Raw genomic sequence first — 807,952 nt, forward strand, 5'->3', positions numbered from 1 at the left:
CTTCAGTTGTATAACGTCTGCAAGAGACATTAAACATGAGGCAGGACCTTTGAATTTACAGGCCCGAGATTAGTTGCAACTTCTTGCACCCTCATGCATCTGTGTAACATTTGCGAAATATAAAGTCCAGTGAGGAAAGTCTAATTTATAAATACGTCGAAATAACTGCCATGAGAAATGCTTGCCCTCTCTGTCAGATGAATTGGCATCCTGGCGCAGATGTGTGATTGCACGGCACAATACTGGTGATGTTCTTTAAGAGGGCATGTAGATAATATCCACTTGTGTTGCCCAGTTCAGCCATAGTCTATATGATTTGCAGGTACATTGAAAACAATCTCATGTTTGTTTTTCTCAAGTTAATAGAAAACCAGTTCAGTTATTAGCTGTGGTTGTCTTTTCATCTACTCGTGCCCTGGTTTTAACGTGTTAATGATAATTGCTCAATCAAGTATGATAACATTAGATTGTGCTTCAAGTTCAACAGGTGATACTAATCCATCCAAAAGGTGTAATATTAATACCGTATTGCCATTTTATATTGGCATTATAGGCAGTCAAAATGAGGGCAGGACTGATAAGCAGAGGCAGACCTTTTCACTTTGCGTTGGATCATCATCTGGAAAGATAGTGTGATGAGTGGAAGTTGCAACCAGAAGTGAAATAAATGAACTAAACTATTTTTTATTGCACCAGGTAAGGCCCACTGGGCTATATAGGTATAACTACAAGTAGTTTTTTGTTATTTTCTTTGAACCTATCTACGTGGATTTACCGAAAGACCCAAAGAATATGAATTCCTGCAGTCATGAAAGCTTAAAGTCAAGAATTATATAGGTATTTTTCAGAAACGACCTGGCCATGAATGATAGCTCAACGAAGTGGCTTATCGCGTGAAAATTTAAAGCAGCCATTTACTCTAAACGCATTTTTACAAATGTGGAGGGAAAAACCGGAAGACCCGGAGAAAAATCCTTGCGAGCACGGGGAGAACATGCAAACTCCAAATATACAGGCATTGAACCCACGACTTCATGTACACCAGGCGAGGTAGTTAAGATCTCGCCACCGTGGCACCCCCGGATAAATTTCATAGACACCATTGTTTTCCCCACACAATTTCAAAATGTATACATTTCAGCCATGACACTAAATATGATTTAGAATTCTTTTTTTACGGTATATATCCACTTTGTATAGAACATTGAATTTCTTATTTGTTTTTTTATGTGGAACCAATTATGTTAACCACTCAAATTTTCAGCCACTGCGAGAGATAATGAAATAACTTAACCTACTCTCCACGAGGTTTATTTTCATTTTAAAATGTCATTTTGTACTCCATGTAATTATAAAATATCGTAACATATATTATTATTACGTTAGAGAGAAATGTCGAGTTATTTATGCAGTGTGTATTCATGGGCACTCTAATTGTCCTGGGGACTAATCCTGTGTCGCAAATGTTCATCCACATTTGGAGAACTTCTCGGTGTGCATGTGTGGGTTAGCGATTGGGGTCACTTATGGTGTCGCACTGGTGGAGTGGAAGCAGAGTGGTCAGGGCGCAGCGCTACGAACCCGGCCACCCGGTCACTGCCAACACAAGTGACGATTATCTGAACCGGTCCTTAGCCTCCCCTAGGTCGACTCAGCCTCAAATTAATACTTGGTGCGGTGTGTAAAACATCGCCACTAGGGTGAGAAATGCGACCAGGCGCGGTGTTGGCCACCCATCCCCTCGTGTGCCGTGCTGGCCTTCCTTCATATGTGCTCACTAACAACGCATGTCCCAACGGTCTGTTGTTTTGTCTTTGGGGTCGTCGTGCAGCCCGAACGCCGTGCTGCGGCTTCGCTTCAACCACTTTGCAACCGAGTGCAGCTGGGACCACATGTACGTGTACGACGGCGACTCCATCTACTCCCCGCTGCTCGCTGCGTTCAGGTGCTGCCCACTGCCACGCATGCCCGTGCCAGAAGGACGAACGACCTTCATTCGTTGCTGCAAGTTGAACTTTAAAAGGATATTCAGAGGCGCGGGAGAATAAAGTTATATATAGAACAGGAGAGAGAGAGAGAGAGGAGTCTTCAGATTCTGGGAGAAGGATGACACGGACACGGATGTGCGGCGCAGTGAGAGACGAGGAGGGAGTGAATTTCAGATGTCGTTCATCTTGCCTGGTTTAAGAGACGGGCTTGATGGGGAGGAGGCCACTTGAGGCATTTCAATCAATTACCTTCTCCCCTTTTAATTGAAACGTATTTGTGCTGTGTCGTCTGAATATATTTTTTCGTTATTTTTAATTGATGCTGCTGTGATGTAATGGTTGGCACACTGGACTTGCAATCCAGAGATTGTCGACCTCCAAGGGACGGCAGTTTTAAACAATGGGGCACGTTACTGAACATGCCCCTGCCTCTGTCCATCCAGTAGTGTAAACGGGTACACCATAGTCTTTGTTTTTTTCGGTAAAGTCACACAACACAAGCGGTCGTCTTCAGGCGGAAAAAATAATAATCCAGCAGTGGAACTGCTGAACCAGCGAGAGCGCTGTTGTGTTGCGATCAAAACGTCGTGATATTTTATTTTTTGTTTCATTTTATTTTTCTACCTACGTGACTTTACCGAAAGAACCAAAGAGTATGGATTCCTGCAGTCACGAAAGTTTCAAATCAAGATTGAGTACACCATAGTCGATTGGAATGTCGTGTATGGTGGGGGTAAATTGTGGATACTCCCACATATTTCTATGGCCAGTGTGGAAGAGGTGGAAAATACCCTCTAGAGAAGTGGTGGGCGATCTGTCGTCTGCAGGCCACATCCATCCCGTAGAGCCCCTCGTGGTGGCCTGGTCTCAGTGTGTCTAGAGCAGCGGTCAGCAACCAGCGGCGCATGCCGCTCTTTGGCTTCTTCCCTTGCTGCTCTTTGGCTGCCCCCTTTGCGGGCAGCAGTTTATTTTGTTTTAAACGTAAATCTTAAACATGATTTAACGCAAAGATAACTGATTAAATATGACAGGGAATGGGTCACTATGGAATGTCTTGGTGGCAACAAAATGTACAGTCAAACTGTATTGTTAAAGAATAACTAAAGGGGGAAAACAATTAGGCATAGTTTATTCCATCACCTATATTAGTTTATTTAAGTCATAATGTGTTTGTCGTCTGCTGTACACCCACTGCTGTGTTTGTGTACAAGTAACTCTGCGTGTGATGCAGCTCCCCAACTATTTTGGTCAAAGACAAAAAAAAATGTTATTTATTTATTTTAAACACGCTTTAATGAAATGTACCGTACTCGTAATGGCAAAACTCCACGACTCCAAGAAGTGGCCCCGAAGCTTGCCATAACATAAGGGACCGTGGTGATTTACAGCCAACGTCAGTTGAGCGTAGACAATTAGACCCAAGCCGAAACATAACGTATAAAAAAGATGGTTGAATTTTTTTGTATTTTTAATGATAGAATATAGTATTGTCATCAGTAAGACATAAGTATACGAAGTTTGCAGTCTATACCACATTGGGAAGTGGATTAAAATTGAGTTACAAGATTTGAGGATACGACAACAACAACAACAACATACAGAGTGAGGGGGGGGGGGTTGAGAAATGTGACGTCACATAAAAATGCGCAACTATATAGACAACACGTTCTACTTAATGAAATAGACTTTTTAATAAATGTTTTCTCCTACATCAGAGTAAAGCGCCACATTTAATACACACTACATTGACAATAGTTTAATGCGATTTGAAGCATGTTTTATTTTTTGGGGGGGGGGGGGCAGAGCTTTGTGACGTCATATTTGAGGGGGGGGGCCTGACTTTTTGTGACGCCGTGTGACTAGGGGGGGGGGGGGGGGTGGTCAAAAATCTTTCAAAATTGCGTGACGTCATTTATGGACGGCCCCTAAAGAGCCGCAGGTTGTCGACCCCGGGTCTAGAATAATGAGTCTCTGCTAATGTCACTTGTCCTGGCAATGTAACATTACAAATAAGAGGATCACCCCTTGTGTGTGCACGAGTTTATGTCGTTTATGTCGTGGGGAGTGGTAGTGCAGTGGTTCGCGCACGGTAAAATGAATCCGACGACCCAAGTTTAACTCCTGCTCTCAAACAAAATTGGTGAGGAATATTTGAACCGGTCCTAGACCTCCTCTAGATCGACTCAGCCTTAAACGAGCACCTGGTTCGGTGTGTAAGCATCAGCACTGGGTTGACAAAGGTGGCCGGGCCAGACCTAATAGGTGCTCGCCAACAGCACTTGCCCTGACAGTCCGTTGAGGCTATTCGGGGGGCTCTTTGTCTTTGTGTATGCAGCGGACTGATTGTACCGGAGGCACGACGCAATGAAACCGTCCCCGAGGTGGTGGCCACTTCGGGGTTCGTGTTCCTGCACTTCTTCAGTGACGCTGCCTACAACCTCACGGGCTTCAACATCTCCTACTCGTGAGCTCCTCTACACAGCAGCAGCGGTGGCGAGCAGCGTTTAAAACAACAGTGATCAATGCACGATCAGAATCCGAATATTTATACTGCAGGAGGAATCCGACGAGCTATGAAGCTCTGGGTTTTTCGGTAAAGTCAAGTAGATAGAAAAAAAAAATAAGAAAACACGACGTTTTGGTCGCAACACAAGCGGTCGTCTTCAGGTGTTGCGACGAAACGTCGTGTTTTTTAAAATTTAGTTTTAATATTTTTTCTACCTACGTGACTTTACCAAAAAAAACAAAGACTATGGATTCCTGCAGTCACGAAAGCTTCAAATCAAGATTGAGCTTTAAAGCAATTTTTTCACAGATGTCCAGTAAGGGGCGGGTAAGAACGTGCCAACAACAAACAGTACAAAAAAAATCACTCAAACACACACAAACACAACTAAACCATCCCGATCCTACCAGACAAGCCCAGGATAACGTCAGTAATAAAAACAATTCCAGCAGCAATAGCAAAAGCAACGTCGCATAGTGCACATCACAACATACGAGAGAGAAGCAATGAGTGCACGATCCCATACTCTTTGGTTCTTTCGGTAAAGTCACGTAGGTAGAAAATAAAATATATGACGACGTTTTGGGCGCAACACAAGCGTCCGTCATCAGGTGGTAAAGCATGGTCTGCTGCTGAGGCAGACTGTTTTAAAAGGTTTGAAATGGGTGTAGCCCAAGGGTCATAAAGAAGTGGCCAGGGCTAGTGATGTTAATGTGAGAAATTAGCATGTAACTGTAAGATAGGAGAGCGGCCTCCTCGACGAGAGCAAGGAAGTGGCTATGTTGATGTGAGAGATTAGCATGAAATAACAGCTGACATAGCCAGGTAGGATGGAAACATCACAGTCAGTTAAGACTTTACCTGGTTAATAAGCACGGTAAAACTTTTGAAGCCGGACTGTGAACGAAGCCAGAAAAAATGATAAAGTCTACCAATAAATACATGCGAATAAAGATGAATACAGCATGTCGTACGATATTAGGAAGAAAAAAAAAGTTTTGCTGGCTGCCTGCATTCATGGCTGGCATGCGTGCATGCAAACGCGACGTACGCAGTGGCGACGTCACCCGCAACCCACAGCGTCAAGCCGGGTTCGTGCGTCGCACTGACGTCACGCGTCCCTCTCCACCCACACACCCACCCACACACACACACCCACCCACACACCCACCCACCCTCCACCTCAGCGGGCAGTGCTAGTTCATATACAAACCAAACAACCCCGGTTCGATCACTGTTGGCCCGCTCATTTTATTGTGCATGGCAGATTGTGGTGTTCTACAAATGCAATGCAAGTGGTGTATCTGTTTAAACTGTGGAGAAAAGTTCCTGGTACACTGCTATTGCTGATGTCGCATGTAGACCCTCGCATCAGCTTGTCTCGGAGATTGATGTCGCTGTGAATTCCAAGCCTTATGAGGCTCTTTGCCACTTCAAGGCGGTAGGTAACCCTTTATTCCTTTGGCCCTCCAAAATGTCTCTAAGCATTACTGTCGAGATAGTCACTGGCTGTCAGTGGGCCTTAGCTGGCAGTGTTATTTGAAATGTTCTGACGTGTTGATGGTGACCTTTGCTGTGCCTTGTCACAGGATGAACAGTTGCCCCAACAATTGTTCAGGCCATGGACGGTGCGTGGCATATGGGCCCCAGAGACGAGTGACTTGCCAGTGCGAGCGTGGCTGGAAGGGTGAGGCCTGTGACTTCCCCTACTGCAACAAGGACTGCGGAGCCCCGCACCGCGGCCATTGCGAGCGGCAGCACCAGCGAGGCTGCGTGTGCCAGCCTGGATGGCAAGGTACGCAGTACACGCTCAGACATCTAATCGCCACTAAGTGGTGGTGATGTCACCGCAGGGCTTGTGTGCCATGCTAGGTGCACTATTGAGGCCACGTGGCACATTGAGGCCACATGGCATGAGGTGCCATGAGTTGACTGACAGAGATGACTAGCTGATGCACCAGCTGTGCTCCCTACTGTGCCAACTTGCTGCGTTTTAGCCGCCCAGCCCTAAGCTCGTTGTTGTGAGCGTTCGCTCCTCCGCCCTCCATTGTTGGAGGGCAACTGCCTCCAACTGCCCAGTAGCGTCCTTTACGAGCCTCCTCCCCAGAGGTCGATCTTGATACGGCTGGTAGCGGTCTTCGGCAAGTCCACTCAGTTCCACATCCTCCTGTACCACGCACACGTATTGCCCATAGCATTGCTGTACACTGCTGGGGGTGTTTTTTTCAAATGGTCCAATACCGATGTATGGCTCTGACGTCTCTTACCAGGCCCAGACTGCTCCCTGGAAGACCCCTCGGAGGAGGCATACTGGCTCATGCCGGACGTGACGCCACCTCGCCCGCTGCCCCGACGTGCCTCGCACAAGGCCGTGGTGCTGGGCGACTACATGTGGGTTGTGGGCGGTTACACCTTCAACTACACTGCCTTCCACATGGTGACCTAGGTGAGACACGGCTGCATCGAGTTTCTTTTTTACGGATTGTGCTGTAAAGCTTCGTGGCGATGGTTGGTTGCTGCAATCCTAAATGCACCATTCAATTTTGCGGTCGCACGACTGCTCACTGAGATGTGGATAAAGAAAGTTGCAGGCGATTGAGTTGCGCGATTTGGTTGCCTTCAGGTGTGGACCGGCCTTAGCGAGGCCAGAAAGGGATTGTTTTGTTGTATTTGTGTGTTCCAAGGTACAATCTTCGGAAGCACATGTGGGACCCTCTTCCTGACAGGAAGACAGGCCCTAGCCAACGCTACGGACACTCTCTTGCTTCCCATCAGGTGACCCATTAAAATATCATATTGCTTTGATTGAACAAAACGAAAATGGTTCCAAACCTTCGTAAAAGGAAGTTTATACGGCATTCAAATAAACAAAAATCGTATCCAAAGATGCCTTGCATTGCCTACAGCCCCCTTCTCAGTTCATACGCATGGGCCTTCTACAGCTTTGTAGCCGCATATATACCGAACCAGTAACCGAGTTCTGTGCTCAACATAATGACCCCAGCTTGGTATATATACTCCAGGCTCTTCTCAGCTTCAACATAGGCCCACGCTTCAACTCTCCCACTACGCTTAAACCTCATCTTACTGAGTAGTCGGTGGCAACGGGAGCGAGATTCCTTGAATAGAAATTCTAAGAACTTGGCTCGCCGGGGGGATAATTTATTTTCCCCGGTGTGAACATGCCTTGTAGGAGTCTTTGAGCTGCAGTGAACCAATGATTATGCTGATGAGACGTACTAATGTCTGATATGGCTGTTCTTCACAATTGCACCCAATAAAACAAATAATAAAACGGTGGCGCCCCACCCTAGGCGATTTACGCACACACCGAATGAAAAGTCACGATGCTAGCTAACGTCGAGTGACTTTTGAAGCTGTACACTAGCTGCCTGCTCAACTCACACAACTGGCACCTCAACCAACCTCAAATTCACATTCAATTTAACACGCAGGCCGGAAGCAGGAAGACTCCTTCATGATCCTGGCAAATCGCCTGATGAATCACCAGCGAAACGCCGTACTCAAATTGTAAATGTCCTGGGCTTACTCGCCATTACACCGATGTGCTGAAGTAATCGCTAATTGGCACATTTTGTTCATGGGGCAAACCTTAATGGTGGTTGTGTGGTGGGTTAATGACACACTTACATTCACAACAACAACAACCGCCATTCGCCACTAAGTGGCGGGGAAGTCACCACGGCGCTTGTGCCAGGCTATGTGTACTTTAAGGCCACATTAAGTGTCGAAAGCCCGCTGGCAGGAGGTCATGGGACAGACCCAGGTGCCACCGGTTGACTGGCTGAGATGACATTCACGTGACCTAATCCAAAAACACCTTTATCATGAACAAATTCACATCGTCGCCATTGCCGCCCCCCCCCCCCACACCATCCGTGCAGAGCGGCATCTACATGTACGGGGGAAGAGTGGAAGCTTCGAGCGGGAACGTGAGCAGCGAGCTGTGGTGGCTGGACGTCACCACGCTGGCGTGGACGCGGCTGGTGCCTCAAGTGGCGCCGGGGCCCCGCCGGCAGCAGTTTGCCGTGGTGGGGCATTCGGCACACATCGTGCCGCTGAGTGCCGGCACCTCCGTGATGCTCGTCTTCTTCGGACACTGCCCCACCCACGGCTACGTCAACTTTGTGCAGGAGTACAACTTGAGTACGTTAGACAGTACCCATGGGCGCGTGTGTGCGATGAGGTTGCATTTGCTTGGCTGTGGCTACATCACCTTTGTGCAGGAGTGTAACCGGAGTACGTTTGACGGCGCCCATGGGTGCTCACGTGATGAAAGCGTTGTTTGCTTGACTGTCGCAGCGCTGTACTAGTAACCAGGCGTTCTAATTAATGAGTAAAGCTTTTGCTGTTGGTGGAAACATGTCACTACACTCAAACGATGAACACATACTTGCACCAATTTAGTGGGATAAATAGGTATCTCGGGTTTTATTATTTCAGCTCGTAAGGCTCAGACTGTCAGTAGTGGTGGTAGTTACAGGACAATGCAGGGAGGGAATATGTGCAAACTAACAAGAGAAAAAGTAGTGTTTTACATGAAACGTACGCCAGAACTTAGTGCAAACAGGAGAAACAATAACTAGCGTTTTTCAAAAACAAATTAAAAGCAGTGTCCAAAAATCCTGTCACTTTTTGTACTCCTGCACACAATACGTCATCACATTTTCTTCAGACTCCGTTCCGATGATGAAAAACTTAAATAAAATAACTTTATCGGTACCGAGGTTCCCACAAGGCCATGCGAGAGAGTGTGTGGCACACTTTGGCGCCAGCTATCATAGAGTGCGGTGGTCGTGTCGCTACATTTGTCTGCGGTGAGTACAATGTCTTTAAAAACAACGGTGCTACGCCTCTCTAAATAAAATGAACACGGAGCCGCTTGCGCGTTCCATTTCAACGGGAAAGGGTTCGGGAAGTTGCTTGCACCACTGTTTCAATGGCCGTGTCAGGAGATTGTACCGGCCATCTCTGGATTGCAAGTCCAGCGCACTAACCATTAGACCACGGCAGCGTCATTTACCTGTGTGCGTGCACGTGCAAACATACGCGCCCTTCTTCAGTAAACGTGCACTTGCCCCTTGTGTTCTCAGACAGCGGTAGCTGGCGTATTCTGGAGTCCAGTGGTGCACGGGTGCAGGGCATGTATGGGCACAGCAGTGCCTTTGACCCCAGCACGCACGCCATCTACATCCACGGGGGCTACAAGGCATTCAGCCCCAACAAATACGGCCTGGTCGACGACCTCTACAAGTACAACGTCGACACGCGCACCTGGTGTGTGGGCAGAGGCAACGGCGTCGGTGGGAGGGTATGGGATTTGGACGTGCACTTTGGGAGGGCACACATATCCCGCACCTCCACGGTTGGCTACGTATGGTGCGAGAGAAGTTCAACATACATATGATCGGAGATATATTTTAAGTATATATTTCTTTAGTCAATGCAGTACAAAAACTAAACAGAATAAACATCTCAATTCTCAAATGTACCCTGCGGTTTAAGACGGTCCCTGAGTTATTTGTTTTTACCATATTTAATAACAAAATAAAACCATAAGTAAAAGTCTCTGAGACACAGTATTGCAATGGAGTGGCATAAACTTCCCACCAGTGTTTTGCTGTCGCTCCCTTCTTTGAAATGTTGAGCTGTATCTTGATCCACCAATGCATGAAGTGAATATGATGATTTATTTTTAAAGACCAACATAGCCAGCCTTTACTTCTCATTGTCGGAGTTGAGTTTAGAATTATGAATGTGAACTTCCAGTCAGTCATACAATTCTCCTTCACAGTATCCAAAATCCAAATTGATGAAAAATAAAAATATGAAAGGCAAATTAATCATACATCGTACATAAGGGGGAGGCGCAGTGAACCAGCGATGAACACACTGCACTCTGGACTCCCGATACCTGCGTTTGATTCCTCACCATGGCTAACATCAGTTGTGATCGATATCTGACCTACTTGTTTCGCTCACTAGCTTCCCTCCTCCCTCAAAACAATTTTTTTCCCCTAGCTCACCCCGCGACCCATCAATCTCCCCCTTATAACCACCACCGTTCCTGCTCCCTCTCTATAATCTCTCTCCATGGCTCCCACTCATTCCCCATGCATCCAATCGATTCATCATCATTCGCTAACGTCCATTTTGTTTTTATTTAATTGACGCATCACAGGTTCGCCCATTACTGTCTCTCATCTATTTTATTCACCTCATCTTCACCATTACATTCATACGCACCATTGTTAATTCTCTGTAAAATGCCTTGGTCAAGGTGAGATGTTAACTCCCTTGCCTGGTATGCAAGAAGTCGTGGGTTCGATCCCGACCTTGACGCCTGCTGTATATTTAAAGTTTGCATGCTGTCCCTGTGGTCGCGTGGATTTTTCTCCGGGTCCTCCGGTTTTATAAACATGCATTTATAGTATTTGGCTGTTATACATTGCCACCTGATCACAAGCCACTTCTTTGAGCTTTCATTTGTGATAGCCAGGTCGCTCCTGAAAAAGATCTCTATAGCTCAGTGGGCCTTACCTGGTCAAATAAAAAAAATTGTTTAGCTTATACATGACGTTAAGATGAGTTGAGAACCAGTTCTGGGGCCCCCTTCACCAACCCGCACTGACCAGAATGCTGCTAAGATGTCCTCTTGTATACGACCGCAGGATGGTACTCAAGGACAGTGGCTTCTTCCGCTTTCTCCACTCGTCCGTGGTGATTGGAGGCACCGTGCTGCTGTTCGGAGGCAACGCTCACAACGACACGTCCATGAGTAACGGCGCGCGCTGCTTCTCCGCCGACTTCCTGGCCTACGACATTGGTGATGGATTCGTGGCGGCACCTGAAACCTGCTCTCACGTTATGGCAAACGGTCGTAGCAACAGGAATTCACGGTCATTTTTCGGTCCACAGAGGGACGAAAGGCCTCCCTACTTTGTCGGTTTTGGTCATTGCATTCACGCGGAGTTCTCTCCTCTTCCGCTGTCATGATAGATTCCTCTTCCCATGATACATCACAGATTTGTTTGTACTTTACTTTTTATAATTTACAAGATAAGGCCCCACTGAGCTATATAGCTCTTTTTCTGAAGCGACCTGGCTATCACACATGATAGCTCAACGAAGTGGCTTATCATGTGGAAATTTATAGCAGCCAAATACTCTTAAACGCATATTTCCAAATGTGGAGGGAAAAACTGGAGGACCTGGAGAAAAATCCATACGACCACAGGGAGAATATACAGACTCCACATATACAGACGTCAGGGTTGGAATCGAACCCACGACCTCCTGTACATCGGGCGAGGTAGTTAACATATCCACAGAAGGTGACCCTAATTGTTGCTCATGAAGATGTTTCTTGCTACTGTTTCCTAGTTGAACTGATGTTCTGATGTTGGCATTGGTGCACAAGCACAAACAGCAACAAAAACTCAACGCATTCTTCAATAACACTGATGTTGCACTTCTTCTGTGGCTGCTGACCTTGGCGGTGACGGCGGTGGCGGTGCATGTGGCGCTCGGTGAAGCTTCTGACGAGTGGACCGTGCTTCCCAAGCCTAACCTGCATCGCGATGTCAACCGCTTCGGCCATTCCGCCGTCGTGAGCAACGGGTAAACTGCAGCATCGGTACACAGCGCCATGTCGCACGCGGAATATCATGATGTGCATAAGGGCGCCATGGTTGCGAGATGTTAATTGCCTCGCTTGGTATATGGAAGGTCATGGGTTTGATCCCAACCCTTTGGAGTTTGCATGTTCTCCCCGTGGTCGCGTGTATTTTTCTCGGGGTTCTCTGGTTTTTCCCTCCACATTAATAGACATGCCTTTAGAGTATTTGGCTAAATTTCCACGTGATAAGCCACTTCGTTGAGCTATCATTTGTGGTCAGGTCGCTTCTGAAAAAGAGCTACGTAGCTCAGTGGGCCTTACCTGGTAGTCAGTCATACTTGACTGCGGTAGGAACGTTCTATCCATGACTTGTTCAACATAGAACTCATCAATCTGCCACGAAGATATGGAACAATAGCTGAAAAACATTCACTAACGGCACCCGAGAATTATAAGCAGCCCTGATGCCTATTGGCGATCCACCGCATCACCACCAATATTTATTGCTACATTTTACAACAGGGGTGGGGAACTTCCGGCCCGCAGGCCGTATAAGGCCCGCAAAATCATTTGGTCTGGCCCTGCCAAGGCAACCGCAGGCGGGACTCGAAATTCAATAAATCTAGGAGCAAAGCTGGAAAAGCAGTTGCGAGTAACAACATCATCAATACCAGCTAACATCACACGCCTCACCAAAGAGAAGCAGTTCCAGCCATCACATTAGGGGTGAGTTAATTAAATGTTTGACCAAATATAACAGGCTAATTTTTAAGTTGATAATTTTGCATGGCCTGCGAATTATGTTATAAATATGCAAATGGATCTTGGCAGAAAAAGGTTCCCTGCCCCTGTTTTACAACGACCGACATTGACTGTGACTTGCGGAGAGAAGACGCTGGGCAGACACAGGCAGTGGGTAATTGATTCTACCTCGGAGAGACAGAAACACCGCATAGGGAGAGGAAGCGCGAAGATGCGAAGTGTGAGGTGCCGGAGAACCTCGAATATCTCTCACCACCTCCTCCTCCTCCTTATATTTCCCTGGGCCTCCTTCTCCACAGTCCGTTGAGTTTGAATCTCACCGGCCCACCTCAAATTTGAATCGCCGACCAAACGGAGAGAGCCACTGGCCGGTCTTTTCCTTCCACTTGATTGGCCGCTCTCAACCAATCAAAGTGAGCCTGGACCGCCGCTGAGCCAATTGAAGATTGGCTCTGTGGTGGACATCTGTGAATAAGAGTTTGAGAGCTCATTGGATTCCTCCATTATTTATAAACATGCTGATTCTGAAGATTCTCTGTGGTCAGTTCAAGCATCAACGCTGGTGAGTTTAGACACTGAAGGATTGCAGCATTCATACAATTCATAAGGAACGTCTTTCGACATCCCTACACTTAAATTGGTGTTCACATATATTCACAATTGGTGTTCACAAAGAGCATTTTAAATGTGTGCCTCTTCAGATGTGAAAAACATGTGTTGGTCATCACAGGCCATGTTTGCCCTGTGTCCTGTTCCCCAGTTCTTCGCATTCTGACATGCATTGTAATCCCAATGTCCTATGATCAGTTTTTACCACGGTGACTCATTTCCCTGTGTCCATGTGCCCTCTGCTTTTGGTGCCCAATGCTCCATGTCTTCTTTGCCCATTATGGCCCATTCCTCTCATGTCCTGTGCACCAAAAATCCATCTAACCCGCTGTATTATCCAACGTGTAAAAGTCCCACGTACCCTTCTGTATTATCCCACGTGTAAAAGTCCCACGTACCCCGCTGTATTATCCCACGTGTTTTCCCTGGCAGGTCCATGTACATCTTTGGGGGATTCAACAGCCTGATGCTGGGCGATGTGCTGGAGTACCGTCCCCCGGGGTGTGGGGCGCAACGCAACCAACACGCGTGCCTGTCCACTCACCCCGGCGTGCGCTGCCTCTGGCTGCAGGAGCGCTGCGTCTCCTGGGAGGAGGGATATGCAAGCGCACCACCCGAGCAGCTGTACCGCATCAACCACACGCGGCCATGTACGATACAGCGGCATAGCGAGTTTTATTTCACTTCTCAGCCGTGTGGATAATTAAACGAATAAACTAAACTATAAACTAAACTAAAGAATTTTGTATTTTACCAGGTAAGACCCACTGAGCGAAATACAGGGTGTTTGATAAAGATGGACCCGATTTGAAATCGCTATATCTCTGCAACCACGAACCGCCCATGAATGAAACTCTTACCACTTGAATGGGCGGGGCACAGAGAGGGCGGGGTATAGAGAGGAAGGCGGGGCATAGAGAGGGCGGGGCATAGAGGGCGGGGCATAGAGAGGGCGGGGCGTAGAGTTTCAAATGATTACCGCTAGATGCCTCTCCCAGCGCACAAACAGCCCCTAGCCTCAGTCATTTGCAAGACACACTGCCTCAACATTGGATAGGTCACACGGGACCCCAAGACTTGGCGCTACACTCTTGGCCCCCAATATCCCCAGACATCACACCCTGCGACTTTTTATTGTGGGGATATGTAAAAGACCGTGTTTTTGTGCCACCATTAGCGACTAACCTGGATGACCTCAAAAACAGAATCATGGCAGTGGTGACTTCAGTGGAAGAAGACACTTTGAGAGGTGTTTGGGACGAATTCAACTATCGTCTCGATGTTGTCCGTACAGCAGGTGGAGGGCACATAGAGCATTTATAAAATGGTTATTAAAACTTGATAACTCATTAAACCGTATGTAACTTTTTGTGTAATTGTAACATGTTGCCATCGTGAAATATACTGTTTTGAAATTGGGTCCATATTTTGAAACACACTGTATCTCTTTTTCAGAAGCGACCTGGCTATCATAAATGATTGCTCAACGAAGTGGCTTATCATGCGGAAATGTATAGCAGCCACATACTCTAAATGCATGTTGGTTCTAAATGTGGAGGGAAAAACCGGAGGACCCGGAGAAAATCCACGTGACCACGGGGGGAGAGACAACCCCAAATACACAGGCGTCGGAGTCGGGATAGAACCTACCACCTCCTGAATACCAGGCGAGGTAGTTAATATGAGTCCCCAGAGTACATTGTCAACTTGCAAGTTTAAGTATTGACATTGCCCGCTGGGGACTCTGATAGGTGGAAGTCTCAGACGTGTTTTGCAGGTCCTGTTTTTTTCATTGGTCTTTCAAAATGTTGAACAGACGGTGCTGAATTATCACTTGATACTTTCTGGAAAGCTGCTAGGGGCTTGGTTGGAGTAGGGATTATCAGCGTAATACACTGCCGTAAGAGTGGACAAGGCATGCCTATAGCGAGGTGGATGTGGCCTGCCAAAAATAATTTGCCGGAACAGTGTACCAGACTCTTCTCGCTGAGATGAAGCACTGTGAACGGATCAACTGAATTTACAGAAGAATGTGAACAATGCTGGGGGAAACTGAGGGAATCATCTCCAAAACCAGCGTGTGGTTCTATGGAGGCTGTAAACTGTTTGGTGCATTTTGGTGGATCCTTACTGAATTGTACAATTACCAAACTATGTAATCAATTGTACGAACCATGTCATCGAACAATGCAACCTATTGTACGAACTATGTGACCGATTGTACGAACTATGTAGTCCAACTATGCAGTCGATTGACCTGCCTTGGCCTCGTGCCACTTGCTCCGCTCCCCTCTACTCCAGCGCTGGACGACGAGCGGTGCGACAAATACACGGACTGCGCCAGCTGCACCTCCAACACCAACGGCTGCTTGTGGTGCGATGACCAGTGCATCTCGGACAGCAGCAACTGCACGGAGGTTGTCCACGTTCACTTTCGCCCTTCTTCATTCCAGCGATTAATTGTATTTTTTTGATAATCGAAAATTGGCGATTGAAAGCATCGCTAAATACAGGAGGTAATAGTTAAGAGATTGAAACAAGTATGTGCATATGATGATCACCGTTAACACTCCTGGACATCTGTGAAAAAAGAGCTTTTTCGCTCATCGGATTCCTCCAATATGAATAAATATTCTGATTCTGACTCCTTTGCGTTGCACCCTGGTGGCACGAGCACTTTGCCAGTGAAAAATAACTTAATTGGAATCTGCATAGCAATCATTGCCCCCTAGTTTGTAGAAATGTATGATGAACTTCTTTTGCACGGTACATAGCAAACTGTGCTAATCGGAGATGCGGGGGAAGGATAACAAGCTTAACGCAAAAAGCAGTTCTAAAGAAATGAGTATTCGATCTCGATTTAAAAGTCCACAGTTCCCAGTGGATTCCTAATATTGTAGAGAAGAGCGTTCCAGACGGCCGCAGAAGCGCATCTGAAAGCGCCGCGCAATGCGATGACCACCGTCTTCGTTCGACGGCGAGCAGCCAAAAGCCGCCGCCGCTGCTGCGAGGGATGACCACCGGAGTTCGCGTGACAATGGTTTACGCTCCTTGACGAGGCCAGCGAGGTATCGTGTGCTTGATTAGTAGCAAGTACTCGGCGTGTAATGAACTTTGAAAAAAGTCATGTTAATATTCCACTCAAATGCCTCTCAATCCTTTGTGCCGTGTGTCTCCTGACCCCGTGTGCCCGTCCAGGGTGAAGCGGTGATGAACCTCACAGAGTGCGTGCCCAGCACGGAGGAAGTGTGCAACAAGCTGACGAGCTGCACCACCTGCCTGCTCGAGTCCAACTGCCAGTGGGATGCCAAGGAACAGGAGTGCACCACTATTGCAGGTGCTCGCGCGACAGGAACGGTGCATTTACATTTATCCACGTTACTCGACTCGGGTGATTAATCCGAGGAATAGGATTCGTCATTGCGTAGAGAAGTCCCGGACATGGTGCAAGAGATTCACTCAGTCCACGAAACGACGTACGCTTTGAACTCAACTGAACGACGAACGTGAATGAAGAAAGACCGATGGATTCCTGTGAATGATATACTGTAATGGAGGATGGACTCCACTCACCGCTCACGCTGCAGGGACGACTCTAATGGACTCCACTCACACTGCAGGGACGACTCTAATGGACTCCACTCACACTGCAGGGACGACTCTAACGAACTCCACACCTCACTGACACTGCAGGGACGACTCTAACAGACTCCACTCACACTGCAGGGACGACTCTAACGGACTCCACTCACACTGCAGGGACGACTCTAACGGACTCCACTCACACTGCAGGGACGACTCTAACGAACTCCACACCTCACTCACACTCAGGGACGACTCTAACGGACTCCACTCACACTGCAGGGACGACTCTAACGAACTCCACCCCTCACTCACACTGCAGGGACGACTCTAACGAACTCCACACCTCACTGACACTGCAGGGACGACTCTAACGGACTCCACTCATCACTCACACGGAGGACTCTCATGGATTCCACTCATCACTAAGAAAACTCCCAAAGTATTTTCTCCGATAAATATAATTACTTAAATAAATACTAATTCTGGTGGGGTTTCACCCACCTCCTGGATGGGCAGCATAGTGGCACAGTAACACTTGTGCCTCACAGCAACAAGTGCCTGGGTTCGATTCCTGCCTCGGGCACCTTTGCGTGTGAAGCTTCTACGTTATCGCTCTCCCTCTGTTCTCTCACGGGCTTACTCTGGTTTCTCCGGCTTCTTCCCCATCGCTAAGACAACACACAATGTAACTGGCATTGTCCTAAACATGCCAACGCCGAAAAAAATACGCCGCAAATGACTCAATTCGGATTATACATAGCAATGTTGCCCCCATAGGTGCTCGCTAACAGCACCGGCAGCCTGCTAAGCTGAACTTGTTCTCTTGGTGCTCTGTCTCAATAGCAGGCCCTTGGCTGTCATCTTCTCCATCCTGTTCGCTGGCCTCCTTTCCGTTTACACAAACGCCCCCTCACTTCATCTCAGACGACCTCCCAATCTTCGTAGAATGTGCCATGGTGGTGAGATGTTAAGTGCCTCGCCTGGTATACAGGAGGTTGTGGGTTCGATCCCGATCCTGATGTCTGTATATTTGTAGTTTGCGGTGTCTATCTCCCGTGGTTGTGTGGATTTTTCTCCGGGTCCTCTGGTTTTTACCTCCCCATTTACTGTAAAATCAACATGTGTTTAGAGAATTTGTCTGCTACAAATGTCCACGTAATAAGCCACTTCGTTGGGCTACGTATCTCAGTGGGCCTTGCCAGGTAACATTAAATTAATTTTATAGTTTAGTTTAAATGTCCAATCCAGTTCTTCTTTCTCCTTCATGACGACCTCCATATTCGTCATAAGCGGTGGAGAGCGGGGGGGATATCTCTCCGTCTTGTTCCCTGCACGTGAATGTGCGCGCGTGCCGCAGCGCACCTGTGCGGCGAGCGCTGGATGCGCGTGGGCGCCCAGTGTCTCCGCGTGCTGCCCGAGGCGGTGAGCAACGACGACGCCAAGCTGCAGTGCTACAACGAGCACGCGGCGCTCGCGTCGCTCACCTCGCAGCGTCACGTCGACTTCCTGCTCGCGTCCCTGCGCCGGGATCATCCACAGGTATTACCCGCGGGCAGCGCCCGCGCGCGCGTCCTACGGCTAGGTGGCAAGCTTCCCGTGAGGCGAAAGTTCCTGCGTTGACGTTGTGCGCATTTTACGTGCGTCTTGAGAATTTTCGTGCAAAAACTACTTTTTTGTGATGCTTTTTTGGAGTTTGCGTGTTCTCACCGTGGTTGCGTGGATTTTTCTCCGGGTCCTCCGATTTTTCGCTCCGCATTTAGAAACATGTGTTTAGAGTATTTGGCTGCTATACATTTCCACTTGATAAGCCACTTCGTTGAGCTATCATTTGTAGCCAGGTCGCTTCTGAAAAAGAGCTATATAGCTCAGTGGGCCTTACCTGGTAAAATAAAAAATAGTTTAGTTTTAAGTTTAGTTTTTAATTAATATTGCTTTATTGAAATAATATCCCCTCGATTTGTGTTTTCGTATCACGAGATAAACATTCCATGAGAATCTCTCGCCATTTGTGGTTGAGAACAGCCCATGGAAAAGTGGATATCACCGAGCTACCTCTGAGAACCGTTCAAGTGACCTCTGGTCTACACGGTAGAGGGCAGCGTTTTTCCACTTGCTCTGCATATGAGATGGTTTTCTTTTGTCACGACACTCTGCTAATTTCTATACCACACAATGTGTTCGCTGTGTGAGCGAGGGTTAGAGGGCAATGCTTAACCAATGCTGGCGGGCACGCGGGAGCAAAGGAGGTTCGGTTCGACCGTTGGGAGTGAGGGGAAGCTGGGCTGGGAGGAAGTTGACTTTGAATGTCAGAGGTAGAGGAGATACGTTTACTTTGTTTAACCAGGCGAGGATTCAAAAGGTCGCCATCATCTCAATTGCAAGAGCGACCTTGGGTCACCAAAACTTACAAAAGCAAAGCAAATAAAATGCATGAATAAAACAAATACTAATCATAACAACTGTGTCTCGTGATGCGTCTCATGCGTGGAATGGCAAGTGGTAGGGCCTCGCCTGGCCTTGGCCATCAGACCTCGTAGAAGCTCCGGCTTCACCACACCCTATGCAAGTAGCGTAATTGTCTGAGAACCCCTACACTGATAAGTAAGTTGCCAACTTTTCGGTGGCGCTCAACTCTGCAATATCGCCTATGAATTAATTTAGAATGCCATTTCCCCTTCATTATGTGTCCCCCACTCCGTAGTTTACACCAATGCGGATACCCTTCAGTGTTCCTCTCACCACTTGACCGCTCCTCTTGTCGTGTTTACACAGCTGACTCCCTGGGTGGGGCTGCGGAAGATTAACGTCTCCTACTGGTCTTGGGACGACATGTCACCTTTTGCCAACTCCAGTCTGCAGTGGCTCCCGAGGGAACCGAGCGACTCTGGATTCTGTGCCTATTTGGACCAATCGACCATCGCTGGGCTCCGCGCCCACCCCTGCACTAGCAAGGTGTTTGGCGCTGTGTGCCAGAAGACCCTTGGTACGGTTCCGCATAGTATGTGTTGAGGAGTGAAATACGTGGTGCGCACTGTTAGCCGAAGGCAACTGAGGGCAAACGGGTGCGCGGGTGCAAATGTGAGGTTTGCACGGACAAACTGCCAGTTGTTAAGGGGCAGAGCGGGTGCAAACGGGGTCGACCGGTAGTACAAGTCAAAGCCGGAGGTGTTGCCAGGGAGATGGGAGATAAGGGTTGATTGATGGGCAAACAGGCGCCAGCCTGGCGAGAGCTTAAAGAGACGCACGAAGGGTCTTGGATAATTGGCAGGGGGATATAAGGGCGTGTGCGTGAGCGGAGCGGGGAGTTGTTGCTGGGGACAAGAGTGAAGACATCTTGCCGCTGCCATGTGAGCCGTCATCGAACCTCAACCCTCACGCGTCGCCGGGCGGGTGTTGGCTGATCCCCCCGCCCGGGTCAGACGGGTCTGAGGGAGCGTAGGTGAGGGCAGCGGTGTGCAGAGACGCTGTGTGCGGAGATGCTCTGTGCGGAGTCGCTGTGTGCAGAGACGCTGTGTGCAGAGACGCTGTGTGTGGAGACGCTGAGTGCGAAGACGCTGTGTGCGGAGATGCTGTGTGCAGAGTCGCTGTGTGCAGAGACGCTGTGTGTGGAGTCGCTGAGTGCAGGATAAGTGAGGTGTAAAGTAGATACGAGGGGGAGAAGTTAAACCTAAGTGACCATACAGATAGTTATAGGAGTGCCTACAACTGGTGCAAGAATAGGCGAATAAAGTATAAGCAGGTGACTTGTTACAACGTGTCAGTGTGAGTAATTTTTAAAGACACTCCATATGGATGTATATATTTATTTAAATTCATGCTACAAATGCAATTTGTAATATGTATGTGTGTTGAAGTTCTTTTGCACCGTACGTAGCAAACTGTGCTAATCGGAGGTGGCGGGCGAAGGACAAATCCGAGGTGCATTTCTCCCGGCCCAATCCTCCCCCACCCCACGCACCCCCCCCCCCCGCAGTGCATCCAACTCCCTCGTCGCTGCGCTGCCGGCCTCCGTGCGCGCTGCGTCGCACCTGCGGGGAGTGCACCAGCAGTGGCTCCGAGTGCATGTGGTGCAGCAACGCCAAGCGCTGCGTCGAGTCGCACGCCTACGTGCCGTCCTTCCCCTACGGCCAGTGCATGGAGTGGAACACCGCCAACACGTGCCCACGTGAGTTGCAGACTCGGGGGGGGGGGAGGGGTTGGGCGGGGGTGGGGGGGGTTTGGCAGAGGGGCGGGTGTTCTGCGCCAGCCAGCCATTTAAAGGAGAAATATTAATTTTCGCAGGCCACTTGCAAAATGTAGAAAACTTTTCGGGATATTGCATTGGCAGTGGTGCACAAGCATAAATACGCAACACATTCATGAATAACACTTCCCTAAGGAGAAGAAAATATAAAATGGGCATAGCATAGAAATCATCTTGACTATGAGGTCATCTCTGCTCCAATGGAAGAGCCTTTGCCCAAAATGTCATCTAACAAGGTTCACATTTTGTCACATTCCTGCAGAGGGAGCTGGTAGGAACGTTGGGTTGCTCGGTAAATGGCCAGGGTCAATGGCCGACTGTGAGGGCGGGCACAAGCCGGCGTGAGTAGGTTAAACGTTGAGTTTTATAAGGGCACCACGGGGTGACCAGCCCCTCCCCAACCAGCCCCACCCCTCCCACCCCCCACCCAGCCCCACCCTCCCCACCCAGCCCCACCCTCCCCACCCCACCCTCCCCACCCAGCCCCTCCCCACCCTCCCCTCCCCTCCCCACCCAGCCCCACCCTCCCCACCCAGCCCCTCCCTGCACGACGGACGGACACAATAATTCCCTGTGGGCTGGTGTAACCAGGAGGTTCCTACCAGTATTATCTAAACACTCAGCTCTAGTCAGACCTTGCTGATTGTTGGTACCAGGGGTTTTCAAGGTTTGGCCACAGTGAAGGGAGACTGGTGAGGTACCCCTGGGTAGCTGTCAGCTGCCGGGCTCAAAGTGAGGAGTGGCGCTCAGGGTGTGCAGCACTTTGCTGCCTTTGTTGTCTCCTGGTCCGAAACGCATTCGGAAAGAAAGCGCTGTAGCTCATTGAGCTTCTCTTCGGATCTGTCCCGTGACCAAGCGAGCCTCTGCTACATCACATGACCTCAATATGCACCTAGCTCAGCACAAGTGCCATGCTGCGGTAGCAAGATGTTAACTCCCTCGCCTGGTACACAAGAGGTCGTGGCTTCGATCCCGACCCTGACGCCTGTATATTTGGAATTTTCATGTCTCTCTCCCCGGGGTCGCGCGGATTTTTCTCCGGGTCCACCAGTTTTCCCCTCCACATTCAGAAACATATGTTGAGAGTATTTGGCTCCTAAATTTCGATTTAACGCTTTCGTGACTGCAGGGATTCATCTTCTTGGTTCCACGTGATAAGCCACTTCGTTCAGGTATGATTTGTGATAGCCAGGTCGCTTCTGAAAAAGAGCTATATAGCTCAGCGGGCCTTACCTGGTAAAATAAAAAATAGTCAAAGTTTAAACTACCACTGAACGGCAAATGGTGGTTGTTGGTGGTCGTCGTCATTTTTTTCGTTGATTGCACAAAAAAAGCGCTTCAGCCCTGTGCCCTCGCGTAAACCGCCGACCGGTGCGTCTGTGCAGCGGAGAGCTGCGCCGGCCACCGCACGTGCAGCCGCTGCCTCGACGAGCCGGGGTGCGGCTGGTGCAACGACGCGAGCCGCACGGGCCGCGGCCTGTGCCTGGAGGGCTCGTCGCGAGGCCCGCTGCGCTTGGGCAGCGCCCCGGGCGCCGACTCCGCCGTGGACCCGGCGCTGTGCCGCGCCGACCACGGCCACGAGTGGGCCTTCATACAGTGCCCACGTGAGTCTTCGCTTGCATTCCCCACGGCAGGGAGGGTTTCCATTGGAGCAGTGTGGTTCTTAACCTGGGGTGCATCACGCACCCTCTGGCGGTGCGAGATGCCCTTTCTGGGGGTGCGAGACGTGGACAGATTTGTTTAGAGGCTAAATCATCGAAAACACAAATTAAGCACGGGCACGTAATTACTTTGTTTCATGAAACCTATGTATTTATTAACATTATACATTTTTTTACGATTGAGAACCCAAAGGGTGCAAGGCTGCAGTGAAGGTTAAGAACCACACTGCCTCAGAGCAGAGTGATTCTTTAACCGGGGTGGGGTACACGGACCCCTGGGAGTACGTGGCAATGTCCCTGGGGGTACGTGAGGTGATTTATACATGCGTGAGATTTTGTCGTGCATGAGAGTCATTGTTCAATAATCACATATGAATCTGCCACTGTAAAATAACTACGATAACCACCCACCCACCCCCTCGTGTGCCACGGTACCAACCTTCATAGGTGCTACTTGCTAACAGAACTTGCCCCAACAGTCTGTTGAGGCTGCATGAGGGGGGGGTCTGTGTCTTCGTGTGCAGCCTGCCAGTGCAATGGACACAGCAACTGTGTCAACGGCAGCCTGTGTGAGAGCTGCCAGGAGCTGACGACGGGCAAGCACTGCGAGACCTGCATGTTCGGCTACTACGGAGACGCCACCAACGGAGGGAAATGTCAGGGTGAGAAACGCGCGCACGCACGCATCAAACTAAACGATGTTTTATGTTACCAGGTGTAAGGCCCACTGAGCTATGTAGCTCTTTTTCAGAAGCGACCCGGGAATGACAAATGATATCTGTTCAACAAAGTGGCGCATCACATGGAAATTTATAGCCGCCAAATACTCCGAATGCATGTCGATTCTAAATGTGGAGGGAAAAACCGGAGTTACCCAGAGAAAAAAATCCACGTGACCACGGGGAGAGAGACACGCAAACTCCAAATACACAGTAGGTGTCAGGATCGAACCCACGACCTCCTGCATACCAGGCGAGGTAGTTAAAATCTCGTCACCGTGGCGCGTGCTCAGTGGGCCTTACTTGGTCAAATATATATATTTTTAAGTTTACTGGCAAGTGTGGAGAGCAGGGTGACTCCACGAATACGTGATGAGAGCTGCCCCTCACGGTCCACACTCCACCCTCGGGCCATGTTCGTTTTGCGTTGGCACAGAGTACGGCTGCTGTACGATCACTGGACAAAGAATGAACTCTGGGATTCATGTGTGTGGCAGTTATCCACCGACTGTATGCACACAAAATAGATGGGCGACTGTGATTATTGGCATGTTAGTACTACTGCTACAGAGAAGGATAATGATAATTAATTAACCCTGTCCCGTTCCGAGACGTCTGCAAGTTGCAGGGAAGGTCTCGTTCAACCGCTGAATCTCGGAACACGCAAGTGGTCAGCTTTCATTTTATTTAGAGGGGTGTAGCAACGCTGTTTTTAAAGACATTGTACACGCCGCAGACAACCGTAGCGACACGACCACACTCGATGATAGCTAACACCAAAATGTGCCACACACCCTCACGCATGGCCTTGTGGGAGCCTCGATATCGATAAAGTTATTTTATTTTAGTTTTTCTTCTGATTCCATGCACTCCACGCTTGTGGAGTGAATGGTGTGGACATAGTGGTGATGATGATGGCGATGCTGACGATGTCGATATTGTTCTTGCAGAGTGTTTTTGCAACGGTCATGCGACCAACTGCAACCCACTGACGGGGAAGTGCTTCTGTACCACCAAAGGCATCCGTGGAGACCAGTGTGAAGTGTACGTGTATTCACACAATCGCACTTTTGCACCTTCACGCACACATGAACTCAAATTCTTGGTTTGTTTAACCGCCTGAAAAAGACCACATTGTGCCTCTACCATTTATTCACTGGCTTGCCACACACCTGCTCAGCTTCACCCAAGTGTCGATCATTGCCTGCAAACGCCTTTAATGTGTTTATCATATATAGCTTTCATGTAATAATCTTATTCTCTTCCAACAAACATCCCTCTCCAACAGTGTGCATTCTCAACCGACTGCCCAACAACCACCACATGATGTCCCCTTTTCTCCTTTGGCGCTTGGATATTCTCACCACGCGTATCGTCGCACTATCAACATCTCAGAGTTCATAATAAACGGCCAAACAGTAAAAAACGTGTCACGTTTACAAAGGACAAAATAATTCACTTCTTTAGTCCACCGGTGTGTTGAAGAGCGAATCAACATCATTTACAATTTGAGTACGACGTTTCGCTGGTAATCACATCCAGCTTCATCAGGCGATTTGCCAAAATGGTGAGGCTCTCCTCTTGCTCCCGGTCTTAAATAGAGCAGCAGTAGCAGGGTGACGTCATCATTTAATTCAATAAGGTGCAGTGATTTGAGGCGGAGAAGGGGAGTTGTTCAAATTTAAAAGCACCTCAGAGTGATGGCGACTTGTTGTTTGTTTACCCAGGTGTGAGACGGAGAACCGCTACCTGGGCAATTCCCTGAAGGGAACTTGCTACTGTGAGTACTCGCTCCGTGACCTGCTGTCGAACCCAGCGATGTGTGTCGACTACATCCCTGTCAACCCCTTGTCAGTGCCCTACCTTCTTACGGACCAATTCAGACCTTATTCATCACCCCCGTGCCCCTTATACATCTCAACGTTCATCCTGCAAAGTCCCATCATAAGGGAGAAACAATTATTTTTGTCCATATTGAAACAGCTGTATGCTGTATGGGCTTGAAAACCCAATTTCCCTGTACAAGAATACAGGTAAATCGTGTGGGTTGACAGCTATGAGAATACTTACAAGGACATGGCCAAATTAACAGTAAATGGAAAACAAAAATAGGGCACTGGAAATTTGTGAACTCTCATCTACGAAACAACAATAATATTAGCTCACGATACAATTTTAGTGCATTTACTATTCACACCGTTCTCATAATGGTGCAGGGCTATTTACGAAGGCGTTGTGTTTCACAGACGGGTATCGTCTGCCAATACGGAGCGATGCTGCTACGATGTGTCTTCACATTTAAGTGATCTGCAGCGTCATTTGACCAATTTGGACCATGACACCAGCACACGATGGCCTGTGTTTTTTTATGACGTCAGGGGACCTTGAACGTCCACTGTGAATACGTGCATGTGGAACTTCTTTTGCACCATACATAGACAAACCGTACTAATCGTAGGTGAAGCAGACGGAACTCCATTTGTATGGTTAATACACACGCGGTATTAAGCAGGGCGACTTGCCAGCTAATGCGCTACCGCTGGGTTCCAATAAATATTTTTTTAACTTAAATGGCGTCACGTGACCTGTGGGGTGAGTGAATGGACAGCCTCAAGTTAGTTTTGTCCTTTGTTGTAACGGGAGAATATACGGATATAAGTACTGTATTTAAATTGGAGCCCAGGTTAAACATAAGAGATGAGTGTCTAATGCACAACAGTTGCAGGATATCACTGAAGGGAGGAAGCAATAGTGAGGTGAGGTGAGGTGATGTTGGTGACATTGGGCTTAGTGAGCGAATGACGTTGATATCATATACATGTACATTCTAGCTTTACGTTTGTGTTATGAATAAACTTATTTAAACGTGAACAGTATTTCGTGCAAGGAGCGTGGCATGAATTCATCCGTTCTGCCCTGTAAACGTAGACCGTCATTAATGGACGTTGAGATTATCGGTGCTTTTCTGTGCGGTTCAGACCTTCGCATGCTTCGGCGCTTCATAAACTCTCTTTGTTGTACGACGGTTTACCTGCAAGCACACGTGCGTGCACTGTGCGTTACACCTGCGTGTCTGTGCCCCATGTTACAGACAATCTAATGGTCGACTATCAGTTCACATTCAGCCTCTCTCTGGAGGAAGACAGCCATTACACCGCTATCAACTTCAAGGCAAACCCTGATGAGGTGCGTCCACAGCTCTGCTGCCGCGAGAGAGCTCGCCACACAATACGCATTGCCGTTTGTAACAATGATTATCATCTCGATGGCTTTACTGAAACTCTGCGATTTCTTTCAAGGAACATTTTGCTAAAATGGGTTTCCTCAAACAATGCTTTAGACGTGTAAAGATTACCCAAAAAACTGGGCTTAAATTCCCACGGAGTATGTTGCTGGTTGTGAGCAAGACTGGAGGTGGCAACGTGACGAGCGGCCGTGGGAGTTGTGAGACTGTGTGGCTGGATTTTGGTGTCTCACTGGGTGGGGAGTGGTGGTGCGGCGGTTAGCGCTGCGCTTCGAACCCGGCGATGCGAGTTCGATTCCCGCTCATGGCCATCAACACCGGTGACGATTATCTGAATCGGTCCTGGGCCCTCCCCTAGGTCGACTCAGCCTCAAATAAGTATCTGGTGCGATGTGTAAACATTGTCGCTGGGGAGACAAAGGCGGCTGGGCGTGGTGCTGGCCACCCACTCACTCGTGTGCCGTGCCGTCCTTCGTAGGTGCTCGCGAACAGCACTTGCCCCAAGAGTCTGTGAAGGCTATATGGGGGATCTTTGTGCCACTGGGCATACACATTTTCTATGGGTTTTTGACTCTGACATACCCGACTTGAACTTTAGCCCTGCGAAGCAGATTGTAGGAAGTTTAAATAATGATACAATTTTATGTAGATGCGTTTGAGAGTATTTGTTAATGTCTAACTCTACCTGGACTGTGCTATGGTTATGATCTCATCTCATTGCTGGGCAGAACCGAGACATGGACATGTTTATCAATGCATCGAAGAGCTTCAACCTCAACATCACGTGGTCCTCGCGTTCCTCCGGTAAGGTCGCCGTGCCCTGTTCGTACGTTTGTGTGAACGTCAGAAGGGATTACTTTCCAGGAGGGGTGAGCAGCGGGGAGTAGAATGACTCCCACGTAATTCCGTCTTCCTCAGAGGTTTAAAAAAAGTTTTTTTTACAAAGTACGTAACCCCGTGCCAGATTGTCCACAACCTCGTCATACCGCCCCCACCCGCCCCTCCCCTAACACCATCGCCTCCATCCACCCAGCAGTCTAAATGGATTCATCAAGTCAATCAATTGGCCGGTCGCGTGTGTGGAGGGGTAAAATATTGGTAGGCCTCACCTTTTATGTGATCCATTCAAATACGTCTGGTCAATGTGGAAGAGAAGCCCCAATGCAGAGGAGAATTTGCTCTATAGCAGTTGTGTGAGCAGAGCAATTGCAGGGCTGAACCTTTACAATTTTTTTTGTTCTACCCTTTGAGGGTTCTGCATCACGCACGCTCTCCCTTGTTACGCGTTTCCCACTAAGTGTTTATATATTATAGTTATATGTCTACTGTATCACCCTGGTTTACGTGAAAGATGTGCCAATGAATATTGAAATTACTTAAATAAAAGGAATTTACAGGGTAGGTGGTGGAGACGAAGGCTGAGAGGCGACGGATAACGAGATAAGGACGGACGATGATCCTGTGCGGGTTGAGGCAACGAAAATCGGGTAGCAGTGTTAATAAAGTGACGACGTATTTGAGAAACGATGTAAAATGGGGAGACATAAATCGGGGTATTACTTTATTTAAAACTATTTCTTGAAAACTCTTTTTTTTATTTTACCACGTAAGGCCTGGTAGTTAGTTATATAGTTCTTTTTCAGAAGCGACTTGGCCCAAAACTGATATCTCAACAAAGTGGTTTATTGCGTGAAAATGGATTGCAGCCAAATACTCTAAACGCACGTTTCTAAATGTGGAGGGGAAAACCGGAGGACCCGGAGAAAGGTCCACGTAACCACAGCGAGAGAGACACGCAAACTCCAAATATACAGGCATCAGTGTCGGGATCGAATCCGCGAGCTTCATACCAGGCGAGGCAGTTAATATCTCATCATCGCCGCGTTTGTAAACTGATTTCGACGTTCGAGAACCTGCGTTACCCACGTGGATACTCGTGTCTGTGCGTGCACGTTGTTCTCCGACAGAGAGCGGAGAGGAGGTGGTGGTGGTCTCTCTCTTCAACATCAAGGAGTACGAGGACAGTTTCTCGGACGAGCAGTACGACTTCGAGGATAACCCCAACATCACCTTCTACGTCTACGTCAGCAACTTCACAGCCCCCATCTCCATCCAGGTGCCACGCGCGTTTGTGCCCGCAGTGAAAAACCGTCGGTTTTAACACTGTTATCTTAGGTTGAGGTGCAAATAAATAAATAAAACAGTTGTCTGTCAATAATAATCCTCAGAATTGTCAATAATAATCCGCAGAAGAGTGGCCGAACTTTTGGATAACTATTTTCGGCACGTGCTGTGACGGGGTACTGCAAGATCCGACTGTGCCCCTCTCGTGCTCGCCAAGCTGCATTGGCTTCCAGTTGCCGAACGAATTCATTATAAGGTGTTTTACTCGGGGTGTTTTACTCACACGCATTCCACGAAAAGTGATTGCCACAAATGAACCACAATATCTCGCTGATCTCGTCAAGGAGCATAAACCATTATCACGTGAACTCTGGTCATCCTCACAGCGGCTTTTGGCTAACCATCAAGCAAAGATGGTCACTACATCGCGCGCTTCCAAATACGCTTTTGCGGCTATCTGGAATGCTCTTCCTTCTGATATTAGGAAGCCACTGGAGCTATGAACTTTAAATCATCCAGATTGGAAGCTAATTTTTTTTGAACTGCTTTTTGTGATCAGTTTTTTGACCTTCCCCTGCACCTTTGACTAGCACAGTTGGCTACGTACAGTTCGAAAGAAGTTCAACATTCATACATACTGTACATGTGATTGACAAACTAAAAATGTTATTTCATTTATTAATTCAGCACACTTCCATTCTCTCAGATTTCCTTCTCGCAACGGAGTAACTTCATGGATCTGGTTCAGTTCTTCGTCACTTTCTTCAGGTATGGTACCAGACGAAGACACGACCCACCATCACATCCTCGCACGCAGCCCAGGCCACGCCAGCGCCTGCAGTCGTAATAATAAAAATCACAGTTGGTGCCCGCTCCGTTATAAAAGCACGATGCCCAAACGAAAGCGCTACGTTTCACAGACGAGTGTAGCCTGCCAGTTTGGGGCCGACGTTGCAAAGTGGGAGGGCAGAGTGAGGCGCCACGTGGCCACCAACCATCTGGAAAGTGGACGGCACCAGACGGTGGCTCGGGAAAGACATTGTGTTGCCTTAGCTGAGACAGAGTGTGTGCTTTGTGATTGTAAAACACGCACTCTGGCGACTCGGTTATTCTGGCCGCACGAGAGAATCGTTTGAAATTTGTCAGAACTTTGCGAGGAGGCATCCAGCTGATGTTTCTAATGAGAAACTACAATAAATGTACGACCATCGTCAGCATAAACATGGATATAGTGGATAGACATGCGTTGTCAATGCCGTCATTGGCCACTCCTGCTTTCAGTCATGGCATTGCCAACACGGTGGCATGTAGCATGGCATTGACAAGGCTCGATTATTGCAACTCACTATTCTCTGGGACATTTGGTAAAAACAGCATTGGCTTCCAATGCTGTGACGGGTACTGCAAGATCCGACCATGCCCATTCAGTGCTCGCCGAGCTGCATTGAATTCCGGTTACCGAATGAATACATTATAAGGTCACACATATTGCACACAAGGAGCATCAACCATCATCATGTGAACTCCGGTCATCCTCGCAGCTTCTTTTGGCGACCCATCGAACAAAGACGGTGACTGCATCGTGCGCTTTCAATACTAGGAAGCCACTGGAAGCTTTGCACTTTTAAATGATCTCGATTGAAAACTCATTTATTGAGAACTACTTTGTGTTTAGATTGTTGTCTTTCCCCCGCACCTCAAATTAGCACGGTTGGCGATGTGAGGTGCGAAAATGGCAACATACGTACTTAAGGATATTGATGACTGTTGGCCACATATAGCCACGTGCTTAATTTGTAACTGCTGTTAGCTGCTCTTGGTTCCAGTATGTTCATGTTGCTATCCCTCTGGGGCTGACATTGTTTTTGTTTTGATTGCCCTACTTCACTGCTTTACTTTGTTTTGTTAGTTTTTTACATTGTCATTTTGGTGATCCAGGTCACCTGCAAGTGAGACTCCTGTTCTCTTGAGTTCTCACCTGGTAAAAAAACAAAACAAACTTGACCTTAACTTCACCTATGCGCACAATGAAACCGCGTGGAGTATTCTGTGGCCTCGATCCGCCTCTGGCCACGCCCCCCTCGGGATCTTTCCCGAAAGATCTGGGGTCAGTGTCACGTGTCTCTCAAGCCCCCTTTTGGGCCCCCTTTGCTATCCTGTGCCGGTCACGTGTCCTCTCGGGATCACCCCACGGCCACGTCCTCACGTGTCCTCTCTCTACCTGTCAATGGAACATGTCCTCGAGGGCCCGCTTCCTTGCCCTACCTTCGCCGGTGCCAGAGAGAGACCGAGACACCCAATTCCGGCTTGTGACCCGAGATGGCGCACACGCCATAGTGACCCTATGATCGTCTCTTCATGTTTATTCACATCTGAACTATAAAGGCCTTTTTTATTCTTCATCGAGGCATACGGTGAAAAATAGGAAATCTATTTTTGGATATTGGACCAATTGGTATAAACGAGTCGTAACTTTTTGGCCACTCCACCGCCGCTCCTCCTGTGAATGTTTCCGGGCGAGGTTGGCAAGTTGGGACTGCGATTTGATCACTTTTTTGTTGTTTGTGCTTTTTGTTTTGGTGCCATTTCTGAATTTTTATTCATTTTGTATTTTTCTTGGTAGTAGTAGTGTTGTCATTTGCTTGGTGTGTGTGTGTTGAGCTTATTTTACGCCGTGTGTAGCCAACTGCGTGTGGGTTTTGGTCTTCATATAAAATTAATGTAGAGCGTTGTGGGATGCTGTTGTCATAAATGATGCCGTGCTATAAAATGAAAGTCGCATTATTATTAACGATGCTGTGCTTCACACACCGTTGTGTTGCAGCTGCTTCCTTTCCCTGCTGCTGCTGGCAGCCGTTGTGTGGAAGATCAAGCACAGCTGCTGGGCATCGCACAGGAGAGAGGTACACCCATTGGGGAACTTGAGAACAGAGAGAGGGGTTAGAGGTGCCACGATGGAAATGTTGGGTACACAGGGAAAGGGTGAAATGTGTGCAGGCGTGTGGAGTTCCATTGGTAAGGAGCGTAATGTAAGTTTTACGAGTATTTGACTGCTATCAATTTCCACGTGATAAGCCACTTCGTTTAACTCTTATTTGTGATAGCCAGGTTGGTTCTGAAAAAGAGCTATATTGCTCAATGGGCCTTACCTAGTAACATAATTTCTTTTTAAATGGTAGTAACAGTACAATCACATTTAGAAATTATCCATATTTGTTGGGTTAACTCATGTGGTAAATTTATGCCAAAATTGTTGTCATTAATCCACGACTCGACAATATTGTCCCTTTTACAAAGACGTCATTTTTACGTCCCAACGTACTAATCAAACTGAAACCAATCCAGCTCATCACCGGTGACTTAAGAATCGTGGGATGGAATCGTAGGACGTAGGACGAAGAACCAACAACTCGTTGCTGATCTAACATCACAGTTCCCTGGCTTTGACCTCCCTCCAAGACAGCGGACAACACTCAACAGACTCCACATGGAGGGACAGGACACGGTAGTGGGGGGGGGGGGGGCATGACGCAGTCGGCCCCCCGGCATCATGAGCGGACAACGTGGGATGTGACCTCCAAGTGCGACTGTGGCCCCCGAGTCCCGGAGCGTGGAACTTATCACAGATCGACCGGCCCTGCACTGACACAGGTTGCGGGAGGTGCTTTATTTGCCCACTCGGCATCTCGGGAAGTCACCGAGCGCGGATCGCCAAAACTCGACGCGTCCCAATGTCCTCCCGTCATATGAAAGAAGCAGACCGGCGACGAGATTTGTCACAACTGAATTCAACAACAACAACAACATCGTCGTCGTCACGCGGCGATGTTTGGCTCAAACCGTGTGTGAGCTCTTATCATGTAGTGAACACGTAACAGTGGTGCACTGGTAGTTTAATGACAAGGATTTTGGCATGAAATTATTGTCATTAATACCACAAACAAATATGGAGTTTTGTATTGGCTTTGAAAAATTATGTTTCAAGTTCATATTTATATATATCCCTGTCACTCATTTTCATATTCAGTGCCTACTCATATCCCTCTCTCTACTCAGTTTACAATCCAATGCATTTATAGCATATTGATCGTTAATATGCCTTGTATCCTAATCAACTTAAAATCGCGTTCCAGAGCCATGTTTTTAATCAAGGTTGCAGGTGGGGGTGGGAGCATAGATGACAGTGGAAAGCAGGAGGCACAAAATTATACATCGAATTCGAGATTGGACAGGGCTTGGCCTTGCAGAGAAAATCCAATTGTGGACAGAGTGGACAAGGAAAGTCTCGAGCGTGGACTTCATTCAAGACGGAAGTCAGCAGAGCTGACGGACAAGGAGAGATTTGAAAATAAAGCATCGGAGGGTATAATGACCCCCCCCCCCCGGGGGATGTCAACAGAAATTATTCATTCTGGAGTGGATGGCACAACATGAGATGGGAAAGACAGGTGGAGGAAAGTCCGTGTATTTCGTCGCAACGCTGAGGTCGACCGCTTGTAATGTATGAAAGTTGATTTGACGCCAGTGGGAGGGAGATGTCATGAGTGATGATTTCTTTTCCAAGCGGGGGCAAGATCGAGATGATTCGATGGCCATACAATCCTGTAGATCCTTGCAGACAAGTATAGCTCATGGTTTTTCCAAGAGCACCATAGGGGATATACAGGTTGACAGGAATGCAGAGCAGCCAAGGAGTGTGCCGGAGCTACCTACACAGCCTAGGAAACATTCGAAAGCGGCATATGTCAGCACAGGTGACGGTGAGATCCAGCGTGTGAGCGCGTATTTGTGTGTGCTGGTCCAGATGCTGGTGCGTGAAAAGCAGCAGATGGGAAGCCGCCCTGTTGCCTCTGTCAGCCTGGTGCTGCCCCTGCGGGAAGAGCCATTCCTCACCTTCACGGAGCCATTCCCGGTTCGTCTCTCACACCCCTATAACACCCCATCCAGGGTGTGGAATGAGTTGATCAGTTGCTCCTGGAAAAGTCTTCCACCACAGATATTAGCGTCGGTGCTTAATTATGAGGTCAAATTCATGGTAATAAGCATTGCCATGCTAGACACTTGGATGTTAATTGCTTGACTGTCCCCGCAATACATTTATAATGCTGAATGTATACAGAACTTCTTTGGCACCGTACATGTAGCCTACCGTGCTAATCGGACAATGCCACTGCTGCTGTTGCACCAACAGATGCTGCCAAAGCCCATCGCCCTGCAGCCTTGTACCGACAACCGCGCCACCATCGTCTCCATCGCTATAATGCTGCCACACGGACTCAACAATGCACCGCCCCCTGGACAGTCGGGTCTGTGGAGCGTGCGCACACACACAATGTTTTTGGCTCGCCACTGAACAGAGACGGTCACTGCATCACGCGTTTTCAGATGCGCTGTCTGGAATGCTCGTCCTTCCTTCATTAGGAAGCCACTATGCACCTTCATCTAGATTGGAAACTCCTTTCTTTAGAACTGCTTTTTGTGTTTAGTTTGTTGTCCTTCCCCCGCATCTCCGATTAGAACGGGTTGCTACGGAAGTTCAACGTACATGTTGCATATTCAACTCACTGGGGACTGAGAAATGGGAATATTAGTGAAAAGGTGGGACTTGTGAACACCTAAAAAATTAGTTACACGATGCACAAACACTTCACTCATTTCAGCCGGTTAACTGGTCTTGGCCGACTTGTGAAGGTCGAATAAGCGACACTGTACCCTACATGAACTTACAGCAATTAATATACATGTGCATACGCATATAAGAACTGGGTCAAGTCTTCCTCATCAGCAAATCCTGCAGCAGCTGTCAACAGTTGTGGCTGCTAGAGCTCCTTTTGGTCCTAATGTTCTCAGCAAGTTTGCATGCCGTTCGTCTGAATTGTTCAACTGAAGTTAAGGCCAATCAACTGACCGCTCGCTCAGTGACCGGCACTTTCCAGTGCCAGATGCCTTATTTCACCCTGTTCCCAGATATCTGCAAGTTGCAGTGTGGCTCCCCTTCACCGCTGAATATCGAAACATGCCAGAGAGGCATAGCGTCGTTGTTTTTAAAGACATTGTACTCACCGCAGAGAACTGTAGCGACACGACCGCACTCTTCGATAGCTGGCACCAAACTGTGCCGCACGCCCTCCCGCATGGCCTTGTGGGAGGCTTGGTACAAATAAAGTTATAGTTTTCTTCCGATTTAGTTTTGGTGGTTCCAACGCTTGTGCGTGATTTGTCTCTGTCCGTGTGTGCGCGCAGGGTTGGCGGTGGGCAGTGCCTTGATTGATCTGTTGCATCAACGCGCAGCTGAAGGCAGGGAAAAGGCGCCGGCCGCGCGAAGCCGCAAGCACCAAGTGTTGTGAACCATGCTCTGCACTCGTCGGCAAAGATGAAAACCACTTTAGTACACTATGTTTAAACTGCGGTCACGTGAGCGCTCAAATCGATACGAAGCTGCATCAATTCGTTCAAGGACCCATTTGACAGCAATGTGATCTGCCATGCTTGATTCACATGTAACCTCCGATTAGCACGGTTGGCTACATACGGTGCGAAAGAAGTTCAACATACATACGCACGTACATACGCGAGGATAAGGAACTGCTGAGAAACAGTACGCAACGCTGCATTAGAACACGCAGGTTTTGAATTGTGATTCTGAATGCCACCACGCGGAGCTGTCAGAGTTTGTGCTCATGCCGAGAGTAAATTGAGTGTGAAGATGTGAGAGCTCAAGGAGCCGTGCAGGAAGCCTCGGCCGAGTTGTGTTTATTTGCTCATATGCGACGTGCACATAACCGTCATGAGACGTACTTCATAGTCTTAATTTTTTCGGTAAAGTCACGTAGGTAAAAAATGAATTTTAAATTAATAATTTATTTTATTTGTATTAATTTAAAATTCATTTTTTTACCTACGTGACTTTACCGAAAAACTAAGAGTATGAATCCTTGCAGTCACGAAAGCTTCAAATCTAGAATGAGACGTACTTGCCAGCTATACCCGTTCACGTGGTAGGCTGCAGATGTGGAAACCTCTATGCTCTACCCGCATACCGATATTCAAAGCAGAAAATTGCTGACGAAGTTTTTTGTTCCCACTAAAAATATTCCAAGTGATACGATGAGCTTTGAAAATCGATTTAGGGGTGAAAAGCGTATTTTTTTAAGCAGTCACCTTTGACTAATATTAGGAGGCAAGTGTGATTTATACAGGCAACATATTTAAAGAGAATGGGAAGCGTTCATGTCCTATCAGAAAGTCGTCAAATAAATGCCAGGTACAGTGAGGGAAAACAGTATTTGATCCCCTGCTGATTTTGTACGTTTGCCCACTGACAAAGAAATGATCAGTCTATAATTTTAATGGTAGGTTTATTTGAACAGTGAGAGACAGAATAACAACAACAAAATCCAGAAAAACGCATGTCAAAAATGTTATCAATTGATTTGCATTTTAATGAGGGAAATACGTATTTGACCCCCTCTCAATCAGAAAGATTTCTGGCTAACAGGTGTCTTTTATACAGGTAACGAGCTGAGATTAGGAGCACACTCTTAAAGGGAGTGCTCCTAATCTCAAGGGCAGGTGAGATGTGATTCATGCCACAGGCAGCGGCACAGGAGGAGGACACGATGAGCTCTTGTCCCTTTCTCCACCTGGCAGGACGTGCGTGGTTAACAAGAGACTTTCAATAAACACATTTTTTAAAAAGTTTTTTCCCCCCACTAAAAATCTCTCTGGGCAGGGGAACGATGAGGCAATTGACTTGCATTTTCCGAGTACAATTATATGAATGCATACTTGGTACTGTTAAATAGATATGCGTTAAAAATATAAAACCCTTCGTAAATCCACAATAGCATGAAGGTCTCCCGAGACATCGCGTTGGCCCTGGTGGTTTTTGACCCAAACTTCCCGCCAGACCATTCCTGCGACTTTTAACTCTAGTTCACCGAGTTCACTGCTCCACCCTAAATATCTATAGCACGTTAAAACACATATATATAGCACATTGCAAAAGTAAAACATGGCAAGGGTGGAGATGGCAGCAGTTGGTAGAGAGACTGTGGCTAAGGGAGCGGTAGTGTAGTGGTTCGCGCATTGCGCTACGAACCCGGTGACCCGAATTCGATTCCTGCTCATGGCCAACATCAGTGGTGATTATCTGAACCGGTCCTGGGCCTCCCCTAGGTCGACTCAGCCTCAAATGAGTACCTGGTGCGGGTGTGTAAACATCGCCACTAGGAGGACAGACGGCCAGGCGTGGTGCTGGCCACCCACCCCCTCGTGTGCCGTGCCGGCCTTCATAGGTGCTGCTCGCTAACAGCACTTGCCTGTTACGGCAATACGGGGGATTGTTGTGTTTGAGTAAAACATTAAAAATTTGAGACAGGGTAGAACTTGGCTACGCAGGTCGGACCTTTTCACCCAAACGTTTCTGACATTCACACTCCAAATTGTTCCTGCCACTTGGAAGTCTTAGCCAATTGGAAAAACGCCGTTTTTACTGATATTGCGTTTATTTCGTTCAACCAGGCATGACCCAAGAGACCAGGGGAGGCTCAGTTGCAGACAGTGACCTGGGTCGGTTCAATCAGAACAAAGCAGGGTCCTGGCTGGTCGTACCAATAGCAGCATAGGTTATTTTGGCGACTCGGGTTACTCTTACAAACGACTCTCTCCTGGTCTCTTCAGTTCTCAACTGGTCACTCAACATAAACTTTACATTTGAAGGTGTCATGTCAATAAGAAGAGAGGGTAGTGTGTGAAGAGTTAATTAGTTTAACACCGACTTCCTTTTATGTTGTCTTTTAATGTTACGTATGATCCACACCATGATGCAAAGCTGCAATGAACAAAAACGTATATTCACAGCACTTGAAAATATTTTAAATAAAACACAACTGATAAACCACAGCACTGAGATGTATTTTAATGATTTGCTCTATAGTTTGGCTGCGAGTAGTTGCACTGGGTGTGTGATGTGTACAGTATCTCTTTGGCCACAGCAGAACTTAAGCACCGATGCTGCGGCAAGTGCGTACGTACGTACACACACCAGATCAGGAGCACATTTGGCATTCGTACCATTCTCATAGTGCAAAGCGGCGGCCTTCTGTCCATTTTTTTGGTCTCAAATTGTTTTATTATCGATTTCTCGACAAATCTTGTCCTGTATGAGGTTCTTAAACTAAACTATATTTTTTATTCTACCAGGTAAGGCCCACTGAGCTATGCGGCTTTTTTTTAACAGAAGCAACCTGGCCACAAATGATAGCTCAGCGAAGTGGCTTATGTGGAAATGTATAGCAGCCAAATACTCGAAATGCGTGATGTTGATTCTAAATATGGAGGGAAAAACCGGAGGATCCAAGGAAAAATCCACGCAACCATGGAGAGAGAAACGTACAAACTCCAAATATACAGCAGGCGTCGGGGGTTGGATCGAACAAATGTCCTCCTGTATACCAGGCAAGGTAGTTAACATCTCACCACCGCGGCACACATTTGTTTACAAAACTAAATAAACTATTAAAACTTTTTATTTTCCCAGGTAAGGCCCAATGAGCTATATAGCTGTTTTTCAAAAGCGACCTGGCAACACATCGGATTTCAAAGTAAAATGGCACGAGACCTAAAAAAAGAGACACAATCCTGACAAGATGAAGGAATGTAAACCAATTGAAAGCCCCCTTTGATCCTAACATTTCTTGAGCCTCTTTAATCTTAATTTGATTGAAACGATAAATGCTGCCAGAAATGAGTTACTAAGTGGATTATGCTTTTTGAAATTGCGTTAAGTACATAATGAGAACACATTGCAATAACGTTACCAATAATGCACTGCCAGCAACATTTGACAATATTACTTTTAATTTAAATGCGTTTATGTATGTTGGTTACTCATGACCTAATACGTAATTATCCATATGCCAATTTAACTGTTCAACGGGAAACATTTTAACAATTCTTATCAGCCCCCATGGTGTACGGTGCAGTCTCCAGTTCGAATTCACAGTCTCTCAGGCCCCTGTGACATGAAGAAGCATTGCCCAAAACGTCGCCTATTATATTATATATAAAATAAAATTACGCCAGGGTTATTGACGAAAGCGTTGAGGTTTTTTTTGTTAATTTAAATGTCAGCTCTTTACGACCACGCCCCACACTCGAGCACACTTGGGGAGAGGCGACGGAAAATGGCTGGGAGAGCGCGTGCGACAATATACTGAGGAAACGGGAAGTGTGACATACTCCTGGCATCCTTGCATCGATCCCGCTACTCATTCCGCAGACATTTCCAGTGGAGGTTTCCGATGCAACACGAAAGTAATCGAGACAAGGGATCATATTAAGTGGTGTGAATGGTTGAGCTCAAATTGTAATGTTAACGTTAAAATAACACGTTCCTTCGGAGTGGGCAGGTAGGAACTTGGTTGGACAGCACATTCGTGCACGACAGACAAATAATCCCTGGTGGGCAGTGTGGAACCTGTTGTTCCTACTTGTAAAAATATTTTGTAATTCCCTTGAACAATATTATTTGAAAATCTGACCACATAACCATGGTTTATGTTGCTATGCATTTCAATTGATTTATCCACCCATGTTCAGGACTGTTTCATATCATGCATGATTTTAACCACCATATTGCAACTCACCCACTCACCAAACTGCAGGTCAAACACTCTTCTCTTTCTACTGGGTGCAAGGCTATAACAAAGTTAAGTCCAGATGTTATCTCCCTCGCCTGGTATGCAGGTGGGTTTGTTCAATCCGCACCTTGGCGATGTCTGTATATTTGGAGTTTACAAATTCTCCTCGTGGTCGTGTGGATTTACTCCAGGTCCTCCGGGTTGTACCATCCACATTTATAAAACCGCGTCTAGATTATTTGGCTGATACTACTATACATTCCCACTTTGATGAGCTATCAACACATGTGGCCAGGTTGCTTCTGAACAATAGCTCATAGCTCTAAGTGAGCTTTACTTGATAAATTAAAGTTTACTTTAGTTTTTTGGCACTGCTCGACTTGTGAATTCCCTCCCATAGTTTATTTTCCCAAGTTCTCACAACCTTGCTCAATCCACGAAAAAGTACTTAAAACAGATTGATAACACATTAAGTAGTATGCATGTTCAACTTCTTTCGCACCGTACTTAGCCAACCGTGCTAATCGGAGGTGTTTGAAATTTTGGGCCTTTGAGCCCTGTGCTCAGCGACCATAACACAAAAAAAAATCTGTATTTTATGTTCATAAATAATGGTTTAATTCCCCATTGTACAACGTCACACGGGGGACGGGAAGGTGGCATTTCTCAGGTAAGTTTTTAATTTAATCTAGGATTGAAGCTTTCGTGACTGCAAGAATTACTATACTCATTGGTTCTTTCGGTAAAGTCACGTATGGAGAAATAAAATACAAATAAAATTAAAATAGATCACGACGTTTCGAACGAAACACAAGCACTCGTCCTCAGGTGAAAATGGTGTAAACCACACAGCGAGGGAGCACACAGTAGGACATCACACACAGATCACACCGAGAACGGCAAACTGCACGGAGGCAAATACAGCAAGAAGATGGGAGACGCGAACTCGGCAAACCTTATAAATATAAAACTAGATTAATCCACCTCTACGGGGAGGGTGTCCTTACAATGATGTCCAAAACATATTTGCCTGTGTTGTCTTCTCTGTGTATCTCCACTTGTTGTAATTTTGCTTCGTTTACCGAGGTTACGTTTTCGTTTGTTTCCCATGTGCTTCTCCGTTTTCGTTTCCCCATGTGTTTCCCCCGATTTGTTGCCTGCATTGGTATTTGCATGTCCTTGCATGGTTACCATTCCCTTCCCCCACCTCTACAGCCGATATAAGTCCCTGTATGTGCCTCTCCATGTGTCTCTTGGTATGGTGTTGCTCGTTGTCTCTCTGTACTGCCCAAAACACCTTTCCCTGTCTTCTCTATGTATCTCTGCTACCTTGTACCTCGTGTCTGTTCACGAGTCCTTATCCTCTGTTTACCTTAGTGTGTTCAACCTAGAAGATGAACACAAGATTTAGCAGTCTTTTGAAGTACGTGGGGTCAACCAGGTTTAGTGTGTTGTTGGCCAACTGGGTTGCATCGCATTATATTACTAAGGTTTGCCGAGTTCGCGTCTCCCATCTGCTCGCTGTATTTGCCTCCGTGCAGTTTGCCGTCCTCTGTGTACTCTGTGTATGATGTCCCTCTGCGTGTTCCCTCGCTGTGTGGTTTACGCCATTTTCACCTGAGGACGAGCGCTTGTGTTGCGTTCGAAACGTCGTGATGTATTTTAATTTAATTTTATTTCTACATACGTGACTTTACCGAAAGAACCCATGAGTATCAGTTTTTAATTTCTGTATAAAAGCTCGCACACATTCAAACAACTGTCATCAATATACACGTACGTGGTCTGGCTGGCATATTTTAGTCAGTAACATGTGATTTAAGCGATCTTCAATACTACGCAAGCATGGAATAATAACGCACTTTAGCTTTATTTAATGTTATTATAATCAGTTATACTTAAAATGATACTTAATATTACATTCAACATCCTCCAGAAAACACGATCATCCAACCACATATTAAAAAAATTAACGTGCCAGTGAAAATTGATTTCACCTTTGGATGGCATTTATTGTCTTCGACCCGTTGAGTCCACAGTCAATGTTCCTGTATTATGCAGTCAATGCAATTAAAACAAATATGCATGTGGATCACTTATGATGCATCCCATGATATATAGGTCAGGGCACTGCAACAACAAAGCCGAAATTAGGCAATCGTCAGATTAAAGTTATCAGAAGGCAAAGTGACAACTTCAGTCGCCTTTTACACTTTCAATAGGGTAAAAATCAAGCTGTCGACGGCACAGATAATACTCTATCTATTTGAATTGACGACAACTTGCCCCTACCAATATCTACAAAGCGAACGCACGATGTTCCATTTAGTCAGGAGGATGTCAAACGCGAAAACATTCGCTCCTCTTCGTATTACCCCTGAGGTCCCCTCGCACCTCCTGGCGAGTTTCCCCTGTGGCCCGGTTTGTCACCATCGCCATCGTCGCCCTCAGCGTTGCTCCGCGATTTCTTGTCGCGCGCCAGCTCTCTCCGCAGCTGGTTCAGCATCTGTTGTGTCAGAAGACCCTGTTGCAGCAGCTGCTCGGACAGAGAGCTGCCCTTTGTCGCCTTCAAAGTGGTGTTCGTAACCCGCATGTCTGCTGCTCCCCCGGGGCCCTGGTTCTTGGCCCCTTGGCCCTTCCTCCTGTACCCAGTGCTACCGGCGCGGTCGGGCCCCTGGGTCTGGGACGACCTGTTTGGGCTGTCGGGGGAACTGCCGTCGTCATCGCCGCTGCCCTGCTTGTGCGGCACGCCGCCGCCGGCCCTGCTCTCCTCCGTAGCACGGATGAGGCGCGTGATGTTGCGTACCCCCTCCTGGATCGCGCTGTCCAACTGTTGCTGGAGGTCGCGCACCAGTACGGCGTCCGGAAACATGTCCATGAAGCGGTAGCTGTGGCATGAACATTGCGGCCGTGGGAACGTCAAAGCAAAGCAATGGCTGGCACCAAGGTAATAATAATAGTATAATGGCCTGCCGAGGCGAGAATGTTGATAAATGGCCGAGCAGTGTGGCTCTAAACAGCATTCAACAAAGATACAATGCAGGAATTTGTTTAGGTGGTTATGCCTCTCAGAATGATTTACCACCAACAAATAAGTCATGCATTTGATATTCTAAATGTATGATAAATGGAGAGGTAATATTATCGACCTTTCATATGATACAAAGCTCATGCCGCAGTTACGATAACAGGGACATCAAAACATAAAGCGATTCATTTTCAACAACTTATACTGTCAGATTGGTAATGCTGATTGCAAACGATGATTCAGGGCAGAAGTGGCTCAGAAGTCTTATAGTGCAGCAATGCAGGGCCACGTGGGCTACACACCTGAGCCACAGGTAGAGGTCGAAGACGTCGTGGACGGCTTCCAGGTGCACGAGGTCGCGGATGTTGCGTGGCTCAGCCAGGGGCCAGCTCACGTGGCGGCACAGCCAGCCGACCGTCAGTGGCTCGTTGCGGCTGTACTGCCGCGCAAACTGCAGCGTGCAAGGAACAGTTCACACGTACATGCGCGCAATCGTAATCACCCTCTCGCAGAATGGGACACACAGGCATTCATCCAGGAAAACACCTAGCCACGAACACACATATCGCCTGTTTTGCCTTAACAGGCTGTTGGGGCAAGTCCTGTTAGCGAGCACCTATGAAGGCTGGCACGGCACACGAGGGGGTGGTTGGCAAGCAATACGCTCGGCCGCCTTTGTCTCCCTAATGGCAATGTTGACACACCGCACCAAGTACTCATTTGAGGCTGAGTCGACCTAGGGGAGGTCTAGGACCGGTTCACATATTAGTCACTGGTGTTGGCCATGATCGGGAATCGAACTCGTGTCGCCGGGTTCGTAGCGCAGCGCGCTAATCGCTACACTCCCGCTCCTCCCATCAATCGCTCAGCCAATGACAGCGACATACGCTGTGAGCCAACGTAATGTTCTAACATCCATCTACGAGTGCACGTGCGCCAAGTTACCGTGTGCATGTTGAACTTCATTCGCACCGTACATAGCCAACTGTGCTAACCTGAGGTGTGTGCTCTCGTTGCGGTTGTGCCTGTGGGGCTGTGGTTGTGTTCGTGGAGTTGTGGTTGTGTTCGTGGGGCTGTGGTTGTGTTCGTGGGGCTGTGGTTGTGTTCGTGGGGCTGTAGAAGCTTTGTGGCTGTGTCCGTGATTGCATCCAAGGGTCATGCCAGTTACTGCTCCCGCACGTGTCCTTGCGCGACACCGAACGCGCCGCACGTGGACGTGCCTTGAGGAAGGACGTGCACACGAAGGGCTGCTTGCGGTTGATCGGCGCCGTGCAGAAGACGTAACGCACACGCAGGTTGAGTGGTATGTGCTGGATCATGTCAGCCAGGAATTTGAAGTCGTCCACGTTGCAGACAAAGAAGAGGCCGTCCACCTGCGACAAGCTCACAAAGATGTCCTGCGACCAGACGGGGTGGTCAACAAAAACACACAAAATCAAACTTTTTTTATTTTACACTTTTTATATTTTATCAGGAGGCCCAGAGCTGTATAGCTCTTTTTTAAAAGGGACACTGGCTGTCACAAAAGATAGCTCAGCGAAGTGGCTTATCACGTGGAAATGTATAGCAGCCACATACTCTAAATGCATGTTTCTATATATGGAGGGAAAAACTGTATGACCCGGAGAAAAGTCAACGCGACCACGGGGAGAACTCCAAATATGCAGCCGACGTCAGGCTCGAGATTGAACCCACAACCTGCTGTATACCAGGCGAGGTAGTTATCAGCGGCCATATCGCAGATAGCCACACAGATGTGAGTGCAATACGACTCCGATTAATTATCGGAGCACACGCACAAATAAGGGCCAACTCGTGACGGGCTGCCCACATTCACACTATCAGCAGATTGCACGTCCGGACACACAACTCTACGTTTGTCGATGTTCTTTGGTTTCCTACGCATTACACACACGGCTTCCATCGTCTCTTTCCTCATGTGCTTCTCGTATATCGTGCCAGCGCGCGGTATCCACAGCTTCTGCTGGGTGCTGTAGGAGAATCCGTGTTGCGTAGCTAGTAGAGAAAGCTGCGTGCGACCCAACCAGCATGTTCCTTGCTACACAATGCGTTACCTACGATAATATTGGAGAGGGTGGCTTGAGGTAGATTGTACGTAAACAGCTCCACTTGCTCCGCTGTGGGATGCAGCCCAGCCTCCTAAACCCAGCGGGGTACAAAGCAGCAACAGTTGTCACAGATGAACACGAAGAAATGTAACAGCAGAGATCGTAATGCTGTGGGCTCTTCTCCAGATCAACGATGTGTATACTTTCCAGCAATGTAGTCGCCAGTAATTTACGATGTGTTGCTTTACAATGACGGAACAGGAATTAACCAGTTCCTGTGAGAACTTGCATCACCAGGGTGTGGAAGCGAGGATAACGGCATCACCAAACCTTTGAGTTGACCAAGCACCATATACAAAACCACCACCTGCCACCATAAGCAGTGTTGTAGCTCCCTCTTTTCATCCCAACTGGTAGATCCCTCTATAATACAGGTTTTTTTGGGTTAGATCACGTAAATATAAATGTGTCGTTAAACCCGCCACCACCCAACACAGCCAATTAGTAAAGTTTGTCACGTAAACAAAACATGCCAATTTGTTACGAGTACAGCACACCGGTGTGTTGGAGAGTAAACCCACAACGTATACAATCTGAGTACGCCGTTTCGCCAGGAATTACAACTAGCTTCATCAGGCGACAGCCAGAGTTGTGGAGAAATCCTCCTGCTTCGGTCTTAAATAGAGGGATACGTGCGATGTCGTCACTTGTGAGTCAATACAGGGCTTCGAAGGACAAGAGTGGAGGAGGTGGGTTATTATCCAATGGCTTTAAAAGATAAAACGCTTGCTTGTGTAAATTATGTTACGTCTATGCAACTGTGATGACAGCATGGCAACATGGTCCACATTGCCAAAAATCTAAAATGGATCCAGAAATTACTCAATTGGGATCACGCGTAGCATCATCGGCGGGCCCCTCCTGTCAGCAGTAGCGGCTGGTGATGCCGAGTTACCTTGTGCCCACAAGGGACAGCTGCCACTGGGGTGGCACCCTTTCAAATGCGTTGATGAGATCAGATGTAGGTCGTTCGTCGCGTGGAACGTGCTCCGAGACGAGTAAAGGGCGCTCTGCCAAAAACAAACTCTCATCACTGATACTTCTTCCGCTTCTTCTTTCATACGGCTGCTGATGTCGATGTAGAGCAACGACTACAATTTCACATTTAGGTGGTCAAGCCAGATAACCGAGTCAGGAGCAGCGGAGTGGTGTATCATCGTTGTGATGTCTCCTTCATATTTGTGGATCGGGCATTTGCGTCGTTATACAATGTACGGTCTCTATTCGGGATAACCACAGTGACACACTTCTGCAGAATTTTAAATTTTCCATTTGTGCCTCAGGTTTCCGCATCCACTGCCCCGGTTTGTGCGGTGGATGCGGTTTAGGGTGGAGCATGAGCTTCGTGGAACATAAAACCCAGAGATCTTACTGCGTTGGGTCACTTGCTCCTGTTTGTTACCTGAATTGGCTCCAGTGGGCGCGCCATGATGGCCTTCAGCACCGGTAGGTCGTCGCGGTGCATGGTCGTCACCAGGCCATGGCTGAAGGCCGAGCCAAATCGGCCGGCGCGGCCGCCGATCTGCAGCGCCTGCGACGTGCTGATGCGCTCCATCGACTTCTCCCCCTTCTCGTTCATCGTGGGCTTGGTCAGCGAGTTGAATATCACCCGACGGATGCTCCTAAAAGTGCACGGGAGGAAACATCAGGAAGGACCTGAATAGCGTGTCTCTCTCTCAGTGGTCACGTGGATTTTTCTCCGAGTCCTCCAGTTTTTCCCTCCACATTTAGAAACACGCATTTGGAGTATTTAGCTGCAAAAGATTTCCACACGATAAGCGACTTAATTGAGCTACAATTTGTGATGGCCAGGTCGCTTCTGAACAAGAGCTATATAGCGCAGAAGGTCTTACCTGGTAAAATAAAAAGTTTAGTTCGTTTAGTTCAGGTCATGCCAGTGCACACAATAAGGTATGTCCCCAACACAATATTGCAAAGTAATATCTACGGGACCCTTTTTGCCGGTATCAAGATGGTGAAACAAGAATAGGCTTTACCCAAACTGCTTAACCAGAGCCATTCATGCTTTGATATTTGTATTGCTTTTGTGCCGTTTGCCTTTTGGCATTCTTTAGGCTAACACTGGTTTCTCTGCTCTAACACCGCTTTCTCTGGTCTAACACCGGTGATACAAGACTATAAAAGAGGCTCTCTCTGGTGTAGGCCAGTCAGCTTCAAGGATTTGCATATATGACCACAATAATCTGTGGTTAATGCAGAATATATGCCTTGCCATAGGTGTCTATTTGGCGTTTGAACATCTTAACACCTCCTGTGTGATTGCCGGAAAGGTTAAACCATTTTCATCATCACAATTTAAATGTGAATATGGCAATTTATGTCGTGTGTAACACGTAGGTTTTCGCGGCCAATATTAATGAATAATAATACATTTTTGGGTTAGGCCATGTAATGATTTCGCCAAATATGTGTCATTAAGACCTTTCACCACTTGACACAGCCAAATAAATGTAATTGTCGAGTGTACAAGCATTTCTAACACACCGGATGTTATTGTTTAAGCTCGCCGATAAGTTGAAGAGTAACCCATACAACCAAATTGAGCAGTTGAGGAATGACACTTGTGTCGATGATACGCCATCGAGAACATTTCCAGTGTAAGGTCTCCAGCGTGACGTGCATCGTGAATGGCCGACGAATGAACAGAGTGACACGGTTAGGGAGGGATTGGTCCGCTGTTAGTCCCCCCAGGACACTCACAGGTTAAGGCCCATGCCAATGGCGTCGGTGGCGACCAGAATCTTGCACGGGTCGCTGGGATCATTGAATTTCTTCGCCTGCGCCAGCTTAGTGCCTGAGAAGACGGGGCAAGCACGTGAGAAACGACCGCGCTCATCTGCAAGTTTACATTTGACCTAGATCTTACTGGACATATGTCTAAATACAATCATCCTTAATCAGCATGGGGCCAGTTGTCACTCGTCAATTATATTAGCCGTGGCCAGGGATTTAGCTCAAATAGCCAGCTTCATAGCGCAAAATGCTAATCACCACTTCCACCACAACTTAAAAAACATGTGAAATTTAAATATATTATAAACCTTGTTTGTTTCAAAACGGGAAGTTAGCCATTGTAATCCATGCTGGTTAGAATCAGAATATTTATTTATACTGGAGGATTCCGATGAGCTATAAAGCTCTTATTCACAAATGTCTAGTAGGGGCAGGTCAGAACGTTACAACAAACAATACAAAAAAACGATAGGAGTGTAGGAAAGGTAGACAAATAAAAAACGAAAGATTTTTATTTTACCAGGTAAAGTCCACTGAGATATTAGCTTTTTTTTTCAGACGCAACCTGGCCACAATTGATAGCTCAGCAAAGTGGCTTACCATTTGGAAATTTATAGCAGAAAAATAATCTAAATAATCTCAACGCAATGCGCAGGTCCACTACAAGGCATCAACGGGACCACTTACACATCTCCCGACAATACACAAAGTGTTGCTTGAGCTGCAAAGCCCACGGTAGAGACACGGCGTATGTATATTAAACTTCTTTCGCACCGTACGTAGCCAACCGTGCGAATGAATTACGGCATCGAATCTACGCGGGGAAACCTCACCTGGGGGCAGGCTGCCGTAGATGACAGCACACTCTTGGCCGCTGGCCTCAATCTGCCGACTGATGGAGTAGATATCGTTCTTGTTGAAGCAGACGACGCAGTCGCCCGATTGCAGCTTGTCCAGCGACTCCAGCGCACGGTCCTCGATGCTGATGGGAGTCAGCCGCTCGTACGTGTGCACCTGTCATGCCACGCGAAACGCGTGCACGGCCTTCAGCGTAACCGCAGCATGGTAGGATGGTCTCCGGCACCTACGATTAGCACGGTTGGCTATGTACGGTGCGAAAGAAGTTCAACGTACATACATACGTCTCGTGTTGCAGCGTATCTGTAGCCGGTAAAGCGTGTGAATTTGGATTTCATTTCATTCTTGCCAGATATACTGCTTGACAACACAGTTAAACCGGTAATATTAAGTGTTTCAGCCAGTTTTGGGTTTTAAGGTCAATTATTATCATCAGCAGCCATGATCCATCCACTGCTGGATGAAGGCCTCCCCAAGTCGTGACCATCTATCATGGTTCTGTGATCTACCAATCCACCTCGCCTGCACCCGAGATTATTTCATGGCTCCATCTCCCATCATGGATGTCCTCTCGGAGCGCATTTCATTTCTTACCTCAATATAAAAATTATTGAAGGAATTACATGCAGCCCTCTATCGCAAAAAAACAAACATATTTATCCACGAACGAGACCGGCTGTCAGATATAGAGGTTTCACACTTGAAGAATTTTTCTTATTATTCAAGGAAGATCGTGAAATCCACAGATTTAAGTCTCTCCACATAGCCTAGCGAAATTCACTTTGATCTCATTACAGCCGCCCTGCTTCCCGCTGTGCTGCCACTGAAGCAGTGGAGCGTGGTTTGTGATTGAGTTTTATTTCATGTCACGCGGATTATCCCCTTTGGCCAGTTGCCCTGGCTATTTTACAAGGGAGATCCATGCTGCATGAGCAATGCAGCAACAAAACAAAGACAACAACATCAACGTTGCAAGAGAACCAGTACAGGGTCCTTAAGCAAGATTGCGCAACTAACAACGGAGGTATTTAATGGATGTAAACGAAACACAATAATACAAAAAAAAATCGGAGCATATATGAAAGCAAGAGGTGCCATAAAAAAGTTAGGTGCAGGTGTAAGTAAAAAAAAATAAACATTGTCCAACAGTTGCATAAACACACAAATTGAAAAGGACAGTGCAAACGTGGGAGCACGAGGCACCAGTAAAAGAGTTACAGGGAGACGTGCAAGTGAGCTCTGTGCTTTGGTTTAACAGGAAACTGAAGAGGGGGAGTGAAGCGAGAGAACCATTAAATGGTTCACGTCATATCCACAGCAGGTTTTAGATTTTATCGCCAAAAAAACATAAATGACACGTGACTAACATTTACTAAATATACAGCATCTGCCTTCAATAATTTACGTGGGAAATCCATGTTATCCCAACAGTTATCCAATATAAATAAACATTCATATTCTGTTAATTGTAAAAACATTAAAAACATGTAAACCCTGTTGATTCCTCCCCTTATTCATTACAATAAAACCATTAATTACAATAAAACCATTAATTACAATAGAAACATTTATTGTAATGAATAACTCTGTCCTAAATACATTGGTAGCTCAGTGGTAAAAAAAGAGTTAACGTGAATGTTTAAGTAATCTATTATTGTCCATTCATGATTAACGTCATCTAATTTTTCCTTAATATTTCTCCGAAAAAAACCCAGTTAGTCAATCGCTTCTTCTGCAGTAAAGGTGATCTCAGGTCCAAAGGCATTACGCTTCCCTCTCTGCTTCATGTTAACAAAACTCGGGGGAGAAGATGGGATGAGGGAGCATTATAAGTCTGACCAGCGCGAGACTTGTTCTTATTCACTGGGCATTGCTTCTCACCTCCACCTCCTCGCCCGTGGTGAACATGAGGTCCCTGACCAGCGCGATGGCAGCTGGCTCCCCGCACACATGGACCTCTTCAGCACACAGCCCTGAGGGTGCGGGGTAAGAAGCGGTACGACAAGGCACGCGTACAGGAGGCGGCGCGAGCGACACGACGCGTACGTTAAGTTATCGGGAAAAAGCCAGAGACAAAAAGCGTGAGAAGGCAAAGTTGTGCGTGCGAGGAACAACAGAACAAAGGGTATCAAACTAAAGGTCTGACGGGCCAAGTAATGCGACGTGTGTTTTTTGTGAGAACAGAATGTTGAGGGCACAGACACTTGAAAACAAGACAAAGACGGCCTCTTTGGGTTCATGATGAAACTGAAATGTCATCTAACAAGGGAGTTGCTCTTGAGATTGTTGATCATATTGCTCAGTGAAACCCAGATCTGTCTCAACATCTACAAAAAGCCAAAGCCAATTCCCCCCGGATACCTTAGTCACCTTCACTTCAAACTGACGATTCAGCTCATGGCAATTCGAATCATGTGATGGCTCCTGGCTATCTTAACCCTTTCCCATTCCGATGACTAACACGTATGATGACGTAATAAAAAATGATGACGTACATGTACGTCATCAGTTTTCATTGCGTCATCGGGATGGAATAAAATGAAAAACTAAAATAACTTTATCGGTACCGAGGCTCCCACAAGGCCATGCGGGAAGGCGTGTGGCAGTTAGTTTGGCGCTAGCTGTCAAGAGTGCGGTCGTGTCGCTACAGTTCTCTGCCTCTCGAAATAAAATTAACGCTAATTGCACGTTCCGAGCTTCAGTGGTGAATGGAACCCACCCTGCAATTTGCAGACGTCTCGGAACAGAAAGGGTTAAGAACTGAGCCACCTAGTTCGATAGTGTATATGTCCTTCTTTGCACGTGCATACTTGATGTAATGTTCTGCTTAACATCTACATTCTCCTTCATAATTCCGTCGTCGTGGAGTTGGACGCGACGCTAGGGAGGCGCACACGTGCATCTTACCCAGCAACGCCCTGGTCCACGCCCATCCTCGTCCGGGGTCCCTTATCATCTGGATCTCATCCACAACGGCCACCTCATCTAGCGGGTACATTACACACAGTCGTCGCTCAGGCCAAACAATTCACAGCCGTCGATGCCAAATACGTGAAAATACACCACCACTCACAGCACATATTTGCATTTCTCAGATGTATTATTAAATGTATGGCACTCTTCTATCCAGATCTGGATGATGGTCTCGCAATGCTTTGTCAGTCGTGAGGGTTGATTACTGATGATGACAAAGGAAACGATGATGCAAATGATGATGTTGGTGAAGGGATGGTGAGGGATGGTGGCATCACTGTCACCAATGACACGTGCTATTGTTGCCACGGTTGATGGATGACGATGGATAACCATGATGGTGGAGGACGGTCACTGCGCTCTGCGGTACACGTTCTAATACCAGAGCTCCCACTTACATCAAAGTTAATGGATATGATGCTAATTTTGTGCAAATAGTGATGAATAATTTACATCATAAGACTTCCTACTATCTATAAGTAAACTGAGAATGGACGATTATCCTCGATATATGTTGAACCGTGCTAATTGGAGGTGTGGGAGGAAGGCCAACAAACTTCACACAAAAAGTTTGAAAGAAATAAATTTTTAAATCTACATTTAAAAGTGCATAGCTCTAATTGGCTTCCTAATAATGAGGCAAACCACGGAAATCTTGAGCGTCTCAACGTTGCCAATGTTTTCACTGGGACTTCTTACGCACGCACGTATCGGGCCGACACTAGTGGTGGCCAACTGGCGTCTCCTGAGCTGCATGTGGCCCTTTAATCCACACACATGTGGCTCTATCAAAGGGGCATAACGTGGAATGTGCTATCACAGGAGTGAAGAATGTCTACCCGTGCTGTGGCGAAAACTGTTGATCTACAAACACACTTATACAATATACACCTGGCTCTTTGCAGAACTCATGGGTACTCTTTGGCTCCTGGGCTGTTACAGGTTGGCCACCCCTGACTTACACATTATGTTGGTGCTGCACATTTCGATGGTGCAGGCCACGTGGGAGGACGGCCGACCCTCCTCAGAGGCGAATAACCGCTCCTCACCCGTCACCAGGTCACATGGTACGCCCTACCACCCAGAGACAGGTCAAAGCCACACACACACACAAGAGCACGTGAGTACAGCTTCTGTTTTGAGCTTATAATCTGGTGATATTGCTTTGGCAGCGGTACACAAGCACACAGAATAACAAAAAACAAACCACAACATATTCATCAATATCACTGCTTTAAAAGGAAACGTCATAGACCATGTTTTGGATAATAGGCCTAACTTCATAGCAATTATGTGCTTTGTGCTCCGAACCCGGCGATCCGAGTTCGATTCCTATTCACTCAGAATAAATATCTGAACCAGTCCTGGGTCGTCACTAGGTCGAATCAGCATTACATGAGTACCCGGTGCGATGTGTGAATATCAGCACTGGAATGACAAAGGGGGCTGGGCGTGGTGTTAACCACCATCCACTCGCCAACACTTGCCCCAACAGACTGTTAAAAGGCTACACGGGAGATCTTGGTTTGTGTGGCGGTGCGCACACCGACCGCTCCTTTGCTGCGCTCGTAGATCTCGTGAGCGAGCAGCCTCAACGGGCCACAGTAGACGGCCGAGCGTGCCGCCAGGAAACGCTGAATGGCGTGGTGAGTCTTGCCACTGTTGGTGGGGCCCGCGTGGAACACGATCTTGCGCTGCATGGTCCGTGCCTCTGGGTACCTGCAAAAAACACGAGAGCGGTCGTGTATTTACGATGTTGAACTTCTTGGCACCGTACGTAGCCAACCATGCTAATCAGAGGTGTGGGGGAAGGACAACAAACTAAAAGACGATAAGCAGTTCGAAAGATATGAGTTTTCAATCCAGACTTAAAAGTGTATAGCCATTAGATAAGCGACATTGAATACGTCAAGCATCGTCAGAACAAAATCCAGAAAGTCAGAATAAAAATCGAGGAAATTTGAATGAAAAATTGCATTCTATTTCTGAGCTCACAACAAATGTTGAATTAATTCATGAAGAGGCTGAAGCCACAAAAAGCAGTTCGAAAGAAATGAGTTTTCAATCTCGGCCGAATAGTGCATAGCTCTAGTGGCTTCCTAATATCGTATGGAAGAGCGTTCCAGACGGCCGAAGAAGCGCATCTAAAAGCGCGCAAATGGAAATTGCTCATGGTGCGACCCTGGATACTGCTGCTCTTGTGATATATTGCTTCTTTCATTTTATTATTCACTGCGGTAATTTTATATTTGAAAGCTAAGGACTGTTATGAGTAATGTAAAACAGGTCTCACTTTTAGAAATTTGATGTCGCAGCGTCTTTTGTGTTGAGTAAATTATTACGTAAACAAATTCCATTTTTGTTCTGGAGGATTATAGGTTGGTGGCTTAATTTGAACGTAGCCACACTTAGTGGCTTGGCAATAACGAAAAATATCTGTGTGCTCCAGTCATGCGAAGCAGCAGTGTGTTAGTCGTACAATTTAGAAGTATGCTGACAACTAACGTTGTTGACATTCACAGCACGAATACATCAATAGGCATCGATTTGTTTAAGGAAAAAAAACATACTTTAAATAAAGAGAATGCACACAGGGGAATTGGATTTAAAAGTACAAACCAGTTACTGGGGAACCGAAGGTCACTGATCTTGCGCAGCTCCTCCATGCACTCCAGCATGGGGAAGATCTGCCGGGAGTGCTGCAAGAAGTAGGGGAAGATGTCGTCCACGTGTCCTGCGATCAGACAACGGCCCCACAGTCACGAATGTGCTGGGGAACTCAATCTCCTAACACCCTGCAGTCACACCTGTGCCGGTAACACTTTAATCAAAGTGGGTACAATTCATTAGGCTTATCAAACCGGTAAACTGGTAACCATTTTTTATAAGTGATTACCACTTGTCAAAGTCAGGAACCAGTAACAATTCCCAAATTAATCGTAGTCATGACTGCACTGAATGGCACGCAAGAAGCAAGAAGGCACAAATGGTACGGTGGTCTAAGTTTCCTATGCGTGCGGCGATCCGGTCACTTTTCTTTTAGATGTTTTTTTCCAATTGGTTACCGGTAATACAAAAAAGAACAATTTGAACCATCTTACAACACAGCCCAACTGCGTCAACGGAGCGATGCATGACGCCAATAAATTTTAAACTAATTACTCCAGAACTGCTTTTTGCGTTCAGTTTGTTGTTCTTCCCCCGCACCTCCGATTAGCACAGTTGGCTACGTATGGTACGGTGCGAAAGAAGTTCAACACACATACAAAACAAGTAAACCAACATTTTACTATTCAAGAGTAATTTTTTGCCTCTATCACAAAAGTGCCCCCGATACCGATGTGCGGCACAGTTGGAGAGGAGGGAGTGAATATCAGACGGCCACAGCCAGGACAGAGAAGCGACGTTCGCCTTGTCTGGTTCACGAGATGATGGGCTTGCCAAGGAGGAGAAGGGCACTTGTGGCAGACTGGAAGTTGCGAGATGGAACCTACGATGAGACCATTTGTGACCCAGGGTGTGAGTGTGTGTGCTTTGTAACAGAGGGCAGCCACTTTGGACAGGTGCATTGTTGAACTATGAAATTATTTTTTATTTTACCAGGTAAAGCCCACTGAGCTATGTAGCTCTTTTTCAGAAGCGACCTGGCCACAAATGATAGCTCAATTAAGTTGCTTATCACGTGGAAATTAATAGCAGCCAAATACTCTAAAAGCCTGTTTCTAAATATGGAGGGAAAAGCCGGAGAAAAATGCAATCAACAATGGGGAGAACATGCAAACTCCAAATATACAGCAGGCATCAGGTTCAGGATCGCACCCATAACCTCCTGCATACCAGGCGAGGGAGTAAACATCTTGTCACCGCGGCGCCCTGGATGCCAGTGGAGTTAGGTCTGAGGAATGGATGAAGGAATCACGTCTAGTGCCGAGTAGTGTGCGGGGCAAGGCACTTGTGAATGTGCTGGAGATGCTTGAGATGTTTTGTAGATGTGCCGGAGAACACAGCGTTGCAGTGAAGTCCAGTCTAGATCAGACGGTAGGTAGAGTAGGAGGCAATGGCGTTTGGCAACTAAGTGTTCCGAGGAGAGGGAAAATATTACGAAGCCTGGTGAGGTGGTGATTGGAAATGTGGACAATGGATGAAATGTGAAAGTCCAAACTCAGGTTCTGAGCTAATAGGACACGAAGCATCTTGGGATGGGTGGTTGATGTGATGAGGCACCCAGCTTTGGCAGGTCAGGAGTAGATGGCATTCGGGAAAGCCTCTCGACTGCCTATGATCATGACCTCATATGTTAACGGATTTAACAGGAGACAGTTTTCCCAGAGGCAATGCTGAACTGACAGAGAGAGCAGCCAGTAAGATCAGGAATAACTGACCGGGAGCTTGAAGGGGGAGTTGTATAAACGTATGGAGTAATGAACAAAGCATTGCAATGTATGCCAATGAAATACAGTATTCCCTCGTTATTCGCAAGGGATACGTTCCAGATATTATCATAAATAAATAAGCTATTAAATACATGCAAAATATCATAACACAAAAATTGGTGATAATAAACTAAGTAAAACATGTTTAAGCATTAAATAAAAGTTTATCAAATAACTTACCTTATATTATCATACAGTGCATCATCAATTCATCTCATTACTTTATCTCTCATCACTTTCTCTCTCATCATCAAATCACAGCGTGATGAGGCAACCGTGCCGAGCAATGCAAAGACGTTGTCCCAGGCTAAGAGCGCAGCTGCGTACCTGCCCCACAGGAGATGTCACTCAGTGCGATGTGGAACTCGACGGGAAGTGCATTTGACTCCATCACCCACTTGCGGAAACTGATGAACGCTTGGTGAAAGAGCCGTGCTGTGTCGCCAAACAAGCACACACACACACACCAAGCAGTAATTAGCAACTGTTGTCATCGGCTGCCATAATCGATCCGCTGCTGGATGATGTTGATCGTAAAATATTTTTAACGGCACGTTACGCAATTCCCGTTTAGCGACCTTGACAAACATGCTGAGCGAAATATTTTAAGACGCTGAACACTTTGTTTGTGTGCTGAACTAGTAACGAATTGGCATGTTTTGTTTATGTGAAAAACCTTACTATTCGGCTGCGTCGGGTGGTGGCGGGTTTAATGACAAATTTATAATTTGTTAGTGATCTAACCCAAAAACCTACATTATGGACTTTGTTTGTAGTAAGACGGATCACTGGTCATAAAATAAAGGACAAACATTTGTTGATTAGAGTATTGAGTTGTTTATCAAGATACTTATCAAAAGATAAATAGCACATAGATGGTGTAATATTCCTTATATGAAAACCAGAAATATGCATGTGAGATGTATAATAATCCCAATTGTAGACATCTCTTGATTTAAGAAACTGTTTTTTGGCAAACTTTAGAGATTGCCAGCTGTAAAATAACATTTTTAAAGCTATCTTATGAGTCATACTGTAATATTTATGTTTTAAAGGATACTCTTTGGGTCTTTTGGTAAAAGGATAATCAAGAACCCAATTATCTATGTACAATTATTTTCGTTTAAAATAAAATTACATTAAAAAGGCTCCGTCTGTGTTTATAAAGCAATGTGAAAGACACATAATAAAAGAACGTGACACAAAAAACAACTGCTCTTTAATTAATCCCATTGCTGCTTCAGTGAGCATATCAGGTTCATGTTTGGTGAATACATTTTATAAATGTGAAAAAGGCAAAAGAATTACCATCTAAGCCATTGTCCACTCCCAGTTTCTGCATCTCCTTCCGCTTGTAGAATTTGTTCAATATTTTCAAAACCTCATCTACGAGCAGAAACAATAAAACACAAGTTAGGAAATGCACCAAAAACATTCTGAGAGGCGTGCATTAAAACTATCTACATATTACCAAATAATACTTGTTTGAATTTCTAGAAAATAAGCTCTAAAACCCTCCAATTTCACCGACATATTATTTATAGTAACATATCGGTTATATATTTCTCACACATATTTGAAATAAATACAGAGAATCAATTTTCACCATTACCTGAAAACTGTGGTGGGAAATTCGTAAGGATCGGTTACTGAGTGACAGTCATGAACCAAATACCGAGGTAGAAGTAATACCAGCAACATTACAAAAGAGATGTAACAGCAAGTCATTCTCGTTTCCCTTCGACCAGATTTAAGTACGAATTCACAACTGTTGAACATGATGGACAATGACATTCCATCCTTGCCTCGGTGAAACTCGACTCCTCAGTCGATGTGAAATATTTTAAAACGTCCACCACATTCTGCAATTCTTTGGTTCTTTCGGTAAAGTCACGTAGGTAGAAAAATAAAGTAAAAAAATAATAATATATCACGATGTTTCGATCGCAACACAAGCGGCCGTCCTCAGGCGGAAAAAATAATCCAGCAGTGGAACTGCTGTAATTAAATTAAAAAAAATTTCAAATCAACATTTACAATATCCAGTCGCCATCTCCACAGTTGTCACGTTGAGCGATTTCCCTACTTCGGCTGCCATTATAATCTTAGTCTCGACCACCAGCCATCATCCCTTCCGGCAACAAGTTAACTTTTTTTGAGTCAACTACGCTGTTTCAAACTTGCATGCATTTCGCTTCCTGCATCTCAAAAGTAATTAAAACTTCAGAGCGTTAACTTCTCTCTCTTTGTGCTGGTGTCTTTGTGACCATATTTCTCATCCATATTCCGTGAGCAGATAATATGTACTGATTGAAACCACGTGTTCTGTAGATCACACTACAGGGATCGTTACTTTACATTATTAAGTTCAGCTTCCAAATGCATTTTAATTCTGTCCCCACTTCACTACCTGGCCAAGTTACGCATTCTGATGCATTTCCCAGCGTCACTCGCACAGATTATAGTCATATGTTTCGAAAATATATTCCTGAGGTTTTTTTATTATATTGCGTAAATATGTCGATAAACCCGCCACCACCTGACACGGCAAATTAGTAATAAACAAAACATGCCAGTTCGTTAATAGTTCAGCACCCCGGTGTGTTGGAGAGTAAACTCACAACAATTACAATTCGAGTTCGACGTTTCGCGGGTAATATTTGGTCCTATTTTTTACGACTCGCTTCACACCTTCTCTATTTAGTTATTATGCAATTTCAGTTGATTGCTATACTGTTGAAAGCAAAGGCATTTGAAATGACATGGGCAAGGCAAAAACACCGTAAGCCGGGCGACATACAACCGGTTAGTGCTATGCTAGTGACGAATTGGCCACGTTCTGTTTACGTGACAAACCTTACTAATTGGCTGCGTCGGGTGGTGGCGGATTGAACGACACATTTATACATTTATACGCCATCTAACCCAAAGAACCTATGTTATGGTTGCCTTAATCTGCCTGTAGAATTCCAATGCACTGCATTTGCAGTCTCCACGTACAACTCCAGCCGGACCAGGCACGTTGGTTCCCACTGCTGCTTCTCACGCACCAGCACCACCCCCCCACACACCCCAACCCATCAACACGATTTGCTCCGCCGTCAAATTGTTGTCGTGATGTTTAAGCCAAGCCACGAAATACACTTCCAGATCTCGCGACTGATTTCATGAGAATATATTTGCTTTGAAGCTTTCGTGACTGCAGGAATTACTCTTTGCTTCTTTCGGTAAAGTCAAGAAAATCTTTTTTTTTCTCTCTCTCAAATGTAGTTCTACCTGACGACGGTTGCTTGTATTGCAATCGAAACGTCGTACTCTATCATTTAATTCATTTTCTTCCCACGTGACTTCACCGAAAGAACTCAAAGATAATACATTTTCTTTGTTCTTTCGGTAAAGTCACGTAAAAGTGAAATAATAAAATAATAAAAAACAATCAAAATTCTCACGACGTTTCGACTGCAACACAAGCAATCATCATAAAATGTTCTTTCTGTGGATTTCACACCTGATGATGATTGCTTGTGTTGCAGTCGAAACGTCATTCAGACGCTGTCTTTCCGACAGACCTGTTCTTCACCTGAGGACGGCTGCTTGCGTTGTGGCCGAAACGTCGTGAGAATTGTATTTTATTTTTAATAATTTTATTATTTCCCTTCTACGTGACTTTACCGAAAGAACCAAGAAGATGAATCCCTGCAGTCACGAAAGCTTTAAATCAAAATATAACACATTTGTTTAAAACTCCAGAGCTTCCTCTCGGCTCACTCTTGTCGAGTGACTGCGTGAGCTCGGCTCCGATGTTCTCCTCGCTGCCGCCGACCGCCGGCTGCACGACCAGCGGCACGAACAGCGACGTGTCGGCCGGCCTCGGCCCCGACGAGAAGGCAGAGGCAGGGAGGCAGCGACCACCCCAGGCCACGGCCGACGGGGCCAGCCACGCCGGGCCACGCGGGGAAGCCGAGGAGGAGGAGGCGGCGGCGACGACTCGGCGACTCCAGACGCCGACGCGAAGCAGCAGGAGCCCGGCCGAGCCGCGCCGCACCACGCTCATGCTGCGTCTCTTCGGTTAACACGGAGCCTGCGGACACGCACGGGGAGCTCAGTGATGGTGTGACCCCCCCCGTAAGTATTGTGTCTCTTCGTGAGCGTGGAGGTCAGGGGACACGGAGGGGGTTAGGGAGATCACCGGAGCGGCCAAGCGGAATGCGGCACCTGAGCGCGGTGGCTGTCGGTGTGTAGCGAGTGTGTTGGGGTGTGGTGGCGAGTCGAGTGAATGCGGTGTCTAACCAGCCTGGCAAGTGTGGTGAGTAGCGAGTTTGGTGAGGGGTGAGCTTAGTGAGTGTGGTGAGGAGCGAGCCTGGTGAGTGTGGTGAGTGTGGTGAGGTGTGAGCCTGGTGAGTGGCGAGCCTGGTGAGTGTGGGAGTAGCGAGGAGGGAGCCTGGCGAGTGTGGTGAGTGTGGTGAGTAGCGAGCCTGGTGAGTGTGGTGAGGGGTGAGCCTGGTGAGTGTGGTGAGTAGCGAGCCTGGTGAGTGTGGTGAGGGGTGAGCCTGGTGAGTGTGGTGAGGGGTGAGCCTGGTGAGTGTGGTGAGTAGCGAGCCTGGTGAGTAGCGAGCCTGGTGAGTAGCGAGCCTGGTGAGTAGCGAGCCTGGTGAGTAGCGAGCCTGGTGAGTAGCGAGCCTGGTGAGTAGCGAGCCTGGTGAGTAGCGAGCCTGGTGAGTAGCGAGCCTGGTGAGTACCGAGCCTGGTGAGTAGCGCGGAGGGAGCCTGCGAGCGGCAGGCTGCGCACGTGTGACTCTCTTGACATCCCAGCCGGGTCCAAGACAGCTAGGACCCCTCCCCATCCACAAACGGGGTGTCCGAAGACGGCCTGATTCGCGTACGTTTAAACACTCTTAATTTACGCACGACATCGCGCAAGCTTACATTGTACAAACCCCATCGTATTTGCGATGTTATAAAATGCTCGTTTTATAACCACCTCGAAATTACAGAATCGCAGTTCGCTTTGCCGCTAAGCCCAATGGCGCAATGGGACAGGCAACAACTGAGGACGCCCAACACCGGGCTGCGAGAATCGATAGTCGATACAATCGATCGCAGACTGAGCGAGGCGACCAAGTCGACAAGAGTCGATAGCCGACGCGAGATCGGCAGTGGCGACGTCACTACGTCGCTGTGCTCGGAAGTGACATCCCCTGTGACGTCACCACGCTCGAGCGTGGTGACGCGCTGACGTCATCGCGCCCACCGCTCGCCCGGGCCGTGGTGACGTCACCGTGATTAGGGCGTCCACGCTGGGCCGTGATGATGTCATCGAATCTCCTCGCATGGGCCGTGGTGACGTTGAACGTGGTGACGTCCCCATGCTACGCCGTGATGATGTCATCGTATTCCATCGCCCTGCCCGTGGTGACGTTTTCGCGGTTACGTCACAAGAGCTCAAGGCTGTCGGGGACGTCATTAAGTCACCCTCGCCCGGGCCGCGGGGACGTTGAACGCGGGTGCGTTTGACCGACATGACGTCATTAAGTCACCCTCGTCCGGGCCGTGGGGACGTTGAACGCGGTTGCCCATTGACAGACATGACGTCATCATGTCACCCTCGCCTGGGCCGCGGGGACGCGCTGCTGTGAACGCGGTTGCGCTGGGGCGTGATGACGTCATCACGTCACCCTGGCCGCGCTGCTGTGAACGCGGTGGCGCTGGGGCGTGATGACGTCATCACATCACCCTCGCCGCGCTGCTGTGGACGCGGTGGCGCTGGGGCGTGATGACGCCATCACGTCACCCTGGCCGCGCTGCTGTGAACGCGGTGGCGCTGGGGCGTGATGACGTCATCACATCACCCTCGCCGCGCTGCTGTGGACGCGGTGGCGCTGGGGCGTGATGACGTCATCACGTCACCCTGGCCGCGCTGCTGTGGACGCGGTTGCGCTGGGGCGTGATGACGTCATCGCGCCACCGCGTCTCTGCAATGGAGCACCGCGATGGAGGAGGCGACGGCGGCTACGGCGGCGTTGGCGGCGAGGAGTTCGCGCAGTGGCGCGTCAAGTACGCGGAGGCGCGCCGCCTCTCCGAGGTCGAGGCGAAGCGCGACCCGCCCGGGGAGCCCTTCAAGTCCAAGTACGCGGCGCGGGAGCTGCTCTACGAGCTCAAGCGGGCGCTGAGCGGGCGCGGCGAGGGGGGAGGAGGAGGAGGCGGCGACGAGGAGGAGGAGGAGCAGCGGCAGCAGCAGCGGGAGGAGGGCGAGGGGTGGGAGGCCACCGGGGCTGCCGCTCCGGGAGGTCGCGGGGAGCGCCTGCTGAGCGCCGCGCTGGAGCTGCAGATCGGGGTGAACCTCATGGAGACGGAGGAGCTGGCGGGCGCCGAGGAGCACCTGGAGGCGTGCCTGAGCGGCCTGCGCGCAGAGGGGCTGGCGCCCGACGCCGTCTCCGTGCTCATGCACGCGCAGGTGGTGTGGTGGGGGGGTGTGGTGGGGGGGGGTGGTGGGGGGGGGGGTGGTGGGGGGGGGTGGTGGGGGGGGGGGGTGGTGGGGGGGGGTGGTGGGGGGGGGGTGGTGGGGGGGGGTGGGGGGGGTGGTGGGGGGGGGTGGTGGGGGGGTGTGGTGGGGGGGTGTGGTGGGGGGGTGTGGTGGGGTTGTGGTGGGGGGGGTGTGGTGGGGGGGGTGTGGTGGGGGGGGTGTGGTGGGGGGGGTGGTCACTTGCCATGTCACGCACCTTCACGGCCCTCTCATCGATGGAGAGCCCACGCGCGATCATTCAGTCCCATCCGTGGAGAAATCCGATGAGCTGTGAAGCTCTTTTTCTCGGGTCAGAGCGTTCCAACAAACGGTACAAAAAACACGATAGGAGTGCTTTTTATAGGAGTGCCAAGTTTCGGAAAGGTAAGCAAATCATTTAAAATATACAAATAAAACTTAACATAAAAAAAATATGACCAGGTAAAGCCCTGTGATGTGTGAACTTATTTTTCAGAAGCTACCTGGCCACGTGATAGCTCAACAAAATGGCTTAATATCACGTGGAAATTCATAGCAGCAAAATAATCTTCATAATCTCAATGCACGTTTCTAAATGTGGAGGACCCGGAGAAAAAAATTCATACGACCACGGGGAGAGAGAGAGAGAGACATGTAAACTCCAAATATACAGCAGGTGTCAAGGTTGGAATCAAACCCCCGACCTCCAGCATACCAGGCGATGAAGAGAACATCACGCCATATGGGTCGGACATGCGACGACGTTCTACTGAATCTATTCGTTTTCCCCATCATGCATAACACAGGTGTTATAGGTTGTTGCATTATCAGCAGACCGTCCAGCAAAATTACATTTTTGGACAAACTCTATACTCCGATAGCTATGGTCCCACTGACCAGAGTGGTGAATTATGGTCAGAATCAGATGTTCAGTATGGGTTGGTCAGCAAGTTGGTCATTCAACACAAAATATAGATCAACCAAAGCCTTAACGAGCCCTTCAAAGTATATGGACCTAATTTTATAAAGCACAATTTGGACTGTGATATTACTTTACCTTCTACATTTCTGATTTTGAGGGAAAAAGACATTGCCACTCTTAAATTAACACGTTTTATTGTCCATTCCACAGAATCAGCTGGGCATTCTGTGGGCAAACCGGGACGACATGAGCAAGGCACGAGTCCTTCTTGAGAATTCCGAGGCCCTTTACAAGACCTTCATGAAAGAGGTGAGCACAGACTGCCTGCGTAAAAACAGGGTTTACTAAAAGTCAACAAATTGGTGGTGCTATTTTTCTCAGTTAAGGTGTTGATAAAACTTTTTTTTATTTTGGGTACTGCTTTGCCTTTTTATTCAAAGTGTTTTTTTTTACTTTATTGCAGGTTGGAACTCCTCCATTAGACATCCACGACTTGTTTACAAAAGAAGATGACAAATGCTCGGAGCAACAACGAAGATTAAGGTAAATTGTCCCAATGCCAGGTACTGTTGTATATGTCATAAACTTCCTACCATGGGACTCGATAGTTCAGGGGTCGGCAACCTGTGGCTTCGGAACCGCATGCGGTTCTTTAAGGACCGCTTCGTGACGTTACTTATTAAGGACCCACCATCTCGTATTCACACGCATTGTGGCTCTTGAAATGTTGAATTTTTTACAGAATCCGAAAATAATAGACTTTTCTTGTTATTTTGGTTGCCGACCCCTGGTATAATTCATACCGCTGGTTTAGGGTCAACCAAAAAAAATGAATGCCATCTTATTGATAATCCAAGCAGGGAAACTTTATATGTGCAGAGACCACACAAGGGATTTACCATTGCCTAGGAACCGTTATGGCTGGCAGCTGGTTCTCTGATGAACCCCTTTGAAGGTAAAATGCATCTATGTTTCCCCTGCTACGGACTGCCATTAATGTCTTTCTCCAAGGCGTGTGAGGTACAAGGTTGAGTAGCGTTTGTCAACATAAACACATTCAATTGTGATTTAAAAAAATTACATTTGTGGAAAATGTGTTAAAAAAATGGTATGCATATATGGGGTGCATATTTTGAACACTTACCCTGATTATGGCCTTCTGCCCCTGTCCTTAAATTTCATATGACCAACATGATGAGTAGAAAACCAGGTGAAAGTGGGGCTCTGGTCTAGGCATGCGTCATCTCTATAGTGCAACACTCACTACCATTGGCAGACAAGTTTCCAGTAGGTCAATTGAAATCACTATAGTATGGTGGTGTTTGGGTGGTCGTACATTCACTGAAGGCAGATGAGCTTCCATGAGACTAATTCTCATCCACAAACACTGGGAGGACAGTGGCTCCCTGCCACTAACTACCACACTATGATGTAAGCTGTTTTAGATATTCTCCTAGTTTGAGAATTGTGTTTCAGTACAGTCAGGTAACCATTGTTGTTGTGAGTAGTGGATTAATTGACCCATGTTCACCACTGTGCACGAGTAAGCAACATTAAGACTTGATGAGTGGAGACATGCTGGGCAGCGTGGAACGGGAGTGAAAGGTGGTGGACACTTTCCATGGCAGTGCAGGTGAAGGTTTCTCACGTGGGACATGATATCTCAGAACCAACGCTTCTCTACAACATGTAGCTTTAACCAACGTATGGCGTTTCTCCAGCATTTTTCTGCCACTCTTTTAACATCATGGTAAGTATTACGGCGCACATTGCTGCCTTATATGTAAGAGTATTGCAGAAACCAACTTAAGAAGTTTTTTTTAAAGTGTTGTATGTATGTAGAACTTCTTGTGCACCGTACTTAGCCAACCGTGCCGATCGGAGGTTACATGTTTGATGAACGATAGATGATGAAGTGGCCGTGACAAACCCAAACCTGTGTGTGTTTCTGGTCCAGGTTTGAGCTTGCGCACACCCACACCCTCTACTACCTGGCTCAGGCGTACAAGAGCGGCGAGGAGAACGAGAGGGCTGCACGCTACTGCCATTTGACACTGCAGCGTCAACTCCAGTGGCAGCACTACGACCCTGTTGAGTGGGCGACCAATGCCGCCACTCTCTCCCAGTACTACGTGGCCCACGTGCGTACATTTATGTTTTCAGTAATACTCCCGCATGTCCCTTGATCTAATCTACAATCTCCCTCTTTTTTTTCCTTCAAAACCTCTGATCCACATTTGTTTTGGATTCGGTCAAGTGGTACCTGCCTGCTTTGAAAAATCTATTGTTTATACAGTTTTGCCTTAAATGTAAGCTACATTTTTATCGGTGAATTAACCCAAAGAAAATAACTAGATTGAATTGTTATGTCTGTTACTTAATGCGGGGTGGAGCAAATGTAAATCACTTATATATATTTAAAAATAATACATTTACAAAGTAATACGGAATATTTTTCTATTGTAGGTTGACAATACTTGATGTTAATTTTGATGTTACCAGGTGGCTTATAGGTCCACACGCTCACCTGGCACTGATAACATCACTGAACTTGGGTTTTAATCCAGGCGGCCACGGTGATTAGAGATGGTTCTCAAGTACTGTATAGTGAGAGTTTGAGGGTCTTAGCCCAGTCATCAATGGCTGCACACAAAATTTAGATCTGCCCTTAATTTCACCACCTCTCCAGTAATATTTACCATACATCTCTCATTCTATTTTTAGTGATTACAATTCTTTGCATGTTAAAATCTCAATCTCGTATGCATGAAATCAACTGAACCACAAGAGGGAATATAATGACATACACCTCTTAATCTCTCCACATACTTTTTTTTTAATCCACCAGCATATTGGCTTTTCAGACCAATATTATTCAGCAGCATTTGTTTAAAGAAACTCTGAAATGGTTATTTGCTCTTGATTTGAAGCTTTCGTGACTGCGGGAATTCATACTCTTTGGTTCTTTCGGTAAAGTCAGGTAGATAGGAAAATAAACAATAGATCACCTAAGCCCTCTTCGAATTTCACCCCCACCCTCTCGCCTGTTACGGCCTCCCCTCCCCCCTTCTCGGATCGATACAATGCCTCGTCACAACGGCATGCTTGTCTCACCTGAAGACGATTGCTTGTTGTTGCGATCAAAACGTCGTAAACTATTATTTATTTTCTATCTACGTGACTTTACCGAAATAACCAAAGAGTATGGTTATTTGCTTTTATGGTTTCATCAACAAAATCTAGCTTCTTGACTTAATGCTTTCGTGACTGCAGGAATTAATATTCCTTGGGTCTTTCGGTAAAGTCACGTAGATAGGTTCAAATTATTAAAAATAAAATGAACAAAAAACTATGACGGTTCGATCACAACACAAGCGATCGTCATCAGGAGGAAAACAGGGGGAAAGCTGCTAAAAGCAGACTGTTTTAAAGGTTTAATATGGGTGTAGCCCAAGGGTCATAAACTAAGTGGGTGGGGCTAGTGATGTTAATGTGAGAAATTAGCATGCTAATGTAAGATCTACGTGACTTTACCGAAAGACCCAAAGAATATAAAAATGTAGCTTGTTTTAAAAATAGGTTGTGAAACAAAAAGAAAACACTTTTTTTAAATAAAATTTTCATTGAACCCATTTTAACAATCACAACAGGAGCATTGCGCCCTCAAGAAATGTAATGTTTAATATGGAGAGACGATCGGAAGTATCTTTTTTTATAAGGACAAACTCACGCTGGTCAGCGTTGCAGGAATTGAATGCACACGTGGTTTTCTTGGTGGTTGTTACAGCAACGGTACCGCGTGGGCCGGCACTGTTTGGCAGCCGCAGAGGTGGTGTTGGGTCAGGCCAAGACTCCTGTGGACACCGAGGGTAAGTGTGCCAAATGTTCTCCACTCTGTATTCCATTCAGGTTCTTCATTCATTTTTATCCAAAATAACAAACATAATAGTGTTTTTTTGGGTTAGATCGCGTAAATATATAAATCTGTTGTTAAAACCCGCCACCACCCGACACAGCCAACTAGTAAGGGTAGTCACGTAAACAGAACATGCCAATTCGTCACTAGTACAGCACACTGGTGTGTTGGAGAGTCAAGCCACAACATTTACAATCTGAGTACAACATTTCGCCAGTAATTACAACTAGCTTCATCGGGCGACAGCCAGATTTGTGGAGAAGTCTGACTGTTTTGTTCCTTATATAGAGGCGTGGATATGGTGACCACACTTCTATTGGAGTACAGTAAACCCTCTCTATTCGTGAGGGTTACGTTTTTGAAAACACTCGCGAATACAGAATTTGCGAATGCAGAAACCTTGTTCCAATGGGAAAATGGTGTTATGTTCCTATTAAGAGTGAACATGGGTGGGGGGGGGGGGGGGGAATGGTAAATGTTTAATAACAATCACTACAATTCATAAATAATACATTATAAAGAACAATGTGTTTTTATTACCTTTGATGATGATGATTTGACGACGATCAAGGTGGTGTTGATGGTGAGGAATTGAGAAGGATGACTTCTTGAGAGATGCAGGTGTTTTATAACGCACAGTTGTTATCATTTTAGTACAACTGGGGAGTGCTCGCCACAATAATTTCCCTGATCTAATTCGCGTCCTTTTTAATGGACCTTATAGTCGACCTGTTTATACCAAAATGTACGAGTTGACTGAAGTACATGTAGAACAAAAAATGCACAATCGCGAGTTCGGAGCGCGATTACTGTGAGACTAAGGACTAAGCGGGCAGCCGAGGGGTCGTGCCTAATCTTCGCAGACAGTTTCAAATGTAACAACATTCTGCGCACACCTCCCCGGTGTCGGTGGTCTGGCACGTCGTACACTCGCGAATACTGGAGTCCGACGAGTTGCGAATAGGGAATTAGTATACATTTAGTAACTCGTGAATATGCGAACCGCACAAATTCATAACTCGCGCATTGCGAGGGTTCACTGTATAATTATAGTGGCCATCCTGTGGAAAGGTTTGTCCATACCATTGGAGTGTGGCCTTTCCAATGTTGGCTCTGCCACCAATGGAACTGTGCTACACCTATGCATATTACTGAAATGGCAACTTTGTTGCCTAAATGGGATTTTAGTTTTGAATGAAGGATGTGCACTGTATGCATTATTTTTGTAAATACACTGCTATGTGACATTATTGCAGAGGCGGAAGATATGGACTGCGCGCAGAGGATTGCCCAACGACAGGCGGAAGTGGCGCGCTGCTGGATCAAGTACTGCCTGAACCTGCTGGAGGACTCGCGCAAGCAGCTAGAGGTGGGCCCTTAACTAAGACACAAGCACACAATTAACTTGGCGACATCGCTCAAATACATGATGACTTTATCATCATTGATCTCTGTAACAGAGTCTACAATGATCCGGTTCGCTTGGGGAGAGTGGCATTGGCGTCACTAGGAATCGTACTTTGGTAGTGCTCGTCGGCCCTGTTTGTGTGAGTGATGGAACATGCTGTGTGCGTGCCACGGGAGGGACGAGCAGTGTGAGCACATTGAATTTGGTCTCCAGGCTCCGAATATGTTATTCGGACGTCGGTGTACAAGTAATATCATAGCAATTATGTGGTTTGGGTAAGAGTAAAGGTTTGGATAAAGATTGGTGTCAGGATTAGAGACAGGGTCAAGTCTGTCGTTAGGATTAAGGTTCACTTTGGGAGTAACTCCTAGCGTAATTACAAGTTTTAGCAAAGAAGAATTATGTAAACTGCCGGGATGGTTAAGTTGCCACAGGGTGCTGCGGTGGTGAGATGTTAACTACCTCACCTGGTATACAGGAGGCCATGGGCTCGATCCCCACCCTGTGACGCATGCTGTATATTTGGAGTTTGCATGTTCTCCCCATGGTCGCATGGATTTTTCTCCAGGTCCTCTAGTTTTTCCCTCCACATTTAGAAACGTGTTTAAGAATTTGGCTGCTATACATTTGCACACGATAAACCACTTTGTTGAGCTAACATTTGTGGCCAGATCGCTTCTGAAAAAGAGCTATATAGCTGTGGGTCTTACCTGCTAAAATTTAAAGTTTCTTTTTTTTTAGTTTGTTTTTTCTTTTTTAATAAATATTGTAATAGAAAACTGTACCCCAGCGTCAGAATCATATGGAATGCCAAATACTGTTCTACACTGACATCAGGTGCTTGCCAACGGCACTTTCCACAGATACTGTAATATGAATTAACAAGGGAGATAATTGGTTTTGTACAAGTGCTGCTTAGTGCATCATTTAGGAGAATGAGGTTCACGAATGCATCAGTAGGTGGCATTAGGGTGGTGTGAAATTAATGTTCGGTTGTGCTAAAGTGAACCAGCATCTTTGTTACTCAATATCCCCATCGAGGTCACAATGGTAATATGAAGGCTGCTTGGGTTAGCTTTTCAGATATGGAGAAGTCCCTACTATCTGCAAAAGTAATCCTGACAACACTTCGGTTTCGCATACTTGCGATTTCCCCATGGCCTTGGTTTAGACTTTAAAGTCTGAAGATCAATGTGGAGCCCACGTGGCCTTCTATCATCACTCAAACCAAAACTGCCACTCCACTCAACACCCACTTGTCATCATGAAGATTACCTCACGCACCACCTCCACAATCCACCAGATGGCACCCCACACCAACAACTCAGCACGCAATGCCAGTTGCCACGACAATTCCACACGATCGAGCACCACGCTTTGCAATATCCAGTTCCCCAATGCTTCATCCCCCCCATTCCAGAGAAGAAAAGGGGTTCCACAATGCAAGTCGGGTAACGCTGCATCTTCTTTGTCACCGGCTGGTGTTCGGGGGCAGCCCTCTGCTGCTTCTACTTAGCCCTGTTCCTGCTCTGCCTTAGACTTGATCTTGGCCCTCGCCTTCATTTTGGGAATCCCTATTACTTCAAGGACGCTGGTGTATAGCACATTAACCTTTTCCCCCGTTCGGAGACGACTGCAAGTTGCAGGGTGGGTGTCCTGTTCACTGCCGAATCTCAAAACACGCAAGTGGTCCAGCGTAAATTTTATTTAGCGAGGCGTAGCACCACTGTTTTTAAAGACATTGTACTCGCCGAAGAGAACCGCAGCAATACGACCACACTCTATGATACCTGGCGTCAAACTGTGCCACACGCCCTACCGCATGGCCTTATTTTATTTTAGTTTTGCTTCTGAATCGGAAGAAAAACTGGTGACATTTCTACGTACTTGTACATCATGGGAATGGGAAAGGGTTAAACTATACCATCAAACTACTGTGTAGTGCAGGATCGTAATCGCAGCATAAAGCTGTGATTACAGTTTCGAGTGGATGTTGAGTTTGATTCAGCTCTCTTGCAATCCCCACTTCTGCTGTGCATACTGTTGGTTGTGGAACTCACCTCCACTGTAGCTTGGTGTCTCCAAGTTCAAGTTCATTTATTAGGTATAGCCCTGTGAGCCATTCGACTATTGAATCGGGTGCAACCGTAACAAACATTAAACAAAAACATGAAAAAGAAAACATCTTAAAATTCCAGAAAAAAGCACCGTACACCAACGCTGTGTGTTATCTGTGCTGTGAGGTCTCCTTTTAGACACAGCCCCTGGTCATCCCTATCCAATGAGTCAGCATCTCCACCTAATACCATTACACCTGGCTGAGTACCGAATTATTCTAAATTATAACTCTGCACACAGTTCTAAACAATATGCTGCTTGGTCTAAAATGCATGCCAAATCAATCAGTGGGGTGCAAGCAATGAATCGCCTGCTGGGGAGATGTCATTCCCCCTCCATGTGTGCAAGTCCCACCAATCTTAAGGTGGCAATTCTGCCACTCCACGAGTGATACTGCACTTCTCCACATGTGCACGTTAAGCCTATCGCAGCTCAGTCACTCCCAATTGATTGTCGCGCATGCACCGTGACTGAATGCTCGATTTTGGCAGTCATCTCAGTATCTGCATGGTCGACAATCTGCCCACCTGCGTAGGTTACTGCACCACTTCACAGAGAAAATGCTCGAACTTGCACCACTCAAACAGCTCACAGTTCTCATCAGCCACTCCAGTGTCGACTTATTACAATAACAATTACATTCAATAACATTTTATATAAATCTACCTTTAGCTGTAATGCTCCATTTGACTTAATGAGGTAGGTACAGCGATTTGGGGGATACTTTATTCCCAGGCCTGCATGCCAGCAACTCTCATCTCTGTAAACCACCAAGGCAAGCAAGCTAAAAGCTAAGCAAGAGTAATTCATTGCTCAGTGTTTCACATTTTTAAAGATTAATTCTATCGTTTTATTAAGCTATGCCATTCTTGATTAGCAAGTATATGTCATATAGTTTCACATTATTATCCATAATAAAGGTGTTTTGGGTTATATGGCATAAATATAAATGTGTCGTTAAACCACCACCACCCGACAGAGCCAATTTAGTATGGTTTATCACGTAAACAAAACGTGCCAATATGTGACAAACCTTACTCATTGATTGTGGTGGGTTTACGTCACATTTATATTTACGTGATCGAACCCAAAAACACCTTTATTATGTACATGCCGTATATTTAGGTTAGTGTGTGATTTAATTAAATAATTTAAATTATTCTTAATGTATGTGATTTAGCAAGAATAATGTTTGTGATTTTGCAATATCATCAGTAGGTAGCAATAAAAATGAATATTCCTTTAAAATCTGGAAATTGTTCATGATCTGGTTACAGACATCACCGATAGCCATGAAATATCCACTACAGGATGAAGCCCTCCTCAAGCCATCGCCAATCTTTCACAGTCTCGCGATGTAACCATCTTGCTATGACACATGAGCTGATTCCATTGCTCCATCTCCACAATGCCTGCCCTCTCGGGCACGTTTCCTCCTTTGGCTGTCTTCATCCCTTCTAGCGACGTGTCCTACCCAAGCTCACTTTTCTTAACAGGCAGATTCTCAAATCCACGTGTTCTTCTTCCCGTGCCATAGTTATTCCAAGCGTGCGCCTGCCTCTTCATGCTTCTTTGAAAACTTTTTAGGTCTACATGTCGGGAGATGTAAATTGTTTCGGGAAAGAGTGAATTCATTTCTTTAGTATGAGGAATGCAAACCCTTTCACGTTTGCTGAAATGCAAAATTTGGGTCAGCTTGATTTGAAGTAACATGGTTAAAAGCATTGAGTCGAATTTTTTTTAATGTAATCATAGTGCAGGAAAATATGTACTTGAACGTTATGGCAGATAGTATGTGATGTAGTTCTTGAACTCATTGTTTTTTAAAGTAAACATTAAATGTGACCTTTTCTACATGTATCTGCAGGATGACATCAGCGAGCTGGACACTGAGCGGCAGTCAGAATTGCACGCAGAGCGTCAGCGCCAGCACGAGCAGGGTAATGGTGACATGGACGGGGACTGGAATGGAAACAATGAAGGTAGCGACGGTGCAGATATAAAGTTCAGCAGCCTGGTGAGTGCTGCCGATATGTTGGAGGCCTTGGCGGGAGCAGAAGAGCGTGTTCCATGCCGCAAAGCACTCAGTTTCCAGGAGGCGCGAGAAATATTCCTGTTTGGGCAGGCACGTGTGACACAAGCCAAGGAATTCTTCGTGCTGGACGGCCATGCCAGTGACTACGTGCAGATAGTGCGCGATCAGAGTGCACTGTTCAAAGCACTCGCCTTCTTCGAGGAAGATCTGGAGCGGCGCTGCCGCATGCAGAAGCGACGTGTGGACATGCTGGAGGGCCTCTACACGCAGCTCAACCCCCAGTTCTACCTGACGGCATGTCGCCAGCTGTGCTTTGAGGTGGCTGACACGTACTACGACATGATGGATCTCAAGGTGGCGTTGGCGAACCACGCGGAGCAGTTGCAGCCACACACCGTCAAGAAGATCAATCTGCTGGCACGCGCGGCCCTTACGCACTACCAGAAGTTCCTGGACTCGCTCTGTAACTCGCGGGGCGAAACGCCAGCAACGCTGGACATCGACGTGGTCCGCCCGGCGCTTGTGGCAAAGTTCCGCATGGGTCGGCTGCACAGCAAATTGATGGTGTCCGACACGGCGAGCAGGCTTGCCAACGCGCGCCTGTCGCTCGAGTGTTACCGTTATGTGGTGGATTACTGCGACCAGAATCCAGACGTCGAGGAAGTGGCACAGCCCGAGCTGGAGCTCAGCAGGGAAATGGTCACTCTGCTGCCTGCCAAGATACAGCACATGGCTGCTGGCAGCCAGGTCTTCAACTAGAGCCGTCACATGTGTGTGTTTCCTGTACATGACTGCAAGAGCACTATTTCCAATTATCTAATCATGGGGAACTACATCTAAGTGTTTGACGAGTCTGTAATTGGAGTGATACAATTTTTTTTTATTTTCAAGTGAGGGTTTAGTTTTTTTGCATGCCAATTTGTTAATTTAAACGGGTCAAAATCAGCCTCTATGTTCTCATTCTTTTGACCGCTATTATTTCCAATAAGTGCTCCAATACAATGTAATTTTGTTTTTTATCATTTGCAGAATGCACGGTCCTCAGACCACCTTAAGCTTGGTTGGTGGATAGTTTTCAACCATGTGCTTCGTTGTCTGTATTGTGCCGCTGTTACAGTTCTGGTTGTTGCGTAAGCCCATCCAGTGCAGGCTTGCTACAAACAGGCCTTGGCCAGTTTGGAACCTGGTTTGAGCAGAGTCAAGGCACGGCGCCGAAGTTCAAACCCAGCTGGGCAGATTGTGGGGTCGTCCACGAGGATTCGGTTCCTGTTGACGTTGCAAGCCACTCGTGCCACGAAGACCTTGATGGTACATCCTGGCGTGGTACGTTGGTCCACGGTGGGTGCCGTGATGACAGTGCAGCAGTAGGTGGGCTAAAGAAAGCAACGTGCAGCACAGACTTTGGTTGTCGCAAATCCTCTCCCGGTAGCGTGCCATTCGCAGCCTTCCGACGGATATATGGAACTGGTGGCTAAGGGGGATGGGAGTTGGTTGATGAGCTCCTGAGATGACGCGCATTGCCTAATGTGCGGATCGTGTCTCACCCTCTTGTCTTTTGAGGCAAATGTTCAGTTCGTGGCAGCACTAGCGTTGTGACGATGTAACACGCTCGACGCCATCTTGGTAACACTTGGCAGAAGACGCTGCATCTTCCAGCAGCCTGGCAGCCTGTTGGTGTCATCGTTTAGTGGGTGTGTGGGAGGTTGTTGGTGTAGTGGTTAAACAAGGTAGCTACAAGCATGTGGCTAAGGATTTACCTCCTCAGAGCATTTGTTTTTCCCCATGTATACTCTGAACCACCTGTTATGCAGAAGTAGTTTGATGATATAAACCACACATCTCAGCAGGATTCTGAACATCTTAAGGAGGCCACTGTTCCCGACTGTCATAGGCGGTTGTCAGGTTCAGTAAAGCTGCCAATGTCTTCAAGTAAAAAAAAAAGTTCTCGATTCATGTTGTAGGCATCAGCACTTGTTCATATGTGCTGTAGCCTCGTCAGAAGCCAGCTTTGTTTGACACTCAGGATATCTTCCACTTCTGGTGATCTATGTTGGAGGATTGGACATTGCAAGACTTTGAAGCACACGGAGGGCAGTGATGTCGGCCACTTGCCCGCAGCAAGGGTTAAGTCTTTGTTCAGTTTGGGAAAGGGCGACGACTTTTAACTTGTGGTAGATCTTGGTTTGACGTGAACGTTGCGCAACTTTGTACCGGTGGCTGCCGAGCCGCTTCCAGGTCGACGAATTAAGACTCCCCATTTCCGACTAAATCTGGTGAAGCCAAGCTCCTCTGTTGCCGCCTCCTATCTGGGACATCTGGTGATTCAGTGAGATGGTCTGATACCACTGGGTCGCCGGATGACCCGTACCACTCGAGTAATGCTTGGAATGAGGGACGCTACAGGGGCGGGATGTTAACTCCCTCGCCTGGTATGAAGGAGGTCATGGGTTCGATCCCGACCCTGACGCCTGTTATATATTTGGAGTTTGCGTGTGCCTCCCTGTGGTCACATGGATTTTCCTCTGGGTCCTCCGGTTTTTCCCCCCACATTTAGAATCAACGTGTGTTTTAGTATTTGGCTGTGATACATTTCCACGTGATAAGCCACTTCGTTGAGCAATAATTTGTGACCAGGTCGCTTTACATCTCAGTGGGCCTTACCTGGTAAAATAAAAAAAAGTTTTACTTTAAGTTGAAGGCATCGACGTGTTTAATGGATGGATTCCTCGGTTGGAATGAGTTTCCTGTAGACAAATATGTTAGCGGTATGTTGACAAGTGATAAATGCTGATGAAGCTGCTGACAGAACCTCGACATTAAGTTTTATAACTGGGAGTGCAGCCCCAACGGCATGGACACCGGATGGTGGTTGCATCATTGGCTTCCCCTGGCGAGACCTGGGTACTGATGGGAGGTGTGATGTGAACTGGTGAGCGTCTCGCCAGCAACTAATTCACATTTGGAATGTTATAATGTAAAATTCCAGTTCGAGGTGAACTTGGGTTTTTTTTCCTTGTAGAAAGTTTGATTACGTTTTTGGAAAATATTAAATAAGTTTATGGATAATCAACAGTAATTATTCAATGATTATAATCATTATAATCATTGGACAATAACACTATGTAACACACTTTTTGTTCCTGGGTAGTAAGTGTTATTTCGTAATTGCTTATGCCTCAAAAGTACAGAAAATGGCTATTATTTCCCACAAACTTTGCTTTTGTGACCAGGACAGTGATATTTTGAAATTACCTATTTTCAATGAGAAAATGGGTGAATTTGTGTCTTTTCGTTCACATAAAGTCAGAAAAAACAACATATGAATCAAAATGAACATGTATTTATACTAAAGTAATACAACATTTACTACAAAAGGTTTAGACACCAAGGCGCACTACCACAGGCGGGACTAGCCACAGCAGACCGAGTTCTCTGTGGGGAGGAACAACGTCAAGTGAGAGCCACTGGTGGACCCCCACTGCACATCAAATTGGGCCTTATGAAACAATTTGTCACAGCCGTAGATAAGGAGTTGGCAGCCTTCAAGTACCTTCAAGACTTCTTCCCTAAGCTGTCTGAGGCAAAGGTCAAAGCCGGTGTCTTCGTCGGACCACAGATTCTGGAGTGAAATGAATTCCCCAAGAAGCTCACTAGTAAGGACAAAGCGGCTTGGAACAGCTTTGTCGCAGTGGTTCGTGGCTTCCTGTGTAATCACAAGGTTGAAAACTACGTGGAGCTGGTTCAGTTTCAGTTCTGTACTTCAACAAACAAACATGGCTTAACCATACGTTTTTGAAATCACCAAAATAAAGCTATAGAAACAATGTAATAGTAATCATAGGAACTGTGATGCAAATTGAACAATAAACGATATACATAACATGTACGACCCATCTTTGCAGCCATAGCTGGCAGCATGAGTCACTCCATAACAGCAGTAGTATTAAACATTTTCAATGCACCTTTAAAGATCAACACACTATAATCAAAACTCAAGATCATACTTTGCAGCAGATATCCGGAGAGATGCATTTGATTTCAGGCCACTCAGCATAGCAGTGGCAACTGGGGGTGTACAGCTTCTCAAGAACAGTTTTGAGTGCAGATCTCACGGGTAATGATCCAAGTTTCAGTTTATTGGCGATAGCATTCCAGACTCTGGGGGCATCAACAGCAAAGGACCTTCCTCCAGTATTTGTACGGCAATAAGGAATGTGAAGCTGGTAAATCAGCGAGAACCTTAGGTCACATTTGTTCTTAAAACACCATCGTGAATAAATAAGATCTTATGCACAAGCCATCAATCATTAAGAGATGTTACGTTTGACCCAATGTAGAGATCGCAGTGGTGGGTCCTATATGAGCAGTTAAATGCAAATCTTAAGGCCGAGTGATACATTTACAGAGGTGTGGACTCGAGTCATGTGACTTGGACTCGAGTCAGACTCGAGTCATGAATTTGATGACTTCAGACTCGACTTGGACTTGCATAACAATGACTTTGTCCCACCTCTGAGGTGTGGACTCGAGTCATGTGACTTGGACTCGAGTCAGACTCTAGTCATGAATTTGATGACTTCAGACTCGACTTGGACTTGCATAACAATGACTTTGTCCCACCTCTGTACATTTATATCGGCTGGGTAATTGCTGGGGAGTTGCAGGGTGCTGGGTATTTGCTGGGTAGTTGAGTCGGTGAGTCACGAAGCCTGCCTCTTGCCTGAATCGCCCGTCTTCTATGCATCTACGCTGCTATACACTACAATACACTACTATAAACTACTACTACTACACTACTATATCAACTACTGTATAAACTACCAAGTACTCTATAAACGACTACATTTAATCTAACCTGATCCTGCAGTACATACACTAGAGAGTGGGGAAGGCGACCAACCGCCATATTTAGCAGTGTGATGAGACTGGTGAAGAACTATTGGACGATGGGCTGTAGGATGCCCCTCAGTCCATATCCTTGATGCTCATCTTGATAAATTCAAGGAGAACATGGGAGCGTACTCGGAGGAGCAAGGCGAGCGCTTCCACCAGGATATACTGGACTTTGAACACCACTACCAAGGACAGTATAACGAGAACATGATGGGGGCTGATTCGTCAACGTGATTTATAGTATATTCGTAAATCTCGAAATACGCATAAATCTTTTGTAGTCATTTTTGTATTACTTTAGTATAAATACATGTAAATTTTTATTCACATGTTTTTTTTTTTACTATGTGAACAAAAAGACACATTCGCCCGTTTTCTCATTGAAAATGGGTAAATGTCAAAATATCACTGTCCTGGTCACAAAAGCAAAGTTTGTGGGGAATTATAGCCATTTTCTGTACTTTTGAAGCATAAGCAATGAGGAAATAACACTTATTACCCAGGAACAAAAAAAATTGTTACAGTGTAATTATTGGTTCCTGCCATAGGGATTGCCAATGGAGATAATCACCACTCAATGCTGTTAAAAACCCTTTTACATTCTGAGACGACAGCAAGTTGCAGGATGTGGGTGTCCCGTTCACTGCTGACTCTCTGAGCGCCCAAGCGCCTCAGCGTTAATTTTATTCAGAGAGTTGCAGCACCGTTTTTTTTAATACACTACTCACCGCAAGGAACTGTAGCGTCACAACCGCACTCTATTGGAGCTGGTGCCAAACTGGGCCACGCCCTCCCGCGTGGCCTTGCATGGCTTTGTGGGAGCCTCGGTACCGATAAAGTTATTCTTTAACTTTCTCGAAAGCTTCACATCTTGAATGAAAGTTATTCTGTTTCGTTTTTCTTCCGGTTTTGTTTTCATGATGTACACGTACGTCATCGGAATGGGAAATGGTTAAATACAGGGACATTGAATGTGATCTGTCAATTTAATTAATCAATCAGCAATTCAGGATGCGACTTGATAGTAATAGTCACTTTTAGATACATCTTTGGTTGGTCAGGTTTGGTTCATCCAATAAATAAATCTCGTGCTCATTAATCGTATTTTGTCATAGAAATGCCTGATTATGCATGAGACATTATATAGCAGTTGATATAATGTGGTGGTGGTTGGTGGCTGAAAGGATAGTAGTAACTTGTTCAAGTGTCTGTGAATGTCGTTGAAATACTAGAGGCCAAGCTGCTTTTGGTAGTTCTTATGTGTTTGTATTGTCATAAAGAAGGAACAAATGGAAAGGTGTGGTGGTATCAATTGCATTGGCGATGATCTCATAAATTGACCTTCAACGGACTGTTGGAGTTTGTCAAGGCTGAATGGGAGATTTGGTATACAGACAAGCTCATTCGCTCGCCTATAAAATGCGGAGCCTCAATTAAAAAAATAAACAATTGTGGCAATAGCTCAGTGGACCAGCAAATTCTCAATCTTGACGTTCTGCATATAGTTACTTGCTAAAATAACAATATTATATTTTAATACTGGCAAGAAAGGTCCCATATTAATTACTGGTTAAGTCTGTTCATCCATTCGTCTCTTCGAGGTCAATACAATTAATGCCTCTAGGTGAGCACCGTTTTGTGTAAAGTTCAAAGTTGGTTCATGGATCGAGTTGTCTACCATGTAAGTAATTGGAATGTACACCACTGGCTTAAGACCATCAAAGGAAATTGATACTGCTTGGTGTTCTTCAAGGCATGGGAGGCACTGATTGGACGACGCTATGCTCACCCAATCCTCTCAAACTTGGTAAGCTTAGCAGTGTTGATCCTGGAGAGTGCTCGTGTGGGTGACCACCATGCATGAACAGGCGATCTAGGGCAGTGCAGCAAGATCCACGTCCTCTACTGCGCACACCTTTACCAACCCACACCGACCAGTGCGGTGAAGTCTGGCCAAATAACCCTCACTGCCTGCACGGCATGGGGAGCCCTCATCCAGCAGCGGATTGACAAATGGGTTGTTCGTTAAGATGGAATTAGCATAAAGTAGAATCGATGCTATACTGAACTTTAATATTTAACAACGTAATCTGTAAAATGTCAAATATATTGTCTAGACTGAGCTGCTATGTATATACTGTAAATATTTTCTGTTAGGCTACCCTGTGAGTTCATATTTTCCCATAATGCTGTGAAATGTTAATATTTATATATTTTTCATCTTTGCACGTATTATTTAGAGGTTGCCGGGTGGCTTAAGAGTGCCGAGCCAGCACTACCGAGGGCCAGGCTTTATCAGAATCAGATATCCAGGGCAGTGTATGATCTCACCCTTGGTTACCACTGACTGCACCCAATTTTTTTTATTTGGTCTTGCACTGAATTTATATCGGGTTGACTGTCACGCAATGAACATTTACTCCCTGTAGTAGACTGGGTGGAAAGGTGCCCCCTCCAAAGATATTTGAGAAGTAGTTCTGTGACGGCTCCTTCTGCAGGCCACTCTAACATGGGGTGAAGGATTCATCCAGGAGAGTTCTCAATTAATCCTTTGTCAATTGACATGAAGTTGAAAGTGTCATTGAGATACAAATAGAATTGTGTCATAAATGTTTTTTTCACATTGTGCTCGTGTTTTCAGATGGTAGGAATTCTATCGTTGATGTTTTTGTTGCAAATTGTACGTTCTTTCTTGTGCACTGGATTCTCGTTGATTTTTAAGTAGCACCACTTCATCATGAACAGACATTGTCCAAGCATCATAATTGTTTCTCATATATGATTAGTTTATTTTTAAAACACCGCTTAGCAGCCAGTATTAACCTATTATCTAAATGTGTAACGTCAAGGGGATTTATTATAAAAAATATTGCAAGTGCATTTAAAAGTAACACAAGTACTGTTGTTGCAATGTCCTATTTAATTGCATATTGGAAAACGTGTACGTGGGGTTTAGTGTTGTGGCTTTGTGTCTGTGCTCGGCTTGTACAATATTACACTTGTACCCCTGCTTCAAGGAAGATGCAAACCCAAAAAACAAATAGCTATTAATACAACATATACTTACCAAGACTGTGCTGGGCAGTCCAAAATAAGCTTGAAGTCATGTTAGTAAGGAAAACAGACTTTATTCAGAATTATAGTGACATTCCTTCAGTGAGAATGCTTAGTTTAAATAAAATAACATATTTTGGTGTTGCTTCTTCCTATAATCTTCACAGGAAATAATATTTGTGAATGCTTGAATGCAGCTTTTTTTGTTAAACGAATAAAGAAGTCGCATGGCACATTCATCGTATTGTCTGTGATTGTCACTGCAACTATCAAGAGTCAGGCGATGAATGTTATTGAATGATTTGTAGGTTTCGAGTGAGTTGATAGGGGTGATAATAATTACAAGTTATTTTTCTGTACCGTTTTCGGGTTCTCTATTACGCATTTAGTTGTAATAACCCTATTCTAAAATGTAAAAAGAGAAGATATGATTGGCCAACAATTAAAGGCAATCGGGGACATTGTGTTTGGACCAAACATAGCAGAGCACATTATCTGCATGGCATACCTGTCAAAACTAATAACAGTTCATACTTACAACTAAACTTCCGACTGTTTTGGCGTTCCATGACAAAACCTATAAGCAGCAAGACGAATACATTTTTAAAAATCCCATCTTGAGCAAAACATTTTATAAACACTATTTTAAAAAGATGTGGTCTAGCTTCCAGTAAGTTACGTCAGGTGGGTCCACCATTGTTACTCCATTGTGGTCTAAGTTCCAAGATTCGTCATTGCCTACAAAGGAATGCATACTTGTGATAAGCTATGAAAACCAGCTTGTTAAAAAAATACTGGGGTCGAAGTCAGGTTTCGTCAAGAAAAACGAAGGCATTGAGGAGTGTCTATACCAGCAGTTATTTCATGTTCTGTTTTATTCACAAGGACTTGAGGTGCAGTCGTTGCACAGTGAGAATTACATTTATCAGGGGTGACGGTCATGTGGTCTTTGAAATATCGCGTGCATTACTGTATGATTATTATTATTTATTAAAATATGTGCCTCAACAACAATTGGTGAAGCTGTACAAGTAGACCATTCTCTATATTTGCGAACTAAAAACACATGTTTAATACATTCTGTACTTCCCGCACATTTTATTGTAAGTGATACACAGGCCAATACTCTGAAATTCAATAGTTATTTAATATGTATCTAATATTATTACGACGTAAAATACAACATACAAAGGAAATCATTGTACAGAAGTATGTGTGCCGCGTGTAAGTTCTTGGAACATGGTTTTGTGGTACTCATTGCAGCATGGGTAGATGGCTATCGTTTGGGTACACCTTTAACCCTGCTGTTTGTAGTTTCCACCATGTACATGTCTGGGTGTATGGTTGTGCGTGTGGATGAGGAGTGATGTGTGCGATACGTGCGCCCATTTGGTGGCATGGTCTGGAGAAGCGTTCAAATTCAAGACTTGAGTCGAACGACAGTTGGTGTCCAATCTGGAGCCACGATGGGCGAACGAATCGTTTGGTTCCAGTTTTGAGTGCTCGGATTGAATGATCATTTTAATCGGCTGGAAACCGTTGAACAAAGGCAACCGAAGCGGTCTGACACACCACACATTTCGCCCCAATCAAATGACCCCATAAACCATCGTCACGCGAAGTCCGGTCATCCTCGCAGCAGCAGCAGCGGATTTTGGCTCGGCCATCAAACAAAGACGGTCACCGCATCGCCGTGCGCTTTCAGAGGCGCTTCCGCGGCCGTCTGGACCGCTCTTCCTTCCAATAGTAAGAAGCCACTGGGAGCTATGGACTTTTAGATCTATATTTAAAACTCATTTCTTTAGAACTGCCTTTTGTGTTGAATTTTGTTGTCCTTCCCCCACACCTCTGGCTAGCACGGTTGGCTACGCACCGTGAGAAAGAAGTTGAACGTACCGCGAATACTTTAGTTGTGGAACGTAGCTTCTTGGTTCTTTCGGTAAAGTCACGTAGAAGGGAAGTAATAAAATAATAAAAATAAAACATAATAAAACAATTCTCACGACGTTTCGGCCACAACGCAAGCAGCCGTCCTCAGGTGAAAACCAGGTCCGTCGAGGCGACAGAGTCTGAATGAAACAGCACACGAGCTTGGAGCATATATATAAGCTGGGCGCATTGACAAAGGAATTTGCATATCAAAAGGAATTTAGCATATTTATGGGAAATGCAGGAATGTGATTAGTACTGCATATGCATGTGCATTATGCAGGATTAACAGCATCAAAGGGAGCTGCAGTTACTGCTGCTGCTGCAGTTGCTGCTGCTGCAGTTTCTGCTGCTGCTGCAGTTGCTGCTGCTGCTGCTGTTGCTGCTGCTGCTGCACTTGCTGCTGCTGCTGCAGTTGCTGCCTTATCCATTTTAATATAACACTATGTATTATTCTACCCACCCTAATGTGTATCACACTGCTATATGTTTACTATACAATTACGACACCATACATTGTGGAACGTAGCTTGGGCGACTCAGGTCAGAGGTCACAGAGCACTGAGCTGGCAATCCTGGGCTCAAGTCCAGGCCAGCCAGCCAGCCGCCTGTGCTTCCATCGGGTTCTCGAGTGCGGTGGTGAGTTCCATGGTCTCGGACCAAGTCAACAATTTCTTTGGACAAAAAGACAATGGACACTGTAAACGCACTTTGCCACTGCTCTGCGAGAGTTCCAGGTATGAAAGATTTGTCTCGCCGAGAGCAAAGCGCAATGTGGATATAATCAGGTTGTGGCTGGGGTGGCGGGAAAGATTGTAAAATGACAAAAAACAACCTTGCAGCGCGAATAGCGTCCATGTCATTGGGAATTAACGTAAACTGCATTGGCACTTATCTCCCTCGCCACTGCCCCTGCCAGCTACCGTCAACTCGTCTGGACGTCTGTGAAAAATTGCTTCATGGCTCGTCGTATTCCTCCAGGATAAATACATACAGTATTCTGATTATTTCTGGATTAGGGATACACCGCAATATTGTTGCATCTCCAAACTTTATTTTTTTTATTAATATACACGAAATGTGCTGATTCTGCACACAGAACACACGCAAAAAATGTGTACACATAACACGCGTACAGAAACAATGCAATGTTGGCTACGTAAAATGTTCAACATACATATGTCATACACTGATATATAAAAAAATGCACTGTCTAAGTCACACACAAATTCATTTAAATATACTTTATTGTTTAACCAAAATTACTTAATCTACAAACTGTTTTATTGTTCCAGATTAAGGGCCACTGAGCTATTCGCTCTTTTTCAGAAGCGACTTGGCCACAAATGATAACTCAACGAAGCGGCTTATCACGTGGAAATGGAGAGCAGCAGCTCAATACTCTAAACGGGTGATGTTGATTCTGAATGTGGAGAAAAATCCGCGCGACCACGGGGGAGAGAGAGATAAGCAAACTTAAAATATTCAATAGGCGTCAGGGTCGGGAGTGAACTCACGACCTCCTGCATCCTCGGCGATGTAGTTCACATCTCGCCTGTACACACATTGAGACTTCTCTTATTCGCAAATATTGCTACTATCGGCGGGGTTGACTTTTTCTCTCATTCAAGAAAAATGATGACTATTAAGGCGAGTCTTGTGGTAACGTTGCTGTTCCCGCAGGGAGAAGGGTTATAACATGGGACCTTTTTTCTAGTATCAAAGTGTAGTGACTAACTCGGAGACGATCAGACTTGGAGGCACTTCTTTATTTAACGCGCACCATCGGGGTTAACACTTTTAATATTTAGTCCGTCTATTATCGGCGACGCCGCTTAGTTGGTAGGCTGTCTGACTGGCAGCGCCTCGAGATGGTAAAGACGAAGACGTCGAGAAGAACAGTGATGATGGAAATCAGCAGCACGACAGGTATCCCACTATGAACAACAGCCCCGAGGTCCCTCTTATACTGTCAGCGTGGCCTCGCTTCGCCCCGGCCACGGCCCCTTTCTGGAACCTACTAGCGGGTTCCTGGTGGGCCCCTTCTGTGACCTTTCCCCTAGATCCCCCTCTCGTGTATATCCTGGCCTGCTGATGTAAGAACTGCCGTACGCCGCAGATCCCTTTTCTGCCAGCGGCCATCACTATGCCACTACAAAAGTATGAAAAAAATAAGAATAGGTTTTACCCTTTCTGGCAATAAAACAGGTGTTAGGATATTCAAGCACCAAATAGAAACCCTTTGCAAGGAATCAAGTTCTAATTAATCACACGTATTTATGGTGAACATGCAAACAAAACATGCTCTGATAATTATTTATGTATTGTCTTTTAAACTGATTGGTCTACACCACCAGTGTTATGTCCATCTCCAGCTGTGGGGGGAAGGCACAGCTGCAACATCTCTGCTACGTTGCGGACACTGTCCGAGAAGTAAGTGGCATCCAACTTGTACCGACTCACAGATGATTGTCGGCAAGACACTGCACATTTGTATGGTAAATGTGTAATGACAATAGAGCCTGCATGCGGTGTGAGGGGACTAGTGGCCACGGGAGGTAATGCCAGAAAACTCCTAGTGGCCACGGGAGGTAATGACAGGGGTGTCGGTTGTGAGTGCGAAGGGACTGGTAGCTATGGGAATGTTCGAGAAGGGAGCGTGGTCAGGAGACGGAAGAGGACAGTGGAGTCTGCCGGTGGAGCGAGCTTCCAGAGTCCGTGAGAATGATCGAGAAGGGGGGTGTGGCCTCGGTTGATATATACGTGTCTCCAATAAAGTGCCATTTCAAGATAAGTGTGTCAAGTCATTACAAATGTATCCGATTCATGATTTTCCATGGATAAGGCATACCTGTCAACCCCTACTCAGTGCCTACCTTATTACAGACCAATTCAGACCTTATTGGTCACCCCGTGCCCTTATAAATCTCAACGATCATCCTACAAAGTCCCATCACAAGGGAGAAACACAAACAAATAGACAAACATTGTTTGCCCATATTGAAATGGCTGTACGCCATATGGACTTGAAAACTCAATTTCCCTGTACAAGAATATGGGGTGAACCGTATGGGTTGACAGCTGTGATGAGGGGATATAATCAACTCCACCTCTCTCGTCTCCTTCCATGTTCCTTCTCATCTCGTCCACTTGGTTCCCCATCCTGTTTCTCTCTACCCCTCCTCCCCATGGCCCACCTCGTGTTCGGTCATTCTCCCTCCTTGCACCCCACCACTGGAACGAACTTCCCCTGCACATGAAGCAGTCCCCCTCCTTAACCTCCTTCCGTTCATCTCTTAAAGCCTCACCTCTCTTCCGTTGTCCATTCTCTTCCTCATCCCTCCCCTCGCCCCTCCACTTCTTTACATCCCTCCCCTACCCTGTCGTGACCCCTCTATTGCTGCCACTCATGCATCAGCCCTTGCACACGCCCCTGCCATCTAAATCATTACTTTACTGTACCGTTTTTATTTTGAAACCAATGTTAGTTAAGCGCCTTGAGCAAAGGCGCTCTTTAAATATAAATTAAGATAAGATCGTAATGTGGATACTGTATAGCTATGCGGATCGGGTGCACGTCCCCAGCATTTCCACCTGGTGAAGAGACGATGCCGTTGGTGGGACATGTCCATCTGCCAGTCGTTGCTGACGATCGTGGAACAGACTGGGAGCACAACAACATTGATTTCCACTCACCACCGAACCCCTCCGATGAGCGCGTTTGGTACATACGGTGCGAACGAAGTTCAAATATACACACCCACGTCCACCCAACATAGCCAATTTGTAAGAATTGTCAATTGGATAGGCTTCTATCTAGTTATGTAGAACTTCTTTCGCACTGTACGTGGCCAATCGTGTTAATTGGAGTCACGCGATAACACTTCCTAATTGGCTGTGTTGGCTGGACTTCGGTGTACGAGACATTTACATTGACGCAATCTCCCCCAATTTTTTTTTAAAATATTGGTCGTGAAAGCCTACATGTTAAATTAAATGTCGGCAGTAAGGTTAATGATGGAAGGGGTTGTGAGGATGTGGAGACAAGCACAATCTGCTCTCCTATGACGCGGTAGTTGCGTTCCTGAAGAACACCGCGTTATGGAAAAATCGCGTTATAATAAATAATATATAATAGAGGGGAAAGCACAGTCCGTGGTAACGCGTGAGATGCGTACGCAGGCCGAACAAAGACTGAGGAGCGTGGGTAGCATCTAGAAGCATCCAGCAGCATCCCACTGTCTTGTGTGATGATGATACTTCGCCGAGGCAGCCGTACGACCGCTTCTTCCAATAATAATTGGTCTTTTACCCTTTTATCTGGCAACAAAACTGACACCTTTTTTTACAAGGAATCATGCTTGCATTGACCACAATACGTGCAGTCGGAATGCAAACAAAAAACATAACTCTGATAATGTATGCACTGTCCTTGAAATTGATTGGTCCACACCCGAGACAGCTTGTTTTATGCATTCCGACTGCAAGTATTTTGGTCAATGCAAACATGATTTCTTGTAAAAAGGTGTCAGTTTTGTTGTCAGATAAAAGGGTAAAAAAACAATTATCATATTTTGCTACTGGCAAAAGAGGTTCCAATGGCGCTTCTTCCTACTCGCGCGACGTAGTTCCGTTCGCTCGATCGCGTTATATCCAATTCGCGTTATGAACACAACGCAGCGTTATGGGACAACAGACTGTATTGCATTTCAAGGGTACGTTGTTTATCGCTGGCTATATAAACCAAAGTGGGGTTTTACACTGAAAAGAAACAGCAATACGTGGATTGAAAAAACACCAAAACTATGCAGTTTAAAGACATTATTTTGGCTTAAAGCGGAAGTCGAGCCTGGGCAAGCCACAGCGTGAGATGGGGATGATGGGCTGGTGGGTAAAGTAACAAGCGAGTAGCAGCCTAAGGAGGAAACGTGCCCAAGGAGCCATCTGCCGCGGAAATGAAGTGATTATATCGGCTTGTGTTGTGCAGCTGCTGGGCGTGGATTGCTACATTACAAGGCTGTCCAGGGATTGAAAAGGCTTTTGTGGGTTGTGAGGGTTGGGGGCCATCCATTGAGTAGGTACGTAAAAATCTGTCAAAACTTGACCCCTCCCCCTTCCCTGTACGCATGCGGACTTTTTACACCCCCCCCCCCCGAATCCTATATAACGGCCGATATTGAATCCACGCAGAAACGATCAAGGATTAATAATATTAACGTGTTTAAGCAAACAGATAGTCCACCGCCGGCTGCATTAAATAATTAAGTTGCGTACCCTGGCCACTTATTTTGCTGAGCTGTGTGATAGCTGCAGTCAGGGGTCACGGTGGCACACGAGTGACACCTCTCCCACAGTCCCACTTCTCCCGGTAGAACTTGTCTGACAGCTGAAGACACTGAACTGTGGCTCATTTGAAGGCCAATGTAGACAAATTATTATCGAGGCTTCACCCCCCCCCCCGTTTCCTATGCGTACGTACATTGTCAGTAGACCCCCCGCAAGCGCACGCATTTGGGTTAACTCCCCCCTCCATGCGTACGTACTAAATGGATGGCCCCTTGCTCATTTTTAATATGGGAGAGTGAGGAATTGAGACCCATTTTCCCTCCCATACGGATTTTTTAAAAACGTGCTTTCAAGGCGACAGAAAGAAGGACAATAACTAGATCCAGAATACAATGAATCTTAACAATATTTGAAATTTACTATCTTTGCTTTGATTCGTTATGCGCTATTGACACGCTATGCACAAGGACGCGAACCGACTGTGGCGGATAACAATTTCTTGACAACGCAGCACAACCAACTCCTCAAACCTCTTGGGCGATCGATTGCAAGGAGTGGTGGTAGTACCATCAACATTACCCATCGTGACCTCTGCGCTCCGAGCTGACCTACGTTACTTCCTCTGCTTACGATTCCAGCATCAATTTCCGCTGACTAATAATGTAATGGCTCCATTAGTTGTTTGTAGCACCTGTTTTTTCCCCAATGCATATGTGGTGGGTATAAATGGAGACTCAGGCGTCACGTTGGAGGCAACACGTTTATTCACGCTACCACAAAGGGACAGCTGCCCGCTTACCAGTTACGCCAAGGCGGTAACCCACCGGGCGAGCTACCCTAACACACACCCCGCTGCTATCCCTCCTCGGGTCCCACTCGGGTCCAGGGCCCCGGGATAGCTCCTCTTCAGACGTGGACGCGGCTTCTTCCGCAGCAACAACACCCCTGTCCCAACAGGGAACCCCTTTTTATCCCCCGTGCTCGGTTTGCTCTGCCCTCAACCCCGCCCCTCTTCCGGGGCCCCCGGTAGGGATCCCCATCTGGGCAGCACGTGGTCCCCTCAGCCCCCTTCGGGGAGGTGGTCCTCGGGTAGGACCCCCTTGCCCCCTTTCCTCTGGGGCTGGTACTGCATCCACCCCCAGCCTTGGCAGTACGTTCCGTGACGCGCCATAGGCAAGCAGGCCCCGCATCCAGGGACATGCGACCATGTCGCTACACGTACATTTCCTCTCAGTTACTTACAGTGTTTAAGCATTTATAGACAAAGCACCCGGAAAACACCTGACCCTGTCATACCTCAAGCTAAACGGGGTTAGGAGATGTTAACTACCTCGCCTGGTATACAGGAGGTATACCGGGCGAGGACCCTGACGCCCCCTTAGGCCTCGGCAAGGTAAGGTAAAAGGTAAAAACAACGAGCCCACCTTTACCCTACCTTTTACCTTACCACAATACAATCATTCTACCCTACCTTTTACCCTTTAGCAGGTAAGGTAAAAAGCAACGAGCCTACCTTTACCCTACCTTTTACCCTTACCCCATACAAATTACCCGATTACAGGGTAATTACTGGGGCACTACACATGAACAAGGTTTATAATGGTAAATGCTAGGTAGAGCGCTTTATTCATATAGAATACTCTCGATTCCAATTTTACACGCTTGTTGTTGTTGTTGTCGTTGTATCCTCAAATCTTGTAACTCAATTTTAACTCACTTCCCAATGTGGTATCGACTGCAAACTTGGTATACTATGTCATACTCATGACAATATTATATTCTATCATAAAAAAAATATTTTTAAACATTATTTTTTATATGTTATGTTTCGGCTTGGGTCTAATTGTCCACGGTGAACTGACATTGGCTGTGAATGGCCACGGTCCCTTACGTTATGGCAAGCTTCGGGGCCACTTCCTAGAGTCGTGGAGTTCTGCCATTACTCGTATATTTCATAAAAGCGTGTTTAAAAAAAAGTTTAAAAAAATATTACTTATTAAATGGAAGCCACGGACTGCGCCACGGAGCTTTTAGCAGTAAACAAGGTACCGTATTTACCGGGTAATACTTCGCGCTACCTTTACCCTCTCGGGTAATTCTTCCGAGCTACCTTTACCCTACCCTTTACCTTACCTCTTGGCATGTCGACACCTTTACCCGGTAAAAAGGGTAAATTACCTTACCTTGCCGAGGCCTACGACCCCTGTATATTTGGAGTTTGTGTGTCTCTCTCCCCGTGGTCGCATTGATTTTTCTCCGGGTCCTCCGGTTTTCCACTCAACATTTAGAATCACGCGTTTAGAGTATTCGGCTGCGATACATTTCCACATGATAAGCCAATTCGCTGAGCTATCATTTGTGGCCAATTCGCTTCTGAAAAATAGTTATATAGCTCAATGGGTCTTACCTGGTTAAATTTGAAGGTTTTTTAGGATAAGTGCTCGTGTGGGTGACTGTGTATGAAACAGGTGCAGTGGGTGATATGGGTAGTCGAGGGCGGTGCAGTCAAATACATGTTGTCCTATACTCCCTGGACCTACACCAGCCCAGTGACCAGCGCGGTGAAGTACGGTCAAATAACCCTCCCTGCCTGCACAGCAAGGGGAGGTCCTTATCCATCAGTAGATCGACGACACATGGCCTGTACATATTCGTGTACGGGTTACAAAAGTTGCATATACAATTAGAATGAAGGATTACGTTTTCCCGTTTTAATCAAGTCGACACCATTGCTCATATGGTGCCATGAAAGAAGCAGTGGAGTAAAGTTTGTCAACGGAGCGGCGATATTATTTGCCAAAACAAGATTGTTTCATGGTTTAAGCCATTAGCTGAGTGTTGGCTGCAATACTGTACGAGGTTGAATCCAGCTCAAATTGTGTGGCCAACGTGAACGAGATTCGGTCGTGAAAAGCCACTTCCGTCTCTGTGCAGACCAGTTGCCGTTATCTCAATGTTACTGCATTTCCGTCTGCAGGTCAAAAAAAACACCCACCCGTCCCCTTCTAAGAACCACCCAGTGGCATTGCGTCGTGTGCTGGCCAGCCAGAACTTATGGGGCTTGCCAATTCGATGCCGCAACCTCTGCGCGTTCTCGTTTAATGGGAAATATCACCAGCGTGTTGGGAAGTGGACTTCGTTGAGGCCGAGCGAAAACGACATTCGTCAAAGCCCAAAGCAGGTCGGTGATGTTTGTGACGTTGGCGAGAACGAATGGGATCGTTTATTGTGAAAGTGCGTCTCTAACGTGTCATGTCCGCGGCTGTAAATTCGTACGTAATTGTTAATTCGTAATTATGTATATGGGAATGTATTTTCAATTAACACATTTTTTATTTAATAATCTCAATTTCGTGGATGGAATTAGAGTGCGGTTTGAGTTCAAAAGAGAGTTGTTATTTTGACCAGTGGCGTTTTACATGGATTGTCTGAGAAAAATCGAAATTATGAAAAGATTATATGGTTCCTTTCGATACGGTAATTATAATGCGGCAGTCATGTAAAACAGTTGGATGTGCAATTGCGGCTCTCTGGCTCTTCAAGCACACATAAATGACATAAATAATAGTCATACCAATCTAGTTGTGTTACCATAGTACTTTTCATATACATTTATGGGACTCGTCTCATGCAGCTGACGATGTTCAGAAAATAAAATCGGAAAGCAGCCAGGGCCTGATCTGATGGTCCAACTCATCCCCACTTGAAACACAAAACGCAATCTCCGGTATCATGTGTTGACGATACTTAAGTTGTAAATCGTAGAATGTTTTTTGGATACTTTAACGGCCGTACAGTAGGTTGTGTTTTACTCTGAATGGCCACGTCTATCTCCTTCATCACGGGCTTTATTTTATATTCGGCCATTGGGCTAACGTTTAAAAATATTAAACAGTTTGTGCTTTTCTTTTGAGGCTGTTGAGCACTTTTGGTTGATTTATATAAGATTTCCACAGTAGCATTACTTAAAAATGTAGGTATGTATGTTGAACTCCTTTCGCACCATACGTAGCCAACCATGCTAATCGGAGGTGCGGATATAAATCATACCAGAACAAAGAGATTCAAAACAGTCATGTAACGAACAAGCAGACATTAACACAGTTTACACGTGATGTACAATATACACAATATATGGTAGTATATAAAGTTGTGTGTCGAGTAAGCCCCTGGTTTCTCATAGTAATAGGTACTGTACACATTATTATTGTGTTGGGAAACTTGGTTTATACAACTTAATTTACAGTCACAGTGACTGGGGTGCTGCTACAAGATCATAAGGCATCCATTCTATGGAGAACACAGATATTTTTATGTTCTATTCCTCCCGTTTGCCCTCTCTTTTTCTCAAATATTCATTGTCGTGGGCTTTGCGCGGTTAAGTCACACGCGAAGGTAAAATGGAAGTGTCACGTTTATATTTTGAAGCGTGTTCATTAAATTGTATGCGAAAAAGATGTAGGTCAGCTATGGGGAAAAAAACAAAATCAGTCATGTAACATTAAAGTTCAGTAATTTTGACAATAAGAGAGTGACATTTGGATTATGTCAAGTGCTGATTACATCAACTTTTGGTGCAGCAGAATTTCTATTTCGCAAGTGAAGCATTTGTTCTTCTGGAAATCGTCGTCATCAGTCTGAAATTTCCCCAACTTGCTGCGCCTGCTTAAGGCTATTCAGACACCGTGGGGAAATCTACGTTTTCCCAGCTGCAGAAAAAAAACACCGCACATTTTAAATAGAAGTTTGGTGTGCGCCAGCTTGTCGCGCTCATTCTTATTCCTGGCCACCCCCTGTGTGTGTGTTCATCGGGGAGAGTCTGAGATGCAGCAGGCGTAGTGGTAGATTTGTAAACATGACCAATAAACATTTAGTTTGATGGGAGGTTGAGTAAGAAGGTCGTGTTTTTCTGGAATGCAGTCAGCGAGACGGGTGGCGTGGCATTGAATAGTCGTTTCAACAATATGAGTAAAAGCAACGGCAAAATGGATTTAGAAGTCGGTGATAAAAACATTAACATTTTCCGAAAGGCGAATGGGAGGCAAGAGAAGAGCCTGAGGATAGGCATGATATCCGTGTCAGGGGTCTGATTGAGGAGAGTATCTCGCTGCGTCGGATGACGTTTGACCATTGCGTTTGCAACAATTGTCATATATCGAGATGAAGAGTATGGTAGAGTTTCAAGGGAGGGGGAATATAAATTTTGACAGATGACGAATTTGCCAAAATCTCAATATTTCTCATTTGTTCACAAATATATTTGTTTAATGCATGGGGAAAACTTCTGTAGAAGTTTATCACTAATGTCCTGCACCTCCGACTAGCACGGTTGGCTACATACGGTGCGAAAGAAGTGCAAGTGGGGGGGGGGGGGGGGCTAGCGATCACGTTTCAGAACATTTAGTGTACACTATTGAGATCCTGGGTTAGAGTCCAGAGGTTTGTTATTTGACCAGTCTCTCAAGTGTAACAAGTTGATGGTCTCACCTCAGTCCCCCCACCCCCTAACCGTGTGAAACATCGGATAGCATTTTGGATTTCACTTCAACATTTGGTGGCACACGGCTGTTAATCCGGCGCTGTGTAGGCGAGGGTTGGTGACTCACACAAACGTTGAGAAACGTCCGTGGGCGACGAGGTGCCATAGCTTGCCAAGAGAAGGCGGTGCAGCAAATTGAGCACTAATATCACATGTTCCTTCTGCATGGGATACAGTGTTGCCCCCTCGCACTTGTGGGGTTTCTCTTGAGTGCTCCGGTTTATATTATATATTCATAAATTGTCTGAAGATATAACATATATGGAGGACTGCAGAGCTTGGGAAATTGTTAGCGCCAGCTAACCGCCTACTGTAGCTGTATTCCAGCAAGTCCGTGGATCATCAGCAGTTGCGAAATAGAATGTGCATGAATGATGCAAAATAAAACTAAATAATTATTTTTCCAGCAGGGAGGAGCGAAATGAGATTTTTTCGCTGTAAGATGAGCATTCTTTATGGGGCAAGAGGAGCTTACCATCGCTAGTTTGTAATTTACCAGATTAATTATTTTGACCAAAAAGCAGATTGGTTTCTATGATCAGATGGTCATAAACTCATTCAATCATGTGATCAGAATTAAAATTAGATTAGTCAGTAATTCAAACAGTAATATCTGGATTGGATTTTGACTTAAAGCGTTCGTGACTGTAGGAATTCATACTCTTTGGGTCTTTCGGTAAAGTTATGTAGATACAAAAAAAATCACGACGTTTCGATGTGTTGCGATCGAAACGTCGTGATTTTTATTTTTCTATGTACGTGACTTTACCGAAAGACCCAAAGAGTATGGATTGAATTTTGTTTCATATATTATTGTTAACGTGTATATATAGCACAGGAAGTATTTGACACATTATTCACTATGCCTGATAGCTTAATGCGTAAAGTTATGGTATAATAATTAATATAAATGTATAAAATGAATATTCCAAGTATTCCAGTTGACTTTAGCAGATACGTAAATACTGTTATAAATTACGTGCCTTATTGAAGAGTAATGCCCAATGGTATAATAAGTCTAAATTACATTGCAAAATGTTGTTAGGAAGGATACTAGGAAATGTAATTTAGAAAAAACGGGGTAATAAGTAAGGGAAATTTAAAGTAAAAAAGAAAATTTTAGGTGTGTATCACCTTTATGATGTCGATATTGTGTAATCTTTTTTTAGAACTGCTTTTTGCGTTTAGTTGGTTGTCCTTCCCCCACACCTCCAATTAGCACGCAAGGTGCGAAAAAAGTTCAACATATATACGTACATACGTGCGGGACTCATACGCTTATTGTGGTCTTCCAGATGCCACGGCAAGTTTCATGTTTTCCTGAAGATTAATACCGTACATGTCGAAACTAATTATTAGGAAGAGTTTTTAAATTATTTATTTTGTATTGGAATCAATGGAGGCTGGAGAAACCACGATTTGATTTGCAAATAAACTACATTTTCCTATTAAATATTTGCATCTATTAAGTTGCAGGAGTCAGCGTTTACTTCACAATTCTATTATTTAAAAAGAAAAATGTATTACCTCCAAAATATTCATCTCAATTGTGCTCATGAAAAATTATATCGCTCAACAAATAATCATTTCAGCATTATCGGAGCTGTTCATCTCCTGTTTGTGAGAGAACGGTTCACGGAAATAGATATCCTGTCACTATATTTGAAACCCCGAGTGACCTCTTATCCACACGTTCAATGCATGGCAGTTAAACATATACTTTAAAATCCTTAGCTGTAATTTAGTCAAATTAAGTCCAGGCCCAATTGTAAAATAATGTTACGTGCAGTCGGTGACCAAATTAGAGGCCATCACCTCACTAGAACTTGAGAACCTGCTTTAACCATGGACAGTTTTCCAAATTCGAACCCAGGTGCTCGGCAGTGTTAGCTCAGTGCTCTGCCACGTGAGGCACATGGCCGCCCCAAATCAATGGTATCGTTCATGGAACATTGTTTAGTATTAGTCGTTACAGAGACTAAAGGACGCACACAAAAAACCCCCACCACTCAACATTCTATCACAATACTGTCTAGTTCTATGGTGACGCATGCCTGTGACTCAGCTCTTTGGAGTCAAGGTTTGGTGGGATCGTGGCGATATTTTTGAAGCTCTCAACTTCCAGTGTAGGTAGGGCTGTGGCTGGGAGATGGCAATGTAGCAAGTGGTGTTCACGAACCCGTCTGGACAGAGCGTTGCATATTGTCCCCTGTGGGCCAGTTTCCTCACACGTGAAAACACACCCAGTACTGGAATTGACCAAACTTCACATTGCAAAACCCTCCTAATGAAAGCGTCTGGAGACTCGGTGAAGCATAACGGATTAATGGGACTTTCACTCCGTTGTGTGGACTATACACACATGCTGCGGATAATGGTCGCCCCGACTTTAATTTAAGAGCATGAAGAATGTACAATGCCTGCAGGTTCTCTATGAAGCAAGCACCTACGGAGCAATGCAACAATTGAATCAATAAATATTTAGCAAAACGTGTAATTGTAACAGTGACGTACCATGGTGCATCACAAACGCACAGGGCAGGCCAATGCGCTCATCTTGTCTGCAGTGAGGAATGTAAAACGTAGCTCCACCTGCATCTGTGGAGCAATCCAAATAAAACATGTTAAATTTCGATTTAAAGCGTTCGTGACTGCAGGAATTCATCTTCTTGGTTCTTTCGGTAAAGTCACGTAGAAGGGAAGTAATAAAATAATAAAACATAATAAGACGCTGTCGCCTCGACAGACCTGGTTTTCACCTGAGGACGGCTGCTTGCGTTGTGGCCGAAACGTCGTGAGAATTATTTTATTATGTTTTATTTTTATTATTTTATTACTTCCCTTCTACGTGACTTTACCGAAAGAACCAAGAAGATAAAAAATGTTTTTAGATCATCCACAATGTTGAATTTCAGCACGTTCAGCGTGCTGCTGCCCGGGATATGTCGGTGTGTATGTATCATCCCGACCCACGTTCAGCGTGCTGCTGCCCGGGATATGTCGGTGTGTATGTATCATCCCGACCCACGTTCAGCGTGCTGCTGCTAGATTTTTCAGTACGAGGTTGAAACTTCGTTCATGAAAACATCGTAAATAAGTAATATTTTAAAATACATTTTTTTTAAACACGCTTTAATGAAATGTACGAGTAATGGCAGAACTCCACGACTCCAGGAAGTGGCCGCAAAGCTTGCCATAACGTACGGGACCGTGGTGATTTACAGCCAACGTCCGTTTGGACGTGAACAATTAGACCCAAGCCGAAACGTAACATATACAAATAATGTTTAAAAATATATATTTTTTTATGATAGAATATAGTATTGTCATCAGTATGACATAAGTGCACCAAGTTTGCAGTCGATACCACATTGGGAAGTGGGTTAAAATTGAGTTACAAGCTTTGAGGATACGACAACAACAGAGAGAGTGAGTTAAATAAAAGCGTGTAAAAGAGATAAAGCTCGTCTTCAGTGATGCCGTCATGAGGATGAATCGTGACGGTCACGGCACAGTTCAAGTATCTTTTGGAAACACGTGCGCGCGTGTATGTACGTGCGTGTGTGTCCGTGCGTGCTGAACGCCACGTGTGTGTCCGTGCGTGCTGAACGCCACGTGCGTGTGGAGCGGTGAGTCACGCAGCTGTCAGCACGCTGTGCTTCGAACTTTTCCGGTCACGGCCAACACCGGTGACGATTATAATCGTCATAATTAAAGATGATTATCTGAACCGGTCCTGGGTCTCCCCTAGGTCGACTCAGCCCCAAACGAGTACCTTGTGTGGTGCGTCAAAATCGCCACTGGGGAGACAAAGGCGGTCGGGCGTGGTGCTGCCCAACAACCCTCTCGTGTACTGTGCCGGACGTCATAGGTGCTCGCTAACAGCACTTGCCCCAACAGTCTGTAAAGTAGGGGGGGGGAATGTTGCGTAGGCATCAGGATGTGTGGGTGTAAATGTGTCTCTAAATATTGTGTAGATATCGGGATGTGTGGGTGTAAATGTGTCTCTGAATACTGTGTAGATATCGGGATGTGTGGGTGTAAATGTGTCTCTGAATGTTGTGTAGATATCGGGATGTGTGGGTGTGAATGTGTCTCTGAATATTGTGTAGATATCGGGATGTGTGGGTGTAAATGTGTCTCTGAATATTGTGTAGATATCGGGATGTGTGGGTGTAAATGTGTCTCTGAATGTTGTGTAGATATCGGGATGTGTGGGTGTAAATGTGTCTCTGAATACTGTGTAGATATCGGGATGTGTGGGTGTAAATGTGTCTCTGAATACTGTGTAGATATCGGGATGTGTGGGTGTAAATGTGTCTCTGAATGTTGTGTAGATATCGGGATGTGTGGGTGTGAATGTGTCTCTGAATATTGTGTAGATATCGGGATGTGTGGGTGTAAATGTGTCTCTGAATGTTGTGTAGATATCGGGATGTGTGGGTGTAAATGTGTCTCTGAATACTGTGTAGATATCGGGATGTGTGGGTGTAAATGTGTCTCTGAATACTGTGTAGATATCGGGATGTGTGTGTGTAAATATGTCTCTGAATACTGTGTAGATATCGGGATGTGTGGGTGTAAATGTGTCTCTGAATACTGTGTAGGTATCGGGATGTGTGGGTGTAAATGTGTCTCTGAATGTTGTTTAGATATCGGGATGTGTGGGTGTAAATGTGTCTCTGAATACTGTGTAGGCATCGGGATGTGTGGGTGTAAATGTGTCTCTGAATGTTGTGTAGGCATCGGGATATGTGGGTGTAAATGTGTCTCTGAATGTTGTGTAGATATCGGGATGTGTTGGTGTAAATGTGTCTCTGAATACTGTGTAGGCATCGGGATGTGTGGGTGTAAATGTGTCTCTGAATACTGTGTAGGCATCAGGATGTGTGGGTGTAAATGTGTCTCTGAATACTGTGTAGGCATCGGGATGTGTGGGTGTAAATGTGTCTCTGAATGTTGTGTAGATATCGGGATGTGTTGGTGTAAATGTGTCTCTGAATACTGTGTAGGCATCGGGATGTGTGGGTGTAAATGTGTCTCTGAATATTGTGTAGGCATCGGGATGTGTGGGTGTAAATGTGTCTCTGAATGTTGTGTAGGCATCGGGATGTGTGGGTGTAAATGTGTCTCTAAATGTTGTGTAGGCATCGGGATGTGTGGGTGTAAATGTGTCTCTGAATACTGTGTAGGCATCGGGATGTGTGGGTGTAAATGTGTCTCTGAATGTTGTGTAGGCATCGGGATGTGTGGGTGTAAATGTGTCTCTAAATGTTGTGTAGGCATCGGGATGTGTGGGTGTAAATGTGTCTCTGAATACTGTGTAGGCATCGGGATGTGTGGGTGTAAATGTGTCTCTGAATACTGTGTAGGCATCGGGATGTGTGGGTGTAAATGTGTCTCTGAATACTGCGTAGGCATCGGGATATGTGGGTGTAAATGTGTCTCTGAATGTTGTGTAGATATCGGGATGTGTTGGTGTAAATGTGTCTCTGAATACTGTGTAGGCATCGGGATGTGTGGGTGTAAATGTGTCTCTGAATACTGTGTAGGCATCAGGATGTGTGGGTGTAAATGTGTCTCTGAATACTGTGTAGGCATCGGGATGTGTTGGTGTAAATGTGTCTCTGAATACTGTGTAGGCATCGGGATGTGTGGGTGTAAATGTGTCTCTGAATACTGTGTAGGCATCGGGATGTGTGGGTGTAAATGTGTCTCTGAATACTGTGTAGGCATCGGGATGTGTGGGTGTAAATGTGTCTCTGAATACTGTGTAGATATCGGGATGTGTGGGTGTAAATGTGTCTCTGAATGCTGTGTAGATATCGGGATGTGTGGGTGTAAATGTGTCTCTGAATACTGTGTAGATATCGGGATGTGTGGGTGTAAATGTGTCTCTGAATGTTGTGTAGATATCGGGATGTGTGGGTATAAATGTGTCTCTGAATATTGTGTAGATATCGGGATGTGTGGGTGTAAATGTGTCTCTGAATATTGTGTAGATATCGGGATGTGTGGGTGTAAGTGTCTCTGAATGTTGTGTAGATATCGGGATGTGTGGGTGTAAATGTGTCTCTGAATGTTGTGTAGGCATCGGGCTGTGTGGGTGTAAATGTGTCTCTGAATGTTGTGTAGATATCGGGATGTGTGGGTTTAAATGTGTCATCCCTAACCAGGGGCATTGTGGGTGGCCAGGAGATCGTGGCACCACGACCCTGGCGGACTCCCCACGACTCATCTCTGCCATGGGACTGGCTGCTGTTGCAGCAGAGGAAACATGGGTTCTAAGCATTGGCACAATAATGGGGGTTGTGTAAAGTTTCCATTTTGGAAATCTTCAGCCACAATACATTCCATCCAGGGTTGGGGTTGAATCATTGATGATTATCAAGTAAACAAATACAGTATGACTGTACCAGATTTTACAATTTTTTACATTGAATGTGTCTGCAATGCTTCGGTTCAGTATTTGTTGCTTTAATAATGAGAGTACGATCGAATAGGCTGTCATTGCATGTGTAGTTTTTTTTATTTCACGCGGATAACCTCTTCTTTATCTCCTGTGTGTCACTTTTTATTGAACAGAACTCCACGCGTTCGACGCCCCTCCCGCAACTCCGTCGTGATTCTCCCGCATACGCTCCTCGCCAGCATCGCTCCGCTCTCTCTTTCTCAGCCTCTCTACTGCTAGCCTGCTCTCTATCTCTCACTCTCATAGCCTCTCTACCGCTAGCCTGCTCTCTCACTCTCCTAGCCTCTCCACTGCTAGCCTGCCTGCCACGCCTCGCTCGCTCCGCTGCTGGCCTACCACTACACACTAGTAGCTTCCCACCGTACACTCTGCTAGCCGACCTATTACTCTACACTTGGGTAGCTTCTCGACTGCTAGCCTCTCACTATATCTTATGCTAGCTTCTCCACTGCTAGCCTCTCACTATATCGTCTGCTAGCTTCTCTACTGCTAGCCTTTCTACCCTCGCCTCTCAAACCTCGCCCTTGCCTCCAGTGGGGGTTAAGCCATCGCCACTGGAGAGGGCGAGGTGTGGAGAGCGGGGCCTTGGACTTCTCTTGTCTTTCCTCTTGTCTTCACTCCGACCAACTCCCCTATCTCTCTCCCATGCTCCCGTTTATATCCCCCTCCTTATTAACTCCTCATTAATTAAGCAGGCGACCTCCCGTCCCCCCCCCTCGTGGCTTTCGCCGCTATCGCCTCAATCTCACGGCAACCTGGCGCCTGTTCCGCGCCTGCATTTGCAGCCAGCCAATCACTGCTATGCATCTGAAATAGCTGCCTCCTTTCCGTTGCTCTCTCTCCACACCTGTTCGCCCCGGTGCGACCTCACTGTCCGTAACTCGCACATGCGTGCACACCGCTTGCAAACCCCCACGTGTGTTACTCCACTACACATGTGTAGTGAGCTCAACTGAGTCGCAGACGTGCTTCTTGGAGGCAACACATTTATTAAAACCAACACACAGGGTACTACCCCTTAACAAGATGACAACCTATGGTGGTGGATCACCAGGCTAACTGCACTAATTACACTGGAACTAGCTACGACGGACCAGACCCTAGCTTAGGACGTAGAACGTAGATTCTTCAGGATGAACAACAGCAGCCAGTCCCTCTTAGGGACCCGGCTTATATCCTCTGTGGCAGGGCTGGCTCCGCCCTTAGCCACGACCACCTTCTCAAACCCTCGAGCAGGATCTCGACCCTGACACGTGACCACCCCTAGCCCCCACCTGGGGGCACTGTGTAGACTTTACCGGTCACATGTCTTCTTGGGTCAACCAGAGTGCCATGGCCTATAGTAACCCCATTCCCTTGGCCAACACCCTGACACCCCATCCTGTAGGGCTCGGCACTGCACGCCGAGCGTGGTGCCATCCAGCGCTGTCAGTCAGCGCTCACCGAGCCCCTTTAGGGCCGGTACTGCACCGACATATACGTGGTGCCTGCATTGTCAATGCGTCGCACGCCGTGCCTCTCTAGAGCCGGCATTACACAGTGACATCCGCAATGTCACTACACATGTATAGACACTGCGCCTCCTCGTTGTGTGACGCATTTGAGCTGAGCCATCTATGTAGGCAGACAATCAGGGTTAGTATCGCTGCAATCATCAATATCCCCAGATGAAGAAGTTTGGCGGGGGTGTTAATGTGGTGGTGCCGAGTGTGGTGGGTGAGATGGTTACAGGGCCTGACTCAAACATGAATGGTCATGAGTTCACATCCTAGATGGAGTCTAACTGGCTCATCACTTTTTATGAGTGCCTTTTTGTAGATTCGATGGATGTGTATGCATGTTGAATTTCTTTCGCATGGTACGTAGCCAACCGTGCTCATCGGAGGTGCGATAACAATGGTTGTTCTACGCGTTAAATACCCCCGGCCAGAGGCACGATAAAAATCCACCGCTGGGAGCAAAGCCACTGTTTTTGTGTCATCCACTAACCGTATGCATGTGTATGTTTAACTTCTTCATCACCGTACGTAGTCAACCTTGCTGGCTTGGTTGAACAAGGAAGCATTTTCACTCTTCAATTTTTGTGAGGGAGAATGAGGCTTTGGAGGACTAATAAGGGCCCATAATATAAGGTTTTTGGTTAGATCGCATAAATAGACAGTTTTTTTGGGTTAGATCACATAAATATATTATGGATGATATTGGTCATGAAAGCCTACGTGTTGAACTGACTAATAAGGGTGTCACTGCATGAGGTGGCTAATTGTGGAAAGCCGAGAAGAGTCGTAAACTTAGAATTTGTAACTCGCACAGTTTTCGTTCACGCTCAAGAGAGTGATTCAGAGGTGAGGTAAACCACAGACAAGTGGGAAGGCAGCCACACCCGGTCTACAATCAGATGTCAGTTCAACTCCATCAATGAGTATTTATACACGTGGGAGGAAACCAGAGTACCTGTGGAAACCTACGCGTGTGCAGGGGGGTGGCGCTCATTCCACGTATGGATGGAAATGTAATCGACTTGTTGTTCGGTCATACAGTGCCTGACAAGCCCAGAGTGGAGCTTCACAAATTTGTGTCATCCACAAACCGTCGCCTTCAATGGTTCTGGATTCCAGCTGTGCGCGACCAGTTCCCGGGTTTTGGAAGCGAGGGAAGAGGATGTTGGGAAGAGGATACTGATGAAGGGTGTGCCGGAAGTATGCTAGCTGTGGAGGAATGAACCATGGCCGCCATTTCACAGTGTAGAGATGGTGAGGTGCAAGGGGATTATCTGCAAGAAGGAATGAGTTCCTACTTCAGTGTTCTTCATTGCAAGGCCCACGTGCCACTGGCGGCCCCTGGTGGCCTTTCGTGTGGCCCCCAACAATACACAAAGAGTGAAAACACCCCCAAAAGTAGCATCTAAGTCAACATTAAAATGCAATGCGCCGTTGAGTAGTGTTGCCCCTTGGAGGTCCAACACGGCTAGGGTGGGCTCCACTTGACACAATAAGAATAGACTCTACCATAAAAAGTTAGGTCTTATATGATTCCATAAAATAAGTGACGTGACCTCGAGCACAGAACTTGTGTCGTGCACATGTTAAATGCTGCTGCCTGTTCTGCTTCTTCCACGCAATGCCTCTGTGTATAGGTACCATTCAACACACGGTACATATTTGTAGAAGATACGTTTTCCTTACCGAACAGCACTGAGGAGAATTACGTCACAATTGCCGGCCCCCTGGCTGCCCGCATTCCCTCTCCCCTCCCCCGAGAAGAAAGTTCAGCTACAATATTTACAAAATGATGGTGCCACCCACAGTTCTAACCTCATTTCCAACCTTTACCTCCCACTTAGCTCAACCGTCGTTGTTGTTATTCCAACCACAGCTCACTCACTGCCTACCCGCTCAACCTGCGTTGATTCTGTCTCAACCCGTATTAACAGCTATTTTATCCAACTAATTGTCCTTAAAGACAGTCCTCTTCATTGGCAAAAAAAAACAAATCCCTCAGTGACGATTCCCGCCACACATTTCATGACAAACGCAGCCAAATTACTCAGTTTTTTTAAACCATTATTTTGTCATTGACCCCGCACTCCCCACATCTCTTGACACAGCAAGATTTCCTCACTTCACCTTAACATCTCTGGCATCTGCTAATACTTGGCTCCCTGTTTTTCCTCTGTGATTTTCTTAAACCTCCCAACAATTAATCTGCAGGTCATCCGGAACGCCAAACATCTCACTAACAACATCCACCAACGAGAAGGGACAGTCAGTCACATGCAGACCACAAGACATAGGTATTGAGCTTAGACTTGAGCAGGGGCTGTGAATCGATAGCAGGTGAAAGGAATTCCAGACCATTCCCTGAACGAAGGTTGACTGGGGGCTTTCTATTATAAAAGCATGTCGTTCTATTTGTCCGTTTGTCAACTAAATGGTAAGATCCTTTCAGAATGCTTTAATCACAGAGTTATAGAGGACCCCCCCAGATGTGAGGGTAAAAAGTTTATCGAAAAGGTCTCCAAAAATTGTCGACCCCCCTCCCAAAAAAGATACATGGTCACACCCCCCCACCTCCAAATTTATTTTATTTATTTTGGAAGGCATATATACCTACACACCCTATACACAATAGAGTCAGTAGTATCTGCATTCATTTGGGGGGGGAAGAAGAGGACATCAGTGGGGGTCACGGGCGAGGTGTGAAGCGTCGAGAAGCCCTCCACAGGAGCTAGATTAAGGCGACCATAGGCCGCCGAAATTATTGTCAACCAAGAGGCTTTGGCTTGTTGGGGTGGGTCTATGGGGCCGATCTTGAAAACAGTGAAAATGATCTGAAGTTGGTGCAGGATTAGTTTGGGAGCCAGTGATGGGATTCGAGTCATGGGATGATGTGGTAACATTTAGGGATGAGGGTGAGTAAAACAAGCTAACAGTGAAATTTTAAAAATAATTTCGAGCTTCGAAGGGAGTAATTTGGGAAAACCATGATGTGGAAAGTTATATTAATGAGCATGTATGTATGCTGAACTTCTTTCGCACCGTATGTAGCCAGCCGTGCTAATTGGAAGTGCGGGACCGTGCTAATCGGAGGTGCATACGTATGTGCTCACACGTGGAGTGATGGGAAATACAGTACTTATTGCACTGTATAATAGAAACCCTCCGGTGGAGGCTTATTAGCCAAATCGTATCAATAGGCGATGTGGTCCTTAAAGCAAATGTAAAGCCACATTATATCTCACGTGCCTCTTCCTTAATGTAAAAACATTTTATTCGATTTTGTTATTTGGAGATCCTTGGTGACCTTGTCTGTTGGTTGAGCACACCATTGGCCATTTTTATTTGCACTTCATTTGTATCCAAAATGAATTAATTTAATCTAAACATTCAGTATCGAGAAGAGATGGGTAGGTAAAAATAGGCAAAACACATCAATATATGTGCATGTGCATTACCATCATTTTAACTGGGGTGCCACGGTGGCGAGATGCTAACTCCCTCACCTGGTATGCAGGATGGTCATCGGTTCAATCCCGACCCTGATACCTGTATATTTGGAGTTTTCATGTTCTCCCCATGGTTGCGTGGATTTTTATCCACGTCTTCTGGTTTTTCCTTCCACATTTAGAAACATGCGTTTAGAGTATTTGGCTGCTATACATGTCCACACGATAAGCCACTTCGTTGAGCTATCATTGGTGACCAGGTCGCTTCTGAAAAGAGCTGTATAGCTCAGTGGGCCTTATCTTGTAAAATAAAAATATACATTTTAGACATTTACAGTCCGTATGCCAAAAATATAGGCGGGCTAAATAAACGCTCATTAATTGGCTTAAAACATCTTAAAATTAAAGCCCAAAGCAGGACCCTTCTTAAAATTAGTTTAAGACTCGGTGTGGGTTTTCTGCATAAACAAAAATGTATATTGTTATTATTAATATTAATTAAATGTGGTCTGTTTGTGTAGTGTTGCGGTTAGCGCGCTGCACTACAAACCCAAGCACCAGAGTTCGATTCCCGCTCGCTGTCAACACCAGTGACGATTATCTGAACCGTTCCTGGGCTTTTCCTAGGTCGATGCAGCCTCAAATGAGTAGCTGGTACGGTGTGTAAACATCGCCACTAGGGAGACAAAGGCGGCCAGGCGTCGTGCTAGCCACCCACCCTGCTCGTGTGTCGTGCCGGCCTTCATACATGGCTCGCTAACAGCACTTGCCCCAACAGTCTTGTTAAAGCCTCTATACCGGTGACCTTTGTCTTTTGTGTATTTCCAACAGCATGGCTTCCAATCGGCCAGAGTGGCCCATCCCGCTGCGCCACATCAGCGCGCAGCACCTGCTCACGATGCCGGGGGACGCCACCACGTTTGGATACCTTCACAAGAAGGCCGAATCTTCTCTCACCCTCAACCGATGTACGCCACATCCCTGACCCCCCACGCCCGCCCATCACTATTCCTCGTTCCCCCGTGGTCACTTCAGAGTGAAATTTCCTGTTCCACAAATTTTTTTCCACGCTCGCTTCCTCTCCCCGTAGGCGCATGTTGCGCATGTTACACGAAAGCGGCAGCATTTTGCTGGATTCGAACGTGCAAAGGGGATGTGTATATCTTTTGCAGAAGCTGCAAGAATATAATAAACATGTTAAGTGAAATACAATTTTGGTAGTAAGACATTCAATGCTTGAATGCAAATATCTCTCGTTTTCTTTTTTTACTTTCAAAACAAATGCATTTGTTTGTTCTTATTAAAACTATATCTTATAATCTGGAACTGTATGTGAAATGGTGCGTGGAAGACAGTATTTCAAATGTAAAGCAATAAAATCCCTCGTTACATAGCGAGGGTCGTGTTATTTCTCTACCGACTCCACCAGAAGTACTTTCGTAATCACTGGAGCCACGGGTTCAAAGGATGGGACGGGTAGGAACACTGCACTGAGTAAGATGTTGTGTGCTTTGCATGCCACTGAAGATACAATTTTAAATATATGCATTGCTTTTTTCAATTGTGCATCGTTTTGTCTTGTCACGAACCCGTCCGGGTAAAGCAGAGGCACTCCACTGAGACTCGCATTATTACCCAGACTGGTCATCCTCACCACCACACCTCATCCTTTCTCTACTTACAGGAAGCATAACGCCCATTCATTTTCTCCAGTATTAGTCAGACTCGCTCGAATTCACTCCACACCACATTGCCCAAATGAGACCATTTCCTAAACAAATTTTGAAATCTGAGTTCCTTCAGTGACACAAAAAGCCAATTGAGCTCACAGATCCATATAACACGTTTCACCACAAGACGTTTGATAACGCCATATAAGAGCCATCAATATAACCGAGGTGGAATCAAATTAACCGGTATGATCTTTTCGCCCTAATGCAGGGCAACTGAGATTCACGGTTCTGTACCGTGGCTGCATTTACTACTACAAGTCTTGCTCGTCCGTCTACCCGCAGGGAGCCTTCTCCCTGCGAGGGTACAACAGGTACGTGTCTCTCTGCATCATACCTAACCATATCACCCTCACCTTGGTTGTGTTGTATTTTAGAACTTAAGCGGGGTTGGAGCTCGTTGGAACATGGATGAATGGCCTACCATGGCCGAGCTTTTATTTCGTTGGCAGTATCAAAACGGTGGTGTGCATGTATATGTTGAACTTCTTTCGCACCATGCTAATTGGAGGTGCGGGGAAAGAAAAACAAACTAAACACCAAAATCAGTTTTAAAGAAATGAGTTTTAATTCTAGACGATTTAAAAGTGCATAGTCCCAGTAGCTTCCTAACATCGGAAGGAAGAGCGTTCCAGACGGCTGCAGAAGTGCATTTGAAAGCGCGCGATGCAGTGACTGTCTTTGTTCGATGCCTAGCCAAAAGCCGCTGTGAGGATGACCGCAGTTCGCGTGATTATTTATGCTCCTTGACGAGATCAGCAAGGTTGTGTGGTTCATTTGTGGCAAGCACTTTGTGTGTAATGATTGCGAGCTGATAATGTGTTCGTTCAGTAACCGGAAGCCAATGTAGCTCAGCGAGCACTAGACGGAGACGGTCGGATCTTGCAGTACTCATCATGACATATGACACAAGAGCTGATGCCATGGTTTTCCAGACTTGAGGTTCAGAATCTGATGATCTACCATGGCAAAGGTTTTCTTTCAAAAATCAAATTAGACGGCTCAAAATATTTAGTTTTTACGACTCTATGTTTTCGGGTAGTTGCTGTACGGCTGTCCAAACTGAAGCATATAAAAAGCCAGAGCGATAATTGATCATTTCCATAGTGGTCGATATTGTATTGTGTCTCTGCCCCAAAACTGGGTTGTTTTGAGAAAACGTTTAATATTGCCCCCATATGAGGAACAAATAGTTTTTTCTTTGATTTTCCAGCAGTTTTAACAAAATGCACATGACTGATGCTGGTCTCATCATTTGGTTTGTTTACAGCCTTCATGTAGAAGACACACATTAGCAACTTTACAATAATTTGGCACATTATTTGGTGTAATTGACACGTTAAGAAGAAATGTAGATGTCAAACACCGTTGCTGCGATGCGTTTATGGACCTGCTGAGTAATTCATTTTCACTATCCATAGAATACAAAGGTCTGAAATCAAAGGAGACATGTGGTTGAATAAAAGCCGACTGTTTGTGCAGTGGCCAAGGAAAGTGGTGCCAAACAGAGGCCACTGCTACCAAGCGGTATCTATTGCACACTTCAATAAAGCTAGGAAATTCAGAGCCTTCAAAATGTTCCCCCCACAAACGCAGGACGAATAGCCGGGAAAAATGGGGGGGTCCGGGGAGAAGGGACAGACTCTGGATACCTACTCCATCTTCGTTAACACGTGGTAACCATTGCTCTTTACAAGAAAGACAAACGTGGACATTGCGTTTATGTTATTTTATTTTTGGTTCTATTTGTTTACGTTGTCCTTCCTCCGCTCCCACCTGCTCCTTCTTCCATCTTCGTCCCCCTGAAATGCACCACTCCAGATCGTCACCCCTACCACGGTAGGGCAGCGAGCTCAGACGCCCCTGTTTGATTGCTAATCTTGAGGGTGCATTGTGCCTGGCTCGTTACACATCATCTGCTGTCTTTTTTCTCCCCTTATTGTTGAAATCCACACTGTATCCTGGGATCTTTAATGACAATAAAACATGTTAATAAAAATAAATGTTCCTCCTCGCAACGGGGCGGAGGAGGCTGAGAATGGCCCAGGCGCGTCACCGTGCAAACCGAGTCGCCCCATATTGAAACACTACAATTCTATTCTTGGTTTGCGGCTCTTTATACAGTACTAGCTGTACTACCCGGCTTCGCCCGGGACTTGTATCTACCACGGCCGGCCGCCTTTGTCTCCCCAGTGGCGATGTTAATACGCTACAGTAGTTAAGTTACTCGTTTGAGGCAGAGTCGACCTAGGGGAGGTTCAAATAATCGTCACCGGTGGTGGCCGTGAGCGGGAATCGAACTGGGTTTGCCGGGTTGGTAGCGCAGCGTAGCGTTAAGCACTACACCCACCGCTCCTCACACACCACACACGCACAGACACACACACAGACACACACACAGACACACGCAGACACACACAGACAGAAACACACACACAGACAGCACGCTAACCACTACACTACCGCTCCCCACACACCACACACGCACACACACAGACACACACACAGACACACACACAGACACACACACACAGACACACACACACAGGCAGCACGCTAAGCACTCCACTACCGTTCCCCCTACACAACACACGCGCGCGCGTCCATAGGTACACATACACGCGCTTGCTGCAGACACACACGACTTTCAGGGTGCATACGGCAGTAAACGACTGAAATAATAAAGCGGCAATGCTGTGTAAGGAACGCCTTAGACCCGCATTATACATTTGTGTAATGCGAGCGTAAACACACAAACACACACAAACACATACACAATACACACACACATACATGCAGACACACAGACAGACACATAACACACATACATACACACACATACAAACACAGAAACACATACACACACATACATAGACACACACATACATACACACGAACACATCCACAGACGTACATACACACATACATACAGGCACGCAGACATACACATAAACACATACAAAAAAACCCACATACATACACACACACATACATACACACAAACACATGCACACACATACATACATACACACATGCATACAGACACACAGACATACACATAAACACATACACACATACACATGACCCGGCTTCGCCCGGGACTTGGATCCACCACGGCGGCAAAACCGACATACATACACACACAGACATACACACAAACACATACACACACATACATACACACATGCATACAGACACACAGACATACACATAAACACATACACATGACCCGGCTTCGCCCGGGACTTGGATCTACCACGCCCAGCCGCCTTTGTCTCCCAAGTGCCGATGTTAATACGCCACACCAGTTACTCGTTTGAGGCTGAGTGGACCTAGGGGAGGTTCAAATAATCGTCACCGGTGGTGGCCGTGAGCGGGAATGGAACTGGGTTCGCCGGGTTGGTAGCGCAGCGTAGCGTTAAGCACTACACCCACCGCTCCTCACACACCACACACGCACAGACACACACACAGACACACGCAGACACACACAGACAGACACAGACAGACACACACACACACAGACAGCACGCTAAGCACTACACTACCGCTCCCCACACACCACACACGCACACACACAGACACACACACAGACACACGCAGACACACACAGACAGACACAGACAGACACACACACACACAGACACAGACAGCACGCTAAGCACTACACTACCGTTCCCCCTACACAACACACGCGCGCGCGTCCATAGGTACACATACACGCGCTTGCTGCAGACACACACGACTTTCAGGGTGCGTAAGGCAGTAAACGACTGAAATAATAAAGCGGCAATGCTGTGCGAGGAACGCCTTAGACCAGCAACACATTTGTGTAATGCGAGCGTAAACACACAAACACATACAAACACATACACACACATACATACACACACACATACACACAAACACATACACACAGACATACACACAAACACACACATACATGCACACAAACACATACACAATACACACACACATACATGCAGACACAGACAGACACATAACACACATACATACACACACATACACACACATACATAGACACACACATACATAGACACACACATACATACACACAAGCACATGCACACACGTACATACACACATACATAGAGACACACAGACATACACATAAACACAAACACACATACACATGACCCGGCTTCGCCCGGGACTTGGATCCACAATGCCCCGCCGCCTTTGTCTCCCCAGTGACGATGTTCACACACGACAGCAGTTACGCTTTTGAGGCTGAGTGGACCTAGGGGAGGGCCAGGTCCGTTTCAAATAATCGTCAGCGGTGGTGGGCGTGAGTTGGAATCGAACTGGGGTCGCTCAAGCAGCTTAATGACTGTTTGTACAAAGAACATATAAAGAATCGATGATAATAACCAGGCAAGAGTCCACATTATAGACTGCCAGTACACGCACTCAGCTTCATAAGCAGGCTAGAGTGTACATGATAGAGTGGCAGTACGCTCACCGAGCTTAATAAGCAGGCTACAGTGTACATGATAGACTTGCAGTACGCTCACCCAGCTTAATGAGTATTTGTACAGTGAACATTAAAGTAATCGATTGTTGGCGCGTTGGGTTTAAAAGTAATATTAATAGCACACATTGTGGTGGGGGTGTAGTGAAGAGTAGGAAAAACTTTGATGAATTTACCTCAGAGTGGCGTGGTGGGTGTCGAGGCCTAGTAGCGTGCAAAGCCTGCGGCCTCGCCTAAAATTGTCGGCTTGGAAGAGGCAGGGTACGGGTGGCGTTCCTTCCCCCCCCCCCTAGCGCTCCAACAATACTGTGTAATGGCTATTATTTAATTAAATACGGAGCTTATGAAAGTGGCGAAGGCGTGGCTAGCCGTTGGCAGGGGCAACCGCCGTCCAATGAAACTGCAGCCCTTGGCGAAGGCGTGGCTAGCCGTTGCCAGGTCCAATGAAAGCGGTGAAGGCGTGGCTAGCCGTTGCCAGGGGCAACCGCCGTCCAATGAAAGTGCGTATGGGCCAAAGTCCACACACACACACAGACAGACAGACATGAACGATTTTATATATATAGATTGCTATTTACATTTTTTGGTAGATTTATGAATAAATAAAAATAAAAATGTAAACACAACTTTTTAGGTGTGGTATTGTCCCACCTTATTTGATGATCTTTCCTTAAATTATTCTTTTTTTCCCGCACCTTAGCCATGAATTGTACAAACATTATAATGTCAAAAATGTAGCCCAAATTATGTACATGCTCCAACACCACAAATGTGGTGTTGGAGCATTGATCCAGACATGGTATTAGGAATTCTTAAATAATATTGCATTACACTGTACATTTCTTGACCGCATCGAGTGGTTGGGTTTCAGGCTCAAGAAACCGCAATCTGATAACCTTTTCCAAAACCCGTCCAGCTCAGCTTTCTCACAGCTTCTTGTGCAGTGGCCACCCACAATGCACCAGCCCCCCCCGGATTCACCCAACCCACCCAAAATGCACCAGGCCCCCCCCCCCGGATTCACTCCACCCACACTACACCAGCCACCCCGGATTCACCCCACCCACCCACACTGCAACAGTCCCCTCGGATTCACCCCACCCACCCACAATGCACCAGCCCCCCCGGATTCACTCGACCCACCCACATTGCAGCAGCCCCCCCGGATTCACCCCACCCACCCACACTGCAACAGTCCCCCCGGATTCACCCCACCCACCCACACTGCAACAGCCCCCCCGGATTCACTCGACCCACCCACATTGCAGCAGCCCCCCCGGATTCACCCCACCCACCCACAATGCACAAGCCCCCCCCCCCCCCCCTATTCACCCTACCCACCCACACTCCACCAGCCACCCCGGATTCACCCCACCCACCCACAATGCTGTCCGATTATAAAACCAGGCCCTGTTGTCCACTTCTATCGGACTCCACTCATTAACATTATTTTGTGCCACTGCCTCAACTATTTAGGATTCCCTCACGTGTTGTTAGTCGGTTTAAATCAGCTGATTCGAGCGTGGGATTAATCTTATAACATTATAATGTTTTTGCGTGTGTTTTCTGAATGAACCTAGGCATTGCCCTGGATCTCACTCTTACCCCACCTGCCTGTTGCACGGGCAGAAAATCACTGTATTATTTTTCCGTCAATAGTGTTCGAATGCAACGTTTCCACTGGCACATTAGTGCCAAACCACCGCATGGACCTTAAGGTGCGGGTGTTTATTTTTGCTGGCAAGTTACCGCGACAAGTCGGAGCCATACCTGGATATTGGTAGCCTTACGAGAATATATATAAGCCTGGCAAGGCAGGATCAGAGGTAGGGCAAATGCCATTGCCCATTTCCCCCTCCTCTTCCGTTCCCTTTATCCCCTTTTGTTATCCTCTCCCCATCCTTTCCTCCCATATAAACTCTCATGCTGCTGCTCACGGTGGCCACCTGGGTGGGGCGGTGAGCCCAAATTGTCCTCCTTACTTTAAACCCCAGGAACACTGAGCCCTGGGGACTTGTGCTTTGTGCCGGGCTCTTGTTAGTTGTAATAAAACAAAATTACAAGGCCCATTGCATGAGACATCAGTGGGCTATGACAGTCTTAATGATTGCTGCACATTGCCACAAACTACCCTTTTCCCTCCCACGTGCTGGCCACCACTTGGGGGGCAGCCAATCAGAATGCGTTCATGTTGCAGGATGGGGGGGGCCTTGGGGGCTCTGCAGGTTCGAGGTGCAAGGCGTGGGTGGGGGGGGGGGAATGTGGGAGGGTGGAGGTACTGAGTGGTCGATTTTCTGTAATTGGTAAGATTGGTAAGATCCTACCGCGTCACAGACACGCGTCTTCCGGTCCATTCATCGTGAGTGACGCCAGCGGCACGGCTCTCCTTCTGCAGTGGAAAACCTACCTGGGCACCTCCTGAGCCAGCCGTTCCAGGTTGGCTCAGCACGGCCTCAACAATGGCTCAAGTTGTGTAGCGGAGAGGCAGAGGAATTCATGCGGCGTCTACAAACAACGAATACACATTTGTTGCAATTGTGTCCGTGAATTGTGTCTCATTTTTTGGTACGGTGCGTGCGCATGTGGCAGAGTCCTCCGCGCTCCAGAGGAGTTTGGCTCCCACGCCATCTATCCTTTCAAGGTGATGCACATGTGCAAGAATCGACGCAAGTGGTACTTCTCGGCAGCGAATGAAGAGGAACGCAAGGTGGGGGACGGGCCTTACCTTGTCTTCCCTCATCCGTCTTTCTCTCTCTCACCGGTGTCGCACAATAAGCACTTGCAATTCTGTGGAGAATATAAATAACAAAATAGATAAGCGGACTATATGCATCCATAACATATATCTGTATTTCCCTGTAAAATAAGTATTTTTACACATTTAGTTGTTTCCATTTCATTTTTTTTACCTACGTGACTTTACCGAAAAAACCAAAGAGTATTTTTACACAACTCATCAGCCCAGACGAGAGTTGGCTTGTATTGAATCAATGCCGCTGAGATTATTGCGCTCCCGGAAGACCGCGGGGCTCATGCACTGTGAAAAAATACATTTCTTTTTTTACTTTACGTGGAGAGACATTAATGGGAAGGAGACGTATCGTCAGCTAATCTGTTTTCTCACTCGTGGAGTTCAGTTCTGATGATGCAACCGGATAAGAAGACAGACGAGAGTTGCAAAGGCTGTGCTGAGTCGACAAAGTGACAGCAGAGCACAGCATCACATTGGGGGCAGCGTCTCGAGAGCTTCCTGCCAGCAGTGGTGTCATCAAGCAATTGCAGGACTGCACCTTTAACCATTGCTACAGGGACACGCTAGACATCCCAGAGATAATATTAAATATGGACATAAATTAACAAAATTAGGTAATCGGATGGGTTGTGTTCGGTTTTAATCAACTGATGCAGCTGCTTATATGCTTATGTTGTGAAGCAATGTTTGTTAATTGTGATTTATTCGTGTATGTTCATTGCGTGATTTATTTTGGGAAATGTTTTTTTTTATTGTTTGGTAGGAATATCAGGTGGAAATATGAGGTATAATATTACATATTTGAAGTCATTTAAGATCATTGTTATTTGTCCACTTCTGGACAAAGGCCTCCACCAAGGTGACGATATCTTAACTATGTCACCTGGTATACAGGAGATTGTTAGTTCGATCCCAACCTTGAATACTGTATATTTAGAGTTTGCATGTCTCTCTCCCCGTGGTCGTGTGCATTTTTCTCCAGGTCCTCTACTTCCCTCTACATTTAGAAACCACATGCGTTTAGAGTATTTGGCTGCGATAAATATCCACGAAATAATAAGCCACTTCGTTTACCTATCATTTGTGGCCAGGTCGCTTCTGACAATTTGCTATTAAAACTCATTGGGCCTTACCTGGTCAAATAAAAAGAGTTTGGTTTAGTTTGATAAAATAAATAAAAATAGTTTGGCTTAGTTTGAGCAAATAAAATAGTTAATCTCATGATTCTGCGATGATGGAATCCATCTAACTTCTGCGTATGCGCTGATCTCATTATTCGACCTCTGCTGTTATCTTCTCAGGCTTCCAGTCGCATCACCAGTTTATCCATCGGCAATCATCCCCCTCTCGCGATGAGACCTGCCCAAGTCCTCTTACTCTTTCATAACACCCAATAAGATGTCTCCTCCAATGTGTGTGTTCGCTCTCCGATGCACGTGTTCCTCTTTCTGCCCCCTCAATGTAATTCTTAGAATTTGATGTCTCCACGTTTTTTTCTGCGTACTTCTCAGCTTTGTTCCGTATTTGAGTTCACGTTACTGATCCGTTTCACGACGATGAACAGGCACTGTTCAAGGGTACACACGTTTGTGTAAGTTTTGACACGTTACTCACCTTATTGCCAGACGGCCACGAGCCTTTTTTTAAATACACAGTTGTGCCAATTGTTCAACCACGAGGGGAAAACCACTCGTTAAGTTGTACGACTGCGTCAGTGTTTGCGGTCGTGCTGCTGCGTAGCTCTCCATTGTATCTTCATGTTATGCCGCGTGCTGTGCGGCACGACGTCCGAACGGTTCACTCCTCGTAACCGGGAGCTTCTTCACTTCCCAGGAGAAGCTCCCCGCACAGAGCGTGACCCGTCGGACAACACTCCAGACGGCACGCGGTACAAACGCCGAAAACACATCTGAGAGTGACGTCGAAGCTGCTTCTGTCCAGGGCTGATGACCGCTGCTGTGCATTACTTCACTGTATGTACAGTGTGTATGTTGAACTTGATAATTGGTTCTTTACCCTTCTATCTGGCAACAAAACTGACACCTTTTTGCAAGGAGTCATGTTTGCATAGACCGCAATACCTGCAGTCATAAATACAAACAAAAGACATAACTCTGATAATGTGCACTGTCCTTGAAGTTGATTGGTCCACACCCGAGACAGCTTTCCTTCGAGCCTAGTCTCATATGGGTTGGACCAGATGACGCCAAAACATTATCAGAGTTATGTCTTTTGTTTGTATTATGACTGCAGGTATTGCGGTCTATGCAAACATGACTCCTTGCAAAAAGGTGTCAGTTTTGTTGCCAGATAGAAGGGTAAAGAACCAATTATCATATTTTTACTGGCAAATGAGGTCCCCATAGTGTATGTTGAACTTCTTTCTCGCCGTACGTAGCCATCCGTGCTCATCGGAGGTGCGGGGAAGGACAACCAAGCACAACAATCAATTCCCACAATCATCACGCGCCTCGTGCACCGACTTTCACTCCTTCACTTCATCGATCCTCTCTCTTTCTGCAGAAGTGGATGGGAGCCATCAGGAATGAAATTAAGGAGCAGTGTATCATCACCGAGTTCTATAAGAGCAGCAGGTATACCACACAGACACGTAAGAGATACATTTACAATTTCACACAGACCATCACTGAGACGACAAATAGGAAATATCTATAATGTTATTTTATATTATACCAACGTGACTTTACCGAAAGAACCAAAGAGTATGGATCCCTGCAGTCACGAAAACTACAAATTGAGATTCGAATCTAGATCTATAATGTTGCATTTCCTTTATCAACTCGCATTATTTTTGGAGACATCTGTTAAAAAAAAAGTACGTCAAACATATATTCCTACGTGTTTTATATGTGCGTGGAAGGGTGGCAGACGAGATTTCACATCCTATTGTATAACTCACTGTGGACGTGGTAGAGGACTGGCAGAGCAAGGGCGCGAAATGGGCCGAGGTGGTGAGGTGCGACTGAGAGGAGTACACTGGGCGGCATCGTTAGTCGCAGTGCGATGAAGAGAAAAGAAGTCCAAACATTTATGGAGTGGCAACCTTTTTTTTTGTACCACGAATAGATTGCTGTTGGTATGGATTACGGAGAAGCTGTACTCTTGGTCCACAGTGTTTTTAGGCTTCAAGCGTGTTTCCCATCACGTTACCCAGCGAACATCGACGCTCCCGAAGCACGACAAGTCGAAGACGACGCAAACATTACATGCCTCATCCATTTCACTGGCGATCCCCGCATCTTCATTCAAAATACCGGGATTCTCGTGGGGATTCCAGGAGTCATCACTGGATGGCACGCGTCATTGATTGGCTGCCCCCTAGAACAACATTCGCCATGCAATGACGACGGATAGATTCTGTCATGAAAAGCTCATCTGATGCTCGCCTATGAACACGTTCAATTGTGCAAGTGAGAATCAATTAATTGCGATTCATTCAAATGGTATTTCGAAATGTTCCTATTTAGGCTAATTGGATGAACAAACTCTGCACATGAGATAGAACAAATGAGGAAAAAAACACTTAAGGTTTAAAAAATGAAAGAAAAACAGAATTGCTGCTTGACTCACAGGCTGACACTGAATTGTGCCAATTTGTAGATTATTTACAAGCCAAAAAACGATGTCTGGTTCCATCATCTCAACAATTTCACGAACCTGTTGGGAACCATATTCAGTCTTCATTACGAATCGAATCGTAATTCCTTAAAAGGTTATCGTCAAGAGCTTCCCGCCGCTTAGCGGACAGGTGCACTTACAGGACGAATTAAAAATGAAAATATTCCATCGCGATTCATTGTGAAACAGAAGAGACCAGAACGGCTCTGAAGGTCGCCCATTGTGTTCTTCGTGTTGTGTAGCAGTCGGCCCGACAGCCCGAGTGAGGTGGACAGTTTCTACGGGTCTGTGGAGAGGCCTGTTGCCATCAGCCTGAGCAGGGACGGTGGCCTGCAGCTCCTTGGCACCAGTAAGTCAAGCACACATTTACACTCCCACACTCACACAACGCACTTGCTGACATATTTGTTTTTTTGTTGCTCTGATATCTATTTGGTCAATAGACCCTTACCCGTTCCGATGACGTACACGTAACGCTGAACCGCTTGCACGTACGCACATGTACGTCATACGTTTTTCTTCCGATTCCGTTCCGATGACATACATTTGCATCGAAACGGAACCGAAAAAAATAACTTTTTCGATACGGAGGCTCCCACAAGGCCACGTGGGAGGGCGTGTGGCAGTGTGGCACCAGCTATTATAGAGGGAGGTCGTGTCGCTACGGTTCTCTGCGGTGAGTAGTATCTTTAAAAACAGCGGTGCTCTCTAAATAAAATTAATGCTGAGCGCTTGTGCGTTCCGAGAAAACAATCAGCTGTACGCTGCTTGTTTTTTGCTGTTATTGACTTTTGCCATTTTGGTAACTCTGGTCACTCTTGCGAATTGGAATCAAATCCCGAGTTGTCACCTTGGTTTTTAACAAAGTGAACCGACTAAACTGCACAGGGGCAGCGCTGCGGTTACAGTTAATGCTCACGCCGCTGCTGGTGGAAGGGCCTCCACTACAGGAAGCGCCAGAGAGCTCACCACGACAATCATAATCACGATCCAGAATAGTGGTCTTTGGGTTACATCGCGTAAATATAAATGTGTTGTTAAGCCCGCCGCCACCCGACACAGCCAATTAGTAAGGTTTGTTACGTAAACAATACATGCCAATTAGTTACTAGTTCAGCACACTGGTGTGTTGGAGAGTAAGCCCACAACATTTACAATTATACTGGTAGGAACCTCCTGGTTACACCAGCCCACAGGGGATTATTCTGTCCGTCGTGCAGGGAGGGGCTGGGTGGGGAGGGAGGGGCTGGGTGGGGAGAGGAGGGTGGGTAGGAGCTGCGTGGGGAGGGGAGGGTGGGGAGGGGTTGGGTGGGGAGGGTGGGGCTAAACTCAACGTTTAACCTCCTCACGCCGGCTTGTGCCCGCCCACACAGTCGGGCATATTTGCGGAATACACCACGCCGCCATTGACCCTGGCCATTGACCGAGCAACCCAACATTCCTACCAGCTCCCACCGCAGGAATGTGTTAACGATGATGGCGATGAATCCTTCATTCGAGGGTCAGGAGAGATGCTCAATGTTGGGTGGTAATACTGTACATTGCGGAGAAGAGAGCATTCATCGTTTGTAAACCTAACGAGGAACTATTTTTATTTGTTTTATGAGCTAAGGCCCACTGTTCTATACAGCTCTTTTTCAGAAGCGACCTGGCCACAAATGCTAGCTCAACGAAGTGGCTTATTATGTGGAAATGTATCGCAGCCGAATACTCTAAATGCGTGTTGATTCTAAATGTGGAGGGAAAAATCGGAGGACCCGGAGAAAAATCCACACGACCATGGGGAGATCCATGCAATATCCAAATATACAGCAGGCGTCAGGGTCGGGATCGAACCCACAACCTCCTGTATACCAGGCGAGGGAGCTAACATCTTGCCAACATGGCGCGCTAATCATCTACAAACACTTCTCACTTACAAACAATGTGTAACTTGTTCCTCAACTCTTGTTAACATTATAGAAGGAGAACATGGAAATGTGATCTCTGATTCCCAGTACCAAGTTTGCATATTTATTGAGCATAACCTCCTGTGAATTGAGAGAGTTTCCCAAACCACAACCAGGGATGAGCTGCCCCAGGAGTGGTTGTGCATCCATCGACCCGTAGAATCATTAACCACATTCGGCTAAATGCACTTAGAGTGTCGAGGATAATTAGTAGATCGGGAATCGGAAAAGCAAAGATAAAGATTGCCTTGCCAGGGAATTTCGGAGACCGCATAGAAGGTTCCTCCAAGCTGTCCTCCGTGGCATAAAAATAAAGACTCGATGATGAAAACTACTGCCGCATCTACTGTGCTCAACTTTGCCGTCAGGAAACGTCACAGAGAGAGTTTTTTTCCAGGGATGGAAAAGGGATGACGTCGCTAGGGGAACGCGTATGTGCTGATTGTAGCGAGGAAAAACATTCCTTTATAGCAGGGGTCGAGTGACCCCAAAATAGTGTTATTTTATAGGGTTTATATAGACAAAATGAATGGTTCAGATGTGCTTCCTTTGTCATGGCCATGGTGGCGAGATGTTAACTACCTCGCCTGGTATGCAGGAGGTCATGGATTCGTTCCTGACCCTTGACGCCTGTATATTTGGAGTTTGCATGTCCCTCTCTCCCCGTGGTAACGTGGATTTTTCTCCGGGTCCTCTGGTTTTTCCCTCCACATTTAGAATCAACGTGCGTTTAGAGTATTTTGCTGCTATACATTTCCTTGTGATAAGCCACTTCTTTGAGCTATCATTTGTGGCCAGGTCACTTATGAAAAAGAGCTGTATAGCTCAGTGGGCCTTATCTCGGTTAATAAAAAATAGTTAAATAGTAGTTCATAATTAACACAAAGAATATGTAACATATTGAGTATATATGTACTGTGTAGTGAATGAAACCAATTTCTGGGTCGTCTATTGGCTGGCTGATACAGAGATGTGGCTAGATCAGTTCAGTCAGAACACACAGAGAGAGATTAACATATAGGCCTTCGTAACCATTATTATCCATAGAGGTTTTTTTGGTTAGATCGCGTAGATATAAATGTGACACGTAAACAAAACATGTTAATTTGTTACTAGTTTGGCATCCCGGTGTGTTGGAGAGTAAACCCACAACATTTACAATTCGAGTATTGTGATGTTGCTGGTTATTACAACCAGCATCATTAGGCGACAGCCAGGGTTGTGGAGAATAAATGTGATTTCGTCACTGTGAACCAATTAGATTACGAAGACCAGAGGGAGGATTCACGTATTCATATACATTACAACGGATATCTATTATTAGTTGGGTTATTCACAATTTCAGGATATTTTTTTAAGGAAGATTCACGATCTGATCAAGGCCCTTGCTTGACACCTTACGTACGTATGTACAGTGTGTACGTTGAACTTCTTTCGCACCTTACGTAGCCAACTGTGTTAATCGGAGGTGCGGGGGAAGGACAACAAACTAAGCGGACAAGAAGCCAAGGCTATACGTAGATTGTGCTTCGTGCCTTTGCAGTCACAGACGCGCCGACCAGGGACCAAGATGGGGATTGGGCCCATCCCAATACACACTTGAAAGGACTCGGCACACTCATATTTAAACACAATACTGTACGTGACGCTCGCCCTCGAATGCTATCCCTTGTATCTGGAATGTAGATAATGGTGATTTTGAAGAACCGGATGATGATTCTGAAGGTGAGAGATATGCAAGTGTTCACTGAAATGCAAATAATTTCCTCGGGGCATTTTATATATAATAAATGTGTTCGTTATCATGCACATGCCATGCATTACTTTATTTTTAGCATTCCTAGTAACGACTGTTATTTTCATCATTCTATTAACGTGCAAGGAAATTCAATGCTTAATCGAAACACTACTTTTTGATAAAGAGGCATTACATGAAGAAGCTCGCCTTACATAGTTTGATGGTTGTACAAAGGTTAATCAATCATTAACTAATGTGGTCATACAAATGTAAACGAAAATCAATTCATATTTTTTTCAGACGTGGCACACGACTCAAGCCATGCCTCCAATGGCACATGCTGGTGCTGCTGCTGCTCAGCTCAAGGTACCAGCTCCAGGAGTGGACTCACTCATTCGCATTTCTGTGACAGGGGTTCTCAATACCTTTTGTTTTTGTGAACTCTTTGGGGAGTCTTCTGGTATGTTTGTACGTGTGTTGTATTTCTTTCGCATCACTACGTAGCCAATTGTGCTAATCAGAGGTGCGGTGGAATGACTCATCCCCTCTACATCCCTCTCGAGTGAACATCCAGGGCCTGATTCGTGCAGCCGTTTTGGCGACCGTTGCACCAAAAAGTGGCGGATTGCGCGTAGAATCGGTGCATTCTCGCAATATTAGCATTCACTTGTGTCTGATGTCGTACAAAAAAAAACAACGGAAGAATTCCCCCCACCACTGCCCACTGCGTAATTGAACCCAGTGACCTGAGTTTGATTCCCAGCCATGGTGAAAGTCAGTCAGTGGCGAGTGGCATCTGAAACGGTCCTGGGTCCCCACCTTCACAAACCCACGCTATGCAGTGCGGTGAAGTATGGTTAAACAACCCCACGAATTGACGCAACATGAGGATGACTTCATCCAGCAGTGGGTTGGCAAATAGGCTGTACAGAACGTGACTTGGGCCCATGGATTCCCACCATACCACGATCTCTTAAGCCACGTACTGTATTGTGACTTTAACAAAGTCTCACAAATATATTCGGTGAAAACTATTTGGTGTAGCATTCGGCAAAAGATTGAGTTTTTATTGAAATTTGCACCTGAAAGAAAAAATATACAACAGAAATGTGCCATTTGTTTTTTTCACCACGGTTTCAGAACCACTGTGTGTGACTTCACACAGTCTAGCAATCGGCACATACCTGTACCGGGTACGACTGTCAAGCGAGCCGTTTCAACGGGAGATAAGGCAGTGAACGGAGCAGCATTTGTACGTAATAGTGTTGATACTGTTCATGTCGACTATAAATATTTGTTTCCATTGCAGCTGTAATGTTGTGAAGCACAATGAGCGCAGAAAGTAGCAAAGATGTGTTTTGTTTGTATAGGGGCGAACTGATTTACCACGGGTGCCCTGGTGGCGATATGTTAACTACCTCGCCTGCTATACAGGAGGTCGTAGGCTCGATCTCGACCCTGACGCCTGCTATATATTTGGAGTTTGCATGTCTCTCTCTCTGTGGTCCCGTGGCTTGTTCTCCGGGTCTTCAGAGTTTTCTCTCCACATTTAGAAACATGCGCTTAGAGTATTTGGTTGCTTGAAATTTCCACATGATAAGCCACTTCGTTGAGCTATCATTTGTGGCCAGGTCGCTTCTGGTAAAATGAAAGAAAAATAGTTTTAATAGCTTAATAGTTTATTGACTAAGGGAATACATTCGGCTTGACAGCGTGCCAATCACAGCTTTTCTTCCCAAAATGGCTTCTGGGTAGTGGGACCTTGAATGTCATGAAAAATGTCAAAATGGCGAGACAAATATGGACCTTATTTAACCTAAATCTGTCATTAATTCCAACTTTTATAATCAGCAGTAGGTCAATTGAGTCGTTTACGATGAACGTGTGTTTCATTTGTTTTCCGGCTCTCCTCCTTCCATAGACATTAGAACGTGATTGAGGTCAAATGAGCGGAGATGGACATCATAATCACTCTGAACACTGTGTTACTTCTCTCCGTCTGCCTGTAGCAGCGCTGCCAGAGAGCGAATACCCCACACCGCCCAGACGCTATGAGTCTCTCAAGAACTCCCTGTCTCCTGGCTACCCGTTCGAGATGTGTGGCCAGGTGAGGGAGGAGCTCCCCACGAGCAGCTCCAAGCAGAGGACATCAATCCAACAGCAGCACTCGCCCCGTCCAGTCAGGTTGGTCCTCGAACACGTCATTTAATTATACATACATATACGGTAGAACCCCTCTGAACGAATACCCCGATTAATGACTAATCGCTAAATGATGGGCCTCCATAGAGCCCAATATGTTCGCTTACCGACCATTCCCATTTTAACGACGGGCTCACGACGAGCACGCGACCGCTGATTTTGGCCAGTCGGCGAGCTCCAAAGTGGTCTGAGCAGGCCTTTTCCAATCGGCGATGTCCATTTATGAGCGTTGGGGCATTGTTTACATTCAGTGTCTGCTGCGCTTTGAAGTGGAAACATCTCTTTTGATTTCTTGGTGTACTGTATTTCCTATACTCGCTTAACGACCAAATCACTTAATGACTTTTTGTTTGGAACCAATGACTGTCGTTAAGAGGGGTTCTACTATACAGTAGACTCTCAATTATCTACGTGTGGTTTATCCAATTTGCGGATTAACCGTGCACCTCAGATTTTGACATAAATTAATAACTTATGGATTTTTCATTAAGCCCATATTAATAATCTAAAAATAGTTATACATTGTTATGCATGGAATGTTTATATAAAAGCCACGTGTATAAACGGACTAATATGTGCTCCGGTTAATCCCAAACCACGTGGTTGCCTCTACAATACAGTAGTTGCATATCTTTACAACAGTGGGTGGAGTTTGATTGATTTTAAGTGGTGTGGCTCCGCTGCTGTCCACTTAGTGGGCGGACTCTTGTGTACGGGAGCAGGAAAGTGTTATCGCTGAGCACGCGCATCGATCAGTCGATCGTTAGTATTCGTTCTAAATAGAAAGAGTAACAATTAAAATTGTCAGTTTAATTTTTTGTGATTTATCTGCTCATTTATTTTGTGAGTTTTAATTGATACCTATATTAATGGTTTTTGGCATATAGATCCGCGGAAACTGGATATTTGTGGATTATCTGCTTCTGTCCTCCCCTTCATTAGCGTGAATAATTGAGAGTCTACTGTGTACTGTTTATACAAAAGCAGACATTCACATTCGAATATGGAAATGATGATAAAATGGCAACTCAGAAACAATGGTTTCCATCATTTACAGGTTTGATTTATGTTGGCATTCAGCCAAGCTCATGGGCTCCATCGGCAGACATTGCAGCAGGGAGCATTGGTGGCTATATCGTACTGATGAGTCCTAGCAATGACGAAACCTGTCAACAGTTGCCTATCACTGCGTCACCGCTGCTGTCAGTCGCTCATTTTTATTTTTTATTTGACGGTGACCCCAGACAAGAGGATAACAATTCAATTCTTCACGAACTGCTGATGGTTTTCTACATAATGCACAGACGCCGAGTTCTGTGTACACGTGTCTGCGTGTTGTTTGGTATTCCAGCCTGTGCTCGTTTTGTGTTGATGATCGGGCTTGCTTGTATTTTTGCAGATTTGATTATGCAAATCTTGTTCATTGCCACCAACATACAATTTCGATTAATGTTAAGAGGTCGTTTTGAAAAAAAAGACAGTAAAATGTACACTTTTCGCTTTATCCTTCAGAGAGACACACGCTGTGTGGTTGCAATATGTATACAATATACTGCATGTAGGTTTATCTCGAGAGAAGGCATACAGTCAGTCTACCACTGCGATGTTTGCCTCAAACCAACAGCTGAACACTTATTATTGGAACGAGGAAATTTCCAAATTATGTTTGTAGCTTTTGTCATGAAATATATTTTTATTACGCCTGCTCGTACCTCTCGGGCAGTCTGGGCAGCGTGGCACGCACGGAATTATTGTCGGTCATTCATCTGCGCACGTAGCGATTTGTTTGCAGAAGCAAAAGTAGGTGGAGGGAGAGGAGGTGGGAGATGGCGGCAGTGGGGGGAGGATCGTGTGCAGAAGCACCGCTTAAAAACCACAAGTTTTTATTATTATAAAGTGTTAACTTATCGACATGCACGTCTCTTTTCAGGTCTGCCGCAACGGAATCGAAATGGGCGATGGAGGTAAAACACACACCATACGCGCGCACACCTAGGATGGACAGACGTGCGCACAGGATTCACAGATACACATTTTAACAACAGCAGCAGTTTTTATTCTCGTCGAGTGGTCGAGTGGTGCATGTGCAAGCAACTGCACAGGCTCAGGCCTGCTTAGCTTCTGAGTTCTGGCAACATTGTATGCATGTATGTTGAACTTCTTTCGTACATAAGCAGTTTTGATTCTCGCGGAGTGATGGTTACATTACTGTGGTGCATGTGCAAGCAACTGCACAGGTTCAGGCCTCATACTCTTTGGTTCTTTCGGTAAAGTCACGTAGGTATAAAATAAAATATAGTAAATATTAATTTTATAAATTTATTTTATTTTTTATTTTAAAAGAAATAAAATTATTTATTTTATTTTCTACCTATGTGACTTTACCAAAAGAACCAAAGAGTATGGATCCCTGCAGTCACGAAAACTTCAAATCTAGATTAGGCTCAGGCCTGCTTAGCTTCTGATTTCTGGCAACATTGTATGCATGTATGTTGAACTTCTTTCGTACATAGCCAACCGTGCTAATCAGAGGTTGGGTAGATGGCAGAGACTTGGTCACGAGGCATATATTTGTCAGAATCAGAATATGTATTTAGACTGAAGAAATCCGATGAGCTATGAAAGTTTTTTTCACAGATGTCCAGTATGAGTGGGTTAGCAAGTTACAAAAGCAAACATATCATATCCTTTCAAATAAAGGACAATATTGTGAACCTGCTCATGGTATAATGGGGTGTCATTCCCAAGTGACGTGTGCCACCCTTTGAATGCACACCCCAACCACAGTCCGTGCGACGTCTCGTTTCAGATGAGGGACATCATGCCTGAAGACATGTTCTTTTTGACGTGTGATGGCGCCATGGTCGAAAGGTGCGACATCGGGGTTGCACAGCTCACAAGTCACGACCGCCTATACACGAAGTTTCCGACTTACGAACGCACGACTTGTGGACATTTGCACTTACGAACGAGCGTCCAAAAGATATTTATTTTTTAACCATCCGACTTTCTAACGTGAATTCGCACTTGCGAACCGAACTGCGGAACATTTTGCAGTGTTACACGCAAATGTACAATATTTATTCTTATTTATGAGTTTAACAATGCTTCTCTTTTTTGTTGAATCGTAACACATTTCATAACACTGACCGTATGTGCATTTAAATTCAGTGCATCACTGTGTTACGACTTACGAACTATTCCACTTTTGGACGGCTCTCAGGAACGGAACCCGTTTGTAAGTCAAGGACTGCCCATATACCTCTCCGATGTCTGACATTGTGCCGAACAACACGCGGTGGACCCTGTAGACCAGTGGTTTTCAATCAGGGGTACGCGGATCCCTGGGGTACATAGCAATGTCCCAGGGAGTACGTGAGGTGATTCATAAATGTCTGAAATTATATCATACATGATAGTCATCGGTATGAATCTGCCAATATACAATAACTACGATAAAATGTAAATCCATATGGTAACCTAAAACCATATCAAATACCTTTCTAAAATCATCGATTCTAAACAAAGCCGTTTCCAAGAGTAATCAGCGAATGTGAACAAATTACCCTGCACATGCATTGCGTCCGTTTAATTTGCTTTTATCCGCTTGCAGTTTATAGCATGTTAGGATACCTCACAAAATGGACAATTCACTAAAATATTGACGTTCATTATTCATACATTTAATTCTCAGTACCACGTTGGGTCAGGCAAGGTGCAGGGGGGTACTACTCGCTTGAAACAACATTCAACAAGGGGGCACATTGGCCAACAAACAGGTTGAGAACCACTGCTGTGGACACCACGGAGCTGTACATCACAGCTGCGATCACCTGAGCAGGAGCAGCACTCGCATACATTAACTTTATTATTAGTAATTTTTCCCGCCATTATGCAATTTTGCAATTAGAATTTGTTTTATATATATTGAAAAATCCACTACACACGTAGTTACCTGAAGTACGGTACGCTTCGCAAAATTCGGAAATGGTATGGTCAAGCCAGAAGGAAGTCAGTGATATCAATATGGCAATGTGATTCCTAAATTGTTAGATTCCGTGTTTATTTGTTGCGGGAGTTCAGTTATGGAGAAGTAAGCGATGCTTCAATATGTACATACAGGGTGGCACAAAAGTTAGGACGCGTAGGGTTATGAAATAAGAAGAACAGGCATTTACCCTTTCTGGCAATGGCAGAGAGGTGTATGAGGGTTGATCAAAGGGGCGCGAATTTACACGACTTTTCACAGCTTTGTGCCATGGCGTTTTTTTGGGCAATAAATAAAAATAAAAATCCCTCTCTGCAGGACAGCTACGTACGTGGGGACAGAAGTCCTTGGTCAGAGAGCCAACACCACCAAATGTGATGCGTGGCAACGACGATCGTACATGAATGCAATCCTTTACTAAGCATAGGCTCCACAGTGATGAAACGTTACATAACTCTTTCTGACAATAACACAGAAGGCGTTAAGATGTTCAAACACCGAATAGACACTCCTATTGCAAGTCATCAAGTCTGCATTAACCACACGTACTTTCGGAAAAACTGGAAAATAAACAAAGGTCCCATAGATACACATAGGGTCACTTAATTTATTTTAACACTGGCATAAAAAAAGTATTATTTATTTAATTCAGTTAATTATTTATCTGGTGTCATTATTAATATCTATTCTTATTCTTCCTGTGGGGTCACCTCAAATCTGCCGTATACAAAACTCGACCAAAAACCTGGAATGGATTGAGACACACATGTAATATTTAAAAATAAGCCCTAAATTAAATTAAAAAGATCATTCACGCATGCATTAATGTTAATGGAAGTCTGGTCGAACATTTGTCACAATAAATATAATAACCCTATGTGACCTGATTCTTGGGCCGTCCTGTACTGTAATCGATTTTTTTTAAGTATGATCAAATCTTGCCATGGTTTCTGTTTTAAATAAACTTGTTCCTGAACTGCAGCACTTAAAATGTCATTAGTGAGCTAATTTTGCTGGAACGCGGGGAGCTGGTGATGCTTGTTCATTTTTCTAGCCTGCATCATAAGAACGTAACAATTAGACTTTTGGGGGGAAAAAATCTGCTTGCTGAGGACTTGTCATAGCTGGATGTTTAATTTTTTACTCAAGTATTTGGTCATTAATCATGACTACTTTACATGAACAGTTCATTGTGCAATGAAAACGTGATGATTATGAGAAACAATGTAATTTACATCTCAGATTCATTTGGAACCCGCCCCCCGACCAAATACGTGTCAAGTTTGTGTGACTGTGCGTTGCTGTTGTTGTTGTTTGGATACCCCCTGGCAGTAAAATCAAGTTCAGTTCTCCCAGGGATGGACTCTACTGTGTGCGGGAATCTTCTCATGCTGGACAGGTGAGACCAAAAAAAAAATCGCATCGCTTAATTTACACTTGGAATACTTTTTTCGTTTACAGAAAATATGTCAACAATGAAAACACGATGCGAACAGTAATTATGCAAACATGCACGTTGAACGTCTTTGCGTACCGTATATAGCCTTCTGCGCTTGTCGGAGGTGCGGCGGAAAGGGCAACAAGCTAAACACAAACAGCAGTTCTAAACAAAATTAGTTTTCAATCTAGATTTAATAGTGCATAGCTCCCAGTGGCTTCTTCGTCAATGCCGTCAATGAGCATAACTGGAAGATAAGTATCTACAATGACTGGTAGCAGCAAATATAATCGAGAGGTTTCAGAGGAGCCATTTTAATCACATCTGTGGCGGATGTGACCCACAGAGATGAAAGTTAAAATGGGCAAGCTCTAGAATGTTCATCTACAGCCCATTTTTCTCCCTTCCTCATATGCATGATTTTTAGATAACAGCTGTTACTGGTCTCACGAAACGGGGAATATTGCAGATCTACCCAACTCCATGGAGAATTTGTAGATAAGGCCGTGGAATAGAAGGTGTTTTATCATGTTAAATAATATTGCTAATTGTGAACATTGGAAAGCCCCACTGATTCCCAAAACTCATTGTCGAGAGTACCCTGCATTGAGACGTGTGGTCAATTCTGTGAATGTGGGGGGAAGAGCATAGCACTCACAAACCCCCACGCATACGAGAGGGTGACGCTTGGCACTGGCCAATGCAATGTTCCCTCGTTATTCATGAACTTGCTATCCGCCACGTTTGCTATCCGTGAATCGCATCTGGAACTTTACACGATTACTGCATCGAGAGAGAGAGAGAGAAAAAGCTATGAGATAAAGTGATGAGAGGGAATGTGATGCGTGAAAGTGATGAGATCATTTTCATGTATTTAATCGCTTATGTATTTGTTTAAGGGAATTCATTAAAGAGATAGGTTTTCGTAGGTCAATGCCATTTTGCGCGAAGTTTGCTATTCACAAGCATCCCCGGAATTTATCTCTCAGGAATAATGAAGGAATACTCTACGTGCAATGCATTCTCATAGTTACAGAAAGCCCCATCACTACTTCTCCCCCTTGTATTCCTCCATCAGCCCCATTGTGCCTTCTGAATTAAATTGTATCCTCTATAATGGTTACAGTTGCAGAACTTGGGATTATATTTTTGTCTTTTCTGCAGTAGAGTATTATGACTGAAACAATTATTCCACAGGTCCTCATGGTGTGGGATGAAAATTTCCAGAAGATAAGAAACTTCAAGATATATCAAGAGGTTTGTCAATTACACTCGTACGCATTGATTTACTTCACGAATACTATTTGGACGACAGGCACAGCCCTCATTTGAACAAGTAAAGCCAGTTGTGAGTAACGGCTGTGTGAGCCGGCTATAAGCTCGCTGGTTTCAGAGAAGAATAAATGTGCTTTATTATGCACTGCGGTTTATTGTCGCAGCACATTTTAAAATCGCACCTGGTTTTTGCAACAAATCCCAGTGGATTTAAATATAAATATAACAGCAAATCCTCATTCAATGCAGACTACTTTTTTTTTCTTTTACAAGTAGGACCAGAACTATGTAACCTTGTCACCTACCGTAGGGTGACGTAAATATTATTTCTGGCGAGTCTTGGCAAATTTTGAGTATCAGCCCTCATTTGTGTGGAGTTTTTCTGGGCAGTAATGTTTCCTGCCATGCGTAACACACAGAGACTCGACCAAAATATTCCGATATTGAAAAACGAGCCTTTACGACCCTAATGAAATTAGCCGGCCATTCCCTGCAGTAGGAATGGCCGGTGATTCTCACTGCAGAGGCGTCTTGAAGTGCCACTGTCATCACGTTTTCTCCGCCGCGTCCTAAATCGTTTTCTCATCTTGACGATCGGTGAGGATTTCCTGGATGAATGCAGCCTTTTATAATAATAAGTATTATTATTATTTCAATTTCAAGGTGAATGTTCACGCCTGGACGTTGTCGTCTTGCAGGGTCCGAAGATATGGCTGGATAATAAGTTGCGCTTGCACTTCAAGACCTTGCAGGAGCTCATCTTCTACTACATGGAGCACGTGCTGCCCAACCAGACAGAGCTCAGGCTGCAGTACCCCTACCAAGCTCACGGAGGCAGCGCTCTGGGACAGCTTGCATGTTACTGTGCAGAATGTACCGACGGTAACTCCCTGTGACCCGGCTGGAGCAGAGCTGTCCAAACCCTGGTCTATTACGGCGGCGGCGGCGTCATTCAATGAAGAACTTACTCGGAAAACTTTGCCACTCAAACTAACTCTTCAAAATTTCCGTTCCAGCTGACTAATCAAACGTGTCATGTAAACTTGTTATCCAAACTTACTCTTCAAGATTACCAATCAAACTTGCTATTCAAACTTAACATTAAAACTTAGCCTTTCAACGTAATATTCAAAATAACCATCAGTGAATATTAATTTGGATTGGGATCCAGCTATTATCTGGCCATTAGTTTCACTTTACGGAAAGTCTGTTAACTTAAAGTGTATTAACTCCACTTTTTTTTCTATAAATTGAATTGTTTTACAAGGCTTCGTGATACCATTAAGTGCTTGTAGCCTTTGTAGGCATGTGGTGGGTGTATATTCGTGTTAATGATGTATGACTAATATATTTTAGTCCTGAGTCAGGCCTTCAAATAGCAGGACATTTGATGAGTACTGTAACACATATTTTATTTTAATAGACCTATCTACATTCTACATATTTTGAATAAACATCTCTATCATTTCATCTCTATACACCTTATGGCCATGAGCAAATTAACCTGGAATGTGCCAGATCTTGTCAGATCTCAGAAACGCTAAGCAGGGTTGATCCTGTAAAGTGCTTGGACAGGTGACCACCATGAAAAACAGACGTTTTAGGTTGTGGAGCGACACAGTGAGCAGCAGACTGCAGTGCAAATAACATCCACTCTTGTACTGTTAGTAAGTACAGTACTATACTTCTGTGCTCCCCATATAATGCCCCCTACCTTAACTTTCAAAACTATTTGGTGATGCTGCTGCGTTGGGAGTGGAACACAAGCACAAATAATAACAAACTCACCTTCATCAATGACACTGCCTTTTGAAGGGCCACTGCCTGAAACGTCACCTATTATATATTTTTTTCTCTCGAGCCAGTATTGTAAAGTATAGTTAAATAGTGGCAGTGCACAAGTAGAACAATTATGAATGCAGTACATTCTATAATATGTCTTCCCATCTCTGCCCCTATATCTCTCTTCTCTATGCGTTATGAAGAGCTCTCCTATCTCGTATCAATGCAGTGAAAATATCGCCTAGAATTTACCTTCTTCCTTATTTGAATACATTTCAATCGATATAATTTTATTTTTCGATTTAAAGCTTTCGTGACTGCAGGGATTCATCTTCTTGGTTCTTTCGGTAAAGTCACGTAGAAGGGAAGTAATAAAATAATAAAAATAAAACATAAAACAATTCTCACGACGTTTCGGCCACAACGCAAGCAGCCGTCCTCAGGTGAAAACCAGGTCCGTCGAGGCGACAGAGTTTTTTTTCATTCAGACTCTGTCGCCTCGACGGACCTGGTTTTCACCTGAGGACGGCTGCTTGCGTTGTGGCCGAAACGTCGTGAGAATTGTTTTATTATGTTTTATTTTTATTATTTTATTACTTCCCTTCTACGTGACTTTACCGAAAGAACTAAGAAGACGATATAATTTTCTCTAATTAAAATGCATCTCTTATCTTTCCTGTGAATACATCTATCTCGCATGTCTTCTGAATGCATCTCTTAATAATATTTTTAAACAAATATATATTTCTCCTCCTGGCTTAGGAAATTTTCTAAACTAAAGCAAAACTAATTGTATTTTTTCTTTTACCAGGGTAGGCCCCACTGAGCTTTAAAGCTCATTTTCTGAAGCGACCTGGCTATCACAGATAATAGCTCAACGACGTGGTTTATCACGTGGAGGGAAAAATCCACCGGACCACGGAAGAACATGCAAACTCCAAATTTACAAGCATCAGGGTCGCGATCGAACCCACGACCTCCTGTATACCGGGCGAGGTAGTTAACATCTCGCCAAAGCAGCACCCTCAATTTTAAGATATACCCTCGTTGAGTTTTGTCAGTAGGAGGTTATGACATTTGTTATAAATAACGAACCTTACTCTGCAATCCTTGAAATTTAGAACTTCTGCATTTTCAAACTGACTGTTGCACACACACACACAATTCAGTTGCGGGTGTCGCTCGACATTGACGTTCGTTATTTTCAAGGTTACGCCTCCTGGTTATAGTCGCTTGTTAAACTGAAACACTGCGAGTTTAAAGACAATCCCTCAGTATCTACCGGTTTGTTCAACGAAGCTGAACATCTATAACAGTAAATACAACAGGGCCCAGATACATTTCACCGTTTGCAAATGCCTTGGACAATGGTGGACTTCTTTGGGTTTGGATATTCCCCCTCAATGCTTAAATTTATGAATACAACAAATAATTACATATAAATTGATACATTACAGTCAGACAGTCATCGTAGAGTGGGGTAGTTCTCAAAATTATTTGGCCACTCAGCTAATGTGAACATTTACACGGACTACACAGCCCCCCACCCCTGGTGACAAGACGCATTCACTTATCTCTAAATATCACGAATAAGAAACATTTCATATTACCAGAACATACATTTTTTAGGGGGGCAGGGCATTTAGATCTTAGATTTAGGGTAGTTTAATCAGCGTAGTTTACCTAATTTCATTTCTTTAATTAAACATGAGTAAAATATAAATTCATGTCCGAAACAATATAATATTATCCGGATCAACCTCTGCGTTTGCATCACAGCCTCGTGGACCACGTGGAGGACTGTTGCGGACCACTCACCGGTGGTACCGGGGACTGCTCTCTGAGAACAGCTGCTTTCGTAGAGGTCTAGATGCAGAGAAGGATCGGATGGGATCCTGAGCAAAGCTGTAAATATGAACCGATGCTAAAGTGATTCTCAGCAGGTGACTTTTACACCAAAAGTGATAAATTGATGGGCACGATCCCAGAGAACGGAGACTTCACTTCTCCATGCACAGATTGAGCGGCAAAATAACACACAATTTGACGCGTAGGCATTCGCGACCAATATTATTCATAAAGGTGTAGGGGTTAGATCGCGTGAGTATAAAAGTGTCATTAACCCGCCACCACCCGACAGCCAATTAGTAAGGTTTGTCACGTGAACAAAACGTGATAATTACGACTTGAGCCCAGAGGTGTGTTGGAGAGTAAATTAACATTTCCAATTTGAGTGCTGTGACGTTTCCCTGGCAAGTACATACAGCATCTCATCGGGCGACTTGGCAGGAACACAACACACAACATGGAGACATTCGGTGAACGTTTCAGTCTGGAGTCTTGTTGCATAGGCAGAGAGGGCAGTTAGACCAAGTGATTTATAGCAGGAGAATGCACTTTACAATCAATGGGTTGGGTTGGAGAAATAAGCAAACCTATTTGAATGAAAATTTCCTAACAAACTGTCGTTGAATGAGTCAAGTAGCTTATCATTTTCCAACATGTAATTGTTCAGGGTTTGTTGCAATAAGGCAATGCTACGAAGTATATGACTATATATCGTATATTACTATATATTAAGATTCACGATCATCGTATTGCCAATTATTGTATCTGAATATTACTGTTGCTCATTTTATTTTTCGAAGAATCCTGTTTTCTGACAAAATATTTATTAAATAACAAACGCGTGTTGCCTCCGACACGTCGTGATTTTATTGTTTTATTTTTATAAATTTTTATTTCATTTTTTACCTACGTGACTTTACCGAAAGAACTAAGAGTATGATATTGCGATAATCGTCCGCTTATCGTGACATGTGATACTGTATAGCTCTGTGAATTGTTTTATTATATTTCTTGCAACAACTCTAGTTTTTGTACTTAAGGATGCCGGCATTCTGACGTTGTCACACGGCAGTGGAACGATGTCCCGCGGTCATAAATGGGAGAGGTCGTTGAAGACAAATGTGTCCTGGAAAGGGAAAGGTGTACCGTCATTTTATTTCTATTTGAAATTTACAAAAGCTACACCCGATTTGAGCAACCAATCGTAGTAGGACTGACGCCTGGAGGTGATCAGAACCTCAATTTGTCCTATATTTAACACATAGATGAAGAACAGAACTGAATACTTCCACGTCTTTTAATGCAATGTGATATACGAGTATTTGTATGTTTGATCATCTCCACTGGGTTTTAAACAGGATATAGCACATGCTCATGCTGGTTGTGTCGAGAAAAGATGAATGTGCTGTCCTGAAGCACTCCGACACCAATCGGCAACACGCCGATGGCTGAATTTTGTCGATGCACAGTCAGCCGATCACAAAGCAACCTCGCGGATTTCTTTCAAATACGATATATTTACGTGGGATGCTGTTGTGGTGTCAAGGTTAGCGCACTGGACTTGCAATCCAGGGATCGTCATCTCGCTGTGCTCGCGTGGGAGTTTAAACGAATGGCGAAGTTTTTTAAATCCCCCGTATCTTCGTCCACCCAGCAATATAAAGGGGTACAGCCACAGTTAGTCGACCAAGAGCTCACCTATGGTGGGGTAAAGTGTGTGGTATTCTTAGGTGTTTTCGGTAAAGTCACGTAGGTAAAACATCAAAATTAATAAAATAATAAAATAAAAATATTATTTTATTAATTTTGATGTTTTACCTACGTGACTTTACCGAAAACACCTAAGAATATGATTCCTTGCAGTCACGAAAGCTTCAAGTCTAGAATTAAAGTGTGTGGGTTCTCCCACGTCTATCCATGACGAACATGTATCCCTCAAAGGGGCTCTCTGGAGCTGTCTCTGGTGGAGGGCCTTCTGCCAGAAGTGACGTGATCATGGAGCTGCAGCCCTGCGCCTTTACCTTGTGTACTCCATTGTGGCCTATCAAGATTCGCACACTAGGGGAGGGAAAACGATATTCCTGCTCATGTTCACAACAACGAAAACCATTGTAATCAAACTCAGATTCATCCAAACTCAACGTTATCTGCAGCTCGTCATTTCAAACTCAAGTCTGCACTGGTGCCTACTTTTTTTAGGGCGACGTTGGCAAGTAAAATGCAGATTGATTGATTGAAGTCCCCTGATTTTATCAAATCGTGGGTTGGCAAGGTGGCATTTGGTGTTTGGAATAAACAGGATAGAGACAAGCATATGCCGTTTTATGCACCTCCAATGAAGCATTTTTATGATCTCATAGTGATACACGATGCAGTATATATACATCTCCATATTTAAGGTATCAAAACACAACATCAACGTATGTATAGATTTGTATGCTTTTTGGTTATCTTCACGACCAAATATCCGCAAACTAAATACTGTCAATATACAGTATTTCCCTTCTTGAAATGCGGCGTTCTTTTTGAGGCAACGCAATGGTGAAGTTATTTTCTCTATCTCAATGTTGCCACCCTCCGTTCTGAACAAGTGCACGTGCCCAGCACCCTATCTATACTCCTCCTTTCTAATGCACCATAAATGACCAAAAGGTGCCCCGTTTTGCTTCGAAGCAGCAGTGTGGCACGACTGCGTTCTGACCTATTGACCTTTGCGTTCAGTTGGGCCTTCGTCCAGCAGTGGATCGACAAAAAGGGCGCGATTGCATAGTACGTGCATGTTGTATATACAAAGGGATGTATTGGTAACATGAAAATCAAAACACGTGCGTGTGCATAAACAGATACGTGAATATAATGTTTAACTGAAAACGCCTCAAACAGCTCAATTATTGATGTAATGATGTAAATATTATTTTGTTTAAAATGTATTTATTTGCCTTTTATGTAACAGAAAAAAAGTGTACACACGTGCTATTTTGCCTTAACAGCTTTATAGGAATAATAAAAAAGTCATGCTTATTTGAGGTGAGGTGAGTTATTTCAGTGTGAACGGTAGAGGGCTGGTTTAATGTGCGATGTTATGCAGTACGCGTGCAAATTCTAGCGCAGAATTAAATTCTCTCATCAAGACGTCGTCGCCGGCCAAAGCCGTCGACTCCGCCGATGCCACCGCTCCTCGTCAACGATTTCCGCCATCCGCCAGGCCTCCACAGCGGCTGCACAGTCGACATGCAGCGACCACCTCGCAGTCTCCCACCATCTCGTCTTAGGTCCTTCCCCTCTCCCCCTGATCGCTGGACTCGTGGAGACCGCTCCAAGGCCCGCCTCAACAGATGGCCCTCTGCCATTGCCGCACACATGACCTGCGACTGGACATCTGTAAAAGAAGGGCTTGAGAGCTCAGCGGATTGCTCAGGTGTAAATAAATACAGTTTGGCACGTAGGCTTTTGCAATGAATATTATTAATAATAATTGCCCGATGAAGCTGGATGTAATTACCAGAGAATCGTATTCAAATTGTAAATATTGTGGATTTACTCTCCAGCACACCGATGGGCTGAAGTAATAACTAATTGGCGCGTTGTTTACGTGGCAAACCTTACTGGCCGTGTCAGGTGGTGGAGGGGTACGACACATACCTACGCGATCTAACCTAAAACCCTTTATTATGAATACATAAATACAGTCTGTTCTCCTATTACGGTAGTTGTTGCGTTCCTGAAGAACACCGCGTTATGGAAGAATAGCGTTATAATAAATAATATAATATAGGGGTAAAGCACAGTCTGTGGTAACACGTGAGATGCGTACGCAGGCCGAACAAAGACTGAGGCACGTGGGTAGCATCTAGAAGCATCCAGCAGCATCCCGCCTTGTGCGATGATGGTGCTACGCCGAGGCAGCCGTACAACTGCTTATTCCTACTTGCACGATGTAGTTCCATTCACTCAATCGCGTTATATCCAATTCGCATTCCCGGAAACATTTATCACGTTATATACAATTCGCGTTATGAAAAACACGCGGTACAGGAGAACACACTGGATTCTGATTCCGCTGGCCTACCCAGTGCTATTGTTATATCCTCATCAATTCCAAGAAACACCTGTCACGTTCTCTTCCAGACTTCTGCTTTGATGATCTTTCTCTTGCCACACCATTCCCAGAATTCATCTCAGACGCTGGTGCTCAAATTTCAACAAACTATTTTCTAGTTTTTTAAACTTTGAGTCACCTTTTCTTCAGCTTTTTTACTTTTAATTCTTGTAAAATGTTGTACATCATGTAAGAGTTTGCATGACAAGAGCTTTTTAAACCTCAAAATTAGGACTTTGGAAATTTAAAACCATGGCCGCCATTTAAAAAATCCCGTATAACATAAATTACGGTACTTAAAAGTACAGGAAGGTAACTACTAATGTTTCAACACAATCAAAGGAAGACACACACACAAAAACAACAACAAGAAACAATCTTCGCAGCTAGACGCGAGTCTCACTGCGGTGAGCACGCTTTTGCTTTGCACCCTTTGCTGGGGCTGTGTACCTTACAGACTGTACACATCCTGCGTGCCTTGTCACTGAGATTATTCCAAGGACGCTGTCCCTCTCTAATGTTTCGCACTCATCGATGCAGGCGGCTCGAGGCTATTACGTAGCACCGGGGTGTAGAGATGGCATTGAAAAGCCACTCGTCTGTGAATGTATATGTGTGTACAGTATGTTGAATCTATTTCGCACCATACATTGCCAACCGTGCTCATCAGAGGTGTGAATGATTGTCAAGGTCAAAGGGCACCGAGTATTGAAGATGGGCAGGTGTCAACAACATGGCAACTGTGCATCTGACATACTTGAAGATAAATTGAACTACAGTATTTCATTATAGAAAACAGGAATATTTGCGAATACATGCATTTTGGGAGCACTCATTTTGACATGCATCAGCAAGCCATGATGAGGATGATGTTAGAGTAGATCAAATGCATGAATACATTAACCGAGTCTTCAACAACGGCAAAGATACTCCACCATCGTCAAGGAAGACTTCAATGCCAGCTGAAGGAGAAGAGATGAGAGAACGATTGGTCTGGCATCGGTGAAATGAGATCTCATAGAGTTCTCGGCCAGCAGAGATATTAAAGTAATGGACACAAAAGAATTAGGCTAGAAAATGAGCACGGAAAAGCCCGAAGAATCGTAAAATGTACTTGATGAATTTTTAAATTTTTTTTACCACGAGCACGTGCAGACTTGATGCCTAGTGACAGGTGTCTATTTGGTGTTCCTGTCGGAAGGGGTAAAGTTTATTCATTCTTCCATCATCTTGATACTGGCGAAAAGGGTCCCATAGATATAAAAATTTACTTGATTTTCAAGCACCAACTTAAGAATTTCAGAATTATCCAAAAATGGACACTGACATAATAAATAAAAAAACATCTGAAGCGCATAAACACATATACAGAGAGTTGCATACACCTCCAATTTCCTTCGCCCGCACCTCCGATTAGCACGGTTGGCTATGTACGGTGCGAAATAAGTTCAACATATATACATGAATCATACAACATAAGCAAAAAGTAAATGGGCTCGGGCAGGACACACTGCACGAATTGAAAATAGCAGAATAGACTGGTGATGAAATGGCAGTATAAAGGAGGAAAAACACATCCAAGAGTGTTACGAACTGTGGAGATGCGGCAATGAGATTATCTAGTGTACGGGAGCGAGATGGATTGTGGCATCACAAGTCTGCGTGGGATGGAGATGACGTGGAGAGGTAGTGTATGGATTATGGCTCGATGATGATATTGCAGCCTGCAGCATTTAAAAAAAATGTTTGCTAGAGACAAGATACTAAAAGGGGTGAATACAAAATCTAACTTTATACTTTGTAAGTTATTACATTGCTTATAAATTAGAGCACTTATACTTTCACACTTTACATTGGATTTAGCTATAGGGGAGCGAAACAATTCCACCCAGACGACAGCACAGGAGAGCACCGCGAGTAGCAATGACAACATTAGAATTGTCCCCGCATTGTGTACAGCTTTGACAACCGGCTGTCTGCTTACGCATGGCCCTGGCCTTTGCTTTCAGAGAGGTCTTTATAAATGATGCGCTAGCGATGGACACTAATCAGTCATCTTTACAAAACACATGACAGACTTAGAAGAAAGAGAACGTCTCACAGCTTTTTTGCGACGCGATCTCTTACGTAACCGCATAAACACGCCTGGTATTTATTCAGGAGATGACGCCAGATGTGATATCAAAAGACAAAGCGTGGGCAACGTGAGTAAGCGCACGTGCTCACTTGCATTTTTTTTGTGCTGAGCATCGCGAGTTGGAGATGGTGGCTACAAACCGGGCACCCCGGGGCGCAAGTGATGACTCGATGATTCTCGCCCGGGGCACGCGTGCGCTCGCGGAGTTTGTTTGCCTAGTGTGGAATTATTTTAAATGCGCTTGCAAAGTGGACAATGACTGTTGTGTTAACCCGAGCATTCAATTAAAATATATTTTATAAAATAGGAAGTGCCGTCCGTGTCGAAGCCGCGCAGAAGGTGTGATGACCGCAGAAAGCGCGGCCATGGGGAATAATAATTGATCAAAGGTAATGTTCGGTGCGTATATCACATGACATTTTTAAATGGTTCTTTTATAGAGACTTGCATTGGATATTTTTTTGCTTCGAATGATGGCGTTGAAATAAACTGCAATGGCTTGGTGGCTGAAGGATATACTTTTTTTTTTACGGCAGGCGAATCAATCAGTACTTGCAGTATCTAGAATTCATGCAAAAGTTGGTTTTTAATTTTGAATAAAATGGCTCGCCATTCAGTAAGATTGTTAATCTTAGCAGTTGCCGATGATTGCATAAATATTATATGGGCTTACAGAGATTTTAAAAGATTGTTGAATATTTAACTTGGCAAATCTTATACAGTATTAGCTCCTTGTTTTAATGCTCAACTTAGCTAAACACTATCTGCAGTCTAGATAGTATATACTGGAGCAAGATTTAGTTCAAAATGACACGTAATTGTTTTGATAATATAAGTTTAATTTAATCCACAAAAGAACTGACCGAATCTGGCTCCAGGGAATGGAGTAAAATATGTTTTTTTTTTTTAAACGTGTTTATATGACTTTGCCATTTATATTTGTGGGGCAAGTCTTTAATTTGTTTTACATTCACACCACAAATGTTTATCAAGAAGGGAATCAGACGATAGAAGAAGACAGATGATTGATTTGTTTGAATGAATGATAGCCGTTATTTAGCAGGCGAGTCGCCATCAAGACTCCAAGTCTCTTCTCTCTCCGATGTGCTTTCAGGTTGTACCGCGCGTTGTTCGACATGAAGTATCTGACATTTCACTGTACGTGCTTCAGGAATTAAAACTCTCATCAGCAATCAATTCAGTTCCGACCACATGAAATACCAACTAAACAATTTTTTCTCTCAAAATCAAACAAAGGTGATACTCCATTGTATACAGACACAAATACACACAAACGAAACATTTATTGTGCTATGTAGAGGGGCCAGTCACCGAAACGTCACCAATCATATGTTTTCCTTTCAGGAATGGCATCCTGATGTCTGACTCTACTCATATTGCCTATCCTCCTTATGCCTCCCTTTACCCTTTGTTCTTAACATCTCCCAGCCTGTCATCAAGAATGGCATCACTAGAATCATGTCGAATGTAAAGAGACCTTCTTATAGCCTTGATTATCCAAGTTCAAAGACTAGAAACTTGAAACGCTGCTATTTCGGACACCAGAAATGTACGTGTTGCTTTATAGGTCAAAGAGCTGTTAGGAAGCTTCTGGCGCATACAGAGGGAGCTGTGGTTATAGACTGGAAAGTTCAGACGAGAAAATGGCAGGAAATAATGACTAATGTAATTGGTGACGTTAGGCTCTGTAGTACAATGGATTTGTGCAGGAGGGAGTTAGGCCTGATGCCATGCATTGGAGAGGAGCATACCCAGAGGGCAGGATCACGAAGCCAAAAGCCTCAGTTAATATGGTGAGATTAAGCCAGAGCTTGTTGTAGATGACTTGTGGGCACCACGGTGGTGAGATGTTAACTACCTCGCCTGGTATACAAGAGGTCATGGGTTCCATCTTGACCCTGACGCCTGTATATTTGGAGTTTGTGTGTCTCCCCGTGGTCGCGTGAATTTTTCTCCCGGTCCTCCTGTTTTTTCCCTCCACATTTCGAAACATGCGTTTAGAGTATTTGGCTGCTATACATTTCCACGCAATAAGCCACTTTGTTTAGCTATCATTTGTGGCCAAGCCGCTTCTGAAAAAGAGCTATGTAGCTCAGTGGGCATTACCTGGTGAAATAAACAAAAAAAAATATAAAGACTTTTGTTTTGCTGATATTTATCTTTAGCCCAACATTGCAGCCATATTTTCGAAGTTCTTCAACAAACTCTCGTAATAAGATGTCATGCCTGTTGAAATAATCGCATCTTCGGAAAATTTGAGATGGCAAAACCCCCCTCTGTTGCACGTTTACGCTTTTATTTCTGCCAAAATCGGTTCAGATTTTCAGCTTGGTGACAGCGAATCAGGCAATTGCAGTGTCCGCTTCCTCTTCTGATGTGTCATTTACCGCCCTCGTCGCCCCAATCTCATTGCGACAGTTCCTTCTTTGGAAAAAGAAGGTGCTTCTAACATGTCCCGCAGTGCGTTCCCATTGGAAGCCATGTACAGTACAACAGGCTTACTAAACGATTGGAGAAGTTAATGAAGGCAGACAAACGACGATGGAATAGGGAGGCCGATGAGATTATGGTCGCAGTTATTCGTGAAACTGGAGTTCATGATGGAGAGTAATGAACCAACTAATGCGCCTCAAGAAGAAAATGTTTCACTGGAGCCGTTTACCTTTTGACAGATGGATCAGAAACGTGAATCCTGCAAAGAAAATGTAACAAAAGCTCAAAAGAGGCATTACATCCATATTATTACTGGCACTTTCCTGTGGGTGATAGTGGAGTTCAACGTTTGGCCATAACCAGAAGTTCTACTATATGGCAAAAGATCTGAGCAAGATTATTTTGTATCTGATGATTGTTGATCATAATGCTGTGTCCACTTATAATGGTCATGCTGATGATGATGCTGTTGCCATTGCTGCTTCTAATGATGCTGCTTCTTGTACTACCAAGGAAAGCTTAACTGAATCTAAAGACTGGTATTAATAATTATTATTTTACATACAGAAAGAAAATACGAGTACCTGGATTAAATTGCACGCACACGAGGAGATTAAATTCACGCAAACGAGCGGATAACAAGTGGGTAAGTGAACAGACACAATGGCACGATTTTCCACATTTATAAAATGACCCGCAGGTACAGTCCATTGGAATACGCGGAGCAACATTACCGTGCACTACAACTGTAACATCTTGGTAGGACCCTCTTGAAAAAGAGCAATCAGTGAGGCTTTCCTGGGTGCATACGCGTAATCATAATACAGCGTAAACTTGTTGGCCGCTTGGAGGTCATCTCACAGCCTCACTTTCCAATTCTGAGATTGCCTTCTGCAGCGGTGCGATGTGGGAAAATGCCGCCCTCTACTGGGTGTGAATCTGAGCTCACTCAGAGGCAGTGGCGGATTATCCTCGTCGCAAAAGTAGCATATGCTGCGGGCCCCGCACTTTCAAGGGCCCCGCGCTAAATGCTTTCAAGCTATCAATTCCGGTTCAGTGATTCTGCACTTGCTCTATTACTATAGTACTATACTGCCAATCAACTTTTATTAACGACTGGGTGTTTAAGGTTAGCGATTTATCGTATTATCTGTGGCTGTATAGCAAATGGAAAAAAAATATTTTGCCATGTTTTTTTAAATTTAGGGTCCCTTTATAACATATGCTACAAGCCCCGCGTTAGCTTAATCGGGCACTGCTCAGAGGGATCTAGGAGGTAGCTCCGTGGTGTCTGCTTCCGTGAGACATGATCTCGAACGTCGAAGGGTTAACACGGCTGTGTAAGAGATCCGAATGGATGTTATTTGTCTCGTAGCCCACTATATACGTGCACTCTTAGGGTTTAATGGCAGCATTAATCCTGGTAAAATATTTTTTAATTCCCTGCTTGCGCATCATATTTTGTTGATTGATTAAGGACTATTTTGGCCAATGGAAAGTGACGAAAATGTTGCTTTATGAGTATCTATCAGCTTAAATTTTAATTCCTTTCGTCCGCTTGCTTTTTCTTTGTAAGTTTCATCCACACCCTTCCAGGTTTTATCTCATCGTCGTTCTTCGCCGTTCTGTTTTTTTTCAGCAATAAAAAAAAAATCACACTTGAACAAATAAAATGGATAACTCTGTTTACCAGTACTGGATGATTCCAGCAATCTACACGATAATAGTGGCGCTGGGGGCACCCCTGAACGGATTGGCAGTCGTCATGCTGAGCCGAAAGAAGAAGACCTCAACGTCAATCTACCTGCTGACGCTCGCCATGGTGGATCTGTTCTACCTGCTCTTCTTGCCATTCAAAATCTACTACAACACCCAAATGAATAACTGGACCCTCCCCACAATCCTGTGCCGTCTGTACGTCATCTTCTTCTTCACCAACACCTACTTCACGCTCATCATGCTGGCCGTCATCAGCGTCGACCGCTACCTGGCCATCGTGCATCCGCTGTGGATCTCGCGTTGGCGTGATCCGAGGACTGCGTGGCGCGTGTCTCTCGTGGTGATGGTCGTAACGTCAATCCACAACGTGCCCGTAAACTCTGTCACCGTTCTCAACTACGACAATACCACCTATGTCAACGGAGCGCCTGTCCTCCGGTGCTACGAGATCTTCAGCAAACAAGAGTACGACTTGTTAATCCCTTACAGGCTGTACATCTTTTTTTCCCTCTATCTTTTATCGGTCCTCACGGTGTTATTCGCCTACGGAAATGTGCTCAAAGTACTCATTAACAGTAAAGGCAAAACCGAGCTCGTGAGCCGCGAGAAAAAAATGAGGGCGGCTAAGGTCACCGCTGTGAATTTATTCATTTACGTGGTGTGTCTCACTCCGTTCAACTCCACCCACGTCGTGGGATTCTTGCAGAGCAAATCGACGACGTTTTCGGGACACACCATCGCTTTGCTGCGAGACATCACGCTCTGTCTCAACGCCCTCAACAGCCTCTTCGACGTGCTCATCATTTACATCGCCACGCCTTCTCTTCGCAAATGGCTGATTAACGTTTTAAAGTGCAAATTTAAGGAAAATCAGGTTGCAGCCCTCAACATATCGGGGTAAATATCACGGGCTTCATTTTCTCAACCGAAAGCAGTTGTTCAGCATTGGTGAAAGTTTGCAAAGTTGCACCCTACCATAACAGATAAAGGCATTTAATTTTCTTTGGGTGCTGGCTCGTTTGTATGTATGTTAGCATGTTGAACTTCTTTTGCATCGTACGTAGCCAACCGAGCTAATCGGAGGTGCGGGGGAAAGGACAACAAACTTATCGCTAAAGCAATTTCACGGTTAAGCTCAGCACACACACACAGTCTGTTCTCCTGTAACGCGGTAGTTGCGTTCCTGAAGAACACCACGTTATGGAACAATCGCGTTAAATAATATATAATAGAGGGAGGGTAAAGCACAGTCCGCGTTAACGCGTGAGATGCGCACGCAGGCCGAACAAAGACTGAGGAGCGTGGGAAGCATCTAGAAGCATCCAGCAGCATCCCGCTGCCTCGTGCGATGATGATGATGCTACACCGAGGCAGCCACGTCGTATCCAATTCGCATTCGCGTTATATATATGTTGAGGAGTGGAGTGCTGACGTCAGGTCACACTCGCCTCGGGGGGAATGCCGTCAAGGAACAGTGACGGTCATGCCACCCGGGGTATTTGAGGGAAGACCCCGTGACGTAGACGAGGTCTTCGCGGAGAGCCAAGAGAGTGAGTGGTAGGGGAGTAGGGGGCTCCAGGATTGAGAGCCAGGCTAAAGGGGGGCTGCTTTACCCGGCTGGACGAGTTGGATGAACCCTCGGTCAGTGCTGTGGGAAGAGCCTGATAGCCTGGTGGGGTGTAGGAAACTCCCAGTACCCTTCCCCTGGGGAGATTGGTAATAACCCTGTGTTAAGCCCTTCCCCCGAGTTAGGCGCGAGCCCTTAAATAAACAGTTCGGCGTCAGCCCCTACACGACTGGCTTCAGCGTCGTTCTTCCTACACAACATATATAAAAAAAAGTGTTCCCGAATACACATTAATCGCGTTATATCCAATTCGCGTTATGAAAACAACACGCAGCATTATAGGAGAACAGATTGTATCTGACGATCCAAGGTAAACCTAGACGTCATGTTAAAAATGCATGTCTAGATATTATGTATAAATGGTTGTGTTGCTGCCATCATCGTCAACATGACTTGCAGGTGGCAGTATTTCCATTCCAGTCGTAAGGTGTGAGAGGCAATTTGTTTGAGCCGATGCATGCACACAGTGGCGTGGTAACTGCATTATCAGCTCAGGGAGTGCGGCAAAAATAAAATGTGAAACATAAATGAAGGCATTTTCATAAAAAAATAAATTTAAACTGCTTTTTAAATACGTTTCTTTTTTTTTTACACTGTTGTCGAAAACATATCTCATGGTTGGTTGTCAAGTGGGCTCCCAACTCATAGCTTTGGCCACCAGGAGGTGCCAAGGCACCCCTGCCTGCCCCACGCGAGGCACGCGACTGCACGCACAGTGCGGCTGGACACCACTGAGCTCGCGCCCCCTGTCACTGTTGCCTTACAACAGATGTTACGGTGAGCGATATTTAAATAAAATTGAGGAAAATACCCGAGTTAATGGTCTTTACTCTTGTGGGTATTAAGAAGGTATGCAAAGACGTCCTGTTTCCTCCCTCTTTTGATGACAATGTGTGTTAAAAATAATTAGTGTAAGGCACTGCCCATGATGGAAAAATTCCCATTCTTAACAAATAACTTCAGAAATATAGACGAAAAAGGCTTTATAATTTCTGGCAATAATTACAAGCTATCAAGTCTGTATTTACTACACACACTTGTGGTAAAACATGCAAATAAAATGATTTGATAATTATGTATACTGATTGGCCTACACCAAAGACAGCCTTTTTTATGGCCTCGTCTCACTAGTGTTAGACCAGAGAATGGCAAAAGGCAAACAGCACAAGGACAATGCAAACCTTTTCCCCAGTATTTATACTGGGAAAAGTGATCATATAGCTAAACAGCTTAACCTGGGTTATTAATGCGTTGACGTTTTCATCGTCCTTGTGCTGGTCACCTTTTCGCGTTCTCTGGTCACGCACCGGCGAGAAAAAGCCATAAAGGAGGCTGTCTGGTATAGGCCAGTCAGTTTTAAGGACCATGAATACATTATGAAAGCATATTTAGTTTGCATATTTTACCACAAGTATGTGTGGTTAATTCAGACTTCATGCTTTGCAATAGGTGCGTTTATTTGGTGTTTGAACAGAGGCGGTTTCTTCATTAGGACGATTAGGCGACGCACCACCAATGTCATTCAACCACAGAGTCACGCTAGCAGTCACTGTCAGCCTCTGGATATAGTCCAATCAGCGTCATGTCACGTTCTGTGGAGTACCGCCTCTTTTTGGGCGATTTCACTCCGGCTGAGAATCGCCCCGAGTGGCCCCATAGACTTACATTCAAAGATGTTTTTTTTCGAACGGGGGCGCTCCAATGCATTCTCTATGGCTTCCGGGAGGGCATGCACTAACGTGCTTACGTCATCATACGTGCTAACGTCATCATACGTAAGCACGTTTCATCCAACAATATAATTGATCGCCACCTAGTGGAATCTTTAATAAAATAAACTTGAGTGGTTTGTTTTAATAGTGAGTATATAAACAAACAAGATGTATTGTAAGAGTCACTTTATTTTTCATTAATATTAAAGAAGTGAAGTTGCCTTTACATGCTTAAGCTGTTAATTTATCCATTGCATGGGTGGACCTTATCCTTATCAATCATCCAGACATTTGCCCCCCCTGAGAGATTTTGCAGGAGCCGCCACTGTGTTTGAACATCTTAACACCTGAAGTATTATTTCCGGAAAGAGTAAAGAATTTTCATTATATCATCTTAACACTGGTACAAAGGGTTCCACAGATGAGGAAATAACTTAAATACACATAAAACAAATAATGCAAGCCCAAAAGAACAGACATTTGGCTACATTTGTAAAATGGATGGAAATTTCTGTGGTGGAAAGTTCCAGAAGTAGAAACCTCCCACAGACCAACTTCCCCTAATGCTTATTTTAAAATATTTTTTTGTGTGCTGTAAAATTGTCAAATCCCATATTTGTACCACAGTTGAGAGTCATTGTAGACAGCGGCTGGGCACAGAACTCCATTACAGAGTCACGGCGCCAGGCCCAATTTACTGCCCCTGGACAGGGCTCAATAAACCGGTTCACATCTGTCACTCACACACACACAAAGAAAGCCGAGTCAACCCTGGGGGAGACTCAGGACAGGTTCAGACTTGGCCTGCCAAGGCTCAGGATAGGTTGGGAATTGACATCGGGTTCCCAGGTTCGGAGTTCAGAATGCTACCCACCACTGTGCCACCACTACCCAGTATTGTTTTGCACACGTGAACAAGTGTGTTCATGAGAACCATTTAACATTCTGCAGATTGGTCCCACGAATAGCTCCACAACTGTGGAATTGTCCCGCACATTTCAGAACCTCCACTGCAACTTTTGTGTGCAATGGTATCAGAGGAGTGCACTAATGTCAGTCAACCCATAGCACCTCGGTCTGTCCCGTGACCTCTTGCCAGCGGGTGTTTGACACTTAACGTGGCCTTAAAGTGCACCTGGCCTGGCACAAGCGCCTTGTTGACGTCACCGCCACTTAGTGGCTAATTCCTGTTGTTATATAGGCAGGCGTGATGATGCTGTTGTTGAGTGTTGAAATCCCAATTACTTTGTTTTAAGTTCAAGCCTTGCTAGGGAACGGATTCAACCCATCATTCCGCTGGGGTATATAAAGGGTACTTTGTGGAGCATTAATATTTTCTGTCCGATGGAAAGGCTGAATTCACACCACACGACTGTGACATTTTCTTCTCTTTTGCTCAGCGAACCAACAGGATTGGGCCCTGCCACATTTATATTTAAGCAGGAAATCATTGATATTGTACAGTGAGGGAAAAAAGTATTTGATCCCCTGCTGATTTTGTATGTTTGCCCACTGACAAAGAAATGATCAGTCTATCATTTTAATGTTAGGTTTATTTGAACAGTGAGAGACAGAATAACAACAACAAAATCCAGAAAAACGCATGTCAAAAATGTTATAAGATTGTAGACCTACACAAGGCTGGAATTGGCTACAAGACCATCGCCAAGCAGTTTGGTGAGAAGGTGACAACAGTTGGTGCAATTATTCGCAAATGGAAGAAACACAAAAGAACTGTCAGTCTCCCTCGGCCTGGGGCTCCATGCAAGATCTCACTTCGTGGAGTTGCAATGATCATGAGAACGGTGAGGAATCAGCCCATAACTACACGGGAGGATCTCGTCAATGATCTCAAGGCAGCTGGGACCATAGTCACTAAGAAAACAGTTGGTAACACACTACGCCGTGAAAGACTGAAATCCTGCAGCGCCTGCAAGGTCCCCCTGCTCAAGAAAGCACATATACATGCCCGTCTGAAGTTTGCCAATGAACATCTGAATGATTCAGAGGACAACTGGGTGAAAGTGTTGTGGTCAGATGAGACCAAATTGTAGCTCTTTGGCATCAACTCAACTCGCCGTGTTTGGAGGAGGAGGAATGCTGCCTATGACCCCAAGAACACCATCCCCACCGTCAAACATGGAGGTGGAAACATTATGCTTTGGGGGTGTTTTTCTGCTAAGGGGACAGGACAACGTCACCGCATCAAAGGGACGATGGACATGGCCATGTACCGTCAAATCTTGGGTGAGAACCTCCTTCCCTTAGCCAGGGCACTGAAAATGGGTCATGGATGGGTATTCCAGCATGACAATGACCCAAAACACACGGCCAAGGCAACAAAGGAGTGACTCAAGAAGAAGCACATTAAGGTCCTGGAGTGGCCTAGCCAGTCTCCAGACCTTAATCCCATAGAAAATTTGTGGAGGGAGCTGAAGGTTCGAGTTGCCAAACGTCAGCCTCGAAACCTTAATGACTTGGAGAAGATCTGCAAAGAGGAGTGGGACAAAATCCCTCCTGAGATGTGTGCAAACCTGGTGGCCAACTACTAGAAACGTCTGACCTCTGTGATTACCAACAAGGGTTTTTGCCACCAAGTACTAAGTCATGTTTTGCAGAGGGGTCAAATACTTATTTCCCTCATTAAAATGCAAATCAATTTATAACATTTTTGACATGCGTTTTTCTGGATTTTTCTTGTTGTTATTCTGTCTCTCACTGTTCAAATAAACCTACCATTAAAATGATAGATTGATCATTTCTTTGTCAGTGGGCAAACGTACAAAATCAGCAGGGGATCAAATAATTTTTTCCCTCACTGTATATTCTCAACACACATATGAATACAATTATACATGCCTATATATTGTGCATAGGTGTTCAAGTATGCTAAATTGTTACAGCATACATGTGTACATGTTCATATATTATAGATTTGAAGCTTTCGTGACTGCAAGGATTCATACTCTTAGGTTTTTTTTTTAGCCTCACTTGATACAGTAAATTTAGCTGTGACGGTCCCACCTGATGACGGAGACTTTTGTTGCCTCCGAAACGTCGTGATTTATTTTATTTCTATTATTTATTTTTACCTACGTGACTTTACCGAAAAAACCTAAGAGTATGTTCATATATGTTCACAATTACAGGTGTGTGTGCGTGAGTTTTGAAAGCTGTATGGACATACAGGAGTAGACTCAGGACTGGGTTAAAATGTTTTTAATGTTTTCAGCAACAAATGGAATTAGGGAAATGCTTTCTTTGCAGGTCACATTCTAAGAAGCAAATTTAAAGGAATATACGTCCCATTTGCACAGTTTGTACCACTTTGCATTAGAATGGCTCGGTTTGGATAAAATAGAATTAGTTTGGCTAAAGAGCAGGGAATTTTTAGTGTTTTCTAAAACACCCATTTTATATTCTTATTCCGAGTGGAATAATGACTACCACTTGAATCATGGCTTTATAATCTCCAGCACATCTTTACTCAACCACTATAAAGCATATTCTATGTAAAGAAACCTTCATCTTAGGACTACTTATATGCAGTAGTGCTGTGAAAACCAACTTTGCTTCGATAATATTGGAGCACTAACATATTCGTCCGAGACTCACACTTATATATGTACTAGCTTTACTACCCAGGCTTCGCCCGGGACTTGGATTCACCACGCCCGGCCGCCTTTGTCTCCCCAGTGGCGATGTTAATACACCACACCAGTTATCGTACTCGTTTGAGACTAGGGGAGGCCCAGGAGCAGTTAAATACTCGTTACCGGTGGTGGCCGTGAGCTGGAGTCGAACTCGGGTCGCCGGGTTCGTAGCGCAGCGCGCTACCCCCTACACTACCGCTCTCTTACACATACACGCGCTTGCTGCAGACACACAACTTTGAGGGTGCGTACGGCAGTAAACGATTCAAATAATAAGCAAATCTGCGTGAAGAACGCCTTACACTTGCAACACATTTGTATTTCACTTTACCCGCGGAGGGTTGTGGGGGGGACATCAGCAGGCAGACTCCGGTTACGATTCAGCATACGGGTCACGTGACAGATGTGACGTCACAGCTCACTTGCCGTGCAAAATATATGTATTATAACGCCCCCCCCCCCCCCAATTTTTTTTACAAAAGTCTATTTTTATAATTTTTGCATGGTGTACAGTCTAGAAAGTACCCACATGGCAAATTTCAAGTGTGTTGCATGTCGGGAAGTACGCAAAACATTTTTAACAGACACACTTTCACAAATTTCCCTTTTTATATATAGATGCGATGCATTAGATAGATGCAAATAGACGTGTATATATCTATCTATGTGGACCTACCTTTATTAAAGTAGTTACACTGGGTACTAATGATTGATTAATTGGATGTAGGGAGTCTAGATGAACCCCTCATTGAGTTACGTCATTATTATCGATACTTTGTTTGGTGGCAATCTTCTGAACATTCTTTTAAGGGAATGGCGGAATGTGGACGATGCAATATAGACGATAAGCGGATCAAAGAGAGTGTTCAGTGCGCTGAGGCAAAAACCGATATCACGCATCAGCGAGAGGCTTTGCCAGTAGAACCCATTAGTTCTGCTTTGTATGAACCCTATAATGTGTGTGGAGTTGTACGGAGTGAGGCACACGATGTAAATTATGAGGCCCACAAGAGTCATTTTCGCAGCCCGGTTCTTTTTCATCCGGTTTGCTGTTGACCTCTGCTCTCTGCCTGCAATCAGAGCCTTCAGGACGTTTGCGTAGGAGAACAACGTTATGGCCAGTGAAGTGACGAAGAGCGAGAAGAACAAATAGAGCCGATACGTCGTCAGGTACTGAAGGTCGTCCTCTGAGAACTTCTCATAGCACATCGCCCGCATCTGCTGGCTGCCATTCGTCTCGTTGACGTAATTGAGCATGGTCACAGCGTTCAGCGGCATAATGTGAATGGTCGTCAGAATCCACACCAGGACACAGGCGCGCGATGCAGTCTTTGCCTTCCGCCATGCCGAGTCCTTGAGTGGGTGCACGATCGCCATGTAGCGGTCGACGCTGATGGCTGCGAGCAGCATGGGGGTCGTGTAAATGTTGGTGAAGAACAGAATGACGTATAGGTGGCACATGAACTCGGGCAGTGTCCAGCGCTTCTTATTGAAGTGGTAGCCGATTTTCATAGGGAGACAGAAGAGAAAGAGCAGTTCTGCAGTTGTGAGGTTTATCATGTAGATGGACATGGAGTTCTTCCTCTTTTTGCTGAGAATCCACATGGACAGGAGGTTCAGGGGAAGGCCCAGAATGACCACAATGGTGTATAGTGTCGGAATCACCAAATACTCAAGCAAGTCAGTGGTCTCCATTGTTTACTGTAGGGGATACAAAAAAATGCAGGTGTACATATATGACAACAATTACCAATAATTAATTAATTATTCCTACTACTGTAATTCAATACATAATTCAATACATTACAAATGAGGTCTTTATGTTTTTTTTAATGACAGCCAGGTAGTTAGTTTGCCTAACACAACATCATTATATTGTGTTCGCCACTATTTAATAATAATAATAACAACACAAATATGCAACTCTTTGTCAATCTACTGCTGGATCAAGGTCTCCTCAATGTGTGTCAGTTGTGGAGGCCGTTTTTGTCATGTGCTTTGCTACATCAGTGAAGGTGGGGCCCAGGGCCGGTTCTGATAGCAACTTTTGACACTCGTGTTTAGCCTTGCCCGAGAATGAAATCTCAAGATGGCGGAATTAAAGTAGGGGTAGTGCAATGAACCACTGCACCACCATTCTGCCACACACTCTTTAACATGCTTTAAAAAAAACAACCACAGAAGCTAGTGTCCATCGCCGCTGGGCGATGACCCCGGGGCCGGCCCAGGACACGCTGGTGGGACTTTGTCGCTCAGCTAGCCTGGGAACGCCTGGGAATTCGCCAGGAAGAGCTAGTCTCTGTATAGTCGTGTATAGTGTAGTATATAGTGTAGTTGTGTATAGTAGTGCATAGTGTAGTGTAGAGTAGTGTATAGTGTTGTAATGTATAATGTAGTGTATGGTAGTGGAAAGTGAAGTGTATAGTAATGTAGTGCTAGACTCTGTCGCCAGGGAAAGGGAGGTCTGGATCGCCCTACTCAGCATGCTGCCATCACGACCCTCACCAGACCAAGCAGACGGAGATACGAACGAACAACCGCAGAAGCCAATTCACGCACTATTTCCGATTGAGTTAAATAACTTAATCAGAAAACCAAAAAACGCGCCTATGTTCTTTAATCCACGCGTTACTCTTTACGCCTCTCAACGTAATACCCCAATAGTCTGAGTGCGATTGGTGATTAGAAAGTAAGTTGTATGTTATTTTCTTCTTCGTGCCTCCTGTCCAACCTATGTAGTTTTTCTCCCCAATATTCTCCACAGGCCACCGCTTGGTGTTGGCATTGCCACATCTTGCATTGTGGTGCTGAAGGACATCTCAGGAGATGGTCCATGGTTTGCTTCTTCTGACCAAGCACATTAGTCGGTTGTGCAGAAGCACCCCCCCCCCCCCCACCGTGATTTCATGAGAGAGTTGCATCTGCTGAGACCCACTCTCAGTCTGTTTAGGCTCCGCCATGTGAGCCATTTGGATTTGAAGCCAGACGAGAGCTCCTCACTGGGGGTAATTGTACATTATGTCTCAGCACCAAAGATATATATGGATGTGGTGCGTAGCAGGCAGTGTTATTGTTCAGTGTCATCGGGTGGTCTTACCTTATTTGGGCTTACCTAGGGTAGACAAACCGAAGTCAATGAATGTAGATTCGGATAGTTATTTACATTTATTTTGTCATTTGGATAGTTATTTTGTAATGAAATTATCATTCCTCCACGACAAGTTGAAGAGAATCTGGGTTTCTCTTACTCCATCGCATCTTAGTTCTTCCATTTTCATTTTCCAATCCAAACATTAAAGGGAGGGTACAAAGATGAGGTTAGTTACTCACAGTCTCTCAGGGTGGCTTCTATGGTTCAAAGATACAGGCATGTCTGGGGAAGGAGCAGACATGATTTATTGCAAAAGGTTTCAGTTTAGTGTTGTAACATCTTGTTCTGCCTTACGGCGGGGGTTTTGCCTCATGACAGATGGGGGGGGGGCGTATGTACACAGGAATTTCCTGTTTTTGATGCTAATTTTGGTCACGTGACCAGTAAGTTGCGATTTACGATTCCCGCTCAACCACGCGGACGTCGGCCATTACACACATAATTCAAGATGGCGGCACACATCGCGTCCCAGTGAAGCCAGCCGCAACTGTCCATTGTGGGACTTTAAGAAGCATTGTCTGTAACTTCGTTTATGTTCTTATAATATTGGCAATGCTGTTATAATGTTATAATGACCGTTATAATGATGTAAATGCCTTTATAATGTTGTTAAATTGTTATAAAAAACAACGAAGCCTGCAACTTTCCTTATTGTGAATGTTACTTGTAATTTAATAAGTCGAGTCAAACTTGTACCCAAGTAACTATATTGCGATCCTGAGAGCAAGGATGACGAAATATCTCATCTACAATTTAGTGTTGTGTAATACTGTACATTTGGGGTGCAGTGTGATGAATGCACGATGTGCCTTTATGTAACACAGCAGCTTATGCTCTTGTACAGTTATTCAGTGGTAATGTAGGGGCCTGGTCCATCCAGGGTCTATTGTTGAGAAACATGTAATCTAAGACAATGTTCTGATGCTGTGGTGTTCATTCATTGTGTTAGTGTTTCCGGTTTATAACAGATGCTGTATCTGTGCTGTTTTCTCACCAGTTTTACCTCGTTAAACTCAATAAATGACATTTGGAGTCTGATGTTTACCCTGGCTCTGAGGGTTTATTGGACGCGAGGTTATCTACTTAGCTAGCGATGCAACACAGTGCACAGCGAGGCCGAGACACATCTTAACACCTGTTTTGTTGCCAGAAAAAAGGGGAAAAACCTATTATCAAGTTCAACATACATACACTGCTAGCCTATAATGTAAAGAATCAGAGAAAGGAAATATAATGGCACATAAGTGTAGTGACTGGGAATGTCACTGTGTGGTGCTGGGCTTGTGAGGCCATGGCGGGATTATACTGTTGTGTGTACACCCCGGACATGGGGTGTAGTACCAGCCCTAGTGGGGGCTTGGGTGAGCGCTGGTTAAGCGCGATGGCCACGCACAGCGTGCAGTGCGGGCTCCCGTTGAGAGAGCGAGAGAGTGTCAGCCAGCAGGGGTTACGTTGGGGGCATGATACTCTGGCTGACTTGGGGACATGTGACTGGATGATATTGGAGGGGGGGGGGGGCACCGGTGAAGGGGGCTAATGGGTGGTCACATGGTCCGGGAAGAACTCTCGAGATGAGAGGCAGGAGATCCACGCAAAGCTTGAAGAAGCTTCCAGCCACGCGGTCCGTGACCCAGCTTGTGGTCCGGACCGGTGGAACTGTGTCTAGTTCCGCCGTAGCGTGGTTAGTTGGGTGGTCACCACCAGAGAGTGTGTTGTGTTGATAGCCTGGAGTATGTTGTGTTAATAGCCTGGAGTATGTTGTGCTAAGAGTTTAATAAAACGTGTTGCTCCCAAGGCAACGTCTGCGACTCAGTTGGACTCACTACATAAGTATGTAGTGTTTGCTATACGTGTGCATGTGATAAGCACAGGGTTCATACTAAATGCTCTGCTGATAGGGTTAAAGTGTGAGTTGCAAGCAATACATGGCTTTGGTGCATATATTATCAATGAACAGTACGTATAGTATAGTGTAAACACACATTACACGATGTAAATGTTGCACCTTAACTGCATGATCGTTAAGTGCATAGTATAAAGAGATACGCACATATAACTGTGAGGATGTGATACACGGTGTGAGAGTTCATGCTATTTTGTAACCTTGTAACCAGGCTTGAAAGGTATAATTAGTGTTCTTGTCTGAAGCCCAACTTGGAGAGGAGGGAATGCAGCACGTACATGCTCAGAGTTCACGTCTCCCGTAGCTGTGTGTGCGTACCGAGGTTCGCTACTTAACCCACTCAGTGTGCTGTGTGATGCCGCCGCCACGAAGCCGTTCGGCAGGCGCCCCATCCCCGACCTCGCCACCACCCAGCAACGGAGCCAACCCCTTGTCCCCCTCACCTCACCTCACATGAACACACCTGCACGCATTCCCCCCCATAGAGCTGGAAGGGGAGGACACCTGATCGACCGGTTTTTATCCGAGAAACCCTTATCGAGATTAACTCTCACGGTTTCTGGCGATCAGGGAATTGGATGACCTCCCCCGTGCTACGTTGCGCTGCGGCGCTGCGACCGGCCTTAATATGGTGTGGTCGCGGCGTGGGGCATTCGGCCACCGCGGTTGAGGCGCATTTCCCCCCACACACGCAAGTATCGACGGGGCAGGCAGAGGGAATAAGCATTGTGATGGAGGAGCATCATTAGAAAACACGCAGCGCATCTGAATTGCATAATCAGGCACCCCCCCGCACAGGCAGCGGAGGGACGGCATAATTACGCTCGGGCACGCAGGCACCATTGTTAGGGGAGTTAAAGGATAAGGCTGTTAGTATGAGTAATCGGGGGAGCGGAGTCACGCGGGGAGCCGTGCACAAATTCCCACGGCACACCTTTGTGACGGACGCCGCCACATGAACTGCAATAATGGGGGGGCCTGCGTGAGAAAGGGATTGATTGGAATTTGCGCCGTGCAGGTCGCTCATTGATTAGCGGAACAAAAGCACCGTGGAGGCGCCGCGGAGCCGCCGTGCCCATGCAAGGGGGGCGCGAGCCATTGTTTAGAGTTTACGCCGCGCGGACAGAGGATTAATTAGCATAGCGAAGGCGCACGGTACGTGGGAAGGGGGTAGGGGCCCGAGTCCGGGAATTAGGATAAAAAGGAGCGTGGCAAGGTACGGAGTCTCTCTCCTCACTTCTCTTCAAGAGGCACGCGTGCAAGTCGGCTCCCAGCTCTGCCCTCTGGACGTCCGCGCGACGTGCCCCGACGGCATAGAGGAAAAGCCACAGGACGCCGAATACTTCGACCCGTGAGTAGCAAGGTGACAGGGTATCGTAAGCCGATAAATAGGGAATAGGTCCAGGGGAAGTAGGATAGGCCAGCCTCGTCGACTCATACTGACATAACATTAAATTACCAGGTAGCAGATAATAAATCATTAATAGCGAAGCGTGGTCTCGCGTGATCTTGTCGTGCGCGATCATAACGCGAGTAGTCAGGGGTGAGTGTAGTGCTGCGGCTCGCCTCGGGGGAGCGCTGCGCAGAGCGGCGCGAGAGTGGGTGTCGCGTGTGTTCACTCCGTGTGTGATACAGGTGCGCGATCATAACTTGAGTAGTCCGTGTGGAGTTGGAGTGCACGGAGCTGTGTGTGTGTGTGTGCGTACGTTCGCTCCGTGTGGGTCGCAGGTACGCGATTAGGAAAGTGAGGTATCGTGGTAGCGTAAAGGGGACATAATACTACGCGGTATCTAACCATGCCTACTACGCGGACCCGCGGTGGAGGGGAATCCTCGGGCGACGGCTCCCACACCATGGGTGAGGAACCTAGCAGCGGTTCGCTTAGCAGCGGGGGGGCGATCGATGATGTTAGCCCGGCCGTTAGCATTCTCGAGGGAGGGATCTCGGGGGCTAGCGACCCCGACAGCTGCCCACTTTCGGGGCAAGACACGCGCTGTGAGCCCACCTGACTGAAGACACGCACCGTGAGCCCACCTGAATCAAGACACACACTGTGCATTCACCTGAATCAACACACGCATCGTGAGTTCACCTGAATCAAGACTCACACCGTGAGTTTACCTGAATCAAGACACTCACCGTGAGCCCACCTGAATCCAAAAAAAAGCCTGCCTCCTTCCCTTTGCAATGTCAATTCTTGCATCCTTAAATACGAGTCCAACGTGTAAAACTCTTTTCTCCACATCAGCGTTTCCGTGTTCCCCATTTAACCCAATTGGGATTCGTTTTTCAATGTTAACATATGGCCATTCCGTTTTTCCAATGGTGATTCCATTGGCGTTTGATTTTCAGAGCAAGTTCATGAACATTCCTTTTTCCTTAAGTTCGTGTTTGGGTATTCGTTTTCTGTCATTCGTTTTAGTCTGATCTTCCGTATTTACCCGTCAACTATGTTTGAATGCTTGAAACTGCTCACAAAAGTTTTTGTTCTCAATATGAATATGAACCTTATGGCGGAACCCCGGGGTCCCGAATAAACGGAAGTAAAACGCGCAATTAAATAATTATTTTGGACGACTCGTTCCACCACGCACATTAACGCCGTGACCCACCTGGCGTGGATCATTTTGTTGTCATGTCCTCCAAGCGCAGCGAGGACGAATGCGCAGAAGAGCTGAACAAGTGAATGCACTCCATGCTCGGGTATGGGCAGGATCATAAGTCTTATCCAAACTGCCTACACCACTTAAGTCCTTTATTTGTCATAACGGTATGCATAATACAGTGAGACTTTTCTCTTATCTTCATTATTATTTGTGACCTACCAATATCTGCAGCCAGAATCAATCGATGACAACCCTATCAAATCTAGAATTGAGACAATCCTATTACCTGCAGATATTTAACAGATGAGATGCGTTGCACCGTCAATTCCTCCTGTTTGATAATTATCAAACATTATAATACTCTTCTTGTCCGTATGCATCTGTGCAGATAGGTTTTTTTGCGGTTAAGCAATAGTCCCCACATGCCGGTCGTATAAATGCGGATAAGAGGAGCGGCGACCCACGACTCTGTAGAGTAACATTGGTATAAACGCTTGTTACAATATGAACAGCGCATTGAAAACGCGTACTATTTTATGTTCTGTTTACATAGTGTGTTCACAAATCCACAATGAGAAACACGATGATTTACAGAGGGGTGTAAATTATTTTTTAGATAGTGTGTTTAAATAGAAGTACTGCAGGTAAGTAGTTTTCAGTTTCAAAGACATATTTTAACAAGACAACATTTGCACCATCCTTCAAACCCATTGGTGAAAAAGGGAAAAGTTTTTGTTTACATTATAATAAAATGTTTATGCGAGAGCCGGGGTCTTATGGGACCCCGGGGTCCCGCCATAAGGTTCATATGTTCTAATGCCAACAATGTAGTGCGCTTGATTATAATAAAGGTCGATGAAAACCGTAACATTTCTGGATTTTGTCATGATTTTCCATTGAACCAGTAATTATCAGATAAATATCTTCTTGGTTCTTTCGGTAAAGTCACGTAGAAGGGAAGTAATAAAATAAAAAAAATAAAACATAATAAAATAATTCTCACGACGTTTCGGCCACAACGCAAGCAGCCGTCCTCAGGTGAAGAATGAAACACCACCAAGCTTGGAGCGTATATTTAAGCTGGGTTGGAGGGGGGGAGGTGGGAAGAAGAGCGCCTATACAAAATAATTTGCATATCAATAGGAATTTAGCATATGGAAAATGCGTAGGAGGTGGGTGGGGGGGGGTTTCAAATTAATATTATGCCCGTGCATTATGCAGGATTAGCAGCATCAAAGGGAGGGGGAAGGGGTAGCATTAACAAAGGAAAGGAATGTTAATAGTATGTAACTGCAGTTGCTAAACAACCACGTAAAAAAATAAAGTATAAACTACATAAACAACTAAAGTATAAACTACATAGCATCATCAGTATACTTACTATACTCTACAATAAGCTGAGTTACTAACAGTAAGTAATACATTACAATTCTACGTCGTAAAAATTATATAATATGCTTTCATCTAAACTTTGTTCTCTTACATCACACGAGTCTACACCGTACTATATACTGCCATAGACAAACCCAACGTTAAATTATATACTGCATTGCTATAAACCACCTTATACATTTTGTCTCTGTGTTTGTATATGTATATGTGGATCGCCTCATGAACGAATCTCTCATGATAGCCAGATGGCTTGCAGAGAACCTCTGTCTTGGAGAAGTCAATGTCATGTGAGCCCACTCAGTTGTAACAGTGGCCTGCCACGGCTGAGGTGTTTGTCCTACCGTGTTTCAGGTCTGCTTTATGTTCACGGATGCGGTCCGAGACATGTCGTTTGGTTTCTCCAATGTAACTGCTACCACAGAGGCAACTTAGTTTGTAAACGCCAGGGTACTGTATGTCTGGAACCACATCTTTTACAGACGGGACCAGATCACAATTTCAACCGAGAAGATGGATTCTGGCTTAGCAATCATTGGAAGGACGTAATAAACCATTTCGGATCTTAACTGATTGTGTTCACGTTTACGGTGACTTTCAGACTGCGTTCCACTCACTGGCATTGTATTCTCCGCAGGGAATGGATTCTTTGCTCCGCTGCAAGTTTCCCCCCACGACTCACTCATTGACACGACGGTCAATGGTACAGTGTATAATAACAAATAGTATAACATTTATATGCTTAATACAATGTACAACGTATTATATAGTATCGTAATTGTATAGTAAACATATAGCAGTGTGATACACATTAGGGTGGGTAGAATAATACATAGTGTTATATTAAAATGTATAAGGTGGTTTATAGCAATATAGTATATAATTGAATGTTGGGTTTGTCTACGGCAGTATATAGTACGGTGTAGACTCGTGTGATGTAAGAGAACAAATTTTAGATGGAAGCATATTATATAATTTTTACGACGTAGAATTGTAATGTATTACTTACTGTTAATAACTCAGCTTATTGTAGAGTATAGTAAGTATACTGATGATGCTATGTAGTTTATACTTTAGCTGTTTATGTAGTTTATACTTTAGTTTTTTACGTGGTTGTTTAGCAACTGCAGCTACATACTATTAACATTCCTTTCCTTTGTTAATGCTACCCCCCTTCCCCCTCCCTTTGATGCTGCTAATCCTGCATAATGCACGGGCATAATATTAATTTGAAACCCCCCCGCCCACCTCCTACGCATTTTCCATATGCTAAATTCCTCTTGATATGCAAATTCTTTTGTCTAGGCGCTCTTCTTCCCACCTCCCCCCCTCCAACCCAGCTTAAATATACGCTCCAAGCTTGGTGGTGTTTCATTCTTCACCTGAGGACGGCTGCTTGCGTTGTGGCCGAAACGTCGTGAGAATTATTTTATTATGTTTTATTTTTATTATTTTATTACTTCCCTTCTACGTGACTTTACCGAAAGAACCAAGAAGATGAATCCCTGCAGTCACGAAAGCTTTAAATCGAAAAATAACAGATAAATAATTTAGTTATCTAAACTAAAACTATTTATATTTTATCAGGTAAGGCCCACAGCTCTTTTTCAGAAGTAACCTGGCCACAACTGATAGTGCAACGTAGTGGCTTATTAAGTGTAAATGTATGGAAGCCAAATACCTTAAACGAGTGATGTTGATTCTAAATGTGGAGGGAAAAAACCGGAGCAGCCGGAGAAAAATCCACATGACTACAGGGACAGAGGCATCGCAGACTCCAAATTTACAGCAGGGATCAGGGTTCGGATAGAACTCACGACCTCCTGCATACCGGGCGAAGTAGTTAACATCTCCTAGCCGCGGTGGCGCCCCATATATGGTAAAAGAGTGCCCCTGGTCGTTAGGAGGTAATAAAATGTCCCTTTCCTGTGCATGTTCGTGAATGTGAGAATGTTAGGTGTGTGTTAAGAGGCGTGCGAGTGTGCACTTCTCTGTTGCTCGAGTACAAATGTGTTTGTGATAGTGTGCAAGTGTCTTGCACACTATCGCAAAGTGTGCGTCCCAGCTTTCCTCTTAGAAGTGTTTCTAACTCGGCGACTCTCTATTAAGTGTGCATTACGAGTGCTTTGGCGTGTCCATTCACGTGAGTGTGTTAAGTGTGCACGTGTATGCTCAGTGTGTACACTTTTGATTCAGTAGGAGCGTAACACGTGTGAAAGTTGATGCACGACAGAAGTGCGCACGTGTAGTGTATCTGCAGTGAGCGACTTCCGAGACACGTCGTGCAGAAGGCTTCTTATTTATTCTCACACTTTAAGCACAACACTGGGCGATTCATCTATGTAACGTTTCTACGTAGCTACACATAGCCGACCCCTCTACACAACCCCATCGTCGGCGTCCAACTACACAGCTGTCTGACTAGCGCAGCAACGATGAGAGCCCTGCAGAAGATCGGCCACCTGGCTGGATGACGAAGAGAGATGACGGCGAGCAGCGACACAGCCAGGACCCGCAACAGCCCCTCCTCTGGCCACGCCCCCTTCCAGAACCTTCGAGCAGGTTCCTGAAGCTTCCCGAATGACTCCGCCTTTCACCTTTACCCCAGATACGCCCCCCTCAAATTTAGATATTACGTAACTTGCCCATAACCGCGATTACCCCTTCAGGCCGACAGGTGGTACCCTGTCATTTTATAATCCCCCCCCCCCCACATTTAAAAGATAGCTGTCCCGGTTAACAATAATAACGAAAACACACGCGAGGCAGAAAAATTTCCGCCATAAATTGGAACCAACAACCCAACATTATCTTTTTAAATAAGGCGGAATGATCCGCAATGAAAAGGGAAGGACCCAAGCAGCAACTTAGGAAGGTAAGAGAAGAGGCAAAAAGAGGAACAGAGAGGAAGAGGGAAAAAAAATTCCCTTCCATATAACACGCAAACGCAATCCCCCAACCCCCCTTATACACACACATAGGAATGTTCTTATCATTGGAATCTAGAACATTTAGACTGAGTCCTCGACGCCGGTCCATCCATGGCGACAATCTTCGTCTTCACAGAAGATGTGGGCTCCAGCTGAAAACCCAAAGAAGGTGATTCCACTCCCGGCTTTGCAGGTGTTGTGTGCCCGGTCGCAGCCAGTGACTCCTCGCGTTCAGCGAGATCACAGCCCCACCAATTTTCAGGGGTTCAGAAGCTGTGGGGGGCACAATACAATCCTCCTGACGCATGCTCTCCATCGGCGTCTCCACCGGTTCGTTGGACACAACCGACACCGGCCGTACACAATTTGGAGATGAGGTGTCAGTCTAAGGAGGAATATAAAGCTTCAACCGCGACGGATGAACAAACCAACGGCGACAGGTCCCACTCGTATACGCACGCACTGCGGTCGCTTGACTTCGACCACTTCCATGGGACCTTGCCATAACCAATGCAGTTTAGGGGACGTTCCCAATGGCACTTGTGGGCAATGCAACCACGCCCGATCCCCCACAACCCACTGCAACACATGGTCCCGCCGCCCCGCATTTTGTTCGTTAGCCGCCTGTGCTTTGGTGGTGTTTGATTTTGCTGCTTCACGAGCTGCCGAAACACGTTCTAGAGTAATTTGCAAGGGCGCAGGCAAATTAGGCTTTCCCTTTTTTTCAGACAAACCCAATTGAACTTCCATAGAAGGTTCATTCTCCCTCCCATACATGAGAAAAAAGGCGAAAATCACGTGGAAGTGTGGGGAGCCATCCTGTATGCGGCAAACACTCCAGGAACATGCAAATCCCAATCAGTTTGGTCCATTCTGACTGCCAGACTGAGCATAGATGTCAGGGTTCTATGCAGCCGTTCCACCATCCCAACCGTCTGGAGATGGTACGGAGACGTTCTAATTTTCCTAGTACCTAGCGCATCACAAACTTCTCGCAGCTTTGAAGATAAATTTTGCTTCTGATCCGTGAGAAGCTGCTTGGGGGCTCCTTTATCCATTACGTATCCGTGCAAAAATGCCTCAGCAATTAAGGCTGCCGACTGGTCGGGCAGTGGCCAGGCCATAGGCCATCGTGAAGAATATTCAACGCCTACGAAGATAAACTTATTCCCCCTCTGTGTGGCCGGAAAAAGCCCGAGGATGTTGAGCACGACCAACTCATTAATTCGCAAAACCGAGACAGACTGCTGCGGAGGCTGGGACTTCCTCAGTGGCACACATTCCGTGCAACCTTGAACCAAGTGGTACACGTCGATTGATATCCCTGGCCAATAATAATTGCGTTGCAATGTTAGCAACGTTTTCCGCACCCCTCGAGTCAGCTTGCCTCGGAAGGCAGTAGGAACCACCACGCAATGACGGTGCAACCCATCCTCATCCAACATCAAAAGACCCTCCCGTAAGACCGGTCGTGGGCCGTCAAAGGGAGCAGACTCCTTGTGTCCTGCTTCCGCTTGATGCCGCAAGGTCATAAGGGACACGTCTTTCATTGGCAATTTTCCCCACTTGGCACGCGTAAGGTGCATAACATTGTCCCCCGGCGCAACCTCCCTGGTGGACTCTCCTCCCTAGAGTGCCGCAATGATGGCCGTAGGTCTCGCTGCTGGAGGTTTACAACGACCTGCGCTGGACAAACATGTACACTCAGTCTCTTGGGGCAAGCGGGATAACGCATCAGCGTTGCAATGCCATACCCCTTCATGGTATATCAATCGGAACGAGTACTCTAGCCAACGCGAGAGCTGCCCAGAGGGCTGGTCCACTCTGAGGGAGTACTGAAGGGCTGCATGATCCGTGTGAACGACAAATTCTTTGCCGTAGAGATAAGGCCTATACTGTTGTATAAAGTATACCATGGCCAACAGTTCCCTACGGGTGACACAGTAACGCTGTTCAGCAGTGGACAAGATGTGGCTACCATATGCGACACCCTCTCCACTCTGTTCTTAATCTGGGACAGGACAGCTCCGAAACCCGTGTCGCTAGCATCTGTGTAAAATACAATCGGGAGGGAGAAATCTGGGCAATCGAGTAGGGAGGTATCAGCCAGCCATTCACGAAGGGCTATAAACGCAGCCTCTTTCTCCGCCCCCGACTTGAATTTCTGGTTCTTAGCCGTCAAAGCGTGTAGCGGCTTAGCCACCATAGCAACCTGTGGGACAAATCTGCGATAGTACGATGCAAACCCAACAAAACAGCGGACCTCCCCCACAGATTTGGGAGTTGGCCAGTCCTGTATGCACGCCGTTTTTTCGGGGTCTCTGGCCGCACAGTTTACTCTAGCAATGTGGCCCAAGTAATGCACAGAGTTCTCCACTGTGTCCCTGAGCTAGGCCACCCCTCTGTAACTAGCTCCTGCCGCCCAGCGGCAATATGAGTGCAATACGGGGTGGTGATGACTCTCGGAAACCTAGATGCCTGAGTTTTAAAAATGGGCTGGGTGTCTGTTGTGTCGCGACTCGGCTGTTGGGGTTGGGATGCATCCGTTTACAGAGCCAGGGGCACCGTAGACGTCGTCGGGGCCCGAGGCAAGCTTTGGCATCCCTGCACGTAGTGCCCCGGCTGGCCGCAGTGGAAGCAGGTAAACGTGGTCCTCCACAGCAGGCGATCCTCCTCCCCGCATGGCCTCTAGTCCCTTGGCCGCCGTGGGATCTCTCCATGTCTGCAACGTCCCCGTCCAGCAGCAGGTCCACGGCCGGCTGCACTCCAACACCCCGTTGTGACCACCCATCCGGCTCGCCGTTGCGGCTGGGTTCTCCCATCCACGCCGCCATCTGGGACCACCGGTGCAAGTTCTCGTGGGCCTGCAGACATTTGGCGGCCCATTGGGATGTCTGTTCATCTTCGTCAATCACTGGCAAGACAACCCCCATCTCCCGTGCCAGTCCCAATATCCTTTCCATGACCAGAGAGTCAAGGGCCTTCGGGTCCACCATGGGGTACGCCACCTCTCCCAATGCCAACAATGCGCTGCGTTAGGCGAGGGGCATCTCGGCCTCCCCTCGCCTAAGCTGCAGAAAATTCTTACGCATATTAGAAGGCGGCTCGTACACCTCCACCATCTCAGTGTATGCCCCATGGAGTGCAGTTTTCTTACCAGTGGGTATGGCCCGGAAAACAGCGAGGGCGTTGTTGTCTAACACCATCAGCAGAGCTCTCAGCGTCTCCTCCTCGGTCCAATTCAAAGACCGGTAGGCCGCTTCAAAACGCCAAGTGAAGGCGCTCCAATCTCCCCCTGCCGCGACAAATTCCCTGACAGGAGGCAATCGGCGGGTTCATTCAGTTCCTCTTCCCCCGTCAGCAGCAGCAGGCGTCGCCTCCGGCGAATCACGCCCGAGTCCTAAAATGGTGGCTTCTGACCGCGCTTCTCTCGCACCACGTGTAATGGCGGCCTCCAGCTGCGTGGTCTCTGCACCGCGTATAATGGCGGCTACCCCACCCGCGGATGTTCCCGCCAGTACGTCGTTCCTCGGCGCCTGATCTCCTCTCTCCAGCGAGGTCTGTGTGGTCTGCCCCGCCATTGTAGTCGCCGTCATGAGCTCCATCAACTGCGAGATCGTTGCCTGCAGAAGCTCAAGTTGTGCCGTTACCACGCACCAGTTCTCTTCAGGCTGTTGCTGCAGAGAGGCTGTCCCCTGTCCCACCATCTCTGACGCAGCCATTTCTCCCACCGCTGCTTCAATAAACGGGACCGCGGTTCCCGGGGCTATCAGGAGGTCCTGTGTCTCGTTTTCATTGTCATCGGAAGACGCCACAGGTGGGTTCCGCTTCTTTTGATACTTCGACATTCATCCGTTTAATAAAATTTTCTTGTCAACCACTTCTGACTCCAAATCTAGTGAGCGACTTCCGAGACACATCATGTAGAAGGCTCTTATTTATTCTAACTCTTTAATGACAACACTGAGCGATACATCTATGTAACGTTTCTATGTAGCTACACTTAGCCGATCCCTTTACACAACCCCATCGTCGGTGTCCAACTACACAGCTGTCTGATTATCGCAGCGACGGCGACGATGAGAGCCCTGCAGAAGATCGGCCACGTGGCTGGATAACGAAAAGAGATGACGGCGAGCAGTGACGCAGTCAGGACCCAGGACCCACAACAGCACCAAACCTCTGGTTCAGTCCCCCTCATATACACCCCGGCGTGGCCAAGGTTATGGGCGAGTTACGTAATGTCTAATTATGAGGGGGGCGTATCTGGGGTAAAGGTGAAAGGCGGAGTCAGTCGGGAAGCTCCGGGAATGCCCCCCTCCAGATCCTTTGAGCAGGTTCTGATGATGATTGCTTGTGTTGCAATCGACACGTTGTGATTTAATTAATTTTATTTTATTTTATACCTACGTGACTTTACCGAAAGATCAAAAAAGTGTGTTTATAATGTTGTTGGTATCTTTATCCATAATAGAGGTTTTTGGGTTAGATCGCGTAAATATATAAATATGTCGTTAAAACCTGCCACCACCAGACACAGCCAACTGGTAAGGGTTCCCACGTAAACAGAACGTTACAATTCGTCACTAGTATAGCACGCCGGTGAGTTGGAGAGCCAAGCCACAACATTTACAAACTGAGTACGACGTTTCGCCAGTAATTACAATTAGCTTCATCATATTTTACGCGATCTAACCCAAAAACCTCTATTATGGATGATATTGGTCGCGAAAGCCTACCACGTGTTAAACTGTGATCTTTATGTATACATATTCAATGTTTAAGTATTATAAAGCAGTTTTTTTAGGGAAAAATGGTAACTTTCGATGCTATCGGAACGAATTAAGTCTTTAACATGTATTTCCTATACTCTTTGGTTCTTTTGGTAAAGTCACGTTTATATACTCGCTTAATGACCAAATCACGTAATGACCGGTTTCGGGGAACCAATTACCGTCGTTAAGAGGGCATCTACTGTACATAGAAGCAACGCAACTTCCATACAGTATGTATACACAATACATGCGCACATTTCGATAGGTTTTATGTTTACTGTTGCCTAGAACGGTGCAGCAGCATTACATTTTGTATCGTACAATAATTGATAGTATGAGGAGGGCCTGATCCAGCAGTGGACTGATAGTGATGAAAACACATAAACACACATAAGACACCTTCTAGCATTTGCTTTATATTACGGTAAATATCTGTGGGAAATATGCTAAATATGCGAAAGAATAATAAGACCTCCTGTGGGTGGTTGCATTGATGTAGAACAAAGTGTGTATGTATATACGCGCACGTAGACCCCGAGTACAAACAATATCAATATACATGATATGCAATGTTGAGCCAACATCTTTTGTTTACTGTGTGCATATTGCATGTAACTATGCACACATACGCTGTGTATATATGCAATCCAGGTATCCCTCGATTTACGAAAGGTCGGTTTACGAAATTTTGCGTTCACGCAACTTACAAATTATGGATACTCTTTGATTAACGAAATCGAATTTATGGGTGAACGAAATTTCGAATGGCATTCGCCATGAGATAATCAAACGAGAAGCACACGGGAGGATGCGTCATCCGACCATGACAGCGTCACGGTGTCGCTGCAGTGCAGATGGGACCACTTTGATTGCAGACAACGCTGATACTTTTTTAGAGATGGGGCGGAGCACTTTGTCAGTCAACGCAGAGGCAATTGGCCGCATTCTCCAGGGTGAGGTCAACGTGTCACTTGCTGAAACGATGAAGGGCTATCAGCATTCTGGCAAGTGGAAAAACACAATGGTCAGATGCGATTCCATCCGACATATATGTAGTGACATAAGAAGGGAGGGGCTGCTGGGGGCTCTGGGATCCCAGGCGAGTCCAGACGCTTAAGCCTCTGGGCGCCAGGCGCTGGGTTCCCAGGGGGTCCAGACGCTTAAGCCTCTGGGCGCCAGGCGTTGAGTTCCCAGGCGCTTAATCCCCTGGGCGCCGCCAACGGGGGGGGGGGGGGGGGGGGGGGCTGTGTGTGCTCTGTGGGATGTCTGGTGGCGCACACGGCCCCACCCCTCGTTGGACCAGGCATAAAAGGAGAGCTCCCTGGACGATCGGGGCCCAGTTGTAACTCAAGACCCAAGACCCACGACCAGCCATCTGAAGACCCTGGGATGCTGTGAGAGCCAGTGGTGGGACTCTGGAACTCCCGACTCTACAACCTTGTGAGGGCGAGCGTAGCCAGAGTAGAGTATCTAGAGTATCTAGGCTGTGTAGCTAGGCTGTGTACCTAGGCTGTAACAGAGTATCAGGACTGTTGGAGTGTTGTATTGTAATAAAGAAGTTACATCTACAAGTGTCTCCGGAACCCGTTACATATACAATGCTAGTTGGGCTGTGCTTGGTTGAGAAGTTGACCAAGCTTTTTCAAACAATGTGGACTGGGAGTTATTTCTCACCAGCTTAAGGATGCTTCCAATTGTCCACCTCTATACAAGGAAAGGAAATTGTCGAGCTTGTGACAGCCACCGAGGCATCTCCCTACCCTCAATTGCAAGAGTCCTGTTCAATCATCTGATTGTGCATCATGACCAGGAGGTTCTCACAGAGAGCCAGTGTTGATTCATAGCAGGCCGAGGAACTGTAGGTGTGATATTCCCCTGCTCGTGAATTCCAGGGAAAATACCAGGGGACAACTAAGACCTATATTCCAATTGTGTCAACCTGACCAAGGCCTTCAACACAGTATGTCTATGAGGTCCTGATGGAAAATTACTGCTAAATTTGGCCGTCCAGAAAACGTCATCAAAATGGTGTGGCAATTTTATAACGGCATGCTTTGCCTGAGTTCTGAATGATGGACAGCTTTCAGGCCCCCCTTCCCAGTCGCGCGATGGAGTCAAGCAAGGCTGTGTGCTAGCGCTGACCCTCTTCAGCACGATGTCCTATGCCGTGCTCTCCGATGCCTCCAGTCATAATCGAAAGGATTCAGCTCACGCCGCGTTCAGCGAAGGTGTCTCCATTAGATGACCCACCGATAACATCCCCGGTCATACGGCAGCTAACATGTCACGCTTCAGCACTCCACATCCAGAACTCCCTTCTCCTCCCTTGCTCTCCTCTGTTATATCCTGGTCCGCATTCGTTGCCAGTTATTCATTGTCCAGGGCATTGTCTCAGATTATTTATTCACTGGCTATGCATATTTGAGTCCCATACTTAGTCGCTGCCCAGAGCTTTTCTCCGAGGTTATGATTAACTGGCCAGGTGCCTCCGAGTCTCAGGCGTAATGAAGCCGGCATCAGCCTCAGGTTCGATATCGATGACAAATTCTTCAACTTGAGGAGACTCCGAATGAGAACCAAAGTGCAGGAGGTAGCGGGTTCGAGACTTTCCCTTTGCCGATGACTACGCTAAATCCATAAGAGTTTTTTTATTTATTTAACCAAAGAAACCTCCCTCTAGTATGCATGATATTGGTCGCGAAAGCCTACGTGTTAAACTGTGCTAAATGTAGCTTCTGAATTAGAAACGCGCTCACAGGGCGGGTCGTTTCTCCAATGCATGCAATTACGTCGGTGTCGCCGTCAACACCAATAAGCCAGAGGCCAAGCACCAGCCTGCCCCAGGAAAGCAGCACGTGGAAGCACTGTGTTGAACCAATCATCACTCTCAAGGGACAGAAGCTCATTGCTGTTGACAGGTTAACTTGTTTAGGCAGCACCCTCTCCAAAGCAATTCACATTGATGACGAGGTCAAGACCAGAATTCCCAATGCCACTGTAGCCTTCGGCAGATTTTTGCCTATATTGTCAGAGTGAAGAGGTATCATTGTCCTTGCAAAATTAGCTGAAAGTCTACAGAGCTGTCATCATACCCAACCTGCTGTAAACTAGAAACATTTTATTTTATTTTACCAGGTAAGGCCAAATGAGCAATAGAGCTCATTTCCAGAAGCGACCTGGCCACAAATGATAGCTCAACGAAGTGGCTTATCATGTGGAAATGTATAGCAGACAAATATTATAAACGCGTGTTTCTTAATGTGGAGGGAAAGACTGGAGGATCTGGAGAAAAATCCACGCGACCATGAGGAGCGAGATATGCAAATTACAAATATATAGGTGTGGGACACATGGGATATAGTGTGGGGCACAGAGGTCCTCATTCTTGCACACTTGCCAAGCATTCAGTCTGATGAGAACGGCACAGCTTAGGAGGGCTGGACATGTAGTCAGGATCCCCGACAATCACCTCCCAAAGAAGCTTCTCAACGTTGAGCTGTGACATGGAAAAGTGCCCCCATGGTGGCCAAAGCAAATGCTTTAAGGACACCCTCAAAGGCTCCCTCAAGTGGTTCAACATAGACCCCGAGACACAGAAGAGCCTCAGTACCAGATTGTTTATACCTGGCGCAGAGTCACACACAAAGGCACTGCCACATGTGAGCGAGAGCAGAAACAACAGAGGCTGAGAGGAGGAGAGACATCTTGGCTTAAAGCTTTCGTGAATGCAGGAATTCATATTAATCTTGATTTGAAGTTTTCGTGACTGCAGGAATCCATACTCTTTGGTTATTTCGGTAAAGTCACGTAAGTATAAAAAATAATAGATCACGACGTTTCGATCGCAACACAAGCAACTGTCATCAGGTGTGAAACAAACAAGCAGGAGGACTGCTGACGTTTTTTTTTTACCTACGCGACTTTACCGAAAGACCCAAAGAATAGGAGGAAAGTCCACAAAGTGAATTAAGAATCGTAAACTCCTTCCCCCGAGACCTCAGATTACGTGAGTCTGATGTGCGGCCGGTCCTGTGTAGTGACATCGCTGGATGTCAACATGTTGATTGCAGTGCCGGCCCCAGAGGGGCACGGCGTGTGGTGTAGCGACATCGCGGATACCACAGTGGTGTGGGTGTAGAACCGGCCCTAGAGGGGCCCAGTGAGCGCTGATTGATAGCGCTAGATGGCACCACGCTTTGCATGCAGGGCCGACCCTACAGGATAGGGTGTGTGGGTGCCGGCCGAGGGATGAGGTTACTCGAGGCCATGGCATTCTGGTTGACCCGGGAGGACACGTGACCAGTTAAGTCTACAAAGGGGCCCCAGAAGAGGGCTAGGGGTGGTTATGTGATTGGGACCCAGATCCTTCCCGAGGATTCTGGAAGGTGGACGTGGCCAAGGGCGGAGCCGGCCATGCCACAGAGAATATAAGCCGGGTCCCGAGAGAGACCGGGGTTGTTGTTCATCTTGGAAGAAACCTTCGTCTACGTTCTCCGTTCAACGAGTCTCCAACACGTGGACCTGGCCGAAGCTATTGGTTCCGGTCCGTAGTAGCAGTTAAGTTGTAACTAGTGTAGTTAGCCTGGTGGTCACTACCATAGGTTATTATTTTGTTAAGGGGAAGTTACCCCGTGTGTTGGAACTAAATAAATGTGTTGCCTCAAAGTCTACGGCTGCGACTCAGTTGAACCCATTACACCTGTATTGGACTCATCAGCTATATCTGGACTTGATGCGAGACAGCCCCTAAGGCTGATCTGATGCCATGGTCCTAATCAATTACGGTGAATGAAAAACAAATAAACTGAACAAGAACAGCTGCCCAAACAGAATCTGCACACACACGCATGCATATCCACACGTACACACTCATTCATACACACACACCCATCAATACATGCTCAAAGACAAAGACCCCTCCACATAGCCTTAACAGACTGTTGAGGTAAGCGCTGTTAGCGAGGACCTACGAAGACCGCCACGGCACAAGAGGGGTGGGTGGCCAGCACCATGCCCGGCCGCCTTTGTCTCCCTAGTGGCGATGTTTGGACACCGCACAATGTACTAATTTGAAGCTGAGTCGACCTAGGAGAGACCCAGAACTGGCTCAAATAATCGTCACTGTGATGTTGGCTGTGAGCGGGATATCGAACTCCTGTCGTAGGGTTTGCAGCGCAGCACGAACTCACCGTCGCACCACCGCTCCCCACCAATACATGCACACACACTCATCAATACATGTACATACACCCACAAATACATGTACACACACCCATTAATACATGTACACACACCCACAAATACATGCACACACACCCACAAATACGTGCACACACCCATCAATACATGCACACACACCCATCAATACATGCACACACACCCACCCACCAATACGTGCACACACCCATCATTAGATGCACACACACGCGCACATCGACACGTGCAGTCGCCCACCTGGGCGGCCCACGACCGGTTTAGATATCACTCACCACTGACGTTGCCATGGCAGGGATCCGAACTCAGGTCAGAGTCCAGTGCGCTTACCACTGCACCATCCCTCCACGCCTCCACCCGTCTAACCACACTCGTTGTTCGTATGATAATGACACTATGAAAACAAGCGAGGGACGACTGTCCAAGCAGATGCAGGAAAATAAATGGGGTCTCTGGCACTGCCAGCTCGATGCATTTCTTTATCCAGAGACCAGATATTTTTTTGTCCAATCGCCCTTCCCTGCCCTATGTTTTAGTTTTCTTTAATCGAGTTCCAATTTTGATGTGCACAAAATAAGTGCACCATCATTGACCATGATCTATCCACTGCTGCATTGAAGGCCTCCCCAAGCCCTCACCATCTCTAACCATCTCACAATGCAAGAATGCACTCTTAGCGCCTGCATGAGCTGAAGCGATATCGAACACAAATCATCTGAAAACATTCCTTTAATTTGTTTTAAATAGGGCCCATTATAACCAAACATTATGGAACAATAACAATCATGCAAAAATAAAAGGACACCATAAAAAGGTATATTCGCTTCTCTGGTCTGACACAAAGATTATATATATTTCTACTCTTTTGGCGATAGAACACAATGTAACTTGATATACTAGGGACTATCTATATATGACCTTTGGTGATGAATAATAATAATAATAACAAAAAAAATAGTTGTAGCACTGTATGGTAGAACTCTTATCTGCAATTTCGACTTTCTGTGGGATTTTTTTTAAAGATCACGGATAACCCGTGGATAATAGGATAAATATTCTGCATAATGTATCTTATCTGCAAGCAAATATTGCGAATTGGAAGCCAATTCTGCAAAGCAGGATGGATAAACCCATAGATAATCGCAGATAATAATAGGGAGGATATGGCCACAGATAATACACGAGTTTTCGCAGACCCTGCATCTATTTCGGATAAAAGGATGAAAAACAGAATTGATCATGTATTGTATGCTCAGGATCAGGCGTGTCTAAGACCACCTTTCTTACCCCGTATTTGTGGGAACAGTGGTCTCAGTCACAGATTAATTAACTTAAACGTCAATGTCATGAACCAGCAAAATGTCCCAATTAACAACAGATTTAGTGAAAGTTACATTTCATACAATAATAAAAATAACGATAATACTTCTATGTTTAAGAATAAAATAGTGATACACAACAACACATTCATAATACCACAATATTGCAATGTATGATAACGTAACGAACAAGCATTGTACCCGTGAGCACTGCACCAACACGGAGAGCAGAGACTGCACGTGCTGCGACTCTTGAGGTCACAGATTCGAGTGCCAGTGAAAGTCTCAACTTGGTGGACACTGCATCTTCATTACAATTCCATTTAGACGTTAATAAATTGTTGCCCTTGCATTGTTTAGATGCCGAATTAGTCATATTTCATTGTTTGCATGGCTCTTATTTATTTTAAAATTTAACATACCAGTCAAAATTTTGCGTTATAAAGTGGAGTATTGCTATTTCACATAATTTAATATGGAGAGGTTTATTTTATTTTATTTACATAAACGCAGCCTTTTCAAATCCCATTTTCTACATGGTTTAGTACATGTATCTGATACCATGCATAAGACGAGTCAACTGCACCGACATCTGCCGTGGAACACACCGCAAACTGAATTAATTGACAGTGTACTTACCGGGTACGAATGTGGTTCCAACTCCGACTTCTCTCCTCTCATGAAAACCTCGCCGAAGTTATAGGCGAGGTTTGTGGTGTCACAACATTTATAAGGGAATATTGGGCAAACAACAACAACACGCATCATCACCAGCACTATATTCGCATTCTAGTATTTAGTCAAACAAAGGTAAGAATGCATATGTACATGTCTGTAATCACTTGCACCAAAGCAGGTTTCAGCTAGCTGTAAAAGGCAGAGATCAGGTAAGGACACTTTTTTGTGCCGTAATGATGTCGTTATCAAGGGTGGAGGCTATACCGTTGCAATATATACACAATCTGCACTTTGTCAAAAAAATAGCAGACTTTATTTAGCCACACATTAGCAGACTTTTATATGTACATATGTACAAGGCATACAGTTACAAAGTAAACTTGCAGATAAAATACCGCATGAATAAAAAAACAAGTAGTACACACCAACAGGATATGAATATCTTGATTTGAAGCTTTCGTGACTGCAGGAATCCGGTTCAGCAGTTCCACTGCTGGATTATATTTTTTCCACCTGAGGACGACCACTTGTGTTCCGATCGAAACGTCGTGATTTATATTATTTTATACCTACGTGACTTTACTGAAAGAACCAAAGAGTATAGGAAATGAATAGCCTATGCTTATAAGAATATTGAATACAAAATGTGTGTGTGTTTCTTCCAAGCAAAGATTAAGCGTCTAAAGGCTAGCTTTACAACTGCAGACTAAGCTTTAGCCCACTGCCTATGCTAGAGTGATCTATAAACTATCTTTAAAACGTAGTGGACGGCTCAGACAGCGAGTGTTCCGTTTGCGATACGGGGGCCCTATTCAGTGCAAAAACAAGAGTGTAAGAAAAGTCATTATGCGTCGTTATGTATCATTGTGACAATTAAACGGACCTCCGTCTCTTCACGGAACATTTTTTTTAGCCCATGAATCCGTGGACCAGTTTACAATACAGTAATTACGAATTAAATAGATTTCAATATTTGTTTTTGCCCAAAAAATGTGTGTTCTGTCCAAAGGCAACCCATCAGCATTCGTTAAACAAGCCTGATCTGGGACCTGGATTGCTGAGACGCTGAGGTCAAACCTGTCCTGAGTTTGCTTGTTTAAACGCATTTCATTGGAATATTGATGGACCGAAATTGTTTTTAATGTAGAAAGACGACAAATGGGGGTCTATTTGTTAATTTCTTCAATGTTCAACCACAACAATGCATAGCACATTTTTATATTTTAAATCAATAGCCTTACAGTACTTGTGATGTTAAAGGCAGCTGGATGTTTAACTAACATATGAGTAAAGATATGATTTTTCGTGACAATGATTCCAGTTAAATAAAACAAGCCGAATGACCAAAACTGTGTTAAAGGCTATCTGTTAAGGCTTTCTGTTTATATTTAAGGGGTTAACAACAGGCTGATTTTACGCTTGACAATTCAAAGTATTTTACTCTCTACATAGCTGGATGTGAACAAACTTCGTTTTGATTCTATGGTTCTTTCGGTAAAGTCACGTAGATAGAAAAATAACAACAATAAAATAATAAAAATGAAAATAAGGTGAATAAAAAATAAAACAAATATCACGACGTTTCGATAGCTAAACACGCGGTTATTATTTTTTATATTTACGTGACTTTACCGAAAGAACCATAGAATATGAATTCCTGCAATCACGAAAGTTTTAAGTCAAAATTTAAACTTTGTTTTACTCAGGCATTCACGTAAGTCAAAATTTAAACTTGGTTTTGCTCAGGCATTCACGTTTTTATATTTGTTTGTTTGCCCACGTTGAGTGTGCATGCAATTGCACACTCGCAACAGAGACGTGTCACACGTGATGAATGATTAATACGCACGGCGTGTTCAGGTAGGATGCATCCACAAGGGCCCATCAGCGGACAAGGGGTCACAGCTTGTACTCTGGGGGGAGTAAGGGCGCAGAGGAGGGGAAGCTGAATGGAAGGACATGAGGATGGGATGGGATGTCAGTGCGTAGCACAAAGGTATTCCCTCGTTATCCACGAACTCGCTATCCGCGATCTTGGCTCTCCGCGAATCGTACCTGGAAGTCCACGTCTATGTCGGAGCAGTAACGACGTCGCAACGATCATCGTTATTGTCAACATCGTTGCCACAATCGTCATTATAATCATCACCATCATCATCATCGCCATCATCATCACCATCATCATCACCATCATGATTATTGTCATAGTCATCGTCGACAGCATCGTTACTACATCCTTCTACTCTGCATCATCATCATAATAATAATTTAAGGTAAGTGAATTTATAAACTATTATTTAATACTTTTAATAATACATTTTATTTATTTTGTTTATTATAACCAACTTGAATTGTTCGTGTCATTATGATAATTAGCATGTATTTAATAGCGTATATATATATTTTTTTGAGGTAAATCATTCAAAGGATAGGTTTCCGTTGGCCAATATCATTAGCCGCGAAAATTCGCTATTCACAAGCATCTCCGGATCTTATTCCAACCCTCCCACCCCGCGCGAATAACAAGGGAATGCCTTATTCGCCTCCTCGAGGGACTGTTCGATTTTGGGGCTCGCCATCTCTAGTGCGTGAAAGGGGCACGGCGTGACGTGCAACACGCGGGGCACCTGAAAACGCGCGCTTCCCTTCAGCCAGGGTTAGACGACAGCGAATGAGGACAGGGACAAGTCAGTCCCCAAATCTGACAGGAGAGGCTAAAAGGGCTCACCCATCGGTGTGCACTCACGTTAAACAAAAATAAAACACGCTCTCATGCTCCACGTGCTTACAATACATTCTGTAAGCGTATTGTTTTTTTACACTTGTGTGGATGTCACGCAATTATATTGTGTGTTGATACTGTGTGTAATATGCCGTTATATGCAGAGCGCTGAGTAAAGCACTGAGAACCTGTGGCCTTAGAATGTCTGCGCATGCTGTATTATGAAATTGGTCTACAAATCCGCGCACTCAGAATCTTCTCTATCCATGAAATTACAACGAACTAAAACAAATGATCTGCACTACTATTATATCAGAATGATAATATTTATTTATCCTAGAGGAATCCGATGAAGTATGAAGCTCTATTTCACAAATGTCCAGTGGTGGCGGGTTATAACGTTGTAACAAGAAACAATACAAAAAAACACGATATGACTGCAAAATATAGAAAAAGTAAGGAAATCACAAAATAAAAAGAAACATTTGTATTTAACCAGCTAAGGCCCACCATGAGGCCTCCTTTGCCAGTACAAAACTATACTAATAGGGGTTTACCCCTTTTTTCTGGCAACAAAACTGACACCTTTTGCAAGGAATCATGTTTATATTAACCACAATACTTGCAGTCAAATTCAAACAAAAAAACAATACTCTGATAATTTATGCATTGTCCTTGAAACTGATTGGTCCACACCAGACAGCTTTTCTTAGAACCTAGTCTCAAATGGTGTTCAACCAGATGACGCCAAAAGGCGCACAGCTCAAAGACAACGCACTATCAGAATAATGAGAGCTCGGGGTAAGCATCTACATCATAAGGCCTCCTTTGCCAGTACCAAAATATACTAATAGGGGTTTTCCTCTTTTTTGGCAACAAAACTGACACCTTTTGCAAGGAATCATGTTTACATTAACCACAAAACTTGGAGTCAAATGCAAAAAAACCAATACTCTGATAATTTGTTGTCTTTGAACTGTGCGCCTTTTGGCGTCATCCGGTCGAACACCATTTGAGACTAGGTTCTAAGAAAAGCTGTCTGGTGTGGACCAATCAGTTCAAGGACAATGCATACATTATCAGAGTATTGTTTTTTTGTTTGCATTTGACTGCAAGTATTGTGGTTAATGTAAACATGATTCCTTGCCAAGGGTGTCAGTTTTGTTGCCAGCTAAGGCCCATTGAGCTATCTAGCTCTTTTTCAGAAGCGACCTGGCCACACATGATTGCTCAGCGAAGTGGCTTATCATGTGGAACTCTTTTTCAGCCAAATAATTCAAATAATCTACATAAGCCTGCCAATGGGGGGACGAAAGCCAAAATAATTTTGGCGACTCTCTTTCAATAATAAAAATGCTAGTTAGATGACAGAAGAGATAGGAAAGATGTAGTGAGATTCGAGATGCAGACACAATTGTCCTGCGGTCTCTGCCTGCACATGTTGGAGATACATACTTTGAGGAAGGCGACCTGCTCACACTAGAAAAGGCCATCAGCATAGGTCAACTTTTTTTGAAGCGTCTAGAGCAAGCATGAATATGATCACACGTGAGGAGAATTGGAGTTTCAACGTACTACGGCGGGAAGGTAAACCACATGTCAATACGTAATGTGCACAGTCCTATACACAGGCAAAGAGTCTGGAAAGAAGGGCCCGGTTCAACCATGGACGACGTGCAACAGATGCAGTTACACTTCGTCACATTACAGGTGTCCAGCCAAGGATGGCAAATGCAATTACTGCCACAAGCCGGCCACTTAGCCTGTGTTTGTCTGCAGAAAGTCAGGAGTCAGTGGTCAGGGTGCATGCGCCACAAGAGAGGGGTGAAGACATCTTGGCGACATCGGTGGCGAGTTGTAAACTCCCTCGACTGGTATACAGGAGGTCGTGGGTTCAATCCCGATCATGACGCCTGCTCTATATTTGGAGTTTGCATGTTCTCCCTGTGGTCGCGTGTATTTTATTTTGGGTCCTCTGGTCTTTCCGTCAACATTTAGCATCAACTTCACATGTTTAGAGTATTTGGCTGCTATCAATTTCCACGTAATAAGCCACTTAAAACCTAAGAGTATGGTTATCATTTGTGATAGCCAGGTCGCTTCTGAAAAATAACTATACAGCTCAGTGGGCCTTACCTGCTAAAATACAAAATAGTTTATTTTTTTGTTGATCTCGTGAGAGGAAATCCTGATTGAGCGAAAACCAGTAAGCAGATCGACACAAGAGCAACACTCATCTTCTTGGTTTTTTCGGTAAAGTCACGTAGAAGGAAAATAATAAAATAATAAAAACAAAACATAATAAAATAATTCTCACGACGTTTCGGCTACAACGCAAGCATCCGTCCTCAGGTGAAGAATGAAACGCCACCAAGCTTGGAGCGTATATTTAAGCTGGGTTGGAGGGGGAAGAAGAGCGCCTTGACAAAATAATTTGTATATCAAGAGGGATTTAGCATATTTATGGGAAAAGCGTAGGAGGTGGACGGGGGGTTTTCAAAGTCATATTATGCCCATGCATTATGCAGGATTAGCAGCATCAAAGGGAGGGGGTAGGGGGTAGCATTAACAAAGGGAGGGAATGTTAATAGTATGTAGAAGCAACGAAACATATCAATGGGAGAGCGGTGGTAGGAGACCCGCAGCGGAGCAAATAATCCATTCCCTGTGCAGAACACAAGATACACAGTCAATGCCAGTGAGTGGACTGCAGTCTGAAAGTCACCGTAAATGTGAACACAATCAGTTAAGATCAGAAATGATGTATTACGTCCTTCCAATGATTGCTGAGCCAAAATCCATCTTCTCGGTTGAAATTGTCTCTGTGTTTGTATATGTGGATCGCCTCATGAACGAATCTCTCATGGTAGCCAGATGGCTTGCAGAGAACTTCTGTCTTGGAGAAGTCAATGTCATGTGAGCCCACTGAATTGTAACAGTGATCTGCCACGGCTGAGGTGTTTGTCCTACCGTGTTTCAAGTCTGCTTTATGTTCACGGATGCGGTCCGAGACATGTCGTTTGGTTTCTCCAATGTAACTGCTACCACAGAGGAAACTTAGTTTGTAGACGCCAGGGTACTGTATGTCTGGAACCACATCTTTTACAGACGGGACCAGATCACGGATTTTATGTACTGTGTTGAATCGGACCTGGATCTTGTGTTTAATCAGGATTTTGGAGATCTTTTTGTGACCCCAGAAATGTAGGGTAAGGTGATGGTTTTGAAAAGCTCCTCAACAGGATCCTTCTTGATGGTTGGAGTGATGGCTTTGCGGATTGTGTAGTTGGAGTAACCATTCGCCTTAAGAGCTTGGCGTACGTGTTTGAGTTCACTGGCAATGTGTTCCTGGTCGGAGATGCATTGGGCTCTATGGTATAGAGTCTTGAAGAGGGAGTTCTTCTGGGATGGATGGTGGTGGGAATCCGGTTTTAGGTAAGCATCCGTATGGGTGGCTTTCCTGTAGATAGAATGGCTCATTGAACCATCAGGTCTCCTTTTCATTAGGACATCCAGAAAGGGTAGCTTGCCATCTTTTTCGACTTCCATGGTGAATCTGATGGCTGGGTGTATGGAATTGATGTGGCCGAGGAATTGGTCTAGAGCAGGCCGGCCATGTGGCCAGATGATAAAAGTGTCATCTACGTACCTCTTCCATAAGGTCGGGCGTAGAGTGGCAGTCTGGATGGCGTCAGTCTCAAATTTCTCCATGAAAACGTTGGCTACAACCGGAGATAGGGGGGAGCCCATTGGGGTGCCCTCAGTTTGTTTGTAGAAAATTCCATTCCAGGTGAAGTATGTATTGGTTAAGCAGTGTCTCACCAGGGAGGGTACCCCAGTATTCAATCCTTGATGAACCAAGTCTTCAATGATTGCGATGGTATCATGTACAGGAACTTTGGTGAATAAGGAAACCACATCAAAACTGACAAGCAGGTCGTCTGGGGACAGGGAAATTCCCTTGATTGTCGATACCAGGTCAGTAGAGTTTAGTACCGCAGAGGTGGTTTTTCCAGTGAAAGGCCGCAGGATTTCAGACAAAAAACGAGCCAGTTTGTTGGTGGGGGAGTTGATAGTAGAGACAATGGGACGAAGAGGTGTATCTTCTTTATGTATCTTTGGCAAGTCATATAATCTTGGTGGCCTGGCTGCAGAGGGTTTCAACGAGAACTGTTTGGTTTGATCAATTAATGCGGTTGAATCAGAAATGATGTTGTTGGTTTTAATGACGAGGCTGTTGGTGGGGTCTCTTTTTATTTTTGTATAGCTGCCATCGTTGAGTAGTTCTTGAATTTTGTTGTTGTATTCTGTTTTGTCCATGATGACAGTGGCATTGCCTTTGTCGGCTGAGAGGATGACAATGTCATCCCTCTTTTTTAATTGAGTTAATTCAAAACGCTCATCTTTGCTGATGTTACTAGCTGGCATCTTAGCGTTTTTGAGGGTTGTAGCGATTTTAGATCTTGCTACGTCTGCAGCGATGTGACCCAGGCCCCTGAGAGCCACATCTACTCGGGCAATGATATCAACACTGTCCATTAATCCGCTTAAAGTCTATAAATAGTTTGGCCTGATGAAGCCACGAAGCAAGTCGACGAGTAAACTGATGTTGCACGCCAACCACCCTATCGCAGTAGCACCTGGTACATCAAGTACCAGGTGGTGGAGGTATACCAGAGGCCCCTCATCAATAAATGCCAATCGCCTGGTGGTTCTTTGTGAAGAGAGTCTAATCACGGAAGTGGTATGGACGAATATCCCTAACGAAAGAAAGCCATAAGCACGTTTCTGGGAATGTACTTCCCATCAAAATAGATCTGACAGTGCCCCCTGTTGTCCACGGGCCACGCCAACAGCCAAACACCTTCGTGGGCAAGAATAGTAGCCAAGCTGAGGGAGATGGAGGCGGAAGGTCACGTCGCTAAAGTGACTGAGCCCACCGATTGGGTCTGCGCCATGATAACAATGGCAAAGAAGAACAAAGTAGGCATCTGCATTGACTCGAAAGACCTAAACAAGGCCACCAGAAGGGAGAATTACTATATCGCCACAGTGAAAGAAGTGGTGACGTCAATGCAGCCGAACGGCAAAGTGTTTTCAGCGATGGATGCCAAGTCCAGTTTTTAACAGATCAAGAATAGGATTTACCCTTTCTGACAATAAAACAGGTGTAAAGATCTTGATTTGAAGTTTTCGTGACTGCAGGAATCCATACTCTTTGGTTCTTTCGGTAAAAATAAATCACGACGTTTCGGGCGCAACACAAGCGTCCGTCATCAGGTGGGAAAGCACTTTCCCACCTGATGACGGACGCTTGTGTTGCGCGTTGTGATTTATTTTATTTGATACCTACGTGACTTTACCCAAAGAACCAAAGAGTAAGGTGTTAAGATGTTAAAACACCTAACTGAAACCTTTTGCAAGGAATCATGTCTGTATTAACCACATAAACTTGTGGTGAACTGGCAAACGAAAAACATGCTCTGGCAGTATATGTGTAGTGGTGTTATTTCACACGGACAACTTCTTATTTTTCTCCTGTGTCACTTTATTCGAACAGAACTCCTTGCGTTCAACACGACGTCTCTCCGTAGCAACTCTCCCGCTTGCGCTGCTCGCCTGCCACGCTACGCTAGCCTGCTCTCTCTCTCACTTTGCTAGCCTCTCCGCTGCTAACCTATCACTACACACTCTGGTAACTTCCCCCCGTACACTCTGCAAGCTCTCCACTGCTAGTCTTTTGCTATACGCTCTGCTAGCTTCTCCACTGCTATCCTATTACTATACACTCTGCTAGCTTCTCTACGACTAGCCTATTACTATACATTCTGATAGCTTCCCTACTGCTAGCCGTATCACACTCACACTTAGGATTCCGCTAGCTTCTCTACTGCTGGCCTGTCTACCTTCACTCCTCCATCCTCGCCCTTGCCTCCAGCGGGGGATCAGCCAACACCGCTGGAGAGGACGAGGTGTGGAGAGCAGGGTACCGGACTCCTCTTGAATTCTTTTTTGTCTTCACTCCAACCAACTCAACCTCTCTGCCTCACACGTTCCTCTTTTATCCCTCTCCTCATTAAGTGCCCCCAGATGGCCCTGATTATGCCTTCGTCCTTCCCACGCCTCACCCACGTGTTCTTCCCCTTATTGCCACTATCTCTCGCCTCCGTGACGCCTACTCTGCATATGCATTTTTAGCCAGCCAATCACTTCCTCTTTCCCTAATTGCTGGCGTCTCTCTGTCTGCTGTCACCCAGGCTACCGGCTTGCACTTGCTTATTCTTAGCTGACCTCACTGTCTGCAACCCTGCACATAATGCAACTGCTTTTTGCAAACCCTGCGCCCGTTACGCCACTACATCTGCATTGTCTTTGAAACTGATTGGTCCACACTAGAAACAGCTTTCTTTAGAGCCTAGTCTCATACAGTGTTAGACCAGAGGATGCCAAAAGGCGAACAGCACAAAGACAATTCCATAAATATGTAATGACATGATGACACCTGCTGGGGCGGTTGCACCTGCCAATAGCGTTTTGCACCTTACACGTGCTGCATGGGTGCATGAGCAGTCGAATGATGATTCTCTACGGGTCTTGCGGCGTTACGCAGAAATTGAACAGAAAACTCCCGCATCGGTTGATGGACCATGATTGGTTCTTCATGATGACCTATTGGTGTGGAGAGAGGACATGTTGGACCGTTGCCGTGTTGTTGTCCCCACTGCTCTTCGAGGTGATCTGATTCGTGTGGTGCACAAGGATAAGTTGTTACATCTTGGTGTTCGGAAGACCTTGCTGACATTACAGCGTGATTATTCTTGGCCGGGGATGACCGCTGAGGTTTATGAGGTGGTCCAAGGGTGTACGGAATGCGCACGCGGGAAACCGCCACAACGGAAGTCCCATCCGGCACTGCAATCCATTTCGGTTTCACGGATCAACGAATTGGTAGTGCTCGATATTCTTGGGCCTTTTCCTGCCGCTCCAAGAGGGAATACATTTCTCTTAGTAGGGGTTGAGTATTTATCCCGATGGCCTATGGCTTGGCCGCTGCCTGACCAGTCGGCGGCTTTCATTGCGGAGGCATTTTTGTACGGTTACGTTATGGACAAGGGAGCCCCTGAGCAGTTGCTCACTGACCAGGGGCGCAATTTTTAATAAAAACTGCTGCGCGAGTTTCGCGAAGAAAAGGATACGAAGAAACTTGGAACGTCACCGTACCACCCCCAGACAGATGGGATGGTGGAGCGCCTGAATAGAACTTTGACCTCCATGCTTTGTCAGGTAGTTGACGTGGTGCAAACGGATTGGGATTTGCATGTTCCTAGTGTACTAACCGCATATAGAATGGCCCCTCATGCTTCCACGGGATTTTCACCATTTTTTTTCATGTATGGGAGGGAGAATGTAACCCCTATGGCTGCGCAATTGGGTTCGTCACTGGATAAGGGGAAATACAAATTGCCTGAGCATGTGAAAATTACCCTGCAACGCATCTCCATGGCTCGGGAGGCGGCCAGAGTGAATGCCGCCATGGCACAGGCGAACAACGAACGTATTGCGGGGAAATGGGATTACGTGCTACCATAGTCCATTGGTGACAGAGCATGGTTGCATTGCCCGCAGGTGCCAGTCGGTACGTCCCCTTAGCTGAATAAGCCCTGGCAAGGGCCCGTGGAAGAGGTCGAGGTCAAACGGCCGCAGTACGTGCATATTCGGGTGGGCCGTCGCCGTTTGTTTGTCCATCTGTCTTGGTTGAAGCCGTTTGTTCCTTCGCGGATTGCCTTTCCATCTCCAACAATTGGCCTGCTGGTGTCTGGTGTGTCCGACGCGCCAGGAATAGTGCTTTCGGAGGGCGTGCGTCAGAAGGATTGTGTCGTGCCGCCCACAGCATCCGAGCCTGTGACCACCGACTGACTTCAAAGCCTCGCCGGGAGCGGGGAGGTGCCTGTCGCTGCCGAGCCTGCTGCACCTGCGCCTCCTGTGTTCCAACTCGCATCTCCGGCTGTTCCGGGGGGTGTGCACACCGCCCGAGCAGGAGCGGAAGACCGTCCCGATCGATGGACCGGCGTCGTGAACTCGGTCTAAATGCTTGCGGTACCGTTGATTCACTATTATGCGTATTGCTTGGGAATGGCGGTGGGGTCATGGTTGGTTATTGAGCTGTGTTCTCCTCCCTCCGTCTTGTTCCCTTTGCACAGTTCCTTCTCCTTGTTTCCTTATATTAGGTGTTTTAATTGTTCCTGCGGATTGTTCCGACTTTTCAACAACATTACTGGAGTCCTGCTTGATAACTCTTTTATTGTTGTGCTTAACCAGTACATGGGTGCGCTTACCTATTATCTTAGTATTAGCCGGGACTGCTGTTTTTCTATTACGGGTAAAGACAACATCCAATCTGAAAGAGGGTGTCGAAGAGTTCCAATTCAGTTTAAACTCTCCTGCAGACTTCGGTAAAAAATGACCCTTTAAATGTAGGCAGCCATATGTTGCATGTGGTCGGATCTGATTCAAGAAATAGGAAAAAAGAAAATTGTACTTTTGGAAACTATTCTGCGAAATAAGTCCAACATACATACATTCCAATCAAATGCATTATATAACGGCGTATAAAATCTGACATTTTACACCGAAATATATAATGGAAGGTGATGTAAGTTTGCCACTCGCACACTGGCTACTTGCAAGCACCCATGGAAAATTGCACCTGTTTTTTAGCACTCAATCACAAGGTGTGTTCAAATGACGTAATCGTGTACAAAGGGACAGCTATTGGATATGCCTCGGTGTTTTTGTGTGAAAGTTGAGAATGTCCTTCTTAGCAAGAGGAACATTTTGTTTTTTTAAATATTTTTTTCCCTCCGATGTAGCATTGTGGAGATACAGAGCAGAACAGATGTATGGGCATTAAAAACAGAAAAATAATAACGTTACAATAAAATAAACCAAAATCAATAATTACGTATTGCATTAAACTTAGCTTAGATTAAAAAAATTAAGTAATCAAGTGGTAATACCCCATATTTATTTAATATAAACATGTTCCGTATTAATGTCAACAACCAGAACGCTGCCATACATTGCTAACCAAACACCAAAAAAATGGTAAACAAAAATATAATGAAAATTAAACCAACAACAGCATTGAATAAACTTCAAATACAATAACATACACGCGTATTTTGATAAGGTACTACCTTTTGTGCACGTGCATTCTAGTGTACGTGAGAAACGGTATGATGTGCATTATTTACTTAAGCCTCTCAATATTAATATTAGCGTTCTGAACGGGGATACACAATGTTCATGTGAACACATCATGATCCAGCATTGTTTTCCCAACATAATAGAGTTTACAGCGATTAAAATGTATTGTGTCATGAATCATTCTGCGTTCACCCTGCGAATTACTTTGTTTAGAAAAGCGAGCATCATGAAGTGCAGTGTGTGCATTTATACATAACACTGACTTGGAAATTAATGTCAATCACAGTTCTTCAAAAATCTTCATTCTTTTCGAGTCAAGCAGAAGTTAATTCTGAAGAATCCCATTGATTTATGGAGCATGATTCACGAGCGCCAAACCCCAAAGCCTGGACTCCTCTACTTTCAAAAATTCGACTTACGAACTTTCAGAGATACGAACAAACCTGTCCATATGTCCAGTTGCCTGTTCGGACCGAGAGCCGTAAGTTGAACCGCCGCGCAATAGATGGCGGTGGTGGCATCTGCTGAACATGAAGAACCAGTGGAATCTACTGTACATCTACAGGAGATTATACAACTTTTAAAGCCATTTCCCCTCTTTAGTGTACATGCCGTACAACATGTTTGGAATCGACAGAAGTAAAGTTGGACTTACGAGCAAATCGACTTATGAACAGACCCCTGAAACCTAACTCGTTCGTAACTAGAGGAATCCCTGTATTGGGTCTACCAAGAGTGGAAATTATGGCATAGACACCCAGTTCTGCCATTTGCTATTGATGAACCGGTGTTTCCACCACTGAAGAGCCATGTGCCCACCACACCACAGTTCCCACTTGGGAGCGGGTGTGCTGCAGCTCGGGGATGCTACCCACACAGCCGTGGGAGAGAGAGAGAGAGCGCATGGCAGCGGGTCGGAGATATTCGCGAACTGTTAATGCTCCCTCCAGCCTGGGAAAGGAACCACATTTTTCCGCCCGATTTAATCAAGCGGGAGTGGAAACGGCAGTGACACGCAGCCTTCCAACACCACACACTCAACACCGCAGTGGAATATACTAACATTAAGCACTGGAGAATGCACGGTTTCAACGTCACGAAATCCATGACAGCTCACAGACTTTTAGAGTTCGCCCTCGTGGATTATGGGAATGGCTGTGAATTGCAAGGGTGCCGTGAATTACGGAAATCAAGAATTGAAGCATAAGTTTTGTATATACAGTAGTATACATTGTATGTGCTGGATACCAGGGTCTTCAACTGTCAGTCCATAAAGGTCCGCGCTATGGCCAACCGAGGCACGAAAAGGTCATATGGCACTCCTCCACAAGCTAATAATATAGTGTTATGTGACCTGCCGGAAAATGCAGTTGAACATCCCTGCTATGTACGAATCCAAGGGCAAATATTTCATCAGAAAGTTCACGAACTTACGAAGCTCGGAGCAGTTTGATCAAAACATTGTTGCGTGTTGACATTTAATTCGGTCATGAAAAGTCTTAAGCCATATGTGAGGAGGAGCTTTGTCGGTCAGAATTTGATCAACACATTGGCACGTGTGAATAATTTCTTTGTAAACTTTACAATTTTATCAGATGGTGGAGGGTGAATGACAAGAATTTTGGAATAAAACTATTGTGGTCTAGCCCGAAATGAATATGGATTATTAGCTACTTGTATTTAGTAACGAGCTTGTTCGGGAAGACATTAAAGCGAAACTTATCTAATTTCAGCCGCCTTGCTGTTTACTGTAAAGTATTTGTGAAAACATGTATGGGGTTTGACTTTGTTTAACACGTAGGCTTTCGCGACCATTATCATCCATAATAGAGTTTTTTTGGGTTAGATCGCGTAAATGCGATCTAACCCAAAAAAGTCTATTATGGTTTGACTTAAATTGGGGTTCGACATAACAGATTGGGTTCAACATAAAAAATAAAAATCCTTCCATAAGCGATCAATATAAAGTCCATGCCATTCAAGTTAAGCGGACTGAACATGATTTTATTTTATTTTATTCCCATATTTTAAATTTCATCATTATTCTGGGATTCTTAAAAAATATATATATACTATTTTCGCCTATTATAATGAGATAAAAAAACGTGTTTGGGCAGCTGCTGCCCTTTGTAAAAACATCCCCAGTGCTTTTGAAAAAAAGAGCCTCGTGTTAGCAAGGTGGGGTGTGATTTCCTACACGAGAGGGGGCAGAGGAGGGGGGGGTGCTGAAAGTGGCGTTAATTGCACATAGGGTTAGCATGACGTGTGTGTGGACAGAGTGCAGCGTCGGCAGAATTGTGCTTCCCTCTAGTGGACAATATAGATAAGCAGACCATACGTCAATATCTCTCTCCACATAAAAACAAATAAGTATTTATTACACAACTCAAAAGATCCAACGGCCTTCTGGGAAGGCATAATTGTAGCAGCACTGATTCAGTGCAAGCAAACTCTGGACCGGTTTCGACATACTTAGTCATACTTACTTGAACAATGCTGGTTTACTGCCATATTTTATAGACAAAGGACCCCCCTCTTCCAGATATGGGTCATAGTTCAACGCAAAATGATATATAACATAACACAAAATAACCTCGAGTGGACAGCGGTTGGGAGCAGGGTCGCTAGCTGCTTTCATTGAGTGGCACAAGCGAGATGTCAACACGACCTTCTACATTTGAAAGGTTATTCTTGTTTCGTACGTAGGCCTCGGCAAGGTAAGGTAAATTAACCTTTTAACTGGGTAAAAGGGTAAAGGTGTCGACCATGCCAAGGGGTAAGGTAGAGGGTAGGGTAAATGTAGCGCGGAAGAATTACCAGGTTAGGGTAAAGGTAGCGCGAAGTATTACCCGGTAAATACCCTGTTTACCGTTAGCTAATAGCTCTGTGGCGCAGCCCGCGGCCTCCATTTGAAATTGGAATCATTTATGTCGGACCAGATGGAGACAGACCACGTTCTTGAGGCAGAGGATGAGGTCGAGGATTCCAGAAACGGCATTTCCAGGGTCACTGCGAACAGCAATCTAAAGAGGCAGTGGCATGCGTTCCCGTGGGAGCACATGCACGATTGGATGGAGGGTGGTCCCCATGTACAGCAAGGAAAGCGGCAGTGCGTGCACTGCCGAAAGTGGTTTTCCTCCCACACTAACGCGTCGGGGTGGAAAGCCCACCTCAAGACGCACAACGTGCTCGCCCCAGGCAGCGAGGTCGGGACATCGGCGTTGGCGAGCCGCCTAATGCAGCAAACGCTAAGCCGGCCACCAATCCCGGATCGCCTCCTGGCAAAATTTGAGAACGCGGTGGTTGATTTTGTTATCCAAGGTGCAATCTCTTTGCAAGCCGCCGGCAGCGACAAGTTCAAGACCTTGGTCCACACAAAGACGCAAGGGATACGAGGGCCCGTCGAGCTTCACGCCATCATGCTGCCCATCGTCCGGGCGTTCTTCTCCAACCTGGACGTTGCCATCTCGCTCACCATCGATGGGTGGTCGAATCACAACCTGAAGAGATTTTGGATGGTGCACTGGATCGACACCAAATTTGGTGCATCAAAATCCATGCTGCTGACGATCCTCGGTGTGCAGTCCGGAAGGTGTGTCAGCAAGTGCATTGGCACCGCTCTGTTTGAGCACCAGCGACAATGGCTCCGATGCGATCAGTGCTGTCAAGACATTGTTATATAGGCCTGAGATGGATGCAGCCTCAGGGTAAGAGGGCGGGGCTAGAGATCGTCTCCCTGAGGCTGAGGAAGTGGCTGTTGTATTGTGAGAGATTAGCATGTCAATGCACGAGCTTAGTATGTCGCAGCATCGGTGACTTGCCTAGTATGTCGCAGCATCGGTGACTGAGCGAGAAGGACATCCAGTCCTTCAATACAAAGACATCCAACCTAATAATGCAACTCAGAGAGTCAGCTAAAATTGCAGGAAGGATTGAAACATCACAGCAGGTTAAGACTTTACCTGGTTAATCACGTCCTTCCAATGATTGCTCAATTTGTACCCATCTTCTCGGTTGAAGTTGTGTCTGTGTTTATATATCTGGATGGCTTCATGAACAAATCTCTGATGATAGCCAGTGGGTTTGCAGAGTACCTTCGTCTTTGAAAAAATAATTTCGTGTGTTGCCCACAGCGTCAAAACAATGATCCGCAATGGCAGAGGTATTGGCCCTACCGTGCTTCAGATCTGCCTTGTGTTCGCGAACACGGTCCGAGGCATGGCGTTCTGTTTCCCCAATGTAACTGCTGCTGCAGCCACAACTTAGTTTGTAGGCACCAGGATATTGCATATCAGGAATCACATCCTTTACAGATGGGATCAAGTCATAGATTTTGGGTACTGTGTTGAAACGAACCTGGATCTTGTGTTTGTTTAAGATTTTGGAAATATTTTTGGTCACCCCTACGATGTAAGGCAAGGTGATAGTTTTGATTGGGTCCTCAGATGGTTGTCTCAACATGGCTGGGGAAACAGCTTTGTGGATTGTACGGTCAGAATATCCATTCTTCCTGAGAGATTGGTGTACGTGCTCCAGCTCACTGGCTAGGTGGTGTTCGTGAGATGGCTCAGCTCCAAAATGGTGCACTCTTTTCTAACGTGGGGAATACATATTATAACTTTAAAATAAATAAAACATAAAATGTAACACTCACCACACTTGAAGAACCTCATTGTCAGATCCCCCGTATAGCCTTAACATACTGTTCGGGCAAGTGCTGTTAGTGAGCACCTATGAAGGTCGACATGGCACACGACCGGGCGGGCGGCCAGCACCACATCCGGCCGCACAAGGTACTCATTTGAGGCTGAGTCGACCGAGGGGAGGCCCAGGACCAGTTCAGACAATCGTCACTGGTGAGCGGGAATCGAACTCGGGTCGCTGGGTTCGTAGCGTCGGGCACTGTTACACCACCACTCCCCACACCCACCAACCCACCCCGTCGCCCACCCATTACAGTGCCACCACGAGCCACCCTTTGCCCCACACGACCAAACACGCGTGCACAGCACAGGACAAGCTGGTAAACAACGAGCTTCTGGCCACCGTGCGCCCCCTGGGACTCAGGCCTGCGTATGAACAGTTTGGTTTGATGTCAGGAAAGGTCTTCGTCAGGGTTGTAGCTTGTCTCAAACTGTGTTCAATGTTGTGCTAACCCCCAACACCATGGCTGTGGCTAGCTATAGAGGTCGAAAACCCGGGCAGGAGTCAATACATGTGTAGTGGCATAGCACTGACTGCTGGCAGAAAAGAGGATCTGCGGCGTACGGCAGTCCTGACGTCAGCAGGCCAGGATATACACGAGAGGGGGATCTAGGGGAAATGTCACAGAAGAGGCACACCAGGAACCCGCTAGTAGGTTCCAGAAAGGGGGTGTGGCCGGGGGCAGAGCGAGGCCACACTGACAGTATAAGATCCCTTTGGGAGACCTCGTGGCTGTTGTTGGAGTGGGATCCCCGTCGTGTTGCTGAAGTCCATCATCGCTATTCTTCTCGTCTACTTCACCATTCTTCTCGTCGTCTTCACCATTATTCTCATCATTGTCTGTCTCTACCATCTCGGGGCGCCGCTAGTCAGACAACCTACCAACTGTCCTGGCTGAGTAGCGTCGCCGATAATAGACGGACTAAATATTAAGTGTGTTAATCCCGATGGTGCTTGTTAATAAAGAAGTGCCTCCAAGTCATATCGCCTCCGAGTATGTCACTACACATGTGACATTAATGTACGGGATTTGGAGTATGTACACCCCGCGGGGTTGTTAGTTCGGACTTTTGCTGAAGCCGTGCAGATGTTGGCTGTCTTAGGGGCTGAGGTTTGACACTGTCGTCTGACGATAACAAGTTTTTCCCAGATAATTGTTGATGGCGGTATTGGGGAACAGGGGCGCTTGTATGATTGCAAGTCGTGATAGGTGGAGAGAAAGTTGAGGTGGTAGAATAATTTGTGTACTTAGGCAGTAATGTCCATAATGTTGGAGGATGTGAGACAGAGGTCAAGGGGTTATTGCTTTAGCAGGTCAGGCTTGTGTGAGCGATGCAACCCACTTTCAAAGAGAAGATAGATACATCTGAGTGTAACCCTCCAACACCCGACATGGCCAGTAAGGTTTGTCACGTAAACAAAGCGCCCCAAAAACCTCTGTCGCCTGGCTTTCAAGTGACACTAAACTTTGCTTCACGCCTCAGAGTCATGGCCATTTATGTCTGCAAATTATTGTGAGCGTTACAAATTGCATTATTATCATCATCACAAACATGACGTTCATAATAACAATCAAATCCAATGCAATGGTGAACTGAACATATTGAACCCCCAATTGAGAAATTATCGAGCATTTTTTATATTTTGAAGGTACATTTTACGAAGAAAGTGCATAGTATTTCGACAGCATTATTATCATCTATTATCATCTATATATATAAAAGGTAAATTTGTGAATGTGTGTCTGTTCAAAATGTTTAGCATACTTCCCGACATGCAACAAACTTGAAATTTTGCATGTGGGTAGTTTCCAGACTGTACACCATGCATGATTAGGTGTACATATGGACGCGCGCGTGTGTGTGGGGGGAGCTGTAGTGTAGTGGTTAGCGCGCTGCGCTACGAACCCGGCGACCCGAGTTCGATTCCTGCTCACGGCCACCACCGGTGATAATTATTTGAACCGGTCTTTGGCCTCCCCTAGGTCGACTCAGCCTCAAACGAGTAACTCGTGTGGTGTGTGAACATCGCCACTGGGGAGACAAAGGCGGCCGGGTGTGGTGAATCCAAGTCCCGGGCGAAGCCGGGTAGTAAAGCAAGTTCATAAAAAAGGCTTTTGGGTTAGATCGCGTAAATATAAATGTGTCGTAACCCTCCAACACCCGACATGGCCAGTAAGGTTTGTCACGTAAACAAAGCGCCAATTAGAGTAAATTCACAACATTTGCAATTTGGAATACGTTCCGCTGATAATTACATAAAGCATCATCGGGCGATTTGCCAGATGTATTTACCAGCGAAACGTCGTTCTCAAATTATAAATATAGATTTACTCTCCAACACACCCGGGTTACGACACATTTATACTTACGCGATCTAACCCAAAAACCTTTATTATGAATACGATTGGTTGCGAAAGCCCGCTATGTGTTAAACGAATTATTATCATATTGCATGTGTGGATATTGAAAGCAAAGCAATTGTGGATTGTGTACCGAACCGGCCAAATCGGAAATTGTCAAAGCTACCCAACAAAACATTGTTTATTCTTGTTCGTGTTTTTGGAGGGGACTGCTGTGTGGATGAAAATTATGAATGCATGTTTTTTTAGGATAATATGTCTTATTAAATCGGTCTCTCTCTCGAGGCACTACAAAAAGCCTTGAACGCGTCTGAGCGGCAGTGCTTCTGTACAATTTTACACCTCCTCCGTTTCGCTACCCTTTGAATCTTTTAGGCACGCAAATGGCGAATATCGCAATAGTTAGCGTGCTAATTATTTTAATATTACTCGGCACCATTGGAAACACGTGCGTTTTGACCATGTTTCTTCACATCGCAGTGAAGAATGGGGAACTGCTCCCATCCGACAGGAGCGTCATCAACTTGTCTGTCGCTCACTTGCTCGCCTCTGTATTTAAAAACATTTTATACGTTTTCGACTTCTTCAAGATGCATCTTTTGAACAACCTCGGATGCCGGTTTCTATTGTATAGCATAAACCTCTTCCGAACTCTAAGCATCAGCTTTACTTTGTTACTTAGCCTCTTTCAATTTAATAAGTTGCAAAACTCAACGTATCCAGGTATCAATTTTATTAGCCTCAAGTTTGAAAAAAGTACATGTCTCGTCAGCGTGTTGTTATGGATAATCAGCTCTGCAATTTTCACTCCGTTACTTTTTTTCGATGATATATTAAGCTCGAATAATAGCTCCGGATTGCTGCAGTTTTCTTCCTGTTCTCTTAGTCCATCAGGAGGTTACCACTTATACTTCGGCATAGGAACAATCATATTGGTGGACGGCTTTGGCGCATTTGCTATCGTGACCATGAACGTGCTTATTTTGAAGATACTTTGGAAACACCATGAAATGGTTGCAGCCAGAGGGTGGGTTCACAACGCCAACCACATGGCCACCCTTAACGCTGTAAAAATTGTCGCATGCTTGCTCATCACTTACATAATTTGCTGGAGTATCAATATTATTATACGAATATTGCTCATGCGTTACGGTGCGTCTCTATCAGCCATGCCGATGGCAGACATTGCATCAGTATTTTCTTCACTGTACTACTCATTCAGTCCGTTCATAATTATCTTCGGTCGTACCTCAATACAGAAGAAGATTCACAACACACTTATTCGATGTCCTTTTATCAGAAAGTATACCTCTGAAGTAAGTGAAGTAAGTATAAATGGGCACGATCAAAGAAATCAAAACCTCACCAAAGCAACTGAAATTCAGCTTGAGTAGACTTATTTGTAAATAATGTCGTGTGAATCATAACAAAACGCGGTGTATAATTTGTCAGTGTAGTGGATAACAACAAAGGGTGAACCAAAAATACATTATTTTCTACTTCAGTATATTTTGTTAATGAATTATGGAAAGCCTGAAGAACGTGCATGGGGATCTACAAACCTTGCTCCAAAAAATGTAATCCACTGTGGACCTTTTTAGTTTTAACAGGCAAGTACAACGTCACTGCCAGATATCACGCAAGTTGAAGGACATTGTGATTCTTGAAGGACTATATTACGATAACTACTCACGAAGATTACTGAGATAATTAGTAACTGGATTGAATAATAGACAATTTAGAGGTCAACCAATCGTGAGCCCAGGATTGATTGACAAAAGTGTGTCTATTATTGTACTCTCAATCATATTATAAAAAAACGAATATTAAAATACAATTTTTCCCGCTTTTTAGAATGTGGAAGGCATTTGATTCAGTGAAGATTTGTGCATTCATCCTAGGCTCTCAAAGCCAATGCCTTAAGGAATTTTATATAAATTACCAAAACCATTAATAAAGTGGAACCGCGACTCTCAAAATCTTTATTAACAGCTAAAGATTGCATAAAGGCCTTTTCAAAATACAATCCAGAAGAGGAGTCAGACAAGATCACCATCATCATCATCTACGATCAATACACTGCTGGATACAGGCCTCCCCAAGCACCAATCCATCCAGCTGATGTCATCTCTCCATCTCCATTGTGGGCATCCTCACCAGGGTGTATTCACTCCTCGGGCTGCCACTCCATCATTAGTCTCGAGCACTGGACATGGTCACTTGATGAAACTGCAGGGATATGTTAGAATGCCTTAATCGAGAGGCTGCACATGTGGGTTTAGGATAAAGTTCACGAAACACTTCAAAACATCTGTCAGAGGGACACTATTAGAAAAAATAACAGCATATGCATAACTAGGACAGATATTAAAATCAGATCAGAATAAAAATAATGCAATGACACAAACAAGAGGGGATGGGAGTTCTTTTGGCAAGCTGAACTTGATCGTGAAAAGCAACATAAAAAATTACCTTATCAGTACATACCTGCTATGACATGGATCGGAAACACGAACATTAGCAAAGGAAATGGAACAACGACTGTCAGGTGCAAAGAAACATGAATAGAGGAATGCTTGGAATTACACTGAGAGGGAAAGAGGAACACATTCAAGTTCAAGTTAATTTCTTAGGTATAGCCCTGTGAGCCATTCGGCTGTTGAATCATGGATTAGAGAACACAAGCAGGTTGAAAAGAAAACTCAACCGAGGAGATGGAGTGATGAAATCAGATCATGTGCAGGTGTTGGGCGAAATGTTACGGGAGATGGCAGTGGCTTGGTGCAGCCTTCATTCATTAACGGATTGATCATGACAAATGAGGATGATGAGGATTTGTTAAGATTTTTTCAGGTTTCAATTTTTTACTTTGAGGTATACTCTTTTTTATGTGTTCAGGCTTACAATCTTCAGTGTTTATTTTTTTTCCTTTATGTTTCCTTTCATCACTAGTTTTTTTTTAATTCCCACTTTCTTTGTGTTTTGGGAACATCACCCAAAGATGATTGCACACTCAGCTCTCATCCTGACATCTCGGGACACTATAGCATTGCTCAACCTCGAACACGGCCATCGGACACCAGGTGACCACGGTCAGCTTGCAGAATTCCAATGAGACTCATGGCCCGAGACCTTCTGCTGTGCAAGAGGCATAACACAGGCCAGAAGCCACCACGAATAAGTTTTACGGTTTTTCCAGAAGGGCAAAGGATTGGTGCCCACTCTATCTTTGAAGTGAGCTAAAATACCTAACCCAAAATGTTATCATCATGGAGATCTTGCCCTTTCACGTTCCATCCTTACAGCTTTTATCGTGGAACAATGTGGACACCCAAAACAAACGCCTCACTCAAGACTCAAATGTCGCACTCCCCCTGGCTTTGACATTCCTCCTCTTCCTCGAAGACACTGGTGTAACGATCAACCGCATCAGCACGTCAGTAGACCGATGTGCACATCTCCTCCATGAATGGGAAATGAAAGACAAGAAAGCATCAGGAGTGCAGATTGTGGCTATGCTACCAAAACCATGGACCGTATTGAGAACCACTGTCGTCTTGCGTACCTTCAACAGAGGAATAGAAAAACGACACAAACTCTCTCGCTCTCTCCTGAAGCCTTCTTTGCGGTGGCTATCAGAACATTGGACATTTGAGCTCCTGCACATGGTGCTGCCATCATTCGCAAGAATAGACTAAAATAGGCAGGCAAGAAACGTCGGCAAGACTGGAGACGAAATACACCCTCAGATGCACTGCTGCGGTCCTTCTGGAACGCTTTTTCCCGATATTAGGAAGCCACAGGAGCGACGCACTTTTAAATCATCTAGATTGAAAACTCATTTCCTTAGAACCGCTTTTGTGTTTTAGGTTGTTGTCCTTCCCTCCACACCTCCGATTAGCACTGTTGGCTACTTACGTCGCGAAAGAAGTTCAACATACATACAGGATGGCAACTTTGCTCAATTCACCAGTCTGCGAGGATCATCACGTAAACTGTTGCACCTGACAGAAACGGATAATAAACAGTTGTTGATCACGTTTGGGCGGGGGGGGGGTGAGCTCACCCACCCACCGACTGCTGCAAAGACGTTGCCCGTTCGCCGCATCTTCTCGGCTCCACCATCTCGGCTTCATCCGAGTTGGCAGTGGACCTCGCCTTCACTCACCCCAAGAGGTCAGTCACCCCACACACCCCTTGATAATTGATTGGCCAATCACAAGGCGTCGTCCCAAAGTAAATTCGCGTAGGACCAGGGCCCTCGGGTCGATGTGACACAAAGACAAAGGTCCCCCATGTAGCCTTGCCATACTTGTTGGGGCAAGTGCTGTTCATGAGCACCTCTGAAGGCCGGCACGTCACACGATGATTTGGGTGGCCAGCACCACGCTAAGCCGCATTTGTTTCCCCAGTGCTGATGTTTACATACTGCACCAGGTAGGAATTTAAGAATAATTCGACCTAGAGCTTATTTATTTGCCTCTGTTACCGTCGGGGTACCTTCATTTTGTTTTTAGAATGTACCATTCCAGATGAAGTAAGTGTTGGTAAGGCAGTGCCTCACCAAAGTTGGTACATCAGGATTCAGTCCCTGTTGGACCAAGTCTTCAATGATTGCTATGGTGTCAGGTAAAGGTACCTGAGGACGACCGCTTGTGTTGCAATCGAAATATCGGGATGTATTTTTTTTTTCTACCTACGTGACTTTACCGAAAGAATCAAAGAGTATGGATTCCTGCAGTCACGAAAGTTTATAATCAAAATTAAATAATGTTTTTTTATTGTCCCAACAACACCAACACGAGGAGGACCGCCCGCTTATGTTGACAACCACAACCTTTCCATCCCCAGAACACTTCACTTTGTCTCCCACCCCAATTTTTCTGGGATTTCCCCTCAATCCCCCACGTGCCCTTTTCCTACCTTCCTTGCCAGCAAGCCTTCTTGCATTATTTCTATGACCGTGGTCCCTTGACCCTTTCTTTCAGTTCATTTCAGTTCAGTTAATTTATTAGGTATAGCCCTGTGAGCCATGCGGCTCTTGAATCGGGTGCAACCGCAACAAACAAAAACATTAACAAGAAACATCTTAAAGTGACTACGCGCAACAGAAAAATTCAGGAAAAAACAGCAGTCTTCCAGAAAAAGCACCATATATCAACGCTGTGTGAAAAAATCTCAGTGGTATGCAAGTCAAACAATAACAACCATAAGACAATTTAGATTAAAGTTATCAGTCTAACTCTGTACTACAACAAACAAATATGGATAGACCAAAACGTTTTCGAAATCACCAAAATAAAGCTATAAAAACAATGTAACAGTTATCATAGGAACTTTGATTCAAATTGAACAATAAACGATATACATAACATGTACGACCAAACTTTGCACTCATCGCTGGCAGCATGAGTCACTTCATGACAGCTGGAGTATCAGTAGGATTATCAAAACAATTCAATGCACCTTTAAAGATCAGTACACTTTAATCAAAACTAAAGATCATACTTTGCAGCGGTCATCCGGAGCGATACATTTAATTTCAGGCCACTGAAGAGCAGTGACAGCTAGGGGTGTACAACTCCTCGAAAGCAGTTTTGAGTGAAGATCTCACAGGTAGTGATCCAAGTTGCAGTTTATTGGCGATTGCATTCCAGGCCCTGGGGGCATCAATAGCAAAGGCCCTTCCTCTAGTATTTGTACGGCAATAAGGAATGTGAAGCTGGTAAATGAGTGAAGACTTTAGGTCACATTTGTTCTTCGAAATAGTGAGGAGATCCAGCAGGTAGTCTGCTGATTTTTTTTGTAAGTACATCGTGAATAAATAAGATCTGATGCACAAGCCCCCACCCCCAATTTTTACCTTACCAGGCATGGCCCCATTGAGCTACGTAGCTCTTTTCAGAAGCGACCTAGCTATCACAAACGATAGCCCAACGAAGTGGCTTATCGTGTGGAAATGTACAGCAGTCAAATACTCTAAATGCATGTTGATTATAAATGTGGAGCGAAAAACCGGAGGACCCGGAGAAAAATCCACGCGACCACGGAGAGAACATGCCAACTCGGAATCATACTCTTCTCGTAGGATAATATATTGTGAAGTTAAAACAAATATTCTCAAGGATTCAACAACATACTCTAAAAGGAGCAGACATCTAAAAGTGAGAGCAATTGTAAATAATCCGTGTCGGTCTTCTATACTCGTTACTGCCACCTTGTGTCAGTCTTCTGTGTTAGTGACATCCACCTTGTCTATGGCATGAGTGTTGTTGCTGTTCGTCCCTTTACATACGTTTGGTTTTCGACAACTTATTTAACACTAGCGGTTAGTACCCGGCGTTGCCCGGGCGAAAAAGGCAGACACATGTAGTTACACACGCAAATCCATTGATACACACACATAGAGTTACACGCACAAATGGACTCACACATACATACATAGACTGAACAACAACAACCGCCATTCGCCACTAAGTGGCGGTGATGTCACAACAACGCTTGTGCCAGGCTATGTGCACCTTGAGGCCACGTGAAGTGTCGAACGCCTGCTGGAAAGAGGTCAGGAGGCAAACCCAGATGGCACAGGTCGACTGACTGAGACGACTGGCTGATGCACCACCTGTGGCATCTACTGTGGCAACTTTCTGTGCTTTAGCCACCCGGTGCTCCGTTCATTGTTGTGAGCGTCGCTCCTCCGCCCTCCGTTGTTGTTGGAGGGTGACTGCCTCCAACTGGCCAGTAGCGTCCTTCAGGAGCCTCCTCCACAGTGGCCGATCTTGACACGGCTGGTACCAGTCATCCACAAGTGGACTCAGCTCCAAGTCCTCCTGTAGAACATCACTCCATGTCTTCTCCAGCCTGTGCCGCGCCCGTTTAGCCCCCTCGATCCGGCGGAACAAAAGCTGTTTAGGCATGCGGTGGATGGCCATGCGGGCTACATGACTCAGGCAACGCAGCTTTGCCTGCCGGAGGTCACCGATGGGACTTTTTCCACATCTTTAAAGGATTTGTGAGCTCCTCACACAATGCAGCCTGGTTAAAGCCAGGATGGATCGTAGGCAGGCCAGCCTAAATGTTTCTAACCGGCGAAGATTTTCCATAATGGGGGGTCCAAGTTTCGCAAGCGTAGAGAAGGGAGGGAATGACCGTGGCCGAGAAGACCTGAAGCTTCGTACGGAGTGATAGAGCAGGTAGCTTCCACACAGCGTTGCGCAGCCAATGAAAAGATACTGCAGCTTGACTGATTCGGAGTGAGACCTCTGCTGTTAAACCGGAGCAGGTCATTAGCACACTGCCCAGGGAAACTCTCCACTGTCTCCACAACTGCCCCATCACCAATTGGTGATGTGGGGGTGGAGTGTCCGTGTCCAATGGTACAAAATAGCCAGGCAGGTGCTTAGCTTTGGTTGGGCTGATGGTAAGGCCCCACCTGTTGGTGGCAAGCTCCAGGTTCAGCAGCAGCACCTCGAACTCCTCCTCCGAGTGAGCAGCCATTAGCAGATCATCGGCATACATAACGTGGTTGAGCAACGGGGAGCCATCCCTTGACCGCACCCGGGCATCGATCAGCCTCCCATTGTATCTGTAGCAGATGGGAATTCTTCCGGTACAGGTGTTGAAGGCTCGACGAACTACGTGGTCCAATATGGGAGCCAGAGGACATCCCTGTTGCACCCCAAGGTGTACAGGGAATGGCTCTGACTCACGGCCACGTAGTTAAGACGCGGGGCCGCTCACCATCATGAAGGTCCTTAAGGATGGTGATGAGTGGGTTCGGGACTCAGAAAGCACGATGAGCAACCCAGAGGCCAGGCCTACTGATGGTATCATAGGCCTTGAGCAGGTAAATAAAGCACACGCATGGACTAAGATGCACACATGGACCTACAGACACGCAAATAAATGGAGTTACACTGACTAACATAGAGGCATGCAAACACAGCGACTAACACACACGCACATATGGACTGACACACACAAACGCATCGACATCGACTTACAGACACACACACTTATGGACTCACACACATATAGACATGCACTTGAGAAACGCACACATGGAGTTACACACACATATCGACGTACACACATACAGCGACACACACACACACATAGAGTGACACACACATTGCCGTACACACACATACACATGTGGACTGTCACACAGACATCCACTTGAGATATAGACACATGGAGTTGCACGCACATATATGGACGTACACACATACAGCGACTCACACACACACACCGACTCGCACACAGCGATACATGGACTAAAACACACATTGATGTAAACACACATATGTACTTACACACACACATATGGACTAAGACACACACACATGAACTTACACATACATAGACTGACACACACATAGCCCTACACACACATAAACATATGGACTGTGACACACAGATATCTACTTTAGATACACAGACATGGATTAACACACATATGGACTCACACACAGACGCATTGACTTACACACACACATCGAGTGACACACACATGTACACACATGTGGACTAACACACACACATATGGACTAACATACACATGGACGTACACACACACAGATCGACTGACACACACACATGGACTAACACACACACAAAAACACTTTGACGTTGTCCGTTCTAAAAAGACACCCACATGGAGTTAAAGACACGCATGGCTCTACACGCACACACATATGGACTCAAAGACACACACATGGACTCACACACACACATCGACGGGCACAGCAATCCCCGATGATGGCACAGCTATCAGTATCGCAGTACTACGTATGAGTAAATAGCGTGACGTGAGCGATGGAAACAATAGAAATGCATTTAAGAAATAAGCAGAAATCACAGACTGGCAGTAGACCGTGGCAGCGTTATAAAAGCGCAGCAAAAAAAGGGGAAATTGAGCAACCCAAAAATCCAAAAAGAGTTTTAGGTACACAAACATAATTATTGTAACATGTCAACTCATTTCATAATGGTAAACAATGAACCTTAGTTGTTATCTTCACGCAAACATAATTATTGTAACATCTGTGAACTTGTTTCATATTGGTAAACAATGAAGCTGAGTTTTTATCTGCACACAAACATTATTATTGTAATGTTTGTCAACTAATGTGTTTAACAATAATAAACAATGGACTTGAGTTGTTAGCGTAAGAAGCAAGGAAATTTGTACTTGGCATAGGCGTGTTGAGGCCTTGTGCGATGCGTAGCCCCTGTCCTGGCCTACATTGGCGAGCTACGGAGTTGGCACGTTGCCAGGCTAGGGGCTGGGCCGCTACCCGCCCCCCCCAACATCTGCCGTCCGTGCAAGAATAATGGTATGTAAGCAGTAAAATATTATTATCTACGGAGTCTGTAGTATAAACTGAACGCATCGTGTTGGGGGGGGGGGGGGGGCGAAGAGGACATGACACTGTGAATAAATATCCGCAGTGTGATGTGTGTATGTGTTGACTGTAAAACGCGTAAAAGAAAATGTCTCCCGTGAGGTCGAGCGAACGCGCATGACTTGGCAGGGTCCGCCCCCCCCCACGCAATTGGCGTCACTTGGTACGGTCGATGTCGTGCAATAAGTAAATAATGAATAATAGAAACGGCACAAATGTGTTAATTAAACTACTTTAAAGTTTACGGACGGGAAAACGGAATAGCCTATTTTCACCACGGGGTTGAGGGTGTGCCGCCTGGCAAATTATTTCGGTCTTAAACTCCACCGTCCGAGAGCCAAATCCCTCGCAAGCGCGAGCGCACGGAGACTTTTATATATAAAAGAAAGAAGAAAGAAGAAGAAGAAAAAAAGAAAGAAAAGAAGAAAGAAAAAGAAAAGATATCCTGAATTATCGCTAATATTAAATTATATTCCGTTCTTGTGTATGATAATATATTAAGCAGCTACACTTCAATGTCGAGTTCTGCTTGCCACGAGAGGGCTTCAGGGAAGAGTCTGTGTAGTTTGCCATTTTCCCCATTGAAGGAGCGCAGACTACAGTGGTTTACTCTATGGTCCATAGTTTGTGCTGCATGGTCACAGTCGCACTGTGGCTGTCTTTTATTTTCCTTTTATGAAGGAGATTTATGCATTGGCCTGTGGATGTTCTCATGCGGTTGAGGAATGTCAAAGCCAGGAGGTGCGATGCGTGGGTCTCGAATGAGGAGTTTATTCTGGACGTCCGCGTTGTTCCACTTTGTTCACAAGCGTTCTTCCGGATCTAAATGAAATTCTACAACATGGAATGCTTCACGAATTTGCGAAGTGGAAGTCGTTAATTCGAACATGTAAAATGAATCATGTTTAATTATTGGCAATAGAGTCATACCTCAATATGCGAATACTCGATATAAGTCGTTTCAGGATAACGAACTTAATGTTATATTAACGGGAAAAAATTTGGTAAAATAAACAAATACACAGACGTAAATGATCCTATTATACATCTACAGTGCCATATACATAATAATATAATAATATTGTAATATCCGGTATTTTGTTTGGTGGGCAATGTCACCTTATGACTGCACCGAAGACGATACTGTTGAATATAAATATTTTACAGTACATTTTCCTTTTATTTACGTCCCTCTGATTGCGCAACCCCTCAGTAACTGGATGGAGCGCGGGCAATAAGTGCATGCCTGTTACTATCTCAGTATGTCACCAATGTAATGTTTGTAGACCCCTTCATTATATGTCCTCGCCTTCCATACTCCAGGTTATTTATTTCACGTATGTGTATAAAGATATTTAGACTCGTTGGTCTCGTCATGAAACTGCAATGAAAAAGCATCAGGGGAGGCAGCCATCACATCTGCCTCACTGAGAGAGATGTGTCTAACACGCCCCCTTCAGTGAGGACACACCCCCCGCAGTGAGGCCACGCCCCTCCGTGAGACGACGCCCCCCTCAGTGTGTGACTGACACGAGCCAGTGCCTCCCCAGCCATTGACCTCACCGCACGTCACTGCTATAGTACTATACCGCCTTCTTCTTCTTGTTCGTCCATCAAAGTTGATGATGACCATGACACGTTTGTCATTTTGTTGGGTTTTGATGAGTGCGCAGATGGCTGAAGAGGCCAATCCGAGCCCGGAATTCCCTGTGGCACACTGGACAGGTCAGGGAGGATGTAGAGCTCTGAGGTGCAGCCACACGTCCTTCCTTGGTAGATTTGCGCTGCTGCCTCTTCAAGATAGCACAGGAGCGTCTCCTACTCTCACAGAGGACTGCACCGTCCTGTACTTTTCTTCTCCAGGCAGGTCGGTCCTGTGCTACCGCCTACAACTTTTATGAACAACTGGGTGGTTAAGGTTAGCGATTTGTCGTATTATCCGGCTGTATAGTAAATGAAACAATACAATTATCTTCTTGGTTCTTTCGGTAAAGTCACGTAGACGTAGAAGGGAAATAATAAAATAATAAAAATAAAACATAACAAAATAATTCTCACGACGTTTCGGCCACAACGCAAGCAGCCGTCCTCAGGTGAAGAACAGGTCTGTCAGGAAGACAGCGTCTGAATGAAACACCCCAGGCTTGGAGCGTATATTTAAGCTGGGTTGGAGGGGGAAGAGCGCCTTGACAAAATAATTTGCATATCAAAAGGAATTTAGCATATTTATGGCAAAATGCAGATATGGGATTAGTCACTCCTTGTGAAATGCGTAGGAGGTGGGGGGGGGGGGGTTCAAAGTCATATTATGCCCGTGCATTATGCAGGATTAGCAGCATCAAAGGGAGGGCATAGGGGTAGCATTAATAAAAGGAAGGAATGTTAATAGTATGTAGCTGCAGTAACTAAACCACCACGTAAAAAACTAAAGTATAAACTACATAGTATCATCAGTATACTAAATATACTCTCCAATAAGCTGAGCTACTAACAGTAAGTAATACATTACAATTCTATGTCGCAGAAAATATAATATGCTTCCAGCTAAACTTTTTTCTCTTACATCACACGGGTCTACCCCGTACTATATACTGCCATAGACAAACTCAACATTAAATTATATACTGTATTACTATACAACACCCTATACCTTTGTATCATAACAGACGGTGTACGCGATAATCCAATTCCTCCCCATTAACTATTCTGTATTTCTCCATTTTCTTCCCGCAGCCGGTGAACAGCCGTTGATGACCGGTCCAAGGGCTTCAGCCCTCGGGGCTTTGTACTCTCATTTCACCCTGGGAGAACACGCTTTGGGGAACAATGATGAATGAACGTCATGGAAACCCTCGCCTGGCTGACAGAAGATAATCATGATCCAGGAGAGAAGGGGTCTTTGAGGGATTCGCAGTGTTCTTCATTGCGAGGCCCGTGGGGCCACTGGCGGCCGCTGGTGGCCTTTAGTGCGGCCGCTAACGTGCGGCCCCCGACAATACACAAATGTCAAAACACCCCCCCCCCCATCATAATCATCATTGTGCTGCTGGCAAACCCCCAATGGTTTCAAATGTGTGGCAGCCCTCAGACTGATGATATCTTTCTAGATTTGAAGCTTTCGTGACTGCAAGGATTCATATTTCGGTAAAGTCATGTAGGTAAAACATTAAAATTAATAAAAGTAAAATAAAATAAAAATCACGACGTTTCGGAGGCAACACAAGCTTCCGTCTTCAGGTGGAACCGTCACAGCCACGACAGCTGTATCAAGTAAATGAGAGATTGCAGGAGCTACCACTCCGTTTATATAATGGTTTGTACACGAAGCCATACAAATATACAAACACAGACATAATTTCAACCGTGATGACGGTTACAAACTGAGTAATCATTGGAAAGATGTGATTAACCATGCAAAAAAGATTTAACTACACTTATTTGCCAATCTTATTTGACAGACAACTATTACAGGTTTACCATGTTTAGTGGTTTTCTCCTTGTCACAGGTTGAGTCACAAACCGTACCTCTCCATAACAAAGGCTCACCCTCTTAAGCCTCACCTTACCATATTAATAAAAAGTGTGCTGCACTTGGCCCTTACCCCCCCCCCCCTTTTCCAACCATTATATAAACGGAGTGGTAGCTCCTGCCATCTCTCATTTACTTGATACAGCTGTCGTGGCTGTGACGGTTCCACCTGAAGACGGAAGCTTGTGTTGCCTCCGAAACGTCGTGATTTTTATTTTATTTTACTTTTATTAATTTTAATGTTTTACCTACGTGACTTTACCGAAAAAACCTAAGAATATGATGATATCTTATCGGCGAAAGTGGCGCCCCCCTCTGAAAGTGTGTGAAGAAAGAACACTGATTAGCACCTTCCTCAACACCTCCATGCTCCGTCCCATCAAGTATTGACACTTCCACAAGGGCCGGTGTCGGGTCTGCAGATGCATGTGTATGTATGTTGAACTTCTTTTGCACCGTACATAGCCAACCGTGCTAATAGGAGGTGCGGGGAAGGACAACATACGGAACTCAAAAAGTAATGTATTGTAGTATCTGTAGGGTACGTAGGCATATATAGGCATACATACCTACACACCCTATATACAATAGTCAGTAGATACTACTAGGCATATATACCTACACAACCTATATACAATAGAGTCAGTAGATACTGCTAGGCATATACACCGACACAGCAGTAACAATGACTCCGCTTTATGCTCACGGTACTGTAGTTGTTTTCCCCAAAGGTGACAGCAGAAGATAAATGATACAATCAACTCATTATCCCCTTTCTGGAAGTTGACCAGTCCCTCTCATCACACACACATCATACACACACACATATCATACACACACACATCATACATACACACACACACACATCATACATACACACAGACACATCATGCACACACACACACCCTCTTACATGGCTCCCTCGTTTGGTTATGTACAGCAGTGATCGGGCTTGGCCTCGCTGTATGCAATGGTCATATAGGTGAACGCTTCATGTGTTTTATGCTTTGATATTTTTTGTTATGGAGTTTCCTATTATTAATTAGTGTAATGTTATCGATGAGTGTACTGCTATCAAGGCCAGTTGTTTTGCACATATTTATACATACCTTACATATTTGTTGTTATGTTAAGTCAGTGTAACCTTCGATTTAAAGCTTTCGTGACTGCAGGGATTCATCTTCTTGGTTCTTTCGGTAAAGTCACGTAGAAGGGAAGTAATAAAATAATAAAAATAAAACATAATAAAACAATTCTCACGACGTTTCGGCCACAACGCAAGCAGCCGTCCTCAGGCGAAGAATGAAACACCACCAAGCTTGGAGCGTATATTTAAGCTGGGTTAGAGGGGGGGAGGTGGGAAGAAGAGCGCCTAAACAAAATAATTTGCATATCAAGAGGAATTCAGCATATGGAAAATGCGTAGGAGGTGGGCGGGGGGGGTTCCAAATCAATACTATGCCCGTGCATTATGCAGGATTAGCAGCATCAAAGGGGGGGGGGGGAGGGGGGTAGCATTAACAAAGGAAAGGAATGTTAATAGTATGTAGCTGCAGTTACTAAACAACCACGTAAAAAACTAAAGTATAAACTGCATAACAAACTAAAGTATAAACTACATAGCATCATCAGTATACTTACTATACTCTACAATAAGCTGAGTTACTAACAGTAAGTAATACATAAAAAATTTCTACGTTGTAAAAAATTATATAATATGCTTCCATCTAAACTTTATTCTCTTACATCACACGCGTCTATACCGTACTATATACTGCCATAGGCAAACCCAACATTAAATTACATACTGTATTGCTATAAACCACTCTATACCTTATACATTTTAATATAACACTATGTATTATTCTACCCACCCTAATGTGTATCAAAATGGTTTATTACGTCCTTCCAGTGATTGCTAAGCCAGAATCCATCTTCTCGGTTAAAATTGTCTCTGTGTTTGTATATGTGGATCGCCTCATGAACGAATCTCTCATGATAGCCAGATGGCTTGCAGAGAACCTCTGTCTTGCAGAAGTCAATGTCATGTGAGCCCACTGAGTTGTAACAGTGATCTGCCACGGCTGAAGTGTTTGTCCTACCGTGTTTCAGGTCAGCTTTATGTTCACGGATGCGGTCCGAGACATGTCGTTTGGTTTCCCCAATGTAACTGCTACCACAGAGGCAACTTAGTTTGTAGACACCAGGGTACTGTATGTCTGGAACCACATCTTTTACAGACGGTACCAGATCACGGATTTTATGTACTGTGTTGAATCGGACCTGGATCTTGTGTTTAATCAGGATTTTGGAGATCTTTTTTGTGACCCCAGCAATGTAGGGTAAGGTGATGGTCTTGAAAGGCTCCTCAACAGGATCCTTCTTGATGGTTGGAGTGATGGCTTTGCCATCACTCCACTTTCGTGACTGCAGGGATTCATCTTCTTGGTTCTTTCGGTAAAGTCACGTAGAAGGGAAGTAATAAAATAATAAAAATAAAACATAATAAAATTATTCTCACGACGTTTCGGCCACAACGCAAGCAGCCGTCCTCAGGTGAAAACCAGGTCCGTCGAGGCGACAGAGTCTGAATGAAACAGCACACGAGCTTGGAGCATATATATAAGCTGGGCGCCTTGACAAAGGCATTTGCATATCAAGATGAATTTAGCATATTTATGGGAAATGCAGGAATGTGATTATTACTGCATATGCATGTGCATTATGCAGGATTAACAGCATCAAAGGGAGCTGCAGTTGCTGCTGCTGCTGCAGTTGCTGCTGCTACTGCAGTTGCTGCTGCTGCTGCAGTTGCTGCTGCTGCAGTTGCTGCTGCAGTTGCTGCTGCTGCAGTTGCTGCTGCTGCTGCAGTTGCTGCCTTATCCATTTTAATATAACACTATGTATTATTCTACCCACCCTAATGTGTATCACACTGCTATATATTTACTATACAATTACGACACCATACATTACTCTGCACACTGCACCATGCCAGTGAGTGGAACGTTGTGGCCGAAACGTCGTGAGAATAACTTGCGTTGTGACCGAAACGTCGTGAGAATAATTTTATTATGTTTTATTTTTATTATTTTATTACTTCCCTTCTACGTGACTTTACCGAAAGAACCAAGAAGAAGATTCCACTAGGTGGCGATAAATTATATTGTTGGATGAAACGTGCTTACGTATGATGACGTTGGCACGTATGATGACGTAAGCACGTTAGGGCTTGCCCTCCCGGAAGCCATAGAGAATGCATTGGAGCGCCCCCGTTCGAAAAAAAACATCTTTGAATGTAAGTCAATGGGGCCACTCGGGGCGATTCTCAGCCGGAGTGAAATCGCCCAAAAAGAGGCGGTACTCCACAGAACGTGACATGACGCTGATTGGACTATATCCAGAGGCTGACAGTGATGGCTAGCGTGACTCTGTGGTTCAATGACATTGGTGGTGCGTCGCCCAATCGCCCTAATGAAGAAACCGCCCCTGGTGACAACCCTTACTGATTGGCTGTGGTGGTGGGTCAAGGTCACATTTATAGTTTTGCGATCTAACCCCAAAAAACCTGGATTATGAAGGAGTTTTGAATGGTTTGTAAATTAGCGTTGTGTATCATGCTTAATTATGTTGTTGTTTGGTTATGGTTAGTGTTGAACATTGGTGTTAATAATCCTTCTCTATAAAACATTTAAAGTGAACGATGTAAATATTCTTTCTGTATCACATTTATTTGTTCCTCATATTACCACCCTTGACAACAGAGGATTATATGGGCTTAGAGACCAAAGGTAATTGCTGTTGGTCTTGCTTTTATGTACTCTTATTGAGTCCCTTACTGTTGTCCCATATCTTTCCCTTCCCTTTGAAGAGTTCCTGCATGACATTGTTCCCGATTGTAAGCATTGCTTTGATGTTGGCGTTTAGAGTATATTTTGTTTAACCATGTGAGAAGGCAAGAAACTGAGTGTACTTTGCAAGGGTGACCTCCTTTGCAAGGGTGACTTTAGAGTCGAACATCTCATTGTGCGAATGGCCTCAACCATTCATGTAAAATGTACCTTTGTAACCTGAACGCCAAATGATTATTCCTCTTTAATTTGTCGTTCAGTGTATAGATTGTAGAACATTTAGGGAGAGTTAGAACGGATATGTTTACCGTGCCCCCTTAAGCATCTAAATATCCAATGTGTTGCTTTACGGTACTTTTTCACAAGTAGATGATCTTCTCCCTCAATTGCCAGCATACTGATTCACAAAGTGGATTTGTAGCACTTGATGGAAATCTGGTTCAGGACTAAACTCACGTTGATTAATTTATTTAAAACATCCTCTAAAACGTGTTATTTTCAAAACCCTCAAGGATACTTCTGTAAAAAGATGAGCCCAGAATTGTAATGGTAGCAGAATGGAACCTAACGCAGTTGCCATCCCTCCTTTATGTGTCGAAATCACAAAAAAATGTCATTGGGGACCATCCTACGGAGGATGAGTCGTCTGATTTTGGCAAAATATGGACCTTTTAACATCATTGGTAATATAAACAATGTTTCAGTAATTATCTTGTTTATTCTTTATTACAAACTAGCTTTACTACCCAGCTTCGCCCGGGACTTGGATTCTTGTCTTGGATTAATACACGGCCTACGCGGAGGGTGGGGGGGGGGGGGCGTGACGTCAGCAGGCACACTGCGTAACGCTACCGCATGCGGGTGACATCACAGATGTGACGTCACTGCTCACTTTCCGTGCAAAATATATCCATTATTGCACCCCCCCCCCAATACAAAAGTCTATTTTTATAGTTTTTTCATTGTGTACAGTCTGGCAGCTACCCACATGCCACATTTCAAGTTTGTTGCATGTTGGGAAGTACGCTAAACATTTCGAACAGACACACATATTCACAAATGTCCCTTTTATATAGATAAATAACAACATTCATACTTTATTGTACAATCTTCAAATGTTCCATATCCCCAATCATATTCCCTTGTCCGTCTTACTACCCACATATGCGAAAAGCATAATGTGATGTAAAATGTGATGTGTAACGTAAAATCTTGTTCAGATTAATTGTATTAATATTTATGCTACAGTACTATGATTGTGTTCTCATTTGCGTGATTGCTCTTTTCTCTGAAATAAACTGTACGTCTATCTGGGGAGTAAAACATTGTCATCTAAATAGTTTATTATAAAATCGCGAGTGATCTAAATACTTTCTTTTATGATGGATAATTATATAATAATAGGTACTTTGGATCAATACTCGGTATCACGTTGGTTACAAGACAAATGTTAACAACCCAAGTGGACCAATGTGACGCGAGGCAAACGTTCATGTGAGCATTCGCTTGAAATGGGGCTCTGCAGAGCTTGATCGCGAGTGTCTCTTTGTACGGTGAGTTATTTCACTTTTGGACAGCTTTTGTTTGAAGCTCATCACCAGGAGTCGAGGTGATATTGTCACGAGCACGCAGTTTGCTCACAAATTCGACCGATTCCTCGCAGATGCCTTGCAGATCTTGTTGCCGACACAAGTTGTGTGCAGTAGGACCGCATGTTGCGGGGGATTTCTCTCTCTCGCTCCTTCGTTGTCTCTTTTGCGCACTCGCTTGGTTCCCTGCGGAGACTCGGGAGCACGGTCGAGCGGACCCCTTTGTCCTTACCGGTGGGCGTTGCATCGCAAATTTCCCCAGCCTCGGATGCTCGCCATCGTCCTTACCTGTACGTTGAACTACGTAGTCGACCGTGCTAATTGGAGGTGCCAAAGAAGGACAACAAACTAACACAAAAACATTGGGTTGTTCTCGGTGTCTAAGACAAAGATTTTCCTTGACCTCCAATTAACACGGTTGGCTATATACGGTGCAAAAGAAGTTCAACATGTGTAGTGACTTGACTCAGAGGCACTAGGAGTAGGAGGCCCTCTGTTTATTAACAACCTTAACACTTTAGCACCTATGGTTCCCAGTCAGGACAGCTGGCAGACTGCCTGACTGGCGACGCCGAGATGGTGAAGACGGTGACGGCGACGAAGACTCCAGCAGCACGACGGGATCCCACGCGGGGCCCCTCTTACGTATACTGTCAGCGTGGCCTGGCTCCACCCTGGCCACGCTCCCCTTTCTGGAACCTATTAGCTGGGTCTCGATGTGCCCCTTCCGTAACCTTTCCCCTACATCCCTCTCTCTGGTCTATCACGTGACTTGCTGTCAGTCAGGGCTGCTATAGCTGCAGATCCCCTTCCCTGCCAGCAACCAGCACTATGCTGCTAAGTGACCGATTCTATGTCACTACAATTGTATAGATTTCTCCACTACACTTGAAACCTTTGGGGGTTGTGAGTTGTGTTGCTTCATGGTAATACGTCCGTGTCAATTCGGATTAGACTTGTTTGCCGAAAGACACTTGTGAACTTAAAAATTACCCCAGCAAAGAGGCATTCAGTGGTGTTTCACGTAATGAAACAATATTCGATAATGATACGAGGCAGTGTTAATATGGAAACATTACCCAAGCTAGCTAATCCCGAATGGAGAGGGACTTCAAGATAAATGGAATACCACGGCTTAATAAACATGCAGGCATCTTTATTACCAAGCGAACGTGCATTGTAAAGCACTCTATTAAAAGCAATGCCGATATGTTGTTTCAAGCATGCTCTTTAAAGCAATGCTTACTTTACGATCAAAATATACGCTTACTCAGAGCATACTCTTGAAGCCAATACGAATTATCTGTTTCAACAGACTACTTTTATAGCTGAGACGGAAGTTACACAACATTTATATATGGTATGTGGTTTAGTTACACAAAAAAGGGAATATGATCTCTACTCTTTGGGTCTTTCGTTAAAGTCACGTAGGTATAAAATAAAATAAATCACGACGTTTCGATTGTAACACAAGCAATCATCATCAGGTGGGAAAACTACAGCAAGAACATTTTTTTTGCTGAAGTGGGAGAGAGAGCTGCCGTGCCATGAGGTTATATAGGTAAGAAAGGAGGGAGCGCGGAGTGAACGATATGAGAGGGGACGTGAAGCTGGGGAGGGGGGGGGGCAAGTGGGTGGGGCTGTCTGTTAAAAGGTCTAACAGATGTGTGAAAACCTTCCCCGTAGGAGGCGGTTCAATCTTGATTTTAATATGATCTCTGACAAGAAATTAATTTATATATTTTAATATATTGTTTCACAAAGAGTGGTTTGCATATCGCACCTGCAGAATTATTTAGCGATATATTATTGTCCTCAACGAACTCCGCCACGTAATTTTTTTCCCGATTAAAATTCATCCTTGAGGGGGTTACGAATGTCCTGAGTCTCATCCCTGTGTCTCTCAAATGGAAAGGTTCGCAGCCGACACCTTACAGTGATGTTCTTCACTCATTGTCAGAGGGCGGCGCCACTTTCGCCGATAAGACATCATCAGTGCGAGGGCCACCACACATTTGGAACCATTGGGGTTTGATAGCAGCACGATGATGATATGAGGTGTTTTGAATCTTTGTGCCCTGTCGGGAACCGCACGGCAGGGGCCGCACTAGGGGCTAACAGGGGCCGCTAGTGGTCCGCGGGCCTTGCAATGAAGACCACTGCCTTACAACTTCACTAACAGATATTAATCTGAAGCAGGAACCAAACTCACGTTGTATGAAATTGTAATAATCTACTGTCGGTGCGCCCCTGCTTAGGTGAACATTAATTTCACAAGAAACCTTTTTCGAGACATCACTTATTCAATTGTTTTTATTAATCTTAATACACCATCGTAACGTATATATGCGAAAGAAAAAATCACTTAATTACAATTAAAGTATAACTTTAACGTTGATCAAAGTCACTCATAATACATACCAATGACCTACTTGATGTAAGGGTGGCCTTCATCCAGCAGTGTCAAAGGGCTTCACATCATATTTACAGTTATAGATCCCCAATGTTATATAATTAATATCAAGTACAGCAGTTATATGCTAAAAATTGCACATGGCAACGTTTGTATACGTATACACTCGGGAAAACATTCAACTATGACTTGACATTTGGATTCCTTGTGTAGTGAGCGACTTCCGTCTTTCGGGCTGTGGCTGCGGGGAAACGGCCCCTGTCTCCTCCGCCTCTGGCGCAGTCCGTCCTGCGGCCGTGGTGTCAGTAACTGGGAATGCGGTTCCCGGAGCTGCCAAGGGGCTGTGTGTGTCATCCTCACCGGAAGACACCAGGTGGGTTCCGTTTCTTCTGGTATTTCGACATTTTTCCGTTTAACCACTTCTGACTCTAAATGTAGTGAGCGACTTCCGAGACACGACTTGTAGAGGGCTCCTTGTTTATTCTCACACTTCACGGGCAGTCACTGAATAACATATACACTAGGCTACGTATAGCTGACTCACTCATACAGCCACATCACCGATGCCTAACTTTATAGCTGGCTAACTATACAGCGACGATGATGATGGGGACCGTACAGAGGATTGGCTATACGGCCGGACGACGATGAAGAGATGACGGTGAAGACAGTGACAGCAGCCAGGATCCGAACTCCCACGACAGCCCCGAACCTCCGGTTACCTCCCTCTTATATACACCTCAACGTGACCAAGCCCCGCCTCTGGCCACGCCCGCTATCTAGATATCTCAATTTAACCTTCCCTGTGAGGGTCAGCCAATCTCCTGGCACTGGGAAACCGTGGGACTTTCCCTCTAGGGGCCCTTCGGATTAAAAACCGATGTGCCAGGACACTACGTGGGTGCGCTGCATGCGGGTGTGTGTTTAGTGCAGGAGTTGCTCCGTGGTCGTGGCACCACAAGTGAACGTAAAACATGGCGATAATAAAGACAGCCGGGCAAAAAGGTACAAGGAACCCCCCCCCTTCCAGATTTATTATTGCAGAAAGTTGAAAAACTAATAAAACACATTTAAGGGCAATTTAAACCATCTGTTTTCCACAGATGGCTGGATGGCTGGAGGAAGAGAGAGAGGTGCCAGACCTTGATGTGATCTAGAAAATGACTTAAATAAATTAAAATAAACAGCTGTTCCCACAGGCTGAGAGCAAATCGGTGCAGGCGGGAGCGCCATGTGTATGACAGGCCCACACACCGGCTCATCGCCCCCAGCTGGGAACCGAGGTATTTTCGGTACAAGGAACGCCTCACCTCGAAGCCCACTAACTCAAAGAGTTAGCAAGAAGACAACACACCCACTTACACATAACGCGCATATCGGGACGAATACGATTGCTCCAAAAGTTCTCTTTGTGTTTCGAAAAGGGTGGCCATCCCAAGGTGGTGCGTGAACTATTAGCCGATCGTGAAAACATTGTTCGGTCCAATTTCGATTTAAAGCTTTCGTGACTGCAGGGATTCATCTTCTTGGTTCTTTCGGTAAAGTCACGTAGAAGGGAAGTAATAAAATAATAAAAATAAAACATAATAAAACAATTCTCACGACGTTTCGGCCACAACGCAAGCAGCCGTCCTCAGGTGAAAACCAGGTCCGTCGAGGCGACAGAGTCTGAATGAAACAGCACACGAGCTTGGAGCATATATATAAGCTGGGCGCATTGACAAAGGAATTTGCATATCAAAATGAAATTAGCATATTTATGGGAAATGCAGGAATGTGATTAGTACTGCATATGCATGTGCATTATGCAGGATTAACAGCATCAAAGGGAGCTGCAGTTACTGCTGCTGCAGCAGTTGCTGCTGCTGCAGTTTCTGCTGCTGCAGTTTCTGCTGCTGCTGCAGTTGCTGCTGCTGCTGCAGTTGCTGCTGCTGCTGCACTTGCTGCTGCTGCTGCACTTGCTGCTGCTGCTGCAGTTGCTGCCTTATCCATTTTAATATAACACTATGTATTATTCTACCCACCGAAATCCTACGGCCTTTCACTGGAAAAAACACCTCTGCAGTACTAAACTCTACTGACCTGGTATCGACAATCAAGGGGATTGCCTTGTCCCCAGACGACCTGCTTGTCAGTTTTGATGTGGTTTCCTTGTTCACCAAGGTGCCTGTGCCTGACACCATCGCAATCATTGAAGACTTGGTTCATCAAGGACTGAATGCTGGGGTACCCCCCCCTGGTGAGACACTGCTTAACCAATACATACTTCACCTGGAATGGAACCTTCTACAAGCAAATTGAGGGCACCCCAATGGGCTCCCCCCTATTGTAGCCAACATCTTCATGGAGAAATTTGAGACGGACGCCATCCAGACTGCCACTCTACGCCCGACCTTATGGAAGAGGTACGTAGACGACACTTTTGTCATCTGGCCACATGGCCGGCCTGCTCTAGACCAATTTCTCGACCACATCAATTCCATACACCCAGCCATCAGATTCACCATGGAAGTCGAAAATGATGGCAAGCTACCCTTTTTGGATGTCCTAATCAAAAGGAGACCTGATGGTTCAATGAGCCACTCTGTCTACAGGAAAGCCACCCACACGGATGCTTATCTAAAACCGGATTCCCACCACCATCCATCCCAGAAGAATTCCCTCATCAAGACTCTATATCATAGAGCCCAATGCATCTCCGACCATGAACACATTTCCAGTGAACTCAAACACGTACGCCAAGCTCTTAAGGCTAATGGTTACTCCGACTACACAATCCGCAAAGCCATCACTCCAACCATCAAGAAGGATCCTGTTGAGGAGACTTTCAAGACCATCACCTTACCCTACATTGCTGGGGTCACAAAAAAGATCTCCAAAATCCTGATTAAACACAAGATCCAGGTCCGATTCAACACAGTACATAAAATCCGTGATCTGGTCCCGTCTGTAAAAGATGTGGTTCCAGACATACAGTACCCTGGCGTCTACAAACTAAGTTGCCTCTGTGGTAGCAGTTACATTGGAGAAACCAAACGACATGTCTCGGACCGCATCCGTGAACATAAGGCAGACCTGAAACACGGTAGGACAAACACCTCAGCCGTGGCAGATCACTGTTACAATTCAGTGGGCTCACATGACATTGACTTCTCCAAGACAGAGGTTCTCTGCAAGCCATCTGGCTATCATGAGAGATTCGTTCATGAGGCGATCCACATATACAAACACAGAGACAATTTCAACCGAGAAGATGGATTCTGGCTTAGCAATCATTGGAAGGACGTAATAAACCATTTCGGATCTTAACTGATTGTGTTCACGTTTACGGTGACTTTCAGACCGCGTTCCAAAGGCTCAGCCTTTGTTATGCAGTCTATTCTTAGTCTTAAGCCTCACCTTAGCATATTAATAAAAAGTATGCGGCCCTTGCCCCACCACCTTCTCCAACCATTATATAAACCGAGTGGTAGCTCCTACAATCTCTCATTTACTTGATACAGCTGTCGTGGCTGTGAAGGTACCACCTGAAGACGGAAGCTTGTGTTGCCTCCGAAACGTCGTGATTTTTATTTTATTTTATTTTTTACCTACGTAACTTTACCGAAAAAACCTAAGAATATATTTAATATTTAAAGAACTGACCTGGATAAACATATTAGACTTTTTTACAGCTCTGTTCCTCTGACAGAAAACTTGTATGTGATTTTAGTCTTATGTATCTTTCTTAGTAATGATAACATTTGATGAGAATGGACAACAGGAATGGTTGGAATTACTTGACACTGTATAATAAAGGCTGCAAATTTGGGCTCAAGATAGTACTGTATATACCTTTTATTACAAAACCGAAATGCAAACGTAAAACGATGGGAGGTTAGCAGAAGCCACACTGTGTGCATCGTGCCATGGCTCCGAGGTCTCAATCCTATTGTTCCCACTGGGTTGGCTAAGCTCTTCTTGAGGTGAAGTTCGCTCCCACAGTGAGATTGTTATGGGCGTTGACTGTCAGGGGGGAGAGGACACGAGGTTAAAAATAATTTTTGCATGGTGCACATTTTGTTGCATGTCGGGAAGTATGCTAAACATTTTTAACAGACACACATATTCACAAATGTCCCTTTTATATATATATAGATAGGCAGCGTATTGATTTGTCATGAAGGGGCACTGCCTGAAACGTCACCTATTCTGTATCTTTCCTTTTAAGGCAGGGTTGTTGATGAATGTGTTGACTTATTTGTGCTCGTGCGCCACCGCCAATGCAGCATCACCAAATAATTGGAATAAATAGTATATATGTGCACTATATTAGTCATCGACAGAATGCAGTCAGGAGCAAGGAGTCACAGCACGGATGGCTGGGCGGGAGGGAGTTCCATATTGCGGAGGCAGCAGAGGAGGAGAGATGTCTCTCATTTGGATATTCGCATGTATTTAAATATGGTTAATATCCATTCTATGGAAGTGAGTTTTGATATCACACTGCCACATTTTCACGAGGCTAGTGTGCTAAAGTGCTGTAAACGAAACTTCAACCAACACTAAAAGTAAATGCATCTCATTTTGTATTTTAAAACCGACGATAATACAATATAACACGTACACGATTTAACTTTATCACACATTTTTAGATTAATTCGAGTTTAATATGCTAAATGCAGTGTATCTGGTGATGGCAAAAACTTGAGGCAAACTCAGAGAGAAAAACAGTATCTGTCAATAGCGTACGGGTTATAAATTAAGCTCTTGCCAGCAGAGAGCTATGATTAATACCGTTCATTTATAATGGTGAGTCACGGTTAAGATGGATGGCTTGAATACGCAATTTCCCTTTTCATGGTCACTGACCACTTAAACCTAAACACGGTAACACAGCAATTGGGTCAGACAGGTAAGGTTGGTAATTATTAATTGGGGAAGTGGGTGAGACAACTAATAGGGTTCATGCCCCAAAGCAGAGGGCACTTACATTTTTTATTTCGTTGTCAGGATACCAGAACGTGTGCTACTAAACGTGATTTAGCTCAAAGGGTCCCGTTAGCAGTGCTCTGAAAAATAATTTTACTCTTCTTCGTGAGTGTTTCATCTGGTTTGTTTTCACTTGCTATGCATTCATCATCGCTCTATGTTGTATTGCATATTAATTTACCATTGCATTCAGGACACATGTATACACTGTATATATTTCTCAACTGTGCTGTATGTCTTCTAGTTGTTTAATAATGTTAACCATCACCGCTTAATAACACATTCCTGCGGTGGGAGCTAGTAGAAACGTTGGGTTGCTCGGTCAATGGCCAGGGTCAACGGCGGCGTGGTGTATTCCGCAAATATGGCTGACTGTGAGGGCGGGCACAAGCCGGCGTGAGTAGGTTAAACGTTGATATAAGGGCACCACGGGGTGACCAGACCCTCCCCACCCAGCCCCACCCCTCCCACCCCCCACCCAGCCCCACCCTCCCCAGCCAGCCCCTCCCCACCCTCCCCTCTCTACCCATCCCCACCCCTTCCATTTTTTGATGCACGACGGACGGACACAATAATCCCCTGTGGGCTGGTGAAACCAGTGGGTTCCTACCAGTATCACCGTCATAACCTACCATCCATCAATCAATAATGCCCATCATCACAACTACCACAACGTACCATAACCACCACCATCAACTACTACATCCACCATCAGCATTAATTACCACCACTGATCATCCACATGACCATCCATGCCACACTCCTGCTTTAGATATCCTTCAGCACGGATGTTAATTGGGGCTGGAAAATGAACTTGGGTCACGAGTTGTGTCGTGCAGTGCTGCCCGCTTCCCTCGCCCCACCTCCACTACCCCTTGCAGCCTACACCGCTATATGAAGGGTAAATTTCCTTCGCATGTGTCTATATGCATCAGTGCATATGTATATGTGGTAAATCGTTATAACAATGTATGTTTTACTGAAAAACACGATTGAAAACATACATTAACATTTGGTTTTCCCCGGCATCTCCCTGTGAAAGTTATGAAAATTTGTAAAGAATCGCGATATTTCATTTACAACGAAATCACAAAATCATACACACAGCCCTATACCTCCTAGCCTCGACAGGCTACACTGACTCCCAATGAAGATTTCAACCCTTAACGTTTGTATTGTGGATCTTCTTCTGTTGTACATCAGGAGGGAAAACCAATGGTTCATCGTTGAATGCATACAGGAGGCGGTAGGCCCTGCATGAATTGCAGTGACACTGCCAAAATGCCTCTCTGGATGCGCGCCTCCCGCTCGAGCAGTTGAAAATAAAGACATCGGGCACTCACTGGATGGAATCGTGGGTGGAGATGGACGTGGCAAACAAAAACTTCATTGATGATCCAACTGTGGCAGTACAGTGTTTCTCTTTAGGTCTTGTTGGAGCGGCGGAGTGATTTTCCCCATAACCCAGTGGTTATTCCTGGGTCATCGCGGCACCGCGTCCAGATGTTGGCTGGGGCAATGTCTGCCAGCACAGGAAGCCATGGGAGTGGAGTGGACTTCAGGGCGATGATGATGATATGAAGTGTGGTGGTGATTTCGGTATCGATGAAGTCTCTGGTGAGAGCTGGCACTCAAAACTAGAGCGAAGCACGACTTTGGAGTGAAGTGGACCAGGGCTTGTGTCGATATCTTCAATGTACAGGTGTCCTTTTCCTCCAATTGTACCCGCGTATTTTGAATATGGTTCACTGTGGTTTTTTTTTCATTTTGTCTCGTTCGTGATAGTGGTAGATTATTGCCTGGTCGAGGGTAACTCATATGTACCGGGGGTGGTGGTTGTGTATTAGCGGTGTGTTCAGACGAAGTTGACACTTCATGCTTTCGTGGCTTGACCGTTGTTCAGATGGAAGACGGAGACGAGGCTCTTAGAGGCGTTTGTCTAAAAGCGCCAATTATTTAAATGTGGAGGGAAAACCCGGTGGACCAGGAGCAAAATCCACACGACCATGAGAACGTGCAAACTCCAAATATACAGGCGTCAGGGCCGGATTTGAACCCATTACCTCCTGTATATCAGGCAAGGTAGTTAACATCTTGCCACCGTGACACATTTAGAAACATGCGTTTAGAGAATTTGGCTGCTTAGTTGCGCTATCATTTGTGACCAGGTCGCTTCTCAAGAACAGCTACATAGCTCAGTGGGCCTTACCTGGTGAAATAAAAATAGTTACCAGTTTATTACCAATCTCGAAAGAGGTTTCCTGGAAAGAATGAACAGGTATTAACAAATGTGTGCGTCACGCCAAAAAAAATCGCCCACCAAGGGGCAGCGTCTTCATTGCTGCAGTCGGAACAACTTTTCTCCAGCTCTGGGCCCAGTCAACGTCGACCTGCGCCTGTGGCTAAACCGAGGGGCGTGCATCCCGTGAGCTCCCACGTGGGCCGACTTGGGCGTCCAATGTATTTGATCGCGAGTCAAGCGAGGGGATCCATTGAGGTCAAAAGTCACAGTCAGGGGTGTGGAGAGCATGTGGGTGGGGAACAAGACCTTGTGAGTTGGACACAATATCCATCGGCCGCAGCATCATAGTGTGGAAGCTCCGGTGAATGCATACACACATTGGAACTCGGAGAATGGATTTCACGTGGTGTGGACCTTCTTCACACCAAGCTAAAATAGGTGGTTCAACTCCAATAGGCGAAATGACATGAGGGCAAAGACAGTCAGACATTGCTCGTGGAATTTACACAATTTTGTAGTGGAGTGACTCCGTAGGCTTGGCATGGATAAGTCTGGAATCATCACCGGTCATCTCTAATGCTCACATCCACTGTTCATCCCCCCATTATCAGAACACTGTATATTATTGCATGGTAATGCAGATTCAATAGTGGAGACATTTACAATCTCCCAGTCCACGTTTCAGCTCTGTCCTTATTTCACCCACAGTGAACTATTCTTACTGCATCTAAGCTGAGTGACTAACATAGATGTAAGAAAACGGCTGCATATAGAATACCTGATGATGCAGGCAGTGATGAGAAGTAAACTGGCACTATTTGCACACATATGTGTAGTGAGTCCAACTGAGTTATTCTTTAGAGGCAACAGATTTATTATATCAACACGTAATACACAAAGGGGTAATTGCCCCTTTACCAGATACAGCCTAGGGTGGTGACCACCCAGTTAACTACACTATACGGAGGAGTTACAGCTACGAAGGGTCGGACCCTCACTCGGGTCCCGGCCACGTGTTGATGCCTTGTAGGACGTAGAGCTTCCAGCTTGTAGGACGTGGAGCTTTCAGCTTGTAGAACGAAGCGACCCCGGTCTCTGTCAGGGACCCACCTTATATCCTCCCGGGTCGGAGCTGGTTCCGCCCAGGCCCCGCCCGGCTTCTCGAGCGTTCTAGCTCCTTCCCGATCCCTCTAGAGAGCTCTACTCGGACACGTGATCACCCCCTAGCCCCCCCCCCCCCCCCACCTAGGGCCCTCTCTGTGGACACTCCGGATCACGTGTCTACGGGGTCAACTAGAGTGCCATGGCCCGGGGCAACCCGGTCCCTGGGCTGACACTCTCCTGCTCCCCCTTATGGGAGCCCGCACTACACGCTATGCGTGTTGCCCGCGCTATCCCAGCGCTCACCAAGCCCCGCTAGGGCTGGTACTACACCCGTCTACGGGGTGTACGCGATGACGGTGCATCGTACGCCGTGCTATGGTAAAGCCGGCATCACACAGCAACCCACCCAGTGCTGTCCGCAACGTAGGAACATCGCACGCCACGACCCTCCAAACCAGGCCGGCACCATACAGTGACATCCCCGATGTCACTACATATGTAGAATGGACAACAAGAGGAAAATAAAAGTGTGTTGTTGTTCGGATAAAATGGAAGGAACCTGGCATGAGAGGAAAAGCTAACAGAGAATGGCTTGACGATATCACAAGAGACTGGTGCCAGAAAGATGTGGCCACTACTTGAGCATATTGGCACAAGACAAAGAGGAAAGTGGAAACAAATGACGAAATGTGCAGTGAACACATGTTACAATAATTATGTTTGTGTACACAAAACTCTTTTTGGATTTTTGGGTTGCTCAATTTCCCTTTTTATTGCTGCGCTTTTATAACGCTGCGACGGTCTACTGCCAGTCTGTGATTTCTGCTTATTTCTTAAATGCATTTCTATTGTTTCCATCGCTCACGTCACGCTATTTACTCATACGTTGTATTGCGATACTGATAGCTGTGCCATCATCGGGGATTGCTGTGCCCGTCGATGTGTATGTGAGTCCATGTGTGTGTCTTTGAGTCCATATGTGTGTGCGTGTAGAGCCATGCGTGTTTTTAACTCCATGTGGGTGTCTTTTTCGAACGGACAACGTCAAAGTGTTTTTGTGTGTGTGTTAGTCCATGTGTGTGTCAGTCGATCTGTGTGTGTGTACGTCCATGTGTATATCAGTCCATATGTGTGTGTGTTAGTCCACATGTGTGTACATGTGTGTGCCACTCAATGTGTGTGTGTAAGTCAATGCGTCTGTGTGTGAGTCCATATGTGTTAATCCATGTCTGTGTATCTAAAGTAGATATCTGTGTCACAGTCCATATGTGTATGTGTGTGTAGGGCTATGTGTGTGTCAGTCTATGTATGTGTAAGTTCATGTGTGTGTGTCTTAGTCCATATGTGTGCAAGTACATATGTGTGTTTACATCAATGTTGTTTTAGTCCACGTATCGCTTTGTGCGAGTCGGTGTGTGTGTGAGTCGCTGTATGTGTGTACGTCCATATATGTGTGTGCAACTCCATGTGTGTATATCTCAAGTCGATGTCTGTGTGACAGTCCACATGTGTATGTGTGTGTACGGCAATGTGTCACTTTATGTGTGTGTGTCGCTGTATGTGTGTACGTCGATGTGTGTGTAACTTCATGTGTGCGTTTCTCAAGTGCATGTCTGTGTGTGTGAGTCCATAAGTGTGTGTGTCTGTAAGGCGATGTGTTTGTGTGTGTCAGTCCATATGTGCGTGTGTGTTAGTCGCTGTGTTTGCATGCCTCTATGTTAGTCAGTGTAACTCCATTTATTTGCGTGTCTGTAGGTCCATGTGTGCATCTTAGTCCATGCGTGTGCTTTATTGACCTGCTCAAGGCCTATGATACCATCAGTAGGCCTGGCCTCTGGGTTGCTCTTCGTGCTTTCCGAGTCCTGAACCCACTCATCACCATCCTTAACGACCTTCATGATGGTGAGCGGCCCCGCGTCTTAACTACGTGGCCGTGAGTCAGAGCCATTCCCTGTACACCTTGGGGTGCAACAGGGATGTCCTCTGGCTCCCATATTGGACCACGTAGTTCGTCGAGCCTTCAATACCTGTACCGGAAGAATTCCCATCTATTACAGTTACAATGGGAGCTGATCGATGCCCGGGTGCGGTCAAGGGATGGCTCCCTGTTGCTCAACCACGTTATGTATGCCGATGATCTGCTAATGGCTGCTCACTCGGAGGAGGAGTTCGAGGTGCTGCTGCTGAACCTGGAGCTTGCCACCAAAAGGTGGGGCCTTACCATCAGCCCAACCAAAGCTAAGCACCTGCCTGGCTATTTTGTACCATTGGACACGGACACTCCACCCCCACAACTCCCCATTGGTGATGGGGCAGTTGTGGAGACAGTGGAGAGTTTCCCTGGGCAGTGTGCTAATGACCGGCTCCGGTTTAACAGCAGAGGTCTCACTCCAAATCAGTCGAGCTGCAGTATCTTTTCATTGGCTGCGCAACGCTGTGTGGAAGCTACCTGCTCTATCACTCCGTACGAAGCTTCAGGTCTTCTCGGCCACGGTCATTCCCTCCCTTCTCTACGCTTGCGAAACTTGGACCCCCCATAATGGAACATCTTCGCTGGTTAGAAACATTTAGACAGGCCTGCCTACGATCCATCCTGGCTTTAACCAGGCTGCATTGTGTGAGGAGCTCACAAATCCTTCAAAGATGTGTTGTATACTAACCCTTCTTCCAAAATTGAGATTAATAATATTTGATGATATTTTTATATATTATCTTTTTACTTGTTTTTTTAATGAAGGAAACACACCAAAGCGCAGCAAACTGCAAAACACCAGGTGTTGTTAAGTAATGAACTGGAGGAGGGCTAGGATGGCAGAATTTGCAACCTTGCTTCAAGGAAAGATAAGGCCTGATGAACGGGCACATGTCACCCGTGCAGGCGGCAGAGACAGTGGGAGTGTCAGCCAGACATAGTTAAGGCAAAAAGCCCAACCATCCTGCATGGTTTTAAAGTAACGTCAAAATTCGAAATTCAACAACAGAGTAGGCTAAATTATCGATCCTCGCGCTCGCTCAAATTGGAGACCAGGCTGCGAGCTACATCAATGAACCATTGCCCATTTGCTAATCCAATACTGAATGTTAATGTTACTGAAGTCAAAACGAATTCTATGACCTCAGCACATGGGCAAATAATAGGGCAGTGTCGACTCAAAGGCAATGGAAGAAAGCAGAGGCGCCTTTGTCTAAATCACAACCACAGAAAGCCAGGAATCATCACTGATTGTGTGTTTAGGGATTCCGAGCTAGTTGGAACACGTGCACACAGGGGGAGGTAGAAGTACGCCTTGTCCTCCTGCAGCTGAGGGAGCAAAGATAAACCCAAAAAGGCCAAGGAATTAAATTAAGTGGATCAGCTCAAGGCTGTGTGCACAGGGGAGGGAGCTGATTTAAACAACCCTGCACGTCTGAACGTGAGGGGGCCTTTGACCTGAAATTAAGAATAACACTCCCAGAGCAGAAGGTTGGATGGCCACAGTGAGAGGAGAATAAGAGTGGTGTATATCTCTCAAGGAGGCAGACCCAGCTGAACAACAAGGCTGCGGGGGTCACCAGAAGTTCGCGTTCGCCTAGTTAAGACAAAAAGCTCAATTATTCTGTATTGCTATTAAAGTAACGTTAAAGTCGGAATTTAACAACAGGGTAGGCTAAAGTTATTGATATTCACACCCACTCCAATTAAACCAGGCCACAAGTTACGCCTACTGAACCATCACCATCATTAAGTCAATATGAAATGTTATTTCCATACTTTAATACTTTCTATACAACTCGACCCGAAGCATATGACAATCAGAACCTTCCTAAGTCAAAATTGAATCGCACCCAGACAGGAGCGAATAGTCGATATAAGGTTGAAGAGGGAAGGAAATTAAGAGCACGGCGAACTGCAAACGTAAGCAAAAAGCCGGGAACGACACCAGCCCAGCAACAGCGAGTCGGGCTTCGACAGGCCATAAAAGTAGAAATAATAACTCCCGGGGTCAGGGGACACAAGAAGAAGCAGGCAGACAAAAACCAGAACTGACTCCAAGGTTCAACCGCCCTCACCTACAAGGAGTGACGGAAATTAATGAGGCCTTGAGTTAACGGCGTCAGCTGGACAGCAACAACAACGGCGAGCAGAGATAGGGTGGGGCAAAGACTGCGGGGCTATGGAATGCAACTTCGTGTCAGTAAAGCCCTGACAAACAAGTTAAGTTAAAGACATCACAATACATAATATCGTACATAACATCAATGTTAACGCTATTCACCGTAAACTATATTCCGCTTATATAACCATGCAGACACCAAGGAATACGAATTCCTAGGATCAAGAAACTTACCCCTTAACCTAAGATATCAGAAATAAATTAATAATAATAAGCATATGCATGAAAAGACAAAAGTAAAACTTATGGAAAAGCCAGGATAACGGGATGAATCACCACCAGGTCAAATATAAATACATAAAAAAAAAACGATGTTAAACCCAGGGTCGGAGAGAAAGGGAGATCCCGGCCGTCTTTGTATCCCCGCAGCGCGGGATAGGAGTGTGTATACGCTCAGGGAAACACCTCCACTTGAGTCAAGCACCACGATGGGAAACGACAGACCTTAGGTTACATACAGAATCATAACTGTGAAATAGTAAGGGACAAATGTTAACTTAAAACTTTTTAACCATTTCTTTGTGCGCCGGGTCGGAGAGAGCGTTGCCCCTCCCTCCAGGTTGTGCAACACGAACAAAGACGCCTATGAGACGATTTGTAACGTCTGTGTTTTGGGTTCATGAAGAAGGCCAGACAAGAGATAATATTGCACCCAGACAGAGAGACGACTTCGAGGCAATTTGTAACATCTGATTGTTTGCTCGTGGGTTTTATGGAGGGAGTGTGACAACGGAATATACCGTGGGTGATGCACACAAGGACATACGGACGTACGGACACACACATGGACACACCTGCCTACGGACAGATCCTGACACAGCAAAAATCGAAAGAAGCCCCGCCTTGTGGGCGGGATCCAGGGGGATTTTTCGGCATAAAGGAAAGGATCCTGAGCATTGGAAACTAGTGCGACCAGCGGGTCGACTCAGGAGCGAGTGCGACCAGCGGGTCGACTCAGGAGTGCGACCAGCGGGTCGACTCAGGAGCGAGCCCGACCGGGAGGGTCGGCTCAGGAGCGAGCTGCGACCAGCGGGTCGGCTCGACTCATCTTCAGCTCGTCTGGGACTCAGCCGAGTTCGATCGGCTTACCAAAGCCGGCTCTCGGGGCTCGACTCAAGCGGCTCCCCATCTCCTCTGCAGGCGGGCAAGACCCGCTTGACAGCTCAACTCGGCCTGCGTGGGTCAACCTCTGCCGAGTCGGAGGTCTCTGCTGCCGCCGGAGTGGTGAGGGTCGCGGTTTGGCGACGAGGCTCCGTGCACACCCTGGTCGACGACAACACTGCACGCTGCGAGCGAGTTGTGGGCGCCACCTACCGACCGGGTTCCGAACTGCGACAGCGTATCAACGGGCATCCGAACCAGTTCACCACGGTGACAGGGGAGCGACTGATACGTATGACGCGCACCGCCCCCTCACCACACGACCACCAGGCGTCTGTTTGACATAAAGAATCGACTCCGAACACTGACTATTCAAGACAACTCTTACCACTCAAACACACTCGAACCCATAAGCCATCTGTGGCTGGGAAGGCATCACAACGAGACCGAGTGATGGCCATCCGTCGTTTATAAAGTATTCGTAATTTTTATCTTTAATATTTAGTGGGCTGTACTCTTAATCGCATAAATTCCCAACAGATCCATCAATACGAACTGATTCTTGGCACCTCCTTCCGCCGAGCCACGCTCACGTGGGGAGTGGTGGCCCACCGGATCCTTATCAGGTGATCTGGTCCCCAATTAGTAAACTTGGTATAAGATAACGATCTTCGGAAAAGGAGCACCGTCGCAGGCCCTTACTCCGAGCCGTTCTGTTGTCAGATAACCTGCCGATGTATCTGTTGAGATTGGTGCCTTTAAGAATAATAACTGTTTTTGATTGTGTTTTTTTTTATCGCCGTATAATCTTTCAAGTATCTTTCAGTCATAATCGCCGCACGTACTCGCATCCTCTACAGAATATTCAACTGTCCCGTGACCCAAGGTGCTAACAACGTGATAAGGGTTGCGTATGATCAATAAGGAGTGCGGTACTGCGTGAACAATATTGAGTATAATCATTCAGTAACGTTAAGGTTTTCTTAGCATAGTATTTGCATATTTTAACGACTCTCTCTCTCACTAACAACCATCGCGTTATGCGGGATCCATGTGCCGTTGTCAAAGTGAAATCAGACAATCGTTGATGATACTGTATTGATGCCGTGTTGACGTTCCGGGATTGAGAGTTCGCATACTATATCATAGTTAAGGTTGAATTAGTAATAAATTGATCAATACAGAAGTGGTTGTGTGATTCTTTCCTGAAATCTATGCATAAGATCTGCTTCTGCGTCGAGATCTGAACTTGGTGACCTTAATAAACACACTAATACATACTCAGTAAATGTTAAAGCGATAACGGGGTGAACCGGGGACCTAAAATATAACCACGAATACACACTCTGGGAATGTTAAAGCGAGAATGAGACGAACCTAGACAACGATGCCGAGTTAATCTAAGTTAATCTTGCATACTTACACCACACCTGCATAACTGCATACGATTAATTGCCTTATTCCGATCGATAACCCACCCTCGTCACCGAGGCGGGTTCTGGTTATCATAACGACTTGCATTATCATAATTACACCCACTCGCATAATTAATACGATTACCTCTCGAATTGGCATAATTAAAATGTGCATAATTACATAAATTAACATATTTCCGGATAATTACACATTTGGCCAAATTTCATTTAATTATTATTATTTTCACTGAATATTCATAACCCACATATACAACATAATAATTTCACCCACGCACGCATACAACATAACAAATTTTGATAACCAACATATACAACATAATGGGGGCTCGTCCGGGATCTCTCGCAGACAGTTTATGCATGAATTCAGGAACGAATCACTGTTGTGTTAATCAAAGTGTTGTGAACTAACGTTGCCTTGTGATTGTAAACGGGGGTATACAAACAAAACGCGCTCTGAAGGGAAATACCAGAGTAGCAGAGTATAACAAAGACAGCTGGGCTGAGATTATTTGCTCGAGTTGAACTGACGCATCCTGTGATACAATTGTTTATATGTGCTCTGAAGGGGAATTCTAGAGTAACTCACGACGCACATGAGATGTTAGAATTAAGATACACTCTTAAGTCTATTAACCACACTACATAATAGAGATGGCACAGGATCCACAACATTCTGAGTTTGACACACCAACGCATAACACTGATACAGAGTGGACCTCTGAGGAGGAGATGGAATCTATGGAAAAACAATATCGGGAATTTGTGTTAAAACGTACTGGACGGACTGCTAGCCAGCAGACGGAGCAGAGAGATATATGGGAGGGGAGCCATACAGAAGATGTTAAGGCCCATAGAAGGAAACTACTTAAGGACGTGATGAAATGTGGCAAAGCCAAACGTGACGTAAAAATTGCAGAAATAGCGAGGGTAGACTCGTATCTCCTCGCACAGACAGACAGAGAAAGATTATGGAATGAGGAAAAATTTGAAAGGGAGAGACAAGAGAAACTGTCCTTAATGGTGCAGGTAGAGCGTCTGCACGCCCTCGTGAGAGAGAAAGAATCCGCACTAAATGCACCAGTGAAACACCCAGACGTTGATATACAGAACACATACGGGAGTAACAATTTACCACACTCCGAGCCACGTGGACGTAGCCCAGGGCCAGATCTCACAACGAGTATGGCTACTATGCAAAGCAATTTTGATAAAGTAACACCCTCGCAAATCGAGGAGAGAGAAGAGGAAATAATAATACAAACGGGAAAACATGAGGCCGACCACCCCAACGTTAGAGAGAGACAAATAATTAACCACCATAGATCTATCAAATGGCTTCTGGACCATGCCCGTGAAAGAAGCGGATCAATACAAGTTGGCATTTACATTCAATGGAATACAGTATACTTGGAACCGATGTCCATTTGGATACTCAAATTCACCTGCGGACTTTAACATATTCCTACACAAGGCAATGGACGACGCAAAAGAGCGAGGTACCATCGTCTATGTCGACGATATACTGGTCAAGGACTCCTCATGGGAAGAACACCTCGAGAGCCTCCAGCATACCCTCGAGCAGTTAAAGGAAGCAGGCGCAAAGATTTCAATACAAAAAGGACAGTGGGCACGCAAAAGGGTGGACTACCTCGGGCTCCAGGTCGGCACTGAGGGAATGTTACCCCAAACCAAAAGACTTGAAGCCCTCCTCGCACTCAAATCGCCCACCACAGTCACGACCCTTCGGAGCTTCTTAGGGATTTGCAACTACCTTCGACAGTTCGTGGACGACTACGCAGGAATCGTTCGACCCTTAGTCAAACTACTGCAAAAAGACGAACCATGGGAGTGGGGACAGGAACAGGAAGCCACAGAAAAAGAATTAAAACGACAGATCACAGAGGCATCCTGCCTAGCATACCCAGAGAAAGGGAAAGAATACTACCTGGAGACCGCATACTCAGATCATAGTATCAGCTCGGTACTGTACCAGAGACAGGAAGCAGAGAAACGAGTTATTGCCTATGCCAGCAAAGCCCTCCGGGGAGTGGAGATGAAGTTCTCCGAGTGTGAGAAGGCGATATTTGGAAACATCTGGGCCATACAACATTTTCGGAACTTGTTGAACGGAGAGAGGATCATCCTGGAAACGAATCATGAATCCTTGGCATACCTCAACAGTAAGAAGATTCGAGAGGGCCGCATAACCAGCAGCCGAATAGCCAGCTGGGCACTGACACTCCAAGGCCTACCAATCACAGTGAAATACGCAAAAAACAAGAAAAGTCCAATGGCCCAAGGTCTTGCCGATTTACATGATTGTACCTTTGACAGCATAGAAGCAGAGGACGAAAAGATACCTCCGGAGGACAACAGGTACCTGCCCTTCAGGAAGGAGACATGTGCCGACCTACCAGTGGTATACATCGATGGATGCTCCAAGATGAAGGAGAACAAGCTTCACCCTGGGTCAGGAGTCATTTGGGAAACTGGCCCACTCACAGGGATTCAAGAGGGATTTCAGCTGGGACCAAAGTCAAACCAGTATGCAGAGTTGGTCGGGGTACACATCGCCGTCCAGATGGCATCCGATAACCAAATACGGACCATGGTGGTGTGCACTGATTCCAACTACGTACAGCACAGCTTCCTGCACCACCTACCCATATGGAAAAAAAAACGAGATGAAGAACCATAGGAATAAACCAATTCACCATCGAGAACTATTCGAGGCCATAGATAAGATGGTTCAGAACAAGGATATGAAGATATTTTGGAAGAAAGTCAAAGGGCACTCCAAGATACCTGGTTAAGAGAAAACTGGGAACGACCAAGCAGATGCCATAGCAAAAGTGGGAAGCCTGGAAGGCACCCCGTGGAAGCTAGAAGACCAAACCGACAGAGACGGACAACAAGAGTCGACGAACCAAGACATCGCCGTGATAAGACTGGTCACAAGAAGTGGGAAGAACCCGGCAGAAGCTGGAACCAGAGCCCAATTGAACAGTGCCCAGCCTTCCGAAGACCTGATCAGAATGCAACAAGAGGACGAAACATTAAAGACACTCGCCGATCATATCCAAGATCCAGCAGGAAAACCAATCACTACTTACAACTTGAATGACAACAAAGAGCTCGAGATCATGCATAGCCAAATCAAAAGGTTCTCAATGCGAAAAGGGCTATTGGTATACACAAACGAAAAAGACGGTCGACCTAGATGGGTAGTCCCCTCTCAATATCGAGAAATAATGTGTGGTCTGTCAAACCTAAGCTCCAAGGAAACTTGCAAGTTTAAGCTAAGTAAACCCAAAGAAAACCGGAACAGTGGCCATGATAGCTAATGCCCAGTGGTTGATTAGCACCCCTCTAGACACGGCAATTGTTTCCACCGATCAACACTCCATAACCATGGAAGTTCCGATTCCAAGCCACGTCGCACTGGTCACAATACCAAGAGGAACATTCGTACGCATAGGGGACAAGGTATTATATAACCTAGACAAAAGCCTACACCAAGCGGAGGTAGAAATAGTAGACACATTCCGAGGCCACAAGTTTGAGATAAGCAGCACTCTGTCCAACTTGTTGAACAGTAAAGAATTCCATATGGTGAAATTATCCCTCAGCGAATCAGAGATTAACATAACAGATCTTACTTGGGCGACCGAAGAGGCTGGATATCAGCGAAATCAACAGATGGGGATGGGAATCACAGGGGCAACAGGGATGATCATACTAGTCCTGGCTATTCTAACCTTAACATACCATGTGGCCAAAATGAATGCCGAACTTAAAAGACTAATCGCAGGCACAAGCCACCTACCATTCAAGCCCAGGAACAGGGATAGAGCCAAGGCCTGATGATGCCACCCAAGAATAACCGTAGAAACTATCTTTTTAACGATATCTCCTATAACACGTAGTCAATAGAATAATTTTTCCCTCCCTTATCGTTTTACCTTCCTTTATAATTTTTTTCTTTTTCTTTTTTCCTCTCTCTTGTCACATATAACCATGTTAAGTTGTGACACGTACGCGCGCGTTGTAAGGAATAGCAGCAAAACTTGAGGACAATCGATGGTTCATGATGGAAGAAGGGTATACATATTTTTTTTAAAAATAACCCGTGGCCATTTGACCACTGGTCATTTTTAAAAGGGCGGAATGTTGTATACTAACCCTTCTTCCAAAATTGAGATTAATAATATTTGATGATATTTTTATATATTATCTTTTTACTTGTTTTTTTAATGAAGGAAACACACCAAAGCGCAGCAAACTGCAAAACACCAGGTGTTGTTAAGTAATGAACTGGAGGAGGGCTAGGATGGCAGAATTTGCAACCTTGCTTCAAGGAAAGATAAGGCCTGATGAACGGGCACATGTCACCCGTGCAGGCGGCAGAGACAGTGGGAGTGTCAGCCAGACATATTTAAGGCAAAAAGCCCAACCATCCTGCATGGTTTTAAAGTAACGTCAAAATTCGAAATTCAACAACAGAGTAGGCTAAATTATCGATCCTCGCGCTCGCTCAAATTGGAGACCAGGCTGCGAGCTACATCAATGAACCATTGCCCATTTGCTAATCCAATACTGAATGTTAATGTTACTGAAGTCAAAACGAATTCTATGACCTCAGCACATGGGCAAATAATAGGGCAGTGTCGACTCAAAGGCAATGGAAGAAAGCAGAGGCGCCTTTGTCTAAATCACAACCACAGAAAGCCAGGAATCATCACTGATTGTGTGTTTAGGGATTCCGAGCTAGTTGGAACACGTGCACACAGGGGGGAGGTAGAAGTACGCCTTGTCCTCCTGCAGCTGAGGGAGCAAAGAAAAACCCAAAAAGGCCAAGGAATTAAATTAAGTGGATCAGCTCAAGGCTGTGTGCACAGGGGAGGGAGCTGATTTAAACAACCCTGCACGTCTGAACGTGAGGGGGCCTTTGACCTGAAATTAAGAATAACACTCCCAGAGCAGAAGGTTGGATGGCCACAGTGAGAGGAGAATAAGAGTGGTGTATATCTCTCAAGGAGGCAGACCCAGCTGAACAACAAGGCTGCGGGGGTCACCAGAAGTTCGCGTTCGCCTAGTTAAGACAAAAAACTCAATTATTCTGTATTGCTATTAAAGTAACGTTAAAGTCGGAATTTAACAACAGGGTAGGCTAAAGTTATTGATATTCACACCCACTCCAATTACACCAGGCCACAAGTTACGCCTACTGAACCATCACCATCATTAAGTCAATATGAAATGTTATTTCCATACTTTAATACTTTCTATACAACTCGACCCGAAGCATATGACAATCAGAACCTTCCTAAGTCAAAATTGAATCGCACCCAGACAGGAGCGAATAGTCGATATAAGGTTGAAGAGGGAAGGAAATTAAGAGCACGGCGAACTGCAAACGTAAGCAAAAAGCCGGGAACGACACCAGCCCAGCAACAGCGAGTCGGGCTTCGACAGGCCATAAAAGTAGAAATAATAACTCCCGGGGTCAGGGGACACAAGAAGAAGCAGGCAGACAAAAACCAGAACTGACTCCAAGGTTCAACCGCCCTCACCTACAAGGAGTGACGGAAATTAATGAGGCCTTGAGTTAACGGCGTCAGCTGGACAGCAACAACAACGGCGAGCAGAGATAGGGTGGGGCAAAGACTGCGGGGCTAAGGAATGCAACTTCGTGTCAGTAAAGCCCTGACAAACAAGTTAAGTTAAAGACATCACAATACATAATATCGTACATAACATCAATGTTAACGCTATTCACCGTAAACTATATTCCGCTTATATAACCATGCAGACACCAAGGAATACGAATTCCTAGGATCAAGAAACTTACCCCTTAACCTAAGATATCGGAAATAAATTAATAATAATAAGCATATGCATGAAAAGACAAAAGTAAAACTTATGGAAAAGCCAGGATAACGGGATGAATCACCACCAGGTCGAATATAAATACATAATAAAAAAAAAAACGATGTTAAACCCAGGGTCGGAGAGAAAGGGAGATCCCGGCCGTCTTTGTATCCCCGCAGCGCGGGATAGGAGTGTGTATACGCTCGGGGAAACACCTCCACTTGAGTCAAGCACCACGATGGGAAACGACAGACCTTAGGTTACATACAGAATCATAACTGTGAAATAGTAAGGGACAAATGTTAACTTAAAACTTTTTAACCATTTCTTTGTGCGCCGGGTCGGAGAGAGCGTTGCCCCTCCCTCCAGGTTGTGCAACACGAACAAAGACGCCTATGAGACGATTTGTAACGTCTGTGTTTTGGGTTCATGAAGAAGGTCAGACAAGAGATAATATTGCACCCAGACAGAGAGACGACTTCGAGGCAATTTGTAACATCTGATTGTTTGCTCGTGGGTTTTATGGAGGGAGTGTGACAACGGAATATACCGTGGGTGATGCACACAAGGACATACGGATGTATGGACACACACATGGACACACCTGCCTACGGACAGATCCTGACACAGCAAAAATCGAAAGAAGCCCCGCCTTGTGGGCGGGATCCAGGGGGATTTTTCGGCATAAAGGAAAGGATCCTGAGCATTGGAAACTAGTGCGACCAGCGGGTCGACTCAGGAGCGAGTGCGACCAGCGGGTCGACTCAGGAGTGCGACCAGCGGGTCGACTCAGGAGCGAGCCCGACCGGGAGGGTCGGCTCAGGAGCGAGCTGCGACCAGCGGGTCGGCTCGACTCATCTTCAGCTCGTCTGGGACTCAGCCGAGTTCGATCGGCTTACCAAAGCCGGCTCTCGGGGCTCGACTCAAGCGGCTCCCTATCTCCTCTGCAGGCGGGCAAGACCCGCTTGACAGCTCAACTCGGCCTGCGTGGGTCAACCTCTGCCGAGTCGGAGGTCTCTGCTGCCGCCGGAGTGGTGAGGGTCGCGGTTTGGCGACGAGGCTCCGTGCACACCCTGGTCGACGACAACACTGCACGCTGCGAGCGAGTTGTGGGCGCCACCTACCGACCGGGTTCCGAACTGCGACAGCGTATCAACGGGCATCCGAACCAGTTCACCACGGTGACAGGGGAGCGACTGATACGTATGACGCGCACCGCCCCCTCACCACACGACCACCAGGCGTCTGTTTGACATAAAGAATCGACTCCGAACACTGACTATTCAAGACAACTCTTACCACTCAAACACACTCGAACCCATAAGCCATCTGTGGCTGGGAAGGCATCACAACGCGACCGAGTGATGGCCATCCGTCGTTTATAAAGTATTCGTAATTTTTATCTTTAATATTTAGTGGGCTGTACTCTTAATCGCATAAATTCCCAACAGATCCATCAATACGAACTGATTCTTGGCACCTCCTTCCGCCGAGCCACGCTCACGTGGGGAGTGGTGGCCCACCGGATCCTTATCAGGTGATCTGGTCCCCAATTAGTAAACTTGGTATAAGATAACGATCTTCGGAAAAGGAGCACCGTCGCAGGCCCTTACTCCGAGCCGTTCTGTTGTCAGATAACCTGCCGATGTATCTGTTGAGATTGGTGCCTTTAAGAATAATAACTGTTTTTGATTGTGTTTTTTTTTATCGCCGTATAATCTTTCAAGTATCTTTCAGTCATAATCGCCGCACGTACTCGCATCCTCTACAGAATATTCAACTGTCTCGTGACCCAAGGTGCTAACAACGTGATAAGGGTTGCGTATGATCAATAAGGAGTGCGGTACTGCGTGAACAATATTGAGTATAATCATTCAGTAACGTTAAGGTTTTCTTAGCATAGTATTTGCATATTTTAACGACTCTCTCTCTCACTAACAACCATCGCGTTATGCGGGATCCATGTGCCGTTGTCAAAGTGAAATCAGACAATCGTTGATGATACTGTATTGATGCCGTGTTGACGTTCCGGGATTGAGAGTTCGCATACTATATCATAGTTAAGGTTGAATTAGTAATAAATTGATCAATACAGAAGTGGTTGTGTGATTCTTTCCTGAAATCTATGCATAAGATCTGCTTCTGCGTCGAGATCTGAACTTGGTGACCTTAATAAACACACTAATACATACTCAGTAAATGTTAAAGCGATAACGGGGTGAACCGGGGACCTAAAATATAACCACGAATACACACTCTGGGAATGTTAAAGCGAGAATGAGACGAACCTAGACAACGATGCCGAGTTAATCTAAGTTAATCTTGCATACTTACACCACACCTGCATAACTGCATACGATTAATTGCCTTATTCCGATCGATAACCCACCCTCGTCACCGAGGCGGGGTCTGGTTATCATAACGACTTGCATTATCATAATTACACCCACTCGCATAATTAATACGATTACCTCTCGAATTGGCATAATTAAAATGTGCATAATTACATAAATTAACATATTTCCGGATAATTACACATTTGGCCAAATTTCATTTAATTATTATTATTTTCACTGAATATTCATAACCCACATATACAACATAATAATTTCACCCACGCACGCATACAACAAATTTTGATAACCAACATATACAACAGATGTGGACAAAGTCCCATCGGTGACCTCCGGCAGGCAAAGCTGCGTTGCCTGAGTCATGTAGCCCGCATGGCTAGCCACCGCATGCCTAAACAGCTTTTGTTCCGCCGGATCGAGGGGGCTAAACGGGCGCGGCACGGGCTGGAGAAGACATGGAGTGATGTGCTACAGGACGACTTGGAGCTGAGTCCACTTGCGGATGACTGGTACCAGCCGTGTCAAGATCGGCCACTGTGGAGGAGGCTCCTGAAGGACGCTACTGGCCAGTTGGAGGCAGTCACCCTCCAACAACAACGGAGGGCGGAGGAGCGACGCTCACAACAACGAGCGGAGCGCCGGGTGGCTAAAGCACAGAAAGTTGCCACAGTAGATGCCACAGGTGGTGCATCAGCCAGTCTTCTCAAGTCAGTCGACCTGTGCCATCTGGGTTTGCCCCCTGACCTCTTTCCAGCGGGCGTTCGACACTTCACGTGGCCTCAAGGTGCACAAGCATTGTTGTGACATCACCGCCACTTAGTGGCGAATGGCGGTTGTTCAGTCTATGTATGTATGTGTGAGTACATTTGTGCGTGTAACTCTATGTGTGTGTATCAATGGATTTGCGTGTGTAACTACATGTGTCTGCCTTTTTCGCCCGGGCAACGCCGGGTACTAACTGCTATTGCAATATAAAGTATATGGTCGGCATATTTATACAGAACTAGCTGTACTACCCGGCTTCACCTGGGACTTGGATACACCACGCCCACCCGTCTTTTGTCTCCCCTGTGGGGATGTTCACACACCACACCAGTTACTCGTTTGAGGTTGAGTCGACCTAGGGGAGGCCCAGGAACGGTTGAAATAATCGTCACCGGTGGTGGCCGTGAGCGGGAATCGAACTCGGGTCGCTGGGTTCGTAGCGCGACGCGCTAACCACTACACTACAATGCGTTACGCTTCCACATGTGCGGGTGTATTTTTTAAATATAATTTTTGCTTGGTGTACAGTCTGGAAAGTACCCACATGGCAAATTTGCAGTTTGTTGCATGTCGGGAAGTACGCTAAACATTGTGAACATACACACATTCACAACTTTGCCTTTTATATATATGGATATAATAACTAGTCAGCCTTCTGCCGGCAGCGAGCTTTCATATGTGCTAAAATTGCAACTATCACTGCCGTACACAAAGCCAAACATAATCATATATGTGTAGGATCCAAAATAAACAATTCACTCATCAAAATAGTGAGCCTGGCATTTATAATGATTCCTTTATATCCTATTGTTAGCTGCACACTTTTTCATAAACCGCTAATCTTGGACAATGCAGATAAGTTTCGTAAAAAGTGATGCTGTGCTCTTCTCCCCCACGCGATGCAAACGTGTAGCACAAGTCCATCTGAGTCTCCTGTCAGGGTGAATTGGGTGGTGTTATTAGAACGTTTTGAAAAAAATAATAGAGCATTGTGTTGACTTGGGCATGTGTCTACAAAGGCAACTTTCCTAACACGTTAAAGTCGATCGATCTTACATGCACAAAAAAGTGCTCTGAACTAAAATACCAATGGATGTATATCAAGATGTTTCACTTATATTGACCATTTTTCGAGAAATTATCTCAAAAAGTTTTTCATTGACTTTATCACTGCACGTTCATGCAATTAATTTGAATGATTGAACTTCTAATGGTTTGATGTACAATCTAAAATGTGCTAAAGTCGCCCCTTTCAAATACAAAATCCATCAGATGTTTGGGCTTTAGTCTTTAAAAACGTATATAATGTAATTAATACAAATAACGAGTAACTTCATTACACTTATTGTTTTATGGACATTTGAAATGTAAAACTATTCCATATCCCATGGAGGATTTTTTAAATTTCATTTGAGTTGGAATTGTTGGAAAATATCAAACTGTCTTCAACTGAATAATGCTACCCTTTATCAAAATATTGAGGAGAAAGGTTGAAGCTAAGCTATCTGCTTTAAATAATGACACATGTTACATTTCACGCAGCAGATAAATATCTTGCAGTTCACCGCCGCCGGTACATTTTTTTGCAATATCTGGCTTCATGGGGGAAAAAAAAATCTAGGAGAGAGTGGGGGAGTATTCCATTCAATCAAACAGACAGTCGGCCGGCCCAAAGCCATGAGTTTCGCTACGCGAGGCTCGTTAACAATAAAAATAATACAAGTAGTGTGGTGCGTACACAGCATCACGACAGGTTATAAAACTGAACGTAGTGCAGCGATACATAATGGGTGAGATGCAACAAAGTGTCAAGATGAGATATACAGCCGTGTTATCTCTCACTGACGTCTCTGTGGCTCAATTTGGATGGTGGTTTGCCGAGTGGAGCAAGTAGGAAGGGCACGAGCGAGTGGGATCGTGCAGTGGAGGTGGACAGAAGCAAGTTGTGCTGTTTTTAGTTTATCCTTGCCCTGCACCTTCGATTATCACGTTCGCTTACGTATGGCGCAAAAAACAGTTCAACATACGTAGATACTTACAAGGTAGACAGCAGTCAATGATAAGTGAGAGATTTAGTTTAGAGAACGTGTTTTATGAGATGACTATTCGTCCATTACCAACCTATACTGGTATATAGTCATAAGCAAAACCAATAATGCCCACCACATTGAATTGATTCTGCTACTCTTCACTGTATTTTTTTTTTAAATATCAAACGTACGTGAAAAAACACATTACATATTCCAATAATTTAAGTCTGCAATAATGCTGCCTTCTAAACAGAATGACAGCTTAATTACATGAAATGCCATTGCTTCACTGCAGTACTGTTTTTGGTGGGGAGTTGTAATGAGGGCTCGTGTTAACATGATGTAAAGGGCAGCAATGTGTACGCGAGAGATTGCTAATAAAAGCAGTGTGTATTGGGTTGCGGTAATTAGCTAGAGACAATCAGGTGGTTAACTTGAACCTTGCGGGTGATTTAGACACCCAAAATAGAAGCTGCAAAATCAGAAGAAACCTACTGTTGATCGTAATTTTCAGCAAACATGACTAATCTTCTAAGTCTTCTTGGTTCTTTCGGTAAAGTCACGTAGAAGGGAAGTAAAAAAAAACATAATAAAATAATTCTCACGACGTTTCGGCCACCACGCAAGCAGCCGTCCTCAGGTGAAGACCAGGTCTGTCGGGGAGACAGCGTCTGAATGAAACACCACCACGCTTGGAGCATATATTTAAGCTGGGTTGGAAGGGGGGAAGGGCGCCTTGACAAAATAATTTGCATATCAAGAGGAATTTAGCATATTTATGGGAAATGCAAGTATGTGATTAGTACTACTTGTGAGATGCGTAGGAGGTGGGCGGGGGGTTTTTCAAAGTCATATTATCCCCGTGCATTACGCAGGATTAGCAGCATCAAAGGGAGGGGATAGGGGTAGCATTAATAAAGGGAAGGAATGTTAATGGTATGTAGCTGCAGTAACTAAACAACCACGTAAAAAACTAAAGTATAAACTACATAGTATCATCAGTATACGAAATATACTCTCCAATAAGCTGAGCTACTAACAGTACATAATACATTACAATTCTACGTCGCAAAAAATATAATATGCTTCCAGCTAAACTTTTACATCACACGGGTCTACCCCGTACTAACTGCTTCCATAGACAAACCTAACATTACATTATATACTGTATTACTATACACCACCCTATATACCTTAGAATAATACATAGTGTAATATTAAACTATCTATTATTCTATCCACCCTACTGTATATCACACTGCTGTATATTCAATATACAATTACGATACTATATATTGCCTTATACATTGTATTAAACATTACAATTTTATACTATTTATTATTATACAGTCTGCTATACACTATACCATTGACCATCGAGTGAAAGATACTAAGAGGAAGCAACGAAATATGTCAATGGAAGAGTGGTAGTAGGAGACTTGCAGCGGAGCAAAGAATCCATTCCCTGCGGAGAATACAAGATATATAGTTATGCCAGTGAGTAGACTGCGGTCTGAAAGTCGCCGTAAACGTGAACACAATCAGTTAAGACTTCCCTTCTACGTGACTTTACCGAAAGAACCAAGATGAAGAATCCCTGCAGTCACGAAAGCTTTAAATCAAAATTTTATCTTCTAAGCTGTACAACCACATGCAATATGATCTTTTTGTTTGCATTTTGACCACAAGTATTGTGGTTAATGCAGACATTATTCCTTGTAAAAGGTTTCAGTTTGGTGTTTTAACAACTTAACACCTGTTTTGTTACCAGATAAAAGGGGAAAAACCTATTCTCATATTTTGGTACTGGCAAAGAGGGTCCCATGATGATGTACTCCCTGTTTGCTTGTAAAAGTGAAGATAATTATTTGAAAGTCCCCTTAAGCTTGTCTTTCTTATTGGTGGTAAGTTACTAACAAGACTGGGGGTGCAGAACATTTGCTGTTCTGTGCTGAAACATCTTTTTGACTAATGCTACGTGACTCGCCTAAACTCACAGGCCACGAATGCAATGGCGAGCATCTGCTGCCAAGTAGTATCCCGGCATGCAGTGGCAGTGGAAGGAGCCGTCACTATTGTGACAGATGTGCTCGCACCCTCCTCTCCGCTGCAAGCATTCATTAATATCTGCCAAGAGAGAGACAGAGATGCATTAGTTTCACTGCTCCACACAAACTGGCTTATAAAAAAAAGTAAAAACACGTGCATAACTCCGTGTTCTTCATTGCAAGGCCCGCGGGTCCTTGGCGGTCCCTGGTGGTCTTTAGTGAGGCCCCCGACAATAAACGGAAGTGAAAACAACAACCCCCATCGTCATCGTGCTGCTGTCAAATGTCAAAACCCCAAAGGTTTCAAATGTGTGGCGGCTCTCACACTGATGATGTCTTAGCGGCGAAAGTGGAACCCCACCTCTGAAAATTAGTGAACACTCCCATAACTGATTGATATGAAAAGTAAAATGATCAAGTAATATCTTCGTCTCATATTTAAATATGTTTATTAAGAGGTTATTTATTTATGAATATTACATATTTTTCACTGAATAATAAAGAAAACATAAACGTATAATATAAGTCTATGTATGGTAGTTGACCTGACCGAATCCAGGAATCAGATACAAACAGTTGCGATGTATGCATAGCTATAATAGGTTAATTACTAAAAAGGGTAAAGCAAAGGGAATAAAATATATTTCTTGAAGGAAAAAGGGGTAGCACATCTAGCGATGATGAATAAAATAGTAATACTTAAGTTACGTGCAAAGGTGATTTAATGGAAGACTTAATATTTGTAGTGGGTTAAATTCAGGCGCACACTGGAACTTTGGAGGAACACTATTATCTAAACACAATGATAATCAACGAGAACACTATACATAAGGTGGTAACCACCATTCCTAACTTAGCTAACACACGGGGATACTACATTACCGGACCAGGACAGCGCAACACACTGCCTGGTCCACTAGCGGAGACCGGGGACCGAGGATCGTAGATGTTGTCTTCATCCCAGAGTAGAACCAGCAGAACAGCCCAGCTCTCTGTCCACACCCCGCTTATAACTACTCCGGCGTGGCCGGCTCCGCCTCAGGCTACGCCCCCCTTCCCGATCCTTCGGGAAGGCCCGAACCCCAACCACGTGACTCCTCTGGGGCCCCTGCCCCCCCTTTATCTGGTCACGTGTCCTGTTGGGTTCACGCAGAGTGTCACGGCCCGATACGACCCCCGTGACACCTGCCTACAGCCCCCATACCGAGCCAATATAATAGTGTCATTCTACTACACTACATCACCCCCCCCCCCCCCCCCCCCCCCCCCCCCACCGTGTAACACACAGCCGTCCCGGCTGTAATGCAATCATGAAAATATTGAAAGGTGTGCCTCCGAACAAGCAAAGTCAATAAAATAACCGCCGACCGATTATAAATATCGCGAGAAACATATGTACACATACCGAGAAGGGCGGGGAAGGGAAGAACGTATGGAACGAGGGGAACCAACAACAAACACATGTACATCAAGAAGAACTGGTCAACCCACTTACCCCTCAGCACAGCCCACCCATGTGAAAATTACGCACGCACCGACATATGAATGTGACTGTTTGAACAACGGTGTAGGCAATCAACAAGGTGTGAGAGTCATGTACAGCGTCCAGTCTTCGAACGAGTTCGCGTGGCCGAGCCTCCAGGGGAGGTGAGCAAGCTCTCCTTGGAGTACCTGGGGGTACTTGAAAAAGGCCCAAAAAGGGCACGGCACCTCCCCAGGAGTTGAGCAACAGGAAGAGCAGGAGTGACGGATGGGCGCTCCACTCCCCCCCTCAAGTCCACATCCGGTCAGCACAACCGGCGACTCCAAGGGTGGCAGGTGCTAGTATCCTATGACAAGAAGAAACCCAAACTTCCTGAGGCACAGCACCACGAGCACGTACCTCAGCTTGTCAGACATGACAGCCACCCGGCCCCAGGGTAGTGGAGATGATCGTATTCCGCCCGGTGGGAGAAAAGAAAACAAAACTACACAGATTCCGATGTGTTGGATGCACAACCAACACCGGTCATCGTACCGAAATCACACACCAACACCACATGGATGGCAGGGTCTCACACCGCCCTGCTACCATTCCACCCCTCAGGTGGCAATAGGGCAAAGACAAAAATGTCGAACACCCACCTACACACACCACTTAACATTCGGGACGTCTTTCTACGTCCCGGGTCGAGAAGTCGTCCTTCAGGGTCGACCCATGTACTGGCTCAAGGAAGTCACGCTTCAAGGTCGAGCCAGTATGCTGCACCCCAAGCTCCCATTTTGGACATTTTACAACATCCCGGGTCAAGGAAGTTATGCTTCAAGGTTGACCCATGTACTGGGCAAAGAAGTTGCACTCCAGGGTTGCCCCAGTATCTACATAAAAAAAAAAAAAATCGATGTGACAAAAAAAATCTGCCTGCTCTTGCCCAGAAATGGCGGCCGCACGCGCGAACCGCATCTCCGAGGCGACCCGTGCTCATACAAAATGGCGGCCGCACGCGCGAACCGCATCTCCACGGTTTTCCCGCGCTCGCTTCTCAGCAGCCCTCCCTTGGGGACCACAACGGACACCATATCACATGTTCGCACCCCCCGCCTTTCCGACACGTCGCCGTAGCACGTCGCACGCGTCGGCCGTATCAGGGGAAATTAAACCAGTCTCTCTCCAAGACTTACATTGCAGAAATCACAGCTGTACCAACCGAGCTGAGAAGACAACACCTCTCCCCAAGACTCGCATTGCAGCATGCAGCTGTCCCAACCGGGCTGAGAGGACACATCAACACCTCCAAAACTCGCATTGCAACAATCAGCTGTACCCAACCGAGCTGAGAGGACACATCGCTCACTCACTCCACAACATACACCCTGAACAACTTAGGGTTACTGCCACAACTTATCGGGACCACTACTCCTCACCGCACTAGACATGCCGCGGAGGGTCTCGACCTCCGAGTCGTCAGGTCAAGCCGTCTGTCGCAACATGACGGGACCACCCCTTCTGGCCACTGTGAGCCCACCTCTCACTGCGCTAGACGTCCCACGGAGGATCTCGACCTCCGGGCCGTCAGGTCAAGCCGTCTGCCACAGCGAGAAGGGACCACTACTCTCCGAACCCTGTGAGCACACAGCCCACTAAGCTAGACACGCCACGGAGTGTCTCACCTCTGGGCTGTCAGGTCAAACCGTCCACCACAGTGCAACAGGACCACAACTCTCGTGTCAGACATGCGACAATCACAAGGACATCCTGGTCAGGATCTGTGCTCCAGGATAGGCCACAGCCAGCATCCCAATTCGAAATCACTGGTACAATATGTCACACTCACAAGCAATGTTCCATACAGTCCGCACACAGTCAACAGTAACGAGCAAAGCTCCATACAGTCCGTACATAATTAACAATCACGAGCAAAGCTCCATACAGTCTACACATCGTCAATAATCACGATAAAAGCTCCATACAGTCCGTACATTGTTAACAATCGCGAGCAAAGCTCCATACAGTCTACATATCGTCAACAATCATGATCAAAGTTTCCTACAGTCCACACATCGTTAACAATCGCGAGCGAAGCTGCATACAGTCAACGCACCGTTAACAATCACGATCAAAGTTACCTACAGTCCACGTAACACAAATACAAGTCGACATTAACAGTGGCAGTCCATACATTGCCAATAAACGCGACTCCGTAACAAAAAAAAACCGATGTCACAATGCGAATCATTAACACGGCAACCCACGGGATATTAAAGGAGCTCGGGACATCCGACATAACCGAATTCATCATTAACTGCCCCCTCAATAACGATCGATGCCGCAACCGCACAAAAAAATAATGTCACGGCGCAACACCAGCACGGATGCCGTGTTCAGCCAGAAAAATACGTTCCGCAACCAAGCGAGCAAAAAACAACAACGCGCAAATGCAACCCGGCGCACGCAAGATGGGTGAAGTGTGTTTTAGGGCCGGGTGCATATCTCGTCACGACTTCCCTTAGAGGCTGTGAAGAACAGAGGATGGCAGGCTGGAGACTTGAGACACCCTGAAGAATCTTGGATGGTGAGCACGGCATTCTCTTGCGAACCGATCCGGCCTCCCGCACTCGAGCAGAAGACAGGGTGCAACCAAGACGGCCGAAGATCTCCCTCGTCAGGTGTTGAAAATGGCGGGAATGGCTTTTGGTGGGAACCACGTCCCGACCAGCCGCCAAAATGGCGGCCGCGCACGCTTTTGCGGCTACGGTGCTCTCTCTCTCAATGGCGACGAAGCAGCGGCGTGATGTTCGTCTCGCCGCCCTGTCTGCAGCGCCATCTCTGTCCTTCACCAGGGCTGCAGTCCCCGGGGCTGTCTGGAGGGTGATTTTCCCGCCGTCACCGTCATATGAAGGCGTCCAGGTGAGTCGTGTGCACATTGTACCATACTAGGATAACACCTAGCAATTAATTTCTAAATTCTGACACCAAGTGTAGTGGGTTAAATTCAGGCGCACACTGGAACTTTGGAGGAACACTATTTGTTATTTAAACACAACGATAATCAACGAGAACACTATACATAAGGTGGTAACCACCGTTCCTAACTTAGCTAACATACGGGGATACTACATTACCGGACCAGGATAGCTCAACACGCTGCCCGATCCACAAGCGGAGACCGGGGACCGAGGATCGTAGACGTTGTATTCATCCCAGAGTAAAACCAGCAGAACAGCCCAGCTCTCTGTCCACACCCCGCTTATAACCACTCCGGCGTGGCCAGCTCCGCCCCAGGCCACGCAGCCCTTTCCGATCCTTCGGGAAGGCCCGAACCCCAACCACGTGGACTCCCCTGGGGACCCTGCCCCCCTTTATCCAGTCACGTGTCCTGTTGGGTTCACGCAGAGTGTCACGGCCCGATAAGACCCCCGTGACACCTACCTATAGCCCCCATACCGAGCCAATACAGTAGTGTCGTTCTACTACACTACATATTGATAAACAGTAGATCATCAATTATCCAGTGGCTTCAGGGGGGGAAGGGCGTGCCGGATTAAAAAAAACTCTGGATAATCACTAAATCATCATTATTTAAAATATATTATTTTCCACATTCTTGAATGACATTATGTTTTCAGGTGTTATGTTTTTTTTAAAGTCTTTTAAATGTATTTACTATATGAAATTGGCATAAGTAAACATACAAATAGACAAGAAGTATAAATATCATCCTGTAAAAAGTTATTGTATTTACTCTACCGTATTTACACACTCCAATCTCGATGTATATAGTGCAGTATTTGCATTGTTTAAGTTGTGTGTATTGTATAATGTACCGGAAAATATTTTACACTGAGTTCAAGCATAGCTACTTTTATTGTCACGCACGCGGTGCCGATCGCTGGACTGGCTACAACATTTGGGCTGATTTTGGCAGATTGGTCTCGGACCGCTGGATAATTTTAGAAGCTGCCGGATAATCGATGATCAACTGTAACTAATGCAGTATGATTTTGGTAAAAAATTACATCATGAAAGGGATTATTACATGATACATACAATATTAGTTTTTTTACAGGATTTTGGCCACTAGATGGCAGAAGCATCACGTTATTAAAGCTGGAGGTACCTTTGTACAACTGCACATTATAAGAGCTGTGAGCTGTTGTTTGTTGTTCTCTCCGGGTGTAAATAAGAGTTACAATGTCATTGAAGAATGATCTGAATGACGTGATGTAGCTCGATAATTTAATTTGATTTTAGTTAGTTTATATATACTGTATTTTTTAAAAAGGTTTTTGCTATCCAAAATATACGATTGGAAAGATAGTAATATAACACATACAAACTGATAAATGTTGAACTGTCTTAAAATGTCCCAGTTCTCACAGGGTATCAATGTGCATAGTGCGATATTTATCAGTCATTCAGTCTTGATTTTAAGCTTTCGTGACTGCAGGAATCCATACTCTTTGATTCTTTCGGTAAAGTCACGTAGGTAGAAATAAAATGAAACAAATTACGACGTTTCGATCGCAACACAAGCAATTTTCATCAGGTGGAACAACCACAGCAAGAAAATGCAGAAGTAAGCGAGAGAGCTGCCATGGCAAGAGGTTATATAGGTAACAAAGGGGGGAGGCAAGGGGGGAGAGAAAGAGAGTGGGGGGGAGGGCTAGAAGTGGGAAGCTGAGTGTGGGACACGGGGGGGAAAAATACAAATGTACTAGTAAACGGCAGGTACGATGGAAACAACCACAACCAGTTAAGGCATTTCCTGGTTAACAAAATCCTTCCAATGATTGTTCAATCTGTATCCATCTTCTCGGTTGAAGTTACGTCTATGTTTATATATCTGGATGGCTTAATGAACAAACCTTTGATAGTTGTCCGAAGGTTCGCAGACTACCTTGGTCTCGGAACCAACACTATCATGCGAGCCCACAGCATTATAACAATGGTCAGCTACGGCAGAGGTATTGGTTCTGCCGTGTTTCAGATCTGCATTGTGTTCGCGGACACGGTTCGAGACATGTCGTTTCGTTTCCCCAATGTAACTGCTACCGCACGTACAATTCAGTTTGTAGACTCCAGGGTATTGCATGTCAGGAATGACCATCTTCACAGATGGGATTAGATCACGGATTTTGTGTACTGTATTTAATCAGACCTGGATCTTGTGTTTGTTTAAGATTTTGGAAATATTTTTGGTAACACCTGCTATGTATAGTAAAGTGATGGTTTTGATGGGCTTCTCAGGTGATTGTTTCTCCATGGTTGGAGAAACAGCTTTGCGAATAATGTGGTCCGAGTACCCATTCATCTTGAGGGCTTAGTGTACGTGTTCCAGTTCACTGGCTAGGTGGTGTTGGTCGAAGATGCAGTGGGCTCTATGGTGTAGTGTTTCGATGAGGGAATTCTTCTGGGCCAGATGGTGGTGCTAAGGTGTCAGAAGGTACTCCTACATTCTCCGAGTCTCCAACATGTGGACCTGGACCCGAGCTGTGTTCCCGGTCCGTAGTAGCTAGTTACATTGTAATTAGTGTAGTTAGCCTGGTGGTCACCACCATGGGTTGTTTTTTTGTTAAGGGGAAGTTTACCCCGTGTGTTGGAGTTATATAAATGTGTTGCCTCCATGTATACGTCTGCAACTCAGTTGAACTCACTAAAACTTGTGTCGGAAGTGGCCAAACGTTCTTTTGTTAGTAAGATAGACGAGTTAGGTGATGCTTTCGCGACACAGACTACATACCAGGACGTCGGAGGACAAGGACGACAAAGGCGTTATTCCTCAAACAGCCCCAGGGATGGCGACCCCAGAAAAAGGGAGTGAGGCGCCGTCGGTGGAGCATCGCGACGACCATCCAGCGACAGCTCACCGCCGTCGGGGAGAGAGTGCCACACATTCCGCTCCCGCCTCGTGGAACTCCTCGAGGCCATGGCTTCGATTGTCACGGAGCTCGACTGTGAAGAGCCAGCGGTGGAGGAGAGAGCACCGGAGCCATGTGTGGTCGAGCATCCCATCGTCGTTTCTCGCCAGCGGGAAACCTCCGTGACGCAGCCCACGTAAGTGGCCACCATTTTGCTTGCGGAGCGGGGCGGAGAGAGATTGTGCACAGCCAACACTACTGTGAAAGCGCTTGCGAGTAAGACCGTGAAGATTCCCCCCGGTGCGCAAATGCTGGTTCCTTTATGATTGTGCAAGCCGCTAGACCAGGAGGCGACTGCAGGAGGAATTCTCATTGCACCCTCTAACAAAGCCATTCATGGGTTGACGTTGGTGGGGGCCCAGACTCTGGTATCCAATGATCAAGAACCATTCATTCAAGTCCTGAATGCAGGGTTCATATAGTTATAGGGCACCGTGCTAGCCCATGTGTCACCCGTGCTTCGCGAGGGAAACATCATTGGCGGTGTGGGGGTCACATCAAATACGAAGCCACAAAAGGTTTCGGATGAAAAATGGATGGATACGCTTTGTTCCGAAAATTCGGAATTGTCAGAGTCCCAGAGGGGGGAGGTGAGGGCACTTTTGCATGTGTGGTGGTCATGTTGACACACACGCGCGAGACAACCAGGGTACTTACCGGTACGGGGAGGTTGTGTACTCTTGGCCGGTACCCGCCGGGGGGAGGGGGCTGTGGGCAGCGTCTGTGATCCCACAGAACCCCCACCCCTCGGTAGGGAGCGGTAGAAACCGGTCCAGACAGGTTGGGCCAACGGTGGCCAGGACCCCTCTGAGGGGAGGGGGCTGGGGGATGCGTGTGATCCCACAGAGCCCCGCCCTTCAGTAGGAAACGGTATATAAAGCGGGTTCTTGAGAGCACTGGGCAGTTCACCTCAAGCCAAAGTCAGATGCCCGCCTGGAGACAAGACCCTGAACCCCAAGCCACTGACGTCCTTTTAAGGGCTGGGGCTCAGTGCGGTGCCAGTGGTCAGAGGTTAAGACCCTGAGGTTCCCTCGGCCTGATGTCCTTCTGAGGGCCAGGTCTGGACGGGCCAGTGGTCAGGGACCCACCGGACTAGCGGTGGGTCAGCCTCCCCTAGGTCTAGCCAGCCGGAGGGCTAAAGAAGTCAGAGTGACTAGGTACGATAGCCCGGAGGCTGTACCTCCCTAGGTTGTGGGTGAAAGGGGCCACGACCCCTTTGTGTTAGGGATTAAGTGTACCTTGTTATATTATAAATAAACCGTGTTGCCTCTACGATGACTCCGTCTCCATACAAGACCTTAAAACTGGTGTCAGAAGTGGGGTTGATTTTCGGCAGCCACTCTAACCAGTTCAGTGGTCGGAATTGGCCCATAGGGTCGTCGCCGCGGCTACAGGCTCCTCCGTTATCATCGGCGCCATTGGAGGGGTTGAATTTCGGCTACTGGTTGATACGGGCGCTTCGACAACCATAATTTCGGACTTCATTTACAACGTGCTGTCCCAGAGGTGTCAATCGCTCACCCCGGTTTTGGTCCCTTGCTTCGCAGCAAACGGAGGTTCCCTGGGAATAATTGGACAAACAAAGGCCCAGAGTTTTATTGGCGATATTAAATTAACGGGTCCCAATTTGGTTTCCGAGACCCTTGCCATCTCTTGTTTGCTGGGTACGGATTTCCTCGGAAAAATGCCCATTAAAATCATGATCGACAAGGCTGCATTGAGCTCCCTTCGGGCCGCCGGATGTCGTTCCTGCCCTCACCCACCCGGCTACCGAGGGTGGCCATGCCGAAGGATCGGGGTGCTGCCCGACCGCCCGGCCAGCAAGACGATGCCCCACGGGCACTGTTGCCTTCCTCCAGTGATATGCCGGACGTCCGTCATCAGGCCCCTCCCGACCCTCCACCGAGGACTCTGAACCCTTACAATGGACCCGCTACGCGGACTCGCTCAAAGCTTCCCCGGCTCCCCTGAGGCCCCGTCCCTACGTACACACACTGTCCACTTCTCCCTTCGGTCGTTGAGTTCGGTCGGTGGTGCAGGAGTGTGGTTGGCCTCGGGTCCCTGGTGTATGGGGTCCGCAGTGTTCATATGTACAGGTGGGTTGGGGTAAATTATTGCGGGTGTTGTTGGGTTATTGTGTTGATGTTGTTGTTATTGTTGCGTTGAGGTTCACGGATTTTCTGGTTCACATTGCTTTTTGTTGTTGTTGGTGTTGTTGGTTGTTGGTTGTTGTTGCTGCCGGGACGGCTTTGTGCTGTATGGGGGGGGGGGGGGGGGTGATATGGTGGTCATGTTGACACACACGCGTGCCAGAACCAGGGTACTTACCGGTATGGGGAGGTTGTGTACTCTTGGCCGGGACCCGCCGGGGGAAGGGGGCTGTGGGCAGCATCTGCGATCCCACAGAACCCCCGCCCCTCGGTAGGGAGTGGTAGAAACCTGTCCGGACTGGTTGGGCCAACGGTGGCCAGGACCCCTCTGAGGGGAGGGGGCTGGGGGATGTGTGTGATCCCACAGAGCCCCGCCCCTCAGTGGGAAAAGGTATATAAAGCGGGTTCTTGAGAGCGCTGGGCAGTTCGCCTCAAGCCGAAGTCAGAAGCCCGCCTGGAGACAAGACCCTGGACCCCAAGCCACCGACGTCCTTTTAAGGGCCGGGGCTCAGTGCGGTGCCAGTGGTCGGAGGTTGAGGACCCTAAGATTTCCTCGGCCTGATGTCCTTCTGAGGTCCAGGTCCGGACGGGCCAGTGGTCAGGGACCCAGCGGACTAGCGGTGGGTCAGCCCCTCTAGGTCTCGCCAGCCGGAGGGCTAGAGAAGTCAGAGTGACTAGGTGTGATAGCCCAGAGGCTGTACCTCCCTAGGTTGTGGGTGAAAGGGGCCATGACCCCTTTGTGTTAGGGATTAAGTGTACCTTGTTATATTGTAAATAAACCTTGTTGCCTCTACGACGACTCCGTCTCCATACAAGAACATTACACATGAATTCTCCGATGTGTTTAGCAAGGGAAATTTGACATCGGCTGCACTATGCTTTTGAGTAACCACATTGATATGAACGACGCCGCTCCCATCCAGCAGAACCCCTACCGTCTCAGCTCTACGGAAAAAGAACATGTGCGGCTGGCGGTTGATTAAATGTTGTCTGCCGATATTATCTCGCCATCCACCAGCCCGTGGGGAGCCCCGTTTGTTCTTGTTTAAATGCAGAATGGTAGTTTGCGCTTTTGTGTTGACTTCCGTAAGCTTAATAAGATCTCTGTGGCTGACGCGTACCCTCTTCCTCGGATGTACGATTCCCTGGATGCTCAGCAGGAGTACATTATTTTTTGACTCTTGACCTCCTATCCGGATTTTGGCAGTTGCCCTTCGATTAATCCTCTAAGCTCAAGACAGACTTTTGTACAACACAAGGCTTGTTTGAATTTAATCGGCTTCCGATGGGTCTTCACTCCACTCCGGCTACGTTCCAGTGATTGATGGAACTAGTTCTAGCAGGCCTCCAGTGGGACTCGTGCCTGATATATCTGGATGATGTTATCATTTTCAGCCATACGTTTAAAAAACATCTGGAATGGTTATGTGCTGTCTTTCTTAAGATGCATGTGGTGAATCTCAAATTTAAACCGCAGAAGTGTCACCTGCTCCAAAAATCGGTTCGGCATCTTGGCCACATTGTCAATAAATCAGGGATTGCGATGTGTGTTCGTACTTGGCCGACCCCCACGTCGGTGGGGGTGCGGAATATCACTATCGCCAAACCTCTCCACACCCTGAAGGCAAAGGGTCAGAAGTTCCATTGGGGGGAGGAGGCCGCATTCGTTGCCCTCTGGGGATGGCTTGGTGAACGCCCCTCCCCACTCCTATCCCGACTTTTCCTTGTCATTCATCCTTGATACAAACGCTCGCAACATCGGAATAGGCGCTGTTCTATCTCAAGTCGTTAATGGCGTCAAGAGTGTTGTGGAATATGGCAGCAGAGTGCTGTCTCTGGCCGAACAACAGTACTGTGTCACATGCCGGGAACATTTGGCTATTGTTTTTTTTGTGCAACGGTATCGCCCTTATCTTTATGGCAGACACTTTGAGGTGTGCTCTGACCATGCAGCGCTATAGTACGCACTGCATATTGATCTGCCATCTGGCCGACTTTCACGTTGGTTGAAAGTCCTCCAGGACTATTCCTTTACCGTTTCCTATCGCAAAGGTTCCCGTCACACGAAAGTGAATGCGCTGTCGCGATTACCAACGAGTGACGGGTGCACGTGTTTCTCGCTTGGATCATGTGGAGTGGGGGCGCCTCCAGGTTGAGGACGCTTCCCTAGTTTAAGTTACGTCTTGTCAGGGAGGCGGACAGGGGTGGCGATTGACGGGGTGTAGCCTCTGTCATCTTCAGAGTTGGATTGCTCATGCATTGGGATGGAGGATTGCGCTGTTACAACATTGTCGTGCCCACTGCCCTACGGGGTAAAGTCATCTGGGCTGTGCATGAACGACTTTTGCACTTGGGTGTACATAAAACGCTAGCGACACTTCAGCTCGACTTCTTCTGGCCAGGCATGGCGAAATATGTCGCTAATGTTTTGAAGGGGTGTGTGCAGTGCGCACGGCGGAAACCCCCGTCCAAACCCTGTTGTCCACCGTTGCAATCCATTCAGGTTTCCCGCATAAATGAGCTGGTCGCTCTTGATGTCCTTGGTCCATTTCCTACCACCTCTCGCGGCAATAAGAATTTACTGGTGGGCATCGAATATTTATCGCGGTGGCTGATGGCTTGGCCGCTCCCCAACCAGTCGGCTGCGGCCATCACCGAGGCATTCCTCTGACTATGTGATGGACAAGGGGGCCCCTGAGCGTCTTCTGACTGATCAGGGCAAACATTTTTCTTCGAAATTGCTGCGGGAGGTGTGCGACTTGTTGGGAACAAAGAAAGTACGCACGTTGCCATACCACCCCCAGACAGATGGAATGGTTGAGCAGTTGCACAGGACTCCCATGTTGAGCCATCAGGTCAGCGAGTCCCAGGTTGACTGGGACTTGCATGTTCCCGAAGTCCTGGCTACCTATAGAATGGCCCCTCACGCGTCCATTTGCTACTCACCATTTTTTTTATGTACGGAAGAGAACATGACCCCCTGATTGATTTCCAATTATGAGCCGAGCCAAACAAGGCTAAATCTAAAACTTTGGAGTCCATGCTCTTTAACCTTCAGAGGCCTTCGGAAGCATGTGAGGCTTCCAGAGAAAATTCTAATTCGTGCCAATTGGAAAATGAGCGGCTGAGGGGTCTCTGTCCTTCCGGACATGAGTGGGCTCCAGGTGACAGAACCTGGCTGCACTGTCTCCAGGTACCTGTGGGTATGTCACTTAAATTGTTTAAACCTTGGAGAGGGCCGGTTGATGTGATTCGGGTCATTCAGCCCCAGTGTGTTCAATTTCGCTGGGGTCTTTTGAGTTGGTTTGTACATCCCACTCACCTCAAGCCTTTCATCGTGCCGCGTCAATTCATCCCCTCTCCACTACGCAGGGGCCGAGTGTCGAATGTGTCCGGCGAGCTGAGGTGTGTACCCCCTGAGGTTGGTCCTCGTGTAATCCCGTCCTCAGGTGCCGCGTGTTTAACATCCCCCAAGCCGCCACCTACACCGTCTCTACTGGATTCAGGAAGGCCCGTCTGCACGGCTGACTGCTCTTCTTGAGGAGCCGGATTCGATGGGACATTTTGAAATCCCCCGCGGGACCCATGGGGAGAGTACACCCACCTCTCCTGGGGGCCCGGCCACAAGGACTCGATCAAAGGCTCTTCGGTTTTCGTGATCCCCATACACACACGCTCCCACACCATCGGTTGGTTGTCGCACTCGGTAGGTCGTATTGGTTATTGGCTGAATCTGGCCTTTATTGTGCTTGCGGGTGTTGTTACACGGTGAGGGTGGGAGATGATGGTGCTGGAGGGGGTCCCGAGGTTTTGCGTGTTACCGCGTTTTTTTTTTCTCCCGCTCTTTTCTTTTGTTTTGCCTATTGTTCTGTACTTCCGTCCCGTTTACCCGTTAGTTACTCTACATTCTGTATATGGTGTACATATTGTATAGATGGGTTGGGTTATTTATTTGTTGAGGCACACTAAGGGTTGTTCGTTTGTTTGTTTTGTTGAGGGGGAGTTGATAGCCGGGACGGCTGAGTGCTACGAAGGGGCGGTGGTGATGTAGTGACATTGCGGGATGTCACTGTGCAGTGCCGGCCCTAGGCAGCATGGCACGCGCTGTAACAACATCGCTGATACTACAAAGGTGTGGGTGTAGTACCGGCTCTAGAGGGGCCCGGTGAGCGCTGATTGATAGCGCTAGATGGCACCACGCTTGGCGTGCAGTGCCAACCCTACAGGATAGGGTGTGGGAGTGCTGGCCGTAGGAATGAGGTTACTAAAGGCCATAGCACTCTTGTTGACGCGAGAGGACATGTGACTAGTTAAGTCTACAAAGGGGCCCCAGGTGGGGGCAGAGGTGTGGACTCGAGTCATGTGACTTGGACTCGAGTCAGACTCGAGTCATGAATTTGATGACTTCAGACTCGACTTGGACTTGCATAACAATGACTTTGTCCCACCTCTGAGGTGTGGACTCGAGTCATGTGACTTGGACTCGAGTCAGACTCGAGTCATGAATTTGATGACTTCAGACTCGACTTGGACTTGCATAACAATGACTTTGTCCCACCTCTGGGTGGGGGCTAGGGGTGGTCACGTGTTCCGGGTCCAGATCAAGCTCGAGGATTCTGGAAGGTGGTCGTGGCCAAGGGCGGAGCCAGCTACGCCACAGAAAATAGCAGCCGGGTCCCCAGAGGGACCGGCGTTGTTGTTCATCCTGAAGAAACCTTTGTCTATGTTCTACGATATCCGAGTCTCCAACACGTGGACCTGGACCTGAGCTGTGGTCCTGGTCTGTGGTAACTAGTTACGTTATAATTAGTGTAGTTATCCTGGTGGTCACCAACATAGGTTGTTATTCTGTTAAGGGGAAGTTTACCCCGTGGGTTGGAGTTAAATAAAAGTGTTGCCTCCGAATATACGTCTGCAACTCTGTTGTATTCCTATGTTCTACGATATCCGAGTCTCCAACACGTGGACCTGGACCTGAGCTGTGGTCCTGGTCTGTGGTAACTAGTTACGTTATAATTAGTGTAGTTATCCTGGTGGTCACCAACATAGGTTGTTATTCTGTTAAGGGGAAGTTTACCCCGTGGGTTGGAGTTAAATAAAAGTGTTGCCTCCGAATATACGTCTGCAACTCTGTTGTATTCCCTACACATGTGTTGATTTTTTACAATAAAATAACGTACACACTTTACAAATAGCAAGATATGTAGTCATGGAGCTTAATTATAGCCATTTTGTAAGGTTTTAACAAAATTACATTATCCTTGGAAAACTCCAAATCAACTGTAGGACATTTAAATACATAATGCTATTCGGGTATGTTAATTAAAATTAATTGTTCGTTAAATTAGAATTTTTTAAAATTGTTATATTATTAAATTGGATTGCAAATTGGAACCCAATCTTGTGGCACATTAATTCATGTATGAAACTTAAAATCTAATGATGCAAAACGAAAATAAACATTACACAGTCTCGAAACAAAATAAATATGAGCCATTCTTTAAAAGCTCGTGCAAGAAATGAGTTTGAAGATTTGTCTTCAATATAGCAAAACTCAAGGACTTCTTGATATGCGAAGGCAAGTACATTCCAAACGCTCAATGCATTGCAGGGAGATACAAATACTGCACAACCCAATTTGCTTGAATTGTAATCCTCTGATTTGGAAAGCCGGACAAACATATTTATAAAACCATTTTTAAATGTTACATAGCTGAAAAACAAGCTTATTCTAACTTTACTTACATGTTTACATTGAATAAAGGCTAATATTGAAATAGGAATCTGAAATCCCGCCATGTTCCAGTTTTCAAAGTTTAAACGACGTTTTAAATTTAGGGCCAAACATTAAACAAAGGATATTATCTATATTTACGTTCAAGTTGTTTTAATTAAGCAAATTGCATGTTATTTTAAAATATGTGTAGAGGTGTTATTCCACACTCCCCATATTGTCAGCAGGTAGCATCACTATTGGGTCAACAGGGGGTGGAAGAGTGACTACGCCAATGTTAAAGGACTATGGCCATAGGGGCGAACGGTGACCCCTGGGATAACGTATCCTGGGACACAATCCCCAAACCCTGGAGGGGGGACTAGGGGATGATGTCACCCTTCCAGGACCTGGTGGAAAGTTCTGGAAGGACCTGTATATAAGTTGGACCTCTGAACGATCGAGGCAGTCACCTCTAAGCTCAAGACCGAAGACCTGGGCTGAGGATAGAACCCTGGACCCCAAGCTCCGCCGTCCTTCTAAGAGTGAGACCAGTGGTCAGGACCCGAAGACCCTGGTACGGTCAGGTCAGCATAGCCTCCCTTAGGGCCCCTAGCCGGAGGACTGGGAATTAGCGTGGTCCCAGTATTAGGGCCCGTTTAGTCCGGAGGCCATACCTCCCCAGGTATCGGGTAAAGGGGCCGCTACCCCTTTGTGTTATTGACCCTGTAAGAAGTATAGTGTTAAATAAATATCGTGTTGCCTCAACTGGTGTCACCCCTGGTTTTTCACCCACTACATATGCAATATGAGGACTTCATTATGGTTTTACCAAAATGGTATCATCCTGGCTTCGAGTCGTACTTAATAAACTCGTTCATCTGCGTCAACACAGACTCCAGACACTTGAACTAATATCAGCGGAAAGTACCCGGCGTTGCCCGGGGGAAAACTATATTTGACTTTACCGAAAGAACCAAAGAGTATTACTTAACATTGCCGTGGTGAGGCCTAGTCCCGCGTAATAATAATAATAGTACAATTTGTAACGCGCGCAAATTTGCAGACGTAGTGGCCGCAACTCAGAGGCGCGGAGCCAAGCTCAAAGTCGCTCAAAAGCATGATTGTAGAGGTGAGTTTTTAAGTGTCTCTTGAAGGAGGCGATTGAGGTGATGCTGCGAATGTGCAGAGGGATATCGTTCCAGACTGTTGGGGCTGCCACCGAGAAGCGGCGCGTAGACATGACCATCCTGGATCTTGGTATTGAGAGGAGGTCGTGAGTCGCGCTGCGCAGGCGTCTGCCGTGTGCTGAGCTGCAAGTTGTCAGTAATGAAGAAAGATACGGCGGGCAGGCGGATATGAAGGCATTGTGGCAGAGGCAGGCGGTCTTGTATGTGACCCTACTGGCAATGGGGAGCCAGTTGAGAGCGCGGAGACGATCTAGTGAGTCGAGGCGGGGATGAGTGTGGGCAATGACGACGCGTGCTAGGTTATTTTGTAGAACCTGCGGCCTCTCCTAGATTGCCCAGCTGGCCGAGGTGGCACCTTGGCAGGCTGGGCTGCTATCCCTCACCCCTCCACCCACGATCCCCCCGCCCGCTCTGCAGTAATATGTACGGCCTATAGTAGTAGCATCTACCGACTCTATAGTAGTGTAGTGGGTTCGAATTAGGTGCACACACACACAGCTTGGAGGCAACACTATTAAAATGGTAAGTAATATAACACTGTACATGAGGTGGTGACCACCTTCCTCAACTCACTAACACTTTCGAACACTACGCAGAGTGGACCAGGCAGGCAACGGGCTGCCTGGTCCAGGACGATGACCCGGGACTTGAGGACCGATGATGTCGTCTTCACTTCGGAGTTCAACAGCGCTGCTCTGCATCCACACCCCGCTTATATCCGCTCCGGCGTGGCCGGCTCCACCCAGGCGTGGCCGGCTCCGCCCACGCCACGCCTCCCTTCCCCCATCTCTGGGAAGGTCCGGGTCCCTCCACCACGTGACCCCCCAGGCACCCCCTTGGGGCCCCCAGCCCTCATACGGGCCGACACAGTAGTGACGTCCTATGTCACTACAGTAGTAATAGCACGCATTGGGGTGGGGGGGGGGAGAAAGGACATAACACTGTGAATAATTTACCTCAGCGTTTTGTGTTTTTTAAAAGCATTTTTGAACGCGAATGAGAATCCCCCTCCTCCACCGATGGCATGTGTGCATTGGTAGGGGCAACCCCCGGTCAGCATTTCGCGCATGCGCAAATGCGTGCTCTGTCACTCGCGGAGTGGTGCGAGGAAGTAATTAAATAATAAATAGCACTAAGTTGCTTATTTAACTATTTTAAAGTTGACGGATGGGAAAACGGAAAGGCACTGGCTCACCACGGGGCTTACAGCGTGGTACCTGGCTACTTTTTTTAAACATATACCCCACTTTTTGCAAGCCAAATCCTTCGCAAGTTGCGTCCACAGACAGACAGACGGACAGACAGACAAAAAAAATGACATTTATAGGTAAGATTAGCGGGAAGTACCCGGCATTGCCCAGGCAAAAAATACACACACCCACACATCGACTTACACACACACAGACATCGACCCACACACACAAACACATCGAGCCACACACACATCGACTCACACACACATACATAGACTCACACACACATCAACCTACACGCATACACATATGGACTTACACACACACATATTGACTAACACACACATGGACTTACTCACACAGACATCGACTTACACACACACAGTGTAACTTTTAGAGCAGGTTGGCAGCAAATGGGTAACTTTGGCAGAAAACAAAGAACACCATCAGGGTGGTATCTTGTGGAGCCAGGGCCCGTTGTTGGTAATTTCCTTTGGTGAAGTAGATGCATTTACCATTTTGGAATTAAACTGGCAAATGGATGACTGTAGGGGAACGCTCATGGATGGGGGAGCCAATAATTATCCAAATGGCCTAATTGCTGCTGATGTATCTTCCTTGGACAAAAGGTTAACCTCATGCACACTTTGCCCCTCTTTTTCTAAGGCAAAAACAGGCATGTCAGAGCCGTTGTTGATGTATTTGCAAATATTTGATGGCTTGCACAAAATTGCAGAATTCCACATGAATGTGGGGCTCGAAGATCTTGCACAGAAGAGGGAAGTAGGTCACGATCCACTGGTTGTCAACCTTCATGTCAGAGTTAGTGACAGGTCTGAGTGTTGTTTCAAATCCACCATGCTCAGTATTTCTGTGACGATATGGAGGAGAGCCATCATGGCCTGACTGAGTGTCTTTCAAGAAGTTGCGTGGACACTTCTTGTTATAACCGGCGGTCTTGCATAAATGGCGAAATAGGATTAAACTACCCACATGGGCTATGGACCATTTGCTTGCAGACCACATCAAAGAGGGCAGGGTCTTGATGAGGGTCAGGTAGCTCAGCACTGACAAATGTGTGAATTTCACTTGCATGAATTATTTCCATCATCCATAGCAAAATGTGAGCATGAGGAAGAGCACGTATTTGCCACTCAATGGTGTGCAAGTTTAATGTTGTCTTTCCAAAGAGACCATCTTCCTTAGTCGTAATAAGCCTCATGAGTTCATAAACTTTGATTTTGAAGACCCTTGTAATGATGTCATGTGTGTCTGTTGCCTTTTGGTTTGGAGAAAGCTCAACCTGGATATCCTTCCATTTAGGATTGCAAGTGAAGGGATGGGGCCTGCCATATTGCCTGAGGTGAGTCATGAAATCCTGAGTCTCCTTATGCATGTATCTTGGTCCACCTGTGAAGGATGAAGGCAAAATAACTAATCTGCCCACATTGTGAGGGTTTGCATGTACGTCAGCATTGATAGTGTCCCTGAGATGAGCATACTGTTCTATATGCAGACGTGTTTGATTAAGTTGAATGTAAAGAAGGCGCTCACTATCAATTTTGGCATACTCATCGACAATATACTTAGTTGAAGTGGTTGGCGCACCTTAATATGTGGGTTTCTCCTTCTTTGTCCATGATCATGAAGGAATATAAACTTCAGAGGATAAAGTTTTGTGAGCATGTCTTTGTCGTGGAGCTTTGATAATTTGAGGAATTGGGACGTGGTACCCATCTTGGACTTTCCACAGTATAATGAGGTATTGTAGGGCATAATATGCTCTGCTTGTCAAGAAATCTTTGATGGTTTTGTCTTGGAATCGAAGCACAATGTCTCATACCGACTGTGGTGGTACCTGCTTTGACTACAGCAGTGCATGCTGACTGTGGTGGTACCTACTATGATTACAGCAGTGCATACTGACTGTGGTGGTATCTGCTATCACTACAGCAGTGCATTCCGACTGTGGTGGTATCTGCGACCACTTTTGCAGTGCATTCCGACTGTGGTGGTACCTGCTTTAACTACAGCAGTGAAAACCGACTGTGGTGGTACTTGCTATGAATCAAGCAGTGCATACCGCGGTGGTACCTGGTTTAACTACAGCAGTGCATACTGAGTGTGGTGTTACCTACTATTATTAGAGCAGTGCATACTGACTGTGGTGTGACCTGCTATGATTATAGCAGTGCATACTTGCTGTGGTGGTACCTGCTATGATTACAGCAGTGCATACTGTGGTGGTACCTGCTTTGACTACAGCAGTGCATACTGACTGTGGTGGCACCTGCTATGATTACAGCAGTGCATACTGTGGTGGTACCTGCTATGATTACAGCAGTGCATACTGTGGTGGGACCTGCTTTCAGTACAGCAGTGCAAGTGACTGTGGTGGCACCTTGCATGATTACAGCAGTGCATACTGTGGTGGTACCTGATATGATTACAGCAGTTCATACTGTGGTGGTACCTGCTATGATGACAGCAGCGCATACTGACTGTGGTGGTATCATGCTATGACTACAGCAGTGCATACCCACTGTGGTGGTAGCTGCTATGATTACAGCAGTGCATACTGCTGTGGTGGTACCTGCCATGATTACAGCAGTGCATACTGATTGTGGTGGGAACTGCTATGATTACAGCAATGCATCCTGACTTTGGTGGTTCCTGCTATGATTACAGCAGTGCATACTGACTGTAGTGGTACCTGTTTTAACTACAGCAGTGAAAACCGACTGTGGTGGTACTTGATATGAATCAAGCAATGCATACCGCGGTGATACTGGTTTAACTACAACAGTGCATACTGAGTGTGGTGTTACCTGCTATTATTACAGCAGTGCATACTGTGGTGTGTCCTGCTATGATTATAGCAGTGCATACTTGCTGTGGTGGTACCTGCTATGATTACAGCAGTGCATACTGTGGTGGTACCTGCTTTGACTACAGCAGTGCATACTGACTGTGGTGGCACCTGCTATGATTGCAGCAGTGCATAATGACTGTGGAGGTACCTGTGATGATAACAGCAGTGCATACTGTGGTGGTACTTGCTATGATTACAGCAGTGCATACTGTGGTGGGACCTGCTTTCAGTACAGCAGTGCAAGTGACTGTGGTGGCACCTGGCATGATTACAGCAGTGCATACTGACTGTGGTGGTACCTGCTATCACTGCAGCTGCGCATACCGACTATGGTGGAAGCTGCTATCACTGCTGCAGTTCATACTGACTGTGGTGGTACTTGCTTTAACTACAGCAGTGCATACTGACTGTGGTGGTATCCTGATATTGCTACAGCAGTGCATGTTCACTGTGGTGGTAGCTGCTATGATTACAGCAGTGCATACTGCTGTGGTGGTACCTGCCATGATTACAGCAGTGCATACTGTGGTGGGAACTGCTATGATTACAGCAGTGCATACTGACTGTGGTGGTTCCTGCTATGATTACAGCAGTGCATATTGACTGTAGTGGTACCTGCTATGATTGCTACAGTGCATACTTACTGTGGTGGTACCTGCTATGATTACAGCAGTGCATATTGACTGTGGTGGTTCCTGACATAATTACAGCAGTGCATATTGACTGTAGTGGCCCCTGCTATGATTGCTCCAGTGCATACTGACTGTGGTGGTACCTTATATTACAGCAGTGCATACTGATTGTGGTGGTACCTGCTATGATTACAGTAGTGTATATTGACTGTGGTAGTTCCTGCTATGATTACAGCAGTGCATATTGACTGTAGTGGTACCTGCTATGATTGCTCCAGTACATACTGACTGTGGTAATACCTGCTATGATTACAGCAGTGCATACTGTGGTGGCACCTGCTTTCACTATAGCAGTGCATACTGACTGTGGTGGTATCTGCTATGATTACAGCAGGGCATAGTGACTGTGGTGGTTACCTGCTATGATTACAGCAGTGCATACTGACTGCGGTGTTAACTGCTATGATTACAGCAGTGCATACTGTGGTGGTACTTGCTTTCACTACAGCAGTGCATACTGTGGTGGTACCTGCAATGATTACAGCAGTGTATACTGACTGTGGTTGTACCTGCTATGATTACAGCAGTGCATACTGACTGTGGTGGTTCGTGCTATCACTACAGTAGTACATTCTGACTATAGCAGTATTTTTCGACTTTGTAGCACAAAGTATTCACCTGACAAAGTGCCGTGGTGAGGCCTTGTCCCGTGCAGTGCCCCCGGCCTCGCCTAGATTGCCCAGCCGGCCGAGGTGGCACCTTTGCAGGCTGGGGGCTGGGCCACTATCCCCACACCCTCTACCATCCCCCCGCCTGTGGTCCAATAATACTATTTAAACGCTTTAATATTAGTATCTACAGACTCTATAGCAGTAAGTGCATACATTGGGGTGGTGGGGGGGGAGAAGAGGACATGACACTTTGATGAATTTACCTTAGCGCTGTGTGTATCTTTTTTGCATTTTGAACGCGAATGAGACATCCCCCCCCCCCCCTCCACCGATGATGCATGTGCGTTGCTAGGGGCAACCCCTGGGCAGCTTGAGCGGTGCGAGGAACTAATTAAATAATAAAATTAGCACTCAATTGTTAATTTAACTACTTTAAATTTGACAGATGGGAAAACGGAATAGCGCTGGATCACCACGGGGCTTACGGCGTGGTACCCAGCTACTTTTTTAAAACGAAAACCCCACGGTTTGCGAGCCAAAATCCTTTGAAAGTGTGTGTCCACAGACAGACGGACAAATGGACAGACGGACAGATGGACAGACGGACAGACAGACACAGACAAAAAATGAGGTTTATAGGTAAGATTGTCAGAGATATTCCCTCCATGTCATGGACAGGGGGAGGGGCCACCACCTAGGCCACTCTCCTCAGGGTGGAATGGGCGGTCCCTGCACCCCATACATATAACCTCCTGCCCATCCACCTCAGTCCCACCTACGAATATCAAAGGCAAGATAGAGGCCCTTTTAACACATAGGCTTTCGTGACCAATGTCATCCATAAGATTTTTTTGGTTAGATCGCGTAAATATATAAATTTGTCTTTTAAACCCACCACCACCCGACACAACCAACTAGTAAAGGTTGTCACATAACATGCCAATTCGTCACTAGTACAGCACACCGGTGTGTTGGAGAGCCAAGCCACAACATTTACAATCTGAGTATGATGTTTCACCAGTAATTACAACTAGCTTCATCAAGCGACATGCCGGATTTGTGGAGAAGTCCACCTGTTTCGTTCCTTATATAAAGGCATAGATGTGGTGACCACACAAATCTGGCTGTCGTCCGATGAAGCTACTTGTAATTACTGGCGAAAGTCGTACTCAGATTGTAAATGTTATGGCTTGGCTCTCCAACACAGCGGTGTGCTGTACTAGTGACAAATTGGCATGTTCTGTTTACGTGACAACCCTTACTAGTTGGCTGTGTCGGGTGATGGCGGGTTTAAACGACACATTTATATATTTACGCAATCTAACCCAAAAAACCCCCATCTATTATAGAGGCCCTTGTCATACGCGAACGAATAACAACACCTGGGCGATTGACAGCACAATTATTTTAAATAAGCAGGCTAGGTGGATGATACAACTTGGTAAAACGAGGATTAATTTAAGACTTTACTGAATCACAGTTTATTACATCAGTAGGATCATCCCAGCTCCGAGTCGTTCATTAGTGAACCGGTACCAGAGTCCTCCGACACTGGAAGTGGGTAAGCTCAAGACTGCTAACCTTTTTTTTCAGTTTCCCTTTATTAGGTATAGCCCTGTGAGCCATGTGGCTCTTGACTCGGGTGCAACCGCAATAAAAAAAAACATGAACAAAGAACATCTTAAAGTGACTACGCGCAACAGAAAAATCCAGGAAAGAACAGCAAAATCTTCCAGAAAAAACACTGTATATCAACGCTGTGTGCAAAAATCCCAGTGGGATGTCAAACAATAACAACCATAAGAGAATTTTGTTTAAAGTTATCAGGCTAACTCTGTACTTCAACAAACAAACATGGCTAAACGAAACATTTTCGAAATCACCAAAATAAAGCTCTAAAAGCAATGTAATAGTGATTATAGGAATTGTGATTCAAATTTAACAATAAACGATATAACATGTACGACCAAACTTTGCAGCCATTACTGGACTGCAGCTGACAGCAGTGCTCTACCAAAAAGTCCGTCCTGAGAAGACAGCGCGTCAAGGCGGTAATGCCTCACAAATGTCTGTGGTGTGCTTTACACTTTTGCTCCACATACCTCATCCAGAGACACGCCCACCCTGCTGACCAAGGACGCTGCCACAGCTCTGGTCGATATGACCAGTTCCAAAGGTGGGTCATACAGGTCCGTGAACCACAACCTCCTCAGCCAATCGGATGCTACAAAAACCACCGTGGCTGCACTCCCCACTACCTTCACCAGGACACATGGAAGCTGGGGAAACAGTGGGAAGGCATACCCCAGGAGTCCTTCCACCGGCACATAAGGGCATCCATCGTCCAAAGTCCCTGCGGTTGGAATCGGGATACAAAGCGGGGAAGCTTATTCTTCAAATTCGACGTGAAACAGTCTACGTTTGGTGTTCTGAACTGGTGCACGATCTCGTTGAACACCTCTGCATGAAGCGAACATTTCCCCGGGGTCAAGCTTCTCGTAACTGAGCCAGTCAGCGACCATGTTATGTGTGCCTGCTAGGTAACAGGGCCACCGAATGCACCTGGTGCACTTCTGCCCCAATGCAGCAAGAGACCCAATTTTCTTATAAACCTGTTGAGGGGATCCTTGTCTTGTTCACCATCGTGACCACAGTGGCATTGCAAAGCACCAGCACCATGCAACCTGCAACCATATTGACTTGTTGTAGGAGGGCCAGGCATCTCACCCTTAACTTGAGGAGATTGATGCTAAACCTCAATTCATCGGGCAACCACACACCCTGGATTACCCAGTGAAAGTGCTCCAGAGTGCCCTTCAGGTTGGCATCAGTTTCAATGGTCACCTGTTCCCAAAAAGTACCCTTGGGGAGACCCTAACTGTAAAATCTCCTTTTTCCACCACCACCGGCAATCTGTCCCTGCTGAATGGGAGAGGGGCATGAATTGGTCCATGTTTCCCCAGGGGGGGGGGGGGGGGGGGTTCCCAGTTGTTCCAGGAGGCACCACTGCAACTCTCCCATGTGCAGGCGGGTTTATGGGATGATGGTGACTTCAGCCGCCGTGTGTTCTAGCACCATGAGAAAGGCTTTGGCATTGCCTCTGCCCCCTCAGCATAGTTTCCTTATCTTGCGCACTACCCATTCACACTTTGGATCTGGCCCAAAAAAAATGGCGCTCTGCTTCGTATCGCACACATCTCCCATGTGTAGAATGCACTGGGGGCAGGCTGATGGTTGCACTTTGGTTCGTTTAGCATCAACCCACCTGTCATATCAATCTCTGAAGTGGCTATGCTGACAGCGTCCGGACTAGACTCTCAGCTTCCATAGACCTCAACGATGCATACCTGCACAGTTGAGGTCACCAATAGTTACGGCCTATTGCCTGAGCAATGGATGCCACTGACTCCATCTTGAAATGAAGGCTCTTCAATAATTTATTGAGACTTCATAAGTCAATTATAGTCTGGAAGCCACCTGAGGACTTCGAGACCACAATGAATCATGACATGGCGCAACTGTGGTGACATGAAAAATGAACTGAACACAACGAATTTGAAGCGAGTTTGCATGGCAAAGAAATCTCCATCAACTGTTGTTGCCAAAAGCTCGCGTGCTTGCTCGAGTCATGGGTCCCTAGGCGTTGAGTTGCTTTGGGCAGCTGGCATGGGGGAAGTCACCGCTGAGCCTTGGTTCCACCCGCAGAAGTAGTTAACCATCGTCTGCGGGGGGGATGACCCAGGTGGAGCTGGATCAACCCGACACCCAATGGCGATGTGGCCTCGTAGGCCACAGTGGTGGCAGCCCTCATAGTGTAACTAACGAGATGCTGGGCGACCATGCAATTGTTTAAATCTCTGTCGGCTTTGGAAGGCTTTCCTGGTGAGCATGAGGTAGATTCCCTGAGGAGTCAGTGCTGACTCGGAAGGCGTCCTGACTTTGAAATTGGTTCAGGGCACCTGAAGGGGAATCGTCAACGCGAGCTCACTCTTCCAATCCTCCCTTCAAAGTGGTCTTCTTCGCCGGGGCTTCCTTTCTAGATGCTGAGAGCTTCGTTATTGCTAACATTGAGAAGCGATTTAAAAGCATCATCGTCCCACCAGTGCTGGGCTTGATACGCGGCTTTGAATTGCCTAATAAACGCCATTCAATTCTACCCCCACTTCCCGGAGTAACATTTCTCAAAGTTTTCCCAGTCGTTGGTGCCGTCGTGGCCCCACATCCTGCCTCTAGTGCACCAGAGGTAGCCCCATCCCCCCGGTTTGACTGCAGCTGTACGTGCTCCCTCTGACCCCTGACGCCTAACGTCGCACCCCGTTGACCTGGCAGTGATCCTTGCGCCAGCCTGGCATCTACTGGTCGCCATGAGGATGGCTGTGTCACCAGCAGCAGCGTTGGTCCCGCTTGCTCATGCGCTAGCGGTCAAGAATAGGCATCTGCTCTGGGCTGACTCTCCGGCACAGCTCGCCCCTGGGTGGTTGTGCGCCACTCCCCGATGGCAGTTGAGGAGGTGACCATAGAGACGCCGCTTCCGCCGCTCCAGCCTACCGAGCCTCGGAGACTCATCATGGCAGTGACTCTCCTGTTGCGAGACATCCTGGCGAATGGAAGTTGTACGTCGGCCTTGCCCACCCGACCTCTAGTCCCAGGTGTCCTCCGTCTGCTCCCACATGCAGCTAGCAGCACCAGCAATAATGCGGGATGGGCGAGCCCCGGCTGTGGGACCGATGGCCCTTTTGTCAGCAGTGGCGGTGGGAACGACGGTGGTGGGTTCCATCCTCATGGGCCAGCGGCGACCTCTGGCTGTGGTTGCGCGGCCCAATACAGGTTGAACTCGGTGTCCCCTGCCCACTGCCTGAGAGGCCCTGCTGAGGGATCGCAACCTCCGCCTGCAGTGGGGGGTGGCAGCTGGTCCTCCGCAGTCTCCTCCTACCAAGCCCTGGCTCCTGGTGTCTGCAGCGTGCCTCCTGGCAAGGACCATCGTGGACGAAGACATGGCAAACTTAATAAATTGGCCTTTCTGGAGACTCCTGGGGTGACATGTCGAGCAGGCCACTTCTTGCCAGCTGTCTCACGATGATCGCCATCGTATTGGCCAACCAGTTGTCCCTGTCGTCGATGCAGAGCCGTCTTCCTTTGTTCTTCGGTGGTGTGTATTTTCCAGGAAGCTGTGTCGGCCTCTGGGGCTTCAGAGTCCTGTTGAGCGCCCTCTCAGGTGCCTGGAGAGAGCTACACTGCCATTCGTCCTCTCCCCTGCAGTCTCCTGCTGAACCCTCTGTGCAGTGTCCTTGAGCCTTGATCCCACCGCTTCCACCAGATGAAAGGATTCAAATCACGCATTGTTCAGCAAAGGTGTCTTTATTTGATGACCCACAGGTAACGTCCCCGGTCATATGGCAGATAACACATGCTTTAGCACTCCCTTCTCCTTTATGGCTCTCCTCCTCTATACCATGGTCTGCGTTCCTTGCCAGTCAATCATTTCTCTGGGCTTTGTCCCAGAAGATTACTCACTGACCAAGCATTTCTGAGTCTCCTATCTAATTTCTCCCCAGGGCTTTACCCCAGGTGATGATTGACTGGCCAGCCCCTACCTAGTCTCCAACTTATATATTCAAATATATATATTTGGTAATGGTCTAAGTGCAGGAAGAGGAACCATTTATCTTGCGGAAGTCAATCGACAAATTCACCTTTACCGCTACATTCTCCACATTGCACCATTACAAGATATTCAATTTCATTTCACGGTATTTCACTTTTGTTCCAGGGTTAAACAAGTGCTGTCAGACCACAGTATACTAGTTAGACATGGGCTGTCGTTAAATGCCATTATTTGTGACAGTAGCCAAAAGGGTGGAGTGATTTAAAGTAGGCTACAATGTAATTGAAAATGGCAGTCAGTATGATACAGTGCTTGCAGCTAATGCATACTAAGGATGAATTGGTCGACCTGAGTAAATATTCACGTTGACAGATAATTAACTCGAAAAAAAAATATTACACAAACCTGTGAAATATTTATGAATTCGTTAACTCTCCTTAAACATTTAAATTGGAAAATGTAATTCAAAGACCTCGAGAAGAAACACTTTTGGACAGAAGTAATATTTGTATTTTAAACACATGTAGTTTGTTGACATATGTATACCATGCAGCGTTTTTTTGACATGTTATGCTAGTTTTAGCGATTATTATTTAGATTTGGTTTTGTGATGGCTTTCATTTATTGTATTTATGGTATGTGTTTTTATGATATATTTGACATTTAAATTTGTTTTAATCACTAATTCACTCATATAATCTATCCGTTGACAACTTTCACAAGTTTGAATATTTAATCTGGATTCTCCAGTCACTTTGGTGGATGATGTGTTAAGCTTTCGCCGGCTTGAAAATGTGGGTATTTTTACAGCTATCTCGCATGGGAGTCTGATCCTAGACGCACAAGCCTGGTTACAGATCTTGCGAGTGCAGTCATTGTCGGGGAAAGGGGTTTCAGCACCAGCCTTATCATGCTCTATTCTCTCCCACAGAGAGCTCAAACGAACCACTCCTCAACAGCGGGCACAACGTTCTGAGTCATTCGCCGTCATAATAATCCCTTCTTTCTCGCTTAAGGCTGCCAATTATTAAACGCCAACAATAAACACTGCTTTGCTTATTTCACGCTGCTATTATTTGCTCAAACATTATTAATCACGTTTCTGTTGTGTTAAGAGATAAAATCTGAAAATTAGCAGAACAAGTAGCTAAACTATTAATATATCTAAAGAATATATACGTTTCTCAGATGAAGAGGAGGAAGTTCCATATATTACACTTGGAAGATGTAAACTCTGGCCTTCGAAGTGTAACAGCGAGGGAATGCACTTATACCAATTATCAAGCCTGTTCACAATTCCACGTTTGAATACATCAATAATGAATGGTGCCTCCATTGTCATTTTCAAAAAGGGTGTTTAAACTACAGACCAATTGGCCTCCTATCACCCTGAATCTAAAATTCTCACGAAGATCATTGGGAGTAGAACTGCGCCACTTCTGGTGGCACAATTGCAGAAATGCCCAAATGTCTACACAAATAAATTCAATAATCCTTTTCCTATACTGTCTTTTTGTTGGCCATCTCAGAACACTGGTGTGTGGAATATCCTTATATTGTGAAGTCCCACGATCAAATAGAGTGACAGTCAGGGTCATTAATAAAACAAGGAATGGTTGCTTTAATTACAATCTTTTCCTTATAGACCACTATCCGTAGTTGTATAAAAGTCACAAAAAGACACCCATTTTTATTTTTTATTCAATTTACAATTTTTTGTTCCAGGTGTAATTAAGGTCGTGGAGGTGACTTCTGGAATCCAGTCTTTTATTCACTTTTCATTACAGCTCTCCTGCACGCTGCTGACCGGCAGCGTGAGAGGGAAAGAGAGAGAGAGAGAGACGCGCAGCCACGTGGCAACCTGGAGCCCCACTCTCGCGTGGCCTCCTCCTCCGTTCGTTCCAGTTCTGACCCCGTGTTGTTCGTCTCCACCCCTATTTAATACCCGGGTCACGTGGTACGTTTCCACCAATCCTGGTTAGCCTCTATGGAATCTTCCAGGCTCCCTCGTAGGCTCCTGGGACTACGCCCCTGACTCATCTCCCCATTGGCTGTGGCCAAAGCCAGCAGAATCAATCCTCTATTTACAGCTGTCACCTTACCATTATGTCAGGGCCACGCCCCTAGGCTTCCCCCCATTGGCTATAAACCAGGACTGGCAGAGCCAATCATCATGACGAGTTGTGATACGTCAGTGAGCCGGATTTATCCTCACATTACATCACCCCCCCCCCCCCCCCGGTGTAAAAAGTCAGCTGTCTCGGCTGGAAAAAGGGTGACAGGCCGGTTCCCATTAGAATAAATCTTAGGGCGTCTAAGACACATTAACAAGGTAAGGGGAAAGTAGGCGTCAACGCGCCGAGGAATTTAAAACATTTAACAACAGACATACATTAGGGCGCCCCTGTAGCGCAGTAACAACAGGGTGACAGACTGCAAGGCAATTTATATTAGCGAAACGGGAGAGATTTCGACCGCGTGCGTGACGCCGGACCCTCTCCTTCCTTCGCGCGTGGTTGCCTCGCCGACTCTTCAGCAGGAAATGGTTGCCGTGGAGAAGAAGAAGTATGTTCGGTTTCCGTTGTATCTGGGACAGGCCCCGTTGGAGGTGGGACGTCCGGGGTCTCGTCGTCCTTCAAAATATGTTCATCTGCGGGGGGTATAACACAGCCCCGCTGGGGATCAACGGGCGAGGCAAGTGGCACATTCGGCACGCCAGACCCCAGCAGGTCCACAAGTGGAGATGAAGGGCCAGCACGGGGGTCAACGTAGGGCTTGAGCTGCGACGAATGGACATACCACCGACATTGGCCGTACTGGATGCGGACACTCTGGGGATTCCGAATGTCCACCAGCCTTACAGGCCACCGCCAAGGCCTGTGCAGTTTAGGGGATGTACCCACTGGCACCTGAGGGCAATGGAGCCATGCCAAATCGCCCACCGACCAAGGCATGTCATTTCGCGATCGACGCGCGTACCTCTCGTTCCTTGCCTGCGTACGGGCCGTCGCACATCTGGCGGCCTCTCGTGCCTCCGTAACCCGTTTAAGCGAGTCCCGTACGTGATCAGGCAAGGAAGGGGACGGTTGTTACCCCGCTGCACCCAGTTGCACATCAATCAGGGGTACATTCTCACGGCCATACATCAGCAAAAATGGCGAATATCCTGTGGACACGTGCGGAACCATGCAGTATGCCACCAGGACGCCCGGTATGTGCAAGTCCCAATCGGTTTGTTTTTCACTCACCATGTGACAAAGCATGGCCGAAAGGGTGCGGTTAAATCGTTCCACCATGCCATCCGTTTGCGGATGGTAAGGGGAAGTGCGGATTTTCTTTGTACCCAACGCAGAGCACACGTCTTTGAGCAATTTGGAGGAGAAGTTACGTCGTTGATCCATGAGCAGCCCTTCGGGTGCTCCTTTATCCATGACGTATCCATTCAAGAAAGCGTCAGTGATGGATGAGGCCGTTTGGTCAGGCAAAGGCCAGGCCATAGGCCAGCAAGAAAAATATTCGAACCCGACCAAGAGGTATTTACTTCCCCTAGCCGATGGAGGGAACGGGCCCAGGATTTCCAGAGCAACCAGCTCGATAATACGCGACACCTCGATCAAACGTAGTGGCGGGATATAATTTTGACGAGGCGGTTTCCACTTTGCACAACCATGGCATGACCGGATAATGTTTGCGACATCTGCTGTCATGCCAGGCCAAAAGAAATCCTGTTGCAATGCGGCCATTGTTTTCTGCACGCCGAGGTACATCAGCTTGTCGGCATGCAGAGCGCGGACTAGATCATGGTGCAGGGATGTCGGCACAACCAGGCGTGAACGGTCAGACAATCCATCCATACACATCAGCAATCTCGCCTGGCCCCGAAACATCTGCCATTTCCATCCCGCCAAATGAGATCTCGGTTTCCCGATTAGTTCCCGCAGCGGAGCTAGAGAGGCATCAGCCTCCTGCTCACGTAGCCACACCGAGTGCGACAAATGCAGCGTATCGTCGGCGCCAACGGGTACATCCTGAGCTTCATCATTCGACATCGCCCCCATTACCGGACAGGGCGAGGTAGGCAGCGCCGCACAGCGGTGCATACCAATCAGACAGGCGCAGGGAGGAGTCGGGGGCAACCTGGAGAGAGCGTCCGCGTTGCCATGGCAAGTACCCTTGTGGTACGTGATATTGAAGGAAAATTCCTGTAACGATTACAACCACCGAGCCAATTGACCGGACGGTTGTTCCAATTTCAAAGAATATTGCAAGGCAGCGTGGTCAGTGCACACAAGGAATTTCCATCCATTACAGGTACGGCCGGTACTGGCGAACAAAATGTACGATAGCTAGCACTTCTCGTCACGTCACGCAATATTGCGTCTCGACAGGGGTCAGAACCCTGCTGCCGGATGCCACCACTCACTCGACCCCGTCTTTCCGCTGCGACAAAACGGCACTTATGCCGATATCGCTAGCATCCGTGTCAAGGATGAATGGCTGGGAAAAGTCTGGGTAGTCGAGCGTCGGCACGGTGGCCAAATGATCCCGAAGAGATTGAAAAGAGCGCTCCTCTTCTGGGCCCCATTTAAATCTCAGATTTTTCCCCATCAGAACATGCAGCGGCTTAGCCAGCGTCGCGAAGTTCTTAACAAAATGGAGATAGTAGGATGCAAACCCTATAAACCGCCGTACGTCGCCCACGGAAGTGGGCGTGGGCCACTCTCGGACACACGCCGTTTTCTGAGGGTCCGTGGACACACCGTCAGAGCTGACGATGTGTCCCAAGTAGCGGACGGACCGTTGCAAAAGGTGGCACTTCTTTGGTTTAAATTTTAGGTCAACCGAGCGCATACTCTGAAAGACAGTCTCCAGTCATTGGAGGTGTTCTTCGAACGTGCGGCTGAATACGATGATATCGTCCAAATATATGAGGCACGTTTCCCACTGCAGCCCCGCTAGCACCAGTTCCATCAGGTGTTGGAATGTCGCCGGTGCAGCATTCAAGCCCATAGGTAGGCGGTTAAACTCAAAGAGGCCTTGTGGCGTGCGGAACGCCGTTGGGTGGAGAAAAAATTTGCCCCTGACAAAGCGTCCAACGAGTCGTCCATCCGTGGCAAGGGGTATGCGTCCGCCACGGATATCTTATTCAATCGGCGGAAGTCCACACAAAGCCTCGTCCCACCATCCTTTTTCTTAATCAGCACCACCGGCGCGCCCCAAGGACTGTTGGATGGCGAAATGATATCGGCCGCCAACATGTCGTCCACCGCACCACGCACGTGTTTTCTTTCTGTAGGGCTCATGCGATGCGGGTGCATACAAATCGGTCCTGCCGCACCGGTGTCGATATGGTGCGACAAGAGCGAGGTATGGCCCAGATCCAAATCGTTTTTACTGAAAACGTCAGCATACTCCGATAATAATGAATGCAAGGCGCTCCGCTGTGTGGCCGACAAAGATGTATTTTCCCCGCACAAATCTGCGATCCATTGATCGTCTGAACGATCGGATCGTGGCCCGCCAGGGGCCATTTTTGTGGGTGGTTCACCCTCAAAGCTGGTGAAATCAGAAGTGGCGTGAGCCAATACCGAGCCAGCCAGGACGACGACCCGGTCCAGGCCCCCATTTAACACTTGTAAAAACGGGGCCTGACCAGGCCGAACGATAGTTTGAGCCGCCACTAGGGAAAAGGATTTAGCCACAGAATTCGACGGGGACAACAGCACACCCGTCGCACCGTCCGCAGCTTCCAATCGCTTTCGGTAACGCAGCGGAATAAGCATTTGCGAGCCTAATGGTACTTCTACCGTGGCAGCAACAATCGCGTTAACAGCGTTACCTGGGGGCGAACGGCCCAGCAGGGACGGCAGGAACGACATTCTACGGCCCCCTGGCATTTCCAAGCATGCGGCGCAGGAAATCGGTGCCCAATAGGCATGGGACGGCCAGTGAACGTGAGATCAAAACTGGTCCCTCCGCGGTGATATTCCCTATAGACTGGAATCCAGTCTTTTATTCACTTTTCATTACAGCTCTCCTCACGCTGCCGGTCAGCAGCGTGAGAGGGACAGAGAAAGAGAGAGAGACGCGCAGCCATGTGGCAACCTGGAGCCCCGCTCTCGCGTGGCCTCCTCCTCCGTTCGTTCTAGTTCTGACCCCGTGTTGTTCGTCTCCACCCCTATTTAATACCCGGGTCACATGGTACGTTTCCACCAATCCTGGTTAGCCTCTATGGAATCTTCCAGGCTCTCTCGTAGGCTCCCGGGACCACGCCCCTGACTCATCTCCCCAGCAGCAACTGCAGCAGCAGCAGCAACTGCAGCAGCAGCAGAAACTGCAGCAGCAGCAACTGCTGCAGCAGCAGTAACTGCAGCTCCCTTTGATGCTGTTAATCCTGCATAATGCACATGCATATGCAGTACTAATCACATTCCTGCATTTCCCATAAATATGCTAAATTCCTTTTGATATGCAAATTCCTTTGTCAATGCGCCCAGCTTATATATATGCTCCAAGCTCGTGTGCTGTTTCATTCAGACTCTGTCGCCTCGACGGACCTGGTTTTCACCTGAGGACGGCTGCTTGCGTTGTGGCCGAAACGTCGTGAGAATTGTTTTATTATGTTTTATTTTTATTATTTTATTACTTCCCTTCTACGTGACTTTACCGAAAGAACCAAGAAGATGATTCCCCATTATTCTTTGGTTCTTTCGGTAAAGTCACGTATAAAGATAAAATAATAAATTAAATTAAATACTAGCATACGACGTTTCGATTGCAACACAAGCAATCATCATCAGGTATAAATTAAATAGAAACACAAAACTAGTATACTTAGAAATGTAATGTAATACAACAGAGAGTCGGATAACATAACAGTCAACACCCTATCTGGTTGATTACGTTCTTCCTGAGAATGGCCACAGCCAATTGGCTGTGGCCAAAGCCAGCAAAACCAATCCTCTACTTACAGCTGTCACCTTTCCATTACGTCAGGGCCACGCCCCTAGGCTTCCCAACATTGGCTATAAACCAGGACTGGCAGAGCCAATCATCATGACGAGTTGTGATACGTCAGTGAGCCGGATATATCCTCACATTACACAGGTAAAGCCCACTGAGCTATATAGCTATTTTTCAAAAGCAACTTATCATGTGGAAATTTACAGCAGCCAAATACTATAAATGCATGGAGCGAAAAACTGGAGGACCCGGAGAAAAATCCACACGACCATGGGCAGACAGACACGCAGACTCCAAATATACAGCAAGCGTAAGGGTCGGGATCGAACACACGTCCTCCTGCAAACCAGGCGAGGTAGTTAACATCTCACCACCATTTACCTATATTGTGACCAGTGTCCAGTTGAGTGTGTGGCAGCAACTGACCGTCACACTGCCTAGCAACCCCTTGGCTGAGCTGGAACCCTGGCGAGCAACTGCACGAGAAGGAGCCACGCATGTTGACGCATCCCTGGCCACAGCTGTGGGGGCTGATGCCCACCTCCCCGCTTCCCGTGAGTGGGCGAGGCTCGACGTCCACCCCCTCCACTCCCCCCTCCTCCTCGGCCGCTTCTCGTTGGGCCGCCGCCGATCGAGTGATCGGCCCCTCGCGCCAGTGACCTCTCTGAGGGACATCGCTCACTGGCTGGCTCACCACCGCTTAGGGGTTATTACTACGCGTGCGCCCCTATGGGCACTCTTTACCCCACAACACGCACGTCCTCACTGGCGGCGTACTACCTGCCCGCGCTGATTGCACAATATACCTGTGTATGGGTTCGCCCTCTCCCTGCGGGCTGGAAGATAAGCCGTCGTGTCAACACGGCGAACGGCCACGGGTGGTCACTGATTAACCCGCTGGCAGCCACAGAAGTTCTGCAGCTGTTCGGATATTAATTAATTAATCTGCGCTCGCGCGGTAACCACCCACTGATTTTCTCTGCGCGATACACGCGCGTGTCTTGCCGTTAATACTGTGGTTCTCGCACGTACACGCGCTGGCGCGGGCGACCGTTTATATTTGAATATACGCGCGCGTCATACACACACTAATTTATATCACCCACACACGGCAGTGTGCCAATCGCTGTTCCACCACTGTTCACACGCACAACGCGTCAACCATCAATCTGCACGAAGGTTTTATTCCCGGCGCGAATAGTGAACCCCTGTTTATGGCCCCCAGCGAGCACCCTACGGGTAGCGCCTAGCCTCTTATTTCCCACCATTCGCGATGTGCGACTATCTTGGGCTAGGTCTAACGGGCGAACTGGGCTGAATTGACCAACTGAACGATCACTCACCTCACAGACACACTCACGGCGTCACACGGACACAGTGGGAGTTGGGGAGGACGCCGGACAGCAAACACTCTGCCTGGGCGACGGTTCGCAGCTACATCCAGCAGGCGTCATGCAGACACTGAGGGTGGCTGGGAATCACCACGGATCGCAGGAGAACTCTGATCTAAATTCGCTCAATCCCTCCCCTCTTATCCTCTCAGAGCCCGTTAATCCCCGGGTTACATGATGTCATCCTGCACGGCCAATCGAGCGCTTTACCTGCCGAGTTTTTGATGCTCTGGCCGTTACGAGGGAGGGCATCACGTCATGTCAACCTCTCCCCACCTTCCCCCCCTTTCCATTGTCCCCATATATGCGTTCCTCATCTCTGATTCACCAGTCATTCCCTGTGTCTCTCTATTAAATCACTCTTCCTAGGGCATCCAGGGATTTTCCCCCCACCCCACTGTTTGCACTGCCCGTAGAGTGTTTGCCTTCGAGGCCCCACCTTCCGTGTTGTGTATGCTTCATCGCGGCCAGCCTGTAAAGCTCTATGCACCTTTACGACTTTTTAAGATGATTTTAAGGGGGCCGCCATTTAATCCGGCCTGGGGGGGGGGGGGGGGGTTGGCCAATCTCCTGGCAACGGGAAACCGAGGGACATTCCTGCTAGGGGCCCTTCAGATGAAAACCCGTGGTGCCAGGCACCCCCCCCCCCCCCATCGAGACCCTATCTGGCTGCATGTGGGTGTTTAGTGGGGGTGTGCGTGCGTTCGTGTGGATGGCGACGTTGGTGGAGTTGCTCCGTGGCCGTGGAAACACACTGCCACTAAGGCCCTGCACACACTCGTCGATGTCTGCAAAGTGAAGCGGACACAAAGGACATCAAACAATGCAAGACGTGCAGCCATTGGCATCTATGTACAAGCAATGCCTGTTAAGTCGATCCAATGCTTCACGAAGGCCCTTCCCACACCGTGTTGGTCAGGGGGTAGTTTCAGCTAACTTCACAAATTGGTCGCAAAAACCTACGTGTTATACAAACTTCATCAAGCTGCTCGGTGTAAGAGCGGCGAGCCCAGAACCGATTCAGGTATCACTCGCCACTGATGTTAGCCATGACCTAGATTGAACGCAGGTCGCCGGGGTTTATGGCGCAATATGCTGCCACTTGCGCTAACGTTACACCACAATTGCAACTCCACATACGTATTGTGCATAAATGTCATGGTCAATTTGTTGTGAGGAGGAGATTTCACCATTGTATCACACAGCGGTTAAGCACTAATCATGCCTCTGTTAGCAGCCTTCACCTTGGGGGTTGTAATGGTCAGCACAGTGGACTTACCATCCAAAGGTTGCCGGTTTGATCTCCTTGTACGGCATTTTAAAATAATAGTGTGAATTTCTTAGATTCCCCCGCCCCTGTTCACTCAGCAGTATAGAAGGTTGTGCTAGTCGTTTGGGAGGTTGCTTGTGGTGGGGTAAAGTGTGGGTACTCCTACCTCCTCCAAGAGGTCAAACAGAGAGGCTCCAAAGCTCTCTCTAGTGGGGGGCCTTGCACCAGCAGTGGCGTGAGCAAGGAACTGCAGAAGCTGCACACGGGCTCACAGTCGGGGTTGATGTGTGTGCATTCACTCAAAGATCAAATAAAACACTGATTTGCTAGCCATTGAACAAGGACGGTCACTGCATCGCACACTGTCATATGCCCGACTGCGGAGGTCTGGAATGCTCTTCCGATATTAGGAAGCCATTGGAACGATGCACTTTTAAATCTAGATTGAAAACTCACTGCTTTTTAGATTGTTGTCCTTCGCCCAAACCTCCGATTAGCACGGTCGGCTACATATGGTGTGAAAGAAGTTCAGAATTCATCCATATGTATTGTCGTAGGTCTCTTCCTCCTTCTCGAGGCTTGTGTGTGTGTGTAGGCGGGAGGGTGCGGCGCACACACTCAGTCGGAGACGAGGTAGTCGCAGGGGGCACCAAACTCTTTATTATCTCTCCGTTCATGCCACCAACTATGGCCCCTTCTTTCTTTCTCTCACGACCGCGCTGATGTACGATCCGGCCCAGACATGACCCTGTCTGCATTACACCGATGGCATCAACCGAGACAGCCAACTACCATCCGGCCGTACAATGATCGGGCAAAGGCGGCAGTAACGAAGGCGGCGACGACGACAACAACGACGAGACGAGTCCACTCCCAGAACTGGCAGCCCGGATCTCTCGCTCTCCGCTGCTTATATTCCCCTCGGCGTGGCTTGGCTCCGCCCTGGCGGTGCCTCCCTTCTTAAACACACCAGAGGGTTCCAGGGGCCTCTCCATGGGGTCTACCGTGACCCTTGCCCCAGTTCCTCTGCTCTGCCGGCACACACGCACACACCGTGTATATGCTCAACGGCATGTGCGCTAAGCGTCTACCTGAACTTTCAGCTGCTGTACAGCAGTCAGCGCTGTGTCACTACATAACCCCCCCCCCCCCCTCCGTTAAGAAAACAGCTGTCCCGGCTGTCAATACAGTAGCCACAACCGGTAGGCAGGCAGGGCAACCCCCTTACCTTGAGGAACACCCTTAACATCGACGAAAAGAAAAAAACTTCCCCACAATCCCGTTACAACCGCGACGTCCCCCGCAAATCAAGAACACATATCACTACCCCCAGGTGCGCCCCGATAAACAAAGCAACACTCACCCCAACGCGATGCCCTCGATCTCGTGAATTACCAAACTCCCCCGCAGAACGGCGCTCCCATCCGCGAATCGGCGACACCTTACACACAGCCCCTCATCCACGAATAGGCAACAGCTCACACAGCGTGCACCCCCCTGCAATCGACACACCTCTTCATTTACCCTTAACCCAGGCGCTTAGGCCCAACACCCCCTCTCCCTCGGATCCCTTCCCAGTGCAAGGGAGAGTCCCCCCATACCGGGACATATCTCGCTTGATCCGGTCCATGGGGCCGGTCACTCCCGTTTCAGCGAGGTCTTGCACCTCCGGAACCCCGAGGGCCAAGAGACAATGGAGATGGAGTCCTTGGCTCAAAGGGCGTGGCCCCTCGCAGCACCCGCTCGGATCCGGTCCGCGAGACCTCACACTTGGCAGTCTCGGTAGGCCTCAGAAACCTGGGTCCGGCGGGGCTTGAGTTGACTTTGCCGGCGGGCCGGAGGGTGTGGGTGACTTCGCTGGTGGTCACTCGTCACCCCAACACTCTGCAGCGATGTGGCCCGATCGACCACACATGAAGAAATTGGGCGTGAGTCCGCAGGGCAGAAGGAGCTGCTCCCGACGTGGGTCCTCCTGTGGGTATGATCTTGCTTGCATCCCCTGGCCCCCCACTGCCGCCATCCTTTCTTCCATGCTCCATATCGCGGCCTCCCACATTGTCCGCTGCTGCTTCTTCTCAAAGACCTATATCTTCCGGGCCACCATTGAGGATGAAATTTCTGTGCCAATGGTAGAGGGCCGGGCAACCCTCAGCTTTTTTGCCAGCTCCTGCAACCTTTCGCCACGAGAAGGTCGAGCGCCCCCTCACCCAGAAGTGGGAATGCCTCCCGTGCCAGCGCCAGCAGCGCTGCCCGGAAGGCATAGGGTGTTCCTCATCTTCCATCCGCTCCCACTGGAGATATCTTGTGCGAGCTTCCCGTGCCAGCTCAGGAGCAGCTTCTTGCAGCTCCGTCACTTTTCACACCTCCTTCGTGTGCTCCTGCGCTCGCCTCAAAATGGTGCCCGCTGGTCCCGGGAGGTCCTCCAAAAACAAATTAGCGCCCACCATGTGCGCGGTCCCCCGTCCGGAGCCCCTTGTTCCCACATCAATGGAAGCTCCCACTTTGTTTTTCCCCACTCTCCTCTACGCCGTCCCCCGGGCACCGTGCCATGTGTCGGCCCGCGCTCCTCTCAACATGGCGGTCCTCCGCCATGCTGCTTGGTCGGCGCGTGATAGTTTTGATCGGAGTTTCACGTTGCCATACATAGCAGGCGTGACCAAAAAGATCTCCAAAATTCTAAACAAACATAAGATCCAAGTCCGATTCAGTACAGTACATAAAATCCGTGATCTAATTCCATCTGTGAAGGATGTCATCCCTGACTTGAAATACTCTGGAGTCTATAAACTGAGTTGCAGCTGTGGTGACTGTTACATTGGGGAAACGAAACGTCACGTCTCTGATCGTATCCGCGAGCACAAGTCAGATTTGAAACACGGCAAAATTGAGTCTTCCGCCGTTGCCGATCATTGCTACAACACGGTGGGCTCTCATGAGATTGTTTTCTCCGAGACTAAGGTGCTCTGCAAACCTTCTGGCTACCATCAAAGGTTTGTACACGAAGCCATTCTGATATACAAACACAGACATAATTTCAACCGTGATGATGGGTACAAACTTAGTAATCATTGGAAAGATGTTATCAACCATGCAAAAAAGATTTAATTACACATTTTTGGACCATCTTATCTGACAGGCACTATTTTACTTCACCGAGTGTTAACATCCCTAACGTTCAACAGTACTCTTTATTGTCAGCCAACACTGGTATAAACATGGGCATTTCCGTTCCTTTTCTATTATGTACATCCACAGTGACTTGCGAACAAACACGTCCCTGACCACGACCACGAGTACCCCGTCCCTCTGTTAGCCTCACCACCCCCCCTCCCGATACGTTCCATTCATCCCACAGTGACTTGCGCACAAACAGCATAACAAAAGCGGCTTAATCGTATTTAATTAATTTACCCACCCAGCAGTATAATAAAAGCAGTACTTGACCACTTCACAACTCCTCCTCCCCCGCTGCCCTTCCTGGCTCCTCCCCCCTTAACCACTATATAAGGTACAGATATTTTGCTGTGACAGTTTCACCTGAAGACGGAAGCTTGTGTTGCCTCCGAAACGTCGTGATTTTTATTGTTTTATTTTTATTAATTTTAATTTCATTTTTTACCTACGTGACTTTACCAAAAGAACTAAGAGTAGGGCTCCTGTAGTTGTTTTCTCTCGTCACGATGTCTACGGTGGCGTAGCGTTCACCTGATGCATCGCCGGGAGGTAGCGACCAAAGTTTCAAGGCTGGAGTTGCGGCGGGTTCTCCCGCAGCTGCGACGACCGCCATTACATGTCCTGAGAAGGGTGCGCAGCTGGACGCTACCATTCAAACAGCGCGGCAAGGGCGCAGTCGGAGCCCGCTATTTTGGACGAGCCGCATGGTGCGCAAGGTGCGGGGGCCGCCACGGAAAGCAGACGAAGCGGAGCCAATCGCACCCGACGACTCCCGCAAGTTAAAGAATTCTTCGCAGCTGGTGGCGACTGGAGCGCCTTCACTTGGAGATTCGAGGCGGCTTTCCGTTCAGTACACTGGATGGAGGATGAGGCACTGGTTGCTCTGCCGACTGTTCTTGATGACGACGCTCTGGCTGTTTTCAGGTCCATCCCTCTGGAGAAGTCAATGCTACAGGGTGCACATGCCGAGATGGCCGAGATGTACGAGCCACCTTCCGACACGCGATAAAAGTTTCTGTAATGTAGGCGAGGGAGTTCCAAGACATTTCTCGCTTACTGCAGTGCGCTGATGGCATTGGCTGTGGCCACTTACCCTGACGTGAATCCGGAGGCCCTCGCCTAGCTTGTCATGGAATGCATGCTGACTTTGGCTAGAGACATATGGGTGGTCTTACCTGCGTGTGGCCACGACATGCAAACATCCCGATGGGCAGCCCGATGTTTTCAACGCTCGCGAAAGGCTGCAGCGATGGTCGCAGATGGCGGCATGGACGGGAGACCACAGTCGGGACGGGGACCCGAAGGGATGGTCGCCAAGTAAAGTCGTCGTGATTCCGCCTGGTGATGCGTCTTCTGATATTGATTTCGCCGCTGCGGTTCCTCAACGGAATCAAAGACGGGGCGACACTGCACATCGCCGATGAAATGAGGGACCACGTCAGCGCGAGGTCCGATGGGCACAGAGACCGCCCTTGGCCTGCTACCATTGTGGCCAACTGGGACACTTTGCGAGGGAATGCCAAAGTCGCCCTCCATCTCCGACTTCAGGTTGCTGCTCCGGCGCCTGCTGCCCCACTGATAACTCAACCACCATCCCCACAGGCGAGGCATCTCATGACTTTGGGGCCGTTCGTTCACAGCATGGGTCGCATGTTCACACCGTGCAACCGGGTCCGGTTGCACAGGGATGGTCTAGATCGATAACACAATGGAAGAAATTGGCATGTCGCGTGGTCGCGGCGGCTGCGGGGTCCTCGGCGGTGTCGGGTTCAGTACAAGGGATGGAGGTGCGTATCCTGGTGGACACGGGGGCATCTGCTACCATTATTTTGGACTTTATTTTTCAATTGCTATTGATCCCTGCTACTCTAATTCGTCCAGTCATTGACGCCTGTGTCGCGGTGAATGGGTGTAGCATGGGCATCATTGGGGAGGTGGATGCCCGCATTGAAATTGGTGAGGTAGCCGTATTGGGACCTGTTCTAATTTCGAGGTCTTTGGCGTTACCCCTCTTATTGGGTACTGATTTTCTCAGAAGGATGCCCGTTAAAATTCTGGTGGATCAGGGTTAATTGGAAATGCCCTCGGGTCGCAAGTTATTCTTCTTGCCGTCACCAAAATTGCGTTCATCGGCGAGTATTGCGGTACAAGCCCTCATTGATGTCACAGTCGAGATCCCGCCAGGAACACAAATGCTTGTGCCGTATCGATTCGATGGCTGGGGTCCTTCTGACCCCGTCGAACACAGCGACCTGGGGTCTGGTGCTCGTCGGTGCATAGATGATCCTTCACTCCGAACAGGTCCCGTTCTTGCAGGTGCTTAATGGGGACCCAGATGCCGTTGTAGTTCCAGCCGGTACGGTGTTGGCTCATGCCACCACCACGTTTTCGGACTGCGATGAGGTTGAACCGCGACATGTTGTGGGGGCGGCTCATCCTTGTGATATTGCGGACAACCAGTGGGCCGTCGCTTTGTGCTGGGAGAATTTGTCCTTGTCTTCCGAGCAACGGAACAAATTGCATTCACTTCTGTGTGAGTTTTCGGATGTCTTCAGTAAGAGTGAATTTGATCTTGGTTGCACATCCCTGTTGTCTCATCATATTGACACGGATGAGGCCAGCCCTATTCATCAAAACTTGCACCGGTTGAGCCCTGTTGAAAAGGAACGTGTGAAACGGACGGTCAATGACATGCTAACCGCCGATATTATTTCCCCATCGAATAGCCCTTGGGGAGCGCTCATCGTGCTTGTAAAAAATAAGGACGGTGGTCCCAAATTTTCTGTTGATTTCCGCAAGTTAAACAAAGTTTCAGTGGCCGACGCATATCCACTCCCGTTCATGGACGACTCCCTGGATGCTTTGTCCGGGGCGCGGTATTTTTCCACTCTCGATCTGTCTTTGGGGTTTTGGCAACTAACCTCTTGACTACTTGTCCAAACCGAAAACCGCGTTCCACACGCCCCAGGGACTCTTTCAGTTCAATTGCCTTCCGATGGGCTTGAATTCGGCTCTGGCCACCTTCCAGCGTTTAATGGAGCTCATCTTGACCGGCCTGCACTGGGACACTTGTCTCATTTATTTAGACGTTGGTATTTTATTTAGCCGCACTTTTAACAAACATCTCCGGTGTCTGCGTATCGTCGTCGATATAATGCACTCTACTAATTTGAAGTTTAAACTGGCTAAATGTCACTTACTACAGAATTCGGTACATTACTTGGGTCACATTGTCAGCGCCGAGGTCATCACCACGGACCCGGAGAAAACGGTCTGTGTTGGCGATTGGCCGACCCCCACGTGTGTGGGGGACGTGCGCAGTTTCGTCGGATTTGCGTCATATTACCGTAGGTTCGTGCCATGGTCGCTAAACCCTTTCATGTATTGACTGCTAAAACCAGAGAATCAAATGGGGTCCGGAGGAAGAGGCTGCGTTTTTAGCCCTTCGTGAATGGCTGTCTGATGCACCCACGCTTGAGTATCCCGATTTCTCCCTGCTGTTCATCCTTGGCACTGACGCTAGTGACACGGGCATCGGCGCCGTCTTATCTCAAGTTAAAAACGGGGTTGAGAAGGTGGTTGTGTACGGCAGCCATGTCCTTTCTCCTGTGGAATGTCGTTATTGTGTCACCCGGAGGGAACTTTTGGCCATTGTTTATTTCATTCGGCAATACAGGCCTTACCTCTATGGCAGAGAATGTGTTGTCCGTACTGATCATGTGGCTCTCCTATATTCCTTGAAGCTTGACCAGCCGGCTGGCCAACTTTCTCGTTGGCTTGAAATCTTGCAGGAGGTTCTCGTTCCGCATGGTGTATCGTAAGGGTACTCGACATTGCAACGCGGATGCTTTGTCGCGATTACCACAGTCACCTCGTTGGCCATGTTTGTGTGGGATGAGCCGTTGTGGGCCCTCTGTGTCGCAGATGCGTACCATCATGTCTGCGATAGCCGGTTTGGGACCTGCTGGCACGGTCGCATCAGTTGACAGTGTATTGCAGCTTCTGCGCTCTGTATGGGTGCGCGAGCAGCTGCTGGATGAATCCTTAGGAAGTTTGCGGCATCATGCGGAGCACGCGCAGGCAGCTTCTGCCTCAAGTGAAGGGGGCCGATTCATTTTCCATGGTGTGGAGGGAGGAGATGCTAAATCGCTGGCGGATTGTTGTCCCATTACCCTCCGTAATAACTTGGTTCGTACGTTGCACAAGGAGAAGTTGTTGCACCTCGGCATCCAAAAATCATTGTTGACGTTGCAGCATGATTATTACTGGATGGGGATGACAACCGATGTTTCCAAATGGGTCCAAGGATGTACGGAATGTGCGTACATCCTTGGACCCATTGCTGACGCGTTTTTGAATGGTTACGTAATGGACAAAGGTGCTCCCGAATAGCTGCTTACGGACCAAGGTCGAAACTTCTCCTCTAAGTTGTTACGTGAGGTGTGTGACACATTGGATACTAAGGAAATCAGAACGTCGCTGTACCATCCACAGATGGATGGGATGGTCGAACGTCTGAACAGGACTCTGTCCGCCATGCTCTGTCAGACGGTGGATGCCAAACAAGCTGATTGTGATTTGCATGTGCTGAGCGTGCTTGCCGCGTACAGGATGGCCCCGCATGTTTACACGGGATTTTCGCCATGTATGGGAAAAAAATGTGCCCCCTATAGATACCAAATTGGGATCACCGCTGGATAATGTTAAATCTAAACTGCCGGAACATGTTCGTGTTTTCTTGCAACGTATTTCCGAGGCTCGGGAGGCGGCCAGGATCAACACCGCTAAACCGCAGGCGCACAACGAATGTAATGCGCGCAGCTTGGACCATGACATGCCATGGTCCGTCGGCGACTGGGCTTGGCTACATTGTCCTCAGGTGCCCGTTGGCACCTCCTCTAAGTTACATAAGCCCTGGCAAGACCCTGTGGAAGTGGTCGAAATTAATCGTCCGCAATGTGTACGTATCCGGATGGGCCGCTGACGTTGGTTCGTCCACCACTCTCGGTTGAAGCCATTTATCCATCCGTGAGTTGCTCCTTCATCCCCAACGATTGGATTGCCGGGGTCTGACGTGTCCAGTGAACCGGGGACAGTGCAGTTACAGGGTGGACGCCCGAAAGATTCTGTTTAGCCGTCCACAGCATCCGAGCCTGTGACCACCAATGCAGTCCGTGACCTCGCCCGGACTGGCCCTGCTGCGGTGGAGCCTTCCGCTCCTCCGCCACCTGTTCTGCTGCCCAGTGTGCTGACCGAATTGGAGCAGGATGCCGCTCCTGTCGACGGTCCGGCGTCACGGACTTGTTCTAAGATGTTGCGATTTCATTGAAGTTAACCGTGTTGTTGTTCTTGCCTTATTCACGTTGTTGGAATTGTCCCTTTACCCCATGTTCACTTGTTATTGGTTGTGCCTTATTGTGGGATTCTCATTCCTCCTGGAGCTCATTCCTCCGAGCGCACACCACGAGTTCTTCCCTGTTCGTGTCTCTTATTGTGTACGTGTGTTGTTATCTTTAGCCGGGACGGCTGTGATGTAATGAGAGAGCGCCATCTATTGGTTGCTAAAGGGTAATTCGGTACAGGCACCATTATGTAACACCATCCGATCCTAAGAGGGGACAGAATCTGGGCCAAAGGTGAGGCGGAGTCGGGAGAGATGCTTTGGGATCCATCGAGAATATTCCATGAGAGGCCGTGGCCAGAGGCGTGGCCTAGCTGCGCCCGGGGAAATATAAGCAGGGACGGAGGAGGACTCGGGGTCAGTGTGGGGAGCCTTGGGTCCAAACTACATCGCTGCTTGTCGTCTTCTCTCTTCGCCGCCCGACCACGTGGCGGATCCCTAGCGGGGCTTGCCTCTCCCCTCCGGCATGCCACTAGCCAGCGGCAAGGCCGAGAGAGCAGGGCGGACTCTGCCAGTGGATCGGAGATATATGTCGTCTAAGGGTGTTGCCATCTGGGAGAATATTCAGAGAGGGAAGGAGTGGGGTTTATGCTTTACTGCAGTTGGGAAATAAAGAAAGCACCCTCTATACGAATCGTCTTGAAAGACGTTTATTACACATACAAAGTGGTCACCGGTAAATGATGAGCAAGCGATTTTGTTTAGAAAAGGTTATATGAGTTTACTATTCGTCAATTATCATATATACCAACCTGTGACTCATTAATCGTGGCCCACAATCTTCAATCATCTCCATATTATCCATAACCTTTTTGTGAATATAAGTTGTCGTTTGGCAAATTTATCCCATTACCTGTATTTATGGATGATTTGTTTAACCAATATGTATAATTGCAGATAATATAACTGCTTTTATCTGCAAACATGCTTATCTGCTAAAAATGCCATAAACCGAAATGAGGATAAGACAATTATTCACGTTTCTGGACACTGGCATCAAATATCTATTTTGCATTTCGATTTAAAGCTTTCGTGACTGCAGGGATTCATCTGCTTGGTTCTTTCGGTAAAGTCACGTAGAAGGGAAGTAATAAAATAATAAAAATAAAACATAACAAAATAATTCTCACGACGTTTCGGCCACAACGCAAGCATCCGTCTTCAGGTGGAGAACAGAAGGCAGAGTCTGCCTTCTCTGAGCTGTTGTGTGCTGTAAAATGTTTTAACTCTTGCTACGTACTTGTTCATAGGTCACTACTTAAGCAATGCTTGAAGCTTCATATCAGAAACATACACTGGAATTTCTGAATTCAAATAGAAAGATTCAAAATGTAGATTGTTGGTGTATTTATGGCCTTTTTCCATAAATGAGCAATGCACTCATTCTCTACACCACTTACAGAATGCATTCCAGCATCTCTGCAAGTTGCACGGTGGATTGGTTAAATGTGGCTTGGACTAATCCTGAGATGGGTTGCAGCCATCCCATCTCATCCGGACAGATACAGACGAGATAAACATGTAGAGAAATGAGAGAGGTGTAACAAATGGAAGACGCAAGGGAAATAGGCTGCTAGAGCATGAAACCATGACCCACTCTAGAATCGTGCAGAAAACTTGCATCCAATCACTTGGCATGTGTGGAAATGCTGCCACCAAATCACACCTGAAAGATCCAGCAATAATCTCACAGGAGTAGGCAGCAGCTTAACCCTTTTATGTTATAAAATGTAATACTGCCGCTGTTCAGCAAGCTAGAATAGGCCAAAGCACACGGGCGGCTGCCGCCATCTCCTTTTGTGCAAGGCGGACAAAAACGAAAACAAAGACAGTCGAACTTGCAGTAACACAATGGAGTTGAAACTTTGATAATGATAAGTCCAGAAGTTCTCAAGCTATGCGGCGTGCCCCCCCCCACCCCTCTCCCCTGGAGTCATTCTGGGTGGACACAGGCTGCGACATGGATACCGTGCAGGAGAAATCATGGATGTGTGCGGGGGGAATGGCGCCAGATTGCAGTGACAAAACCGACTAATGCCTTACTAACGCAAAAAAGCACACGAGTATGAAACACAAAATAAATGCATTGCGAACACAGTGATGACTCGAGCGGTGGACTTGTGATCTCTAACTCACTCTCGGTGTATTGCAACTTTAGAAACCATGCTGGAGCGGGGAGGTTTGGTGCATGGGAACCAGTGGTTTAGATTGGGGGGGGGGGGGGGCTGTCATACGACAACGGTTGAGAACCACTGGATCAGGCACATGAATGAATTTATTTTTACAGTACGTGTACATATAATCTCTGGTGGGCACGGTTGGCTCGGTACGGTGCGAACAACGTTCAATATACTTTAATGAGTAGTGCGTTTTTTTTACTTTGTCTATTAGCTGTAAATACGGATATACTTCAGGGCCACAGACAGGAGGTAAACACTCATGGCAGGTGTCTAGGAGCTTCGCTTATTCAGAGGCACCACAATTTTGGGAGGCACATCTTTGCATTAACCCAATGGCTGTAGAACATTGACGGGCGAGGTTAAATGAATGCTCAGTGGTACTGCCATAGTATTAATTCTAGATTTGAAGCTTTCGTGACTGCAATGATTCATACTCTTAGGTTATTTCGGTAAAGTCACGTAGGTAAAAATAAAAAATAAAAATAATAATAGAAATAAAATTATAAATCACGATGTTTCGGAGGCAACACAAGTCTCCGTCATCAGGTGGGACCGTCACAGCTAGATTTACTGTATCAAGTGAGGCAAAATTCCAAGAGAAAAGCTCTTAAATACAAGTTAAGGGGGGAGGAGGGGGGAGGGGCTTATCTGAATGTGGTAGCCAATGAATGGAACGTGTTGGGGGGGGGGGCTATTTTTACCTACGCGACTTTACCGAAAAAACCTAAGAGTATGCCATAGTATTGATTCCGGAGCATATTCTCTGAGGACCACAATGCACTTCTTCAGGAAACGATGGTTTTGCATGCAGAAAGGCCGTGTGGTTTTCCCAACAGCATTTATTTTTACCTCATACATTAGCAGCATGATCGTTGTTAAAAAAGGACAATTTCCCAATTGCAAGTGAATGGGATCAATGTTTCTTTTTAATAGAATGCAAAGTGCACATAGTATCATCATTAAATAACAATTAAAGTTATTCAAATTAACATTAATGTAAAAAACACGGATTGAGTGTATTGTTGATTGGTTATTCGTGAACTCTTCGTATCGCCAGTGCCTGGAAAACGTGTGCATTCTTGCAATCATTAATTTGCATCGTTATTAAATTCAGAGATGCAAAGCTGCGTATATACGCTTCTGTGATATCACTCGGTCGAGGGGGGCCGTTAGTCTCAGGGGTTGAGAAGATGGCTCAACATCGCTCGGTGACAACGGAAGCTCACGATGTGCCGTGGCATCACCACCAATGTTTGTGTCCAGGCACTCCTGAATTTCAGTGGGAGTGGTAAACGGAGAGGCGCTGACAGGTGAGAGGAAGGGCTGAGTTGTGGAATTTAGGGGGTAACGTGAGTCAACGTGGGATGTGTGAAAAGAATGGGAGAGAGAGAGAGCGGCTAAAGTTCGTGGGGAATCATAGAGCAGGAGCAGTAATACTGGACCACAAGAGTGAGGGCACGGGTTGCTTGGAAGGGCTGTAATGGGTTGGGGAGTGTGATAAGTCAGCTGTAACAGATGAAAGGAAGGTCAATGTGCATGAACTTGCGAGTGTACACAATATTCCATGTCACGTGCTTGATTAACCGCCGGTGGTGTGAGATAAACAGTGTTCTGTACGGGCCAGGCAGGAATGTGCTACAGAGTTTGTAGCAGTCGGGATTGGATAGTTTCTGCATGTTAAGGCTAATATGAGTATAATGTGCGTAAGTATAAAATTATACGTAGGCTTTCGCGACCAATATTATTCATAATCAACGTTTTTTGGTTTAGATCGCGTTATTTATAAATGTGTCGTAACCCTCCACCACCCGACACGGCCAATCAGTAAAAAGGTGTCACGTTGACAAAAGACAAATAGTTCACTGCTTTAGCCCACCGGTGTGTTGAAGCGTGAAACCACAACATTTACAGAATGGCGAATTGCCCGATGATGCTGGATGCAATTGCCAGCTAAACGTCGTACTCAAAAATTGTAAATGTTGTGGTTTCACGCTTCAACACACCGGTGGGCTAAAGCAGTGAACTATTTGTCTTTTGTCAACGTGACACTTTTTTACTGATTGGCCGTGTCGGGTGGTGGAGGGTTACGACACATTTATAAATAACGCGATCTAAACCCAAAAACGTTGATTATGAGTATAAAATTACGTTTGTAAGTTAGAGTAATTTTGGGTGTTACGATTGTCGTTTATTAATAAATAGTTACCATCATCTTCATCGCCACCATTATCTTCATCATTATCTTTTTTTTCAACATCGTTTTTAAGCAGCGCAAAAGCTGTCTTTGGGTTATTGCGACTATAATTGTGTGCTCCGGTAAAGGACACAGATCAACTATTACACGGACATGTGAGCGTGGGTGCGTGTCCACGTGTGCGAGTCGGAACAGACTGGTCAGCTCGGTCTTGTTGGTAGAGCGTGCGTGATGATGTCATGATGATGTCTTAGTTATGTCATGAGGCTCGGCTCTGTTTTTCCTCAGGCCCTCCCCCTGGTTACTCATTGGCTGCGGTAGAATGAGGCTCCAACACACTGCACGTGGTGATTCGAACCAAAACACTGGCACGTGAATTAAGCGGGAATACATTTTGTGGAATTACAAGTATGTGGCAAAAAAATACGTAAATTAGGCCTACTGTCTTTAACTTACATAATTTATATACATTCTTACATTAATGAGTGCACTATTGATCTGCTAACATTCATATTATGTATTCACAATAATGACCTATTACAGGTCTCCTTTGCATTATGCGGGTTCGGTTTGTGTAATTTTGCGTTTATGCGGCAAATCTATTTGTACCCAAAATTTGCTATGAAGTATAGTATGCGGTTTTTATTAACTCATATGCAGCTATGTGGTCGGACGTGGGACAAAATTGTGCGTGTACCGTGTGCGCTACTCGGCAGGCAGCTGTCTTCTCATGCGGTTTCGCTTTGTTCGACCTTTTTTTGGAATGCATCTACTACCGCATAAAAGGAGGGAAACCTGCACTCTTGAACTTAATACAGGTAGGAACAACAGTTACACACTGCCCACCAGGGGTTATTTGTCTGTCGTGCATAGCCCCTCCCAAACATGTATGCTCCCGGATTGGTTTAAGTGCGTCACGTGACCGCGAGCTTTTTGTCGTGCATGAATGCGCTGTCCAACCAAGTTCCTACCTGCCCACTCCGAAGGAACGTGTTAAGATTGTCTCCGACCGGGAAAATTTATTGCATGGTTGATCTGATTCAGCATCGAGCCGATATTTCACCTCCAGTGACTTTCTATTGTTTTTGGCAGACAATTGTGTCTCACCAAATATCTTTAAAAAAACATTATAGTTCTGCATTTACAATTATGTTAACATCACATATTAAGCTATATAATGTTGATACAATACTGCAAGAGATAAGTCATAAGTTAGACATACAGCAAGCTGAACTGACATTAAACTTTAAGTCAGTCACGTGGTTCATGGTTTAAAGGGTGCAGCGTCTGCTTACCGATAGGGATAAATAAGGTTTTGTTTTGTTCCATCTACAAATCAGAAAGGCAATTGTAGTTAATGTTAAACGTTTATTTTAATTAAAAACACAATCACTATACAGAAGAAAAAACAACATTAACAGCTTCAGAGGTCTTCCCCAACATCATGCAGCAAAGAGATAGGTCCATTTATGATGAAACTCAAAATGCCCCTTTGTCTTTGTTAATTAGTATGGCTATGGGTTGTATAACTGTACAACTAGACTTTAAATTTGCAGCTGAGTGAAACTAAATTGTCTTGTATACTCTTCATTTGTGTAAAACTGTCTCCATAGTTGCAAAAAAATAGTTGATGTTATCTTCATATAAGTTAATGCCAAATAACTGATTGTAAAACTATGATAGTGAATTTCAGGTCTTAAATTACTACATCATTCCCTCTTTATATGCGTAATTATTCACGAGCGTATTCATCTAGATAGATGATGCTCACTACAAGAGTCTTTTTTAACATGTACTAATTTAATGCCAGTTTTGCTTGCTGTAATAATATAAATTTAATCACTGCCACTTCATGTCACCACTTTAAATTTTAATCCAAAATGTAGGTATCATATACGTTTAAGGTTTCTTTCAAAAGTTTAACATTTAAGGTTTACATTGTAATTGTTTTGGACATTACACCGCATTGTTTACAACTGCTTTGCAGGAAAAGGGAATACACATGCACACAAAACATCATTTAGTGTGTTCAACTATCAAGGCTTCACAATGCAGTACAAAGAGTGGGCTCCAAACAGGAAATGAGACGTTATGTTACGTGTTTCAGCTTATAAAAAATATTCTGGTTTACAGAAGCATGCTTTGAATACAGAATTTGCAGGGCACGATAACAAACAAAAACTTAGCTGATACATTGAGTCAGATTTTATTTATTATTAATACAACATCTGGGAAACTCTGCAACAGGAGCGCGCGCGCACATGGGGGAATCGTCACCGCATTCACGGTGACGTCCCTTGCTTCCCATTTTGACTCGCCTTGTTATAACAAAAAAATAATTGAACAACAAATAAACAAAACTCACTTGGAACCCAATTCATGAACAGCGGCATGCCACCGGGAGAGTGGTTCATCGAGAGTTGGCAGCTGAACGTTTGTCAAACATGGGGTGAATGTGACCAATCGAGGGTGGGTAGCTAGAGGCAGAGGGAGGTTGCCATAGCTAGTTGTGGGATACAAATGGATAAGTACCGCATGTAATTAAAAGAAAATACACGAATCACTATTTTGCATGTCCAAATGTTTTGCCCATTCGGCAGATATGAATTACTAAACATACATGCAAGTGTTGATGTCACTATCATAAGCGTTGTTCACGTTGAATCACTAAAATGTAAAACGTGACCAAGAAGTTACTGAAATGTTCCCATGATAGGTGAATTCAAAGCACATTCTGTCAACACCTTGGGACAAGGAAATGTTCATCAGTGCCTCCCAGTACTATGTGTGTGCACGTGAAAGATCGGAATTTTTGTTGCGCAAAGCTTATACATTTATGCTCTGTTCAAAATCACCGTAGCCCATCCTGTCCACACTTCATACATTGTCACCTTAGTTTAGGATTGTAATATGTTTTCCACCACACTCTGTGGTTTGAGCAATGATTTATCAATCAGTGAACAGCGGTGCATCAACAAGTGGGCTTTGCAGGAGATTAATAGACATCATCCGGTAACGTGTAGAGACATGCATCCACAGTAATATCCTTGACCAGCATCAGGGAATAATGTGTCATTGAGAAAACGACAACCAAAGTTGCAAACGGAGGAACTGGGTGAAAATAACATTTGTAGAAAATGACTTAACTTCTCTTTGTCGTGCACTGCTTTGTTCTAATATTCTCTCTTTTTCAATAAAAAGATTTTAGTCCGCATGCAAAAGCTCCTATGGGATATGATACAATACTGCTTGGCTTTTGTGAAACTTATTTTCTTTTTTGAATGCAATCACCTGTTTGGAGTCACAGAATATATAGCGGAATAGCATTACCAAGTGGTATTTTAATAAAAGCCCTATGAAGGATTTATAAGATTGGGATGCCAATGTGGCTGTCATTGGTCGGCAAGAAGAAACTACTAAATTATTCCCGCTCCCTCAACCTCCAACTCCCTGCTTCATACATCCACGTGTACTCCCAAAGGGGTGTGGGGAATGTGCTCTGGAGTTCCCGAGCTAACACCCGACTCCAGGGTACACCACTAGCCTGCTATGTGCTGAGTGTCAGCAGAAAGCCAAGGATTAGCAGGAGGCGTTGGCAGGACAGAAAGGGAGCCCGGTTGCCGGGGAGGTCCTCCAGTGCAGCTGTCCACAGCAGAACAAGGAGGCAAGCAGGGAAGGAAGAAGAAAAGGACAGAAATATGGGGGGAGGGCAGAGGTGGAAGGACAGGGTAGGTGAATAGGGAAGACATTTGGACACAATTAATCATAATCATCGGAAATGCAACAGTGAGCTACACAGAGCCAACCGATAAACATGGGTATTCAATAGAAATCCCGCGCGGTCACCGCCAAGCTGGCGACCGGGCAACTTCTTAATAAGGCCACCAAAGCGGCCATTTTGCCGAGAGTTCTTGTGCAAAATAGTTTGTCACGTTCATATTTGTCTGGGACGGTAATGAATAGCCAGCGCTGTAGGATGCACTCCCGCTAAGGTAGACTAGACAAGGTCAGTCGGGGGGTGTGCCCAATGAGAGTTTGCACCCACAATAAGATTCACATGCGCAGCCCACGCCTCGCCCTGCCAATACAGTAAGTTCTGACAGCCCCGAGTGGGAAGAAAAATAGTTGGGCGTGTCGGCGAGACGTGTATGGGCTATGTGCACGACACGACTGCCTCATGCACATAACTAAACCCCCGTGGCACTGCACAAACCGTGCAAGCACAATGCAGCCAAGGGGTCAGAGAGGTAAAACACCTGCAGGTTTTGTCTCTTTTACCGCGTCACCCGCGTAAGGAGTGTCCGTCCTGCCCGCTGTGTGATTGGCAGGCGCTGATAAGTGTCACTGATAAACGAGTCGTCGGACGGATTTCTCGGCAGAGATGTGACTGTGATTGTCCTCTGTGATGGTACTGCACCCAAAGTCATTCGCCTAAGTTACAGTAAGCGACGATTTATATTGGCGTAAACATTTTATTTTGGCTTGTCATTGCAGATTATATCAAAGTATTATGTATACGTGGATAACTTTGGAATTTATTGCAAATATTTATTTAGGATAACGCAGGGCTTCGGCTACACATTGTAATCTTAATTTGATATCATTCACACCTGGGCATGGACTGAGTTCTCAAAGAAAGAGTATCTTTTCAATTCTACACAGACCATAGCTGGACAAGCAACCTGCAATTACTTGAGCTGCAAAAAACATCAATCAGCATAGCAGATGACATCTGCAACACTAAAACCTACAGACATTTCAATCATCACCAGCATCGTGACCTTCATAACGAGGTGGGGATTCATAAGACAATAAGCCTCTTGGGTAAGTGAAGTAAAATATTATTCAGTGCACTAAAAACAAACTGCAACCATTAAACTAGTTATGAATTATGAAGCAGGAAAACATCCCCGTGCTGTGCTCGCCATGAGGATTGTTTGACCATACTTCACCACTCTGGTCACAGGGGGTTCAGATATCAACACTGATATTAGCCGTGCCCTGGCATTGAACACAGGCCACCTTGTTCGTAGCAGAACCAAGAATATAAAGATGCAGTATTTAAACAAATATCCACATGATATCAACAAAGACAAGCCCACGCATATTGCTCATGCCACCACGAAAAATTTCCAACACATGACATGTTATATTAGCAAGCATGAGAAGCAATCAAGCTAGGTTGTTTGTATAATAATCACCCCGAGCCAGTATTATTCAATTCACGATTTAATGCTTGCAACCACCTAGTAACTTCAGCAAAGAAATAAAAAAAAGAAATAGTAAATTGTAATATCTGCTGTTCAAAATATACTGCGCAGGCATCATTTTCAGAATAATTTCCAGGTTGTGGTTTGCTGATATGATAACCGAGAGTCATCAGTTTGAAAATTACCCACAAATAGACCGAATGAAAAATAATAATATAACTCTCCATTGTAACGAGAGATCCAAGTTTTCATTGCAAAGGAGGTCATGCGTCTTCATGAGTTTTCACCTGATTAAAGGACGTTACACATAATGTATATTGTGGTGCAGTGGTTTTAGCAATGCATTATGAATCCAGTGACAATGGTTCCATTTCCGGCCAAGACGAACAAAATCGTGATGATCAGCGTGGTGAAGTATGACCAAACAACTCCAATAATCAACACAAGTGTGATGGGATCTTCAAACAGTAGTGGATTAACAAAGGGATGCACATTATTATTTGTACAATGAGATATCGCTTGCAATTAATTGTTTATAGATTATGCAATATGTAGCTATTTAAATATAATCTTTGTGCGTACAAAAATATCTTAGCCATATATCACTCGACATTTTACAAATGAATCTCTGAAAAATCTGTTCGAGATGCGTATATTATATATGTTGCGTCGGTGTCAGGCATTGTACAGTGGAACCTCGGTATACGTCGTTAATTCGTTCCAGAAGGTAGAACTTATACTGAAAATGACATATACCAAACGATTTTTTCCCATAAGAAATAAAGGGAAAATAAATAATCCGTTCCAGAGGAAAATAAATGATATTTTATATGGCATATTATACATTAATGGGGTTGTATAAAATAATTTAGACACTAATTACAAAAATTCATACAGAAGCCACGTGACCGCGCTGCTGCCAGCTGCGCTGGTCACGTGGCGTGCCTCAACCCCGCACGTGGCGCGTGCCTCGAACTGGGGCTCCACCCTCCATGGGGGCAGCCCCCGACGCCCCCCGCCCCTCTCCCCCACGCCCCCCGCCTCTCTCCCCCACGTCACTCGCCCCTCTCCCCCACGTCCCCCGCCCCTCTCCCCCACATCCCCCGCCCCTCTCCCCCATGCCACCCCGCCCCTCTCACTTTGTTTCAGTCGTGAACGGGGCATACGCGGGTACTGTACGCGGTGACTCATCCCGGCCCATACAAGTTCTAGCAAAGGCGTCGTATCCCAAGCAAGACGTCGTATCAGAAAACATTTTTATCTCGAAAAAACACGACGTATACCAAATTCGACGTATTCCAAACGGTCGTATACCGAGGTTTCACTGTATATAGCATTGTTATGCACACTTACCTGTAGTAGCACACATGTGTCCATAGGGGGTGGTAACCCGGGATAGGCAGGATGAGCTGGGCCGTTGGGACTCTCGGCTCTCCCAACCCCAAGAGAGGGGTTGGGGAAGATATTCCAGAGCCCCCGAGAGAGTTACAGAAGGGGGGCGTGGCAAGGGGCGGAGAGACTTGGCCATGGGTATAAAAGCCAGACCTCTGGACGAGTCCGGCAGTCTTGGTCAAGCTGAAGAAAGAAGACCAGCTAGGCAAGGACCCTGGGAACCCCCCGGACCCGACGTCCTTCTAAGGGTCGGGACCGAGTGGGCCAGTGGTCGGGACCCGAGGACCTTGGCTGTGTCGGGTCAGATATCCTTTCCCTAGGTCCCCTTGGCCGGAGGAACGTGAGTGTAGTCCGAGTGGTTAGGACACACTAACCCATAGGCTATACCTCATTGGGTATCGGTTAGAGGGGCCGCTACCCCTCTGTGTTAGGGACCCGTGTATCCTGCAGTTGTATTGAATAAACGTGTGCCTCAAGTGCTTCGTATCCAGTCTCCCTGGAAACCACTACATGTGTAGAGGAGTAGTCTGATGACGTCATATCATGGGTGCTGTAAGGGGACACCTTTGGGAAAAGGGGCGGGTCCGAGTGAAGGGAAGGAGCCGCCCAAGAGGTAATTAAGGGGGACCCCGTGACGAAGGCGGGGTCGTTGTGGGAGCCCGGAGTGTGGATCGGCTGCAGGAGGTCTCTCCCGCTCGTGACCAAACGGTGTTGGCTGAACCCATATCCGGGGTCGACGAGTGGGAGAGCCGAAGAGATAGCTGAGAGTAGGGCTCCAAAAAGTCTGTGAGAATCGGCTGAAAGTGAGTGGCGTCCTTCTCTCCTCGGCCGGACAGTGTTGGATGAACCCCCGTCCCGGCCCGAGTGAGAGAGCCCAAGGGATAGCCGAGGTTAGGACGAGTAGAGCTCAGGGGCCCGTGGGAAGGACCGAGTATAGAGAACACCTATCCCTGGTGTGAGCCTGAGTGTTTAAACAGTGTTAATAAACGGCGAAAGCCCTTACAAGAAGTTCCGTCTCCGCGTGGTTCTACGATGCCACAACTGGTGCCAGAAGTGACTGCAAATCTTCGTCGCCATGTCAAAGTCGGCTACGAAGCATAAGAACCCACCTGTTGCGAGATTGGACGATGAAGACAGTACGGAAGAGGTCCCTGCAATGTCCCCAGAGTCCGGGGCCCCAGAGATGCGCCCCGTGGAGCCCGGCCAACCCGTGCAGGAGGTGGTGGCCGCGGTTTGCCACTCACCACCGTAGGAGAGCTGGCGACTCCTGACCAGCCAGTTCGGCCAGCTGCTGCAGTTAGCTGCACGTCTCGTCTCCATGATGTCGGAGGTGGGAGCTTAGCCGTGTGCGCCCGTCACTTTTTTGCAGCGAGATCAGGCGCTTCCCGCCGTTTCTCCTCCTGCCACGTTTGAATTTGGCGCCGTTTTCTCAATGGACGTGACGCAGCAATCGGCCGCCATCTTGCCCCCGGGTGCGCCGCAGTAACCGGGCGCCATTTTGAATGCGACGCAGCAATCGGGCGCCATTTTCTCCCAAAATGCGACACAGCAACCTGGCACCATTTTGAATGCAAAGCAACTATCAGGCGCCATTTTCTCCCAAGATGTGACACAGCAACCGGGTGCCATTGCCTCTGCTGCAGCGATGCCGCCGTGTGCATCCTCGGGAGTGCCCATGCCAGTCTTCAGCTCCGGCTCTTTCAAACTTCGTCGCCTGCTGCCTGTTCATGCATTCATCGCAGCTGGCAGAGACTGGACGTCCTTTCAAGGCTGGTTCGATGCGGCTTACACCTCGGTCTGTTGGCCAATGGACGAGGCCCTCAAGGTACTCCCGACGGCATAAGATGATTCCCTAGCCGCATTTAATTAAATTCCGCCTGCGGACAAAATGACGCTCACAATGGCGTATGCCCAAATGGCTGCTATTTTTGAGCCGCCCTCCAGCGCACGCCAGAAGTTCTTGCTGCGGAAGCGAGGGGAGGCCGAGACGCCTCTCACCTTCTGCAGCTCCTTGTTGCTGCTGGGTCGGGCGGCCTACCCCAATATGGATTGTGCGGCGCTCGACTCATTGGCTTTGGAGCGTTTGCTCTCCCTCGCGTGGGAGCTCGGTGTAGTTTTGGCTATAGCGAAGGAGGCAGACATCTCTTCCCTTAAAGTGGCGCAGGGGATCCAAGCATACCTCTGCCTGCGCCAGTGGTCTGGTGTGGCAGCGTGTGCAGGGGACCCGGGTCCAGCGAAGGCTGGCACGCTGCAGGACGAGAATCATCTCGCCACCTTCGCTGTACGTGATCAACGCAGGAGAGGTGCCAGGGGCCGCCGGCCGGAGCAGCGATGGCGAGCGAGGACTTCTCTCTCGCAGGGGTTGGCGTCCACCATCTGCTTCCACTGTGACTAGCCTGGCCACATTGCGATGGGCTGCTGCAATGCTCCTCAGGCCTTCGGTGGGACCTCGTCTCCCTCTGCCTCCACATCGGCATCGTCATCTGGGCCTCAGGCAAGTCGTGGCGCATCAGCCACTCGGCTGCTCCTCCCATCTCACACATCTAGCAGGGATAGGGTTCATGATCATCAGGGCACCACAAAAGTTCTGAAACGCTTGATGTTCACTCGCTATCGGTCTCCGGGTGGCCTAAGTGGGTCTATCAATGGGCTGCGCTTGCGCATCGGGTTGTGGTGGCCGCAGCGGGTTCCTCCATGGTCGCTGGTTATGTCCAATGGGTGGAAGTCAGAATTTTGGTGGACATGGGTGCGTCAGCCACCATTATATAGGAATGCATTTTCAGGTTGTTTCCACACAGCGTTGGTCGATTGAGGCCTGTACAAGGGGTTTGCGTTTCCGCAAATGGAGGTAGTTGAGGTATATTGGGTCACATTGTTGTCTCCATTAGAATTGGTGATATTGAATTGGAAGGCCCCGTCTTAGTCTCAAAGGCGTTTGCAGTGCCATGCCTTTTGGGCACAGATTTTTTGGCCAAAATGCCCATGAAAATATTGATCGACCAGGATTGTGTGGAGATGCCATCGGGCCATCGCTTGAACTTTTTACGTTCCCTCACCTTGTTGACTCCTCTTGCTGCCAGCGTACGAGCTTTGGCTAGCGATTCCATGAACATTCCACCTGGGTCCCAAATATTGAAACCCCTGAGGTTAAGCAAACCCCTGAAATTCCATACGCCAGAGGCGGGCGTCCTCTTAACTCCCTCTAACTACTTTTCGCGGACATCCTGTTTGGTGGGTGCCCTGACGGTCGTGTCGAAAGACCAGGAGTCCTTTATACTAAACGCGGGTCCTTCGCATGTAATTGTTCCGGCCGGCACCGTTTTGGCGCACGCGACCCCAGCTCTCCCACCGGACAACGCCATGCCAGTTGAGAGGGTTGTGGCTAGGTCTCCCTCGGGAGGAATTGTCTCACTTGCAGATGGAGGACACCTCTCTGCTAAAGCTGCAACGCCGTGTTAAGTCGAACGGTCGTTTTTCCTCTCCGTTAAATGGCCCGGCTATTGCCCTGCATGACCGCCTACTTATGTGCTGGGACACGGAGCTGGAGAGGTATTGTGTGGTGCCCACTGTCCTACGAGGGAAACTGACTTGTGCAGTTCACGAGAAGTTGATGCACCTTGGGTTCCACAAGACCTTGTTAACCCTTAAGCGGGATTATTACTGGCCGGGCGTGGAAAGGGACATGGCACTACTTGTGAGTGGCTGCCACGATTGTGCATGGCAGATGGCCCTGGTTGTGCGTGTTCGGCCCCTGCTACAGTCCATCCAGGTTTCCCGTGTGAATGAACTTGTGGCCCTCGACATTTTGGGCCCATTTCATACCTCCCAACGGGGCCACAAGTATATTTTGGTCGGGGTCGAATACCTCACACGTTGGCCCATGGCGTAGCCCTCGTCTATCACCGATGCCTTTTTTCATGGGTATATTTAAGATAAGAGTGCCCCTGAGCAACTGTTAACCGATCAGGGTCGGACATTTTCTTCCTGGTTGCTCAAGGAGGTTTGTGACCTCCTCGGCACCAAGAAAATCCGGACCGTGCCCTACCACCCTCAAACCGACGGGATAGTGGAGCGGTTGAATCGCACCCTCACATCCATGCTGTGCCACCACGTGACCGTGTCTCAGTCGGACTGGGACCTGTTTATTCCAGGTGTCCTTGCCGCGTACAGATTGGCCCCTCACTCCTCAACAGGGTTTTCACCCTTTAACCTAATGTACGGGAGGGAACCAGAGCCCCCGATGCACATGCAAATGGAACCAGGGCCGTCTAAAAAGGGATCCGCTGTACCCGCTTCGATGAAGGTCACGCTCGACAGGCTGCGTGAAGCATGACAAGCAGCCGTGGACAATTCGGCCAGCCGACAAGCGGCTAACGAACGCTCACAAAAGCATCAGGGTTCTGGGCTTCCATGGGTGAAACGGGAGAAGGCGTGGCTACATTGCCCCCAGGTGCCCATTGGGATGTCCCCAAAATTACATCGCCCTTGGCAGGGTCCCGTTGAGGTCATGGAGGTCCGCCGGCCACCTCCCCTATTTTCTTGACGGGGGGGGGGGGGGGTGATGTAGAGGAGTGGGGTGATGTAGAGGAGTAGTGTGATGACGTCATGTCATGGGTGCTGTAAGGGGACAACTTCGGGAACGGGCAGGTCCGAGTGAAGGGAAGGAGCCGCCCAAGGGGTAATTAAGGGGGACCCCATGACGAAGGCGGGGTCGTTGTGGGAGCCCGGAGTGTGGATCGGCTGCAGGAGGTCTCTCCCGCTCGTGATCGGATGGTGTTGGCTGAACCCCCATCCGGAGTCGACGAGTGGGAGAGTCGAAGAAATAGCCGAGAGTAGGGCTCCAAGAAGTCTGTGAGAATCGGCTGAGAGTGAGTGGCATCCTCTCCTCGGCCGGGCGGTGTTGGATGAACAATCAGTCCCGCCCCGAGTGAGAGAGGCCAAGGAATAGCCGAGGTTAGGACGAGTAGAGCTCGGGGGCCCATGGGAAGGACCGAGTATAGAGAACACTTACCCCTGGTGTGAGCCTGAGTGTTTAAACAGTGTTAATAAACGGCTAAAGCCCTTACAAGAACTTCCGTCTCCACGTGGTTCTACGACGCAACATATGTAAACATTTAATTTATATATATTATTACTATGCCACTCCTCATTTTATTGTTGCTATATCATAAATAAAAATGACAGCATATTCTGAAAAAAAATTCTTACAATAAAAGATCAGCATTCAGTGACATAAATGTCCTTTTTTTTGGTCTGCTGCATATTACGCTTTAATTAAGTGCTGCTGCAAATGGGAATCAACTTACCCATACCCTACCACACACTGCAAATGTGTACTTGTTCCTGACATGTTTTCTGCGACGGAGAGCTAAAATATTTCGTGAAGGCTGCTCAGCCTAAGTGTAGGTTGGGAAACGTGCCAGCACAATGACAGTGAAAGGTACAAAATATAATATTAGCAAATGCTAAAATTAAATTCCATAAAACGTTGGAATTTTTCAAACGTGATAAACAATTCTACTTGCATATGATCAAGTATTTCTGCGGTAAAGCAAGATGTTTCCTTTCAGCTTCCTTAAAAATGAATACCATGTCTGTATTTAAAAAAAAATTATATAACATTCTTGGAAGTAATACAAAAGCTTTGTGTTTCATGTTTTTACAAGCTCAAAATGTCAGGAGTGATTGAAAAGGTTGTGACCTACCATAAAAAAGCAGTACTACAGCTAAATGTATACGTTCCATTAAGAATGTCAGTTTAAAAATTTCCAAATATTAAAGTCATTGATCAGCTGTCAATTTTACAGGTATTTAATGTAACCTTGTGCATTAACTTGGACTAGCAGTGAAAAAAAATCGAACAACCGATACAATCCAAAATGTATCTTCAACATTTTGATCCAGAAGCTCAAGTATAGAGGATTCCATTGAACGACAATGGGGATCACCGGGACAACTTTGTAAGTCTATAAGTTATACAATATTTAAAATGTTAATATATTATCCAACAATAAAGTAAATGTGATGCCTTATTCTTGTGATGCCATCTTTACAATACAGAATGAAAACTGACATCTAAAGTGCATTAAAGATCTAGAAACTCACTGTCACTAGCATTACATTTGCTAAATTATGTAAAATAAATCTGAAAAGGATACAACTTCCATGTAAGCTGAGTGTTATTCCAAACACCAGTTCACACACCCTCATCCAAGGCTCTTGCACGTGGGGAATGTAAATGTGAATTTGAAATGAACTAAAACGACAACTCTGACCCCATGCGCGGTATTGCTCCCATGATAGGTTCGTCGTGTACCCTGAGCCATGGCACCCTCGTGTGAGAGTGCTTCTATGTCCAATCTGTTTCTATTCTGTTTTTATTTTCCGAGGTTAATGCCCGCTGAGCTATGTAGCTCTTTTTCAGGAGCCACCTGGCCACAAATGAAAGCTCAACAAAGTGGCTTTATCACGTAGAAATGTATAGCAGCAGTCTAAATACTCTACACGCACGTTTTTAAAAGTGGAGCGAAAACCCGAAGGACCTGCATATTCCCATGAGTTAATCAGTGAGCTAACGAGGCAAAACAAAATCTGCCTCTCCGTAACTTCACACAGCCGGACAATAGGTTTTCACCTCCTGGTGTGATGTCATACCATGAGTACTCGGAAACCGATCAGCCCTTGTGAGACGGCACGCTCTGATTGACTGGAGGATGACCGATGACCAAACCGAGCGTGGCGGCACCGCTCACCCCCATTATTGGTGATGATGCCGAGATGAGTTTAAAACGTATTAACGCAAGCCTGTTATCAGTATGTGTCGCAATTGGTATTCGTAACGTTTTACACGAATGCAGTTTTGTGTCTACGGCATGCGGAGTTGGTGGTTTGCTGGTTGTGTTTGTATTACGCGCGAATTTCCACTTCTGTGGCCTTACAGACGCAGATATACTTTTTTTACTAGAATGTCCCACTGGATTTTTGCCGACGGGAAAATGTTTAATCGTTTCCATAGGCCACGATTCCATGTCTCTACTGCACCAATTCAAATCTGTAAATGACTAACGAGAAAACTCATCACTACAGAATAATGAGTGCAGGCTCGAAACAAAAAATTGCTACAATAACACATAGTTTTATCTTTGCGTTGGTGGTCTAAACGAAAAAAAAATGGCCAAACATTCAGTTATTTTGAGCTGGTAGTCTGGACAATGCTGAGAGTCATTGCACATGCAATGCACACTATACTTGATATAACAATATGAGGACTTCTTAACGTGTAATCTATTTAAGGGGCAGCGGTTGGTTAACAGTGCTAAGAGCCAGACCCCACGTAAGTTCGACAATTCTAAAAGTCTCTTGATGTAACACAAGCGACCGAGTGACATTTAAACGGATCCTGGGCCTAACCCTTCACCACTGAAGTCTGTTCATACACTCCCTCCACCCCCGATGACCTCCGGCACACCGTGGGGAGCTCTCTGTGCAGCAGTAGATTGACAAATGGCCATGAATGATAATATAATTTGTCTTGTACCATATTGGAGTAGAAACTGCAGTACGTCTGCTAATCAGGTCATCAAGGTTGTATGTTAACATCCGTGTATTGTTCTCTTTGTGCATTCAAGGTACAGTTTGTACCTGTTACGCGATTATATGAATTATCTGCATGAACCAGGCTCGCGGTGGTTTGTGTTATTTTGTGTTTATCTATACGGACAGCAGGTGTGGCCAGGTAAGGATAACTAATACTGGATTCTAGTAAATGAACCAAACGGACTGGCTGTGTGTAATGGGATTCTAGTATTTAACACGGTGGGTGAAGACTCAACACACCTTATGTCTGCTAATAATATGGCATTTCACTTCACATCAAGCTGAAATAATTAGTGTGAAAATATTTGCTTATGTTAATGTAGCTTAAGCACTAAGATGCTCCAAGTTGTTAAATAAAGAGTACATTACATTCACTAACACAGCCACCGTTAGCTGTGCTAGAAAATGGCGGCTTGCCATCCTTTTCCACCTCCATGTGGGGTGGCTCTTTTCTAGCTCTCTTCGAGCTTACATTTACAAGGATCTCTAAACGTTTGTAAACAGCTCTTTGATTGGGCCAGACCTATTGCCGGGTACTGATACCTCTCCTACATTAACATTAGCTGCCCCACCCATCTCTAAACCTTCATAAATAGCCTGCCTCAGCAGCTTTCCCCCTCTTTTTTACCTGATGACGATTGCTTGTGTTTTGATCTAAACGTCGTGATATTGTTATTATTTATATTTTTCTTATTTTTTCTATTTACGTGGCTTTACCGAAAAACCCAAAGAATAGTACATCATCTGTTATATAAAACCTTCAGAAATTGTCTAGAGACACGTAGTACACAATCTGAATATTTAGCAAGTTGATACTCAACCGATAAAACAGGATTGCCCTGTTTAGTGAAGACCATTGAGTATGCACAGCCAACATGGGTACCAATTTTAAACGTTCATAGCTGGAACCTTGCAATTTAACAACAGGCTTTTGCATGAATAAAAAAAATACACTGCAAGTCTGTGGGAACTGGTGATGTAATAAAACATTTGTATACTAAAGAGTTTCGGATTATCTGGAGTTGATGGTATTCATGACACAATCTGCCACTCATTACATAGTAATTGGATGCATCAGCTGGCGTTAGAATGGAATAAATACCACCCAAGGGATCTCGTTTATTTGAAAACATATTAAAGCATTTTGTTTTATTTTTTATTGTTCTCATTTGCGATGCAGTGTTATCCTTAAACTGAGAATTGCATGAAAAATTAAGCAGGTGCACCCGCAGAGATAGACAATGCTGTGTACAGGGTTATGTTGTGTCATTTGACCACCGGCGATTTGTATTTATTATATACTTTGTGCCGCACAATTCTAGACAGCGTACTCAATACTGCTTTTGATATGGTTATTTAAAATACATTCTAAACAACGGGGCTCCTTAATTTCATGTTTGACCAATATGATACAGGTTAAGCAAAATATATGAATAATGTATGTTACATTGACATTGCATCAGTGTATTCCACCGAATATACATGTTACATTGCATCAATGTAACTCACATATTGGGTAGAATAAACTGTGGTCCCTGGCTGATATGTGCATTTTATTTTTATTTATGGGCCATTTATTCCTAATTTTCACTGGCGGAGCCAGCTGGGGGCACGTGCATTTTCCGACCCCCACTGCCACTGTGTAGCATATTATGATGTGCCAGGGACTCTATGAGATGATAGGACAATAGTCTGAGTCCATAATTAGCAATAAGTAACGGCAAAGCAGTTATACGTGACTCAGAATTGTGTGCAGTTGCGAATAACAGTACATGACTTCCCTGTAGGCATACCTTCAGCGAGCGCGATGCTGATCACACACGGTTCGAATTCGACCCTCGATCGATGGCTGCGCCATCGCCGCACACGCGTCGAATAAAAAGCAAGGAACAAGTCCTTACTTACTAACAACTCCTATCATTTTTCATTGCTGGAGGGGTTGCCACCCCCTACCTGAAAATCCCTTCTCCGCCATTGCTAATTGTCATGGATTAGAACGGGTCATAGAAGGTGTGAAATGTTTCCTATTTATATCAGTGGAGTCAACGGCCAACGTGATTTTGATCAATCATTTGGGGATAATAATCAATAATCTAATTAATACCGGACACGATTTTATGCAGTTTGTATGTTTTCCCCCTGATCTGCATGGGTTTCCCGTGGGTTTTCTGGTTTCCTCCCATAGCTAAAGAGATATAATAATAATAATGCAACTTGTATTGGCCAAAACATCCCAATGGTACAGGTCACCTGCGGATCACTCATTGGGATTACACGCAGCAATGTCGCCCCCCCCCCCCTACTGTGAAAACTTTGCAGGGTCCTCCTGCAAGAGAGAACCTTGAGCGATACCTTTTTGGGTAAACAAGCGCAAGAGTTAACACAGTCCCGACAAGACCGTTCCAATGCATCCACGATGCTGTGGACAAACCAGAGATGATGAGAGGCACCATAGTATTCATATGCACTCGTGGAGAACTACGAGTGAGATTTGAAACAGTTGGCATTAAAATTATCCTATTGTCTGCGCTTTCCCGTGGACTTTGAGAGTTTCACACACCAGCATTTGCTTGGCACAAAACGAATAACTTTTACACAAAAAGGGTGGTGGTGGGTTAACGACACATTATATTTACGAGATCTAACCAAACAATATTTATTACGAAAAAGGAGCAGTCAGGTATAGATGTGAAAGGAAAAAAAATATATATTTTATTGTCCAATAACAAGTATCATCGGTCAATGTACGCGTTTACATTGCTCATTGGAATCCAAAACCACAGTAATCTTGTTCTCTAATATTTAATAAAGAGTTCTGCTATGCACGAGTGATGCTGCCACGGTGCAATAGTCTGCATACCGAATGTGCGATTCACTGGTCGCCGAATCGATCTCCCGGCGTGGAGGTTGAAACTAACTGTGCGAGTTTCTTTTTGCACCCCCCCTCCCCCACCGCTTCCATCCACCCGACAGCATAAATGGGTACGCCATGGTCAATCAATCGGCAGGTCACATCACAGATGTCCAGTAGGGGCGGGTGAGAACGGTACAACAAACAATACAAAAACACGACAGGAGGGCAAAGTATAGCAAAGATAAGAAAATCACGTAAAGAAAGTCCCATTTAAACTCAGCCATTTTATTCAATCAGGTAAAGCCCACTGAGCTATATAGCTCTTTTTCAACGAAGTGGCTTATGAAGTGCAAATGTATAGCAGTCAAATGATCTAAATGCATGTTTACAATTGTGGAGAGAAAATCCGGAGGACCCGGAGAAAAAAATCCACGCGACCACGAGGAGAAAGATATACAAACTTAAAATATACAGCACGCGTCAGGGTCGGGATCGAACCCCCGACTACTTGCATACCAGGCGAGGAAGATAACATCTCGCCACCAAAGAGCAGAGTGTGGGTACTCCAACCTCTTCCAATACGTCCAGCCAGTCTGGAGGCGAAGGTACTCTCCAGAGCTCCCTGCAGTGGAGGCCACTTCCACCAACAGTGGCACGAGAAAGCAATCGCGGTGCTGCGCCTTTAACCCTTACCCCATTGCACACTACTGAAGTGTCCATATCGAGCTCAGTGATTTCACCAATGCAGGCGGACGGCGAAAGTTAAGGCACCAATTCCGCGCAGATCCGACGCAAGACGCAGGTCTCACGACGTCACCCAACGACAATGGGGGAGTTAATAACTCGGGCTGCGCGTTCACCCCCGCGTGAGAGTCAAGCCACATCCAATTTTGCGTGACAAAAAAATATAGAATTGGATGTTGTGATTAGACCAGCCACAGAATGAGATACAATTTATATTTGGACAACTGCGGAACATCCGATTGGACCGCATCTAATGAAATGATTACATTCGGGTCACGTTCGCTTATTTTCAATCGTTAAATACTTGTTAACTATGAAACTATCACCGTTCTATTAGGACCACTATAGTTTAGTGGGTTAGGACTATTCATAGTGTCTACCCACTGCTGGATGAAGACCTCTGAATGCCACGCATCATACCAAACAGATCTGTGAAGCCACTATCCATCTCACTCTTGCACATGAGCTGATCCCATTGCTCCATCTCCATTGTGGTCATTCTCTCGGGCACGTTCCCTCTTGTTTTGTGATTCTGCCATCAGTCTTTGTCCATCGACCATCATCCTCCTCCTTTTTCCTCTCGATGTGGACTGCCCATGCCCACCTACTATCATCAACAGTCACAACTTGACGTTTCTCGTTTGCATTGTCACCTGATCAGTACGTTCCCTCATCCTGTCGCTCAGCCTGAAACCAAGCATTCAACATTTCATGCCACTTTTCACAGTTTTAAGTTTTGGTTTCTAATTTATTTGTCAGTGTCCAATGTTTCTGACCCGTATTTCTTGATGCATAACATGTGTTTATTGTAAACGTTCTTATTCTGGCAAAGCGGTATATGTTGTTTATCAAAACCATTTTTTCTTCCAAAATCACTTCAACCTGGCTCTTATTTACCTCTTTATTCAGGATATTTATCTCAATATACCTCCAATAGATGGCTTAGGTATACATATCCTTTTGTAAACTTGTTGTCCATTGATTGTTTATGCTGACATTTATCTTGGGGCCGGGTTAGCGAGAGGGCAGTTACACTTCAATATTTCCAGAGAGAGATGGTGAAACTAATTTAATGCGAAAGCAAGGCAAGTTTACGTAAAAAAATTCGAGTTCAAGAGGTCGTAGAATATAGACTTAGGATAAGCAACAGATTCAAATCCCTAGAGAAACCAAATTAATGAATGGATGTCAACATGAAAAATAATGCAATAACTCGCATTGTTAAGGACAGTGCACTGAGCTGGGAGCAGAGTAAATACGCAAATATAAAATAAGCTAACTGCACAAAGTATCATGAAAACAATGTTGAAAAGTACAAGGATAAAAATGGCAACTAAAAGACAGAACACAGAGAACTCGGTCAAAAACACTTACAAGAAGAACGAGAATATGTTGAGGGTACACAACACAACGGTGATTAAAGATGTCACATTAAACAATGGGAGCCTAAACACATAATAAAGGGCACTGATTGGTGAGTCAAAAGTCAAATGGTAGCTCTTAGAGAGCAAAATGGAATCATAATGCGTGGTGGAGACAGACTCATAAAACTAGCGTAGGAATGTTATGCGGAACTTAAGCGCGATATAACAAAATCATACCACAGGAGAAAAAATCACCTCTTCGATGAGGGTGATCGTGTAGCAAATGTTACGATTCCCTTTGAAGTATGAAAATGGTAAGCATCTGCAGCAGATGGAATGACTACAGACATCATTAAAGAAGTGAGACCAGCTGCTGGAAGACCAAACTAGCAGACCAATTTACTGAATATGCATGCATACATTGTACATCTAAACTGCGGAATGATGCTTCAATCATTATTCTGCTCAAAGAGGGAGAATACATACTTGAAGTAAGACAAACAAATGATCCTCCTTATAACTCGTGTATAACTCATAACTTGTCTACGAGTATCATAGGAAGTCAAACAATGGACATGTTAGAGGACAATCAGCCATATGGGCAAGCTAGATTTAGGAAATATTTTTGCTACCTTTGACCACTTGAAAACTATCACTCAGGTACAAAAGAAACAGAAAATGAAATTCATATGAAATTCCATTATGCCTGGCTATTATAGATGATGAAAAGGCATTTGATTCATTATAAATCGTTTACAAAAGCCAAGGCCTAAATAAAATAGAGAAACAATGAACATCCATTTCCAATGAAGGAACTTCTCCAATGGGGTTGCACATAGACCACAAAAGTATACAAATGAGGAAGCTTTTAAGAAATATACTTAAGCAAACAAAAGTAAATGGTTATTGTTGAACACTGCAATATTGCTTGATATGGTATGAATAAGACGTTAAATATCGTATTGCCTTATCCTAGTTGATTCAACTGCCCACCAGACCCCAATACAATTTCTTTAGGATCATATTTGGGTTTGAAGAGAACCGATGTCATTGAGTCCAACAGACTGGCACTATACATACCCACTAATTCACATTTTAAAAACATACCCATTGAACTGCTGAGTGCCTGGGTAGCAAGGCTGGATTATGGACCGGGCCAGTGGGGTCAGTGCCCCGGGGCCTCAGACTGCCAGGGGACCTCCAAGCCTCAGGCCGCATGCGGTGCGTGGCCCAAGACTTCCGAAGGAAGTTGAACACCAGGGCCCTCAGTGCTCACAGCGCAAGCTGACCACTAGGCCTCTGGGTGCTTATTGTGTGAGCTAACCACTAGGGGCCCCAGACTCCTGAGTGCTTACAATGTGAGGCCCCCCAGGCCCCTTGGTGTTTAAAATGTGAGCTCACCACTAGGGCCCCCCAGACCCCTCAGTGCTTATAATGTGAGGGCCCCCCAGACCCCTTGATGTTTAAAATGTGAGCTGACCACTACTGCCCCCGAGATCCCTCGGCGCTTACAATGTGAGGGCCCCCAGACCCTTTGTATTTAAAACGTAAGCTGACCACTAGGGCCCCTGGGCCCCTCAATGCTTACAGTGTGAGAGTCCCTGGGCCCCTCCACCCATAAAGCATGAGCTGACCACTAGGGCCCACGGGCCCCGCAGCACTTACAATGTGAGTCCCCTCGGTGCTTAAAGCGTGAGCTGACCACTAGGGCCTCCGGGCCCCTGGGTGCTTACAGTGTGAGTTGACCACTCGGACCCCCAGGCCCCTCGGTGCATACATCGAGCGTAACACCTGGGGCCCCTTGGTACATACAGTGCATGCTTAAAACGAGAGCCTTTCGTAGAGTACAGTGCTTCTGTACAACTGAGCCACTGGCTGGCTCGCTACAAAATGCTGTGACATGATACAATATTCACCAACAAGTCAGTTCATTCTGCATAACAGGACAGTTTAAAGGGCGTCATATTATGGCAAGCCGTTCGTTATTTGACTTACCGTAACTTGCTATCCCTTCATAATCATGCCCGATGATGCTGGATGCAATTACCAGCGAAACGTCGTACTCAAATTGTAAATGTTGTGGCTTCAACACACCGGTGGGCTAAAGCAGTGAACTATTTGTCTTTTGTCAACGTGACACTTTTTTTACTGATTGGCCGTGTCGGGTGGTGGAGGGTTACGACACATTTATAAATAACGCGATCTAAACCCAAAAACGTTGATTTTGAATAACATTGGTCGCGAAAGCCTACGTGTTAAACTTGCTATCCCTTTATTTTAGCTAGCTGCACATTTTCCCTAACTAGCTGCCCACGTGATTCTGCTTGTTAACAGAAATTACTTAGCTCGCTGCCATTTGTGCCAGCTGGCTGCCCTTACAACCAAACTAGCTGCACTAAGAAGTCAGCTAGTGAGATCGAGGGCTCGTCGTTTGTTGAGAGCTTAGTTAGTCGTTGACAAATACATTATTAGAATTACACCGCGGTTTTGTGTAACATAAAAAATATGCCAAAATCTATTTTGTCATACACTAACGCATATATGAGACCCAATCCATACTTAAAGATTAAGGAAAACCCCATTCATTTTTTCCATATAACCTCTGTTAATAGATCCACAGAAATAGATCATGCTAACGTTGAAATGAAAATTGTCAACAGCTCTTACGAGGTCTTTTTTTACCCTCCCCATCGATGGCGTGTGGCCTATGTGCATAGTCTCCACCATGTAATTTCACTGACTTATCAAAAACCTTTGTTGGTTGTTCATCCAAAAAAAGTTATCTTTTTAATTTCAAGCAACATAATCCTCTCTGTGTCAGGCAGGTATATAATACATTTCTTGATAGGAAAAAGCCACAAACAGATGCCTGTTTTTTTGCTTGGTACGCCACAGTAATATAGAGAATTTTTTAATCTTTTTATGAAACAACAGCCTTTTAAAATATGATTTGGGTCCTTCGTTAAAGCCACGTCGATAGGAAAAATAAAGGCTATTTCAACAATCCCTCCTAAGGGCAATTTTCTAACAGCCTTTTTAAAGGGTTAGGGTTATTTTATTTTATATGCTTATCTATTTTTTCTTTTACAGTGAGGGAAAAAAGTATTTGATCCCCCTGCTGATTTTGTACGTTTGCCTACTGAAAAAGAAATGATCAGTCTATAATTTTAATGGTAGGTTTATTTGAACAGTGAGAGACAAAATAACAACAACAACATCCAGGAAAACGCATGTCAAAAATGTTATAAATTGATTTGCATTTTAATGAGGGAAATAAGTATTTGACTCCCTCTCAATCAGAAATATTTCTGGCTCCCATGTGTCTTTTGTACAGGCAACGAGCTGAGATTAGGAGCACACTCTTAAAGGGAGTGCTCCTAATCTCAGCTTGTTACCTGTATAAAAGACACCTGGTCACAGAAGAAATCAATCAATCAGATTCCAAACTCTCCACCATGGCCAAGACCAAAGAGCTCTCTAAGGATGTCAGGGACAAGATTGTAGACCTACACAAGGCTGGAATGGGCTACAAGACCATCGCCAAGCAGCTTAGTGAGAAGGTGACAACAGTTGGTGCGATTATTCGCAAATGGAAGAAACACAAAAGAACTGTCAATCTCCCTCGGCCTGGGGCTCCATGCAAGATCTCACCTCGTGGAGTTGCAATGATCATGAGAACGGTGAGGAATCAGCCCAGAACTACACGGGAGGATCTTGTCAATCATCTCAAGGCAGCTGGGACCATAGTCACCAAGAAAACAATTGGTAACACACTACGCCATGAAGGACTGAAATCCCACAGCGCCCACATGATCCCCCTGCTCAAGAAAGCACATACATGCCCGTATGAAGTTTGCCAATGAACATCTGAATGATTCAGAGGACAACTGGGTGAAAGTGTTGTGGTCAGATGAGACCAAAATGGAGCTCTTTGGCATCAACTAAACTCGCCGTGTTTGGAGGAGGAATGCTGCCTATGACCCCAAGAACACCATCCCCACCGTCAAACATGGAGGTGGAAACATTATGCTTTGGGGGTGTTTTTCTGCTAAGGGGACAGGACAACTTTACCGCATCAAAGAGATGATGGACGGGGCCATGTACCGTCAAATCTTGGGTGAGAACCTCCTTCCCTCAGCCAGGGCATTGAAAATGGGTCGTGGATGGGTATTCCAGCATGACAATGACCCAAAACACACGGCCAAGGCAACAAAGGAGTGGCTCAAGAAGAAGCACATTAAGGTCTGGAGTGGCCTAGCTAGTCTCCAGACATTAATCCCATAGAAAATCTGTGGAGGGAGCTGAAGGTTCGAGTTGCCAAACGTCAGCCTCGAAACCTTAATGACTTGGAGAAAATCTGCAAAGAGGAGTGGGACAAAATCCCTCCTGAGATGTGTGCAAACCTGGTGGCCAACTACAAGAAACGTCTGACCTCTGTGATTGCCAACAAGGGTTTTGCCACAAAGTACTAAGTCATGTTTTGCAGAGGGGTCAAATACTTATTTCCCTCATTAAAATGCAAATCAATTTATAACATTTTTGACATGCGTTTTTCTGGATTTTATGTTGTTATTCTGTCTCTCACTGTTCAAATAAATCTACCATTAAAATTATAGATTGATCATTTCTTTGTCAGTGGGCAAGCGTACAAAATCAGCAGGGGATCAAATACTTTTTTCCCTGACTGTATCTACTCAAAGCTGCCTTTAGGTACAAGTAGACTATAAATTACTACCACTTGATTGTATTTTCCAACAACAGTATTTGAATGGTGTTGTCATTATTAATATATATTAATGTAATTATTATTGAGATATGCTATAAACAGGACCCTGCGGGGTGGGCTGGTAGGAACGAATAACCAAAGAATATAAACATAATGTATTATTTCACTTGTTTAGCCAGGAAAGCCCCACTGATAGTAATAATGATGAAAGCAGCACTATTGTCAGCTGTGAGGAAGGAACTAGCACTAGTTGAGTTTCCAGTAATGTTCTCATTCCTCCAGAGCCATCCTTTGAAGGCGAACCCTCAACAGCTAATGGTATACAAGAACCATCATACTTAGTTTGGAGCTTTCGTGACTGCAGGAATTACTCTTTAATTTATTTTAATTTATTATTTTATCTTTATACGTGACTTTACCGAAAGAACCAAAGAGTAAGAACCATCATTTCCACCTCACCCTCAACAGGTTGTGTGTACTGTTTTGCATGCAAATTGTTCTCCAGCAAGCTCGGTGGCTTTAGTCAGGGGTTTAGTGACTAGACACTCTGAAAGAATAGGGGAACACGAAAAGAGTGTAGAACACAGGTCATGCATGCTTGCCTTGCACCAGCGGACAAAGGGCGGTGCTATAGATGCAGATCTCATGCAGCTACTTAATGGGGAACTAAATACTGGAGGGACATTTTTAAAAGAGTTGTAGCAGTGATCAAGTTCTTGGGTGAAAGAGGACTTGTGTTTAGGGGAGATGATGAACGGTTTGGGTCAACCCATAATGGTAATTTCCTTCGCATTCTAGAATTGCTATCACAATTTGACCCATTCTTAGTTGAATATTTTAAAAAGTTTGGCGGAAAAGGAAGAGGCACAGTGTTCTATTTGTCATCGCCAATATGTAAATAACTCATTGAGCTAATGGATCAGAAAACTCACAAAACAACAGCAAATGGGATTCGGGATGCCAAATATTTTTCAATAATTGTTGACTCCACCTCAGATCTGTCACACGTGAACCAATTGACGTTCATATTCCAGTTTGTTAACAGCAGCAGGGATGTGGTGGAGTGATAAACCCGGGCTTTGAGCCAATTGAGAGCCACACTGGTAAAAGTTTAGCAGACTGTGTGACTTTGATGGTGGAGAACCTTGGGTTGGACCTTTCAAAGTGTAGCGGTCAGTCATATGACAATGCAAGCAACATGTCAGGAAAATACAATGGGCTACAGGCCCACCTAAAACAAAAAAACATCTGATAGAGTATGTGCCTTGCGCAGCACATTCACCTAACTTAGTTGGTGTTAAAACCTTAGATGGCAGTAGCCCAAAGGCTGACGAGTCTTTTAACATGTTGCAGTCACTGTACACATTTTGCTCTTCATCCATACACAGATGGGGGAAAGTATTTCAGGAGACAGATGTCAAACTGATGTTAAAATCGCTGTCCAGTACTCAGTGGAGTGCTCAACCAAGGCACTGTGGAGAAATTACACCCACATTAGAGAGGCCTTTGGTCGTATGTGCAATGATGATAATGAGAAAATAGATACTCTTATTGAGGCCGCTGGCCTATGTGCTAAATTTGACACCTTAGAGATATGTTCATGGCACATTTCTGGGACGTCATACTTGACCGGTTCCATGCTACAAGCATACACCTACAGAAAAGTGACATTGACATCTCTGTAGCAGCACAGCTTTTGTCTTCGTTGAGGGATTTTGTGGCGGGACAACAAGACCAGTTTGAGGCTTTTGAAAGAGCAGCCTTAAATGTGACAGGTGTCTCTCAGTCATATAAACACGATCTTCAGCGAAAGAGAAAATGCAAAACATTTGCAGATGAGAGCTCAGAGCCAGGTGTGACACTTGAGGGGAGGGCGAAGTGCAAAATAGAAACGTTTTATGTGGTCATTAATAAGCTACTGGCATGCCTTGAACATCGCTTGGACGCTTACAAGTGTTTGACCAGTCTCTTTGAAGTTCTGATTAGTCAGATCAGGTGTCTAACCAGTGATGTCATAGTGAAAAATTTAAATGCACTCTGCGCTGCATATCCATCAGACCTGGACATTAACTTTGCCAACGAACTCATCCAATTCAAGTCTTTCATGTCTGACTCTGAGCGTGAGAAGTGCCCAACTAAATTGCTTGAGACCTTGCAGGCACTTAATCTGCAGTCAGTGTTCCCCAATGTTTTCGTGGCACTTCGGATTTTTCTAACTTTGCCGTGACAAACGGCCAGGGTGAGCGGACATTTTCCCTTTTAGGCAGAATAAAAAATGAGCTGCGGAGTAGCATGTGCCAAACACGTCTCAACTCATTGTCACTTGTCAAACAGCTATATTTTTACGATCTAATGGATGATTTTGTGAAGAGGAAGGCAAGAAAGACACCAATATAGGAAAACGGGGGGGGGGGGGGGGGCTCCAAAAGACATGTGCCCAGCTGCCTCACGGGACTATGTTCCGACCCTGCTGGGTAGGATTCTTGCTCAAATATTATCCTCAACGTCAGGCTCGTCACCTTGTTGATCTTGTCAAGGAGCATAAACAATCACGTAAACTCCAGCCATCCTCGCAGCAGAGGCTTTTGCTCGCCATTGAACAAACACGGTTATGCCATCACGCGCTTTCAAATGTGCTTCTGCGGCCGTCTGGAACGCCCTTCCTTCTGATATTAGGAAGCCACTGGAGCTATGCACTTGTAAATGTAAATTGAAAGCTACATTTTTAAAGCTTATTTTGTGTAGTTTGTTGTCTTTTTCCCGCACTTCCAATTAGCACGGTTGGCTACGTACGGTGTGAGAGAAGTTCAACATACATACATACATATGCACACAAGTACCTACTTCGGCTTATGTTATGGTAATTATAGATCATTCACACTTACATTCACACTCATACTTGCAGCTTTAAAACTTCAAAGGATAAATATGCAGGTCAAGTAGGCAGCTCCCCAAAGCCCAAAGTCTGGAAAATTGCTTAATTGCCCATTGAATTAACTCAATTAAGCTGCATAAAAGTTATGCACTGCACTAATCAACATCCAATAACAATTGATATGATACGTGAATTTCAAAATTTTACACTTATTTTTTTAATTGTTTCATTTATGCATCACAATTTCTCAATTATATATATGTACACTGCATATATATAAAAGTGTTGTTCTATGCCCCCTGCAGCTATTAACTAAAAAAAATGGCATGCTGTAAATTGGATGTCTTGTTATGCATAATAAAATATTCTTCTTATAACACATATTTGAGAATTTTGTTATTTAACATATAGCGAGAATTTTTATTTTTATTTTAGGATATCTCTTATTTACCTTTTTGCATGAAGCACACAGAGACGTTTGTCGTTCGCAATACAAGACACGCCTGACACAGACATGTTTCAGCACATTGGACAAAGTGTGTCACATTTCTGAGATGAATAACCCCGGCAACAAACTGTTACAATCTGGATTGCCCTTCTAACGTGTGGAGAAGAAACACACACACGACAATATTAAACAACTCTCGTGTGTATGTGCCCTGTGTATTGTGTATGCACTGCGGTGCAATCCCTGTGCCGTTGCTGAAATGCTGCCAATTGGAATCTGAACCTGACCATGGCCTCCCATAGGTCATCTTTGCCTCAAATGAGTACGTGGAATTGTGTCAACATCAGTGCCGGGGAAGACAAGGTTTCCACTTCCCTCGAGTGTCACATCAGACTTAATAGGCTTAAACTCCGACATTCTAAGCATAAAATGTTGTTTACATGACAAACCTTACTAATTGGCTGTGGGGTGGTGGTGGAGTTAACAACACATTTATATTTACACGATCTAACCCAAAAACAACTCTAGTATGCCTAAAATCATATCGGTGCCTGGGAAATACCTAATAAATTAGGTCGTACATTATAAAATATACATTAAAACATTCTTTAGATGGCGTTAAATGCAGTCAACATATGCAATAGTGTAGCTATTTGTATATACAACTATGTTGTTTGTGAATCCTATTTACCGCAGGAGGAGTTAGTGGGTAAAGAAATGCACCCTTATTTTTATTCCAGAGTATACCGGGACTAGGCTGATGTATCTCAGGCCATTAGCCCTCGCACCTGAGATCCTAATGAGGGTCCTCTCCAGCTCAAACCCTCCCACCCCCAGGCTCCTCCACCTCCACAAGCCCAATTTCTCCTTCCCCTATCCCCCATCACTTCAGAATCAGAATATTTATTCATGTTGGAGGAATTCAATGAGCTATGAAGCTCTTTTCACAGATGTCCAGTATATACATGATCTAACTTAAGTGTCTCATTCCACAGAACCCAGGCGAGGTTACGGAGTAGGAGTTTGGAAGCAAGATAAAAAAAGACTACTTTGTTTTTAAAAATAGTTTATTGAAGGCAAATGTTAGATGATGTATAGTAAAATAAATCTATTTATGTAAATATTAGCTGTGTTCTCTTCACTAACATGGCTGGGTGGTTGGGCGAGGTGAGTACGGAAGTGGGCAACCTGCCTGTTCTGCCCCACGGCAGATACTGTATGGGGGTGTGCTTACACAGGAACTTCCTGATATGGTGTTGAGTTTGGTCACGTGACCAGGAAGTTACGATTTAAGGTTCTCTAAGCCACGAGGCAGGGGTGTCAGCCATTACAAAGAGGACAAAATGGAGACACAATTAGAATCTCAGTGAAGACGGGTGCATCTGTTCATTGTGTGACTTTAACAAGCATTGTCTGTAAGTTCGTTTATGTTCTTATAATACTGGGAATGCTGTTATAATGTTAGGATTGCTGTTATAATGCTGTAAATGCCTTTATAATGCTGTTAAATTGTTATGATGAATATGAGGCCTAGTTAACATCAAAGCCTGCCACTTGCATTATTGTGAATGTTATTTGTAGTTGGATAAGTTAAGCCAGACTTGTGCCTATGTAACTTGAATGCATTCTTCAGAGCAAGGATGAAGAAGTATCTCATCCACAGTTCAGTGTTATGTGCAGCACTGTACATTTAGGCTGCAGTATGGTGATTACACAAAGTGACCTTATTTAACACGGTAGCTTATTCTATTGTTGTATAGCAATTCAGTGCTAATGTAGGTGCCTGGTCTATCCAGGACCTATTGTTGAGATTCATGTTATCTAAGACAATGTTATGATTCTGCAGTGTTCATTCATTGTATTGATATTGCAAGTATTAACAGATGCTTTATTTTGTGCTGTGTTTTTCCATCAGTTTTACCTCGTTCTATTCATTAAATAAGTTGGAGTCGGATTTTCACCCTGGCTCTGAAAGTTTATTGAATGCGAGGTTAACTACTCAGATAGTGGTGCAACGCAGCACACAGCGAGGCCGAGACACTCCCTGTGGTGTGCTATCGGTCAGGGCAGTGGGCACAAATGTGGCAAAGCAGCCTGTTATTTGGGCAGATTGAGGCATCGTTCTGCGAGGTGGCATTTCATTTCCGTGTAAACCTCTAGTCCTTAAGTTTGCTCATTCGGTTCTAAAAACTAGACCCATGTTATTATTAAACGGTGTCCAGAGGTACATTAATTAGGTCCAGGTGTGTTCCCCCTTTTTTCATACTCAGAAAGGCAGTTTCCTCCTTCAAGTGTGCCATCTAGAACTTCCTCCTATAAGAATTCAAGGGTGATGAAAGGGGACTTGAAGAAATACAGACCCATTAGCCCCCTATCGTACGTAAATACATTGTTGTCATGAGGATTGCTTGGAAGAGAATAATGACAAATTTAGGGGCCAACCATAGGCCGAATCTGAATTGCAAACTACTGAAAATAAATTAATAAAGGTGTCCAGTTTGGGTGGGGCATTGCCCCCCGGTGCCCCCCCCCCCCACAAACTCCACCTATGGGGCCAACTAACCAAGAGCATCAAGCGGGGTCGAGGAAAGGTTTCTCTAAACGAATCTAAAAATTCAAACTAAACTATTTTATTTTACCAGGTAAGGCCCACTGAGCTACATAGCTCTTTTTCAGAAGCGACCTGGCCACAAATAATTGCCCAATGAAGTAGCCTCATCATGTGGAAATTTATAGCAGCCACATACTCTTAAAATCATGTTTCTGAATGCGGAGGGAAAAAGCAGAGGACCCAGCTGGCCACAAATGATTGCCCAATGTAGTAGCTTGCATTGAGGAAAGGAACTCGCGCTTATGAGTGCGCTCACGTACTGTAACAAAGATGCATCGTGCAGAGTCATTATTTATCATTATTATTGTCTCTTGTTGATTACAAACGTTGGGTGACAAATTAACCCGATTTTTCACAAGATGTCACCTCTGACATCTCATCTAGACACTACTCCCACCTGTATTAGTTCAAATGTAATCCGTACATTGCATTATCCTTATCAGCGATGACTATGGACCATTCAATGTCCACGTCCGAAATTAGAATTTTGACAAGAGCACTATCATCTATTTCATTATCATTATATATATTTTATAACATCATGCTTTGAACATGACTCTGCAACGGTGAGTTACCATCAGAAGCTACGCTTCATTTTAAATACTAATACCTATGCACACTATTGCGGACATGCGTGCTGACATATGCACTCACGCGATGCCACATCCACATAAGACAAAGCCAAAGACGAAGATCCCCCACACAGCCTGTAACACACTGTTGTGGAAAGTGCTGTTGGCAAGCAACTATGAAGGCCGACATGGCACATGAGGGCGTGGGTGGCCAACATCATGCCCGGATGCCTTTTTCTCCCTGGTGGTGATCTTTACACTCCGTACCAGGTACTCATTTGAGGCTGAATCGACCTAGGGGAGGCCCAAGACTGGTTTAGATATTATTCACTGGTGTTGGCCGTAAGCAGGAATCGAATTCGAGTCGCTGGGTTCGTAGCGCAGCATGCTAACCGCTACGCTACCGCTCCCCACATTCGCACACACACTTCATCACAGATGCACTGATGCACAGGAATACTTTATCACCAATGAAGCAATGTAGTAATCATAACGGATAGGTGATTTAGTGAAAATGATTTGATGTGAATCAAAGCAAATGACATACATTTCTAAAGCCATTCACCTTGAAATAATTTTCCTCCCTTTATTTTTGCTTTGTATTGGCGGCTAGATTTATTGTTGTCACAGCGCGAGCTGGCCTAATTCGGGTGCAATTAGATCTCATGCCTAGGTTCAGTGACATTTTTGTGATTTAATTTTTTAAGGCAGAATCAGGATGGTGGGGGAATTATTCATTTTGCATCTCACACGCAGATCTGGAGGGTTTGTTGTGGGTAGATAGGCTCGTTTGGTGGTGGAGGTTGAACTGTGAGATATCAGGGCAACATCCAATTTGATAGCTATACATTTGGGGGTGCTCTCATATGAGACTGTGAGACGCTTTACAAATTGTTTATGGTGTATCAGTGCGCATGCATGGCGCGTATCTAAATTTAATTGCCTACAAATAACAAACAAATCTTAGCGTCTCGTCAATCCATTGCTGGATGAAGGGCTTGTAGACACTATGCCAGTTATGGGGGTTGTTCAACCATACTTCACCACACTGGATACCTTGGGTTGGTGAAGGTGGGTGCCCCCAGCTTTGGTTCAGAAATCAATTGCCGATGACAGTCACGGCCAGGAACCAAAACAGGTCACTGGATTCACTGTGCAATGAGAACCACTGCACGACCACTCCACTTCCGTCTCTCGGCTAGCAATGAAATATGGTGCGATATTACGTTCACATTGATGGATTATACATATGTCTATGTACAGCTCTTTTTGTTCATTGACTGCTGAATGAGGTTAACTGCCCGTACTTAAGCATGCTGGTAAGTACCGGTGGGTGAAGGTGGGAAGCATACATGTGGGAGCATATAAGCATACACAAGTAGAATAATGTATTTTGTTCTGTAGTCTGCTGCCCACAATGTAGCCCCGCAATCTATAACCCCAGTTATGCACAGTGGCTGCCCACGCAAGCACCGTCCAAGCTCAACCTGCTTAGATTCTCAGGTCTGAAAGGTTTGTGCTCTTTCGGGGGATGCTTTCTTTCCTCTCGTGTGTGCCCTTTGAAATGCAGTTCCTTTTCATCTGCTTCGCATTCACACTGATGCAGCGGTTCTTGATGGCTTTAATTTCAAACAGAACAAAGGACCCAGCCAACAATAGCCTTATTTCGTGCTACCCACACGTTCTGGCCGGCCAGCAGCTTTCAGAGATGAAGTGAGGATGGCTTCGCTGTCGGAAACCACTCGGTGCCTCGTAAATTGCCAGAATGAACAGGCTTGAGGTCAGCATGCCCATCGTTTACAATGACGATACTGCCGTGGCCACGTCCTTGATGATCTCAGCGCTATGGACAGAGTTTGCTTTTTTGGGCACCAAATCAATGTCGTTAGCAAACTGTATACGTGTGTAATTAACACGAAAACTCAACACATTTGTCAATAACACTTCCTTCAAAAGAGAAATTATGTAATGGGCAACATTTCCGGAAATGGCCGTTCTGCACAGCACATAGAAGAGCCCGAGTTGTTATCATCAACATTTTCTATATACATACAGTACATGCGTTTAATTATTTGGTGATACTGCTGCTGCATTGTCAGTGGTACACAAGCACAAGTGTCAAAAAAACCAACTCAACACATTCGTCAATAATGCTGTGGGCCTTAAAAGTAAAATTACATAATAGGCGACGTTTCGAGAAATGTCCCTTCTTCTACTATGAAGAAGGCCCATCAGGGCTCAGATAATCTACCTTATGTCTTTAGTTTGTTGTTCTTCCCCTGCACCTCCGATTAGCATGGTTGGCTAAGTACGGTGCGAACGAAGTTGAACATACATACGTCTGGTCTTGGGGGGGGAAGCCTCAGTCCAAAACACCATGGGACAAGGGGGGACCTGACAGCAGGGGTTGGCAATCCTCATACGTCGCATGAGCAGCTTTCAGCCTGTAAGCGCAAGGCTGGGATCCCCTTCTAACTGTGCTGTGAATGACGATCAGGAGCCTGTGACCGCGTAAAGCATCGAGCACAGATGACCTCCCCAGTGAACTGCCAAGAGGGGATGGAGATTTTGTGCAGGCTCTGTGCAAGGCTTTGGGCCATAATTCGTCCCTGTCCCTGCTCATGATCATTAAGGACACGTACATACACACACAAAGGTATAGAGTACACATATATATTTATATATTGTATGCAAACATTTACAGGTACGTGGAAATAAACGGGAATAAATGCTAAAGGAAAGAGTGATACGCAAAAACTAAAATAAAGACAGAACGTGACATCAAAAGATGAATGAAGAGCGTTAAGACAGAGCTGGAGATGGAGGGAGCCAGATACAAAGACATTGCCAGAGACTTGTAGAGACACAGAGAGGGAGAGAGACATGAAGACTAAGGGACGGCAAGACAGCACAGACCATAAACAAAATGGGTGCAATAGACACACTTTTCAGGTGGAAAGCTATGATCGCACATCTAGTGAAGGAGAATGTTGAGGCTGCTGTGATTTATGGCAGAATGTGGTGTGCTGTGTATGGGAACACCTGCACGTGGGAAATAAATGTCAGAAAGTGGGTCGAGTCACTTAAGGTTGGTGAAACAAACGATGCCAATAAGCCAAGAAGTGACAGAACAAGAATGACAGTGGAACTTGATATGTGCTGGGTTAGAACTTCCAGAACCAGGACTTCTACAGCGATAGAATGTCAAACTGGTGCCATGACTGCAGTAGCATATTGATGAGTTATGAGGGTTACAATGTCATGTGGTCGAATTATGGTTGTTTCATGCACCTGTAGTGACATAGGACGTCACTACTGTGTTGGCCCGTACGAGGGCCAAGGGCCCCAAGGGGGAGCCTGGGGGTCACGTTGTGGAGGACCTGGACCTTCCCAGAGGTTGGGAAAGGGAGGCGTGGCCTGGGCAGAGCCGGCCATGCAGAGCGGGACTGTTCAACACCGAAGTGAAGACGCCTTCATCGGTCCTCAAGTCCCAGGTCGTCGTCCGTGACCAGGCAGCCCGTTGCCTGCCCTGGTCACGCTGTATAGTGTTCCAGAGTGTTAGTGAGTTGAGGAAGGTGGTCACCACCTTATGTACAGTGTTATATTACTTACCGTTCTAATAAATAGTCTTGCCTCCAAGCTGTGTGTGTGCACCTAATTCGAACCCACTACACACCTAACGATCGTACACTGATCAGAAGTGAAGCAGCATTGTCTGCAGGAGGCCTTGATTACTCCATACAGTGGTGAAAGTTCCTTCCAAGAATTCCTGTCCTTCACTTATGAATGTTCCCACATCCCACGTGCCTCATGCCACTCGCATGGCAGTACTCACCTCACTACTGTCACTTTATTTCTTGCTTCTTTCGAAATGCTTTTTTATTGTCCTTCCTCTGCACCTCAGATTAGCACGGTTGGCTATGCACTGGTGCCAAAGAAGTTCAATATACATGTATACCTCCCCCTCCCCTCATCCCTGTCCATTAATTTCACAAGACGATATGCTACTTCTGTAATGCTCAAGATGTTACTGCATTTTGGATGCTGTGTAAATTGACGTATAGTAACCCAGGCAATTATCGAATTCTGACGGTAGACCAAAATGACGAAACAAAGTATTTTTAACGAGAGCACGGTGGAAAGCGTTTGTAAAACTGAGTTTGACCATGCAAAGCAACGAAGCAGTGCGACTTACGAAGAAGCATTCAATCATTGCGTCTCACTTGCCATGAGATGTGGATCAAAGGATGGGCACTGACAAAGAAAGTGGAAACAAAAGCTGAAGAGCATGCACGCGATAAAGCATGCATAGCTGCATGCTCAGAATTACACCAAGAGACCGAGAGACTATTATTTAGATCAGAAAACATATGCAAATCCGAGACATATCGAGCATTGAGGAAAGTAAAGTGGGCTTGGGCGGTGCTCACTGCTCAGAGAGAAGATGGCCAATGAACGAGACTGGTGACAGAAGGGCGGCTGAACAAGAAAACACTCCGTAGAGGACAGCCACCGTGGAGATGGAGCAATGGGATCAGCTCGTGTGCGCAGGAGTGAGATGGTCTGCGGCATTGTGGACCATGTTGGATGGTAAAAGCATGAGGAGGCCTTCATCCAGCAGTTGACTGTCCACAGCCGATGATGATGGCGAATTGTATTGTATTGCATGTGTGGTATGTGCATGTATACGAAAATAAATACATAGGACACATATAGTCTTACATACCACACACAACTACATATTCAGTTCAGCTATGTACATTCCAAACAAACTCGCGCACACTATAATACACACATTCCGCACACAATACATGGGATGCATAACGCAATACGGTACACATAGAGTATTCCCTCGTTATTCACAATCTTGCTGTCCACGATTTTGGCTATCCGCGAATCGCATTTGGAATTCTACACGACTGCATCCAGAGAGAGAGAGAGAAACATAGTGATGAGATAAAGTGATGAGAGAAAAAGTTATGAGATGAGAGAGATAGAAATAACTTCTCAAAGCTTTAGAAGCATTTTTTGTGTTATGATAATTCTTATGTATTTAATCGTTTATTTTAGTATTTAAGGTAATTCATTACTGTCCGTGAAATGTGCGATTCACGAGCAGCTCCAGAACGTATCCCTTCGCGAATAACGAGGGAATACCGTCCACACATATTTACCATACATTCACACTCCCACATAAAGTAAATGCCCACCGCACTGTCACTGTTTCCCTTTTCCTGGATCTTCCTCTGATACGCCCTTCCCCTCCTCCCATAGAATTTACACGAAGGCTCAAGTAGCCGCTATGTAAACGCACAAACCTAAGCTAGTAAATTGCCCTTCGGCATTTACTGCTGCTGAACCCCTTCCTCCTCTTCCCTCACCCTGCAACCCTCTCCCCTCCTTTACACAGTGGCTCATGCAGCTTCAAGCAACACACTGAAAATGGACACTAAAAAAAGCACACGGCCTTTGTGGATTATGCAAAAAAAAATATCAACAGTTCCTGAAGAATTACATTGTGGTACTCTTGTATTAGGCGATCAGCAAATACATTTTGAGTAAATTCGACACACTGACATCAGCAGCAGTGAGACATAGACAACTGTACACGTTTCATTCGTATTTGCACTCATCAGTACAGTATGCTCACTGCTGGAAGTATGCCTCTGCAAACCATATGTAGCTCACTCAGTTGCCATGCACAATACTTTAATGGGTCTGGCGATTATTCTTTGGTTCTTTCGGTAAAGTCACGTATAAAGATAAAATAATAAATTAAATTAAATACTAGCATACGACGTTTCGATTGCAACACAAGCAATCATCATCAGGTATAAATTAAATAGAAACACAAATCTAGTATACTTAGAAATGTAATGTAATACAACAGAGAGTCGGATAATTTATTATTTTAAGTTTGGGTCTGGCGACTCAAGTTGTACAATACGAGGATCCAACAGACCATAACGAAGGTCACCACCTGCCCAATCCATGGATCACTCATTCATTTTGTGTCCATCGAACCAACTTAGATCAATGACGACCGTTTGTGGGGGGCATTGGCCCCTCGTGCACGGTCATAAAGGGTGCTTAAATCATCAACAGCTGTGCACGGCTCCTCTAACAGACGACGCCGGAGAAGACGAGAGAGGCATAGTCTGCTCTTCACCGCACACACAGTATGTATGGTGGCGAGATGTTTAACTGCTTTGCCTGGTATGCAGGAGGTCGTGGGATCGATCCCAACTTTGACGCCTGTATATTTGGAGTTTGCATGTTGTCCCTATGGTCGCGTGGATATTTCTCTGGGCCCTCCGGTTTTCCTTCCACATTTAGAAACATGCGTTTAGAGTATTTGGCTGCTATAAATTTCCACATGATAAGCCACTTCGTTGAGCTATCATTAGTGGCCAGGTCTCTTCTGAAAACGAGCTACATAGCTCAGTGAGCCTTACCTGGTAAAATAAAATATAGTCCAATAGTTTAGCTTTAGTATGGTGTTGTAGCTTTCAGTATGAAGGCACATGGCACGTGTTGTTGGCTACAAATTTATATTCACGCCTCTCCCGCTCCATGCTCCCGGCTCCCATGTCTGGCTCCGCTTCCTCGGCAGCATCACGTCATCACATGGCATTACACGGCATCCACGTCATCATACGGTAGAGATTGGATTCGAAACATGATCTCAAACTTATCTGGAAGGAGGCAAAGATCCTTGAAGATAAAACGTCTGAGTATGGAGTACCTCCGAGGTTTTAGCTCAATGGCCGTTGCCTGTCTGATCCCAACTGCAATTATAAATGGGTTAAGCTCACACTCTGAATCTTCAGGCCACATCTTTAACACTGACGTCCAGCCTTGTGACACCGCCAATTAACTCACCTCTTGACCCACCCTCCTCAATCTCCCCTAATCAGCAATTACATTTTCTCCCAATCAAAGAATTTGGAGTCTTATCCTCGCCTGTTCTCCACGCTTAAAACTTTTTCTGGTTGTCACCAATGGCTTGCTTTGCCTTTGCACTCTACGTTGTGGTGAATTTCGCAGCAAAATCAACATACCATATTCAACCTTTCCACTCTTGCTCCTGAATGGGAAACTGCTCTCGCGCATCCCCATCATAAATGTGGCGCTCCAGTCAACCCTAACAATTACTGCCCTATCTCAATCCTCTCCCCTGTCATAAAAAGCTCTTGAGGTCTTAAAATCGAAAATCACAGATTTAATCTCAGAACATGCCCTCTTCCATCCTAAGCTATCCAACTTTCGAGGACATTATGGCACAGCTTTTGAGATACTCAATACTCTTGACTTCATATTCAACAATCTTGAATCTCGTCATCACTGCGCCATCCTATTTCTCGACTTTTTTTAAAGCTTTTGATATCGTGGATCATGCTGTAATGTTGCAAGGGCTAAATTGCCGACATTTTTCAGATTGTGCAATCAATTGGATTTATAACTACTTATCTGACCTTTATGAAATTGTCTAAGTCAATAATGCATTACCTGACAGGACGTCTATTGCTAAGGGAGTTCCTCGGGGCTCTGTGCCTGGCCTGACCCTCTTTTCTCTGTACGTCAACAATCGAGGCATCTCTAATCCTCACTGACATGAACATTTTTGCTGATGACACAGCCCTGATGGCCTACGAAAATTATATTGAGGAGCTACAACAGGACTTCGATATTCTTAAACTTCAACGTAATGCAATAAAACTGATTTTCAATGTAACAAAGTTAAAGTTATGTTATGTTATTTTCCGGTTGCCAAACCCATTGTGGCTTTGACATTAAAGAGTCCAATTAATCTTTCTCATTCCTATCTTTCCTGTATATCGCTTCTCTCATTTAAATCTACCTATGTCTCTCATCTACATCTTTCTCATTTCACCATGTCTTTGGCTCATCTGTATCTCTCTTCTGCATGTTAAACTTCTTTCGCACTGTACATAGCCAACCGTACTAATCGGAGGTGCGGTTGGCTACATATCTATATTTCGTCTATATCACTTCTCTCATCCCACTAGGAGTTTATAAATAAAAGGGGGCTCCCAAAAATATTTCTGCTTCAGGCCCCCATTTGGCCAGCATTGCCACTGTTCATGAGAACCCTTGGATAAAAAAAGTCAGCAAGTGCACATGACGTTCATGAGAGAACACAACCAAATGTATAAACAATGATGTTTCATTTAGGATTTTTTTTCCTCTGAAAAGAAGGAAATAACTTGTGGCAGAACCCAAATAGTATTATTGGGCTTAGCAACACTCTTCCACATTTCCAGTGCATAGAGATAACTTATTTGGAAATCATACAATTAAATAATGCAGTGACAAGCAATGGCATTTCAATATTTGCTCAATGTGCAAGGCTTTGTAACATTCTGCTCTTTTCATTATTTTTTCCATATATTCGTCATCCATTTAGATTTAAAGCTTTCGTGACTGCAGGGATTCATCTTCTTGGTTCTTTCGGTAAAGTCACGTAGAATGGAAATGTCGTGAAAATAATTTTATTATGTTTTATGTTTATTATTTTATTATTTCCATTCTACGTGACTTTACCGAAAGAACCAAGAAGATTCGTCATCCAGTTTCACACTTTTGAGTTAAAGGTCTCATTGATTCTTATTAACCCAAACAATTAAATGTTATATTTAGTTACACCAGTACACTTGTATTCATATGTAAGATACATTGTTAATGTTCATCATTATTTTAAAAGTTTTCCTCCACTAAAGTGTCTCTATGCGTAGGACTTAAATATCCACGTGTCTTTATGTCTAATACATTAAACGTTCGATTATCCACGTGCGGTTGATCCAATTTGCAGATTAAGCTGGCATCTCAGATTTAGACACAAATGAATATTTCTTGGATTTTCACTTAAGCCAAAATTTATAATTAAAAAACAGTTATCCATTGTTATTCTTGGAAATTTTATTATTACAAGTCATGCACTTAAACCGAACAAAATCAATTATAATTTGCTCTACAGTACAGTAGTTGCATATCTTTACAACAGCGGGTGGAGTTTGATTGATTTTGATTGGCGTAGCTCTGCTGTCCACTGAGTGGGTGCACTCTTCTGCACGGGAGTAGGAAGGTGTTATGTTATCACCGAGCACGCGCATCGATCGGTAGTATTTATTCTAAATCGAAAGAGTAATAATTGAGATCGTCAGTTGTGGTTCAATTTGAGCGATTTATCCACTTATTTATTTTGTGAGTTGAATGTATCCCTATATTAGTGGTTTTTGGCAAAGAGATCTGCGGAAAATGTGTTTTCTTGATGATCCGAAATTTTGAATTATCCGCGGACGTCCTCTCCGTAATTTGCATGGATAATCGAAAGTCTACTAAAACTGTATAAGTGTGTGTGTAGTTGTCAGGCTTCCACATTATTTGTGCGAATAAGTCATGCACATCTGTGTTTCAATATGTCTGCATCTTATTAACCATGCACGTGTCAGCACATACACCACACGATGTTAGTCCTGGCCATGTTACCTATTTTCATGTGGAAAACAATACCAAAACGAGCTCAAATATAACAAATTAATTGACGACAAAATGTTGTGATTATACTCATTCAAGGCCTCATAATTAGTCACGATAACTAATTGGGTAGGTAATTGTTCTGCCATAATTATAACAATAATCTCACTTGCTACAAATTGCAACAAATTCCCATGTCTATATTTGAGAACATTATGAATGCAATTGATTCATGAGTGTGTATTGTGAGCATTGGAATGTTAATGAATAGAGCTGTTAATTGCAACTTCATCTCAAGACACGAAAAAAATGTGATTGCAACACGCAAGAGGGAGGTAAATACATTTGTTTGGTAAGGTGGAATTGTAAACAATTTAAAAAAAGAAGACAGCCCTAGGCGGAGGAATGTCTTGCGTCTGGCCTTGAACGTTGTCAGGGAATCAGCAGCACAGATGGTTGTGGGGTGGGGGGGAATTCAGCAGAGAAGGAACATCTTAAATTTCGATTTAAAGCTTTCGTGACTGCAGGGATCCATCTTCTTGGTTCTTTCGGTAAAGTCACGTAGAAGGGAAGCAATAAAATCATAAAAATAAAACATAATAAAATAAAATAATTCTCACGACGTTTCGGCCACAACGCAAGCAGCCGTCCTTCACCTGAGGACGGCTGCTTGCGTTGTGGCCGAAACGTCGTGAGAATTATTTTATTTTATTATGTTTTATTTTTATTATTTTATTGCTTCCCTTCTACGTGACTTTACCGAAAGAACCAAGAAGAAGGAACATCTTGCCATTGATCGGAGGGTGACGAAGGATTGTGACCAAAGCGTTCGCGTGCAAGAGTGAAAGGGATGAGAGGAAGATGCGTGGGGAAAGGTAGACATAGGCGAGTTCTTGGGAGGATCTTGAAGATGGTAAAGGGAATCCCGTAGTCCACCTGGGACTGAATTGAGAGCCAGTAGAGGTATCCGAGGATTGGGGTGACATGGCCTCGTGTATGGGAGGGTGGGTACGACGGCAATATCATGGATAATTTGGAGTTTTGAGATGAGAGATTTGGGGAGGGTAAGAGGCGATGGAGGCATGGATAATGGTTTTGAATAACAGGCAGGATAAAGAAGTGGCAGATGTGCGAGATTTATCCAGGTGGAGCTAGGATGTCATATTAAATTGAAAGATGTGGGAGGAACCAAGAGCTCAGGATCAATAACAATATTATGGACATTGTCTGCTTGTGCAAAGTTGGAATTTAGGCGATGTGTGCTAAAACTTCTTCAATAAGAGTGAAGGTTTTGATTTCAAAACATTAAGATGTTAACTGCCTTGCCTGTATATAGGAGGTCGTGGGTTCGATCCCGACCCTGAACCCTGTATATCTGGAGTTTGCGTGTTCTTCCTGTGGTCGCATGGATTTTTTATCTGGGTCCTCCGGGTTTTCCTTCCATATTTAGAAACATGCGTTTCAAGTATTTGGCTGCTATAAATTTCCACACGATAAGCCACTTCATTATCATTTGTGGCTAGGTCGCTTCTGAAAAAGAGCTATATAGCTCAGCGGGCCTTACCTGGTAAAATAACTTTGTTTTAATAGAATAGAAAGTTGGAGCCAATCCAAGATGAGACCATGTAAAGGCAGGTTATGAGAACGGATAATGTGGTTGAGTTTGCAGAGCCTGCAATGAATATTGCAAAGATTGGTGTCATTATCTTCAAAATGGTGGTCGATGATAGAGGTGGAAGTAATTTTTTTAAAGTGAGATGAAATATATTTGCACTGTACGTTAATCGGAGGTGCAGGGGAAGGACTACAAACTAAACACAAAAAGCAGTTCTAAAGAAATTAGTTTTCAATATAGATCATTTAAAAGTGCATAGCTCCAGTGGCTTCCTAATACCAGAAAGAAGGGCGTTCTAGACGGCTGCAGAAGAGCATCTGAAATGGCTCCACGATCAGGGGAGGGAATTCACAGGCTACACTTAGAAAGGCAGCAATGCTCCCCAATGCCCAAAATCTGCCTTCATCCCCCAACCCACGTGCTTTGAGCCGTTCTTTTGATGCGGAATATGCACAAGTGAAAATGGCTCTATAATATTGGCTCTGGCTGAATTGCAAAATATGGAAAGGGACCAATTTTCTTTTAAAAGGCCATCATTCCACCAAAAAAGTGCAGAATAAAAGCCAAACTATCTCCACGAATTGGGACCCTCTGTAGTAAAATATATATATATATGTTTTGTAATTGTTTAAAATATGTAGTATTGCCGCTGCCGTTTAAAAACAAATGGTTTAAAGCCAAAATAAAAGGAAATTATGGGAATCAATCAATCAAATGTAATGTAATCCTAAAATTGTCACAGAGCACTTCACAAGTAAACGTAACATAACTCCAATAAAATTTGAGTGACACAAAACAATAATAGCTCCAAATATATGAAAGAGATTATAAAACACACATCTTTAGCGTGATTTAAAAAAACCGCAATACCTTCCTTATGAAATGACATTCACGGTAGACTTGACATCAACACAATGTCGAAAAACACACCACATCATAAACACCGTACATGCAGAAACAGTAACCCACAAAACCACATACTGAGAATCCTCAAACTCGGGCTATGAACCCCTAAACCTGGACTGTAAATTCTAGATTTGAAGCTTTCGTGACTGCAATGATTCATATTCTTAGGTTGTTTCGGTAAAGTCACGTAGGTTAATTTTTTAAAAATTGAAATTAATAAAAGTCAAATAAACATAAAATAAAAATCACGACGTTTTGGAGGCAACACAAGCCTCCGTCTTCAGGTGGAACCGTCACAGCACGATAGCTGAATCAAGTAAGAGAAATTCCAAGAAAACAGTCCTTGTATAAATGTAGAGGTGGTGCGTGCTGGCAGCGGGGGATCGTGTGACAGCGCGTGGTGGGTGGCTACATCGCGGTCCGCAGGCGGGTGTCCACATCGTGGTCCGCATAGGACCCGCTCCCTGGAGCAGAGGGCTATGTAAGGCGATGCGCAGCAGCACTCGGGGAGAAGTCTACCAGTGAAGACAGAAGACGGAGGAAGAGATAGGCCCTGAGACCCCTAGCCCCGCTGCCCTTGTAAGGGCCGGGACTCTGTGCGGCTCAGAGGCGAGACCTTGGGATTCACGGCCCGATGTCCTTGTAAGGGCCGGGCTGTGTAACCCAGAGGTCGGGGTCCGTGCCTGGCGAGGCGGGCCCGATAGCTCCCTGTGGGGAGAGCGTAGCCGGAGGGCCTGAGAACGTGGCCGAGTTAGGCACGCGTAGCGTAGGCTGTATCTCGGCTGTATCTGTTACTGTTACATGAGTGTTAATAAATAAGTGCTGCCCCGTCAACTCGTCTCCCGCCGTAATTGAGATATTACATATATACTGGTTGAGGGTGGGAGGAGCCAAGGTAGGCCCTGGATATTAATATTGTGAGGCTGAAGCACGCTGTTAGGAATGAGCCTTTGTTGTGTAGACTGGTTGAAAAGAGTTGTTAAGGTGAGGCTAATGTAAAGGTGCGTGTAAATAGGACTGCGCCTTATGTTATGTAGAGGTGGTGAGGCTGAAACCACTGCCAGGAATGAGTCTTTGTTGTGTAGACTGGTTGAACTGGGAGGTTCTAAGAGTTGTTAAGGTACGGCTGATGTAAAGGTGTGGCTGCTGTGAATGGGACTGAGCCTTTGTGATGTAGATGAAACGGCACTTTTTTTGCTACGTTGCTGGGATTAATTCTAGATTTGCCAAATATGTGTGGTAAAACTTAAAGTAGGAAAACCAGTGTATGAAAAAAGAAGAAGAAACTATACGGTAACTGAAGAATAGTGCCTGTCAAATAAGATGGTCCAAATATGTGTAGTTAAATCTTTTTTGCATGGTTAATAACATCTTTCCAATGATTACTAAGTTTGTACCCATCATCACAGTTTAAATTATGTCTGTCTTTGTATATTTGTATGGATTCGTGTACAAACCTTTGATTGTAGCCAGGAGCTTTGCAGAGCACCTTGGTCTCAGAAAAGACAATTTCATGAGAGCCCACAGCATTGTAGCAATGATCGGCAACGGCGGAAGAATCAGTTTTTCCGTGTTTCAGATATGACTTGTGCTCGCGGACACGATCAGAGATATGACGTTTCATTTCTCCAATGTAGCAATCACTACAACTGCAACTCAGTTTGTAGACTCCAGGGTATTGTAAGTCAGGAATGATATCTTTCACAGATGGAATTAGATCACGGATTTTATGTACTGTACTGAATCGGACTTGGATCTTATGTTTGTTTAGAATTTTGGAGATCTTTTTGGTCACGCCTGCTATGTATGGCAACGTGATAGTTTTGATCGGAGTTTCATGTGGCTGTTTCTGCAAGTCAGATCTGAAACACGGCAAAACTGATTCTTCCACCGTTGCCGATCATTGCTACAATGCTGTGGGCTCTCATGAAATTGTGTTTTCCAAGACCAAGGTGCTCTGCAAACCTCCTGGCTACCATCAAAGCCATACAAATATACAAACACAGACATGATTTCAACCGTAATGATGGGTACAAACTTATTAATCATTGGCAAGATGTTATTAACCATGCAAAAAAGATTTAACTACACATATTTTGACCATCTTATTTGACAGGCACTATTCTTCAGTTACCGTATAGTTTCTTCTTCTTTTTTCATACACTGGTTTTCCTACTTTAAGTTTTACCACACATATTTGGCAAATCTAGAATTAATCCCAGCATGGCCGGGGAAGTATAAGAGGCGCCCCTGTGGGGGACCTCGGGGCTGTTGTTGGAGTGGGCTCCCCGTCGTGCTGCTGAAGTCCATCGTCGCCATTCTTCTCGTCATCTTCACCATTCTTTTCGTCGTCTTCACCATTCTTCTTGTCGTCTTCACCATTCTTCTCGTCGTCGTCTCCGTCTCTACCACCTCGGGGCGCCGCTAGTCAGACAGCCTACTAACTGTCCTGGCTGAGTAGCGTCGCCGATAATAGATGGACTAAATATTAAGTGTGTTAATCCCAATGATGTTTGCTATTAAAGAAGTGCCTCCAAGTCTTATTGTCCTCGAGTTAGTCACTACACATACACACAGCGCCCTCCTAAACTAAACGCCCTCCAAACTAACACAGCACCCTCATAAACTAACACATCTAAATCGAGGAGGCTGTGTGCCCCAGATCTGAGATTTCTGGAAGGAACATACCTCTCCAAAAGTTGAGATAAGGAAGCAGGACCCATGCCATCCAAGGCCTTATATGTTCGGAAGAGGATTTTAAATGTGATGTTTCTATGTGCCAAGAAGAAGAAGCTCTGTCTTTTTGGCACTGAGCTGAAGAAAATTATAGCTCACCCAATGCTTGATGGTGCTAAGGCACAGCAGTTGAAGCGCCGACATTATCACCGACCTCTTTGTCAACTCGAGTGTGGAGCTGAGCATCACCAGCATGTGCGTGATAAGACGTCCCCAAGCGCACATGTCAAAGCTCCAAGTGGTAGCATGGAGATAGGTTTTGAGTGTTACCCTTTCGTGAATTATTTAATTTGTCCATTTACTCTCATGTATGCCACACGTAACACTCATTCAAGAACTGGCCAAACATCAGATAGCAGGACACTGCTGGAACAGTATTTTAAGGTGCATTTTTGGCTTTCCTGGATAAAGAATAACAAATGTAAAATATACATTTTGAAGCGTAATAAACATTAATTTAACTTTCTTTTAATACCGCTACTAACGTTTGAAATTAATTCTATATTACGCATTCACAACTCAGCATTGAAGATATAGACTATATAGATATGGAATGTAGAGTATGTGTGCACATGTCTTGTAAAATTTCATAATTAAATCTGGCAAAGTAATTACGTAAACGCTGCTTTAGATGTTGTTCAATTATATGGCCTCAATTTGGGTTTCACAGGCCGTTAAAGCGAATATTTCAAAGCAATTGGCCAATAAGTGAAGTTATTAAAATCTGTTAAAACATCATTGGAGGAACAGATGAGAGAGACATGAATCCTCTGAGGTCATTAAGCTGGGTCACAAATAAATTGTTGGAAGCCATCTGTTCAACCTCACCATAGCCTGGCTCCAAAACAAGCAGTTGGTAGGTTGAATTTCAATACATTTGGCAAGTAGGCATAATTTGTGCATTAAAATGCAAATGGTATAGCAAGATGCTGGCAGACTAGGAGAGAAAGCCATTGGCTGTTAACGTCGTTCACCTTGTCATGATTAGCTGACCGATGTTGTTGGCATATGAATTTAATCCCATTTCTCGTGCATAAAGCAGGAGAGCACGACTAATCCCAGGTGTGTACGAGAAATTCGTTGCATTGTTGTCAATGCAGTGCAAACATTCAATGACCCCCATTGGTCACAAACCATGTGGACTGCTTCATAAAAGCTGTTGCTGTAAGCTGTTTCCTCCCCGCCCACCGCCCGCCCTCCGCCCGCCCCCCTAACCCTGTATAGAGCGATTGTAGGAAATAAACACATGTGTAATTTTAAAAATGTTAGTCATGTGGGTAGAAAGAGATTGAACATTTAACAAAAAAGTAAAAATATTCTTGCGTTTTCGAGTAAACAAAAATTCTGCTGTAAAAGACGCGCAGTTAGCAATGAGGTGTTGTAGTCCTGTGATACCGGCACTGACAGGTATGTGTGGTGGGCAGCTTTGAGACTGCGAGCTATAACACCAAAGATACGCTGAGAAATGTATTTGTAAGTGTTGGTAATCGAACTCAAAACATGCACCCTGAGTGCAATTTCACTGTATGCACGATAATTACATCTGTTTAAAAGTCTCGATGCGCAAAGCAGACTATGACGTTAGTTTTTTTTGCATGTCCCCCAAAGGCCTATCTGCACAGAGATTTCCACATTGGATTACCATCATGAAATAAATGTAATGCACATGTTTAAATAATTATAATGACTTAAAACTTTCATAACTGCAGGAATTCATATTCTTTGATTCTTTCGGTAAAGTCACATAGATAGAAAAAGAATCCAAATGAAAACTACAAAAATTAAAACCATGACGTTTCGATCGCAACAGAAGCGGTCGTCATCAGGAAAAAGGGGTTAGCCTCTAAAGGAAAACTGTTTATTAAGGTATAAAATGGGTATAGCCAAAGTGTCAGCAGCATGGGCGGGGCAGCTAATGTTAATGTAAGAGATGGTCAACGACGGCGCTGGTGGTGGGTTTCCACCAATGAAAGGGCTGCCAGGTAAAAATGTGCATGTTAATTTAAGATCAAAGAGCGGCCTCCATGGAGAGCACGCTGAGGTGGTTATGATAATGTGAGAGCCGCCGATCTCGACGTGGCGGTGGCTCTGCGATCTTACATTAGCATGCTAATCTCTCACATTAACATAGCTACCTCAATTTGCTCGCCGCGGAGGCTGCTCTACAATCTTAAATTAACATGCACATTTTTACCTGGCAGCCCTTTAATTGGTGGAAACCCACCACCAACGCCGTCGTTGACCATCACTTACATTAACATTAGCTGCCCCGCCCATGCTGCTGACACTTGGGCTACGCCCATTTTAAACCTTTGTAGTGACATACGAGGTCACTACTGTGTCAGGATTGTACGAGTGTAATGTGAGGATATATCTGGGTCGCTGACGGAGCACAACTTGTCACGATGATTGGCTCTGCCGGTCCTGGTCCATAGCCAATGGGGGGAAGCCTAGGGGTGTGGCCCTGACGTAATGGAAAGGTGACAGCTGTAAGTAGAGGATTGGTTCTGCTGGCTTTAGCCACAGCCAATGGGGAGACGAGTCAGGGGCATGGTCCTGGGAGACTACGATGGAGTCTGGAAGATTCCATAGAGGCTAACCAGGATTCGTGGAAAGGTACCACGTGGACCCGGGTATTAAATAGGGGTGGAGACGAACAACACGTGGTCAGAACTGGAATGAACGGAGGGAGAGGCCACGCGAGAGCGGGGGTCCAGGCTGCCACGTGGCAGCACGTGTCTCTCTCTCTATCCCTCTCACGCTGTCTGTCAGCAGCGTGAACGAGTGTTGTAACGAAAGACAAATAAAGACCGGATTCCAGAAGTCGCTTCCACGACCTTTATTACACGAGCGTAGGGACATATGACGTCACTACTGTGTTGGCTCGGTATGGGTGCTATAGGCGGGTGTCACGGGGGTCGTGTCAGGCCGTGACACTCTGCGTGAACCCAACAGGACACATGACTCAATAAAGGGGGGCTAGGGGCCCCAGGGGGGAGCTTGGGGGTCATGTGGTTGGGGGCCCGGACCTTCTCGAAGGATCGACAAAGGGGGCGTGGCCTGGGGTGGAGCCGGCCACGCCGCAGCAGTTATAAGCGGGGTGTGAACAGAGCGCTGGGCTGTTCAACCCCGGGATGAAGATGCCATTAACGGTCTTGAAAGTCTCTGACCTTTGTCCGTGACCAGGCAGCCCATCACCTGCCCTTGTCACGCTGTGTAGTATTCCCCGAGTGTTAGTGAGATTAGGAACGGTGGTCACCACCCTGTGTATGATGTTCCTGTTGGTTGTTATGCGTTAATAAATAGTGTTGCCTCCAAGTTGAGTGTGTGCCTCAATTGAACCCATTACACCTTTATAAACAGTTTGCCTTTAGAGCAGGGGTCCTCAAACTTTTTAAACGGGGGGCCAGTTCACTGTCCCTCAGACCTTTGGAGGGCCGGACTATAGTTAAAAAAAAACTATGAACAAATTCCTATGCACACTGCATATATCTTATTTTGAAGTGAAGAAACAAAACGGGAACAAATACAATATTTAAAATGAAGAACAAGTAAAGTTAAATCAACAAACTTGCCAGTATTTCAATGGGAACTATGGGCCTGCTTTTGGCTAATGAGATGGTCAATGTCCGGTTCCATATTTGTCACTGCTAGTCGTAACAAGTGATGCAAGTGTGCATCCGTTAGTCTAGATCTGGTTGGAGATTTCAAATGTTTCATTCTGGAAAAAGTCTGTTCACAGACATAAGTGCTGCCAAAGATGGTTGCCATTTTGAGTGCATGGTTCCTGAGATGAGGATATGTCTCAGAGGGGAGAGATGCATAGAAATTATGAAGGCTGCTTGACTTGAATGCGTCTTTCAGAGAGTCACAATTCTGCAGTTCAGCCAGTTCCATTTGGTAAATTGTATCCACATTTTCAATATCAATAGAAAATAGGTTATGGAAAAGCTGTATGTCCTGTTCATGGAGATGAAGCTCTTTAAATCTAAATTGGAACTCCTTTTGCAATTTTTCCAGTGAATCCACACATGTTTTGTTTGGGAATGCAACCAATGGTTTTTCCGCTAACAGATTTTGAGTTGTGGGGAGATGGCAGAAGTTTTCCTCCTTCACTTGTTTGATGAGGAGGCCTAATTTTACTTCAAATGCTTTGACATGTGATTGCATATCACAGATGAGCTTCCCCTTTCCTTGAAGTTGCACATTGAAACTGTTGAGTAGCTCTGTTAAATCTGTCAGAAAGGCAAGGTGCCATTTCCATTCTGCATCATTGAGCTCTGGTACTTCTTTGTTTTTTGAAAGCAGAAAAGCTGTAATCTGTGGAAGTAAGTCATAGAAACGTTTCAAAACTCTCCCTCGACTCAGCCAACGGACTTCTGTGTGGTACAGAACATCTTCATAGTCAACATTTAGCTCAGACAGAAATTCCTGAAATTGTCTGTGGTTTAGTGCATGAGCTCTAATGAAGTTAACGCAAGATACCACAATTTTCATAACAGAGTTCCACTTCAGTGATTTACTATACAGCGCTTGTTGGTGGATGAGGCAGTGTATGGCTATTGGATGAGAATGGTTATGTTTGTCCATCTCTTGGTTAATGCGAGCAATTACTCCTTTCTTAGACCCCACCATGCTAGGAGCACCATCAGTTGTCACACTGGCTAGTTTAGCCCAGTTCAGCTCCAAACCATTCACAGTTTGGCAAACCTTTTCATAGATATCCTCTCCTGTAGTTGTTCCTTTGATGCTTTGCAGTGCAGCAAGCTCTTCTGTGACTTCGAAATAATCATTCGTCCCACGAATAAAAAATAGAAGTTGTGCAGAATCACGAACATCATTGCTTTCGTCGAGTGCCAAGGAAAAATAGGAAAGTTTTTTTGTGGAGTTTTGCAAATGCTGATGCAAATTGTCTCCCATTTCTTCAATCCTCCGTGTAATTGTAGGTCCTGAAAGACTCACTGTACTAAATAAATCGGCCTTCTCTGGATACATCTCTGTGGCAACAGAAAGAAGGCATTCTTTAACAAATTCTCCCTCCACGAATGGTCTGCCAGTGCACGCTATTAGCTTGGCAACTTGAAAACTTGCTCGCAGTGATAAAATATTTAGCTGCTTCTGCTTCACAAAAGTATTTTGCTGAGTTGTTAATGTATTTTTCAGTTTTAATATTTTATCTTTTCTCACTTCTCCGACCAAACAATCATATTTATCTTTATGTTGAGTTTCATAGTGTCGATGTAAATTGTATTCTTTGAACACAGACACTATATTCTAGCATATCAGACACACAGCTCTTTCCTTGTACTGCATGAAAAAGTAATCATAAGTCCACTGTTCTTTGAATATCCTACACTCCGAGTCAATTTTTCTCTTTCTTGACATCATTGTTTCCTAGGGAGTCAAAATTGCTATTAGTAAAATACCAATATATATACAGCGCTACAAAAACAATATACCAGCAATAACTTTTCCCACACAGAGACATACAGACTGCACTGCCCATCAATGCAGTCTGATTGGGGGAACTCCGCTTTTACCCCAGGCTCACACTGGTGCGGATGCCATTAAAAAGTTAATTATACCTGCAGTTTAGTTCACAGATCGCAGTGCGATCTGCGAACTCGCATATGAATCTGATCGCATGGGGGAGAAGACCCATGCGATCCGATTCCACTGCAGGAAAAAGAAGGCACATGTGCCTTTTTTCTTCCGAATCTAATGCAAGTTCAGCCATACAAGCATATGACTGAACTCGCACTGCTCAGAGATCGCAACAGTATGAACCGGGGCTTACACAACATACAACATATAACCTCATACAGCTGAATAGCAATCAGAATATAAATGCACTTACTGTCATTTAAATTGGGTTTCCTACTCCTCGGCTGTCTGTCACTGACCAGCACGGGAAAACAACAGGCAGCCCCTCCAGCCCAATTAGTGACCATGGGCCGGATAAATACCCTCGGTGGGCCGCATGTGGCCCGCGGGCCGTAGTTTGAGGACCCCTGCTTTAGAGGCTAACGCCCTTTTCCTGATGACGACCGCTTGTGTTGTAATCAAAACGTCGTGGTTTTTATTTTTGTGGTGTTTATTTTTATTCTTTTATTCTATCTACGTGACTTTACCGAAAGAACCAAAGAATATGTTTTAATAAATTGGAAAATGTGAGCAACAAACACTTTTTGGAAATAATTTTAGTGCAAAGCCACGTCTCTGATGTGGCGCACATAGAGACAACTGCGGTGCACGCATGACATTTATGCTCTTTTACAGCTAATCAAATGGCAAGTGCAAATTCAAATATGCTATTAATATTAAATAAAACACTTAAACTACACAAACTACGTTATGCATCATCGGTAGATTAATGCCGCCATTTTGTCATGAAAGCAGAAGGTGTGGATGCATCAACATCTGGTCTTTAACAAATCTTACTGCTCCATCATCAGCCATATGTTACTAACCATTAAAGTGCATAATTCCAAGATAATGTGACATACACTAAGTGGTCTTTATAGTTTTAAAATAATTATCGATATATACATGGAAATATTACTCTCATTGTCTCTAACAGGATTATAAAAGATGTATGTTACACTTATAGTAATACTAGCAGAAGTACCCGGCGTTGCCCGGGTGAAAAATATATTTCTTACTAACCTTACATATATACACAGATACTAAGGTATTGTCAAAGCCCGGTGGGCTTTGACAATACCTTTCACCACGCACCACTCACAACTCACCCTCACCACTCATCGTCACCACTCCCACTCACTACTCACCCTCACCATTCACCATCACAACTCACCACTCACCAATCTCCCTCACGAATCTCCCTCACCCTCACCACTCACCCTCACCACTCACCCTCACCACTCACCAATCACCACACACCCTCACCACTTCACTCTCATCACGAACCCTCACCACTCACTCTCACCATTCACCCTGACCATTCAGCCTCACCACTCACCCTGACCACTCACCCTCTGCCTCACCACTCACGCTTACCACTCACCCTCACCACCACCACTCACCCTCACCACTCACGCTCACCACTCACTCTCTCCCTCTCCACTCACCCTCACTACACACTATTACACTTATAGTAATAGACTGTACTTGTGATGACTCAGGGCATAAGACAACGATCTCTTGTATAGCCTTAACAGACTGTTGGGGCAAGTTTTGTTAGAAAACACCTATGAAGGCCAGCACGACACGCAAGGGGGCGGATGGCCAGCACCACGCCCGACCGCCTTTGTCTCCCGAGTGACGATGTTTACACACAACACCAGGTACTCATTTGAGGCTGAGTCGACCGAGCAAATATGCATATTCTTACATACACGTTCAAACTTATATACATTCGCAGAATGGCACACTCATTTACCAATCACAGAGGTGCAAAATTAGATTGTTTTTCTAAATAACTAACGTATCGATTTAAAGCTTTCGTGACTGCAGGGATTCATCTTCTTGGTTCTTTCGGTAAAGTCACGTAGAAGGGAAGTAATAAAATAATAAAAATAAAACATAATAAAACAATTCTCACGACGTTTCGGCCACAACGCAAGCAGCCGTCCTCAGGTGAAAACCAGGTCCGTCGAGGCGACAGAGTCTGAATGAAACAGCACACGAGCTTGGAGCATATATATAAGCTGGGCGCATTGACAAAAGGAATTTGCATATCAAAAGGAATTTAGCATATTTATGGGAAATGCAGGAATGTGATTAGTACTGCATATGCATGTGCATTATGCAGGATTAACAGCATCAAAGGGAGCTGCAGTTACTGCTGCTGCAGCAGTTGCTGCTGCTGCTGCAGTTTCTGCTGCTGCTGCTGCAGTTGCTGCTGCTGCTGCAGCTGCTGCTGCTGCACTTGCTGCTGCTGCTGCACTTGCTGCTGCTGCTGCAGTTGCTGCCTTATCCATTTTAATATAACACTATGTATTATTCTACCCACCCTAATGTGTATCATACTGCTATATGTTTACTGTACAATTACGACACCATACATTACTCTGCACACTGCACCATGCCAGTGAGTGGAACGCGGTCTGAAAGTCACCGTAAACGTGAACACAATCAGTTAAGATCCGAAATGGTTTATTACGTCCTTCCAATGATTGCTAAGCCAGAATCCATCTTCTCGGTTGAAATTGTCTCTGTGTTTGTATATGTGGATCGCCTCATGAACGAATCTCTCATGATAGCCAGATGGCTTGCAGAGAACCTCTGTCTTGGAGAAGTCAATGTCATGTGAGCCCACTGAATTGTAACAGTGATCTGCCACGGCTGAGGTGTTTGTCCTACCGTGTTTCAGGTCTGCCTTATGTTCACGGATGCGGTCCGAGACATGTCGTTTGGTTTCTCCAATGTAACTGCTACCACAGAGGCAACTTAGTTTGTAGACGCCAGGGTACTGTATGTCTGGAACCACATCTTTTACAGACGGGACCAGATCACGGATTTTATGTACTGTGTTGAATCGGACCTGGATCTTGTGTTTAATCAGGATTTTGGAGATCTTTTTTGTGACCCCAGCAATGTAGGGTAAGGTGATGGTCTTGAAAGGCTCCTCAACAGGATCCTTCTTGATGGTTGGAGTGATGGCTTTGCGGATTGTGTAGTCGGAGTAACCATTAGCCTTAAGAGCTTGGCGTACGTGTTTGAGTTCACTGGAAATGTGTTCATGGTCGGAGATGCATTGGGCTCTATGATATAGAGTCTTGATGAGGGAATTCTTCTGGGATGGATGGTGGTGGGAATCCGGTTTTAGGTAAGCATCCGTGTGGGTGGCTTTCCTGTAGACAGAGTGGCTCATTGAACCATCAGGTCTCCTTTTTGATTAGGACATCCAAAAAGGGTAGCTTGCCATCATTTTCGACTTCCATGGTGAATCTGATGGCTGGGTGTATGGAATTGATGTGGTCGAGAAATTGGTCTAGAGCAGGCCGGCCATGTGGCCATGTGGCCAGATGACAAAAGTGTCGTCTACGTATGGAAGAGGTACGTAGACGACACTTTTGTCATCTGGCCACATGGCCGGCCTGCTCTAGACCAATTTCTCGACCACATCAATTCCATACACCCAGCCATCAGATTCACCATGGAAGTCGAAAATGATGGCAAGCTACCCTTTTTGGATGTCCTAATCAAAAAGGAGACCTGATGGTTCAATGAGCCACTCTGTCTACAGGAAAGCCACCCACACGGATGCTTACCTAAAACCGGATTCCCACCACCATCCATCCCAGAAGAATTCCCTCATCAAGACTCTATATCATAGAGCCCAATGCATCTCCGACCATGAACACATTTCCAGTGAACTCAAACACGTACGCCAAGCTCTTAAGGCTAATGGTTACTCCGACTACACAATCCGCAAAGCCATCACTCCAACCATCAAGAAGGATCCTGTTGAGGAGCCTTTCAAGACCATCACCTTACCCTACATTGCTGGGGTCACAAAAAAGATCTCCAAAATCCTGATTAAACACAAGATCCAGGTCCGATTCAACACAGTACATAAAATCCGTGATCTGGTCCCGTCTGTAAAAGATGTGGTTCCAGACATACAGTACCCTGGCGTCTACAAACTAAGTTGCCTCTGTGGTAGCAGTTACATTGGAGAAACCAAACGACATGTCTCGGACCGCATCCGTGAACATAAGGCAGACCTGAAACACGGTAGGACAAACACCTCAGCCGTGGCAGATCACTGTTACAATTCAGTGGGCTCACATGACATTGACTTCTCCAAGACAGAGGTTCTCTGCAAGCCATCTGGCTATCATGAGAGATTCGTTCATGAGGCGATCCACATATACAAACACAGAGACAATTTCAACCGAGAAGATGGATTCTGGCTTAGCAATCATTGGAAGGACGTAATAAACCATTTCGGATCTTAACTGATTGTGTTCACGTTTACGGTGACTTTCAGACCGCGTTCCACTCACTGGCATGGTGCAGTGTGCAGAGTAATGTATGGTGTCGTAATTGTACAGTAAACATATAGCAGTATGATACACATTAGGGTGGGTAGAATAATACATAGTGTTATATTAAAATGGATAAGGCAGCAACTGCAACAGCAGCAGCAAGTGCAGCAGCAGCAAGTGCAGCAGCAGCAGCTGCAGCAGCAGCAGCAGCAGCAACTGCAGCAGCAGCAGAAACTGCAGCAGCAGCAGCAACTGCTGCAGCAGCAGTAACTGCAGCTCCCTTTGATGCTGTTAATCCTGCATAATGCACATGCATATGCAGTACTAATCACATTCCTGCATTTCCCATAAATATGCTAAATTCCTTTTGATATGCAAATTCCTTTGTCAATGCGCCCAGCTTATATATATGCTCCAAGCTCGTGTGCTGTTTCATTCAGACTCTGTCGCCTCGACGGACCTGGTTTTCACCTGAGGACGGCTGCTTGCGTTGTGGCCGAAACGTCGTGAGAATTGTTTTATTATGTTTTATTTTTATTATTTTATTACTTCCCTTCTACGTGACTTTACCGAAAGAACCAAGAAGAACTAACGTATATTTTTTTTTAGCAATGACATTAAATAGCATGATCATACTACAGATCAATGGGAATTAGTTGAATCATTAACTTGTGATCATCTTTGTACGATTTTAAAGATTCCACGAGATTTCAAATATTAACAAAGTCAAGGTAGAAAGAAAAATCATGCACTGCCATGCTTTCTGCAACGCCTTCCTACACTAATTTGTCCTCGGAAGTATTTGATTAGCGGCAATAACGTTCCGTTTCAAGCCACACGAAATAACGTCAAGACGTGAGATGTCATCTCGTGACGTCACATACGGTGATGCAATTGCCTTCGCCAACGAGGACGGTAATTTAATAGTTTTTTAGTGCAAAAAATTGAGCACCAATATGACTGTTCTATTTAATCGGGTTAATCCTGCAATATCAACAACTTTATAATATTTCGATTTAAAGCTTTCGTGACTGCAGTGATTCATCTTCTTGGTTCTTTCGGTAAAGTCACGTAGAAGGAAAATAATAAAAGAATAAAAATAAAACATAATAAAATAATTCTCACGACGTTTCGGCCACAACGCAAGTAGTCGTCTTCAGGTGGAGAACAGGTCTGTCGAGAAAGCAGAGTCTGAATGGCACGCCCCAGGCTTGGAGCGACTATTTATGCTGGGATGGAGGGGCGAAGAGTGTCGTGACAAATAATTTGCATATCAAGAGGAATTTATCATATTTATGGGAAATGCAGATATGCGATTAGTACTACTTGTGAAATGCGTAGGAGGTTTGGCGAGGGGTTTAAAATCATTATGCCCATGCATTATGCAGGATTAGCAGTATCAAAGGGACGGAGTAAGGTTAGAATTAATAAAGGGAAGGAATGTTAATAATATGGCTCCGCAGCAACTAATATACTTAGAGACTATACATTGTAATGTTACAATATGTATTATTCTACCCACCCAACTGTATACCACACTGCTATATATTCACTATGAAATTACGATACTATATATTGCATTATACATTGTATTAAACATTACATTTTAATACTATTTATTATTATACAATATGCTATACACTATACCATTGACCGTCGCGTGAAAGGTACTAAGAGGAAACAACGAAATATGTCAATGGGAGAGTGGTGGTAGGAAGCTTGCAGCGGAGCAGGGAATGGATTATTTGCTCCGCTGCAAGCTTCCTACCACCACTCTCCTCCTGCCAGATCCTCTAGCTGTCACAGTCAAAACCTAAGCTCAAATGTTCATGCGTACAACATCCTACCATCTATTTTCAGGTCTTTCCGTTGGTAATATAATTATTGGTGCCACCGTAATGCACGTTGTGTCAATCTGTCCACACTCGTGCCCACACTCATTGCACTCTCCTAATGTCTACAAACGTTGCTTTTTAGCCACGGTCTATTCCGAACCTCCAACTTGCTGACCATATTCTGTCATTAAATTCCACGAAGATACCGTATGTAACCATGTGCATTGTATTAGGAGTATAATATATACATATACATGAGTATATTATACCATTATCAGAGAGCGGTCTTGTTAAAACCGGAAATGTGTTGTTATAAACAATGCCGGTAAAATGTATACCGAAGTCCTGTCTGCCAAGAGACAGGATAATATAAATATATTATATCCTTCAATACTAGATCACAACATTTGGTGTAATTAGAATAATCGAGTGAGAATGTGTTTATACATTCCATTTTATTAATTTTAACCACTCGTTGTGTATTTAAATCTGCGTTAAATGCCTCAGTGGTTTAGCAACGATACACGTACACTGCATTAATATAATTGCATGAAAATAAATACATTTTCACTGAAGTATTACATCTTGATGATGGTCTGCCAGCCAAAACAATACTATTATTTTCCCTGATGAGCAAAGCTAATTTGAGATTTTCCATCACATTACTTTAGTATATTTGCCATTATTGACCTCATTTACATGTGAATAGGAGACTGGCTGAAATAAAAATTTGGACATGGACAGGTTGTTAGGAATAGTGCCCAAAACACACTAACACGTTAAACTATGCGTGTGTGTGAATGCAATGATTACGTGCAGACACGATCTGTGTCGTTATTGTCTGTATATACATCATCAGCCAATGTCTATCCACTGCTATATGAAAGCCTCTCCCACTTCAGTGCCATGCCTCACAGTCCTGGACATTTCCAATAAATTTCACTCTCTTATTTGTCCATTTCTCTGGTGGTCATCCTCTAGGGCAGATTCGCTCCCTGGCTGCCATTCCATGACCAGTCTTGTCCCTTAGCCATTGTCCTTTTTTTACCAATGTGTCCCGCTAAAAGTCCACTTAATTTCTGCACAATCAATATGGTGTCTCCAATTGGCATTGATTTCCTTATCCATGGGTCCTTCCTCTATCGGTCTCAGTGTTATTCTGAGCATGCTTCTCTTTCTATGCTTACTTGTGCACTTTTCCCCACGGCAGTTTCTTTGTCAGTATCCACATTTCGAATCCATATATTGTTATATATGTACATATACATATAATAAAAACTTAAATTACTGTCTCTTGGCAGACAGGACTTCGGTATACATTCTACCGGCATTGTTTAACATAACACATTTCCGGTTTTAACAAGACCCTGACTGGAAATTTACAGAGCCCTATGCTATGAAAAAGGTCCATTGCCTGAAACGGGGCCAATTGCTATTGCCTGAAATGTTGCTGATATATATCTTAAGACCCACGGTGTTATTGACAAATGTGTTGAGTTATTTTGGTTTGCTGTAAATTTATATATGGCGCAAGTTGGGTGTCAAATATGCAGTTTGCAAGTTTATGGTAGAAGTAAGAACGCGATTGCGAGTTGTGGTAGAATCAACGGCAGTTGCTGCGATGTCTTAAACCCAGTGGGAATGAGGCCAACATGAGCACAACGGTGGCGTGGTCACTTGGAAGCCATAGTGGCGAGATGTTAACTACCCGCCTGGTATACAGGTCGTGAGTTTGGCCCCGACTCTGATGCCTGTTGTATCGTTGGAGTTTACATGTTCTCCCCGTGGTCGAGTGGATTTTCTCTGCACATTTAGAAACATGCGTTTAAGAGTATTTGGCTGCTATAAAATTCCACGTGATAAACCACTTTGTTGATTTGTGGTCAGGAAACTTCTGAAAAAGTGCTAATACCTTGTAAAATTTAAAAAAAATTTAATTTTAGTTTTAAAAAACGTGTGATATTGGGCGTTCATGTAAATAAAGGTAGAGCAGTAAAATTATTCAAACCTTTTCAAAAGTAAATGCTACCCTTGTTGATGAATTACAAAGATTGCGGATTCTGAAATCTATTTTTAAATGAATTCATAATTGTTAACGTTCACTCGTGTAGATCAGAGAATATGCCATGTTTATTTATATTTCCAAAATCATGAGCAAACACAAGATCCAGGTTCGATTTAACACAGTACATAAAATTCGTGATCTGATCCCATCTGTGAAGGATGTGATCCATGACATGCAATACCCCAGCATCTACAAACTAAGCTGTGTCTGCGGCAGTAGTTACATTGGGGAAACTAAGCGACATGTCTCAGACCATGTTCGTGAACATAAGGTAGATCTGAAACACGGTAGGACCAATACCTCGGCCGTGGCTGATCATTGTTTTAATGCGGTGGGCTCACACGAAATTGATTTCTCTAAGACGAAGGTACTTTGCAAGCCCACTGGCTATCAACAAAGATTCATTCATGAAGCCATCCATATATATAGACACAGACACAATTTCAACCGAGAAGATGGGTACAAACTGAGAAATCATTGGAAGGACGTTATCAACCAGTTGAAGTCATAATTTGCTATGATGTCCCCATCCTACCACCAATGTTAGTTGTGCTTTACGCCCATTTCAAACTTGCGCATTAAAAGTCACTTCGCGCGCCAACCCCTTGGTTGCAGCTGTGCGATCTTCCATTCACATGCTAATCTCTCTTTAACATGCTAATTTTCACCTGGCAGCCCTTTGATTGGTGTAAAATGAACCACCGCCGGGCTCGCTGCCGAACATTAACATTATCATTGGCTGCTGACATTTGGGCTACGCCCATTTCAAACCCTTATAAACAGTTTATCTTGGAAGCTAACCCCCCTTTTCCTGAAGACGACCACTTGCATTGCGATCGAAACGTCGTAGTTTTCCGTTATTTTTCATTATTTTCTTTGAACCTATCTACGTGACTTTACCGAAAGACCCAAGAATAATAATTCCTGTAGTCACGAAAGCCTTAAGTCAATATTCAAGTTGTCTGTTTAAATATGCTACACAACAATACCAATGTGATCAATATCCATGCAAGATGGCGACAGCGCCACAACAGCTGGCTGTAGTCCCGTGCCGCTCCCACTGTTTATCTACTGTTACCTTACCTCGTACCTTACCCACGTCCTTCTTCACTATCCCCTGCCCTTCTTACTTTCATCTTTCACTCCATCTTTCTTATTATTTATTTTGTTTTCTTATTTTCCTCATTACTTTGGCGGCGCCCGAGTTTTGGGCGATGGCAGATCCCTGCCTCCAACCCTGCTTGCCTCCGCGCCTACTGCACACGCCCCGCGGCGCTGCAACAGCTGACAAATTCCGGCTGCGGTGTTACACAGCCCGGCTTACCTGCCGCCTCGCACAGGTGAGGAGCTGTGCGAGTGAACGAGGCCTGCTGCTCCCACGCACGAGGCTGGAGGACGCCGGCTGCACTGTTCATGCCGTGCGGCTTAACAGCCGCCCCGGATCCGTTTCCTGCCAGCGACGTCCTCACAAGGGACCTCTTCCGCTACTATCAGTGAGTGGGAGCTTGGCGTGCCTCAGCGTCGCCAGCAAGTGGGAGCACGACGTGTTCCATTCACTGTTCAACACCACCAGCGAGTGGGAACGTGACGCAGACTGTCCACTGCTCAACACGAGAGAGTGGGTTTGCCTGCTGCCTAGCACCAGTGAATGGGAGCTCGGCGAGGTTCGTCCACCCTGCTGCATCACCTGCGAGCTGGAGCATAGCGCATGGTCAGCTACTCTACTGGACCTCGTGTTTTTCTGGCCGTTCCATTTACGCGCAGCATACGTGGTCGTGTCCACCCGTGTGGGGAAGCGCGTGCTGATGGCGTAGATCTTGGACACCACTACCTGGACTTGCTGCTCCGGGCAGCACAGCCACTGATTGGAGTCCACCCGAATCCTGCCCCCTCCCCCCATCACCACCGGTACAGCGTGGGCTCATATAATAGGGCTTCGACATGCACCATCTCTTCATCATCTGCACTTGGAATCCGCGCTCCTGAGGACGCTCTCTGGTCTCGGGCTTCTTCCCGGTCGAAGTCAGAAACTGCATCGGCATCGTGGTTGTCGAGGCGGTACAGGCCGCTGTTCACAGGTCAACCTTCAACCAGCTATTTCCTCGGATCTCTCGACGCAGCACCTCTTCGGATCTTCACATCCACCTTTGCCCATCCGCCACGGCCTCTTTAACTCGCGCTCCATTACCAACAAATCAGTTCACGATACCATCTCGGATCACCACATCAACCTTTTGCTTATTACCGAGACCTGGTGCAGGCCAGACTCCCCGCCAGCCATCTCTTTGGAAATCCTGCCTCCGGGATACAAGGTTCTTCACAAACCTCTTCAACTAACCAGCGGGGTGGTGGCTTAGCGGTTGTCTACAATACACACTTGAAAATTAAAGAGCTCTATCTACCAATGGCTCCCGCCACCTTTGAGGTCCAGTCTGTGTCCCTCACTCCATCATTTCCATCTTTCGCCCTCCAGATGGTAGCATCAATACCTTCTCAAACGAGCTTTCCGAATTTCTTTACCTCATTCCTAACCCATCTTACAGGATCGTGCTTACTGGAGACTTTAATTGCCCCAGCAATACCCCAGCCTCCATTGATAGCCACCTTGAGTCAACCCTGGCCTGCCGTAAACTGATCATCACCAACACAGGCCTCACCGGAGCTTCCTCAAAAAATGTTGAGAGCATGCTCGACCTGGTTCTGGAACCTGACCAGGATCGATGCATCACTGCACTGAGAGTTTTCCAAACTGGTTACTCTGACCACCACCTCATACTATTTTCCTTTCAAATTCCCAAGCCAATCACCATCCAAATCACCCGCCACTCCCGTAATTTCAAGGGTATCAAGTTTTCCACTCTACAACACCTCACAAATACGCCTTCAATGTTATCCCCATCATCCCATCCAACTGTCTGCGCTCTTCAACTAGAAGCTGACCTGAGGGCAGCGCTGGACAGCTGGCTCCATTAAAACCACGAATCACTAGGCAGCTTTCCCAAGACACTCGCTGGCTCTCAAGAGACGCTATCCTTGCTAAGCGAATCAGGAGGCGCCTTGAAAGGATCGTGGCCCGCAGTGGTCTTCCTGCTGATCGAGTTGCCTACAGAGCTGCCTGCAGGAAAACTAACGAACTTATCCTTGCCTCACGTTCCTCATACATTGAAGAACGCATCAAAACAGCTACTGGAAAACCACGCATCCTTTGGAAAACCCTCAAGGATCTTCTACATCCTAGTAGCACCATGGTCCCTCACCTTAGCGATCCCCTGGCCTCACTGAAACTTGCCACCTCTTTCAAAACTTCACCAACAAGCTGATCACCATCACAAACTCCTGCACGCCTTCCCTCACATCGCACCATCGTACCCCGCTCCGGTTTTCTGATATTGTAAGCACTCACCCAGACACCTTTCTAACCACGTTTAAGCCAGTGTCTTCAAAAGACCTTTTCTCTTTGATTCAATCACTTCACATGAAGTCATCTCCACTCGACGTCCTCCCAGGTTCCTTGTACAAGCAATGTGCTCTGGAACTCGCCATTATGATCAGGAACATTGCAAATGCCTCATTCTCTATTGGGTGTTTTCTGTCCAACCTAAATTCTGGCCTGGTTTCCCCCCTGTTAAATAAACCAAGTCTCAACCCTGATGACCCATCTAGCTATCGTCCCATCACTAATCTCTCGAATCTCTCTAAACTCCTCGAAAGACTAGCCCTCGCCCAGCTAAAACCCCACATCACCTCCTCCCCAAACTACTGCTCCTTCTAGTCAGTTTACCGTCAAAACTACTCCACAGAAACAGCACTCACCAGAGTGATCGATGACATTTCAATGATTATTGACTCCGGCTCCATCGTTGCACTTGTAAGTCTGGACATTTCATCAGCCTTTGACACCGTCAACCACTCGCTCCTTACTTCCCTCCTGAAATCCGACTTTGGTATATGTAGCTCGGCACTCAAGTGGATACTGTCGTACCTTTCTGATCGGCAATCCTCAGTCAGGGTGGGCTTGTCCACATCCCCTCAAACAAAAGCATTATGCGGCGTCCCCCAGGGCTCCGACCTCGGTCCCCTACTGTTCACAGCCTACACTTCCCCGATTGACCGCCTCATCCCAAGCTTCGATGTTAAGCACTATTCATATGCGGACGACACTATTCTGTTCACCGCCATCAATTCTACCAATGCGTCAGGATTTGAGAGGCTCTCAGAATGCACCACTGCCTTGCAACAGTGGTTCTCCGCAGTCAGTGGCCATCATGTTAGGTACCAGGCAACGTCTCAACTCATCTGCACTCCCAACACACATACACATCTTTGGTCCTAGCATCAGGTTCACCGATCACTTCAGCTACCTTGGTGTCATCCTAGATTCAACTTTATCCTTCCACCGTCAAACCAATCATATCATCAATTCATGTAACTTTCACCTGAAGGCTCTCAGACACCTACGTCCTCTCATCTCCACTGAAACTGCCAACACATTGGCATGTTGCATAGTTGGGTCTCGCCTCGACAATTGCAACTCCGCCCTAATCCAGTCCTCCTCTGGCAACCTAAAGAAAGTTCAAAGACTACAAAACAACCTGGCACGCATCGTCATTGGCTGCATTCATCCACGTCTCGACTCACTTGCCTGTCTCCATGCCCTCCACTGGCTACCCATTGCCAGCAGAGTCACATACAAGATCGCTAGCCTCTGCCACCATGCCTTCACATCATCTGCCTGACCCCCATACCTCTCTTCATTATTGACGGATTGCAGCACAGCACACGGCAGATGCCTTCGCAGTGCGACTCACGACCTCCTCTTAATACCATGATCCAGGACGGTCACGTCTATGCGCTGCTTCACGGTGGATGCCCCAACAGTCTGGAACGCAATCCTCTGCACATTCGCAACATCACCTCAATCGTCTCCTTCAAGAGATACTTAAAAACTCACCTCTACAACCACGCTTTCGAGTGACTCTGAGCTTGGCTCCGCGCCTCTGAGTTGCGGCCGTTACATCCACAAATTTGTGCGCGTTATAAATTGCATTATTATTAAAAAGTATACAAATTGGCACTTGTATATGTTTAAAACTAATTTATTTTTAAGCCCAAAACTGCATATTATTATGCAATATTTAATTTAGGCAGGCACAATTATTGCTCTAAACTATAGCTAAAACATGTGTTATTAAATAAGTTGGTGCCTCTTCAATGCTTTAAACGTTTATATTTCTCGGCGTATCACGCACGTTCAAACTCGGCCTGCCTGGTGGTCGTGGGTTCCATTCTGACCCTGATGCCTGCTGTATATTTGGAGTGAGCACACTGTCTCTCCCCGTGGCTGCGTGACTGTTTCTCTGGGTCCTCCGGTTTTTCCCTATACATTTAGAATCAACATCAAGCGTTTAGAGAATTTGGCTGCTTAAAATTTCCACGTGATAAGCCACTTCGTTGAGCTATCATTTGTGATGGCCAGGTCGCTTCTGAAAAATAGCTATATAGCTCAGTGGGCCTCACCTGGCAAAATAAAAATTTGTTTAGTTTTAGGTTTGCAGCACGGTTGAGGCTCGGCGTTTCCAACAGCTTCGGCATGACGACATACGTCGTTGGTTGACCCTGCTTAACAGTTTGAGCGAACGACTCCCACAGCAGCTCCAGTGCATTCAATCTATCTCACACGCCAAAACACCCTGCGCTGCCCCCGTCGCGGGCACCCCTGCGCCATGAATACTAAACTCTTAAACGAACTCTGGCACCGACTCCTTGCGGCCTCCCGCGTCTGAAAGGACCACATCACGAGCCAGAGCTATCCGATTACCGCTCGGAAAAGGGTACGCTATGATAATGATATTACTGTTTTATTTTGTTCACAAATCTTCAACGGGCATAGATTCATATAGGCTTTTAGATAAAAAAAAATATTGTAAGTGGTAGTGCCAGCACGATGCATTTGATGTTTAAAAGCCGTGTACAATTCCGGCTTAAAGAACACAGTGAAATTAACCCTTACTATTTTCGTTCTGTATATCTACTGTGCTGTGTTGTTTGGCAGTGGAACAGCACGTGGCACAACCCAAAATACATCAAGGAGCTGCTACACAGCACAACTGGGAAAGCTTATGCAGGAATGTGACTGTGAAAAGCTCCTCCAAAATGGCATATGTGCATGTATGTTTAACTTCTTACGCACCATAGTCAACTGTGCTAATCGATGGTGCGTGGGAAGGACAACAACATAAATAAATAAATCAATTCTAAAGAAATAAGTTTTCAAACTAAATTTAAATTGCATAGCTCAAGTGGCTTCCTAATATAGCGAAGGAAAATCATTCCAGAGTGTCGCAGAAGTGCAACTGAAAGCACGTGATGGAGTACTGTACATGTCTTTGTTCGATGCCTACCCAAAAGCTGCTGTGAGGATGACCAGAGTTCTCATGATTTATGCTCGTTGACAAGATCAGCAAGGTATTATGGTTCATTTCTGGCAATCACGATGAGCCTTGATATGAAAATTGCAGGATCTGACCCTATGAACAGTAGAGGGACCCCACAATTTATGGTGTAAAACTTTCTGTCCTATACAGTCTATGTACCAAAATTTGACCTCACGCATGCAATGCAATGTGTGTTCAAAAATACTTCCTCAGTTTCGCTTGTTTGTGGACAAGAAGATGTTTCTTTTTAATTGACCAACGTACATCTTCTTCATAATCAACGTTTTTGGGTTTAGATCACGTTTATTTATAAATGTGTCGTAACCCTCCACCACCCGACACGGCCAATCAGTAAAAATGTGTCACGTTGACAAAGACAAATAGTTCACTGCTTTAGCCCACCGGTGTGTTGAAGCCACAACATTTACAATTTGAGTACGACGTTTCGCTGGTAATTGCAACCAGCATCATCGGGCAATTCGCCAGAATGGTGAGGCTCTGCTGTCTCCCGTTCTTATATAGAGCAGCAGCAGGGTGACGTCATCATTAACTCATCAACTCATCAGGTGCAAAGATTCAAGGGGGGAGTGATTGTAATTATATACTAGATTAGTAATCAGGCTATTGTTATGATGCGAGTTGTAGATTAGTAATCATTTGGAATGTGTTTTTTGTGATTATGCTACATTAGTAATCAGTTAGTGGTTGTTTCCCTTATAAGTAATTGTAATGTATCTTATTTAATAATACGCTTCCAGGCCGCACTAAGCCTGTAGCTGTCTGAGCGATTAAAGTTATTTCTGTTTCTCTCAATTTCAATCGATTCTCTAATTAGTCTTTGCCAGTAGTAACTAGTTTTACACAACACTTCCACGTTGTCAAAATCAATTGAGTGTCCCTGTTGTAAAACTAGTTACTAGGTATGATGCAACAACTGAGAGACTCTTGAAATATTAATTGACCACACATCCAAATGCATGAAAAATAGAGGTCAAAAATTGTACACAAGTCATCATCATTACCAGAGGACTTCTGGTCAATAATCGACACATTCGTCAATATTATTGTGATCTTAAAATGAAATAAATATATAATAGGTGATGTTTCGGACAATGGCTCTTTACTCATGTGGGCGCTAAGGTGACGAAATGGTGACTATATCGCCTGGTGTGCAGGACGTTATGGGTTGGATCCTGACCCTGACACCTGTATATTTGGAGCTTGCATATCTCATTGGGGCCGTCCATAAATTACGTTACGCGATTTTGGCCGATCTTTGACCCCCACTCCCCCCCTCGTCACACAACGTCACAAAAAGTCAGACCCCCTCAAATATGACGTCACAAAGCTCTGCCCCCCCCAAACCATATTTCCATTTTGAAAATTAAACATGCTTCAAATCACTTGTAACTATTGTCATTGAAGTGCGTATTTAATGTGGCGCTGCACTCTGATGTTGTAGGAAAAAACACGTATTAAAAAGGAGTCGTTGTGTAATGAGAGCGCCATCTCCTGTATTACGTGGGGCGTTGTTTGCTATGCAGCTATGGGTTATCTGGAGTAAGGGTTACATCTAGCGCGTGGGTGAAAAGACGGAGCCAACCGGGAAGCCTCTGGAACGTTCCCGAAGGCTCCATGAGGGGCAGGACCAGAGGCGAGGTTTAGTTGCCGGGGAGCGGATATAAGTGGGGGTCGAAGCAAGGTGCGAGGTCAGTGTGTGAAGAATCAAGAGGAGCTCCCTGTCGCTGCTGCCCCGCCATCTCCATCGGCCACGTGGCGGCTCGACCGCCAGCCGCTCAACCACTCCCTAGCGCGCCGTCAGCCAGCGGCGTGTTAGAGAGTGGGTGAGCGCCACGTGGCGCAGGGGAGAGCTGCTTGAGCGGCAATCATCCGTAGTGAGAGAGAGACGAGAGACAACCAAGCTGTACTGAAGATTTATTAATAAATGACTCACGTTCTGATTGTGTCGGAGCCACTTATTACAGTGGTGTCAAGAAGTGGACTTTTTCTGATAAAATTCTATGCAAGACACGATGTCTAAACATCATAAAAAGAAGAATCCACCTGCAGTGTCTTCCGAAGACGACGAGACGGCGACTCAGCTCCTGCTGACCCCGGGGGCCATGGCCCCGGTGATGGAGCCCACAATGGGTGCTGATGTCGCGGAGGGCGGGGCTGAGACGATTCAACAGCTTCGCCCTGACGAGCCGTGGTCGAGGGTGGAGACTCAATTGGGTGAGCTAACAACTGCGCTTCTCCGCCTTTTCACTTTTGTTAAGCCGATCGCCGCTGGAGGAAGTCTGGTGGTGGACCGTCCACGGGTGGACGTGCAGAGGACCAGTGACGGTGCCTCGGAGGATCCCCCTTGGTGAATATGGCCGCCATTTCGGGCGGGGTGGAGACAGCCTCCATTTCGCAGTCCCCGCCAAGTTCGCGTGTCACGGCCGCCATTTTATCCACCTCTGCGGAGAGTGGTGTGTCGGCCGCTGGTTCGTCGCTGCCGCGTGAGGTGTCGCCGTCCATCCCGACGCCCGCTGTGAAGAAGAGCACCGACCGGGGTCGACGCCTGCCCCACGTTTGAGAGTTCGTGGCAGCAGGGGGTGACTGGAGCGCTTTTCGCTGGTGCTTCGAGGCCGCCTACAAATCCGTCCGAAGGTCTGAGAAGGAGGCGATCATTGCCTTGCCCACCATGCTGGATGACGATGCGTTGGCCATGTTTCGCTCCATTCCCGCCGACAAGAAGAGGACGCTGACACAAGGCTTTCAAGAGATAGCGGAGGTCTACGAGCCACCAAACGACAGAATGAGGAAATTTCAGCACCGTAGGCGGAGGAGCTCAGAGTCGCCCCTCACCTACAGAAGCACCTTGATGGCCTTGGCAGTTGATGCATACCCCAATATAACACAGGAACTGTTAGACCCGTTGGTGATGGAACGCATGTTGGCGTTGGCTAGGGAAATGGATGTTTTCCTTCCTACGTGCAGCCATGAAATGAAGATATCCTTGTGGGCGGCGCGTTGCCTCAACGCACATTAAAATTTGAAGCGCTGGGCGCAGATGGCGGCATGGACAGGGGACCCAGCTATGGATAGTCAGCCCATCGGCTGGTCTCCATCGAAAGTGGTCATCATTCCCGAGGAGGCGCTGTCGATGGGCGACGTTGCAGCGGCTGTCTCTCGCTGGAATCGGCGCCCTAGAGATGGTCAACGTCGCCAGAACATCTACTGGCTGCGTCAGGATGAGGATCTGCTCCACAAGCTGCCTCTCGTCACGTGCTACAGATGTGGCCATGTGGGCCATTATTCACGGGAGTGCCGCACTTGTCCTGCGTCACCGTCCTGATCGCCGACCGCATCTCCTGCAGCCGACCGTCCGCCGTCACATCCCTTCATACAGGCGAGTTGCCACATGTCGGGCACCCGGGCATATTCGCCATCTCATTCATCTCATGCCGCCGGGATGGGTGCATCACATCGGGATGATTCGTTAAGATGTTCGCGTTGCAGTACCATTGCTAAGGGTTGGCCAGTTTCACAGACACAGTGTAAGAAATTGGCTCGACGTGTGGTTGCCGCGGCGGTTGGATTGTCGATGGTGGCAGCAACTGTTCAGGGGGTCGATGTCCGTGTCTTGGTTGATACGGGGGCGTCTGCCACTATCATTTCAGATGTCATTTTCCAGCTGTTGTCGATCCCTGCTTCGCGTATTCGGCCAGTGTACGATGTGTGTGTTGCTGCTAACGGGGGTAGTATGGGCATCATTGGCCAGGTTGACGCGTGTATCGCCATTGGGGATGTTCGTGCGACGGGTCCTATGTTGATTTCGTGTATGTTAGCCGTGCCATGCTTGCTAGGCACGGACTTTTTGTCGAGGATGCCGCTTAAGATTATTGTTGATCAGGGATGTCTGGAATTGCCGTCGGGTCATAAATTGCGCTTTTTGTCATCGCCGCTTCCACGGCCGACCTCCTCAGCTACGTTTCAGGCTTTAGTTGATGCCACCATTACTGTTCTGTCAGGCTCCCAAATGTTGATTCCGCTCTGATATCGCAAAAAAATCGCTTGCGACGTCGCGGTGAATGTGATTCTTTTGACGCCTTCAAATACCGCTACGCGAGGGTTGATGTTGGTTTGTGCTCAAACCATTCTCAGAATGGGTCAGGCCCCATTTTGAATGGGAGCCCGGGAGATGTTATTATGCCCACCGGTATGGTTCTCGCTCACGCGACCACCACATTTACTGACCGAGCTGAACACGCGCCTGCGCAGGCTGTCTGCATTGTCAGAAATGAATGTCTGGCGGATGATCGATGCTTAGCTGAAATGCGCAGCGAAAATGCTTCCCTGTCTCCGGCTCAGCGTGAAGGGTTGCATATGTTGTTGGCCGAGTTTTCCGATGTGTTCAGCAAGGACGACTTCGAGTTGGGTCGGACGTCCTTGCTGTTCCATTAAGAAGGGTGATGCTAGCCCCATTCGGTTGAACCCGCATCTTATGGGGCCGTCAGAAAAAGAGAGCATGCAGCGCGCCGTTGATGACATGTTGGCCGCTGATATAATTTCACCATCCATGAGCCCATGGGGTGCCACGATAGTATTGGTTAAGAAGGAGGATGGCATCCTACGGTTCTGCCTTGATTTTCGTCGCCTTAATAAGGTCTCCGTGGCAGACGCGTATCCTTTGCCGCAGATGGATGATTCCTTTGATGTGTTGTCCGGGGCACGGTTTTTCTCTTCTTTGGATCTCTCTTCCGGCTTTTGGCAGCTGCCCCTCGATGAGTCCTCGAGGCAGAAGACTGTGTTCCGTACCCCGCAGGGTCTTTTTGAGTTTAACTGTTTGCCCATGGGATTGAATGCTGCTCCTGCCACGTTCCAGAGACTCATGAAACTTGTCCAGGCCGGTCTCCAATGGGACACTTGTCTTATTTATCTGGACGACGTCATCGTCTTCAGTCGGACATTTGATGACCACCTCCTCCGACTTCGCACTGTCTTTGAGCACATGCATTCTGCTAATCTTCAATTTAAACCAAACAAATGTCATCTTTTGCAGACTTCTGTACATTATTTGGGTCATGTTGTGAGCGCCGACGGGATTTAAATCGATTCTGACAAAACGGCGTGTGTCCGCGATTGGCCAGTTCCTGCGAGTGTATGGGGTTGTTTGGAGCTTCGTTGGCTTCGCCTCCTATTATCGGCGGTTCATTCCTGGATTTGCGTCTATTGCTAGGCTGTTGCATGCGCTTATGGGCAAAAATCAGAGGTTCCGTTGGGGTCCGGCAGAGGAGGCTGTATTCAATGCCTTGCGTAATTGCCTGTCCGACGCGTCTACTCTTGACTACCCTGACTTCTCGTCTACTTTCATCCTCGACACTGACACCAGTGACACGGGTATCGGGGCTGTCCTGTCACAGGTGAAGGGGGGCGTCGAGCGTGTCGTTGCATATGGTAGTCGGGTGCTTTCGCCGGCAGAGACTCGTTATTGTGTCACTCATCGTGAGCTGCTCACGATCGTTCATTTTGTTAAACTTTTTCGGCCTTATTAATATGGTAGACAATTCGTTATACGCACTGACCACACTGCCCTCCAATATTCCTTGAAGATCGGGCAGCCGGAAGGTCAGTTGGCACGTTGGTTGGAGTGCTTACAGGAGTTCTCATTTGATGTCACATACCGGAAAGGGACTCATCATGCAAATGCTGACGCGCTGTCTCGGTTACCTCACGTGTCTCAGTGTGCGTGCCATTCCTGTACAAATCACTGCTCTCCTCCGGGCACGTCTCGGCCGTTGGCCGTGTCCTCCGTTGAGACGCTTCCTGACGATGAGGCAGCCCCCCACCGCCGACGTGTTGCGTCTTCCGCGGTTGGTGTGGATGTGGGAACAATTTGCTGACTCATCCCTGGCCTCTTTGTGTGATCAGGCCTTACCAATTGGGGGTGATCCCGAATCTTTTAAGGGGGGCCGTGTTTTTTTCTGGATGGATTGTTGATGTGGCAGGATGACATGTCGCTCCACCCTGCACTCTGAATGCCTTTTTCATCTTGGCATTCAGAAAAACTGCCTACCCTTCAGAGGGATTACTATTGGCTAAGTATGACGTCTAACGTCATTGGAACGCTCCGCTCATGCACCGAGTGTGCCTGGCGGAAATCGCCCCGGCAGTGTTACGTTCCGCCTTTGCAGTCGTTGAGCTATCATTTGTCGCCAGGTCGCTTCTGTAAAATAGCTATATAGCTCAGTGGGCCATGCCTGGTAAAAATAAAAATGGTTTAGTTTTAGTTTATGTACTATGAAGAAGAGCAATTGCCTATTATACACGTATTTACTTAAGATATCACAGTGTTATTGACGAATGTGTGAATTTTGTTGTTTCTGTTTGTGCACCCTTGCCAATGCAGTATCACCAAATAATTTGTTTCGTGATAATTATTTAACTTTTTTAAAGTTGGTGAATGATGGTGAATTGATCGGCAGAAAACATAAAGCAAAATCCCTGCACGGTGTATATCTCCTAAATTCCTCCTTATGTGTAGGCCGCACAGAACACCAGATACAGTCACACTATAGCATCAAATCATAATCAGAATCTTTGTTTATCCTGGTGAAATCCGATGAGCTATGAAGCTCTTTTTACAGATGTCCAGTATTTAACAGATTTCCAGTAATGTTTTTTTAAGTGTTCTTATGGCATGTGTATATACACATGCATAAATAACCAAACCATACATACCTCACATGTATGGCTTATAGAATGTCTGTGATGAATGCACATGCATAAACCATGGGTTCGCATTAAAATTGTATGGGTAGATCTGTAAAAAACATAAATGGTTGTCCAACTTTACCAAAACCACTCCCATAAACAGGCAATACCTATCTGGAGGCTTAGAATCAACAGAAACCTTGGCCTTAATGCAAGACTTGACCTCTGATAATTACTTGCAAAGTGATCAATATCTTACTTGCAACCTTCGCCATCTAGCCGAGATCAAGTTAACATTGTGGGTTTGAATACGTCCAACATGGCCCCTTACTCCCACTGTGGAATACAACGAATGCCTCTCACAAATGACAAGCCAACGGTTAGTGGACAGGCCATCTCCATAGAACCAGCATGGTTTTAAGAACGTAGGTTTGTATGTCCAGTGGATGTCAGTGGCTGGACGCAGCATGTACGCGATCCTGGATGTGCTGGTGAATGAACAGTGTGGACATAATTACCAGCCCTTGGCTTGCACAAAACTCTGGCACCCACCCACCATTAGTATTGACCTAATGTGGCTTACACCTTCAAGTAACTGCTGCCAATGTGCTAGCATTACAACCCACTTAGGCATTCAAGTGATCCAAACATATTATTATTCTGAAGAGCTACTTCTCAAGCGAGTATTCTGACATTCCACATGGCCAGGATGAGTTACTGCTGATTGGTCACGGAAGCTCTCGTCGTGTGTTGTGGCCAAGGGACATGATGGAAGTCTCTGACACATGCCGTCTTGGTTTTTTTTTTCTTCTCATGCTCGAGTGATACAAAGGGTTCAAGTGGAAGAATGTCTAGCCCTTTAAGCTACAGCCCCCTCCACCGTACAGATATTAACGCACACAACGGTACAATGCACAGCTGTAAGTGTGATATAGAAAATCCACAGAGGTGTCACAACAAAGGCAAATGTTGAGAAGCGATATTTAAACTAACAAGCTTATTGGGAAAACAAGACACAGAAGCCACTAATTATTGTATATTGTATTACAAAATATTTGTTTCCAAATTGTACTGCGTTATGATTAATGTGACGAGCAGTTTTTGTCAGTAAAACTTTTTTATGGTTACACAATGACTAATTTTACAAAAAGGTGAGAATGCTGGTAATTCAATTGAGATCATTTATGTCGTAAAATAAATTCTAAATTGCATTTTCAGCAGCAATTTATCAATGCTTTATTCTTCACGTAATTTTTTACACTCTTTATATTATGGTGCAAAAAATTATTGACGTGTTTGTAATTTACTTGAACACGACAGTTTGGACAGCACTGAGCTCAAACGCAGGGCAAGCGGAGTGTAATCTTTCACAGATATTCATAATCCCCCGAGATAAAAGTGGCATTCAGGTGTTTAACAGTGCTTATTATGCATGCACCGTGCAACAATAGCATTGGCACATGTTTAATAGGGTATGATGAATACCCATGGTACATTGGTCTTCAAATATTATATATGGCTGTGAGCCTCGTTCTGAATCCAAATATATATTCCCACAAGTTTCTTTATGAAGTAATTTTTTTGTAAATATGCAGGGTGTCCATTAAAGAACTACAATTAGAGACCAGTTTGAACTGCACGGTTGAAATTCTGGCAACACATTCCTTATGTACGTACACTTTTTTTTTAGCTGAAAATCTTGAGCGATCTTGAGCAGCACAGAACAGAGGCATTCAAAACACTCAGAGCAGAAACGCCAGGTAACGGCTGGACTTGGACCTCTGAAAACATTGATGCAATGCGCGTCGTCCACGTCGCGGCGAACACACAGAGGTTTTAGAGAGATGATGCTTGTGCCATAAAATCTTCAACTTTTTGATTGTGTGCGCGTGTGTAGGTCTATCAACCAAGGCTCCAACTTCTACTTATTAATGATTGATAATGGCTGACACCTTCGTGGGCACCCTCAATATCGTATTTAGCACAATATATTGCCAAGTCCCCTTGCATTTCAGGAAATGGGGTAGATTGCATAAACGGTGGTGGCTTGGGAAGATGATGCTACAGTGTCAATGCATAATCTGTCGGTCATGCTTGCATCATTTGTATGAAGAGTTCTGTCACAGCGTTCCTTCAGGCATACTTAGTTTGGACTACTCAATTTTCAACAGTTGCAAATAACCCAAAGCCGAACAAATGTCACTTCAGTCATTTGATTAGTTATATTAAATCTAACTAATTAACACATTTTAATTGGGATAACTACGTTACTTTGTTTATAGAACGACCTATACAATTAAACAAATTATACATTAATGACACGTTTGTTCTATGTGCAGTTAATAAACATGTAATCTTATTCTTTTTGTCTTTTGGAAAAGTCACGTAGATAGGTTCAAATGAATAAAAATACAATTAACAAAAAGGCTCTGTTTTCCTCCTGATGACGATCGCTTGTGTTGTGATCGAAACGTCGTAGTTTTTTGTTTATTTTAATTTTGTATTAATTTGAACCTATCTACGTGACTTTACCGAAAGACCCAAAGAATATGAATTCCCGAAGTCACGAAAGCATTAAGTCAAGATTTAACATTGAATCTCATTTGCAGTTTCATAATTTGATTAAAAAATTATTCGAAAAACTTACCAACACATGCAGAGCCCTGCTGGTCTGGCTCAAAGCCACCTTGACACGACAAGTCAGGCTTGCAGCTGAAGCTGCCAAAAGTGTTGGCACAAAGGGGCCTGGTGCTGGGGCATGGCTGCTGGGCGCTGCTGCACTCGTCCACATCTGTCAAAACAAAAACACGCACACGCGCAAGTGTACACACATCGCTCCCACAGCATCACCGCTTTTATATTTAAATGTGGACTCCGGGGCACCATATACAAGGGTGATAAGCCAATGTTCTGCTGGGATGGTGTCCCCCTTTGCGAGTTTATTTGGTTAAATAACTCGTTCCAAGTTTTTTTACATTTCTTTAGGTGGTTAAACAAATGTACCACAATGAAAACGATGTTTGAGAATCTGGGTCAAATTGTCATCTTTGTATTGGTTAGTTTTTGTATCATCAGTCGGGGCTGGTTTTTGCTTGAAATATTTGCACGCAGATGTTTGGAGCATATAGGCAATGGGGGTATTGCGACAATGCCTTTACAGGACATTCAAAACCTCCAGTTTTATATTGGCAGTTTTGCTTATTGGTATACTTGATGAGAAAAAAGGCTTGTCGTGTGCTAAAGGAGAACATCAGCCCGCTACTAAGCCAAGCTGGCTTTACGCTGTCCTTCAGGCAGCCTATAGGCAACAGGACTTTTGGGCTGTGGGAAATCAAGGCCCTGGTGTTTGCTGTCCACTAGTTTCTGATCCCCCCTTGGCGGCCTGGTCTTAAACTGGGGGTAAGCAATGAAGGCAACAAAGCCACATATCAAGAATAATGGGCACCCAATACCTGACGACAACAAGAATATATTACAAGAGGTGTATAAAACGGTTTACAGTCATACAGAAATCTAAACATATATAATGTTAAGATGCCTGTCCAAGCAGACACATCGATGCACTGATTGTAACATCAATCGATGTATCTCCCTCCTCAGTGTTCCAGGAAAAAGTACCGGCAATAATTATTTAACCTTGCCTTACCAGGCACGCCGAGGAGATGCTTGTAGAGACCCAATATGGTTTCAGGCCATGCTGTCCTGCATGGATGCCATATTCTATATATGTATTCCAAAGGGATCTCATATGTCTGCTTTATTGACTTGTTAAATACCTACAATACCATCAAGAGGCCAGGGCTTTTGAGTTGTTATTCATTCTTTCAGGGTCCATGACCCCATACTCATGATCATTAAATACCTTCATGATGGTGGTTAATTCTACGTAAAGGCATGGTGATCAGGGAGTAACAGCCATTAATTCCCTGTACACCGTGGGTTGCAACAAGGATATCCTTGTGTCATCTACACTATGAACATTTTAGGCCACGTAGTTACAAAAGCCTTTCAGGATCGGACCAGTGGAATTTCTATCTGGTACAGATACACATGGAAGCTTGATCAATGCCCAGGTGCTGTCAAGGAATGGCTCCATACTTGTTAACCATGTTGATTACTGCTGGGTCCGAGGAATCATAAATGCTGAGAGCTGAACAAAGAGATTGCCATTAACAGGCGGGGCCTTACCATTAGCCCCATCAAAACAAACGCCTTCCTCGGTACTTTGTGCAATCAAACATTGTACTTCCCTTTCCATAAGCGACTGTGTAGCTGTAGAGAGAGTGGGGCAGTGCCTGTACTCCAATAGTATGCTCACAACTGGTTTGGTTTTGTATCAGATTTTTCATTGGCATCAGAGGTCCCCTCTGACCATTTCCACCTCACCCAATCTCTTTGACCTCTATCGCTTTGAAGAAAGGCCATTGCTTGAAACATCACCTGTTATAATACCTTCTCTTTTGAAGGCCACAGTATTATTGACGGATTTGTTGAGTGTTTTTGTTATTTGTGCTTGTGTATCGCTCCTAATGCAGCATCACCAATTAATGTATCAATGGTTGGGAAAAGTGTGGAGGAGTTTGCATATCTGGACAGTGTGTTCATGGCCAGTTCTGGTAGTGTCAGATGTATCAATCTAACATCAAGCAAATAGCGTTATCTTTGTGCTGGCAATATAATGTGGTATGGTAGCTGGACTGTTGTTCCAAATAAAGCTCGTGACCTTCGACATATGCCCTCTCTGCTTTATGCAAGCAACATGGTCCTGCTTCAAATATTAAGGCTTGTCTGTCTTTGATCCATCATGGGCGTAACCAGGCTGGATTATAAAAGTGCATAGGCACTTAAAGTATCAGGGTATCATCCCTTTAGTGATTTATTCCAGCAGATGAGGTCGCGTTGGATGATCATGTGGTGCGCATGCGAGATAGAGGCAGATGCACGGATGTGGCATGGTCTACAGAAAACTTGGGGAGATGTGGGAATGAGCTTTTTGGCAGTTGTGGAGGCAGCAACCCTCCAGAAAGATTTCATGTGGATATTATCGTGGTGGTGGTGATGATGATGGTGGCTGGAAATGGTACCTACATATTGTATTAATTCTAGATTTGAAGCTTTCGTGACTGCAATGATTCATATTCTTAGGTTTTTTCGGTAAAGTCACGTAGGTAAAAACATTAAAAAGTAAAATAAAATAAAAATCACGACGTTTCGGAGGCAACACAAGCTTCCGTCTTCAGGTGGTACCGTCACAGCCACGACGGCTGTATCAAGTAAATGAGAGATTGTAGGAACTACCACACCATTATATAAACGGAGTGGTAGCTCCTACAATCTCTCATTTACTTGATACAGCCGTCGTGGCTGTGACGGTACCACCTGAAGACGGAAGCTTGTGTTGCCTCCGAAACGTCGTGATTTTTATTTTATTTTACTTTTTAATATTTTTACCTACGTGACTTTACCGAAAAAACCTAAGAATACTACATATTGTAGGTATTTCTGATGGACAATGTCTATCCAAAATCAATAACAGCTTAATTATACATAACTCAGTTTATACTTTCACCAAGAAGAATAATCTTGATTTGAAGCTTTCGTGACTGCAGGAATCCATACTCTTTGGTTCTTTCCATAAAGTCACGTAGGTAGAAAAATAATAATAGATCACGACTTTTCGATCGCCACACCAGCAACCGTCTTCAGGTGGGAGTGAGAAACAGGCTGCTGAAACAAGTCCTTATATATAGAGCCGGGAGGGGGGGTTGCCGCATCGAGCAAGAGAGTGGGGGCTGGAGCTTGTGCTGCGGAGGTGGCCATTGTATTGTGAGAGATTAGCATGTCAATATGTATTGACGGTATATTAGCCACTAGGGGGATAGAGTGCTGAACAGGGTGAAGGAAAGGCAGCGCTGAACAGGGTAAAGGAAAGGAAGTGCTGAACAGGGTGAAGGAAAGACAGCGCTGAACAGGGTGAAGGAAAGGTGCGGAGATGATCGCCTTTCCTTCAACCTGTTCAGCGCTCTATCCCCCTAGTGGCTGATATACCGTAAATACACATTGACATGCTAATCTCTCACAATACAATGGCCACCTCCGCAACACAAGCTCCAGCCCCCACTCTCTTGTCCGATGCAGCAACTCCCACCCCCTCCCGGCTCTATATTTAAGGACTTGTTTCAGCAGCCTGTTTCTCACTCCCACCTGAAGACGGTTGCTTGTGTGGCGATCGAAACGTCGTGATCTATTATTATTATTATTTTTCTACATACGTGACTTTACCGAAAGAACTAAAGAGTACCAAGAATAATGTTTTACGTTTTTGGCCCAACGGTAGTCAGAAAATATTGATATTTGGAATGGGTACAGATAGTCCCCGAGTTACGATGGTCCGACTTACGATATTTTGATCTTACGATGGCGATAGCGATACGACAAAATGCATGTTAAAAGTTTTTATAGTAGATAGGATTGTTTCCTGAAGAAACTTTCTATTCAATTGCAGTTCATATAGGTAGGCTAAGAATTTACCTTGTTTTTTTACTTTACATTTTACTGTGCAATACAGTATTGTAATTAATAAATACATACAGTATATCGTTTATACAGTACGGTACTATAAATTGCTCTGTTTTGCTAAATTATCACCATTCTTTAAGACTCCTGGGTAGGCTAGGCCATCTTCGACTTACGATATTTTCGACTTACGATGGGGTCGTCGTAACGCATCTCCATCGTAAGTAGAGGACTACATGAATTTACATTTTATTGGCAAATATCGATGTGGTTGGTTTGACGCTGTTGATATAGCATCAAGCAGCAAGAGGGAGGTTGGTGTTGTCATGTTGGGTGGCTATGATAGTCTTGCAATAAGTCCTTAGAATTTGAAGAATTCCAAAGTCATATCAAAACTAATAATATGCAGACAGTTTCACGGGAGTGTAATGAGTTTTCTCTGTGTGTGGAATTCTAAAATATATTGCAGGTTAGCAACGTGACACTTTAATTAAACCTGTTGAGAACGGCTGTGATTGTGAATAGAGGCTTTTGAAATCACATCCGTGGGCCTGCACAGTATATGTGTTTCCTGAATTCACACACTGGGAAATATTTTTTTACATCTAGACGCCAAGGAAATGTGTATATAATGTTTTTATCATGTTACATGCCTAAAAACACATGCATTGGTAATTCAACGATTCATTCATCAACCAATACCGCCCCCCCCCCCCCCCATTCTAGCATGTGTGTAATTTACAAGTATGTATGTTGAACTTCTTTCGCACCGTACGTAGCCAACCGTGCTTATCGAAGGAGCGAGGGAACGACAACAAACTAAACACAAAAATAAGTTCCAAAGAAATTAGTTTTAACACAAAAAAACATATGAGCACAGGCCAGAGGCTCGTCTTAAACCTGCTTGGACATATCTGTAAAATAATTAGGTGCTTTGAAGAGGGGCCCCATTGCCATACATGTCACCTATTGCCACAGTGATAGTGACGAATGTGTTGAGTTTTTTGTTGTTGTAAAAGCATGGTTAGCGTCGGCCAAAACTTGCAACAAGGCCAGGATCCACGTCGATCAGAAGCCTCAAGGCGAGCCTTGCCTCTGCTTGATTGCAGGAGAACGAATTGGTGTGTTGGACAAGAGACCGTGGTTACGTCACTTGGGCTCTGTCCTATGGATGTGACATCCCCAGTAACCCGTTTGGGCATCTGTGAAAAAGAGCTTTATAGCTAATCGGATTCCTCCTCCAGTATAACTATTCAGATTCTCTGGCTGTTGCCAGATGAGGCTGGTTGTAATTACCGGCAAAACGTCGTAGTCGAATTGTAAATGTTCTAGGTTTACTCTTCAACACACCGGTGTGCTAATTGGCATGTGTCGGGTAGTGGCAAGTTTAATGACACATTAATATTTAACTATATTATGGATTCTGATTCTGTTTAACGAGGTCGACAAGGGTGACACTTCTCCGGTGTTCACCGGACCTGACTGCAAGCCTCCACAATGTTGTATTGCATCTGAATCAGGTACAGTCTGTTCTCCTATAACACGGTAGTTGTGTTCCTGCAGAAAACCGCGTTATGGAAAAATTGTGCTATAATAAATAATATAGGGTAAAGCACAGTCCGCAATAACACGTGAGATGCGTACACAGGCTGAACAAAGACTGAGGTGCGTGGGTAGCATCTAGAAGCATCCAGCAGTATCCCACCTTGTGAGATGCTAGGCCGAGGCAGCCGCACAACCGGTTATTCCTACTCGCGCGACCTAGTTCTGTTCGCTCAATTGCGTTATATTAAATTCGTATCCGTGTTATAAACAATCTATTCCCTAATACAGTCATCATGTTACATGCCATTCGCGTTATGAAAACATGCGGCGTTATAGGAGAACAGACTGTACGGCTCTGCAATTCCTTGCCCACGTCACGGCTGTCAGATGGGCTTACATTGGAGAGTATTTGGCTTATTATTTTATGCCCAGCCAGACGCCATGGAAGAGTTGGGAGTGCCCACACTTTATCCCACCACACATGACCAGTCCATCGACTAACTGTGGTGGCCCCGTTTACACCATTGGGTGAACAGAGGTATGGGGGGTGAAGAAACTTTGCCCATTGCTCCCTGTGCTCCACCAGGTGCTGCATTAGGTGCTGCACCATGTGCTGCACAAGGTGCTCCACTAGATGCTGCACCAGGTGAACCAGCAACCTCTGGATTGCAAGTCCACTGTGCCATCTACTTCTAAGTAATCTTTATTATATTTGTTACTCGCTTTACTACCCGGTTTCGCCCAAGACTTGTATTCTTGTCTTGGATTAATACACGGCCTACGCGGAGGGTGGGGGGGATGCGTGACGTCAGCAGACACACTGCGTCACGCTGCCGCATGCGGGTGACAACACAGATGTGACGTCACCGCTCACTTGCCGTGCAAAACTATACATTATTGCGCCCCCCCTCCCCCCCAAAATACAAAGTCTATTTTTATACTTTTTGCATTGTGTACAGTCTGGAAGCTACCCACATGCCAAATTTCAAGTTAGTTGCATGTCGGGAAGTACGCTAAACATTTCGAACATACACACATATTCACAAATTTCCCTTTTATATATATAGATTAACCTGTAATTCTATAGGCTCACAAAAAGCAGAAGCTTTATACAATAACACTTTACTAGAGTTTTAAACTGAATGTGCATACCTACAACCATGGAGCAATCATACCACCTACCTCCACGGTGCAGCGTAAATATGTTTCTTGGTGTTATTTTGTGCGTTTTTCTTGCTGCTCTACTAGACAAGGCATATTTTATCACAAAATGTAAATTATGCATTAACTGTTCGTGATGCTGTACGAGTTATACCACTGTGTAGTGTTAATGGCTATAAAATCCACGTTAATGGTCATAAAATATGAAATATATTATGCAATTTATCATTTCCGTGTCATCGTGTTTGATGAGCGGCACATTATTATTTATGATAAGTGCATAACTATGGACGTCTTGGCACAGGTATCTAAATCAGCGGAAGCTTCTTTATCAGATTGTTGATCTAATGGAAGTAACAATGGCTGGGCTGCGTAAAAGGTGCCAGGTGTTTGCACATGCATCTTTCTATTGGTTGGGAATGTGTCCTTTCGCAAAAGGTAACCACCAACCTCCACATTAAGAGGTCTGATATAATCTTTAATGATATCTTATGCGCTGAAGTTGGTCCGGTCCACTCAGGTCACATGGCGACCTTCAAAATTTGGTTATGAGGTCATGTCTATCGAAGAGCAGAAAAAAAATAAACAAATACATTCAAATAAGAAGGATTTTTTTAAAGGCTCACAGATGAACATAAGAAGAATAGGACACTGGAAAGTATGAATCGGCGATCTCATGAGTAAATATTCCAGCAAGTGAGTGTACACCTCATAGACTATTCCTCCCAGTGAATAGTTGTTTTATGTTTACAATCCATAGTTCTGGATTACTTAATTATTTACAATACTGTATAACAATTTTGCAATTGAAAATGTACTACATTTATTTAGTTAATACTTAATCATGTACTTTTATCATCATCACAATCTAGGGGCAGATAGCCCATAGGTGTCCACTGTACATTTTATCATTTGTTTACACTTTCATACGTCTTGTGCCAATATCCTCAAGTAGCGCACATCTTTACTTACTTTCCACGTACAGCAATTATAAACGCAATATTTTCAGTGTTGCACGTACACTTTAATAATAACGCATAGAAATATCACGGACTCTATGGGGCAGTGACACAGCCCAGCGGCAGCGCGCTCGCTGCTTGTTGTAGAGATCCAGGGTTCCAATCCAGCGGTCGCTCTGGTTAACACTTAACCGTAACAATGCTACTTGCCATTTGTTTCACTGTGGACATTAAAGCTCGAGTGGCATCTGTCGCAAAAGTTTGCCATCATATGTCCCACGTTATGGTCCATATTTTCTAAATTTTAAAGAGTACCGAAATACATAATAATCATCACACCCTCCTGCAAAAATATAGCAGGTCTCCGTGGGTACAGAAAAACGCATAATATATTTTTTTATATACATTTAAAAAAATCTAAGCCACTTATCATCCCCATGATGCAGTGGGGGGATGATGAGATTTAAGAGGCAAGAGAGAGCAGGCTGGACAGCTTTTAACAACTGAATTTGACAATGAAAGTAACGCATTAATGTTTTTTTTGCAGGAACGTTTTTCCATTCATGCTACGACATATAGATCAGAAACATGGACAGTGACAAATAAAACGCATGCAAAGAAGCACGTAGAGATGCACGCTGGGAATTGCATCGAGAGATATGGAGAGAAACACGGATCAGAGGACAAAGTGCAAATTAAAGACACCATTTCGATTTAAAGCTTTCGCGACTGCAGGGATTCATCGTCTTGGTTCTTTCGGTAAAGTCACGTAGAAGGGAAATAATAAAGTAATAAAAAATAAAACTCAAACATAATAAAATAATGTTTTATTTTTATTAATTTATTATTTCCCTTCTACGTGACTTTACCGAAAGAACCAAGAAGATAAAGACACCATATTTAGTGTTAAGAAAAGAGTAAGCGGGCTTGGACAGGACACATCGATGGAAGAAATGGTGGCCCTGGCGACGCAATGTCAGGCTATGGAGAGAACACAATACAAGAGGACGACCACCACAGCAATGAGATTGACGAGATTGGCTGGTGTGCGCGAGCAAGATGGAACATAACCATGATGGATGGCAATAACGTCGGGAGGCCTTTGTCTGGCAGTGGACAGATCATGGCTGATGATAATTGAAATTGTGAAGTGTTATAATGTTCTATTGCCTGTCTTGCATGACACACTGCCATTGTCTGCCTTTGCAATTTTTGTTGTAATGTTTTCACTCTTCTCTAAAGTAAGATAGACGTTTTGAGGTTTTATAAAGTTTGAATTTGTATGCCTCCACTGGACCTTTGCAGACGAGCAAACCACCATCGGTACTTTATTGGACGCTGTCAATCCCTACCTCCATGAGCTTTTTCGCCTTCCAACCGCATAAACTTGAAAAAAGCTACACGAATCGAAGTGAGATTTGACAAAAAGCCCTAATAAAACAAAGTTATCACTACCACTATGACGGTAACTTGTGTGACGGCATTAGCGGGCATTGTCACCACGTAAGCTGGTTTGCCTCAGCGAGTTCATCTCGCCGTGTCAAGTGGGCCATGTCATTTCAAAGTGACCTTGGTGCACTCGGGCTCAATGTGGACAGTGTAAAATTGAGACGAGGGCTGCTGCGGTCTGCAATGGGTCTTTACAACCGAGATTGGCTGCACTGTGAGTATGAGTATATACACAGTGCAGCCAATCTCGGTTGCATGAGTATATACACACAGTAATTCACAAAAAAGAATCGAACATTTTAAGTACTGTAATTTTGTTTATTTTTAAGCCTTGTTCATTGCCTTGAAAGGCCAGACTTAAGCTGACTAGGCATGAGCCGTTTTTACTTGTGAAACCATTGTATAGAGCGAGTTATGAGGCTAAAATTAATCAATGCTAATCTCTAGCAATACAATGGCCGAGGTATACCCAGCTCTGCGATCTTACACTTACTTGCAAATTCCATGTCTAGCCCCGCCCACTTAACCTTGGGTTGTACCCATCTCAAACGTGTATCACCTTTGGCTGCAGTAGCTCTCTCGCTATATTTCTTCCTGCCTCAGCAGTCCTCCTGCTGTATTTTTTAACCTGAAGACGATTGCTTGTGTTGCGATCGAAACGTCGTGATTATTTTTTTTCTTTTAATTTATTTTTTGAATTTTCTAACTATGTGACTTTACTGAAAAACCCAAATAATATGAATCTCTGCAGTCACTAAAGCTTTAAGTCAAGATTTACATCAATGCTGTTCAGTTTATTTGAAAATATTCATAAACGCATCTGTGTACTTTGTTTCACCTGAATGAGAGTGCATAATTCTCACATTTTGCAGATTGTAAGGGATGCTAATTCCTTCTTCTAAAAATATTTTAATGAGTTTGCATAATTAAAATTTCAAACTATGCAAAAAAGAATTAACCAAGATTAACACTGTCGATACATATTTTATACATTTAGTAATCATTTACATTGCCTTTTTTATTCCAGTGCTTTTAAAAACAAACATGTTTTTGTCGGTAAGCATTTTTAACGAAGCAGTTTTGGCAGAAAGCATCACTCAAACTCAGCACCTCTTCCCCTTGTCTCATTCAGTTATTCTGGATCAGTAAATGTTAGGTTTCACAACAGCAATACAATAAAATTGATGGTGGAAATGAAAATGCAACTGCATGAAAAATTACAGTTATGTAATTAATTACCTGTGCTGAACCATGTCACATTACATCGGGATGCTATTTTTCAAATGAGAGAAGGACAAATTCAATTGGACGGCACTCTTTTAAGTAATTCACCTGGTTGTCATGTTGTTTAGAAATATTTAGGTTTTTAATATATATTCTGAAATATAAGTTGAGAGATAAATTAATGCAGGTCATAGAGAATTAATATTCGCGAGTTGTTCACGAATGAGCGTGTGTCAATGTACAATGTGTTTGTTGCAGAGCAATGGCAGCCAGAGAGTATCACGAGGTTTGTGATTGGGAATTCACAAATGGCAGCACTCATGAGACACAGAATATTAACATTAGTGGAGAGAATGTTTACAGATCTCTGTCGCAAACAAATCAAAATCCCAGGAGCCAAACTGTCGGTCAAATGAAGGAGAGGAAGTGCCACATGTGTGATTTGAATGAGAACTGCAAACTCTGTCCTTTGCAGTGACGAATAAGAGGGAAACTCCTGGAGCAAATGACATACCAGACTACCGCACACATAGAAATTGCTTACGAAGATCATCAGGAACAGCGTAAAAAAACAATGTCGAGGCCATCCAGCCATGGGAGTGGGATGGGTTCATTATGACCAAATACAAATCACCAAAGCAAACAAAAAAAGATATGGGAGAAACAGTAAAACAATGAGACATGTCATAGCATAACGAGTGAAGAACATTACAGATCCAGGGATAACAATGGCCTAGGGCAAAATACAGCCACCAAGAATCCCAGCATCAGCAGAGTTCAATGCATACGGCCAAATTTGCCACTGTTCTGGCAGCCCAACCTAAACCTGACCTGAGTCCCTTTGGCTTGTTGCCAGTAAGCCTTTACCACTCCATATGGACTGAGGGTAAGCATAGTCTAGCATAGAAACCACAGTGTTTTCTCCACAATTTAGTATCGTTGTCACATGATTGTTGCCAGCCGGTCAACCCTTGCGACATTAACCACGCGGCACTTGCCCAAAACCATTCCCAACGACGACCACCAGGGGGTGTCATGGTGTCATGAGCTTTCCTCCCTTCGGGTGGTGGTTAGCACGCATTCGTCCCCCCTGCTGTCCAGATCACCCGTGTTTGTGTGTGCCGGGTAGCCGTGGCGCAGTGGTTAGCGTGCTGCGCTATGAACCCGGCTACTCGAGTTCGGATTCCCGGTCACGGCCAACACCAGTCATGATTATATGAACCGATAGGTCGACTCGGCCTCAAAACGAGTACCTGATGCGGTGCGTAATCATCGCTTACTCGGGAAACAAAGACGACCGGGCGTGGTGCTGGCCACCCACCCCTACCGTGCGCCGTTCCGGCATTCATAGGTGCTGCTTGTTAACAGCACTTGCCCCAACAGTCTGTTAAGGCTTACGTGGGGAGGGGGAATATTTGTCATGTCACTGTGAACCAAAAGATGGCGCACTAGACCACTGATCGTAGCCGCGTTCATTTGCAGATCGGTCCCAGTAGGTGCACCGGCGTTGGGTGGTGGAGTACAGGTATCTCGCTGAGGCCGCGGTGGGCTCAATCCCACACCGCTTGGTGAACTCCGTTGCCCATTTACAAAAGGGTTTTGAGATACCCCACCTATCGCGGGGATTCAACGCAGTGGTCCAACAAGCCCTCCCCACTCAATGTGGCAGATTGGGCGGCTCGTGGTGGACCGTGTAATGATCAGCGAGGACAAATGTCTTGAGTTATGAAACGCAGGGGGTTAGCTTTGTTTACAAGATGGATAACACAGTTGAGGAGTTTCACTCAACACCGCAGAATTTATTTTGGAGTGACACAAACCCAATTCAATCTCAAAGTAATGGGATTACTGAGCTACAAAATTTACAAAGTATGCCCGACCCTTGTTCACACAACATAAAACGGAATATACTGTATCTTGAAGCTTCACACTTGACTTTATCACTATTAACTCAATTCACTGTCATAATTCTTCCGCACCGTAATCTCATCTCTCCGAGGCTTTCTCCGAGCCTGCTTATATATCCATTTAAGCCCTCCAATTCGGCGATCTGAAAAATTTCCATAATCGTTGTGGGTGGTGGCCTTTATCACCCTGAAATAGAAAACAGTTTACAAAACTATTTCAAATTTGCCAACTCGGGACCGTCAGCCCTGCCTGCTCTGGAGCTGTAAAATCGCCACCAAGCTGAGCTGCACGCTCCGGCCATGCGCTGGGTTAAGAACCCCTTTGTCTATCAACGTGCTCAGACACCTTCACAACAGTAATACACTCGTGTATGCATGTACGTATGTTGAACTTCCTTCACACCATATGTAGCTGATCGGATCGGAGCTGGGGGGGAAGGACAAGAAACTAAACACAAAAGGCAGTTCTAAAGAAATTAGTTTGTCAATTTAGATGATTTTAAAATGCATAGCCCCCAGTGGCTTCCTCATACCAGAAGAGCGTTCCAGACGGCCGCAGAAGCACACCTGAGAGCGTGCGATGCCAGCAATGTGTGTGCACTGACAGTGCTTATCACACCTGATCAACTCTCGCAAATCCCCACCGGCGCCCACCGACACAATCAGGGTCGCAAACCTTCTACCATGTGTCGCCCGTGCTTTTCATACATACTTCACATGACAAGTAGCGAGGGGCCGCTGAAGGTGATTCGCGTAAATATCCACGTGCACGGGGAACGACGACGTAATTTAGTGGAGGCTTTCAGTGTGCGGTTTTGAAAAGCTTGAGAGTGGACGTGCGAGAAAGCAAGTCGCCTGTATCGTGTGTACGGCATAAAGCCAGTGGTGGAAGTGGGCCGGAATGCGCCGGAAACGCCGGGGCGGGAGTGAAAATGTGAACCCTGTGACTGCGTTCCAGAAGGAATCAAGGATTTGTCTTTTTATTTATTTGTTCTTCTCCCCTGGTTTTCCGCTAATGAATAAGGTTTCCATACGCGACTATTAACTCTCCTGTGTTCTCACTGAACTGGCCTGGCCATGCCTCTATATCAGCCAGCCAATAGAAGACCCAGACATTGGTTTCATCATTACACAGTACATATAGACTCAATATACACTTCTCATTTTGTTAATTATTTAAGGGCTATGAAAAAGGAATCACATCTAAAACACGGCTTTTCTCTGTATATGCCTGATAAAATAATATTTGGGGTTCACTTGGCCCCTGGTATAAAAAATATTTTGGCCTCGCTACGATCGACACATATGCGTTCCCCTTGTGATGTAATTCCACCCCCTGTATGAAGTGCGTCCGCACGCCTGCTCCACAGCTGCAATCTGTCCACCACCCATCGCAGCTGAGTTACCTCATTGATGTTCACTTCAACCGAAAGGCCCTCCAACTAATTTCTTAACAGGTCCCTGCGGGGTGGGCTGGTAGGAACGATTTTTGTAGGGTCCTGCCAAGTGTTTGCAGTAGGGGGCGATGTTGCTACACCTAATCGGACATCAGACGGACGGACGATATAATCTATTGTAGGCTGGTTCACTTCGTTCCTACCAGTAAATGCTTCTCTGCATAGCTTGGACACACCCAGTGGGGAGGGGGGGATACTTAATGTGGATGTCTGTGGGTGTTACAAGTTCTACCTCTGCGTAAAGTACTCAACCAAACAATGTGTGCGATAGCTTCGTAGCATACATACACCTGGAATACGGAAGAGTAGCACACCCCGTGTCACAGTGTTTTTTTTCCAGTTGCACAGAATCTGAAATGTTTAATTTAATCTCTAAATGTCAAAGGTCATGTCACCAATTGAGAAATTTCTCCTGCTCTTTGTGGTGAGCCAATGGGTCCTGCTGCTCAGCTCTGTCCATAGAGTAGGAGACAGGCCAGTGGCTAACTTTAGTCCGGCTGCCATTCTCCATCTTCTTGAGTGTGTAAATATTGTGCTTTACACTTTTAAATAATTAATACGACCAAAGCCACTGTATCACGCGCTTTCAGATGCGCTTCTGCGCCCGTCTGGAATGCTCTTCTGAATATTAGGAAGCCACTTGAGCTGTGCACTTTTAAAACATCTAGATTGAAAACTCATTTCTTTAGAACTGCTTTTTGCGTTTAGTTTGTTGTCCTTCCCTCGCACCTTCGATTAGCACAGTTGGCTATGTAGGGCGCAAAATAAGTGCAACGTACATATGTACAAAATGGACCTCCTATTCATCATGGTGGGTTTTTCGCCCATCGTGGCGAGTCGGTGGGCCCTTCCACTCCTCATGGGGGACTGTTGAGCGAGCCCTCGTGTGTACCTCAACTCGTCTCCTGCTCATTTTATCGCCATCAAGCTCACCGCAGTGGGCCAGTGGACTCGCGGGCTCTGCCATTCACACAGGGGATTCCATGAAGTTGTTGCTGTAGCCTGGTAGGCCACAATGCCCGCCACACATAGTGGTGGTCGACAGAGCCTCGCCATGAAAATTGAAATGCCGATGGTTTCTGCCTTCTACCGCACGGATGAGGACCCACATGGCAACCCATTGCGCCCTGCCACCTGTACCTGTGGTTTCTGCGGAACAAATGGGCTCATCATACCGCTCATAGTGGTCAATTGGACATGGCCACCCACCGTCAGGCTTACCAATGTCTAAGTGCTTTTCAGAACAGCCATGTGGCTTGCGATGGCACGGGAGATGCCCACCATTACAACTGGGCACGTGCATCCTCAACGCTAGGCCTTGGGTGAGATATTATAAAGGATAGTAGTTCGTGTCCGGACGAGTACTCGCGGCAAATCTTGGAACACTCTCCAGCCCTCTTGCTCGACTTAATTTTGTTCTTCAGCAAAAAAGAGCTCAGCGGGCCGTGCAGGTAGCCAAGCACGTTGTGTTCCACCGCAAAGGCATGCAATACATATATATATAACAAAGGCTATACATATATAACAAAGACTATCTATATCACCTGGCATGTTGCCCAACTAGAACGGCACATCTTATTCATCTTCGTAAAGAAAAGGAGAATAAAATATAAATGAATGCAAAAGAAAAGCAAATAATGGGAAAGAGATAGTGAGCTTATGCCCACTCTCCTGTGCCCAGCAGTGCAGAGAAAAATAAATTGACGTGTCATTAAGTCCTGCCCTCGTTGTAGCTGGCAAGATAAATGCTTCTCTGCATAGCTTGGACACACCCAGTGGGGAGGGGGGGTACTTAATGTGGATGTCTGTGGGTGTTACAAGATCTACCTCTGCGTAAAGTACTCAACCAAACAATGTGTGCGATAGCTTCGTAGCGTACATAGACCTGGAATACGGAAGAGTAGCACACCCCGTGTCACAGTTTTTTTTCTTCCAGTTACACAGAATCTGAAATGTTTAATTTAATCTCTAAACGTCAAAGGTCATGTCACCAAATGGGAAATGTCTTAAACAAGGCAGTGGCCAATCTGCAGTGCACCTGCAATGTGTCTGAATAACTCCTTACAAGTCAGCCCAAATCATTTCCTCCACTCTATCCATTAGTTGTGACAGGTGCCTTCTTTGGTCTGCCACTCTAGGATGATCAGTAATGTCTGACTTATCATTTTTGAATCGCTTGACCCACTAACTGACATTGCTTTCACACAAGCAGGTGTCCCCTCTACAAAGCACGCAATCTGCCAAAAAACCTCAGGAGGCCTTACACCACCTAGCTTTGTGGTATGGCATCAAATACAATGGTGCATAATAGTCGACGCACCCTGTATACGTTTTCGGCATACAGTAATAGGCTTGGATTCAAAACTCGCTGTGGTCGAGCAATAGCAACCTTCATGAGGATCACCTGTTTAATGTTCTCAACCTGAACACCTCCGAGTAGCATGGCTGGCTACGTACGGTGCGACATAAGTTCAACATACGTATGTACATATAAACTGTTATCCAATTGGCCGAAGAGCAATTCCAAAAAACGGTCTTTTCACGGCCATTCCACTCGATGTATTGGACCGAGCAGACTTGTCCCACGTGGAGTGCGACTAGCTACGAAGGATCACATTGATGTCCTGCCCTGAAGAGAAACACGCATTCAACACACAACGCACGCCACTCGATACAACAATAGTTATGACAGCTCATGGTTGCCCATCACCTACAACTATTGTATTGCCACCTATATTTGGACTTGATGATGCCTCAAGCTACCAACCTATAGCACTCCTCTGTAATAGCGTATACACCGGTGAAGTGGCTCCTGCTGGCTTGGATTAAACAAACAGCAAATTAAATTCTGCCAAAAGTACAAGTCGACTCCTGACCTGGCAGAAATTGTATTGACCAAGTAGCCTCGCTTACCACACACAAAGAGGAGAACTTCGAATGTACCCTTAAAACTAATATAATGCTTGCAGACCTGTCATCAGCCTACAATGTGTTAGCGACTTGCTGAACGAATTTTGTGTGCTTTATAAACTGATCTATTATTATATGAACTGTATTTTACAAATGCATCCACACAAGTCTGATGCCATGTCACGATGCCGGCTACTGGCATTTATGTTGAGTTACCACGGGTTCCAATTATGTTTTGGAAACCAAGGAAGCTTCCAAATATATATTTTCATGATGACCTATCGCAAGACTCTGTGCTCGCTCCATCATTAATCAATGTGTGCAAGCGACATGCCACGTACATTGTGGAAATTCGTCTATGCAGATATTTAACTTTGGCAAATTCCATCAAAATCCATCCAAGACTCTGACGACTGCGTTCCGTTTGAACAACCAGCTAGCAAATGCTGAACCAAACATGTCTGTTTGCAGTAGGAATGAGCCGTGCCCAAAATGTAAGCGCTACTCTGGACCGAAGCCTGACCCACTAAAAACATTTGAGGAAGATCTGCAAAAAGACAACGACCAGGACAAACCCAAACTAAATTATAAAAAAAGCTTTTTTCAGAAGCGACTTGGCCACAAATGATAGGTTAATTAAGTGGCATATGATGTGTAAATTTATAGCAGCCAAATATTCTAAACCTAATCTGATCATTAATAATTATATTGATTTGAAGCTTTCGTGACTGCAGGAATCCATACTCTTTGGTTCTTTCAGTGAAGTCACGTAGATAGAAAATTAATAAATCACGACGTTTCGATCACAACACAAGCAACCGTCATCAGGTGAAACAAACACAACAGGAGAACTGCTGATGTAGGAGTGTTTGTTTTACCTGATGGTGGTTGCTTGTGTTGCGATTGAAACGTCGTGATCTATTAATTTTCTATCAACGTGACAAAGAACCAAAGAGTAATAATTATATGATTTGCTGGTTGTGGAGCAGATGCACACAAACTCCAAACAGCTATCTTGGCCTTAGAGTACTCCACAGCAGAGTGCAGTACTACACTCCCGTGCCAAATGTGAGTTGCCACAACAAACTGGACACTATCTTAAACACCGTAATGAGGATTGTCACAGCACACTGACATCAACTCCTTTTCTCTGGCTCTCTGTGCTATCCAACATCCCTCCTGAGATCCAGAGACAGCAAAATATGTTCTATAAATACAGCTGCATCAAAACCAATCCAAATCTCCCCCTCTACAACGATCTATTAAATCTACCAAACCACCGCCCCAAAATTATTCACGCTCACAGTCGGAGCCCTTGTACACTCAGGCTTTAGCGTCCTGAAGAAATGTTGACAGAAATGGGCGAACACCGATATCGCTAACGAGCCCTGATCGCTCATCCAAATAAAGAACCTCCTGGATTTAATAAAAAAAACAACGGTCCACAATAAATCAAGCCTGCGCGTCTCACGGCAGATTTGGCCCGCGACCTTCGCAAGTAAAATTTTCAAGTAAGGTCCCACGTGCGATTGTGGAAACTTCGACTGGCCTATTCACTCAAGGCAATCCTCCACGACATCAAATAAAACCATTTCTTGACCTGCTCATCTGGACATGGACTTGTACATTGTTATTTATTTATTTTTATCCAGCAATATGTAAGAAGAATAAAACAAGTAGGAATTATTTCCCGGAAATGCTTAAATAAAAAAATATTTAGCACAAACGTTTACCAATCTCAAAAAAAGTAGAATTTATTTTAATTTGATTTGATCTTGACTACCCTTTGTACTCGAGCCACAATTTTAGTCTCGACTAAAAACGTAATTCTCCCCCCCTTCTCCCCCCAAAGACAAAGATCCCCCCTATAGTCTTAACAGATTATTGGGGCAAGTGCTGCTGGCGAGCACCTATGAAGCCCGGCATGGCACACAAGGCGGTGGTGACCAACACCACGCCCGGCCACCTTTGTCCCCCCAGTGGTGATGTTTACACACCGCACCAGGTACTCATTTGAGGCTGAGTCGACATAGGGGAGGCCCAGAACCGGTTAAAATTATCATCACTGGTGTTGGCCGTGAGTGGCAATCGAACTTGGCTTTCCAGGTTCAGGTTCGTAGCGCAGCGTGCAAACCGCTACACTACTGCTCCCCATATACAATTGGACCAGCACACTGACCACACTACAAGTGGTCACAAACGTTTTCACTGCTTCACCGGCCTTCGTTACTCACGGTTAGAGGAGTTTCACTGGAAGTGCAACATTGCTCTTCAACTTTGAAAGTTTCGGGATCGCAGAGTCAGACGTATGACTTAGTATTCACGATTTGGTGTTTCAAAAAGCCAGATTAAATCACGCCATGAGACTCCTTAAGCACTCGTCTACTTATTTAATTATTTAACGTATTTACGCAGGAACGCCACTGTTATACATAGGCCATGTTGGTGGGTCTATAAACGATAATTGGTGTAATTTAATTATAAATTTTTTACGTAAAAAGACAAAACATGTAGGGTTTTAAATCAAATGAATTAATGAATCGTATTTTTCCAAAAAAATTAACTACAGAAAAAAATAAATAAACATTAACATGCTGAGTATTAATAAATTCCATGCATCACTCATAATCACCTTCCTTCTGCCATTGTCTGCTGCGGAAAGTGTAAATTTGTCCTCTTGTTTTAAGCTTTGTCCAGGCTATTTTAAGGCAGCCATCTTCAAGATGTTTCCGCAACAAAGAACAACAGTACGGTACACATGCGAGCGTTCCATTTATCAGCTGAGACCCCCCCACAAAGCAATAACTCCAAACAGTTGATTTCCTCGAGAGATTTAAAGCATCACCCTTACAAAGCCCAAAATTAGAAAGTGGCATCTCATGAGCGGTCAACTATAACGTGGCTAATAGCTAGGAAGACTTTAATTCCACCCTCCCCCCCCCAAAAATGTGCCATGAATAGCTGTGGAGAATTATGTGCACGAGGGTAAATGGCACGTTATAATTATTTAATGTAGCCAATGTCTAAAGTCTAACATGTTTTTCTCTGTCTCGTTGCTCTTGTACATTATTCATGTTCTGGGGCCTGAAGGCTTCTTGTTCAGTGCACTTAAGTGCTCAGGGCACATTGCGTTATGCGCTTCGCAGTTGATCAAAACAAGCACTTTAAATATTTAAAATTGCCTAATGCAACACATTGCAAAAAAGTATCGGGACTCGGGCCTTAGATTACAGATTCTATGGTTCATGTTCTTTTGGCGCAAAGTGTAATGCATTCTATCTTTTTTGCTCGAATGAATAGGTGATGATTATGATATGATATCAAGTTGCTTCATTTCATTTAAAACGGTGCATGCATTCCATCCTTTATAAAAGACTACACCATGCTGTTATGCGCATTCATTTTAAGTGCTCTTGGTTCAAATGTAAAATATAAAATTACCTTTGTGCACTTTTAACAACGTTGTTTAGATGGCACCTGTACATGTCACATGTCTCAAGGAACATTCTAAATCAGGCGATAAATGATGATGCAACTTCCCTGCAATCACGTTTCAGACAGAAACGTGGCTGCATTTGTTTAGCATGTGCTACAACAATGTGAACGAATCCAAGCAAAACAATTTTCATGTGAGCCTTCAATCGTGTTGCTGCGAAATGCTGATAATTACGATGTATTTTGTGATGTAAAAGCCACCATAATCGTATCGTTATAGCATAATTGTTGCTAGCTTACTTTTTTCTCAAATATATAAGATCTGAACGAAATATTTGTGAAATAATAATCATTCACGTTTACAATCATAATTTTCATATTTTTTCCAAGGCTATTACTCATTTAATTACTGACTAAAATGTTTCCCTTAATAACTGACGAAATGTCTCGAGCGTTATAAACATTACAAATCCTAAAGTTACAACAATTAGAGCGGGGACAACTCACATTCATCAATGCAATTGTGGCCTTAAAATAGAAAACAAGAAATCAGTGACAGTTTGGACAATGGCCCCTCTTCATAGCACACAAATAAAGAGGTGAGAGAGAGAAAGGATAGTAATACGAGCTGTAGATTGCACTTTACTCTGTGGGACCTGATGAGAATGAAATTCTGAAAATGTTTTGCTGAACAGTTTTTTTTTACCACGTGATTAGAAAAAACTTATGTTGTGTGCAATGCAGTTGAAGAACTTTAAAGTATTCTTCATGCGTACCAGGAATACAATTACAACGTTGAGGGAAATTGATGGCGTGATAATATTCATATCGTTAAAATATGATTTTTTTTCAGATCGTAAAAACATTATATCTCGGCAACACTCGTCTTGAAAATGCAACTTTGTGCAAAGCTCTTTTGAATAATCTTGTTTTGAAGCTTTCGTGACTGCAGTAATCCATACTCTTTGGTTCTTTCGGTAAAGTCACGTAGATAGAAATAAAATAAAACAAATCACGACGTTTTGATCGCAACACAAGCGAACTTCATTGGGTGTTGTTGTTTCCATCGTACCTGCCGGTTTACTGCTAGCCCCGTCCACGTCCCCCCCAACCTCACGTCCTCTTTCTGTTCTTCCACCACCTTCCAACTTCTATCCCCCCCAACCTCACGTCCTCTTCCCCTAGCGCTCACGCGCCTCCCCTCCCCCTACACCCCCCCCCTCTATCTCTATCCCCCCTTGCCTCCTCCCCCCTCTCTTACCTATATAACCTCTTGCCACGGCAGCTCTCCCGCCGACTTCAGCATTTTCTTGCTGTGGTTGTCCCACCTGATGAAGTTCGCTTGTGTTGCGATCGAAACGTCGTGATTTATTTTATTTTATTTCTACCTACGTGACTCTTTTGAATAGTTTATCCGTTGTGCTCACAGGTACATCAGGTGAACTACTGGCTCAATAGTTTACCCATTGTGCTAAAAATAAATACTAATAAAAATCGAAACAGAAGTTGTATCACTTAACAAAGGGTACGGTGCAACATTTGAAGAACATAAACAAGATACATGCAGGAAATTTGCAACTTTTAACTTGAGCCTAATTCAAGATGATCCACATCGACAAATCATTAAGAAAAAACTGCCCTAAATTACAGGTTTTTCATTTAAAAATGAACTCGTAGGGAAAGTGTTGTCTCCTCGTCCTGTCACATGCCACCAATTTGAATATAACTGCCAGAGGGACGTAACTGAAAAGCGCATCATAGTAAGTATAACTAGGGCAGTTATTGAAGGCGAGCCTGGACAAAAATGTTGAAGTAAAGACGCAGACGAGACAAGGCTGGAGTGCTTTAGGAAAAGAAAAAAAACTGAATTTGACGATGGAAATAAATATACAAATGCGCCTAAAGAATACAGTTTTTTCATAATTGTATATAACTTGCTCTGACGTATGGATCAAAACCTGGACACTGACAAAGAAAATGAAACAATCCTGAAGAGAGTGCGCAGATGAGCATAGAGAGGTGCATGCTTGGAATAACAGTGCGCTCAAAGACGGAGACAGGGACGTATGGATTAGACAGCCTATGCCAGGTTAGAGATATCATATTGACTGTTAAGAAAAGCGGCCTTGGGCAGGACATGTTGCTGGGAGGGATGATGGCTAAGACTACTGGACAGGCAGGGGGCCAAGGGAGGTAATACACCCAAGAGGATGCCTCCCGTGGAAACGGAGCGATGAAATCAGCTCGCGGGCGAGCGGACGTTCACGTGACTGTAATGATGGTTGATTAGACCGTATTTACCCGTCGAAAATCAGTATGAACGTTATATACAATATAATAATTAATTGTATATGTTTCATTCTTTGACATTACAATTTTTTACGCTTAATTTTTAAAAAAATAATATAGTAGTCTTGCATAATTAGATGTATTAATACTATGCTCTGTAAGGATATTATGCTCTATATACATTACTGGTGAAATGCCAGATTTATGTAACTTCTGCTCCTTATGAAAAATAATCACTTCAACCTATTACATATTTGCACTTGTTATTGTTAATGATTATGAATGTCGAATGTTCAAGAAAGGTCACCTAATGAATTTCTAATATTGATTGTAACCGCAGAATGTTCTAAATATCCATTGACAATAAAGGCATAAAAGTAAAGTTGATTAATAAAGAAACAACATTCATATCGATTTACTCTTTATTTATCTGGATATTAATTTCATTATATTATTTCACAATTGAAAACTGTACACTAGATAATTACGACATCAGTCAGGTATTATGGTTACCACGAATAAAGACAAGAAATAAAACACAACATAAAACAATACATTTGCTTACTGGCAATGAAAGATACAGTTGTTAGGGATGCCGAAATATGCTGGATATAAACCAGCCGAAGGGCCAAAAGAGGAGTTACCGACGCTGGAGATGGGCCTGCAGAATGCAAGACATCGAGCCTCTGATTAGCCGCTTCGACAGCCACTCCGGGAAGCGCGGGGATGAGTAAGAAAACGATCAGGAAAAGGAATAATGGGAAAACTAGGTTATAGGTGGAGAAATGTGCGAAGAGAGGGTTGGTGAAAGGGGGAACTTGGGCAGGGGTCGAGGGAGATTCTAGAAGGTTTGGGAGGAGAGAAGATATAGGAGTGGTGTGACTTGAGCCCAGGGCTCTTGCGAGGGATGCCCAAAGAGAGACGTGCGGCAGAACGGAGTGTGGGAGAGTGCATGTGTGGGGTGAAGACTGCCGGACAAAAACGTATCTCTCAAGGGCAAGACACGTGGACCTCCTTTATATTTGAAGGCAGCGGTGGGATACTCGTTGAAGAGTCGCCCCACCTTGGTTGACCCAGTCACGTATGACAGTCCCGAAGGTGGAGATATTGCTTGGCTGGGGGGGGAGGCGGAGGCTGCGTCAGCCGGCAGAGACTACAGCGAAGGAACCAACGTGTGCTCATCCAGTTTCTGCAGCGAGTGATGACCCAGGCAGTTCAACGTCACCACTGCCATTTTCTGGGAGCGAGACCGAGCCACCGGGGCTGCAGTCTGCCACCGCCGGGCGGAGTGAGGCGAGCTCACTCACAAGTAGCCGGCTCCGCGGCCGCCGACCTCACATTGATGCAAGAGATGCCCCTCTTCGTCTAAACTTGCATAGGATGAGTCCAGTGGAAAAGACCCAGGTGCATCAGGTGCTTCAGGAGATGTTGCGTGCAAAGATTATTTCATTATTCACCAGCCCACAGGGGCGGGGGGTAGTGTACGGGGGGAGGGAGATACCGGTTATTGTTCGTCAAGAAATTTCACGGTTCGATGCAGCTTTGCGTTGATTTCTGGAGGCTTTACAAAGTCACGATGGCCGACGCGTACCTCTTACCACGCATTGTACGTCTAACTTTTTTTGCACCACACGTAGCCAACTGTGCTAATTGGAAATGCTTTGGTGGGACCCACATTTCTTGAGTACTCTGGAACTTTGTTGGGATTTTGGCAGGTACCCATCGATGGAGAATATAGGCCCCAAGCCACGTTCAGGACACCGCAGGGACTCTTTGAACTTAACAGCCTTTCTTATGGGTCTCCAGATGGTGTTGGCCACTAAGTGCTCACAGGCCTTTAGCGAGAGACCTGGTTGATTTATCTGGATAATGTCATCGTTTTTGACTGAACTTTAGAAAGAGCAATTGGGTAGCTTGTGCTGTCGCAGTTCCATCTGCTGCAGTCCTCAGTGCGTTATCTGCGGCATTGTGGTCTCTGATATAGGGGTAGCCATAGAGGTTGGCCACGTACGAACGTGGCCGACCCCTACAGAGTTGTCCAAGGTCTGCGATTTTTGGGGTTTTTTGTTTCTTACGACCGTTGATTTATCAAAAAGTTGTGTCCATTGCAAACCATTGCATCTTCTACATGGGGAGGGGGGATAATCATAGATTCTACTGAGGTCCGCAGAAGAAGCTGTTTTCCTGCAGATGCATTCGCGATCTCATAGACACTCCACCCCTGCCACACCCTGATTTCCAGTTGCCCTTTACAGCTGCTAGCGACATGTGAATTAGAGGCGTGCTATCATAAGATCAGTAGGGATGAGATGTGGACATCGCCTATGGCAGTCGTGTGCTGTCCTCGGCAGAACAGCGCTCCTGTATGACCCATAAAGAGCTATTGGCCGCAGTTCAGTTTGTGCAACAGTTTGGGCCCTATCTGTATTGACGGCAATTCACAGTGTGCACAGACCATGCTGGCTTGCAGTGCTCACTCCGTATCGACTAGCCGTCAGGCTAGCTGGCCAGATAGATGGAGCGACACCAGGAATACTTGTACCAAGTTGTGCACAGCAAAGGGCTTGCAGCATGCAAATGGCGATGCGTTGTTTAGACTGCCACCATTGCTTCCTTGCGTGTGCATTATCGGCGTGACTCCTTGCAGACCCGCAGACTCTGACGAGCAGGTGGTGGTTGCTTCAGCCAATTACCCTTTTGGGTGTGCCCAAGGACCCGATGACTGACTACGGCCTGTGGCGGAACCTCGCCGACTGGCAGCGAAAGCAGGCTGAAGATGTGTCCTTACGGCCTCCTATTTGTGACCTCATCAGGTTGAGGAGGCGTGGGTCGGCTCGCCACACAGTTCCGGTTGTGTTCAGTAAAAGGGTCTCCTCGCGCGCTGGGATGGGGCCGCCCAGCGTCGTCAACCGGTAGCTCCGACACACCTGCTACATCAGGTGGTCGTGGACACCCAGCTCCTCCACCCTGCTGGTCGGAATCCCCTGCCAACCCTGTGGGCTCAATATCTTTGGCCTGACACGACGCCCGATGTAGATCGATGGGTGGCTTCCTGCCAGGAGCGCACACGCAGGGAGCCACCACCGTACACACCCCAGGCAGCCCTTGCAATCCATCATTGGTATCCAGGGTCAATGAATTGGTAGCGTTGGACATGCTAGGGCCATCCTCAAAAAGACACTCAGGGGAAATAATGTTTTACTTGCAAAGGGTTGAGTACTGCACCTACTGGCGGATGGCATGGCCCCGACCGGATCAGACAGCTGAATCCATCGCTGACGCTTTTATTAATGACTATGCGCTCGGCAAAGGCCTTCCAGAGTGTTGATTAACGGACCACGGTAGACATTTCTCATCCCAAACTGCTTAAAGATGTCTGCAATATTACGGAGACTAAGAATGTGCGCACATTTCCCAACCGTGCTCAGGCTGACAGGATGGTGGAGCGGCAGCTGCCATGGCAGTTGCGTCCAGGGACACCTTCGTCGAAGGGAGCCAGATATAATGGTCCTGTTTGCCGAGTCCATGAGTTCAACAACCTATGGGGTGGCCTTCAGCTATTCCACACCACGTGTATTCATGAGTGCACCTATTCCGGGTGTCCCAGAAATGTACTCATGCCACAATTTTCGTGGTGTTGTTTTATTGGCATGTAGTGTTTTGTTGATGTTCTCTTTTCATGTTTTTGCCACTATTGATGTCACAACTGCCATCGAGTTGCATCCCTGTTGTGTGGGGTTTCAATTCTACAGCATAGATCGATTAAGCCGAGGATGGATACTCCTAAAAAAAAGGGAGGGGAAGGGTGATGTGAGGGATACCGTGATGCACTCCCCACTAATTAAAAATAAACCGCCGGCCGGCCAAAATAAGAGTTTCTGAACACGGGAAACTCTAGGAAAATCAGGGTGCGTGGCTGGGAACATGTCAGGACGGGAGCCCTGATTGGCCACTTTAACAGCCACTCTGGGAAGTGTGGGAAAGAGAAAAGGGCCAGGGGACGAGCCTGGATATTCTAAAGGAAATGAGCAAGATTATTTTTTAATGAGACATAGCTAAAGGTGGATAAAGAGGTGAAGAGAAGAATGGTAAAAGAGATAACGTGGGCAGAAGTGAAGGGAGATTGTAGAAGGTTCGGCAGTAGACGAGATATTAGGGTGCGTGATGTAAACACGGGGCTGCACGTAGCCAACGTGGTAATTGGAGATATGTGCGGTGGAATGGAGTTTGAAAGAGTGCACATTTGGGGTAAATGAGAGATTGCAGGAGCTACCACTCCATTATATAAACGGAGTGGTAGCTCCTGCAATCTCTCATTTACTTGATAAAGCTGTCGTGGCTGTGACGGTACCACCTGAAGACGGAAGCTTGCGTTGCCTCCGAAACGTCGTGATTTTTATTTTATTTTACTTTTTAATGTTTTTACCTACGTGACTTTACCGAAAAAACCTAAGAATAATCTTTAAAAAAACCCTATACAAATAAGTAAAATTATGTAAAGCTGCCTTACATACGTAATTATACAGCGGACAGAGCAGACAAATTTGGCGACACGCCTAAGCGGTGAGGCCACATCACCCGCTCACTTGCTGCCCAAGAGACCCATGTTAATAACGGACAACTCCTTGCGTTCTAGTCCATGGTGCCTTCAGCGCAGGCTAAGCGGGAACTTGCCCTCTGATTCACTTGGCCACAGCAGCAAATAAATAAATAGATATGCCACAAACGTCCCCGCTGCATTATTGGGTAAATGTTCTCCCGGAGCGCCCAAACCTTCACTAGCTTTATTGTTATTGGCTGATACACTTAGCACCTCATCGTCAAAGTGTCTCCATGCTCAACCAAGTATTGGGCAGCAGTCATTTTGCAGAATTGTCGCCTCTCCCCCCATTTGTCTCTTGCAAATGGGGCAAGAAGGGCTTTAGCTTGGGCCCAAGACAGACATTAGAGAAAGGCATGGAGAGAAAGAAACAGACGAGAGACATGTAAATACAGACACATCGAGAGAGACAAACACATAGAGAGAAAGAGAGATACATATGAAGCCAAAGTGACATGAGAGAGACGCATGGTAGAGACATCTATACAGAGAAAAACACAGTGAGGGATATTGACAGCCATGAAGAGAGCTATAGAAAATAGACATATACACAACATAGATAATACAAAGATACATGGAGACATATACATAGGCAGAGGGGAAGATATCAAGACAGAAATATAAAAACAGACATGTAGAGAGACACAAAGTAGAGAAAACCCCACTGAGACACAGACCACGACAGGCATAGAGAGAGGCATGCATAAGGACAGAAATACAACAAAATCACAGCGAGACAGAGAGAGACACACAGAGAAAGACACGAGAGTTGCATGCCGAGAAGCACGCAGAGAGATACAATGACAGAAACAGACATACACATGGAAAGGGGTGCACACAAAGAGATTGCTACAGACGTGGAGACAGACACAGTGAGAAACATTGAGAATTTTAAACACCCTTAAAAAAGGTGAGGGCCTTGCGCACGTCTCCTCATTTAATTATAAGACGGCACTGCTTGTAGTGTCTCACTGGCAACACTGAGCCGGTGGTAAACATCCACTTTCCTCAGGTGGAGGCCAGTTTCTCCAATGAATGACTATTTATGTTGGACAAAATGATGTTCACTTTATTGATAACTCAAGGAGGATGGGCCAAGTTAAACCCTGAGCAGTATTAAACTTGTGACTCTCAGAATCTGGGTTGAGGGTTCCACCATCAACACCACTTGACCGGGCTCATTAATTCCTATACTACTTACCCCTGTGGTAAAAGAAACACAAAAAACGACATTGTGCTTCAAATTTATCATCCTCATACTATATTCGAAGAAAGGTTTGCTGTCTGGATTCCTGTCTGGCTGGTACTCGCTGGCTGGCTGTCTGGTGGGAGGGTCACATCCAAAGGAAGTGCAGGCGAATAGTTTTTATGGCATAAGGGCAAGTTGGCTGGTAGCTAATGTGATTTAGCCTAGAGCAAGGAGAGGATGATACTGTATGTGGATCATCCTTGCTGCTTTATCACCCTTGGTATGTATGTATGTTGAACTTCTTTTGCACTGCACGTAGCCAACCGTGGTAATTGGAGGTGCGGGGGGAGGACAGCATTACGTTGCTCCAAAACAGGCTACTCGAGATTGTAAAATGCATTTCAAATGAAAGAAGGCACTAAAATAAAAATTTTCTGGAATAGTTATAGGGTGAAGGTGTAGCCCTGCAATTGCTTGCTCACGCCAATGCTGCAGGAAGGGGGTCCACTCGAAGGAGCTCTCTGAAGTGCTCTTTCGTGGGTGTTTGACGGAGTCTTTCATTTTAAGTTCAACACGTAGGCTTTCGCGACCAATATTATCTATGATAGAGGTTTATTTGGGTGAGATCACGTAAATATGTGTCGTTAAATCCACCACTACCCGACACAGCCAATTATGGTTCATTTTTATTGCTGGTCAAATATCTTGGAAGGGGTGGGAGTACCCACAATTTTCCCCACCATACAAGCGACTTGCCGATTGACTATGTATGCGTGTACGTTCAGTTCTTTTGTCACGATTTATATTGCTGGATGGACAAAGGCGAGAGGATGAATGAAACCTGGCCATCTGTTTAAACCGCCACACCGGGAAATCAAACGGGGAGACTTCTGGATTGTAAATTTGCAGCACTGATATCCAATACGCCACGGCAGAAGTATAGCAACGTGTTTAGGGTGAAATCTATTAAATTCTCGTCTCTGGACATGGTGCAGCATCTGAGTTGTTGCAGGGAGATGTACTTACCAACGCATCTTCCATGATCATTCAGGGTGAATCCTTCTCCACACTGGGGGGAGAGAAAAAAAAAACAACGATGCGTGGTTGACTCCATGTCACTGCATTTAAAATTGCTATGGTTATCTTTCTTTCAGTCAAGACCATTTATTTTCATTGATACTATAATACAGCATGTCAGATATAGTATTTGTAACAAAGGAATTACATTTACTTGGCTGAATGTGATAGGTCAAGCCAGCTTAGATAACAAAAGTATCAAAGAATGAAGAAGCCCGATGTATTTGTTCCTTACAGTTTGGTTAGAGGGCAAATTGTGTTCATTATAAAGCAATTGCACCTCTCAGCAGCATTTCAGTAAAATAATATGATTTCATTTTTGGCATTTGTGCTGCTCTTGTGCACATAAGGAATGGTGGTGAATGCCTTTAATCACTCATCGTACCAGGCAACCGCAGAGGCATTCAGCCCACTCGCCTTACTCGGTTATTGTTGAAACTATTCTATGTGTCGGTTAGATATATTGGTAATTTCTCATTGACCACACACATTCCTTAACGGATAAGCATAGGCAGCTTTAAATCAAAAGGAGACTCACCATAAAAATACAAACATTGCAAAACAAAACCTCAGGCTTGTGTAGGTGTCAGTGAAAGTAACCATTCTTCTTATAAAATTACAATTTCGCTGTTGAAATATTTATACAATTCTTAAAAGTGCTGACGCTGTCTCCTACTGATCTTTTCAAAATGAGATGTCATACCCCATGGGGCTCGTCTCTCCTCATTAATATTTTAAAAACAAATAATAAATCAATACGTAAAGATGACATCATGTGTATCTTGTGCCTAAAAGTGTGATAACTCCCCCCCCCCTCCTCTGCATTCACTCTAATTGTTTTATATGCAGTGTACAGCCGTAACTCACTGTGTTTATGTAACCGCATGATAAAGGGGATTATATTTGGCACTCAGATGGCCACAATAGTTTTCAGCAAAGTGAAGAAAGATGACCCAAAGTCAGCACTGCAGATGCCTCGCGTACTTAAGCGGACTTGTTTTTCATTTACAGCGAGACGGTTTAAAGTCTATCACACTCCAATGTGCAGTTTAACATTGCAAAGCCATCACCGAGCGGTGTCCATCGCTGGTGCACCGTAACATTCTTAGTATTTTTTTCTCATTTGTATGGGGGCATTAAATGATTGAGTTCAATGACCTTTCAATTTTATAGCAAATTTATTTTAAATATCCCGCCTGAAAGACTGGGAAGTGCCTATGTGTCCTGAGCTAGTAGTAGACATTCTACATTCCCATGGCGGGAGCCAGTCTTGTTCACAGCATGGCGATTGCTGGCTTCCCATAGAGTGGTACTCCAGAAATGTTGTCCATCTCAGATTGACGAAAGGCTGAGTCTTCCTGGAACAGAATGTGAACTATAAATGTTTAAGTTTAATAACCCTATCTAAATATTCTTCAGATTAAACATTTACCCATTGTATACTTACTTTTAAATTTTGATTTAGCAACTCCCACGACTGTTTTTTAACCACCGACGTTTTATGCAAGGCCCGCGGGCCACTGACGGTCCCTGGTAGCCTTTGGTGTGGCCCCTGAAATGCGGCCCCCGACAATACACAAATGTGAATTAATTTATCTTGCAGGTGATGTGGTGGCCCTCACACTGATGTCTTATCAGCGAAAGTGGGCCCCCTCTGACAATTAGTGAAGAACACTGGCTTAGGATCTTGTCCACTCTGTGTTTGTTTCGCTTTCATCTTTTTCAGTGAGATTAGTGAGGGCTGCCCCCAATGCCAAGGTGACATTTCTTGGTGATCAGATGAAGGAATTTTAAGGTTGTTCTTAGGGTGGCATAGTAATAATGAACATCATGATTCAAGAAGACATGCTTCACAGCATGGAGATTTCACGGTGGCTCTTATGTCAGTCATGATTACACCTTCTTTTCCAACACTGGCTCCCACAATTAACTGAGCTGCCACCTCCTGACAGCCCGGTGGGTTTTGGAGCTTCACCAATCTACGTGATATATGCAGGTATGTTGAACTTCTTTTGCACCATATGCTGCCAACCGTACTAATCGGAGGTGCGGGAATGCACCAACCCCCTTGCCTCTAATGCACTGGATTACAACACTTGGATACTCAACATGATCCTATCACGTGCTCAAATACCTACTGCGACATAGGTCCATCCAATCATGAAGGCATCAACTACTTAGTCGCTCACAACCTACTTGACTCAACCCTTCACGATCTTGCCATTTGCTTCATTTCCAGTCAAGGTTTTTGCACCTATTCATTGCACCCTGTGCCTTTGAACAAAAATCCATTGTGGCATATCCCCCACCCAACTCCCGTCCAATTTTTTACCCATTGCGACCTTACCGCTTACTCAGCCACTCATGTGCTGCTATCTGCCAAGTCCGGTCCAATGCCTGGCCACTCGATACACCAGCGGAAGCAACACAACTTCCCGCTTGACTGACAATTGTGGGCCTATGGCCCAATATATTTCGGGTTGTTTCCCCCTGCTGTATAAAATGAAATCACATTTTTAGATCATCACATGCAAAGCAATACATTGAAAATATACTCACAGAGCCATACCAGAAACAGAAATGTTCAGTTAAAATCTAAAAAAATTTTGCCACACTCGAAATTGCCATTTCCACTACTTCAATTTAATAAGTGTTTAACTTTTAAAGAAATGCAGTTCTGGAACAAACAAAAAAGATATAATATTTTTGGACACACGTGTTAAATTGCAAAGGGATGGTGGAGCAGTGGTTTAGCACAACACAATGTGAACACAACGACCTCGGTTTTAATTTATGGCCAGGGCCAACAACAACATTGGTGGCAAGCTGATATTTGAACCTGTCCTGGGCACCCCCCTCGACCAACCCTTCACACAACCTACACTGACCAGTGTGGTGAAGTATGAACAGACAATCGACGTTCTGACGTGACATAAAAAGGCCTTCATTCAAATTTAAAAAAATACTTGGAGATTACCTTATGGTGTAAAGCTACATGTAGCAATATCACCCACTACTGTAAAACTACTCCATACGTTGCTAGTGAACCACAATGCTTTGTTGATGATATCCTTGCACTATAAGAATGGCAAAAATACCAAATGTGGCAATTAATTTATTTAGTATTAAACATTCTACATTTCTGCTCAGCTCACGATGGCTGCTTGATTCGATGTGTGCACAAGGGAAGGGCACCAATGGTGTCCAGACAAACGGTGACCAGCTTTCACATACAATGACACCTAAGGTGTTATCATACTTGGCACAATAAACCCCAGTTGCATTCCACAAAGAGAAGTGTAAACAATCTCTGGAAACGTAGACAGTTAATAAAAACATCCTTTAACAGCTCCGAGGATATTTTCACCAGTGGGAGTTTGGTCACCTCGCTGTGAATACTGACAAAACCAACCTGATAGGAATACATTTGTCACATTCAGTCTCAGGTGGGTGACATTACGCGATAGTGTTCCTGTTGTCTGCGTGTTTGACGTGCGTATTTATTTCTAAACAAAAATTGAAAATAACGTAAATGTTTTTACTGAACACTACGCAACGTCACTTGCAACTGATGTTGCATCATATATGCAACATTGGTTGCAGCATCAGTTGCATAGTTTTGCACATTGGAAAAAAAGATATAACCATGAGCATGTTGGTGTTGAAACTCAGATGTCAATTTTTTATGTACACTTACAATTATATTAATATATGCGCAGACCCAACGTACAAGGTACATAATTGATAATGCTTTTTTGGTGCCTATCACTTGTCCACAAATCAATATGAGTTTTGCGCCATGTGATTGCTATTATGAATAAAACATGATCATCAATATATATTTAATTTATAATATTTGAAAAATAAGTCTTGCGCACACAACAGCGTTAATACACACCCCACGTGTGTGCACGCACCCTCGCGATTGGCTTCATGTGGACACAGAAGCCACTGCAGATTTGTTCAAAGCTACTAACATAGGCAAACAATTTACGTTTGTGTGGATACCCTAATCCAGCCCTAGTGTTGTGATATAGTGGTGTCCTGGAGCAGGATCGAACGTTAGATTCTGAATGAATTGTGGTGAGAATGCATGTGAAAATTTGACTTTATGAATACCATGAATAAAAGCAAAGGGTGTTTTATATGCATATATGAAAAAATCTTCGTCGTGCTCTTGTCACTGAGCTTAAATGTAACCATCTGCTAGACTCTGTGGGAATCACAGGAGTGCATTGTGTGCTATAAGAGCAACAGTCTGCCATTCCGTATTATTGTCGTAGGCAGGAGGCAACATTTTACTATTACCTGCGACTAAAAATATCCTGGCTACGTTTTGTTGCCTGGGTGTCTTTAAAAAATATATAGATTTCATAATTACATTTGTATCTGATTCCGAACTCTGGCGTGTTGGGTGCTCACATTCAAGTTCCAAAACGTTCTGGTTGAAGTGAAAAGACACAATACGGACATTATTGTACTTGTATTACAACATTTTGTTATGCCTTTATAGTGTTTCAAAAAGTGTAAAAACATCTCTTTAATTGAAACCAGCGTGCACCAACCCACTGAGCTATGGTAAACATAAAGGCCATAGTTGAGGCATAACAGAGGGTTTGGTCTCTATTCAGCTATGTTTAGCTTTTCACAAGAACATTAACCATAAAACCCAACATTCCATCGCAAATTGCCCCACTCCAGAAATATTTCAGAGTAAAGCAATCACTGCTCGATTGCATTGCTTTTGCTGGACAGACAATGCAAGTATTCCATGCCGTTAAATAATTTAAAGCGGGCTACGTCAGCGTCTATGATTTATTTTATTTGTTTAGCGGCTACAAATGAAGCATCTGTGCTATAGCATTGCTCCCGATATGAGTAATTGGATTTACAATCCACGGAGGAGTGTCCTTAACCAGGAGTGCGGTGAATGTAAAAATAACGAAAAATGGTTACATTTGACTGCTTTTAATTTAATTGCACGAACACAACTCGCTCCACTCTCTGCAGCCAAGCAGACTCTTAATTGTTGTAATTAATGATCAACAATCATGATTAATATACCTGCCACGCGGCACACAGGAGTGGTGTTACTCAAGTATGAGTTCGCCTCTCTCGCTCACATCAATAGTCCGTGATGGAGAGAAGACATAACGAGAAAGAATCACAGTAAATGCAAAGTAAGCCAGTGCCTCCTCGTGCTCTTTCATTCTCGCACTGTGAGGAGATGGGCTGCACTGGAGCATGGGAGCTGCGGTGGCTAGATTTTAACTACCTCGCCTGGTATACATGAGGTCGTGGGTTCGATCCCAACCCTGACGCCTGTATATTTGGAATTTGCAGGTCCTCCGGTTTTGCTGTCCACATTTAGAAATGTGCGTTTAGAGTATTTGGCTGCTATACATTTCCACATGTTAAGCCACTTTGTGGAGTGGCTATCATTTGTGGCCAGGTCACTTCCGAAAAAGAGCTATAAAGCTCAGTGGGCCTTACGTGGAAAATAAATAAAATTAAATATAATAGAAATGTGGGCTTCAATGGAGCACGGGAAATATGAGACTGCCACACAGGGCCGCCAATGTTATTCCTGGCGACGAAGGGAAGATTCCCAGTCATGTATTAACTACATCAGTAACTGGTAATGCAGTAAAACTTATATTAAGCATTGTCTAATCAATAACTTGTTATCTGCGACTCCTAATCGATCTTCTGAAACACAAATAACAGGAGTCATGTCAGAAATACATTTTACTATTTGTGTTCATCAATGAGAAAAAGGCTCACCAAGTGATGGTCACCGCAAGTAATACATTCATCCTATTTGAACTTCTCGTGACTGGAAGTGGTCGCAGCGGGTGTCAATCCGTCCCATTAACCACGCCGTTTTCAAACAAGAGTAAATGCAGTGTATATGTTTCTCTGTGGTGAATTTTGCTGGGAAAGGGAGTTAATAATCTTGAATATGTGTGTAAAATGGGATCTGCCAACAGTATCCCAAACATTAACAAGGTTAAGAGGCATTTCACTGGAATAATATTTAAAAATATATTTTCTGTCCACAGATCATTTTAGTTGGTCTGAGGGAAACACAATATTTGCATGCATTACCCCACCTACCAACTTGAACTATACGATCAATACACACACATGGATCCTGGTTCATCAGCCCCATAAAGGGATTCAACTCATATGCTAACATCATGATGCTCAGGGAAAAAAACACTCCGCGCTCTGTCCCTGCCTCAGGACTGGATGCGAGACAAGATGGAATCGCAGTTCATATTTCTTTCGCCCCATGGAATGACCTGATTATCTTTGGATGAATCTAGCAAACCCCAATTTAGTGAAAAGTTTCTAAGAGTAAACTTTTTTCTGCATGAACTTTCCACATCAACATGAATCAAACCTGATAACTTTAAAAAAATGCATCCGCAGAATAGTTGTAGTTTTATAGCAATTGAAAAGTAAATGTCAGCCTTTCACATAGTGATGATGCCACCATATTCAAATAGTATTCAATCTTGTGAGTTGTTGCTCTTGTGAAACAATATAGTACTGCACTGGAAATTCGTTCGTTAGTTTCTCAATCCACTTGTTCTGGTGAGGGTCGTGGCAGCAGCATGTTGAGTAGGGTGGTCCAGACCTCCCTTTCCCTGGCGATGGACTCTAGCACTTCCTGGAGAATTTCCAGGCATTCCCACGCCAACCGAGCAACATAGTCCCGCAAGCGTGTCTTGGGCCGGCCCCGGGCTCTTCGCCCAGTGGAACGTGCTGGCAAGTAGAGTTCCAGGGGGAGTCTACCGGGGGGTATCCTTACCGAGTGCCCGAACCACCTCAACTGGCTCCTCTCGATCCGGAGGAGCAGCAGCTCGACTGTGAGGCTCTCCCGGATTACCGAGCTTCTCACCCGATAACGGAGAGTGAGCCCGGTAGTCCTGCGAAGAAACCTCATTTTGGCCCTTTGTACCCGCGATCTCATCCTTTCGGTCATTACCAAAAACTCATGACCATAGGTGAGGTTGGAACGTATATCGACCTGTAAACCGAGAACTTTGTTCGAGAACTCAGCTCCAGCTTCACTAACATAGAATGGTACAGTGCCTGCAACACTGCGGATGCTGCACGGATCCGCCGGCCAATCTCCCGCTCCCGCTTACCATCACTTGCAAAAAAGACCCCGAGGTACTTAAAGTCCTCCACTAAGGGCAGCTTTTGATCCCTCACCTGGAGAGCACAATCCACCATCTCCCGGGAGGTGCTGATCCTCATCCCAGCCACTTCACGCTCAGCATCCAACCATTCAATTACACACTGGAGATCACAGACTGATGAGGAAAAGAGGACAACGTCATTTGCAAAAAGCAGCGACGCCACCTCCATGCCCCCGTACTGGATACTCTCCATACCTCGGCTGCACCTTGATATCCTGTCCATGAAAATCACAAACAAGATGCATGCCCAGCAGAGTCCTACACCCACAGTGAATGCCTTTCATTTAATACCCATAATACGGACACAGCTCTCACTCTGGGAATAGAGGGACACAAAAGCGTGACCGGTACATCATACTTCCGCAGCACCTCCCACAAGACATTGCGGTGAACAAAGCATTGGTAGACCTGAGAAACATACTCCCATGACCCCTCAATATATGTGAGAGAGAAAAGAGCTGGTCCATTGTGCCACGACCCTGCCGGAATCTGCATTGTTCCTCCTGAACCTGAGGCTCGACCACCAGGCGGAGCCTCCTCTCCAGCATAGGATTTACCTGGGACGCTGAGGAGTTTGATTCCTCTGTAGTTCGAGTACACCCTCTGGTCCCCTTTCTTAAAAATGGGGACCACAACCCCAGTTTGCCAATCCAGAGGTACTGTACCTGTCTTCCATGCAACATTTAAGAGACGTGTTAACCACAACACTCCTACAATGTCCAGGACTTTCAACAACTCTGGGCAAATCTCATCCACCCCAGCAGCTTTGCCACTATGAAGGCCCTGGACCACCGCAGCAATTTCAGCAGCTGCAATGGATTCGACCCCCCAGCTGTTTCCAGGACTGCCTCCTGAGAGGATGGCATGTCCACCGGGTTGCGAAGCTCCTCAAAGTGTTCTTTCCGCCTCTCAACTATCTCCTTAGTTAAGTTCAATGCTACCCCACCCTAACTGAAAACAGCCTGGGCCATGTCCCGTTGACCTCTCCTAAGGTGTTGGATAGTTTGCCGGAACATCTTTGAGGTTGCTTGATAGTCCCTCTCCCTTGCCTCTCCAAGCCCCTCCCACGTCTGGGCTTTCACTTCGGCAACTGCTACCGCTACCGCCCTCTTAGCAAACCACTACCTCTCAATCGAGTTGGGAGACCTTTTTCTGAGCATAGCTCAGAAAGCCTCCTTCAACTAGACAGCTTCCCTCACCATTGTGTCCACCACTAGGGTTGTCGCAAATGACAGGCACCAACTGCCTTCAAGCCACAGCTTTTTGCAGCTGCATCGACAATCGAGGTCCTAAACATCGTCCACTCAAGACTCAATATCCATGACCTCCCCTGGAGTGTAGGAGAAGTTTTCCTGGAGGTGGCAGTTGAAATCTTTCTGCACTGGGTCTTCCGCCAGACGTTCCCAGAAAACCCGCAGTATTCATTTAGGCCTTCCACGTCTATCTGGTCGGTGCCCCAAGTGTCGAATCCAACTCACCACCAGGTGGTGAACAGTTGACAGCTCTGCCCCTCTCTTCACCTGAGTGTCCAGAATATATGGCCTTAGGTCCGATGACACAACTATAAAGTAAATCAATGAACTTTGGCCCATCGTGCTCTGGTATCAAGTACACTTATTAGCATCTTTGTGTTCGAACATGATGTTTGTTATTGACATTCTGTGACTAGCGCAGAATTCCAATAACATCTCACCATTTGGGTTCACATCAGGGGGGGGGGGGGATTCCTCCCAATCACGTCTCTCCAGATAGCTCCATCGTTTGCCACGTGAGCATTGAAGTCGGCCAGTAAGACTATGAAGTCGGTAGGCGGCACTCTATTGAGCACTGCACCCACAGTCTCCAAGAAGGCCGAAAACTATGAACTGCTGTTTGGTGCATAAGCACAGACAACAGTCAAAGTTTTCCTTTCTGAGAGCTGAAGTCTCATTGAGACGACTCTCTTATCCACTGGGAAAAACTCCAACTTAACGGCTTGTGGGTTTCCCCACACCCGCACGGGGCCTCTCACCAGGCGTTATTCTGGAATAGGAGAGAGACCGAGAAGTTTCGTTCCAGTGCCAATGCTGTGTGTGGAGGTGAGACCGACTATATCTAGTCAATACCTTTCCACTTCCTACACCAGATCCGGCTCCTTGCCCCCCAGTGATATGACATTCCACATCCCAATAGCTCATGTCCATTGCCAAGGTCCAATCCATCCGATACCTTCCCTCTCCCTGCCATGCTGGCATCACACCCACCCCTCACCCTTCGTCCTGCAGATGCTGGGCCCACAGGACGGTGCCATGCAGCCATTTCTGGCTGGGCCCGACTGGGTTACATGGGGTAACCCGGCCACCAGGCGCTTGCCAGTGAACACCACCCCCAAGCCTGGCTCCAGGTGGGTGTCTAAGCGAGATTCTATGATTTTTATATTTCAGAACCATTCATAAGGGGCTTTGTTTTGTTTTGTTCGGCCTGTTATTTGTCTGGAACCTCCCCCCAGACCTGTTCACCAAAGGAGACACTACCAGGAGTACAAGACTACAGGCGACATAGCTGTGGGGGTCATTGGAATACACAAACCCCACCACCACGATAAGGTTATGATCCTTGTTTTCACCTAAAAAGCTGATGATTCCATATGGCCTATGAAAGCAACTATTAGAGATTCAATTCTAAGTGATTTCAATTCTAAGTTATCTAAGTGATGTAAGCCGTTATTTTACTTTGAGAGTTGGTGAATCACAGATGCACCACCTTCACATTGATATTTGGGGCAGTGCGACGCTACACAGTCCTTTGGGCGGAAGATGACAGCCATTTCACAGGCCACTCCTCTTCTATGGAACACCACAGTGAGTGGCATCAACATGGCGACCAAATGTTGGTCGTTGGCTTAGCAAACCGAAAATATATAATGTGTTGGTTAATTATATCGAGGTCACGGCAAGTGTGTTGCTATTTCAAAGTAAATTCTAACACCCACCAATGTTTTAAAGTGATGCAACACAGTTCATTTCCCCCTCATCCCCACCTGGGTCTCCTGCCAGGTTTAAGTGCTCTGCGTCTCAATGTAATCTTGGCCGGTGGTACCTCCATTAAATGGATTGTGCCTTCAATTTACATCTGCGTTACATTTTTTCCAAAATTGTAATTTTAATACAACACGGGAAAATGTTTACAAAAGAACAGAAAGATATGTAGACTGTGAACAGAGCCAAAATAAATGGGGGTAAGGTAGTAGTGGATGGAAAGAAAATTTGGTTACATTTATAATTCATTCAGAGATTAAGTGCATTGCAGTGAGGGGCTCACTCAGTAGCAGCCTGCACGTGGTCATTAGTCTGGCAGAAAGGGGCGATGAATACTGATACTGTAATCGTAATCCCAATTGCATAATTTGTCATGGGTGAGAAAGTAGATTCATTCAAAAGAAAGATACGAGAGAACGATGTGGAGAGATTAAAGCACGAGGATGCTGTGCTCATGATGCTGAAGATCTGACCCAGAAGCCTGCGCAGCCACTGACCCACACAACAGCCGTCCCCCTCGCCCCCCTGAATCACATGACTACAAAGCGTACACATTTGACAAGACAGTTAATTTCATTTCAGAGCCATGGAGGGAAGGCTTTGTAATTAAATTTGAGTGATGCCACGGGCCGGATTAAATGACTTGGCGAGTCAGATTTGGCCCTGGGGCTGTAGTTTAGATAACCCTCGTCTAAGCTTTTTTCAATTAACAAGCCAAAGTTTTGCACTGAAAGACACAACAACATTGTTTGTGACATATATTTGGATGTCAGGATGCATTTTTTGCATAACTTTAAACCGTAATACATTTATGTCTTATATTGCACTTGTAGCTTATAAAGGACATATTGCAGGTGATATTTTCTGTCGAGTTTGAGGTGTTCTTTAAACAATGAGAGTACTTTTTAAAATAATATCATACTTCAATTCACACTAAATTGTGCAGCTTCATATCTATTGACTGTTTCAACAAAACTTTCCAAGGAGAGTATAATTACAGTAATGTCATGGCTTCACGTTATCGCTATAGACAGACTGGTGATGGTTGATGCTTTCCTGCTGTGACTCCTGGCTGATGTTTCAAAGTTACAACTCTGCATTAAAGTTTTGTGAAGAAAAGTAAAGCAGTTAGAAACTCAGCATATGAGGCCTGCCACTCGTATTGAAGCTGCCTTCCTAGAGAAAGCTACATTCACTTGATATTTTGCTGCACGGTTTCTTGGTGGGTGGTGAACTGCGGTGGTAGTGATAATAAAGTTCTGAAGTTAATACTCTTTGGTTCTTTCGTTAAAGTCACGTAGGTAGACAAAATAATAGATCACGACGTTTCGATCGCAACGCAAGCGAACGTCTTCAGGTGAGAGAGAAAGCCGGCTGCGAGACACGGCACTATATATAGACCCGGGAGGGGGGGAGGTCTGCCTGATCGGCAAGAGGGCGGGGCCAGAGAACGAGCGGGAGAGGGAGACATGCCTCGAAGTGCTGCACAGACAGGGGAGGGGGGAGAGGGGGTGAGGGGCCGCCGTACCAGGCAAGAGGGTGGGGGCCAGAAACTCGCACAAACGCGTGGAAGAGAGAGAAGTGCACCGACTGCAACACAAGTGATCGTGAGAGACACACATAGAAACACCGCAGCAAGTAACAGTCCGCTACAACACGAGCGTCACCGCCACATCGAGGGAAAGGAGCAGCGGTGGTTGTGCCAGTGAGACATCCAGCCTGCCAATGCAAAGACATCCAACCTGGCAATGCAACTCAAAAAGTCGGAAATAACTGCTAAAACTCGGTAGGTAGGAAGGAAACATTACAACCAGTTAAGACTTTACGTGGTTAATAACGTCCTTCCAATGATTTATGTTTCTATATCTGGATGGCTTCATGGACAAATCTTTGATGGTAACCCGAAGGTTTGCAGAGTATCTTGGTCTCGGAAAAAACAATATCTTGTTAGCCTACTGCGTTAAAACAGGGATCATCTACGGCATAGGTATTGGTTCTGCCGTGTTTCAAATCTGCCTTGTGTTCGCGAATACGGTCCGAGACATGTCGTTTCGTTTCCCCAATGTAACTGCTGCCGCAGACACAACTTAGTTTGTAGATACCAGGATATTGTATGTCAGGAATCACATCCTTCACAGATGGGATCAAATCACGGATTTTGTGTACTGTGTTGAACTGAACCCGGACCTTGTGCCTGCTCAAGATTTTGGAAATCTTTTTGGTAACCCCTGCTATGTATGGCAAGGTGATGGTTTTGATTAGGTCCTCAGATGGTTCTCTCCCCATGGTTGTGGATACAGCTTTGTGGATTGTGCGGTCTGAATATCCATTCATCTTCAGGGCTTGGTGTACGTGCTCCAGCTCACTGGCTAGTTGGTGCTGGTCGGAGATGCAACGAAACGTCATCATCTATTATTTTTCGATTTAAAGCTTTCGTGACTGCAGGGATTCATCTTTTTGGTTCTTTCGGTAAAGTCACGTAGAAGGGAAGTAATAAAATAATACAAATAAAACATAAGAAAATATTTCTCACGACGTTTCGGCCACAACGCAAGCAGCCGTCCTCAGGTGAAGACCAGGTCTGTCGGGGAGACAGCGTCTGACTTTACCGAAAGAACCAAGAAGATCTATTATTTTGTCTACCTACATGACTTTACCGAAAAAAACAAAGAGTATGGATTCCTGCAGTCACGAAAATCTGAAGTTGATATTCACCAATTTTCGTTCCGGAACTGATCATGTTTTTGACTGGATATCAAACCTCGATCTTCCCTTGTAAATATTGTTCTTTCCATGCGGCAGAAGAAGAAGACTAAACTTGAGGATGCCATTTAATCTTGGATGGCTACCCCGACTCAAACTCAGGATCTCTCAGTGCCGGTGGAAGAGGATATTGGTTTCTCCTGAATATTTGTTCGACCAATATTCAGGAATACTGAATACTCAGGAAAATATTTTCCATAAAACATATTTGTCCATCCTTATTTTTTTAATAACAAAGTGATCCGATTTTGGATGTAAGTCATTATCCACGTATTTTCAACTTAAGTCCCGACACCACTTCCCAAAATAATTTGTAAAACTTTTAACTCGGATGAGATGACATGAAACTTCTGAGCCATCCACTCACTCGTCATCACTTATCGCAATTGAATTTTAAATAACTTAAAAACTGTTTTTTTAAAAAACGACGAATTAAACATGCAATCACAAAACACATCTTTGAAGGTCATTGGTGCTCGGTATTTCAATCAAAATAGACACGCATTTAATCTAACCTCAGCCAGCTGTGCTCAAAAATATTTATCGGACCAACATTCTTGAGTGGCGGACCAACAGTTACTACTGGACATCTGTCAAGAGCTTTATAGCTCATCGGTTTCCTCCAGTACAAATTAAGCATCTGATTATAACAGTTTGAAGTGGTTACAACTGTTGGTCTGCCACTCTTCACCAACACCTCTGGTTATTTTATAGCCACAACTATTGGACTGCAGTCAGTTCATAGGTTAACCCCCTAAGATTGTGTGAGGTGCAGCCACAAGCCCGACGTCCAACTAATGCGGCTCGTGTGAGGAACCGATTAAAATAATTATGAAAGCAGAGAGCCATCATCTCCAGTGGCATGAGCAATATGTTCATGCCATAACAATTATTTCTTTATATAAAGACCGAACATATGTCATCCCCTCAGCTAGACAGACAAATTCTTGTTGGCCATAGCTGCCTGTCTGGGAGTACTTTAAATATAAATCAATGTTCTGACTGGTAAGAAAAATGGAATTACAAAGTGCCCGTGCCGTCTTTCAGCCAGGCCGCTGCCTGCAACCATTATATATTGATAATGCTTGCGCTGCACGTAAGCATGAGTTGCAGGTGTGAATGGGGCAGTTTTGTGAAAATCCAAACGTCACTGAAAAGAGAAATGTGCGTGTCATTTATGCGCATTTTTATTATATACATTGAAGCCTGTGAATTCAAACAACAACCTAGACAGCAGATAAATGGAAGCAAACATGTTCTTTGCTTAAATAAATAGACCTCCGTTCATGTGTCTCTACGTCAAAATAGTTTTTTAATGTTTTAGTCCATCAAGCCGCTAGGTTTTACAGACTAATATAATCCAACAGTATTTGTTTAAACAAGAAAAACATGCACTTGGGCAATGTATGTGCCTGGATAATAATATTGGTAGAGAAAAGACATACATATGCTGATGGACAAAAATATATTATTTTTATGGGTAGAGAAGAACAGAAGTCTATTAATTTTATTACCATAATGTTCAACAACAAAGCAAAATCTGTTTTATATTTAACTGGCTTCAACTCTCCATCTATGCTAGAAAAGATTCATCCACCAGTGGATTGACCATGGCTGAAGAGCATGAATTATGTGTGAAATGCATATTTCAACTTATTTTTCAAATATAATCATTTTAATTTAACGATTTTGAATCTTCTACAGAAAAACGCGAGAGCAGTGTTGTTATTGTGCCCAAAGGCCTTCCATTAAGCAATTAAGTTAGTGTGTGTCATTACACGTGCTTATTTAGACACTAATATAACTGCACAATTGACAGCTGCGTAGCTTTTGTAGAGTTGTAAAACCTTTAATTGTTGAAAGATGCTTACATGGGCAACGAAAACTGCAGCTCTGTGATCGTTTCATATAAATCAAAATGGGTCTGTAATTATTTAAGTGGTTTTTAGCTCTTTTCATGGTGAACACAACTACAATGAAATCTTCATTCCATAATCGAGGAATATGTGTTCAGTTAGTTATCCTTCCCTGCTCCCCCGATAAGCACGGTTGGCTACGAAAGAAGTCCAACATTTCATTTACATGTAGGTATTTAGAGAATAGGTCAGCTGAACTTGTTCCAACAATTCATCCTGCTTCATAGATTATGGCACACTTATATTTGGCCCAAGAGATTTACAATAATAACAGTACAAAATCTGCACACGTTAGAACACAGAGATTCCCCCACGCAGTGTTAATGATCCCCCCACGAAGTGTTAATGAAATACCACAGGAGTGTGAGAGAGTGCTTTGGACAGTGTCACACACCGCCCCCCTTTGTCTTGCCATCATGCCAGCTCAATGTATAGCCAATTCTACGAAGGGGAGGGCCAAGACTCAATCAAAACTCTCCTGATTTATTATGTGGGCAGTGTAACTCGCCAACAACCGCCATTTGCCACGAAGTGGCGATGACATCACCACGACGCTTGTGCCGGGCTATGTGCACGTTGAGGCGATGTGAAGTGTCAAACGCCCTCGGGCAGGAGGTCACAGGGCAGACCCAGGTGCCACGGGTCGACTGACTGAGATGACTGGCTGATGCACCACCTGTGCCCCCTACTGTGCCAACTTGCTGTGCTTTAGCCATTCGGCGCTCCGCTCGTTGCTGTGAGCGTCGCTCCTCCGCCCTCCATTGTTGTTGGAGGGCGCATGCCTCCAACTGTCCAGTAGCGTCCTTCACGAGCCTCCTCCACAGAGGCCGATCTAGACACCGCTGGTACCAGTCATCGGCAAGTCCACTCAGCTCCACATTCTCTTGTGCCACATCACTCCATTTCCTCTCTAGCCCATGCCGCGCCCGTTTATCCCCCTCTATCCGGCCGAACAAAATCTGTTTAGGCATACGGTGGCTGGGCATGCGGGCTACATGACCCAGCCAACGCAGCCTTGCCTGCCGGAGGAGCTCACCAATGGGACTTTGTCCAGATCTTTCAAGGACGTGTGAGCTCCACACACAATCCAGCCTGGTTAAACCCAGGATAGATCGTCGGCAGGCCAACCTAAATATTTCTAACTGGCGAAGATGTTCCATTAGGGGGGTCCACGTTTTGCAAGCGTAAAGACCATGGCCGAGAATACCTGAAGCTTCGTGAGGAGCGACAGACCAGGTAGCTTCCACACAGCGTTATGCATCCGATGAAAAGATAATGCCGCTCAATTGATTCGGAGTGAGACCTCTGCTCTCAAACCAGAGCCGGCCATGAGCACACTACCCAGGTATGGGAAACTCTCAACTCTCTCCACAACTGCCCCATCACCAATTGGGAGTTGTGGGGGTGGAGTGTCCGATGGTACAAAATATCCAGGCAGGTGCTTAGTTTTGGTGGGGGTGATGTTAAGGCCCCGCCTCTTCATGGCAAGCTCCAGGTTCAGCAGCAGCGTTTCCAACTCCACTTCTGAATGAGCAGCAATTACCAATAATCAGCATACATAACGTGGTTGACCAAAAGGGAGCCATCCCTTGACCGCATCTGGGCATCGATCAGCCTCCCATTGTATCTGTACCAGATGGAAATTCCTCCGGTACAACCATCGAAGGCTTCACGAACTACGTGGTTGAAAAATATGTTAAATAATGTGGGAGCCAGAAGACATCCCTGTCACACCCCAAGGTGAACTCCCGGCTACGTAGTTTTACCCGGGACCGCTCACCATCATGAAGGTCCTTAATGATCGTGAGCAGAGGGTCAGTGACTCCGAAAGCATGAAGAATAACCCACAGCCCAGGCCTACTGATGGTATCATAGGCCTTGATCAGGTCAATAAAGCAGACAGACAGAAAAAATGGCATCTCTGCAGGACCGCCCTTTCCTTAAACCGCATTTCGGCTCGGCAAGTCTCTCCTCAGCGTGCCCGGCAAGGCGATGTTGAAAATCCTTGCCAGAACCTTTCCTGGCACACTGAGGAGTGAGATGCCCCTGTAGTTCTTACAGTCTCTGCAGTCCCCCTTCTTAAAGAGGGGGACCACCAGGGCGTCCTTCCAATCCTACGGAACCCGTCCAGTGGTCCAGATTGTGGTTATGATGTCATGTATAGGAGTCTGTACATAAATGCCACCCTCCCTCAGCATTTCGCTTGGGAGATCATCTCTGCCTGATGCCTTTCTTGGTTTCAGACTCTGGATCGCCTTCAGTACTTCCTCAACAGATGGCACATCAGCCAGCCACTCACAGGGGGTAAGTTCTTCCAATATTTGAGACACCGCAGCCTCAGCAGGGTCATCCCCACTTTGTCCCACGATGTTTTCCAGGTTGAGGAAATTCCCCTCCCCCAGGACCTCAAAAATACTCAGCAAATCTGCAAACCTGTTCCCATTAATTTGAACCGATCTATGTGACTTTACCGAAAGACCCAAAGAATATGAATTCCTGCAGTCACAAAAGCTTTGAGTCAAGATTTAACTGCCTGTACGGGGAGGGTTTACACTTAACTATAAGATCTTTCAACAAACTTTGAGACAGGAAGTCTGATCTGATCGAGAAACTCACATTTCTGAAAATATGCCATGACTCTAAGGTAATACCGACCTCCTTTACACTGACATCTGCTGCTGTCACATAACATAGCCACCTCCGCATGCTTGCTGTGGAAGCCGCTCTCCGATCTTACATTAGCATGCTAATTTCTCACATTAACATCACTAGCCCCGCCCACTTAGTTTATGACCCTTGGGCTACACCCATTTTAAACCCTTAAAACAGTCTGCCTTCAGCAGCTTTCCCCTTCTTTTTCCTCCTTATGAAGATCACTTGTGTTGTGATCGAAACGTCGTAGTTTGTTGTTTATTTAATTTGCATTCATTTGAACCTATCTACGTGACTTTACCGAAAGACTCCAAGAATACTGTTCCTGAGAGTCAGAGATTGGATCACTGTTCTTTCCCCTAATGATGGAAATAGGTGTCACGCTGCAGGTTACTTTTTTGATGGAGTTAAATAGCGATATGTGATCGCGGGCCATTGAGGCAGACTCCATCTCCTCAGAAACCCGCGACCACCACCCATCCCTGCAGCACCTCACGGCTCTCCGAACCTCCGAGCGAAGGCCGCAGTAAGCCTCCTCATTCTCTGTGGTAACTGGTGTTAATATTTTGAGAAAACTTTGGACAATGTTCAGCACTCTGAACATAGTGGCCTGAGATGAATTCCTAGCTAGTGCTAACATCGAGGGCAATAAGTGTCTGAACCGATCTTGGGCCTCTGCTAGATAATCAGAGCCTTAAATGAGGACCTGATGTCATGTGCAAACAACTAGTGCACAGTGAAATAAAGGTCCAAATCCTCCAACATAAATAAGGCTTGACAGGTCACCAACATCTCAACAGCACTCTCTTCACTGACCACATCCACAAACATCAATTGATGCGTTTTAACACGTAGGCTTTCGCGACCAATATTATTCATAATCAACGTTTTTGGGTTAGATCGCGTTATTTATTTATAAATGTATTTATAAATAACGTGATCTAACCCAAAAACGTTGATTATGAATTAATTGATGCGATTTCACCAGTGGCAGAACGTTTTTAGAATTGCTCAGCTCTGCACAGCTCCACCTGAACTTCACCCACTTAAGAGTCCTTTCCAAGTGCATAACGAGGTGCAGTGAAATACATTCCACCAGTGGCAGAATGGCCCCTTCAGGACTTGAAAATGCAGAATGGGGCTCAGTTCACACACCCGCAGGTACCATTCCACTCAAAACCAAGACGAAATGGCATGGATTTGGTCCAGCACAAATAAACTGGCGCATACTGAAGAAGCATGTTAACCTTAAACAGTCCCACCTGTTCTCCTGTCACCATAACTACACCACTATCAATAACTACACTCTTTATTTTAACTACTATTATCTCATGTACAATTTTAGAATTGTTGTAGAACGCATGTAGAATAAGGCACGATAAAACAATTATATTATTGGTTATTTCGGTAAAGTCACGTAGAAGGGAAATAATAAAATAATATAAAACAATAAAAATTCTCACAACGTTTCGACTGCAACACAAGCAATCATCATCAGGTGTGAAATCCACAGCAAGAAAATTTGAAAAAAGTGGCGGTTTTTTCTAACGTCAGCACCAAGGACAGCGATTTGGCAGTTTGCCAGATGGACGAGTCCATCTATGTTCGGGAAAAAAGGAGGGGGAAGTATAAAATGGAATGTGGTCTGAAAGTCACCGCAAGCGTGAACACAATCAATTAAGACCTGAAATGGTTTATCAAATCCTTCCAATGATTGATAAACCAGAATCCATCTTCTCGATTGAAATTGTCTCTGTGTTTGTATATGTGAATAGCCTCATGAAAGAACCTCTCATGGTAGCCAGATGGCTTGCAAAGAACCTCTGTCTTGGAGTAATCAATGTCATGTGAGCCCACTGAATTATAACAGTGATCTGTCACGGCCGAGGTGTTGGTCCTTCCGTGTTTTAGAGACATGTCGTTTGGTTTCTCCAATGTAACTACTACCACAGAGGCAACTCAGTTTGTAAACGCCAGGGTACTGTATGTCCGGAATCACATCTTTTACAGATGGAACCAGATCACGGATTTTATGTAATGTGTTGAATCGGACCTGGATCTTGTGTTTGTTTAAGATTTTGGAAATCTTTTTGGTAAAGAACCAAGAATATGAATCCCTGCAGTCACGAAAGCTTTAAATCAAGATAAAACAATTATTTGTATTTTACCAGGTAAGGCCCACTGAGCGACATAGCTCATTTTCAGAAGCGACCTGGACACAAATGATAGCCCAACAAAGTGGCTTACCATGTGGAAATGTATAGCAACCAAATACTCGAAGCGCATGTTTCTAAATGTGGAGGGAAAAACCGGAGGGCCCAGTGAAATATCCACGTGACCACGGGGAGAACATGAAAACTCCAAATATACAGTCATCGAGGTCGGGGTCGGGGTAGAACCCACGAGCTCCTGCATCCCAGGCGAGGTAGTTAACACATAGGATACATCTATAGAAGATAAGAAGAGGGGCAGAGAGTATCAGGAAGGAGCAGGGGTAGCAACATGGAACACTGGACCCACTGATGTGCACGGCCCGATGTCATCATTGATATGAAGCAAAGGCCAGATGGAACGCCACGACAAAGCCAAACTCAGGGAACATTAACGGGAGGAGCATCATGCGTGCCACCCTACTTGGCTGCATCGTTATTGATTGTGTTTTTTAATGTAATTATGAGAGCGTTTTTTTTTCTCCGAGAATTTGCTACAATAAGCAATTTCAATCGATCGAATGCGTTCCGTGGCGGCAAGGGGCACACCACGTTCCATAGCTGTTTGTTTACCAGCTGTGCTGCATGCTTGATTCGCTGTGTAGGGGAGGGGGTTCTCCTGTAATGGGTGGCTGGGGGAGCGGTGGGGGGGGGAGTGGTGGAGGGGGGCTGGGTGGGTGGGGGATGGCTGGGTTGTTGGGGGGTGAGTGGTGGGTGGGCAGCGGTGGGGGGTGGAGGGGGCTGGGTGGGTAAAGGGAGCGGTGGGGGGGAAGTCGTGGTTGGGTGGGGAGGGAGCAGTGGGTGGGGGGACTGGGTGGGCGGGCTGGGTGGGGGGTCGGGGAGTGGTAGGTGGGGGGTGACGCTGAGGACAGGCACATATAAGCACTGTGGTTCTTCATGTTTGGTGTTACGTTTTATGTTTCATTTCTTTATTTAAAAAGTTATAATTCGCATTTCTCACGTAAAAAAAAGTTGTTCGAGAGTGGATAATGTTGGGGCTGAAACGTAGCTCGCCTTCTAACATGGAGGGAATCAATGAGAACACGATGATCGTTTGACGAGATTTCGCCAAACGAGCAATTTCCGCGGAACGTATCTCGCTCGTTAAGCGACACACACTTATAATTTAACATTCTGCAGGTTTTTAGAAATGCTCATTAAATTTGTTGATAAATATTACGTTGACTAAATCTTACACCGGTTTGAGAGTGAGAAAGTATTTGTGCGATAATTTTCACTGCAGTCAGCAATACAACCTTTAAATGTGAAACCCTTTTATAATAACGCATTTTAATTTGTGTGGCTGGATGTATGTATATCCTCCATATGTTTGCAGTCAAGTAATATTCACCAACGTATTGGCTATTCTTAAAATGTCATATGACCACACTTCATGACCTGTCTGTGAAGCCCAGTGCTAAATTGACTGAAATGTAATTTAATTTGGGAGATGAAACAGAAAAAACGTCCATGTTATGTATCCATTATTTAATGAAATCAAGCTTTACCTTGTTCCCCACAATCTGCCAAGACAGAATATAATGATTTTGTACTTTTTTCTGGAGCTGTGTATAAAAGATAATCCCCTCACTAAGCCACTGCAAAACTCAAGCGGCTTGATTTAAGTATTACTTTATTACCCGAGCCCTAAACCATTATATACGACCACATAACCCATCACATGTAAAGTTTGCTTTTGCAACAAAAGGGCGCATTATTATTTGATTATTCATCTCAGATACATGGCACTTAGCATCAATTGTTTATGTTAGACTTGAACAAGCATATCATTATAATTCCTAAATCATATCCTAACTGAATCGATCCACTTACTGTGTGCAATCTTAGCGCTAATGTAAATTCCTACACCTCTTTGACTCTATCCATATTTCCCCCCCCCCCCATACCAAGAGGTTATATCCTTCTCAATGACTCGGCTCTATCCATCATGTTTCATTGGCACCACAAATCATGGTCCTATACAGGTTACGTTCACTAAGTAGCACCCTTTACTTTCCTCCCTTACAGACCAGCCACACGTTGCACTCCACGGTCCCTGCTCTGACCTTAACGTTAATCTGCTAACTTATTTTAAACCGTTTGTTTTTCTCCGTCTCTTTTAAATTGAAGTGCAGAATGTGGAGATTCATTATATATACACAGCAGACCTCCTCGTATCCACGATGATATTGAGAAGGGTTTTCACAACCTAGTTTGTGTTAAAGGAGAGTTGTGCCTATACGTTTGTGGTAGCTGTTCTGCAGACAAGAATTATACTCAGCGTGATGGTTGTGATGTGTGTTGCAGCACCCATGCGATCCTCTTGTCTCACAGCACAATGCACAGGATCAGCTCAGCTGCAGTTTCCTGCAGAACGTCATTAACTGCATGGCCGTGCACATTTGTGCAAATGCATACATTCTCATTGGGATATGTTCTCAATTTGAAAAAAAGCTATGAACCTGCACAAAGCCAAATACTGCAGGAAAGCATATTAATACTGTATTTGCTGCCGATCTGCAGGCTCTGCAGGGCATCGCTGTGTCACGCACAGGGTATTTTACACAACAACCCAAGAAAGTTTTAGTTTTAAGTTCATCACTGCCATGCGTGGCACGTCAGTTAGAAAGATAAAGTACACAAAGCCCTCCTTCTACACGTGGATGTGGCCGCTCATATTTGTTTTACATCCATGGAATGAATTCCACGTTCCATATCGTACGTGGCATGCATGTAAATACACGTGACGAACACATGCAAAACACAGGAACTCCTTTCCACAGCATATGTTATTTCACCATCCTTGCTAAACCGCGATTGATATTTGACTCCACGTTGCATAATTTGGGAATAACTTCGGATTGTATGGCCATTGGGGATAATTGGGTTTGCGATTAAAAAATAATTGCGAACGAGAGTTGTTGCAGTCTTTTTAAAGACAGCTCACTGTTGCCACATGCACATTAAAACAACGTCTCCGTTTAACAATGAGACGACATTATTATTAAATTATATATTGTTTTTACCAATTAAGTACGACCATATATACACATACAGAATACAGCATTCAGCTCATTAGTTTTGCGAACATCACAAAGACTTTGTTTTTTTCTAAAAACCATTAGAAGGCATCTATGCACATTCAAGATAATGCGCGGTTGCAAAGGACCAGAAAAAAAACAATGTTACAAATGAAATCTTGGATGAACACTGCACGTAAGCTAATTTACCGGGCACTATTCATTTAAAAAGAGCGGATGACTGTGCTTAAAACATGATATATTTATTTCCATTGTTATTTATAAAGGGATTTTTTTAAAATATAATAAGTATCGATATTTTAAATTATTTCTTGGTATTTTAAAGGTTTGTTCATCAGTATCTGGAAATGGTAAACTATTAAATTGCTTAATTATTTAGCATATTGTGAAGAGAGAACTCAGTTCAGCATTATGTTAACTGTTTTTTTACCCTTTTATCTGGCAATAAAAACTTAAACCTTTTTTTACCAGGAGGCATGTTTGCATTGACCACAATACCTGCGGTCGGAATGCAAACAAAAAACATAACTCTGATAATGTATGCACTGTCCTTGGAATTTATTGGTCCACACCCGAGACAGCTTTTCTTAGAGCCTAGTCTCACATGGTGTTGGACCAGAGAGAGCTCTCATACTCTGATGATGCATTGTCTTTGAGTTGTGCACCTTTTGTCTCCTCGACAGACCTGTTCTCCACCTGAGGACAGATACTTGCGTTGTGGCCGAAACGTCGTGAGAATTATTTTATTATGTTTTATTTGTATTATTTTATTATTTCCATTCTACGTGACTTTACCGAAAGAACCAGGAAGCAGGCACTGTATTTTATCTCAATCACTGCAGTCTCTTTAATGGCAAATAAGTCTGGTAGGTTACCATTATCTTTACATAAGTCATTGGATTATGTGTGACAATGTGCATGAATGGAGGTTTTAATCAATACGATTTAATCTATCTATGTTTATCACTGATAATGGAGTGGTGCACATGCCATCCTTATGGCTTTAGGCACTAAACTGGATTATCTAACACATGGTAAAAGCATTGGACACACGCCACAATAAATGCAGATATAATAATTTGGCATATAACGTATGGTTCATATAGAGTTTGTTTAAAAAAAATCTCCATTTGCGGAGTTGTGGCACGAGCCATCCTTGCCTAACTGTTACTGATGATGATCTCTATTTACGAATTCGAAAAAAGTCTCCATCTTGGTATTTGGATTGCTGAACCCCTGTTCTAGGGGCTGGGGCTCAGACCTATGGATCTTCGTTGGGTTTTTTAAATCGTTTGCACTGTGCACCATCTGAGGCCAGCACTTGTGTTTCCATAATGCTTGCAACACCTTAATGTTCATAGTATTTGATGCTACGCTTGAATCTGTTTGCACGTGTATATATGCAAATACAAATATATATGAGAATTGGATCAAAATATAAATATAATCAAATAATGATTACATATGAAGTGTTTTTCTTCCTAAGACAGGAGAGGAATGCTAGGACATATTGACCTTCATGAATAATTGGTGTTATAATGAGATTATTACCGACATATTGATGCAGGGATTGTGTAAATATGTGCTCTGCATGTGCACATGTCACGAATTTGCTGGAATACTCCTGTATTTGTTACGTGGGGTTTACACGTAAGATATACATAGATGATCTATGGCTTCATTGTGTATTCTCTGCATTGTTGATATATACAGAATGGTGCATTTTATGCACCACATACAGTTTTGTCTTTACCCATGCATAGAATGTTTCGTGTTAAAACGTTTCCGGGCATTGGACAGGTCTATGCAGTAATTTAAGGAAATGTCTCGGGTGGCAGTTATTGGCTGCAACAGTCTTAAACCTTCAGAATATAACTCCGCTGCTAACGTTCACAAATCTTAACGCTTTAAGGGCACCAAAATTATCACCCAAAGTAGCTCCCCTGCACCACCTCCACCACCACCTCCTCCACCACCTCCTCCATCACCACCACACATCACCCTCTACCAACAGTTACAGCCGTATCAGCAGTCTCAGAGTAACATGTTCTCTGTTGTAAATTGTGCATGAAAATATTCATGATTGATTTGTTTAGAACTATCTCAATTCAAACATAATAATTTATGCAGAAGTCCGCTTATCTATGTTTCCTCTCAATGGGAAAAAAACATGCACATGTAGAATTTAACTTGTTGTTTACTGGGTTTACTAAACAGGAAAATGTTTAATGCACAAACACAAATGCACACAAGCAACATCGTGTGTGTTAGGAACTGATAAACATTGTATTTGAGAAAAAATATATATAATCCAGGTAATTGCACAAGCACCAATAACATGTGCATTGCATTTGCAAAAAAACCGGCACAGATTTGTTATCAAACCTACACAAATGGAATCAGTAATGCCCATCACGATGTGATTAAAATTTTAAGAGTGGACTCATACCCATTTACCTACAATAATTGAAAAACGGGAAAAATGTCCCCAAACAGGGCAAACAGCCATCACCACCTGTAGCTGTAACATATATCAGCCTCGAATCTTTTGCATAAATGGGTTAGATGCTCCCGAGGGGCCACGGCATATTGATGCCGTTTCACATCACACGAATCATGACTGCCATTTGTTGCAGATTTGCTGCGAGGCAACAGAAAACAATCACAATAATAACCTGTTAAAATAAAATAACAATAATGCAGCGATATAATTTATAAGTATTAACAAAAAACACAACTATAATATAGCTCCGTTCCAAATAAATTGAGTGGATGGAAATGGAAATTGCATGAAATACGTTTACAAAAATTCCTTTATCTTTACAAAACATTATCAATGTGGCACCACGGAGATAGCGGCGCGTGTGTGTGTCTGCGGATTCATGCCGATTCGCAGTGGTTAAAGGCTGCTTAGTATTCATGTGGGCAAGGAGATTATTTTGTGAGTGAGCCGCGCTTTCCACGAGAACTAAGCAATTAATGGGTCAGTGGTTTGGTTTTAAACGCCACACCAAGCAATAAGTTGTAGAATTGCATATAATTGTGTATATTAAGAAATTAGTTTGCATTTATATTTTAGCCATGATTTAATAAGGTTGTGACAGACGTGTTGCTTGGTCATAGTAGAATATGGACTATTATCGCTCTTTTATTGATAAATGTTTTGTAGTCTCCAAATTGTAATGGAGATGTAAGTATGCATGCGTGTGCACACACGTGTACCAGTGACATGGTCGTCAAAGTGCACTGTGATAAAAATACCAAGAATAGATAATTAACTGAAGATGTACTGTGCATTGTGCACTATATGCGAGTGATTGGGTATCACTATATGGCCACAAGGAATTCTGCAGGATAATGTACATGCTGCATGTGTGTGTGTACTTGAGCAAGATAGGGGAGAAGGTTATAGTTGAAGGCAATGGAGTTTTGGTGGGTTTTGGATTTGAAATATGGGCGTGAGTATGGAGTTGGCAGTGGACACGCTCCTAGAGAATATGCGGCTGAGAGATCACGGGTGATCTTCCATCGGAGTGTAACAGGAAGGTTTGTAAAGCAGCCACCTGCTGGAGTGCATCATAAACAATGGGTGTCAAGGGAGGCATTTGGATTTTATGTTTTTAATTAAAGGGTAGGTGAAGATTCTGAAGCTATATAATTATGGTATAATTGATATGGACGGACTTAAATAATACAAGAGCGGAAAGACTAAAATGCATACGAACGGCATTGTCTCATTATTTGCACTTTGCAAAAACATCACGAGCTTTGGTGGATATCAGATCCATCATGCCGTCATAATCCAGAGTGTTATTAATGAGGACTTGCCGCAGCGCTACACTGCCAGTCACAGTAAATAACGCACTCATGTAAAGTGTTGCTTTAAACAAGATGTTAGCCTTCCAGGAAAAGACATTATTTCTAGAAATGCTTAAAATGTTTATATAACACCTTCTGATAAATCCCTTAAAAGACGATTAATATAATCTCGTGTGAGTGGTTTGGCTCTTACACAAAAGCTTGGGAGCTTTACTGCAAACATCTCTCAGCAAACGGTGTTTACACTCCGGTTCTACAACGGCGACCCGCTTCAAATCTCAATTATGCATTCCTGCGCAGGAGCGCTTGAAATTAGTGCCGGAGTGCGTACCAAGGGTCATGTAAAATTTAGGCCAATTTAAGTGGTACTCCATATGGATTGCCTCTCTTTCTTTGAGTCATTGGTCACAAACACGCACTGCTTATCAAGGGCAGTGCATGCAGAGAAATCCAGCGGTTACTCATCATTAAGCAACACAATTATTCTCCAATGAAAGGAATTTGTCCACTGAACCTGCTCTTTATGGTTGTGTTACCTTCATTATTTTCTAAAACTAAAACAAATTATGGCCGTGTCTTGTACACTTTTCAGAGTGAATAACAGCAGTGGGAAGTGTATGAGGCAAAATTTAGCTAAATATTGCCAATGCCAAAAGGAACCTAAGGCATATAGCATCTGCCACCAGAGGTGAACCCAGGATTTACCCAGTATTGTATATCTACACCAGGGCAATGCATTTTAATCCAATGCAGTACCTGTGTAGTTGTACATATAATTTGCCCTTTACAAAAAAAAGGATACATCATTAAACATGCTACCACATTTATTATATGGTTAAGTATGTTTAAAATTATACGTCATTACGCACGTGTAGTTTGATATAGACAAATACTAAAATTCTATTTGACCACATTGTATATATATGTATGTGCTGGCCTGCATATAGAGTAGAGCCTTCGTTTGTATAGCTACTATTAATTGGAAAAATTTACGATTAACTGGAAATGCAATAACATCACGGGGACTTTCATTGAGTTTTTTCTCATGCAATATGTTGAGCATCGGTGACTTAAAAAAATCGTCAATTTCCATCCTTGCTGCTCGCGGTCGTGTGCAGTGTGCCGGCAAGTGTTAAGCCGGAGCAGCTCGACGCGTATGAATTGCTCCATTACCCCGCACGTCCGATAATCTGAGAGCAGGCGGTAGGATTTGGCCCCGCTCTTGGTGCCTTCCTTAGGTGCACTCGAACAAATTATTGGGGTACCCAGATGAAAAAGTCAAGATTGGTGCCTGCAAATCTTAATAATCTGATGTGCGCTTAGCAACGGCACACAATGTGCAATGCATTTCTGCAATTTTTTATGCGTGGCATATTGCACACAAAAATATAACTTTAAAATAGAATCCGGTTACAAAACAGTTGCCAGAATTATCCATATAAGGTGAAATAAGGGGCCGTCCATAAATTACGTCACGCACCTGGGGGGGGGAGGTCAGACATTTGTAACGATGTGTGACGAATGGGGGGGGGGGGGGGGGTTGAGAAATGTGACGTCACATCAAAATGCGCAACTTTAAATAAATATAGACAACACGTACTTTTCAATAAATATTTTCTCCTACAACATCAGAGTGCAGCACCACATTAAATACGCGCCACAATGACAATAGTTTAAAGCGATTTGAAGCATGTTAAAAACAATTTGGGGGGGGGGGCAGAGCTTTGTGACGTCATATTTGAGGGGGGGTCTGACTTTTTGTGACGTTGTGTGACGAAGGGGGGGGGGTGTCAAAAATCGTCCAAAATAGCGTGACGTCATTTATGGACGGCCCCTAATGTCTGATTCGCCAAAAGTAACTTAAATAACGAAGCTAACTAAGCCATAGGCAAATGTCGTTAATGTCACCTCCTTCATTATACGATTACAACACTTCCCAAAGAGAAAAGCCGCGGAAGCCCATGCAGTCATGATTATACACGTATCAACGATTGACATCAGTGTGATTTCACAGTTAAGGTATGTTCTGGTAAACAGTGGTGAAAGTGCAAGTCATAGGCCTTATCACACCAAGATATGCAGTATCTGTTTTTTTCAGCTGGAGCATTACAAACAGTGTCTGGCCCACCCGGCTTTTCTATTTAAACACTGCAGCTCCCTCGCTGTTCCTGGGATACATATGGGCTGCACAATTTATTTAGCTAAAGGGAAACATCCTAATTTTTTTACACAAAAGCTACAAATTAAATTTACTAAGGTAAAGACTTAAATATTTGGGTGCATCTTTCAAAATTCCACTTTGCGTTTCAGTTCCACTAAACTGACCACCGCCTCCATTTCCTCCGAGCCAGAGGCAATGCTAAACGGTGACAGACACGAGTTATGGTGGTGCACATTTATAGTGGCTGGACAGTCACGTGACCAATGTTCTCCAGTGTGACACTCAACGGTCGAGGACATGCATGCCGTACACTGCCAGTGATGGAGAGCATGAAGTGCTCAGAAAGATACGGTAGAAAAAAGGACATACATGGGGCTGAATTTAACATAAAGTTGAATATCATGCAGCTTTGCCTCTACTCAGATGAAAGTTTAAATCGGCGTTTTTACTTTGTAAGAGAGCAGTAATTACTTCAACCCGCAATATTCAATATGTACTGTGCTATGGGCTTTACAAACATAAAAAGTATATAAATAACAGAATAATTAAAACAAGAGCTGTGCTTTTAATTAGCACAGGAAGGGAAAGTTCTCAGAGTTTTGACTGATCTTCTTCACGAAATATATACATAGAAATGTGAATTAGCAGGAATGACGAACATTTAGCGATAGCCGGATTTTAATTTTCAGAGCTGTGAGTGGCGCTCTTACGGGAGCCGACGTGGCGTCTGATGTGATTGATGGCTGCAAAGATGTCAAACGGATGTACGGTGCAAAGTCTCTGTGCACACTATGAACATGTCCCATCAACCATTTTCCATGCTTTGGGGGCAAGATTGCTTGCGTCGAACGGGCTTTTTGTTGTCAAACACGAGGACATAAAGTGTTAGCATAAACAAAAAAAACTAAAATAGTTACACGTTTAAAGTGGTGAGTGCTTTGCAAGAGTCTGATTAACTCACCCCAAGAGGGAACAAGTGGAAGCTAAAATACAACTGCAATAATTATAAAATTACCAATGATAACGAGAGTTAGAGCTTGGCATTATAGACTCTGGCTTATTGTAATCTTGAGAAAAACGATGACAGAATACAGTGCAGGCGACAGCAGTATAATTTGCTCAGTCGCACATAAAGTACAGTCTTGGCTTCCACATGTGAATTAACTATTGACTGAATTGACAGGAAGACAAAAATCCAAAACTGAAACCCAGCAGTGCCTTTCAACTCAAAATATCTCATTGGGAAGAATCTACGGTACTGTATATAAATGAAAGGTTGAAATTATTATAGTAGAACCCCTCTTAAAGACCACCCCTGTTAACGACTAATCGTTTAACCATGGGGTCACCATAGAACCCAATGTGTTCGCTTACCGACCATTCCCCTGTTAACGACGGGCTGTTGTAGGTACAGTAAATATTAATTAATGCATTGATTAACCACGTTTATTTTAATATTAATGTGTTTATAATGTTGTTCGTATCTTTATTCATTAATATCCATTGTTTAAATATTATCACGTACGTTTTTTGAGTGAAAAAGGGTAACTTTCGATGCTATCGGAACGAATTAAGCCTTTGACATGTATTTCCTATCCCCGCTTAACGACCAAATCACTTAACAACCGGTTTCGTGGAACCAATTACTGTCGTTAAGAGGTTATACTGTACATTAATGAAAGTGTGAGTTGTCAATAAATATTCACGCGAATCGGCTCCTTTCACGTAATGTAACTTTTTGTCAAGAAGCTAGCATTTCATGAACAATAAACATATCAGATGTCCATGATAAGTTTGTTTTTAGGTTAGATTGCGTAAATATGAATGCGTCTTCAACCCGCCACCACCCGACACAGCCAATTAATTCAGGTTTAAATTTTGACTCGAAACTTTCGTGACTGCCCACTCACTTTGGAAACCCTTATAAGCAGTTGCATTTGGAGGCTTGCCCCCTCTTTTCTCTCCGCCTGATGAAGACCGCTTGTGTTGCAATCGAAACGTCGTGGGTTTTTGCTTTTATTATTTTCAATTTATTATTTGTAATTTTTATTTATATATTTTTTTTCTACGTGACTTTACCGAAAGAACCAAGAATACAATGAAGTTTTGTCACGTTAACAAAATGTGCCAATTAGTTACTAGTTCAGCACACCGGCGTGTTGGGAGAGTAAACCCAGAGCATTTACAAATCGACTATGTCGTTTCACTGGTGATTACAACTAGCTTCATCAGGCGAACAATAAGAATTGTGAAGAATTCCTCCTATTTCTGTCTTAAATAGAGGGAGAACACCCACCTGCTCAAGGTGGGGGATATCATTTATCCCCCACATTGAACAGCTAGCTTTCATAATCAAACGGTGTTATATGAAATGAACATAGGTACATCGTCAAACATCATAAGAGATCGTCATTCGAGACGAATTCAGAATAATGGCAGAGTTTATTTGGATGGAGGATGTCAACGGTCCCTGACTGCAATAGATCTACGATGAGGACTGATTTAGAATTGAGGGAGCAGAAATTGAGGAGGGTGAATTGTAATGCCTGGGGTGTCAGGAGTGAGCCTTATAGAGACAAGCTTATTGAGGCATACACAGTGGGCTTGCTGTGTGTTGGCTGGGGGGAATAACTTAAAGTTAGTGGCGGATAGATGGAATAGATAACCCCAAATGTAATCACATACATTACAGCACACATTATAATGTATGTATGTTGAACTTCTTTTGCACAATACGTATCCAACCGTGTGAATCGGAGGTGTGGGGAAGGGCAACAAGCTAAACATCAAAAGCAGATATAAAGAAATCAGCTCTTAATCTAGATTTAAAAGTACATTACTTCAGTGGCTTCCTAATATTGGAAGAGCGTTCCAGACGGCCATAGAAGCGCATCTGAAAGTGCGCTATGCAGTGACCTTCTTTGTTCGATGGCTTGACAAAAGCCGTTACGAGAATGACCGGAGTTCGCGTGATGGTTTATGCTCCTTGGAGAGATCAGCAAGGTATTGTGGTTCATTTGTGGCTAGCACTTTGAAAGCACCTTCACACAATTGTTTATATATTCTCATAACCATACAATAGGATTTGAAGGACAAATATAGGCCCACAATTCTTATCACCTTACCCCAACCAAATAATAATAATCTAGTCAGGTGTTGAATGTATTCCTCTGTGCCCAAACCCATGGCCACCTTCCCTCATCCCAGAGAGTTTCATCAAATCTGAAATCAGTTTGGGCACCTGGGCGAAGCACATGGTTGCAGTCAGAGCAACTGGGGCAAGGAAAATCGTTGTCATGAAAATATTAATAGAAGCAAATGCGGTGCCTTTATGATGAAATATTTTAGATTTTAAACATCAATGCCTACAAATCCGATGCAACCTTTCATTTGCCAATGTCAAGTGCTATTGGTCAGTTTAACGCATTAAATGCTGTAATACGATTGCAGTATTTATAATGTGATAACATGCCCGTTGGGATTTACACTATGAGATCTCTTTTACCAGTGGCAAAATATAGTGGTAGGTTTTAACCCTTTTAAACTGGTAAAAAAAAAACTGACACCTTTAACTGACACCTTTAAGGCTGACACCTTTAAAGGTGACAGTTTTGTACCAGTTTAAAAGGGTAAAAACCTACTACTATGCCCGTTGGGCTTTACTCATTTGGCATTCATTATCCTATATATAATCAGTCATTGGTGAATTTTGACTTTAAACTTTCGTGACTGCAGGAATTCATAGTCTATGGTTCTTTCAATAAAGTCACGTAGATAGAAAAAAATTATAACAATAAAATAATACAAATGAAAATAAAGTGAATAAAAATTTTTTAAAATATCACGACGTTTCGATCGCAACACAAGCGGTCGTCATCAGGAACAGGGAGGTTAGCCTCTGAGGGCAAGCTGTTTATAAAGGTTTAAAGATGGGCAGGGCAGCTAATGTTAATGTAGGAGTGGTCTCGGACACCGGCAGTAGGTCTACACCAATCAAAGAGCTATTTATAAAGGTTTACAGATGTGCGGGGCAGCTAATGTTAATGTGGGAGAAGGCTCTGACACCGGCAGTAGGTCTACACCAATCAAAGCATTGCACCTCGCTCCACACACCACACTGCTGACGGTGGAGGTGGACAAGAAAACACAAATCAAGTCATGACCCAAAGTGGTTGATGTCATATTTCCAATGATTGCTGAGTTTAAAACCGTTTTCTCGGTTGAAATTGTGTCTGTGTCTGTATATATGGATGGCTTCGTGAACGAATCTTTGTTGATAGCCAGTCGGCTTGCAAAGTACCATCGTCTTAGAGAAATCAATTTCATGTGAGCCAGCCGCATTAAAGTTATGATCAGCCATGGCAGAAGTATTGGTCCTGCTGTGTTTCAGATCTGCCTTATGTTCACGAACACGGTCCGAGACATGTCGTTTGGTTTCCCAAATGTAACTGCTGCCGCAGATACAGCTTAGTTTGTAGACACCGGGATATTTCATGTCATGTTGTGAATTGACAATCGTCAATATTGTGTTACTTGCTATGACATCATAATCGAGGAATTTTATGCAGATCTCGAGAGCAAAACACCTCATATCGAGGCATACCCCGGTTTACACCCAGGATGTGTTCTTGAAAACCAGAATGTAAAACTAAATTACTCCTCTCTACTACTCTCTAGAAGTAAGTACTACTACTCGAGATCGGATGGTGGATAATAACGTGGTACAGAACCTAAACAGAGGATGCTCAGTAACCCATTGCGCATCTAAGTGTATATTATTAATATATTAAGATATATCTTGTCTATTCTACTAAATATATTATTATTAGTTGTTTGCTATGCAAAAATTAGTTTACACTCGCATAAAAAATAGTCACCATCAATACAGCATGTGGGGCGAAAATATGAATATCGTACACCTTGAAAGAGACTGTAGTCAGTCAGGGATACCTCGGGAAATCTGGCTCCTAATTGTTTGCCGTGGAACGTAAACAATTTTTGGCTTAATGGTTATGTACGCATTACATTTAACTTCTTTCACCAACCGTGCTAATCGGAGGTGGAGGGGAAGGACAACTAAACGCAAAAAGCAGTTCTAAAGAATTCGTTTTAAAGTTAGTAAATCTCGAGTACATTATGGCGAGGTACTCAGTACATCAAACGGGATTGGGTATAAATGCGTTGAGTACGTTATAACGAAAGTACGTGAAGCGGGAGGGCGTAAATCGGGGTGTTACTGTGTCCCCAGGAGTCAAAGATTTTCTCAAATGAAGAGGAGGAAGTTCCAGATGATACACTTGAAGAAGTAAGCTCTGCACTGTGGACATCAGATGGTATAACTGTGGACATCATAAAAGTAGGACAAGTTATTAAAACTAAACTAGCAGACCAATTCACTAATTATTTAAACAGAAATTAAATGCCTCAATCGGGGAATGATGCTGTCAATCATTATTCAAATAAGAAAGCATGTGTAAACTACACAGAGAAAAGTGTCCAGGTGAGGGGTCAAACCCAGGTCCTTCTTGCTGCAAGGTCACTACTGCTCCATGAAGATGGATGAAGGTATGAAGATGGTGATAGATGAAGAGGATAACACTGGTAAAAAAAAAAAATTCTGGCCTGGACTTTTGCAGCTGTTTTACACTAATTTCAGGGTGCTGATCCCAAATATGATCTCAGATTTGCTCTATCACATCTCATTTTATGCTATCGGCATACCCCATTTTCATTGATTTTACCCGAAATTAACTATGTCACTTATGATTGCAAGTTGTTGCGAGTCAGTGACTTGCTTTAGTGTTAAAATATGGTGCTGTATTTTTAGGAGAGTGTGTTTATAATATAATTTTATGTAGATATCCACTTTTATTTAATATTTTTCTTCTGCAGTTTTTATTGATACATATTTTCTTGGATAATAGGATGACCAAACTCCCCGTGTCCAAAAAAGTTATTCTCCATCAACATTGCAGCCACTTCAACGTAGATTCGAGGAGTTGTATTGTATAATGAGTGCTCAGTGATGTAGTTACAATGAGTGTACTTTAACAGATACTAGCGGGAAGTACCCGGCATAGCCCGGGGGAAAATATATTTTTAAAAACTTCTCTTAAAATATAACATATACATACACAAATACTAAGCTGTTGTGAAAGAACAGTGTGCCGTTGGTCTGTTCATTTGTCCGTCAACAAAATTATAAGAGGCTTACAGAAGTCAAAAAAGTTACAGAAAGTGTGTTTACCCCCACGTAGGCATATATACTTACACACCCTACATACAATAGAGTGAGTAGTATCTAGTGACTCTATAGGAGTATCTCACCCGACAGTAGTAGCTGGCTCTACAGTAGTATATACTGACTGTATTGTAGTATCTGCTGACTCCATAGTAGTATCTGCCGACTCTATAGTAGTATCTACTGAGCCCAGTCGTAGCTACTGACAGTATAGTAGGAAATACTGACTGTAGTAGTAACTACTGACTGTAGTAGTATCTACTGACCGTAGTAGTATCGACTGACCCTACAGTAGTATCTACCGATTCTATAGTAGTATCTGCTGACTCTATAGTAGTATCCACTGACTATAGTAGTAACTACTAATTCTATAGAAGTATCTACTGACTTTACAGTAGTATCTACTGAGCCCAGTCGTAGCTACTGACTGTAGTAGTAACTATTGACAAGAGTAGTATCTACTGACCCTACAGTAGTATCTACCGACTCAATAGTAGTAACTACTAACTCTACAGTAGTTTCTACTGACCCTATAGTAGTAGTATCTACTGACCATAGGAGTATTTACTGACAGTAGTAGTATTTACTAAATTTACAGTGATATCTACTGACTCTATAGTAGTATCTGCCAACTCTATAGTAGTATCAACCAACTCTATAGTAGTAAATACTGACTTTACAGTAATATCGAATGACTATAGTAGTATATACTGAATCTATAGTCATATCTATTGACTCTATAGTAGTATTCACTGACTATAGTGGTAACTACTAACTCTATAGCAGTATCTACTGACTCTATAATAGTATTTGCAGACTCTATAGCAGTATATGCTGACTCTATAACAGTATCTACTGAATCTATAGTTGTATCTACCGACTCAGCAGTAGTATATAATGACTATAGTAGTATCTACTGACTGGAGTATTATCTACTGACTCTATAGTAGTATCTACCGACTCTATGGTAGTATCTACTGACTATAGCAGCAACTACGAACTGTACAGTGGTATCTACTGACTCTATAGTAGTATCTACTGACTGTAGTAGTATTTACTAAGCGTAGTAGTATCTATGACAGTAGTCGTATCCAGTGACTCTATAGTAGGTTCTACTGACTGTAGTAGTATCTATTGACTGTATAATAGCCGTATTTACTGACCATAGTGGTATCTACTGACTGTAGTATCTACTGACTCTATAATAGTGTAGTGACATAGCGGATGTCACCGTGTGGTGCCGGCCCTAGAGAGGCACGGCATGCGATGTACTTACATCGCGGATATCACGTATGTAGCGACATCATGGATGTCACTGGGTAATGCCAGCTCTAGCGAGGCATGGCGAGAAGGTGGTCGTGGCCAAGGGCGGGGCCAGCCACGACCAGTGAGGATATAAACCGGGTCCCCAGAGGGACCGGGGTTCAGCGTTGCTGTTGTTATCCTGAAGATCTACGTTCTATGTTCTACGTTCGAGAAGAGTCACCAACACGTGGACCTGGACCCAAGCTGGAGTCCTGTCCAGTGTAGCTACTCCCAGTGTGATTAGTGTAGTTAGCCTGGTGGTCCACCACTATAGGTTGTTATCTGGTAAAGGATCAGTTACCCCTTTGTGTTGGTGTTAATAAATGTGTTGCCTCCAAAGAGTATGTCTGCGACTTGGTTGAATCCACTTGTATATATCGACTCTATAGCAGTATCTAGTGACTCTACAGTAGTTTTTACTGACTGCAGTAGTATCTATCGACTCTATAGTCATATATACCGACTCTATAATATTATCTATCGACTCTATAGCAGTTAACTACTAACTTAACAGAGTGTCATGGTGAGGCCTAGTCCCGTGCAGAGCCCCCAGCCTTGTCTAGATTGCCCAGCCGGCCAAGGTGGCGCCTTGGCTGGCTGGGGCTGGGCTGCTACCCCCACCACCACCTTCCCCTGTCCGCTCTACAGTCATAATATCTACGGACTATAGTAGTAGCATCTACCGACTCTATAATAGTAAGTGTACACATTGGGGTGGAGGGGGGAGAAGAGGACATCACACTGTAAATAATTTACCTCAGCGTTGTGTTTTTTGCTTTTTGAATGAGAACCCCCCCACCCCGTCCCCACCGATCGCGTGTGTGCATTGCTAGGGCAACTACGGGTCAGCGTTCTGGCGCATGCGCAGATGCGTGCTTTGGCACGCGTTCAGCATAGTAATATAATAATAAATAGTGATACATTGTTAATTTAACTACTTTACATTTGAACCTTATGGCAGTACCCCTTGGGTACCATAGTACCCCGGCTCTCGCATAATGTCCGTGATTCAGTATTTTTAGTCTGTTGATGGTCGGCGATGTGGCAATCGACTAATCTCTACAAGCTGTACACAATGCACTATTCAAAGTTGAATTTTTCGATAACGGATTTTTTGTGCTAATGTATGGCGTTTCGACATCGCGGAGTAGCACTGATTTCGGATTGATTGGTACCACAGTCGCGGAGTTAAGTACATCCCTGGAAAAAATAGTGTACCAGAAATAAAATATTTTATTGCCTCAGCCATTTTCTATTATTTGGATAAGGATAATTTCACAGATGGGAAAAAGAAATCGCGATTTGTCGGTCGGGGGCTTATTGCGTCGTACGTGTGTAGTTTGTTGAAACATAAAGCCAGCAGTTTGTGAATTAAATGTGTCACAAGGGTGTGTACACAGACAAACAAACAGATAGGAAAAAATACTTATATAGGTAAGATTACATAAACAACATAATTCTGTTAATAGTCCACTGGGACTATTTGGTTATTTAATTATGACAGTTTAATCAAACTGCTAATTTTCTTTGTTTGAAAATAATATTAATATAATTTAACCTTCAGATTTGTTCATAGCCGACAGCACATTTAGGTGGCAATTGTTAATGAGTCACGCATAGGTAAATAATTCCTTTTAAGTTAAATCAAACTACGAATTTAATCAGCAAAAACTAAAATAATTCCCGTGATTTAACCATCAGTTTTTTGTTGTTCACGATCAAAAGGCAAATTTTGTGGTAGGCTGCACTATTTCATGGCATGTGAACTTGGCTGCAAAATCACGAACAGCCAGGGGGCAAACAAGAATCCGTTACATCCACTTTGAGGAGCACTTTTCTGACGAAGACCCACCGCCCCCCCTGGGGAGCGATGTATAAAGGTAGGACGCAGAATGTTTTGATATCATCAACGGCGACTGTTCCACACAGACGGGGGCTGTCTGACGCTGTCCAAACTCACTGACTCACACCTGTGCTCGCACACAGCTCATGCGAAATACATTCACAGCCTCGGCCAGAGCACATACGCCTCGCCATTGTCGAACACAATTTACACTGCTTACATCGCGGGGGTGGGGGGGGGGCAATCATGTCATGCAAACAGATGGTGAAGAAGAAAAGTGACTTCGACATTTCCTTAACAAATATTCTTGTGTTTATATATATAAAATAAGCATGCTCTAACATCAGATTTTCTAAAGTGACCAACCGTCTTGGCAGGCTGTTCGGTAAGGGATATATCTCCTCTTGGAAATTGATAAATCTCCTCTCTGTAAGCATGGTCTCATTTGTACATATTAGAGAGCACTTAAACACATATGAATTACAAACCTGCAGCTATAAATTGTGGTTGCATGGTGAATAATGCATGCGGTCTTCAATTGGGACAATAATAGTGCATGCATCCACACTCCCGAATATTTTTTTCCCAATTAAAAAAACAACACACAAAGGACCGATGTGGAATCTAAATAAAAGGCAGTAAATATCAGTGGGACCTCTTACAAGCACGCATAAATGACATGTACCATGACAGTTTACATACATTTGGCTAATCCTCCAGATACAGGGAATCTGAGAATTTTTTTAAAAACAATTAGCCAAGTAATTGGAACTAATATGCATGTTCCCCAAGTCAGCCTTGCCGAGTGAAAAAAAAAATGCGTGAAAGTGACCATTATTCAAGAAAGGGACTTTGGATAGCTCTCACATGGTTAATTGCTGACACTGTGGGACTCAGTTTGTAAATGTTGTGGCTTGGCTCTCCAACACACTAGTGCTGTACTAGTGACGAATTGGCATGTTCTGTTTACGTGACAAACCTTACTAGTTGGCTGTGTCGGGTGGTGGCGGATTTTAACGATACATTTATATACTTACGCGATCTAACCCAAAACCTCTATTATGGATGATATTGGTCGCGAAAGCCTACGTGTTAAACTGTGGGACTATTTACAAAAAACACTCTGGTCGCAAGATTTCATGTCCCTTGACGCTGCAAATGGTGCAGCACTCCTCCTGCACATATGTTTGCGGGAGTCCCGTGTGGCTCTCCGATTTGTTTTCGTTTTCGTTTTTTTTACGAGCATTGGTTTTTGCAAGACTGTTCTGACGTTTCGCTCCACGTGTTGGGAGATGACTCTCCGAAGAAGCTCCCGGCGCATGGAGCGACATGTCAAGACACGGCATGGAACAATGCACGGTACGATTCTAAAGTCCAGCAATCATTTTGTCAAAATAAGCACCTGTAAGAAATGAATAACAATTTCGCCAAGAAATACACTGCTCTGTGAACAGCAAAGGACACGTTTAAAGATGTCATACATTAGTATATATAAAAATAAGCATAATAAAGAAGGGAACTTTGTTCTTATGCATTTGTACGAGTTAGGGGCCCACACAAGATTTATTTTGTTAAATAAGACGCAATGTTCTATAATCTGTGCCTTCCAACTCAACATAAAAGGTATATATGGCTGATGTAGCCTCACGTGAATGTGGGGAAATTCCTATCTTTATTGTTAAAAGCATCTATTCTACAGTTTTTCAATGACAACAAGAATCAAGGATTAACAATAGACATGAAGGAAGGAAAACTACCAAAAACATGTCGTACAGGGCACATTTTACTTTCAGTGATTTCGATGGCCCCAATTTGCACGTAAACGTTCATTTTCCTATTTCCCAATTTTAAGTTATGTTTTTCAAAGCTGTATGCAGGTATGTTGAACTAATTTCGCACCGTACCTAGCTGTACTGTCGTGAGGCATAATATAAGAGAGGTATTACGACACAAATGGGTTTGTACCCATCGTCATCAATTGCAACACCCGGAATAATGTACAGCACTTTGCTCCTAGCATTGTACACAAGGAGGAGAGCAGCCAATACACCTGCGAGTATTACAAGTTATATTCTTTGGTTCTTTCGGTAAAGTCACGTAAATATAAAAATAATAATAAAGGCATCCACTTTACGACCGTGCTTGTGGAAGAGGTACGTGTATGACACGTTTGTCATCTGGTCGCATGGCCGACCGGCTCTGAACCAATTCCTCAACCAAATCAATTCCATACACCCAGCCATAAAATTCACCATGGAGGTAGAAAAGGATAGCAAGCTACCTCTCTTGGATGTTCTAATCAAAAAGAGACCAGATGGCTCAATGAGCCATTCTGTCTACAGGAAAGCAACCCATAATGATGCCTACCTAAAACCTGACTCCCACCACCATCCATCCCAGAAGAATTCCCTCATAAAAACTCTATACCATAGAGCTCAATGTATCTCCGACCATGAACACCTAACCAGTGAACTCAAACACGTACAGCAAACTCTCAAGGCGAATGGATACTCTGACTACACAATCCGCAAAGCCATCAACCCAACCGTGAGGAGGGAGCCATCTGAGGATCCAATCAAAACCATCACCTTGCGAAACATAGCAGGGGTAACATAAAAGATTTCCAAAATCATGAACAAACACAAGATCCAGGTACGATTCAACACAGTACATACCATTTGTGATCTGATCCCATCTGTAAAGGACAAGATCCCTGACATGCAATATCCCGGTGTCTACAAACTCAGCTGTATCTGCGGCAACAGTTATATTGGGGTAACTAAGCAACATGTCTCAGACCGTGTTCGTGAACATAAGGCAGATTTGAAACACGGATTATTCGGCCGATGCTGATCATTGTTTTAATGCGGCTGGCTCACACGAAATTGATTTCTCTAAGACGAATGTACTTTGCAAACCCACTGGCTATCAGCAAAAATTCGTTCATGAAGCCATCGATATATACAGACATAGACACAATTTCAACCGAGAAGATGGGTACAAACTCAGAAATCACTGTAAGTACGTTATCAACCAGTTCAAGTCATAACTGGCTGTAATGTTTCCATTTTAGACCTGACAGCCCTTTAATTGGTCGAAGCCCACCACCAGCACCATCGCTGCCCACTACTACCATCACCACGAGCAGTAACCCTTTATTGGTGGAGGCCCACCACCTGTACCATCATTACCCACTACTACCATCACCTCTAGCAGCAACCTCCACCGTCAACAGTGTGAGTGCATAAAGCGAGGTACAATGATTACCTGGCAGCCCTTTAATTGGTGGAAACCCACCACCAGCACAGTCGTTGCCCACTACTACCACCACTTACATTAACATTAGCTGCCCCGCCCCATGCTGTTGGCACTTGGGCTACGCCCATTTTAAACCTTTATATACAGTTTGCCTTTAGAGGCTAACCTTCTTTTTCTGATGACGACCGCTTGTGTTGCGATCGAAACGTTGTGCTTTTAATTTTAATTTTATTTGTATATATATTTTATTGTTTTTGTATTCACATTATTATTATATTTCTATCTACGTGACTTTACCGAAAGAACCAAAGAATATGAATTCCTGCAGTCACGAAAGTTTTAAGTCAAAATCTATTACAACTTAATTTGAGAAGTGCTTTTAATCATCACAGGTGGCCCAAGAAACAAGTGATCCGGTTCGGGATTTTAAAATTGCTCACAGAGTGGCTTTTACATGTAATTGCCCTTCCGCGGTGCTTTTCTTTTCATTTGCTATTCGTGCATACTTATTATAATGCAATTAATATTCAACCAAATAAAATATTAATGATCACAAATAAGGTGTGAGTGCATGGATGGGAAACTATGAATCACCGTCCTATGGTAATAGGTTTTTACCCTTTTAACTGGTACAAAATCTGACACCTTTATACAAGGCATCATGTTTGCAATAACCTCAACACAAGAAGTCAAAATGCAAACAAAAAGAAACAACTCTGATGATGATAATGATATGCACTGTCCTTGAAGTTGATTGGTCCACACCCGAGACAGCTTTCTTTAGAGCCTAGTCTCCATTGGTGTTGGACCAGATGACGCCAAAAGGCGTACAACTCAAAGATAGCGCACTATCAGAGTATTGAGAGCTCGGGGTAAGCATTTACACTATGAGACTTCCTTTACCAATGGCAAAATATAGTAATAGGTTTTTACCCTTTTAAATGGTACAAAATCTGACACCTTTATACAAGGCATCATGTTTGCAATAACCTCAACACAAGAAGTCAAAATGCAAACAAAAGAAACAACTCTGATGATGATAATGGTATTGTGTTGAGGTTATTGCAAACATGATGCCTTGTATAAAGGTCAGATTTTGTACCAGTTAAAAGTGTAAAACGCTATTACTATATTTTGACACAGGTAAAGGAGGTCTCATAGTGTAAACACTGTCCTATGGTTGAGCGAGTTAGAACATGAAGTTTGGCCAGGTATAAGCCCATTACAAGGGCCTATTTTATTGGTCATTACAGTGAGGGAAAAAAGTATTTGATCCCCTGCTTATTTTGTACGTTTGCCCACTGACAAAGAAATGATCAGTCTATAATTTTAATGGTAGGTTTTTTTTAACAGTGAGAGACAGAATAACAACAAAAAAAATCCAGAAACATGCATGTCAAAAATGTTATAAATTGATTGGCATTTTAATGAGGGAAATAAGCATTTGATCCCTCTGCAAAACATGACTTAGTACTTGGTGGCAAAACCCTTGTTGGCAATTACAGAGGTCAGACGTTTCTTGTAGTTGGCCACCAGGTTTGCACACATCTCAGGAGGGATTTTGTCCCAATCCTCTTTGCAGATCTTCTCCAAGTCATTAAGGTTTCGAGGCTGACGTTTGGCAACTCGCACCTTCAGCTCCCTCCACAGATTTTCTATGGGATTAAGTTCTGGAGACTGGCTAGGCCACTCCAGGACCTTAATGTGCTTCTTCTAGAGCCACTCCTTTGTTGCCTTGGCCGTGTGTTTTGGGTCATTGTCATGCTAGAATACCCATCCACGACCCATTTACAATGCCCTGGCTGAGGGAAGGAGGTTCTCACCCAAGATTTGACGGTACATGGCCCCGTCCATCGTCCCTTTGATGTGGTGAAGTTGTCTTGTCCCCTTAGCAGAAAAACACCCCCAAAGCATAATGTTTCCACCTCCATGTTTGACGGTGGGGATGGTGTTCTTGGGGTCATAGGCAGCATTCCTCCTCCAAACACAGCGAATTGAGTTGATGCCAAAGAGCTCCATTTTGGTCTCATCTGACCACAACACTTTCACCCAGTTGTCCTCTGAATGATTCATATGTTCATTGGCAAACTTCAGAAGGGCATGTATATGTGCTTTCTTGAGCAGGGGGGCCTTGCGGGCGCTGCAGGATTTCAGTCCTTCACGGCTTAGTGTGTTACCAACTGTTTTCTTGGTGACCATGGTCCCACCTGCCTTGAGATCATTGACAAGATCCTCCCGTGTAGTTCTGGGCTGATTCCTCACCGTTCTCATGATCATTGCAACTCCACGAGGTGAGATCTTGCATGGCGCCCCAGGCCGAGGAAGATTGACAGTTCTTTTGTGTTTCTTCCATGTGCAAATAATCGCACCAACTGTTGTCACCTTCTCACCTAGCTGCTTGGCGATGGTCTTGTAGCCCATTCCAGCCTTGTGTAGGTCTACAATCTTGTCCCTGACATCCTTGGAGAGCTCTTTGGTCTTGGCCATGGTGGAGAGTTTGGAATCTGATTGATTGAATACTTCTTTGAACAGGTGCCTTTTATACAGGTAGCAAGCTGAGATTAGGAGCACTCCCTTTAAGAGTGTGCTCCCAATCTCAGCTCGTTACCTGTATAAAAGACACCTGGGAGCCAGAAATCTTTCTGATTGAGAGGGGGTCAAATACTTATTTCCCTCATTAAAATGCAAATCAATTTATAACATTTTTGACATGCGTTTTTCTGGATTTTGTTGTTGTTATTTTGTCTCTCACTGTTCAAATGAACCTACCATAAAAATTATAGACTGATCATTTTTTTGTCAAAATCAGCAGGGGATCAAATATTTTTTTCCCTCACTGTATTGGTGAAATGTGCTAGGTTCACTACTGACGATGCGCTCCCCAAATTTCACCAGGCTCACTGTTCATGAACTCTTGGAAGTGCTTGCACAAAGGATAGTAACATCTCATCCTGTGTTCTTTGGAATCAGACCGATTCCAAAATTTGACAATCCACATATGGCCCAAGCGTACGGCAATTATGGAGTGGCCCAGGTTAGGGTGGGCATGAGAAGAAAAAGTTTCTACAAATGTGCTGAAACTTTCTGCCGGTGTATTACTGACAATTTGCATTGTATCCCTCTGAACTCTCCAGAAATCCCCAACATTTTGATACCAGAAAAATTCAGAAAAATTGCCTGAAAATGACATGCAGAGATTACATTTTATAAGAATGGGTGCTTGCACGCTCTCTTCACGTCTCCGTATCTGCGTACGTCCTGCTCCATGCGTGTTTGCACAGCTGTTACTCCAGTCTCATGAAGTCACACACCGCATACTATATACTGTTGAAAAACCACTGTGTTTCAAAACACTCAAGAATAGTAAATGCAAGTACACAATTGCAGCTAAAAAGTGTATATTTTTCTAATTGTTCCAAAATGAGCTGACATCTTTATACAAGATCATTTACCTTCAGTTTTTTAACAGCTAATAGGCATATACACGTGCCTGAAACAAATCATGAGGCACTTGTTGCTGATGTTTTGTATCTTCAATGTAAGTGTTTAACTGTATCTGGTGTGAGTCAATCCTCGCAGTTCACTCAAAATATAAATCATCATTCAAGAGTCAAGGCGAGATTGTTCGCTATAATCCCTCGCCAAATTCTGCCCACGACACTGTGCATTACAGCCTCGTAGAAGCAGAAGCAATGTGCGGCAGTGGGCACACATCATATGCACTCAGCTTGAGCTGCAAACTAAACTACAACTCTTATTTATTTCATCAGGTAACGCGAACTGAGCTAAACATCTTTATTTCAGAAGCGACCTGGCTACAAATGATAGCTCAACGAAGTGGTTTATCATGTGCAAATTTACAAGAGCCAAATACTCTAAACATGCGTTGATTCTAAATGTGGAGGGAAAAACCGGAGGACACAGAAAAAAGTCCACGCAGCCATGGAGAGTGAGAGACGTGCAAACTCCAAATATACAGCAGGCGTCAGGGTCAGGATCGAACCCACGACCTCCTGTATACCAGGTGAGGTAATTAACATCTCGCTAATCTGGTAGAGAGGCCTCTTACTGCTAACGAGTCCCTTAGTCGTCATGAGCAGACCAAACATGACGTTGATGTCATCATTAATTTCACGTAAGATAGTTCAGCACTATCAGTAAGTATTCTCCAGTCCATTGCCAGTATTACAGTATGTCCAATTGCGCTATGAAGTGATTGTTAAAATTATGCAAATTATTTCTTAATGTGAGACAAATGTAATGGAGCAAAGGAATACATTTTATTTCAGGTTGTAAAACTATTAACAGGTCATACCGCCTTATCCAGAGTGCTACTCTAGATGAGAAACACAATTTCCCTAAACACATCTTCTATTCCAGCGTATTCACAATTGCACCAAATTTTTGATAATAACAATACTTTGCACTCACAAAATGCCTTTTACAAAAAAGTTTCAAGGCACTTGAGCTTAAAAATACCGTCATATATAGAGATAATGACAGAAACGGTATGATCAGTTTTATCCTGCATTTTTAAAAATCTATTTAGAATCGAGAAGAGTCAATTAGTACAGCCTTGGTAATGTGTTCATTCCATGCTTACAACTTTCTTTCTGGAATTATCGAGATAGGACCATGAATGGTCAACTCCTACAGCTCAAGATATTAAAAAACGTCAATTGGGCTAGCATCCCTGAGCGTTGTTTGTCCATTTGAATCGAGATTTAAAAAAATAGAAAACATTTCAACAGACCAAATGTAGAAGAATAAAAAAAACCTCTACAATTTTCTTCTTGCACCCTGGTGACGTGCCCGGTTTGGCGCAGGCAGATTTTGAACAGTGCGTGAGTTATAGACAAGCAAGCGGCTCTCGTTTCACCTCCAGCCACATCGCTCTGAGCACAAGCGGTCTTAAGTAACTTGAGAAGCTAAGGACGGCTACTCCTGCATACTCCCTGGTCGGCAGGCCTCAGAGCGTTGAGGGTATTTGAATCCTCGATGTAGTGAATGGAAATGTGCGTGGGAAAACGCTACGGCATCAAATGTGATTTTCCCTCAAACACGCATTTGTTTGGGAAACAATGTGGAAGGTACATTGTGAATTTAAACTCAGACATTAATTCAAATGTGTATTATGCCTCCCAAATCAAGCACCTCGTGCCATTTTAGTGCTTGAATGTTGTTTTCCTGGAATGTGTTTGCTGCTCAGCATCTGCAATCTTATGATTTATTCGCTGCTGTAACTTCCTTTTGTTTAACCAATGACCTCTGCGGGTCATTCTGACAAAAAAGTAGTTTAAGGCTAAATGTTTATAACCCGACAAAAAACAAATATAATCAGTGGATCAATCAAACCAATCGTGTCGTTTACCTGTGGTTTGCTCTCGCTGTCCTGCTGGCTCTCTCCGTCGGGGTAGGGGATCTCAATCAGTGAGTTCATTTCATCTCTGCGCAGGTTTCTCGAGAAGAAGTACCCATCAGGCCAAGTCACCTCCACGCGTAGGCCCACGTCCTTCTCTGTGTGAAAAAAACAGACAACAGCCACTCTGGATGTAGCTAATTTTAACATGTTTACGGGGAAGGTTTTCAACAAGAGGTTTTTTTTGCGTCAGATCACGTAAGTATACATGTGTTGTTAAACCCACCACCACCCGATACAGTCAATTAGGAAGGTTTGTCACGTAAAAACACATGCCAATAAGTTCCTAGTTCAGCACTCCGGTGTGTTGGAGAGTTTTATGGGGATGGTTTTATGAAAAAGTCCAATTAAATGTAGTAAATAATAATTTAGTAAATAATAATTCACGGTCCGTTTGTCATCTACTGCTAGATGAGGGCCTACCCATACCATGTCACATTGAGGGTTGTTTGACCATAATTTGCCACACGGGTCAGTGCGGGTTTGTGAAGAGAGGGCCAAGGACTGGCTCAGATCTAATTCACCACAAGGTTTATAGTGGAGTGCTCTAAACACTATGCCATTGCTCGAACATTTGGAAATATACCTAAATAAAATGAGCATTGTCACACATAGCACTTAAAAGCATGTATTTGAGGTGCTTTGCTTTAGTCTGTATATTTATATTTTATGTGATATGTTTATATCATTGTTACAAAAACGCTCTAACAATCATTATAAGGCAGCAATGCTGTTTCTGAGCTTTGCATAATAAAATAGGATTCATACAGTATCCAAACATGACTTTCTGAAGACACTATGCATATGATTTCCATTGCCAACATGCACTTGGAAATGAACATCTGGTAATACTGCATAGTGATTCAGGTCACTCTCCAAATTTGACCATAAACACAATTTCACTGACTCAAACCTGATAACAACGTGACTGGTTCTTTAACATTCAGCCAAGTTAGTCAGTCATGTATCTATGTGATGTTGCTACATTTCCTTTTCAAGGGGCTGATATTGGATTTGAACCGTGGAATGCTTAAACTACAAAGAGAAGCCATTATCATGGCCATAAGCTGTATTATATATTTTTAAATAGAAGATTCTGTGGACATAATAAATGGTAATGGCGGTGATTACTTGGATCGCTATAAAGGATGAAAACTTATTGCTGAAACTGGTGGTGAAATTGGGTAAAGATCGGAGGAAATCGATGGAGGAGTGACTAAAATGGATGTGTAGTGATGTAATCAATGAACAGACGGGAAAACAAACATGAATGGCTGGAAGAAGTAGAATGGGAATAGGGCCCTTCATTCCTCTGTGAATTTCCAAAAATAGATTATTAAAACAAGCTTTATACACAACAGCAGCATTTATATAACCGTAACGATTGAATTCCGACATTAGACCAGCGGTGGGATTCCCGAATTCCCTTCACGTGCAGTGTGTATGTGTAAAATATATTTAGATAAAAAAATATTCCAAAAAAAATACAAGGGCAACCATTAAACTTCACAAGACAAAAAAACACAAGGCACAAGAACGAATGATTTCAATCAACGGAAATCAATGGACGTGGGAGTGGATTATGGATGAGAGCGAGTTTTTTTTTTAAAGGCAAGCAGCCCCCTCGTCCGGTGTTATTGGAAACGGTGCAACACAAAGCGCGATAACCCGGACTGCTCCCTATTATGTACTGACCAATCATTTAACAAAATTAAAACTTACTGGAAATGTTCTTTTTTTCACAGTCACAAAGGGCAATCACCGGTAAACATCGTGCACGCCTGTAGTATTGCGTACAGTAGTATACACAGGGTCTGTCCAAACGGTGTTTAAAATACCGACAATGGAGCTAAATGTACGAGTACTACAGTGGTATCAATGATTACAATCAATTCTAAAAAATGCGTCGTTTGAATTCAAGGTCAAGAGTGTCAAGAATTAATCTTGGCCCAATGTCACGAATGCGACTTCAATTCACCATCCCTTCTGTTTGTCTGCTAGGTCATACGGTTGTTGCGCGGTAAATCTGACCTCCAAGGCCTGCTCTTATAGTTCACCAACATTGGGATGTAGGTCTTCCTCTTGATCCCTGACCAAGGGGAATACCTGAATCCTGTCTCATTCCATCCTGCGCATATGGCCTATCCATCACAACCTCCTCGTCCCGATTACATTTCCAACACTGTCCTTCCATATTCTATTCCGAATTTACTTGCTTTTCTAAGCTTACTTTTGCTTATTCCTCTGTGCGATCTTGCAAAGCACTTCCCGAAATTAAGTTTAACAATTAACCGCTCATCCCTGCATGCAAGCACGTAAAGGGATTGTGAATGGTTAAACTGCCCGAACCACCCCTAGTCTCTGCTTCACAAGCCGTTGTTGGAAACGCACGCTGATTACATAATCTCGAACAAGCACCAGTCCAGTGGTCGCCGATATACACCTTCCCTTCCTCCCTGCTCCCCTTGTCATGCGAACAGCAGGAGGGGTGGAAAGCGATTAGCTATAAGGGCTGAAGGGGAATGGCAGGAAAGGGTGAAGGGACAGGCAGCGACGATGGTGGATCGGGGCATTTGCCACGTATCAGTCCGTTCAACAAACACCAAAAAATGAACAAGCACGCATCTGGAACCTCCCTACACTTCCATAACATTTGTAGCATCATCCACACTTGTAATCAAATGTCATAAAGTTATATTTAAAACGCTTTGTTAAAGTCCAGCCAGTTAGTAAAACATCACTCTTGCCGAAACCATCACGGGCAACTTAGTTGTAGGAAACTCATCTCAATGCCCCAGTGGTCAGCCTCACCACCGCAAATTGATAACATGCCCAAGATAAAGTCTGAAATAACACTCCTATATCATACACAAAAGTCCAAGGGCCCAAGACATCCATCATTCGTTTTCACATTTTCCCAACCGTTTCGCTGGTGGAAACTTTTTGGGAAAAAAAATCATTCCACCGCAGTTCAAGAGAAATGTGTATCTTCAATTAGCCAAGAGGAATGGATAGGGCGCTGTGCTGGACAAAAATCCCTTCAACCAGTAGTGAACTAATAATAATAATATATAATAGTACAATTTGTAACGCGCGCAAATTTGCAGACGTAGTGGCCGCAACTCAGAGGCGCGGAGCCAAGCTCAGAGTCGCTCAAAAGCATGATTGTAGAGGTGAGTTTTTAAGTGTCTCTTGAAGGAGGCGATTGAGGTGATGCTGCGAATGTGCAGAGGGATATCGTTCCAGACTGTTGGGGCTGCCACCGAGAAGCGGCGCGTAGACATGACCATCCTGGATCTTGGTATTGAGAGGAGGTCGTGAGTCGCGCTGCGCAGGCATCTGCCGTGTGCTGAGCTGCAAGTTGTCAGTAATGAAGAAAGATACGGCGGGCAGGCGGATATGAAGGCATTGTGGCAGAGGCAGGCGGTCTTGTATGTGACCCTACTGGCAATGGGGAGCCAGTTGAGAGCGCGGAGACGAGCTAGTGAGTCGAGGCGGGGATGAGTGTGGGCAATGACGACGCGTGCTAGGTTATTTTGTAGTCTTTGAAGCTTCCTTAGGTTGCCAGCGGAGGTCCGGACAAGGACGGAGTTACAATAGTCAAGGCGAGACCCAACTATGCAACATGCCAAAGTGTTGGCAATTTCAGTAGAGATGAGAGGACGTATGTGTCTAAGAGCCTTCAGGTGAAAGTTACATGAGCTGATGATATGGTTGGTTTGACGGTCGAAGGATAAAGTTGAATCTAGGATGACACCGAGGTAGCTGAAGTGGTTGGTGAACTTGATGCTATGACCGAAGATGTGTATGTGTGTGGGGAGTGCTGCTGAATTGAGACGTTGCTTGGTACCTAACATGATGGCCACTGACTTTTTCAGATTAAGGGCTAGGTTGTGTGCAGTGAACCATTGTTGCACGGCGGTGGTACATTCCGAGAGCCTCTCGAATCCAGAAGAATTGCTAGAATCGATGGCGGTGAATAGAATCGTGTCATCCGCGTATGAGTGATGCTTAACACCGAAGCTTGCAATGAGTCGGCCGATCGGGGAAGTGTAGGCTGTGAAGAGCAGGGGACCTAGAACAGAGCCCTGGGGAACCCCGCATAATGCTCTTGTTTCAGGCGATGTGGACATGCCCACCCTGACTGAGGATTGCCGGTCAGAAAGGTACGAAGCTATCCACTTGAGTGCTGAGCCGCATATACCGAAGTCGGATTTCAGGAGGGAAGTAAGGAGCGAATGGTTGATGGTGTCGAAGGCTGACGAAATGTCCAGACTTACAAGTGCAACAGTTGAGCCGGAATCAACGATCGTTAAAATGTCATCGAGCACCCTAGTGAGTGCTGTTTCTGTGGAATAGTTTTGACGGTAAGCTGACTGGAAGTTGCAGTAGTTTGCGGAGGAGGTGACGTGTGGTTGTAGCTGGGCGAGGGCTAGTCGTTCAAGGAGTTTAGAGAGGTGGGCCAGGGCATTCCGGTGTGGGCGTCATGGCCTCATCATATTGTCCGTGGCCCATCACACTGCAGCGCATGTAGCAAACAGTGCGCGCATACATGTAAATGTGTACATGTATGTTAGTCACTCTACCCGCTGCATAAATAAGAGCTCAAAATAGCTGAAGGGGTGACACCATATGAGGAGGGCAGAGTTTGTGGGGTGGGGGGTACGAGGAGGCCACCTTTACTAATTTAGAATTCAGACTAAAAATACATTAATTGTATGCACCCGCTATTCCTAATGTGAGGGACAAAGCGAACCCGTGCCCCCCTGCCCTCCGAATATAGAAGTCAACCTCCACCTATGAGTGACAGAAACCATTAAGAATGTGACATCCCAATAGGTAGACTGTGCAACCAAAAGAAAACTGCTGGATGTTTTGTCCTCATTTGGACTCATCAATAAAGTGATCAATTGTTACTGCTGCTGTATGCCTCTGGGAAGCCCTTTACACCAGGGGGACCCCTATCAGCACTTGCCAAAAGGCAAAAAAATTATTCATAACGTGTTGGCTTGAAAGTATTGTTGCCTGCCTGTGCAAATATGATCTATTAAACTCCACCCTAGTTTAATGCAACACTGACTTGCTCTTAAGCACAAGTACCACTTGTTCCTCTAATACATCAAAACCTTCCCTGAAATTCTCAATAAACTTATGAAACAATAATTTACCATAGTTTTCTACAATAAGTATAAAACACAAAAAACAACAACAATCAGTCTTTTTTCCAGTTATGTTGCATCTGTCCCCGATACCATACAACTTAAAAAATGACATGCAGTTCTCCCAATATCTCTCGGGCACACACAGCAGATTATAAATGTAAACTTAAATAAAGGTTTTCTTTAAATGAAAAAAAATATCTTTTCCTTTTTGAACTCTAGCAGCAAGGTTTGTCTCCACAATTTGCCTTTCACTTTTTAAATATTTAGATAAAACCTATGGATTTGCTCCCTTTTATGCCCTTTGTGGCATGGAGGGGAGTTTTCCATTCTGTGCTTCTGCAGCAGAGTTTCTCAGTATATCACTGCTTTCTATGATCATTGTTGACATCTTTTCTTTGTCCAGTTGTAAAGTTGTATCAACCCAGGCACAAATCCTTTGCAGCCAAAGAAAATCATTGTTTCCTCTCTACATTATCCCTTCCAAAAATGTAAAATTTGAAGTCATACGTTTTGAGTATTCTACTCAAGTTCTGGTGAAATTGCATGGGACCTTTCCTTCAATTGTATTACCATTCAGTACAACTACATTTTTAAGAATCAGTTACAGTTGCAAATCTGTTTTGTACATTTGTATGTCAAGTCAAATGTAATTTTTACAGACTTTTCTGCGGAGAAACGCCGTTCTATATATTTCCTTATTTTGTGTTTATATGAATATTAAATGTTCTCCTTATGCCCTTGCGTGTGCTACCATTTGTATTCCCCTAGCTTTCTCTTACAAAATACACATCTCAATGGCGTATTGGTCAAATGGTAATTCGCAATCAGATAATGAAAGAAAGCAAATGTTAGCATTCCAAAGTCTATTACGAATCCCCAATGCGATATATGGAAATATGGCTACGATGCTGAGGCCACAAACCTGCAATATCAGAAAGGAAAAGTGTTACGTCATGCAAAGCACAGTGGATGCTTGTTATTGGACTATAGATTGCCATGCAGAATCTAAAGCGGAATAATGAACAAATACACATGCCTATAACATGCCTCTTGCCTCAACACCTGTGCTTGCTCATTCATGAGCCAGAACGAATGTATCGCCGAGTGGAAGATAAGCAGACACATGCCTGCCTATCATACCAGTTGGTTCTACCGATTGCTCATTCAAACGAAGGTCTGACGATTGAACCTATACGTCATTTTGGACATGCTTAATATTCCTTCAGTCCAATAATGCAGTGTGTGATTTTAATTGTGGCCAATTTCAGTGAGTTCCTCACGTGAAAAGAAACTGTCCTGAAACGAGACAGCGTACATGTGGCAAGTAACATACAGCCACTGAGAGCACGCTCTCTGCCCTGCTTTGATGCCAGTAAGATGAACTCCCGGAAATTCCCCGCATATATTGAAGCACCTCTGTTTCATTTGTAATTTGTGATTGATGCATTTTTTTTATATTTCAATATTTTAATATATCTACATTACAAATGTTTTTTTTAACTTATTCATCCTCTATTACCTCACCATGACTAGTTACCCTAACACAATAAAATAAAAGCATTTTAACGTACTGTATATACAGTATATATTCTGTATTGATTTTGCAAGAAAAACAACAAAAGTAATCCTCCGTGGGTTGGGTTTACCGTTGCGGTCGCGTGAGGACTAAGCAGGAGGGAGGGGTGGCGGAGTGCAGTGATCAGTGGGTTGCGAGAGAATATGAGCAGTGGTGTCATGGGGAGCATAATGTTTGGTTGGTGTGAACACAGAGAGTCGGTTGGGTGGCGAGTGGTTTGATGTACATTTACTTGAGTGGTGAAAGGGCTATGTTAAGGCGGAGAGATCAGATCTAAAGCATCGCGGTAACCTGTCTTGTATAAAGGAGCTCGAGGGATTCCGTGCAGGCAGAGTTAAAGATTTGTTTTGGTCCAAAACTGTGAAGTAGTATTTTTTCTTTGCGTCTGTTGTTTACAGTTCCGTAGTATTTTGAATTCGGTGGCTGTGCAATAGATGTTCAATAGGGTGTGCGGCACGAGGGGGTAGTGAGTGAGTCCAATATGAGCTCTTAGCCCAATGAGACATGCTCCCAGGGTGAGAGAGTGAGAAGGATGAGCAGGGCTTTGATGAAGTGCTCTAGGATGTTACCGTTAAATGTTTGGACATATCAGGGCATGCCAGAAGGCATGCCTATATGTTGTGGTCACACCAAGGAGACATCTGGGGAGAGAGAATCGTGTATTAGGTCTAAACTTGGGACCACATTGGCCTGTGCTGGAGGTACCGTGTGTAATTTTTATTGTTTGAGTTATGGCGGCTGATCGGATATTATAGATTTCCAGATTTCAGCCACAGTTGGTTGGTCTGCGATGGTTTTAAAGGTTATTTTCTTTCCTACAGCATATAAATGTGTGACCTTGTAGAATTGTGTTGTGATAGCAGCATTGTGGGATGATGCTTATTTTGAGCCATGTGCAATTTCAGTGCAGGCAGATGCATTGCAAGTGGTAAAACGATTGAAGAGCACTCAAGGAAGCGGTATTGAGGTGGGGGGGACCCTAACCTTGGTATGTGTGTAGTCAATTATTTTAGTTGGGGAAGCTACTGGTGTTATTGATGCATGCATATTGCCATGGATTCTAATCGATTGTGGGGTACGGATGGAGATGTAGGGTGGTGGTCATGGTCTTGTGTCTTTCACCAAATATTTGGAAGATTTGTATATGGTAGTGAGTGTGTGTGAGAATTCAGGGACCTCTTTAGCTTGTGCGTCTATTAGAATTAGTTTGATCTATTAAAAAACTTTGACAAGTTCTGTACTATCTACAGCAGTTTCCATTACAGTATAGGATTATGATCATATGTTAACTACATATGATTGAAGCGAGCACCCACAGCTACACAATTTTTGTGGAAACCAGGAGAGTTAAGGGCTTCATTTTTGGGAATGTTAGAATAAAAATGTAGTTCAAGTTCATGTGACAGGAGATGGGACATGGGAGAAGGTAGTAGGGTATTTGTTTTTAATTGGAGGCAGGTAATTGATGGTTTAATGCATTTGCATTTCCAAGTGAAAAGGCAAATGTTAGTCACATTTCACCCTGTGTGAAAGCACAGGAAAGGTTTCTGCCTTGGCAAGGTGTAATTTGTAGAGTGAAGCCTGGCTATATAATCTCCAACAATGTAGGTGCTGCCTTAGATATTATGAGTCCAATTATGAGGTCGTCATCTACAGTACTTGTAGGTTGCTTTAGTTGTGCAGCAAATAGAATAATTATGTCTCGGTTAGTTGGGTTGTTACAAGATGACTGTGCAAAGTGGTTCAGTGGAGATAGCGAAAAGGGGAGGAGAGAAAGGGCACCCTCTGATTGAATTGTATCTTCGGGAGGTGTGACAATTTGTGAAAACTGAGATAGCATCGGTGCATGAACTGATGACCAAATCCCAAGCGATACATGGGTTGATGTACAGCCTTTGTAGGCTCAATACCTTTCTCTTCTCTCCTGCATATAACTGACTGTCTCCCATCTATGAGGGATATCATACATTACACTGCAAACACATTTCCCTCTTTTCCGGTGTTTCCCTGCAATGTCCATGTCCCACTTGTTTGCACAGCATCTTGAGATACAGCTGCACGTGGAAGCTATGTGAATCCTAATTGTGTTGCATTGCAGAGAGAAAAGGACATTCTGCACGATCAAATGCCCTTTCCTTATGCAAAGTGACCGCGTGCGCCTCAGTGTTTGTCCGAGCTGCAATTGTTATTGTGCTCACGATTATGCCGAGCATTATTGTTCGAGCGCTTACCGCAGGTGAAACAAGTTGCTTTTTTTTCTTCCTGTGCATAACGGACAACAGAACCTTTCCCCAGCTGGAGTGTGAGGGCTTCTACACGTGGAAATGGGATTGTAATGTGAGGATTGGTCTGACACCGCGTTGGTTTTGTGGCTTAGTAAGACCGTGAATTATTGCATGAGGGAGGGGGGTGGAGGGCACTGGACATTATCGAATGTGCCAGAGTCTCGGAGAGTGGCCTGCACGTCTAGCTGCACGGTGTGGCTCTCGTGCGATGCCACAAGCTCCCGCCGAGGTGTCTCTCACAGTTGAAAGATGGTGGCTGGCGAATGCAATGAGACATGCGTGTTGAGCGACGAGAAAGGAGCTCTAGGACAGGGTCTGTTATTTGGGATTGTGTCTTAAGAAAAGACAAAATTAGACCATGAGAGTGGGTACAGGATGATCAATTCAATGGGTTTTTGATAGAATATCCATAAAATACTTCTAGTTAATGAGCCATTTGATGTGTAGCCTTTGTTGTAATTGTTTTTTTTTATCAGAATCAGAAAATTTATTTATACTGGAGGACTACGATGAGCTATATAACTCTTTTTCACAGATGTTCAGTCGGGGTGGTTAAGAGCGTTATAACAACAGTACAAAAACACGATCGGGGTGCAAAGTACAATAAAGGTAAACAAATCGCCCAAAAACACACAAATGAAACTAAACCATCCCTATCCTATCAGACAAAGCCCACTGAGATATTAACTTATTTTCCAGAAACGACCTGGCCACAAATGATAGCTCAACAAAGTGGCTCATCCTGTGGCTATTTATAGCAACCCTCCAATCTCTTGCTTACCATGCGACAAAGATAAAATCACATATAATTGCAAGATGGGATTTAAGTTTATGGGACTTGGTGTAGCAGCTGGGCTCTTTGCTAGATTGGGAAGAGTCATCGTAGACTCTTGGTTATTTGCACTTAATAGCAATCAGAGCACTTTCATTGAGCTGGCACAGTTGATTGGGTTTAGGATTGTCGTGTGCACTTTGATTTTCTAGTGTTCTTTGTGGTAAGGTAAGGCCTTACCTTTCTTGTGGACAAGTTGATGCTTACTGTCCAGATGTGAGTTCTTTGTTTTTAAGATTTTTTAGCTGTCTGCCTCATAAAGATTAATTTACCTCTGAAGGCTTGGAGGGAGGCATATTGTTTATTCAGAGAGACGGATGTGAGAATTGTAATTCAAGTTTGTTAAGATTAATTTTGAAATGCCATCTTTCAGTTGGATATGTAATTATGGATTACTGAGGAGATTGACAAGAGTATGGTAATAAAAGGGATATTTGTGGATTAAATCATTTTAAAGGAATAGATGTTAATGCACTGCGTGAGGCCAGATGCATGGGCAAGGTACATTTCAGGTACAAAACACTCCCAATATTTAAACAATATTTTTACCGAATGTCTTAATTTAATACGTAGGTTTTAACGATCAATATTATGATTCGTAATAGTTTTTTGGGCTAGACCACATAAGTATAAAGACAAATGTTGTCACACACCCTCATCTGCCTGACGCAGCCAAACAAAGCAAGAGAGAAATTCCTCTTTTCCAAACATTCTCCTCTCGGCATGTGATGAACTTCAAATCGATGTGGCAAAGAGGAATTCCATGCTATTCTCAAGCAATGCCCACATGCAGCTTATTGATTTTAGATTCTAAAATGCCTACATTTCCATGACTGGATATATCTAAACTAAACTATGTTTTATTCTACCAGGTAAGGCCCACTGAGCAAAACAGCTCTTTTTTAAAAGCGACCTGGCCGCAAAGAGTAACTCAATGAAGTGGCTTATCATGTGGACATTTATAGCAGCCAAATAGTCGAAACGCAGGTGGAGGGAAAAACCAGAGAACACAGAGAAAAATCCACGTGACCACGGGGATAGAGACATGCAAACTCTAAATATACAGGCGTCAGGGTCGGGATCGAACTCACGACCTCCTGCATACCAGGCGAGATAGACAACATCTCGTCACCACCGCGCCCATTTCCGGTGGAGAACGTGGTCAGGAGGCCGGTCAATCACCACATGAAACTGACCCAGGCCGAAGTGTGCAACGGGCTCCATCTGGCACAGATATCCAGAGCCGCCGTCGATGACGCGCAGCTGAGGGCCGCTCTGCGCTGTGTACAGCACCACCTTGGCACCACGGGCGAATGCCCCGAACCGCGTGCGTGGCACCACGCGCAGCCAGCCATTGCCTGTGCTCTGCAAAAGACAACCACAACAGTCGTAATAATAATAATGTAGACTTGTCACGTGCACACCTGTTGTACTGTGGCATGAGAAGGCCTATTTATACAGCATTGTATTATTGCGCACGTCCATATGTTCAGGAACTAATTCAAATGTCAAGCTCTGCTCACACGATGAGAGGGCTTCAGGAGAGAGATCGTGTAGTTTTGCCATTCCTCCTCTGTTGAAGGGAGCGTAGACTAATGATTTACAGTCCATAGTTTTGGTTGCATGGCCACAATTGCACTGTGGTTTATCTTAATATTCCATTCATGGAGATGTGCATCAGCCTGTTGATGTTCTTGTGCAGTTGATGGTTTCACCACTGGTGTCTTTGAGGAGGAAGAGGAATGTTAAAGGCAGGGGGTGCGACGTTTGGGTTTCAAATGCGGTATACATTTCTAAACAAAATATTTGGTGATAATGCATTGGTAGGGGTGGCACAAGCACAAATAACGAAACACTTTACAAATTAGTCAATAACGCTGCGTGTGGTTTTAATAGGGAAACTATATAATAGAAGACATTTTGATCAATGTGTTATGAAGGGCGATTGCCTGAAACGTCACCTTTTATAGATTTGTTTTCCTTTTAAGGCCACAGTGTTGATGAAGATGTGGAATGTTACGTATTAACATTTACAGCAGAGCAGCTGAGAAAAATGTTCAGATATTTCCTATGTCTAGATCAAAGTTTAATTTACAGTACCATGATTCTGGAAGATGAGATAAATGACAAAGAGTCTGCAAATGGGCTTTATACGCTAGTGTTAGAATAGTCCCCAACAGGCTGCGCAAATTTTGGTGCAGTGTACTTGCCTGCAATAACGGCATGCCCGGCAGTATTTGGTTAACATATCCGACTGCTGATGAGAACCAGAAGGTAGAAACAACCAGAGCATGCTTGCCGAAACAAATGCTGCTGGATAACATTAGTCTGGACGTGCCAGAGGCATATGGAATAGAGGTATTTAATTTTGCATGTGGAGAGATGGATGTTTATCTGGTTATTGAAGAGTTTTATTTCAGTACGGTTTTAAAAATACACATCAGATGTTGACATTTTCCGTGATATATCCAGATTGTGTTGCATTTGAACGTACATGGACAATGTTTTCATAGTGGAAAATTTTGACTTTGCGTAAAAATTACTTTATTGCCCATTTTATTTTGTGTACCTCCTCTAGTGTTGCCACGCGAGGTACACAAAACTGGGCTAAGCATGGGAAGAAATATATTTGACAATAGCACAAGAGGGGAGAACGACTTGTACGTGATTTGTCTTAAGTGGTGTAATATCACACAACTGACAAAAAACTGGGACTTTTATTTTCCCCGGGAAGATTTAGAGATTTCCCAGGACAGCACCTTCAAAAAGAAGATGATGCTGGGAAAACCAGGACAAGGTACAACCCTAAACTCGTCGCCAGGAGGGGCTGCTGCAAGTGGGGGTGGGGGGCTCAACCTGCCTAGGGCCTCCCGGGAGATGTTAGTCAGCAAACTCCAAAGGATGTCCCGGTGGCGAGATGTGAACTACCTCACCTGGTATTCAGGAGGTCGTGGATTCAATCCCACCCTGACGTCTATATATTTGGAGTTTGCATGATCTCTCCCTCTCCCTGTGGCCACGTGGATTTTTCTCCGGGTCCTCCGGTTTTTCCCTCCAAATTTAGAATCAACAATGCGTTGAGAGTATTTGGCTGCTAGAAATTTTGACAAGATAAGCCACTTCGTTGAGCTATAATTTGTGATAGCCAGGCGCTTCTGAAAAAGAGCTGCATAGCTCAGTGGGCCTTACCTAGTAAAATAAAATTCGTTTTATAGTTAAAAAAATATAAAATAAAAATAGTTCATAGCTTTAGTTTTTTTTAGGCCCCTTTAGCTGGGACAGCAGGGACTCACCTAAAGGCACCAGGGCGGATTTGGACAGTGGCAGCAGCAAAGCGATGTACGGGCAACCATCTGGCCGCTGGGGTGTACACACTCGCCAACCAGCCAAGCAGGGCCACCTAATCTGGACATTTGTCTCATTCATGCCCACACTAAGACAGTGGAAGTAGTATTATTATTTTTAGAAACACAAGGGCAATTTTCGCTTCTCTCTCTTGGCTAGGGGCCACCCCACAGCTGCAACATAGGAAGCCTGGGGGTCTTGCTATTTGGCACCGAACTTGGATTTGGTGCCAGCATTTTCACAGCAGGAGTGAGGACGGACTTCCTTGCCAATGTGGCGGTTGCCGCAGGTGTGCAGGCCGGTCTTTAAAAAAAACATTTTTTATTTTACCAGGTAAGGCCCACTGAACCATATAGCTCTTTTTCAGAAGCGGCCTGGCCATAAATGATAGCTCAACGAAGTAGTTTATCGCGTGAAAATGTATAGCAGCCAAATACTCGAGATGCAAGTTTCTAGATGTGGAGGGAAACACCGGAGGATCCGGAGAAAAATCTATGCGACCACGGGGAAAACATACAAACTCCAAATATACAGGCATCATGGTCGGAATTGTGATCATACCCATAAACTCCTGAATACGACGAGAGGAAGTTAATATCTCGCCACCGCGGCACATTTTCACAGGCACCGCAAGCAGTGATAGAGGAGATGCTCACGACCTCCCGCCCCAAGTGAAAAAAAAATCATTGTCACCATGCTGCTGCTCCTCCTTCTTTGGTAGAAACGTTTTAAACTGTAAAGTTATATTTTAACGAGTCGCCTAGCCTAAACACTGACAGACGCAATGCAGCTAGGCAGCTGCTTGGACTGTTTTTCCAATCCCAGGATACAGAAGCTGGGCTACAGGATGCACTGCATTACAGAGACCGCAACGTTTTTGGCGATTGGCTGTTCAGTCTGGTTAGGATGGAGCACGAGCGGCGAGGGAGTAGAGGGGGGATTCTGGAGGCTATAGACTGTACGACTTAGTAAAAGACTGCACCACAATTGCAGAGCCCATATGTAGAGTTGTATTTGATTACAATGTTATATATTTTACGAGATCTGGCTGGCAGTGCATCTTAGTGGGAACTTCTATTTATGGAATTGGCAAGTTCGGCTTTGACACGTGACCCAGTGAGGGAATGAGGGGGTTTCCAAAGGCCGTGCATTAGAGCATTTAAATTGTCAAGGTGAGCGGCAGCAAAGGCATGTGTAAGGCTTTCAGCGGCAGATGGAGTCAAACATTGTTGGTTGTGGGAAATATTGTGCAGAGAGAGGTGATGGGTTATATGGTCCTAGAAATGTGAGGTGTAATGGAGAGCCAAGGATAAAAGTTGATACCAAATATTATGGGCTGATAAGATAAATAACATATTTATAATTATACAGGGTGTCCTATAAAGTCCCTATCTTCTTCTTCTTCCTAGCGTTGTTCCCGCTGTGGCGCAGGGTCCGCTTTTCGGCATTGTCTTCTCCATTTGGCTCGGTCCAGGGCATCTTCAGGGGATGCGTTGACCGTCTTATGTCTTCCTTTATTCGATCCATCCATCGCTTCTTCGGACGTCCACGTGGACGGCGGCACTCTGGCTCAATACGCATGGCAGTCTTGGCCACTGATGACTCTTCACTTCGCATCACATGGCCGTACCACCGAAGCCTTGCCTCAAGCATCTTGTCCGCAATGGGGGCCACACCAAGTCGCTTCCGAACAGTCTTCGTTCATGACACGATCCCATCGAGTGAGTCCGAGGCTCCATCTGAGCATCCTCATCTCCATGGTGTGGAGAGCTTGTGGCTGGCCAGCACTCGGATCCATAGAGTGCCACCGGTCAGACGATGGTCTTGTAAATTTTTCCCTTCAGCCTATCTGGCATTTTCCGATCACAGAGGACTCCGGTGACTTGCCTCCACTTCATCCATGCCGCATTGACTCGTGACCTCACATCAGTCGTGATGCTACCATCTGAGATGAAAGTCCCTATCTATTTTATTGAAATCAAAGCAATGTATGGTAAATCATTAGCAGAGGTATATTTTATTTGAAGCTTTCGTGACTGCAGGAATCCATACTCTTTGGTTCTTTCGGTAAAGTCACGTAGGTAGAAAAATAAAATAAAACAAAAAATAATATATCACGACGTTTCGATCACAACACAAGCGGTCGTCCTCAGGCGAAAAAAATAATCCAGCAGTGGAACTACTGAACCAGCGAGAGAGCTGGCAAGCAAGCAGGGTCTGAGCTGGAGAGGAATTCCATCCCCGGACGCAAACACGTCAGTTGTGTTAATGGGGAAGATTAGGGAGAGAAAGATTAGGGAGATAGATTAGCATGAAATGAGCTTCCGTCACCGCTTAAGAGTATCATCCCCGCATATGGGCACAACAACAGTGTTAATGAGAGATTAGCACCATGAGAGTACAATCCAAAGGACATGTGAGCATGAGAGTGCAATCCAAAGGGCATGTGAGCATGAGAGTGCAATCCAAAGGGCATGTGAGCATGAGAGTGCAATCGACAGGAAATGTGAGCATGAAAGTGCAATCCAAGAGATCTGCTGGAGGGGGGGGGGGGGGAGAAGGGGGGAGAGAGGGGGCAGGGCAGAAAAGTGACTCTGCAGCAGCACTTGAGTCACTGAGATCTAAGAGAGAGGCACAGAGAGAGAGAGAAAGAGCCACAGAGAGTCGGAAATAAAAGCTGATATAGGCAGGTAGGATGGAAAAATCACAGTCAGTTAAGACTTTACCTGGTTAATAATGTCCTTCCAATGATTGCTCAACTCACCTACCTACAAACTGGCCCGATTTCTGTCTGAGAACCTGCTTCCATTCACGGGAAAGACCACCTCAGCAGTACTTAATTCAGCTCACTTGGTTTCTCTAATCAAGGACATTTCACTGTCTCCAGATGATTTGCTTCTCAGCTTCGATCTAGTCTCTGTGTTCACCAAGGTACCTATACCTGACACCATAGCAATCATTGAAGACTTGGTCCAACAGGGACTGAATCCTGATGTACCAACTTTGGTGAGGCACTGCCTTACCAACACTTACTTCATCTGGAATGGAACATTCTACAAACTAAATGAAGGTACCCCTATGGGTTCTCCCTCATCACCAGTGGTAGCGAATGTTTTCATGGAGAAATTTGAGACAGATGCCATCCAGACATCCACCCTACGTCTTTCCTTGTGGAAGAGATACGTAGATGACAGGTTCGTCATCTGGCCACATGGCCTGCCAGCACTGAACCAATTTCTCAACCACATCAATTCCATACACCCGTCTATCAAATTCACCATGGAAGTGGAAAAGGATGACAAGCTACCATTCCTGGATGTTTTGATCGAGAAGTGACCTGATGGCTTGTTGGGACACTCTGTCTACAGGAAAACCACCCACACGAATGCCTATCTAAAGCCTGACTCCCACCACCGTCCAGCCCAGAAGAATTCCCTCATCAAAACACTGCACCAAAGGGCCCGTTGCATCTCCGACCAGCACCACCTAGCCAGATTGTTGGAGCACGTACACCAAGCCCTCAGGATCAACGGTACCTCTGACCGTACAATCCGCAAAGCTGTCTCCCCAGCAATGTTGAGACAACCTTCTGAGGATCCAACCAAAACAATCACTTTACCATACATAGCATGGGTTACCAAAAAGATTTCCAAAATCTTAAACAAACACAAGATCCAGGTTCGTTTCCACACAGTACGCAAAATCCGTGATTTGATCCCATCTGTAAAGGATGTGATTCCTGACATGCAATACACTGGTGTCTACAAACTGAGTTGTGGTTGCGGTAGCAGTTACATTGGGGAAACGAAACGACATGTTTCGGACCGCGTTCGTGAACACAAGGCAGATCTGAAACACAGTAGGACAAATACCTCTGCCGTTGCTGATCATTGTTTTAATGCTGTGGGTTCACACGAAATAGATTTTTCTAAAACGAAGGTACTCTGCAAACCCATCTTCAGAGATTTGTTCATGAAGCCATCCAGATATATAAACACAGACACAACTTCAACCGAGAAGATGGGTACAAACTGAGCAATCATTGGAAGGACGTTATTAACCAGGTAAAGTCTTAACTGACTATGATATTTCCATCCTACCTGTCTATGTCAGCTGTTACTTCCGACTCTTTGTGACTCTCTCTCTCTCTCTGTGCAGAGTACCTTCGTCTTGGAGAAAAAATTTCGTGTGAGCCCACAGCATGAAAACAATGATCAACAACGGCAGAGGTATTAGTCCTACTGTGTTTCAGATCTGCCTTGTGTTCACGAACGCGACCTGAGACATGTTGCATGTTGTTTCGTTTCTCCAATGTAACTGCTACCGCAACCACAACTCAGTTTGTAGATACCAGGGTATTGCATGCCAGGAATCACATCCTTTACAGATGGGATCAAATCATGGATTTTGTGTACTGTGTTGAAACAAACCTGGATCTTGTGTTTGTTTAAGATTTTGGAAATCTTTTTGGTAACCCCTGCTATGTATGGTAAAGTGATGGTTTTGGTTGGATCCTCAGATGGTTGTCTCCCCGTAGCTGGGTAGACAACGCTTTGCGGATTGTACGGTCTGAGTATCCGTTCATCCTGAGGACTTGGTGTACGTGTTCCAACTCACTGGCTAGGTGGTGCTGGTCGAAGATGCAAAGGCCCTTTGGTGTAGTGTTTTGATGAGGGAATTCTTCTGTGCCCTCGTCGAGGAGGCCACTCTTCGTTCTTACATTTGCATGCTAATTTCTCACATTAACATCACTAGCCCCGCCCACGACTTTATGACCCTTGGGCTACACTCAATTCAAACCTTTTAAAACAGTCTGCCTCAGCAGCAGATCATGCTTCGCTTGTGTTGTGCCTGAAACGTCGTGATTTATTTTATTTTATACCTACGTGACTTTACCGAAAGAACCAAAGACTTGCAAAGAGTATGTATTCCTGCAGTCACGAAAGCTTCAAATCAAGATAGTGCAATATATTATATTATTTCTCCCCCCCCAAAAAAAATTTAAAAAGTATATTTTTATACTTTTTACATTGTGTACAGTATGGAAGCTAGCCACATGCCAAATTTAAAGTTTGTAGCCTAGTATATTATATCCATTATTTCCCTTCCCCCAGCCGTGCATTTGTGCGGGATACACGACCTACGCGGATGGTTGGGGGGGGGGGAGATGCGTGACGTCAGCAGGCACACTGTGTAACGCTGCCACATGCAGGTCACATGACAGGTGTGACGTCATCGCTCACTTGCCGTGCAATATATTATATACATTATTGCACCCCCTCCGCCCTCCAAAATACAAAAGTCTATTTTTATACTTTTGCATTGTGTACAGTCTGGAAGCTACCCACATGCCAAATTTCAAGTTTGTTGCATGTCGGGAAGTATGCTAAACATTTGAAACAGATACACATATTCACAATTTTCCCCTTTATATATATAGATTAGTTAAATAAAATAGATAGGGAGTTATGGCCACCCTGTAGATCTCAATGTAGTAATTTAACACCAAAAAAGGTTGTTATTTTTTTATTCCAAGAGCAGATTTTGTCTTTCTCCAAACGAGAAGAACTTCGATTTGGGATCGTGCAGTTCGACAAAATTAGAAATGATCGAGCTTTGTACAGAAACAAGACAGAAATAAGACTATGGTGGAGTCAGACGAATAAATTATATGTAATGCTATAACTCAGAAGCTTTGGGAAGTGCTCCAGGGGAGGTGAATGTGGCCAGAATTGGGTGATCTGCAGCAACATTTTATGTACAAGCCAAAAAATTGTGACGAGTATTCTTTCCTCCATCCCTCTCTCTGCTGGTTGGGCAAGTATCAAGCCTACAGATTTTACCATTTGAGCATTTTTTATTTGACAAGAGCAGGAACCATAATAAACTAAACCTACAAACTACTTTGCCAGTACCAAAATATGATAATAGGTTTTCCCCTTTTTTCTGCCAACAAAACAGGTGTTAAGATGTAAAAACACAAACCTAAAACTTTTAACAAAGAATCATGTCTGCATTAACCACAATACTTGTGGTTATTTCAAGCGGACAACTTCTTTGTTTTCTCCTGTGTCACTCTTTATTGAACAGAACTCCTCGCGTTCGACTGCCCACAACTCCGTCGTGATTTTCCCGCTTGCGGTGCTCGCCCGCCTCGCTCCGCCCTCCCTCTCTCTCTCAGCTTCTCCACTGCTTGCCTTATCTCTCACTCCCCTAGCCTCTCCATTGCTAGCCTGTTCTCTCACTCTCCTAGCCTCTCCGCTGCTAGCCTGTTCTCTCTCTCACTCTCCTAGCCTCTCCACTGTTAGCTTGTTCTCTCTCTCACTCTCCTGTATATATCCCCCTCCTCATTAACTCCTCATTCATTAAGCTGGCGACCTCTCGTCGCCTCACGCTCGTGACTTCCGCCGTTATCGCCTCATTCTCCCGTCAACCTGGCGCCTGTTCCGCGCCTGAATTTGCAGCCAGTCAATCACTGCTATGCATCTGAATTGGCTGTTTCCTTTCCGTTGCTCTCTCTCACTGCACCTGTTCGTCCCGATGCGACCTCACTGTTCGTAACTTGCACATGCGTGCACACCGCTTGAAAACCCCACGCGCGCTATTCGACTACATATGCATTGTCTTTGAAACTGATTGGTCCACACCAGAGACAGCTTTCTTTTCAGCCTCGTCTCAAAACGGTGTTAGACCAGAGGACACCAAAAGGCCTTTTGGCGTCCTCTGGTCTAACACCGTTTCAAAGACAATGCATATATTATCAGAGTATGTTTTTTTGCATTCTGAACATAAGTATTGTGGTTATTGCAGACATGATTCCTTGTAAAAGGTTTCAGTTTATTGTTTTAACATCTTAACACCTGTTTTGTTTGCCAGAAAAAAGGGGAAAACCTATTCTCCTATAAACTATTTTTATTTTTCCAGGTAAGGTCCACTGAACGATATAGCTTATTCCAAAGAAACATGGTAATAAATAAAAGCCCAACGAAGTGGCTTATCACGTGGACATTTATAGCAGCCAAATACTCTGAATTCAAGTTTCTAAATGTAGAGGGAAAAACCGGAGGATCCGGAGAAAAATCCATGCAACCACAGGGAGAACATGCAAACTCCAAATATACAGCAGGCGTCAGGGTCGGGATCGGACCCACGACCTCCTGCATACGAGGCGAGGGACTTAACATCTTGCCACCACTGCGCCGATGGAACTAAGTTTGAACTCCTCGATTCTGGGAAGGAGAGAAGATTGGGCTCACTACCCCACTCACGTAGAGACTGTGAGCAGGAGCGTAGGTTTTATATGGGGATGGGAACAATTAGAGCCTTCTTAACATCAGCTGGTAAGTGTTTAGAGCCCCGTGAAGGTCAAGTGTCAAGGACCCTTAATCAAGCACTGTGAACACCAGCAACTTTTCAAAATGTTACGATGCTTGAGCAGAAATGTAAAACGATTACTTAAAGGACTCAAATTATTTCATAATTGAATACATTTAAATATTTTAACCGGTTTATTAAATGTTCCAGAGTATTTGTAGTAAATATTCTAATCTTTCATCTGTTATTTTATCCACATTTGTTTCGTAATGTTACTTTGCACAGTTACATGCTGCATCCCATGTAGCAAGGCTATACATTGTAATTCCACTCTGGTCTGTTTCAAAAGAGACACCTGGTCTCAATCGCCTCTCCACTGTTCCGTGATTTATGATGCAATTGCTATTGCAAAGCGTGGCTCAGTATGTTTAACAGAATGATGGAATTGTTGGACATCTCCCATTTCTCAGCCAGTGTGCCTTCCTATAGCTTTCATAACGTTCCCTCTATGGAGTCACCTCGTCAGCTATTAAAATTTGTTTGCAAATTGTCAATATCACAATCGCAGGGTAGTCTTGTGCAGTAAACTAATGTCCATAGGCAGTAAAACAGAAGCCATCAAGTGTATTTCACACGGGAACCATCTGTAGCCACCGGAGAGGAATACATTTTAATTGTTCTTTGCTAGAGTGTGGAATTGAAACAGACCCACCTACACAGGTGCCAAGCACACCACTATTACATTGTGCTTACATTTTCTTTCCCACTGAGCTTCCCATCTGCCCGGCACTCTCTTTCACAGACACACGCACACATGTACCCTTACAGGGGGCACCAACGCCCAAGCTCTGTGCATTCAGATCAAAATGTCACCACTGTTTTATTCAGTGTATATACGTTTGTTCAATCGGAGGGACGCAGGTGTTTTGGGCAACTGTGCATCTGTTCACCCTTTCAAATCCAAGCCCATATTGAGATGTTTTTTTTAAGCATTGGCAGTCCTTTATTTTGATTGTGTGTTTGAGCTCGTACGCAGTCATGCAAGTGCCTACTCCTTCTCAAGGGCACAGGAAAATAAATGTTATGTTTTGCATCTAGTTGCAGCAGACAACAACCGATTGCACGTTAATAGCTCTCTGCAGGCCATGCAGGTTTGATTTTCTCAAGTGGCCAAACTGATGTGAATGTGCCAAGCTTACAACAAAGCATATCCACACAATATATCATGAAAAAAAACTCACCAGTGTAAAATGGGATATCGCCAACGATGGTATCTTTAAAATCCTGCTGAGAGATCAGCTGCAAAACAGACTTTCCTTGCAAGGACGTCCAACATGTGAGGCGTTCACACTCCTCACAAACACCAATACCAGCTGCTTCTACCAACATCCACCGCAATTAATTGCACCCCTCCCCCCTTTTTGGGGTTGCTTTGGCTGTGAGGTGATTGTGTTGAATTTCAATTTAAAGCTTTCGTGACTGCAGGGATTCATCTTCTTGGTTCTTTCGGTAAAGTCACGTAGAAGGGAAGTAATAAAATAATACAAAATAAAACATAATAAAATAATTATCACGATGTTTCGGCTACAACGCAAGCAGCCGTCTTCAGGTGAAGAGGTACGTAGATGACACTTTTGTCATCTGGCCACATGGCCGGCCTGCTCTAGACCAATTCCTCGACCACATCAATTCCATACACCCAGCCATCAGATTCACCATGGAAGTTGAAAAAGATGGCAAGCTACCCTTTTTGGATGTCCTAATTAAAAGGACACCTGATGGTTCAATGAGCCATTCTGTCTACAGGAAAGCCACCCATACGGACGCTTACCTAAAACCGGATTCCCACCACCATCCATCCCAAAAGAACTCCCTCATCAAGACTCTATACCATAGAGCCCAATGCATCTCCGACCAGGAACACATTGCCAGTGACCTCAAACACGTACGCCAAGCTTTTAAGGCTAATGGTTACTCCGACTACACAATCAGAAAAGCCATCACTCCAACCATCAAGAAGGATCCTGTTGAGGAGCCTTTCAAAACCATCACCTTACCCTACATTGCTGGGGTCACAAAAAAGATCTCCAAAATCCTGATTAAACACAAGATCCAGGTCCGATTCAACACAGTACATAAAATCCGTGATCTGGTCCCTTCTGTAAAAGACGTGGTTCCAGACATAGAGTACCCTGGCGTCTACAAACTAAGTTGCCTCTGTGGTAGCAGCTACATTGGAGAAACCAAACGACATGTCTCGTACCGCATCCGTGAACATAAAGCAGACCTGAAACACGGTAGGACAAACACCTCAGCCGTGGCAGATCACTGTTACAATTCAGTGGGCTCACATGACATTGACTTCTCCAAGACAGAGGTTCGCTGCAAGCCATCTGGCTACCATGAGAGATTCGTTCATTAGGCGATCCACATATACAAACACAGAGACAATTTCAGCCGAGAAGATGGATTCTGGCTCAGCAATCATTGGAAGGACGTAATAAACCATTTCGGATCTTAACTGATTGTTGTTCACGTTTACGGTGACTTTCAGACCGCAGTCCACTCACTGGCATTGACTGTGTATCTTGTGTTCTCCACAGGGAATGCATTATTTGCTCCGCTGCGGGTCTCCTACCACCGCTCTCCCATTGACATGTTTCGTTGCTTCTACATACTATTAACATTCCCTCCCTTTGTTAATGCTACCCCCTACCCCCTCCCTTTGATGCTGCTAATCCTGCATAATGCATAGGCATAATATGACTTTGAAACCCCCCCGCCCACCTCCTACGCATTTCCCATAAATATGCTAAATTCCTCTTGATATGCAAATTCGTTTGTCAAGGCGCTCTTCTTCTACCTCCAACCCAGCTTATATTTACGCTCCAAGCTTGGCAGTGTTTCATTCTTCACCTGAAGACGGCTGCTTGCGTTGTAGCCGAAACGTCGTGAGAATTATTCTATTATGTTTTATTATTTATTATTGTATTACTTCCCTTCTACGTGACTTTGCCGAAAGAAACAAGAAGGTGATTGTGTTGGTTATCCACAAGGAAGGCAGCTCACAATGCAATGGGCTAATTAATGAAGGGAAAGTGTAAATGAGCGACTACACGCCTTCATTCACCACTGCTGCATTGTGCTGGATTATTGGCAAAAGCGCCGAGCGTTGGTGTTTGCGAGGTGTCTGGACATCTCACAAGTCCTTGCAGGGAGAGCCAGTTTTGCAGGCGACGTCACCAAGTAGCTTTTGCTGTGATTATGGATGGGGTTGATCTTATATCTTGAAAGCAACTGAAGGAAATTTTACATGGAGAGGTGGCTGATTGAATTCAGGTTCAGAGCACAGAGCCAGCGCTGCTAACATTCTGAGTTCAAATCCAGGCAGACACCCCCGATTAACTACGGTCTCAAGCGCAGCGAGCTGATCGTCTCACCCTGTTCACCTGACCACGTAAAAAAAAAATCCCATAGCAATCAAAAACAAAACTCAATTTGGCAAACTTCCAGGCACGAGACAAAAAATATTGATACGATTTGCAAATGACAAACATTTCTCCAGCAGGGCATATGGGGTAGTGCAGCGCCCTTCGTGTGGATAACAGGACCCTTGAAGTGAGCTGTGAAATTCCCTTCCACGTGATGCACTGCTTCACGAGAGTTTCGATTGATAATTATAAACGCGTCTCATGACATCGATAGCACAACTGGAATAACGCTGGGATAACGACAACAGTCTGGTAAAGCAGAAGGATAAAAGTAATAAACTAGAATAATTAACTTCGCGTTATACTCACCGCCAACGAGAACATGCACGGGTTAGCTCCATGCTCAGTACCAAACGCACTCCTGTTGCATTGCCTTAACATGCGTTACATTTACTCAAATGGAATAAAGCATGAACACCTTTGATCTATTAAGTACAATACCATATGAGAACGATGCAATGGTATTTGGATTCAGTGTCTGTGTGCCTGTATGACAGCACAAACAAAGGAGATATATTTTGTTTGTGCTACAAGGACAAATACTTTCTTTGTGGAGTGGGGTGATGGACACCATAAGACAGCGAGAAAACTACATTGCAGCTTGGATTTGTGAAGTGTTTAAATGCGAGTGCGTCTCAAGACACCGTGCACAGACGGGAGACACATGCACATTATGGCATCATGAGGAAGAATATAGATTTGCTTTGAGGTAAAGGAGGAGGTCAGAAACAGGAGGAAGTGAGGGGAAGAAGATAATGCAAATTGCAAATGAAGACACTGGATAGAGGGAGAGGAGAAGATGAAGGCGAGGCGCACATCTAAGGCTTCTCGATGACAGTTATAACTGTCAGGGTATCCTTTTTCATGTCGTCGGAGCAAAAATAATCACGCGCTGCAAAGATGGACAATGAGAGATGTAAAAAGATCATCACCTTCTACACTCTACACACTACAGGCCAGAGTGTGGAATTCAAAAACAGGCATATAAACAATACGAGTGTCCAAGTGTTCCCTTCACAGCAACACATTCGTCTGGCATCAATAAAACAAAAACCCATCCGCGCGCAGGAATTTCAGTAATCGGCACAACTGCACATCAACGCACATCACCGCGTTGTAATATCCTCCGTCTTCATTGAACACAACCGATGTGCGAAATTCGCAAACACTTTGAGAGCACGTACGAAATATCACGAGGGGTGTAGATTTTGAGCTCGCGATGTATACTGAGTGATTATTTGCTGGCAGGGATATATTAAATATGAATGCGATGATAGGGTGCATGGCCAACGAGGCACAATGGGAACCACCCCCAGGTGATGTTCGAAATGATTTTAATGAGGAAACGGCTGTGACAGGTATAGGGAGTCGTGTTTAGTTCTCGACGCGTGGCGTTTTACCGCGCAGCAAAAGAAAGCCGTGGCTTAAGCGGCAGGAGCGAGCCACTGATCGGCTCACCCACCACAGCCGCCCAGTTGCGAGCCTCGTTTTTATAACGTGCGGAAAATCAGAATGATCAAAAGACAAAAAATGAGTTCCGGTAGTGGGTGTCACATGGAAGTTGTAGGTATTATACACTAGGACTGTATAATAATTGTTTCCATGTTTTGTTTACGTGAAAAACCTCACGAATTGGTGGCGGGTTTAACGATACATTTATATTTACGTGATCTAACCCAAAACCTCTATTATGGATACTATTGGATGCGAAAGCCTACGTGTTAAATTGTATAAGAATATTTTTTATTTTTACTTGAAGTGGTGAAGTGTGCATTTAGTAATGTAAGGCCGCAGTAATGTATGTGAATGGAGATGTGAATCATCACTCTTAGTAGTGTGGCAGGGTTGCACACACTTAGATTTAACAATCCTATCTGAAATGTATAAGAATTGATGAATATTATGTACTCTGAGTGCAGTAATGAAATTGGCTTAAGTGCTCGATAAAATATGAACGTGAGGAAGATTTAAGTGACGAGTATCAATGCATTCTCCAGGATAAGTGAAACGCGCTTGCGATACGCATACAGTTTTAAGCGTCAACGCTAAGCCTGCGCAGCATGAAAGGGGAGTCTAAGCAGGGCCGAAATCCATGCCCGACTGCGGCAACTCCGTTTACAACAAAGTGCGCTGCTGTCCGCCAAGGTTGGCGGTGTGTGTGCGTGTGGGCGTACGGAGCACACGTTGCGCTGCCCACGCTGTGAACTGCAACCCTCACAGGCGCCAGCGACTCTGTCGCGCTGGAGAACACGTGACACAAACACGTGTGTCGTGATATGGCTCGGAAAGGAGCAACCTAGTGGAGCTGCCGAATAAGCTCATACGAGCACTGGGATGTTTGTGCGAACACATCTGAAGAATAATTGTTCCGCTGAGAAGTCGCGGAGAGTTTATTCGGTTCACTCTGCAGTTTCATGCGCTCGCTTTGAAAATGTGCGCATGGATGGATATTTCCCTACAGGTCAGAAGCACGTCAGTAGGCTAGCTGCTCGGAATGCTGGGCTCTGTTGGATTTGACAATAACCTTTAGTCAAGGACAGTAGGGTAGTGAGGCAATTGGTGGCTCTTCTACAAATTAGAGTCAGGTTATGACATTAGCAAATGATTGCATTAAGACAGGGTTTTACGGGAGCAAAGAAACTCATATATCAAGTGTTGACCAATTTTTATTGGCTAGGAGTGAATGAGGAAGGTCCAGACATACTGTCAATCATGTGATTCATGTCAAGAGATGGTTGCAAAGGGGAAAGTGGCAAAAGGCCCATGGGGGAGCGCCCATAAATGACCCATCATTCCGGTATGTAGCAATAAACACTGTGAGACCTTTTACCAATGACCATTCAAAAACGCCGCTATATTACGACAGTGACAGAGTATGCCGCATGGTATCCCAAGGCAGTGGCTCTCTTGACTATAGAAACAGTGCACGTCACCGAAGCACTTGTGGGAAATTTGCTCAGCTTGGTGGACGTCAGGAGATATTGTCTCGAATTTTCATCTCAGCGGACAGGTAAGGTCAGCTGTTTGATATCCAAACAGCAAATACATACATCTTATCACCCAAATGTAATAGATTATTCAAGGTTTAATGAGCATCAGCCGTTGCCTATCTCCAGCTGCATGAAGACTCCCGACTAAGTCACCACCCTACACGGTCCTGTGATGCCAAATTTTATCTTGCCCCAGCACTTGAAGTTATCTCAAAATCCCATCTTCGTGGTAGCCATACTTTCAGGCATGTTCTCTCCTTACAGAGGAAAAATGTGTGTACGTTCCCGTATGAATATAGATATGCATGTTTTAATGTGTGTGTCTATGTGTGTTAGAGGAGCGGCCGTTTAGTGGTTATCTGGCAAAACAACCTCCTACCTCCTCGCGGTGCCGGATGTGCAACATTGTCGTGGGTAGTGTTGTGGGGGGAGGGCCATTGGCCTCTCCCCTCATGGCGTCTGTGACCACCACAGTAGCTAAACGGGGGCTCTGGACGGGTGCAAGGGGCTGGTAACCCCTCCACCTTCAAATAATTACCACTAAACTACGATATAAACAAAAACCTGTAACAAATAAGCTTGTGCCGGAGGCCCCAGGGGGTCAGGCTTTTATGACGACTCCTGGACAAACCCCATTTGCCGGAGCCAGGAGATTGAATCTTCACCCTCGGGGCTCCTCCAGAAACAACGAAAAACCATTGCGGATGGCCACGTGGAATGTTCGAACGCTCACTGCGGAGGAGAGGCTGCCACTCCTTTGTCGGGAGCTGGACCTGTACCGCCTGGATCTCTGTGGCATTCAGGAGGTCCGGTGGACCGGCTCTGGCTCCTGCCACCATGAGGGGTGGACAGTTCTCCACTCGGGGCAGGAGACTGCCAAACAACAGGATGTGCCTCTTCTTCTGAACAAAAGAATGAAGGGGGTGTGGGAGCGTGGCGGTGAGGTGTGGGAAGCTGTAAGCCCCAGGCTACTTTGGGCTCGCCTTCCCATCAACCGGAGGCGAGGAGTGGTGGTCGTGGTTACTTATGCCCCCACCGAAGACGAACATCCGTGGAGGGATGCAGGCAAGGCCGATGAGTCAGATGCCTTCTATGACCTCTTGTCACAGGTGCTGGCTAAAGTGGCCACTCGGGACAGAGTCATCTTGTTGGGTGACTTCAATGCCCGAGTTGGTCATGATGCTGGCACCTGGTCTGGAGTGATTGGAAGGCATGGGCCAGATCAGCTCAATAACAACGGTAGGAGGCTGCTAGATTTTTGTGCAGCCCATGGGCTTGTAATTACCAACACGCTCTTCCGGCATCGGCGCATCCACACAACATCATGGATGCATGCCGGGTCCAAGCAAGAACAGCTGCTGGACTACATAGTGATGGACCAGCGGATGTGAGCCCATGTCCTTGACACCAGGACCTACCGTGGAGCTGATCTGCCCTCTGACCATCGACTAGTCATCTGTAAGATGCGCCTGCCATTCTTCCACTCCGGTGGTGGGTGTACACCCAGGACCCCATTACAACCAAAAGTGGCCTGGTCTCAGCTAGCTGATGAAAGTTGCAAGCGAGAATTTCATCATCGCTTGCAGCTGGGGTTGGCATCGTCCCCCACTCCACCTGATGTTGAGGGTAAATGGGTGAGGTTTAAGACTGTGACTCATGCAGCTGCAATGGCTGATTTGGGTACGCGGTCCAGACCTCCCCAGAAACCCTGGCTGACAGAGGAGGTGTTCAGGTTAATTGAGAAAAAGCGACAGGTCCACTCTCATCGGCTACAGCATCCCACGTCAGAGAATGAGGAGGTTTACCGCAGCCTTCGCTCGGAGGTTCGGAGAGCCGTAAGGCGCTACAAGGATGGGTGGTGGTCGCGGGTTGCTGAGGAGATGGAGTCTGCCTCAGTGGCCCGCGATCACAAATCACTATTTAACTCCATAAAAAAGTAACCTGCAGCGCCACACCTATTACCATCATTAGGGGAAAAAACGGTGATCCAATCTCCGACCCCCAGGAACAGGTTTGCAGATTTGCTGAACATTTCTGTGAGGTCCTGGGGGAGGGAAAATCTCTCAGCCAGGAAAACATCATGGCACAAAGTGGGGATAACCCTGCTGAGGCTGCGGTGCCTCAAATATTGGAAGAGGTCACCCCCTGTGAGTGGCTGGCTGAGGTGCCATCTGTTGAGGAAGTACTGAAGGCGATCCGGAGTCTGAGACCAGGAAAGGCACCGGGCAGAGATGATCTCCCAAGCGAAATGCTGAGGGAGGGTGGCGTTTGTGCACAGACTGCCCTATATGACATCATAACAACAGTCTGGACCGCTGGACGGGTACCGCAGGATTGGAAGGATGCCCTGGTGGTCCCCCTCTTTAAGAAGGGGGACCGCACAGACTGTAACAACTACAGGGGCATCTCACTCCTCAGTGTGCCGGGAACGGTCCTGGCAAGGATTATTCAACATCGCCTTGCTAGGCACGCTGAGGAGAGGCTTGCGGAACCCCAATGCGGTTTCAGGAAAGGGCGGTCCTGCACAGATGCCATATTTTCTGTCCGTCTGCTACAGCAGAGGTGTAGGGAATTCCAACAAGACCTACATCTCTGCTTTATTGACCTGGTCAAGGCCTATGATACCATCAGTAGGCCTGGGCTCTGGGTTGTTCTTCGTGCTTTCGGAGTCCCTGACCCTCTGCTCACGATCATTAAGGACCTTCATGATGGTGAGCGGGCCCGGGTAAAACTACGTGGCCGGGAGTCGGAGCCTTTCCCTGTACACCTTGGGGTGCGACAGGGATGTCCTCTGGCTCCCACATTATTTAACATCTATTTCGACTGCGTAGTTCGTGAAGCCTTCAATAGCTGTACCGGGGGAATTTCCATTTGGTACAGATATAATGGGAGGCTGATCGACGCCCAGGTGCGATCAAGGGATGGCTCCCTATTGGTCAACCACGTTATGTATGCCGACGATTTGGTAATAGCTGCTCATTCAGAAGAGGAGTTGGAGACGCTGCTGCTGAGACTGGAGCGTGCCACTAAGAGGTGGGGCCTTACCATCAGCCCCACCAAAACTAAGCACCTGCCTGGGTATTTTGTACCATCGGACACTCCACCCCCACAACTCCCAATCGGTGATGGGGAAGTTTTGGAGAGAGTGGAGAGTTTCCCATACCTGGGCAGTGTGCTTATGACTGGCTCCAGTTTATAAGCAGAGGTCTCACTCCGAATCAGTCGAGCAGCAATATCTTTTCATCGGTTGCGTAACACTGTGTGGAAGCTACCTGGTCTGTCACTCCGCACGAAGCTTCAGGTCTTCTCGGCCACGGTCATTCCCTCCCTTCTCTACGCTTGCGAAACGTGAACCCCCCTAATGGAGCATCTTCGCCGGTTGGAAACATTTAGGCTGGCCTGCCTACGATCCATCCTGGGTTTAACCAGGCTGGATTGTGTGAGGAGCTCACAAATCCTTGAAAGATCTGGGCAAAGTCCCATCGGTGAGCTCCTCCGGCAGGCAAGGCTGCGTTGGCTGGGTCATGTAGCCTGCATGCCCAGCCACCGCATGCCTAAACAGCTTTTGTTAGGCCGGATCGAGGGGGCTAAACGGGCAAGGCACGGGCTAGAGAAGAGATGGAGTGATGTGGTACAGGAGGACGTGGAGCTGAGTGGACTTGCCGATGACTGGTACCAGCGGTGTCAAGATCGGCCTCAGTGGAGGAGGCTCGTGAAGGATGCTACTGGGCAGATGGAGGCAGTCGCCCTCCAACAACAACGGAGGGCGGAGGAGCGACGCTCACAACAACTAGCGGAGCGCCGGGTGGCTAAAGCACAGCAAATTGGTACAGTAGGGGGCACAGGTGGTGCAACAGCCAGTCATCTCGGTCATCTCGGTCAGTCGACCCGTGGCACCTGCTGGGTCTGCCCCGTGACCTCCTGTCAGCTGGCGTTCGACACTTCACGTAGCCTTAAGGTGCACTTGGCCTGGCACAAGCGTCGTGGTGACGTCACTGCCACTTAGTGGCGAATGGCGGTTGTTGTAGAGGAGCGGCCGTTTAGTGGTTATCAGCCAACCCTCGTGATAATTATCTGACCCGGATCTGGGCTTCCCAGAGGTCGACACAGCCTCAAATGAGAACCTGTTGCAATGGTTAAACACTGCCTCTAGGGAAACAAAGGCGGCCGGGCGTGGTGCTGGCCACCCACCTCCTCGTGTGCTGTTCTGGCCTTCAGAGGTGCTCGCTAACAGCATTTGTTCCAACAGTCTACACGGGGGATTTTTGTCTTTTTGTCTGTGTATGTGTAAATGTGGGGAGTGGTAGTGTAGTGGTTAGTGCACTGTACTTTGAACCCGGTGACCTGACTTCGATTCCCACTCATCGCCAACACCAGTGACGATTATCTGAACCAATCCTGAGGCTCCCTAGATCGACTCAGCTTTAAATGAGGACCAAGTGTGATATTTAAACATCAGCACTGGGGAGACAAAGATGGCTGGCCATGGTGCTGACCACCCAACCCCTCGTGTGCTGTCTCGGCATTCATCCGTGCTCACTAACAGCACTTGCCCCAAAAGTCTATTGAAGCTATCTGGGACATTTTTATTTTTTCGAGTGTGTATGAATTTGGCAGTGCAGTGGTACGAGCACAGCTCTTTGAACCCCGTGAATTAATATTCGTAACCGGCTATGGTGGCTGTTTGTGAAAGTGTGGCCTAAATTGTAAATTAGAACATTGGCTTAAAGAGTTGAGAAAAAACATGTGTGGCCAGAAAATGTGTAATGACCACAATTTCTTAACTCCCTGAGTTGGTGGTCTCAATGACAAAATAGGTTACACATTCAGTTTTGTTGAGCTGGTGGTCTGGCTAAGCCCAATAGGTGTTGTAAAAGCAATGCTGTGCACCTTTGCGTGTTGTTAAATATATGTTTGCCGTACTGCACGCATACACGAGTTAAGGTATAACATAAGCATATTAAAGGAAATGTAATGAAGCACCTGAGTGACTTTGTAGATGGACAGGGCCTGGGCCATGGATTCGCCGTGAGACAGGATGAGCTCCAGCGTGCCGTCTCCATCAAAATCCGTCGCCACTCCACCTGGCCCACAGCAAAATAACCGTTATATTAGCACTATCATCATCACTGTTAACATCAACAACAACAGTGGTAAATTTTACAAAAAAATGAATTACCATTTGCACGCATTTATTTACTGATAAATGAAAGTCCATTAATATTGATATGAGCGCTCAGCAGCGTGGCGTTGTAGTTAATCTCACGGCAATGTGTTCCGTGATCTCGTTAGAGTAGATTCCATCTCCCATTTAATGACTCCCTCAAAGATGTTTTAACAAGAGAGGCAAACATCTTTGGCTGTACCAGTACTTGCCAAAAACACGCATGTTCAAGTACTGGGGGTGGGGGGGAAGTTTTCTTCTCACATAAGTATTTAATAACACGAGCGCGGTTTCATGGGTTGTGCTGCGTGTTAAGCATTTCTTCTCTCAAGCTCTTCACCACGCACCACTACAGACCTCTTCATCTACTTCAACTCCTGCAAGCTGCCTGGCGCTCACCACAGTGCTGGATGTATGCGCTCGGAGAGCAAAGTCTCACAAGGGAGGGAACATCGTGGGAGTGTTTGGCGGTACCAAGCTTGTGATCATCTGCAAAGACCGATCTTGCTGTGGCCCGGCATTGAAACTAAACTTAGATTTTTTTTACCAGGTAAGGCCCACTGCAGAAGTGACCTGGCTATCACAAATGATAGTTCAACGAAGTGGCTTATCATATTTACATTTATCGCAGCCAAATGCTCTAAAGTTTAAACGCACGTTTCTAAATGTGAAGGGAAAACCGGAGGACACAGATAAACAATCCATGTGACCACAGGTAGAACAAGCAAACTCCCAATATGCAGGTGTCAGTTAGGATCGAACCCACGACCTCCTGTATAGCAGGCGAGGTAGTTAACATCTCGCCACCATGGTGCCCCATGCGGAGCTCCACCTTACTACCCTAATGTCCCCAAGCTCTGCTGTGGCTACAGTTGTCACCAGGAGGGGGGTTAACTGCGATATTGGGATCTTCGCAGATTCTCCAGTAAGCGAGCCATATCCTCCCTCTAAGCGCTCAATCCCAGACAGCTTGGGTATGGCTAAAGCAGACTTGATTGTAATGCACTGGATCCCAGATAGGCGAAGCATTTAGAGCGATTGTCAGTTTTGCCCTGATCAGCCTTGAAGCTGCAGATTTTCACAGCCATTTGGTCGGATGCATTTTAAAAGACAAAAACAACCCTTTCCCCACAACCACCATAAAATGTCTTACTTGGTGTTGAATGATAAAAAAACATAAGTGAGAAATAAAAAAATATATATACAGAAAAAAATCGACAAAAAATAACCTCCCACAGCTAACGCAGCTGTACAGATAAGTGGTGTCCTCCTCTGATGGTCAGTTTTAGAATTGCTATTCTCTGGATATGGCTGTACATACAATATAGACTAGTGGTAACCTCATTAATCAGCATCTTTGTGGGCACTGACATTCACAAAAAAATATTTTCCATCTTCGGATCATGAAAAGGAATATTGCCAAAGGTGTCGGGAATAAGATGCATTCCTGTTAGGAGAATGCATCTTGTTTACGATGCTGTGGACACACTCACGACCAGTTAAGGGTACCCATATTTAATCTCAGAATAAATTTGGAAGAAGAAATACACAAGAGTTCTGCGAAATCCATCATGTAACTATGATTTCATGCACATCACAAATGGGGGCCTGTTTAAGTCCAATTCTGGTTACATTTTAAAGAAAATTATACCTCCAAGTTAGGTATTGTTATATGTCAGTGTCATTACATTTTACAATGTCCTAGATTGCAAAGATGCTTTTGTTATGCGAGACAGTTATATAACTACTCTGCCATAAAAGTCACAAAAAGATAGTATCATTATTGGACAAAAGGGTTTGAATGCGCACCCTTTCAAAATGAAATTTCTTCATTTCTGAGGATTTCTCATATTCAAGTGATAATAATTTAGATTATATACTACACATTAACATACCATCAATTCAAATTGCTGTAGCAATTAATTTGTTTATCCCATCCCTGAAAGCATTATTATTTCATTCTCTGGCCATCATCCCTTCTCACAATGTGGGCTGCCCAAGCTTACTTTTCCTAACAGCCAATAAGAGGTCTCGAACCTGTGTTTCTCTTCATGTCAGATTTTATTCAATGCTTTCATGAGTTCATGTATTCGATGCATTTGTCCAGACAAGTGAAATGCACTGATTGAAAAAAAAATCTTCTTGAGGCACAATGTTACTTTGATTTTCTATGTCAAATTTTATTTTATGTTCAATATTATCCCAAACTGCTTTCGACAACTGAAATCATTGCCCCTTTTTGTGTTTTCTAGTTGCGTCCCTCCAAAAATTATTTACTTTTTGCTTCATCTAGAAATTAACAAGACACACACGGTTTGCATTTAATTACGCAGCGTTCATTCCATTAAAAAAAATTAACCTACGTATTTAAAAATGGATCAGGGGGTCTAAAATTAAATCTTTTTATAAGATAATATACATATATAAAATTAAGCAGTCAAATATGAAGCATGAGCTCCTCTCATATTGCGCTGTTAAATCTAGGGGCATGCACCACTGTTAATCACTGTTTAATGCATGCGCAGCATTTCCCTAACACTTGCCGAGCCATTTGCCTATTAATTTATATGAGACATTATATGAGACATGGGGGGGGGTGTTATATTTTATAGTACTGTTAAGCAACTGTAAGCATTATGAAGCACACGCTGCCTTAGATCAAGGACAAGCGGTGTATATGTTCTTTTGCTGCTGCAAGTCCTATATTATATCTCATTACTGGGGGGCACAATTGTACAAAAAATGAGGACATGTGTGTATCTGGGGCAACAGCTCAGGATGGTAAATGATCACAACGATTACATTGGATGGCCAGAGTAGTTTGTGTGTTGCTAAAAGACTGAATCTGATTTTTAAAATGCCAATGTAACAATTTACATCTACAATTTAAGGTGCACCACTCACTAAGGCTTGGGGATTATAAAGATTTTCCTAAATTACACCGAAAATGTCGATACAAACACAGTTGTTTACCATTATTATCTATCCTTAATTCGTCTTATATTCATCACACTGTATGACAATCCCTTTGCAAAATCCAACAATTATAGGTGAACTTTGTTTAGTATACATGTGTCAAGAATCTCTAAAATACTTCCCTCGTAACAGTAATTTGTGAGAGGATCGGCAATAGAGGCCATAGGCGTAAGCCACGGTGAGCTGCATTCCCCAGCTATAAATGCTCTGATACGTGTATTGTCTTTGTACTGTTCGCCTTTTGGCGTTCTCTGGTCTGACACTGGTAGTGAGACAAGGCCATAAAGAAGGCCGTCTCTGGTGTAGGCCAAGCAGTTTCAAAGACAATCCATATGTCGTGACATTGGAGATGTCACTGTATGGTGCCGGCCCGTGAGGGCCGTGGCGTGTGATGTACTTACGTTGCGGACAGGACTGTGTGGGTTGCTGTGTGAGGCCGGCTCTAGCATAGTGTGGCGTGCGATGCACCGTCATCACGTACACCCCGTAGGTGGGTGCAGTGCCAGCCCTAGCGGGGCTCGGTGAGCGCTGGGATAGCGCGGACACCACAAATAGGTTTAGTGCGGGCTCCCACAAGGGGGAGCGGGAGAGTGTCAGCCGAGGGACAGGGTTGCCCCGGGCCATGGCACTCTCGTTGACCCCGTAGACATGTGATCTGGAGTGTCCACAGAGAGGGCCCCAGGCGCGGGGGCTAGGGGGTGATCACGTGTCCGGGGAGAGCTCTCGAGAGGGATGGAGAGGGAGTTGGAAGGCTCCAGAAGGTGGGCGGGGCCGAGGGCAGAGCCGGCTACGACCCGGGAGGATATAAGGTGGGTCCCTGAGAGGGACCGGGGTCGCTTCATTCTACAAGCTGGAAGCTCTACGTTCAACGTCCTACGTCTGAAGAGGCATCAACACGTGGCCGTTGACTCGAGTGAGGGTCCAACCCTTGGTAGCTGTAACTCCTATGTATGGTGTAGTTAGCTGGGTGGTCACCACTCCAGGCTGTATTTGGTAAAGGGGCAGTTACCCCTTTGTATATACGTGTTACAAATAAATGTGTTGCCTCTTAAGAATAACGTCTGCGACTCAGTTGAACTCACTACACATATATTGTTAGAGCATGTGTTCTTTGGTTCTTTCGGTTAGACGTGACTTAACCGAAAGAACCAAAAAATAATTCCTGCAGTCACGAAAGCTCCAAAATTAAGATAGAGCATGTGTGTTTACATGTTCACCACAAGTATGTGTGGTTAATGCAGACTTGATTCCTTAATGCAGTAGGTATCTATTTGGTGTTTGAACATCTTAACACATGTTTTATTGCCAGAAAGGGTAAAAACCTATTCTTATTTTGTCATGCATTTCCTCTGTTAGCATTCACAACAGAGAGACTGGGCACTCACATCCAGCCTTGACAATGCTGAAAGGTTTTTTTTCTTTTCTTTTTAAGCGTGAACCATTGAAAATAGATATTGTTTCCCAGCAACAGAGTTAAAAAGACCACGCTGTTACAAATGTCGATGTGGGACTCACATGATACTCTCAATGTCCCACATTACGCTGTGCTGTCTAATATTGTGTGTGCTTATCTTGAGAGGAGAATAGTTCCAAAATGCAGGCTTAGCTGTGTACATGTTGATGAAAAAAGAAAAAGAGAATGACGATGAAAATATCTCTGCAGCAAATCAGGTTGTGCAAGTTTATTAAAATGGAAAATAAATGTATATGCCGCATATGTCTAAGGAGCAAAGTAAACATAGCCCACAGGCACTCCCCGGGTGTAATATAATTAATATATATTGATATTTGCTAAACAAATAACATTCTACCTCATATTTATAAACACGGGTGTTATTGCATGAGCGTGTCGCGCTTCTATGCAACATGTAAGCCGTGCATGCGAGCTGCAGGTTTCTAGAGGCTTGAGGAAGCGTATTATTATTATTATGCCTGTCATTCACAACATACATGGCATTTGTTGTTGTTATTCTGTCTCTCACTGTTCAAATAAACCTACCACTAAAATTATAGACTGATCATTTCTTTGTCAGTGGGCAAACGTACAAAATCAGCAGGGGATCAAATACTTTTTTACCCTCACTGTAGGTATGTGGAATTTACACCACTGGCCCGAGGCTGGAAATGATAAATGAGTATGTCCTCAATGCTCATTTCAGCAGTAAATCTCTTGGACTTTTGAATTCGACCTGGCCTTACGTAAACTTTGTATGAAATACAGTTTAAAGCGTCAATCACTTCCGACTACCATACGGACTGGCTAGATCCCTGACGAGCAAAGCTGTTCTCTCCCCCCGAGTCACGCACTAGGCCATCACGATATGGAGAGGGAGAACTGGTGGGCATATGGAGAGCGAGGGTCATGCACTTTAAGGGAACGATGCTACGTTGGTGGGGCTTGTGGCTTGGCCCAACGTGGAAGTTGTTTGGCCACTGTTGCAGGCTTGAATACGGCTCTAGACCACTAATAGCTGGTCATGAAAATGTAACACGAGTTGCTCACATTGCAGCCAAACCACAAATCAGAAAATTTGCTTCAAATTACAATGAAGGGGGGGGGGGGGGGATAACAATCGGCAACTGCAGCCGTACCACCCGCTTTACAAAATACATCACACATCTCACTGGGTTATAATCTAATGTACTGATAACACATTTACCGTGTTTCAATGTGTAAGGTAACATTTGTAGTCCTGTCTGGCAGAAGCATTACAAAAATACCATATTTCTAGATTTTCCAATGTCTGAAAATATTCCGAGCAGATGTAACTGCAACATTTAATTTTCAGCAGTGCAAATGTAAACGTTTAAAATGCTTGAAGTAATTAAAACGGTGACCACAATGCAAACAATATGTGTGATACTGTGCTATGTGACTTAAAAATGCACGATTGCATAATCAATACAGATTTTAAAAACAATCCTATTATTTTCTTCTCGTTCGTCTTCTTCTTCTTCCTCAAGTCACTCATAAACCCCCCTACTGCATTTGCTTGAAAGCACGCCCCGACATTAGGTTGTTTGAAGTTGATGGCAGCAACACTTAGCGCCAGAGCACAGAGCGGGAATTTCTTGGAAACAAAGCAGGCGTTGTGCATTTGAGATTCGACAGCCGCGATAACACAGACAGGCGAACATGGTACACTATGGGAGCTCTTGATGTGTTTATTTTATTTTCCATTGATATTAATTTTTCGCACGGCCAATTAGTATTCCCTTAACTTGTCACCATGCACTAATATCATTTGTGTAATTATACTGATCATGTTTCACCATTGTTTGTTGCATAATGTACAAAAATGGGGATTAACAACGACAATAACAAAAAAATGACTTGTGTTTATATTTGATGGAACCGTATCTCAAATGTTGTCAAAAGTTGATGAAGGATGAGCAATTACATTTAAAGTATCTGCCTGTAATTAAATGCACAAATAAGCCGTTAAATATAATTCAATTGATATGTGCTGTATGCGATGATCTTTGTATAGAAGTTAATATTCAAGTGCATGTTACATAACCGCTATTAATTTGTTTAAAATTGAATGTTACTACCTTTCTCATCGATGGTACGGAAAACAGTCATTATTTGAATTTGGGATCAGAAAAGTCTAAAATGATAGTTGCTGCTATTTTATTGATAAAGAACACCATTATTTACACATACACCAATAAACAGGCTAATAACATCAATTAACACTTTGGGGATTTCTATTCCCATACCCTTAAATACCCAGCTATGTTACAGTGGCCATAACAAAATACACGTTTTTTTTCTTCAAAAACTGCCAAAATCCACGAACGTGTTCCAATCAGCACACAATGAAGGTGACAGCATTGATATTTTGTGGCATGCGTTGCACTTCGTGTACACGCACCACCATATTGCAGCACAGACATTGTTTTCCCTGATGAGCTTGAAGCTGCAAGTGAGCAGGCTTTGTTTAGGAAGGTGCAAATAACACGAATTTTGCTGCAAACCCCTCATGCAAGCCTCGCTGCGTGATCGGAGATGAGACGGCGCGCACGGCAGCCCAGGGACCGCAAATAATCTGCACTAGGCGTCGACTGTCAGACATTGGCAGATCGCTATATCGTAAGGCAGTCCTCGACTTACGAACACCCGCACTTACAAACCAGCTTCCATTTTTTTTACATTGACTTAAAACTCGCACTTGCAAACTTAACCGCGGAACAATTTTGTCCAGGTGAGCGATCCTCCGCGAGATGTAATGAGTCAGCCTCGTGCTGGGAGTGATTGTTTGTGTGTGTGAATTTAAATACAGTACATTATTCGTGTTTTGACTTATGATTGAATGGCCGACGGTGAAGATTCGTGATGGAGTGGCATCACACTCAGCTCAGGTTGGCTGCCTTCAAGACTTATTTTTTTCCGATCAATTAATTTTGTTCGAGATAATTTGTTCGTGGAACACTGTGCAGCGATTCTATATTTGTGCGTATCGAAAAAAGGGGCAACGAAATTAATTAGATTCTAGAATAGACGAGTGAAGGTTGCTGAACTTGCTAATTGAGAAGAGACCTGATGGCTCGTTGGGACATTCTGTCTACAGCAAAGCCACCGACACAAATTCCTATCTAAAGCCTGATTCCCACCAACATCCAGCCCAGAAGAACTCCCTCATCAAAAAACTACACCATCGGGCACGTTGCATCGCCGACCAGCCACACCTAGCCAGTGAGCTGGAGAACATACACCAAGCCCTCAAGATGAACGGATATTCAAACCGCACAATCCGCAAAGCTATATCCCCAACCATTGGGAGATAACCATCTGAGGACCCATTCAAAACCATCACCTTGCCATACATAGCAGGTGTTACCAAAAATATTTCTAAAATCTTGAACAAACACAAGATCCAGGTTCGATTCAACACAGTACACAAAATCCGTGATTTGATCCCATCCGTGAAGGATATGATTCCTGACATGCAATACCTGGTGTCTACAGACTAAGTTCTGTCTGTGTTAGCAGTTACATCGGAAAAACGAAACGACATGTCTTGGACCGTGTTCGCGAACACAAGGCAGATTTGAAACACAGCAGAACCAATACCTCTGCCGTGGCTGAGCACTATTTTAACGCGGTGGGTACTCTGCAAACCTTCGGGCTACCATCAAAGATTTGTCCATGAAGCCATCCAGATATATAAACACAGACACAATTTCAACCGAAAAGATGGGTACAAACTGAGCAATCATTGGAAGGATGTTATTAACCAGGTAAAGTCATAACTTGCTGTGATGTTTCCATCCTTCCTGCCGTTGTTAAGCAGTTATTTCCGACTCTCTGAATTACATCACCTTGTTAAATGTCTTTTCATTAACACACTTAGGTCTCACTAACATAGCCACCCCTGCTCCCTTTTGCCTCGATGTAATGGTAGCTCTCGCTGTTTAATAGGCTGTATGTCTCACTGGCACGGCCACCGTTACGGTGGTTCTCTTGCGTTGATACGCTGGCCTCTCACTGTGCAGCAGCCAATGCCGCAGCTTGTGTTGCCCACGAGGTGGCGGTATGCCCGGTTCTCTGACACAGACATGCTATCTTCCCATTAAACTCGTTTACATTGACATGCCAATCTCTCCCTTTAACGCAGCTGTTGTGGGTGCGTGCGGCGACGAGACTCCTTTCCATCTCTGACCCCGCCTATTCACCCTTGGGTGACACCCCTTCTTCTTCTTCTTGTTCGTCCATCAAAGTTGATGATGACCAAGGCACGTTTGTCATTATGTTGGGTTTTGATGAGTGCGCAGATGGCTGAAGAGGCCAATCCGAGCCCGGAATTCCCTGTGGCACACTGGACAGGTCAGGGAGGATGTAGAGCTCTGAGGTGCAGCCACACGTCCTTCCTTGGTAGATTTGCGCTGCTACCTCTTCAAGATGGCACACGAGCGTCTCCTACTCTCACAGAAGACTGCACCGTCCTGTACTTTTCTTCTCCAGGCAGGTCGGTCCTGTGCTAGGGATTCCCAGCTTTTAAGGTCGAATCCAAAGCTCTTCAAGGAAGCTTTCAGGGTGTCCTTGTAGCGCTTTTTGGGGCCACCTTGTGCTCGCTTGCCATTCCTCAGCTCGCCCAAGAAGACTTGTTTTGGAAGTCTCGCGTAGGGCATTCTGGTCACGTGGCCAGTCCATCTAAGCTGTTCCTTCGCAAGCAAGGTGTAGATGCTGGGGATATTTGCCTTGCTGAGGACTTCCGTGTCAGGGATTCTGTCTTGCCACTTGATCTTCAGCAGTTTCCTCAGACAGCTCAAGTGGAAATGATTCAATTTCTTGGCATGGCGCTGGTAAACTGTCCAGGCTTCGCACCCATACAGAAGAGTTGGTAAGACAACAGCCCGGTAGACCTTCAGTTTTGTCTCCTGCTTGATGCCAGTCCTTTCCCATACCGAGTCACGTAGACGTCCAAAGGCTGCACTGGCCTTAACAATCCTGATGTTAACTTCATCATCTATGTGCACAGCGCGAGACAGTGTATTACCAAGGTAAGTAAACTTGTCAACGGCTGAAAGCTTTTGCCCATCCACAAAGATGGTTGGCTCAGTGTAGGGTTTCCCAGGAGCAGGTTGGTATGGGACTTCAGTCTTCTTTGTGCTGATTGTTAGGCCGAAGTTGTTGCAGGCTGAGGAGAGGTGGTCCATACTGTCCTGTAGATCTTTATTTGAGTCAGCAGCCAGAGCACAGTCATCAGCCTTGGGTGACACCGACCTCAAACCTATACATAACCTCTTGTTGCAGCAGCCCTTTCTTGTTCAGTAGTTCAACTGCTGTATCTTTCCACCTGATGAAGATTGCTTGTGTTGCGATTGAAACGTCTTGATTTATTATTTATTTTTCTACCTACGTGACTTCACCGAAAGAACCAAAGAGTATGAATTCTTGCAGTCACGAAAACTTCAAATCAAGATTGCTAATTGAGTTTTAAAGCTACGGAGGCCTTTTCTGTTGGCACCATGCCTAAAGCGCTCGGCTGTTTGCATTGTCTCTTCAGAGTTTATGTTAATTTGCGTACATTTCTGCACTTTCAAATATAAATTTACATGTCTGTATTTATTACAATACAAATGCACATTTATTTATTCTAATTGAAGGTTTATTCACTTCCTTTATTGAGGTTTAATTTGATTAAGGCCTAGTCCGTTAGCGCCTCGCCTAAAGCCCACGGCTTTTTGTAATGTCTTTTTAAGAGTTTGTTCATTTATGTCAATTTATGCACTTTCAGATATAAATGTACATGTCTGTATTTATCACAATACAAATGCACGTATATTTATTCTAATTTAAGATGTATTCACTTTGTTTATTGAGTTTGAATGTGATTAAGGACTAGTCCGTCAGCACCTCGCCTAAAGCCCTCAGCTTTTTGAATTGCATTTTTTAAAGTTTCTGTTAATTTGTGTACATTTTTGCAATTTCAAATATAAATATATGTGACTGTATTTATTACAATACAAATGTACGTATATTTATTCAAATTTAAGGTTTATTTACTTTGTGTATTATCAAGGCCTAGTCCGTCAACGCCTCATCTAAAGCCCTAGGCCTCAGGCTTTTCGTACTTGTTTATTTATTGTCCTTTTACGGTTTATGAATGAATCGGAGGAAGCCATTGGGGCAGATTGAAAACTACTTTCTTTAGAACAGTTTTTTTGTGCTCAATTTGTTGTCCTTCCCCCGCACCTCCAATTATCGCGGTCGGGTGCGAAAGAAGTTGAACGTAGGTCTATGAGCTGCTCACATGAGGCGGCCTGGTGACACCCAGGACGGGTCGTAGGCAGGCTGCCCTGGACGTTTAAAACCGGCGAAAATACTCAACTCAACACTCAAAAACACCAACACACAAATAAATACACACAAATACACACACAAGCAATAACAACCGCCATTCGCCACTAAGTGGCGGTGACGTCACTACGACGCTTGTCCCAGGCTAAGTGTCAAACGTCCGCTGGCAGGAGGTCATGGGGCAGACCCAGATGCCACAGGTCGACTGACTGAGACGACTGGCTGATGCACCACCTGTGCCCCCTACTGTGCCAACTTGCTGTGCTTTAGCCACCCGGCGCTCCGCTCATTGTTGTGAGCATCGCTCCTCCGCCCTCCGTTGTTGTTGGAGGGCGACTGCCTCCAACTGCCCAGTAGCGACCTTCACGAGCCTCCTCCACAGAGGCCGATCTTGACACCGCTGGTAACAGTCATCGGCAAGTCCACTCAGCTCCAAGTCCTCCTGTACCACATCACTCCATCTCCTTTCTAGCTCGTGCCGCGCCCGTTTAGCCTCCTCGATCCGGCCGAAACAAAAGCTGTTTAGGCATGCGGTGGCTGGGCATGCGGGCGACATTACCCAACCATCGCAGCCTTACCTGCCGGAGGAGCTCACCGATGGGACTTAGTCCACATATTTCAAGGATTTCTGAGCTCCTCACACAATCCAGCCTGGTTAAACCCAGGATGGATCGTAGGCAGGCCAGCCTAAATGTTTCTAACTGGCAAAGATGTTCCATTACACAAACACACACACACAAACACCCACACACACACACAAACAGTGACAACAACAACTGCAATTTGCCACTAAGTGGCAGTGACGTCACCACGATGCTTGTGCCAGGCTATGTGCATGACCTAGGTGCCACGGGTCGACTGACACACAAACACACTCAGACGAAGACCCCCATTTAGCCTTAACGTACTTTTGGTGCAAGTGCTGTTCCCGAGCAGCATCAATGAGGGCCGGAACGGCACAGAAGGAGGTGTGTGGGTAACACCAAGCCCAGCCGCCTTTGTCTCCCGAGTAGCGATGTTTACACACAAGTCGTGGGTACGACTTTATCGCTCTATTCCAGTGTCTCCATGAAACATTTGGGCCAATGGTTACCATACCTGTAAACCCATACGGCTTACCCCGTATTCTTGTATAGGGAAATTTAGTTTGCAGGTCACTTCTTAGCGGCGCGCGCACGATCTTGCCACGAGCCAACCCCAACTCCGACCCCGTCGTGGGCTTCGGGCCCGACGGATCGACGCCTCGGCCACCGGCCAGGCAAGAGAGGGCTTACGTGGCGTTTGCTTCTCGAGTCGGGCAATACTACCAACCTCGTCGTCCTCAATCTCACCGACGAGACCCCCCGAAGCCACAGGGAGCAGCAACCCAGGGTCCTGCGGACCGCCGTAGTCGTGGCGGTGAGGAGTGACGCATCGCTCATGTTTGTGTGAGGTGCACAGAGAGCCTGTGGCGGAGTGCTTAGAGCAGGCCGAGAGAGCCACAGCAGGAGGACTACGACGCCATGGCGGAGGTGGTGGTGGTGAAGGAGGGCTGGCTCTACAAGCGCGCTGCAAGCATATGACTCGGACGATCAGAAGTCAGGCGCATAGGCCGGCAAGACAGAACTGCAGACCACGCTACGCTCGCTATCCTCCAAGTTCAATGAACTGAGGACATGCAACGACCTGATCGGCAAGCATGGAGCCACCCTCCAGCGCTCGCTTAACAACCCGGAAACCCTTAAGCTGCCGCCCGAGGGCAGCGGGAAGCTCAAGGCCGTCAATTAGCGCACCACCCTCTTTCGCATCACCTCCAATAGTGATTTCTTGCTCCGATGATGCATTGAGGGCGGTGCTCATCTCCAAAAATCAAGCACACGGGGGAGAGAAGCCGTGCATGTGCGACGAGTGCGGCAAGACGTTTCTCACGCTCGGCCTACATGTACTTTTTCACTTGTGTGTTTAACTGTGTGTACCCTTGTTATTTTAAAGATGGCAGTTCTCCTTCTGTGTATCCTACTGCTGTCCTTCCTGGCAATATCTAGTGCCACACTCAACTCTACCACCCGCAACCCTCGTTATTTCTCGTCCATACTTGTTGCTCCATTTGTCACTACACATGCTAGAGAAACAGCTAATAACCACTTCTACACTCCATCATTGTATCCTTTTAACCCCTATCTCTGTCCCATTACTTCACCGGCACTCCTTCCAAACTTCATTCTGCTCTTTAAAATTTTGCCATCTGCGAGGTGGTGCTATTCGAACAAGGTTTATCGCTCCTCATCCTTTCACAGAAAATAACTGTGCAAACTATTAATTCTGCTTTTCTTATTTCTGGGAGGTATTGAGCTTCAACCTGGCCCAAATGTAAAGAACTCGTATAATTCTGTAGATTTTTCTGGCAGAAAAGGTGTTGGTGTTCTACACGTCAACATCAGAGGGCTTGCGATTAAATTAAGAATACTAAAACTAGAAGTGGCAATTCTGGACCCAGACATTTTTTGCCTTACAGAAACATTTCTCACTCCTTCCGTCAATGACTTTAAGATATGATTGACAACTACAACCTTTTTGGCTTGACCGATGGTCTAAAGAAGGTGGAATTGTCATCTATGTTCGTAGTACTATTGCATGTTCACCAGCTCACTCCTTGTTAAAAAAATGTTGCTTGGAAGGTCTGGCTCTCAGAATAACTCTCCCAAATAATCAACAGATATTGTTAGTGTGCTGCTATAGACCGCCTCGTGGTAAGGATGTTGAAGCTGCGTTTGCACTGAGGAAGCTTCTTGGGGGCCTCCCTAAAGGTGAAATAGTTTTAGTGGGTGATCTGAATTGGAATTGGCTAAACCCGCCGGCCGTGGCCACAAATTTTGCAAATGAATTTAACCTATTTCAATTAATAAATGTCCCCACGAGACCCAACCAAAAAAAATCCAGTACAGTCATCTCTGCTTGATGTCCTGTTAACTAATCCCCCTCACAATTTCCCACTTACTGGTGTTCTAGGTAATAACCTTAGTGATCACTCCTTCATATTTGGGGTGAGATCGTCAGCCAGACCCAAGAGCCCCCCTAAATTGGTTGATAAGCACTCCATGAGACACTTCAGCATACAGGCATTTACTAATGATGTGCTTCACTCTGATATTGACAAGGTCTGCGATATCCACAACCTGACTACGGCTTTAGAGACCTTCAGGTACACGTTTCTCTAAATTATTGAGAAACAAGCTCCGTTGGTTAGATTTAAAATTAAAGGCAACCGCCCACCATGGTTTGATCCTTTGATTACTAATATCATGAAAACTAGGAACAAGGCTTGGGCAATGTGCTCATAAAAGTAATTTGGTCAGTGAGTGGCTAGAGTACAGGATTTTAAAGAATAGATGTGTAAAAAAATACGGCCTGCAAAAAATGCATACTTTTTCTCCACTCTCCTGGAATCACATGGCAACACCAAGGTCGTTTGGAAAACAGTCAAATGTATTGAAAAGGCATCTAACATAGATAATTTTTCCATTGCACTTAACCAAAATGGGGACTATTTTTCAGAGCCCCAAAAAATAGTCGACAATTTTAACCTTCATTTTTCTGAAGCTAGTGACCTTTTTGATAATGTATTGGGAGTCACCCCTGTTCATGCAATTTCCTACACCCCTGTTCAAGCATTAAACGAATTTAGTTTCCAGCCTATCCACAAAAGTAATGTTCTGAAACAACTGTCTTTCCTCAAAGGGTCCTCCACTACTGGAGCGAATAGTATTCCCGTCTTTGCTCTGCTGTTGGTCACCTAATATACAAACCTATAGCCCATATTTTCAACCTGTCCATCAAAGAAGCATCGGTACCTCTAGAATGGAAACATTCCTATGTTAGTCCACTTCACAAAGGGGGCCCTAAAGATGATCCAAATAACTCCCGACCTATCTAAATTTTATCCCCGTTGATGAAAATGTTTGAAAAATTATTGGACTACCAAATTAGCAATTTACTGTCTGACAACAATCTCTTCCATCGAACCCAATCTGGGTTCAGAAAAAAATACAGCACCACATCTGCTGCATTAGACTCTCTAAATCACATTTACAGTATCATTGATAATAAGCAGTACTGCGCCAGTCTCTTTCTTGACTTGTCCAAAGCCTTTGATACAGTCGACCACAACACCCTGCTTAGTAAACTAAGTTGCTTCCGTTTCTCCAAACACGCAGTGGAATGGTTAAAAAATTACCTCTCTTCTCGCACCCAAACTGAATTCATAGATGGTTGGAGGTCAAACAGTGTTAAGAACAAAAGGGGTTCTACAGGGTTCCATCCTCGGCCCCCTCTTGTTCTCTCTTCATGTCAATGACTTGGGCACTGACCTGGATCATTCCAGGGTAAATCTGTTTGCAGATGACACGATACTGATTACTGCTGGCTGCTCTCCGGATGACGTGATTGCTAAGCTCCAGGGTGATTTCAACAAACTACAACATCAGCTAGTTGTTCTTAAATTAGTCCTAAATACCTCCAAAACCAAGGTGCTATGCTTCTCACCAGGACTAAAGCAAGAAGTTATTTTTCCCCAATTACATTCCTTAAATAATTATCAAATAGAGCAAATCAAGATCTATAAGTATATTGGGGTCATCTTTGATTCAAAACTGAATTTTCAAGATCACATTGATTATATTGGTAAAAAGACAAAATTCTAAATTGGTTTTCTGTATCGACACAAGCATTGCTTCCCCCCTATGTTCCGTTTGGAATTGATAATAGCTACCATACTTCCTTTACTTGACTACTGTGACATCGTATATAAATCAGCCCTCAGTACAGTACTGAAGAAGCTTGACCCATTGTATCACTCGGCCTTAAGATTTGCATTGAACTGCCCATATCGGATCCACCACTGCGATCTCTACATTGGGTCAAACTTAACATCTCTTAATGATCAACGGCTTATGCATCAAATATTATTTATTCACGATGTACTTACAAAAAAATCAGCAGACTACCTGCTGGATCTCCTCACTGTTTTGAATAACAAATGTGACCTAAGGTATTCGCTCATTTACCAGCTTCACATTCCTTATTGCTGTACAAATACTGGAGGAAGGTCCTTTGATGTTGATTCCCCAGGGTCTGGGATGCTATCACCAGTAAACTGCAACTTGTATCACTACCTGTGAGATCTGCATTCAAAACTGCTCTTGAGGAGCTGTATCCCCCCCCCCCCCCGCTGCCACTGCTATGCAGAGTGGCCTGAAGTCAAATGCACCGCTCCGGATGTCCGCTGCAAAGTATGATCTTGAGTTTTGATGATAGTGTGCTGACCTTTAACGTGCATTGACATGTTTTTATACTCTTGCTGATACTCCTGCTGTTATGGAGTGACTCATGCTGCCAGCTATGGCTGCAAAGTTTGGTCGTACATGTTATGGATATCACAGCTCCTATGATCACTGTTACATTGTTTTTATAGCTTTATTTTGGTTATATTTGAAAACGTATGGTTAAGCCATGTTTGTTTGTTGAAGTACGGAGTTAGCCTGATAACTTTATCTAAATTGTCTTATGGTTGTTATTGTTCGACTTGCATACCATTGGGATTTTTGCACACAGCGTTGATATCCGGTGCTTTTTTTCTGGAAGATTTTACTTTTTTTTCCTGGATGTTTCTGTTGTGCATCGTCACTTTAAGATGTTCTTTGTTCGTGTTTTGTTTGTTGCGGTTGCACCCGAGTCAAGGGCCTCATGGCTCACAGGGCTATACCTGATAAATGAAATGAAAAATGAACGGGTCTCAGGAACTAATTATGTTCATAAGTCGAGGACTGTTATGTGTTAGGCTACGTTGCCTGGTAATTACAGAAAATCCACGATCGATTCACTGCTGGATGAAGGCTTCCCTAAGTCGTCGCCAAAACACTTGAACAAGCAAAGCCATCATGTAAAAAATGGGCAGCCACATTTGACCAGTTCATGTACCTCGGTCGTATCTCCATGAGGCCCAAATGTGCGGGATACCCTATCATGCTATATAACATGCTCTGTGATATCATACTATATTCGAAAAAAATTTAATTTTCCGGCTGAATGACATGGGTGGATTCCTGTCTGGCTGGCTGCCAAGCTCCCAAGTGCATGTGCGCTGTGGTGACATCACCGGGCACATCTGTACGATGACGTCACCCACATCCCACAGTGGTGAGCCAGGTTCGTTCATCGCGATGACAGTACGCCTGTCCCCCCCACCCACCCTCCACCCAGGATGTGTATCAATCGCAAATGTGTGGGATACTCTATCAAGTTATTACATTATCATACGCTCACTATCATTTCTCGAACTTTACAATTAGCACGGTTGGCTATGTACGGTGCGAAAGAACATACACTACATACATACGACCATATTATATTACAACACGTGAGGTGATGGAGAGAGAGAGGTGGAGAGCAGATCGTGAAATCTTTCTTGAAATCTTTCATTTAAAAGGGGGGGGGGCACATAAAGCAAAACATAAAAAAAACGAAATGATGAACGAAGCAAAGTGCCGACTACACCGAGAATCTTCTTGTTTCCTCTGATCGTAAAAAAAGAGAGAAAGGTGGAAGGCGAGGGTGGGAGAAAGAGGAAGAGACTGAGAGAGGAGGGGTGGGGAGAGAGTGAACGGGCATTAAACGGAGAGGAGAGAAAAAGCAAAACGAAAAGAGGACAGCGAGATAATGTGGCAAACAGTGGGAGAGAAGATTCAGGAGAAGCTGGAGGGATTGAGACGGGAAAGGGAGAGGTGGGAATAAAGAGAGCGAGGGTGAGAGGTGAGAAGAACGGAGAGAGATAGGAGGGATGCGGATGAGATAAAGTGGAGGGAGGATAGGGGACAGACGAATTTAGAAAAAAAGACAAAGCTAGAAACCTAGATTAATTGTGATATGCATTACAGAGAAGGCAAGAGAAAGCTGCAGACAGGGCTCTAAGTAAGAATATACGTTTTGCTGGCTGGTTGGGAGGAACGCACGAACGGCCACGTCCAAAGGACATGCGGGTTACTAGTTAGATATTAAACTAAGATTTGAAGTAGCAAGTACAGTATTTCAGAAACAGACACCAATATGGAATTCAGACATCTTCGTTACAAACACAAACATCTAAACCTTCAAAAAAAAGTGGTGTCTGTACTTAATTATAGCACTGAATCGTGGCCTTTCAAATAAGTAAACAGAGCAGAAACTGAACAACTTTGTCAACTAATAAGCCACACAAATCCCACAAGTTAAATCGTCACACCTGATTGCAAGCGAGATGTCCAACTTCTTAGTTGGTCACATTCCAGCATCAGAGATTTAAAAAATGTGTGCTACACACATACCTTGCTCATGTGCTCCGGGCGCTCAACACAAGCCTACGAAAGGAGGCCTTTGCTTCGATTGGCAACCAGAAGGCCAAGATAGAAAGGGATGGCCAAGGGGAACGCTACACCGTTCAACAGAGGCAGATGTGGGAAATTATAAATGTTATGGATTTACCCTCCAACACACCAGCGTGCTGAAATAGTAACGAATTGACACATTTTGTTTATGTGACAAACCGTGGCAATTGGCTGTGTTGGATGGCGGTGGGTTAATGACACATTTATATTTACGCGACCTAACCCAACAAAAAACCCTTTTATTATGAGATGCGGGAAAGCTCAACTTAAACAACAACACGTTAGTGGAACAAGCACCAAGGCTGCACTAAGGGGTGACATCTGTCTTATGCCTTCTGTGACTGAAGGCAACTAATGAAAATACAGATGAAACACAGCAACTCAAGTCTCAGAGGAAGTCTCTATAACGTACAGCAGATATATCATTATATCAACGACATGAATATTGACAGCATAACACAAAGAACTAGATAATCAATAAATACACATCAGCCATCAGCCAATACAAATGTTAAAGGAAGTTATTACACGACCTTATTAAAAAGTCCTCCCTCCTCTTCCACTGGGCAAATCAATGATCTCAATTGTATCAGAATCCTGATGCTCATCTAAAACACGTTTGATAGGCCCTGCCGTGACTAACTCTGCTGAGGATGACCCTGCCGCAGATGACCTTGTTGAGGATGACCTTGCCGTGGTTGACCCTGTTGATGATGACCCTGTTGAGGATGAGACTGCCATGGATGACCCTGCCATGGATAACCCTGCTGTGGATGACCTTGATGACGATGACCCTGTTGTGAATAACCCTGCCGTGGATGACTCTGCGATGGATGACCTGACAGAGTCAGTTGTTGTTCACCCCAGCAATCCCTTGAAACGAGTGTCTCGTCTTCAAATTAACATTGTCAAAAAATACGGCATTTCTTTTTTTTTGTAATTCCCATGGTGCCACTAATCAGAGCAAAGCAATTTTGTCCTGGAAAGGTTGGAAAAATGTTTAAGCAAATAATGATAAGAGTCATCTTCAAGCACAGAATCAATACACAGGTCGTGTCTTACATGCATTAACGGCCCTTTACCATCTCCCTCTACAGTCGGTGTATTTACTGACATCTTAATATGCACTTAATGCATACGTGCAGTTCGTGCAAGTGTGTATGTTATATGTTATTTTACATATACTGGAATGATGCTGCGTTTGGTTGTGTGCAGTATGTATGTGACAAATAATGCATACGCGGTTTCGCATCAACTCAAGGTGTCTACTGTTCAAATTACCAATGGCAAACAAACTTATCTCTGTGGGTGGCCCTAGACCATTGGTATAAATTACACTGCCATGGTGGGGTCATCCAAAGGACATCCACTTTTGACTTCCCAAAAAGTGGTACTTATTTTATCCCAGAGGGATTATCAGCCAAATACACGGATTGAATTAATAGCGTTTAACATATATATATTCTAAGTCTATTTATATTTTTGCTATGCATATGATGACATGTAAACTAATACATGAGGTATCAGTACTGTATATTCACTCAGGGCATCATTGGTGAGAATTTCCTGCAAAAAACTGCATTTGAATTCCACCTTGGGTGATCCTTGCGAGAATCGCGATTGTTCTATGAATGTTCCCATGTTACATTCTCCATTGATTTGAATGGAACATGAAGAGGGTTAACATTCCATTAATTTGTTGATCGTGGAGTTGCCAATTGCATCGCAATTGTCATTGAAACCAATTTACATTCTGTAGACAGACCCTAGGCCGTTTAAGAATCTCCATGAATTTCACTGGCAGAATTAAGTCAATCTCATATTATTCCATTGATTTGAATTGAAAATTGCAATTGAATAGAGCTCTATGATACGTGTTCTACTGACACAGCTGAATACAGCAGAAGCGGTTCTGACATGGATGGATCATAGCGAGAGCTTCTCTCTGACATGACAAACCGCAGCAGGGGCCACAAAGTAACAGAACCAACAACAATAAAGTGCCAAAATGGTTAAACAAAAGGAAAAATAGAAAAGACATAGGCAAACTAAGAACCACTTCTATAATTTCCATTAGATTGCAGGATTTTAAAATAAGCAAATGCAAACTCCAAAATTTTACAACACCACCATAATATCATGTAAGGAATCATATTTGATTTCATGAATAAAATCATGATTCTGCAAGGGATTGTGAAAATTGTCCAGCACCGACATATAAATATGGAATAGCAACACTGAGCTTGAATAAAGACATTAACAAAATACAAATCAGAAGAGGGGTCTGGCAAGGAGATGCACTCTTATACCAAGGCAATGCACAGCCATAGTCGAATATATGTTCAGAAATTTTAATTCGGGAAATAAATCCATCAGCATACATTGACAAAATATGAACACCCATATCTGCTGATGACAGAGCCACGATAACAACCAAAAGGAAAACGAACTACAGGAAACTATTGAAAATGTTAGCAAAAAATGTTGCAATGCTGGAGAACAGATGAATAAAACATAATGCTCAACTAGTTCATTGACCAAAAGAGAATAACTGTTCGAGGAACACAACAACAAGTTATTATGTTTAGGGCATTTATTGAAGGTGGACACGGATCATAGTAATAAAATAACGAGGCAAGAGAGAGTATGTAGGAGAGCTTTTGTAACACTGAATTTTGATAATGAAAGCAACATCCCAAAGTGTCGAAATTTGTTTTCATTCAGTGCCAATTACCTGCTATGAGATGGTTTGATAAACATGTTCACTGACAAAAATAATGTTGAATAAAATCTGAAAAGTACATAAAGCATGTCTGTATGTATGTTGAACTTCTTTCGCACCGTACATAGTCAACCGTGCTCATTGGAGGTGGGAGAATGGAGTCATATATTTTGGGAATTGCACTAAGGGACAAAAGGTGGAACACATGGATCAGAGAACAATTGCAATATCGTGTAAATCGCATTAATTGTTAAGAAAAAAAACTAAGTATGTTTGGACACGATTAGTGACGGAATGGCAACCAAAGAAGGGAACATACAAGGGAGGTCAACCACGGCAGAGATGGAGCAAAGATATGAGATCATGTGGAGCGGTGAGATTGATCGTGGCATCGTAAGACCTTCAGGGATAGCGACGATGTGCTAAGGCTTTCATCCAGCTGTGAAGAGACCATGACATGATGATGACGGTGGTGTGTTCACATCTTTTATGGCATTGACACAGCCAATACCTACAAATTCAGGTGTATGGATCAAGATGTCATGAACGTAATGCAAATTATGTTATCACAAAATATTGTATCCAACTGCCAGTTACTGAAACTGTATTGCATCGATGTAATATCCAAGGTCTGCTGTTGCAGTGTCCTTCCATCTGGCTCTACGTCTTCCCCTTGGTTGTCAGCATCCGAGTGCCCGCTCCACTGTCTAAGTAACATTCCCTCCTCCATTCCGCATATGCATCGCAATGTCCCCTTCCTCATTATTCTACAATGGGTTCCTGCTCCATGTTATTTTTAACTGCCAGGCTGCCATTTCCTGCTACTACATTCTGAACATCATCTGCACTCCTATGCTCAAAGGCCACCAGCTACTCCCTCATTGTTTCATTAAAATCCAGCTCTCTGAATCACACACTCACAGTTATCACTCCTGCCTCAAACACCCCTGCTGGACGTTGATTCCGCTAATCTTTAAAAGCGGATTTTGGAGCACATCACAATCCCAACCTTCTAATGAAACATTTTTTAATGGCTTTTTTTCCACTGCCAACTGCTCCATACTCCGTGGAGCCTTTATCTTATGCAGTTCTTCCAACATTTACCAGCAACAGCCTTACATACTCTCATCAATAATGGACCCCTGCTGTTTAGCAGATTTTACCGGTTGTACTTCTGTTTAAAACTCTTCTCGGGATACTTATTTCTCGAGCCATTCATAATTCTAGAATTAATTATTCCCCTACTGCTTAATGTTTTCAGATTCAGCAAAAGTCTTGTGGTTGCTCCCACCTCACTTAACCAGCTATGCTATACCTCATTGTCTTTAAAATAAATTAAAATGTATTTCTGTACTGCATTCACGCTGTTCCTTACTGGTTTTAAGGCCACGTTCTAAAATCTCCTGTTAATCAGAGAGAATAATTTACATGCTCCTCTTAGTCTCTTTAAATAATTCCATTTGCTGTCATCATGGGAGAAGGACAAAAGCATGAGCAGGAGTCATCTGATTCTGCTGGCTAAAGGGGCTGTGTTCGATGGCTGCGGGACTGCTCAGCTAGTACAAGGCAGGATGAGCCTCGGCAGCCCTATGCAATGCACACGCGCCTAGTGGGACCTTGGGTAATCACCGCATTATCAGAGGCAGATGAGCCTTTGACGTATTCACTGCAAGAGGAGTGTCTGCTGCTCAGTGTCCTATCGGCTACCTACCCACAAACTGTGACATGAGCCCAATTACATTGACTGCAACAGCTCCAAATTGTCACAATCAGCCATGCGATATTTTTTTTGATACTTAACCTATCCAATTACCTTTACAATTCTTCATATTTTGAATTACCATTTCATGGCAGATGGCGCAATAACATCCACCCAAATTGTCCCTACATGTTTCGCACCATTACGTCTCACTCTTTCATCTAATCATTGCTGGAGTGCCCACAGCATATAACAAGAAAACATCCCTTTTTCCCACAGTGTATTATCACATCCCTTGAATCCATGACCTCTTTTCCCAATCCGCTTCTGAAATCCCTCTATGTCACATGGTCGCCATTGTGGATGTCTGACTGCACCGCCCCCCGTTTATCTCCGTGGAGCCGGGTCTCAGGCATTCCCACCCGCATATCCACCTCCCTCCGCCTCAGTCGAGGACCCCTACCTCATCAGGTGCCCCCTCCAGCACCATGAAATGGTTCGTGGTGACGAGGTCCTGTTGGGGCCTAGTGCAGTGTTTTTCACAAATTTTCGGAGGGGGGCCACTTTCGCCGATAAGACATCATCAGTATGAGCGCCACCACACATTTGAAACCTTTGGGGTTTGACAGCAGCATGATGATGTTTTTTTCACTATTTGTGTGTTGTCGGGGGCCTCACGTCAGGGTCGCATGCCAGGGGCCGCACTAAAGGCCACCATGCGTCGACAGTGGCCCCCGGGCTTTGCAATGAAAAAGAACACTGGCCTAGTCTCACCCCTCCTACATTGACCTTTTCCTAGCCGTCGGCAGGGTTGCGATCGCGTGCGGCCCGCTGATAGTGTCCAGGTGAGGTCACGGCCTCTTCCGGGGCCCCCTGACCAATGGGGAAAGCAGGCTGAAGGAGACCCCTGAACAACGAGCCATCTATTTAACACGTAATAGGCTTTTGCAACTAATATTATCTATAATAGATGTTTTTGGGTTAAATCACGTGAATATAATGTCTTTAAACCCACCACCACGCAACACAGCCCATTAATAAGGTTTGTCACGCAAATAAATCATGCCAATTTATTACTTATTTAGCAAAGTAATCCCACAACATTTACAATTCGAGCACATATCCCGGTAATAACAACTAGCACCATCAGGTGACAGACAGAGTTGTGGAGAAATCCTTCTCCTGTTTCTACTGACAAGGTGGCCAAGTCCTGCTCGGAAGCCAACAGCAGAAGAAGGACCCTGCCTGTGAGCGCTGGCACATTTGTCTGCTGCTTCTGCAGGTTTCCTGAACGCCCGTGAGGCCTACACATGTGTGAAACCTGCAAGCATTGCCTGGCAGAGTTCACCTGGTTTGGTGGAGTGCTAGGCGAGGCTTTTGCCAGGGTCGTGGGGCTTAATTCTTTCCTGCAGTCCCGTCTATGGGAACAAAAACTACATCGACTTCTACAACTACTACGACAACATATACTACTACTACAAAAACTGTAACATCTCAACTTCCACAACCACTTTAACAATTAAAACTATTACAATAAAAAACTAATTCAACAATTACTAAAATTAACTATTACGACCATTTCAGTAACTACTACTGCTGCCACAATAACTAGTACAACTACAACAACTATTTATAATATAGCAACAACAAATATGTCTAATGCAAACACTTGTAAAACTATTGCAACAATTAGTAACTATTTATACTTCTGCAACAATTTGTACAAATACTACGAACATTTTTACTTCAGCAACTAATTTTACGACAACTAAGACAACTCTTTTGACTGTAACAACTGATTTTACTTACTTCAACAAATATTTCTACTACAAAAAATATAAATATTTCTACTGAGTGCGAAGACGCTGTGTTCGGAGTCGCTGAGTGCAAAGATGCTGTGTGCGGAGTCGCTGCGTGCGAAGCTGCTGTGTGCAGGATAAGTGAGGTGCAGAATAGATAGGAGCAGGGAGAAGTCAAGTGTCTGTGACCGTACAGATAGTTATAGGAGTGCCTATAACTGGCGCAAGAACAGGTAAATAAAGTGTCAGCAGGTGACTTGTTACAACGTGTTGGTGTGAGTAATTTTTGAAGACACACAACTTGTACATGCTTCTACCTTTTTTATGGTGCCCTTTGCTCCCACATGTTTGCACCGTCATTTTTTATGTGTGTGTTTATGTCACCGTTAGACTGAAATATAGAGCTGACTTTTTTTCTCTGGCGCCTCTTTTGATTATATTATATTTGCACTGTATTTTTTTTTATTTCCCGTGTGTTTCGTTTATGACTGTTAAATACCTCGTTTGTTAGTTTTGCAATATTTCTGAAAAGACCCTGTACTCATGCTAATTAGTTCTATGCAAAACTAGCTACTGCTGACCAAGACTAATTAGAGAATCTATCGAACTTGAAATAAATAAATAAATGTTTTACCGTTCGGATAGCTACCGACTTAGTGCTGCGTGGAAGCAAATCACCAAATAACACATTGTTTAAATGCATGCCTAAACAGGGCAGCATACTTCAATAGGGATTACCGTTGGTACGGCTATTTTAATACACACAATGGACAGGAAGGACAAGATCAAAGGGCTCGCATAATGCGCATGCATAATGTACGTTGGCTCATTAATCCCCCCCCCCCCCACCACTTTGCGCAAGAGCGCAGAAGTGTGGTCACCACATCTACGCCTCTATATAAGGAACGAAACAGGTGGACTTCTCCACAAATGTGGCTGTCGCCTGATGAAGCTCGTTGTAATTACTGGCGAAACGTCGTACACAGATTGTAAATGTTGTGGCTTGGCTCTCCAACACACCGGTGAGATGTACTAGTGACGAATTGTCACGTTCTGTTTACGTGACAACCCTTACGAGTTGACTGTGTCGGGTGGTGGCGGGTTTTAACGACACATTTATATATTTATGCGATCTAACCCAAAACAACTTCTATTACAACTACACCACGTCCCTCATCATGTTCAACACCCACAGTGAACAAATATTTTAAACATTCACAACCGTTGCACTGTTAATGTGCCCGAGTCGACAGCAAACATTACACAGTTGTTTTAGGTTACACAAGTGATCAAATTCACTATCTCCCATTTTATTTGATGAAGGGTATCAACTGTCAAGTGATGTGCAGTAGTCACAGGTAAATAAACATGTTTTTAATTTACTCTTGAATGTAACAACACTATTACATAATCAATGTTCCCAATGCGTGTTGATGCACAGACCCATTACGTGTACTGTACCCTTGCGCTGTGGTTGCATTTAGAAGCCTGAAATAAAATCCCACTTGTGTGTTCCGACAGAATACCGCTTGGCCACAACATTTAGAACGTGTTTACTACTGGTTCAAATGAGGATGCTTGACATTCACTAAATAAAACTCATCTAAAAAAAATTCGAGCTGGGCAACATGATTATATATATCTCGCAGTGGCGAGATGTTAACTACCTCGCCTGGTGTACAGGAGACCGTGGGTTCGATTTCGACTCTGACGCCTGCTGTATAATATGAGTTTGCATGTTCTTTCCGTGGTCGCGTGGATTTTTCTCCGGGTCCTCCGGTTTTTCCCTCCACATTTAAAAACGTGCACTTAGAGTATTTGGCTGCTATAAATTTCCACATGATAAGCTACTTCGTTAAGCTATCGTTTTTGCCCAGATCGCTTCTGAAAAAGAGCTTTACAGCTCTGTGGGCCTTTCCTGGTAAAATAAAATTTTGAAAAATGCATAATTTTCTATCCCAAGGGGAAAAACACAATTTAAAATAAACCAGGTGCAAAACCAAAACGATACAGTGTTTACTGTATTTTGAGCAATGCATTGTTTGAGGTGACCCTCTCACTGGGGTTTTGCTTCATTTTCACCTCAAAGGTGGCTGTAAAAGGTGTACATTTGCAAGTGATGGGCACAGCAGCTGCCAGCCCTCCTGACAACAAGCCGGAGGAAACGTTGACGCAAAACGTCTGTCCAGGAGGTGTTCACTCTGACGTGCAATTTATATGAAAGATATAAATGGAACGAAACAAACGAAATGAAGGTGACGTTCGAATAGCGCTCTGCGCCTGTGTAAACAACGCCGATGGGGGGGGAGGGTTTGGGCGAAAACATTTCGACCTACATATTTTCCTACAGCGATGGTAAGTAACATTTTTTTTTAAATGTACACACTACTACTAAGTAAGCCTTGGTGATTGACTCAATTAAAATACTGGCAATGATGTATCCTAGATCCCACAATTCTACATCATTAAGTAATTTAAAGACAATCAAAAATGATTGTCGCTCTTGTCACTGCCTCCATCACCAGTCACTACATCACCACTGCCAATGACGGAAGATATTGACAAAATTGATTATGGATGTCGATAATAGTTACGGGTATGATGATAATGGCACTGAATAAGATTGCAATGATGGCTGTCTTTGCAACGTAAACCACTCGCCATTCACTTCTGCCATCACCGTTCACTACTGCCATGGATTAAAATGCTGATACGTTTTTAAATATTATCACGCTTGTTTACCCAGGAAAGCTGCGTGCCAAGTGTTCATAGGAGAGGATGCTACTGCTGTGTGTAATCCCAATTGAAACATTTTCAGGTAATGTTTCAGCTTTGGAATGTTTGGCCATTTCCAGTTACATTGTATTGTTTCTATAACTAATAATGGCTGATGACTGTGATTATCATGATGAATACTATAGTGATGATGATGGGTTGATGATGATCATCATTGCCATTGCTGCCTCTGTTTACAGCCGCTTTTAGTTAGAATGTGTTGTCGGATTTATTTTCTCGCACTTCTGCCGATAATTATGTTATTTGCCTAGAAATACCTCACTCCTTCTAATTAGTGTGCATGTTGGAAGAAATAAGAATCATCATTGTAGTGATTTTTTTTTATCACATACAAACATACGTGTCCATCATTTTCGTCACGGGAATCATCATCTCTCGAATGTACCAAGCTAGGAGCTGTTTCATGTACAGAATTCAGTTGCGGAATTGACTGCACAGAATGTACTGAAACCAAAGCTATCCAGCATAATCGCAAATAACAACGCAGTAGTACCCTCATCACCATCTTCAAAATCACCACTCGAGATGTGTGGCACATTCTGGTATCTTTCAAGGTAATGGTTGTTGACAATGTCCTTCGGTGACTCGTACAAACCTGCTCGGCTGTGAGATTTTGAGATGGTTGTACAGCAAGTGGGTATGGGAGTTCGTGTGTGCGGACCTTTGCATGTTATTATCCCATATGTGTGTGCGTTCTCGGTGTGCTCCTGTTTTCTTTCAAATGCAAAAAAACGTCGTTATGAACTCGGTTATGCTTTTTTGGATAAATAACATGATCAACAAAAACAGTGGCCATTATCATCATCTCCATTACCATCAGTAGCAATAGCATTGTGGTCATCTCATTCACCCTCGTTTTCATCATTTTCTCAAATTTAAAACTCTTTTCTTTAGAACTGCTTTTTGTGTTTGGTCTGTTGTCCTTCCCCCACACCTCCGATTACACTGGTCTACAGCCAAAATGCATCCGAAATAAATGTAGTCCAACTTGACTAATTCTGGGTCACTGAGAGTGAAATGATGCTTAAAATTGTTGATTGGCTATAGTTTTCAAGCTATGCTACTGGGTCAGTATATACGACCCTTGACTTGGGAATGGCGGAGGATAAGTGAGTTATAAAGGGAAGGGATCTCAATTTAAAACCAGAAATTACTCAAATACATCTTGGACTGGATCTATGAATACATCTATGACTGGGTTTGGATAGTACTTGCTTTTTGAGCAAAACAATTAATGATGCAATCTGAACCTGGTATTGTGCCATACATGATATTAATTGCATCATCTTATTCCTAGAATTCATGGATCATGCAATCATAACTAGGCTTACATCCCTCTGCTAAAGAAATTACCGTATATCAGCTCTAGAAATCCTAGTGTCGTGCTCTATTTGCCAGTGTTTGATTTTGCAAAGGGACACATTTATGTTTATCCAAAGTGAGCAGAGATGCCTCATACTTGTGTGAACAAAACAGATCTGTTGGGCTCCAGACTGGTGATTTTGGGTTTCCATGTTCTGTGACCATCAAAAGGATCTTGTCCCATTCTTATTAATGGAAGGTGATCTTGTAGCTTGCAACAAAATCCATGGTGTGATGGCAGTCCTCAACATCGTTCATGATCCAGATGAGTGGAGACTGTTCATTGATTAATCAAAGATGAGTCTTAAAGCTGTTTTGCTGCATAATGGCAATGTTTTGCCATCAATTCCAGTTGGTCATGCAGGCCATATGAAGGAAGCCTATGACAACATGAAACAACTTTGGAGGTGCATAAACTATGACAAACATCAGTGCCAGCTTTGTGGCGATTTGAAGGTTGTTGCTCTCTTGCTTGGTCCGCAGATTGGATACACAAAGTACTGCTGGTTTATCTGCGAAATGAGATAGTCATGCGAGAGATTCCCACTACATCAAGATAGATTGGCCACTCCGATAGTCATTGGAGCCTGGGAAGAAATGTGTTCAGCATCCACCACTTCTTGAATCAAGGGAGATTTTGTTACCACCCTTACACATCAAGCTGGGTCTGACGAAGAACTTTGTCAAAGCCATGGACAAAACACAAGCAGCTTTCAAGTACCTCTGTGGAAAATTTCCAAGGTTAAGTGAAGCTAAGATAAAGGAGGTGTCTTTGTTGGTCCTCAGATTCGTGAACTTCTTCGAGATGATGCATTTGACAGTGCACTGCGTGGCAAGGAAAAGACGGCATTGAAAGCCTTCCAGTTAGTGGCAACAAATTTTCTCGGAAACAACAAGGCAGGCAACTACAGGGAGTTGGTGGAAAACCACCTCAAGGCATACAAAAGCCTTGGTTGCGACATGTCACTAAAGATATTTATTTTTGCACTCTCATCTAGATTTCTTCCCACCGAGCTGTGGAGTAGTGAGCGACGAGCATGGCGAGCGATCACCAGAAGATTGCAACAATGGAGAAACACTATCAGGGCAAATGGAGCCCATCAATGCTGGCAGACTATTGCTGGACAGTGACAAGAGATGATACATTTAATGATTACAAGAGACAAGCCAAGAAGCGCCGAGTAGACACTGCATAAGAACTAAACTATGTAGTTATATATGTAATAGCATAGTTAGGCATTGTGTATATTCCCATTCATCATTACCCGTAGTAGCAGACATGTGTCTACAGGGGGTGGTAGACAGGCTAGGTAGGATGCCGGGCCATTGGGCCACTAGGGTCCCCAGACCCCAAGAGGGGGGCTGGGGGATATTCCAGGGCCCCCTAGAGAGTTCCAGAAGGGATGCGTGGCTAGGTGCGGAGACCCTGGAACGGGTATAAAAGCCGGACCCCTGAACGGGTTCGGCAGTCCTCGTCCACCTGAAGACCTGAAGACCCGAAGAGCTACCCTGAAGACCTGAAGCGAAGAGCCCAGTGGGTAGAAACCGGACCCCTGGCTAGGGTCGGGTTCAGATATATATCCAGCGCTGTAACCAGAGTAAGGGCACGTTAGTCCGGAGGGGCTACCTCCTCTGTGTTATGTTCCCTAGTTTGTAATAAACGTGTTGCCTCTAGCGAACCGTCTCCCTTGTCTTGGACCCACTACATATGCATAATAGTTTTTGGACCTTTGTTTCATAATACATTTTACTTATACAACCTTTTTGCTGACTTTGAAAGTGTTACATGAACAGGACAGGTGACATGTTATCATGTAAAGCAACCATAAACTGATGAAAAAACCTAGGTTTACAATATGCATAGACGTAAAATGTAAAAACTTGAATGTTTTGGGAACAGTAGCCAATCAGTTATAATTGCCATATTTGAATTCAGCACATCAAAATCCATAATAAACAGCACAATTCATACTCTTTGGTTTTTTCGGTAAAGTCACGTAGGTGAAATAATAACAAATAAATAAACATTGAATCACGATGTTTCGATTGCAACACAAGCATTCATCATCAGGTGTGACAACCACAGCAATATTTTTTTTACTGAAGTGGGAGAGATGCCGGAGTTAAGGGGTTTATACAAGTCAGAAAGGGCGGTGGGGGGGGGAATAAGGGGAGGGGGAGCGTTGCGCGTGATCTAGGGACTGGGACGTGAGACTGGGCAGGGGGGGGGGAAGTGGGCGGGGCTAGAAGTAAGAGGATGCGGTGGAGGTGCGCGGGGGGGAGAGCAATGCACCGACAACTATTGCAGCCAAAACAGATGAAGGAGCTCAAAACAAAAAATATAGCCGTACTGCTAAACACTGAGGATGCAATTAACTCGGTCAAATAGACTAGTACCCTGTAAATAAGATGGAAAAACTATGAAGAGTTAAATTTTACTTGGTTAATAACATCTCTCCAATGATTGCTCAATTTGTATCCATCCTCTCGGTTGAAGTTATGTCTATGTTTATATATCTGCATAGCTTCATGAACACATCTTTGATGGTAGCCAGACGGCTTGCAGAGCACCTTGGTCTCGGAGAAAACAATATCATGAGAGCCCACAGCGTTATAGCAATGATCAGCAACGGCGGAGGAATTAGTTCTGCCGTATTTCAGATCTGACTTATGCTCGCGGATACAGTCAGATACATGACGTTCCGTTTCCCCAACGTAACAATGACCACAGATGCAACTTAGTTTGTAGACTCCAGGGTATGACATCCTTCACAGATGGGATTAGATCACGGATGTTGTGTACTGTACTGAATCGGACCTGGATCTTATGTTTGTTTAAGCACAATTAATCTCTGAAGCAGACGACGTATAAAAAATTGTAGACCAGTGTTATCAAGATTTGTTACGTATGGTGCAAAGAAGTTCAACATACATACATACGTACAAACAACAGAAACAGGATTAATTTCCTTCCACTTCCTGATCAATTCATTAATCCATGAAAATCTGCGGATAATAGGAAGACACGTTGAGCGGATAAGAACAAGTTTTGCAGATCGATTTGAGGGAAGAATAAGAGGAGTGGCTATGAGGAGGTTCACTCTCATATATATATATAAAATCGCAAATCTGTCTGTCTGTCTGTGTGTCGCCGGACCATACGCAGTTTCATTGGACGGAATTTGAGGGATTTGCGAGACGCGATTGGTCCGGCGGTTGCCCCTGGCAACGGGTAGCGACGCATTCGCTGCGGGATGGACGCCATTTTTAATTCCCGTTAAAAATATGCGCACGCATTAACACGCGACTCTGAGGTAAATTCATCAAAGTTTCACGTCCTCTTCACTCGCCCCCACCCCAATGTGTGCTATTACTATTATAGGGTCGGTAGACAATAAAATTATAGCGATTAGACAGTATTATTGTAGCGCAGGGGGGGGGGGGGGTAACGGCCCCGGTACCCAGCCTCAGCCGGGTGGGCAATTTAGGCGAGGCCGGAGGCTCTGCACGGTACTAGGCCTCAACACCCACCACGCGACTCTGAGGTAAATTCATCAAAGTTTCACGTCCTCTTCACTCCCCCGCCACCCCAATGTGTGCAATTACTATTATAGGGTCGGTACATAATAAAATTATAGCGATTACACAGTATTATTGTAGCGCGGGGGGGGGGGGGGTAACGGCCCCGGTACCCAGCCTCAGCCGGGTGGGCAATTTAGGCGAGGCCGGAGGCTCTGCACGCTACTAGGCCTCGACACCCCACCACACTATAGGCCGTACATATTACTGCACAGCGGCCGAGGAGATCGTGGCTGGGGGGGGCAGGGGTAGCAGCCCATCTGTGTATATATGTAAGGTTATTAAGAAATATATTTTTCACCCGGGCAACGCCGGGTACTTATGCTAGTATTCATTTGAGATTGTAGCAATAATTTTAGTGAGAGCATAACAACAATGTCTGCATATTTCAATAAAATATTAAGAAATAAATAGTTTCAGAAGGTGTTTGCTATTTTTCTTTTGAAATTTCTCATAAAGCAGCAGGCATCCAGCTCGCATGGTAATACTAAAACACAAGATAAGCGATAGAGCAATAAGTAACACGTGCTTTGTTTACATGATCAGTGAAGGGATGCATGGATGTTTGTTCATGGAAACACATTCGTGTTCCTTTGCAATTCATTGCGACAATCAAAACGAGATGCTGAAAATATTGAAATAGGAGAATTAAAACATCAATATAAACACATGTTTACATGTGTCACCATCATCGTCATTAGTCTAGATCTATCCACTGCTGTATGAAAGACCCTCAATGTCATGTTCATCCCTTATGGTCTTGCAATGTCATTCCTATCACTCCGCCGGCTACTGATTGGCTGAGATATTTCTTGCCCAATGGGGGCTCTTCCGATTCCACATGGAGAATAAGATAAAAACCGTGTCACGGATTAGGCAGCATGGCATTCAAGGAATTTCCAGCCCACATTGCAATCCAACTAAAAATATTAAAATTATTGGAAGGATTTGTATACAAATCTCTATAGCAAAAATAAATCAATAAATCACCCCTTATAAATGATAAACAGAAGGCAGTGCCAGATGTCACACTTGAAAATAGTTAAACCCTGGCCTTCACAATGTGCAAAAGAGGGAAAGCTCCTTGGCCAAATGAAATAACGGTGATTGCTTTCTGGACCACGGGTTAATCTTTATGTCTCTCAGTCTAATTCCCAGCATGGATCTCTCTGCGTTGTTTTTATTGTGTCCTCAGTTTTGTTGTTACATTCTCTTTGTTCAATGTTTTCCCGACTGCCTGACTGCATAATGACTTTCTTCAAGGGCCTCTTGACTAAGCTTGCTCGCATTTGTTTGTGAGTGCATCTCGCCATTGTACAACTTATGCTGATTTAATTTTGTTTATAAAGTTTGTTGAAGCAGGACTACATTATCATGGTTTCGCGTGTTTTCCCAGGAAAGCCTCACTGAGTCCCATGACTCTTTTTTCAGGATGGTCCTGCCAAGTTTTAATAGAAGGGGGTGGTGATGATCACTTGCTAAGTAAATTCTAATTCAGTAATTTGCAAGTAGATTTGAACCAGGATGCCGGCACACGATGGCCAACTCTTGCGAACGATCTCAAGGGATCTGAAACATCCACTGTGAAGCAGACGGAGGATATTATTATTATGGTAATACACCAGGAGAATCAATGAAAGGAGGAATATACGTGTTGTACCCTGTATTATGGTAGTTGAACACATTATGGATGACAGCAAACATTCGTCGTAGTCGAACAAGTCCTTGATCCTGGCGGAGGTGGTAGCTCGATGGTAGCTGGCTGACAAGTGCCACATGATGCCAGAAGCGATCAATTAACTTAAACATGTAAAGAGCAATGATCAAGGACTCGCCAAAATTTCAACACTTGAGCTCTATATGTGTCTTGTGCTTACGGGTCATCTGAAAAACGCGCGTGACCAAAGCAATGCTTACGTAGCGACAGTGACTCTGAATACACGGAATAATTATGTAACTCCAGGTGAGAGAGTATCAACGACAGATTCCACCACTCTGTACGGTGACTCAATCCGGGTCCCTCACAGACCACCTCAGTAACATGAATTCCAAATTTTATATGCAGATGCAATTATCATGCACCTGGCCTAAAATGTCTGTTCACCAGCACATGTGAATTAAAGTGCAATTTTGTCGCAGGGGTTTCTCAAAAATTAGCATCAGTTTCAACCATCTTATTTGTACACTTCGTGACAAAACATTGCTGGCTTCCTTTGAACCTACTTTATATGTATAAAAGAACGAAATCTACTACAAACACATTAAATAGGTCCAAATTTTGAAAAAGTAAGAATGAGATATCCCAAAAACAACAGTATTTTTTTTATCCTCTCACTCCTCTTAATATCGCGCCAGTATAAGAAAAATGCATATGGGACTTAAGTTATATGTTTGCAAAAGCCACTTTCTTCATTTGACAAAACAAAGTTGGATCAGCAGGAAGCAGTTATATAAATGTCCTCCCCTAAGCAACCAAAATGCCGTTTTGGGAAGGAAAGAGGTTTTTTCTGGGACCATTTTCCAAAAATGTAAACTTTGGGTAGTCCTAGACAAAGGTTAAGTTGAATTTCTACAGATACAAACAGAGACTTCTACATGTGGAGGCAGGCATGTCGTAGTGGGTTTGGTTAAGGTGTGAAGAAGACTTTCTGTGGAATTCATGACACGAGCTGAACAACTCTTTCCAATATCACCCAAAATTATTTATGCTTCCCAGATTCCTCAATACCTGGGATCTGCAGCGTCGCCATGGTATTCATCTCTATAGTGAAATCTTGTGCTGCTGCGGAATACATACGCACTCTTTGCGGCATGTAACCCTCATGAGCATACTTGGCTATTTATGAGCATATAGCATATGTACACACTGCAATCGAGGCTATTTACAATGTGGCACACAGGAAAAATACAGCAATCACAACCCAGAAGCATCGGGACTTCCTTTTTGCAATATTGTAAGCCGTAGGAAATGTTCAGCATTTATCTTTCATTCGTGAAGAAGCAGCACCCTGCATGACTAGGCAATATCATTCAAGCACAGGAGAAAATTGTACATGTCTACTTGAATTATTTTAGTGCAGTTCAAACACAACTGCTAAATCCCGAGAGGTAACTCATCTTATCTCTACATGATCATATTCGTGACACCGCTGCCAACAAGAATCGTTCTGCTGTAAGCAGACATTACGATGATGATGATGTATTAATTAACATACAATTAACTTAGGTTGCAATCCAATATTTATTTCACAACTTATATCCATTACCTGTGTTAATCAGCAATGCAAAGACACACTCCTTCCTGAATACGTGGTTATCACAAAAAAGAAAGCTTCTGAAAAAAGAAAAAGCCCCAGGTTATTGTAACCTGGGCAGGTACTCGACTGGTAAAGCACTCACAAGTGGTAGCCAAAGGGACATTGCCATTAATGTGCATTCTACACGATATTCAGAACATCGTTTCTTATTAAAGTGAAATGTTTTTTTTTTAATCAGAAACCCCTTCAGAGCCCGAAGTAAGATGTCTGTTTCATTAGAACTTGACATCTGCATTATCTGGCATTATTGTCCGCGATCATAAACCACACGATGCAATGTAATTGACTCATCACCTTGACTTCAAAAAAAGTCAAAATGGTTTTCTGCTGAAGCTTGCATGGGGAGATGCTCATATCGCGTTTACAGCTCCGGGCCAACGGTGAAAATTCCACATTACAATGACGTGTGTTTGTAAAACCATTGATGATTTCCCACAAAGTGGTATTCATTGATCCTGGAGGGATGAAGGGCTAAGTTGGCCCGCAACCAAGATTCAAATTGCAAATAGTTTTACAACAGAGCATGGGCTTTCTGCTCCAGTTTAGTCACAGCTTCTGCCAGCTCATCACTCGAGTGAACTGAATGAAACAGAAGCAAACACGCAACAAACACATATAAATACAACTACCAATCATAACGCATTGAAAATGTTATCATAATGGCGCTTGTGCCAGACTAGGTGCACTTTAAGGCCATTTAAAGTATCCAAGGCTGGAAGACTGGTCATGGGAAAGGCTCAGGTGTTACGGATTGACTGACTGAAATGACCTGCAGATACACCTATGTTCCCTCCCGTGCCATCTTGCTGTGTTTTAGCCGCCTGGCGCTCTGCTCATTGTTTTGAGAATTGCTCCTCTGCTTATTGTCAGAGGGAAACTGCCTAAAATGCCCAGTTGTGTCTAACATGAACCCATCCACAGATGGGCTCATGTTAGACACTGCTGGTACCAACTGTCAGCAATTCCACTCAACTTCCATTCCATATGTGTCCATTTCTTATCTAGCCTGTGGTAGCCCAATTAGTACATTCTATCCAAAAAAATCAGAAGCTGCTTGGGCACGTGGGCTACATGATTCAGCAAATGTATCCTCACATGTTGGTGGAGCTCACTGATGGGACAATGTCCAGACCTACTCAGGGATCTTTGAGCTCTTCACACATTTCAACCGAGTGAATCCCAGTGTAGATCGTAGGCACTTCAAGGAAAACAAATCATAACTTGTGCATCAATTTGGTAGAATATCTATTGCATAATTTCCATCTTGCACTGAAATTAAATGAAAGCACAGAACTAAACTGTTGTAGAACCACACTCCTGTGTTGTGAAACTTATAGCTGCATAGATTTTGGAGGTGCCTCATTGCAATTTATTTGGTTTTGTATAAAGAATCCCAGCAGTTCCCTTTTAACATTTTTCTATAAAGAATTTACGGTTCCTCTCAGCAACTAATAACCTTGACGATGTTTCGGCTATGTTTTTTGTTTCTAATTGATAGCAGGTCAAAATTATATTACACTTTTTTAGGTAATAAATCAGATAACAAGAAACAGGACCATTAGGCAGTTCAAGCAAGTGCAACTGCTGATGAGACACTGCATGCCAAAACCGGCCGGGAGTTATTGTTTGTGGTGAACCAATGCTGCTGAAATTACGCACTCCCAGAAGGCCATGTCTGCTGATGGGATGTGCAAAACAATAAAAAAAACATGTTGAGGGACAGATATGTCTATTTATTTTTGCTACACGGACGTTGTTGAAATCAGGGTAGTCTTTCCCCTGTGCAGAGAACGATGCCTTGCGTGTGCTTAAAAACCTGGGCAGGTCATTCGCACAGTGTGCAATGTCAGCAAAAACATGCGGACACGTTTTTGTTTTATTTCTTCCATGTAATTCTGATGAATGTGGGGCTGTCATTAGTGTTAGCTTTCAGCTGTTGAAGAGATGATTACACATTTCAAAACAGCCAGCAAAATGGCGGGGCTTTTCGTAAGTGAATTCCACAATTTGTGTGAATTGCAATTGCATAGTATCTGCATCGAAGCCAATTATGAATTATACGGTGTGAACACAAACATAAAAACAGAAGTAGATTGTTGCTTTCTTTGCATGATTTTTAGCATTCCAGAGGGGGCACAATTGCAATATGCAGTTGGCGGTGTCTCAACATAACAACGGTCCGCTGCGCATGTAGAGTTTTGCAGCTGAGTTCTAAAAGGTGGCAAGGGGGCGGAGAGTTAATTGTGAATTGAGTGGCAACACCGCACAGGCTCAGTATCACTCAGAGGTCAGAATTAAAAAAAATATGCCTGAGAGTGAAAACTGGCATCAGAAAGATCACATTCCAGTGGACATTGCCTAGGCATACCCAATCTCCAGACAAAAAAAATAAGGAAGATTGACGAGCAAGAGAGAGCACAGGTCTGGTGAGATAAAAAAGAGAAATGCACGAAGGAGTAAAGGTTAAATAAATGACACTCGGGGACATCAGCTAGCAGTGAGCACAGACTGACTGGAGGCCATTTCCTCAATAAACGAGTGAAAAAACAAGGTGGAGGAATACGTGTATGAAACTACAAATAACGTTGCACTGGTGCTTGAACACAGCAATGCAATGGGTGAAAGTTTAGCCTTAAATGTTGCCTCCAGGTTGCATCCTCAACAGTACATAGCAGGAAGACAGAATCCCGTTTTAACTGCAGTGCCTGTTATCTGTCTGCTTATTTCATTAGTACACACTAATATTACGAAGTGCTTCTTCCAGTGCATTAATACGACACATACCGCATCCGCTGTTTTTCTACTTTAATTTGGGTTACTGTACTTTGTTAATAGAGGCCTTCTATACACGCCTATTAGCGCCCTGATCACGCTTTACCTGCCATTCTGCTTAAAGCACATCAGCAAAATGGTTCAGCTCATTTATAAGGCATTGCGAACCACCATTAGGCGCGCAGAAATAGCACCGCTTAAACGTCTCGAGAGTTTAACATTAATTGCTTAATCATTATTCCGGATATTGTAAAATACCGTATTCCGCTGTGAAACTTCTAAGGCAACGTTTTTCAAAGATAAATAACATTTATATCTGTAATGCACGCTAAATTCAAGCATACAACGACAATAATCTCAATATTATTCGGATATTTCCTCTAACATTGACTATTTCCTCTAACATCCAGACGCATGCTTTCTTAATTACATACCCAGCTCGTCTTGGCAGATAACTTCTAAGAGTGCAAAACTCAAGTCTGTTGGGCTGCATAATAGTATCAAGGAAAAATGCATTCCAAACCTATCAAGGGGATAACATTTTACTTTCAGCGGTACTATTTCCTTTTATTTTACCAGCATTCATATCTTGACCCATTCAGGAAATGTACAAATAGTACTCTATCTGTAAAAAAATGATGGTTAATTACGGACAACAGAATGGATTTTCTATACAACACCACCTATCAGCAATGTCAAGCGTGTGCATCGCGTGCATCGAACGCACACCGCATGGGCAGCGCGCACGCGCTTTGCACTCAACACGTTGAGAGACAGAAAAAGGACCATACGATTTGGAGAGCTCACGTAGGTTTCAAGGCATAACTATAGAAGTGTTCATGAAAGTGAGTGGGGCTTGGGCAGCGACTGTTGCGAGAAGTGATGCTGAATAATAAAAACGGAATGGCAGCCAAGGGATGGTACACGTCCTAGAGTACGTCACCAATGAGAGGGAGCAATTACATTGGAGATGCCAGGTAGATTATTACATCAGAGAATCGCGAGAGATGGCGACGGCTTGGTAGAGACCTTCATCGTTGATTGATCATGGCTGATGATGAAAGTTGCAAGCGAGAATTTAATCATCGCTTGCAGCTGGGGTTGGCATTGTCCCCCACTCCTCCAGATGTCGAGGGGAAATGGGCGAAGTTTAGGACTGCGGCTCATGCAGCTGCTTTAGGTACACGGAAAAAGCGACAGGACCACTCTCATCGTCTACAGCATCCCACGTCAGAGAATGAGGGGGCTTACCTCAGCCTTCGGTCGGAGGTTCGGAGAGCCGTGAGGCGCTGCAAGAATGGGTGGTGGTCACAGGTTGCTGAGGAGATGGAGTCTGCCTCAATGGCCCGCGATCACAAATCGCTATTTAACTCTATCAAAAAAGTAACCTTCAGTGCCACACCTACTACGATCATTAGGGGAAAAAACGGCGATCCAATCTCCGACCCCCAGGAACAGGTTTGCAGATTTTCTGAGCATTTCTGTGAAGTCCTGGGGGAGGGGAAATCCCTCGGCATAAAAAAAACATCGTGGGACAAAGTGGGGATGACCCTGCTGAGGCTGCGGTCTCTCAAATATTGGAAGAAGTCACCCCCTGTGAGTGGCTGGCTGATGTGCTATCTGAAGAAGTACTGAGGGCGATCCAGATTCTGAGACCATGAAAGGCACCGGGTAGAGATGATCTCCCAAGCAAAATGCTGAGGGAGGGTGGCGTTTGTGCACAAACTGCCCTACATGACATCATAACAACAGTCTGGACCACTGGACGGGTTCCGCAGGATTGGAAGGATGCCCTGGTGGTCAACCTCTTTAAGAAGGGGGACCACACAGACTGTAACAACTACAGGGGCATCTCACTCCTCAGTGTGACGGAAAAGGTCCTGGCAAGGATTATTCAACATCGCCTTGACAGACACGCTGAGGAGGCATGCGGAGCCCCAATGTGGTTTCAGGAAAGGGCGGTCCTGCACAGATGCCATATTTTCTGTCCGTCTGCTACAGCAGAGGTTTAGGGAATTCCAACAAAACCTACATCTCTGCTTTAATGACCTGGTTAAGGCCTATGATACCATCAGTAGGCCTGGGCTCTGGGTTACTATTCGTGCTCTTAGTTCTTTCGGTAAAGTCACATAGGTAAACAATGAAATTAAAATTAATACAAATAAAATAAAATAAAAATCACGACGTTTCGGAGGCAACACAAGTCTCCGTCATCAGGTGGGACCGTCACAGCCAGATTTTCTGCATCAAGTGAGGCAGGGATTCAAGATGCAAGCTCTTAAATACAAGTTAAGGGGGAGGAGAGGGGGGGGAGCTTATCAGAATGTTTTACATTTAACTACACATTTTTGGACCATCTTATCTGACAGGCACTATTTTACTTTACCGAGTGTTAACATCCCCAGTGTTTAACAGTACTTTCTTTATTGTCAGCCAACACTGGTATAAACATGGGCATTTTGGTTTTTTTCTATCATGTGCAACAACAGTGACTTGCGCACAAACACGTCCACGTCGTCGACGCCTACGAGCACCGCGTGCCCTCTTTTAGCCACCTCCCCCCCGCTCCCGATACGTTCCATTCATTGGCTACCACATTCTGATAAGCTCCCCCCCCCCCCTCTCCTCCCCCTTAACTTGTATTTAAGAGCTTGCATCTTGAATCCCTGCCTCACTTGATGCAGAAAATGTGGCTGTGACGGTCCCACCTGATGACGGAGTCTTGTGTTGCCTCCGAAACGTCGTGATTTTTATTTTATTTAATTTGTATTAATTTTTATTTCATTTTTTACCTACGTGACTTTGCAGTCACGAAAGCTTCAAATCTAGAATTATTATTCGTGCTTTAGGAGTTCCTGACCCTCTGCTCACGATCATTAAGGACCTTCATGATGGTGAACGGGTCCGGGTAAAACTATGTAGTTGGGAGTCGGAGCCATTCCCTGTTCACCTTGGGGTGCGACAGGGATGTCCTCTGGCTCCCACATTACTTAACATCTTTTTCAACCAAGTTGTTTGTGAAGCTTTCGATTGCTGTACCAGATGAATTTACATCAGATGAATTTACATCTGGTACAGATACAATGTGAGGCTGATTGATGTCTAGGTGCAGTCAAGAGATGGCTCCTTATTGGTCAACCACGTTACGTATGCCGATGATCTGGTAATTGCCACTAAGAGGTGGGGCCTTACCATCAGCCCCACCAAAACTAAGCACCTGCCTGGGTATTTTGTACCATCAGACACTCCACCCCACAACTCCCAATTGGTGATGAGGCAGTTGTGGAGAGAGTGGAGAGTTTCCCATACCTAGGCAGTGTGCTCATGACCGACTCCGGTTTGACAGCAGAGGTCTCACTCCGAATCAGTCGAGTGGCATTATCTTTTCATCGGTTGCATAACGCTGTGTGGAAGCTACCTGGTCTTTCGCTCCGTACGAAGCTTCGGGTTTTCTTGGCCACGGTCATGCCTTCTGTTCTCTATGCTTGCGAAACGTGAATGCCCCTAATGGAACATCTTCACCCGTTAGAAACATTCAGGCTGGCCTATCTACGATCCATCCTGGGTTTACCCTGGCTGGATTGTGTGAGAAGCTCACAAATCCTCAAAAGATCTGGACAAAGAACCATTGATGAACTCTTCCGGCAGGCAAAGCTGCATTGGCTGGGTCACGTAGCCCGCATGCCCAGCCACTGCATGCCAGATAAATGGGGTTAAACGCGTAGGGCACAGGCTGGAAAAGAGATGGAATGGTGATGAATGGTACCAGCAGTGTCAAGATCGGCCTCTGTGGAGGAGGCTCATGAAGGACGCTCCTGGGCAATTGGAGGCAGTCGCCCTCCAGCAACAATGGAGGGCAGAGGAGCGACGCTCGCAACAACGAGCAGAGCGCTGGTCAGCTAAATGCAGTAAGTTGGCACAATAGAGGGCACAGGTGGTGCATCGGCAAATCATCTCAGTCAGTCAACCCATGGCACCTGGGTCTATCCCACGACCTCCTGACAGCAGGTGTTCGACACTTCACATGTCCTTAAAGTGCACATAGCCTGGCACAAGCGCCGTGGTGGTGTCACCACCACTTAATGGCGAATGACGGTTGATGTTGTATATGTGCTGTGTAGGTAGCAGGAGTGTAGTGGTTAGCGCGCTGCGCTACGAACTCGGAGACCTGATTTCGATTCCTGCTCACGACCAACACTAGATGTATCCATATGTCCTGGGTCGACTCAGCCTCAAAATGTGTAAAAACATCAAAACTAGGGAAACAAAGGCGGCCGGGCGTGGTGCTGGCCACCCACCTCCTCGTGTTCTGTTCAAACCTTCATAGGTGCTTTCTAACAACACTTGCCCCAACAGTCTGTTGAGGCTATACAGGGGATCACTGTGTAGGTATGCATCACGTGTGAGTATCCAAGGCTTGTGGGGAGCGGCAGTGTAATGTTTAGCAGGGCGCTATGAACTCAGTGATTAGGTAGATTATTACATCCCAGAATCATGAGAGAAGGCGACGGCTTGGAGAGGCTTTCATCAAGTAGTGGCTTGATCATGGGTCATGATAATTAATCGGAGGTGCTAATCAAACCTCCAGTTAGCACACTTGGCTATGTACGGTGCGAGAGAAGTTCAACATAGATAGATACAGAACATTTTGGAAGATGCTTGTGGAGAGTCAAGTTTATTTGTGTAACCTGGTGAGAACTCAAGAGACTAGGATAGTCTCATTTACAAGGGTGACCTTGAGGGAAAGTGTAATATTGTATGAGTGGGGAAGTTTTGGGACCTAAAGATAATGTGGGAATAACACTGGAGGTGAGAGCATTATTAGGAGTTTTCACTGTGAATGGTATTAAAATAGTTTAGGTCAAGCGTTTTTTAGTAATCGGCTCAGGTTGTAATAACATACGTGTCATTTGCTGCAGAATGACCTTGGTCCATGACAAACCATTTAACATCATCTGAGAGAAACGCCTCTAAAGCTAAAGTTATTACAGCTCAAATTCTCTGCAATGTAACTTTATTGAATTCTTCAAATGTCGCACATCGTTCCATGTTAATCTGTGGCATTTTTGCTGATGTCTTGCAACACAGTCTCTAAGTAGTACGAGAAGGGAATTATATATACAGTGAGAAAAAAAAGTATTTGATCCCCTGCTGATTTTGTACGTTTGCCCACTGACAAAGAAATGATCAGTCTATAATTTTAATGGTAGGTTTATTTGAATAGTGAGAGACAGAATAACAAATAAATCCAGAAAAACGCATGTCAAAAATGTTATAAATTGATTTGCATTTTAATGAGGGAAATAAGTATTTGACCCCGTCTCAATCAGAAAGATTTCTGGCTCCCAGGTATCTTTTATATAGGTAAAGAGCTGAGATCAGGAGCACACTCTTAAAGGGAGTGCTCCTAATCTCAGCTTGTTACCTCTATAAAAACACCTGTTCACAGAAGCAATCAATCAGATTCCAAACTCTCCACCATGGCCAAGACCAAAGAGCTCTCCAAGGATGTCAGGGACAAGATTGTAGACCTGCACAAGGCTGGAATGGGCTACAAGACCATCGCCAAGCAGCTTGGTGAGAAGGTGACAACATTTGGTGCGATTATTCGCAAATGGAAGAAACACAAAAGAACTGTCAATCTCCCTCGGCCTGGGGCACCATGCAAGATCTCACCTCGTGGAGTTGCAATGATCATGAGAACGGTGAGGAATCAGCCCAGAACGACACGGGAGGATCTTGTCAATGATCTCAAGGCAGCTGGGACCATAGTCACCAAGAAAACAGTTGGTAAGACACTACGCCGTGAAGGACTGAAATCCTGCAGCGCCCGCAAGGTCCCCCTGCTCAAGAAAGCACATATACATGCCCGTCTGAAGTTTGCCAATGAACATCTGAATGATTCAGAGGACAACTGGGTGAAAGTGTTGTGGTCAGATGAGACCAAAATGGAGCTCTTTTGCATCAACTCAACTCGCCGTGTGTGGAGGAGGAGGAATGCTGCCTATGACCCCAAGAACACCATCCCCACCGTCAAACATGGAGGTGAAAACATTATGCTTTGGGGGTGTTTTTCTGCTAAGGAGACAGGACAACTTCACCGCATCAAAGGGACGATGGACGGGGCCATGTACCGTCAAATCTTGGGCGAGAACTTCCTTCCCTCAGCCAGGGCATTAAAAATGGGTCGTGGATGGGTATTCCAGCATGACAATGACCCAAAACACACGGCCAAGGCAACAAAGAAGTGGCTCAAGAAGAAGCACATTAAGGTCCTGGAGTGGCCTAGCCAGTCTCCAGACCTTAATCCCATAGATAATCTGTGGAGGGAGCTGAAGGTTCGAGTTGCCAAACGTCAGCCTCGAAACCTTAATGACTTGGAGAAGATCTGCAAAGAGGAGTGAGACAAAATCCCTCCTGAGGTGTGTGCAAACCTGGTGGCCAACTACAAGAAACGTCTGACCTCTGTGATTGCCAACAAGGGTTTTGCCACCAAGTACTAAGTCATGTTTTGCAGAGGGGTCAAATAAAATGCAAATCAATTTATAACATTTTTGACATGCGTTTTTCTAGATTTTTTTGTTATTATTCTGTCTCTCACTGTTCAAATAAACCTACCATTACAATTATAGACTGATCATTTCTTTGTCAGTGGGCAAACGTACAAAATCAGCAGGGGATCAAATACTTTTTTCCCTCACTGTATATACACGCATATTTCAAAAAGTTTGTGGGATTAGGTGGTGGCCTTGGTGATGGTGGTGGTTAGCTGATAGGTGATTCATAACTCCAGGCTAACAACGGTGCGCATTCAAAAGCAAAGATTCAACAGTCTCCTGCTCAGCTACACACAATACCCAGTTTTAAATGCTGTCTGCAAACACAACAATATGAATGTCTCAATGTTACAGGACAATGCAGCAAACCAAGGACACATTTCTTAACAAGCTCCCACATAACAAAACTAAACTATGTTTTATTATACCATGTAAGGCCCACTGAGCTACTCTTATTCAGAAGCAACCAGGCCACAAATTATAGCTCAATGAAGTGGCGTATCACGTGGACATTTATAGCATCCAAATACTCAAAACGCATGTTGATTCTAAATGCGGAAGGAAAAACGAAAGGACCTGGAGGAAAATCCACGTGACCACCAGAACACGCAAACTCCAAATATAGAAGAGTCAGGGTTGGAACCGAACCCATGACATCCTATATAACAGGAGAGGCAGTTAACATCTCGCCACTGTGGCGCCCCTCCCTAACGCCTGTATGTTTCGCGTTTGCATGTTCTCCTGGTGGTCGCGTGGATGTCTCCATTCGATCACCTGCCTAACCCATGCAGGCAATTGGCTCACAGCATTCTCTGCAGGGTCACAGAACCCGGAATAAAACATAACCAGTGCATTTGCTGGCAAACTTTGCACAGATATCATCAGTGCACGAAACAGCCATGTTGTTAAGTCGTTCAAGTACGAGGTGTTTTTAAGGACCTATGCACGCGTCCACACATTGTGCATGACAACAAGTTGTCAAAGGTGACATGGTGAAAAATTGCAATGACATCACAAGTCGTGCCTCACAAAGCCCTCATTCAGATGCATGAATGCAAGAAAATACGCCGATGCATATCTTAAATATTCCACATTCAAATGTCTACGTGCATTTGGCTGTGCACGCTCCAGTGAATTGCACTCCAAAATCACCCAACCACAAAACCCCACCATCACCACACCCACCAGCCACCAAAATCTCACCCGACGTCTCCGATACACCGATTCCCTTCCTGTACACCTCAGTTGTTGACGTTAGGTATCAGCGTGAAGGCCTTTGGCTGATGAAACATGTGGCTGTCTGATTCCTCTCAATGACGATAAATAAAACCGTGTTCTTGTTATGCAACCTTTACATTTGTGTCCAGCTCAGAGACACTCGGAGACAGCGTGGAGGCAACACGTTAATTACAACTTTACCTAATACACACGAAAGGGTATAGCTGCCCCTTTGTCAGTCTACGCTAGGGAGGTATCTCCTCCGGGCTAATCCTCCCAAGCTGCACGGGGTAGCTAGCCACGACGGGACCTTGCCTTGGGTCCAGGTCTCCTCTATCGGCAGGTCTTCTCACGGCATGACGGCTTCCGGCTTCTCCTCGTCGGCAGCCCCCCCGAACCTGTTCGGGGGTCCGGTTTATATTCCGGGCCAGGCAGCTCCGTCCGCCCCTTTCCACGCCTCCCTTCTCGGGCTTTTTAGAGGGGTCTCGTCTCACACAGGCCGGCTTAATGTATCCTGCAGTGGCATCCACCGATGCATATGATACATATACTGCATTTACTTTCCTAAAAAGCACAGCCTTGCGTACTCACACATGGTGCATACCTACACAATACATACAACAAAGATAAAGACGAAGGTTTCCCGTATAACCTTTGGGGAAAGTACTGTTAGCGAGGAGCACCTATGAAGTCCGGCACGGCATACGAGGGGATGGGTGGCCAGCACCACGCCGGACGGCCTTTGTCTCCCAAGTAGAACTGTTTGCATGCCACACCAGGTACTCATTTGCGGGTGAGTCGACCTAGGGGAGGCCCAGGACCGGTTCAGATAACACTGTGTAACAATTTTTTTTGTTCCTGGGTTGTAAGTGTTATTTCCTAATTGCTGAAGCCTCAAAAGTACAGAAAATGGCTATTATTACCCACAAATTTAGCTTTTTTGACCAGTCCTCCAGCTAAGTGTGGCTATCTGTCACTATGTGCGTGTCAGTTAAACTGTACGAATGGGTCAGTAGCACATATGCTGCCTGACCCACGAATCCCAGCTAAGACTACACGACTAACGAGGAGCGAAGAACAAAGAGCGAAGCCATCTCAAGTTGATCCCCACAAACGAGCCCCGAATTCCCTCAGCGCTCCCCCTTTATTTCCCTATCCGCGGCCTCGCTCTGCCCTCGGCCGTGCCCTCGGCCACGCCCCCTGCTGTATCAAGCAAGGGCTCCTGGCCTCCAGTCACGTGTCCCTCAAGCCTTCTAGGGAGGTTCCCGGTGCTCAGCAGCACTCTGAATAGTGGCTGGCGCAAACAGCACACTGACCGTATTTACGTCACTACACATGTACAGTGACATCGCGAGATGTCACTGTGTAGTGCCAGCCCTAGAGAGGCATGGCGTGCGGTGTCACGACATCGCGGATACCACTATGGTGTGGGTGTAGTACCGGCCCTAGAAAGGCTCAGTGAACGCTGATTGATAGCGCTGGATGGCACCACATTTGGTATGCAGTGCCGGCCCTACAGGATAGGGTGTGGGAGTGCCGGCCATAGGAATGAGGTTACTAAAGGCCATGACACTCTGGTTGACCCGAGAGGACATGTGACAAGTTAAGTCTACAAAGGGGCCTGCACGAGGATTCTGGAAGGTGGTCGTGGCCAAAAGCAGAGCCAGCCACACCGCAGAGAATATAAGCCGGGTCCCCCAGAGGGACCGGCGTTGTTGTTCATCCTGAAGAAACCTTCGTCTAAGTTCTACGTTCTACCGAGTCTCCAACACATGGACCTGGACCCTAGCTGTGGTCCGGTCCGTAGTAGCTAGTTACGTTGTAATTAGTGTAGTTAGCCTGGTGGTCACCACCATAGGTTGTTATTCTGTTAAGGGGCTGTTACCCCGTGTGTTGGTGTTAAATAAATGTGTTGCCTCCAAGAATACGTCGTCTGCGACTCAGTTGAACTCACTACACATGTACACACACTCATATACACACACAAACACATGAAAACACATACACATCATCAGCCATGATCAGTCCACTGCTGGATGAAAGCCTCTCCTGGTGGTCACCATTTCCCACATTTCTGCATTGTAACAATCCATATAGAGCCTCCACAAGTGCTGATTTCACCGGTCCCCTTAGATGTGTTCAATAATTTGGCTGCCACTTCATTGTTCATTTGAACAGGCGGCCACTTATGTGGCAAATCGAAATGAGATACATTTTGATTGATAACAAAAGCTTTAATTTGGTAGGACACGTCGCTTGAAGGAATGATGGCCAGTGGATGAGATCGGTGACAGAATGGGGGCCAAAGTAAGGAACTAGCCCAGGAGGATGACAAGCATTCAAATGGAGCAGCGATATCAGCTCATACCAAGGATTCGGACAGATTCTATTATTACGGGACCATAAGGCAAGAAAACAGGGGGAAAACTTCATCCAACAGTGGACAGAACATGGCTGATGATTACGACCAACAATCTCAAAAGCATGGAACATGTTTATTTATATCCGAAATCACACCGTTGGGAAGAAAAGCAGATACATTGTAAAAAAGGGCCCCATCTTGTTTGAAGTGGGGCTGCTAGGTCAGTAGTGTAATCTTCCTACCTATATAAGTATTTTCTGTCTGTCCATCTGTGTACGCAACTTGCGATGGATTTAACTCTCAAAAAGTACTCAGTTACCACGCGATAACCCCCTTGGTGAGCCAGCACTATTCGGATTTCACATTCGTCAACTTTAAAGCAGTTCAATTTACAATTTAGTACTGTTCATTATTATATTACTACGCTGAGCGCGTGCCAGACTACACATCTGTGCATTGTATTCCTACACTGAGCACGTGCCAGACGACGCATCTGCACATGTGCGAAACGCTGACCGGTGGTTGCCCCTAGCAATGCACACACGCGATCGGTGGGGGGAGGGGGGAATTCTCATTCGAGTTAAAAATGCAAAAATAATACACTCAACGCTGAGATAAATTATTCACAGTGTGATGTCTTCTACCCTCCCCCCCATTTGTGCAGTTAATACTATAGAGTCTGTAGATGCTACTACTATAGTCCGTAGATACTACTTTAGTGCGGGCAGGGGGATGGTGGGGGGGGGGGGTAGCGGCCAAGCCCCAGCCTGCCAAGGTGCCACCTCGGTCGGATGTGCAATCTAGGCGAGGCAGGGGGCTCTGCACAGGACTAGGCCTCACCACTACACTCTGTAAAGTTATTACTATTATAGAGTCGATAGATACCATTATAGAGTCAGTATATACGACTATAAAGTAGGTAAATACTACTGTAGACTATAGAGTAGGTAGATACTACTGTAGCGTTTGTATTTACTGCTACTGTAGAGCGGGCGGTGGGAGAAGGGGGGGAATAGCAGTCCAGCCCCAGCCTGCCAAGGTGCCACCTCAGCCGGCTGGGCAATCTAGTTGAGGCCGGGGGCTCTGCACGGGACTAGGCCTCACCATGGCACTCTGTTAAGTTAGTACTATTATAGAGTGTATAGATACTATTATCGAGTCGGTAGATACGACTATAGAGTCTGTAGATGCTACTGTAGAGTCAGATACTGCTACAAAGTAAGAAAATACTGCTATAGGGTCAGCAGATACTATGATAGAGTCAGCAAATACTGATATAGATTCAGTAGATACTATTGTAAAGTCAGTAGTTACTACTATAGTCGTTAGATACTGCTATAATCAGCAGATACTGCTATAGATTCTGCAGATACTGTAATAGAGTCAGCAGATACTGCTATAGAGTTAGTTACTACTATAGTCAGTGGATACTACTATAGTCAGTAGATACTACTACAGTCAGTATATACTGCCGTAGAGTCGGTAGATACGACAAAAGAGTCAGTAGATACTACTATAGTAATTAGAAACCGTAGAGTCAGTATATACTACTATTGAGTTGGTTGATACTACTATAGAATCGACAGATACTACTATTGAGTCAGTAGATACTACTGCAGTCAGGAGGTACCACTATGGTCAGTAAATACTGTTACAGTCAGTAGATATTACTACCTTCAGTAGATACTACTACGGTCAGTAAATACTACTACAGTCAGTAGATAGTACTATCGAGTCAGTAGAGACTACTGTAGAGTTAGTAGTTACGACTATAGTCAGTGGATACTACTATTGTCAGCAGTTAATACTGTAGAGGAGTACTGTGAGTAACCATGAAGGGGCGAACAGAAGGAGGTACGAGCGGGTTGACAGTCAAGGATGACGTCATGTCACGGGTGGTGTAAGAGCTACCTTCAGGAACAAAGGCGGGTTCGAGCTAGGGGGAGGAGCTGGGTTCTTAAGGGGGAACCCGTGACGAAGGTGGGGTCGTTGTGGCGAGCTAGTGTAAGGATCAGCTGCAAGGTGTCTCTCCCTCCTCGTCATGGGGCGGTGTTGGCTGAACCCCTGCTCCGGGCAGACGAGTGAGAGAGCCCCAAAGGAGAGCCGAGGGCAGGACCCAGATAGCATTGAGTGTCTGGCGTAAAGGACCGAGATAGAGAGCACCTACCCCTGGTGTGAGCATAGAGTGTTGAGTGTAATAGTTTTAATAACAGCTCTTATTGATTTCCTTGTCTCCGCGTGGTACAGGAGGAGGAGGCTGCTGCTCCCGGCCGCCCACCATCACCGGAGAGCTGGCAGCCTTCACCAGCCAACTCGGCCGACTGCTGGAGTCCGCTGTACGCCTGGTCTCGCTCATTTCGGAGGCGGGAGCCCAGCTGCGCGCGCCTATCGCAGAGTTGGAGCGGGTGCTTCCCACCACTTTTTTTTCTGCCATGTTTGAAATTGGCATCAATTTCTCAACGGGTGCGACACAGCAACCGGGTGCCATTTTCTCTGAAAGTGCGATGCGGTAACCGGGCGCCATTATCTCACTGGGTGCGATGCAGCAACCGAGCACCATTTTATCACCAGGTGCGACGTAGCAACTGGGTGCCATTGACTCTGCCGCAGCGATGCCGCCAAGTGCAGCTTGTAGAGCGCCTGCACCGGACTTCAACTCCGGACCTTTCAAGCTTCGGCATCTGCCCCCCGTTTGCCCATTTACTGCAGCTGGGGGCAATTGGACGTCTTTTCAACGCCAGTTTGAAGTGGCTTATGCCTCGGTGGGATGGCCTATGGACGAAGCACTCAAGGTACTTCTGATGGCGTTGGACGACAATTCCTTGGCCGCCTTCATTTTTATTCGGGCTGCAGATCGATCGGGTGACGCTCCCCCTGGCGTGCGCTCGCATGGCTGCAATTTTGGAGCCGCCCTCGAGCGCTCGCCGGAAGTTCTTGTTGCGGGAGGTAAGGGCAGGCTGAGATGCCTCTTGCCTTTCGCAGCACCTTGTTGGTGCTTGGAGGGGTGGCCTACCCCAACATGGATGAGGTGGCGCTCGAATCCCTGGCATTGGAGCGGCTGCTCTTGCTGGCGCGGAAACTCGGCGTCGTCTTAGCCATTGCAGAGGAAGCAGACATATCTTCTCTGAAGGTGGCTCAGGGGATTCAGGCCCACCTTGGGCTGCGCCAGTGGCGCAGTGTGGCAGCGTGTGCTGAGAACCTGGGTCCAGCGGAGGTCGTCACGCCACACGACGTTGAACGTCTCGCCGCCTTCAGTGTTCGAGACGAGCACAGGAGGGGTGCTGGTGGACGTCAGCCAGAGCAGCGGTGGAAAGCGAGGGCTCCTCTCTCGCATGGGCTGGCACCCACCAAGTGTTTTCGCTGTGGCCAGCCCGGCTACATCACCAGGGGCTGCCGCAACATCCCTGAAGCCTTCGGTGGGACCCCATCGCCCTCCACCTCCACATCGGCGTCGTCAGCAAGGCCACAGGCAGGTCGCGACGGATCAGCCACTCGGCTGCTCCCTCACCTCACACATCTAGCGGGGATCGGGTTCACAATCACCGGGGCACTGCTAACGTTATTTAACTTCACGATGTGAGTTCGCGGTCGGTTGCCGGGTGGCCAAAGGCGGTATACCAATGGGATGCGCTTGCACATCCCATTGAGCTGAGATTAGGAGCACACTCTTAAAGGGAGTGCTCCTAATCTCAGCGTGTTACCTGTATAAAAGACACCTGTTCACAGAAGCAATCAATCAGATTCCAAACTCTCCACCATGGCCAAGACCAAAGAGCTCTCCAAGGATGTCAGGGACAAGATTGTAGACCTGTACAAGGCTGGAATGGGCTACAAGACCATCGCCAAGCAGCTTGGTGATAAGGTGACAACAGTTGGTGCAATTATTCGCAAATGGAAGAAGCTCAAAAGAACTGTCAATCTCCCTCGGCCTGGGGCACCATGCAAGATCTCACCTCGTGGAGTTGCAATGATCATGAGAACGGTGAGGAATCAGCCCAGAACGACACGGGAGGATCTTGTCAATGATCTCAAGGCAGCTGGGACCATAGTCACCAAGAAAACAGTTGGTAAGACACTATGCCGTGAAGGACTGAAATCCTGCAGCGCCCGCAAGGTCCCCCTGCTCAAGAAAGCACATATACATGCCCGTCTAAAGTTTGCCAATGAACATCTGAATGATTCAGAGGACAACTGGGTGAAAGTGTTGTGGTCAGATGAGACCAAAATGGAGCTATTTGGCATCAACTCAACTCGCCGTGATTGGAGGAGGAGGAATGCTGCCTATGACCCCAAGAACACCATCCCCACCGTCAAACATGGAGGTGGAAACATTATGCTTTGGGGGTGTTTCTCTGCTAAGGGGACAGGACAACTTCACCGCATCAAATGGACGATGGACGGGGCCATGTACCGTCAAATCTTGGGTGAGAACCTCCTTCTCTCAGCCAGGGCATTGAAAATGGGTCGTGGATGGGTATTCCAGCATGACAATGACCCAAAACACACGGCCAAGGCAACAAAGGAGTGGCTCAAGAAGAAGCACATTAAGGTCCTGGAGTGGCCTAGCCAGCCTCCAGACCTTAATCCCATAGAAAATCTGTGGAAGGAGCTGAAGGTTCGAGTTGCCAAACGTGAGCCTCGAAACTATAATGACTTGGAGAAGATCTGCAAAGAGGAGTGGGACAAAATCCCTCCTGAGATGTGTGCAAACCTGGTGGCCAACTACAAGAAACGTCTGACCTCAAGGGTTTTGCCACCAAGTACTAAGTCATGTTTTGCAGAGGGGTCAAATACTTATTTCCCTCATTAAAATGCCAATCAATTTATAACATTTTTGACATGCATTTTTCTGGATTTTGTTGTTGTTATTCTGTCTCTCACTGTTCAAATAAACCTACCATTAAAATGATAGACTGATCATTTCTTTGTCAGTGGGCAAACGTACAAAATCAGCAGGGGATCAAATACTTTTTTCCCTCACTGTACTTGTACAGTAGGCGGTTCACTGTGTGAACAGATCATGCCGCCTTACAATACTCCTTGCGCATAGATCAATGTTCAGGTCAGCTGTCCTGCTGGCTTGAGGTGTTGCAGGAGTATGCGTTTGATGATATTCACAGGAAGGGGGCACAGCATGGAAATGCAGACACTTTGTCTAGGTTGGCACCGGACAGTGGGTGTGCATGCAAAACTGGCTCTAGTCATTGCAGGCCTTCAGTTGAATCCATGCCTCAATTGGTGGCAATGGCCAATGCGGCTCCTCTTCGAGGTACGCCGCTGCCCACGGATTGCAAACCACTGTAGGTCTCCCTCACAATAAATGGTTTCGCCTACAGATCGAGGATAACTCTCTGTTGAAATTGCAACGCCGTGTTAAATCTGGCAACAATAACGCCACTCCAGCAACCGTCACAGCCGTTGCCCTGCATTATGGCCTCCTTATGCGATGGGACTCGGAGTTGCAGAGATATTGTATTGTGGCACCCACAGTCCTCCGTGGGAAACTGACTCGTGTAATTCATGAGAAATTGATGCATCTGGTGACTCAGAAAACCTTGTTGACAGTCAAATGGGACTATTACTGGCCGGGCATGGAAAGCGACGTTGCGCTATTCGTCAAAGGCTGCCAGGATTGCGCGCGTCGGAAGCCGCCAGTTTTGCACGATCGGCCCCCGCTGTAATCCATACAGGTACTGTATCTCGCGTAAACGAACCTATGGCCCTTGGTATTTTAGGCCCATTTCCAACTTCTCAGCGGGGCCACAAGTATCTTTTGGTCGGAGTCGAGTACCTCACATGCTGGCCCATGGCGTGGCCCTTACAGTATCAGTCGGCCTCGTCTATCATTGATGCCTTTTTGCATGGCTATGTTTTCGATAAGGGTGCCCCTGAGCAGTTTCTAACTGCCCAGGGTCTTAATTTTTATTCCAGACTGCTCAAGGAAGTCTGTGACCTCCTGGGCACAAAGAAAATTCAAATCTCGCCCTACCACCCTCAAACCGATGGAATGGTAGAGCACTTAACTCGCACCCTCACGTCCATGCTCCCTCCAAGTGTATGCGACCCAGTCGGACTGGGATCTGTTTATTCCAAGCGTCCTCGCCGCGTATAGGTTGGCCCCTTATGCTTCAACGGGTTTCCCCCCCTTTTATTTGATGTACGAGAGGGAGCCCGAACACGTGATGCACATACTAATGGGCATGGGCTCGTCTAATAAGGGATCACCCGTGCCCGCTTCGATGTCAGTCACACTTGACAGGTTGCAGGAAGCACGGGAAGCTGCTGTGGATAATTCAGCCGACCAACAAGTGGCTAACAAGCGCTTGCAGAAACACCAGGGATCCGGGCTTCCGTGGAGGAAGGGGGACAAAGCATGGCTGCATTGCCCCCAGGTGCCCATAGGGACGTCCCCTAAATTACATCGCCCTTGGCAGGGTCCTGTTGAGGTCGTGGAAGTCCGCCGACCACAGTGCGTGCGCATCCGATTCGGTCGCCATCACTGGATTGTTCACCCATCCAGGTTGAAGAGATATGTGTTGCCTTGTCCCGATGATTCATCCCCAAATCCGGAGCAGCCGGTGCCAGATGCATCCAACGAGCTGGGCCATCCTGGCCGGGATACGGTGCAGCATAAGCTCTCTGTCTGTCCGCCCACAGAACCCCTCTGAGTAGTTCCCGAGGAGCGGCCTGCTTCCCCGTCGGGGGAGAAGCTGACATCAGCGGACGCACCGCCCGCTCACAAGTTGGATGCTATCTGGGGCAGTGGACCAGCGTCACGTAAACGGTTCAGAGGCCCTCTGTTCCGCTGAGCACCTCCTTCTGAGCCCGTTATCGTCAGATGTCCGTCGTCGCTGACGGTGTGGTCGGCACCTTGGATTGAGAGATGGAGGCCTTCCTTGAACTTGCCATTCTGCCTTAATGCCCTTGTTATTCCCCCGCAGACGGCCCTTCATCCTCACCTCCATTGATATTGTTATTGTTGTTATTGTTGCAATTGTTCCTGTTGATGGCTTTCTGGCTGGTTGCTGGTTGCCGTAAAATAAACGGCAACAGCCCTTATAATTTTCCTCGTCTCCGCGTGGTTCTAAGGCACAACACTACTTATTGAGTCGTAGATGCTACTATAGAGTCGGTAGATGCTATTATAGAGTCGGCAGTTACTACCGTAGAGTCGGTAGATACTACTATAGTCAGTAGATAATGCTACAGTCAATAGATACCACTACAGTCAGTATATACTGCTGCAGAGTCGGCAGAAACGGCTATAGAGTGAGTAGATACTGCTATAGTCAGCAAATACTACTAGAGAGTCTGCATACACTGCTACAGAGTCTGCAGATACTGCTATAGATTCTGCAGATACTACTATAGAGTCAGCAGATACTATAGAGTTAGTATTTACTACTATAGTCAGTGGAAACTACTATAGAGTCAATAAGTACTCTTTGGTTCTTTTGGTAAAGTCACGTATAAAGATAAAATAATAAATTAAATAATAGCATACGACGTTTCGATTGCAACACAAGCAATCATCATCAGGTATAAATGAAATGGCAACAAAAATCTAACCAGAAAACTATAGACAGACATATAAGCAGACAGATATCACCAAGATACATAGAGAGAGAGTAACACAGGCACAGAGAGGGAGATCGTCTCTGTGGCGAGGCCTTAAATAGACAGAGAGGGGGGGCGGGGGCAGAGAGAGGGAGGGGTTAGAGAAAAAATTAACATGTCAATGGGTACGGCAACGCCTGGTAGTAAAGTACGCAAGCTGAACATTAGGAGAGAGGGAGAAAGAACACACTAAATTAAATAACCTAGCAAAATATCGAAATGTTATGTAATACAACACAGAGAGTCGGTCAACACACAATTAACGCATAGCCTGGTTGATTACGTATTTCAAAAATTGCTAAGTTATAATTTAAGTGTGAAAATTCCAAAGAAAGACAAAACATGAAACAAGAGGAACAGAGACACACAGACAGAGCAGAACATAAGAACGACAAAAAACGAGTCGAGACAGAAAAAGTACACTAAATACACAGGCAGAGAGAGAAAAAGAAAAACTTGGAACTTCCGCGTAGAAGTGGTTCAATCTTAATTTAGAGCTTTCGTGACTGCAGGAATTACTCTTTGGTTCTTTCGGTAAAGTCACGTATAAAGATAAAATAATAAATTAAATAATAGCATACGACGTTTCGATTGCAACACAAGCAATCATCATCAGGTATAAATGAAATCGCAACAAAAAATCTAACCAGAAAACTATAGACAGACATATAAGCAGACAGATATCACCAAGATACATACAGAGAGAGTAACACAGGCACAGAGAGGGAGATCGTCTCTGTGGCGAGGCCTTAAATAGACAGAGGGGGGCGGGGGCAGAGAGAGGGAGGGGTTAGAGAAAAAAATAACATGTCAATGAGTATGGCTACGCGTGGTAGTAAAGTACGCAAGCTGAACATTAGGAGAGAGGGAGAAAGAACACACTAAATTAAATAACCTAGCAAAATATCGAAATGTTATGTTCTACTCTGTCTGTGTGTCTCCGTTCCTCTTGTTTTATGTTTTGTCTTTCTTTGGAATTTTCACACTTAAATTCGAACTTAGCAATCTTTGAAATACGTAATCGACCAGACTATGCGTTAATTGTGTGTTGACCGACTCTCTAATGTTCAGCTTGCGTACTTTACTACCACGCGTCGCCGTACTCATTGACATGTTATTTTTTTCTCTAACCCCTCCCTCTCTCTGCCCCCGCCCCCTCTGTCTATTTAAGGCCTCGCCACAGAGACGATCTCCCTCTCTGTGCCTGTGTTACTCTCTCTCTATGTATCTTGGTGATATGTCTGCTTATATGTCTGTCTATAGTTTTCTGGTTAGATTTTTTGTTGCTATTTCATTTATACCTGATGATGATTGCTTGTGTTGCAATCGAAACGTCGTATGCTATTATTTAATTTATTATTTTATCTTCATACGTGACTTTACCGAAATAACCAAAGAGTAATTCCTGCAGTCACGGAAGCTCTAAAATTAAGATCAATAAATACTAATAAAGATTCAGTAGGTACTACGATAGTCATTAGATACTACTGCAGAATCAGTAGTTACTACTATAGAGGCGGTAGATACTACTGTAGTTGGTAGATACTACCGTAGAGTCGGTAGATACTACTATAGAGTGAGTTAATACTGCTGTAGAGTTAGTAGTTACTACTATAGACAGTGGATACTAATTTATAGTCAGCAGATACTACTATAGAGTTAGTAGTTACTATTATTGAGTCGGTAGATACTACTGTAGGGTCAGTGAATACTACTACGGTCATTAGTTACTACTATAGTCAGTAGATACTACTGTAATAAGAGCCATGTATGGCTCACGTGGTGATCGGCTTGCCGGTCCCGCTTTGTAGCCAATAAGGGGACAGCCAGGGAGCATGGCCTCGGCGTGATCACGGCATGTTAGCTAGGGTCATTGGCTTGGCCAATTTGGGCCTCAGCTAATGGGAAGCCGGATCAGAGGCGTGGTCCCGGGATTGACGGGGAATGATCTGGAACAGGCTGGGCTGACTACGGAGGATTGGCTTAGGGGTACCACGTGACCGAGGGATGAAGAGGGGGAGAGACGAGGGAGTCGGGAGCAGACCTGGGAACGAAGAGAGCAGGAGCCACGCGCGTACGGGGCTCTGGGTGCCTCGTGTGCGAGTGACTTAGCTGGTTGTCTGCCCGCTTCCCGTTGCCTGTCAGCAACGGGGAGTGTGTGTAACTGTGGAAGTGGAAAATAAAGAACTGATTCCAAGAGCCGTCTCCAGAAGGTTTATTACACTACTATAAAGTCAGTAGATAGTACTGGGCTCAGTAGATACTACTGTACAGTCAGCAGATACTACTATAGAGTAAGTATATACTACTGTAGTCAGTGAATACTACTATAGAGTCAGCAGATACTACTATAGAGTTAGTAGTACTACTGTAGACTCTAAGTATATACTACTGTAGTCAGTGGATACTACTATAGAGTCAGCAGATACTACTATAGAGTTAGTAGTACTACTGTAGACTCTAAGTATATACTACTGTAGTCAGTGGATACTACTATAGAGTCAGCAGATACTACTATAGAGTTAGTAGTTACTACTGTAGTCAGTGGATACTGCTATAGAGTCGGTAGATACTACTGTAGGGTCAGTACTACTACGGTCAGTAGTTACTACTACAGTCAGTAGATACTACTATACAGTCAGTAGCTACTACTGGGCTCAGTAGATACTACTGTACAGTTAGTAACTACAACTACAGAGTCAGCAGATACTACTATAGCATCAGTAGATACCTCATGGGACCTCATTTGCCATTTCCAAAATATGAGAATAGGTTTTCCCCTTTTTTCTGGCAACAAAACAGGTGTTGAGATGTTAAAACACCAAACTGAAACCTTTTACAAGGAATGATGTCTGCATTAACCACAATACTTGTGGTCAGAATGCAAATAAAAAACATACTCTGATAATATATGCATTGTCTTTGAAACTGATTGGTCTTCACCAGAGACAGCTTCTTTTGACCCTAGTCTCAAAACGGTGTTAGACCAGAGGACGCCAAAAGGTGTACAGCACAAAGACAACGCACGATCAGAGTAATGATAGCTCGGGGTGAGCAGCTATATCATGGGACCTCCTTTTCCAGTACCAAAATATTAGAATAGTTTTTTGGCATCCTCTGGTCCGACACCGTTTTGAGACAAGGCTCAAAGAAAGCTGATTTGTTTTGCGTCAGCCCCTAAATAAGTAATACCTTGTAATGAGATACATTAATCTAGACTGGGTCTTCAACCTGCACGTTCACTTGCGTTTCTCCTTACATAGCCCGACCCATCCCTGAATCTGGCTGTTACAAGGGAAAGGGGTAGGTTCTCGAGATAGGGGCTGCAACTCATAGGCCAATACTGTACATTGACTTTGAACGTCCGTACCGTGAATATTGCACGTTACCGTTTCATTCATCTTAAATCTTTACAATATAATTATAAACAAATAAAACTCGGTGGTCGCGTGCCATAATGTTGCGACAGATTTAATTTAGAGAAAATTAAATTGAGCGCGTGCATTTGTGAAAATGTAGGCCTCGGTTTTATTTATGCAAAGTGCCTGTTATTTACACGTAGGTTTTCTGTGGCACGTGAGACGCATACATCTCTCTACTGGATCAAGCCAGTCCACAATGAGCATAGAGCACACAGTGAGCACACTAAAACCAGTCGTGGCAGCAACTCTGTGGCGAACCCTTCGGCTCCATTTTCATATTGAACCTCGGTACAGAAGTAGCACCAGCCCCTTTTGTCAATCTACCGCTGAATCGAAGGCATCCCGACAGCACCCTGCTGTTATTGAGTTTTTTGTGACCATACTTCATCATGCTGGTCATTGCAATATGGAGTACTAGCGGGAAGTACCCATCGTTGCCCGGGGGAAAAATATATTTCAAAACTTCTCCTAACAACATAATATACATACACAAATACGAAGCTATTGTGAAAGCCCGGCATTCCGTTTGTCTATTTGTTCGTCAGCAAAATTATAAGAGGCTTGCAGAAGTCCAAAAAGTTATAGAAAGTGGGGGGTAAATAGTGGATCTAAAAGGTTTCCGAAAATTCTCGACTACCCCGCAAAAAATATTTCTACCCCTGCATAGGCATATATACCTACACAACTTATATACAATAGAACGAGTAGTGTCGAGTGACTCTATAGTAGTATCTGACTCTACAGTAGTATCTGGCTTTACAGTAGCATCTACTGACTCTATAGTAGAATCTACTGAGAATAGGTTTTTCCCTTCTTTCTGGCAACAAAACAGGTGTTGAGATGTTAAAACACCAAACTGAAACCTTTTACAAGGAATTATATCTGCATTAACCACAATACTTGTGGTCTGGATGCAAACAAAAAAATATACTCTGATAATATATGTATTGTTTTTGAAACTGATTGGTCCCCACCAGAGACAGCTTTCTTTTGAGCCTAGTCTCAAAACGGTGTCGGACCAGAGGATGCCAAACAAACTATTCTGATATTTTGGTACTGGCAAAGAAGGTCCCATGATATAGCTGCTCACCCCGAGCTCTCATTACTCTGATCGTGCATTGTCTTTGTGCTGTACACCTTTTGCGCGTTCTGGTCTAACACCGTTTTGAGACTAGGCTCAAAAGAAGTTGTCTCTGGTGGAGACCAATCAGTTTCAAAGATAATGCATATATTATCAGAGTATGTTTTTTGTTTGCATTCTGACCACAAGTATTGTGGTAAATGCAGACATGATTCCTTCTAAAAGGTTTCAGTTTGGTGTTTTAACGTCTCAACACCTGTTTTGTTGCCAGAAAAAGGGAAAAACCTATTCTAAGTAGATACTACTATATTCAATAGATACTACTATAGAGTCAGTAGATGCTACTGTAGAGCCAGATACTACTGTAGAATCAGACACTACTATTGAGTCACTCGACACTACTCGTTCTATTGTATGTAGGGTGTGTAGGTATATATGTCTACGCAAGGGTAGAAATCTTTTTTGTGGGGGGTCGACAATTTTCGGAAACCTTTAAGATCCACTATTTACCCCCCACTTTCTATAACTTTTTGGACTTCTGCAAGCCTCTTATAATTTTGTTGACGAACAAATGGACAAACGGAAAGCCGGGCTTTCACAATAGCTTCGTATTTGTGTATGTATGTTATGTTTTTAAGAGAAGTTTTGAAATATATTTTTCCCCCAGGCAACGATGGGTACTTCCCGCTAGTACTCCATATTGCAATCCTTGGGGGAAGGGGGCAGTGGTGAGTGCATCGGTCCTCACCCCACCTCTACAGCCCACAATGACCGGCATGATGAAGTATGGTCACAAAAAACTCAATAACAGCAGGGTGCTGTCGGGATGCCTTCGATTCAGCGGTAGATTGACAAAAGGGGCTGGAGCTACTTCTGTACCGAGGTTCAATATGAAAATGGAGCCGAAGGGTTCGCCACAAAGTTGCTGCCACAACTGGTTTTAGTGTGCTCACTGTGTGCTCTATGCTCATTGTGGACTGGATTGATCCAGTAGAGAGATGTATTCGTCTCACGTGCCACAGAAAACCTACGTGTAAATAACAGGCACTTTGCATAAATAAAACCGACGCCTACATTTTCACAAATGCAAGCGCTAAATTTAATTTTCCCTAAATTAAATCTGTCGTAACATTATGGCACGCGACCACCGAGTTTTATTTATTTATAATTATATTGTAAAGATTTACGATGAATGAAACGGTAACGTGCAGTATTCACAGTACGGACGTTTAATATCAATGTACAGTATTGGCCTATGAGTTGCAGCCCCTATCTCGAGAACAACCCCTTTCCCTTGTAACAGCCAGATTCAGGGATGGGTCGGGCTACGGAAGGAAAAACGCAAGTTAACGTGCAGGTAGAAGACCCAGTCTAGATTAATGTATCTCATTACAAGGTATTACTTATTTAGGGGCTGACGCAAAACAAAATCTGTGATAACAGTCACTGTAAATGATAAATGAGCGCATGCCATTGATACACTCTCCAGCTCGGTCTCGCACAAATCGTGGGGATTTGGCGATTAAACGGGACATTTCAAACGGTCGGCGAAAACCGCAGCACAATAAGCACACGCTCACCGTTAGCAGAACGAGCGAGACGTTACACAACACCAGAACACGTATGGAACTATACAAGTTTTCTTGACTTTTTTTAGGCGGAGATGTTTCATACGTAAGAATAGGTTTCCCCCTTTTTTCTGTCAATAAAACAAGTGCTAAGATGTTAAAACACCAAACTGAAAGCTTTTGCAAGGAATCATGTCTGCATTAACCACTGATAATTGTGGTGAAAATACAAAAAAAACATGCTCTGACAGTATATGCATTGTCTTTGAAACTGATTGGTCCACACCAGAGACAGCCTTCTTTCGAGCCTAGTCTCAAACAGTTTTTGACCAGAGGACGTCAAAAGGCAAACAACACAAAGACAATCACTATCAGGTCAATGAGAGCTCGGGGTGAGCAACTACATTTTAACATCTAAACACATGTTTTGTTGCCAGAAAAAAAGGGGAAAACACATTCTTATATTTTGACACTGGCAAAGGAGGTCCCATTATGTTTTATGCATGTTTTGATCAAATTATACGTTTGCTCTGAAATGAATGTAAAACAGGTGCTGCGATGTTGTAGGACTGCTTTAACAAAAACAATTTAAAGGCATACATGATGTGCAGTAGATGCAAGCAAATTTGCATAACATTGACTTTAAATAAATACTCACACTTTTCTGTGTGCAAAGCCTTGTGCATTATATATTTTCTGAACCGGGGTGCCTTACTTTGGCCCTACAAAACTGGAGCTTCAAAGAATCCCAAGATGCTTTCTGAGGACCATGTGCTTTTGCAATTAATCATAATATATGTATGCAGAATACGTTGCCTTTGGCACCAACCAAAATGCTGCAGAACAAAACGCGAGATCACAAACAATGAACGCCGTGCGCACTTGAGACAAATCCTAAATGGCAATGGCGGGAGTGGTGTTTTCAGCTTGCGTCTAAAAAAAGTCGAGTCACGACCACGCGTGGACATGAATGCATAGCACGGGGCCGCGCCTCCTATAACTCACCTCGATTTAGCTATATATCAGCATACATCACACTTGCATGTCTATAGACACCGGTGACACGGAGTGAGGAAAGTTTGACGGTTAAAACATTTATAACGGTCCACAGATAGGGAGCGATGAGGAAAGGTGCTTTATAGTGTTTTCAATAAATAACGGAGGGGGGGGGGGGAGACAGAAATGCACGAAGGTCATCGACACAAAGTTCCCAAAGGGAGACGCGAGGCTGTCTTTGGAGACGCGAGGCTGTCTTTGGATAGGCGCGGCTGGGAGGAGGCCGTGGCGGCATGTGAGAGACGGGATTTTTTTTCGTGTGCAGGCAAACACACGTGGCCACTGGCAACGTGTTTTACGGCTCGTCTCTTTTCAACGCATACATTTTCAAAGGGAGGTGCCAACCTTTTTAACACCTTAGAAACGATATGCCCCGTCCGTGTTCTCACTTTTAAATGTTATTTAAGTTATTTCAAAGGCAACTCTATTTTAGCCATAAACCTCCACTTTATCTGTACTCTCCAGCCTGGATTGTCATTTGTATTGCAGCAGTTTTTTTCTAGTGCAAAACTGCCCGAATATTTCGCTGCATTTTATTTACGTGTTGAAGACATAGGTGTATGTTTCCCCTCTCCCCATCCTATCAACAGTATTCACGAGTACCGCTTCTCATCAGAGCTTGCAGGCACGGGATTAATTGTTTACATGAAAAACAGTGCTTGCTTGCTGCATTCCTCGTTTGCTCAGATGTGAAGCCAGGCTATTGTGTGAGCACCTTGCAGTGCCCGTTGTCACAATCTGTAAATCTTAGCGGCAGTTTATGTCTGCACTTGGTGTGTACGTTGCACCTGGTTAGCCAGCAAAAAGACATCCTTCTCTGTCCCCATGCATGCACATACACACTCCCCGTCCACTCCGCAATAAAATGTGGACTTGCCCCAAAGATGGTAGATATTTTACCGTCTCGCAGAGAGAACGTGCCTGGCATGGTTATTCCAAGGGGCAGGGGAAATCCACGGGAGCAATTATGTCACTTAACAATCCTCCTTTCAATTGTGAAACCTAACGTTGCCTTGGAAAATGGCAATTGCCACGCTTTTAATCAATGACTTCATCGCTGAAAACATTTTAAATTAATTAATCATGTTATAATATATTTACATTGGGGTTCGTCATTAGGTTAAATTCTGATTTAATTAATGATGAATTAAGTAATTTATCCAAGTGAAAACCCAATTACATATCGTCCCCATTGTTCGAATTATTTTTAAATACAGGATGTATTTAAATAAATCTGACTTGGGGTTACTATAGCAACATACCACAATAGGTCCGATCGTTGACATTTCTGCGACACGAGTATCAGAAGTATAGTTTTCTGCATGGAAAAAATATATAATGTCCTGCCATTATTTAAATAACATAATGGGTCATATTGCCAGTGGTGTAACAGCCTCGGACAAAAACAAATCATCACCGCTATCATGCCTTATAACGTCGGTGGAGCAGTGGCTCAGTGGTTGGGCACATCGCATGACGAACCCGGCGACCTATGCTCAATTTCCCACGGAGGTATTAACTTATTTTTCAGAAGCGACCTGGCCACAAATGACAACTCAACAAAGTGGCTCATCACGTGGAAATTTACAGCAGCAAAATAATCTAAATAATCTCAATGTATGTTTATAAATGTGGAGGGAAAAATCATCAAAGGACCCAGAGAATAAATCCATTCGACCACGGGGGGAACATGCAAATATTCCAGCGTCAGGGTCGGGATCAACCCCCGACCTCCAGCATTACCAGGCAAAGAATATAACATCACACGACCGTGGCGCCCCTTACATAAATAAAGTATACAAGTTCAAAGTGCATCATTAATTCCCAAGCACCATAAGCCCGGCGACCTGGGTTCAATGCCTGGCCATGGCGAACATCAGTGATCGAGTGATATCTAAACCGGTCATGAGTCTGCCCCCCCCCCCCCCACTTACCAATCCATGTCGACAAGCGTGAAGAAGCACTGTCAACACAACCCTCACGACGAAACAAAACGTGTGCAGGCCTTCATCCAGCAATGGATTGACAAGGCGCTGTATGGCATCGTGACAGAATAAGGTAGCCGTGCTGGATGTCATGGGATATTTATCTTGCTGCTTGAAAAATACTGGACAGAGCTTATGGATCTTCTTGGTTCTTTCGGTAAAGTCACGTAGAAGGGAAGTAATAAAATAATAAAAATAAAACATAATAAAACAATTCTCACGACGTTTCGGCCACAACGCAAGCAGCCGTCCTCAGGTGAAAACCAGGTCCGTCGAGGCGACAGAGTCTGAATGAAACAGACTTATTCGAGCCCATCATGAAATTTCTTTAGACGTCGATGGTAATGGTAAGGGACACAGATGAAACTGCAGTGATGTTTCAGGTGTTATTAAATTGTAAAATTTAGCTAATAGCTACTTGTTAATAGCTCTAATTATTTGTTAATAGCTATTTCGTGTTGATTAAATTTAAGTGTCAAGTGTTAATTACACGTTTGGTTAATTATTAAATGATCCAACTCTGCTGGACATCACCCATGACACACGAAGCTCTGATTACTCTGGCTCTGAGAGGTCTCCCTGCATGACAAAGGTAAATTAGTATCATCCCGGAGGAGAGAAGTAAATTGGTCTGAGCTTGGTTTCAACCTGGCTATTTTGGTATTTTTGAAAGCATTTATTTCTAATCGTGTTAAACACCTCATTTGAAATGAATATGCACTTGGGTTTCATGATATATTTTGATTTTGCAAGTACATACTATCTGATGACATTTTTTTAATGTATAAGTTTACATGCTTTTAAAGTTGAGTTGAACTGCATTGTGTAGTTGTATTCTTTAGGTTTGTTAGGCCTGCGTTGTTCATTAAGCATGTGTTGCACTGCACTGCTGTTACTTGTTGACCCACTTATCTCTTGCGAGAGAGTGTCTAAGTCTCGACAGGTAAAATAAAGTATGTCCACTGCCATGAGGAGCTCTACTTCATTTTAACAAGAACTGAGAAATACAAATTATAGAAAAATACGAAATTTTGTTCGAAAAAGTGCTACATATTACAACAGATCATAATTACTACACATACTTAAAAGCAGCATTTTGAGGTATAAAGGTATGTGGGGAACACATTTTTTTTAAATGGACTACTAAGCGAACGTACTTATACCCCATCAACAGATTGAGTGCTTGGGGGAGAGACGCACGAATATAGGCGATGTCCCCCATCCCCTGCAGTCATCCACAGATTCAACTGGAATACAGCCCTAGGGGGATTCGTGGTTTATTTTATTTTATTATACTCATCACAACCCCACCCCACAATCTGGCCTTCCACGTTTACAACTGACAGAGGCTGAGAGAATCACTACGTTCTGGCAAACGTAAAATTTACACGGCTTAATGCACCGCTCCTCTGGCTCATCCAATTAATGCGTGCGCACCTTGTAATCTTATTTACTAATCCGGCCGGGCCTCGCATGTTTTACAAATTTGTTTCTTAGCATATCAAAACTGGATTATAGGTGATCATACGTGGCATATGTTTAGACCTTGGTTCTGGGAAAAAATGTGCCTCGCCTGTGCCTTTTACAGGCTCCGTATGTGAATTTTGGATTTGTTATTATGGGGTATAGGATACTGCCGTGGTGTAAAGGTTAACATACTGGACTTGCAATCCAGAGGTCTTTGGTTCAATCCTGCAGCATGGTAGTTAAAACAATTGGCAAGTTTCTTAAATCCTCCCATGTGTCCACCCAGCCTCTGATTAGCACGGTTGGCTATGTACGGTGCGAAAGATCTTCAACATACATACGGCCATATAAATGGTTTCACCAATGTTAGTCAATCGGCAGTGTGGAAAAGCAGGCCAAAATATGTTCCAAGTGGGGCTCAATAGAGCCCCTTCCAGTGGAGGCCCTTCCACCAGCAGTGGCGTGAGCAAAGAATTGCAGGGCTCTGCACCACTACCTTTGTTATACAGAGTGTGCGTTGGAGCTTTGTTCTGACCAATATGGTAAACCGTCGCTTACCTGTGCCTCTGCCCCAGCTCTCCTTGGCTTCTCCCACGTCCAGTTCTTCAATGTAGGGGTCCTTGCCTGCCCGGCCTGATACCCTGTACACACACACACAAGTGAGGACGTCCTGCAATTACTTTACGTATCGTTACAGCACCAAAAAAGTGTTCTTCTTTGATCGTCCAGTGAAGCAAAAAACGTGGACTGCAACTAGAATGCATAATGACCACTGGGTACCAAGTATAGGAATTATATACCCACCTAATCCTTCAAGTTAGTAGGAAATTGCTCGTTTTATTACACCATGATGGGCATGCACAACACTGATGTGACGGTGGAGCAGTAGTACAGCATCACATTTGCTGTGATGTGAAATTAATTTGCATACGTAGAAAGCAACGATGGGTAGCACTGATATAATTATGGCATTTGGCTACTCCGTCAGGGGTGCCAAAGGCCATAACATTTGTAAAAATCAGGTCAGAAAATTCCATAACGTTTGTGATTAATAAAAATAAGGAATTACTCAAGCAAAATGAGTCACCAGAAGATAGGTCAATAAAAACAGAATCCTTGAGGATCGGAGAAATGCAGGGCCTATATAAATATACAAATACATTTATATCACCAAACTCTTAACAGACAACAAACAACTATATCAGCTCATGAATGTTCGAATTGTTTTAAGAGCAAAATAGCACTCTTGGGGGATGAACTTTTCCAGTGTTTGTCCCAAGAACATTGGGAAATCCGCTATCATTACAGTGATGTCAGCTTATTGGCCTTTGATCATCACTGGTTTCTATCTAAACATAATGCAAAAAAAATTCCAAAAAGCGTGGCTTTGATCCGATTCCCTCAAATTATATTTTAACAAGTTGTATAATACCTGACTCGAAAGTGGAAATTTGGCACAATGTCTAAAGTTGTCACATGTCATACTAGTACAAAAAATGCTTCAGGTGACCTCAACCATGCCTTCAACTACAGAACAATTTTCACCCTTCCATTGCACGTACAATTGCACACATCTTTATTTAAAATCTCCTTGTTCGGCATGAGCAGTATTACATACATATACGTGCATAAATTTCCATTAGGATTCTGCCAATCAAACTCAACCGAGACTGTCCTGGTTAAAATTACTCATGATATACTGCAGAACAGATTTGAGGTAAGTTATGCTGTTGCTTGACATGTCAGCTGCTTATAAGATGATTAAATCACGAAATAATATTCAATACCTTAGAAAAAAAAACAAAGATGGCATTGTAAAGCATGTTCTTCATTTGTTGAAAAAATCACCCTCCTGGTGGTGAACATTACAGTTGTAGTGACATGGAATTGGTCACTACGTAGCATAGCGCTGGTTGCTGACAGAGAAGGGGAATTGCAGTTGCAGCAGCCCTGTCTGTTAGCAGGTCACGTGATAAACCAGAGAGAGGGATGTAGGGCAAAGGTGATAGCGGCGGCACGTGAGGGAGTAGGTTCTAGAAGGGGGGCGTGGCCGGGGCGGAGCGAGGCCACGCTGGGAGGATAAAAGGGGACCCCGAGCGAAGGCTCGGGGAGCTGTTGCCTGGAGTGGGATCTCGCCGTGCTGCTGGAGTCTTCGTCGCCTTCTACCTCTTCACCATCTCGGCGTCGTCAATCAGGCAGTCTGCCAGCTGTTCTGACTGGGAGCTATAGTTACCTTTTGTGAAGTGTGAAGGCTGTTAATAAACAGAGTGCCTCCTACTCCTAGTGTCTCTGAGTCAGTCACTGCACAGTTGATGTAATGAAATAAAATACCTAAGCAGAGGTCTCTAGCAGGTATGCAAAATGCTTCAAACTAGGACCTATATTTTATTCAACATTTACTTCCCGACTTTGTGGGTTTGTTTAACACATTTGCCAAGAACCAGACCAAAGGCAGCAACAAACACTACCAAAGTTGTAAATGTTAATTTACCAACTCTAGTGTGGTTTTACTGTTACCCACTTTCACGTCTGTGTTGACATTTATTTTTAAACAGATAACATAAATAATAAACACAGCGAGGAGTGGTAAATTAAAGGTTAAATGTTAAAGGGTTGCACTAAAAACATGTTTTAAATTAGAAGAGTACCATAAATCAGTATCTATCCGATATTTATGGAAAATTAAGAATCAAATCCGATCGTAGAATTTGCTGCTTGGATTGGCTGATCCTATGTTGTCCTATGAAGCGGATTAGACATACGCAAAATATTTTTTACAACAAAATAAACAGCATTTTAACTCTTAGAATCGAAGCCCCAACGTGCTTATAAATGTCGTCAACTGATTTTGATTCCCGGTCACAGCTCATATCAACTGCGAGTGATTCCTGAATCGGTTCCTGCTGTTGCTCCCTCTGCACCAACCTAGGCTGAACATCGTGGTGAATTATGGCCAACCTCCATGACCAATACTGCATGGGGAGGCCTTCATCCAGGAGTAGATTGACTAAGGTCTGTATGTCATTTTAGATTTATAAAAGTAACACCGTACAATCGGCGCAATACAACTCATGTGAGTGATTGTTTGGACCAAACACAAATGGATCCCATCAGAACCAAAACCGCCTACCCCTGTCTGGTAGAATAATGGCTTCCTCTAGTGTTAATGTTCAAGAAGGTAAGATATATTTCAACATCCTAACAGCTAAAATAATTGCACATGGTAATGAAGAACACCGGTGAGCCTCAGCAAGCATCAGGAATTTAGTTTCAGTTCTGCAGAGGTGCAATACCTGGGGGGGGGGGGGGAAACACCCACTAATAAAATACTAAATAAGCGCCCTACATCATTCCTTAACAGCGTACAATATTACAAAAAAGCACAATAAGGAAAAAATGCACAATCCATGTGTAAATTTCACAATACAAATACACTCAAGGTTACTGCCAAGAAAGTAATAACCACATTGCAGAATGTATCAGGTTTATACGGACAGCGGAAGTAGGTTTTGGTACATGAGGCAGCCGAGGTGCTGGTAATGTATATTAATCATGTTATGTAAATCATCGTGTGCCTGACGTATTCATAACAGTATAAATGTATATTTGACCTGCTGTAAGGGTTACTGCATTGTATATCAAATAATAGTATATATCGATTATAACAAAACACGATAAATAATTTTAATTGATGTTAAATATTTTGCATCTATATTTTCTCGCTCTAGTTACAGTCGTGGTATTAGACATAGCGTATACATGTATTCAGTCATAATAAGCTCTGCTACAGCATCACAGAAGAAAGATCTGCTCACTGACACCTCTTGCAGTAAAGAAGAGGGGAGCAATCATACCCTTGCGACAGTTAAAAATGAAGCAGGTGATGCTGTCCACTTTTATTTTAGTTGTTTTTAACGCAGGAATCACTTAACATTTATGATCTATAAAGTGCACTTCCCCACCAGTCGTAAAAGACCTTGTAAAAGAGGGGCGGCCATGTCACGTGCTCACAGTCTTCACGTCCCTCCACTATGTGCAGTTGCAAATTAATATTTTGCCATTACCTAATTCCTGGACTTTCCATGTCGACTTTCAATATGCAAAAAAGATAACAAGGTGTATTCATATGGAACACCCTATTAAGCCGAGTTTTTGCCTATGTTCCCATTATTATACCGCACATTGGCAAAAAAAACGTGACTTGGTTGAGTTAAAAAAATAGGGCATAGTTTCACTCGAAACTGGAGGAGGAATGAAGTGATCACATTCTGATTCAACTAGGCCCCATATCTTACATAAAAGGTCCTTGCCTGTAACATCTGGAAGTTCACCAGCATTAATTCAAGCGAGCTTAACTCTGCTCACTATGTCAAAACCGATCCAGAATTTGCTTGCAAAAAATCAATGCTGATGAAATGATGTGCCTGCAGAAGCCCGTTCGGCTGATTGGTTGTGTAATGCATACAGTACCTTTTATATGTTCTTTCGAAATACAAATATACAATAGAAATGTATTGCCTGCTTATTTATTGAGATCTTGATTGGATAACCACCTCAGGAGAAGTCCTCCTCATGTCCTCCCGCTCAGGCTACAGCACTTGAATATCCACTGAAGCTGCAACCAATGTTTTAATGTGTTGATAGTATAAATCAACAAAGATATATCACTTCACAAAACAACAAAATATGTTTTCAGTTCATCAACTTCCGAGTCTCCCGGACCAAGTATTAACAGTATAATTTGTTTAAGTAGGCAACATCATTCCTGGCTTTAAAATTTGGAAAACCATCAGCACAGCCTATGAAACAAATGCTGCTGTATTGCCAGGTGTTAATTGAAATAACAACCCACATATTCTATGGAGACTATTCAGCATAAAATATCTGACTTGTAAAAACAACTAATAATATATGCGCTGTTGTGGAAGATCCTTTGTACGATATAAATAAACATATCCAGAAGGTCGACACTGGTCCAGATTTGGCCTGCTTCCGATGAATGCTGCTGTTAAACATTGATGCAGCATGGAGGAAAAGATGGAGTTTTGTCAGACTGACTGAGGGAGTAAGTGTTAAAACTGAATACAATTTGACAAGGAGAGAAAGTAGGTCAATAACATGCAATACAATTCTACCTGCCTAACAAAGTAGAAATTTTCCCACTTTCTCATTTTCAATAACCAACCAACCAACCAACTTGCTGGTTCAGAAGCTTGGGGCTCTCACGGTTATGCAGTTCAGTGTTGGACTGTTTCCCTGCTCAACGGAGCACAGGACGGGAGCTCACTCGTCGCTTGTGGCATGTCCACTCTCTCCCAAGGAAAGCCACTATTATGCAGTAGTTATATTTTTACATAAAAGCCTTATCCTTTACAACCAGTGGTACGTTTCTCAAGCCACTCACAAACGTAATCCTGCTACTATCACTCTGCTTTTTTTTACTGATGCTATATTATGAATTACTGTATACCAACAGCTCATTTTACCACATGACATCGAGCATTCCTTATTCTCATTCTTCAGCCTCCATCACTTGTCCTCCGGTCTGTCAAATCATCTCAAAACATATGACATATAGTCCTCCATGTCATCATAATGCTGCAGCATAACATTACAGCCCGAGGCCATTGCCATGACTCGAAAATCATACGTTGGTTTTAAGCTGTATGTCAAATTACCTTTAGAACAGTTTAAGGATCATAAGGGTTTATTTTCAATCTATATTTTAGGAGGAGCTTATGAATAACCAAGTATATAATCAAGCATGCCAAGAAATAATGGGTGTATGTTCAAGAAGTTATCATGGCCAGTGCTGTGGGTTCCACCACACCTTGTCTTCCATCTTCCTTCTACCAGATCACACAACTGTTACTTAGTTGACGCATGACATGCAAGGAATGCCCTTCCAATATCTCATCATCCGGCTCTAGGTCTTCCTCTTCGGTCGTCATCCCACACAGGTGCCATTGCCAAATTCCAGCTCAGTAACCTGCCCTGCTCTACCCTGTACCTCTATCCCACCCATTACAATTTGCATTGCTGCTTGTACAAAGAACAGTGCCATGATTTATAAACCTGGCAGATTCCCCACAAGGGCGTACTTGCATTATTCATAAACGTCCCCCCTAGCCTGCAGGATGAAAGGGGCTAGTCGTCTCACTGTCATGTCGCTGGCCAATCAAAGTTTAGGGGTGGGGCATGACGAGGAAGCTACAACCCCATAATTACGTCTTAATACAAGCTCCAACCACACCTGGAATACACCAATCAGCCATCTTACGAAGACAAAGATCCCCCTCTCTATAGCCTTAACAGACAAGGGCTGTTTGCAAGTACTGATGAAGGCCAGCACGGCACATAAAGGGGTGGATAGAAAGCACCACGCCCAGCCGCCTTTGTCTCCCGAGTGGAGATCTTTATACACTGAACCAGGTACCTATTTGAGGCTGAGTCGACCTAGGCGGGGCCAAGGACCGGTTCAGAAAATCGTCACCGGTGTTGGCCGTGAGCAGCATTCAAAACTGGGTCGCCGGATTTGTACCACAGCACACTCACCACCACCCTATCGCTCCCCACATACACACCTACAACTGTGTATGTGTGCATGCTCTGAGCATGGTGGGACGACCAACAAGCGGCAAACCACCTGACCCGCAGGACTGGGAACCCCTAGCACGCATCTCCATGAGCAGCTCTGAGTCAGAAATGGAAATTACACACTCAGGGTTGGGATCAAACCCATGTCCTATATAAAAGGCAAGGTCGTACACATCTCGCCACAGTTCTGGTTTCATAGCCTAATTTTTTTTAAAGTGATATTTTTTTAATATTTGAAAGCAGCACCTTCAAAACCTCCAGATACACACTGTCTTATGCCTGGATCGAAAAAAAGTTAAAAGTTTTTAGTCCTAACTCTGGGGCATATACTTTCCAATAATAAGCATGGACTAGACGATGTGTGTACCACATTCGAACAATTAAAACATATATATATACAGTAACCTCGGTTTAAAACTTTTAATTCCAACATTACATTTGTCTTAGTGGTTGAGTGCTCAAGTTCCTGAATGCCAACTCCAAGCACTGCATAGAAGCACCAGTGAATTATTCTGCCTCTGTATTCTCTATGGGGCTGTCATGCAAAAGATAGAACAAAGCTCTGGGCTGAGGATAGTGCAGATGCATCTCAAATGAGGGAGTAAGAGGGGCAGGTAAGTCAGTAGTCCTACCAATGTATGTGTAATGACAAGGTAACTCCTGTCAGCCTGTAAGGGTAATTACGGTTATAGCTGCGTTACATAATGCCTTATTATGAAGGGGCGTATCTGGGGTAAAGGTTAAGGGCGGTGTCAGTCGAGAAGCTCTGGGAACCGTCCCAAAGGGTCTAGTAGGTTATATAAAGGGGGCATGGCCAGAGAGCTTGGCCACACCAGGCAGATATAAGGAGCACCGAACCAGAGCTTTGGGGCTGTTAGTGTGGGGTCTGGGTCCGGGTTGTGTCGCTGCCGTTGTCATCTCTTCGTCTTGGACCACATGGCTGTTCTTCTGCAAGACCAGCTCTGTCGCCGCTGCTGCTACGCTCATCAACCAGCCAGCGTAGCGCAGGACAGAGATGGGCTGCGTGTTTGGACAGCCTCGGTGTAGCCACGTTACGAAGTGTATCGCCCTGTGTGCTCTTAATAAATAAGAAGCCTTCTCCTAGACGTGTGTCGGAAGTCGCTCACTACATATGTAATAACGATGTATAGCCCTTTGTCAATCCACTGCTGGATGGATGAAGGCCTCCCCACACAGTGTCAGACATGAGTTTGGTGGTATGGGAAGTGTGGGGGCTCAGTACTTGTTCAGATATCACTCCCCACTGATGTTGGTCGTGGGAATTGATGATGCAATATTAACTTATATACTCCATTTATGTGGGTGGTACCGCAGCGGTGTGATGTTATCTTCCTCGCTTGGCATGCACGAGGTTGGGGGCTTGATGCTGCATGGCTCTCTCTCCCGTGGTCATGTGGATTTTTTCTCCAAGTCCTCCAGTGGGTTTTCCCTCCACATTTAGAAACATGCATTGAGATAATTTTGATTTATTTGCTGCTGTAAATTTACACATGATAAGCAACTTTGTTGATCTGTCATTTGTGGCCAGTTGGATTTACCTGGTAAGATAAAAACGAATTTCGTTTTATTTGCATATTATTAAGTGATTTTGCACTTTTCTATCCCAATGTACTTTCCTATCGCGTTTTTGTACTATTTGTTGTTGCAACGTTCTGACCTGCCCCTACTGGACATCTGTGAAAAAGAGCTTCATAGCTTATTGGATTCCTCCAGCGTAAATAAATATTTTGATTCTGATACCACCACTCCCACACACCCATCCAAATGATGACAGTAAACCTCGTGGCCACACATTCAGAGCTTTGCACGTGTGGCCACGCAACTGCATGGGAACTGTGCCCCAGGCAACGCTGTTGAGAGTCTCCCCCGTGTCTCCATGTCCTCTCTACAGCTACCCTGTGACTCTCCGCATCACTGAGCTTCCTAATCCCTTTACCCAGTCTCATTGAGTTTCTAGAATCCCATAGCTCCCCTCATCAAGTCTCCTGATAATCCACAATAAAAGCCAGAACCTCGACCGATTTGCCACATCCTCCTATAACATCTCCATAAGTTGGATGCAGAGTTATCTCCCACTGCCCTTGAGTCTCCACATCTCTGGTGCCCTGACAACGTCTCCAGAATCCCTCATCAAATTTACATGGTCTCTTATTTAGTCTCAATTCTAACTGTATTAAAATCACTCTTACATTCATAGCTGACTTATGCAAGAGGAATTTTGCAAATCTCACGACTGATAAGAAGGCACATTTTCTACCACCCTACCCCTTCAACATTCACCAAACCAATAGCAATTTGCTGCCATGCCCCTTCTGAGGAGGCCAAAGGGCTACAGAGCAACAAGACTTGAAACACGGCATCTCATTATCAGGCATTACCGAATCAATTGGAACAATTAGTTTGTGTACCTTGACCAAAACACAAAATGAGTATGAGTTTTGTTTTAAATAACAAAAATGTTTTCCTTACTGGCTATGGCAATATTTATCTAAATTAAGGGTTTAATAAGTAACAAAACATTGATAATGAGAAGTGGCCATGCATACAATGATCCTTTAATGGCCGTAACTGTATCTGCATAGTTTTGGATACAACATACTGCCTGACGGTGTCATAACAATACGAGTGCAAATATATAGATTATGAAATAATCATGAAACATTCCCTTAAAAAAAATGTGGCTATTATTAATGTTGTTCCATGACTCATTTGTTACCAGCTGTCCAACAGCTTAATATCACACGCATGGGATGTGGGATCATAGCTGCTTGGCTAATAGCTCATTGCAAGCTCATCACATAAATCATAGACACTGCAAGTGCACATGGTCTAAACACGTGAGTTAAGATCAATGACCACGCAAACAATAACATTTGATACATTTATTTTGTCAATTAAACATCTCTAATATATTGCTACATAAAAATGTACTATTAATTTAAACCCTTAAAAGTGTAAAATACCTCTCTTTTAGAATATTAATATTTAAGAGCAAGTGTTTGGAGGCACACACACATGTTGCCTCAAACTAAACTACTTTTATTTTACCAGTTCACGCCCACTGAGCTATATAGTTCTCTTTCAGAAGTGGCCTGGCCATAAATGATAGCGCAGTGAAGTGGCTTATCATGTTGAAATTTATAGCAGCCAAATATTCCAAAGGCATGTTTCTAAATGTGGGAGGAAAAACCAGAGGACCCGGAGAAAAATCCAGGGGACCACGGGGAAAACATACAAAACTACAGGCATTAGGGTCGAGATCAAATCAACGACCTGCTGTATACCAGGTGAGGTAGTTAACATCTCGCCACCATGGCGCCCCTAAAACCCCCATGAGTGGTTCAGTTCAGTTTATTTATTAGGTATAGCCCTGTGAGGCATTCGGCTCTTGAATCGGGTGCAGAGTCGGCAGCTCCATGTTCTTATGGCAGAGAAAAGTATATCCGTAGGGAAACCCAATGTTAATTTCCAACCAAACGGCACACATCTGATCCTGCTCACTGAATTGACCCAGCAGAGAATACGAGATGCATCATTCCTGCATGTGATGTGAACTCACTCACCTCACGATTGGGAGCCAGCCACTATAAATTGGGCTAATTCCAGACCTTGAGCACCACTGCCATGGGAAATGCCAATTAATTTAATTAGATTTTTTAGAAATGGCACCTATACGTATTAACATTATATTCAGCGGTTTATCTGCGTTCAGCTGTTCAAGCAAAACATTGAAAACCTAATGCAAAGTGGAACGGTTTTTGAACGCTATATGAATATAACGCGAGTTGCCAAACATACGTATCAGTATTTAGCATCTGCTGTAATGAGATACGTTTGTGGCAGACTGGTACCTTCTTCATGCAAGTGTTTTATTCTGTAATCAGGCACTCACACATTACTGTGCTGCACACGTTGCATAATGCATGTGCTGCAAGAATCAATGCTCCAATTAGTGATAAACTGATATCACCAAAGCCAGATTATTCAAGTAACACATATAAAAGGGTTGATAAACCTCCTTTTAATTTATTTATTGATGTGAGTCCTTACTGTTACATTTAAAAGCATTTTAATTGTTGATGATGATTAACCGTACAATAGTTTGATTATACAGAACTTTAGTTCTGTATTTCGACAGTTACCACATAATACTTCAAGAGACATCCCATTAAATATGTATACCGTATATTCTGTAGTAAGATAACGTTCTTTGTATGTTATATCACATTATAGCATCGTCGTGATTTCTCATAGTATTTGCACGCTTTTAATTAAAACTATATATTGCCACTGGTAGTGGCAAGCTTTCATCTGCAATCAATTCGGTGGTAGATCCATGGAGCATCTAACCTGGAGTTGAGACTCCTTAATCATGTCTTCAATCCGCCCAGCAATACTTATGAGCTCTTGTGTACACTCATTCTTAGGTATATATCAATCTACTGGATGCTAAATCTGATTTTCTAGTTCCCAAACCCTGTATATGACAAATCCTCAAATCTGTTTGGCATCTGGTTAATGACTAAATCGCTTCTACCAGCATTCAATCATCCACTTTTGTTTGCACCATGCATAATGCAAACATTGACTGTCCCAGGTCAATAAATGCAGCACATTAAGGTAACATCCATTAAATCTCAAATGTCAAGCTCAACTATGGAGTCCTATTGTGTGTCCTGTATTAAACCAAGCTTGGGAAGTGGATGGTACCATTGATGACGCACTATGTCCTTACCATCTAAATATTCGGTGCCTTTATCTGGCAATGTAATCCCAATGCAAAGGCGGACACGAGATTAAACTCGGGGAATTCATGAGCCTCTCCACTCGGTCATGAAGTGTGACATCCTGGCAGTAATACAGTGAAATCTTCTCCTGCATCATGATGTAGCTGTATCAGGAAAAAAAGTGCAAATTCCTGGAACCAAACTTAAATACTGTGACGTTAAATTTAACCAGATATAAAATAGGCCTTTGAAAGTAGGTTACGTCTTAGTACCACCCACAATGCAGCACCGTGTACCTAATATACAGCAGCGACATAAATCACTGCTGTTGTCCACTCGGTGTAAATAATTATTATAGGAAATAAGGGGCTATAAGTTGACCTATGCACGTTTGGAAATTATAATGAAACACACCATTTATAAACACAAAGGTGCATCAAACTGAATAATTATACACTGAATGTAGACACTGTGACCTGGAGTCAATGTCTTTGTTGTTCATCATTTTAAAGGAAGGTAAGTAGGGCATTCAATAAACATTATCGACAATGTAAATCACATTGCCATTCTAATAATCCTTATCGTGATATTTAATAATTGTAATAATTATTAAAGTGATCATCATAATCGTTGAATTACTCTTATCACCAACATCACCTCCATCATCATCATCATTGTTAACATCAGCTCGACAATCATATTTGTAATCATATTCATCATTATTGTCATCATTGTGACATCCTCATAAATCACTGTTGAGTAATTACCATCACCTATACCCAGTAATAATAATTTCCATCTTACCATCATAACCATCAGCGTCGTCATTAGGTCTTGATCTATTTAATCTTCGTTATTATCATAATCTAAATCATAAATCTCATCACTGTCACGATCATCCCAAATAACCATCTCAATACATGAGGACACGTGGGTTGGGCCCACCGAGTTGGGCCCACCCTTGGGCCCACCCTCGCATGGCCGTTTTGTTATTGGCTAATGGGACACTTGGATCACAAAAATCCGTGATTGATGGCCCCATCGAGTGACAACCCGTCAGTCTCAAGACACGCGACACTGTTGAAAAGTCCGATTGGTTGTAGAGTCTGATCTAAATCTCACCTCGCCAGTTTTTCTGGTCTCTGCCTCAAGACAATTTATTTATTTATATGCATTTATACCATCCACTGCTATAACGTCAAATCTGAAAAACGTTACATCATTTATTTGTAGGGTTATTTTGCAGAATGGTTCTCCATCCATTCTGTATCGCCTATCAGGCCAAAACCTGACTTGCGCTTTAGGTGGAAACAAAGAGCACTTGAACGAAGCCCCATTGTTGACTTCCCCACTAAGTGGGCACGATAAACCACACTAAGCAGCAATGGAAGAGGAACAAATGAGAATCACCATTCCTCGTAGAGACCCCAATTGCTTTGGAACGGGAAATAATAGACAGTTGTCATGTTCACGCTTTTTCTCGCAATCCTGTACTCGAAGCTCTGAAGGTAATCTGCCATTCTTACATAACTCGCCTTTTGCCCGTCCTAGGATGGAAGCTGTAATATTTACGAAAAGAAACGTCTGCGTAGAGTTATTTATTTTAGTAAGTTTCAATAAAGAAACGTCAAATTTAGAGCGAATTTTCGTAAAAAATGTGTTTGCTCATGATAGTAATGACGAGGGGGGAGGCTGGCTCTTTTGCGGCGACGTCACGTACGGATGTAGCACTGTGCTGAGTAGATTTATTTTTGACCGTCACTTTCTGTAAATGAACGTCATATTTGAAGCGACTTTGTGAAAAAATATATCTTTCCACTCGACCTTCTTCCGCGTGAGTGTAAAAATCCACCCGCTCATGATTCTTTTAGTATTAATGACGGGGGGGTGCGGCATGTGGAGTGACGTCACGCGCGTTACACATTTCTGGGCTATTATAGTCGTAATAAAATGCCAAAATAATGTGAGAATAGTTTTTCCCCTTTTTTCTGGGGGAAAACCTATTTTCATATTTTGGTGCTGGCAAAGGAGGTCCCATGATGAAGATAATATGTATTGTGAGGTTTTTTTATTCTCTAGTAAAGTACGTAAAGAACATTTTGACAAAGGAATGGCATTCATCGGAAGCACAAATTGGGTGCCTCGGTGGCGAAATGTTAACGCCCTCAGCTGGTATATAGGATGATAGTGGGTTCGATCCCGACCCTGATTCCTGTATATTTGGAGTTTGCATGTTCTCCCCGTGGTCGTGTGAATTTTTCTCTGGGTTCTCCGGTTTTTCCCTCCACATTTAGAATCATGCGTTTAAAGTTTTTGGCTGTAATACATTTCCACACAATAAGCCACTTTGTTGAGCTATCATGTGTGGCCAGGTCGCTTTTGACAAAAATAGCTTTATAGCTTAGTGGGGCCTTACCTGCTAAAATAAAAATAGTATAGAATTGAAAAGTGGTGAGACATTTTAAGTGAACAGTGCCAGTCTTCTGTATTCGTTTTGCTATCTATTATACGTCTCCTCAACATCTTCCGCCGTTTCAGTTCAATGCAATGTTTATTTGTTACACAGAAAGTCCCGTTTAGCCAGTTACCCAAGATAGCTTCAGTGGCAAAGGGTGGCTCGAAGTTGAGCCAGCAACCAGCCAGGAAATGTAAGGCACACATTATTTGTAATAGTAGCCTGATGAGGGGTACAACTATATAATTGTGGATGAGGGACGGTAGTAAAGACAAGTGGCTCTATGGAGACAAATTATTATGGGGTGGCTGATAAAGTAGAGGAACCATTTTTGTAAGAATATATTAAAACATGGCCAATATGTAGTAGAGTATATGTTTAAAGTGTAATACAAACAGTTGGCTTTGTCATTTATTGTAAGATTCATGTACATATGGACTTGATTTGAAGAAGTTGAAATGTTATGCGAAGTACACTGAGCACCCCAGCACTGCAAAGCGGTTTTAAGTGGCTTCACAGGGTCCACGCAGCCCCAATTCTATATCCAGGCATATTCCGTGGCAACTGTGAAACTAAATATGACTCACCAATGTGTGACAAACATTGAAACCATTTATCTCTGTTACGTCATTTCCAATACGATAAATGTTTAAATAGACTACAAACTGAAGTATGTTTTTTACTTTAATGCAATGAATTTGCCTATATAGGTATGTTTTATTATCATCCCATCTAAGAAATACATTTACATAATCATATTCATGGGCATGTATGTTACAAGCAGTTAAAATTCATCCTGATGGACACACGTTGCAATGGAAACAGAATAGTTCCACGGCTATAGCCAATTTTATCTTTATAATTTACAAGTGCAGCTCATGCAAAGTAATTGATATCCAATTAGTAACTGCTAAGTGTAGCACAATTTCCCTGCTACATCTTAGCACAAAATTAAGGGTTATGCTGTAGTACACAGATAAATGTCATAATATAAAATTCTACAACATTACTGTATTACACAAATACAAAACCAACTACCACTATCATTTAAATAAATCCACAATAGCAAACAAGCTATTATACTACACATTTGCCATGCTGATCCTGAGCATCCCTGCACAAAATGTAAAGTTAATTTACATACTGTGCTGTATTTTTGTCCAGACTATGGATGTCTCCAGAATTTTAAAATGTGGTATCATACACAACAACAGACGCAAGCCAATCCTCTCCATGTGAGAACAGGTAAGACACAACTTCAGTGCGATGTAAAATATATCCAGATTAACATCTCGGCTTGGCGATTTGCCCCATTGCCGATGATGGAGATATCGACTCTTTTTATTAAAGACATAATTGTGGAACCTTGCAATTGCCCTGCTAATGTCAGAGCTGTGTAAAGAGGCCTCCACAAGACGGAGCTCAAGGCAGCCCCCATAGAGGGTATTTTGGTTCGCTCTTCCTGGCTGACGTCTTTGGAAGAGGTGGGAGGACCCACACATTATTCCCACCATACGCGACCTGCCAATCTACTAAATGTGGTGGACCTATAGGTACTGCTGGGTGGATAGAAACGGTGGGGGGTGAATAAAAAAAAACTTGTGCAATTGTTTCAAACACTGGATATAAATATACATTTTGAAAGTAGTGAATCGGGCCATTAATAAATAACATCATTTCAAGAAAAGCACATACCGTATTTACACATTGACTCAATTACATGTATAAAAATAGACTACATAAAGGTCCAATATATTTGTATAAAATGCTCATGAAATCAGATGTACTTCTGTAAACAGCTCCAACACTTATGCACAAATCTAGAATAATATGATTACTTATTTATGCAGGAAAGCCACACTGAGTCGTAGGACTATTATCAGGCAATAGTGTTTATAATACATGTGGGAGTGTGCAGAGGACACCCACGCGTGTGACGGAACAACACTCTACCCCTTACAGATGGACACAGGTGGTGATTAGGTCGCTTGTTGTACTGCCTTATCCTGGTAAGCCAGGGTATGGCACCTCCTCGACACCCACGGAAAGGCGATTACACAACACCTGTGTGCAATCCACCAACCCTCGCTGCTCCCTCCACAATACTGGATTACAGGCCACGTGCATAGCCACCTTCGCTTGGCTAAACCTGTCACAGTAGTGCAGCTCGCATTACCACGTTGTATTATTAATTTGTCATCATACTTCAAATGCAAATGAGCATTTTCAATTTTAGTTGTGCCAAGGGCCGGTCATAACGAGCGCAGGACACATTGCTTCGTTTTGCCTAAAGGAAAAAAAATGATCAAAACCTGCATACAAATAAAATTGTCCACTCTGTCATCAAGATTTTAATATCATGAAACCCAGAAAAGGCATCATGATACAGCACATACATCACGAATAGTGGCAGATGAAATCTCTTCCAATATTATGGTTGCAATAAGCACTATAAAGGATCAGTGGTATTTGTAGATGAAGGATTTGGGGTTATTGTGAGGTGGGATAAACTATATATTTGTTTCCCTCCATTGCCTCACAAATCAATCCACCCTGGTATCTGGGTGGCCTAAGAGAAAATAAACTTGCCTCTTTTTTACGTTTATAACAAATTCAACACTAAAACCGGGAAAATTTTCCAACTGGGAGAATTTGGGAAAGTTGTCAAATTTACTGCAGATTAATTTTGCGTGCCTAATAAAGCGTAATCTGTGGTATAGTATTGTTCACATGAGGAGGCTCTTGTGCGCTGAAGATGATGACGGACGCACACGTAAAAATAATTACGCAATTATCACTTCATGACGGGGCTGCCAGCTCACGTCCTGCTGATTTGAACCACACGAGTGAGACAACGTCGTGAAGATCTCACAGCCACGGCTACGGGTGGGAGCTTAGGTGGCCCGACATTTTTTGCGAGGCCCCATGGATGACTGCGAGTGTGAATAACAACGACAAAGATAACTTCTGAAGGCGCACCGTATACACGGTGAGACATAAGAAGGGGGACCCGCTGAAAGGCGGGAGAAGCAGGCATGTATCGTTGGGAGGAAACAACTGCTTCCGCCTAAACACAATAAGAGCATCACGAAGTGTGAACAATGGAAGGGGTATTTGGCACGGATTTTACATTGGCCATCACACCTTGGCTCACGTAAGTTTTATTCCAGTCAGAAATCATGTATGTGTGTGTGAGAGGGCACTGTTCAGTACTGCCATAATAAATAAGTCCAAGTTGAGCCAGGTCTTCATCGTATGACCATTACTTTAAGTGACTATATCTGTTTTTGTTGTCTAAATCTGTTTTTTATTTGTGTGTTTGTTATTTAAAGGGGAACGGTAGCAAAACGATTAGCGAGTTGCCCAACTAACCTGGCGACATGAGTTCAATTCCTGCTCACGGCCAACACCAGCGATGATTATTTGAACTGGTCCTGGACCTTCCCTAGGTAGACTCAAACTCAAATTAGTACCTGGTGCAGTGTGTACGCATCACCACTGGGGAGCCAAAGGTGGCTGGGCGTGGTGCTGGCCGCCCACCCCCTCGTGTACCGTGCTGGACTCCAGAGGTGCCCAATAACAGCACTTGTCTCAATAGTCTGTGAAGGCTATATGTGGGGTCTTTGTCTTTCTGCCATTTAATTAAGAGTAGTGTACACTGCTGTACTGTACAGTGGTATGCTGTTGGGTAAAGTATAACGTGTCGTATAGTACAGTGTACAGGAGTGTTTGATAAATATTTCAGTCTGCAATTTGGTGTGTGATGCATTGTAAAGTGTACTGTGTGATCTATTGTGCAGTGCCCCTTGGTATCACTGGAGAGCCCTTGGTGTGGTATTCGTCAACACAAAGTGGTGCTCCTCGCCAAGTCCCACCAGGGGTGCCACCGCGTAAAGGGGAGAACGGAACCGAGTTCTGCACCGTGCATCTCCAGCACCACGTATGCCGCCTTTACCATCTTCGGATGGGCCGACAACCCCCAGCTGCTTGGCTGCCTCAGCTACTGCTTTGGGAGTTTGCTCTATGAAGACCCATACAGTGGCCATGACCTTGAAAATGGGTTCCTGCTCAAGAGAGGTCATCCCCTGGTTGGTGCTACGACCGGGTTGTCTGGAACCTGTAGAGCCTCCTGCTCGTCTCCCACCCGGCAACTCTGCTCCGTGTTTTGACCCCATTGTCACTCAACCCATCAAACTCACTGTCAACTTAGATTTGAAGTTTTCCTGACTGTAGGGATACATACTCTTCCGTTATTTCGATAAAGTCACGTAGGTATAAAATAAAATTAATTAAATCACGACGTTTCGATTGCAACACAAGCAATCATCATCAGGTGGGAAAACCACAGCAAGAATTTGTTTTACTGAAGTGGAAGAGAGAATTGCCGTGGTGAGAGGTTATAACCTCTTAATACGACTTCACTGTCAACTTATTCATCAAACACAATACAATGGTACCCCCCCCCCCCCCCCCATATCCTGTTCCTTATTTTCCTCCAATCTACAATTTTCTACAATTTCATGATTATTGTTCGTTTCATAGTTCTCCACCGGTCAGCCGCAGCTGAAATATTACTCATACACATGCCTCACTATAAGTCAGAAAAATACGTTTCGGACAGCACTCTATTAAAAAATACATTGTAAAACTATTCATATTTATATTGTTGATCAGGTCAGGTGTTGAAACCAATCCTGGTCCTATTATTGCCACATTCTCCATCACACACGTTTAACTCAATAGATTTTAAAAAATAACAGGGTCTTGGCATTGTCCATATCAATATTTGGGGCCTCATAGCTAAATTTCAACAATTAAAAATTGAATTCAATAATCTTTGCCCAGACATCTTCTGTCTGTCTGAAAAATGGCTTACCTCACATATAACTCCTCGTTCTTATTGAAATTGAAGGATATAATATATTCCGATTAGACAGACAATCAAGAGGAGGAGGTGTGGCAGAATATGTGAAAAATAACTTACCTTGCATTGAACTTACTACTCTGTATTTGAGCGAGGCTCTTTTGAATGTATCACACTCATCATTTCTTCTCCAGGTAACCAACATTTTACTCTGATGTGTTGCTGTACACCAAATAGCCAAATATAAGATAAATGCCAGGATAAAAGTACGTCACCCATTCCAAAATGTGAACTACTGATCATAGAAGACCTATATTGGAATTGACTCAACTTATCGCATGATGCATTAGACTTTACAAACCAGTACAATCTAAATCAATTGATTGTCAACCACGAGACCCAATATAAAAAAACTCAGATAATGCGTCCGTACTTGATATCCTACTCACAAATTCACCCAGTACATTTTAAAAAGTAGGAGTCTTAAGTAACCATCTCATTGACCATGCCATTATATTTGGCATTCATTATACAAAAATAACCAAAACACCTCATGAAATCTTTATAAAATGATCTTTAAAAATATTTGAAACATGACACTTCATTCTGACTGGGATACGGTTAGAACAATCCCAGTTTTGGAAAATGCTTGGACATATTTTAAGAACCAATTCCTAAAAAATTACAAACATGTCCCCCTTATAAAAGTTCAGAATAAAGGGTGATCGTCCACCTTGGTTTGCTCCAAACATTTCTGAATTCATGAAAACTATCGATATAGCCTGGAACAATGCAAAACTATCAAATAACCTCCCTAAATTGGATGAACTATAGATCAATAAGAAAAGATGTACTTGCCAATTAATAAACACTACATTTTCTCACGACCGCCAAATTCATAAAAAACAAGACTTTTCTTGCAGACGTTCAACTCAGTTAAAAGCAAAGTAAAGCTAATTTTTCTTTAAGAAAATATAACTATTATTGGATGGCAAAAAACTGTTCACAAAACAAGACATTGTTAATGAATTCAAATCTCATCTTGGATCAGCAGGGAATATATTTGACAAAACTCAACAGAGTAAAATGTATCCTAATACACCAATGTTTACATCACTCACTTATTCCTCTTCACACATGAACTATAAAATTGTTATTGAAAGTAATCATCCATACTTCTCGTTTAGTCCCATATCTGAACTGGATGTATTGCATAAGCGAGCTTCAATTAAAACATCATCATCCACGGGAGAAGATGAGTTGCCTGCATTTGCACTTGTGGCTGTGGCAGATCTCATTTATAAACCTCTCACACACATTTTCAACCTCTCACTTACTAAAGGTACATTTTCACTGGAGTGGAAATACGCTCTTATTCGTCCAGCATATAAAAATGGCTCCAAAGAAGACCCTAATAATTATAGGCCAATCTCTCTTCTTTCACCAGTTACTAACATATTCTAAAACATACTTAAATCACAAATAAACTGCGTCCTAAAAAGTAAATCTCCTTTACAATAAAAAGTCTGGTTTTAGAGAGGATTACTGGACTACCACAGCAATGATGGATGTATAAAATGTCTCTTCAGTAACCTGGATAAAAGCCACTACTGCTGTGCACTGTTGCTTGACTTGTCAAAAGTATTTCATTCTGTTAACCATGGTATTCTACTCACAAGACTTGGTCAACTAAAATGTTCAGAGAGTACAATAAAATGGTTCAAAAGAGTTGCCTCTCAGACCGCTCTCAAAAGGTGATAATATCTCACCCACAAATATTTAAATAACAAAGGATGTTCCACAAGCTTTTAGGCCCTGGATCAAATTATGTTCTCAATATATTTAAACAATATTGGACTTAACTTAAATCCTCAATAATTAAATATCTTTTCTGATGACACTGTCATGCTAGTATCAGGTAAATCTCCAAACGAAGTCAAACAGAATCTCCAACACCATTTCGATTTAATTCAACGATTGTCATCACCAACATTACTCAAACATAAAAAAATCCCGTTTCATTCTCGTCACCTATTACAGATATCAGAAACAACATAATTGAACAAATACTTGGGTTTACTAATTGATTCAAACCTTTCATTCCAACCCCATATTGATCACATCTCATAGAAAAAATAAAGAAAATAATAATATATAAACAAACATTGTTTTCCCATTTTATTTCACCTGCAAATCAATAAAGCTATCATTCTGCCACTGTTGATACTGTTTCAGATCAGTATGATGCAACTTACAGATCAGCTACTAATGAATCACTCAACAGACTAAACCCGCTTCATCATTCTGCTCTTCGATTTGCACTGGATATACCATACAGGACTCACCATTGTAATCTCTACTTAAAATACAATCTCACATCACTTGGTGCAGGGAGAAATCTACATTGGGCCCTGTTCATCCATAAAATCCATATTGGCAAATCTGCGCTATATTTAGTTAATTCATTAACCCTATTGTCAAATCCAAGAAACCCAAGACGTCCATCTAATATAATTTTAACTAGCCTAAGAATAAAAATTGGACTACGTGACAAAGCCTTTACCGTTGCAGCACCAACGTTTTGGGATAACTTTGTTTCCTCTCTGAATATCACAAATCTTCCTGCAACAAATATTCTGAAGCAGAAGATTAGTGCTGAATACAGCCAGATTGTAAATGTGATTTGTAAATGTGATTCTTAACAATGTGTCGATAGTAAAATTTTAATGTACAATTTTATTGATGGACTGCGTGTTGTCTTGGTGTGATCTTGGACTCTTCTTGCTGTTGTTTTAATGACTTTGCCAAGCTTGGGAATTGATGTACAAATGCAATTTAAACTTATGTTTTATTTATTTAAGTGGTGTGATGTTATCTTCCTTGCCTGGTATGCAGGTGGTCAGGGGTTCGATGCCGACCCTGACCCATATTTGGAGTTTATGTTCTCTCTGTGGTCACGTGGATTTTTTTCTCTGGGTCCTCTGGTTTTTTGCTCCATATTTAGAAACATGCATTTTAATTATTTAGATTATTTTGCTGCTATAAATGTTAACATATTAGCCACTTTGTTGAGCTATTACTTGTGGCGAGGTCGCTTCAGAAAAAAATAATTTCATAACTCAGTGGGGTTTACTTGCTAAGATAAAAAAAATATGTAGGTGATTTGTTTACCTTTCCCATACTTTGCACTCCTATCATGTTTTTGTATTGTTGTTGTGATGTTCTGACCTGCCCCTGCTGGACATCTGTGAGAAAGAGCTTCATAGCTCATCTGATTCCTCCAGTATAAATACATATTGGGATTCTGATAAAACAGTCCATGTGTGGTGAATGAATCCAGTGAAAACGTCGTTGTTACATACAGCAACAGGTGTTGCTCACCCAGCGCCTTTCTCCTGTACTCCCCATATTCATTCACACGCAAGTGTTCTCTCTCATGACAAACCCTCACCCTCATATATTTACACAAATGTAATGAGATAGTGACATCTACTGGTTGGAAAAGGAAAGCACGGTACAGGCACCACGAGAGGGTGTGGCCGGAGGCGGGGCCTAGCCGCGTCTGCGGCCATATAAGCAGAGGCGGAGGAGGACTTCGGGGTCGGTGTGGGGAGTCTTGGGTCCGGACTGCGTCGCTGCTCACTATCATCTCTCTGTAACGCACCTGTGGTGTCTTTCGATGACGATGATGAAAATGGTATCCAAGACCTGCCGGCCACGGGAACCATGGTCCTGGTTATGGAAACCACGGCGGGAGAGGTCGCTGCACCAGATATGGTCAGGCGCGAACGCAACGCCTCCGCACCAGCAGCTCGAAGACGGCTAGAGGAGGGTGATGGAGCAACTGGACTCGTTGCGGGCAGTGGTTGTGCAGCTGGTGTCGCTCCTCACCGCTTCTACGGTGGCGGGGCGCTCAACGCACCCATCACCGGGAGGTAGCGACTGGGAATCTGGAGTGGAAGTTTAGACGGGTTTGTCTACAGGTGCGACAGCCGCCATTATGCGTGTGGAGGGAAGCACGCAGTCGGACGCCGCCATTTTAGGCGGCGCAGGAGAGGTGCGGACGAAGTCTGCCATTTTACAAGAGACGCGTGGTGCGCAAGACATGGCGGCCGCCACTAAGGACGCGCGGAGCATAACCGATCATACGCGAAGACTTCCTCAAGTTAAATAATTCGTCGCGGCAGGCGGCGACTGGAGCGCCTTCACTTGGCGATTTGAGGCGGCTTTTCATTCAATACATTGGACGAAGGAGGAGGTGCTGGTCGCTCTGCTGACTGTTTGGGATGACGACTGCTCTTGCGGTCTTCAGAGATATTCCTGCTGAGAAAAAGTCCACTCTTCGGGGTGCTTATGCTGCGATGGCGGACGTGTACGAGCCGCCTTCCGACACGCGACACAAATTTCTTCAACGTAGGCGAGAGGAATCCGAGATGCCTCTCGCCTATCGCAGTGCGCTGTTGGCGTTAGCGGATGCTGCTTACCCAGGCGTGAATCCAGAGGCCCTCGACTCTCTCGTCATGGAATGAATGTTGGGACTGGCTAGAGACATGGGGGTGGTCCTACCTGTGTGTGACTGAAGACATTCAAATGTCCTGGTAGGCCGCCAGATGTCTTCAGGCCCATGATAATATACAGCGTTGGTCTCAGATGGCGGCGTGGACAGGGGACCCCAGCCAAGACAAGGGAGCTGAAGGGATGGTCGCCGAGCAAGGTGGTGTTGGCGCCGGCCGGCGATGCATCTTCGGTGGGGGATGTTCGCTGCTGCGGTTCCGCCGTGGAATTGGGGACAAGGGAGATGCTGCGAGCCAGTCGACGGAGCTGGTGACCACGTCAACACGGGGATTGGGGGGCGCAGAGGCCGCCTTTGGCCTGTTCGCGCTGCGGCCAGCCGGGCACTTCGCGGAATGCCAGAATCGCCCTCTGACACTGACTGCTGCTCCGGCGCCTGCTGCCCCTCCGACGGCTCAACCTCAATCCCAACAGGCGAGTCAGTACACATCAGATATCCAGCCCATTTTGCAATCTCAGACATCTGATAATTCGGGGTTCACTCGCTCTCAGCATAACCCACATGTTGGCACCGGACACCAGGGTTCGGTTGCGCAGGGGTGGCCTAGATCGAGGACACAGTGGAGGAAATTGGTGCGTCGCGTGGTTGCGGCGGCTGCGGGTTCTTCGGCGGTGTTGGGTTCCGTGCAGGGAGTGGAAGTACGTGTCATGGTGGACACGGGAGCCTCGGCTACCATTATTTCGGACGTTATATGTCAATTGTTGTCGATTTCGGCTCGTAAAATACGACCTGTTGTTAATGCTTGTGTAGCGGCGAATGGTGGGATCATGGACATCATTGGTCAGGTGGATGCCCACATCGCAATTGGCGAATTGGCTGTGCTTGGGCCTGTCCTGATCTTGAGGTCCCTAGAGGTCCCCTGCGTTTTGGGTACTGATTTCCTTAAAACGATGCCCATCAAAATCATCGTTGACCAGGGTTGTTTGAAAATGCTGTCTGGTCAAAAATAGCTTTTTTTGCCATCATCACAACCACATTCATCAGCATGCATCACGGTACAAGCCCTTGTTGATGTTGCGGTGGAGATCCCGCCAGGATTCCAGATGCTTGTACCGCGATGCTATCGTAAGGAAATTTAAAGTGTTGATTCGACGGCTGGGGTCCTTTTGACCCCGTCGCATACGGCAACTCGTGGACTGGCGCTAGTTGGTGCACAGACGGTCCTTCGCTACAACCAGGCCCCGTTCTTGCAAGTGCTTAATGGGGGCCTAGATGCGGTGGTGGTTCAGGCAGGTACGGTGTTGGCTCACACCACCAGCGTGTTTTGTGAACATGATGCTGTTATGCCGCAGACTGTTGTGGGTGCTATTGCTCGCATTGGGGTCACGGATGAGATGTGGGCTGAAGCTCTGTGTCGGGAGAATTTGCAATTGTTTTCTGAGCAATGAAATGACTTGCGGTTGCTCTTGTGCGAATTCTCTGACGTTTTCAGTAAGACTGAATTTGATACCGGTCAGGACCTCCCTGTTGCATCACCGTATCGACACAAGGGAGGCTGGTCCTATTCGTCAAAACTTGTACTGTTTGAGCCCAGTGGAAAAAGAACATGTACAACGGGCGGTCAACGATATGTTGGCTGCCGATATTCTTTCTCCATCCCTTGGGGAGCGCCCGTCGTGCTTGTTAAGAATGGTAGCCTTAGATTTTGTGTTGACTACCATAAGTTGAACAAAATCTCTGTGGCCGACGCGTACCCGCTCCCGCGCATGGACGACTCCCTGGATGCCTTGTCCGGTGCGCGGTTTTTCTCTACTCTCGATTTGTCTTCGGGGTTTTCGCAACTTCCCCTTGACGATTCATCAAAGCCTAAAACCGCGTTCCGCACACTCCGGGGACTCTTTCAGTTTAATTGCCTTCCGATGAGCTTGAATTCAGCTCAGGCCACCTTTCACAGACTCATGGAACTTGTCTTGACTGGCCTGCAGTGGGTCTCTTGTTTCATTTATTTGGACGATGTTGTTGTGTTCAGCCACACTTTTGACGAACATCTCCGACGAATTTGGTTCCTTTATCACTAGGATGCGCTCATCCAATCCAAAATTTAAGCCGGCGAAATGTCATTTGTTACAAAATTCAGTGCGCTATTTGGGTCACATTGTTAGCGCTGAGGGTATCGCCACAGATCCGGAAAAAAACGGTTGCACGAGCAGCTGAATGATGATTCCTTAGGAGTCTTGCAGGGTCGTGCGTAAAATGCACGGGAAACTATTGTGTCAGCTAATGGGCCCCGATTGATCCTTCATGACGGCCTTTTGATGTGGAGAGAGGACATGTTGGATTGCTGGTGGCTTGTCGTACCCACTGCTCTCTGGGGTGACTTGGTTCGCGTACTGCACAAGGATAAGCTGTTGCATCTCGGTGTCCAGAAGTCCCTTTCCGGCCACTCCACGAGGGAATATATTTATTTTAGTGGGGGTTGAATATTTTTCCCGATGGCCTATGGCTTGGCCGCTGCCTGACCAGTCGATGGCCTCCATTGTGGAGGCTTTTTTGTACAGTTATGTGATGGACTAAGGGAGCCCCGGAGCAATTGCTCACTGACCAGGGGCGCAATTTGTCATCTAAATTGCTGCTTGAGGTTTGCAACGCTTTGGGTACTACGGAAAAGTAGGACATCGCCGTACCACTCACAGATGGATGGGATGGTGGAGCGCCTGAATAGAACTTTGACCTCCATGCTCTGTCAGGCGATAGACGCTGGGCAGACGGATTGGGATTTGCATGTGTCGAGTGTACTCGCCGCGTATAGGATGGCATGTTGCCATGGTCCATCATGGTTGCATTGCCCCCAGGTGCCGGTTGGTACATCTCCTAAGTTACATAAGCCCTGGCAAAGACCCGTGGAAGTAGTCGAGGTAAAACGGCCACAATATGTGCGTATCCGAGTGGGCCTTCGCTGTTGGTTCGTCCATCCTTCGCGGTTGAAGCCATTTGTCCCTCCACGTATCGCCTCTTTATCTCCAACGATTGGCCTGCCGGTGTCTGATGCGTCCGACGGGCCGGCGATGGTGCGTTCGGAGGGCGTGTGTCGGAAGGACTGTGTCATGCCGTCCACAGCATCCGGGTCTGTGACCATAGACGGGGCTCGGGACCTCGCCAGAATCGAGGATATGCCTGCTATTGCTGAGCCTGCTGCTCCTGTGCCTCCTGTGCTGCAGTCCGTGCCCCCGGTCGATCCGGTGGTTGAGGTGTCGCCCGAGCGGGAGCAGGAGGCCGTCCCCGTGGATGGACCGGCGTTGCGGACTCGGTCCAAATGCTTGCGGTTCCATTGATCCTTGCTCTCGAGTTACTCAGGAATGTCAGAGTGTCTAGGGTTGTTGCGTGTTGTTCCCTTCCTCTGCTGTGCCCCTGAAATATTCCCTTCTCGCCATGTTCCCTCGTATTGTGGGCTATTGTTCCACGCCTTGTCCCACTCTTTAAGGCACACGTCACGAGTCCTCCTTTACTCCTCTTTATTGTCCATCTTATGCTGCACGTATGTGCTCTTAAATGTTACTTAGCCAGGACAGCTACTTTTTTATATTACGAAGGGGGGTTGATGTAATGGGATAGTGATATCTAATGGTTGGAAAAGAGAAGCACGGGTACAGGTACCACTATAAACATTATCCAATCCCCAAAGGGAGAGGTATCTGGGCCAAAGGTGAAGGGTGGGGCTGGCCGAGAAACTCTGAGGACCAGCTAGAAAGTTCCACGAGAGGGCGTGGCCGGAGGCGAGGCCTAGCCGTGCCTGCGGCCATATAAGCAGAGGCGGAGGAGGATTTGGGGTCGGTGTGGGGAGTCTTGGGTCCGGGCTGCGTCGCTGCTCGCCGTCATCTGTCTCTGTCATTCGATCACGTGGCGGATCTCCTGCGGAGCTCCACCGTCCTCCCCGGCACGCCGTCAGCCAACGGCGAGACCGGGAGCGGACAGTTGGAACCCGCCGTGTGATCAACCGTGTGTATAGTCTGTAGAACGTAATAGCTAAGTGTGTACTTGGAGAGGAAGCTGATACCGTTGGCCTGTGCTGTGCCCGTACGTGGAATAAAGAAGAGTACCCTTTACACGACGTGTCATGGAAGTCGCTCATTACACGTGTGGAACTTTTGGCTGCATTGAGGCATTGGGTATTTAAACAGCTCGTTAAATGCCACCTCATTCCTTTTATAAATGATCTAAGACATGTATTCTGTGTCAATGTACCAATGACTGCTGATCCCACTGCAGTTGAAATATGTCTGAATACATTACGTACAGTCCTCGACTTACGAACACAATTCGTGCCTGAGACACATTCGTAATTCGAATGGTAGGAACACAGTAGGAACACAGTAATTTACTGTACTTAAATGCCCGCACACACAAACACTCACTCCCAGCACGAGGCTGACTCATTCCATCTAGCGGAGGATGGCTCAGCTGGACAAATTAGTGCCTCGGTTCAATTAAAAGTGTGAGTTTGCATGCTGTTCGTAAGTCGGGTGTTCGTCGGTCGAGGACTGTATGTTTTGACTGTTGAACCTCCACAATATTGGAATGAGAACAATGTGTGTTGAGGTTACATGTGCATTTGCATGTATGTATGTACAGGTGTTTTTGGACATTTGCATGATTATACTTATAATGTGTGTGGATTGTTATAGGTATGGTCAGTGGCTTCCTGCTCGTGATTCTTATCAAAGTGCACCCAGCTTGGCACACCCCCTGTGGTGACATTGTTGATGAGTGTTGAATGGTAGCTGTCCGTGTCTGTGTGTGGAGGTAATTGTGATCTCCTCATACAATCCAATCTGATCACACTCGTGATGGATCGCAGGAAGGCTATCCTGAACGCTTCAAGTTGACACGGGCCTCTATGGGCCTCTATGCTTCACAGTTGAGATGTGATTGTGGCTGAAGACCCAGAACTTTGTGCAGAGTGACAGGTCAGGCAGCTTCAACACATCATTACACAACCAATTAAGTGATAATGCCACTCATCTGACTTGGCATAGAACCTCTGCTAGCAAACCAAAAATAGCCAAAAACACAATGCCCGAGAACTCCTCCACTCTCTCCAAAAAAATCCCCTATTATTGGTTGGTTATTTTCGTAAAAATAATATTATACGTAAAAAAACGATTAATACAGAAATTATCATACGAGCACCTCACGTTCGTGCAAGAACAGCAGCAGGCGGATGATGACACACCGGCAAACACAACTATTCAGAGGAAAAATGTATATACAATAGATGGCATACTGCAAAACGGGGATGGATTCAAGTCTTCATTTAGAGTCAATCAGTTCGATCACGTTGTTCAGGTTTGTTCAATCAGAATCCCTCGGCGAAATTTCGTGCGGTCAGCGTTTTCTAGGAGGCGTGGAGGGTGCGAGAGGCACCTCCCACTCAAGTGAAGACAAAACGTCCCGCGGGCCATCGGCCGAGGCGAGCACTGTACGTGTTAAAAATACGGGTCAACAATTGGAGCAAAACACGCGTATATCCAGCGCACTTGACTACTGCTATGTGTGTCGATGTGCAGGCTTCTTGTCAATCCCCTGCTGGACGAGGGCCTCCCCATGCCATGCAGGGATCGGGGTTTGTTTAGAGTGCACTTTCCTCAGGTCAGGTTGGTGAAGGCGGGGAGAGCATGGACGTTGTCGGAGCATAGACATACACTTTGACAACATAGTTCGCTGCACTGTTCTCTTTGCTGATGAGCAGATATCTAGAGCTGGCTTCTTAATTTTCCTTCCTTTGAATGTGAAAGGGGCCCCTTTGTCACACCACTCTAGCCTCTACCCCTTTCCTTCGCCAACACGCACTGACCAGCACAGTGAAATATGGTGAAACACCCCCCATGACTGATATGGCCTTTATCCAGTAGTGGATTGACAAATGCCTGTTAGTTATTAATTATTAAGTTATGCAATTTGAAAGAAATGCAGCAACGGTAAAAGACTTACTGTACTATATTTGCATTCATTAAAACAAAAATAAATGTAGAAGTATGTAATAGTCACTTCTAAAACATTATTTAATCAATAAGCAAAGCCTCATTATTACTCTAAGGAAATCCTCACAATTATTACACCACATATGTGAATGTGTAGATCTCTATGTGCAATGAATCATCAACGGAAGTGCCACTATATACACCACCAACAATATTGAGAAGGTGTGATATTCCCAGAGTTGAACATTTACAACCCACATTCAGACAGCCAGGGTGATGCCGCATTAAGATTTTCACAATTATCCAATAACGATCATGACAAGGTGCTTAGGGACAGGAGATTTTTAGGAATGTTACAGACGTACTGTTAAGAATGGATAAATGAGACTCAAGAGACCAAAACGAATGGATTATTAGCATTTTGAGTTAATTACTGAGGCTCAAAGGCCCTGAACACATTACAATTCGATTCAATTCAGCAATATATAGCACCAAAATACAACCTCCACATGGCGACTAGAGCCCCCATTCTGTCCCCATTCCTCCGAACGAATCCAATACCTCCTCCAAGCCCCGTCAAGTCTTCCGAGCCCCACACTGAATGAGTCCACTCTCTCCATCTCGTTATCTCTACTTTAATCTTCCATGCAGTCACAAAAGCTTCCAATCGAGTTCCCGGAGCCCCCTTTGAGTTTTGTGAGAGACAACCTACCGGCAAGAACCCGCCCCCTACAACTGCGGTTAGGGCTGCATGGCTAATTAGACACCGAGGCTAGCAAGTAAGAGTTACTGTAGGTGGTTCACTCGCAGCCGATTACAGCAGATATCGAACGCACATTATTAGCGGTAATGGGGTGCCCTCCCAGCTCGCCCTACAAATATCAATTGCTTCCGGCGCGCGCATGCAACTTGCATGCCAACACATCCCCGTCTGCCGGTGCCAGCCATGCGGCCACTATGGATCTGCTCTGCACACAGACTTTGCAGCTAACCTGAGATGTCACGTGATAAGGCCCACAGGATTGCTTTTAGCACCGACAATAGATATAGAGTTGATTGGAAAATAATACATTTTTTCTAGAATATGGAGTCTATGCAGCAATTTCTGAGAGGGAAGGATGGCGTCTGGATTATTTGAGATGTGCTTTCTCATGGTAACCAAATAGAGGAAAGAACCACAGATGCACATCTCCTGTATTGCGTGCACAAGTGCACACTGTACTGCGGAAACATTACTGGCGAGCACTTCTCATGGAATGATAAAGTCAAGCTGAAAAGTGTCTTGAGTTATAATTGATTGGCATAGGAATACAAGTCACACAGAAAGGCTCGACGGTGGCGAGATGTTAACTACCTCACCTGGTATGCAGGAGGCCATGGCTTCGATCTTGACCCTGCCGCCTGTATATTTGGAGTTTGCATGTTCTCCCCGTGGTCTAGTGGATTTTTCTCCGGGTCCTCCGGTTTTTCCCTTCACATTTAAAAACATGCGGTTTAGAATATTTGGCTGCTATCAATTTCCATGTGAGTTATTATTTATGGCCAGGTCGCGTCTGAAAAAGAGCTACATAGCTCAGTGGACCTTACTTGGTAAAATTAAATGTTTAAAATAATATCTTACAACTCCTGGAAAATCCATCCTGCATAAAGAGAGATACTGAGATCAACTACAAGTAGGCAGGTAACTTTCATTTAAAACAGGTGATAGCCTATTTTTATAGAACATCTCTTTTTCAAAGGAGACCTAGGAAGTGCGTGGGTAAATTAAATGCGAGTGTAAAGGACACGCATTTGACGTGCATGCATCAAATATTTTTACAGAGAAAAATAATATTATGAAAGTAACAATATAAATATATTATTTATTACGCCTGTTTACCCTCAAGACTCATTTTCAGGAGGACCCTGCCAGGTTGTTGCAGTAGGGTGGCAATGTTGCTGCTGTGTGCAACTGAGTAATGAGCAAGAAATGTTTCATCATTGGGAAGGTTTGGTCAATCAATATCAGTTACATTGTATGTTTTTGTTATCTATGGGGAGGAAATAGGGGGGAGAACATACAAACTCTAGGAAGAAAAGCCCTAGCCGGGAATCTAACTCAGGACGGTTGTGCTGTGAGGCACCAACTGTATCACCACACGACCTCGCTGCCTCTGCCCTCAGAAGTAAAACACTGCCTTTTGCTAAATGCCAGCAGGGAAATCTCTTGAACCAGAAGGTATAACCACGGACATCAAATAAATGGGTGAGACTGGTTGGTGTCATTTAAAAAAGTTAATGCATTTACTAAATGCCTAAAAATGAAATAAATACACAATTAAACGATACTCAATCATAATTGGGGCTATATGAGTTTCGCACAAAAACATTAAATCATTTTGGTGTCTACAGGACATCTGAACACACAAAATACGCAATGACAATATATACAAATATTTACAGGTACTAAATACATATTCTTTTGGTCTTTGGGTAAAGCCACGTAGATAGAAAAATAATGAAAAAATAAAAATATTACGACAATCGACATCAGGTAAAAAAATATAGCGGCAGAGCTGCGGAAGCAGGATGTTATATAGGTTTGAGATGGGTGTAGCCCAAGGGTAAGTGGGCGGGGCTAGAGATGGAATCTATATATATAAAATCGCGAATCTGTCTGTCTGTGTGTGTGTCTGTGTGTCGCCGGACCATACGCAGTTTCATTGGACGGCGGTTGCCCCTGGCAACGGGTAGCGACGCCTTCGCCGCGGGGTGGACGCCATTTTTAATTCCCGTTAAAAATAGGCGCATGCATTAACACGCGACTCTGAGGTAAATTCATCAAAGTTTCACGTCCTCTTCACTCCCCCCCACCACAATGTGTGCAATTACTATTATAGGGTCGGTAGATTATAAAATTATAGCGATTAGACAGTATTATTGTAGCGCGGGGGGGGGGGGGGGGGAACGGCCCCCGTACCCAGCGTCAGCCGGGTGGGAAAATCAGGCGAGGCCGGAGGCTCTGCACGGTGCTAGGCCTCGACACCCACCACGCGACTCTGAGGTAAATTCATCAAAGTTTCACGTCCTCTACAGAGTGGTGAGGGAGGGAGAGTGGTGAGGGAGGGAGAGTGGTGAGGGAGAGAGAGTGGTGAGGGAGGGAGAGTGGTGAGGGAGGGAGAGTGCTGAGGGAGGGAGAGTGGTGAGGGAGGGAGAGTGGTGAGGGAGGGAGAGTGGTGAGAGAGGGAGAGTGCTGAGGGAGGGAGAGTGGTGAGGGAGGGAGAGTAGGTGAGGGAGGGAGAGTGGTGAGGGAGGGAGAGTGGTGAGGGAGGGAGAGTGCTGAGGGAGGGAGAGTGGTGAGGGAGGGACTCAGCCTCAAAACGAGTAACTGGTGTGGCGTATTAACATCGCCACTGGGGAGACAAAGCTGGCCGGGCGTGGTGGATACAAGTCCCGGGCGAAGCCGGGTAGTACAGCTAGTTTTCATGTAAATGTAAGATCGGAGAGCTGATATACCTCCACGACTACGAAGCTGTGGAAGGTGGCCATTGTATTGTGAGAGATTAGCATGTCAATGTAAGAGAACCACCACAACGGTGGCTGTGTTAGTGAGACATTTAGCCTGTTAAAAAACGAGAGCCACCGCCACATCGAGGAAAAGGAGCAGCAGTGGCTGTGTTAGTGAGACATTTAGCCTGTTAATGCTAAAGACATTTAACCTGGTAATGTAACGAGAGAGTCGGAAATAACTGCTAACATCAGCAGGTAGGATGGACACATCACAGCCAGTTATGACTTAAACCGATTAATAACGTCCTTCCAATGATTGCTCAGTTTGTTCCCATCTTCTCGGTTGAAATTGTGTCCGTGTGAAGATATCTGGATGGCTTCATGAACGAATCTTTGTTGATAGCCAGTGGGTTTGCAGAGCACCTTCGTATTGGAAAAATCTATTTTGTGTGTGCCCACAGCGTTAAAACATTGATCAGCCACGGCCGAGGTATTGGTCCTACCGCGTTTCAGATCTGCCTTATGTTCACGAACACGGTCCGAGACATGTCGCTTAGTTTCCCCAATGTAACTACTGCCGCAGACACAGCTTAGTTTGTAGACACCGGGGATTAGCATGTCAGTCAGGGATCACATCCTTCATAGATGGGATCAGATCACGAATTTTATGTACTGTCTTGATTTCAAGCTTTCGTGACTGCAGGAATCCATAATCTTTGGTTCTTTCAGTAAAGTCATATAAAATAAATATATATTTATACCTACGTGACTTTACCGAAAGAACCAATGTGTATGTACTTTGTTGAATCGAGCTTGGATCTTATTTGCTCATGATTTTGGAAATCATTTTGGTAACCCCTGTGATGTATGGCAAGGTGATGGTTGTGATTGGGTCCTCAGATGGTTCTTTCCCAACGGTTGGGGTGATAGCTTTACGGATTGTGTAGTCCGAATATCCATTAATCTTGAGGGCTTGGTGTACGTGCTCCAGTTCACTGGCTAGTTGGTGATGGTCGGAAATACAACGAGCTCTATGGTGTATTGTTTTGATGAGGGAATTCTTCTGGGATGGATGGTGGTGGGAGTCAGGTTTTAGGTAGGCATCCGTATGGGTGGCTTTCCTGTAGACAGTGTCCCATTGAGGCATCTGGTTTATTTTCGATTAAAACATCCAAGAATGGTAACTTGCCATCCTTTTCTACCTCCATGGTGAATTTGATGGCTGGGTGTATGGAATTAATGTGTTTGAAGAATTGGCCCATCGCTGGTAGGCCACGTGGTCAGATGACGAACGTGTCATCTACGTATCTCTTCCATGAGGAAGGACGTAGGGTGGATCCTGGATGGCATCTGCCTCAAATTTTTCCATGAAAACATTGGCTACAACTGGAGATAAAGGGGGTACCCATTGGGGTACCTTCAACTTGTTTGTAGAATGTTCCATTCCAGGTGAAGTAAGTGTTGGTGAGGCAGTGTCTCACCAGGGCCGGTACATCAGCATTCAGTCTTTGTTGTACCAAATCTTCAATTATTGCAATGGTATCAGGCAGGCCAAGTTGATTGGAGCGGTCAAGAACAATGATAGAGTGGCAGCTGCAGGAGTGAATAGGCCCGAGAGGACATCCACTGCGGATATAGAGCAATGAAGTCAGCTCACTTTCAGGAACTAGATGGATTGTTACATGATAGAACTGCTTTTTGTGTTTAGGTTGTGGTCATTGCCCCACACCTTCGATTATCACAGTTGGCTATGTACGGTATGAAAGAAGTTCAACATACATTCATAGATGGCGATGGTTTAGGGAATCATTCAGTATATAATGACATGACTGCTGCTAAAAATAACAAAATGCACATTTTCATGGAAATAAAATAATAGTTACTACAAGGACACTAGATATGATAAATTCGCCACTGTTTAAAATCGTTTTTTCTCTATATTAGGTGAAAATTAAGTTTGGAATTTACATTGCATAAATTCAACTCCAATGAAACACAGTATTATACTCGTAGAAACAGCTTTGATTTCATCTCAGTACACATCAACTTCTCAAACAATACAATTCATACTAATAGCACTGCATACGTAATCAATCAGAGATTAACAATGTCCTGAAGTCTGTGACGGACGATACAACAGTACCATGCATGGTTATTACACAGTAGCATGTGTGCTGTCATTCTATTTGAACGAGGTCACACTGCCACTCTGAGCCTGTTAAATCGGGTCAGCAAAAGCACACACTTATATATGCACACACACGTACATTTCATAGAAACAGGACTGTACTTGCTTTCTATGCATGGCCATCACTAGACTCCATTAAAAGCAGGTCAAGTGATCTGCCAAAAGTCATTAAAATATCCCACAGTAGGTATGTTGGCAAGAGTAATGCGATTCTATTAGTCTGCAGACATTCTGCAGTTTCCTCCACTGGGTGGCACACCAAAGTTAAAATCAACTCTGCCGCTGGCCACGGATACCTGCGTCATATCCACGCAGGGGAAAAATACAAAATAGCCAATGCCAGGATGCTCACAGGGTGAATACAGATATACCACACTCTGCATTGGCACGTGGAAATTCACAGCCGTTAACAAGTCGAGCAAAGGTTTGACCGCACAAAAGCAATCTCGGCCTCATCCAGACCACTGGCTCAAATTAGCGTGTGGCGCTGTACTGCCGAACTCGGTGGCAAGGGCTGATATTTAAAGTTTAGCCTGGAGCAGCCCTGGCTTGAGAGCAAATGCTGTCCATGTATTTTTTTTTTATTGCGCATGCATGGAGACCCCAAAGTATCTAGTCGCAGTTTGCTGACAAAATGAATAAAGATGTACCTCACTCTGCACTGGCATATGGAAAGTCAGTCTGATGCATGAGACATGTTGGGGTATGCATGCATGCACACATAAAAAAAATACATGTATAGCCAAGGATGCTCCAGGCTAAATGTTAAATGTCAGCTCTTACTGCGAGAGTTTAGCAGAATAGCTCCACACATTCAGTTGAACTGGTGGTGTGGATAAGGCAGGGGGAGCTTTGCATGTACAATTTACAACTCTGCATGTTGTTAAATCTATTTGTGATCTAGCCTGGACTCATATTTCTGCTGCGAGGGGTTTTCTCGTCATTTACAGATTTCAAGTAAAGCAATGTCAGCATACGGTACCAGCCACTCAGTCATTAATTAAAGTCTGATGGTACTAATTCTTACGTGTAGTGATTTTCTAGTCACAATTACTAAATATTTATATGCAAAATTCATAAAGCACCTGCCATACCTCTACAATTAATATAAAGTACGTAAAATTTACATTTAATACATTTTCACATATGCATATGTTGCATCTCGCTGAGACAGTACCATTCGTTGTGGCCTTCCTAACTCAATTCTTGCACTGCCATCTGTGCAAAATGCAGCTGCCCAAAGAATGTGGTGAGTAATGATTTATGAATACATCTCAACAGTTATGCTACAAGTACAGTGTCTTTCAGAGTTTAAAGTAATTGATAATGGTGATGGAGTCTTACGGAATAATAGCAACATATCACAGTATGACATTCAGTTTCGATATCCAGTCAAGAGCTTTGGAACATGGAGACTGAATTTTAGAGACGTTTGTGGGGAATGAGTAAAGGTGGATAGTCGTTAACTCGACGTTCCATTGGAAATGAGTAACGGTGGATAGTCCTTCATTTGATATTCCATTGGGAATGAGTAATGGTGGATAGTCGTTCACTCGATGTTCCATTGGATAGAAGTTAAGCGATCTAACCCCCCAAAAAACCTATATTATGTTAGGGCACTGGTTCATTGGGCAGATAATATATGTCCATACTTCACCACACTGGTCAGTGCGGGTCGGTGAAGAAAAGCAACCATGGGAGCACACCGCTGATACGAAGGTAACCTCCGAACCACCACTGCCTAGCATTATAATTATTGTTACGTAAATAAAAGGTACTGTTTCGTGTGTTTTATTATTATTCTGAGGTCAAGACCAAAAGTCAAATAGATTTCCTTCTCCAATGAGCATTGAGGCAGTGCTCATCCCCTATTTGTAGGCCCTGTAGCAGTCGTAGAAATCCCCCGATCCTAAGGCGGGGATAAGTCTATCCATAAAGATGGCCAGTGTTCACTTCCCCACATCGTGGTAATGTGTTCATCAACGCTGGAGGGATGACATGCTGAGCGAACCCTGAAGCAAAGTTGTGATTTTAAACGCGATTTGTCAATACTGTAGACTGTAATGTAAAATTATATGCAGAAATAATGAATAACCCAACATGATCTGGCTAGTGCGGTGCATCGCTTCCTTCCTGATGTGATGCTACATAGCTATTGTGAAACGATGGACTGTCATAAGACCACAGGACCGAGGAGACTGCTCATGCAGATCTCACCTCCTCGCGAGTAAGAGATCAAGCGAGTCCACATTGATTATAGTTACCAAAATTGACGAGTGTATGGCATGAACAATTGTACATTTTTGTGTGTAAAATACGGTAAGCATGGGATTGTATCATGGTCATTATTTAATAATTTAAGAGCTATGTTATTTAGGAAGCACTTCGCAATACAACTTTAAATTAGTTTGCAAACTTAAAAACAACAATGGATAAAAAGTCATGCATACATATATTCTACAATATTTTCCAACAAGCGTTAGCCCGAGGAAGTATTTAATTGTATAAAATAATGCAGGTTGATGACTACGTACGGTACGAAAGATATTCAACATACATACATATGACTTAGATTAATACAATTTAATGGGCCTGAGCAGTACACGTAACTGGATGGTATAATGACCAAAAGTCAAGAAAATATGGAGTGGCAGCCAAGGAATGGAATGTGTCTGAGAGGCCATCAATAAGGAGATGAAGCAATAAAATCAGCTCGTATCTAGGTGCTGGGTGGATTGTTACATCGCAGAGGGCGTTGGGAAGGCCTTGATCCAGCAGTTGACTGACAATGGCTGATTATAACGAATAAGGTGAGCGTTCGTGTTGGATAAAGAGATACTTCACATGGCACAGTGATGCTTGTGTATGATGTAACACACTCACAACATATTCTCACAACACTTAAATACAAACTTATATCAGTCCACAGAACAATTCCCTGTTTGCAACACAGCTTTACAAAGCATTTTGCTCATGTTGCATATTTATGAGAAATATAGTGCCCCTATTTTTAAACAGACGGATGGACAGACAAATCTAATGCATTAAAGCTTTCAAACTCATTGTTCAAGAATTAAAAATAGACAAGCACACAGAGTAGGATACTGCCAGGAGGTTCCCACTCCAAAGTGCTCACATGCTAAGCAGAGAGAGGAAAGCGAAGTGAGGAGAAGAGACGTCACGCAAGAGACGATGAGGTGATGTGGGAAGGTTCAGGAAAAGGAAGACGGGTTTTGAGAAGGAATATGAATGCTCAAAGAGAGAGGGGGGGAAGGCAGGGGGAGTTCCGTGGGTAGGGCACGGATAACGAGAAGCCGGCCCAAGGTGTGAGTTGGCAGTGCGAGTGAAGGGGGCAAGACAGGCGGCATGGCCGGAGTATACAGGGTGGGAGGGAGTGAAGCAGGAGATGAGAGAGAGGCGAGGGAGGCGACAAGAGCGATGGAGAAACCCTGTGTGTTCTAGATTTTAAGTTTTCGTGACTGCAAGGATCCATACTCTTTGGTTCTTTCGGTAAAGTCACGTAGGTGAAAATAATAATAAAATACAAATACAAGAAAAAGTGAAAACAACTAAATTTACTTGTTTTAACTTTTTTTCACCTACATGACTTTACCAAAAGAACCAAAGAGTATAAACCCTGTGTGGCCAGTTCAATTATTCTGAAGTGATTGAAGAATTGTATGGGTGGCCAGTGAAGAGCAGCAAGGAATGGAGAGAGGGAGGCAGGAGTGAAGTGGGTGGGTGAGGCGGGGGGCTTGGTAAACAAATAGGAGCATTTGTATAGTTTTGAATTTCCTGGTTAAACATGCGTATTTATAATAATAATTAAATATTGTCCGATTCACCTCTGAGAAAGTGTCTTCACTCACACCTCGCCGCACCATCTTTGCCAGCTTCTAAGCACCATCCCATCTGCTATGCCCCCAACCGCACCCTCTAAAAAGAGGTTTATTTATATGCTGCTCCCCCGACATGTGTGTCCCCCTCTTTTGAACACCAAACGGAGATTAGAATCGCATTTTCGACGCGTAAAAAAACTGTAAAAATCTCCCATTGCTACTGTGCACAGGATAGAGAATACCAGCAGTCATCTATGCATCGTTTCATTATGCAAGCTGCTCAGTTCCACTTTGATCATCTAATATAACTCTGCAACTCTTATAGAGCCCCATAAAAGGATGGAATCTGAACCTAAATTAGATAACGATACGCTGATTGTAACTTTATGCAGCATTTATTTTATGTTACACGTATATAATAAACCTTCAGAATTTAATTTAAATTATACAAAAATATGGTAAATCATATCACATACTTAATGCACTAACACTTGCAATCACACTGTGACTGTGACATTAAACATTTAAATTTTGCCATCAAGGGACAATTTCAGGGTAACAAATTACAAATTTCTGCTTTAAATGTGACTTTAACCCGAATAATTGAAAACGCACAATTTAAATATATATAAAAAGTAGAGGATTATTTTGGAATGTTTTTAAACATTCAAACATATTGGATGCAAGTTTAATAACATTTTGAAGCCAAGCTAAAAATTCCATAATGGTTTTGTATAGAGGGATGATAGAATCGCAGCCTCGAGCAATTTAAACCATTAGTCATATAGAGTTGAGGAATAGTAAAGGAACATGCTTCATTTAAATTGCCACAATTACACCTTATGGTTAAAGCAAGAGAACGGATCAAATGAGAGATGCATACAAATAGTGACTAGGAAATTCTTTCACGCGTCCCCAGAAATATTCTGCAGGAGTCAGTTTCTCATCTTATGATTGGCTCATTAATGCATCCAGGAAAGAGGAAAGCTGTGTTTGAGACCAGTGCTCTTTGTGGCATTACGCTTTGTTGCATTAACATCACCGAAATAATTACATGTAATATGCACTTAAACTAACCAGTTTATCCGAAAGTAAAGTTACAAAAAATTCGCACTTGCAGTACGAATTTTAGGGGGAGCATTCATTCTTTTTGTGACTTAAACCAAGACTGAAGGTGTGACCGATAGAGGGGTTTGAAGTGCCACTCCAAAATCACTCGAGACGTCAGATATACTTATGAATGATCGAGGGGAGGACAATTATTTATGGTTATTTGGAACCATATGAAACGTTAAAAAAACGATGTACTCTCAATATTTTATAAAGATACTAGTGGGAAGTACCCGGCATTCCCCGGGTCTTAAAAAAAGTGCAAAACTACTCTTAAAAATGTAACAGCAGTGCATACTGTGGTGGTACCTGCTTTCACTGCAGCAGTGCATACTGTGGTGGTACCTGCTATGATTGCAGCAGTGCATACCGACTGTGGTGGTACCTGCTATGATTACAGCAGTGCATACTGACTGCGGTGGTACCTGCTATGATTACAGCAGTGCATACTGACTCTAGTGGTACCTGCTATCACTACAGTAGTACATGCTGACTCTATAGTAGTATTTATCGACTCCATAGCACAAAGTACTCACCTGACAGTGGCGTGGTGAGGCCTAGTCCCGTGCAGAGCCTCCGGCCTCGCCTAGATTGTCCAGCCGGCCGAGGTGGCACCTTGGCAGGATGGGGCTGGGCTGCTACACCTGACCCCCCCACCCCAGCCACGATCTCCACGGATGCTCTGCAGTAATATCTACGGCCTATAGTGGTAGCATCTACTGACTGTATAGTAGTAACTGCACGCATCGGGGTGGGGAAGGATGACATTGCACAGTGAAGAATTCACCTGAGCGTTTAGTGTATTTTTATAGCATTTTTAACGCAAAAGAAAATGTCCCCCTTACTCCCATGGAAGGCGTGCGACTTGGCATGGGCCGTCCCCCCCACCAAAGGCGCGTGAGTTGGTATGGCTGTGCACTTGTCATAAATAAATAAGTAAATGGCAAGCGCAAAAAAATCGCACTAAATCGCTAATCAAACTAATTAAAAGTTGACGAATGTGAAAAAGGAATAGCGCTTGCTCACGGCAGGGCTTACGGCATGGTACCTGGCTATTTTTATTTTACGTAAACCCCACCATTGGAGAGCTAAGCGCGCGACCACACACAAACCCACACACAATTTTTTACTTTTATATATATAGAAGAGAAGAAAGATAGAAGATAGCAATGTTTTAGAAGTTGATCAGTAACACTTAAAGAGTGTAAAATATTACACTATGTGACACAATTTTTTTTCCTGGGTAGTAAGTGTTATTTCCTAATTGCTTATGCCTAAAAAGTATAAAAAAATGGCTATTATTCCCCACAAACTTCGATTTTGTGAACAGGACAGTGATATTTTGAAATTTACATATTTACAATGAGAAAATTGGAGAATGTGTCTTTTCGTTCACGTGAAGTCAGGAAAAAACAACATATGAATCAAAATTAACATGTATTTATATTAAAGTAATACAAAAATTACTACAAAATATTTAGAAATGAGTAGTTTTTCGAGATTTACGATTATACCATAAATCACTTTCACGAATCAGCCTCCAAATGTAGTCTCTCATCTTGTTCTCGTTATACTGTCTTTGGTAGCGGCATTCAAAGTACAGTATATCATGGTGGAAGCGCTCACCTTACTCCTCCAAGTACGCTCCCATGTTTTCCTTGCATTTATCAAGATGAGCATCAAGGATATGGACTTTGAGGGACATTCTACAGCCCATTGTGCCGTAGTTTTTCATCAGAGTCTCAACCAGCTCCACATAGTTTTCGAACTTGTGATTGCCCAGGAAGTCACAAGCTACTGTGACAAAGCTGTCCTAAGCTGCTTTCTCCTTACCAGTGAACTTCTTGGTTAATTCATTGCACTTCAGGATCTTCTTTATCTGTGCTCCGACGAAGACACTGGCTTTGACATTTGCCTCAGAAGCTTAGGGAAGAAGTCTTGATGGTACTTCAAGGCTGCTGACTCCTTATCTACAGCTCTGACAAATTGTTTCATAAGGCCCACTTATATGTGCAGTGGTGGCATCAGCACCTTCCGGGGGTCCACCAGTTGCTCCCACTTGACGTTGTTCCACCCCACAGAGAACTCAGGCCGTTGTGGCCAGTCCTGCATGTGGTAGTGCGTCTTGGTGTCCCTGCTGTCCCAAAGGCAAATATAGCAGGGAAACGTGGTAAAACCGCCTTGCAGACCCATTAGGAATTCCACCATTTTGAAGTCTCCGATGAACTCCCAGCCATACTCATCATATTCCAAGGCATCCAGCAAGATATTGATGCTGTTGTAATCCTCTTTGAAGTGCACCGAGTTAACCAGGGGAAGAGACGGGTACTTGTTACCATTATGGAGCACCACGGCTTTGAGGCTCCTGGATGAGCTGTCAATGAAGAGGCGCCACTCATTCTAGTTACAGGCGATTCTGATTGGCTTGAACAGACTGGTCACATTGTGGCAGAAGCAGAGCCCATCTTGAAAGGTGAAGAAGCTGCAAAAAGGTTGGTGACGCATTCTCTGATCTGCGACTTGCACACTTTCATCGAACAAGTTCCACTGCTTGAGGTTAGATGTCAAAAGCTCGGCATTGGACTTGGTGAGACTAAGATCTCTGATCAAGTCGTTGAGGTCTTTTTGGTTGGGGTAGTATGGGTTTCTATCCTCAGGTCCACCTCTGAAATTTTCATCTGGATCTACGTCTTCCTCACTCTCTGACTTGCTGCTCTTCTAAAGACGGCTGCTCTCCGGAGGAGTGCGTACGGGGAGCTCATGGCAGTGTGGAACTGGGGCAATGGATGAAGGAAGGTGATTAGTGAAGGAAGGTCCAGATAAGTGATAGCAGGTGCATTCTTGGCAGTTCGACGTTTGGAAGTGTCCACCATACAGAAGTAGCAGTTGCTTTAGTGGTCAGTGGGTTCCCACCAAATTATTGGGAAAGTGAACTTCATGGCTCTCTTTTCCCCTCTGTACCATCCTACAAAAATACATTTATTTCACCCATGACAAATGTGTAAGAGATTCTCGCAACATTTTTAATATTTGAAAAAAATGTTCAATAACATTGAAAATTGTAAAAAAAAAAAATTACTTTTACAATTTTTTTTAGTACATTTTATAACATAAAATTCCAAGCAACAATTATCCATCTTACCTTCCAGAGTTTTTTTTGCATTGCTCGCAGGTGAAATGAGGTGCCCAGGGTTTGTCATGATCCCCGACAGGCATGCTGAATTATTCCTTGTAGGCCTCACACATCTCAGCAGATGATTCCACAAAGTACTTTTTCGCTCTTGTCTTGATAAATTGGCCGCAGACATAGCAAAATGCGTCTGCCGGATGCTTGCAGCCTCTTGATGCCATCTCAGAAAAATGCAGACATGTATCCACTGGGGCAGCTGGATCTAAACTGAACTGGAGAGCTAAAGGCCCCTGTATTTATACTAATATTACTGGAAAATTGTAGATTGTTCTAGAAGTTACTCCAAATGTACTCAGCACTGAATCTATCTGGAATGTTCTGGAACATAGGTAAATTTCTAAATATCACTGTCCTGGTCACAAAAGCAAAGTTTGTGGGGAATAATAGCCATTTTCTCTATTTTTCAGGCATAAGCAATTAGGAAATAACACTTCCCACCCAGGTACAAAAAAAAACTCGTCTACACAGTGTTATTATACTTATGTTTGTGTTACCCAAGAAAGCCTCACCGAATCTCAAGATTCGTTTTCAGGAGGGTCCTGCCAAGTTTTGGCAGCATCTTCCTGTGTGTCCACATTAAGTAATATGCAGGTACTTTTTTACCATTGGATATAATTGACCAATACCAGTAACATCTGTATGTTGTTTTGAACTATGAGAGGAAAAATGAGAACCTACAGAAAACAAATGCATAACAAGGGTAGAGGACGTAAAAACTCCACGCAGAAAAGTGCCCAAGTCGGGAATCAAAGCGAGGATCTTTTTGCTGTGAGACAAGAGTGTTACCACTCCATCTTAGCAGAAGTGCAGTGAGGGCTCTTTGTAGCCATGTGTGTGTCATATCATGAATATGCTTTCAATAATATAGATATGCTTGACACCTCTCTGCAATCTTAAAGATTATTATTCACTGGACATGATGCGTGGCTCAGTGGGGTCATTTAAGTGTTGTCATTTCATTAAAACTTTAGAGGTAAAATTTCCCATTAAAATGCATGGTCATGGCATCGTAATTTCTCTCACCTATAATATTTCCAATGTTTTAATCAAGGGCGCAAAAGCTGATATACAATCTCAAATTCAAACTTTTCTATTCAATAGTGCATACATAAAATCGTGAGGTGTTCATCATTGGCTGATGAGTCACATGAGCAGCCCGCATGTCCACACCTCAGCCAAAAACAAATCCGCACCGCACTTGCCAAGGCAGAAATTGGATCAATACTTTGGGGAGAATTCCACAAAAGTGATGCCTCCAAGTTTTGGGCATAGTCGACTGCTCGCAGCAGGCAGAGCCACCTGACACACAAAACCTCACAGCCAATCAGCAGTAGAGGGAGTGCCGGTGTCAGCAGTCCCACTTTGCCCACAGAGCAAAATGGTGGCAGGGCAAGGTTCTGGCCATATACGCAGGTGCGCTGTGCCAGTCTTAATTGGTGTTCGCGAACAGCACTTTCCGCAACAGCCTACAACAGTCTATTAAGGATATAAGTGGGATCTTTGTCTTTGTTCATGATACATCGTGCGTATACAGGGGCGCCACAGTGGCGAGATGTTAACTACCTTGCCTGGTATGCAGGAGGTCGTGGGTTCGATCCCGACCCTAATACCTGTATATTTGGAGTTTTGCATGTCTCTCTCCTCGTGGTCATGTGGATTTTTGTCCAGTTTTTCCCTCCACATTTTAAAACATGCGTTTTGAGTATTTGGCTGATATAAATTTCCACATGATAAGCCACTTCGTTGAGCTATCATTTGTGATGGCCAGGTCGCTTCTGAAAATAGCTATGTACCATATTTTCCCGCATATAGCCCGCATACGCATATAACCCGCATACGCATATAACCCGCAGACACATAATGCATTCCACTATCAATTGTTAACATTAAAATCATAACGTGCACAAAGAAAACAAACTAACCATAAATAAGTGAACTTAAAACAGTAAATAAGTCACAAAAGTAAATATCCAATAAATAAGTAACACATAACTGGCAGATAAGTAACTAAGCGTACTGTTACGCTTACCAGCATTCGACCTCATCATATTACAGCTACTGGACCGGTAGTATCCCCTGTACAGTTTTAGCACTGGCAGATTGCGCACTGCGCAGACAATAGCGGCACTACGGTAACGCCATTGCCTCCTGGCAACAAAGCCATTGGAAGTTTGAAACAAAGCTCATGGTCGCGACTGTATAGTGTTCAGCCAATAGCAGTGGCCTAAGGGGCTTAGCAATTACCGGTATGAATCCGCGTCTGGTAGACGCTTGTTATGGCCCTTCCCATTGTGCAATCCATAGCCTCAGCTGAAACTTTCGCACCCCCCTACAGTCACTGAAAGTATTACGGTAAACAAAGTGCGCCCACTTCAAACATTGTCGTTTAATTGTACAAACAATTCGGATAATTTAAAACGTGATAACATGTGTAATTTCAGTGTGAGTGGTTTATTCAGCAGTGCTTTAGTCAAAGGTAAGTGTTGTATAGTGGATAGTCCTACCATGAAAAAATTAAACGAGTTATGACATGTCACACGTGTAAAATATTTTTTGGATATCCCGCACCTCCATATAGCCCACAGGGTCTTGTTTGTTTGTAAAAAGTGGTATACCCTGCGGGTTATATGCGGGAAAATACGGTAGCTCAGTGGGCCTTAACTTGTGAAATAAAACACCGTTTTTTTAAAATATAATTCATATTTTAATTGCGCTTGCAGGAACTGCATGGCAGCAGTAAACAGTGTGAGAAGACTGTGCAGTGTCTGCCATACTAAGGCCCTGCCCTAAGCCCGTCCACTCTGAGCCATTCTGCAAACATAACGCGAGCAAGTATACGGTGCAATGAACAGTAGAACCTCTGGTCACGAACGCTTCTGACCACGACCAAATCGGGTTCCGACCAAAAAATTCACAAAATTTTTGAATCTGGTCACGAAGACAAACTCGGGTGGCGATCAAACACGGCCGCGGCCGATTTCCTCTTCTGCGCCATTTTTTTTTGTAAGCGCCAAATTTTCTGTTGTTTGTTTACAAAACAACACAAAGCGTAACAGTCATGTATATAACTTTTGTTATATAAAATTCCTAGTAAGATATTAATTTTGTGAGTGTAGTTATACCCCTCCCCCTTATTCAAGCCGTAATTTAGAGAGCGAAAGCGCTGAGTACGTAAATCGCTAACATAAGAACCCGTTAATCTCTTCTCGCATCATTCATACGATGATGCGGTGAATGCTTCCAAAAACAATACTGTACCCAAATATTACTGTTAACTAACTTTCAATAGAAACATTAATTTCTCATACGAATATTATCTCTCTCTCTCTCAGAATCGACCGACTGATGTAGCAGACAAAACAACCATCTTGTTGAACGATTCTAAATCCTTGACGCGGCAATGTTAGTTTTCTCTGTTGTTCAAGGTTTTCTCAGTGTTATTCAATGTTTTTACGTTTAGTTTACTATTACGCTATGAATTATATGGCATAATTAACTATTTTTGTGCTTAAAAATCTTTAAAAATCAATATTTATATACAGTTCGTAGGAGTCTGGAATGGATTAATCATATTTACATACAATCCAATGGGGAAATTAGGTTCGAGTCACGACCAAATCGGGTTGCGACCAAAGTTATGGAACGAATTATGGTCGTGACCAGAGGTTCTACTGTACTCTGCTGACTGCGGAATGGGATCTTGTTGGTGAGGAACCTACCCCTTGCTAGTATTCTGGTTAGTTGAAAGCAGTGGCGGCTCCTGCAAAATCTCTCAGGGGGGGCAAATGTCTGGATGATTGATAAGGATAAGGTCCACCCATGCAATGGATAAATTAACAGCTTAAGCATGTAAAGGCAACTTCACTTCTTTAATATTAATGAAAAATAAAGTGACTCTTACAATACATCTTGTTTGTTTCTATACTCACTATTAATACAATCCACTCAAGTTTTTTTTTATTAAAGATTCCACTAGGTGGCGACAAATTATATTGTTCGATGAAACGTGCTTACGTATGATGACGTAAGCACGTTAGGGCGAGCCCTTCCGGGAGCCATAGAGAATGCATTGGAGCGCCCGCCGTTCGAAAAAAAACATCTTTGAATGTAAGTCTATGGGGCCACTCGGGGCGATTTTCAGCCGGAGTGAAATCGCCCAAAAAGAGGCGGTACTCCAAAGAACGTGACATGACGCTGATTGGACTATATCCAGAGGCACAGTGACGGCTAGCGTGACTCTGTGGTTGAATGACATTGGTGGTGCGTCGCCCAATCGCCCTAATGAAGAAACCGCCCCTGGTTGAAAGTAAGAGGCAGGCCCCCTTCCACTGTCTGCAATATCCCCACATCCAAGAAAGAGGAGGCTTATCGCAGCCTTTGCTCGGAGGTTCGGAGAGCCGTGCGGTGCTGCAAGGATGAGTGGTGGTTGTAAGTTGATAAGGAAATTCAAACTGCCTTGGTAGCACACAATAACAAATACATTTAAACACCATCAACAGCGCCAAACCTATCACTACCCTTAAGGGAAAGAATGGTAATCCGAATCTCCAACCCCAAAAAACAGGTTTTCTGAGCATTTCTGTGAGGTCTTGGGGGATGTAAAACCCCTGAGCTCAATCAACATCATAGAGCATGATGGGGTTGACCCTGCTGGTGCTGCCATGCCTCAAATATTGGAGGAAGTAGCCGCTGCTTGTGAGTGGTTGGCTAATGTGTCATCTGTTAAGGAAGTGCGAAGGGCAATTCAGAGCTTGAAACCAGGTAAAGCGCCAGGGAGAGTTGACCTCTCAAGTGAACAGCTGGGGAAGGGTGAAGTTTACGTGTAGAGTGCCCTATATGACATCATTACAACTGCCTGGTCCACAGTATGGGTTCTGCAGGATTGGAAGTATGCCCTGGTGGTCCCATTTTTAAAAAGGGGAACTGCACTGATGGCAACAACTCGCGAGTGCCGCAAAAGGTATTGGCAAGAATTATTCAACATCGACTTTCAGGACATTCTGAGGAAAAGCTTGCAGAGCCCCAATGTGGTTTCAGACCGGGGCAGTCCTACATGGATGCCATTTTCTCTGTCCGTATGCTACAGCAGAGGTGTAGAACATTTCAACAGGACTTACATCCCTGCTTTATTGATCAGGTAAAGGTCTACGATACCATCAATAGGCCAGGGCTATGGGTTATTCTTCATGCTTTCAGAGTCGCAGACCTATTTGCTCACAATCATTAAGTACCTCCATGATGGTGTGCAGGCTCAGGTAAAGTTGTGTGGCCATGTCAGAGCCATTCTGTTCACCTTAGGGTGCACCAGGGGTGTCATCTGGCCCTTAAACTATTTAACATCTTCTTTGACCACGTAGTTCAAGAAGCTTTCTATGGATGTCCTGGTGGAATTTCCATCTGGTATAGATACAATAGGAGGTTGATCGATGTCCAGGTGTGGTCAAGGAATGGCTCCCTATTGGTCAACTATATTACGTGTGAGGATGATATGGTGATTGCTGCCGACTCTGATAAGGAGTTGGAGGCACTACTGCTGAACCTGGAGCATGCTACTAAGAGATGGGGCCTTACCATCAGCTCCATAAAAACAAAGCACCTGCCTGGATATTTGATGTCATCAAATGCTCCCCTCCCTCAACTCACTATGAGTGATGAAGTTTACATTCTTGGGCAGTGTGCTTACAAATAAGTCGAGCGCCATTATATTTAAATTATCTGCGTAATGCTGTGTGGAAGCTACCTGGCCTGTCTCTCTATACAAAGCTTTACTCGGCCACAGTTTTGCCCCCCCCTTCTCTATGCTTGTGAGAGATGGTGCCGTCTAAAGGAACATCTGCACCAGTTTGAAATATTCAGGCTAGCCTGCCTACGATCCATTCTGGGTTCACCCAGACTGGATTGTGCAAGGAACACACAGATACTTGAAAGATCTGGCCACAGTCCCATCAGTGAGCTCCTCTAGCAAGCGAGGCTGCGTTGACTGGGTAATGTAGCCCGCATGCTCAATCACTGCATGCCCAAGCAGCTTCTCTTTGACTGAATATATGGGGCTAAATGGGTCCGGCATAGGCGAGAGAAGAGATGGACTTATGTGGTACAGAAGGATATAAGGCTGATTTGACTTGCCGATGACTGGTATTAGCAGTGTTGAAATCGGCCACTGTGGAGGAGGTTCGTCAAGGACACTGCTGGGGAGTTGGAGGTAGTCACCCACCAGCAACAATAGAGAGCAGAGGAGCAACGCTCATAAAAACGAGTAGAGCAACAGACGGCTAAAACACAGAAATTTGGCACAGTGGGGAGCACAGTAGGTGCATATACAAGTCATCATATCTTAATTTTGGAGCTTTCGTGACTGCAGGAATTATTCTTTAGTTTTTTCGGTAAAGTCACGTATAAAAATAAAATAATAAATTAAATAATAGCATACGACGTTTCGATTGCAACACAAGCAATCATCATCAGGTATAATGAAATAGCGACATAGAATATAACCAGAAAACTATAGGCAGACATATAAGCAGACAGATATCACCAAGATACATAGAGAGAGCAACCCAGGTACAGAGAGAGGTGATCGTCTCTGTGGGGTGGCCTTAAATAGACAGAGGGGGGCGGAGGCAGAGAGAGGGAGGGGGTAAGGAAAACATTTACATGTCAATGAGTACGAAGGGAGGGGAGTAAGGTAAGCAGGCTTAGAGGGAGACAGAACACACTAAATTAAATAACCTAGCAAAGTATCGAAATGTTATGTAAAACGACACAGAGAGTCGGTCAACACACAATTAACGCATTGCCTGGTCGATTACGTATTTCAAAGATTGCTAAGTTAGAATTTAAGTGTGAAAATTCCAAAGAAAGACAAAACATAAAAAAAGAGGAACGGAGACACACAGACAGAGCAGAACCTAAGAACGATACAAAACGAGTGTAGACAGAGAAAATTACACTAAATATACAGGCAGAGAGAGAGAACAAGAAACCCAGAGAGAGAGAAAAAGGTAAACTTGGAACTTCCCCGTAGAAGTGGTTCAATCTTAATTTTGGAGCTTTCGTGACTGCAGGAATTATTCTTTGGTTTTTTCGGTAAAGTCACGTATAAAAATAAAATATTAAATTAAATAATAGCATACGACGTTTCGATTGCAACACAAGCAATCATCATCAGGTATAATGAAATAGCGACATAGAATATAACCAGAAAACTATAGACAGACATATAAGCAGACAGATATCACCAAGATACATAGAGGCCACCCCACAGAGACGATCACCTCTCTCTGTACCTGGGTTGCTCTCTCTATGTATCTTGGTGATATCTGTCTGCTTATATGTCTGTCTATAGTTTTCTGGTTATATTCTATGTCGCTATTTCATTATACCTGATGATGATTGCTTGTGTTGCAATCGAAACGTCGTATGCTATTATTTAATTTATTATTTTATTTTTATACGTGACTTTACCGAAAAAACCAAAGAATAAGTCATCATAGTCAACCAACGGCACTCGAGTCTGTTCTGTGACCTCCTGTCAGCAAGCCTACGATACTTCAAGTGGCCTAAAAGTGAACATAGCCTGGCGCAAGCACCATCGTGACGGCACTGTCACTTAGTGGCGAATGGCGGTTGTTGTTGTGTCCATCTCTATGTATGTATGAAATATGGAGGGCGGTAGACATCAGACGTCGATTTGAGTTAAATGTGGGGAAACTGGAGGTCTGTTACATGTCACCAAAAGGTTCATTGAAATAATAAAACAAAGTGATACTACCAGACAGCATCAGCTGTACGTTTAGATGTCAGGCTTCATATCCCTCTCCAATTATCACTCTATCCCACTAGCGACTAGCCACACTCTATCCCACTATCCCAAGACAATAGCTTGACCTGGTGTTTCATAACGCAGTTGCGGTGGGCTGTGCTAATGGCCTGCGTGTCCACGGAGCCAGCGGGCAACACTGGCTGTGATGCCCTCATCTGCCGCGCCAGGAGTTCCCGAGGCGCCCACGGGGGGTACGCGCTCACGTGACGGGTGCTGTGCATCCACGAGGATGCTTTGCTCTCTATGTATGTCTCTCTCCGTGTCTGTGTTTGTCTCTCTCTCTCTGTATATGTGTCTCTCTCCGAGCTTGCATTCACACATGATGACGGTTGCTTGTGTTGCAATCGAAACGTCGTATTCTATTATTTATTTTATTTTATTTCTAAGTGACTTTACCGAAAGAACCAAAGAGTAATGCATATACTGTCAGAGCATGTTTTTTGTTTGTATTTTCACCACAAGTATCTGTGGTTAATGCAGACATGATTCCTTGCAAAAGGTTTCACTTTGGTGTTTTAACATCGTAACACCTGTTTTTTTGCCGGAAAAAGGGGAAAACCTATTCTTATGGTATACAGAAGGTCTTGGGTTCGATCCCGACCCTGACGCCTACTGTATATTTGGAGATTGCATGTTCTGTCTCCCGTATACTTTTTCTCTGGGTATAAATTTCCACGTGAAAAGCCATTTAATTGGGCTATCATTTGTGGCCAGATCGCTTCTGAAAAAGAGCTATATATATGTGGGCTTTACTTGGTAAAAAAAAAGGTTAATTGTAAAATATATATAATAAATTTACATGAATACAACTGATTATGAATAAATATTAATCATTAAGGAGCAAAGGAAATACAGATCACTTGAATATCTACATGCATCTCATTCTATATAGAATTACCTTCCAGAACGTTCCACAACATGAGTACATCTATTTATTGCGCAACCTTCCAGAACACTGCATAGTGTGCATTGATTCAATTATCATTGCAAACATTCGCAGTACTTTAAACAGCACGTGATTATTTTAGCCATCTTCTCGAGGTCTTCAATGGGCGTACATTTAATTTCCTATCTTAACATTCATTTATTACCCTGTTAACTAACATAGCTGTTTAGCACGCAAGTCGCTTATCACAATTCGTTTTACTTGTTTCTATTCATTCAATCATGCATTGTGCGCAGGCCCCTGCAAAAGAGCACTTGGGCTGGCGTCTTCGCCCACTCACCCTTGGACAGGCACGCGAAGTGCTGCATTGCTTGGGACTTTGTTACATGCGTTTGTTCAGCACGATGCCCCAACGATTCTCCCAGCAATTCGAGTAACTTGTTTTGTACAATGATGATTATTTTATGATAATACATTTAATTCGTTTAATGTTACACAGACATGCGATATACAAAGGTATAAGCACACAATTTCTAGGACCAACAATGAAGGCAAAGAACAGAGGCTCCGATTTAACCCACGTAGACAACTGGGGTGAGCGCTGTTGGTAGGAATTTAGTTTCAAAGGTATGATGAAGTGGTGGGGTCAGCACTTTGCCACACTGGTGTTCATCGCTCCATTGTTCAGGCTTGTACCACCAATGTACAATGTACATAGCTAGCATTCAGTATGTGGGCTGCTGATATCCTACTCTACTATCACATGATCTTTCCCCGAAAGACTTCAAATAATTATATTCACATACATGTATGTGCAATCAGCATGCAAACCAGTTAACGCACTCCAAGTGATTTAGGAGAGTCATTAAAATTTTACACACTAGGTATTGTGAAGAGTTAAAATGTGGGAACATTAGTATTCATACACTTTCAATTACGATATTGTCCACACCACTGACTCAAAACGAAATATCACACACGTGTGCTGTATGCATACCGTGTGCCCATAAACGGTTCCTATACAAACATGTCCCTATTCCCGTGATGTCACGTTTGATAATGAATATGATATTGCCATTCCAAATATTAAGCATATTTTGAAGCTCGTAATGTTACAAAACAGGCACACTGATGTTACACTAAAAAATAAAGTTAATGTCTTGAATCTGTGTACTTGTAATATTCGCTTGTTAAAAATCTTGACCTTCACTCACAATTATATACATGTACAATATGTAAATACATACATGGTACACAAACCTTCATGAACCAAACACGCTTCAGGCAAAGAAGCCAGTTGCCTGCTCTGCCACTTTCTCGAATATCACCTGGGGATAAGAATGGCAAACTTTCAAGCAAAGCCTGAACTTGAAAACGCAGTTATGAAACGATTTGCAATTACATCATGTAAACAGGCAGCTCAGGCCTCGATAAACGGATTAAAGTCTAGTACATACTCTGGTGCTTCCACTGAACACACTGCGTAACTCAACTAAATAAATGACCACCAATAATGTATAATCAGCTCCTTGCAATTAATTCCTCATAAGTGTGTGGCGACGGATGCTGTATTTCTAGTGCATCACAGACACTTCTTATCAGCAGGAAAACAAAATGAGGGGAGTGATTTGTTTTTCTCTTCAAACCTAAGCCAAGACACTGGCACATCATCGTGTTTAAATCGTCAATACCGCTGCTCACGCTTTAGCATTTCCTCTCTCGGGCAATTGAAAACTGCCGTACTAATAAGGGCATGCAGCCTCACACGTGTGTATGCAGACATTGCAGATTGCACAGCACGTATATATTGATTCTTGTATTCTGATAATGACCACAAGTATTACATCAGCCAGTGTGTCAAATTGTGGTGAAAGAATGATGCAGTAATGTCTGCGGCTGATAATATGTTTCATTTTCCTTCGTACCAGAAAGGTCTTTTAAAAAATGTATCATATAAACTCAACATACAACTGTATACTCTCCATAGATGTGCGTCTACATATAGATGTCTACTTCATTACTGAAAATAACTTGACCATAGGAAGAATTACCAGAGAAAGGTTTATGGCAACAAACTAAATAACAAGCAAAAAAATATCACATGCTGAATAATTGTCACTGACAGGAAATAGATATTGACATTTTGGCTGACTGGCCCTCAGATTTCGAGTCTTAAAATACGTAAATAGATGGGTGGGGTAGGGCTGATGCTATTAATACAGTACCAGTCAGCAGCAGAGGGTTAGGAGTATTGCTAAATCAAGCAGATATTATACACTCAATGAAGCGCAGTGATTCCTCATGGGTTGAAGAAGAATGTCGATTCTACAAAAATCCATAAAGAAGGGACACCCGTTCGTCCTATCGTCTCCACCATTGACTCACTCACCTACAAACTGGCCCGATTTCTGTCAGAGACCTGACAACCATTCACTGGTAAGACCACCTCACCTGTCCTCAACTCAGCTCACTTGGTATCGTTAATTAAGGACATCTCACTATCTCCAGGTGATTTTCTCGTTAGTTTTGATATGGTCTCTTTGTTCACCAAAGTTTCTGTGATTGACACCATTGTAATCATTGAAGATTTGGTCCAACAAGGACTGAATGCTGATGTACCGGCCCTGGTGTGACACTGCCTCACCAATACATACTTCACCTAGAATTGAACATTCTACAAACAAGTTGAAGGTACCCCAATTGGTTCTCCCTTATCTCCAGTTGTAGCCAATGTTTTCATGGAAAAATTGAGACAGATCCCTTGCAGACATCCACTCTACTACGACCATCTTTGTGGAAGAGGTACGTAGATGACACGTTCATCATCTGGCCACATGGCCGACCAGCTCTGAACCAATTCCTCAACCACATCAATTTCATACACCCAGCCATCACATTCACCATGGAGGTAGAAAAGGATGGCAAGTTACCATTCTTGGATGTTTTAATTGAAAAGAGACCAGATGGCTCAATGGGACACTCTGTCTACAGGAAAGCCACCCATATGGATGCCTACCTAAAACCTGACTCCCACCACCATCCATCCCAGAAGAATTCCCTCATCAAAACTCTACACGATATAGCTCGATGTATTTCCGACCGTCATCACCTAGCCAGTGACCTGCAACACGTACACCAAGCTCTCAAGATGAATGGATATTCAGACCACACAATCCATAAAGCTATCACCCAAACCGTTGGGAAAGAACCATCTGAGGACCCATACATAGCAGGGGTAACAAAAAATATTTCCAAAATCATTAGCAAACACAAAATCCAGGTTCGATTTCACACAGTACATAAAATTCGTGATCTGATCCCATCTGTGAAGGATGTGATCCCTGACAGGCAATACCCTGGCATCAACAAACTAAGCTGTGTCTGCTGCAGAAGTTACATTGGGGAAACTAAGCGACATGTCTCGGACCGTGTTCGTGAACATAAGGCAGATCTGAAACACGGTAGGACCAATACCTCGGCTGTGGCTGATCATTGTTTTAATGTGGTGGGCTCACACGAAATAGATTTTTTCAAGACGAAGGTACTTTGAAAGCCCACTGGCTATCAACAAAGATTCGTTCATGAAGCCATCCATATATATAGACATAGACACAATTTCAACCAAGAACATGGGTACAAACTGAGCAATCATTGGAAGGATGTTATTAACCAGTTTAAGTCATAACTGGCTGTGATGTTTCCATCCTACCTTCCGATGTTAGTAGTTATTTTCGACTCTCTGGTTTTACATTAACAGGTTAAATGTCTTCACATTAACAGGTTAAATATCTCACAAACACAGCCACCGTTGCTCGTTTTCCTCGATGTGGCCGTGGCTCTGCGATCTTACATTGACATGCTAATGTCTCACAATACAATGGCCACCTCCACAGCTTCGTCGTCGAGGAGGTAGCTCTCCGATCTTACATTGACATGCAAATTTCTCACGTTAACGTCACTAGTCCTGCCCACCTCGCTTATGACCCTTGGGCTACCCCCATTTCAAACCTTTAAAAACATCCTGCCTGAGCAGCTTTCCTGCTATTTTTTCTCCTGATGATGATTGCTTGTGTTGCGATCGAAACGTCGTAGTTTTATTTTCTTTGAACCTATCTACGTGACTTTACCGAAAGACCCAAGAATATAGGTATTTTACAAGTTAATAATATGGAGAATTACTCACCAAAGTGTAATTAGCTTTCAGACTGCATCGCTATAGAAGTGTACATTATTATTTTTACATTTGGCGCTGTGTAGAAAACCAGAAAATATTACAGCACATAATGCAAATCTTAAAACTACCATGCAGTATGTGTAGAAACATGCATCGGTCATTAGGCTATTCAATTGTATGCTTAAAGCGTACGGAGCCATACACACATGTTCCTACATTGGGGTGCCTGCATAAACATCAACGAACGTCATTTTGACCACTATCTTAACGATAATCACAACGCTTATGAACTTACACTCAAACCCATACACTGTACACCAATGATCCGATCTATCATGCAGCGTGGCCAGCCAGGGGCTGGTACAAAAACAAGTTTCTACTTTTACAATTGTTTTCTTTAAAAGTCTGACAGATCATGAAGATTCAATATTGGCCAGCAGTGAATTCTATTTTTGTACAGCACAATATTTGTGACATTCATTTGTCAATTTCCAATCATTAGTCTCAAGGTGGAGAGGAATTTACAGATTTTACAAGATGCCATACTAGGATAAAAAAAAATGTAATGTTAAATCTAATAATAGTGTTTGGAAACCATCAGGCTCAACCGAATTAGAGGGATTTAGGGATGATTTAGCCAATTCTGCTTCCGAAAAACTGAAAATACAAAATAGTATTGAACCTGAATGATTATAGTTCGGTAAACTAAGAATAGAGAAATACAGACTACTATTAGGAAAACCATTTCCCACTTCAGCAAAGTGGCAATTTGAGGCATGTAGAATGTCTTTTTCACCAACAGAGTCGTCATTACTGAAAAAGACCAGCTGAAAGAGACCTTTTGAAAATGGCATCAAGGACAAAAGCACGGTCATTGACGACCTCTTGACCTTGACATTGTTAATTATTGACGAGTCCTATTATTTGAACATATAATAAAATTTCCCCTCGAGTGCAGCTGACACACGTGCAGCTGATTCTATCCCACAAAGTCTGTGCAATATAAACATTGCCACGAGATGCGATGGAGGGGAAAACGAGCCCCAGCTTGTGTGTGCTGTTCGGCCAGTCGACTGGGGCTCGATGGTACGTTGTAGGGGTGTTTGTGATCGCAGCACACCTCAATGGACTTACCCAGCGACATGCCTTACGTCCGCGAATTCTTTTTCACATTCACAAACAATTTGTACTCTCTTTTGCTCCAATATAGAGCATGAACCAAAACAAATCAGGATAAAGAGCATTTATCTGAAACAAACGAATACTGTGTTATATCAGGATATTTGGCAATCACGAAAAAAAATCATAAGTCATGAAAAATGTTGCCAAAGTATAGTGTTACTTTAGTGGAGAGATGAAGCTGCAGGAAATAAAAAATAACATAATTTATATAAGCCAATTAATGTGAATTATTATTACACTGATTAATGAATGGGGTGGGAGATATATCACTCGATACAACTACATTGCAATCAGGGTAAAATAAACTACTTGTTTAAACTGCTTTTGTATTAAGTTTTTTGTCCTTCCCCCGCACCTTCGATTAGCACGGTTGGCTACGTACGGTGCAAAATAAGTTTAACATACAAACAAACACAATTCCGGCCCAAATATATCATCACAAAGCATCGCAATCAACTAAAAAAAATACTGAAAGTGGAAAACATGTCCAAACGCATGGGAAGATGCATGTATTTAGAATAATTAAGATGTACGAAGAGATGCACACAATGATTACAGTAAAGCAAGTCCACAATATCGCAAGTATTAACAAGGGGGAATTTACTCTGGAATGACTTGAAAGGATGCATTTCTTGGAAATGGTAGCAAAACTGATAATTATGTGGGATTAGGTTTCAGAGCACTGGATTTCCTCAACCAATGGATTGATAATTACTCACGAAATTGCCTACATATAGCATGTACCAAGATATGAACAGCTGACATTTGAATGTGAATTCATGCTAACTTTTTCTGTCATGCCTGTAAATATCAAAGTCGGATTTTTTTTAACACGAAGAAATAATATTTTTTTTTAATATACTTTTTCCCATGGTGATGACTTTAATTAAAGACGAGTGTTCATCCAAGGGAAACCATCCAAGGTATATTTCTTGGAGGCATGAGGCTGAAAATAGCATGACACTACTGATTCAAGTGCCTGAGTAGAGCCACAATGCTAGGACACACCAACACCCTCCTTTCACTTTATAGAACTGTAATGGCAATAAGATACGTTCAAAATTATGATTATTTTCCATCAAACCAAATACACTTTTAATGCAATTGGCAACATATAATATAAATATACGTATATATCCATAATAAGAGGTTTTTTGGGTTAGATCTTGTAAATATAAATGTCGTTAAACCCACCACGGCCAATTAGTAAGTTTTGTCACGTAAACAAAACATGCCCATTTGTTGGTCGCGAAACCCTATGTGTTAACTATATGTATAGAGGCAATAATGAAGGGAATATAATGGCTACATCAAAATGGTGCAATCGATTGTGCAAGCGTTATTGTGATTCAGTTCGCTGCAATGATGTTTGGGTACAGGTTCGCAGAAGAGTGTTGCGCTGATACAACACGTTTTTCGTCTGTTTTACGTAATTCTCAACGAAATTATGTCATGCTGGTGAAGTATGCACAGATCAGTACTATTTTTCAAGCCAAGTGGGATCGTTGGCAATGTTAAAATGTGTATATATCCTGTATGTACAAATGTGTGAACTTTGTTTTGTAATCTTAAAATGCAATTGTTTTTCGTGATCATAATAGGAAGCAAGCATTTTCCTAATGCCAAGAGGCACGGAATAAATAGTTTAACGGCACAAGCTATGGTGACACGCAACATCACCAAATATGTAGAATTGTGTGGTGTAATAACCCCCCGTAATGGGTAATTCAGGAAATGTTGAAAATTGTAAACATCAACTCCTGACATAAGCTACTGTAATGGGTTCCAGTCTGGAAGAGGTTTCAATATTGTGGACAAAACAAAACTTATATATGTTGAGGGAAAAAAACTAGGCTTTAGTCCTTACGTCAAGATTGAATTTCACTGGTGGCCGATGCCAGGGCCCACTCTCCATAACAGTGGAGTCTGACGGTGGCCACTAGGTGAACAAATAGTTTAAGGTACAGCAAAAATGTGTGTTGTAAACACTTAGCCAATATGAGATTTGTTTTGATGGAATTATATAAACAAACATGAATGTGACATGGGGCAGTGTAACGTGGCCCAGTGATAGGTAGGGCATTCACTGCTTGCTGGAGAGGTACGCGGTTTGATACCCGGTGGCCTCCATGGTTAATACTGCGGCTGTATTCACCATAGAACAGCACGCCGTCTGACTCACAGTGGACGTTAAAGATCCCCGTGTCATCGTTTAATAGGAGGCCATTGAGTGCTGGCGTCATGGTCTAAAGTTTGCAAAAAAAAATACCTGAAAGTTTCTTAAACGGGATGATACACAGGAACATCGCCCACCTACTATGAAACAGCCGCAGGCTGTGAAACAAAGTGGCTTCGCGATAGCCTAGCACTCTAAGAATTGTGTGAATATTCAAATGTACCCAAGTATTACACTATGTAACGTAACACAGTTTTTGTTCCTGGGTAGTAAGTGTAATTTCCGAATTGCTTATGCTTCAAAAGTATAGAAAATGGCTATTATTCCCAACAAACTTTGCTTTTGTGACCAGGACAGTGATATTTTGAAATTCACCAATTTTCAATGAGAAAACGGGCGAAATTTCGTATTTTCATTACATTAATTCATTAAAAAAACACATTAATCAAAATGTACATGTATTTATACTAAAGTAATAAAAAAATGACTACAAAAGATTTAGAAGTGAGTAGTTTTTCAAGATTTAACATTATACTGTAAATAACTTTCACGAATCAGCCCCCAAATGTAGTCTCCCACCATGTTCTCGTTATACTGTCCTTGCTCCTCCGAGTACACTCCCATGTTCTCCTTGAATTTATCAAGATGAGCATCAAGGATATGGACTTTGAGGGATATCCTACAGCCCATTGTGTTATAGTTCTTCACCAGAGTCTCAACTAGCTCTACATAGTCTTCGACCTTGTGATTGCCCAGGAAGCCACGAACAATTTGCGACAAAGCTGTTCCAAGCCGCAATCTCTTTACTAGTGAGCTTCTTGGGGAATTCATTGCACTCCAGGATCTTCTTTATCTGTGGTCCGATGAAGACAATGGCTTTGACCTGGGCCTCAGACAGCTTAGGGAAGAAGTCTTGAAGGTACTTGAACGCTGCCGACTCCTTATCTACAGCTCTGACAAATTGTTTCATAAGACCCAATTTTATGTGCAGTGGTGGCATCAGCACCTTCCGGGGGTCCACCAGTGGCTCCCACTTGACGTTGTTGCTCCCCACAGAGAACTCGGTCTGCTGTGGCCAGTTCTGCCTGTGGTAGTGCGCCTTGGTGTCCCTGCTGTCCCAAAGGCAAAGATAGCAGGGAAACGTGGTAAAACCGCCTTGGAGACCCATAAGGAATGCCACCATTTTGAAGTCTCCGATAAACTCCCAGCCGTACTCATCATACTTCAAGGCGTCCAGCGAGGTCTTGATGGTGTTGTAATCCTCTTTGAGGTGCACCGAGTGAGCCAGGGGAAGAGACGGGTACTTGTTACCATTATGGAGCAGCACTGGCTTTGAGGCTCCTGGATGAGCTGTCAATGAAGAGGCGCCACTCATTTTCGTTACAGGCGATTCTGATTGCCTCGAACAGACTGGTCACATTGTGGCAGAAGCCCATCTTGACAGGTGAAGAAACTGCAAAAAGGTTGGTGATGCTTCCTCTGATCTGCGACTTGCACACTTTCATCTAACAAGTTCCACTGCTTGAGGTTAGACGTCAAAAGCTCGGCATTGGACTTGGTGAGTCGTTCAGGTCCTTTTTGGTTGGTGGAGGGTTTCTCTCCTCAGCTCCACCTCTGAAATTTGCATCTGGATCTACGTCTTCCTCACTCTCTGACTTGCTGCTCTTCTAAAGACGGCTGCTCTCTCTCTGGAGAAGTGGGTACGGGGAGCTCATGGCAGTGTGGAACTGGGGCAATGGATGAAGGAAGGTCCGGATACGTGATAGCAGGTGCATTCTTGCCAGTCCGACGTTTGGAAGGGTCCACCATGCAGAAGTAGCAGTTGCTTGAGTGGTCAGTGGGTTCCTGCCAAATTATTGGGATAGTGAACTTCATGGCTCTCTTTTCCCCTCTGTACCATCCTACAAAAATACATTTATTTCACCCATGACAAATGTGTAAGAGATTCTCGCAACATTTTTAATATATGAAAAAATGTTCAATAAAATTGAAAATTGTAAAACATTTTTAAATTGAAAACTTTTACAATTTCAAATTTTTTTGTAAATTTTATAACATAAAATTCCGAGCAACAATTGTCCATCTTACCTTCCAGAGTTTTTTTGCATTGCTCGCAGGTGAAATGAGGTGCCAAGGGTTTGTCATGATCCCCGACAAGCATGTCGAAATATGCCTTGTAGGCCTCACACATCTCAGCAGATGCTTCCAGAAAGTACTTTTTCGCTCTTGTCTTGATAAATTGGCCGCAGACATAGCAAAATGTGTCTGCCGGATGCTTGCAGCCTCTTGATGCCATCTCAGAAAAATGCAGACATGTATCCACTGGGGCAGCTGGATCTAAACTGAACTGGAGAGCTAAAGGCCCCTGTATTTATACTAATATTACTGGAAAATTCTAGATTGTTATAGAAGTTACTCCAAATTTACTCAGCACTGAATCTATCTGGAATGTTCTGGAACATAGGTAAATTTCTAAATATCACTGTCCTGGTCACAAAAGCAAAGTTTGTGGGGAATAATAGCCATTTTCTCTATTTTTCAGGCATAAGCAATTAGGAAATAACACTTACTACACAGGATCAAAACAAATATAATATTTGTTACAAAGTGTAATTATTGCATTCATTACAAAAACAAAATATCAAAACTACAAAGATGGACTCGAAAGATAAACAAACAAAATATGTCCAGCAAGATGTCAAATCCAATCACAAATGCTATTGGAGGAACAGTGCTGGGAGGGAAGAAAATAATAAATGTAAGAAGACAGCTGCCTGCAGTAGATAATGATTATAAAGAGAAGAAATTTATATCAAACAGCAACAATATTGTGCGAAACTTGTTATATTTTATCCACAATATGCAAGCTATTATGAATGGATCAAAACGCAGTCAATCTTAATACATTTTACAAAAGACTAAGAATCTTTCAGACGGATACGTAAATACTCATCGTTGACATGAACTCCATTGGACATGAGATGAAACACGTTGGTCGGAGATGAAACAACATTCCGTGACAGGAATGTTGTATAGAAACAAATGTTCTTTGGTGGAATTGTTACTAAAAGGAATATCGACAGATGTACAAAATTAATGTTATATCTTATGTTATATAATAACTAGCAGAAAGTACCTGGCGTTTCCCAGGGAAAAAAGATATTTAAAAACTTATCTAAAAAACATAATATCTACATACACAATACGTGCCGCTTTTCTGTCCATTTGTCCGTCAATGAAATTATAAGAGGCTTGCAGAAGTCCAAAAATGTATAGAAACTGGGTGGTAAATAGTTGATCTAAAAGATTTCAAAAAATTGTCGACCTCTCAAAAAATATTTTTACCCCCGCATGAGTAGTATCTACAGTGAGGGAAAAAAGTATTTTATTCCCTGCTGATACTGTACTTTGCCCACTGACAAAAAAATGATCAGTCTGTAATTTTAATGGTAGGTTTATTTGAACAGTGAGAGACAGAATAACAACAACAAAATCCAGAAAAACGCATGTCAAAAATGTTATAAATTGATTTGCATTTTAATGAGGGAAATAAGTATTTGACCCCCTCTCAATCAGAAAGATGTCTAGCTCCCAGGTGTCTTTTATACAGGTAACGAGCTGAGATTAGGAGCACACTCTTAAAGGGAGTGCTCCTAATCTCAGCTTGTTACCTGTATAAAAGACACCTGTTCACAGAAGCAACCAATCAATCAGATTTTAAACTCTCCACCATGGCCAAGACCAAAGAGCTCTCCAAGGATGTCAGGGACAAGATTGTAGACCTACACAAGGCTGAAATGAGCTACAAGACCATCGCCAAGCAGCTTGGTGAGAAGGTGACAACAGTTGGTGCGATTATTCACAAATGGAAGAAACACAAAATAACTGTCAATCTCCCTCGACCTGGGGCTCCATGCAAGATCTCACCTAGTGGAGTTGCAATGATCATGAGAACGGTGAGGAATCAGCCCAGAACTACACGGAAGGATCTTGTCAATGATCTCAAGGCAGCTGGGACCATAGTCACCAAGAAAACAGTTGGTAACACACTACGCCGTGAAGGACTGAAATCCTGCAGCGCCCGCAAGGTCCCCCTGCTCAAGAAAGCACATATACATGACCGTCTGAAGTTTGCCAATTAACATCTGAATGATTCAGAGGACAACTGGGTGAAAGTGTTGTGGTCAAATGAGACCAAAATGGAGCTCTTTGGCATCAACTCAACTCGCCGTGTTTGGAGGAGGAGGAATGCTGCCTATGACCCCAAGAACACCATCCCCACCGTCAACCATAGAGGTGGAAACATTATGCTTTGGGGGTGTTTTTCTGCTAAGGGGACAGGACAACTTTACCGCATCAAAGGGACGATGGACGGGGCCATGTACCGTCAAATCTTGGGTGAGAACCTCCTTCCCTCAGCCAGGGCATTGAAAATGGGTCGTGGATGGGTATTCCAGCATGACAATGACCCAAAACACACGGCCAAGGCAACAAAGGAGTGGCTCAAGAAGAAGCTCATTAAGGTCCTGGAGTGCCCTAGCCAGTCTCCAGACCTTAATCCCATAGAAAATCTGTGGAGGGAGCTGAAGGTTCGAGTTGCCAAACGTCAGCCTCGAAACCTTAATGACTTGGAGAAGATCTGCAAAGAGGAGTGGGACAAAATCCCTCCTGAGATGTGTGCAAACCTGGTGGCCAATTACAAGAAACGTCTGACCTCTGTGATTGCCAACAAGGGTTTTGCCACCAAGTACTAAGTCATGTTTTGCAGAGGGGTCAAATACTTATTTCCCTCATTAAAATGCAAATCAATTTATAACATTTTTGACATGGGTTTTTCTGGATTTTGTTGTTGTTATTCTGTTTCTCACTGTTCAAATAAACCTACCATTACAATTATAGACTGATCATTTCTTTGTCAGTGGGCAAATGTACAAAATCAGCAGGGGATCAAATACTTTTATCCCTCAATGTAAATCTCGTCTGCGCGTGGTCTACTGCACAACAGTAGTATATGTTGACTCTATAGCAGTATCTACTGACTCTATAGTGATATCTACTGACTCTGCAGCAGTATATAGACTATTGTGGGAGCTACTGACTATAGTAGTAACTACTGACTATAGTAGTATCAAACAACTCTTTAGTAGTAAATACTGACTCTACAGTCTTCTTCTTCCTAGCGTTGTTCCCGCTGTGGCACAGGGTCCGCTTTTCGGCATTGTCTTCTCCATTTGGCTCGGTCCAGGGCATCTTCGGGGGATGCGTTGACCGTCTTCATGTCTTCTTTTATTCAATCCATCCATCGCTTCTTCGGACGTCCACGTGGACGGCGGCCCTCGAGCTCAATACGCATGGCAGTCTTGGCCACTGATGACTCTTCACTTAGCATCACATGGCCGTACCACCGAAGCTTTGCCTCAAGCATCTTGTCCGCAATGGGGCCCACACCAATCGCTTCCGAACGTCTTCGTTCATGACACGATCCCATCGAGTCATTCCAAGGCTCCATCTGAGCATCCTCATCTCCATGGTATGGAGGGCTTGTTCATGTACAGTTGTGGCTGGCCAGCACTCGGATCCATAGAGTGCCACCGGTCAGACGATGATCTTGTAAATTGTTCCCTTCAGCCTATCCGGCATTTTCCGATCACAGAGCACTCCGGTGACTTGCCTCCACTTCATCCATGCCGCATTGACTCGTGACCTCACATCAGTCGTGATGCTTCCATCTGAGCTGATGGTGGAGCCCAGGTACTTAAAGTCCGTCACTTTCTTCAGATCTTCTCCGTCAATGCTGATGGTGCCGTCGGTTTGGGGGCCACACTCCATATACTCCGTCTTTTTGATGTTGAACCTCATCCCGTTTTCGTCCAAACGTTCCTTCCACAGGCGCGTTTATCTTTCCACATTTCCTCTCTCTTCATCTGAGAGGAGGACGTCATCTGCATAGAGAATTGACCATGGCAGGGGCGTGTGCAGGTCGGCAGTGATCGTGTCCATGCACAGGATAAACAGGAGTGGTGACAGGGCTGATCCTTGGTGCACTCCAACGCTGATGGGAAATGGCGGTGATATGCTCACTGCGCACCTGACTGCACTGGTGACGTTCTTGTATAGGAGTTGCACCCAATGCACGTAGATTTCAGGGACTGTATGGGATCGAAACGAGTGCCAGATGAGGTCGTGGGGGACCCTGTCAAATGCCTTTTCAAGGTCGAGGAACGACACGTGCACAGCTTTGTTCTTCTCTCTGTGCCTCTCCAGCAGGAGCCTCGCCACGAATATGGCGTCCGTAGTGCCACATCCTTTGACGAAGCCGCATTGGTTGGGTGATAGGGTGATGATGTTTCTAATCCTCGTGTCCAAAACTCGCTCAAAGATCTTCATCGCATGACACAGGAGCTGGATTGGTCTGTAATTATTATTATAGTAGTATCTACTGAATCTATAGTCGTATCGATTGACTCGATTGTAGTATTTACTGACTATAGTCATAACTACTAACTCTATAGCAGTATCTGCTTACTCTATGGCAGTATCTACTTACTCTACAGTAGCATCTACCGACTCTGCAGTAGTATCTCCCGACTTTACAGTAGTATCTACCCGAATCTACAGTAGTATCTACCGACGCTATAGTCGTATCTACTGACTTTATAATAGTATCTATAGACTCTATTATATATCATGGGACCTTTTTTGCCAGTACCAAAATATGATCATAGGTTTTTCACCTTTTTTCTGGCAACAAAACAGGTGTTAAGATGTTAAAACACCAACATAAAACCTTTTACAAGGAATCATGTCTGCATTAACCACAATGCTTGTGGTCAGAATGCAAACAAAAAAAGATACTCTGATAATATATGCATTGTCCTTGAAACTGATTGTTCCACACCAGAGACAGCTTTCTTTTGAGCCTCGTCTCAAACGGTGTTAGACCAGAGGACGCCAAAAGGCATACAGAGTAATGAGCTTGGGGTGAGCATCTACATCCTGGAAAATATCATGGGGAAAAGTGGGGATTACCTTGCTGAGGCTGCTGTGCCTCAAATATTGGAGGAAGAAGTAACCCCCTGTGAGTGGCTGGCTGAGGTGCCATCTGTTGAGGAAGTACTGAAGGCACCAGGCAGAGATGCTGAGGGAGGGTGGCGTTTCTGCACAGACTGCCCGACATGACAGCAAGTTGGCACAGGTGGCACATCGGCCACTCATCTCAGTAAGTCGACCTATGGCACCTGGGTCTGCCCGTCATCTCCTGCTAGCGGGCATTCGACACTTCATGTAGCCTCAACGTGCACATAGCCTGGCACAAGCGCCGTGGTGGCGTCACCGTCACTTACTGGCGAATGGCGGGTATTGGTATTGGTCTTCCCAACAGACCCCCTTCGTAAATCGGGGACTGCCCAAATCCTGGCGGAATGTTCCACGGGTTCCTGCTCGTTATTAAATGACAACCCAAAGGGAGGGAAAAAAATGATGAACATAATGCACCTCAGCTAAGCGTGAATGAGAAAATCTAGCTTGTTAAAGACCACAAACATTGGCCCAAGTGCACAGGTCTCATATCGAGTTGTAAATGAAATGCGTCTCATACTAGACGGGTTGCTGCCATAGGTCTACGTCAATGTTTTCTCCAGGGGCACTGCTGGGGATCCTCAGCTGTCTGTGAAAATGACATTCAGTATTTCATACAAAAGCTGACCACAACAATTACTGACTTGTCAGCGATCGTGCAACAGCAGCAGTGAGCGAGATGATGCATCGATGCTTTAGGTACAAAAGATAGAAAATAAGGAAAAACTATATTTGTGTAAAGACGCAATCTACTGCAATGATAGTTGATAGCCCTTCATCAATATACTGCTCGGTGGAATCCTCCCCACACTTTGCCAGTCATGGTGTTATTTTACCATACTTCACCACGTTGGTCAGTATGACTCGGTGAAGGGGAGAGGCTCAGAGCCAGTGCAGACACCACATAGCTGTGGCCAGGAATTGAACTCAGGATTTAGAGTTAACAGTGCAATATACTAATCACTGTGCCACCGTTCCAATTCAGTCATATAATTTAAACTAGTTTTATTCTTAAACACCTTCCTACCATTAGACGAGTTGAAAAAATACAGCCATGTTAGATTTAGCATTACCAGGACTACCATGTCACCTCACCCATCCAATGAAATTCACGTTGCAAGCGGCATGAAGCTGAATTTGTTACTTAATAAAAGTTGCTTGCTGCAGAGCCCAGTGAAACGTCCATTTACCCATGTGTGAGCACTGGTTAAAGGGAATGTGTACACCAATGTTATTTTCAGTTGCAATATTACATGCAAATTGCACCGTTTATCTTCAGATTGTGGTATTCCAGCTTGAGAGACGAAAGTGCCGTCTGTCACGTGTGCCCCGCGTGACACCAACTCGCCCCGTTCTTAATAATTTGGACTCTGCTCATTGCAATCGTCTTTGTTCTTCCACCTTACTTATACAGCACTTGTCCAAAGGGTAATTTTCCATGCAAGATGCCATAATGGGATACACAGTCGGTGGCTAAGTACCCAAGTAGACATTCATTCCTTGACGACATCTGGGTATCAATTGTGCATATATAAAATACTGTGGAAAATTCATGGGTACCATCTTATGCGGTCTCTCCAACCGTATGTTTACAAAAGCACATTAAATATTGTTTATGCCAGGAGACAATACTGTCACTACTTATGGGCTGCTTTATGGGCAGCGAATGTCTTTCAAATTATGAAGACACTTTTACCCACACGTGCCCACAATTATGGAAATATCCAATGGCATTGAACATCTGGTTTGAAACACGTAACATATGAAAGACAATTCAGAGGCAGCCCTGATCAATGCTAGCACATGCCTCATACAAGTGTAGTAGGTTCCAGGAGACTTGGACAATGTAGTTGGAGGCACACTTATTTATTAACTACAATGTACATAACAGGCCGAGATGTACAACACTCGAAGGGGTATCGGCCCCTTCACCCGTCTAACAGGGAGATCACACAATCTATGTCATGGCTAGCCTACTCCTAGGTCCTCCACTACAGGGCTAGGGGAGGCTAGCTAACCCAGCTCTGGTTAAGCTGGGATTACGGCACCCTGAGTTCCTAGAACAGCTCTTACAAGAGCATCGGCTCTGGGCTCTTGGGGCCACGCCACTGGCTTGCCCTGGTCGGTCCTGAGAAGGACAGCGATCCAGCAGAGTCCCAGGGCCTATCTAGCCGGTCTTCTTGCTTCGCTGGTTAAGGCTGAACACTGAACCCCGAGCCCTCCGGCTCACCGCCTTATATAGCAACTCCCCCATTGAGGGGTGGGGCCGTGGGGGATCCCAGCGCCGTGTTAGCCCCCCAGGCTAAACGGTGCGGACGTGGATGTAAGCACCTCTTGGCGTACGGGAATAACCACGCCCAGTGTGGTTGTTTGCCCTCCCGTAACACCTCTACACAAGTAAGTGAAACAAGAGCACAAACACATATGTGACATCCCCGGTATTGGACGAACAAACACAATTCACATTGATAATTGGTTCTTTACCCTTCTATCTGGCAACAAAACTGACACCTTTTTGCAAGGAGTCATGTTTGCATAGACCGCAATACCTGCAGTCATAATACAAACAAAAGAACATAACTCTGATAATGTGCACTGTCCTTGAAGTTGATTGGTCCACACCCGAGACAGCTTTCCTTCGAGCCTAGTCTCATATGGGTTGGACCAGATGACGCCAAAAGGCGCACAACTCAAGGACAATGCACCATCAGAGTATGAGAGCTCGGGGCAAGCATCTACACTATGGGGACCTCATTTGCCAGTAAAAATATGATAATTGGTTCTTTACCCTTCTATCTGGCAACAAAACTGACACCTTTTTGCAAGGAGTCATGTTTGCATAGACCGCAATACCTGCAGTCATAATACAAACAAAAGAACATAACTCTGATAATGTGCACTGTCGTTGAAGTTGATTGGTCCACACCCGAGACAGCTTTCCTTCGAGCCTAGTCTCATATGGGTTGGACCAGATGACGCCAAAAGGCGCACAACTCAAGGACAATGCACCATCAGAGTATGAGAGCTCGGGGCAAGCATCTACACTATGGGGACCTCATTTGCCAGTAAAAATATGATAATTGGTTCTTTACCCTTCTATCTGGCAACAAAACTGACACCTTTTTGCAAGGAGTCATGTTTGCATAGACCGCAATACCTGCAGTCATAATACAAACAAAAGAACATAACTCTGATAATGTGCACTGTCCTTGAAGTTGATTGGTCCACACCCGAGACAGCTTTCCTTCGAGCCTAGTCTCATATGGGTTGGACCAGATGACGCCAAAAGGCGCACAACTCAAGGACAATGCACCATCAGAGTATGAGAGCTCGGGGCAAGCATCTACACTATGGGGACCTCATTTGCCAGTAAAAATATGATAATTGGTTCTTTACCCTTCTATCTGGCAACAAAACTGACACCTTTTTGCAAGGAGTCATGTTTGCATAGACCGCAATACCTGCAGTCATAATACAAACAAAAGAACATAACTCTGATAATGTGCACTGTCCTTGAAGTTGATTGGTCCACACCCGAGACAGCTTTCCTTCGAGCCTAGTCTCATATGGGTTGGACCAGATGACGCCAAAAGGCGCACAACTCAAGGACAATGCACCATCAGAGTATGAGAGCTCGGGGCAAGCATCTACACTATGGGGACCTCATTTGCCAGTAAAAATATGATAATTGGTTCTTTACCCTTCTATCTGGCAACAAAACTGACACCTTTTTGCATTTGTGCACATAATCACACATTTATACACAACTAAAATCAGTTACGCAAGTACACACTTACATACAGCAGCCCCATAACGTTGGGGGGCTGGAGGAGGAAGAACCTCCCCTCCTCCTGTTGAAGGATCGTCCCCCCTTCCACGTCATTACAGCCATGTCAACAAAAATGTTGGTTGGATGGGGCAGGACAAAATACAGTCATTAGTGCAAATAAGTGATGGACGTCGCAGCCCATCCCGCATTTCAAAATCTTTATTTTTATCCTGGAGGAATCCAATGAGCTGTATGAAGCTCATGTTCACAGATGTACAGTAGGGGCGTGTCACCAAGGTACAACAACAACGCACAAACAATACAAACAAATAATACAAACAAACAATACACAAACACCATAGGAGTGAGATTGCACCCTTCTTTTAAATATGGGCAAGCTGCAGGGTTCACATATTTGATGTCACAGTAAATATACATGTTCCATATCGTGGGACCTTTTTTGCCAATATCAACGTGGGAAAAAAAGAATAGGTTTTTACCTTATGTGGCAATAAAACAGGTGTTAAGATACCTTTTCCCCAAAGGTATCTATTTGGTGTTATTGCTGGAAAGGATGACATTCTTATTCATCATACGTTGATACTGGCAAAAAAGGTCCCATGATATAGCTGTTAAACCCAAGCTATGAATCTTCTGATACGTGCATTGGCTTTGTACGATTCACCTTTTGGCGTTCTCTGGTCTGACAATGGTGAGACTAGGCCATAAAGAAGGCTGTCTCTGGTGTAGTTCAATCAGTTTCAAAGACAATGCATATATTATCAGCGCATGTTTGTTTGCATGTTCACCACAAGTACGGGTGGTTAATACATACGTGATTCCTTGCAAAAGATATATATTTGGTGTTTGAACATCTTAAGCCTAGTCTTATTTTTTAGATATATCCTATGTAACCTTATTATCGGATATAGTTTGACAAAAACGTAGCCTGAGTTGGCAGGTTTGGTTTGTGCAAACCTCAATACCACCGCTCTCTATACACGCCGAGTAGACACATACTTTACATTTATTTTGTATGTATTTACGCATGCGGAACTTATTTTGCACCGTACATAGCCCACCGTGATAACCGCACCAAGGAATTGCATAACACTGAGTCAATATAGGGGAGGCTCATGCTAATTTCAGATACCATGTACCACTGGTATTATGCAGGGACAGGAATGTTAACTGGGTTTCCTGGATTACACAAACAGAACTCTGAGTACCATAGTCAGAATTTAGTTGATTCTGGTCAGGCGGATCAGCAGTCAGAGCCCTGAGCACCACTGCATTTGAATCTGAGTGAGTTCTAAAGTGAAGAGATTTTATTGGTCTGCTAAAAATATCATCATATATGTGCTTCAATTCCATAGCGGAGGGTTAAAATATACGTTTGAGTGGAATCTGGTGGACTCTCTTTAGTAGAGCACACGTGCCTTAAGAGTGTGGACACAAATGTCACTTGAAGGGATTTCAGAAGCAGTACTGAGGGGGGGGGGGGCTCTGTCTGCGGGGCTTTCACTGACACACAAACGCACACCGCTCTGTGCGAGCTGCAGTGGGGCATTTCATCTCACGGCGCGATGCTGAGAGCACAATTAGAATAACGTTATAGGGAAAAGAGAGAAATATGAATGCACTTGCTATACGAATGTAGTATTGGAGTGTATTAAAAAAATATATATAGATAATACAACTTGCATATTTGCCACAATTGCCACAATGAATGGTTAGACATTTAAGCCATAATGCTAGATAAACTCTCAAATATTTTCTTGCTTGCAATCGCCCGTGTTGGTACATTTCTTAGTTGTTCGAAAGATGTATGCTTAGTCATCGCTGGGTTATTTTATTGTGCTTGATGTCCCTTGCCAGTGCAAGGTTTCTTTTTAATCATGCACAAATGATAAATAATATCTCATTTATTATTTGCTTATGAAACAAAAATGTACGTCCTCGATTGCTGTGTTGTGGACGTAATGCTGATGTACAATGTAAAAGCCAAAGAGCAACAATACCTGATGACTAGGTTTAGTTTAATGTGGTCACGTAAATTGGAATTCTCAAAGCAAGCAAGTGCACATTACAACACAATAACGGATAGGCACAAGATTGAGAGTGCAATTTTAATTATACTGTTTCATCTATATTTTTTACATTTAGTTTTTTCTCATTTGGGTGAAGAAACGTGTATTTTTTGCTGGAAAATTTGAAAGATGTTTAACATTTCCCCGAAGTCATGCAAAATATGCTGAAGTCGGAAATGCGAAGGGAAATATTTCTAATGTGTTTTTCACCACATTCATTCAGAACACGTTTTGTAAATAATGCATTGTACATAACGCACATGCATCATATTTATGTTGATGTGCACACAAGGATGCAAATATGTAGTGGTAATCATTTCTGTTTTCAACTTTACCGATTGACATTAAAAAAAACTATCTTGGCATGATTTTAATCTCGGAATACATTTTCTCTGCAAAAACACCGATCGGCGGGATCATGCTGTAATGTGCCCAGCGCCGACCATTCCCATGACCTCTATATCTCTGAAGCTGATAGAAGAACATTCATTAGTCATGTGTTAGGAATTTAAACACTCTTCTTTTTTTAATTAAAATGGAATCAAATCTCGACACTTTCACTAATACCGAAGTTTGTACTCGACTCTTCAGTTAAAGTTGTACAAGTAAATAATTACCTGTGCATTAATTACAATCTATACATGTCTGCAGTAGCATTATGTCCCTCGTCATGTTAATTCGTATGCGTCCAGCATCAATTACTCATTCCCTCCATTCCAAAATGCATAATATTTCCTACAAAGAATGGAAGCTCATATTTTCTTTATTCAATGAGGATATCCATCACCTGGAAAAATGTTTACAGCCCAAAACAAAACGCTGTATCAAATAATACAATTGAACAACATCTACAATGCTTCAGATAAAAATATGCATTATCCTTTCAAATGTGCAGCAAAGATGGTAAGCGTGCCATCAATCAGAGTGTGGTTGGAAGACAGAAATAGAGAAAGGTTGTCCACAAGATAGTTTAAGGTCATTAAATCCTCTCAGCTACCTGGAAACCATGACAATTGGCATTGCAGAATTTAAAGGACTCGTGTGTACCACATTTACTGCATATTCCATCTGTTGCTCTCAGCATTATTTTACCGAGAGTGGTGTGACACTAACGACAACAATTTTATTACAATTAAAATGTCAAATTCCGAATGGCATCCTTTACACGCTAAGATTTATTCAGGGAATATATCTTCTTGTGTGGATTTTGGCATTCAATAAACAAGGAAGAGACGGCATGCATATGCATGGTTTCTGTAATGGTTGGCAACATGTTTATCCTCAAACGTACTATTTTGTTTAATGAATCGTATTACCTGCTATGACATAGGGCTAATAAATGTGGACATTAAATGGAGAATGTGGAGAGTGAGCACGTAATGGAAAGTGTTCAAAACTAATTTTTTTAAAGAAGCTTGGAGAGATGCACGACGGGAATTAGACTGAGACAGAAAGAGGAACATGTGGATTCGAGAACATACACGTATTATTTTATTATATGTTCATGCTGTGTTCTATGATATTTTTCCTCATTCTTTTCCAATCGTTTAATTACTCAAAAGGTTGATGAAATGAGTACATATCTGAAGAAAGAGAAGAGCAGTTGTCACATACAAGAACGGGCTCTTTCCAGTGGAATGTGGAATTCCCACCAACGGCAAAAACAAGTGCCAATCCCATGCTTGTTTGAAATTAACTTTGCTACCCACAGGCAGCCTCCTCAGAAGGCTTCATCTTGCTAAAAGAGGCCTACAACAGATAACAAGGTGAAGGTGCAGCCCTGTAATCACTTTCTAATGCCACTCCTGGCAGAAGGCCTCATACACTTACAATTTACCCGACTGCAGTATGAATGGGCCGATGGACCCATTCATACTGCTGAGTAGACAGAGGCGGGGAGATTTAATAGAAGAGATAACGAAATAACCAATGGCATTGTGTGAAACAGATGACACTGAGTAACATTAATCTTGCAGACCCTTAATAAGTGGCTGACACAATAGAGCCCACAACACAAAAACCCAGGGTAGTTATTTTCCTAGCTTCTTTACTGTAAAACTGACTTATTCCCATATTGTGGGAGGTGGAATGGGTCGCCACTCTCGGTAAGAGCCTCAAGAGCTTCCCATACAAGCCATGCCCTCACGGCATGTTCACCGGGATTCTGCTGCCGTTAGCGCCACCGTAACCCAGCCCAAATCCCGCTCAGTGTGGAATGAGCACTGCAGTGATGGAATTGGCTCTGAAGTGCCAAATAGTCCCTATATGATTTCGAAATTACAAGATTTGGGCTGTATTTTTTCACGTAAAAAACAGCCGTCATTTCACTAGAACATGTGCAAATGATGGCCAACATGGCTACATGAGTCTGACCTTCCCTCTTGAAGGTCATTTTACACTTTTCTGTGGCTGGCCATATAGGTTGCATAAGAAGAAATTTGCTCGTTGTTCCAGCCGAGATGACATTCCAACTAATTTACGGCAGCGTATTCATTCTCACACGCGGCAAGAAATTAACGTGTCTGTGAATATTTTAACCGGTTTGATCAAGTGCCGTATGACAGTCCCTTAACCACAGTCTTCAACCGAAGAAGAAATGCCCCCCCCCCCTCCGTTCACAAGGGTTTTGGTCTCTCATATTTACACATGGCCCCTCGTTTTCACAACGAGTCTGCGGTACCTGAAGACGCGGTTCGGAGCATTGTCGTTGTACGCAATGTTGTTGAAGAAGACCTCCAGCTCTTGATCATTATCAAAATCGGCAGCGATGACGGTGCGGATCGCAGAGGGGGTGGCAAAGTCTTTGGTGGCCACGTTCTGAAAGAGGACGGGAACAGGAAAGAGTTTGCACATTACACACACACCGTTGATATTCTTAAGTTTTTTCGGTAAAGTCACGTAGGTACCGAAAAAACTTAAGAATATGAATCCTTGCAGTCACGAAAGCTTCAAATCTAGAACACACCGTTGATATACTCATTCTGTGTTGCTTCGCTAAAGCAGCATGCCTAATAATATAACACATCTATTGCACTGGCTTATACATACTGCAAGCTCTAATGTGAGGTACCCACACCTTTTGCCTGCAAAGGGCAAAATAAATTAACGTGTGATTCACAGGCCAATCTCATTCACAGCCAAGGATGGTGAATATTTGGTAAGTTCTACTTCCTATTATCTCTTTAAAGAAATGTTCTGTTGTGTTACTTTTTTGGCCCAGCTCTCTTTGCATTTTGTTTAATTCCCTTCAAGTGTCAAATGAACTAAAATAGTTATCTTAATGTTTGCTAAAAAGTCTCTGGAACAAAAGACATAGGGCAAATAGTAATATTCCATAATGCCCCATCAGTAAACATTACTTACATGTATTGACTGCACAATGCGGACAATATTACTAAAAAATGCAACACGAGGGTAATTTTCCAAATAATACTGCTGTGTTAGTCATGGGATACGGTACTATATTATGAAATGAAATACACATTTGTGATCTATATTTCTACACTCAGAGCAATACCATGAATTATCTAGAATTCCAAGTTACTTTTCCTCATACAGCCAGAATAAAGGACTCTTATGAATGAAGGACCTAAATGTTGAATGGAATAACAGACCCTTCCCGAGTCTCAGGATGCAAGACTACAACACCCTTGATATCTTAAGTTTCTGAGTTATTGTCCCAATTTCATGAAATCAGAATGCGACAACAACTAACACTTTACAAAGCATCTGTCTACCCCATGAGAGAGTACTGCTTCCACATTTGGAACAGTGGAACAGTCCATACCAACAGCACTTGACAGAATCAAACAAAAAGCAGTTCTACGTATAAATACTCTTGACTTGTCTGCCTCCTTTAATGCTTCACTTCTTTTCTACTCTGATGCCTCTCCGCGTCTTCTGCTGGTACGTTTACGATCGGTGCTCTTCTGAAATATCTCAAAATAGTTCCCTCATCCGTGAATCTACTCACGTCAACGTTCTATGTGTTGTCACGGAAACTGCATTTCCTTGCCTAATTGCTGCACCGATCCTGCTAACCACTGGAACTCGTTATCCACCTGTCTTCCCACCCGATTGCACTTTTGCGGCAGTGTTTATATCTGCTATCAATTGTCAACAGAAATTCCAAAAACAGGGATAGTGCACAGAACTTTTCGTCAGAAAACTTCGAACAAAAGTGGAACTCTTGTGGTTCTTGAGAATCGGAGCCATGAAATGTCATATAATTTATACATTTTGAGAAAATGAAATTAATAATAAAAAAAGGCTTCCCTTAAGGAGTAACGAGGCAGCTTGATTTTTTTTCAATTGCTCTGTAAAATGAGCGAGTGTGTGATCACTACGGTTTCCAGTGATCAATCACCACGAACATGGGTATTTTAAAAATGGCGTGAATGGTATGAGGATATTCCAACAATTACATTTTCCATGCACTTTAAATCTCACCTTGATGTCATTAAACTGTGTTCAGATGCATCTTTCAGAAAAAAAGTCTAATTGTCAAAATGCATAATGATTTTATCTGCTTTTAATGCACAACTCTCTATTTTTGTATTTAATGCATTCTTCAAACAACTCTAGAAGTGCCAATCATCCTGATACATTTATGATGCGTAATCCATCCACACTTCCCATTGATAAATAATTCTAAATCATAATTTAACAACATGAGATATTCTGAAATGAAAATGTATTTCTGTATTTGATATGACTCTTGAATACACCCTTATTTACATGACTGTGAAGGATATTATCTGTATTTGAAGGCTAACGTGGCATTTTTTATGATTGTGCCTGGTTTTACCATATCTGCCTTATATGTAACAAGTATAAGGTAAAGGGAGTACCCACACTCTACCCCAGAACATGCAACCTGCTGATTCACTAACTGTTGGTGAACCCATTTATTTAAAACAGAGCTTTTATTTTTTTTTATTTTACCAGCTTAGGCCCACGGAGCTATATAGCTATTTTTCAGAAGCAAACTGGCCACAAATGATAGTCCAACGAAGTGGCTTATCACGTGGAAACGTAGAACAGCTGAATACTCTAGGCGAAAGTTTTTCAATGTGGAGCAAAACACCGGAGGACCCGGAGAAAAATCCACGCGACCACGTGAAGAGAAACATGCAAACTCCAAATATACAGCAGGCATTAGGGTCGAGATCGAACCCACAATTTCCTGTAAACCAGGTGAGGTAGTTAACATCTCGCCATTGCGGCCATATAGGGCTGGGTGGACAGAGGCAGTAGAGAAGAATTAAGAGACTTTGTTTCAAGTGCCACGAAACCGAATGGAATCGGCGACCTCTGGATTGCAAGTCAAGTGTGCACATCGAGGCACCGCGGCAGTGTCCCAACACGTATAAATCAACGCATAAACAAGAAGTTAGCAATTTTTAAATGACTGCAATAAATTATAGTATCAGGACATGCCATAGATTGGTGCCTTGCATAATGTATTTTCGGTGACCTAGAAGAATAGCATTGCACACTGTAATATTAAAATTTTCCTAAGCCATAAATTTAAATCAAGCCCTCTCTACTGTACGTGAGCAGTATGAATTTGAACTCGATCTTCACTTGGACTATTGCCTGTCGCCTGGCTTTAGCTCCTGTGCCATTCGACCCCCCCCCCCCCGCCCCCCCAGAACATGATTATGCATGATGCTGCATGGGAACGAGTCAAACCCTCCATCTCATACAGATCTAATAGAAAGGTAAAGGTTCCGCCGATAAGAGCTTTACAGCTTTCCCATCCAACCGTTAGGCTGAGTGGGAAAGTGCTAAACCCTAACCTTTGATTTAGATCCATCAGGCCAAAAAAATTGAAGTGGGTCAGGATTTCGTGTTGGGGGTGGCTAGGTAGGTGAGAGTTGAGAACAGGAAAATCTTGGGGATAGAGAGAGTGTGTGGGCGCAGTGCACAATAGGTATGGCTGCTTCACCACATAACAGTAGTCCTGGAAAAAATGTAAGTTTGGTGAAAATGAGGGCTGAGTTGACTCTTAGGAGGCTGTCTCCTGGCACATAAGCCAATTAGTTGTTAATTTACATATAGTAGTTATGCATTATTATACATTATTCCAATTTATCTGCTTATATTAATGACTATACAACAAAGAGCAAAGGTTAATGATGATAATGAAATATGTATTTAGATAAATATAAGATTGTATAATTAAATAATTAAAGGTTTAACAGTTTCAAATTTGTAGATTTAGTGTCATGGATTAATGTTCTCGTGCACGGGCTACAGCATAAGTGGTCAAAGAAGCAAATCAGAAACACATTGCATTTAAAAATGTGGTGGATTAATGATGCAATTCATGTATACGGTTTAATAGTTTATATTAAAGCATTTTTTGTAATTTAATTACTCTTGTCGTTTAGGACTGCAAACTAAGAATGTGCTTATATTGTTATTATTTCTTCAGGGACACCTGCACATGACTTAACCATACATGCAGCAATGGGATGAATTCTACATTGTCAGCAGTGCCGTAAACTACAACTCTACCCTCAGGATATGATATTCACATTGCACTGACTCTCATTATCAATGATTTTAAATATAGAAGTTCCGTGACATACTTTGTAAATATTGCATATGGTCATGTTTACGTATATATCTGTTTCTTTATAGCTGATTGGGTGCCCAACCTAAATTTGTCTTGCTTATAGGTAATCGGCCAAGAGGCAGCGAAAACAGAACATATGTTCATACTAAAAGTGTGGGAATGTCTTTCTTCTGTGCATTGCACTTTTTTTATACACTTTATTTTTTGCAATTACATTAAAATTATAATTTCACAGCAACATTTCAAAGTTTAAATTAGAAATTGCCATTGATTTCACTGTTTGCCACATTTGTTTTACTATCACCAGTAGTAAACCATTATCACCAGATAATAGCCCATTTAGACAAGGAATGTATTTTTCAATACAGCTCTGGATTGAAATAAGTAAAAAACCCATTAAATTATAGATTTCTATTTCTTCCCACACAAAGCATTTTTTTACCAAAGTTCCTCACACCTTGTATAATTCAAGAAATGTGTTTTCAATCTGCTATTTATCATTAGCGCTCTCTATTGTTGACCACTTTGCATCATAGGCTTTTCACACTGTGCTTAGAAACTTGATTTTAAAAAGTCTACCTCACTCTGAACTCTTTTAACCTGCCTTGACATGCTGTAATCTTGGTCTAGTTCAAACATTTTCCAGCCAGGAATTCTCAAAACTGAAGTCTTCCTCATTGGGAGAAAGACTGAGTTGAAGTGTGCACCCTCGCAAACTCTACTATCATGCCAGCCAAAGAGAGTACATGGTGTTAGGGCTGCCGTTAATCCAAAGCTCTCATTCTCTGCCAAAATCTCTCAACATTTGTTGGACTTTCTGCTCTCACTGCTGGCAACATCGCCCACGTCTGCCATTTGCTTGCCAGATCTGCTGATGAGACCCTCCCCTGTCTCTTTTTCATCTTTTGCCTCCTGAAATTGTCTCCTCGACAGCCTTCTCAGATTCCTCATCTTTAAACTACATATGATCCAGAATGTTTTAGTCACAAGACCCTTCACCCACACCCATAAATGAGACCACATCACTGCAATCCTCAAATCACGTTCCACTGGCTCAACCAAATTACAAGTCATCCGAATGCCTTTACTGTTTCCAATCTCCTCCAAGGACTTGTCCTGACTATGTTTCCCTTTTAATATTATTCTACCCCCCTTCAAGTGTTCTCTGTTCCAGTATCCAAGGCATTCTTCTCAAAACCCTTTGTCAACTTTCCTACCCCTGTTCAAGCCTAGGCTCATGCCCTACATCTTCTTTTATGCCTGTGACCGTCTCATGTCTATGCATTTTCAAAACCAAAACTATCAAGCCGCTTGTTATCATCATCCTCCTGTACCTTATTCTCCTTATGACTTCCAACAGTATTTATTTGATTCACTAAGCCTGACTTGATTCGTTTGGGTATTTTCTTTGAACCTATCTACGTGACTTTACCGAAAGACCCAAAGAATATGAATTCCTGCAGTCACGAAAGCTTTACGTCAAGATTTATATAGCTTGAATTTTGATCCAAACTTACAAAACATTACAAGTTAATACAAATCAAAGTATTTTAAAATGATATGTTATATTTTTAATTACTCCATAACTTACAATATGTCGTTTCCTCCTTTGTGCCTGTGATTGATTACAGGTAAAATTATTTACACAGCTCAAATAACAGTGTGGACCCAATTTTCAATTTGACCTTGGACTTTATTCAATGTTGTCTCTCAAACAAGACTGGCTACTTTTCACCAGCAATTTAAGAGAGGCTTGCATTAGTCCAAGCTGTACGTGCTTAAAGCGGTTACTAAAGACATCAGTACAAAATGTATCTGATTCATTGGTGTTGAATTGTAACCCTTGCAATTTGAGACATCTCATACATCGTACGGCAAGAGTAAATGCTAGCTCTCGATGTCCCTCACACATGGAGCAATCTCCTCCATTGCATTCAAAACTCTTCCCTCTCAGCTCTTGATGGTTGATTAGATTAATTTATCTGACAAATTGAACTTGCTTTTTTGATCATTACCTCCTGCATGATTTTAAAACGTATTGCTGACATTTTAGGTCGTTTCATGAATTACATTGTTACATTGGTTTGTTGTTTCATCCATAATGGTGGTTTTTGGGTTAGAACGCATTTAAAAAAATGTGTCGTTAAACCCGCCATCACCCGACACAGCCAATTAGTAAAGTTTGTTACGTAAACAAAACATACCAATTCGTTACTATCTAACCCAACAACCTCGATAATGGAAAATATTGTTCACGAAATCTTACGTGTTACTGTTTTGCTTCATGTTATGTATAATCCAAAGTTTTTTCCATTTTTAAAATATTTCATTTCTACCTATCATTCTTAAAGATGTATTGCAAGTGGTCTGTGCTGTTCCGTTTACACTGAAGTATTTTCTTATTTTACCCAAGCTTCCTGTGAGAGAGACTTTCATATAAATCATTACAAATAGATAGATAAATATACTTCATGGTGATTCATAATTAGTTACTTTTGGGTTCGATCACCGTGTAGGTACAATGGCAATGGTCAGCTGGACCATCCGCCACCCGACAGAACCAATTAAATCAAGTCGTCAAATGGGAAATTATTCTGACTGATTTGGTTTTTCTGCAAACAAAATACGTATGTCTCCTTATTTTCAGTGGTTCCCCACAATAAGCGTGATCTGCTTTTTGATCGACTGTATTCAGATGCAATATGTATTGTATTTTTGTTTTATATGCGACAAACTAACTTTTGTCAGCTTGAAAGACTTCAAAACATGTTTTTTTCCCCCTTGGTGTGCTCCATTGACAAAAAATACACTACATCTCTGCCAGGCCCACCACGATGCACAAGCCTTGGGAGGCAATTGGCAGCATGGCACGTACATCAGGAGAATGATGCTCCCCTTCCAACCACAGCCAATCTCTGCCCTAACCCTGCTCACGTGTTCAGTTGCTGCCGTGTGCAAATCAGATGACGCGAAACGTGATTTCCACATTGTGTAAACGTATGCATGCTTTTCATGAAACCTTTGAAAATGTATTCCTACTTGTACATTGTTTTTTTTTACAATTTTTTTTAGTTAAATCTATGATGGCCAACGGTCAAATTGGCTACAGATTATCCAACAAGGCAAAGAAAAACTACATGCAGGAAACAAAATGCATCCAAGTTTTCACAAATACCTGGTGAGCAGATGCAATGACTCAACTACTGTACTTGAAGAATAATAATGTTATTTATAAAAACTTAGCTGTTCCCCTTTAATCGTAAATGTCACTGTGACTTTACACAACATTAGCAATTTAAATTTGGATAATCTCTTAAGGGATTTTGTAATTTGCGTGAAATTATACTTTAAATGTAATGCTTCAGAATTCATAACTGGATGAAGACAAATTCACTAGGGGTAAAGAGACACCAACGATTTTGGTGTGCGTGTGTGGAACTGCTTGGTTGCTTTAATTATGTAATACGTGCTCGTGGTCAAGCGCTCTCACCTTCACTTAAACATAACTTTATAACCGAGCACTAGACACACTTATTGCTTTTTAAGTTTCATTTGAATAATTGTTGTTTTATAATGCTACTCCATATTTGATTTCTCAGACCTGTAGGCCTAAAAATGTAGGGCAGTTAAATGCCTTTCTTTGAGATGGTTATTCGTCCCAGGAATGCTATGCCAGGAAAATTCCTCCTTGTTTGTTTTCACAACAACCCTTCCCAAAATACAGTGTACCTGCAACCTTTTCATGTTTTATTTTTAATATATATTATTTTTACTATTCATATGCCCATTTAAAAAACTGGGTCATCCGAAAACACTTTGTTAAAAATGTATTCCATCAGTCACCATGGTGTAATGTGCAGTCTACAACTCTTATTAACTCCCTCTGACCTCTCCACTTATGTGCTATGAAGAAGGGCCAAGCGGCCAAAACGTCACCGAATACATTTTTTGTTAATTGTGCACCACTGGCAATGCAGCATCACCAAATCATTTGCAGAGTAAAGCACGTGTTTATTGTCATTTTGTGTAATGTTTTGGGGAAGCAAAGGTATCATCTAAAATGCAGCTGGAAATACCTTCACATGATACATTATTAGGATTGCTGCCACAGCGGTGTAATGGTGAGCATGCTGGACTTGCATTCCAGAGGTCATCAGTTCAATTCAATCTCCGAGCGCTGCAGTTGAAATTGGCAAGTTCCCTGCTGCTGTCCACTCAGCAGTATTAATGGATACACCACAGTTAGTCAATCTGCAGGTCTTGTATGGTGGGGTCAAGTGTGGGTACTCCCACCTTTTGCAAGGCCTCTGGCCAGCATGTAAAGGGTACTGCAGTGGCGAGATGTTAACTCCCTCGCCTGGTATGCAGGAGGTCGTGGGTTTGATCCCGACCCTGACGCCTTTATATTTAGAGTTTGCATGTCTCTCTCTCCTGTGGTCGTGTGGATTTTCCTCTGGGTCTTTCAGCTTTTCCCTACACATTTAGAAACATGCTTTTAGATCATTTGGCTACGATATATTTCCACATGATAAGCCACTTCGCTGAGCTATCATTTGTGGTCCGGTTTCTTCTGCTAAAAAAAAATTAGTTTAAGAAAGGCTCTTTGGAGCTCCCTCTAGTAGAGGCTCTTCCACCAGCAGCGACATGTGTGAAAGCAACTGCAGGGCTGTACCTGTACCTTTGACATACCTTTTTCACCCTGGGCAGCTGCCCAGATCACTCGCTGCAAAGCGGTGAGTTTAGAAGCCTCGCAGCACATTGCAAGCATCTGCCTTCTAAGTACAGGCACATGCCACAACGTATGAATAACAAAACGGAGGCAATGTAGCTGCAGAGAACCTCTAAATGTAACATTGTGAGCAAGCTGTCAGCCCATCTGTCCAACCCTCCCCAGGATCTGTCAGCTCTTTTCCAATAATTGCAACCCTTTCCTGTGGCTATACCTAGAACATTATTTCAGGTGAATGTAGGCATTTCTGCGTTAATTTAGCATTTTTTATTGTTAATATTAATTATATTTTTTTGAGAAGCTTCACTGAGGCAGCAGAATTGTTTAAAGTTCAATGTGTGTTGAAACACTACCCACGGCTGGACCCCAAGCGATCTCATTACGGCCAATTACAGTTGCAGGGCACGCGTTAAAACAGCCTCAGTTGCTGAAGCTTCTTGGGGATTTATTATTGAAAATAACCTCCAATTAAACCTAACAAACACACATTTTCATGTTTACACTCATCTTTTTAACATTTTGATTATTTATTTTTTCCCCATCAACAGTACCTCTCTGGTCTTGTTTATTGTCCTGCCCAGTTAAGTTGACATATTTTTTGGCCTTGGTAGATTGGTGGGCATCTGGAGGTTGGATCTTTGTAAATCCATGAGATTTAATGGACATGAGGCTAAATCTCTAAAACTCTATACAAAGATACCAAAACCCTACCCCCTCTATGGTAGTTTTGCCCAAACCACCACATCGAGGTGGGGATTGAGGGGGTCAAAGGGAGACGTTGGCAGGCGATGTATTTCATGGGAATTTAAAACGATGGAATTTAGGCGGCCCACGGTTGCCTTATTCTAACTCCTACGGAGGGCATCTCGGCGCCTCGCCCGTCACCCCCACTGATGTCCTCCTCCCCCACCCAATGTGTGCAGATACTACTGACTATTGTATGTAGGGTGTGTAGGCATATGCCTACAAAATACATTTCTTTTTTGGGGGGGGGGGGGGGGGAGTGAACAAAATTTTTTTTGGGGGGGTCCGACAATTTTTGGAAACCTATTGGATCAACTTTTTACACCCACATCTGTGGGGGGGGGGGGGGAGGCTGCTTTATATCACGTTTTGATTGAGGCCTTCTGAAAAGTTCTTATAATTTAGTTGACGGACAAATGAACACACGGAACGGCGGCCTTTTATAATAGAAGATAGATTTTGGCAGCCTATGGCTACCTTATTCTAGCTCCTGCCTATAAAATAAATTTGGACTCTATTGTATGTAGGGTGTATAGGAATATATGCCTACAAAATAAATGTCTCCTTTTTTACCTCAACATCTGGGGTGGATCCACTTTGTATAACTTTTTGATTGAGGCCTTCTGAAAGGCTCTCAGAATTTAGTTGACGGACAAATGGACACATGGAATGCCAGACTTTTATAATAAATGAAATATTTCCATCAGCTTCTAATATATAAAGGCCTGGCCTTAGCAGATGGGTAGCAGTAGTAGTAAAACAAATGGGTTTATGAGCCAGCTGTGCGGATCTTGGTGTTATCTTCTTGAATGCATGGGTTTTCTACGGACATGCCTGTTTCTCTCCACATGTAAAACATGCATTAAATATTTTGGGGGGAAAACAAATTCCTGTTAGACTCTAGTAAGGCTTAGGTGACTTGTAATAGATATTTGGGTAAGGCCATGTAATGATTTGACCAAATCTATGTCATCAAGAGCCCTCCACCATCCAACACTGCCAATCAAATTGTCACACCTGCAAGCATTTAACATGCCAATTATTATTATTTCAGCGAACTGGTGAGTCTAAGAACAATCCTCATGACCAAATTTTAACAACTAGATATACACGACGGTGCATATGAGAGGATGTTGACATCTTCAGAACAAGAGATAGAAAGAGTACCAATCGAAGCAGTCAGAAAGCTTGTGTCACGTGACCTTTCTTCCTTGAATAGGTGTCATGACAACGATTTGGCCAAATCATTACATGCTCTCACCAAAAAAATCTATTATGAATAATAATATTGTCTGCAAAAACCTGCAAATTAAGCTAAGACTTTTGTGTATAAATAATATCCGTTTAGTTTTCATGTACATGTTGTGATTTGACACAACATGTTTAAATGAAAAATTTCCTCTTCATTTCGCAGAATAAAACACACAGAATTTAAATCAATTTGTTATCGCATTAAAGTAATAAGTTAGTGATCATTTTTCAGACACCTGCAGCTTATACACTACCTCCCGTTGCGCTCACATTTGAGTCTGTACTCTTCTTGTGCAAGATATACACTGTGCATGCTATCGTCATGACTTTGGTTTGGATCTGGAATATTCCCGCACAGGTTGTATATTTCAACAGGGTTGTACACGCATTTTAATCGGTAGCGACTGATTCACACTTCGGCTGCATCTGGCCGGCACGTGCCGGTCCCTCCGCCCTCTTTTTCCGTTAGTTTTGGTTGCTGATACTGAAACCCAAATAAATAAGTAAATACACGTAATTAGCCATATATCTCAATTTAATAAACAATCAGGATGAAGTGCACGGTGTCACGCGTGGGAGACTTCATGCGTGTGCCGCATCATGAATGTAAATGAACGATTAAGCCGAGTCTGATGATGAATGCTTGGCACGTGGATGCCGCTTCACGCCTATCGCCCCCCCCCTCTCGCACGATACAAGGGAATGGCACGCTACACCCGGTGGCGTCTTTAATTTCAAGCAGAGAAGCAGACCGTTGAGACTAGAAGTGAATTTTTTTTATCAAGGGGAGTCGCGAGCTACAGAGGCAAATACACAAATAAAAATAATTGCACAACATCAAAATTAGGTGTAAGATATCACAATAAAGCCTTAACATTGAACTGCATAGAACATTTCATTAACATGTACGGACGAAAACAAAATTAATTGTTAGTGAATTGAAGACCGTGTGCAGACTGAATAATTTTAGGCGATGTTCAAAAACATTTGCACTCACATTTTCTAAGTAATAGATTCAGTTAATCACAGAAAACAAATTGAGAGGGAACAGGCGTTAATTATTCAAGAGACGCCAAATGTTTAAGGTATGTGAAGCATTAACGATGACGGAGCATTCTCCACATCTCATGTCGATTCTTGGCAGTATGACTAAGGAATGTTTGTCCTGCGTCTCAGGCGTTGAGGGTTTTAAATCCACACAGAGACCAGCTGAACTTCCTGTAAGATCCTCAGTAAATGATCTGAAGACAAATATGACCAAACACAAGTCCCTGCCCATCTGGATAGAGGAAGGCAGCCAGATTTGGAATACCCCCACATTCACTATCCTACATTTGAACACTGCAACACGTTTACCGATTCCTATTATCCACACATTTTCTAAAAAAAAACATTACCAGTTTTTTTGTTTCACGGATAACAAGGTATGGGAAAGGATTTTTTAAAAATTTGCAAATGGAAGATTTCCTCTCCAACCTACTGAGATATTCCACTGCATGAACTTTCCGAGGTAGATAATGCTCCTGCAAGTGAACACAGTAGCTTCAACCCTGCTGAAAAACTAAAACAACTGTAAACACGTGTTACGGCCACCCACATGATGCAAAGGCTCCCATCGGCCACCAACATCTCTGCTGTAATGGTGACAGTCTGTCAAACCCTACATTGCAACAGAATGGTCATTCAATGTTGCATAGACATGTCATGTATGTCATTTTGCTTCATTACACTATATATAATACAAAGTACAACCCTTTGTCAATCCGCTGCGAGATGAAGGCTTTCCCATGTCATTTCGGTCAATGGTGTTGTTTGACCATACTTCACCACGCTGGTCATTGCGGGTTAATGATGGGAAAGGCCCATCACTGGTTCAAATATTACTCCCAACTAATTTAAGCCAGAAATTATCTCAGGCCACCAGATTTATAATGCAGTGCACTTACCACTTTGCCATCATTCCATAATTTTACTACCAAAGTTGATTGATATGCTCCGAATGTTAAAAGAATTCGAGCACATGCATTTATTAACAGAAAACTACGTTGATCAACAGAATTTGTAGCATTCATCAATTGCCTGTTCAAATGTGATACATAATGAAATTTGTCTTCATTCAATTACAATATTTTATTCCATATAATTTCAAGCTATTATAAATTTCAGATTGAAATTCCTTGTTTTTTTAATTCCACGCATAAAAAAATTACAGCATTAACTTAAATAGTATATAACATTCTTGATTTGAAGCTTTCGTGACTGCAGGAATCCATACCATTTGGTTATTTTGGTAAAGTCACGTAGGTAGAAAAAATAATAGATCACGACGTTTCGATCGCCACACAAGCAATCGTCTTCAGGTGGGAGGATTCGAGCACGTGCATTTATGAACAGAAAACTACGTTGATCCACAGAAACTCCCACCTGAAGACGATCTATTATTTTTTCTACCTACGTGACATTACTAAAAGAACCAAAGGGTATATAGCATTGCATGCCTATATTACATTTAGGATCATAAACTCTAATGTTTAATAAGATATATCTGTGTTGAATACTCTGATCGTAATTAAATATTTAGAATCCAAACTCCCAGTGGCCTCAAAATCTTTAAACTCATCTACACAGTCCAGTCCCTGTGAATATAATTTAGGTTGGTTTGTCTAAAACGTTCAAACATCATAACAATAGCATCATACTCTCCCTGACAAAAAAAACAAATCCCATTAAATGAATACACAAATGTATAATAAAAACTCTCTGGGCCCTATCCACACACATCTGTGTGCTATTCACAAAAGTACACGGAGTGCATGTGGCAAAGCAACAGCTCTGCATGTGACCCATATGGCTGGGCCAAGTGAAGTCTGGAGAGTTGTTTTACTGCTCATTTCAGAGCGGTGCATAGCGTTTGAATTGGTGTGCTCATTAGCAGCAAAGTGGGCCTGGGTGATCAACGGCATTTCATAAATAGCATTTAGATGCACAATGATGTGCACATTTCCCCAGAGAATGACCGTATTAACTGCAAATATATAAGTCTTATTGCTTCGGTTTTTTTTATGCTTATGCCATTGCACGTGCCTCAGTTGAAACCATCAAATGCATTGGGTGCGAGAACCTTGCTTGCCCTCGGCATAGCTTTTCAATCGTCTACCCAATGCTTAATTTCAAGACTTACAAATGTTGACAATAATAATTGCACGATCATTAGCTCCCTCAGTCACCCTTGTGGCTTATTTCTATCCTGTTATGTACGTGGATATGAGCAATGTGAATGCATTACGTAGGTATACCTTCCCTATACGGTACATACTACAATATGTGCATGAGTGCATATACCATGTGCAAAAACTGTATATATCTTGAAGATGATCCCAAGCTTCATCATTTTCTTATGTTTTCATACCAGAATTACTCTGCGTTAGTTTTCCTTGGAGTTGGCCACTTCGTATAATAGGCCTACGGCCTTTGTTTAACAACTATGGTGAAACAAAACAATAACATCAACTACAATACAGTGTGAAATTGTTACGTATGTTTACTTTGTTAGTTGCCAATACTACATTGTGTTACATTGTGTGAGATTTCACTCTGTGAGGCTGAGGCTTATCCAATATATTGTGTAGTCACCCAAAGTGTGCTCAAGTCTCTCTCCTATGCCTTGTGAATCCTGATAATGTTAATCATATCTAACCCTTTGAGCCCTACAGCCCCGTCTCAAGGATGAATGGTTAAAAAAAGCCAGAAACTAAGCAACCACCACGGTCTCAGGCCACCTGTGTGGCTTGAACAGAAGTTTTAATTTCACTGATTCGACCTGCAGGCCCCCAAAAGGTTCAGTCAGTGATATTCAAGAAATAAATGCCATGTTAGGTTGGTTAAGAATTACACCGCTAAATGCAAAGTGCACATTTAGTCTCTGCTGGCATTTCCGATTTTATTTGAACAAAGAGCACCTTATTTGTGTTCCCTCTTGCGTGGATTATAAGCCTTGAAACTGAGTCTTGTTAAGCTAGTTTTAAGTTGGAAAGTGGCTTAATCTTTATTTTGCAACCTTATTGCTGTTTTGTTTTGTATATGCTGCTTTTCATACAACTTTTTCAACTCAGGTTGAAAAGTAGATTTTCCCGAGCTATTATGAGGCAGCAGTGCTAGTTATGGGAGACAGATATGTATATTATCATTATTATTTAAACGAATTGGAATGCAATACATCTCGTTACTAATTAACTTGAAGATGTCACATACACTTAATGTCTTTTTCATGCAACACATGTTCATTACCTGCTTATCCCATACAAACTGTCTCTGTCACTGAAGAGGAATCACTGTGGGCTTGATTAATACAGTGTCTGTTTACACACATTTGCGGATTTAAAATGAGTACAAATTACACAAAATCGATTCTACTTAATTCATATGGCAATTCTTAGCTGCTCCGTACACCCCATCCAGTAAAAATGACAAAATAGTTATATTTATGAATGGAATAATTCACGCAGGAATGTAATTTTGTGGGATATTTCCGATTGCATGCACAGGTACATGCATTTTTTGCTCAGACTTTATCATTATTAACTTTATGCGCAATCGTTTTAAATGTCAGCAAAAACTATCATCTAATTTCTAGAATTAATCAGACATTTATCACACAAATGAGCATGATTAACAGGATTAAACTATTGTCCAGCACGAATCACAAAGTTACCCGTAAATACATATTAACATTCTAAAGGGCCATTGTCATTTTGACTCAATGCCAGTTCTGTGGGAGGCAATAACTCAAGCCCTCATCAGCCATGTAACTGAAAAAGTCACAGTCAACGACAACAATTGCTTGAGGGAGATTTCAGAGACACCAGAAAATGAAACGTCCAAACATATTTCCAACATTGCAAAATGCATTATTAAATGGTGATTGTGATCGATATTGAAAGCGTATTTATGTCATTATTTAAGTCATATTTATATCATAATCGTGTCATTCCACATGTGCCTAAAATCCTCGTGATTAGCAAATCTTATCCATGCACCAGAAGCACACTTGATATATATTTGACAAAAAAAGGAAAATATCTGTAAAATATGCAAAAAAATCCTGACATGGCCTAAAAGAAGGTCATGCTCATTAAGTGCTGCAAATGTAAGCATTTTAACATTAAGCCTTTTAAATGTAATGAGACAAGAACAGTAACACATTTTGGAATGTTTTGTATGAAAAACAGCTCCTCAATAATCTAAGGAAGAATGAGAACTGGATGTTGTGCTTTAAAAAAAAAAACCTCTGTTTATGGTATTTTAATAATTATATATGCAATGGAAACATGGTACAAAGTCATAATAAAAGACTGCAAGGTGGAACTCTTTAAACAAATCGTAAACATAAAGAGAACCACATGGCCTCATAGGTGTGTTGACGTTCTGTAATTTCGCCCAACTGAGATGAGTTCATGAAAATTGTCAAAAAAGCCTCAAAACACATGAATCAATCTTCCCCAGCAGCCTGTAATACTTGAATCAATCTACAGGATAATTTATATTGCTGCGTTTCAATGAGTGCATTCATTTCGAATAGAGATGCACCAAATATTCTGTAGACAAAAATCTTCATCTCACTATTAAAAAATTTGAGGAAATTTTCAGTTCATTGAGAAAGAAATAACTTGCATAATGAGAGTGGTGGATAAGTGGGGATGGAAGCAGTGGAGTTGCACAGTGGCTTCATGGGCGGGAGAAGCGTGGGAGGAGAGTAGCAACGTTAACAAAAACCTATTGTAGTGCATGGACGTGTGTGTGCACTTGTGTGTTTGTTCAGCATGCATGTGCGTGTCATGTGTTTCTGAGTGTATGTATATTTGAGTGTATGTATATGCAGGGCAGTGGTAGTGTAGCAGTTAGCGCGCTGTGCTACAAACCCGGCGACCCAAGTTTAAATCCCGTTCACGGCCTACACCATTGACAATTATTTGAACCAGTCCTGGACCTCTCCTAGGTCGACTCAGCCTCAAATGAGTACCTGGTGCGGTGTGTAAACATCGCCACTGGGGAGACAAAGACGGCCGGGCGTCGTGCTGTCCACCCACCCCTTCGTATGTTGTTCTGACCTTCATCGGTGCTCACTAATAGCACTTGTCCCTACAGTCTGTCAAGGCTATAAGGGGGATCTTTCTCTTTGTTGTATATACGTGTGTTGTGACCAAGACACCCTTATCGCCTCCCATCCAGCGGCACACGTGAGAACTTAGGTCAGACCTTTTCACAATAATTTTTGTGTTCACGGATCAGTCAAGCAACTCAACCGAAAATTGGTAGAGTAATCGATGACTGAAATACTCGGTTCACCCAGCTCTACTTCGCCGTGCCCTTTGACTTGAACAGTTGACCTGAAGGCTCCTTTTCTGCATAGAATTTGAAGACAAATTGCAAGCTAGTCTGTCAGGTCAAACTAAGGCAAAATGGAAGCACGTCATAAGTGTCACTTCTACTTGATTACAATAACTGGACATGTCCATTTTAATCTCGCACTTGTTCACAACAGCAGTTCGCTCAAAAACAAGATCAATACGCATATCCTTACATTATATTTTCTTAATTTAGCAAATTAATGCACTTGCAGAACTTATAGCAAACAATGTGTGAATGCAGTTACAGTGGTGACAATGTACACCTGAGTCAGCCACGTTAATAAAATAGATGACAACTGCGAGACAAAAGTAGCAGGAGAATGCATGGGATGACAAAAGAGGAAACGGAACAATGAACTCATGGTGCATATAGGAGTAAGATGGATTGTTCAACATTTACACGACTTTCTTGCAACCGCGTGTTCAAGAATGTTCAATCGTAATCATATTATGTATGCAACACTGAAATGAAAAAAATGTATAAAATCTTCAATCAGAGAAAGGGCAACAGACAGCGCATCAGCCCGCTAGACATCTTAAAATCTGTGTGGTCGCCAAGAACAGCAATAGTTTCGCGTGTGTGTCGCCAACACCTTTGAAACCATAGTCTCCTGTAACATTTACAATGCCAAATAACGCATGTTGTTTTCGCACAGGGCTAAAATATCAAACGTTTCCCTGTACACCGCTTCAACTGAGAAATATGCCGGCACTCAACTTATTCCCCATCCCAATTATCGGGGGCTACACTCCCAAGGATGTCTCCTGTTAACGACCCACAGAGCGGGTGCTGATTTTATCATCGCCAAAAATATCTTACACGAAGTTGACCCCAACTAGGATCTTAACTTAAATCTTTCACCCGCGAATCAAACACTATAACTACGATGCCAGAGTTGTCATGATACGTTGATATAATGTGCATGCTAATCATATCGTCTGTTTAAAAACAATTCTATCACATTGTGATTATTTTTGCTCGTTAAAATTTTCTTCAATATTTCATTTCCTCACGAAATATTTAGAAAAAAAATAATAATTTAAGTTTACAATAGTAATACAAGTTCTAAAAATATATTTTACCTATTACATTGATGCTGAGTAAAATGTCTTCGGAGTAATAGACAATTCAGATATTAGGAAGCACAGATTATATAGCTGCGGTTAAGATGTATTTAACTGTAATGATTTACTATGAACCTGATTTGGAGTGCATCGAAATAAAATTCCTATTTTCACTAAAACCCCCTATGTGACCTAACCCAAATGAAAATATGGATTATTGTATTGGCTATGAATGATTTGAAAAAAATATATAGGGAAGTTATTTGTGGTTTGTGGAGTGCGTGCCGTGGAAGAGTTTCTTACGCCCGTGTTGTGGCCAGTACTTAAGCAATGTTCAATAAGGTGGATCAAGCCTGGTATGTGGACAAATACCTTTTTAAAAACTGGCTTGGAGGTAAATAAACATTAACAGACTAACTTAAACGGGAGGGGTGGTCTTATTTTATACTCTCGAAAGCCGCAGAATCCCTGCCATGTTGGAAAAAATTGATCCAATTCCAAAGCTTTTAATGATGGATTAGATCATCAACAAGCATTGGATTATATTAATTCCTGAATAAAACCTGTTGCATATGTCGTGACATCGCCTATTGTCACTGTGCAGTGCCGGCCCTAGAGGCACGGCGTGTAGTGTAACGACATCACGGATACCACAATGCTGTGGGTGTAGTACCGGCCCTAGAGGGGCTCGGTGATCGCTGATTGATAGCGCTGGATGGCATCACGCTTGGCGTGCAGTGCCAGCCCTATAGGATAGGGTGGGGGAGTGCCGGCCATAGGAATGAGGTTACTAAAGGCTATGGCACTTTGGTTGACTCGAGAGGACACGTGACCAGTTGAGTCTATAAAGGGGCCCCAAGCAGGGGCTAGGGGTGGTCACGTGCTCGGGGTCCAGATCCTGCTCGAGGATTCTGGAAGGTGGTCGTGGCCAAGGGTGGAGCCAGCCACGCCACAGAGAATATAAGTCGGGTCCCCCAGAGGGACCGGTGTTGTTGTTCATCATGAAGAAACCTTCGTCTACGTTCTACAGAGTCTCCAACGCGTGGACCTGGACCCGAGCTGTGGTCCCAGTCCGTAGTAGCAGTTACATTGTAACTAGTGTAGTTAGCCTGGTGGTCACCACCACAGGTTGTTATTCTGTTAAGGGGCAGTTACCCCGTGTGTTGGTGTTAAATAAATGTGTTGCCTCCAGTGTACGTCTGCGACTCAGTTGAACTCACTACACATACATCAGATTAATTTTTTAGCACTAAATTTTGCCTTTCAAATTGTATTAAAAGATTTTTCAACATGTTAGAAATTCATCTACATTGCAATTTAAAAGTAAAACAGTAAAGGTTAAATATAAGACTTACACTAGTTCTAGAACTATCTGCAGGCCATAATATAACACAGGATGGCACATACTTTGTCTCATGACATGATACCCATAATATTTTAGGAACATTTTCTGAGAAAAAAATATGTTTAAAATACCTTTTAGAGATACCTTGAGCAATAAGAGGCAGGGAATAGTAGATGGCAATACTTATATAATCAGGTTTGACACATCTTCTTGGTTCTTTCGGTAAAGTCACGTAGAATGGAAATAATAAAATAAGAAAAATAAAACATAATAAAATAATTCTCACGACGTTTCGGCCACAACGCAAGCAGCCGTCCTCAGGTGAAGAACAGGTCTGTCGAGAAGACAGGGGAGATTAGGCCCAGGAGCAGCGTCCGAGTAGAGTTTTACTCACAATGTGCCGTGTATAACATGGCAGTAATTTCACTCCGTGTTAAATATTTCACGTGTCTGAGTCTCTTTATGTATTAAAGTTATTATTAAATAAAGTAATGCATCACAACAACGCAATGCACAAGCAAATAACATTATGTAAAAAATGCAACAATGTAGATACTGCATGTATGAACATTATTTGTGATAAGTATGCTTACAAAGTGAATTGGTGCCACGATGGCAAGATGTTTACTACCTCGCTCGGTATGCAGGAGGTCGTGGTTCCATTCCGACTGTGACACCTGTATATTTGGAGTTTGCATGTCTATCTCCCTGTGGTCATGTGGATTTTTCTCTGGGTCCTCCAGTTTTTCCCTCCACATTTAGAAACCTGCGTTTAGAGTATTTGGCTGCTATACATTTCCACATGAAAAGCCACTTCGTTGAGCAATAATTTCTGATAGCTAGGTCGCTTCTGAAAAATAGCTACATAGCTCAGTGGGCCTTAGCTGGTAAAATAAATAGTTAGGTTTATAGTTTAGAATACTCCACAGTTCACAATCACCCAGGATTATGCAACATATCCAGGGAACAAAAATATTCAGATATCTACGATAATGGACGTTATCAATTTATCCACAACCAGAATTTTACCAGCTTAGTAATGTTTGGAGAAGTTGCAAAAATAAAAGTGCTTAAACAAACGTATTTGAACATACCATAAAAACTCTCAAAGCAGGACTTAACAAGGGTAGTAGAACGTTTCCATATATTGAGGATGTCTCTCATAATGGAAGTAATGTATTCACGCATAATCACGCCAGCTAATTTACATTCACATGGAATGAACACCAAAACACATTAAATTAACACTTTATAATAACACTTTAAACAAAACTACTTTCCAGTATAATTCAACTCTGTAAATTATGGGAAACCCCATCGCAATGGAAAAGTTAATATAGACTGGAGATAAATATAATTAACAACACACTAAGGTGTGCAGCATTGCATGTACAAAAGCTCTCGGCCTTATTCAGACCACTAGCTCACCAGAACTGAATGTGTGGCAATGTACCTATGCTGCCTTAATAGCACAGTTGGCTACGTCCGGTGTGAAAGTTCACTATATGTAGTGTAACGGCGCTGGCTGGTGCCCAGCAGTGGCAACTGCGGTGGACAAACAGTACACACGCCGGTGAGCATATACACGGGTGTGTCGTCAGGGCGGAGGATCTGGGGCAAGGGTCATGGAAGACCCCATCTAGAAGCCCCTGGAACCTGCTAGTGGGTTCAAGAAGGGAGGCTCGGCCAGGGTGGAGCCAGGCCACGCTGGGTAGCATAAAAGGAGCTGAGAGTGGGAGCTCAGGGCTGCCAGTCCTGGGAGTGGACTCGTCTCATCGTCGCTGTTATCTTCGCCAGATATTGCGCGGCCGGATAGTTGTTGGCTGTCTTGATCATCGCCATCCGTGTTACACAGTCAGGGTTGTGTTTAGGCTAAGCTAGACGACTAGGGAGAGTGTGAGGGAGAACCTGTGAAGGTGTTAATAAAGAAGGAGCCTCCTGGAAACCTTTGTCTCCGAATCGTTGATACTACACATACATACACGCATTACGATCGGCACACTGCACTTGCAATGCATAGATTCACGGCTGAATCTATAGGCACGGGAGTAAAAAAAAACTATAACAGTGCAGAGGTTTCTTGAATCCCTCTCAACGCCTCTGCCCATGCAGCACTAGATACGGGTACCACCACGATAAGTCAATTGACAGGTCACATATGGTGAGGAAATGTGTGGGTATTCCCACCTCTGCCAAGACGCTGGGCCGGCATGGAAGAGTAGGCCAAAATTCCATAGAGGGGCTCTTCAGAGCTCCCTCCAGCGGTGGCGTGAGTATGATAATTTCAGGGCTGCACCTTGAGGTTTACACGTGTAAAACATGCCTTTACACGCAGGTGTAAACACGCGATTGCTCACATACACACACACACACTGCAGAGGGCATAACGTTGCATGGACATGCAGTCTGCATAAATCAGCCTAAGCACGTCAGCATGTTGATTTTTGCAAGAGTGCAATTAAATTCAGGGTCAAGCACATTCACAAAAGGCTGTTAGGACAAGCAAGATTAGCGTGCACCCATTAAAGCCTGAACAGCACAGGAGGGGATAGTGGGGCAAGGGCCACACATGCCTGCTACATTTGTCTCGCCAGTGCTGACACCACACCAGGTACTGGGGAGAGATCTAAATAGCGGCTGTCACTGGGGTGCGTTGCCACGCGTTGACCCAGGGTCGCCGGGATCGTGATGCGTTGTATTTACCCCCCTGTGCCACCTCTTCCCATTACGTGACCACAAATATTCTTGTTTTTTAGCTTAGCTATGCGGCTCAGCAAGGACGATGTTAGCAAGCACTTATTAAAAGTTGGCATGGACCGTGAAAAAGTGCACTGGTCAGTACAACTCCTAATTGGAACATCGTTTCAGTGATAATATTGGTGCACTGGGAGGGGAGGAGGGGATAGTGGTGGTGGGGCACTTCATAAAATGCTTTATGACCCCGATCACCCAAGTTCAATTCTTATGTTAGTGATGAGTGATATCTGAATTGCATCCGGTTCTGTATTCACAAATTAAAGCACCCCCATGACCGAAACAGCATGGGGAGGGCTTTATCCAGCAGTAAATTGACAAGGGTTGTACGTGACATACCATCATGGGCACACTGCACCACGGGTTCGTTTTAAGATTGGTCAACCTATGGCACAACCAAGGCTACTATGCATAAGTACAAAGGTGTCCTCATGGATGTGCTCCCTCCTTTGGCTGCCATTCCGTTTCAAGTCTCATCAATCGGCCATCTTCCATTTGAGAGATGTGTCCTGCCCAAGACCATATACTTTTCTGAACATTCAATAGGATATATACGACTTGTGTTTGTCTCCTGATCCATATGTTCCAATGTCTGTCTCACAGAGTAATTGCAAGCATGCATCTTCTTAAAGCTTCTTTGCCAATCTGAAACTTTTTTGCATTGTCAGTGCCCATGTTTCTGATCCATATGTCACAGCAGGTAATACACATTTCTTGAAAATTCCCCTCGTAAGGCATACTGTTACGTTGTTTTTCACATTCAAGTGCAACTTTGCAAAAATGCTCCAACTTGCTCACATCCACCTCTTTATTTCCTCACTTTAATATCGGTCCGCCTTCAACAAAAGGCAAGTACAGAGATCCCCCTTATAGCCTGTAACTGACTGTTGTGGTAAGTGCTGTTAGCGAGCTCCTATGAAGGCCAACACGGACACACGAGGGGGTGAGTAGCCAACACCATGCCTTTGGCTCCCCAGTGATGACGTTAATACGCAGAACCAGGTACTCATTTGAGGCAGAGTCGACCTAGAGGAGGCCCATGACCGGTTCAGATAATCGTCACTGGTGTTGGGGAATCAAACTCAGGTCGCCGGATAAGTAGCACAGTGCTCTAACCACTTCATAGGTCGGTTGCTTGTAAAGTATAGCTTGACAATGAACACACAAACTATTGTGTTTTCCATGTGTCCCTGAAACAGATATCTGATATTGCTTCACGTCACACAGAGCAGTGAGCTAACCGATATGACACCACTTTTAGGACTGTCACCATATAGACAATATCATTCACATATCCACAGGCATTTCCCACCTCCGATTAGCACGGATGGCTACGTACAATGAAAAAGAAGTACAACATACATACATACAAATGCTGTTAACAAACACCCGTACAAACCCACATACGTAAAAACAAGATAAAAGCTGCCTTCCTATACTCTGCCATGCTTAGAAATCTAAAAAGTATTTGTGAAGTATCGCTTTACAATTTTTGCACATAATACGATGATCAATCACAGGGACTTGGAACAGCTTTTACAGAAATGCCCTAGAGCATGATGCTATCTTGGCTGATATGCTTTAATAATACAGTACATTTTAATGACTCAATGTTCTGAAAAACTGATGTAAAATGTTCATTCCTATTACTTTTTTTGGCACTGTATTATATACACGTGCAGATCTCTTGACATTGTTTAATGCATTTTCAGTACATTTAGGGTACATGGAGATGGATTGGTTGCTGTACAAATTCCTCCCCAAGTTCAAGAGACAGGCATTATGGAAAGCGTGGTGTGGACCAAATAAAATGATGGAGAGTGCACTTTGGTTGATATTATTCATTCAAAGTCGAGCCATTACTGCTCACAAGGGAATGCCTCATTTAAATTCATTCCAATTAAATTTCAATTCTAATTAAATGCTTCAGCATCATTCCAGCTCATATCAAATGGTCCATTTATCTAATTAAACTGAATTCTGTCATCTTTTTTGGATGACATTTTCCCAGACGTATTGCTGGTCACTTGTCTTGTTGCTGCCCTTCTAGACTGCTCACGAGAGAGAGCTCAGCGCTTACAAACACACACCTTCTGGGATTTACGCTTCGACTAGGACTCTGATAACAAGTAGCATGCATCACGCACCTGCTTTAAAAGTCCCCTCAATTATCAATCAGTGTGGGTATTAGGCTTAGAGCGATTTACCCTCTTCATGATTCAATACACTGTCACGGGTTGGCATCATGATTTGGTTAAAATAATCTGTTGTAATTTTTTTACATCGTGGTATAATTTAGCTCGTCTAGTGGCAGCAGAGTATCAAGTTAAATAAATTATTGCTTAAATACGCAGACGTAATGCCTCTCTCCGATATACATGCCGCCGCAACCATCACCATTGAGAAGCGAACGTTTGTTTTTGCACATCCCATCAGCCACACGGCACTCCAGGGGTGCATTGGTTCAACACAACTGAACTCTGGTTTCGACATCCATTTTCTCAGCAGCAGAGTCAGAATGCTTGAACCAATGCTGGTGAACTGGTTATAGGCAAGAAACCTTGCATCTCCGTTATAAATGGGTCCGAGATTGACGCAACCCCATAATACAAAACGCAAAATAATCATAAATCGACGCTCTGGAGAATATTTGATAAAAAAACGGAAAATGTATGCGCATCAAAATGATCCAGTTCTCGCATGCACGTTTTGATGCATGTATCTTAAGCGCAATAATCTATTTTAAGTGCTGGATCAATGCGTCGTTATACCCCTATTATGTATACTGTGATGGGATTCCATATTTTACCCCGTGACACAATGACCTTAAACGTGGCAGCTGGTATTGCTCATGGTTTGCACTCTGTAATGTTATTCCTCGAGCATGCGGTTTTTGTCCTCAAGCAGAATGCGATTCCAAAGGTGCATGTGGCCGCACTGTGAGAAATCATTACTTATTAGTAAATGCCTTCCATTTGTAATGATTCCAGTTGAGCACCACTAAATGCATAGCATGTTGTTCAGATCAAAGAGATTGATGTTCAAAAGAAAGTCACGATAACCATGAGTTCTCCTTTTCCACGAGAAAGCCAGAGCAAGGAGAGTGATTGCTGTGTCCACTCTGCTCTCACGTCACAGCAGTGAGGTGGTGTGCCTCTATGTGAAACCAGCGTCAGATTTAGGTTATGAGGGGGCCGAAGACTAATATCAGGGAAGGGCCTAAGTATGAACAGCAATACCCCGGTTTACATCGAGGATAACATTCCTGAAAGGTGCGACGACGCAGATCGGAACGACGTACATCAAGGCAATTTTTCCACGAGAGGCAAACCAAGACAACGGAGGGCAGAGAGAAGCCGTGCGTTCATGTGCACATCTTCATCCTGGACATACCCACAACCTCACATTACATTACACAAATTACGAAAAATACTTAGTGTACAGCAGTAAACTTAAAAAAAAATGATACAATATACGATAAGAAGTCAACAAAATACTGTACGTAAAAAATATTTGTACTCTACAGTACAGTACATTTCTTAATGCACGACCCAAACTAGTTTGTGTACAGGGTAGGTGGAGGTGACGGCTGAGAGGTGACAGATACGAGAAAGCGATGTAAGTGTGGGTTGAGGCGATGCAAATCCGATAGTGGTATTAATAACGTGCCAACGTATTTGTGAAAGGACATGGAAGGGGGAGCCGTACATGGGGGTATGACTATTACAAATTGCAAAAAAAAACACCAAGTCATCAAACAAATACTTCATATTTATTTACCCATGTAAAATTTACAAATTCATTCTACTCAAGGAAAATTCATCAAGCATACATCACTCACTACACTCATTTTCTTCAAATATATTTTTCCGAGCTTTAGATGTGGCAAAGTCATGAACACTATCATCATTCAAAGACAAAAGAATTCCGTTGGCTGCGCGACCGTCACTCAGCTGTTACTTCAAAGTGGATGGGAGGGACTACAAAATATGAAGGCCAAAAGCATACGAGTTAATTCCACCTCAGATGAAACCATCGGCAGAATTAGGTTTAGCAGCATTCCAATGCGGTTGATAGTGGCTGTTGCACTGCCAATAGAACCTGTGTTGCAGTTTATTTCTGGAGTCATGGCGAATGTCACCTACCCATAATCGCTATGCCTCTTCTTCCTCCTCCCGCGATTCTCAGTCGCCGGGATCAGGTTTCCTCATCAGCTTCCTTCATGCCTTGCTGTTTTTCTCAATCCTCTCTCTTTGTCACGATCTCACCCCTAGTTCTTCAGGTTCTCCCTGACACAGTCCAACTATGTGTTCTATCTCCCTGGCTCTCTCTCTTCCCTTCGATCAGACATGATAGTCTGTGCCCAATATCACATCTGCATAATCTCAATCATGCTTCTATTATCTTGTTCAAAACTGAGGTCACCTGTGATTCTTCCATTATCTTCTCATTTATGACACTGGTTTATTGAGTCTCAGGGGACTTTCTCAGGATGGTCCTACCAAGTGTTTATAGTCGGGCACGATGTTGCTCTGTGTAATCCTATTGAGTAACTCGGTTTTAACAAGGCTGACGTTCATTGCCAATGCTTCCACTTCCTTCTAGCACCTGTTTACCACATCCTCGAGACTCGGTTATCAGCAGCATATTATTGACAGAGATGGACGCACTTAGCAACCTCCTGCTGATCAGATATATTGTCCAATTAAAAATGATGCAGCTGAGCGCTTGGTCCCTGGTGCAGGTCAGTACTCACAGAACACCCCTCCGTTTGGTAAAAAACTGTATTCACAGTTTTTTTTACTGGCTGCCTGTTACCATAACACCATGCGAGCCCGATTGATCTTCAAATATTTAGGCATCTTCAGAATTAGCAAGTCAGATTTCAGGGGTAACAGGAACTGAAATAGGTCATGGTGTAAATATGTGAACATTTTTGAATGACACATGCCTGAATTGGTCGGATGTTTCCGTCAACATTAAAATAGGGTCTTAAGGGAACTCCTGGTGATTACAACCTATCATGAGCCTCACCCTCTCCTGGTGTCCCACCCATGGATAATCCATCCCAGACTTCATCGCAGCAGTTCCAACTCCTAAGCCCTCTCAACAACTTAGTGGCTCATTTGTAGTTGCTTTATCTATTTATTTAACTTTCCTTTCACTCGAAGTCAACAACCATTGCTGCTTCTCTCTGGCCTCTGCATCCCATAGAAATATGGTCATGAGACACTTAAAAACTCACCTCTACAACCACGCTTTCGAGTGACTCTGAGCTTGGCTCCGCGCCCCTGAGTTGCGGCCGTTACGTCCACAAATTTGCGCGCGTTATAAATTGCATTGATATTATTTTTCATTATGGCCATCTTAGAAATATGGTTATGAAGACCCTGGCAAAACGCAGCACTCATCCCATACACACCCACACCTATAGCAATGCGTCAGCATCAACATCCTCTCTAGCCTCAACCACAAACCGGGGCTTTCACATTAAAATTAAATTATTACAATAATATGCAGCCTTACGTCAATCCACTGCTGGATTAAGGTCTCCTCCATGCAGTGTTGGTTGTGCGGATTGTTTGACCATGTCACTGCGGGTGAAGTGCAGGCCAAGGACCAGTTCAGAAATAGGTCGCCAGGTTCATAGCAATGGCGCACCACCCACTGCGCCACTCTACTTGCTCCCCATCAAGATTGTCTATCCCAAAATACCAACGTGCTATGATGCAGCGCCTGCAGCTCTGCAAGCCTCTCTCCCCTGTGAACGCACCCCCTTCTCCCGCACAGCCGCGTGTTCCCAACACTTGGCTGCTGCCCCCGGGCCTCCTGCCGAGTGTGAAACCCCATGCGAAGAGCATGTAGTGGGAACGTAACACACGCGGCTCGCTTCTGGCACTGGGAGCCCCCGTGGGATCGCCCGTACGGCTCCCACCCCGCTTCCGTGATTACCCCATCCCCAGGCTCCCATCCAACCACAAACCGGACTCAATTGTATAGCTCGTCCCCTCCCACGGACCACTAACGTACCCATGCAGGATCCATGCTGCTCCCCTGCTCCGCTTAAAAGCCACTGCGCTCGACTTGCCCAATGCCCACGCACATATCTGAGCCTCCGCAGATTGATACCCTTTCTCAGAACCACCACCTGGCAAATCGGTCCATAATCTACTTGACTTTGACCCCACCACCCCAAAACAGGAGCCTCCCCATACCAAGACTCTCCGAGCCACCAATCCAGCAACGACTCACACGACCTCGACGCCCCTCCCCCACGCCCCAACAGTCTCCCCAACAAACTTTAATTTCCCTACATCTCCATCACCACTGCCTTCCAACAAAGCATTTTCGAACTCCCCTGCCAACTACTCAACCTAGACTCTTGTGATTGCCAGCGACCCAGTCCTACCCCAATCCTCCCAGAAACTCTTCACCAGTCAATAGCCTCCAACGCTGGCACTCCCCCCGAAAGCCACATTCCACCGAAACAGCATAGTTGTAGCTCGTATAGCTTGTTTCAGTGCTCTATTATGCCTTATTGTTGACTATTCAATGCGCACAGGACCGCACACAACCGTATTGTGTTTGCTGCACTGCCGGGTCGTTTGTTTCATTGTCATTGACCATCCACGCCCGACGACACTCGCAGCACTGTCTGCAAACCTACACAATAATTTTCACTGTCATCATTACTGTCGATCCCGCCAATCCTCCCACCACGCACCACGAAATAACAATGCACAAAATATATAAATATATATTTTGCAAGGGCAAAATAGAAAAAAAACTAAGTTACAAATTGACATTTAAGTAAGAATAGCAATACAATGAAGACAAACAAATCAACACGCCACACAAATGCCAGTAAGCCGGAGTTTATTGCACAACCCGATGTGCAGAACCCTGGTTCCTTGCCACAAACCATGACCCCCCACCCCTTCTTCTTATTCCCCATCGGAGGCCACTCTTGAATAACTGGTCACCATGAAAACCCCAAGCACATTTTTTGCTGCACGAAAAAAAGGTTACATTTAAATGAATTAAACTGAACAATTTAAATAAAAAAAGATCAAACAATCAAAAAAAGACGTATTCATAACAACGCCAACAAATATTCGTAATAACGTTCCTCCTGATGGTCTCTCACGGGCCCTGCTCGCCGCTCCCCCGTGTGGAGCTTAGGCCATTACCGCAATGTAAATTGCTCTGCCACCTAATACAATTTACTCAATTCCCATTCCTACTATATACATGTGTGTATTATTTCATCTTATTGCTATGTTTATTTCAAGCTATTTACCCTACATTTGGGCCTGTTTAGTCAGCCGTCTCCTGGGTTTGTCCTGGGGGGGGGCTCCCCTTTCTCACTGGGACTCCGATGGAGCCTTGCCGCGACTACAATGTAGCGGTGCAGGTTCATCGTTGGTGGTGACTCGGGTTGTTCCTCCCATTCATCCGTGTTGCCATGGTGATATTTAACGTTTTGCTTTGTGTAAGGTACTTTGAGAGGCCACAGCATTTAAGTGCCTAATACGTACAAATCATGATGGGGGAAGGGACAATAAATACAAATTCTTGCCTTCAAACCACAAGCACTCCCATTTCTGGATGCACTTCAAACCTCCCAGATCACACAAACCCCACAAGTAGGTTTGCAAAAGCTACATTCACTGCAAATCTTTAAGTCTTTGGTTCAAACCCCTGTGGCATCCCCTTGGCTAGATACCTTGATCGACTCTCCATCCCTCACCCCACCCAGCCCATTATGGGACTCGCAACACAGTCCCTACACGCTTCCCCTTCCAACAGCAACACGCAACCACCTTAACTCACAGACTTTCTCATCTGAGATCACTCTCAAACTGCCTCTCCCTCCAGTGCCCCAAGTCAGAGATGTGGACCTGCGGTCGCAGCAGCGGTCGGTGCTCGCAAGATGACAGGCCCATGACCTATGCCGTGACCTGTGCTACACTACAACAACGCACCGACCAGCATATTTCTACACTACCACTGTGCCCTCGGCCACAAAGCTTTTGACGAGCTCCGAACCCACCACTGTGCCAGCAAGCGCAGCTTATCACGACGCACCACGACTCGACACCCAACGTGAACATGCACCCTGCTCAATCCTCGTGCACTCTCAACAGACTCAAGCATCCCCATCGAGCAACACTGCACACTCGCCAAATGTGCAATGGGAAGCTATTCTACTCTTCCCTTTGCTCTATAGCATCGCCATATTCATCAACGAGCGAAGGCACTTTACCGCAATGTTTGAGCACAGTACCTCCCATGGTAGATTCATATTCCTATCAGAATCCCTCGTAGACTTAACATGCACTTTCATCAACCTATATCACCCCTCTTCCCCTCAACACATTGCTCTCCAAAGAGATCACCCATTCTCACAGCCCCCTCTGAGAGATATGAACATAGCCCTGCTCACCCCCCCCAACCCCTAACCCCCCCACTATAAAAAGCACCCGCAACGAAGAGAAAGCCTCTTTGCTCCCTCTGAAACCAACTAACCACTTTTATCCACCAAAGTCATTTAACTGATCCCTAGCGAGTGATGCACCCGATGGAAAAAAATTGCACCCATTATTTAAGAGTAAATCATCTCAAGAATCGATTTTTTTTCCTCATCCCAAACAGCCGCCTAAGTGATGTCCTTGGGACCCAAATATCTAACATATAAGCTGACAACCATAGACCCCAAAACTCTCAAATGCCTTCCCTGCCCAGACGCACTCTCACACAGAAGCAAGGTGGAATATTAATCACAATCAGGGCATACAAATAGAAGCTCCGAGACCAGGACATCATTAGCAGCGAATACAAACTACCACAGTTATGCCAAAACTAAATTCTAACATAAGCAATAAAACCTAACAAGCTTGGTCAATTCCTTATTAGTTGGATCTTGACTCATAATATTGGTCACGAAAGCCTACGTGTTAAACTGGATCTTGACTGCAATCCAGTGAACTACACTGCAGTTCTACGAAAGTTTTGTTTTTGTTTTACAAATAGACATATAAAACTTTAATTATCAAATGCCATAGGTATAAATATCTCATATCAAAAGCAATAGATATGATGAATTGTATACCTACGTTAAAGTTGCCAAAATAAGCTCCCAATTCCTATATTTAAAAAACCCAACTCCCAAAATCCATTGCATCCTACTCCTCTGCAATACAAAGAGCAGCTATCAGATGTGAAAAGAGAATTTGTCTCCTCCCCCCCAGGACTACCACCAAAAAACAAGCAACAGCTGCAGCTTCCGTGTTGGGAGAACTCTTGGACTTGGCAGACTTCCACTCATAATATACCATTCACTTGCCCACCCCTCCGGAGAATTCTAACAGAAACCCTTACATCTGGCACTCCCCGTCACCGACCCACCCCCCTCCTCGATGCAAAAAGCCTAAATCTATATGATACACCAAACAAGCACCCCGGCAGGCAAGTGCGCAAACTACTGCCACGTATCACTCTTCAATGCGGCACAATACAACGTTCGCAGCAATCCTCACAATCTTAGTTGAGAGTTCCACAAAAAGGTCAAATATGTTACACGAAAAGAAGATATACATTTAAAACACCATTGTGATTGCTATTACACTTAATGTCTTTAATCAATGATAAACCTATAGACAGATGGCATCCTCGTCAGCCTTCATTCAATGCTAAATTTGCAGGCTACTCTCATCAACAAATAACGGCCTCAGATTAAAAACTAGACCCATGCAGTTCATAATTTTCCCCCTGCTATAAAACTTGCAAAAACCTGACCCAGGTGTGCCCTTGTGCTCCTAGAAACCTTTGAACATGAAATCCCAAAACATTCAGATATAAAACAACCTCTCCCTCCCAGCTCTACCAAAGGAATATTTATTCTCCCTAAAGTTCTCTGTTTGTAATATTGCCCCCATAATTACCCCCAGATACGTATTCATTCTGCTGATTTTCTACCTCCAATCAATCGTGTGCAAGTAGAACTTGTCTAGTTATCAAGCTATAACTTATCCAATTTCTCCGACTTCGGGATCACTCTCGACTCCACCTTATACTTCGACAACCACACCAACCACCTCATCAGACCTTGCGACTCCTGCCTCAGGGCCCTCCATTATTTACGTCCACACTCACCGCCACCAAAATGGCCAATACCCTTGCACATAGCATAGTCGGGCCACACCTCGATTCATGGCAACTCTGTCCGTGTTCAATCCTTATCGGGTAACTTCCAGAAACTTCAACAGTTGCCAAAACCGATATCGCCTGCATCGTCCTCAGCGCCTGTTATTTTCTGTTAGATTCCTTCGCCTCCCTCTGCTCCCTCCACTGGCTTCTGCATTGCCACAGGGGAAACTGTGAGATCACCTGCCTGTGCCACCACGTCTCTACTTTCGGTCACCCTTCCACTATCTATATATATAAAAGCAAAAAATTGTCTGTTTGTGGGTTTGTTTGTGGGTTTGTGTGTGTTCGCGCGCTTGCGAACGATTTGCCTCTACAACGGTGGGGTTTATGTAACAAAAAAAATAGCCAGGTACCATGCCGTAAGCCCCGTGGTACGCAAGCGCTATTCCTTTTTCACATCCGTCAACTTAAATTAGTTTAATTAGCGATTTAGTACGATTTTTGTGCACTTTACTTTTATTTATTACGCATGCACCCCTCATACCAACTCACGCACCTTTTGTGGGGAGACGGCCCATGCCAAGTCGCATGCCTTCGGTGGGAGTGAGGGAGACATTTTCTTTCACGTTAAAAATGCAATAAAAATACACTAAACACTGAGCTTAAATCTTCACTGTGTGATGTTCCCTCACGCCGATGTTTGCAGTTACTACTATATACAGTCGCTAGATGCTACCACTCTAGGCCGTAGATATTACTGTAGGGCGGCCGGGGAGATCGTGGCTGGGGGGAGGGGGGGGTCAGGGGTAGCAGCCCAGCCCCAGCCTGTCAAGGTGCCACCTCAGGCCGGCTGAACAATCTAGGCGAGGCCGGAGGCTCTGCACGGGACTAGGCCTCACCACGACACTCTGTCAGGTGAGTACTTTGAGCTATAGAGTCGATAAATACTGCTATAAAGTCAGCATATACTACTGTAGTGATAGCAGGTACCACCACAGTCGGTATGCACTGCTGTAATCATAGCAGATACCACCACAGTCAGTATGCAATGCTGTAATCATTGCTATTAGGGAACTTAAAACCCTCAAAGCAATCCGATTTGGCACTAAAGTTTTGTTTGTATAGGATCACCTTGACTAGAATGATCATCTTCTTGGTTCTTTCGGTAAAGTCACGTAGAATGGAAATAATAAAATAATAAAAATAAAACATAATAAAATAATTCTCACGACGTTTTGGCCTACAATGCAAGCAGCCGTCCTCAGGTGGAGAGCAGGTCTGTCGAGAAGACAAAGTCTGAATGACACACTCCAGGCAGTGTAATATTACAATGTATAGTCGAAGGTGGTGTATAGTAATACAGTATATAATTTAATGTTGGGTTTGTCTATGGCAGTATATAGTACGGTGTAGACTCGTGTGATGTAAGAGAATAAAGTTTAGCTGGAAGCATATTATATTTTTTGCGACATAGAATTGTAATGTATTACTTACTGTTAGTAGCTGAGCTTATTGGAGAGTATATTTAGTATACTGATGATACTATGTAGTTTATACTTTAGTTGTTTACGTGGTGGTTTAGTTACTGCAGCTACATACTATTAACATTCCTTCCCTTTATTAATGTTACCCCTATCCCCTTCCCTTTGATGCTGCTAATCCTGCATAATGCACGGGCATAATGACTTTAAACCCCCCGCCAAACCTCCTACGCATTCACAAGTAGTACTAATCGCATATCTGCATTTCGCCATAAATATGCGAAATCACTCTTGATATGCAAATTATTTTGTCTAGGCGCCCTTCCCCCCTCCATCCCAGCTTAAATAGACGCTCCAAGCCTGGAGTGTGTCATTCAGACTTTGTCTTCTCGACAGACCTGCTCTCCACCTGAGGACGGATGCTTGCGTTGTGGTCGAAACGTCGTGAGAATTATTTTATTATGTTTAATTTTTTATTATTTTATTATTTCCATTCTACGTGACTTTACCGAAAGAACCAAGAAGATGAATCCCTGCAGTCACGAAAGCTTTAAATAGAATGATCATGTCTCCATGTTAGTGATGCAGACAATGCTGATATATTTATGCTTTAAAAAACCCATGACAGTTAACTATGAGCACCTGGCCCAGCATAATGTTCCAACTCAGACTCCTTGCAACGACCAGGCCTTCCTCACACAATAAATGCCACATGCATACAATTAAATCTGCCCTCCACTTCCTTTCTTTCCCACTCGCCCCCACCCCCACAACCAACTACATATCACCCACGTGCCCTCCTAAGACACCAGTTATGCCCAATGCCCACAACCGATACATGGCAGACATCTCTCAGCTCCTCCATCACCAGTCTTTGCACAACCATGACCTACAGCTCCTAGCTGGGAGCACCCACTCGCCTACACTTTCACTCACGTCTCACACAAAACACGGAATACTGAATTTCTCTTCCACTGATTTGTTCACATTGTTGTGTTTTACATTGAGCTTCTTACGTTTAAACAATAATTTAAAAAAATATACATAGTCTCAGGTTTGTAGGGAGGTCAAAGGGAATTTCAAAGGGATGCATGCGTCCGCTTAAAACGCAAACGTCCAAACGCTTGGAAGAGGAATGTAACTATAATACACGTGCCGACAGACTCGGCTTTATCCAAAACAAATCATTATAAAGCTAGACATTATGCAGTTTAAACCGAATTTACAAACATGATGAAAGTGTTATTATTTGAAACACTGGTGTAAAGGCTGGTGTTCAAAATGAAATGCAAGTGTTATTATTAACAGCTTAGGATACATTTAATTATTTATCATTATTGCCAAATTGTGTGCACTCTAATGTGAACCAATATGGCTCTACATGTTACGCTGAATGTGACACAATAATTTGCTTGAATAGAAGAATCGTATGGAGATGTTGCTCAGTAAATTCGATTTAAAATTTATTTTTAATTAAATGTGCCTTAATTTACCATTTAATTGCAAAGTATGTCATCAGCTTTCTAAAGTCAATTACAGATGTGTACAGTCTATGTCCATTTTCGGCATCGCAAGATTTAGCCTAATGTTTTACACCACAGCAGAACGTGCAGCACCAAAGAGTTAATGGAATAGATTCGGAAGGGTCACCCTGCGATCAAAAATTTATATTATGAACATTGGCTAGCAGCTGAAATTGGTAGTTTTCATGTAAACAAATAGAGAAATAATGCTTGAAATTACTCAGGAATTGAATGACTGAATGATCTCGTCTGGTATGGGTGAAGGTACATTTACTCTATGTGAAAATATTCACTTTGGTGGTACGTACATATCAACCAGGACAACGGAATAATTTTAAACACACAAAAGAAACCCGCTCGATCTTTTGTGCGGCATTTGGCGGCGGAGGCGGGCGAGGGGGTGCGAGGCCCCGGGGTTTAGGCTGCAGCGGTTGTAAAACTCAATCCTTATCGCACGTGGGGCCCTGCCGAACACCGCCGCTTGCTACGGCTGTCATCACACATCAACGGCAAAGCGCCGCCCGCATTGCAACAAAAAAAAAAGACCGCCGCGGAATAAAATTCAAATGCCTGTGCGCCTTTCTTGAACACATAAACATGCGTCTGAATTTAAGTGTCAATGTTCCCTGAGATAAGAAATATAAATAGCTCATGTTTAAAATGACGATATTTAATTTATAAAGCCACCTTTACTTTCCAATTTCACGATAGGTGTCATGCCACAAATCAAACCCATTCACATAAACACTGTCTCATTTCGTGGATCCACTGATCTGTGCCTGTGAAAAGTTTGAAATCATCCATAACGTGCACCGGAGGTTCTCTTCTTTGTTTTCTTCCATAGAGCATTGCATTCTTTCTGCAGCATCATTCTGGCAAAACCTACACATGGTCCTTCTTCCTAACTTTATATTGGGATTATTTAGCAAGTATGGTGTGCTCTATAATTTCGATTTTTAAGATTATATGCATGGAAAAATGTTTCTCCAACAGAACCACTTTCACAATAGCTAATGAATGTTTAGTTTAAAAAAAGATAACCCGTGAGAAAGTGTCAAAAGTAACATTATTTCAAATTTGCGCCATGTTTGCAAATTCAAAAATAGTTGCCAATTTTGTACCATAAATGTTTGCCAACATTGGCCAAACTTTGCAAACAACCTTGAATTATGTTGAACACGTAGGCTTTCACGACCACTATCATCCATAATATAGGTTTTTTTCAGTTATATCGCGTAAATATAAATGTGTCATTAAACCCATGCCACCACCCAACACAGCCAAGTAGTAAAGTAATTGCCATTTTCTGTTTATGTGACAAACCTTACTACTTGGCTGTGTCGGGTGGTGGTGGGTTTAATGACACATTTATATTCACAAGATCTAACCAAAATAATCTATACTATGAACCTTTAATTCTGCAAGAATACACTTAATAGAGCAATACAGTGACCTATCTATATTCATAAACACATGGGTTTTTGCTACAGTACAGCTCTTCTGTCCCATTTTTCATATGTGCGCCCATTCACCCACTAAATGGCAGCAAGCACAAATGTGGAATTTATGGCCTGGTTAAGGAAACCTGGCCACATGACCCTTGAGCATTTACAATATCTAACGCAGATAAACAGGTTTGGAGTTGATATCCAGATTGAGCCATCCCTTGGTCACACGACCATGAAGAGGCAGGGCCAGATGTTTGAAAATGCAGCCTGCACACAACTAAGCGTTAAGCCAGCCAAGTTGCAATCCTGGAAAAACAATACTCGTGGGTAATTTATGTTAATACTGATGTAGATTACATGCAGGTATTGATGCTATGTAACACGTTTTTTTAAAGAGAGCTGCACAACATTTCACATGTGCTCTGATATGAGGTCTACTCAGGCAAGCTTATTTTATTAAAGGCTAAGATCGTCTATTTTTGGATGTGTTACATTTTTATCACATGACGGATCTGTCATAACTCAGCTATGGTTAAAGCCACAGTCATTAAACGTATCAATTTCAGAAGATCGGCCTGAGTTTCCACTTTGTTTATGAGCCAGGGTTCGCAGTATGAATATATCTATTCAGTTTAAATGCATTGAGATCAGAACAACAGTATTAACTCATTATTTTCTCAAGTGCTGAATGCAAATTGCGACATTATTCTGAATATCAAGTTCATTTAGAGATGTCCCAATTCACTATAATTAGTTAAAATAAGCCTTTAAAACACAAAACCGTATTCACACTCCACCCACCCTCTAACCACTCTGCCTGTGTTCCACTCCACTCTTAAATGCCCCACACTCACCGTTTATCATCCCCCTTCTCATGCATATAGCTCCGTGTAATTTACTATGTGCAGCACTGTCGTGAGAAACCTGAACTACAGTTGTTCATGTCCATAAACAACTTTTTTTTAAACTAACTAGACATTGCTAGTCAAGTGTCAGGGTGCAGTGCCCCCTCAAGAACCCAACCATCAGTATTATTACCCTTTGCCCCCTCCCAGATCCCCCAACATCCTCTGAGCCCCCATAACCACACACTCCAACAGCTCCTGAATAATGGAAAACTCCCCATTAGATAAAACCAGGTCTGTTTCGTGTAGATATTGGTTTTAAGTTTTTTTGTGGAATTCCGCCAATGGGTGGAATTCTGTGCCAGCGGCTGTGCTAAATTCGTGTGCACGTTTAGGCTCGATTCGCCAGGAGGAATTGGTGGAAACCTTGCTCTTCGTAAAATTGTGTAGTCAGTCAGTAGCTGAGATGTCAGCGTGCTCACCCCACCAACAGACCGAGGCCGACCAATCAGGCTCTGTCTGTCTCATACACGCGAGTGAGTGCGTGTTCTGCTGCCCTTCATCTGACCATGGAATTGTTGCACTCAGCCAGACTACTTCGCACAAATTAAAACAATAATAATGATAGTGAAAGTAAAGAAGATGATTATCATGATGAAGACAATGTTTATGTTGATGAGGAAGATGACAAGGAAGAAAAAGATTATAGTTATGATAACGTTGATGCTCAGCTGATGATCCAACCTCCCATTCCACCAACCCACAGCAACTACTGGTGCATGGTGATCCATGAGCCATATGACAGATGTCCACTGACGGCTCCAGGTACAAATTTAAGGCTGAGTCTACCTTGAGTGGCTCAATACAGATGCCAATTACGTGTTTGGTGGCCAGGAATTAAACTCAGGAGGCTGTAGTCCAGTGCTACAGTCCACCTGACCCAACCCGTGAATTGTGTGTGATTTCACACGATGGTGGAAATTGGGCGAAAGCCAATCGCCATCATTGGCTAAGCCCTAACCCTGTGCTAACCCAACCCATTAAGGACCATTCTGGCTGCACAGAATGAGTAGCGGCGGAATGGGTGCATAATTGTACAGAATTAGCTATTGTCGTGGAATGAGGGCCAAAATAGCTCCATGAATTAGACCCCATATCTGATTTCCCCACATCCTTTCCAGCATCTCAGGACACACTTGTACTTTAATACATCACAAACCCAAATTGCATTGTACTTGGCCCTGCTTGCGATATTTGACAGATTCCGACCTCTTCCTCGACCATCTGAAATCAACATCCACAACACTCTCCACTGTCCCCACCTCCCCACCCCGACCTCACCCCCCTGCCACCCCTCATCAGCTATGGCATGAGCCCGAAATATGTGGGAATCAGAAATTTCGTCGGATCAAAATTGTCATGCCTCCCTTTCCCAAGACCCTCTCTCTCAGATTAGATCTGCTACGTTAGGACCATGACTCTCTGGCCCCTGCTCTCCCATCTCACTCATGGCATAGCAAGGGGTAGCATTCAACGTGCATCTTAATGTAAAAGGAATCTAGAGTACTTTGTTGCGTTAATGTAATATTTAAAAAAACGTAGTGCATAATTTACTCTCATGATGAAGCCATTTCTGTTTCATATTCAAGAAAGGCAGGCATCAGTCCGCTCTGTTACCCGTATTGGACACAGAGCAGGTATATTTAATTCCAGTGACTCCCTTTAAGCGATAGATCTTCTGCGAATGAATTCAATTACCAACAGCATTCCTCCTTAACCCCTGGCTAGCCCAAGTCATTTGCATAAATGTTATTGTCCAAATGAAATTGGGAAACATGTTTAAATAAATTATGATGATCAAACTCTATACAATTTAATAACCCAAGTGTATATGAAAATTGAATTAAACTTGCTTTGGGAAATGAGGTACTCAATAAAAACTCCGAAAGACAAATGGGTAGCTCCACTTTCGCAAACATTGGCATTTCTCAAACTGTGAGTTACAACTTCAAGGGGCATCACAAAATACATCGAAGGGGATTGAGAAGTACCAAAACATTTAACAATTCACTCAACAGCTCCAGTGCCTTATCACTGCATTTCAGTTGTTTGCCTTAATACCCAGTTCCAGTGCAACGTCAAAGGGTTTCTCCAGATTGCAGTAGATGACTTGTGTTGTCACAAGAAAGTCTTAGGCTCGCTGACCTGTGTGACATCGTTCAAAGGGCCCAATCAAAGCAGACCGGAGAACTGTGGGGTGGGATTTCAGACATTGGCTCTGAAAATAATTTACACGTTTTGGGACAACAAAAAATATCCAAACAAATTGGTCTCTGTTGGGCACACACGGTTTCAATCTTTCCAGGCCCCATCACATAATCCATTCAGACCTGATTTCAGTTCTTGTGCAATCAGATCTGAGCTGATAAAAAAATACTGTAAACAAATAACCTGTTATGCAATGCCGCATAACGAAATAACAAAAACATAAAACAAATGCAAGGCATTGTGTTTAATTCCTATTCTGTTATTCAAGCTTTTCAAGCTTACGTTTACTGAGAAACAAAACTTTACAGATCAACCTTTATTTTGCATCTCAGTGCATGTAAGTGAGCAAAACACTGTGTCCTCAGCCAGTGTCGTTACAGTGAAATGGGTCAGGCCCTCAGCATCTTCAAGATACTTCATGGTCTCACCCTTGTCTACTTCATCCCTCTAATCTCACTCTTCTCCTCCATGACAATAAGGACCTCCTGTTAGCACACCTTTAACTGCTGTCCTTGCCATACAGAAGTTACTCCCTTTGGCCACCCACACTGCTGACTCCGCCCCTAAATGACAATTTCTCATGCGTCTGTGCTGTCATATTTGAACCTTTACCAAAGGGTAAAGGTGCAGCCCTGCAATGGCCATGCTCAATTCACTGCAAGTGGAAGGGCCTCCATTAGAGGGAGCACTAGAGGCTACGTGGTCCACTCTTCCACACTGGCGAGACATTTAGTAAGAGATACCCATACCCACGCTTTACTCCACCACACGCGACCTACCGATCGACTAACCGCAGTGAATCAATTTATACAGCTGAGTGGACAGAGGTGGGGCGGGATTTAAAGAAACCTCGCCCAATATTTCAACTGCCGCACGGATCGTTTACCACCTTTGGATTACAAGTCCATTGCCACAGCAGCTCCGTGGTGTAAACACGCATCTAAATCCTTAAAATTACTTTAAATCTTGCAAACACATTTTAATATGCTCTTATTTTACAAATTTACTTACTTAGGCTGCATGAAAGCACAATATTTAATGTCATTACCATGTAATTATCAATACCTTCGAGAGGTTAAATACATAATTCTTATTACAAACAAAGCCTGCTGAGAACATAGAATTCCCTTTTATATACTGAATTTTTTTTACTACACACCAGAGATCAAGAAGCTATACACCACTGAACATTATGTACCTATAAAGCAATCACAAATTGCATTTATAGTTCCCGCCATTCCAATGCACATGCATAAACTTTATTTTCATCACACAAAGAGCAAATCGTCTTCTTTAATAATGCTGGGTAAGCTGCTAAAGCATTCCCACATTACCAATCTAATGTGATTAATTTCTGTCATATCGACTGGCTTAAAGGTACTACCAGTATTGAGACACTGGACAAGTGTGTGTGCAACACACGTCGACATACCGTGACATTAGCCAAGCTCACAGGTAATACGGTATCAACTAAACATGAGCAGTGCAAGCAACATTTTAATTAATTTACGGAGGGAGGGGGGGAAGAATGTGCTCAAGGGATTGAGAAATGCGTGCAGCCTGGACGTTAGGCAGACAGGAGGTGGCTCGATTGGCTCGATCACAGGAGAAATGGGAACCCCCCCCCGCCCCCCCCCCCCCCCCCGATGTGGCGCGCAAAGAATGAGGGGCGTTTGTGATGGCTGATGTAGAGGAAGACCTTGTTTGATTTGCAGTTTTCTCTCGAGGCACCCTTTAATGTCAGATGGCCCTGCAGCCACGGACGGAGTGAGGGGTACTTCGATCAGCCCTGAGACGATGCCTTGCGACACACTTTGGCTTTATATAGCATCTAAATGCAAACGGGAATGTTGCTTAATGGGTGCGTTAGCCAGCTTGTCATTTTGCTGGCATCTGTTCTCGGTTTTAATAACGTTCCCGTTAATGCGCATATTTTTTTATCCCTGTCTTACATTTTACGATAAGTACAGAAAGCGTGGAATTCAAAATAACCCTAAATCCACTGGCAAAGGTCTTTATAGAAACACAAAATTATTCATAAATGATGGAGAACTTTTACATCATTAGACCTCCTTTGCCAGTACCAAAATATAATAATATGGTTTTTCCCCTTTTTTCTGGCAACAAAACTGAAACCTTTTTACGAGGAATCATGTCTGCATTAACCACAATACTTGTGGTCAAAATGCAAACAAAAAACACACTCTGATAATATATGCATTGTGGAACAATCAGTTTAAAGGACAATGCATATATTATCAGCGTGTTGTGGTTAATACACACATGATTCCTTGTAAAAAGGTTTCAGTTTTGTTGCCAGAAAAAAGGGGAAAACCCATGTTATTATATGGGGAACTTTCCTAACAATTTGCTTATTTCGTCAATTATGTTTCAATACAAGTGACATTTTATGGACATTTGTGTCTTTCCTGTATATGTCAAAAACACAACCTAGCAATGATACCTCTTCACAAATGTGACAATAACCCCTAATTCGGAGCTTGCTGCAGAATTGAAAGACAGTGGCTTAAATTCGCCACTGGATTTGGAATGATGAAATGTTACTGAAAATTGCTTTTAAAGGTTAACACTCAAAACAATTTTCTTGTATTTTAAAGTTATTGATATTTTTTTAATCTTTATATATTTTCAGTTATATTCTAAATCTGCTATTTGCATCATGCACTGGAGCAAATTCATTTCCTTTTGGACCTAACAGCGAACCACCACCTTGTGTCATTGAGAAGCCCTGGAAGATGAAATCAGAGAGCTTCTTAGGAAGTCAACTCAATATGCCTCATCTCAACCTTTAGTATGTACAGCAAATAGCGTTCATAAGCATCTCAATATCGCTGGAATGTTTCATTACCAGACCTGGATTGAGTAAGTCAAATTAAATAAATAAAAAGTGTTGGACATTTTCTTTTTGTGCAGTTATTCATGATGAACATTCAACTGAGAAGCCCGTTTAATCGATGGTAGATGCCCGGATTGGAACCCAGGCTTTTGGCAGTTTCAGCTCAGTGCCCTGATTTATATAATCCCTCTGAGCCATCCGACCACTTTAAATCCTTCTTTTGGATTCCCATTTCCACCTACAATATCCAGTATTCTCAACTACTCCATCTATTGCCAACAATCAAATAGCTAATGATTGAAAAGTGAAATGATGATTCAATTTAGATTCGTGTTCTTACCATTGGCGAATGAACTGTGGTTTTATGATCTTTCAGAAAACACCCCATCAAACTGCATTGGCTTGCATGTGCCAGGACAGCTCGAGTGTAGCACGCAGTATAGTTTGCATGGGGCAATGTCCATTGCACTTGCAGAATGTTACATCACAAGCATGTGTGGGGACCACCTCCAGTTGACAATATCACAATCATCAAGAAGCATGTTTTCATCATTCGTCTTATGCCTTCAGGATTCTGGCTGACACCATGACGGCAATGGAGAGGAACTTTTTGGTTTTAATTTTGTATTTTGGAGGAAAATGTTATATTAAAGGGTACATAAATGAAAAACTTAAATTTGATTAATAATTCACGGAACACAGCATCACGATGATAATTTGCCTACACGAGGAGTTCCCTTGGATTTTCTTAAACAATGCGCAGGCTGAAATTACCTGTGGCATAGCATCTCTGTGTTCAAGAGCAAGTCCGTAATGTATAATATGCATGACACAACAAACAGCATATTCCCACAGCAGGGGCGGTTTCTTCATTAGGGCGATTGGGCGACGCACCACCAATGTCATTCAACCACAGAGTCATGCTAGCCGTCACTAGTGCCTCTGGATATAGTCCAATCAGCGTCATGTCACGTTCTATGGAGTACCGCCTCTTTTTGGGCGATTTCACTCCGGCTGAGAATCGCCCCGAGTGGTCCCATAGACTTACATTCAAAGATGTTTTTTTTCGACCGGGGGGCGCTGCAATGCATTCTCTATGGCTTCCGGGAGGGCTCGTCCTAACGTGCTTACGTCATCATACGTAAGCACGTTTCATCCAACAATATAATTTGTCGCCACCTAGTGGAATCTTTAATAAAATAAACTTGAGTGGATTGTATTAATAGTGATTATAGAAACAAACAAGATGTATTGTAAGAGTCACTTTATTTTTCATTAATATTAAAGAAGTGAAGTTGCCTTTACATGCTTAAGCTGTTAATTTATCCATTGCATGGGTGGACCTTATCCTTATCAATCATCCAGACATTTGCCCCCCCTGAGAGATTTTGCAGGAGCCGCCACTGTCCCACAGTCAAATAGAAATGGGCTCAGAGTGTGACAATGCCGACTGAGGGACTATCCAGTTCTCATGGAAGTGATGTTTGCACAATACGATACGCAATATGGAGTGCGTAAAAACCAGCAAGAGCGAGAGAGCCATCAGGCCTGTGATGCTTCGAATCACAAGGAGATGTCCGAAGTCACTTCGTCTCTCTTGCTGAGCAATGCAGAGGAGGTGAGAAGAGCAAAGCGCCACAGGACAGGGCAGACATCACTTATGCATGGGAAGCAGGTTCCACCATCAATTTTACTGGGTGTCCACGCCACATCACAGCCCGCCAGCACTACATCACACACCACCGACGGCACGCACACAAGGGAGGAACTATCTCCAACACGAGCTTTTAAATACTAGATTTTTACGTTCACATTTTGTCTTGCTTACATAATTCATGATCTTGTAGAGCGCTGAGATGCAGTCTTGGATGAACGATGATATATAAAAAAGAACTATTGGCATTAATCATTATTAATGAGTACATGTGGATACACGATGGTGTTTATATTTTTTTAAAGAAAATCAGATAGGACCCGGTGATCAGAGTAAACCATGTAAGGCAATTTAACCTATTTAACATCAGCTAAATAAATCTTGATTAGCTGGTCATAAAAAATTTTTAGATATATGGATTTTGAAAGTAAACATTATTTTCCTTTTCCAGTCAAAAATGTACTACACTGAAGGATTGGGGTACTGTGTACTGTATATGTAATGTAAACACAGTAGGAATTTCCGATGCGGGATGCTCATTTACCAGGGTTCATATCGCAGCTTAAGACTTTCAAAATAATTCTGTTGGTTTAATAACATGAAAATTAAACATTTTATTCATGTAATCGAAATATATTAGTTAGAAGAGTGTGATACAAACATTGTATTCGATTAATAAATAAAGACATACATTAATGGAGGAAGTAAATAGGCATGTCGGATTTGCTGACAACAACACGAAGTTGTTTTCCCAAGGAAATGTAATTACGGAAAGTGTCATATTTTACTTCACAATTAGCTTGAAAATAAAATAATTGGTAGAAGACAACTGAAAACATAGCTGAATATAAATACTTGTGGCAATTATCAAAGGAACATCAGAATCAAAGTGAAGACAAATAGGAAAAACAAGAGCAGGGTGTCGTTATTCTGTAAAACTTATCTGGGTCACGAAAATCAGCAGACAGATTTGCGTTTTCAATCAGTGCGTATTTCCAGCTATGATGTATGGATCAAAAAAATGGAATATGGCAAGGAAAATCTAACCAAAAGCTAAAAGTTATACCAAACAACATGAAGGGATATATTATGTACTGGAAGTGAAAATGTATTACAGGACCATGTGGGATGACGATGATGTGGGAGGCCTTATGCCAGCAATAGATACATACTAATAATAGATGACGATGATGATGATGACTGATGATGAGTTAGAGGAGGAAAAAAAAAACATCAATTGCTAAACATATATTCGCATTTAGTTATACACCAAAGCTAATAATTGTACCCGGGACCAATATCGGGCAGCAAAAAAGATATGATGGTGACACTGGCATATGTTTCCTAAGGAGTCAAGTACCTCGGTACAGACAAATTATATTTACTTCAATAACAGACTCATTGTTTTACCATTTTTCTGCTGTTATTAAATAATTAGACTCCACCTTTAACGAGTTAATTGGACTCTGACTCGTTTGGTCTGAAATAAATCGAACCGGACCTGTTAGGCTCTGAAATCACCACGTCATCATCGTCCCCACATATTTTTTTTCCAGGAGGCCAGCGGAATCAACACCCTGGACCCTTAAGGAGCACAGCATCACAGGCAAACAGCAGCCCTCCACACGGCCTCGTAATCTCTTGGTTTGGACAGGGATTTTGTTTAATTCACCTCATGACTGTAAAGAGATGATCACAAATGTCTTCTTATCCCTCACAAACATATCTATAAATCCCAGGGGGAACAAGACAACTGAGAAGAACCCTGGAATTCAGGTTGTATGGATAAGAGATGGGGACCACCTAGGAGAGATGTTAACTACCTTGCCTGGTAATCAGGAGGTCGTGGATTCCATCCCGACCCTGATGCCTGTATATTTGTAATTTGCATGTTCTCCCCGTGGTCAGGTGGATTTTGCTCCACGTCCTCCTGGTTTTTCCCTCTATATTTAGAAACATGCGTTTAGAGCATTTGGCTGCTATAAATTTCAACATGAGCCACTTCGTTGAGCTATCATTTGTGCTAGCCAGGTCGCTTTTGAAAAATAGCTATAGTGCTCAGTGGGCCTTATCTGGTAAAACAAAAATAGTTTTAGTTTCGATTTTCTGGAACACAACGAAAGCATAGTCACTCTGGAGGATAGGACATTTGGTGGGGTCAAGTCAAGTTTATTTTGTGTAACCAGATGAGGCCTTAAGGGACCAGGTTGAATCTTATTTGCAAGAGTGGCCTGGGTCACCAAAAGGACAAAACCAAATAAAATGGAGACACAACAATGAGTAGCCTCTAAATCAATGCAACAAAACAACGGTGTTCCCTCTAATCGTCTCTTAACAGGGTCAAGAGATGTTACCGGGAAAGGATACAAATAAAAGAGGCGATCTAGGAGTCAGGCATGTTCTTGTACATACACCCATGCCCACTCTCAACACTACGATGAACAATAAACGCATGCAGTTGCTGATGCACTCCATTAATAAAGTGCAGCGAAACACGAGCCCGCCAATTTACCAGCTGTTATTCATGACAACATTTAAAATTGTACACGCAATTTTCCAAGTTAGTCCGCGAAAATAGTAAAGTGTTTACCTTATGTTCCCTGAACAAACCCTTGTTTGGAAGACCACCTGCTATACCCTTAAGCAAAGTACTATACGGTCAACATCCTCTCCTGTATAAGAATTCAGAGTGGGACTACTGCATGTAATGCCATGCAATCATCTAAGTGTGTAAAAAAAAACTCATGCATGGAACAACCAAAAACAGGTAAGGAGCCTTGAAGACAATGGAAAGAGTGGAAAACAAATAGTAGACAATTCAGTACCTCACGTGAACAAATAAAACGAAGGCATCCATGAAAAGCACAATTTGAGATTACAATACTCTAACCGCAGGGGCTTCCAGTGGGTGGTGAGTGGGGGGCAGGTGGGTCGTGACAATAGCAGGTGTCTGGGTCAAAGGTTGAAACATATCAGGAGTCTCCCCAGCCAATATGAGAACATACACGTGTACAAATAGTGGAGGATGATTGTTATATGCCTGCATATATCGATGCATATTATAAAGTGAGCGGGATGCAAATGGTGTCGGGATTGGCACCTGTTGAAAATAAATCTAGATAGACATGATTGGTGTCGTGTCAGCATTAATGAAAATGCCGTTTATTTCCTGTTTCATTGTAGCACCAGAGCACAACCTTTGCTTTATCTCTATCCGCCCCTGAACAACACGGACGCTGCCATTCACACTGAATCTCTTACTCGAGGCCTCGCAATTAAATTGGTCTTTTCTATGAAGGCTCCCCCCCCTCTCATGCTGTCAGTCATGTGGAGGGCTTCATCTATAGCAGTGGGTTTTACAAAGGGTTTTTTGTTTAACAAATATTTATTGATTTTTCCACGAGTCTCAAGGATATGAAGGGATATACTTCGCCACGTTGGTCACCATGGGTGAGTCAAGAGGACGGCCAGAACCGGGTCAGATATCAGTCGCCACTAATGTGAGTCATAGTCGTGACTCAAAGTCAGGTCGCTGGGTTCATACCACAGGGTGCTAGGAACGACACCACTGTTCCATACCCAAGGCATAGAGCAATTACGCAATAATTATGTTCTCTGTAAGTATGACAAAGCAACTAAACCACTACAATATTTTAAACAGCCTGTGAGGCTACTTTTCAATTTTATTTTTTTCCGCATCGTATTCTTTTGTAAAAGAGGGCATTATAAATGTCACCAGCAAGTCAAAGGTCGGCACACGGAGTGCTGGCAATATAAAGGGCTCCATGACGATGCACACAACCACTGTTGACAGGGACTTTTAAAAACACCTTCAAACACTCTCTTGAGAATGAACCAGAATAAATTGAAACAGCAGGCCTATGCTGTGACTCAACAAGGCTCAAATTCCACACAGAGCAGCAGGTGACAATATTAAATGCACCACACAAATTATTTTTGCCTCGTATTCTATGAAGCCACATAGAGAGAAAACATTGTCAAAATATCACGCTCTGCAGAAGCCCAAAATTGCACAATATAGTGTTGCACTTCAACAAGGTAAAGCAAACGTTAAAGGCACAGACGCCACGCTTGGTAGCGCTGGTGGATGGAATAGTCTCCCTTTTATGGGGACATTTAACAAGTCCTTGCTGTCAGGCAACTCTCGGTCCTTTGAGTTATTTTTTCAATACAACCTCTTTAAAAATCTAAATCGAGACAGATCTACATCCCTGCGATCTCAGTGTGGCCAGATAAGAGCTGCGCCTGCAGTGGAGGAATATCGGAAGGCCTAAAACTCATGCATTGATATGATTATCATATCATCCCTGGGGCTAATACAAATGGGGTCTCTGGAGGAAGATTAATATAGCTTACGTGTGTGTATTTAAAAAACAGAACACGGAAAACTTATTATCAGCTTATAGTTCTGTTAGAATCCTATTATATAAATGAGTTCACATTTTCACAGGACCTTTTCAATAAGTAACATTTTGTTTACCTGTACAAACAGAGACCATAGCCAGTCTAGACAGCTTTCTGGTTAACATACCGTTGTGGTATCAGTAACATATGTGTAATACACATTCCATGTTGCTGCATCTATTAGGGGTGCCCTATATTGAAAACGTCAAAAAACCATGAGAGTAGAGGTCATCTCCGTTAGTGGTCCTGTGTCAGTAGTGACAATTCCACATTCCTATGGCAAGACCAGTGGTTCCACAGGTCGAGCATTATTGCTGACATCCCGCAAAGTTGTACTCATTACTATTGTTACGTAGTTTAGAAATGTTGTGTGGGCAAATATTGCATACGAAGCTAACAGCGTAAATATATATATACGTACAAATATTTCAATTAACAACATGTCAATGTTCAACTGCAGTATTGTATTATGGGCTGTCAACAGACAACTTATTATATTGGAGTAAGTATGTTCTACCAATCTGGCTTCCCTTAATGATTTGAAAAAGAGTCATTGTCCAAAACATTACCTTTACAGCATATTATTTTAAGTGAAAGCAGTGCTAAAGACAAAGGTGGTAAGTTGTTTTGTTGTTCTTCTTACATTGGGAAAGCGGAATCAACCAAAAGAGCACGTTCAAGATTTTGGGGTCCACTTAAATTATTGCTATCATCTCAACAACATACAGTGAGGGAAAAAAGTTTTTGATCCCCTGCTGATTTTGTACGTTTGCCCACTGACAAAGAAATGATCAGTCTATAATTTTAATGGTAGGTTTATTTGAACATTGAGAGACAGAAAAAAAACAAAAAAATCCAGAAAAACGCATGTCAAAAATGTTATAAATTGATTTGCATTTTAATGAGGGAAATAAGTATTTGACCCCCTCTCAATCGGAAAGATTTATGGCTCCCAGGTGTCTTTTATACAGGTAACGAGCTGAGATTAGGAGCACACTCTTAAAGGGAGTGATCCTAATCTCAGCTGTGTTACCTGTATAAAAGACACCTGTTCACAGAAGCAATGAATCAGATTCCAAACTCTCCACCATGGCCAAGACCAAAGAGCTCTCCAAGGATGTCAGAGACAGGATTGTAGACCTACACAAGGCTGGAATGGGCTACAAGACCATCGCCAAGCACCTTGGTGAGAAAGTGACAACAGTTGGTGCGATTATTCGCAAATGGAAGAAACACAAAAGAACTGTCAATCTCCCTTGGCCTGGGGCTCCATGCAAGTTCTCACCTCGTGGAGTTGCAATTATCATGAGAACGGTGAGGAATCAGCCCAGAACTACACGGGAGGATCTTGTCAATGATCTCAAGGCAGCTGGGACCATAGTCACCAAGAAAACAGTTGGTAACACACTACGCCGTGAAGGACTGAAATCCTGCAGCGCCCGCAAGGTCCCCCTGCTCAAGAAAGCACATATATATGCCCGTCTGAAGTTTGCCAATGAACATCTGAATGATTCAGAGGACAACTGGGTGAAAGTGTTGTGGTCAAATGAGACCAAAATGGAGCTCTTTGGCATCAACTCAACTCGCCGTGTTTGGAGGAGGAGCAATGCTGCCTATGACCCCAAGAACACCATCCCCACCTTCAAACATAGAGGTGGAAACATTATGCTTTGGGGGTGTTTTTCTGCTAAGGGGACAGGACAACTTCACTGCATAAAAGGGATGGACGGGGCCATGTACCGTCAAATCTTGGGTGAGAACCTCCTTCCCTCAGCCAGGGCATTGAAAATGGGTCGTGGATGGGCATTCCAGCATTACAATGACCCAAAACACACGGCCAAGGCAACAAAGGAGTGGCTCAAGAAGAAGCAAATTAAGGTGCTGGAGTGGCCTAGCCAGTCTCCAGACCTTAACCCCATAGAAAATCTGTGGAGGGAGCTGAAGGTTCGAGTTGCCAAACGTCAGCCTCGAAACCTTAATGACTTGGAGAAGATCTGCAAAGAGGAGTGGGACAAAATCCCTCCTGAGATGTGTGCCAACCTGGTGGCCAACTACAAGAAACGTCCGACCTCTGTGATTGCCAACAAGGGTTTTGCCACCAAGTAATAAGTCATGTTTTGCATAGGGGTCAAATACTTATTTCCCTCATTAAAATGCAAATCAATTTATAACATTTTTGATATGCGTTTTTCTGGATTTTTGTTGTTATTCTGTCTCTCACTGTTCAAATAAACTTACCATTAAAAGTATAGACTGATCATTTCTTTGTCAGTTGGCAAATGTACAAAATCAGCAGGGGATCAAATACTTTTTTCCCTCACTGTAAATGTTTTGTGAATTAATACAATGAAAGCAAGGCCTGGTGTGTGTAATGTAGCCATCTGTATGTTGACTATCTGTATTATTTCTATTGTTTAGTCATGAGTGCTATATAAATATTGTGAACAATGAGCCTGTTTTCACAAAATAAAGAAATTGCATTAATGTACATACACACTTCATAAAACAACACACCGTCAACATCAATAAAGTGCTTTAGACATTGCCAGGGTTAATTTGCACACACTTTGGTGTATCCTGCATGTACCCTGTTTTTATGGTGGAAATTGTTCTTCACTGAACACTTCATCACATGCCCCTGGTTCTGCTTGGAAAATATGTATTGTCGCAATGGGATCTCAACTGGTTATAAAGGATTTGACTTCCTGATCGATTACTTGTGTGGGCCATAACACTGAAACGGCGATTTTTTAACCACAACCTCATCACTGTCAAAGTCCATTATAACTCCCTGGCCAAATAAGCACCTGCACAACCCACAGGCCATTAAGAACCAGCACGGGATGGTTCTCATGCGGCACTCATCTGCACTAGTACGTGTAAAGAGTCAGGGAACTGAACCTTTTTTCCTGGAAGCGTTAATGTCGAATATACAGTGGGAGGTAACAGTATCTGTGTCCCTCCTCAAGTCTGATATGAGCGTATCCATCACCCATTGTGAGCATAGCGTGTGGACAAGTCACCAAAAAAGATCACGAATCAAGCAGAAACGACCCCGGGGGAGCGTGGGAACACAGAGTGAACGGTATACGGAAGGAACATCGGGGAGAACTACGGGGCATGGATCTGAGAAGGGGGAGCGAATATCAAGATTACTAAAAACAGCCACTTCACCATAGATGTGCATGAAGAATGCTGCCACTCAGGATAGAACTTGTGTCCACACAACACAATGAGTTACATATGCAACTGCTTCAGTCGTGGATAAACACATACGTGTTTAATATATTGTCAGAATCGGTTAAGTTTGCGTGTTCCAGGTTCAAGAAATTAGGAGGTATGTGCTTGTTATTTTCTCACCCCAGACTGAAATACCCACAAGTAGAATTGGATTTGCATGCATTAGCCAGGATATTCTGTTTAGGATGCACCGCAAGCACAAGTTACAGCACCAAATTACCCCATGTAAAAAAAATCCCCATCAAATCTTCCCTCCACTCTTACCAGTCAACCACCCCTTTCTACAGCCCCTCTCTATAAATTTAACTAGATGGTAATGTAGGTCAAAAGACAAAAAAATACAAGCTCCGTATTAATGCTGATTATTGAAGCAGGACCAAAACTAATAGCACACCCATGGAGCAATTGGCAATTTATACCACCGTCTCACCCGGAATTGGATGATCCCATTTGTTTCTGATTGCAGAAACAGACGGTGGGGCCCATTCCAGTTGCCGTACACAATGTCCACACGGCCATCTTTGTTGAAGTCAGCAAGAGCCACTCCACGGCCATGGCAATCGGCGTCGGCCACTCCTGCGTAGTGACACACACACACACGCGCGTACGAGCACGGACGCGCACACAGAGCCAGGTTAGACTTGCTCGTGAAAGCAAAATTATCTAGAAATGCGAGCAAAGCCGGTAGCGCATGTGAAGGGGGCTCTATTGTGGGTAGCACCATACAGGGTTTTCTCACCTTCTGTGTGATGTTAACTAAAAGTGTCAGTCACTAATTTTAAGCAAATTTAACACCAATTATGGTGCAACATTGGCAGTGGTGTACACAGACTGAAAATATACACAGCCATCATTGATAACACTACTTTCTAATATAAATATACATTTATAGACAGCTAACATTTCAGGCTGTGGTGTGTCTGCAGAGCCGAGATTAAAAGGCAAATAAAACATTTTGGCTGACATAGTGAGAGAACACATTTGACTTGTGTTGCCTTGAAAAACTAAGAAATATTGGATAGCTGAAATGTTTTGAAAGTTTAAAGATGAATGGTTTCAAATAACAAATACTTGATTGCTAACAGACATTTAAATGGTCAAACATACACGCACACAAACACAAATTGCCTTAAGTAATCAAAATGAATCATGGTGAAAACGATTGTGTAAGAGTGGCTATGATAAGTCTATTGTCATGTTAAGTCAATTCCTTCACAGTGTGTTCATTTGAAAATGCATTCCTAGGGGTTGCGGCAGTGTCTCTGAATAATGCGAAGGTTGAAAGAGCAGAATGTCTCATTATTACCACCCTAGACTCGGATCAGCTCGCAGTGTTAAATGGACATGTCATATTTTCTTAACAAACATATGAGCTACATGTTATCGAACAAACCTTCACAATTCAAGACTGGACGTACAATTTCGCATTAACACCGAGCCGTGCAACGTTGGAATGCCCTCACTCTTGTTAAACATCTTAACGTGATGCATGCGGTGGTGACCATGAGCAATGGGCCAGCATACGATGGTCTGCCATCGCGGCACTTCTCCTGAAAGCCTCCTATTGCTGCCAGCGATGTTTCCGCAAAGGAGAAGCAGCAGTGAACACGGGCTGCAGGAGAAATAGGTTTCATCCTTCAACTTCTACATTTATATATCGGCCATTGGGTGTGCCTTTGACCAACACACATGGAATGTGCCTTATCCCATCAGTTCTAGAAAACTAAGCAGATTTGAGCCTGGATAGAACCAGGACGGGTGATCAACACCCCTAACACTGGGTGCGGTAATCTTTGTATGAGCAGCATAGGGCATTACAGCAAACTCCATTGTTTTGCACTTCCCCTATTTTCTCCAACCCATGATGACCAGTGCGGTGAGGTATGGTCAAGGAGCACTCAAGACCTGCACAGCACGGGGGGTCGTCATCCAGCAGTGGATTTAAAAAAGGGATGTACGAAGACGTTTTTTCACACGGTATGTAGCTAACTGTGCTAATCGGAGGTGCGGGGGAAGGTCAACAAACTAAACACAAAACGCAGTTCTAAATAAATACGTTTTCAATCTAGATTTCAAAGTGCATAGCTCCATTGGCTTCCTAATATCCGAAGGAAAAGCATTCCAGATGGCCGCAGAAGCGGATCTTAATGCGGGCGATGCAGTGACCGTCTTTGTTCGATGGTTAGCCAGAACCTGTTGCGAGGATGACCGGAGTTTGCATGATGATTTATGCTCCTTGAAGAGATCAACAAGGTATTGTGGTTCATTTGTGGCAAGTACTTTGTATGTAATGAGTGCATGTACAACGTGATACAGGTACAGACAGTCCCCGGGTTACGGAAGGGTTAGGTTCCTGAGAACGATCCGTAACCCGAATTTTCCGTATGTCAGAAACTGAACAATTTTCCCTCCAAAATCAACGATAAAATCCCATAGCTGGAAATCGTTGTGCCTCCCCTACCATTTTCTCTCAGTACTGCATCGCGCCGTCGTCCGTTTTCTATCACTACCTGTATCGTATCGCTGTACATACGCTCTGCACTTCCTATGATTCTTTAATCGAATATAAACCCTAACACTATCCATAATTAATATCAATTGTTAACAAAAAGCAGTCGCTTACGAATGTTCGTTTACCTTGCATTAGGCTAGGTCTAGACTTCTCTGATCACTGATGGCTGAGACCATGAGCAACGAAGAATAATTGTGTTAAAGATAAGTAAATACAGTAAATAACTCATGAAATAAACTTAAAATGAAAAAAACTAGCAACAGAAACATGGGAAAAAAGATAGTTCTAAGAATTACGTAACGCTACAAAAAAATCAATTTACCTTAATCCTAGTGAAGCTCAGGCTCGGTGAAGGTGGCGTTTTGGTGGAGCGAGTTATAAGTCGCCTTACTCACTCCGCAGTATTAATCCGCAACCTCACAGAGTGGCACTATTTGCGCTTGCATAACTAATGCAAAAATTTCCGCATATTGACTTTTTTTACATGATTCATGGAACATTTCCGTAAGGTTGGATTTACGTAAGTCGGGTCTTCTGCAACCCATGAGACTTACTGTAGCAATTAATAAAAACAGGTTGAATAATCAAGAGAACAGCAGCCCTTTATTTAAATGAGACATTTCAACTCCAGCAAGGAGATCATAGTCATCATCAGTGCGCAATACATCCATGAAGGTGCTAGGCTTCCATGGGCCAGGGGAGTGGACAGTCACAGCTCACCTCACAATCTGCCATCTATAGGCCTGTCTACAGACAAGACAAATGAAATAGCATTTTTAAAACGGGGGTGATGATAGGGGGGAGAAAGAGATACATTATTTTTGAGTGGAGAGAGGCATTGATATGCGGATGTGGATTGGGGATTAGAGTGTCTGTGTGCATGTGCGCGTGCTGTTTGTGTATATACGTATGTGTGCACGTGGGGAGGAGTAGTGTAGTGGTTAGCGCGCTGCACTACGAACCCGGCGACCCAAGTTCGATTCCGGTTTACGGCCAACACCAGTGCCGATAATCTGAACCAGCCCTGGGCCTCCCTAGCGCGGTGTCTATATTACAGTTTTTTTTTTGTAAGATCGGGTAAATATAAATGTGTCGTTACCTGATCAAATTAAACGAGACCCAACCAACACCTTGGAATGTAAGACAATGACAATCATTGCCAAGTTATCAATTCCAAAGGAAGAGCAAATACCTGATCAAATCAAGGGCATCAAAACCACCAAGACTTTATGGGCTACCAAAGATTCACAAACCTGATGTCCCATTAAGACCCATAGTTAATACAATCGGCTCTGCCACATACAAATTAGCACAATAAGTAACAAAACAAATACAGCCCTACAAGGGTAGGACCTCTTTGTTCATAAAAACTCAGAACATCTCGTAGATATAATTAAAGATAATAATCTTAACCCTAATGATATTCTCGGAAGTTTTGATGTGACTTCTCTGTTCACGAGGGTTCCGGTCAACGAGTCTATTAAATTACTTGATACTGTGATAACTAACACAGGTGTAGCCAAATATATCCAACGACTACCTGAACACTGTCTAAAGAACACCTATTTCTTTTGGAACGGTGATTTCCATAAACAAAAGGAAGGACAGAAATGGGCTCTCTTTTGTCTTCTGCGATTGCGTATTTGTACATTGAAGATTTTTAAGCAAAAGCAATAGATTCAAGCACACTGAAACCCTCTGCTTGGTTTAGATATGTGGATGACACTATGGTGGTCTGGCCACACGGCAAATATTCACTTAACGAATTTCTAAATCATCTCAACTTGCAAAATTCATCCATCCAGTTCACCATGGAAGTGGAAGCTGACAGAACTCTTCCATTTCTGAGATATTCTGCTCGGGCATGGCCGAAATGGTATCCTCAGGGTGTGGGTGATAGCAAGGTAGAGTGAAGATATTTCCTTGGTATTCTCAATCATATAAGCACTCCTCTTGTGGACATAACAGGCTTTCATGGAGCGTCGCTCCCATTTATTGAGGGGTGTTACCTGGCGTGCTCAAAATTAATTTCGAATCCTTTTTGCCGATGGAGAAAACTTCAAAATTTTGCCAATGTTTAGCTGAAACAAGCTTGACCAATCAAGGTGAGATCACGACAAATGAGAATGGGCAGTTAACTTGGGTGTGCAGATGTAAAGACAGTACGGCTCCTCGTGGCCGTGGTTACTAATTGACTCGACAGGCACTGACAGGGTCGCGTAAGGATAAGCACAGGACCTAAGTGGTCGTAAATAATAATTGAGACAGGGACAGACAGGGACAGACAGGCCCAGATGAGGTCAGAGAGTGTTCGGTAAAAGGGGCGTGGCCGGGTCGAGTGGTGGATAAAAGCCGGCGTGGAACAGGGCTCTGGGCTACTGTGGGGGAACCAAGAAACTGTCATCGCCGTCGTCATCTTGGAGCGGGTCGTCTTCATCATCTTGGATCGGGCACCTTGTAGTCTTGGAAGGCTAGAGTTAATATTGTCTCCGTGACTACTACGCGTCCGCTCCTGTGTAGCCAGCCAACTACATAGGGAGCGTCGCGTAGAGTTACAGAAGTTACCCAGCTGTATATAGTGAACTCACGGTTCCTCGTTAAATTATCAGTGAGTCGGCAGACTTAATTCACAATAAATATACGTATAACTGAACAAGACGGTGTCTCTGGGAGCTACATTACACGGAGATAATGACTATGTAAGTGTGGAAGTTATGGCCATGAATTTGGTGGTCATTGTTTTTTTTCTTTCTGGAGATGATTTTGCAAAGGTATCACAATAGATAAAAAGTAGCAGTAAGGTTTAGAAGAACTATACCTCCCAGCCATGGTATGTGTTGATCGTAAGAGTTATTTTTTGTGAGATACCGTGCGTAACTCAGTCGGGTATGGGTTAATGGCTTCCGTGCCACCACATATGAGAAAATATATTTTTATGAGGTGGCTGAGTGGCTCAGCGGTCAGATACAGCGAGCTGTCACCACTAAAATCATGGGTGAGAAACCAGGCAGCCCCTTGTGATTAAACCAGATCTCCTCAAGTGCAGGATGTTGAAGGTTTGAGCTCAGTCATCAAAGGCTGTGTTTAAAAAAATCCCATCATATACAAATGTGGTGTTTGCCAAAAAAGTGGCTTCCTCCAAATATGAGAATACATTTTCCTTCAGTGACATGTTATGGACACTCTTTGCAGGGAATATATATAAAAGTGTCCCTAGTTTGGATAAACGAAAAAAAAACTATTGAAACAATTTTCAGAAGTAATTATATGCCGGGGTCATTCTCTAACATGGGGTGGACCAATGCTAGCCGCGAGAATTCCAATAACAAAAGTGGAATGTCACTGGGTGAAAAAGGGGAGAGAAAAATCACGTACACGGCACAGCCCAGAGAAAATGATTCGTGGCTTGCCATGTTGTCTCACCCACACACATACGCATGCTGGAAATATGCATTGTGCAGGCCTAATGGGGTCTGATTTACATAGACCTATTCACATTTATAATACTACTCACTACAACAGGATTAATTAAACTGTCATTATTATCCCTTTTTTGTACCAACTCAATACCGTTACAATTCCTCACACTGATACCTCCAAACACCTTGGTGAGACATTTTATTAATCTCTAGAATGCATTTCAAATTTATTAAAACTGTAATGCGGGCGCGGGCGACCTCCCGGATGTGACGTCACGGAGAGGTGGAGTTAGGTGACGTGGGAGCAAGGTTAAGGTTCTTAAGAGATGAGACCGGAAGAGGAGGGCAGAACGAGTGAGACTGGACCAGAGTAAGGCCACGTGGGCAAAGCCAGAAGGGGTGGCACGGCGGCCAGCGGTGGCCAGCTAAAGGAACAGCCAGCGGACCTGAGAGGGAGAGACAGCAGTGGGGCTGCTGGAGAGAAGGCGGTCGGGGAGCCGCAGTGAACACAGCCGGCGAGGCTGTGTGTGAGGGAAAGGCTACAAGAGCAACGAGAGGAGAGAGAGAGGCTACGAGAGCGACGAGAGGAGAAACTGCAGAGAGAACAGCCAGTGGGGGCTGCGTGAGGATAACAGCCAGCAAGGCTACAACGACGACGGGAGACCAACAGAGGAACTGTTGGCGTGACGGAGTTAACAGCAGTATCAGTGTCGGTATAGAAGTCTAATAAAAGGACAGCCGTGTGGGTTACGAGGAAGGACCGAATAAAGGACACCAAGCCAGACTTCGTGGTCGAGTCCTTTATTACAAAACTCTCAAGACTCATTGCACTTCAGTAAGACTGATATTTTCCAACAAATGACAAAATGTACTGCCCTCTGTTCATTGGTACTATAATATGAGCATCAACCCCATTTTTCACATGTTTTCCAGAATATTTAGGGCTGTATACCCACAATATATTCTGAATAAAACCAAAACATTCGTAAATAATACTACGTTTCAGGTAAAGGCTCTTCTTCATAGGGGCCAGAGAAACTGAGTGAAAACTATTTGAACTCATTTCTGCATGGCAAGCTGATAGAACATGTGAAGATAAGCTGTCGTCCAGGCGTTAACCAGTCGACAGACCTGCCGAACATCTTTTTCTATCAACTAACCATGAAGACATCCAATCCAGTTCGTCACGCTAACCATGGGAATTATACTGCTAGTGACAGGTTTTGATTTCTGGTGGGAACGAGACCAGAAAGAGGACAGGAAGCCACCTCATTCAAATGGATATTGTTCAGCCAGCAAGAATGAATGAATTAATGCCTCACCACCTGAAATGTAGATTGAGTTAATTCATTAAGATGCCAAATTGCACCATTGGCCCAGGATGCAATGTGGCAGCAGCTTTTTATAATTATACTCAATACAAAAACACTTGACTTTGGGAAGGATTTTTAATGATGTTAAATATCTACTCATGGGCATTTGTTCATATTACAGTTAAAGACTTCATCGAACAATATTCTTAAATTACATATCTATCAAGTATCTGGTGTATAGTGCCATCACCAACTATTATTCACTCGATCCTTGCTGTCTCTCGATCTCTTTGTTATAAAGCAGGGATATCGCCAAAACACTTGCCGATTACATACATATGTTTTTCCTTTTAGGGCAGCGTTACTTAAAAACGTGTTAACTTTTTTGTTAAGTGTGCACCACTACCAATACAGCATCACAGGGGAAAAATATAAGTATGAAAAGGACCATATTTTGCCAAAACACTCGGACCATCCCTTCCTCTCAGTGAAAGTAAAATAAATAGTAGTTATTATTTTAAAATAACTTGTTATTACTCTTTGGTTCTTTCGGTAAAGTCACGTAGGTATAAAATAAAACGTGTTATTGCGTGTGATATAATCCCTGAAGAGTCAGCCGTGCTCTATTATTGATTGTCTAAACGAATGCAATGCTTTCATTAAATGTTATCCATGAATGTAGGCCATATGGGTTTGTCTGGCATTGTTTTGTGCGGATTTAAAGTGGACCAACAACAATAGTGTCAATGGAGGCCTTAGTCAAGGTAAAAAAAGAATGCCCATGTGAATAGCAAAATAGATTTTTCTTTACATGCTAGAACTAATCACCAAATTCTGAGTGCATACCCAGATTTAACGTGTAGATATTTAATTAATGCAAGATAGCCCGGGTCTTGAGGATTATAACAATGCATGCTTGTTGTCTGACAGCATGTGAAATAAAAAAAACACGGAGACGTTGGTATTTGTTTCCATTGCAGGCTGCCATGTAACCTTAGCGTATTCAATGAAATAGCTTTAAAAATGGATATAAATTATTTTACTTACAGCAGTAATAAGCTGAAATGGCAGTTAATAAACCACAACCAATCACGGGGAGAAACTGATTTTTTTACTTTGCAAAGCAATATTAAACAAAGTGTCCATTGATTTAGTATTAGATGCCCGTTATTGCTTTTCCAGGAGCGCAGGCCGGATAAGACAGACGCTCGCCCTGTTTGCATCACTGACTAAGCATCGATCAAGTGCACAGTGCTAACGATGCAAATAATTGTGCAAAAACATATATATGCTCACGAGTACAGAAAGAAATGAATAAACATGCACGACGAGGATCTCGCATTAATAAATTCAAAATGGCATCCAGAAGAAAACAAGTTTCTTTCTTTTTTTCAAACAGAAGTCTACAACTAAGCGCATTAGTCCCAGAGCTACACGCGGCTCCGCCGTTTAACCTGGCTGCCAATACGGTAATGGCGCGGCAAAACCCACGTGCGCGCTGGCCACACTTTTGCTTCGATCTTGGATTGCAATTCCCTGTCTGGTGGGAGGCCGACGTGGGGTGAAACCCACGTGGTGAATATTGCACGGGGGTGGGGGGGGCAAGGATGTTTCAGGATGAGATTACAATCTGTTTAAATAGCCAACAGTGAACTAGAAAATACCCCATGAAATCTGACAGCTGATGCCCCCTGCGCCCCCCCCCCCACCACAACGCCCCAAAAGAGCAGTTATTGGGGAGCGCTCTCAGACGTCACACACACAGAGATACGCAAATACCACAAATATCCCTTCCTATAGCCTGAACAGACTGTTGGGGCAAGTGCTGTTAGCGAGCACCTATGAAGTCCGGCACAGCACACACCGGGTGGGTGGCCAGCATCATGCCCAGCCGCCTTTGTCTCCCACGTGGCAATGTTTAGACATTGCACCAGGTACTCATTTGAGGCTGGGTCGACCTAGCGGAGGCCCAAGACCGGTTCAGATAATCGTCACTGATGTTGACCATGACCAGGAATCAAACTCGGGCCACAAGGTTCGTAACGTAGCGTGCTAACCCTATACACACAGACCCGCACATACATTACAAAGATCCTCCCAACAGCATTATAGCCTGTTGGAACACGTGCTAATAGCGAGTACCGATTGATACTGCCATGGTTCACAAGGGGTTGGAAAATTAGCACCTTATGTCTCTCCATGGTTACATATTGCACCAGGTATTCATTCAATATTTTAAGGCTGAGTCGAACTAAAGGAGGAACAGGGTCGGTTCAAATATTCACCGCCAACATTAGCCGTGATCGGGAATCTATCAGAATCTTTATGTATCCTGGAGAAATCCGATGAGCTATGAAGCTCTTTTTCACAGCTGTCCATTAGGGGCGGGTCAGCTAATTCGTAGAAAAGTGTGCTAACCACTGCGTTGCCACTTCCCACACATATATACAAACACACATGGATAATACAGAGCTACCTCTGAAATGCCCTCAAGTGAACTTTGGTCCACACAGTAGAGGGCAGCACTTTACCACACACTTTACCACTGAGAGCAATGTTAGTTACATGACAGTAAAACCAATGTTTTAAATTCTCTGACCTAGAATGTAGAAAAAATAAAGAATCCAAGTTGAATGTGATGGGATTTTGTTTGTGCAGTCATTGGTGAGTAGCCACAAACTATACATTTCTTACACGGCAAAACATTATTTATTAATAAACAGCTACCTTTATTCAAACCCAGGATCTGGGTCCAGGCACTCTGACCTCTGTGCTAACCGGCCTCCTCCAAGCACTTATTTCTGAAGGCATTCCTAAAATGGCCAAATTCATATTCCATGGCAGATTTGTGAGACCTGATATCAATGAGGATGGTAAATCTATATTAGAATTAAATGGTACTTAGTTGTAATTGTGTTAGGGTAAAGGTCTATTGACTTGCATGTTAAAGTCCTCATGCCATAAAATGTATAGAAATTCAAGAGTTCAGCAAATATATTGTTGACGTGGTGTAAAAGGTTGCCAGACATGTTGTTTGGTATAATAAAATCCCATGATTCGTGTATGAAATTGGCTGCGACCTCTTTACAGCCATTTCGTCGCAAAGCACTCTTGATGTGCTCATGGGATTTTCAGAGACTTTTTTTTAAATGGCCCGTCACTTTTGGCGGCCTTTTTATGGGCGTGTTTGATAGGTGGCACATGGTCCTGTGGTTTTATAGCTAAATCTAGTTAATCCTGCGAGGTTGTCTACAAATCCTGTTTCATGGAAGAGTGGTCATGTTGGTGCTGGTATTAGCAGAATTTAACAATAGGTGACAACTCACATCATTGAAGCATAGCCACAGTATCCACCCTCCTTTTAATATATTTCCAATGTTAATACGAAAACCCTGTATTCTAAAGCATGCCAACTTTAGTCAAAGTTCATTAATCATATTCACACCCAGGCTTACCGCAGCTCAGCTTGATAGTTTGTACAAAAACAGCATTAAGCCCAACGTTAATCTCATTTCTATTGTTACACTACCTAATATAGAAAACGCCAACCCAAAGCTCCTCTTTGACATCTCTAGCAGTCTCTGTGATAAGCAAACTATGTACCGTTCAACATTGCTAACACAGAATCCTACATTTCGAGCTCATCGGCTCAACCAAAATAAGGTTTCTACAATGCATGGGTTACATTTAAGATCCCACTTATTGACTCGAACCCAGAAACCGTTGATAGAAGCCATTCCCCTGAAGTGCAAGTTTTCTGTAAGTGTAAACTGGTTAACACTTAAGTGTATGTATATAAAAACGACAAGCGGATTATTTAATTGTGCGTACTCTGTTTAGTTCCTCTCATAAAACAATATAATATTTTATTCCATTCATGTGTCACGTGAACCCTGGACACCCCTGCAAACAAGATATTCCATTTCCAGGGATTTCCCACGGAAAAAGTTAGGAAAAAAATGTATACTGAAACTTCCCACGTTGTGCATGTTTCTATGCAACATGGACTAAATAGGAGGGCCGACCTTGCACGAATGAAGGCAGTCCCAAGGAAGAGGGCAAACAGAGATTTTGGCAGAGCAACAGGATGTCACTGAGGGCACCTTGATATAAGAATGTCCGATAATTTCTTTCCATTCTCAGAATCAATGTGAGACTGTGTTACCTAAACCTGGGGCCTGCGACAAAGAGGTAGGTACCTTGACATCAGTACCACATGAACAAAGCACCAACAAATGCTTTTTGTTGCCACTCAATACTTCCATCACAGATGTGACGTCACCGCTCAATTGCCGTGGAAAATATTACATGCATTATTGCACCCCCCCAAAACACAAAAGTATATCTTTATACTTTTTGCATTGTGTACAGTCTGGAAGCTACCCACATGCTAAATTTAAAGTTTGTTGCCTGTTGGGAAGTATGCTAAACATTTTGAACAGACACACATTCACAAATTTCCCTTTTATCTATATATATAAAATTGAATTTTTTGAATATGTGTGTCTGTTCGAAATGTTTAGCATACTTCTCTAAATCTATCCCCCCCCCAACCCTCCGCGTAGGCCGTGTATTCATCCAAGACAATAATCCAAGTCTCGGGCGAAGTCGGGTAGTAAAGCTAGTATGGTATAGAATACATCCTGGACTGTCAATCCACGCAAAGTTGTAGATCCTCAGTCAAAATCGCAGTATCTATCTCTTACAACAACAACAGTCTATCTTGTGTTGAACCAAGTTGGATTATTTGAGAAGCTCACAGATGCCTGAAATATATAGAAACTTTTACAACAGTGGGGTAAGGCCCACGGAGCTATATAGCTATTTTTCAGAAGCTATCTGGCCACAATTGATAGTTCAACGAGGTGGCTTGTCATGTGAACATTTATAACAGCCAAATACTCTAAACGCACATTTCTAAATGCGGAGGAGAAAACCGGAAGACCCAGAGGAAAATCCACGAGACCACGGAAAGAACATGAAAACTCCAAATAAAAAGGAATCAGGATCGGGATCGAACCCACAACCCTCCTGTATACCAGGCAAAATAGTAAACATCTTGCCACCAAGACATCCTTACATAGGCAAGAGAACAGATGGGGTAATATGGTACAGGAAGATTTTTCAGCAGGTGATCTCCTCCGTAAGAGACGTCATGACATCTATTACATGCAGCCGTACTATATGGAAAGAGGAAGTTTGTGTGTAGATAATATGGTCTACAAAACAGCACCTTCCTTATTGCCATGGATGAGTTTCAATGAAATGTCAAATTGGTTAATCCTAACGAGAAGTCAGTGGCTATTGATTGCTCCAATGTGCATCGGTAGCTGCAGTGTTTGATTAATAAACCTTTCGGCACCAGGAAACACCAATGTCTTGTACTCCCATTTTAGTTGCTATCTCTAATGGTAATTTCCTACATAGTCATTTCATAGATGTCATTAGGCGAAGCTGATTATAATTTGTATTTCTATAGCTTTTTAATGGCGAGGATTGCTCGCTTAAAAAGCGGCATGGCACATTGGTGAATAGTGCCTACATTCTAGACTTTGTTGTGGTCCAAGCTTTACCAGCCAAGCATTGTATCAGCGTTTGTTTATCATGTATCATCGTGGTATTTTGCATACATGGTAATAATGTCTTGTTGGGATTTGAGTATAATGAAGTGAAAATTAACTTTATTGTTGTTAAAACTATTATTCCTTTGTGTTATAAATGTCGAGTAATGATTACTGTGTGGCAGGCACCGTGAGCAGGAATGCAATCGTTTTTCTTGCTTGATATTTGCAGCATTCTGCGTGTGATACGTGCGATACATGCTTCTGCATTCGTGTGAACGTGTGGGTTTGCACCACATTCGGCTATTGGCAGGTAGATACATAAATGCCTATGCATTTGAAATATTCTTATTATGTTTAAGGGTGTTCCTGTGTACAGAAAAATAACTGCCAAAGATAATAAAGACCAAGAGTTTCATAAACATAGCAGTTGCAGGATTCGCCAGTGTCTCGCTTGTCTCACTCTCAGGAGTGCAGCCCTCTTTACATGAAATCAGGGACGGCTACGCGGAGTCCAAAAAGTTGTATGCACCTCCGATTAGGACGGTTGGCAATGTGCGGTGCAAAAGAAGTTCAACATACGTATACCAAAAGCCTGGTGTTTTTCAGCACGGCAACTGTTGGAGGCTCTTTTCTTCCCCGCATTTTGCCGAGGCCCCCGCAGCACACCAGACGTCAAAGGGGCCAGCTGCTTCAAACATTAGAGCCAAGTCGACTCACCCCTAGTGAAGGCATCTTACCATACCCCAGAGTGCCGTCTTACTCACATCCATGCAGCATGCCAAGGAGTTTGAAATACCAACCGGTTTACTGCTATTGGATTTGACAACTTCCGTGAACTGACCGAGGGACATGGGAGCATGTAAAATGCAAATGTGACAACTCCCTGTTATCTTTTACTTTACATCTAAGAGGAACCATGTAAAATAAAAGCACCCTTTGTGCACAATTTGACATGGACAAGAGATGGATTAGAATTCGAGAAAAAAGTCGCCGCAATGTTTGCGCACTAGATGAGCATATTAGCTCTTCCATAAAAAGATACACCTGCTCCACATTTTTACTTTGTCCTCGACACAGGGTTTATCAATTCAGTTGGAATTTTTGCAATGCGCGAGAATGTAGAAGAGTGCAGCTGTACTCACTGGCCGTCTGCTTGCCAAGGTTTCTTCTCTCATTGCAATATGATTTATGACGCATGGCAGCTGAGTACAGACTATAAGGTAAAAGAAATACAGACAATCTATAAGAAAAGCTATCTGATAAATTTACCCTTTTGTGAGCGATTTTCTGGGGGTGAGCGGATTCAGGGTTATGCGAGGGTTTGAGACAGGAAAAAAATGATTCTCTATGATTTGCACGCAAGTATGCACGATGTGGGGAGCTTATACGCACTGTGTGTGCAATATGTGCAGTGTTTTTCAAAAGTTGTTTTTGCCGAGAAGATTTATCACTGGCGTTACATATAGGCTCTCTGTTAGCTTCGTGAAATTTCCACGTTTTTCTATTCACAAACGTTTTGGAAAAGCGAGCAGCAGCAAACACTGTACTGTACTTGCATTGTTGTTCATGCATTTCACGAGCACCACTATTGACTTTTTAGCTAAATGCAGACAAGACGGCGTGAGCAGTGCAAACGAGAATGTATTCGTGTTATGTTTTTAATGGCTTGAGAAGAAAGGTGATAACATTCGACCAGTTATACTTGACAGAAAGGAGTTCGCATAAAATGCAATTAAGGGGACATCTTTTTTGCAGTGAAAATTCTTCCAATGTGCAAATTATGCTATCAGCCAATAGCCACCACCCATATAAACGTGCAAATTAGGAATGCTGCTGTGCTTATTTGTTTCTAAACGCAGCTGCTGGATACACAGCAATGCACAAGCACTGTGTACAATGCTAAACTTGTGCCATTTTGTATATAATAATTGTTTTTTTACCCTTTTATCTGGCAACAAAACTGACACCTTTTTTTACAAGGAGTCATGTTTGCATTGACCACAATACCTGCAGTCGGAATGCAAACAAAAAACATAACTCTGATAATGTATGCACTGTCCTTGGAATTGATTGGTCCACACCCGAGACAGCTTTCCTTAGAGCCTAGTCTCACATGGTGTTGGACCAGATGACGCCAAAAGGCGCACAACTCAAAGACAATGCATCATCAAAGTATGAGAGCTCGGGGTAAGCATTTACACCATTGGAACCTCATTTGCCAGTAGCAAAATATGATAATTGTTTTTTTTACCCTTTTATCTGGCAACAAAACTGACACATTTTTGTACGTTCATCTTTTTGCTTGTCAAACAATTGGGAAATGACAATATGGATGACTTTAAATCCGACTATTGATCCAACAATTTGAGTTTTACTTTAATCCGATTCAAATTTTGCCGCAACCCAACAACTCTAATGATGAAGATAAATAGGTGCCGAAAGGTGTGTCAAAGAAAGTAGGCTGTCCAGCACATGGGTTAAGAGGAGTCAGGTAGATTATTAACCAAGTCAAACACAAGCAGTGGCGCAGCGGTTAGTCCACTGTGCTATGAGCCCAGCAAACAGGTTTTTTTTTATTCTCCACCACAGGCATTGCGAGTTACTTGAACCACAATACAAGCCCCCCACTACTCCACGAAATAGCACTGACCAGTTGAGTGAAGTATGGTCAAAACAATATTCGTGCCCAACACAGCATGGTGAGGTCTTCATCCAGCAGTGGATTGACAAAATGCTGTACATCTACATACATCATCGTAACGACCTTGCACTGCTTCGGCATACTACTATACCTAATGCGTTTAAAGATTAAACAAGCATGTAAAACTTAATTCAATTTATGTGTATTTCAGTTGATTGAACATTGGTGTCTCTGGCAAATTAACTAATACACATGGGGGCTCTTCAATCTTTCCCTTGTTCCGTTCCATGTCTGAGTCACTTTGGCAGCTCATTTGCCGGGTGGCAGGGCTCTTCTGGTTTGTTTTCAAGAGCAGATTTGCCCCTAATCGCAATGCCCCCCCCCCTATCATAATAATGTCGACCACACACCCTAAGGTGCACCTGACACTAATAAAGTTGTACATTTTTACAACGATAGACAAAATGTTCTGGGTAATTTGAGCAAGTTGACAAAAAAACAACATCCCTCAAGACTTTTGATAAACCTCATGAACGCCGCCAATTCGGTGCACAGTGCAATAACGCTGCCTGACAGTCATGAGCCCACTGAAACAGCGGTACGCACTTAATTAACATATAGCTTTTCATATGGTTCTATATCTACGATGCTCCATCGTCACAGCCATCCTCGTTTGTACGTCAAGAATGAATGACCTTTTTGATCATTTTTACCCAAAACGTTATTTTTTAATTCAGAAAAACATATTTTTCGGGTCCAACAAAACAATTCGGAAGGGGCAATAGGGTACAGGCAACAAAAGCTAAAGGTGCGAGCCTGAAATGTGTTCTTGCCACTGCTCGTGGAAGGACGGCCACTAGAGGGAGCTCTAGAGAGGTCCTCTCAGAAAACAAACGCCACTTTTCTTTTGTAGAATCACACTTGTGCAACGCTCTTCCCTCAAAGGTGAGACAAGCCCACTCCTCGGGCTGCCTTCAAAACTAAGATGAACACAGATATATTTTTCAAGGTAAACGGCCAATCCCTTGGGCAATAACTATTTTTGCTTCTGTATTGAAGCCAACATAAGTGTTGACAGGTCTTCACTTTTTTTTAATATGCAGCCTATATTAATTAATAGTGTGTTTACACTAATTGCACCGTATTAACTTTGAATGCTTTTATAACTAATGGGCGGAATTTTTTTTATTTAAACTGGAAATAACCCTGTCCTTTGGACGTGACTGTCCATGCCTCTCCAGCCAGCCATCAAAACGTGTTTTTAAATAGAGGCAGTACTCGACTCACGAACACCCAACTTACAAATATCTGCACTTATTAAGCAGCTTCCATGAGATTTTTTTTTTGTTTTTTTACATCGACTTAAACGCGAACTCGCATTTGCAAACTGAACCGCGGAACCATTTTGTTCAGTGAAGAAATCCCCCGCGAGATGGGACTGAGTGTTTGAACGTATGTGTGTGTGAAAGTGAGTGTGTGTAAAGGTATGTGTGTAAAGGTATGTGTGTAAAGGTTAGTGTGTGCGGGCGTGTGTGCGCGGGCGTGTGTGTGTCCACGCGTGCCCCCGTGTGTATGTGGGGAGTGGTAGTGCAATGCTTAGCGCAAACTGTACTACCAACCTGGCAACCCGAGTTCGATTCCTGCTCACGACCAAAACTAGCGACGATTATCTGAATGGTTCCTGAGCCTCCCCTAGGTCGATTCAGCCTCAAATGAATACCTGGTGCGGTGTGCAAATATCGACACTGGGGAGTCAAAGGTGGCCAGGCATGGTGCTGCCCAATCACCCCCTCGCGTGCCGTGCCGGTCTTCATAAGCACTGATCGCAAGCAGAACTTGCCCAAAAATTATTTTTTGACAATACGGGGGGTCGTTGTCGTTGGTGTGTGTGTATGTCTGCGTATGACATTGTTTGGCCAGCTTCTGTTTGGGCGCATAGAGGGAGCTAAACGGGCTGGAGAAGAGATGGACTGATGCAGTATGGGAGGACGTGGAGCTGAGTGGACTTGCTGACTGGAACAAGCGGTGTCAAAATAAGCCTCAATGGAGGATGATCGTGAAGGATGCTATTGTGCAATTGGAGGCAGTCGCCCTCCAGCAACAACGGAAGGCAGAGGAGCGACGCTCACAACAACGAGCGGATCGCTGGGCGGTACAGCTGGTGCATCTACCAGCCATCTTAGTCAGCCAACCCATGGCACCTGCGTCTGTCCCGAGACCTGTCAGCGATCCTTTAATACTCTTCACGTGACCTCATGGTGCACCTGGCCTGGCACAGGCGCCATAGTGACGTCACCGTCACTTAGCGGTGAATGGCGGGTATTGGTATGCAAGCAAGGGGGCACTAAAAGTGTGCCGATCCATGGATAATGAGTTTACATCACAGATTCACCCGGATCTGCCGATCTCAGGCACCCCAGATAACAGGGGTGTGTATATGAGCAGTTGCATTATCGTAACAGGAAGGCCGAACCGCAGATAATGTAAAGAATTTTAAATCCTCTCATCCTCAGAGACAGGAATAGTCGTGAACAATGAACGTGCCAGAAGTAAATGTATTGCCTTGTTCAAACAAGCAATGTGCCCGCATTTATCGTTGTTGATGATCCTAAGCCAGTGTTGGAAATTCCACATTCCGATGGCAGTCTATGCATAGGACAATCACTGTTAACTTCCAAAAGAGTGGTGCTCAATGTAAAAATTCCAAAAGGGTGATAGCTTGTGAAGGTATCTCACCAGCATGAAAAATGTGCAATCTTCCAATCGTGAGTCACACGTTCCAATCAGTACCACCTGGCGAAAAGGCAACTCAATAACTGGAGGTCGTTGCACAGATTGAATGATGACATGGACACAAACGCAGTGCCAAGGATATTTTACTCCATGCCATTTTGTAAATACAGAGACTCCTCTACTTACGAACGCGTTAGGCTCCAGAGGTTTGTTCGTAAGTCCAACTTTACTCCTGTCGATTCCAAACATGTTGTTACGGCATGTACACTAAATACGGGGAATGGCTTTAAAAGTTTTATAATCTCCTATACATGTAGATGCCACGGGTTCTTCACGTTTTGCAGTTGTAGATGCCACTGGTTCTTCATGTTCTGCAGATGTAGATGCCACTGGTTCTTCATGTGGCATCTACATGACATACGGAGAGGTTTGTTCGTATCTCTGAAAGTGAATAAGTCGAATGTTCATAAGGAGAGGAGTTTCTATATTTGCATTATTTAATTAATGTAATCACGAATTAACTATGGAATGATAAATAAACAATAATGTCATAAGAGGAATGTTTAATATAAATGGCGACATTTTGGGCAATAATGGCCTTTCCTCGTAGCACGTAAATAGAGAGGCCAGAGATATAGTGGATAATACGAACTGCATATTGCACTTAACACCATGGGGCCTGATTATAATGAAACTGTTCAACAAGCTTTCTGATTACCAGTATTTAAATAGGCATATGGAATTACCTTAGATTAGTTATTGTGTAACAGACAAACCATTCAAGAACGAAATAATATGAATAAACACCTTCATATTAAAAGTATAAATCTAAAATGTTGCTGGAATATTGCATTGTGGGAGAAATATGTTCTCGTGAGAACAAGGCATCTTCCACCTAGCTGTGCATTCCTGGACCCAATCAGTATCTCAATGTAATGGATTTAACCACCCGACACGCCTGAGGTAAGGGGAGTCTGAAAAATATAACGCGAGGTGCATCTTTGAAAGTAAAATAGATGCAATTTAACTAAAAAATGCTTATAGGATAAAATCCAACTAAAAGTCGAATAAAGCTAAGCATACATTGTTCTCAGCTCTAGGATACCTTGCCAGTGTCCAAGTATTCGTTATGAATAAAATACAAAATTTTAAAAATAGAGAACAAATCACATTCATAAAGATGTGTGCAGACAGCTGAATAGCATTCTTCCTACCATTGACGTTTCAGAGCATAGCCACTCACTGCTATGAGAATACGCTAACTCAGTATGCAAAACATTAGCACAACTGTTAACATTCAGTCGATCCTCAAACAATTAACTTTACAAAAAATATGACTTTCAAATTGACATTGCCTGAAGGAATATAATTTTATAGCAGTGGCACTAAACCTTATTTTGTTATAATAAGGAGCCTCACAACATGTGTACTATTTTTGTATATATACACACGTTTTCATCTTGTTTTGCTCTTGCTGAACTCTAAGTGTATCCATTTTTACAATTGGTCGATGCCCAGGTCCATTTCCAAGCCTCATAACAGTAAATAATCCGCATGTCGAATGGCAGAGACCAAATTGGTACCTATTTTACACAACTTAGAGGGATCATGGGCCCAGTCAAGCCGCAACTGACATTTTACCTCTGCTTATCAGGACACCCATGCCCGAAATGTGAGACTGATTTATGCTCAACGTAAACCAGCGGTCCCCAACCTTTTTGGCACCAGGGACCGGTTTCATGGAAGACAATTTTTTCACAGACCGGGGGGGGAGGGGGTTCATCGTTGGGTCTTTCCCCCTTTTTAAAGAAGCTCTCCAGTGACGTTTGTGTTTACTCATTGTGGCTAGGGGTTAGCTTGTGGGCTTACCACAACTGTGACTGAGACAAGTGCCCAGTGCGGGAAAGAGGCGCGGACGGAAGTGGAAATAGAATAATGGGCGGGTCACGCGCGGACTCACCGCTCACCTCCTGCTGTGCGGCCTAACAGGCCACGGACCGGTACCGGTCCGCGGGCCGGGAGTTGGGGACCCCTGACGTAAACGTTACGGTTTTATTTTACGACTGCAAATGCGTCATTGTGTTGACATAAACACATATAATGTATCACGTATGCATTATGCATGTATAAGTATATCAATTTGTGGACACAGCTGCAATTGAGGCATGTTGTGGCTCTCCAACAACTCGAAGAAATGCTCCTCAATGTAAACATGTGAGTGTAACGAGTCTGCACAGCATATTGCTCGTTGACATTCAGAGCTCCTGAGATGTTTTTATTTTTTGTTATGTTATACCAGTTTAGCTTTCTACCATGGCATGCATGCACGTGAAAAAATACCTCCCTTTGATATATTCTACTTTAAAATGTTTTTAGATACTCGTAGAAATGTAAATCGCAGACGCTAGAGGACTACATACGTTAGTAGATGTTTAATATCACAGAGATACGTAATGGCAGCATTAAGGTGCGATGATTTCACTAATGAGGGGAGCTGCGAGGGACGGGTTAGACCTTTGTGGGCACTACAACCACAGCGAGCTCAGAGCAAGGTGTTAAAAGGAGAAAGAGAGAGAGAGGTTCAAATGGAAATTATTCAAGAGCATTATGGTGATCATGCAAATGATGATTAGACCACCACCTCTTCCAGCAAAGTGAGTGCACTCATAAAAGGTGTTAGCGAGACGATAGATGGGAAGCCAGGCAGATGGGAAGCCATAGCAGGAGTAAGTTGACTGTTTAACACAAAGAGTTGCTCCCCTCATCTATGGCGATTCAACTGACACATTTTAGTTGAAGGTGTCCTCAACAACCATCTCGCTCGTTGGGAGTGCGGATCTGCCAGAGGATGAGGTTGTCCTCACCGCTGCCCATCCACACGTATCCAAACTGCTTCCTGAAATCACGAATCTAACAAATCGGTCCCATCGCGTGGCCCCTGCAGCTCCCGGCTGAGTGCTTGCGGGCTCCGTCATGCACCCCCCCCCCCCCCCGAATAGTGGCACTCTCTGCATTTGTGAAAGACACTAAACGTGTCCTACACATTTTTTAAAAATAATGTTACTTTTAGATGCACCAAGAAACTATATGGTAACGGAGATTCATATTCTTGGGTCTTTCGGTAAAGTCACGTAGATAGGTTAAAAGAAAATAACCAAACATTTTTAAAAACTACGACGTTTCGATCGCAACACAAGCGTTCGTCATCAGGAAAAAAAAGAGGGGACTGCTGCTGAGGCAAACTGTTTTAAAGGTTTAAAATGGATGTAGCCCAAAGGTCAAACACTAAGTGGGTGGGGCTAGTAATGTTAATGTGAGAAACTAGCATGTTAATGTCAGATCGGAGAGCGGCCTCCACGAGGACACGGAGGTGGCTATTTTACTGTGAGAAATTAGCATGGGCTACACCCATTTGAAACCTTTCAAACAGTCTGCCTCAGCAGCTGTCCCCCTCTTTTTAAATCCTTTATATTAAGTTCGCTTGCTTGCTTGCGTGCTTGCTTGCTTAGGACCGTGCAAATCTTTCGGTCGTTTTTTAACCCACTTCCCGTGATCCAATCGAGTTGACATTTTCCACACAGACTCGTTGTGCCAGACAATTATTGTTCGTGAAAAAAAATTCCCAAAATTTTACACTTTTCAGGCAAAAAAAATTATTTTACATATATTCAAATAGAACTCATTCATGGCTTTGGCTGAACGTCAGAGTGTAAGAGCCCAGAGCGTAACCCCTGCACAGGCCGTGGCGGAGTAGCGCAGTTGGTAGCGTCCTCGCTTCCCATGCCAAAGGTCGCGGGATCGATCCCCGCGTCCTCCACAGGCGAATATATTTTTAAATCCTTTATATTAAGTTCGCTTGTGTGCTTAGGACCGTGCAAATCTTTCACTCGTTTTTTAACCCACTTCCCGTGATCCAATCGAGCTGACATTTTCCACACAGACTCGTTGTGCCAGACAATTATTGTTCGTGAAAAAAAATTCCCAAAATTTTACACTTTTCAGGCAAAAAACAATTATTTTACATATATTCAAATAGAACTCATTCATGGCTTTGGCTGAACGTCAGAGTGTAAGAGCCCAGAGCGTAACCCCTGCACAGGCCGTGGCGGAGTAGCGCAGTTGGTAGCGTCCTCGCTTCCCATGCCAAAGGTCGCGGGATCGATCCCCGCGTCCTCCACAGGCGAATATATTTTTAAATCCTTTATATTAAGTTCGCTTGTGTGCTTAGGACCGTGCAAATCTTTCACTCGTTTTTTAACCCACTTCCCGTGATCCAATCGAGCTGACATTTTCCACACAGACTCGTTGTGTGTGACAATTAATTTTCTTGAAAAAATCCAAAATTTTACACTGTTTAGGGAAAACAAATTAAATATTTAATTACCAATTGCTTAATGGTGGCAGACAATCATCTGACCCATAGGTGGCAGCCATCTCAAGCCAGAGGACGAGAGGACTCTAGCCGCCACGCATATAAAGGATTTATAGTGAAAAACTTTGTTTTTACGGGTTTACTTGTTTCTTCCTGATGATGAACGCTTGTGTTGCGATCGAAACGTAGTAGTTTTTTGTTATTTTTTGTTATTTTCTTTGAACCAATCTACATGACTTTACCGAAAGACCCAAGAATATGAATTACTGCAGTTACAAAAGCTTTAAGTCAAGAGGTAACGGAGATATTTAAAAATATTTGTGAAAAATTGGGAATCAGGCCCTTCAAATCTCTATACGAGGAATTTTGTAAATAAATTATCTCCTACGAGCCCTGGAGCATGTTCTCAAGTGAGGAAATTGCAGAACTCTTCCAACCAATATGTTGACCCACTTGGCCAGTCTTCTCCAAAGACCTAATGCTTTTAAGTTTAATGGACAATTGTACCAACAGATCAATTGAATCGTCATGGAAACAAAAATGGGTCCAATTTTCACCACCCTCTGTGTCTGTTGGGTGTAAAATAAAATAAAAAATACAATTATGTTTAAAGTATACAGTCCGAAAGCTTGCAATGTACTGATTGGCTGCTGCACTAGAGTCATATTTCTCATGCAGGAGGACCTCCAAATCTTCATTGCTGGAATCACCGTCACCCATTAATAGTGTTTCCAGTACACACCTCAGACACTTGCATTGCTTTTAGAATATAAAATTGTCCATCGTAGAGATCCAACGAACCACAAAGGGTCATTACAAACCAGGAGAGTCAAAACAGCCGTATTATACATATCTAAAACATACGTAAAATGCATGTTGTAACGTGATGAAGATTATAACAGTGATGATGTTAGTGATGGAGATGATGGATAATGAAGGATATCATAATGGTGATGATGATGTTTTTTTATTAATATGACGGTTAACTGATTATGAAGATCATGATGATGTGTTAGTTATAGACATGATGGATAACGGTGGAAGTGATGAAAGTGGCGATGGTGGAATGGGTTAAGATTATGTGGGTCATGGAGATTACATTTGATAATTATAATCTTGAAGGCTAAGATAGCTTACAATAGATAATAAATATGTTGTGATTTTAGTAGTGGGGGACATGGCAGCATAGACATGGAGAGATAGGGAAATAGAAACACGAAGTAGCACGAAAAAATGGGAAGAAAGAGATAAGGATTCACACAGAGAGAATGAGAGAAACAGAAAGGAATGGAGAGAGACAAATCGATGAAGAGACACTGAGAGTGATGGAAAGATTAATGGAGAAATATATGGAGTATTAACAACACGGGTATCCCTACACACTGCCTATCCCCGCCCGCTATTATTTTATTATTACTTTTGACAATCATCCAAAAGTGGCCGTTTGGCAAGCTTCGTTCGACAGGCGAGCTCAGCTTTCTACAGCAATGGCGGAGAGTGTGGGGTTATGTGCCCTCCCAGCACCCCATCCTCCAGTCCCCGAGGGAGGCGGCTTGCCCTGCTCTCTGGACCAAAAGCTGTCCACACACGACACGATGTGCCCATGCTTAATTTCTACACACAGTACTCCCAAATGTCTTCAGAATTTTTGCATACTTATTTACTTTGTCCTCTTCTGCTTATTTCCAATGCGTATACAACTGATGTTGCAAATAAAAGTCTTAATGATCTTGGTTAACATAATTTCACACCTACCTCGACGTAGCCGCTGTAATGAGGCCTAGGCATGGTGACATGTGCCTGCAATCCAGCGCTGTAAATGAATTGTTAGGTGGCCAGGAGATGGAAGTACAGAAAGTAGTCTGGTGATTAAAAATCATGTAACCTTCTGCGGCCGTCTGAAGTGCTCTTCCTATTAGGAAGCCACTGGAGCGATGCACTTTTAGATTTGGGTGGTTGGCGACGTACGGTGTGAAAGAAGTTCAACATACATACATACTTCCCTCAATTAAGCAATATCATTAAACCTATTTATATTTTGACCAAAATTCCAGGAGAAAGGTTCCTCTCCGGACTGAGCGACTCCCTTGACTAACACAATTTAATTCCACACCTTCCTCTGGGTTTATCTACGCCAAGTGGTGTGTTCACGATTCACGATCAAAATATTGGTCCTCTAGGTCGCGTTGAGGGGTCACCTCAGCCACATCATCCCTAGAGGGTGAACTAGAAACGTATACCGCTGAGAGAGTAATCAACAGAGGTTGTACTTTGCAGAAACCATACCCACCACATGAATGCAGCATTTATGCTGTCACTGGCTCAGGGCAGCCAAAGCGGATGAGCACCAGCACCTACTTTTTGATCTTGCTGACATTTGGACTTTGATGGTTGTATTATTAGCTTCGTGTAATAATGAACGACCAAGAGATAGCTTTATCCCTTTGCATGCAGATGAAAAGTGAGCATTCTTACATTTCAGCCAATAGCACATCATCACAAGGACTTTGTGAGCACAATGTATGCCTTGCCAGAAAGCCACTTCGCTTTTCAGAGTGTTTACAGCGGATAATTAACAAAGGCAAACATTAAAGACAACTGCAAATACATATCCATAATGCTGCTTTTAAATGTACATTTTTGGCAATAGTTTCCTTCATTAAATAAAAAAAACCTAAAAAACAGCTTAAATATACGGTGTCCGTGTGCAAACCCTTTTAGTAATATTAATGAATAATGTTTAATTGAAAAGTTTTTGTACATGTGAGCAATATATTTCTCCGGGCGATGAAAAGTTCAATCGGTGCAAGCTTCAGTGTGTTTCATGCTCGGCCTACTTACAACACAGCACCTCCGGCGACATTTATGTTTGACCCAGTGAGCTTTAGACAAGGGGCTACCATGTTCGTATTTTGAACCTGCTAACCAGTGTTGTACTACATACCTCACGGTTGTAGATTACAACAAAAACCACAGAACCTAACAACACTATCCAGTACTTTACTTGTAATATTGCTCTGCTTATCTGTACCTAAGACTGCGATAAATACTCGACATTCTCTCAACACAGGTATCATACATAGACAATACAATTTTGGATTTGCAAATTATATGAATGCAACGGCATATCATGACGTAGTAAAATAATAAGCATTCATCATGACGATGTTAATACAGTAATGTGGCTTAGAATAAACTAAACCATTTTTTTTTTATTTTACGAGGTAGGGTCCACTGAGCTACATAGCTCTTTTTCAGAAGCGACCTGGACACAAGTAATAGCTCAATGAAGTGGCTTATCACGTGGAAAATCATTGCAGCCGAATACTCTAAATGCATGTTTCTAAATGTGGGAGGGAAATCCGTAGGACCCAGAGAAAGATCCACATGACGATGGGGAGAGAGATATGCAAACTCAAAATATACAGGAGGCAAGGTAAGGATCGAACCCATGACCTCTTGTATACCAGGCGAGGTCATTAACATCTCGCCACCTTGGCTTAGTGGAGAGGGCACCTGAAAAGTTCTTCTGAAAAGAACGACTGGAATAGAAGCACTGCATGATAATTATGTTAATTATGAATCCCGTCATTTATTTGCTAACGACCAATTATAAGACACTGCCATGTAGTCAAACCTTGTGCCTCAAGACATGGCGAGTTCCCACGATGCATTTAGTACACAACGCTGTGGGAAGCTGAGGGGGCGGGGACACTATTCCATGTTGTGCATTTTTAATTACTGTTCTCGAAAAATGTTATTGCAGTAATTGGAAACTATAATTTGCGGAATTTAAATTGAATGCAATTAAAATGAAACTGTTAGTTCATAATACTCTAAGATATCTGCATGTTATATAATGGATACAACGACAGTGCATAACTATTTCAAATTCACCACGGTCTCACAGTACCTAGAAGAAAATACTCAATTATAATTTATTGCCATACTCTGCTGAAAACAACTAGAATGCTCAAGTGGGAGACGTGGAAACCTTAATGTTTAAAAATGCACATGTATTTCAGGAAGCAGTGGCTCATTGTTGGGCCTGAGCTGTGTACACACTCTAAATAAAATTTATAAATCCTGGAAAACATGACAAAATCAATTTAATATCAGATATAACAATTATTTTAAATGTCATGATTCACTATTTAGTGACAGTGGCTTTTGCTGCGATTAGCCCGACCATCGCTCGTACCTGTTGCAGTGGCCACATCGGTGAACGTTCCGTCTCCATTGTTCTTGAACAGGAAGTTGGGACCGTGCTCGTTGTCACAGAAGATGTCCGAGATGTTGGTGTTCATGATTGGACCAACAGTCACTCCACGGCCACCTGTCAACAACAAAGATTTTTTTTTTAATGTTTCACGAAATATTCTCTATCCACTGCTGAATGAAGGCCCCCAAGGTTGTTGGTGCTTTGCTTCCATTGCTGCATCGGTGCAATCCAATAACACTGTTCATACCCTGGCAAAATGCAATCAAATCTCAATAACATTAATTCAGTTTAATTCAACTCAGGACTGTTGAATATTTCAGACAGAGATTTATTTTACTACTACTACTACAAAATAAGCAGAGCCTGCTGCATATTACACGTGCAGGGTACATTGGATTACGAGAGCACAGCAGGGTTTCCTGTCACCCACACCGGCGCCTTCAGGAGAAGAATGCATCAGGACATGAGACCTTCAATGGCGAGTGCCGTTTTTTTTAATGTTTCACGTTTCTATTTTGAGCCACCAGGGTCACACTTACTCCCAAGAGGAGTGTCCACCTCACCCCTGTGATAAATGTGTAAAACTTGTACTGTTTTGACTTAAAGCTTTCGTGACTGCAGGAATTAATATTCTTTGGGTCTTTCGGTAAAGTCACGTAAATAGGTTCAAATAAAAACTAAAGTTATTTTCTTTGAACCTATCTAAATCATATTTTTTTTGTTATTTTCTTTGAACCTATCTATATGACTTTACCGAAAGACCCAACGAATACTTGTACTGCCATTCTTAAAATGAAACGTAAAAGTTGATGCCTAAAAAAGTGGAACGAATGCTTTTATTCCAAATGTCGGTACTGTCCACCCAGAGCCGTGACACAGGAGAGCATCGAGTCCAGGGTGCCACAGTGGTGGGATTTTAACTACTTCGCCTGGTATACAAGGAGTTGGTGGGTTCGATCCTAATTCTCATGCCTGTATAATTGGAGTTGGCATGTTTTCCCCATGGTCGCGTGGATTTTTCTCTGGGTCCTCCAGTTTTTCCCTTCACATTTAGAAACATGCGTTCAGACTATTTGGCTGCTGTAAATTTCCACATGATAAGTCACTTCGAGAACTATCATTTGTGGCCAAATCCCTTCTGAAAAAAAGCTATACAGTGGGAGAAAAAATAATTTGATCCCCTGCTGATTTTGTACGTTTGCCCACTGACAAAGAAATGATCAGTCTATAATTTTAATGGTATGTTTATTTGAACAGTGAGAGACAGAATAACAACAACAAAATCCAGAAACACGCATTTCCAAAATGTTATAAATTGATTTGCATTTTAATGAGGGAAATAAGTATTTGACCCCTATGCAAAACATGACTTAGTACTTGGTGGAAAACCCCTTGTTGGCAATCACAGAGGTCAGACGTTTCTTATAGTTGGCCACCAGGTTTGCACACATCTCAGGAGGGATTTTGTCCCACTCCTCTTTGTAGATCTTCTCCAAGTAATTAAGGTTTCGAGGCTGACGTTTGGCAACTCGAACCTTCAGGTCCCTCCACAGATTTTCTATTGGATTAAGGTCTGGAGACTGGCTAGGCCACTCCAGGACCTTAATGTGTTTCTTCTTGAGCCACTCCTTTGTTGCCTTGGCCGTGTGTTTTGGGTCATTGTCATGCTGGAATACCCATCCACGACCCATTTTCAATGCCCTGGCTGAGGGAAGGAGGTTCTCACCCAAGATTTGACGGTACATGGCCCCGTCCATCGTCCCTTTGATGCGGTGAAGTTGTCCTGTCCTCTTAGCAGAAAAACACCCCCAAAGCATAATTTTCCACCTCCATGTTTGACGGTGGGGATGGTGTTCTTGGGGTCATAGGCAGCATTCCTCCTCCTCCAAACACCGCGAGTTGAGTTGATGCCAAAGAGCTCCATTTTGGTCTCATCTGACCACAACACTTTCACCCAGTTGCCCTCTGAATCATTCAGATGTTCATTCGCAAACTTCAGACGGGCATGTATATGTGCTTTCTTGAGCAGGGGAACCTTGCGGGCGCTGCAGGATTTAAGTCCTTCACGGCGTAGTGTGTTACCAACTGTTTTCTTGGTGACTATGGTCCCAGCTGCCTTGAGATCATTGACAAGATCCTGCCGTGTAGTTCTGGGCTGATTCCTCACCGTTCTCATGATCATTGCAACTCCACTAGGTGAGATCTTGCATGGAGCCGCAGGCCGAGGGAGATTGACAGTTCTTTTGTGTTTCTTCCATTTGTGAATAATCGCACCAACTGTTGTCACCTTCTCACCAAGCTGCTTGGTGATGGTCTTGGAGCCCATTCCAGCCTTGTGTAGGTCTACAATCTTGTCCCTGACATTCTTGGAGAGCTCTTTGGTCTTGGCCATGGTGGAGAGTTTTGAATCTGATTGATTGATTGCTTCTGTGAACAGGTGTCCTTTATACAGGTGTAATAACAGCCATAGAGGGTTCACGTGGGGATTGGCTTGCCGGTCCTGCCTTGTAGCCAATAAGGGTTGAGATAGGGAGCATGACCCCGGCGTGATCACGGCATGTCATCAGGAGTGATTGGCCTAGCCATTCGGGGCCCCAGCTAATGGGGATCCGGATGAGAGGCGTGGTCCCGGGATTGACAGGGAACCATCGAGAATGGTCAAGACTGTCCATGGAGGATTGGCTGGGGGGACCACGTGACGAAGGGATTAAGAGAGAGTGAGAGAGAACGATCGGGAGCAGACTGGGGAACGAACAGAGCGAGAGCCACGCGTGTACGGGGGCTCTGGGTGCCACGTGCGCGGTGGGAACTGGTGTGAAGTCTGCCCGCTCTCTGCTGTCTGCCAACAACGGAGCGTGAGTGAATAAAGTGTATCGTGGAGGTGAAAATAAAGAGGACCGATTCCGAAGCCGTCTCAGAAGGATTATTACACAGGTAACAAGCTGAGATTAGGAGCACTGCCTTTAAGAGTGTGCTCCTTACCTGTATAAAAGACACCTGGGAGCCAGAAATATTTCTGATTGAGAGGGGGTCAAATACTTATTTCCCTAATTAAAATGCAAATCAATTTATAACATTTTGACATGCGTTTTTCTGGATTTTGTTGCTGTTATTCTGTCTCTCACCGTTCAAATAAACCTACCATTAAAATTATAGACTGATAATTTCTTTGTCAGTGGGCACATGTACAAAATCAGCAGGGGATCAAATACTTTTTTCCCCTCACTGTATATAGCTCAGTGGGCCTTACCTGATACAAAAAAAATGTGTTTATAGTTTAAATGGTTTCGCTTGATTCCGGACTGATTATCCAAACATATCCAACAATGAATACTTATTAACTGCATGCCTAGTGTGGACCCCCAGGCATGTAGTGATGTATAAATGAATCAATTAATCAATTTAAATGGATTTCTACATTGAAGGGACACACATCAGATGGATGAAGAAATTTGTTGTTCGGACTCGGTTTTAATATTATTATTATGATTATGCATGTTTACCCACAAAGGCCTCCTTGAGTCTCAAGACTCTGTTTCAGGAGAGTACTGCTAAGTTTTCACGGTATGGAGTGATTATGTTATGTGTCATCTAAATTGGATAATTTGCTGGAAATATTTAATAATTTGGATGTTTTTGGCCAATACCAGTTGCATTGTTTGTTTTTAGCGACTGTTGAACTCCAGTGAAGAATATACAGTACTGCAATATATAATTACATATACTTAATCGATAGATGCTTTCCAACCTGTGGTCTACATACCCCCGAGGGGGATTATGTGCCATCGCTTGAGGGCAGGTGAGACACATTTTTTTGTACCGACGGTGGCCACGGGAGTCACCCAGCGGTCCTGGTCTGCGTGTGCATACTAGAAGAACATTATAAAAGCTACACACTTATCTGTGGATGACATTTGGTAAACTTATGCCCTTGGGACTCATCCACATGCTCCATTATGTATGTTCATCTCTTGTTTATCACACCGATTTTACTTTTGCTTGACTAATGAACAACAAAAACTAAGTGTTAAACAGCTGTCTTAGGTGTTAATTAGGTGGATATGTAATTAAAAAGCACTGTAGTAATTTTACAAAGAATTAAATAAATAAAATCTATATGCTGGTAGATGTACGTGGACAGTTGATACGTCTGATAGAGGGTACACGAGAGGCAATAAATAGGCCAGGAGCCACTGGTCTAGATGAATTCCTTAATAATGTAATAATTTGTGTGATGTTACTTGCACGGTTTGCATTGTAAAACTTGAACCATACATTATAATTCAAGAACCAGCTCCCATGAGCGCATATTTCATCTGCCGCGTGTCAGACACACGAACGCAAACGCACTGCATCTTCATAAATGGTCCAGTATGTTACGCTGTCACACAAAAAGAAAACACTTGCCTTTTTTGTTTGTTTGCAAACTTAACATTTTTGTAGGTAAACAAGTAATACAATGGGCGATTATTTCATTCCTCACGTTTGGTCTCTCACTCATTTAACAAAAGAAAGTAATAATATCCATCATCGGGCAACCCAAAACACAATTGAGTTTTCATTAAATTTGAAAACAAAAACGCCACTGAGCCACGGAAAAATCGGCAGTTAATATCTAGTCCTGTGAATGATAAAATATCTCTGAAACACCACGTAACCATCTCCATACAAATCAACAAGCACACACACCACGTTGCCCCGGTGTGCACGAGCTACATTTGCTCAACACATCCAATTCCCGCACGTATTGTGACAGCCTTTTACATTGTGATGAGGGAGGGATTCTGGTGAGGATGTGGGTTATTGTTGAGGTTGTGAGTAGCTGTCAAGGCCATGGGTTAGTGTCAAGGCTGTGGGTTATTGTCGAGGCTGTGAGTCATTGTCAAGGCCGTGTGTTATTGTGAAGGCTGTGAGTTATGATTAAAGCTGTGAGTTATTGTAAGAATGTGTGTTATTGTCAAGACTGTGAGTTATTGTAAAAGCTGTGAGTTATTGTGAAGGCGGTGTGTTATTGTCAAGACTGTGAGTTATTGTAAGCCTGCGAGTTATGGTAAAGACTGTGAGTTATAGTCAAGGCTGTGAGTTATTGTTAGGCTTTGGGTTATTGTTAGACTTTGGGTTATTCTCAAGGCGGTGAGTTCGTGTTGACTCTGCATGGATGTCTAATTGTGCCGTCAGTTGTGAGGTCCGGTAACAGTGTGTTGATGTTAATGAGTTGATGTTCATGAGTTGGGGACAGTGTGAGGTCCCCAGTCTCTGATCAGAATCCTCTGGTACACACACTCACGAGTAAAACATGGTACATAAAGAGACAGGCGGCTCTAAGTAGGTAACACTGGATAGCTGCGACAATGTGACCAAACGGAGATGAGTTGGTGTACCTGTGAACTTGTTGACTCCGGCCTCCTTGGCCACTTCAGAAAGGATGACAATCCCTCGAGCGACATCGCTGGCCGCCTCGTCCATCTCGATGACAGCGTGTGGGCCCACGCCGTCCTTCGCGTAGTTTGCCACGTAAACCGAGTAGCGGCCCGTTCCCTGGCAGAGGCACGCGACGCGGCTCGGTGAGTACGTACGTATGTTGAACTTCTCTTGTACAGTACGCAGCCAACCGTGCTAATCGAAATTGTCACTCTCCCAATACAGTATACCACATGGTATTTTTTCATTGTTACTTTGTTATTAATATTATTATTCCACTTGTTTACCAAGGAAAGTATCCCTGAGTTTCAAGAGGGAGGGTCCTACTAAGCTTTTGCAGTAGGGGTCAATGATTGCTATGTTTCCCAATTAAGGCGTTTGAGGTGTAATTTTCCAAATTTGGCAAAGGTTGGAGATGAACGATGGAAACCCTTGTATGGCCCTCGCTCCTGTTGAGTATTATTTTTTAACAAGATATCGTTAATATGCTACTAGAATGAAAACATCAATTGCCATTTTGATTTAAAAAGCATCTAAATGCAACCACATCTCAAGATGTTGTAAAAACACTGGGACATGCATCACGAGGTGCAACGAGGGATGTATGAGGGGCAATATAAATAATACTACGACTATTACCAGGTAAGGCCCCACTGAGTTATATAGCTTTCTTCAGAGGCGACCTGGCCATCACAAATTATAGCTCAATGAAGTCGCTTATCATCATGTGAAAATTTATAGCAGCCAAATCCTCTAAATGCACATTTCTCAAATGTGCAGAAAAATCGACAACCACTCCAAATATACAGGCGTTGGTGTCGGGATCGAACCCACTACCTCCTACATACCAGGTTAGGGAGTTAACATTTCGCCACCGCTGCACCCATGTCATTTACCCGATTAAGGAGGAGTGGAGCTCGGTAGATGGACAAGCTTAGCATTGACAACACTAACAAACAGACGGCTAAATCTTGACTTAAAGCTTTCGTGACTGCAGGAATTCTATTCTTTGGGCCATTCGGTAAAGTCACGTAGATAGGTTCAAAGAAAATAACAAAAAACTACGATATTTCGATCGCAACGCATCAGGAATGACTGCTTATTTTGCGATTGAAACGTCATAGTTTTTGGTTATTTTCTTTGAACCTATCTGCGTGACTTTACCAAAAGACCCAAAGAAAACAGACAGCTTTCACAAAAAAAAAGGTATCAAAAGAATCACAACCTTATCCAAGAATGCTGAAACTCAGCTGCAATAACTGGACACTGTCCACTTTGCACCTAAACAATTCAAAAGCAAAAGTCAAATTCAGTATAAACGTCTGCTCTCAGTCACAAAAGACAAAAAACATGTTACCTTGGTGTCGCTCTCGATCAAAGCTCACGTTCATGGAATAACTAAAGCAGTGAGCAAATAAACTAAATGCCACATTGATGTGATACAAATATTAGCTTGAACTTTCTGGGGATATCATACCAAACCCTTTAAACTGCACCACTGGCCTGTGTTTACTATATATCTGTAATAAAGGACTCGACCACGATGTCTGGCTTGGTGTCCTTTATTCGGTTCTTCTCTCTTAACCCGCACGGCTGTCCTTCTATAAGACTCTATACTGACACTGATACTGCTCTCCCGCAGTTTCTCCCCTCGTCGTTCTCTCAGCCTCTCTCTCCTCTCGTCGCTCTCGTAGCCTCCCCCTCACACACAGCCTCGCCGGCTGTGTTCCCCGCAGCTCCTCGTCCGCCTTCTCTCCAGCCGCCCCACCGCTGTCTTCTCTCGCAGCTCCGCTGGCTGCTCCCTTAGCTGGCCACCGCTGGCCGCCGCTGCCACCCCTTGGCTTTGCCCACGTGGCCTTACTCTGGTCCAGTCCCACTCGTTCTGCCTTCCTCTTCCGGTCTCCTCCCTTAAGAACCTTAACCTTTCCTCCCACGTCACCTAACTCCACCTCTCCGTGACGTCACATCCGGGAGGTCGCCCGCGCCCGCATTACACCACCCTCCCCCGTGGAGAAAAACCCAGCCGACCTCGGCTGAACAACACCAACAGTAATGCGGGCGAACCCGAGCGTAACACACCAAAGGACACCAAGCATGCAATATAACAGTAAGAACAATCAACACAACTCAACAATCAATAACGTAGCAGAAGCAGGCAATAAATACACAGTAAGAACAATACAACATAACAATCAACGAAACACAAGGGATTTAGAGCGTGTGCGGGTCGCCGGCCCGTCCCGGACGGTCGGCGGCCCATCCGCGGAACGGGAACGTGATTGAGTTTGAGGAGCGACAGGGTGAAATCCCCCTGTCGCTGTTGGAAGTCCACCAACGTCCCGTGTCCTTGAAGGATCAGTTTTGGGCTTGTCCCGCGGATGCGTCTGCAGCGGGGTCGGAAGGGCTGCAGGGCTCGAAGGACCCGCAGATCTGGCAGGCACCCTCCGAGCAGAGCGCCTCGTCCCCTCCGGTGTCAAGGCCGGCCTGCCTGGAACAGGTACGACAGGCGCTCTAGCAAGATCAATGGACGCAGGCGGGGGAGAGTCGGCAGCAACAGACCCCGGCAAGGCAACATTGGGAGATGATGCATCATGTAGGGGAGCAACATACGGTTTCAAGCGCGACGTGTGAACAAACCAGCGGCGAGAACCAATTTGAACACGCGCCGACTGAGGATTAGGAACCTCAATGAGGCGGACAGGCCCTCGCCAAGGTTTGTGAAATTTGGGAGAGGTACCCGGCCGCACCTGCGGGCAATGGAGCCAGGCCAGGTCCCCAACCTTCCAGGGGCACTCCCCTTTGGAACGCCGTGCGTACCTCTCATTTCGGGCCTGAGCTTTGGCCGTAGCCACACGGGCACTCTCCCGCGCCTCCGAGACCCGGCGAACAGTGTCCCGAATGTAGTCAGGAAGCGGTTTACAAGGTCCCCTCACACCGGTTCCCATCTGCACATCCATTGGCGGCACGTTTTCCCGACCATACATAAGGTAAAATGGCGAATAACCCGTAGCCGCATGAGGAGTCATCCTGTACGCCGAAAGCACCCCCGGGATGTGCAGGTCCCAATCCGATTGTTGCTCACTCACCGTGTGGCACAGCATGGCAGACAATGTCCGGTTTAGCCGCTCAACCATACCATCCGTTTACGGATGGTATGGGGATGTCCGGACCTTCTTAGTCCCTAGGCCCGCGCATACTTCCGCCAATAATTTCGAAGAAAAATTTCGGCCCTGATCCGTAAGGAGTCTCTCCGGCGCACCCTTGTCCATAACATATCCGAACAAAAAGGCGTCGGTAATGGCCGCGGCCGATTGATCGGGCAACGGCCAGGCCATCGGCCAACGGGAGAGGTACTCAACCCCGACCAGCAAATATTTATTACCCCTCGCCGAAGGTGGGAAAGGTCCCAAAATGTCCAGTGCCACCAATTCATTGACCCGAGACACCCGAATTGACTGTAAGGGTGGCACATAAGGATGTTTAGGAGGCTTACGCCGGGCACAGTCAGGGCACGCGCGGACGTGCCCCACGACATCCGTCGACATGCCGTGCCAAAAATAATGACGTTGCAACGTCAACAAGGTCTTCTGCACACCCAGATGTAATAGCGTGTCACAATGGAGAGTTCTAATCAACTCGTATCGGAGGGACGCAGGCACCACTAGACGCCAGTGTTCCTGGAGACTTTCCCTCCACATAAGCAGACCATCTCGGACCGCGGTTTCCGGCGCACCCTCCGTAACCGGACCCCCAACCTCCACTTTGGATCGCTTCCGCAAGGACACTAACGACTCATCCATCATTTGCTCCCTTATCCAAACAGACCGTGGCAGATTCAAAACCCCATCAGTCGGCCCCGGTTCCACAGTAGCATCCGACTTCTCCACAGCCAATACCACCGGCTGAGGGGGGGGTAGGCTGGGCGCACATCTCTGCGTCCCCGACGCACATTTGCAAGGGGAGCGCTGCGGCAACCTAGAAAGTGCGTCTGCGTTCGCATGGCGCACCCCTTTACGATGGTGAATTTGAAATGAAAATTCTTGCAGCGTGTCCAACCAACGCGACAGCTGGCCGGAAGGTTGATCCATTTTAAGGGCATATTGCAAGGCCGCATGATCCGTACGTACGATAAAGGAACGGCCGTACAGGTACGGTCGAAACTGACGTAGGAAAAAAACAACGGCTAAGAGTTCCCTGCGAGTGACACAGTAGCGTGTTTCCGCGGGCGACAGGACCCGGCTACCATACGCAACGACGCGCTCTACGCCCCCTTTAGACTGAGACAACACCGCGCCAATACCTGTGTCGCTCGCATCCGTATCAAGAATGAACGGTTGATTGAAATCCGGATAATCCAATGTTGGGGCGGTAGCCAACAGATTACGCAGACTCTGAAAGGCCGCCTCTTCCGGCGGTCCCCACGCAAACTTACGTCCCTTACCCGTAAGGAGGTGCAAGGGCCTCGCGATGGTCGCAAAATTCGGTACAAATCTTCGATAATACGAGGCAAATCCCAGAAAGCGACGTACATCCCCCACGGTGACCGGAGTCGGCCAATCTCGGACGCACGCCGTTTTTTCCGGGTCCGTAGACACCCCCTCAGCACTCACGATGTGCCCCAAATAACGGACGGACCGTTGCAGTAGGTGACATTTCTTTGGTTTAAATTTCAAGTTCGCGGAGCGCATCCTCGCGAACACCGTCTCCAGCCGCCTTAAATGTTCATCAAATGTGCGGCTGAAGACGATGATATCGTCCAAATATATGAGACATGTCTCCCACTGCAACCCCGTCAAAACGAGTTCCATGAGTCTTTGAAATGTGGCAGGGGCCGCATTCAGCCCCATCGGAAGGCAGTTAAATTGAAACAACCCCTGCGGCGTACGGAATGCGGTCTTCTCCCGTGAGGGCTCGTCAAGGGGAAGCTGCCAAAATCCCGAAGAGAGGTCCAGTGTAGAGAAATACTTAGCCCCCGACAATGCGTCGAGGGAGTCGTCCATACGCGGCAGGGGATACGCATCTGCCACCGATATCTTATTCAATTTTCGAAAGTCAACACAGAATCGCAATTTGCCATCCTTTTTCTTAACCAAAACCACAGGCGCGCCCCATGGGCTGTTCGACGGCGATATAATATCCGCAGCCAACATATCCTCCACTGCCCCCCGAACGTGTTCTCGCTCGGCCGGACTCATTCGGTGCGAATTCAACCGAATAGGGGCAGCGTCGCCTGTAGCAATGTGATGGTGAAGCAATGAGGTGCGTCCCAAATCCAAATCATTGGAGCTAAACACATCGGAATACGTCAATAACAATTTATGAAGCGCACCCCGTTGATCCACAGACAGGGAAGAATTTCCGTCACATAAGCTAGCAATCCAGCGGTCATCCGAAGCCACAGGCTCGGAAACACCAGCAACCACTCCCTGGCTATGCGAACAATCGTGAGCCGTAAATGCCGTGGTGGCATGTGCCACAACCGTGCCGGCTGGGACACAGACATTTTCCGTACCCGCATTGAGCACCTGCAAAAACGGTAATTGATCTGGCCGGACGATGGTCTGCGCTCCGACCAGCGCCGATCCGGCCGTTATCGAGGCTGAAGGTGACAACAAGATCCCAACCGCTCCCAGCCGACCAGGCAGGGGCTTCCGATACCGCAGGGGAATAAGCATCTGTGAACCAGGTGGAATATCAACAGATGCCACGGATAGCGCCTGCACTTGTACGGCCGAAGCAGGTCGCCCCCAGGGCGACGGCAGAAACGAAATTTGACGGCCACCCGGCAGTTCAATACAATTCTCATTAATTTTGATCAAAATAGGCATCTTAGCCAGAAAATCAGTGCCCAATAAACAGGGAACTGCCAAGGATCTTGAAATCAACACAACGCCCGAGGCCGACACATCCCCAATAGATATTTTAGCGTCCACCTGGCCCACGATGCCCATACTACCCCCGTTCGCAGCGACGCACGACCCGTAAACCGGACGCACGGCCCCGGGTGGGATGCCTAACAGATGAAAAATGACATCCGAAATAATAGTCGCGGACGCCCCGGAATCGACCAAAATGCGCACGTCCACCCCTTGTATAGACCCCGGCACGGTGGACGAACCCGTAGCGGCCGCAACAACCCTCCGTGCCAATTTGCGCCACTGCGTCACAGAGCGACAAGGCCCCGTCGAAGGTCCCTCTTTAACAACAACACTATGACCGCACAACGAAGGTGATGGGTGAGGTGTAAAGCCTTGCCGGGTGTCTGGTGCGTGCCGACTTGCCTGTTTCGGTGGATCCTTGGGCGGCTTGGCCGGTAATGAGGCCTCCTGTTGTGGCGGACCCGGGATGCGGGCCCAGCAGTCCTTCGCGTAGTGGCCCTTCCGTCCGCAGCGGAAGCAATCGGCGTCGTTGCGCCGAAGCGCAGGCCTTGCATCGCGCCGCCCGCGTATCGGCGGTGCAGCACGAGAGGCCGGTCCACCGCGGCCTGACCATGGCACCGAGGCGGCCGTCAGCTCCTGAGGGCCCCGCTCATCCGGCACGTATACCGACTTCGTAGGGTCCCAACCCAGAGCGCCACCCTCCGCGACGGGCCCCCCTGTCCACGCCGTGACCTGTTTCCATCGTCGTAGGTTGAATTGTGCATCCAGACATTTCGCCGCCGCCCGGGAGGTGAGCTTCTCATGCCCGCACACCGGCATGGGAATCCCAAGATCCCGCGACAGCTCGAGCATCTTGCCCAAGATGAGAGGCTCGAGCAGGTCAGGTGTTGTATCTGGATACGCGGCCATAGCCAAATCAAGCACTGCACCCCTGTACGCCACAGGCGACTCCTCGGGCGCTCGTTGTCGTTGAGCGAATCGCCGATGCGCGTCGTCAGGTGGCTCGTAGGCGTCGGCCATTTCTTGAAAAACTCCATATAATGTCCTCTTCTTCTCGGCCTTAATGGAGCGATAAAAACGAACAGATTCGTCGTCCAGAAGAGTCGGCAACACTTCCAAGGCCTCAGCATCGGTCCATCTCGCAGAACGGACCGCCGCTAAAAATCTGCAGGCGAAAGCGCTCCAGTCGCCCCCAATGGCGAATTCCTTGACCGTGGTGAGATGGCGACTCCGACTTCGCTTCACTCCGCCCTCCGCCGATGGTTCCTCCGGAGGCAAATTCAAAATGGCGTCGAATCGCGGCGTGGTCAAGATGGCGGATTCCCGCCGCGGCACGCGCAAGATGGCGGCCTCCTGCCGCGTGGCCCATGGCGCCGGGAGTGAAGAACCCGTGGCGGCCTGTGGAGCACTCTCCGCTCTCTCCGTCGCCGTGCTTGGGGTGACGAGATGACACAATTGGCCCAGGGCGTCCTTGAGAGTCTCCAGTTGCTCAGCCACCTGCAGCCATCGCCGATCAGCGTCTGATGGTGTCGGCGGCCCTGACACTGTGGCTACATCTTCCACTCCCGTCCCCGCACTCGTTTCAGCAGGGCTCTCCTCCACCACCCTGGCAGGATCCATGTTTGGAGGGAAGTCTTCGTCTTCGGACGAAGAAGCCGATGCCGGCGCTGGAACATTTTTCTTTCTCACTTGTTTCGACATGCCGTTGCACTTCCGACACCAATGTAATAAAGGACTCGACCACGATGTCTGGCTTGGTGTCCTTTATTCGGTTCTTCTCTCTTAACCCGCACGGCTGTCCTTCTATAAGACTCTATACTGACACTGATACTGCTCTCCCGCAGTTTCTCCCCTCGTCGTTCTCTCAGCCTCTCTCTCCTCTCGTCGCTCTCGTAGCCTCCCCCTCACACACAGCCTCGCCGGCTGTGTTCCCCGCAGCTCCTCGTCCGCCTTCTCTCCAGCCGCCCCACCGCTGTCTTCTCTCGCAGCTCCGCTGGCTGCTCCCTTAGCTGGCCACCGCTGGCCGCCGCTGCCACCCCTTGGCTTTGCCCACGTGGCCTTACTCTGGTCCAGTCCCACTCGTTCTGCCTTCCTCTTCCGGTCTCCTCCCTTAAGAACCTTAACCTTTCCTCCCACGTCACCTAACTCCACCTCTCCGTGACGTCACATCCGGGAGGTCGCCCGCGCCCGCATTACATATCCATCACGTCATCAGTGCTGCCAATTCCCGTTAGAGGAACGTCGCCAAACAAACGTCACCCCCCCCCAGATGTCACAAGGTGGACCTTTTAAAGACGTGAATATCGTCACGAGACAATTTACCGAGTATTAAACAAAGTAAACTGATACAGGATCCTTAAAAGATACCCTGGAATTCCCCCAATGTCTGCATCTTGTACTCGTTCCCAAACAACATTTTGTCCCTAGGAAAACCTAGAAAGTTGCGAGATATAGCGACAAAATCGCCAAGTTGGCAACACTGCAGAGGACCACTGTGGTAATAAAATATTTTCAACTGCCAAAAAACAGCTGGCTGTCGTAGCTTAAAAAATACAAGATGAAAAACTTCAAAATTCAACTAAACATAGGCTAACGTAGCTTATGGTTATGTAAGGTCATGTGGGGACACCTTGGGGTAATGCAAGGGCCACGTAAGGACACCTCGGGTAAAATCATTCATGATCGAGAGCACGCGCACGGCGCGGGGAAAGCATTGGGGATTGGCGGAGGATTCCGAAAAGAGGAAATTGGCAGGAGAGGGAAAAGAGGGAGAGGAGAGAGTTGGAGGCAGGCGACGTTTAGTTTAGGGTATTTTGCTTTGTGACACAGATGGTCCCATTTAGCCAGTTTACCCGGCTATTTTACGCAGGAGGTTCGTGGTGCTGCGTGAGCACAGCAACGGCAACAAAAACAACAAAGACAAAAACGTCAATGCTGCAGAGAAAGAGTACAGCAGGGTCCTTATGGAATATTGCACAACTAACAAACGAGGTATTTGAACAGTCGTAAACAAAACACATGCAAATCAAAACAGTGCAGATATAATATGAAAGCAAGAGGTGCCCGAAAAAGTTATGTACAGGTAAAAGTAAGCTCTATCCAGTATTTTAATTTAAACATTGACATAAAACACACGCAAGTCGAAAAAGACAGTGCAAACATGCGGGAGCAAGAAACGCCAGAAAAATGTTCTGTACGGGTTAAAGTAAACTCTGTGATTTGGTTTGACTAAGGAAATAAAGAGGGGGAGTGAAGGGAGGGAACCAAGCTGTAGATGAACGACACCGAGTATTTTACAGCTACATAGATCAGGGCTGTTAGAAGAGAACAAGGGACAGAATTTGTGGGATAGAGGATAGCGAGGAGCTTTGAGAAACCTTCCGGGAGGTTCCAGAAAGATTGAGGTTATATAAAGGGGGTTGTGACATATGCGGGACTTTTTGAGGAGGGACTGTAGAGTAATCTCCCATGAGTGGTATTCCCTTACTGAAGAAATATTTAAATAAAACTATATTTTAGCTTACCAGGTAAGGCCCACTGAGCTATATCGCTCTTTTTCAAAAGCGACCTGACCACAAATGATAGAGCAATGAAGTGGCCTATAGTGTGGAAATTTATCGCAGCCAAATACTCGAGACGCGTGTTAATTATAAATGTGGAGGTAAAAACCGGAGGACCCGGAGAAAAATCCACACGACCATGGAGAGAACATGCAAACTCCAAAAATACAGGCGTCAGAATCGGGATCGAATCCACGACCTCCTGTATATCGGACGAGGTAGTTAACATCTCGCCACCGTGGTGCCCACTTGCTACCGTGGTGCCCAAAGTATCATCACTCCTCAGCCATTTATAAGGTCGAGCTCATTACACACAAAGTGCTTGCCACAGATGAACCACAATACTTCTCTGATCTCGTCAAGGAACATAAACCATCATGCAAACTCCGGTCATCCTAGCAGAGGCGGTTTTTTGGCTAACCATCGAACAAAGGAGGTCACCGCATTGTGCGCTTTCAGAAGCACTTCTGCGGCCGTCTGGAACGCTCTTCCTTTTGATATCAGGAACCCACTGGAACTATGCACTTCTAAATCCAGATTGAAAAATAATTTCTTTAGAACTGCTTTTTGTGTTTAGTTTGTTGTCCTTCCCCGGCACCTCCGATTAGCACGCTTGGCTACATATGATGTGAAAGAAGGTTAACATACATACACATACATAGCCTAGCTCCCTGCCTCCAATGAAAAGTGTGCAGAACAAGGGCTGCGAGTAGCATGTTGTTAGGGACACAAAGCAGCCTTGCTTAGCTATGAATTCTGCATCGCTCTGGCTCGCTCGAAACCATTCGTGAACTTGTCAGATAAGGTACTGGGAGCACGGAGCTGTTGGCTCTAAATTAAGAATAACACTTAAGAACAACACTGAAACAAACACGCAAACTTGGGCGGTCAAATTTTATGCAATGCCACATTGTTTTTTGTTCAAACAACAGAAACATCTTGTAACAAAAACAATTGTAATAAATATGCACACAGATATAATGTGTATTATTAAAGATATATACAGTATGTTCTCCTATAACGTAGGTAGTTGCGTTCCTGAAGAACACCGCGTTATAGAAAAATTGCGTTATAGTAACTAATATAATATAGGGTAAAGCACAGTCCGCAATAACACGTGAGATGCGTACGCAGGCCGAACAAAGACTGAGGCGCATGGGTAGCATCTAGAAGCATCCAGCAGCATCCCGCCTTGTATGATACGACGCTGAGGCAGTCGTACAATCGCTTATTCCTACCTGTGTGACGTTGTTCTGTCGACTAATTCGCATTATATCCAATTCAAGTCACGAAACCAAGACGCGTTATGTGAGAATCGACTGCGTATGTATATATATATAAACTTCGATTTAAAGCTTTCATGACTGTAGGGATTCATCTTCTTGGTTCTTTCGGTAAAGTCACGTAGAAGGGAAATAATGAAATAATAATAATAAAACATCATAAAATACAATTCTCACGACAGCGTCTGAAGTCATTCAAACGCTGTCTTTCCGACAGACCTGTTCTTCACCTGAGGACGGCTGCTTGCGTTGTGGCCAAAACGTCGTGAGAATTGTATTTTATTATGTTTTATTTTTATTCTTTTATTATTTCCCTTCTACGTGACTTTACCGAAAGAACCAAGAAGATATATAAACTTGTTATGTTGTTAGTGTATTCATCGATGCTTGGAAATGCGTGTAATACCCTCCTGTCGATGCAGGCAACCGAGCGGCCAGCAAAGCGGGAGGCGACGCCACGCTGCACATTCACCGGGTCGCTAAGGATGTCCTCCCAGCGCCCATTACGGAACTTGAACAGCTTATCCGAGTAAGTAGCCATTCCTGCAGGGCACAGAGCAGGGGATAATATATATGTAACATCGGTGATGCGCACATTGTTCCACACAAAAACAGCACTGTGGGCGAGATACGCGTATGGCCCTTACAGGTGAATAATTATTACATTTGGTATTTATGCCATTCTTTACAACCACAAGCTTATCAGGAAGAAGCTCTCTTGCACGGACGGTCATAGCCCGCCAGTGGGGTGACGATGTTGTTGCTGTGTGGTAACAAATGGGGTCATTTGCAAGAGGAGTGCCGACCGAGGGGTTCAGAACGGAAGGAAGACTATGTGGAGCAAAGCCAGAGGCAGACCGATTCAGAATGTGGACATCAAAAATTGTGAACATCAGAGAAATGTGAAGGGATTAAAATTAATGCAGAGAATAAGGGAACTTTGGAGAGCACGAGAGGAGAAGGCACCCGATCATGAGCTGTTCGTGCGTTTAAAACAGCATTGGGTCTAAGGCAGCCAAACGCAAGCATAAAAAATATAAAGTCCACCACAAAGACGACGGTGTTTTTAGCTTCACATTATATAATGAGATAAATCTCTTAAAATAAATCGATTTGTTTGATTGCATATTTAAAATTAACTGGACCAAGCCAACAACTCACATTTACTTTATTTCAAACTAAGACATTTGCAATGTACAGTATGACGTAATTTGCATACAAATGAAGGACACTGGCCGTCAATGAAAATTGAACGACTGTACGTTGTTTCCCAGAGGCTCCATGGTTGTCCACTTTTGTTTTCAAATGAGACCTTGGGAGCCGTTTTAATTAATATTGGTTTTAGACCAGGTGACTTGAATACGATCATGCAATGATATCACTCAAGAGCAAACACAACTTAAAAGGTCAACCACAAGGGAAACCGAGCATCGTGAATAACCAGGGCACACGTCGGGAGAGAGATAAAGGCTTTACAGATGGGGACTTGAGAAAAAACAGAATAGGGAAACTTGGCATGCAGCAGTTAGCAACGTATGCAAAACGTGGATATGATTTCACAAAACATGGACATCACGTAAATTATAACTTTTATGAAACGCGTATGTACGGGATGCTGTAATACGTTGGTACGCAAGCACAGTGCAATAGATGCAATTCCAAGCTTTTTGTGTTGTCAATTACCCACAGCTAAATTAATATACATTTCGGTCATTGTATTGATTTTGGCTTTCTCACGATTGCTAGGGGCACACACATCTGGTCCAAGTTCTTTGGTGTTGCACAAACGTCCGTGGAAAATACATCCGAGATGTTTTTTCTTCAATTTCAGACAATATATTTATCTTCGTATTTATTTGATTGTCTTAAAAAAAGAAAAATCATAAAATGTGACCTTCTGTTTTTAATAAAACAGATGCTTTTTCCTTGTTGTTTATTTCTCATCAGCCTGAGTAGCAACCGAGCTCTAATGACACCGCGATCCCCCAGGATTTGCATCCTGCAGTGTGAGGAATGCTGATTTAATGTCCCATGCTTTAGCTACCCTGGCACATATGGAACTGGAACAAAAGCATATTATAAATGCATATGCAGTATACTATAAATCACAATGCACATTTCAAGCAATTACCTCTATTAAAATGTATATGGTATATAACAGCAGTTTGTCACTCGAACGAGCGTGGTGGAGTGCGCTTCTAAACATTCACGATCACGAGACTGTGGCGGGATTCCACGTTCCGATGGCGGGGAGTATTTCGTGTGTATATATTTGTTATAATGCATTGTCAGGAAAAAAGGCGACTGTCATGTTTATGAATACATTTCGAGTCCCTTGCATTAATTCCTTTGTTGGGGCTAAATACCTCCTGTGTCCAAGGAGCGAGATCTAAACTGCAAGCATGATGATGAATGTATTAGACAAGCTAGATTAGCGATGAATTACCCACTTGTGCAGGTAGGCTCATTAAGCTACAGGGGTAAATGCAATCCACACAGTTGGCTAAAATGTTGGTGACTATATTGCAAGTAATCGAACCAATCAAGCATCCATGGCAGGTTCCCGTAATATACGGTAGAAAACAAACGTTTTAACAAGTGCATAAATAACTGCCCAAGTATATCTCGTGGAGATGCTTTCTCATTATATCATTGGTAAGCATTCCCACACATCGAAAGAAGTCACTACAAATCTAGTTCAGCCACGTTCCATCCATGTTCCAGCCAGTCAGGGTTGTTTCTATGAACGGTTCTGAGCAATGCTACGGTCATCTAATAGAGCTGCACGACATAATGCCGAAAAAGAGAAGTTGCCGAGCAGAGAGATACATGACAGACGTGGCCGCCTGTGCCCATCCTCGAGGGAAAGTGGTCCACCCTCTTTCTGGAAAGGAACCTAAATTTAACTTAACACTTGCAGAGTTTCCACGTCAGCCTCCATCACAGGCAACGTCAAGGTACACGAGATGTCGCATAGAAGCTGTTGTTGTTGCTGCTTCATGCCAGTAGTGATGTGCCAAGAAAGTAATGGTGGGCAGTAAACCAATGCACGTTCCCCATATGTAGGCTATACCACAAAACATCAATACTTTTATGCAATCGTTTGTTTTAAAACAGCACTCTCTGCTCGAAAATATATATTATACATACTGGAAATCAAATGATTTGTAGATAATTTGAGAGAGCAAATAAACTGATCTCTCTCGGCACAGGTTGCTGTTTTAACAGACCATACATTGAGATTTTTTGTCTTATTTAATGATGAAACATTGCAAAAGTTAATAATCTCAAAAAGGTAATGTTTATTGTATTGCTTATTTTGTGTAATACAATTAAATTCAACAACGAGGGCGTATTTTATTTTCATTTCATTCTCTTCGAGCAAACCGACGCAAAACGTTTCTACCTTCTAAAAACTCTTAATTATAATTGGCACATTGTGATCGGTCAGTCCTACAACGAGAGGCTGCGGCATTCATAGATAGAATTTGATGAGGTCAACTTACAAATCAGCGTCCACTTGGTTTCAATACGTATGCAGTATTACATTTCATGAGAGGGTTTTGTTTGGGTTAGATAACATAAATATATAAATGTGTTGTTAAACCCACCACCACCCGACACAGCCGATTAGTAAGGTATGTCACATGAACAAAATGTGCCAATTCGTATCTAGTTCAGCACACGACTGTGTTGGAGAGTAAACCCACAACATTTACAATTGTCTCCAACACACCAGTGTGCTGAACTAGTAACGAATTGGCATGTTTTGTTTAAGTGATAAACCTTGCTAATTGGCTGCGTCGGGTGGTGGTGGGTTTAACGACACATTATATTTACGAGATCTAAACGATAAAAACCTCGATTTGGGATAATAATGGTCGCAAAAGCCGACGTGTTGAACAGTAATGCATTTGTTTAGATGTTCTTACCTGCTTACAGTACCTAATACTCAAGGCCAAGGGACGCTAACACAGTGGTGTACTTGGTTATCAGTGCACTGGAGTTGTAATCCAGAGGTCGCCGATTCGATCTCCCGGCTCGACAGTTGAAACAACGTAAGTTTATTGTTTTTAAATAAATATATAACTTTTCTTTTTTCATTCTATAACCCAGAATGGAAAGCAGATAAAAAAAACTGCAGGTTACGTGTACCAAACTCGGAGCAATGCACCCTCCAAATTTAGTGATCGATCAGAAGCGCCTGGGCTCACTGCCCTACCACAGTAGGGGTAACGGTCGGGAGCAGTGTATTTAAGGGGGAAGGCAAGAACATGGGGGAAGGGGTGAGGGGAGGAATAATGTAACCGCAATGTAAGTTTCTTAAATTCCACCTCCACCACCTGCCCCGCCAACTCTGTCCACCCAGTTGTATAAGTGGATTCACCACAGTCAATCGGCAGGTCACGTGTGGTGGAATACTTCTGGCCTGCATGGAAGGGTAGGCCAAATGCCCTGCAGAGGGGGGCTCTCTCGAGATCCATCTCGTTAAGACCCTTCAGCCAGCCGTGGCGTGAGCGAGCAATTGCAGGGCAGCACCTTTAACTTTGAGTACTCAAGCCACAATTGTTTACATTCATTCAGAGACAAATATATATTATAATGCATATTCAGAAAATAGGTGTTAAAAAGGTAATTGTGTTTTTTTGTATCAAATGGGCTATATATGCCTATGCAGCCGATTCATTTATTGGTCATTGCAGATTACGTAAGCGTGCGCGTTAGGTGCAAGCCACAGCACCCATTGTGAGCATTGTAGAAAAATGGAGATACCAACAGATCTGCCTGTTAATTGAACACAAACGCTGGCTGTCACGCAAAATACACCATGCCACAAAGGTGAGGACCAAAGCATTACTCATGGGCGTCTGTCAACATTGCTGCCATTTAAGTGTGCGGAGTGTACATTCCGTTGGTGATTTGTTTAACATCCAAACAATTGCATCGCAAGTTGATGGTGTACGTCTTAATTGTGGTTTTGCATAAGCACAACCGGTAGGGCTGCTTGCTTTGATGTCCACGTTTATTTGACTTAAGTCCATAATTGTGATGTTTACACTTTCACACTTTTATGACTCTCTTCAGCATCACGTTTCTTTGCAAACATGAAAGATGAGGGTAAACCCTGTTAACAAAGTGGCTTCATAAGCACCTTTAAGAACCATAGCTTGGGAGGTTTTTTTGGTGTGAATTTAGTTTCAAAGGCATATTACTGAAACATAGTAAGCCGATATTTTCACGATTATTCCGGGGAAGTTGATTCTGAAATTGTGACGGTGCAATGAGATATATAGCTCCATCGCTGACTTAATCGCCTCCTATTATGTTTCGTTCTGTCCGTCCTGTGAGACTTTATACATATCCGCTAGCTTTAGAAAATCTCCTGCCAACCGTCAGACGATCGCCAGCAAGAGTTGTGTCATCTGGCGGCCAACATTGGTTTCACGTGTTGAGGCCGCTGTCTCTAGCTCAGGCAGGGAGTTCTCTATCCGCTCATTCACTTGGCTGAGCACAGTCCGCCTGGGAGCATATACACCGTACGGGTGATTTCACAGGAGATCCATGAAGGGCGCACTGGGGCAGCTGTGCGACCCGCTGTACAAATCTCCCTATCAAACAACCGTGTTGCTAACACCCCTGTAGCGAAGGTAATAGCGGGAACGCGTCCACAATCCAAACCGATTGTGCTTGTCCTGCGAGATGTACACCTGTACGGCCATATACCCACACTAAGAAGACCACATTCTCCGTGTTTTGTAACCGTTATTATTACTTGCCATTTCTGTTTATTGTTTGTTAAGAGTGCTCATGCTTAGAAGGAGGTTGTGCCGAATATCAGCAGCACATTAATTTTCTCCGAAGCACAGCTTGGGTCCCCCATTCTGCACTCCCCTAACTACCATTTCTGAGAGATGAATGCCATTTTGAAGCGTGTAATACGTTTGACTCGTACTCCCTGGGATATTGCTCATTATTTCGACCCCTAACTGCCACAATCTGTCACTGATAGACACAGCCAACTTTAACTTTGAGATTTGTGTCCAACAGAGAGCATGACATGCACAAAATTGACAGTGGACATCACTGATTAGAACAAAGAGTCCTGTCATTGATGCCATTTTTCTCCTGTATAAACGTTATTCTCTATGCTCAAATAAATTTTAAAAATATATAGTATCCAATTGTAAATAGCTGCCTCTCCGTTACATACAACTGAAGTTCTATTTTAGAAATTGTTTTAATTAAAACATTTCTAAGTGAATACAAATCTAGAAAAGGCATTAAAAAATATATAGAATTAACAATGTCGGGTACAGATATGTGAGCACATTCGTTCACACCCCAGACAGGTATGAAACTCCTGGGTAATGCCCTATCGTCAATCACATAACTCACCAGCCACCATACCCGATAGACTTCTCAATACTGATGCTACTGTATCTGGTTGAGTACATATTTACAATCATTTGACATATTCTTTGGTTCTTTCGGTAAAGTCACGTAAGTGAAAAAATAATATAAAAATAAAAAATAAAAATATGGATCTTTGCAGTCACGAAAACTTCAAATCTAGAGTCATTTCACAGTTTTAGTACGTTATATCTCTACAAGAAGTGCCACGATAACTAAAAAATGTAAGCTCCTCTTAAGGCTTATGCACTGACAAATGTATCCACAAATGTTCCAAATTTCAAATAGGGTGCGGACCACGTCCGTAAACCTCTCTCACACGTACGGGATGAGATTCACATCTCTGAATTTAGACGCTTGCAATGGCCAGAGGCAATCAGCCCTTTATTCCCTTCCCACGTTCGCACCGAGAGCGAGCCAATAGATTCGCATTCGGCTCGTAATTACCGCCTGGCACTGCTTGCGACTCAGTCACTAAAGTGGGCGTAACCAGAGCAGTGCGAGAGAGCATGCCGATGACAGCAACACTCCTGACAGATTCACATTCCTGTCACCACTTCCCCTGTACATGTAGAGAGCCTCACAAGCTCACAGCTGGCATTAGGCTTGCCACCTCTGAGGTACAATAATCCAAGACAACTAATGAAAGTAAGAATATGTATGTATGTTGAACTGCTTTCGTACCATACGTTGCCAACCGTGCTAATCGGAGGTGCAGGGGAAGGACAACAAACTAAACACAAAAAGCAGTTCTAAAACAAAATCGAGATTTAAAAGTGCAAAGCTCTCGTAAAATCTCACAATACCAGAAAGTGTAAATACATTTTCTCATCAGGCAAAAAGCGATACTTTTAATGTCCCGGAGAGAATTACAAATTACCATCGGCAGTAACCTCAATAAGATGATCCTCGGAAAAACAGGACAGGTGAGAACCCTGACACTAAGGGAATGACGTAAGGGCGCAGGCGGGCAGCACACATCCAGTGGGAACTACGTGTGTGCCCGACAGTCACAACCACTCCCAGGGCCTGGCTCCCACTCACACTGCTGCCTGCACCCTGTGCCTCTCGTAGTGTGACGCTGCCATCACCTCCCGGTGCCATAAGAGCGGCTCCACTGTGGCGTCAATGGCGCCTCGATTGGGGGACGCAATTGAGCATGGGCAGCACACAGCAATTTAGCCAATCATGGTTGAGTTTGGCACTGATGTCATTGCGTTGGCATCCCGTGCACTGGGTCCTCCCCGCTGTTCCTAATTGGCTGGGTGGTGATTCACAGCGTGATGTTCATCTTTGCGGGACGATGCATTTTGGGATCATTAATGTACATTTTGTTTAGACAAGGAAAGTCCCATTTTCAAAAGTGACTGAATGTGGATGTCAGCCAAAGCCAGAAGCCAGTAAACGAGACATTTCACATTTGGGGAGATGTCACAGTGGAGATGTGCAGCCTGTATTTATCCGTTACGAATTTTCTTTATAATTAACCAGTTCATCTTCTTGGTTCTTTCGGTAAAGTCACGTAGAAGGGGAATAATAAAATAATAAAAATAAAACATAATAAAATACAATTATCACGTTTCGGCCACAATGCAAGCAGCCGTCCTCAGGTGAAGAACAGGTCTGTCGGAAAGACAGCATCTGAATGAACACCACCAAGCTTGGCAGCGTATATTTAAGCTGGTTTAGAGGAAGGGCGCCTTGACAAAGGAATTTGCATATCAACAGAGGAATTTAGCATATTTATGGAAAATGCAGATATGGGATTAGTCACTACTTGTGGAATGCATAGGAGGTGGGGGGGGGGGGGGTCTCAAAGTCATATTATGCCCGTGCATTATGTAGGATTATCAGCAACAAAGGGAGGAAGTAGGGTTAGCAGTTATAAAGGGAAGGAATTTTAATAGTAAGGAGCTGCAGCAGCCAAACCAACACATAACAAACGAAAATAAAAACTACATCAATATCCTAATAGGGTTTTTCCCCTTTTTTCTGGCAACAAAACTGACACCTTTTGCAAGGAATTATTTTTACATTAACCACAATACTTGCAGTCAAATGCAAACAAAAAAAAATACTCTGATAATTTATGTATTGTCCTTGAAACTGATTGGTCCACACCAGAGACAGCTTTCTTTAGAGCCTAGTCTCATAAGGAGTTCGACCAGATGACGCCAAAAGGCGCACAGTTCAAAGACAACGCACTATCAGAGTAATGAGATCTCGGGGTGAGCAGCTACATTATGGGACCTCCTTTGCCAGTACCAAAATATACTAATAGGGGGTTTACCCTTTTTTTTGGCAACAAAACTGACACCTTTTGTAAGGAATCATGTTTACATTAACCACAATACTTGCAGTCAAATGCAAACAAAAAACAATACTCTGATAAATCTTTTAAAGCTTTCGTGACTGCAGGGATTCATCTTCTTGGTTCTTTCGGTAAAGTCATGTAGAAGGGAAATAATAAAATAATAAAAATAAAACACAATAAAATACAATTCTCACGACGTTTCGGCCACAACGCAAGCAGCCGTCCTCAGGTGAATAACAGGTCTGTCGGAAAGACAGCGTCTGAATGGGCATATTTAAGCTGGATTGGAGGGGGGGAAGAGGCGCCTTGACAAAGGAACTTGCATATCAAGAGGAATTTAGCATATTTTTGGGAAATGCAGATATGGGATTAGTCACTACTTGTGGAATGCGATTATTCGCAAATGGAAGAAACACAAAAGAACTGTCAATCTCCCTTGGCCTGGGGCTCCATGCAAGATCTCACCTCGTGGAGTTGCAATGATCATGAGAATGGTGAGGAATCAGCCCAGAACTACACGGGAGGATCTTGTCAATGATCTCAAGGCAGCTGGGACCATAGTCACCAAGAAAACAGTTGGTAACACACTACGCCGTGAAGGACTGAAATCCTGCAGCGCCCGCAAGGTCCCCCTGCTCAAGAAAGCACATATACATGCACGTCTGAAGTTTGCCAATGAACATCTGAATGATTCAGAGGACAACTGGGTGAAAGTGTTGTTGTCAGATGAGACCAAAATGGAGCTCTTTGGCATCAACTCAACTCGCCGTGTTTGGAGGAGGAGGAGGAATGCTGTCTATGACCCCAAGAACACCATCCCCACCGTCAAACATGGAGGTGGAAACATTATGCTTGGGGGGTGTTTTTCTGCTAAGAGGACAGGACAACTTCACCGCATCAAAAGGACGATGGACGGGGCCATGTACCGTCAAATCTTGGGTGAGAACCTCCTTCCCTCAGCCAGTGTATTGAAAATGAGTCGCGGATGGGTATTCCAGCATGACAATGACCCAAAACACACGGCCAAGGCAACAAAGGAGTGGCTCAAGAAGAAGCATATTAAGGTCCTGGAGTGGCCTAGCCAGTCTCCAGACCTTAATCCCATAGAAAATCTGTGGAGGGAGCTGAAGGTTCGAGTTGCCAAACGTCAGCCTCGAAACCTTAATGACTTGGAGAATATTTGCAAAGAGGAGTGGGACAAAATCCCTCCTGAGATGTGTGCAAACCTGGTGGCCAACTACAAGAAACGTCTGACCTCTGTGATTGCCAACAAGGGTTTTGCCACCAAGTACTAAGTCATGTTTTGCAGAGGGGTCAAATACTTATTTCCCTCATGAAAATGCAAATCAATTTATAACATTTTTGACATGCGTTTTTCTGGATTTTGTTGTTATTCTGTCTCTAACTGTTCAAATAAACCTACCATTAAAATTATAGACTGATCATTTCTTTGTCAGAGGGCAAACGTACAAAATCAGCAGGGGATCAAATACTTTTTTCCCTCACTAAGTCCTGGCTTAATGCGTGTTCGCACATTGCGCTTTCACTATAATGTAGTTCTTCTATTAGGGAGGAACTTTTCGCACAATATGGAATCAGCACCGTTTTAACACGCTTTATGAACGTTCGACAAACTACTTCTTGATCTGTGTGGTTGAACAATACGCGGGTTCTGGGTATATGTGTGGAATGATACAATATGCAGCATCAGACCATAATCTGAGGGGTTTTTTCATGCCATGGGATGACTGCAGGTTGATTTTATAGTGCAAAAATGCAATATAAATTTGCATTGTCTATATTTATTTATACTCGTTGCTGAACTAGTAACGAATTGTAATGTTTTTTTTTACGTGACAAACCTTACTAATCGGCTGTATCGGGTGGTGGCGTGTTTAACGACAAATTATATTTACGCGATCTAATCCAAAAATCTCTATTATGGATAATATTGGTCGCAAAAGCCTACGTGTTAATCTGTCCCATGTGTTTCCAGTCATTCTTTGCTTAACGCATTTTCACTTAATGTGGCACTTCTCATGAACACATCTACCGCTTTAAACGAGGAATTACTGTATAATCCCAAATGAGTAACGTGTGGGTAATATTTCAAATTTGGACCATGACACCAGCACACGATGGCCTACTCTTGCGAATTACGTCACAGGATCTTCACCATCCACTGAGGCAGGTGGCGTGTACTTTTGCGGTCAGGACATCCGCAGTAATAATCAGGGCAGCTGTTGGATTTGAACCGCGAAGCTCTGCAACAAGCGGCGAACACGCGACCACTGGGCCACGTTACCTTGAAATTCATATTCACGTATGTGGCGCTTTTGGAAATAAAAATGTCTGTCCAATTTATTTTTGTGCATGTAGATTCCAATTTGTACACTGTTACATGTATGTAACAACGATGATTTAGATCACTTAAGGCAGTAACCGCTAGACTACATTAAATTATTGCTTACGTTCAAAATCCCTTTGAAGTGGTTTTACCATTGCCATGCTTGTAAATCAATGTGAAACCTTAAACTCAGAAGTCCATAGTCTGCACCTCATTAAACTTTTACAGTTTTGTTTTAACCAGACAGGTATTCGTTGAATTGGCCACATTGTCTAAACAGTTAGGAGAGCTATCACGCATTAAGCTCCCATCAGAATATTTCATATAATTTACTTTAAGCTCAACGTTCAAATTTCTAAAATATCCTGAACAATTTATTGAATAGATTGCTGCATGCATGTATGTGATGGTGAAAAAAAAAGCATCCAACTCATCCAGCAAACTAAAAATAAAAATGGTATTAAAATAATAACTCCAGTCATTGTAGATTTCGGATCTTCAAACAAAAATAACAAGCGTTACCCTGGTCGAATTCCATATTTATATGGCAGGAGCTGATCTTTCCAAAATAATAAGTAATTTATAAACGCACACATTTCCATGAAAAGTCAAATTTCCATTCGCGACTTAGAGCAAAGCTCCTCAAAGACCCATGAAACAAGATGAGCAGCCTCCAACTGTCTCTGAAAAGTGGTGGTGGATTTGATGCTGCTGCTGGTTATGTGTAGCGGTATGCAATTCTAAATTATTATGGCAGCCACAGAGCAATGGTGCTCCTGCCAGGACAGTCTTGGTTCTGGGGGGGCGACAGCGAGCAAGTTGAGGGAGGGCCCTGAGTTGTGTCCGGGTGATGACTGAGGCACGTGTTTTGAAGGGAACTATTAACTTCCCACTAATTGTCACGGATTGTGTTTTACCCTGGAGGGTTGATGCGCTGAAGTGGACTACAACCCTGATTTAACTCAACCTGTCAATTGTGAGTAAAGCATTCTAACCGCAAGACCACTTGCCAATAATTTACAGCTATTTGTCAATCCATGAATGGGCTAAGGCATGCCCATGCGGTATTAAACGAATTTAGTACAAAACTCAATATTTAAAGAGCATCAATGCATGTGAATACATAGACACACATACGAAGACAAAGATCCCCTATATGGCCTGTAACAGACTGTTGGGGCAATGCTGTTAGCGAACACCTATGAAGGCTGGCACGATACACGAAGGGGGTGGGTGGCCAACACCATGCCCGGCCGCCTTTGTCTCCCTCATGGCGATGTTTCCACATTGCACCAGGTACTCATTTTGAGGCTGAGTCGACCTATGGGAGGCCCAGGACCGGTTCAGATAATTGTCACTGGTGTTGCCCATGAGCGGGAATCAAACCCGGGCCGTCAGTTTCGTAATGCAGCGCGATGACTGCTTCACGACTGCTCCCCACACAACAACAACAACCCCCATTCTCCGCTAAGTGGCGGTGACGTCACCACGACGCTTTTGCCAGGCTATGTGCACCTTGAGGCCACGTGAAGTGACGAACGCCCGCTGGCAGGAGGTCACGGGGTAGACTCAGGTGCCACGGGTCAACTGACTGAGATGTAGGCCTCGGCAAGGTAAGGTAAAAGGTAAAAACAATGAGCCTACCTTTACCCTCCCTTTTACCTTACCACAATACAATCACTCGGCCCTTACCTTTTACCCTTTAGCAAGGTAAGGTAAAAGGTCAAAAGCAACGAGCCTACCTTTACCCTACCCTTTACCCTTACCCCATACAATTTACCCGATTACAGGGTAATTACTGGGGTACTACACATAAAAAAGGTTTATAACAGGTAAATGCTAGGTAGAGCGCTTTATTCATGGACTGCGCCACGGACCTTTTAGCGAGCGGTAAACAAGGTATTTACCGGGTAATACTCCGCGCTACCTTTACCCGACCAGGTAATTCTTCAGCGCTACCTTTACCCTACCCTTCACCTTACCCTTTGGCATGTCAACACCTATACCATTTTACCCAGTAAAAAGGGTAAATTACCTTATCTTGCCGAGGCCTACTGTGCCAACTTGCTGTGCTTTAGCCACCTGGCGCTCCGCTCGTTGTTGTGAGCATCGCTCCTCCGCCCTCCATTGTTATTGGGGGGTGACTGCCTCCAACTGCCCAGCAGCGTCTTGCACGAGTCTCCTCCACAGATGCTGATCTTGACACTTCTTGTAGCAGTCATCGGCAAGTCCACTCAGCTCCATATCCTCCTGTACCACATCACTCCATCTCCTCTCTAGCCCGTGCCGCGCCCATTTAGCCCCCTCTATCCGGCCATACAATAGCTGTTTAGGCATGCGGTGGCTGGGCATGCAACCTTGCCTGCCGGAAGAGCTCACTGACTGTACTTTGCCCAGATCTTTCAAAGATTTGTGACCTCTGCTGTCAAACCGGAGCCGGTCATTAGCACACTGCCCAGGTATGGAAAACTCTCCACTCTCTCCAAAACTGCTCCATCAACGATTGGGAGTTGTGGGGGTGGAGTGCCCGATGGTAGAAAATACCTCTTCGTGGCACGTTCCAGTTTCAGCAACAGCACCTCCAACTCCTCTTCTGAGTGAGTGGCAATTACCAGATCATTGGCATACATAACGTGGTTGACCAATAGGGAGCCATCCCTTGACCGCACCCGGGCATCGATCAGCCTCCCATTGTATCTGTACCAAGTGAAAATTCCTCTGGTACAGCCATCAAAGGCTTCACGAACTACGTGGTCGAAAAATATGTTAAATAATGTTGGAGCCAGAGGACATCTCTGTCGCACCCCAAGGTGAACAGGGAATGGTTCCGACTCCCGGCCACGTAGTTTTACCCGGGCCTGCTCACCATCATGAAGGTCCTTAATGATCGTGAGCAGAGGGTCAGAGACTCCGAAAGCACGAAGAACAACCCAGAGCCCAGGCCTACTGATGTTATCATAGGCCTTGACCAGGTCAATAAAGCAGAGATGTAGGTCTTGTTGGAATTTCCTACACCTTTGCTGAAGCAAACGGACAGAGAATATGGCATCTGTGCAGGACCGCCCTTTCCTGAAACCACATTGAGGCTCCGCAAGCCTCTCCTCAGCGTGCCTGGCAAGGAGATGTTGAATAATCCTTGCCAGGACCTTTCCCGGCAACACTGAGGAGTGAGATGCCCCTGTAGTTGTGACAGTCTGTGCGGTCCCCCTTCTTAAAGAGCGGGACCACAAGGGCATCCTTCGAATCCTGCGGAACCCTTCCAGTGGTCCAGACCATTGTTAGGGCAGTCTGTGCACAAACGCCACCCTCCCTCAGCATTTCACTTGGGAAATCATCTCTGTCCGGTGCCTTTCCTGGTCTCAGACTCTGGATTGCCTTTAGTACTTCATCAACAGATGGCACCTCAGCCAGCCACTCACAGGGGGTGACTTATTCTTCCAATATTTGAGGCACCGCAGCCTCAGCAAGGTCATCCCCACTTTGTCCCACAATGTTTTCGATGTCGAGGGATTTCCCCTCCCCCAGGGCTTCACAGAAATGCTCAGAAAATCTGCAGACTTGTTCCTGGGGATCGGAGATTGGATCACCATTTTTTCCCCTAATGATGGTAATAGGTGTGGCACTGCAGGAATTTGTGATCGCGGACCATTGAGGCAGACTCCAAATCCTCATGCAACCCGCAACCACCACCCATCCTTGCAGCGCCTCATGGCTTTCCGAACCTCCGAGCGAAGGCTGCGGTAAGCCTCCTCATTCTCTGACGTGGGATCCTGAAGACGATTAGAGTGGGCCTGTCGCTCTTTCTCAGCCAGCTTGAACACCTCCTCTGTCAGCCAGGGTCTCTGGGGAGATCTGGCCTGCGTACCCAAAGCAGCCATTGCAGCTGCCTGAGTCACAGTCCTAAACCTCACCCATTTACCCTCGACATCTGGAGGAGTGGGGGACGATGCCAACCCCAGCCGCAAGCGATGATGAAATTCTAGCTTGCAACTTTCATCAGCTAGCTGAGACCAGGCCACCTTAGATTTGAATGGGGTCCTGGGTGTACACCCACCACCAGAGTGGAAGAATTTCAGGTGCAACTTACAGATGACAAGTCGATGGTCAGAGGGCAGATCAGCTCCACGGTAGGTCCTGGTGTCAAGTACATGGGTCCGCATCTGCTGTTCCATCACTATATAGTCCAGCAGATTCTAGATGTTCTTGCTTGGACCCGGCATGCATCCATGATGTTGTGTGGATGCGCCGATGCCGGAATAGCTGTTTGTAATTACAAGCCTATGGGCTGCACAAAAATCTAGCAACCTCCTACTGTTGTTATTCAGCTGATCTGGCCCATGTCTTCCAATCACTCCAGACCAGGTGCCAGCATCATGACCAACTCGGGCATTGAAGTCACCCAACAAGATGACTATCCCGAGGGGCCACTTTAGCTAGCACCTGTGTCAGGAGGTCATAGAAGGCATCTGACTCATCGGCCTTGCCTGCATCCCTCCACGGATGTTCGTCTTCGGTTGGGGCATAAGTAACCACGACCACAACTCCTCGCCTCCAGTTGATGGGAAGGCAAGCCAAAAGTAGCCTGGGGCTTACAGCTTCCCGCACTTCACCGCCACGCTCCCATGCCCCCTTCACTCCCTGTTGTTTGGTAGTCTCCTGCCCCGAGTAGAGGACTGTCCACCCCTCATGGTGGCAGGAGCCAGAGCCGGTCCACCGGACCTCCTGAATACCACAGAGATCCAGGCGGTACCGGTCCAGCTCCCGACAGAGGAGTAGCAGCCTCTCCTCCACAGTGAGCGTTCGAACATTCCACGTGGCCATCCATAGTGGCTTTTTGTTGTTTCTGGAGGAGCCCTGAGGGTAAAGATCTCATGGCTCTGCCAAATGGGGTTTGGCCAGAAGACGTCATAGACGCCTGACCCCCGGGGCCTCCGGCACAAGCTTATTAATAAATAAAAATCATTCGTGGTTTAGTGGTAATTAATTGAAGGCGGAGGGGTTACCAGCCCCTCACACCCGTCCAGAGCCACCATTTGGCCACTGTGGTGATTACAAATGCCATGAGAGAAAAGGCCAATCGGAATTGGCCCTCCCCCTCACAGCACTGTCCACGACAGCGTTGCCCGTCCGGCACCACATATATAAAGATTCCCCATATATCCTTTAACAAGCTGTTGGGGCAAGTGCTGTTAGCAAGCACCTATGAAGGCCGGAACGGCACACGAGAGGGTGGGTGGCCAGCACCACGCCCGACCGCCTTTGTCTCCCCAGTGGCAATGTTTACACATTGCACCAGGTACTCGTTTAAGGTTGAGTCGACCTAGGGGAGGCCCATGACGGGTTCAGATAATATAATCGTCACTGGTCTTGGCTGTGAGCAGCAATTGAACTCGGGTCACCAGGTCCGTAGCGCAGCGCGCTAACCGCTGCACTGCCGCTTGCCACATACACACACTCATGCACACATGTACACACACACATGTACACACACACATGTACACACACATGTACACACACACATGACGTCAGGAAGCGGTCCGTGAAGAGCCGCATGCGGCTCTGGAGCCACAGGTCGCCAACTGCTGTTCATGGGGGTTATTTGACCATACTTCACATTACCCAGTGCAAGCTTGTTGAAGCGAGGGGTGGGGGGGGAGGTTGCCCAGGACTCAAGGCCAGGCTCAGATATCACTCACCACTGACGTTAGCTGTGCACAGGAATCAATTTAGGTTTCTGGCTTCAACATGAAATGCCAGAACCACCTCCTCACTTAATACATGGCCTCTGATAAAATAAAATAAAACAAAACATAGAGTTAGGATTTTAAGCATAAAAGATATGCATAACCCAAACTATGGCATGTTTTTCACAGTATTGGCTTATGTATGAAATGCAGACGCTCCACGAGTTTTGTATCATGTTATATCTGCATTGAAACGTCATGCTCGGAAAATATTAGCCATTCAAACCTATGCTATGGTAATACATTCTGGAGTGCATAATGCACCTCTTGAAATGGAAAAATAGGATAAAATACCCCTTAGAGGGGCTCTCTGGAGCTCTCTCTCGTGGAGGCCCTATTACCAGCAGTGGCATGAGATGCAGTTTGCAGGGCTGCACCTTTACTTTTTACATCAATGGAGACGTCAACTGCCTTTACACGTTAACTAGCTTCCCGACAATAGCAGAAATGTTCTAGAATGCTCTTCCTATATTTGTCTCCAGCCCTCCTGCCCGCACACACATTGCCTTTTCTCTTGCATATGTGCTACTTTCAACGCGCGGAGCAAAAATGCCATAAATAGTATGCCGTCCACTCCCGTCGTAGATCCACTGCTTGGCACCTACTCACTGAAGTCATTTGATTCAATTTGTTCCACATGTGTCATCCTGTAGGTCATGCAGTGCTCTTAAGATAACACCCACAGTGGACAACTCGAGCTATAAGTGACATTGCCTAAATAGCGGTACACACACTGGGTGTTTGTAAAAGGCAAATACAGTATTACCCCCCCCCCCCCAACACACACCGTATCATCATGCTAGGGACGATACGGAGCGACCTGTGACCACTGTAGTTCAAGTAGCATCGTGGTATGTGGTCCCAAGCAGGACTATTGAAAAAAAGAGCCTCGGGACTCAGTTGCAGTAAATACTAAAAGAGGTAAATGTGCAGACCTGCTGGCAAAACGGCCTGATATGAATTTCCACGAGACTTGAATTACCTCGCCTGGTATGCAGGAGGTCGTGAGCCCAATTCCGCCCCTGATGCATGTATATTTGGAGTTTGCATGTTGTCCCCGTGGTCGCATGTATTTTTCTTCGGGTCCTCCGGTTTTTCCCTCTAGATGTATAAGCATGCTTTTAGAGTATTTGGATGCTATACATTTCGACATGATAAACTATTTTGTTGCGCTATCATTTGTGGCCAGGTTGCTTCTGAAAAAGAGCTATATAGCTCAGTGGGCCTTGCTTGATAAAGTAAAAATAGTATAGTAATAAATGTGGCCTATACTTCCATGCTGGCCAGACATCTGGCCAGGAAGAGGTGTCAGTACCCACACTTTACCCCACCACACACAACCTGCCGATCGTCTCTGATGAACCCATTCGTACTGCTGGGTGGGCAGAGATGGGCGAGGAGGAGAGCATATTTAAGAAACGTTTCCCATTGCATCAACTGCCGCACAGGGAGATTGGATCGAACCGGCAACGTTTGGATTGTAAGTTCCGTGTGCTGGCTGTGACAACGTGGCAGCATCCTGCCGCGGTGAGTGGGTTATTATTTATGAAGGATGACATGAACAGCAAGCAATGAACACGCTTTGTTTAATACTGTATAAACATGAATTAAAGATTATTACTGGGTTTTAAAATGTATATCATAAAAAAGGAGCTTTTTTATTCTCAGTTTTATGATTTTTGTTTCGAGATATTTTTCTTATAATTTGTTTTCCAAATGTGTCATTATAGATGGATTCCCTTATACACAACCTGTTTATCCATCTCATTGTAATATATAAATGTCATGCATTAAAAATGGTTTAATAACAAACGTACATCACTGTACCGTGAAATACATATTCATCTCGATATAATGCACTTGCATTGCTTTAGGTGTCAATTTCATGTAATTAAAATACCACAATTTACATAAAAATGCTCTTTACCATTTCAAATGACTCCTTTGAAGTCGGTATTGTCATTGAAGTGAGTTTTAAATAACATCACATTGGTCATAGTTTTTTTATGTGGATAATTAGGATGCGTAGAAATCAAATTTCACCCAAGTACAGTCCATATTTGCAAATCATTGGTTTTCAGAAATGCTGATATCTCTGGTGAACTCATCATAATCATCATAAAATGTTTTGGCCGTGATAATCCTTTATTACCTGTGCATATGGTGGTTCAAATTGATGTCAGGCCATGTGGTATAGGGTGAGCGCAGCACACACAATATATATGCCTATGACATTGCACAGGGATGTGCAGTGTGTATGCGTGTGCCTGTGTGCGAATTCTGTAATTGCTGCGAATGATAAGATCTCACTGGAAAGACTTTTTTGGAGGTGTAACTGCGGTGTGGTACAAACTCATCGGGTGAACAGGATTAGGCTGAAAAAATATCGCGACGTTTAACAAATAAAGCCAGGACATATCTCAGCGGAACACTGTTCGCGTGCTAATCGAGCTGTGCACATGTGCACTCGGGATGCAGGTGCGCATGTGCACGAGCAATTCTCATCCTCAAATGAGTAGCTGGTGCCGTGTGTAAACATCGCCACTCGGGAGATAAAGGCGGCCGGGGCGTGCTGCTGGCCACCCACCCCCTCGTGTGCCGTGCCGGCCCTCATAGGCGCTCGATAACAGCACGAGCCCCAACAGTCTGCTATACGGCTATAGGGAGATCTTTGCCTTTAACAATTCCAACGCTGCCTATCTGTTGTATGGAATTCTGTGAATCCGTGCGCTTGGACGTAACCGCTCATCGCTTTCACTGTCGCCGTCAGTTTACGTTAAATTACAAATACTAGTCTTGAAGTGCCGTGAGAATCAGCCTCTCTTTGGGGTTGAGATTCAGCCTGCTTCTTGGGTTTCAATCTCCAGACTAGTTCTTGGATTGAGAATCGGCCTTCCTCCTCCACTTGATGGTGATGGCAAGTGACTCAGATTAAACTGTACAGTTATAATGTTGAGTTTTATTACATTTTAAATATTAAGTTGTAAATATGTAGATATTTGTCATTAAGTATTCATTAAACGTGTTGGGTATTTCGTATAAATGAAATTAAATATTCGTAATTGTGTTCATTATTTGCAGTATGTCAGACGTCCTACATATTCACAAAGCTCTCTCATCCAATAAGCCTGGCTTGGGGTGGTTTCACTGCATATATACAATGGCATTACCATGTGTATGGACATTCATGGTGATATCCTTAATAACCCACATAGTGTGGGTTGGTGTACAATGGTTAGATATGCTTATTGAAGTGTGAAGATTGTATCAGGAAAAAAGCACGCGCTTTGATAAAAGCAATCAGGAAACGTGGCATGTTAATGCTGATGACAGCTGAACTTATTTTTAAGTATTCTTCTTGGTGTTACGTGACGTTATTCAGGCAGAAAATCTCATGCTCTTTTGATGAAATTTAACAGCCTTTTTATTGAAGACAATGAACCGTGTTCAAATAATGCACAGGTTGCCAGATTTAACCAGAGTGAACTGCCTTAGAGTTGAATATTTGGTGGCGGCTTTCAATTTACAAAGCGAAGCCAATGTTAATCCAAGCCAACGGATGATCCAACACTGCAATGGAATCTGTGTTGACAAGATTAAATACATTTAAGCATGTTTAAATCTGTCTGTTTTGTTCATTGCACTACCTAACATTGTATTCATTTGCAATAGGTCGTTCTACTTTCATGGGCAAGTCAAGAGTAATCTAATCCAATGGATTATCGAACACCAAAGTGGAAAGTATGTCAAAAACACCTTACCCACTTTCATGTGCTTAAAACTGCCCACACAATGCTCACAAACAGAATTAGGTTTCTCTTTTTTTCTCCTGGAAAAGTAAGTAATGTGCTCCACTTATTACACATAAACAAGTGGGTTTTCCAAGCTGGGACACGTGTTGAGCCTTTCTTCTCTCAAGCTTTCGCCATCTCTGATTCAACCCCTGAAGATTCCAGAAGTAGCACGTGGCAAAAGCTTTACAGAAGAAATTCTCAACACACAGCATAACCCCCACGGTGGCTAGCTTAGCATAAGCACGACAAGCAGTTGTGAAAATCTAAGTGTCAAAAAATATGAATTCAGTGAAAAACACGTAAATTATACAGTTTAAGTGTACGACTCCAATTTTTGTAAAGATTACCATCAGTAGAATGGTCGAATCATAGGGGAAAGCGTGGCAAAAACTGATCAAAAGTTTTCCTGCTTGGTAATTACTTTGCTTTCAGCCATGTGATAAGCGGCTTTCGCTTTGAGTGGTTTGTGTCACTGGAAAGTTGGCAAGGCAGCAGCTACAGAGGAGGAGGAAGAGAACTTACCACACTTCAGGAAGTGCATTTAGGCCAGGCAGGAAAATGGCTTTTCACATGTGGAGGAATGTGCATACTCGTTGGTTCTTTCGGTAAAGTCACGTAAGTATAAAATCAAATAAATTAAATCACAACGTTTCTATTGCAACACAAGCAATCATCATCAGGTGGGAAAACCACAGCAAGAAATGTTTTTGCTGAAGTGGGAGACAGAGTTGCCATGATAAGAGGTTATACAGGCAAGAAAGGAGGAGGAGCAAGGGGGAGAGGGAGAGGTGGGGGCGTGGAGTAGGGGGGGGGGGCGAGCACTGCATGGTGTAGTAGTACCCGGCAGATATGATAGACGACAACCAATACAAAGCAGTTAGGGTTTGACCTGGTTAATAACATCCTTCCAATGATTGCTCAATTTGTATCCATCTTCTCGGTTGAAGTTATGTCTATGTTTATATATCTGGATGGCTTCATGAACAAACCTTTGATAGTAGCCCGAAGATTTGCAGAGTACCTTGGTCTCGTAAAAAACAATATCATGCGAGCCCACACCGTTATAACAATGATCTGCCACGGCAGAGGAATTGGTTCTGCCGTGTGTCAGGTCTGCCTTGTGTTCACGAACACCTGATGATGATTGCTTGTGTTGCAATCGAAACGTCGTGATTTATTGTATTTTATACCTACGTGACTGTACCGAAAGAACCAAAGAGTATGGATCCCTGCAGTCACGAAAACTTCAAATCTAGATTGAGGAATGTGCAGTTAACTCTTTCCTGTCCCGAGACGTCTGCAAGTTGCAGGATGGGTTCCGTTCACCGATGGATCTCAGAACGTGCAAGCGGTTAGTCTTAATTTTATTTAGAGAGGCATTGTGTCGTTATTTTCAAAGATATTGTACTCACCGCAGAGAACTGTAGCGACACGACCGCACTCTATAATAGCTGGCGCTAAACTGTGCCACACGCCCTCCCGCATGACGTACACATACGTCACCGGAATGGGAAAGGCTTAAGTGGATGTGGTGAAGGTGTTATAAATGGTGTGATTAAGGTAATGGAGATAATGTAAAGGCGTATTCAAGTTGTGGTGAAGGTGTGATATAGGAGTGGTGAAGATGTCATGAAGTTGTGATGAAGGTGTGAAGAAGGTGTGCAGAAGGTGAGCGGTACATATGAAGGTGTGGCTAATTTGAGGTCACTATCAACAACGGGGCTTTTTTCCCCATTGTTGATAGTGGCAGACACCATTTAGCAGTATAAACTTGCAACTATATAGCCATGATAAACTAAAACTAAACAATTTGAATTTTACCAAGTAAGTCCCACTGACCTACAAAGTTACTTTTGAGAAGCAACCTAGCCACAAATAATATCCCAATAAAGTTGCTTATCATGTGAAAATTGATGGCAGCAAATCAATTTTTAAATGTGGAGGGAAAACCCGGATAAAACTTCACACGACCACGGATTTAACATGCAAACTCCAAATATACAGGAGGTGTCAGGGTCAGGATCGAACCCACGCCCTCCTGTATACCAGGCGAAGAAGGTAACATCTCGCCACCGTGGCACCCATGATGCCACCACAGTTATTAAACCAGGCAAGTGAAGTATCGAGTGACAAGGACTCGCTGACACGAGGAGATGACAGCACTTGTACACACACACACATATCCTTATCTATACAGTTACACGTGAGGGACTGACACTACATCTAACCATAACTGGTGCAAATCACAAGGTTTGTACCTGAAGGTATTTTGGGGTCACAAATGGTCACACAAGTGATCACAGTACCCTCCTGGTCCATGACACATTCCCACGGTAGGAATCAGGGTACTCATAAAATTCCCAAAAACCCAAAACATTCCTCATTAACACTCCCTAAAAACTAAAACAATTAGTACCGTTTCTCGCAGTGGCTGGTCTTCATATTGTCATGACAGTCGAGCCTACATGCCCTATGAGTGGACTAGTGGCCACGGGAGGTAATGACAGGGGTATCAGTTGTGAGTGGGAAGGGACTGGTGGCCACAGGAGGTAATGACAGGGGTATCAGTTGTGAGTGCGAAGGGACTGGTGGCTCCGGGAAAGATGGAGAAGAGAGCGGGGTCAGGTGACGGAAGAGGACGGTGGAGTCTGCTGGTGGAGCGAGCGTCCAGAGTCTCCGAGAATGATCGAGAAGGGGGGCGTGACCTCAGTTGATATATAAGAGATGCGCGCGAGACTCGGGGCTGTTGCAGTGGGGTCTCCGCCTGATGTCAAGTGAATGTGTATTCAATAAAGTGCCATCTCAAGAGAAGTGTCAGGTCGTCATTACAACGAAAATATATTATACATACATACTTCTCCTATTCATGGGAGTGTTGCTGACAAATGTATTGAGGTTTTGTTATTCGTGCTTGTGCACCTCTGCCAATGCAGTATCAAAAAATGTTTCATATACCACCTGGTGATTCCGTACAGATGAAGTCTAAGCCTTATCGGGTGGTGCTCTTTGCATGATCCCAGGAGGGGTAATAGTCACAGTTCAACCTAACTAGCATCAAATTGGGCAGCACTGCTGCTCCTAAAAGTGTGACATCTCCTCGCCATCTGTTTTTGATTCCCGTAGATGCATTCCAATTAAAGTGGTTCCATGCTCAATCGTCGATGGGGCGGTATTCCTATCGAGTGGACGTTTTGAGCAAGAGGTGGAAATTCCGCGTTACTATGACAGGGCACATTCAATCGATAGGATGATCGACCACTGTCATCTTCCCACAAAGTGGTACTTATTTCATCAACCCCAGAGGAAGAAAATTCTGATGTATACAGGAACTGGTAGGTGGTACCGTGATAAGAGCCCTTGACACACAATCAGAATGTTGCCAGGTCAAATCCATTTTCAGGGGTGTAACTCGTTTTGTCATCCCTACTGGTATGGAATTTTCACATTCATTCCCTTATATCAACTACTGTACCGTTTATCATATAAAAAGCAGCGCAGTCCTAATGATGACGATGATGACCATGTCTTAATTTACAAAGGAAAAGGGGAACAACCGATAACGCAGAAAAATGAGCCAAAGATTGAACTGTAGTTTGATAAATACTGTACCGTTTTCAAATTGTTATATTACAATCATGAAAAGCAACTGCAAATCAACGCTTCCACTTGCAGGCAGGTAATGGTGCATTACAAAGATAAAGGCATGAGCTGCGCATGGCGCTGTATCTCTAAAATTGCATCCATCGGACAAAAACGGAAAAAGAAATCTATTTGAGGTAATGAACAGAACTAACAATACATTATCAGGGGAGTTTAAATGCCATGGTATCTTTACAGATTATGCTATATACAACATACCATTTAGCTAATTACATACCTGAATTAACTAGAGGCTGCTGAGAAGCATTCAGAAACAGGAGGTAGTGATTCATGGTACCACACAATAGGTGTCATCATCCATAGATATTTGGATGTCCAGCTTAGTTTTACTGCTATGCACATTAGCTTTGTGAAATGTAAACATTATTGACACTCATGTAATTTGCAGAGTACAAATATTTAAAGTTACTGGTACCTATTATGTAAGCAACCACCCTTACTACAACATGGGGTAGATGGAGTTTGCCATGGTGGCACAGTTTTCGCCAAAGTTATTCTCAGCAACATTGGAAGGATATTGTCTGAAATTTTGATTGTAGCAACAAAGCCATGAATATTAACAGCGAAAACATTAAGCATCTCAAATGTTCGGACGACACAGTGATGGTAACGTCCATTGGGAATGCACTGCCGTACATGTGAGAATAACGTTAATAAATAGGCGAAGTTGGGCTCAGGATAAAAATGAGTAAAACAGAGATCATGTCCAACAAGTCTGCAAAACAATTGGAGCAATCTGTCACAGGGAAATGTCTAGAAAACAGCAGAATGCGTGTAGCTGGAAACGCTCTTGAAGATTGCTTGGAACCATTAAATCGAGGTTGCACAACAATAGGATCGATTGATTTTAGAGAGCTAAAAGGTGATAAGGAAAAGTAAGATACTGATGTGCCGAACGAATAAAGTTTTTAATCAGTGCACACTACCTGCTATGGCATATGGATCATAATCACAGATGTATTTTTGTTATAAACTGGCGAGCACTGCTTGGCTCAGAGCGTCCATAGCTCATTGGCTGAGCAAATGTAAACAAAGATCGCTGCAGGTGCATTTCCTTCGCGCTGCATATTCTCACTCGTGGGCGCTTTTAATGTTTGGTTTTCTTCATTTTAGGAAGAAAATGTCTCCAGGAAAAAGGGCGCTATTACAAATGAGCATTCCACACGGAAGCGCTAAGCTAGGGCTGCTCTGTAGCTATATCGCTATATAGCTCTTTTTCATAAACGACCTGGCCACAAATGATAGTTCAACAAAGTGGCTTATCACGTGGAAATGTGTTGCAGTCAAATACTTTAAAAGCGTGTTTCTAAATGTGGAGGAAAACAGGTTTGGGATCTCTTGAATACCATGCGAGGTGGTTAACATCTAGCCATTGCAGCGCCCTATATATACATATACAGACGATCCCCGCATTTACGACACAATGTGTTCCTGTAAACCCCGTCGCAAATCGGATAGTTGTAAATTGGACCATATTTTCCCATAGACAATAGAGACAGAAGAAACATTACTTGCTGCTGTGGTTTTCCTTGTATCAGTCACATTTAACATGGTTTAATAGGTAAGAAAAAATCCACAAAAACACTTGAGGTTACCAAAGCTACATGCCAAGTCACATCAGAAACCAGACTGACTGTGTTCAAATGTGTTTAAAGTTATGTTGGAAGATGCATCATAAATCAATTTCTGTGTTGTAAATCGATCCATGGTGGCATTATATAAACTCTGATTAGCATTATTGGCTACGTACGGTGCAAAAGAAGTTCAACATACATAAACGTAAAAAATGTGAATCTTCATAAATCAGACCGTAGTAAACCACAAACTTCCCGTGTTAGTTCTCCCTCCATCATCTGACCTATACCTCTTGACTCTTGACATTGATGTATTCCACGGAAAACCTATCTCTCCTTGATTTGAAGCTTTTGTGACTGCAGGAAATATTCATTGGTTATTTCGGTAAAGTCACGTAGAAAGAATATAAAATGAATAATAGAATACGACGATTCGATTGCAACACAAGCAACCATCATCAGGTATGAATGCATGAGAAAACATAGTAAACTTAGAAATGTAATGCAATGCAACACAGAGAGTCGGCTAACACAACAGTTAACACTTTACCTGGTTGATTACGTTCTTCCAAAGATTGCTAAATTTGAAGTTAAGTGTGAGTTGTGTGGAAATCCTCCTCGTAGAGGTGGTTGCATTGCATTACATTTCTAAGTTTACTAGGTTTGTTTTCTCATATCCTTGTTACTTCCTTTCACAATGCTTACATTATTCTTGACAAACTAAAAAAAAAGTATCTTACACAGTTTTATATAAATTGTGCATTACGTCTTTTAAAAAATAATCTTTTTGGAACTTTTGTAAAATAGTGTATCATCCATCCTACGTTAAAACACAGCCCTCAGAAGCAGTTGTCACAGAACTACTTCTGACATATCTCTAAGCGACCTCTTTTCCAAGTGAGGACAAAACCACTTTCTCACCTGCCCTTTTACAGAGAGACATGTGCATGGTATAACAGACGAGGCAATATTTAGTTTTTTTAATTACGAGATCTGAAAATTAGGAAAATTAAGTGCAAACCAATTTTAACATGATGGGTTTATTGTGCAATAATTGGCCACTCGGCTAAGACCATCATAAACTCACTACAATGGAGATCCCGGTTTAACTACGGATGCACTGCCCACATTCACAGGACCTCAAGTGCTAGCTCTGTGCTCCTCTGTGCCACACTACCACCTTATTATTCACGAGCCGTGTGAATAATGAACTTGGAACATGTTCTGACCTTGGAACTCAATTTAATACTCCAGTGTCCATCATCAATACCTAAAACTGCCAAAAAGCTACAATGCCCAGCCAAGGTGCTAGCTAACAAGGCTTTATCATCCGCAGTCTCTCATGCACAAACAGCCCATGCTGAAATATGTTCCTTGTTTTTCGACACAAACCCGTGGTTTCAGTGAACAAATAGTCGAGGATGGCATTGTACAAAGTAGGCGAAAAACATACCGCCTACCAAACACTGGTCTTACACCTCAAATCACTCTGGTATCTCTCTTAACTGCACACAAGCGTGAGTCACATCATCTTGTTTCGTCAGCAGCTGGCATATCTTACTTGCAATGTCATAATAACAAAGAGGTTCCCTCCCAATGCAAGGCCCTGCTCTCCAAAGAGAATTATGCTTGCCTAAAGTATAAATGAAATCCAAACATCGTCCTCCTTTCCAGATATTCGATGTTATCTGCCTGACAGTAAATTCAAAATCTTACAGCCCCCTCGTTGCTCTTCACACGCATTTTTTTTTCAATTTATCCAATAAAAAAAATAAACTGTGCTGAGAGCAATGGAAACCAAAACAAACTTCCCACATTCGATCACTGGATAAACCTCGTGCACGTAATATCTGCATTGGAACACCTGGCGGTTCTCTCGCAGGGATCTCTGGCAGTCGAGATGAAGACGCCACTGTGGCGAGACATTAACTACCTCGCCTGGTATGTAGGAGGTTGTGGGTTCCATCCTGACCCTGACACCCGCTGTATATTTGGAGTTTGCATGTTCTCCCCCGTGGTCGCGTGGATTTTTTATCGGGGTCCTCCGGATTATCCCCTGCACATTTAGAATTGACATGCGTTTAGAGTATTTGGCTGCTATAAAATTTCACCTCATAAGCCACTTCATTGGGCGATCATTTGTGGCCAGGTCGCTTCTGAAAAAGAGTTATATATTTCAGTGGGCCTTACCTGGTAAAATGACAAAAAACATTTGTTTCGTTTAAGTTTTAGCATGGCACCCCTTGACGATTTGTTCTCGTTGGAGCTGTTTACTCATTATCTGAATCTCTGCCAGACACCTTCTTCCTATCCGTCCTCCTTCCCTATCATCTCCTATCTTTCCCTCTAAGCCCCTGCCCTTTCTATCCCCTGCCATAAATTGTGAGAGTGGGGACATAATGGAGCATGTTCGTTCATATATCCACCAATTTGTTGTTGTATGTGTATTCTTGTTCTATAATGTTGAAAAGTGTAATAATAGAACAAAATGTTTGCTTAGCATCTTTCATCGAATTGTAATACGGTGGGTTTTTTTTTTCTGGAAGATTTGCTGGTTTATCCAGGATGTTTTTGTTGCGCGTCGTCGCTTTAAGATGTGTTCTGTTCATATTTCCTTGCACCCGACTCAAGAGCCGCATGGCTCACAGGGCTATCTATATATATAAAAGGGAAATTTGTGAATATGTGTGTCTGTTCAAAATGTTTAGCGTACTTCGCGACATGCAACAAGCATCAAATTTGCCATGTTGGTACTTTCCAGACTGTACACCATGCAAAAATGATAAAAATAGACTTTTATAAAAAAAAAACAAATTGGGGAGGGGGGGGCGCAATAATGCATATATGTTGCACGGCAAGTGAGCTGTGACGTCATATCTTTCATGTCACCCGCATGTGGAAGCGTCACGCGATGTGCCTGCTGACGTCACGCATCAATCATAACCCTCCGCGAGTAAAGTGCCATACAAATGTGTTGCAGGTCTCAGGCGTTCTTCACGCAGCATTGCTTCATTATCTGAGTCGTTTACTGCCGTACGCACCCTGAAAGTTGTGTTGTGTGTCTGCAGCAAGCCCGTGTATGTGTACCTATGGACGCGCGCCCGTGTGTGTGGGGGAGCGGTGGTGTAGTGATTACCGCGCTGCGCTACGAACCCGGCGACCCGAGTTTGATTCCTGCTCACGGCCACCACCGGTGACGATTATTTGAACCGGTCCTGGGCCTCCCCTAGGTCGACTCAGCCTCAAACGAGTAACTGGTGTGGTGTGTGAACATCGCCACTGGGGGGACAAAGGCGGCCGGGCGTGGTGAATCCAAGTCCCGGGCGAAGCCGGGTAGTAAAGATAGTACCTAATAAATTAAACTTGAATGCTTTAATACACGATTCTCTTTAGAGTTACCACATTGGCTATAACCTCATTACATAACCGTTTTGTCCAGTCCTGTGGCAGCTTCTCTCTACTGCACCTACTACCGAGGAAGCAGTAATGTGCATAATACAGAGATGGAGTATAATGAAGGAGGAGAGTGAAGCAGCTGAAACGTGGCAAGACAGCAGCAGGAGTGTCTAATATAGAAAGGGCTTGGGAGACACTGGAAGAACTGGCATCAGATAACACAATCTGCGAGCTATGTGACGGAGATGGTAAATGCAGCAGGCACAATATATTTCATGTAAATGAGCCGTGTTATTCCAAATACTTCTGGATAAGATTTTGTATTTACTTTTCACCCCTCCCCTTCTGTCCCCCCTCCCCTCCAGCTGTCGTCATCTGACAGCCCTGAGGCTACAAGTTGAACTGGGTGATTGTTTATTCAAATGAGTGAATCACCCTATCAGCGTTCTTTTCATTTCATCTCCCTTATTTGGATGGCGCATGGTCCATATTTGTTTGACCCAGCATAAACGTATATGACATTGACTAATGTTTCATGTACCCAATGCAGACAACTATAGAGCACTAATAATTATTATTACCCAGAGAACCCTGTTATACTTTGATATAAATCGTCCTCCTTTAGCCAATCAATTTCAATTGATAGTTTGTTTGGAGTACCTCAAAATACCTTCAAAACCCCAATCACTACCTTCACAACATCTCTATTCACTGCTAAAACTCCCCTTTCTGCATTGATTACTGCTTTTACTCATGCCACTCTATCCCACATGAACCATCATGCAAACTCCGGTCATCCTCAGAGGCTTTTGGCTCACCATCGAACAAAGACGGTCGCTGCATCGCGCTCTTTCAGATGCCTTCCTGGAACGCTCTTTCTTCTGGTATGAGGAAACCACGGGGAGCTATATGCACTTTTAAATCTATATTGAAAACTAAATTCTTTAGAACTGCTTTTTGTATTTTAGTTTGTTGTCCTTCCCCCGCACCTCCGTTTAGCACGGTTGGTTACGTACGGTGCGAAAGAATTTCAACACACATCTACACTAATATTGCCTTTTGTAATCTACCCTCTAATTAATTGCCTCCTCATTCCCCTCTTCTCCTCACCCTCCCTGCACCTTCACCATCACTCCCACACCGCTACCCTTATATAGTCACACTTCAGGATGCTCATAGAAAGTTCTCTTAGATTCTTGGTTCTACATACAATAATTTATGCCAGGTCTTTTGATGAAACCCACTCCAACGTACCTAAAAATATGCACATTTTTCATCAGCCTTATCCATCACATGCCAACTGCCAACTATGCAAATTTGCCCCTGCTCTGCGTTCAACAAGCTTCTCGTAATATGTAATGAGATAGAAAATTCCTTACGACTGAGAACTAAAACATTCAAGTGCACGACTTAAGTTATACAGAATATGAATCCATCAGAGTGGAGCCAATTTGATGGAAATGCTGCCACCAGTGCAAGCCAGGGTTTACAGCATTGGCTGGATTGCTAGGATAAAGGTTTCTCTTGATCACAGGTACTCGGGTGGATTAATATGATGTAAGTATGCATGTTGAACTTCTTTCGCACCGTACGTAGCTTACCGTGCAATCGGAGGTGTCGGCGAAGGACAACAATCAAAACATAAAAAGCAGTTATAAAGAAATTAGATTTTAATCGAGATTTAAAAGTGCATAGCTCCAATGGCTTCCTAATAGCGGAAGGAAGAGCGTTCCAGACGGCCGCAGAAGCGTATCTAAAAGCGCGCGATGCAGTTTGGTATGACATGCAGGTGCAAAGTCAAGGACTGCTTTAAATGTTATAATTTTAAAATGAGGCACGCTTCCACTGGAGCCTGATGCATTTTAGATGTATCACGGGAGACATTTTATTCCTCAACTCTGCAATCCAATCAAGCAGTTGCATTTTGAATCAGCTGCAACCTCCTGTGCATGGTCAAGTTTGGAAGGCCACAGTAAACGGCTTGGCAATACTGAGTTGGACGCAACAAATACATGTGTAGTGGATTCAACTGAGTCGCAGACATACTCTTTGGAGGCAACACATTTATTTACATCAACACATTAACACAAAGGGGTTACTGCCCCTTCACCAGATAACCTATGGTGGTGGACCACCAGGCTAACTACGCTAACACACTGGGCGTTAGCTACGACGGACCGGACCCTGGCTTGGGTCCAGGTCCACGTGTTGGCGACTCTTCTCGGACGTAGAACATAGATCTTGATATGACGGTAGCAACGCTGAACCCCGGTCCCTGTGGGGACCCCGCTTATATGCTACTGGGTCATGGCCGGCCCCGCCCTTGGCCAAGCCCACCTTCGAGAAAGCTCTGGCTCTCTCTCGACCTTTCCCGTCGGATCTTACCCTGACATCTACACGGGCCCCGTGTAGATCTTACAGGTCACGTGACTTCCAGGGTCAACCAGAGTGCCATGGCCTAGGGTAACTTCATCCCATGGCTGACACTCTCACACTCCCTCCTGTAGGAGTCAGCACTACACGCCACGCATGGTGCCACTGCGCTATCCCAGCGCCCATCGAGCCGCCTCTAGGGCTGGTACTACACCCATCTATGGGGTGTCCGCGATGACGATGCATCGCACGCCGTGCCTCACTAGAGCCGGCATTACTCAGTGACATTCACGATGTTGCCACATACGTGATGTCCATGATGTGGCCACATACGTGATGTCCACAATGTGAGCACATCGCACGCCGTGCCCCTCTAGGGCCGGCACCATACAGTGACATCCACAATGTCACTACACATGTACGAGCATCTTCGTGGTTGTTATCTATATAAGAAGGCATGGATATGGGTTTTGATTCATAGGACAGGTTGTTAAAAATCTAATTTTGCAACCAAGCTGCGAAGTATAAGGCTTTAGATAAGCTTAAGAATATCCGACATGCGCAAACCCAATCTTTGAGGCTTTCATGGTACAATAGGGATACAAGATGACATCAGTTTCTGATTACTCAAATCCAAGAAAACCCAGTGATGGACATCAAATCTGCAAGCCTCAATGTTTGGGACAGAGGCAATAGTTATTTTTTTCCCATTAAAGAGTAAACTTTTGAGTTATTTAAAAGTGAAAATCTATGTACCGAATGATTTTTTATAAAGTTGTCCAGCACGAGAACAGATATAATAAAGAATAAAGGACCCAGGGTTAACATGATCAATATGAATAATTGACCCTCATCAATTTCCAATGCTTTGTTGATTAACCGCTACAAAATATAGTATTGGAGCAGTTGCTGCCATCAGATATAATAACCTGCAGGCCAGCCATGTTAAAAACTAGTTGATTCCACTGTCTCACTCAGCGATTACACTGTGGTACTTGTTGAACGACATGCAGGAAGAATGACCAAAAAAAATCATACCAAGCAACGTTATACAATTGAATCTAGATTTGAAGTTTTCGTTACTGCAGGAATCCAGAAATTGTTTCTTGCTGTGGTTGTCCCACCTGATAACGGACGCTTGTGTTGCGCCCGAAATGTCGTGGTTAAATTTATTTTATTTTATACCTACGTGACTTTACCGAAAGAACCACAGAGTATGTTATGCAATTTCCCTGCAACATTTGATCAACTATAACATCAATCGCACACCTGCTTTTTGTCTATATCCTTACGCGCCAAAGCTTCAGTTGCTAGATCACGTCAGTTGCTAGACCACAAGGTGCAAAAAAGGCAGCAATAGTGATGCAATGTTCCCAGAGTGGAGATACATTGTTGAGATGAAAAACACATCACAAATCACTCCTGGGCTCAATAAATAATTTGAAAGGTTTTATTCGAAATACAAATGCAATGAGACGTAATACAGGAATACTAGGAATGCGCATCCCACTATTTCAACCTGTATCCACCTGTCCCCTCAGTGTGCCTCACTATATTTGTGCTGAGAGCATAGGATGGCATTTGATCTCAAGAATACCTACTATAATTACTCAGGAATGTCTGTCCTTAACGCTCGTGACGTCACTCCACATCGACCAGCCCCCCTCATTAATATTCATGAGCAGGTGATATCCTCCAAATGGACACCACCCCTTCTCATTAATAATCATGAGCAGGTGACGTCACTCAATATGGAGTACCCCCCCCCCCCCTTCACGAAGAATCATGAGCAGGTGACGTCACTCCACATCGAACAGCCCCCTCATTAATAATCATGAGCAGGTGACGTCCTCCAAATGGACACCTCCCCGTTTTTATTACCTACTATAATGAGCCAAGAATGTCTGTGTGCAATGCTCGTGACGTCACTCTACGTCGACCAGCCCCCCTCATTAACAATCATGAACAGGTGACGTCCTCCAAATGGACACCCCCCCCCCCTCCATTCATAATAATTAGCGGCTGACGTCACTCCACATGGCGAGCCCGAGGCGCCTCCTCCCCCCTCCTCGGCGTCAACTTACAACCCTCACTACAAAGGCAGAACTCTCACGTCACGAGATCTCCGTAAAGCTATTGAGACATCAAAGTAAAAAGGACGTCATGATGAACAAGGGATTATAACCTTAAAATGAAATAGGTCTGTGTCACCGCGCCCTTACAAATTGCACACGCATTCATGCAATGAATATCACGTATGCGGTCAGCTTTTCGCTTGCAAGTTTCAGATTTACTGCAATATACCCGTCCTTGGATGGGCAAAAGGCTAGTTATAATTAACCCATGCAGAATATAACCACCATTTCTTCAAACAACATTGGTCCAAACTTAATAAACGGCATCGGTTCTAACTTTTTTTAATTTCAAAATAAACTTTCATGCAGATGTGATTTTCAATTTTGTGCAGAAATACTGTTCCTAGGAGTTCAGACAGAAATATAATTGGACAAAAATACGATCCAATATGCATTCATATCTCCAGAGTTGTAAGTGCGTGCAAACAAGACCAAATGCACAACTTTCTTGAATCCGTAACTCCCCCATCCCTAAATTCCTTCGTACAGTTCAGCATAGGCACGTGAAGTCTCTCTTCTATTTAACATGTTGGCTCAATTCTCATCTCAACTTCAGCATACACATATTCAAGCCTTCATCAAAAGATTGAAATAAAATGTGGGCTTCCGATACAAATATATTTCAGCACTCATTATTTTCACGTTTTTGTTTATCCCACTTCATGGCTTATTTCATCAACTAAAACTACCTCAAAACTTAAAATAACAATCTTCTTTTAAAACTGTTCACCACTTAATTGTGATTACCTTTTCCACTTTCACACTCACTTGTCCATGTATTGTCTCAAAGTGGCTTCCGTGCAGCGGTCACAAGTTCTGTAATGCGATGCGATACAAATCAATGGCCTCTAAATTCGTGTGGTTTGCATTCCTTGCAGAGACTCGTCCTCTTAAAAAAAATTGTCAACTCGAAACTCAAACTTGTCCAAAGAGAGTGACTATTGTATTTCTTTGCGTGAACTGGAGCTCCGATCATCATCTCCATCAATTTTTGGCTCCTCCAATGCAGAAATATTCAAATGCATGTGCATATCTTAATTATTTCCTTAATGCTATCATCTATACGAATTGGTTTCAAACACAAAGAGCCAAATATCTCATTTCAAGTCAAAAGAGTGGTGAGACTTAAAACAAGTAATTTATTTAATGTTTCTGTAACTTAAATTTGTAACCGTATTATGATTACAGTAAGAGATAATTATCTGCCCGAGCCGACTTACAGGTAATTTATTATTTCACAACAATTTATATTTGCGCAATGTTTTAGATGCCTCATGTGACATGGTAGTTTTTTGCACTCATTTATATTTGCTTAATTGCTGTCCTTTATTTTATTTGTATCATTGTATGTCATCGTGGTGACCCAAGCTGCCTCAAGCAAAATGAGACTCATCCAGGTCTCGTGATGTTCTCACCTTGTTAAACTAATCAACTTGACCTGATGCCATCTACAAAAGCGAGCAACACACATTGGACGACGAGAGGGTCGTGGTATCAGCTTAGTAGGACATATGGAGGGTGGCATCCCTGTTGATGTAATGTGTAAAACAGTGATGAGGCCATTTTCATGACGAATACCAAAAGCACAGGGGAAACGACAATGTATATTATAGGACTAGTTAAACAACTCTTACCTCCGGATAATTTTGGGAACTTTATTGTCCAATCCAACCATATCCCCTGAACCATGGCGCTCTGACATGACCCTCCATACAGCAAAACGCCGTAAGATACTTGTCCATCTTTCAGAAAAAGCTACTTAAACTAAACCATGTTTTACTCCGGATAAGGCCCACTGAGCTATATAGCTGTTTTCAGAAGCGACCTGGCCACAAATGATAGCCCAACTAAGTGGCTTATCATATGGAAATCTATAGCAGCCAAATACTTTCAGCGCATGTTTATAAATGTTGAGGAAAAAAACAGTGGACCCGGAGAAAAATCCACACGTCCATGGGAAGAAGATGCAAACTCCAAATATACAGGTGTCAGGATCAGGATCGAACCCAAGCCTCCTCTATACCAGGCTAGGTAGTTAAAATATTTCCACCATGGTGATCACGGTGGAAAAAGTCTAAATGTGAATCACTCATCAACATTTGTAGGGACCAATCGTCAACGTATATATATGAGACCAAGCATCTTATGTTCTCGTATAGTTATGCGACCGCTACTTTGACTGCAGACACGTGCATGACTAGGCCAACTGCTACAACAGTCACCATCAGGCCTGCTGGGGTACAATAAAAGTAAAATTGGTGAGATGTTGAACAATTTGCTCATATGCATAATCTAATCCAATGTTATGTTTATAGAGCATTTTCACTCAATACACTTGACATAGTAGAAAAAGACGGTGACAGAATAGAATATTGATGGCAGGGGCATATAAGGATTGAGGAATAAGCGAGAGCGATAGAGGGTACTTAGGGATCACAAAATGGTAGGGTAGGGGACGGGAAGAAGTGGAGGTGCGAGGGGAGGGAAGAGGAAGAGACTGGGCAATGGAGGAGAGGTGAGGCTTTAAGACAGTATCAGAAGGAGGTGAAGGAGGGAGGACTGCTTAATGTACAGAGGAAGTTTATTCCAGTCGTACGGCGCAAGGAGGGAGAGGGCCCAAAAACGGGATGGGGAACAGGAAGGAGGGACAGAGAGAGACAGAGACAAGATTGTGAACAGAGAGGGTGAGAGGGGACAGAAGGAGATGAGATAGGCAAGATGAGGTGGAGCAAGGCCACGAAGAGATTTAAAGACTAGCGTCAGGTTTTTGAAAAGACAGCGGTAGTAAGCGGGAAGCCAATGGAGTTTAAGGAGCACAGGCGAAGTGTGAGAATGAAAGGGGAGATTAATATTTTTATGGGTTTTGTGGGAGATTTTATGCCCATGGCATTACTCGAGAATAACTTCAAATGGTCTGTGGTGTGGATGAGATACAAATGCTACTTTGAATATCATCGATATGTTTCCGTGTAATATCACATGGAATTGAGTGTGGGTGTTCCATTTTAACGAGTATAGAAGTACCAACATCTACCAAGGTTCTGTGAGCTCACTCACCTTATACCAGTTGTGCATCTCCATTGGAGATAATTTAAATGCAAAAAAATCTGGATCATACCATCATGGTCCACGTATTTTCTCATGTGATACTGTAGCTGCTCTATGTAACCCATCATAAATGGAGATTATACGATACAATTCACTTGAGAATCATGCCCCCGATACATATTTTGAATTAATGACCCATGGGTCTCCGATCTCATCAAGCCCACATATCTCAATGGGGAAGATGAAGAGAGACCTACATTCGTGTTATCTGTGCAAATCACAAGGAGTGTCCATGCTTCACGGTGTCTCATAAAGTGTGGCACCGGTGTGATTCAGAAGGTCGGGGTTCTCTCTGGGCCTTGTCTCTCGCAAGGAGATGAGGCGAGGAGGTCTCAGTACCCAAGACATCGTACGAATTGGGAAACGGTCCAGCTTTTCATTCACTTCAGCACAGCCAGCACTTCATCACACCGCGTGTCTGATTCAGACAAGATAACAGAGTAGGAAGCCTGAGGGGTTGCAATACCAATAATATTGACATTGTAAAGGATTCGAGAAGCACTTGTGTTATCCACATGTTGATTGATCGATGATCCCACATCTCAACATCATTGCAGATACATAACATTCGATCTATATTCCAGTATGTCCCTTATGGCAAACTCAAACTTAACAAAGTGTGAAAATATATCCAAAATTATCTTGTTTAAATAGATCCAGAAGATAGGCATTTTCCTTGAAATGACTCTGAATAGAAAAAATTATGAGATGCCATGGCAGATATTCCAGTGTGCCTGGCTGGGGGATGGGAAATTACTGTTATGGTTGAATGGCGACGAGAACCGATGGACTTACACAAGTTGATATATTTTTTTCTGCGATTTTCAATGTTGGGAAGCACTTTCCCATCTGCCCCTGCACATGAGAGTAATGTTTATTATCATCACAATGAAACTGGTATTTATTCTCGAGAGCTATAATTTCCTCAAATGAAGTGCAAATCTAAATTTAACATTGTAATCTTCATTTTTGAGTAATTGGTGAACCGGGATTGCAGGCAAGTGAGTGCCGGATTCCAACCAAGGCATCAGCAGTGCCATCTCGGTGCTCTGACCTCTGAACTTCCTGGCTGCCTCCGTGATTTTCAAGAATTTTTTACATTAATGATTTATTTTCAATTTAAAAAAAAAATCGGTACTGTTTTTGTGACTTACAGAGCCAGATGTGCATTCGATATAGGTGAGCACGTTGTTTTTAGCTTCGTGGTCAGTTGTACCAGTACTACGACTGCAAGTTACTGGTATAACTAGAGATGCGTGGCCTCAACTTACAGAGTTCATGTTTGCTGCTTATGAAAGCGGATAAGCAACATCGAAAAAGGTAATAGAGAAAAGCCTTTGAGTAAGCCGGAATTCTGGGTAAGCTGAAAAGACTACTAAAATAAATATACATAATGACCCAAGTAAAGTTCTACCAGAACATTTTTCACATGATCATTAAGCCGTGGTAAGAGCCAACGTCAAACTCTATGCCAATCTTGTGTAGAATATTCTGAGATGTACTTATCAACACTAGGATACGCAATGCGCTATCCCCAACTATTGTAACAACATGTGGTTGTGCATGAGCAGGGGTCGACAATCAATACAACAGGAACCATTTTTTTGTTGGAATTCGGTAAAAAAAACTAAATATTTCAAGAGCCGCAATGCACGTGGTGAATACGAGACGGTGGTTCCTTAATGAACAACGTCACGAAGCGGTCCCTTAAAGAGCAGCCGCATGCGGCATCGGAGCCAGAGGTTGTCGACCCCTGTGAATGAGAAATTCTAAAGCTACCTGTATAAACGTATCTGATCAATCGAAATCAGGTATCCCTGCTCCCTTGGATGCTACGTGCTCTATTCGTGCTTTCTCAGTTTTTACATCACATTTATTTCACAAAATAAACTCATCAAGCTGACCATGGAAGCTGTTCATCATTCCACATCTTGTGAACCTAATAATTCCACTGCTTAATGGTGATGGTGACTGGCATTAAACTGTACCGTAAATTTAATATTTTAAGTGTTATTACATGTTTTATTGTAAATATTTGGTGAAATGTATTAAGTGTTCATTACATAATTATAGGTGTTTATTTTGTGTAAATGTAATTAAACGTTAGTAATCATGTATCAATCTGAATTTGAGGTGTTTTACTGCAGCTGCATTGCTGAGGAAATAAGTGTTCTATAATAATTGGTTCTTTACCCTTCTATCTGGCAACAAAACTGACACCTTTTTGCAAGGAGTCATGTTTGCATAGACCGCAATACCTGCAGTCATAAATACAAACAAAAGATATAACTCTGATAATGTGCACTGTCCCTGAAGTTGATTGGTCCACACCCGAGACAGGAAATTATTTTCTAAAGTTGGCTCTTTTCCTATGAAATTTGACGCAACCTGGCTTTCTGTTAACACCTGAATTACATTAATACGGAATTGACCAGTCTAATTAAGTATAGAACACTTCACTATGGGGACCTCATTTGCCAGTAAAAAATATGATAATTGGTTCTTTACCCTTCTATCTGGCAACAAAACTGACACCTTTTTGCAAGGAGACAGGAAAGCTGTCTCGGGTGTGGACCAATCAACTTCAGGGACAGTGCACATTATCAGAGTTATATCTTTTGTTTGTATTTATGACTGCAGGTATTGCGGTCTATGCAAACATGACTCCTTGCAAAAAGGTGTCAGTTTTGTTGCCAGATAGAAGGGTAAAGAACCAATTATCATATTTTTTACTGGCAAATGAGGTCCCCATAGTGAAGTGTTCTATACTTAATTAGACTGGTCAATTCCGTATTAATGTAATTCAGGTGTTAACAGAAAGCCAGGTTGCGTCAAATTTCATAGGAAAAGAGCCAACTTTAGAAAATAATGAAAAATTTACCAATTTTACCTAACGTATTGGTGGAAACGTATGTGCCACCAAACCAAGAGTTAGGCCACTATTACAGCATCGCTATGAAGTCAACTACGATTGTGGTGTCAAAATCAACAAGGTGTGTGTAGCCAACCGATTAGCACGGTTGGCAAAGTACAGTGCGAAAGAAGTTCGACATACATACTCCATTTCGATTTATTACAACAATTTGAATTTCTGTTCCACAGTGAAGAAGGTCAGGTGGTTAACGGTCAGAGCATTGAGCCAGCATTTGTGAGGTATGTGATTTGAATCTAGGCAGCAGCTCACTATTCAACTGGGTTTACATGTTTAATTTGTTTTACACATCATTTGGTAATAATTCTAGGTCTGAGAATTAAAAATATCGATTTTACTGTCATGTGACGAACACCTCTCGAGCAGGGCACGTGGGAAAGGGTAGTGCTCCAAGAGTAGATAAGAGGTCACATATTTGTAATGCGAGCAAGGATTGAGGGGGGGGGCGGAGTCTGGGTCACGTGGGGAGTGGGTGGAATTAGGGTCACGTGGGAGAGAGGATTTAGGGGGAGAACCGGAAGGAAAAGGGGAGTTGAGACGGAGTGAAACAGGAGGAGGCCACGCTGGGCAGGACGGAGAGAGTGGCGCGGTCGCCACGCGGTGGGAGACGTCGACACCGTCAGCCATCGGTGTCAGACGCAGAGAGCTAGCGGCTGTGGGAGGCTAGCTGTATACGGGGCAGCAGTGAAGCTAGAGAGCGGAGCAGCGGTGTGGCTGCATATTGGAGCAGCAGGGAGACTGCATATCGGAGCAGCCGAGTGACTGTGGAGAGATCGTCGGGAGGGACGCGGGCCTGAGCGAGGACGCCATGGAAACGAGATTCTACAAACCCAATAAAGGACAACGGAGATCGACATCTGAGAGAGAGTCCTTTATTACATTGGTGTCAGAAGTGAAACGGCATGTCAAAACAGCTCAGGAGGAAGACATTCCCTGCACCATCTTCTGCAGCATCTTCTGACTACGACCTCCCTCCAGCGGTGGCGCTACCGACAGACAGCGATAGTAAGCGGGCATGCAGGACGTGGCCGCCTCAGTGGGCCCATCCGCACGACTGGACGCTGAGGACGGATGGCGACAGGTGGCGGCGCAACTGGAGGCGCTGAAGACGGTGTTGGCGCAGTTGTGCGACCTTGTGACGCTGGCGACGACTTCGGGGAGGCCCGGCGGGGAACAACGGGCCGGGGTCTTGCCGTCGCCATCAGCCCTCTCGACCACGCAGCACGAAGACGCCATCTTGGGCGTGGCCGAGGAGGAACGACGGGAAGCCACCATCTTGCGCCCTCCGCCGTGGGAAACCGCCATCTTGCACACGTTGCGGAGTGACGCCATCTTGTCGCTGCTGCGTGAGTCACCATTGGCGGAGGACGGCGGAGCAAGAACCCGCAGCCGTCATTTAACAACGGTCAAAGAATTCTCCATCGGCAGCGATTGGAGCGCATTCGCCTGCCGTTTTCAAGCGGCCGTACGCTCCGCCAAATGGATGGACGTGGAGGCCCTGGAAGTCTTACCAACACTTCTCGATGACGAGTCCGTCCGTTTCTTCCGCTCCATCAAGGCCGACAAGAAGAAGACGCTGCAGGGTGTCTTCGAGGAAATGGCGGATGCGTACGAGCCTCCGGACGATGCCCATCGTAGATTTGTTCAGCGCCAACGGGCGCCTGATGAATCGCTGGTGGCTTTCAGAGGCGCAGTTCTGGAACTGGCGATGGCAGCATACCCCGAGACGGAGCCGGATTTGTTGGAGCCCCTTGTGTTGGGCAAGATGCTGGAATTGTCTAGAGACCTGGGGATCCCCATGCCGGTGTGCAGCCATGATAAATTGACGTCCCGTGCTGCGGCTAAGTGCTTGGACGCTCAATTTAATCTCCGACGCTGGAAGCAGGTGTTAGCTTGGACGGGGGGCCCCATCGTTGAAGGCGGTGCTACGGGGTGGGATCCTAAGAAGGCGGTCTACATTCCTGACGACAAGGGTCCGCAGGAGTTGACGGCCGCCTCCGCCCAGTGGCCTGCTCGGGGGGGAACAGGGCCGAGGTCCGGCCCGCCGGCGTGGGAGCGTCGGGACAGAGGGGGTGCCGCGCGCCGGAACGACGTGGAGTGTTTCCGCTGCGGCCGTAAGGGCCACTTCGCCAGGGACTGTTGGGCTCGCATCCCAGGGGCCGCCCCAGCAGGAGGCCTCGACCACGGACGTCACGCGAAAAGACTAGCCAGGACAGGCAAGTCGGTGCGCATCAGACACCCGGCAAGGCCTGTCACCTCATGCATCACCATCGCCGCGCGGTCCGTGTGTCGTTAACAACGAGGTGCCTCCGATTGACCCGTGTCGCTCGCTGACGCAATGGCGCCGATTGGCACGGAGGGTAGTTGTGGCCGCTACGGGGTCGTCCACGGTACCGGATTCTATTCAGGGGGTCGAGGTGCGTATTTTGGTGGACTCCGGTGCGTCCGCGACCATTATTTCGGATGTCATTTTCCATCTTATGGGCATTCTGCCAGGGAGAGTGCGAGCGGTTTATGATTCATGCATAGCGGCGAACGGGGGAAGTATGGGCATTGTGGGCCAGGTGGACGCCAACATATCGATTGGGGGGGTGTCGGCTTCAGGGACCGTTTTGATCTCTAGGTCCCTCGCGGTACCCTGTTTGTTGGGGACTGATTTCCTGGCAAAAATGCCCATTCAAATAAGGGTGGATCAAAATTGCATTGAATTACCAGGGGGGCGGGAAATTTCGTTCCTACTGTCGCCATGGGGCCGGCCTGCCCCTGTTTGCCAGGTGCAGGCGCTGTCCGAAGTATCTGTTGACATTCCACCTGGTTCGCAGATGCTTATCCCGTTGAGATATCGGAAGCCAGTACCTGGCGTTGAGGGAGCGGCGGGGGTTCTGTTATCACCGTCCACGGCTATAACGGGCGGCTCGGCGCTGGTTGGGGCACAAACGATTGTCCGGCCGGGCCAGCCCCCGTTCTTACAGGTGCTAAATGGGAGTGCGGAGAATGTCAGTGTCCCGGCCGGAACGGTTTTGGCTCACGCCATGACCGCGTTCACGGCCCATGACAACCGGGCCCGCCGGGACATGGTAGGGGGGATTTCGGGGCCTACGGGGCAGGATGACCGTTGGGTTGCCGAGTTATGCGGGGAGAATTCATCCCTGACCGGAGAACAACGGTCCGCGCTTCGCGCGCTGTTGCTAAGTTATTCCGACGTGTTCAGCTCGGATGATTTTGACTTGGATGCCGCTCCGATTCGGTTGAACTCTCATCGGTTGAGCCCGATGGAGCGGGATCAGGTTCGCGGTGCAGTGGAGGACATGCTGGCCGCTGACATAATATCTCCGTCTAACAGTCCATGGGGCGCGCCGGTAGTCCTTGTGAAGAAGAACGATGTGAAACTGCTTTTTTGCGTCTTTTTTCGAAAATTGAACAAGGTGTCTGTCGCAGACGCGTACCCCCTGCCGCGTATGGATGATTCCCTCGATGCCTTGTCTGGGGCGAAGTTTTTTTCAATGCTGGATCTCTCTTCGTGATTCTGGCAGCTTCCCCTCGACAAGTCCTCGAGGGAAAATACGGCTTTCCGTACGCCGCAGGGACTGTTTCAGTTAAATTGTCTTCCGATGGGCTTGAATGCGGCCCCCGCCACTTTTCAGCGGTTGATGGAGCTGGTGTTAACGGGTCTGCAGTGGGAGACATGTTTGATTTATTTAGACGATGTCATCATCTTTAGCCGCACATTTGACGAACATTTGCAGAGATTGGAGACGGTTTTTGCTAGGATGCGCTCCGCCAATTTAAAATTCAAACCGAAAAAGTGTCACCTACTGCAACGATCTGTGCGTTATTTGGGACACATAGTCAGTGCGGACGGGGTGGCCACGGACCCGGAGAAGATGGCGTGCGTCCGCAACTGGCCAACCCCAGCCTCAGTTGGGGACGTACGTCGCTTCCTGGGGTTCGCCTCATACTATCGCAGGTTCGTTCCGAACTTTGCTATGATTGCTAGGCCCTTGCACCTCCTTACGGGTAAGGGTCGGAGGTTCAGTTGGGGTCTGCCGGAGGAAGCGGTGTTTGAGGGCCTACGCGATCGGTTGGCGATGTCGCCCACATTGGACTATCCGGATTTTGATCGACCTTTTATTCTGGATACGGACGCTAGTGACACTGCGATCGGGGCTGTTCTGTCACAGTCCAAGGGCGGCGTGAAATGCGTGGTAGCCTACGGTAGCCGTGTACTGTCCCTGGCAGAAACCCGCTACTGCGTTACTCGCCGCGAACTATTGGCTATTGTCTATTTTCTCCGCTAATATCGGCCGTATCTTTACGGCCGGTCGTTTATTGTGCGCACGGACCATGCGGCTCTGCAATATGCCTTGAGGGTTGACCAACCATCTGGCCAACTGGCACGATGGTTGGAGACCCTGCAGGAATTTTCCATCGACATACAATATCGGAAGGGGTCACGTCACGCGAATGCGGACGCACTCTCCAGATTACCGCAGGGGTCCCCTTGCGCTTGCGCGTCGGGTACGAATAGGTGTACGCCGGTTCAGCTACCCCCTCGGCCTGTCGTGTCAGCTGTCGAGGTGCCTGGGGCTCCGGTGTGCCCAGGACCGGCAGATGGGGTTCTGAACCTGCCGCGCTCGGTATGGATTCGCGAACAATTGCTTGATGACTCGTTGGGGGCTTTACAGAGTCGGGCTGCGAAGGGAGCGGAGAGATTGCTGTCCGGTGGGACACCAGGGGCCGCTCTCCGGGATAGTTTGCTCATGTGGAGGGAGGGATTGCATGACCGCTGGCGTCTGGTAGTACCGTCGTCGTTACGGTATGAATTGATTCGGACTCTGCACGGCGACACTTTATTACATCTCGGGGTGCAGAAGACTTTGTTAACATTGCAGCAAGACTACTTCTGGCACGGCATGACAACGGATGTCGTCGGACACATTCGGGCGTGTCCCGAGTGTGCCCGGCGGAAGCCGCCTAAAAACCCTTACGTGCCGCCGGTGCAGTCTATACAGGTGTCTCGAATCAACGAGTTGGTGGCGCTGGATATTTTGGGACCTTTCCCGCCATCCGCTAGGGGTAATAAATATTTGCTGGTCGGGGTGGAATATCTTTGCCGTTGGCCGATGGCTTGGCTCTTACCCGACCAGTCGGCGGCGTCTATCACGGACGCCTTCCTATTTGGATATGTGCTGGACAAAGGGGCGCCGGAGAGGCTACTCACGGATCAGGGGCGAAATTTTTCTTCCAAATTGTTGGCGGAAGTGTGCGCTGCTCTGAACCAAGAAGGTTCGTACGTCTCCTTACCACCCGCAGACGGATGGCATGGTGGAACGGCTTAATCGGACGCTGTCGGCCATGCTATGTCACACGGTTGACGAGAAACAAGCTGATTGGGACTTGCATATACCTGGGGTACTCTCCGCGTATCGGATGACGCCTCATGCGTCCACAGGGTATTCTCCATTTTTTCTAATGTACGGCCGTGAGAATGTGCCGCCGGTGGAAGTACAGCTGGGTACGGGGGCGAAGGGTCCTGTTAAACCTCTCCCCGAATACATTCAGGACACTGTTTGACGCGTCGCCGAGGCACGGGAGGGGGCCCGATTGGCTACTGCCAAGACTCAGGCGCGAAACGGGCGTTGCGCCCGGCGCTCGACCAGTACATGCCCCTGGCGAGTGGGGGACATGGCATGGCTGCACTGCCCGCAGGTGCGGCCGGGGACCTCCCCTAAGCTTCACAAACCATGGCAGGGGCCGGTTAAGCTTATTGAAGTCCCTAACCCGCAATCCGCACGGGTTCGGTTCGGATCACGGCGCTGGTACGTTCATACGTCTAGGTTGAAGCCCTACGTGGCCCCGCGGACGGATTCGTCATCCCCTGATGTTGCCTTGCCGGTGTCTGTTGCACCCGACGCACCTCTGCCCTTGCCTGTTGACTCTGCAAGCGCGCCTGTCGTGCCTTCTACAGACGAACCAGCCGTGACGCAGGCGGATGTGGCGAATCCTGCTATGGGTGGGCCTACCACGGCCACGGGGCCACTTGACCCCGCTGCCCCTCCAACCCCACCACAGACACGGTTGCCAGAGACCCCGGACTTGGGTCTCTCTGGGGAACGGGTCCTTGGCATTGATGGGCCTCCAACAGCGGCGGGCGGTTCTACTCCCGTCGATTTTAAAACCTCGTCGTGTCTCGGTCTGTGGGGGGACCGCCGCCCGTTCGTGACAGGTCGGCGACCCGCACGCATTCCAAATCCCTTTCCTTTCGTTGATTGTTCTTGTTGTTCTTGTTATCGTTGTTATATTCTCCGTTGTCCAGTGATGCCAGAAGGTTACAATGTTGCTCGCATTATTTTATTATATTTATTGCAGCCGGCGACGGCTGGGTTTTCATTAGGGGGGGGGGGTCGTGTAATGCGAGCAAGGATTGAGGGGGGGCTGAGTCTGGGTCACGTGGGGAGTGGGTGGAGTTAGGGTCACGTGAGAGAGAGGATTTAGGGAAAGAACCGGAAGGGAAAAGGGGAGTTGAGACGGAGTGAAACAGGAGGAGGCCACGCTGGGCAGGACGGAGAGAGTGGCGCGGTCGCCACGCGGTGGGAGACGTCGACACCGTCAGCCATCGGTGTCAGACGCAGAGAGCTAGCGCCTGTGGGAGGCTAGCTGTATACGGGGCAGCAGTGAAGCTAGAGAGCGGAGCAGCGGTGTGGCTGCAAGGTGGAGCAGCAGGGAGACTGCCTAACGGAGCAGCAGGGAGACTGCATATCGGAGCAGCAGGGAGACTGCATATCGGAGCAGCCGAGTGGCTGTGGAGAGATCGTCGGGAGGGACGCGGGCCTGAGCGAGGATGCCGTGGTAACGAGATTCTACGAACCCAATAAAGGACAACGGAGATCGACATCTGAGAGAGAGTCCTTTATTACATATTTCAGAAGCGTTTATATGGCAAGACCTTTCCATGGGTTATTCCTTAACACAAGTTTTCTGAATGTACATGACTTCAACTTAGGACAAAATACCAATACACGATATGAAATACAACTTGGGGGAGGGGGGTTGGGGTTTCCACAATAGGAATTGTGTGATGTTATATGAACAATAAATACAAAAACGAAGCTTTGGAGTGGAATATGTGGATGAGTTGAAATTAGATGTTTAACTGGGCCTGTTTCTGCATATCCAAGAGATAGCTTTAGTGTTTATTTTGCTGAGTCAGGTGGTCATAGTGGAAATGGCCACATGTCGTAGAAAAGTACGGCAAGTCAACAAGCCTATGGACTCGTGCTGTTTTTCTCCATGAAATACATTCACAACGGTAATCGTAAACTGGCAATAAAAGATCAGCATTTGTGGCGCTGCCAGCCCCTCATTGATCCCATTCTGTTCCCAAAATCAAAGAGTAAATGTGTCGCTTTGCCGAGACCACTATGCTGAAACCACAGAACAACCGGTCTGTGCGTCACATTGTTTCCGCAATGCAACACGCTGCAAGGCTCTTCCACTCGGACTTCCGTACTGCAAGCGGGCATCGTGAATTACTCATGTGTTAATTAATTACAATATCAATTTATCTCCATTCAAATGTTCACGTAGCACTCAGCTGCATTTAAAGTGGTCATAAAAACAGTTGAAGAGACCTAAGCTTTTGAATCCCTCTGGTATTAATTAAAAATACATCACGTTCATTTGCGCTGACCTCTGGTTAAAAAGTAGCTGGAGATTTCTTCCATTACTATTTATACCAATTTTCAAAAGTTGTCCAAAAGGAAGCCATAGCAAGACAATTCCCCCAGTGTTCTCTTTTGCGCAGCATGCATTAAATAGGCTCTTGCACTAATTTGTATTAAGAAAACAGTGATAATCTCAACTTGACATTGACCAGTTTAAAATTAAAAATTTTCAGTGTCATTTGTCACAACCAGATTTACAGTGGTGTTCTTTGCTGCAAAAAGAATAAAAACAAGTGTAGGCAATAGCAAATGGGAATATGTGGGTACATGTCCGTTTTCATATAATTTGTACTGACCATACATGGTGTAGTTATTAATAAAATATCGCAGCACAGACGTGACCTTGACATTTTCTATTGCTGGCATACTTCTTTTAATGACTTTGGAGCCCTTCCACTGAATTCCAACACTCCAGCAGTACCTTTGAATGCGGTCGCACTAAACCACATAAGTGCCACGTAAAGGTCAGGTTCGCTGCTTTTATATTGGCCCGACGCTGAACCCCTGCGGACGCTAAGGTCCAACAAGAGGCTTATACCTCCGGTGATTTAACCCCCGGCTCACCTGAATAGGCATTGTTGGTGTTGAGAAAGTAGATTTCCTCTCGGCCGTCCCCATCAATGTCACAAGCGGCGACACCAATGGCGTTGCCCTGCCGGTCTCGCAGGGCGTAAAACGGGGAGCTCTTGTCATCCAGCGCCACATTCTCCAGACGCCCACTTGCGCGGTTGTACTTCAGCACCAGATTGGGCCCATTGTACCTGTGAATGAGACGGATCTGCTCTATTACGTCTTCCAATGAACCGCCAAAGTCCACAAAAACCCGCATCTTTACATTAGCACTTGTTTGAAAATAGAACATCGTGCGTTTCAGATTACACAGCAATTACAGTTCATGATGATTTAATTAGTGCTGTGGAAAGGGAAGCAAACAGTCCCTGACTGCCGCATTTAGATAAGCTCCTCCCCCTTCCCCTTAACCAGTATATAAGATCTTGTCTCCTGGATTTCTCTACACTTGATACAGTAAATTTGGCTGTGACGGTCCCACCTGAAGACGGAGACTTGTGTTGCCTCCGAAACGTCGTGATTTAATTGAGTTATTTTCATTTATTATTATTTTATTTTATTCTTATTTTTTACCTACGTGACTTTACCCGAAAAAACCTAAGAGTCGGAAGCAAACATCACTGAAACCAACCCTAACCTCTACGTACAAGTTAAAGAGGCACCAACGCAGCACATTAATTAAGTGGCAATTTAGATTCAGGCAATTTGTGAGATACAAATATTGTGATAATACATTTTCACGAGAAGGTAAGAATTTCTATGTTATATTTGTTTCTGGCCAGACAGTAAATTAGGATTAAACAACGTTACGTAGGTATAAAATAAAATAAATCACGACATTTCGGGCGCAACACAAGCGTCCATCATTATACCTACGTGACTTTACCAAAAGAACCAAAGAGTATGGATTCCTGCAGTCACGAAAGCTTCAAATCAAGATTAAGTAACGTTTTCACTTATATTTCTAGTTTTAGTTGTTGTTACGTAATGCGTGAAAATTAACAGCATACGTGGGCTTTTGAACAAATAACATGAAAACTGCACTGTGTTACATTGAATGGTGCTCCATCGAGCCTGGCTGCACGCTTCCAGTGCTGGTGTATGCCAAGCTACTCATTTCTCGTGATAACCTCAGTTGTAAGAGTTGCCTCGTTAGCTCTCGGGTATCTCCACAACCTCTTTTCCCCATTGTCGCACGTCTCTGTGACTCTCCCTCTTCCTGGCTGTTAGCCCATCATATCGCCCCGAACCCTCTACTGGGTTTTCCGTTCCTTAAAATTGACCCCGCCAACCCCTCCGTCAGACCTCCTGACCCTGCTGTTGGGAATTTTGACCTCCCACATGAGATATCTATAACTGCCATAAAGCCACACATCCCCATGGTTTGGCCTCCTGACTCCAGCATCAAGCCTCTTGACCTCAAGTTCACAGCTCTCCATCTCCCTCCCGATGTGATCTACACTCTTCTGCTTCACCTCGTATCCAATTAGATACTCGGAACTTGGTGTAAGCTTGATACATATTACTCTGTACTTCCCTAACACGGACAGAGAAATCAGCACCCTGGCAAATGCAGGTTTTGTCACGGATTTCACCAATGGGATACCTTGATACACGGTAAAGTGATTCAGGGCTCTATATGACGTTAATAAATGCAAAGCGGGGATATCAGGGAAAGCTATCGTCAACATAATCAGCTGCTGCGATCAATCCACTGCTGGATAATAGCCTCCTCAGTCGGTCACCACCTAGAACCTAATTCTAGATTTGAAGTTTTCGTGACTGCAAGGATCCATACTCTTTGGTTCTTTCGGTAAAGTTCCCATCCAATGTTGATAACTTCCCGGGGTGCATCCCTACTTTGGCTGTCACTCCGTCATTAGGCACGACCACCGACCATCACCTGCGTTCTAGTGACGTGTCCTGCCCAAGCCCACGTACCTCTTTAGCAGTGAAAATGTTGTCTCGACTCCCAAAATTGTGTATCCACACTGCAAGCCGAATATCAACCAAGCTAGTAACGCAAGGGTTATATCACGGGACCTCGTTTGCCACTACCAAAATATGAGAATAGGTTTTCCCCTTTTTTCTGGCAACAAAACAATGCATATATTATCAGAGTGCGCTTTTTGTTTGCATTCTGACCACAAATATTGTGGTTAATGCAGACATGATTCCTTGTAAAAGGTTTCAGTTTGGTGTTTTAACATCTTAACACCAGTTTTGTTGCCAGAAAAAGGGGAAAACCTATTCTCGTAAGGGTTATAGTTGATAAAATGGTGCAATAGATATGTTCTGCTACTGTTGTTTGTTAACTTTTGTGATTATAAGCGTTTTAAATCTAATTCATGCCTATATATAATTTGTTTTAGCAGTTGATGCAGTACAATCTTTTCTTATCTCATCTTATGGTAATTTATATAGCGCCTTGACCAAAGTGATTTACAGAGTTAAAATGTTACATTTAGATGTAATGATGAAGGTGAATAAAATAAATAATAAGCGAACCTGTGATATGAACTTGTGGTGCATGGGAACACCAGGAATTACATTTATGTATATATTTTGTATTTATTTACAGGTAAATTATGTTGCTTATTCATTCCTCGTTTACACATTGAAATAAACTACCCCACTGCCATGAAATCACTTAGCATTATTATGGTGACCCCAATGAGTTGTCGGTGGCATTAAGGAGGCAATCCCTGGAAAAGCACCACGCCCCCTCGCTAAAGTCTCCAGCCACAATCCACGTGGGCTGCAGAAACCGCAATTCCGCGCCATTTCAGCAGAATGAGCTCCGCATTTGGGGAAAGCAGCCTCACGACAAAATCACTCTCCACCTATTCAGACAAACACATCGCTTCACGTGTTGCATGGATTCCACCGTCTGTACGACGGAAGGGATCCACAGTGAATGGGGGGCCAAGGTGGAGATGCCAGCGTTGTTTACGAAAGAAAAGGCAGTGTACAGCAGTGGGCATGGGGAAGGCAAAGGCGAGCCACTCCATGTTATTTATCACGTCGTCGGCTGTAAAGTGGAAGAAGTTCGGTGACGAATCTCTGCTTGTCTTTGTTATTGTGGGATTTGGCCAGTAATGCAATTATGTCCGCGAGCAAATCCACTATGTATGAGGTTTTCACTTCAAGTGTAGGTCAAACCCTGTACATGATGCCAAATTCTAACAGCTTAGAAAAGAGACAGACATGTTTGATATACAAATTAAAAAAATATGTGCATCTTATGATCTAAGTGTTAGAATGCACTGATAATTTATAAACTCAATTATCCTCAAATGTTTATAAGTCAGAATGTGTCATCGGTTCAGTTGAAATTGAATTCAATTGTATTTTTTACAAGAAAAAAAAAATCTTAGCAGATAATCAGAATGACTGAGCACGGGGCAGAATGTGACCCAATCAACATCAAATCACATCTTGATTGGATCTTTTTTTACCACGCGGATCGTGCGGAATCTCTCGGGGCTGCATTGGTCATGTTTCTATTCACAAATCAATTCCTTGTTTTTACCATGTCGGGCATGTACAATCTTTAGTGGCTGTAGAGGTCACGATTTGATTAATGAATTTATTCTTTTGTCGTTTTTTACCATTACAGTTCATTTTAACCTTTGGTGGTTGCAGTGTTTCAATGCAGTACATACTATAAAAGGCAAAGAACCCTTGTACAATAATTGTTTTTTACCCTTCTATCTGGCAACAAAACTAACACCTTTTTACAAGGAGTCATGTTTGCATTGACCGCAATACCTGCAGTCATAATACAAACAAAAGACATAACTCTGATAATGTGCACTGTCCTTGAAGTTGATTGGTCCACACCCGAGACAGCTTTCCTTAGAGCCTAGTCTCACATGGGTTGGACCAGATGACGCCTTGTCTTTGTTATTCTGGGATTTGGCCAGTAATGCAATTATGTTCGCGAGCAAATCCACTATGTATGAGAGTTATGTCTTTTGTTTGTATTATGACTGCAGGTATTGCGGTCTATGCAAACATGACTCGTTGTAAAAAGGTGTCAGTTTTGTTGCCGGAAAGAAGGGTAAAAAAAAAAACAATTATCATATTTTTACTAGCAAATGAGGTTCCCATAGTGTAGATGCTTGCCCCGAGTTCTCATACTCTGATGGTGCATTGTCTTTGAGTTGTGCGCCTTTTGGCGTCATCTGGTCCAACCCATGTGAGACTAGGCTCTAAAAGGTGCGCCTTTTGGCGTCATCTGGTCCAACCCATGTGAGACGAGGCTCTAAGGAAAGCTGTCTCGGGTGTGGACCAATCAATTTCAAGGACAGTGCACATTATCAGAGTTATGTCTTTTGTTTGTATTATGACTGCAAGTATTGCGGTCTATGCAAACATGACTCCTTGTAAAAAGGTGTCAGTTTTGTTGCCAGGTAGAAGGGTAAAGAACCAATTATCATATTTTTACTGGCAAATGAGGTCCCCATAGTGTAGATGCTTGCCCCGAGCTCTCATACTCTGATGGTGCATTGTCTTTGAGTTGTGCGCCTTTTGGCGTCTTCTGGTCCAACCCATGTGAGACTAGGCTCGAAGGAAAGCTGTCTCGGGTGTGGACCAATCAACTTCAAGGACAGTGCACATTATCAGAGTTATGTCTTTTGTTTGTATTTATGACTGCAGGTATTGCGGTCTATGCAAACATGACTCCTTGTAAAAAGGTGTCAGTTTTGTTGCCAGGTAGAAGGGTAAAGAACCAATTATCATATTTTTACTGGCAAATGAGGTCCCCATAGTGTAGATGCTTGCCCCGAGCTCTCATACTCTGAGGGTGCATTGTCTTTGAGTTGTGCGCCTTTTGGCGTCTTCTGGTCCAACCCATGTGAGACTAGGCTCGAAGGAAAGCTGTCTCGGGTGTGGACCAATCAACTTCAAGGACAGTGCACATTATCAGAGTTATGTCTTTTGTTTGTATTTATGACTGCAGGTATTGCGGTCTATGCAAACATGACTCCTTGTAAAAAGGTGTCAGTTTTGTTGCCAGGTAGAAGGGTAAAGAACCAATTATCATATTTTTACTGGCAAATGAGGTCCCCATAGTGTAGATGCTTGCCCCGAGCTCTCATACTCTGATGGTGCATTGTCTTTGAGTTGTGCGCCTTTTGGCGTCTTCTGGTCCAACCCATGTGAGACTAGGCTCGAAGGAAAGCTGTCTCGGGTGTGGACCAATCAACTTCAAGGACAGTGCACATTATCAGAGTTATGTCTTTTGTTTGTATTTATGACTGCAGGTATTGCGGTCTATGCAAACATGACTCCTTGTAAAAAGGTGTCAGTTTTGTTGCCAGGTAGAAGGGTAAAGAACCAATTATTGTAGAAGTACAGTTACCGAGCACCTATGAAGGCCCGCATGGCACACAAGGGTGTGGGTGACCAGCACCACGCTCGGCCGCCTTTGTCTCCATAGTAGCGATGTTTACACATTGCACCAGGTGTTCATGTGAGGGTGAGTCGACCAAGGGAAGGCCCAGGACTGCTTCAGATAATTGTCACTGGTGTTGGCCGTAAGCTGGAATTGAATTTAGGTCGGTGGGTTTGTAGTGCAGCACGCTAACCACTACACTACCGCACCCACAGCACATACTAGATATATACACACACCGAAGAAAAGCGAGTCTCAAACGCAGGATATTATTCATGCGCCATGATCATAAGAATTCAGTTTAATAACTGTTACAGCCCGAGTATATGCACTAGAAACTAGGGATGTCCGCGATAGTCCATCTTATATATACTTAAATGCTGCTGCATACCATCAGCCCAGAAAGTGTATAGGTTGGCATATTGTTATTTATTGTATTTATTCCTGTAAACATAAGCTTGTAGTTTACACTATGAGACCTCCTTTACCAGTGGCAAAATATAGTAATAGGTTTTTACCCTTTCAACTAGTACAAAAACTGACACATTTATACAAGGCATCATGTTTGCAATAACCACAACACAAGCAATCAAAATGCAAACAAAAATGAACTCTGATGATGATGATGATAATGATATGCACTGTCCTTGAAGTTGATTGGTCCACACCCGAGACAGCCTTTTGGCGTCATCTGGTCCCACACCAATAGAGGCTAGGCTCTAAGAAAAGCTGTCTCGGGTGTGGACCAATCAACTTCAAGGACAGTGCATAATATTATCATCAGAGTTGTTTCTTTTTGTTTGCATTTTGACTGCTTGTGTTGTGGTTATTGCAAACATGATGCCTTATATAAAGGTGTCAGTTTTTGTACCAGTTGAAAGGGTAAAAACCTATTACTATAAGCTTGTAGTATTTGAACAACATTACAATTTTCTGTTGATATCTGTCTTACAGTGTTATTACATTGGAAGTGACATGACCGAATGGGAGCTTGTTGCAGAGGTTCAGTTAGAATCCAGTGGCTGCCCTGGTTATTACTACGGGTGTAATAACCATGAGAGTATGCCTCTTCTGACGTCATTCGCAAGAGCAGGCCATTGTGTGCTGGCGTCAGGGTCTAAATTTGCCAAAGTTAAAATATTACACCACAAATTATTCAATTGGAATTACACAAGCAGCAATCATCACCTCCTCCTACTGTCAGAGTGCTGATCAAGGTCACTCTTGCAAATGAGACAATACTGAGATCTTGTTTTTTCACCTGATTAAGCAAAATCACCTTGACATTATTACACAATAATTAGAATACAATTCGAAGCCGTTATTCAAGTTCGGATTGACCGATCTCTGCATTCAGTACATCGGATCTGCAGAATGATCAGGAATCGAAATCTCCCTCCAAATGTGTGCCCCTCATATCAAATAAGTATGCTAATGATGTGAACAAGTGTGGGTTTAGTGTAACATGGGTTATTTAGATTGCTTCTAGCTTACATGTTGTTTATATGGACTCCCAGTGGCACATGCTCTCTGTATCGGTACAATGCACAGTGTGCCATCTCATCAGGTTGCAAAACATCAATGGACAACCCAGAAAGGTTTTTAGGCAGCGATTGTGTTTTCCCATCTGCTGCGCGGTCAACTGTGTGCGTGAGTCAATTACGTTTACGTGGGTACAGTGATAGAAAAACTTAGAAAAATGAATGAGAAGGGAGGAGCTTGTGGAGTGAGTTATATAGGAGAAAGCAGATGGTGGTAAACTTGAGGTTAACAAATGAGCAGTGGCACCAACAGATGTGGAATATTCCTGGCTTGATCACATCACGGGAGGACAGAAATATATAAACCGTGGGGAAGTCTATCGCAGTCTTTTTTTGGTGTGGAAGGGACTCGAATAACAATCATGTGACGATGAAAATAAAATTGTGACTGAAGGTAATGTGGAGAGACAAGCGAATGAAAGGGTGATATATTGGAATTTATAAAATGTGAACGTGGAGAAAAAGTTTAGAGTGGAGGTTAAGAGAAGAGCGACTGACACGGGCGATAACTCGCACGCCGAACTCAATTGGACAAGTGAGAGGGGAAGGGCAAAAGGATCAATGGGTGGCAGAGGCAATGACGGGGAAGACAAAAGAACAAAGAAATCGTGGGGGTGTAAACACCAAAGGTGGACAAATGGACAGAAAGTTGAAGTGAAGATAATTTTTGGTGCATGTCTTCCCACTTCCTATGTATGTTGAACTTCTTTCCTACCGTACGTAACCAACCGTGCCATTCGGAGGTGTGGTTTATTTGGTCTAACCGCGGCGGTGCGCCACATATTTATTACAGGATCTGCGATACGGTGGCCAATTAAACGCAAAACTATTGGATTTCTGCGCTCCATACATGGGTAGAAATAATGAATTCAAGGCTTTCGTCAATCTGCTGCAGGATGACTGCCTCACAACACCTTTCAATCACGTGGGCTGTTTGAACGGAGGCCCAGGATTGGTTTAGCTAACATTCACCACTGATGGTAGCCATACAGAAGCTAAAAATCAAACTTGTGTCAGCAGGTTCTGTACAGCACAGTGTGCTAACCACTGCTCCCCCTCCCCCACTGTGTATATATTCTGTAATGTAATTTGTAATTTAAATTAACTGGAACGTTATTAAGTCGCATAACCTTAATATATGTTTTGTTTTAAAATCATTCAATATACAAAAGCAGATTGAGTAACTGATATAAAAAAACATGTAATTAAGTTCTCAAGTTACAAATTATAGCAAGAGTACTACATTTTAATTGGCATTTTAGGCTTGCTTTGCAGGATTAACATTTCACTGATCAAGTGTGGCTGACACATTTGGCACTCTTAGTGAATTGTGGCAGAAAGCAACATACAGATTTTATTCTTAAGCAATCTATCTTGTATGAATAGATGACCAGTAGCTAGGCCCATAACCGAAATCACGCCATTTTCTTCACATGGCTGGCACATTGATTATTTTGTAATTTATTGCAACAATCTATATTGACTGTTTTCTTGATTAACAAATTAATCATGTAAATGCATTTTTTTTCTGAGGCAGAAATTACTTTCTGTCACATCTACCGGGAGTGCTTCTGCTGACGCAAGTCAACACCCGAGAACCCTGCACAATTCTGCTTGACCCAATATTTTGCCCACGCTTTGCTCGATACCATTTTTGCATAAACCACATGCACAAGTAAGTCTGTAGAATTGTATTTTAGTCACCCTAAGCCAGATAATAAAAAAAATTGCTTACAGCTGCATTTTTAAAAGCTGTTATGAAATTGCTTAACAATGTACTATTATGGTGTCTCAATGAGAGTTTACATAATTCTGTACTCTTAAGTTAGTGCAACTTGAGTATACTGTACACAGTGTAGTCACTGCAGTGGATGGGACGTGACATAATCGCTGTGCAATGGGCCCTTTCCTCCCTAGATTTCTTCCACGAGATGGCAGATGTATCACATGATCAAAGATGGCAGCACAGAGGTGGCTGGGTGGCTCAGAGGTAGTATTGATGGCAGAGCCAGCACCTCTGAGATCTTGGGTTGAAAGCCGGGCAGCCACTGTTAATGGAAATAGGTTTTCAATTGTCCCTTAGTCCCAATACTATTAAAACAATGTTTTACTCAATGTTGGTATATTTTAGCTCAGAGAATGAAAATATGACTTGAATGTCATGCGATAGCAGAGTGTGTGGGAAAGTACACCTTCCATTGAGTAAAGATAAACATTTCACTTTAATATTTTTGTTACAAGGTTGGTGAAAATATCTTGTCAAGTTGTCCAAGACCGCTGAGACACTGACAGCACCGGTAGCCCTTAAACAACTGCAGCGTTTGAAAAAATCAGCAAGCTCTAATTTTTTTCCTCCGAAGTAGTAATGACAGGTAAAATTTATTATATGAATGATTCAGTTGGGACCATGTTGCGTCTTCATTTTTAGATAAAATGTACCTGTCTTTACACTCTCAAGATGGAATAAGGAACGGCTGGCTGCTGCTCTTCTAAAGTGCAGTTGTGCAAGGACATAACCTTTTTGACAATGTGAAACATCTGTCATGTAAATAGAAAAATATGGAAAGAATACTATTTCACACGAATACCTGGTCATGCCGCATTCACTTTGCAAAATGTCACTTACATGTTAATTACCCATCAGACATTCTGCAATCCAATAAGTCACTGTAATTATTTAACATTGCATAATAAAAATGCTTAGTTTTCGTTTAGAGCGTAAAAAACATTATATCTAGATAAATCAATGAATCATGTGTAGACAGTAGTGTGTTATACACAGAGTCTCACACACTGTAGTTGGAGGCAATACTTTTAATAAACACAACCCTAACAAAAGATTCAAATCAAGATTAAAATCAAAGATAGATACAACCCTAACAACTCGGGTTATATAGCTAGGCGTCTATGTGTTCGCTATGTGTGTGGGCGTTAGTGTAGCGAACGGGCCAGTCAGCACACACGCTGTCTGACCCACGATATCAGGCTACACTCAACCGACGAACGAGGAACGACGAGCGAAGACGAAGAGACACAGGACTCCAGGCTGATCCCACAACGGACCCCGCTTTATTCCCCTGGGCGCGGGCTCGCCCCGCTCACGGCCACGGCTCTATCAAGTCAGGAGCCCACGGCTCCCAGTCACGTGTCCCTCCATTGTCCGGCGCTCAGCAGCACATGTGAAATCGTGGCTGGCGCTATCCATAGAGTGACAAATATTTCATGTCACTGCACATGCATGAAGCATCTGCTGCGCAACTTTATTTTTTGTAAAGTGATGAGATTCTGCCGACGAAATAACAAACTCACCAGGATATGTGAACGCAGCAAGTACAGAACCACCAAGCGCCTGCCTCGTGCTCGTGTGCCATATTGATGTCCTCTCTCTGTGTGTATAGATCAGCAACTGTCTCTAAAAAATCCACCCGCGACACTAAGCAAGTGAAAAAGTGCCCCACACTCTTAACACATGTATCTACGCTCTCACACCACGTGTCTCCACATACCTACAATAATACCACGCTCTTCGTACGTTTAAAAATGCTTTGATGAAGTCTAAGCATTGAATCCATGAGTTGACCATTCTGCTCATCATGCATTGGTTAAGTATATGTACCTGTATCTTGAACTTCTTTCACATCGTACGTAGCCAGCCGTGATAATACGTATACGTAGAAAGCCAGCAAGAATTCGTATTACATTAAATGTTAAGGTTACAGTTACATTTTGAGTTATACATTGTGATTCGCAGGATGGCATCTGAGCAATTTCCACCTGGTAGCAAAAGCTGCGTTGTGGAAATAAATAGAAATGTTCATTAATGTACCACACCAATTTTATTTAGAAATGCTATTTCATGTTCTAGCCTTAAATAATGATTTAATGGACAGGTACTATTTATAGTATTACGTGTGCAGGACAGAAATGTGAATTAGAAAGGTAATTTTTACTTTGTAGCGAATTTAACACAATTATTACATTCTTGTTCAACCCCGCGTCAATGGACCATGCCACATTATAAGTGAGGGTGCACGTACAGGAATGTCTCTCTCAAAGTCTGCCTCTCACTATCCGATCATCTGCAATGTTGCTTCGACGTGTGCCGGTGTTTGTATCTCACGTGTTTATCCATTAGCTACGTCAGTAAACGCATACATAAAGGGACCAGCAGCTTAATTAAAAACAACATCTCAAGTTTATTTTAAATAACTGCCTGCTATTGTTATCAAGTAAAACTACAGTAAACTGCTCATATGAATTAACCTGTATCTCAACATGTGTGTGTGTGTTTCATTACGTTTGTCTCGTCCTTCAAAAAATGCTTTCCTCAGGATCTGCCTCGATATCTCTCGCTGTGTTTGTCTCGCTGTGTTGGGGGTTCACTGATTTTGCCCCGAGCATCACGCTCCGTGCCCCCAGGAAATGCTTTCACATCAGGGAAAATGTAAAGCCTATGTTTTTTTTCTGTCCAATTTGGATTTGAGAGAAATCTGTGCGCTTTTGAGGTATTCGCATAAGGGAATTTCAAATGGCTCTTTCCTGTCACGTGACCTGAACGCTACCTCCACAGTGGCATCATCATTCGACGGATCTCCAATGTGGGAAGAAGGCCCCCACAGGCAGCCACCCATCCCCTCATGCTCCTGTGATGCAACAACCCATCTGCCACCTAGCACATTAAATATTTTTTTTGTTTTAGAAAAAACAATTCCAAGTGTCTGCTCCCAAAAACATTGGTGGAATAGGTAGAGATTTTGAAAATGTTCCAAAATACGCCGAGATTAGCATTGTGAAAAAAGTGTATTGATTTTGTTTCCATTCGGTTGAAAGGCATAGGTCGGACAGAGTTCGGCCTCAATGCTACAGGCCTCTGGTTTCTTGCAGACAGAATGAGTTCTCACTTTTTCCTCATAAGTTCTGCGACAGACTCACTGACTGCAAGACAAATGAACTATTTTACACCATCCGCCATTATCTATCCACTGCTGAATGAAGCTCTCTCCATGCCATCACTCATTCCGTCACAGTGCTGCGATGACACCTTCTGTCGTATACGCGAACACCAACTGATCTCATCGCTCCATCTCTGCGATGGTCGTCCTCTCGCGCATATTCTCCATCATTCATACAATCTTACAGAAATGGATCCTGCCTAGAGCCACTAATTTTCCTCAACAGTGAATGTCTAAATTACACTTGTGAATTACACATTTGTAATTATTGATGCACTCGATTTAGCTTTTATTTTACTTTGTTGTCATTATCCATGTTCCTGATGTAAATGGCATTGCCGGTGATATACAATGACTGTTCAAACACATTATTACGTTAATTTAGCAAATTGGAATACGATTATCATGGGCATTTTTCGTAACATATTGCAGTATTCGCGAAACTGCGGGTAAGCACGGACTTGCCTGGAATTGATTATAAAATCATCCCATCGACCGTGTAAAAAATGCACGAACAAAACTCGGAAAACACAATCTTGCCCTTGGCAGCGCACATCATCGCGAGTACGAGGATTTTCGGTGTGTCAGGTTAAGTAAAGCACTGGGACCTGCTGCTCACAGCGCGGGACACACGTCGCACTCGGGCTCGTGTGGTGTGACGCGCCAGTGTGAACCTCGTGCCCAAAGCTCATTCGCATGGGCCCTGGACATCAACGGCGGCTGTCACAGCCGAGACAATCGCCTTCCACGAGGTTAATTTGTACGTGGAACTGAATGGATTACAACACGAATTGCCAGTGAGTCGGCTGTGACGTGCTCAAACCAACCTAACACTCCCAAACGTGCAAAGTGTGTCGTGGTCTTATATCTTCTTCAGTTATCTCCATATATGTCCCCCCTATGTCTCTCTCAGTGTCTGCATCGGCTTGCATGTTTGTCTCCTCGTGTTCAGCATGTTTGTCAGATTGTCTGTGTATGTCTCTGTGTGTATCTGGTTCCCAGAGGCAGACTGCTACTACTGCTGTCAGTCCCATTTGTTAAAATTTTACTTAATAGGGACCCAAGACAAGAGGGCCACAATGCAGTTGGTTGGGAACTGCTGATGGTTTTTAAATAGTACATTAGGCCGAGTGCTGTTTGTACATTTGTGTTATTTTAAACTCTGTATTACTTCTCTTGTTTTGTCCCTGTCCATCACTGTCAATTGACCACAGAATGTTCTGCCTTTAGTGTATATGTTGTCTCTCTGTGGCCCATTCAATATTTCTGTTTCATAATAAATAAATATATCTGTTCACATCACTGTATCTCAATGCATTTCTCCATATCCACAATGCATCTCTTTCAATGTTTCTGAATAACGCTGTACATACAGTGAGGAAAAAAAGTATTTGATCCCCTGCTGATTTTGTACGTTTGCCCACTGACAAAGAAATGATCAACTACTTTTTCCCTCACTGTACATCCCCACATATCACTTTATCTTTGCGTTCCTTTTGCTTATTTCCATGTCAAAGTGTCTTTCCCATTGTGCGTGTATGCTCATGTCTCTGCCCTGTCTTTTCTCCCTTCACATCCCATAACTTAATGACCTAACTCCTTGTCCAAACGTCGTGAGACCTGACCTTGGCTATAGATTTTTAGAAGTGTTAACGGATGGATTTGGAAGGAACCGTTTCCGTAATAATTGGATGTATTGTATACAATGAACAGACGATGTAGACACTGTCGCGGAAACTAGAAAAAAAAATCAAATAACTTTTGTATTTTACAACTTTTTGAATAATTAACTAAATGTGCAGCTTCATTAAATTATTAAGTCTCACCTGTACTAATTAGCCAGAGGCCGTTCGTGCAACTTCTAAAGTATATAATTAAGGAGAGAGAAAGGCACTTTTGCACTTGTAATGTGGCTAAAACTCCAAGCCTATGACATCTGTGTTGACATTACAGGTCATAGTAGATATAACTGCGATGGTGGAGGGTTATAGTTAAACATTCACATCATACCGACACTATCGAACCCAAAATAAACTAATTATGAATCAGAATGTACTGTATGTTCTTTGCTTATAACTCAAGAGCCAAATGTATCGCGACGATCGGGTAAAATTTCTGGAGGGAAAAAATACCCTTTCCAAAATGCAAGTTGGATTGTTGAGATGTGTGACCTAACATTCCAAGAAAATCGTTCTTGAAAAAAACCGTAATACACACCTACATAAGGAACAGATACATATATACAACGTCATAGTTTTAACTGTCACAGCACGCTACTCATAATTGCATGCCTCTGTTTTCACACTTGCCAATTCACTTCCCATCAGGGGTGCTGAGAGTAGTGCTGCATTCTTGACTAATTGACTGGAAAAGTGCAGATTTTGTAGACAATTGATTTTTATAGACCACTAGTCTCAACTAGGTGGATAAGTCCTGCAGCCAAATTCACATCGATGAAGCCCACTCATTTGCATGGTCTGCAAGTGAGGGTTCCACAAGTCCATTACAAGAGGAACCATCACCCGTAGCAAGCGACATTCCTGTAAAATGTTGCCATGTCTAAGCAGAACCACAATTGGTATCTCGTGCATTGTTAAGCCATTGCCACACACAGCGGTTGCAAGCAACCTAGCTGAGCGTCTGCGTTATTCTGTTCTCCGATCTCAGCCAGCTCAGGCGATAATAATTGCATCGAGCAGTGAGTTTTGTGCAAGAGGTTCAGGGTTTGAGGCAAGTGGGAAGGACATACCAATACTTGACCCATAATTAAAAAGTAGTGTATATTCTAAAGAAAAAAGAACAATTATACGTAACTTTGGAAAGTACATAATACTGTAATAATAATTAATGCATAGATTAAGTTGTTTAAATAATAATTCATAACCATTCAAAAAAGTATTTAAAGTACATCAGTAAAAATTCGGAGCCAATAACTTTGCACCTGCTATATTAAACAGGAATGTAGCGATGTCAGCGCTATGCCCCTGTGTGTGTGGCTTCTTTGTGCTCGAGGAGAGCCGCTCCTCTGGGCCACCATACGATCGCGGCCCTGCTCGGCTTGTGTTCCTCACGGTGGTAAAACAACTTTCTTCAGAGGTCATGCGATTTTGTGACTTTCAGGACCAGTGAATCAGTTTACTTGGGACGAATGCAAGGAAGAGAGTGGCGAGTTCTCTGCGACTTGAAATCGGTGTAACATTCATTGTCATCGGTGACCTTAATTTTAGGACATGATCAATTTGAATGAATGGCTTATCTTACCTATAAAAGGCATTTTTGTCTGTCTGTCTGCGTGTGTGTGTTCGCACACTTGCAAAGGATTTGGCTCTCAAACGGTAGGGTTTAGGTTTAAAAAAATAGCCACGTACCACGCCTTAAGCCCCGTGGTGAACACGCGCTATTCCTTTTTCCCATCCCTCAACTTTAAAGTAGTTAAATTAGCGATTTAGTGCGGGTATATTGATTTATTTATTATGCACGCTCGACCATACACAATGTTTTCCAGGTTGAGGGATTTCCCCTCCCCCAGGACCTCACAGAATGCTCAGCAAATCTGCAAACCTGTTTTTATTATAATTGGTTCTTTACCCTTCTATCTGGCAACAAAACTGACACCTTTTTGCAAGGAGTCATGTTTGCATAGACCGCAATACCTGCAGTCATAATACAAACAAAAGAACATAACTCTGATAATGTGCACTGTCCTTGAAGTTGATTGGTCCACACCCGAGACGCCAAAAGGCGTCATCTGGTCCAACCCATATGAGACTAGGCTCGAAGGAAAGCTGTCTCGGGTGTGGACCAATCAACTTCAAGGACAGTGCACATTATCAGAGTTATGTTCTTTTGTTTGTATTATGACTGCAGGTATTGCGGTCTATGCAAACATGACTCCTTGCAAAAAGGTGTCAGTTTTGTTGCCAGATAGAAGGGTAAAGAACCAATTATCATATTTTTACTGGCAAATGAGGTCCCCATAGTGTAACTGTTTTTATTAATTTGAACCTATCTGACTTTACCGAAAGACCCAGAGAATATGAATTCCTGCAGTCATGAAAGCTTTAAGTCAAGATTTCACCGCCTGTACGGGGAGGGTTTACACTTAACTATAAGATCTTTCAACAAACTTCGAGACAGGAAGTCTGATCTGATCGAAACACTCACATTTCTGAAAAGATGCCGCGACTCTAAGGTAATACGGATCTCCTTTACACTGACATCTGCTGCTGTCACATAACATAGCCACTGCCGCGTGCTCGCCATGGAGGCCGCTCTCCGATCTGACATTAACATGCTAATTTCTCACATTAACATCACTAGCCCCGCCCACTTAGTTTATGACCCTTGGGCTACACCCATTTTAAACCTTTAAAACAGTCTACCTTCAGCAGCTTTCCCCCTCTTGTTTCCTCCTTATGACGATGGCTTGTGTTGTGATTGAAATGTCGTAGTTTGTTGTTTATTAAATTTTTATTAATTTTAACCTATCTACGTGAATTCTGTGCCTGGGGGTCGGAGATTGGATGGCCGTGCTTTCCCCGAATTATGGTAATAGGTGTGGCGCTGCAGGTTACTTTTTTGATGGAGTTAAATAGCGATATGTGATCGGGGGCATTGAGGTAGACTCCATCTCCTCAGAAACCAGCGACCACCACCCATCCTTGCAGCGCCTCACGGCTCTCCGAACCTCCGAGTAAAGGCTGCGGTAAGCCTCCTCATTCTCTGACGTGGGATGCTGTAGACGATGAGAGTGGGCCTGTCGCTTTTTCTCAGCAAGCCTGAACACCTCCTCTGTCAGCCAGGGTCTCCGGGGAGGTCTGAACCATGTACCCAAAGCAGCCATTGCAGTTGCATGAGCCACAGTCCTAAACCTTGCCCATTTCTCCATCTGTAACTCACTGCCTGCGTATATACAAACAAAGATTTAAAAAAACCCAATGAGAGTCTTGCACGCAGTGGTAAATGGTGTTAATATTTTGAGAAAACTTTGGACAATGTTCAGCACTCTGAACATGGTGGCCTGAGATTAATTCCTAGCTAGTGCTAACATCGAGGGCAAGAAGTGTCTGAACCAATCTTGGGCCTCTGCTAGATCATCAGAGCCTTAAGTGAGGACCCGACGTCATCTGCAAACAACTAGTGCACAGTGAAAGAAAAGTCAAAATCCTCCAACAAGAATAAGGCTTGACAGGTCACCAACATCTCTCAGCACTCTCTTCGCTGGCCACATCCACGAACATCTATTGATGTTTCGATTTAAAGCTTTCGTGACTGCAGGGATTCATCTTCTTGGTTCTTTCGGTAAAGTCACGTAGAAGGGAAGTAATAAAATAATAAAAATAAAACATAATAAAATAAAATAATTCTCACGACGTTTCGGCCACAACGCAAGCAGCCGTCCTCAGGTCATTCTTCACCTGAGGACGGCTGCTTGCGTTGTGGCCGAAACGTCGTGAGAATTATTTTATTTTATGTTTTATTTTTATTATTTTATTACTTCCCTTCTACGTGACTTTACCGAAAGAACCAAGAAGATCTATTGATGTGATTTCACCAGTGGCAGAACGTTTTCGGAATTGCTTGGCTCCGACAGCTCCACCTGAACTTCACCCACTTAAGAGTCCTTTCCAAGTGCAGAACGAGGTGCAGTGAAATACATTCCACCAGTGTAAGAATGGCAACTTCAGGACTTGAAAAATGCAGAATAGGGCTAAGTTCACACACCCGCGGGTGCCATTCCACTCAAAACCAAGACGAAATGGTATGGATTTGGCCCAGCACAAATATACTGGCGCATACTGAAGAAGCATGCTCACCTTAAACAGTCCCACAAGTTCTCCTCTCACCATAACTACACCGCCACTTTCAATAACCCCACTCTTTATTTAACTACTATTATCTCATGTACAATTTTAGAATTGTTGTTTAATAAAATAGCCAGGTACCACGCCGTAAGCCCCGTGGTGAGCACGCGCTATTCCTTTTTTCCCAATACAATAAAAATACACAAAACACTCAGATAAATTATTCGCATTGTGATGTCCTCTTCACCCCCCCCCCCCCACCCCGATATGTGCAGTTACTGACTATGCAGTCGGTAGATGCTACCACTATAGGCCATATATATTACTGCAGAGCAGGCAGGGGAATCGTGGCTGGGGGGGGGGGGGTAGCAGCCCAGCCCCAGCCTGCCAATGTGCCACCTCGGCTGGCTTGGCAATTTAGGCGAGGCCGGGGGATCTGTGTCTATGTCTTTGTGTGCGTGTGAGTCCATGTGTGTGCGCATAAGTCCATATGTGTGTATCTGCAAGTCAATGTGTGTGTGCGTGAGTCGACATGTGTGTGTCAGTCGATGTGTGTATGATAGTCAATGTGTGTGCGTGGTGTGTGTAGACAACTAATATTAAAAAATTATATTTGTTAATTTAAAAAAATAATGTGTCTAAGTCCAGGTGTGCATGTGAGTCGATGTGCCTGTGTGTGTCAGTCGATGTGTGTGTGTAAGTCGATGTATCTTGTGTGTGTGAGTCGATGTGTGTGTGGGTCGATGTGTGTGTGTGAGAGTCGATGTGTGTGTGAGTCAATATGTGTGTGTTAGTGGATGTGTGTGTAAGTCCACATGTGTGTTTGTGTGTGGGTCGATGTGTGTGTGTAAGTGCATGTGTGTGTGTGAGTCCATTAGTGTGTGTGCGCATCGATGTGTGTGTGTGGGGCGATGCGTGTGTGTGGGGCGATGTGTGTGTGGGGCGATGTGTGTGTGTGAGAGTCGATGTGTGTGTGTGAGAGTCGATGTGTGTGTGAGTCAATATGTCTGTGTTAGTCGATGTGTGTGTATAAGTCCACATGTGTGTGTGTGTGTGAGTCGGTGTGTGTGGGTTGATGTGTGTGTGTAAGTCCATGTGTGTGTGTGTAAGTCGAGGTGGGCATGGGTCCATGTGTGTGTGTGCAAGTCCATGTGTGTGTGTCTTAGTCGATATGTGTGTAATTGTAAGTCCATATGTGTGTGTGTAGGTCGATATGTGTGTGAGTTTATGTATGTGTGAGTCGATGTGTGTGTGTAACTCCATGTGTGTGTGTCTAAAGTCGATGTCTGTGTGTGTGTGAGTCCATGGGTATGTGTGTGTATGTGTAAGTCGATGTGTTTATATGTGTGTAGGTCGATGTCTGTGTGTAAGTCGATGTGTGTGTCTGTCTCTTTCGCCCGGGCAACGCCAGGTACTTCCCGCTAGTATTTCATATAATTTTACTTTTATGTCAGATCAAGTATTTAGCAAATTTAATAGAATGTTATTTCCGTTATCCACAACAACGGCCTGGAAGTCGTCTGGCCCTGCTAGGAGTTCGCGATTAACGTGGCCACTAGGATCCATGTGCAATACTGTCAAAGGAGACCACACTGCACATTAGCACAGGTCCGCGGATGGAAAACAGTGTGCCAATACGCAATTACCATTTTGGCAGCTTTTCACTGCTGTCAGTTTTAAAATAAAATTTCTGGGAACATTATTATGCTGTAATGGCTCTTGCTCTTCCCACTACTTTACTATCATTACTTGCTTTTTACTTCCATTAGCCTTTCCTCCAATAACATTATTTAATTTGCTTGATTGACATGGAATAAGAGTGCTTTTTTAACATTTCGCTTACATAGTTAAAAGGCAGCGTTTGCATCAAGGGTGCAAATGGAAAAATAAAATGGGTGCTAAAGCCCTATGTAAATGAAGCATCAGAGACAGCCACTTAGCCGGTAGAAGCTGAGGAGCAGATGTGAGAAGGTCCACTCCCATCATGTGGCACCATGCCATCTTACGCGCCATTCCCGCTGACTCGGCCTCGTTAGTCTCTGCAACCCGTCTGCTTTTTTGTGAACCCCACTGGCAACGAGAAAGATATCCTATGGACATATCACACAAGTGCCGGTTGCATTCCACCCAGGAAAACCTATCGGCAAACCGATGGCGGCCAAAGCAAATGTACAACATTTAATAAAAGCCGCTGCAGACGGAATTGCATCATTATAGATTTAAAAGAGAACACAAGTTAAAATAGGTTTACGTGGAATTGAGGCTGGGCTCCCCAAGCGCCAAGCACAGTTTAGACACAGACCTCTCAGGTGATCCATTCCTGCTCAAGAGGTTAGCACGGCAAAAGCCGTTGATGCCTCCACACATCACCAGCCCTTCCTCCTCCTGCTGATTCCTGCAGTTGTTGCAAAGTTGACACCTGACCTTCAAAGTTTCCTCTCAGCCTCCTCCGCTGTCTGGCGCGAGATCTTCCCCTTAGTCACCAACCTCTGGGTGCCACCACTTCAACGATTGTCTGTGTAACCCGCTCTCTTCCACCCTGCACACGTGTCCCACCCATCACAACCTCCTGTTCCTGACTACATTCACAATACTTTCCTGCCTCGTTCTATTCCAAACTTAAAAATTGCTTTACTTTACGTTCCCATGGAATACCCAGCATTTATCAGCTTGCAGATAGTGTACTGTATAATAAAATTCAAAAAGCCTTTTGCCATTTTCATTGTTAAAGCCTGGCCTCTATGACCCACAGAGTGACAGACATCACTCGTGTCTCAAAAAACTATCTCAATGCAAAGGTTGACCTCTGTAATCTTTAAAAGTGGTTTATGTAGTTCATTAAAAACCTGCCATGCTAATGCAAGGCGTCTCCTGGCCTCCATCGTACAATCCCATGCATAATGCACACTTCTAGGTAAATACGGCCCTCTGCTCCCTCCACATTCGCACTAGCTTGTGAAACCATTGCCAAAGGTGAAAATTCCCCCTAACTGCTACCACTGTTATCAACTTCATTTTTGGAAAGAACATTTCAGATCCGCTGTCCAGCGTCAGGTATAAATGACCCATTGTAATTCCTGGACATTCTGCTATCTCTACCCTATCCATTATTTCAGTGAACACAAAGTCCAGCACCACATTCAACCAAGCAGGAGGCAAAATACATTGAGGAGCCTCTTATCCACAACGATGTGGGTAGAGCCCAATTGCAAATACAAAAATGGAATATTCATTACATTATCCATAATGATAATCTTCTCATTTTAAATCCATTATTGCTAAGAGCATTGATTTGCCGCTGCCCCTCATATACATAATTATATATATAAAAAACAACAGACTTCCAGTTATTCCTTTGCATTCTCAGTTATCAGAAGCATAACACAATGCAATGGATATCTTGAATGGATTTACGCAAATTGCTAAACATTGAGTTTTGCTCTGCGCACTCAACAACTTAGCAATAGGTTGGCCTTAAACATCAACCGTTACACCAGGACGTACAAGTATGTGTGTGAAGCTGGGGCATTGCAAACGTTGGGCATGACCTCCCTAAAATGTACAAATGTGTGCGCACACTCCAGGGAGTAATGTTGAATCCTAAAATCCGTAACCCTCACTCTTGCCGTTTGCATGGCACTATGGACTCTTTAACTTCCACGCACTATAACAAGGGATAATGATCACAATGGATGTCACCCATCAGCAACATAGTGTTCATCTTCATTAACGCCATCATTCATCAATACTAATACCAGATATAAAGATGGCAGTGGTGGCAAATGACTGATAACGATCATCAGCAGTTCAATATTTTACTCAGACACATAGTGGACGTCCACTATATACGTGGATATCATTAGTTTACAGAACGCATCAGGGTACAAAATATGAAATAAACCCTGCTTTAAATTTCAAGATTCTGAGCTCTATGAGAAAAATACGAATTGACAACGAATCAAGAAAGACAGTAGACAGTAGCATGCTGTATATAATGTCACACTCTCCGATGATGTGTGCGAGAGAGAGCTGTAGCGTAGCAGTTAGCGTGCTGTGCTGCACCACGAAACCAACCACCCGAGTTCGATTCCCGCTCACGGCCACCAACACCAGTGAAGATTTTCTGAAACGGTACTGGGCCTCCCCTAGGTCGACTCAGCCTAAAATTAGTAACTGGTGGAGTGTGTAAATATTGCCACAAGGGATATAAAGGTGGCTCGGCATGGTGCTGGCTACCCACCCCCTCGTGTGCGTGTTGGCCTTCATAGGTGCTCGCTAACAGCACTTGCCCAAACAACCTGTTAAGGGGGATCTTTGCCTTTTTTGAGAGAGAAAGCACAAGCACGCGCTCCTACCACTATGGTCTGTGAAACTCTTTCTACCAAGCTGGAACTCATTTTCCACCTGGTGGAAACTTTCAGTTGAGCTGTAGAGCATGAAATATGTTTTGCTTTACTTCATTCACTAGGAAATCATTGTGACCACCAAATGGCTTCACAAAATAATCCCTGCTTCCGCCATTCATTCATGGCTGTCTTGACAATTGGTATGAAACAGGCATAGATAATTTAATCGGCAACAACATTTGCAACGAGATTGTCACATTGTTTTTGCAACCAGGTGAGACCTCAACGACATTAAAGATTTTGTCGGGAAATGAGGATAATTATTTTTGCGGTGAAGCATTGTCATTTTTAAATGTATAGGCCTCTTGTTAAAATGGCCTTTGGCACAAGCACACAAGAGGTCTAGGCTCATGTATGAGGTCACAAGCTTCTCAATGTCCATGTCAAAGGCGAAGAGCTGCTTTAGTAATAATAAGCAGTGCATTTTCAACCCAAAAACCAACTTAGTGGCAGGCACATTACAAATCAATCACAGAAATGTCCATGACTTGAAACGAAATCGATAGAGAAAAGCAACATTACATGTTTACGTTTTATCTACAATGACGGTTTAAAAACCACACGTTAAAGGATCCAAAATGAGCAGGTTCGTGAAAGACCACATTGGCAAAAAATTGCCTCTGGTACATTTCCCAAACTATTTGTGCATCAGTTCAATATAATTCAAACACATTTCATGTCTCTACTTCACTTACCTTCACATTAAAACATTAGTCTGATTTCAAGTAACATGTATTTTAAAAAGTCCTAATAATGTGTGGAGAATTTTTATTTATTTATAAAAAATGTATCTGGTCAACTCCAATTTATATTAACCTGAAGATCAGGCATCATTGGTACAGAGTCAATTCCTCAAGCTATGTTCGTGCACCTTAAAGCCCCTAAAATGTATGATTAAATTGATTTTTTTCCATGTAATTATATTGTGGGTTTGTTTTACACATTATTAGATGGCTATGTAGCATATTCTCTGTGCTGGGGCTGTGGTTAGATCACTTTACTCGTAATTTGAAGTTTGTGTCCACATCCTGGCCAGCTGTCAACTTAGCCTGTGTTGCTCACTAATTGAGCACCACATGGTACGTCAGCAGTGTTCATCCTGTGGATACACTGGTTCTCCACACTGCGAATGTGGAGTTTTCATCACCGGGTCACAGCTGTAAAGGGAAAGGAGTTCTACCCCCTTGTTTGCGTAGGGAGACACCTGGATTCGTTTGATTAACATAATGGCCAGAACATTCACCATTAAGCACTGTCAACTTCTTACAGGAAAGTGGATATTAAATTGCCTGCTGCATTATTTAGTTGACTTACGACTCTATGTGCCAGTGACCAAATGCATGTTTTTAATTTATTGAGAAAGAAAAAAATTCCCTCCTATTATTATGGCTACCCAAGCATATTTTCTAAGAGAAATTATGAACAGCAATGGACTATCGCAGGATCTATTTCTTATAATGACCACTGAATTGATTTCAACACCAGGAATATGGCCAAATGTTCAAATGACCTATAACTGCACTGTATGAGACAAGAGCTGCTAACTACAGGGGATAATTCACTTGCTTTGCAGCTCTATTAGAGTCTTGCTACATTAAGCACTGTAATATATCATTCTTTTAGGACAATGCCTTTGTGTTATACAGCAGGCAATTTTTGTACTTTAAATTACATACAGGAGAATGACAAAGGCCTCTTGGTTATAATTAATTAATCCATTAATTCTCAACAGCCAAAACCCCATGAATATTAAAAAAAATACATAATGGGCATTTGGCCTCATCACGCTTCTTCACTGCCTGGCACCAAGTGGGGGTTGGGGGGTGGGCAGGGGTGGATATCAAATTCTTACAGATAACGCGCAGATCACCGACAGTGAAGATGAGACAATGTGATGTTTTGAAACCACAAATATACTGTACATGATTTGCTGTTTTTCACACGTTTGTCTTTTCCAAGCTCTTTTTCTACTTTTTAACCAAAGTAACTGGTGATCTCATATCCCCAGGTCAGGATATCTATGTTGAAAGAACTATACATTGCCCTGCCAGTCCGTTTAAGTTAGTGGTGTTTCGGCATCTGGACATTGCAAGCCACAAATGCAAAAAATTAAAAAGGGATCGTGGATATCTTCCCACCAAGGTCATGTGATGACCTTGGTGGGAAGATAGACAGACATGACCTTCTTGCCTCCCTGATCTACCCATTCAGGCCCCGAATCCTGCCTAACCCCCCTTCATCCTGGGATCCACTCATCGTCTCCACTCCCGTCCCTTCACTGCCATTAGGCCATCAAACTTCCCCAGCCTCATGGCTCCGTCCACACCCCCTCAGCCTGCACCACTAAAACCATCCCCACCTCTGTTAATAAAGCCACCACTTGGGTCGTTAAATATACACATTCCGTGATAATGAAAGTTGGACATAAGCCATAGGACCATTTATAATTACATTATGAAAATAGAAGTGTTTAAATGATTAGGTTTTCTCAGAATCGAAATATTTTTGTTTATTCTCTCCAGATTATTTTATTAAACGTTCAGTTCAAAATATAAATGGTGGTGTTTTATTGGCATATTTTAGTAAAAACACGTTTCTTAGAGACATCAACACCACTCCCACCAGATCATTTCTTAGTGACAGAACAAAGAGTTGGATCTCACATCCTAGGATTAAAGAAAAGGGATTGTTCTTTTTCCCATTTACCCTTTCATCCAGCATTACAATGGCCATCTTCTTCACCAACTCATTTCACTTACAAGAGGTTGGCCAAGTTCATGTCTCTACATCAGATCGTCCAGGTCCCCAGACCGGTCTCGAAATCCACTTTGCTATAATTTCATGTGTCCTCCCATACCTATGAAGAGGGCCATTGCCCGATACATTGCCTGTTACATATTTTGTTTCATTTTAAGGCAGTGCAATTGATGAATGTGTTGTGCAGTATAACTACAAGGAGACGAGGAATACAATAAGGGTCGTTGCTGTTTATTAAACCACTCTCACACTCAACATCCTACACTCACACCACTGTAGGTGACTATCTCGGTCTTTCCCCGGACACTGAATACTATTTGGACCCTACCCTCGGCTATCTCTTGGCTTTCTCAATCGTCTGCCCGGGAAGGGGGATCAGCCAACACCACCCCGCGACGAGGAGAGAGACCCTGGTCCTCTACCCTACTCTTGTACTCTGGCAATCCCTTAGGCTCTCTCACGCGTCTGCCCGAAGCAAGGGTTCAGCCAACACCGCTCCGCAATGAGGAGAGAGACACTCACTCTGGCCGGTCCTTACCCTGGCTCCCCACGACGACTCTGCCTTCGTCACGGGGTCCCCCTTAAGAACCCCTTGGGCGGCTCCTCCCCCCAGCTCGAAGGTGCTCTCCGAAGCCCCTTACGTAACCTATGACGTTACGTCATCCTTGACTGTCAACCCACTCGCACCTCCTTCTGTTCGCCCCTCATTGGTTACTCACAATACTCCTCTACAAATGTGTTGAGTATGCCATTGTGTACACATATCACTGGCCTCAGCTTAGATGGCAGATGTTCAATCGCAACGGTCCTTCGGGAGTATAATTGTGGGTGTCCCATTCACCGCTGAACCTCGCGACATCAAAGCGGTTTGCGTTAATTTATTTAGAGAGGCATAGTGCCGCTGTTTTTAAAGACATTGTACTCACCTCAGAGAACTGTCGCGACACGACCGCACTCTGTGATAGCTGGCGCCAAACTGTGCCACACGCCCTCCTGCACGGCCTTTTACTTCCGATCAGTTTTTTGGAAGAAAAAACGATGACGTACACGTATGTGCACATACGTATGTACACGTACGTCATCGGAATGGGAAAGGGTTAAGTGTGGCTTAGAGCCAGAGCCAAGCCTGAAGGCTGTATTTCATTGTTTTATAGCCCGGGAGGAAGAAAACATTTCACATACTATTTACCATTTCCAAGGCTCATAAATACTGCATGTGGGATGAATTTTTCCTCATGTTACATGGGAAACTTGGCAAATGTGTGTGAATCTTATCGACTGCATGAGACTTGAGAGCTGTGCAGGTGCCGTACAGCCACTACACCCTGCAAAGGCCATACCCACTGTGACAAAACTTTAACAGTTTAATCATATTTACAGTGACAGCTTGCCTTGCTGAAGACAAGGTCGGTTCTGTCAAAGAGCTCTGAGCTACATATATAGGTCATGCCGAGTTGGGCGTAGGCTAATTATGCCCTTGTCTGTTTCACATCTCCCTTCTAATTGGTTGTGCATTAAACCTCGAAGGACCAGCCGACACTGGTTTAAGGGGCGCCACGGTGGTGAGATGTTAACTACCTCACCTGGTGTACAGAACGTCGTGGGTTCGATCCTGACCCTGATGCCGGCTGTATAATTGGAGTTTGCATGTTCTCCCCGTGATCGTGTCGATTTTTATTCAGGTCCTCCAGTTTTTTTCCCCTCCACATTTAAAAACATGCATTTAGAGTATTTGGCTGCTATACATTTTGATATGATCAGCCACTTCGTTCAGCTATCATTTGAGGCCAAGTCGCTTCTGAAAAAGAGCTATATAGCTCAGTGGGCCTTACCCGGTAAAATAAATATAGTTTATAGCTTTCGAGATTATAATTGCCAAAGCATGCACCTCTGGCCATTCAGGGTACCTGTGATGTACACCTACCCAATCTGTGCAACATGTGGAGCCGTGCACATAATGCCAGGGAGAAGAAGGGAAACTCCCTCCTGTCAGAATCAGTTTTAGATGGCAGGTCCTACTTTTTACCTGCACAAGGAGAACATCTATTAATACAATTATTTCACTGCTGGAATGATTGAACAAACTTGTAGATATATATATCCCAGTGGGCTATGCGCACAGACACCCGGATTATGAGTGTACACGGGTACACCTTCAGCTACGGTTTGCTTGGGTCAGTCATATTTCATCTGGTCAACCGGTGACACTATTATTCTTTATTTTAATATTTATTTTGCTTGTTAACCGAGGAAAGCCGCACTGAACCTCATGACCCTTTTCTCACGAGGGTCCTGCCAAGTTTTCGAAGGGGTTGAGCGATAATTGCCATGTTGATTTTAATCGAGAAATGTAAGCAATTTAGGGTAATCTTCAAAGGTGTAAAATGGGACTGCTATGCCCGCGCATGATCTATGCCCGCGCACGATAGCCTACTCTTGAGAATTACGTCACGGGGGTCTTTAACGTCCGCTATGAAGCAGACAGTGCATTTTTTTACAGTTAATTACATCCGCAGTATCAAGCAGGGTGACCACTGAAGTCAAGCAAGTGAACCTCTGCAACAAACATCAAATGCGCTACCGAATGTGCTCTGTAGTCTGGGTGCTGTGAGAACTCGTGGCCATGAGACCAGGTATGTGAAGGCCATGCACCTTGGGTTACGCATTATCCCACAGGCGAACTCTAAACGTTTCAGTACATATGTAGATACAATGAGGGGAAAAAGTATTTGATCTCCTGCTGATTTTGTAAGTTTGCCCACTGACAAAAAAATTATCAGTCTATAATTTTAATGGTAGGTTTATTTGAACAGTGAGAGACAGAATAACAACAACAAAATTCAGAAAAACGCATGTCAAAAATGTTATAAATTGATTTGCATTTTAATGAGGGAAATAAGTATTTGACCCCTCTGCAAAACAAGACTTAGTACTTGGTGGCAAACCCCTTGTTGGCAATCACAGAGGTCAGACGTTTCTTGTAGTTGGCCACCAGGTTTGCACACATCTCAGGAGGGATTTTGTCCCACTCCTCTTTACAGATCTTCTCCAAATCATTAAGGTTTCGAGGCTGACGTTTGGCAACTCGAACCTTCAGCTCTCTCCACAGATTTTCTATGGGATTAAGGTCTGGAGACTGGCTAGGCCACTCCAGGACCTTAATGTGGTTTCTTCTTGAGCCACTCCTTTGTTGCCTTGGCCGTGTGTTTTGGGTCATTGTCATGCTGGAATACCCATCCACGACCCATTTTCAATTCCCTGGCTGAGGGAAGGAGGTTCTCACCCAAGATTTGACGGTACATGGCCCCGTCCATCGTCCCTTTGATGCGGTAAAGTTGTCCTGTCCCCTTAGCAGAAAAACACCCCCAAAGCATAATGTTTCCACCTCCATGTTTGACGGTGGGGATGGTGTTCTTGGGGCCATAGGCAGCATTCCTCCTCCTCCAAACACGGCGAGTTGAGTTGATGCCAAAGAGCTCCATTTTGGTCTCATCTGACCACAACACTTTCACCCAGTTGTCCTCTGAATCATTCAGATGTTCATTGGCAAACTTCAAACGTGCATGTATATGTGCTTTCTTGAGCAGGGAGATCATTGACAAGATCCTCCCGTGTAGTTCTGGGCTGATTCCTCACCGTTCTCATGATCATTGCAACTCCACGAGGCGAGATCTTGCATGGAGCCCCATGCCGAGGGAGATTGGCAGTTCTTTTGTGTTTCTTCCATTGGCGAATAATCGCATCAACTGTTGTCACCTTCTCACTAAGCTGCTTGGCGATGGTCTTGTAGCCCATTCCAGCCTTGTGTAGGTTTACAATCTTGTCCCTGACATCCTTGGAGAGCTCTTTGGTCTTGGCCATGGTGGAGAGTTTGGAATCTGATTGATTGATTGCTTCTGTGAACAGGTGTCTTTTATACAGGTAACAACCTGAGATTAGGAGCACTCCCTTTAAGAGTGTGCTACTAATCTCAGCTCGTTACCTGTATAAAAGACACCTGGGAGCCAGAAATCTTTCTGATTGAGAGGGGGTCAAATACTCATTTCCCTCATTAAAATGCCAATCAATTTATAACATTTTTGACGTGCGTTTTTCTGGATTTTTTTGTTGTTATTCTGTCTAACACTGTTCAAATAAACCTACCATTAACATTATAGACTGATTATTTCTTTGTCAGTGGGCAAACGTACAAAATCAGCAGGGGATCAAATACTTTTTTCCCTCACTGTATATATTAAGAACAGCGTCATGCTTCTAGTGAATGGAATGGTCAAGTACGTGTGTACTTTATTCATCTCCCTGTGAAAACGAATTGACTTTTTAATTGGAAGATATAACGGTGATTCTTTTTCAGCGCTTATTTTCAGTCAGGCTGATTTAGTATGTTTTGTGTAAATTGAATTTTGGCATTGGTGTTAAATGTTTTATTATAGTTTTTTTCTTCATATATTGTTATTGGCTTATGTATTAAGCTATTTTATGTTTGGCACTTTAACTGTTTTGGCAAGGTTTTGCTTTCATGTTTATTCCCCTGTGCATGTTGATGTGGACCTGATAGAAACCGCATTGGGTACTTGCCTGGTTCAATTAAATGTATCCGTCTCCTAACCACATTTCCTGTACACTCATTATGCACGCTTTTTTTTCTTACAAATGTAGCCTCTCGTTAAAAACACATGCTTTAAAGATGACGTCCAATATATTGTAGACCCTACTGTAATTGTGCCGAGGTATGACGGCTGAACTGCACTTGCGTTACAATGGGATTAACATCTGGTTGTTGGATAACGGTGTGATCAGGTCAAGGTGGGGACGAAGATCATAAGGATTTCCTTTTGTCAACATTGGCTTCATGTGAGATGCAGCGAATGCTGCAACTGTCAAATTTATCTTAAATTCACCCCACAATGGAAAATCCAACAACAACAAGACATTGTGGTATTTGCTCATGCACACACCTGTTTTTTTATATCTTTTTGGAAATTTTAATTCAAAAGCAGCATTTATTGCCAATGTAGTTTTTTTTAGCAGTTGAGTTGTACAGCAGTCTGATACGTTTCCAGATTGTACAGTTACATTAGCAAGGACGTTTTTTTTTTGCAATGCTCTCTTTCGAGTGTATAGCAAGTATGTGTGCAAATCACACGTCCAAGTTTAAGTCTGTGAGCCATGCGATAGCTTCGGGAGTTGCGCGACTAATACTGCTCGGTACGCCGGAGAGCGGGGCGCAGGATGCAGTTATTCGTGATAACGCGTTCCATTGTCTGGTTCGGGTGGCCGCAGTCACACCGTGTGGGTTGCCTTTAATTCTCCACTTGTGGAGGAGGTTGTGGCGCAGCTGCGACCAGTTGCTGCTCTGCAGTGGTTGGTGGAGCACCGTCGTTTTCTTGGCAAAAGATCAGTGCCGTGGATGTGAAAACGCCATTGCAGACTTAGGGCACTTAATATGTTGTCAATGAAATGTACTACGTGCAATGCTTCCAGCTTAGACCATGTCGATGAGCTAATTTGCCATTACTATACAATAGTGTGAGATGTCCACTGCAGCCATTTCACTCAGACGTTTTCCATCGTCGTTTGTTTTTAATGCAACTTCCACCGCGCAATTGCAGTATGTTCTCCTACCACGAGGTAGTAGTTGTGTTGCTGAAGAACACCGCGTTATGGAGAAAATCGCGTTATAATAAATAACATATATTATAAGGTAAAGACAGTCTGCGATTACACGTTAGATGTGTATACAAGCTGAACAAATAATGAGGCGCGTGGGTAGTGTCTCGAAGCATCCAGCAGAATCCCGGCTTGTGCGATGCTATGCCGAGGCAGCCGTACAACTGCTTATTCCTATTTGCATGACGTAGTTCTGTTCACTCAATCGTGTTAAATCCAATTTGCATCCACGTTATAAAAAATGTGTTCCCTCACATACATTCATCCTGTTATATACAATTCGGATTATAGGAGAAAATACTACTAACAGTAGTTTCTCACTGCAGTATTGCTGTTACAAGTACAGTTCCAAAGTGATTATTCCTCCAATGTGATATGTCGCACTGTCAGTATCACATCACACAGTCACACATCACTGAAGCTAATTTATATACGTGAGTATAATGAACATCTATTTACGCCCTGGATTCTGGCTCATGCGTGGAGGGTTTTTTCAATAGGAGTTTATTCCACTTGTTACACAGCTAATTATGTGGAAACTGGTAGCATATGCGTCACAATAGGCCTAAATGTATTTGATGTGCTACGAAATTACATAGGTGTTCATTACCGTTATGTTGTGGATAATCCTCTCGATCGTTCACATATATGGAGGGAGTTGCGGCGCAATAGTTAAAGCACTCTGCTAATGTACCCAGCGACCTGAGTATGAAGCCCCTAAAACGGTGAGTGATGTTTGAACTATTACTGGGCGCTCAAATTTGCCAACTTGCACTGACCAGCATGGTGAAGGATGGTCAAACAACCACCATGACTTAAAAGGTGAGCTGAACTAACGCATGCATCACTAACCACTACAGCAAGCTCAACTAGTAGCTACTAATTGACCAGTACTGTGACAAACAATCATAACAGTGCATGTAAACGGTGTATTAAGTAGTGTGTAACGCTCATAGTTCTATCACAGCAGTACCAAAAGGCATTTGGATGACCATCCTAAAGGTCAGTCAGCATAGGGAACTTTCCAGTCTTTGCTTTTATCGGTTAACATGTGAAAAGACAGGAAGACGAGTGTTGGAAGGGCACGTTCCCCAACCTTTGCTATATATGAGTGTGTGTGTGTGACAAGTGGCGAGGGAAGTGAGAATCTGCATTTGTAGACAGATATTTTGTGGTTGTGCTGCCTTGCCTTAGCTCACATTGTGGTCAAACATCGGCAGGAATTGATGTACTTGTGCAATTAATACTTATATACTTTCTTTTTTATTTATTTTTGTGACATGCTTATCTTTTCTCTATTTTGCACTTAAATAGTTTTAGTTGTTGTTGTAACTTGCGGACCCACCCCAACTGGATATATGTGAAAAAGAGCTTCATAGATCATTTGATTCCTCCTCCAGTCTCAACAAACATTATCATCTGAAACTGGAAAAGGCCCAGTGAGCTACAATCTCTCTTCCTCACAGCTGTCCAGCCTAAGTTGGGGTCTTGGCAATCGCGAAAAAGTACAGACTCCGAGCTCAGATACAGTAACCCCCAGAGTTACAAGACTACCAGTACTTTCAGGGGTGCAACTATGGTATGGGGGGGGGGGGTATGTGGCAGCGTTGTGCAACGCATAGGCGCTCAGTCGGGCACAAGGGGGGCCCCTGCACAATCAGATTAAAAAGTAACCATTCTTTTAAAGACATTTAAAAAATCCAACAATTAACCATGAATGCGAAAAACATTGTTACAAACTAAAAAGAAATATCTCCGAAAAAATTCCACGCTTAAAATATGGCAGCATGCTACTGGTGTTTGTTACTGAACACCACCAGGCTTTTTTGTTAAATGACATGCACATGAAAGCAAGACGAACGACAGCTTAATTGTGAGCATTGTACCTTTAAATCTGTTTTAGTAATAATGTCACTGTGACACTGTCTTCCTCTAAACCCAATACACGGTGCAATTAAAATAATATATATAGTTATAGCCTTACACATTGTTGTATACGGGGTAAAAACATCTGTAGCTATTTCAGTACAAGTCGGCAGAAAGGAGGGGGTCATATTTTGCGTAGCTCCCCCCGTTGAAATAGGTATTTGCGCCCATGAGTGCTTTACATGCTCTAATATTACCAACAATGCCTGAACAAGGGCACAGTTATTTACAATCTAAATACAGGTGTGCTATTATTGGGGGATACCACGTGAGGGGGAGTTTTTTTGTTATATTAACTGTAATTGTGTGCAACAACAACAAAAAGCCCCACAAGCAGGTTGTGAGGTGATTATTATGCGGATTTAGAGGCGAGTGTGTTTATGCGAGGATGGTGGTGGCGGGGGAAGAGAGAAGGGATCAAAAGAACATGGAAGAAAGCTCCAGTTCTCTATGGTGCAGCATGAGGCAAAACCACAAAGTGGTGTCGGATTAAATTGCCAGGGACAGGATGTGGTGTGCGGAGGTCAAAACCATGTTTGGCCCTTGTACACCACACAGCACCTCATCTGCTGGTTCTGCTCTTACCTATAATATCGCTCCTTCTGTGTCACCAATACAGATCCATCATCTCCGAGACCAAAATACAGTATTTTGATATTCCTCAAGGTTCCATCAACACAAATTGAAATAACTACAGGATTAAAATGATTAAATGACTGTCACTATTTGAAATAATGCAATTATAGACAATGCATCGAAAACTAACATAACGGTTCTGAAACAAACGAGGGACAAGTTGCCTGAAAACCACAACAAACTCGAAGAAAATGAGACGTAGAAAAAGAGATGGAGATGCGAGACTGAAGATTATATTATCAGAAGTCCTTTGAAAAAGGTTACAAAAAGAAATCAGAGAACCCGACATAAATGTGATTGAAGACATAATCGCGAGCACTGGGTTGCATGAAAGCAGCAGAGAGGAGGATGATTGGCAATTCACAAATGCTCACCCTGAGGGACAAAGACAGGACCATAACATGTGATAGAGATATAATCTTAAAATTACTGTAGTGATGGAAATATTTAAACTGTTTCTCAAACGATGATATTCAGCGACAATAACAGTTCACAAGCAGGTGCTGTGTGGAATGACAGACACATCGTTGGACTGTGAGACATGGCAACAGCCTGGGGAGGCCTTCATCCAGCAGCAGATTTACAATTACTGATGTTAATGATGAAAAGCATTTTGACATGTTACATGACGACACCATATATATAAAAATTGCATTTTATTGTCTTGATACGTACAGGGGCCTTTCAAGGGTGTAGCCATTCCTAGGTCTGAAAGTGGAATCACATTTGCATCTTTAGTTGCACAATTAACCTTAAGTTGGATAAATTTTTGCACATTTGAATATTTATGGAAAGTGCTTCCACAAATAAATGGGGTCAAGTTTGTGTTTTTATGCACCCAGTGGAATAAAACTCTGAGTCTCATCAATACACTCTTATATTTGGTCATGAACAATGGTTTTTGAGTAAACAGACCCACACACCCATCACTATAAATTAATTCAGAAACTTCTGTACTCAAATCAGCATTCTAATAGACTGCCCTTTCTCACATTGTAACAGACTGTCCTATTTCGACAATTTTCCTGATTTTTTGAGAATTGTGTGGTTCACTTGTAATATTGTCCAAATGTTTAAGATTATCGCATTAGGTCGGATACCTTACAGATTGCGTACTTAAACTAACACTATCTGGGTTCCTGCATCTAACAGTGCAAGACCTCCAGGAGCCACTACTATTTCAGCTAAATGGAACCAGTGTAGGCCAAATTATTATTTCCTTGTCTTACCTCAGTGGACCCAGATCCATTTGCATATGACCTAAGCTGACCACAATTCTCCTGGGCCAAATGAGCGTGGTTTCCTGCCTGGTCTAATTGGATGTTCAGTCACCCTAATACGCACTCCAAGAATCCCACCACTCACCCCTCTGCCCCCATCTATCCCAAGTCATGCGTCGGCCACTGTGGTAATCAACCCATCTTCCTCCAAATCTATGACCAATTTGATTCCCCAAACTTCGTTCTGTGACTGAGAGTGAAGCCCTTTAGACCAGTCAATGACAATGAATGATAACAAATTGTAAAGATGAGCAAATGTGGCTATATCTAAGTCTGCCAATAGGGATAGCTTGCATGGAGTCATCAGATCGTTTCTATGAGATTGTCCATCTTCATGTATTTCATTAATTACAGCTCATGTGGGACATATGCTGTGTATGCTGCCATTTATAATGGAAGGTCACTGTGGGTTGAGAATATAATCCAAATCCCAAATGTGAAAATGTATCTTCAATTAATTTAGGTAATTTAATGATTAATTTAATCTGCTGTAAGATAGTTAACAAATGCAGAATGTGCAAATCATCAGCTTGTCCGAATCTTGCACAGGATGAAGGTGTAATATACTGTATATCAAATCGAAATATAAATTATGTACAGTACAGCTCTTTGGCAGCGCACTGCTGGATGAAGGCCTCCCCCACGCAACGTTGGTTATGAGGGTCATCTGGCAAGAATAATTCAGCATTGTTGGTCAGTATGGAATGGTGAAACTGGATCGGTGGGGGCTAGAGGACTGGTTTGGATATCCCTCGCCACTCATGTGAGCTGGGGGTGGTAATCCAACTGAGGTGGCCAGACTCACCGTGCGGAGCGTGACCCACTGTGACGCTGCTCCGCGCCCCCACTGCGCTGCATATTGCAGCGAATCAAATGGCAAAAGCGTTTTCCTGCTCAAACGAGCACGGGGCAGATGGTGGTGCTTATTTCAGCTTGCGTCCGTGATCCAAGTTGAAAATTGCACACTCCTATGGGGGGGATAACTCGCTCCGTAGGACCACCACTGATGACTTCCCACAACGCGGTACCCATTTTTATCAAGCCCAGCCGAGTGTCAGGCTGAGCCAAGCCGTAAAAGGGATTGAAACTTGTACCTTTTTCATTGCAAGACACGTGTGGTCTGACCACAATGACACCACCAAGGTCTGCTGATTGGTGGCAGACAGAGTTTTTATGGAGCAAGAAGGTGTGTTTTTGTAGCTAATTTGAAGTACTATAGAGCCACTAGCCACTACTTGATTTTAATGCATTAAAAGACATCTATAATAGATAATTTTATTGCATTTTAAAAATTTTACTTGCAACCTCACAAGTTTGTTCTGAAATGGAAGTTGCAATGTCCAACTCTGCAACAGAAACAATTCATTTCAGGTTTATGACCCTGCCATGTGCATGCTTGGTCACGTAAATTACATTATTTCCACTTCAATTGACCAGAATAAACTAAAAGTGATTTGAATTTTATTTTATGGAACTGAGATAATAATCATAAACCCTTATTAGAGTTTTAGTTCGTAAAATCTTAATCGGTGCATTAATCACTGATTGAACTTTTGCAAGCAATTCCACGTAATGTGAACTCCTTGAGCAATGAAAGTAAACATGAAAAAGAAACGCAAGCTCCCCATCAAACGCCATGACATCCCCTCGCCTCCGATTAGCACGGTTGGCTATGTACACACTGAGAAATAAGCCCAACATAGATACATGCAAATGGAGTAGACTTTCTCCATGAAAGGAACGATCATTCTAAAATGCTACACTGAGTTTACGGCGTCGTGAACGGTGTTTCTTTTGGGCTGGGTACAAAGTCAACGTACCCTGCTACGAGGACCTCAAGGTCCCCGTCTCCATCCACATCGGTCACTGCCACGCCGTAGTTTAGCTGGACAGGGTTGTGTGTGTAATCCTGGGGCAGGAAGCGTTCTCCCACTGAAGTGAAGAGCGGGGAAGGGCCAGGCTGAGCCCTGGTCAGTGCCCAGAGTGAGGCCAGCAGGCCGTAGAGCCACGCCGCACCTGCCATTCCTAAACACACACACACGTACAACAACACAAGCACCATTAGCCACAACCTCCTCGAGACGAGGATGACACCATATCCCGCTGGAATACAGTGAAGTAGAGTGAGGCTGAGGGGGAAGAAAAAAACGTAAAAGGAAAAAAAGCCCAGTAGGCACTCTGACTCAGCTGCACTCGCCACCCCGTGCGTGCAGTATATCATTACAGGAAGTGTAAATCTCGGTTAGGATACATCCGTTAAGTGTTGTCATTTTCACGAGCGTATAAAAAAAGAGTGTGCTGAGAAGGACGGGGCATAGCTCCTTTAAGCTTTCAGAAAATAAATTATGAAATTATCATACAGGAGGTGGTCTCATTTTTACAGACATTTTTTTGCATTTTAATAGAGGTGGTATAATCAGGCAGATTTTGTATAATCATGAAATTTCTAAAAAATTTGGACAACCTCTTTAAATCAGCAGCCACCATTATAAACAAAAATAACATTTTCTTCTTGGCTGCTTGCGTTGTGGCCGAAACGTCGTGAGAATTATCTTATTGTGTTTTATTTTATTATTTTATTATTTCCATTCTACGTGACTTTACCGAAAGAACCAAGAAGATGAATCCCTGCAGTCACGAAAGCTTTAAATCGAAAAATAACATTAACAATCACATCAATAAAATCTCATATGAAATATCATTCTTATTGAAAATGTTCATCTCAGTCTTGATTTTGAACAGGTTTGTAGCAGAATTCTTGCAAGGGCTTTAAAGTTATCGTAACATTTAATGCACGTGTCTTCACCGGAATTTCAAATTTATTAATATCTGCGCACGTTTGCAATTATTTACATACTTGCTCTTATAATGCCAACCCATCTCAACAATGTTTAAAAACTTTAAAATAGCTTCGAGGTCAATCCCTATATTACATGCACTGACACGATTGCATGCGTGCACACTGCCGGAAAATTTACAATTTCAATTTCTTGGGACTTAAGAAATAAGTAAACGAGATATGCTGCATCCGAGTGTAATTAAAATTGTTTTACTTCCTGAACATGTTTGAGATGGGATGATTAAATATACACCACAAGTAGTACTGTGCCTGTAATTGGTCGTAACCCATGATTGTAAAACATATGATATCAAATAGCTACAGGCGGCACACAGGTTTGAATGTAGCGTGCCTAGCAGTGGACTGCTCCTGCGCTACTGCAAGCCTCTGTTGGTAGTGCACTGGACCATAAGGGCACATTCACTTGCCTGAGCGTGGCACGGTTCACTGGGTGCCATTGTAAACTGATGCCATGGGAAAAAAATAATCATTCAAAATAAGACGTGCATCCCTAACTCACGTAAGATGGCGCTCTGAAAACTCGAGCTGTCATCATGTTGGCCGCTCTTGCAGCAGCGTGTGCAAACTTAATCAATTACGCCTGGACGCGTATTTCACGTATACACAGTATGTACGCAAATACACTCACGCATATATTTTGATTCCCACAATAAATGGGCGCAACAAATCAAATGTGTTTTTTTTTTGTGGCCACATGGTTATACATGAATTACAACTTGAACAAAAATTACAAAAGTGCAGATTTTTTTTCTCCACCTTGCATCAACCAAATGCTTGGAGGGAAAATGAACAAAACTGAGAGGAAATCGAAACTACATCAATTGGCCTTTATACCCACTAAGGGTGGAGGCTGAAATGTGATCTGGCTTGCGGTTGTCTACCCTTGTGCGGCTAAGACGTAGTTGTGGACAGTCCACCCCCAAGTTCCTTTATCAGGCATATGCTATTTAATGATGCTTAACTGATCAGCTTAACAATCATCCAAATAAACCTGCAAAGGCTACGAGCTCACGTAATTATTACCCAATTTATCCCTGACATTCACAGGCACTGGCAGATTAAATGTTTTTCAGATGAAGATTCGGAATACATTATTATTTATAAACCAGTCTCTCATTTACACATAACTAAAATGTCGACACGCCAACAACACACATCGCATAATCAACCGTAGGCTCTCTTTGAACTGACCAACGAAGAGATCCTCTAATTGACATAAAAACTGTCAATTAGGGTGCCATATCATGAGTTTTGCGTCATAGAGATAATGAATAAGTTCACCCTCTAAGGAAATTTCTACTGCACCTGTGTCCAGGTAACTGCAGTGCTTCATCAAGTGTGGGATTATACAGGTTAGGAGCAGATCTGAAACACGGCAGAACTGATTCTTCGGCCGTTGCCGATCATTGCTACAACTCGGTGGGCTCTCATGAAATTGTCTTTTCCGAGACCAAGGTTCTCTGCAAACCTCCTGGCTACCATCAAAGGTTTGTACACGAAGCCATACAAATATACAAACACAGACATAATTTCAACCGTGATGATGGGTACAAACTTAGTAATCATTGGAAAAATGTTATTAACCACGCAAAAAAGACTTAATTGCACTTTTTTGGACCATCTAATCTGACATGCACTATTTTACTTTACTTTACCGAGTGTTTAACAGTAATCTCTTCATTGTTCAGCCAGCATTGGTATAAACAATGGCAGTTCCGTTATTTTGTATCATGTGTATTAGGTCTCCCCCTCCCTCTCTGTCCAATGCGTTGGCGTGTGCAGCAGTTTGTCTCTTGCGCACAATCGCTTCCACGCCGTCGCCCACCCTGTTGGCCCCGCCCCCCTCCCTCCCTCCCGATACGTTCCATTCATTGGCTACCACATTCTGATGAGCTCCCCCCCCTCTCCTCCCCCCTCAACTCGCTTTTAAGGGATTACATCTTGAATCATTGCCTCACTTGATGCAGCTAATCTGGCTGTGACTGTCCCACCTGATGACGGAGACTTGTGTTGCCTCCGAAACGTCGTGATCTTTATTTTATTTTTTATTAATTTTGATGTTTTTCCTACGTGACCTTACCGAAAAAACCTAAGAATATGAATCCTTGCAGTCACGAAAGCTTCAAATCTAGAATTAGGTTAGGAGCAGGTTTCCTCAACTTGCTCCTGCTGTGGTACTAACCGTGTCGAGGTCAAAACCAGAACTTCCAGACAAACTCATGTACGGATGCACAGTATATTTCACAGACAAATTGTCAATCCACTCATTGTTGTTTGACCATACTTCACTATGCTGCTCAGTGTATATAAGTGAAGAGAATCCCAGGGCCAGTTGAGACAGAGGTTGCCCCTGGTTATATTATCTGTGGCCCGGAATTGAATTTGGTTTGCCGAGTTTGGAGCACACTAAATCTGAGATTAGCATGGTTGGCTTTGTACGGTGCAATGTTTTTAACATACATACATAAATATGAACCACTGAAGCCCTGTACGGTATTACCTGATATGAAATTCATTATTTGCATTTCAAGTACGAAAGGAAATCAGTATAAAAAGTGTGCTTTTTTAATTTAGAACACGTGTGTATAACAAATAAAATACAAACCAAAATATATCCAATCTTGACTTAAAGCTTTCGTGACTGCAATAATTCATACTCTTTGGGTCTTTCGGTAAAGTCACGTAGATAGAAAATAAATAAAATAATAACTTGTTTTATACTTCGGTAAAGTCACGTAGATAGAAAATCAAATACATTTTTTTCCTATTTACATGACTTTACCGAAAGACCCAAACAGTACAAAATATATATATATCGATTTACATTTTTTTTATTAAGTACTAGTCATGTTGGGTATTATCTAAACGTAAAATAATATTCGAGTACGAAAAGTTTTCTTTGGGCAAAATTTCCCTCGGAAATTCCTTTCCCATTTCCAAGATCACAACAATTTAACTGAGTTGAGTAGCAGGACAAAGGCAGCTCCAATCTCAGCCAAACCAGAAATCAAATGGCAGCCTGCCAGAACACCACCCCGTGTCCTTGTAACATCGCAGAAAATTGTGCCTCCAGGTAAAAAAACGTATTTTAATTAATTGCCTGCGACACATTACCCGATTCGTTAGAGCACCGCATCAGTTGATACAAGCAATACGATTGGATAATTTAAAAACGACTACATTTAACCCCCCCCCCCCCCCCGTGAGAATATAATTACACATCCAATCAGGAACCTGATTAAAAGTCTCGTCAGTCATGGATAAATATATATGTACTTTATCAGTGAAGTATTTATGTTCTGTATATCTAAATGGATGTACGATACTAGTTAATGTGTGTGGAGTGGTGGGGCAGTGGTTAGAACACTGCACTTTGAGCCCGGGCCCTGAGTTCGATTCTGAGAGGTTGCTACCCCCCCCCCCCCCCAACTTAATTCCTCCACCTTAATTCCTCCACTAACCCATGCTGACCAGCGTGGTGAAGTATGGTCAATCCCCATGACAAACATGACATGGGCAGTCCTTCATCCAGCAGTGCATCAATTCGATATTGTTATGAAATCACGTTAATATGAAACGATAGATTCCTTAAAATTGCATGAGGCAGTAAACATCTATTACAGTCCAGGAACACACTTCTGCCTGAGGCAAAAAACTCATTTTAAAACGAAAGCTGAATTTGCCACCTGGAAAAAAGGGCCTTTATGCCTGGATGAGCAGATTCTGGTTTTGAGGCACCCAAAAAGTTTACACAGAATTTCGAGTGCAAATTGTTGCCTGGCGCTACAAATAATGAGGAAATGGAAATCGTGTGTTGGCCTTGTGCACTACGGCGCGCATGTCGCCGCTGGCAAAACTTCCAAGCAGCATCACTCCCCACCTCCTCGCCGGAATTGCCAAGCACCATCATGCCACACCGAGCCACCCACTTTTCACACACGGAAGCAGCCAACCCGCATCCCGCTTACCGCCCGATGGCACCCACTTAGATGAAAAACAAGAGCACTCGACTGCCATTAATGTATAATCGAGGAAATGTGACCTTTCATCTAAAAATCTGAAGTTACATTACTATTGCTGACACATGGGGTAAGACCCAACCGTGAGTTGGTATTTTTTGTACAGAATAATTTGGAGATAAATGTCGGTCCATCTAATGAGTTAAAATATGGCACAAAAATTTGAACAACATCAATCATGCACATATATAAATCTCATAGTTTTAGATGATTGTGCATTGAAAGTAAATAAAACAAGATTAATACAGTTATAAAAAATACTAAATGCCGCAAACCTCAATAATCAATCACTCTGATTTTGGAAATATGCATAAAGCGTAAGAATTAAAGCTCGTGCAAATTGACATGCATTCAATCACGTTTGAACGTGACAGCCTGTCAAAAAAATTACTTTAATCAAATTTACAGAAAAAATCAGCAACGAGTTTGTTTTTTCTGTGTTTTGAAGATCATTATATTCAAGTTTAAATATTTAATAAACGTATTAATAATACACAGCAAACTGCAGCAGAAGTAAGTCGAACCCCACACGGGTCACGACCTCGTCACTCCAAATGACGTGTGTTACAAGTGACAACCCCAGCCCTGGGAAGTAACCCATTGGCTGCTGTCTCTTGGATGAAACATTTTAGTGAATGAGAGACATGTTGGAGCTAAGACATGGAAGAACAAGATACATCTTTAACATGGATATCTATACAACTAGATGAGAACGAAATAAATTTGGAACATAAAAAGCAGCCACTTAAATTATAGTGATGCACACACGATCCAAAGTTTCGTGTCTGCCGGCAGACAAATAACATTTATCTGGTGCACGTATTGACTAGCACCTGGGTCAGCGAGTAAACAAAGAGGGATGGCTTTCACTTAAAGTGGTACCACCTCAAGTTGGTTCCAATAAAATCACAGGAGCATGGTGCCAAGGCGAAGCATTGAACATATGAGCCTTCAATTGTCCCTTCCATACCATTAACTGACGTTTCGTATGATAGTGTAAACTGACAACTAGAATGTATGCATGGCCATATATGGAATTAAACTTCCAAGTTATTCAGCGTTTTCAGGAAAAATATATGTTTTTGGGTGTCGATCCTTATTTTGACAACAATAAATTAAAGTGTTTGCCTTATTTTTGTTAAATACGTTTATTCACAATTTATCTTACGTGTGAGTCTCCAAACTCCATCACGCCGGTAAACATCAAATTACAGCCATATTTTCTCCATATGAAGCACTGCAATCGTCACAAACAAGATGGCCAATGCGGATGTGTACTTTAAGCAGAGTGCTGTGATCAAAGTGTTCGTGGAAGAGTGTTTTGAGGCAACTGTTGTTCACAGTAGACTGCGCTGTCCGTCAAGACACCCGACTGTGTTCACACCGTGTCTGGACGTCGTTCTAATGCTTCAAGGACAGCGATGGAGACGTCACCGATACGTTCAGGGGAGCAGACCAAGAATGAGAGCGACTCAAACAACACATTCACGCAGAGTGGAGGAATTGTTATGCTGAGGCTGCATTGCAGATTGGCCTCCATATGCTGCATAGAGAAAGTCTGAATTAAAATCCCATAACGTGTGTGCGCAATGGATGCCCACGACCTCAACAGATGTCTGCAAGCTGATAATTCGCAGATGTATATGCAGTTGCTTCAACAGGGCGTACAAATTGTGTTTTTTCTACCTGGTATCATGATGGGAGACAAATCCTGATTGCATAATTATAAATCAGATATTTTAACAAATTTAACGGTCAAAGCAGATAATGTCAGAGAGCAACATGCCAAGCCAAATAATACTTTTAAATTGGTGTTATGATAACAAAATTGCATCGATCAAGCGAGGAAGTACCTAGCGCCATGACAATAGCATGAGCTAAGGATGCTTACTCGGTGCACAACCTCACCGAGTGCTGTCGTGGAGTATTCTGAGCAATACTTAATCTTCCATCCCATAGCTCCATATAAACAACAAAATACTTGATAGTCTATCAGTATAAAGCAGACCTAAAACACGGTAGGACCAACACCTCGGCCATGGCAGATCACTGTTATAATTCAGTGGGCTCACGTGACATTGACTTCTCCAAGACAGAGGTTCTCTGCAACTGAGAAGATGGATTCTGGCTTAGCAACGTCGTGAGAATTTAATGTTTTATATTTTTATTATTTATTATTTCCCTTCTATGCGACTTTACCGAAAGAACCAAGAATATGGCAAAATGTGTTCATAGACATTATGAATCAGATCTAGCCTTTTGTGACTCACAAGTCTGTAAATCTAATGCCCAAGTAAAGTGGTCTTGTATTTACAGTGTCTTTGATCTAAATCTGGTTACAGATGACTTTAACATTAAATTGATTCATCTTTAATGTGTAAGTGCACTTTGTGCTACAAAACCCAACAGAGGACAGCTGTAGGGTTCTACGAGGATAAAAGGTCACTGAATATATTTTGAGATGGAAAATGGACAGGCCTTTTCAAACCATGTTCACCTAGGTGAATAAAACATTCCGATTTGCCATACTAATCATCTGCACAATTTGGTTTACAGATTATTTCTTGGCAGTACTGTTACTTGCGGAATGTAAATTCCAATGTCCACAATTTCACATCCACTGAGGTTTCTCTGCAGAGCAAGCAATGATCAGATGGTAGACTGACTTAGGTCAGGATTGGTGTTGCCTTTTCTACAACCACTCATAAGGAATAAAATATTAATTATGCTGCTGGCCTTACGCAGAATCTCTTTGGGGCACTTTAATATCCATAGGTGAGAAAGTCAAAATATTCCACATGGTCATAGCATTTTGCTTCTCCAATAGTAGCTGAATAAATCTGGCTCCTCTCAGGTGCATACAGTCCCATTATTGGTATTTATTTTCTCCTGGGTGTATACAGTGCTAGAATGCTGATGTGTCCCAACGTGAAAATAATCATGCAGCAAGCCTACAAAAGAGATTTTGAATCTAACCAATATATAAAAATATCAGGTGTAATGCAGCACCGAATCCGTTTTCATGATGGACACTGCAAATTTGCTTCAGATGACATTACGTGCCATTATGTGCCAGAGCAGTTTGCATAATGGGACCCAGTGTGATATGACAGATATTTTATAAGTGATGCTTCACAGCAAAAATTACTGAAATCAGTTTCACTCACGCTGGAAACTTCTTGGAGGAAAAAAAAGATGATCACAAAATGCAAAGTAAGTTTCTGAGTTATTTTTTTACGTGCATTACATTTTAATATGGTTGTGAGGCAAGTAACTTGGGCTGAAATAAAAAAGTAATGTCTTGAAAGTATGAGGTCAGAAATGCATAAGAGCACACAGGAAAGATACAAACTGGAGAATCTCGAGGATTTTTTTGTAGGCAGTGTAAACATTTTAAATGTAAATAACATGTAAATACGCAGAAACATTTTTGGGGTTATTTTTAACATTTTTCTCCACTGCAGAAATACAAAAATCTAATTAGAAAAATACAGGAAACCAATATCTGATCAACGTATTAAAAACAACGTTTGTGAAATTATAAATATAGCCTTAATCAGCTCTGCATAGTCCATTTTTTGCACACTGGGATGCGATGATAATACATTTCATTTCATGAAATTTAATTCAAACAAAGCATTCATCTTCTTACATGCAATTGTAGTGCAATTATCAGAGATTTTCATGCAAGACAGTCCATTAAGTCGGTGTTATTTACTCTGCCATGTGATTGACAAACATCTCTGTTGTGTATGCATACAAATGTCGCACTGGTGCAACATTTCAATGATAAACAGGCAGTGAACAGCATTACTCAAGCCCTTATATTTTTCAGTGTTACAAAATCTGCTGAAAAAACGTCTCTCTTGTCGAGGTAAGTAATTGTATTAATAATGCGATGTATTAGTCTGTTCATTCGGCACTATATACCCTATTTGTATAAACACGACTTCAAAATGTATCTGAGTTACACTGATAAAGGGGCAATATAATGGGGAAGGACATAGTGTATTTCTTGCTATTTGCAGCTCACATGCAAGTTTAATTTCCATGGTAAAAGTTAAAGCAAAGCCAAATGATGAAAGGTGCTCATGAAAATGTTGGGTGTTCATTTACGCAGCATTTGCATTGTGGTATGTGTATTTATTACGATAAATCATAGCATAATTAAAACAATTAGAACATAATTACGTGGAATTGATTTTAGAAATAATAGCAGGATGGGAAACTGGATATCCGAGAATTGTAATTCCAGATGGACAAGAATAAAGTGGAAAATCCACTTTCAAAATACAAAATACTGTAAATTATTTGCACAATACGCCGTTCAAAATTCATGCCATCGCAGAAAAAATGGCAAGAGACAATGCTCGGCAAACAGCATTATCGTAATACAAGCCTGCAATTGTTTTCTCTGTTTGTATCCATGCTTACGTGTATATTGTTTAATAACCATAGCTATCCAAGATTGACGAAGAGGTTGGTCCCATGATTAATATCCCTTGCTTAAAGTAAGTCTGAAGTGGGTTAATTAACTTGACAAGCTGTCGACGTGTTGTGATATTCATAATTTTAATCGAAATAATTACACACTCAAGCCAAGTCAGTTGCTTGCACAAGGTGGTGGGTGCCATCTGCTCAATATACCTGGACAATGCTTTCTGAACAATACATATTTATGACAGGAAGATAAATCTTGACTTAAAGCTTTTGTGACTGCAGGAATCATATTCTTGGGTCTTTCGGTAAAGTCACGTAGATAGGTTCAAAGAAAATAACAAAAAAAACAAAAAACTACGGCGTTTCAATCACAACACAAGCAATCATCAGGAGAAAAATTAGCGGGAAAGCTGCTGAGGCAGGATGTTTTAAAGGTTTGAAATGGGGGTATAGCCCAAGGGTCATAAGCGAAGTGGGCGGGGCTAGTGATGTTAACGTGAAATTTGCATGTAAATGTAAGATCGGAGAGCTACGTTCACGACGACGAAGCTGTGGAGGTGGCCATTGTATTGTGAGAGATTAGCATGTCAATGTAAGATCGCAGAGCCACCGCCACGTCGAGGACACGAGCGACAGTGACTGTGTTAGTGAGACGTTTAACCTGTTAATGTAAAGACATTTAACCTGTTAATGTAAAACCAGAGAGTCTAAAATAACTACTAACATCGGACGGCTGTGATGTTTCAATCCTACCTTCTGATGTTAGTAGTTATTTTAGACTCTCTGGTTTTACATTAACAGGTTAAATGTCTTTACATTAACAGGTTAAATGTCTCACTAACACAGCCACCGTTGCTCGTTTTCCTCGACGTGGCGGTGGCTCTGCGATCTTACATTGACATGCTAATCTCTCACAATACAATGGCCACTTCCGCAGCTTCGTCGTCGTGGACGTAGCTCTCCGATCTTACATTTACATGCAAATTTCTCACTTTAACATCACTAGCCCCGCCCACTTCGCTGATGACCCTTGGGCTCCACCCATTTCAAACCTTTAAAACACCCTGCCTCAGCAGCTTTGCTGCTCTTTTTCTCCTGATGATGATTGTGTTGCGATTGAAACGCCGTAGTTTTTAGTTAATTTTTGTTATTTTATTTGAACCTAACTACACGACTTTACCGAAAGACCCAAGAATATGACAGGAAAATATTAAGGGGAATGTTTTCTAAACAAGAAATATTAATGACAGCAAAATATCAAAGGGTATGTTTTCTGGCAAATGTCCTCCGCTGAATTAATGGTCAAGAGGCCAGTTTTTCTTTGAATAATAAAAGAGTGTGCAATCAAATTGGGAGATAGAGGTGGTTAAAGTGATCCTGTTGGAGGGTCCGGCACTTTCTAAAATAGGAACACTCCACAATCAATGCATGGGAGCAGCTTGGTGTCTCTAACTCCAGGAGCTGCTTGCCATCAGGCTCAGCTTCTGTGCCTCGAGCCTTTATCTCAGAGCCCCTATGACAATGCGTCACAGGTACATTATCAGCAAGCGTGCCTCTCTCAAGGGAAATGTTAGCCGTGTGGACCCATCTGTTTCTTTGCACATGTAGAATACCAGGGCACAATTTGCAAGACGAAATCCTTTGTGTGTACTGCATAATTGTGTTAGAAATGTTCCAACAATAGAAATTTAAATTTTAGCAAGTTAAATGCAACGAATGTTAAATACTTCAAATGCTTAAAACAAGTTTCCTCGTCAAATGCATGATGTTAGATGCTTGTCCCACACTGGCCTAATGAGTAAAGTTGGGATGGATTTTTTTTAGACAAGTTAAATATACGACATACAGTATTTTGTAATATTGATCTCTAACTTTGGTTTAGAAATATGTATTTAAAAACCAGAGGATATGGATTTAGGTCGTAAGATAATAGCCATATAATGCAACTCTAATACTCCAGG

At 44.4% G+C, this 807,952-nt stretch overlaps 7 protein-coding genes across 9 annotated transcripts in view; 4 read left to right on the forward strand and 3 right to left on the reverse strand.

Annotated features, from left to right (window-relative positions):
* LOC133345656 (attractin-like protein 1) overlaps positions 1-35,952 on the forward strand; it is a 39,935-nt gene extending 3,983 nt beyond the window's left edge. The window contains exons 3-29 of one of the 2 annotated variants that reach the window (XM_061556615.1): positions 1,832-1,945; positions 4,324-4,452; positions 6,084-6,289; positions 6,765-6,937; positions 7,177-7,269; positions 8,400-8,661; positions 9,609-9,792; positions 11,187-11,341; positions 12,051-12,135; positions 13,937-14,154; positions 15,806-15,921; positions 16,703-16,841; positions 18,447-18,628; positions 19,862-20,072; positions 21,063-21,254; positions 22,718-22,936; positions 23,518-23,655; positions 24,663-24,756; positions 25,440-25,492; positions 26,804-26,898; positions 27,685-27,760; positions 28,924-29,072; positions 29,787-29,848; positions 31,905-31,983; positions 33,885-33,992; positions 34,272-34,386; positions 35,324-35,952. In XM_061556615.1, the coding sequence (XP_061412599.1) occupies positions 1,832-1,945; positions 4,324-4,452; positions 6,084-6,289; positions 6,765-6,937; positions 7,177-7,269; positions 8,400-8,661; positions 9,609-9,792; positions 11,187-11,341; positions 12,051-12,135; positions 13,937-14,154; positions 15,806-15,921; positions 16,703-16,841; positions 18,447-18,628; positions 19,862-20,072; positions 21,063-21,254; positions 22,718-22,936; positions 23,518-23,655; positions 24,663-24,756; positions 25,440-25,492; positions 26,804-26,898; positions 27,685-27,760; positions 28,924-29,072; positions 29,787-29,848; positions 31,905-31,983; positions 33,885-33,992; positions 34,272-34,386; positions 35,324-35,427 (3,751 nt within the window). In that variant the 3' untranslated portion in view covers positions 35,428-35,952. The remainder of the gene's footprint in view (positions 1-1,831; positions 1,946-4,323; positions 4,453-6,083; positions 6,290-6,764; positions 6,938-7,176; positions 7,270-8,399; positions 8,662-9,608; positions 9,793-11,186; positions 11,342-12,050; positions 12,136-13,936; positions 14,155-15,805; positions 15,922-16,702; positions 16,842-18,446; positions 18,629-19,861; positions 20,073-21,062; positions 21,255-22,717; positions 22,937-23,517; positions 23,656-24,662; positions 24,757-25,439; positions 25,493-26,803; positions 26,899-27,684; positions 27,761-28,923; positions 29,073-29,786; positions 29,849-31,904; positions 31,984-33,884; positions 33,993-34,271; positions 34,387-35,323) is intronic. The other variant, XM_061556616.1, reaches the window with a different exon arrangement.
* Positions 35,953-41,574: 5,622 nt separating this feature from the next.
* On the reverse strand, positions 41,575-60,724 carry SUPV3L1 (Suv3 like RNA helicase). Its single transcript, XM_061556617.1, has 16 exons — positions 60,638-60,724; positions 59,667-59,979; positions 57,207-57,284; positions 56,226-56,333; positions 54,085-54,199; positions 53,016-53,184; positions 52,428-52,539; positions 51,400-51,477; positions 50,374-50,465; positions 48,468-48,648; positions 47,602-47,695; positions 46,283-46,502; positions 44,831-44,911; positions 43,972-44,148; positions 43,054-43,202; positions 41,575-42,611 (listed from the first exon to the last, which is right to left on the reverse strand). The coding sequence occupies exons 2-16, from the start codon at positions 59,950-59,952 to the stop codon at positions 42,095-42,097; spliced, it is 2,457 nt and encodes an 818-aa protein (XP_061412601.1). The 5' UTR covers positions 59,953-59,979; positions 60,638-60,724; the 3' UTR covers positions 41,575-42,094.
* Positions 60,725-61,845: 1,121 nt separating this feature from the next.
* KIFBP (kinesin family binding protein) lies at positions 61,846-81,672 on the forward strand. Its single transcript, XM_061556618.1, has 7 exons — positions 61,846-62,352; positions 63,512-63,610; positions 63,765-63,844; positions 65,259-65,442; positions 67,089-67,170; positions 68,474-68,586; positions 72,611-81,672. Exons 1-7 carry the CDS (start codon positions 61,846-61,848, stop codon positions 73,535-73,537), a joined length of 1,992 nt encoding a protein of 663 aa, XP_061412602.1. The 3' UTR covers positions 73,538-81,672.
* Positions 81,673-90,989: 9,317 nt separating this feature from the next.
* Positions 90,990-132,238, forward strand: SH3BP2 (SH3 domain binding protein 2). Of its 2 annotated transcripts, none has more exons than XM_061556619.1 (14): positions 90,990-91,121; positions 105,728-105,864; positions 106,838-106,940; positions 113,708-113,825; positions 116,394-116,464; positions 117,752-117,858; positions 121,145-121,183; positions 121,497-121,562; positions 123,206-123,380; positions 125,329-125,362; positions 126,208-126,269; positions 128,719-128,785; positions 130,022-130,081; positions 130,798-132,238. In XM_061556619.1, the coding sequence occupies exons 2-14, from the start codon at positions 105,729-105,731 to the stop codon at positions 130,993-130,995; spliced, it is 1,236 nt and encodes a 411-aa protein (XP_061412603.1). In that variant the 5' UTR covers positions 90,990-91,121; position 105,728; the 3' UTR covers positions 130,996-132,238. The 2 variants fall into 2 exon arrangements, with proteins under 2 accessions (XP_061412603.1, XP_061412604.1); XM_061556620.1 differs by having other exon boundaries at positions 117,755-117,858.
* Positions 132,239-141,140: 8,902 nt separating this feature from the next.
* Positions 141,141-145,039, forward strand: LOC133345415 (free fatty acid receptor 3-like). Its single transcript, XM_061556141.1, has 3 exons — positions 141,141-141,222; positions 142,987-143,065; positions 144,059-145,039. The coding sequence occupies exon 3, from the start codon at positions 144,092-144,094 to the stop codon at positions 145,037-145,039; it is 948 nt and encodes a 315-aa protein (XP_061412125.1). The 5' UTR covers positions 141,141-141,222; positions 142,987-143,065; positions 144,059-144,091.
* A 6,844-nt stretch (positions 145,040-151,883) lies between these two features.
* On the reverse strand, positions 151,884-152,825 carry LOC133345713 (P2Y purinoceptor 8-like). The gene has a single exon (XM_061556693.1). The coding sequence runs from the start codon at positions 152,823-152,825 to the stop codon at positions 151,884-151,886; it is 942 nt and encodes a 313-aa protein (XP_061412677.1).
* A 141,475-nt stretch (positions 152,826-294,300) lies between these two features.
* Positions 294,301-796,695, reverse strand: CRTAC1 (cartilage acidic protein 1). Its single transcript, XM_061556622.1, has 14 exons — positions 796,493-796,695; positions 760,294-760,490; positions 712,624-712,760; positions 701,456-701,612; positions 696,054-696,188; positions 669,729-669,874; positions 617,211-617,347; positions 542,942-543,024; positions 475,644-475,744; positions 454,717-454,885; positions 443,618-443,763; positions 396,759-396,801; positions 367,739-367,882; positions 294,301-296,594 (listed from the first exon to the last, which is right to left on the reverse strand). The coding sequence occupies exons 1-14, from the start codon at positions 796,693-796,695 to the stop codon at positions 296,500-296,502; spliced, it is 1,893 nt and encodes a 630-aa protein (XP_061412606.1). The 3' UTR covers positions 294,301-296,499.
* Between the last annotated feature and the right edge of the window lie 11,257 nt (positions 796,696-807,952).

This window comes from Lethenteron reissneri, chromosome 22, assembly GCF_015708825.2.
Source record: "Lethenteron reissneri isolate LAM-NWPU_2019-01 chromosome 22, ASM1570882v1, whole genome shotgun sequence".
Taxonomy (NCBI): Eukaryota; Metazoa; Chordata; class Hyperoartia; order Petromyzontiformes; family Petromyzontidae; genus Lethenteron; species Lethenteron reissneri.

Coding starts and splice junctions, on each gene's coding strand:
- SUPV3L1 (XM_061556617.1), bottom strand. CDS start 59,952: ATGAGCGTGGTGCGGCGCGGCTCGGCCGGGCTCCTGCTGCTTCGCGTC. Junction 54,200..56,225: donor TGACATCTCCTGTGGGGCAG/GTACGCAGCTGC, acceptor GTCTGATCGCAG/GACACGTGGACGACATCTTC. Junction 51,478..52,427: donor GTGCAGCACCAACATAATGT/GTAAGTCAGGGG, acceptor TGTACCCGCTAG/ATGAGGTGGCCGTTGTGGAT.
- KIFBP (XM_061556618.1), top strand. CDS start 61,846: ATGACGTCATCGCGCCACCGCGTCTCTGCAATGGAGCACCGCGATGGA. Junction 63,611..63,764: donor ACAAGACCTTCATGAAAGAG/GTGAGCACAGAC, acceptor ACTTTATTGCAG/GTTGGAACTCCTCCATTAGA. Junction 68,587..72,610: donor ACTCGCGCAAGCAGCTAGAG/GTGGGCCCTTAA, acceptor ATGTATCTGCAG/GATGACATCAGCGAGCTGGA.
- SH3BP2 (XM_061556619.1), top strand. CDS start 105,729: ATGGCTTCCAATCGGCCAGAGTGGCCCATCCCGCTGCGCCACATCAGC. Junction 106,941..113,707: donor TCCCTGCGAGGGTACAACAG/GTACGTGTCTCT, acceptor CGCATGTGGCAG/AGTCCTCCGCGCTCCAGAGG. Junction 123,381..125,328: donor CACTCGCCCCGTCCAGTCAG/GTTGGTCCTCGA, acceptor GTCTCTTTTCAG/GTCTGCCGCAACGGAATCGA.
- LOC133345415 (XM_061556141.1), top strand. CDS start 144,092: ATGGATAACTCTGTTTACCAGTACTGGATGATTCCAGCAATCTACACG.
- LOC133345713 (XM_061556693.1), bottom strand. CDS start 152,825: ATGGAGACCACTGACTTGCTTGAGTATTTGGTGATTCCGACACTATAC.
- CRTAC1 (XM_061556622.1), bottom strand. CDS start 796,695: ATGGCAGGTGCGGCGTGGCTCTACGGCCTGCTGGCCTCACTCTGGGCA. Junction 443,764..454,716: donor CGTTGCACACTTCGGCCTGG/GTCAGTTTCATG, acceptor TTTTTCACACAG/AGAAGGACGTGGGCCTACGC. Junction 396,802..443,617: donor ACAGCGAGAGCAAACCACAG/GTAAACGACACG, acceptor CTCTCCCCCCAG/TGTGGAGAAGGATTCACCCT.